Here is a 1,153,433-nt window from a genome sequence, read left to right as displayed (position 1 = left end):
AATGGGAGTGTGATGTTGCAACCACACACACAAGTTGACCTGCTGTGAGGAAAAAATGAGTTAGTACATTTCAAACATGAAAAAGGTCATTTTAAAATCAACATGAAAAACCAAAGTTCCAAAAGTAAAGAACAGAAAAATATTCTTACCAGAGAAAGAAAATGTATCAAGCTAAGCACCCTCCTCCCTGCCCTGTGGTGCAACAGATGTCCCTTTCCGCAAACATTTACTCAATGGGAGCGTGATGTTGCAACCACACACACAAGTTGACCTGCTGTGAGGAAAAAACGAGTTAGTACATTTCGAGCATGAAAAAGGTCATTTTAAAATCAACATGAAAAACCAAAATTCCAAAAGTATAGAACAGAAAAATATTCTTACCAGAGAAAGAAAATGTATCGAGCTAAGCACCCTCCTCCCTGCCCTGTGGTGTAACAGATGTCCCTTTCCGCAAACATTTACTCAATGGGAGCGTGATGTTGCAACCACACACACAAGTTGACCTGCTGTGAGGAAAAAATGAGTTAGTACATTTCAAACATGAAAAAGGTCATTTTAAAATCAACATGAAAAACCAAAATTCCAAAAGTATAGAACAGAAAAATATTCTTACCAGAGAAAGAAAATGTATCGAGCTAAGCACCCTCCTCCCTGCCCTGTGGTGCAACAGATGTCCCTTTCCGCAAACATTTACTCAATGGGAGCGTGATGTTGCAACCACACACACAAGTTGACCTGCTGTGAGGGAAAAACGAGTTAGTACATTTAAAACATGAAAAAGGTCATTTTAAAATCAACATTAAAAACCAAAATTCCAAAAGTACAGAACAGAAAAATATTCTTACCAGAGAAAGAAAATGTATCGAGCTAAGCACCCTCCTCCCTGCCCTGTGGTGCAACAGATGTCCCTTTCCGCAAACATTTACTCAATGGGAGCGTGATGTTGCAACCACACACACAAGTTGACCTGCTGTGAGGAAAAAACGAGTTAGTACATTTCAAACATGAAAAAGTTCATTTTAAAATCAACATGAAAAACGAAAATTCCAAAAGTATAGAACAGAAAAAAATGCTTACCAGAGAAAGAAACTGTATCAAGCTAAGCACCCTCCTCCCTGCCCTGTGGTGCAACAGATGTCCCTTTCCACAAACATTTACTCAATGGGAGCGTGATGTTGCAACCACACACACAAGTTGACCTGCTGTGAGGAAAAAATGAGTTAGTACATTTCAAACATGAAAAAGGTCATTTTAAAATCAACATGAAAAACCAAAATTCCAAAAGTATAGAACAGAAAAATATTCTTACCAGAGAAAGAAAATGTATCGAGCTAAGCACCCTCCTCCCTGCCCTGTGGTGCAACAGATGTCCCTTTCCGCAAACTTTTACTCAATGGGAGCGTGATGTTGCAACCACACACACAAGTTGACCTGCTGTGAGGAAAAAACGAGTTGGTACATTATAATATGGAATAGGTATTTTAAAATCAACATGAAAAACCAAAATTCCGAAAGTATAGAACAGAAAAATATTCTTACCAGAAAAAGATAATGTATCGAGCTAAGCACCCTCCTCCCTGCCCTGTGGTGCAACAGATGTCCCTTTCCCCAAACATCTACTCAATGGGAGCGTGATGTTGCAACCACACCCAACTTGACCTGCTGTGAGGAAAAAACGAGTTAGTACATTTCAAACATGAAAAAGGTCATTTTAAAATCAACATGAAAAACCAAAGTTCCAAAAGTAAAGAACAGAAAAATATTCTTACCAGAGAAAGAAAATGTATCAAGCTAAGCACCCTCCTCCCTGCCCTGTGGTGCAACAGATGTCCCTTTCCCCAAACATTTACTCAATGGGAGCGTGATGTTGCAACCACACACACAAGTTGACCTGCTGTGAGGAAAAAACGAGTTAGTACATTTCGAGCATGAAAAAGGTCATTTTAAAATCAACATGAAAAACCAAAATTCCAAAAGTATAGAACAGAAAAATATTCTTACCAGAGAAAGAAAATGTATCGAGCTAAGCACCCTCCTCCCTGCCCTGTGGTGCAACAGATGTCCCTTTCCGCAAACATCTACTCAATGGGAGCGTGATGTTGCAACCACACACACAAGTTGACCTGCTGTGAGGAAAAAACGAGTTAGTACATTATAACATGGAAAAGGTCATTTTAAAATCAACATGAAAAACCAAAATTCCAAAAGTATAGAACAGAAAAATATTCTTACCAGAGAAAGAAAATGTATCGAGCTAAGCACCCTCCTCCCTGCCCTGTGGTTCAACAGACGTCCCTTTCCGCAAACATTTACACAATGGGAGCGTGATGTTGAAACCACACACACAAGTTGACTTGCTGTGAGAAAAAAACGAGTTAGTACATTATAACATGGAAAAGGTCATTTTAAAATCAACATGAAAAACAAAAATTCCAAAAGTATAGAACAGAAAAACAATCTTACCAGAGAAAGAAAATGTATCGAGCTGAGCATCCTCCTCCCTGCCCTGTGGTGCAACACATGTCCCTTTCCACAAACAGTTACTCAATGGGAGCGTTTTGTTGCAACCACACACGCAAGTTGACCTGCTGTGAGGAAAAAACGAGTTAGTACATTTCAAACATGAAAAAGGTCATTGTAAAATCAACATTAAAAACCAAAATTCCAAAAGTATAGAACAGAAAAATATTCTTACCAGAGAAAGAAAATGTATCAAGCTAAGCACCCTCCTCCCTGCCCTGTGGTGCAACAGATGTCCCTTTCCGCAAACATTTACTCAATGGGAGCATGATGTTGCAACCACACACACAAGTTGACCTGGTGTGAGGAAAAAACGAGTTAGTACATTTCGAGCATGAAAAAGGTCATTCTAAAATGAACATGAAAAATCAAAATTCCAAAAGTATAGAACAGAAAAATATTCTTACCAGAGAAAGAAAATGTATCGAGCTAAGCACCCTCCTCCCTGCCCTGTGGTGCAACAGATGTCCCTTTCCGCAAACATTTACTCAATGGGAGCGTGATGTTGCAACCACACACACAAGTTGACCTGCTGTGAGGGAAAAACGAGTTAGTACATTTCAAACATGAAAAAGGGCATTTTAAAATCAACATTAAAAACCAAAATTCCAAAAGTATAGAACAGAACAATATTCTTACCAGAGAAAGAAAATGTATCGAGCTAAACACCCTCCTCCCTGCCCTGTGGTGCAACAGATGTCCCTTACCGCAAACATCTACTCAATGGGAGCGTGATGTTGCAACCACACACACAAGTTGACCTGCTGTGAGGAAAAAACGAGTTAGTAGATTATAGCATGGAAAAGGTCATTTTAAAATGAACATGAAAAACCAAAATTCCAAAAGTATAGAACAGAAAAATATTCTTACCAGAGAAACAAAATGTATCAAGCTAAGCACCCTCCTCCCTGCCTTGTGGTGCAACAGATGTCCCTTTCCGCAAACATTTACTCAATGGGAGGGTGATGTTGCAACCACACACACAAGTTGACCTGCTGTGAGGAAAAAACGAGTTGGTACATTTCAAACATGAAAAAGGTCATTTTAAAATCAACATGAAAAACCAAAATTCCAAAAATATTGAACAGAAAAATATTCTTACCAGAGAAAGAAAATGTATCGAGCTAAGCACCCTCCTCCCTGCCCTGTGGTGCAACAGATGTCCCTTTCCGCAAACATTTACTCAATGGGAGCGTGATGTTGCAACCACACACACAAGTTGACCTGCTGTGAGGAAATAATGAGTTAGTACATTTCAAACATGAAAAAGATCATTTTAGAATCAACATGAAAAACGAAAATTCCAAAAGTATAGAACAGAAAAAAATGCTTACCAGAGAAAGAAAATGTATCAAGCTAAGCACCCTCCTCCCTGCCATGTGGTGCAACAGATGTCCCTTTCCACAAACATTTACTCAATGGGAGTGTGATGTTGCAACCACACACACAAGTTGACCTGCTGTGAGGAAAAAATGAGTTAGTACATTTCAAACATGAAATAGGTCATTTTAAAATCAACATTAAATACCAAAATTCCAAAAGTATAGAACAGAAAAATATTCTTACCAGAGAAAGAAAATGTATCGAGCTAAGCACCCTCCTCCCTGCCCTGTGGTGCAACAGATGTCCCTTTCCGCAAACATTTACTCAATGGGAGCGTGATGTTGCAACCACACACACAAGTTGACCTGCGGTGAGGAAAAAACGAGTTAGTACATTTCAAACATGAAAAAGGTCATTTTAAAATCAACATGAAAAACCAAAATTCCAAAAGTATAGAACAGAAAAATATTCTTACCAGAGAAAGAAAATGTATCGAGCTAAGCACCCTCCACCCTGCCCTGTGGTGCAACAGATGTCCCTTTCCGCAAACATTTACTCAATGGGAGCGTGATGTTGCAACCACACACACATGTTGACCTCCTGTGAGGAAAAAACGAGTTGGTACATTATAACATGGAATAGGTATTTTAAAATCAACATGAAAAACCAAAATTCCGAAAGTATAGAACAGAAAAATATTCTTACCAGAAAAAGATAATGTATCGAGCTAAGCACCCTCCTCCCTGCCCTGTGGTGCAACAGATGTCCCTTTCCCCAAACATCTACTCAATGGGAGCGTGATGTTGCAACCACACCCAAGTTGACCTGCTGTGAGGAAAAAACGAGTTAGTACATTTCAAACATGAAAAAGGTCATTTTAAAATCAACATGAAAAACCAAAGTTCCAAAAGTAAAGAACAGAAAAATATTCTTACCAGAGAAAGAAAATGTATCAAGCTAAGCACCCTCCTCCCTGCCCTGTGGTGCAACAGATGTCCCTTTCCGCATACATTTACTCAATGGGAGCGTGATGTTGCAACCACACACACAAGTTGACCTGCTGTGAGGAAAAAACGAGTTAGTACATTTCGAGCATGAAAAAGGTCATTTTAAAATCAACATGAAAAACCAAAATTCCAAAAGTATAGAACAGAAAAATATTCTTACCAGAGAAAGAAAATGTATCGAGCTAAGCACCCTCCTCCCTGCCCTGTGGTGCAACAGATGTCCCTTTCCGCAAACATTTACTCAATGGGAGCGTGATGTTGCAACCACACACACAAGTTGACCTGCTGTGAGGAAAAAATGAGTTAGTACATTTCAAACATGAAAAAGGTCATTTTAAAATCAACATGAAAAACCAAAATTCCAAAAGTATAGAACAGAAAAATATTCTTACCAGAGAAAGAAAATGTATCGAGCTAAGCACCCTCCTCCCTGTCCTGTGGTGCAACAGATGTCCCTTTCCGCAAACATTTACTCAATGGGAGCGTGATGTTGCAACCACACACACAAGTTGACCTGCTGTGAGGGAAAAACGAGTTAGTACATTTAAAACATGAAAAAGGTCATTTTAAATCAACATTAAAAACCAAAATTCCAAAAGAATAGAACAGAAAAATATTCTTACCAGAGAAAGAAAATGTATCGAGCTAAGCACCCTCCTCCCTGCCCTGTGGTGCAACAGATGTCCCTTTCCGCAAACATTTACTCAATGGGAGCGTGATGTTGCAACCACACACACAAGTTGACCTGCTGTGAGGAAAAAACGAGTTAGTACATTTCAAACATGAAAAAGTTCATTTTAAAATCAACATGAAAAACGAAAATTCCAAAAGTATAGAACAGAAAAAAATGCTTACCAGAGAAAGAAAATGTATCAAGCTAAGCACCCTCCTCCCTGCCCTGTGGTGCAACAGATGTCCCTTTCCACAAACATTTACTCAATGGGAGCGTGATGTTGCAACCACACACACAAGTTGACCTGCTGTGAGGAAAAAATGAGTTAGTACATTTCAAACATGAAAAAGGTCATTTTAAAATCAACATGAAAAACCAAAATTCCAAAAGTATAGAACAGAAAAATATTCTTACCAGAGAAAGAAAATGTATCGGGCTAAGCACCCTCCTCCCTGCCCTGTGTTGCAACAGATGTCCCTTTCCGCAAACATTTACTCAATGGGAGCGTGATGTTGCAACCACACACACAAGTTGACCTGCTGTGAGGAAAAAACGAGTTAGTACATTTCGAGCACGAAAAAGGTCATTTTAAAATCAACATGAAAAACCGAAATTCCAAAAGTATAGAACAGAAAAATATTCTTACCAGAGAAAGAAAATGTATCGAGCTAAGCACCCTCCTCCCTGCCCTGTGGTGCAACAGATGTCCCTTTCCGCAAACATTTACTCAATGGGAGCGTGATGTTGCAACCACACACACAAGTTGACCTGCTGTGAGGAAAAATGAGTTGGTACATTATAACATGGAATAGGTATTTTAAAATCAACATGAAAAACCAAAATTCCAAAAGTATAGAACAGAAAAATATTCTTACCAGAAAAAGAAAATGTATCGAGCTAAGCACCCTCCTCCCTGCCCTGTGGTGCATCAGATGTCCCTTTCCCCAAACATCTACTCAATGGGAGCGTGATGTTGCAACCACACACACAAGTTGACCTGCTGTGAGGAAAAAACGAGTTAGTACATTTCAAACATGAAAAAGGTCATTTTAAAATCAACATGAAAAACCAAAATTCCAAAAGTAAAGAACAGAAAAATATTCTTACCAGAGAAAGAAAATGTATCAAGCTAAGCACCCTCCTCCCTGCCCTGTGGTGCAACAGATGTCCCTTTCCGCAAACATTTACTCAATGGGAGCGTGATGTTGCAACCACACACACAAGTTGACCTGCTGTGAGGAGAAAACGAGTTAGTACATTTCAAACATGAAAAAGGTCATTTTAAAATCAACATGAAAAACCAAAATTCCAAAAGTAAAGAACAGAAAAATATTCTTACCAGAGAAAGAAAATGTATCAAGCTAAGCACCCTCCTCCCTGCCCTGTGGTGCAACAGATGTCCCTTTCCCCAAACATCTACTCAATGGGAGCGTGATGTTGCAACCACACACACAAGTTGACCTGCTGTGAGGAGAAAACGAGTTAGTACATTTCAAACATGAAAAAGGTCATTTTAAAATCAACATGAAAAACCAAAATTCCAAAAGTAAAGAACAGAAAAATATTCTTACCAGAGAAAGAAAATGTATCAAGCTAAGCACCCTCCTCCCTGCCCTGTGGTGCAACAGATGTCCCTTTCCGCAAACATTTACTCAATGGGAGCGTGATGTTGCAACCACACACACAAGTTGACCTGCTGTGAGGAAAAAATGAGTTAGTACATTTCGAGCACGAAAAAGGTCATTTTAAAATCAACATGAAAAACCAAAATTCCAAAAGTATAGAACAGAAAAATATTCTTACCACAGAAAGAAAATGTATCGAGCTAAGCACCCTCCTCCCTGCCCTGTGGTGCAACAGATGTCCCTTTCCGCAAACATTTACTCAATGGGAGTGTGATGTTGCAACCACACACACAAGTTGACCTGCTGTGAGGAAAAAATGAGTTAGTACATTTCAAACATGAAAAAGGTCATTTTAAAATCAACATGAAAAACCAAAATTCCAAAACTATAGAACAGAAAAATATTCTTACCAGAGAAAGAAAATGTATCGAGCTAAGCACCCTCCTCCCTGCACTGTGGTGCAACAGATGTCCCTTTCCGCAAACATTTACTCAATGGGAGCGTGATGTTGCAACCACACACACAAGTTGACCTGCTGTGAGGGAAAAACGAGTTAATACATTTAAAACATGAAAAAGGTCATTTTAAAATCAACATTAAAAACCAAAATTCCAAAAGTATAGAACAGAAAAATATTCTTACCAGAGAAAGAAAATGTATCAAGCTAAGCACCCTCCTCCCTGCCCTGTGGTGCAACAGATGTCCCTTTCCGCAAACATTTACTCAATGGGAGCGTGATGTTGCAACCACACACACAAGTTGACCTGCTGTGAGGAAAAAACGAGTTAGTATTTTTCAAACATGAAAAAGGTCATTTTAAAATCAACATGAAAAACCAAAATTCCAAAAGTAAAGAACAGAAAAATATTCTTACCAGAGAAAGAAAATGTATCAAGCTAAGCACCCTCCTCCCTGCCCTGTGGTGCAACAGATGTCCCGTTCCCCAAACATCTACTCAATGGGAGCGTGATGTTGCAACCACACACACAAGTTGACCTGCTGTGAGGAGAAAACGAGTTAGTACATTTCAAACATGAAAAAGGTCATTTTAAAATCAACATGAAAAACCAAAATTCCAAAAGTAAAGAACAGAAAAATATTCTTACCAGAGAAAGAAAATGTATCAAGCTAAGCACCCTCCTCCCTGCCCTGTGGTGCAACAGATGTCCTTTTCCCCAAACATTTACTCAATGGGAGCGTGATGTTGCAACCACACACACAAGTTGACCTGCTGTGAGGAAAAAACGAGTTAGTACATTTCGAGCACGAAAAAGGTCATTTTAAAATCAACATGAAAAACTAAAATTCCAAAAGTAAAGAACAGAAAAATATTCTTACCAGAGAAAGAAAATGTATCAAGCTAAGCACCCTCCTCCCTGCCCTGTGGTGCAACAGATGTCCCTTTCCGCAAACATTTACTCAATGGGAGCGTGATGTTGCAACCACACACACAAGTTGACCTGCTGTGAGGAAAAAACGAGTTAGTACATTTCGAGCACGAAAAAGGTCATTTTAAAATCAACATGAAAAACCAAAATTCCAAAAGTATAGAACAGAAAAATATTCTTACCACAGAAAGAAAATGTATCGAGCTAAGCACCCTCCTCCCTGCCCTGTGATGCAACAGATGTCCCTTTCCGCAAACATTTACTCAATGGGAGCGTGATGTTGCAACCACACACACAAGTTGACCTGCTGTGAGGAAAAAATGAGTTAGTACATTTCAAACATGAAAAAGGTCATTTTAAAATCAACATGAAAAACCAAAATTCCAAAACTATAGAACAGAAAAATATTCTTACCAGAGAAAGAAAATGTATCGAGCTAAGCACCCTCCTCCCTGCCCTGTGGTGCAACAGATGTCCCTTTCCGCAAACATTTACTCAATGGGAGCGTGATGTTGCAACCACACACACAAGTTGACCTGCTGTGAGGGAAAAACGAGTTAGTACATTTAAAACATGAAAAAGGTCATTTTAAAATCAACATTAAAAACCAAAATTCCAAAAGTATAGAACAGAAAAATATTCTTACCAGAGAAAGAAAATGTATCAAGCTAAGCACCCTCCTCCCTGCCCTGTGGTGCAACAGATGTCCCTTTCCGCAAACATTTACTCAATGGGAGCGTGATGTTGCAACCACACACACAAGTTGACCTGCTGTGAGGAAAAAACGAGTTAGTACATTTCGAGCACGAAAAAGGTCATTTTAAAATCAACATGAAAAACCAAAATTCCAAAAGTATAGAACAGAAAAATATTCTTACCAGAGAAAGAAAATGTATCGAGCTAAGCACCCTCCTCCCTGCCCTGTCGTGCAACAGATGTCCCTTTCCGCAAACATTTACTCAATGGGAGCGTGATGTTGCAACCACACACACAAGTTGACCTGCTGTGAGGAAAAAATGAGTTGGTACATTATAACATGGAATAGGTATTTTAAAATCAACATGAAAAACCAAAATTCCAAAAGTATAGAACAGAAAATATTCTTACCAGAAAAAGAAAATGTATCGAGCTAAGCACCCTCCTCCCTGCCCTGTGGTGCATCAGATGTCCCTTTCCCCAAACATCTACTCAATGGGAGCGTGATGTTGCAACCACACACACAAGTTGACCTGCTGTGAGGAAAAAACGAGTTAGTACATTTCAAACATGAAAAAGGTCATTTTAAAATCAACATGAAAAACCAAAATTCCAAAAGTAAAGAACAGAAAAATATTCTTACCAGAGAAAGAAAATGTATCAAGCTAAGCACCCTCCTCCCTGCCCTGTGGTGCAACAGATGTCCCTTTCCCCAAACATCTACTCAATGGGAGCGTGATGTTGCAACCACACACACAAGTTGACCTGCTGTGAGGAGAAAACGAGTTAGTACATTTCAAACATGAAAAAGGTCATTTTAAAATCAACATGAAAAACTAAAATTCCAAAAGTAAAGAACATCAAAATATTCTTACCAGAGAAAGAAAATGTATCAAGCTAAGCACCCTCCTCCCTGCCCTGTGGTGCAACAGATGTCCCTTTCCGCAAACATTTACTCAATGGGAGCGTGATGTTGCAACCACACACACAAGTTGACCTGCTGTGAGGAAAAAACGAGTTAGTACATTATAACATGGAAAAGGTCATTTTAAAATCAACATGAAAAACCAAAATTCCAAAAGTATAGAACAGAAAAATATTCTTACCAGAGAAAGAAAATGTATCGAGCTAAGCACCCTCCTCCCTGCCCTGTGGTTCAACAGACGTCCCTTTCCGCAAACATTTACACAATGGGAGCGTGATGTTGCAACCACACACACAAGTTGACTTGCTGTGAGAAAAAAACGAGTTAGTACATTATAACATGGAAAAGGTCATTTTAAAATCAACATGAAAAACCAAAATTCCAAAAGTATAGAACAGAAAAACAATCTTACCAGAGAAAGAAAATGTATCGAGCTAAGCACCCTCCTCCCTGCCCTGTGGTGCAACAGATGTCCCTTTCCACAAACAGTTACTCAATGGGAGCGTGTTGTTGCAACCACACACGCAAGTTGACCTGCTGTGAGGAAAAAACGAGTTAGTACATTTCAAACATGAAAAAGGTCATTGTAAAATCAACATTAAAAACCAAAATTCCAAAAGTATAGAACAGAAAAATATTCTTACCAGAGAAAGAAAATGTATCAAGCTAAGCACCCTCCTCCCTGCCCTGTGGTGCAACAGATGTCCCTTTCCGCAAACATTTACTCAATGGGAGCGTGATGTTGCAACCACACACACAAGTTGACCTGCTGTGAGGAAAAAACGAGTTAGTACATTTCGAGCATGAAAAAGGTCATTTTAAAATGAACATGAAAAACCAAAATTCCAAAAGTATAGAACAGAAAAATATTCATACCAGAGAAAGAAAATTTATCGAGCTAAGCACCCTCCTCCCTGCCCTGTGGTGCAACAGATGTCCCTTTCCGCAAACATTTACTCAATGGGAGCGTGATGTTGCAACCACACACACAAGTTGACCTGCTGTGAGGAAAAAATGAGTTAGTACATTTCAAACATGAAAAAGATCATTTTAGAATCAACATGAAAAACGAAAATTCCAAAAGTATAGAACAGAAAAAAATGCTTACCAGAGAAAGAAAATGTATCAAGCTAAGCACCCTCCTCCCTGCCATGTGGTGCAACAGATGTCCCTTTCCACAAACATTTACTCAATGGGAGTGTGATGTTGCAACCACACACACAAGTTGACCTGCTGTGAGGAAAAAATGAGTTAGTACATTTCAAACATGAAATAGGTCATTTTAAAATCAACATTAAAAACCAAAATTCCAAAAGTATAGAACAGAAAAATATTCTTACCAGAGAAAGAAAATGTATCGAGCTAAGCACCCTCCTCCCTGCCCTGTGGTGCAACAGATGTCCCTTTCCGCAAACATTTACTCAATGGGAGCGTGATGTTGCAACCACACACACAAGTTGACCTGCGGTGAGGAAAAAACGAGTTAGTACATTTCAAACATGAAAAAGGTCATTTTAAAATCAAAATGAAAAACCAAAATTCCAAAAGTATAGAACAGAAAAATATTCTTACCAGAGAAAGAAAATGTATCGAGCTAAGCACCCTCCTCCCTGCCCTGTGGTGCAACAGATGTCCCTTTCCGCAAACATTTACTCAATGGGAGCGTGATGTTGCAACCACACACACAAGTTGACCTGCTGTGAGGAAAAAACGAGTTAGTACATTTCGAGCATGAAAAAGGTCATTCTACAATGAACATGAAAAATCAAAATTCCAAAAGTATAGAACAGAAAAATATTCTTACCAGAGAAAGAAAATGTATCGAGCTAAGCACCCTCCTCCCTGCCCTGTGGTGCAACAGATGTCCCTTTCCGCAAACATTTACTCAATGGGAGCGTGATGTTGCAACCACACACACAAGTTGACCTGCTGTGAGGGAAAAACGAGTTAGTACATTTCAAACATGAAAAAGGGAATTTTAAAATCAACATTAAAAACCAAAATTCCAAAAGTATAGAACAGAACAATATTCTTACCAGAGAAAGAAAATGTATCGAGCTAAACACCCTCCTCCCTGCCCTGTGGTGCAACAGATGTCCCTTACCGCAAACATCTACTCAATGGGAGCGTGATGTTGCAACCACACACACAAGTTGACCTGCTGTGAGGAAAAAACGAGTTAGTACATTATAGCATGGAAAAGGTCATTTTAAAATGAACATGAAAAACCAAAATTCCAAAAGTATAGAACAGAAAAATATTCTTACCAGAGAAACAAAATGTATCAAGCCAAGCACCCTCCTCCCTGCCTTGTGGTGCAACAGATGTCCCTTTCCGCAAACATTTACTCAATGGGAGGGTGATGAGGCAACCACACACACAAGTTGACCTGCTGTGAGGAAAAAACGAGTTGGTACATTATAACATGGAATAGGTATTTTAAAATCAACATGAAAAACCAAAATTTCGAAAGTATAGAACAGAAAAATATTCTTACCAGAAAAAGATAATGTATCGAGCTAAGCACCCTCCTCCCTGCCCTGTGGTGCAACAGATGTCCCTTTCCCCAAACATCTACTCAATGGGAGCGTGATGTTGCAACCACACCCAAGTTGACCTGCTGTGAGGAAAAAACGAGTTAGTACATTTCAAACATGAAAAAGGTCATTTTAAAATCAACATGAAAAACCAAAGTTCCAAAAGTAAAGAACAGAAAAATATTCTTACCAGAGAAAGAAAATGTATCAAGCTAAGCACCCTCCTCCCTGCCCTGTGGTGCAACAGATGTCCCTTTCCGCAAACATTTACTCAATGGGAGCGTGATGTTGCAATCACACACACAAGTTAACCTGCTGTGAGGAAAAAACGAGTTAGTACATTTCGAGCATGAAAAAGGTCATTTTAAAATCAACATGAAAAACCAAAATTCCAAAAGTATAGAACAGAAAAATATTCTTACCAGAGAAAGAAAATGTATCGAGCTAAGCACCCTCCTCCCTGCCCTGTGGTGCAACAGATGTCCCTTTCCGCAAACATCTACTCAATGGGAGCGTGATGTTGCAACCACACACACAAGTTGACCTGCTGTGAGGAAAAAACGAGTTAGTACATTATAACATGGAAAAGGTCATTTTAAAATCAACATGAAAAACCAAAATTCCAAAAGTATAGAACAGAAAAATATTCTTACCAGAGAAAGAAAATGTATCGAGCTAAGCACCCTCCTCCCTGCCCTGTGGTTCAACAGACGTCCCTTTCCGCAAACATTTACACAATGGGAGCGTGATGTTGAAACCACACACACAAGTTGACTTGCTGTGAGAAAAAAACGAGTTAGTACATTATAACATGGAAAAGGTCATTTTAAAATCAACATGAAAAACAAAAATTCCAAAAGTATAGAACAGAAAAACAATCTTACCAGAGAAAGAAAATGTATCGAGCTAAGCATCCTCCTCCCTGCCCTGTGGTGCAACACATGTCCCTTTCCACAAACAGTTACTCAATGGGAGCGTGTTGTTGCAACCACACACGCAAGTTGACCTGCTGTGAGGAAAAAACGAGTTAGTACATTTCAAACATGAAAAAGGTCATTGTAAAATCAACATTAAAAACCAAAATTCCAAAAGTATAGAACAGAAAAATATTCTTACCAGAGAAAGAAAATGTATCAAGCTAAGCACCCTCCTCCCTGCCCTGTGGTGCAACAGATGTCCCTTTCCGCAAACATTTACTCAATGGGAGCGTGATGTTGCAACCACACACACAAGTTGACCTGCTGTGAGGAAAAAACGAGTTAGTACATTTCGAGCATGAAAAAGGTCATTCTAAAATGAACATGAAAAATCAAAATTCCAAAAGTATAGAACAGAAAAATATTCTTACCAGAGAAAGAAAATGTATCGAGCTAAGCACCCTCCTCCCTGCCCTGTGGTGCAACAGATGTCCCTTTCCGCAAACATTTACTCAATGGGAGCGTGATGTTGCAACCACACACACAAGTTGACCTGCTGTGAGGGAAAAACGAGTTAGTACATTTCAAACATGAAAAAGGGAATTTTAAAATCAACATTAAAAACCAAAATTCCAAAAGTATAGAACAGAACAATATTCTTACCAGAGAAAGAAAATGTATCGAGCTAAACACCCTCCTCCCTGCCCTATGGTGCAACAGATGTCCCTTACCGCAAACATCTACTCAATGGGAGCGTGATGTTGCAACCACACACACAAGTTGACCTGCTGTGAGGAAAAAACGAGTTAGTAGATTATAGCATGGAAAAGGTCATTTTAAAATGAACATGAAAAACCAAAATTCCAAAAGTATAGAACAGAAAAATATTCTTACCAGAGAAACAAAATGTATCAAGCCAAGCACCCTCCTCCCTGCCTTGTGGTGCAACAGATGTCCCTTTCCGCAAACATTTATTCAATGGGAGGGTGATGAGGCAACCACACACACAAGTTGACCTGCTGTGAGGAAAAAACGAGTTGGTACATTTCAAACATGAAAAAGGTCATTTTAAAATCAACATGAAAAACCAAAATTCCAAAAGTATTGAACAGAAAAATATTCTTACCAGAGAAAGAAAATGTATCGAGCTAAGCACCCTCCTCCCTGCCCTGTGGTGCAACAGATGTCCCTTTCCGCAAACATTTACTCAATGGGAGCGTGATGTTGCAACCACACACACAAGTTGACCTGCTGTGAGGAAAAAATGAGTTAGTATATTTCAAACATGAAAAAGATCATTTTAGAATCAACATGAAAAACGAAAATTCCAAAAGTATAGAACAGAAAAAAATGCTTACCAGAGAAAGAAAATGTATCAAGCTAAGCACCCTCCTCCCTGCCATGTGGTGCAACAGATGTCCCTTTCCACAAACATTTACTCAATGGGAGTGTGATGTTGCAACCACACACACAAGTTGACCTGCTGTGAGGAAAAAATGAGTTAGTACATTTCAAACATGAAATAGGTCATTTTAAAATCAACATTAAATACCAAAATTCCAAAAGTATAGAACAGAAAAATATTCTTACCAGAGAAAGAAAATGTATCGAGCTAAGCACCCTCCTCCCTGCCCTGTGGTGCAACAGATGTCCCTTTCCGCAAACATTTACTCAATGGGAGCGTGATGTTGCAACCACACACACAAGTTGACCTGCGCCGAGGAAAAAACGAGTTAGTACATTTCAAACATGAAAAAGGTCATTTTAAAATCAACATGAAAAACCAAAATTCCAAAAGTATAGAACAGAAAAATATTCTTACCAGAGAAAGAAAATGTATCGAGCTAAGCACCCTCCTCCCTGCCCTGTGGTGCAACAGATGTCCCTTTCCGCAAACATTTACTCAATGGGAGCGTGATGTTGCAACCACACACACAAGTTGACCTGCTGTGAGGAAAAAACGAGTTGGTACATTATAACATGGAATAGGTATTTTAAAATCAACATGAAAAACCAAAATTCCGAAAGTATAGAACAGAAAAATCTTCTTACCAGAAAAAGATAATGTATCGAGCTAAGCACCCTCCTCCCTGCCCTGTGGTGCAACAGATGTCCCTTTCCCCAAACATCTACTCAATGGGAGCGTGATGTTGCAACCACACCCAAGTTGACCTGCTGTGAGGAAAAAACGAGTTAGTACATTTCAAACATGAAAAAGGTCATTTTAAAATCAACATGAAAAACCAAAGTTCTAAAAGTAAAGAACAGAAAAATATTCTTACCAGAGAAAGAAAATGTATCAAGCTAAGCACCCTCCTCCCTGCCCTGTGGTGCAACAGATGTCCCTTTCCGCAAACATTTACTCAATGGGAGCGTGATGTTGCAACCACACACACAAGTTGACCTGCTGTGAGGAAAAAACGAGTCAGTACATTTCGAGCATGAAAAAGGTCATTTTAAAATCAACATGAAAAACCAAAATTCCAAAAGTATAGAACAGAAAAATATTCTTACCAGAGAAAGAAAATGTATCGAGCTAAGCACCCTCCTCCCTGCCCTGTGGTGCAACAGATGTCCCTTTCCGCAAACATTTACTCAATGGGAGCGTGATGTTGCAACCACACACACAAGTTGACCTGCTGTGAGGAAAAAATGAGTTAGTACATTTCAAACATGAAAAAGGTCATTTTAAAATCAACATGAAAAACCAAAATTCCAAAAGTATAGAACAGAAAAATATTCTTACCAGAGAAAGAAAATGTATCGAGCTAAGCACCCTCCTCCCTGCCCTGTGGTGCAACAGATGTCCCCTTCCGCAAACATTTACTCAATGGGAGCGTGATGTTGCAACCACACACACAAGTTGACCTTCTGTGAGGGAAAAACGAGTTAGTACATTTAAAACATGAAAAAGGTCATTTTAAAATCAACATTAAAAACCAAAATTCCAAAAGTATAGAACAGAAAAATATTCATACCAGAGAAAGAAAATGTATCGAGCTAAGCACCCTCCTCCCTGCCCTGTGGTGCAACAGATGTCCCTTTCCGCAAACATTTACTCAATGGGAGCGTGATGTTGCAACCACACACACAAGTTGACCTGCTGTGAGGAAAAAACGAGTTAGTACATTTCAAACATGAAAAAGTTCATTTTAAAATCAACATGAAAAACGAAAATTCCAAAAGTATAGAACAGAAAAAAATGCTTACCAGAGAAAGAAAATGTATCAAGCTAAGCACCCTCCTCCCTGCCCTGTGGTGCAACAGATGTCCCTTTCCACAAACATTTACTCAATGGGAACGTGATGTTGCAACCACACACACAAGTTGACCTGCTGTGAGGAAAAAATGAGTTAGTACATTTCAAACATGAAAAAGGTCATTTTAAAATCAACATGAAAAACCAAAATTCCAAAAGTATAGAACAGAAAAATATTCTTACCAGAGAAAGAAAATGTATCGGGCTAAGCACCCTCCTCCCTGCCCTGTGTTGCAACAGATGTCCCTTTCCGCAAACATTTACTCAATGGGAGCGTGATGTTGCAACCACACACACAAGTTGACCTGCTGTGAGGAAAAAACGAGTTAGTACATTTCAAACATGAAAAAGGTCATTTTAAAATCAACATGAAAAACCAAAATTCCAAAAGTATAGAACAGAAAAATATTCTTACCAGAGAAAGAAAATGTATCGAGCTAAGCACCCTCCTCCCTGCCCTGTGGTGCAACAGATGTCCCTTTCCGCAAACATTTACTCAATGGGAGCGTGATGTTGCAACCACACACACAAGTTGACCTGCTGTGAGGAAAAAATGAGTTGGTACATTATAACATGGAATAGGCATTTTAAAATCAACATGAAAAACCAAAATTCCAAAAGTATAGAACAGAAAAATATTCTTACCAGAAAAAGAAAATGTATCGAGCTAAGCACCCTCCTCCCTGCCCCGTGGTGCATCAGATGTCCCTTTCCCCAAACATCTACTCAATGGGAGCGTGATGTTGCAACCACACACACAAGTTGACCTGCTGTGAGGAAAAAACGAGTTAGTACATTTCAAACATGAAAAAGGTCATTTTAAAATCAACATGAAAAACCAAAATTCCAAAAGTAAAGAACAGAAAAATATTCTTACCAGAGAAAGAAAATGTATCAAGCTAGGCACCCTCCTCCCTGCCCTGTGGTGCAACAGATGTCCCTTTCCGCAAACATTTACTCAATGGGAGCGTGATGTTGCAACCACACACACAAGTTGACCTGCTGTGAGGAGAAAACGAGTTAGTACATTTCAAACATGAAAAAGGTCATTTTAAAATCAACATGAAAAACCAAAATTCCAAAAGTAAAGAACAGAAAAATATTCTTACCAGAGAAAGAAAACGTATCAAGCTAAGCACCCTCCTCCCTGCCCTGTGGTGCAACAGATGTCCCTTTCCCCAAACATCTACTCAATGGGAGCATGATGTTGCCACCACACCCAAGTTGACCTGCTGTGAGGAAAAAACGAGTTAGTACATTTCAAACATGAAAAAGGTCATTTTAAAATCAACATGAAAAACCAAAGTTCCAAAAGTAAAGAACAGAAAAATATTCTTACCAGAGAAAGAAAATGTATCAAGCTAAGCACCCTCCTCCCTGCCCTGTGGTGCAACAGATGTCCCTTTCCGCAAACATTTACTCAATGGGAGCGTGATGTTGCAACCACACACACAAGTTGACCTGCTGTGAGGAAAAAACGAGTCAGTACATTTCGAGCATGAAAAAGGTCATTTTAAAATCAACATGAAAAACCAAAATTCCAAAAGTATAGAACAGAAAAATATTCTTACCAGAGAAAGAAAATGTATCGAGCTAAGCACCCTCCTCCCTGCCCTGTGGTGCAACAGATGTCCCTTTCCGCAAACATTTACTCAATGGGAGCGTGATGTTGCAACCACACACACAAGTTGACCTGCTGTGAGGAAAAAATGAGTTAGTACATTTCAAACATGAAAAAGGTCATTTTAAAATCAACATGAAAAACCAAAATTCCAAAAGTATAGAACAGAAAAATATTCTTACCAGAGAAAGAAAATGTATCGAGCTAAGCACCCTCCTCCCTGCCCTGTGGTGCAACAGATGTCCCTTTCCGCAAACATTTACTCAATGGGAGCGTGATGTTGCAACCACACACACAAGTTGACCTGCTGTGAGGGAAAAACGAGTTAGTACATTTAAAACATGAAAAAGGTCATTTTAAAATCAACATTAAAAACCAAAATTCCAAAAGTATAGAACAGAAAAATATTCTTACCAGAGAAAGAAAATGTATCGAGCTAAGCACCCTCCTCCCTGCCCTGTGGTGCAACAGATGTCCCTTTCCGCAAACATTTACTCAATGGGAGCGTGATGTTGCAACCACACACACAAGTTGACCTGCTGTGAGGAAAAAACGAGTTAGTACATTTCAAACATGAAAAAGTTCATTTTAAAATCAACATGAAAAACGAAAATTCCAAAAGTATAGAACAGAAAAAAATGCTTACCAGAGAAAGAAAATGTATCAAGCTAAGCACCCTCCTCCCTGCCCTGTGGTGCAACAGATGTCCCTTTCCACAAACATTTACTCAATGGGAGCGTGATGTTGCAACCACACACACAAGTTGACCTGCTGTGAGGAAAAAACGAGTTAGTACATTTCAAACATGAAAAAGGTCATTTTAAAATCAACATGAAAAACCAAAATTCCAAAAGTATAGAACAGAAAAATATTCTTACCAGAGAAAGAAAATGTATCGGCTAAGCACCCTCCTCCCTGCCCTGTGTTGCAACAGATGTCCCTTTCCGCAAACATTTACTCAATGGGAGCGTGATGTTGCAACCACACACACAAGTTGACCTGCTGTGAGGAAAAAATGAGTTAGTACATTTCAAACATGAAAAAGGTCATTTTAAAATCAACATGAAAAACCAAAATTCCAAAAGTATAGAACAGAAAAATATTCTTACCAGAGAAAGAAAATGTATCGAGCTAAGCACCCTCCTCCCTGCCCTGTGGTGCAACAGATGTCCCTTTCCGCAAACATTTACACAATGGGAGCATGATGTTGCAACCACACACACAAGTTGACCTGCTGTGAGGAAAAAATGAGTTGGTACATTATAACATGGAATAGGTATTTTAAAATCAACATGAAAAACCAAAATTCCAAAAGTATAGAACAGAAAAATATTCTTACCAGAAAAAGAAAATGTATCGAGCTAAGCACCCTCCTCCCTGCCCTGTGGTGCATCAGATGTCCCTTTCCCCAAACATCTGCTCAATGGGAGCGTGATGTTGCAACCACACACACAAGTTGACCTGCTGTGAGGAAAAAACGAGTTAGTACATTTCAAACATGAAAAAGGTCATTTTAAAATCAACATGAAAAACCAAAATTCCAAAAGTAAAGAACAGAAAAATATTCTTACCAGAGAAAGAAAATGTATCAAGCTAAGCACCCTCCTCCCTGCCCTGTGGTGCAACAGATGTCCCTTTCCGCAAACATTTACTCAATGGGAGCGTGATGTTGCAACCACACACACAAGTTGACCTGCTGTGAGGAGAAAACGAGTTAGTACATTTCAAACATGAAAAAGGTCATTTTAAAATCAACATGAAAAACCAAAATTCCAAAAGTAAAGAACAGAAAAATATTCTTACCAGAGAAAGAAAATGTATCAAGCTAAGCACCCTCCTCCCTGCCCTGTGGTGCAACAGATGTCCCTTTCCCCAAACATCTACTCAATGGGAGCGTGATGTTGCAACCACACACACAAGTTGACCTGCTGTGAGGAAAAAACGAGTTAGTACATTTGAAACATGAAAAAGGTCATTTTAAAATCAACATGAAAAACCAAAATTCCAAAAGTAAAGAACAGAAAAATATTCTTACCAGAGAAAGAAAATGTATCAAGCTAAGCACCCTCCTCCCTGCCCTGTGGTGCAACAGATGTCCCTTTCCGCAAACATTTACTCAATGGGAGCGTGATGTTGCAACCACACACACAAGTTGACCTGCGCCGAGGAAAAAACGAGTTAGTACATTTCAAACATGAAAAAGGTCATTTTAAAATCAACATGAAAAACCAAAATTCCAAAAGTATAGAACAGAAAAATATTCTTACCACAGAAAGAAAATGTATCGAGCTAAGCACCCTCCTCCCTGCCCTGTGGTGCAACAGATGTCCCTTTCCGCAAACATTTACTCAATGGGAGCGTGATGTTGCAACCACACACACAAGTTGACCTGCTGTGAGGAAAAAATGAGTTAGTACATTTCAAACATGAAAAAGGTCATTTTAAAATCAACATGAAAAACCAAAATTCCAAAACTATAGAACAGAAAAATATTCTTACCAGAGAAAGAAAATGTATCGAGCTAAGCACCCTCCTCCCTGCCCTGTGGTGCATCAGATGTCCCTTTCCCCAAACATCTACTCAATGGGAGCGTGATGTTGCAACCACACACACAAGTTGACCTGCTGTGAGGAAAAAACGAGTTAGTACATTTCAAACATGAAAAAGGTCATTTTAAAATTAACATGAAAAACCAAAATTCCAAAAGTAAAGAACAGAAAAATATTCTTACCAGAGAAAGAAAATGTATCAAGCTAAGCACCCTCCTCCCTGCCCTGTGGTGCAACAGATGTCCCTTTCCCCAAACATCTACTCAATGGGAGCGTGATGTTGCAACCACACACACAAGTTGACCTGCTGTGAGGAGAAAACGAGTTAGTACATTTCAAACATGAAAAAGGTCATTTTAAAATCAACATGAAAAACCAAAATTCCAAAAGTAAAGAACAGAAAAATATTCTTACCAGAGAAAGAAAATGTATCAAGCTAAGCACCCTCCTCCCTGCCCTGTGGTGCAACAGATGTCCCTTTCCGCAAACATTTACTCAATGGGAGCGTGATGTTGCAACCACACACACAAGTTGACCTGCTGTGAGGAAAAAACGAGTTAGTACATTTCGAGCACGAAAAAGGTCATTTTAAAATCAACATGAAAAACCAAAATTCCAAAAGTATAGAACAGAAAAATATTCTTACCACAGAAAGAAAATGTATCGAGCTAAGCACCCTCCTCCCTGCCCTGTGGTGCAACAGATGTCCCTTTCCGCAAACATTTACTCAATGGGAGCGTGATGTTGCAACCACACACACAAGTTGACCTGCTGTGAGGAAAAAATGAGTTAGTACATTTCAAACATGAAAAAGGTCATTTTAAAATCAACATGAAAAACCAAAATTCCAAAACTATAGAACAGAAAAATATTCTTACCAGAGAAAGAAAATGTATCGAGCTAAGCACCCTCCTCCCTGCCCTGTGGTGCATCAGATGTCCCTTTCCCCAAACATCTACTCAATGGGAGCGTGATGTTGCAACCACACACACAAGTTGACCTGTTGTGAGGAAAAAACGAGTTAGTACATTTCAAACATGAAAAAGGTCATTTTAAAATTAACATGAAAAACCAAAATTCCAAAAGTAAAGAACAGAAAAATATTCTTACCAGAGAAAGAAAATGTATCAAGCTAAGCACCCTCCTCCCTGCCCTGTGGTGCAACAGATGTCCCTTTCCCCAAACATCTACTCAATGGGAGCGTGATGTTGCAACCACACACACAAGTTGACCTGCTGTGAGGAGAAAACGAGTTAGTACATTTCAAACATGAAAAAGGTCATTTTAAAATCAACATGAAAAACCAAAATTCCAAAAGTAAAGAACAGAAAAATATTCTTACCAGAGAAAGAAAATGTATCAAGCTAAGCACCCTCCTCCCTGCCCTGTGGTGCAACAGATGTCCCTTTCCGCAAACATTTACTCAATGGGAGCGTGATGTTGCAACCACACACACAAGTTGACCTGCTGTGAGGAAAAAACGAGTTAGTACATTTCGAGCACGAAAAAGGTCATTTTAAAATCAACATGAAAAACCAAAATTCCAAAAGTATAGAACAGAAAAATATTCTTACCACAGAAAGAAAATGTATCGAGCTAAGCACCCTCCTCCCTGCCCTGTGGTGCAACAGATGTCCCTTTCCGCAAACATTTACTCAATGGGAGCGTGATGTTGCAACCACACACACAAGTTGACCTGCTGTGAGGAAAAAATGAGTTAGTACATTTCAAACATGAAAAAGGTCATTTTAAAATCAACATGAAAAACCAAAATTCCAAAACTATAGAACAGAAAAGTATTCTTACCAGAGAAAGAAAATGTATCGAGCTAAGCACCCTCCTCCCTGCACTGTGGTGCAACAGATGTCCCTTTCCGCAAACATTTACTCAATGGGAGCGTGATGTTGCAACCACACACACAAGTTGACCTGCTGTGAGGGAAAAACGAGTTAGTACATTTAAAACATGAAAAAGGTCTTTTTAAAATCAACATTAAAAACCAAAATTCCAAAAGTAAAGAACAGAAAAATATTCTTACCAGAGAAAGAAAATGTATCAAGCTAAGCACCCTCCTCCCTGCCCTGTGGTGCAACAGATGTCCCTTTCCGCAAACATTTACTCAATGGGAGCGTGATGTTGCAACCACACACACAAGTTGACCTGCTGTGAGGAAAAAACGAGTTAGTACATTTCAAACATGAAAAAGGTCATTTTAAAATCAACATGAAAAACCAAAATTCCAAAAGTAAAGAAGAGAAAAATATTCTTACCAGAGAATGAAAATGTATCAAGCTAAGCACCCTCCTCCCTGCCCTGTGGTGCAACAGATGTCCCTTTCCCCAAACATCTACTCAATGGGAGCGTGATGTTGCAACCACACACACAAGTTGACCTGCTGTGAGGAGAAAACGAGTTAGTACATTTCAAACATGAAAAAGGTCATTTTAAATCAACATGAAAAACTAAAATTCCAAAAGTAAAGAACAGAAAAATATTCTTACCAGAGAAAGAAAATGTATCAAGCTAAGCACCCTCCTCCCTGCCCTGTGGTGCAACAGATGTCCCTTTCCCCAAACATTTACTCAATGGGAGCGTGATGTTGCAACCACACACACAAGTTGACCTGCTGTGAGGAAAAAACGAGTTAGTACATTTCGAGCACGAAAAAGGTCATTTTAAAATCAACATGAAAAACCAAAATTCCAAAAGTATAGAACAGAAAAATATTCTTACCACAGAAAGAAAATGTATCGAGCTAAGCACCCTCCTCCCTGCCCTGTGGTGCAACAGATGTCCCTTTCCGCAAACATTTACTCAATGGGAGCGTGATGTTGCAACCACACACACAAGTTGATCTGCTGTGAGGAAAAAATGAGTTGGTACATTATAACATGGAATAGGTATTTTAAAATCAACATGAAAAACCAAAATTCCAAAAGTATAGAACAGAAAAATATTCTTACCAGAAAAAGAAAATGTATCGAGCTAAGCACCCTCCTCCCTGCCCTGTGGTGCATCAGATGTCCCTTTCCCCAAACATCTACTCAATGGGAGCGTGATGTTGCAACCACACACACAAGTTGACCTGCTGTGAGGAAAAAACGAGTTAGTACATTTCAAACATGAAAAAGGTCATTTTAAAATCAACATGAAAAACCAAAATTCCAAAAGTAAAGAACAGAAAAATATTCTTACCAGAGAAAGAAAATGTATCAAGCTAAGCACCCTCCTCCCTGCCCTGTGGTGCAACAGATGTCCCTTTCCGCAAACATTTACTCAATGGGAGCGTGATGTTGCAACCACACACACAAGTTGACCTGCTGTGAGGAAAAAACGAGTTAGTACATTTCGAGCACGAAAAAGGTCATTTTAAAATCAACATGAAAAACCAAAATTCCAAAAGTATAGAACAGAAAAATATTCTTACCACAGAAAGAAAATGTATCGAGCTAAGCACCCTCCTCCCTGCCCTGTGGTGCAACAGATGTCCCTTTCCGCAAACATTTACTCAATGGGAGCGTGATGTTGCAACCACACACACAAGTTGATCTGCTGTGAGGAAAAAATGAGTTGGTACATTATAACATGGAATAGGTATTTTAAAATCAACATGAAAAACCAAAATTCCAAAAGTATAGAACAGAAAAATATTCTTACCAGAAAAAGAAAATGTATCGAGCTAAGCACCCTCCTCCCTGCCCTGTGGTGCATCAGATGTCCCTTTCCCCAAACATCTACTCAATGGGAGCGTGATGTTGCAACCACACACACAAGTTGACCTGCTGTGAGGAAAAAACGAGTTAGTACATTTCAAACATGAAAAAGGTCATTTTAAAATCAACATGAAAAACCAAAATTCCAAAAGTAAAGAACAGAAAAATATTCTTACCAGAGAAAGAAAATGTATCAAGCTAAGCACCCTCCTCCCTGCCCTGTGGTGCAACAGATGTCCCTTTCCGCAAACATTTACTCAATGGGAGCGTGATGTTGCAACCACACACACAAGTTGACCTGCTGTGAGGAAAAAACGAGTTAGTACATTTCGAGCACGAAAAAGGTCATTTTAAAATCAACATGAAAAACCAAAATTCCAAAAGTATAGAACAGAAAAATATTCTTACCACAGAAAGAAAATGTATCGAGCTAAGCACCCTCCTCCCTGCCCTGTGGTGCAACAGATGTCCCTTTCCGCAAACATTTACTCAATGGGAGCGTGATGTTGCAACCACACACACAAGTTGACCTGCTGTGAGGAAAAAATGAGTTAGTACATTTCAAACATGAAAAAGGTCATTTTAAAATCAACATGAAAAACCAAAATTCCAAAACTATAGAACAGAAAAATATTCTTACCAGAGAAAGAAAATGTATCGAGCTAAGCACCCTCCTCCCTGCCCTGTGGTGCATCAGATGTCCCTTTCCCCAAACATCTACTCAATGGGAGCGTGATGTTGCAACCACACACACAAGTTGACCTGTTGTGAGGAAAAAACGAGTTAGTACATTTCAAACATGAAAAAGGTCATTTTAAAATTAACATGAAAAACCAAAATTCCAAAAGTAAAGAACAGAAAAATATTCTTACCAGAGAAAGAAAATGTATCAAGCTAAGCACCCTCCTCCCTGCCCTGTGGTGCAACAGATGTCCCTTTCCCCAAACATCTACTCAATGGGAGCGTGATGTTGCAACCACACACACAAGTTGACCTGCTGTGAGGAGAAAACGAGTTAGTACATTTCAAACATGAAAAAGGTCATTTTAAAATCAACATGAAAAACCAAAATTCCAAAAGTAAAGAACAGAAAAATATTCTTACCAGAGAAAGAAAATGTATCAAGCTAAGCACCCTCCTCCCTGCCCTGTGGTGCAACAGATGTCCCTTTCCGCAAACATTTACTCAATGGGAGTGTGATGTTGCAACCACACACACAAGTTGACCTGCTGTGAGGAAAAAACGAGTTAGTACATTTCGAGCACGAAAAAGGTCATTTTAAAATCAACATGAAAAACCAAAATTCCAAAAGTATAGAACAGAAAAATATTCTTACCACAGAAAGAAAATGTATCGAGCTAAGCACCCTCCTCCCTGCCCTGTGGTGCAACAGATGTCCCTTTCCGCAAACATTTACTCAATGGGAGCGTGATGTTGCAACCACACACACAAGTTGACCTGCTGTGAGGAAAAAATGAGTTAGTACATTTCAAACATGAAAAAGGTCATTTTAAAATCAACATGAAAAACCAAAATTCCAAAACTATAGAACAGAAAAGTATTCTTACCAGAGAAAGAAAATGTATCGAGCTAAGCACCCTCCTCCCTGCACTGTGGTGCAACAGATGTCCCTTTCCGCAAACATTTACTCAATGGGAGCGTGATGTTGCAACCACACACACAAGTTGACCTGCTGTGAGGGAAAAACGAGTTAGTACATTTAAAACATGAAAAAGGTCTTTTTAAAATCAACATTAAAAACCAAAATTCCAAAAGTAAAGAACAGAAAAATATTCTTACCAGAGAAAGAAAATGTATCAAGCTAAGCACCCTCCTCCCTGCCCTGTGGTGCAACAGATGTCCCTTTCCGCAAACATTTACTCAATGGGAGCGTGATGTTGCAACCACACACACAAGTTGACCTGCTGTGAGGAAAAAACGAGTTAGTACATTTCAAACATGAAAAAGGTCATTTTAAAATCAACATGAAAAACCAAAATTCCAAAAGTAAAGAAGAGAAAAATATTCTTACCAGAGAATGAAAATGTATCAAGCTAAGCACCCTCCTCCCTGCCCTGTGGTGCAACAGATGTCCCTTTCCCCAAACATCTACTCAATGGGAGCGTGATGTTGCAACCACACACACAAGTTGACCTGCTGTGAGGAGAAAACGAGTTAGTACATTTCAAACATGAAAAAGGTCATTTTAAAATCAACATGAAAAACCAAAATTCCAAAAGTAAAGAACAGAAAAATATTCTTACCAGAGAAAGAAAATGTATCAAGCTAAGCACCCTCCTCCCTGCCCTGTGGTGCAACAGATGTCCCTTTCCCCAAACATTTACTCAATGGGAGCGTGATGTTGCAACCACACACACAAGTTGACCTGCTGTGAGGAAAAAACGAGTTAGTACATTTCGAGCACGAAAAAGGTCATTTTAAAATCAACATGAAAAACCAAAATTCCAAAAGTATAGAACAGAAAAATATTCTTACCACAGAAAGAAAATGTATCGAGCTAAGCACCCTCCTCCCTGCCCTGTGGTGCAACAGATGTCCCTTTCCGCAAACATTTACTCAATGGGAGCGTGATGTTGCAACCACACACACAAGTTGATCTGCTGTGAGGAAAAAATGAGTTGGTACATTATAACATGGAATAGGTATTTTAAAATCAACATGAAAAACCAAAATTCCAAAAGTATAGAACAGAAAAATATTCTTACCAGAAAAAGAAAATGTATCGAGCTAAGCACCCTCCTCCCTGCCCTGTGGTGCATCAGATGTCCCTTTCCCCAAACATCTACTCAATGGGAGCGTGATGTTGCAACCACACACACAAGTTGACCTGCTGTGAGGAAAAAACGAGTTAGTACATTTCAAACATGAAAAAGGTCATTTTAAAATCAACATGAAAAACCAAAATTCCAAAAGTAAAGAACAGAAAAATATTTTTACCAGAGAAAGAAAATGTATCAAGCTAAGCACCCTCCTCCCTGCCCTGTGGTGCAACAGATGTCCCTTTCCCCAAACATCTACTCAATGGGAGCGTGATGTTGCAACCACACACACAAGTTGACCTGCTGTGAGGAGAAAACGAGTTAGTACATTTCAAACATGAAAAAGGTCATTTTAAAATCAACATGAAAAACTAAAATTCCAAAAGTAAAGAACAGAAAAATATTCTTACCAGAGAAAGAAAATGTATCAAGCTAAGCACCCTCCTCCCTGCCCTGTGGTGCAACAGATGTCCCTTTCCGCAAACATTTACTCAATGGGAGCGTGATGTTGCAACCACACACACAAGTTGACCTGCTGTGAGGAAAAAACGAGTTAGTACATTTCGAGCACGAAAAAGGTCATTTTAAAATCAACATGAAAAACCAAAATTCCAAAAGTATAGAACAGAAAAATATTCTTACCACAGAAAGAAAATGTATCGAGCTAAGCACCCTCCTCCCTGCCCTGTGGTGCAACAGATGTCCCTTTCCGCAAACATTTACTCAATGGGAGCGTGATGTTGCAACCACACACACAAGTTGACCTGCTGTGAGGAAAAAATGAGTTAGTACATTTCAAACATGAAAAAGGTCATTTTAAAATCAACATGAAAAACGAAAATTCCAAAACTATAGAACAGAAAAATATTCTTACCAGAGAAAGAAAATGTATCGAGCTAAGCACCCTCCTCCCTGCCCTGATGTGCAACAGATGTCCCTTTCCGCAAACATTTACTCAATGGGAGCGTGATGTTGCAACCACACACACAAGTTGACCTGCTGTGAGGGAAGAACGAGTTAGTACATTTCAAACATGAAAAAGGTCATTTTAAAATCAACATTAAAAACCAAAATTCCAAAAGTATAGAACAGAACAATATTCTTACCAGAGAAAGAAAATGTATCAAGCTAAGCACCCCCCTCCCTGCCCTGTGGTGCAACAGATGTCCCTTTCCGCAAACATTTACTCAATGGGAGCGTGATGTTGCAACCACACACACAAGTTGACCTGCTGTGAGGAAAAAACGAGTTAGTACATTTCGAGCATGAAAAAGGTCATCTTAAAATCAACATGAAAAACCAAAATTCCAAAAGTATAGAACAGAAAAATATTCTTACCAGAGAAAGAAAATGTATCGAGCTAAGCACCCTCCTCCCTGCCCTGTGGTGCAACAGATGTCCCTTTCCGCAAACATTTACTCAATGGGATCGTGATGTTGCAACCACACACACAAGTTGACCTGCTGTGAGGAAAAAAGGAGTTAATACATTATGACATGGAAAAGGTCATTTTAAAATCAACATGAAAAACCAAAATTCCAAAAGTATAGAACAGAAAAATATTCTTACCAGAGAAAGACAATGTATCAAGCTAAGCACCCTCCTCCCTGCCCTGTGGTGCAACAGATGTCCCTTTCCGAAAACATTTACTCAATGGGAGCGTGATGTTGCAACCACACACACAAGTTGACCTGCTGTGAGGAAAAAACGAATTGGTACATTATAACATGGAAAAGGTATTTTAAAATCACCTGGACAAACCAAAATTCCAAAAGTATAGAACCGAAAAATATTCTTACCAGATAAAGAAAATGTATCGAGCTAAGCACCCTCCTCCCTGCCCTGTGGTGCAACAGATGTCCCTTTCCGCAAACATTTACTCAATGGGAGTGTGATGTTGCAACCACACACACAAGTTGACCTGCTGTGAGGAAAAAATGAGTTAGTACATTTCAAACATGAAATAGGTCATTTTAAAATCAACATTAAATACCAAAATTCCAAAAGTATAGAACAGAAAAATATTCTTACCAGAGAAAGAAAATGTATCGAGCTAAGCACCCTCCTCCCTGCCCTGTGGTGCAACAGATGTCCCTTTCCGCAAACATTTACTCAATGGGAGCGTGATGTTGCAACCACACACACAAGTTGACCTGCGGTGAGGAAAAAACGAGTTAGTACATTTCAAACATGAAAAAGGTCATTTTAAAATCAACATGAAAAACCAAAATTCCAAAAGTATAGAACAGAAAAATATTCTTACCAGAGAAAGAAAATGTATCGAGCTAAGCACCCTCCTCCCTGCCCTGTGGTGCAACAGATGTCCCTTTCCGCAAACATTTACTCAATGGGAGCGTGATGTTGCAACCACACACACAAGTTGACCTGCTGTGAGGAAAAAACGAGTTGGTACATTATAACATGGAATAGGTATTTTAAAATCAACATGAAAAACCAAAATTCCGAAAGTATAGAACAGAAAAATATTCTTACCAGAAAAAGATAATGTATCGAGCTAAGCACCCTCCTCCCTGCCCTGTGGTGCAACAGATGTCCCTTTCCACAAACATTTACTCAATGGGAGCGTGATGTTGCAACCACACACACAAGTTGACCTGCTGTGAGGAAAAAATGAGTTAGTACATTTCAAACATGAAAAAGGTCATTTTAAAATCAACATGAAAAACCAAAATTCCAAAAGTATAGAACAGAAAAATATTCTTACCAGAGAAAGAAAATGTATCGGCTAAGCACCCTCCTCCCTGCCCTGTGTTGCAACAGATGTCCCTTTCCGCAAACATTTACTCAATGGGAGCGTGATGTTGCAACCACACACACAAGTTGACCTGCTGTGAGGAAAAAACGAGTTAGTACATTTCAAACATGAAAAAGGTCATTTTAAAATCAACATGAAAAACCAAAATTCCAAAAGTATAGAACAGAAAAATATTCTTACCAGAGAAAGAAAATGTATCGGCTAAGCACCCTCCTCCCTGCCCTGTGTTGCAACAGATGTCCCTTTCCGCAAACATTTACTCAATGGGAGCGTGATGTTGCAACCACACACACAAGTTGACCTGCTGTGAGGAAAAAACGAGTTAGTACATTTCAAACATGAAAAAGGTCATTTTAAAATCAACATGAAAAACCAAAATTCCAAAAGTATAGAACAGAAAAATATTCTTACCAGAGAAAGAAAATGTATCGAGCTAAGCACCCTCCTCCCTGCCCTGTGGTGCAACAGATGTCCCTTTCCGCAAACATTTACTCAATGGGAGCGTGATGTTGCAACCACACACACAAGTTGACCTGCTGTGAGGAAAAAATGAGTTGGTACATTATAACATGGAATAGGTATTTTTAAATCAACATGAAAAACCAAAATTCCAAAAGTATAGAACAGAAAAATATTCTTACCAGAAAAAGAAAATGTATCGAGCTAAGCACCCTCCTCCCTGCCCTGTGGTGCATCAGATGTCCCTTTCCCCAAACATCTACTCAATGGGAGCGTGATGTTGCAACCACACACACAAGTTGACCTGCTGTGAGGAAAAAACGAGTTAGTACATTTCAAACATGAAAAAGGTCATTTTAAAATCAACATGAAAAACCAAAATTCCAAAAGTAAAGAACAGAAAAATATTCTTACCAGAGAAAGAAAATGTATCAAGCTAAGCACCCTCCTCCCTGCCCTGTGGTGCAACAGATGTCCCTTTCCGCAAACATTTACTCAATGGGAGCGTGATGTTGCAACCACACACACAAGTTGACCTGCTGTGAGGAGAAAACGAGTTAGTACATGTCAAACATGAAAAAGGTCATTTTAAAATCAACATGAAAAACCAAAATTCCAAAAGTAAAGAACAGAAAAATATTCTTACCAGAGAAAGAAAATGTATCAAGCTAAGCACCCTCCTCCCTGCCCTGTGGTGCAACAGATGTCCCTTTCCCCAAACATCTACTCAATGGGAGCGTGATGTTGCAACCACACACACAAGTTGACCTGCTGTGAGGAAAAAACGAGTTAGTACATTTCAAACATGAAAAAGGTCATTTTAAAATCAACATGAAAAACCAAAATTCCAAAAGTAAAGAACAGAAAAATATTCTTACCAGAGAAAGAAAATGTATCAAGCTAAGCACCCTCCTCCCTGCCCTGTGGTGCAACAGATGTCCCTTTCCGCAAACATTTACTCAATGGGAGCGTGATGTTGCAACCACACACACAAGTTGACCTGCTGTGAGGAAAAAACGAGTTAGTACATTTCGAGCACGAAAAAGGTCATTTTAAAATCAACATGAAAAACCAAAATTCCAAAAGTATAGAACAGAAAAATATTCTTACCACAGAAAGAAAATGTATCGAGCTAAGCACCCTCCTCCCTGCCCTGTGGTGCAACAGATGTCCCTTTCCGCAAACATTTACTCAATGGGAGCGTGATGTTGCAACCACACACACAAGTTGACCTGCTGTGAGGAAAAAATGAGTTAGTACATTTCAAACATGAAAAAGGTCATTTTAAAATCAACATGAAAAACCAAAATTCCAAAACTATAGAACAGAAAAATATTCTTACCAGAGAAAGAAAATGTATCGAGCTAAGCACCCTCCTCCCTGCCCTGTGGTGCATCAGATGTCCCTTTCCCCAAACATCTACTCAATGGGAGCGTGATCTTGCAACCACACACACAAGTTGACCTGCTGTGAGGAAAAAACGAGTTAGTACATTTCAAACATGAAAAAGGTCATTTTAAAATCAACATGAAAAACCAAAATTCCAAAAGTAAAGAACAGAAAAATATTCTTACCAGAGAAAGAAAATGTATCAAGCTAAGCACCCTCCTCCCTGCCCTGTGGTGCAACAGATGTCCCTTTCCCCAAACATCTACTCAATGGGAGCGTGATGTTGCAACCACACACACAAGTTGACCTGCTGTGAGGAGAAAACGAGTTAGTACATTTCAAACATGAAAAAGGTCATTTTAAAATCAACATGAAAAACCAAAATTCCAAAAGTAAAGAACAGAAAAATATTCTTACCAGAGAAAGAAAATGTATCAAGCTAAGCACCCTCCTCCCTGCCCTGTGGTGCAACAGATGTCCCTTTCCGCAAACATTTACTCAATGGGAGCGTGATGTTGCAACCACACACACAAGTTGACCTGCTGTGAGGAAAAAACGAGTTAGTACATTTCGAGCACGAAAAAGGTCATTTTAAAATCAACATGAAAAACCAAAATTCCAAAAGTATAGAACAGAAAAATATTCTTACCACAGAAAGAAAATGTATCGAGCTAAGCACCCTCCTCCCTGCCCTGTGGTGCAACAGATGTCCCTTCCCGCAAACATTTACTCAATGGGAGTGTGATGTTGCAACCACACACACAAGTTGACCTGCTGTGAGGAAAAAATGAGTTAGTACATTTCAAACATGAAAAAGGTCATTTTAAAATCAACATGAAAAACCAAAATTCCAAAACTATAGAACAGAAAAATATTCTTACCAGAGAAAGAAAATGTATCGAGCTAAGCACCCTCCTCCCTGCACTGTGGTGCAACAGATGTCCCTTTCCGCAAACATTTACTCAATGGGAGCGTGATGTTGCAACCACACACACAAGTTTACCTGCTGTGAGGGAAAAACGAGTTAGTACATTTAAAACATGAAAAAGGTCTTTTTAAAATCAACATTAAAAACCAAAATTCCAAAAGTAAAGAACAGAAAAATATTCTTACCAGAGAAAGAAAATGTATCAAGCTAAGCACCCTCCTCCCTGCCCTGTGGTGCAACAGATGTCCCTTTCCGCAAACATTTACTCAATGGGAGCGTGATGTTGCAACCACACACACAAGTTGACCTGCTGTGAGGAAAAAACGAGTTAGTACATTTCAAACATGAAAAAGGTCATTTTAAAATCAACATGAAAAACCAAAATTCCAAAAGTAAAGAAGAGAAAAATATTCTTACCAGAGAAAGAAAATGTATCAAGCTAAGCACCCTCCTCCCTGCCCTGTGGTGCAACAGATGTCCCTTTCCCCAAACATCTACTCAATGGGAGCGTGATGTTGCAACCACACACACAAGTTGACCTGCTGTGAGGAGAAAACGAGTTAGTACATTTCAAACATGAAAAAGGTCATTTTAAAATCAACATGAAAAACCAAAATTCCAAAAGTAAAGAACAGAAAAATATTCTTACCAGAGAAAGAAAATGTATCAAGCTAAGCACCCTCCTCCCTGCCCTGTGGTGCAACAGATGTCCCTTTCCCCAAACATTTACTCAATGGGAGCGTGATGTTGCAACCACACACACAAGTTGACCTGCTGTGAGGAAAAAACGAGTTAGTACATTTCGAGCACGAAAAAGGTCATTTTAAAATCAACATGAAAAACCAAAATTCCAAAAGTATAGAACAGAAAAATATTCTTACCAGAGAAAGAAAATGTATCGAGCTAAGCACCCTCCTCCCTGCCCTGTGGTGCAACAGATGTCCCTTTCCGCAAACATTTACTCAATGGGAGCGTGATGTTGCAACCACACACACAAGTTGACCTGCTGTGAGGAAAAAATGAGTTGGTACATTATAACATGGAATAGGTATTTTAAAATCAACATGAAAAACCAAAATTCCAAAAGTATAGAACAGAAAAATATTCTTACCAGAAAAAGAAAATGTATCGAGCTAAGCACCCTCCTCCCTGCCCTGTGGTGCATCAGATGTCCCTTTCCCCAAACATCTACTCAATGGGAGCGTGATGTTGCAACCACACACACAAGTTGACCTGCTGTGAGGAAAAAACGAGTTAGTACATTTCAAACATGAAAAAGGTCATTTTAAAATCAACATGAAAAACCAAAATTCCAAAAGTAAAGAACAGAAAAATATTCTTACCAGAGAAAGAAAATGTATCAAGCTAAGCACCCTCCTCCCTGCCCTGTGGTGCAACAGATGTCCCTTTCCCCAAACATCTACTCAATGGGAGCGTGATGTTGCAACCACACACACAAGTTGACCTGCTGTGAGGAGAAAACGAGTTAGTACATTTCAAACATGAAAAAGGTCATTTTAAAATCAACATGAAAAACTAAAATTCCAAAAGTAAAGAACAGAAAAATATTCTTACCAGAGAAAGAAAATGTATCATGCTAAGCACCCTCCTCCCTGCCCTGTGGTGCAACAGATGTCCCTTTCCGCAAACATTTACTCAATGGGAGCGTGATGTTGCAACCACACACACAAGTTGACCTGCTGTGAGGAAAAAACGAGTTAGTACATTTCGAGCACGAAAAAGGTCATTTTAAAATCAACATGAAAAACCAAAATTCCAAAAGTATAGAACAGAAAAATATTCTTACCACAGAAAGAAAATGTATCGAGCTAAGCACCCTCCTCCCTGCCCTGTGGTGCAACAGATGTCCCTTTCCGCAAACATTTACTCAATGGGAGCGTGATGTTGCAACCACACACACAAGTTGACCTGCTGTGAGGAAAAAATGAGTTAGTACATTTCAAACATGAAAAAGGTCATTTTAAAATCAACATGAAAAACGAAAAATCCAAAACTATAGAACAGAAAAATATTCTTACCAGAGAAAGAAAATGTATCGAGCTAAGCACCCTCCTCCCTGCCCTGTGGTGCAACAGATGTCCCTTTCCGCAAACATTTACTCAATGGGAGCGTGATGTTGCAACCACACACACAAGTTGATCTGCTGTGAGGGAAGAACGAGTTAGTACATTTAAAACATGAAAAAGGTCATTTTAAAATCAACATTAAAAACCAAAATTCCAAAAGTATAGAACAGAAAAATATTCTTACCAGAGAAAGAAAATGTATCAAGCTAAGCACCCTCCTCCCTGCCCTGTGGTGCAACAGATGTCCCTTTCCGCAAACATTTACTCAATGGGAGCGTGATGTTGCAACCACACACACAAGTTGACCTGCTGTGAGGAAAAAACGAGTTAGTACATTTCGAGCATGAAAAAGGTCATCTTAAAATCAACATGAAAAACCAAAATTCCAAAAGTATAGAACAGAAAAATATTCTTACCAGAGAAGGAAAATGTATCGAGCTAAGCACCCTCCTCCCTGCCCTGTGGTGCAACAGATGTCCCTTTCCGCAAACATTTACTCAATGGGATCGTGATGTTGCAACCACACACACAAGTTGACCTGCTGTGAGGAAAAAAGGAGTTAATACATTATAACATGGAAAAGGTCATTTTAAAATCAACATGAAAAACCAAAATTCCAAAAGTATAGAACAGAAAAATATTCTTACCAGAGAAAGACAATGTATCAAGCTAAGCACCCTCCTCCCTGCCCTGTGGTGCAACAGATGTCCCTTTCCGAAAACATTTACTCAATGGGAGCGTGATGTTGCAACCACACACACAAGTTGACCTGCTGTGAGGAAAAAACGAATTGGTACATTATAACATGGAAAAGGTATTTTAAAATCACCTGGACAAACCAAAATTCCAAAAGTATAGAACCGAAAAATATTCTTACCAGATAAAGAAAATGTATCGAGCTAAGCACCCTCCTCCCTGCCCTGTGGTGCAACAGATGTCCCTTTCCGCAAACATTTACTCAATGGGAGCGTGATGTTGCAACCACACACACAAGTTGACCTGCTGTGAGGAAAAAACGAGTTGGTACATTATAACATGGAATACGTATTTTAAAATCAACATTAAAAACCAAAATTCCAAAAGTATAGAACAGAAAAATATTCTTACCAGAGAAAGAAAATGTATCAAGCTAAGCACCCTCCTCCCTGCCCTGTGGTGCAACAGATGTCCCTTTCCGCAAACATTTACTCAATGGGAGCGTGATGTTGCAACCACACACACAAGTTGACCTTCTGTGAGGGAAAAACGAGTTAGTACATTTAAAACATGAAAAAGGTCATTTTAAAATCAACATTAAAAACCAAAATTCCAAAAGTATAGAACAGAAAAATATTCTTACCAGAGAAAGAAAATGTATCGAGCTAAGCACCCTCCTCCCTGCCCTGTGGTGCAACAGATGTCCCTTTCCGCAAACATTTACTCAATGGGAGCGTGATGTTGCAACCACACACACAAGTTGACCTGCTGTGAGGAAAAAACGAGTTAGTACATTTCAAACATGAAAAAGTTCATTTTAAAATCAACATGAAAAACGAAAATTCCAAAAGTATAGAACAGAAAAAAATGCTTACCAGAGAAAGAAAATGTATCAAGCTAAGCACCCTCCTCCCTGCCCTGTGGTGCAACAGATGTCCCTTTCCACAAACATTTACTCAATGGGAACGTGATGTTGCAACCACACACACAAGTTGACCTGCTGTGAGGAAAAAATGAGTTAGTACATTTCAAACATGAAAAAGGTCATTTTAAAATCAACATGAAAAACCAAAATTCCAAAAGTATAGAACAGAAAAATATTCTTACCAGAGAAAGAAAATGTATCGGGCTAAGCACCCTCCTCCCTGCCCTGTGTTGCAACAGATGTCCCTTTCCGCAAACATTTACTCAATGGGAGCGTGATGTTGCAACCACACACACAAGTTGACCTGCTGTGAGGAAAAAACGAGTTAGTACATTTCAAACATGAAAAAGGTCATTTTAAAATCAACATGAAAAACCAAAATTCCAAAAGTATAGAACAGAAAAATATTCTTACCAGAGAAAGAAAATGTATTGAGCTAAGCACCCTCCTCCCTGCCCTGTGGTGCAACAGATGTCCCTTTCCGCAAACATTTACTGAATGGGAGCGTGATGTTGCAACCACACACACAAGTTGACCTGCTGTGAGGAAAAAATGAGTTGGTACATTATAACATGGAATAGGTATTTTAAAATCAACATGAAAAACCAAAATTCCAAAAGTATAGAACAGAAAAATATTCTTACCAGAAAAAGAAAATGTATCGAGCTAAGCACCCTCCTCCCTGCCCTGTGGTGCATCAAATGTCCCTTTCCCCAAACATCTACTCAATGGGAGCGTGATGTTGCAAACCACACACACAAGTTGACCTGCTGTGAGGAAAAATCGAGTTAGTACATTTCAAACATGAAAAAGGTCATTTTAAAATCAACATGAAAAACCAAAATTCCAAAAGTAAAGAACAGAAAAATATTCTTACCAGAGAAAGAAAATGTATCAAGCTAGGCACCCTCCTCCCTGCCCTGTGGTGCAACAGATGTCCCTTTCCGCAAACATTTACTCAATGGGAGCGTGATGTTGCAACCACACACACAAGTTGACCTGCTGTGAGGAGAAAACGAGTTAGTACATTTCAAACATGAAAAAGGTCATTTTAAAATCAACATGAAAAACCAAAATTCCAAAAGTAAAGAACAGAAAAATATTCTTACCAGAGAAAGAAAATGTATCAAGCTAAGCACCCTCCTCCCTGCCCTGTGGTGCAACAGATGTCCCTTTCCCCAAACATCTACTCAATGGGAGCGTGATGTTGCAACCACACCCAAGTTGACCTGCTGTGAGGAAAAAACGAGTTAGTACATTTCAAACATGAAAAAGGTCATTTTAAAATCAACATGAAAAACCAAAGTTCCAAAAGTAAAGAACAGAAAAATATTCTTACCAGAGAAAGAAAATGTATCAAGCTAAGCACCCTCCTCCCTGCCCTGTGGTGCAACAGATGTCCCTTTCCGCAAACATTTACTCAATGGGAGCGTGATGTTGCAACCACACACACAAGTTGACCTGCTGTGAGGAAAAAACGAGTCAGTACATTTCGAGCATGAAAAAGGTCATTTTAAAATCAACATGAAAAACCAAAATTCCAAAAGTATAGAACAGAAAAATATTCTTACCACAGAAAGAAAATGTATCGAGCTAAGCACCCTCCTCCCTGCCCTGTGGTGCAACAGATGTCCCTTTCCGCAAACATTTACTCAATGGGAGCGTGATGTTGCAACCACACACACAAGTTGACCTGCTGTGAGGAAAAAACGAGTTAGTACATTTCAAACATGAAAAAGTTCATTTTAAAATCAACATGAAAAACGAAAATTCCAAAAGTATAGAACAGAAAAAAATACTTACCAGAGAAAGAAAATGTATCAAGCTAAGCACCCTCCTCCCTGCCCTGTGGTGCAACAGATGTCCCTTTCCACAAACATTTACTCAATGGGAGCGTGATGTTGCAACCACACACACAAGTTGACCTGCTGTGAGGAAAAAATGAGTTAGTACATTTCAAACATGAAAAAGGTCATTTTAAAATCAACATGAAAAACCAAAATTCCAAAAGTATAGAACAGAAAAATATTCTTACCAGAGAAAGAAAATGTATCGGCTAAGCACCCTCCTCCCTGCCCTGTGTTGCAACAGATGTCCCTTTCCGCAAACATTTACTCAATGGGAGCGTGATGTTGCAACCACACACACAAGTTGACCTGCTGTGAGGAAAAAACGAGTTAGTACATTTCAAACATGAAAAAGGTCATTTTAAAATCAACATGAAAAACCAAAATTCCAAAAGTATAGAACAGAAAAATATTCTTACCAGAGAAAGAAAATGTATCGAGCTAAGCACCCTCCTCCCTGCCCTGTGGTGCAACAGATGTCCCTTTCCGCAAACATTTACTCAATGGGAGCGTGATGTTGCAACCACACACACAAGTTGACCTGCTGTGAGGAAAAAATGAGTTGGTACATTATAACATGGAATAGGTATTTTAAAATCAACATGAAAAACCAAAATTCCAAAAGTATAGAACAGAAAAATATTCTTACCAGAAAAAGAAAATGTATCGAGCTAAGCACCCTCCTCCCTGCCCTGTGGTGCATCAGATGTCCCTTTCCCCAAACATCTACTCAATGGGAGCGTGATGTTGCAACCACACACACAAGTTGACCTGCTGTGAGGAAAAAACGAGTTAGTACATTTCAAACATGAAAAAGGTCATTTTAAAATCAACATGAAAAACCAAAATTCCAAAAGTAAAGAACAGAAAAATATTCTTACCAGAGAAAGAAAATGTATCAAGCTAAGCACCCTCCTCCCTGCCCTGTGGTGCAACAGATGTCCCTTTCCGCAAACATTTACTCAATGGGAGCGTGATGTTGCAACCACACACACAAGTTGACCTGCTGTGAGGAGAAAACGAGTTAGTACATTTCAAACATGAAAAAGGTCATTTTAAAATCAACATGAAAAACCAAAATTCCAAAAGTAAAGAACAGAAAAATATTCTTACCAGAGAAAGAAAATGTATCAAACTAAGCACCCTCCTCCCTGCCCTGTGGTGCAACAGATGTCCCTTTCCCCAAACATCTACTCAATGGGAGCGTGATGTTGCAACCACACACACAAGTTGACCTGCTGTGAGGAAAAAACGAGTTAGTACATTTCAAACATGAAAAAGGTCATTTTAAAATCAACATGAAAAACCAAAATTCCAAAAGTAAAGAACAGAAAAATATTCTTACCAGAGAAAGAAAATGTATCAAGCTAAGCACCCTCCTCCCTGCCCTGTGGTGCAACAGATGTCCCTTTCCGCAAACATTTACTCAATGGGAGCGTGATGTTGCAACCACACACACAAGTTGACCTGCTGTGAGGAAAAAACGAGTTAGTACATTTCAAACATGAAAAAGGTCATTTTAAAATCAACATGAAAAACCAAAATTCCAAAAGTAAAGAAGAGAAAAATATTCTTACCAGAGAAAGAAAATGTATCAAGCTAAGCACCCTCCTCCCTGCCCTGTGGTGCAACAGATGTCCCTTTCCCCAAACATCTACTCAATGGGAGCGTGATGTTGCAACCACACACACAAGTTGACCTGCTGTGAGGAGAAAACGAGTTAGTACATTTCAAACATGAAAAAGGTCATTTTAAAATCAACATGAAAAACCAAAATTCCAAAAGTAAAGAACAGAAAAATATTCTTACCAGAGAAAGAAAATGTATCAAGCTAAGCACCCTCCTCCCTGCCCTGTGGTGCAACAGATGTCCCTTTCCGCAAACATTTACTCAATGGGAGCGTGATGTTGCAACCACACACACAAGTTGACCTGCTGTGAGGAAAAAACGAGTTAGTACATTTCGAGCACGAAAAAGGTCATTTTAAAATCAACATGAAAAACCAAAATTCCAAAAGTATAGAACAGAAAAATATTCTTACCACAGAAAGAAAATGTATCGAGCTAAGCACCCTCCTCCCTGCCCTGTGGTGCAACAGATGTCCCTTTCCGCAAACATTTACTCAATGGGAGTGTGATGTTGCAACCACACACACAAGTTGACCTGCTGTGAGGAAAAAATGAGTTAGTACATTTCAAACATGAAAAAGGTCATTTTAAAATCAACATGAAAAACCAAAATTCCAAAACTATAGAACAGAAAAATATTCTTACCAGAGAAAGAAAATGTATCGAGCTAAGCACCCTCCTCCCTGCACTGTGGTGCAACAGATGTCCCTTTCCGCAAACATTTACTCAATGGGAGCGTGATGTTGCAACCACACACACAAGTTGACCTGCTGTGAGGGAAAAACGAGTTAGTACATTTAAAACATGAAAAAGGTCTTTTTAAAATCAACATTAAAAACCAAAATTCCAAAAGTAAAGAACAGAAAAATATTCTTACCAGAGAAAGAAAATGTATCAAGCTAAGCACCCTCCTCCCTGCCCTGTGGTGCAACAGATGTCCCTTTCCGCAAACATTTACTCAATGGGAGCGTGATGTTGCAACCACACACACAAGTTGACCTGCTGTGAGGAAAAAACGAGTTAGTACATTTCAAACATGAAAAAGGTCATTTTAAAATCAACATGAAAAACCAAAATTCCAAAAGTAAAGAAGAGAAAAATATTCTTACCAGAGAAAGAAAATGTATCAAGCTAAGCACCCTCCTCCCTGCCCTGTGGTGCAACAGATGTCCCTTTCCCCAAACATCTACTCAATGGGAGCGTGATGTTGCAACCACACACACAAGTTGACCTGCTGTGAGGAGAAAACGAGTTAGTACATTTCAAACATGAAAAAGGTCATTTTAAAATCAACATGAAAAACCAAAATTCCAAAAGTAAAGAACAGAAAAATATTCTTACCAGAGAAAGAAAATGTATCAAGCTAAGCACCCTCCTCCCTGCCCTGTGGTGCAACAGATGTCCCTTTCCCCAAACATTTACTCAATGGGAGCGTGATGTTGCAACCACACACACAAGTTGACCTGCTGTGAGGAAAAAACGAGTTAGTACATTTCGAGCACGAAAAAGGTCATTTTAAAATCAACATGAAAAACCAAAATTCCAAAAGTATAGAACAGAAAAATATTCTTACCACAGAAAGAAAATGTATCGAGCTAAGCACCCTCCTCCCTGCCCTGTGGTGCAACAGATGTCCCTTTCCGCAAACATTTACTCAATGGGAGCGTGATGTTGCAACCACACACACAAGTTGACCTGCTGTGAGGAAAAAATGAGTTGGTACATTATAACATGGAATAGGTATTTTAAAATCAACATGAAAAACCAAAATTCCAAAAGTATAGAACAGAAAAATATTCTTACCAGAAAAAGAAAATGTATCGAGCTAAGCACCCTCCTCCCTGCCCTGTGGTGCATCAGATGTCCCTTTCCCCAAACATCTACTCAATGGGAGCGTGATGTTGCAACCACACACACAAGTTGACCTGCTGTGAGGAAAAAACGAGTTAGTACATTTCAAACATGAAAAAGGTCATTTTAAAATCAACATGAAAAACCAAAATTCCAAAAGTAAAGAACAGAAAAATATTCTTACCAGAGAAAGAAAATGTATCAAGCTAAGCACCCTCCTCCCTGCCCTGTGGTGCAACAGATGTCCCTTTCCCCAAACATCTACTCAATGGGAGCGTGATGTTGCAACCACACACACAAGTTGACCTGTTGTGAGGAGAAAACGAGTTAGTACATTTCAAACATGAAAAAGGTCATTTTAAAATCAACATGAAAAACTAAAATTCCAAAAGTAAAGAACAGAAAAATATTCTTACCAGAGAAAGAAAATGTATCAAGCTAAGCACCCTCCTCCCTGCCCTGTGGTGCAACAGATGTCCCTTTCCGCAAACATTTACTCAATGGGAGCGTGATGTTGCAACCACACACACAAGTTGACCTGCTGTGAGGAAAAAACGAGTTAGTACATTTCGAGCACGAAAAAGGTCATTTTAAAATCAACATGAAAAACCAAAATTCCAAAAGTATAGAACAGAAAAATATTCTTACCACAGAAAGAAAATGTATCGAGCTAAGCACCCTCCTCCCTGCCCTGTGGTGCAACAGATGTCCCTTTCCGCAAACATTTACTCAATGGGAGCGTGATGTTGCAACCACACACACAAGTTGACCGGCTGTGAGGAAAAAATGAGTTAGTACATTTCAAACATGAAAAAGGTCATTTTAAAATCAACATGAAAAACCAAAATTCCAAAACTATAGAACAGAAAAATATTCTTACCAGAGAAAGAAAATGTGTCGAGCTAAGCACCCTCCTCCCTGCCCTGTGGTGCAACAGATGTCCCTTTCCGCAAACATTTACTCAATGGGAGCGTGATGTTGCAACCACACACACAAGTTGACCTGCTGTGAGGGAAGAACGAGTTAGTACATTTAAAACATGAAAAAGGTCATTTTAAAATCAACATTAAAAACCAAAATTCCAAAAGTATAGAACAGAAAAATATTCTTACCAGAGAAAGAAAATGTATCAAGCTAAGCACCCTCCTCCCTGCCCTGTGGTGCAACAGATGTCCCTTTCCGCAAACATTTACTCAATGGGAGCGTGATGTTGCAACCACACACACAAGTTGACCTGCTGTGAGGAAAAAACGAGTTAGTACATTTCGAGCATGAAAAAGGTCATCTTAAAATCAACATGAAAAACCAAAATTCCAAAAGTATAGAACAGAAAAATATTCTTACCAGAGAAAGAAAATGTATCGAGCTAAGCACCCTCCTCCCTGCCCTGTGGTGCAACAGATGTCCCTTTCCGCAAACATTTACTCAATGGGATCATGATGTTGCAACCACACACACAAGTTGACCTGCTGTGAGGAAAAAAGGAGTTAATACATTATAACATGGAAAAGGTCATTTTAAAATCAACATGAAAAACCAAAATTCCAAAAGTATAGAACAGAAAAATATTCTTACCAGAGAAAGACAATGTATCAAGCTAAGCACCCTCCTCCCTGCCCTGTGGTGCAACAGATGTCCCTTTCCGAAAACATTTACTCAATGGGAGCGTGATGTTGCAACCACACACACAAGTTGACCTGCTGTGAGGAAAAAACGAATTGGTACATTATAACATGGAAAATGTATTTTAAAATCACCTGGACAAACCAAAATTCCAAAAGTATAGAACCGAAAAATATTCTTACCAGATAAAGAAAATGTATCGAGCTAAGCACCCTCCTCCCTGCCCTGTGGTGCAACAGATGTCCCTTTCCACAAACATTTACTCAATGGGAGCGTGTTGTTGCAACCACACACGCAAGTTGACCTGCTGTGAGGAAAAAATGAGTTAGTACATTTCAAACATGAAAAAGGTCATTGTAAAATCAACATTAAAAACCAAAATTCCAAAAGTATAGAACAGAAAAATATTCTTACCAGAGAAAGAAAATGTATCGAGCTAAGCACCCTCCTCCCTGCCCTGTGGTGCAACAGATGTCCCTTTCCGCAAACATTTACTCAATGGGAGCGTGATGTTGCAACCACACACACAAGTTGACCTGCTGTGAGGGAAAAATGAGTTAGTACATTTCAAACATGAAAAAGGGCATTTTAAAATCAACATTAAAAACCAAAATTCCAAAAGTATAGAACAGAAAAATATTCTTACCAGAGAAAGAAAATGTATCGAGCTAAGCACCCTCCTCCCTGCCCTGTGGTGCAACAGATGTCCCTTACCGCAAACATCTACTCAATGGGAGCGTGATGTTGCAACCACACACACAAGTTGACCTGCTGTGAGGAAAAAACGAGTTAGTACATTATAGCATGGAAAAGGTCATTTTAAAATGAACATGAAAAACCAAAATTCCAAAACTATAGAACAGAAAAATATTCTTACCAGAGAAACAAAATGTATCGAGCTAAGCACCCTCCTCCCTGCCTTGTGGTGCAACAGATGTCCCTTTCCGCAAACATTTACTCAATGGGAGGGTGATGTTGCAACCACACACACAAGTTGACCTGCTGTGAGGAAAAAACAAGTTGGTACATTTCAAACATGAAAACGGTCATTTTAAAATCAACATGAAAAACCAAAATTCCAAAAGTATTGAACAGAAAAATATTCTTACCAGAGAAAGAAAATGTATCGAGCTAAGCACCCTCCTCCCTGCCCTGTGGTGCAACAGATGTCCCTTTCCGCAAACATTTACTCAATGGGAGCGTGATGTTGCAACCACACACACAAGTTGACCTGCTGTGAGGAAAAAATGAGTTAGTACATTTCAAACATGAAAAAGATCATTTTAGAATCAACATGAAAAACGAAAATTCCAAAAGAATAGAACAGAAAAAAATGCTTACCAGAGAAAGAAAATGTATCAAGCTAAGCACCCTCCTCCCTGCCATGTGGTGCAACAGATGTCCCTTTCCACAAACATTTACTCAATGGGAGTGTGATGTTGCAACCACACACACAATTGACCTGCTGTGAGGAAAAAATGAGTTAGTACATTTCAAACATGAAATAGGTCATTTTAAAATCAACATGAAAAACCAAAATTCCAAAAGTATAGAACAGAAAAAAATGCTTACCAGAGAAAGAAAATGTATCGAGCTAAGCACCCTCCTCCCTGCCCTGTGGTGCCACAGATGTCCCTTTCCGCAAACATGTACTCAATGGGAGCGTGATGTTGCAACCACACACACAAGTTGACCTGCGGTGAGGAAAAAACGAGTTAGTACATTTCAAACATGAAAAAGGTCATTTTAAAATCAACATGAAAAACCAAAATTCCAAAAGTAAAGAACAGAAAAATATTCTTACCAGAGAAAGAAAATGTATCAAGCTAAGCACCCTCCTCCCTGCCCTGTGGAGCAACAGATGTCCCTTTCCGCAAACATTTACTCAATGGGAGCGTGATGTTGCAACCACACACACAAGTTGACCTGCTGTGAGGAGAAAACGAGTTAGTACATTTCAAACATGAAAAAGGTCATTTTAAAATCAACATGAAAAACCAAAATTCCAAAAGTAAAGAACAGAAAAATATTCTTACCAGAGAAAGAAAATGTATCAAGCTAAGCACCCTCCTCCCTGCCCTGTGGTGCAACAGATGTCCCTTTCCCCAAACATCTACTCAATGGGAGCGTGATGTTGCAACCACACACACAAGTTGACCTGCTGTGAGGAAAAAACGAGTTAGTACATTTCAAACATGAAAAAGGTCATTTTAAAATCAACATGAAAAACCAAAATTCCAAAAGTAAAGAACAGAAAAATATTCTTACCAGAGAAAGAAAATGTATCAAGCTAAGCACCCTCCTCCCTGCCCTGTGGTGCAACAGTCGTCCCTTTCCGCAAACATTTACTCAATGGGAGCGTGATGTTGCAACCACACACACAAGTTGACCTGCTGTGAGGAAAAAACGAGTTAGTACATTTCGAGCACGAAAAAGGTCATTTTAAAATCAACATGAAAAACCAAAATTCCAAAAGTATAGAACAGAAAAATATTCTTACCACAGAAAGAAAATGTATCGAGTTAAGCACCCTCCTCCCTGCCCTGTGGTGCAACAGATGTCCCTTTCCGCAAACATTTACTCAATGGGAGCGTGATGTTGCAACCACACACACAAGTTGACCTGCTGTGAGGAAAAAATGAGTTAGTACATTTCAAACATGAAATAGGTCATTTTAAAATCAACATTAAAAACCAAAATTCCAAAAGTATAGAACAGAAAAATATTCTTACCAGAGAAAGAAAATGTATCGAGCTAAGCACCCTCCTCCCTGCCCTGTGGTGCAACAGATGTCCCTTTCCGCAAACATTTACTCAATGGGAGCGTGATGTTGCAACCACACGCAGAAGTTGACCTGCGGTGAGGAAAAAACGAGTTAGTACATTTCAAACATGAAAAAGGTCATTTTAAAATCAACATGAAAAACCAAAATTCCAAAAGTAAAGAACAGAAAAATATTCTTACCAGAGAAAGAAAATGTATCAAGCTAAGCACCCTCCTCCCTGCCCTGTGGAGCAACAGATGTCCCTTTCCGCAAACATTTACTCAATGGGAGCGTGATGTTGCAACCACACACACAAGTTGACCTGCTGTGAGGAGAAAACGAGTTAGTACATTTCAAACATGAAAAAGGTCATTTTAAAATCAACATGAAAAACCAAAATTCCAAAAGTAAAGAACAGAAAAATATTCTTACCAGAGAAAGAAAATGTATCAAGCTAAGCACCCTCCTCCCTGCCCTGTGGTGCAACAGATGTCCCTTTCCCCAAACATCTACTCAATGGGAGCGTGATGTTGCAACCACACACACAAGTTGACCTGCTGTGAGGAAAAAACGAGTTAGTACATTTCAAACATGAAAAAGGTCATTTTAAAATCAACATGAAAAACCAAAATTCCAAAAGTAAAGAACAGAAAAATATTCTTACCAGAGAAAGAAAATGTATCAAGCTAAGCACCCTCCTCCCTGCCCTGTGGTGCAACAGTCGTCCCTTTCCGCAAACATTTACTCAATGGGAGCGTGATGTTGCAACCACACACACAAGTTGACCTGCTGTGAGGAAAAAACGAGTTAGTACATTTCGAGCACGAAAAAGGTCATTTTAAAATAAACATGAAAAACCAAAATTCCAAAAGTATAGAACAGAAAAATATTCTTACCACAGAAAGAAAATGTATCGAGCTAAGCACCCTCCTCCCTGCCCTGTGGTGCAACAGATGTCCCTTTCCGCAAACATTTACTCAATGGGAGCGTGATGTTGCAACCACACACACAAGTTGACCTGCTGTGAGGAAAAAATGAGTTAGTACATTTCAAACATGAAAAAGGTCATTTTAAAATCAACATGAAAAACCAAAATTCCAAAACTATAGAACAGAAAAATATTCTTACCAGAGAAAGAAAATGTATCGAGCTAAGCACCCTCCTCCCTGCCCTGTGGTGCATCAGATGTCCCTTTCCCCAAACATCTACTCAATGGGAGCGTGATGTTGCAACCACACACACAAGTTGACCTGCTGTGAGGAAAAAACGAGTTAGTACATTTCAAACATGAAAAAGGTCATTTTAAAATCAACATGAAAAACCAAAATTCCAAAAGTAAAGAACAGAAAAATATTCTTACCAGAGAAAGAAAATGTATCAAGCTAAGCACCGTCCTCCCTGCCCTGTGGTGCAACAGATGTCCCTTTCCCCAAACATCTACTCAATGGGAGCGTGATGTTGCAACCACACACACAAGTTGACCTGCTGTGAGGAGAAAACGAGTTAGTACATTTCAAACATGAAAAAGGTCATTTTAAAATCAACATGAAAAACCAAAATTCCAAAAGTAAAGAACAGAAAAATATTCTTACCAAAGAAAGAAAATGTATCAAGCTAAGCACCCTCCTCCCTGCCCTGTGGTGCAACAGATGTCCCTTTCCGCAAACATTTACTCAATGGGAGCGTGATGTTGCAACCACACACACAAGTTGACCTGCTGTGAGGAAAAAACGAGTTAGTACATTTCGAGCACGAAAAAGGTCATTGTAAAATCAACATGAAAAACCAAAATTCCAAAAGTAAAGAACAGAAAAATATTCTTACCAGAGAAAGAAAATGTATCAAGCTAAGCACCGTCCTCCCTGCCCTGTGGTGCAACAGATGTCCCTTTCCCCAAACATCTACTCAATGGGAGCGTGATGTTGCAACCACACACACAAGTTGACCTGCTGTGAGGAGAAAACGAGTTAGTACATTTCAAACATGAAAAAGGTCATTTTAAAATCAACATGAAAAACCAAAATTCCAAAAGTAAAGAACAGAAAAATATTCTTACCAAAGAAAGAAAATGTATCAAGCTAAGCACCCTCCTCCCTGCCCTGTGGTGCAACAGATGTCCCTTTCCGCAAACATTTACTCAATGGGAGTGTGATGTTGCAACCACACACACAAGTTGACCTGCGGTGAGGAAAAAACGAGTTAGTACATTTCGAGCACGAAAAAGGTCATTGTAAAATCAACATGAAAAACCAAAATTGCAAAAGTATAGAACAGAAAAATATTCTTACCACAGAAAGAAAATGTATCGAGCTAAGCACCCTCCTCCCTGCCCTGTGGTGCAACAGATGTCCCTTTCCGCAAACATTTACTCAATGGGAGTGTGATGTTGCAACCACACACACAAGTTGACCTGCTGTGAGGAAAAAATGAGTTAGTACATTTCAAACATGAAAAAGGTCATTTTAAAATCAACATGAAAAACCAAAATTCCAAAAGTATTGAACAGAAAAATATTCTTACCAGAGAAAGAAAATGTATCGAGCTAAGCACCCTCCTCCCTGCCCTGTGGTGCAACAGATGTCCTTTTCCGCAAACATTTACTCAATGGGAGCGTGATGTTGCAACCACACACACAAGTTGACCTGCTGTGAGGGAAAAACGAGTTAGTACATTTAAAACATGAAAAAGGTCATTTTAAAATCAACATTAAAAACCAAAATTCCAAAAGTATAGAACAGAAAAATATTCTTACCACAGAAAGAAAATGTATCAAGCTAAACACCCTCCTCCCTGCCCTGTGGTGCAACAGATGTCCCTTTCCGCAAACATTTACTCAATGGGAGCGTGATGTTGCAACCACACACACAAGTTGACCTGCTGTGAGGAAAAAACGAGTTAGTACATTTCAAACATGAAAAAGGTCATTTTAAAATCTACATGAAAAACCAAAATTCCAAAAGTAAAGAACAGAAAAATATTCTTACCAGAGAAAGAAAATGTATCAAGCTAAGCACCCTCCTCCCTGCCCTGTGGTGCAACAGATGTCCCTTTCCCCAAACATCTACTCAATGGGAGCGTGATGTTGCAACCACACACACAAGTTGACCTGCTGTGAGGAGAAAACGAGTTAGTACATTTCAAACATGAAAAAGGTCATTTTAAAATCAACATGAAAAACCAAAATTCCAAAAGTAAAGAACAGAAAAATATTCTTACCAGAGAAAGAAAATGTATCAAGCTAAGCACCCTCCTCCCTGCCCTGTGGTGCAACAGATGTCCCTTTCCCCAAACATTTACTCAATGGGAGCGTGATGTTGCAACCACACACACAAGTTGACCTGCTGTGAGGAAAAAACGAGTTAGTACATTTCGAGCACGAAAAAGGTCATTTTAAAATCAACATGAAAAACCAAAATTCCAAAAGTATTGAACAGAAAAATATTCTTACCACAGAAAGAAAATGTATCGAGCTAAGCACCCTCCTCCCTGCCCTGTGGTGCAACAGATGTCCCTTTCCGCAAACATTTACTCAATGGGAGCGTGATGTTGCAACCACACACACAAGTTGACCTGCTGTGAGGAAAAAATGAGTTGGTACATTATAACATGGAATAGGTATTTTAAAATCAACATGAAAAACCAAAATTCCAAAAGTATAGAACAGAAAAATATTCTTACCAGAAAAAGAAAATGTATCGAGCTAAGCACCCTCCTCCCTGCCCTGTGGTGCATCAGATGTCCCTTTCCCCAAACATCTACTCAATGGGAGCGTGATGTTGCAACCACACACACAAGTTGACCTGCTGTGAGGAAAAAACGAGTTAGTACATTTCAAACATGAAAAAGGTCATTTTAAAATCAACATGAAAAACCAAAATTCCAAAAGTAAAGAACAGAAAAATATTCTTACCAGAGAAAGAAAATGTATCAAGCTAAGCACCCTCCTCCCTGCCCTGTGGTGCAACAGATGTCCCTTTCCGCAAACATTTACTCAATGGGAGCGTGATGTTGCAACCACACACACAAGTTGACCTGCTGTGAGGAAAAAACGAGTTAGTACATTTCAAGCACGAAAAAGGTCATTTTAAAATCAACATGAAAAACCAAAATTCCAAAAGTATAGAACAGAAAAATATTCTTACCACAGAAAGAAAATGTATCGAGTTAAGCACCCTCCTCCCTGCCCTGTGGTGCAACAGATGTCCCTTTCCGCAAACATTTACTCAATGGGAGCGTGATGTTGCAATCACACACACAAGTTGACCTGCTGTGAGGAAAAAACGAGTTAGTACATTTCGAGCATGAAAAAGGTCATATTAAAATGAACATGAAAAACCAAAATTCCAAAAGTATAGAACAGAAAAATATTCTTACCAGAGAAACAAAATGTATCGAGCTAAGCACCCTCCTCCCTGCCTTGTGGTGCAACAGATGTCCCTTTCCGCAAACATTTACTCAATGGGAGGGTGATGTTGCAACCACACACACAAGTTGACCTGCTGTGAGGAAAAAACGAGTTGGTACATTTCAAACATGAAAAAGGTCATTTTAAAATCAACATGAAAAACCAAAATTCCAAAAGTATTGAACAGAAAAATATTCTTACCAGAGAAAGAAAATGTATCCAGCTAAGCACCCTCCTCCCTGCCCTGTGGTGCAACAGATGTCCCTTTCCGCAAACATTTACTCAATGGGAGCGTGATGTTGCAACCACACACACAAGTTGACCTGCTGTGAGGAAAAAATGAGTTAGTACATTTCAAACATGAAAAAGATCATTTGAGAATCAACATGAAAAACGAAAATTCCAAAAGTATAGAACAGAAAAAAATGCTTACCAGAGAAAGAAAATGTATCAAGCTAAGCACCCTCCTCCCTGCCATGTGGTGCAACAGATGTCCCTTTCCACAAACATTTACTCAATGGGAGTGTGATGTTGCAACCACACACACAATTGACCTGCTGTGAGGAAAAAATGAGTTAGTACATTTCAAACATGAAATAGGTCATTTTAAAATCAACATGAAAAACCAAAATTCCAAAAGTATAGAACAGAAAAATATTCTTACCAGAGAAAGAAAATGTATCGAGCTAAGCACCCTCCTCCCTGCCCTGTGGTGCAACAGATGTCCCTTTCCGCAAACATTTACTCAATGGGAGCGTGATGTTGCAACCACACACACAAGATGACCTGCTGTGAGGAAAAAACGAGTTAGTACATTTCAAACATGAAAAAGGTCATTTTAAAATCAACATGAAAAACCAAAATTCCAAAAGTATAGAACAGAAAAATATTCTTACCAGAGAAAGAAAATGTATCGAGCTAAGCACCCTCCTCCCTGCCCTGTGGTGCAACAGATGTCCCTTTCCCCAAACATCTACTCAATGGGAGCGTGATGTTGCAACCACACCCAAGTTGACCTGCTGTGAGGAAAAAACGAGTTAGTACATTTCAAACATGAAAAAGGTCATTTTAAAATCAACATGAAAAACGAAAATTCCAAAAGTAAAGAACAGAAAAATATTCTTACCAGAGAAAGAAAATGTATCAAGCTAAGCACCCTCCTCCCTGCCCTGTGGTGCAACAGATGTCCCTTTCCGCAAACATTTACTCAATGGGAGCGTGATGTTGCAACCACTCACACAAGTTGACCTGCTGTCAGGAAAAAACGAGTTAGTACATTTCGAGCATGAAAAAGGTCATTTTAAAATCAACATGAAAAACCAAAATTCCAAAAGTATAGAACAGAAAAATATTCTTACCACAGAAAGAAAATGTATCGAGCTAAGCACCCTCCTCCCTGCCCTGTGGTGCAACAGATGTCCCTTTCCGCAAACATTTACTCAATGGGAGCGTGATGTTGCAACCACACACACAAGTTGACCTGCTGTGAGGAAATAATGAGTTGGTACATTATAACATGGAATAGGTATTTTAAAATCAACATGAAAAACCAAAATTCCAAAAGTATAGAACAGAAAAATATTCTTACCAGAAAAAGAAAATGTATCGAGCTAAGCACCCTCCTCCCTGCCCTGTGGTGCATCAGATGTCCCTTTCCCCAAACATTTACTCAATGGGAGCGTGATGTTGCAACCACACACACAAGTTGACCTGCTGTGAGGAAAAAACGAGTTAGTACATTTCAAACATGAAAAAGGTCATTTTAAAATCAACATGAAAAACCAAAATTCCAAAAGTAAAGAACAGAAAAATATTCTTACCAGAGAAAGAAAATGTATCAAGCTAAGCACCCTCCTCCCTGCCCTGTGGTGCAACAGATGTCCCTTTCCCCAAACATCTACTCAATGGGAGCGTGATGTTGCAACCACACACACAAGTTGACCTGCTGTGAGGAGAAAACGAGTTAGTACATTTCAAACATGAAAAAGGTCATTTTAAAATCAACATGAAAAACTAAAATTCCAAAAGTAAAGAACAGAAAAATATTCTTACCAGAGAAAGAAAATGTATCAAGCTAAGCACCCTCCTCCGTGCCCTGTGGTGCAACAGATGTCCCTTTCCGCAAACATTTACTCAATGGGAGCGTGATGTTGCAACCACACACACAAGTTGACCTGCTGTGAGGAAAAAACGTGTTAGTACATTTCGAGCACGAAAATGGTCATTTTAAAATCAACATGAAAAACCAAAATTCCAAAAGTATAGAACAGAAAAATATTCTTACCACAGAAAGAAAATGTATCGAGCTAAGCACCCTCCTCCCTGCCCTGTGGTGCAACAGATGTCCCTTTCCGCAAACATTTACTCAATGGGAGCGTGATGTTGCAACCACACTCACAAGTTGACCTGCTGTGAGGAAAAAAAGAGTTAGTACATTTCAAACATGAAAAAGGTCATTTTAAAATCAACATGAAAAACCAAAATTCCAAAACTATAGAACAGAAAAATATTCTTACCAGATAAAGAAAATGTATCGAGCTAAGCACCCTCCTCCCTGCCCTGTGGTGCAACAGATGTCCCTTTCCGCAAACATTTACTCAATGGGAGCGTGATGTTGCAACCACACACACAAGTTGACCTGCTGTGAGGGAAAAACGAGTTAGTACATTTAAAACATGAAAAAGGTCATTTTAAAATCAACATTAAAAACCAAAATTCCAAAAGTATAGAACAGAAAAATATTCTTACCAGAGAAAGAAAATGTATCAAGCTAAGCACCCTCCTCCCTGCCCTGTGGTGCAACAGATGTCCCTTTCCGCAAACATTTACTCAATGGGAGCGTGATGTTGCAACCACACACACAAGTTGACCTGCTGTGAGGAAAAAACGAGTTAGTACATTTCGAGCATGAAAAAGGTCATCTTAAAATCAACATGAAAAACCAAAATTCCAAAAGTATAGAACAGAAAAATATTCTTACCAGAGAAAGAAAATGTATCGAGCTAAGCACCCTCCTCCCTGCCCTGTGGTGCAACAGATGTCCCTTTCCGCAAACATTTACTCAATGGGATCGTGATGTTGCAACCACACACACAAGTTGACCTGCTGTGAGGAAAAAAGGAGTTAATACATTATAACATGGAAAAGGTCATTTTAAAATCAACATGAAAAACCAAAATTCCAAAAGTATAGAACAGAAAAATATTCTTACCAGAGAAAGACAATGTATCAAGCTAAGCACCCTCCTCCCTGCCCTGTGGTGCAACAGATGTCCCTTTCCGAAAACATTTACTCAATGGGAGCGTGATGTTGCAACCACACACACAAGTTGACCTGCTGTGAGGAAAAAACGAATTGGTACATTATAACATGGAAAAGGTATTTTAAAATCACCTGGACAAACCAAAATTCCAAAAGTATAGAACCGAAAAATATTCTTACCAGATAAAGAAAATGTATCGAGCTAAGCACCCTCCTCCCTGCCCTGTGGTGCAACAGATGTCCCTTTCCACAAACATTTACTCAATGGGAGCGTGTTGTTGCAACCACACACGCAAGTTGACCTGCTGTGAGGAAAAAATGAGTTAGTACATTTCAAACATGAAAAAGGTCATTGTAAAATCAACATTAAAAACCAAAATTCCAAAAGTATAGAACAGAAAAATATTCTTACCAGAGAAAGAAAATGTATCAAGTTAAGCATCCTCCTCCCTGCCCTGTGGTGCAACAGATGTCCCTTTCCGCAAACATTTACTCAATGGGAGCGTGATGTTGCAATCACACACACAAGTTGACCTGCTGTGAGGAAAAAACGAGTTAGTACATTTCGAGCATGAAAAAGGTCATTTTAAAATGAACATGAAAAACCAAAATTCCAAAAGTATAGAACAGAAAAATATTCTTACCAGAGAAAGAAAATGTATCGAGCTAAGCACCCTCCTCCCTGCCCTGTGGTGCAACAGATGTCCCTTTCCGCAAACATTTACTCAATGGGAGCGTGATGTTGCAACCACACACACAAGTTGACCTGCTGTGAGGGAAAAATGAGTTAGTACATTTCAAACATGAAAAAGGGCATTTTAAAATCAACATTAAAAACCAAAATTCCAAAAGTATAGAACAGAAAAATATTCTTACCAGAGAAAGAAAATGTATCGAGCTAAGCACCCTCCTCCCTGCCCTGTGGTGCAACAGATGTCCCTTACCACAAACATCTACTCAATGGGAGCGTGATGTTGCAACCACACACACAAGTTGACCTGCGGTGAGGAAAAAACGAGTTAGTACATTATAGCATGGAAAAGGTCATTTTAAAATGAACATGAAAAACCAAAATTCCAAAAGTATAGAACAGAAAAATATTCTTACCAGAGAAACAAAATGTATCGAGCTAAGCACCCTCCTCCCTGCCTTGTGGTGCCATAGATGTCCCTTTCCGCAAACATTTACTCAATGGGAGCGTGATGTTGCAACCACACACACAAGTTGACCTGCTGTCAGGAAAAAACGAGTTAGTACATTTCGAGCATGAAAAAGGTCATTTTAAAATCAACATGAAAAACCAAAATTACAAAAGTATAGAACAGAAAAATATTCTTACCACAGAAAGAAAATGTATCGAGCTAAGCACCCTCCTCCCTGCCCTGTGGTGCAACAGATGTCCCTTTCCGCAAACATTTACTCAATGGGAGCGTGATGTTGCAACCACACACACAAGTTGACCTGCTGTGAGGAAAAAATGAGTTGGTACATTATAACATGGAATAGGTATTTTAAAATCAACATGAAAAACCAAAATTCCAAAAGTATAGAACAGAAAAATATTCTTACCAGAAAAAGAAAATGTATCGAGCTAAGCACCCTCCTCCCTGCCCTGTGGTGCATCAGATGTCCCTTTCCCCAAACATCTACTCAATGGGAGCGTGATGTTGCAACCACACACACAAGTTGACCTGCTGTGAGGAAAAAACGAGTTAGTACATTTCAAACATGAAAAAGGTCATTTTAAAATCAACATGAAAAACCAAAATTCCAAAAGTAAAGAACAGAAAAATATTCTTACCAGAGAAAGAAAATGTATCAAGCTAAGCACCCTCCTCCCTGCCCTGTGGTGCAACAGATGTCCCTTTCCCCAAACATCTACTCAATGGGAGCGTGATGTTGCAACCACACACACAAGTTGACCTGCTGTGAGGAGAAAACGAGTTAGTATATTTCAAACATGAAAAAGGTCATTTTAAAATCAACATGAAAAACTAAAATTCCAAAAGTAAAGAACAGAAAAATATTCTTACCAGAGAAAGAAAATGTATCAAGCTAAGCACCCTCCTCCCTGCCCTGTGGTGCAACAGATGTCCCTTTCCGCAAACATTTACTCAATGGGAGCGTGATGTTGCAACCACACACACAAGTTGACCTGCTGTGAGGAAAAAACGTGTTAGTACGTTTCGAGCACGAAAAAGGTCATTTTAAAATCAACATGAAAAACCAAAATTCCAAAAGTATAGAACAGAAAAATATTCTTACCACAGAAAGAAAATGTATCGAGCTAAGCACCCTCCTCCCTGCCCTGTGGTGCAACAGATGTCCCTTTCCGCAAACATTTACTCAATGGGAGCGTGATGTTGCAACCACACACACAAGTTGACCTGCTGTGAGGAAAAAAAGAGTTAGTACATTTCAAACATGAAAAAGGTCATTTTAAAATCAACATGAAAAACCAAAATTCCAAAACTATAGAACAGAAAAATATTCTTACCAGAGAAAGAAAATGTATCGAGCTAAGCACCCTCCTCCCTGCCCTGTGGTGCAACAGATGTCCCTTTCCGCAAACATTTACTCAATGGGAGCGTGATGTTGCAACCACACACACAAGTTGACCTGCTGTGAGGGAAAAACGAGTTAGTACATTTAAAACATGAAAAAGGTCATTTTAAAATCAACATTAAAAACCAAAATTCCAAAAGTATAGAACAGAAAAATATTCTTACCAGAGAAAGAAAATGTATCAAGCTAAGCACCCTCCTCCCTGCCCTGTGGTGCAACAGATGTCCCTTTCCGCAAACATTTACTCAATGGGAGCGTGATGTTGCAACCACACACACAAGTTGACCTGCTGTGAGGAAAAAACGAGTTAGTACATTTCGAGCATGAAAAAGGTCATCTTAAAATCAACATGAAAAACCAAAATTCCAAAAGTATAGAACAGAAAAATATTCTTACCAGAGAAAGAAAATGTATCGAGCTAAGCACCCTCCTCCCTGCCCTGTGGTGCAACAGATGTCCCTTTCCGCAAACATTTACTCAATGGGATCGTGATGTTGCAACCACACACACAAGTTGACCTGCTGTGAGGAAAAAAGGAGTTAATACATTATAACATGGAAAAGGTCATTTTAAAATCAACATGAAAAACCAAAATTCCAAAAGTATAGAACAGAAAAATATTCTTACCAGAGAAAGAAAATGTATCAAGCTAAGCACCCTCCTCCCTGCCCTGTGGTGCAACAGATGTCCCTTTCCGAAAACATTTACTCAATGGGAGCGTGATGTTGCAACCACACACACAAGTTGACCTGCTGTGAGGAAAAAACGAATTGGTACATTATAACATGGAAAAGGTATTTTAAAATCACCTGGACAAACCAAAATTCCAAAAGTATAGAACCGAAAAATATTCTTACCAGATAAAGAAAATGTATCGAGCTAAGCACCCTCCTCCCTGCCCTGTGGTGCAACAGATGTCCCTTTCCACAAACATTTACTCAATGGGAGCGTGTTGTTGCAACCACACACGCAAGTTGACCTGCTGTGAGGAAAAAATGAGTTAGTACATTTCAAACATGAAAAAGGTCATTGTAAAATCAACATTAAAAACCAAAATTCCAAAAGTATAGAACAGAAAAATATTCTTACCAGAGAAAGAAAATGTATCAAGTTAAGCATCCTCCTCCCTGCCCTGTGGTGCAACAGATGTCCCTTTCCGCAAACATTTACTCAATGGGAGCGTGATGTTGCAATCACACACACAAGTTGACCTGCTGTGAGGAAAAAACGAGTTAGTACATTTCGAGCATGAAAAAGGTCATTTTAAAATGAACATGAAAAACCAAAATTCCAAAAGTATAGAACAGAAAAATATTCTTACCAGAGAAAGAAAATGTATCGAGCTAAGCACCCTCCTCCCTGCCCTGTGGTGCAACAGATGTCCCTTTCCGCAAACATTTACTCAATGGGAGCGTGATGTTGCAACCACACACACAAGTTGACCTGCTGTGAGGGAAAAATGAGTTAGTACATTTCAAACATGAAAAAGGGCATTTTAAAATCAACATTAAAAACCAAAATTCCAAAAGTATAGAACAGAAAAATATTCTTACCAGAGAAAGAAAATGTATCGAGCTAAGCACCCTCCTCCCTGCCCTGTGGTGCAACAGATGTCCCTTACCGCAAACATCTACTCAATGGGAGCGTGATGTTGCAACCACACACACAAGTTGACCTGCGGTGAGGAAAAAACGAGTTAGTACATTATAGCATGGAAAAGGTCATTTTAAAATGAACATGAAAAACCAAAATTCCAAAAGTATAGAACAGAAAAATATTCTTACCAGAGAAACAAAATGTATCGAGCTAAGCACCCTCCTCCCTGCCTTGTGGTGCAACAGATGTCCCTTTCCGCAAACATTTACTCAATGGGAGCGTGATGTTGCAACCACACACACAAGTTGACCTGCGGTGAGGAAAAAACGAGTTAGTACATTTCAAACATGAAAAAGGTCATTTTAAAATCAACATGAAAAACCAAAATTCCAAAAGTAAAGAACAGAAAAATATTCTAACCAGAGAAAGAAAATGTATCAAGCTAAGCACCCTCCTCCCTGCCCTGTGGTGCAACAGATGTCCCTTTCCGCAAACATTTTCTCAATGGGAGCGTGATGTTGCAACCACTCACACAAGTTGACCTGCTGTCAGGAAAAAACGAGTTAGTACATTTCGAGCATGAAAAAGGTCATTTTAAAATGAACATGAAAAACCAAAATTCCAAAAGTATAGAACAGAAAAATATTCTTACCAGAGAAACAAAATGTATCGAGCTAAGCACCCTCCTCCCTGCCTTGTGGTGCAACAGATGTCCCTTTCCGCAAACATTTACTCAATGGGAGCGTGATGTTGCAACCACACACACAAGTTGACCTGCGGTGAGGAAAAAACGAGTTAGTACATTTCAAACATGAAAAAGGTCATTTTAAAATCAACATGAAAAACCAAAATTCCAAAAGTAAAGAACAGAAAAATATTCTAACCAGAGAAAGAAAATGTATCAAGCTAAGCACCCTCCTCCCTGCCCTGTGGTGCAACAGATGTCCCTTTCCGCAAACATTTACTCAATGGGAGCGTGATGTTGCAACCACTCACACAAGTTGACCTGCTGTCAGGAAAAAACGAGTTAGTACATTTCGAGCATGAAAAAGGTCATTTTAAAATCAACATGAAAAACCAAAATACCAAAAGTATAGAACAGAAAAATATTCTTACCAGAGAAAGAAAATGTATCGAGCTAAGCACCCTCCTCCCTGCCCTGTGGTGCAACAGATGTCCCTTTCCGCAAACATTTACTCAATGGGAGCGTGATGTTGCAACCACACACACAAGTTGACCTGCTGTGAGGAAAAAATGAGTTAGTACATTTCAAACATGAAAAAGGTCATTTTAAAATCAACATGAAAAACCAAAATTCCAAAAGTATAGAACAGAAAAATATTCTTACCAGAGAAAGAAAATGTATCAAGCTAAGCACCCTCCTCCCTGCCCTGTGGTACAACAGATGTCCCTTTCCGCAAACATTTACTCAATGGGAGCGTGATGTTGCAACCACACACACAAGTTGACCTGCGGTGAGGAAAAAACGAGTTAGTACATTTCAAACATGAAAAAGGTCATTTTAAAATCAACATGAAAAACCAAAATTCCAAAAGTAAAGAACAGAAAAATATTCTTACCAGAGAAAGAAAATGTATCAAGCTAAGCACCCTCCTCCCTGCCCTGTGGTGCAACAGATGTCCCTTTCCGCAAACATTTACTCAATGGGAGCGTGATGTTGCAACCACTCACACAAGTTGACCTGCTGTCAGGAAAAAACGAGTTAGTACATTTCGAGCATGAAAAAGGTCATTTTAAAATCAACATGAAAAACCAAAATACCAAAAGTATAGAACAGAAAAATATTCTTACCAGAGAAAGACAATGTATCAAGCTAAGCACCCTCCTCCCTGCCCTGTGGTGCAACAGATGTCCCTTTCCGCAAACATTTACTCAATGGGAGCGTGATGTTGCAACCACACACACAAGTTGACCTGCTGTGAGGAAAAAATGAGTTAGTACATTTCAAACATGAAAAAGGTCATTTTAAAATCAACATGAAAAACCAAAATTCCAAAAGTATAGAACAGAAAAATATTCTTACCAGAGAAAGAAAATGTATCAAGCTAAGCACCCTCTTCCCTGCCCTGTGGTGCAACAGATGTCCCTTTCCGCAAACATTTACTCAATGGGAGCGTGATGTTGCAACCACACACACAAGTTGACCTGCTGTGAGGAAAAAACGAGTTAGTACATTTCAAACATGAAAAAGGTCATTTTAAAATCAACATGAAAAACCAAAATTCCAAAAGTATAGAACAGAAAAATATTCTTACCAGAGAAAGAAAATGTATCGAGCTAAGCACCCTCCTCCCTGCCCTGTGGTGCAACAGATGTCCCTTTCCGCAAACATTTACTCAATGGGAGCGTAATGTTGCAACCACACACACAAGTAGACCTGCTGTGAGGGAAAAACGAGTTAGTACATTTCAAACATGAAAAAGGGCATTTTAAAATCAACATTAAAAACCAAAATTCCAAAAGTATAGAACAGAAAAATATTCTTACCAGAGAAAGAAAATGTATCGAGCTAAGCACCCTCCTCCCTGCCCTGTGGTGCAACAGATGTCCCTTACCGCAAACATCTACTCAATGGGAGCGTGATGTTGCAACCACACACACAAGTTGACCTGCTGTGAGGAAAAAACGAGTTAGTACATTATAGCATGGAAAAGGTCATTTTAAAATGAACATGAAAAACCAAAATTCCAAAAGTATAGAACAGAAAAATATTCTTACCAGAGAAACAAAATGTATCGAGCTAAGCACCCTCCTCCCTGCCTTGTGGTGCAACAGATGTCCCTTTCCGCAAACATTTACTCAATGGGAGGGTGATGTTGCAACCACACACACAAGTTGACCTGCTGTGAGGAAAAAACGAGTTGGTACATTTCAAACATGAAAAAGGTCATTTTAAAATCAACATGAAAAACCAAAATTCCAAAAGTATAGAACAGAAAAATATTCTTACCAGAGAAAGAAAATGTATCGAGCTAAGCACCCTCCTCCCTGCCCTGTGGTGCAACAGATGTCCCTTTCCGCAAACATTTACTCAATGGGAGCGTGATGTTGCAACCACACACACAAGTTGACCTGCTGTGAGGAAAAAATGAGTTAGTACATTTCAAACATGAAAAAGGTCATTTTAAAATCAACATGAAAAACCAAAATTCCAAAAGTATAGAACAGAAAAATATTCTTATCAGAGAAAGAAAATGTATCGAGCTAAGCACCCTCCTCCCTGCCCTGTGGTGCAACAGATGTCCCTTTCCGCAAACATTTTCTCAATGGGAGCGTGATGTTGCAACCACACACACAAGTTGACCTGCTGTGAGGAAAAAATGAGTTAGTACATTTCAAACATGAAAAAGGTCATTTTAAAATCAACATGAAAAACCAAAATTCCAAAAGTATAGAACAGAAAAATATTCTTACCAGAGAAAGAAAATGTATCAAGCTAAGCACCCTCTTCCCTGCCCTGTGGTGCAACAGATGTCCCTTTCCGCAAACATTTACTCAATGGGAGCGTGATGTTGCAACCACACACACAAGTTGACCTGCTGTGAGGAAAAAACGAGTTAGTACATTTCAAACATGAAAAAGGTCATTTTAAAATCAACATGAAAAACCAAAATTCCAAAAGTATAGAACAGAAAAATATTCTTACCAGAGAAAGAAAATGTATCGAGCTAAGCACCCTCCTCCCTGCCCTGTGGTGCAACAGATGTCCCTTTCCGCAAACATTTACTCAATGGGAGCGTAATGTTGCAACCACACACACAAGTAGACCTGCTGTGAGGGAAAAACGAGTTAGTACATTTCAAACATGAAAAAGGGCATTTTAAAATCAACATTAAAAACCAAAATTCCAAAAGTATAGAACAGAAAAATATTCTTACCAGAGAAAGAAAATGTATCGAGCTAAGCACCCTCCTCCCTGCCCTGTGGTGCAACAGATGTCCCTTACCGCAAACATCTACTCAATGGGAGCGTGATGTTGCAACCACACACACAAGTTGACCTGCTGTGAGGAAAAAACGAGTTAGTACATTATAGCATGGGAAAGGTCATTTTAAAATGAACATGAAAAACCAAAATTCCAAAAGTATAGAACAGAAAAATATTCTTACCAGAGAAACAAAATGTATCGAGCTAAGCACCCTCCTCCCTGCCTTGTGGTGCAACAGATGTCCCTTTCCGCAAACATTTACTCAATGGGAGGGTGATGTTGCAACCACACACACAAGTTGACCTGCTGTGAGGAAAAAACGAGTTGGTACATTTCAAACATGAAAAAGGTCATTTTAAAATCAACATGAAAAACCAAAATTCCAAAAGTATAGAACAGAAAAATATTCTTACCAGAGAAAGAAAATGTATCGAGCTAAGCACCCTCCTCCCTGCCCTGTGGTGCAACAGATGTCCCTTTCCGCAAACATTTACTCAATGGGAGCGTGATGTTGCAACCACACACACAAGTTGACCTGCTGTGAGGAAAAAATGAGTTAGTACATTTCAAACATGAAAAAGGTCATTTTAAAATCAACATGAAAAACCAAAATTCCAAAAGTATAGAACAGAAAAATATTCTTATCAGAGAAAGAAAATGTATCGAGCTAAGCACCCTCCTCCCTGCCCTGTGGTGCAACAGATGTCCCTTTCCGCAAACATTTTCTCAATGGGAGCGTGATGTTGCAACCACACACACAAGTTGACCTGCTGTGAGGGAAAAACGAGTTAGTACATTTAAAACATGAAAAAGGTCATTTTAAAATCAACATTAAAAACCAAAATTCCAAAAGTATAGAACAGAAAAATATTCTTACCAGAGAAAGAAAATGTATCGAGCTAAGCACCCTCCTCCCTGCCCTGTGGTGCAACAGATGTCCCTTTCCGCAAACATTTACTCAATGGGAGCGTGATGTTGCAACCACACACACAAGTTGACCTGCTGTGAGGAAAAAACGAGTTAGTACATTTCAAACATGAAAAAGGTCATTTTAAAATCAACATGAAAAACCAAAATTCCAAAAGTATAGAACAGAAAAATATTCTTACCAGACAAAGAAAATGTATCGAGCTAAGCACCCTCCTCCCTGCCCTGTGGTGCAACAGATGTCCCTTTCCCCAAACATCTACTCAATGGGAGCGTGATGTTGCAACCACACCCAAGTTGACCTGCTGTGAGGAAAAAACGAGTTAGTACATTTCAAACATGAAAAAGGTCATTTTAAAATCAACATGAAAAACCAAAATTCCAAAAGTAAAGAACAGAAAAATATTCTTACCAGAGAAAGAAAATGTATCAAGCTAAGCACCCTCCTCCCTGCCCTGTGGTGCAACAGATGTCCCTTTCCGCAAACATTTACTCAATGGGAGCGTGATGTTGCAACCACTCACACAAGTTGACCTGCTGTCAGGAAAAAATGAGTTAGTACATTTCGAGCATGAAAAAGGTCATTTTAAAATCAACATGAAAAACCAAAATTCCAAAAGTATAGAACAGAAAAATATTCTTACCAGAGAAAGAAAATGTATCGAGCTAAGCACCCTCCTCCCTGCCCTGTGGTGCAACAGATGTCCCTTTCCGCAAACATTTACTCAATGGGAGCGTGATGTTGCAACCACACACACAAGTTGACCTGCTGTGAGGAAAAAATGAGTTAGTACATTTCAAACATGAAAAAGGTCATTTTAAAATCAACATGAAAAACCAAAATTCCAAAAGTATAGAACAGAAAAATATTCTTATCAGAGAAAGAAAATGTATCGAGCTAAGCACCCTCCTCCCTGCCCTGTGGTGCAACAGATGTCCCTTTCCGCAAACATTTACTCAATGGGAGCGTGATGTTGCAACCACACACACAAGTTGACCTGCTGTGAGGGAAAAACGAGTTAGTACATTTAAAACATGAAAAAGGTCATTTTAAAATCAACATTAAAAACCAAAATTCCAAAAGTATAGAACAGAAAAATATTCTTACCAGAGAAAGAAAATGTATCAAGCTAAGCACCCTCTTCCCTGCCCTGTGGTGCAACAGATGTCCCTTTCCGCAAACATTTACTCAATGGGAGCGTGATGTTGCAACCACACACACAAGTTGACCTGCTGTGAGGAAAAAACGAGTTAGTCACATTTCAAACATGAAAAAGGTCATTTTAAAATCTACATGAAAAACCAAAATTCCAAAAGTATAGAACAGAAAAATATTCTTACCAGAGAAAGAAAATGTATCGAGCTAAGCACCCTCCTCCCTGCCCTGTGGTGCAACAGATGTCCCTTTCCGCAAACATTTACTCAATGGGAGCGTGATGTTGCAACCACACACACAAGTTGACCTGCTGTGAGGAAAAAACGAGTTAGTACATTTCAAACATGAAAAAGGTCATTTTAAAATCAACATGAAAAACCAAAATTCCAAAAGTATAGAACAGAAAAATATTCTTACCAGAGGAAGAAAATGTATCGAGCTAAGCACCCTCCTCCCTGCCCTGTGGTGCAACAGATGTCCCTTTCCGCAAACATTTACTCAATGGGAGCGTGATGTTGCAACCAAACACACAAGTTGACCTGGTGTGAGGAGAATACGTGTTAGTACATTTCAAACATGAAAAAGGTCATTTTAAAATCAACATGAAAAACCAAAATTCCAAAAGTAAAGAACAGAAAAATATTCTTACCAGAGAAAGAAAATGTATCAAGCTAAGCACCCTCCTCCCTGCCCTGTGGTGCAACAGATGTCCCTTTCCGCAAACATTTACTCAATGGGAGCGTGATGTTGCAACCACACACACAAGTTGACCTGCTGTGAGGAAAAAACGAGTTAGTACATTTGGAGCATGAAAAAGGTCATTTTAAAATCAACATGAAAAACCAAAATTCCAAAAGTATAGAACAGAAAAATATTCTTACCACAGAAAGAAAATTTATCGAGCTAAGCACCCTCCTCCCTGCCCTGTGGTGCAACAGATGTCCCTTTCCGCAAACATTTATTCAATGGGAGCGTGATGTTGCAACCACACACACAAGTTGACCTGCTGTGAGGGAAAAACGAGTTAGTACATTTAAAACATGAAAAAGGTCATTTTAAAATCAACATTAAAAACCAAAATTCCAAAAGTATAGAACAGAAAAATATTCTTACCAGAGAAAGAAAATGTATCAAGCTAAGCACCCTCCTCCCTGCCCTGTGGTGCAACAGATTTCCCTTTCCGCATACATTTACTCAATGGGAGCGTGATGTTGCAACCACACACACAAGTTGACCTGCTGTGAGGAAAAAACGAGTTAGTACATTTCGAGCATGAAAAAGGTCATCTTAAAATCAACATGAAAAACCAAAATTCCAAAAGTATAGAACAGAAAAATATTCTTACCAGAGAAAGAAAATGTATCGAGCTAAGCACCCTCCTCCCTGCCCTGTGGTGCAACAGATGTCCCTTTCCGCAAATATTTACTCAATGGGAGCGTGATGTTGCAACCACACACACAAGTTGACCTGCTGTGAGGGAAAAACGAGTTAGTACATTTCAAACATGAAAAAGGGAATTTTAAAATCAACATTAAAAACCAAAATTCCAAAAGTATAGAACAGAAAAATATTCTTACCAGAGAAAGAAAATGTAACGAGCTAAGCACCCTCCTCCCTGCCCTGTGGTGCAACAGATGTCCCTTTCCGCAAACATTTACTCAATGGGATCGTGATGTTGCAACCACACACACAAGTTGACCTGCTGTGAGGAAAAAAGGAGTTAATACATTATAACATGGAAAAGGTCATTTTAAAATCGACATGAAAAACCAAAATTCCAAAAGTATAGAACAGAAAAATATTCTTACCAGAGAAAGACAATGTATCAAGCTAAGCACCCTCCTCCCTGCCCTGTGGTGCAACAGATGTCCCTTTCCGAAAACATTTACTCAATTGGAGCGTGATGTTGCAACCACACACACAAGTTGACCTGCTGTGAGGAAAAAACGAATTGGTACATTATAACATGGAAAAGGTATTTTAAAATCACCAGGACAAACCAAAATTCCAAAAGTATAGAACCGAAAAATATTCTTACCAGATAAAGAAAATGTATCGAGCTAAGCACCCTCCTCCCTGCCCTGTGGTGCAACAGATGTCCCTTTCCACAAACATTTACTCAATGGGAGCGTGATGTTGCAACCACACACACAAGTTGACCTGCTGTGAGGAAAAAACGAGTTAGTACATTTCAAACATGAAAAAGGTCATCTTAAAATCAACATGAAAAACCAAAATTCCAAAAGTATAGAACAGAAAAATATTCTTACCAGAGAAAGAAAATGTATCGAGCTAAGCACCCTCCTCCCTGCCCTGTGGTGCAACAGATGTCCCTTTCCGCAAACATTTACTCAATGGGAGCGTGATGTTGCAACCACACACACAAGTTGACCTGCTGTGACGAAAAAACGAGTTCGTACATTATAACATGAAAAAGGTCATTTTAAAATGAACATGAAAATCCAAAATTCCAAAAGTATAGAACAGAAAAATATTCTTACCAGAGAAAGAAAATGTATCGAGCTAAGCACCCTCCTCCCTGCCCTGTGGTGCAACAGATGTCCCTTTCCGCAAACATTTACTCAATGGGAGCGTGATGTTGCAACCACACACACAAGTTGGCCTCATGTGAGGAAAAAACGAGTTAGTACATTTCAAACATGAAAAAGCTCATTTTATAATCAACATGAAAAACCAAAATTCCAAAAGTATATAACAGAAAAATATTCATACCAGAGAAAGAAAATGTATCAAGCTAAGCACCCTCCTCCCTGCCCTGTGGTGCAACAGATGTCCCTTTCCACAAACATTTACTCAATTGGAGCGTGATGTTGCAACCACACACACAAGTTGACCTGCTGTGAGGAAAAAACGAGTTAGTACATTATAACATGAAAAAGGTCATTTTAAAATGAACATGAAAAACCAAAATTCCAAAAGTATAGAACAGAAAAATATTCTTACCAGAGAAAGAAAATGTATCGAGCTAAGCACCCTCCTCCCTGCCCTGTGGTGCAACAGATGTCCCTTTCCGCAAAAATTTACTCAATGGGAGCCTGATGTTGTAACCACACACACAAGTTGACCTGCTGTGAGGAAAAACGAGTTAGTACATTTCGAGCATGAAAAAGGTCATTTTAAAATCAACATGAAAAACCAAAATTCCAAATGATAGAACAGAAAAATATTCTTACCAGAGAAAGAAAGTGTATCGAGCTAAGCACCCTCCTCCCTGCCCTGTGGTGCAACAGATGTCCCTTTCCGCAAACATTTACTCAATGGGAGCGTGATGTTGCAACCACACACACAAGTTGACCTGCGGTGAGGAAAAAACGAGTTAGTACATTTCAAACATGAAAAAGGTCATTTTAAAATCAACATGAAAAACCAAAATTCCAAAAGTATAGAACAGAAAAATATTCTTACCAGAGAAAGAAAATGTATCGAGCTAAGCACCCTCCTCCCTGCCCTGTGGTGCAACAGATGTCCCTTTCCCCAAACATCTACTCAATGGGAGCGTGATGTTGCAACCACATCCAAGTTGACCTGCTGTGAGGAAAAAACGAGTTAGTACATTTCAAACATAAAAAGGTCATTTTAAAATCAACATGAAAAACCAAAATTCCAAAAGTAAAGAACAGAAAAATATTCTTACCAGAGAAAGAAAATGTATCAAGCTAAGCACCCTCCTCCCTGCCCTGTGGTGCAACAGATGTCCCTTTCCGCAAATATTTACTCAATGGGAGCGTGATGTTGCAACCACACACACAAGTTGACCTGCTGTGAGGAAAAAATGAGTTAGTACATTTCAAACATGAAAAAGGTCATTTTAAAATCAACATGAAAAACCAAAATTCCAAAAGTATAGAACAGAAAAATATTCTTACCAGAGAAAGAAAATGTATCAAGCTAAGCACCCTCCTCCCTGCCCTGTGGTGCAACAGATGTCCCTTTCCGCAAACATTTACTCAATGGGAGCGTGATGTTGCAACCACACACACAAGTTGACCTGCTGTGAGGGAAAAACGAGTTAGTACATTTAAAACATGAAAAAGGTCATTTTAAAATCAACATTAAAAACCAAAATTCCAAAAGTATAGAACAGAAAAATATTCTTACCAGAGAAAGAAAATGTATCAAGCTAAGCACCCTCTTCCCTGCCCTGTGGTGCAACAGATGTCCCTTTCCGCAAACATTTACTCAATGGGAGCGTGATGTTGCAACCACACACACAAGTTGACCTGCTGTGAGGAAAAAACGAGTTAGTACATTTCAAACATGAAAAAGGTCATTTTAAAATCAACATGAAAAACCAAAATTCCAAAAGTATAGAACAGAAAAATATTCTTACCAGAGAAAGAAAATGTATCGAGCTAAGCACCCTCCTCCCTGCCCTGTGGTGCAACAGATGTCCCTTTCCGCAAACATTTACTCAATGGGAGCGTGATGTTGCAACCACACACACAAGTTGACCTGCTGTGAGGAAAAAACGAGTTAGTACATTTCAAACATGAAAAAGGGCATTTTAAAATCAACATTAAAAACCAAAATTCCAAAAGTATAGAACAGAAAAATATTCTTACCAGAGAAAGAAAATGTATCGAGCTAAGCACCCTCCTCCCTGCCCTGTGGTGCAACAGATGTCCCTTTCCGCAAACATTTACTCAATGGGAGCGTGATGTTGCAACCACACACACAAGTTGACCTGCTGTGAGGAAAAAACGAGTTAGTACATTTCAAACATGAAAAAGGTCATTTTAAAATCAACATGAAAAACCAAAATTCCAAAAGTATAGAACAGAAAAATATTCTTACCAGAGGAAGAAAATGTATCGAGCTAAGCACCCTCCTCCCTGCCCTGTGGTGCAACAGATGTCCCTTTCCGCAAACATTTACTCAATGGGAGCGTGATGTTGCAACCACACACACAAGTTGACCTGCTGTGAGGAGAAAACGTGTTAGTACATTTCAAACATGAAAAAGGTCATTTTAAAATCAACATGAAAAACCAAAATTCCAAAAGTAAAGAACAGAAAAATATTCTTACCAGAGAAAGAAAATGTATCAAGCTAAGCACCCTCCTCCCTGCCCTGTGGTGCAACAGATGTCCCTTTCCGCAAACATTTACTCAATGGGAGCGTGATGTTGCAACCACACACACAAGTTGACCTGCTGTGAAGAAAAAATGAGTTAGTACATTTCAAACATGAAAAAGGTCATTTTAAAATCAACATGAAAAACCAAAATTCCAAAACTACAGAACAGAAAAATATTCTTACCAGAGAAAGAAAATGTATCGAGCTAAGCACCCTCCTCCCTGCCCTGTGGTGCAACAGATGTCCCTTTCCGCAAACATTTACTCAATGGGAGCGTGATGTTGCAACCACACACACAAGTTGACCTGCTGTGAGGGAAAAACGAGTTAGTACATTTAAAACATGAAAAAGGTCATTTTAAAATCAACATTAAAAACCAAAATTCCAAAAGTATAGAACAGAAAAATATTCTTACCAGAGAAAGAAAATGTATCAAGCTAAGCACCATCCTCCCTGCCCTGTGGTGCAACAGATGTCCCTTTCCGCAAACATTTACTCAATGGGAGCGTGATGTTGCAACCACACACACAAGTTGACCTGCTGTGAGGAAAAAACGAGTTAGTACATTTCGAGCATGAAAAAGGTCATCTTAAAATCAACATGAAAAACCAAAATTCCAAAAGTATAGAACAGAAAAATATTCTTACCAGAGAAAGAAAATGTATCGAGCTAAGCACCCTCCTCCCTGCCCTGTGGTGCAACAGATGTCCCTTTCCGCAAACATTTACTCAATGGGAGCGTGATGTTGCAACCACACACACAAGTTGACCTGCTGTGAGGGAAAAACAAGTTAGTAAATTTCAAACATGAAAAAGGGAATTTTAAAATCAACATTAAAAACCAAAATTCCAAAAGTATAGAACAGAAAAATATTCTTACCAGAGAAAGAAAATGTAACGAGCTAAGCACCCTCCTCCCTGCCCTGTGGTGCAACAGATGTCCCTTTCCGCAAACATTTACTCAATGGGATCGTGATGTTGCAACCACACACACAAGTTGACCTGCTGTGAGGAAAAAAGGAGTTAATACATTATAACATTTAAAAGGTCATTTTAAAATCGACATGAAAAACCAAAATTCCAAAAGTATAGAACAGAAAAATATTCTTACCAGAGAAAGACAATGTATCAAGCTAAGCACCCTCCTCCCTGCCCTGTGGTGCAACAGATGTCCCTTTCCGAAAACATTTACTCAATGGGAGCGTGATGTTGCAACCACACACACAAGTTGACCTGCTGTGAGGAAAAAACGAATTGGTACATTATAACATGGAAAAGGTATTTTAAAATCACCAGGACAAACCAAAATTCCAAAAGTATAGAACCGAAAAATATTCTTACCAGATAAAGAAAATGTATCGAGCTAAGCACCCTCCTCCCTGCCCTGTGGTGCAACAGATGTCCCTTTCCACAAACATTTACTCAATGGGAGCGTGATGTTGCAACCACACACACAAGTTGACCTGCTGTGAGGAAAAAACGAGTTAGTACATTTCAAACATGAAAAAGGTCATCTTAAAATCAACATGAAAAACCAAAATTCCAAAAGTATAGAACAGAAAAATATTCTTACCAGAGAAAGAAAATGTATAAAGCTAAGCACGCTCCTCCCTGCCCTGTGGTGCAACAGATGTCCCTTTCCACAAACATTTACTCAATGGGAGCGTGATGTTGCAACCACACACACAAGTTGACCTGCTGTGAGGGAAAAACGAGTTAGTACATTTCAAACATGAAAAAGGGAATTTTAAAATCAACATTAAAAACCAAAATTCCAAAAGTATAGAACAGAAAAATATTCTTACCAGAGAAAGAAAATGTAACGAGCTAAGCACCCTCCTCCCTGCCCTGTGGTGCAACAGATGTCCCTTTCCGCAAACATTTACTCAATGGGATTGTGATGTTGCAACCACACACACAAGTTGACCTGCTGTGAGGAAAAAAGGAGTTAATACATTATAACATGGAAAAGGTCATTTTAAAATCAACATGAAAAACCAAAATTCCAAAAGTATAGAACAGAAAAATATTCTTACCAGAGAAAGACAATGTATCAAGCTAAGCACCCTCCTCCCTGCCCTGTGGTGCAACAGATGTCCCTTTCCGCAAACATTTACTCAATGGGAGCGTGATGTTGCAACCACACACACAAGTTGACCTGCTGTGAGGAAAAAACGAATTGGTACATTATAACATGGAAAAGGTATTTTAAAATCACCAGGACAAACCAAAATTCCAAAAGTATAGAACCGAAAAATATTCTTACCAGATAAAGAAAATGTATCAAGCTAAGCACCCTCCTCCCTGCCCTGTGGTGCAACAGATGTCCCTTTCGCAAACATTTACTCAATGGGAGCGTGATGTTGCAACCACACACACAAGTTGACCTGCTGTGACGAAAAAACGAGTTCGTACATTATAACATGAAAAAGGTCATTTTAAAATGAACATGAAAATCCAAAATTCCAAAAGTATAGAACAGAAAAATATTCTTACCAGAGAAAGAAAATGTATCGAGCTAAGCACCCTCCTCCCTGCCCTGTGGTGCAACAGATGTCCCTTTCCGCAAACATTTACTCAATGGGAGCGTGATGTTGCAACCACACACACAAGTTGACCTGCTGTGAGGAAAAAACGAGTTAGTACATTTCAAACATGAAAAAGGTCATTTTAAAATCAACATGAAAAACCAAAATTCCAAAAGTAAAGAACAGAAAAATATTCTTACCAGAGAAAGAAAATGTATCAAGCTAAGCACGCTCCTCCCTGTCCTGTGGTGCATCAGATATTCCTTTACGCAAACATTTACTCAATGGGAGCGTGATGTTGCAACCACACACACAAGTTGACCTGCTGTGAGGAAAAAACGAGTTAGTACATTATAACATGGAAAAGGTCATTTTAAAATGAACATGAAAAACCAAAATTCCAAAAGTATAGAACAGAAAAATATTCTGACCAGAGAAAGAAAATGTATCGAGCTAAGCATCCTCCTCCCTGCCCTGTGGTGCAACAGATGTCCCTTTCCGCAAACATCTACTCAATGGGAGCGTGATGTTGCAACCACACACACAAGTTGACCTGCTGTGAGCAATAAACGAGTTGGTACATTATAACATGGAAAAGGTATTTTAAAATTAACATGAAAAACCAAAATTCCAAAATAAAAGAACAGAAAAATATTCTTACCAGAGAAACAAAATGTATCGAGGTAAGCACCCTCCTCCCTGCCCTGTGGTGCAACAGATGTCCCTTTCCGCAATCATTTACTCAATGGGAGCGTGATGTTGCAACCACACACACAAGTTGACCTGCTGTGACGAAAAAACGAGTTCGTACATTATAACATGAAAAAGGTCATTTTAAAATGAACATGAAAAACCAAAATTCCAAAAGTATAGAACAGAAAAATATTCTTACCAGAGAAAGAAAATGTATCGAGCTAAGCACCCTCCTTCCTGCCCTGTGGTGCAACAGATGTCCCTTTCCACAAACATTTACTCAATGGGAGCATGATGTTGCAACCACACACACAAGTTGACCTGCTGTGAGGAAAAAATGAGTTAGTACATTTCAAACATGAAAAAGGTCATATGGAATCAACATGAAAAACCAAAATTCCGAAAGTATAGAACAGAAAAATATTCTTACCAGATAAAGATAGTATATCGAGCTAAGCACCCTCCTCCCTGCCCTGTGGTGCAACAGATGTCCCTTTCCGCAAACATCTACTCAATGGGAGCGTGATGTTGCAACCACACACACAAGTTGACCTGCTGTGAGGAAAAAACGAGTTAGTACATTTCAAACATGAAAAAGGTCATTTTAAAACCAACATGAAAAACCAAAATTCCAAAAGTAAAGAACAGAAAAATATCTTTACCAGAGTAAGTCAATTGTATCAAGCTAAGCACCCTCCTCCCTGCCCTGTGGTGCAACAGATATTCCTTTCCGCAAACATTTACTCAATGGGAGCGTGATGTTGCATCCACACACACAAGTTGACCTGCTGTGAGGAAAAAACGAGTTAGTACATTTCGAGCATGAAAAAGGTGATTTTAAAATCAACATGAAAAACCAAAATTCCAAAAGTATAGAACAGAAAAATATTCTTACCAGAGAAAGAAAATGTATCGAGCTAAGCACCCTCCACACTGCCCTGTGGTGCAACAGATGTCACTTTCCGCAAACATTTACTCAATGGGAGCGTGATGTTGCAACCACACACACAAGTTGACCTCCTGTGAGGAAAAAACGAGTTAGTACATTTCAAACATGAAAAAGGTCATTTTATAATCAACATGAAAAACCAAATTTCCAAAAGTATAGAACAGAAAAATATTCTTACCAGGGAAAGAAAATGTATCGAGCTAAGCACCCTCCTCCCTGCCCTGTGGTGCAACAGATGTCCCTTTCCGCAAACATCTACTCAATGGGAGCGTGATGTTGCAACCACACACACAAGTTGACCTGCTGTGAGCAAAAAACGAGTTGGTACATTATAACATGGATAAGGTATTTTAAAATTAACATGAAAAACCAAAATTCCAAAATAAAAGAACAGAAAAATATTCTTACCAGAGAAACAAAATGTATCGAGGTAAGCACCCTCCTCCCTGCCCTGTGGTGCAACAGATGTCCCTTTCCGCAAACATTTACTCAATGGGAGCGTGATGTTGCAACCACACACACAAGTTGACCTGCCGTGAGGAAAAAATGAGTTAGTACATTTCAAACATGAAAAAGGTCATTTTAAAATCAACATGAAAAACCAAAATTCCAAAAGTATAGAACAGAAAAATATTCTTACCACAGAAAGAAAATGTATCGAGCTAAGCACCCTCCTCCCTGCCCTGTGGTGCAACAGATGTCCCTTTCCGCAAACATTTACTCAATGGGAGCGTGATGTTGCAACCACACACACAAGTTGAACTGCTGTGAGCAAAAAACGAGTTGGTACATTATAACATGGAAAAGGTATTTTAAAATCAACATGAAAAACCAAAATTCCAAAAGTATAGAGCAGAAAAATATTCTTACCAGATAAAGAAAATGTATCAAGCTAAGCACCCTCCTCCCTGCCCTGTGGTGCAACAGATGTCCCTTTCCGAAAACATTTACTCAATGGGAGCGTGATGTTGCAACCACACACACAAGTTGACCTGCTGTGAGGAAAAAACGAATTGGTACATTATAACATGGAAAAGGTATTTTAAATTCACCAGGACAAACCAAAATTCCAAAAGTATAGAACCGAAAAATATTCTTACCAGATAAAGAAAATGTATCGAGCTAAGCACCCTCCTCCCTGCCCTGTGGTGCAACAGATGTCCCTTTCCACAAACATTTACTCAATGGGAGCGTGTTGTTGCAACCACACACACAAGTTGACCTGCTGTGAGGAAAAAACGAGTTAGTACATTTCAAACATGAAAAAGGTCATTTTAAAATCAACATGAAAAACCAAAATTCCAAAAGTATAGAACAGAAAAATATTCTTACCAGAGAAAGAAAATGTATAAAGCTAAGCACGCTCCTCCCTGCCCTGTGGTGCAACAGATGTCCCTTTCCGCAAACATTTACTCAATGGGAGCGTGATGTTGCAACCACACACACAAGTTGACCTGCTGTGATTAAAAAACGAGTTCGTACATTATAACATTGAAAAAGGTCATTTTAAAATGAACATGAAAAACCAAAATTCCAAAAGTATAGAACAGAAAAATATTCTTACCAGAGAAAGAAAATGTATCGAGCTAAGCACCCTCCTTCCTGCCCTGTGGTGCAACAGATGTCCCTTTCCGCAAACATTTACTCAATGGGAGCGTGATGTTGCAACCACACACACAAGTTGACCTGCTGTGAGGAAAAAACGAGTTAGTACATTTCAAACATGAAAAAGGTCTTTTTAAAATCAACATGAAAAACCAAAATTCCAAAAGTATAGAACAGAAAAATATTCTTACCAGAGAAAGAAAATGTATCGAGCTAAGCACCCTCCTCCCTGCCCTGTGGTGCAACAGATGTCCCTTTCCGCAAACATTTACTCAATGGGAGCGTGATGTTGCAACCACACACACAAGATGACCTCCTGTGAGGAAAAAATGAGTTAGTACATTTCAAACATGAAAAAGGTCATTTTAAAATCAACATGAAAAACGAAAATTCCAAAAGTATAGAACAGAAAAATATTCTTACCAGAGAAAGAAAATGTATCAAGCTAAGCACCCTCCTCTCTGCCCTGTGGTGCAACAGATGTCCCTTTCCACAAACATTTACTCAATGGGAGCATGATGTTGCAACAAAACACACAAGTTGACCTGCTGTGAGGAAAAAATGAGTTAGTACATTTCAAACATGAAAAAGGTCATTTTAAAATCAACATGAAAAACCAAAATTCCGAAAGTATAGAACAGAAAAATATTCTTACCAGATAAAGATAATGTATCGAGCTAAGCACCCTCCTCCCTGCCCTGTGGTGCAACAGATGTCCCTTTTTACAAACATCTACTCAATGGAAGCGTGATGTTACAACCACACACACAAGTTGACCTGCTGTGAGGAAAAAACGAGTTAGTACATTTCAAACATGAAAAAGGTCATTTTAAAATCAACATGAAAAACCAAAATTCCAAAAGTAAAGAACAGAAAAATATTCTTACCAGAGAAAGAAAATGTATCAAGCTAAGCACCCTCCTCCCTGCCCTGTGGTGCAACAGATGTTCCTTTCCGCAAACATTTACTCAATGGGAGCGTGATGTTGCAACCACACACACAAGTTGACCTGCTGTGAGGAAAAAACGAGTTAGTACATTTCGAGCATGAAAAAGGTGATTTTAAAATCAACATGAAAAACCAAAATTCCAAAAGTGTAGAACAGAAAAATATTCTTACCAGAGAAAGAAAATGTATCGAGCTAAGCACCCTCCTCCCTGCCCTGTGGTGCAACAGATGTCCCTTTCCGCAAACATTTACTCAATGGGAGCGTGATGTTGCAACCACACACACAAGTTGACCTCCTGTGAGAAAAAAACGAGTTAGTACATTTCAAACATGAAAAAGGTCATTTTAAAATCAACATGAAAAACCAAAATTCCAAAAGTATAGAACAGAAAAATATTCATACCAGAGAAAGAAAATGTATCAAGCTAAGCACCCTCCTCCCTGCCCTGTGGTGCAACAGATGTCCCTATCCACAAACACTTACTCAATTGGAGCGTGATGTTGCAACCACACACACAAGTTGACCTGCTGTGAGGAAAAAACGAGTTAGTACATTATAACATGGAAAAGGTCATTTTAAAATGAACATGAAAAACCAAAATTCCAAAAGTATAGAACAGAAAAATATTCTTACCAGAGAAAGAAAATGTATCAAGCTAAGCACCCTCCTCCCTGCCCTGTGGTGCAACAGATGTCCCTTTCCGCAAACATTTACTCAATGGGAGCGTGATGTTGCAACCACTCACACAAGTTGACCTGCTGTCAGGAAAAAACGAGTTAGTACATTTCGAGCATGAAAAAGGTCATTTTAAAATCAACATGAAAAACCAAAATTCCAAAAGTATAGAACAGAAAAATATTCTTACCAGAGAAAGAAAATGTATCGAGCTAAGCACCCTCCTCCCTGCCCTGTGGTGCAACAGATGTCCCTTTCCGCAAACATTTACTCAATGGGAGCGTGATGTTGCAACCACACACACAAGTTGACCTGCTGTGAGGAAAAAATGAGTTAGTACATTTCAAACATGAAAAAGGTCATTTTAAAATCAACATGAAAAACCAAAATTCCAAAAGTATAGAACAGAAAAATATTCTTACCAGAGAAAGAAAATGTATCGAGCTAAGCACCCTCCTCCCTGCCCTGTGGTGCAACAGATGTCCCTTTCCGCAAACATTTACTCAATGGGAGCGTGATGTTGCAACCACACACACAAGTTGACCTGCTGTGAGGGAAAAACGAGTTAGTACATTTAAAACATGAAAAAGGTCATTTTAAAATCAACATTAAAAACCAAAATTCCAAAAGTATAGAACAGAAAAATATTCTTACCAGAGAAAGAAAATGTATCAAGCTAAGCACCCTCTTCCCTGCCCTGTGGTGCAACAGATGTCCCTTTCCGCAAACATTTACTCAATGGGAGCGTGATGTTGCAACCACACACACAAGTTGACCTGCTGTCAGGAAAAAACGAGTTAGTACATTTCGAGCATGAAAAAGGTCATTTTAAAATCAACATGAAAAACCAAAATTCCAAAAGTATAGAACAGAAAAATATTCTTACCAGAGAAAGAAAATGTATCGAGCTAAGCACCCTCCTCCCTGCCCTGTGGTGCAACAGATGTCCCTCTCCGCAAACATTTACTCAATGGGAGCGTGATGTTGCAACCACACACACAAGTTGACCTGCTGTGAGGAAAAAATGAGTTAGTACATTTCAAACATGAAAAAGGTCATTTTAAAATCAACATGAAAAACCAAAATTCCAAAAGTATAGAACAGAAAAATATTCTTACCAGAGAAAGAAAATGTATCGAGCTAAGCACCCTCCTCCCTGCCCTGTGGTGCAACAGATGTCCCTTTCCGCAAACATTTACTCAATGGGAGCGTGATGTTGCAACCACACACACAAGTTGACCTGCTGTGAGGAAAAAATGAGTTAGTACATTTCAAACATGAAAAAGGTCATTTTAAAATCAACATGAAAAACCAAAATTCCAAAAGTATAGAACAGAAAAATATTCTTACCACAGAAAGAAAATGTATCGAGCTAAGCACCCTCCTCCCTGCCCTGTGGTGCAACAGATGTCCCTTTCCGCAAACATTTACTCAATGGGAGCGTGATGTTGCAACCACACACACAAGTTGACCTGCTGTGAGGGAAAAATGAGTTAGTACATTTAAAACATGAAAAAGGTCATTTTATAATCAACATTAAAAACCAAAATTCCAAAAGTATAGAACAGAAAAATATTCTTACCAGAGAAAGAAAATGTATCAAGCTAAGCACCCTCCTCCCTGCCCTGTGGTGCAACAGATGTCCCTTTCCGCAAACATTTACTCAATGGGAGCGTGATGTTGCAACCACTCACACAAGTTGACCTGCTGTCAGGAAAAAACGAGTTAGTACATTTCGAGCATGAAAAAGGTCATTTTAAAATCAACATGAAAAACCAAAATTCCAAAAGTATAGAACAGAAAAATATTCTTACCAGAGAAAGAAAATGTATCGAGCTAAGCACCCTCCTCCCTGCCCTGTGGTGCAACAGATGTCCCTTTCCGCAAACATTTACTCAATGGGAGCGTGATGTTGCAACCACACACACAAGTTGACCTGCTGTGAGGAAAAATGAGTTAGTACATTTCAAACATGAAAAAGGTCATTTTAAAATCAACATGAAAAACCAAAATTCCAAAAGTATAGAACAGAAAAATATTCTTACCAGAGAAAGAAAATGTATCGAGCTAAGCACCCTCCTCCCTGCCCTGTGGTGCAACAGATGTCCCTTTCCGCAAACATTTACTCAATGGGAGCGTGATGTTGCAACCACACACACAAGTTGACCTGCTGTGAGGGAAAAACGAGTTAGTACATTTAAAACATGAAAAAGGTCATTTTAAAATCAACATTAAAAACCAAAATTCCAAAAGTATAGAACAGAAAAATATTCTTACCAGAGAAAGAAAATGTATCAAGCTAAGCACCCTCTTCCCTGCCCTGTGGTGCAACAGATGTCCCTTTCCGCAAACATTTACTCAATGGGAGCGTGATGTTGCAACCACACACACAAGTTGACCTGCTGTGAGGAAAAAACGAGTTAGTACATTTCAAACATGAAAAAGGTCATTTTAAAATCAACATGAAAAACCAAAATTCCAAAAGTAAAGAACAGAAAAATATTCTTACCAGAGAAAGAAAATGTATCAAGCTAAGCACCCTCCTCCCTGCCCTGTGGTGCAACAGATGTCCCTTTCCGCAAACATTTACTCAATGGGAGCGTGATGTTGCAACCACTCACACAAGTTGACCTGCTGTCAGGAAAAAACGAGTTAGTACATTTCGAGCATGAAAAAGGTCATTTTAAAATCAACATGAAAAACCAAAATTCCAAAAGTATAGAACAGAAAAATATTCTTACCAGAGAAAGAAAATGTATCGAGCTAAGCACCCTCCTCCCTGCCCTGTGGTGCAACAGATGTCCCTCTCCGCAAACATTTACTCAATGGGAGCGTGATGTTGCAACCACACACACAAGTTGACCTGCTGTGAGGAAAAAATGAGTTAGTACATTTCAAACATGAAAAAGGTCATTTTAAAATCAACATGAAAAACCAAAATTCCAAAAGTATAGAACAGAAAAATATTCTTACCAGAGAAAGAAAATGTATCGAGCTAAGCACCCTCCTCCCTGCCCTGTGGTGCAACAGATGTCCCTTTCCGCAAACATTTACTCAATGGGAGCGTGATGTTGCAACCACACACACAAGTTGACCTGCTGTGAGGAAAAAATGAGTTAGTACATTTCAAACATGAAAAAGGTCATTTTAAAATCAACATGAAAAACCAAAATTCCAAAAGTATAGAACAGAAAAATATTCTTACCAGAGAAAGAAAATGTATCGAGCTAAGCACCCTCCTCCCTGCCCTGTGGTGCAACAGATGTCCCTTTCCGCAAACATTTACTCAATGGGAGCGTGATGTTGCAACCACACACACAAGTTGACCTGCTGTGAGGGAAAAACGAGTTAGTACATTTAAAACATGAAAAAGGTCATTTTATAATCAACATTAAAAACCAAAATTCCAAAAGTATAGAACAGAAAAATATTCTTACCAGAGAAAGAAAATGTATCAAGCTAAGCACCCTCTTCCCTGCCCTGTGGTGCAACAGATGTCCCTTTCCGCAAACATTTACTCAATGGGAGCGTGATGTTGCAACCACACACACAAGTTGATCTGCTGTGAGGGAAAAACGAGTTAGTACATTTAAAACATGAAAAAGGTCATTTTAAAATCAACATGAAAAACCAAAATTCCAAAAGTATAGAACAGAAAAATATTCTTACCAGAGAAAGAAAATGTATCAAGCTAAGCACCCTCCTCCCTGCCCTGTGGTGCAACAGATGTCCCTTTCCGCAAACATTTACTCAATGGGAGCGTGATGTTTCAACCACACACACAAGTTGACCTGCTGTGAGGAAAAAATGAGTTAGTACATTTCAAACATGAAAAAGGTCATTTTAAAATCAACATGAAAAACCAAAATTCCAAAAGTATAGAACAGAAAAATATTCTTACCAGAGAAAGAAAATGTATCGAGCTAAGCACCCTCTTCCCTGCCCTGTGGTGCAACAGATGTCCCTTTCCGCAAACATTTACTCAATGGGAGCGTGATGTTGCAACCACACACACAAGTTGACCTGCTGTGAGGGAAAAACGAGTTAGTACATTTAAAACATGAAAAAGGTCATTTTAAAATCAACATTAAAAACCAAAATTAAAAAAGTATAGAACAGAAAAATATTCTTACCAGAGAAAGAAAATGTATCAAGCTAAGCACCCTCCTCCCTGCCCTGTGGTGCAACAGATGTCCCTTTCCGCAAACATTTACTCAATGGGAGCGTGATGTTGCAACCACACACACAAGTTGACCTGCTGTGAGGAAAAAACGAGTTAGTACATTTCAAACATGAAAAAGGTCATTTTAAAATCAACATGAAAAACCAAAATTCCAAAAGTAAAGAACAGAAAAATATTCTTACCAGAGAAAGAAAATGTATCAAGCTAAGCACCCTCCTCCCTGCCCTGTGGTGCAACAGATGTCCCTTTCCGCAAACATTTACTCAATGGGAGCGTGATGTTGCAACCACTCACACAAGTTGACCTGCTGTCAGGAAAAAACGAGTTAGTACATTTCGATCATGAAAAAGGTCATTTTAAAATCAACATGAAAAACCAAAATTCCAAAAGTATAGAACAGAAAAATATTCTTACCAGAGAAAGAAAATGTATCGAGCTAAGCACCCTCCTCCCTGCCCTGTGGTGCAACAGATGTCCCTTTCCGCAAACATTTACTCAATGGGAGCGTGATGTTGCAACCACACACACAAGTTGACCTGCTGTGAGGAAAAAATGAGTTAGTACATTTCAAACATGAAAAAGGTCATTTTAAAATCAACATGAAAAACCAAAATTCCAAAAGTATAGAACAGAAAAATATTCTTACCAGAGAAAGAAAATGTATCGAGCTAAGCACCCTCCTCCCTGCCCTGTGGTGCAACAGATGTCCCTTTCCGCAAACATTTACTCAATGGGAGCGTGATGTTGCAACCACACACACAAGTTGACCTGCTGTGAGGGAAAAACGAGTTAGTACATTTAAAACATGAAAAAGGTCATTTTATAATCAACATTAAAAACCAAAATTCCAAAAGTATAGAACAGAAAAATATTCTTACCAGAGAAAGAAAATGTATCAAGCTAAGCACCCTCTTCCCTGCCCTGTGGTGCAACAGATGTCCCTTTCCGCAAACATTTACTCAATGGGAGCGTGATGTTGCAACCACACACACAAGTTGACCTGCTGTGAGGGAAAAACGAGTTAGTACATTTAAAACATGAAAAAGGTCATTTTAAAATCAACATTAAAAACCAAAATTCCAAAAGTATAGAACAGAAAAATATTCTTACCAGAGAAAGAAAATGTATCAAGCTAAGCACCCTCTTCCCTGCCCTGTGGTGCAACAGATGTCCCTTTCCGCAAACATTTACTCAATGGGAGCGTGATGTTGCAACCACACACACAAGTTGACCTGCTGTGAGGAAAAAACGAGTTAGTACATTTCAAACATGAAAAAGGTCATTTTAAAATCAACATGAAAAACCAAAATTCCAAAAGTAAAGAACAGAAAAATATTCTTACCAGAGAAAGAAAATGTATCAAGCTAAGCACCCTCCTCCCTGCCCTGTGGTGCAACAGATGTCCCTTTCCGCAAACATTTACTCAATGGGAGCGTGATGTTGCAACCACTCACACAAGTTGACCTGCTGTCAGGAAAAAACGAGTTAGTACATTTCGAGCATGAAAAAGGTCATTTTAAAATCAACATGAAAAACCAAAATTCCAAAAGTATAGAACAGAAAAATATTCTTACCAGAGAAAGAAAATGTATCGAGCTAAGCACCCTCCTCCCTGCCCTGTGGTGCAACAGATGTCCCTTTCAGCAAACATTTACTCAATGGGAGCGTGATGTTGCAACCACACACACAAGTTGACCTGCTGTGAGGAAAAAATGAGTTAGTACATTTCAAACATGAAAAAGGTCATTTTAAAATCAACATGAAAAACCAAAATTCCAAAAGTATAGAACAGAAAAATATTCTTACCAGAGAAAGAAAATTCATCGAGCTAAGCACCCTCCTCCCTGCCCTGTGGTGCAACAGATGTCCCTTTCCGCAAACATTTACTCAATGGGAGCGTGATGTTGCAACCACACACACAAGTTGACCTGCTGTGAGGGAAAAACGAGTTAGTACATTTAAAACATGAAAAAGGTCATTTTAAAATCAACATTAAAAACCAAAATTCCAAAAGTATAGAACAGAAAAATATTCTTACCAGAGAAAGAAAATGTATCAAGCTAAGCACCCTCTTCCCTCCCCTGTTGTGCAACAGATGTCCCTTTCCGCAAACATTTACTCAATGGGAGCATGATGTTGCAACCACACACACAAGTTGACCTGCTGTGAGGAAAAAATGAGTTAGTACATTTCAAACATGAAAAAGGTCATTTTAAAATCAACATGAAAAACCAAAATTCCAAAAGTATAGAACAGAAAAATATTCTTACCAGAGAAAGAAAATGTATCGAGCTAAGCACCCTCCTCCCTGCCCTGTGGTGCAACAGATGTCCCTTTCCGCAAACATTTACTCAATGGGAGCGTGATGTTGCAACCACACACACAAGTTGACCTGCTGTGAGGAAAAAATGAGTTAGTACATTTCAAACATGAAAAAGGTCATTTTAAAATCAACATGAAAAACGAAAATTCCAAAAGTATAGAACAGAAAAATATTCTTACCAGAGAAAGAAAATGTATCAAGCTAAGCACCCTCCTCTCTGCCCTGTGGTGCAACAGATGTCCCTTTCCACAAACATTTACTCAATGGGAGCATGATGTTGCAACAAAACACACAAGTTGACCTGCTGTGAGGAAAAAATGAGTTAGTACATTTCAAACATGAAAAAGGTCATTTTAAAATCAACATGAAAAACCAAAATTCCGAAAGTATAGAACAGAAAAATATTCTTACCAGATAAAGATAATGTATCGAGCTAAGCACCCTCCTCCCTGCCCTGTGGTGCAACAGATGTCCCTTTTTACAAACATCTACTCAATGGGAGCGTGATGTTACAACCACACACACAAGTTGACCTGCTGTGAGGAAAAAACGAGTTAGTACATTTCAAACATGAAAAAGGTCATTTTAAAATCAACATGAAAAACCAAAATTCCAAAAGTAAAGAACAGAAAAATATTCTTACCAGAGAAAGAAAATGTATCAAGCTAAGCACCCTCCTCCCTGCCCTGTGGTGCAACAGATGTTCCTTTCCGCAAACATTTACTCAATGGGAGCGTGATGTTGCAACCACACACACAAGTTGACCTGCTGTGAGGAAAAAACGAGTTAGTACATTTCGAGCATGAAAAAGGTGATTTTAAAATCAACATGAAAAACCAAAATTCCAAAAGTGTAGAACAGAAAAATATTCTTACCAGAGAAAGAAAATGTATCGAGCTAAGCACCCTCCTCCCTGCCCTGTGGTGCAACAGATGTCCCTTTCCGCAAACATTTACTCAATGGGAGCGTGATGTTGCAACCACACACACAAGTTGACCTCCTGTGAGAAAAAAACGAGTTAGTACATTTCAAACATGAAAAAGGTCATTTTAAAATCAACATGAAAAACCAAAATTCCAAAAGTATAGAACAGAAAAATATTCATACCAGAGAAAGAAAATGTATCAAGCTAAGCACCCTCCTCCCTGCCCTGTGGTGCAACAGATGTCCCTATCCACAAACACTTACTCAATTGGAGCGTGATGTTGCAACCACACACACAAGTTGACCTGCTGTGAGGAAAAAACGAGTTAGTACATTATAACATGGAAAAGGTCATTTTAAAATGAACATGAAAAACCAAAATTCCAAAAGTATAGAACAGAAAAATATTCTTACCAGAGAAAGAAAATGTATCAAGCTAAGCACCCTCCTCCCTGCCCTGTGGTGCAACAGATGTCCCTTTCCGCAAACATTTACTCAATGGGAGCGTGATGTTGCAACCACTCACACAAGTTGACCTGCTGTCAGGAAAAAACGAGTTAGTACATTTCGAGCATGAAAAAGGTCATTTTAAAATCAACATGAAAAACCAAAATTCCAAAAGTATAGAACAGAAAAATATTCTTACCAGAGAAAGAAAATGTATCGAGCTAAGCACCCTCCTCCCTGCCCTGTGGTGCAACAGATGTCCCTTTCCGCAAACATTTACTCAATGGGAGCGTGATGTTGCAACCACACACACAAGTTGACCTGCTGTGAGGAAAAAATGAGTTAGTACATTTCAAACATGAAAAAGGTCATTTTAAAATCAACATGAAAAACCAAAATTCCAAAAGTATAGAACAGAAAAATATTTTTACCAGAGAAAGAAAATGTATCGAGCTAAGCACCCTCCTCCCTGCCCTGTGGTGCAACAGATGTCCCTTTCCGCAAACATTTACTCAATGGGAGCGTGATGTTGCAACCACACACACAAGTTGACCTGCTGTGAGGGAAAAACGAGTTAGTGCATTTAAAACATGAAAAAGGTCATTTTAAAATCAACATTAAAAACCAAAATTCCAAAAGTATAGAACAGAAAAATATTCTTACCAGAGAAAGAAAATGTATCAAGCTAAGCACCCTCTTCCCTGCCCTGTGGTGCAACAGATGTCCCTTTCCGCAAACATTTACTCAATGGGAGCGTGATGTTGCAACCACACACACAAGTTGACCTGCTGTCAGGAAAAAAACGAGTTAGTACATTTCGAGCATGAAAAAGGTCATTTTAAAATCAACATGAAAAACCAAAATTCCAAAAGTATAGAACAGAAAAATATTCTTACCAGAGAAAGAAAATGTATCGAGCTAAGCACCCTCCTCCCTGCCCTGTGGTGCAACAGATGTCCCTCTCCGCAAACATTTACTCAATGGGAGCGTGATGTTGCAACCACACACACAAGTTGACCTGCTGTGAGGAAAAAATGAGTTAGTACATTTCAAACATGAAAAAGGTCATTTTAAAATCAACATGAAAAACCAAAATTCCAAAAGTATAGAACAGAAAAATATTCTTACCAGAGAAAGAAAATGTATCGAGCTAAGCACCCTCCTCCCTGCCCTGTGGTGCAACAGATGTCCCTTTCCGCAAACATTTACTCAATGGGAGCGTGATGTTGCAACCACACACACAAGTTGACCTGCTGTGAGGAAAAAATGAGTTAGTACATTTCAAACATGAAAAAGGTCATTTTAAAATCAACATGAAAAACCAAAATTCCAAAAGTATAGAACAGAAAAATATTCTTACCACAGAAAGAAAATGTATCGAGCTAAGCACCCTCCTCCCTGCCCTGTGGTGCAACAGATGTCCCTTTCCGCAAACATTTACTCAATGGGAGCGTGATGTTGCAACCACACACACAAGTTGACCTGCTGTGAGGGAAAAATGAGTTAGTACATTTAAAACATGAAAAAGGTCATTTTATAATCAACATTAAAAACCAAAATTCCAAAAGTATAGAACAGAAAAATATTCTTACCAGAGAAAGAAAATGTATCAAGCTAAGCACCCTCCTCCCTGCCCTGTGGTGCAACAGATGTCCCTTTCCGCAAACATTTACTCAATGGGAGCGTGATGTTGCAACCACTCACACAAGTTGACCTGCTGTCAGGAAAAAACGAGTTAGTACATTTCGAGCATGAAAAAGGTCATTTTAAAATCAACATGAAAAACCAAAATTCCAAAAGTATAGAACAGAAAAATATACTTACCAGAGAAAGAAAATGTATCGAGCTAAGCACCCTCCTCCCTGCCCTGTGGTGCAACAGATGTCCCTTTCCGCAAACATTTACTCAATGGGAGCGTGATGTTGCAACCACACACACAAGTTGACCTGCTGTGAGGAAAAATGAGTTAGTACATTTCAAACATGAAAAAGGTCATTTTAAAATCAACATGAAAAACCAAAATTCCAAAAGTATAGAACAGAAAAATATTCTTACCAGAGAAAGAAAATGTATCGAGCTAAGCACCCTCCTCCCTGCCCTGTGGTGCAACAGATGTCCCTTTCCGCAAACATTTACTCAATGGGAGCGTGATGTTGCAACCACACACACAAGTTGACCTGCTGTGAGGGAAAAACGAGTTAGTACATTTAAAACATGAAAAAGGTCATTTTAAAATCAACATTAAAAACCAAAATTCCAAAAGTATAGAACAGAAAAATATTCTTACCAGAGAAAGAAAATGTATCAAGCTAAGCACCCTCTTCCCTGCCCTGTGGTGCAACAGATGTCCCTTTCCGCAAACATTTACTCAATGGGAGCGTGATGTTGCAACCACACACACAAGTTGACCTGCTGTGAGGAAAAAACGAGTTAGTACATTTCAAACATGAAAAAGGTCATTTTAAAATCAACATGAAAAACCAAAATTCCAAAAGTAAAGAACAGAAAAATATTCTTACCAGAGAAAGAAAATGTATCAAGCTAAGCACCCTCCTCCCTGCCCTGTGGTGCAACAGATGTCCCTTTCCGCAAACATTTACTCAATGGGAGCGTGATGTTGCAACCACTCACACAAGTTGACCTGCTGTCAGGAAAAAACGAGTTAGTACATTTCGAGCATGAAAAAGGTCATTTTAAAATCAACATGAAAAACCAAAATTCCAAAAGTATAGAACAGAAAAATATTCTTACCAGAGAAAGAAAATGTATCGAGCTAAGCACCCTCCTCCCTGCCCTGTGGTGCAACAGATGTCCCTTTCCGCAAACATTTACTCAATGGGAGCGTGATGTTGCAACCACACACACAAGTTGACCTGCTGTGAGGAAAAAATGAGTTAGTACATTTCAAACATGAAAAAGGTCATTTTAAAATCAACATGAAAAACCAAAATTCCAAAAGTATAGAACAGAAAAATATTCTTACCAGAGAAAGAAAATGTATCGAGCTAAGCACCCTCCTCCCTGCCCTGTGGTGCAACAGATGTCCCTTTCCGCAAACATTTACTCAATGGGAGCGTGATGTTGCAACCACACACACAAGTTGACCTGCTGTGAGGAAAAAATGAGTTAGTACATTTCAAACATGAAAAAGGTCATTTTAAAATCAACATGAAAAACCAAAATTCCAAAAGTATAGAACAGAAAAATATTCTTACCAGAGAAAGAAAATGTATCGAGCTAAGCACCCTCCTCCCTGCCCTGTGGTGCAACAGATGTCCCTTTCCGCAAACATTTACTCAATGGGAGCGTGATGTTGCAACCACACACACAAGTTGACCTGCTGTGAGGGAAAAACGAGTTAGTACATTTAAAACATGAAAAAGGTCATTTTATAATCAACATTAAAAACCAAAATTCCAAAAGTATAGAACAGAAAAATATTCTTACCAGAGAAAGAAAATGTATCAAGCTAAGCACCCTCTTCCCTGCCCTGTGGTGCAACAGATGTCCCTTTCCGCAAACATTTACTCAATGGGAGCGTGATGTTGCAACCACACACACAAGTTGACCTGCTGTGAGGGAAAAACGAGTTAGTACATTTAAAACATGAAAAAGGTCATTTTAAAATCAACATGAAAAACCAAAATTCCAAAAGTATAGAACAGAAAAATATTCTTACCAGAGAAAGAAAATGTATCAAGCTAAGCACCCTCCTCCCTGCCCTGTGGTGCAACAGATGTCCCTTTCCGCAAACATTTACTCAATGGGAGCGTGATGTTTCAACCACACACACAAGTTGACCTGCTGTGAGGAAAAAATGAGTTAGTACATTTCAAACATGAAAAAGGTCATTTTAAAATCAACATGAAAAACCAAAATTCCAAAAGTATAGAACAGAAAAATATTCTTACCAGAGAAAGAAAATGTATCGAGCTAAGCACCCTCCTCCCTGCCCTGTGGTGCAACAGATGTCCCTTTCCGCAAACATTTACTCAATGGGAGCGTGATGTTGCAACCACACACACAAGTTGACCTGCTGTGAGGGAAAAACGAGTTAGTACATTTAAAACATGAAAAAGGTCATTTTAAAATCAACATTAAAAACCAAAATTAAAAAAGTATAGAACAGAAAAATATTCTTACCAGAGAAAGAAAATGTATCAAGCTAAGCACCCTCCTCCCTGCCCTGTGGTGCAACAGATGTCCCTTTCCGCAAACATTTACTCAATGGGAGCGTGATGTTGCAACCACACACACAAGTTGACCTGCTGTGAGGAAAAAACGAGTTAGTACATTTCAAACATGAAAAAGGTCATTTTAAAATCAACATGAAAAACCAAAATTCCAAAAGTAAAGAACAGAAAAATATTCTTACCAGAGAAAGAAAATGTATCAAGCTAAGCACCCTCCTCCCTGCCCTGTGGTGCAACAGATGTCCCTTTCCGCAAACATTTACTCAATGGGAGCGTGATGTTGCAACCACACACACAAGTTGACCTGCTGTCAGGAAAAAACGAGTTAGTACATTTCGATCATGAAAAAGGTCATTTTAAAATCAACATGAAAAACCAAAATTCCAAAAGTATAGAACAGAAAAATATTCTTACCAGAGAAAGAAAATGTATCGAGCTAAGCACCCTCCTCCCTGCCCTGTGGTGCAACAGATGTCCCTTTCCGCAAACATTTACTCAATGGGAGCGTGATGTTGCAACCACACACACAAGTTGACCTGCTGTGAGGGAAAAACGAGTTAGTACATTTAAAACATGAAAAAGGTCATTTTATAATCAACATTAAAAACCAAAATTCCAAAAGTATAGAACAGAAAAATATTATTACCAGAGAAAGAAAATGTATCAAGCTAAGCACCCTCTTCCCTGCCCTGTGGTGCAACAGATGTCCCTTTCCGCAAACATTTACTCAATGGGAGCGTGATGTTGCAACCACACACACAAGTTGACCTGCTGTGAGGGAAAAACGAGTTAGTACATTTAAAACATGAAAAAGGTCATTTTAAAATCAACATTAAAAACCAAAATTCCAAAAGTATAGAACAGAAAAATATTCTTACCAGAGAAAGAAAATGTATCAAGCTAAGCACCCTCTTCCCTGCCCTGTGGTGCAACAGATGTCCCTTTCCGCAAACATTTACTCAATGGGAGCGTGATGTTGCAACCACACACACAAGTTGACCTGCTGTGAGGAAAAAACGAGTTAGTACATTTCAAACATGAAAAAGGTCATTTTAAAATCAACATGAAAAACCAAAATTCCAAAAGTAAAGAACAGAAAAATATTCTTACCAGAGAAAGAAAATGTATCAAGCTAAGCACCCTCCTCCCTGCCCTGTGGTGCAACAGATGTCCCTTTCCGCAAACATTTACTCAATGGGAGCGTGATGTTGCAACCACTCACACAAGTTGACCTGCTGTCAGGAAAAAACGAGTTAGTACATTTCGAGCATGAAAAAGGTCATTTTAAAATCAACATGAAAAACCAAAATTCCAAAAGTATAGAACAGAAAAATATTCTTACCAGAGAAAGAAAATGTATCGAGCTAAGCACCCTCCTCCCTGCCCTGTGGTGCAACAGATGTCCCTTTCAGCAAACATTTACTCAATGGGAGCGTGATGTTGCAACCACACACACAAGTTGACCTGCTGTGAGGAAAAAATGAGTTAGTACATTTCAAACATGAAAAAGGTCATTTTAAAATCAACATGAAAAACCAAAATTCCAAAAGTATAGAACAGAAAAATATTCTTACCAGAGAAAGAAAATGTATCGAGCTAAGCACCCTCCTCCCTGCCCTGTGGTGCAACAGATGTCCCTTTCCGCAAACATTTACTCAATGGGAGCGTGATGTTGCAACCACACACACAAGTTGACCTGCTGTGAGGGAAAAACGAGTTAGTACATTTAAAACATGAAAAAGGTCATTTTAAAATCAACATTAAAAACCAAAATTCCAAAAGTATAGAACAGAAAAATATTCTTACCAGAGAAAGAAAATGTATCAAGCTAAGCACCCTCTTCCCTCCCCTGTTGTGCAACAGATGTCCCTTTCCGCAAACATTTACTCAATGGGAGCGTGATGTTGCAACCACACACACAAGTTGACCTGCTGTGAGGAAAAAACGAGTTAGTACATTTCAAACATGAAAAAGGTCATTTTAAAATCAACATGAAAAACCAAAATTCCAAAAGTAAAGAACAGAAAAATATTCTTACCAGAGAAAGAAAATGTATCAAGCTAAGCACCCTCCTCCCTGCCCTGTGGTGCAACAGATGTCCCTTTCCGCAAACATTTACTCAATGGGAGCGTGATGTTGCAACCACTCACACAAGTTGACCTGCTGTCAGGAAAAAACGAGTTAGTACATTTCGAGCATGAAAAAGGTCATTTTAAAATCAACATGAAAAACCAAAATTCCAAAAGTATAGAACAGAAAAATATTCTTACCAGAGAAAGAAAATGTATCGAGCTAAGCACCCTCCTCCCTGCCCTGTGGTGCAACAGATGTCCCTTTCCGCAAACATTTACTCAATGGGAGCGTGATGTTGCAACCACACACACAAGTTGACCTGCTGTGAGGAAAAAATGAGTTAGTACATTTCAAACATGAAAAAGGTCATTTTAAAATCAACATGAAAAACCAAAATTCCAAAAGTATAGAACAGAAAAATATTCTTACCAGAGAAAGAAAATGTATCGAGCTAAGCACCCTCCTCCCTGCCCTGTGGTGCAACAGATGTCCCTTTCCGCAAACATTTACTCAATGGGAGCGTGATGTTGCAACCACACACACAAGTTGACCTGCTGTGAGGAAAAAATGAGTTAGTACATTTCAAACATGAAAAAGGTCATTTTAAAATCAACATGAAAAACCAAAATTCCAAAAGTATAGAACAGAAAAATATTCTTACCAGAGAAAGAAAATGTATCGAGCTAAGCACCCTCCTCCCTGCCCTGTGGTGCAACAGATGTCCCTTTCCGCAAACATTTACTCAATGGGAGCGTGATGTTGCAACCACACACACAAGTTGACCTGCTGTGAGGGAAAAACGAGTTAGTACATTTAAAACATGAAAAAGGTCATTTTAAAATCAACATTAAAAACCAAAATTCCAAAAGTATAGAACAGAAAAATATTCTTACCAGAGAAAGAAAATGTATCAAGCTAAGCACCCTCTTCCCTGCCCTGTGGTGCAACAGATGTCCCTTTCCGCAAACATTTACTCAATGGGAGCGTGATGTTGCAACCACACACACAAGTTGACCTGCTGTGAGGGAAAAACGAGTTAGTACATTTAAAACATGAAAAAGGTCATTTTAAAATCAACATGAAAAACCAAAATTCCAAAAGTATAGAACAGAAAAATATTCTTACCAGAGAAAGAAAATGTATCGAGCTAAGCACCCTCCTCCCTGCCCTGTGGTGCAACAGATGTCCCTTTCCGCAAACATTTACTCAATGGGAGCGTGATGTTGCAACCACACACACAAGTTGACCTGCTGTGAGGAAAAAATGAGTTAGTACATTTCAAACATGAACAAGGTCATTTTAAAATCAACATGAAAAACCAAAATTCCAAAAGTATAGAACAGAAAAATATTCTTACCAGAGAAAGAAAATGTATCGAGCTAAGCACCCTCCTCCCTGCCCTGTGGTGCAACAGATGTCCCTTTCCGCAAACATTTACTCAATGGGAGCGTGATGTTGCAACCACACACACAAGTTGACCTGCTGTGAGGGAAAAATGAGTTAGTACATTTCAAACATGAAAAAGGTCATTTTAAAATCAACATGAAAAACCAAAATTCCAAAAGTATAGAACAGAAAAATATTCTTACCAGAGAAAGAAAATGTATCGAGCTAAGCACCCTCCTCCCTGCCCTGTGGTGCAACAGATGTCCCTTTCCGCAAACATTTACTCAATGGGAGCGTGATGTTGCAACCACACACACAAGTTGACCTGCTGTGAGGAAAAAATGAGTTAGTACATTTCAAACATGAAAAAGGTCATTTTAAAATCAACATGAAAAACCAAAATTCCAAAAGTATAGAACAGAAAAATATTCTTACCAGAGAAAGAAAATGTATCGAGCTAAGCACCCTCCTCCCTGCCCTGTGGTGCAACAGATGTCCCTTTCCGCAAACATTTACTCAATGGGAGCGTGATGTTGCAACCACACACACAAGTTGACCTGCTGTGAGGGAAAAATGAGTTAGTACATTTCAAACATGAAAAAGGTCATTTTAAAATCAACATTAAAAACCAAAATTCCAAAAGTATAGAACAGAAAAATATTCTTACCAGAGAAAGAAAATGTATCAAGCTAAGCACCCTCTTCCCTGCCCTGTGGTGCAACAGATGTCCCTTTCCGCAAACATTTACTCAATGGGAGCGTGATGTTGCAACCACACACACAAGTTGACCTGCTGTGAGGAAAAAATGAGTTAGTACATTTCAAACATGAAAAAGGTCATTTTAAAATCAACATGAAAAACCAAAATTCCAAAAGTATAGAACAGAAAAATATTCTTACCAGAGAAAGAAAATGTATCAAGCTAAGCACCCTCTTCCCTCCCCTGTTGTGCAACAGATGTCCCTTTCCGCAAACATTTACTCAATGGGAGCGTGATGTTGCAACCACACACACAAGTTGACCTGCTGTCAGGAAAAAACGAGTTAGTACATTTCGAGCATGAAAAAGGTCATTTTAAAATCAACATGAAAAACCAAAATTCCAAAAGTATAGAACAGAAAAATATTCTTACCAGAGAAAGAAAATGTATCGAGCTAAGCACCCTCCTCCCTGCCCTGTGGTGCAACAGATGTCCCTTTCCGCAAACATTTACTCAATGGGAGCGTGATGTTGCAACCACACACACAAGTTGACCTGCTGTGAGGAAAAAATGAGTTAGTACATTTCAAACATGAAAAAGGTCATTTTAAAATCAACATGAAAAACCAAAATTCCAAAAGTATAGAACAGAAAAATATTCTTACCAGAGAAAGAAAATGTATCGAGCTAAGCACCCTCCTCCCTGCCCTGTGGTGCAACAGATGTCCCTTTCCGCAAACATTTACTCAATGGGAGCGTGATGTTGCAACCACACACACAAGTTGACCTGCTGTGAGGAAAAAATGAGTTAGTACATTTCAAACATGAAAAAGGTCATTTTAAAATCAACATGAAAAACCAAAATTCCAAAAGTATAGAACAGAAAAATATTCTTACCAGAGAAAGAAAATGTATCGAGCTAAGCACCCTCCTCCCTGCCCTGTGGTGCAACAGATGTCCCTTTCCGCAAACATTTACTCAATGGGAGCGTGATGTTGCAACCACACACACAAGTTGACCTGCTGTGAGGGAAAAACGAGTTAGTACATTTAAAACATGAAAAAGGTCATTTTAAAATCAACATTAAAAACCAAAATTCCAAAAGTATAGAACAGAAAAATATTCTTACCAGAGAAAGAAAATGTATCAAGCTAAGCACCCTCTTCCCTGCCCTGTGGTGCAACAGATGTCCCTTTCCGCAAACATTTACTCAATGGGAGCGTGATGTTGCAACCACACACACAAGTTGACCTGCTGTGAGGGAAAAACGAGTTAGTACATTTAAAACATGAAAAAGGTCATTTTAAAATCAACATGAAAAACCAAAATTCCAAAAGTATAGAACAGAAAAATATTCTTACCAGAGAAAGAAAATGTATCGAGCTAAGCACCCTCCTCCCTGCCCTGTGGTGCAACAGATGTCCCTTTCCGCAAACATTTACTCAATGGGAGCGTGATGTTGCAACCACACACACAAGTTGACCTGCTGTGAGGAAAAAATGAGTTAGTACATTTCAAACATGAACAAGGTCATTTTAAAATCAACATGAAAAACCAAAATTCCAAAAGTATAGAACAGAAAAATATTCTTACCAGAGAAAGAAAATGTATCGAGCTAAGCACCCTCCTCCCTGCCCTGTGGTGCAACAGATGTCCCTTTCCGCAAACATTTACTCAATGGGAGCGTGATGTTGCAACCACACACACAAGTTGACCTGCTGTGAGGGAAAAATGAGTTAGTACATTTCAAACATGAAAAAGGTCATTTTAAAATCAACATGAAAAACCAAAATTCCAAAAGTATAGAACAGAAAAATATTCTTACCAGAGAAAGAAAATGTATCGAGCTAAGCACCCTCCTCCCTGCCCTGTGGTGCAACAGATGTCCCTTTCCGCAAACATTTACTCAATGGGAGCGTGATGTTGCAACCACACACACAAGTTGACCTGCTGTGAGGAAAAAATGAGTTAGTACATTTCAAACATGAAAAAGGTCATTTTAAAATCAACATGAAAAACCAAAATTCCAAAAGTATAGAACAGAAAAATATTCTTACCAGAGAAAGAAAATGTATCGAGCTAAGCACCCTCCTCCCTGCCCTGTGGTGCAACAGATGTCCCTTTCCGCAAACATTTACTCAATGGGAGCGTGATGTTGCAACCACACACACAAGTTGACCTGCTGTGAGGGAAAAATGAGTTAGTACATTTCAAACATGAAAAAGGTCATTTTAAAATCAACATTAAAAACCAAAATTCCAAAAGTATAGAACAGAAAAATATTCTTACCAGAGAAAGAAAATGTATCAAGCTAAGCACCCTCTTCCCTGCCCTGTGGTGCAACAGATGTCCCTTTCCGCAAACATTTACTCAATGGGAGCGTGATGTTGCAACCACACACACAAGTTGACCTGCTGTGAGGAAAAAATGAGTTAGTACATTTCAAACATGAAAAAGGTCATTTTAAAATCAACATGAAAAACCAAAATTCCAAAAGTATAGAACAGAAAAATATTCTTACCAGAGAAAGAAAATGTATCAAGCTAAGCACCCTCTTCCCTGCCCTGTGGTGCAACAGATGTCCCTTTCCGCAAACATTTACTCAATGGGAGCGTGATGTTGCAACCACACACACAAGTTGACCTGCTGTGAGGGAAAAACGAGTTAGTACATTTAAAACATGAAAAAGGTCATTTTAAAATCAACATGAAAAACCAAAATTCCAAAAGTATAGAACAGAAAAATATTCTTACCAGAGAAAGAAAATGTATCGAGCTAAGCACCCTCCTCCCTGCCCTGTGGTGCAACAGATGTCCCTTTCCGCAAACATTTACTCAATGGGAGCGTGATGTTGCAACCACACACACAAGTTGACCTGCTGTGAGGAAAAAATGAGTTAGTACATTTCAAACATGAAAAAGGTCATTTTAAAATCAACATGAAAAACCAAAATTCCAAAAGTATAGAACAGAAAAATATTCTTACCAGAGAAAGAAAATGTATCGAGCTAAGCACCCTCCTCCCTGCCCTGTGGTTCAACAGATGTCCCTTTCCGCAAACATTTACTCAATGGGAGCGTGATGTTGCAACCACACACACAAGTTGACCTGCTGTCAGGAAAAAACGAGGTAGTACATTTCGATCATGAAAAAGGTCATTTTAAAATCAACATGAAAAACCAAAATTCCAAAAGTATAGAACAGAAAAATATTCTTACCAGAGAAAGAAAATGTATCGAGCTAAGCACCCTCCTCCCTGCCCTGTGGTGCAACAGATGTCCCTTTCCGCAAACATTTACTCAATGGGAGCGTGATGTTGCAACCACACACACAAGTTGACCTGCTGTCAGGAAAAAAACGAGTTAGTACATTTCGAGCATGAAAAAGGTCATTTTAAAATCAACATGAAAAACCAAAATTCCAAAAGTATAGAACAGAAAAATATTCTTACCAGAGAAAGAAAATGTATCGAGCTAAGCACCCTCCTCCCTGCCCTGTGGTGCAACAGATGTCCCTTTCCGCAAACATTTACTCAATGGGAGCGTGATGTTGCAACCACACACACAAGTTGACCTGCTGTGAGGGAAAAACGAGTTAGTACATTTAAAACATGAAAAAGGTCATTTTAAAATCAACATTAAAAACCAAAATTCCAAAAGTATAGAACAGAAAAATATTCTTACCAGAGAAAGAAAATGTATCAAGCTAAGCACCCTCTTCCCTGCCCTGTGGTGCAACAGATGTCCCTTTCCACAAACATTTACTCAATGGGAGCGTGATGTTGCAACCACACACACAAGTTGACCTGCTGTGAGGGAAAAACGAGTTAGTACATTTAAAACATGAAAAAGGTCATTTTAAAATCAACATTAAAAACCAAAATTCCAAAAGTATAGAACAGAAAAATATTCTTACCAGAGAAAGAAAATGTATCAAGCTAAGCACCCTCTTCCCTGCCCTGTGGTGCAACAGATGTCCCTTTCCGCAAACATTTACTCAATGGGAGCGTGATGTTGCAACCACACACACAAGTTGACCTGCTGTGAGGAAAAAACGAGTTAGTACATTTCAAACATGAAAAAGATCATTTTAAAATCAACATGAAAAACCAAAATTCCAAAAGTAAAGAACAGAAAAATATTCTTACCAGAGAAAGAAAATGTATCAAGCTAAGCACCCTCCTCCCTGCCCTGTGGTGCAACAGATGTCCCTTTCCGCAAACATTTACTCAATGGGAGCGTGATGTTGCAACCACTCACACAAGTTGACCTGCTGTCAGGAAAAAACGAGTTAGTACATTTCGAGCATGAAAAAGGTCATTTTAAAATCAACATGAAAAACCAAAATTCCAAAAGTATAGAACAGAAAAATATTCTTACCAGAGAAAGAAAATGTATCGAGCTAAGCACCCTCCTCCCTGCCCTGTGGTGCAACAGATGTCCCTTTCCGCAAACATTTACTCAATGGGAGCGTGATGTTGCAACCACACACACAAGTTGACCTGCTGTGAGGAAAAAATGAGTTAGTACATTTCAAACATGAAAAAGGTCATTTTAAAATCAACATGAAAAACCAAAATTCCAAAAGTATAGAACAGAAAAATATTCTTACCAGAGAAAGAAAATGTATCGAGCTAAGCACCCTCCTCCCTGCCCTGTGGTGCAACAGATGTCCCTTTCCGCAAACATTTACTCAATGGGAGCGTGATGTTGCAACCACACACACAAGTTGACCTGCTGTGAGGGAAAAACGAGTTAGTACATTTAAAACATGAAAAAGGTCATTTTAAAATCAACATTAAAAACCAAAATTCCAAAAGTATAGAACAGAAAAATATTCTTACCAGAGAAAGAAAATGTATCAAGCTAAGCACCCTCTTCCCTGCCCTGTGGTGCAACAGATGTCCCTTTCCGCAAACATTTACTCAATGGGAGCGTGATGTTGCAACCACACACACAAGTTGACCTGCTGTGAGGAAAAAACGAGTTAGTACATTTCAAACATGAAAAAGGTCATTTTAAAATCAACATGAAAAACCAAAATTCCAAAAGTATAGAACAAAAAAATATTCTTACCAGAGAAAGAAAATGTATCGAGCTAAGCACCCTCCTCCCTGCCCTGTGGTGCAACAGATGTCCCTTTCCGCAAACATTTACTCAATGGGAGCGTGATGTTGCAACCACACACACAAGTTGACCTGCTGTGAGGAAAAAATGAGTTAGTACATTTCAAACATGAAAAAGGTCATTTTAAAATCAACATGAAAAACCAAAATTCCAAAAGTATAGAACAGAAAAATATTCTTACCAGAGGAAGAAAATGTATCGAGCTAAGCACCCTCCTCCCTGCCCTGTGGTGCAACAGATGTCCCTTTCCGCAAACATTTACTCAATGGGAGCGTGATGTTGCAACCACACACACAAGTTGACCTGCTGTGAGGAGAAAACGTGTTAGTACATTTCAAACATGAAAAAGGTCATTTTAAAATCAACATGAAAAACCAAAATTCCAAAAGTAAAGAACAGAAAAATATTGTTACCAGAGAAAGAAAATGTATCAAGCTAAGCACCCTCCTCCCTGCCCTGTGGTGCAACAGATGTCCCTTTCCGCAAACATTTACTCAATGGGAGCGTGATGTTGCAACCACACACACAAGTTGACCTGCTGTGAGGAAAAAACGAGTTAGTACATTTCGAGCATGAAAAAGGTCATTTTAAAATCAACATGAAAAACCAAAATTCCAAAAGTATAGAACAGAAAAATATTCTTACCACAGAAAGAAAATGTATCGAGCTAAGCACCCTCCTCCCTGCCCTGTGGTGCAACAGATGTCCCTTTCCGCAAACATTTACTCAATGGGAGCGTGATGTTGCAACCACACACACAAGTTGACCTGCTGTGAAGAAAAAATGAGTTAGTACATTTCAAACATGAAAAAGATCATTTTAAAATCAACATGAAAAACCAAAATTCCAAAACTATAGAACAGAAAAATATTCTTACCAGAGAAAGAAAATGTATCAATCTAAGCACCCTCCTCCCTGCCCTGTGGTGCAACAGATGTCCCTTTCCGCAAACATTTACTCAATGGGAGCGTGATGTTGCAACCACACACACAAGTTGACCTGCTGTGAGGAAAAAACGAGTTAGTACATTTTGAGCATGAAAAAGGTCATCTTAAAATAAACATGAAAAACCAAAATTCCAAAAGTATAGAACAGAAAAATATTCTTACCAGAGAAAGACAATGTATCAAGCTAAGCACCCTCCTCCCTGCCCTGTGGTGCAACAGATGTCCCTTTCCGAAAACATTTACTCAATGGGAGCGTGATGTTGCAACCACACACACAAGTTGACCTGCTGTGAGGAAAAAACGAATTGGTACATTATAACATGGAAAAGGTATTTTAAAATCACCAGGACAAACCAAAATTCCAAAAGTATAGAACCGAAAAATATTCTTACCAGAGAAAGAAAATGTATCGAGCTAAGCACCCTCCTCCCTGCCCTGTGGTGCAACAGATGTCCCTTTCCGCAAACATTTACTCAATGGGAGCGTGATGTTGCAACCACACACACAAGTTGACCTGCTGTCAGGAAAAAACGAGTTAGTACATTTCGAGCATGAAAAAGGTCATTTTAAAATGAACATGAAAATCCAAAATTCCAAAAGTATAGAACAGAAAAATATTCTTACCACAGAAAGAAAATGTATCGAGCTAAGCACCCTCCTCCCTGCCCTGTGGTGCAACAGATGTCCCTTTCCACAAACATTTACTCAATGGGAGCGTGATGTTGCAACCACACACACAAGTTGACCTGCTGTGAGGAAAAAACGAGTTAGTACATTTCAAACATGGAAAAAGTCATTTTAAAATCAACATGAAAAACCAAAATTCCAAAAGTATAGAACAGAAAAATATTCTTACCAGAGAAAGAAAATGTATCGAGCTAAGCACCCTCCTCCCTGCCCTGTGTGCAACAGATGTCCCTTTCCGCAAACATTTACTCAATGGGAGCGTGATGTTGCAACCACACACACAAGTTGACCTGCTGTGACGAAAAAACGAGTTCGTACATTATAACATGAAAAAGGTCATTTTAAAATGAACATGAAAATCCAAAATTCCAAAAGTATAGAACAGAAAAATATTCTTACCAGAGAAAGAAAATGTATCGAGCTAAGCACCCTCCTCCCTGCCCTGTGGTGCAACAGATGTCCCTTTCCGCAAACATTTACTCAATGGGAGCGTGATGTTGCAACCACACACACAAGTTGACCTGCTGTGAGGAAAAAACGAGTTAGTACATTTCAAACATGAAAAAGGTCATTTTAAAATCAACATGAAAAACCAAAATTCCAAAAGTAAAGAACAGAAAAATATTCTTACCAGAGAAAGAAAATGTATCAAGCTAAGCACCCTCCTCCCTGTCCTGTGGTGCATCAGATATTCCTTTACGCAAACATTTACTCAATGGGAGCGTGATGTTGCAACCACACACACAAGTTGACCTGCTGTGAGGAAAAAACGAGTTAGTACATTATAACATGGAAAAGGTCATTTTAAAATGAACATGAAAAACCAAAATTCCAAAAGTATAGAACAGAAAAATATTCTGACCAGAGAAAGAAAATGTATCGAGCTAAGCACCCTCCTCCCTGCCCTGTGGTGCAACAGATGTCCCTTTCCGCAAACATCTACTCAATGGGAGCGTGATGTTGCAACCACACACACAAGTTGACCTGCTGTGAGCAATAAACGAGTTGGTACATTATGACATGGAAAAGGTATTTTAAAATTAACATGAAAACCAAAATTCCAAAATAAAAGAACAGAAAAATATTCTTACCAGAGAAACAAAATGTATCGAGGTAAGCACCCTCCTCCCTGCCCTGTGGTGCAACAGATGTCCCTTTCCGCAATCATTTACTCAATGGGAGCGTGATGTTGCAACCACACACACAAGTTGACCTGCTGTGACGAAAAAACGAGTTCGTACATTATAACATGAAAAAGGTCATTTTAAAATGAACATGAAAAACCAAAATTCCAAAAGTATAGAACAGAAAAATATTCTTACCAGAGAAAGAAAATGTATCGAGCTAAGCACCCTCCTTCCTGCCCTGTGGTGCAACAGATGTCCCTTTCCACAAACATTTACTCAATGGGAGCATGATGTTGCAACCACACACACAAGTTGACCTGCTGTGAGGAAAAAATGAGTTAGTACATTTCAAACATGAAAAAGGTCATTTTGAAATCAACATGAAAAACCAAAATTCCGAAAGTATAGAACAGAAAAATATTCTTACCAGATAAAGATAATATATCGAGCTAAGCACCCTCCTCCCTGCCCTGTGGTGCAACAGATGTCCCTTTCCGCAAACATCTACTCAATGGGAGCGTGATGTTGCAACCACACACACAAGTTGACCTGCTGTGAGGAAAAAACGAGTTAGTACATTTCAAACATGAAAAAGGTCATTTTAAAACCAACATGAAAAACCAAAATTCCAAAAGTAAAGAACAGAAAAATATCTTTACCAGAGTAAGTCAATTGTATCAAGCTAACCACCCTCCTCCCTGCCCTGTGGTGCAACAGATATTCCTTTCCGCAAACATTTACTCAATGGGAGCGTGATGTTGCATCCACACACACAAGTTGACCTGCTGTGAGGAAAAAACGAGTTAGTACATTTCGAGCATGAAAAAGGTGATTTTAAAATCAACATGAAAAACCAAAGTCCAAAAGTATAGAACAGAAAAATATTCTTACCAGAGAAAGAAAATGTATCGAGCTAAGTACCCTCCACACTGCCCTGTGGTGCAACAGATGTCACTTTCCGCAAACATTTACTCAATGGGAGCGTGATGTTGCAACCACACACACAAGTTGACCTCCTGTGAGGAAAAAACGAGTTAGTACATTTCAAACATGAAAAAGGTCATTTTATAATCAACATGAAAAACCAAATTTCCAAAAGTATAGAACAGAAAAATATTCATACCAGAGAAAGAAAATGTATCAAGCTAAGCACCCTCCTCCCTGCCCTGTGGTGCAACAGATGTCCCTATCCACAAACATTTACTCAATTGGAGCGTGATGTTGCAACCACACACACAAGTTGACCCGCTGTGAGGAAAAAACGAGTTAGTACATTATAACATGGAAAAGGTCATTTTAAAATGAACATGAACAACCAAAATTCCAAAAGTATAGAACAGAAAAATATTCTTACCAGGGAAAGAAAATGTATCGAGCTAAGCACCCTCCTCCCTGCCCTGTGGTGCAACAGATGTCCCTTTCCGCAAACATCTACTCAATGGGAGCGTGATGTTGCAACCACACACACAAGTTGACCTGCTGTGACCAAAAAACGAGTTGGTACATTATAACATGGATAAGGTATTTTAAAATTAACATGAAAAACCAAAATTCCAAAATAAAAGAACAGAAAAATATTCTTACCAGAGAAACAAAATGTATCGAGGTAAGCACCCTCCTCCCTGCCCTGTGGTGCAACAGATGTCCCTTTCCGCAAACATTTACTCAATGGGAGCGTGATGTTGCAACCACACACACAAGTTGACCTGCCGTGAGGAAAAAATGAGTTAGTACATTTCAAACATGAAAAAGGTCATTTTAAAATCAACATGAAAAACCAAAATTCCAAAAGTATAGAACAGAAAAATATTCTTACCAGAGAAAGAAAATGTATCGAGCTAAGCACCCTCCTCCCTGCCCTGTGGTGCAACAGATGTCCCTTTCCGCAAACATTTACTCAATGGGAGCGTGATGTTGCAACCACACACACAAGTTGAACTGCTGTGAGCAAAAAACGAGTTGGTACATTATAACATGGAAAAGGTATTTTAAAATCAACATGAAAAACCAAAATTCCAAAAGTATAGAGCAGAAAAATATTCTTACCAGATAAAGAAAATGTATCAAGCTAAGCACCCTCCTCCCTGCCCTGTGGTGCAACAGATGTCCCTTTCCGAAAACATTTACTCAATGGGAGCGTGATGTTGCAACCACACACACAAGTTGACCTGCTGTGAGGAAAAAACGAATTGGTACATTATAACATGGAAAAGGTATTTTAAATTCACCAGGACAAACCAAAATTCCAAAAGTATAGAACCGAAAAATATTCTTACCAGATAAAGAAAATGTATCGAGCTAAGCACCCTCCTCCCTGCCCTGTGGTGCAACAGATGTCCCTTTCCACAAACATTTACTCAATGGGAGCGTGTTGTTGCAACCACACACACAAGTTGACCTGCTGTGAGGAAAAAACGAGTTAGTACATTTCAAACATGAAAAAGGTCATTTTAAAATCAACATGAAAAACCAAAATTCCAAAAGTAAAGAACAGAAAAATATTCTTACCAGAGAAAGAAAATGTATAAAGCTAAGCACGCTCCTCCCTGCCCTGTGGTGCAACAGATGTCCCTTTCCGCAAACATTTACTCAATGGGAGCGTGATGTTGCAACCACACACACAAGTTGACCTGCTGTGATTAAAAAACGAGTTCGTACATTATAACATTGAAAAAGGTCATTTTAAAATGAACATGAAAAACCAAAATTCCAAAAGTATAGAACAGAAAAATATTCTTACCAGAGAAAGAAAATGTATCAAGCTAAGCACCCTCTTCCCTGCCCTGTGGTGCAACAGATGTCCCTTTCCGCAAACATTTACTCAATGGGAGCGTGATGTTGCAACCACACACACAAGTTGACCTGCTGTGAGGGAAAAACGAGTTAGTACATTTAAAACATGAAAAAGGTCATTTTAAAATCAACATTAAAAACCAAAATTCCAAAAGTATAGAACAGAAAAATATTCTTACCAGAGAAAGAAAATGTATCAAGCTAAGCACCCTCTTCCCTGCCCTGTGGTGCAACAGATGTCCCTTTCCGCAAACATTTACTCAATGGGAGCGTGATGTTGCAACCACACACACAAGTTGACCTGCTGTGAGGAAAAAACGAGTTAGTACATTTCAAACATGAAAAAGATCATTTTAAAATCAACATGAAAAACCAAAATTCCAAAAGTAAAGAACAGAAAAATATTCTTACCAGAGAAAGAAAATGTATCGAGCTAAGCACCCTCCTCCCTGCCCTGTGGTGCAACAGATGTCCCTTTCCGCAAACATTTACTCAATGGGAGCGTGATGTTGCAACCACACACACAAGTTGACCTGCTGTGAGGAAAAAATGAGTTAGTACATTTCAAACATGAAAAAGGTCATTTTAAAATCAACATGAAAAACCAAAATTCCAAAAGTATAGAACAGAAAAATATTCTTACCAGAGAAAGAAAATGTATCGAGCTAAGCACCCTCCTCCCTGCCCTGTGGTGCAACAGATGTCCCTTTCCGCAAACATTTACTCAATGGGAGCGTGATGTTGCAACCACACACACAAGTTGACCTGCTGTGAGGGAAAAACGAGTTAGTACATTTAAAACATGAAAAAGGTCATTTTAAAATCAACATGAAAAACCAAAATTCCAAAAGTATAGAACAGAAAAATATTCTTACCAGAGAAAGAAAATGTATCAAGCTAAGCAACCTCTTCCCTGCCCTGTGGTGCAACAGATGTCCCTTTCCGCAAACATTTACTCAATGGGAGCGTGATGTTGCAACCACACACACAAGTTGACCTGCTGTGAGGAAAAAACGAATTGGTACATTATAACATGGAAAAGGTATTTTAAATTCACCAGGACAAACCAAAATTCCAAAAGTATAGAACCGAAAAATATTCTTACCAGATAAAGAAAATGTATCGAGCTAAGCACCCTCCTCCCTGCCCTGTGGTGCAACAGATGTCCCTTTCCACAAACATTTACTCAATGGGAGCGTGTTGTTGCAACCACACACACAAGTTGACCTGCTGTGAGGAAAAAACGAGTTAGTACATTTCAAACATGAAAAAGGTCATTTTAAAATCAACATGAAAAACCAAAATTCCAAAAGTAAAGAACAGAAAAATATTCTTACCAGAGAAAGAAAATGTATAAAGCTAAGCACGCTCCTCCCTGCCCTGTGGTGCAACAGATGTCCCTTTCCGCAAACATTTACTCAATGGGAGCGTGATGTTGCAACCACACACACAAGTTGACCTGCTGTGATTAAAAAACGAGTTCGTACATTATAACATTGAAAAAGGTCATTTTAAAATGAACATGAAAAACCAAAATTCCAAAAGTATAGAACAGAAAAATATTCTTACCAGAGAAAGAAAATGTATCAAGCTAAGCACCCTCTTCCCTGCCCTGTGGTGCAACAGATGTCCCTTTCCGCAAACATTTACTCAATGGGAGCGTGATGTTGCAACCACACACACAAGTTGACCTGCTGTGAGGGAAAAACGAGTTAGTACATTTCGAGCATGAAAAAGGTCATTTTAAAATCAACATGAAAAACCAAAATTCCAAAACTATAGAACAGAAAAATATTCTTACCAGAGAAAGAAAATGTATCGAGCTAAGCACCCTCCTCCCTGCCCTGTGGTGCAACAGATGTCCCTTTCCGCAAACATTTACTCAATGGGAGCGTGATGTTGCAACCACACACACAAGTTGACCTGCTGTGAGGAAAAAATGAGTTAGTACATTTCAAACATGAAAAAGGTCATTTTAAAATCAACATGAAAAACCAAAATTCCAAAAGTATAGAACAGAAAAATATTCTTACCAGAGAAAGAAAATGTATCGAGCTAAGCACCCTCCTCCCTGCCCTGTGGTGCAACAGATGTCCCTTTCCGCAAACATTTACTCAATGGGAGGGTGATGTTGCAACCACACACACAAGTTGACCTGCTGTGAGGGAAAAACGAGTTAGTACATTTAAAACATGAAAAAGGTCATTTTAAAATCAACATGAAAAACCAAAATTCCAAAAGTATAGAACAGAAAAATATTCTTACCAGAGAAAGAAAATGTATCAAGCTAAGCAACCACTTCCCTGCCCTGTGGTGCAACAGATGTCCCTTTCCGCAAACATTTACTCAATGGGAGCGTGATGTTGCAACCACACACACAAGTTGACCTGCTGTGAGGAAAAAACGAGTTAGTACATTTCAAACATGAAAAAGGTCATTTTAAAATCAACATGAAAAACCAAAATTCCAAAAGTATAGAACAGAAAAATATTCTTACCAGAGAAAGAAAATGTATCGAGCTAAGCACCCTCCTCCCTGCCCTGTGGTGCAACAGATGTCCCTTTCCGCAAACATTTACTCAATGGGAGCGTGATGTTGCAACCACACACACAAGTTGACCTGCTGTGAGGAAAAAATGAGTTAGTACATTTCAAACATGAAAAAGGTCATTTTAAAATCAACATGAAAAACCAAAATTCCAAAAGTATAGAACAGAAAAATATTCTTACCAGAGGAAGAAAATGTATCGAGCTAAGCACCCTCCTCCCTGCCCTGTGGTGCAACAGATGTCCCTTTCCGCAAACATTTACTCAATGGGAGCGTGATGTTGCAACCACACACACAAGTTGACCTGCTGTGAGGAGAAAACGTGTTAGTACATTTCAAACATGAAAAAGGTCATTTTAAAATCAACATGAAAAACCAAAATTCCAAAAGTAAAGAACAGAAAAATATTCTTACCAGAGAAAGAAAATGTATCAAGCTAAGCACCCTCCTCCCTGCCCTGTGGTGCAACAGATGTCCCTTTCCGCAAACATTTACTCAATGGGAGCGTGATGTTGCAACCACACACACAAGTTGACCTGCTGTGAGGAAAAAACGAGTGAGTACATTTCGAGCATGAAAAAGGTCATTTTAAAATCAACATGAAAAACCAAAATTCCAAAAGTATAGAACAGAAAAATATTCTTACCAGAGAAAGAAAATGTATCGAGCTAAGCACCCTCCTCCCTGCCCTGTGGTGCAACAGATGTCCCTTTCCGCAAACATTTACTCAATGGGAGCGTGATGTTGCAACCACACACACAAGTTGACCTGCTGTGAAGAAAAAATGAGTTAGTACATTTCAAACATGAAAAAGGTCATTTTAAAATCAACATGAAAAACCAAAATTCCAAAACTATAGAACAGAAAAATATTCTTACCAGAGAAAGAAAATGTATCGAGCTAAGCACCCTCCTCCCTGCCCTGTGGTGCAACAGATGTCCCTTTCCGCAAACATTTACTCAATGGGAGCGTGATGTTGCAACCACACACACAAGTTGACCTGCTGTGAGGGAAAAACGAGTTAGTACATTTAAAACATGAAAAAGGTCATTTTAAAATCAACATTAAAAACCAAAATTCCAAAAGTATAGAACAGAAAAATATTCTTACCAGAGAAAGAAAATGTATCAAGCTAAGCACCCTCCTCCCTGCCCTGTGGTGCAACAGATGTCCCTATCCGCAAACATTTACTCAATGGGAGCGTGATGTTGCAACCACACACACAAGTTGACCTGCTGTGAGGAAAAAACGAGTTAGTACATTTCGAGCATGAAAAAGGTCATCTTAAAATAAACATGAAAAACCAAAATTCCAAAAGTATAGAAAAGAAAAATATTCTTACCAGAGAAAGAAAATGTATCGAGCTAAGCACCCTCCTCCCTGCCCTGTGGTGCAACAGATGTCCCTTTCCGCAAACATTTACTCAATGGGAGCGTGATGTTGCAACCACACACACAAGTTGACCTGCTGTGAGGGAAAAACGAGTTAGTAAATTTCAAACATGAAAAAGGGAATTTTAAAATCAACAGTAAAAACCAAAATTCCAAAAGTATAGAACAGAAAAATATTCTTACCAGAGAAAGAAAATGTAACGAGCTAAGCACCCTCCTCCCTGCCCTGTGGTGCAACAGATGTCCCTTTCCGCAAACATTTACTCAATGGGATGGTGATGTTGCAACCACACACACAAGTTGACCTGCTGTGAGGAAAAAAGGAGTTAATACATTATAACATGGAAAAGGTCATTTTAAAATCGATATGAAAAACCAAAATTCCAAAAGTATAGAACAGAAAAATATTCTTACCAGAGAAAGAAAATGTATCAAGCTAAGCACCCTCCTCCCTGCCCTGTGGTGCAACAGATGTCCCTTTCCGAAAACATTTACTCAATGGGAGCGTGATGTTGCAACCACACACACAAGTTGACCTGCTGTGAGGAAAAAACGAATTGGTACATTATAACATGGAAAAGGTATTTTAAAATCACCAGGACAAACCAAAATTCCAAAAGTATAGAACCGAAAAATATTCTTACCAGATAAAGAAAATGTATCGAGCTAAGCACCCTCCTCCCTGCCCTGTGGTGCAACAGATGTCCCTTTCCACAAACATTTACTCAATGGGAGCGTGATGTTGCAACCACACACACAAGTTGACCTGCTGTGAGGAAAAAACGAGTTAGTACATTTCAAACATGAAAAAGGTCATCTTAAAATCAACATGAAAAACCAAAATTCCAAAAGTATAGAACAGAAAAATATTCTTACCAGAGAAAGAAAATGTATCAAGCTAAGCACGCTCCTCCCTGCCCTGTGGTGCAACAGATGTCCCTTTCCACAAACATTTACTCAATGGGAGCGTGATGTTGCAACCACACACACAAGTTGACCTGCTGTGAGGGAAAAACGAGTTAGTACATTTCAAAAATGAAAAAGGGAATTTTAAAATCAACATTAAAAACCAAAATTCCAAAAGTATAGAACAGAAAAATATTCTTACCACAGAAAGAAAATGTAACGAGCTAAGCACCCTCCTCCCTGCCCTGTGGTGCAACAGATGTCCCTTTCCGCAAACATTTACTCAATGGGATCGTGATGTTGCAACCACACACACAAGTTGACCTGCTGTGAGGAAAAAAGGAGTTAATACATTATAACATGGAAAAGGTCATTTTAAAATCAACATGAAAAACCAAAATTCCAAAAGTATAGAACAGAAAAATATTCTTACCAGAGAAAGACAATGTATCAAGCTAAGCACCCTCCTCCCTGCCCTGTGGTGCAACAGATGTCCCTTTCCGAAAACATTTACCCAATGGGAGCGTGATGTTGCAACCACACACACAAGTTGACCTGCTGTGAGGAAAAAACGAATTGGTACATTATAACATGGAAAAAGTATTTTAAAATCACCAGGACAAACCAAAATTCCAAAAGTATAGAACCGAAAAATATTCTTACCAGAGAAAGAAAATGTATCGAGCTAAGCACCCTCCTCCCTGCCCTGTGGTGCAACAGATGTCCCTTTCCGCAAACATTTACTCAATGGGAGCGTGATGTTGCAACCACACACACAAGTTGACCTGCTGTGAGGGAAAAATGAGTTAGTACATTTAAAACATGAAAAAGGTCATTTTATAATCAACATTAAAAACCAAAATTCCAAAAGTATAGAACAGAAAAATATTCTTACCAGAGAAACAAAATGTATCAAGCTAAGCACCCTCCTCCCTGCCCTGTGGTGCAACAGATGTCCCTTTCCACAAACATTTACTCAATGGGAGCGTGATGTTGCAACCACACACACAAGTTGACCTGCTGTGAGGAAAAAACGAGTTAGTACATTTCAAACATGGAAAAAGTCATTTTAAAATCAACATGAAAAACCAAAATTCCAAAAGTATAGAACAGAAAAATATTCTTACCAGAGAAAGAAAATGTATCGAGCTAAGCACCCTCCTCCCTGCCCTGTGTGCAACAGATGTCCCTTTCCGCAAACATTTACTCAATGGGAGCGTGATGTTGCAACCACACACACAAGTTGACCTGCTGTGACGAAAAAACGAGTTCGTACATTATAACATGAAAAAGGTCATTTTAAAATGAACATGAAAATCCAAAATTCCAAAAGTATAGAACAGAAAAATATTCTTACCAGAGAAAGAAAATGTATCGAGCTAAGCACCCTCCTCCCTGCCCTGTGGTGCAACAGATGTCCCTTTCCGCAAACATTTACTCAATGGGAGCGTGATGTTGCAACCACACACACAAGTTGACCTGCTGTGAGGAAAAAACGAGTTAGTACATTTCAAACATGAAAAAGGTCATTTTAAAATCAACATGAAAAACCAAAATTCCAAAAGTAAAGAACAGAAAAATATTCTTACCAGAGAAAGAAAATGTATCAAGCTAAGCACCCTCCTCCCTGTCCTGTGGTGCATCAGATATTCCTTTACGCAAACATTTACTCAATGGGAGCGTGATGTTGCAACCACACACACAAGTTGACCTGCTGTGAGGAAAAAACGAGTTAGTACATTATAACATGGAAAAGGTCATTTTAAAATGAACATGAAAAACCAAAATTCCAAAAGTATAGAACAGAAAAATATTCTGACCAGAGAAAGAAAATGTATCGAGCTAAGCACCCTCCTCCCTGCCCTGTGGTGCAACAGATGTCCCTTTCCGCAAACATCTACTCAATGGGAGCGTGATGTTGCAACCACACACACAAGTTGACCTGCTGTGAGCAATAAACGAGTTGGTACATTATGACATGGAAAAGGTATTTTAAAATTAACATGAAAAACCAAAATTCCAAAATAAAAGAACAGAAAAATATTCTCACCAGAGAAACAAAATGTATCGAGGTAAGCACCCTCCTCCCTGCCCTGTGGTGCAACAGATGTCCCTTTCCGCAATCATTTACTCAATGGGAGCGTGATGTTGCAACCACACACACAAGTTGACCTGCTGTGACGAAAAAACGAGTTCGTACATTATAACATGAAAAAGGTCATTTTAAAATGAACATGAAAAACCAAAATTCCAAAAGTATAGAACAGAAAAATATTCTTACCAGAGAAAGAAAATGTATCGAGCTAAGCACCCTCCTTCCTGCCCTGTGGTGCAACAGATGTCCCTTTCCACAAACATTTACTCAATGGGAGCATGATGTTGCAACCACACACACAAGTTGACCTGCTGTGAGGAAAAAATGAGTTAGTACATTTCAAACATGAAAAAGGTCATTTTGAAATCAACATGAAAAACCAAAATTCCGAAAGTATAGAACAGAAAAATATTCTTACCAGATAAAGATAATATATCGAGCTAAGCACCCTCCTCCCTGCCCTGTGGTGCAACAGATGTCCCTTTCCGCAAACATCTACTCAATGGGAGCGTGATGTTGCAACCACACACACAAGTTGACCTGCTGTGAGGAAAAAACGAGTTAGTACATTTCAAACATGAAAAAGGTCATTTTAAAACCAACATGAAAAACCAAAATTCCAAAAGTAAAGAACAGAAAAATATCTTTACCGGAGTAAGTCAATTGTATCAAGCTAAGCACCCTCCTCCCTGCCCTGTGGTGCAACAGATATTCCTTTCCGCAAACATTTACTCAATGGGAGCGTGATGTTGCATCCACACACACAAGTTGACCTGCTGTGAGGAAAAAACGAGTTAGTACATTTCGAGCATGAAAAAGGTGATTTTAAAATCAACATGAAAAACCAAAATTCCAAAAGTATAGAACAGAAAAATATTCTTACCAGAGAAAGAAAATGTATCGAGCTAAGTACCCTCCACACTGCCCTGTGGTGCAACAGATGTCACTTTCCGCAAACATTTACTCAATGGGAGCGTGATGTTGCAAGCACACACACAAGTTGACCTCCTGTGAGGAAAAAACGAGTTAGTACATTTCAAACATGAAAAAGGTCATTTTATAATCAACATGAAAAACCAAATTTCCAAAAGTATAGAACAGAAAAATATTCATACCAGAGAAAGAAAATGTATCGAGCTAAGCACCCTCCTCCCTGCCCTGTGGTGCAACAGATGTCCCTATCCACAAACATTTACTCAATTGGAGCGTGATGTTGCAACCACACACACAAGTTGACCCGCTGTGAGGAATAAACGAGTTAGTACATTATAACATGGAAAAGGTCATTTTAAAATGAACATGAACAACCAAAATTCCAAAAGTATAGAACAGAAAAATATTCTTACCAGGGAAAGAAAATGTATCGAGCTAAGCACCCTCCTCCCTGCCCTGTGGTGCAACAGATGTCCCTTTCCGCAAACATCTACTCAATGGGAGCGTGATGTTGCAACCACACACACAAGTTGACCTGCTGTGAGCAAAAAACGAGTTGGTACATTATAACATGGATAAGGTATTTTAAAATTAACATGAAAAACCAAAATTCCAAAATAAAAGAACAGAAAAATATTCTTACCAGAGAAACAAAATGTATCGAGGTAAGCACCCTCCTCCCTGCCCTGTGGTGCAACAGATGTCCCTTTCCGCAAACATTTACTCAATGGGAGCGTGATGTTGCAACCACACACACAAGTTGACCTGCCGTGAGGAAAAAATGAGTTAGTACATTTCAAACATGAAAAAGGTCATTTTAAAATCAACATGAAAAACCAAAATTCCAAAAGTATAGAACAGAAAAATATTCTTACCAGAGAAAGAAAATGTATCGAGCTAAGCACCCTCCTCCCTGCCCTGTGGTGCAACAGATGTCCCTTTCCGCAAACATTTACTCAATGGGAGCGTGATGTTGCAACCACACACACAAGTTGAACTGCTGTGAGCAAAAAACGAGTTGGTACATTATATCATGGAAAAGGTATTTTAAAATCAACATGAAAAACCAAAATTCCAAAAGTATAGAGCAGAAAAATATTCTTACCAGATAAAGAAAATGTATCAAGCTAAGCACCCTCCTCCCTGCCCTGTGGTGCAACAGATGTCCCTTTCCGAAAACATTTACTCAATGGGAGCGTGATGTTGCAACCACACACACAAGTTGACCTGCTGTGAGGAAAAAACGAATTGGTACATTATAACATGGAAAAGGTATTTTAAATTCACCAGGACAAACCAAAATTCCAAAAGTATAGAACCGAAAAATATTCTTACCAGATAAAGAAAATGTATCGAGCTAAGCACCCTCCTCCCTGCCCTGTGGTGCAACAGATGTCCCTTTCCACAAACATTTACTCAATGGGAGCGTGTTGTTGCAACCACACACACAAGTTGACCTGCTGTGAGGAAAAAACGAGTTAGTACATTATAACATGGAAAAGGTATTTTAAAATCAATATGAAAAACCAAAATTCCTAAAGTATAGAACAGAAAAATATTCTTACCAGAGAAAGAAAATGTATCGAGCTAAGCACCCTCCTCCCTGCCCTGTGGTGCAACAGATGTCCCTTTCCGCAAACATTTACTCAATGGGAGCGTGATGTTGCAACCACACACACAAGTTGACCTGCTGTGAGGAAAAAACGAGTTAGTACATTTCAAACATGAAAAAGGTCAATTTAAAATCAACATGAAAAACCAAAATTCCAAAAGTAAAGAACAGAAAAATATTCTTACCAGAGAAAGAAAATGTATCAAGCTAAGCACCCTCCTCCCTGCCCTGTGGTGCAACAGATGTCCCTTTCCGCAAACATTTACTCAATGGGAGCGTGATGTTGCAACCACACTCACAAGTTGAACTGCTGTGAGGAAAAAATGAGTTAGTACATTTCGATCATGAAAAAGGTGATTTTAAAATCAACATGAAAAACCAAAATTCCAAAAGTGTAGAACAGAAAAATATTCTTACCAGAGAAAGAAAATGTATCGAGCTAAGCACCCTCCTCCCTGCCCTGTGGTGCAACAGATGTCCCTTTCCGCAAACATTTACTCAATGGGAGCGCGATGTTGCAACCACACACACAAGATGACCTGCTGTGAGGAAAAAATGAGTTAGTACATTTCAAACATGAAAAAGGTCATTTTAAAATCAACATGAAAAACGAAAATTCCAAAAGTATAGAACAGAAAAATATTCTTACCAGAGAAAGAAAATGTATCAAGCTAAGCACCCTCCTCTCTGCCCTGTGGTGCAACAGATGTCCCTTTCCACAAACATTTACTCAATGGGAGCATGATGTTGCAACAACACACACAAGTTGACCTGCTGTGAGGAAAAAATGAGTTAGTACATTTCAAACATGAAAAAGGTCATTTTAAAATCAACATGAAAAACCAAAATTCCGAAAGTATAGAACAGAAAAATATTCTTACCAGATAAAGATAATGTATCGAGCTAAGCACCCTCCTCCCTGCCCTGTGGTGCAACAGATGTCCCTTTCCACAAACATCTACTCAATGGGAGCGTGATGTTGCAACCACACACACAAGTTGACCTACTGTGAGGAAAAATCGAGTTAGTACATTTCAAACATGAAAAAGGTCATTTTAAAATCAACATGAAAAACCAAAATTCCAAAAGTAAAGAACAGGAAAATATTCTTACCAGAGAAAGAAAATGTATCAAGCTAAGCACCCTCCTCCCTGCCCTGTGGTGCAACAGATGTTCCTTTCCGCAAACATTTACTCAATGGGAGCGTGATGTTGCAACCACACACACAAGTTGACCTGCTGTGAGGAAAAAACGAGTTAGTACATTTCGAGCATGAAAAAGGTGATTTTAAAATCAACATGAAAAACCAAAATTCCAAAAGTGTAGAACAGAAAAATATTCTTACCAGAGAAAGAAAATGTATCGAGCTAAGCACCCTCCTCCCTGCCCTGTGGTGCAACAGATGTCCCTTTCCGCAAACATTTACTCAATGGGAGCGTGATGTTGCAACCACACACACAAGTTGACCTCCTGTGAGAAAAAAACGAGTTAGTACATTTCAAACATGAAAAAGGTCATTTTAAAATCAACATGAAAAACCAAAATTCCAAAAGTATAGAACAGAAAAATATTCATACCAGAGAAAGAAAATGTATCAAGCTAAGCACCCTCCTCCCTGCCCTGTGGTGCAACAGATGTCCCTATCCACAAACACTTACTCAATTGGAGCGTGATGTTGCAACCACACACACAAGTTGACCTGCTGTGAGGAAAAAACGAGTTAGTACATTATACACTGGAAAAGGTCATTTTAAAATGAACATGAAAAACCAAAATTCCAAAAGTATAGAACAGAAAAATATTCTTACCAGGGAAAGAAAATGTATCGAGCTAAGCACCCTCCTCCCTGCCCTGTGGTGCAACAGATGTCCCTTTCCGCAAACATCTACTCAATGGGAGCGTGATGTTGCAACCACACACACAAGTTGAACTGCTGTGAGCAAAAAACGAGTTGGTACATTATAACATGGAAAAGGTATTTTAAAATTAACATGAAAAACCAAAATTCCAAAAGTAAAGAACAGAAAAATATTCTTACCAGAGAAACAAAATGTATCGAGCTAAGCACCCTCCTCCCTGCCCTGTGGTGCAACAGATGTCCCTTTCCGCAAACATTTACTCAATGGGAGCATGATGTTGCAACCACACACACAAGTTGAACTGCTGTGAGCAAAAAAGGAGTTGGTACATTATAACATGGAAAAGGTATTTTAAAATCAACATGAAAAACCAAAATTCCAAAAGTATAGAACAGAAAAATATTCTTACCAGAGAAAGAAAATGTATCGAGCTAAGCACCCTCCTCCCTGCCCTGTGGTGCAACAGATGTTCCTTTCCGCGAACATTTATTCAATGGGAGCGTGATGTTGCAACCACACACACAAGTTGACCTGCTGTGAGGAAAAAACGAGTTAGTACATTATAACATGGAAATGGTATTTTAAAATCAACATGAAAAACCAAAATTCCGAAGGTATAGAACAGAAAAATATTCTTACCAGATAAAGAAAATGTATCGAGCTAAGCACCCTCCTCCCTGCCCTGTGGTGCAACAGATGTCCCTTTCCGCAAACATTTACTCAATGGGAGCGTGATGTTGCAACCACACACACAAGTTGACCTGCTGTGAGGAAAAAACGAGTTAGTACATTTCAAACATGAAAAAGGTCATTTTAAAATCAACATGAAAAACCAAAATTCCAAAAGTAAAGAACAGAAAAATATTCTTACCAGAGAAAGAAAATGTATCAAGCTAAGCACCCTCCTCCCTGCCCTGTGGTGCAACAGATGTCCCATTCCGCAAACATTTACTCAATGGGAGCGTGATGTTGCAACCACACTCACAAGTTGACCTGCTGTGAGGAAAAAATGAGTTAGTACATTTCGAGCATGAAAAATGTGATTTTAAAATCAACATGAAAAACCAAAATTCCAAAAGTGTAGAACAGAAAAATATTCTTACCAGAGAAAGAAAATGTATCGAGCTAAGCACCCTCCTCCCTGCCCTGTGGTGCAACAGATGTCCCTTTCCGCAAACATTTACTCAATGGGAGCGTGATGTTGCAACCACACACACAAGTTGGCCTCATGTGAGGAAAAAACGAGTTAGTACATTTCAAACATGAAAAAGCTCATTTTAAAATCAACATGAAAAACCAAAATTCCAAAAGTATAGAACAGAAAAATATTCATACCAGAGAAAGAAAATGTATCAAGCTAAGCACCCTCCTCCCTGCCCTGTGGTGCAACAGATGTCCCTTTCCACAAACATTTACTCAATTGGAGCGTGATGTTGCAACCACACACACAAGTTGACCTGCTGTGAGGAAAAAACGAGTTAGTACATTATAACATGAAAAAGGTCATTTTAAAATGAACATGAAAAACCAAAATTCCAAAAGTATAGAACAGAAAAATATTCTTACCAGAGAAAGAAAATGTATCGAGCTAAGCACCCTCCTCCCTGCCCTGTGGTGCAACAGATGTCCCTTTCCGCAAAAATTTACTCAATGGGAGCCTGATGTTGTAACCACACACACAAGTTGACCTGCTGTGAGGAAAAACGAGTTAGTACATTTCGAGCATGAAAAAGGTCATTTTAAAATCAACATGAAAAACCAAAATTCCAAAAGTATAGAACAGAAAAATATTCTTACCAGAGAAAGAAAATGTATCGAGCTAAGCACCCTCCTCCCTACCCTGTGGTGCAACATATGTCCCTTTCCGCAAACATTTACTCAATGGGAGCGTGATGTTGCAACCACACACACAAGTTGACCTGCTGTGAGGGAAAAACGAGTTAGTACATTTCAAACATGAAAAAGGTCATTTTAAAATCAACATTAAAAACCAAAATTCCAAAAGTATAGAACAGAAAAATATTCTTACCAGAGAAAGAAAATGTATCGAGCTAAGCACCCTCCTCCCTGCCCTGTGGTGCAACAGATGTTCCTTTCCACAAACATTTACTCAATGGGAGCGTGATGTTGCAACCACACACTCAAGTTGACCTGCTGTGAGGAAAAAACTAGTTGGTACATTATAACATGGAAAAGGTATTTTAAAATCAACATGAAAAACCAAAATTCCGAAAGTATAGAACAGAAAAATATTCTTACCAGATAAAGATAATGTATCGAGATAAGCACCCTCCTCCCTGCCCTGTGGTGCAACAGATGTCCCTTTCCGCAAACATCTACTCAATGGGAGCGTGATGGTGCAACCACACACACAAGTTGACCTGCTGTGAGGAAAAAACGAGTTAGTACATTTCAAACATGAAAAAGGTCATTTTAAAATCAACATGAAAAACCAAAATTCCAAAAGTAAAGAACAGAAAAATATTCTTACCAGAGAAAGAAAATGTATCAAGCTAAGCACCCTCCTCCCTGCCCTGTGGTGCAACAGATGTTCCTTTCCGCAAACATTTACTCAATGGGAGCGTGATGTTGCAACCACACACACAAGTTGACCAGCTGTGAGGAAAAAACGAGTTAGTACATTATAACATGGAAAAGGTCATTTTAAAATGAACATGAAAAACCAAAATTCCAAAAGTATAGAACAGAAAAATATTCTTACCAGGGAAAGAAAATGTATCGAGCTAAGCACCCTCCTCCCTGCCCTGTGGTGCAACAGATGTCCCTTTCCGCAAACATCTACTCAATGGGAGCGTGATGTTGCAACCACACACACAAGTTGAACTGCTGTGAGCAAAAAACGAGTTGGTACATTATAATAACATGGAAAAGGTATTTTAAAATTAACATGAAAAACCAAAATTCCAAAAGTAAAGAACAGAAAAATATTCTTACCAGAGAAACAAAATGTATCGAGCTAAGCACCCTCCTCCCTGCCCTGTGGTGCAACAGATGTCCCTTTCCGCAAACATTTACTCAATGGGAGCGTGATGTTGCAACCACACACACAAGTTGACCTCCTGTGAGGAAAAAACGAGTTAGTACATTTCAAACATGAAAAAGGTCATTTTAAAATCAACATGAAAAACCAAAATTCCAAAAGTATAGAACAGAAAAATATTCTTACCAGAGAAAGATAATGTATCGAGCTAAGCACCCTCCTCCCTGCCCTGTGGTGCAACAGATGTCCCTTTCCGCAAACATTTACTCAATGGGAGCGTGATGTTGCAACCACACACACAAGTTGAACTGCTGTGAGCAAAAAAGGAGTTGGTACATTATAACATGGAAAAGGTATTTTAAAATCAACATGAAAAACCAAAATTCCGAAAGTATAGAACAGAAAAATATTCTTACCAGATAAAGATAATGTATCGAGCTAAGCACCCTCCTCCCTGCCCTGTGGTGCAACAGATGTCCCTTTCCGCAAACATCTACTCAATGGGAGCGTGATGGTGCAACCACACACACAAGTTGACCTGCTGTGAGGAAAAAACGAGTTAGTACATTTCAAACATGAAAAAGGTCATTTTAAAATCAACATGAAAAACCAAAATTCCAAAAGTAAAGAACAGAAAAATATTCTTACCAGAGAAAGAAAATGTATCAAGCTAAGCACCCTCCTCCCTGCACTGTGGTGCAACAGTTGTTCCTTTCCGCAAACATTTCCTCAATAGGAGCGTGATGTTGCAACCACACACACAAGTTGACCTGCTGTGAGGAAAAAACGAGTTAGTACATTATAACATGGAAAAGGTCATTTTAAAATGAACATGAAAAACCAAAATTCCTAAAGTATAGAACAGAAAAATATTCTTACCAGGGAAAGAAAATGTATCGAGCTAAGCACCCTCCTCCCTGCCCTGTGGTGCAACAGATGTCCCTTTCCGCAAACATCTACTCAATGGGAGCGTGATGTTGCAACCACACACACAAGTTGAACTGCTGTGAGCAAAAAACGAGTTGGTACATTATAACATGGAAAAGGTATTTTAAAATTAACATGAAAAACCAAAATTCCAAAAGTAAAGAACAGAAAAATATTCTTACCAGAGAAACAAAATGTATCGAGCTAAGCACCCTCCTCCCTGCCCTGTGGTGCAACAGATGTCCCTTTCCGCAAACATTTACTCAATGGGAGCGTGATGTTGCAACCACACACACAAGTTGACCTCCTGTGAGGAAAAAACGAGTTAGTACATTTCAAACATGAAAAAGGTCATTTTAAAATCAACATGAAAAACCAAAATTCCAAAAGTATAGAACAGAAAAATATTCTTACCAGAGAAAGGTAATGTATCGAGCTAAGCACCCTCCTCCCTGCCCTGTGGTGCAACAGATGTCCCTTTCCGCAAACATTTACTCAACGGGAGCGTGATGTTGCAACCACACACACAAGTTGAACTGCTGTGAGCAAAAAAGGAGTTGGTACATTATAACATGGAAAAGGTCATTTTAAAATGAACATGAAAAACCAAAATTCCAAAAGTATAGAACAGAAAAATATTCTTACCAGGGAAAGAAAATGTATCGAGCTAAGCACCCTCCTCCCTGCCCTGTGGTGCAACAGATGTCCCTTTCCGCAAACATCTACTCAATGGGAGCGTGATGTTGCAACCACACACACAAGTTGAACTGCTGTGAGCAAAAAACGAGTTGGTACATTATAACATGGAAAAGGTATTTTAAAATTAACATGAAAAACCAAAATTCCAAAAGTAAAGAACAGAAAAATATTCTTACCAGAGAAACAAAATGTATCGAGCTAAGCACCCTCCTCCCTGCCCTGTGGTGCAACAGATGTCCCTTTCCGCAAACATTTACTCAATGGGAGCGTGATGTTGCAACCACACACACAAGTTGACCTCCTGTGAGGAAAAATGAGTTAGTACATTTCAAACATGAAAAAGGTCATTTTAAAATCAACATGAAAAACCAAAATTCCAAAAGTATAGAACAGAAAAATATTCTTACCACAGAAAGAAAATGTAACGAGCTAAGCACCCTCCTCCCTGCCCTGTGGTGCAACAGATGTCCCTTTCCGCAAACATTTACTCAATGGGAGCGTGATGTTGCAACCACACACACAAGTTGAACTGCTGTGAGCAAAAAAGGAGTTGGTACATTATAACATGGAAAAGGTATTTTAAAATCAACATGAAAAACCAAAATTCCGAAAGTATAGAACAGAAAAATATTCTTACCAGATAAAGATAATGTATCGAGCTAAGCACCCTCCTCCCTGCCCTGTGGTGCAACAGATGTCCCTTTCCGCAAACATCTACTCAATGGGAGCGTGATGGTGCAACCACACACACAAGTTGACCTGCTGTGAGGAAAAAACGAGTTAGTACATTTCAAACATGAAAAAGGTCATTTTAAAATCAACATGAAAAACCAAAATTCCAAAAGTAAAGAACAGAAAAATATTCTTACCAGAGAAAGAAAATGTATCAAGCTAAGCACCCTCCTCCCTGCACTGTGGTGCAACAGATGTTCCTTTCCGCAAACATTTCCTCAATAGGAGCGTGATGTTGCAACCACACACACAAGTTGACCTGCTGTGAGGAAAAAACGAGTTAGTACATTATAACATGGAAAAGGTCATTTTAAAATGAACATGAAAAACCAAAATTCCAAAAGTATAGAACAGAAAAATATTCTTACCAGGGAAAGAAAATGTATCGAGCTAAGCACCCTCCTCCCTGCCCTGTGGTGCAACAGATGTCCCTTTCCGCAAACATCTACTCAATGGGAGCGTGATGTTGCAACCACACACACAAGTTGAACTGCTGTGAGCAAAAAACGAGTTGGTACATTATAACATGGAAAAGGTATTTTAAAATTAACATGAAAAACCAAAATTCCAAAAGTAAAGAACAGAAAAATATTCTTACCAGAGAAACAAAATGTATCGAGCTAAGCACCCTCCTCCCTGCCCTGTGGTGCAACAGATGTCCCTTTCCGCAAACATTTACTCAATGGGAGCGTGATGTTGCAACCACACACACAAGTTGACCTCCTGTGAGGAAAAAACGAGTTAGTACATTTCAAACATGAAAAAGGTCATTTTAAAATCAACATGAAAAACCAAAATTCCAAAAGTATAGAACAGAAAAATATTCTTACCAGAGAAAGGTAATGTATCGAGCTAAGCACCCTCCTCCCTGCCCTGTGGTGCAACAGATGTCCCTTTCCGCAAACATTTACTCAACGGGAGCGTGATGTTGCAACCACACACACAAGTTGAACTGCTGTGAGCAAAAAAGGAGTTGGTACATTATAACATGGAAAAGGTCATTTTAAAATGAACATGAAAAACCAAAATTCCAAAAGTATAGAACAGAAAAATATTCTTACCAGGGAAAGAAAATGTATCGAGCTAAGCACCCTCCTCCCTGCCCTGTGGTGCAACAGATGTCCCTTTCCGCAAACATCTACTCAATGGGAGCGTGATGTTGCAACCACACACACAAGTTGAACTGCTGTGAGCAAAAAACGAGTTGGTACATTATAACATGGAAAAGGTATTTTAAAATTAACATGAAAAACCAAAATTCCAAAAGTAAAGAACAGAAAAATATTCTTACCAGAGAAACAAAATGTATCGAGCTAAGCACCCTCCTCCCTGCCCTGTGGTGCAACAGATGTCCCTTTCCGCAAACATTTACTCAATGGGAGCGTGATGTTGCAACCACACACACAAGTTGACCTCCTGTGAGGAAAAAACGAGTTAGTACATTTCAAACATGAAAAAGGTCATTTTAAAATCAACATGAAAAACCAAAATTCCAAAAGTATAGAACAGAAAAATATTCTTACCAGAGAAAGATAATGTATCGAGCTAAACACCCTCCTCCCTGCCCTGTGGTGCAACAGATGTCCCTTTCCGCAAACATTTACTCAATGGGAGCGTGATGTTGCAACCACACACACAAGTTGAACTGCTGTGAGCAAAAAAGGAGTTGGTACATTATAACATGGAAAAGGTATTTTAAAATCAACATGAAAAACCAAAATTCCGAAAGTATAGAACAGAAAAATATTCTTACCAGATAAAGATAATGTATCGAGCTAAGCACCCTCCTCCCTGCCCTGTGGTGCAACAGATGTCCCTTTCCGCAAACATCTACTCAATGGGAGCGTGATGGTGCAACCACACACACAAGTTGACCTGCTGTGAGGAAAAAACGAGTTAGTACATTTCAAACATGAAAAAGGTCATTTTAAAATCAACATGAAAAACCAAAATTCCAAAAGTAAAGAACAGAAAAATATTCTTACCAGAGAAAGAAAATGTATCAAGCTAAGCACCCTCCTCCCTGCACTGTGGTGCAACAGATGTTCCTTTCCGCAAACATTTCCTCAATAGGAGCGTGATGTTGCAACCACACACACAAGTTGACCTGCTGTGAGGAAAAAACGAGTTAGTACATTATAACATGGAAAAGGTCATTTTAAAATGAACATGAAAAACCAAAATTCCAAAAGTATAGAACAGAAAAATATTCTTACCAGGGAAAGAAAATGTATCGAGCTAAGCACCCTCCTCCCTGCCCTGTGGTGCAACAGATGTCCCTTTCCGCAAACATCTACTCAATGGGAGCGTGATGTTGCAACCACACACACAAGTTGAACTGCTGTGAGCAAAAAACGAGTTGGTACATTATAACATGGAAAAGGTATTTTAAAATTAACATGAAAAACCAAAATTCCAAAAGTAAAGAACAGAAAAATATTCTTACCAGAGAAACAAAATGTATCGAGCTAAGCACCCTCCTCCCTGCCCTGTGGTGCAACAGATGTCCCTTTCCGCAAACATTTACTCAATGGGAGCGTGATGTTGCAACCACACACACAAGTTGACCTCCTGTGAGGAAAAAACGAGTTAGTACATTTCAAACATGAAAAAGGTCATTTTAAAATCAACATGAAAAACCAAAATTCCAAAAGTATAGAACAGAAAAATATTCTTACCAGAGAAAGGTAATGTATCGAGCTAAGCACCCTCCTCCCTGCCCTGTGGTGCAACAGATGTCCCTTTCCGCAAACATTTACTCAATGGGAGCGTGATGTTGCAACCACACACACAAGTTGAACTGCTGTGAGCAAAAAAGGAGTTGGTACATTATAACATGGAAAAGGTATTTTAAAATCAACATGAAAAACCAAAATTCCAAAAGTATAGAACAGAAAAATATTCTTACCAGAGAAAGAAAATGTATCAAGCTAAGCACCCTCCTCCCTGCCCTGTGGTGCAACAGATGTCCCTTTCCGCAAACATTTACTCAATGGGAGCGTGATGTTGCAACCACACACACAAGTTGAACTGCTGTGAGCAAAAAACGAGTTGGTACATTATAACATGGAAAAGGTATTTTAAAATCAACATGAAAAATCAAAATTCCAAAAGTATAGAGCAGAAAAATATTCTTACCAGATAAAGATAATGTATCGAGCTAAGCACCCTCCTCCCTGCGCTGTGGTGCAACAGATGTCCCTTTCCGCAAACATTTACTCAATGGGAGCGTGATGTTGCAACCACACACACAAGTTGACCTGCTGTGAGGGAAAAACGAGTTAGTACATTTCAAACATGAAAAAGGTCATTTTAAAATCAACATGAAAAACCAAAATTCCAAAAGTGTAGAACAGAAAAATATTCTTACCAGAGAAAGAAAATGTATCAAGCTAAGCACCCTCCTCCCTGCCCTGTGGTGCAACAGATGTTCCTTTCCGCGAACATTTATTCAATGGGAGCGTGATGTTGCAACCACACACACAAGTTGACCTGCTGTGAGGAAAAAACGAGTTAGTACATTATAACATGGAAAAGGTATTTTAAAATCAACATGAAAAACCAAAATTCCAAAAGTATAGAACAGAAAAATATTCTTACCAGATAAAGATAATGTATCGAGCTAAGCACCCTCCTCCCTGCCCTGTGGTGCAACAGATGTCCCTTTCCGCAAACATTTACTCAATGGGAGCGTGATGTTGCAACCACACACACAAGTTGACCTGCTGTGAGGAAAAAACGAGTTAGTACATTTCAAACATGAAAAAGGTCAATTTAAAATCAACATGAAAAACCAAAATTCCAAAAGTAAAGAACAGAAAAATATTCTTACCAGAGAAAGAAAATGTATCAAGCTAAGCACCCTCCTCCCTGCCCTGTGGTGCAACAGATGTCCCTTTCCGCAAACATTTACTCAATGGGAGCGTGATGTTGCAACCACACTCACAAGTTGAACTGCTGTGAGGAAAAAATGAGTTAGTACATTTCGATCATGAAAAAGGTGATTTTAAAATCAACATGAAAAACCAAAATTCCAAAAGTGTAGAACAGAAAAATATTCTTACCAGAGAAAGAAAATGTATCGAGCTAAGCACCCTCCTCCCTGCCCTGTGGTGCAACAGATGTCCCTTTCCGCAAACATTTACTCAATGGGAGCGTGATGATGCAACCACACACACAAGTTGGCCTCATGTGAGGAAAAAACGAGTTAGTACATTTCAAACATGAAAAAGCTCATTTTAAAATCAACATGAAAAACCAAAATTCCAAAAGTATAGAACAGAAAAATATTCATACCAGAGAAAGAAAATGTATCAAGCTAAGCACCCTCCTCCCTGCCCTGTGGTGCAACAGATGTCCCTTTCCACAAACATTTACTCAATTGGAGCGTGATGTTGCAACCACACACACAAGTTGACCTGCTGTGAGGAAAAAACGAGTTAGTACATTATAACATGAAAAAGGTCATTTTAAAATGAACATGAAAAACCAAAATTCCAAAAGTATAGAACAGAAAAATATTCTTACCAGAGAAAGAAAATGTATCGAGCTAAGCACCCTCCTCCCTGCCCTGTGGTGCAACAGATGTCCCTTTCCGCAAAAATTTACTCAATGGGAGCCTGATGTTGTAACCACACACACAAGTTGACCTGCTGTGAGGAAAAACGAGTTAGTACATTTCGAGCATGAAAAAGGTCATTTTAAAATCAACATGAAAAACCAAAATTCCAAAAGTATAGAACAGAAAAATATTCTTACCAGAGAAAGAAAATGTATCGAGCTAAGAACCCTCCTCCCTGCCCTGTGGTGCAACAGATGTCCCTTTCCGCAAACATCTACTCAATGGGAGCGTGATGTTGCAACCACACACACAAGTTGACCTGCTGTGAGGAAAAATGAGTTAGTACATTTAAAACATGAAAAAGGTCATTTTAAAATCAACATGAAAAACCAAAATTCCAAAAGTATAGAACAGAAAAATATTCTTACCAGAGAAAGAAAATGTATCGAGCTAAGCACCCTCCTCCCTACCCTGTGGTGCAACATATGTCCCTTTCCGCAAACATTTACTCAATGGGAGCGTGATGTTGCAACCACACACACAAGTTGACCTGCTGTGAGGGAAAAACGAGTTAGTACATTTCAAACATGAAAAAGGTCATTTTAAAATCAACATTAAAAACCAAAATTCCAAAAGTATAGAACAGAAAAATATTCTTACCAGAGAAAGAAAATGTATCGAGCTAAGCACCCTCCTCCCTGCCCTGTGGTGCAACAGATGTTCCTTTCCGCAAACATTTACTCAATGGGAGCGTGATGTTGCAACCACACACACAAGTTGACCTGCTGTGAGGAAAAAACTAGTTGGTACATTATAACATGGAAAAGGTATTTTAAAATCAACATGAAAAACCAAAATTCCGAAAGTATAGAACAGAAAAATATTCTTACCAGATAAAGATAATGTATCGAGCTAAGCACCCTCCTCCCTGCCCTGTGGTGCAACAGATGTCCCTTTCCGCAAACATTTACTCAATGGGAGCGTGATGTTGCAACCACACACACAAGTTGACCTGCTGTGAGGAAAAAATGAGTAACTACATTTCAAACATGAAAAAGGTCATTTTAAAATCAACATTAAAAACCAAAATTCCAAAAGTATAGAACAGAAAAATATTCTTACCAGAGAAAGAAAATGTAACGAGCTAAGCACCCTCCTCCCTGCCCTGAGGTGCAACAGATGTCCCTTTCCGCAAACATTTACTCAATGGGAGCGTGATGTTGCAACCACACACACAAGTTGACCTGCTGTGAGGAAAAAACGAGTTAGTACATTATAACATGGAAAAGGTCATTTTAAAATGAACATGAAAAACCAAAATTCCAAAATTATAGAACAGAAAAATATTCATACCAGAGAAAGAAAATGTATCAAGCTAAGCACCCTCCTCCCTGCCCTGTGGTGCAACAGATGTCCCTTTCTGCAAACATTTACTCAATGGGAGCGAGATGTTGCAACCACACACACAAGTTGACCTCCTGTGAGGAAAAAACGAGTTAGTACATTTCAATCATGAAAAAGGTCATTTTAAAATCAACATTAAAAACCAAAATTCCAAAAGTATAGAACAGAAAAATATTCTTACCAGAGAAAGAAAATGTATCGAGCTAAGCACCCTCCTCCCTGCCCTGTGGTGCAACAGATGTCCCTTTCGGCAAACATCTACTCAATGGGAGCGTGATGTTGCAACCACACACACAAGTTGACCTGCTGTGAGGAAAAAGCGAGTTAGTACATTATAACATAGAAAAGGTCATTTTAAAATGAACATGAAAAACCAAAATTCCAAAAGTATAGAACAGAAAAATATTCTTACCAGAGAAAGAAAATGTATCGAGCTAAGCACCCTCCTCCCTGCCTTGTGGTGCAACAGATGTCCCTTTCTGCAAACATTTACTCAATGGGAGCGTGATGTTGCAACCACACACACAAGTTGACCTGCTGTGAGGAAAAAACGAGTTAGTACATTTCAAACATGAAAAAGGTCATTTTAAAATCAACATGAAAAACCAAAATTCCAAAAGTATAGAACAGAAAAATATTCTTACCAGAGAAAGAAAATGTATCGAGCTAAGCACCCTCCTCCCTGCCCTGTGGTGCAACAGATGTTCCTTTCCGCAAACATTTACTCAATGGGAGCGTGATGTTGCAACCACACACACAAGTTGACCTGCTGTGAGGAAAAAACTAGTTGGTACATTATAACATGGAAAAGGTATTTTAAAATCAACATGAAAAACCAAAATTCCGAAAGTATAGAACAGAAAAATATTCTTACCAGATAAAGATAATGTATCGAGCTAAGCACCCTCCTCCCTGCCCTGTGGTGCAACAGATGTCCCTTTCCGCAAACATTTACTCAATGGGAGCGTGATGTTGCAACCACACACACAAGTTGACCTGCTGTGAGGAAAAAATGAGTAACTACATTTCAAACATGAAAAAGGTCATTTTAAAATCAACATTAAAAACCAAAATTCCAAAAGTATAGAACAGAAAAATATTCTTACCAGAGAAAGAAAATGTAACGAGCTAAGCACCCTCCTCCCTGCCCTGAGGTGCAACAGATGTCCCTTTCCGCAAACATTTACTCAATGGGAGCGTGATGTTGCAACCACACACACAAGTTGACCTGCTGTGAGGAAAAAACGAGTTAGTACATTATAACATGGAAAAGGTCATTTTAAAATGAACATGAAAAACCAAAATTCCAAAATTATAGAACAGAAAAATATTCATACCAGAGAAAGAAAATGTATCAAGCTAAGCACCCTCCTCCCTGCCCTGTGGTGCAACAGATGTCCCTTTCTGCAAACATTTACTCAATGGGAGCGAGATGTTGCAACCACACACACAAGTTGACCTCCTGTGAGTAAAAAACGAGTTAGTACATTTCAATCATGAAAAAGGTCATTTTAAAATCAACATTAAAAACCAAAATTCCAAAAGTATAGAACAGAAAAATATTCTTACCAGAGAAAGAAAATGTATCGAGCTAAGCACCCTCCTCCCTGCCCTGTGGTGCAACAGATGTCCCTTTCGGCAAACATCTACTCAATGGGAGCGTGATGTTGCAACCACACACACAAGTTGACCTGCTGTGAGGAAAAAACGAGTCAGTACATTATAACATAGAAAAGGTCATTTTAAAATGAACATGAAAAACCAAAATTCCAAAAGTATAGAACAGAAAAATATTCTTACCAGAGAAAGAAAATGTATCGAGCTAAGCACCCTCCTCCCTGCCTTGTGGTGCAACAGATGTCCCTTTCTGCAAACATTTACTCAATGGGAGCGTGATGTTGCAACCACACACACAAGTTGACCTGCTGTGAGGAAAAAACGAGTTAGTACATTTCAAAAATGAAAAAGGTCATTTTAAAATCAACATGAAAAACCAAAATTCCAAAAGTATAGAACAGAAAAATATTCTTACCAGAGAAAGAAAATGTATTGAGCTAAGCACCCTCCTCCCTGCCCTGTGGTGCAACAGATGTCCCTTTCCGCAAACATCTACTCAATGGGAGTGTGATGTTGCAACCACACACACAAGTTGACCTGCTGTGAGGAAAAAACGAGTTAATACATTATAACATGGAAAAGGTCATTTTAAAATGAACATGAAAAACCAAAATTCCAAAAGTATAGAACAGAAAAATATTCTGACCAGAGAAAGAAAATGTATCGAGTTAAGCACCCTCCTCCCTACCCTGTGGTGCAACAGATGTCCCTTTCCGCAAACATTTACTCAATGGGAGCGTGATGTTGCAACCACACACACAAGTTGACCTGCTGTGAGGGAAAAACGAGTTAGTACATTTCAAACATGAAAAAGGTCATTTTAAAATCAACATTAAAAACCAAAATTCCAAAAGTATAGAACAGAAAAGTATTCTTACCAGAGAAAGAAAATGTAACGAGCTAAGCACCCTCCTCCCTGCCCTGTGGTGCAACAGATGTCCCTTTCCGCAAACATTTACTCAATTGGAGCGTGATGTTGTAACCACACACACAAATTGACCTGCTGTGAGGAAAAAACGAGTTAGTACATTATAACATGGAAAAGGTCATTTTAAAATGAACATGAAAAACCAAAATTCCAAAATTATAGAACAGAAAAATATTCTTACCTGAGGAAGAAAATGTATCGAGCTAAGCACCCTCCTCCCTGCCCTGTGGTGCAACAGATGTCCCTTTCCGCAAACATCTACTCAATGGGAGCGTGATGTTGCAACCACACACACAAGTTGACCTGCTGTGTGGAAAAACCGAGTTAGTACATTATAACATGGAAAAGGTCATTTTAAAATCAACATGAAAAACCAAAATTCCAAAAGTATAGAAAAGAAAAATATTCTTACCAGAGAAAGGAAATGTATCGAGCAAAGCACCCTCCTCCCTGCCCTGTGCTGCAACAGATGTCCCTTTCCGCAAACTTTTACTCAATGGGAGCGTGATGTTGCAACCACACACACAAGTTGACCTGCTGTGAGGAAAAAACGAGTTAGTACATTTCAAACATGAAAAAGGTCATTTTAAAATCAACATGAAAAACCAAAATTCCAAAAGTATAGAACAGAAAAATATTCTTACCAGAGAAAGAAAATGTATTGAGCTAAGCACCCTCCTCCCTGCCCTGTGGTGCAACAGATGTCCCTTTCCGCAAACATCTACTCAATGGGAGTGTGATGTTGCAACCACACACACAAGTTGACCTGCTGTGAGGAAAAAACGAGTTAATACATTATAACATGGAAAAGGTCATTTTAAAATGAACATGAAAAACCAAAATTCCAAAAGTATAGAACAGAAAAATATTCTTACCAGAGAAAGAAAATGTATCGAGCTAAGCACCCTCCTCCCTGCCCTGTGGTGCAACAGATGTCCCTTTCCGCAAACATTTACTCAATGGGAGCGTGATGTTGCAACCACACACACAAGTTGACCTGCTGTGAGGAAAAAACGAGTTAGTACATTTCGAGCATGAAAAAGGTCATTTTAAAATCAACATGAAAAACCAAAATTCCAAAAGTATAGAACAGAAAAATATTCTTACCAGAGAAAGAAAATGTATCGAGCTAAGCACCCTCCTCCCTACCCTGTGGTGCAACAGATGTCCCTTTCCGCAAACATCTACTCAATGGGAGCGTGATGTTGCAACCACACACACAAGTTGACCTGCTGTGAGGAAAAAATGAGTTAGTACATTTAAAACATGAAAAAGGTCATTTTAAAATCAACATGAAAAACCAAAATTCCAAAAGTATAGAACATAAAAATATTCTGACCAGAGAAAGAAAATGTATCGAGTTAAGCACCCTCCTCCCTACCCTGTGGTGCAACAGATGTCCCTTTCCGCAAACATTTACTCAATGGGAGCGTGATGTTGCAACCACACACACAAGTTGACCTGCTGTGAGGGAAAAACGAGTTAGTACATTTCAAACATGAAAAAGGTCATTTTAAAATCAACATGAAAAACCAAAATTCCAAAAGTATAGAACAGAAAAATATTCTTACCAGAGAAAGAAAATGTAACGAGCTAAGCACCCTCCTCCCTGCCCTGTGGTGCAACAGATGTCCCTTTCCGCAAACATTTACTCAATTGGAGCGTGATGTTGCAACCACACACACAAGTTGACCTGCTGTGACGAAAAAACGAGTTAGTACATTTCAAATATGAAAAAGGTCATTTTAAAATCAACATGAAAAACCAAAATTCCAAAAGTATAGAACAGAAAAATATTATTACCAGAGAAAGAAAATGTATCGAGCTAAGCACCCTACTCCCTGCCTTGTGGTGCAACAGATGTCCCTTTCCGCAAACATTTACGCAATGGGAGCGTGATGTTGCAACCACACACACAAGTTCACCTGCTGTGAGGAGAAAACGAGTTGGTACATTATAACATGGGAAAGGTATTTTAAAATCAACATGAAAAACAAAAATTCCGAAAGTATAGAACAGAAAAATATTCTTACCAGATAAAGATAATGTATCGAGCTAAGCACCCTCCTCCCTGCCCTGTGGTGCAACAGATGTCCCTTTCCGCAAACATTTACTCAATGGGAGCGTGATGTTGCAACCACACACACAAGTTGACCTGCTGTGAGGAAAAAATGAGTAACTACATTTCCAACATGAAAAAGGTCATTTTAAAATCAACATGAAAAACCAAAATTCCAAAACTATAGAACAGAAAATATTCTTACCAGAGAAAGAAAATGTATTGAGCTAAGCACCCTCCTCCTTGCCCTGTGGTGCAACAGACGTCCCTTTCCGCAAACATTTACTCAATGGGAGCGTGATGTTGCAACCACACACACAAGTTGACCTGCTGTGAGGAAAAAATGAGTTAGTACATTTCAAACATGAAAAAGGTCATTTTAAAATCAACATGAAAAACCAAAATTCCAAAAGTATAGAACAGAAAAATATTCTTACCAGAGAAAGAAAATGTATCAAGCTAAGCACCCTCCTCCCTGCCCTGTGGTGCAACAGATGTCCCTTTCCGCAAACATTTACTCAATGGGAGCGTGATGTTGCAACCACACACACAAGTTGACCTGCTGTGAGGAAAAAACGAGCTAGTACATTTCAAACATGAAAAAGGTCATTTTAAAATCAACATGAAAAACCAAAATTCCAAAAGTATAGAACAGAAAAATATTCTTACCAGAGAAAGAAAATGTATCAAGCTAAGCACCCTCCTTCCTGCCCTGTGGTGCAACAGATGTCCCTTTCCGCAAACATTTACTCAATGGGAGCATGATGTTGCAACCAAACACACAAGTTGACTTGCTGTGAGGAAAAAATGAGTTAGTACATTTCGAACATGAAAAAGGTCATTTTAAAATCAACATGAAAAACCAAAATTCCAAAAGTATAGAACAGAAAAATATTCTTACCAGAGAAAGAAAATATATCGAGCTAAGCACCCTCCTCCCTGCCCTGTGGTGCAACAGATGTCCCTTTCCGCAAACATCTACTCAATGGGAGCATGATGTTGCAACCACACACACAAGTTGACCTGCTGTGAGGAAAAAACGAGTTAGTACATTTCAAACATGAAAAAGGTCATTTTAAAATCAACATGAAAAACCAAAATTCCAAAAGTATAGAACAGAAAAATATTCTTACCAGAGAAAGAAAATCTATCGAGCTAAGCACCCTCCTCCCTGCCCTGTGGTGCAACAGATGTCCCTTTCCGCAAACATTTACTCAATGGGAGCGTGATGTTGCAACCACACACACAAGTTGACATGCTGTGAGGAAAAAAAGAGTGCGTACATTATAACATGAAAAAGGTCATTTTAAAATCAACATGAAAAACCAAAATTCCTAAAGTATAGAACAGAAAAATATTCTTACCAGAGAAAGAAAATGTATCGAGCGAAGCACCCTCCTCCCTGCCCTGTGGTGCAACAGATGTCCCTTTCCGCAAACATTTACTCAATGGGAGCGTGATGTTGCAACCACACACACAAGTTGACCTGCTGTGAGGAAAAAATTAGTTAGTACATTATAACATGGAAAAGGTCATTTTAAAATCAACATGAAAAACCAAAGTTCCAAAAGTATAGAACAGAAAAATATTCTTACCAGAGAAAGATAATGTATCGAGCTAAGCACCCTCCTCCCTTCCCTGTGGTGCAACAGATGTCCCTTTCCGCAAACATCTACACAATGGGAGCGTGATGTTGCAACCACACACACAAGTTGACCTGCTGTGAGGAATAAAAACGAGTTAGTACATTTCAAACATGAAAAAGTTCATTTTAAAATCAACATGAAAAACCAAAATTCCAAAATAAAGAACAGAAAAATATTCTTACCTGAGAAAGAAAATGTATCGAGCTAAGCACCCTCCTCCCTGCCCTGTGGTGCAGCAGATGTCCCTTTCCGCAAACATTTACTCAATGGGAGCGTGATGTTGCAACCACACACACAAGTTGACCTGCTGTGAAGAAAAAATGAGTTAGTACATTTGAAACATGAAAAAGGTCATTTTAAAATCAACATGAAAAACCAAAATTCCAAAAGTATAGAACAGAAAAATATTCTTACCAGAGAAAGAAAATGTATCGAGCTAAGCACCCTCCTCCCTGCCCTGTGGTGCAACAGATGTCCCTTTCCGCAAACATTTACTCAATGGGAGTGTGATGTTGCAACCACACACACAAGTTGACCTGCTGTGAGGAAAAAATGAGTAACTACATTTCAAACATGAAAAAGGTCATTTCAAAATCAACATGAAAAACCAAAATTCCAAAAGTATAGAACAGAAAAATATTCCTACCAGAGAAAGAAAATGTATCGAGCTAAGCACCCTCCTCCTTGCCCTGTGGTGCAACAGATGTCCCTTTCCGCAAACATTTACTCAATGGGAGCGTGATGTTGCAACAACACACAAGTTGACCTGCTGTGAGGAAAAAATGAGTAACTACATTTCAAACATGAAAAAGGTCATTTTAAAATCAACATGAAAAACCAAAATTCCAAAAGTATAGAACAGAAAAATATTCTTACCAGAGAAAGAAAATGTATCAAGCTAAGCACCCTCCTCCCTGCCCTGTGGTGCAACAGATGTCCCTTTCCGCAAACATTTACTCAATGGGAGCGTGATGTTGCAACCACACACACAAGTTGACCTGCTGTGAGGAAAAAATGAGTAACTACATTTCAAACATGAAAAAGGTCATTTTAAAATCAACATGAAAAACCAAAATTCCAAAAGTATAGAACAGAAAAATATTCTTACCAGAGAAAGAAAATGTATTGAGCTAAGCACCCTCCTCCTTGCCCTGTGGTGCAACAGACGTCCCTTTCCGCAAACATTTACTCAATGGGAGCGTGATGTTGCAACCACACACACAAGTTGACCTGCTGTGAGGAAAAAATGAGTTAGTACATTTCAAACATGAAAAAGGTCATTTTAAAATCAACATGAAAAACCAAAATTCCAAAAGTATAGAACAGAAAAATATTCTTACCAGAGAAAGAAAATGTATCAAGCTAACCACCCTCCTCCCTGCCCTGTGGTGCAACAGATGTCCCTTTCCGCAAACATTTACTCAATGGGAGCGTGATGTTGCAACCACACACACAAGTTGACCTGCTGTGCGGAAAAAACGAGCTAGTACATTTCAAACATGAAAAAAGTCATTTTAAAATCAACATGAAAAACCAAAATTCCAAAAGTATAGAACAGAAAAATATTCTTACCAGAGAAAGAAAATGTATCATGCTAAGCACCCTCCTTCCTGCCCTGTGGTGCAACAGATGTCCCTTTCCGCAAACATTTACTCAATGGGAGCATGATGTTGCAACCAAACACACAAGTTGACCTGCTGTGAGGAAAAAATGAGTTAGTACATTTCAAACATGAAAAAGGTCATTTTAAAATCAACATGAAAAACCAAAATTCCAAAAGTATAGAACAGAAAAATATTCTTACCAGAGAAAGAAAATGTATCAAGCTAAGCACCCTCCTCCCTGCCCTGTGGTGCAACAGATGTCCCTTTCCGCAAACATTTACTCAATGGGAGCGTGATGTTGCAACCACACACACAAGTTGACCTGCTGTGAGGAAAAAACGAGCTAGTACATTTCAAACATGAAAAAGGTCATTTTAAAATCAACATGAAAAACCAAAATTCCAAAAGTATAGAACAGAAAAATATTCTTACCAGAGAAAGAAAATGTATCAAGCTAAGCACCCTCCTTCCTGCCCTGTGGTGCAACAGATGTCCCTTTCCGCAAACATTTACTCAATGGGAGCATGATGTTGCAACCAAACACACAAGTTGACTTGCTGTGAGGAAAAAATGAGTTAGTACATTTCGAACATGAAAAAGGTCATTTTAAAATCAACATGAAAAACCAAAATTCCAAAAGTATAGAACAGAAAAATATTCTTACCAGAGAAAGAAAATATATCGAGCTAAGCACCCTCCTCCCTGCCCTGTGGTGCAACAGATGTCCCTTTCCGCAAACATCTACTCAATGGGAGCATGATGTTGCAACCACACACACAAGTTGACCTGCTGTGAGGAAAAAACGAGTTAGTACATTTCAAACATGAAAAAGGTCATTTTAAAATCAACATGAAAAACCAAAATTCCAAAAGTATAGAACAGAAAAATATTCTTACCAGAGAAAGAAAATCTATCGAGCTAAGCACCCTCCTCCCTGCCCTGTGGTGCAACAGATGTCCCTTTCCGCAAACATTTACTCAATGGGAGCGTGATGTTGCAACCACACACACAAGTTGACATGCTGTGAGGAAAAAAAGAGTGCGTACATTATAACATGAAAAAGGTCATTTTAAAATCAACATGAAAAACCAAAATTCCTAAAGTATAGAACAGAAAAATATTCTTACCAGAGAAAGAAAATGTATCGAGCGAAGCACCCTCCTCCCTGCCCTGTGGTGCAACAGATGTCCCTTTCCGCAAACATTTACTCAATGGGAGCGTGATGTTGCAACCACACACACAAGTTGACCTGCTGTGAGGAAAAAATTAGTTAGTACATTATAACATGGAAAAGGTCATTTTAAAATCAACATGAAAAACCAAAGTTCCAAAAGTATAGAACAGAAAAATATTCTTACCAGAGAAAGATAATGTATCGAGCTAAGCACCCTCCTCCCTTCCCTGTGGTGCAACAGATGTCCCTTTCCGCAAACATCTACACAATGGGAGCGTGATGTTGCAACCACACACACAAGTTGACCTGCTGTGAGGAATAAAAACGAGTTAGTACATTTCAAACATGAAAAAGTTCATTTTAAAATCAACATGAAAAACCAAAATTCCAAAATAAAGAACAGAAAAATATTCTTACCTGAGAAAGAAAATGTATCGAGCTAAGCACCCTCCTCCCTGCCCTGTGGTGCAGCAGATGTCCCTTTCCGCAAACATTTACTCAATGGGAGCGTGATGTTGCAACCACACACACAAGTTGACCTGCTGTGAAGAAAAAATGAGTTAGTACATTTGAAACATGAAAAAGGTCATTTTAAAATCAACATGAAAAACCAAAATTCCAAAAGTATAGAACAGAAAAATATTCTTACCAGAGAAAGAAAATGTATCGAGCTAAGCACCCTCCTCCCTGCCCTGTGGTGCAACAGATGTCCCTTTCCGCAAACATTTACTCAATGGGAGTGTGATGTTGCAACCACACACACAAGTTGACCTGCTGTGAGGAAAAAATGAGTAACTACATTTCAAACATGAAAAAGGTCATTTCAAAATCAACATGAAAAACCAAAATTCCAAAAGTATAGAACAGAAAAATATTCCTACCAGAGAAAGAAAATGTATCGAGCTAAGCACCCTCCTCCTTGCCCTGTGGTGCAACAGATGTCCCTTTCCGCAAACATTTACTCAATGGGAGCGTGATGTTGCAACAACACACAAGTTGACCTGCTGTGAGGAAAAAATGAGTAACTACATTTCAAACATGAAAAAGGTCATTTTAAAATCAACATGAAAAACCAAAATTCCAAAAGTATAGAACAGAAAAATATTCTTACCAGAGAAAGAAAATGTATCAAGCTAAGCACCCTCCTCCCTGCCCTGTGGTGCAACAGATGTCCCTTTCCGCAAACATTTACTCAATGGGAGCGTGATGTTGCAACCACACACACAAGTTGACCTGCTGTGAGGAAAAAATGAGTAACTACATTTCAAACATGAAAAAGGTCATTTTAAAATCAACATGAAAAACCAAAATTCCAAAAGTATAGAACAGAAAAATATTCTTACCAGAGAAAGAAAATGTATTGAGCTAAGCACCCTCCTCCTTGCCCTGTGGTGCAACAGACGTCCCTTTCCGCAAACATTTACTCAATGGGAGCGTGATGTTGCAACCACACAAACAAGTTGACCTGCTGTGAGGAAAAAATGAGTTAGTACATTTCAAACATGAAAAAGGTCATTTTAAAATCAACATGAAAAACCAAAATTCCAAAAGTATAGAACAGAAAAATATTCTTACCAGAGAAAGAAAATGTATCAAGCTAACCACCCTCCTCCCTGCCCTGTGGTGCAACAGATGTCCCTTTCCGCAAACATTTACTCAATGGGAGCGTGATGTTGCAACCACACACACAAGTTGACCTGCTGTGCGGAAAAAACGAGCTAGTACATTTCAAACATGAAAAAAGTCATTTTAAAATCAACATGAAAAACCAAAATTCCAAAAGTATAGAACAGAAAAATATTCTTACCAGAGAAAGAAAATGTATCATGCTAAGCACCCTCCTTCCTGCCCTGTGGTGCAACAGATGTCCCTTTCCGCAAACATTTACTCAATGGGAGCATGATGTTGCAACCAAACACACAAGTTGACCTGCTGTGAGGAAAAAATGAGTTAGTACATTTCAAACATGAAAAAGGTCATTTTAAAATCAACATGAAAAACCAAAATTCCAAAAGTATAGAACAGAAAAATATTCTTACCAGAGAAAGAAAATGTATCAAGCTAAGCACCCTCCTCCCTGCCCTGTGGTGCAACAGATGTCCCTTTCCGCAAACATTTACTCAATGGGAGCGTGATGTTGCAACCACACACACAAGTTGACCTGCTGTGAGGAAAAAACGAGCTAGTACATTTCAAACATGAAAAAGGTCATTTTAAAATCAACATGAAAAACCAAAATTCCAAAAGTATAGAACAGAAAAATATTCTTACCAGAGAAAGAAAATGTATCAAGCTAAGCACCCTCCTTCCTGCCCTGTGGTGCAACAGATGTCCCTTTCCGCAAACATTTACTCAATGGGAGCATGATGTTGCAACCAAACACACAAGTTGACTTGCTGTGAGGAAAAAATGAGTTAGTACATTTCGAACATGAAAAAGGTCATTTTAAAATCAACATGAAAAACCAAAATTCCAAAAGTATAGAACAGAAAAATATTCTTACCAGAGAAAGAAAATATATCGAGCTAAGCACCCTCCTCCCTGCCCTGTGGTGCAACAGATCTCCCTTTCCGCAAACATCTACTCAATGGGAGCATGATGTTGCAACCACACACACAAGTTGACCTGCTGTGAGGAAAAAACGAGTTAGTACATTTCAAACATGAAAAAGGTCATTTTAAAATCAACATGAAAAACCAAAATTCCAAAAGTATAGAACAGAAAAATATTCTTACCAGAGAAAGAAAATCTATCGAGCTAAGCACCCTCCTCCCTGCCCTGTGGTGCAACAGATGTCCCTTTCCGCAAACATTTACTCAATGGGAGCGTGATGTTGCAACCACACACACAAGTTGACATGCTGTGAGGAAAAAAAGAGTGCGTACATTATAACATGAAAAAGGTCATTTTAAAATCAACATGAAAAACCAAAATTCCTAAAGTATAGAACAGAAAAATATTCTTACCAGAGAAAGAAAATGTATCGAGCGAAGCACCCTCCTCCCTGCCCTGTGGTGCAACAGATGTCCCTTTCCGCAAACATTTACTCAATGGGAGCGTGATGTTGCAACCACACACACAAGTTGACCTGCTGTGAGGAAAAAATTAGTTAGTACATTATAACATGGAAAAGGTCATTTTAAAATCAACATGAAAAACCAAAGTTCCAAAAGTATAGAACAGAAAAATATTCTTACCAGAGAAAGATAATGTATCGAGCTAAGCACCCTCCTCCCTTCCCTGTGGTGCAACAGATGTCCCTTTCCGCAAACATCTACACAATGGGAGCGTGATGTTGCAACCACACACACAAGTTGACCTGCTGTGAGGAATAAAAACGAGTTAGTACATTTCAAACATGAAAAAGTTCATTTTAAAATCAACATGAAAAACCAAAATTCCAAAATAAAGAACAGAAAAATATTCTTACCTGAGAAAGAAAATGTATCGAGCTAAGCACCCTCCTCCCTGCCCTGTGGTGCAGCAGATGTCCCTTTCCGCAAACATTTACTCAATGGGAGCGTGATGTTGCAACCACACACACAAGTTGACCTGCTGTGGAGAAAAAATGAGTTAGTACATTTGAAACATGAAAAAGGTCATTTTAAAATCAACATGAAAAACCAAAATTCCAAAAGTATAGAACAGAAAAATATTCTTACCAGAGAAAGAAAATGTATCGAGCTAAGCACCCTCCTCCCTGCCCTGTGGTGCAACAGATGTCCCTTTCCGCAAACATTTACTCAATGGGAGTGTGATGTTGCAACCACACACACAAGTTGACCTGCTGTGAGGAAAAAATGAGTAACTACATTTCAAACATGAAAAAGGTCATTTCAAAATCAACATGAAAAACCAAAATTCCAAAAGTATAGAACAGAAAAATATTCCTACCAGAGAAAGAAAATGTATCGAGCTAAGCACCCTCCTCCTTGCCCTGTGGTGCAACAGATGTCCCTTTCCGCAAACATTTACTCAATGGGAGCGTGATGTTGCAACAACACACAAGTTGACCTGCTGTGAGGAAAAAATGAGTAACTACATTTCAAACATGAAAAAGGTCATTTTAAAATCAACATGGAAAACCAAAATTCCAAAAGTATAGAACAGAAAAATATTCTTACCAGAGAAAGAAAATGTATCAAGCTAAGCACCCTCCTCCCTGCCCTGTGGTGCAACAGATGTCCCTTTCCGCAAACATTTACTCAATGGGAGCGTGATGTTGCAACCACACACACAAGTTGACCTGCTGTGAGGAAAAAATGAGTAACTACATTTCAAACATGAAAAAGGTCATTTTAAAATCAACATGAAAAACCAAAATTCCAAAAGTATAGAACAGAAAAATATTCTTACCAGAGAAAGAAAATGTATTGAGCTAAGCACCCTCCTCCTTGCCCTGTGGTGCAACAGACGTCCCTTTCCGCAAACATTTACTCAATGGGAGCGTGATGTTGCAACCACACACACAAGTTGACCTGCTGTGAGGAAAAAATGAGTTAGTACATTTCAAACATGAAAAAGGTCATTTTAAAATCAACATGAAAAACCAAAATTCCAAAAGTATAGAACAGAAAAATATTCTTACCAGAGAAAGAAAATGTATCAAGCTAACCACCCTCCTCCCTGCCCTGTGGTGCAACAGATGTCCCTTTCCGCAAACATTTACTCAATGGGAGCGTGATGTTGCAACCACACACACAAGTTGACCTGCTGTGCGGAAAAAACGAGCTAGTACATTTCAAACATGAAAAAAGTCATTTTAAAATCAACATGAAAAACCAAAATTCCAAAAGTATAGAACAGAAAAATATTCTTACCAGAGAAAGAAAATGTATCATGCTAAGCACCCTCCTTCCTGCCCTGTGGTGCAACAGATGTCCCTTTCCGCAAACATTTACTCAATGGGAGCATGATGTTGCAACCAAACACACAAGTTGACTTGCTGTGAGGAAAAAATGAGTTAGTACATTTCGAACATGAAAAGGGTCATTTTAAAATCAACATGAAAAACCAAAATTCCAAAAGTATAGAACAGAAAAATATTCTTACCAGAGAAAGAAAATATATCGAGCTAAGCACCCTTCTCCCTGCCCTGTGGTGCAACAGATGTCCCTTTCCGCAAACATCTACTCAATGGGAGCATATTGTTGCAACCACACACACAAGTTGACCTGCTGTGAGGAAAAAATGAGTTAGTACATTTCAAACATGAAAAAGGTCATTTTAAAATCAACATGAAAAACCAAAATTCCAAAAGTATAGAACAGAAAAATATTCTTACCAGAGAAAGAAAATGTATCGAGCTAAGCACCCTCCTCCCTGCCCTGTGGTGCAACAGATGTCCCTTTCCGCAAACATTTACTCAATGGGACCGTGATGTTGCAACCACACACACAAGTTGACCTGCTGCGAGGAAAAAATTAGTTAGTACATTATAACATGGAAAAGGTCATTTTAAAATCAACATGAAAAACCAAAGTTCCAAAAGTATAGAACAGAAAAATATTCTTACCAGAGAAAGAAAATGTATTGAGCTAAGCACCCTCCTCCCTGCCCTGTGGTGCAACAGATGTCCGTTTCCGCAAACATTTACTCAACGGGAGCGTGATGTTGCAACCACACACACAAGTTGACCTGCTGTGAGGAAAAAATGAGTTAGTACATTTCAAACATGAAAAAGGTCATTTTAAAATCAACATGAAAAACCAAAATACCAAAAGTATAGAACAGAAAAATATTCTTACCAGAGAAACAAAATGTATCGAGCTAAGCACCCTCCTCCCTGCCTTGTGGTGCAACAGATGTCCCTTTCCGCAAACATTTACTCAATGGGAGCGTGATGTTGCAACCACACACACAAGTTGACCTGCTGTGAGGAAAAAACAAGTTAGTACATTTCAAACATGAAAAAGGTCATTTTAAAATCAACATGAAAAACCAAAATTCCAAAAGTATAGAACAGAAAAATATTCTTACCAGAGAAAGAAAATGTAACGAGCTAAGCACCCTCCTCCCTGCCCTGTGGTGCAACAGATGTCCCTTTCCGCAAACATTTACTCAATTGGCGCGTGATGTTGCAACCACACACACAAGTTGACCTGCTGTGAGGAAAAAACGAGTTAGTACAATTCAAATATGAAAAAGGTCATTTTAAAATCAACATGAAAAACCAAAATTCCAAAAGTATAGAACAGAAAAATATTATTACCAGAGAAAGAAAATGTATCGAGCTAAGCACCCTACTTCCTGCCTTGTGGTGCAACAGATGTCCCTTTCCGCAAACATTTACGCAATGGGAGCGTGATGTTGCAACCACACACACAAGTTCACCTGCTGTGAGGAGAAAACGAGTTGGTACATTATAACATGGGAAAGGTATTTTAAAATCAACATGAAAAACAAAAATTCCGAAAGTATAGAACAGAAAAATATTCTTACCAGATAAAGATAATGTATCGAGCTAAGCACCCTCCTCCCTGCCCTGTGGTGCAACAGATGTCCCTTTCCGCAAACATTTACTCAATGGGAGCGTGATGTTGCAACCACACACACAAGTTGACCTGCTGTGAGGAAAAAATGAGTAACTACATTTCCAACATGAAAAAGGTCATTTTAAAATCAACATGAAAAACCAAAATTCCAAAACTATAGAACAGAAAATATTCTTACCAGAGAAAGAAAATGTATTGAGCTAAGCACCCTCCTCCTTGCCCTGTGGTGCAACAGACGTCCCTTTCCGCAAACATTTACTCAATGGGAGCGTGATGTTGCAACCACACACACAAGTTGACCTGCTGTGAGGAAAAAATGAGTTAGTACATTTCAAACATGAAAAAGGTCATTTTAAAATCAACATGAAAAACCAAAATTCCAAAAGTATAGAACAGAAAAATATTCTTACCAGAGAAAGAAAATGTATCAAGCTAAGCACCCTCCTCCCTGCCCTGTGGTGCAACAGATGTCCCTTTCCGCAAACATTTACTCAATGGGAGCGTGATGTTGCAACCACACACACAAGTTGACCTGCTGTGAGGAAAAAACGAGCTAGTACATTTCAAACATGAAAAAGGTCATTTTAAAATCAACATGAAAAACCAAAATTCCAAAAGTATAGAACAGAAAAATATTCTTACCAGAGAAAGAAAATGTATCAAGCTAAGCACCCTCCTTCCTGCCCTGTGGTGCCACAGATGTCCCTTTCCGCAAACATTTACTCAATGGGAGCATGATGTTGCAACCAAACACACAAGTTGACTTGCTGTGAGGAAAAAATGAGTTAGTACATTATGAACATGAAAAAGGTCATTTTAAAATCAACATGAAAAACCAAAATTCCAAAAGTATAGAACAGAAAAATATTCTTACCAGAGAAAGAAAATATATCGAGCTAAGCACCCTCCTCCCTGCCCTGTGGTGCAACAGATGTCCCTTTCCGCAAACATCTACTCAATGGGAGCATGATGTTGCAACCACACACACAAGTTGACCTGCTGTGAGGAAAAAACGAGTTAGTACATTTCAAACATGAAAAAGGTCATTTTAAAATCAACATGAAAAACCAAAATTCCAAAAGTATAGAACAGAAAAATATTCTTACCAGAGAAAGAAAATCTATCGAGCTAAGCACCCTCCTCCCTGCCCTGTGGTGCAACAGATGTCCCTTTCCGCAAACATTTACTCAATGGGAGCGTGATGTTGCAACCACACACACAAGTTGACATGCTGTGAGGAAAAAAAGAGTGCGTACATTATAACATGAAAAAGGTCATTTTAAAATCAACATGAAAAACCAAAATTCCTAAAGTATAGAACAGAAAAATATTCTTACCAGAGAAAGAAAATGTATCGAGCGAAGCACCCTCCTCCCTGCCCTGTGGTGCAACAGATGTCCCTTTCCGCAAACATTTACTCAATGGGAGCGTGATGTTGCAACCACACACACAAGTTGACCTGCTGTGAGGAAAAAATTAGTTAGTACATTATAACATGGAAAAGGTCATTTTAAAATCAACATGAAAAACCAAAGTTCCAAAAGTATAGAACAGAAAAATATTCTTACCAGAGAAAGATAATGTATCGAGCTAAGCACCCTCCTCCCTTCCCTGTGGTGCAACAGATGTCCCATTCCGCAAACATCTACACAATGGGAGCGTGATGTTGCAACCACACACACAAGTTGACCTGCTGTGAGGAATAAAAACGAGTTAGTACATTTCAAACATGAAAAAGTTCATTTTAAAATCAACATGAAAAACCAAAATTCCAAAATAAAGAACAGAAAAATATTCTTACCTGAGAAAGAAAATGTATCGAGCTAAGCACCCTCCTCCCTGCCCTGTGGTGCAGCAGATGTCCCTTTCCGCAAACATTTACTCAATGGGAGCGTGATGTTGCAACCACACACACAAGTTGACCTGCTGTGAGGAAAAAATGAGTTAGTACATTTGAAACATGAAAAAGGTCATTTTAAAATCAACATGAAAAACCAAAATTCCAAAAGTATAGAACAGAAAAATATTCTTACCAGAGAAAGAAAATGTATCGAGCTAAGCACCCTCCTCCCTGCCCTGTGGTGCAACAGATGTCCCTTTCCGCAAACATTTACTCAATGGGAGTGTGATGTTGCAACCACACACACAAGTTGACCTGCTGTGAGGAAAAAATGAGTAACTACATTTCAAACATGAAAAAGGTCATTTCAAAATCAACATGAAAAACCAAAATTCCAAAAGTATAGAACAGAAAAATATTCCTACCAGAGAAAGAAAATGTATCGAGCTAAGCACCCTCCTCCTTGCCCTGTGGTGCAACAGATGTCCCTTTCCGCAAACATTTACTCAATGGGAGCGTGATGTTGCAACAACACACAAGTTGACCTGCTGTGAGGAAAAAATGAGTAACTACATTTCAAACATGAAAAAGGTCATTTTAAAATCAACATGAAAAACCAAAATTCCAAAAGTATAGAACAGAAAAATATTCTTACCAGAGAAAGAAAATGTATCAAGCTAAGCACCCTCCTCCCTGCCCTGTGGTGCAACAGATGTCCCTTTCCGCAAACATTTACTCAATGGGAGCGTGATGTTGCAACCACACACACAAGTTGACCTGCTGTGAGGAAAAAATGAGTAACTACATTTCAAACATGAAAAAGGTCATTTTAAAATCAACATGAAAAACCAAAATTCCAAAAGTATAGAACAGAAAAATATTCTTACCAGAGAAAGAAAATGTATTGAGCTAAGCACCCTCCTCCTTGCCCTGTGGTGCAACAGACGTCCCTTTCCGCAAACATTTACTCAATGGGAGCGTGATGTTGCAACCACACACACAAGTTGACCTGCTGTGAGGAAAAAATGAGTTAGTACATTTCAAACATGAAAAAGGTCATTTTAAAATCAACATGAAAAACCAAAATTCCAAAAGTATAGAACAGAAAAATATTCTTACCAGAGAAAGAAAATGTATCAAGCTAACCACCCTCCTCCCTGCCCTGTGGTGCAACAGATGTCCCTTTCCGCAAACATTTACTCAATGGGAGCGTGATGTTGCAACCACACACACAAGTTGACCTGCTGTGCGGAAAAAACGAGCTAGTACATTTCAAACATGAAAAAAGTCATTTTAAAATCAACATGAAAAACCAAAATTCCAAAAGTATAGAACAGAAAAATATTCTTACCAGAGAAAGAAAATGTATCATGCTAAGCACCCTCCTTCCTGCCCTGTGGTGCAACAGATGTCCCTTTCCGCAAACATTTACTCAATGGGAGCATGATGTTGCAACCAAACACACAAGTTGACTTGCTGTGAGGAAAAAATGAGTTAGTACATTTCGAACATGAAAAGGGTCATTTTAAAATCAACATGAAAAACCAAAATTCCAAAAGTATAGAACAGAAAAATATTCTTACCAGAGAAGGAAAATATATCGAGCTAAGCACCCTCCTCCCTGCCCTGTGGTGCAACAGATGTCCCTTTCCGCAAACATCTACTCAATGGGAGCATATTGTTGCAACCACACACACAAGTTGACCTGCTGTGAGGAAAAAATGAGTTAGTACATTTCAAACATGAAAAAGGTCATTTTAAAATCAACATGAAAAACCAAAATTCCAAAAGTATAGAACAGAAAAATATTCTTACCAGAGAAAGAAAATGTATCGAGCTAAGCACCCTCCTCCCTGCCCTGTGGTGCAATAGATGTCCCTTTCCGCAAACATTTACTCAATGGGACCGTGATGTTGCAACCACACACACAAGTTGACCTGCTGCGAGGAAAAAATTAGTTAGTACATTATAACATGGAAAAGGTCATTTTAAAATCAACATGAAAAACCAAAGTTCCAAAAGTATAGAACAGAAAAATATTCTTACCAGAGAAAGAAAATGTATTGAGCTAAGCACCCTCCTCCCTGCCCTGTGGTGCAACAGATGTCCGTTTCCGCAAACATTTACTCAACGGGAGCGTGATGTTGCAACCACACACACAAGTTGACCTGCTGTGAGGAAAAAATGAGTTAGTACATTTCAAACATGAAAAAGGTCATTTTAAAATCAACATGAAAAACCAAAATACCAAAAGTATAGAACAGAAAAATATTCTTACCAGAGAAAGAAAATGTATCGAGCTAAGCACCCTCCTCCCTGCCTTGTGGTGCAACAGATGTCCCTTTCCGCAAACATTTACTCAATGGGAGCGTGATGTTGCAACCACACACACAAGTTGACCTGCTGTGAGGAAAAAACAAGTTAGTACATTTCAAACATGAAAAAGGTCATTTTAAAATCAACATGAAAAACCAAAATTCCAAAAGTATAGAACAGAAAAATATTCTTACCAGAGAAAGAAAATGTATCGAGCTAAGCACCCTCCTCCCTGCCCTGTGGTGCAACAGATGTCCCTTTCCGCAAACATTTACTCAATGGGAGCGTGATGTTGCAACCACACACACAAGTTGACCTGCTGTGAGGAAAAAATGAGTAACTACATTTCAGACATGAAATAGGTCATTTCAAAATCAACATGAAAAACAAAAATTCCAATAGTATAGAACAGAAAAATATTCTTACCAGATAAAGAAAATGTATCGAGCTAAGCACCCTCCTCCTTGCCCTGTGGTGCAACAGACGTCCCTTTCCGCAAACATTTACTCAATGGGAGCGTGATGTTGCAACCACACACACAAGTTGACCTGCTGTGAGGAAAAAATGAGTTAGTACATTTCAAACATGAAAAAGGTCATTTTAAAATCAACATGAAAAACCAAAATTCCAAAAGTATAGAACAGAAAAATATTCTTACCAGAGAAAGAAAATGTATCAAGCTAAGCACCCTCCTCCCTGCCCTGTGGTGCAACAGATGTCCCTTTCCGCAAACATTTACTCAATGGGAACGTGATGTTGCAACCACACACACAAGTTGACCTGCTGTGAGGAAAAAACGAGTTAGTACATTTCAAACATGAAAAAGGTCATTTTAAAATCAACATGAAAAACCAAAATTCCAAAACTATAGAACAGAAAAATATTCTTACCAGAGAAAGAAAATGTATCAAGCTAAGCACCCTCCTTCCTGCCCTGTGGTGCAACAGATGTCCCTTTCCGCAAACATTTACTCAATGGGAGCATGATGTTGCAACCAAACACACAAATTGACCTGCAGTGACGAAAAAATGAGTTAGTACATTTCAAACATGAAAAAGGTCATTTTAAAATCAACATGAAAAACCAAAATTCCAAAAGTATAGAACAGAAAAATATTCTTACCAGAGAAAGAAAATGTATCGAGCTAAGCACCCTCCTCCCTGCCCTGTGGTGCAACAGATGTCCCTTTCCGCAAACATCTACTCAATGGGAGCATGATGTTGCAACCACATACAAGTTGACCTGCTGTGAGGAAAAAACGAGTTAGTACATTTCAAACATGAAAAAGGTCATTTTAAAATCAACACGAAAAACCAAAATTCCAAAAATATAGAACAGATAAATATTCTTACCAGAGAAAGAAAATGTATCAAACTAAGCGCCCTCCTCCCTTCCCTGTGGTGCAACAGATGTCCCTTTCCGCAAACATTTACTCAATGGGAGCGTGATGTTGCAACCACACACACAAGTTGACCTGCTGTGAGGAAAAAACGAGTGCGTACATTATAACATGAAAAAGGTCATTTTAAAATCAACATGAAAAACCAAAATTCCAAAAGAATAGAACAGAAAAATATTCTTACCAGAGAAAGAAAATGTATCGAGCTAAGCACCCTCCTCCCTGCCCTGTGGTGCAACAGATGTCCCTTTCCGCAAACATTTACTCAATGGGAGCGTGATGTTGCAACCACACACACAAGTTGACCTGCTGTGAGGAAAAAACGAGCTAGTACATTATAACATGGAAAAGGTCATTTTAAATTCAACATGAAAATCCAAAGTTCCAAAAGTATAGAACAGAAAAATATTCTTACCAGAGAAAGAAAATGTATCGAGCTAAGCACCCTCCTCCCTGCCCTGTGGTGCAACAGATGTCCTTTTCCGCAAACATTTACTCAACGTGAGCGTGATGTTGCAACCACACACACAAGTTGACCTGCTGTGAGGAAAAAATGAGTTAGTACATTTCAAACATGAAAAAGGTCATTTTAAAATCAACATGAAAAACCAAAATTCCAAAAGTATAGAACAGAAAAATATTCTTACCAAGGAATGAAAATGTATCAAGCTCAGCACCCTCCTCCCTGCCCTGTGGTGCAACAGATGTCCCTTTCCGCAAACATTTACTCAATGGGAGCGTGATGTTGCAACCACACACACAAGTTGACCTGCTGTGATGAAAAAACGAGTTAGTACATTTCAAACATGAAAAAGGTCATTTTAAAATCAACATGAAAAACCAAAATTCCAAAAGTATAGAACAGAAAAATATTCTTACCAGAGAAAGAAAATGTATCGAGCTAAGCACCCTCCTCCCTGCCTTGTGGTGCAACAGATGTCCCTTTCCGCAAACATTTACTCAATGGGAGCGTGATGTTGCAACCACACACACAAGTTGACCTGCTGTGAGGAAAAAACAAGTTAGTACATTTCAAACATGAAAAAGGTCATTTTAAAATCAACATGAAAAACCAAAATTCCAAAAGTATAGAACAGAAAAATATTCTTACCAGAGAAAGAAAATGTATCGAGCTAAGCACTCTCCTCCCTGCCCTGTGGTGCAACAGATGTCCCTTTCCGCAAACATTTACTCAATGGGAGCGTGATGTTGCAACCACACACACAAGTTGACCTGCTGTGAGGAAAAAATGAGTAACTACATTTCAAACATGAAATAGGTCATTTCAAAATCAACATGAAAAACAAAAATTCCAAAAGTATAGAACAGAAAAATATTCTTACCAGAGAAAGAAAATGTATCGAGCTAAGCACCCTCCTCCCTGCCCTGTGGTGCAACAGATGTCCCTCTCCGCAAACATTTACTCAATGGGAGCGTGATGTTGCAACCACACACACAAGTTGACCTGCTGTGAGGAAAAAATGAGTTAGTACATTTCAAACATGAATAAGGTCATTTTAAAATCAACATGAAAAACCAAAATTCCAAAAGTATAGAACAGAAAAATATTCTTACCAGAGAAAGAAAATGTATCAACCTGAGCACCCTCCTCCCTGCCCTGTGGTGCAACAGATGTCCCTTTCCGCAAACATTTACTCAATGGGAGCGTGATGTTGCAACCACACACACAAGTTGACCTGCTGTGAGGAAAAAATGAGTTAGTACATTTCAAACATGAAAAAGGTCATTTTAAAATCAACATGAAAAACCAAAATTCCAAAAGTATAGAACAGAAAAATATTCTTACCAGAGAAAGAAAATGTATCGAGCTAAGCACCCTCCTCCCTGCCCTGTGGTGCAACAGATGTCCCTTTCCACAAACATTTACTCAATGGGAGCGTGATGTTGCAACCACACACACAAGCTGACCTGCTGTGAGGAAAAAACGAGTTAGTACATATCAAACATGAAAAAGGTCATTTTAAAATCATCATGAGAAACCAAAATTCCAAAAGCACAGAACAGAAAAATATCTTACCAGAGAAAGAAAATGTATCGAGCTAAGCACCCTCCTCCCTGCCCTATGGTGCAATGGATGTCCCTTTCCGCAAACATTTACTCAATGGGAGCGTGATGTTGCAACCACACACACAAGTTGACCTGCTGTGAGAAAAAAATGAGTTAGTACATTTCAAACATGAAAAAGGTCATTTTAAAATTAACATGAAAAACCAAAATTCCAAAAGTATAGAACAGAAAAATATTCTTACCAGAGAAAGAAAATGTATCGAGCTAAGCACCCTCCTCCCTGCCCTGTGGTGCAACAGATGTCCCTTTCCACAAACATTTACTCAATGGGAGCGTGATGTTGCAACCACACACACAAGTTGACCTGCTGTGAGGAAAAAACGAGTTAGTACATATCAAACATGAAAAAGGTCATTTTAAAATCATCATGAGAAACCAAAATTCCAAAAGCACAGAACAGAAAAATATCTTACCAGAGAAAGAAAATGTATCGAGCTAAGCACCCTCCTCCCTGCCCTATGGTGCAATGGATGTCCCTTTCCGCAAACATTTACTCAATGGGAGCGTAATGTTGCAACCACACAGACAAGTTGACCTGCTGTGAGGAAAAAACGAGTTAGTACATTTCAAACATGAAAAAGGTCATTTTAAAATCAACATGAAAATCCAAAATTCCAAAAGAATAGAACAGAAAAATATTCTTACCAGGGAAAGAAAATGTATCGAGCTAAGCACCCTCCTCCCTGCCATGTGGTGCAACACATATCCCTTTCCGCAAACATATACTCAATGGGAGCGTGAAGTTGCAACCACACACACAAGTTGACCTGCTGTGAGGAAAAAACGGGTTAGTACATTTCAAACATGAAAAAGATCATTTTAAAATCAACATGAAAAATCAAAATTCTAAAAATATAGAACAGAAAAATATTCTTACCAGAGAAAGAAATGTATCGAGCTAAGCACCCTCCTCCCTGCCCTGTGGTGCACCAGATGTCCCTTTCCGCAAACATTTACTCAATGGGAGCGTAATGTTGCAACCACACAGACAAGTTGACATGCTGTGAGGAAAAAACGAGTTAGTACACTTCAAACATGAAAAAGATCATTTTAAAATCAACATGAAAAACCAAAATTCCAAAAGTATAGAACAGAAAAATATTCTTACCAGAGAAAGAAAATGTATCGAGCTAAGCACCCTCCTCCCTGCCCTGTGGTGCAACAGATGTCACTTTCCGCAAACATTTACTCAATGGGAGCGTGATGTTGCAACCACACACACAAGTTGACCTGCTGTAAGGAAAAAACGAGTTAGTTCATTATAACACGAAAAAGGTCATTTTAAAATCAACATGAAAATCCAAAATTCCAAAAGTATAGAACAGAAAAATATTCTTACCAGAGAAAGAAAATGTATCGAGCTAAGCACCCTCCTCCCTGCCCTGTGGTGCAACAGATGTCCCTTTCCACATACATTTACTCAATGGGAGCGTAATGTTGCAACCACACACACAAGTTGACCTGCTGTGAGGAAAAAACGAGTTAGTACATTATAACATGGAAAAGGTCATTTTAAAATCAACATGAAAAACCAAAATTCCAAAAGTATAAAACAGAAAAAAAATGTTTACCAGACAAAGAAAATGTATCGAGCTAAGCACCCTCCTCCCTGCCCTGTGGTGCAACAGATGTCCCTTTCTGCAAACATTTACTCAATGGGAGCGTAAAGTTGCAACCACACACACAAGTTGACCTGCTGTGAGGAAAAAACGAGTTAGTACATTTCAAACATGAAAAAGGTCATTTTAAAATCAACATGAAAAACCAAAATTCCAAAAGTATAGAACAGAAAAATATTCTTACCAGAGAAAGAAAATGTATCAAGCTAACCACCCTCCTCCCTGCCCTGTGGTGCAACAGATGTCCCTTTCCGCAAACATTTACTCAATGGGAGCGTGATGTTGCAACCACACACACAAGTTGACCTGCTGTGAGGAAAAAACGAGCTAGTACATTTCAAACATGAAAAAAGTCATTTTAAAATCAACATGAAAAACCAAAATTCCAAAAGTATAGAACAGAAAAATATTCTTACCAGAGAAAGAAAATGTATCAAGCTAAGCACCCTCCTTCCTGCCCTGTGGTGCAACAGATGTCCCTTTCCGCAAACATTTACTCAATGGGAGAATGATGTTGCAACCAAACACACAAGTTGACTTGCTGTGAGGAAAAAATGAGTTAGTACATTTCGAACATGAAAAGGGTCATTTTAAAATCAACATGAAAAACCAAAATTCCAAAAGTATAGAACAGAAAAATATTCTTACCAGAGAAAGAAAATATATCGAGCTAAGCACCCTCCTCCCTGCCCTGTGGTGCAACAGATGTCCCTTTCCGCAAACATCTACTCAATGGGAGCATATTGTTGCAACCACACACACAAGTTGACCTGCTGTGAGGAAAAAATGAGTTAGTACATTTCAAACATGAAAAAGGTCATTTTAAAATCAACATGAAAAACCAAAATTCCAAAAGTATAGAACAGAAAAATATTCTTACCAGAGAAAGAAAATGTATCGAGCTAAGCACCCTCCTCCCTGCCCTGTGGTGCAACAGATGTCCCTTTCCGCAAACATTTACTCAATGGGAGCGTGATGTTGCAACCACACACACAAGTTGACCTGCTGCTAGGAAAAAATTAGTTAGTACATTATAACATGGAAAAGGTCATTTTAAAATCAACATGAAAAACCAAAGTTCCAAAAGTATAGAACAGAAAAATATTCTTACCAGAGAAAGAAAATGTATCGAGCTAAGCACCCTCCTCCCTGCCCTGTGGTGCAACAGATGTCCGTTTCCGCAAACATTTACTCAACGGGAGCGTGATGTTGCAACCACACACACAAGTTGACCTGCTGTGAGGAAAAAATGAGTTAGTACATTTCAAACATGAAAAAGGTCATTTTAAAATCAACATGAAAAACCAAAATACCAAAAGTATAGAACAGAAAAATATTCTTACCAGAGAAAGAAAATGTATCGAGCTAAGCACCCTCCTCCCTGCCTTGTTGTGCAACAGATGTCCCTTTCCGCAAACATTTACTCAATGGGAGCGTGATGTTGCAACCACACACACAAGTTGACCTGCTGTGAGGAAAAAACAAGTTAGTACATTTCAAACATGAAAAAGGTCATTTTAAAATCAACATGAAAAACCAAAATTCCAAAAGTATAGAACAGAAAAATATTCTTACCAGAGAAAGAAAATGTATCGAGCTAAGCACCCTCCTCCCTGCCCTGTGGTGCAACAGATGTCCCTTTCCGCAAACATTTACTCAATGGGAGGGTGATGTTGCAACCACACACACAAGTTGACCTGCTGTGAGGAAAAAATGAGTAACTACATTTCAAACATGAAATAGGTCATTTCAAAATCAACATGAAAAACAAAGATTCCAATAGTATAGAACAGAAAAATATTCTTACCAGAGAAAGAAAATGTATCGAGCTAAGCACCCTCCTCCTTGCCCTGTGGTGCAACAGACGTCCCTTTCCGCAAACATTTACTCAATGGGAGCGTGATGTTGCAACCACACACACAAGTTGACCTGCTGTGAGGAAAAAATGAGTTAGTACATTTCAAACATGAAAAAGGTCATTTTAAAATCAACATGAAAAACCAAAATTCCAAAAGTATAGAACAGAAAAATATTCTTACCAGAGAAAGAAAATGTACCAAGCTAAGCACCCTCCTCCCTGCCCTGTGGTGCAACAGATGTCCCTTTCCGCAAACATTTACTCAATGGGAACGTGATGTTGCAACCACACACACAAGTTGACCTGCTGTGAGGAAAAAACGAGTTAGTACATTTCAAACATGAAAAAGGTCATTTTAAAATCAACATGAAAAACCAAAATTCCAAAACTATAGAACAGAAAAATATTCTTACCAGAGAAAGAAAATGTATCGAGCTAAGCACCCTCCTCCCTGCCCTGTGGTGCAACAGATGTCCCTTTCCGCAAACATCTACTCAATGGGAGCATGATGTTGCAACCAAACACACAAGTTGACCTGCGGTGACGAAAAAATGAGTTAGTACATTTCAAACATGAAAAAGGTCATTTTAAAATCAACATGAAAAACCAAAATTCCAAAAGTATAGAACAGAAAAATATTCTTACCAGAGAAAGAAAATGTATCGAGCTAAGCACCCTCCTCCCTGCCCTGTGGTGCAACAGATGTCCCTTTCCGCAAACATCTACTCAATGGGAGCATGATGTTGCAACCACATACAAGTTGACCTGCTGTGAGGAAAAAACGAGTTAGTACATTTCAAACATAAAAAAGGTCATTTTAAAATCAACACGAAAAACCAAAATTCCAAAAATATAGAACAGAAAAATATTCTTACCAGAGAAAGAAAATGTATCAACCTAAGCACCCTCCTCCCTTCCCTGTGGTGCAACAGATGTCCCTTTCCGCAAACATTTACTCAATGGGAGCGTGATGTTGCAACCACACACATGTTGACCTGCTGTGAGGAAAAAATGAGTGCGTACATTATAACATGAAAAAGGTCATTTTAAAATCAACATGAAAAACCAAAATTCCAAAAGTATAGAACAGAAAAATATTCTTACCAGAGAAAGAAAATGTATCGAGCTAAGCACCCTCCTCCCTGCCCTGTGGTGCAGCAGATGTCCCTTTCCGCAAACATTTACTCAATGGGAGCGTGATGTTGCAACCACACACACAAGTTGACCTGCTGTGAGGAAAAAACGAGCTAGTACATTATAACATGGAAAAGGTCATTTTAAAATCAACATGTAAATCCAAAGTTCCAAAAGTATAGAACAGAAAAATATTCTAACCAGAGAAAGAAAATGTATCGAGCTAAGCACCCTCCTCCCTGCCCTGTGGTGCAACAGATGTCCTTTTCCGCAAACATTTACTCAACGTGAGCGTGATGTTGCAACCACACACACAAGTTGACCTGCTGTGAGGAAAAAATGAGTTAGTACATTTCAAACATGAAAAAGGTCATTTTAAAATCAACATGAAAAACCAAAATTCCAAAAGTATAGTACAGAAAAATATTCTTACCAAGGAATGAAAATGTATCAAGCTAAGCACCCTCCTCCCTGCCCTGTGGTGCAACAGATGTCCCTTTCCGCAAACATTTACTCAATGGGAACGTGATGTTGCAACCACACACACAAGTTGACCTGCTGTGATGAAAAAACGAGTTAGTACATTTCAAACATGAAAAAGGTCATTTTAAAATCAACATGAAAAACCAAAATTCCAAAAGTATAGAACAGAAAAATATTCTTACCAGAGAAAGAAAATGTATCGAGCTAAGCACCCTCCTCCCTGCCTTGTGGTGCAACAGATGTCCCTTTCCGCAAACATTTACTCAATGGGAGCGTGATGTTGCAACCACACACACAAGTTGACCTGCTGTGAGGAAAAAACAAGTTAGTACATTTCAAACATGAAAAAGGTCATTTTAAAATCAACATGAAAAACCAAAATTCCAAAAGTATAGAACAGAAAAATATTCTTACCAGAGAAAGAAAATGTATCGAGCTAAGCACCCTCCTCCCTGCCCTGTGGTGCAACAGATGTCCCTTTCCGCAAACATTTACTCAATGGGAGCGTGATGTTGCAACCACACACACAAGTTGACCTGCTGCGAGGAAAAAACGAGTTAGTACATTTCAAACATGAAAAAGGTCATTTTAAAATCAACATGAAAAACCAAAATTCCAAAAGTATAGAACAGAAAAATATTCTTACCAGAGAAAGAAAATGTATCGAGCTAAGCACCCTCCTCCCTGCCCTGTGGTGCAACAGATGTCCCTTTCCGCAAACATCTACTCAATGGGAGCATGATGTTGCAACCACATACAAGTTGACCTGCTGTGAGGAAAAAACGAGTTAGTACATTTCAAACATAAAAAAGGTCATTTTAAAATCAACACGAAAAACCAAAATTCCAAAAATATAGAACAGAAAAATATTCTTACCAGAGAAAGAAAATGTATCAACCTAAGCACCCTCCTCCCTTCCCTGTGGTGCAACAGATGTCCCTTTCCGCAAACATTTACTCAATGGGAGCGTGATGTTGCAACCACACACATGTTGACCTGCTGTGAGGAAAAAATGAGTGCGTACATTATAACATGAAAAAGGTCATTTTAAAATCAACATGAAAAACCAAAATTCCAAAAGTATAGAACAGAAAAATATTCTTACCAGAGAAAGAAAATGTATCGAGCTAAGCACCCTCCTCCCTGCCCTGTGGTGCAGCAGATGTCCCTTTCCGCAAACATTTACTCAATGGGAGCGTGATGTTGCAACCACACACACAAGTTGACCTGCTGTGAGGAAAAAACGAGCTAGTACATTATAACATGGAAAAGGTCATTTTAAAATCAACATGTAAATCCAAAGTTCCAAAAGTATAGAACAGAAAAATATTCTTACCAGAGAAAGAAAATGTATCGAGCTAAGCACCCTCCTCCCTGCCCTGTGGTGCAACAGATGTCCTTTTCCGCAAACATTTACTCAACGTGAGCGTGATGTTGCAACCACACACACAAGTTGACCTGCTGTGAGGAAAAAATGAGTTAGTACATTTCAAACATGAAAAAGGTCATTTTAAAATCAACATGAAAAACCAAAATTCCAAAAGTATAGTACAGAAAAATATTCTTACCAAGGAATGAAAATGTATCAAGCTAAGCACCCTCCTCCCTGCCCTGTGGTGCAACAGATGTCCCTTTCCGCAAACATTTACTCAATGGGAACGTGATGTTGCAACCACACACACAAGTTGACCTGCTGTGATGAAAAAACGAGTTAGTACATTTCAAACATGAAAAAGGTCATTTTAAAATCAACATGAAAAACCAAAATTCCAAAAGTATAGAACAGAAAAATATTCTTACCAGAGAAAGAAAATGTATCGAGCTAAGCACCCTCCTCCCTGCCTTGTGGTGCAACAGATGTCCCTTTCCGCAAACATTTACTCAATGGGAGCGTGATGTTGCAACCACACACACAAGTTGACCTGCTGTGAGGAAAAAACAAGTTAGTACATTTCAAACATGAAAAAGGTCATTTTAAAATCAACATGAAAAACCAAAATTCCAAAAGTATAGAACAGAAAAATATTCTTACCAGAGAAAGAAAATGTATCGAGCTAAGCACCCTCCTCCCTGCCCTGTGGTGCAACAGATGTCCCTTTCCGCAAACATTTACTCAATGGGAGCGTGATGTTGCAACCACACACACAAGTTGACCTGCTGCGAGGAAAAAATTAGTTAGTACATTATAACATGGAAAAGGTCATTTTAAAATCAACATGAAAAACCAAAGTTCCAAAAGTATAGAACAGAAAAATATTCTTACCAGAGAAAGAAAATGTATCGAGCTAAGCACCCTCCTCCCTGCCCTGTGGTGCAACAGATGTCCGTTTCCGCAAACATTTACTCAACGGGAGCGTGATGTTGCAACCACACACACAAGTTGACCTGCTGTGAGGAAAAAATGAGTTAGTACATTTCAAACATGAAAAAGGTCATTTTAAAATCAACATGAAAAACCAAAATTCCAATAGTATAGAACAGAAAAATATTCTTACCAGAGAAAGAAAATGTATCGAGCTAAGCACCCTCCTCCCTGCCTTGTGGTGCAACAGATGTCCCTTTCCGCAAACATTTACTCAATGGGAGCGTGATGTTGCAACCACACACACAAGTTGACCTGCTGTGATGAAAAAACAAGTTAGTACATTTCAAACATGAAAAAGGTCATTTTAAAATCAACATGAAAAACCAAAATTCCAAAAGTATAGAACAGAAAAATATTCTTACCAGAGAAAGAAAATGTATCGAGCTAAGCACCCTCCTCCCTGCCCTGTGGTGCAACAGATGTCCCTTTCCGCAAACATTTACTCAATGGGAGGGTGATGTTGCAACCACACACACAAGTTGACCTGCTGTGAGGAAAAAATGAGTAACTACATTTCAAACATGAAATAGGTCATTTCAAAATCAACATGAAAAACAAAAATTCCAATAGTATAGAACAGAAAAATATTCTTACCAGAGAAAGAAAATGTATCGAGCTAAGCACCCTCCTCCTTGCCCTGTGGTGCAACAGACGTCCCTTTCCGCAAACATTTACTCAATGGGAGCGTGATGTTGCAACCACACACACAAGTTGACCTGCTGTGAGGAAAAAATGAGTTAGTACATTTCAAACATGAAAAAGGTCATTTTAAAATCAACATGAAAAACCAAAATTCCAAAAGTATAGAACAGAAAAATATTCTTACCAGAGAAAGAAAATGTACCAAGCTAAGCACCCTCCTCCCTGCCCTGTGGTGCAACAGATGTCCCTTTCCGCAAACATTTACTCAATGGGAACGTGATGTTGCAACCACACACACAAGTTGACCTGCTGTGAGGAAAAAACGAGTTAGTACATTTCAAACATGAAAAAGGTCATTTTAAAATCAACATGAAAAACCAAAATTCCAAAACTATAGAACAGAAAAATATTCTTACCAGAGAAAGAAAATGTATCAAGCTAAGCACCCTCCTTCCTGCCCTGTGGTGCAACAGATGTCCCTTTCCGCAAACATTTACTCAATGGGAGCATGATGTTGCAACCAAACACACAAGTTGACCTGCGGTGACGAAAAAATGAGTTAGTACATTTCAAACATGAAAAAGGTCATTTTAAAATCAACATGAAAAACCAAAATTCCAAAAGTATAGAACAGAAAAATATTCTTACCAGAGAAAGAAAATGTATCGAGCTAAGCACCCTCCTCCCTGCCCTGTGGTGCAACAGATGTCCCTTTCCGCAAACATCTACTCAATGGGAGCATGATGTTGCAACCACATACAAGTTGACCTGCTGTGAGGAAAAAACGAGTTAGTACATTTCAAACATAAAAAAGGTCATTTTAAAATCAACACGAAAAACCAAAATTCCAAAAATATAGAACAGAAAAATATTCTTACCAGAGAAAGAAAATGTATCAACCTAAGCACCCTCCTCCCTTCCCTGTGGTGCAACAGATGTCCCTTTCCGCAAACATTTACTCAATGGGAGCGTGATGTTGCAACCACACACATGTTGACCTGCTGTGAGGAAAAAATGAGTGCGTACATTATAACATGAAAAAGGTCATTTTAAAATCAACATGAAAAACCAAAATTCCAAAAGTATAGAACAGAAAAATATTCTTACCAGAGAAAGAAAATGTATCGAGCTAAGCACCCTCCTCCCTGCCCTGTGGTGCAGCAGATGTCCCTTTCCGCAAACATTTACTCAATGGGAGCGTGATGTTGCAACCACACACACAAGTTGACCTGCTGTGAGGAAAAAACGAGCTAGTACATTATAACATGGAAAAGGTCATTTTAAAATCAACATGTAAATCCAAAGTTCCAAAAGTATAGAACAGAAAAATATTCTTACCAGAGAAAGAAAATGTATCGAGCTAAGCACCCTCCTCCCTGCCCTGTGGTGCAACAGATGTCCTTTTCCGCAAACATTTACTCAACGTGAGCGTGATGTTGCAACCACACACACAAGTTGACCTGCTGTGAGGAAAAAATGAGTTAGTACATTTCAAACATGAAAAAGGTCATTTTAAAATCAACATGAAAAACCAAAATTCCAAAAGTATAGAACAGAAAAATATTCTTACCAGAGAAAGAAAATGTATCGAGCTAAGCACCCTCCTCCCTGCCTTGTGGTGCAACAGATGTCCCTTTCCGCAAACATTTACTCAATGGGAGCGTGATGTTGCAACCACACACACAAGTTGACCTGCTGTGAGGAAAAAACAAGTTAGTACATTTCAAACATGAAAAAGGTCATTTTAAAATCAACATGAAAAACCAAAATTCCAAAAGTATAGAACAGAAAAATATTCTTACCAGAGAAAGAAAATGTATCGAGCTAAGCACCCTCCTCCCTGCCCTGTGGTGCAACAGATGTCCCTTTCCGCAAACATTTACTCAATGGGAGCGTGATGTTGCAACCACACACACAAGTTGACCTGCTGCGAGGAAAAAATTAGTTAGTACATTATAACATGGAAAAGGTCATTTTAAAATCAACATGAAAAACCAAAGTTCCAAAAGTATAGAACAGAAAAATATTCTTACCAGAGAAAGAAAATGTATCGAGCTAAGCACCCTCCTCCCTGCCCTGTGGTGCAACAGATGTCCGTTTCCGCAAACATTTACTCAACGGGAGCGTGATGTTGCAACCACACACACAAGTTGACCTGCTGTGAGGAAAAAATGAGTTAGTACATTTCAAACATGAAAAAGGTCATTTTAAAATCAACATGAAAAACCAAAATACCAAAAGTATAGAACAGAAAAATATTCTTACCAGAGAAAGAAAATGTATCGAGCTAAGCACCCTCCTCCCTGCCCTGTGGTGCAACAGATGTCCCTTTCCGCAAACATTTACTCAACGGGAGCGTGATGTTGCAACCACACACACAAGTTGACCTGCTGCGAGGAAAAAATTAGTTAGTACATTATAACATGGAAAAGGTCATTTTAAAATCAACATGAAAAACCAAAGTTCCAAAAGTATAGAACAGAAAAATATTCTTACCAGAGAAAGAAAATGTATCGAGCTAAGCACCCTCCTCCCTGCCCTGTGGTGCAACAGATGTCCGTTTCCGCAAACATTTACTCAACGGGAGCGTGATGTTGCAACCACACACACAAGTTGACCTGCTGTGAGGAAAAAATGAGTTAGTACATTTCAAACATGAAAAAGGTCATTTTAAAATCAACATGAAAAACCAAAATACCAAAAGTATAGAACAGAAAAATATTCTTACCAGAGAAAGAAAATGTATCGAGCTAAGCACCCTCCTCCCTGCCTTGTGGTGCAACAGATGTCCCTTTCCGCAAACATTTACTCAATGGGAGCATGATGTTGCAACCAAACACACAAGTTGACCTGCGGTGACGAAAAAATGAGTACATTTCAAACATGAAAAAGGTCATTTTAAAATCAACATGAAAAACCAAAATTCCAAAAGTATAGAACAGAAAAATATTCTTACCAGAGAAAGAAAATGTATCGAGCTAAGCACCCTCCTCCCTGCCCTGTGGTGCAACAGATGTCCCTTTCCGCAAACATCTACTCAATGGGAGCATGATGTTGCAACCACATACAAGTTGACCTGCTGTGAGGAAAAAACGAGTTAGTACATTTCAAACATGAAAAAGGTCATTTTAAAATCAACACGAAAAACCAAAATTCCAAAAATATAGAACAGAAAAATATTCTTACCAGAGAAAGAAAATGTATCAACCTAAGCACCCTCCTCCCTTCCCTGTGGTGCAACAGATGTCCCTTTCCGCAAACATTTACTCAATGGGAGCGTGATGTTGCAACCACACACATGTTGACCTGCTGTGAGGAAAAAACGAGTGCGTACATTATAACATGAAAAAGGTCATTTTAAAATCAACATGAAAAACCAAAATTCCAAAAGTATAGAACAGAAAAATATTCTTACCAGAGAAAGAAAATGTATCGAGCTAAGCACCCTCCTCCCTGCCCTGTGGTGCAGCAGATGTCCCTTTCCGCAAACATTTACTCAATGGGAGCGTGATGTTGCAACCACACACACAAGTTGACCTGCTGTGAGGAAAAAACGAGCTAGTACATTATAACATGGAAAAGGTCATTTTAAAATCAACATGTAAATCCAAAGTTCCAAAAGTATAGAACAGAAAAATATTCTTACCAGAGAAAGAAAATGTATCGAGCTAAGCACCCTCCTCCCTGCCCTGTGGTGCAGCAGATGTCCTTTTCCGCAAACATTTACTCAACGTGAGCGTGATGTTGCAACCACACACACAAGTTGACCTGCTGTGAGGAAAAAATGAGTTAGTACATTTCAAACATGAAAAAGGTCATTTTAAAATCAACATGAAAAACCAAAATTCCAAAAGTATAGTACAGAAAAATATTCTTACCAAGGAATGAAAATGTATCAAGCTAAGCACCCTCCTCCCTGCCCTGTGGTGCAACAGATGTCCCTTTCCGCAAACATTTACTCAATGGGAACGTGATGTTGCAACCACACACACAAGTTGACCTGCTGTGATGAAAAAACGAGTTAGTACATTTCAAACATGAAAAAGGTCATTTTAAAATCAACATGAAAAACCAAAATTCCAAAAGTATAGAACAGAAAAATATTCTTACCAGAGAAAGAAAATGTATCGAGCTAAGCACCCTCCTCCCTGCCTTGTGGTGCAACAGATGTCCCTTTCCGCAAACATTTACTCAATGGGAGCGTGATGTTGCAACCACACACACAAGTTGACCTGCTGTGAGGAAAAAACAAGTTAGTACATTTCAAACATGAAAAAGGTCATTTTAAAATCAACATGAAAAACCAAAATTCCAAAAGTATAGAACAGAAAAATATTCTTACCAGAGAAAGAAAATGTATCGAGCTAAGCACCCTCCTCCCTGCCCTGTGGTGCAACAGATGTCCCTTTCCGCAAACATTTACTCAAGGGGAGCGTGATGTTGCAACCACACACACAAGTTGACCTGCTGTGAGGAAAAAATGAGTAACTACATTTCAAACATGAAATAGGTCATTTCAAAATCAACATGAAAAACAAAAATTCCAAAAGTATAGAACAGAAAAATATTCTTACCAGAGAAAGAAAATGTATCGAGCTAAGCACCCTCCTCCCTGCCCTGTGGTGCAACAGATGTCCCTCTCCGCAAACATTTACTCAATGGGAGCGTGATGTTGCAACCACACACACAAGTTGACCTGCTGTGAGGAAAAAATGAGTTAGTACATTTCAAACATGAAAAAGGTCATTTTAAAATCAACATGAAAAACCAAAATTCCAAAAGTATAGAACAGAAAAATATTCTTACCAGAGAAAGAAAATGTATCAACCTAAGCACCCTCCTCCCTGCCCTGTGGTGCAACAGATGTCCCTTTCCGCAAACATTTACTCAATGGGAGCGTGATGTTGCAACCACACACACAAGTTGACCTGCTGTGAGGAAAAAATGAGTTAGTACATTTCAAACATGAAAAAGGTCATTTTAAAATCAACATGAAAAACCAAAATTCCAAAAGTATAGAACAGAAAAATATTCTTACCAGAGAAAGAAAATGTATCGAGCTAAGCACCCTCCTCCCTGCCCTGTGGTGCAACAGATGTCCCTTTCCACAAACATTTACTCAATGGGAGCGTGATGTTGCAACCACACACACAAGTTGACCTGCTGTGAGGAAAAAACGAGTTAGTACATATCAAACATGAAAAAGGTCATTTTAAAATCATCATGAGAAACCAAAATTCCAAAAGCACAGAACAGAAAAATATCTTACCAGAGAAAGAAAATGTATCGAGCTAAGCACCCTCCTCCCTGCCCTATGGTGCAATGGATGTCCCTTTCCGCAAACATTTACTCAATGGGAGCGTGATGTTGCAACCACACACACAAGTTGACCTGCTGTGAGGAAAAAATGAGTTAGTACATTTCAAACATGAAAAAGGTCATTTTAAAATCAACATGAAAAACCAAAATTCCAAAAGTATAGAACAGAAAAATATTCTTACCAGAGAAAGAAAATGTATCGAGCTAAGCACCCTCCTCCCTGCCCTGTGGTGCAACAGATGTCCCTTTCCACAAACATTTACTCAATGGGAGCGTGATGTTGCAACCACACACACAAGTTGACCTGCTGTGAGGAAAAAACGAGTTAGTACATATCAAACATGAAAAAGGTCATTTTAAAATCATCATGAGAAACCAAAATTCCAAAAGCACAGAACAGAAAAATATCTTACCAGAGAAAGAAAATGTATCGAGCTAAGCACCCTCCTCCCTGCCCTATGGTGCAATGGATGTCCCTTTCCGCAAACATTTACTCAATGGGAGCGTAATGTTGCCACCACACAGACAAGTTGACCTGCTGTGAGGAAAAAACGAGTTAGTACATTTCAAACATGAAAAAGGTCATTTTAAAATCAACATGAAAATCCAAAATTCCAAAAGAATAGAACAGAAAAATATTCTTCCCAGGGAAAGAAAATGTATCGAGCTAAGCACCCTCCTCCCTGCCATGTGGTGCAACACATATCCCTTTCCGCAAACATTTACTCAATGGGAGCGTGAAGTTGCAACCACACACACAAGTTGACCTGCTGTGAGGAAAAAACGGGTTAGTACATTTCAAACATGAAGAAGATCATTTTAAAATCAACATGAAAAATCAAAATTCTAAAAATATAGAACAGAAAAATATTCTTACCAGAGAAAGAAAATGTATCGAGCTAAGCACCCTCCTCCCTGCCCTGTGGTGCAACAGATGTCCCTTTCCGCAAACATTTACTCAATGGGAGCGTAATGTTGCAACCACACAGACAAGTTGACATGCTGTGAGGAAAAAACGAGTTAGTACACTTCAAACATGAAAAAGATCATTTTAAAATCAACATGAAAAACCAAAATTCCAAAAGTATAGAACAGAAAAATATTCTTACCAGAGAAAGAAAATGTATCGAGCTAAGCACCCTCCTCCCTGCCCTGTGGTGCAACAGATGTCACTTTCCGCAAACATTTACTCAATGGGAGCGTGATGTTGCAACCACACACACAAGTTGACCTGCCGTAAGGAAAAAACGAGTTAGTACATTATAACACGAAAAAGGTCATTTTAAAATCAACATGAAAATCCAAAATTCCAAAAGTATAGAACAGAAAAATATTCTTACCAGAGAAAGAAAATGTATCGAGCTAAGCACCCTCCTCCCTGCCCTGTGGTGCAACAGATGTCCCTTTCCACATACATTTACTCAATGGGAGCGTAATGTTGCAACCACACACACAAGTTGACCTGCTGTGAGGAAAAAACGAGTTAGTACATTATAACATGGAAAAGGTCATTTTAAAATCAACATGAAAAACCAAAATTCCAAAAGTATAAAACAGAAAAAAAATGTTTACCAGACAAAGAAAATGTATCGAGCTAAGCACCCTCCTCCCTGCCCTGTGGTGCAACAGATGTCCCTTTCCGCAAACATTTACTCAATGGGAGCGTGATGTTGCAACCACACAAACAAGTTGACCTGCTGTGAGGGAAAAACGAGTTAGTACATATCAAACATGAAAAAGGTAATTTTAAAATCAACATGAGAAACCAAAATTCCAAAAGCATACAACATAAAAATATTCTTACCAGAGAAAGAAAATGTATCGAGCTAAGCACCCTCCTCCCTGCCCTGTGGTGCAACAGATGTCCCTTTCTGCAAACATTTACTCAATGGGAGCGTGATGTTGCAACCACACAAACAAGTTGACCTGCTGTGAGGGAAAAACGAGTTAGTACATATCAAACATGAAAAAGGTAATTTTAAAATCAACATGAGAAACCAAAATTCCAAAAGCATAGAACAGAAAAATATTCTTACCAGAGAAAGAAAATGTATCGAGCTAAGCACCCTCCTCCCTGCCCTGTGGTGCAACAGATGTCCCTTTCCACAAACATTTACTCAATGGGAGCGTGATGTTGCATCCACACACACAAGTTGACCTGCTGAGAGGAAAAAACGAGTTAGTACATATCAAACATGAAAAAGGTCATTTTAAAATCATCATGAGAAACCAAAATTCCAAAAGCACAGAACAGAAAAATATCTTACCAGAGAAAGAAAATGTATCGAGCTAAGCACCCTCCTCCCTGCCCTATGGTGCAATGGATGTCCCTTTCCGCAAACATTTACTCAATGGGAGCGTAATGTTGCAACCACACAGACAAGTTGACCTGCTGTGAGGAAAAAACGAGTTAGTACATTTCAAACATGAAAAAGGTCATTTTAAAATCAACATGAAAATCCAAAATTCCAAAAGAATAGAACAGAAAAATATTCTTACCAGGGAAAGAAAATGTATCGAGCTAAGCACCCTCCTCCCTGCCATGTGGTGCAACACATATCCCTTTCCGCAAACATTTACTCAATGGGAGCGTGAAGTTGCAACCACACACACAAGTTGACCTGCTGTGAGGAAAAAACGGGTTAGTACATTTCAAACATGAAGAAGATCATTTTAAAATCAACATGAAAAATCAAAATTCTAAAAATATAGAACAGAAAAATATTCTTACCAGCGAAAGAAAATGTATCGAGCTAAGCACCCTCCTCCCTGCCCTGTGTTGAACAGATGTCACTTTCCGCAAACATTTACTCAATGGGAGCGTCATGTTGCAACCACACACACAAGTTGACCTGCTGTGAGGAAAAAACGAGTTAGTACATTATAACATGGAAAAGGTCATTTTAAAATGAACATGAAAAACCAAAATTCCAAAATTATAGAACAGAAAAATATTCTTACCTGAGGAAGAAAATGTATCGAGCTAAGCACCCTCCTCCCTGCCCTGTGGTGCAACAGATGTCCCTTTCCGCAAACATCTACTCAATGGGAGCGTGATGTTGCAACCACACACACAAGTTGACCTGCTGTGAGGAAAAACCGAGTTAGTACATTATAACATGGAAAAGGTCATTTTAAAATCAACATGAAAAACCAAAATTCCAAAAGTATAGAAAAGAAAAATATTCTTACCAGAGAAAGGAAATGTATCGAGCAAAGCACCCTCCTCCCTGCCCTGTGGTGCAACAGATGTCCCTTTCCGCAAACTTTTACTCAATGGGAGCGTGATGTTGCAACCACACACACAAGTTGACCTGCTGTGAGGAAAAAACGAGTTAGTACATTTCAAACATGAAAAAGGTCATTTTAAAATCAACATGAAAAACCAAAATTCCAAAAGTATAGAACAGAAAAATATTCTTACCAGAGAAAGAAAATGTATCAAGCTAAGCACCCTCCTCCCTGCCCTGTGGTGCAACAGATGCCCCTTTCCGCAAACATCTACTCAATGGGAGCGTGATGTTGCAACCACACACACAAGTTGACCTGCTGTGAGGAAAAAACGAGTTAGTACGTCAAAACATGGAAAAGGTAATTTTAAAATGAACATGAAAAACCAAAATTCCAAAAGTATAGAACAGAAAAATATTCTTACCAGAGAAAGAAAATGTATCGAGATAAGCACCCTCCTCCCTGCCTTGTGGTGCAACAGATGTCCCTTTCCGCAAACATTTACTCAATGGGAGCGTGATGTTGCAACCACACACACAAGTTGACCTGCAGTGAGGAAAAAACGAGTTGGTACATTTCAAACATGAAAAAGGTCATTTTAAAATCAACATGAAAAACCAAAATTCCAAAAGTATAGAACAGAAAAATATTCTTACCAGAGAAAGAAAATGTATCGAGCTAAGCACCCTCCTCCCTGCCCTGTGGTGCAACAGATGCCCCTTTCCGCAAACATCTACTCAATGGGAGCGTGATGTTGCAACCACACACACAAGTTGACCTGCTGTGAGGAAAAAACGAGTTAGTACGTTAAAACATGGAAAAGGTAATTTTAAAATGAACATGAAAAACCAAAATTCCAAAAGTATAGAACAGAAAAATATTCTTACCAGAGAAAGAAAATGTATCGAGATAAGCACCCTCCTCCCTGCCTTGTGGTGCAACAGATGTCCCTTTCCGCAAACATTTACTCAATGGGAGTGTGATGTTGCAACCACACACACAAGTTGACCTGCAGTGAGGAAAAAACGAGTTAGTACATTTCAAACATGAAAAAGGTCATTTTAAAATCAACATGAAAAACCAAAATTCCAAAAGTATAGAACAGAAAAATATTCTTACCAGGTAAAGAAAATGTATCGAGCTAAGCACCCTCCTCCCTGCCCTGTGGTGCAACAGATGCCCCTTTCCGCAAACATCTACTCAATGGGAGCGTGATGTTGCAACCACACACACAAGTTGACCTGCTGTGAGGAAAAAACGAGTTAGTACGTTAAAACATGGAAAAGGTAATTTTAAAATGAACATGAAAAACCAAAATTCCAAAAGTATAGAACAGAAAAATATTCTTACCAGAGAAAGAAAATGTATCGAGATAAGCACCCTCCTCCCTGCCTTGTTGTGCAACAGATGTCCCTTTCCGCAAACATTTACTCAATGGGAGCGTGATGTTGCAACCACACACACAAGTTGACCTGCAGTGAGGAAAAAACGAGTTAGTACATTTCAAACATGAAAAAGGTCATTTTAAAATCAACATGAAAAACCAAAATTCCAAAAGTATAGAACAGAAAAATATTCTTACCAGAGAAAGAAAATGTATCGAGCTAAGCACCCTCCTCCCTGCCCTGTGGTGCAACAGATGCCCCTTTCCGCAAACATCTACTCAATGGGAGCGTGATGTTGCAACCACACACACAAGTTGACCTGCTGTGAGGAAAAAACGAGTTAGTACGTTAAAACATGGAAAAGGTAATTTTAAAATGAACATGAAAAACCAAAATTCCAAAAGTATAGAACAGAAAAATATTCTTACCAGAGAAAGAAAATGTATCGAGATAAGCACCCTCCTCCCTGCCTTGTGGTGCAACAGATGTCCCTTTCCGCAAACATTTACTCAATGGGAGCGTGATATTGCAACCACACACACAAGTTGACCTGCAGTGAGGAAAAAACGAGTTAGTACATTTCAAACATGAAAAAGGTCATTTTAAAATCAACATGAAAAACCAAAATTCCAAAAGTATAGAACAGAAAAATATTCTTACCAGGGAAAGAAAATGTATCGAGCTAATCACCCTCCTCCCTGCCCTGTGGTGCAACAGATGCCCCTTTCCGCAAACATCTACTCAATGGGAGCGTGATGTTGCAACCACACACACAAGTTGACCTGCTGTGAGGAAAAAACGAGTTAGTACGTTAAAACATGGAAAAGGTAATTTTAAAATGAACATGAAAAACCAAAATTCCAAAAGTATAGAACAGAAAAATATTCTTACCAGAGAAAGAAAATGTATCGAGATAAGCACCCTCCTCCCTGCCTTGTGGTGCAACAGATGTCCCTTTCCGCAAACATTTACTCAATGGGAGCGTGATGTTGCAACCACACACACAAGTTGACCTGCAGTGAGGAAAAAACGAGTTAGTACATTTCAAACATGAAAAAGGTCATTTTAAAATCAACATGAAAAACCAAAATTCCCAAAGTATAGAACAGAAAAATATTCTTACCAGAGAAAGAAAATGTATCGAGCTAAGCACCCTCCTCCCTGCCCTGTGGTGCAACAGATGCCCCTTTCCGCAAACATCTACTCAATGGGAGCGTGATGTTGCAACCACACACACAAGTTGACCTGCTGTGAGGAAAAAACGAGTTAGTACGTTAAAACATGGAAAAGGTAATTTTAAAATGAACATGAAAAACCAAAATTCCAAAAGTATAGAACAGAAAAATATTCTTACCAGAGAAAGAAAATGTATCGAGATAAGCACCCTCCTCCCTGCCTTGTGGTGCAACAGATGTCCCTTTCCGCAAACATTTACTCAATGGGAGCGTGATGTTGCAACCACACACACAAGTTGACCTGCAGTGAGGAAAAAACGAGTTAGTACATTTCAAACATGAAAAAGGTCATTTTAAAATCAACATGAAAAACCAAAATTCCAAAAGTATAGAACAGAAAAATATTCTTACCAGAGAAAGAAAATGTATCGAGCTAAGCACCCTCCTCCCTGCCCTGTGGTGCAACAGATGCCCCTTTCCGCAAACATCTACTCAATGGGAGCGTGATGTTGCAACCACACACACAAGTTGACCTGCTGTGAGGAAAAAACGAGTTAGTACGTTAAAACATGGAAAAGGTAATTTTAAAATGAACATGAAAAACCAAAATTCCAAAAGTATAGAACAGAAAAATATTCTTACCAGAGAAAGAAAATGTATCGAGATAAGCACCCTCCTCCCTGCCTTGTGGTGCAACAGATGTCCCTTTCCGCAAACATTTACTCAATGGGAGTGTGATGTTGCAACCACACACACAAGGTGACCTGCAGTGAGGAAAAAACGAGTTAGTACATTTCAAACATGAAAAAGGTCATTTTAAAATCAACATGAAAAACCAAAATTCCAAAAGTATAGAACAGAAAAATATTCTTACCAGAGAAAGAAAATGTATCGAGCTAAGCACCCTCCTCCCTGCCCTGTGGTGCAACAGATGCCCCTTTCCGCAAACATCTACTCAATGGGAGCGTGATGTTGCAACCACACACACAAGTTGACCTGCAGTGAGGAAAAAACGAGTTAGTACGTTAAAACATGGAAAAGGTAATTTTAAAATGAACATGAAAAACCAAAATTCCAAAAGTATAGAACAGAAAAATATTCTTACCAGAGAAAGAAAATGTATCGAGATAAGCACCCTCCTCCCTGCCTTGTGGTGCAACAGATGTCCCTTTCCGCAAACATTTACTCAATGGGAGCGTGATGTTGCAACCACACACACAAGTTGACCTGCAGTGAGGAAAAAACGAGTTAGTACATTTCAAACATGAAAAAGGTCATTTTAAAATCAACATGAAAAACCAAAATTCCAAAAGTATAGAACAGAAAAATATTCTTACCAGAGAAAGAAAATGTATCGAGCTAAGCACCCTCCTCCCTGCCCTGTGGTGCAACAGATGCCCCTTTCCGCAAACATCTACTCAATGGGAGCGTGATGTTGCAACCACACACACAAGTTGACCTGCTGTGAGGAAAAAACGAGTTAGTACGTTAAAACATGGAAAAGGTAATTTTAAAATGAACATGAAAAACCAAAATTCCAAAAGTATAGAACAGAAAAATATTCTTACCAGAGAAAGAAAATGTATCGAGATAAGCACCCTCCTCCCTGCCTTGTGGTGCAACAGATGTCCCTTACCGCAAACATTTACTCAATGGGAGCGTGATGTTGCAACCACACACACAAGTTGACCTGCAGTGAGGAAAAAACGAGTTAGTACATTTCAAACATGAAAAAGGTCATTTTAAAATCAACATGAAAAACCAAAATTCCAAAAGTATAGAACAGAAAAATATTCTTACCAGAGAAAGAAAATGTATCGAGCTAAGCACCCTCCTCCCTGCCCTGTGGTGCAACAGATGTCCCTTTCCGCAAACATTTACTCAATGGGAGCGTGATGTTGCAACCACACACACAAGTTGAACTGCTGTGAGCAAAAAACGAGTTGGTACATTACAACATGGAAAAGGTATTTTAAAATCAACATGAAAAACCAAAATTCCAAAAGTATAGAACAGAAAAATATTCTTACCAGAGAAAGAAAATGTATCAAGCTAAGCACCCTCCTCCCTGCCCTGTGGTGCAACAGATGTCCCTTTCCACAAACATTTACTCAATGAGAGCATGATGTTGCAACCACACACACAAGTTGACCTGCTGTGAGGAAAAAATGAGTTAGTACATTTCAAACATGAAAAAGGTCATTTTAAAATCAACATAAAAACCAAAATTCCAAAAGTATAGAACAGAAAAATATTCTTACCAGAGAAAGAAAATGTATCGAGCTAAGCACCCTCCTCCCTGCCCTGTGGTGCAACAGATGTCCCTTTCCGCAAACATTTACTCAATGGGAGCGTGATGTTGCAACCACACATACAAGTTGACCTGCTGTGAGGAAAAAACGAGTTAGTACATTTCGAGCATGAAAAAGGTCATTTTAAAATCAACATGAAAAACCAAAATTCCAAAAGAATAGAACAGAAAAATATTCTTACCAGAGAAAGAAAATGTATCAAGCTAAGCACCCTCCTCCCTGCCCTGTGGTGCAACAGATGTCCCTTTCCGCAAACATTTACTCAATGGGAGCGTGATGTTGCAACCACACACACAAGTTGACCTGCTGTGAGGAAAAAATGAGTTAGTACATTTCAAACATGAAAAAGGTCATTTTAAAATCAACATGAAAAACCAAAATTCCAAAAGTATAGAACAGAAAAATATTCTTACCAGAGAAAGAAAATGTATCGAGTTAAGCACCTTCCTCCCTGCCCTGTGGTGTAACAGATGTCCCTTTTCACAAACATTTACTCAATGGGAGCGTGATGTTGCAACCACACACACAAGTTGACCTGCTGTGAGGAAAAAACGAGTTAGTACATATCAAACATGAAAAAGGTCATTTTAAAATCATCATGAGAAACCAAAATTCCAAAAGCACAGAACAGAAAAATATCTTACCAGAGAAAGAAAATGTATCGAGCTAAGCACCCTCCTCCCTGCCCTATGGTGCAATGGATGTCCCTTTCCGCAAACATTTACTCAATGGGAGCGTGATGTTGCAACCGCACACACAAGTTGACCTGCTGTGAGGAAAAAATGAGTTAGTACATTTCAAACATGAAAAAGGTCATTTTAAAATCAACATGAAAAACCAAAATTCCAAAAGTATAGAACAGAAAAATATTCTTACCAGAGAAAGAAAATGTATCGAGCTAAGCACCCTCCTCCCTGCCCTGTGGTGCAACAGATGTCCCTTTCCACAAACATTTACTCAATGGGAGCGTGATGTTGCAACCACACACACAAGTTGACCTGCTGTGAGGAAAAAACGAGTTAGTACATATCAAACATGAAAAAGGTCATTTTAAAATCATCATGAGAAACCAAAATTCCAAAAGCACAGAACAGAAAAATATCTTACCAGAGAAAGAAAATGTATCGAGCTAAGCACCCTCCTCCCTGCCCTATGGTGCAATGGATGTCCCTTTCCGCAAACATTTACTCAATGGGAGCGTAATGTTGCAACCACACAGACAAGTTGACCTGCTGTGAGGAAAAAACGAGTTAGTACATTTCAAACATGAAAAAGGTCATTTTAAAATCAACATGAAAATCCAAAATTCCAAAAGAATAGAACAGAAAAATATTCTTACCAGGGAAAGAAAATGTATCGAGCTAAGCACCCTCCTCCCTGCCATGTGGTGCAACACATATCCCTTTCCGCAAACATTTACTCAATGGGAGCGTGAAGTTGCAACCACACACACAAGTTGACCTGCTGTGAGGAAAAAACGGGTTAGTACATTTCAAACATGAAAAAGATCATTTTAAAATCAACATGAAAAATCAAAATTCTAAAAATATAGAACAGAAAAATATTCTTACCAGAGAAAGAAAATGTATCGAGCTAAGCACCCTCCTCCCTGCCCTGTGGTGCAACAGATGTCCCTTTCCGCAAACATTTACTCAATGGGAGCGTAATGTTGCAACCACACAGACAAGTTGACATGCTGTGAGGAAAAAACGAGTTAGTACACTTCAAACATGAAAAAGATCATTTTAAAATCAACATGAAAAACCAAAATTCCAAAAGTATAGAACAGAAAAATATTCTTACCAGAGAAAGAAAATGTATCGAGCTAAGCACCCTCCTCCCTGCCCTGTGGTGCAACAGATGTCACTTTCCGCAAACATTTACTCAATGGGAGCGTGATGTTGCAACCACACACACAAGTTGACTTGCTGTGAGGAAAAAACGAGTTAGTACATTATAACACGAAAAAGGTCATTTTAAAATCAACATGAAAATCCAAAATTCCAAAAGTATAGAACAGAAAAATATTCTTACCAGAGAAAGAAAATGTATCGAGCTAAGCACCCTCCTCCCTGCCCTGTGGTGCAACAGATGTCCCTTTCCGCAAACATTTACTCAATGGGAGCGTAATGTTGCAACCACACACACAAGTTGACCTGCTGTAAGGAAAAAACGAGTTAGTACATTATAACACGAAAAAGGTCATTTTAAAATCAACATGAAAATCCAAAATTCCAAAAGTATAGAACAGAAAAATATTCTTACCAGAGAAAGAAAATGTATCGAGCTAAGCACCCTCCTCCCTGCCCTGTGGTGCAACAGATGTCCCTTTCCACATACATTTACTCAATGGGAGCGTAATGTTGCAACCACACACACAAGTTGACCTGCTGTAAGGAAAAAACGAGTTAGTACATTATAACACGAAAAAGGTCATTTTAAAATCAACATGAAAATCCAAAATTCCAAAAGTATAGAACAGAAAAATATTCTTACCAGAGAAAGAAAATGTATCGAGCTAAGCACCCTCCTCCCTGCCCTGTGGTGCAACAGATGTCACTTTCCGCAAACATTTACTCAATGGGAGCGTGATGTTGCAACCACACACACAAGTTGACTTGCTGTGAGGAAAAAACGAGTTAGTACATTATAACACGAAAAAGGTCATTTTAAAATCAACATGAAAAACCAAAATTCCAAAAGTATAGAACAGAAAAATATTCTTACCAGAGAAAGAAAATGTATCGAGCTAAGCACCCTCCTCCCTGCCCTGTGGTGCAACAGATGTCACTTTCCGCAAACATTTACTCAATGGGAGCGTGATGTTGCAACCACACACACAAGTTGACCTGCTGTAAGGAAAAAACGAGTTAGTACATTATAACACGAAAAAGGTCATTTTAAAATCAACATGAAAATCCAAAATTCCAAAAGTATAGAACAGAAAAATATTCTTACCAGAGAAAGAAAATGTATCGAGCTAAGCACCCTCCTCCCTGCCCTGTGGTGCAACAGATGTCCCTTTCCACATACATTTACTCAATGGGAGCGTAATGTTGCAACCACACACACAAGTTGACCTGCTGTGAGGAAAAAACGAGTTAGTACATTATAACATGGAAAAGGTCATTTTAAAATCAACATGAAAAACCAAAATTCCAAAAGTATAAAACAGAAAAAAAATGTTTACCAGACAAAGAAAATGTATCGAGCTAAGCACCCTCCTCCCTGCCCTGTGGTGCAACAGATGTCCCTTTCCGCAAACATTTACTCAATGGGAGCGTGATGTTGCAACCACACAAACAAGTTGACCTGCTGTGAGGGAAAAACGAGTTAGTACATATCAAACATGAAAAAGGTAATTTTAAAATCAACATGAGAAACCAAAATTCCAAAAGCATAGAACAGAAAAATATTCTTACCAGAGAAAGAAAATGTATCGAGCTAAGCACCCTCCTCCCTGCCCTGTGGTGCAACAGATGTCCCTTTCTGCAAACATTTACTCAATGGGAGCGTGATGTTGCAACCACACAAACAAGTTGACCTGCTGTGAGGGAAAAACGAGTTAGTACATATCAAACATGAAAAAGGTAATTTTAAAATCAACATGAGAAACCAAAATTCCAAAAGCATAGAACAGAAAAATATTCTTACCAGAGAAAGGAAATGTATCGAGCTAAGCACCCTCCTCCCTGCCCTGTGGTGCAACACATGTCCCTTTCCGCAAACATTTACTCAATGGGAGCGTGAAGTTGCAACCACACACACAAGTTGACCTGCTGTGAGGAAAAAACGAGTTAGTACACTTCAAACATGAAAAAGGTCATTTTAAAATCAACATGCAAAATCAAAATTCCAAAAGTATAGAACAGAAAAATATTCTTACCAGAGAAAGAAAATGTATCGAGCTAAGCACCCTCCTCCCTGCCCTGTGGTGAACAGATGTCACTCTCCGCAAACATTTACTCAATGGGAGCGTGATGTTGCAACCACACACACAAGTTGACCTGCTGTGAGGAAAAAACGAGTTAGTACATTATAACATGGAAAAGGTCATTTTAAAATGAACATGAAAAACCAAAATTCCAAAATTATAGAACAGAAAAATATTCTTACCTGAGGAAGAAAATGTATCGAGCTAAGCACCCTCCTCCCTGCCCTGTGGTGCAACAGATGTCCCTTTCCGCAAACATCTACTCAATGGGAGCGTGATGTTGCAACCACACACACAAGTTGACCTGCTGTGAGGAAAAACCGAGTTAGTACATTATAACATGGAAAAGGTCATTTTAAAATCAACATGAAAAACCAAAATTCCAAAAGTATAGAAAAGAAAAATATTCTTACCAGAGAAAGGAAATGTATCGAGCAAAGCACCCTCCTCCCTGCCCTGTGGTGCAACAGATGTCCCTTTCCGCAAACTTTTACTCAATGGGAGCGTGATGTTGCAACCACACACACAAGTTGACCTGCTGTGAGGAAAAAACGAGTTAGTACATTTCAAACATGAAAAAGGTCATTTTAAAATCAACATGAAAAACCAAAATTCCAAAAGTATAGAACAGAAAAATATTCTTACCAGAGAAAGAAAATGTATCGAGCTAAGCACCCTCCTCCCTGCCCTGTGGTGCAACAGATGCCCCTTTCCGCAAACATCTACTCAATGGGAGCGTGATGTTGCAACCACACACACAAGTTGACCTGCTGTGAGGAAAAAACGAGTTAGTACGTTAAAACATGGAAAAGGTAATTTTAAAATGAACATGAAAAACCAAAATTCCAAAAGTATAGAACAGAAAAATATTCTTACCAGAGAAAGAAAATGTATCGAGATAAGCACCCTCCTCCCTGCCTTGTGGTGCAACAGATGTCCCTTTCCGCAAACATTTACTCAATGGGAGCGTGATGTTGCAACCACACACACAAGTTGACCTGCAGTGAGGAAAAAACGAGTTAGTACATTTCAAACATGAAAAAGGTCATTTTAAAATCAACATGAAAAACCAAAATTCCAAAAGTATAGAACAGAAAAAAATTCTTACCAGAGAAAGAAAATGTATCGAGCTAAGCACCCTCCTCCCTGCCCTGTGGTGCAACAGATGTCCCTTTCCGCAAACATTTACTCAATGGGAGCGTGATGTTGCAACCACACACACAAGTTGAACTGCTGTGAGCAAAAAACGAGTTGGTACATTACAACATGGAAAAGGTATTTTAAAATCAACATGAAAAACCAAAATTCCAAAAGTATAGAACAGAAAAATATTCTTACCAGAGAAAGAAAATGTATCAAGCTAAGCACCCTCCTCCCTGCCCTGTGGTGCAACAGATGTCCCTTTCCACAAACATTTACTCAATGAGAGCATGATGTTGCAACCACACACACAAGTTGACCTGCTGTGAGAAAAAAATGAGTTAGTACATTTCAAACATGAAAAAGGTCATTTTAAAATCAACATGAAAAACCAAAATTCCAAAAGTATAGAACAGAAAAATATTCTTACCAGAGAAAGAAAATGTATCGAGCTAAGCTCCCTCCTCCCTGCCCTGTGGTGCAACAGATGTCCCTTTCCGCAAACATTTACTCAATGGGAGCGTGATGTTGCAACCACACACACAAGTTGACCTGCTGTGAGGAAAAAACGAGTTAGTACATTTCGAGCATGAAAAACGTCATTTTAAAATCAACATGAAAAACCAAAATTCCAAAAGAATAGAACAGAAAAATATTCTTACCAGAGAAAGAAAATGTATCAAGCTAAGCACCCTCCTCCCTGCCCTGTGGTGCAACAGATGTCCCTTTCCGCAAACATTTACTCAATGGGAGCGTGATGTTGCAACCACACACACAAGTTGACCTGCTGTGAGGAAAAAACGAGTTAGTACATTTCAAATATGAAAAAGGTCATTTTAAAATCAACATGAAAAACCAAAATTCCAAAAGTATAGAACAGAAAAATATTCTTACCAGAGAAAGAAAATGTATCGAGCTAAGCACCCTACTCCCTGCCTTGTGGTGCAACAGATGTCCCTTTCCGCAAACATTTACGCAATGGGAGCGTGATGTTGCAACCACACACACAAGTTGACCTGCTGTGAGGAGAAAACGAGTTGGTACATTATAACATGGGAAAGGTATTTTAAAATCAACATGAAAAACAAAAATTCCGAAAGTATAGAACAGAAAAATATTCTTACCAGATAAAGATAATGTATCGAGCTAAGCACCCTCCTCCCTGCCCTGTGGTGCAACAGATGTCCCTTTCCGCAAACATTTACTCAATGGGAGCGTGATGTTGCAACCACACACACAAGTTGACCTGCTGTGAGGAAAAAATGAGTAACTACATTTCAAACATGAAAAAGGTCATTTTAAAATCAACATGAAAAACCACAATTCCAAAAGTATAGAACAGAAAAATATTCTTACCAGAGAAAGAAAATGTATCAAGCTAAGCACCCTCCTCCCTGCCCTGTGGTGCAACAGATGTCCCTTTCCGCAAACATTTACTCAATGGGAGCATGATGTTGCAACCAAACACACAAGTTGACTTGCTGTGAGGAAAAAATGAGTTAGTACATTTCGAACATGAAAAAGGTCACTTTAAAATCAACATGAAAAACCAAAATTCCAAAAGTATAGAACAGAAAAATATTCTTACCAGAGAAAGAAAATATATCGAGCTAAGCACCCTCCTCCCTGCCCTGTGGTGCAACAGATGTCCCTTTCCGCAAACATCTACTCAATGGGAGCATGATGTTGCAACCACACACACAAGTTGACCTGCTGTGAGGAAAAAATGAGTTAGTACATTTCGAACATGAAAAAGGTCATTTTAAAATCAACATGAAAAACCAAAATTCCAAAAGTATAGAACAGAAAAATATTCTTACCAGAGAAAGAAAATATATCGAGCTAAGCACCCTCCTCCCTGCCCTGTGGTGCAACAGATGTCCCTTTCCGCATACATCTACTCAATGGGAGCATGATGTTGCAACCACACACACAAGTTGACCTGCTGTGAGGAAAAAATGAGTTAGTACATTTCAAACATGAAAAAGGTCATTTTAAAATCAACATGAAAAACCAAAATTGCAAAAGTATAGAACAGAAAAATATTCTTACCAGAGAAAGAAAATGTATCGAGCTAAGCACCCTCCTCCCTGCCCTGTGGTGCAACAGATGTCCCTTTCCGCAAACATTTACTCAATGGGAGCGTGATGTTGCAACCACACACACAAGTTGACATGCTGTGAGGAAAAAACGAGTGCGTACATTATAACATGAAAAAGGTCATTTTAAAATCAACATGAAAAACCAAAATTCCAAAAGTATAGAACAGAAAAATATTCTTACCAGAGAAAGAAAATGTATCGAGCTAAGCACCCTCCTCCCTGCCCTGTGGTGCAACAGATGTCCCTTTCCGCAAACATTTACTCAATGGGAGCGTGATGTTGCAACCACACACACAAGTTGACCTGCTGTGAGGAAAAAATTAGTTAGTACATTATAACATGGAAAAGGTCATTTTAAAATCAACATGAAAAACCAAAGTTCCAAAAGTATAGAACAGAAAAATATTCTTACCAGAGAAAGAAAATGTATCGAGCTAAGCACCCTCCTCCCTGCCCTGTGGTGCAACAGATGTCCGTTTCCGCAAACATTTACTCAACGGGAGCGTGATGTTGCAACCACACACACAAGTTGACCTGCTGTGAGGAAAAAATGAGTTAGTACATTTCAAACATGAAAAAGGTCATTTTAAAATCAACATGAGAAACCAAAATTCCAAAAGTATAGAACAGAAAAATATTCTTACCAGAGAAAGAAAATGTATCGAGCTAAGCACCCTCCTCCCTGCCTTGTGGTGCAACAGATGTCCCTTTCCGCAAACATTTACTCAATGGGAGCGTGATGTTGCAACCACACACACAAGTTGACCTGCTGTGAGGAAAAAACAAGTTAGTACATTTCAAACATGAAAAAGTTCATTTTAAAATCAACATGAAAAACCAAAATTCCAAAAGTAAAGAACAGAAAAATATTCTTACCAGAGAAAGAAAATGTATCGAGCTAAGCACCCTCCTCCCTGCCCTGTGGTGCAACAGATGTCCCTTTCCGCAAACATTTACTCAATGGGAGCGTGATGTTGCAACCACACACACAAGTTGACCTGCTGTGAGGAAAAAATGAGTTAGTACATTTCAAACATGAAAAAGGTCATTTTAAAATCAACATGAAAAACCAAAATTCCAAAAGTATAGAACAGAAAAATATTCTTACCAGAGAAAGAAAATGTATCAAGCTAAGCACCCTCCTCCCTGCCCTGTGGTGCAACAGATGTCACTTTCCGCAAACATTTACTCAATGGGAGCGTGATGTTGCAACCACACACACAAGTTGACCTGCTGTGAGGAAAAAACGAGCTAGTACATTTCAAACATGAAAAAAGTCATTTTAAAATCAACATGAAAAACCAAAATTCCAAAAGTATAGAACAGAAAAATATTCTTACCAGAGAAAGAAAATGTATCAAGCTAAGCACCCTCCTTCCTGCCCTGTGGTGCAACAGATGTCCCTTTCCGCAAACATTTACTCAATGGGAGCATGATGTTGCAACCAAACACACAAGTTGACTTGCTGTGAGGAAAAAATGAGTTAGTACATTTCGAACATGAAAAAGGTCATTTTAAAATCAACATGAAAAACCAAAATTCCAAAAGTATAGAACAGAAAAATATTCTTACCAGAGAAAGAAAATATATCGAGCTAAGCACCCTCCTCCCTGCCCTGTGGTGCAACAGATGTTCCTTTCCGCAAACATTTACTCAATGGGAGCGTGATGTTGCAACCACACACACAAGTTGACCTGCTGTGAGGAAAAAATGAGTAACTACATTTCAAACATGAAATAGGTCATTTCAAAATCAACATGAAAAACAAAAATTCCAAAAGTATAGAACAGAAAAATATTCTTACCAGAGAAAGAAAATGTATCGAGCTAAGCACCCTCCTCCTTGCTCTGTGGTGCAACAGACGTCCCTTTCCGCAAACATTTACTCAATGGGAGCGTGATGTTGCAACCACACACACAAGTTGACCTGCTGTGAGGAAAAAATGAGTTAGTACATTTCAAACATGAAAAAGGTCATTTTAAAATCAACATGAAAAACCAAAATTCCAAAAGTATAGAACAGAAAAATATTCTTACCAGAGAAAGAAAATGTATCAAGCTAAGCACCCTCCTCCCTGCCCTGTGGTGCAACAGATGTCCCTTTCCGCAAACATCTACTCAATGGGAACGTGATGTTGCAACCACACACACAAGTTGACCTGCTGTGAGGAAAAAACGAGTTAGTACATTTCAAACATGAAAAAGGTCATTTTAAAATCAACATGAAAAACCAAAATTCCAAAACTATAGAACAGAAAAATATTCTTACCAGAGAAAGAAAATGTATCAAGCTAAGCACCCTCCTTCCTGCCCTGTGGTGCAACAGATGTCCCTTTCCGCAAACATTTACTCAATGGGAGCATGATGTTGCAACCAAACACACAAGTTGACCTGCAGTGACGAAAAAATGAGTTAGTACATTTCAAACATGAAAAAGGTCATTTTAAAATCAACATGAAAAACCAAAATTCCAAAAGTATAGAACAGAAAAATATTCTTACCAGAGAAAGAAAATGTATCAAGCTAAGCACCCTCCTCCCTGCCCTGTGGTGCAACAGATGTCCCTTTCCGCAAACATCTACTCAATGGGAGCATGATGTTGCAACCACATACAAGTTAACCTGCTGTGAGGAAAAAACGAGTTAGTACATTTCAAACATGAAAAAGGTCATTTTAAAATCAACACGAAAAACCAAAATTCCAAAAGCATAGAACAGAAAAATATTCTTACCAGAGAAAGAAAATGTATCAACCTAAGCACCCTCTTCCCTGCCCTGTGGTGCAACAGATGTCCCTTTCCGCAAACATTTACTCAATGGGAGCGTGATGTTGCAACCACACACACAAGTTGACCTGCTGTGAGGAAAAAACGAGTGCGTACATTATAACATGAAAAAGGTCATTTTAAAATCAACATGAAAAACCAAAATTCCAAAAGTATAGAACAGAAAAATATTCTTACCAGAGAAAGAAAATGTATCGAGCTAAGCACCCTCCTCCCTGCCCTGTGGTGCAACAGATGTCCCTTTCCGCAAACATTTACTCAATGGGAGCGTGATGTTGCAACCACACACACAAGTTGAACTGCTGTGAGGAAAAAACGAGCTAGTACATTATAACATGGAAAAGGTCATTTTAAAATCAACATGAAAATCCAAAGTTCCAAAAGTATAGAATAGAAAAATATTCTTACTAGAGAAAGAAAATGTATCGAGCTAAGCACCCTCCTCCCTGCCCTGTGGTGCAACAGATGTCCTTTTCCGCAAACATTTACTCAACGGGAGCGTGATGTTGCAACCACACACACAAGTTGACCTGCTGTGAGGAAAAAATGAGTTAGTACATTTCAAACATGAAAAAGGTCATTTTAAAATCAACATGAAAAACCAAAATTCCAAAAGTATAGAACAGAAAAATATTCTTACCAAAGAATGAAAATGTATCAAGCTAAGCACCCTCCTCCCTGCCCTGTGGTGCAACAGATGTCCCTTTCCGCAAACATTTACTCAATGGGAGCGTGATGTTGCAACCACACACACAAGTTGACCTGCTGTGAGGAAAAAACGAGTTAGTACATTTCAAACATGAAAAAGGTCATTTTAAAATCAACATGAAAAACCAAAATTCCAAAAGTATAGAACAGAAAAATATTCTTACCAGAGAAAGAAAATGTATCAACCTAAGCACCCTCCTCCCTGCCCTGTGGTGCAACAGATGTCCCTTTCCGCAAACATTTACTCAATGGGAGCGTGATGTTGCAACCACACACACAAGTTGACCTGCTGTGAGGAAAAAATGAGTTAGTACATTTCAAACATGAAAAAGGTCATTTTAAAATCAACATGAAAAACCAAAATTCCAAAAGTATAGAACAGAAAAATATTCTTACCAGAGAAAGAAAATGTATCGAGCTAAGCACCCTCCTCCCTGCCCTGTGGTGCAACAGATGTCCCTTTGCGCAAACATTTACTCAATGGGAGCGTGATGTTGCAACCACACACACAAGTTAACCTGCTGTGAGAAAAAACGAGTTAGTACATTTCAAACATCAAAAAGGTCATTTTAAAATCAACATGAAAAACCAAAATTCCAAAAGTATAGAACAGAAAAATATTCTTACCAGAGAAAGAAAATGTATCGAGCTAAGCACCCTCCTCCCTGCCATGTGGTGCAACACATATCCCTTTCCGCAAACATTTACTCAATGGGAGCGTGAAGTTGCAACCACACACACAAGTTGACCTGCTGTGAGGAAAAAACGGGTTAGTACATTTCAAACATGAAAAAGATCATTTTAAAATCAACATGAAAAATCAAAATTCTAAAAATATAGAACAGAAAAATATTCTTACCAGAGAAAGAAAATGTATCGAGCTAAGCACCCTCCTCCCTGCCCTCTGGTGCAACAGATGTCCCTTTCCGCAAACATTTACTCAATGGGAGCGTAATGTTGCAACCACACAGACAAGTTGACATGCTGTGAGGAAAAAACGAGTTAGTACACTTCAAACATGAAAAAGATCATTTTAAAATCAACATGAAAAAGCAAAATTCCAAAAGTATAGAACAGAAAAATATTCTTACCAGAGAAAGAAAATGTATCGAGTTAAGCACCCTCCTCCCTGCCCTGTGGTGCAACAGATGTCACTTTCTGCAAACATTTACTCAATGGGAGCGTGATGTTGCAACCACACACACAAGTTGACCTGCTGTAAGGAAAAAACGAGTTAGTACATTATAACACGAAAAAGGTCATTTTAAAATCAACATGAAAATCCAAAATTCCAAAAGTATAGAACAGAAAAATATTCTTACCAGCGAAAGAAAATGTATCGAGCTAAGCACCCTCCTCCCTGCCCTGTGGTGCAACAGATGTCCCTTTCCACATACATTTACTCAATGGGAGCGTAATGTTGCAACCACACACACAAGTTGACCTGCTGTGAGGAAAAAACGAGTTAGTACATTATAACATGGAAAAGGTCATTTTAAAATCAACATGAAAAACCAAAATTCTAAAAGTATAAAACAGAAAAAAAATGTTTACCAGACAAAGAAAATGTATCGAGCTAAGCACCCTCCTCCCTGCCCTGTGGTGCAACAGATGTCCCTTTCCGCAAACATTTACTCAATGGGAGCGTGATGTTGCAACCACACAAACAAGTTGACCTGCTGTGAGGGAAAAACGAGTTAGTACATATCAAACATGAAAATGGTCATTTTAAAATCAACATGAGAAACCAAAATTCCAAAAGCATAGAACAGAAAAATATTCTTACCAGAGAAAGAAAATGTATCGAGCTAAGCACCCTCCTCCCTGCCCTGTGGTGCAACAGATGTCCCTTTCTGCAAACATTTACTCAATGGGAGCGTGATGTTGCAACCACACAAACAAGTTGACCTGCTGTGAGGGAAAAACGAGTTAGTACATATCAAACATGAAAAAGGTAATTTTAAAATCAACATGAGAAACCAAAATTCCAAAAGCATAGAACAGAAAAATATTCTTACCAGAGAAAGGAAATGTATCGAGCTAAGCACCCTCCTCCCTGCCCTGTGGTGCAACACATGTCCCTTTCCGCAAACATTTACTCAATGGGAGCGTGAAGTTGCAACCACACACACAAGTTGACCTGCTGTGAGGAAAAAACGAGTTAGTACACTTCAAACACGAAAAAGGGCCATTTTAAAATCAACATGAAAAACCAAAATTCCAAAAGTGTAGAACAGAAAAATATTCTTACCAGAGAAAGAAAATGTATCGAGCTAAGCACCCTCCTCCCTGCCCTGTGGGGCAACAGATGTCCCTTTCCACATACATTTACTCAATGGGAGCGTAATGTTGCAACCACACACACAAGTTGACCTGCTGTGAGGAAAAAACGAGTTAGTACACTATAACATGGAAAAGGTCATTTTAAAATCAACATGAGAAACCAAAATTCCTAAAGTATAGAAGAGAAAATTATTCTCACCAGAGAAAGAAAATGTTCGAGCTAAGCACCCTCCTCCCTGTCCTGTGGTGCAACAGATGTCCCTTTCTGCAAACATTTACTCAATGGGAGCGTAATGTTGCAACCACACACACAAGTTGACCTGCTGTGAGAAAAAAACGAGTTAGTACATTATATTATGGAAAAGGTCATTTTAAAATCAACATGAAAAACCAAAATTCCAAAAGTATAAAACAGAAAAAAAATTCTTACCAGACAAAGAAAATGTATCGAGCTAAGCACCCTCCTCCCTGCCCTGTGGTGCAACAGATGTCGCTTTCCGCAAACATTTACTCAATGGGAGCGTGATGTTGCAACCACACAAACAAGTTGCCCTGCTGTGAGGAAAAAAATGAGTTAGTACATATCATTTATGAAAAAGGTCATTTTAAAATCAACATGAGAAACCAAAATTCCAAAAGCATAGAACAGAAATATATTCTTACCAGAGAAAGAAAATGTATCGAGCTAAGCACCCTCCTCCCTGCCCTGTGGTGCAACAGATGTCCCTTTCTGCAAACATTTACTCAATGAGAGGGTAAAGTTGCAACCACACACACAAGTTGACCTGCTGTGAGGAAAAAACGAGTTAGTACATTTCAAACATGAAAAAGGTCATTTTAAAATCAACATGAAAATCCAAAATTCCAAAAGTATAGAACAGAAAAATATTCTTACCAGAGAAAGAAAATGTATCGAGCTAAGCACCCTCCTCCCTGCCCTGTGGTGCAACAGATGTTCCTTTCCGCAAACATTTACTCAATGGGAGCGTGATGTTGCAACCACACACACAAGTTGACCTGCTGTGAGGAAAAAACGAGTTAGTACATTATAACATGGAAAAGGTCATTTTAAAATTAACATGAAAAACCAAAATTCCAAAAGTATAGAACAGAAAAATATTCTTACCAGAGAAAGAAAATGTATCGAGCTAAGCACCCTCCTCCCTGCCCTGTGGTGCAACAGATGTCCCTTTCCGCAAACATTTACTCAATGGGAGCGTGATGTTGCAACCACACACACAAGTTGACCTGCTGTGAGGAAAAAACGAGTTAGTACATTTCAAACATGAAAAAGGTCATTTTAAAATCAAAATAAAACACCAAAATTCCAAAAGTATAGAACAGGATAATATTATTACCAGAGAAAGAATATGTACCGAGCTAAGCACCCTCCTCCCTGCCCTGTGGTGCAACAGATGTCCCTTTCCGCAAACATTTACTCAATGGGAGCGTAATGTTGCAACCACACACACAAGTTGACCTATTGTGAGAAACAAACGAGTTAGTACATTATAACATGGAAAAGGTCATTTTAAAATCAACATGAAAAACCAAAATTCCAAAAGTATAAAACAGAAAAAAAATTCTTACCAGACAAAGAAAATGTATCGAGCTAAGCACCCTCCTCCCTGCCCTGTGGTGCAACAGATGTCGCTTTCTGCAAACATTTACTCAATGGGAGCGTGATGTTGCAACAACACAAACAAGTTGCCCTGCTGTGAGGAAAAAAACGAGTTAGTACATATCAATTATGAAAAAGGTCATTTTAAAATCAACATGAGAAACCAAAATTCCAAAAGCATAGAACAGAAATATATTCTTACCAGAGAAAGAAAATGTATCGAGCTAAGCACCCTCCTCCCTGCCCTGTGGTGCAACAGATGTCCCTTTCTGCAAACATTTACTCAATGGGAGCGTAAAGGTGCAACCACACACACAAGTTGAACTGCTGTGAGGAAAAAACGAGTTAGTACATTTCAAACATGAAAATGGTCATTTTATAATCAACATGAAAATCCAAAATTCCAAAAGTATAGAACAGAAAAATATTCTTACCAGAGAAAGAAAATGTATCGAGCTAAGCACCCTCCTCCCTGCCCTGTGGTGCAACAGATGTTCCTTTCTGCAAACATTTACTCAATGGGAGCGTGATGTTGCAACCACACACACAAGTTGACCTGCTGTGAGGAAAAAACGAGTTAGTACATTTCAAACATCAAAAAGGTCATTTTAAAATCAACATGAAAAACCAAAATTCCAAAGTGTAGAACAGTTAAATATTCTTACCAGAGAAAGAAAATATATCGAGCTAAGCACACTCCTCCCTGCCCTGTGGTGCAACAGATGTCCCTTTCTGCAAACATTTACTCAATGGGAGCGTGATGTTGCAACCACACACACAAGTTGACCTGCTGTGAGGAAAAAACGAGTTAGTACATTTCAAACATGAAAAAGGTCATTTTAAAATCAAAATAAAACACCAAAATTCCAAAAGTATAGAACAGGATAATATTATTTCCAGAGAAAGAATATGTACCGAGCTAAGCACCCTCCTCCCTGCCCTGTGGTGCAACAGATGTCCCTTTCCGCAAACATTTACTCAATGGGAGCGTAATGTTGCAACCACACACACAAGTTGACCTGCTGTGAGAAAAAAACGAGTTAGTACATTATAACATGGAACAGGTCATTTTAAAATCAACATGAAAAACCAAAATTCCAAAAGTATAAAACAGAAAAAAAATTCTTACCAGACAAAGAAAATGTATCGAGCTAAGCACCCTCCTCCCTGCCCTGTGGTGCAACAGATGTCGCTTTCCGCAAACATTTACTCAATGGGAGCGTGATGTTGCAACCACACAAACAAGTTGCCCTGCTGTGAGGAAAAAAACGAGTTAGTACATATCAATTATGAAAAAGGTCATTTTAAAATCAACATGAGAAACCAAAATTCCAAAAGCATAGAACAGAAATATATTCTTACCAGAGAAAGAAAATGTATCGAGCTAAGCACCCTCCTCCCTGCCCTGTGGTGCAACAGATGTCCCTTTCTGCAAACATTTACTCAAAGGGAGCGTGATGTTGCAACCACTCACACAAGTTGACCTGCTGTGAGGAAAAAACGAGTTAGTACATTTCAAACATGAAAAAGGTCATTTTAAAATCAACATGAAAATCCAAAATTCCAAAAGTATAGAACAGAAAAATATTCTTACCAGAGAAAGAAAATGTATCGAGCTAAGCACCCTCCTCCCTGCCCTGTGGTGCAACAGATGTTCCTTTCCGCAAACATTTACTCAATGGGAGCGTGATGTTGCAACCACACACACAAGTTGACCTGCTGTTAGGAAAAAACGAGTTAGTACATTTCAAACATCAAAAAGGTCATTTTAAAATCAACATGAAAAACCAAAATTCCAAAGTGTAGAACAGTTAAATATTCTTACCAGAGAAAGAAAATGTATCGAGCTAAGCACACTCCTCCCTGCCCTGTGGTGCAACAGATGTCCCTTTCCGCAAACATTTACTCAATGGGAGCGTAATGTTGAAACCACACACACAAGTTGTCCTGCTGTGAGGAAGAAACGAGTTAGTACATTTCAAACATGAAAAAGGTCATTTTAAAATCAACATGAAAAACCAAAATTCCAAAAGTATAGAACAGAAAAATATTCTTACCAGAGAAAGATAATGTATCGAGCTAAGCACCCTCCTCCCTGCCCAGTGGTGCAACAGATGTCCCTTTCCGCAAACATTTACTCAATGGGAGCATGAAGTTGCAACCACACACACAAGTTGACCTGCTGTGAGGAAAAAACGGGTTAGTACATTTCAAACATGAAAAAGATCATTTTAAAATCAACATGAAAAATCAAAATTCTAAAAATATAGAACAGAAAAATATTCTTACCAGAGAAAGAAAATGTATCGAGCTAAGCACCCTCCTCCCTGCCCTGTGGTGCAACAGATGTCCCTTTCCGCAAACATTTACTCAAAGGGAGCGTGATGTTGCAACCACTCACACAAGTTGACCTGCTGTGAGGAAAAAACGAGTTAGTACATTTCAAACATGAAAAAGGTCATTTTAAAATCAAAATAAAACACCAAAATTCCAAAAGTATAGAACAGGATAATATTATTACCAGAGAAAGAATATGTACCGAGCTAAGCACCCTCCTCCCTGCCCTGTGGTGCAACAGATGTCCCTTTCCGCAAACATTTACTCAATGGGAGCGTAATGTTGAAACCACACACACAAGTTGTCCTGCTGTGAGGAAGAAACGAGTTAGTACATTTCAAACATGAAAAAGGTCATTTTAAAATCAACATGAAAAACCAAAATTCCAAAAGTATAGAACAGAAAAATATTCTTACCAGAGAAAGATAATGTATCGAGCTAAGCACCCTCCTCCCTGCCCAGTGGTGCAATAGATGTCCCTTTCCGCAAACATTTACTCAATGGGAGCATGATGTTGCAACCACACACACAAGTTGACCTGCTGTGAGGAAAAAACGAGTTAGTACATTTCAAACATGAAAAAGGTCATTTTAAAATCAAAATAAAACACCAAAATTCCAAAAGTATAGAACAGGATAATATTATTACCAGAGAAAGAATATGTACCGAGCTAAGCACCCTCCTCCCTGCCCTGTGGTGCAACAGATGTCCCTTTCCGCAAACATTTACTCAATGGGAGCGTAATGTTGAAACCACACACACAAGTTGTCCTGCTGTGAGGAAGAAACGAGTTAGTACATTTCAAACATGAAAAAGGTCATTTTAAAATCAACATGAAAAATCAAAATTCTAAAAATATAGAACAGAAAAATATTCTTACCAGAGAAAGAAAATGTATCGAGCTAAGCACCCTCCTCCCTGCCCTGTGGTGCAACAGATGTCCCTTTCCGCAAACATTTACTCAATGGGAGCGTAATGTTGCAACCACACAGACAAGTTGACATGCTGTGAGGAAAAAACGAGTTAGTACACTCCAAACATGAAAAAGATCATTTTAAAATCAACATGAAAAAGCAAAATTCCAAAAGTATAGAACAGAAAAATATTCTTACCAGAGAAAGAGAATGTATCGAGCTAAGCACCCTCCTCCCTGCCCTGTGGTGCAACAGATGTCACTTTCTGCAAACATTTACTCAATGGGAGCGTGATGTTGCAACCACACACACAAGTTGACCTGCTGTAAGGAAAAAACGAGTTAGTACATTATAACACGAAAAAGGTCATTTTAAAATCAACATGAAAATCCAAAATTCCAAAAGTATAGAACAGAAAAATATTCTTACCAGAGAAAGAAAATGTATCGAGCTAAGCACCCTCCTCCCTGCCCTGTGGTGCAACAGATGTCCCTTTCCACATACATTTACTCAATGGGAGCGTAATGTTGCAACCACACACACAAGTAGACCTGCTGTGAGGAAAAAACGAGTTAGTACATTATAACATGGAAAAGGTCATTTTAAAATCAACATGAAAAACCAAAATTCCAAAAGTATAAAACAGAAAAAAAATGTTTACCAGACAAAGAAAATGTATCGAGCTAAGCACCCTCCTCCCTGCCCTGTGGTGCAACAGATGTCCCTTTCCGCAAACATTTACTCAATGGGAGCGTGATGTTGCAACCACACAAACAAGTTGACCTGCTGTGAGGGAAAAACGAGTTAGTACATATCAAACATGAAAAAGGTAATTTTAAAATCAACATGAGAAACCAAAATTCCAAAAGCATAGAACAGAAAAATATTCTTACCAGAGAAAGAAAATGTATCGAGCTAAGCACCCTCCTCCCTGCCCTGTGGTGCAACAGATGTCCCTTTCTGCAAACATTTACTCAATGGGAACGTGATTTTGCAACCACACAAACAAGTTGACCTGCTGTGAGGGAAAAACGAGTTAGTACATATCAGACATGAAAAAGGTAATTTTAAAATCAACATGAGAAACCAAAATTCCAAAAGCATAGAACAGAAAAATATTCTTACCAGAGAAAGGAAATGTATCGAGCTAAGCACCCTCCTCCCTGCCCTGTGGTGCAACACATGTCCCTTTCCGCAAACATTTACTCAATGGGAGCGTGAAGTTGCAACCACACACACTAGTTGACCTGCTGTGAGGAAAAAACGAGTTAGTACACTTCAAACACGAAAAAGGTCATTTTAAAATCAACATGAAAAATCAAAATTCCAAAAGTATAAAACAGAAAAATATTCTTACCAGAGAAAGAAAATGTATCGAGCTAAGCACCCTCCTCCCTGCCCTGTGGTGAACAGATGTCACTTTCCGCAAACATTTACTCAATGGGAGCGTGATGTTGCAACCACACACACAAGTTGACCTGCTGTGAGGAAAAAACGAGTTAGTACATTATAACACGAAAAAGGGCCATTTTAAAATCAACATGAAAAACCAAAATTCCAAAAGTGTAGAACAGAAAAATATTCTTACCAGAGAAAGAAAATGTATCGAACTAAGCACCCTCCTCCCTGCCCTGTGGGGCAACAGATGTCCCTTTCCACATACATTTACTCAATGGGAGCGTAATGTTGCAACCACACACACAAGTTGACCTGCTGTGAGGAAAAAACGAGTTAGTACACTATAACATGGAAAAGGTCATTTTAAAATCAACATGAGAAACCAAAATTCCAAAAGTATAGAAGAGAAAATTATTCTCACCAGAGAAAGAAAATGTTCGAGCTAAGCACCCTCCTCCCTGTCCTGTGGTGCAACAGATGTCCCTTTCTGCAAACATTTACTCAATGGGAGCGTAATGTTGCAACCACACACACAAGTTGACCTGCTGTGAGAAAAAAACGAGTTAGTATATTATATTATGGAAAAGGTCATTTTAAAATCAACATGAAAAACCAAAATTCCAAAAGTATAAAACAGAAAAAAAATTCTTACCAGACAAAGAAAATGTATCGAGCTAAGCACCCTCCTCCCTGCCCTGTGGTGCAACAGATGTCACTTTCCGCAAACATTTACTCAATGGGAGCGTGATGTTGCAACCACACAAACAAGTTGCCCTGCTGTGAGGAAAAAAACGAGTTAGTACATATCAATTATGAAAAAGGTCATTTTAAAATCAACATGAGAAACCAAAATTCCAAAAGCATAGAACAGAAATATATTCTTACCAGAGAAAGAAAATGTATCAAGCTAAGCACCCTCCTCCCTGCCCTGTGGTGCAACAGATGTCCCTTTCTGCAAACATTTACTCAATGGGAGCGTAAAGTTGCAACCACACACACAAGTTGACCTGCTGTGAGGAATAAACGAGTTAGTACATTTCAAACATGAAAAAGGTCATTTTAAAATCAACATGAAAATCCAAAATTCCAAAAGTATAGAACAGAAAAATATTCTTACCAGAGAAAGAAAATGTATCGAGCTAAGCACCCTCCTCCCTGCCCTGTGGTGCAACAGATGTTCCTTTCCGCAAACTTTTACTCAATGGGAGCGTGATGTTGCAACCACACACACAAGTTGACCTGCTGTGAGGAAAAAACGAGTTAGTACATTTCAAACATCAAAAAGGTCATTTTAAAATCAACATGAAAAACCAAAATTCCAAAGTGTAGAACAGTTAAATATTCTTACCAGAGAAAGAAAATGTATGGTGCTAAGCACACTCCTCCCTGCCCTGTGGTGCAACAGATGTCCCTTTCTGCAAACATTTACTCAAAGGGAGCGTGATGTTGCAACCACTCACACAAGTTGACCTGCTGTGAGGAAAAAACGAGTTAGTACATTATAACACGAAAAAGGTCATTTTAAAATCAACATGAAAATCCAAAATTCCAAAAGTATAGAACAGAAAAATATTCTTACCAGCGAAAGAAAATGTATCGAGCTAAGCACCCTCCTCCCTGCCCTGTGGTGCAACAGATGTCCCTTTCCGCAAACATTTACTCAATGGGAGCGTGATGTTGCAACCACACAAACAAGTTGACCTGCTGTGAGGGAAAAACGAGTTAGTACATATCAAACATGAAAATGGTCATTTTAAAATCAACATGAGAAACCAAAATTCCAAAAGCATAGAACAGAAAAATATTCTTACCAGAGAAAGAAAATGTATCGAGCTAAGCACCCTCCTCCCTGCCCTGTGGTGCAACAGATGTCCCTTTCTGCAAACATTTACTCAATGGGAGCGTGATGTTGCAACCACACAAACAAGTTGACCTGCTGTGAGGGAAAAACGAGTTAGTACATATCAAACATGAAAAAGGTAATTTTAAAATCAACATGAGAAACCAAAATTCCAAAAGCATAGAACAGAAAAATATTCTTACCAGAGAAAGGAAATGTATCGAGCTAAGCACCCTCCTCCCTGCCCTGTGGTGCAACACATGTCCCTTTCCGCAAACATTTACTCAATGGGAGCGTGAAGTTGCAACCACACACACAAGTTGACCTGCTGTGAGGAAAAAACGAGTTAGTACACTTCAAACACGAAAAAGGGCCATTTTAAAATCAACATGAAAAACCAAAATTCCAAAAGTGTAGAACAGAAAAATATTCTTACCAGAGAAAGAAAATGTATCGAGCTAAGCACCCTCCTCCCTGCCCTGTGGGGCAACAGATGTCCCTTTCCACATACATTTACTCAATGGGAGCGTAATGTTGCAACCACACACACAAGTTGACCTGCTGTGAGGAAAAAACGAGTTAGTACACTATAACATGGAAAAGGTCATTTTAAAATCAACATGAGAAACCAAAATTCCTAAAGTATAGAAGAGAAAATTATTCTCACCAGAGAAAGAAAATGTTCGAGCTAAGCACCCTCCTCCCTGTCCTGTGGTGCAACAGATGTCCCTTTCTGCAAACATTTACTCAATGGGAGCGTAATGTTGCAACCACACACACAAGTTGACCTGCTGTGAGAAAAAAACGAGTTAGTACATTATATTATGGAAAAGGTCATTTTAAAATCAACATGAAAAACCAAAATTCCAAAAGTATAAAACAGAAAAAAAATTCTTACCAGACAAAGAAAATGTATCGAGCTAAGCACCCTCCTCCCTGCCCTGTGGTGCAACAGATGTCGCTTTCCGCAAACATTTACTCAATGGGAGCGTGATGTTGCAACCACACACATAAGTTGACCTGCTGTGAGGAAAAAACGAGTTAGTACATTATAACATGGAAAAGGTCATTTTAAAATTAACATGAAAAACCAAAATTCCAAAAGTATAGAACAGAAAAATATTCTTACCAGAGAAAGAAAATGTATCGAGCTAAGCACCCTCCTCCCTGCCCTGTGGTGCAACAGATGTCCCTTTCCGCAAACATTTACTCAATGGGAGCGTGATGTTGCAACCACACACACAAGTTGACCTGCTGTGAGGAAAAAACGATTTAGTACATTTCAAACATGAAAAAGGTCATTTTAAAATCAAAATAAAACACCAAAATTCCAAAAGTATAGAACAGGATAATATTATTACCAGAGAAAGAATATGTACCGAGCTAAGCACCCTCCTCCCTGCCCTGTGGTGCAACAGATGTCCCTTTCCGCAAACATTTACTCAATGGGAGCGTAATGTTGCAACCACACACACAAGTTGACCTATTGTGAGAAACAAACGAGTTAGTACATTATAACATGGAAAAGGTCATTTTAAAATCAACATGAAAAACCAAAATTCCAAAAGTATAAAACAGAAAAAAAATTCTTACCAGACAAAGAAAATGTATCGAGCTAAGCACCCTCCTCCCTGCCCTGTGGTGCAACAGATGTCGCTTTCTGCAAACATTTACTCAATGGGAGCGTGATGTTGCAACAACACAAACAAGTTGCCCTGCTGTGAGGAAAAAAACGAGTTAGTACATATCAATTATGAAAAAGGTCATTTTAAAATCAACATGAGAAACCAAAATTCCAAAAGCATAGAACAGAAATATATTCTTACCAGAGAAAGAAAATGTATCGAGCTAAGCACCCTCCTCCCTGCCCTGTGGTGCAACAGATGTCCCTTTCTGCAAACATTTACTCAATGGGAGCGTAAAGGTGCAACCACACACACAAGTTGACCTGCTGTGAGGAAAAAACGAGTTAGTACATTTCAAACATGAAAATGGTCATTTTATAATCAACATGAAAATCCAAAATTCCAAAAGTATAGAACAGAAAAATATTCTTACCAGAGAAAGAAAATGTATCGAGCTAAGCACCCTCCTCCCTGCCCTGTGGTGCAACAGATGTTCCTTTCTGCAAACATTTACTCAATGGGAGCGTAATGTTGAAACCACACACACAAGTTGACCTGCTGTGAGGAAAAAACGAGTTAGTACATTTCAAACATCAAAAAGGTCATTTTAAAATCAACATGAAAAACCAAAATTCCAAAGTGTAGAACAGTTAAATATTCTTACCAGAGAAAGAAAATATATCGAGCTAAGCACACTCCTCCCTGCCCTGTGGTGCAACAGATGTCCCTTTCTGCAAACATTTACTCAATGGGAGCGTGATGTTGCAACCACACACACAAGTTGACCTGCTGTGAGGAAAAAACGAGTTAGTACATTTCAAACATCAAAAAGGTCATTTTAAAATCAACATGAAAAACCAAAATTCCAAAGTGTAGAACAGTTAAATATTCTTACCAGAGAAAGAAAATATATCGAGCTAAGCACACTCCTCCCTGCCCTGTGGTGCAACAGATGTCCCTTTCTGCAAACATTTACTCAATGGGAGCGTGATGTTGCAACCACACACACAAGTTGACCTGCTGTGAGGAAAAAACGAGTTAGTACATTTCAAACATCAAAAAGGTCATTTTAAAATCAACATGAAAAACCAAAATTCCAAAGTGTAGAACAGTTAAATATTCTTACCAGAGAAAGAAAATATATCGAGCTAAGCACACTCCTCCCTGCCCTGTGGTGCAACAGATGTCCCTTTCTGCAAACATTTACTCAATGGGAGCGTGATGTTGCAACCACACACACAAGTTGACCTGCTGTGAGGAAAAAACGAGTTAGTACATTTCAAACATGAAAAAGGTCATTTTAAAATCAAAATAAAACACCAAAATTCCAAAAGTATAGAACAGGATAATATTATTTCCAGAGAAAGAATATGTACCGAGCTAAGCACCCTCCTCCCTGCCCTGTGGTGCAACAGATGTCCCTTTCCGCAAACATTTACACAATGGGAGCGTAATGTTGCAACCACACACACAAGTTGACCTGCTGTGAGAAAAAAACGAGTTAGTACATTATAACATGGAAAAGGTCATTTTAAAATCAACATGAAAAACCAAAATTCCAAAAGTATAAAACAGAAAAAAAATTCTTACCAGACAAAGAAAATGTATCGAGCTAAGCACCCTCCTCCCTGCCCTGTGGTGCAACAGATGTCGCTTTCTGCAAACATTTACTCAATGGGAGCGTGATGTTGCAACAACACAAACAAGTTGCCCTGCTGTGAGGAAAAAAACGAGTTAGTACATATCAATTATGAAAAAGGTCATTTTAAAATCAACATGAGAAACCAAAATTCCAAAAGCATAGAACAGAAATATATTCTTACCAGAGAAAGAAAATGTATCGAGCTAAGCACCCTCCTCCCTGCCCTGTGGTGCAACAGATGTCCCTTTCTGCAAACATTTACTCAATGGGAGCGTAAAGGTGCAACCACACACACAAGTTGACCTGCTGTGAGGAAAAAACGAGTTAGTACATTTCAAACATGAAAATGGTCATTTTATAATCAACATGAAAATCCAAAATTCCAAAAGTATAGAACAGAAAAATATTCTTACCAGAGAAAGAAAATGTATCGAGCTAAGCACCCTCCTCCCTGCCCTGTGGTGCAACAGATGTTCCTTTCTGCAAACATTTACTCAATGGGAGCGTAATGTTGAAACCACACACACAAGTTGACCTGCTGTGAGGAAAAAACGAGTTAGTACATTTCAAACATCAAAAAGGTCATTTTAAAATCAACATGAAAAACCAAAATTCCAAAGTGTAGAACAGTTAAATATTCTTACCAGAGAAAGAAAATATATCGAGCTAAGCACACTCCTCCCTGCCCTGTGGTGCAACAGATGTCCCTTTCTGCAAACATTTACTCAATGGGAGCGTGATGTTGCAACCACACACACAAGTTGACCTGCTGTGAGGAAAAAACGAGTTAGTACATTTCAAACATCAAAAAGGTCATTTTAAAATCAACATGAAAAACCAAAATTCCAAAGTGTAGAACAGTTAAATATTCTTACCAGAGAAAGAAAATATATCGAGCTAAGCACACTCCTCCCTGCCCTGTGGTGCAACAGATGTCCCTTTCTGCAAACATTTACTCAATGGGAGCGTGATGTTGCAACCACACACACAAGTTGACCTGCTGTGAGGAAAAAACGAGTTAGTACATTTCAAACATCAAAAAGGTCATTTTAAAATCAACATGAAAAACCAAAATTCCAAAGTGTAGAACAGTTAAATATTCTTACCAGAGAAAGAAAATATATCGAGCTAAGCACACTCCTCCCTGCCCTGTGGTGCAACAGATGTCCCTTTCTGCAAACATTTACTCAATGGGAGCGTGATGTTGCAACCACACACACAAGTTGACCTGCTGTGAGGAAAAAACGAGTTAGTACATTTCAAACATGAAAAAGGTCATTTTAAAATCAAAATAAAACACCAAAATTCCAAAAGTATAGAACAGGATAATATTATTTCCAGAGAAAGAATATGTACCGAGCTAAGCACCCTCCTCCCTGCCCTGTGGTGCAACAGATGTCCCTTTCCGCAAACATTTACTCAATGGGAGCGTAATGTTGCAACCACACACACAAGTTGACCTGCTGTGAGAAAAAAACGAGTTAGTACATTATAACATGGAACAGGTCATTTTAAAATCAACATGAAAAACCAAAATTCCAAAAGTATAAAACAGAAAAAAAATTCTTACCAGACAAAGAAAATGTATCGAGCTAAGCACCCTCCTCCCTGCCCTGTGGTGCAACAGATGTCGCTTTCCGCAAACATTTACTCAATGGGAGCGTGATGTTGCAACCACACAAACAAGTTGCCCTGCTGTGAGGAAAAAAACGAGTTAGTACATATCAATTATGAAAAAGGTCATTTTAAAATCAACATGAGAAACCAAAATTCCAAAAGCATAGAACAGAAATATATTCTTACCAGAGAAAGAAAATGTATCGAGCTAAGCACCCTCCTCCCTGCCCTGTGGTGCAACAGATGTCCCTTTCTGCAAACATTTACTCAAAGGGAGCGTGATGTTGCAACCACTCACACAAGTTGACCTGCTGTGAGGAAAAAACGAGTTAGTACATTTCAAACATGAAAAAGGTCATTTTAAAATCAACATGAAAATCCAAAATTCCAAAAGTATAGAACAGAAAAATATTCTTACCAGAGAAAGAAAATGTATCGAGCTAAGCACCCTCCTCCCTGCCCTGTGGTGCAACAGATGTTCCTTTCCGCAAACATTTACTCAATGGGAGCGTGATGTTGCAACCACACACACAAGTTGACCTGCTGTTAGGAAAAAACGAGTTAGTACATTTCAAACATCAAAAAGGTCATTTTAAAATCAACATGAAAAACCAAAATTCCAAAGTGTAGAACAGTTAAATATTCTTACCAGAGAAAGAAAATGTATCGAGCTAAGCACACTCCTCCCTGCCCTGTGGTGCAACAGATGTCCCTTTCCGCAAACATTTACTCAATGGGAGCGTAATGTTGAAACCACACACACAAGTTGTCCTGCTGTGAGGAAGAAACGAGTTAGTACATTTCAAACATGAAAAAGGTCATTTTAAAATCAACATGAAAAACCAAAATTCCAAAAGTATAGAACAGAAAAATATTCTTACCAGAGAAAGATAATGTATCGAGCTAAGCACCCTCCTCCCTGCCCAGTGGTGCAACAGATGTCCCTTTCCGCAAACATTTACTCAATGGGAGCATGAAGTTGCAACCACACACACAAGTTGACCTGCTGTGAGGAAAAAACGGGTTAGTACATTTCAAACATGAAAAAGATCATTTTAAAATCAACATGAAAAATCAAAATTCTAAAAATATAGAACAGAAAAATATTCTTACCAGAGAAAGAAAATGTATCGAGCTAAGCACCCTCCTCCCTGCCCTGTGGTGCAACAGATGTCCCTTTCCGCAAACATTTACTCAAAGGGAGCGTGATGTTGCAACCACTCACACAAGTTGACCTGCTGTGAGGAAAAAACGAGTTAGTACATTTCAAACATGAAAAAGGTCATTTTAAAATCAAAATAAAACACCAAAATTCCAAAAGTATAGAACAGGATAATATTATTACCAGAGAAAGAATATGTACCGAGCTAAGCACCCTCCTCCCTGCCCTGTGGTGCAACAGATGTCCCTTTCCGCAAACATTTACTCAATGGGAGCGTAATGTTGAAACCACACACACAAGTTGTCCTGCTGTGAGGAAGAAACGAGTTAGTACATTTCAAACATGAAAAAGGTCATTTTAAAATCAACATGAAAAACCAAAATTCCAAAAGTATAGAACAGAAAAATATTCTTACCAGAGAAAGATAATGTATCGAGCTAAGCACCCTCCTCCCTGCCCAGTGGTGCAATAGATGTCCCTTTCCGCAAACATTTACTCAATGGGAGCATGATGTTGCAACCACACACACAAGTTGACCTGCTGTGAGGAAAAAACGAGTTAGTACATTTCAAACATGAAAAAGGTCATTTTAAAATCAAAATAAAACACCAAAATTCCAAAAGTATAGAACAGGATAATATTATTACCAGAGAAAGAATATGTACCGAGCTAAGCACCCTCCTCCCTGCCCTGTGGTGCAACAGATGTCCCTTTCCGCAAACATTTACTCAATGGGAGCGTAATGTTGAAACCACACACACAAGTTGTCCTGCTGTGAGGAAGAAACGAGTTAGTACATTTCAAACATGAAAAAGGTCATTTTAAAATCAACATGAAAAATCAAAATTCTAAAAATATAGAACAGAAAAATATTCTTACCAGAGAAAGAAAATGTATCGAGCTAAGCACCCTCCTCCCTGCCCTGTGGTGCAACAGATGTCCCTTTCCGCAAACATTTACTCAATGGGAGCGTAATGTTGCAACCACACAGACAAGTTGACATGCTGTGAGGAAAAAACGAGTTAGTACACTCCAAACATGAAAAAGATCATTTTAAAATCAACATGAAAAAGCAAAATTCCAAAAGTATAGAACAGAAAAATATTCTTACCAGAGAAAGAAAATGTATCGAGCTAAGCACCCTCCTCCCTGCCCTGTGGTGCAACAGATGTCACTTTCTGCAAACATTTACTCAATGGGAGCGTGATGTTGCAACCACACACACAAGTTGACCTGCTGTAAGGAAAAAACGAGTTAGTACATTATAACACGAAAAAGGTCATTTTAAAATCAACATGAAAATCCAAAATTCCAAAAGTATAGAACAGAAAAATATTCTTACCAGAGAAAGAAAATGTATCGAGCTAAGCACCCTCCTCCCTGCCCTGTGGTGCAACAGATGTCCCTTTCCACATACATTTACTCAATGGGAGCGTAATGTTGCAACCACACACACAAGTAGACCTGCTGTGAGGAAAAAACGAGTTAGTACATTATAACATGGAAAAGGTCATTTTAAAATCAACATGAAAAACCAAAATTCCAAAAGTATAAAACAGAAAAAAAATGTTTACCAGACAAAGAAAATGTATCGAGCTAAGCACCCTCCTCCCTGCCCTGTGGTGCAACAGATGTCCCTTTCCGCAAACATTTACTCAATGGGAGCGTGATGTTGCAACCACACAAACAAGTTGACCTGCTGTGAGGGAAAAACGAGTTAGTACATATCAAACATGAAAAAGGTAATTTTAAAATCAACATGAGAAACCAAAATTCCAAAAGCATAGAACAGAAAAATATTCTTACCAGAGAAAGAAAATGTATCGAGCTAAGCACCCTCCTCCCTGCCCTGTGGTGCAACAGATGTCCCTTTCTGCAAACATTTACTCAATGGGAACGTGATTTTGCAACCACACAAACAAGTTGACCTGCTGTGAGGGAAAAACGAGTTAGTACATATCAGACATGAAAAAGGTAATTTTAAAATCAACATGAGAAACCAAAATTCCAAAAGCATAGAACAGAAAAATATTCTTACCAGAGAAAGGAAATGTATCGAGCTAAGCACCCTCCTCCCTGCCCTGTGGTGCAACACATGTCCCTTTCCGCAAACATTTACTCAATGGGAGCGTGAAGTTGCAACCACACACACTAGTTGACCTGCTGTGAGGAAAAAACGAGTTAGTACACTTCAAACACGAAAAAGGTCATTTTAAAATCAACATGAAAAATCAAAATTCCAAAAGTATAAAACAGAAAAATATTCTTACCAGAGAAAGAAAATGTATCGAGCTAAGCACCCTCCTCCCTGCCCTGTGGTGAACAGATGTCACTTTCCGCAAACATTTACTCAATGGGAGCGTGATGTTGCAACCACACACACAAGTTGACCTGCTGTGAGGAAAAAACGAGTTAGTACATTATAACACGAAAAAGGGCCATTTTAAAATCAACATGAAAAACCAAAATTCCAAAAGTGTAGAACAGAAAAATATTCTTACCAGAGAAAGAAAATGTATCGAACTAAGCACCCTCCTCCCTGCCCTGTGGGGCAACAGATGTCCCTTTCCACATACATTTACTCAATGGGAGCGTAATGTTGCAACCACACACACAAGTTGACCTGCTGTGAGGAAAAAACGAGTTAGTACACTATAACATGGAAAAGGTCATTTTAAAATCAACATGAGAAACCAAAATTCCAAAAGTATAGAAGAGAAAATTATTCTCACCAGAGAAAGAAAATGTTCGAGCTAAGCACCCTCCTCCCTGTCCTGTGGTGCAACAGATGTCCCTTTCTGCAAACATTTACTCAATGGGAGCGTAATGTTCCAACCACACACACAAGTTGACCTGCTGTGAGAAAAAAACGAGTTAGTATATTATATTATGGAAAAGGTCATTTTAAAATCAACATGAAAAACCAAAATTCCAAAAGTATAAAACAGAAAAAAAATTCTTACCAGACAAAGAAAATGTATCGAGCTAAGCACCCTCCTCCCTGCCCTGTGGTGCAACAGATGTCACTTTCCGCAAACATTTACTCAATGGGAGCGTGATGTTGCAACCACACAAACAAGTTGCCCTGCTGTGAGGAAAAAAACGAGTTAGTACATATCAATTATGAAAAAGGTCATTTTAAAATCAACATGAGAAACCAAAATTCCAAAAGCATAGAACAGAAATATATTCTTACCAGAGAAAGAAAATGTATCAAGCTAAGCACCCTCCTCCCTGCCCTGTGGTGCAACAGATGTCCCTTTCTGCAAACATTTACTCAATGGGAGCGTAAAGTTGCAACCACACACACAAGTTGACCTGCTGTGAGGAATAAACGAGTTAGTACATTTCAAACATGAAAAAGGTCATTTTAAAATCAACATGAAAATCCAAAATTCCAAAAGTATAGAACAGAAAAATATTCTTACCAGAGAAAGAAAATGTATCGAGCTAAGCACCCTCCTCCCTGCCCTGTGGTGCAACAGATGTTCCTTTCCGCAAACTTTTACTCAATGGGAGCGTGATGTTGCAACCACACACACAAGTTGACCTGCTGTGAGGAAAAAACGAGTTAGTACATTTCAAACATCAAAAAGGTCATTTTAAAATCAACATGAAAAACCAAAATTCCAAAGTGTAGAACAGTTAAATATTCTTACCAGAGAAAGAAAATGTATGGTGCTAAGCACACTCCTCCCTGCCCTGTGGTGCAACAGATGTCCCTTTCTGCAAACATTTACTCAAAGGGAGCGTGATGTTGCAACCACTCACACAAGTTGACCTGCTGTGAGGAAAAAACGAGTTAGTACATTATAACATGGAAAAGGTCATTTTAAAATTAACATGAAAAACCAAAATTCCAAAAGTATAGAACAGAAAAATATTCTTACCAGAGAAAGAAAATGTATCGAGCTAAGCACCCTCCTCCCTGCCCTGTGGTGCAACAGATGTCCCTTTCCGCAAACATTTACTCAATGGGAGCGTGATGTTGCAACCACACACACAAGTTGACCTGCTGTGAGGAAAAAACGAGTTAGTACATTATAACACGAAAAAGGGCCATTTTAAAATCAACATGAAAAACCAAAATTCCAAAAGTGTAGAACAGAAAAATATTCTTACCAGAGAAAGAAAATGTATCGAACTAAGCACCCTCCTCCCTGCCCTGTGGGGCAACAGATGTCCCTTTCCACATACATTTACTCAATGGGAGCGTAATGTTGCAACCACACACACAAGTTGACCTGCTGTGAGGAAAAAACGAGTTAGTACACTATAACATGGAAAAGGTCATTTTAAAATCAACATGAGAAACCAAAATTCCAAAAGTATAGAAGAGAAAATTATTCTCACCAGAGAAAGAAAATGTTCGAGCTAAGCACCCTCCTCCCTGTCCTGTGGTGCAACAGATGTCCCTTTCTGCAAACATTTACTCAATGGGAGCGTAATGTTGCAACCACACACACAAGTTGACCTGCTGTGAGAAAAAAACGAGTTAGTATATTATATTATGGAAAAGGTCATTTTAAAATCAACATGAAAAACCAAAATTCCAAAAGTATAAAACAGAAAAAAAATTCTTACCAGACAAAGAAAATGTATCGAGCTAAGCACCCTCCTCCCTGCCCTGTGGTGCAACAGATGTCACTTTCCGCAAACATTTACTCAATGGGAGCGTGATGTTGCAACCACACAAACAAGTTGCCCTGCTGTGAGGAAAAAAACGAGTTAGTACATATCAATTATGAAAAAGGTCATTTTAAAATCAACATGAGAAACCAAAATTCCAAAAGCATAGAACAGAAATATATTCTTACCAGAGAAAGAAAATGTATCGAGCTAAGCACCCTCCTCCCTGCCCTGTGGTGCAACAGATGTCCCTTTCTGCAAACATTTACTCAATGGGAGCGTAAAGTTGCAACCACACACACAAGTTGACCTGCTGTGAGGAATAAACGAGTTAGTACATTTCAAACATGAAAAAGGTCATTTTAAAATCAACATGAAAATCCAAAATTCCAAAAGTATAGAACAGAAAAATATTCTTACCAGAGAAAGAAAATGTATCGAGCTAAGCACCCTCCTCCCTGCCCTGTGGTGCAACAGATGTCCCTTTCTGCAAACATTTACTCAATGGGAGCGTGATGTTGCAACCACTCACACAAGTTGACCTGCTGTGAGGAAAAAACGAGTTAGTACATTATAACATGGAAAAGGTCATTTTAAAATTAACATGAAAAACCAAAATTCCAAAAGTATAGAACAGAAAAATATTCTTACCAGAGAAAGAAAATGTATCGAGCTAAGCACCCTCCTCCCTGCCCTGTGGTGCAACAGATGTCCCTTTCCGCAAACATTTACTCAATGGGAGCGTGATGTTGCAACCACACACACAAGTTGACCTGCTGTGAGGAAAAAACGAGTTAGTACATTTCAAACATCAAAAAGGTCATTTTAAAATCAACATGAAAAACCAAAATTCCAAAGTGTAGAACAGTTAAATATTCTTACCAGAGAAAGAAAATGTATGGTGCTAAGCACACTCCTCCCTGCCCTGTGGTGCAACAGATGTCCCTTTCTGCAAACATTTACTCAAAGGGAGCGTGATGTTGCAACCACTCACACAAGTTGACCTGCTGTGAGGAAAAAACGAGTTAGTACATTATAACATGGAAAAGGTCATTTTAAAATCAACATGAAAAACCAAAATTCCAAAAGTATAAAACAGAAAAAAAATTCTTACCAGACAAAGAAAATGTATCGAGCTAAGCACCCTCCTCCCTGCCCTGAGGTGCAACAGATGTCGCTTTCCGCAAACATTTACTCAATGGGAGCGTGATGTTGCAACAACACAAACAAGTTGCCCTGCTGTGAGGAAAAAAACGAGTTAGTACATATCAATTATGAAAAAGGTCATTTTAAAATCAACATGAGAAACCAAAATTCCAAAAGCATAGAACAGAAATATATTCTTACCAGAGAAAGAAAATGTATCGAGCTAAGCACCCTCCTCCCTGCCCTGTGGTGCAACAGATGTCCCTTTCTGCAAACATTTACTCAATGGGAGCGTAAAGTTGCAACCACACACACAAGTTGACCTGCTGTGAGGAAAAAACGAGTTAGTACATTTCAAACATGAAAAAGGTCATTTTATAATCAACATGAAAATCCAAAATTCCAAAAGTATAGAACAGAAAAATATTCTTACCAGAGAAAGAAAATGTATCGAGCTAAGCACCCTCCTCCCTGCCCTGTGGTGCAACAGATGTTCCTTTCCGCAAACATTTACTCAATGGGAGCGTGATGTTGCAACCACACACACAAGTTGACCTGCTGTGAGGAAAAAACGAGTTAGTACATTTCAAACATCACAAAGGTCATTTTAAAATCAACATGAAAAACCAAAATTCCAAAGTGTAGAACAGTTAAATATTCTTACCAGAGAAAGAAAATATATCGAGCTAAGCACACTCCTCCCTGCCCTGTGGTGCAACAGATGTCCCTTTCTGCAAACATTTACTCAATGGGAGCGTGATGTTGCAACCACACACACAAGTTGACCTGCTGTGAGGAAAAAACGAGTTAGTACATTTCAAACATGAAAAAGGTCATTTTAAAATCAAAATAAAACACCAAAATTCCAAAAGTATAGAACAGGATAATATTATTACCAGAGAAAGAATATGTACCGAGCTAAGCACCCTCCTCCCTGCCCTGTGGTGCAACAGATGTCCCTTTCCGCAAACATTTACTCAATGGGAGCGTAATGTTGCAACCACACACACAAGTTGACCTGCTGTGAGAAAAAAACGAGTTAGTACATTATAACATGGAACAGGTCATTTTAAAATCAACATGAAAAACCAAAATTCCAAAAGTATAAAACAGAAAAAAAATTCTTACCAGACAAAGAAAATGTATCGAGCTAAGCACCCTCCTCCCTGCCCTGTGGTGCAACAGATGTCGCTTTCCGCAAACATTTACTCAATGGGAGCGTGATGTTGCAACCACACACACAAGTTGACCTGCTGTGAGGAAAAAACGAGTTAGTACACTTCAAACATGAAAAAGATCATTTTAAAATCAACATGAAAAAGCAAAATTCCAAAAGTATAGAACAGAAAAATATTCTTACCAGAGAAAGAAAAAGTATCAAGCTAAGCACCCTCCTCCCTGCCCTGTGGTGCAACAGATGTCCCTTTCCGCAAACATTTACTCAATGGGAGCGTGATGTTATAACCACACACACAAGTTGACCTGCTGTGAGGAAAAAACGAGTTAGTACATTTCAAACATGAAAAAGGTCATTTTAAAATCAAAATAAAACACCAAAATTCCAAAAGTATAGAACAGGATATCATTATTACCAGAGAAAGAATATGTACCGAGCTAAGCACCCTCCTCCCTGCCCTGTGGTGCAACAGATGTCCCTTTCCGCAAACATTTACTCAATGGGAGCGTAATGTTGAAACCACACACACAAGTTGTCCTGCTGTGAGGAAGAAACGAGTTAGTACATTTCAAACATGAAAAAGGTCATTTTAAAATCAACATGAAAAACCAAAATTGCAAAAGTATAGAACAGAAAAATATTCTTACCAGAGAAAGATAATGTATCGAGCTAAGCACCCTCCTCCCTGCCCAGTGGTGCAACAGATGTCCCTTTCCGCAAACATTTACTCAATGGGAGCATGATGTTGCAACCACACACACAAGTTGACCTGCTGTGAGGAAAAAACCAGTTAGTACATTTCAAACCAGAAAAAGGTCATTTTAAAATCAACATGAAAAACCGAAATTCCAAAAGTATAGAACAGAAAAATATTCTTACCAGAGAAAGAAAATGTATCGAGCTAAGCACCCTCCTCCCTGCCCTGTGGTGCAACAGATGTCCCTTTCTGCAAACATTTACTCAATGGGAGCGTGATGTTGCAACCACACACACAAGTTGACCTGCTGTGAGGAAAAAACGAGTTAGTACACTTCAAACATGAAAAAGATCATTTTAAAATCAACATGAAAAAGCAAAATTCCAAAAGTATAGAACAGAAAAATATTCTTACCAGAGAAAGAAAAAGTATCAAGCTAAGCACTCTCCTCCCTGCCCTGTGGTGCAACAGATGTCCCTTTCTGCAAACATTTACTCAAAGGGAGCGTGATGTTGCAACCACACACACAAGTTGACCTGCTGTGAGGAAAAAACGAGTTAGTACACTTCAAACATGAAAAAGATCATTTTAAAATCAACATGAAAAACCAAAATTGCAAAAGTATAGAACAGAAAAATATTCTTACCAGAGAAAGATAATGTATCGAGCTAAGCACCCTCCTCCCTGCCCAGTGGTGCAACAGATGTCCCTTTCCGCAAACATTTACTCAAAGGGAGCGTGATGTTGCAACCACACAAACAAGTTGACCTGCTGTGAGGAAAAAAACGAGTTAGTACATATCAATTATGAAAAAGGTCATTTTAAAATCAACATGAGAAACCAAAATTCCAAAAGCATAGAACAGAAATATATTCTTACCAGAGAAAGAAAATGTATCGAGCTAAGCACCCTCCTCCCTGCCCTGTGGTGCAACAGATGTCCCTTTCTGCAAACATTTACTCAAAGGGAGCGTGATGTTGCAACCACTCACACAAGTTGACCTGCTGTGAGGAAAAAACGAGTTAGTACACTTCAAACATGAAAAAGATCATTTTAAAATCAACATGAAAAAGCAAAATTCCAAAAGTATAGAACAGAAAAATATTCTTACCAGAGAAAGAAAAAGTATCAAGCTAAGCACCCTCCTCCCTGCCCTGTGGTGCAACAGATGTCCCTTTCCGCAAACATTTACTCAATGGGAGCGTGATGTTATAACCACACACACAAGTTGACCTGCTGTGAGGAAAAAACGAGTTAGTACATTTCAAACATGAAAAAGGTCATTTTAAAATCAAAATAAAACACCAAAATTCCAAAAGTATAGAACAGGATATTATTATTACCAGAGAAAGAATATGTACCGAGCTAAGCACCCTCCTCCCTGCCCTGTGGTGCAACAGATGTCCCTTTCCGCAAACATTTACTCAATGGGAGCGTAATGTTGAAACCACACACACAAGTTGTCCTGCTGTGAGGAAGAAACGAGTTAGTACATTTCAAACATGAAAAAGGTCATTTTAAAATCAACATGAAAAACCAAAATTGCAAAAGTATAGAACAGAAAAATATTCTTACCAGAGAAAGATAATGTATCGAGCTAAGCACCCTCCTCCCTGCCCAGTGGTGCAACAGATGTCCCTTTCCGCAAACATTTACTCAATGGGAGCATGATGTTGCAACCACACACACAAGTTGACCTGCTGTGAGGAAAAAACCAGTTAGTACATTTCAAACATGAAAAAGGTCATTTTAAAATCAACATGAAAAACCAAAATTCCAAAAGTATAGAACAGAAAAATATTCTTACCAGAGAAAGAAAATGTATCGAGCTAAGCACCCTCCTGCCTGCCCTGTGGTGCAACAGATGTCCCTTTCTGCAAACATTTACTCAATGGGAGCGTGATGTTGCAACCACACACACAAGTTGACCTGCTGTGAGGAAAAAACGAGTCAGTACATTTCAAACATGAAAAAGGTCATTTTAAAATCAACATGAAAAACCAAAATTCCAAAAGTATAGAACAGAAAAATATTCTAACCAGAGAAAGAAAATGTATCGAGCTAAGCACCCTCCTCCCTGCCCTGTGGTGCAACAGATGTCCCTTTCCACAAACATTTACTCAATGGGAGCGTAATGTTGCAACCACACACAAAAGTTGATCTGCTGTGAGGAAAAAACGAGTTAGTACATTTCAAACATGAAAAAGGTCATTTTAAAATCAACATGAAAGACCAAAATTCCAAAAGTATAGAACAGATAAATATTCTTACCAGAGAAAGAAAATGTGTCGAGCTAAGCACCCTCCTCCCTGCCCTGTGGTGCAACAGATGTCCCTTTCTGCAAACATTTACTCAATGGGAGCGTGATGTTGCAACCACACACACAAGTTGACCTGATGTGAGGAAAAAACGAGTTAGTACATTTCAAACATGGAAAAGGTCATTTTAAAATCAACATGAAAAACCAAAATTCCAAAAGTATAGAACAGAAAAATATTCTAACCAGAGAAAGAAAATGTATCGTGCTAAGCACCCTCCTCCCTGCCCTGTGGTGCAACAGATGTCCCTTTCCACAAACATTTACTCAATGGGAGCGTAATGTTGCAACCACACATACAAGTTGACCTGCTGTGAGGTAAAAACGAGTTAGTACATTTCAAAAATATAAAAGGTCATTTTAAAATCAACATGAAAAACCAAAATTCCAAAAGTATAGAACAGAAAAATATTCTTACCAGAGAAAGAAAATGTATCGAGCTAAGCACCCTCCTCCCTGCCCTGTGGTGCAACAGATGTCCCTTTCCGCAAACATTTACTCAATGGGAGCGTAATGTTGCAACCACACACACAAGTTGACCTGCTGTGAGAAAAAAACGAGTTAGTACATTTCAAACATGAAAAAGGTCATTTTAAAATCAACATGAAAAACCAAAATTCCAAAAGTATAAAACAGAAAAAAAATTCTTACCAGACAAAGAAAATGTATCGAGCTAAGCACCCTCCTCCCTGCCCTGTGGTGCAACAGATGTCCCTTTCCGCAAACATTTACTCAATGGGAGCGTGATGTTGCAACCACACAAACAAGTTGCCCTGCTGTGAGGAAAAAAACGAGTTAGTACATATCAATTATGAAAAAGGTCATTTTAAAATCAACATGAGAAACCAAAATTCCAAAAGCATAGAACAGAAATATATTCTTACCAGAGGAAGAAAATGTATCGAGCTAAGCACCCTCCTCCCTGCCCTGTGGTGCAACAGATGTCCCTTTCTGCAAACATTTACTCAATGGGAGCGTAAAGTTGCAACCACACACACAAGTTGACCTGCTGTGAGGAAAAAACGAGTTAGTGCATTTCAAACATGGAAAAGGTCATTTTAAAATCAACATGAAAATCCAAAATTCCAAAAGTATAGAACAGAAAAATATTCTTACCAGAGAAAGAAAATGTATCGAGCTAAGCACCCTCCTCCCTGCCCTGTGGTGCAACAGATGTTCCTTTCCGCAAACGTTTACTCAATGGTTGCGTGATGTTGCAACCACACACACAAGTTGACCTGCTGTGAGGAAAAAACGAGTTAGTACATTTCAAACATCAAAAAGGTAATTTTAAAATCAACATGAAAAACCAAAATTCCAAAAGTATAGAACAGAAAAATATTCTTACCAGAGAAAGAAAATGTATCGAGCTAAGCACCCTCCTCCCTGCCCTGTGGTGCAACAGATGTCCCTTTCCGCAAACATTTACTCAATGGGAGCGTAATGTTGCAACCACACACACAAGTTGACCTGCTGTGAGAAAAAAACGAGTTAGTACATTTCAAACATGGAAAAGGTCATTTTAAAATCAACATGAAAAACCAAAATTCCAAAAGTATAAAACAGAAAAAAAATTCTTACCAGACAAAGAAAATGTATCGAGCTAAGCACCCTCCTCCCTGCCCTGTGGTGCAACAGATGTCGCTTTCCGCAAACATTTACTCAATGGGAGCGTGATGTTGCAACCACACAAACAAGTTGCCCTGCTGTGAGGAAAAAAACGAGTTAGTACATATCAATTATGAAAAAGGTCATTTTAAAATCAACATGAGAAACCAAAATTCCAAAAGCATAGAACAGAAATATATTCTTACCAGAGAAAGAAAATGTATCGAGCTAAGCACCCTCCTCCCTGCCCTGTGGTGCAACAGATGTCCCTTTCTGCAAACATTTACTCAATGGGAGCGTAAAGTTGCAACCACACACACAAGTTGACCTGCTGTGAGGAAAAAACGAGTTAGTACATTTCAAACATGAAAAAGGTCATTTTAAAATCAACATGAAAATCCAAAATTCCAAAAGTATAGAACAGAAAAATATTCTTACCAGAGAAAGAAAATGTATCGAGCTAAGCACCCCCCTCCCTGCCCTGTGGTGCAACAGATGTTCCTTTCCGCAAACGTTTACTCAATGGGAGCGTGATGTTGCAACCACACACACAAGTTGACCTGCTGTGAGGAAAAAACGAGTTAGTACATTATAACATGGAAAAGGTCATTTTAAAATCAACATGAAAAACCAAAATTCCAAAAGTATAGAACAGAAAAATATTCTTACCAGAGAAAGAAAATGTATCGAGCTAAGCACCCTCCTCCCTGCCCTGTGGTGCAACAGATGTCCCTTTCCGCAAACATTTACTCAATGGGAGTGTGATGTTGCAACCACACACACAAGTTGACCTGCTGTGAGGAAAAAACGAGTTAGTACATTTCAAACATGAAAAAGGTCATTTTAAAATCAAAATAAAAAACCAAAATTCCAAAAGTATAGAACAGAAAAATATTCTAACCAGAGAAAGAAAATGTACCGAGCTAAGCACCCTCCTCCCTGCCCTGTGGTGCAACAGATGTCCCTTTCCGCAAACATTTACTCAATGGGAGCGTAATGTTGAAACCACACACACAAGTTGACCTGCTGTGAGGAAAAAACGAGTTAGTACATTTCAAACCAGAAAAAGGTCATTTTAAAATCAACATGCAAAACCAAAATTCCAAAAGTATAGAACAGAAAAATATTCTTACCAGAGAAAGAAAACGTATCGAGCTAAGCACCCTCCTCCCTGCCCTGTGGTGCAACAGATGTCCCTTTCTGCAAACATTTACTCAATGGGAGCGTGATGTTGCAACCACACACACAAGTTGACCTGCTGTGAGGAAAAAACGAGTTAGTACATTTCAAACATGAAAAAGGTCATTTTAAAATCAACATGAAAAACCAAAATTCCAAAAGTATAGAACAGAAAAATATTCTAACCAGAGAAAGAAAATGTATCGAGCTAAGCACCCTCCTCCCTGCCCTGTGGTGCAACAGATGTCCCTTTCCACTAACATTTACTCAATGGGAGCGTAATGTTGCAACCACACACAAAAGTTGACCTGCTGTGAGGAAAAAACGAGTTAGTACATTTCAAACATGAAAAAGGTCATTTTAAAATCAACATGAAAGACCAAAATTCCAAAAGTATAGAACAGAAAAATATTCTTACCAGAGAAAGAAAATGTATCGAGCTAAGCACCCTCCTCCCTGCCCTGTGGTGCAACAGATGTCCCTTTCTGCAAACATTTACTCAATGGGAGCGTGATGTTGCAACCACACACACAAGTTGACCTGATGTGAGGAAAAAACGAGTTAGTACATTTCAAACATGGAAAAGGTCATTTTAAAATCAACATGAAAAACCAAAATTCCAAAAGTATAGAACAGTAAAATATTCTAACCAGAGAAAGAAAATGTATCGTGCTAAGCACCCTCCTCCCTGCCCTGTGGTGCAACAGATGTCCCTTTCCACAAACATTTACTCAATGGGAGCGTAATGTTGCATCCACACACACAAGTTGACCTGCTGTGAGGAAAAAACGAGTTAGTGCATTTCAAAAATATAAAAGGTCATTTTAAAATCAACATGAAAAACCAAAATTCCAAAAGTATAGAACAGAAAAATATTCTTACCAGAGAAAGAAAATGTATCGAGCTAAGCACCCTCCTCCCTGCCCAGTGGTGCAACAGATGTCCCTTTCCGAAAACATTTACTCAATGGGAGCATGATGTTGCAACCACACACACAAGTTGACCTGCTGTGAGGAAAAAACCAGTTAGTACATTTCAAACCAGAAAAAGGTCATTTTAAAATCAACATGCAAAACCAAAATTCCAAAAGTATAGAACAGAAATATATTCTTACCAGAGAAAGAAAATGTATCGAGCTAAGCACCCTCCTCCCTGCCCTGTGGTGCAACAGATGTCCCTTTCTGCAAACATTTACTCAATGGGAGCGTGATGTTGCAACCACACACACAAGTTGACCTGCTGTGAGGAAAAAACGAGTTAGTACATTTCAAACATGAAAAAGGTCATTTTAAAATCAACATGAAAAACCAAAATTCCAAAAGTATAGAACAGAAAAATATTCTAACCAGAGAAAGAAAATGTATCGAGCTAAGCACCCTCCTCCCTGCCCTGTGGTGCAACAGATGTCCCTTTCCACTAACATTTACTCAATGGGAGCGTAATGTTGCAACCACACACAAAAGTTGACCTGCTGTGAGGAAAAAACGAGTTAGTACATTTCAAACATGAAAAAGGTCATTTTAAAATCAACATGAAAGACCAAAATTCCAAAAGTATAGAACAGAAAAATATTCTTACCAGAGAAAGAAAATGTATCGAGCTAAGCACCCTCCTCCCTGCCCTGTGGTGCAACAGATGTCCCTTTCCACAAACATTTACTCAATGGGAGCGTAATGTTGCAACCACACATACAAGTTGACCTGCTGTGAGGAAAAAACGAGTTAGTACATTTCAAAAATATAAAAGGTCATTTTAAAATCAACATGAAAAACCAAAATTCCAAAAGTATAGAACAGAAAAATATTCTTACCAGAGAAAGAAAATGTATCGAGCTAAGCACCCTCCTCCCTGCCCTGTGTTGCAACAGATGTCCCTTTCCGCAAACATTTACTCAATGGGAGCGTAATGTTGCAACCACACACACAAGTTGACCTGCTGTGAGGAATAAACGAGTTAGTACATTTCAAACATGAAAAAGGTCATTTTAAAATCAACATGAAAAACCAAAATTCCAAAAGTATAGAACAGAAAAATTCTCTTACCAGAGAAAGAAAATGTATCGAGCTAATACCCTCCTCCCTGCCCTGTGGTGCAACAGATGTCCCTTTCCACAAACATTTACTCAATGGGAGCGTAATGTTGCAACCACACACACAAGTTGACCTGGTGTGAGGAAAAAACGAGTTAGTACATTATAACATGAAAAAGGTCATTTTAAAATCGACATGAAAAACCAAAATTCCAAAAGTATAGAACAGAAAAATATTCTTACCAGAGAAAGAAAATGTATCGAGCTAAGCACCGTCCTCCCTGCCCTGTGGTGCAACAGATGTCCCTTTCCGCAAACATTTCTCAATGGGGGCATGATGTTGCAACCACACACACAAGTTGACCTGATGTGAGGAAAAAACGAGTTAGTACATTTCAAACATGAAAAACGTCATTTTAATATCAACATGAAAAACCAAAATTCCAAAAGTGTAGAACAGAAAAATATTCTTACCAGAGAAAGAAAATGTCTCGAGCTAAGCACCCTCCTCCCTGCCCTGTGGTGCAACAGATGTCCCTTTCTGCAAACATTTACTCAATGGGAGTGTGATGTTGCAACCACATACACAAGTTGACCTGCTGTGAGGAAAAAACGAGTTAGTACATTTCAAACATGAAAAAGGTCATTTTAAAATCAACATGAAAAACCAAAATTCCAAAAGTATAGAACAGAAAAATATTCTTACCAGAGAAAGAAAATGTATCGAGCTAAGCACCCTCCTCCCTGCCCTGTGGTGCAACAGATGTCCTTTTCTGCAAACATTTACTCAATGGGAGCGTGATGTTGCAACCACACACACAAGTTGACCTGCTGTGAGGAAAAAACGAGTCAGTACATTTCAAACATGAAAAAGGTCATTTTAAAATCAACATGAAAAACCAAAATTCCAAAAGTATAGAACAGAAAAATATTCTAACCAGAGAAAGAAAATGTATCGTGCTAAGCACCCTCCTCCCTGCCCTGTGGTGCAACAGATGTCCCTTTCCACAAACATTTACTCAATGGGAGCGTAATGTTGCAACCACACACACAAGTTGGCCTGGTGTGAGGAAAAAACGAGTTAGTACATTTCAAACATGAAAAAGGTCATTTTAAAATCAACATGAAAAACCAAAATTCCAAAAGTATAGAACAGAAAAATATTCTTACCAGAGAAAGAAAATGTATCGAGCTAAGCACCCTCCTCCCTGCCCTGTGGGGAAACAGATGTCCCTTTCCGCAAACATTTCTCAATGGGAGCATGATGTTGCAACCACACACACAAGTTGACCTGATGTGAGGAAGAAACGAGTTAGTACATTTCAAACATGAAAAACGTCATTTTAATATCAACATGAAAAACCAAAATTCCAAAAGTGTAGAACAGAAAAATATTCTTACCAGAGAAAGAAAATGTATCGGGCTAAGCACACTCCTCCCTGCCCTGTGGTGCAACAGATGTCCCTTTCCGCAAACATTTACTCAATGGGAGTGTGATGTTGCAACCACACACACAAGTTGACCTGCTGTGAGGAAAAAACCAGTTAGTACATTTCAAACATGAAACAGGTCATTTTAAAATCAACATGAAAAACCGAAATTCCAAAAGTATAGAACAGAAAAATATTCTTACCAGAGAAAGAAAATGTATCGAGCTAAGCACCCTCCTCCCTGCCCTGTGGTGCAACAGATGTCCTTTTCTGCAAACATTTACTCAATGGGAGCGTGATGTTGCAACCACACACACAAATTGACCTGCTGTGAGGAAAAAACGAGTCAGTACATTTCAAACGTGAAAAAGGTCATTTTAAAAACAACATGAAAAACCAAAATTCCAAAAGTATAGAACAGAAAAATATTCTAACCAGAGAAAAAAATGTATTGAGCTAAGCACCGTCCTCCCTGCCCTGTGGTGCAACAGATGTCCCTTTCCACAAACATTTACTCAATGGGAGCGTGATGTTGCAACCACACACACAAGTTGACCTGGTGTGAGGAAAAAACGAATTAGTACATTTCAAACATGGAAAAGGTCATTTTAAAATCAACATGAAAAACCAAAATTCCAAAAGTATAGAACAGAAAAATATTCTAACCGGAGAAAGAAAATGTATCGTGCTAAGCACCCTCCTCCCTGCCCTGTGGTGCAACAGATGTCCCTTTCCACAAACATTTACTCAATGGTAGCGTAATGTTGCAACCACACACACAAGTTGACCTGCTGTGAGGAAAAAACGAGTTAGTACATTTCAAACATGAAAAAGGTCATTTTAAAATCAACATGAAAAACCAAAATTCCAAAAGTATAGAACAGAAAAATATTCTTACCAGAGAACGAAAATGTATCGAGCTAAGCACCCTCCTCCCTGCCCTGTGGGGCAACAGATGTCCCTTTCCGCAAACATTTACTCAATGGGAGCGTGATGTTGCAACCACACACACAAGTTGACCTGCTGTGAGGAAAAAACGAGTTAGTACATTTCAAACATGAAAAAGGTCATTTTAAAATCAACATGAAAAACCAAAATTCCAAAAGTATAGAACAGAAAATATTCTTACCAGAGAAAGAAAATGTATCGAGCTAAGCACCCTCCTCCCTGCCCTGTGGTGCAACAGATGTCCCTTTCCGCAAACATTTACTCAATGGGAGTGTGATGTTGCAACCACACACACAAGTTGACATGCTGTGAGGAAAAAACGAGTTAGTACATTTCAAACATGAAAAAGGTCATTTTAAAATCAACATGAAAAACCAAAATTCAAAAAGTATAGATCAGAAGAAAATGCTTACCAGAGAAAGAAAATGTATCGAGCGAAGCACCCTCCTCCCTGCCCTGTCGTGCAACAGATGTAACTTTCCACAAACATTTACTTAATGGGAGCGTAATGTTGCAACCACACACACAAGTTGACCTGCTCTGAGGAAAAAACGAGTTAGTACATTATAACATGGAAGAGGTTATTTTAAAATCAAGATGAAAAACCAAAATTCCAAAAGTATAAAACAGAAAAAAATGCTTACCTGACAAAGAAAATGTATCGAGCTAAGCACCCTCCTCCCGCCCTGTGGTGCAACAGATGTCGCTTTCCGCAAACATTTACTCAATGGGAGCGTGATGTTGCAACCACACACACAAGTTGACCTGCTATGAGGAAAAAACGAGTTAGTACATTTCAAACATGAAAAAGGTCATTTTAAAATCAACATGAAAAACCAAAATTGCTAAAGTATAAAACAGAAAAATATGCTTACCAGAGAAAGAAAATGTATCGAGCTAAGCACCCTCCTCCCTGCCCTGTGGTGCAATAGATGTCCGTTTCCTCAAAAATTTACTCAATGGGAGCGTAATGTTGCAACCACACACACAAGTTGACCTGCTGTGAGGAAAAAACGAGTTAGTACATTTCAAACATGGAAAAGGTCATTTTAGAATCAACTTGAAAAACCGAAATTCCAAAAGTATAAAACAGAGAAATATGCTTACCAGAGAAGGAAAATGTATCGAGATAAGCACCCTCCTCCCTGCCCTGTGGTGCAACAGATGTCCCTTTCTCCAAAAATGTACTCAATGGGAGTGAAATGTTGCAACCACTCACACAAGTTGACCTGATGTGAGGAAAAAACGAGTTAGTACATTTCAAACATGGAAAAGGTCATTTTAGAATCAACTTGAAAAACCGAAATTCCAAAAGTATAAAACAGAGAAATATGCTTACCAGAGAAGGAAAATGTGTCGAGATAAGCACCCTCCTCCCTGCCCTGTGGTGCAACAGATGTCCCTTTCTCCAAAAATGTACTCAATGGGAGTGAAATGTTGCAACCACTCACACAAGTTGACCTGATGTGAGGAAAAAACGAGTTAGTACATTTAAAACATGATTAGGTCATTTTAAAATCAACATGAAAAACCAAAATTCCAAAAGTATAAAACAGAAAAAAATGCTTACCAAAAGAAAGAATACGTATCATGCTCTGGAGCTGCCTCACTGGTGTGTAGTGCAACAGATGTCCTGTTCTACTAAAATGTACTCAATGGGAACTTAAATGCTCCAACCATAGACACAAGTTGACTTGCTATGAAGAATAAGTCAGTTAGTACATTTATTACATCAATTAGGTCATGTTAAAATCAACATGAGAAAACTAAATTTTATAAGTATAAAACCGGAAGAAATGCTTAACAAAAGAAAGAGAACGTTTAATGCTCTGTAGCTCTGGCACTGACCTATGTTGCAACAGATGGCCGTTTCTCCAAAAATGTAAATTGGAGAATAAATGTTGCAACCACACATACAAGTAAACCGCTGTGAAGTTCGAAAGTGTTATTAAATTTTGTATGTCAAATAGGTCATACATATGTCAACATAAAAAATCAATTTTCTAAAAATATAAAACTGTAACATATGTTTACCGAAGGAAGGAAAATGTATCAACTTCCGCACATCCCATATTGTGCTGTGCTGCACCAGATGCCCCTTTCACCAAAAATTTCAGTCATTCGGAGCAAAAATGTTGCAACCACACCCACAGTCAACATGCTGTGAACAATGAGTGTTTAACTACATTTTGTGTATCAAATTGGTCTTTCATATATCAATATAAAATTTCTAATTTCGAAAATGTATTAAGAAGTATTAAATGCTTACCATAAGAAAGAATATCTATGAAGTTCTGCATCTTGGATACTGAGGTGTGCTGCAACAGATGTCTCTTTCGCCAAAACATTTAGTCAATGGGAGCAGAAATGTTGCAACCACACACACAAGTCTACCTGCTTTCAAGAACGAGTGCATTACTACGTTATGAACATCAAATTGGTCATTCATATGTCAACATAAAAAGTGTAATTTTGAAAAATATAAAACAGGATGACATGATTACTTAAAGAATGAAAACATATCACACCTCTCATATTTAACTGTGGTGAAAGAAATATCTCATTTGCCAAAAAATGTAGTTGATAGGAGCAGAGATGTTTCAATCACCCACACATCAACCTGGTGTGAAGGAGGGACCAGTTGCTATATTTTGTACATCAGATACATTATTATTTTTATGTCAATTTGAGGAATAGTTTTTAAAAATTTAAAAGAGCAAGATACACTTATCAAAAGGAAGTATGTGTACTAATTTCCACACATCTGTCATTTAACTATAATGCAGCAGATGTCAAATTTGTCAAAAACACAATTGATATGGACATAATTGTTCACAGCCTTGCACCCGAGTCAGTCTGCTGCGAAAGACGAGCATGTTTTTTTGTGTAAGGTCTTGTGGGACCAAACTACTGAGGTCATCAGTCCCTAAGCTTAGGCACTATTTAACCTAACTTAAACTAAGTCATGCTAAGGACAACAGACACACCCATGCTTGACGGAGTAATCGAATCTCTGAAACAGGGAGCCACGTGGACCGTGACAAGGCACCCTATTCCACACGGCTGCTGGGCATGGCAATGTATCAATTGAAACTTCCACGCAGATTAAAACTGTGGGCCGGACCGAGACTCGAACTCGGGGCCTTTGCCTTTCATGGGCAAGTGCTCTACCATCTGAGCTACCGAAGCACGATTCACGCCCCGTCCTCACAGCTTTATTTCTGCCAGTACCTCGTCTCCTACCTTCCAAACTTTACGGAAGGTCTCCTGCAAACCTTGCAGAACTAGCACTCCCCAGGCTGTCACTGAGCCATGTCTCCGCAATATCCTTTCTTTTAGGAGTGCTAGTTCTGCAAGGTTCGCAGGAGAGCTTCTGTAAAGTTTGGAAGGTAGGAGACGAGGTACTGGCAGGAATAAAGCTGTGAGGATGGAGCGTGAATCGTGCTCGGGTAGCTCAGGTGGTAGAGCACTTGTCCACGAAAGGCAAAGTTCCCGAGTTCAAGTCTCGGTCCGACACACAGTTTTAATCTGCCAGGAAGTTTCATGTCAGCGCACGTTCCACTGCAGAGTGAAAATGTCATTCTGGGAATATATCAATTCCTGTACTTCTTGTAGTTGATTCTGGTGAAACTGATGTCTCATTTGCACAAAGATGTATTCCATTGGAGCATAAATGTTGAACCACACACCCAGGTCATGCTTCTGTGAAGGAAGACCCTGCTGTTACATTTCATATATCTAATGGTTCATTTTTATCTCCACTCAATAAATTAGATATTTCTAATGTAGGTGTGAATAACTAAACAAAGAAGATGTATCAAGTTCTGCAACTCACATAGTTAACTATGTTGTAACTGAGAAGTCATTTGCAACAAAATCGCAGTCGATAAGAGCATAAATGTTCAACCATACACGCAAGTCCACCTGTTGCTAAGGATGAGACTGTTACTACAGTTGGTACACTAAATTAAAAGTTTTTAAAAGTACAATACAATCAGTAGTGTTTTCCAAATGAAGGAGGTTTATTGTGTTCCAAACGTCTCACAGTTAACTATGGTGCAACTGATATCTCATTTGAGTTAAACCTTATTGGATAGAAGTTTAAATATTGCAACCACATATGCAAATCAACCTGTTTTGAAGGAGTCAGTTACTCTGGTTGAGTCAGTTACTTCATTTGGTGTAACAAGTACACCATATTTATGTCACCTTGAAGAACCTATTTCTTAAAAGGATAGAGTATAGAAACACTTACGAAAAGAAAGAACATGCATTAAGTTCTGCAAATGTCACAATTATCTGCAGTGCATCTGATGTCTCATTTGCAGCATCAGTGCAGTCGATGGGAGCATAAATGTTGCAACTACACAGTCAAATCAAGCTGCTGGGAATTATGAGACTGTTACTACATTCAGTATATCAAATACTTCATTTCTAAGTCAACTTGAGGAATTTAATTTTTAAAAGTGTAAATCAATAGGAAGTCCTTACCAAAAGAAAGGGTACTTATTAATATCCACACTTCACATTGTTATCAGTGGTGAAACTGACGTCTCATTTGCAGCAAAAATGCTGTCGATGAGAGCATAAATGTTGCAGCCACACTCTCCAGATTAGATTAGATTAGATTCAGTTTTCGTTTCACAGACAAGAAGTGAAATGATTCTCGTGGGTGTGGTACAAGTCAGAAAATCTAAAATAAAAAACATAAAACATCTGAATATAGTAATCACTACCCTGATTCTTTGTCAGGAAATTGTCAAAACATGTGAAATATTACAGTGAAGTGGAACTCCTAATATTTACAGAATTAATATGGTGTCAAAATGAAACATAGTTATGCGCTTTTAATAAATTTATTATACACAGTATACTTGATCTTGACTGTTGTAAACAACTGATGTCAAAGCTGAAATCTAACAGACATTTTTATTTCAGTCAGCCTAATAGTTTCTGTTAAGATATACAGATGTAGAGCAGAAGGAGTTGCCTATGAAAAAGTCTTTCAGTCTCTGTTTAATCTGTGCTGTGTCTGGAACAAAGTTTTTTATGGTTGCTGGCAATTTATTGAGAATTTGTGTTCCTGAATATTGGACCCCTTTTTGGATCAAGGTAAGTGATTTTAGGGCTTTACGTAGCTATTAGTGGGAAATAGAGACATATTACTTGCAACAAATTTCGTTAAGGAATAAAGATACTGTGAAGCAGTGGTTAGAGCACAAAGTTCCTTGAACATATTTCTACACAGTGTTTTTCAATTTACACCAAAAATGAATCTTATTACATGCTTTTGCATAATAAAAACCTTTCCTTGATTTGATGAGTTACTCCAGAACATGATTCCATATGACATAATAGAACGAAAGTACCTAAGCAAAGTATGTAAGTTTTTTTATATTCATATTTCCTACATCTGACCTCATTCATACTGCAAATACTGACTTGTTAGGCACTTCAGCAATCCTGTGGTATGCTCTTCCCAACTGAATTTAAAACTGAGTTTCAATCCCAGAAATATTTAACACTGTACACCTCTTGGATCTGCATCTCTTCATATGTTATAAATATGCTGGAGGAAAATCTGTTACAGGTTCTGAACTGCATACAGCGGGTCTTTTGAAAGTGTAATGACAGTGAGTTAGCTTTAAACCATTTATTAATGTCAGTGAAAATTTGATTAACAGCCATTTTTAAATCTGTACTTGACTTGTTATGTATTGTTATGTTTGTACCATCTGCAAGCAGAACTAACTTTGCATCTGGCAATGTAGCAGACAAGAGGTCATCAATGATACAAGAAAAGGCAATGGATCCAAGATGGAGCCTTGATGAATACTGCATGTAATTGATTCCCAAACAGAGGAAGACTGGTTGCATTACTCCACAGGTATTTTGCAATGACACCCTTTGTTTCTTATTAGTTAGATAAGACTCCAACAATTCTGCAGCCCTGCCAGTGACATCATAATATTCTAATTTACTTAAAAAGATACTATGATCCACGCAGTCAAAGGCTTTTCGTGGGTCACAGAAAATGCTGGCAGCCTTTAATTTGATATCTAATTAATTAAGTACATCTCAGTATATGTTTAAAAAGGCTTCCCTATATTTGAACAATTAGGTAACACAAATTGTGACTAGGACAATATATTCTTAGCAGTCAGATATTTAAGAAGAGGCTTGAACACAACCTTTTCAAATGTTTTTGAAAAAGTGGGATGAAGCATTTAACAAAAGAAAGATGTATCAAGTTCCACACCTCTCATAGTTAACTATGGTGCCACTGGTGTCTCATTTGAAGCAAAAACATGGTTGATGGGAGCATAAATGTTGCAACCACACACCCAAGTCAATCTACTGGGAGGACGAGTCTGTTGCTACATTTGTTATTTGAAATGGATCATTTTTATGGGAATTTTACAGTATAATTATGAAAAGAGAAAAGCAATAGAAAAAGGTTAGCAAAAGAAAGAAGCTGTATTAAGTTCTGCCCTCTCATAGTTAACTATGAGGCAAGTGATGTTTCATTTGCCCCAAAAATGTAGTCAGTTCGATCATAAATGTCACAATGAAACGTCCGAGTCGACCTGCTGGGTAGGATGAGCCTGTTACTACATTTTGTATATCAAATAGGTCATTTTTACGTCAACTTGAAAAATCTAATTTTTAAAGTATAAAATAGGAATATGCACTTAGCAAAGAAACAAAATGTATCAAGTTGCGCACCCCTCATTACTTACCAAAAGAAAGAAGATGTATTACATTTCGCTCCTCTCATAGTTAACTATGGTGCAGGTGCAGGAAAAGCACTCAGTGGCAGAATAACACATACCACGTCAACCTGCTGAAAAATAAACTGTACTGTGCTATTCCGTGCTAATATACATACGCAACAGCTATGGCTTAGGCATTATCACCCACTTTACTACAATTATGTACATGCATCTTTAGATGAGAAACTAGATAAATGCTTGGTTGACACTGAAAAGAGTAATTTAAAGTGACTAGTTGAGTGACATTCAAAAGTAGTTGAAATTAGGTATTAAGAAGTACAGTCTGATGGTTGGAGTGTTGGGGAAAAATCCTTCTTTTGGCATTTTAATCATCATAATTTGATTATAAATTGTTACCAATCACTAACTAATCAATAAGCACAGTGATAAGAGTGACGGTTAATAAATAATAGTAATTTACTTGTAGAGGACAACGGACACTCCAGGACATTGGAGATGAGGGCAAATGCCTCAGGGATGTGATAATTGACCTGTGGCTGCCTCAGGACACATTGACCAAGGAGAGCAATGACCCTTTTGGAAGGTCTGGCACTAGTGCAGAGTGGGTTGATACTGGTACAGCACCCTTGCTCATACCCTTAAGCATCTAACATTTCCTTCAGTGCAATTGGAGGTCGACACCCTAACCACGACGAACACCCACCGACTGTAAGACATCCTTCTCCGTACTTTAGAGATGGCACTACATGTGATGCAACGTAATGATCTCGAGGCATTCGTCAAATCCAAAGCCTTCCAATGGACTGTCACACTGTAGCGTTCTACATCACTGCAAATCACTCATTTCCCTTCATTGACCGTTCAGTGGTGTTACTTTTACATTATCTCAAGGGTCGCTCCAAACTGACTACAGAAAAAGCGTGGCTTACAAGGAACTCCTCGACAGTTATATCCCAGCATTTTTAACTCTCTATATACAGTCCGTATGCAAGCTGGAGTGCTCGAACTCGTAATGATTCCTTTGGCCGATTTCAAGTGATTCTCTACAACTATCCTATGCAGTGCTCGATTGTCTCTGTCCATCAGTATGTGAGGTCTGTTTGCTCTCGGTTTAGTCGTGGTTTTTCCTTTGCTTTTCCAGTTTACAAACATGCCACCAATAGTTGACTTGGGGTGCTTGAGAAGGGTTCAAATGGCGCTGATAAATTAGTAACTTGGTGATTAGTTGACAATGGAAGTCACAGAATTCTCCTGAGTGACCAATTCTGTAATTACTGCTTTTCTACTGACAACACAAACTCTTTGCCTCTTTTATAACAGCAGTTCCACTGCTCATAAGATCTCGTGGTAAAGTTGGTACTATAATGGGGTTTCTGTATTCTTCAGATAAGATATATATACACAGGTATATCTCTATACTTCACTATAGCCTACCTGAATCCAATGCAGATAGTGTACAAGTGATTTCAGTTTCTGGTTGTACCGGTCTCAATATCTCATTATTGTATCAACATTGTTCATCAGATGCGATGTTTGTGAGAATTCTACATTAGGTAATGTTGTAATATGTCCCTTGCCACTAATATTGTTTAATAGTCACAAATATCTATGCAGCGATGTTTGATGGCGGTTTTTTCAACTTTTGGAAAGCATTTTCAGCAGCATAAGGACAGTGATGACGTTCGTTAAAAGACTTGTGATGCTAACGTGCCAAGTTCCTTATATTACATTTGTTCTATACCGGCTTAATCATGTTTGTGTTTCACTGCACTATTGTTCCCATAAACATGATATGTAATTCGAAATTTGTGTAGAACGTTGCTGCAGTGTAGTTCATACGTACAAAGGATGTTCAAAACGTTTTGCACATTTGTCTCTAATTTTTTTATTTTTTGCAGGAGGAGAATGAAATTTTTTGTGAACGTACTTGGAAAATTTAGCTATAAATTTAGCCTCCTCAATGTAGCCTCCATCAGCTGTGTCACATCTGGCCCAACGTTCTTTCCATGATGTAAATGCACTTTGGTAAAACTCTGGGGTTTGACTTTTACACCATTCCTTGACACAGGAAATACAGTCTTTCTCACTATCAAATGTTTTACCGCACAGGTGGGCCTTCAGTTGACCAAAGAGGTAAAAATCAGACGGAGCCAAATCTGGACTGTAGGGAGAATGAGGAACAATTTTCCAACCCATTTTCCTGATTTTCTCCTGTGTCATAAGGGCTGCATGGGGTTTGGCATTGTCATGGTGAAGTCTGATGAGCTGACCCTGAAGCTGTGGTTTGTGAGTCTCGATGGCACATCGCAGCTTGTCCAATGACAAACAGTAATGGTCCCAGTTAATTGTGAAACCAGGTTCCAAAAAGTCAATGAAAATGACACCACACTGATCCCAGAAGAAGGAGGCCTCACTTTCGGCCTACTGTTCACGAAAGTCTTGGTTTCTTCTTCCAAGGGGAACCCATATGACGCCACTCCATGGATTGGGTTTTGCTCTCAGGTCCGGACAAAAACAATCATGTTTCATCTCGGGTAACGACGCTATCAAAACACTGTTTCCACTCTTCAGTAAAGGTATCATGAGACCCATGCACACATTCTTCCTCATCATTTTCATTTATGTTGTCAGTAATCTAGGCACCCAACGCACACAGATTTTTCTGTACCCTAGTGACTGTATCAGAGATACCACACTACCCATTGACAAACGAGTCATTACAGCAAGCTGTCGTGTCGCCACACATCTGTCATTTTGGATGATGTGATCGATGGTCTCCTTATTCACATCACTCACTGACATCGATGGTCTACCGCTTTGAGGATTGTCCAGCAGAGAGAAACCACCTTGTTTAAACCTCTGCAACCACCGCTGGATACTGCTGCGATCCACTGTGTCCTCTCCATATACAGGGAGCAACTTCCCGTGAATCGATGTAGCAGACTCATTGTCAGTCTTGAAGAGGAACTCCATCACCGACCGTTGTCGCAACCTATCATCTACTTCATGGTCCGTTATGGCTCAAGTGTATATAAAAGAAACTACTTATATATACCAACTTATAGCTGAATTTTGCAAGTATGTTCAGAAAAAATTTCATTCTACTTCTGCAAAAAATCAAAAAAATTAGAGGCGAATGTGCAAAACTTTTTGAACGTCTTTTGTACATCAGGCTACTGAAAGTACACTGACGGAAGGAAACTGTAACACCAAAAAATAATTAATGTAGGATCACAGGTTAGTGAATTGCGAGATAAGCCACTGAAATGCTGAAATGTTGGTACATTAATAATGGTGTAAAGGCCAGAATGTTGCATACAAGCAAGCAAATGTGCATGCATTGTGTTGTAGAGGTGCAGCATGTCAGTTTATGGGGTGGAGTCCCATGCCTGTTGCACTTGGTCGGTCAGTACAGGGATGGTTAACGCTGGTTGTGGTGACTCTGGAGTTATCGTCTGATGATGTCCCATATGTGCTCGATTAGAGACAGATCTGGTTATAGTGATGGTCAAGGCAACATGTCAATACTTTGTAGATCAATTTGAGCTACAACATCGGTATGTGAACGAGCGCTAGCCAGTTGGAAAATAGCTCCTGGAATGCTAGTCACAGCCAGCCGGAGTGGCCAAGTGGTTGTAGGCGCTACAGTCTGGAACCGTGCGACTGCTACGGTCACAGGTTCGAATCCTGCCTCGGACATGGATGTGTGTGATGTCCTTAGGTTAGTTAGGTTTAAGTAGTTCTAAGTTCTAGGGCACTGATGACCTCAGAAGTTAAGTCCCATAGTGCTCAGAGCCAAAGCTGTGCACAAATGGCAGTACAACTAATCTAATCACCAGGCTGACACACAGATTTGCTGTCAGGGCGCATAGGATAACCACGAGAGTGTTTCTGTTGTCATATGAAATCGGACCCCATGCCGTAACTCCACGTGTAGGTCCAGACAGGTTGGTTGCAGGCCCTGTCAACTGGCCTCCTTCTAACACACGGTCACCACTGGCACCGAGCCAGAACCAGCTTTAACCAGAAAACACCATGGACTTCCACCCTGACCTCCAGTGAGCTCTCGCTGGACATCACCAAAGTTGCAAATGGCGCCGGTTTGGGGTCAGTGGAATGCACGCTACAGGACGTCTGTCTCAGAGGTGCCCTTGAAGTAACCGATTTGTAAAAGTTCGTTGTGTCACTGCAGTGCCAACTGCTGCTCAAATTGCTACTGCATATGCTCTGCAGGAATCAGCACGGGTTTCAAAAAAGACGATCGTGTGAAACCCATCTTGCGCTATTCGTCCACGAGACTCGGAGGGCCGTAGACACGGGTTCCCAGGTAGATGCCGTGTTTCTTGACTTCCGCAAGGCGTTTGATACAGTTCCCAACAGTCGTTTAATGAACAAAGTAAGAGCATATGGACTACCAGACCAATTGTGTGATAGGATAGTAGAGATCCTAGATAACAGAGTGCAGCATGTCATTCTCAATGGAGAGAAGTCTTCCGAAGTAAGAGTGATTTCAGGTGTGCCGTAGGCGAGTGTCGTAGGACTGATACTTTTCACAATATATATAAATGACCTTGTGGATAACATCGGAAGTTCACTGAGACTTTTTGCGGATGATGCTGTAGTATATCGAAAGGTTGTAACAATGGAAAATTGTATTTAAATGCAGGAGGATCTGCAACGAATTGACGCATGGTGCAGGGAATGGTAATTGAATTTCAATGTAGACAAGTGTAATGTGCTGCGAATACATAGAAAGAAATATCCTTTATCATTTAGCTACAATATAGCAGGTCAGCAACTGGAAGCAGTTAATTCCATAAATTATCTGAAAGTAGGCATTAGGAGTGATCTAAAATGGAATGACCATATGAAATTAATCGTCGGTAAAGCAGATGCCGGACTGAGATTCATTGGAAAAATCCTAGGGAAATGCAGTCCAAAAACAAAGGAAGTACGTTACAGTATACTTGTTCACCCACTTCTTGAATACTGCTCATCGGTGTGGGATCCGTACCAGATAGGGTTGATAGAAGAGATGGAGAAGATCCAGTAGAGAGCAGCACACTTCGTTACAGGATCATTTAGTAATCGCGAAAGCGTTACGGAGATGATAGATAGACTCCAGTGGAAGACTCTGCAAGAGAGATGCTCAGTAGCTCGGTACGGGCTTTTGTTGAAGTTTCCGGAACATACCTTCACCGAGGAGTAAAGCAGAATATTGCTCCCTCCTACGTATATCTCGTGAAGAGACCATGAGGATAAAACCAGAGAGATTAGAGCCCAGACAGAGGCATACCGACAATCTTTCTTTCCACGAACAATACGAGACTGGAATAGAGTGGAGAACCGATAGAGGTACTCAAGGTACCCTCTGCCACACACCGTCGGGTGCATTGCAGAGTATAGATGTAGATGTAGATGTAGATGATGCGCCAGAAACATACGCTCAACACGATGGTCTTCCCTCTTGGTAATACCACATAGTCCTCCGGAGCCCGGTCTTCTTGCGACCGTACGTCTCATGACCACCGTTGCCAACAATCATGCACAGTGACTACAGTCCTGCCAACTCTTTCTGTAATATCTCAGAAGGAACATCCATCTTCCTGTAGCCCTATTAAACGACCTCATTCAGACTCAGTGGGGCGTTGATATTGTCGTGTTTGTCACCTTCAAGCGATTCTCGACTAACTACTATCGCCGCTCTTGTGTGAATGACGCGAAATTGGAACATACATCATTTTTTAGATGTAGGAACACGCTTACCAACTTTCGTTTATGTTGTGCAACTCCTTCCCGAAAAGGGGCAAAAACTTGATAGTGACGCCTCCCCCCCTTCGCATCGAGCGTTTGAGACAAGACGTCAAGAACGTAAAAAAAAAAAAAAAAAAAAAAAAAAAAAAAATTCTAAAGAATGTTTATCTTGTAGCGCACATCAATCTCAAGAGTTTGGTATATAAAACACATATGTTCGAGGATATGTAAGACATGTTATTTGGTCGTAAGTGTTCTATAGCGCGTCACTCCATTTCGCTCTGTGGAATTCAAATGTGCATATTTTGCAATGGAAGTCATCAAACCTACAATCAGGACAGTGGAAATTAAAATTTTCTGCGGTGTTTCTCCTGCCAATCAGTCGGTTTGACGTCCTAACCCCCTTTAAAAAAAACTCACAGTCAATACTGGGTAGAATTATTTGTAACGAAAGAATACGAAGTCCTCAGAAAATCTGCACTTCTTATTTAACATTCTCTTTTGTGTGACATAAAATTAAATGTAGGAAACATCAAACAAGTAAAGACAAGTGACAAACGAGACAGAACACATTCCTTCAATCCTTAGGTCCTAGCATTTTTCTCTCTCTAGTCTTGCTACAGCTTTACAGTGCGGTTTTCCTTTCTGTGAAAGAACGTATTACCTCATCAAAGTTCGTCAAACGTTTTGCTGCATGAAAAATCAAAATGTCGTTGTCTAACGCCGGAAAAGTTGTTGATACGAATAGTACCGAAGACTGGTGTCGTTTCTCGATTTGGATACGTGTATTTTGGCACTGTATGTTAGTTAAAACTTTCTAACATTGTAGCAATTGTAATGCACGCCGAATAAGCGAAACTGTTTTGGTGTGTATAGTCATTTTTGACAGAATATAATTCACAAAGTAACTATTTCAAATGCCTATTAGGCCTACTACAGGCAAAAAACTTTATGTTAGGAAATAGTTTACATTTGATTCATATTCTCCAGTTTCTCAAGCATGAGATCGAAAAATAGTAGTAGTACGAAATTTTTATATAAATTTAGAATCGTCATATTATTCCATATAATTTGTGTCATGTCCCCGTTTCTTCTCCTTCCTCGATCTTACAAACAATCTTGTCATCACAAAATCTGTAAATATTCCTGCTATTGTCAAAACGTATTCTCTGGTTAACTTCACTAACCCCGCCAGAATCCCCAGTTCAGTTATCCCGTCTTTATCCTCCGGTTAGGCGTTATTATCTATTCGTACAACGCGTTTTCTGCGCTATTCCGAGAACAGAACTTAACGCAGCTGCTAACCTTTAGTAGTACAGCGTTCTGGCAATTTCTCTGTCAAAATTTCATTTCCTTAGAAACACCGAGAAGATAATACGCAATCTTTATTTCCTGTCGTTACTGTTCATCGTTCATTTCCACTCTGGTAGTCTGAATCTAGGGATTTCGCTATTATTATAACAACGCGTATCATTGGCACACCCAGTAAACCAAATATATATATATATATATATACATATATAAAACCGTCTGGCATTCACCCATTCGGGTTTATTCGGCTCAGCTGGTGTAGCCCCGTCCCCTTTTGTCTGCAAGAAAGTTTATATTTCTAGATGCGACATGTTTCCCCTGACAGAGACATCACGTACACTATGCACACATTCAATAATCAACTTGCGATTCGTTCAGAAATCAACTTAGAATGTTTCAAAAATGTTCAAAAACCAGCAGGGATGCTTTTCAAAATCATATGAGCAATCGACAGACTAACGTGCGCTGGACACTAGGTGCGCTGGACACTAGGCGCTTGCTTTGTGAAACATCTTCTTTAAGAATATGAAATTGGTGCCCACTGAAATTTCCACCCGGGCAGATACCTCCGTTTGCCCCCCCCCCCCCCCCCCCCCTCTAGATTCTGGCGTATTCGTTCCTGAAAGATTGCTGCTTCTTGCGCCGCCGCATTCTTTTCTGCGATCTTGAATTTCTTGCCTGGTTTTTATAGGCCCCTACTGCGTCTGCTGTAAAGACAGGAGCTCCTAAGGTTTCTAGGTTTGTGATAACCTGTAGAATAAAATTATTATGAGATTACATAAGAGGTTTTGCTACAATTGTCATGAGCAAATTCTGAAATGAGCGTTTTGCATTGTGTTGCAACAATAAGGGTATAGGCGCGCTCTGCGTATATTAAGAACTAATGCTGGAAGCCGAAATACGAACTCCGCTATATCTGTATAGAAAGATTCAATTTCGCTTTCAACACAGATCGGGTGTATTTGAATAGCTGTTGAGAATGGTTGTATGGATCACTGGACAACCGTTAAGAATAAACGGTCACTAAATCAAAATGAATAAACAGAGTAGGCAGTTTTGATGGAGACTAAGCAGAATTTGTGGGCCACTAATTCTCACGTTGCAATCTACACCGCGACGTAAAAAATTCAATTGCAATAACGCATTATCATATATAATCTCAGAAATGATCACTAAACACAAGACATCTACTACTTATTATATTATAAGAAGAAATTACGTAAGTGATAGAAATCTGCGTTCTATTTGAGACATGAAACTTAGAACAGAATAATCCGAATTTTGTACTTAAATGCCATTGGAGTCGAAGCTAACCTTACACCATGAAGAAGGGGGAGGTGGGAAGCGCAATTAACAGATTTCGACCTTGATAAAAACACACACACGGCCATTCACGCGGACGGGCATATGCGCGTGCGCCATCGCGTGCGCTCGTACACATTGTCAAAAGTGCACGTATGAAACTTTTACGCAACCTACTAACAAATAATTTAGATTGATTTCACATAGTGCCAGGATTGAGTAAACGCATTCCATAAGAAACGGTTCGAGAAAATACTGTACCAGCTGAGTGCTACTAAACGTACAAGGCAGTCAGTACCATCAACAGAATGTTTGCAAGTTACGATCATTAGGTTGTCACACAGTAAATTATGAACGTAAAACTGACCGGATACTATGGCGCACCGACATGTAAGACACAGAGCTAGTTTGTTATTTATTCCAGGCCGCTGACAACCAAAAGAAAAACAATTTCAGTTACCGTAGGAAATCCTGGATGATCGTGAAGGTAATGACTCTCGCAGAAGCGGCAGAACACGAGAAACTGCGTACAATGCGCCCGCATAAGTTTTTCATGTAAAAAATGTCTAATACAAACCCAACAAACTTAACACCCTCGAAGAACAGAAACATGACAAATTTTTGCAAGTACCTGTAAGCACAGCCGCTAATGATTATACGTCAGTCTCATCCTGGGCTACAAAAGAGGAGTATCTCTTACCTTCGTGCCGAGTAGATTTCTGCTGGACGGTGGAAACAGAAAATAAAATCTTCTGTTACAGAAGTCCTTTATAGAGTACTGGAAGCTTCGAATTCGCCTTGTATGTAACTGTCGAAGGCGGAGCAAAAAAGACAAGTCTTGCGAAGTGACAGCTACTTGTATACATACACCATTCAAAGAGCAGTTATTCCTTGTGGGGAAACAGAGAGTAATTAATACGTGGCGGGAAAACAATCAAAGAGTAAATATACGTGGCGGGAAAAACAATCTCGTAGCGAACATGACCAAAAGCTACGTATCAGTCGTACAGATTTTTGACATGAGCTCAAAATATAATATATGAATTCGAGTAATGTACTGTTTTGTAAATAGCAGCGTCGATTGCAGTAGTCCTCTGTCGACTTGTACGTTTACAGAAATTATGGCCAAATTCTTCCATCCATTTATAAAGACCAGCTATAAAGACCAAAGATTCGAAATTCGTTTTTGCTTAACTCAGTGCCGTAACTTTAAATTTTTAGCTGACAGTTCGTTACACGGATAGCTAAACATGTACGCAAAAGAGCTGTCAAATTTTACTTTTCCTTTCCTTTGTTTGTTACAGACTTGCGTAATAAAAAAATAAACTTTTGCAAAACCCTTTGTTTATTCTCATAAAAAGCAACCTTTACACATGATTCATGTGGTTCTGGACTATTAATGATTTATTCCTATTGAGTATGTGGATTTTAAAAGCAGTCTCACGGAAAGAGGTGTTACCAGGAACTAGGATATGTGTCAAAGACAAAATAGAAAACTCAGCATACCACATTATTCATAACCGACATTTGTTTGCCCAGTCGTACCACAACAAGTTTTAATGATAACATAGTGAACGGTCTGCTACGAGCTCACATTGATTTCTTGTCTCAGAGTATGTGCTCTATTGTGGTTAGCCGACATCAACAAGAACGAGAAACATCCCACTTGTCTACATCTACATCAACATGATTACTCTGCACTTCACAACTAAGTTCGTGGCAGAGGGTTCATCGAACCACCTTCGAGCTATTTCTGTACGGTTCCACTCTCTAACAGCGCACAGGAAAAACGAGCACTGTGCGAGCTCTGATCATGATTATGATTTCTCGCTATGTGGGTGGGTGCCAACAAAATATTTTCGCATTCGGAGGAGAATGTTGGTGATCGAAATTTCACGAGAAGATTCTACCGCAACGGAAAGCGCCTTTTAATGACTGTCACCCTAATTCGGGCATCATGTGCGCTGCACTCTCTCCCCTATTTCGCAACAATGAAAAACGAGCTGCCCTTCTTTGAACTTTTAAGATGTCCTGAGTCAGTCCCACCTGATGCGGATCACACACCGCACAGCAATACTCCAGAAGAGGGCGCACAAGAATGGTGTACAGTCTCTTTAGTCGATCTGTAGCATTTTCTACATTCTCTACCAATAAATCGCAGTCTTCAGTTTGCTTTACCCACAGCATTATCTATATGATCATTCCAACTGAAGTTATTCGTAACTGTAATCCCCAAGAATTTAGCTGAGTTTACAGCCTTTAGATTCGTGTGATTCATAGCGTAACCGAAATTTAGCGGATTTCTTTTAGTACTCATGTGAATAACTTCACACTTCTCTTTATTCAGGCTCAACCGCCACTTTTTGCTCCATACAGATATTTTATCGAATTCCTTGTGCTTATCTTTTGACTTACAAGACGGTAAATGTCAGTATTTTCTGCAAACAATCTAGGAGGGCCTAAACACTTCCTTGGGAAACACCATACATTACTTCTATTTTACTAGATGATTTTACATCAGTTGCTGTGAACTGTGACTTGCCCAACAGGAACACACGAATCCAGCCGCACAACTGACACGATACTTCATAGGCACGCGAGTTGATTAGAAGACACTTGTGAGGAACGGTGTCGAAAGCCCTCTGGAAATATAAAAACACGGAATCAGTTTAACAACCCCTGTAGACAGCACTCATTACTTCATGAGAACAGAGAGCTAGTTGTGTTTCACAAGAACGATGTTTCCTGAATCCGTGCTATTGGTCAGTAAATCGTTTTCTTCGACATAATTCATTATGTTTGAACACAGAGTACGTTCCAAAAACCTGCTGCAAATGGACGTTAGTGATAGGGGTCTGTTATTCAACGGATTACTCATGTTTCCTTTCTAGATGCAAATTGTGCGACTTTTCAGTCTTTAGGTACAGATTTTTCAATGAGCGAGCGTTTGTGTATCATTGTTAGATGCGGAACTGTTGCTGAAAGGAATCCGACTGGTATGCAATTTGGACCGGATACCTTGCCTTTATTAAGTGATTTAAGATGCTTCACTACACTGATGATATCTACTTCTAAGAAACTCATGTTGGCAGGTGTTCTGGATTCGAATTCTGAAAGATTTACTTCGCCCCATTTGGTGAACGAGTTTCTGAAAACCGTGTTTAATAACTCTGATTTTGAGGCACTGTCATCAGTGGCATAGCCATTGTTATTGCGCGGAAAATTATTATACACGCTATGTGATCAAAAGAATCCTGCGCGATGTCTGCGCGCATTGTCACGGTCCGTGCGGCTACCCCCGTCGGTGGTTCGAGTCCGCACGCGGGCCTCGGTATGTGTGTCGTCCATAGCGTAAGTTAGTTTAAGTAGTATGTAGGCTTAGGAACCGATGACCTAAGTAGTTTAGTCCGATAAGACCTTACCACGAATGTTTTTAATAGTATCCTGACACCCCTAAAAACATACTTTTTCATGTTAGGGGCATTGTGCTGCCACCTACTGCCAGGTACTCCACATCAGCGACCTCAGTAGTCATTAGACATTGTGAGAGAACAGAAAGCGGAACTCACGGACTTTAATCGCAGTCAGGTCTATGGGTGTAACATGTGTCATACGTCTGTATGCGATATTTCCACAATACTAAACATCCACAGATCCACAGTTTCCGAGGTGATAGTGAAGTGGAAACGTGGAGGGACAAGTACAGCACAAAATCGTACAGGCCGACCTAGTCTGTTGACTAACAGAAACCGCAGACAGTTGAAGATGGTCGTAATGTGTTATAGGCAGACATCTATCCAGACCGTCACACAGAAATTTCAAACTGCATCAGGATTCACTGCAAGTACTATGACAGTTTGGTGGGAGGTGAGAAAACTTGCATTTCGTGGTCGAGCGGCTGCTCATAAGTCACACATCACGCCGGTAAATGCCAAACGTAGTCTCGCTTGGTGTAAGGAGCGTAAACATTGGACGATTGAACAGTGGAAAAACGTTGTGTGGAGTGACGAATCACACACTACACAATGTGGCGATCCGAAGGCAGGGTGTGGGTATGGCGAATGCCCAGTGAAATTGATCTGCCAGCGTGTGTAGTGCAACGTTAAAATTTGAATGTGGTGGTGTTATGGTGTGTGTTTCATGGAGGGGGCTAGCACCCCTTGTTGTTTTGCGTGGCACTACCACAGCACAGGCCTATATTGATGTTTTAAGCAGCTTCTTGCTTCCCACTGTTGAAGAGCAATTTGGCAATGGCGATTGCATCTTTCAACACCATCGAGCACCTGTTCATAATGCATGGCATGTGGCGGAGTGGTTACACGACACTAACATCCCTGTAATGGACCGGCCTGCACAGAGTCCTCACCTGAATTCTATAGAACAGCTTTGGGGTGTTTTGGAACGCCGACTTCGTACCAGGTCTTACCGACCAACATCGATACCTTTCCTCAGTGCAGCACTCCGTGAAAAATGGGTTGCCATTCCCCAAGAAGCCTTCCAGCACCTGATTGAACGTATGCCTGTGAGAGTGGAAGCTGTCATCAAGGCTAAGGGTGGGCCAAGACCATACTGAATTCCAGCATTACCGATGGAGGGCGCCACAAACTTGTAAGTCATTTTCAGCCAGATGTCCGGATAGTTTTTATCATGTAGTGTAAGGGTCACTTAAAAAGTTTCCGTTTGAGGAGCTGCTGCAGCGTATATGCAACATCGCGCGACTCGGATGAGAGTATACAAGCACCAACATGTTGGTAAGGGGTTAGTGTGACATTCGTGTCTTTCCAACACTCGTGTTGTAAATGAGGAAACCTGAAATACGACGACGTTATTACCAAATGTGTCCAAAAGCACCAACCTTTTGTTATTCTGTTCGTGACTGTTGAAGGACGAACACCAGAGAATGGAGAATGTGCCGTTGTGGAATGGTGCAAGACTTTTTGTGCTGGTCGCGATTCGACACGAGGCACACTTCGAACTGGGAATCCAGCCTCATTTCAAGGAACCTGTGGCGTCCACCATGGGGGGACATTAACTGCACAACGCTGGAGACTGTGTAGGATTTTGCTGCGATGGATGTTCTACAATGGCGGGCAGAGAGAGCGGTGTACAAGCCATTTTAAGACAGAATATTATCGATCCTCACACTTTCTTCGGTCAAGCCACAAACTCAATCTTGTGGGTTGCTGTGTCGTCTGAACAAGACCCAGTCAGGGCAGAATCACCACAGGCGCAAAGATGCGAGCCGTGCCGGTGCCGTAGAGACTCGCCTCTTGCGACGCTGAAGATGAAGATAACGACTTCGCCTCGGCCAGTTGCCGGCCGAGTACAATCCGCCAATGACCGGACGGCAACGGATGGAAGGCTAATCGAAAGACAAAAGAGCAGCTCTCGCCCAGTTGCTTATAGATCATCGTCCAGTCCTGACTTAGTCAGGGAACGTCGTTTAGTAAACTCTTAGCGAACAGAATGTTGTTGCCGGCCGCGGTGGCCATGCGGTTCTAGGCGCTTCAGTCCGGAACCGCGCGACTGCTATGGTCGTAGGTTCGAATCCTTAGGTTTAAGTAGTTCTAAGTTCTAGGGGACTGATGACCTCAGATGTTAAGTCCCATAGTGCTCAGAGACATTTGAACCAAGACTGTTGTTGTAATTGGATTTGCTACGTACTGTGAAGTTTACCTACAATTATTTGCATTTAGCCATTGAGGGACTTTTTTGTGTTATATTACAAGCAGTGTTGCAGGCTTCATTGTTCAACAAGTCACAAAGATAAATCAACCTTTTCAACTTATTTGTGTCACTTCGTTACTAATTTGTTAGGGTGTTGTAGAACGTATCCTGCTACCTTGCCCTGGCACATAGCTGTGTAATAGTGGCAGGGAGAAATTGTCTTAGCGGTGTACTGCACCAGAAGCCGTTTCACCATCTCACAAGCTCGACCTCCACAGCAGTAGCGACGAGGCCTTTACAAAATTGGCGACGAGGGTTTACTAAATGAGTTACGATACAAACACAGTGCCGAAAATTACGAATATTGTTGCCATTGTAAAAGACACTATAAATATTTTTAGAGAATCAACTACACGCTGGAAATATGCTTCGAATTTATCACGAATGTATAAGATGAGATGGCCTGAGAAATCTGAAACCACCAGACTATTTTCTCAACATCCGGGGAGCTGGAAAAAAAATTTCTGCAGACGGATATTATGCAACGAGAGTATATGTGTATCAATTACATTCAGGCAAGCCAATGTTGATCTTAGCTTTACAAACAATAACCGAGTGTACAGCAGTTTTGGAACCAGTAGTTCATGTCCAACTATCTAACAAGTCTATAGATATGACCTTGGCGAGGGAAAACATCACAGGAATCCTTGACGTTCTCAGTAACGACCGGAAGGAAGCAGATAGAATAATTACAGAATTACTTGGAAAAACACGAACTGCTGTAGGGGATCATACAGTGTAAGCTTTCACGGCCAGTACTGTCTTCACTTAAAACTTCCGGGCTGATAGGTCGTGGTGGAAGTATAAAACTCTCCCCTGACGTTTCGTCTCCGACTGCGGGAGACATCCTCGGAGGTACAGCTTGGATGTCAGCGTTGCACCGCAAGCGTGACGATCGATTACTTTCAATCGAGAATGTTGGCATTACCAGAGACAATCTCATAGCCGACGCCACGTGATCGACAGTGGCGGCCTCTGTACTGCCTATATAATCAGCGCTTCCTCGAGTTCTCTTAGCAGTTCGCCGCTGTATCTCGGAGGATGTCTCCCTCAGTCGAAGACGAAACGTCAGGGGACAGTTTTATACTTCAACCACGGCCTATCAGCCCGGAAGTTTTAAGTGAATACTGTAGAGGAATTGAAAACAGAAATTAATGCTCTGTATTCTGGATGCAAGCAAAAATTCAGAAGCAATCCGAAAATGACACCGAATACTGGCGTCGTTCACTGATAATACAATATATCGAATCGCTCATATGACAAACCGTGCGGATGAGATATCGATTTTGTAATGTCCAGTAATACTGATAAAGCGCTTTGAATGAGATAATTTGCCTCGGAAAGTTTTCACAGCGGTTGGCAGAAAATAATGGACATCCAATATTCCGTTTAAGTAATTATTACATTATCCGACCCGAAGTTTCAAATCAAAGTGTACAATTTTACCCCAAACAGGGCAGCACTATTTGTGATGAACGTATACGCCACTAGAAGGAAAGTGCTTGTTTCTCCCTAGGGTCATGCCTGCCTTACACGTGTGAATATCTGTGGGCTATCGGCAGGACCAGGTCGGGCAAGGATCATTTAATACCTTTTAAATGCCCAACACTCGGCCAATCACCAAAATCATTTATGCGTGTTGAATTAGATAGTGTTTCAGTATTTATTTCTGTTTCTTTTCTTTTTAATGTCATCACCGTCTACTTTGGATGGTCAAGATCAACCGCTCTTGCTCCACCATTTCCTTCACCATTCGGGTCCGTGCAACAGCGCCCCTGTTATCCCTGTCTCGATGCGTTCGGAACTGGTAACCTAAAAGACGGCGTCTGAGTCAGCCCTGTCACTCCTACGGTTTTATGCAGAGCTGGACTGAGTAACGCCTGCTAAGCTTAGTGATCGCAGACGCCAGGCAGTTGGCTTGGACCACGGTCAACATAACCTCATTCAAACATTAGTCGAATTGTGTCTGCATCATAAAGTCGTTCTTGATTGAAAATGTCAGTTTACGAGCCTAATTCTCGTCATTTGCGGAGGTGTTACTGTTTTGTTTCAGCATGAAGAAAACAGCGGTTGAGTATCGTCGAATGCTCTCAAGTACTTATGGTAAGGACGCTATTAGCGACAGAACGTGTTGTGAGTGGTTTCAACGCTTCAAGAACGCTGGGTTTTAATGTCGTAGACCGGCATAGTGGTGGAAGAGAGAATGTTTTCGAGGATGCAGAATTGGAGACATTGCTAAGTGAAGACTCGCGTCAAACTCAAGAAGAATTGGCACGATTAGTGGGAGTGACACAGTAAGCCATTTCAAAACGTCTCAAGGCTATGTGCATGATTCAGAAAGAAGGATCGTGGGTCCCGTGTGAGCTGAAACCGAGAGACGTTGAATGGCGTTTGTGTGTCTGTGAACAGTTGCTTCAGAGGCAAAAACGGAAGGAATTTCTGCATCGTATTGTGACCGGAGACGAAAAATGGGTTCATTATGATAACCCTAAACGCAAATCAATGGGATATCCCGGAAATGTTTCCACGTCGACGGCCAAACCGAATATTCACGGCTCGAAGATCATGCTCTGCACTTGGTGGGACCAGCTCGGCGTCGTGTACTATGACGTGTTAGAACCAAGTGAAACAATCACAGGTGCTCGTTATCAAACGCAGTTAATGCGTTTGAGCAGAGCATTAAAAGACAAACGGCCGCAATACAGCGAGAGACTCGATAAAGTGATTTTGCAGCTCGACAACGATCGACCTCACATTGCAAAAGAGGTCAAAACGTACTTGGAAACGTTAAAATGGGAAGTCCTACCCCACCCGCCGTATTCGCCAGACATTGCTCTCTCTGACTATCACCTGTTTAGATCAATGGTGCATGGCCTGGCTGACCAACACTTCCGATATCATGAAAAAATCGCAAATTGGATCGATCCGTGGATCGCTTCAAAAGATGAACAATTTTTTCGAAGCGGGATTCGTACACTGCCCGAAAGGTGAGAGAAAGTAGTGGCCAGCGATGAAAAATACTTTGAATAAGACATGAGTAACCACCAAATGTTGGGGAAAAAACGGCGGAAGCAAAGTTGCAGAGCTTGTATTTGCCATGCACATATAAAATTAATTTTCGGGGTTATTATGGGCTCATGTGCTGCTCAAAGTATTTTAAAGAAGATTCGTCTTACGTGTATGTAATAGTGTAATCTATTGGCAGTTATGGGTAATACAAGTATTGAAGCCCACCTAGAATTAGGCTCTATAAGTTCCCGGCCTGGCCTTGAATACGAGGGCGAAGGGGAGCTAGCGACATCTGCCAGTAGATGCTCGCACAAACTGCAGCCTGCTGCTAGCCTCAGTCATATGGTGACACTCGTTTCAGTAAGGCGATGCTTGCTGCGGTGCTGCACTGGATAAAATCGAGTACCGTGCAGGGATAAAGTTCCTCGGGTTTCCACTGGCTGAAATCACAGTCCACTTGGATGGTGTTATGGTGATGCTTCCCCTTCATACTTCACAGTGAAGGAATGGTCTAAACAGTTTCGTCTAGGCAAAGAGAGACTTGGTGATCGCCCCCGCCCCCTCCCCCATCTGTCTGCACCCCCCCCCCTCTCCATGCCCATGTGCCTTTGTTCTCTATAGTACAGTATTTTCCGTGAGTGTTCAGTGTTGTGCGTCCCCTTTTGAAAGTGCTGCATACAGAACCAGATTGTCGTCATGTTTTTTAATTGTGCCTGGCTATTTCCTAAGTGTTTCTAATCAGCATCACTGACCTTTTTGTTTTTTATGTTTTCTTCACAACTTCTTCGCCATGTACCAGTTTTAGACAGTCACCGTTTTATCACCTCTTCTTATTGTTATGTCTCCTCATTATGTTTTTAACTTTATCTGTAGGCTGCAGAGCGGTGTATTACACTGCTGCCAGCCCGCCCCCCTGCATCTGGGAGGGGGGGGGGGGGGGGGAGAGTCGACATATAATTAAAAAAAAAAAGTTGCTGATGACCACCTGTTGGTCGGCCAGCTGAGATGGTGACTGAGAAAACTATAGTTATTTCTGAAAGTGAAGTTCTGAGCGACAGGCGGTTGAAAGTTAAGGACATTGCAGCAAGGTTAAAGTTATCTAAAACAAGCGTTTTCCGGGTCGTGCATGGTCATTTTCACATGAAAAAGGTTAGTGCAAGTTGGGTGCCCAGACTTCTCTTTGCAGTGCAGAAGGAACAGTGCGTGACTTGTGCACCGAGTTTTTGGAACTGTGCCGTGGCAACCAGAAAGAAGTTCTGGAATGTATGTTACAGGGGATGAATCTATGGTTCTTTATTATGATCCTCTGTCCAAAAGAGAATCTCTTGAATGGCATAAACCTGATGATGCTCCTCAAAGAAAGGCGAAGGCTACTCAGTCCACAAAGAAGGTCACGGAACAATCTTCTGTGATTCCAAAGGAATTCTTATAGTTCATTTCAAAGAAAGGTATACCACTGTGAACACACAGTACTATGCTTCACTTCTGCACAGATAACACGAGTCCAACATACTACAGGGGTGATGAAGGTCGTGACACGGTATTCGTCTTCTCCACGGCACTGCGCCAGTGCGCACAGGGGCAGTTGCGAAGGCTGCAGTAAAGGAATGTGGCTTCTACGAGACTGACCACCCACCTGTAGTCCAGATCTAGCCAACAATGACTACTCCTCTTCTCCAAACTAAAGAAACTTCTTCGAAGAAGGCCATCTGTTGTGGCCGAACGGTTGTAGGCTCTTCAGTCTGGAATCGCGCGACCGCTACGGTCGTAGGTTAAAATCCTGCCTCAGGCATGGATGTGTGTGATGTCTTTACGTTAGTTAGGTTTAAGTAGTTCTAAGTTCTAGCGGACTGATGGCCTCGGATGTCAAGTACCATAGTGCTCAGAGCCATTTGAGCCATTTCTTCGAAGAAGAAATTTGATGATGATAAAGTGAAAGCTGCTGTAATGGGACATTTTGCCGACACAGTATAAGATTATTTTTTGAAAGGCATAGAGGTGTGAAAAGTATATTGACATAAAGAGTGGTTAGGTTGAAACATAGTACCATTGAATGTAGTCAGGCAAGAGAATTGTGGGACCTACGTCGTATAAGCAAACACCGTCTAAAAAGCTGTTGATTCACTACTGCTTATTTGATATAGAGTTCCATTCGTAATCCACCTCATCGGCATCTCTATTTATGCATAAAGAATACGTTATTCCGAGACATGAGATACTTTGTCTCTGTTGAGGCTATTCGGAATATGTAGAGACGCGAAAGGCGTGGAACAATAAGTACAACGCAATATCATGTACGTCTCCAAGAAAATGTTTCGTGTTGAATGCAGGGTGAAACATTGACGAGAGTGAGAAATTTCAGATAAATCTGGTTAACGTCACGCATAGCAAACTAACAAAACATGGTAACATACGTGTACGTAACTATGTGTTAGTGAGAATGAAGCCATGTTCAAAATAGTTTCGATTATCGAACGTTTTTTCTTCATAAGTGGCGAAACGACAGTAACTGGATAAAACTGGAGGACCATTTCTCTAAATATACTGGATACAGACGTAGTTGTTTTCAAATCGGTAATCCACTTATTTATTGTCTGACTTATTTCTGATTATGATATAATCATACGAATTTTTAAAAAAATATAATCGATGTAGACGACTGGCAGCAAACATTTAATGGCCTTTGCTGCAAGATTATTATTTCCGCCACGAGTTATTTATTATTCTCTGATTGTTTTGTTGCAACACAGTAGCTCCACAGTCTGACCAAGATACAACACCCCCTAACTTCGAGAAATTAATGTTTGATTTTGGTTGTATTTCTTCTTAACTAAGACATGAATGATCGCGAAATAAATGCAAAAAGAGCCAAATCTCGCTGATCCAGTGAACAGCTTATTCAGTTAAGAAATACTTTCGTATACTGAATAACTGTAGCTTACTCCGCTGAAAGCAGTATAACGTAAACACAGTGTTTCATGTATAACAAGCATGTAGGTACTTATGCTGCTGCCTGCTCTTATTATGACTGCCACTTTTCTCGACACGTCTAATGATTAGCATTTTCGTACACGTCACTCGACTTTCTAATACACAGATATTACGTAAATGTAATTAATTTTTCTTCACAAGATGACAGTGCTGAAGATTATTGCTTTTTTAGCAAAAACTGCAGCATTCGTTTCTTCTGTGTCGGGAAACTGTTTCATAGCTTTTGACGTTTTATTATCACGTCTGTGTGGTGTCCTCTTCAGCCAAAGTTGTTGTTTGGTACATTAAATAGGGCAGATATTGCATTCCATATAAGTTTCCTATGTTCTGTGTTCACTTATATGGCTGGAAGTGTAACGAATAAAACTCAACGTTGTTGGGTAGTTACACGAGATCCTTCTGCAAAAGGTCAGGTCTCTTGCTGTTTACCAGTCACTTTTTGTTCTTAACGGAAAGCGACATTCTTCAGTAAATAATATATATATATATATATATATATATATATAGTGCGTATGGCAGTACTGGCGGGGATTGGGGATTTTCCGCTACCTGGTGCAGATCTTTTTAGTTGACGCCACTTCGATGACTTGCGTGTTGATGATGATGAAATGATGATGATGACAACACACACGCTCAGTCCCGAGCGGAGAAATTGTCCTGGGGTGTCTTCCAGACTCTTTTAAGTTACTCATCGTAGTAGAAGATGAGCTTCTTCACGAAGAACTTCGAAATAACTTCTTTATGTACATGAATAAAATAACCTGTATCCAAGCTTCTCGGCTGGACAGCCGAGAACCTTGGACCCATCAGCATCACCTGATGATGGCGGAACGGTTATTCGCCGAAATATCGTGGAACTTCGACGATCGGATCCGGCTGGACACTCGAGAACCTTGGATACAGCACATTCGCCGGGAAAGCCTCAGATCACAATAAAATAACCTCTTCATTGAAAGAAAAATAAACAAATCTGCTCTAGCAAAATTAAGTTATTTCATTATGGGAAGAAGAGACGTTATGTCAAATTAGTCTGGAAGACACTGAAAAGAAAACGCCTCTAAAAGAACCAGTGGCCACTCCCCTTAAAGAAACAACTGAAACATGTTGGGAAGAAACACAGCGCAAAGACTCTCTAGGCGAGATGGTGGAAATTTTTCTTGAGAGAAAACAATAAGGCTTTCCTCAAAGAGTAAGAGAAAATCCCTTGTATAAACCCTCAATCTACTTGAGAGAGTTGCAAAAAATTGCAGATAAATTCTTTATGTTTCTGTTGTGACTTCTTTTTTAATAGCTTTGCAGTCGTTTAGCAGTGCCAGTCCGGTTGTAGTAAATTTTTATTGGTATTGATAAAGGTGCTGTGCAGGTAATATAGGCCATTCTTTTGCGAACACACACCCACATTTTCTTTTGATTGATGCACACGGAACGGTGTTCCAGGATGTGTTATAGGGTACACTTAGTGAAATATGGATCCAGTCCCACTCCAACTCGGAACAGTTTCCCTCGCGTAACCACTTTATCGACAACATCACACTTCCATGACTGATGTTGGTGGGGAGAACACTGGAAGTATCACTGATGTTGGTGAGGAATTTTGTCTTTTCTAGTGACAACTGAAGTCCTACCCTGGCAGCCTGGAGTTTTAGCATATTGAGCTGCTTTACTGCTACTTCCACTGAGCTTGCTATAAGCGCCAGATCATCTGCGAAAGCTAAACAGTCTACTACCAGTCCCTTCCGTTTGTGTCCAGGTAAATACCGATCGGTATATTAATCCACACTTGCATCCAGTCTTGTATGTGTGGGAAGTGATTCAAAAACTCTCCTACATGATACTGACATGGATAGGTGTAAGTTGCCCTCACCAATACATTTGACGTATGGAAATGGGGGTTCTGAGCTAGCCATGTGTATTTGGGGTGACATATCTACTGGTCTATGGCGAAGTCAAAAAGTTTTGTGATGGAATTTCTTCTCACTTCAAGGACTTAGGAAACATCACAAGACCACGAGAGTAGTGGACCAAAGCCACCACCAGTGCATTTTGTTAGTGCCAGTTGCCTACATCAGGGGCAGGTATACACTCAGGGGCAAACCTATTGTTCTCCTTTGATTGAAAGGTCATTAACCTATTATTCTCCTTTGTTGACAGATCCAAAACCTACTGTTCTGCTAAAAGGACCCTTTCTTTTGATTGACAGGTCCTTAACTTATTGTTCCCCCGCCCCCCTCCCCCCCCTCAGGAAACCACCCCCCTCGCTGCTACCGGTACACTTTCAGGTCTGAGTTATTGTAAGATAGGCATTTTTCTTATTATAGATGTTCTTGGTTAATTGATATGCTAATTGTAACTTATTAATCTGAGTTGTTAGTGCTGTTCCTTCTGATAGATCATGTTCCAACCATTCTCCTAGATGCTTGAATCTGTCAACTTACTCAATTTGACCTTGTTCTAACTGTAGAACACTGGGAGTATCATTGATGTTGGTGAGGAATTTTGTCATTTCCAGTGACAATTGAAGTCCTGCCTTGGCAGCTTGGAGTTTGAGCATATCGAGCTGCTTTACTGCTACTTCCACTCAGCTTGCCATAAGTGCCATATCATCTGTGAAAGCTAAACAGTCTACTACCAGTCCCTTCCGTTTGTGATCAGGTAAATACCGCTCGGTATATTTTGTTCTTCCATTTCTTTTCGCCACTCTATGTTCCATAGGATCTTGGTCAACTTGCTAATTGCTTTGTCTCCAGCCTGCTTCCACAGCTCTGCAACTATAGCGTCTTCTCCTGGTGCTTTGTTATTCTTCAGGGACTGAATGATGTTTTTCACTTCTTCTTCTGTTGGAGGGCGAGAGTTTGGTTGTCTGGGACTGTCTCGATAGATAAAGGAGGTTTTAGGGGACTCACAGTTCAGGAGATTCTCAAAATATGTGGCCAATATGTGGCAGTTGTCTTTGTCATTATAGGCTATGTTTCCATCTGGTCCTCTGAAGTGTAAGCTGGGTGGGGCGTAGCTTCTAATGTTTTGCTTGAAAGTTTGGTAAAAGTTTCTAGAGTTATTCTCCTTGATATCTTCATCTAATTGAGTCAATTGGTCCTAAGTGTACTAATGTTTAACCTGCCTGATGGTTTTGGCAGTTAGCCAGGGCTCTTCTATGAACTTCTCCATTTGTTCGGACTTCTGAGAGCTCCATCTTAGTCAAGCTGCTTGTCTCTTTGTGATCGCTTGGTTGCAGGTAATTGGTCCCTTCATTGGTCCCAGTTGTTGCATTCATGATCTAGTGTTTGCATTCTCTCTGTAAGCATATTGCAGGTTTTCAGTTTTTCCAAGTCAAACTTGGTGAGTTTGGGAGTTTGAGACTTTCTTGTATTCCTAGGCAGAAATCGGAGAGGTAGTGGTGTGACTCCAAGTTAAGTTTTCTTAGCACTCTCACATTCTGGACTTCTCTACAGGACTTTCTTGATATGGCCACATGAACGATTTGAAAATCTCCTAGAAGTTTATTGGGTGAAGTCCATGTCTTCTGCTTTCTTGGTAGATGCTTAAGGGCTGTTGATTTCATTACTAGGTTAAATGGTTTAGAGTCTCGCAAGCCATTCTGCATTTCTGTTAGTGTGCATGTGAGCTGGGTATTCCCACACTATATACTTATACTTCAGCTCTTTCCCTAACTGGGCGTTAAAATCATGCAATAATATGGCTGTATTCCTCCCTGCGATCTTGCCAATAGTGTCCTCGAGTTTATTTATTTTTTTTATTATTATTAAAAAGTTTATTTATTTATTTAAAGAGTTTTTCAGGAAATCGATCACCACCTCCGCCACCCCATCACCGTCCCCCTCGCCCCCTTCACTCTCTCCCTTCCATCTGCTACCTGGAAATTAGCGGCTCTGCAGTGGAGAGGAAGGATCTCATGAAGGGAAATTCAAGGGTATATTGGTTTTTATAAAATAAAAGAGTTTGTGGGGCTTGGATTTCACCTGCTCATCATTCTCTGTTGTTTGGAAAGACGCAGGTCTTGTGAGAAGTAATTATATCGATCTCATTTTTTTTTTTTATTCCGGTTGCGTGAGGAATAGCGTCATGAAACACCTATCACACAGTTAAAAATCCTTCGATCGCGAAGCACGCACCGCCCACCGTACCCTGTCCACTGGACCACACAGGACGCTACTGCACATGCTCCTAGGAGTCGGGATGCACCGTGAAGTGTCGACGTGGCTATCAGCTGCTGAACCACAAGCAGGTGTCAGTTCGGGTCCTGCAAGGATGAGATGGTGGCATCCCTTTGTTACATGATAGCTGAGAAATACTTGTCGCAACATGTGCTCACCTAGGCACCGTTGCTGGCGCAATGACGCAGAGCTGTGGGTCTAGCACTTTAGAAGACTGTTCCAATGATCGTTTTCTAGTTACTCGTTGGCTTACAGCAAGCTCCACCTCATTAAGGTTTCGAGTTTCTAGAGAAATAATTTCTGGTCTATATCTTCGGAATTATACTGCACAAGCGATACTGCTAAGCACGCATTATTGCTTTGTACTAGATATTGAGAAGTATCGCGAAAATGGAATGATATTCTGGCAAGCCGTGTGAAATTACATATGATCTTGTAATCCCAGAGTCTGGAGAAAACAAGCAAAGCAAGCAGGTCGGGACCATGAACAGTGATGCCTTTGTGCCAAGGGGAACCGACCCAGCCTTTGTACAACGGTCTTCACGGTATATGTACAAGTGTCTGGTGGTCGATAGCTGTATGAATGATGCGAAAGGGGCGATTTTATATGGCGCAAGATACGAATTGTATGTTTACTACATCGACACAGTACGAGGTGACATAATTTTGGGTTGGAGATCGGTTTTATGCTCTTATGTTCAAGCTTCCGTCCTCATTGGTAGAGCAGTGTAACTGAGTAAGAGTCTTTCCATATTTGACGATCTGTAGGTCACTTTAGCAGGGTTTAACTGTCAGTGCAATATAGCGATCTGTACAAAATAGTTTCGGGACTGAAAGTATTGTCTGCAGAAAGAAAAAGGCGGACAGTGCTTCTATACTGACAGCATCAGTAATTTGGCAGGTAAATTCAGTAAGTGCTGATCATAATGCTCCATTCATTCCAAGATATCCTGTGTGACAGTACATAGGAGCCTCTATAAAGGGTGGTCCATTGATAGTGACCGGGCCAAATATTTCACGAAATATGCATCAAACGAAAAAAACTACAAAGAACGAAACTCGTCTAGCTTGAAGGGGAAACCAGATGGCGCTATGGTTGGCCTGCTAGATGGCGCTGCCACAGGTCAAACGGATATGAACTGCGTTTTTTTTTTTTTTTAATAGGAACCCCCATTTTTATTACATATTCATGTAGTACATAATGAAATATGAACGTTTTAGTTGGACCAGTTTTTTCGCTTTGTGATAGATGGCACTGTAATAGTCACAAACATATAAGTACATGGTATCACGTAACATTCCACCATGTGCAGACAGTATTTGCTTCGTGATGCATTACCTGTGTTGAAATGGACCATTTACCAATTGCGGAAAAGGTCGATATCGTGTTGATGTATGGCCATTATGATCAAAATGCCCAACAGGCATGTGCTATGTATGCTGCTCTGTTACCTGAATGACATCATCCAAGTGTCCGGACCATTCGCCGGATAGTTTCGTTATTTAAGGAAACAGGAAGTGTTCAGCCGCATGTGAAACATCAACCACAACAATTGATGATGCCCAAGTGTTTTACCTGCTGTCATGGCTAATCCATACATCAGTACCAGACAAATTGCGCGAGAATCGGGAATCTCAAAAACGCTTATTGAGAACGCTACATCAACATCGATTGCACCCGTACCATATTTCTATGCACCAGGAATTGCATGGCGACGACTTTGAACATCATGTACAGTTCTGCCACTGGGCACAAGAGAAATTATGGGACGATGAGAGATTTTTTGCATGCATTCTATTTAGTGACGAAGCGTCATTCACCAGCAGTGGTAACGTAAACCGGCATCATATGCACTATTGGGTAACGGAAAAATCCACGATGGCTGCGACAAGTGGAACATTAGCGACCTTGGAGGGTTAACGTTTGGTGTGGCATTATGGGAGGAAGGATAATTGGCCCCCATTTTATCTGTGGCAATCTAAATGGTGCAATGTATGCTGGTTTCCTACATAATGTTCTACCGATGTTACTACAAGATGTTTCACTGCATGACAGAATGGCGATGTACTTCAAACATGATGGATGCCCGGCACATAGCTCGCATGCAGTTGAAGTGGTATTGAATAGCATATTTCATGACAGGTGGATTGGTCGTCGAAGCACCCTACCATGGCCCGCACATTCACCGGATCTGACGTCCCCGGATTTCTTTCTGTGGGGAAAGTTGAAGGATATTTGCTATAGTGATCCACTGACAACGCCTGACCACATGATCAGCGCATTGTCAATGCATGTGCGAACATTACGGAAGGTGAACTACTCGCTGTTGAGAGGAATGTAGTTACACGTATTGCCGAATGCATTGAGGTTGACAGACATCATTTTGAGCATTTATTGCATTAATGTGGTATTTACAGGTAATCACACTGTAACAGCATGCATTCTCAGAAATGATAAGTTCACAAAGGTACATGTATCACATTGGAACAACCGAAATAAAATGTTCAAATGTACCCACATTCTGTATTTTAATTTAAAAAACCTACCTGTTACCAACCGTTCATCTAAAATTGTGAGCCATATGTTTGGGACTATTACAGCGCCATCTATCACAAAGCGAAAAAAGTGGTCCAACTAAAACATTCATATTTCTTTACGTATACATGAATATGCAATAAAATGTGGGGGTTCCTATTTAAAAACGCAATTGATATCCATTTGACCTATGGCAGCGCCATCTAGCGGGCCAACCATAGCGCCATCTGGTTTCCCCCTTCAAGCTAGACGAGTTTGGTACTTTGTAGTTTTTTCGTTTGACGTTTATTTTGTGAGATATTTGGCCCGGTCACTATCAATGGACCACCCTGTATAACAGTGAGAACATTTGTGTTTCAGAGATGGTTCAAAATGGTTCAAATGGCTCTGAGCACTATGGGACCTAACATCTGTGGTCATAAGTCCCCTAGAACTTAGAACTACTTAAACCTAACTAACCTAAGGACATCACACACATCCATGCCTGAGGCAGGATTCGAACCTGCGACCGTAGCAGTCGCGCGGTTCCGGACTGAGCGCCTAGAACCGCTATACCACCGCGTCCGGCTGTTTCAGAGATGTTTGTTGAAAGCAGGACTTAACGATTTCCAGGACGGGTGCCACGTTAGGAGCATCAGGAAGAATATATTCAGCGTTATTCTAGGCTATTTTCGTAAACAGGTTCTGTCAGGTCAGGAACTTCCGTGCGGACAAGCTGAGACATCATGAAAGCTCCTAAAAAAGCGACCATTAACTATTTCTGCGACACTTTACAATTTCCGAGAGGTTATTTGCATAGCCATGTGATGTCAGTACAATATTGAGAACTTTTAGATGGTGAGTCACTACGCTAAGATTTTGCAGTGATGCATCAGCCACGTTGGGCAGGTAAACATGTGTGCGCAGCTAGACACAGCTTGCATTTCCCATTAGGGTCATTAGGAACACTGCACCCTGAGCAATTCTGGTAAGCATTGGAACAGATTTCTAAAGCACTAGACCTGCAGTTTTGCATCATCGCGCCAGCGAAGGTGCCTAGATGAACACGTATTTTGACACTTATTTCTCAGGTGTCATCTATCACAGGTATGCTACCACCTAACTGACACCTGCGCTCGGTTTGGCTGCTGACGGCCACGTTGTCACTTTGTGGGGGCCACCGGTGCATCCCGACTCCCGGGAGCATGTGCGGTAGCGTCCTGTGCAGTCCAGTGGACGGGGCACGGTGGGCGTGCGTGCTTCGCGATCGAAAGATTTTTAGCTATGTGTAATTACGTGTGATGTGTGTTTCATGACGGTATTCCTCGCACAATCGGAATAAAAAAAGAAATGTGGTCGATGTAATTACATCTCACAAGACCTGCATCTTTTCAAACAGCAGAGAATAATGAGAAAGTGAAATCCAAGCCCGGCAAACTGATTTTTTTTTTTTATAAAAAGAACAATGTACGCTTGAATTTCCCTTCGTGACATCCTTCCTCTCCACTGCAGAGCCGCCAGTTTCCAGGTAGAGGAGGGAAAGGGGAAGAGGGGAGGGGGTGAGGGGGTGAGGGAGGTGAGGGTGGGGCGGCAGTGGTGGTGATCATTTTCCTGAAAAATTCTTTAAATAAATAAATAAACTATATTCCATACACTGCCGTGAATCCCCTAAATTGCTTAAATAAAAATATTCCACACATTGTCTAATTTGTTTAAACAATATTCCATAAACAGCAATCTATTTCCAGACAAATTCTTTAACTGAATAAATAAACTATATTCCATACACTGCCATAAATAACTAAACAATATTCTATACAGAGTTTAAATTGTTTAAACAATACTCCATCCACTACAATCGAATTCCCTCCAAATGACAGACTAACTGAGTCTGAGGGTGGGAGAGGAGGGGGTTTACCAGAGGGGGAGGGGGAGAGGTTAATTAATTGATTAATTTAATTAAGTAGTCAATCGAATTGATAAGAGTGAGAGGGGCTATTACAGTAACTCAGACCTGAAAGTATACCAGTAGCAGCGAGGGGGGAGCTTTCCTGTGAGGTGGGGAGGGGGGGGTAGGAGGCGAGGAACAATAAGTTACGGACCTGTCAATCAAAAGGAAGGATCCTTTTAGCAGAACAATAGGTTAAGGGCCTGTCAATAAAAGGAGAACAATAGATTTGCCTCTGAGTGCATACCTGTGCCTCATGTAGGGAACTGGCACTAGCAAAATGCGCTGGTGGCTGCTTTGTCCCACTACTCACAAGCTGCTAAGTCAGCGTTACAAGAGAATCGTAAATGATCTATCGTATGACTTACCAGTTGACAGCAACAGAAAAGCTGAATCACAAGTAACTAGTTTTGTTTTAAGGAGATCGGTAACACAAAATTTGAATTTCGTCTTTCAGTGTGGACGAGGAAGTTTCCTTGGCATAAAGGTTAGATTATATTAACAGTAAGAGAGTGTGGCCTCCTGTTGTAAAATCCAAATCTCGTCATTGGAGCGCATGTGTGTACTCGGCCATGTTTCAGCAAACCAGCCGAAATCATGGCAAAATCCTTTTCCCCCCACATATCTCCCGTCCAGTGGAATTTCGTTTAAAATAGCCTGAATAAATTTTGTAGATGATAAAACTTACGACAAAGTTGTGTGTACAATTCTTTTATTCCCTGCGTGTTTCTAGATATCACGCCTTAAAAATGCGTATGAGTTTGCCAAAACACGTATTTTGCACTAATAGGTTTGATTTGTCTTGAGTACTTCGTTCCCAGTGCAATTTTGAGAAAAATGAACTGTCAAAAATATAGTACAGCATAAAAGTTGATATAAGCAGTACCGAGGTAATCCTGCGCCCTTCATAGATCTGCCAAAACTGTGCCCAAAGAAGGTTGGAGGAGGATGGGAAGGGTTGGCAACAGGAAGGGGCATCGTGCTCCCCGTACCACTGACAAATTAACATACTGACCCCGTGAAGATACGGCATACAGGCTAGGAAAAAGAAGAAGAAGGACAGATAATGTAAATCTGAACACCATCTTAGTTGACGTGTTACGGTTTCCAACCGGAAAGTCAAAACTATGAAACTGGTGGTTTCCCTACAAATTTTATTTTCAGAAACATCTACTTTTCTCAAAACTTTGTGTATGTTATTCGGGCCCTTGTGGTTCTCAATGCCTCAATTATAGTCAGAGTTTACGTTAGTAGTCGTGAAAGAACCATATACGATATTTACAGTTCACTACAATATTACGCATAGTAAACACGTAATGTTATGGAATAGTGGTGCTTCTTAGTAATAGGTATTGAATCTAACGTGGGAAGGTGGGGGTTTTGAGCGGGGGCAACTAACATCTAACACAACACCTGCAAAACAGAACATATACAGAAAACGTAACAAGGGCATAAGCAGGAAATAAGGAGAAAAAAATACTGAATTCCATAGACCAAGGCCACTACACAGGTAACGAAAATACATAAACAAATCTTGGAATCGATAAATAGATTGGAGCTATATAGGACAGTTCTACTTATCCATTCCAACATTCATTATTTTCAGCGTTGTTTTCGTAGTGGGTGTGTGCAGTTCTTTGCTACAGGATTTCTGTTTTTGGTGTCGCTTTCTGTACTACCGTGATAAATAAAATATCTAGGAACCGGTAACTTGATTTGACCTACATAGGTCAATTTCAGTCGTCGATTCCACGGTTTGCTATTTATAGCGTTTTTGCAGTAGTACAGGAAGCAATATCATAAGTTGAATCCTAAAGGAATTAGCAACCCTCACGTAAAGAATGCACTGTCGATTATGCTTTCTTGGTGTTGATTTCTGTAGTGCTGTTGTTACAGTAGGTGTGTATTGTGGATTCTTTGGGAATTGTCATCCATGCTATCACTCTAATTGTTGATTCCACATTCCGTTATTCTTCATTTTTACTGGCTGTTAATTATTTCGTTAAGGATTTGACTTTTTCGTATCGCTCACTAAGCTACTGGTAAAACGCTAAAAATAACAAATGTTGGAATCGACAACTAGACTGGTGTAGAGACACAAAAAAAGTCGCAGCAGAAATAAACACAAACACTATGAAAAATCGCTGCTTGACTCGTATAGAAACACAAAAAAAGACGTAGCAGAAATAAACATGAACACTATGAAAAATCACGAAAAATAATGAACCGTGAAATGGAGAACTGAAATTAAGCTATATAGCTGTCCTCTTAGGTTGCTGCCTAACCACACGCTCGGCGATCGTGCGACATTCTAAAAAAAAAAAAAAAAAAAAACAGCCTAATTTTTGTGAGAACCAAGATTATAAACATAGCTCCAAATCGTTTCACATGTAGCAATTTAAGCTTTGCTCTTAGGTTCTTACTTAAAAGTCCCCTTCCGAAATCATGCCATATTCGGAAAAAAATAGCCATATATATTTAGGAGAACCAAGATTATAAATACGATTGCTACTTGATTCACTGACAGCAATTCGGGCTGTTCACTTACGTTCCTACCTAGCCACATCCTCGAAAATAGCGACATATTTGCAAAAATCAGCATATTTTAAGTCAGTTACCAAGAGAACCACAGATAACATTTAATAACAACGCCAGTACATCATGCAGTACATTCTTCACATCGTGAACTCATGGCGTCACACAGGACGTGACAGGTAAAAGCTGACAGTTGGGATCGCAAATAGCACTTAATACCTGAAATTCATCTACAACCCGTTAGAAATTCTTTTAAAAGTATATTATTTCTTACGATAGGACCCTAGAAAACGTGTTTCAAGACAGCTTGGCGATGTACCAAACTTGTCGAACGTTATTTAAACGAGCGAATACGACTAGCACTTGGCACGGGCAGCTCCATATGAGCATTTATAATTTTCAGTATTCCGATCTCACTCTAATTACAAGATATATATAAAATTAATTTGTCTCCAATACAAACTGCTTTAGACTAACCGCGATAAACAGTCTGGATGATTGGTTTGCAGAATTAAATCACCCTGAATATAATTGCTGTGTCGAAGGTCTCCATATTCATTAAACATATATGACGTGAGAATTTGTGCTATGCGTCCGCAGAAAGGTACAATTGATTCGACGCCTCTTGTTTTGGCTGCTAAGGATTTTCAGAAATAAGAGGCTGGTTCATGACTTACCAGACACCGCCATTGTTGCCCGTGCCCCTACTGCATTTCACGAATTTGAAGGTTTTGCTGAATGCGGTCAGGAACACTCGTGTTCCTCGCCATTAGAATAGTCTCAGACTGTTGCTAAGATACAGCCCGGGCCGTTAAAGAGACCGCAGTATTGTTGAAAACTGCGTCACATCGCGATTTGTGTTGTTTACTCTAAGAGGGTATGCGGACAATTATCACCGTACAATTAAAGAAACTGCAAGCGATAATGGCAGGGGCACGAATGGTTGTGGCGTCTGGGGCAATGCCGACGAGAATTAGGTCTGCCTAGTGCCCGAACGAAGGAAAGAAAGAAAACATATAATGAAACATTAAAACAGGAGGGAAAGATGGATAAAAATGAATCAGCCAGAACTAATTTTTCGCTACTTTAACGTAATCAAAATAATTTATTGAAGCTTCTCGGCAGATTAAAAATTGTTTTCGGGATCGAAAACCTAAGTCGGAGCCTTTGCATTTCACTGAAGTGCACTACCACCAGAGCTACCCAAGCGCGACTTACAGCCGCTTCTCACAGCTGTACTTCCGCCAGTATCTCATCTAATACTTCCCAAACTTCACAGAAGCTCTCCTGCGAAACATACAACACTAACACGCCTGGAAGAAAGAATATTGTGGAGACACGGCTTAGCCCCAGGCTATGGATAATCCGTGCCACCACAATATCCTTTATCCCAGGAGTGCTAATTTTGCCTAATGAGGCATTGAAGGGAGTGAAGCTGTGAGGACGTGCTTGGGATCGCTGACTAGCGCATTTGGCCCCGGCGACTGTGGCGAGGGAAGCGGGTTGTGTTTACGTCTCCGCTGCTGGTAGCCGTGTGGTGGTGGTGAGTTTAACGCCGTTGAGCGTTCATAACTTATAGCCACAAATCAAACAGCATTTTTGATGGCAGGACCTGTAAGGAAGGACACTTTGAATTTTATGTTTGACAATAACTATGCACGACCTAAGCCGTTTGTGGTACAGGACTTCATGGAAGAAGCATGTTTGCAGCTGAGAATATAGGTTCGAATCCTGCCTCGGGCATGGATGTGTGTGATGTCCTTACGTTAGTTAGGTTTAAATAGTTCTAGGGGACTGATGACCTCAGAAGTCCCATACTGGTCAGAGCCATTTTTTTCTTTGTTCGGCCAGTAGTAGACTGTCTATCTTAAGCTAAAGAATCCCGAAAAATGTGATCTAATTGTGGAATTATACACTATGTGATCAAAAGTATCCGGACACCTGGCTGAAAATGACCTAGACATTCGTGGCGCACTTCATCGGTAATGCTGGAATTTAGTGTGGTGTTGTCCCACCCTTACCCTTGATGACAGTTTCCACTCTCACAGGTATACGTTCAGTCAGGTGCTGAAAGGTTTCTTGAGGAATGGCAGCCCATTCTTCACAGAGTGCTGCACTGAGGAGAGGTATAGATATCGGTCGGTGAGGCTTGGCACGAAGTCGGTGTTCCAAAACATCCCAAAGCTGTTTTATAGAATTCAGGTCAGGACTCTGTGCAGGCCAGTCCATTACAGGGATGTCGTGTAATCACTCCGCCACAGGCCTTGCATTATGAACAGGTGCTCGACCGTGTTGAAAGATGCAATCGCCATCCCCGAATTGCTCTTCAATAGTGAGAAGCAAGAAGTTGCTTAAAACAACAATGTAGGCCTGTGCTGTGATAGTGGCACGCAAAACAACAAGAGGTACTAGCCCTCTCCATGAAAAATACGACCATGCCATAACACTACCGCCTCTGAATTTTACTGATGGCACTACACAAGTTGGCAGATGACGTTCACCGGGCATTCGCCATAACCACAGTCTGCCATCGGATCGCCACATTGTTTACTCTTATTAATCACTCTAACGTTTATCCACTGTTCAATCGTCCAATGTTTACCCTCCTAGCACCAAGGGAGGCGTCGTTTGGCATATACTGGCGTGATGTGTGTCTTATGAGCAGCCGCTCGACCATGAAATTCATGTTTTCTCACCTCCCGCCTAACTGTCATAGTGCTTGCAGTGGATCCTGATGCAGTTTGGAATTCCTGTGGATAGATGTCTGCCTATTACACATTCAACTGTCGGCGGTCTCTGTCAGTCAACAGACGAGACTGGCCTGTACGCTTTTGTGCTGTGCGTGCCCCTTCACGTTTCCATATTACTATCACATTGGAAACAGTGGACCTACGGATGTTTAGGAGTGTGGAAATCTCGTGTACAGTGACATCCGATCACCCGCCCTCGTCCGAAGTCCGTGAGTTCAGCGGAGCGGCCCATTCTCGCCTCTCACGATGTCTAATGACTACTGAGGTCACTGATATGGAGTACCTGGCAGTAGGTGGCAGCACAATGCACCTAATATGAAAAACGTATGTTTTTGGGGGTGTCAGGATACTTTTGATCACATAGGGTTGCTTAAATTCATCCGTCGACCAGTAGTAGTCCGTCTATCTTATGATAAAGAATCCGGAAAAATGTGACCTAATTGTGGAATTATACTGAACATTCTGTCGGCAATGTCAGTGATGTAATTGTTATGAAAACAAGACTTGGAATGTTCCCTCACGTATAATCGTCTGTGGATATACGGCTATTGATATTTATGAGGGGCAGCCTACAGCATGCACTGGATGTGGTTCCACGCGGCATGCACCCTTTCAGTGTCCGGAGCGCCGAGTGACACAACTACGGACGAGGGAGGCAACTGTCCCACCCACTATGTCGCAACTACCAACTACTGATAACGTACGTCCCAGCAGTTCCTGGAACACTAGCTAAGACATCAGAGGAAGTTACTGATGACCCTGCGGGCCACGTCGAAGAGGACACACGAATGGAAAAGACCAAAGCAGAAATTGCAGACAATGAACGAGGCAGTGGTGCAGATATTGCGCACAACAGCGCAAGCGACGACGACATGACCGCAGCTCCAAATACTCAACAGAAGTCCGCACACGAGACTGTATCACAGATGACAAACGACGAAACGACAGAAAGCTCCACCACAGAAAACAAAAAACGGAGAATTGCCCATGACGGAATTGAAAAAAGTGCGCCCACCTGAGAGGAAAAGCGAAGCAAGCACTAAAGAAACTACATGACACACCATCGGAAAGCCAACAAGATCATCAACAAATGGCGTAGAAATCATGGGTGGCAGAACTGTCAGACCGTGAAATAGGAAAATTAGAGGAATACAAAAACACCATAAAAATTTTAAAAAACGTTTAGCAAATATGAACAACCAACCTACGGAGGCACGAAATGAGAAAAAAGGAACACGGAAAGCCAACCATCCACAGGCATCGGAAGACGATAAGGAAGAAGGTGTTCAAAACTAAGCAATGGTGGCGACTCTAGAAGACGACGCTCGAAGAATCGGAAAAAATTTCTGAAGAAAGGATTCGTAATAAATCCCAAAGCAAAGAATGCCAGATGGCTCGCGTAGAACACAGGGACGTATCGAAAATCTCACTCCGTACAACAAGGACTTGTCTGCAACATTACACGACAACACACCTAGGCAACACACGGTGGCGGACGCGATAGAGCAGGGCTTCACAACATACGTGCTCGCGGAGCAAGCTGTGAGCAGCAAGGCGTGAGCACGGAGCAGCGCGAGCACGCTACCCCCACTACCGGACCAGAGCAGTGAGTGGGGAGAGTCACGTGGGGCACACAACAGCTGCCGCCAGTCAATGTAAATCCGCGGCTACCTGCGGGGATATCACTCACGAATTATTACTGCGACAAATGAAACAAATAAAGGAGAATGTACACGTGCCACATAATTTTATTAGCTTAATGTATGCCTCTACATTCGTATTAATTTGTGAACTATTACACAATAAAAGGTGTCACTGAAGTGTGGGATTCTCGATTATCTTGTACTTTTTGCCCTTTAAAATTGCGTCTATGTTCGGAGTAATTGTTCTTGTGCATCGTAGGCGCAGCGTACAGTTTAAATTTCGATCAGACAATGCGTTTCTCAGGCGCATCTTGTTACATTTCATTGCAGAGAACAGTTGTTCACAAACATACCAGGAAACGAACATTTATATTATTGTAGCCGCCAGTTTGTGCAAACGGGGAAATCTATCCTGAGGGAAGTGTCTGTAGAATTCCAAAATGGTTTTCTTGTTCTGAAATATGTCTCTGTATTCTCTGTATTTATAGTTGCAGCTCAGGTCGAATCAAGCCATAAAATCTATACAGATATTTGCAAGCTGGGTCTGGACGTCGTCTGCCATGTCCTGTATGCGACGCATAATGGTCATGTTAGATAATGGTACAATCCGAAACTGTTCAACTTGAGATGGAACCAATGTTCTACTGCAACTACCAAACATTCTTTTATTAAATCGCCATCAGTGAAGGGGCGCAGGAATTTTGCTAAAAGCAAAGCAATTTTGTAACTCACTCTGAGAGCTGCCTCAGTTGATTTTCCTTCGTCGTCCAGATCTTCTTCGGATAGCTTTCTTTTAAGTTTAATAACTTCCTGTGCACGATCTGGTCCATCACATTTTCCACTTCCGTAGTCTTTCGCGTGGTACGACATATAATGTTGCTGCAAATTAAATTTCGTAAAAGAATTCAGCGTTTTGTGACATACTAAACATTTTGCAACACCATCTTTTTCTGTAAACAGATACAATTCCTCCCAATGGGGGTTGAACTGCGAAAGCATGGTTGGGGTTACACAACGGCGACTTCACATGACTCTTAACCAGCGAAGTGACTGTTAAGAGCTGATCGTAGTACTTTAAACGTTACACAGTCGGCGCGAATTCAATAGGCACACTGCGGCCCTATTCAAACGTGTGCGCGCATTTCCCCTCCCTCCCCTCCCTCCCTACTCCGCGACCTTGCACCTGCTCGCGAGCACATGCCTGAGCAGACGCGAGTACTCGCGCTCAAAACCGGCCAGTTGTTAAGCCCTGCGATAGAGGAACGCTTGGCGGTATCGATGCAGACATGGAAGACAACTTCTATTAACGCACAGCTGTGAATCGAGGACTGACCGAAACGAGTACTGGCACTGATTTACAATCATATAGAACAGCTTATAAGACATGAGTTTCTCCTGGCGTATACAATTTTCATATAACTTCCGGGATTTCAGCCAGGTAGCACTTTCAGCGACCGTCGATATTTCGGCGGGAGAACACCCCGCCATTTTCAAGGCAAACTGCAACGGACAGGCGACGTACATGCAAATTATGTTATATAATAACACAGAGATATTGACATGCACGTCCAGCTATTGGGACAGTGTTATTAAGGAGGCAGTTGAGATTAAATTAGCGAGCAACCTCGGTAACAGGGATGGAGGTTTTTGTTTAAACTCTGTTTGGAATCCGGCTCTCTCCCTTGTCAAAAAACAGAGGGACAGAGTTAATGCTACCTCACCTGCGAGTTCGTAGTCTCACTATCGACAACTCTGACTTTGATCATCTTTGGTGACACTAGTGTTCAGTGTGTGTGTTATCTTTCCTGCATCAGACCGAGAACCGAGGTTTTAAATTTGCATGTACGTCGCCTGTCCGTTGCAGTTTGCCTTGAAAATGGCGGGGTGTTCTCCCGCCGAAATATCGGCGGTCGCTGAAAGTGTTACGTGGATGAATTCCCAGAAGTTATATAGAAAAGCTACCGTTAACATTAACAGAATCTCTAATCTGACTAAAATAGAGTCAATACGAGATTTTATATATACTTTCGGTAAGACAGTCATGTTGCACGAAGTGTGAGTAAACAGGGTGGGACATATCGCGATATACAATGCTATCCTTGTAAGTAGGCTGTTTATGTTTTCTTATTGGCAACGTTACGTAGCGCTCTGTATGAAAATCACTGGCTGTGCTGTGTGCAGTCTCTGGCCAGTTTGCATTGTTGTCTGCCATTGTAGTGTTGGGCAGCTGGATGTTAACAGTGCGTAGCGTTGCGCAGTTGGAGGTGAGCCGCCAGCAGTGGTGGATGTGGGGAGAGAGATGGCGGAGTTTTGAAATTTGTAATACTGGATGGCATGAACTGCTATATATATAATGATTATTAAGGTAAATACATTGTTTGTTCTCTATTAAAATCTTTCATTTGCTAACTATGCCTATCAGTAGTTAGTGCCTTCCGTAGTTTGAATCTTTTATTTAGCTGGCAGTAGTGGCGCTCGCTGTATTGCAGTAGTTCGAGTAATGAAGATTTTTGTGAGGTAAGTGATTTGTGAAAGGTATAGGTTAATGTTAGTCAGGGCCATTCTTTTGTAGGGATTTTTGAAAGTCAGATTGCGTTGCGCTAAAAATATTGTGTGTCAGTTTAAGCTCAGTCATGTATAATTTTTCTAAGGGAACGTTTCATATGTCGACCCTTAGCCGAGGATACCTCACGGGAATCTTCTGATTTTTTTCTTGTAGTTTGTGTAATTAGTGTAGATTTTGTTTATTGCTAGCGCGTAATTGTAGAGAGAATCTCCTTTATAGTTGCAGCCTTTCATTGTTGTACAGTAAAACAGTTGTGGCATGCATGTAGATTTGCACCAAGTATTTCGCAGCTGCGCTTGCAATTAACGAGATATTATTTTCAGTGCTATGTTAATGTGTTCTCTTATTGTTGCTCTTAAATATGTGTTTTTCTGTGTTATCGTGTGAAATATTGTGACAATAATGGCGTGTGAAAAACGTAATACTAGGCTCCAAAGTAAACTGAGAAATTACAGTGAAGACGAAAGCAGTGTGTTAGCGCCACCGAGTAATGAATTAACTAATGTTCAAAGTAGTAATTTGGTAATTGTACATAGGGAAATGGAGCAGGCTGCAAACAATGGTGTAGACAGTGAAACAATTAGTAAACAGGGAAGCATTATCGATCGATCGGTCGGCAACAGCTTGCCTCAGGAATCCGAAATGACAGGACACAATCTTGCAAATACTGTAGATTCAGGTGTTGCGTCCTCACCCTTTTCTCAAATAAGTCAAGACACATATTCTGCTTTTCAAACTGCAAATATTGCCTGTTCAAATGCATTGCCGAATAGCACTGAGGAACATGTTTCAGACACAAGTGCATTGTTATTACAATTAATGCAACAAATGGGACAAAAGCTTCAAAAGTTAGACACAATGGAACAAAATCAGAGACAAACACAGCAAAAGCTTCAAAAGTTAGACACAATGGAACAAAATCTTCAAAAGTTAGAGACAATGGAACAACACCAGAGACAAACACAGCAACAGTTAGACACAATGGAACAAAATCTTAAAAAGTTAGACACAATGGAACAAAATCTTCAAAAGTTAGACACCACACTTGAACAAACACGTGAAGATTTAACTACTGAGTTACATAACATCGAATCGAAATGCAAAAAGTCTGTAATGACGTAAAAACACAAATTTGTGAGCATTTCCAACCTATTTTTTCGCGTCATGAAAATGCATTACAGAATCACGAAGCAGCCATAAAAGAACTGCAAACTAATGTCCATGAAAATCACGACACCTTGCAAGCTAAAATTGACTCAGTTGCATCTACCGATGCGGTTACGCAACTTGCAAAAACTCAAGAAAACTTAAAGGACACAGTAGATACGATTTCAACACAAATGACACTTTGAAACTTGGTTCAGAAAAACACACTGAGGAAATTAGTACACTATTGGAGAAAGTAGCCGAACTTTCGGATCAGTTCACTAACTTATCTGCAAAGGTAGATGATGATCTGAATGACACAAAACCGGTAGTCTTTAATGACACAGAAGAGTGCGAACAAATTAGGAAACTGAAACAAAATCTGAATCAAATTAATACGCAACACCAAAGAGAAAACCGGGAAGTACAAGATCAGCTGACACAGGTAATACAAGAATTACGTATTTCAGAGGACACTCGCGCTCCAATACGGGAAGAGGAACTTAGAAATACGGAAAAGCCACAAAATAATAACACAGGGCATTTCGGAAATTATGAAAGAAATTGGCAAGGTGCACCGAATTTTCAGATGGAACCGCCGACACGACGTAACAATGACCGACATGCGACTCGCCGACATGATGATTTTGACTATAAGCTGTTCATTACTACACGTAAATTCAAAACGTTTAAGAATTCTGCCAACGACATTCATCCACAAGCGTGGCTCCATCAATTCTCTCATTGTTTTCCTCCCAACTGGTCATTAGAACACAGATTAGAATTTATGTGTGGCTACTTAGAGAATGAACCAGCTGTAAGAATGTGATCGATCATTCACGATTGCCACAGTGAAGGAGAATTTTACCATGCCTTCCTCTCAGCATATTGGTCTCAAGCCACACAAGACCGAGTAAAACATGGCATCATAATGATGAAACATTTCGAACAATCTGAATTTTCTAGTCTTGTGAAATATTTTGAAGACATGTTGCACAAGAATCAGTACCTGTCAAACCCATACAGCCCCTCAGAACTCATCCGCATTTGCTTAATCAAATTACCTGAACATTTATGGCATATTATTTTGGCAGGACGTTACAAAGACGACATTGAAGCTTTTCAGGGGCTCTTACAAGAACTGGAAATTGACACTGACAATCGCGGAACGCGGAAACAGGAACACAACAATTACAAATCACATCCATCACAATTCCGCGATGACAGAAATAATAACTGGACAAGACAAGGCCATTCTTACAACGTAAATCGTGACCAAAACAGACACCACCCGTATGACAACCGTTGGCAGAGTAGTAATAATTACAGGGAAATATCACCTCTCCGCGGTAATGACTATCACAGAGACAATCAGAGAAACAGACAATATGGGAACAAAATAATTATTATCAAGGGAGACAGAATAACTTTAGACGCAACGGTCCAGCGCGTAGTTACGATTCAGGGAGATATTCTCCACCACGTGACCGACAAGAAAGAAACTATGGAATCTACCGACATGACGACAGATGATATGATCGTAACGACAGACCTGAATTGCATCAGAACTGGCGGGATTCAAACAGAGCAGGGCCCTCTCGGCAAGCCGAATTTGTAGAAGTTAGGTCTCCTAATCCCAGTAACGACGCACGCCAACAAAGAAACAGACAATGACTCGCACCGCAGGCAGCCACGTGCACCGGCTGGCTCAGAGAAAAATAACATAGACGCTAACCTTGAGAAAAATTTTAGCATTCTTTACCGATGTATACAACATGATATTTACTTTGAAGTTGAAACTCTGAGTACTAGGAAGAGTAAAGGTTTACACCACATTTCAACTGTAAAACCGTTTATTGAAAGATAATCTGCTTTTTAACTTTGTCTTTGCCATAAAACTTTTCACTTCACATTTCTAGTACGCTTTGTCAGACTTAGAAACTGTTAACATGCAACAATGTTTTGAAGTTCACTATCCAGTCTAGGACCTAGGGAACATATTTAGACAGTATTTACGAGTGCATTGTTATAGTGAACAGACGACACAGTGTTATTGTGTATGTACATTCTTGCTTGTTAGTTGCACGATTACGTAACGACCATAAGGCTGACATACTTAGAACATGTACCTGTACTGCTAACGAGATTTTAATGCAACATTTTGGTTTACTTGAAAATACATTCTGGATTTAAAGTACTTTCTGAGAGATACCAGATGACACAGTGGTTAGTTTATGTGACAGCTACACGATTATATCACGACGTTACTAATGAGTGACAATTTACAATGTTGCTTTTGCGGTGTATCTGTTTTATATCTGCACAGTTTTTTCTGAATTCTTCTGTAAAGTGAGACATGTTTTAGTGGTGACTTTTGTGCTATGGCTACAAGGAGACAGCCTTTTCCGTAGGATAACAATACGTTACAGCACAGTACTTTCCTCATCACGGCAATAAGCGTAATAACTAAGATATTTATACGCAAAGCATTTCACTTTTGTTTATCATGAGGTAAGTACATTGGTTTCTGCAGAACTTCACTTTCGGAGGACGATAACTACGACACTTCCATAGATTTATCTTACAAAATGACGCACAGTTTAGTGCTACAGTACACTTATTTGAGTGATTAATTTTGTACTTAAAACATTTATTTTTAAAGATATTTGAAGTACAATGATACAAAGGTTTTCCGTAATACATTTCATTCCATTGTTGTAATCTGTAACACCTGAGGGTATAATTACATTAATCCTCAGGGGGGTACACGCTTACTTTGTGTACCATGTGTGTGGCAAGCACAAGGAGCCCTAGCTAATATGGTATTTGCTTATACAACTTTACACATTGGTACCATATTTCTGTAACACATAAATTACACAGCTATCAGATCATTTAACAGAGAGAGAAACATTTTTTTTTACTACGTCAGTGACAGATGTTTACGTAATTACAAAGTTGGATAACTTCACACTTACGAAATTGTATATTGTCTGTACTTTGTGAACTCTTCATATTTTTTCAGAACCATTGTGATACTATGAGAGCTTTGAATGATGTATTTGGTATGAGATCATGATTTTTAAAGTATGTTTGAGGTAGATGACACTATTGAAATGAGCAGAGAATTTTCTTTAGGTTTTGAAATTATTGCAGAAAGCTACGACGTTTTTGAGATTTGACTGAGGTGTTATGATGTTATTATTACGATGACGATGTGTATTATGCTGCTGAGGTATGTTTATGATTAATAAGCTGATGCTATATGAGTTATTTGATTATGCTACGTATCTGTTATGAGGAAATATTGAAGAAGTGTCGACGAATATGTATATGTGTAAAAAGGTAAGGAATAATGAGCAGTGGTTAGGGACTCTGGTTTGTGAAAAAGGTTGTTGGAAACCAAGAATCGTACTTTAAGAGTTATGAAATGTATGTAAATGGGTGAATGTATTACAATGCTGACGAAAATTTTTTGTATACTGTTATATCAATAGCATTTTGTTTCTACACATTTGTAACGCAAATTCTCAACCTGTGTAATTTTTTTATATGAGACTGCCACTGTAGCGGAAACTGCTGTTGTAAATATTTCCGTAAGAAAGTTAAGTGACCACCTGCACGTAATGCGTCGTGGGCACCCAGCTGTGTCAGACGCCTGGAGAAAAAGCCATTAGTGTGTGCCTTTTCAGAGGCACAGGTAGAAAAAAAAAAGAGAGGCCATTATCCTCGCTATTGACATTCCTTTGTAGAAAGCATCGCAAATACGACACGCTCAAACTTGAAAACATATGATTATACTGTGGAGCTCTTAATTTATGATATTTACTAAAATGCCTAATGAAACGATGAGAAACATTTCACGGCTATTGTCTTGCTAGTTGAGAGAAATGCCATATGGCTTGCTTTATGTATTTATTTACTCATTTTGTTTAATATCTAGTTTCTAGCTGCACTGCAGCATTGGTTAAAATAAAATTTAATAGATGTACTAATATCACTATTTTCTGTCTACAGACCCAGTAAAGAATACGTTTCTCATATACTTTCTTAGAAAAGAGAGCACAAATAGACATTTCCCTTCACAGGAATTGCATAACTAATTTTTTTAATGACTTGGTAACTTGCTTACAGAGTCAGTTTTTGTGATGCATCACTCTAGTGTTAAGATGTGACATAGGTATTAGACATGGCCATTTTTAGTGTAATATTTTTTCTGCTTGAGCTATGTCATGTTCAGATATAAGTTATTGCATTTGCTGCTGCTGTTTGCCAGGCATAGTGCTACTAAATTTCACTTTGTATTATTCTGTTAAGCTAGTTTTACTACTGATTTATTTTTCTTGTTGCTGCACATTGGCTCATATTAGTTGTAATGTTGTATTGCTTGGTAATTTAGATTTACTGTAGCTTGTTTTGCAATTTTCCATTTTTTTGTCATTGCTGTTTGTGTTAATTGTTTCGTGCTACTGCATTGCCTCATCCCTTAGTTTAGCATCTGAGCTCAGTAGATTTAAGTTAGCTTAAGAGGGGGTAGCCTATAAGAGAATGAGTTGCCATGAATTTGAAGAAATGCACTGAGAGGCTATACGAGAAAAGTACAGAAAGCAGGTATAGGTAGGACTTTTTGGAAATAATGAAGAACGAAGGGAGATCTCCGAGAAGTAAAGAAAGTTTTGTTTGCAAAATACTGCAGTAAAACAAACCCTGTCCTTTCCTTGTGTTATCCCACTATGTGTTTGTGTACCCTTGTGTATTTATGTTCTTCCTGTCTTTATATGTTTATTTGATAAGACTTATGTTGTAGAATTTTTCTAATACTCAGCTACATGAACTATGATGAGGAATACTGTTATCCTCAAATATAATTTGCATTAATAATATGTTATTTACTTTGTAAATATGTTAGACATTATTAATTCTGTTCTGTTTTAATGCTCATGTGTGAAGTTGATGTTTCAATAATTATTCTGATCTTTTATGTATTTACTTGTGTCATAATTGCTGTAACACTGATGTATATGTTTATTTCTATTCTTTTCAAAATGGTTCAAATGGCTCTGAGCACTATGGGACTTAACTTCTAAGGTCATCAGTCCCCTAGAACTTAGAACTACTTAAACCTAACTAACCTAAGGACATCACACACATCCATGCCCGAGGCAGGATTCGAACCTGCGACCGTAGCGGTCACGCGGTTCCAGACTGTAGCGCCTTTAACTCTATTCTTTTGTAAAGCCCCTATTACTACAAATGTTATCTGTATTATTATGTTTTTAATGATGTATTTTTTACCGTTGTTATTGTATTCTTATGTTATAAAATTGTAATTGATACCAGTTCATCATATGATTAACTTGTAAGTTACATTTCACTGCACACGTTTCTGTTGGTCATAGTATATGGACAATATGTGAGAAGTAGGGACTGTTAGTGTTTGCACGTGTGTTAATAATTCAGCAAGGGACTGGATAACAGCATTGCTGGTTCTAAGGACAATTCCAAAAACTTTGTGAGTGCACAAGTGGTGGTTATGGACTTGCTATATTATCCGCAAGACTCTTCAATGGTGATTGTGCACCTGCACAGTCACAACAGATGGCTGCTGATCATTTCTACAAGGACTACATTGGGTCTACACCTTTGCTGACTCACCAGTACCATTATTTCTACAAGGACTGCAGTGGGTCTGCACCTCTGGTGGCCCACCAATACCGTAATCTCTACCAGGACTACAGTGGGTCTGCTCTGTGATGACCTACCTACCAATACTCTTGAAAATTTCGACTGACTCTGCTGTGGGTTTGCTCTGTTGTGGACCAATACCTGTCTGCATGTCAAGAGTCAGCACTGTCTTTCCGTTGGAAGGACAACACTACTTCTTCAAGATTGCATGGAAATCCACTACTTCCGTGTGCATTTTCTTTTACTGCTCAGACTTTGAGAAAAAAAACACTGCAATTTTACTGTGATGGATGATCAGGACTGTCTTTATGGACTGTGAGAAAATTTTAGCTTTTGACCAACATTGTATCAATAAGTGTGTGCATTTGATTTCTTTGTTATTGTAATTGTGAAAAAAATTTTAACAAATATGTATTGGCCAGTTCCCAAAAAAATTTTTTAAATTTTTTGTGGGGAGCATGGGGGCTATGTAGGTAGGCTGTTTAGGTTTCTTATTGGTAACGCCACGTAGCGCTCTGTATGAAAATCACTGGCTGTGCTGTGGGCAGTCTGTGGCTAGTTTGCATTGTTGTCTGCCATTGTAGTGTTGGGCAGCTGGATGTGAACAGTGCGTAGCGTTGCGCAGTTGGAGGTGAGCCGCCAGCAGTGGTGGATGTAGGGAGAGAGATGGCGGAGTTTTGAAATTTGTAAGACTGGATGTCATGAACTGCCATATATATGATGACTATTAAGGTAAATACATTGTTTGTTCTCTATTAAAATCTTTCATTTGCTAACTATGCCTATCAGTAGTTAGTGCCTTCCGTAGTTTGAATCTTTTACTTAGCTGGCAGTAGTGGTGCTCGCTGTATTGCAGTAGTTCGAGTTATGAAGATTTTTGTGAGGTAAGTGATTTGTGAAACGTATAGGTTAATGTTAGTCAGGGTCGTTCTTTTGTAGAGATTTTTGAAAGTCAGATTGTGTTGCGCTAAAAAATATTGTATGTCAGTTTAAGCACAGTCATGTATAATTTTTCAAAAGGGGACGTTTCATATGACACTGTAACAGAAACAAATCATATTGAATAAATGAATAATAATAAGTTATATGCACTTGAATATAAAAGTCAACATTATGTGAATAGGCACATAAGCTGAGTGCTCAGTAAATGACTCAAATATGCATGACCACAGATAGTTACATACGTCTGTCAAGTTCCTTTAAGTACAGTTGTAAGTATGACATTTGGGTCAATCACATAGTGGCAGACTAGTTCTTTATAAATTCATTTTTCTAAGTACAGTACACAGCATACCACAAAGTAGACGTCTTGATCCAGAACATACAAAATACATGACTCATATCATCGTTTAATGTCATACAGATGTGTCCAGATACATTAATGGTGACATATCTAACAAAAGTGTTACAATTAATTGGAGATCCCACAGTATATATATATATAGTAACATGTCATTTAATTTACCATGCAATAGAAAATTAGCATTTTTCAATGATATGTTTACATACACAGTAATATTAAAGGTAAACAATCAAAATACGAAGTTCGTATCATCCAATTTCTAAGGGAGATATTTAAGAAAAGATATATATATGAGTATACAATCAATTCCTTCTTATACAGTATAAATGATTTGAGCTCCAGTCAACGTAAGTTAGTACAGAATGCTATTTCTTACGACAATATATTCAGTTTAGTTCTCGTAACTTATTACACATTCAAACATTGAGTAATGGGCCTGTGATTGCCACAAGTACTTCCTTATTATACAGACATAATTAGTTCATTTTTCAAAATTCATTCTAATGTTTACATAATGATATTCACTATTCTGGATTAAATCTCACTTTGGCACAGAAAGGGGTGAATTACGCTGCCACAAAAATCTTTGGTCATGCCAAATAGTATTAAAAGTCTGACAGATAGCCAACCAACATTTAAAAGAAAATTAAAAGAATTTCTGAAGAACAACTTCTTCTACTCAGTAGACGAATTCTTAGATATGAAGTAGTAACTGTAAAAAAATAAAAATTAATTAATTATTTTGTCTAAAAAAACTTCTGTTAAAGTGACACATTTCACATCACTACGAAATGTCGTATTCATTATCTATGGAACAAGGATTAATGTATGTGTGTATGTATGTATGATTGTCGAACAAAAATTGGCAGGTAACAACACAAGGTGAATATCGTTAGATGTCAAATGTCAACTTGTCTGTGTGTAGAGACAGAATTGTACGGCCATATGTAGTTAGTCACAACAGCAAAATAAATACAACATTCAAAAGACATATCTCTCGAACTGTTCAGTAGTAGCTGCAAGAAATGGTTTACAATCAAATAATTTCTCTTGAGTTTCAGTATTGCTTAATGACAAGAGAAGAAAAATTACTCATCTTACAATCATTAACTTAGTATGAGGGAATCGGCAGTGCATCACTGCTGTAGCAGAACCATAAGAGAAAGTCTGAAGTAAAATTGTTTAACTAGAAAGACACTATGATACTGAAGTAAGTAACTTATCTTACACAGTTATTTACATCATGCATAAAAATGTAGCTGACGAACTTTTATCAAGGCGTAGAAACGATACACGCTGAAAAGAAAAGGTTGTCGAAACGCATAACATATTTATATACATGTCATGGATCAATGTTTTTAACAGGACTCTGTACTTCTGGAATCCTCTAGTTCTCCATAACAGACCACTGCAACAGCCATGTTGTTAGAATGTAGCTCGCCCGTTACGTACGTTATACTCCGATCTGAAAAGCAGTCTTTAGTTCCTACGAATGCATAGAGTTCTGTGTTCTTTTTATTACTTCTGCAATAAAGAAAAATTCAATTATGGTCATGTCAAACACAAAAAGAAAGTACAATGGGTGTAACCAGTAATAAGTAGAACAAAATGTTTTTACTGAGACAATTTCATCCCACAACTTCGCAGAGCTAGAAAATTCATTTCACGCCTACCTCACATAAATCGGCAGTAGACCAAAAAATTGTTTGTAAAACTATCCATGCTCATAACTTGATGGGTACATCCACACAAGCACTGTTATCGCCAAATAGGTGAAAAGAAAAGTGACATCTGCAAGCGCTGGTGTTTTATTCAGGTAGAAGTTTCGTGTTTTCTAGAGTTTACAGTGTTTATAGCAGGTATGATTTGTATCTCAAACTGTAATTCGTTTTCGTCCCATAATCGATAACTCTTAACGTCATAATACATCTCGTAAGTAGCAACAAAACTTCAGTAGTACTGCCCTCTCAGGAAATCCTTTCATGACGAAATAAATCTCTTATAAAGATATCTCTGTGACTCTACCTTCGAATAAAGTGTGCATAAACAGAACCTCGATGTATCGAGCACAGCTGTGGGTTGCTTCGTTTAAAGAGTGTACTATCCTTACCTTGCCTTGTTCCATAAATGTTGTTGTTGTTGTCTTCAGTCTTGAGACTGGTTTGATGCAGCTCTCCATGCTACTCTATCCTGTGCAAGCTTCTTCATCTCCCAGTACCTACTGCAACCTACATCCTTCTGAATCTGCTTAGTGTATTCATCTCTTGGTCTCCCTCTACGATTTTTACCCTCCACGCTGCCCTCCGATGCTAAATTTGTGATCCCTTGATGCGTTAGACATGTCCTACCAACCGGTCCCCTCTTCTTGTCAAGTTGTGCCACAAACTCCTCTTCTCCCCAATTCTATTCAATACCTCCTCATTAGTTACGTGATCTACCCATCTAATATTCAGCATCTTTCTGTAGCACCACATTTCAAAAGCTTCTATTCTCTTCTTGTCCACGTTTCACTTCCATACATGGCTACACTCCATACAAATACTTTCAGAAACGACTTTCTGACACTTAAATCATTACTCGATGTTAACAAATTTTTCTTTTTCAGAAACGCTTCCCTGGCATTGCCAGTCTACATTTTATATCCTCTCTACTTCGACCATGATCAGTTATTTTGCTCCCCAAATAGCAAAACTCCTTTTCTACTTTAAGTGCCTCACTTCCTAATCTAATTCCCTCAGCATCACCCGACTTAATTCGACTACATTCCATTATCCTCGTTTTGCTTTTGTTGATGTTCATCTTATTATCCTCCTTTCAAGACACTGTCCATACCGTTCAACTGCTCTTCCAAGTCCTTTCCGGTCTCTGACAGAATTACAATGTCATCGGCGAACCTCAAAGTTTTTATTTCTTCTCCATGGATTTTAGTACCTACTCCGAATTTTTCTTTTGTTTCCTTTACTGCTTGCTCAATATAAAGATCGAATAACATAGCGGACAGGCTACAACCCTGTCTTACTCCCTTCCCAACCACTGCTTCCCTTTCATGTCCCTCGACTCTTATAACTGCCATCTGGTTTCTGTACAAATTGTAAATAGCCTTTCGCTCCCTGTATTTTACTCCTGCCATCTTTAGAATTTGAAAGAGAGTATTCCAGTCAACATTGTCGAAAGCTTTATCTAAGTCTACAAATGCTAGAAACGTAGGTTTGCCTTTCCTTAATCTATTTTCTAAAATAAGTCGTAGGGTCAGTTTTGCCTCACGTGTTCCAACATTTCTACGGAATCCAAACTGATCTTCACCGAAGTCGGCTTCTACCAATTTTTCCATTCCTCTGTAAAGAATTCGCGTAAGTATTTAGCAGCTGTGACTTATTAAACTGATAGTTGGTAATTTTCACATCTGTCAACACCTGCTTTCTTTGGGATTGGAATTATTATATTTTTCTTGATGTCTGAGGGTATTTCGCCTGTCTCATACATCTTGCTCACCAGATGGTAGAGTTTTGTCAAGACTGGCACTCCCAAGGCCGTCAGTAGTTCCAATGGTATGTTGTCTACTCCCGGGGCCTTGTTTTGACTCAGGTCTTTCAGTGCTCTGTCAAACTCTTCACGCAGTATCGTATCTCCCATTTCATCTTCATCTACATCCTCTTCAGTTTCCATAATATTGTCCTCAAGTACATCACCCTTGTATAGACCCTCTATATACTCCTTCCACCTTTCTGCTTTCCCTTCTTTGCTTAGAACTGGGTTTCCATCTGAGCTCTTGATGTTCATACAAGTGGCTCCCTTTTCTCCAAAGGTCTCTTTAATTTTGCTGTAGGCAGTATCTTTCTTACCCCTAGTGAGATAAGCCTCTACATCCTTACATTTGTCCTCTAGCCATCCCTGCTTAGCCATTTTGCACTTCCTGTCGATCACATTTTTGAGACGTTTGTATTCCTTTTTGCCTTCTTCATTTACTGCATTTTTTTTTATTTTCTCCTTTCATCAATTAAATTCAATATTTCTTCTGTTACCCAAGGATTTCTACTAGCCCTTGTCTTTTTACTTACTTGATTGTCTGCCGCCTTCACTACTTCATCCCTCAGAGCTACCCATTCTTCTTCTACTGTATTTCTTTCCCCCATTCCTGTCAATTGGTCCCTTATGCTCTCCCAGAAACTCTGTACAACCTCTGGTTTAGTCAGTTTGTCCAGGTCCCATCTCCTTAAATTCCCACCTTTTTGCAGTTTCTTCAGTTTTAATCTACACTTCATAACCAATAGATTGTGGTCAGAGTCCACATCTGCCCCTGGAAATGTCTTAGAATTTAAAACCTGGTTCCTAAATGTCTGTCTTACCATTATACTGTATAATCTATCTGATACCTTCTAGTATCTCCAGGATTCTTCCATGTATACAACCTTCTTTTATGATTCTTGAACCAAGTGTTAGCTATGATTAAGTTACTCTCTGTGCAAAATTCTACCAGACGGCTTCCTCTTTCATTTCTCTCCCCCAATCCATATTCACCCACTATGTTTCCTTCTCTCCCTTTTCCAACTCTCGAGTTCCAGCCACCCATGACTATTAAATTTTCGTCTCCCTTCACTACCTGAATAATTTCTTACATTTCATCAATTTCTTCATCATCTGCAGAGCCAGTTGGCATATAAACTTGTACTACTGTAGTAGGCATGGGCTTCGTGTCTATCTTGGCCACAATAATGCGTTCACTATGCTGTTTGTAGTAGCTTACCCGTTCTCCTATTTTTTATTCATTATTAAACCTACTCCTGCATTACCCCTATTTGATTTTGTATTTATAACCCTGTATTCACTATACCAAAAGTCTTGTTCCTCCTGCCACCGAACTTCACTAATTCCCACTATATCTAACTTTAACCTATCCTTTTCCCTTTTTAAATTTTCTAACCTACCTGCCCGATTAAGGGATCTGACATTCCACGCTCCGATCCGTAGAACGCCAGTTTTCTTTCTCCTGATAACGACGTCCTCTTGAGTAGTCCCCGCCCGGAGATCCGAATGGGGGACTATTTTACCTCCGTAATATTTTACCCAAGAGGACGCCATCATCATTTAACCATACAGTAAAGCTGCATGCCCTCGGGAAAAATTACGTCTGTAGTTTCCCCTTGTTTTCAGCCGTTCGCAGTACCAGCACAGCAAGGCGGTTTTGGTTAGTGTTACAAGGCCAGATCACTCAATCATCCAGACTGTTGCCCCTGCAACTACTGAAAAGGCTGCTGCCCCTCTTCAGGAACCACACATTTTTCTGGCCTCTCAACACATACCCCTCCATTGTGGTTGCACCTACGGTACGGCCATCTGTATCGCTGAGGCACACAAGCCTCCCCACCAACGGTAAGGTCCATGGTTCATGGAGGCAGATGTGCTCATAAATAGTTGCAAATAAATGCTTCCACACTAAGTAGTATATAATGCCACGTCTGTATTTCTCAGAAGAACATATTTCGCTAACCTACGATTCATAGTCCACTTCACATAATATACCATAACTGTATCAAAAAGATGCAATAGTTGCACCATAATAGCGTCATAAGCCTCTCATGGAAACCCTAAAGCAAAATTCTTCGTCATATTCCATATCTATATCGCACAGTATTCCCTAGACTCATCATGTGTATGCATACAACTCTGAAATTACCACTCTTAAAAAATACTTCAAAAATAGCAGAACAAACATGAGTCAAAATGTTCCCAGTTAAACAACTGTCCATCAGAAATACCTTCCACAGTTCAGAGCCACTCATACACGGAGTCTCATTCAAAATAAAGTCAGCAGTTATACCACTACAATTCATGATCTACTTCACAAAATACACTACTGGCCATTAAAATTGCTACACCAATAAGAAATGCAGATGATAAACGGGTATTTATTGGACAAATATATTATACTAGAACTAACATGTGATTACATTTTCACGCAATTTGGGTGCATAGATTCTGAGAAATCAGTACCCCGAACAACCATCTCTGCCGTAATAACGGCCTTAATACGCCTGGGCATTGAGTCAGACAGAGCTTGGATGGCGTGTACAGGTACAGCTGCCCACGCAACTTCAACACGATACCACAGTTCATCAAGAGTAGTGACTGGCTTATTGTGACGAGACAATTGCTCGGCCACCATTGACCAGACGGTTTCAGTTCGTGAGAGATCTGGAGAATGTGCTGGCCAGGGCAGCAGTCGAACATTTTCTGTTTCCAGAAAGGCCCGTACAGGACCTGCAACATGCGGTCGTGCATTAGCCAGCTGATATATAGGGTTTCGCAGGGATCGAATGAAGGATAGAGCCACGGGTCGTAATACATCTGAAATGTAACGTCCACTGTTCAAAATGCCGTCAATGCGAACAAGAGGAGACCGAGGCGTGTAACCAATGGCACCCCATAACATCAGGTCGGGTGGTGATACGCAAATATGCGCGAATGCACGCTTCCAATGTGCGTTCACCGCGATGTCACCAAACACTGATGCGACCATCATGATGCTGTAAACAGAACCTGGATTCATCCGAAAAAAACGCGTTTTGACATTCGTGCACCCAGGTTCGTCGTTGAGTACACCATCGCAGGCGCTCCTGTCTGTGAAGCAGCGTCAAAGATAACCGCAGCCATGGTCTCCGAGCTGATAGTCCATGCTGCTGCAAACGTCGTCGAACTGTTCGTGCAGATGGTTGTTGTCTTGCAAACGTCCCCATCTGTTGACTCAGGGATCGAGACGTGGCTGCACGATCCGTTACAGCCATGCGCATAAGATGCCTGTCATCTCGACTGCTAGTGATACGAGGCCGTAGAGATCCAGCACGGCGTTCCTTATTGCCCTCCTGAACCCACCGATTCCATATTCTGCTAACAGTCATTGGATCTCGACCAACGCGAGCAGTAATGTCGCGATACGATAAACCGCAATCGCGGTAGGCTACAATCCGACCTTTATCGAAGTCGGAACCGTGATGGTACGCATTTCTCCTCCTTACACGAGGCATCACAACAACGTTTCACCAGGCAACGCCGGTCAACTGCTGTTTGTGTATGAGAAATCGGTTGGAAACTTTCCTCATGTCAGCACGTTGTAGGTGCCGCCACTGGCGCCAACCGTGTGTGAATGCTCTGAAAAGCTAATCATTTGCATATCACAGCATCTTCTTCTTGTCGGTTAAATTTCGCGTTTGTAGCACGTCATCTTCCTGGTGTAGCAATTTTAATGGCCAGTAGTGTATATACCTACAGAAAAAGTCATCTCCTGCACTTTCTTCAAAAATAACACAGTATTCCGCCTGTAAAGGTAAAGCAAAATGTACATCACAAGTCAGCACAACACACAAAAACTTCATTACATGTGCAAACCATTTTCCTGTAAGAAAAAAAAAATGTGTTTCTTAGAACATCAAAACCCAGTCTACTCTGCTATACCAAGATCTCAAAAGAAATGACATAACAGCATTACATTTCAATCAGATACTTCGCCAGTGGATTCCGAATAATCCCGGCTGAATTCAAACTGTTCACAGATGACTTACCTCTCCGTATAGTCACAGTGCAAATACAGATGCCAAAAAAGTCCGTTTCCACTACTTATCAGCTTGTCAGCCTATGCTCAGCAAATTCAAGGTACTTTTCTTCACACAACACAAATCATAGATTATCATTATTCTTTAAAATTCCGTATTAAGTAATTGACAGTAAGAGATACGTTAACAGATGCACAGATTAGTTGAAGAGTATGAAACAGTGCTGAAAGGTAAAGTAAGAAAATACCCTGTAACAGCTGGGGCACCTACTCTCGCCACTGCATATGTTTACCTAAGTACACTAAGCCCCCTAGGGTAACTATTCTTTGTACACTTTGATGTTCGATACGTGATGAAGACCTCTTGATTTATGTGTGGTTATGCATGTATCTGAATGTGCGATTCCCCGTATGTGAAAAGACCTTCATACACCAAGAAGAACTTACTACTTAAAGACTTTCCTTTTTGAGATAAACGAAGCGATTTGAACAACGCTTCCTGACTTACCTCTTGATGTTCAGTCGTGGATCCTGTAGCTTCTGCCTTTTCTCTGCGGCTTTCTTGTTGTTTTCCCATGCTAGATTAATTATTTCATTATTTCACATTTAACGTCGATTTTTCGGGAAGGCTACTGGTGCTAGTTTCTTCTCACCATAAGGAGTGGAGGTAAAGTTGTTGAATCATTTGGTATTCGTTAATGATATTTTAAAAATCAGATGGATATGAATCCCAATTTCTGTGTTGACGATAGCAATACAATCTGCAAAGTTTACCTAATTCTTTCATAATGCGTTCTGAGGGGTGACAAGATGGCATAAAACGTGATATAGGTTTTGGTCTGATTCTTCTACGTCTCTAAGTTTTTAGCCATACGCTAGAACGAAATTGTGGACCACTATCGGAACTTAATTTGTCAGTATGCCCCACTTCTTTCAGAATATTGCCGGTCGCGGTGGTCTCGCGGTTCTAGGCGCGCAGTCCGGAACCGTGCGACTGCTACGGTCGCAGGTTCGAATCCTGCCTCGGGCATGGATGTGTGTGATGTCCTTAGGTTAGTTAGGTTTAAGTAGTTCTAAGTTCTAGGGGACTTATGACCACAGCAGTTGAGTCCCATAGTGCTCAGAGCCATTTGAACCATTTTGTTTTTCAGAATATTCCTTACGAATGCTATAGAAACAGATTTTGCAGTAGCTGTCCGTAAAGGTGTAAATGATACAAGATAAGCTCAACCGCTACAAAAACAAACGAATGGCCATGTTTAGCTCTTGTAAAAGGACCGAAAATGTCAACGGCAGCTAATTCTTTTAGTTTCACAGGAATGATCGGAAACAGTGGTGTCCTGTGCGTAATGGTAGACGGTTTTCCCTTTTGGCACAGTTCGCATTTTCCTAAGACGATATGAATTCGCTTTACCATATTGTTGAAGTAACATGTATCCCGTAATTTCTGAGAACATTGCTTAGCACCAAAGTGTGCGTAACTAAGATGTGTGTACCAAATGAGTTTGTTAACGAGTTCGTCTGGGATGCAAAACATCCAAATAGGATTGTTAGGACATATACGTCTGAATCAAATTTTGTTACATAAAAGGCAAAATTGTCGTACAGCAGCTTTTTTTTTGCCATTTCTCCTTTATTATTTTACAGATTGGATCTTCCTCCTGTTCATGAGCAGTTTCACATAATGAGGTTGAAATAAAGTTTTCAAAAGCCACTTTCGGCATGTACAACTAAAATTATTTTCCTTTCAATCTTCTTCATTTCTTTAGACTAAACCAACAGGTGCGCGTGAAAGTGCATCAGTAATAACGTTTTCTGAACCCGGAATGTAAATCACAGTGAAACTAAGTTCCTGCAGAAACAAAGTTCAACGTCTTAAACGATCATGATTCAGTTTAGCCGTCAAAGAAACTGAAGTGCCCGATGATTGGTATATATCTTAGTGTGTTTACCTTGAAGAAAGTAATGAAATTTATCAAATTCCCGAACTATGGCTATTGCTTCGGGCTCAGTGTCTGAATAGTTACGTTCGGCTTTAATTAAGACTTGACTGGAAAAGGTTATACTTTTCTGTGTAATAATTCTATTTTCTACAATTTCTTGAAACAAGTGTACACCAATACCAGATTTTGAACTATCCATCGAAAGGCAAAAGTCAAGGAATAAATCAGGATGTGATAATATGGGTGCATAAGCAATGCGGTTTTGAAATCATCATATTCGGTTTGGTTGACATCATCCCATTCCCAAACTGTGTTCTTAACTGTGAGTTGACGTAGTCTAGGCGTAGATAAGCTCTCTGAGATGATGAAACGTCGATAAAATTCACAATGTCTAAGAATCCTCTAAGTTGTCGTTTGTTCATAGGTACAGGCATTTCTTAAATTGCTTTCAGTTTTCCTGGAACGGGCGATATTTCTTTCGTAGAGACAATGTGGCCAAGAAATTTAATTTACATTTTACAAAATCCTGGTTTTTCTAAATTGATTGTCATGCCATACTCATGAAATGTCTATAATAGTTCGTTCGGTACCTGATTGTATTCTGTCCACGAATTTTTCGCAACCAAAGTGTCGTCAACGCAGGTTGTGAATCTGTCTGTTAAATGCTTTGGTAAGATAATATTCAGACCTCAGATAAATGCAGCAGATGAAACGTTGAGACCAAATGGTAATTTTCTAAATTGGTAGCAGTTTCCGAAACAGAGAAAGGCTTTGTATTTCCTACATTGAGGACCCAATTAGATTTGCCAAAAAGAGAAGACATTACCTTTACGCCATGGAATTTCTGAAATAATTCGTCTAGTGTTTGTAGTCGATCTGTTTTCTGGTTGCATTATAGTGTTCATCTGTCTGGAATCGAGAGCAAATCTAATAGAATCGTCTTTCTTCTTAACAGTGCGTAACAGACTGTTGTATGAACTCACAGCATGCTCAATAATTCCCTAATGTAGCATCGATTGTATTTCCTGCTTAACCTTTTCTCTGTATGTCAACGGAATAACATAAGGTGCTACAAAAAATTTATTGTGTTCCTTAACACAGAATTAGTAAAGACAATTTCGTATAGTTCCTGTCTTCTCAGAAAAAACTTCAGAAAGTACTGTAAACTCTGAATAATTATTGTGTGTCTGCATCGGAATCTACTTCATCTCTGAGTACTTCCTTTCTAATTAACGTTTCTGTGGTAATAGATTGTTCAGCTTCACGATGAAATGTTGTTACGTCGTTCATGCAGTTGTCAGACAAATTCAGTGAGGTTGTACCTCGAACGGAAAGAGAAAATAAACATAGTTCACATCTTCATCTTCCTTTCTTAACCAACCTTGAAACTTAAGCGTTACAGGTACCTAATTTACTCGTAACATTACTTCAGCATCACAGAAGTTTAGCATCGTTTTACATTCACTTAGAAAATGGCTCTGAGCACTATGGGACTTAACATCTGAGGTCATCAGTCCCCTAGAACTTAGAACTACTTAAACCTAACTAACCTAAGGACATCACACACATCCATGCCTGAGGCAGGATTCGAACCTGCGACCGTAGCGGTCACGCGGTTCCAAACTGTAGCGCTTAGCACCGCACGGCCACACCGGCCGGCCCGTTCTCTTAGGAACTCTACACCCAAAATTGCTTCTGTTGACAAAAGAGGGACTATCAGAAAATTCACAGAAAGCTTGTGTCCCTGACACATGAAAACTAACAACCTTTGATTACGTACATCTACACTCCTTCCGTGACTCACTCCCTTCAGTTTGGTTCTTAATAGAGGTAAAATTAGACAAACAGGTGGCTGACCACATTTACTGAACACTGTCTCACTAATCACATTAACTGGGCTACCAAAATCAAGTACAACAGAGAGTGAAACATTTCCTATGGAAATTTTTACAGTAGGATGTACAAATGTATTTTCACAGTCGTCACTTTCTTGTAACAGTGTGTCCCCAATGTCATCAAAACCTATCAAATTAATATGGTTAGTGTGCAGACTGTCGGCAACTGCAAATGGTTCGTTTGCTGGCGTGGCTGCTAGTCATTGTTGTGTCGGTTCCTTTTGCATGGAGTTGTTGCCTGGGTTCGGAGGTCTGATTATCTAAAGCTGCATAACGCTCAGAATTTGACTTTCTATGATCGCGCCAACTTTCGTTTGATCCGTCATTCTAATTGTTTCGTCTTGCTTAAGGGTTATTAATACGAGGTGCATTCAAGTTCTAAGGCCTCCAATTTTTTTCCTCCGGACTGGAAAGAGATAGAAACATGCCCATTGTTTTAAAATGAGGCCGCATTCATTGTCAATACATCCCAGAGATGGCAGCACCGTATGGCAGATGGAATTTTACCGCCAGCGGCGAGAATGAGAACTGTTTTAAATACTTAAAATGGCGACGTTTTCCTTACTTGAACAGCGTGCAATCATTCGTTTTCTGAATTTTCGTCGTGTGAAACCAATTGAAATTCATCAACAGTTGAAGGAGACATGTGGTGATGGAGTTATGGATGTGTCGGAAGTGCGTTCGTGGGTGCGACAGTTTAATGAAGGCAGAACATCGTGTGACAACAAACCGAAACAACCTCGGGCTCGCACAAGTCGGTCTGACGACATGATCGAGAAAGTGGAGACAATTGTTTTGGGGGATCGCCGAATGACTGTTGAACAGATCGCCTCCAGAGTTGGCATTTCTGTGGGTTCTGTGCACACAATCCTGCATGACGACCAGAAAATGCGAAAAGTGTCATCCAGGTGGGTGCCACGAATGCTGACGGACGACCACATGGCTGCCCGTGTGGCATGTTGCCAAGCAATGTTCATGTGCAACGACAGTATGAATGGGACATTGTTTTCGTCGGTTGTGACAATGGATGAGACGTGGATGCCATTTTTCAATCCAGAAACAAAGCGCCAGTCAGCACACAGATTCACCGCCACCAACAAATTTCGGGTAAGCGCCAGTGCTGAAAAAATGATGGTGTCCATGTTCTGGGACAGCGAGGGCGTAATCCTTACCCATTGCGTTCCAAAGGGCACTACGGAAACAGGTGCACCCTACGAAAATGTTTTGAAGAACAAATTCCTTCCTGCACTGCAACAAAAACGTCCGGGAAGGGCTGCGCGTGTGCTGTTTCACCAAGACAACGCACCCGCACATCGAGCTAACGTTACGCAACAGTTTCTTCGTGATAACAACTTTGAAGTGATTCCTCATGCTCCCTACTCACCTGACCTGGCTCCTAGTGACTTTTGGCTTTTTCCAACAATGAAAGACACTCTCCGTGGCCGCACATTCACCAGCCGTGCTGCTATTGCCTCAGCGATTTTCCAGTGGTCAAAACAGACTCCTAAAGAAGCCTTCGCCACTGCCATGGAATCATGGCGTCAGCGTTGTGAAAAATGTGTACGTCTGCAGGGCGATTACGTCGAGAAGTAACGCCAGTTTCATCGGTTTCGGGTGAGTAGTTAATTAGAAAAAAAATAGGAGGCCTTAGAACTTGAATGCACCTCGTATTACTGTCCCGTGGGCTCGATGCCCTTATTTCTACAACCTGAGCACCACGTTCGGAATGGAAATTTGTGCGATCACGCCAATTTCGATTAACTCTGTCATTACCATTGCGTCTAAAAATTGTCTTCATCGCCATAACGTCTGTGTTCAAGCTATCCGCGATTTCTGTTCGTGTACTGATAATTCCTATGGTCACGGGAATCATTTCTCGAGCGTCTGTAATCTATACTGTAGGGATGATGTCTCATATCATGCCTGTTTTCGTCGCGTCTCTCATCGCTCACATGAATTCCATGTTTTCGGTTCCGCTGCTGACGGTAATTTTCCAAATACTGATTATTGTTGTCTCTTTGTGTTTTACCTTTGTTGCCAAATTCAAGTTCTTGCAAAAGAGTTTGAAAAGCTTCCAAGTCATCCTTACAACGCGCTATATAATCTGATTGGTAATTTAGTCAGACAAATGTGGATTAATTCCGACGGACTGTACGGATTAGTTAAATATCACAGGTCGGCGACATAAAAATGGTTTCAAATTTATTAAGTTATTTTACAGTGTTTTCAACGCTGCTTTCGGGAAAAATAGTGAAAAAATTCCATCACGTACAGAAAATTGTTTCGAATTTATTAAGTTATTTTTGTAGTGTTTTCAACGCTGATTTCGGGAAAAATAGTGAAAAAATTCCATCACGTACAGTTATTTCACAAACTACTTGTCTAGTTTTAGCTTTTTCGATATTTCAGCACTCTAGTGAGTTTGAATTTTGGTTTTTAGGATCTCCATAAACTGTTATTTAGCCGTTTTTATACTAGATATACGTAAAATAAAGATTAATTAGGAGAAGCCAGCAGTATTTTCATGTCAGTGCCTGACTGTCGCGCTGCCCCTTCCCCCACCAAGCAGTGAGCTTCTGCTATTGTCCTTCAGTTCACAGTACCTCTTCACTCTGTGGTGTTCTCGTGTTGTTACTGGTGCTATAAGGCAGTGACTGTTTCCTTGTGTTGTGGAGTTGTTCTATGGACAATGGCTACCACAGGATGTATAAACTCGCCAGACTGCTTCTGCTACATTTGTGGTAACTATACAGTTAAAAAGCAACAAAGAAACATTTCCGATTTTGTTAAAAAAGTATATTTCGCCTGTTTTGGTATACAGCTAGGTGATCAAGATATGCCTTGCGACCCACACAAAGTTTTTTCAGTGTGTGTTGAAGAACTGAGGCAATGGTTTCAATGTAAAAAGCAGTCCTTACGTTCTGGAATACCAATGGTTTGGATGGAGCCCAAAAATCATGGTGATGACTGCTATTTTTGTTCTTGCAACGTACGAGGTTTCAATTTGAAAACCAAAAAGGGAAATTTTTACCCTAACTTTGAATCAGCTATTCGCCCTATTCCTCATGGACCTGAAGTAACAATACCCTCTCCTCCAGATTCTTTGTATGTTATACTTGTAGATGTCAAGAAGAATATAATAATTGCAATCCCAAAGAAAGCAGGTGTTGACAGATGTGAAAATTACCGAACTATCAGTTTAATAAGTCACAGCTGCAAAATACTTACGCGAATTCCTTACAGACGAATGGAAAAACTGGTAGAAGCCGACCTCGGGGAAGATCAGTTTAGATTCCGTAGAAATGTTGGAACACGAGAGGCAATACTGAACTTACGACTTATCTTAGAAGAAAGATTAAGGAAAGGCAAACATACGTTTCTAGCATTTGTAGACTTAGAGAAAGCTTTTGACAATGTTGATTGGAATACTCTCTTTCAAATTCTAAAGATGGGAGGGGTAAAATACAGGGAGCGAAAAGCTATTTACAATTTGTACAGAAACCAGATGGCAGTTATAAGAGTCGAGGGTCACGAACGGGGAGGCAGTGGTTGGGAAGGGAGTGAGACACGGTTGTAGCCTCTCCCCGATGTTATTCAATCTGTATATTGAGCAAGCAGTAAAGGAAACAAAAGAAAAATTCGGAGTAGGAATTATAATCCATGGAGAAGAAATAAAACCTTTGAGGTTCGCCGATGACATTGTAATTCTGTCAGAGACAGCAACTTGGAAGAGCAGTTGAACGCAATGGACATTGTCTTGAAAGCAGGATATAAGATGAACATCAACAATAGCAAAACGGGGATAAAGGAATGTAGTCGAATTAAATCGGGTGATGCTGAGGGAATTAGGTTAGGAAATGAGACACTTAAAGTAGTAAATGAGTTTTGCTATTTGGGGAGCAAAATAACTGATGATAGTCGAAGTGGAAAGGATATAAAATGTAGCTTGGCAATGGCAAGGAAAGCGGTTCTAAAGAAGAGAACTTTGTTAACATCGAGTATAGATTTAAGTGTCAGGAAATCGTTTCTGAAAGTATTTGTATGGAAGTGAAACATGGACGATAAATAGTTTGGACAAGAAGAGAATAGAAGCTTTCGAAATGTGGTGCTACAGAAGAATGCTGTAGATTAGATGGGTAGATCACATATCTAATGAGGAGGTATTGAATAGAATTGGGGAGAAGAGGAAGTTTGTGGCACAACTTGACTAGAAGAATGGATCGATTGGTAGGACATGTTCTGAGGTATGAAGGGATCACCAACTTAGTACTGGAGGGCAGCGTGGAGGGTAAAAATCGTAGAGGGAGACCAAGAGATGAATACACTAAGCAGATTCAGAAGGATGTAGGCTGCAGTAGGTACTGGGAGATGAAGAAGCTTGCACAGGATAGAGTAGCATGGAGAGCTGCATCAAACCAGTCTCAGGACTGAAGACCACAACAACAACAACAACACAGTGAGAAAATGTTTGCAATCCAAACCATCGTTTTTCTGAACTTTTGAGTTTTATGTCATGTCGTAACTCGCATTCCATTAATTGTGTCCTGCAAACATATCACGTTGACGAGAAAAGTGATCAGAATTTCCAAATTACTGCCTTCATTGTAATTTCCACCGTAAGAATGATTGAACCTACTGGTATCGTTATAGCAAACGATCTGTACTTAGATACTGGCAAGCTGTTCCCGTATCGCTCTTGCGTCACGTTTATTTTGCTGGTTAATCGTCATCTGCGCTTTCTTAAAACGTTGCAGACGGAAATTCTTCGGTACCAGTAAACGGAACCGGCTGAGTATCGACTGCCGGCCGGAGTGGCCGTGCGGTTCTAGGCGCTACAGTCTGGAACCGAGCAACCGCTACGGTCGCAGGTTCGAATCCTGCCTCGGGCATGGATGTGTGTGATGTCCTTAGGTTAGTTAGTTCTAAGTTCTAGGCGACTGATGACCTTAGAAGTCGCTTAGTGCTCAGAGCCATTTAGTATCGCCTGAACTTTTGTCTGAATCAATGTTCGTTTGCGTCACTCTCTCGGATAATTCTTCGACACGTTTTGCAACAGTCATCAACTGATTTTTGCGTCTTTGGATCCTCAGTGTTAATCTGTAACTGTAATTACTTGATCTTTGTACTAATTTGCAATTCTTGTATTGACGTCTGTTGTCTCAAATCAACAATGTCAACAGACTGCACATTGTCACGTCTGGACTCAAGTTTGTTAATGTAAGACTTCGGTTCCTCGCATACCTGAGTTTTCAACTGCTCTGACGTTTTCTCGAATTTGCATGGTGTATACGCGGACAAGGAAAAAAAAATTCCCTGATTTCCCGGCTGAAAATACACTTTTCCCGGGTGAATAAACACTTTTCCCTTTTTAAGTGCCAGTGTATTTTCTCTCGGAGCTGTAAAACATATCAATCCTTTGAATTGTTATGATTTTATACAGGGGCGTAGAATTTCCTGGCGCTTTAGGAAACAAAACTCAGGGGAAAAAAACGCGTTTTGGAAAGATCTTTGATGTGCAGCAACATGTACGCTGCATATTTTCATATTACGAAAGTATAAATTCAAATTCCACCAAACACCGCATGTTATTTTCCGAAGCACTGAAATCGAGATTCCGATATGCTTTTGTAAGCCAGTCATCGCTCATGTCACGTGATCTCGCCAGCGGATGACAGCAGATATTCAGACCATAGGACACGTGATATAGTCAGCCAATAGCAACATCACACACACAAACAGCTAATGTTTATGGTTTAAATTAATTTACATAGTGTTGCTACAAGAAATTCATAGCTTTCACGTATAATATTGGTCTCTAAGGTTAATACGCTGCAAGAGAAGCTAAGGTTGTACATATAATGTTGTTCTTTTTTGCGCGTATTACACTGTAAGATATATCACACAAATGTACCACTAAAATTTTTAATAACGACATAAATGTCTGATCTTCTGGGCTCGAAATACTTCTAAATGGCTCGTCATCAAAGAGTTTATTTTTAAATGAGAGTCACACGCTCTGTGATTTCAGAAATTCATCGTACATTCTCGCACATAGTTTAACTTGCGTAAAAGGAAAGTTACTTTGAAAGTAACGCTTTACAAACCACCATTCGTAGTATTTTCGTATGGGTAAAACATTAAAAGATCTTACATTATGTCATAAAAGAAACAAAACATCAGAGGATACTCCAAGAGCATCGGAATTTCGTGACCCATACTAAAATGTGCACATTCGTATGTCCAGATTCCTAATGAAGTAGGCCTTGACATGATATTAAGCTTTTCAATGTGATTTTCGGGATGTAAAATTTTCTTGTAGTACCAGTACTGTATTATCTCATGTTTGGCTCTTTATTATGGCATAATGCCATACGTGCTAGAAGATGAAAACGTGCACTTGAAATGCAGTGAACAGTTGAAACTGGCCAATAATGAGGAATTAAACACGTCGTTTCAAATATCTACATCTACATACATACTCCGCAAACCACCATACGGTGCGTGGCGGAGGGCACCTTGAACCACAACTAGCATCTTCTCTCCCTGTTCCACTCCCAAACAGAAAGAGGGAAAAATGACTGCCTATATGCCTCTGTACGAGCCCTAATCCCTCTTATCTTATTTTTGTGGTCTTTCCGCGAAATGTAAGTTGGCGGCAGTAAAATTGTACTGCAGTCAGCCTCAAATGCTGGTTCTCTAAATTTCCTCAGTAGCGATTCACGAAAAGAACGCCTCCTTTCCTCTAGAGACTCCCACCCGAGTTCCTGAAGCATTTCCGTAACATTCGCGTGATGATCAAACCTACCAGTAACAAATATAGCAGCCCGCCTCTGAATTGCTTCTATGTCCTCCCTCAATCCGACCTGATAGGGATTCCAAACGCTCGAGCAATACTCAAGAATAGGTCGTATTAGTGTTTTATAAGCGGTCTCCTTTACAGATGAACCACATCTTCCCAAAATTCTACAACCAATGAACCGAAGACGACTATCCGCCTTCCCCACAACTGCCATTACATGCTTGTCCCACTTCATATCGCTCTGCAATGTTACGCCCAAATATTTAATCGACGTGACTGTGTCAAGCGCTACACTACTAATGGAGTATTCAAACATTACAGCATTCTTTTTGCTATTCACCTGCATTAATTTTCATTTATCTATATTTACAGTTAGCTGCCATTCTTTACACCAATCACAAATCCTGTCCAAGTCATCTTGTATCCTCCTGCAGTCACTCAACGACGACACCTTCCCGTACACCACAGCATCATCAGCAAACAGCCGCACGTTGCTATCCACCCTATCCAAAAGATCATTTATATAGATAGAAAACAACAGCGGACCTACCACACTTCCCTGGGGCACTCCAGACGATACCCTCACCTCCGATGAACACTCACCATCGAGGACAACGTACTGGGTTCTATTACTCAAGAAGTCTTCGAGCCACTCACATACTTGGGAACAAATCCCATATGCTGTTACCTTAGTTAGGAGTCTGCAGTGGGGCACAGAGTCAAACGCTTTCCGGAAGTCAAGGAATATGGCATCTGTCTGATACCCTTCATCCAGGGCGAGTTGCATTTCGCAGGAACGATGCTTTCTAAAGCCGTGCTGATGCATGGACAGCAACTTCTCTGTCTCAAGGAAATTAATTATATTCGAACTGAGAATATGTTCGAGAATCCTGCAACAAACCGATGTTAAGGATATTGGTCTGTAATTTTGAGGATCCGTCCGTCTACCCTTCTTATATACAGGCGTCACCTGCGCTGTTTTCCAGTCGCTCGGGACTTTACGTTGGGCAAGAGATTCGCGATAACTGCAAGCTAAGTAAGGAGCCAATGCAATAGAGTACTCTCTGTAAAACCGAATATATTGACTGCTTCAGCGGAAAAGTTTAATAAAAGAAAATTTCTCTAGCAGACCGACAAAAATAACTTCATTGTTATGCAAGGCGATTAATACTTGAGTCTCAGAAAGGTGGAAATAAAATAAAAACTGAAGTTAATAACATATTTTAGCCTTCCGTAATTATGTGAATGTATTTTAATTCACTTGATAGCTCCTGGCCACAGACATCCGTTTTGTTTTCATTAGACCTTAGAGCAGTAAACGATGAGGAAACAGCAAATCACTGAATGTAAATGTCTGCAACTCGTGGTGCAGTGGCTAGCGTTGCTGCCGCTGGACCACAGAGTCCCGGGTTTGCTTCCCGGCTGAGTTGGGGATTTTCTCTACCTGGGGACTGGGTGCATGTGTTGTCCTCATTATTTCATCATCATCATCATCATCATCATATCATCATCTCATCATCATCATCATCATCTCATCATCATCTCATCATCATCATCATCATCTCATCATCATCTCATCATCATCATCATCAGCATCATCATCATCATCATTCGTGACGCTAGAATGGACTGTGTACAAAACTTGGATGGGGAAAAATTGGGACTTCGTAAGGACGCTGATGACTGCGCAGTTGAGCGCTTCACAAACTAAACATCATCAAATATCAACCAATTGTAAACACGGGTCACGTGGAGACTACCCACTTCCCCTCTATAGCGCATACTGCTCTGCGTATCAGCCCGGAATCAACGATATTTCCGAACCGGGGCAATACTAGGTAGTGGCGCCCCCCGCCCCTCCCTCGAGAGTTTGAGATAGGACGTCAAAAATATAAAAAAAAAATTTCAAAATTATTTTAATTTTGTAGCGCACATCTTTCTGAAGTGTCTGATACTTAAAACATACGTGTTAGAGGAAATGTAAGACATGTTATTCGGTCTAAGGTGTGCCAAAGTGCAGTGCCACGCCTCTTCACACAGCATTCTTCTATCGCACGGCACTGTATTTCGCTCTGTCGAATTGAAACTTGTATATTTTGTAATGGATGCCATCAAACTATATTCGGGACAGAGGAAATCAAAATGTCCTGTGGTGCCTCTCCTGCTTCTAGTCGGCCAGTTTGACATCCTGCCCCTCTTTTTTAACTCGCGGTTAATACTGGATGGGGTTATTTGTATACAAGAACTCTTCAGAAAATTTGCACTCTTTATTCCCTATTAACTAACAACTTGCTGTTCTGTGTAACATAAAATTAAATATACGATACATAAATCCAGTAAAGACAAGTAAGACAGCACACATTTCTTCAGACCTTACCTCCTAGAATTATTTGCTCCCTAATCTTCCTACAGCTTTACATGGCGTGCTTTCCCTTGTGCGAAAGAATCTATTACCTCATCATAGTTCGTCAAACATTTTGCTACATGAAAAATCGTAATCTCGTTGATTAATACTGCAAAAGCTGTTAATACAAATAGGACGCATGACTGGTGTGGTTTTTCGATCTGATTACGTCTATTTTGTCAGTATCAGCCAGATAAAACAAAACAGGCCTTCCTAATACTGCAGCAATTGTAACGCACGCCAAATAAACGAGACTGTTTTGGCACAAATGGCCACTTTTATAACATGACAGAATATAATTCACAAAGTACCAATATCAATGCCTATTAGGCCTACTACGAACAAAAAGGTTTATGTTATTAAATAGTTTAACACTTCATTCACACGCTACACTTTCTCAAGCATGAGATCGAAAAGTAGTAGTACGAAATTTTTTTATACAAATTAGGAATCGTCATATTCTTCCATTATTTGTGTGATGTCCCCGTTTCTTCTCCTTCCTCGTTCTAACAAATAGTCTTGTCATCACTAATTCTGTAACTATTCCTGTGTCAAAGCTTATTTCAGATTAACTTCACTAACTCTGTCAGAATGACCGGGGTTTAGTTACCCCGCGATTGCTCTCTCCGGTTAGGCGTTGTGACATGTTCGTACAACGCGTTTTCCGCCCTATTTCCAGAATACAACTTAAAGCGGCTGCTAGCCAGGGACTGTACAACTGGCTCTTAGTAGTATAGCGATCTGGTCAAAGATTTTCTGTCAAAATTTCATTTTCTTGGATACGCCCAGTAAATAATACGTACTCTTTCTTACCTGTTATTCCTTTTAGTCGTTATTTCCACTCTGGTGGTCTGACTCTATGGATTTCGCTAGTAATTATAACAACGCTGATCATTCGCAAACCCAATCAACCACATAATCAGGCAGTGGTTGGCATTCATCCGTTCGCCTTTACTCCGCTCAGCTCGTATAGCTTCTTTTGTCTGCAGGAAAGTTTATTTCGAGATGCGACGAAGATTCTCCTGACAGAGACATCACGTAAACTAAGCGCGCATTCACAAATCAACTTATGACTCATTCAGAAATCAACTTAGAATGTGCATCTTAACATTTTCGCGGCTCAAAGATTGCATAATTGCGCATAAATTCATAGCATCTAGCTGTTTACTGCGACTAATTACACAGCCAACAACGACATTTCTGTAGCCAGAAGCGGGAGAAAGTACTACTCAACTGCGCATGCGCATGAACACTCGTAACTGCTAAAACGAATCAAATGTAAATAATTGTGACGTCACGCTCATCGGAGGCAATTTGTTGTCGCAAACATTGCATAGCCCTCCTAAAGGCTTTGACAAATTTGGCTGTTGACAGAGGCTTGGCCGGCAGCTGTGATCGAGCGGTTCTAGGAAGTTCAGTCAAGAATCACGCTGCTGCTACGGTCGCAGGTTCGAATCCTGCCTCGGGCATGGATGTGTGTGATGTCCTTATGTTAGTTAGGTTTAAGTAGTTTTAAGTTCTAGGGGACTGATGACCTCAGATGTTAAGTCCCATAGTGCTCAGAGCCATTTGAAACATTTGTAGACGCTTGTATGAGCACTGTGTTTTGATGTTGTATATGGCGCATTTCCTTTGCAATTCAAGTTTTATTTTCGTTTTTTGTCTCGTTCATGTTTTATTGCTGAAGTATTGTTCTGCAGTAGCTAAGCAACCTCCTCCCTGCCCTGTGGTGCAACAGATGTCCCTTTCCACAAAAATTTACTCAATGCCAGCGTAATGTTGCAACCGCACACACAAGTTGACCTGGTGTGAGGAAAAAACGAGTTAGTACATTTCAAACATAAAAAAGGTCATTTTAAAATCAACATGAAAAACCAAAATCCCAAAAGTATAAAACAGAAAAAAATGCTTACCAGAGAAAGAAAATGTTTCGAGCTAAGCACCCTCCTCCCTGCCCTGTCGTGCAACAGATTTCCCTATCCACAAACATTTACTCAATGGGAGTGTAATGTTGCAACGACACACACAAGTTGACCTGATTTGAGGAAAAACCGATTTAGTACAATTCAAACATAAAAAAGGTCATTTTAAAATCAACATGAAAAACCAAAATCCCAAAAGTATAAAACAGTAAAAAATGCTTACCAGAGAAAGAAAATGTTTCGAGCTAAGCACCCTCCTCCCTGCCCTGTGGTGCAACAGATTTCCCTATCCACAAACATTTACTCAATGGGAGCGTAAAGTTGCAACCACACACACAAGTTGACCTGTTGTGAGGAAAAAACGAGTTAGTACAATTCAAACTTGAAAAAGGTCATTTTAAAATCAACATGAAAAACCAAAATTCCAAAAGTATAAAACAGAAAAAAATGCTTACCGGAGAAAGAAAATCTATCGATTTAAGCACCGCCCTCAATGCCCTGTGGTGCAACAGATGTCCCTTTCCACAAACATTTACTCAATGGGAGCGTAATGCTGCAACCACACACACAAGTTGACCTGCTGTGAGGAAAAAATGAGTTAGTACATTTCAAACATGAAAATGGTCATTTTAAACTCAACATGAAAAACCAAAATTCCCAAAGTATAAAACAGAAAAAAATGCTTACCAGAGAAAGAAAATCTATTGATTTAAGCACCGCCCTCATTGCCCTGTGGTGCAACAGATGTCCCTTTCCACAAAAATTTACTCAATGGGAGCGTAATGTTGCAACCACACACACAAGTTGACCTGGTGTGAGGAAAAAACGAGTTAGTACATTTCAAACATAAAAAAGGTCATTTTAAAATCAACATGAAAAACCAAAATTCAAAAGTATAAAAGAGAAAAAAATGCTTAGCAGAGAAAGAAAATGTATTGAGCTAAGCACCCTCCTACCTGCCCTATGATGCAACAGATGTTCCTTTCCACAAACATTTACACAATGGGAGCGTAATGTTGCAACCACACACACAAGTTGACCTGGTGTGAGGAAAAATCGAGTTAGTACATTTCAAATATAAAAATGGTCATTTTAAAATCAACATGAAAAACCAAAATTCCCAAAGTATAAAACAGAAAAAAATGCTTACCAGAGAAAGAAGATCTATCGATTTAAGCAGCGCCCTCAATGCCCTGTGGTGCAACAGATGTATCTTTCCACAAAAATTTACTCAATGGGAGCGTAATGGTGCAACCACACACACAAGTTGACCTGGTGTGAGGAAAAAACGAGTAAGTACATTTCAAACATAAAAAAGGTCATTTAAAAATCAACACGAAAAACCGAAATTCAAAAGTATAAAAGAGAAAAAAATGCTTACCAGAGAAAGAAAATGTATTGAGCTAAGCACCCTCCTACCTGCCCTATGATGCAACAGATGTTCCTTTCCACAAACATTTACTCAATGGGAGCGAAAAGTTGCAACCACACACACAAGTTGACCTGTTGTGAGGAAAAAACGAGTTAGTACAATTCAAACATGAAAAAGGTCATTTTAAAATCAACATGAAAAACCAAAATTCCAAAAGTATAAAACAGAAAAAAATGCTTACCGGAGAAAGAAAATCTATCGATTTAAGCCCCGCCCTCAATGCCCTGTGGTGCAACAGATGTCCCTTTCCACAAACATTTACTCAATGGGAGCGTAATGCTGCAACCACACACACAAGTTGACCTGCTGTGAGGAAAAAACGAGTTAGTACAATTCAAACATGAAAAAGGTCATTTTAAAATCAACATGAAAAACCAAAATTCCAAAAGTTTAAAACAGAAAAAAATGCTTACCGGAGAAAGAAAATCTATCGATTTAAGCACCGCCCTCAATGCCCTGTGGTGCAACAGATGTCCCTATCCGCAAAAATTTACTCAATGGGAGCGTAATGTTGCAACCACACACACAAGTTGAACTGGTGTGAGGAAAAAACGAGTTAGTACATTTCAAACATAAAAAAGGTCATTTTAAAATTAACATGAAAAACCAAAATTCAAAAGTATAGAAGAGAAAAAAATGCTTACCAGAGAAAGAAAATGTATTGAGCTAAGCACCCTCCTACCTGCCCTATGATGCAACAGATGTTCCTTTCCACAAACATTTACACAATGGGAGCGTAATGTTGCAACCACACACACAAGTTGACCTGGTGTGAGGAAAAATCGAGTTAGTACATTTCAAATATAAAAATGGTCATTTTAAAATCAACATGAAAAACCAAAATTCCAAAAGTATAAAACAGAAAAAATCCGTTACCACAGATAGAAAATGTATCGAGATAAGCACCCTCCTCCCTGCCCTGTGGTGCAACAGATGTCCCTTTCCACAAACATTTACTCAATGGGAGCGTGATGTTGCAACCACACACACAAGTTGACCTGCTGTGAGGAAAAAACGAGTTAGTACATTATAACATGGAAAAGATCATTTTAAAATCAACATGAAAAACCAATATTCCAAAAGTATAGAACAGAAAAATATTCTTACCAGAGAAAGAAAATGTATCGAGCTAAGCTCCCTCCTCCCTGCCCTGTGGTGCAACAGATGTCCCTTTCCGCAAACATTTACTCAATGGGAGCGTGATGTTGCAACCACACACACAAGTTGACCTGCTGTGAGGAAAAAACGAGTTAGTACATTATAACATGGAAAAGGTCATTTTAAAATCAACATGAAAAACCAAAATTCCAAAAGTATAGAACAGAAAAATATTCTTACCAGAGAAAGAAAATGTATCAAGCTAAGCACCCTCCTCCCTGCCCTGTGGTGCAACAGATGTCCCTTTCCGCAAACATTTCCTCAATGGGAGCGTGATGTTGCAACCACACACACAAGTGGACCTGCTGTGAGGAAAAAACGAGTTAGTACATTTCAAACATGGAAAAGGTCATTTTAAAATCAACATGAAAAACCAAAATTCCAAAAGTATAAAACAGAAAAAAATGGTTACCAGAGAAAGAAAATGTATCGAGATAAGCACCCTCCTCCCTGCCCTGTGGTGCAACAGATGTCAATTTCCGCAAACATTTAGTCAATGGGAGCGTGATGTTGCAACCACACACACAAGTTGACCGGCTGTGAGGAAAAAACGAGTTAGTACATTATAACATGGAAAAGGTCATTTTAAATTCAACATGAAAAACCAAAATTCCAAAAGTATAGAACAGAAAAATATTCTTACCAGAGAAAGAAAATAGATCGAGCTAAGCACCCTCCTCCCTGCCCTGTGGTGCAACAGATGTCCCTTTCCGCAAACATTTACTCAATGGGAGCGTGATGTTGCAACCACACACACAAGTTGACCTGTAATGAGGAAAAAACGAGTTAGTACATTATAACATGGAAAAGGTCATTTTAAAATCAACATGAAAAACCAAAATTCCAAAAGTATAGAACAGAAAAATATTCTTACCAGAGAAAGAAAATGTATCAAGCTAAGCACCCTCCTCCCTGCCCTGTGGTGCAACAGATGTCCCTTTCCGCAAACATTTAGTCAATGGGAGCGTGATGTTGCAACCACACACACAAGTTGACCTGCTGTGAGGAAAAAACGAGTTAGTACATTATAACATGGAAAAGGTCATTTTAAAATCAACATGAAAAACCAAAATTCCAAAAGTATAGAACAGAAAAATATTCTTACCAGAGAAAGAAAATGTATCGAGCTAAGCACCCTCCTCCCTGCCCTGTGGTGCAACAGATGTCCCTTTCCGCAAACATTTACTCAATGGGAGCGTGATGTTGCAACCACACACGCAAGTTGACCTGCTGTGAGGAAAAAACGAGTTAGTACATTATAACATGGAAAAGGTCATTTTAAAATCAATATGAAAAACCAAAATTCCAAAAGTATAGAACAGAAAAATATTCTTACCAGAGAAAGAAAATGTATCGAGCTAAGCACCATCCTGCCTGCCCTGTGGTGCAACAGATGTCCCTTTCCGCAAACATTTAGTCAATGGGAGCGTGATGTTGCAAACACACACACAAGTTGACCTGCTGTGAGGAAAAAACGAGTTAGTACATTATAACATGGAAAAGGTCATTTTAAAATCAACATGAAAAACCAAAATTCCAAAAGTATAGAACAGAAAAATATTCTTACCAGAGAAAGAAAATGTATCGAGCTAAGCACCCTCCTCCCTGCCCTGTGGTGCAACAGATGTCCCTTTCCGCAAACATTTACTCAATGGGAGCGTGATGTTGCAACCACACACACAAGTTGACCTGCTGTGAGGAAAAAACGAGTTAGTACATTTCAAACATGAAAAAGGTTATTTTAAAATCAACATGAAAAACCAAAATTCCAAAAGTATAGAACAGAAAAATATTCTTACCAGAGAAAGAAAATGTATCGAGCTAAGCACCCTCCTCCCTGCCCTGTGGTGCAACAGATGTCCCTTTCCGCAAACATTTACTCAATGGGAGCGTGATGTTGCAACCACACACACAAGTTGACCTGCTGTGAGGAAAAAACGAGTTAGTACATTTCAAACATGAAAAAGGTTATTTTAAAATCAACATGAAAAACCAAAATTCCAAAAGTATAGAACAGAAAAATATTCTTACCAGAGAAAGAAAATGTATCGAGCTAAGCACCCTCCTCCCTGCCCTGTGGTGCAACAGATGTCCCTTTCCGCAAACATTTACTCAATGGGAGCGTGATGTTGCAACCACACACACAAGTTGACCTGCTGTGAGGAAAAAACGAGTTAGTACAATATAACATGGAAAAGGTCATTTTAAAATCAACATGAAAAACCAAAATTCCAAAAGGATAGAACAGAAAAATATTCTTACCAGAGAAAGAAAATGTATCGAGCTAAGCACCCTCCTCCCTGCCCTGTGGTGCAACAGATGTCCCTTTCCGCAAACATTTAGTCAATGGGAGCGTGATGTTGCAACCACACACACAAGATGACCTGCTGTGAGGAAAAAACGAGTTAGTACATAACAACATGAAAAAGGTCATTTTAAAATCAACATGAAAAACAAAAATTCCAAAAGTATAGAGCAGAAAAATATTCTTACAAGAGAAAGAAAATGTATCAAGCTAAGCACCCTCCTCCCTGCCCTGTGGTGAAACAGATGTCCCTTTCCGCAAACATTTACTCAATGGGAGCGTGATGTTGCAACCACACACACAAGTGGACCTGCTGTGAGGAAAAAACGAGTTAGTACATTTCAAACATGAAAAAGGTCATTTTAAAATCAACATGAAAAACCAAAATTCCAAAAGTATTGAATAGAAAAATATTCTTACCAGAGAAAGAAAATGTATCAAGCTAAGCACCCTCCTCCCTGCCCTGTGGTGCAACAGATGTCTCTTTCCGCAAACATTTACACAATGGGAGCATGATGTTGCAACCACACACTCAAGTTGACCTGCTATGAGGAAAAAACAAGTTAGTACATTATAACATGGAAAAGGTCATTTTAAAATCAACATGAAAAACCAAAATTCCAAAAGTATAGAACAGAAAAATATTCTTACCAGAGAAAGAAAATGTATCGAGCTAAGCACCCTCCTCCCTGCCCTGTGGTGCAACAGATGTCCCTTTCCGCAAACATTTAGTCAATGGGAGCGTGATGTTGCAACCACACACACAAGTTGACCTGCTGTGAGGAAAAAACGAGTTAGTACATTATAACATGGAAAAAGTCATTTTAAATTCTACATGAAAAACCAAAATTCCAAAAGTATAGAACAGAAAAATATTCTTACCAGAGAAAGAAAATAGATCGAGCTAAGCACCCTCCTCCCTGCCCTGTGGTGCAACAGATGTCCCTTTCCGCAAACATTTACTCAATGGGAGGGTGATGTTGCAACCACACACACAAGTTGACCTGCTGTGAGGAAAAAACGAGTTAGTACATTATAACATGGAAAAGGTCATTTTAAAATCAACATGAAAAACCAAAATTCCAAATGTATAGAGCAGAAAAATATTCTTACCAGAGAAAGGAAATGTATCGAGCTTAGCACCCTCCTCCCTGCCCTGTGGTGCAACAGATGTCCGTTTCCGCAAACATTTACTCAATGGGAGCGTGATGTTGCAACCACACACACAAGTTGACCTGCTGTGAGGAAAAAACGAGTTAGTACATTATAACATGGAAAAGGTCATTTTAAAATCAACATGAAAAACCAAAATTCCAAAAGTATAGAACAGAAAAATATTCTTACCGAGAAAGAAAATGTATCAAGCTAAGCACCCTCCTCCCTGCCCTGTGGTGCAACAGATGTCCCTTTCCGCAAACATTTACTCAATGGGAGCGTGATGTTGCAACCACACACACAAGTTGACCTGCTGTGAGGAAAAAACGAGTTAGTACATTATAACATGGAAAAGGTCATTTTAAAATCAACATGAAAAACCAAAATTCCAAAAGTATAGAACAGAAAAATATTCTTACCAGAGAAAGAAAATGTATCAAGCTAAGCACCCTCCTCCCTGCCCTGTGGTGCAACAGATGTCCCTTTCTGCAAACATTTACTCAATGGGAGCGTGATGTTGCAACCACACACACAAGTTGACCTGCTGTGAGGAAAAAACGAGTTAGTACATTATAACATGGAAAAGGTCATTTTAAAATCAACATGAAAAACCAAAATTCCAAAAGTATAGAACAGAAAAATATTCTTACCAGAGAAAGAAAATGTATCGAGCTAAGCACCCTCCTCCCTGCCCTGTGGTGCAACAGATGCCCCTTTCCGCAAACATTTAGTCAATGGGAGCGTGATGTTGCAACCACACACACAAGTTGACCTGCTGTGAGGAAAAAATGAGTTAGTACATTATAACATGGAAAAGGTCATTTTAAAATCAACATGAAAAACCAAAATTCCAAAAGTATTGAACAGAAAAATATTCTTACCAGAGAAAGAAAATGTATCGAGCTAAGCACCCTCCTCCCTGCCCTGTGGTGCAACAGATGTCCCTTTCCACAAACATTTACTCAATGGGAGCGTGATGTTGCAAACACACACGCAAGTTGACCTGCTGTGAGGAAAAAACGAGTTACTACATTATAACATGGAAAAGGTCATTTTAAAATCAACATGAAAAACCAAAATTCCAAAGGTATAGAACAGAAAAATATTCTTACCAGAGAAAGAAAATGTATCAAGCTAAGCACCCTCCTCCCTGCCCTGTGGTGCAACAGATGTCCCTTTCCGCAAACATTTACTCAATGGGAGCGTGATGTTGCAACCACACACACAAGTTGACCTGCTGTGAGGAAAAAACTATTTAGTACATTATAACATGGAAAAGGTCATTATAAAATCAACATGAAAAACCAAAATTCCAAAAGAATAGAACAGAAAAATATTCTTACCAGAGAAAGAAAATGTATCAAGCTAAGCACCCTCCTCCCTGCCCTGTGGTGCAACAGATGTCCCTTTCCGCAAACATTTACTCAATGGGAGCGTGATGTTGCAACCACAACACAAGTTGACCTGCTGTGAGGAAAAAACGAGTTAGTACGTTATAACATGGAAAAGGTCATTTTAAAATCAACATGAAAAACCAAAATTCCAAAAGTATAGAACAGAAAAATATTCTTACCAGAGAAAGAAAATGTATCAAGCTAAGCACCCTCCTCCCTTCCCTGTGGTGCAACAGATGTCCCTTTCCGCAAACATTTAGTCAATGGGAGCGTGATGTTGCAACCACACACACAAGTTGACCTGCTGTGAGGAAAAAACGAGTTAGTACATAATAACATGAAAAAGGTCATTTTAAAATCAACATGAAAAACCAAAATTCCAAAAGTATAGAACAGAAAAATATTCTTACCAGGAAAGAAAATGTATCAAGCTAAGCACCCTCCTCCCTGCCCTGTGGTGCAACAGATGTCCCTTTCCGCAAATATTTACTCAATGGGAGCGTGATGTTGCAACCACACACACAAGTTGACCTGCTGTGAGGAAAAAACGAGTTAGTACATTATAACATGGAAAAGGTCAATTTAAAATCAACATGAAAAACCAAAATTCCAAAAGTATGGAACAGAAAAATATTCTTACCAGAGAAAGAAAATGTATCGAGCTAAGCACCCTCCTCCCTGCCCTGTGGTGCAACAGATGTCCCTTTCCGCAAACATTTACTCAATGGGAGGGTGATGTTGCAACCACACACACAAGTTGACCTGCTGTGAGGAAAAAACGAGTTAGTACATTATAACATGGAAAAGGTCATTTTAAAATCAACATGAAAAACCAAAATTCCAAAAGTATAGAGCAGAAAAATATTATTACCAGAGAAAGGAAATGTATCGAGCTTAGCAGCCTCCTCCCTGCCCTGTGGTGCAACAGATGTCCCTTTCCGCAAACATTTACTCAATGGGAGCGTGATGTTGCAACCACACACACAAGTTGACCTGCTGTGAGGAAAAAACGAGTTAGTACATTATAACATTGAAAAGGTCATTTTAAAATCAACATGAAAAACCAAAATTCCAAAAGTATAGAGCAGAAATATATTCTTACCAGAGAAAGGAAATGTATCGAGCTTAGCACCCTCCTCCCTGCCCTGTGGTGCAACAGATGTCCCTTTCCGCAAACATTTACTCAATGGGAGCGTGATGTTGCAACCACACACACAAGTTGACCTGCTGTGAGGAAAAAACGAGTTAGTACATTTCAAACATGAAAAAGGTCATTTTAAAATCAACATGAAAAACCAAAATTCCAAAAGTATAGAACAGGGAAATTTTCTTACCAGAGAAAGAAAATGTATCAAGCTAAGCACCCTCCTCCCTGCCCTGTGGTGCAACAGATGTCCCTTTCCGCAAACATTTAGTCAATGGGAGCTTGGTGTTGCAACCCCACACACAAGTTGACCTGCTGTGAGGAAAAAACGAGTTAGTACATTTCAAACATGAAAAAGGTCATTTTAAAATCAACATGAAAAACCAAAATTCCAAAAGTATAGAACAGAAAAATATTCTTACCAGAGAAAGAAAATGTATCAAGCTAAGCACCCTCCTCCCTGCCCTGTGGTGCAACAGATGTCCCTTTCCGCAAACATTTACTCAATGGGAGCGTGATGTTGCAACCACACACACAAGTTGACCTGCTGTGAGGAAAAAACGAGTTAGTACATTTCAAACATGAAAAAGGTCATTTAAAAATCAATATGAAAAACCAAAATTCCAAAAGTATAGAACAGAAAAATATTCTTACCAGAGAAAGAAAATGTATCAAGCTAAGCACCCTCCTCCCTGCCCTGTGGTGCAACAGATGTCCGTTTCCGCAAACATTTAGTCAATGGGAGCGTGATGTTGCAACCACACACACAAGTTGACATGCTGTGAGGAAAAAACGAGTTAGTACATTATAACATGGAAAAGGTCTTTTTAAAATCAACAAGAAAAACCAAAATTAAAAAATTATAGAACAGAAAAAATTCTTACCAGAGAAAGAAAATGTATCAAGCTAAGCACCCTCCTCCCTGCCATGTGGTGCAACAGATGTCCCTTTCCGCAAACATTTACTGAATGGGAGCGTGATGTTGCAACCACACACACAAGTTGACCTGCTGTGAGGAAAACACGTGTTAGTACATTATAACATGGAAAAGGTCATTTTAAAATCAACATGAAAAACCAAAATTAAAAAATTATAGAACAGAAAAAATTCTTACCAGAGAAAGAAAATGTATCAAGCTAAGCACCCTCCTCCCTGCCCTGTGGTGCAACAGATGTCCCTTTCCGCAAACATTTACTCAATGGGAGCGTGATGTTGCAACCACACACACAAGTTGACCTGCTGTGAGGAAAAAACGAGTTAGTACATTATAACATGGAAAAGGTCATTTTAAAATCAACATGAAAAACAAAAATTCCAAAAGTATAGAACAGAAAAATATTCTTACCAGAGAATGAAAATGTATCAAGCTAAGCACCCTCCTCCCTGCCCTGTGGTGCAACAGATGTCCCTTTCCGCAAACATTTACTCAATGTTAGCGTGATGTTGCAACCGCACACACAAGTTGACCTGCTGTGAGGAAAAAACGAGTTAGTAGATTATAACATGGAAAAGGTCATTTTAAAATCAACATGAAAAACCAAAATTCCAAAGGTATAGAACAGAAAAATATTCTTACCAGAGAAAGAAAATGTATCAAGCTAAGCACCCTCCTCCCTGCCCTGTGGTGCAACAGATGTCCCTTTCCGCAAACATTTACTCAATGGGAGGGTGATGTTGCAACCACACACACAAGTTGACCTGCTGTGAGGAAAAAACGAGTTAGTACATTTCAAACATGAAAAAGGTCATTTTAAAATCAACATGAAAAACCAAAATTCCAAAAGTATAGAACAGAAAAATATTCTTACCAGAGAAAGAAAATGTATCAAGCTAAGCACCCTCCTCCCTGCCCTGTGGTGCAACAGATGTCCCTTTCCGCAAACATTTACTCAATGGGAGCGTGATGTTGCAACCACACACACAAGTTGACCTGCTGTGAGGAAAAAACGAGTTAGTACATTTCAAACATGAAAAAGGTCATTTAAAAATCAACATGAAAAACCAAAATTCCAAAAGTATAGAACAGAAAAATATTCTTACCAGAGAAAGAAAATGTATCAAGCTAAGCACCCTCCTCCCTGCCCTGTGGTGCAACAGATGTCCGTTTCCGCAAACATTTAGTCAATGGGAGCGTGATGTTGCAACCACACACACAAGTTGACATGCAGTGAGGAAAAAACGAGTTAGTACATTATAACATGGAAAAGGTCTTTTTAAAATCAACATGAAAAACCAAAATTAAAAAATTATAGAACAGAAAAAATTCTTACCAGAGAAAGAAAATGTATCAAGCTAAGCACCCTCCTCCCTGCCCTGTGGTGCAACAGATGTCCCTTTCCGCAAACATTTACTGAATGGGAGCGTGATGTTGCAACCACACACACAAGTTGACCTGCTGTGAGGAAAACACGAGTTAGTACATTATAACATGGAAAAGGTCATTTTAAAATCAACATGAAAAACCAAAATTAAAAAATTATAGAACAGAAAAAATTCTTACCAGAGAAAGAAAATGTATCAAGCTAAGCACCCTCCTCCCTGCCCTGTGGTGCAACAGATGTCCCTTTCCGCAAACATTTACTCAATGGGAGCGTGATGTTGCAACCACACACACAAGTTGACCTGCTGTGAGGAAAAAACGAGTTAGTACATTATAACATGGAAAAGGTCATTTTAAAATCAACATGAAAAACCAAAATTCCAAAAGTATAGAACAGAAAAATATTCTTACCAGAGAAAGAAAATGTATCAAGCTAAGCACCCTCCTCCCTGCCCTGTGGTGCAACAGATGTCCCTTTCCGCAAACATTTACTCAATGTTAGCGTGATGTTGCAACCGCACACACAAGTTGACCTGCTGTGAGGAAAAAACGAGTTAGTAGATTATAACATGGAAAAGGTCACTTTAAAATCAACATGAAAAACCAAAATTCCAAAAGTATAGAACAGAAAAATATTCTTACCAGAGAATGAAAACGTATCGAGCTAAGCACCCTCCTCCCTGCCCTGTGGTGCAACAGATGTCCCTTTCCGCAAACATTTACTCAATGGAGTGTGATGTTGCAACCACACACACAAGTCGACCTGCTGTGAGGAAAAAACGAGTTAGTACATTATAACATGGAATAGGTCATTTTAAAATCAACATGAAAAACCAAAATTCCAAAAGTATAGAACAGAGAAATATTCTTACCAGAGAAAGAAAATGTATCGAGCTTAGCACCCTCCTCCCTGCCCTGTGGTGCAACAGATGTCCCTTTCCGCAAACATTTAGTCAATGGGAGCGTGATGTTGCAACCACACACACAAGTTGACCTGCTGTGAGGAAAAAACGAGTTAGTACATTATAACATGGAAAAGGTCATTTTAAAATCATCATGAAAAACCAAAATTCCAAAAGTATAGAACAGAAAAATATTCTTACCAGAGAAAGAAAATGTATCGAGCTAAGCACCCTCCTCCCTGCCCTGTGGTGCAGCAGATGTCCCTTTCCGCAAACATTTATTCAATGGGAGCGTGATGTTGCAACCACACACACAAGTTGACATGCTGTGAGGAAAAAACGAGTTAGTACATTATAACATGGAAAAGGTCATTTTAAAATCAACATGAAAAACCAAAATTCCAAAAGTATAGAACAGAAAAATATTCTTACCAGAGAAAGAAAATGTATCAAGCTAAGCACCCTCCTCCCTGCCCTGTGGTGCAACAGATGTCCCTTTCCGCAAACATTTACTCAATGGGAGCGTGATGTTGCAGCCACACACACAAGTTGACCTGCTGTGAGGAAAAAACGAGTTAGTACATTATAACATGGAAAAGGTCATTTTAAAATCAACATGAAAAACCAAAATTCCAAAAGTATAGAACAGAAAAACATTCTTACCAGAGAAAGAAAATGTATCGAGCTACGCACCCTCCTCCCTGCCCTGTGGTGCAACAGATGTCCCTTTCCGCAAACATTTACTCAATGGGAGCGTGATGTTGCAACCACACACACAAGTTGACCTGCTGCGAGGAAAAAACGAGTTAGTACATTATAACATGGAAAAGGTCATTTTAAAATCAACATGAAAAACCAAAATTCCAAAAGTATAGAACAGAAAAATATTCTTACCAGAGAGAGAAAATGTATCGAGCTAAGCACCCTCCTCCCTACCCTGTGGTGCAACAGATGTCCCTTTCCGCAAACATTTACTCAATGGGAGCGTGATGTTGCAACCACACACACAAGTTGACCTGCTGTGAGGAAAAAACGAGTTAGTACATTTCAAACATGAAAAAGGTCATTTTAAAATCAACATGAAAAACCAAAATTCCAAAAGTATAGAACAGAAAAATATTCTTACCAGAGAAAGAAAATGTATCAAGCTAAGCATCCTCCTCCCTGCCCTGTGGTGCAACAGATGTCCCTTTCCGCAAACATTTACTCAATGGGAGCGTGATGTTGCAACCACACACACAAGTTGACCTGCTGTGAGGAAAAAACGAGTTAGTACATTATAACATGGAAAAGGTCATATTAAAATCAACATGTAAAACCAAAATTCCAAAAGTATAGAACAGAAAAATATTCTTACAGAGAAACAAAATGTATCGAGCTAAGCACCCTCCTCCCTGCCCTGTGGTGCAACAGATGTCCCTGTCCGCAAACATTTAGTCAATGGGAGCGTGATGTTGCAACCACACACACAAGTTGACCTGCTGTGAGGAAAAATCGAGTTAGTACATTATAACATGGAAAAGGTCATTTTAAAATCAACATGAAAAACAAAAATTCCAAAAGTATAGAACAGAAAAATATTCTTACCAGAGAAAGAAAATGTATCGAGCTAAGCACCCTCCTCCCTGCTCTGTGGTGCAACAGATGTCGCTTTCCGCATACATTTAGTCAATGGGAGCGAGATGTTGCAACCACACACACAAGTTGACATGCTGTGAGGAAAAAACGAGTTAGTACATTATAACATGGAAACGGTCATTTTAAAATCAACATGAAAAACCAAAATTCCAAAAGTATAGAACAGAAAAATATTCTTACCGGAGAAAGAAAATGTATCAAGCTAAGCACCCTCCTCCCTGCCCTGTGGTGCAACAGATGTCCCTTTCCGCAAACATTTACTCAATGGGAGCGTGATGTTGCAACCACACACACAAGTTGACCTGCTGTGAGGAAAAAACGAGTTAGTACATTATAACATGGAAAAGGTCATTTTAAAATCAACATGGAAAACCAAAATTCCAAATGTATAGAACAGAAAAATATTCTTACCAGAGAAAGAAAATGTATCAAGCTAAGCACCCTCCTCCCTGCCCTGTGGTGCAACAGATGTCCCTTTCCGCAAACATTTACTCAATGGGAGCGTGATGTTGCAACCACAAACACAAGTTGACCTGCTGTGAGGAAAAAACGAGTTAGTACATTATAACATGGTAAAGGTCATTTTAAAATCAACATGGAAAACCAAAATTCCAAAAGTATAGAACAGAAAAATATTCTTACCAGAGAAAGAAAATGTATCAAGCTAAGCACCCTCCTCCCTGCCCTGTGGTGCAACAGATGTCCCTTTCCGCAAGCATTTACTCAATGGGAGCGTGATGTTGCAGCCACACACACAAGTTGACCTGCTGTGAGGAAAAAACGAGTTAGTACATTATAACATGGAAAAGGTCATTTTAAAATCAACATGAAAAACCAAAATTCCAAAAGTATAGAACAGAAAAACATTCTTACCAGAGAAAGAAAATGTATCGAGCTACGCACCCTCCTCCCTGCCCTGTGGTGCAACAGATGTCCCTTTCCGCAAACATTTACTCAATGGGAGCGTGATGTTGCAACCACACACACAAGTTGACCTGCTGCGAGGAAGAAACGAGTTAGTACATTATAACATGGAAAAGGTCATTTTAAAATCAACATGAAAAACCAAAATTCCAAAAGTATAGAACAGAAAAATATTCTTACCAGAGAAAGAAAATGTATCGAGCTAAGCACCCTCCTCCCTACCCTGTGGTGCAACAGATGTCCCTTTCCGCAAACATTTACTCAATGGGAGCGTGATGTTGCAACCACACACACAAGTTGACCTGCTGTGAGGAAAAAACGAGTTAGTACATTTCAAACATGAAAAAGGTCATTTTAAAATCAACATGAAAAACCAAAATTCCAAAAGTATAGAACAGAAAAATATTCTTACCAGAGAAAGAAAATGTATCGAGCTAAGCACCCTCCTCCCTGCCCTGTGGTGCAACAGATGTCGCTTTCCGCATACATTTAGTCAATGGGAGCGAGATGTTGCAACCACACACACAAGTTGACATGCTGTGAGGAAAAAACGAGTTAGTACATTATAACATGGAAACGGTCATTTTAAAATCAACATGAAAAACCAAAATTCCAAAAGTATAGAACAGAAAAATATTCTTACCGGAGAAAGAAAATGTATCAAGCTAAGCACCCTCCTCCCTGCCCTGTGGTGCAACAGATGTCCCTTTCCGCAAACATTTACTCAATGGGAGCGTGATGTTGCAACCACACACACAAGTTGACCTGCTGTGAGGAAAAAACGAGTTAGTACATTATAACATGGAAAAGGTCATTTTAAAATCAACATGAAAAACCAAAATTCCAAATGTATAGAACAGAAAAATATTCTTACCAGAGAAAGAAAATGTATCAAGCTAAGCACCCTCCTCCCTGCCCTGTGGTGCAACAGATGTCCCTTTCCGCAAACATTTACTCAATGGGAGCGTGATGTTGCAACCACACACACAAGTTGACCTGCTGTGAGGAAAAAACTAGTTAGTACATTATAACATGGAAAAGGTCATTTTAAAATCTACATGAAAAACCAAAATTCCAAAAGTATAGAACAGAAAAATATTCTTACCAGAGAAAGAAAATGTATCGAGCTAAGCACCCTCCTCCCTGCCCTGTGGTGCAACAGATGTCCCTTTCCGCAAACATTTATTCAATGGGAGAGTGATGTTCCAATCACACAGACAAGTTGACCTGCTGTGAGGAAAATACGAGTTAGTACATATCAAACATGAAAAAGGTCATTTTAAAATCAACATGAAAATCCAAAATTCCAAAAGTATAGAACAGAAAAATATTCTTACCAGAGAAAGAAAATGTATCAAGCTAAGCACCCTCCTCCCTGCCCTGTGGTGCAACAGATGTCCCTTTCCGCAAACATTTACTCAATGGGAGCGTGGTGTTGCAACCACATACACAAGGTGACCTGCTGTTAGGAAAAAACGAGTTAGTACATTATAACATGGAAAAGGTCATTTTAAAATCAACATGAAAAACCAAAATTCCAAAAGTATAGAACAGAAAAATATTCTTACCAGAGAAAGAAAATGTATCGAGCTAAGCACCCTCCTCCCTGCCCTGTGGTGCAACAGATGTCCCTTTCCGCAAACATTTACTCAATGTTAGCGTGATGTTGCAACCGCACACACAAGTTGACCTGCTGTGAGGAAAAAACGAGTTAGTAGATTATAACATGGAAAAGGTCATTTTAAAATCAACATGAAAATCCAAAATTCCAAAAGTATAGAACAGAAAAATATTCTTACCAGAGAAAGAAAATGTATCAAGCTAAGCACCCTCCTCCCTGCCCTGTGGTGCAACAGATGTCCCTTTCCGCAAACATTTACTCAATGGGAGTGTGATGTTGCAACCACACACACAAGTTGACCTGCTGTGAGGAAAAAACGAGTTAGTACATTATAACATGGAAAAGGTCATTTTAAAATCAACATGAAAAACCAAAATTCCAAAAGTATAGAACAGAAAAATATTCTTACCAGAGAAAGAAAATGTATCGAGCTAAGCACCCTCCTCCCTTCCCTGTGGTGCAACAGATGTCCCTTTCTGCAAACATTTAGTCAATGGGAGCGTGATGTTGCAACCACACACACAAGTTGACTTGCTGTGAGGAGAAAACGAGTTAGTACATTATAACATGGAAAAGGTCATTTTAAAATCAACATGAAAATCCAAAATTCCAAAAGTATAGAACAGAAAAATATTCTTACCAGAGATAGAAAATGTATCGAGCTAAGCACCCTCCTCCCTGCCCTGTGGTGCAACAGATGTCCCTTTCCGGAAACATTTACTCAATGGGAGCATGATGTTGCAACCACACACACAAGTTGACATGCTGTGAGGAAAAAACGAGTTAGTACATTATAACATGGAAAAGGTCATTTTAAAATCAACATGAAAAACCAAAATTCCAAAAGTATAGAACAGAAAAATATTCTTACCAGAGAAAGAAAATGTATCAAGCTAAGCATCCTCCTCCCTGCCCTGTGGTGCAACAGATGTCCCTTTCCGCAAACATTTACTCAATGGGAGAGTGATGTTGCAACCACACACACAAGTTGACCTGCTGTGAGGAAAAAACGAGTTAGTACATTATAACATGGAAAAGGTCATTTTAAAATCAACATGGAAAACTAAAATTCCAAAAGTATAGAACAGAAAAATATTCTTACCAGAGAAAGAAAATGTATCAAGCTAAGCACCCTCCTCCCTGCCCTGTGGTGCAACAGATGTCCCTTTCCGCAAACATTTACTCAATGGGAGCGTGATGTTGCAACCACACACACAAGTTGACCTGCTGTGAGGAAAAAACGAGTTAGTACATTATAACATGGAAAAGGTCATTTTAAAATCAACATGAAAAACCAAAATTCCAAAAGTATAGAACAGAAAAATATTCTTACCAGAGAAAGAAAATGTATAGAGCTAAGCACCCTCCTCCCTGCCCTGTGGTGCAACAGATGTCCCTTTCCGCAAACACTTACTCAATGGGAGCGTGATGTTGCAACCACACACACAAGTTGACCTGCTGTGAGGAAAAAACGAGTTAGTACATTATAACATGGAAAAGGTCATTTTAAAATCAACATGAAAAACCAAAATTCCAAAAGTATAGAACAGAAAAATATTCTTACCAGAGAAAGAAAATGTATCAAGCTAAGAACCCTCCTCCCTGCCCTGTGGTGCAACAGATGTCCCTTTCCGCAAACATTTACTCAATGGGAGCGTGATCTTGCAACCACACACACAAGTTGACCTGCTGTGAGGAAAAAACTAGTTAGTACATTATAACATGGAAAAGGTCATTTTAAAATCTACATGAAAAACCAAAATTCCAAAAGTATAGAACAGAAAAATATTCTTACCAGAGAAAGAAAATGTATAGAGCTAAGCACCCTCCTCCCTGCCCTGTGGTGCAACAGATGTCCCTTTCCGCAAACATTTACTCAATGGGAGAGTGATGTTCCAACCACACAGACAAGTTGACCTGCTGTGAGGAAAAAACGAGTTAGTACATATCAAACATGAAAAAGGTCATTTTAAAATCAACATGAAAAACCAAAATTCCAAAAGTATAGAACAGAAAAATATTCTTACCAGAGAAAGAAAATGTATCAAGCTAAGCACCCTCCTGCTTGCCCTGTGGTGCAACAGATGTTCCTTACCGCAAACATTTACTCAATGGGAGCGTGGTGTTGCAACCACACACACAAGTTGACCTGCTGTTAGGAAAAAACGAGTTAGTACATTATAAGATGGAAAAGGTCATTTCAAAATCAACATGAAAAACCAAAATTCCAAAAGTATAGAACAGAAAAATATTCTTACCAGAGAAAGAAAATGTATCGAGCTAAGCACCCTCCTCCCTGCCCTGTGGTGCAACAGATGTCCCTTTCCGCAAACATTTACTCAATAGGAGCGTGATGTTGCAACCACACACACAAGTTGACCGGCTGTGAGGAAAAAACGAGTTAGTACATTATAACATGGAAAAGGTCATTTTAAAATCAACATGAAAAACCAAAATTCCAAAACTATAGAACAGAAAAATATTCTTACGAGAGAAAGAAAATGTATCGAGCTAAGCACCCTCCTCCCTGCCCTGTGGTGCAACAGATGTCCCTTTCCGCAAACATTTACTCAATGGGAGCGTGATGTTGCAACCACACACACAAGTTGACCTGCTGTGAGGAAAAAACGAGTTAGTACATTATAACATGGAAAAGGTCATTTTAAAATCAACATGAAAAACCAAAATTCCAAAAGTATAGAACAGAAAAATATTCTTACCAGAGAAAGAAAATGTATCAAGCTAAGCACCCTCCTCCCTGCCCTGTGGTGCAACAGATGTCCCTTTCCGCAAACATTTACTCAATGGGAGCGTGATGTTGCAACCACACACACAAGTTGACCTGCTGTGAGGAAAAAACGAGTTAGTACATTATAACATGGAAAAGGTCATTTTAAAATCAACATGAAAAACCAAAATTCCAAAAGTATAGAACAGAAAAATATTCTTACCAGAGAAAGAAAATGTATCGAGCTAAGCACCCTCCTCCCTGCCCTGTGGTGCAACAGATGTCCCTTTCTGCAAACATTTACTCAATGGGAGCGTGATGTTGCAACCACACACACAAGTTGAACTGCTGTGAGGAAAAAACGAGTTAGTACATTTCAAACATGAAAAAGGTCATTTTAAAATCAACATGAAAAACCAAAATTCCAAAAGTATAGAACAGAAAAATATTCTTACCAGAGAAAGAAAATGTATCAAGCTAAGCACCCTCCTGCTTGCCCTGTGGTGCAACAGATGTTCCTTACCGCAAACATTTACTCAATGGGAGCGTGGTGTTGCAACCACACACACAAGTTGACCTGCTGTTAGGAAAAAACGAGTTAGTACATTATAAGATGGAAAAGGTCATTTCAAAATCAACCAAAATTCCAAAAGTATAGAACAGAAAAATATTCTTACCAGAGAAAGAAAATGTATCGAGCTAAGCACCCTCCTCCCTGCCCTGTGGTGCAACAGATGTCCCTTTCCGCAAACATTTACTCAATAGGAGCGTGATGTTGCAACCACACACACAAGTTGACCGGCTGTGAGGAAAAAACGAGTTAGTACATTATAACATGGAAAAGGTCATTTTAAAATCAACATGAAAAACCAAAATTCCAAAACTATAGAACAGAAAAATATTCTTACCAGAGAAAGAAAATGTATTGAGCTAAGCACCCTCCTCCCTGCCCTGTGGTGCAACAGATGTCCCTTTCCGCAAACATTTACTCAATGGGAGCGTGATGTTGCAACCACACACACAAGTTGACCTGCTGTGAGGAAAAAACGAGTTAGTACATTATAACATGGAAAAGGTCATTTTAAAATCAACATGAAAAACCAAAATTCCAAAAGTATAGAACAGAAAAATATTCTTACCAGAGAAAGAAAATGTATCAAGCTAAGCACCCTCCTCCCTGCCCTGTGGTGCAACAGATGTCCCTTTCCGCAAACATTTACTCAATGGGAGCGTGATGTTGCAACCACACACACAAGTTCACCTGCTGTGAGGAAAAAACGAGTTAGTACATTATAACATGGAAAAGGTCATTTTAAAATCAACATGAAAAACCAAAATTCCAAAAGTATAGAACAGAAAAATATTCTTACCAGAGAAAGAAAATGTATCGAGCTAAGCACCCTCCTCCCTGCCCTGTGGTGCAACAGATGTCCCTTTCTGCAAACATTTACTCAATGGGAGCGTGATGTTGCAACCACACACACAAGTTGAACTGCTGTGAGGAAAAAACGAGTTAGTACATTTCAAACATGAAAAAGGTCATTTTAAAATCAACATGAAAAACCAAAATTCCAAAAGTATAGAACAGAAAAATATTCTTACCAGAGAAAGAAAATGTATCAAGCTAAGCACCCTCCTCCCTGCCCTGTGGTGCAACAGATGTCCCTTTCCGCAAACATTTACTCAATGGGAGCGTGATGTTGCAACCACACACACAAGTTGACCTGCAGTGAGGAAAAAACGAGTTAGTACATAATAACATGGAAAAGGCCATTTTAAAATCAACATGAAAAACCAAAATTCCAAAAGTATAGAACAGAAAAATATTCTTACCAGAGAAAGAAAATGTATCGAGCTAAGCACCCTCCTCCCTGCCCTGTGGTGCAACAGATGTCCCTTTCCGCAAACATTTACTCAATGGGAGAGTGATGGTGCAACCACACAGACAAGTTGACCTGCTGTGAGGAAAAAACGAATTAGTACATATCAAACATGAAAAAGGTCATTTTAAAATCAACATGAAAAACCAAAATTCCAAAAGTATAGAACAGAAAAATATTCTTACCAGAGAAAGAAAATGTATCAAGCTAAGCACCCTCCTGCTTGCCCTGTGGTGCAACAGATGTTCCTTACCGCAAACATTTACTCAATGGGAGCGTGGTGTTGCAACCACACACACAAGTTGACCTGCTGTTAGGAAAAAACGAGTTAGTACATTATAACATGGAAAAGGTCATTTTAAAATCAACATGAAAAACCAAAATTCCAAAACTATAGAACAGAAAAATATTCTTACGAGAGAAAGAAAATGTATCGAGCTAAGCACCCTCCTCCCTGCCCTGTGGTGCAACAGATGTCCCTTTCCGCAAACATTTACTCAATGGGAGCGTGATGTTGCAACCACACACACAAGTTGACCTGCTGTGAGGAAAAAACGAGTTAGTACATTATAACATGGAAAAGGTCATTTTAAAATCAACATGAAAAACCAAAATTCCAAAAGCATAGAACAGAAAAATATTCTTACCAGAGAAAGAAAATGTATCGAGCTAAGCACCCTCCTCCCTGCCCTGTGGTGCAACAGATGTCCCTTTCTGCAAACATTTACTCAATGGGAGCGTGATGTTGCAACCACACACACAAGTTGAACTGCTGTGAGGAAAAAACGAGTTAGTACATTTCAAACATGATAAAGATCATTTTAAAATCAACATGAAAAACCAAAATTCCAAAAGTATAGAACAGAAAAATATTCTTACCAGAGAAAGAAAATGTATCAAGCTAAGCACCCTCCTGTTTGCCCTGTGGTGCAACAGATGTTCCTTACCGCAAACATTTACTCAATGGGAGCGTGGTGTTGCAACCACACACACAAGTTGACCTGCTGTTAGGAAAAAACGAGTTAGTACATTATAAGATGGAAAAGGTCATTTTAAAATCAACATGAAAAACCAAAATTCCAAAAGTATAGAACAGAAAAATATTCTTACCAGAGAAAGAAAATGTATCGAGCTAAGCACCCTCCTCCCTGCCCTGTGGTGCAACAGATGTCCCTTTCCGCAAACATCTACTCAATAGGAGCGTGATGTTGCAACTACACACACAAGTTGACCGGCTGTGAGGAAAAAACGAGTTAGTACATTATAACATGGAAAAGGTCATTTTAAAATCAACATGAAAAACCAAAATTCCAAAAGTATAGAACAGAAAAATATTCTTACCAGAGAAAGAAAATGTATCGAGCTAAGCACCCTCCTCCCTGCCCTGTGGTGCAACAGATGTCCCTTTCCGCAAACATTTAGTCAATGGGAGCGTGATGTTCCAACCACACACACAAGTTGACCTGCTGTGAGGAAAAAACGAGTTAGTTCATTATAAGATGGAAAAGGTCATTTTAAAATCAACATGAAAAACCAAAATTCCAAAAGTATAGAACAGAAAAATATTCTTACCAGAGAAAGAAAATGTATCGAGCTAAGCAACCTCCTCCCTGCCCTGTGGTGCAACAGATGTCCCTTTCCGCAAACATTTACTCAATGGGAGCGTGATGTTGCAACCACACACACAAGTTGACCTGCTGTGAGGAAAAAACGAGTTAGTACATAATAACATGGAAAAGGTCGTTTTAAAATCAACATGAAAAACCAAAATTCCAAAAGTATAGAACAGAAAAATATTCTTACCAGAGAAAGAAAATGTATCAAGCTAAGCACCCTCCTCCCTGCCCTGTGGTGCAACAGATGACCCTTTCCGCAAACATTTACTCAATGGGAGCGTGGTGTTGCAACCACACACACAAGTTGACCTGCTGTGAGGAAAAAACGAGTTAGTAAATTATAACATGGAAAAGGTCATTTTAAAACCAACATGAAAAACCAAAATTCCAAAAGTATACAACAGAAAAATATTCTTACCAGAGAAAGAAATTGTATCAAGCTAAGCATCCTCCTCCCTGCCCTGTGGTGCAACAGATGTCCCTTTCCGCAAACACTTACTCAATGGGAGCGTGATGTTGCAACCACACACACAAGTTGACCTGCTGTGAGGAAAAAACGAGTTAGTACATTGTAACATGGAAAAGGTCATTTTAAAATCAACATGAAAAACCAAAATTCCAAAAGTATAGAACAGAAAAATATTCTTACGAGAGAAAGAAAATGTATCAAGCTAAGAACCCTCCTCCCTGCCCTGTGGTGCAACAGATGTCCCTTTCCGCAAACATTTACTCAATGGGAGCGTGATGTTGCAACCACACACACAAGTTGACCTGCTGTGAGGAAGAAACTAGTTAGTACATTATAACATGGAAAAGGTCATTTTAAAATCAACATGAAAAACCAAAATTCCAAAAGTATAGAACAGAAAAATATTCTTACCAGAGAAAGAAAATGTATAGAGCTAAGCACCCTCCTCCCTGCCCTGTGGTGCAACAGATGTCCCTTTCCGCAAACATTTACTCAATGGGAGAGTGATGTTCCAACCACACAGACAAGTTGACCTGCTGTGAGGAAAAAACGAGTTAGTACATATCAAACATGAAAAAGGTCATTTTAAAATCAACATGAAAAACCAAAATTCCAAAAGTATAGAACAGAAAAATATTCTTACCAGAGAAAGAAAATGTATCAAGCTAAGCACCCTCCTCCCTGCCCTGTGGTGCAACAGATGTTCCTTACCGCAAACATTTACTCAATGGGAGCGTGGTGTTGCAACCACACACACAAGTTGACCTGCTGTTAGGAAAAAACGAGTTAGTACATTATAAGATGGAAAAGGTCATTTTAAAATCAACATGAAAAACCAAAATTCCAAAAGTATAGAACAGAAAAATATTCTTACCAGAGAAAGAAAATGTATCGAGCTAAGCACCCTCCTCCCTGCCCTGTGGTGCAACAGATGTCCCTTTCCGCAAACATTTACTCAATGGGAGCGTGATGTTGCAACCACACACACAAGTTGACCTGCTGTGAGGAAAAAACGAGTTAGTACATTATAACATGGAAAAGGTCATTTTAAAATCAACATGAAAAACCAAAATTCCAAAAGTATAGAACAGAAAAATATTCTTACCAGAGAAAGAAAATGTATCGAGCTAAGCACCCTCCTCCCTGCCCTGTGGTGCAACAGATGTCCCTTTCCGCTAACATTTACTCAATGGGAGCGTGATGTTGCAACCACACACACAAGTTGACCTGCTGTGAGGAAAAAACGAGTTAGTACATTATAACATGGAAAAGGTCATTTTAAAATCAACATGATAACCCAAATTCCAATAGTATAGAACCGGAAAAATATTCTTACCAGAGAAAGAAAATGTATAGAGCTAAGCACCCTCCTCCCTGCCCTGTGGTGCAACAGATGTTCCTTTCCGCAAACATCTACTCAATAGGAGCGTGATGTTGCAACCACACACACAAGTTGACCGGCTGTGAGGAAAAAACGAGTTAGTACATTATAACATGGAAAAGGTCATTTTAAAATCAACATGAAAAACCAAAATTCCAAAACTATAGAACAGAAAAATATTCTTACCAGAGAAAGAAAATGTATCGAGCTAAGCACCCTCCTCCCTGCCCTGTGGTGCAACATATGTCCCTTTCCGCAAACATTTACTCAATGGGAGCGTGATGTTGCAACCACACACACAAGTTGACCTGCTGTGAGGAAAAAACGAGTTAGTACATTATAACATGGAAAAGGTCATTTTAAAATCAACATGAAAAACCAAAATTCCAAAAGTATAGAACAGAAAAATATTCTTACCAGAGAAAGAAAATGTATCGAGCTAAGCACCCTCCTCCCTGCCCTGTGGTGCAACAGATGTCCCTTTCTGCAAACATTTACTCAATGGGAGCGTGATGTTGCAACCACACACACAAGTTGACCTGCTGTGAGGAAAAAACGAGTTAGTACATTTCAAACATGAAAAAGGTCATTTTAAAATCAACATGAAAACCAAAATTCCAAAAGTAAAGAACAGAAAAATATTCTAACCAGAGAAAGAAAATGTATCAAGCTAAGCACCCTCCTCCCTGCCCTGTGGTGCAACAGATGTCCCTTTCCGCAAACATTTACTCAATAGGAGCGTGATGTTGCAACCACACACACAAGTTGACCGGCTGTGAGTCAAAAACGAGTTAGTACATTATAACATGGAAAAGGTCATTTCAAAATCAACATGAAAAACCAAAATTCCAAAAGTATAGAACAGAAAAATATTCTTACCAGAGAAAGAAAATGTATCGAGCTAAGCACCCTCCTCCCTGCCCTGTGGTGCAACAGATGTCCCTTTCCGCAAACATTTACTCAATAGGAGCGTGATGTTGCAACCACACACACAAGTTGACCGGCTGTGAGGAAAAAACGAGTTAGTACATTATAACATGGAAAAGGTCATTTTAAAATCAACATGAAAAACCAAAATTCCAAAACTATAGAACAGAAAAATATTCTTACCAGAGAAAGAAAATGTATTGAGCTAAGCACCCTCCTCCCTGCCCTGTGGTGCAACAGATGTCCCTTTCCGCAAACATTTACTCAATGGGAGCGTGATGTTGCAACCACACACACAAGTTGACCTGCTGTGAGGAAAAAACGAGTTAGTACATTATAACATGGAAAAGGTCATTTTAAAATCAACATGAAAAACCAAAATTCCAAAAGTATAGAACAGAAAAATATTCTTACCAGAGAAAGAAAATGTATCAAGCTAAGCACCCTCCTCCCTGCCCTGTGGTGCAACAGATGTCCCTTTCCGCAAACATTTACTCAATGGGAGCGTGATGTTGCAACCACACACACAAGTTCACCTATTGTGAGGAAAAAACGAGTTAGTACATTATAACATGGAAAAGGTCATTTTAAAATCAACATGAAAAACCAAAATTCCAAAAGTATAGAACAGAAAAATATTCTTACCAGAGAAAGAAACTGTATCGAGCTAAGCACCCTCCTCCCTGCCCTGTGGTGCAACAGATGTCCCTTTCTGCAAACATTTACTCAATGGGAGCGTGATGTTGCAACCACACACACAAGTTGAACTGCTGTGAGGAAAAAACGAGTTAGTACATTTCAAACATGAAAAAGGTCATTTTAAAATCAACATGAAAAACCAAAATTCCAAAAGTATAGAACAGAAAAATATTCTTACCAGAGAAAGAAAATGTATCAAGCTAAGCACCCTCCTCCCTGCCCTGTGGTGCAACAGATGTCCCTTTCCGCAAACATTTACTCAATGGGAGCGTGATGTTGCAACCACACACACAAGTTGACCTGCAGTGAGGAAAAAACGGGTTAGTACATAATAACATGGAAAAGGCCATTTTAAAATCAACATGAAAAACCAAAATTCCAAAAGTATAGAACAGAAAAATATTCTTACCAGAGAAAGAAAATGTATCGAGCTAAGCACCCTCCTCCCTGCCCTGTGGTGCAACAGATGTCCCTTTCCGCAAACATTTACTCAATGGGAGAGTGATGGTGCAACCACACAGACAAGTTGACCTGATGTGAGGAAAAAACGAATTAGTACATATCAAACATGAAAAAGGTCATTTTAAAATCAACATGAAAAACCAAAATTCCAAAAGTATAGAACAGAAAAATATTCTTACCAGAGAAAGAAAATGTATCAAGCTAAGCACCCTCCTGCTTGCCCTGTGGTGCAACAGATGTTCCTTACCGCAAACATTTACTCAATGGGAGCGTGGTGTTGCAACCACACACACAAGTTGACCTGCTGTTAGGAAAAAACGAGTTAGTACATTATAAGATGGAAAAGGTCATTTCAAAATCAACATGAAAAACCAAAATTCCAAAAGTATAGAACAGAAAAATATTCTTACCAGAGAAAGAAAATGTATCGAGCTAAGCACCCTCCTCCCTGCCCTGTGGTGCAACAGATGTCCCTTTCCGCAAACATTTACTCAATAGGAGCGTGATGTTGCAACCACACACACAAGTTGACCGGCTGTGAGGAAAAAACGAGTTAGTACATTATAACATGGAAAAGGTCATTTTAAAATCAACATGAAAAACCAAAATTCCAAAACTATAGAACAGAAAAATATTCTTACGAGAGAAAGAAAATGTATCGAGCTAAGCACCCTCCTCCCTGCCCTGTGGTGCAACAGATGTCCCTTTCCGCAAACATTTACTCAATGGGAGCGTGATGTTGCAACCACACACACAAGTTGACCTGCTGTGAGGAAAAAACGAGTTAGTACATTATAACATGGAAAAGGTCATTTTAAAATCAACATGAAAAACCAAAATTCCAAAAGTATAGAACAGAAAAATATTCTTACCAGAGAAAGAAAATGTATCGAGCTAACCACCCTCCTCCCTGCCCTGTGGTGCAACAGATGTCCCTTTCTGCAAACATTTACTCAATGGGAGCGTGATGTTGCAACCACACACACAAGTTGAACTGCTGTGAGGAAAAAACGAGTTAGTACATTTCAAACATGAAAAAGGTCATTTTAAAATCAACATGAAAAACCAAAATTCCAAAAGTATAGAACAGAAAAATATTCTTACCAGAGAAAGAAAATGTATCAAGCTAAGCACCCTCCTGTTTGCCCTGTGGTGCAACAGATGTTCCTTACCGCAAACATTTACTCAATGGGAGCGTGGTGTTGCAACCACACACACAAGTTGACCTGCTGTTAGGAAAAAACGAGTTAGTACATTATAAGATGGAAAAGGTCATTTCAAAATCAACATGAAAAACCAAAATTCCAAAAGTATAGAACAGAAAAATATTCTTACGAGAGAAAGAAAATGTATCGAGCTAAGCACCCTCCTCCCTGCCCTGTGGTGCAACAGATGTCCCTTTCCGCAAACATTTACTCAATAGGAGCGTGATGTTGCAACCACACACACAAGTTGACCGGCTGTGAGGAAAAAACGAGTTAGTACATTATAACATGGAAAAGGTCATTTTAAAATCAACATGAAAAACCAAAATTCCAAAACTATAGAACAGAAAAATATTCTTACCAGAGAAAGAAAATGTATTGAGCTAAGCACCCTCCTCCCTGCCCTGTGGTGCAACAGATGTCCCTTTCCGCAAACATTTACTCAATGGGAGCATGATGTTGCAACCACACACACAAGTTCACCTGCTGTGAGGAAAAAACGAGTTAGTACATTATAACATGGAAAAGGTCATTTTAAAATCAACATGAAAAACCAAAATTCCAAAAGTATAGAACAGAAAAATTTTCTTACCAGAGAAAGAAAATGTATCGAGCTAAGCACCCTCCTCCCTGCCCTGTGGTGCAACAGATGTCCCTTTCTGCAAACATTTACTCAATGGGAGCGTGATGTTGCAACCACACACACAAGTTGAACTGCTGTGAGGAAAAAACGAGTTAGTACATATCAAACATGAAAAAGGTCATTTTAAAATCAACATGAAAAACCAAAATTCCAAAAGTATAGAACAGAAAAATATTCTTACCAGAGAATGAAAATGTATCGAGCTAAGCACCCTCCTCCCTGCCCTGTGGTGCAACAGATGTCCCTTTCCGCAAACATTTACTCAATGGGAGCGTGGTGTTGCAACCACACACACAAGTTGACCTGCTGTTAGGAAAAAACGAGTTAGTACATTATAAGATGGAAAAGGTCATTTTAAAATCAACATGAAAAACCAAAATTCCAAAAGTATAGAACAGAAAAATATTCTTACCAGAGAATGAAAATGTATCGAGCTAAGCACCCTCCTCCCTGCCCTGTGGTGCAACAGATGTCCCTTTCCGTAAATATCTACTCAATAGGAGCGTGATGTTGCAACTACACACACAAGTTGACCGGCTGTGAGGAAAAAACGAGTTAGTACATTATAACATGGAAAAGGTCATTTTAAAATCAACATGAAAAACCAAAATTCCAAAAGTATAGAACAGAAAAATATTCTTACCAGAGAAAGAAAATGTATCGAGCTAAGCACCCTCCTCCCTGCCCTGTGGTGCAACAGATGTCCCTTTCCGCAAACATTTAGTCAATGGGAGCGTGATGTTGCAACCACACACACAAGTTGACCTGCTGTGAGGAAAAAACGAGTTAGTTCATTATAAGATGGAAAAGGTCATTTTAAAATCAACATGAAAAACCAAAATTCCAAAAGTATAGAACAGAAAAATATTCTTACCAGAGAAAGAAAATGTATCGAGCTAAGCAACCTCCTCCCTGCCCTGTGGTGCAACAGATGTCCCTTTCCGCAAACATTTACTCAATGGGAGCGTGATGTTGCAACCACACACACAAGTTGACCTGCTGTGAGGAAAAAACGAGTTAGTACATTATAACATGGAAAAGGTCGTTTTAAAATCAACATGAAAAACCAAAATTCCAAAAGTATAGAACAGAAAAATATTCTTACCAGAGAAAGAAAATGTATCAAGCTAAGCACCCTCCTCCCTGCCCTGTGGTGCAACAGATGACCCTTTCCGCAAACATTTACTCAATGGGAGCGTGGTGTTGCAACCACACACACAAGTTGACCTGCTGTGAGGAAAAAACGAGTTAGTAAATTATAACATGGAAAAGGTCATTTTAAAACCAACATGAAAAACCAAAATTCCAAAAGTATACAACAGAAAAATATTCTTACCAGAGAAAGAAAATGTATCAAGCTAAGCATCCTCCTCCCTGCCCTGTGGTGCAACAGATGTCCCTTTCTGCAAACATTTACTCAATGGGAGCGTGATGTTGCAACCACACACACAAGTTGACCTGCTGTGAGGAAAAAATGAGTTAGTACATTATAACATGGAAAAGGTCATTTTAAAATCAACAAGAAAAACCAAAATTCCAAAAGTATTGAACAGAAAAATATTCTTACCAGAGAAAGAAAATGTATCAAGCTAAGCACCCTCCTCCCTGCCCTGTGGTGCAACAGATGTCCCTTTTCGCAAACATTTACTCAATGGGAGCGTGATGTTGCAGCCACACACACAAGTTGACGTGCTGTGAGGAAAAAACGAGTTAGTACATTATATTATGTAAAAGGTCATTTTAAAATCAACATGAAAAACCAAAATTCCAAAAGTATAGAACAGAAAAATATTCTTACCAGAGAAAGAAAATGTATCGAGGAAAGCACCCTCATCCCTGCCTCTGTGGTGCAACAGATGTCCCTTTCCGCAAACATTTACTCAATGGGAGCGTGATGTTGCAACCACACACACAAGTTGACCTGCTGTGAGGAAAAAACGAGTTAGTACATTATAACATGGAAAAGGTCATTTTAAAATCAACATGGAAAACCAAAATTCCAAAAGTATAGAACAGAAAAATATTCTTACCAGAGAAAGAAAATGTATCAAGCTAAGCACCCTCCTCCCTGCCCTGTGGTGCAACAGATGTCCCTTTCCGCAAACATTTACTCAATGGGAGCGTGATGTTGCAACCACACACACAAGTTGACCTGCTGTGAGGATAAAACGAGTTAGTACATTATAACATGGAAAAGGTCATTTTAAAATCAACATGAAAAACCAAAATTCCAAAAGTATAGAACAGAAAAATATTCTTACCAGAGAAAGAAAATGTATAGAGCTAAGCACCCTCCTCCCTGCCCTGTGGTGCAACAGATGTCCCTTTCCGCAAACACTTACTCAATGGGAGCGTGATGTTGCAACCACACACACAAGTTGACCTGCTGTGAGGAAAAAACGAGTTAGTACATTGTAACATGGAAAAGGTCATTTTAAAATCAACATGAAAAACCAAAATTCCAAAAGTATAGAACAGAAAAATATTCTTACCAGAGAAAGAAAATGTATCAAGCTAAGAACCCTCCTCCCTGCCCTGTGGTGCAACAGATGTCCCTTTCCGCAAACATTTACTCAATGGGAGCATGATGTTGCAACCACACACACAAGTTGACCTGCTGTGAGGAAGAAACTAGTTAGTACATTATAACATGGAAAAGGTCATTTTAAAATCAACATGAAAAACCAAAATTCCAAAAGTATAGAACAGAAAAATATTCTTACCAGAGAAAGAAAATGTATAGAGCTAAGCACCCTCCTCCCTGCCCTGTGGTGCAACAGATGTCCCTTTCCGCAAACATTTACTCAATGGGAGAGTGATGTTCCAACCACACAGACAAGTTGACCTGCTGTGAGGAAAAAACGAGTTAGTACATATCAAACATGAAAAAGGTCATTTTAAAATCAACATGAAAAACCAAAATTCCAAAAGTATAGAACAGAAAAATATTCTTACCAGAGAAAGAAAATGTATCAAGCTAAGCACCCTCCTGCCTGCCCTGTGGTGCAACAGATGTTCCTTACCGCAAACATTTACTCAATGGGAGCGTGGTGTTGCAACCACACACACAAGTTGACCTGCTGTTAGGAAAAAACGAGTTAGTACATTATAAGATGGAAAAGGTCATTTTAAAATCAACATGAAAAACCAAAATTCCAAAAGTATAGAACAGAAAAATATTCTTACCAGAGAAAGAAAATGTATCGAGCTAAGCACCCTCCTCCCTGCCCTGTGGTGCAACAGATGTCCCTTTCCGCAAACATTTACTCAATGGGAGCGTGATGTTGCAACCACACACACAAGTTGACCTGCTGTGAGGAAAAAACGAGTTAGTACATTATAACATGGAAAAGGTCATTTTAAAATCAACATGAAAAACCAAAATTCCAAAAGTATAGAACAGAAAAATATTCTTACCAGAGAAAGAAAATGTATCGAGCTAAGCACCCTCCTCCCTGCCCTGTGGTGCAACAGATGTCCCTTTCCGCTAACATTTACTCAATGGGAGCGTGATGTTGCAACCACACACACAAGTTGACCTGCTGTGAGGAAAAAACGAGTTAGTACATTATAACATGGAAAAGGTCATTTTAAAATCAACATGATAACCCAAATTCCAATAGTATAGAACCGGATAAATATTCTTACCAGAGAAAGAAAATGTATAGAGCTAAGCACCCTCCTCCCTGCCCTGTGGTGCAACAGATGTTCCTTTCCGCAAACATCTACTCAATAGGAGCGTGATGTTGCAACCACACACACAAGTTGACCGGCTGTGAGGAAAAAACGAGTTAGTACATTATAACATGGAAAAGGTCATTTTAAAATCAACATGAAAAACCAAAATTCCAAAACTATAGAACAGAAAAATATTCTTACCAGAGAAAGAAAATGTATCGAGCTAAGCACCCTCCTCCCTGCCCTGTGGTGCAACATATGTCCCTTTCCGCAAACATTTACTCAATGGGAGCGTGATGTTGCAACCACACACACAAGTTGACCTGCTGTGAGGAAAAAACGAGTTAGTACATTATAACATTGAAAAGGTCATTTTAAAATCAACATGAAAAACCAAAATTCCAAAAGTATAGAACAGAAAAATATTCTTACCAGAGAAAGAAAATGTATCGAGCTAAGCACCCTCCTCCCTGCCCTGTGGTGCAACAGATGTCCCTTTCTGCAAACATTTACTCAATGGGAGCGTGATGTTGCAACCACACACACAAGTTGACCTGCTGTGAGGAAAAAACGAGTTAGTACATTTCAAACATGAAAAAGGTCATTTTAAAATCAACATGAAAACCAAAATTCCAAAAGTATAGAACAGAAAAATATTCTAACCAGAGAAAGAAAATGTATCAAGCTAAGCACCCTCCTCCCTGCCCTGTGGTGCAACAGATGTCCCTTTCTGCAAACATTTACTCAATGGGAGCGTGATGTTGCAACCACACACACAAGTTGACCTGCTGTGAGGAAAAAACGAGTTCGTACATTATAACATGGAAAAGGTCATTTTAAAATCAACAAGAAAAACCAAAATTCCAAAAGTATAGAACAGAAAAATATTCTTACCAGAGAAAGAAAATGTATCGAGCTAAGCACCCTCCTCCCTGCCCTGTGGTGCAACAGATGTCCCTTTCCGCAAACATTTACTCAATGGGAGCGTGACGTTGCAACCACACACACAAGTTGACCTGCTGTGAGGAAAAAACGAGTTAGTACATTATAACATGGAAAAGGTCATTTTAAAATCAACATGAAATACCAAAATTCCAAAAGTATAGAACAGAAAAATATTCTTACCAGAGAAAGAAAATGTATCAAGCTAAGCACCCTCCTCCCTGCCCTGTGGTGCAACAGATGTCCCTTTCCGCAAACACTTACTCAATGGGAGCGTGATGTTGCAACCACACACACAAGTTGACCTGCTGTAAGGAAAAAACGAGTTAGTACATTATAACATGGAAAAGGTCATTTTAAAATCAACATGAAAAACCAAAATTCCAAAAGTATAGAACAGAAAAATATTCTTACCAGAGAAAGAAAATGTATCAAGCTAAGCACCCTCCTCCCTGCCCTGTGGTGCAACAGATGTCCCTTTCCGCAAACATCTACTCAATGGGAGCGTGATGTTGCAACCACACACACAAGTTGACCTGCTGTGAGGAAAAAACGAGTTAGTACATTATAACATGAAAAAGGTCATTTTAAAATCAACATGAAAAACCGAAATTCCAAAAGTATAGAACAGAAAAATATTCTTACCAGAGAAAGAAAATGTATCGAGCTAAGCACCCTCCTCCCTGCCCTGTGGTGCAACAGATGTCCCTTTCCGCAAACATTTACTCAATGGGAGCGTGATGTTGCAACCACACACACAAGTTGACCTGCTGTGAGGAAAATACTAGTTAGTACATTATAACATGGAAAAGGTCATTTTAAAATCAACAAGAAAAACCAAAATTCCAAAAGTATAGAACAGAAAAATATTCTTACCAGAGAAAGAAAATGTATCGAGCTAAGCACCCTCCTCCCTGCCCTGTGGTGCAACAGATGTCCCTTTCCGCAAACATTTACTCAATGGGAGCGTGATGTTGCAACCACACACACAAGTTGACCTGCTGTGAGGAAAAAACTAGTTAGTACATTATAACATGGAAAAGGTCATTTTACAATCAACATGAAATACAAAAATTCCAAAATTATAGAACAGAAAAATATTCTTACCAGAGAAAGAAAATGTATCAAGCTAAGCACCCTCCTCCCTGCCCTGTGGTGCAACAGATGTCCCTTTCCGCAAACATTTACTCAAAGGGAGCGTGATGTTGCAACCACACACACAAGTTGACCTGCTGTGAGGAAAAAACGCGTTAGTACATTATAACATGAAAAAGGTCATTTTAAAATCAACATGAAAAACCAAAATTCCAAAAGTATAGAACAGAAAAATATTCTTACCAGAGAAACAAAATGTATCAAGCTAAGCACCCTCCTCCCTGCCCTGTGGTGCAACAGATGTCCCTTTCCGCAAACATCTACTCAATGGGAGCGTGACGTTGAAACCACACACACAAGTTGACCTACTGTGAGGAAAAAACGAGTTAGTACATTTCAAACATGAAAAAGGTCATTTTAAAATCAACATGAAAAACCAAAATTCCAAAAGTATAGAACAGAAAAATATTCTTACCAGAGAAAGAAAATGTATCGAGCTAAGCACCCTCCTCCCTGCCCTGTGGTGCAACAGATGTCCCTTTCCGCAAACATTTACTCAATGGGAGCGTGATGTTGCAACCACACACACAAGTTGACCTGCTGTGAGGAAAAAACGAGTTAGTACATTATAACATGGAAAAGGTCATTTTAAAATCAATATGAAAAACCAAAATTCCAAATGTATAGAACAGAAAAATATTCTTACCAGAGAATGAAAATGTATCGAGATAAGCACCCTCGTCCCTGCCCTGAGGTGCAACAGATGTCCCTTTCCACAAACATTTACTCAATCGGTGCGTAATGTTGCAACCACACACACAAGTTGACCTGCTGTTAGGAAAAAACGAGTAAGTACATTTTAAACATGAAAATGGTCATTTTAAAATTAACATGAAAAACGAAAATTTTTTAAGTATAAAACAGAAAAATATGCTTACCAGAGAAAGAAAATGTATCGAGATAAGCACTCTCCTCACTGCCCTGTGGTGCAACAGATGTCCCTTTGCACAAACATTTACACAATGGGAGAGTAATGTTGCAACCACACACACAAGTTGACCTGGTGTGAGGAAAAAACGAGTTAGTACATTATAACATGGAAAAGGTCATTTTAAAATCAACATGAAATACCAAAATTCCAAAAGTATAGAACAGAAAAATATTCTTACCAGAGAAAGAAAATGTATCAAGCTAAGCACCCTCCTCCCTGCCCTGTGGTGCAACAGATGTCCCTTTCCGCAAACACTTACTCAATGGGAGCGTGATGTTGCAACCACACACACAAGTTGACCTGCTGTTAGGAAAAAACGAGTTAGTACATTATAACATGGAAAAGGTCATTTTAAAATCAACATGAAAAACCAAAATTCCAAAAGTATAGAACAGAAAAATATTCTTACCAGAGAAAGAAAATGTATCAAGCTAAGCACCCTCCTCCCTGCCCTGTGGTGCAACAGATGTCCCTTTCCGCAAACATCTACTCAATGGGAGCGTGATGTTGCAACCACACACACAAGTTGACCTGCTGTGAGGAAAAAACGAGTTAGTACATTATAACATGAAAAAGGTCATTTTAAAATCAACATGAAAAACCGAAATTCCAAAAGTATAGAACAGAAAAATATTCTTACCAGAGAAAGAAAATGTATCGAGCTAAGCACCCTCCTCCCTGCCCTGTGGTGCAACAGATGTCCCTTTCCGCAAACATTTACTCAATGGGAGCGTGATGTTGCAACCACACACACAAGTTGACCTGCTGTGAGGAAAATACTAGTTAGTACATTATAACATGGAAAAGGTCATTTTAAAATCAACAAGAAAAACCAAAATTCCAAAAGTATAGAACAGAAAAATATTCTTACCAGAGAAAGAAAATGTATCGAGCTAAGCACCCTCCTCCCTGCCCTGTGGTGCAACAGATGTCCCTTTCCGCAAACATTTACTCAATGGGAGCGTGATGTTGCAACCACACACACAAGTTGACCTGCTGTGAGGAAAAAACTAGTTAGTACATTATAACATGGAAAAGGTCATTTTACAATCAACATGAAATACAAAAATTCCAAAATTATAGAACAGAAAAATATTCTTACCAGAGAAAGAAAATGTATCAAGCTAAGCACCCTCCTCCCTGCCCTGTGGTGCAACAGATGTCCCTTTCCGCAAACATTTACTCAATGGGAGCGTGATGTTGCAACCACACACACAAGTTGACCTGCTGTGAGGAAAAAACGCGTTAGTACATTATAACATGAAAAAGGTCATTTTAAAATCAACATGAAAAACCAAAATTCCAAAAGTATAGAACAGAAAAATATTCTTACCAGAGAAACAAAATGTATCAAGCTAAGCACCCTCCTCCCTGCCCTGTGGTGCAACAGATGTCCCTTTCCGCAAACATCTACTCAATGGGAGCGTGACGTTGAAACCACACACACAAGTTGACCTACTGTGAGGAAAAAACGAGTTAGTACATTTCAAACATGAAAAAGGTCATTTTAAAATCAACATGAAAAACCAAAATTCCAAAAGTATAGAACAGAAAAATATTCTTACCAGAGAAAGAAAATGTATCGAGCTAAGCACCCTCCTCCCTGCCCTGTGGTGCAACAGATGTCCCTTTCCGCAAACATTTACTCAATGGGAGCGTGATGTTGCAACCACACACACAAGTTGACCTGCTGTGAGGAAAAAACGAGTTAGTACATTATAACATGGAAAAGGTCATTTTAAAATCAATATGAAAAACCAAAATTCCAAATGTATAGAACAGAAAAATATTCTTACCAGAGAATGAAAATGTATCGAGATAAGCACCCTCGTCCCTGCCCTGAGGTGCAACAGATGTCCCTTTCCACAAACATTTACTCAATCGGTGCGTAATGTTGCAACCACACACACAAGTTGACCTGCTGTTAGGAAAAAACGAGTAAGTACATTTTAAACATGAAAATGGTCATTTTAAAATTAACATGAAAAACGAAAATTTTTTAAGTATAAAACAGAAAAATATGCTTACCAGAGAAAGAAAATGTATCGAGATAAGCACTCTCCTCACTGCCCTGTGGTGCAACAGATGTCCCTTTGCACAAACATTTACACAATGGGAGAGTAATGTTGCAACCACACACACAAGTTGACCTGGTGTGAGGAAAAAACGAGTTAGTGCATTTCAAACATGAAAAAGGTCATTTTACAGTCAACATGAATAACCAACATTCCAAAAGTATGAAACAGAAAAAAATGCTTACCATGGAAATAAAATGTATCGAGCTAAGTAGCCCTCTCTGTGCCCTGAGGTGCAACAGATGTCCCTTTCCACAAACATTTACTCAATGGGAGCATAATGTTGCAACCACACACACAAGTTGACCTGCTGTGAGGAAAAAATGTGTTAGGGAAAAACGAGTTAGTGCATTTCAAACATGAAAAAGGCCATTTTAAAATCAACATGAAAAACCAACATTCCAAAGATATAAAACAGAAAAAAATTCTTACCAGAGAAAGAAAATGTATCGAGATAAGCACCCTCCTCCCTGCCCTGTGGTGCAACAGATGTCCCTTTCCACAAACATTTACTCAATCGGTGCATAATGTTGCAACCACACACACAAGTTGACCTGCTGTTAGGAAAAAACGAGTTAGTACATTTCAAACATGGAAAAGGTCATTTTAAAATCAACATGAAAAACCAAAATTCCAAAAGTATAAAGCAGAAAGAAATGCTTACCAGAGAAATAAAATGTATCGATCTAAACACCCTCCTCCCTGCCCTGTGGTGCAACAGATATCCCTTTCCGCAAACTTTTACTCAATGGGAGCGTGATGTTGCAACCACACACACAAGTTGACATGCTGTGAGGAAAAAACGAGTTAGTACATTATAACATGGAAAAGGTCATTTTAAAATCAACATGAAAAACCGAAATTCTAAAAGTATAGAACAGAAAAATATTCTTATCAGACAAAGAAAATGTATCGAGCTAAGCACCCTCCTCCCTGCCCTGTGGTGCAACAGATGTCCCTTTCCGCAAACATTTACTCAATGGGAGCGTGATGTTGCAACCACACACACAAGTTGACCTGCTGTGAGGAAAAAACTAGTTAGTACATTATAACATGGAAAAGGTCATTTTAAAATCAACATGAAAAACCAAAATTCCAAAAGTATAGAACAGAAAAATATTCTTACCAGAGAAAGAAAATGTAAAGAGCTAAGCACCCTCCTCCCTGCCCTGTGGTGCAACAGATGTCCCTTTCCGCAAACACTTACTCAATGGGAGCGTGATGTTGCAACCACACACACAAGTTGACCTGCTGTGAGGAAAAAACGAGTTAGTACATTATAACATGGAAAAGGTCATTTTAAAATCAACATGAAAAACCAAAATTCCAAAAGTATAGAACAGAAAAATATTCTTACCAGAGAAAGAAAATGTATCAAGCTAAGCACCCTCCTCCCTGCCCTGTGGTGCAACAGATGTCCCTTTCCGCAAACATCTACTCAATGGGAGCGTGATGTTGCAACCACACACACAAGTTGACCTGCTGTCAGGAAAAAACGAGTTAGTACATTATAACATGGAAAAGGTCATTTTAAAATCAACATGAAAAACCAAAATTCCAAAAGTATAGAACTGAAAAATATTCTTACCAGAGAAAGAAAATGTATCAAGCTAAGCACCCTCCTCTTTGCCCTGTGGTGCAACAGATGTCCCTTTCCGCAAACATCTACTCAATGGGAGCATGATGTTGCAACCACACACACAAGTTGACCTGCTGTGAGGAAAAAACGAGTTAGTACATTATAACATGGAAAAGGTCATTTTAAAATCAACATGAAAAACCAAAATTCCAAAAGTATAGAACAGAAAAATATTCTTACCAGAGAAAGAAAATGTATCAAGCTAAGCACCCTCCTCCCTGCCCTGTGGTGCAACAGATGTCCCTTTCTGCAAACATTTACTCAATGGGAGCGTGATGTTGCAACCACACACTCAAGTTGACATGCTGTGAGGAAAAAACGAGTTAGTACATTATAACATGGAAAAGGTCATTTTAAAATCAACAAGAAAAACCAAAATTCCAAAAGTATAGGACAGAAAATTATTCTTACCAGAGAAAGAAAATGTATCGAGCTAAGCACCCTCCTCCCTGCCCTGTGGTGCAACAGATGTCCCTTTCCGCAAACATTTACTCAATGGGAGCGTGATGTTGCAACCACACACACAAGTTGACCTGCTGTGAGGAAAAAACGAGTTAGTACATTATAACATGAAAAAGGTCATTTTAAAATCAACATGAAAAACCGAAATTCCAAAAGTATAGAACAGAAAAATATTCTTACCAGAGAAAGAAAATGTATCGAGCTAAGCGCCCTCCTCCCTGCCCTGTGGTGCAACAGATGTCCCTTTCCGCAAACATTTACTCAATGGGAGCGTGATGTTGCAACCACACACACAAGTTGACCTGCTGTGAGGAAAAAACTAGTTAGTACATTATGACATGGAAAAGGTCATTTTAAAATCTACATGAAAAACCAAAATTCCAAAAGTATAGAACAGAAAAATATTCTTACCAGAGAAAGAAAATGTATAGAGCTAAGCACACTCCTCCCTGCCCTGTGGTGCAACAGATGTCCCTTTCCGCAAACACTTACTCAATGGGAGCGTGATGTTGCAACCACACACACAAGTTGACATGCTGTGAGGAAAAAACGAGTTTGTACATTATAACATGGAATAGGTCATTTTAAAATCAACATGAAAAACCAAATTTTCAAAAGTATAGAACAGAAAAATATTCTTACCAGAGAAAGGAAATGTATCAAGCTAAGCACCATCCTCACTGCCCTGTGGTGCAACAGATGTCCCTTTCCGCAAACATTTACTCAATGGGAGCGTGATGTTGCAACCACACACACAAGTTGACCTGCTGTGAGGAAAAAACGAGTTAGTACATTATAACATGGAAAAGGTCATTTTAAAGTCAACATGAAAAACCAAAATTCCAAAAGTATAGAACAGAAAAATATTCTTACCAGAGAAAGAAAATGTATCGAGCTAAGCACCCTCCTCCCTGCCCTGTGGTGCAACAGATGTCCCTTTCCACAAACATTTACTCAATGGGAGCGTGATGTTGCAACCACACACACAAGTTGACCTGCAGTGAGGAAAAAACGAGTTAGTACATTTCAAACATGAAAAAGGTCATTTTAAAATCAACATGAGAAACCAAAATTCCAAAAGTATAGAACAGAAAAATATTCTTACCAGAGAAAGAAAATGTATCAAGCTAAGCACCCTCCTCCCTGCCCTGTGGTGCAACAGATGTCCCTTTCCGCAAACATTTACTCAATGGGAGCGTGATGTTGCAACCACACACACAAGTTGACCTGTTGTGAAGAAAAAACGAGTTAGTACATTTCAAACACGAAAAAGGTCATTTTAAAATCAACATGAAAAACCAAAATTCCAAAAGTATAGAACAGAAAAATATTCTTACCAGAGAAAGAAAATGTATCGAGCTAAGCACCCTCCTCCCTGCCCTGTGGTGCAACAGATGTCCCTTTCCGCAAACATTTACTCAATGGGAGCGTGATTTTGCAACCACACACACAAGTAGACCTGCTATTAGGAAAAAACGAGTTAGTACATTTCAAACATGGAAAAGGTCATTTTAAAATCAACATATAAAACCAAAATTCCAAAAGTATAAAACAGAAAAAAATGCTTACCAGAGAAAGGAAATGTATCGAGATAAGCACCCTCCTCCCTGCCCTGTGGTGCAACAGATGTCCCTTTCCACAAACATTTAATCAATGGGGGCGTAATGTTGCAACCACACACACAAGTTGACCAAGTTGACCTGCTGAGAGGAAAAAATGTGTTAGTACATTTCAAACATGAAAAAGATCATTGTAAAATCAACTTGAAAAACAAAAAGTATAAAACAGAAAAAAATCCTTACCAGAGAAGGAAAATGTATCGAGCTATGCACCCTCCTCCCAGCATTGTGGTGCAACAGATGTCCCTTTCCACAAACATTTACTCAATGTGAGCGTAATGTTGCAACCACACACACAAGTTGACATGCTGTGAGGAAAAAACGAGTTAGTACATTTCAAACATGAAAAAGGTCATTTTAAAATCAACATGAAAAACCAAAATTCCAAAAGTATAGAACAGAAAAATATTCTTACCAGAGAAAGAAAATGTATCGAGCTAAACACCCTCCTCCCTGCCCTGTGGTGCAACAGATGTCCCTTTCCGCAAACATCTACTCAATGGGAGCGTGATGTTGCAACCACACACACAAGTTGACCTACTGTGAGGAAAAAACGAGTTAGTACATTTCAAACATGAAGAAGGTCATTTTAAAATCAACATGAAAAACCAAAATTCCAAAAGTATAGAACAGAATAATATTCTTACCAGAGAAAGAAAATGTATCGAGCTAAGCACCCTCCTCCCTGCCCTGTGGTGCAACAGATGTCCCTTTCCGCAAACATTTACTCAATGGGAGCGTGATGTTGCAACCACACACACAAGTTGACCTGCTGTGAGGAAAAAACGAGTTAGTACATTATAACATGGAAAAGGTCATTTTAAAATCAACATGAAAAACCAAAATTCCAAATGTATAGAACAGAAAAATATTCTTACCAGAGAATGAAAATGTATCGAGATAAGCACTCTCCTCCCTGCCCTGTGGTGCAACAGATGTCCCTTTGCACAAACATTTACACAATGGGAGAGTAATGCAGCAACCACACACACAAGTGACCTGGTGTGAGGAAAAAACGAGTTAGTGCATTTCAAACATGAAAAAGGTCATTTTACAGTCAACATGAACAACCAAAATTCCAAAAGTATGAAACAGAAAAAAATGCTTACCATGGAAATAAAATGTATCGAGCTAAGTACCCCACTCTGTGCCCTGAGGTGCAACAGATGTCCCTTTCCACAAACATTTACTCAATGGGAGCATAATGCTGCAACCACACACACAAGTTGACCTGCTGTGAGGAAAAAATGTGTTAGGGAAAAACGAGTTAGTGCATTTCAAACATGAAAAAGGCCATTTTAAAATCAACATGAAAAACCAACATTCCAAAGATATAAAACAGAAAAAAATTCTTACCAGAGAAAGAAAATGTATCGAGATAAGCACCCTCCTCCCTGCCCTGTGGTGCAACAGATGTCCCTTTCCACAAACATTTACTCAATCGGTGCGTAATGTTGCAATCACACACAAGTTGACCTGCTGTTAGGAAAAAACTAGTTAGTACATTTCAAACATGGAAAAGGTCATTTTAAAATCAACATGAAAAACCAAAATTCCAAAAGTATAAAACAGAAAAAAATGCTTACCAGAGAAAGAAAATGTATCGAGATAAGCACCCTCCTCCCTGCCCTGTGGTGCAACAGATGTCCCTTTCCGCAAACATCTACTCAATGGGAGCGTGATGTTGCAACCACACACACAAGTTGACCTGCTGTCAGGAAAAAACGAGTTAGTACATTATAACATGGAAAAGGTCATTTTAAAATCAACATGAAAAACCAAAATTCCAAAAGTATAGAACTGAAAAATATTCTTACCAGAGAAAGAAAATGTATCAAGCTAAGCACCCTCCTCTTTGCCCTGTGGTGCAACAGATGTCCCATTCCGCAAACATCTACTCAATGGGAGCGTGATGTTGCAACCACACACACAAGTTGACCTGCTGTGAGGAAAAAACGAGTTAGTACATTATAACATGGAAAAGGTCATTTTAAAATCAACATGAAAAACCAAAATTCCAAAAGTATAGAACAGAAAAATATTCTTACCAGAGAAAGAAAATGTATCAAGCTAAGCACCCTCCTCCCTGCCCTGTGGTGCAACAGATGTCCCTTTCTGCAAACATTTACTCAATGGGAGCGTGATGTTGCAACCACACACTCAAGTTGACATGCTGTGAGGAAAAAACGAGTTAGTACATTATAACATGGAAAAGGTCATTTTAAAATCAACAAGAAAAACCAAAATTCCAAAAGTATAGGACAGAAAATTATTCTTACCAGAGAAAGAAAATGTATCGAGCTAAGCACCCTCCTCCCTGCCCTGTGGTGCAACAGATGCCCCTTTCCGCAAACATTTACTCAATGGGAGCGTGATGTTGCAACCACACACACAAGTTGACCTGCTGTGAGGAAAAAACGAGTTAGTACATTATAACATGAAAAAGGTCATTTTAAAATCAACATGAAAAACCGAAATTCCAAAAGTATAGAACAGAAAAATATTCTTACCAGAGAAAGAAAATGTATCGAGCTAAGCGCCCTCCTCCCTGCCCTGTGGTGCAACAGATGTCCCTTTCCGCAAACATTTACTCAATGGGAGCGTGATGTTGCAACCACACACACAAGTTGACCTGCTGTGAGGAAAAAACTAGTTAGTACATTATGACATGGAAAAGGTCATTTTAAAATCTACATGAAAAACCAAAATTCCAAAAGTATAGAACAGAAAAATATTCTTACCAGAGAAAGAAAATGTATAGAGCTAAGCACACTCCTCCCTGCCCTGTGGTGCAACAGATGTCCCTTTCCGCAAACACTTACTCAATGGGAGCGTGATGTTGCAACCACACACACAAGTTGACATGCTGTGAGGAAAAAACGAGTTTGTACATTATAACATGGAATAGGTCATTTTAAAATCAACATGAAAAACCAAATTTTCAAAAGTATAGAACAGAAAAATATTCTTACCAGAGAAAGGAAATGTATCAAGCTAAGCACCATCCTCACTGCCCTGTGGTGCAACAGATGTCCCTTTCCGCAAACATTTACTCAATGGGAGCGTGATGTTGCAACCACACACACAAGTTGACCTGCTGTGAGGAAAAAACGAGTTAGTACATTATAACATGGAAAAGGTCATTTTAAAGTCAACATGAAAAACCAAAATTCCAAAAGTATAGAACAGAAAAATATTCTTACCAGAGAAAGAAAATGTATCGAGCTAAGCACCCTCCTCCCTGCCCTGTGGTGCAACAGATGTCCCTTTCCACAAACATTTACTCAATGGGAGCGTGATGTTGCAACCACACACACAAGTTGACCTGCAGTGAGGAAAAAACGAGTTAGTACATTTCAAACATGAAAAAGGTCATTTTAAAATCAACATGAGAAACCAAAATTCCAAAAGTATAGAACAGAAAAATATTCTTACCAGAGAAAGAAAATGTATCAAGCTAAGCACCCTCCTCCCTGCCCTGTGGTGCAACAGATGTCCCTTTCCGCAAACATTTACTCAATGGGAGCGTGATGTTGCAACCACACACACAAGTTGACCTGTTGTGAAGAAAAAACGAGTTAGTACATTTCAAACACGAAAAAGGTCATTTTAAAATCAACATGAAAAACCAAAATTCCAAAAGTATAGAACAGAAAAATATTCTTACCAGAGAAAGAAAATGTATCGAGCTAAGCACCCTCCTCCCTGCCCTGTGGTGCAACAGATGTCCCTTTCCGCAAACATTTACTCAATGGGAGCGTGATTTTGCAACCACACACACAAGTAGACCTGCTATTAGGAAAAAACGAGTTAGTACATTTCAAACATGGAAAAGGTCATTTTAAAATCAACATATAAAACAAAAATTCCAAAAGTATAAAACAGAAAAAAATGCTTACCAGAGAAAGGAAATGTATCGAGATAAGCACCCTCCTCCCTGCCCTGTGGTGCAACAGATGTCCCTTTCCACAAACATTTACACAATGGGGGCGTAATGTTGCAACCACACACACAAGTTGACCTGCTGTGAGGAAAAAACGAGTTAGTACATTTCAAAAATGAAAAAGATCATTTTAAAATAAACTTGAGAAACCAAAAGTATAAAACAGAAAAATATGCTTACCAGAGAAGGAAAATGTATCGAGCTAAGCACCCTCCTCCCTGCCCTGTGGTGCAACAGATGTCCCTTTCCACAAAAATTTAGTCAATGGGAGTGTAATGTTGCAACCACACACACAAGTTGACCAAGTTGACCTGCTGAGAGGAAAAAATGTGTTAGTACATTTCAAACATGAAAAAGATCATTGTAAAATCAACTTGAAAAACAAAAAGTATAAAACAGAAAAAAATCCTTACCAGAGAAGGAAAATGTATCGAGCTATGCACCCTCCTCCCAGCATTGTGGTGCAACAGATGTCCCTTTCCACAAACATTTACTCAATGTGAGCGTAATGTTGCAACCACACACACAAGTTGACATGCTGTGAGGAAAAAACGAGTTAGTACATTTCAAACATGAAAAAGGTCATTTTAAAATCAACATGAAAAACCAAAATTCCAAAAGTATAGAACAGAAAAATATTCTTACCAGAGAAAGAAAATGTATCGAGCTAAACACCCTCCTCCCTGCCCTGTGGTGCAACAGATGTCCCTTTCCGCAAACATCTACTCAATGGGAGCGTGATGTTGCAACCACACACACAAGTTGACCTACTGTGAGGAAAAAACGAGTTAGTACATTTCAAACATGAAGAAGGTCATTTTAAAATCAACATGAAAAACCAAAATTCCAAAAGTATAGAACAGAATAATATTCTTACCAGAGAAAGAAAATGTATCGAGCTAAGCACCCTCCTCCCTGCCCTGTGGTGCAACAGATGTCCCTTTCCGCAAACATTTACTCAATGGGAGCGTGATGTTGCAACCACACACACAAGTTGACCTGCTGTGAGGAAAAAACGAGTTAGTACATTATAACATGGAAAAGGTCATTTTAAAATCAACATGAAAAACCAAAATTCCAAATGTATAGAACAGAATAATATTCTTACCAGAGAATGAAAATGTATCGAGATAAGCACTCTCCTCCCTGCCCTGTGGTGCAACAGATGTCCCTTTGCACAAACATTTACACAATGGGAGAGTAATGCAGCAACCACACACACAAGTGACCTGGTGTGAGGAAAAAACGAGTTAGTGCATTTCAAACATGAAAAAGGTCATTTTACAGTCAACATGAACAACCAAAATTCCAAAAGTATGAAACAGAAAAAAATGCTTACCATGGAAATAAAATGTATCGAGCTAAGTACCCCACTCTGTGCCCTGAGGTGCAACAGATGTCCCTTTCCAAAAACATTTACTCAATGGGAGCATAATGCTGCAACCACACACACAAGTTGACCTGCTGTGAGGAAAAAATGTGTTAGGGAAAAACGAGTTAGTGCATTTCAAACATGAAAAAGGCCATTTTAAAATCAACATGAAAAACCAACATTCCAAAGATATAAAACAGAAAAAAATTCTTACCAGAGAAAGATAATGTATCGAGATAAGCACCCTCCTCCCTGCCCTGTGGTGCAACAGATGTCCCTTTCCACAAACATTTACTCAATCGGTGCGTAATGTTGCAATCACACACAAGTTGACCTGCTGTTAGGAAAAAACGAGTTAGTACATTTCAAACATGGAAAAGGTCATTTTAAAATCAACATGAAAAACCAAAATTCCAAAAGTATAAAACAGAAAAAAATGCTTACCAGAGAAAGAAAATGTATCGAGATAAGCACCCTCCTCCCTGCCCTGTGGTGCAACAGATGTACCTTTCCAACAACATTTACTCAATGGGAGCGTAATGTTGCAACCACACACACAAGTTGACCTGCTGTTAGGAAAAAACGAGTTAGTACATTTCAAACATGAAAATGGTCATTTTAAAATTAACATGAAAAACGAAAATTTTTTAAGTATAAAACAGAAAAATATGCTTACCAGAGAAAGAAAATGTATCTAGATAAGCACCCTCCTCCCTGCCCTGTGTTGCAACAGATGTCCCTTTCCAACAACATTTACTCAATGGGAGCGTAATGTTGCAACCACACACACAAGTTGACCTGCTGTGAGGAAAAAACGAGTTAGTACATTTCAAACATGGAAAACGTCATTTTAAAATCAACATGAAGAACCAAATTCCGAAAGTATAAAACAGAAAAAAATGCTAACCAGAGAAAGAAAATGTATTGAGCTAAGCACCCTCCTCCCTGCCCTGTGGTGCAACAGATGTCCCTTTCCACAAACATTTACTCAACGGGAGCGTAATGTTGCAACCACACACACAAGTTGATCTGCTGTGAGGAAAAAACGAGTTAGTACATTTCAAACATGAAAAAGATCATTTTAAAATAAACTTGAGAAACCAAAAGTATAAAACAGAAAAATATGCTTACCAGAGAAGGAAAATGTATCAAGCTAAGCACCCTCCTCCCTGCCCTGTGGTGCAACAGATGTCCCATTCCACACACATTTACTCAATGGGAGCGTGATGTTGCAACCACACACACAAGTTGACCTGCTGTGAGGAAAAAACGAGTTAGTACATTTCAAACATGAAAAAGATCATTTTAAAATCAACATGAAGAACCAAAATTCCGAAAGTATAAAACAGAAAAAAATGCTAACCAGAGAAAGAAAATGTATTGAGCTAAGCACCCTCCTCCCTGCCCTGTGGTGCAACAGATGTCCCTTTCCACAAACATTTAATCAATGGGACCGTAATGTTGCCACCACACACACAAGTTGACCTGCTGTGAGGAAAAAACGAGTTAAGAAAAATGAGTTAGTACATTTCAAACATGAAAAAGGTCATTTTAAAATCAACATGAAAAACCAAATTTCCAAAATGATAAAACAGAAAAAAGTGCTTACGTGGGAAAGAAAATATATAAAACAGAAAAATATGCTTACCAGAGAAGGAAAATGTATCAAGCTAAGCACCCTCCTCCCAGCCCTGTTGTGCAACAGATGTCCCATTCCGCAAACATTTACCCAATGGGAGCATAATGTTGCAACCACACTTACAAGTTGACCTGCTGTGAGGAAAAAACGTGTTAGGGAAAAACGAGTTAGTACATTTCAAACTTGAAAATGGCCATTTTAAAATCAGCATGAAAAACCAAAATTCCAAAAGTATAAAACAGAAAAAAAATTCTTACCAGAGAAAGAAAATGTATCGAGATAAGCACCCTCCTCCCTTCCCTGTGTTGCAACAGATGACCCTTTCCACAAACATTTAATCAATGGGAGAGTAATGTTGCAACCACACACACAAGTTGACCTGCTGTGAGGAAAAAACGAGTTAGTACATTTCAAACATGAAAAAGGTCATTTAAAATCAACATGAAAAACCAAAATTCCAAAACTATAGAACAGAAAAATATTCTTACCAGAGAAAGAAAATGTATCGAGATAAGCACCCTCCTCCCTGCCCAGTGGTGAAACAGATGTACCTTTCCACTAACATTTACTCAATGGGAGCATAATGTTGCAACCACACACACAAGTTGACCTGCTGTGAGGAAAAAACGAGTTAGGAAAAAACGAGGTAGGAAAAAACGAGTTAGTACATTTCAAACATGAAAATGGTCATTTTTAAATTAACATGAAAAACCAAAATTTTTTAAGTATAAAACAGAAAAATATGCTTACCAGAGAAAGAAAATGTATCGAGATAAGCACCTCCTCCCTGCCCTGTGGTGCAACAGATGTCCCTTTCCAACAACATTTACTCAATGGGAGCGTAATGTTGCAACCACACACACAAGTAGACCTGCTATTAGGAAAAAACGAGTTAGTACATTTCAAACATGGAAAAGGTCATTTTAAAATCAACATATAAAACCAAAATTCCAAAAGTATAAAACAGAAAAAAATGCTTACCAGAGAAAGGAAATGTATCGAGATAAGCACCCTCCTCCCTGCCCTGTGGTGCAACAGATGTCCCTTTCCACAAACATTTACTCAATGGGGGCGTAATGTTGCAACCACACACACAAGTTGACCTGCTGTGAGGAAAAAACGAGATAGTACATTTCAAAAATGAAAAAGATCATTTTAAAATAAACTTGAGAAACCAAAAGTATAAAACAGAAAAATATGCTTACCAGAGAAGGAAAATGTATCGAGCTAAGCACGCTCCTCCCTGCCCTGTGGTGCAACAGATGTCCCTTTCCACAAAAATTTAGTCAATGGGAGTGTAATGTTGCAACCACACACACAAGTTGACCAAGTTGACCTGCTGAGAGGAAAAAATGTGTTAGTACATTTCAAACATGAAAAAGATCATTTTAAAATCAACTTGAAAAACAAAAAGTATAAAACAGAAAAAAATCCTTACCAGAGAAGGAAAATGTATCGAGCTATGCACCCTCCTCCCAGCATTGTGGTGCAACAGATGTCCCTTTCCACAAACATTTACTCAATGTGAGCGTAATGTTGCAACCACACACACAAGTTGACATGCTGTGAGGAAAAAACGAGTTAGTACATTTCAAACATGAAAGAGGTCATTTTAAAATCAACATGAAAAACCAAAATTCCAAAAGGATAAAACAAAAAAAAATGCTTAATAGAGAAAGGAAATGTATCGAGCTAAGCACCCTCCTCCCTGCCCTGTGGTGCAACAAATGTCCTTTTACACAAACATTTACTCAATGGGAGCGTAATTTTGCAACCACACACACATGTTGACCTGCTGTGAGGAAAAAACGAGTTAGTACATTTCAAACATGAAAAAGCTCATTTTAAAATCAACATGAAAAACCAAAATTCCAAAAGTATAAAACAGAAAAATATGCTTACCAGAGAAAGAAAATGTATCGAGCTAAGCATCCTCCTCCCTGCCCTGTGGTGCAACAGATGTCCCTTTCCAACAACATTTACTCAATGGGAGCGTAATGATGCAACCACACACACAAGTTGACCTGCTGTGAGGAAAAAACGAGTTAGTACATTTCAAACATGAAAAAGATCATTTTAGAATCAACATGAAAAACCAAAATTCCAAAAGTATAAAACAGAAAAAAATGCTTACCAGAGAAAGAAAATGTATCGAGCTAAGCTCCCTCCTCCCTGTCCTGTGGTACAACAGATGTCCCTTTCCACAAAAATTTACTCAATGGGGGCGTAATGTTGCAACCACACACAAGTGGACCAAGTTGACCTGCTGAGAGGAAAAAATGTGTTAGTACATTTCAAACATGAAAAAGATCATTGTAAAATCAACTTGAAAAACCAAAAGTATAAAACACAAAAAAATCCTTACCAGAGAAGGAAAATGTATCGAGCTAAGCACCCTCCTCCCCGCATTGTGGTGCAACAGATGTCCCTTTCCACAAACATTTACTCAATGGGAGCGTAATGTTGCAAACACACACACAAGTTAACATGCTGTTAGCAAAAAACGAGTTAGTACATTTCAAACATGAAAGAGGTCATCTTAAAATCAACATGAAAAACCAAAATTCCAAAAGGATAAAACAGAAAAAAGTGCTTACGTGGGAAAGAAAATATATCGAGCTAAGCACCCTCCTCCCTGCCCTGTGGTGCAACAGATGTACCTTTCCACTAACATTTACTCAATGGGAGCATAATGTTGCAACCACACACACAAGTTGACCTGCTGTGAGGAAGAAACGTGTTAGGGAAAAACGAGTTAGTACATTTCAAACATGAAAAAGGTCATTTTAAAATCAACATGAAAAACCAAAATTCCAAAACTATAGAACAGAAAAATATTCTTACCAGAGAAAGAAAATGTATCAAGCTAAGCACCCTCCTCCCTGCCCTGTGGTGCAACAGATGTCCCTTTCCACAAACATTTACTCAATGGGAGCGTAATGTTGCAACCACACACACAAGTTGACCTGCTGTGAGGAAAAAACGAGTTAGTACATTTCAAACATGAAAAAGTTCATTTTAAAATAACTTGAGAAACCAAAAGTATAAAACAGTAAAATATGCGTACCACAGATAGAAAAATGTATCGAGCTAAGCACCCTCCTCCCTCTCCTGTGGTGTAACAGATGTCCCTTTCAACATACATTTACTCAATGGGAGCGTAATGTTGCAACCACACACACATGTTGACCTGCTGTGAGGAAAAAGCGAGTTAGTACATTTCAAACATGAAAAAGCTCATTTTAAAATCAACATGAGAAACCAAAATTCCAAAAGTATAAAACAGAAAAATATGCTTACCAGAGAAAGAAAATGTATCGAGCTAAGCATCCTCCTCCCTGCCCTGTGGTGCAACAGATGTCCCTTTCCAACAACATTTACTCAATGGGAGCGTAATGTTGCAACCACACACACAAGTTGACCTGCTGTGAGGAAAAAACGAGTTAGTACATTTCAAACATGAAAAAGATCATTTTAGAATCAACATGAAAAACCAAAATTCCAAAAGTATAACGCAGAAAAAAATGCTTACCAGAGAAAGAAAATGTATCGAGCTAAGGTCCCTCCTCCCTGTCCTGTGGTACAACAGATGTCCCTTTCCACAAAAATTTACTCAATGGGGGCGTAATGTTGCAACCATACACACAAGTGGACCAGGTTGACCTGCTGAGAGGAAAAAATGTGTTAGTACATTTCAAACATGAAAAAGATCATTGCAAAATCAACTTGAAAAACCAAAAGTATAAAACAGAAAAAAATCCTTACCAGAGAAGGAAAATGTATCGAGCTAAGCACCCTCCTCCCCGCATTGTGGTGCAACAGATGCCCCTTTCGACAAACATTTACTCAATGGGAGCGTAATGTTGCAACCACACACACAAGTTGACCTGCTGTGAGGAAAAAAGTGTTAGGGAAAAATGAGTTAGTACATTTCAAACATGAAAAAGGCCATTTTAAAATCAACATGATAAACCATAATTCCAAAAGTATAAAACAGAAAAATATGCTTACCAGAGAAAGAAAATGTATTGAGATAAGAACCCTCCTCCCTGCCCTGTGGTGCATCAGATGTCCCTTTCCACAAAAATTTACTCAATGGGATGGTAATTTTGCAACCACACACACAAGTTGACCTGCTGTGAGGAAAAAACGAGTTATTACATTTCAAACATGAAAAAGATCATTTTAAAATAACTTGAGATACCAAAAGTATAAAACAGTGAAATATGCGTACCACAGAAGGAAAATGTATCGAGCTAAGCACCCTCCTCCCTCTCCTGTGGTGCAACAGATAGCCCTTTCCACAAACATTTACTCAATGGGAGCGTAATGTTGCAACCACACACACAAGTTGACCTGCTGTGAGGAAAAAACGAGTTATTACATTTCAAACATGAAAAAGGCCATTTTAAAATCAACATGATAAACCATAATTCCAAAAGTATAAAACAGAAAAAAATGCTTACCAGAGAAAGAAAATGTATCGAGCTAAGCACCCTCCTCCCTGCCCCGTGGTGCAACAGATGTCCCTTTCCACAAACATTTAACCAAAGGGAGCGTAATGTTGCAACCACACACACAAGTTGACCTGCTGTGAGGAAAAAACGAGTTAAGGAAAATGAGTTAGTACATTTCAAACATGGAAAAGGTCATATTAAAGTAAACATGAAAAACAAAAATTCCAAAAGTATAAAACAGAAAAAAGTGCTTACGAGGGAAAGAAAATATATCGAGCTAAGCACTCTCCTCCCTGCCCTGTGCTGCAACAGATGTCCCTTTCCACAAACATTTAATCAATGGGAGCGTAATGTTGCAACCACACACACAAGTGGACCAAGTTGACCTGCTGAGAGGAAAAAATGTGTTAGTACATTTCAAACATTAAAAAGATCGTTGTAAAATCAACTTGAAAAACCAAAAGTATAAAACACAAAAAAATCCTTACCAGAGAAGGAAAATGTATCGAGCTAAGCACCCTCCTCCCCGCATTGTGGTGCAACAGATGTCCCTTTCGACAAACATTTACTCAATGGGAGCGTAATGTTGCAACCACACACACAAGTTGACATGCTGTTAACAAAAAACGAGTTAGTACATTTCAAACATGAAAGAGGTCATCTTAAAATCAACATGAAAAACCAAAATTCCAAAAGGATAAAACAGAAAAAAGTGCTTACGTGGGAAAGAAAATATATCGAGCTAAGCACCCTCCTCCCTGCCCTGTGGTGCAACAGATGTACCTTTCCACTAACATTTACTCAATGAGAGCATAATGTTGCAACCACACACACAAGTTGACCTGCTGTGAGGAAAAAACGTGTTAGGGAAAAACGAGTTAGTACATTTCAAACATGAAAAAGGCCATTTTAAAATCAACATGATAAACCATAATTCGAAAAGTATAAAACAGAAAAATATGCTTACCAGAGAAAGAAAATGTATTGAGATAAGAACCCTCCTCACTGCCCTGTGGTGCATCAGATGTCCCTTTCCACAAAAATTTACTCAATGGGACCGTAATGTTGCAACCACACACACAAGTTGACCTGCTGTGAGGAAAAAACGAGTTATTACATTTCAAACATGAAAAAGATCATTTTAAAATAACTTGAGAAACCAAAAGTATAAAACAGTGAAATATGCGTACCACAGAAGGAAAATGTATCGAGCTAAGCACCCTCCTCCCTCTCCTGTGGTGCAACAGATAGCCCTTTCCACAAACATTTACTCAATGGGAGCGTAATGTTGCAACCACACACACAAGTTGACCTGCTGTGAGGAAAAAACGAGTTAAGAAAAATGAGTTAGTACATTTCAAACATGGAAAAGGTCATATTAAAATAAACATGAAAAACAAAAATTCCAAAAGGATAAAACAGAAAAAAGTGCTTACGAGGGAAAGAAAATATATCGAGCTAAGCACCCTCCTCCCTGCCCTGTGGTGCAACAGATGTCCCTTTCCACAAACAATTACTCAATGGGAGAGTAATGTTGCAACCACACACACAAGTTGACCTGGTGTGAGGAAAAAACGAGTTAGTGCATTTCAAACATGAAAAAGGTCATTTTAGAGTCAACAAGAACAACCAAAATTCCAAATGTATGAAACAGAAAATAATGCTTACCAGGGAAATAAACTGTATCGAGCTAAGCTCCCTCCTCCCTGTCCTGAGGTGCAACAGATGTCCCTTTCCACAAACATTTAATCAATGGGAGCGTAATGTTGCAACCACACACACAAGTTGACCTGCTGTGAGGAAAAAACGAGCTAGTACATTTCAAACATGAAAAAGGTCATTTTAAAATCAACATGAAAACCCTAAATTCCAAAAGTATAGAACAGAAAAATATTCATACCAGAGAAAGGAAATGTATCGAGATAAGCACCCTCCTCCCTGCCCTGTGGTGCAACAGATGTCCCTTTCCACTAACATTTACTCAATGGGAGCATAATGTTGCAACCACACACACAAGTTGACCTGCTGTGAGGAAAAAAGGAGTCAGGGAAAAACGAGTTAGTACATTTCAAACATGTAAAATGCCATTTTAAAATCAACATGAAAAACCAAAATTCCAAAATTATAGAACAGAAAAATATTCTTACCAGAGAAAGAAAATGTATTAAGCTAAGCCCCCTCCTACCTGCCCTGTGGTGCAACAGATGACCCTTTCCACAAACATTTACTCAATCGGTGTGTAATTTTGCAACCACACACACAAGTTGACCTGCTGTTAGGAAAAAACGAGTTAGTACATTTCAAACATGAAAATGATCATTGCAAAATCAACTTGAAAAACAAAAAGTATAAGACAGAAAAAAATCCTTACCAGAGAAGGAAAATGTATCGAGCTAAGCACCCTCCTCCCCGCATTGTGGTGCAACAGATGTCCCTTTCCACAAACATTTACTCAATGGGAGCGTAATGTTGCAACCACACACACAAGTTGACATGCTGTGAGGAAAAAACGAGTTAGTACATTTCAAACATGAAAGAGGTCATTTTAAAATCAACATGAAAAACCAAAATTCCAAAAGGATAAAACAAAAAAAATGCTTACCAGAGAAAGAAAATGTATCGAGCTAAGCACCCTCCTCCCAGGCCTGTGGTGCAACAAATGTCCCTTTCCACAAACATTTACTCAATGGGAGCGTAATGTTGCAACCACACACACAAGTTGACCTCCTGTGAGGGAGAAACGAGTTAGAGCACTTCAAACATGAAAAAGGTCATTTTAGAATCAACATGAAAAACCAAAATTCAAAAAGTATAAAACAGAAAAAAATGCTTACCAGAGAAAGAAAATCTATCGAGCTAAGCTCCCTCCTCCCTGCCCTGTGGTGCAACAGATGACCCTTTCCACAAACATTTACTCAGTCGGTGTGTAATTTTGCAACCACACACACAAGTTGACCTGCTGTTAGGAAAAAACGAGTTAGTACATTTCAAACATGAAAAAGATCATTTTAAAATAAACTTGAGAAACCAAAAGTATAAAACAGAAATATATGCTTACCAGAGAAGGAAAATGTGTCGAGCTAAGCACCCTCCTCCCTGCCCTGTGGTACAACAGAAGCCCCTTTCCACAAAAATTTACTCAATGGGAGCGTAATGTTGCAACGACACACACAAGTTGACCAAGTTGACCTGCTGAGAGGAAAAAATGTGTTAGTACATTTCAAACATGAAAATGATCATTGTAAAATCAACTTGAAAAACAAAAAGTATAAGACAGAAAAAAATCCTTACCAGAGAAGGAAAATGTATCGAGCTAAGCACCCTCCTCCCCGCATTGTGGTGCAACAGATGTCCCTTTCCACAAACATTTACTCAATGGGAGCGTAATGTTGCAACCACACACACAAGTTGACATGCTGTGAGGAAAAAACGAGTTAGTACATTTCAAACATGAAAGAGGTCATTTTAAAATCAACATGAAAAACCAAAATTCCAAAAGGATAAAACAAAAAAAATGCTTACCAGAGAAAGAAAATGTATCGAGCTAAGCACCCTCCTCCCAGGCCTGTGGTGCAACAAATGTCCCTTTCCACAAACATTTACTCAATGGGAGCGTAATGTTGCAACCACACACACAAGTTGACCTCCTGTGAGGGAGAAACGAGTTAGAGCACTTCAAACATGAAAAAGGTCATTTTAGAATCAACATGAAAAACCAAAATTCCAAAAGTATAAAACAGAAAAAAACGCTTACCAGAGAAAGAAAATCTATCGAGCTAAGCTCCCTCCTCCCTGCCCTGTGGTGCAACAGATGTCCCTTTCCACAAACATTTACTCAATGGGAGCGTGATGTTGCAACCACACACACAAGTTGACCTGCTGTGAGGAAAAAACGAGTTAGTACACTATAACATGGAAATGGTCATTTTAAAATCAACATGAAGAACCAAAATTCCAAAAGTATAGAACAGAAAAATATTCTTACCAGAGAAAGAAAATGTATCAAGCTAAGCACCCTCCTCCCTGCCCTGTGGTGCAACAGATGTCCCTTTCCGCAAACATTTACTCAATGGGAGCGTGATGTTGCAACCACACACACAAGTTGACCTGCTGTAATTAAAAAACGAGTTAGTACATTTCAAACATGGAGAAGGTCTTTTTAAAATCAGCATGAAAAACCAAAATTCCAAAAGTATAGAACAGAAAAATATTCTTACCAGAGAAAGAAAATGTATCGAGCTAAGCACCCTCCTCCCTGCCCTGTGGTGCAACAAATGTCCCTTTCCACAAAAATTTACTCAATGGGAGCATAATGTTGCAACCACACACATGAGTTGACCAAGTTGACTTGCTGAGAGGAAAAAATGTGTTAGTACATTTCAAACATGAAAAAGATCATTGTAAAATCAACTTGAAAAACAAAAAGTATAAAACAGAAAAAAATCTATACCAGAGAAGGAAAATGTATCGAGCTAAGCACCCTCCTCCCCGCATTGTGGTGCAACAGATGTCCCTTTCCACAAACATTTACTCAATGGGAGCGTAATGTTGCAACCACACACACAAGTTGACATGCTGTGAGGAAAAAACGAGTTAGTACATTATAACATGGAAAAGGTCATTTTAAAATCAACATGAAAAATCAAAATTCCAAAAGTATAGAACAGAAATATATTCTTACGAGAGATAGAAAATGTATCGAGCTAAGCACCCTCCTCCCTGCCCTGTGGTGCAACAGATGTCCCTTTCCGCAAACATTTACTCAATGGGAGCGTGATGTTGCAACCACACACACAAGTTGACCTGCTGTGAGGAAAAAACGAGTTAGTACATTATAACATGGAAAAGGTCATTTTAATATCAACATGAAAAACCAAAATTCCAAAAGTATAGAACAGAAAAGTATTCTTACCAGAGAAAGAAAATGTATCGAGCTAAGCACCCTCCTCCCTGCCCTGTGGTGCAACAGATGTCCCTTTCCGCAAACATTTACTAAATGGGAGCGTGATGTTGCAACCACACACACAAGTTGACCTGCTGTAAGGAAAAAGCGAGTTAATACATTTCAAACATGGAGAAGGTCTTTTTAAAATCAACATGAAAAACCAAAATTCCAAAACTATAGAACAGAAAAATATTCTTACCAGAGAAAGAAAATGTATCGAGCTAAGCACCCTCCTCCCTGCCCTGTGGTGCAACAGATGTCCCTTTCCGCAAACATTTACTCAATGGGACCGTAATGTTGTAATCACACACACAAGTTGACCTGCTGTAAGGAAAAAACGAGTTAGTACATTTGAAACATGAAAAAGGTCATTTTAAAATCAACATGAAAAACCAAAATTCCAAAAGTATAGAACAAAAAAATATTCTTACCCGAGAAAGAAAATCTATCGAGCTAAGCACCCTCCTCCCTGCCCTGTGGTGCAACAGATGTCCCTTTCCGCAAACATTTACTCAATGGGAGCGTGATGTTGCAACCACACACACAAGTTGACCTGCTGTGAGGAAAAAACGAGTTAGTACATTTCAAACATGAAAAAGGTCATTTTAAAATCAACATGAAAATCCAAAATTCCAAAAGTATAGAACAGAAAAATATTCTTTCCAGAGAAAATAATGTATTGAGCTAAGCACCCTCCTCCCTGCCCTGTGGTGCAAAAGATGTCCCTTTCCGCAAACATTTACTCAATGGGAGCGTGATGTTGCAACCACACACACCCACGTTGACCTGCTGTGAGGAAAAAACGAGTTAGTACATTTCCAACATGATAAAGCTCATTTTAAAATCAACATGAAAAACCAAAATTCCAAATGTATCAAACAGAAAAAAATGCTTACCAGAGAAAGAATATGTATCGAGCTAAGCACCCACTTCCCTGCCCTGAGGTGCAACAGATCTCCCTTTCCGCAAACATTTACTCAATGGGAGCGTGATGTTGCAACCACACACACAAGTTGACCTGCTGTGAGGAAAAAACGAGCTAGTACATTTCAAACATGAAAAAGGTCATTTTAAAATCAACATGAAAAACCAAAATTCCAAAAGTATAGAACAGAAAAATATTCATACCAGAGAAAGGAAATGTATCGAGATAAGCACCCTCCTCCCTGCCCTGTGGTGCAACAGATGTACTTTCCACTAACATTTACTCAATGGGAGCATAATTTTGCAACCACACACACAAGTTGACCTGCTGTGAGGAAAAAAGGAGTCAGGGAAAAACGAGTTAGTACATTTCAAACATGTAAAATGCCATTTTAAAATCAACATGAAAAACCAAAATTCCAAAATTATAGAACAGAAAAATATTCTTACCAGAGAAAGAAAATGTATTAAGCTAAGCCCCCTCCTACCTGCCCTGTGGTGCAACAGATGACCCTTTCCACAAACATTTACTCAATCGGTGTGTAATTTTGCAACCACACACACAAGTTGACCTGCTGTTAGGAAAAAACGAGTTAGTACATTTCAAACATGAAAATGATCATTGCAAAATCAACTTGAAAAACAAAAAGTATAAGACAGAAAAAAATCCTTACCAGAGAAGGAAAATGTATCGAGCTAAGCACCCTCCTCCCCGCATTGTGGTGCAACAGATGTCCCTCTCCACAAACATTTACTCAATGGGAGCGTAATGTTGCAACCACACACACAAGTTGACATGCTGTGAGGAAAAAACGAGTTAGTACATTTCAAACATGAAAGAGGTCATTTTAAAATCAACATGAAAAACCAAAATTCCAAAAGGATAAAACAAAAAAAATGCTTACCAGAGAAAGAAAATGTATCGAGCTAAGCACCCTCCTCCCAGGCCTGTGGTGCAACAAATGTCCCTTTCCACAAACATTTACTCAATGGGAGCGTAATGTTGCAACCACACACACAAGTTGACCTCCTGTGAGGGAGAAACGAGTTAGAGCACTTCAAACATGAAAAAGGTCATTTTAGAATCAACATGAAAAACCAAAATTCCAAAAGTATAAAACAGAAAAAAATGCTTACCAGAGAAAGAAAATCTATCGAGCTAAGCTCCCTCCTCCCTGCCCTGTGGTGCAACAGATGTCCCTTTCCACAAACAGTTACTCAATGGGAGCGTGATGTTGCAACCACACACACAAGTTGACCTGCTGTGAGGAAAAAACGAGTTAGTACACTATAACATGGAAATGGTCATCTTAAAATCAACATGAAGAACCAAAATTCCAAAAGTATAGAACAGAAAAATATTCTTACCAGAGAAAGAAAATGTATCAAGCTAAGCACCCTCCTCCCTGCCCTGTGGTGCAACAGATGTCCCTTTCCGCAAACATTTACTCAATGGGAGCGTGATGTTGCAACCACACACACAAGTTGACCTGCTGTAATTAAAAAACGAGTTAGTACATTTCAAACATGGAGAAGGTCTTTTTAAAATCAGCATGAAAAACCAAAATTCCAAAAGTATAGAACAGAAAAATATTCTTACCAGAGAAAGAAAATGTATCGAGCTAAGCACCCTCCTCCCTGCCCTGTGGTGCAACAAATGTCCCTTTCCACAAAAATTTACTCAATGGGAGCATAATGTTGCAACCACACACATAAGTTGACCAAGTTGACTTGCTGAGAGGAAAAAATGTGTTAGTACATTTCAAACATGAAAAAGATCATTGTAAAATCAACTTGAAAAACAAAAAGTATAAAACAGAAAAAAATCTATACCAGAGAAGGAAAATGTATCGAGCTAAGCACCCTCCTCCCCGCATTGTGGTGCAACAGATGTCCCTTTCCACAAACATTTACTCAATGGGAGCGTAATGTTGCAACCACACACACAAGTTGACATGCTGTGAGGAAAAAACGAGTTAGTACATTATAACATGGAAAAGGTCATTTTAAAATCAACATGAAAAATCAAAATTCCAAAAGTATAGAACAGAAATATATTCTTACGAGAGATAGAAAATGTATCGAGCTAAGCACCCTCCTCCCTGCCCTGTGGTGCAACAGATGTCCCTTTCCGCAAACATTTACTCAATGGGAGCGTGATGTTGCAACCACACACACAAGTTGACCTGCTGTGAGGAAAAAACGAGTTAGTACATTATAACATGGAAAAGGTCATTTTAAAATCAACATGAAAAACCAAAATTCCAAAAGTATAGAACAGAAAAGTATTCTTACCAGAGAAAGAAAATGTATCGAGCTAAGCACCCTCCTCCCTGCCCTGTGGTGCAACAGATGTCCCTTTCCGCAAACATTTACTAAATGGGAGCGTGATGTTGCAACCACACACACAAGTTGACCTGCTGTAAGGAAAAAACGAGTTAATACATTTCAAACATGGAGAAGGTCTTTTTAAAATCAACATGAAAAACCAAAATTCCAAAACTATAGAACAGAAAAATATTCTTACCAGAGAAAGAAAATGTATCGAGCTAAGCACCCTCCTCCCTGCCCTGTGGTGCAACAGATGTCCCTTTCCGCAAACATTTACTCAATGGGACCGTAATGTTGTAATCACACACACAAGTTGACCTGCTGTAAGGAAAAAACGAGTTAGTACATTTGAAACATGAAAAAGGTCATTTTAAAATCAACATGAAAAACCAAAATTCCAAAAGTATAGAACAAAAAAATATTCTTACCCGAGAAAGAAAATCTATCGAGCTAAGCACCCTCCTCCCTGCCCTGTGGTGCAACAGATGTCCCTTTCCGCAAACATTTACTCAATGGGAGCGTGATGTTGCAACCACACACACAAGTTGACCTGCTGTCAGGAAAAAACGAGTTAGTACATTTCAAACATGAAAAAGGTCATTTTAAAATCAACATGAAAATCCAAAATTCCAAAAGTATAGAACAGAAAAATATTCTTTCCAGAGAAAATAATGTATTGAGCTAAGCACCCTCCTCCCTGCCCTGTGGTGCAAAAGATGTCCCTTTCCGCAAACATTTACTCAATGGGAGCGTGATGTTGCAACCACACACACACACGTTGACCTGCTGTGAGGAAAAAACGAGTTAGTACATTTCCAACATGATAAAGCTCATTTTAAAATCAACATGAAAAACCAAAATTCCAAATGTATCAAACAGAAAAAAATGCTTACCAGAGAAAGAATATGTATCGAGCTAAGCACCCACTTCCCTGCCCTGAGGTGCAACAGATCTCCCTTTCCGCAAACATTTACTCAATGGGAGCGTGATGTTGCAACCACACACACAAGTTGACCTGCTGTGAGGAAAAAACGAGCTAGTACATTTCAAACATGAAAAAGGTCATTTTAAAATCAACATGAAAAACCAAAATTCCAAAAGTATAGAACAGAAAAATATTCATACCAGAGAAAGGAAATGTATCGAGATAAGCACCCTCCTCCCTGCCCTGTGGTGCAACAGATGTCCCTTTCCACTAACATTTACTCAATGGGAGCATAATGTTGCAACCACACACACAAGTTGACCTGCTGTGAGGAAAAAAGGAGTCAGGGAAAAACGAGTTAGTACATTTCAAACATGTAAAAGTCCATTTTAAAATCAACATGAAAAACCAAAATTCCAAAAGTATAGAACAGAAAAATATTCTTACCAGAGAAAGAAAATGTATTAAGCTAAGCCCCCTCCTACCTGCCCTGTGGTGCAACAGATGACCCTTTCCACAAACATTTACTCAATCGGTGTGTAATTTTGCAACCACACACACAAGTTGACATGCTGTGAGGAAAAAACGAGTTATTACATTTCAAACATGAAAAAGATCATTTTAAAATAACTTGAGAAACCAAAAGTATAAAACAGAAAAATATGCTTACCAGAGAAGGAAAATGTATCGAGCTAAGCACCCTCCTCCCTGCCCTGTGGTACAACAGAAGCCCCTTTCCACAAAAATTTACTCAATGGGAGCGTAATGTTGCAACGACACACACAAGTTGACCAAGTTGACCTGCTGAGAGGAAAAAATGTGTTAGTACATTTCAAACATGAAAAAGATCATTGTAAAATCAACTTGAAAAACAAAAAGTATAAAACAGAAAAAAATCCTTACCAGAAAAGGAAAATGTATCGAGCTAAGCACCCTCCTACCCGCATTGTGGTGCAACAGATGTCCCTTTCCACAAACATTTACTCAATGGGAGCGTAATGTTGCAACCACACACACAAGTTGACATGCTGTGAGGAAAAAACGAGTTAGTACATTTCAAACATGAAAGAGGTCATTTTAAAATCAACATGAAAAACCAAAATTCCAAAAGGATAAAACAAAAAAAAAATGCTTACCAGAGAAAGAAAATGTATCGAGCTAAGCAACCTCCTCCCAGCCCTGTGGTGCTACAAATGTCCCTTTCCACAAACATTTACTCAATGAGAGCGTAATGTTGCAACCACACACACAAGTTGACCTGCTGTGAGGAAAAAACGAGTTATTACATTTCAAACATGAAAAAGATCATTTTAAAATAACTTGAGAAACCAAAAGTATAAAACAGAAAAATATGCTTACCAGAGAAGGAAAATGTATCGAGCTAAGCACCCTCCTCCCTGCCCTGTGGTACAACAGAAGCCCCTTTCCACAAAAATTTACTCAATGGGAGCGTAATGTTGCAACGACACACACAAGTTGACCAAGTTGACCTGCTGAGAGGAAAAAATGTGTTAGTACATTTCAAACATGAAAATGATCATTGTAAAATCAACTTGAAAAACAAAAAGTATAAGACAGAAAAAAATCCTTACCAGAGAAGGAAAATGTATCGAGCTAAGCACCCTCCTCCCCGCATTGTGGTGCAACAGATGTCCCTTTCCAAAAACATTTACTCAATGGGAGCGTAATGTTGCAACCACACACACAAGTTGACATGCTGTAAGGAAAATACGAGTTAGTACATTTCAAACATGAAAGAGGTCATTTTAAAATCAACATGAAAAACCAAAATTCCTAAAGGATAAAACAAAAAAAATGCTTACCAGAGAAAGAAAATGTATCGAGCTAAGCACCCTCCTCCCAGGCCTGTGGTGCAACAAATGTCCCTTTCCACAAACATTTACTCAATGGGAGCGTAATGTTGCAACCACTCACACAAGTTGACCTCCTGTGAGGGAGAAACGAGTTAGAGCACTTCAAACATGAAAAAGGTCATTTTAGAATCAACATGAAAAACCAAAATTCCAAAAGTATAAAACCGAAAAAAATGCTTACCAGAGAAAGAAAATGTATCGAGCTAAGCTCCCTCCTCCCTGCCCTGTGGTGCAACAGATGTCCCTTTCCACAAACATTTACTCAATGGGAGCGTGATGTTGCAACCACACACACAAGTTGACCTGCTGTGAGGAAAAAACGAGTTAGTACACTATAACATGGAAATGGTCATTTTAAAATCAACATGAAGAACCAAAATTCCAAAAGTATACAACAGAAAAGTATTCTTACCAGAGAAAGAAAATGTATCAAGCTAAGCACCCTCCTCCCTGCCCTGTGGTGCAACAGATGTCCCTTTCCGCAAACATTTACTCAATGGGAGCGTGATGTTGCAACCACACACACAAGTTGACCTGCTGTAATTAAAAAACGAGTTAGTACATTTCAAACCTGGAGAAGGTCTTTTTAAAATCAGCATGAAAAACCAAAATTCCAAAAGTATAGAACAGAAAAATATTCTTACCAGAGAAAGAAAATGTATCGAGCTAAGCACCCTCCTCCCTGCCCTGTGGTGCAACAAATGTCCCTTTCCACAAAAATTTACTCAATGGGAGCATAATGTTGCAACCACACACATAAGTTGACCAAGTTGACTTGCTGAGAGGAAAAAATGTGTTAGTACATTTCAAACATGAAAAAGATCATTGTAAAATCAACTTGAAAAACAAAAAGTATAAAACAGAAAAAAATCTATACCAGAGAAGGAAAATGTATCGAGCTAAGCACCCTCCTCCCCGCATTGTGGTGCAACAGATGTCCCTTTCCACAAACATTTACTCAATGGGAGCGTAATGTTGCAACCACACACACAAGTTGACCTGCTGTAAGGAAAAAACGAGTTAGTACATTTCAAACATGAAAAAGGTCATTTTAAAATCAACATGAAAATCCAAAATTCCAAAAGTATAGAACAGAAAAATATTCTTTCCAGAGAAAGAAAATGTATCGAGCTAAGCACCCTCCTCCCTGCCCTGTGGTGCAACAGATGTCCCTTTCCGCAAACATTTACTAAATGGGAGCGTGATGTTGCAACCACACACACAAGTTGACCTGCTGTAAGGAAAAAACGAGTTAGTACATTTCAAACATGGAGAAGGTCTTTTTAAAATCAACATGAAAAACCAAAATTCCAAAACCATAGAACAGAAAAATATTCTTACCAGAGAAAGAAAATGTATCGAGCTAAGCACCCTCCTCCCTGCCCTGTGGTGCAACAGATGTCCCTTTCCGCAAACATTTACTCAATGGGACCGTAATGTTGTAATCACACACACAAGTTGACCTGCTGTAAGGAAAAAACGAGTTAGTACATTTGAAACATGAAAAAGGTCATTTTAAAATCAACATGAAAAACCAAAATTCCAAAAGTATAGAACAAAAAAATATTCTTACCCGAGAAAGAAAATCTATCGAGCTAAGCACCCTCCTCCCTGCCCTGTGGTGCAACAGATGTCCCTTTCCGCAAACATTTACTCAATGGGAGCGTGATGTTGCAACCACACACACAAGTTGACCTGCTGTGAGGAAAAAACGAGTTAGTACATTTCAAACATGAAAAAGGTCATTTTAAAATCAACATGAAAATCCAAAATTCCAAAAGCATAGAACAGAAAAATATTCTTTCCAGAGAAAATAATGTAATGAGCTAAGCACCCTCCTCCCTGCCCTGTGGTGCAAAAGATGTCCCTTTCCGCAAACATTTACTCAATGGGAGCGTGATGTTGCAACCACACACACACACGTTGACCTGCTGTGAGGAAAAAATGAGTTAGTACATTTCCAACATGATAAAGCTCATTTTAAAATCAACATGAAAAACCAAAATTCCAAATGTATCAAACAGAAAAAAATGCTTACCAGAGAAAGAATATGTATCGAGCTAAGCACCCACTTCCCTGCCCTGAGGTGCAACAGATCTCCCTTTCCGCAAACATTTACTCAATGGGAGCGTGATGTTGCAACCACACACACAAGTTGACCTGCTGTGAGGAAAAAACGAGCTAGTACATTTCAAACATGAAAAAGGTCATTTTAAAATCAACATGAAAAACCAAAATTCCAAAAGTATAGAACAGAAAAATATTCATACCAGAGAAAGGAAATGTATCGAGATAAGCACCCTCCTCCCTGCCCTGTGGTGCAACAGATGTCCCTTTCCACTAACATTTACTCAATGGGAGCATAATGTTGCAACCACACAAACAAGTTGACCTGCTGTGAGGAAAAAAGGAGTCAGGGAAAAACGAGTTAGTACATTTCAAACATGTAAAAGTCCATTTTAAAATCAACATGAAAAACCAAAATTCCAAAAGTATAGAACAGAAAAATATTCTTACCAGAGAAAGAAAATGTATTAAGCTAAGCCCCCTCCTACCTGCCCTGTGGTGCAACAGATGACCCTTTCCACAAACATTTACTCAATCGGTGTGTAATTTTGCAACCACACACACAAGTTGACCTCCTGTTAGGAAAAAACGAGTTAGTACATTTCAAACATGAAAAAGATCATTTTAAAATAAACTTGAGAAACCAAAAGTATAAAACAGAAATATATGCTTACCAGAGAAGGAAAATATATCGAGCTAAGCACCCTCCTCCATGCCCTGTGGTACAACAGAAGCCTCTTTCCACAAAAATTTACTCAATGGGAGCGTAATGTTGCAACGACACACACAAGTTGACCAAGTTGACCTGCTGAGAGGAAAAAATGTGTTAGTACATTTCAAACATGAAAAAGATCATTGTAAAATCAACTTGAAAAACAAAAAGTATAAAACAGAAAAAAATCCTTAACAGAAAAGGAAAATGTATCGAGCTAAGCACCCTCCTCCCCGCATTGTGGTGCAACAGATGTCCCTTTCCACAAACATCTACTCAATGGGAGCGTAATGTTGCAACCACACACACAAGTTGACATGCTGTGAGGAAAAAACGAGTTAGTACATTTCAAACATGAAAGAGGTCATTTTAAAATCAACATGAAAAACCAAAATTCCAAAAGGATAAAACAAAAAAAAATGCTTACCAGAGAAAGAAAATGTATCGAGCTAAGCAACCTCCTCCCAGCCCTGTGGTGCAACAAATGTCCCTTTCCACAAACATTTACTCAATGAGAGAGTAATGTTGCAACCACACACACAAGTTGACCTGCTGTGAGGAAAAAATGAGTTATTACATTTCAAACATGAAAAAGATCATTTTAAAATAACTTGAGAAACCAAAAGTATAAAACAGAAAAATATGCTTACCAGAGAAGGAAAATGTATCGAGCTAAGCACCCTCCTCCCTGCCCTGTGGTACAACAGAAGCCCCTTTCCACAAAAATTTACTCAATGGGAGCGTAATGTTGCAACGACACACACAAGATGACCAAGTTGACCTGCTGAGAGGAAAAAATGTGTTAGTACATTTCAAACATGAAAATGATCATTGTAAAATCAACTTGAAAAACAAAAAGTATAAGACAGAAAAAAATCCTTACCAGAGAAGGAAAATGTAACGAGCTAAGCACCCTCCTCCCCGCATTGTGGTGCAAAAGATGTCCCTTTCCACAAACATTTACTCAATGGGAGCGTAATGTTGCAACCACACACACAAGTTGACATGCTGTAAGGAAAAAACGAGTTAGTACATTTCAAACATGAAAGAGGTCATTTTAAAATCAACATGAAAAACCAAAATTCCAAAAGGATAAAACAAAAAAAATGCTTACCAGAGAAAGAAAATGTATCGAGCTAAGCACCCTCCTCCCAGGCCTGTGGTGCAACAAATGTCCCTTTCCACAAACATTTACTCAATGGGAGCGTAATGTTGCAACCACTCACACAAGTTGACCTCCTGTGAGGGAGAAACGAGTTAGAGCACTTCAAACATGAAAAAGGTCATTTTAGAATCAACATGAAAAACCAAAATTCCAAAAGTATAAAACAGAAAAAAATGCTTACCAGAGAAAGAAAATGTATCGAGCTAAGCTCCCTCCTCCCTGCCCTGTGGTGCAACTGATGTCCCTTTCCACAAACATTTACTCAATGGGAGCGTGATGTTGCAACCACACACACAAGTTGACCTGCTGTGAGGAAAAAACGAGTTAGTACACTATAACATGGAAATGGTCATTTTAAAATCAACATGAAGAACCAAAATTCCAAAAGTATACAACAGAAAAATATTCTTACCAGAGAAAGAAAATGTATCAAGCTAAGCACCCTCCTCCCTGCCCTGTGGTGCAACAGATGTCCCTTTCCGCAAACATTTACTCAATGGGAGCGTGATGTTGCAACCACACACACAAGTTGACCTGCTGTGAGGAAAAAACGAGCTAGTACATTTCAAACATGAAAAAGGTCATTTTAAAATCAACATGAAAAACCAAAATTCCAAAAGTATAGAACAGAAAAATATTCATACCAGAGAAAGGAAATGTATCGAGATAAGCACCCTCCTCCCTGCCCTGTGGTGCAACAGATGTCCCTTTCCACTAACATTTAATCAATGGGAGCATAATGTTGCAACCACACACATAAGTTGACCAAGTTGACTTGCTGAGAGGAAAAAATGTGTTAGTACATTTCAAACATGAAAATAATCATTGTAAAATCAACTAGAAAAACAAAAAGTATAAGACAGAAAAAAATCCTTACCAGAGAAGGAAAATGTATCGAGCTAAGCACCCTCCTCCCCGCATTGTGGTGCAAAAGATGTCCCTTTCCACAAACATTTACTCAATGGGAGCGTAATGTTGCAACCACACACACAAGTTGACATGCTGTAAGGAAAAAACGAGTTAGTACATTTCAAACATGAAAGAGGTCATTTTAAAATCAACATGAAAAACCAAAATTCCAAAAGGATAAAACAAAAAAAATGCTTACCAGAGAAAGAAAATGTATCGAGCTAAGCACCCTCCTCCCAGGCCTGTGGTGCAACAAATGTCCCTTTCCACAAACATTTACTCAATGGGAGCGTAATGTTGCAACCACTCACACAAGTTGACCTCCTGTGAGGGAGAAACGAGTTAGAGCACTTCAAACATGAAAAAGGTCATTTTAGAATCAACATGAAAAACCAAAATTCCAAAAGTATAAAACAGAAAAAAATGCTTACCAGAGAAAGAAAATATATCGAGCTAAGCTCCCTCCTCCCTGCCCTGTGGTGCAACAGATGTCCCTTTCCACAAACATTTACTCAATGGGACCGTGATGTTGCAACCACACACACAAGTTGACCTGCTGTGAGGAAAAAACGAGTTAGTACACTATAACATGGAAATGGTCATTTTAAAATCAACATGAAGAACCAAAATTCCAAAAGTATACAACAGAAAAATATTCTTACCAGAGAAAGAAAATGTATCAAGCTAAGCACCCTCCTCCCTGCCCTGTGGTGCAACAGATGTCCCTTTCCGCAAACATTTACTCAATGGGAGCGTGATATTGCAACCACACACACAAGTTGACCTGCTGTAATTAAAAAACGAGTTAGTACATTTCAAACCTGGAGAAGGTCTTTTTAAAATCAGCATGAAAAACCAAAATTCCAAAAGTATAGAACAGAAATATATTCTTACCAGAGAAAGAAAATGTATCGAGCTAAGCACCCTCCTCCCTGCCCTGTGGTGCAACAAATGTCCCTTTCCACAAAAATTTACTCAATGGGAGCATAATGTTGCAACCACACACATAAGTTGACCAAGTTGACTTGCTGAGAGGAAAAAATGTGTTAGTACATTTCAAACATGAAAATGATCATTGTAAAATCAACTAGAAAAACAAAAAGTATAAAACAGAAAAAAATCTATACCAGAGAAGGAAAATGTATCGAGCTAAGCACCCTCCTCCCCGCATTGTGGTGCAACAGATGTCCCTTTCCACAAACATTTACTCAATAGGAGCGTAATGTTGCAACCACACACACAAGTTGACCTGCTGTAAGGAAAAAACGAGTTAAAACATTTCAAACATGAAAAAGGTCATTTTAAAATCAACATGAAAATCCAAAATTCCAAAAGTATAGAACAGAAAAATATTCTTTCCAGAGAAAGAAAATGTATCGAGCTAAGCACCCTCCTCCCTGCCCTGTGGTGCAACAGATGTCCCTTTCCGCAAACATTTACTAAATGGGAGCGTGATGTTGCAACCACACACACAAGTTGACCTGCTGTAAGGAAAAAACGAGTTAGTACATTTCAAACATGGAGAAGGTCTTTTTAAAATCAACATGAAAAACCAAAATTCCAAAACTATAGAACAGAAAAATATTTTTACCAGAGAAAGAAAATGTATTGAGCTAAGCACCCTCCTCCCTGCCCTGTGGTGCAACAGATGTCCCTTTCCGCAAACATTTACTCAATGGGACCGTAATGTTGTAATCACACACACAAGTTGACCTGCTGTAAGGAAAAAACGAGTTAGTACATTTGAAACATGAAAAAGGTCATTTTAAAATCAACATGAAAAACCAAAATTCCAAAAGTATAGAACAAAAAAATATTCTTACCCGAGAAAGAAAATCTATCGAGCTAAGCACCCTCCTCCCTGCCCTGTGGTGCAACAGATGTCCCTTTCCGCAAACATTTACTCAATGGGAGCGTGATGTTGCAACCACACACACAAGTTGACCTGCTGTCAGGAAAAAACGAGTTAGTACATTTCAAACATGAAAAAGGTCATTTTAAAATCAACATGAAAATCCAAAATTCCAAAAGTATAGAACAGAAAAATATTCTTTCCAGAGAAAATAATGTATTGATTTAAGCACCCTCCTCCCTGCCCTGTGGTGCAAAAGATGTCCCTTTCCGCAAACATTTACTCAATGGGAGCGTGATGTTGCAACCACACACACACACGTTGACCTGCTGTGAGGAAAAAACGAGTTAGTACATTTCCAACATGATAAAGCTCATTTTAAAATCAACATGAAAAACCAAAATTCCAAATGTATCAAACAGAAAAAAATGCTTACCAGAGAAAGAATATGTATCGAGCTAAGCACCCACTTCCCTGCCCTGTGGTGCAACAGATGTCCCTTTCCGCAAACATTTACTCAATGGGAGCGTGATGTTGCAACCACACACACAAGTTGACCTGCTGTGAGGAAAAAACGAGCTAGTACATTTCAAACATGAAAAAGGTCATTTTAAAATCAACATGAAAAACCAAAATTCCAAAAGTATAGAACAGAAAAATATTCATACCAGAGAAAGGAAATGTATCGAGATAAGCACCCTCCTCCCTGCCCTGTGGTGCAACAGATGTCCCTTTCCACTAACATTTACTCAATGGGAGCATAATGTTGCAACCACACACACAAGTTGACCTGCTGTGAGGAACAAAGGAGTCAGGGAAAAACGAGTTAGTACATTTCAAACATGTAAAAGTCCATTTTAAAATCAACGTGAAAAACCAAAATTCCAAAAGTATAGAACAGAAAAATATTCTTACCAGAGAAAGAAAATGTATTAAGCTAAGCCCCCTCCTACCTGCCCTGTGGTGCAACAGATGACCCTTTCCACAAACATTTACTCAATCGGTGTGTAATTTTGCAACCACACACACAAGTTGACCTGCTGTTAGGAAAAAACGAGTTAGTACATTTCAAACATGAAAAAGATCATTTTAAAATAAACTTGAGAAACCAAAAGTATAAAACAGAAATATATGCTTACCAGAGAAGGAAAATGTATCGAGCTAAGCACCCTCCTCCATGCCCTGTGGTACAACAGAAGCCTCTTTCCACAAAAATTTACTCAATGGGAGCGTAATGTTGCAACGACACACACAAGTTGACCAAGTTGACCTGCTGAGAGGAAAAAATGTGTTAGTACATTTCAAACATGAAAAAGATCATTGTAAAGTCAACTTGAAAAACAAAAAGTATAAAACAGAAAAAAATCCTTACCAGAAAAGGAAAATGTATCGAGCTAAGCACCCTCCTCCCCGCATTGTGGTGCAACAGATGTCCCTTTCCACAAACATTTACTCAATGGGAGCGTAATGTTGCAACCACACACACAAGTTGACATGCTGTGAGGAAAAAACGAGTTAGTACATTTCAAACATGAAAGAGGTCATTTTAAAATCAACATGAAAAACCAAAATTCCAAAAGGATAAAACAAAAAAAAATGCTTACCAGAGAAAGAAAATGTATCGAGCTAAGCAACCTCCTCCCAGCCCTGTGGTGCAACAAATGTCCCTTTCCACAAACATTTACTCAATGAGAGCGTAATGTTGCAACCACACACACAAGTTGACCTGCTGTGAGGAAAAAACGAGTTATTACATTTCAAACATGAAAAAGATCATTTTAAAATAACTTGAGAAACCAAAAGTATAAAACAGAAAAATATGCTTACCAGAGAAGGAAAATGTATCGAGCTAAGCACCCTCCTCCCTGCCCTGTGGTACAACAGAAGCCCCTTTCCACAAAAATTTACTCAATGGGAGCGTAATGTTGCAACGACACACACAAGTTGACCAAGTTGACCTGCTGAGAGGAAAAAATGTGTTAGTACATTTCAAACACGAAAATGATCATTGTAAAATCAACTTGAAAAACAAAAAGTATAAGGCAGAAAAAAATCCTTACCAGAGAAGGAAAATGTATCGAGCTAAGCACCCTCCTCCCCGCATTGTGGTGCAACAGATGTCCCTTTCCACAAACATTTACTCAATGGGAGCGTAATGTTGCAACCACACACACAAGTTGACATGCTGTAAGGAAAAAACGAGTTAGTACATTTCAAACATGAAAGAGGTCATTTTAAAATCAACATGAAAAACCAAAATTCCAAAAGGATAAAAAAAAAAAAATGCTTACCAGAGAAAGAAAATGTATCGAGCTAAGCACCCTCCTCCCAGGCCTGTGGTGCAACAAATGTCCCTTTCCACAAACATTTACTCAATGGAAGCGTAATGTTGCAACCACTCACACAAGTTGACCTCCTGTGAGGGAGAAACGAGTTAGAGCACTTCAAACATGAAAAAGGTCATTTTAGAATCAACATGAAAAACCAAAATTCCAAAAGTATAAAACAGAAAAAAATGCTTACCAGAGAAAGAAAATCTATCGAGCTAAGCTCCCTCCTCCCTGCCCTGTGGTGCAACAGATGTCCCTTTCCACAAACATTTACTCAATGGGAGCGTGATGTTGCAACCACACACACAAGTTGACCTAATGTGAGGAAAAAACGAGTTAGTACACTATAACATGGAAATGGTCATTTTAAAATGAACATGAAGAACCAAAATTCCAAAAGTATACAACAGAAAAATATTCTTACCAGAGAAAGAAAATGTATCAAGCTAAGCACCCTCCTCCCTGCCCTGTGGTGCAACAGATGTCCCTTTCCGCAAACATTTACTCAATGGGAGCGTGATGTTGCAACCACACACACAAGTTGACCTGCTGTAATTAAAAAACGAGTTAGTACATTTCAAACCTGGAGAAGGTCTTTTTAAAATCAGCATGAAAAACCAAAATTCCAAAACTATAGAACAGAAAAATATTCTTACCAGAGAAAGAAAATGTATCGAGCTAAGCACCCTCCTCCCTGCCCTGTGGTGCAACAAATGTCCCTTTCCACAAAAATTTACTCAATGGGAGCATAATGTTGCAACCACACACATAAGTTGACCAAGTTGACTTGCTGAGAGGAAAAAATGTGTTAGTACATTTCAAACATGAAAAAGATCATTGTAAAATCAACTTGAAAAACAAAAAGTATAAAACAGAAAAAAATCTATACCAGAGAAGGAAAATGTATCGAGCTAAGCACCCTCCTCCCCGCATTGTGGTGCAACAGATGTCCCTTTCCACAAACATTTACTCAATGGGAGCGTAATGTTGCAACCACACACACAAGTTGACATGCTGTGAGGAAAAAACGAGTTAGTACATTATAACATGGAAAAGGTCATTTTAAAATCAACATGAAAAATCAAAATTCCAAAAGTATAGAACAGAAATATATTCTTACGAGGGATAGAAAATGTATCGAGCTAAGCACCCTCCTCCCTGCCCTGTGGTGCAACAGATGTCCCTTTCCGCAAACATTTACTCAATGGGAGCGTGATGTTGCAACCACACACACAAGTTGACCTGCTGTGAGGAAAAAACGAGTTAGTACATTATAACATGGAGAAGGTCATTTTAAAATCAACATGAAAAACCAAAATTCCAAAAGTATAGAACAGAAAAGTATTCTTACCAGAGAAAGAAAATGTATCGAGCTAAGCACCCTCCTCCCTGCCCTGGGTTGCAACAGATGTCCCTTTCCGCAAACATTTACTAAATGGGAGCGTGATGTTGTAAGCACACACACAAGTTGACCTGCTGTAAGGAAAAAACGAGTTAGTACATTTGAAACATGAAAAAGGTCATTTTAAAATCAACATGAAAAACCAAAATTCCAAAAGTATAGAACAAAAAAATATTCTTACCCGAGAAAGAAAATCTTTCGAGCTAAGCACTCTCCTCCCTGCCCTGTGGTGCAACAGATGTCCCTTTCCGCAAACATTTACTCAATGGGAGCGTGATGTTGCAACCACACACACAAGTTGACCTGCTGTGAGGAAAAAACGAGTTAGTACATTTCAAACATGAAAAAGGTCATTTTAAAATCAACATGAAAATCCAAAATTCCAAAAGTATAGAACAGAAAAATATTCTTTCCAGAGAAAATAATGTATTGAGCTAAGCACCCTCCTCCCTGCCCTGTGGTGCAACAGATGTCCCTTTCCGCAAACATTTACTCAATGGGAGCGTGATGTTGCAACCACACACACACACGTTGACCTGCTGTGAGGAAAAAACGAGTTAGTACATTTCAAACATGATAGAGCTCATTTTAAAATCAACATGAAAAACCAAAATTCCAAAAGTATCAAACAGAAAAAAATGCTTACCAGAGAAAGAATATGTATCGAGCTAAGCACCCACTTCCCTGCCCTGAGGTGCAACAGATGTCCCTTTCCGCAAACATTTACTCAATGGGAGCGTGATGTTGCAACCACACACACAAGTTGACCTGCTGTGAGGAAAAAACGAGTAAGTACATTTCAAACATGAAAAAGGTCATTTTAAAATCAACATGAAAAACCAAAATTCCAAAAGTATAGAACAGAAATATATTCTTACCAGAGATAGAAAATGTATCGAGCTAAGCACCCTCCTCCCAGCCCTGTGGTGCAACAAATGTCCCTTTCCGGAAACATTTACTCAATGGGAGCATGATGTTGCAACCACACACACAAGTTGACCAAGTTGACCTGCTGAGAGGAAAAAATGTGTTAGTACATTTCAAACATGAAAAAGATCATTGTAAAATCAACTTGAAAAACAAAAAGTATAAAACAGAGAAAAATCTATACCAGAGAAGGAAAATGTATCGAGCTAAGCACCCTCCTCCCCGCATTGTGGTGCAACAGATGTCCCTTTCCACAAACATTTACTCAATGGGAGCGTGATGTTGCAATCACACACACAAGTTGACCTGCTGTGAGGAAAAAACGAGTTAGTACATTTCAAACATGGAGAAGGTCTTTTTAAAATCAACATGAAAAACCAAAATTCCAAAAGTATAGAATAGAAAAATATTCTTACCAGAGAAAGAAAATGTATCGAGCTAAGCACCCTCCTCCCTGCCCTGTGGTGCAACAGATGTCCCTTTCCGCAAACATTTACTCAATGGGACCGTAATGTTGTAAGCACACAGACAAGTTGACCTGCTGTGAGGAAAAAATGAGTTAGTACATTTGAAACATGATAAAAGGTCATTTTAAAATCAACTTGAAAAACCAAAATTCCAAAAGTATAGAACAGAAAAATATCCTTACCAGAGAAAGAAAATCTATCGAGCTAAGCACCCTCCTCCCTGCCCTGTGGTGCAACAGATGTCCCTTTCCGCAAACATTTACTCAATGGGAGCGTGATGTTGCAACCACACACACAAGTTGACCTGCTGTGAGGAAAAAACGAGTTAGTACATTTCAAACATGAAAAAGGTCATTTTAAAATCAACATGAAAAACCAAAATTCCAAAAGTATAGAACAGAAAAATATTCTTACCAGAGAAAGTAAATGTATTGAGCTAAGCAACCTCCTCCCTGCCCTGTGGTGCAACAGATGTCCCTTTCCGCAAACATTTACTCAATGGGAGCGTGATGTTGCAATCACACACCCAAGTTGACCTGCTGTGAGGAAAAAACGAGTTAGTACATTATAACATGGAAAAGGTCATTTAAAAACCAACATGAAAAACCAAAATTCCAAAAGTATAGAACAGAAAAATATTCTTACCAGAGAAATTAAATGTATTGAGCTAAGCACCCTCCTCCCTGCCCTGTGGTGCAACAGATGTCCCTTTCCGCAAACATTTACTCAATGGGAGCGTGATGTTGCAACCACACACACAAGTTGACCTGCTGTAAGGAAAAAACGAGTTAGTACATTTCAAACATGGAGAAGGTCTTTTTAAAATCAACATGAAAAACCAAAATTCCAAAAGTATAGAATAGAAAAATATTGTTACCAGAGAAAGAAAATGTATCGAGCTAAGCACCCTCCTCCCTGCCCTGTGGTTCAACAGATGTCCCTTTCCGCAAACATTTACTCAATGGGAGCGTAATGTTGCAACCACACACACAAGTTGACCTGCTGTAATTAAAAAACGAGTTAGTACATTTCAAACATGGAGAAGGTCTTTTTAAAATCAACATGAAAAACCAAAATTCCAAAAGTATAGAATAGAAAAATATTGTTACCAGAGAAAGAAAATGTATCGAGCTAAGCACCCTCCTCCATGCCCTGTGGTACAACAGAAGCCTCTTTCCACAAAAATTTACTCAATGGGAGCGTAATGTTGCAACGACACACACAAGTTGACCAAGTTGACCTGCTGAGAGGAAAAAATGTGTTAGTACATTTCAAACATGAAAAAGATCATTGTAAAATCAACTTGAAAAACAAAAAGTATAAAACAGAAAAAAATCCTTACCAGAAAAGGAAAATGTATCGAGCTAAGCACCCTCCTCCCCGCATTGTGGTGCAACAGATGTCCCTTTCCACAAACATTTACTCAATGGGAGCGTAATGTTGCAACCACACACACAAGTTGACATGCTGTGAGGAAAAAACGAGTTAGTACATTTCAAACATGAAAGAGGTCATTTTAAAATCAACATGAAAAACCAAAATTCCAAAAGGATAAAACAAAAAAAAATGCTTACCAGAGAAAGAAAATGTATCGAGCTAAGCAACCTCCTCCCAGCCCTGTGGTGCAACAAATGTCCCTTTCCACAAACATTTACTCAATGAGAGCGTAATGTTGCAACCACACACACAAGTTGACCTGCTGTGAGGAAAAAACGAGTTATTACATTTCAAACATGAAAAAGATCATTTTAAAATAACTTGAGAAACCAAAAGTATAAAACAGAAAAATATGCTTACCAGAGAAGGAAAATGTATCGAGCTAAGCACCCTCCTCCCTGCCCTGTGGTACAACAGAAGCCCCTTTCCACAAAAATTTACTCAATGGGAGCGTAATGTTGCAACGACACACACAATTTGACCAAGTTGACCTGCTGAGAGGAAAAAATGTGTTAGTACATTTCAAACACGAAAATGATCATTGTAAAATCAACTTGAAAAACAAAAAGTATAAGGCAGAAAAAAATCCTTACCAGAGAAGGAAAATGTATCGAGCTAAGCACCCTCCTCCCCGCATTGTGGTGCAACAGATGTCCCTTTCCACAAACATTTACTCAATGGGAGCGTAATGTTGCAACCACACACACAAGTTGACATGCTGTAAGGAAAAAACGAGTTAGTACATTTCAAACATGAAAGAGGTCATTTTAAAATCAACATGAAAAACCAAAATTCCAAAAGGATAAAAAAAAAAAAATGCTTACCAGAGAAAGAAAATGTATCGAGCTAAGCACCCTCCTCCCAGGCCTGTGGTGCAACAAATGTCCCTTTCCACAAACATTTACTCAATGGGAGCGTAATGTTGCAACCACTCACACAAGTTGACCTCCTGTGAGGGAGAAACGAGTTAGAGCACTTCAAACATGAAAAATGTCATTTTAGAATCAACATGAAAAACCAAAATTCCAAAAGTATAAAACAGAAAAAAATGCTTACCAGAGAAAGAAAATCTATCGAGCTAAGCTCCCTCCTCCCTGCCCTGTGGTGCAACAGATGTCCCTTTCCACAAACATTTACTCAATGGGAGCGTGATGTTGCAACCACACACACAAGTTGACCTAATGTGAGGAAAAAACGAGTTAGTACACTATAACATGGAAATGGTCATTTTAAAATGAACATGAAGAACCAAAATTCCAAAAGTATACAACAGAAAAATATTCTTACCAGAGAAAGAAAATGTATCAAGCTAAGCACCCTCCTCCCTGCCCTGTGGTGCAACAGATGTCCCTTTCCGCAAACATTTACTCAATGGGAGCGTGATGTTGCAACCACACACACAAGTTGACCTGCTGTAATTAAAAAACGAGTTAGTACATTTCAAACCTGGAGAAGGTCTTTTTAAAATCAGCATGAAAAACCAAAATTCCAAAAGTATAGAACAGAAAAATATTCTTACCAGAGAAAGAAAATGTATCGAGCTAAGCACACTCCTCCCTGCCCTGTGGTGCAACAAATGTCCCTTTCCACAAAAATTTACTCAATGGGAGCATAATGTTGCAACCACACACATAAGTTGACCAAGTTGACTTGCTGAGAGGAAAAAATGTGTTAGTACATTTCAAACATGAAAAAGATCATTGTAAAATCAACTTGAAAAACAAAAAGTATAAAACAGAAAAAAATCTATACCAGAGAAGGAAAATGTATCGAGCTAAGCACCCTCCTCCCCGCATTGTGGTGCAACAGATGTCCCTTTCCACAAACATTTACTCAATGGGAGCGTAATGTTGCAACCACACACACAAGTTGACATGCTGTGAGGAAAAAACGAGTTAGTACATTATAACATGGAAAAGGTCATTTTAAAATCAACATGAAAAATCAAAATTCCAAAAGTATAGAACAGAAATATATTCTTACGAGGGATAGAAAATGTATCGAGCTAAGCACCCTCCTCCCTGCCCTGTGGTGCAACAGATGTCCCTTTCCGCAAACATTTACTCAATGGGAGCGTGATGTTGCAACCACACACACAAGTTGACCTGCTGTGAGGAAAATACGAGTTAGTACATTATAACATGGAGAAGGTCATTTTAAAATCAACATGAAAAACCAAAATTCCAAAAATATAGAACAGAAAAGTATTCTTACCAGAGAAAGAAAATGTATCGAGCTAAGCACCCTCCTCCCTGCCCTGTGGTGCAACAGATGTCCCTTTCCGCAAACATTTACTAAATGGGAGCGTGATGTTGTAAGCACACACACAAGTTGACCTGCTGTAAGGAAAAAACGAGTTAGTACATTTGAAACATGAAAAAGGTCATTTTAAAATCAACATGAAAAACCAAAATTCCAAAAGTATAGAACAAAAAAATATTCTTACCCGAGAAAGAAAATCTTTCGAGCTAAGCACTCTCCTCCCTGCCCTGTGGAGCAACACATGTCCCTTTCCGCAAACATTTACTCAATGGGAGCGTGATGTTGCAACCACACACACAAGTTGACCTGCTGTGAGGAAAAAACGAGTTAGTACATTTCAAACATGAAAAAGGTCATTTTAAAATCAACATGAAAATCCAAAATTCCAAAAGTATAGAACAGAAAAATATTCTTTCCAGAGAAAATAATGTATTGAGCTAAGCACCCTCCTCCCTGCCCTGTGGTGCAACAGATGTCCCTTTCCGCAAACATTTACTCAATGGGAGCGTGATGTTGCAACCACACACACACACGTTGACCTGCTGTGAGGAAAAAACGAGTTAGTACATTTCAAACATGATAGAGCTCATTTTAAAATCAACATGAAAAACCAAAATTCCAAAAGTATCAAACAGAAAAAAATGCTTACCAGAGAAAGAATATGTATCGAGCTAAGCACCCACTTCCCTGCCCTGAGGTGCAACAGATGTCCCTTTCCGCAAACATTTACTCAATGGGAGCGTGATGTTGCAACCACACACACAAGTTGACCTGCTGTGAGGAAAAAACGAGTAAGTACATTTCAAACATGAAAAAGGTCATTTTAAAATCAACATGAAAAACCAAAATTCCAAAAGTATAGAACAGAAATATATTCTTACCAGAGATAGAAAATGTATCGAGCTAAGCACCCTCCTCCCAGCCCTGTGGTGCAACAAATGTCCCTTTCCGGAAACATTTACTCAATGGGAGCATGATGTTGCAACCACACACACAAGTTGACCAAGTTGACCTGCTGAGAGGAAAAAATGTGTTAGTACATTTCAAACATGAAAAAGATCATTGTAAAATCAACTTGAAAAACAAAAAGTATAAAACAGAGAAAAATCTATACCAGAGAAGGAAAATGTATCGAGCTAAGCACCCTCCTCCCCGCATTGTGGTGCAACAGATGTCCCTTTCCACAAACATTTACTCAATGGGAGCGTGATGTTGCAATCACACACACAAGTTGACCTGCTGTGAGGAAAAAACGAGTTAGTACATTTCAAACATGGAGAAGGTCTTTTTAAAATCAACATGAAAAACCAAAATTCCAAAAGTATAGAATAGAAAAATATTCTTACCAGAGAAAGAAAATGTATCTAGCTAAGCACCCTCCTCCCTGCCCTGTGGTACAACAGATGTCCCTTTCCGCAAACATTTACTCAATGGGACCGTAATGTTGTAAGCACACACACAAGTTGACCTGCTGTGAGGAAAAAACGAGTTAGTACATTTGAAACATGATAAAAGGTCATTTTAAAATCAACTTGAAAAACCAAAATTCCAAAAGTATAGAACAGAAAAATATCCTTACCAGAGAAAGAAAATCTATCGAGCTAAGCACCCTCCTCCCTGCCCTGTGGTGCAACAGATGTCCCTTTCCGCAAACATTTACTCAATGGGAGCGTGATGTTGCAACCACACACACAAGTTGACCTGCTGTGAGGAAAAAACGAGTTAGTACATTTCAAACATGAAAAAGGTCATTTTAAAATCAACATGAAAATCCAAAATTCCAAAAGTATAGAACAGAAAAATATTCTTTCCAGAGAAAATAATGTATTGAGCTAAGCACCCTCCTCCCTGCCCTGTGGTGCAACAGATGTCCCTTTCCGCAAACATTTACTCAATGGGAGCGTGATGTTGCAACCACACACACACACGTTGACCTGCTGTGAGGAAAAAACGAGTTAGTACATTTCAAACATGATAGAGCTCATTTTAAAATCAACATGAAAAACCAAAATTCCAAAAGTATCAAACAGAAAAAAATGCTTACCAGAGAAAGAATATGTATCGAGCTAAGCACCCACTTCCCTGCCCTGAGGTGCAACAGATGTCCCTTTCCGCAAACATTTACTCAATGGGAGCGTGATGTTGCAACCACACACACAAGTTGACCTGCTGTGAGGAAAAAACGAGTAAGTACATTTCAAACATGAAAAAGGTCATTTTAAAATCAACATGAAAAACCAAAATTCCAAAAGTATAGAACAGAAATATATTCTTACCAGAGATAGAAAATGTATCGAGCTAAGCACCCTCCTCCCAGCCCTGTGGTGCAACAAATGTCCCTTTCCGGAAACATTTACTCAATGGGAGCATGATGTTGCAACCACACACACAAGTTGACCAAGTTGACCTGCTGAGAGGAAAAAATGTGTTAGTACATTTCAAACATGAAAAAGATCATTGTAAAATCAACTTGAAAAACAAAAAGTATAAAACAGAGAAAAATCTATACCAGAGAAGGAAAATGTATCGAGCTAAGCACCCTCCTCCCCGCATTGTGGTGCAACAGATGTCCCTTTCCACAAACATTTACTCAATGGGAGCGTGATGTTGCAATCACACACACAAGTTGACCTGCTGTGAGGAAAAAACGAGTTAGTACATTTCAAACATGGAGAAGGTCTTTTTAAAATCAACATGAAAAACCAAAATTCCAAAAGTATAGAATAGAAAAATATTCTTACCAGAGAAAGAAAATGTATCTAGCTAAGCACCCTCCTCCCTGCCCTGTGGTACAACAGATGTCCCTTTCCGCAAACATTTACTCAATGGGACCGTAATGTTGTAAGCACACACACAAGTTGACCTGCTGTGAGGAAAAAACGAGTTAGTACATTTGAAACATGATAAAAGGTCATTTTAAAATCAACTTGAAAAACCAAAATTCCAAAAGTATAGAACAGAAAAATATCCTTACCAGAGAAAGAAAATCTATCGAGCTAAGCACCCTCCTCCCTGCCCTGTGGTGCAACAGATGTCCCTTTCCGCAAACATTTACTCAATGGGAGCGTGATGTTGCAATCACACACCCAAGTTGACCTGCTGTGAGGAAAAACCAGTTAGTACATTATAACATGGAAAAGGTCATTTAAAAACCAACATGAAAAACCAAAATTCCAAAAGTATAGAACAGAAAAATATTCTTACCAGAGAAATTAAATGTATTGAGCTAAGCACCCTCCTCCCTGCCCTGTGGTGCAACAGATGTCCCTTTCCGCAAACATTTACTCAATGGGAGCGTGATGTTGCAACCACACACACAAGTTGACCTGCTGTAAGGAAAAAATGAGTTAGTACATTTCAAACATGGAGAAGGTCTTTTTAAAATCAACATGAAAAACCAAAATTCCAAAAGTATAGAATAGAAAAATATTGTTACCAGAGAAAGAAAATGTATCGAGCTAAGCACCCTCCTCCCTGCCCTGTGGTGCAACAGATGTCCCTTTCCGCAAACATTTACTCAATGGGAGCGTAATGTTGCAACCACACACACAAGTTGACCTGCTGTAATTAAAAAACGAGTTAGTACATTTCAAACATGGAGAAGGTCTTTTTAAAATCAGCATGAAAAACCAAAATTCCAAAAGTATAGAACAGAAAAATATTCTTACCAGAGAAAGAAAATGTATCGAGCTAAGCACCCTCCTCCCTGCCCTGTGGTGCAACAGATGTCCCATTCCGCAAACATTTACTCAATGGGACCGTAATGTTGTAAGCACACACGCAAGTTGACCTGCTGTGAGGAAAAAACGAGTTAGTACATTTGAAACATGAAAAAGGTCATTTTAAAATCAACATGAAAAACCAAAATTCCAAAAGTATAGAACAGAAAAATATTCTTACCAGAGAAAGAAAATGTATCGAGCTAAGCACCCTCCTCCCTGCCCTGTGGTACAACAGATGTCCCTTTCCACAAAAATTTACTCAATGGGAGCATAATGTTGCAACCACACACATAAGTTGACCAAGTTAACTTGCTGAGAGGAAAAAATGTGTTAGTACATTTCAAACATGAAAAAGATCATTGTAAAATCAACTTGAAAAACAAAAAGTATAAAACAGAAAAAAATCTATACCAGAGAAGGAAAATGTATCGAGCTAAGCACCCTCCTCCCCGCATTGTGGTGCAACAGATGTCCCTTTCCACAAACATTTACTCAATGGGAGCGTAATGTTGCAACCACACACACAAGTTGACATGCTGTGAGGAAAAAACAAGTTAGTACATTATAACATGGAAAAGGTCATTTTAAAATCAACATGAAAAACCAAAATTCCAAAAGTAGAGAACAGAAAAATATTCTTACCAGAGAAAGTAAATGTATTGAGCTAAGCACCCTCCTCCCTGCCCTGTGGTGCAACAGATGTCCCTTTCCGCAAACATTTACTCAATGGGAGCTAGATGTTGCAACCACACACACAAGTTGACCTGTTGTGAGGAAAAAACGAGTTAGTACATTTCAAACATGATAAAGCTCATTTTAAAATCAACATGAAAAACCAAAATTCCAAAAGCATGAAACAGAAAAAAATGCTTACCAGAGAAAGAATATGTATCGAGCTAAGCACCCACTTCCCTGCCCTGAGGTGAAACAGATGTCCCTTTCCGCAAACATTTACTCAATGGGAGCGTGATGTTGCAACCACACACACAAGTTGACCTGCTGTGAGGAAAAAACGAGTTAGTACTTTTCAAACATGAAAAAGGTCATTTTAAAATCAACATGAAAAACCAAAATTCCAAAAGGATAGAACAGAAAAATATTCTTACCAGAGAAAGAAAATGTATCGAGCTAAGCACCCTCCTCCCTGCCCTGTGGTGCAACAGATGTCCCTTTCCGCAAACATTTACTCAATGGGAGCGTGATGTTGCAACCACACACACAAGTTGACCTGCTGTGAGGAAAAATCGAGTTAGTACATTTCAAACATGAAAAAGGTCATTTTAAAATCAACATGAAAAACCAAAATTCCAAAAGTATAGAACAGAAAAATATTATTACCAGAGACAGAAAATGTATCGAGCTAAGCACCCTCCTCCCTGCCCTGTGGTGCAACAGATGTCCCTTTCCGCAAACATTTACTCAATGGGAGCGTGATGTTGCAACCACACACACAAGTTTACCTGCTGTGAGGAAAAAACGAGTTAGTACATTTCAAACATGAGAAAGGTCATTTTAAAATCAACATGAAAAATCAAAATTCCAAGAGTATAGAACAGAAAAATATTCTTACCAGAGAAAGAAAATGTATCGAACTACGCACCCTCCTCCCTGCCCTGTGGTGCAACAGATGTCCCTTTCCGCAAACGTTTACTCAATGGGAGCGTGATGTTGCAACCACACACACAAGTTGACTGCTGTGAGGAAAAAACGAGTTAGTACATTATAACATGGAAAAGGTAATTTTAAAAACAACATGAAAAACCAAAATTCCAAAAGTATAGAACAGAAATATATTCTTACCAGAGATAGAAAATGTATCGAGCTAAGCACCCTCCTCCCTGCCCTGTGGTGCAACAGATGTCCCTTTCCGCAAACATTTACTCAATGGGAGCGTGATGTTGCAACCACACACACAAGTTGACCTGCTGTAAGGAAGAAACGAGTTAGTACATTATAACATGGAAAAGGTCATTTTAAAATCAACATGAAAAACCAAAATTCCAAAAGTATAGAACAGAAAAGTATTCATACCAGAGAAAGAAAATGTATCGAGCTAAGCACCCTCCTCCCCGCCCTGTGGTGCAACAGATGTCCCTTTCCGCAATCATTTACTCAATGGGAGCGTGATGTTGCAACCACACACACAAGTTGACCTGCTGTGAGGAAAAAACGAGTTAGTACATTATAACATGGAAAAGGTCATTTTAAAATCAACATGAAAAACCAAAATTCCAAAAGTATAGAACAGAAAAGTATTTTTACCAGAGAAAGAAAATGTATCGAGCTAAGCACCCTCCTCCCTGCCCTGTGGTGCAACAGATGTCCCTTTCCGCAAACATTTACTCAATGGGATCGTGATGTTGCAACCAACACACAAGTTGACCTGCTGTGAGGAAAAAACGAGTTAGTACATTATAACATGGAAAAGGTCATTTTAAAATCAACATGAAAAACCAAAATTCCAAAAGTATAGAACAGAAATGTATTCTTACCAGAGAAAGAAAATGTATCGAGCTAAGCACCCTCCTCCCTGCCCTGTGGTGCAACAGATGTCCCTTTCCGCAAACATTTACTCAATGGGAGCGTGATGTTGCAACCACACACACAAGTTGACTGCTGTGAGGAAAAAACGAGTTAGTACATTATAACATGGAAAAGGTCATTTTAAAATCAACATGAAAAACCAAAATTCCAAAAGTGTAAAGCAGAAAAAAATGCTTACCTGACAAAGAAAATTTATCGAGCTAAGCACCCTCCTCCCTGCCCTTTGGTGCAACAGATGTCCCTTTCCGCAAACATTTACTCAATGGGAGCGTGATGTTGCAACCACACACACAAGTTGACCTGCTGTGAGGAAAAAACGAGTTAGTACATTTCAAACATGAAAAAGGTCATTTTAAAATCAACATGAAAAACCAAAATTCCAAAAGTATAGAACAGAAAAATATTCTTACCAGAGAAAGAAAATGTATCGAGCTAAGCACCCTCCTCCCTGCCCTGTGGTACAACAGATGTCACTTTACACAAAAATTTACTCAATGGGAGCGTAATGTTGCAACCACACACACAAGTTGACCAAGTTGACCTGCTGAGAGGAAAAAATGTGTTAGTACATTTCAAACATGAAAAAGATCATTGTAAAATCAACTTGAAAAACAAAAAGTATAAAACAGAAAAAAATCCTTACCAGAGAAGGAAAATGTATCGAGCTAAGCACCCTCCTCCCTGCCCTGTGGTGCAACCGATGTCCCTTTCCACAAACATTTACTCAATGGGAGCGTGATGTTGCAACCACACACACAAGTTGACCTGCTGTAAGGAAAAAACGAGTTAGTACATTTCAAACATGGAGAAGGTCTTTTTAAAATCAACATGAAAAAGCAAAATTCCAAAAGTATAGACCAGAAAAATATTCTTACCAGAGAAAGAAAATGTATCGAGCTAAGCACCCTCCTCCCTGCCCTGTGGTGCAACAGATGTCCCTTTCCGCAAACATTTACTCAATGGGACCGTAATGTTGTAAGCACACACACAAGTTGACCGGCTGTGAGGAAAAAACGAGTTAGTACATTAGAAACATGAAATAGGGCATTTTAAAATCAACATGAAAAACCAAAATTCCAAAAGTATAGAACAGAAAAATATTCTTACCAGAGAAAGAAAATGTATCGAGCTAAGCACCCTCCTCCCTGCCCTGTGGTACAACAGATGTCCCTTTCCGCAAACATTTACTCAATGGGAGCGTGATGTTGCCACCACACACACAAGTTGACCTGCTGTGAGGAAAAAACGAGTTAGTACATTATAACATGGAAAGGGTTATTTTAAAATCAACATGAAAAATCAAAATTCCAAAAGTATAGAACAGAAATATATTCTTAGAAGAGATAGAAAATGTATCGAGCTAAGCACCCTCCTCCCTGCCCTGTGGTGCAACAGATGACCCTTTCCGCAAACATTTACTCAACGGGAGCGTGATGTTGCAACCACACACACAAGTTGACCTGCTGTGAGGAAAAAACGAGTTAGTACATTTCAAACATGAAAAAGGTCATTTTAAAATCAACATGAAAAACCAAAATTCCAAAAGTATAGAACAGAAAAGTATTCTTACCAGAGAAAGAAAATGTATCGAGCTAAGCACCCTCCTCTCTGCCCTGTGGTGCAACAGATTTCCCTTTCCGCAAACATTTACTCAATGCGAGCGTGATGTTGCAACCACACACACAAGTTGACCTGCTGTGAGGAAAAAACGAGTTAGTACATTTCAAACATGAAAATGGTCATTTTAAAATCACAATGAAAAACCAAAATTCCAAAAGTATAGAACAGAAAAATATTCTTACCAGAGAAAGAAAATGTATCGAGCTAAGCACCCTCCTCCCTGCCCTGTGGTACAACAGATGTCCCTTTCCGCAAACATTTACTCAATGGGAGCGTGATGTTGCAACCACACACACAAGTTTACCTACTGTGAGGAAAAAACGAGTTAGTACATTTCAAACATGAAAAAGGTCATTTTAAAATCAACATGAAAAACCAAAATTCCAAAAGTATAGAACAGAAAAATATTCTTACCAGAGAAAGAAAATGTATCGAGCTAAGCACCCTCCTCCCTGCCCTGTGGTGCAATAGATGTCCCTTTCCGCAAACATTTACTCAATGGGAGCGTGATGTTGCAACCACACACACAAGTTGACCTGCTGTGAGGAAAAAACGAGTTAGTACATTTCAAACATGAAAAAGATCATTTTAAAATCACAATGAAAAACCAAAATTCCAAAAGTATAGAACAGAAAAATATTATTACCAGAGAAGGAAAATGTATCGAGCTAAGCACACTCCTCCCTGCCCTGTGGTGCAACAGATGTCCCTTTCCGCAACAAAAAACTCAATGGGAGCGTGATGTTGCAACCACACACACAAGTTGACTGCTGTGAGGAAAAAACGAGTTAGTACATTATAACATGGAAAAGGTCATTTTAAAATCAACATGAAAAACCAAAATTCCAAAAGTGTAAAGCAGAAAAAAATGCTTACCAGACAAAGAAAATTTATCGAGCTAAGCACCCTCCTCCCTGCCCTGTGGTACAACAGATGTCCCTTTCCGCAAACATTTACTCAATGGGAGCGTGATGTTGCAACCACACACACAAGTTGACCTGCTGTGAGGAAAAAACGAGTTAGTACATTTCAAACATGAAAAAGGTCATTTTAAAATCAACATGAAAAACCAAAATTCCAAAAATATAGAACAGAAAAATATTCTTACCAGAGAAAAAAATGTATCGAGCTAAGCACCCTCCTCCCTGCCCTGTGGTGCAACAGATACCCTTTCCGCAAACATTTACTCAATGGGAGCGTGATGTTGCAACCACACACACAAGTTGACTTGCTGTGAGGAAAAAACGAGTTAGTACATTACAAAGACGAAGAAGGTCATTTTAAAATCACAATAAAAAACCAAAATTCCAAAAGTATAGACAAGAAAAATGTTATTACCAGAGAAAGAAAATGTATCGAGCTAAGCACACTCCTCCCTGCCCTGTGGTGCAACAGATGTCCCTTTCCGCAAACATTTACTCAATGGGAGCGTGATGTTGCAACCACACACACAAGTTGACCTGCTGTGAGGAAAAAACGAGTTAGTACATTATAACATGGAGAGGTCATTTAAAATCAACATGAAAAACCAAAATTCCAAAAGTATAGAAAAGAAAAGTATTCTTACCAGAGAAAGAAAATGTATCGAGCTAAGCACCCTCCTCCCTGCCCTGTGGTGCAACAGATGTCCCTTTCCGCAAACATTTACTCAATGGGAGCGTGATGTTGCAACCACACACACAAGTTGACCTGCTGTGAGGAAAAAATGAGTTAGCACATTATAACATGGAAAAGGTCATTTTAAAATCAACATGAAAAACCAAAATTCCAAAAGTATAGAACAGAAAAGTATTCTTACCAGAGAAAGAAAATGTATCGAGCTAAGCACCCTCCTCCCTGCCCTGTGGTGCAACAGATGTCCCTTTCCGCAAACATTTACTCAATGGGAGCATGATGTTGCAACCACACACACAAGTTGACCTGCTGTGAGGAAAAAACGAGTTAGTACATTATACCATGGAAAAGGTCATTTAAAAATCAACATGAAAAACCAAAATTCCAAAAGTATAGAACAGAAAAGTATTCTTACCAGAGAAAGAAAATGTATCGAGCTAAGCACCCTCCTCCCTGCCCTGTGGTGCAACAGATGTCCCTTTCCGCAAACATTTACTCAATGGGAGCGTGATGTTGCAACCACACACACAAGTTGACCTGCTGTGAGGAAAAAACGAGTTAGTACATTATAACATGGAAAAGGTCATTTTAAAATCAACATGAAAAACCAAAATTCCAAAAGTATAGAACAGAAAAGTATTCTTACCAGAGATAGAAAATGTATCGAGCTAAGCACCCTCCTCCCTGCCCTGTGGTGCAACAGATGTCCTTTTCCGCAAACATTTACTCAATGGGAGCTTGATGTTGCAACCACACACACAAGTTGACCTGCTGTGAGGAAAAAACGAGTTAGTACATTATAACATGGAAAAGGTCATTTTAAAATCAACATGAGAAACCAAAATTCCAAAAGTATAGAACAGAAAAGTATTCTTACCAGAGAAAGAAAATATATCGAGCTAAGCACCCTCCTCCCTGCCCTGTGGTGCAACAGATGTCCCTTTCCGCAAACATTTACTCAATGGGAGCGTGATGTTGCAACCACACACACATGTTGACCTGCTGTGAGGAAAAAACGAGTTAGTACATTATAACATGGAAAAGGACTATTTAAAATCAACATGAAAAACCAAAATTCCAAAAGTATAGAACAGAAAAGTATTCTTACCAGAGAAAGAAAATGTATCGAGCTAAGCACCCTCCTCCCTGCCCTGTGGTGCAACAGATGTCCCTTTCCGCAAACATTTACTCAATGGGAGCGTGATGTTGCAACCACACACACAAGTTGACCTGCTGTGAGGAAAAAACGAGTTAGTACATTATAACAGGGAAAAGGTCATTTTAAAATCAACATGAAAAACCAAAATTCCAAAAGTATAGAACAGAAAAGTATTCTTACCATAGAATGAAAATGTATCGAGCTAAGCACCCTCCTCCCTGCCCTGTGGTGCAACAGATGTCCCTTTCCGCAAACATTTACTCAATGGGAGCGTGATGTTGCAACCACACACACAAGTTGACCTGCTGTGAGGAAAAAACTAGTTAGTACATTATAACATGGAAAAGTTCATTTTAAAATCAACATGAAAAACCAAAATTCCAAAAGTATAGAACAGAAAAGTATTCTTACGAGAGAAAGAAAATGTATCGAGCTAAGCACCCTCCTCCCTGCCCTGTGGTGCAACAGATGTCCCTTTCCGCAAACATTTACTCAATGGGAGCGTGATGTTGCAACCACACACACAAGTTGACCTGCTGTGAGGAAAAAACGAGTTAGTACATTATAACATGGAAAAGGTCATTTTAAAATCAACATGAAAAACCAAAATTCCAAAAGTATAGAACAGAAAAGTATTCTTACCAGAGAAAGAAAATGTATCGAGCTAAGCACCCTCCTCCCTGCCCTGTGGTGCAACAGATGTCCCTTTCCGCAAACATTTACTCAATGGGAGCGTGATGTTGCAACCACACACACAAGTTGACCTGCTGTGAGGAAAAAACGAGTTAGTACATTATAACATGGAAAAGGTCATTTTAAAATCAACATGAAAAACCAAAATTCCAAATGTATAGAACAGAAAAGTATTCTTACCAGAGAAAGAAAATGTATCGAGCTAAGCACCCTCCTCCCTGCCCTGTGGTGCAACAGATGTCCCTTTTGCGCAAACATTTACTCAATGGGAGTGTGATGTTGCAACCACACACACAAGTTGACCTGCTGTGAGGAAAAAACGAGTTAGTACATTTCAAACATGAAAAAGGTCATTTTAAAATCAACATGAAAAACCAAAATTCCAAAAGTATAAAACAGAAAAAAATGCTAACCAGAGAAAGAAAATGTATCGAGCTAAGCACCCTCCTCCCTGCCCTGTGGTTCAACAGATGTCCCTCTCCACAAAAATTTACACAATGGGATCGTAATGTTGCAACCACACACACAAGTTGACCTGCTGTGAGGAAAAAACAAGTTAATACATTTCAAACATGAAAAAGGTCATTTTAAAATCAACATGAAAAATCAAAATTCCAGAAGTATAGAACAGAAAAGTATTCTTACCAGAGAAAGATAATGTATCGAACTAAGCACCCTCCTCCCTGCCCTGTGGTGCAACAGATGTCCCTTTCCGCTAACATTTACTCAATGGGAGCGTGATGTTGCAACCACACACACAAGTTGACCTGCTGTGAGGAAAAAACGAGTTAGTACATTATAACATGGAAAAGGTCATTTTAAAATCAACATGAAAAACCAAAATTCCAAAAGTATAGAACAGAAAATTATTCTAACCAGAGAAAGAAAATGTATCGAGCTAAGCACCCTCCTCGCTGCCCTGTGGTGCAACAGATGTCCCTTTCCGCAAACATTTACTCAATGGGAGCGTGATGTTGCAACCACACACACAAGTTGACCTGCTGTGAGGAATAAACGAGTTAGTACATTTCAAGCATGAAAAAGGTCATTTTAAAATCAACATGAAAAATCAAAATTCCAAAAGTATAGAACAGAAATATATTTTTACCAGAGAAAGAAAATGTATCGAACTAAGCACCCTCCTCCCTTCCCTGTGGTGCAACAGATGTCCCTCTCCGCAAACATTTACTCAATGGGAGCGTGATGTTGCAACCACACACACAAGTTGACCTGCTGTGAGGAAAAAACGAGTTAGTACATTATAACATGGAAAAGGTCATTTTAAAATCAACATGAAAAACCGAAATTCCAAAAGTATAGAACAGAAAAACATTCTTACCAGAGAAAGAAAATGTATCGATTTAAGCACCGTCCTCCCTGCCCTGTGGTGCAACAGATGTCCCTTTCCGCAAACATTTACTCAATGGGAGCGTGATGTTGCAACAACACACACAAGTTGACCTGCTGTGAGGAAAAAACGAGTTAGTACATTTCAAACATAAAAAGGTCATTTTAAAATCATCATGAAAAATCAAAATTCCAAAAGTATAGAGCAGAAAAATATTCTAAACAGAGAAAGAAAATGTATCGAACTAAGCACCCTCCTCCCTGCCCTGTGGTGCAACAGATGACCCTTTCCGCAAACATTTACTCAATGGGAGCGTGATGTTGCAACCACACACACAAGTTGACCTGCTGTGAGGAAAAAACGAGTTAGTACATTATAACATGGAAAAGGTCTTTTTAAAATCAACATGAAAAACCAAAATTCCAAAAGTATGGAACAGAAAAGTATTCTTACCAGAGATAGAAAATGTATCGTGCTAAGCACCCTCCTCCCTGCCCTGTGGTGCAACAGATGTCCCTTTCCGCAAACATTTACTCAATGGGAGCGTGATGTTGCAACCACACACACAAGTTGACCTGCTGTGAGGAAAAAACGAGTTAGTACATTATAACATGGAAAAGGTCATTTTAAAATCAACATGAAAAATCAAAATTCCAAAAGTATAGAACAGAAAAATATTCTCACCAGAGAAAGAAAATGTATCGAGCTAAGCACCCTCCTCCCTGCCCTGTGCTGCAACAGATGTCCCTTTCCGCAAACATTTACTCAATGGGAGCGTGATGTTGCAACCACACAAACAAGTTGACCTGCTGTGAGGAAAAAACGAGTTAGTACATTATAACAAGGAAAAGGTCATTATAAAATCAACATGAAAAAACAAAATTCCAAAAGTATAGAACAGAAAAGTATTCTTACCAGAGAAAGAAAATGTATCGAGCTAAGCACCCTCCTCCCTGCCCTGTGGTGCAACAGATGTCCCTTTTCGCAAACATTTACTCAATGGGAGCGTGATGTTGCAACCACACACACAAGTTGACCTGCTGTGAGGAAAAAACGAGTTAGTACATTATAACATGGAAAAGGTCATTTTAAAATCAACATGAAAAACCAAAATTCCAAAAGTATAGAACAGAAAAGTATTCTTACCAGAGAAAGAAAATGTATCGAGCTAAGCACCCTCCTCCCTGCCCTGTGGTTCAACAGATGTCCTTCTCCACAAAAATTTACACAATGGGATCGTAATGTTGCAACCACACACACAAGTTGACCTGCTGTGAGGAAAAAACAAGTTAATACATTTCAAACATGAAAAAGGTCATTTTAAAATCAACATGAAAAATCAAAATTCCAGAAGTATAGAACAGAAAAGTATTCTTACCAGAGAAAGAAAATGTATCGAACTAAGCACCCTCCTCCCTGCCCTGTGGTGCAACAGATGTCCCTTTCCGCAAACATTTACTCAATGGGAGCATGATGTTGCAACCACACACACAAGTTGACCTGCTGTGAGGAAGAAACGAGTTAGTACATTTCAAACATGAAAGAGGTCATTTTAAAATCAAAATGAAAAACCAAAATTCCAAAAGTATAGAAGAGGAAAATATTCTTACCAGAGAAAGAAAATGTATCGAGCTAAGCACCCTCCTCCCTGCCCTGTGGTGCAACAGATGTCCCTTTCCGCAAACATTTACTCAATGGGAGCGTGATGTTGCAACCACACATACAAGTTGACCTGCTGTGAGGAAAAAACGAGTTAGTACATTATAACATGGAAAAGGTCATTTTAAAATCAACATGAAAAATCAAAATTCCAAAAGTATAGAACAGAAAAATATTCTCACCAGAGAAAGAAAATGTATCGAGCTAAGCACCCTCCTCCCTGCCCTGTGCTGCAACAGATGTCCCTTTCCGCAAACATTTACTCAATGGGAGCGTGAAGTTGCAACCACACAAACAAGTTGACCTGCTGTGAGGAAAAAACGAGTTAGTACATTATAACAAGGAAAAGGTCATTATAAAATCAACATGAAAAAACAAAATTCCAAAAGTATAGAACAGAAAAGTATTCTTACCAGAGAAAGAAAATGTATCGAGCTAAGCACCCTCCTCCCTGCCCTGTGGTGCAACAGATGTCCCTTTCCGCAAACATTTACTCAATGGGAGCGTGATGTTGCAACCACACACACAAGTTGACCTGCTGTGAGGAAAAAACGAGTTAGTACATTATAACATGGAAAAGGTCATTTTCAAATCAACATGAAAAACCAAAATTCCAAAAGTATAGAACAGAAAAGTATTCTTACCAGAGAAAGAAAATGTATCGAGCTAAGCACCCTCCTCCCTGCCCTGTGGTGCAACAGATGTCCCTTTCCGCAAACATTTACTCAATGGGAGCGTGATGTTGCAACCGCACACACAAGTTGACCTGCTGTGAGGAAAAAACGAGTTAGTACATTATAACATGGAAAAGGTCATTTTAAAATCAACATGAAAAACCAAAATTCCAAAAGTATAGAACAGAAAAGTATTCTTACCAGAGAAAGAAAATGTATCGAGCTAAGCACCCTCCTCCCTGCCCTGTGGTGCAACAGATGTCCCTTTCCGCAAACATTTACTCAGTGGGAGCGTCATGTTGCAACCACACACACAAGTTGACCTGCTGTGAGGAAAAAACGAGTTAGTACATTATAACATGGAAAAGGTCATTTTAAAATCAACATGAAAAACCAAAATTCCAAATGTATAGAACAGAAAAGTATTCTCACCAGAGAAAGAAAATGTATCGAGCTAAGCACCTTCCTCCCTGCCCTGTGGTGCAACAGATGTCCCTTTTGCGCAAACATTTACTCAATGGCAGTGTGATGTTGCAACCACACACACAAGCTGACCTGCTGTGAGGAAAAAACGAGTTAGTACATTATAACATGGAAAAGGTCATTTTAAAATCAACATGAAAAACCAAAATTCCAAAAGTATAGAACAGAAAAGTATTCTTACCAGAGAAAGAAAATGTATCGAGCTAAGCACCCTCCTCCCTGCCCTGTGGTTCAACAGATGTCCCTCTCCACAAAAATTTACACAATGGGATCGTAATGTTGCAACCACACACACAAGTTGACCTGCTGTGAGGAAAAAACAAGTTAATACATTACAAACATGAAAAAGGTCATTTTAAAATCAACATGAAAAATCAAAATTCCAGAAGTATAGCACAGAAAAGTATTCTTACCAGAGAAAGATAATGTATCGAACTAAGCACCCTCCTCCCTGCCCTGTGGTGCAACAGATGTCCCTTTCCGCAAACATTTACTCAATGGGAGCATGATGTTGCAACCACACACACAAGTTGACCTGCTGTGAGGAAGAAACGAGTTAGTACATTTCAAACATGAAAGAGGTCATTTTAAAATCAAAATGAAAAACCAAAATTCCAAAAGTATAGAAGAGGAAAATATTCTTACCAGAGAAAGAAAATGTATCGAGCTAAGCACCCTCCTCCCTGCCCTGTGGTGCAACAGATGTCCCTTTCCGCAAACATTTACTCAATGGGAGCGTGATCGTGCAACCACACACACAAGTTGACTTGCTGTGAGGAATAAACGAGTTAGTACATTTCAAACATGAAAAAGGTCATTTTAAAATCAACATGAAAAATCAAAATTCCAAAAGTATGGAACAGAAATATATTTTTACCAGAGAAAGAAAATGTATCGAACTAAGCACCCTCCTCCCTTCCCTGTGGTGCAACAGATGTCCCTCTCCGCAAACATTTACTCAATGGGAGCGTGATGTTGCAACCACACACACAAGTTGACCTGCTGTGAGGAAAAAACGAGTTAGTACATTATAACATGGAAAAGGTCATTTTAAAATCAACATGAAAAACCAAAATTCCAAGAGTATAGAACAGAAAAACATACTTACCAGAGAAAGAAAATGTATCGATTTAAGCACCGTCCTCCCTGCCCTGTGGTGCAACAGATGTCCCTCTCCGCAAACATTTACTCAATGGAAGCGTGATGTTGCAACAACACACACAAGTTGACCTGCTGTGAGGAAAAAACGAGTTAGTACATTTCAAACATAAAAAGGTCATTTTAAAATCATCATGAAAAATCAAAATTCCAAAAGTATAGAACAGAAAAATATTCTTACCAGAGAAAGGAAATGTATCGAACTAAGCACCCTCCTCCCTGCCCTGTGGTGCAAAAGATGTCCCTTTCCGCAAACATTTACTCAATGGGAGCGTGATGTTGCAACCACACACACAAGTTGACCTGCTGTGAGGAAAAAACGAGTTAGTACATTATAACATGGAAAAGGTCTTTTTAAAATCAACATGAAAAACCAAAATTCCAAAAGTATGGAACAGAAAAGTATTCTTACCAGAGATAGAAAATGTATCGTGCTAAGCACCCTCCTCCCTGCCCTGTGGTGCAACAGATGTCCCTTTCCGCTAACATTTACTCAATGGGAGCGTGATGTTGCAACCACACACACAAGTTGACCTGCTGTGAGGAAAAAACGAGTTAGTACATTATAACATGGAAAAGGTCATTTTAAAATCAACATGAAAAACCAAAATTCCAAAAGTATAGAACAGAAAATTATTCTAACCAGAGAAAGAAAATGTATCGAGCTAAGCACCCTCCTCGCTGCCCTGTGGTGCAAAAGATGTCCCTTTCCGCAAACATTTACTCAATGGGAGCGTGATGTTGCAACCAAACACACAAGATGACCTGCTGTGAGGAAAAAACGAGTTAGTACATTATAACATGGAAAAGGTCATTTTAAAATCAACATGAAAAATCAAAATTCCAAAAGTATAGAACAGAAAAATATTCTCACCAGAGAAAGAAAATGTATCGAGCTAAGCACCCTCCTCCCTGCCCTGTGCTGCAACAGATGTCCCTTTCCGCAAACATTTACTCAATGGGAGCGTGATGTTGCAACCACACAAACAAGTTGACCTGCTGTGAGGAAAAAACGAGTTAGTACATTATAACAAGGAAAAGGTCATTATAAAATCAACATGAAAAAACAAAATTCCAAGAGTATAGAACAGAAAAGTATTCTTACCAGAGAAAGAAAATGTATCGAGCTAAGCACCCTACTTCCTGCCCTGTGGTGCAACAGATGTCCCTTTCCGCAAACATTTACTCAATGGGAGCGTGATGTTGCAACCACACACACAAGTTGACCTGCTGTGAGGAAAAAACAAGTTAGTACGTTATATCATGGAAAAGGTCATTTTAAAATCAACATGAAAAACCAAAATTCCAAAAGTATAGAACAGAAAAGTATTCTTACCAGAGAAAGAAAATGTATCGAGCTAAGCACCCTCCTCCCTGCCCTGTGGTGCAACAGATGTCCCTTTCCGCAAACATTTACTCAATGGGAGCGTGATGTTGCAACCACACACACAAGTTGACCTGCTGTGAGGAAAAAACGAGTTAGTACATTATAACATGGAAAAGGTCATTTTAAAATCAACATGAAAAACAAAAATTCCAAAAGTATAGAACAGAAAAGTATTCTTACCAGAGAAAGAAAATGTATCGAGCTAAGCACCCTCCTCCCTGCCCTGTGGTGCAACAGATGTCCCTTTCCGCAAACATTTACTCAATGGGAGCGTGATGTTGCAACCACACACACAAGTTGACCTGCTGTGAGGAAAAAACGAGTTAGTACATTATACCATGGAAAAGGTCATTTTAAAATCAACATGAAAAACCAAAATTCCAAAAGTATAGAACAGAAAAGTATTCTTACCAGAGAAATAAAATGTATCGAGCTAAGCACCCTCCTCCCTGCCCTGTGGTGCAACAGATGTCCCTTTCCGCAAACATTTACTCAATGGGAGCGTGATGTTGCAACCACACACACAAGTTGACCTGCTGTGAGGAAAAAACGAGTTAGTACATTATAACATGGAAAAGGTCATTTTAAAATCAACATGAAAAACCAAAATTCCAAATGTATAGAACAGAAAAGTATTCTCACCAGAGAAAGAAAATGTATCGAGCTAAGCACCCTCCTCCCTGCCCTGTGGTGCAACAGATGTCCCTTTTGCGCAAACATTTACTCAATGGCAGTGTGATGTTGCAACCACACACACAAGCTGACCTGCTGTGAGGAAAAAACGAGTTAGTACATTATAACATGGAAAAGGTCATTTTAAAATCAACATGAAAAACCAAAATTCCAAAAGTATAGAACAGAAAAGTATTCTTACCAGAGAAAGAAAATGTATCGAGCTAAGCACCCTCCTCCCTGCCCTGTGGTGCAACAGATGTCCCTTTCCGCAAACATTTACTCAATGGGAGCGTGATGTTGCAACCACACACACAAGTTGACCTGCTGTGAGGAAAAAACGAGTTAGTACATTATGACATGGAAAAGGTCATTTTAAAATCAACATGAAAAACCAAAATTCCAAAAGTATAGAACAGAAAAGTATTCTTACCAGAGAAAGAAAATGTATCGAGCTAAGCACCCTCCTCCCTGCCCTGTGGTGCAACAGATGTCCCTTTCCGCAAACATTTACTCAATGGGAGCGTGATGTTGCAACCACACACACAAGTTGACCTGCTGTGAGGAAAAAACGAGTTAGTACATTATAACATGGAAAAGGTCATTTTAAAATCAACATGAAAGACCAAAATTCCAAATGTATAGAACAGAAAAGTATTCTTACCAGAGAAAGAAAATGTATCGAGCTAAGCACCCTCCTCCCTGCCCTGTGGTGCAACAGATGTCCCTTTCCGCAAACATTTACTCAATGGGAGCGTGATCGTGCAACCACACACACAAGTTGACCTGCTGTGAGGAAAAAACGAGTTAGTACATTTCAAACATGAAAGAGGTCATTTTAAAATCAAAATGAAAAACCAAAATTCCAAAAGTATAGAAGAGGAAAATATTCTTACCAGAGAAAGAAAATGTATCGAGCTAAGCACCCTCCTCCCTGCCCTGTGGTGCAACAGATGTCCCTTTCCGCAAACATTTACTCAATGGGAGCGTGATCGTGCAACCACACACACAAGTTGACTTGCTGTGAGGAATAAACGAGTTAGTACATTTCAAACATGAAAAAGGTCATTTTAAAATCAACATGAAATATCAAAATTCCAAAAGTATAGAACAGAAATATATTTTTACCAGAGAAAGAAAATGTATCGAACTAAGCACCCTCCTCCCTTCCCTGTGGTGCAACAGATGTCCCTCTCCGCAAACATTTACTCAATGGGAGCGTGATGTTGCAACCACACACACAAGTTGACCTGCTGTGAGGAAAAAACGAGTTAGTACATTATAACATGGAAAAGGTCATTTTAAAATCAACATGAAAAACCGAAATTCCAAGAGTATAGAACAGAAAAACATTCTTACCAGAGAAAGAAAATGTATCGATTTAAGCACCGTCCTCCCTGCCCTGTGGTGCAACAGATGTCCCTCTCCGCAAACATTTACTCAATGGGAGCGTGATGTTGCAACAACACACACAAGTTGACCTGCTGTGAGGAAAAAACGAGTTAGTACATTTCAAACATAAAAAGGTCATTTTAAAATCATCATGAAAAATCAAAATTCCAAAAGTATAGAACAGAAAAATATTCTTACCAGAGAAAGGAAATGTATCGAACTAAGCACCCTCCTCCCTGCCCTGTGGTGCAAAAGATGTCCCTTTCCGCAAACATTTACTCAATGGGAGCGTGATGTTGCAACCACACACACAAGTTGACCTGCTGTGAGGAAAAAACGAGTTAGTACATTATAACATGGAAAAGGTCTTTTTAAAATCAACATGAAAAACCAAAATTCCAAAAGTATGGAACAGAAAAGTATTCTTACCAGAGATAGAAAAAGTATCGTGCTAAGCACCCTCCTCCCTGCCCTGTGGTGCAACAGATGTCCCTTTCCGCTAACATTTACTCAATGGGAGAGTGATGTTGCAACCACACACACAAGTTGACCTGCTGTGAGGAAAAAACGAGTTAGTACATTATAACATGGAAAAGGTCATTTTAAAATCAACATGAAAAACCAAAATTCCAAAAGTATAGAACAGAAAATTATTCTAACCAGAGAAAGAAAATGTATCGAGCTAAGCACCCTCCTCGCTGCCCTGTGGTGCAAAAGATGTCCCTTTCCGCAAACATTTACTCAATGGGAGCGTGATGTTGCAACCAAACACACAAGATGACCTGCTGTGAGGAAAAAACGAGTTAGTACATTATAACATGGAAAAGGTCATTTTAAAATCAACATGAAAAATCAAAATTCCAAAAGTATAGAACAGAAAAATATTCTCACCAGAGAAAGAAAATGTATCGAGCTAAGCACCCTCCTCCCTGCCCTGTGCTGCAACAGATGTCCCTTTCCGCAAACATTTACTCAATGGGAGCGTGATGTTGCAACCACACAAACAAGTTGACCTGCTGTGAGGAAAAAACGAGTTAGTACATTATAACAAGGAAAAGGTCATTATAAAATCAACATGAAAAAACAAAATTCCAAGAGTATAGAACAGAAAAGTATTCTTACCAGAGAAAGAAAATGTATCGAGCTAAGCACCCTACTTCCTGCCCTGTGGTGCAACAGATGTCCCTTTCCGCAAACATTTACTCAATGGGAGCGTGATGTTGCAACCACACACACAAGTTGACCTGCTGTGAGGAAAAAACGAGTTAGTACGTTATATCATGGAAAAGGTCATTTTAAAATCAACATGAAAAACCAAAATTCCAAAAGTATAGAACAGAAAAGTATTCTTACCAGAGAAAGAAAATGTATCGAGCTAAGCACCCTCCTCCCTGCCCTGTGGTGCAACAGATGTCCCTTTCCGCAAACATTTACTCAATGGGAGCGTGATGTTGCAACCACACACACAAGTTGACCTGCTGTGAGGAAAAAACGAGTTAGTACATTATGACATGGAAAAGGTCATTTTAAAATCAACATGAAAAACCAAAATTCCAAAAGTATAGAACAGAAAAGTATTCTTACCAGAGAAAGAAAATGTATCGAGCTAAGCACCCTCCTCCCTGCCCTGTGGTGCAACAGATGTCCCTTTCCGCAAACATTTACTCAATGGGAGCGTGATGTTGCAACCACACACACAAGTTGACCTGCTGTGAGGAAAAAACGAGTTAGTACATTATAACATGGAAAAGGTCATTTTAAAATCAACATGAAAGACCAAAATTCCAAATGTATAGAACAGAAAAGTATTCTTACCAGAGAAAGAAAATGTATCGAGCTAAGCACCCTCCTCCCTGCCCTGTGGTGCAACAGATGTCCCTTTCCGCAAACATTTACTCAATGGGAGCGTGATCGTGCAACCACACACACAAGTTGACCTGCTGTGAGGAAAAAACGAGTTAGTACATTTCAAACATGAAAGAGGTCATTTTAAAATCAAAATGAAAAACCAAAATTCCAAAAGTATAGAAGAGGAAAATATTCTTACCAGAGAAAGAAAATGTATCGAGCTAAGCACCCTCCTCCCTGCCCTGTGGTGCAACAGATGTCCCTTTCCGCAAACATTTACTCAATGGGAGCGTGATCGTGCAACCACACACACAAGTTGACTTGCTGTGAGGAATAAACGAGTTAGTACATTTCAAACATGAAAAAGGTCATTTTAAAATCAACATGAAAAATCAAAATTCCAAAAGTATAGAACAGAAATATATTTTTACCAGAGAAAGAAAATGTATCGAACTAAGCACCCTCCTCCCTTCCCTGTGGTGCAACAGATGTCCCTCTCCGCAAACATTTACTCAATGGGAGCGTGATGTTGCAACCACACACACAAGTTGACCTGCTGTGAGGAAAAAACGAGTTAGTACATTATAACATGGAAAAGGTCATTTTAAAATCAACATGAAAAACCGAAATTCCAAGAGTATAGAACAGAAAAACATTCTTACCAGAGAAAGAAAATGTATCGATTTAAGCACCGTCCTCCCTGCCCTGTGGTGCAACAGATGTCCCTCTCCGCAAACATTTACTCAATGGGAGCGTGATGTTGCAACAACACACACAAGTTGACCTGCTGTGAGGAAAAAACGAGTTAGTACATTTCAAACATAAAAAGGTCATTTTAAAATCATCATGAAAAATCAAAATTCCAAAAGTATAGAACAGAAAAATATTCTTACCAGAGAAAGGAAATGTATCGAACTAAGCACCCTCCTCCCTGCCCTGTGGTGCAAAAGATGTCCCTTTCCGCAAACATTTACTCAATGGGAGCGTGATGTTGCAACCACACACACAAGTTGACCTGCTGTGAGGAAAAAACGAGTTAGTACATTATAACATGGAAAAGGTCTTTTTAAAATCAACATGAAAAACCAAAATTCCAAAAGTATGGAACAGAAAAGTATTCTTACCAGAGATAGAAAAAGTATCGTGCTAAGCACCCTCCTCCCTGCCCTGTGGTGCAACAGATGTCCCTTTCCGCTAACATTTACTCAATGGGAGAGTGATGTTGCAACCACACACACAAGTTGACCTGCTGTGAGGAAAAAACGAGTTAGTACATTATAACATGGAAAAGGTCATTTTAAAATCAACATGAAAAACCAAAATTCCAAAAGTATAGAACAGAAAATTATTCTAACCAGAGAAAGAAAATGTATCGAGCTAAGCACCCTCCTCGCTGCCCTGTGGTGCAAAAGATGTCCCTTTCCGCAAACATTTACTCAATGGGAGCGTGATGTTGCAACCAAACACACAAGATGACCTGCTGTGAGGAAAAAACGAGTTAGTACATTATAACATGGAAAAGGTCATTTTAAAATCAACATGAAAGACCAAAATTCCAAATGTATAGAACAGAAAAGTATTCTTACCAGAGAAAGAAAATGTATCGAGCTAAGCACCCTCCTCCCTGCCCTGTGGTGCAACAGATGTCCCTTTCCGCAAACATTTACTCAATGGGAGCGTGATCGTGCAACCACACACACAAGTTGACCTGCTGTGAGGAAAAAACGAGTTAGTACATTTCAAACATGAAAGAGGTCATTTTAAAATCAAAATGAAAAACCAAAATTCCAAAAGTATAGAAGAGGAAAATATTCTTACCAGAGAAAGAAAATGTATCGAGCTAAGCACCCTCCTCCCTGCCCTGTGGTGCAACAGATGTCCCTTTCCGCAAACATTTACTCAATGGGAGCGTGATCGTGCAACCACACACACAAGTTGACTTGCTGTGAGGAATAAACGAGTTAGTACATTTCAAACATGAAAAAGGTCATTTTAAAATCAACATGAAAAATCAAAATTCCAAAAGTATAGAACAGAAATATATTTTTACCAGAGAAAGAAAATGTATCGAGCTAAGCACCCTCCTCCCTGCCCTGTGCTGCAACAGATGTCCCTTTCCGCAAACATTTACTCAATGGGAGCGTGATGTTGCAACCACACAAACAAGTTGACCTGCTGTGAGGAAAAAACGAGTTAGTACATTATAACAAGGAAAAGGTCATTATAAAATCAACATGAAAAAACAAAATTCCAAGAGTATAGAACAGAAAAGTATTCTTACCAGAGAAAGAAAATGTATCGAGCTAAGCACCCTACTTCCTGCCCTGTGGTGCAACAGATGTCCCTTTCCGCAAACATTTACTCAATGGGAGCGTGATGTTGCAACCACACACACAAGTTGACCTGCTGTGAGGAAAAAACGAGTTAGTACGTTATATCATGGAAAAGGTCATTTTAAAATCAACATGAAAAACCAAAATTCCAAAAGTATAGAACAGAAAAGTATTCTTACCAGAGAAAGAAAATGTATCGAGCTAAGCACCCTCCTCCCTGCCCTGTGGTGCAACAGATGTCCCTTTCCGCAAACATTTACTCAATGGGAGCGTGATGTTGCAACCACACACACAAGTTGACCTGCTGTGAGGAAAAAACGAGTTAGTACATTATGACATGGAAAAGGTCATTTTAAAATCAACATGAAAAACCAAAATTCCAAAAGTATAGAACAGAAAAGTATTCTTACCAGAGAAAGAAAATGTATCGAGCTAAGCACCCTCCTCCCTGCCCTGTGGTGCAACAGATGTCCCTTTCCGCAAACATTTACTCAATGGGAGCGTGATGTTGCAACCACACACACAAGTTGACCTGCTGTGAGGAAAAAACGAGTTAGTACATTATAACATGGAAAAGGTCATTTTAAAATCAACATGAAAGACCAAAATTCCAAATGTATAGAACAGAAAAGTATTCTTACCAGAGAAAGAAAATGTATCGAGCTAAGCACCCTCCTCCCTGCCCTGTGGTGCAACAGATGTCCCTTTCCGCAAACATTTACTCAATGGGAGCGTGATCGTGCAACCACACACACAAGTTGACCTGCTGTGAGGAAAAAACGAGTTAGTACATTTCAAACATGAAAGAGGTCATTTTAAAATCAAAATGAAAAACCAAAATTCCAAAAGTATAGAAGAGGAAAATATTCTTACCAGAGAAAGAAAATGTATCGAGCTAAGCACCCTCCTCCCTGCCCTGTGGTGCAACAGATGTCCCTTTCCGCAAACATTTACTCAATGGGAGCGTGATCGTGCAACCACACACACAAGTTGACTTGCTGTGAGGAATAAACGAGTTAGTACATTTCAAACATGAAAAAGGTCATTTTAAAATCAACATGAAAAATCAAAATTCCAAAAGTATAGAACAGAAATATATTTTTACCAGAGAAAGAAAATGTATCGAACTAAGCACCCTCCTCCCTTCCCTGTGGTGCAACAGATGTCCCTCTCCGCAAACATTTACTCAATGGGAGCGTGATGTTGCAACCACACACACAAGTTGACCTGCTGTGAGGAAAAAACGAGTTAGTACATTATAACATGGAAAAGGTCATTTTAAAATCAACATGAAAAACCGAAATTCCAAGAGTATAGAACAGAAAAACATTCTTACCAGAGAAAGAAAATGTATCGATTTAAGCACCGTCCTCCCTGCCCTGTGGTGCAACAGATGTCCCTCTCCGCAAACATTTACTCAATGGGAGCGTGATGTTGCAACAACACACACAAGTTGACCTGCTGTGAGGAAAAAACGAGTTAGTACATTTCAAACATAAAAAGGTCATTTTAAAATCATCATGAAAAATCAAAATTCCAAAAGTATAGAACAGAAAAATATTCTTACCAGAGAAAGGAAATGTATCGAACTAAGCACCCTCCTCCCTGCCCTGTGGTGCAAAAGATGTCCCTTTCCGCAAACATTTACTCAATGGGAGCGTGATGTTGCAACCACACACACAAGTTGACCTGCTGTGAGGAAAAAACGAGTTAGTACATTATAACATGGAAAAGGTCTTTTTAAAATCAACATGAAAAACCAAAATTCCAAAAGTATGGAACAGAAAAGTATTCTTACCAGAGATAGAAAAAGTATCGTGCTAAGCACCCTCCTCCCTGCCCTGTGGTGCAACAGATGTCCCTTTCCGCTAACATTTACTCAATGGGAGAGTGATGTTGCAACCACACACACAAGTTGACCTGCTGTGAGGAAAAAACGAGTTAGTACATTATAACATGGAAAAGGTCATTTTAAAATCAACATGAAAAACCAAAATTCCAAAAGTATAGAACAGAAAATTATTCTAACCAGAGAAAGAAAATGTATCGAGCTAAGCACCCTCCTCGCTGCCCTGTGGTGCAAAAGATGTCCCTTTCCGCAAACATTTACTCAATGGGAGCGTGATGTTGCAACCAAACACACAAGATGACCTGCTGTGAGGAAAAAACGAGTTAGTACATTATAACATGGAAAAGGTCATTTTAAAATCAACATGAAAAATCAAAATTCCAAAAGTATAGAACAGAAAAATATTCTCACCAGAGAAAGAAAATGTATCGAGCTAAGCACCCTCCTCCCTGCCCTGTGCTGCAACAGATGTCCCTTTCCGCAAACATTTACTCAATGGGAGCGTGATGTTGCAACCACACAAACAAGTTGACCTGCTGTGAGGAAAAAACGAGTTAGTACATTATAACAAGGAAAAGGTCATTATAAAATCAACATGAAAAAACAAAATTCCAAGAGTATAGAACAGAAAAGTATTCTTACCAGAGAAAGAAAATGTATCGAGCTAAGCACCCTACTTCCTGCCCTGTGGTGCAACAGATGTCCCTTTCCGCAAACATTTACTCAATGGGAGCGTGATGTTGCAACCACACACACAAGTTGACCTGCTGTGAGGAAAAAACGAGTTAGTACGTTATATCATGGAAAAGGTCATTTTAAAATCAACATGAAAAACCAAAATTCCAAAAGTATAGAACAGAAAAGTATTCTTACCAGAGAAAGAAAATGTATCGAGCTAAGCACCCTCCTCCCTGCCCTGTGGTGCAACAGATGTCCCTTTCCGCAAACATTTACTCAATGGGAGCGTGATGTTGCAACCACACACACAAGTTGACCTGCTGTGAGGAAAAAACGAGTTAGTACATTATAACATGGAAAAGGTCATTTTAAAATCAACATGAAAAACAAAAATTCCAAAAGTATAGAACAGAAAAGTATTCTTACCAGAGAAAGAAAATGTATCGAGCTAAGCACCCTCCTCCCTGCCCTGTGGTGCAACAGATGTCCCTTTCCGCAAACATTTACTCAATGGGAGCGTGATGTTGCAACCACACACACAAGTTGACCTGCTGTGAGGAAAAAACGAGTTAGTACATTATAACATGGAAAAGGTCATTTTAAAATCAACATGAAAAACCAAAATTCCAAAAGTATAGAACAGAAAAGTATTCTTACCAGAGAAAGAAAATGTATCGAGCTAAGCACCCTCCTCCCTGCCCTGTGGTGCAACAGATGTCCCTTTCCGCAAACATTTACTCAATGGGAGCGTGATGTTGCAACCACACACACAAGTTGACCTGCTGTGAGGAAAAAACGAGTTAGTACATTATAACATGGAAAAGGTCATTTTAAAATCAACATGAAAAACCAAAATTCCAAATGTATAGAACAGAAAAGTATTCTCACCAGAGAAAGAAAATGTATCGAGCTAAGCACCCTCCTCCCTGCCCTGTGGTGCAACAGATGTCCCTTTTGCGCAAACATTTACTCAATGGCAGTGTGATGTTGCAACCACACACACAAGCTGACCTGCTGTGAGGAAAAAACGAGTTAGTACATTATAACATGGAAAAGGTCATTTTAAAATCAACATGAAAAACCAAAATTCCAAAAGTATAGAACAGAAAAGTATTCTTACCAGAGAAAGAAAATGTATCGAGCTAAGCACCCTCCTCCCTGGCCTGTGGTGCAACAGATGTCCCTTTCCGCAAACATTTACTCAATGGGAGCGTGATGTTGCAACCACACACACAAGTTGACCTGCTGTGAGGAAAAAACGAGTTAGTACATTATAACATGGAAAAGGTCATTTTAAAATCAACATGAAAAACCAAAATTCCAAAAGTATAGAACAGAAAAGTATTCTTACCAGAGAAAGAAAATGTATCGAGCTAAGCACCCTCCTCCCTGCCCTGTGGTGCAACAGATGTCCCTTTCCGCAAACATTTACTCAATGGGAGCGTGATGTTGCAACCACACACACAAGTTGACCTGCTGTGAGGAAAAAACGAGTTAGTACATTATAACATGGAAAAGGTCATTTTAAAATCAACATGAAAGACCAAAATTCCAAATGTATAGAACAGAAAAGTATTCTTACCAGAGAAAGAAAATGTATCGAGCTAAGCACCCTCCTCCCTGCCCTGTGGTGCAACAGATGTCCCTTTTGCGCAAACATTTACTCAATGGGAGTGTGATGTTGCAACCACACACACAAGTTGACCTGCTGTGAGGAAAAAACGAGTTAGTACATTATAACATGGAAAAGGTCATTTTAAAATCAACATGAAAAACCAAAATTCCAAAAGTATAAAAGAGAAAAGTACTCTTACCAGAGAAAGAAAATGTATCAAGCTAAGCACCATCCTCCCTGCCCTGTGGTGCAACAGATGTCCCTTTCCGCAAACATTTACTCAATGGGAGCGTGATGTTGAAACCACACACACAAGTTGACCTGCTGTGAGGAAAAAACGAGTTAGTACATTATAACATGGAAAAGGTCATTTTAAAATTAACATGAAAAACCAAAATTCCAAAAGTATAGAACAGAAAAGTATTCTTACCAGAGAACGAAAATGTATCGAGCTAAGCACCCTCCTCCCTGCCCTGTGGTGCAACAGATGTCCGTTTCCGCAAACATTTACTCAATGGGAGTGTGATGTTGCAACCACACACACAAGTTGACCTGCTGTGAGGAAAAAACGAGTTAGTACATTATAACATGGAAAAGGTCATTTTAAAATCAACATGAAAAACCAAAATTCCAAATGTATAGAACAGAAAAGTATTCTCACCAGAGAAAGAAAATGTATCGAGCTAAGCACCCTCCTCCCTGCCCTGTGGTGCAACAGATGTCCCTTTTGCGCAAACATTTACTCAATGGGAGTGTGATGTTGCAACCACACACACAAGTTGACCTGCTGTGAGGAAAAAACGAGTTAGTACATTTCAAACATGAAAAAGGTCATTTTAAAATCAACATGAAAAACCAAAATTCCAAAAGTATAAAACAGAAAAAAATGCTAACCAGAGAAAGAAAATGTATCGAGCTAAGCACCCTCCTCCCTGCCCTGTGGTGCAACAGATGTCCCTTTCCGCAAACATTTACTCAATGGGAGCGTCATGTTGCAACCACACACACAAGTTGACCTGCTGTGAGGAAAAAACGAGTTAGTACATTATAACATGGAAAAGGTCATTTTAAAATCAACATGAAAAACCAAAATTCCAAATGTATAGAACAGAAAAGTATTCTTACCAGAGAAAGAAAATGTATCGAGCTAAGCACCCTCCTCCCTGCCCTGTGGTGCAACAGATGTCCCTTTCCGCAAACATTTACTCAATGGGAGCATGATGTTGCAACCACACACACAAGTTGACCTGCTGTGAGGAAAAAACGAGTTAGTACATTTCAAACATGAAAAAGGTCATTTTAAAATCAACATGAAAAATCAAAATTCCAGAAGTATAGAACAGAAAAGTATTCTTACCAGAGAAAGAAAATGTATCGAACTAAGCACCCTCCTCCCTGCCCTGTGGTTCAACAGATGTCCCTTTCCGCAAACATTTACTCAATGGGAGCATGATGTTGCAACCACACACACAAGTTGACCTGCTGTGAGGAAGAAACGAGTTAGTACATTTCAAACATGAGATAGGTCATTTTAAAATCAAAATGAAAAACCAAAATTCCAAAAGTATAGAAGAGGAAAATATTCTTACCAGAGAAAGAAAATGTATCGAGCTAAGCACCCTCCTCCCTGCCCTGTGGTGCAACAGATGTCCCTTTCCGCAAACATTTACTCAATGGGAGTGTGATGTTGCAACCACACACACAAGTTGACCTGCTGTGAGGAAAAAACGAGTTAGTACATTATAACATGGAAAAGGTCATTTTAAAATCAACATGAAAAACCAAAATTCCAAAAGTATAGAACAGAAAATTATTCTAACCAGAGAAAGAAAATGTATCGAGCTAAGCACCCTCCTCGCTGCCCTGTGGTGCAAAAGATGTCCCTTTCCGCAAACATTTACTCAATGGGAGCGTGATGTTGCAACCAAACACACAAGATGACCTGCTGTGAGGAAAAAACGAGTTAGTACATTATAACATGGAAAAGGTCATTTTAAAATCAACATGAAAAATCAAAATTCCAAAAGTATAGAACAGAAAAATATTCTCACCAGAGAAAGAAAATGTATCGAGCTAAGCACCCTCCTCCCTGCCCTGTGCTGCAACAGATGTCCCTTTCCGCAAACATTTACTCAATGGGAGCGTGATGTTGCAACCACACAAACAAGTTGACCTGCTGTGAGGAAAAAACGAGTTAGTACATTATAACAAGGAAAAGGTCATTATAAAATCAACATGAAAAAACAAAATTCCAAAAGTATAGAACAGAAAAGTATTTTTACCAGAGAAAGAAAATGTATCGAGCTAAGCACCCTCCTCCCTGCCCTGTGGTGCAACAGATGTCCCTTTCCGCAAACATTTACTCAATGGGAGCGTGATGTTGCAACCACACACACAAGTTGACCTGCTGTGAGGAAAAAACGAGTTAGTACGTTATATCATGGAAAAGGTCATTTTAAAATCAACATGAAAAACCAAAATTCCAAAAGTATAGAACAGAAAAGTATTCTTACCAGAGAAAGAAAATGTATCGAGCTAAGCACCCTCCTCCCTGCCCTGTGGTGCAACGGATGTCCCTTTCCGCAAACATTTACTCAATGGGAGCGTGATGTTGCAACCACACACACAAGATGACCTGCTGTGAGGAAAAAACGAGTTAGTACATTTCAAACATGAAAAAGGTCATTTTAAAATCAATATGAAAAACCAAAATTCCAAAAGTATAGAAGAGGAAAATATTCTTACCAGAGAAAGAAAATGTATCGAGCTAAGCACCCTCCTCCCTGCCCTGTCATGCAACAGATGTCCCTTTCCGCAAACATTTACTCAATGGGAGCATGATGTTGCAACCACACACACAAGTTGACCTGCTGTGAGGAAAAAACGAGTTAGTACATTTCAAACATGAAAAAGGTCATTTTAAAATCAATATGAAAAATCAAAATTCCAGTAGTATAGAACAGAAAAGTATTCTTACCAGAGAAAGAAAATTTATCGAACTAAACACCCTCCTCCCTGCCCTGTGGTGCAACAGATGTCCCTTTCCGCAAACATTTACTCAATGGGAGCATGATGTTGCAACCACACACACAAGTTGACCTGCTGTGAGGAAAAAACGAGTTAGTACATTTCAAACATGAAAAAGGTCATTTTAAAATCAACATGAAAAATCAAAATTCCAGAAGTATAGAACAGAAAAGTATTCTTACCAGAGAAAGAAAATGTATTTAACTAAGCACCCTCCTCCCTGCCCTGTGGTGCAACAGATGTCCCTTTCCGCAAACATTTACTCAATGGGAGCGTGATGTTGCAACCACACACACAAGTTGACCTGCTGTGAGGAAAAAACGAGTTAGTACATTATAACATGGAAAAGGTCATTTTAAAATCAACATGAAAGACCAAAATTCCAAATGTATAGAACAGAAAAGTATTCTTACCAGAGAAAGAAAATGTATCGAGCTAAGCACCCTCCTCCCTGCCCTGTGGTGCAACAGATGTCCCTTTTGCGCAAACATTTACTCAATGGGAGTGTGATGTTGCAACCACACACACAAGTTGACCTGCTGTGAGGAAAAAACGAGTTAGTACATTATAACATGGAAAAGGTCATTTTAAAATCAACATGAAAAACGAAAATTCCAAAAGTATAGAAGAGAAAAGTACTCTTACCAGAGAAAGAAAATGTATCGAGCTAAGCACCCTCCTCCCTGCCCTGTGGTGCAACAGATGTCCCTTTCCGCAAACATTTACTCAATGGGAGCGTGATGTTGCAACCACACACACAAGTTGACCTGCTGTGAGGAAAAAACGAGTTAGTACATTATAACATGGAAAAGGTCATTTTAAAATTAACATGAAAAACCAAAATTCCAAAAGTATAGAACAGAAAAGTATTCTTACCAGAGAAAGAAAATGTATCGAGCTAAGCACCCTCCTCCCTGCCCTGTGGTGCAACAGATGTCCGTTTCCGCAAACATTTACTCAATGGGAGTGTGATGTTGCAACCACACACACAAGTTGACCTGCTGTGAGGAAAAAACGAGTTAGTACATTATAACATGGAAAAGGTCATTTTAAAATCAACATGAAAAACCAAAATTCCAAATGTATAGAACAGAAAAGTATTCTCACCAGAGAAAGAAAATGTATCGAGCTAAGCACCCTCCTCCCTGCCCTGTGGTGCAACAGATGTCCCTTTTGCGCAAACATTTACTCAATGGGAGTGTGATGTTGCAACCACACACACAAGTTGACCTGCTGTGAGGAAAAAACGAGTTAGTACATTTCAAACATGAAAAAGGTCATTTTAAAATCAACATGAAAAACCAAAATTCCAAAAGTATAAAACAGAAAAAAATGCTAACCAGAGAAAGAAAATGTATCGAGCTAAGCACCCTCCTCCCTGCCCTGTGGTGCAACAGATGTCCCTTTCCGCAAACATTTACTCAATGGGAGCGTCATGTTGCAACCACACACACAAGTTGACCTGCTGTGAGGAAAAAACGAGTTAGTACATTATAACATGGAAAAGGTCATTTTAAAATCAACATGAAAAACCAAAATTCCAAATGTATAGAACAGAAAAGTATTCTTACCAGAGAAAGAAAATGTATCGAGCTAAGCACCCTCCTCCCTGCCCTGTGGTGCAACAGATGTCCCTTTCCGCAAACATTTACTCAATGGGAGCATGATGTTGCAACCACACACACAAGTTGACCTGCTGTGAGGAAAAAACGAGTTAGTACATTTCAAACATGAAAAAGGTCATTTTAAAATCAACATGAAAAATCAAAATTCCAGAAGTATAGAACAGAAAAGTATTCTTACCAGAGAAAGAAAATGTATCGAACTAAGCACCCTCCTCCCTGCCCTGTGGTTCAACAGATGTCCCTTTCCGCAAACATTTACTCAATGGGAGCATGATGTTGCAACCACACACACAAGTTGACCTGCTGTGAGGAAGAAACGAGTTAGTACATTTCAAACATGAAAAAGGTCATTTTAAAATCAAAATGAAAAACCAAAATTCCAAAAGTATAGAAGAGGAAAATATTCTTACCAGAGAAAGAAAATGTATCGAGCTAAGCACCCTCCTCCCTGCCCTGTGGTGCAACAGATGTCCCTTTCCGCAAACATTTTCTCAATGGGAGCATGATGTTGCAACCACACACACAAGTTGACCTGCTGTGAGGAAAAAACGAGTTAGTACATTATAACATGGAAAAGGTCATTTTAAAATCAACATGAAAAACCAAAATTCCAAAAGTATAGAACAGAAAATTATTCTAACCAGAGAAAGAAAATGTATCGAGCTAAGCACCCTCCTCGCTGCCCTGTGGTGCAAAAGATGTCCCTTTCCGCAAACATTTACTCAATGGGAGCGTGATGTTGCAACCAAACACACAAGATGACCTGCTGTGAGGAAAAAACGAGTTAGTACATTATAACATGGAAAAGGTCATTTTAAAATCAGATGAAAAATCAAAATTCCAAAAGTATAGAACAGAAAAATATTCTCACCAGAGAAAGAAAATGTATCGAGCTAAGCACCCTCCTCCCTGCCCTGTGCTGCAACAGATGTCCCTTTCCGCAAACATTTACTCAATGGGAGCGTGATGTTGCAACCACACAAACAAGTTGACCTGCTGTGAGGAAAAAACGAGTTAGTACATTATAACAAGGAAAAGGTCATTATAAAATCAACATGAAAAAACAAAATTCCAAAAGTATAGAACAGAAAAGTATTCTTACCAGAGAAAGAAAATGTATCGAGCTAAGCACCCTCCTCCCTGCCCTGTGGTGCAACAGATGTCCCTTTCCGCAAACATTTACTCAATGGGAGCATGATGTTGCAACCACACACACAAGTTGACCTGCTGTGAGGAAAAAACGAGTTAGTACGTTATATCATGGAAAAGGTCATTTTAAAATCAACATGAAAAACCAAAATTCCAAAAGTATAGAACAGAAAAGTATTCTTACCAGAGAAGGAAAATGTATCGAGCTAAGCACCCTCCTCCCTGCCCTGTGGTGCAACAGATGTCCCTTTCCGCAAACATTTACTCAATGGGAGCGTCATGTTGCAACCACACACACAAGTTGACCTGCTGTGAGGAAAAAACGAGTTAGTACATTATAACATGGAATAGGTCATTTTAAAATCAACATGAAAAACAAAAATTCCAAAAGTATAGAACAGAAAAGTATTCTTACCAGAGAAAGAAAATGCATCGAGCTAAGCACCCTCCTCTCTGCCCTGTGGTGCAACAGATGTCCCTTTCCGCAAACATTTACTCAATGGGAGCGTGATGTTGCAACCACACACACAAGTTGACCTGCTGTGAGGAAAAAACGAGTTAGTACATTATAACATGGAAAAGGTCATTTTAAAATCAACATGAAAAACCAAAATTCCAAAAGTATAGAACAGAAAAGTATTCTTACCAGAGAAAGAAAATGTATCGAGCTAAGCACCCTCCTCCCTGCCCTGTGGTGCAACAGATGTCCCTTTCCGCAAACATTTACTCAATGGGAGCGTGATGTTGCAACCACACACACAAGTTGACCTGCTGTGAGGAAAAAACGAGTTAGTACATTATAACATGGAAAAGGTCATTTTAAAATCAACATGAAAAACCAAAATTCCAAATGTATAGAACAGAAAAGTATTCTCACCAGAGAAAGAAAATGTATCGAGCTAAGCACCCTCCTCCCTGCCCTGTGGTGCAACAGATGTCCCTTTTGCGCAAACATTTACTCAATGGGAGTGTGATGTTGCAACCACACACACAAGCTGACCTGCTGTGAGGAAAAAACGAGTTAGTACATTATAACATGGAAAAGGTCATTTTAAAATCAACATGAAAAACCAAAATTCCAAAAGTATAGAACAGAAAAGTGTTCTTACCAGAGAAAGAAAATGTATCGAGCTAAGCACCCTCCTCCCTGCCCTGTGGTGCAACAGATGTCCCTTTCCGCAAACATTTACTCAATGGGAGCGTGATGTTGCAACCACACACACAAGTTGACCTGCTGTGAGGAAAAAACGAGTTAGTACATTATAACATGGAAAAGGTCATTTTAAAATCAACATGAAAAACCAAAATTCCAAAAGTATAGAACAGAAAAGTATTCTTACCAGAGAAAGAAAATGTATCGAGCTAAGCACCCTCCTCCCTGCCCTGTGGTGCAACAGATGTCCCTTTCCGCAAACATTTACTCAATGGGAGCGTGATGTTGCAACCACACACACAAGTTGACCTGCTGTGAGGAAAAAACGAGTTAGTACATTATAACATGGAAAAGGTCATTTTAAAATCAACATGAAAGACCAAAATTCCAAATGTAAAGAACAGAAAAGTATTCTTACCAGAGAAAGAAAATGTATCGAGCAAAGCACCCTCCTCCCTGCCCTGTGGTGCAACAGATGTCCCTTTTGCGCAAACATTTACTCAATGGGAGCGTCATGTTGCAACCACACACACAAGTTGACCTGCTGTGAGGAAAAAACGAGGTAGTACATTATAACATGGAAAAGGTCATTTTAAAATCAACATCAAAAACCAAAATTCCAAAAGTATAGAAGAGAAAAGTACTCTTACCAGAGAAAGAAAATGTATCGAGCTAAGCACCCTCCTCCCTGCCCTGTGGTGCAACAGATGTCCCTTTCCGCAAACATTTACTCAATGGGAGCGTGATGTTGCAACCACACACACAAGTTGACCTGCTGTGAGGAAAAAACGAGTTAGTACATTATAACATGGAAAAGGTCATTTTAAAATTAACATGAAAAACCAAAATTCCAAAAGTATAGAACAGAAAAGTATTCTTACCAGAGAAAGAAAATGTATCGAGCTAAGCACCCTCCTCCCTGCCCTGTGGTGCAACAGATGTCCGTTTCCGCAAACATTTACTCAATGGGAGTGTGATGTTGCAACCACACACACAAGTTGACCTGCTGTGAGGAAAAAACGAGTTAGTACATTATAACATGGAAAAGGTCATTTTAAAATCAACATGAAAAACCAAAATTCCAAATGTATAGAACAGAAAAGTATTCTCACCAGAGAAAGAAAATGTATCGAGCTAAGCACCCTCCTCCCTGCCCTGTGGTGCAACAGATGTCCCTTTTGCACAAACATTTACTCAATGGGAGTGTGATGTTGCAACCACACACACAAGTTGACCTGCTGTGAGGAAAAAACGAGTTAGTACATTTCAAACATGAAAAAGGTCATTTTAAAATCAACATGAAAAACCAAAATTCCAAAAGTATAAAACAGAAAAAAATGCTAACCAGAGAAAGAAAATGTATCGAGGTAAGCACCCTCCTCCCTGCCCTGTGGTGCAACAGATGTCCCTTTCCGCAAACATTTACTCAATGGGAGCGTCATGTTGCAACCACACACACAAGTTGACCTGCTGTGAGGAAAAAACGAGTTAGTACATTATAACATGGAAAAGGTCATTTTAAAATCAACATGAAAAACCAAAATTCCAAATGTATAGTACAGAAAAGTATTCTTACCAGAGAAAGAAAATGTATCGAGCTAAGCACCCTCCTCCCTGCCCTGTGGTGCAACAGATGTCCCTTTCCGCAAACATTTACTCAATGGGAGCATGATGTTGCAACCACACACACAAGTTGACCTGCTGTGAGGAAAAAACGAGTTAGTACATTTCAAACATGAAAAAGGTCATTTTAAAATCAACATGAAAAATCAAAATTCCAGAAGTATAGAACAGAAAAGTATTCTTACCAGAGAAAGAAAATGTATCGAACTAAGGACCCTCCTCCCTGCCCTGTGGTTCAACAGATGTCCCTTTCCGCAAACATTTACTCAATGGGAGCATGATGTTGCAACCACACACACAAGTTGACCTGCTGTGAGGAAGAAACGTGTTAGTACATTTCAAACATGAAAAAGGTCATTTTAAAATCAAAATGAAAAACCAAAATTCCAAAAGTATAGAAGAGGAAAATATTCTTACCAGAGAAAGAAAATGTATCGAGCTAAGCACCCTCCTCCTGCCCTGTGGTGCAACAGATGTCCCTTTCCGCAAACATTTACTCAATGGGAGCATGATGTTGCAACCACACACACAAGTTGACCTGCTGTGAGGAAAAAACGAGTTAGTACATTTCAAACATGAAAAAGGTCATTTTAAAATCAATATGAAAAATCAAAATTCCAGAAGTATAGAACAGAAAAGTATTCTTACCAGAGAAAGAAAATGTATCGAACTAAGCACCCTCCTCCCTGCCCTGTGGTGCAACAGATGTCCCTTTCCGCAAACATTTACTCAATGGGAGCATGATGTTGCAACCACACACACAAGTTGTCCTGCTGTGAGGAAAAAACGAGTTAGTACATTTCAAACATGAATAAGGTCATTTTAAAATCAACATGAAAAATCAAAATTCCAAAAGTATAGAGCAGAAAAATATTTTTACCAGAGAAAGAAAATGTATCGAACTAAGCACCCTCCTCCCTGCCCTGTGGTGCAACAAATGTCCCTTTCCGCAAACATTTACTCAATGGGAGCGTGATGTTGCAACCACACACACAAGTTGACCTGCTGTGAGGAACAAACGAGTTAGTACATTATAACATGGAGAGGTCATTTAAAATCAACATGAAAAACCAAAATTCCAAAAGTATAGAAGAGGAAAATATTCTTACCAGAGAAAGAAAATGTATCGAGCTAAGCACCCTCCTCCCTGCCCTGTGGTGCAACAGATGTCCCTTTCCGCAAACATTTACTCAATGGGAGTGTGATGTTGCAACCACACACACAAGTTGACCTGCTGTGAGGAAAAAACGAGTTAGTACATTTCAAACATGAAAAAGGTCATTTTAAAATCACAATGAAAAACCAAAATTCCAAAAGTATAGAACAGAAAAATATTCTTAACAGAGAAAGAAAATGTATCGAACTAAGCACCCTCCTCCCTGCCCTGTGGTGCAACAGATGTCCCTTTCCGCAAACATTTACTCAATGGGAGTGTGATGTTGCAACCACACACACAAGTTGACCTGCTGTGAGGAAAAAACGAGTTAGTACATTTCAAACATGAAAGAGGTCATTTTAAAATCAAAATGAAAAACCAAAATTCCAAAAGTATAGAAGAGGAAAATATTCTTACCAGAGAAAGAAAATGTATCGAGCTAAGCACCCTCCTCCCTGCCCTGTGGTGCAACAGATGTCCCTTTCCGCAAACATTTACTCAATGGGAGTGTGATGTTGCAACCACACACACAAGTTGACCTGCTGTGAGGAAAAAACGAGTTAGTACATTTCAAACATGAAAAAGGTCATTTTAAAATCAAAATGAAAAACCAAAATTCCAAAAGTATAGAAGAGGAAAATATTCTTACCAGAGAAAGAAAATGTATCGAGCTAAGCACCCTCCTCCCTGCCCTGTGGTGCAACAGATGTCCCTTTCCGCAAACATTTACTCAATGGGAGTGTGATGTTGCAACCACACACACAAGTTGAACTGCTGTGAGGAAAAAACGAGTTAGTACATTTCAAACATGAAAAAGGTCATTTTAAAATCAACATGAAAAATCAAAATTCCAGAAGTATAGAACAGAAAAGTATTCTTACCAGAGAAAGAAAATGTATCGAGCTAAGCACCCTCCTCCCTGCCCTGTGGTGCAACAGATGTCCCTTTCCGCAAACATTTACTCAATGGGAGTGTGATGTTGCAACCACACACACAAGTTGACCTGCTGTGAGGAAAAAACGAGTTAGTACTTTTCAAACATGAAAAAGGTCATTTTAAAATCAAAATGAAAAACCAAAATTCCAAAAGTATAGAAGAGGAAAATATTCTTACCAGAGAAAGAAAATGTATCAAGCTAAGCACCCTCCTCCCTGCCCTGTGGTGCAACAGATGTCCCTTTCCGCAAACATTTACTCAATGGGAGTGTGATGTTGCAACCACACACACAAGTTGACCTGCTGTGAGGAAAAAACGAGTTAGTACATTTCAAACATGAAAAAGGTCATTTTAAAATCAACATGAAAAATCAAAATTCCAGAAGTATAGAACAGAAAAGTATTCTCACCAGAGAAAGAAAATGTATCGAGCTAAGCACCCTCCTCCCTGCCCTGTGGTGCAACAGATGTCCCTTTCCGCAAACATTTACTCAAGGGGAGCGTGATGTTGCAACCACACACACAAGTTGACCTGCTGTGAGGAAAAAACGAGTTAGTACATTATAACATGGAGAGGTCTTTTAAAATCAACATGAAAAACCAAAATTCCAAAAGTATAGAAAAGAAAAGTATTCCTACCAGAGAAAGAAAATGTATCGAGCTAAGCACCCTCCTCCCTGCCCTGTGGTGCAACAGATGTCCCTTTCCGCAAACATTTACTCAATGGGAGCGTGATGTTGCAACCACACACACAAGTTGACCTGCTGTGAGGAAAAAACGAGTTAGTACATTATAACATGGAAAAGGTCATTTTAAAATCAACATGAAAAACCAAAATTCCAAGAGTATAGAACAGAAAAGTATTCTTACCAGAGAAAGAAAATGTATCGAGCTAAGCACCCTCCTCCCTGCCCTGTGGTGCAACAGATGTCCCTTTCCGCAAACATTTACTCAATGGGAGCGTGATGTTGCAACCACACACACAAGTTGACCTGCTGTGAGGAAAAAACGAGTTAGTACATTATAACATGGAAAAGGTCATTTTAAAATCAACATGAAAAACCAAAATTCCAAAAGTATAGAACAGAAAAGTATTCTTACCAGAGAAAGAAAATGTATCGAGCTAAGCACCCTCCTCCCTGCCCTGTGGTGCAACAGATGTCCCTTTTCGCAAACATTTACTCAATGGGAGCGTGATGTTGCAACCACACACAGAAGTTGACCTGCTGTAAGGAAAAAACGAGTTAGTACATTATAACATGGAAAAGATCATTTTAAAATCAACATGAAAAACCAAAATTCCAAAAGTATAGAACAGAAAAGTATTCTTACCAGAGAAAGAAAATGTATCGAGCTAAGCACCCTCCTCCCTGCCCTGTGGTGCAACAGATGTCCCTTTCCGCAAACACTTACTCAATGGGAGCATGATGTTGCAACCACACACACAAGTTGACCTGCTTTGAGGAAAAAACGAGTTAGTACATTATACCATGGAAAAGGTCATTTTGAAATCAACATGAAAAACCAAAATTCCAAAAGTATAGAACAGAAAAGTATTCTTACCAGAGAAAGAAAATGTATCGAGCTAAGCACCCTCCTCCCTGCCCTGTGGTACAACAGATGTCCCTTTCCGCAAACATTTACTCAATGGGAGCGTGATGTTGCAACCACACACACAAGTTGACCTGCTGTGAGGAAAAAACGAGTTAGTTCATTTCAAACATGAAAAAGGTCATTTTAAAATCAACATGAAAATTCAAAATTCCAAAAATATAGAACAGAAAAATATTCTTACCAGAGAAAGAAAATGTATCGAGCTAAGCACCCTCCTCCCTGCCCTGTGGTGCAACATATGTCCCTTTCCGCAAACATTTACTCAATGGGAGCGTGATGTTGCAACCACACACACAAGTTGACTTGCTGTGAGGAAAAAACGAGTTAGTACATTACAAACACGAAAAAGGTCATTTTAAAATCACAATAAAAAACCAAAATTCCAAAAGTATAGAAAAGAAAAATGTTATTACCAGAGAAAGAAAATGTATCGAGCTAAGCACTCTCCTCCCTGCCCTGTGGTGCAACAGATGTCCCTTTCCGCAAACATTTACTCAATGGGAGCGTGATGTTGCAACCACACACACAAGTTGACCTGCTGTGAGGAAAAAACGAGTTAGTACATTTCAAACATGAAAAAGGTCATTTTAAAATCACAATGAAAAACCAAAATTCCAAAAGTATAGAACAGAAAAATATTCTTACCAGAGAAAGAAAATGTATCGAACTAAGCACCCTCCTCCCTGCCCTGTGGTGCAACAAATGTCCCTTTCCGCAAACATTTACTCAATGGGAGCGTGATGTTGCAACCACACACACAAGTTGACCTGCTGTGAGGAACACACGAGTTAGTACATTATAACATGGAGAGGTCATTTAAAATCAACATGAAAAACCAAAATTCCAAAAGTATAGAAAAGAAACGTATTCTTACCAGAGAAAGAAAATGTATCGAGCTAAGCACCCTCCTCCCTGCCCTGTGGTGCAACAGATGTCCCTTTCCGCAAACATTTACTCAATGGGAGCGTGATGTTGCAACCACACACACAAGTTGACCTGCTGTGAGGAAAAAACGAGTTAGTTCATTTCAAACATGAACAAGGTCATTTTAAAATCAACATGAAAAACCAAAATTCCAAAAATATAGAACAGAAAAATATTCTTACCAGAGAAAGAAAATGTATCGAGCTAAGCACCCTCCTCCCTGCCCTGTGGTGCAACAGATGTCCCTTTCCGCAAACATTTACTCAATGGGAGCGTGATGTTGCAACCACACACACAAGTTGACTTGCTGTGAGGAAAAAACGAGTTAGTACATTACAAACACGAAAAAGGTCATTTTAAAATCACAATAAAAAACCAAAATTCCAAAAGTATAGAAAAGAAAAATGTTATTACCAGAGAAAGAAAATGTATCGAGCTAAGCACCCTCCTCCCTGCCCTGTGGTGCAACAGATGTCCCTTTCCGCAAACATTTACTCAATGGGAGCGTGATGTTGCAACCACACACACAAGTTGACCTGCTGTGAGGAAAAAACGAGTTAGTACATTTCAAACATGAAAAAGGTCATTTTAAAATCACAAGAAAAACCAAAATTCCAAAAGTATAGAACAGAAAAATATTCTTACCAGAGAAAGAAAATGTATCGAACTAAGCACCCTCCTCACTGCCCTGTGGTGCAACAAATGTCCCTTTCCGCAAACATTTACTCAATGGGAGCGTGATGTTGCAACCACACACACAAGTTGACCTGCTGTGAGGAAAAAACGAGTTAGTACATTATACCATGGAAAAGGTCATTTTAAAATCAACATGAAAAACCAAAATTCCAAAAGTATAGAACAGAAAGGAATTCTTACCACAGAAAGAAAATGTATCGAGCTAAGCACCCTCCTCCCTGCCCTGTGGTGCAACAGATGTCCCTTTCCGCAAACATTTACTCAATGGGAGCATGATGTTGCAACCACACACACAAGTTGACCTGCTGTGAGGAAAAAACGAGTTAGTACATTATACCATGGAAAAGGTCATTTTAAAATCAACATGAAAAACCAAAATTCCAAAAGTATAGAACAGAAAAGTATTCTTACCAGAGAAAGAAAATGTATCGAGCTAACCACCCTCCTCCCTGCCCTGTGGTGCAACAGATGTCCCTTTCCGCAAACATTTACTCAATGGGAGCGTGATGTTGCAACCACACACACAAGTTGACCTGCTGTGAGGAAAAAACGAGTTAGAACATTTCAAACATGAAAAAGGTCATTTTAAAATCACAATGAAAAACCAAAATTCCAAAAGTATAGAACAGAGAAAGAAAATGTATCGAACTAAGCACCCTCCTCCCTGCCCTGTGGTACAACAGATGTCCCTTTCCGCAAACATTTACTCAATGGGAGCGTGATGTTGCAACCACACACACAAGTTGACCTGCTGTGAGGAAAAAACGAGTTAGTACATTATAACATGGAAAAGGTCATTTTAAAATCAACATGAAAAACCAAAATTCCAAATGTATAGAACAGAAAAGTATTCTCACCAGAGAAAGAAAATGTATCGAGCTAAGCACCCTCCTCCCTGCCCTGTGGTGAAACAGATGTCCCTTTCCGCAAACATTTACTCAATGGGAGCGTGATGTTGCAACCACACACACAAGTTGACTTGCTGTGAGGAAAAAACGAGTTAGTACATTACAAACACGAAAAAGGTCATTTTAAAATCACAATAAAAAACCAAAATTCCAAAAGTATAGAAAAGAAAAATGTTATTACCAGAGAAAGAAAATCTATCGAGCTAAGCACACTCTTCCCTGCCCTGTGGTGCAACAGATGTCCCTTTCCGCAAACATTCACTCAATGGGAGCGTGATGTTGCAACCACACACACAAGTTGACCTGCTGTGAGGAAAAAACGAGTTAGTATATTTCAAACATGAAAAAGGTCATTTTAAAATCACAATGAAAAACCAAAATTCCAAAAGTATAGAACAGAAAAATATTCTTAACAGAGAAAGAAAATGTATCGAACTAAGCACCCTCCTCCCTGCCCTGTGGTGCAACAGATGTCCCTTTCCGCAAACATTTACTCAATGGGAGCGTGATGTTGCAACCACACACACAAGTTGACCTGCTGTGAGGAAAAAACGAGTTAGTACATTTCAAACATGAAAAAGATCATTTTAAAATCACAATGAAAAACCAAAATTCCAAAAGTATAGAACAGAAAAATATTCTTACCAGAGAAAGAAAATGTATCGAACTAAGCACCCTCCTCCCTGCCCTGTGGTGCAACAAATGTCCCTTTCCGCAAACATTTACTCAATGGGAGCGTGATGTTGCAACCACACACACAAGTTGACCTGCTGTGAGGAACAAACGAGTTAGTACATTATAACATGGAGAGGTCATTTAAAATCAACATGAAAAACCAAAATTCCAAAAGTATAGAAAAGAAACGTATTCTTACCAGAGAAAGAAAATGTATCGAGCTAAGCACCCTCCTCCCTGCCCTGTGGTGCAACAGATGACCCTTTCCGCAAACATTTACTCAATGGGAGCGTGATGTTGCAACCACAGACACAAGTTGAGCTGCTGTGAGGAAAAAACGAGTTAGTACATTATAACATGGAAAAGGTCATTTTAAAATCAACATGAAAAACCAAAATTCCAAAAGTATAGAACAGAAAAGTATTCTTACCAGAGAAAGAAAATGTATCGAGCTAAGCACCCTCCTCCCTGCCCTGTGGTGCAACAGATGTCCCTTTCCGCAAACATTTACTCAATGGGAGCATGATGTTGCAACCACACACACAAGTTGACCTGCTGTGAGGAAAAAACGAGTTAGTACATTATACCATGGAAAAGGTCATTTTAAAATCAACATGAAAAACCAAAATTCCAAAAGTATAGAACAGAAAAGTATTCTTACCAGAGAAAGAAAATGTATCGAGCTAAGCAGCCTCCTCCCTGCCCTGTGGTGCAACCGATGTCCCTTTTCGCAAACATTTACTCAATGGGAGCGTGATGTTGCAACCACACACACAAATTGATCTGCTGTAAGGAAAAAACGAGTTAGTACATTATAACATGGAAAAGATCATTTTAAAATCAACATAAAAAACCAAAATTCCAAAAGTATAGAACAGAAAAGTATTCTTACCAGAGAAAGAAAATGTATCGAGCTAAGCACCCTCCTCCCTGCCCTGTGGTGCAACAGATGTCCCTTTCCGCAAACATTTACTCAATGGGAGCATGATGTTGCAACCACACACACAAGTTGACCTGCTGTGAGGAAAAAACGAGTTAGTACATTATACCATGGAAAAGGTCATTTTAAAATCAACATGAAAAACCAAAATTCCAAAAGTATAGAACAGAAAGTATTCTTACCAGAGAAAGAAAATGTATCGAGCTAACCACCCTCCTCCCTGCCCTGTGGTGCAACAGATGTCCCTTTTCGCAAACATTTACTCAATGGGAGCGTGATGTTGCAACCACACACAGAAGTTGACCTGCTGTAAGGAAAAAACGAGTTAGTACATTATAACATGGAAAAGATCATTTTAAAATCAACATGAAAAAGCAAAATTCCAAGAGTATAGAACAGAAAAGTATTCTTACCAGAGAAAGAAAATGTATCGAGCTAAGCACCCTCCTCCCTGCCCTGTGGTGCAACAGATGTCCCTTTCCGCAAACATTTACTCAATGGGAGCGTGATGTTGCAACCACACACACAAGTTGACCTGCTGTGAGGAAAAAACGAGTTAGTACATTATAACATGGAAAAGGTCATTTTAAAATCAACATGATAAACCAAAATTCCAAAAGTATAGAACAGAAAAGTATTCTTACCAGAGAAAGAAAATGTATCGAGCTAAGCACCCTCCTCCCTGCCCTGTGGTGCAACAGATGTCCCTTTTCGCAAACATTTACTCAATGGGAGCGTGATGTTGCAACCACACACAGAAGTTGACCTGCTGTAAGGAAAAAACGAGTTAGTACATTATAACATGGAAAAGATCATTTTAAAATCAACATGAAAAACCAAAATTCCAAAAGTATAGAACAGAAAAGTACTCTTACCAGAGAAAGAAAATGTATCGAGCTAAGCACCCTCCTCCCTGCCCTGTGGTGCAACAGATGTCCCTTTCCGCAAACATTTCCTCAATGGGAGCATGATGTTGCAACCACACACACAAGTTGACCTGCTTTGAGGAAAAAACGAGTTAGTACATTATACCATGGAAAAGGTCATTTTGAAATCAACATGAAAAACCAAAATTCCAAAAGTATAGAACAGAAAAATATTCTTACCAGAGAAAGAAAATGTATCGAGCTAAGCACCCTCCTCCCTGCCCTGTGGTGCAATAGATGTCCCTTTCCGCAAACATTTACTCAATGGGAGCGTGATGTTGCAACCACACACACAAGTTGACCTGCTGTTAGGAAAAAACGAGTTAGTACATTTCAAACATGAAAAAGATCATTTTAAAATCACAATGAAAAACCAAAATTCCAAAAGTATAGAACAGAAAAATATTATTACCAGAGAAGGAAAAAGTATCGAGCTAAGCACACTCCTCCCTGCCCTGTGGTGCAACAGATGTCCCTTTCCGCAAACATTTACTCAATGGGAGCGTGATGTTGCAACCACACACACAAGTTGACCTGCTGTGAGGAAAAAACGAGTTAGTACATTATAACATGGAAAAGGTCATTTTAAAATCAACATGAAAAACCAAAATTCCAAAAGTATAGAACAGAAAAGTATTCTTACCAGAGAAAGAAAATGTATCGAGCTAAGCACCCTCCTCCCTGCCCTGTGGTACAACAGATGTCCCTTTCCGCAAACATTTACTCAATGGGAGCGTGATGTTGCAACCACACACACAAGTTGACCTGCTGTGAGGAAAAAACGAGTTAGTACATTTCAAACATGAAAAAGGTCATTTTAAAATCAACATGAAAAACCAAAATTCCAAAAATATAGAACAGAAAAAAATTCTTACCAGAGAAAGAAAATGTATCGAGCTAAGCACCCTCCTCCCTGCCCTGTGGTGCAACAGATGTCCCTTTCCGCAAACATTTACTCAATGGGAGCGTGATGTTGCAACCACACACACAAGTTGACCTGCTGTGAGGAAAAAACGAGTTAGTACATTTCAAACATGAAAAAGGCCATTTTAAAATCACAATGAAAAACCAAAATTCCAGAACTATAGAACAGAAAAATATTCTTAACAGAGAAGGAAAATGTATCGAACTATGCACCCTCCTCCCTGCCCTGTGGTGCAACAAATGTCCCTTTCCGCAAACATTTACTCAATGGGAGCGTGATGTTGCAACCACACACACAACTTGACCTGCTGTGAGGAAAAAACGAGTTAGTACATTATAACATGGAGAGGTCATTTAAAATCAACATGAAAAACCGAAATTCCAAAAGTATAGAAAAGAAACGTATTCTTACCAGAGAAAGAAAATGTATCGAGCTAAGCACCCTCCTCCCTGCCCTGTGGTGCAACAGATGTCCCTTTCCGCAAACATTTACTCAATGGGAGCGTGATGTTGCAACCACAGACACAAGTTGAGCTGCTGTGAGGAAAAAACGAGTTAGTACATTATAACATGGAAAAGGTCATTCTAAAATCAACATGAAAAACCAAAATTCCAAAAGTATAGAACAGAAAAGTATTCTTACCAGAGATAGAAAATGTATCGAGCTAAGCACCCTCCTCCCTGCCCTGTGGTGCAACAGATGTCCCTTTCCGCAAACATTTACTCAATGGGAGCATGATGTTGCAACCACACACACAAGTTGACCTGCTGTGAGGAAAAAACGAGTTAGTACATTATACCATGGAAAAGGTCATTTTAAAATCAACATGAAAAACCAAAATTCCAAAAGTATAGAACAGAAAAGTATTCTTACCAGAGAAAGAAAGTGTATCGAGCTAACCACCCTCCTCCCTGCCCTGTGGTGCAACAGATGTCCCTTTTCGCAAACATTTACTCAATGGGAGCGTGATGTTGCAACCACACACACAAATTGATCTGCTGTAAGGAAAAAACGAGTTAGTACATTATAACATGGAAAAGATCATTTTAAAATCAACATGAAAAACCAAAATTCCAAATGTATAGAACAGAAAAGTATTCTTACCAGAGAAAGAAAATGTATCGAGCTAAGCACCCTCCTCCCTGCCCTGTGGTGCAACAGATGTCCCTTTCCGCAAACATTTACTCAATGGGAGCATGATGTTGCAACCACACACACAAGTTGACCTGCTGTGAGGAAAAAACGAGTTAGTACATTTCAAACATGAAAAAGGTCATTTTAAAATCAACATGAAAAATCAAAATTCCAGAAGTATAGAACAGAAAAGTATTCTTACCAGAGAAAGAAAATGTATCGAACTAAGGACCCTCCTCCCTGCCCTGTGGTTCAACAGATGTCCCTTTCCGCAAACATTTACTCAATGGGAGCATGATGTTGCAACCACACACACAAGTTGACCTGCTGTGAGGAAAAAACGAGTTAGTACATTTCAAACATGAAAAAGGTCATTTTAAAATCAAAATGAAAAACCAAAATTCCAAAAGTATAGAAGAGGAAAATATTCTTACCAGAGAAAGAAAATGTATCGAGCTAAGCACCCTCCTCCTGCCCTGTGGTGCAACAGATGTCCCTTTCCGCAAACATTTACTCAATGGGAGCATGATGTTGCAACCACACACACAAGTTGACCTGCTGTGAGGAAAAAACGAGTTAGTACATTTCAAACATGAAAAAGGTCATTTTAAAATCAATATGAAAAATCAAAATTCCAGAAGTATAGAACAGAAAAGTATTCTTACCAGAGAAAGAAAATGTATCGAACTAAGCACCCTCCTCCCTGCCCTGTGGTGCAACAGATGTCCCTTTCCGCAAACATTTACTCAATGGGAGCATGATGTTGCAACCACACACACAAGTTGACCTGCTGTGAGGAAAAAACGAGTTAGTACATTTCAAACATGAAAAAGGTCATTTTAAAATCAACATGAAAAATCAAAATTCCAGAAGTATAGAACAGAAAAGTATTCTTACCAGAGAAAGAAAATGTATTTAACTAAGCACCCTCCTCCCTGCCCTGTGGTGCAACAGATGTCCCTTTCCGCAAACATTTACTCAATGGGAGCATGATGTTGCAACCACACACACAACTTGACCTGCTGTGAGGAAAAAACGAGTTAGTACATTATAACATGGAAAAGGTCATTTTAAAATCAACATGAAAAACCAAAATTCCAAATGTATAGAACAGAAAAGTATTCTCACCAGAGAAAGAAAATGTATCGAGCTAAGCACCCTCCTCCCTGCCCTGTGGTGAAACAGATGTCCCTTTCCGCAAACATTTACTCAATGGGAGCGTGATGTTGCAACCACACACACAAGTTGACTTGCTGTGAGGAAAAAACGAGTTAGTACATTACAAACACGAAAAAGGTCATTTTAAAATCACAATAAAAAACCAAAATTCCGAAAGTATAGAAAAGAAAAATGTTATTACCAGAGAAAGAAAATGTATCGAGCTAAGCACACTCTTCCCTGCCCTGTGGTGCAACAGATGTCCCTTTCCGCAAACATTTACTCAATGGGAGCGTGATGTTGCAACCACACACACAAGTTGACCTGCTGTGAGGAAAAAACGAGTTAGTACATTTCAAACATGAAAAAGGTCATTTTAAAATCACAATGAAAAACCAAAATTCCAAAAGTATAGAACAGAAAAATATTCTTACCAGAGAAAGAAAATGTATCGAACTAAGCACCCTCCTCCCTGCCCTGTGGTGCAACAAATGTCCCTTTCCGCAAACATTTACTCAATGGGAGCGTGATGTTGCAACCACACACACAAGTTGACCTGCTGTGAGGAACAAACGAGTTAGTATATTATAACATGGAGAGGTCATTTAAAATCAACATGAAAAACCAAAATTCCAAAAGTATAGAAAAGAAACGTATTCTTACCAGAGAAAACAATGTATCGAGCTAAGCACCCTCCTCCCTGCCCTGTGGTGCAACAGATGTCCCTTTCCGCAAACATTTACTCAATGGGAGTGTGATGTTGCAACCACACACACAAGTTGACCTGCTGTGAGGAAAAAACGAGTTAGTACATTTCAAACATGAAAAAGGTCATTTTAAAATCAAAATGAAAAACCAAAATTCCAAAAGTATAGAAGAGGAAAATATTCTTACCAGAGAAAGAAAATGTATCGAGCTAAGCACCCTCCTCCCTGCCCTGTGGTGCAACAGATGTCCCTTTCCGCAAACATTTACTCAATGGGAGTGTGATGTTGCAACCACACACACAAGTTGACCTGCTGTGAGGAAAAAACGAGTTAGTACATTTCAAACATGAAAAAGGTCATTTTAAAATCAACATGAAAAATCAAAATTCCAGAAGTATAGAACAGAAAAGTATTCTTACCAGAGAAAGAAAATGTATCGAGCTAAGCACCCTCCTCCCTGCCCTGTGGTGCAACAGATGTCCCTTTCCGCAAACATTTACTCAATGGGGGTGTGATGTTGCAACCACACACACAAGTTGACCTGCTGTGAGGAAAAAACGAGTTAGTACTTTTCAAACATGAAAAAGGTCATTTTAAAATCAAAATGAAAAACCAAAATTCCAAAAGTATAGAAGAGGAAAATATTCTTACCAGAGAAAGAAAATGTATCAAGCTAAGCACACTCCTCCCTGCCCTGTGGTGCAACAGATGTCCCTTTCCGCAAACATTTACTCAATGGGAGTGTGATGTTGCAACCACACACACAAGTTGACCTGCTGTGAGGAAAAAACGAGTTAGTACATTTCAAACATGAAAAAGGTCATTTTAAAATCAACATGAAAAATCAAAATTCCAGAAGTATAGAACAGAAAAGTATTCTCACCAGAGAAAGAAAATGTATCGAGCTAAGCACCCTCCTCCCTGCCCTGTGGTGCAACAGATGTCCCTTTCCGCAAACATTTACTCAATGGGAGCGTGATGTTGCAACCACACACACAAGTTGACCTGCTGTGAGGAAAAAACGAGTTAGTACATTATAACATGGAAAAGGTCATTTTAAAATCAACATGAAAAACCAAAATTCCAAGAGTATAGAACAGAAAAGTATTCTTACCAGAGAAAGAAAATGTATCGAGCTAAGCACCCTCCTCCCTGCCCTGTGGTGCAACAGATGTCCCTTTTCGCAAACATTTACTCAATGGGAGCGTGATGTTGCAACCACACACAGAAGTTGACCTGCTGTAAGGAAAAAACGAGTTAGTACATTATAACATGGAAAAGATCATTTTAAAATCAACATGAAAAACCAAAATTCCAAAAGTATAGAACAGAAAAGTATTCTTACCAGAGAAAGAAAATGTATCGAGCTAAGCACCCTCCTCCCTGCCCTGTGGTACAACAGATGTCCCTTTCCGCAAACATTTACTCAATGGGAGCGTGATGTTGCAACCACACACACAAGTTGACCTGCTGTGAGGAAAAAACGAGTTAGTTCATTTCAAACATGAAAAAGGTCATTTTAAAATCAACATGAAAAACCAAAATTCCAAAAATATAGAACAGAAAAATATTCTTACCAGAGAAAGAAAATGTATCGAGCTAAGCACCCTCCTCCCTGCCCTGTGGTGCAACAGATGTCCCTTTCCGCAAACATTTACTCAATGGGAGCGTGATGTTGCAACCACACACACAAGTTGACTTGCTGTGAGGAAAAAACGAGTTAGTACATTACAAACACGAAAAAGGTCATTTTAAAATCACAATAAAAAACCAAAATTCCAAAAGTATAGAAAAGAAAAATGTTATTACCAGAGAAAGAAAATGTATCGAGCTAAGCACCCTCCTCCCTGCCCTGTGGTGCAACAGATGTCCCTTTCCGCAAACATTTACTCAATGGGAGCGTGATGATGCAACCACACACACAAGTTGACCTGCTGTGAGGAAAAAACGAGTTAGTACATTTCAAACATGAAAAAGGTCATTTTAAAATCAACATGAAAAACCAAAATTCCAAAAATATAGAACAGAAAAATATTCTTACCAGAGAAAGAAAATGTATCGAGCTAAGCACCCTCCTCCCTGCCCTGTGGTGCAACAGATGTCCCTTTCCGCAAACATTTACTCAATGGGAGCGTGATGTTGCAACCACACACACAAGTTGACCTGCTGTGAGGAACACACGAGTTAGTACATTATAACATGGAGAGGTCATTTAAAATCAACATGAAAAACCAAAATTCCAAAAGTATAGAAAAGAAACGTATTCTTACCAGAGAAAGAAAATGTATCGAGCTAAGCACCCTCCTCCCTGCCCTGTGGTGCAACAGATGTCCCTTTCCGCAAACATTTACTCAATGGGAGCGTGATGTTGCAACCACACACACAAGTTGACCTGCTGTGAGGAAAAAACGAGTTAGTTCATTTCAAACATGAAAAAGGTCATTTTAAAATCAACATGAAAAACCAAAATTCCAAAAATATAGAACAGAAAAATATTCTTACCAGAGAAAGAAAATGTATCGAGCTAAGCACCCTCCTCCCTGCCCTGTGGTGCAACAGATGTCCCTTTCCGCAAACATTTACTCAATGGGAGCGTGATGTTGCAACCACACACACAAGTTGACTTGCTGTGAGGAAAAAACGAGTTAGTACATTACAAACACGAAAAAGGTCATTTTAAAATCACAATAAAAAACCAAAATTCCAAAAGTATAGAAAAGAAAAATGTTATTACCAGAGAAAGAAAATGTATCGAGCTAAGCACCCTCCTCCCTGCCCTGTGGTGCAACAGATGTCCCTTTCCGCAAACATTTACTCAATGGGAGTGTGATGTTGCAACCACACACACAAGTTGACCTGCTGTGAGGAAAAAACGAGTTAGTACATTTCAAACATGAAAAAGGTCATTTTAAAATCACAATGAAAAACCAAAATTCCAAAAGTATAGAACAGAAAAATATTCTTACCAGAGAAAGAAAATGTATCGAACTAAGCACCCTCCTCCCTGCCCTGTGGTGCAACAAATGTCCCTTTCCGCAAACATTTACTCAATGGGAGCGTGATGTTGCAACCACACACACAAGTTGACCTGCTGTGAGGAACAAACGAGTTAGTACATTATAACATGGAGAGGTCATTTAAAATCAACATGAAAAACCAAAATTCCAAAAGTATAGAAAAGAAACGTATTCTTACCAGAGAAAGAAAATGTATCGAGCTAACCACCCTCCTCCCTGCCCTGTGGTGCAACAGATGTCCCTTTTCGCAAACATTTACTCAATGGGAGCGTGATGTTGCAACCACACACACAAATTGATCTGCTGTAAGAAAAAAACGAGTTAGTACATTATAACATGGAAAAGATCATTTTAAAATCAACATGAAAAACCAAAATTCCAAAAGTATAGAACAGAAAAGAATTCTTACCACAGAAAGAAAATGTATCGAGCTAAGCACCCTCCTCCCTGCCCTGTGGTGCAACAGATGTCCCTTTCCGCAAACATTTACTCAATGGGAGCATGATGTTGCAACCACACACACAAGTTGAGCTGCTGTGAGGAAAAAACGAGTTAGTACATTATACCATGGAAAAGGTCATTTTAAAATCAACATGAAAAACCAAAATTCCAAAAGTATAGAACAGAAAAGTATTCTTACCAGAGAAAGAAAATGTATCGAGCTAAGCACCCTCCTCCCTGCCCTGTGGTGCAACAGATGTCCCTTTCCGCGAACATTTACTCAATGGGAGCGTGATGTTGCAACCACACACACAAGTTGACCTGCTGTGAGGAAAAAACGAGTTAGAACATTTCAAACATGAAAAAGGTCATTTTAAAATCACAATGAAAAACCAAAATTCCAAAAGTATAGAACAGAAAAATATTCTTAACAGAGAAAGAAAATGTATCGAACTAAGCACCCTCCTCCCTGCCCTGTGGTACAACAGATGTCCCTTTCCGCAAACATTTACTCAATGGGAGCGTGATGTTGCAACCACACACACAAGTTGACCTGCTGTGAGGAAAAAACGAGTTAGTACATTATAACATGGAAAAGGTCATTTTAAAACAACATGAAAAACCAAAATTCCAAATGTATAGAACAGAAAAGTATTCTCACCAGAGAAAGAAAATGTATCGAGCTAAGCACCCTCCTCCCTGCCCCGTGGTGCAACAGATGTCCCTTTCCGCAAACATTTACTCAATGGGAGCGTGATGTTGCAACCACACACACAAGTTGACTTGCTGTGAGGAAAAAACGAGTTAGTACATTACAAACACGAAAAAGGTCATTTTAAAATCACAATAAAAAACCAAAATTCCAAAAGTATAGAAAAGAAAAATGTTATTACCAGAGAAAGAAAATCTATCGAGCTAAGCACACTCTTCCCTGCCCTGTGGTGCAACAGATGTCCCTTTCCGCAAACATTCACTCAATGGGAGCGTGATGTTGCAACCACACACACAAGTTGACCTGCTGTGAGGAAAAAACGAGTTAGTATATTTCAAACATGAAAAAGGTCATTTTAAAATCACAATGAAAAACCAAAATTCCAAAAGTATAGAACAGAAAAATATTCTTAACAGAGAAAGAAAATGTATCGAACTAAGCACCCTCCTCCCTGCCCTGTGGTGCAACAGATGTCCCTTTCCGCAAACATTTACTCAATGGGAGCGTGATGTTGCAACCACACACACAAGTTGACCTGCTGTGAGGAAAAAACGAGTTAGTACATTTCAAACATGAAAAAGATCAATTTAAAATCACAATGAAAAACCAAAATTCCAAAAGTATAGAACAGAAAAATATTCTTACCAGAGAAAGAAAATGTATCGAACTAAGCAACCTCCTCCCTGCCCTGTGGTGCAACAAATGTCCCTTTCCGCAAACATTTACTCAATGGGAGCGTGATGTTGCAACCACACACACAAGTTGACCTGCTCTGAGGAACAAACGAGTTAGTACATTATAACATGGAGAGGTCATTTAAAATCAACATGAAAAACCAAAATTCCAAAAGTATAGAAAAGAAACGTATTCTTACCAGAGAAAGAAAATGTATCGAGCTAAGCACCCTCCTCCCTGCCCTGTGGTGCAACAGATGACCCTTTCCGCAAACATTTACTCAATGGGAGCGTGATGTTGCAACCACAGACACAAGTTGAGCTGCTGTGAGGAAAAAACGAGTTAGTACATTATAACATGGAAAAGGTCATTTTAAAATCAACATGAAAAACCAAAATTCCAAAAGTATAGAACAGAAAAGTATTCTTACCAGAGAAAGAAAATGTATCGAGCTAAGCACCCTCCTCCCTGCCCTGTGGTGCAACAGATGTCCCTTTCCGCAAACATTTACTCAATGGGAGCATGATGTTGCAACCACACACACAAGTTGACCTGCTGTGAGGAAAAAACGAGTTAGTACATTATACCATGGAAAAGGTCATTTTAAAATCAACATGAAAAATCAAAATTCCAAAAGTATAGAACAGAAAAGTATTCTTACCAGAGAAAGAAAATGTATCGAGCTAAGCACCCTCCTCCCTGCCCTGTGGTGCAACCGATGTCCCTTTTCGCAAACATTTACTCAATGGGAGCGTGATGTTGCAACCACACACACAAATTGATCTGCTGTAAGGAAAAAACGAGTTAGTACATTATAACATGGAAAAGATCATTTTAAAATCAACATAAAAAACCAAAATTCCAAAAGTATAGAACAGAAAAGTATTCTTACCAGAGAAAGAAAATGTATCGAGCTAAGCACCCTCCTCCCTGCCCTGTGGTGCAACAGATGTCCCTTTCCGCAAACATTTACTCAATGGGAGAATGATGTTGCAACCACACACACAAGTTGACCTGCTGTGAGGAAAAAACGAGTTAGTACATTATACCATGGAAAAGGTCATTTTAAAATCAACATGAAAAACCAAAATTCCAAAAGTATAGAACAGAAAAGTATTCTTACCAGAGAAAGAAAATGTATCGAGCTAACCACCCTCCTCCCTGCCCTGTGGTGCAACAGATGTCCCTTTTCGCAAACATTTACTCAATGGGAGCGTGATGTTGCAACCACACACAGAAGTTGACCTGCTGTAAGGAAAAAACGAGTTAGTACATTATAACATGGAAAAGATCATTTTAAAATCAACATGAAAAACCAAAATTCCAAAAGTATAGAACAGAAAAGTATTCTTAACAGAGAAAGAAAATGTATCGAACTAAGCACCCTCCTCCCTGCCCTGTGGTGCAACAGATGTCCCTTTCCGCAAACATCTACTCAATGGGAGTGTGATGTTGCAACCACACACACAAGTTGACCAGCTGTGAGGAAAAAACGAGTTAGTACATTTCAAACATGAAAAAGGTCATTTTAAAATCAAAATGAAAAACCAAAATTCCAAAAGTATAGAAGAGGAAAATATTCTTACCAGAGAAAGAAAATGTATCGAGCTAAGCACCCTCCTCCCTGCCCTGTGGTGCAACAGATGTCCCTTTCCGCAAACATTTACTCAATGGGAGTGTGATGTTGCAACCACACACACAAGTTGACCTGCTGTGAGGAAAAAACGAGTTAGTACATTATAACATGGAAAAGGTCATTTTAAAATCAACATGAAAAACCAAAATTCCAAGAGTATAGAACAGAAAAGTATTCTTACCAGAGAAAGAAAATGTATCGAGCTAAGCACCCTCCTCCCTGCCCTGTGGTGCAACAGATGTCCCTTTCCGCAAACATTTACTCAATGGGAGCGTGATGTTGCAACCACACACACAAGTTGACCTGCTGTGAGGTAAAAACGAGTTAGTACATTATAACATGGAAAAGGTCATTTTAAAATCAACATGATAAACCAAAATTCCAGAAGTATAGAACAGAAAAGTATTCTTACCAGAGAAAGAAAATGTATCGAGCTAAGCACCCTCCTCCCTGCCCTGTGGTGCAACAGATGTCCCTTTTCGCAAACATTTACTCAATGGGAGCGTGATGTTGCAACCACACACAGAAGTTGACCTGCTGTAAGGAAAAAACGAGTTAGTACATTATAACATGGAAAAGATCATTTTAAAATCAACATGAAAAACCAAAATTCCAAAAGTATAGAACAGAAAAGTATTCTTACCAGAGAAAGAAAATGTATCGAGCTAAGCACCCTCCTCCCTGCCCTGTGGTGCAACAGATGTCCCTTTCCGCAAACATTTACTCAATGGGAGCATGATGTTGCAACCACACACACAAGTTGAACTGCTTTGAGGAAAAAACGAGTTAGTACATTATACCATGGAAAAGGTCATTTTGAAATCAACATGAAAAACCAAAATTCCAAAAGTATAGAACAGAAAAATATTCTTACCAGAGAAAGAAAATGTATCGAGCTAAGCACCCTCCTCCCTGCCCTGTGGTGCAATAGATGTCCCTTTCCGCAAACATTTACTCAATGGGAGCGTGATGTTGCAACCACACACACAAGTTGACCTGCTGTTAGGAAAAAACGAGTTAGTACATTTCAAACATGAAAAAGATCATTTTAAAATCACAATGAAAAACCAAAATTCCAAAAGTATAGAACAGAAAAATATTATTACCAGAGAAGGAAAAAGTATCGAGCTAAGCACACTCCTCCCTGCCCTGTGGTGCAACAGATGTCCCTTTCCGCAAACATTTACTCAATGGGAGCGTGATGTTGCAACCACACACACAAGTTGACCTGCTGTGAGGAAAAAACGAGTTAGTACATTATAACATGGAAAAGGTCATTTTAAAATCAACATGAAAAACCAAAATTCCAAAAGTATAGAACAGAAAAGTATTCTTACCAGAGAAAGAATATGTATCGAGCTAAGCACCCTCCTCCCTGCCCTGTGGTACAACAGATGTCCCTTTCCGCAAACATTTACTCAATGGGAGCGTGATGTTGCAACCACACACACAAGTTGACCTGCTGTGAGGAAAAAACGAGTTAGTACATTTCAAACATGAAAAAGGTCATTTTAAAATCAACATGAAAAACCAAAATTCCAAAAATATAGAACAGAAAAAAATTCTTACCAGAGAAAGAAAATGTATCGAGCTAAGAACCCTCCTCCCTGCCCTGTGGTGCAACAGATGTCCCTTTCCGCAAACATTTACTCAATGGGAGCGTGATGTTGCAACCACACACACAAGTTGACCTGCTGTGAGGAAAAAACGAGTTAGTACATTTCAAACATGAAAAAGGCCATTTTAAAATCACAATGAAAAACCAAAATTCCAGAACTATAGAACAGAAAAATATTCTTAACAGAGAAGGAAAATGTATCGAACTATGCACCCTCCTCCCTGCCCTGTGGTGCAACAAATGTCCCTTTCCGCAAACATTTACTCAATGGGAGCGTGATGTTGCAACCACACACACAAGTTGACCTGCTGTGAGGAAAAAACGAGTTAGTACATTATAACATGGAGAGGTCATTTAAAATCAACATGAAAAACCGAAATTCCAAAAGTATAGAAAAGAAACGTATTCTTACCAGAGAAAGAAAATGTATCGAGCTAAGCACCCTCCTCCCTGCCCTGTGGTGCAACAGATGTCCCTTTCCGCAAACATTTACTCAATGGGAGCGTGATGTTGCAACCACACACACAAGTTGACCTGCTGTGAGGAAAAAACGAGTTAGTACATTATAACATGGAAAAGGTCATTTTAAAATCAACATGAAAACCAAAATTCCAAAAGTATAGAACAGAAAAGTATTCTTACCAGAGATAGAAAATGTATCGAGCTAAGCACCCTCCTCCCTGCCCTGTGGTGTAACAGATGTCCCTTTCCGCAAACATTTACTCAATGGGAGCATGATGTTGCAACCACACACACAAGTTGACCTGCTGTGAGGAAAAAACGAGTTAGTACATTATACCATGGAAAAGGTCATTTTAAAATCAACATGAAAAACCAAAATTCCAAAAGTATAGAACAGAAAAGTATTCTTACCAGAGAAAGAAAGTGTATCGAGCTAACCACCCTCCTCGCTGCCCTGTGGTGCAACAGATGTCCCTTTTCGCAAACATTTACTCAATGGGAGCGTGATGTTGCAACCACACACACAAATTGATCTGCTGTAAGGAAAAAATGAGTTAGTACATTATAACATGGAAAAGATCATTTTAAAATCAACATGAAAAACCAAAATTCCAAAAGTATAGAACAGAATAGTATTCTTACCAGAGAAAGAAAATGTATCGAGCTAAGCAATCTCCTCCCTGCCCTGTGGTGCAACAGATGTCCCTTTCCGCAAACATTTACTCAATGGGAGTGTGATGTTGCAACCACACACACAAGTTGACCTGCTGTGAGGAAAAAACGAGTTAGTACATTTCAAACATGAAAAAGGTCATTTTAAAATCAAAATGAAAAACCGAAATTCCAAAAGTATAGAAGAGGAAAATATTCCTACCAGAGAAAGAAAATGTATCGAGCTAAGCACCCTCCTCCCTGCCCTGTGGTGCAACAGATGTCCCATTCCGCAAACATTTACTCAATGGGAGCATGATGTTGCAACCACACACACAAGTTGACCTGCTGTGAGGAAAAAACGAGTTAGTACATTTCAAACATGAAAAAGGTCATTTTAAAATCAACATGAAAAATCAAAATTCCAGAAGTATAGAACAGAAAAGTATTCTTACCAGAGAAAGAAAATGTATCGAACTAAGCACCCTCCTCCCTGCCCTGTGGTGCAACAGATGTCCCTTTCCGCAAACATTTACTCAATGGGAGCATGATGTTGCAACCACACACACAAGTTGACCTGCTGTGAGGAAGAAACGAGTTTGTACATTTCAAACATCAAAAAGGTCATTTTAAAATCAAAATGAAAAACCAAAATTCCAAAAGTATAGAAGAGGAAAATATTCTTACCAGAGAAAGAAAATGTATCGAGCTAAGCACCCTCCTCCCTGCCCTGTGGTGCAACAGATGTCCCTTTCCGCAAACATTTACTCAATGGGAGCGTGATGTTGCAACCACACACACAAGTTGACCTGCTGTGAGGAAAAAACGAGTTAGTACATTATAACATGGAAAAGGTCATTTTAAAATCAACATGAAAAACCAAAATTCCAAATTATAGAACAGAAAAGTATTCTCACCAGAGAAAGAAAATGTATCGAGCTAAGCACCCTCCTCCCTGCCCTGTGGTGCAACAGATGTCCCTTTCCGCAAACATTTACTCAATGGGAGCGTGATGTTGCAACCACACACACAAGTTGACTTGCTGTGAGGAAAAAACGAGTTAGTACATTACAAACACGAAAGAGGTCATTTTAAAATCACAATAAAAAACCAAAATTCCAAAAGTATAGAAAAGAAAAATGTTATTACCAGAGAAAGAAAATCTATCGAGCTAAGCACACTCTTCCCTGCCCTGTGGTGCAACAGATGTCCCTTTCCGCAAACATTCACTCAATGGGAGCGTGATGTTGCAACCACACACACAAGTTGACCTGCTGTGAGGAAAAAACGAGTTAGTACATTTCAAACATGAAAAAGGTCATTTTAAAATCACAATGAAAAACCAAAATTCCAAAAGTATAGAACAGAAAAATATTCTTAACAGAGAATGAAAATGTATCGAACTAAGCACCCTCCTCCCTGCCCTGTGGTGCAACAGATGTCCCTTTCCGCAAACATTTACTCAGTGGGAGCGTGATGTTGCAACCACACACACAAGTTGACCTGCTATGAGGAAAAAGCGAGTTAGTACATTATAACATGGAGAGGTCATTTAAAATCAACATGAAAAACCAAAATTCCAAAAGTATAGAAAAGAAAAGTATTCTTACCAGTGAAAGAAAATGTATCGAGCTAAGCACCCTCCTCCCTGCCCTGTGGTGCAACAGATGTCCCTTTCCGCAAACATTTACTCAATGGGAGCGTGATGTTGCAACCACACACACAAGTTGACCTGCTGTGAGGAAAAAACGAGTTAGTACATTATAACATGGAAAAGGTCATTTTAAAATCAACATGAAAAACCAAAATTCCAAGAGTATAGAACAGAAAAGTATTCTTACCAGAGAAAGAAAATGTATCGAGCTAAGCACCCTCCTCCCTGCCCTGTGGTGCAACAGATGTCCCTTTCCGCAAACATTTACTCAATGGGAGCGTGATGTTGCAACCACACACACAAGTTGACCTGCTGTGAGGAAAAAACGAGTTAGTACATTATAACATGGAAAAGGTCATTTTAAAATCAACATGAAAAACCAAAATTCCAAAAGTATAGAACAGAAAAGTATTCTTACCAGAGAAAGAAAATGTATAGAGCTAAGCACCCTCCTCCCTGCCCTGTGGTGCAACAGATGTCCCTTTCCGCAAACATTTACTCAATGGGAGCGTGATGTTGCAACCACACACAGAAGTTGACCTGCTGTAAGGAAAAAACGAGTTAGTACATTATAACATGGAAAAGATCATTTTAAAATCAACATGAAAAACCAAAATTCCAAAAGTATAGAACAGAAAAGTATTCTTACCAGAGAAAGAAAATGTATCGAGCTAAGCACCCTCCTCCCTGCCCTGTGGTGCAACAGATGTCCCTTTCCGCAAACATTTACTCAATGGGAGCATGATGTTGCAACCACACACACAAGTTGACCTGCTGTGAGGAAAAAACGAGTTAGTACATTATACGATGGAAAAGGTCATTTTGAAATCAACATGAAAAACCAAAATTCCAAAAGTATAGAACAGAAAAATATTCTTACCAGAGAAAGAAAATGTATCGAGCTAAGCACCCTCCTCCCTGCCCTGTGGTGCAATAGATGTCCCTTTCCGCAAACATTTACTCAATGGGAGCGTGATGTTGCAACCACACACACAAGTTGACCTGCTGTTAGGAAAAAACGAGTTAGTACATTTCAAACATGAAAAAGATCATTTTAAAATCACAATGAAAAACCAAAATTCCAAAAGTATAGAACAGAAAAATATTATTACCAGAGAAGGAAAATGTATCGAGCTAAGCACACTCCTCACTGCCCTGTGGTGCAACAGATGTCCCTTTCCGCAAACATTTACTCAATGGGAGCGTGATGTTGCAACCACACACACAAGTTGACCTGCTGTGAGGAAAAAACGAGTTAGTACATTATAACATGGAAAAGGTCATTTTAAAATCAACATGAAAAACCAAAATTCCAAAAGTATAGAAGAGGAAAATATTCTTACCAGAGAAAGAAAATGTATCGAGCTAAGCACCCTCCTCCCTGCCCTGTGGTGCAACAGATGTCCCTTTCCGCAAACATTTACTCAATGGGAGGGTGATGTTGCAACCACACACACAAGTTGACTGCTGTGTGGAAAAAACGAGTTAGTACATTATAACATGGAAAAGGTCATTTTAAAATCAACATGAAAAACCAAAATTCCAAAAGTATAGAACAGAAAAGTATTCTTACCAGAGAAAGAAAATGTATCGAGCTAAGCACCCTCCTCCCTGCCCTGTGGTGCAACAGATGTCCCTTTCCGCAAACATTAACTCAATGGGAGCGTGATGTTGCAACCACACACACAAGTTGACTTGCTGTGAGGAAAAAACGAGTTAGTACATTACAAACACGAAAAAGGTCATTTTAAAATCACAATAAAAAACCAAAATTCCAAAAGTATAGAAAAGAAAAATGTTATTACCAGAGAAAGAAAATGTATCGAGCTAAGCACCCTCCTCCCTGCCCTGTGGTGCAACAGATGTCCCTTTCCGCAAACATATACTCAATGAGAGCGTGATGTTGCAACCACACACACAAGTTGACCTGCTGTGAGGAAAAAACGAGTTAGTACATTATAACATGGAAAAGTTCATTTTAAAATCAACATGAAAAACCAAAATTCCAAAAGTATAGAACAGAAAAGTATTCTTACCAGAGAAAGAAAATGTATCGAGCTAAGCACCCTCCTCCCTGCCCTGTGGTGCAACAGATGTCCCTTTCCGCAAACATTTACTCAATGGGAGCGTGATGTTGCAACCACACACACAAGTTGACCTGCTGTGAGGAAAAAACGAGTTAGTACATTATAACATGGAAAAGGTCATTTTAAAATCAACATGAAAAACCAAAATTCCAAAAGTATAGAACAGAAAAGTATTCTTACCAGAGAAAGAAAATGTATCGAGCTAAGCACCCTCCTCCCTGCCCTGTGGTGCAACAGATGTCCCTTTCCGCAAACATTTACTCAATGGGAGCGTGATGTTGCAACCACACACACAAGTTGACCTGCTGTGAGGAAAGAACGAGTTAGTACATTATAACATGGAAAAGGTCTTTTTAAAATCAACATGAAAAACCAAAATTCCAAATGTATAGAACAGAAAAGTATTCTTACCAGAGAAAGAAAATGTATCGAGCTAAGCACCCTCCTCCCTGCCCTGTGGTGCAACAGATGTCCCTTTTGCGCAAACATTTACTCAATGGGAGTGTGATGTTGCAACCACACACACAAGTTGACCTGCTGTGAGGAAAAAACGAGTTAGTACATTTCAAACATGAAAAAGGTCATTTTAAAATCAACATGAAAAACCAAAATTCCAAAAGTATAAAACAGAAAAAAATGCTAACCAGAGAAAGAAAATGTATCGAGCTAAGCACCCTCCTCCCTGCCCTGTGGTTCAACAGATGTCCCTCTCCACAAAAATTTACACAAAGGGATCGTAATGTTGCAACCACACACACAAGTTGACCTGCTGTGAGGAAAAAACAAGTTAATACATTTCAAACATGAAAAAGGTCATTTTAAAATCAACATGAAAAATCAAAATTCCAGAAGTATAGAACAGAAAAGTATTCTTACCAGAGAAAGATAATGTATCGAACTAAGCACCCTCCTCCCTGCCCTGTGGTGCAACAGATGTCCCTTTCCGCAAACATTTACTCAATGGGAGCATGATGTTGCAACCACACACACAAGTTGACCTGCTGTGAGGAAGAAACGAGTTAGTACATTTCAAACATGAAAGAGGTCATTTTAAAATCAAAATGAAAAACCAAAATTCCAAAAGTATGGAAGAGGAAAATATTCTTACCAGAGAAAGAAAATGTATCGAGCTAAACACCCTCCTCCCTGCCCTGTGGTGCAACAGATGTCCCTTTCCGCAAACATTTACTCAATGGGAGCGTGATGTTGCAACCACACACACAAGTTGACCTGCTGTGAGGAATAAACGAGTTAGTACATTTCAAACATGAAAAAGGTCATTTTAAAATCAACATGAAAAATCAAAATTCCAAAAGTATAGAACAGAAATATATTCTTACCAGAGAAAGAAAATGCATCGAACTAAGCACCCTCCTCCCTTCCCTGTGGTGCAACAGATGTCCCTCTCCGCAAACATTTACTCAATGGGAGCGTGATGTTGCAACCACACACACAAGTTCACCTGCTGTGAGGAAAAAACGAGTTAGTACATTATAACATGGAAAAGGTCATTTTAAAATCAACATGAAAAACCGAAATTCCAAAAGTATAGAACAGAAAAACATTCTTACCAGAGAAAGAAAATGTATCGATTTAAGCACCGTCCTCCCTGCCCTGTGGTGCAACAGATGTCCCTTTCCGCAAACATTTACTCAATGGGAGCGTGATGTTGCAACAACACACACAAGTTGACCTGCTGTGAGGAAAAAACGAGTTAGTACATTATAACATGGAAAAGGTCTTTTTAAAATCAACATGAAAAACCAAAATTCCAAAAGTATGGAACAGAAAAGTATTCTTACCAGAGATAGAAAATGTATCGTGCTAAGCACCCTCCTCCCTGCCCTGTGGTGCAACAGATGTCCCTTTCCGCAAACATTTACTCAATGGGAGCGTGATGTTGCAACCACACACACAAGTTGACCTGCTGTGAGGAAAAAACGAGTTAGTACATTATAACATGGAAAATGTCATTTTAAAATCAACATGAAAAACCAAAATTCCAAAAGTATAGAACAGAAAAGTATTCTTACCAGAGAAAGAAAATGTATCGAGCTAAGCACCCTCCTCGCTGCCCTGTGGTGCAAAAGATGTCCCTTTCCGCAAATATTTACTCAATGGGAGCGTGATGTTGCAACCACACACACAAGATGACCTGCTGTGAGGAAAAAACGAGTTAGTACATTATAACATGGAAAAGGTCATTTTAAAATCAACATGAAAAACCAAAATTCCAAAAGTATAGAACAGAAAAGTATTCTTACCAGAGAAAGAAAATGTATCGAGCTAAGCACCCTCCTCCCTGCCCTGTGGTGCAACAGATGTCCCTTTCCGCAAACATTTACTCAATGGGAGCGTGATGTTGCAACCACACACACAAGTTGACCTGCTGTGAGGAAAAAACGAGTTAGTACATTATAACATGGAAAAGGTCATTTTAAAATCAACATGAAAAACCAAAATTCCAAAAGTATAGAACAGAAAAGTATTCTTACCAGAGAAAGAAAATGTATCGAGCTAAGCACCCACCTCCCTGCCCTGTGGTGCAACAGATGTCCCTTTCCGCAAACATTTACTCAATGGGAGCGTGATGTTGCAACCACACACACAAGTTGACCTGCTGTGAGGAAAAAACGAGTTAGTACATTATAACATGGAAAAGGTCATTTTAAAATCAACATGAAAAACCGAAATTCCAAAAGTATAGAACAGAAAAACATTTTTACCAGAGAAAGAAAATGTATCGATTTAAGCACCGTCCTCCCTGCCCTGTGGTGCAACAGATGTCCCTTTCCGCAAATATTTACTCAATGGGAGCGTGATGTTGGAACAACACACACAAGTTGACCTGCTGTGAGGAAAAAACGAGTTAGTACATTTCAAACATAAAAAGGTCATTTTAAAATCATCATGAAAAATCAAAATTCCAAAAGTATAGAACAGAAAAATATTCTTACCAGAGAAAGAAAATGTATCAAACTAAGCACCCTCCTCCCTGCCCTGTGGTGCAAAAGATGTCCCTTTCCGCAAACATTTACTCAATGGGAGCGTGATGTTGCAACCACACACACAAGTTGACCTGCTGTGAGGAAAAAACGAGTTAGTACATTATAACAAGGAAAAGGTCATTTTAAAATCAACATGAAAAACCAAAATTCCAAAAGTACAGAACAGAAAAGTATTCTTACCAGGGAAAGAAAATGTATCGAGCTAAGCACCCTCCTCCCTGCCCTGTGGTTCAACAGATGTCCCTCTCCACAAAAATTTACACAATGGGATCGTAATGTTGCAACCACACACACAAGTTGACCTGCTGTGAGGAAAAAACAAGTTAATACATTTGAAACATGAAAAAGGTCATTTTAAAATCAACATGAAAAATCAAAATTCCATAAGTATAGAACAGAAAAGTATTCTTACCAGAGAAAGATAATGTATCGAACTAAGCACCCTCCTCCCTGCCCTGTGGTGCAACAGATGTCCCTTTCCGCAAACATTTACTCAATGGGAGCATGATGTTGCAACCACACACACAAGTTGACCTGCTGTGAGGAAGAAACGAGTTAGTACATTTCAAACATGAAAGAGGTCATTTTAAAATCAAAATGAAAAACCAAAATTCCAAAAGTATAGAAGAGGAAAATATTCTTACCAGAGAAAGAAAATGTATCGAGCTAAGCACCCTCCTCCCTGCCCTGTGGTGCAACAGATGTCCCTTTCCGCAAACATTTACTCAATGGGAGCGTGATGTTGCAACCACACACACAAGTTGACCTGCTGTGAGGAATAAACGAGTTAGTACATTTCAAACATGAAAAAGGTCATTTTAAAATCAACATGAAAAACCAAAATTCCAAAAGTATAGAACAGAAATATATTCTTACCAGAGAAAGAAAATGTATTGAACTAAGCACCCTCCTCCCTTCCCTGTGGTGCAACAGATGTCCCTCTCCGCAAACATTTACTCAATGGGAGCGTGATGTTGCAACCACACACACAAGTTGACCTGCTGTGAGGAAAAAACGAGTTAGTACATTATAACATGGAAAAGGTCATTTTAAAATCAACATGAAAAACCGAAATTCCAAAAGTATAGAACAGAAAAACATTTTTACCAGAGAAAGAAAATGTATCGATTTAAGCACCGTCCTCCCTGCCCTGTGGTGCAACAGATGTCCCTTTCCGCAAATACACTCCTGGAAATTGAAATAAGAACACCGTGAATTCATTGTCCCAGGAAGGGGAAACTTTATTGACACATTCCTGGGGTCAGATACATCACATGATCACACTGACAGAACCACAGACACATAGACACAGGCAACAGAGCATGCACAATGTCGGCACTAGTACAGTGTATATCCACCTTTCGCAGCAATGCAGGCTGCTATTCTCCCATGGAGACGATCGTAGAGATGCTGGATGTAGTCCTGTGGAACGGCTTGCCATGCCATTTCCACCTGGCGCCTCAGTTGGACCAGCGTTCGTGCTGGACGTGCAGACCGCGTGAGACGACGCTTCATCCAGTCCCACACATGCTCAATGGGGGACAGATCCGGAGATCTTGCTGGCCAGGGTAGTTGACTTACACCTTCTAGAGCACGTTGGGTGGCACGGGATGCATGCGGACGTGCATTGTCCTGTTGGAACAGCAAGTTCCCTTGCCGGTCTAGGAATGGTAGAACGATGGGTTCGATGACGGTTTGGATGTACCGTGCACTATTCAGTGTCCCCTCGACGATCACCAGTGGTGTACGGCCAGTGTAGGAGATCGCTCCCCACACCATGATGCCGGGTGTTGGCCCTGTGTGCCTCGGTCGTATGCAGTCCTGATTGTGGCGCTCACCTGCACGGCGCCAAACACGCATACGACCATCATTGGCACCAAGGCAGAAGCGACTCTCATCGCTGAAGACGACACGTCTCCATTCGTCCCTCCATTCACGCCTGTCGCGACACCACTGGAGGCGGGCTGCACGATGTTGGGGCGTGAGCGGAAGACGGCCTAACGGTGTGCGGGACCGTAGCCCAGCTTCATGGAGACGGTTGCGAATGGTCCTCGCCGATACCCCAGGAGCAACAGTGTCCCTAATTTGCCGGGAAGTGGCGGTGCGGTCCCCTACGGCACTGCGTAGGATCCTACGGTCTTGGCGTGCATCCGTGCGTCGCTGCGGTCCAGTCCCAGGTCGACGGGCACGTGCACCTTCCGCCGACCACTGGCGACAACATCGATGTACTGTGGAGACCTCACGCCCCACGTGTTGAGCAATTCGGCGGTACGTCCACCCGGCCTCCCGCATGCCCACTATACGCCCTCGCTCAAAGTCCGTCAACTGCACATACGGTTCACGTCCACGCTGTCGCGGCATGCTACCAGTGTTAAAGACTGCGATGGAGCTCCGTATGCCACGGCAAACTGTCTGACACTGACGGCGGCGGTGCACAAATGCTGCGCAGCTAGCGCCATTCGACGGCCAACACCGCGGTTCCTGGTGTGTCCGCTGTGCCGTGCGTGTGATCATTGCTTGTACAGCCCTCTCGCAGTGTCCGGAGCAAGTATGGTGGGTCTGACACACCGGTGTCAATGTGTTCTTTTTTCCATTTCCAGGAGTGTATTTACTCAATGGGAGCGTGATGTTGGAACAACACACACAAGTTGACCTGCTGTGAGGAAAAAACGAGTTAGTACATTTCAAACATAAAAAGGTCATTTTAAAATCATCATGAAAAATCAAAATTCCAAAAGTATAGAACAGAAAAATATTCTTACCAGAGAAAGAAAATGTATCAAACTAAGCACCCTCCTCCCTGCCCTGTGGTGCAAAAGATGTCCCTTTCCGCAAACATTTACTCAATGGGAGCGTGATGTTGCAACCACACACACAAGTTGACCTGCTGTGAGGAAAAAACGAGTTAGTACATTATAACAAGGAAAAGGTCATTATAAAATCAACATGAAAAACCAAAATTCCAAAAGTATAGAACAGAAAAGTATTCTTACCAGAGAAAGAAAATGTATCGAGCTAAGCACCCTCCTCCCTGCCCTGTGGTGCAACAGATGTCCCTTTCCGCAAACATTTACTCAATGGGAGAGTGATGTTGCAACCACACACACAAGTTGACCTGCTGTGAGGAAAAAACGAGTTAGTACGTTATATCATGGAAAAGGTCATTTTAAAATCAACATGAAAAACCAAAATTCCAAAAGTATAGAACAGAAAAGTATTCTTACCAGAGAAAGAAAATGTATCGAGCTAAGCACCCTCCTCCCTGCCCTGTGGTGCAACAGATGTCCCTTTCCGCAAACATTTACTCAATGGGAGCGTGATGTTGCAACCACACACACAAGTTGACCTGCTGTGAGGAAAAAACGAGTTAGTACATTGTTGTTGTTGTTGTGGTCTTCAGTCCTGAGACTGGTTTGATGCAGCTCTCCATGCTACTCTATCCTGTGCAAGCTTCTTCATCTCCCAGTACCTACTGCAACCTACATCCTTCTGAATCTGCTTAGTGTATTGATCTCTTGGTCTCCCTCTACGATTTTTACCCTCCACGCTGCCCTCCAATGCTTAATTTGTGATCCCTTGATGCCTCAAAACATGTCCTACCAACCGATCCCTTCTTCTAGTCAAGTTGTGCCACAAACTTCTCTTCTCCCCAATCCTATTCAATACCTCCTCATTAGTTACGTGATCTACCCACCTTATCTTCAGCATTCTTCTGTAGCACCACATTTCGAAAGCTTCTATTCTCTTCTTGTCCAAACTGGTTATCGTCCATGTTTCACTTCCATACATGGCTACACTCCATACAAATACTTTCAGAAACGACTTCCTGACACTTAAATCTATACTCGATGTTAACAAATTTCTCTTCTTCAGAAATGATTTCCTTGCCATTGCCAGTCTACATTTTATATCCTCTCTACTTCGACCATTATCAGTTATTTTACTCCCTAAATAGCAAAACTCCTTTACTACTTTAAGTGTCTCATTTCCTAATCTAATCCCCTCAGCATCACCCGATTTAATCTGACTACATTCCATTATCCTCGTTTTGCTTTTGTTGATGTTCATCTTATATCCTCCTTTCAAGACACTGTCCATTCCATTCAACTGCTCTTCCAAGTCCTTTGCTATCTCTGACAGAATTACAATGTCATCGGCAAACCTCAAAGTTTTTACTTCTTTTCCATGAATTTTAATACCTACTCCGAATTTTTCTTTTGTTTCCTTTACTGCTTGCTCAATATACAGATTGAATAACATCGGGGAGAGGCTACAACCCTGTCTCACTCCTTTCCCAACCACTGCTTCCCTTTCATGCCCCTCGACTCTTATAACTGCCATCTGGTTTCTGTACAAATTGTAAATAGCCTTTCGCTCCCTGTATTTTACCCCTGCCACCTTCAGAATTTGAAAGAGAGTATTCCAGTTAACGTTGTCAAAAGCTTTCTCTAAGTCTACAAATGCTAGAAACGTAGGTTTGCCTTTTCTTAATCTTTCTTCTAAGATAAGTCGTAAGGTTAGTATTGCCTCACGTGTTCCAACATTTCTACGGAATCCAAACTGATCTTCCCCGAGGTCTGCTTCTACCAGTTTTTCCATTCGTCTGTAAAGAATTCGCGTTAGTATTTTGCAGCTGTGACTTATTAAACTGATAGTTCGGTAATTTTCACATCCGTCAACACCTGCTTTCTTTGGTATTGGAATTATTATATTCTTCTTGAAGTCTGTGGGTATTTCGCCTGTCTCATACATCTTGCTCACCAGATGGTAGAGTTTTGTCATGACTGGCTCTCCCAAGGCCATCAGTAGTTCTAATGGAATGTTGTCTACTCCCGGGGCCTTGTTTCGACTCAGGTCTTTCAGTGCTCTGTCAAACTCTTCACGCAGTATCTTATCTCCCATTTCATCTTCATCTACATCCTCTTCCATTTCCATAATACTGTCCTCAAGTACATCGCCCTTGTATAAACCCTCTATATACTCCTTCCACCTTTCTGCCTTCCCTTCTTTGCTTAGAACTGGGTTGCCATCTGAGCTCTTGATATTCATACAAATGGTTCTCTTCTCTCCAAAGGTCTCTTTAATTTTCCTGTAGGCAGTATCTATCTTACCCCTAGTGAGACAAGCCTCTACATCCTTACATTTGTCCTCTAGCCATCCCTGCTTAGCCATTTTGCACTTCCTGTCGATCTCATTTTTGAGACGTTTGTATTCCCTTTTGCCTGCTTCATTTACTGCATTTTTATATTTTCTCCTTTCATCAATTAAATTCAATATTTCTTCTGTTACCCAAGGATTTCTATTAGCCCTCGTCTTTTTACCTACTTGATCCTCTGCTGCCTTCACTACTTCATCCCTCAGAGCTACCCATTCTTCTTCTACTGTATTTCTTTCCCCCATTCCTGTCAATTGTTCCCTTATGCTCTCCCTGAAACTCTCTACAACCTCTGGTTCTTTCAGTTTATCCAGGTCCCATCTCCTTAAATTCCCACCTTTTTGCAGTTTCTTCAGTTTCAATCTGCAGTTCATAACCAATAGATTGTGGTCAGAATCCACATCTGCCCCTGGAAATGTCTTACAATTTAAAACCTGGTTCCTAAATTTCTGTCTTACCATTATATAATCTATCTGATACCTATTAGTATCTCCAGGATTCTTCCAGGTATACTACCTTCTTTTATGATTCTTGAACCAAGTGTTAGCTATGATTAAGTTATGCTCTGTGCAAAATTCTACAAGGCGGCTTCCTCTTTCATTTCTTCCCCCCACTCCATATTCACCTACTATGTTTCCTTCTCTCCCTTTTCCTACTGACGAATTCCAGTCACCCATGACTATTAAATTTTCGTCTCCCTTCACTACCTGAATAATTTCTTTTATCTCGTCATACATTTCATCAATTTCTTCATCATCTGCAGAGCTCGTTGGCATATAAACTTGTACTACTGTAGTAGGCATGGGCTTTGTGTCTATCTTGGCCACAATAATGCGTTCACTATGCTGTTTGTAGTAGCTAACCCGCACTCCTATTTTTTTATTCATTATTAAACCTACTCCTGCATTACCCCTATTTGATTTTGTATTTATAACCCTGTAATCACCTGACCAAAAGTCTTGTTCCTCCTACCACCGAACTTCACTAATTCCCACTATATCTAACTTTAACCTATCCATTTCCCTTTTTAAATTTTCTAACCTACCTGCCCGATTAAGGGATCTGACATTCCACGCTCCGATCCGTAGAATGCCAGTTTTCTTTCTCCTGATAACGACGTCCTCTTGAGTAGTCCCCGCCCGGAGATCCGAATGGGGGACTATTTTACCTCCGGAATATTTTACCCAAGAGGACGCCATCATCATTTAATCATACAGTAAAGCTGCATGTCCTCGGGAAAAATTACGGCTGTAGTTTCCCCTTGCTTACATTATAACATGGAAAAGGTCATTTTAAAATCAACATGAAAAACCAAAATTCCAAAAGTATAGAACAGAAAAGTATTCTTACCAGAGAAAGTAAGTGTATCGAGCTAAGCACCCTCCGCCCTGCCCTGTGGTGCAACAGATGTCCCTTTCCGCAAACATTTACTCAATGGGAGCGTGATGTTGCAACCACACACACAAGTTGACCTGCTGTGAGGAAAAAACGAGTTAGTACATTATAACATGGAAAAGGTCATTTTAAAATCAACATGAAAAACCAAAATTCCAAAAGTATAGAACAGAAAAGTATTCTTACCAGAGAAAGAAAATGTATCGAGCTAAGCACCCTCCTCCCTGCCCTGTGGTGCAACAGATGTCCCTTTCCGCAAACATTTACTCAATGGGAGCGTCATGTTGCAACCACACACACAAGTTGACCTGCTGTGAGGAAAAAACGAGTTAGTACATTATAACATGGAAAAGGTCATTTTAAAATCAACATGAAAAACCAAAATTCCAAATGTATAGAACAGAAAAGTATTCTCACCAGAGAAAGGAAATGTATCGAGCTAAGCACCCTCCTCCCTGCCCTGTGGTGCAACAGATGTCCCTTTTGCGCAAACATTTACTCAATGGCAGTGTGATGTTGCAACCACACACACAAGCTGACCTGCTGTGAGGAAAAAACGAGTTAGTACATTATAACATGGAAAAGGTCATTTTAAAATCAACATGAAAAACCAAAATTCCAAAAGTATAGAACAGAAAAGTATTCTTACCAGAGAAAGAAAATGTATCGAGCTAAGCACCCTCCTCCCTGCCCTGTGGTGCAACAGATGTCCCTTTCCGCAAACATTTACTCAATGGGAGCGTGATGTTGCAACCACACACACAAGTTGACCTGCTGTGAGGAAAAAACGAGTTAGTACATTATAACATGGAAAAGGTCATTTTAAAATCAACATGAAAAACCAAAATTCCAAAAGTATAGAACAGAAAAGTATTCTTACCAGAGAAAGAAAATGTATCGAGCTAAGCACCCTCCTCCCTGCCCTGTGGTGCAACAGATGTCCCTTTCCGCAAACATTTACTCAATGGGAGCGTGATGTTGCAACCACACACACAAGTTGACCTGCTGTGAGGAAAAAACGAGTTAGTACATTATTCCGCGCTGACCAGTTGCAGCTGTAGCGGCGCATCGAAAGCTAAGTACTAATTAATTGTTTGTGCATAGTGATTTATTTAGGAACTTTAGTAGTCTTCAACCGGTGTTCGTGGTGTTTTCTGGTGAAATAATTTCAGAAGAACCTTTTGGGAACTGTTTACAGCTCGTTACTGTGTGATTAGACGTTTGATTCTCTTTCTGTATTAGTCTTTTGTTATATTCACATTTGTTGTTTATTAATACTGTTAATACTAGTAGTTACTTCCCTTGTAGAGTAAGTTTGTGATTATTGTAGTCAGGTTTTTAGCATCTTCTTATTGTAGTAGCGGAACTTAGAAAAAGTAAAATTTTACCATGAGTGAGAAGTGTGGGCTTTGCCGTAGGTTCGTGAGTAGTGGATTGCGGTGTGACACTTGTTCGAAGTATTTTCACTGGGGGGAATGCAGTGGGGAAGCCAGTGGGCATTCTGGTGAGATCCTCTCCTGGAACTGCAGGTTATGTAGCAAGAGTAAACTGATAGAGGAGCAGGAGCGTAAGATCTGTGCCCTTCAGGTGCAGTTGAAAAACGCACAGGAGGAGCTAGATAGGATGAGGAGGGAGAAGGGGGTTGGGGAATGGGAGCTGGCTGTTGGCAAGAGATCTGCTAGGAGAAGAAGATTTTCAGATAGTTTTACTATTGGTGTTTACAATAGATATGACCAACTGTCAGAGTCTAGTGGAGAGGAATCTCTAGTAGCTGTAGATGTAGGAAGTATGCAGCAGACCTCAGTAGTTACTGTGCCTAGAACAGTTGCAAAGTCGAAGAGGAAGAAGAAGGTTCTGCTGTTAGGTAGTTCACATGGCAGAGGTGTAGGCCAGCAGTTGCAGGAAGTGCTGGGAAGTGAGTACCAGGTCACCAGCATTGTGAAGCCTAATGCAGGGTTGGCTCAGGTGACTGTTAACATAGGGGGGTTATGTAGGGATTTTACTAAAGAGGATCAGGTAGTGATTGTGGGTGGGGCTGGTAATAGTATTGGTAGGGATGGGGAGTATAACATAGATGGTGACCTGGAAAAGATAGCCACTCAGACTGGCAACACGAATGTGCATTTCGTGGAACTGTTTCAGCGTCACGATCGGCCTCATCTTAATACAGCCGTCAGGCGTAATAACATGAGACTTGGGGGTGCGCTGATGACAGAAAGCATGGGTCACATTTCAGTGGTGTCGGTGGAGTCTATCAGCAGGACGGGTTTCACTAGACACGGCCTGCACCTCAACAAGTATGGGAAGGGGAGGTTGGCAAAGCTTATAGGTGACAGTATAGGTGGGGTTGGTGGGATCACTCATGGGAAAATTCCTGCAGTAGTGTGTGTTAGAGCTGCACCTTTTTTAGATTGAAGTCAGCTGATAGGTATTCCTGCTTAAGGGAAGTCTCTCTAACAAGGGAATCACTTTTGACAAAGCTTAGGTATCCGAGTCATGAGGGAATTAGTATATTTCATCAAAATATACAAGGTATTAGGGATAAAGTTAGTGAACTGCTTATAGATGTTGACTCTGAAATTATTGGTATATCTGAACACTTCTTAAATAAGGAGATAATTCAGAGGCTTCCTTTACCAGGATACAGGTTGGCTGGCTGCTTTTCGAGGAGCTCTTTGCGGTGTGGGGGAGTAGCCATGTATGTGAAAAACGGCATCGCATTTGAGTCAATTGATGTTTCAAAGTACTGCACTGAAAAGGTGTTTGAATGTTGTGCAGGTGTGGTTAAATTTAACGGAGTTAAACTTGTAACTGTTGTTATTTATAGATCCCCAGACTCCGATTTCACAGCATTTTTGCTAAAGCTAGAGGAGGTTCTTGGTTCACTTTATAGGAAATACAAAAAGTTAGTTATATGTGGTGACTTCAATATTAATTGTATAAGTGATTGTGCAAGGAAGAGGATGCTGGTAGACCTCTTTAATTCATATAATCTTATGCAAACCGTATTCTTTCCAACGAGAGTGCAAGGGAACAGTAGAACAACCATAGACAACATTTTTGTTCATTCCTCATTACTAGAAGGGCATTCTGTTAGAAAAAAGGTGAATGGCCTTTCAGATCATGATGCGCAAATTTTAACTTTAAAAGATTTTTATGCTGCAACTCGTGTTAAATATAGTCATCAGCTGTTCAGGAAAGCTGATCCGGTTGCTGTAGAGACCTTTGTAAACCTTATAAAGGAACAAGAGTGGCAAGATGTTTATAGCGCTGAGACAGTAAACGATAAATATAATGCTTTTCTAAAGACCTTTCTCATGCTCTTTGAAAGTTGCTTTCCGTTACAACGTTTAAAACAGGGTACTAGCACAAACAGGCAGCCTGGGTGGCTGACTAGAGGGATAAGAATATCTTGTAGAACAAAGTGGCAATTATATCAAAACGTTAGAAACAGTCAAAATCTAAATGCAGCAGCCCATTACAAACAGTATTGTAAGGTGCTTAAAAATGTTATTAGGAAGGCAAAAAGTATGTGGTATGCAGATAGAATAGCTAAGTCTCAGGATAAAATTAAAACCATATGGGCAGTCGTAAAGGAAGTTGCTGGTCTGCAGAGACAGGTCGAGGATATAGAATCAGTGCGTAGTGGGAATGTCCGTGTTACTGATAAGTCGCATATATGTACAGTATTTAATAATCACTTTCTGAATATAGCAGGTGAACTAAATAGAAACCTAATTCCAACAGGGAATCATATAGCGCTCTTAGAAAAAAGTGTTCCGAGACTGTTACCTGAAATGCTCCTCCATGATACTGACAAGAGGGAGATTGAGTTAATAATTAAATCACTAAAGACCAAGAACTCTCATGGATATGACGGGGTATCTAGCAGAATACTGAAGTATTGTTCTATGTATGTTAGCCCAGTACTTAGCCATATCTGTAACTTTTCCTTTAGGAGTGGTCGGTTTCCTGATCGATTAAAATACTCGGTAGTGAAGCCACTTTATAAAAAGGGAGACATTGATAATGTTGACAATTTTAGACCTATTTCTATGCCATCGGTGTTTGCTAAAGTTATCGAGAAGGTTGTATATACAAGGTTACTGGAGCATTTAAATTCACATAATTTGCTGTCAAATGTTCAGTTTGGTTTTAGAAATGGTTTAACAACTGAAAATGCTATATTCTCTTTTCTCTGTGAGGTTTTCGACGGATTAAATAAAAGGTTGCGAACGCTAGGTGTTTTCTTTGATTTAACGAAGGCTTTTGACTGTGTTGACCACAAAATATTACTGCAGAAGTTGGACCATTATGGAGTAAGGGGAGTAGCTTACAACTGGTTCGCCTCTTACTTTAAGAACAGAAAGCAGAGGGTAATTCTCCGCAATATTGAGAGTGGTAGTGATGTTCAGTCCCAATGGGGCACTGTTAAGTGGGGCGTTCCCCAAGGGTCGGTGCTGGGGCCACTGCTGTTTCTTATTTATATAAATGATATGCCTTCTAGTATTACAGGTGATTCAAAAATATTTCTGTTTGCTGATGACACCAGCTTGATAGTGAAGGATCTTGTGTGTAATATTGAAACAGTAACAAATAATTTAGTTCATGAAATAAGTTCGTGGCTTGTGGAAAATAATTTGATGCTAAATCACAGTAAGACTCAGTTTTTACAGTTTCTAACTCACAATTCAACAAGAACTGACATTTTAATCAGACAGAATGGGCATGTTATAAGCGAGACGGAACAGTTCAAGTTCCTAGGCGTACGGATAGATAGTAAGCTGTTGTGGAAAGCCCATGTTCAGGATCTTGTTCAGAAACTAAATGCTGCTTTATTTACCATTAGAACAGTATCTGAAATAAGTGACACTTCAACACGAAAAGTAGTCTACTTCGCATATTTTCATACGCTTATGTCGTATGGTATTATTTTTTGGGGTAATTCTTCTGATTCAAAAAGGGTATTTTTGGCTCAAAAACGGGCTGTTCGAGCTATATGTGGTGTAAGTTCGAGAACCTCTTGTCGACCCCTATTCAAAAATCTGGGAATTCTGACATTGCCCTCACAGTATATATTTTCTTTAATGTCGTTTGTTGTTAGCAATATTAGCCTATTCCCAAGAGTTAGCAGCTTTCACTCAGTTAATACTAGGCAGAAATCAAATCTGCATGTAGAATGCAGTTCCTTGACTCTTGTGCAGAAAGGAGTGCAGTATTCTGCTGCATCCATTTTCAATAAGCTACCACAAGAACTCAAAAATCTTAGCAGTAGTCCAAACTCTTTTAAGTCTAAACTGAAGAGTTTCCTCATGGCTCACTCCTTCTATTCTGTCGAGGAGCTCCTGGAAGAGCTAAAAAATTAAGTAAATTCCAGTGTTACATTGTTGATTGTCTTCATTTAAACTTATGACTTGTCACCTGAATATGTTTTTTTTTCTATATTTCATTTTATCTGTTTCTAATATCGTGTTATAATTTCATGTATTGACTCGTTCCATGACCATGGAGATTTCTCCTTAATTTGGTCCCACGGAACAATAAATAAATAAATAAATAAATAAACATGGAAAAGGTCATTTTAAAATCAACATGAAAGACCAAAATTCCAAATGTATAGAACAGAAAAGTATTCTTACCAGAGAAAGAAAATGTATCGAGCTAAGCACACTCCTCCCTGCCCTGTGGTGCAACAGATGTCCCTTTTGCGCAAACATTTACTCAATGGGAGTGTGATGTTGCAACCACACACACAAGTTGACCTGCTGTGAGGAAAAAACGAGTTAGTACATTATAACATGGAAAAGGTCATTTTAAAATCAACATGAAAAACCAAAATTCCAAAAGTATAGAAGAGAAAAGTATTCTTACCAGAGAAAGAAAATGTATCGAGCTAAGCACCCTCCTCCCTGCCCTGTGGTGCAACAGATGTCCCTTTCCGCAAACATTTACTCAATGGGAGCGTGATGTTGCAACCACACACACAAGTTGACCTGCTGTGAGGAAAAAACGAGTTAGTACATTATAACATGGAAAAGGTCATTTTAAAATTAACATAAAAAACCAAAATTCCAAAAGTATAGAACAGAAAAGTATTCTTACCAGAGAAAGAAAATGTATCGAGCTAAGCACCCTCCACCCTGCCCTATGGTGCAACAGATGTCCGTTTCCGCAAACATTTACTCAATGGGAGCGTGATGTTGCAACCACACACACAAGTTGACCTGCTGTGAGGAAAAAACGAGTTAGTACATTATAACATGGAAAAGGTCATTTTAAAATCAACATGAAAAACCAAAATTCCAAATGTATAGAACAGAAAAGTATTCTCACCAGAGAAAGAAAATGTATCGAGCTAAGCACCCTCCTCCCTGCCCTGTGGTGCAACAGATGTCCCTTTTGCGCAAACATTTACTCAATGGGAGTGTGATGTTGCAACCACAGACACAAGTTGACCTGCTGTGAGGAAAAAACGAGTTAGTACATTTCAAACATGAAAAAGGTCATTTTAAAATCAACATGAAAAACCAAAATTCCAAAAGTATAAAACAGAAAAAAATGCTATCCAGAGAAAGAAAATGTATCGAGCTAAGCACCCTCCTCCCTGCCCTGTGGTGCAACAGATGTCCCTTTCCGCAAACATTTACTCAATGGGAGCGTCATGTTGCAATCACACACACAAGTTGACCTGCTGTGAGGAAAAAACAAGTTAGTACATTATAACATGGAAAAGGTCATTTTAAAATCAACATGAAAAACCAAAATTCCAAATGTATAGAACAGAAAAGTATTCTTACCAGAGAAAGAAAATGTATCGAGCTAAGCACCCTCCTCCCTGCCCTGTGGTGCAACAGATGTCCCTTTCCGCAAACATTTACTCAATGGAAGCATGATGTTGCAACCACACACACAAGTTGACCTGCTGTGAGGAAAAAACGAGTTAGTACATTTCAAACATGAAAAAGGTCATTTTAAAATCAACATGAAAAATCAAAATTCCAGAAGTATAGAACAGAAAAGTATTCTTACCAGAGAAAGAAAATGTATCGAACTAAGCACCCTCCTCCCTGCCCTGTGGTGCAACAGATGTCCCTTTCCGCAAACATTTACTCAATGGGAGCATGATGTTGCAACCACACACACAAGTTGACCTGCTGTGAGGAAAAAACGAGTTAGTACATTTCAAACATGAAAAAGGTCATTTTAAAATCAACATGAAAAATCAAAATTCCAGAAGTATAGAACAGAAAAGTATTCTTACCAGAGAAAGAAAATGTATCGAACTAAGCACCCTCCTCCCTGCCCTGTGGTGCAACAGATGTCCCTTTCCGCAAACATTTACTCAATGGGAGCATGATGTTGCAACCACACACACAAGTTGACCTGCTGTGAGGAAAAAACGAGTTAGTACATTTCAAACATGAAAAAGGTCATTTTAAAATCAACATGAAAAATCAAAATTCCAGAAGTATAGAACAGAAAAGTATTCTTACCAGAGAAAGAAAATGTATCGAACTAAGCACCCTCCTCCCTGCCCTGTGGTGCAACAGATGTCCCTTTCCGCAAACATTTACTCAATGGGAGCATGATGTTGCAACCACACACACAAGTTGACGTGCTGTGAGGAAGAAACGAGTTAGTACATTTCAAACATGAAAAAGGTCATTTTAAAATCAAAATGAAAAACCAAAATTCCAAAAGTATAGAAGAGGAAAATATTCTTACCAGAGAAAGAAAATGTATCGAGCTAAGCACCCTCCTCCCTGCCCTGTGGTGCAACAGATGTCCCTTTCCGCAAACATTTACTCAATGGGAGTGTGATGTTGCAACCACACACACAAGTTGACCTGCTGTGAGGAAAAAACGAGTTAGTACATTTCAAACATGAAAAAGGTCATTTTAAAATCAAAATGAAAAACCAAAATTCCAAAAGTATAGAAGAGGAAAATATTCTTACCAGAGAAAGAAAATGTATCGAGCTAAGCACCCTCCTCCCTGCCCTGTGGTGCAACAGATGTCCCTTTCCGCAAACATTTACTCAATGGGAGTGTGATGTTGCAACCACACACACAAGTTGACCTGCTGTGAGGAAAAAACGAGTTAGTACATTTCAAACATGAAAAAGGTCATTTTAAAATCAACATGAAAAATCAAAATTCCAGAAGTATAGAACAGAAAAGTATTCTTACCAGAGAAAGAAAATGTATCGAGCTAAGCACCCTCCTCCCTGCCCTGTGGTGCAACAGATGTCCCTTTCCGCAAACATTTACTCAATGGGAGTGTGATGTTGCAACCACACACACAAGTTGACCTGCTGTGAGGAAAAAACGAGTTAGTACTTTTCAAACATGAAAAAGGTCATTTTAAAATCAAAATGAAAAACCAAAATTCCAAAAGTATAGAAGAGGAAAATATTCTTACCAGAGAAAGAAAATGTATCGAGCTAAGCACCCTCCTCCCTGCCCTGTGGTGCAACAGATGTCCCTTTCCGCAAACATTTACTCAATGGGAGTGTGATGTTGCAACCACACACACAAGTTGACCTGCTGTGAGGAAAAAACGAGTTAGTACATTTCAAACATGAAAAAGGTCATTTTAAAATCAACATGAAAAATCAAAATTCCAGAAGTATAGAACAGAAAAGTATTCTTACCAGAGAAAGAAAATGTATCGAGCTAAGCACCCTCCTCCCTGCCCTGTGGTGCAACAGATGTCCCTTTCCGCAAACATTTACTCAATGGGAGTGTGATGTTGCAACCACACACACAAGTTGACCTGCTGTGAGGAAAAAACGAGTTAGTACTTTTCAAACATGAAAAAGGTCATTTTAAAATCAAAATGAAAAACCAAAATTCCAAAAGTATAGAAGAGGAAAATATTCTTACCAGAGAAAGAAATTTATCAAGCTAAGCACCCTCCTCCCTGCCCTGTGGTGCAACAGATGTCCCTTTCCGCAAACATTTACTCAATGGGAGTGTGATGTTGCAACCACACACACAAGTTGACCTGCTGTGAGGAAAAAACGAGTTAGTACATTTCAAACATGAAAAAGGTCATTTTAAAATCAACATGAAAAATCAAAATTCCAGAAGTATAGAACAGAAAAGTATTCTCACCAGAGAAAGAAAATGTATCGAGCTAAGCACCCTCCTCCCTGCCCTGTGGTGCAACAGATGTCCCTTTCCGCAAACATTTACTCAATGGGAGCATGATGTTGCAACCACACACACAAGTTGACCTGCTGTGAGGAAGAAACGAGTTAGTACATTTCAAACATGAAAAAGGTCATTTTAAAATCAAAATGAAAAACCAAAATTCCAAAAGTATAGAAGAGGAAAATATTCTTACCAGAGAAAGAAAATGTATCGAGCTAAGCACCCTCCTCCCTGCCCTGTGGTGCAACAGATGTCCCTTTCCGCAAACATTTACTCAATGGGAGCGTCATGTTGCAATCACACACACAAGTTGACCTGCTGTGAGGAAAAAACGAGTTAGTACATTATAACATGGAAAAGGTCATTTTAAAATCAACATGAAAAACCAAAATTCCAAATGTATAGAACAGAAAAGTATTCTTACCAGAGAAAGAAAATGTATCGAGCTAAGCACCCTCCTCCCTGCCCTGTGGTGCAACAGATGTCCCTTTCCGCAAACATTTACTCAATGGAAGCATGATGTTGCAACCACACACACAAGTTGACCTGCTGTGAGGAAAAAACGAGTTAGTACATTTCAAACATGAAAAAGGTCATTTTAAAATCAACATGAAAAATCAAAATTCCAGAAGTATAGAACAGAAAAGTATTCTTACCAGAGAAAGAAAATGTATCGAACTAAGCACCCTCCTCCCTGCCCTGTGGTGCAACAGATGTCCCTTTCCGCAAACATTTACTCAATGGGAGCATGATGTTGCAACCACACACACAAGTTGACCTGCTGTGAGGAAAAAACGAGTTAGTACATTTCAAACATGAAAAAGGTCATTTTAAAATCAACATGAAAAATCAAAATTCCAGAAGTATAGAACAGAAAAGTATTCTTACCAGAGAAAGAAAATGTATCGAACTAAGCACCCTCCTCCCTGCCCTGTGGTGCAACAGATGTCCCTTTCCGCAAACATTTACTCAATGGGAGCATGATGTTGCAACCACACACACAAGTTGACCTGCTGTGAGGAAAAAACGAGTTAGTACATTTCAAACATGAAAAAGGTCATTTTAAAATCAACATGAAAAATCAAAATTCCAGAAGTATAGAACAGAAAAGTATTCTTACCAGAGAAAGAAAATGTATCGAACTAAGCACCCTCCTCCCTGCCCTGTGGTGCAACAGATGTCCCTTTCCGCAAACATTTACTCAATGGGAGCATGATGTTGCAACCACACACACAAGTTGACGTGCTGTGAGGAAGAAACGAGTTAGTACATTTCAAACATGAAAAAGGTCATTTTAAAATCAAAATGAAAAACCAAAATTCCAAAAGTATAGAAGAGGAAAATATTCTTACCAGAGAAAGAAAATGTATCGAGCTAAGCACCCTCCTCCCTGCCCTGTGGTGCAACAGATGTCCCTTTCCGCAAACATTTACTCAATGGGAGTGTGATGTTGCAACCACACACACAAGTTGACCTGCTGTGAGGAAAAAACGAGTTAGTACATTTCAAACATGAAAAAGGTCATTTTAAAATCAAAATGAAAAACCAAAATTCCAAAAGTATAGAAGAGGAAAATATTCTTACCAGAGAAAGAAAATGTATCGAGCTAAGCACCCTCCTCCCTGCCCTGTGGTGCAACAGATGTCCCTTTCCGCAAACATTTACTCAATGGGAGTGTGATGTTGCAACCACACACACAAGTTGACCTGCTGTGAGGAAAAAACGAGTTAGTACATTTCAAACATGAAAAAGGTCATTTTAAAATCAACATGAAAAATCAAAATTCCAGAAGTATAGAACAGAAAAGTATTCTTACCAGAGAAAGAAAATGTATCGAGCTAAGCACCCTCCTCCCTGCCCTGTGGTGCAACAGATGTCCCTTTCCGCAAACATTTACTCAATGGGAGTGTGATGTTGCAACCACACACACAACTTGACCTGCTGTGAGGAAAAAACGAGTTAGTACTTTTCAAACATGAAAAAGGTCATTTTAAAATCAAAATGAAAAACCAAAATTCCAAAAGTATAGAAGAGGAAAATATTCTTACCAGAGAAAGAAATTTATCAAGCTAAGCACCCTCCTCCCTGCCCTGTGGTGCAACAGATGTCCCTTTCCGCAAACATTTACTCAATGGGAGTGTGATGTTGCAACCACACACACAAGTTGACCTGCTGTGAGGAAAAAACGAGTTAGTACATTTCAAACATGAAAAAGGTCATTTTAAAATCAACATGAAAAATCAAAATTCCAGAAGTATAGAACAGAAAAGTATTCTCACCAGAGAAAGAAAATGTATCGAGCTAAGCACCCTCCTCCCTGCCCTGTGGTGCAACAGATGTCCCTTTCCGCAAACATTTACTCAATGGGAGCATGATGTTGCAACCACACACACAAGTTGACCTGCTGTGAGGAAGAAACGAGTTAGTACATTTCAAACATGAAAAAGGTCATTTTAAAATCAAAATGAAAAACCAAAATTCCAAAAGTATAGAAGAGGAAAATATTCTTACCAGAGAAAGAAAATGTATCGAGCTAAGCACCCTCCTCCCTGCCCTGTGGTGCAACAGATGTCCCTTTCCGCAAACATTTACTCAATGGGAGCGTGATGTTGCAACCACACACACAAGTTGACCTGCTGTGAGGAAAAAACGAGTAAGTACATTATAACATGGAAAAGGTCATTTTAAAATCAACATGAAAAACCAAAATTCCAAATGTATAGAACAGAAAAGTATTCTCACCAGAGAAAGAAAATGTATCGAGCTAAGCACCCTCCTCCCTGCCCTGTGGTGCAACAGATGTCCCTTTCCGCAAACATTTACTCAATGGGAGCGTGATGTTGCAACCACACACACAAGTTGACTTGCTGTGAGGAAAAAACGAGTTAGTACATTATAAACACGAAAAAGGTCATTTTAAAATCACAATAAAAAACCAAAATTCCAAAAGTATAGAAAAGAAAAATTTTATTACCAGAGAAAGAAAATGTATCGAGCTAAGCACACTCTTCCCTGCCCTGTGGTGCAACAGATGTCCCTTTTGCGCAAACATTTACTCAATGGGAGTGTGATGTTGCAACCACACACACAAGTTGACCTGCTGTGAGGAAAAAACGAGTTAGTACATTTCAAACATGAAAAAGGTCATTTTAAAATCAACATGAAAAACCAAAATTCCAAAAGTATAAAACAGAAAAAAATGCTAACCAGAGAAAGAAAATGTATCGAGCTAAGCACCCTCCTCCCTGCCCTGTGGTGCAACAGATGTCCCTTTCCGCAAACATTTACTCAATGGGAGCGTGATGTTGCAATCACACACACAAGTTGACCTGCTGTGAGGAAAAAACGAGTTAGTACATTCTAACATGGAAAAGGTCATTTTAAAATCAACATGAAAAATCAAAATTCCAGAAGTATAGAACAGAAAAGTATTCTTACCAGAGAAAGAAAATGTATCGAACTAAGCACCCTCCTCCCTGCCCTGTGGTGCAACAGATGTCCCTTTCCGCAAACATTTACTCAATGGGAGCATGATGTTGCAACCACACACACAAGTTGACCTGCTGTGAGGAAAAAACGAGTTAGTACATTTCAAACATGAAAAAGGTCATTTTAAAATCAACATGAAAAATCAAAATTCCAGAAGTATAGAACAGAAAAGTATTCTTACCAGAGAAAGAAAATGTATCGAACTAAGCACCCTCCTCCCTGCCCTGTGGTGCAACAGATGTCCCTTTCCGCAAACATTTACTCAATGGGAGCATGATGTTGCAACCACACACACAAGTTGACGTGCTGTGAGGAAGAAACGAGTTAGTACATTTCAAACATGAAAAAGGTCATTTTAAAATCCAAATGAAAAACCAAAATTCCAAAAGTATAGAAGAGGAAAATATTCTTACCAGAGAAAGAAAATGTATCGAGCTAAGCACCCTCCTCCCTGCCCTGTGGTGCAACAGATGTCCCTTTCCGCAAACATTTACTCAATGGGAGCGTGATGTTGCAACCACACACACAAGTTGACCTGCTGTGAGGAAAAAACGAGTTAGTACATTTCAAACATGAAAAAGGTCATTTTAAAATCACAATGAAAAACCAAAATTCCAAAAGTATAGAACAGAAAAATATTCTTACCAGAGAAAGAAAATGTATCGAGCTAAGCACCCTCCTCCCTGCCCTGTGGTGCAACAGATGTCCCTTTCCGCAAACATTTACTCAATGGGAGCGTGATGTTGCAACCACACACACAAGTTGACCTGCTGTGAGGAAAAAACGAGTTAGTACATTTCAAACATGAAAAAGGTCATTTTAAAATCAAAATGAAAAACCAAAATTCCAAAAGTATAGAAGAGGAAAATATTCTTACCAGAGAAAGAAAATGTATCGAGCTAAGCACCCTCCTCCCTGCCCTGTGGTGCAACAGATGTCCCTTTCCGCAAACATTTACTCAATGGGAGTGTGATGTTGCAACCACACACACAAGTTGACCTGCTGTGAGGAAAAAACGAGTTAGTACATTTCAAACATGAAAAAGGTCATTTTAAAATCAACATGAAAAATCAAAATTCCAGAAGTATAGAACAGAAAAGTATTCTTACCAGAGAAAGAAAATGTATCGAGCTAAGCACCCTCCTCCCTGCCCTGTGGTGCAACAGATGTCCCTTTCCGCAAACATTTACTCAATGGGAGTGTGATGTTGCAACCACACACACAAGTTGACCTGCTGTGAGGAAAAAACGAGTTAGTACTTTTCAAACATGAAAAAGGTCATTTTAAAATCAAAATGAAAAACCAAAATTCCAAAAGTATAGAAGAGGAAAATATTCTTACCAGAGAAAGAAATTTATCAAGCTAAGCACCCTCCTCCCTGCCCTGTGGTGCAACAGATGTCCCTTTCCGCAAACATTTACTCAATGGGAGTGTGATGTTGCAACCACACACACAAGTTGACCTGCTGTGAGGAAAAAACGAGTTAGTACATTTCAAACATGAAAAAGGTCATTTTAAAATCAACATGAAAAATCAAAATTCCAGAAGTATAGAACAGAAAAGTATTCTCACCAGAGAAAGAAAATGTATCGAGCTAAGCACCCTCCTCCCTGCCCTGTGGTGCAACAGATGTCCCTTTCCGCAAACATTTACTCAATGGGAGCATGATGTTGCAACCACACACACAAGTTGACCTGCTGTGAGGAAAAAACGAGTTAGTACATTATAACATGGAGAGGTCATTTAAAATCAACATGAAAAACCAAAATTCCAAAAGTATAGAAAAGAAAAGTATTCTTACCAGAGAAAGAAAATGTATCGAGCTAAGCACCCTCCTCCCTGCCCTGTGGTGCAATAGATGTCCCTTTCCGCAAACATTTACTCAATGGGAGCGTGATGTTGCAACCACACACACAAGTTGACCTGCTGTTAGGAAAAAACGAGTTAGTACATTTGAAACATGAAAAAGATCATTTTAAAATCACAATGAAAAACCAAAATTCCAAAAGTATAGAACAGAAAAATATTATTACCAGAGAAGGAAAAAGTATCGAGCTAAGCACACTCCTCCCTGCCCTGTGGTGCAACAGATGTCCCTTTCCACAAACATTTACTCAATGGGAGCATGATGTTGCAACCACACACACAAGTTGACCTGCTTTGAGGAAAAAACGAGTTAGTACATTATACCATGGAAAAGGTCATTTTGAAATCAACATGAAAAACCAAAATTCCAAAAGTATAGAACAGAAAAATATTCTTACCAGAGAAAGAAAATGTATCGAGCTAAGCACCCTCCTCCCTGCCCTGTGGTGCAATAGATGTCCCTTTCCGCAAACATTTACTCAATGGGAGCGTGATGTTGCAACCACACACACAAGTTGACCTGCTGTTAGGAAAAAACGAGTTAGTACATTTGAAACATGAAAAAGATCATTTTAAAATCACAATGAAAAACCAAAATTCCAAAAGTATAGAACAGAAAAATATTATTACCAGAGAAGGAAAAAGTATCGAGCTAAGCACACTCCTCCCTGCCCTGTGGTGCAACAGATGTCCCTTTCCACAAACATTTACTCAATGGGAGCGTGATGTTGCAACCACACACACAAGTTGACCTGCTGTGAGGAAAAAACGAGTTAGTACATTATAACATGGAAAAGGTCATTTTAAAATCAACATGAAAAACCAAAATTCCAAAAGTATAGAACAGAAAAGTATTCTTACCAGAGAAAGAAAATGTATCGAGCTAAGCACCCTCCTCCCAGCCCTGTGGTGCAACAGATGTCCCTTTCCGCAAACATTTACTCAATGGGAGGGTGATGTTGCAACCACACACACAAGTTGACTGCTGTGTGGAAAAAACGAGTTAGTACATTATAACATGGAAAAGGTCATTTTAAAATCAACATGAAAAACCAAAATTCCAAAAATATAGAACAGAAAAATATTCTTACCAGAGAAAGAAAATGTATCGAGCTAAGCACCCTCCTCCCTGCCCTGTGGTGCAACAGATGTCCCTTTCCGCAAACATTTACTCAATGGGAGCGTGATGTTGCAACCACACACACAAGTTGACTTGCTGTGAGGAAAAAACGAGTTAGTACATTACAAACACGAAAAAGGTCATTTTAAAATCACAATAAAAAACCAAAATTCCAAAAGTATAGAAAAGAAAAATGTTATTACCAGAGAAAGAAAATGTATCGAGCTAAGCACCCTCCTCCCTGCCCTGTGGTGCAACAGATGTCCCTTTCCGCAAACATTTACGCAATGGGAGCGTGATGTTGCAACCACACACACAAGTTGACCTGCTGTGAGGAACAAACGAGTTAGTACATTATAACATGGAGAGGTCATTTAAAATCAAGAATGAAAAACCAAAATTCCAAAAGTATAGAACAGAAAAGTATTCTTACCAGAGAAAGAAAATGTATCGAGCTAAGCACCCTCCTCCCTGCCCTGTGGTGCAACAGATGTCCCTTTCCGCAAACATTTACTCAATGGGTGCGTGATGTTGCAACCACAGACACAAGTTGAGCTGCTGTGAGGAAAAAACGAGTTAGTACATTATAACATGGAAAAGGTCATTTTAAAATCAACATGAAAAACCAAAATTCCAAAAGTATAGAACAGAAAAGTATTCTTACCAGAGAAAGAAAATGTATCGAGCTAAGCACCCTCCTCCCTGCCCTGTGGTGCAACAGATGTCCCTTTCCGCAAACATTTACTCAATAGGAGCATGATGTTGCAACCACACACACAAGTTGACCTGCTGTGAGGAAAAAACGAGTTAGTACATTATACCATGGAAAAGGTCATTTTAAAATCAACATGAAAAACCAAAATTCCAAAAGTATAGAACAGAAAAGTATTCTTACCAGAGAAAGAAAATGTATCGAGCTAAGCACCCTCCTCCCTGCCCTGTGGTGCAACAGATGTCCCTTTCCGCAAACATTTACTCAATGGGAGCGTGATGTTGCAACCACACACACAAGTTGACCTGCTGTGAGGAACAAACGAGTTAGTACATTATAACATGGAGAGGTCATTTAAAATCAACATGAAAAACCAAAATTCCAAAAGTATAGAAAAGAAACGTATTCTTACCAGAGAAAGAAAATGTATCGAGCTAAGCACCCTCCTCCCTGCCCTGTGGTGCAACAGATGTCCCTTTCCGCAAACATTTACTCAATGGGAGCGTGATGTTGCAACCACAGACACAAGCTGAGCTGCTGTGAGGAAAAAACGAGTTAGTAAATTATAACATGGAAAAGGTCATTTTAAAATCAACATGAAAAACCAAAATTCCAAAAGTATAGAACAGAAAAGTATTCTTACCAGAGAAAGAAAATGTATCGAGCTAAGCACCCTCCTCCCTGCCCTGTGGTGCAACAGATGTCCCTTTCCGCAAACATTTACTCAATGGGAGCATGATGTTGCATCCACACACACAAGTTGACCTGCTGTGAGGAAAAAACGAGTTAGTACATTATACCATGGAAAAGGTCATTTTAAAATCAACATGAAAAACCAAAATTCCAAAAGTATAGAACAGAAAAGTATTCTTACCAGAGAAAGAAAATGTATCGAGCTAACCACCCTCCTCCCTGCCCTGTGGTGCAACAGATGTCCCTTTCCGCAAACATTTACTCAATGGGAGCGTGATGTTGCAACCACACACACAAGTTGACCTGCTGTGAGGAAAAAACGAGTTAGTACATTTCAAACATGAAAAAGGTCATTTTAAAATCAAAATAAAAAACCAAAATTCCAAAAGTATAGAACAGAAAAATATTCTTACCAGAGAAAGAAAATGTATCGAACTAAGCACCCCCCTCCCTGCCCTGTGGTACAACAGATGTCCCTTTCCGCAAACATTTACTCAATGGGAGCGTGATGTTGCAACCACACACACAAGTTGACCTGCTGTGAGGAAAAAACGAGTTAGTACATTTCAAACATGAAAAAGGTCATTTTAAAATCAACATGAAAAACCAAAATTCCAAAAATATAGAACAGAAAAATATTCTTACCAGACAAAGAAAATGTATCGAGATAAGCACCCTCCTCCCTGCCCTGTGGTGCAACAGATGTCCCTTTCCGCAAACATTTACTCAATGGGAGCGTGATGTTGCAACCACACACACAAGTTGACTTGCTGTGAGGAAAAAACGAGTTAGTACATTACAAACACGAAAAAGGTCATTTTAAAATCACAATAAAAAACCAAAATTCCAAAAGTATAGAAAAGAAAAATGTTATTACCAGAGAAAGAAAATGTATCGAGCTAAGCACCCTCCTCCCTGCCCTGTGGTGCAACAGATGTCCCTTTCCGCAAACATTTACTCAATGGCAGCGTGATGTTGCAACCACACACACAAGTTGACTTGCTGTGAGGAAAAAACGAGTTAGTACATTACAAACACGAAAAAGGTCATTTTAAAATCACAATAAAAAACCAAAATTCCAAAAGTATAGAAAAGAAAAATGTTATTACCAGAGAAAGAAAATGTATCGAGCTAAGCACCCTCCTCCCTGCCCTGTGGTGCAACAGATGTCCCTTTCCGCAAACATTTACGCAATGGGAGCGTGATGTTGCAACCACACACACAAGTTGACCTGCTGTGAGGAAAAAACGAGTTAGTACATTTCAAACATGAAAAAGGTCATTTTAAAATCACAATGAAAAACCAAAATTCCAAAAGTATAGAACAGAAAAATATTCTTACCAGAGAAAGAAAATGTATCGAACTAAGCACCCTCCTCCCTGCCCTGTGGTGCAACAAATGTCCCTTTCCGCAAACATTTACTCAATGGGAGCGTGATGTTGCAACCACACACACAAGTTGACCTGCTGTGAGGAACAAACGAGTTAGTACATTATAACATGGAGAGGTCATTTAAAATCAACATGAAAAACCAAAATTCCAAAAGTATAGAAAAGAAACGTATTCTTACCAGAGAAAGAAAATGTATCGAGCTAAGCACCCTCCTCCCTGCCCTGTGGTGCAACAGATGTCCCTTTCCGCAAACATTTACTCAATGGGAGCGTGATGTTGCAACCACAGCCACAAGTTGACCTGCTGTGAGGAAAAAACGAGTTAGTACATTATAACATGGAAAAGGTCATTTTAAAATCAACATGAAAAACCAAAATTCCAAAAGTATAGAACAGAAAAGTATTCTTACCAGAGAAAGAAAATGTATCGAGCTAAGCACCCTCCTCCCTGCCCTGTGGTGCAACAGATGTCCCTTTTCGCAAACATTTACTCAATGGGAGCGTGATGTTGCAACCCCACACAGTAGTTGACCTGCTGTAAGGAAAAAACGAGTTAGTACATTATAACATGGAAAAGATCATTTTAAAATCAACATGAAAAACCAAAATTCCAAAAGTATAGAACAGAAAAGTATTCTTACCAGAGAAAGAAAATGTATCGAGCTAAGCACCCTCCTCCCTGCCCTGTGGTGCAACAGATGTCCCTTTCCGCAAACATTTACTCAATGGGAGCATGATGTTGCAACCACACACACAAGTTGACCTGCTTTGAGGAAATAACGAGTTAGTACATTATACCATGGAAAAGGTCATTTTGAAATCAACATGAAAAACCAAAATTCCAAAAGTATAGAACAGAAAAATATTCTTACCAGAGAAAGAAAATGTATCGAGCTAAGCACCCTCCTCCCTGCCCTGTGGTGCAATAGATGTCCCTATCCGCAAACATTTACTCAATGGGAGCGTGATGTTGCAACCACACACACAAGTTGACCTGCTGTTAGGAAAAAACGAGTTAGTACATTTCAAACATGAAAAAGATCATTTTAAAATCACAATGAAAAACCAAAATTCCAAAAGTATAGAACAGAAAAATATTATTACCAGAGAAGGAAAAAGTATCGAGCTAAGCACACTCCTCCCTGCCCTGTGGTGCAACAGATGTCCCTTTCCGCAAACATTTACTCAATGGGAGCGTGATGTTGCAACCACACACACAAGTTGACCTGCTGTGAGGAAAAAACGAGTTAGTACATTATAACATGGAAAAGGTCATTTTAAAATCAACATGAAAAACCAAAATTCCAAAACTATAGAACAGAAAAGTATTCTTACCAGAGAAAGAAAATGTATCGAGCTAAGCACCCTCCTCCCTGCCCTGTGGTGCAACAGATGTCCCTTTCCGTAAACATTTACTCAATGGGAGGGTGATGTTGCAAACACACACACAAGTTGACTGCTGTGTGGAAAAAACGAGTTAGTACATTATAACATGGAAAAGGTCATTTTAAAATCAACATGAAAAACCAAAATTCCAAAAGTATAGAACAGAAAAGTATTCTTACCAGAGAAAGAAAATGTATCGAGCTAAGCACCCTCCTCCCTGCCCTGTGGTGCAACAGATGTCCCTTTTCGCAAACATTTACTCAATGGGAGCGTGATGTTGCAACCACACACACAAATTGATCTGCTGTAAGGAAAAAACGAGTTAGTACATTATAACATGGAAAAGATCATTTTAAAATCAACATGAAAAACCAAAATTCCTAAAGTATAGAACAGAAAAGTATTCTTACCAGAGAAAGAAAATGTATCGAGCTAAGCACCCTCCTCCCTGCCCTGTGGTGCAACAGATGTCCCTTTCCGCAAACATTTACTCAATGGGAGCGTGATGTTGCAACCACACACACAAGTTGACTTGCTGTGAGGAAAAAACGAGATAGTACATTACAAACACGAAAAAGGTCATTTTAAAATCACAATAAAAAACCAAAATTCCAAAAGTATAGAAAAGAAAAATGTTTTTACCAGAGAAAGAAAATGTATCGAGCTAAGCACCCTCCTCCCTGCCCTGTGGTGCAACAGATGTCCCTTTCCGCAAACATTTACTCAATGGGAGCGTGATGTTGCAACCACACACACAAGTTGACCTGCTGTGAGGAAAAAACGAGTTAGTACATTTCAAACATGAAAAAGGTCATTTTAAAATCACAATGAAAAACCAAAATTCCAAAAGTATAGAACAGAAAAATATACTTACCAGAGAAAGAAAATGTATCGAACTAAGCACCCTCCTCCCTGCCCTGTGGTGCAACAAATGTCCCTTTCCGCAAACATTTACTCAATGGGAGCGTGATGTTGCAACCACACACACAAGTTGACCTGCTGTGAGGAACAAACGAGTTAGTACATTATAACATGGAGAGGTCATTTAAAATCAACATGAAAAACCAAAATTCCAAAAGTATAGAAAAGAAACGTATTCTTACCAGAGAAAGAAAATGTATCGAGCTAAGCACCCTCCTCCCTGCCCTGTGGTGCAACAGATGTCCCTTTCCGCAAACATTTACTCAATGGGAGCGTGATGTTGCAACCACAGACACAAGTTGAGCTGCTGTGAGGAAAAAACGAGTTAGTACATTATAACATGGAAAAGGTCATTTTAAAATCACAATGAAAAACCAAAATTCCAAAAGTATAGAACAGAAAAGTATTCTTACCAGAGAAAGAAAATGTATCGAGCTAAGCACCCTCCTCCCTGCCCTGTGGTGCAACAGATGTCCCTTTCCGCAAACATTTACTCAATGGGAGCATGATGTTGCAACCACACACACAAGTTGACCTGCTGTGAGGAAAAAACGAGTTAGTACATTATACCATGGAAAAGGTCATTTTAAAATCAACATGAAAAACCAAAATTCCAAAAGTATAGAACAGAAAAGTATTCTTACCAGAGAAAGAAAATGTATCGAGCTAACCACCCTCCTCCCTGCCCTGTGGTGCAACAGATGTCCCTTTCCGCAAACATTTACTCAATGGGAGCGTGATGTTGCAACCACACACACAAGTTGACCTGCTGTGAGGAAAAAACGAGTTAGTACATTTCAAACATGAAAAAGGTCATTTTAAAATCACAATGAAAAACCAAAATTCCAAAAGTATAGAACAGAAAAATATTCTTAACAGAGAAAGGAAATGTATCGAACTAAGCACCCTCCTCCCTGCCCTGTGGTACAACAGATGTCCCTTTCCGCAAACATTTACTCAATGGGAGCGTGATGTTGCAACCACACACACAAGTTGACTTGCTGTGAGGAAAAAACGAGTTAGTACATTACAAACACGAAAAAGGTCATTTTAAAATCACAATAAAAAACCAAAATTCCAAAAGTATAGAAAAGAAAAATGTTATTACCAGAGAAAGAAAATGTATCGAGCTAAGCACCCTCCTCCCTGCCCTGTGGTGCAACAGATGTCCCTTTCCGCAAACATTTACTCAATGGGAGCGTGATGTTGCAACCACACACACAAGTTGACTTGCTGTGAGGAAAAAACGAGTTAGTACATTACAAACACGAAAAAGGTCATTTTAAAATCACAATAAAAAACCAAAATTCCAAAAGTATAGAAAAGAAAAATGTTATTACCAGAGAAAGAAAATGTATCGAGCTAAGCACCCTCCTCCCTGCCCTGTGGTGCAACAGATGTCCCTTTCCGCAAACATTTACTCAATGGGAGCGTGATGTTGCAACCACACACACAAGTTGACCTGCTGTGAGGAAAAAACGAGTTAGTACATTATAACATGGAAAAGGTCATTTTAAAATCAACATGATAAACCAAAATTCCAAAAGTATAGAACAGAAAAGTATTCTTACCAGAGAAAGAAAATGTATCGAGCTAAGCACCCTCCTCCCTGCCCTGTGGTGCAACAGATGTCCCTTTCCGCAAACATTTACTCAATGGGAGCGTGATGTTGCAACCACACACACAAGTTGACCTGCTGTGAGGAACAAACGAGTTAAAACATTATAACATGGAGAGGTCATTTAAAATCAACATGAAAAACCAAAATTACAAAAGTATAGAAAAGAAACGTATTCTTACCAGAGAAAGAAAATGTATCGAGCTAAGCACCCTCCTCCCTGCCCTGTGGTGCAACAGATGTCCCTTTCCGCAAACATTTACTCAATGGGAGCGTGATGTTGCAACCACAGCCACAAGTTGAGCTGCTGTGAGGAAAAAACGAGTTAGTACATTATAACATGGAAAAGGTCATTTTAAAATCAACATGAAAAACCAAAATTCCAAAAGTATAGAACAGAAAAGTATTCTTACCAGAGAAAGAAAATGTATCGAGCTAAGCACCCTCCTCCCTGCCCTGTGGTGCAACAGATGTCCCTTTCCGCAAACATTTACTCAATGGGAGCATGATGTTGCAACCACACACACAAGTTGACCTGCTGTGAGGAAAAAACGAGTTAGTACTTTATACCATGGAAAAGGTCATTTTAAAATCAACATGAAAAACCAAAATTCCAAAAGTATAGAACAGAAAAGTATTCTTACCAGAGAAAGAAAATGTATCGAGCTAAGCACCCTCCTCCCTGCCCTGTGGTGCAACAGATGTCCCTTTTCGCAAACATTTACTCAATGGGAGCGTGTTGTTGCAACCACACACACAAATTGATCTGCTGTAAGGAAAAAACGAGTTAGTACATTATAACATGGAAAAGATCATTTTAAAATCAACATGAAAATCCAAAATTCCAAAAGTATAGAACAGAAAAGAATTCTTACCAGAGAAAGAAAATGTATCGAGCTAAGCACCCTCCTCCCTGCCCTGTGGTGCAACAGATGTCCCTTTCCGCAAACATTTACTCAATGGGAGAATGATGTTGCAACCACACACACAAGTTGACCTGCTGTGAGGAAAAAACGAGTTAGTACATTATACCATGGAAAAGGTCATTTTAAAATCAACATGAAAAACCAAAATTCCAAAAGTATAGAACAGAAAAGTATTCTTACCAGAGAAAGAAAATGTATCGAGCTAACCACCCTCCTCCCTGCCCTGTGGTGCAACAGATGTCCCTTTCCGCAAACATTTACTCAATGGGAGCGTGATGTTGCAACCACACACATAAGTTGACCTGCTGTGAGGAAAAAACGAGTTAGTACATTTCAAACATGAAAAAGGTCATTTTAAAATCAACATGAAAAACCAAAATTCCAAAAGTATAGAAGAGGAAAATATTCTTACCAGAGAAAGAAAATGTATCGAGCTAAGCACCCTCCTCCCTGCCCTGTGGTGCAACAGATGTCCCTTTCCGCAAGCATTTACTCAATGGGAGTGTGATGTTGCAACCACACACACAAGTTGACCTGCTGTGAGGAAAAAACGAGTTAGTACATTTCAAACATGAAAAAGGTCATTTTAAAATCAACATGAAAAATCAAAATTCCAGAAGTATAGAACAGAAAAGTATTCTTACCAGAGAAAGAAAATGTATCGAGCTAAGCACCCTCCTCCCTGCCCTGTGGTGCAACAGATGTCCCTTTCCGCAAACATTTACTCAATGGGAGTGTGATGTTTCAACCACACACACAAGTTGACCTGCTGTGAGGAAAAAACGAGTTAGTACATTTCAAACATGAAAAAGGTCATTTTAAAATCAAAATGAAAAACCAAAATTCCAAAAGTATAGAAGAGGAAAATATTCTTACCAGAGAAAGAAAATGTATCGAGCTAAGCACCCTCCTCCCTGCCCTGTGGTGCAACAGATGTCCCTTTCCGCAAACATTTACTCAATGGGAGTGTGATGTTGCAACCACACACACAAGTTGACCTGCTGTGAGGAAAAAACGAGTTAGTACATTTCAAACATGAAAAAGGTCATTTTAAAATCAACATGAAAAATCAAAATTCCAGAAGTATAGAACAGAAAAGTATTCTCACCAGAGAAAGAAAATGTATCGAGCTAAGCGCCCTCCTCCCTGCCCTGTGGTGCAACAGATGTCCCTTTCCGCAAACATTTACTCAATGGGAGCGTGATGTTGCAACCACACACACAAGTTGACCAGCTGTGAGGAAGAAACGAGTTAGTACATTTCAAACATGAAAAAGGTCATTTTAAAATCAACATGAAAAATCAAAATTCCAAAAGTATAGAACAGAAAAATATTCTTAACAGAGAAAGAAAATGTATCGAACTAAGCACCCTCCTCCCTGCCCTGTGGTGCAACAGATGTCCCTTTCCGCAAACATTTACTCAATGGGAGTGTGATGTTTCAACCACACACACAAGTTGACCTGCTGTGAGGAAAAAACGAGTTAGTACATTTCAAACATGAAAAAGGTCATTTTAAAATCAAAATGAAAAACCAAAATTCCAAAAGTATAGAAGAGGAAAATATTCTTACCAGAGAAAGAAAATGTATCGAGCTAAGCACCCTCCTCCCTGCCCTGTGGTGCAACAGATGTCCCTTTCCGCAAACATTTACTCAATGGGAGTGTGATGTTGCAACCACACACACAAGTTGACCTGCTGTGAGGAAAAAACGAGTTAGTACATTTCAAACATGAAAAAGGTCATTTTAAAATCAACATGAAAAATCAAAATTCCAGAAGTATAGAACAGAAAAGTATTCTCACCAGAGAAAGAAAATGTATCGAGCTAAGCACCCTCCTCCCTGCCCTGTGGTGCAACAGATGTCCCATTCCGCAAACATTTACTCAATGGGAGCGTGATGTTGCAACCACACACACAAGTTGACCAGCTGTGAGGAAGAAACGAGTTAGTACATTTCAAACATGAAAAAGGTCATTTTAAAATCAACATGAAAAATCAAAATTCCAAAAGTATAGAACAGAAAAATATTCTTAACAGAGAAAGAAAATGTATCGAACTAAGCACCCTCCTCCCTGCCCTGTGGTGCAACAGATGTCCCTTTCCGCAAACATTTACTCAATGGGAGCGTGATGTTGCAACCACACACACAAGTTGACCTGCTGTGAGGAAAAAACGAGTTAGTACATTATAACATGGAGAGGTCATTTAAAATCAACATGAAAAACCAAAATTCCAAAAGTATAGAAAAGAAAAGTATTCTTACCAGAGAAAGAAAATGTATCGAGCTAAGCACCCTCCTCCCTGCCCTGTGATGTAACAGATGTCCCTTTCCGCAAACATTTACTCAATGGGAGCGTGACGTTGCAACCACACACACAAGTTGACCTGCTGTGAGGAAAAAACGAGTTAGTACATTATAACATGGAAAAGGTCATTTTAAAATCAACATGAAAAACCAAAATTCCAAGAGTATAGAACAGAAACGTATTCTTACCAGAGAAAGAAAATGTATCGAGCTAAGCACCCTCCTCCCTGCCCTGTGGTGCAACAGATGTCCCTTTCCGCAAACATTTACTCAATGGGAGCGTGATGTTGCAACCACACACACAAGTTGACCTGCTGTGAGGAAAAAACGAGTTAGTACATTATAACATGGAAAAGGTCATTTTAAAATCAACATGATAAACCAAAATTCCAAAAGTATAGAACAGAAAAGTATTCTTACCAGAGAAAGAAAATGTATCGAGCTAAGCACCCTCCTCCCTGCCCTGTGGTGCAACAGATGTCCCTTTTCGCAAACATTTACTCAATGGGAGCGTGATGTTGCAACCACACACAGAAGTTGACCTGCTGTAAGGAAAAAACGAGTTAGTACATTATACCATGGAAAAGGTCATTTTGAAATCAACATGGAAAACCAAAATTCCAAAAGTATAGAACAGAAAAATATTCTTACCAGAGAAAGAAAATGTATCGAGCTAACCACCCTCCTCCCTGCCCTGTGGTGCAATAGATGTCCCTTTCCGCAAACATTTACTCAATGGGAGCGTGATGTTGCAACCACACACACAATTTGACCTGCTGTTAGGAAAAAAACGAGTTAGTACATTTCAAACATGATAAAGATCATTTTAAAATCACAATGAAAAACCAAAATTCCAAAAGTATAGAACAGAAAAATATTATTACCAGAGAAGGAAAAAGTATCGAGCTAAGCACACTCCTCCCTGCCCTGTGGTGCAACAGATGTCCCTTTCCGCAAACATTTACTCAATGGGAGCGTGATGTTGCAACCACACACACAAGTTGACCTGCTGTGAGGAAAAAACGAGTTAGTACATTATAACATGGAAAAGGTCATTTTAAAATCAACATGACAAACCAAAATTCCAAAAGTATAGACCAGAAAAGTATTCTTACCAGAGAAAGAAAATGTATCGAGCTAAGCACCCTCCTCCCTGCCCTGTGGTGCAACAGATGTCCCTTTCCGCAAACATTTACTCAATGGGAGGGTGATGTTGCAACCACACACACAAGTTGACCTGCTGTGTGGAATAAACGAGTTAGTACATTATAACATGGAAAAGGTCATTTTAAAATCAACATGAAAAACCAAAATTCCAAAAGTATAGAACAGAAAAGTATTCTTACCAGAGAAAGAAAATGTATCGAGCTAAGCACCCTCCTCCCTGCCCTGTGGTACAACAGATGTCCCTTTCCGCAAACATTTACTCAATGGGAGCGTGATGTTGCAACCACACACACAAGGTGACCTGCTGTGAGGAAAAAACGAGTTAGTACATTTCAAACATGAAAAAGGTCATTTTAAAATCAACATGAAAAACCAAAATTCCAAAAATGTAGAACAGAAAAATATTCTTACCAGAGAAAGAAAATGTATCGAGCTAAGCACCCTCCTCCCTGCCCTGTGGTGCAACAGATGTCTTTTTCCGCAAACATTTACTCAATGGGAGCGTGATGTTGCAACCACACACACAAGTTGACTTGTTGTGAGGAAAAAACGAGTTAGTACATTACAAACACGAAAAAGGTCATTTTAAAATCACAATAAAAAACCAAAATTCCAAAAGTATAGAAAAGAAAAATGTTATTACCTGAGAAAGAAAATGTATCGAGCTAAGCACCCTCCTCCCTGCCCTGTGGTGCAACAGATGTCCCTTTCCGCAAACATTTACTCAATGGGAGCGTGATGTTGCAACCACACACACAAGTTGACCTGCTGTGAGGAAAAAACGAGTTAGTACATTTCAAACATGAAAAAGGCCATTTTAAAATCACAATGAAAAACCAAAATTCCAGAACTATAGAACAGAAAAATATTCTTAACAGAGAAAGAAAATGTATCGAACTATGCACCCTCCTCCCTGCCCTGTGGTGCAACAAATGTCCCTTTCCGCAAACATTTACTCAATGGGAGCGTGATGTTGCAACCACACACACAAGTTGACCTGCTGTGAGGAAAAAACGAGTTAGTACATTATAACATGGAGAGGTCATTTAAAATCAACATGAAAAACCAAAATTCCAAAAGTATAGAAAAGAAACGTATTCTTACCAGAGAAAGAAAATGTATCGAGCTAAGCACCCTCCTCCCTGCCCTGTGGTGCAACAGATGTCCGTTTCCGCAAACATTTACTCAATGGGAGTGTGATGTTGCAACCACACACACAAGTTGACCTGCTGTGAGGAAAAAACGAGTTAGTACATTTCAAACATGAAAAAGGTCATTTTAAAATCAAAATGAAAAACCGAAATTCCAAAAGTATAGAAGAGGAAAATATTCCTACCAGAGAAAGAAAATGTATCGAGCTAAGCACCCTCCTCCCTGCCCTGTGGTGCAACAGATGTCCCTTTCCGCAAACATTTACTCAATGGGAGTGCGATGTTGCAACCACACACACAAGTTGACCTGCTGTGAGGAAAAAACGAGTTAGTACATTTCAAACATGAAACAGGTCATTTTAAAATCAACATGAAAAATCAAAATTCCAGAAGTATAGAACAGAAAAGTATTCTTACCAGAGAAAGAAAATGTATCGAACTAAGCACCCTCCTCCCTGCCCTGTGGTGCAACAGATGTCCCTTTCCGCAAACATTTACTCAATGGGAGTGTGATGTTGCAACCACACACACAAGTTGACCTGCTGTGAGGAAAAAACGAGTTAGTACATTTCAAACATGAAAAAGGTCATTTTAAAATCAAAATGAAAAACCAAAATTCCAAAAGTATAGAAGAGGAAAATATTCTTACCAGAGAAAGAAAATGTATCGAGCTAAGCACCCTCCTCCCTGCCCTGTGGTGCAACAGATGTCCCTTTCCGCAAATATTTACTCAATGGGAGTGTGATGTTGCAACCACACACACAAGTTGACCTGCTGTGAGGAAAAAACGAGTTAGTACATTTCAAACATGAAAAAGGTCATTTTAAAATCAACATGAAAAATCAAAATTCCAGAAGTATAGAACAGAAAAGTATTCTCACCAGAGAAAGAAAATGTATCGAGCTAAGCACCCTCCTCCCTGCCCTGTGGTGCAACAGATGTCCCTTTCCGCAAAGATTTACTCAATGGGAGCATGATGTTGCAACCACACACACAAGTTGACCTGCTGTGAGGAAAAAACGAGTTAGTACATTTCAAACATGAAAAAGGTCATTTTAAAATCAACATGAAAAATCAAAATTCCAGAAGTATAGAACAGAAAAGTATTCTTACCAGAGAAAGAAAATGTATCGAACTAAGCACCCTCCTCCCTGCCCTGTGGTGCAACAGATGTCCCTTTCCGCAAACATTTACTCAATGGGAGCATGATGTTGCAACCACACACACAAGTTGACCTGCTGTGAGGAAGAAACGAGTTAGTACATTTCAAACATGAAAAAGGTCATTTTAAAATCAAAATGAAAAACCAAAATTCCAAAAGTATAGAAGAGGAAAATATTCTTACCAGAGAAAGAAAATGTATCGAGCTAAGCACCCTCCTCCCTGCCCTGTGGTGCAACAGATGTCCCTTTCCGGAAACATTCACTCAATGGGAGCGTGATGTTGCAACCACACACACAAGTTGACCTGCTGTGAGGAAAAAACGAGTTAGTACATTATAACATGGAAAAGGTCATTTTAAAATCAACATGAAAAACCAAAATTCCAAAAGTATAGAACAGAAAAATATTATTACCAGAGAAGGAAAAAGTATCGAGCTAAGCACACTCCTCCCTGCCCTGTGGTGCAACAGATGTCCCTTTCCGCAAACATTTACTCAATGGGAGCGTGATGTTGCAACCACACACACAAGTTGACCTGCTGTGAGGAAAAAACGAGTTAGTACATTATAACATGGAAAAGGTCATTTTAAAATCAACATGACAAACCAAAATTCCAAAAGTATAGAACAGAAAAGTATTCTTACCAGAGAAAGAAAATGTATCGAGCTAAGCACCCTCCTCCCTGCCCTGTGGTGCAACAGATGTCCCTTTCCGCAAACATTTACTCAATGGGAGGGTGATGTTGCAACCACACACACAAGTTGACTGCTGTGTGGAAAAAACGAGTTAGTACATTATAACATGGAAAAGGTCATTTTAAAATCAACATGAAAAACCAAAATTCCAAAAGTATAGAACAGAAAAGTATTCTTACCAGAGACAGAAAATGTATCGAGCTAAGCACCCTCCTCCCTGCCCTGTGGTACAACAGATGTCCCTTTCCGCAAACATTTACTCAATGGGAGCGTGATGTTGCAACCACACACACAAGGTGACCTGTTGTGAGGAAAAAACGAGTTAGTACATTTCAAACATGAAAAAGGTCATTTTAAAATCAACATGAAAAACCAAAATTCCAAAAATATAGAACAGAAAAATATTCTTACCAGAGAAAGAAAATGTATCGAGCTAAGCACCCTCCTCCCTGCCCTGTGGTGCAACAGATGTCTTTTTCCGCAAACATTTACTCAATGGGAGCGTGATGTTGCAACCACACACACAAGTTGACTTGTTGTGAGGAAAAAACGAGTTAGTACATTACAAACACGAAAAAGGTCATTTTAAAATCACAATAAAAAACCAAAATTCCAAAAGTATAGAAAAGAAAAATGTTATTACCAGAGAAAGAAAATGTATCGAGCTAAGCACCCTCCTCCCTGCCCTGTGGTGCAACAGATGTCCCTTTCCGCAAACATTTACTCAATGGGAGCGTGATGTTGCAACCACACACACAAGTTGACCTGCTGTGAGGAAAAAACGAGTTAGTACATTATAACATGGAGAGGTCATTTAAAATCAACATGAAAAACCAAAATTCCAAAAGTATAGAAAAGAAACGTATTCTTACCAGAGAAAGAAAATGTATCGAGCTAAGCACCCTCCTCCCTGCCCTGTGGTGCAACAGATGTCCGTTTCCGCAAACATTTACTCAATGGGAGTGTGATGTTGCAACCACACACACAAGTTGACCTGCTGTGAGGAAAAAACGAGTTAGTACATTTCAAACATGAAAAAGGCCATTTTCAAAACACAATGAAAAACCAAAATTCCAGAACTATAGAACAGAAAAATATTCTTAACAGATAAAGAAAATGTATCGAACTATGCACCCTCCTCCCTGCCCTGTGGTGCAACAAATGTCCCTTTCCGCAAACATTTACTCAATGGGAGCGTGATGTTGCAACCACACACACAAGTTGACCTGCTGTGAGGAAAAAACGAGTTAGTACATTATAACATGGAGAGGTCATTTAAAATCAACATGAAAAACCAAAATTCCAAAAGTATAGAAAAGAAACGTATTCTTACCAGAGAAAGAAAATGTATCGAGCTAAGCACCCTCCTCCCTGCCCTGTGGTGCAACAGATGTCCGTTTCCGCAAACATTTACTCAATGGGAGTGTGATGTTGCAACCACACACACAAGTTGACCTGCTGTGAGGAAAAAACGAGTTAGTACATTTCAAACATGAAAAAGGTCATTTTAAAATCAAAATGAAAAACCGAAATTCCAAAAGTATAGAAGAGGAAAATATTCCTACCAGAGAAAGAAAATGTATCGAGCTAAGCACCCTCCTCCCTGCCCTGTGGTGCAACAGATGTCCCTTTCCGCAAACATTTACTCAATGGGAGTGCGATGTTGCAACCACACACACAAGTTGACCTGCTGTGAGGAAAAAACGAGTTAGTACATTTCAAACATGAAACAGGTCATTTTAAAATCAACATGAAAAACCAAAATTCCAGAAGTATAGAACAGAAAAGTATTCTTACCAGAGAAAGAAAATGTATCGAACTAAGCACCCTCCTCCCTGCCCTGTGGTGCAACAGATGTCCCTTTCCGCAAACATTTACTCAATGGGAGCGTGATGTTGCAACCACACACACAAGTTGACCTGCTGTGAGGAAAAAACGAGTTAGTACATTATAACATGGAGAGGTCATTTAAAATCAACATGAAAAACCAAAATTCCAAAAGTATAGAAAAGAAACGTATTCTTACCAGAGAAAGAAAATGTATCGAGCTAAGCACCCTCCTCCCTGCCCTGTGGTGCAACAGATGTCCGTTTCCGCAAACATTTACTCAATGGGAGTGTGATGTTGCAACCACACACACAAGTTGACCTGCTGTGAGGAAAAAACGAGTTAGTACATTTCAAACATGAAAAAGGCCATTTTAAAATCACAATGAAAAACCAAAATTCCAGAACTATAGAACAGAAAAATATTCTTAACAGAGAAAGAAAATGTATCGAACTATGCACCCTCCTCCCTGCCCTGTGGTGCAACAAATGTCCCTTTCCGCAAACATTTACTCAATGGGAGCGTGATGTTGCAACCACACACACAAGTTGACCTGCTGTGAGGAAAAAACGAGTTAGTACATTATAACATGGAGAGGTCATTTAAAATCAACATGAAAAACCAAAATTCCAAAAGTATAGAAAAGAAACGTATTCTTACCAGAGAAAGAAAATGTATCGAGCTAAGCACCCTCCTCCCTGCCCTGTGGTGCAACAGATGTCCGTTTCCGCAAACATTTACTCAATGGGAGTGTGATGTTGCAACCACACACACAAGTTGACCTGCTGTGAGGAAAAAACGAGTTAGTACATTTCAAACATGAAAAAGGTCATTTTAAAATCAAAATGAAAAACCGAAATTCCAAAAGTATAGAAGAGGAAAATATTCCTACCAGAGAAAGAAAATGTATCGAGCTAAGCACCCTCCTCCCTGCCCTGTGGTGCAACAGATGTCCCTTTCCGCAAACATTTACTCAATGGGAGTGCGATGTTGCAACCACACACACAAGTTGACCTGCTGTGAGGAAAAAACGAGTTAGTACATTTCAAACATGAAACAGGTCATTTTAAAATCAACATGAAAAACCAAAATTCCAGAAGTATAGAACAGAAAAGTATTCTTACCAGAGAAAGAAAATGTATCGAAATAAGCACCCTCCTCCCTGCCCTGTGGTGCAACAGATGTCCCTTTCCGCAAACATTTACTCAATGGGAGTGTGATGTTGCAACCACACACACAAGTTGACCTGCTGTGAGGAAAAAACGAGTTAGTACATTTCAAACATGAAAAAGGTCATTTTAAAATCAAAATGAAAAACCAAAATTCCAAAAGTATAGAAGAGGAAAATATTCTCACCAGAGATAGAAAATGTATCGAGCTAAGCACCCTCCTCCCTGCCCTGTGGTGCAACAGATGTCCCTTTCCGCAAACATTTACTCAATGGGAGCGTGATGTTGCAACCACACACACAAGTTGACTTGCTGTGAGGAAAAAACGAGTTAGTACATTACAAACACGAAAAAGGTCATTTTAAAATCACAATAAAAAACCAAAATTCCAAAAGTATAGAAAAGAAAAATGTTATTACCAGAGAAAGAAAATGTATCGAGCTAAGCACACTCTTCCCTGCCCTGTGGTGCAACAGATGTCCCTTTCCGCAAACATTCACTCAATGGGAGCGTGATGTTGCAACCACACACACAAGTTGACCTGCTGTGAGGAAAAAACGAGTTAGTACATTCCAAACATGAAAAAGGTCATTTTAAAATCACAATGAAAAACCAAAATTCCAAAAGTATAGAACAGAAAAATATTCTTAACAGAGAAAGAAAATGTATCGAACTAAGCACCCTCCTCCCTGCCCTGTGGTGCAACAGATGTCCCTTTCCGCAAACATTTACTCAATGGGAGCGTGATGTTGCAACCACACACACAAGTTGACCTGCTATGAGGAAAAAGCGAGTTAGTACATTATAACATGGAGAGGTCATTTAAAATCAACATGAAAAACCAAAATTCCAAAAGTATAGAAAAGAAAAGTATTCTTACCAGAGAAAGAAAATGTATCGAGCTAAGCACCCTCCTCCCTGCCCTGTGGTGCAACAGATGTCCCTTTCCGCAAACATTTACTCAATGGGAGCGTGATGTTGCAACCACACACACAAGTTGACCTGCTGTGAGGAAAATACGAGTTAGTACATTATAACATGGAAAAGGTCATTTTAAAATCAACATGAAAAACCAAAATTCCAAGAGTATAGAACAGAAAAATATTCTTACCCGAGGAAGATAATGTATCGAGCTAAGCACCCTCCTCCCTGCCCTGTGGTGCAATAGATGTCCCTTTCCGCAAACATTTACTCAATGGGAGCGTGATGTTGCAACCACACACACAAGTTGATCTGCTGTTAGGAAAAAACGAGTTAGTACATTTCAAACATGAAAAAGATCATTTTAAAATCACAATGAAAAACCAAAATTCCAAAAGTATAGAACAGAAAAATATTATTACCAGAGAAGGAAAAAGTATCGAGCTAAACACACTCCTCACTGCCCTGTGGTGCAACAGATGACCCTTTCCGCAAACATTTACTCAATGGGAGCGTGATGTTGCAACCACACACACAAGTTGACCTGCTGTGAGGAGAAAACGAGTTAGTACATTATAACATGGAAAAGGTCATTTTAAAATCAACATGAGAAACCAAAATTCCAAAAGTATCGAACAGAAAAGTATTCTTACCAGAGAAAGAAAATGTATCGAGCTAAGCACCCTCCTCCCTGCCCTGTGGTGCAACAGATGTCCCTTTCCGCAAACATTTACTCAATGGGAGGGTGATGTTGCAACCACACACACAAGTTGACTGCTGTGTGGAAAAAACGAGTTAGTACATTATAACATCGAAAAGGTCATTTTAAAATCAACATGAAAAACCAAAATTCCAAAGGTATAGAACAGAAAAGAATTCTTACCAGAGAAAGAAAATGTATCGAGCTAAGCACCCTCCTCCCTGCCCTGTGGTGCAACAGATGTCCCTTTCCGCAAACATTTACTCAATGGGAGCGTGATGTTGCAACCACACACACAAGTTGACTTGCTGTGAGGAAAAAACGAGTTAGTACATTACAAACACGAAAAAGGTCATTTTAAAATCACAATAAAAAACCAAAATTCCAAAAGTATAGAAAAGAAAAATGTTATTACCAGAGAAAGAAAATGTATCGAGCTAAGCACCCTCCTCCCTGCCCTGTGGTGCAACAGATGTCCCTTTCCGCAAACATTTACTCAATGGGAGCGTGATGTTGCAACCACACACACAAGTTGACCTGCTGTGAGGAAAAAACGAGTTAGTACATTATAACATGGAAAAGGTCATTTTAAAATCAACATGAAAAACCAAAATTCCAAAAGTATAGAACAGAAAAGTATTCTTACCAGAGATAGAAAATGTATCGAGCTAAGCACCCTCCTCCCTGCCCTGTGGTGCAACAGATGTCCTTTTCCGCAAACATTTACTCAATGGGAGCGTGATGTTGCAACCACACACACAAGTTGACCTGCTGTGAGGAAAAAACGAGTTAGTACATTATAACATGGAAAAGGTCATTTTAAAATCAACATGAAAAACCAAAATTCCAAAAGTATAGAACAGAAAAGTATTCTTACCAGAGAAAGAAAATGTATCGAGCTAAGCACCCTCCTCCCTGCCCTGTGGTGCAACAGATGTCCCTTTCCGCAAACATTTACTCAATGGGAGCGTGATGTTGCAACCACACACATATGTTGACCTGCTGTGAGGAAAAAACGAGTTAGTACATTAGAAACATGAAATAGGGCATTTTAAAATCAACATGAAAAACCAAAATTCCAAAAGTATAGAACAGAAAAATATTCTTACCAGAGAAAGAAAATCTATCGAGCTAAGCACCCTCCTCCCTGCCCTGTGGTGCAACAGATGTCCCTTTCCGCAAACATTTACTCAATGGGAGAGTGATGTTGCAACCACACACACAAGTTGACCTGCTGTGAGGAAAAAACGAGTTAATACATTTCAAACATGAAAAAGGTCATTTTAAAATCAACATGAAAAACCAAAATTCCAAAAGTATAGAACAGAAAAATATTATTACCAGAGAAAGTAAACGTATTGAGCTAAGCACCCTCCTCCCCGCCCTGTGATGCAACAGATGTCCCTTTCCGCAAACATTTACTCAATGGGAGCGTGATGTTGCAACCACACACACAAGTTGACCTGCTGTGAGGAAAAAACGAGTTAGTACATTATAACATGGAAAAGGTCATTTTAAAATCAACATGAAAAACCAAAATTCCAAAAGTATAGAACAGAAAAGTATTCTTACCAGAGAAAGAAAATGTATCGAGCTAAGCACCCTCCTCCCTGCCCTGTGGTGCAACAGATGTCCCTTTTGCGCAAACTTTTACTCAGTGGGAGTGTGATGTTGCAACCACACACACAAGTTGACCTGCTGTGAGGAAAAAACGAGTTAGTACATTTCAAACATGAAAAAGGTCATTTTAAAATCAACATAAAAAACCAAAATTCCAAAAGTATAAAACAGAAAAAAATGCTAACCAGAGAAAGAAAATGTATCGAGCTAAGCACCCTCCTCCCTGCCCTGTGGTGCAACAGATGTCCCTTTCCGCAAACATTTACTCAATGGGAGCATGATGTTGCAACCACACACACAAGTTGACCTGCTGTGAGGAAGAAACGAGTTAGTACATTTCAAACATGAAAAGGTCATTTTAAAATCAAAATGAAAAACCAAAATTCCAAAAGTATAGAAGAGGAAAATATTCTTACCAGAGAAAGAAAATGTATCGAGCTAAGCACCCTCCTCCCTGCCCTGTGGTGCAACAGATGTCCCTTTCCGCAAACATTTACTCAATGGGAGCGTGATGTTGCAACCACACACACAAGTTGACCTGCTGTGAGGAATAAACGAGTTAGTACATTTCAAACATGAAAAAGGTCATTTTAAAATCAACATGAAAAATGAAAATTCCAAAAGTATAGAACAGAAATATATTCTTACCAGAGAAAGAAAATGTATCGAACTAAGCACCCTCCTCCCTGCCCTGTGGTGCAACAGATGTCCCTTTCCGCAAACATTTACTCAATGGGAGCGTGATCTTGCAACCACACACACACGTTGACCTGCTGTGAGGAAAAAACGAATTAGTACATTATAACATGGAAAAGGTCATTTTAAAATCAACATGAAAAACCAAAATTCAAAAGTATACAACAGAAAAGTATTCTTACCAGAGAAAGAAAATGTATCAAGCTAAGCACCCTCCTCGCTGCCCTGTGGTGCAAAAGATGTCCCTTTCCGCAAACATTTACTCAATGGGAGCGTGATGTTGCAACCACACACACAAGTTGACCTGCTGTGAGGAAAAAACGAGTTAGTACATTATAACATGGAAAAGGTCATTTTAAAATCAACATGAAAAATCAAAATTCCAAAAGTATCGAACAGAAAAATATTCTCACCAGAGAAAGAAAATGTATCGAGCTAAGCAGCCTCCTCCCTGCCCTGTGCTGCAACAGATGTCCCTTTCCGCAAACATTTACTCAATGGGAGCGTGATGTTGCAACCACACAAACAAGTTGACCTGCATTGAGGAAAAAACGAGTTAGTACATTATAACAAGGAAAAGGTAATTATAAAATCAACATGAAAAAACAAAATTCCAAAAGTATAGAACAGAAAAGTATTCTTACCAGAGAAAGAAAATGTATCGAGCTAAGCACCCTCCTCCCTGCCCTGTGGTGCAACAGATGTCCCTTTCCGCAAACATTTACTCAATGGGAGCGTGATGTTGCAACCACACACACAAGTTGACCTGATGTGAGGAAAAAACGAGTGTGTACGTTATATCATGGAAAAGGTCATTTTAAAATCAACATGAAAAACCAAAATTCCAAAAGTATAGAACAGAAAAGTATTCTTACCAGAGAAAGAAAATGTATCGAGCTAAGCACCCTCCTCCCTGCCCTGTGGTGCAACAGATGTCCCTTTCCGCAAACATTTACTCAATGGGAGCGTGATGTTGCAACCACACACACAAGTTGACCTGCTGTGAGGAAAAAACGAGTTAGTACATTATAACATGGAAAAGGTCATTTTAAAATCAACATGAAAAACCAAAATTCCAAAAGTATAGAACAGAAAAATATTCTTACCAAAGAAAGAAAATGTATCGAGCTAAGCACCCTCCTCCCTGCCCTGTGCTGCGACAGATGTCCCTTTCTGCGAACATTTACTCAATGGGAGCGTGATGTTGCAACCACACACACAAGTTGACCTGCTGTGAGGAAAAAACGAGTTAGTACATTATAACATGGAAAAGGTCATTTTAAAATCAACATGAAAAACCAAAAATCCAAATGTATAGAACAGAAAAGTATTCTTACCAGAGGAAGAAAATGTATCGAGCTAAGCACCCTCCTCCCTGCCCTGTGGTGCAACAGATGTCCCTTTTGCGCAAACATTTACTCAATGGGAGTGTGATGTTGCAACCACACACACAAGTTGAACTGCTGTGAGGAAAAAACGAGTTAGTACATTTCAAACATGAAAAAGGTCATTTTAAAATCAACATGAAAAACCAAAATTCCAAAAGTACAAAACAGAAAAAAATGCTAACCAGAGAAAGAAAATGTATCGAGCTAAGCACCCTCCTACCTGCCCTGTGGTTCAACAGATGTCCCTCTCCACAAAAATTTACACAATGGGATCGTAATGTTGCAACCACACACACAAGTTGACCTGCTGTGAGGAAAAAAACAAGTTAATACATTTCAAACATGAAAAAGGTCATTTTAAAATCAACATGAAAAATCAAAATTCCAGAAGTATAGAACAGAAAAGTATTCTTACCAGAGAAAGAAAATGTATCGAACTAAGCACCCTCCTCCCTGCCCTGTGGTGCAACAGATGTCCCTTTCCGCAAACATTTACTCAATGGGAGCATGATGTTGCAACCACACACACAAGTTGACCTGCTGTGAGGAAGAAACGAGTTAGTACATTTCAAACATGAAAAAGGTCATTTCAAAATCAAAATGAAAAACCAAAATTCCAAAAGTATAGAAGAGGAAAATATTCTTACCAGAGAAAGAAAATGTATCGAGCTAAGCACCCTCCTCCCTGCCCTGTGGTGCAACAGATGTCCCTTTCCGCAAACATTTACTCAATGGGAGTGTGATGTTGCAACCACACTCACAAGTTGACCTGCTGTGAGGAATAAACGAGTTAGTACATTTCAAACATGAAAAAGGTCATTTTAAAATCAACATGAAAAATCAAAATTCCAAAAGTATAGAACAGAAATATATTCTTACCAGAGAAAGAAAATGTATCGAACTAAGCACCCTCCTTCCTGCCCTGTGGTGCAACAGATGTCCCTTTCCGCAAACATTTACTCAATGGGAGCGTGATGTTGCAACCACACACACAAGTTGACCTGCTGTGAGGAAAAAACGAGTTAGTACATTATAACAGGGAAAAGGTCATTTTAAAATCAACATGAAAAACCAAAATTCCAAAAGTATAGAACAGAAAAGTATTCTTACCAGAGAATGAAAATGTATCGAGCTAAGCACCCTCCTCCCTGCCCTGTGGTGCAACAGATGTCCCTTTCCGCAAACATTTACTCAATGGGAGCGTGATGTTCCAACCACACACACAAGTTGACCTGCTGTGAGGAAAAAACGAGTTAGTACATTATAACATGGAAAAGGTCATTTTAAAATCAACATGAAAAACCAAAATTCCAAAAGTATAGAACAGAAAAGTATTCTTACCAGAGAAAGAAAATGTATCGAGCTAAGCACCCCCCTCCCTGCCCTGTGGTGCAACAGATGTCCCTTTCCGCAAACATTTACTCAATGGGAGCGTGATGTTGCAACCACACACACATGTTGACCTGCTGTGAGGAAAAAACGAGTTAGTACATTAGAAACATGAAATAGGGCATTTTAAAATCAACATGAAAAACCAAAATTCCAAAAGTATAGAACAGAAAAATATTCTTACCAGAGAAAGAAAATCTATCGAGCTAAGCACCCTCCTCCCTGCCCTGTGGTGCAACAGATGTCCCTTTCCGCAAACATTTACTCAATGGGAGAGTGATGTTGCAACCACACACACAAGTTGACCTGCTGTGAGGAAAAAACGAGTTAATACATTTCAAACATGAAAAAGGTCATTTTAAAATCAACATGAAAAACCAAAATTCCAAAAGTATAGAACAGAAAAATATTATTACCAGAGAAAGTAAACGTATTGAGCTAAGCACCCTCCTCCCCGCCCTGTGATGCAACAGATGTCCCTTTCCGCAAACATTTACTCAATGGGAGCGTGATGTTGCAACCACACACACAAGTTGACCTGCTGTGAGGAAAAAACGAGTTAGTACATTATAACATGGAAAAGTTCATTTTAAAATCAACATGAAAAACCAAAATTCCAAAAGTATAGAACAGAAAAGTATTCTTACCAGAGAAAGAAAATGTATCGAGCTAAGCACCCTCCTCCCTGCCCTGTGGTGCAACAGATGTCCCTTTCCGCAAACATTTACTCAATGGGAGCGTCATGTTGCAACCACACACACAAGTTGACCTGCTGTGAGGAAAAAACGAGTTAGTACATTATAACATGGAAAAGGTCATTTTAAAATCAACATGAAAAACCAAAATTCCAAAAGTATAGAACAGAACAGTATTCTTACCAGAGAAAGAAAATGTATCGAGCTAAGCACCCTCCTCCCTGCCCTGTGGTGCAACAGATGTCCCTTTTGCGCAAACTTTTACTCAATGGGAGTGTGATGTTGCAACCACACACACAAGTTGACCTGCTGTGAGGAAAAAACGAGTTAGTACATTTCAAACATGAAAAAGGTCATTTTAAAATCAACATAAAAAACCAAAATTCCAAAAGTATAAAACAGAAAAAAATGCTAACCAGAGAAAGAAAATGTATCGAGCTAAGCACCCTCCTCCCTGCCCTGTGGTGCAACAGATGTCCCTTTCCGCAAACATTTACTCAATGGGAGCATGATGTTGCAACCACACACACAAGTTGACCTGCTGTGAGGAAGAAACGAGTTAGTACATTTCAAACATGAAAAAGGTCATTTTAAAATCAACATGAAAAATGAAAATTCCAAAAGTATAGAACAGAAATATATTCTTACCAGAGAAAGAAAATGTATCGAACTAAGCACCCTCCTCCCTGCCCTGTGGTGCAACAGATGTCCCTTTCCGCAAACATTTACTCAATGGGAGCGTGATCTTGCAACCACACACACAAGTTGACCTGCTGTGAGGAAAAAACGAATTAGTACATTATAACATGGAAAAGGTCATTTTAAAATCAACATGAAAAACCAAAATTCAAAAGTATACAACAGAAAAGTATTCTTACCAGAGAAAGAAAATGTATCGAGCTAAGCACCCTCCTCGCTGCCCTGTGGTGCAAAAGATGTCCCTTTCCGCAAACATTTACTCAATGGGAGCGTGATGTTGCAACCACACACACAAGTTGACCTGCTGTGAGGAAAAAACGAGTTAGTACATTATAACGTGGAAAAGGTCATTTTAAAATCAACATGAAAAATCAAAATTCCAAAAGTATCGAACAGAAAAATATTCTCACCAGAGAAAGAAAATGTATCGAGCTAAGCACCCTCCTCCCTGCCCTGTGCTGCAACAGATGTCCCTTTCCGCAAACATTTACTCAATGGGAGCGTGATGTTGCAACCACACAAACAAGTTGACCTGCATTGAGGAAAAAACGAGTTAGTACATTATAACAAGGAAAAGGTAATTATAAAATCAACATGAAAAAACAAAATTCCAAAAGTATAGAACAGAAAAGTATTCTTACCAGAGAAAGAAAATGTATCGAGCTAAGCACCCTCCTCCCTGCCCTGTGGTGCAACAGATGTCCCTTTCCGCAAACATTTACTCAATGGGAGCGTCATGTTGCAACCACACACACAAGTTGACCTGTTGTGAGGAAAAAACGAGTTAGTACATTATAACATGGAAAAGGTCATTTTAAAATCAACATGAAAAACCAAAATTCCAAAAGTACAGAACAGAACAGTATTCTTACCAGAGAAAGAAAATGTATCGAGCTAAGCACCCTCCTCCCTGCCCTGTGGTGCAACAGATGTCCCTTTTGCGCAAACTTTTACTCAATGGGAGTGTGATGTTGCAACCACACACACAAGTTGACCTGCTGTGAGGAAAAAACGAGTTAGTACATTTCAAACATGAAAAAGGTCATTTTAAAATCAACATAAAAAACCAAAATTCCAAAAGTATAAAACAGAAAAAAATGCTAACCAGAGAAAGAAAATGTATCGAGCTAAGCACCCTCCTCCCTGCCCTGTGGTGCAACAGATGTCCCTTTCCGCAAACATTTACTCAATGGGAGCATGATGTTGCAACCACACACACAAGTTGACCTGCTGTGAGGAAGAAACGAGTTAGTACATTTCAAACATGAAAAAGGTCATTTTAAAATCAAAATGAAAAACCAAAATTCCAAAAGTATAGAAGAGGAAAATATTCTTACCAGAGAAAGAAAATGTATCGAGCTAAGCACCCTCCTCCCTGCCCTGTGGTGCAACAGATGTCCCTTTCCGCAAACATTTACTCAATGGGAGCGTGATGTTGCAACCACACACACAAGTTGACCTGCTGTGAGGAATAAACGAGTTAGTACATTTCAAACATGAAAAAGGTCATTTTAAAATCAACATGAAAAATGAAAATTCCAAAAGTATAGAACAGAAATATATTCTTACCAGAGAAAGAAAATGTATCGAACTAAGCACCCTCCTCCCTGCCCTGTGGTGCAACAGATGTCCCTTTCCGCAAACATTTACTCAATGGGAGCGTGATCTTGCAACCACACACACAAGTTGACCTGCTGTGAGGAAAAAACGAATTAGTACATTATAACATGGAAAAGGTCATTTTAAAATCAACATGAAAAACCAAAATTCAAAAGTATACAACAGAAAAGTATTCTTACCAGAGAAAGAAAATGTATCGAGCTAAGCACCCTCCTCGCTGCCCTGTGGTGCAAAAGATGTCCCTTTCCGCAAACATTTACTCAATGGGAGCGTGATGTTGCAACCACACACACAAGTTGACCTGCTGTGAGGAAAAAACGAGTTAGTACATTATAACGTGGAAAAGGTCATTTTAAAATCAACATGAAAAATCAAAATTCCAAAAGTATCGAACAGAAAAATATTCTCACCAGAGAAAGAAAATGTATCGAGCTAAGCACCCTCCTCCCTGCCCTGTGCTGCAACAGATGTCCCTTTCCGCAAACATTTACTCAATGGGAGCGTGATGTTGCAACCACACAAACAAGTTGACCTGCATTGAGGAAAAAACGAGTTAGTACATTATAACAAGGAAAAGGTAATTATAAAATCAACATGAAAAAACAAAATTCCAAAAGTATAGAACAGAAAAGTATTCTTACCAGAGAAAGAAAATGTATCGAGCTAAGCACCCTCCTCCCTGCCCTGTGGTGCAACAGATGTCCCTTTCCGCAAACATTTACTCAATGGGAGCGTGATGTTGCAACCACACACACAAGTTGACCTGATGTGAGGAAAAAACGAGTGTGTACGTTATATCATGGAAAAGGTCATTTTAAAATCAACATGAAAAACCAAAATTCCAAAAGTATAGAACAGAAAAGTATTCTTACCAGAGAAAGAAAATGTATCGAGCTAAGCACCCTCCTCCCTGCCGTGTGGTGCAACAGATGTCCCTTTCCGCAAACATTTACTCAATGGGAGCGTGATGTTGCAACCACACACACAAGTTGACCTGCTGTGAGGAAGAAACGAGTTAGTACATTTCAAACATGAAAAAGGTCATTTTAAAATCAAAATGAAAAACCAAAATTCCAAAAGTATAGAAGAGGAAAATATTCTTACCAGAGAAAGAAAATGTATCGAGCTAAGCACCCTCCTCCCTGCCCTGTGGTGCAACAGATGTCCCTTTCCGCAAACATTTACTCAATGGGAGTGTGATGTTGCAACCACACTCACAAGTTGACCTGCTGTGAGGAATAAACGAGTTAGTACATTTCAAACATGAAAAAGGTCATTTTAAAATCAACATGAAAAATCAAAATTCCAAAAGTATAGGACAGAAATATATTCTTACCAGAGAAAGAAAATGTATCGAACTAAGCACCCTCCTTCCTGCCCTGTGGTGCAACAGATGTTCCTTTCCGCAAACATTTACTCAATGGGAGCGTGATGTTGCAACCACACACACAAGTTGACCTGCTGTGAGGAAAAAACGAGTTAGTACATTATAACAGGGAAAAGGTCATTTTAAAATCAACATGAAAAACCAAAATTCCAAAAGTATAGAACAGAAAAGTATTCTTACCAGAGAATGAAAATGTATCGAGCTAAGCACCCTCCTCCCTGCCCTGTGGTGCAACAGATGTCCCTTTCCGCAAACATTTACTCAATGGGAGCGTGATGTTGCAACCACACACACAAGTTGACCTGCTGTGAGGAAAAAACGAGTTAGTACATTATAACATGGAAAAGTTCATTTTAAAATCAACATGAAAAACCAAAATTCCAAAAGTATAGAACAGAAAAGTATTCTTTCCAGAGAAAGAAAATGTATCGACCTAAGCACCCTCCTCCCTGCCCTGTGGTGCAACAGATGTCCCTTTCCGCGAACATTTACTCAATGGGAGCGTGATGTGCAACCACACACACAAGTTGACCTGCTGTGAGGAAAAAACGAGTTAGTACATTATAACATGGAAAAGGTCATTTTAAAATCAACATGAAAAACCAAAATTCCAAATGTATAGAACAGAAAAGTATTCTTACCAGAGAAAGAAAATGTATCGAGCTAAGCACCCTCCTCCCTGCCCTGTGGTGCAACAGATGTCCCTTTCCGCAAACATTTACTCAATGGGAGTGTGATGTTGCAACCACACACACAAGTTGACCTGCTGTGAGGAAAAAACGAGTTAGTACATTTCAAACATGAAAAAGGTCATTTTAAAATCAACATGAAAAACCAAAATTCCAAGAGTATAAAACAGAAAAAAATGATAACCAGAGAAAGAAAATGTATCGAGCTAAGCACCCTCCTCCCTGCCCTGTGGTTCAACAGATGTCCCTCTCCACAAAAATTTACACAATGGGATCGTAATGTTGCAACCACACACACAAGTTGACCTGCTGTGAGGAAAAAACAAGTTAATACATTTCAAACATGAAAAAGGTCATTTTAAAATCAACATGAAAAATCAAAATTCCAGAAGTATAGAACAGAAAAGTATTCTTACCAGAGAAAGAAAATGTATCGAACTAAGCACCCTCCTCCCTGCCCTGTGGTGCAACAGATGTCCCTTTCCGCAAACATTTACTCAATGGGAGCATGATGTTGCAAACACACACACAAGTTGACCTGCTGTGAGGAAGAAACGAGGTAGTACATTTAAACATGAAAAAGGTCATTTTAAAATCAACATGAAAAACCAAAATTCCAAAAGTATAGAAGAGGAAAATATTCTTACCAGAGAAAGAAAATGTATCGAGCTAAGCACCCTCCTCCCTGCCCTGTGGTGCAACAGATGTCCCTTTCCGCAAACATTTACTCAATGGGAGCGTGATGTTGCAACCACACACACAAGTTGACCTGCTGTGAGGAATAATCGAGTTAGTACATTTCAAACATGAAAAAGGTCATTTTAAAATCAACATGAAAAATGAAAATTCCAAAAGTATAGGACAGAAATATATTCTTACCAGAGAAAGAAAATGTATCGAACTAAGCACCCTCCTCCCTTCCCTGTGGTGCAACAGATGTCCCTCTCCGCAAACATTTACTCAATGGGAGCGTGATGTTGCAACCGCACACACAAGTTGACCTGCAGTGAGGAAAAAACGAGTTAGTACATTATAACATGGAAAAGGTCATTTTAAAATCAACATGAAAAACCGAAATTCCATAAGTATAGAACAGAAAAACATTCTTACCAGAGAAAGAAAATGTATCGATTTAAGCACCGTCCTCCCTGCCCTGTGGTGCAACAGATGTCCCTTTCCGCAAACATTTACTCAATGGGAGCGTGATGTTGCAACCACACACACAAGTTGACCTGCTGTGAGGAAAAAACGAGTTAGTACATTATAACATGGAAAAGGTCTTTTTAAAATCAACATGAAAAACCAAAATTCCAAAAGTATGGAACAGAAAAGTATTCTTACCAGAGATAGAAAATGTATCGAACCAAGCACCCTCCTCCCTGCCCTGTGGTGCAACAGATGTCCCTTTCCGCAAACATTTACTCAATGGGAGCGTGATGTTGCAACCACACACACAAGTTGACCTGCTGTGAGGAAAAAACGAGTTAGTACATTATAACATGGAAAAGGTCATTTTAAAATCAACATGAAAAACCAAAATTCCAAAAGTATAGAACAGAAAAGTATTCTTACCAGAGAAAGAAAATGTATCGAGCTAAGCACCCTCCTCGCTGCCCTGTGGTGCAAAAGATGTCCCTTTCCGCAAACATTTACTCAATGGGAGCGTGATGTTGCAACCACACACACAAGTTGACCTGCTGTGAGGAATAAACGAGTTAGTACATTTCAAACATGAAAAAGGTCAATTTAAAATCAACATGAAAAATCAAAATTCCAAAAGTATAGAACAAAATATATTCTTACCAGAGAAAGAAAATGTATCGAACTAAGCACCCTCCTCCCTTCCCTGTGGTGCAACAGATGTCCCTCTCCGCAAACATTTACTCAATGGGAGCATGATGTTGCAACCACACACACAAGTTGACCTGCTGTGAGGAAAAAACGAGTTAGTACATTATAACATGGAAAAGGTCATTTTAAAATCAACATGAAAAACCGAAATTCCAAAAGTATAGAACAGAAAAACATTCTTACCAGAGAAAGAAAATGTATCGATTTAAGCACCGTCCTCCCTGCCCTGTGGTGCAACAGATGTCCCTTTCCGCAAACATTTACTCAATGGGAGCGTGATGTTGCAACCACACACACAAGTTGACCTGCTGTGAGGAAAAAACGAGTTAGTACATTTCAAACATGAAAAAGGTCATTTTAAAATCAACATGAAAAATCAAAATTCCAAAAGTATAGAACAGAAAAATATTCTTACCAGAGAAAGAAAATGTATCGTACTAAGCACCCTCCTCCCTGCCCTGTGGTGCAAAAGATGTCACTTTCCGCAAACATTTACACAATGGGAGCGTGATGTTGCAACCACACAAACAAGTTGACCTGCTGTGAGGAAAAATCGAGTTAGTACATTATACCAAGGAAAACGTAATTATAAAATCAACATGAAAACACAAAATTCCAAAAGTATAGAACAGAAAAGTATTCTTACCAGAGAAAGAAAATGTATCGAGCTAAGCACCGTCCTCCCTGCCCTGTGGTGCAACAGATGTCCCTTTCCGCAAACATTTACTCAATGGGAGCGTGATGTTGCAACCAAACACACAAGTTGACCTGATGTGAGGAAAAAACGAGTGTGTACGTTATATCATGGAAAAGGTCATTTTAAAATCAACATGAAAAACCAAAATTCCAAAAGTATAGAACAGAAAAATATTCTTACCAAAGAAAGAAAATGTATCGAGCTAAGCACCCTCCTCCCTGCCCTGTGGTGCAACAGATGTCCCTTTCCGCAAACATTTACTCAATGGGAGCGTGATGTTGCAACCACACACACAAGTTGACCTGCTGTGAGGAAAAAACGAGTTAGTACATTATAACATGGAAAAGGTCATTTTAAAATCAACATGAAAAACCAAAATTCCAAAAGTATAGAACAGAAAAATATTCTTACCAAAGAAAGAAAATGTATCGAGCTAAGCACCCTCCTCCCTGCCCTGTGGTGCGACAGATGTCCCTTTCTGCGAACATTTACTCAATGGGAGCGTCATGTTGCAACCACACACACAAGTTGACCTGCTGTGAGGAAAAAACGAGGTAGTACATTATAACATGGAAAAGGTCATTTTAAAATCAACATGAAAAACCAAAATTCCAAATGTATAGAACAGAAAAGTATTCTTACCAGAGGAAGAAAATGTATCGAGCTAAGCACCCTCCTCCCTGCCCTGTGGTGCAACAGATGTCCCTTTTGCGCAAACATTTACTCAATGGGAGTGTGATGTTGCAACCACACACACAAGTTGAACTGCTGTGAGGAAAAAACGAGTTAGTACATTTCAAACATGAAAAAGGTCATTTTAAAATCAACATGAAAAACCAAAATTCCAAAAGTACAAAACAGAAAAATATGCTAAGCAGAGAAAGAAAATGTATCGAGCTAAGCACCCTCCTCCCTGCCCTGTGGTTCAACAGATGTCCCTCTCCACAAAAATTTACACAATGGGATCGTAATGTTGCAACAAACACACACAAGTTGACCTGCTGTGAGGAAAAAAACAAGTTAATACATTTCAAACATGAAAAAGGTCATTTTAAAATCAACATGAAAAATCAAAATTCCAGAAGTATAGAACAGAAAAGTAATCTTACCAGAGAAAGAAAATGTATCGAGCTAAGCACCCTCCTCCCTGCCCTGTGGTGCGACAGATGTCCCTTTCTGCGAACATTTACTCAATGGGAGCGTCATGTTGCAACCACACACACAAGTTGACCTGCTGTGAGGAAAAAACGAGGTAGTACATTATAACATGGAAAAGGTCATTTTAAAATCAACATGAAAAACCAAAATTCCAAAAGTATAGAAGAGGAAAATATTCTTACCAGAGAAAGAAAATGTATCGAGCTAAGCACCCTCCTCCCTGCCCTGTGGTGCAACAGATGTCCCTTCCCGCAAACATTTACTCAATGGGAGCGTGATGTTGCAACCACACACACAAGTTGACCTGCTGTGAGGAATAAACGAGTTAGTACATTTCAAACATGAAAAAGGTCATTTTAAAATCAACATGAAAAATGAAAATTCCAAAAGTATAGAACAGAAATATATTCTTACCAGAGAAAGAAAATGTATCGAACTAAGCACCCTCCTCCCTTCCCTGTGGTGCAACAGATGTCCCTCTCCGCAAACATTTACTCAATGGGAGCGTGATGTTGCAACCGCACACACAAGTTGACCTGCTGTGAGGAAAAAACGAGTTAGTACATTATAACATGGAAAAGGTCATTTTAAAATCAACATGAAAAACCGAAATTCCATAAGTATAGAACAGAAAAACATTCTTACCAGAGAAAGAAAATGTATCGATTTAAGCACCGTCCTCCCTGCCCTGTGGTGCAACAGATGTCCCTTTCCGCAAACATTTACTCAATGGGAGCGTGATGTTGCAACCACACACACAAGTTGACCTGCTGTGAGGAAAAAACGAGTTAGTACATTATAACATGGAAAAGGTCTTTTTAAAATCAACATGAAAAACCAAAATTCCAAAAGTATGGAACAGAAAAGTATTCTTACCAGAGATAGAAAATGTATCGAACCAAGCACCCTCCTCCCTGCCCTGTGGTGCAACAGATGTCCCTTTCCGCAAACATTTACTCAATGGGAGCGTGATGTTGCAACCACACACACAAGTTGACCTGCTGTGAGGAAAAAACGAGTTAGTACATTATAACATGGAAAAGGTCATTTTAAAATCAACATGAAAAACCAAAATTCCAAAAGTATAGAACAGAAAAGTATTCTTACCAGAGAAAGAAAATGTATCGAGCTAAGCACCCTCCTCGCTGCCCTGTGGTGCAAAAGATGTCCCTTTCCGCAAACATTTACTCAATGGGAGCGTGATGTTGCAACCACACACACAAGTTGACCTGCTGTGAGGAATAAACGAGTTAGTACATTTCAAACATGAAAAAGGTCATTTTAAAATCAACATGAAAAATCAAAATTCCAAAAGTATAGAACAAAATATATTCTTCCCAGAGAAAGAAAATGTATCGAACTAAGCACCCTCCTCCCTTCCCTGTGGTGCAACAGATGTCCCTCTCCGCAAACATTTACTCAATGGGAGCGTGATGTTGCAACCACACACACAAGTTGACCTGCTGTGAGGAAAAAACGAGTTAGTACATTATAACATGGAAAAGGTCATTTTAAAATCAACATGAAAAACCGAAATTCCAAAAGTATAGAACAGAAAAACATTCTTACCAGAGAAAGAAAATGTATCGATTTAAGCACCGTCCTCCCTGCCCTGTGGTGCAACAGATGTCCCTTTCCGCAAACATTTACTCAATGGGAGCGTGATGTTGCAACCACACACACAAGTTGACCTGCTGTGAGGAAAAAACGAGTTAGTACATTTCAAACATGAAAAAGGTCATTTTAAAATCAACATGAAAAATCAAAATTCCAAAAGTATAGAACAGAAATATATTCTTACCAGAGAAAGAAAATGTATCGAACTAAGCACCCTCCTCCCTGCCCTGTGGTGCAACAGATGTCCCTTTCCGCAAACATTTACTCAATGGGAGCGTGATGTTGCAACCACACAAACAAGTTGACCTGCTGTGAGGAAAAAACGAGTTAGTACATTATAACAAGGAAAAGGTAATTATAAAATCAACATGAAAAAACAAAATTCCAAAAGTATAGAACAGAAAAGTATTCTTACCAGAGAAAGAAAATGTATCGAGCTAAGCACCCTCCTCCCTGCCCTGTGGTGCAACAGATGTCCCTTTCCGCAAACATTTACTCAATGGGAGCGTGATGTTGCAACCACACACACAAGTTGACCTGATGTGAGGAAAAAACGAGTGTGTACGTTATATCATGGAAAAGGTCATTTTAAAATCAACATGAAAAACCAAAATTCCAAAAGTATAGAACAGAAAAGTATTCTTACCAGAGAAAGAAAATGTATCGAGCTAAGCACCCTCCTCCCTGCCCTGTGGTGCAACAGATGTCCCTTTCCGCAAACATTTACTCAATGGGAGCGTGATGTTACAACCACACACACAAGTTGACCTGCTGTGAGGAAAAAACGAGTTAGTACATTTCAAACATGAAAAAGGTCATTTTAAAATCAAAATGAAAAACCAAAATTCCAAAAGTATAGAAGAGGAAAATATTCTTACCAGAGAAAGAAAATGTATCGAGCTAAGCACCCTCCTCCCTGCCCTGTGGTGCAACAGATGTCCCTTTCCGCAAACATTTACTCAATGGGAGTGTGATGTTGCAACCACACTCACAAGTTGACCTGCTGTGAGGAATAAACGAGTTAGTACATTTCAAACATGAAAAAGGTCATTTTAAAATCAACATGAAAAATCAAAATTCCAAAAGTATAGAACAGAAATATATTCTTACCAGAGAAAGAAAATGTATCGAACTAAGCACCCTCCTTCCTGCCCTGTGGTGCAACAGATGTCCCTTTCCGCAAACATTTACTCAATGGGAGCGTGATGTTGCAACCACACACACAAGTTGACCTGCTGTGAGGAAAAAACGAGTTAGTACATTATAACAGGGAAAAGGTCATTTTAAAATCAACATGAAAAACCAAAATTCCAAAAGTATAGAACAGAAAAATATTCTTACCAGAGAATGAAAATGTATCGAGCTAAGCACCCTCCTCCCTGCCCTGTGGTGCAACAAATGTCCCTTTCCGCAAACATTTACTCAATGGGAGCGTGATGTTGCAACCACACACACAAGTTGACCTGCTGTGAGGAAAAAACGAGTTAGTACATTATAACATGGAAAAGTTCATTTTAAAATCAACATGAAAAACCAAAATTCCAAAAGTATAGAACAGAAAAGTATTCTTACCAGAGAAAGAAAATGTATCGAGCTAAGCACCCTCCTCCCTGCCCTGTGGTGCAACAGATGTCCCTTTCCGCAAACATTTACTCAATGGGAGCGTGATGTTGCAACCACACACACAAGTTGACCTGCTGTGAGGAAAAAACGAGTTAGTACATTATAACATGGAAAAGGTCATTTTAAAATCAACATGAAAAACCAAAATTCCAAATGTATAGAACAGAAAAGTATTCTTACCTGAGAAAGAAAATGTATCGAGCTAAGCACCCTCCTCCCTGCCCTGTGGTGCAACAGATGTCCCTTTCCGCAAACATTTACTCAATGGGAGTGTGATGTTGCAACCACACACACAAGTTGACCTGCTGTGAGGAAAAAACGAGTTAGTACATTTCAAACATGAAAAAGGTCATTTTAAAATCAACATGAAAAACCAAAATTCCAAAAGTATAAAACAGAAAAAAAATGCTAACCAGAGAAAGAAAATGTATCGAGCTAAGCACCCTCCTCCCTGCCCTGTGGTTCAACAGATGTCCCTCTCCACAAAAATTTACACAATGGGATCGTAATGTTGCAACCACACACACAAGTTGACCTGCTGTGAGGAAAAAACAAGTTAATACATTTCAAACATGAAAAAGGTCATTTTAAAATCAACATGAAAAATCAAAATTCCAGAAGTATAGAACAGAAAAGTATTCTTACCAGAGAAAGAAAATGTATCGAACTAAGCACCCTCCTCCCTGTCCTGTGGTGCAACAGATGTCCCTTTCCGCAAACATTTACTCAATGGGAGCATGATGTTGCAACCACACACACAAGTTGACCTGCTGTGAGGAAGAAACGAGTTAGTACATTTCAAACATGAAAAAGGTCATTTTAAAATCAACATGAAAAACCAAAATTCCAAAAGTATAGAAGAGGAAAATATTCTTACCAGAGAAAGAAAATGTATCGAGCTAAGCACCCTCCTCCCTGCCCTGTGGTGCAACAGATGTCCCTTTCCGCAAACATTTACTCAATGGGAGCGTGATGTTGCAACCACACACACAAGTTGACCTGCTGTGAGGAATAAACGAGTTAGCACATTTCAAACATGAAAAAGGTCATTTTAAAATCAACATGAAAAATCAAAATTCCAAAAGTATAGAACAGAAATATATTCTTACCAGAGAAAGAAAATGTATCGAACTAAGCACCCTCCTCCCTTCCCTGTGGTGCAACAGATGTCCCTCTCCGCAAACATTTACTCAATGGGAGCGTGATGTTGCAACCACACACACAAGTTGACCTGCTGTGAGGAAAAAACGAGTGAGTACATTATAACATGGAAAAGGTCATTTTAAAATCAACATGAAAAACCGAAATTCCAAAAGTATAGAACAGAAAAGTATTCTTACCAGAGAAAGAAAATGTATCGATTTAAGCACCGTCCTCCCTGCCCTGTGCTGCAACAGATGTCCCTTTCCGCAAACATTTACTCAATGGGAGCGTGATGTTGCAACCACACACACAAGTTGACCTGCTGTGAGGAAAAAACGAGTTAGTACATTATAACATGGAAAAGGTCTTTTTAAAATCAACATGAAAAACCAAAATTCCAAAAGTATGGAACAGAAAAGTATTCTTACCAGAGATAGAAAATGTATCGAACCAAGCACCCTCCTTCCTGCCCTGTGGTGCAACAGATGTCCCTTTCCGCAAACATTTACTCAATGGGAGCGTGATGTTGCAACCACACACACAAGTTGACCTGCTGTGAGGAAAAAACGAGTTAGTACATTATAACAGGGAAAAGGTCATTTTAAAATCAACATGAAAAACCAAAATTCCAAAAGTATAGAACAGAAAAATATTCTTACCAGAGAATGAAAATGTATCGAGCTAAGCACCCTCCTCCCTGCCCTGTGGTGCAACAAATGTCCCTTTCCGCAAACATTTACTCAATGGGAGCGTGATGTTGCAACCACACACACAAGTTGACCTGCTGTGAGGAAAAAACGAGTTAGTACATTATAACATGGAAAAGTTCATTTTAAAATCAACATGAAAAACCAAAATTCCAAAAGTATAGAACAGAAAAGTATTCTTACCAGAGAAAGAAAATGTATCGAGCTAAGCACCCTCCTCCCTGCCCTGTGGTGCAACAGATGTCCCTTTCCGCAAACATTTACTCAATGGGAGCGTGATGTTGCAACCACACACACAAGTTGACCTGCTGTGAGGAAAAAACGAGTTAGTACATTATAACATGGAAAAGGACATTTTAAAATCAACATGAAAAACCAAAATTCCAAATGTATAGAACAGAAAAGTATTCTTACCTGAGAAAGAAAATGTATCGAGCTAAGCACCCTCCTCCCTGCCCTGTGGTGCAACAGATGTCCCTTTCCGCAAACATTTACTCAATGGGAGTGTGATGTTGCAACCACACACACAAGTTGACCTGCTGTGAGGAAAAAACGAGTTAGTACATTTCAAACATGAAAAAGGTCATTTTAAAATCAACATGAAAAACCAAAATTCCAAAAGTATAAAACAGAAAAAAAATGCTAACCAGAGAAAGAAAATGTTTCGAGCTAAGCACCCTCCTCCCTGCCCTGTGGTTCAACAGATGTCCCTCTCCACAAAAATTTACACAATGGGATCGTAATGTTGCAACCACACACACAAGTTGACCTGCTGTGAGGAAAAAACAAGTTAATACATTTCAAACATGAAAAAGGTCATTTTAAAATCAACATGAAAAATCAAAATTCCAGAAGTATAGAACAGAAAAGTATTCTTACCAGAGAAAGAAAATGTATCGAACTAAGCACCCTCCTCCCTGTCCTGTGGTGCAACAGATGTCCCTTTCCGCAAACATTTACTCAATGGGAGCATGATGTTGCAACCACACACACAAGTTGACCTGCTGTGAGGAAGAAACGAGTTAGTACATTTCAAACATGAAAAAGGTCATTTTAAAATCAACATGAAAAACCAAAATTCCAAAAGTATAGAAGAGGAAAATATTCTTACCAGAGAAAGAAAATGTATCGAGCTAAGCACCCTCCTCCCTGCCCTGTGGTGCAACAGATGTCCCTTTCCGCAAACATTTACTCAATGGGAGCGTGATGTTGCAACCACACACACAAGTTGACCTGCTGTGAGGAATAAACGAGTTAGCACATTTCAAACATGAAAAAGGTCATTTTAAAATCAACATGAAAAATCAAAATTCCAAAAGTATAGAACAGAAATATATTCTTACCAGAGAAAGAAAATGTATCGAACTTAGCACCCTCCTCCCTTCCCTGTGGTGCAACAGATGTCCCTCTCCGCAAACATTTACTCAATGGGAGCGTGATGTTGCAACCACACACACAAGTTGACCTGCTGTGAGGAAAAAACGAGTGAGTACATTATAACATGGAAAAGGTCATTTTAAAATCAACATGAAAAACCGAAATTCCAAAAGTATAGAACAGAAAAACATTCTTACCAGAGAAAGAAAATGTATCGATTTAAGCACCGTCCTCCCTGCCCTGTGCTGCAACAGATGTCCCTTTCCGCAAACATTTACTCAATGGGAGCGTGATGTTGCAACCACACACACAAGTTGACCTGCTGTGAGGAAAAAACGAGTTAGTACATTATAACATGGAAAAGGTCTTTTTAAAATCAACATGAAAAACCAAAATTCCAAAAGTATGGAACAGAAAAGTATTCTTACCAGAGATAGAAAATGTATCGAACCAAGCACCCTCCTCCCTGCCCTGTGGTGCAACAGATGTCCCTTTCCGCAAACATTTACTCAATGGGAGCGTGATGTTGCAACCACACACACAAGTTGACCTGCTGTGAGGAAAAAACGAGTTAGTACATTATAACATGGAAAAGGTCATTTTAAAATCAACATGAAAAACCAAAATTCCAAAAGTATAGAACAGAAAAGTATTCTTACCAGAGAAAGAAAATGTATCGAGCTAAGCACCCTCCTCGCTGCCCTGTGGTGCAAAAGATGTCCCTTTCCGCAAACATTTACTCAATGGGAGCGTGATGTTGCAACCACACACACAAGTTGACCTGCTGTGAGGAATAAACGAGTTAGTACATTTCAAACATGAAAAAGGTCATTTTAAAATCAACATGAAAAATCAAAATTCCAAAAGTATAGAACAAAATATATTCTTACCAGAGAAAGAAAATGTATCGAACTAAGCACCCTCCTCCCTTCCCTGTGGTGCAACAGATGTCCCTCTCCGCAAACATTTACTCAATGGGAGCGTGATGTTGCAACCACACACACAAGTTGACCTGCTGTGAGGAAAAAACGAGTTAGTACATTATAACATGGAAAAGGTCATTTTAAAATCAACATGAAAAACCGAAATTCCAAAAGTATAGAACAGAAAAACATTCTTACCAGAGAAAGAAAATGTATCGATTTAAGCACCGTCCTCCCTGCCCTGTGGTGCAACAGATGTCCCTTTCCGCAAACATTTACTCAATGGGAGCGTGATGTTGCAACCACACACACAAGTTGACCTGCTGTGAGGAAAAAACGAGTTAGTACATTTCAAACATGAAAAAGGTCATTTTAAAATCAACATGAAAAATTAAAATTCCAAAAGTATAGAACAGAAAAATATTCTTACCAGAGAAAGAAAATGTATCGAACTAAGCACCCTCCTCCCTGCCCTGTGGTGCAAAAGATGTCCCTTTCCGCAAACATTTACTCAATGGGAGCGTGATGTTGCAACCACACACACAAGTTAACCTGCTGTGAGGAAAAAACGAGTTAGTACATTATAACATGGAAAAGGTCATTTTAAAATCAACATGAAAAATCAAAATTCCAGAAGTATAGAATAGAAAAGTATTCTTACCAGAGAAAGAAAATGTATCGAACTAAGCACCCTCCTCCCTGCCCTGTGGTGCAACAGATGTCCCTTTCCGCAAACATTTACTCAATGGGAGCGTGATGTTGCAACCACACACACAAGTTGACCTGCTGTGAGGAAAAAACGAGTTAGTACATTATAACATGGAAAAGGTCATTTTAAAATCAACATGAAAAATCAAAATTCCAAAAGTATAGAACAGAAAAATATTCTCACCAGAGAAAGAAAATGTATCGAGCTAAGCACCCTCCTCCCTGCCCTGTGGTGCAACAGATGTCCCTTTCCGCAAACATTTACTCAATGGGAGCGTGATGTTGCAACCACACACACAAGTTGACCTGCTGTGAGGAAAAAACGAGTTAGTACGTTATATCATGGAAAAGGTCATTTTAAAATCAACATGAAAAACCAAAATTCCAAAAGTATAGAACAGAAAAGTATTCTTACCAGAGAAAGAAAATGTATCGAGCTAAGCTCCCTCCTCCCTGCCCTGTGGTGCAACAGATGTCCCTTTCCGCGAACATTTACTCAATGGGAGCGTGATGTTGCAACCACACACACAAGTTGACCTGCTGTGAGAAAAAACGAGTTAGTACATTATAACATGGAAAAGGTCATTTTAAAATCAACATGAAACACCAAAATTCCAAATGTATAGAACAGAAAAGTATTCTTACCAGAGGAAGAAAATGTATCGAGCTAAGCACCCTCCTCCCTGCCCTGTGGTGCAACAGATGTCCCTTTTGCGCAAACATTTACTCAATGGGAGTGTGATGTTGCAACCACACACACAAGTTGAACTGCTGTGAGGAAAAAACGAGTTAGTACATTTCAAACATGAAAAAGGTCATTTTAAAATCAACATGAAAAACCAAAATTCCAAAAGTACAAAACAGAAAAATATGCTAACCAGAGAAAGAAAATGTATCGAGCTAAGCACCCTGCTCCCTGCCCTGTGGTTCAACAGATGTCCCTCTCCACAAAAATTTACACAATGGGATCGTAATGTTGCAACCACACACACAAGTTGACCTGCTGTGAGGAAAAAAACAAGTTAATACATTTCAAACATGAAAAAGGTCATTTTAAAATCAACATGAAAAATCAAAATTCCAGAAGTATAGAACAGAAAAGTATTCTTGCCAGAGAAAGAAAATGTATCGAACTAAGCACCCTCCTCCCTGCCCTGTGGTGCAACCGATGTCCCTTTCCGCAAACATTTACTCAATGGGAGCATGATGTTGCAACCACACACACAAGTTGACCTGCTGTGAGGAAGAAACGAGTTAGTACATTTCAAACATGAAAAAGGTCATTTTAAAATCAAAATGAAAAACCAAAATTCCAAAAGTATAGAAGAGGAAAATATTCTTACCAGAGAAAGAAAATGTATCGAGCTAAGCACCCTCCTCCCTGCCCTGTGGTGCAACAGATGTCCCTTTCCGCAAACATTTACTCAATGGGAGCGTGATGTTGCAACCACACTCACAAGTTGACCTGCTGTGAGGAATAAACGAGTTAGTACATTTCAAACATGAAAAAGGTCATTTTAAAATCAACATGAAAAATCAAAATTCCAAAAGTATAGAACAGAAATATATTCTTACCAGAGAAAGAAAATGTATCGAACTAAGCACCATCCTTCCTGCCCTGTGGTGCAGCAGATGTCCCTTTCCGCAAACATTTACTCAATGGGAGCGTGATGTTGCAACCACACACACAAGTTGACCTGCTGTGAGGAAAAATCGAGTTAGTACATTATAACAGGGAAAAGGTCATTTTAAAATCAACATGAAAAACCAAAATTCCAAAAGTATAGAACAGAAAAGTATTCTTACCAGAGAATGAAAATGTATCGAGCTAAGCACCCTCCTCCCTGCCCTGTGGTGCAACAGATGTCCCTTTCCGCAAACATTTACTCAATGGGAGCGTGATGTTGCAACCACACACACAAGTTGACCTGCTGTGAGGAAAAAACGAGTTAGTACATTATAACATGGAAAAGTTCATTTTAAAATCAACATGAAAAACCAAAATTACAAAAGTATAGAACAGTAAAGTATTCTTGCCAGAGAAAGAAAATGTATCGAGCTAAGCACCCTCCTCCCTGCCCTGTGGTGCAACAGATGTCCCTTTCCGCAAACATTTACTCAATGGGAGCGTGATGTTGCAACCACACACACAAGTTGACCTGCTGTGAGGAAAAAACGAGTTAGTACATTATAACATGGAAAAGGTCATTTTAAAATCAACATGAAAAACCAAAATTCCAAAAGTATAGAACAGAAAAGTATTCTTACCAGAGAAAGAAAATGTATCGAGCTAAGCACCCTCCTCCCTGCCCTGTGGTGCAACAGATGTCCCTCTCCACAAAAATTTACACAATGGGATCGTAATGTGGCAACCACACACACAAGTTGACCTGCTGTGAGGAAAAAACAAGTTAATACGTTTCAAACATGAAAAAGGTCATTTTAAAATCAACATGAAAAATCAAAATTCCAGAAGTATAGAACAGAAAAGTATTCTTACCAGAGAAAGATAATTTATCGAACTAAGCACCCTCCTCCCTGCCCTGTGGTGCAACAGATGTCCCTTTCCGCAAACATTTACTCAATGGGAGCATGATGTTACAACCACACACACAAGTTGACCTGCTGTGAGGAAGAAACGAGTTAGTACATTTCAAACATGAAAAAGGTCATTTTAAAATCAACATGAAAAACCAAAATTCCAAAAGTATAGAAGAGGAAAATATTCTTACCAGAGAAAGAAAATGTATCGAGCTAAGCACCCTCCTCCCTGCCCTGTGGTGCAACAGATGTCCCTTTCCGCAAACATTTACTCAATGGGAGCGTGATGTTGCAACCACACACACAAGTTGACCTGCTGTGAGGAATAAACGAGTTAGTACATTTCAAACATGAAAAAGGTCATTTTAAAATCAACATGAAAAATCAAAATTCCAAAAGTATAGAACAGAAATATATTCTTACCAGAGAAAGAAAATGTATCGAACTAAGCACCCTCCTCCCTTCCCTGTGGTGCAACAGATGTCCCTCTCCGCAAACATTTACTCAATGGGAGCGTGATGTTGCAACCACACACACAAGTTGACCTGCTGTGAGGAAAAAACGAGTTAGTACATTATAACATGGAAAAGGTCATTTTAAAATCAACATGAAAAACCGAAATTCCAAAAGTATAGAACAGAAAAACATTCTTACCAGAGAAAGAAAATGTATCGATTTAAGCACCGTCCTCCCTGCCCTGTGGTGCAACAGATGTCCCTTTCCGCAAACATTTACTCAATGGGAGCGTGATGTTGCAACCACACACACAAGTTGACCTGCTGTGAGGAAAAAACGAGTTAGTACATTATAACATGGAAAAGGTCATTTTAAAATCAACATGAAAAACCAAAATTCCAAAAGTATAGAACAGAAAAGTATTCTTACCAGAGAAAGAAAATGTATCGAGCTAAGCACCCTCCTCGCTGCCCTGTGGTGCAACAGATGTCCCTTTCCGCGAACATTTACTCAATGGGAGCGTGATGTTGCAACCACACACACAAGTTGACCTGCTGTGAGGAAAAAACGAGTTAGTACATTTCAAACATGAAAAAGGTCATTTTAAAATCAACATGAAAAATCAAAATTCCAAAAGTATAGAACAGAAATATATTCTTACCAGAGAAAGAAAATGTATCGAACTAAGCACCCTCCTCCCTTCCCTGTGGTGCAACAGATGTCCCTCTCCGCAAACATTTACTCAATGGGAGCGTGATGTTGCAACCACACACACAAGTTGACCTGCTGTGAGGAAAAAACGAGTTAGTACATTATAACATGGAAAAGGTCATTTTAAAATCAACATGAAAAACCGAAATTCCAAAAGTATAGAACAGAAAAACATTCTTACCAGAGAAAGAAAATGTATCGATTTAAGCACCGTCCTCCCTGCCCTGTGGTGCAACAGATGTCCCTCTCCGCAAACATTTACTCAATGGGAGCGTGATGTTGCAACCACACACACAAGTTGACCTGCTGTGAGGAAAAAACGAGTTAGTACATTTCAAACATGAAAAAGGTCATTTTAAAATCAACATGATAAATCAAAATTCCAAAAGTATAGAACAGAAAAATATTCTTACCAGAGAAAGAAAATGTATCGAACTAAGCACCCTCCTCCCTGCCCTGTGGTGCAAAAGATGTCCCTTTCCGCAAACATTTACTCAATGGGAGCGTGATGTTGCAACCACACACACAAGTTGACCTGCTGTGAGGAAAAAACGAGTTAGTACATTATAACATGGAAAAGGTCTTTTTAAAATCAACATGAAAAAACAAAATTCCAAAAGTATGGAACAGAAAAGTATTCTTACCAGAGATAGAAAATGTATCGAGCTAAGCACCCTCCTCCCTGCCCTGTGGTGCAACAGATGTCCCTTTCCGCAAACATTTACTCAATGGGAGCGTGATGTTGCAACCACCTAAACAAGTTGACCTGCTGTGAGGAAAAAACGAGTTAGTACATTATAACATGGAAAAGGTCATTTTAAAATCAACATGAAAAATCAAAATTCCAGAAGTATAGAACAGAAAAGTATTCTTACCAGAGAAAGAAAATGTATCGAACAAAGCACCCTCCTCCCTGCCCTGTGGTGCAACAGATGTCCCTTTCCGCAAACATTTACTCAATGGGAGCGTGATGTTGCAACCACCTAAACAAGTTGACCTGCTGTGAGGAAAAAATGAGTTAGTACATTATAACATGGAAAAGGTCATTTTAAAATCAACATGAAAAATCAAAATTCCAAAAGTATAGAACAGAAAAATATTCTCACCAGAGAAAGAAAATGTATCGAGCTAAGCACCCTCCTCCCTGCCCTGTGCTGCAACAGATGTCCCTTTCCGCAAACATTTACTCAATGGGAGCGTGATGTTGCAACCACACAAACAAGTTGACCTGCATTGAGGAAAAAACGAGTTAGTACATTATAACAAGGAAAAGGTCGTTATAAAATCAACATGAAAAAACAAAATTCCAAAAGTATAGAACAAAAAAGTATTCTTACCAGAGAAAGAAAATGTATCGAGCTAAGCACCCTCCTCCCTGCCCTGTGGTGCAACAGATGTCCCTTTCCGCAAACATTTACTCAATGGGAGCGTCATGTTGCAACCACACACACAAGTTGACCTGCTGTGAGGAAAAAGCGAGTTAGTACATTATATCATGGAAAATGTCATTTTAAAATCAACATGAAAAACCAAAATTCCAAAAGTATAGAAGAGAAAAGTATTCTTACCAGAGAAAGAAAATGTATCGAGCTAAGCACCCTCCTCCCTGCCCTGTGGTGCAACAGATGTCCGTTTCCGCAAACATTTACTCAATGGGAGCGTGATGTTGCAACCACACACACAAGTTGACTTGCTGTGAGGAAAAAACGAGTTAGTACATTATAACATGGAAAAGGTCATTTTAAAATCAACATGAAAAACCAAAATTCCAAAAGTATAGAACAGAAAAGTATTCTTACCAGAGAAAGAAAATGTATCGAGCTAAGCACCCTCCTCCCTGCCCTGTGGTGCAACAGATGTCCCTTTCCGCGAACATTTACTCAATGGGAGCGTGATGTTGCAACCACACACACAAGTTGACCTGCTGTGAGGAAAAAACGAGTTAGTACATTATAACATGGAAAAGGTCATTTTAAAATCAACATGAAAAACCAAAATTCCAAATGTATAGAACAGAAAAGTATTCTTACCAGAGAAAGAAAATGTATCGAGCTAAGCACCCTCCTCCCTGCCCTGTGGTGCAACAGATGTCCCTTTTGCGCAAACATTTACTCAATGGGAGTGTGATGTTGCAACCACACACACAAGTTGACCTGCTGTGAGGAAAAAACGAGTTAGTACATTTCAAACATGAAAAAGGTCATTTTAAAATCAACATGAAAAACCAAAATTCCAAAAGTATAAAACAGAAAAATATGCTAACCAGAGAAAGAAAATGTATCGAGCTAAGCACTCTCCTCCCTGCCCTGTGGTTCAACAGATGTCCCTCTCCACAAAAATTTACACAATGGGATCGTAATGTTGCAACCACACACACGAGTTGACCTGCTGTGAGGAAAAAACAAGTTAATACATTTCAAACATGAAAAAGGTCATTTTAAAATCAACATGAAAAATCAAAATTCCAGAAGTATAGAAGAGAAAAGTATTCTTACCAGAGAAAGAAAATGTATCGAACTAAGCACCCTCCTCCCTGCCTTGTGGTGCAACAGATGTCCCTTTCCGCAAACATTTACTCAATGGGAGCATGATGTTGCAACCACACACACAAGTTGACCTGCTGTGAGGAAGAAACGAGTTAGTACATTTCAAACATGAAAAAGGTCATTTTAAAATCAAAATGAAAAACCAAAATTCCAAAAGTATAGAAGAGGAAAATATTCTTACCAGAGAAAGAAAATGTATCGAGCTAAGCACCCTCCTCCCTGCCCTGTGGTGTAACAGATGTCCCTTTCCGCAAACATTTACTCAATGGGAGCGTGATGTTGCAACCACACACACAAGTTGACCTGCTGTGAGGAAAAAACGAGTTAGTACATTATAACATGGAAAAGGTCATTTTAAAATCAACATGAAAAACCAAAATTCCAAAAGTATAGAACAGAAAAGTATTCTTACCAGAGAAAGAAAATGTATCGAGCTAAGCACCCTCCTCGCTGCCCTGTGGTGCAACAGATGTCTCTTTCCGCGAACATTTACTCAATGGGAGCGTGATGTTGCAACCACACACACAAGTTGACCTGCTGTGAGGAATAAACGAGTTAGTACATTTCAAACATGAAAAAGGTCATTTTAAAATCAACATGAAAAATCAAAATTCCAAAAGTATAGAACAGAAATATATTCTTACCAGAGAAAGAAAATGTATCGAACTAAGCACCCTCCTCCCTTCCCTGTGGTGCAACAGATGTCCCTCTCCGCAAACATTTACTCAATGGGAGCGTGATGTTGCAACCACACACACAAGTTGACCTGCTGTGAGGAAAAAACGAGTTAGTACATTATAACATGGAAAAGGTCATTTTAAAATCAACATGAAAAACCGAAATTCCAAAAGTATAGAACAGAAAAACATTCTTACCAGAGAAAGAAAATGTATCGATTTAAGCACCGTCCTCCCTGCCCTGTGGTGCAACAGATGTCCCTCTCCGCAAACATTTACTCAATGGGAGCGTGATGTTGCAACCACACACACAAGTTGACCTGCTGTGAGGAAAAAACGAGTTAGTACATTTCAAACATGAAAAAGGTCATTTTAAAATCAACATGAAAAATCAAAATTCCAAAAGTATAGAACAGAAAAATATTCTTACCAGAGAAAGAAAATGTATCGAACTAAGCACCCTCCTCCCTGCCCTGTGGTGCAAAAGATGTCCCTTTCCGCAAACATTTACTCAATGGGAGCGTGATGTTGCAACCACACACACAAGTTGACCTGCTGTGAGGAAAAAACGAGTTAGTACATTATAACATGGAAAAGGTCTTTTTAAAATCAACATGAAAAAACAAAATTCCAAAAGTATGGAACAGAAAAGTATTCTTACCAGAGATAGAAAATGTATCGAGCTAAGCACCCTCCTCCCTGCCCTGTGGTGCAACAGATGTCCCTTTCCGCAAACATTTACTCAATGGGAGCGTGATGTTGCAACCACCTAAACAAGTTGACCTGCTGTGAGGAAAAAACGAGTTAGTACATTATAACATGGAAAAGGTCATTTTAAAATCAACATGAAAAATCAAAATTCCAAAAGTATAGAACAGAAAAATATTCTCACCAGAGAAAGAAAATGTATCGAGCTAAGCACCCTCCTCCCTGCCCTGTGGTGCAACAGATGTCCCTTTCCGCAAACATTTACTCAATGGGAGCGTGATGTTGCAACCACACACACAAGTTGACCTGCTGTGAGGAATAAACGAGTTAGTACATTTCAAACATGAAAAAGGTCATTTTAAAATCAACATGAAAAATCAAAATTCCAAAAGTATAGAACAGAAAAATATTCTTACCAGAGAAAGAAAATGTATCGATTTAAGCACCGTCCTCCCTGCCCTGTGGTGCAACAGATGTCCCTTTCCGCAAACATTTACTCAATGGGAGCGTGATGTTGCAACCACACACACAAGTTGACCTGCTGTGAGGAAAAAACGAGTTAGTACATTTCAAACATGGAAAAGGTCATTTTAAAATCAACATGAAAAATCAAAATTCCAAAAGTATAGAACAGAAAAATATTCTTACCAGAGAAAGAAAATGTATCGAACTAAGCACCCTCCTCCATGCCCTGTGGTGCAAAAAATTCCCTTTCCGCAAACATTTACTCAATGGGAGCGTGATGTTGCAACCACACACACAAGTTGACCTGCTGTGAGGAATAAACGAGTTAGTACATTTCAAACATGAAAAAGGTCATTTTAAAATCAACATGAAAAATCAAAATTCCAAAAGTATAGAACAGAAATATATTCTTACCAGAGAAAGAAAATGTATTGAACTAAGCACCATCCTTCCTGCCCTGTGGTGCAGCAGATGTCCCTTTCCGCAAACATTTACTCAATGGGAGCGTGATGTTGCAACCACACACACAAGTTGACCTGCTGTGAGGAAAAATCGAGTTAGATTAGATTAGATTAGATTAGATTAGATTAGATTAATACTAGTTCCATGGATCATGAATACGATATTTCGTAATGATGTGGAACGAGTCGAATTTTCCAATACATGACATAATTAGGTTAATTTAACAACATACTTAAGTTAATATAACAACTTTATTTTTTTGTGTTTTTTGTTTTTCTTTATTTTTTATTTTTATTTTTTTTTTTTAAATTTTTTTCTTTTTTTTCTTAATTTATATCTAAAAATTCCTCTATGGAGTAGAAGGAGTTGTCATTCAGAAATTCTTTTAATTTCTTCTTAAATACTTGTTGGTTATCTGTCAGACTTTTGATACTATTTGGTAAGTGACCAAAGACTTTAGTGCCAGTATAATTCACCCCTTTCTGTGCCAAAGTTAGATTTAATCTTGAATAGTGAAGATCATCCTTTCTCCTAGTATTGTAGTTATGCACACTGCTATTACTTTTGAATTGGGTTTGGTTGTTAGTAACAAATTTCATAAGAGAGTATATATACTGAGAAGCTACTGTGAATATCCCTAGATCCTTAAATAAATGTCTGCAGGATGATCTTGGGTGGACTCCAGCTATTATTCTGATTACACGCTTTTGTGCAATAAATACTTTATTCCTCAGTGATGAATTACCCCAAAATATGATGCCATATGAAAGCAATGAGTGAAAATAGGCGTAGTAAGCTAATTTACTAAGATGTTTATCACCAAAATTTGCAATGACCCTTATTGCATAAGTAGCTGAACTCAAACGTTTCAGCAGATCATCAATGTGTTTCTTCCAATTTAATCTCTCATCAATGGACACACCTAAAAATTTGGAATATTCTACCTTAGCTATATGCTTCTGATTAAGGTCTATATTTATTAATGGCGTCATACCATTCACTGTACGGAACTGTATGTACTGTGTCTTATCAAAATTCAGTGAGAGTCCGTTTACAAGGAACCACTTAGTAATTTTCTGAAAGACAGTATTGACAATTTCATCAGTTAATTCTTGTTTGTCAGGTGTGATTACTATACTTGTATCATCAGCAAAGAGAACTAACTTTGCCTCTTCATGAATATAGAATGGCAAGTCATTAATATATAATAAGAACAACAAAGGACCCAAGACTGACCCTTGTGGAACCCCATTCTTGATAGTTCCCCAGTTTGAGGAATGTGCTGATCTTTGCATGTTACGAGAACTACTTATTTCAACTTTCTGCACTCTTCCAGTTAGGTACGAATTAAACCATTTGTGCACTGTCCCACTCATGCCACAATACTTGAGCTTGTCTAGCAGAATTTCATGATTTACACAATCAAAAGCCTTTGAGAGATCACAAAAAATCCCAATGGGTGGTGTTCGGTTATTCAGATCATTCAAAATTTTACTGGTGAAAGCATATATGGCATTTTCTGTTGAAAAAACCTTCTGAAAACCAAACTGACATTTTGTTAGTACTTCATTTTTACAGATATGTGAAGCTACTCTTGAATACATTACTTTCTCAAAAATTTTGGATAAAGCTGTTAGAAGGGAGATTGGACGGTAATTGTTGACATCAGATCTATCCCCCTTTTTATGCAAAGGTATAACAATAGCATATTTCAGTCTATCAGGGAAAATGCCCTGTTCCAGAGAGCTATTACACAGGTGGCTGAGAATCTTACTTATCTGTTGAGAACAAGCTTTTAGTATTTTGCTGGAAATGCCATCAATTCCATGTGAGTTTTTGCTTTTAAGCAAGTTTATTATTTTCCTAATTTCAAAGGGAGAAGTGGGTGAGATTTCAATTGTAGTACATTATAACAGGGAAAAGGTCATTTTAAAATCAACATGAAAAACCAAAATTCCAAAAGTATAGAACAGAAAAGTATTCTTACCAGAGAATGAAAATGTATCGAGCTAAGCACCCTCCTCCCTGCCCTGTGGTGCAACAGATGTCCCTTTCCGCAAACATTTACTCAATGGGAGCGTGATGTTGCAACCACACACACAAGTTGACCTGCTGTGAGGAAAAAACGAGTTAGTACATTATAACATGGAAAAGTTCATTTTAAAATCAACATGAAAAACCAAAATTCCAAAAGTATAGAACAGTAAAGTATTCTTGCCAGAGAAAGAAAATGTATCGAGCTAAGCACCCTCCTCCCTGCCCTGTGGTGCAACAGATGTCCCTTTCCGCAAACATTTACTCAATGGGAGCGTGATGTTGCAACCACACACACAAGTTGACCTGCTGTGAGGAAAAAACGAGTTAGTACATTATAACATGGAAAAGGTCATTTTAAAATCAACATGAAAAACCAAAATTCCAAAAGTATAGAACAGAAAAGTATTCTTACCAGAGAAAGAAAATGTATCGAGCTAAGCACCCTCCTCCCTGCCCTGTGGTGCAACAGATGTCCCTTTCCGCGAACATTTACTCAATGGGAGCGTGATGTTGCAACCACACACACAAGTTGACCTGCTGTGAGGAAAAAACGAGTTAGTACATTATAACATGGAAAAGGTCATTTTAAAATCAACATGAAAAACCAAAATTCCAAATGTATAGAACAGAAAAGTATTCTTACCAGAGAAAGAAAATGTATCGAGCTAAGCACCCTCCTCCCTGCCCTGTGGTGCAACAGATGTCCCTTTTGCGCAAACATTTACTCAATGGGAGTGTGATGTTGTAACCACACACACAAGTTGACCTGCTGTGAGGAAAAAACGAGTTAGTACATTTCAAACATGAAAAAGGTCATTTTAAAATCAACATGAAAAACCAAAATTCCAAAAGTATAAAACAGAAAAAAATGCTAACCAGAGAAAGAAAATGTATCGAGCTAAGCACCCTCCTCCTTGCCCTGTGGTTCAACAGATGTCCCTCTCCACAAAAATTTACACAATGGGATCGTAATGTGGCAACCACACACACAAGTTCACCTGCTGTGAGGAAAAAACAAGTTAATACATTTCAAACATGAAAAAGGTCATTTTAAAATCAACATGAAAAATCAAAATTCCAGAAGTATAGAACAGAAAAGTATTCTTACCAGAGAAAGAAAATGTATCGAACTAAGCACCCTCCTCCCTGCCCTGTGGTGCAACAGATGTCCCTTTCCGCAAACATTTACTCAATGGGAGCATGATGTTACAACCACACACACAAGTTGACCTGCTGTGAGGAAGAAACGAGTTAGTACATTTCAAACATGAAAAAGGTCATTTTAAAAGCAACATGAAAAACCAAAATTCCAAAAGTATAGAAGAGGAAAATATTCTTACCAGAGAAAGAAAATGTTTCGAGCTAAGCACCCTCCTCCCTGCCCTGTGGTGCAACAGATGTCCCTTTCCGCAAACATTTACTCAATGGGAGCGTGATGTTGCAACCACACACACAAGTTGACCTGCTGTGAGGAATAAACGAGTTAGTACATTTCAAACATGAAAAAGGTCATTTTAAAATCAACATGAAAAATCAAAATTCCAAAAGTATAGAACAGAAATATATTCTTACCAGAGAAAGAAAATGTATCGAACTAAGCACCCTCCTCCCTTCCCTGTGGTGCAACAGATGTCCCTCTCCGCAAACATTTACTCAATGGGAGCGTGATGTTGCAACCACACACACAAGTTGACCTGCTGTGAGGAAAAAACGAGTTAGTACATTATAACATGGAAAAGGTCATTTTAAAATCAACATGAAAAACCGAAATTCCAAAAGTATAGAACAGAAAAACATTCTTACCAGAGAAAGAAAATGTATCGATTTAAGCACCGTCCTCCCTGCCCTGTGGTGCAACAGATGTCCCTTTCCGCAAACATTTACTCAATGGGAGCGTGATGTTGCAACCACACACACAAGTTGACCTGCTGTGAGGAAAAAACGAGTTAGTACGTTATATCATGGAAAAGGTCATTTTAAAATCAACATGAAAAACCAAAATTCCAAAAGTATAGAACAGAAAAGTATTCTTACCAGAGAAAGAAAATGTATCGAGCTAAGCACCCTCCTCCCTGCCCTGTGGTGTAACAGATGTCCCTTTCCGCAAACATTTACTCAATGGGAGCGTGATGTTGCAACCACACACACAGGTTGACCTGCTGTGAGTAAAAAACGAGTTAGTACATTATAACATGGAAAAGGTCATTTTAAAATCAACATGAAAAACCAAAATTCCAAAAGTATAGAACAGAAAATTATTCTTACCAGAGAAAGAAAATGTATCGAGCTAAGCACCCTCCTCCCTGCCCTGTGGTGCAACAGATGTCCCTTTCCGCGAACATTTACTCAATGGGAGCGTGATGTTGCAACCACACACACAAGTTGACCTGCTGTGAGGAATAAACGAGTTAGTACATTTCAAACATGAAAAAGGTCATTTTAAAATCAACATGAAAAATCAAAATTCCAAAAGTATAGAACAGAAATATATTCTTACCAGAGAAAGAAAATGTATCGAACTAAGCACCCTCCTCCCTTCCCTGTGGTGCAACAGATGTCCCTCTCCGCAAACATTTACTCAATGGGAGCGTGATGTTGCAACCACACACACAAGTTGACCTGCTGTGAGGAAAAAACGAGTTAGTACATTATAACATGGAAAAGGTCATTTTAAAATCAACATGAAAAACCGAAATTCCAAAAGTATAGAACAGAAAAACATTCTTACCAGAGAAAGAAAATGTATCGATTTAAGCACCGTTCTCCCTGCCCTGTGGTGCAACAGATGTCCCTCTCCGCAAACATTTACTCAATGGGAGCGTGATGTTGCAACCACACACACAAGTTGACCTGCTGTGAGGAAAAAACGAGTTAGTACATTTCAAACATGAAAAAGGTCATTTTAAAATCAACATGAAAAATCAAAATTCCAAAAGTATAGAACAGAAAAATATTCTTACCAGAGAAAGAAAATGTATCGAACTAAGCACCCTCCTCCCTGCCCTGTGGTGCAAAAGATGTCCCTTTCCGCAAACATTTACTCAATGGGAGCGTGATGTTGCAACCACACACACAAGTTGACCTGCTGTGAGGAAAAAACGAGTTAGTACATTATAACATGGAAAAGGTCTTTTTAAAATCAACATGAAAAAACAAAATTCCAAAAGTATGGAACAGAAAAGTATTCTTACCAGAGATAGAAAATGTATCGAGCTAAGCACCCTCCTCCCTGCCCTGTGGTGCAACAGATGTCCCTTTCCACAAACATTTACTCAATGGGAGCGTGATGTTGCAACCACCTAAACAAGTTGACCTGCTGTGAGGAAAAAACGAGTTAGTACATTATAACATGGAAAAGGTCATTTTAAAATCAACATGAAAAATCAAAATTCCAGAAGTATAGAACAGAAAAGTATTCTTACCAGAGAAAGAAAATGTATCGAACTAAGCACCCTCCTCCCTGCCCTGTGGTGCAACAGATGTCCCTTTCCGCAAACATTTACTCAATGGGAGCGTGATGTTGCAACCACCTAAACAAGTTGACCTGCTGTGAGGAAAAAACGAGTTAGTACATTATAACATGGAAAAGGTCATTTTAAAATCAACATGAAAAATCAAAATTCCAAAAGTATAGAACAGAAAAATATTCTCACCAGAGAAAGAAAATGTATCGAGCTAAGCACCCTCCTCCCTGCCCTGTGCTGCAACAGATGTCCCTTTCCGCAAACATTTACTCAATGGGAGCGTGATGTTGCAACCACACAAACAAGTTGACCTGCTGTGAGGAAAAAACGAGTTAGTACATTATAACAAGGAAAAGGTCGTTATAAAATCAACATGAAAAAACAAAATTCCAAAAGTATAGAACAGAAAAGTATTCTTACCAGAGAAAGAAAATGTATCGAGCTAAGCACCCTCCTCCCTGCCCTGTGGTGCAACAGATGTCCCTTTCCGCAAACATTTACTCAATGGGAGCGTGATGTTGCAACCACACACACAAGTTGACCTGCTGTGAGGAAAAAGCAAGTTAGTACATTATATCATGGAAAATGTCATTTTAAAATCAACATGAAAAACCAAAATTCCAAAAGTATAGAAGAGAAAAGTATTCTTACCAGAGAAAGAAAATGTATCGAACTAAGCACCCTCCTCCCTGCCCTGTGGTGCAACAGATGTCCGTTTCCGCAAACATTTACTCAATGGGAGCGTGATGTTGCAACCACACACACAAGTTGACCTGCTGTGAGGAAAAAACGAGTTAGTACATTATAACATGGAAAAGGTCATTTTAAAATCAACATGAAAAACCAAAATTCCAAAAGTATAGAACAGAAAAGTATTCTTACCAGAGAAAGAAAATGTATCGAGCTAAGCACCCTCCTCCCTGCCCTGTGGTGCAACAGATGTCCCTTTCCGCGAACATTTACTCAATGGGAGCGTGATGTTGCAACCACACACACAAGTTGACCTGCTGTGAGGAAAAAACGAGTTAGTACATTATAACATGGAAAAGGTCATTTTAAAATCAACATGAAAAACCAAAATTCCAAATGTATAGAACAGAAAAGTATTCTTACCAGAGAAAGAAAATGTATCGAGCTAAGCACCCTCCTCCCTGCCCTGTGGTGCAACAGATGTCCCTTTTGCGCAAACATTTACTCAATGGGAGTGTGATGTTGCAACCACACACACAAGTTGACCTGCTGTGAGGAAAAAACGAGTTAGTACATTTCAAACATGAAAAAGGTCATTTTAAAATCAACATGAAAAACCAAAATTCCAAAAGTATAAAACAGAAAAAAATGCTAACCAGAGAAAGAAAATGTATCGAGCTAAGCACTCTCCTCCCTGCCCTGTGGTTCAACAGATGTCCCTCTCCACAAAAATTTACACAATGGGATCGTAATGTTGCAACCACACACACAAGTTGACCTGCTGTGAGGAAAAAACAAGTTAATACATTTCAAACATGAAAAAGGTCATTTTAAAATCAACATGAAAAATCAAAATTCCGGAAGTATAGAACAGAAAAGTATTCTTACCAGAGAAAGAAAATGTATCGAACTAAGCACCCTCCTCCCTGCCCTGTGGTGCAACAGATGTCCCTTTCCGCAAACATTTACTCAATGGGAGCATGATGTTGCAACCACACACACAAGTTGACCTGCTGTGAGGAAGAAACGAGTTAGTACATTTCAAACATGAAAAAGGTCATTTTAAAATCAAAATGAAAAACCAAAATTCCAAAAGTATAGAAGAGGAAAATATTCTTACCAGAGAAAGAAAATGTATCGAGCTAAGCACCCTCCTCCCTGCCCTGTGGTGCAACAGATGTCCCTTTCCGCAAACATTTACTCAATGGGAGCGTGATGTTGCAACCACACACACAAGTTGACCTGCTGTGAGGAATAAACGAGTTAGTACATTTCAAACATGAAAAAGGTCATTTTAAAATCAACATGAAAAATCAAACTTCCAAAAGTATAGAACAGAAAAATATTCTTACCAGAGAAAGAAAATGTATCGATTTAAGCACCGTCCTCCCTGCCCTGTGGTGCAACAGATGTCCCTTTCCGCAAACATTTACTCAATGGGAGCGTGATGTTGCAACCACACACACAAGTTGACCTGCTGTGAGGAAAAAACGAGTTAGTACATTTCAAACATGAAAAAGGTCATTTTAAAATCAACATGAAAAATCAAAATTCCAAAAGTATAGAACAGAAAAATATTCTTACCAGAGAAAGAAAATGTATCGAACTAAGCACCCTCCTCCATGCCCTGTGGTGCAAAAAAGTCCCTTTCCGCAAACATTTACTCAATGGGAGCGTGATGTTGCAACCACACACACAAGTTGACCTGCTGTGAGGAAAAAACGAGTTAGTACATTATAACATGGAAGAGGTCTTTTTAAAATCAACTTGAAAAACAAAAATTCCAAAAGTATGGAACAGAAAAGTATTCTTACCAGAGATAGAAAATGTATCGAGCTAAGCACCCTCCTCCCTGCCCTGTGGTGCAACAGATGTCCCTTTCCGCAAACATTTACTCAATGGGAGCGTGATGTTGCAACCACACACACAAGTTGACCTGCTGTGAGGAAAAAACGTGTTAGTACATTATAACATGGAAAAGGTCTTTTTAAAATCAACATGAAAAACCAAAATTCCAAAAGTATAGAACAGAAAAGTATTCTTACCAGATATAGAAAATGTATCGAGCTAAGCACCCTCCTCCCTGCCCTGTGCTGCAACAGACGTCCCTTTCCGCAAACATTTACTCAATGGGAGCGTGATGTTGCAACCACACAAACAAGTTGACCTGCTGTGAGGAAAAAACGAGTTAGTACATTATAACAAGGAAAAGGTCATTATAAAATCAACATGAAAAAACAAATTTCCAAAAGTATAGAACAGAAAAGTATTCTTACCAGAGAAAGAAAATGTATCGAGCTAAGCACCCTCCTCCCTGCCCTGTGGTGCAACAGATGTCCCTTTCCGCAAACATTTACTCAATGGGAGCGTGATGTTGCAACCACACACACAAGTTGACCTGATGTGAGGAAAAAACGAGTTAGTACATTATAACATGGAAAAGGTCATTTTAAAATCAACATGAAAAACCAAAATTCCAAAAGTATAGAACAGAAGAGTATTCTTACCAGAGAAAGAAAATGTATCGAGCTAAGCACCCTCCTCCCTGCCCTGTGCTGCAACAGATGTCCCTTTTCGCAAACATTTACTCAATGGGGGTGTGATGTTGCAACCACACACACAAGTTAACCTGCTGTGAGGAAAAAACGAGTTAGTACATTTCAAACATGAAAAAGGTCATTTCAAAATCAACATGAAAAACCAAAATTCCAAAAGTATAGAACAGGAAAATATTCTTACCAGAGAAAGAAAATGTATCGAGCTAAGCACCCTCCTCCCTGCCCTGTGGTACAACAGATGTCCCTTTCCGCAAACATTTACTCAATGGGAGCGTGATGTTGCAACCACACACACAAGTTGACCTGATGTGAGGAAAAAACGAGTTAGTACATTATAACATGGAAAAGGTCATTTTAAAATCAACATGAAAAACCAAAATTCCAAAAGTATAGAACAGAAGAGTATTCTCACCAGAGAAAGAAAATGTATCGAGCTAAGCACCCTCCTCCCTGCCTGTGCTGCAACAGATGTCCCTTTTCGCAAACATTTACTCAATGGGAGCGTGAAGTTGCAACCACACACACAAGTTGACCTGATGTGAGGAAAAAACGAGTTAGTACATTATAACATGGAAAAGGTCATTTTAAAATCAACATGAAAAAACAAAATTCCAAAAGTATAGAACAGAAAAGTATTCTTACCAGAGAAAGAAAATGTATCGAGCTAAGCACCCTCCTCCCTGCCCTGTGCTGCAACAGATGTCCCTTTTCGCAAACATTTACTCAATGGGAGCGTGATGTTGCAACCACACACACAAGTTGACCTGATGTGAGGAAAAAACGAGTTAGTACATTATAACATGGAAAAGGTCATTTTAAAATCAACATGAAAAACCAAAATTCCAAAAGTATAGAACAGAAGAGTATTCTTACCAGAGAAAGAAAATGTATCGAGCTAAGCACCCTCCTCCCTGCCCTGTGCTGCAACAGATGTCCCTTTTCGCAAACATTTACTCAATGGGAGCGTGATGTTGCAACCACACACACAAGTTGACCTGATGTGAGGAAAAAACGAGTTAGTACATTATAACATGGAAAAGGTCATTTTAAAATCAACATGAAAAACAAAAATTCCAAAAGTATAGAACAGAAAAGTATTCTTACCAGATATAGAAAATGTATCGAGCTAAGCACCCTCCTCCCTGCCCTGTGGTACAACAGATGTCCCTTTCCGCAAACATTTACTCAATGGGAGCGTGATGTTGCAACCACACACACAAGTTGACCTGATGTGAGGAAAAAACGAGTTAGTACATTATAACATGGAAAAGGTCATTTTAAAATCAACATGAAAAACCAAAATTCCAAAAGTATAGAACAGAAGAGTATTCTCACCAGAGAAAGAAAATGTATCGAGCTAAGCACCCTCCTCCCTGCCTGTGCTGCAACAGATGTCCCTTTTCGCAAACATTTACTCAATGGGAGCGTGAAGTTGCAACCACACACACAAGTTGACCTGATGTGAGGAAAAAACGAGTTAGTACATTATAACATGGAAAAGGTCATTTTAAAATCAACATGAAAAAACAAAATTCCAAAAGTATAGAACAGAAAAGTATTCTTACCAGAGAAAGAAAATGTATCGAGCTAAGCACCCTCCTCCATGCCCTGTGGTGCAAAAAAGTCCCTTTCCGCAAACATTTACTCAATGGGAGCGTGATGTTGCAACCACACACACAAGTTGACCTGATGTGAGGAAAAAACGAGTTAGTACATTATAACATGGAAAAGGTCATTTTAAAATCAACATGAAAAACCAAAATTCCAAAAGTATAGAACAGAAGAGTATTCTTACCAGAGAAAGAAAATGTATCGAGCTAAGCACCCTCCTCCCTGCCCTGTGCTGCAACAGATGTCCCTTTTCGCAAACATTTACTCAATGGGAGCGTGATGTTGCAACCACACACACAAGTTGACCTGATGTGAGGAAAAAACGAGTTAGTACATTATAACATGGAAAAGGTCATTTTAAAATCAACATGAAAAACAAAAATTCCAAAAGTATAGAACAGAAAAGTATTCTTACCAGATATAGAAAATGTATCGAGCTAAGCACCCTCCTCCCTGCCCTGTGGTGCAACAGATGTCCCTTTCCGCAAACATTTACTCAATGGGAGCGTGATGTGGCAACCACACACACAAGTTGACCTGCTGTGAGGAAAAAACGAGTTAGTACATTATAACATGGAAAAGGTCATTTTAAAATCAACATGAAAAATAAAAATTCCAAAAGTATAGAACAGAAAAATATTCTCACCAGAGAAAGAAAATGTATCGAGCTAAGCACCCTCCTCCCTGCCCTGTGCTGCAACAGACGTCCCTTTCCGCAAACATTTACTCAATGGGAGCGTGATGTTGCAACCACACAAACAAGTTGACCTGCTGTGAGGAAAAAACGAGTTAGTACATTATAACAAGGAAAAGGTCATTATAAAATCAACATGAAAAAACAAATTTCCAAAAGTATAGAACAGAAAAGTATTCTTACCAGAGAAAGAAAATGTATCGAGCTAAGCACCCTCCTCCCTGCCCTGTGGTGCAACAGATGTCCCTTTCCGCAAACATTTACTCAATGGGAGCGTGATGTTGCAACCACACACACAAGTTGACCTGATGTGAGGAAAAAACGAGTTAGTACATTATAACATGGAAAAGGTCATTTTAAAATCAACATGAAAAACCAAAATTCCAAAAGTATAGAACAGAAGAGTATTATTACCAGAGAAAGAAAATGTATCGAGCTAAGCACCCTCCTCCCTGCCCTGTGCTGCAACAGATGTCCCTTTTCGCAAACATTTACTCAATGGGGGTGTGATGTTGCAACCACACACACAAGTTAACCTGCTGTGAGGAAAAAACGAGTTAGTACATTTCAAACATGAAAAAGGTCATTTCAAAATCAACATGAAAAACCAAAATTCCAAAAGTATAGAACAGGAAAATATTCTTACCAGAGAAAGAAAATGTATCGAGCTAAGCACCCTCCTCCCTGCCCTGTGGTACAACAGATGTCCCTTTCCGCAAACATTTACTCAATGGGAGCGTGATGTTGCAACCACACACACAAGTTGACCTGATGTGAGGAAAAAACGAGTTAGTACATTATAACATGGAAAAGGTCATTTTAAAATCAACATGAAAAACCAAAATTCCAAAAGTATAGAACAGAAGAGTATTCTCACCAGAGAAAGAAAATGTATCGAGCTAAGCACCCTCCTCCCTGCCTGTGCTGCAACAGATGTCCCTTTTCGCAAACATTTACTCAATGGGAGCGTGAAGTTGCAACCACACACACAAGTTGACCTGATGTGAGGAAAAAACGAGTTAGTACATTATAACATGGAAAAGGTCATTTTAAAATCAACATGAAAAAACAAAATTCCAAAAGTATAGAACAGAAAAGTATTCTTACCAGAGAAAGAAAATGTATCGAGCTAAGCACCCTCCTCCCTGCCCTGTGCTGCAACAGATGTCCCTTTTCGCAAACATTTACTCAATGGGAGCGTGATGTTGCAACCACACACACAAGTTGACCTGATGTGAGGAAAAAACGAGTTAGTACATTATAACATGGAAAAGGTCATTTTAAAATCAACATGAAAAACCAAAATTCCAAAAGTATAGAACAGAAGAGTATTCTTACCAGAGAAAGAAAATGTATCGAGCTAAGCACCCTCCTCCCTGCCCTGTGCTGCAACAGATGTCCCTTTTCGCAAACATTTACTCAATGGGAGCGTGATGTTGCAACCACACACACAAGTTGACCTGATGTGAGGAAAAAACGAGTTAGTACATTATAACATGGAAAAGGTCATTTTAAAATCAACATGAAAAACCAAAATTCCAAAAGTATAGAACAGAAGAGTATTCTTACCAGAGAAAGAAAATGTATCGAGCTAAGCACCCTCCTCCCTGCCCTGTGCTGCAACAGATGTCCCTTTTCGCGAACATTTACTCAATGGGAGCGTGATGTTGCAACCACACACACAAGTTGACCTGATGTGAGGAAAAAACGAGTTAGTACATTATAACATGGAAAAGGTCATTTTAAAATCAACATGAAAAACCAAAATTCCAAAAGTATAGAACAGAAGAGTATTCTTACCAGAGAAAGAAAATGTATCGAGCTAAGCACCCTCCTCCCTGCCCTGTGCTGCAACAGATGTCCCTTTTCGCAAACATTTACTCAATGGGAGCGTGATGTTGCAACCACACACACAAGTTGACCTGATGTGAGGAAAAAACGAGTTAGTACATTATAACAAGGAAAAGGTCATTATAAAATCAACATGAAAAAACAAAATTCCAAAAGTATAGAACAGAAAAGTATTCTTACCAGAGAAAGAAAATGTATCGAGCTAAGCACCCTCCTCCCTGCCCTGTGGTGCAACAGATGTCCCTTTCCGCAAACATTTACTCAATGGGAGCGTGATGTTGCAACCACACACACAAGTTGACCTGATGTGAGGAAAAAACGAGTTAGTACATTATAACATGGAAAAGGTCATTTTAAAATCAACATGAAAAACCAAAATTCCAAAAGTATAGAACAGAAGAGTATTCTTACCAGAGAAAGAAAATGTATCGAGCTAAGCACCCTCCTCCCTGCCCTGTGCTGCAACAGATGTCCCTTTTCGCAAACATTTACTCAATGGGGGTGTGATGTTGCAACCACACACACAAGTTAACCTGCTGTGAGGAAAAAACGAGTTAGTACATTTCAAACATGAAAAAGGTCATTTCAAAATCAACATGAAAAACCAAAATTCCAAAAGTATAGAACAGGAAAATATTCTTACCAGAGAAAGAAAATGTATCGAACTAAGCACCCTCCTCCCTGCCCTGTGGTGCAACAGATGTCCCTTTCCGCAAACATTTACTCAATGGGGGTGTGATGTTGCAACCACACACACAAGTTGACCTGCTGTGAGGAAAAAACGAGTTAGTACATTTCAAACATGAAAAAGGTCATTTTAAAATTAAAATGAAAAACCAAAATTCCAAAAGTATAGAACAGAAAAATATTCTTACCAGAGAAAGAAAATGTATCGAGCTAAGCACCCTCCTCGCTGCCCTGTGGTGCAACAGATGTCCCTTTCCGCAAACATTTACTCAATGGGAGAGTGATGTTGCAACCACACACACAAGTTGACCTGCTGTGAGGAAAAAACGAGTTAGTACATTTCAAACATGAAAAAGGTCATTTTAAAATCAACATGAAAAATCAAAATTCCAGAAGTATAGAACAGAAAAGTATTCTTACCAGAGAAAGAAAATGTATCAAGCTAAGCACCCTCCTCCCTGCCCTGTGGTGCAACAGATGTCCCTTTCTGCAAACATTTACTCAATGGCTGCGTAATGTTGCAACCACACACACAAGTTGACCTGCTGTGAGGAAAAAACGAGTTAGTACATTTCAAACATGAAAAAGGTCATTTTAAAATCACATAAAAAAAACCAAAATTCCAAAAGTATAGAACAGAAGTATATTCTTACCAGAGAAAGAAAATGTATCGAGCTAAGCACCCTCCTCCCTGCCCTGTGGTACAACAGATGTCCCTTTCCGCAAACATTTACTCAATGGGAGCGTGATGTTGCAACCACACACACAAGTTAACCTGCTGTGAGGAAAAAACGAGTTAGTACATTTCAAACATGAGAAAGGTCATTTCAAAATCAACATGAAAAACCAAAATTCCAAAAGTATAGAACAGGAAAATATTCTTACCAGAGAAAGAAAATGTATCGAGCTAAGCACCCTCCTCCCTGCCCTGTGGTAAAACAGATGTCCCTTTCCGCAAACATTTACTCAATGGGAGCGTGATGTTGCAACCACACACACAAGTTGACCTGCTGTGAGGAAAAAACGAGTTAGTACATTTCAAACATGAAAAAGGTCATTTTAAAATCAACATGAAAAATAAAAATTCCAAAAGTATAGAACAGAAATATATTCTTACCAGAGAAAGAAAATGTATCGAACTAAGCACCCTCCTCCCTTCCCTGTGGTGCAACAGATGTCCCTCTCCGCAAACATTTACTCAATGGGAGCGTGATGTTGCAACCACACACACAAGTTGACCTGCTGTGAGGAAAAAACGAGTTAGTACATTATAACATGGAAAAGGTCATTTTAAAATCAACATGAAAAACCGAAATTCCAAAAGTATAGAACAGAAAAACATTCTTACCAGAGAAAGAAAATGTATCGATTTAAGCACCGTTCTCCCTGCCCTGTGGTGCAACAGATGTCCCTCTCCGCAAACATTTACTCAATGGGAGCGTGATGTTGCAACCACACACACAAGTTGACCTGCTGTGAGGAAAAAACGAGTTAGTACATTTCAAACATGAAAAAGGTCATTTTAAAATCAACATGAAAAATCAAAATTCCAAAAGTACAGAACAGAAAAATATTCTTACCAGAGAAAGAAAATGTATCGAACTAAGCACCCTCCTCCCTGCCCTGTGGTGCAAAAGATGTCCCTTTCCGCAAACATTTACTCAATGGGAGCGTGATGTTGCAACCACACACACCAGTTGACCTGCTGTGAGGAAAAAACGAGTTAGTACATTATAACATGGAAAAGGTCTTTTTAAAATCAACATGAAAAAACAAAATTCCAAAAGTATGGAACAGAAAAGTATTCTTACCAGAGATAGAAAATGTATCGAGCTAAGCACCCTCCTCCCTGCCCTGTGGTGCAACAGATGTCCCTTTCCGCAAACATTTACTCAATGGGAGCGTGATGTTGCAACCACCTAAACAAGTTGACCTGCTGTGAGGAAAAAACGAGTTAGTACATTATAACATGGAAAAGGTCATTTTAAAATCAACATGAAAAATCAAAATTCCAGAAGTATAGAACAGAAAAGTATTCTTACCAGAGAAAGAAAATGTATCGAACTAAGCACCCTCCTCCCTGCCCTGTGGTGCAACAGATGTCCCTTTCCGCAAACATTTACTCAATGGGAGCGTGATGTTGCAACCACCTAAACAAGTTGACCTGCTGTGAGGAAAAAATGAGTTAGTACATTATAACATGGAAAAGGTCATTTTAAAATCAACATGAAAAATCAAAATTCCCAAAGTATAGAACAGAAAAATATTCTCACCAGAGAAAGAAAATGTATCGAGCTAAGCACCCTCCTCCCTGCCCTGTGCTGCAACAGATGTCCCTTTCCGCAAACATTTACTCAATGGGAGCGTGTTGTTGCAACCACACAAACAAGTTGACCTGCTGTGAGGAAAAAACGAGTTAGTACATTATAACATGGAAAAGGTCGTTATAAAATCAAAATGAAAAAACAAAATTCCAAAAGTATAGAACAGAAAGTATTCTTACCAGAGAAAGAAAATGTATCAAGCTAAGCACCCTCCTCCCTGCCCTGTGGTGCAACAGATGTCCCTTTCTGCAAACATTTACTCAATGGCTGCGTAATGTTGCAACCACACACACAAGTTGACCTGCTGTGAGGAAAAAACGAGTTAGTACATTTCAAACATGAAAAAGGTCATTTTAAAATCACATAAAAAAAACCAAAATTCCAAAAGTATAGAACAGAAATATATTCTTACCAGAGAAAGAAAATGTATCGAGCTAAGCACCCTCCTCCCTGCCCTGTGGTGCAACAGATGTCCCTTTCCGCATACATTTACTCAATGGGAGTGTGGTGTTGCAACCACACACACAAGTTGACCTGCTGTGAGGAAAAAACGAGTTAGTACATTTCAAACATGAAAAAGGTCATTTTAAAATCAAAATGAAAAACCAAAATTCCAAAAGTATAGAACAGGAAAATATTCTTACCAGAGAAAGAAAATGTATCGAACTAAGCACCCTCCTCCCTGCCCTGTGGTGCAACAGGTGTCCCTTTCCGCAAACATTTACTCAATGGGAGCGTAATGTTGCAACCACACACACAAGTTGTCCTGCTGTGAGGTAGAAACGAGTTAGTACATTTCAAACATGAAAAAGGTCATTTTAAAATCAAAATGAAAAACGAAAATGCCAAAAGTATAGAACAGAAAAATATTCTTACCAGAGAAAGAAAATGTATCGAGCTAAGCACCCTCCTCCCTGCCCTGTGGTGCAACAGATGTCCCTTTCCGCAAACATTTACTCAATGGGAGCGTGATGTTGCAACCACACACACAAGTTAACCTGCTGTGAGGAAAAAACGAGTTAGTACATTTCAAACATGAAAAAGGTCATTTCAAAATCAACATGAAAAACCAAAATTCCAAAAGTATAGAACAGGAAAATATTCTTACCAGAGAAAGAAAATGTATCGAGCTAAGCACCCTCCTCCCTGCCCTGTGGTACAACAGATGTCCCTTTCCGCAAACATTTACTCAATGGGAGCGTGATGTTTCAACCACACACACAAGTTGACCTGCTGTGAGGAAAAAACGAGTTAGTACATTTCAAACATGAAAAAGGTCATTTTAAAATCAACATGAAAAATCAAAATTCCAAAAGTATAGAACAGAAATATATTCTTACCAGAGAAAGAAAATGTATCGAACTAAGCACCCTCCTCCCTTCCCTGTGGTGCAACAGATGTCCCTCTCCGCAAACATTTACTCAATGGGAGCGTGATGTTGCAACCACACACACAAGTTGACCTGCTGTGAGGAAAAAACGAGTTAGTACATTATAACATGGAAAAGGTCATTTTAAAATCAACATGAAAAACCGAAATTCCAAAAGTATAGAACAGAAAAACATTCTTACCAGAGAAAGAAAATGTATCGATTTAAGCACCGTTCTCCCTGCCCTGTGGTGCAACAGATGTCCCTCTCCGCAAACATTTACTCAATGGGAGCGTGATGTTGCAACCACACACACAAGTTGACCTGCTGTGAGGAAAAAACGAGTTAGTACATTTCAAACATGAAAAAGGTCATTTTAAAATCAACATGAAAAATCAAAATTCCAAAAGTATAGAACAGAAAAATAATCTTACCAGAGAAAGAAAATGTATCGAACTAAGCACCCTCCTCCCTGCCCTGTGGTGCAAAAGATGTCCCTTTCCGCAAACATTTACTCAATGGGAGCGTGATGTTGCAACCACACACACAAGTTGACCTGCTGTGAGGAAAAAACGAGTTAGTACATTATAACATGGAAAAGGTCTTTTTAAAATCAACATGAAAAAACAAAATTCCAAAAGTATGGAACAGAAAAGTATTCTTACCAGAGATAGAAAATGTATCGAGCTAAGCACCCTCCTCCCTGCCCTCTGCTGCAACAGATGTTCCTTTCCGCAAACATTTACTCAATGGGAGCGTGATGTTGCAACCACCTAAACAAGTTGACCTGCTGTGAGGAAAAAACGAGTTAGTACATTATAACATGGAAAAGGTCATTTTAAAATCAACATGAAAAATCAAAATTCCAGAAGTATAGAACAGAAAAGTATTCTTACCAGAGAAAGAAAATGTATCGAACTAAGCACCCTCCTCCCTGCCCTGTGGTGCAACAGATGTCCCTTTCCGCAAACATTTACTCAATGGGAGCGTGATGTTGCAACCACCTAAACAAGTTGACCTGCTGTGAGGAAAAAACGAGTTAGTACATTATAACATGGAAAAGGTCATTTTAAAATCAACATGAAAAATCAAAATTCCAAAAGTATAGAACAGAAAAATATTCTCACCAGAGAAAGAAAATGTATCGAGCTAAGCACCCTCCTCCCTGCCCTGTGCTGCAACAGATGTCCCTTTCCGCAAACATTTACTCAATGGGAGCGTGATGTTGCAACCACACAAACAAGTTGACCTGCTGTGAGGAAAAAACGAGTTAGTACATTATAACAAGGAAAAGGTCGTTATAAAATCAACATGAAAAAACAAAATTCCAAAAGTATAGAACAGAAAAGTATTCTTACCAGAGAAAGAAAATGTATCGAGCTAAGCACCCTCCTCCCTGCCCTGTGGTGCAACAGATGTCCCTTTCCGCAAACATTTACTCAATGGGAGCGTGATTTTGCAACCACACACACAAGTTGACCTGCTGTGAGGAAAAAACGAGTTAGTACATTATAACATGGAAAAGGTCATTTTAAAATCAACATGAAAAACCAAAATTCCAAAAGTATAGAACAGAAAAGTATTCTTACCAGAGAAAGAAAATGTATCGAGCTAAGCACCCTCCTCCCTGCCCTGTGGTGCAACAGATGTCCCTTTCCGCGAACATTTACTCAATGGGAGCGTGATGTTGCAACCACACACACAAGTTGACCTGCTGTGAGGAAAAAACGAGTTAGTACATTATAACATGGAAAAGGTCATTTTAAAATCAACATGAAAAACCAAAATTCCAAATGTATAGAACAGAAAAGTATTCTTACCAGAGAAAGAAAATGTATCGAGCTAAGCACCCTCCTCCCTGCCCTGTGGTGCAACAGATGTCCCTTTTGCGCAAACATTTACTCAATGGGAGTGTGATGTTGCAACCACACACACAAGTTGACCTGCTGTGAGGAAAAAACGAGTTAGTACATTTCAAACATGAAAAAGGTCATTTTAAAATCAACATGAAAAACCAAAATTCCAAAAGTATAAAACAGAAAAAAATGCTAACCAGAGAAAGAAAATGTATCGAGCTAAGCACTCTCCTCCCTGCCCTGTGGTTCAACAGATGTCCCTCTCCACAAATATTTACACAATGGGATCGTAATGTTGCAACCACACACACAAGTTGACCTGCTGTGAGGAAAAAACAAGTTAATACATTTCAAACATGAAAAAGGTCATTTTAAAATCAACATGAAAAATCAAAATTCCAGAAGTATAGAAGAGAAAAGTATTCTTACCAGAGAAAGAAAATGTATCGAACTAAGCACCCTCCTCCCTGCCCTGTGGTGCAACAGATGTCCCTTTCCGCAAACATTTACTCAATGGGAGCATGATGTTGCAACCACACACACAAGTTGACCTGCTGTGAGGAAGAAACGAGTTAGTACATTTCAAACATGAAAAAGGTCATTTTAAAATCAAAATGAAAAACCAAAATTCCAAAAGTATAGAAGAGGAAAATATTCTTACCAGAGAAAGAAAATGTATCGAGCTAAGCACCCTCCTCCCTGCCCTGTGGTGCAACAGATGTCCCTTTCCGCAAACATTTACTCAATGGGAGCGTGATGTTGCAACCACACACACAAGTTGACCTGCTGTGAGGAATAAACGAGTTAGTACATTTCAAACATGAAAAAGGTCATTTTAAAATCAACATGAAAAATCAAAATTCCAAAAGTATAGAACAGAAAAATATTCTTACCAGAGAAAGAAAATGTATCGATTTAAGCACCGTCCTCCCTGCCCTGTGGTGCAACAGATGTCCCTTTCCGCAAACATTTACTCAATGGGAGCGTGATGTTGCAACCACACACACAAGTTGACCTGCTGTGAGGAAAAAACGAGTTAGTACATTTCAAACATGAAAAAGGTCATTTTAAAATCAACATGAAAAATCAAAATTCCAAAAGTATAGAACAGAAAAATATTCTTACCAGAGAAAGAAAATGTATCGAACTAAGCACCCTCCTCAATGCCCTGTGGTGCAAAAAAGTCCCTTTCCGCAAACATTTACTCAATGGGAGCGTGATGTTGCAACCACACACACAAGTTGACCTGCTGTGAGGAAAAAACGAGTTAGTACATTATAACATGGAAGAGGTCTTTTTAAAATCAACTTGAAAAACAAAAATTCCAAAAGTATGGAACAGAAAAGTATTCTTACCAGAGATAGAAAATGTATCGAGCTAAGCACCCTCCTCCCTGCCCTGTGGTGCAACAGATGTCCCTTTCCGCAAACATTTACTCAATGGGAGCGTGATGTTGCAACCACACACACAAGTTGACCTGCTGTGAGGAAAAAACGTGTTAGTACATTATAACATGGAAGAGGTCTTTTTAAAATCAACATGAAAAACAAAAATTCCAAAAGTATAGAACAGAAAAGTATTCTTACCAGATATAGAAAATGTATCGAGCTAAGCACCCTCCTCCCTGCCCTGTGGTGCAACAGATGTCCCTTTCCGCAAACATTTACTCAATGGGAGCGTGATGTGGCAACCACACACACAAGTTGACCTGCTGTGAGGAAAAAACGAGTTAGTACATTATAACATGGAAAAGGTCATTTTAAAATCAACATGACAAATAAAAATTCCAAAAGTATAGAACAGAAAAATATTCTCACCAGAGAAAGAAAATGTATCGAGCTAAGCACCCTCCTCGCTGCCCTGTGGTGCAACAGATGTCCCTTTCCGCAAACATTTACTCAATGGGAGCGTGATGTTGCAACCACACAAACAAGTTGACCTGCTGTGAGGAAAAAACGAGTTAGTACATTATAACAAGGAAAAGGTCATTATAAAATCAACATGAAAAAACAAAATTCCAAAAGTATAGAACAGAAAAGTATTCTTACCAGAGAAAGAAAATGTATCGAGCTAAGCACCCTCCTCCCTGCCCTGTGGTGCAACAGATGTCCCTTTCCGCAAACATTTACTCAATGGGAGCGTGATGTTGCAACCACACACACAAGTTGACCTGATGTGAGGAAAAAACGAGTTAGTACATTATAACATGGAAAAGGTCATTTTAAAATCAACATGAAAAACCAAAATTCCAAAAGTATAGAACAGAAGAGTATTCTTACCAGAGAAAGAAAATGTATCGAGCTAAGCACCCTCCTCCCTGCCCTGTGCTGCAACAGATGTCCCTTTTCGCAAACATTTAATCAATGGGAGCGTGATGTTGCAACCACACACACAAGTTGACCTGCTGTGAGGAAAAAACGAGTTAGTACATTTCAAACATGAAAAAGGTCATTTCAAAATCAACATGAAAAACCAAAATTCCAAAAGTATAGAACAGGAAAATATTCTTACCAGAGAAAGAAAATGTATCGAGCTAAGCACCCTCCTCCCTGCCCTGTGGTACAACAGATGTCCCTTTCCGCAAACATTTACTCAATGGGAGCGTGATGTTGCAACCACACACACAAGTTGACCTGCTCTGAGGAAAAAACGAGTTAGTACATTTCAAACATGAAAAAGGTCATTTTAAAATCAAAATGAAAAACCAAAATTCCAAAAGTATAGAACAGAAAAATATTCTTACCAGAGAAAGAAAATGTATCGAGCTAAGCACCCTCCTCGCTGCCCTGTGGTGCAACAGATGTCCCTTTCCGCAAACATTTACTCAATGGGAGAGTGATGTTGCAACCACACACACAAGTTGACCTGCTGTGAGGAAAAAACGAGTTAGTACATTTCAAACATGAAAAAGGTCATTTTAAAATCAACATGAAAAATCAAAAATCCAGAAGTATAGAACAGAAAAGTATTCTTACCAGAGAAAGAAAATGTATCAAGCTAAGCACCCTCCTCCCTGCCCTGTGGTGCAACAGATGTCCCTTTCTGCAAACATTTACTCAATGGCTGCGTAATGTTGCAACCACACACACAAGTTGACCTGCTGTGAGGAAAAAACGAGTTAGTACATTTCAAACATGAAAAAGGTCATTTTAAAATCACATAAAAAAAACCAAAATTCCAAAAGTATAGAACAGAAATATATTCTTACCAGAGAAAGAAAATGTATCGAGCTAAGCACCCTCCTCCCTGCCCTGTGGTGCAACAGATGTCCCTTTCCGCATACATTTACTCAATGGGAGTGTGGTGTTGCAACCACACACACAAGTTGACCTGCTGTGAGGAAAAAACGAGTTAGTACATTTCAAACTTGAAAAAGGTCATTTTAAAATCAAAATGAAAAACCAAAATTCCAAAAGTATAGAACAGGAAAATATTCTTACCAGAGAAAGAAAATGTATCGAACTAAGCACCCTCCTCCCTGCCCTGTGGTGCAACAGGTGTCCCTTTCCGCAAACATTTACTCAATGGGAGCGTAATGTTGCAACCACACACACAAGTTGTCCTGCTGTGAGGTAGAAACGAGTTAGTACATTTCAAACATGAAAAAGGTCATTTTAAAATCAAAATGAAAAACGAAAATTCGAAAAGTATAGAACAGAAAAATATTCTTACCAGAGAAAGAAAATGTATCGAGCTAAGCACCCTCCTCCCTGCCCTGTGGTGCAACAGATGTCCCTTTCCGCAAACATTTACTCAATGGGAGCGTGATGTTGCAACCACACACACAAGTTAACCTGCTGTGAGGAAAAAACGAGTTAGTACATTTCAAACATGAAAAAGGTCATTTCAAAATCAACATGAAAAACCAAAATTCCAAAAGTATAGAACAGGAAAATATTCTTACCAGAGAAAGAAAATGTATCGAGCTAAGCACCCTCCTCCCTGTCCTGTGGTACAACAGATGTCCCTTTCCGCAAACATTTACTCAATGGGAGCGTGATGTTGCAACCACACACACAAGTTGACCTGCTGTGAGGAAAAAACGAGTTAGTACATTTCAAACATGAAAAAGGTCATTTTAAAATCAAAATGAAAAACCAAAATTCCAAAAGTATAGAACAGAAAAATATTCTTACCAGAGAAAGAAAATGTATCGAGCTAAGCACCCTCCTCACTGCCCTGTGGTGCAACAGATATCCCTTTCCGCAAACATTTACTCAATGGGAGAGTGATGTTGCAACCACACACACAAGTTGACCTGCTGTGAGGAAAAAACGAGTTAGTACATTTCAAACATGAAAAAGGTCATTTTAAAATCAACATGAAAAATCAAAATTCCAGAAGTATAGAACAGAAAAGTATTCTTACCAGAGAAAGAAAATGTATCAAGCTAAGCACCCTCCTCCCTGCCCTGTGGTGCAACAGATGTCCCTTTCTGCAAACATTTACTCAATGGCTGCGTAATGTTGCAACCACACACACAAGTTGACCTGCTGTGAGGAAAAAACGAGTTAGTACATTTCAAACATGAAAAAGGTCATTTTAAAATCACATAAAAAAAACCAAAATTCCAAAAGTATAGAACAGAAATATATTCTTACCAGAGAAAGAAAATGTATCGAGCTAAGCACCCTCCTCCCTGCCCTGTGGTGCAACAGATGTCCCTTTCCGCATACATTTACTCAATGGGAGTGTGGTGTTGCAACCACACACACAAGTTGACCTGCTGTGAGGAAAAAACGAGTTAGTACATTTCAAACATGAAAAAGGTCATTTTAAATCAAAATGAAAAACCAAAATTCCAAAAGTATAGAACAGGAAAATATTCTTACCAGAGAAAGAAAATGTATCGAACTAAGCACCCTCCTCCCTGCCCTGTGGTGCAACAGGTGTCCCTTTCCGCAAACATTTACTCAATGGGAGCGTAATGTTGCAACCACACACACAAGTTGTCCTGCTGTGAGGTAGAAACGAGTTAGTACATTTCAAACATGAAAAAGGTCATTTTAAAATCAAAATGAAAAACGAAAATGCCAAAAGTATAGAACAGAAAAATATTCTTACCAGAGAAAGAAAATGTATCGAGCTAAGCACCCTCCTCCCTGCCCTGTGGTGCAACAGATGTCCCTTTCCACAAACATTTACTCAATGGGAGCGTGATGTTGCAACCACACACACAAGTTGACCTGCTGTGAGGAAAAAACGAGTTAGTACATTATAACATGGAAGAGGTCTTTTTAAAATCAACATGAAAAACAAAAATTCCAAAAGTATGGAACACAAAAGTATTCTTACCAGAGATAGAAAATGTATCGAGCTAAGCACCCTCCTCCCTGCCCTCTGCTGCAACAGATGTCCCTTTCCGCAAACATTTACTCAATGGGAGCGTGATGTGGCAACCACACACACAAGTTGACCTGCTGTGAGGAAAAAACGAGTTAGTACATTATAACATGGAATAGGTCATTTTAAAATCAACATGAAAAACCAAAATTCCAAAAGTATAGAACAGAAAAGTATTCTTACCAGAGAAAGAAAAGGTATCGAGCTAAGCACCCTCCTCGCTGCCCTGTGGTGCAAAAGATGTCCCTTTCCGCAAACATTTACTCAATGGGAGCGTAATGTTGCAACCACACACACAAGTTGACCTGCTGTGAGGAAAAAACGAGATAGTACATTATAACATGGAAAAGGTCATTTTAAAATCAACATGAAAAATCAAAATTCCAAAAGTATAGAACAGAAAAATATTCTTACCAGAGAAAGAAAATGTATCGAACTAAGCACCCTCCTCCCTGCCCTGTGGTGCAACAGATGTCCCTTTCCGCAAACATTTACTCAATGGGAGCGTAATGTTGCAACCACAAACACAAGTTGTCCTGCTGTGAGGAAGAAACGAGTTAGTACATTTCAAACATGTAAAATGTCATTTTAAAATCAAAATGAAAAACGAAAATGCCAAAAGTATAGAACAGAAAAATATTCTTACCAGAGAAAGAAAATGTATCGAACTAAACACCCTCCTCCCTGCCCTGTGGTGCAACAGCTGTCCCTTTCCGCAAACATTTACTCAATGGGAGGGTGATGTTGCAACCACACACACAAGTTGACCTGCTGTGAGGAAAAAACGAGTTAGTACATTTCAAACATGAAAAAGGTCATTTTAAAATCAACATGAAAAATCAAAATTACAAAAGTATAGAACAGAAATATATTCTTACCAGAGAAAGAAAATGTATCGAGCTAAGCACCCTCCTCCCTGCCCTGTGGTGCAACAGATGTCCCTTTCCGCAAACATTTACTCAATGGGAGCGTGATGTTGCAACCACACACACAAGTTGACCTGCTGTGAGGAAAAAACGAGTTAGTACATTTCAAACATGAAAAAGGTCATTTTAAAATCAAAATGAAAAACCAAAATTCCAAAAGTATAGAACAGAAAAATATTCTTACCAGAGAAAGAAAATGTATCGAACTAAACACCCTCCTCCCTGCCCTGTGGTGCAACAGCTGTCCCTTTCCGCAAACATTTACTCAATGGGAGCGTGATGTTGCAACCACACACACAAGTTGACCTGCTGTGAGGAAAAAACGAGTTAGTACATTTCAAACATGAAAAAGGTCATTTTAAAATCAAAATGAAAAACGAAAATGCCAAAAGTATAGAACAGAAAAATATTCTTACCAGAGAAAGAAAATGTATCGAACTAAACACCCTCCTCCCTGCCCTGTGGTGCAACAGATGTCCCTTTCCGCAAACATTTACTCAATGGGAGCGTGATGTTGCAACCACACACACAAGTTGACCTGCTGTGAGGAAAACACGAGTTAGTACATTATAACATGGAAAAGGTCATTTTAAAATCAACATGAAAAACCAAAATTCCAAATGTATAGAACAGAAAAGTATTCTTACCAGAGAAAGAAAATGTATCGAGCTAAGCACCCTCCTCCCTGCCCTGTGGTGCAACAGATGTCCCTTTTGCGCAAACATTTACTCAATGGGAGTGTGATGTTGCCACCACACACACAAGATGACCTGCTGTGAGGAAAAAACGAGTTAGTACATTTCAAACATGAAAAAGGCCATTTTAAAATCAACATGAAAAACCAAAATTCCAAAAGTATACAACAGAAAAAAATGCTAACCAGAGAAAGAAAATGTATCGATTTAAGCACCGTCCTCCCTGCCCTGTGGTGCAACAGATGTCCCTTTCCGCAAACATTTACTCAATGGGAGCGTGATGTTGCAACCACACACACAAGTTGACCTGCTGTGAGGAAAAAACGAGTTAGTACATTATAACATGGAAAAGGTCATTTTAAAATCAAAATGAAAAACCAAAATTCCAAAAGTATAGAAGAGGAAAATATTCTTACCAGAGAAAGAAAATGTATCGAGCTAAGCACCCTCCTCCCTGCCCTGTGGTGCAACAGATGTCCCTTTCCGCAAACATTTACTCAATGGGAGCGTGATGTTGCAACCACACACACAAGTTGACCTGCTGTGAGGAATAAACGAGTTAGTACATTTCAAACATGAAAAAGGTCATTTTAAAATCAACGTGAAAAATCAAAATTCCAAAAGTATAGAAATGAAATATATTCTTACCAGAGAAAGAAAATGTATCGAACTAAGCACCCTCCTCCCTTCCCTGTGGTGCAACAGATGTCCCTCTCCGCAAACATTTACTCAATGGGAGCGTGATGTTGCAACCACACACACAATTTGACCTGCTGTGAGGAAAAAACGAGTTAGTACATTATAACATGGAAAAGGTCATTTTAAAATCAACATGAAAAACCGAAATTCCAAAAGTATAGAACAGAAAAACATTCTTACCAGAGAAAGAAAATGTATCGATTTAAGCACCGTCCTCCCTGCCCTGTGGTGCAACAGATGTCCCTTTCCGCAAACATTTACTCAATGGGAGCGTGATGTTGCAACCACACACACAAGCTGACCTGCTGTGAGGAAAAAACGAGTTAGTACATTATAACATGGAAAAGGTCTTTTTAAAATCAACATGAAATACCAAAATTCCAAAAGTATGGAACAGAAAAGTATTCTTACCAGAGATAGAAAATGTATCGAGCTAAGCACCCTCCTCCCTGCCCTGTGGTGCAACAGATGTCCGTTTCCGCAAACATTTACTCAATGGGAGCGTGATGTTGCAACCACCTAAACAAGTTGACCTGCTGTGAGGAAAAAACGAGTTAGTACATTATAACATGGAAAAGGTCATTTTAAAATCAACATGAAAAATCAAAATTCCAGAAGTATAGAACAGAAAAGTATTCTTACCAGAGAAAGGAAATGTATCGGACTAAGCACCCTCCTCCCTGCCCTGTGTTGCAACAGATGTCCCTTTCCGCCAACATTTACTCAATGGGAGTGTGATGTTGCAACCACACACACAGAAAAATATTCTCACCAGAGAAAGAAAATGTATCGAGCTAAGCACCCTCCTCCCTGCCCTGTGGTGCAACAGATGTCCCTTTCCGCAAACATTTACTCAATGGGAGCGTGATGTTGCAACCACACAAACAAGTTGACCTGCTGTGAGGAAAAAACGAGTTAGTACATTATAACAAGGAAAAGGTCATTATAAAATCAACATGAAAAAACAAAATTCCAAAAGTATAGAACAGAAAAGTATTCTTACCAGAGAAAGAAAATGTATCGAGCTAAGCACCCTCCTCCCTGCCCTCTGGTGCAACAGATGTCCCTTTCCGCAAACATTTACTCAATGGGAGCGTGATGTTGCAACCACACACACAAGTTGACCTGCTGTGAGGAAAAAACGAGTTAGTACGTTATATCATGGAAAAGGTCATTTTAAAATCAACATGAAAAACCAAAATTCCAAAAGTATAGAACAGAAAAGTATTCTTACCAGAGAAAGAAAATGTATCGAGCTAAGCACCCTCCTCCCTGCCCTGTGGTGCAACAGATGTCCCTTTCCGCGAACATTTACTCAATGGGAGCGTGATGTTGCAACCACACACACAAGTTGACCTGCTGTGAGGAAAAAACGAGTTAGTACATTATAACATGGAAAAGGTCATTTTAAAATCAAAATGAAAAACCAAAATTCCAAAAGTATAGAAGAGGAAAATATTCTTACCAGAGAAAGAAAATGTATCGAGCTAAGCACCCTCCTCCCTGCCCTGTGGTGCAACAGATGTCCCTTTCCGCAAACATTTACTCAATGGGAGCGTGATGTTGCAACCACACACACAAGTTGACCTGCTGTGAGGAATAAACGAGTTAGTACATTTCAAACATGAAAAAGGTCATTTTAAAATCAACATGAAAAATCAAAATTCCAAAAGTATAGAAATGAAATATATTCTTAGCAGAGAAAGAAAATGTATCGAACTAAGCACCCTCCTCCCTTCCCTGTGGTGCAACAGATGTCCCTCTCCGCAAACATTTACTCAATGGGAGCGTGATGTTGCAACCACACACACAAGTTGACCTGCTGTGAGGAAAAAACGAGTTAGTACATTATAACATGGAAAAGGTCATTTTAAAATCAACATGAAAAACCGAAATTCCAAAAGTATAGAACAGAAAAACATTCTTACCAGAGAAAGAAAATGTATCGATTTAAGCACCGTCCTCCCTGCCCTGTGGTGCAACAGATGTCCCTTTCCGCAAACATTTACTCAATGGGAGCGTGATGTTGCAACCACACACACAAGCTGACCTGCTGTGAGGAAAAAACGAGTTAGTACATTATAACATGGAAAAGGTCTTTGTAAAATCAACATGAAATACCAAAATTCCAAAAGTATGGAACAGAAAAGTATTCTTACCAGAGATAGAAAATGTATCGAGCTAAGCACCCTCCTCCCTGCCCTGTGGTGCAACAGATGTCCGTTTCCGCAAACATTTACTCAATGGGAGCGTGATGTTGCAACCACCTAAACAAGTTGACCTGCTGTGAGGAAAAAACGAGTTAGTACATTATAACATGGAAAAGGTCATTTTAAAATCAACATGAAAAATCAAAATTCCAGAAGTATAGAACAGAAAAGTATTCTTACCAGAGAAAGGAAATGTATCGGACTAAGCACCCTCCTCCCTGCCCTGTGTTGCAACAGATGTCCCTTTCCGCCAACATTTACTCAATGGGAGTGTGATGTTGCAACCACACACACAAGTTGACCTGCTGTGAGGAAAAAACGAGTTAGTACATTATAACATGGAAAAGGTCATTTTAAAATCAACATGAAAAATCAAAATTCCGAAAGTATAGAACAGAAAAATATTCTCACCAGAGAAAGAAAATGTATCGAGCTAAGCACCCTCCTCCCTGCCCTGTGGTGCAACAGATGTCCCTTTCCGCAAACATTTACTCAATGGGAGCGTGATGTTGCACCCACACACACAAGTTGACCTGCTGTGAGGAAAAAACGAGTTAGTACGTTATATCATGGAAAAGGTCATTTTAAAATCAACATGAAAAACCAAAATTCCAAAAGTATAGAAGAGAAAAGTATTCTTACCAGAGAAAGAAAATGTATCGAGCTAAGCACCCTCCTCCCTGCCCTGTGGTGCAACAGATGTCCCTTTCCGCAAACATTTACTCAATGGGAGCGTGATGTTGCAACCACACACACAAGTTGACCTGCTGTGAGGAAAAAACGAGTTAGTACATTATAACATGGAAAAGGTCATTTTAAAATCAACATGAAAAATCAAAATTCCAAAAGTATAGAACAGAAAAGTATTCTTACCAGAGAAAGAAAATGTATCGAGCTAAGCACCCTCCTCCCTGCCCTGTGGTGCAACAGATGTCCCTTTCCGCGAACATTTACTCAATCGGAGCGTGATGTTGCAACCACACACACAATTTGACCTGCTGTGAGCAAAAAAAGGAGTTAGTACATTATAACATGGAAAAGGTCATTTTAAAATCAACATGAAAAACCAAAATTCCAAATGTATAGAACAGAAAAGTATTCTTACCAGAGAAAGAAAATGTATCGAGCTAAGCACCCTCCTCCCTGCCCTGTGGTGCAACAGATGTCCCTTTTGCGCAAACATTTACTCAATGGGAGTGTGATGTTGCCACCACACACACAAGTTGACCTGCTGTGAGGAAAAAACGAGTTAGTACGTTTCAAACATGAAAAAGGTCATTTTAAAATCAACATGAAAAACCAAAATTCCAAAAGTATAAAACAGAAAAAAATGCTAACCAGAGAAAGAAAATGTATCGATTTAAGCACCGTCCTCCCTGCCCTGTGGTGCAACAGATGTCCCTTTCCGCAAACATTTACTCATTGGGAGCGTGATGTTGCAACCACACACACAAGTTGACCTGCTGTGAGGAAAAAACGAGTTAGTACATTTCAAACATGAAAAAGGTCATTTTAAAATCAACATGAAAAATCAAAATTCCAAAAGTATGGAACAGAAAAGTATTCTTACCAGAGATAGAAAATGTATCGAGCTACGCACACTCCTCCCTGCACTGTGGTGCAACAGATGTCCCTTTCCGCAAACATTTACTCAATGGGAGCGTGATGTTGCAACCACCTAAACAAGTTGACCTGCTGTGAGGAAAAAACGAGTTAGTACATTATAACATGGAAAAGGTCATTTTAAAATCAACATGAAAAACCAAAATTCCAGAAGTATAGAACAGAAAAGTATTCTTACCAGAGAAAGAAAATGTATCGAACTAAGCACCCTCCTCCCTTCCCTGTGTTGCAACAGATGTCACTTTCCGCAATCATTTACTCAATGGGAGCGTGATGTTGCAACCACACACACAAGTTGACATGCTGTGAGGAAAAAACGAGTTAGTACATTATAACATGGAAGAGGTCATTTTAAAATCAACATGAAAAATCAAAATTCCTAAAGTATAGAACAGAAAAATATTCTCACCAGGGAAAGAAAATGTATCGAGCTAAGCACCCTCCTCCCTGCCCTGTGCTGCAACAGATGTCCCTTTCCGCAAACATTTACTCAATGGGAGCGTGATGTTGCAACCACACAAACAAGTTGACCTGCTGTGAGGAAAAAACGAGTTAGTACATTATAACAAGGAAAAGGTCATTATAGAATCAACATGAAAAAACAAAATTCCAAAAGTATAGAACAGAAAAGTATTCTTACCAGAGAAAGAAAATGTATCGAGCTAAGCACCCTCCTCCCTGCCCTGTGGTGCAACAGATGTCCCTTTCCGCAAACATTTACTCAATGGGAGCGTGATGTTGCAACCACACACACAAGTTGACCTGCTGTGAGGAAAAAACGAGTTAGTACATTATAACATGGAAAAGGTCATTTTAAAATCAACATGAAAAACCAAAATTCCAAAAGTATAGAACAGAAAAGTATTCTTACCAGAGAAAGAAAATGTATCGAGCTAAGCACCCTCCTCCCTGCCCTGTGGTGCAACAGATGTCCCTTTCCGCAAACATTTACTCAATGGGAGCATGATGTTGCAACCACACACACAAGTTGACCTGCTGTGAGGAAGAAACGAGTTAGTACATTTCAAACATGAAAAAGGTCATTTTAAAACAAAATGAAAAACCAAAATTCCATAAGTATAGAAGAGGAAAATATTCTTACCAGAGAAAGAAAATGTATCGAGCTAAGCACCCTCCTCCCTGCCCTGTGGTGCAACAGATGTCCCTTTCCGCAAACATTTACTCAATGGGAGCGTGATGTTGCAACCACACACACAAGTTGACCTGCTGTGAGGAAAAAACGAGTTAGTACATTATAACATGGAAAAGGTCATTTTAAAATCAACATGAAAAACCGAAATTCCAAAAGTATAGAACAGAAAAACATTCTTACCAGAGAAAGAAAATGTATCGATTTAAGCACCGTCCTCCCTGCCCTGTGGTGCAACAGATGTCCCTTTCCGCAAACATTTACTCAATGGGAGCGTGATGTTGCAACCACACACACAAGCTGACCTGCTGTGAGGAAAAAACGAGTTAGTACATTATAACATGGAAAAGGTCTTTGTAAAATCAACATGAAATACCAAAATTCCAAAAGTATGGAACAGAAAAGTATTCTTACCAGAGATAGAAAATGTATCGAGCTAAGCACCCTCCTCCCTGCCCTGTGGTGCAACAGATGTCCGTTTCCGCAAACATTTACTCAATGGGAGCGTGATGTTGCAACCACCTAAACAAGTTGACCTGCTGTGAGGAAAAAACGAGTTAGTACATTATAACATGGAAAAGGTCATTTTAAAATCAACATGAAAAATCAAAATTCCAGAAGTATAGAACAGAAAAGTATTCTTACCAGAGAAAGGAAATGTATCGGACTAAGCACCCTCCTCCCTGCCCTGTGTTGCAACAGATGTCCCTTTCCGCCAACATTTACTCAATGGGAGTGTGATGTTGCAACCACACACACAAGTTGACCTGCTGTGAGGAAAAAACGAGTTAGTACATTATAACATGGAAAAGGTCATTTTAAAATCAACATGAAAAATCAAAATTCCGAAAGTATAGAACAGAAAAATATTCTCACCAGAGAAAGAAAATGTATCGAGCTAAGCACCCTCCTCCCTGCCCTGTGGTGCAACAGATGTCCCTTTCCGCAAACATTTACTCAATGGGAGCGTGATGTTGCACCCACACACACAAGTTGACCTGCTGTGAGGAAAAAACGAGTTAGTACGTTATATCATGGAAAAGGTCATTTTAAAATCAACATGAAAAACCAAAATTCCAAAAGTATAGAAGAGAAAAGTATTCTTACCAGAGAAAGAAAATGTATCGAGCTAAGCACCCTCCTCCCTGCCCTGTGGTGCAACAGATGTCCCTTTCCGCAAACATTTACTCAATGGGAGCGTGATGTTGCAACCACACACACAAGTTGACCTGCTGTGAGGAAAAAACGAGTTAGTACATTATAACATGGAAAAGGTCATTTTAAAATCAACATGAAAAATCAAAATTCCAAAAGTATAGAACAGAAAAGTATTCTTACCAGAGAAAGAAAATGTATCGAGCTAAGCACCCTCCTCCCTGCCCTGTGGTGCAACAGATGTCCCTTTCCGCGAACATTTACTCAATCGGAGCGTGATGTTGCAACCACACACACAATTTGACCTGCTGTGAGGAAAAAACGAGTTAGTACATTATAACATGGAAAAGGTCATTTTAAAATCAACATGAAAAACCAAAATTCCAAATGTATAGAACAGAAAAGTATTCTTACCAGAGAAAGAAAATGTATCGAGCTAAGCACCCTCCTCCCTGCCCTGTGGTGCAACAGATGTCCCTTTTGCGCAAACATTTACTCAATGGGAGTGTGATGTTGCCACCACACACACAAGTTGACCTGCTGTGAGGAAAAAACGAGTTAGTACATTTCAAACATGAAAAAGGTCATTTTAAAATCAACATGAAAAACCAAAATTCCAAAAGTATAAAACAGAAAAAAATGCTAACCAGAGAAAGAAAATGTATCGATTTAAGCACCGTCCTCCCTGCCCTGTGGTGCAACAGATGTCCCTTTCCGCAAACATTTACTCAATGGGAGCGTGATGTTGCAACCACACACACAAGTTGACCTGCTGTGAGGAAAAAACGAGTTAGTACATTTCAAACATGAAAAAGGTCATTTTAAAATCAACATGAAAAATCAAAATTCCAAAAGTATGGAACAGAAAAGTATTCTTACCAGTGATAGAAAATGTATCGAGCTAAGCACACTCCTCCCTGCACTGTGGTGCAACAGATGTCCCTTTCCGCAAACATTTACTCAATGGGAGCGTGATGTTGCAACCACCTAAACAAGTTGACCTGCTGTGAGGAAAAAACGAGTTAGTACATTATAACATGGAAAAGGTCATTTTAAAATCAACATGAAAAACCAAAATTCCAGAAGTATAGAACAGAAAAGTATTCTTACCAGAGAAAGAAAATGTATCGAACTAAGCACCCTCCTCCCTTCCCTGTGTTGCAACAGATGTCACTTTCCGCAATCATTTACTCAATGGGAGCGTGATGTTGCAACCACACACACAAGTTGACATGCTGTGAGGAAAAAACGAGTTAGTACATTATAACATGGAAGAGGTCATTTTAAAATCAACATGAAAAATCAAAATTCCTAAAGTATAGAACAGAAAAATATTCTCACCAGAGAAAGAAAATGTATCGAGCTAAGCACCCTCCTCCCTGCCCTGTGCTGCAACAGATGTCCCTTTCCGCAAACATTTACTCAATGGGAGCGTGATGTTGCAACCACACAAACAAGTTGACCTGCTGTGAGGAAAAAACGAGTTAGTACATTATAACAAGGAAAAGGTCATTATAGAATCAACATGAAAAAACAAAATTCCAAAAGTATAGAACAGAAAAGTATTCTTACCAGAGAAAGAAAATGTATCGAGCTAAGCACCCTCCTCCCTGCCCTGTGGTGCAACAGATGTCCCTTTCGGCAAACATTTACTCAATGGGAGCGTGATGTTGCAACCACACACACAAGTTGACCTGCTGTGAGGAAAAAACGAGTTAGTACATTATAACATGGAAAAGGTCATTTTAAAATCAACATGAAAAACCAAAATTCCAAAAGTATAGAACAGAAAAGTATTCTTACCAGAGAAAGAAAATGTATCGAGCTAAGCACCCTCCTCCCTGCCCTGTGGTGCAACAGATGTCCCTTTCCGCAAACATTTACTCAATGGGAGCATGATGTTGCAACCACACACACAAGTTGACCTGCTGTGAGGAAGAAACGAGTTAGTACATTTCAAACATGAAAAAGGTCATTTTAAAACAAAATGAAAAACCAAAATTCCAGAAGTATAGAAGAGGAAAATATTCTTACCAGAGAAAGAAAATGTATCGAGCTAAGCACCCCCCTCCCTGCCCTGTGGTGCAACAGATGTCCCTTTCCGCAAACATTTACTCAATGGGAGCGTGATGTTGCAACCACACACACAAGTTGACCTGCTGTGAGGAATAAACGAGATAGTACATTTCAAACATGAAAAAGGTCATTTTAAAATCAACATGAAAAATCAAAATTCCAAAAGTATAGAACAGAAAAATATTCTTACCAGAGAAAGAAAATGTATCGATTTAAGCACCGTCCTCCCTGCCCTGTGGTGCAACAGATGTCCCTTTCCGCAAACATTTACTCAATGGGAGCGTGATGTTGCAACCACACACACAAGTTGACCTGCTGTGAGGAAAAAACGAGTTAGTACATTATAAGAAGGAAAAGGTCATTATAAAATCAACATGAAAAAACAAAATTCCAAAAGTATAGAACAGAAAAGTATTCTTACCAGAGAAAGAAAATGTATCGAGCTAAGCACCCTCCTCCCTGCCCTGTGGTGCAACAGATGTCCCTTTCCGCAAACATTTACTCAATGGGAGCGTGATGTTGCAACCACACACACAAGTTGACCTGCTGTGAGGAAAAAACGAGTTAGTACATTATAACATGGAAAAGGTCATTTTAAAATCAACATGAAAAACCAAAATTCCAAAAGTATAGAACAGAAAAGTATTCTTACCAGAGAAAGAAAATATATCGAGCTAAGCACCCTCCTCCCTGCCCTGTGGTGCAACAGATGTCCCTTTCCGCGAACATTTACTCAATCGGAGCGTGATGTTGCAACCACACACACAATTTGACCTGCTGTGAGGAAAAAACGAGTTAGTACATTATAACATGGAAAAGGTAATTTTAAAATGAAAATGAAAAACCAAAATTCCAAATGTATAGAACAGAAAAGTATTCTTACCAGAGAAAGAAAATGTATCGAGCTAAGCACCCTCCTCCCTGCCCTGTGGTGCAACAGATGTCCCTTTTGCGCAAACATTTACTCAATGGGAGTGTGATGTTGCCACCACACACACAAGTTGACCTGCTGTGAGGAAAAAACGAGTTAGTACATTTCAAACATGAAAAAGGTCATTTTAAAATCAACATGAAAAACCAAAATTCCAAAAGTATAAAACAGAAAAAAATGCTAACCAGAGAAAGAAAATGTATCGAGCTAAGCACCCCCTCCCTGCCCTGTGGTTCAACAGATGTCCCTCTCCACAAAAATTTACACAATGGGATCGTAATGTTGCAACCACACACACAAGTTGACCTGCTGTGAGGAAAAAACAAGTTAATACATTTCAAACATGAAAAAGGTCATTTTAAAATCAACAGGAAAAATCAAAATTCCAGAAGTATATAACAGAAAAGTATTCTTACCAGAGAAAGAAAATGTATCGAGCTAAGCACCCTCCTCCCTGCCCTGTGGTGCAACAGATGTCCCTTTCCGCAAACATTTACTCAATGGGAGCGTGATGTTGCAACCACACACACAAGTTGACCTGCTGTGAGGAAAAAACGATTTAGTACGTTATATCATGAAAAAGGTCATTTCAAAATCAACATGAAAAACCAAAATTCCAAAAGTATAGAACAGGAAAATATTCTTACCAGAGAATGAAAATGTATCGAACTAAGCACCCTCCTCCCTGCCCTGTAGTGCAAAAGATGTCCCTCTCCGCAAACATTTACTCAATGGGAGCGTGATGTTGCAACCACACACACAAGTCAACCTGCTGTGAGGAAAAAACGAGTTAGTACATTATAACATGGAAAAGGTCATTTTAAAATCAACATGAAAAACCGAAATTCCAAAAGTATAGCACAGAAAAACATTCTTACCAGAGAAAGAAAATGTATCGATTTAAGCACCGTCCTCCCTGCCCTGTGGTGCAACAGATGTCCCTTTCCGCAAACATTTACTCAATGGGAGCGTGATGTTGCAACCACACACACAAGTTGACCTGCTGTGAGGAAAAAACGAGTTAGTACATTTCAAACATGAAAAAGGTCATTTTAAAATCAACATGAAAAATCAAAATTCCAAAAGTATGGAACAGAAAAGTATTCTTACCAGAGATAGAAAATGTATCGAGCTAAGCACACTCCTCCCTGCACTGTGGTGCAACAGATGTCCCTTTCCGCAAACATTTACTCAATGGGAGCGTAATGTTGCAACCACCTAAACAAGTTGACCTGCTGTGAGGAAAAAACGAGTTAGTACATTATAACATGGAAAAGGTCATTTTAAAATCAACATGAAAAATCAAAATTCCAGAAGTATAGAACAGAAAAGTATTCTTACCAGAGAAAGAAAATGTATCGAACTAAGCACCCTCCTCCCTTCCCTGTGTTGCAACAGATGTCACTTTCCGCAATCATTTACTCAATGGGAGCGTGATGTTGCAACCACACACACAAGTTGACCTGCTGTGAGGAAAAAACGAGTTAGTACATTATAACATGGAAGAGGTCATTTTAAAATCAAAATGAAAAATCAAAATTCCTAAAGTATAGAACAGAAAAATATTCTCACCAGAGAAAGAAAATGTATCGAGCTAAGCACCCTCCTCCCTGCCCTGTGCTGCAACAGATGTCCCTTTCCGCAAACATTTACTCAATGGGAGCGTGATGTTGCAACCACACAAACAAGTAGACCTGCTGTGAGGAAAAAACGAGTTAGTACATTATAACAAGGAAAAGGTCATTATAGAATCAACATGAAAAAACAAAATTCCAAAAGTATAGAACAGAAAAGTATTCTTACCAGAGAAAGAAAATGTATCGAGCTAAGCACCCTCCTCCCTGCCCTGTGGTGCAACAGATGTCCCTTTCCGCAAACATTTACTCAATGGGAGCGTGATGTTGCAACCACACACACAAGTTGACCTGCTGTGAGGAAAAAACGAGTTAGTACATTATAACATGGAAAAGGTCATTTTAAAATCAACATGAAAAACCAAAATTCCAAAAGTATAGAACAGAAAAGTATTCTTACCAGAGAAAGAAAATGTATCGAGCTAAGCACCCTCCTCCCTGCCCTGTGGTGCAACAGATGTCCCTTTCCGCAAACATTTACTCAATGGGAGCGTGATGTTGCAACCACACACACAAGTTGACCTGCTGTGAGGAAGAAACGAGTTAGTACATTTCAAACATGAAAAAGGTCATTTTAAAACAAAATGAAAAACCAAAATTCCAGAAGTATAGAAGAGGAAAATATTCTTACCAGAGAAAGAAAATGTATCGAGCTAAGCACCCTCCTCCCTGCCCTGTGGTGCAACAGATGTCCCTTTCCGCAAACATTTACTCAATGGGAGCGTGATGTTGCAACCACACACACAAGTTGACCTGCTGTGAGGAATAAACGAGATAGTACATTTCAAACATGAAAAAGGTCATTTTAAAATCAACATGAAAAATCAAAATTCCAAAAGTATAGAACAGAAAAATATTCTTACCAGAGAAAGAAAATGTATCGATTTAAGCACCGTCCTCCCTGCCCTGTGGTGCAACAGATGTCCCTTTCCGCAAACATTTACTCAATGGGAGCGTGATGTTGCAACCACACACACAAGTTGACCTGCTGTGAGGAAAAAACGAGTTAGTACATTATAACAAGGAAAAGGTCATTATAAAATCAACATGAAAAAACAAAATTCCAAAAGTATAGAACAGAAAAGTATTCTTACCAGAGAAAGAAAATGTATCGAACTAAGCACCCTCCTCCCTGCCCTGTGGTGCAAAAGATGTCCCTTTCCGCAAACATTTACTCAATGGGAGCGTGATGTTGCAACCACACACACAAGTTGACCTTCTGTGAGGAAAAAACGAGTTAGTACATTATAACATGGAAAAGGTCTTTTTATAGTCAACATGAAAAACCAAAATTCCAAAAGTATGGAACAGAAAAGTATTCTTACCAGAGATAGAAAATGTATCGAGCTAAGCACCCTCCTCCCTGCCCTGTGGTGCAACAGATGTCCCTTTCCGCAAACATTTACTCAATGGGAGCGTGATGTTCAACCACACACACAAGTTGACCTGCTGTGAGGAAAAAACGAGTTAGTACATTATAACATGGAAGAGGTCATTTTAATATCAACATGAAAAACCAAAATTCCAAAAGTATAGAACAGAAAAGTATTCTTACCAGAGAAAGAAAATGTATCGAGCTAAGCACCCTCCTCGCTGCCCTGTGGTGCAAAAGATGTCCCTTTCCGCAAACATTTACTCAATGGGAGCGTGATGTTGCAACCACACACACAAGTTGACCTGCTGTGAGGAAAAAACGAGTTAGTACATTATAACATGGAAAAGGTCATTTTAAAATCAACATGAAAAATCAAAATTCCAAAAGTATAGAACAGAAAAATATTCTCACCAGAGAAAGAAAATGTATCGAGCTAAGCACCCTCCTCCCTGCCCTGTGCTGCAACAGATGTCCCTTTCCGCAAACATTTACTCAATGGGAGCGTGATGTTGCAACCACACAAACAAGTTGACCTGCTGTGAGGAAAAAACGAGTTAGTACATTATTACAAGGAAAAGGTCATTATAAAATCAACATGAAAAAACAAAATTCCAAAAGTATAGAACAGAAAAGTATTCTTACCAGAGAAAGAAAATGTATCGAGCTAAGCACCCTCCTCCCTGCCCTGTGGTGCAACAGATGTCCCTTTCCGCAAACATTTACTCAATGGGAGCGTGATGTTGCAACCACACACACAAGTTGACCTGCTGTGAGGAAAAAACGAGTTAGTACGTTATATCATGGAAAAGGTCATTTTAAAATCAACATGAAAAACCAAAATTCCAAAAGTATAGAACAGAAAAGTAATCTTACCAGAGAAAGAAAATGTATCGAGCTAAGCACCCTCCTCCTTGCCCTGTGGTGCAACAGATGTCCCTTTCTGCAAACATTTACTCCATGGCTGCGTAATTTTGCAACCACACACACAAGTTGACCTGCTGTGAGGAAAAAACGAGTTAGTACATTTCAAACATGAAAAAGGTCATTTTAAAATCACAATAAAAAACCAAAATTCCAAAAGTATAGAACAGAAATATATTCTTACCAGAGAAAGAAAATGTATCGAGCTAAGCAACCTCCTCCCTGCCCTGTGGTGCAACAGATGTCCCTTTCCGCATACATATACTCAATGGGAGTGTGGTGTTGCAACCACACACACAAGTTGACCTGCTGTGAGGAAAAAACGAGTTAGTACATTTCAAACATGAAAAAGGGCATTTTAAAATCAAAATGAAAAACGAAAATGCCAAAAGTATAGAACAGAAAAATATTCTTACCAGAGAAAGAAAATGTATCGAACTAAACACCCTCCTCCCTGCCCTGTGGTGCAACAGCTGTCCCTTTCCGCAAACATTTACTCAATGGGAGCATGATGTTGCAACCACACACACAAGTTGACCTGCTGTGAGGAAAAAACGAGTTAGTACATTTCAAACATGAGAAAGGTCATTTTAAAATCAAAATGAAAAACAAAAATTCCAAAAGTATAGAACAGAAAAATATTCTTACCAGAGAAAGAAAATGTATCGAGCTAAGCACCCTCCTCCCTGCCCTGTGGTGCAACAGATGTCCCTTTCCGCAAACATTTACTCAATGGGAGCGTGATGTTGCAACGACACACACAAGTTGACCTGCTGTGAGGAAGAAACGAGTTGGTACATTTCAAACATGAAAAAGGTCATTTTAAAATCAACATGTAAAACCAAAATTCCAAAATTATAGAACAGAAAAATATTCTTACCAGAGAAAGAAAATGTATCGAGCTAAGCACCCTCCTCCCTGCCCTGTGGTGCAACAGATGTCCCTTTCTGCAAACATTTACTCAATGGGGGCGTAATGTTGCAACCACACACACAAGTTGACCTGCTGTGAGGAAAAAACGAGTTAGTACATTTCAAACATGAAAAAGGTCATTTTAAAATCACAATGAAAAACCAAAATTCCAAAAGTATAGAACAGAAAAATATTCTTACCAGAGAAAGATAATGTATCGAGCTAAGCACCCTCCTCCCTGCCCTGTGGTGCAACAGATGTCCCTTTCCGCAAACATTTACTCAATGGGAGCGTGATGTTGCAACCACCTAAACAAGTTGACCTGCTGTGAGGAAAAAACGAGTTAGTACATTTCAAACATGAAAAAGGTCATTTTAAAATCAAAATGAAAAACCAAAATTCCAAAAGTATAGAACAGAAAAATATTCTTACCAGAGAAAGGAAATGTATCGAGCTAAGCACCCTCCTCCCTGCCCTGTGGTACATAAGATGTCCCTTTCCGCAAACATTTACTCAATGGGAGTGTGATGTTGCAACCACACACACAAGTTGACCTGCTGTGAGGAAAAAACGAGTTAGTACATTTCAAACATGAAAAAGGTAATTTTAAAATGAAAATGAAAAACCAAAATTCCAAAAGTATAGAACAGAAAAATATTCATACCAGAGAAAGAAAATGTATCGAGCTAAGCACCCTCCTCCCTGCCCTGTGGTGCAACAGATGTCCCTTTCCGCAAACATTTACTCAATGGGAGCGTGATGTTGCAACCACACACACAAGTTGACCTGCTGTGAGGAAAAAACGAGTTAGTACATTTCAAACATGAAAAAGGTCATTTTAAAATAACAATGAAAAACCAAAATTCCAAAAGTATAGAACAGAAAAATATTCTTACCAGAGAAAGAAAATGTATCGAGCTAAGCACCCTCCTCCCTGCCCTGTGGTGCAACAGATGTCCCTTTCCGCATACATTTACTCAATGGGAGTGTGGTGTTGCAACCACACACACAAGTTAACCTGCTGTGAGGAAAAAACGAGTTAGTACATTTGAAACATGAAAAAGGTCATTTTAAAATCAAAATGAAAAGCCAAAATTCCAAAGTATAGAACAGCAAAATATTCTTACCAGAGAAAGAAAATGTATCGAACTAAGCACCCTCCTCCCTGCCCTGTGGTGCAAAAGATGTCCCTTTCTGCAAACATTTACTCAATGGGAGCGTAATGTTGCAACCACTCACACAAGTTGACCTGCTGTGAGGAAAAAACGACTTAGTACATTTCAAACATGAAAAAGGTCATTTTAAAATCACAATGAAAAAGCAAAATTCCAAAACTATAGAACAGAAGAGTATTCTTACCAGAGAAAGAAAATGTATCGAGCTAAGTACCCTCCTCCCTGCCCTGTGGTGCAACAGATGTCCCTTTCCGCAAACATTTACTCAATGGGAGTGTGATGTCGCAACCACACACACAAGTTGACCTGCTGTGAGGAAAAAAACGAGTTAGTACATTTCAAATATGAAAAAGGTCATTTTAAAATGAAAATGAAACACCAAATTCCAAAAGTATAGAACAGGAAAATATTCTTACCAGAGAAAGAAAATGTATCGAACTAAGCACCCTCCTCCCTGCCCTGTGGTGCAACAGATGTCCCTCTCCGCAAACATTTACTCAATGGGAGCGAAATGTTGCAACCACACACTCAAGTTGTCCTGCTGTGAGGAAGAAACGAGTTAGTATATTTCAAACATGAAAAAGGTCATTTTAAAATCAATATGAAAAACCAAAATTCCAAAAGTATAGAACAGGAAAATATTCTTACCAGAGAAAGAAAATGTATCGAACTAAGCACCCTCCTCACTGCCCTGTGGTGCAACAGATGTCCCTTTCCGCAAACATTTACTCAATGGGAGCGTGATGTTGCAACCACACACACAAGTTGACCTGCTGTGAGGAAAAAACGAGTTAGTACATTATATTATGGTAAAGGGCATTTTAAAATCAACATGAAAAACCAAAATTCCAAAAGTATAGAACAGAAAAGTTTTCTTACCAGAGAAAGAAAATGTATCGAGCTAAGCACCCTCCTCCCTGCCCTGTGGTGCAACAGATGTCCCTTTCCGCAAACATTTACTCAATGGGAGCGTGATGTTGCAACCACACACACAAGTTGACCTGCTGTGAGGAAAAAACGAGTTAGTACATTTCAAACATGAAAAAGGTCATTATAAAATCAACATGAAAAACCAAAGTTCCAAAAGTATAGAACAGAAAAATATTCTTACCAGAGAAAGGAAATCTATCGAGCTAAGCACGCTCCTCCCTGCCCTGTGGTGCAACAGATGTCCCTTTCCGCAAACATTTACTCAATGGGAGCGTGATGTTGCAACCACACACACTAGTTGATCTGCTGTGAGGAAAAAGGAGTTAGTACATTTCAAACATGAAAAAGGTCATTTTAAAATCAACATGAAAAATCAAAATTCCAGAAGTATAGAACAGAAAAATATTCTTACCAGAGAAAGAAAATGTATCATGCTAAGCACCCTCCTCCATGCCCTGTGGTGCAACAGATGTCCCTTTCCGCAAACATTTACTCAATGGGAGTGTGATGTTGCAACCACACACACAAGTTGACCTGCTGTGAGGAAAAAACGAGTTAGTACATTTCAAACATGAAAAGGGTCATTTTAAAATCAACATGGAAAATCAAAATTCCAAAAGTATAGAACAGAAAAATATTCTTACCAGAGAAAGAAAATGTATCGAGCTAAGCATCCTCCTCCCTGCCCTGTGGTACAACAGATGTCCCTTTCCGCAAACATTTACTCATTGGGAGCGTGATGTTGCAACCACACACACAAGTTGACCTGCTGTGAGGAATAAACGAGATAGTACATTTCAAACATGAAAAAGGTCATTTTAAAATCAACATGAAAAATCAAAATTCCAAAAGTATAGAACAGAAAAATATTCTTACCAGAGAAAGAAAATGTATCGATTTAAGCACCGTCCTCCCTGCCCTGTGGTGCAACAGATGTCCCTTTCCGCAAACATTTACTCAATGGGAGCGTGATGTTGCAACCACACACACAAGTTGACCTGCTGTGAGGAAAAAACGAGTTAGTACATTATAACAAGGAAAAGGTCATTATAAAATCAACATGAAAAACCAAAATTCCAAAATTATAGAACAGAAAAGTATTCTTACCAGAGAAAGAAAATGTATCGAACTAAGCACCCTCCTCCCTGCCATGTGGTGCAAAAGATGTCCCTTTCCGCAAACATTTACTCAATGGGAGCGTGATGTTGCAACCACACACACAAGTTGACCTTCTGTGAGGAAAAAACGAGTTAGTACATTATAACATGGAAAAGGTCTTTTTATAGTCAACATGAAAAACCAAAATTCCAAAAGTATGGAACAGAAAAGTATTCTTACCAGAGATAGAAAATGTATCGAGCTAAGCACCCTCCTCCCTGCCCTGTGGTGCAACAGATGTCCCTTTCCGCAAACATTTACTCAATGGGAGCGTGATGTTCAACCACACACACAAGTTGACCTGCTGTGAGGAAAAAACGAGTTAGTACATTATAACATGGAAGAGGTCATTTTAATATCAACATGAAAAACCAAAATTCCAAAAGTATAGAACAGAAAAGTATTCTTACCAGAGAAAGAAAATGTATCGAGCTAAGCACCCTCCTCGCTGCCCTGTGGTGCAAAAGATGTCCCTTTCCGCAAACATTTACTCAATGGGAGCGTGATGTTGCAACCACACACACAAGTTGACCTGCTGTGAGGAAAAAACGAGTTAGTACATTATAACATGGAAAAGGTCATTTTAAAATCAACATGAAAAATCAAAATTCCAAAAGTATAGAACAGAAAAATATTCTCACCAGAGAAAGAAAATGTATCGAGCTAAGCACCCTCCTCCCTGCCCTGTGCTGCAACAGATGTCCCTTTCCGCAAACATTTACTCAATGGGAGCGTGATGTTGCAACCACACAAACAAGTTGACCTGCTGTGAGGAAAAAACGAGTTAGTACATTATTACAAGGAAAAGGTCATTATAAAATCAACATGAAAAAACAAAATTCGAAAAGTATAGAACAGAAAAGTATTCTTACCAGAGAAAGAAAATGTATCGAGCTAAGCACCCTCCTCCCTGCCCTGTGGTGCAACAGATGTCCCTTTCCGCAAACATTTACTCAATGGGAGCGTGATGTTGCAACCACACACACAAGTTGACCTGCTGTGAGGAAAAAACGAGTTAGTACGTTATATCATGGAAAAGGTCATTTTAAAATCAACATGAAAAACCAAAATTCCAAAAGTATAGAACAGAAAAGTAATCTTACCAGAGAAAGAAAATGTATCGAGCTAAGCACCCTCCTCCTTGCCCTGTGGTGCAACAGATGTCCCTTTCTGCAAACATTTACTCCATGGCTGCGTAATTTTGCAACCACACACACAAGTTGACCTGCTGTGAGGAAAAAACGAGTTAGTACATTTCAAACATGAAAAAGGTCATTTTAAAATCACAATAAAAAACCAAAATTCCAAAAGTATAGAACAGAAATATATTCTTACCAGAGAAAGAAAATGTATCGAGCTAAGCACCCTCCTCCCTGCCCTGTGGTGCAACAGATGTCCCTTTCCGCAAACATTTACTCAATGGGAGAGTGATGTTGCAACCACACACACAAGTTGACCTGCTGTGAGGAAAAAACGAGTTAGTACATTTCAAACATGAAAAAGGTCATTTTAAAATCAACATGAAAAATCAAAATTCCAGAAGTATAGAACAGAAAAGTATTCTTACCAGAGAAAGAAAATGTATCGAGCTAAGCACCCTCCTCCCTGCCCTGTGGTGCAACAGATGTCCCTTTCTGCAAACATTTACTCAATGGCTGCGTAATGTTGCAACCACACACACAAGTTGACCTGCTGTGAGGAAAAAACGAGTTAGTACATTTCAAACATGAAAAAGGTCATTTTAAAATCACAATAAAAAACCAAAATTCCAAAAGTATAGAACAGAAATATATTCTTACCAGAGAAAGAAAATGTATCGAGCTAAGCAACCTCCTCCCTGCCCTGTGGTGCAACAGATGTCCCTTTCCGCATACATATACTCAATGGGAGTGTGGTGTTTCAACCACACACACAAGTTGACCTGCTGTGAGGAAAAAACGAGTTAGTACATTTCAAACATGAAAAAGGGCATTTTAAAATCAAAATGAAAAACGAAAATGCCAAAAGTATAGAACAGAAAAATATTCTTACCAGAGAAAGAAAATGTATCGAACTAAACACCCTCCTCCCTGCCCTGTGGTGCAACAGCTGTCCCTTTCCGCAAACATTTACTCAATGGGAGCATGATGTTGCAACCACACACACAAGTTGACCTGCTGTGAGGAAAAAACGAGTTAGTACATTTCAAACATGAAAAAGGTCATTTTAAAATCAAAATGAAAAACAAAAATTCCAAAAGTATAGAACAGAAAAATATTCTTACCAGAGAAAGAAAATGTATCGAGCTAAGCACCCTCCTCCCTGCCCTGTGGTGCAACAGATGTCCCTTTCCGCAAACATTTACTCAATGGGAGCGTGATGTTGCAACGACACACACAAGTTGACCTGCTGTGAGGAAGAAACGAGTTAGTACATTTCAAACATGAAAAAGGTCATTTTAAAATCAACATGTAAAACCAAAATTCCAAAATTATAGAACAGAAAAATATTCTTACCAGAGAAAGAAAATGTATCGAGCTAAGCACCCTCCTCCCTGCCCTGTGGTGCAACAGATGTCCCTTTCTGCAAACATTTACTCAATGGGGGCGTAATGTTGCAACCACACACACAAGTTGACCTGCTGTGAGGAAAAAACGAGTTAGTACATTTCAAACATGAAAAAGGTCATTTTAAAATCACAATGAAAAACCAAAATTCCAAAAGTATAGAACAGAAAAATATTCTTACCAGAGAAAGAAAATGTATCGAGCTAAGCACCCTCCTCCCTGCCCTGTGGTGCAACAGATGTCCCTTTCCGCAAACATTTACTCAATGGGAGCGTGATGTTGCAACCACCTAAACAAGTTGACCTGCTGTGAGGAAAAAACGAGTTAGTACATTTCAAACATGAAAAAGGTCATTTTAAAATCAAAATGAAAAACCAAAATTCCAAAAGTATAGAACAGAAAAATATTCTTACCAGAGAAAGGAAATGTATCGAGCTAAGCACCCTCCTCCCTGCCCTGTGGTACATAAGATGTCCCTTTCCGCAAACATTTACTCAATGGGAGTGTGATGTTGCAACCACACACACAAGTTGACCTGCTGTGAGGAAAAAACGAGTTAGTACATTTCAAACATGAAAAAGGTAATTTTAAAATGAAAATGAAAAACCAAAATTCCAAAAGTATAGAACAGAAAAATATTCATACCAGAGAAAGAAAATGTATCGAGCTAAGCACCCTCCTCCCTGCCCTGTGGTGCAACAGATGTCCCTTTCCGCAAACATTTACTCAATGGGAGCGTGATGTTGCAACCACACACACAAGTTGACCTGCTGTGAGGAAAAAACGAGTTAGTACATTTCAAACATGAAAAAGGTCATTTTAAAATAACAATGAAAAACCAAAATTCCAAAAGTATAGAACAGAAAAATATTCTTACCAGAGAAAGAAAATGTATCGAGCTAAGCACCCTCCTCCCTGCCCTGTGGTGCAACAGATGTCCCTTTCCGCATACATTTACTCAATGGGAGTGTGGTGTTGCAACCACACACACAAGTTAACCTGCTGTGAGGAAAAAACGAGTTAGTACATTTCAAACATGAAAAAGGTCATTTTAAAATCAAAATGAAAAGCCAAAATTCCAAAGTATAGAACAGCAAAATATTCTTACCAGAGAAAGAAAATGTATCGAACTAAGCACCCTCCTCCCTGCCCTGTGGTGCAAAAGATGTCCCTTTCTGCAAACATTTACTCAATGGGAGCGTAATGTTGCAACCACTCACACAAGTTGACCTGCTGTGAGGAAAAAACGAGTTAGTACATTTCAAACATGAAAAAGGTCATTTTAAAATCAAAATGAAAAACAAAAATTCCAAAAGTATAGAACAGAAAAATATTCTTACCAGAGGAAGAAAATGTATCGAGCTAAGCACCCTCCTCCCTGCCCTGTGGTGCAACAGATGTCCCTTTCCGCAAACATTTACTCAATGGGAGCGTGATGTTGCAACGACACACACAAGTTGACCTGCTGTGAGGAAGAAACGAGTTAGTACATTTCAAACATGAAAAAGGTCATTTTAAAATCAACATGTAAAACCAAAATTCCAAAATTATAGAACAGAAAAATATTCTTACCAGAGAAAGAAAATGTATCGAGCTAAGCACCCTCCTCCCTGCCCTGTGGTGCAACAGATGTCCCTTTCTGCAAACATTTACTCAATGGGGGCGTAATGTTGCAACCACACACACAAGTTGACCTGCTGTGAGGAAAAAACGAGTTAGTACATTATAACAAGGAAAAGGTCATTATAGAATCAACATGAAAAAACAAAATTCCAAAAGTATAGAACAGAAAAGTATTCTTACCAGAGAAAGAAAATGTATCGAGCTAAGCACCCTCCTCCCTGCCCTGTGGTGCAACAGATGTCCCTTTCGGCAAACATTTACTCAATGGGAGCGTGATGTTGCAACCACACACACAAGTTGACCTGCTGTGAGGAAAAAACGAGTTAGTACATTATAACATGGAAAAGGTCATTTTAAAATCAACATGAAAAACCAAAATTCCAAAAGTATAGAACAGAAAAGTATTCTTACCAGAGAAAGAAAATGTATCGAGCTAAGCACCCTCCTCCCTGCCCTGTGGTGCAACAGATGTCCCTTTCCGCAAACATTTACTCAATGGGAGCATGATGTTGCAACCACACACACAAGTTGACCTGCTGTGAGGAAGAAACGAGTTAGTACATTTCAAACATGAAAAAGGTCATTTTAAAACAAAATGAAAAACCAAAATTCCAGAAGTATAGAAGAGGAAAATATTCTTACCAGAGAAAGAAAATGTATCGAGCTAAGCACCCCCCTCCCTGCCCTGTGGTGCAACAGATGTCCCTTTCCGCAAACATTTACTCAATGGGAGCGTGATGTTGCAACCACACACACAAGTTGACCTGCTGTGAGGAATAAACGAGATAGTACATTTCAAACATGAAAAAGGTCATTTTAAAATCAACATGAAAAATCAAAATTCCAAAAGTATAGAACAGAAAAATATTCTTACCAGAGAAAGAAAATGTATCGATTTAAGCACCGTCCTCCCTGCCCTGTGGTGCAACAGATGTCCCTTTCCGCAAACATTTACTCAATGGGAGCGTGATGTTGCAACCACACACACAAGTTGACCTGCTGTGAGGAAAAAACGAGTTAGTACATTATAAGAAGGAAAAGGTCATTATAAAATCAACATGAAAAAACAAAATTCCAAAAGTATAGAACAGAAAAGTATTCTTACCAGAGAAAGAAAATGTATCGAGCTAAGCACCCTCCTCCCTGCCCTGTGGTGCAACAGATGTCCCTTTCCGCAAACATTTACTCAATGGGAGCGTGATGTTGCAACCACACACACAAGTTGACCTGCTGTGAGGAAAAAACGAGTTAGTACATTATAACATGGAAAAGGTCATTTTAAAATCAACATGAAAAACCAAAATTCCAAAAGTATAGAACAGAAAAGTATTCTTACCAGAGAAAGAAAATATATCGAGCTAAGCACCCTCCTCCCTGCCCTGTGGTGCAACAGATGTCCCTTTCCGCGAACATTTACTCAATCGGAGCGTGATGTTGCAACCACACACACAATTTGACCTGCTGTGAGGAAAAAACGAGTTAGTACATTATAACATGGAAAAGGTAATTTTAAAATGAAAATGAAAAACCAAAATTCCAAATGTATAGAACAGAAAAGTATTCTTACCAGAGAAAGAAAATGTATCGAGCTAAGCACCCTCCTCCCTGCCCTGTGGTGCAACAGATGTCCCTTTTGCGCAAACATTTACTCAATGGGAGTGTGATGTTGCCACCACACACACAAGTTGACCTGCTGTGAGGAAAAAACGAGTTAGTACATTTCAAACATGAAAAAGGTCATTTTAAAATCAACATGAAAAACCAAAATTCCAAAAGTATAAAACAGAAAAAAATGCTAACCAGAGAAAGAAAATGTATCGAGCTAAGCACCCCCTCCCTGCCCTGTGGTTCAACAGATGTCCCTCTCCACAAAAATTTACACAATGGGATCGTAATGTTGCAACCACACACACAAGTTGACCTGCTGTGAGGAAAAAACAAGTTAATACATTTCAAACATGAAAAAGGTCATTTTAAAATCAACAGGAAAAATCAAAATTCCAGAAGTATATAACAGAAAAGTATTCTTACCAGAGAAAGAAAATGTATCGAGCTAAGCACCCTCCTCCCTGCCCTGTGGTGCAACAGATGTCCCTTTCCGCAAACATTTACTCAATGGGAGCGTCATGTTGCAACCACACACACAAGTTGACCTGCTGTGAGGAAAAAACGATTTAGTACGTTATATCATGAAAAAGGTCATTTCAAAATCAACATGAAAAACCAAAATTCCAAAAGTATAGAACAGGAAAATATTCTTACCAGAGAATGAAAATGTATCGAACTAAGCACCCTCCTCCCTGCCCTGTAGTGCAAAAGATGTCCCTCTCCGCAAACATTTACTCAATGGGAGCGTGATGTTGCAACCACACACACAAGTCAACCTGCTGTGAGGAAAAAACGAGTTAGTACATTATAACATGGAAAAGGTCATTTTAAAATCAACATGAAAAACCGAAATTCCAAAAGTATAGCACAGAAAAACATTCTTACCAGAGAAAGAAAATGTATCGATTTAAGCACCGTCCTCCCTGCCCTGTGGTGCAACAGATGTCCCTTTCCGCAAACATTTACTCAATGGGAGCGTGATGTTGCAACCACACACACAAGTTGACCTGCTGTGAGGAAAAAACGAGTTAGTACATTTCAAACATGAAAAAGGTCATTTTAAAATCAACATGAAAAATCAAAATTCCAAAAGTATGGAACAGAAAAGTATTCTTACCAGAGATAGAAAATGTATCGAGCTAAGCACACTCCTCCCTGCACTGTGGTGCAACAGATGTCCCTTTCCGCAAACATTTACTCAATGGGAGCGTAATGTTGCAACCACCTAAACAAGTTGACCTGCTGTGAGGAAAAAACGAGTTAGTACATTATAACATGGAAAAGGTCATTTTAAAATCAACATGAAAAATCAAAATTCCAGAAGTATAGAACAGAAAAGTATTCTTACCAGAGAAAGAAAATGTATCGAACTAAGCACCCTCCTCCCTTCCCTGTGTTGCAACAGATGTCACTTTCCGCAATCATTTACTCAATGGGAGCGTGATGTTGCAACCACACACACAAGTTGACCTGCTGTGAGGAAAGAACGAGTTAGTACATTATAACATGGAAGAGGTCATTTTAAAATCAAAATGAAAAATCAAAATTCCTAAAGTATAGAACAGAAAAATATTCTCACCAGAGAAAGAAAATGTATCGAGCTAAGCACCCTCCTCCCTGCCCTGTGCTGCAACAGATGTCCCTTTCCGCAAACATTTACTCAATGGGAGCGTGATGTTGCAACCACACAAACAAGTAGACCTGCTGTGAGGAAAAAACGAGTTAGTACATTATAACAAGGAAAAGGTCATTATAGAATCAACATGAAAAAACAAAATTCCAAAAGTATAGAACAGAAAAGTATTCTTACCAGAGAAAGAAAATGTATCGAGCTAAGCACCCTCCTCCCTGCCCTGTGGTGCAACAGATGTCCCTTTCCGCAAACATTTACTCAATGGGAGCGTGATGTTGCAACCACACACACAAGTTGACCTGCTGTGAGGAAAAAACGAGTTAGTACATTATAACATGGAAAAGGTCATTTTAAAATCAACATGAAAAACCAAAATTCCAAAAGTATAGAACAGAAAAGTATTCTTACCAGAGAAAGAAAATGTATCGAGCTAAGCACCCTCCTCCCTGCCCTGTGGTGCAACAGATGTCCCTTTCCGCAAACATTTACTCAATGGGAGCGTGATGTTGCAACCACACACACAAGTTGACCTGCTGTGAGGAAGAAACGAGTTAGTACATTTCAAACATGAAAAAGGTCATTTTAAAACAAAATGAAAAACCAAAATTCCAGAAGTATAGAAGAGGAAAATATTCTTACCAGAGAAAGAAAATGTATCGAGCTAAGCACCCTCCTCCCTGCCCTGTGGTGCAACAGATGTCCCTTTCCGCAAACATTTACTCAATGGGAGCGTGATGTTGCAACCACACACACAAGTTGACCTGCTGTGAGGAATAAACGAGATAGTACATTTCAAACATGAAAAAGGTCATTTTAAAATCAACATGAAAAATCAAAATTCCAAAAGTATAGAACAGAAAAATATTCTTACCAGAGAAAGAAAATGTATCGATTTAAGCACCGTCCTCCCTGCCCTGTGGTGCAACAGATGTCCCTTTCCGCAAACATTTACTCAATGGGAGCGTGATGTTGCAACCACACACACAAGTTGACCTGCTGTGAGGAAAAAACGAGTTAGTACATTATAACAAGGAAAAGGTCATTATAAAATCAACATGAAAAAACAAAATTCCAAAAGTATAGAACAGAAAAGTATTCTTACCAGAGAAAGAAAATGTATCGAACTAAGCACCCTCCTCCCTGCCCTGTGGTGCAAAAGATGTCCCTTTCCGCAAACATTTACTCAATGGGAGCGTGATGTTGCAACCACACACACAAGTTGACCTTCTGTGAGGAAAAAACGAGTTAGTACATTATAACATGGAAAAGGTCTTTTTATAGTCAACATGAAAAACCAAAATTCCAAAAGTATGGAACAGAAAAGTATTCTTACCAGAGATAGAAAATGTATCGAGCTAAGCACCCTCCTCCCTGCCCTGTGGTGCAACAGATGTCCCTTTCCGCAAACATTTACTCAATGGGAGCGTGATGTTCAACCACACACACAAGTTGACCTGCTGTGAGGAAAAAACGAGTTAGTACATTATAACATGGAAGAGGTCATTTTAATATCAACATGAAAAACCAAAATTCCAAAAGTATAGAACAGAAAAGTATTCTTACCAGAGAAAGAAAATGTATCGAGCTAAGCACCCTCCTCGCTGCCCTGTGGTGCAAAAGATGTCCCTTTCCGCAAACATTTACTCAATGGGAGCGTGATGTTGCAACCACACACACAAGTTGACCTGCTGTGAGGAAAAAACGAGTTAGTACATTATAACATGGAAAAGGTCATTTTAAAATCAACATGAAAAATCAAAATTCCAAAAGTATAGAACAGAAAAATATTCTCACCAGAGAAAGAAAATGTATCGAGCTAAGCACCCTCCTCCCTGCCCTGTGCTGCAACAGATGTCCCTTTCCGCAAACATTTACTCAATGGGAGCGTGATGTTGCAACCACACAAACAAGTTGACCTGCTGTGAGGAAAAAACGAGTTAGTACATTATTACAAGGAAAAGGTCATTATAAAATCAACATGAAAAAACAAAATTCCAAAAGTATAGAACAGAAAAGTATTCTTACCAGAGAAAGAAAATGTATCGAGCTAAGCACCCTCCTCCCTGCCCTGTGGTGCAACAGATGTCCCTTTCCGCAAACATTTACTCAATGGGAGCGTGATGTTGCAACCACACACACAAGTTGACCTGCTGTGAGGAAAAAACGAGTTAGTACGTTATATCATGGAAAAGGTCATTTTAAAATCAACATGAAAAACCAAAATTCCAAAAGTATAGAACAGAAAAGTAATCTTACCAGAGAAAGAAAATGTATCGAGCTAAGCACCCTCCTCCTTGCCCTGTGGTGCAACAGATGTCCCTTTCTGCAAACATTTACTCCATGGCTGCGTAATTTTGCAACCACACACACAAGTTGACCTGCTGTGAGGAAAAAACGAGTTAGTACATTTCAAACATGAAAAAGGTCATTTTAAAATCACAATAAAAAACCAAAATTCCAAAAGTATAGAACAGAAATATATTCTTACCAGAGAAAGAAAATGTATCGAGCTAAGCACCCTCCTCCCTGCCCTGTGGTGCAACAGATGTCCCTTTCCGCAAACATTTACTCAATGGGAGAGTGATGTTGCAACCACACACACAAGTTGACCTGCTGTGAGGAAAAAACGAGTTAGTACATTTCAAACATGAAAAAGGTCATTTTAAAATCAACATGAAAAATCAAAATTCCAGAAGTATAGAACAGAAAAGTATTCTTACCAGAGAAAGAAAATGTATCGAGCTAAGCACCCTCCTCCCTGCCCTGTGGTGCAACAGATGTCCCTTTCTGCAAACATTTACTCAATGGCTGCGTAATGTTGCAACCACACACACAAGTTGACCTGCTGTGAGGAAAAAACGAGTTAGTACATTTCAAACATGAAAAAGGTCATTTTAAAATCACAATAAAAAACCAAAATTCCAAAAGTATAGAACAGAAATATATTCTTACCAGAGAAAGAAAATGTATCGAGCTAAGCAACCTCCTCCCTGCCCTGTGGTGCAACAGATGTCCCTTTCCGCATACATATACTCAATGGGAGTGTGGTGTTGCAACCACACACACAAGTTGACCTGCTGTGAGGAAAAAACGAGTTAGTACATTTCAAACATGAAAAAGGGCATTTTAAAATCAAAATGAAAAACGAAAATGCCAAAAGTATAGAACAGAAAAATATTCTTACCAGAGAAAGAAAATGTATCGAACTAAACACCCTCCTCCCTGCCCTGTGGTGCAACAGCTGTCCCTTTCCGCAAACATTTACTCAATGGGAGCATGATGTTGCAACCACACACACAAGTTGACCTGCTGTGAGGAAAAAACGAGTTAGTACATTTCAAACATGAGAAAGGTCATTTTAAAATCAAAATGAAAAACAAAAATTCCAAAAGTATAGAACAGAAAAATATTCTTACCAGAGAAAGAAAATGTATCGAGCTAAGCACCCTCCTCCCTGCCCTGTGGTGCAACAGATGTCCCTTTCCGCAAACATTTACTCAATGGGAGCGTGATGTTGCAACGACACACACAAGTTGACCTGCTGTGAGGAAGAAACGAGTTGGTACATTTCAAACATGAAAAAGGTCATTTTAAAATCAACATGTAAAACCAAAATTCCAAAATTATAGAACAGAAAAATATTCTTACCAGAGAAAGAAAATGTATCGAGCTAAGCACCCTCCTCCCTGCCCTGTGGTGCAACAGATGTCCCTTTCTGCAAACATTTACTCAATGGGGGCGTAATGTTGCAACCACACACACAAGTTGACCTGCTGTGAGGAAAAAACGAGTTAGTACATTTCAAACATGAAAAAGGTCATTTTAAAATCACAATGAAAAACCAAAATTCCAAAAGTATAGAACAGAAAAATATTCTTACCAGAGAAAGATAATGTATCGAGCTAAGCACCCTCCTCCCTGCCCTGTGGTGCAACAGATGTCCCTTTCCGCAAACATTTACTCAATGGGAGCGTGATGTTGCAACCACCTAAACAAGTTGACCTGCTGTGAGGAAAAAACGAGTTAGTACATTTCAAACATGAAAAAGGTCATTTTAAAATCAAAATGAAAAACCAAAATTCCAAAAGTATAGAACAGAAAAATATTCTTACCAGAGAAAGGAAATGTATCGAGCTAAGCACCCTCCTCCCTGCCCTGTGGTACATAAGATGTCCCTTTCCGCAAACATTTACTCAATGGGAGTGTGATGTTGCAACCACACACACAAGTTGACCTGCTGTGAGGAAAAAACGAGTTAGTACATTTCAAACATGAAAAAGGTAATTTTAAAATGAAAATGAAAAACCAAAATTCCAAAAGTATAGAACAGAAAAATATTCATACCAGAGAAAGAAAATGTATCGAGCTAAGCACCCTCCTCCCTGCCCTGTGGTGCAACAGATGTCCCTTTCCGCAAACATTTACTCAATGGGAGCGTGATGTTGCAACCACACACACAAGTTGACCTGCTGTGAGGAAAAAACGAGTTAGTACATTTCAAACATGAAAAAGGTCATTTTAAAATAACAATGAAAAACCAAAATTCCAAAAGTATAGAACAGAAAAATATTCTTACCAGAGAAAGAAAATGTATCGAGCTAAGCACCCTCCTCCCTGCCCTGTGGTGCAACAGATGTCCCTTTCCGCATACATTTACTCAATGGGAGTGTGGTGTTGCAACCACACACACAAGTTAACCTGCTGTGAGGAAAAAACGAGTTAGTACATTTGAAACATGAAAAAGGTCATTTTAAAATCAAAATGAAAAGCCAAAATTCCAAAGTATAGAACAGCAAAATATTCTTACCAGAGAAAGAAAATGTATCGAACTAAGCACCCTCCTCCCTGCCCTGTGGTGCAAAAGATGTCCCTTTCTGCAAACATTTACTCAATGGGAGCGTAATGTTGCAACCACTCACACAAGTTGACCTGCTGTGAGGAAAAAACGACTTAGTACATTTCAAACATGAAAAAGGTCATTTTAAAATCACAATGAAAAAGCAAAATTCCAAAACTATAGAACAGAAGAGTATTCTTACCAGAGAAAGAAAATGTATCGAGCTAAGTACCCTCCTCCCTGCCCTGTGGTGCAACAGATGTCCCTTTCCGCAAACATTTACTCAATGGGAGTGTGATGTCGCAACCACACACACAAGTTGACCTGCTGTGAGGAAAAAAACGAGTTAGTACATTTCAAATATGAAAAAGGTCATTTTAAAATGAAAATGAAACACCAAATTCCAAAAGTATAGAACAGGAAAATATTCTTACCAGAGAAAGAAAATGTATCGAACTAAGCACCCTCCTCCCTGCCCTGTGGTGCAACAGATGTCCCTCTCCGCAAACATTTACTCAATGGGAGCGAAATGTTGCAACCACACACTCAAGTTGTCCTGCTGTGAGGAAGAAACGAGTTAGTATATTTCAAACATGAAAAAGGTCATTTTAAAATCAATATGAAAAACCAAAATTCCAAAAGTATAGAACAGGAAAATATTCTTACCAGAGAAAGAAAATGTATCGAACTAAGCACCCTCCTCACTGCCCTGTGGTGCAACAGATGTCCCTTTCCGCAAACATTTACTCAATGGGAGCGTGATGTTGCAACCACACACACAAGTTGACCTGCTGTGAGGAAAAAACGAGTTAGTACATTATATTATGGTAAAGGGCATTTTAAAATCAACATGAAAAACCAAAATTCCAAAAGTATAGAACAGAAAAGTTTTCTTACCAGAGAAAGAAAATGTATCGAGCTAAGCACCCTCCTCCCTGCCCTGTGGTGCAACAGATGTCCCTTTCCGCAAACATTTACTCAATGGGAGCGTGATGTTGCAACCACACACACAAGTTGACCTGCTGTGAGGAAAAAACGAGTTAGTACATTTCAAACATGAAAAAGGTCATTATAAAATCAACATGAAAAACCAAAGTTCCAAAAGTATAGAACAGAAAAATATTCTTACCAGAGAAAGGAAATCTATCGAGCTAAGCACGCTCCTCCCTGCCCTGTGGTGCAACAGATGTCCCTTTCCGCAAACATTTACTCAATGGGAGCGTGATGTTGCAACCACACACACTAGTTGATCTGCTGTGAGGAAAAAGGAGTTAGTACATTTCAAACATGAAAAAGGTCATTTTAAAATCAACATGAAAAATCAAAATTCCAGAAGTATAGAACAGAAAAATATTCTTACCAGAGAAAGAAAATGTATCATGCTAAGCACCCTCCTCCATGCCCTGTGGTGCAACAGATGTCCCTTTCCGCAAACATTTACTCAATGGGAGTGTGATGTTGCAACCACACACACAAGTTGACCTGCTGTGAGGAAAAAACGAGTTAGTACATTTCAAACATGAAAAGGGTCATTTTAAAATCAACATGGAAAATCAAAATTCCAAAAGTATAGAACAGAAAAATATTCTTACCAGAGAAAGAAAATGTATCGAGCTAAGCATCCTCCTCCCTGCCCTGTGGTACAACAGATGTCCCTTTCCGCAAACATTTACTCATTGGGAGCGTGATGTTGCAACCACACACACAAGTTGACCTGCTGTGAGGAATAAACGAGATAGTACATTTCAAACATGAAAAAGGTCATTTTAAAATCAACATGAAAAATCAAAATTCCAAAAGTATAGAACAGAAAAATATTCTTACCAGAGAAAGAAAATGTATCGATTTAAGCACCGTCCTCCCTGCCCTGTGGTGCAACAGATGTCCCTTTCCGCAAACATTTACTCAATGGGAGCGTGATGTTGCAACCACACACACAAGTTGACCTGCTGTGAGGAAAAAACGAGTTAGTACATTATAACAAGGAAAAGGTCATTATAAAATCAACATGAAAAACCAAAATTCCAAAATTATAGAACAGAAAAGTATTCTTACCAGAGAAAGAAAATGTATCGAACTAAGCACCCTCCTCCCTGCCATGTGGTGCAAAAGATGTCCCTTTCCGCAAACATTTACTCAATGGGAGCGTGATGTTGCAACCACACACACAAGTTGACCTTCTGTGAGGAAAAAACGAGTTAGTACATTATAACATGGAAAAGGTCTTTTTATAGTCAACATGAAAAACCAAAATTCCAAAAGTATGGAACAGAAAAGTATTCTTACCAGAGATAGAAAATGTATCGAGCTAAGCACCCTCCTCCCTGCCCTGTGGTGCAACAGATGTCCCTTTCCGCAAACATTTACTCAATGGGAGCGTGATGTTCAACCACACACACAAGTTGACCTGCTGTGAGGAAAAAACGAGTTAGTACATTATAACATGGAAGAGGTCATTTTAATATCAACATGAAAAACCAAAATTCCAAAAGTATAGAACAGAAAAGTATTCTTACCAGAGAAAGAAAATGTATCGAGCTAAGCACCCTCCTCGCTGCCCTGTGGTGCAAAAGATGTCCCTTTCCGCAAACATTTACTCAATGGGAGCGTGATGTTGCAACCACACACACAAGTTGACCTGCTGTGAGGAAAAAACGAGTTAGTACATTATAACATGGAAAAGGTCATTTTAAAATCAACATGAAAAATCAAAATTCCAAAAGTATAGAACAGAAAAATATTCTCACCAGAGAAAGAAAATGTATCGAGCTAAGCACCCTCCTCCCTGCCCTGTGCTGCAACAGATGTCCCTTTCCGCAAACATTTACTCAATGGGAGCGTGATGTTGCAACCACACAAACAAGTTGACCTGCTGTGAGGAAAAAACGAGTTAGTACATTATTACAAGGAAAAGGTCATTATAAAATCAACATGAAAAAACAAAATTCGAAAAGTATAGAACAGAAAAGTATTCTTACCAGAGAAAGAAAATGTATCGAGCTAAGCACCCTCCTCCCTGCCCTGTGGTGCAACAGATGTCCCTTTCCGCAAACATTTACTCAATGGGAGCGTGATGTTGCAACCACACACACAAGTTGACCTGCTGTGAGGAAAAAACGAGTTAGTACGTTATATCATGGAAAAGGTCATTTTAAAATCAACATGAAAAACCAAAATTCCAAAAGTATAGAACAGAAAAGTAATCTTACCAGAGAAAGAAAATGTATCGAGCTAAGCACCCTCCTCCTTGCCCTGTGGTGCAACAGATGTCCCTTTCTGCAAACATTTACTCCATGGCTGCGTAATTTTGCAACCACACACACAAGTTGACCTGCTGTGAGGAAAAAACGAGTTAGTACATTTCAAACATGAAAAAGGTCATTTTAAAATCACAATAAAAAACCAAAATTCCAAAAGTATAGAACAGAAATATATTCTTACCAGAGAAAGAAAATGTATCGAGCTAAGCACCCTCCTCCCTGCCCTGTGGTGCAACAGATGTCCCTTTCCGCAAACATTTACTCAATGGGAGAGTGATGTTGCAACCACACACACAAGTTGACCTGCTGTGAGGAAAAAACGAGTTAGTACATTTCAAACATGAAAAAGGTCATTTTAAAATCAACATGAAAAATCAAAATTCCAGAAGTATAGAACAGAAAAGTATTCTTACCAGAGAAAGAAAATGTATCGAGCTAAGCACCCTCCTCCCTGCCCTGTGGTGCAACAGATGTCCCTTTCTGCAAACATTTACTCAATGGCTGCGTAATGTTGCAACCACACACACAAGTTGACCTGCTGTGAGGAAAAAACGAGTTAGTACATTTCAAACATGAAAAAGGTCATTTTAAAATCACAATAAAAAACCAAAATTCCAAAAGTATAGAACAGAAATATATTCTTACCAGAGAAAGAAAATGTATCGAGCTAAGCAACCTCCTCCCTGCCCTGTGGTGCAACAGATGTCCCTTTCCGCATACATATACTCAATGGGAGTGTGGTGTTTCAACCACACACACAAGTTGACCTGCTGTGAGGAAAAAACGAGTTAGTACATTTCAAACATGAAAAAGGGCATTTTAAAATCAAAATGAAAAACGAAAATGCCAAAAGTATAGAACAGAAAAATATTCTTACCAGAGAAAGAAAATGTATCGAACTAAACACCCTCCTCCCTGCCCTGTGGTGCAACAGCTGTCCCTTTCCGCAAACATTTACTCAATGGGAGCATGATGTTGCAACCACACACACAAGTTGACCTGCTGTGAGGAAAAAACGAGTTAGTACATTTCAAACATGAAAAAGGTCATTTTAAAATCAAAATGAAAAACAAAAATTCCAAAAGTATAGAACAGAAAAATATTCTTACCAGAGAAAGAAAATGTATCGAGCTAAGCACCCTCCTCCCTGCCCTGTGGTGCAACAGATGTCCCTTTCCGCAAACATTTACTCAATGGGAGCGTGATGTTGCAACGACACACACAAGTTGACCTGCTGTGAGGAAGAAACGAGTTAGTACATTTCAAACATGAAAAAGGTCATTTTAAAATCAACATGTAAAACCAAAATTCCAAAATTATAGAACAGAAAAATATTCTTACCAGAGAAAGAAAATGTATCGAGCTAAGCACCCTCCTCCCTGCCCTGTGGTGCAACAGATGTCCCTTTCTGCAAACATTTACTCAATGGGGGCGTAATGTTGCAACCACACACACAAGTTGACCTGCTGTGAGGAAAAAACGAGTTAGTACATTTCAAACATGAAAAAGGTCATTTTAAAATCACAATGAAAAACCAAAATTCCAAAAGTATAGAACAGAAAAATATTCTTACCAGAGAAAGAAAATGTATCGAGCTAAGCACCCTCCTCCCTGCCCTGTGGTGCAACAGATGTCCCTTTCCGCAAACATTTACTCAATGGGAGCGTGATGTTGCAACCACCTAAACAAGTTGACCTGCTGTGAGGAAAAAACGAGTTAGTACATTTCAAACATGAAAAAGGTCATTTTAAAATCAAAATGAAAAACCAAAATTCCAAAAGTATAGAACAGAAAAATATTCTTACCAGAGAAAGGAAATGTATCGAGCTAAGCACCCTCCTCCCTGCCCTGTGGTACATAAGATGTCCCTTTCCGCAAACATTTACTCAATGGGAGTGTGATGTTGCAACCACACACACAAGTTGACCTGCTGTGAGGAAAAAACGAGTTAGTACATTTCAAACATGAAAAAGGTAATTTTAAAATGAAAATGAAAAACCAAAATTCCAAAAGTATAGAACAGAAAAATATTCATACCAGAGAAAGAAAATGTATCGAGCTAAGCACCCTCCTCCCTGCCCTGTGGTGCAACAGATGTCCCTTTCCGCAAACATTTACTCAATGGGAGCGTGATGTTGCAACCACACACACAAGTTGACCTGCTGTGAGGAAAAAACGAGTTAGTACATTTCAAACATGAAAAAGGTCATTTTAAAATAACAATGAAAAACCAAAATTCCAAAAGTATAGAACAGAAAAATATTCTTACCAGAGAAAGAAAATGTATCGAGCTAAGCACCCTCCTCCCTGCCCTGTGGTGCAACAGATGTCCCTTTCCGCATACATTTACTCAATGGGAGTGTGGTGTTGCAACCACACACACAAGTTAACCTGCTGTGAGGAAAAAACGAGTTAGTACATTTCAAACATGAAAAAGGTCATTTTAAAATCAAAATGAAAAGCCAAAATTCCAAAGTATAGAACAGCAAAATATTCTTACCAGAGAAAGAAAATGTATCGAACTAAGCACCCTCCTCCCTGCCCTGTGGTGCAAAAGATGTCCCTTTCTGCAAACATTTACTCAATGGGAGCGTAATGTTGCAACCACTCACACAAGTTGACCTGCTGTGAGGAAAAAACGAGTTAGTACATTTCAAACATGAAAAAGGTCATTTTAAAATCAAAATGAAAAACAAAAATTCCAAAAGTATAGAACAGAAAAATATTCTTACCAGAGGAAGAAAATGTATCGAGCTAAGCACCCTCCTCCCTGCCCTGTGGTGCAACAGATGTCCCTTTCCGCAAACATTTACTCAATGGGAGCGTGATGTTGCAACGACACACACAAGTTGACCTGCTGTGAGGAAGAAACGAGTTAGTACATTTCAAACATGAAAAAGGTCATTTTAAAATCAACATGTAAAACCAAAATTCCAAAATTATAGAACAGAAAAATATTCTTACCAGAGAAAGAAAATGTATCGAGCTAAGCACCCTCCTCCCTGCCCTGTGGTGCAACAGATGTCCCTTTCTGCAAACATTTACTCAATGGGGGCGTAATGTTGCAACCACACACACAAGTTGACCTGCTGTGAGGAAAAAACGAGTTAGTACATTTCAAACATGAAAAAGGTCATTTTAAAATCACAATGAAAAACCAAAATTCCAAAAGTATAGAACAGAAAAATATTCTTACCAGAGAAAGAAAATGTATCGAGCTAAGCACCCTCCTCCCTGCCCTGTGGTGCAACAGATGTCCCTTTCCGCAAACATTTACTCAATGGGAGCGTGATGTTGCAACCACCTAAACAAGTTGACCTGCTGTGAGGAAAAAACGAGTTAGTACATTTCAAACATGAAAAAGGTCATTTTAAAATCAAAATGAAAAACCAAAATTCCAAAAGTATAGAACAGAAAAATATTCTTACCAGAGAAAGGAAATGTATCGAGCTAAGCACCCTCCTCCCTGCCCTGTGGTACATAAGATGTCCCTTTCCGCAAACATTTACTCAATGGGAGTGTGATGTTGCAACCACACACACAAGTTGACCTGCTGTGAGGAAAAAACGAGTTAGTACATTTCAAACATGAAAAAGGTAATTTTAAAATGAAAATGAAAAACCAAAATTCCAAAAGTATAGAACAGAAAAATATTCATACCAGAGAAAGAAAATGTATCGAGCTAAGCACCCTCCTCCCTGCCCTGTGGTGCAACAGATGTCCCTTTCCGCAAACATTTACTCAATGGGAGCGTGATGTTGCAACCACACACACAAGTTGACCTGCTGTGAGGAAAAAACGAGTTAGTACATTTCAAACATGAAAAAGGTCATTTTAAAATAACAATGAAAAACCAAAATTCCAAAAGTATAGAACAGAAAAATATTCTTACCAGAGAAAGAAAATGTATCGAGCTAAGCACCCTCCTCCCTGCCCTGTGGTGCAACAGATGTCCCTTTCCGCATACATTTACTCAATGGGAGTGTGGTGTTGCAACCACACACACAAGTTAACCTGCTGTGAGGAAAAAACGAGTTAGTACATTTCAAACATGAAAAAGGTCATTTTAAAATCAAAATGAAAAGCCAAAATTCCAAAGTATAGAACAGCAAAATATTCTTACCAGAGAAAGAAAATGTATCGAACTAAGCACCCTCCTCCCTGCCCTGTGGTGCAAAAGATGTCCCTTTCTGCAAACATTTACTCAATGGGAGCGTAATGTTGCAACCACTCACACAAGTTGACCTGCTGTGAGGAAAAAACGACTTAGTACATTTCAAACATGAAAAAGGTCATTTTAAAATCACAATGAAAAAGCAAAATTCCAAAACTATAGAACAGAAGAGTATTCTTACCAGAGAAAGAAAATGTATCGAGCTAAGTACCCTCCTCCCTGCCCTGTGGTGCAACAGATGTCCCTTTCCGCAAACATTTACTCAATGGGAGTGTGATGTCGCAACCACACACACAAGTTGACCTGCTGTGAGGAAAAAAACGAGTTAGTACATTTCAAATATGAAAAAGGTCATTTTAAAATGAAAATGAAACACCAAATTCCAAAAGTATAGAACAGGAAAATATTCTTACCAGAGAAAGAAAATGTATCGAACTAAGCACCCTCCTCCCTGCCCTGTGGTGCAACAGATGTCCCTCTCCGCAAACATTTACTCAATGGGAGCGAAATGTTGCAACCACACACTCAAGTTGTCCTGCTGTGAGGAAGAAACGAGTTAGTATATTTCAAACATGAAAAAGGTCATTTTAAAATCAATATGAAAAACCAAAATTCCAAAAGTATAGAACAGGAAAATATTCTTACCAGAGAAAGAAAATGTATCGAACTAAGCACCCTCCTCACTGCCCTGTGGTGCAACAGATGTCCCTTTCCGCAAACATTTACTCAATGGGAGCGTGATGTTGCAACCACACACACAAGTTGACCTGCTGTGAGGAAAAAACGAGTTAGTACATTATATTATGGTAAAGGGCATTTTAAAATCAACATGAAAAACCAAAATTCCAAAAGTATAGAACAGAAAAGTTTTCTTACCAGAGAAAGAAAATGTATCGAGCTAAGCACCCTCCTCCCTGCCCTGTGGTGCAACAGATGTCCCTTTCCGCAAACATTTACTCAATGGGAGCGTGATGTTGCAACCACACACACAAGTTGACCTGCTGTGAGGAAAAAACGAGTTAGTACATTTCAAACATGAAAAAGGTCATTATAAAATCAACATGAAAAACCAAAGTTCCAAAAGTATAGAACAGAAAAATATTCTTACCAGAGAAAGGAAATCTATCGAGCTAAGCACGCTCCTCCCTGCCCTGTGGTGCAACAGATGTCCCTTTCCGCAAACATTTACTCAATGGGAGCGTGATGTTGCAACCACACACACAAGTTGACCTGCTGTGAGGAAAAAACGAGTTAGTACATTTCAAACATGAAAAAGGTCATTTTAAAATAACAATGAAAAACCAAAATTCCAAAAGTATAGAACAGAAAAATATTCTTACCAGAGAAAGAAAATGTATCGAGCTAAGCACCCTCCTCCCTGCCCTGTGGTGCAACAGATGTCCCTTTCCGCATACATTTACTCAATGGGAGTGTGGTGTTGCAACCACACACACAAGTTAACCTGCTGTGAGGAAAAAACGAGTTAGTACATTTCAAACATGAAAAAGGTCATTTTAAAATCAAAATGAAAAGCCAAAATTCCGAAGTATAGAACAGCAAAATATTCTTACCAGAGAAAGAAAATGTATCGAACTAAGCACCCTCCTCCCTGCCCTGTGGTGCAAAAGATGTCCCTTTCTGCAAACATTTACTCAATGGGAGCGTAATGTTGCAACCACTCACACAAGTTGACCTGCTGTGAGGAAAAAACGACTTAGTACATTTCAAACATGAAAAAGGTCATTTTAAAATCACAATGAAAAAGCAAAATTCCAAAACTATAGAACAGAAGAGTATTCTTACCAGAGAAAGAAAATGTATCGAGCTAAGTACCCTCCTCCCTGCCCTGTGGTGCAACAGATGTCCCTTTCCGCAAACATTTACTCAATGGGAGTGTGATGTCGCAACCACACACACAAGTTGACCTGCTGTGAGGAAAAAAACGAGTTAGTACATTTCAAATATGAAAAAGGTCATTTTAAAATGAAAATGAAACACCAAATTCCAAAAGTATAGAACAGGAAAATATTCTTACCAGAGAAAGAAAATGTATCGAACTAAGCACCCTCCTCCCTGCCCTGTGGTGCAACAGATGTCCCTCTCCGCAAACATTTACTCAATGGGAGCGAAATGTTGCAACCACACACTCAAGTTGTCCTGCTGTGAGGAAGAAACGAGTTAGTATATTTCAAACATGAAAAAGGTCATTTTAAAATCAATATGAAAAACCAAAATTCCAAAAGTATAGAACAGGAAAATATTCTTACCAGAGAAAGAAAATGTATCGAACTAAGCACCCTCCTCACTGCCCTGTGGTGCAACAGATGTCCCTTTCCGCAAACATTTACTCAATGGGAGCGTGATGTTGCAACCACACACACAAGTTGACCTGCTGTGAGGAAAAAACGAGTTAGTACATTATATTATGGTAAAGGGCATTTTAAAATCAACATGAAAAACCAAAATTCCAAAAGTATAGAACAGAAAAGTTTTCTTACCAGAGAAAGAAAATGTATCGAGCTAAGCACCCTCCTCCCTGCCCTGTGGTGCAACAGATGTCCCTTTCCGCAAACATTTACTCAATGGGAGCGTGATGTTGCAACCACACACACAAGTTGACCTGCTGTGAGGAAAAAACGAGTTAGTACATTTCAAACATGAAAAAGGTCATTATAAAATCAACATGAAAAACCAAAGTTCCAAAAGTATAGAACAGAAAAATATTCTTACCAGAGAAAGGATATCTATCGAGCTAAGCACGCTCCTCCCTGCCCTGTGGTGCAACAGATGTCCCTTTCCGCAAACATTTACTCAATGGGAGCGTGATGTTGCAACCACACACACTAGTTGATCTGCTGTGAGGAAAAAGGAGTTAGTACATTTCAAACATGAAAAAGGTCATTTTAAAATCAACATGAAAAATCAAAATTCCAGAAGTATAGAACAGAAAAATATTCTTACCAGAGAAAGAAAATGTATCATGCTAAGCACCCTCCTCCATGCCCTGTGGTGCAACAGATGTCCCTTTCCGCAAACATTTACTCAATGGGAGTGTGATGTTGCAACCACACACACAAGTTGACCTGCTGTGAGGAAAAAACGAGTTAGTACATTTCAAACATGAAAAGGGTCATTTTAAAATCAACATGGAAAATCAAAATTCCAAAAGTATAGAACAGAAAAATATTCTTACCAGAGAAAGAAAATGTATCGAGCTAAGCATCCTCCTCCCTGCCCTGTGGTACAACAGATGTCCCTTTCCGCAAACATTTACTCATTGGGAGCGTGATGTTGCAACCACACACACAAGTTGACCTGCTGTGAGGAATAAACGAGTTAGTACATTTCAAACATGAAAAAGGTCGCTTTAAAATCACAATGAAAAACCAAAATTCCAAAAGTATAGAACAGAAAAATATTCTTACCAGAGAAAGAAAATGTATCGAGCTAAGCACCCTCCTCCCTGCCCTGTGGTACAACAGATGTCCCTTTCCGCAAACATTTACTCAATGGGAGCGTGATGTTGCAACCACACACACAAGTTGACCAGCTGTGAGGAAAAAAGGAGTTAGTACATTATAACATGGAAAAGGTCATTTTAAACTCAACATGAAAAACCAAAATTCCAAAAGTGTAAAGCAGAAAAAAATGCTTACCAGAGAAAGAAAATGTATCGACCTAAGCACCCTCCTCTCTGCCCTGTGGTGCAACAGATGTCCCTTTCCGCAAACATTTACTCAATGGGAGCGTGATGTTGCAACCACACACACAAGTTGACCTGCTGTGTGAAAAAACGAGTTAGTACATTTCAAACATGAAAAAGGTCATTTTAAAATCAACACGAAAAATCAAAATTCCAAAAGTATAGAACAGAAAAGTATTCTTACCAGAGAAAGCAAATGTATCGAGCTAAGCACCCTCCTCCCTGCCCTGTGGTGCTACAGATGTCCCTTTCCGCAAACATTTACTCAATGGAAGCGTGATGTTGCAACCACACACACAAGTTGACCTGCTGTGAGGAAAAAACGAGTTAGTACATTTTAACATGGAAAAGGTCATTTTAAAATCAACATGAAAAACCAAAATTCCAAAAGTATAGAACAGAAAAGTATTCTTACCAGAGAAAGAAAATGTATCAAGCTAAGCACACTCCTCCCTGCCCTGTGGTGCAACAGATGTCCCTTTCCGCAAACATTTACTCAATGGGAGCATGATGTTGCAACCACACACGCAAGTTGACCTGCTGTGAGGAAAAAACGAGTTAGTACATTATAACATGGAAAAGGTCATTTTAAAATCAACATGAAAAACCAAAATTCCAAAAGTATAGAACAGAAAAATATTCTTACCAGAGAAAGAAAGTGTATCGAGCTAAGCACCCTCCTCCCTGCCCTGTGGTGCAACAGATGTCCCTTTCCGCAAACATTTACTCAATGGGAGCGTGATGTTGCAACCACACACACAAGTTGACCTGCTGTGAGGAAAAACGAGTTAGTACATTTCAAACATGAAAAAGGTCATTTTAAAATCAACATGTAAAATCAAAATTCCAAAAGTATAGAACAGAAAAATATTCTTACCAGAGAAAGAAAATGTATCAAGCTAAGCACCCTCCTCCCTGCCCTGTGGTGCAACAGATGTCCCTTTCTGCAAACATTTACTCAATGGGGGCGTAATGTTGCAACCACACACACAAGTTGACCTGCTGTGAGGAAAAAACGAGTTAGTACATTTCAAATTTGAAAAAGGTCATTTTAAAATCACAATGAAAAACCAAAATTCCAAAAGTATAGAACAGAAAAATATTCTTACCAGAGAAAGAAAATGTATCGAGCTAAGCACCCTCCTCCCTGCCCTGTGGTGCAACAGATGTCCCTTTCCGCAAACATTTACTCAATGGGAGCGTGATGTTGCAACCACCTAAACAAGTTGACCTGCTAAGAGGAAAAAACGAGTTAGTACATTTCAAACATGAAAAAGGTCATTTTAAAATCAAAATGAAAAACCAAAATTCCAAAAGTATAGAACAGAAAAGTATTCTTACCAGAGAAAGGAAATGTATCGAGCTAAGCACCCTCCTCCCTGCCCTGTGGTACAAAAGATGTCCCTTTCCGCAAACATTTACTCAATGGGAGTGTGATGTTGCAACCACACACACAAGTTGACCTGCTGTGAGGAAAAAACGAGTTAGTACATTTCAAACATGAAAAAGGTAATTTTAAAATCAAAATGAAAAACCAAAATTCCAAAAGTATAGAACAGAAAAATATTCATACCAGAGAAAGAAAATGTATCGAGCTAAGCAACCTCCTCCCTGCCCTGTGGTGCAACAGATGTCCCTTTCCACAAACATTTACTCAATGGGAGCGTGATGTTGCAACCACACACACAAGTTGACCTGCTGTGAGGAAAAAACGAGTTAGTACATTTCAAACATGAAAAAGGTCATTTTAAAATAACAATGAAAAACCAAAATTCCAAAAGTATAGAACAGAAAAATATTCTTACCAGAGAAAGAAAATGTATCGAGCTAAGCACCCTCCTCCCTGCCCTGTGGTGCAACAGATGTCCCTTTCCGCATACATTTACTCAATGGGAGTGTGCTGTTGCAACCACACACACAAGTTAACCTGCTGTGAGGAAAAAACGAGTTAGTACATTTCAAACATGAAAAAGGTCATTTTAAAATCAAAATGAAAAGCCAAAATTCCGAAGTATAGAACAGCAAAATATTCTTACCAGAGAAAGAAATTGTATCGAACTAAGCACCCTCCTCCCTGCCCTGTGGTGCAACAGATGTCCCTTTCCGCAAACATTTACTCAATGGAAGCGTAATGTTGCAACCACACACACAAGTTGTCCTGCTGTGAGGAAGAAACAAGTTAGTACATTTCAAACATGAAAAAGGTCATTTTAAAATCAACATGACAAACCAAAATTCCAAAAGCATAGAACAGTAAAATATTCTTACCAGAGAAAGAAAATGTATCGAGCTAAGCACCCTCCTCCCGGCCCTGTGGTGCAACAGATGTCCCTTTCTGCAAACATTTACTCAATGGGAGCGTAATGTTGCAACCACTCACACAAGTTGACCTGCTGTGAGGAAAAAACGACTTAGTACATTTCAAACATGAAAAAGGTCATTTTAAAATCACAATGAAAAACCAAAATTCCAAAACTATAGAACAGAAAAATATTCTTACCAGAGAAAGAAAATGTATCGAGCTAAGTACCCTCCTCCCTGCCCTGTGATGCAACAGATGTCCCTTTCCGCAAACATTTACTCAATGGGAGTGTGATGTTGCAACCACACACACAAGTTGTCCTGCTGTGAGGAAAAAAACGAGTTAGTACATTTCAAACATGAAAAAGGTCATTTTAAAATGAAAATGAAAAACCAAATTCTAAAAGTATAGAACAGGAAAATATTCTTACCAGAGAAAGAAAATGTATCGAACTAAGCACCCTCCTCCCTGCCCTGTGGTGCAACAGATGTCCCTTTCCGCAAACATTTACTCAATGGGAGCGTGATGTTGCAACCACACACACAAGTTGACCTGCTGTGAGGAAAAACGAGTTAGTACATTTCAAACATGAAAAAGGTCATTTTAAAATCAACATGAAAAACCAAAATTCCAAAAGTATAGAACAGAAGAGTATTCTTACCAGAGAAAGAAAATGTATCGAGCTAAGCACCCTCCTCTCTGCCCTGTGGTGCAACAGATGTCCCTTTCCGCAAACATTTACTCAATGGGAGCGTGATGTTGCAACCACACACACAAGTTGGCCTGCTGTGAGGAAGAAACGAGTTAGTACATTTCAAACATGAAAAAGGTCATTTTAAAATCAACATGTAAAACCAAAATTCCAAAATTATAGAACAGAAAAATATTCTTACCAGAGAAAGAAAATGTATCGAGCTAAGCACCCTCCTCCCTGCCCTGTGGTGCAACAGATGTCCCTTTCTGCAAACATTTCATCAATGGGGGCGTAATGTTGCAACCACACACACAAGTTGACCTGCTGTGAGGAAAAAACGAGTTAGTACATTTCAAACATGAAAAAGGTCATTTTAAAATCACAATGAAAAACCAAAATTCCAAAAGTATAGAACAGAAAAATATTCTTACCAGAGAAAGAAAATGTATCGAGCAAAGCACCCTCCTCCCTGCCCTGTGGTGCAACAGATGTCCCTTTCCGCAAACATTTACTCAATGGGAGCGTGATGTTGCAACCACCTAAACAAGTTGACCTGCTGTGAGGAAAAAACGAGTTAGTACATTTCAAACATGAAAAAGGTCATTTTAAAATCAAAATGAAAAACCAAAATTCCAAAAGTATAGAACAGAAAAATATTCTTACCAGAGAAAGGAAATGTATCGAGCTAAGCACCCTCCTCCCTGCCCTGTGGTACAAAAGATGTCCCTTTCCGCAAACATTTACTCAATGGGAGTGTGATGTTGCAACCACACACACAAGTTGACCTGCTGTGAGGAAAAAACGAGTTAGTACATTTCAAACATGAAAAAGGTAATTTTAAAATGAAAATGAAAAACCAAAATTCCAAAAGTATAGAACAGAAAAATATTCATACCAGAGAAAGAAAATGTATCGAGCTAGCACCCTCCGCCCTGCCCTGTGGTGCAACAGATGTCCCTTTCCGCAAACATTTACTCAATGGGAGCGTGATGTTGCAACCACACACACAAGTTGACCTGCTGTGAGGAAAAAACGAGTTAGTACATTTCAAACATGAAAAAGGTCATTTTAAAATAACAATGAAAAACCAAAATTCCAAAAGTATAGAACAGAAAAATATTCTTACCAGAGAAAGAAAATGTATCGAGCTAAGCACCCTCCTCCCTGCCCTGTGGTGCAACAGATGTCCCTTTCCGCATACATTTACTCAATGGGAGTGTGGTGTTGCAACCACACACACAAGTTAACCTGCTGTGAGGAAAAAACGAGTTAGTACATTTCAAACATGAAAAAGGTCATTTTAAAATCAAATTGAAAAGCCAAAATTCTGAAGTATAGAACAGCAAAATATTCTTACCAGAGAAAGAAAATGTATCGAACTAAGCACCCTCCTCCCTGCCCTGTGGTGCAACAGATGTCCCTGTCCGCAAACATTTACTCAATGGAAGCGTAATGTTGCAACCACACACACAAGTTGTCCTGCTGTGAGGAAGAAACAAGTTAGTACATTTCAAACATGAAAAAGGTCATTTTAAAATCAACATGACAAACCAAAATTCCAAAAGCATAGAACAGTAAAATATTCTTACCAGAGAAAGAAAATGTATCGAGCTAAGCACCCTCCTCCCTGCCCTGTGGTGCAACAGATGTCCCTTTCTGCAAACATTTACTCAATGGGAGCGTAATGTTGCAACCACTCACACAAGTTGACCTGCTGTGAGGAAAAAACGACTTAGTACATTTCAAACATGAAAAAGGTCATTTTAAAATCACAATGAAAAAGCAAAATTCCAAAACTATAGAACAGAAAAATATTCTAACCAGAGAAAGAAAATGTATCGAGCTAAGTACCCTCCTCCCTGCCCTGTGGTGCAACAGATGTCCCTTTCCGCAAACATTTACTCAATGGGAGCGTGATGTCGCAACCACACACACAAGTTGAACTGCTGTGAGGAAAAAAACGAGTTAGTACATTTCAAATATGAAAAAGGTCATTTTAAAATGAAAATGAAAAACCAAATTCCAAAAGTATAGAACAGGAAAATATTCTTACCAGAGAAAGAAAATGTATCGAACTAAGCACCCTCCTCCCTGCCCTGTGGTGCAACAGATGTCCCTCTCCGCAAACATTTACTCAATGGGAGCGAAATGTTGCAACCACACACTCAAGTTGTCCTGCTGTGAGGAAGAAATGAGTTAGTATATTTCAAACATGAAAAAGGTCATTTTAAAATCAAAATGAAAAACCAAAATTCCAAAAGTATAGAACAGGAAAATATTCTTACCAGAGAAAGAAAATGTATCGAACTAAGCACCCTCCTCACTGCCCTGTGGTGCAACAGATGTCCCTTTCCGCAAACATTTACTCAATGGGAGCGTGATGTTGCAACCACACACACAAGTTGACTTGCTGTGAGGAAAAAACGAGTTAGTACATTTCAAACATGAAAAAGGTCATTTTAAAATCAATATGAAAAACCAAAATTCCAAAAGTATAGAACAGAAAAATATTCTTACCAGAGAAAGTAAATGTATCGAGCTAAGCACCCTCCTCCCTGCCCTGTGGTGCAACAGATGTCCCTTTCCGCAAACATTTACTCAATGGGAACGTAATGTTGCAACCACACACACAAGTGGTCCTGCTGTGAGGAAGAAACAAGTTAGTACATTTCAAACATGTAAAAGGTCATTTTAAAATCAAAATGAAAAACCAAAATTCTAAAAGTATAGAACAGGAAAATATTCTTACCAGAGAAAGAAAATGTATCGAACTAAGCACCCTCCTCCCTGCCCTGTGGTGCAACAGATGTCCCTTTCCGCAAACATTTACTCAATGGGAGCGTGATGTTGCAACCACACACACAAGTTGACCTGCTGTGAGGAAAAAACGAGTTAGTACATTTCAAACATGAAAAAGGTCATTTTAAAATCAACATGAAAAACCAAAGTTCCAAAAGTATAGAACAGAAAAATATTCTTACCAGAGAAAGAAAATCTATCGAGCTAAGCACGCTCCTCCCTGCCCTGTGGTGCAACAGATGTCCCTTTCCGCAAACATTTACTCAATGGGAGCGTGATGTTGCAACCACACACACTAGTTGATCTGCTGTGAGGAAAAAACGAGTTAGTACATTTCAAACATGAAAAAGGTCATTTTAAAATCAACATGAAAAATCAAAATTCCAAAAGTATAGAACAGAAAAATATTCTTACCAGAGAAAGAAAATGTATCGTGCTAAGCACCCTCCTCCATGCCCTGTGGTGCAACAGATGTCCCTTTCCGCAAACATTTACTCAATGGGAGCGTGATGTTGCAACCACACACACAAGTTGACCTGCTGTGAGGAAAAAACGAGTTAGTACATTTCAAACATGAAAAGGGTCATTTTAAAATCAACATGGAAAATCAAAATTCCAAAAGTATAGAACAGAAAAATATTCTTACCAGAGAAAGAAAATGTATCGAGCTAAGCATCCTCCTCCGTGCCCTGTGGTACAACAGATGTCCCTTTCCGCAAACATTTACTCATTGGGAGCGTGATGTTGCAACCACACACACAAGTTGACCTGCTGTGAGGAAAAAACGAGTTAGTACATTTCAAACATGAAAAAGGTCGCTTTAAAATCACAATGAAAAACCAAAATTCCAAAAGTATAGAACAGAAAAATATTCTTACCAGAGAAAGAAAATGTATCGAGCTAAGCACCCTCCTCCCTGCCCTGTGGTACAACAGATGTCCCTTCTCGCAAACATTTACTCAATGGGAGCGTGATGTTGCAACCACACACACAAGTTGACCAGCTGTGAGGAAAAAAGGAGTTAGTACATTATAACATGGAAAAGGTCATTTTAAAATCAACATGAAAAACCAAAATTCCAAAAGTGTAAAGCAGAAAAAAATGCTTACCAGAGAAAGAAAATGTATCGACCTAAGCACCCTCCTCCCTGCCCTGTGGTGCAACAGATGTCCCTTTCCGCAAACATTTACTCAATGGGAGCGTGGTGTTGCAACCACACACACAAGTTGACCTGCTGTGAGGAAAAAACGAGTTAGTACATTTCAAACATGAAAAAAGTCATTTTAAAATCAAAATGAAATATCAAAATTCAAAAAGTATAGAACAGAAAAATATTCTCACCAGAGAAAGAAAATGTATCATGCTAAGCACCCTCCTCCATGCCCTGTGGTGCAACAGATGTCCCTTTCCGCAAACATTTACTCAATGGGAGCGTGATGTTGCAACCACACACACAAGTTGACCTGCTGTGAGGAAAAAACGAGTTAGTACATTTCAAACATGAAAAGGGTCATTTTAAAATCAACATGGAAAACCAAAATTCCAAAAGTATAGAACAGAAAAATATTCTTACCAGAGAAAGGAAATGTATCGAGCTAAGCATCCTCCTCCCTGCCCTGTGGTACAACAGATGTCCCTTTCCGCAAACATTTACTCAATGGGAGCGTGATGTAGCAACCACACACACAAGTTGACCTGCTGTGAGGAAAAAACGAGTTAGTACATTATAACATGGAAAAGGTCATTTTAAAATCAACATGAAAAACCAAAATTCCAAAAGTATAGAACAGAAAAGTAATCTTACCAGAGAAAGAAAATGTATCGAGCTAAGCACCCTCCTCCCTACCCTGTGGTGCAACAGATGTCCCTTCTCGCAAACATTTACTCAATGGGAGCGTGATGTTGCAACCACACACACAAGTTGACCAGCTGTGAGGAAAAAAGGAGTTAGTACATTATAACATGGAAAAGGTCATTTTAAAATCAACATGAAAAACCAAAATTCCAAAAGTGTAAAGCAGAAAAAAATGCTTACCAGAGAAAGAAAATGTATCGACCTAAGCACCCTCCTCCCTGCCCTGTGGTGCAACAGATGTCCCTTTCCGCAAACATTTACTCAATGGGAGCGTGGTGTTGCAACCACACACACAAGTTGACCTGCTGTGAGGAAAAAACGAGTTAGTACATTTCAAACATGAAAAAAGTCATTTTAAAATCAAAATGAAATATCAAAATTCAAAAAGTATAGAACAGAAAAATATTCTCACCAGAGAAAGAAAATGTATCATGCTAAGCACCCTCCTCCATGCCCTGTGGTGCAACAGATGTCCCTTTCCGCAAACATTTACTCAATGGGAGCGTGATGTTGCAACCACACACACAAGTTGACCTGCTGTGAGGAAAAAACGAGTTAGTACATTTCAAACATGAAAAGGGTCATTTTAAAATCAACATGGAAAACCAAAATTCCAAAAGTATAGAACAGAAAAATATTCTTACCAGAGAAAGGAAATGTATCGAGCTAAGCATCCTCCTCCCTGCCCTGTGGTACAACAGATGTCCCTTTCCGCAAACATTTACTCAATGGGAGCGTGATGTAGCAACCACACACACAAGTTGACCTGCTGTGAGGAAAAAACGAGTTAGTACATTATAACATGGAAAAGGTCATTTTAAAATCAACATGAAAAACCAAAATTCCAAAAGTATAGAACAGAAAAGTAATCTTACCAGAGAAAGAAAATGTATCGAGCTAAGCACCCTCCTCCCTACCCTGTGGTGCAACAGATGTCCCTTTCCACAAACATTTAGTCAATAGGAGTGTGATGTTGCAACCACACACACAAGTTGACCTGCTGTGCGGAAAAAACGAGTTAGTACATTATAACATGGAAAAGGTCATTTTAAAATCAACATGAAAAACCAAAATTCCAAAACTATAGAACAGAAAAGTATTCTTACCAGAGAAAGAAAATGTATCGAGCTAAGCACCCTCCTCCCTGCCCTGTGGTGCAACAGATGTCCCTTTCTGCAAACATTTACTCAATGGGAGCGTAATGTTGCAACCACTCACACAAGTTGACCTGCTGTGAGGAAAAAACGACTTAGTACATTTCAAACATGAAAAAGGTCATTTTAAAATCACAATGAAAAACCAAAATTCCAAAACTATAGAACAGAAAAATATTCTTACCAGAGAAAGAAAATGTATCGAGCTAAGTACCCTCCTCCCTGCCCTGTGATGCAACAGATGTCCCTTTCCGCAAACATTTACTCAATGGGAGTGTGATGTTGCAACCACACACACAAGTTGTCCTGCTGTGAGGAAAAAAATGAGTTAGTACATTTCAAACATGAAAAAGGTCATTTTAAAATGAAAATGAAAAACCAAATTCTAAAAGTATAGAACAGGAAAATATTCTTACCAGAGAAAGAAAATGTATCGAACTAAGCACCCTCCTCCCTCCCCTGTGGTGCAACAGATGTCCCTTTCCGCAAACATTTACTCAATGGGAGCGTGATGTTGCAACCACACACACAAGTTGACCTGCTGTGAGGAAAAACGAGTTAGTACATTTCAAACATGAAAAAGGTCATTTTAAAATCAACATGAAAAACCAAAATTCCAAAAGTATAGAACAGAAGAGTATTCTTACCAGAGAAAGAAAATGTATCGAGCTAAGCACCCTCCTCTCTGCCCTGTGGTGCAACAGATGTCCCTTTCCGCAAACATTTACTCAATGGGAGCGTGATGTTGCAACCACACACACAAGTTGGCCTGCTGTGAGGAAGAAACGAGTTAGTACATTTCAAACATGAAAAAGGTCATTTTAAAATCAACATGTAAAACCAAAATTCCAAAATTATAGAACAGAAAAATATTCTTACCAGAGAAAGAAAATGTATCGAGCTAAGCACCCTCCTCCCTGCCCTGTGGTGCAACAGATGTCCCTTTCTGCAAACATTTCATCAATGGGGGCGTAATGTTGCAACCACACACACAAGTTGACCTGCTGTGAGGAAAAAACGAGTTAGTACATTTCAAACATGAAAAAGGTCATTTTAAAATCACAATGAAAAACCAAAATTCCAAAAGTATAGAACAGAAAAATATTCTTACCAGAGAAAGAAAATGTATCGAGCAAAGCACCCTCCTCCCTGCCCTGTGGTGCAACAGATGTCCCTTTCCGCAAACATTTACTCAATGGGAGCGTGATGTTGCAACCACCTAAACAAGTTGACCTGCTGTGAGGAAAAAACGAGTTAGTACATTTCAAACATGAAAAAGGTCATTTTAAAATCAAAATGAAAAACCAAAATTCCAAAAGTATAGAACAGAAAAATATTCTTACCAGAGAAAGGAAATGTATCGAGCTAAGCACCCTCCTCCCTGCCCTGTGGTACAAAAGATGTCCCTTTCCGCAAACATTTACTCAATGGGAGTGTGATGTTGCAACCACACACACAAGTTGACCTGCTGTGAGGAAAAAACGAGTTAGTACATTTCAAACATGAAAAAGGTAATTTTAAAATGAAAATGAAAAACCAAAATTCCAAAAGTATAGAACAGAAAAATATTCATACCAGAGAAAGAAAATGTATCGAGCTAAGCACCCTCCGCCCTGCCCTGTGGTGCAACAGATGTCCCTTTCCGCAAACATTTACTCAATGGGAGCGTGATGTTGCAACCACACACACAAGTTGACCTGCTGTGAGGAAAAAACGAGTTAGTACATTTCAAACATGAAAAAGGTCATTTTAAAATAACAATGAAAAACCAAAATTCCAAAAGTATAGAACAGAAAAATATTCTTACCAGAGAAAGAAAATGTATCGAGCTAAGCACCCTCCTCCCTGCCCTGTGGTGCAACAGATGTCCCTTTCCGCATACATTTACTCAATGGGAGTGTGGTGTTGCAACCACACACACAAGTTAACCTGCTGTGAGGAAAAAACGAGTTAGTACATTTCAAACATGAAAAAGGTCATTTTAAAATCAAATTGAAAAGCCAAAATTCTGAAGTATAGAACAGCAAAATATTCTTACCAGAGAAAGAAAATGTATCGAACTAAGCACCCTCCTCCCTGCCCTGTGGTGCAACAGATGTCCCTGTCCGCAAACATTTACTCAATGGAAGCGTAATGTTGCAACCACACACACAAGTTGTCCTGCTGTGAGGAAGAAACAAGTTAGTACATTTCAAACATGAAAAAGGTCATTTTAAAATCAACATGACAAACCAAAATTCCAAAAGCATAGAACAGTAAAATATTCTTACCAGAGAAAGAAAATGTATCGAGCTAAGCACCCTCCTCCCTGCCCTGTGGTGCAACAGATGTCCCTTTCTGCAAACATTTACTCAATGGGAGCGTAATGTTGCAACCACTCACACAAGTTGACCTGCTGTGAGGAAAAAACGACTTAGTACATTTCAAACATGAAAAAGGTCATTTTAAAATCACAATGAAAAAGCAAAATTCCAAAACTATAGAACAGAAAAATATTCTAACCAGAGAAAGAAAATGTATCGAGCTAAGTACCCTCCTCCCTGCCCTGTGGTGCAACAGATGTCCCTTTCCGCAAACATTTACTCAATGGGAGCGTGATGTCGCAACCACACACACAAGTTGAACTGCTGTGAGGAAAAAAACGAGTTAGTACATTTCAAATATGAAAAAGGTCATTTTAAAATGAAAATGAAAAACCAAATTCCAAAAGTATAGAACAGGAAAATATTCTTACCAGAGAAAGAAAATGTATCGAACTAAGCACCCTCCTCCCTGCCCTGTGGTGCAACAGATGTCCCTCTCCGCAAACATTTACTCAATGGGAGCGAAATGTTGCAACCACACACTCAAGTTGTCCTGCTGTGAGGAAGAAATGAGTTAGTATATTTCAAACATGAAAAAGGTCATTTTAAAATCAAAATGAAAAACCAAAATTCCAAAAGTATAGAACAGGAAAATATTCTTACCAGAGAAAGAAAATGTATCGAACTAAGCACCCTCCTCACTGCCCTGTGGTGCAACAGATGTCCCTTTCCGCAAACATTTACTCAATGGGAGCGTGGTGTTGCAACCACACACACAAGTTGACTTGCTGTGAGGAAAAAACGAGTTAGTACATTTCAAACATGAAAAAGGTCATTTTAAAATCAATATGAAAAACCAAAATTCCAAAAGTATAGAACAGAAAAATATTCTTACCAGAGAAAGAAAATGTATCGAGCTAAGCACCCTCCTCCCTGCCCTGTGGTGCAACAGATGTCCCTTTCCGCAAACATTTACTCAATGGGAACGTAATGTTGCAACCACACACACAAGTGGTCCTGCTGTGAGGAGGAAACAAGTTAGTACATTTCAAACATGTAAAAGGTCATTTTAAAATCAAAATGAAAAACCAAAATTCTAAAAGTATAGAACAGGAAAATATTCTTACCAGAGAAAGAAAATGTATCGAACTAAGCACCCTCCTCCCTGCCCTGTGGTGCAACAGATGTCCCTTTCCGCAAACATTTACTCAATGGGAGCGTGATGTTGCAACCACACACACAAGTTGACCTGCTGTGAGGAAAAAACGAGTTAGTACATTTCAAACATGAAAAAGGTCATTTTAAAATCAACATGAAAAACCAAAGTTCCAAAAGTATAGATCAGAAAAATATTCTTACCAGAGAAAGAAAATCTATCGAGCTAAGCACGCTCCTCCCTGCCCTGTGGTCCAACAGATGTCCCTTTCCGCAAACATTTACTCAATGGGAGCGTGATGTTGCAACCACACACACTAGTTGATCTGCTGTGAGGAAAAAACGAGTTAGTACATTTCAAACATGAAAAAGGTCATTTTAAAATCAACATGAAAAATCAAAATTCCAAAAGTATAGAACAGAAAAATATTCTTACCAGAGAAAGAAAATGTATCGTGCTAAGCACCCTCCTCCATGCCCTGTGGTGCAACAGATGTCCCTTTCCGCAAACATTTACTCAATGGGAGCGTGATGTTGCAACCACACACACAAGTTGACCTGCTGTGAGGAAAAAACGAGTTAGTACATTTCAAACATGAAAAGGGTCATTTTAAAATCAACATGGAAAATCAAAATTCCAAAAGTATAGAACAGAAAAATATTCTTACCAGAGAAAGAAAATGTATCGAGCTAAGCATCCTCCTCCGTGCCCTGTGGTACAACAGATGTCCCTTTCCGCAAACATTTACTCATTGGGAGCGTGATGTTGCAACCACACACACAAGTTGACCTGCTGTGAGGAAAAAACGAGTTAGTACATTTCAAACATGAAAAAGGTCGCTTTAAAATCACAATGAAAAACCAAAATTCCAAAAGTATAGAACAGAAAAATATTCTTACCAGAGAAAGAAAATGTATCGAGCTAAGCACCCTCCTCCCTGCCCTGTGGTACAACAGATGTCCCTTCTCGCAAACATTTACTCAATGGGAGCGTGATGTTGCAACCACACACACAAGTTGACCAGCTGTGAGGAAAAAAGGAGTTAGTACATTATAACATGGAAAAGGTCATTTTAAAATCAACATGAAAAACCAAAATTCCAAAAGTGTAAAGCAGAAAAAAATGCTTACCAGAGAAAGAAAATGTATCGACCTAAGCACCCTCCTCCCTGCCCTGTGGTGCAACAGATGTCCCTTTCCGCAAACATTTACTCAATGGGAGCGTGGTGTTGCAACCACACACACAAGTTGACCTGCTGTGAGGAAAAAACGAGTTAGTACATTTCAAACATGAAAAAAGTCATTTTAAAATCAAAATGAAATATCAAAATTCAAAAAGTATAGAACAGAAAAATATTCTCACCAGAGAAAGAAAATGTATCATGCTAAGCACCCTCCTCCATGCCCTGTGGTGCAACAGATGTCCCTTTCCGCAAACATTTACTCAATGGGAGCGTGATGTTGCAACCACACACACAAGTTGACCTGCTGTGAGGAAAAAACGAGTTAGTACATTTCAAACATGAAAAGGGTCATTTTAAAATCAACATGGAAAACCAAAATTCCAAAAGTATAGAACAGAAAAATATTCTTACCAGAGAAAGGAAATGTATCGAGCTAAGCATCCTCCTCCCTGCCCTGTGGTACAACAGATGTCCCTTTCCGCAAACATTTACTCAATGGGAGCGTGATGTAGCAACCACACACACAAGTTGACCTGCTGTGAGGAAAAAACGAGTTAGTACATTATAACATGGAAAAGGTCATTTTAAAATCAACATGAAAAACCAAAATTCCAAAAGTATAGAACAGAAAAGTAATCTTACCAGAGAAAGAAAATGTATCGAGCTAAGCACCCTCCTCCCTACCCTGTGGTGCAACAGATGTCCCTTTCCGCAAACATTTAGTCAATAAGAGCGTGATGTTGCAACCACACACACAAGTTGACCTGCTGTGCGGAAAAAACGAGTTAGTACATTATAACATGGAAAAGGTCATTTTAAAATCAACATGAAAAACCAAAATTCCAAAACTATAGAACAGAAAAGTATTCTTACCAGAGAAAGAAAATGTATCGAGCTAAGCACCCTCCTCCCTGCCCTGTGGTGCAACAGATGTCCCTTTCCGCAAACATTTACTCAATGGGAGCGTGATGTTGCAACCACACACACAAGTTGACCTGCTGTGAGGAAAAAACGAGTTAGTACATTTCAAACATGAAAAAAGTCATTTTAAAATCAAAATGAAAAACCAAAATTCCAAAAGTATAGAACAGAAAAATATTCTTACCAGAGAAAGAAAATGTATCGAGCTAAGCACCCTCCTCCCTGCCCTGTGGTGCAACAGATGTCCCTTTCTGCAAACATTTACTCAATGGGAGCGTGATGTTGCAACCACACACACAAGTTGACCGGCTGTGAGGAAAAAACGAGTTAGTACATTTCAAACATGAAAAAGGTCATTTTAAAATCAACATGAAAAATCAAAATTCCAAAAGTATAGAACAGAAAAATATTCTTACCAGAGAAAGAAAATGTATCGAAATAAGCACCTTCCTCCATGCCCTGTGGTGCAACAGATGTCCCTTTCCGCAAACGTTTACTCAATGGGAGTGTGATGTTGCAACCACACACACAAGTTGACCTGCTGTGAGGAAAAAACGAGTTAGTACATTTCAAACATGAAAAAGGTCATTTTAAAATCATAATGAAAAACCAAGATTCCAAAAGTATAGAACAGGAAAATATTCTTACCAGAGAAAGAAAATGTATCGAGCTAAGAACCCTCCTCCCTGCCCTGTGGTGCAACAGATGTCCCTTTCCGAAAACATTTACTCAATGGGAGCGTGATGTTGCAACCACACAAACAAGTCGACCTGATGTGAGGAAAAAGCGAGTTAGTACAATTCAAACATGAAAAAGGTCATTTTAAAATCAACATGAAAAACCAAAATTCCAAAAGTATACATCAGAAAAATATTCTTACCAGACAAAGAAAATGTATCGAACTAAGCACCCTCCTCCCTGCCCTGTGGTGCAACAGATGTCCCTTTCCGCAAACATTTACTCAATGGGAGTGTGATGTTGCAAACACACACACAAGTGACCTGCTGTGAGGAAAAAACGAGTTAGTAAATTTCAAACATGAAAAAGGTCATTTTAAAATCAACATGAAAAATCAAAATTCCAAAAGTATAGAACAGAAAAACTTTCTTACCAGAGAAAGAAAATGTATCGAACTAAGCACACTCCTCCCTGCCCTGTGGTGCAACAGATGTCCCTTTCCGCAAACATTTACTCAATGGGAGCTGGATGTTGCAACCACACAAACAAGTTGACCTGCTGTGAGGAAAAAACGAGTTAGTGCATTTCAAACATGAAAAAGGTCATTTTAAAATCAACATGAAAAATCAAAATTCCAAAAGTATAGAACAGAAAAATATTCTTACCAGAGAAAGAAAATGTATCGAACTAAGCACCCTCCTCCCTGCCCTGTGGTGCAACAGATGTCCCTTTCTGCAAACATTTACTCAATGGGAGCGTGATGTTGCAACCACACACACAAGTTGACCTGCTGTGAGGAAAAAACGAGTTAGTACATTATATTATGGTAAAGGGCATTTTAAAATCAACATGAAAAACCAAAATTCCAAAAGTATAGAACAGAAAAGTATTCTTACCAGAGAAAGACAATGTATCGAGCTAAGCACCCTCCTCCCTGCCCTGTGGTGCAACAGATGTCCCTTTCCGCAAACATTTACTCAATGGGAGTGTGATGTTGCAACCACACACACAAGTTGACCTGCTGTGAGGAAAAAACGAGTTAGTACATTTCAAACATGAAAAAGGTCTTTTTAAAATCAACATGAAAAACCAAAATTCCAAAAGTATAGAACAGGAAAATATTCTTAACAGAGAAAGAAAATGTATCGAACTAAGCACCCTCCTCCCTGCCCTGTGGTGCAACAGATGTCCCTTTCCGCAAACATTTACTCAATGGGAGCGTGAAGTTGCAACCACACACACAAGTTGACCTGCTGTGAGGAAAAAACGAGTTAGTACATTTCAAACATGAAAAAGGTCATTTTAAAATCAACATGAAAAATCAAAATTCCAAAAGTATAGAACAGAAAAATATTCTTACCAGAGAAAGAAAATGTATCGAGCTAAGCACCCTCCTCCCTGCCCTGTGGTGCAACAGATGTCCCTTTCCGCAAACATTTACTCAATGGGAGCGTGATGTTGCAACCACACACACAAGTTGTCCTGCTGCGAGGAAGAAACGAGTTAGTACATTTCAAACATGAAAAAGGTCATTTTAAAATCAACATGAAAAACCAAAATTCCAAAATTATAGAACAGAAAAATATTCTTACAAGAGAAAGAAAATGTATCGAGCTAAGCACCCTCCTCCCTGCCCTGTGGTGTGACAGATGTCCCTTTCTGCAAACATTTAATCAATGGGAGTGTAATGTTGCAACCACACACACAAGTTGACCTGCTGTGAGGAGAAAACGAGTTAGTACATTTCAAACATGAAAAAGGTCATTTATAATCACAATGAAAAACCAAAATTCCAAAAGTATAGAACAGAAAAATATTCTTACCAGAGAAAGGAAATGTATCGAGCTAAGCATCCTCCTCCCTGCCCTGTGGTACAACAGATGTCCCTTTCCGCAAACATTTACTCAATGGGAGCGTGATGTTGCAACCACACACACAAGTTGACCTGCTGTGAGGAAAAAACGAGTTAGTACATTTCAAACATGAAAAAGGTCGCTTTAAAATCACAATGAAAAACCAAAATTCAAAAGTATAGAACAGAAAAATATTCTTACCAGAGAAAGAAAATGTATCGAGCTAAGCACCCTCCTCCCTGCCCTGTGGTACAACAGATGTACCTTTCCGCAAACATTTACTCAATGGGAGCGTGATGTTGCAACCACACACACAAGTTGACCAGCTGTGAGGAAAAAAGGAGTTAGTACATTATAACATGGAAAAGGTCATTTTAAAATCAACATGAAAAACCAAAATTCCAAAAGTATAGAACAGAAAAGTATTCTTACCAGAGAAAGAAAATGTATCGAGCTAAGCACCCTCCTCCCTGCCCTGTGGTGCAACGGATGTCCCTTTCCGCAAACATTTACTCAATGGGAGCGTGATGTTGCAACCACACACACAAGTTGACCTGCTGTGAGGAAAAAACGAGTTAGTACATTTAAACATGGAAAAGGTCATTTTAAAATCAACATGAAAAAGCAAAATTCCAAAAGTATAGAACAGAAAAGTATTCTTACCAGAGAAAGAAAATGTATCAAGCTAAGCACCCTCCTCCCTGCCCTGTGGTGCAACAGATGTCCCTTTCCGCAAACATTTACTCAATGGGAGCATGATGTTGCAACCACACACGCATGTTGACCTGCTGTGAGGAAAAAACGTGTTAGTACATTATAACATGGAAAAGGTCATTTTAAAATCAACATGAAAAACCAAATTTCCAAAAGTATAGAACAGAAAAGTATTCTTACCAGAGAAAGAAAATGTATCGAGCTAAGCACCCTCCTCCCTACCCTGTGGTGCAACAGATGTCCCTTTCCGCAAACATTTACTCAATGGGAGCGTGATGTTGCAACCACACACACAAGTTGACCTGCTGTGGGGAAAAAACGAGTTAGTACATTATAACATGGAAAAGGTAATTTTAAAATCAAAATGAAAAACCAAAATTCCAAAAGTATAGAACAGAAACATATTCTTACCAGAAAAAGAAAATATATCGAGTTAAGCACCCTCCTCCCTGCCCTGTGGTACAACAGATGTCCCTTTCCGCAAACATTTACTCAATGGGAGCGTGATGTTGCAACCACACACACAAGTTGACCTGCTGTGAGGAAAAAACGAATTAGTACATTTCAAACATGAAAAAGGTCATTTTAAAATCAAAATGAAAAACCAAAATTCCAAAAGTATAGAACAGGAAAATATTCTTACCAGAGAAAGAAAATGTATCAGGCTAAGCACCCTCCTCCCTGCCCTGTGGTGCAACATATGTCCCTTTCCGCAAACATTTACTCAATGGGAGCGTGATGTTGCAACCACACACACAAGTTGACCTGCTGTGAGGAAAAAACGAGTTAGTACATTATAACATGGAAAAGGTCATTTTAAAATCAACATGAAAAACCAAAATTCCAAAAGTATAGAACAGAAAAATATTCTTACCAGAGAAAGAAAATGTATCAGCTAAGCACCCTTCTCCCTGCCCTGTGGTGCAACAGATGTCCCTTTCCGCAAACATTTACTCAATTGGAGTGTGATGTTGCAACCACACACACAAGTTGACCTGCTGTGAGGAAAAAACGAGTTAGTACATTTCAAACATGAAAAAGGTCATTTTAAAATCAAAATGAAAAACCAAAATTCCAAAAGTATAGAACAGGAAAATATTCTTATCAGAGAAAGAAAATGTATCAAGCTAAGCACCCTCCTCCCTGCCCTGTGGTGCAACAGATGTCCCTTTCCGCAAACATTTACTCAATGGGAGCGTGATGTTGCAACCACACACACAAGTTGACCTGCTGTGAGGAAAAAACGAGTTAGTACATTTCAAACATGAAAAAGGTCATTTTAAAATCAACATGAAAAACCAAAATTCCAAAAGTATAGAACAGGAAAATATTCTTATCAGAGAAAGAAAATGTATCAAGCTAAGCACACTCCTCCCTGCCCTGTGGTGCAACAGATGTCCCTTTCCGCAAACATTTACTCAATGGGAGCGTGATGTTGCAACCACACACACAAGTTGACCTGCTGTGAGGAAAAAACGAGTTAGTACATTATAGCATGGAAAAGGTCATTTTAAAATCAACATGAAAAACCAAAATTCCAAAAGTATAGAACAGAAAAGTATTCTTACCAGAGAAAGAAAATGTATCGAGCTAAGCACCCTCCTCCCTGCCCTGTGGTGCAACAGATGTCTCTTTCCGCAAACATTTACTCAATGGTTGTGTGATGTTGCAACCACACACACAAGTTGACCTGCTGTGAGGAAAAAACGAGTTAGTACATTTCAAACATGAAAAAGGTCATTTTAAAATCAACATGAAAAACCAAAATTCCAAAAGTATAGAACAGGAAAATATTCTTATCAGAGAAAGAAAATGTATCAAGCTAAGCATCCTCCTCCCTGCCCTGTGGTGCAACAGATGTCCCTTTCCGCAAACATTTACTCAATGGGAGCGTGATGTTGCAACCACACACACAAGTTGACCTGCTGTGAGGAAAAAACGAGTTAGTACATTATAACATGGAAAAGGTCATTTTAAAATCAACATGAAAAACCAAAATTCCAAAAGTATAGAATAGAAAAGTATTCTTACCAGAGAAAGAATATGTATCAGCTAAGCACCTCCTCCCTGCCCTGTGGTGCAACAGATGTCCCTTTCCGCAAACATTTACTCAATGGGAGCGTGATGTTGCAACCACACACACAAGTTGACCTGCTGTGAGGAAAAAACGAGTTAGTACATTTCAAACATGAAAAAGGTCATTTTAAAATCAACATGAAAAATCAAAATTCCAAATGTATATAACAGAAAAATATTCTTACCGGAGAAAGAAAATGTATCGAGCTAAGCACCCTCCTCCCTGCCCTGTGGTGCAACAGATGTCCCTTTCCGCAAACATTTACTCAATGGGAGCGTAATGTTGCAACCACACAAACAAGTTGACCTGCTGTGAGGAAAAAACGAGTTAGTACATTTCAAACATGAAAAAGGTCATTTTAAAATCAAAATGAAAAACCTAAATTCCAAAAGTATAGAACAGGAAAATATTCTTACCAGAGAAAGAAAATGTATCGAGCTAAGCACCCTCCTCCCTGCCCTGTGGTGCAACAGATGTCACTTTCCGCAAACATTAACTCAATGGGTGCGTGATGTTGCAACCACACACACACAAGTTGACCTGCTGTGATGAAAAAACGAGTTAGTACATTATAACATGAAAAAGGTCATTTTAAAATCAAAATGAAAAACCAAAATTCCAAAAGTATAGAACAGAAAAATATTCTTACCACAGAATGGAAATGTATCGAGCTAAGCCGGCCGGAGTGGCCGTGCGGTTCTGGGCGCTGCAGTCTGGAGCCGAGCGACCGCTACGGTCGCAGGTTCGAATCCTGCCTTGGGCATGGATGTGTGTGATGTCCTTAGGTTAGTTAGGTTTAATTAGTTCTAAGTTCTAGGCGACTGATGACCACAGAAGCTAAGTCGCATAATGCTCAGAGCCATTTGAACCATTTGTATCGAGCTAAGCACCCTCCTCCCTGCCCTGTGGTGCAACAGATGTCCCTTTCCACATACATTTACTCAATGGGGGCGTAATGTTGCAACCGCACACACAAGTTGACCTGCTGTGAGGAAAAAACGAGTTAGTACATTATAACATGGAAAAGGTCATTTGAAAATCAACATGAAAAACCAAAATTCCAAAAGTCTAATACAGAAAAAAATGCTTACCAGACAAGGAAATTGTATCAAGCTAAGCACCCTCCTCCCTGCCCTGTGGTGCAACAGATGTCCCTTTCCGCAAACATTTACTCAATGGGAGCGTTATGTTGCAGCCACACACACAAGTTGACCTGCTGTGAGGAAAAAACGAGTTAGTACATTATAATATGGAAAATGTCATTTTAAAATCAACATGAAAAACCAAAATTCCAAAAGTGTAGAACAGAAAAGTATTCTTACCAGAGAAGAAAATGTATCGAGCTAAGCACCCTCCTCCCTGCCCTGTGGTGCAACAGATGTCCCTTTCCGCAAACATTTACTCAATGGTTGTGTGATGTTGCAACCACACACACAAGTTGAACTGCAGTGAGGAAAAAACGAGTTAGTACATTTCAAACATGAAAAAGGTCATTTTAAAATCAAAATGAAAAACCAAAATTCCAAAAGTATAGAACAGGAAAATATTCTTATCAGAGAAAGAAAATGTATCAAGCTAAGCACCCTCCTCCCTGCCCTGTGGTGCAACAGATGTCCCTTTCCGCAAACATTTACTCAATGGGAGCTTGATGTTGCTACCACACACACAAGTTGACCTGCTGTGAGGAAAAAACGAGTTAGTACATTATAACATGGAAAAGGTCATTTTAAAATCAACATGAAAAACCAAAATTCCAAAAGTATAGAACAGAAAAGTATTCTTACCAGAGAAAGAATATGTATCAGCTAAGCACCCTCCTCCGTGCCCTGTGGTGCAACAGATGTCCCTTTCCGCAAACATTTACTCAATGGGAGTGTGATGTTGCAACCACACACACAAGTGACCTGCTGTGAGGAAAAAACGAGTTAGTACATTTCAAACATGAAAAAGGTCATTTTAAAATCAACATGAAAAATCAAAATTCCAAAAGTATAGAACAGAAAAACTTTCTTACCAGAGAAAGAAAATGTATCGAACTAAGCACACTCCTCCCTGCCATGTGGTGCAACAGATGTCCCTTTCCGCAAACATTTACTCAATGGGAGCTGGATGTTGCAACCACACAAACAAGTTGACCTGCTGTGAGGAAAAAACGAGTTAGTGCATTTCAAACATGAAAAAGGTCATTTTAAAATCAACATGAAAAATCAAAATTCCAAAAGTATAGAACAGAAAAATATTCTTACCAGAGAAAGAAAATGTATCGAACTAAGCACCCTCCTCCCTGCCCTGTGGTGCAACAGATGTCCCTTTCCGCAAACATTTACTCAATGGGAGGGTGATGTTGCAACCACACACACAAGTTGACCTGCTGTGAGGAAAAAACGGGTTAGTACATTATAACATGGAAAAGTTCATTTTAAAATCAACATGAAAAACCAAAATTCCAAAAGTAAACAACAGAAAAATATTCTTACCAGAGAAGAAAATGTATCGAGCTAAGCACCCTCCTCCCTGCCCTGTGATGCAACAGATGTCCCTTTCCGCAAACATTTACTCAATGGGAGCGTGATGTTGCAACCACACACACAAGTTGACCTGCTGTGAGGAAAAAACGAGTTAGTACATTTCAAACATGAAAAAGGTCATTTTAAAATCAACATGAAAAATCAAATTTCCAAACGTATAGAACAGAAAAATATTCTTACTAGAAAAAGAAAATGCATCGAACTAAGCACCCTCCACCCTGCCCTGTGGTGCAACAGATGTCCCTTTCCGCAAACATTTACTCAATGGGAGCGTGATGTTGCAACCACACACACAAGTTGACCTGCTGTGAGGAAAAAACGAGTTAGTACATTATATTATGGTAAAGGGCATTTTAAAATCAACATGAAAAACCAAAATTCCAAAAGTATAGAACAGAAAAGTTTTCTTACCAGAGAAAGAAAATGTATCGAGCTAAGCACCCTCCTCCCTGCCCTGTGGTGCAACAGATGTCCCTTTCCGCAAACATTTACTCAATGGGAGTGTGATGTTGCAACCACACACACAAGTTGACCTGCTGTGAGGAAAAAACGAGTTAGTACATTTCAAACATGAAAAAGGTCTTTTTAAAATCAACATGAAAAACCAAAATTCCAAAAGTATAGAACAGGAAAATATTCTTAACAGAGAAAGAAAATGTATTGAACTAAGCACCCTCCTCCCTGCCCTGTGGTGCAACAGATGTCCCTTTCCGCAAACATTTACTCAATGGGAGCGTGATGTTGCAACCACACACACAAGTTGACCTGCTGTGAGGAAAAAACGAGTTAGTACATTTCAAACATGAAAAAGGTCATTTTAAAATCAACATGAAAAATCAAAATTCCAAAAGTATAGAACAGAAAAATATTCTTACCAGAGAAAGAAAATGTATCGAGCTAAGCACCCTCCTCCCTGCCCTGTGGTGCAACAGATGTCCCTTTCCGCAAACATTTACTCAATGGGAGCATGATGTTGCAACCACACACACAAGTTGTCCTGCTGCGAGGAAGAAACGAGTTAGTACATTTCAAACATGAAAAAGGTCATTTTAAAATCAACATGAAAAACCAAAATTCCAAAATTATAGAACAGAAAAATATTCTTACAAGAGAAAGAAAATGTATCGAGCTAAGCACCCTCCTCCCTGCCCTGTGGTGTGACAGATGTCCCTTTCTGCAAACATTTAATCAATGGGAGTGTAATGTTGCAACCACACACACAAGTTGACCTGCTGTGAGGAGAAAACGAGTTAGTACATTTCAAACATGAAAAAGGTCATTTATAATCACAATGAAAAACCAAAATTCCAAAAGTATAGAACAGAAAAATATTCTTACCAGAGAAAGAAAATGTATCGAGCTAAGCACCCTCCTCCCTGCCCTGTGGTGCAACAGATGTCCCTTTCCGCAAACATTTACTCAATGGGAGCGTGATGTTGCAACCACACACACAAGTTGACCTGCTGTGAGGAAAAAACGAGTTAGTACATTTCAAACATGAAAAAGGTCGCTTTAAAATCACAATGAAAAACCAAAATTCAAAAGTATAGAACAGAAAAATATTCTTACCAGAGAAAGAAAATGTATCGAGCTAAGCACCCTCCTCCCTGCCCTGTGGTACAACAGATGTACCTTTCCGCAAACATTTACTCAATGGGAGCGTGATGTTGCAACCACACACACAAGTTGACCAGCTGTGAGGAAAAAAGGAGTTAGTACATTATAACATGGAAAAGGTCATTTTAAAATCAACATGAAAAACCAAAATTCCAAAAGTATAGAACAGAAAAGTATTCTTACCAGAGAAAGAAAATGTATCGAGCTAAGCACCCTCCTCCCTGCCCTGTGGTGCAACGGATGTCCCTTTCCGCAAACATTTACTCAATGGGAGCGTGATGTTGCAACCACACACACAAGTTGACCTGCTGTGAGGAAAAAACGAGTTAGTACATTTAAACATGGAAAAGGTCATTTTAAAATCAACATGAAAAACCAAAATTCCAAAAGTATAGAACAGAAAAGAATTCTTACCAGAGAAAGAAAATGTATCAAGCTAAGCACCCTCCTCCCTGCCCTGTGGTGCAACAGATGTCCCTTTCCGCAAACATTTACTCAATGGGAGCATGATGTTGCAACCACACACGCAAGTTGACCTGCTGTGAGGAAAAAACGTGTTAGTACATTATAACATGGAAAAGGTCATTTTAAAATCAACATGAAAAACCAAATTTCCAAAAGTATAGAACAGAAAAGAATTCTTACCAGAGAAAGAAAATGTATCGAGCTAAGCACCCTCCTCCCTACCCTGTGGTGCAACAGATGTCCCTTTCCGCAAACATTTACTCAATGGGAGCGTGATGTTGCAACCACACACACAAGTTGACCTGCTGTGCGGAAAAAACGAGTTAGTACATTATAACATGGAAAAGGTAATTTTAAAATCAAAATGAAAAACCAAAATTCCAAAAGTATAGAACAGAAACATATTCTTACCAGAAAAAGAAAATATATCGAGTTAAGCACCCTCCTCCCTGCCCTGTGGTACAACAGATGTCCCTTTCCGCAAACATTTACTCAATGGGAGCGTGATGTTGCAACCACACACACAAGTTGACCTGCTGTGAGGAAAAAACGAGTTAGTACATTTCAAACATGAAAAAGGTCATTTTAAAATCAAAATGAAAAACCAAAATTCCAAAAGTATAGAACAGGAAAATATTCTTACCAGAGAAAGAAAATGTATCAAGCTAAGCACCCTCCTCCCTGCCCTGTGGTGCAACATATGTCCCTTTCCGCAAACATTTAGTCAATGGGAGCGTGATGTTGCAACCACACACACAAGTTGACCTGCTGTGACGAAAAAACGAGTTAGTACATTATAACATGGAAAAGGTCATTTTAAAATCAACATGAAAAACCAAAATTCCAAAAGTATAGAACAGAAAAATATTCTTACCAGAGAAAGAAAATGTATCAGCTAAGCACCCTTCTCCCTGCCCTGTGGTGCAACAGATGTCCCTTTCCGCAAACATTTACTCAATTGGAGTGTGATGTTGCAACCACACACACAAGTTGACCTGCTGTGAGGAAAAAACGAGTTAGTACATTTCAAACATGAAAAAGGTCATTTTAAAATCTAAATGAAAAACCAAAATTCCAAAAGTATAGAACAGGAAAATATTCTTATCAGAGAAAGAAAATGTATCAAGCTAAGCACCCTCCTCCCTGCCCTGTGGTGCAACAGATGTCCCTTTCCGCAAACATTTACTCAATGGGAGCGTGATGTTGCAACCACACACACAAGTTGACCTGCTGTGAGGAAAAAACGAGTTAGTACATTTCAAACATGAAAAAGGTCATTTTAAAATCAACATGAAAAACCAAAATTCCAAAAGTATAGAACACGAAAATATTCTTATCAGAGAAAGAAAATGTATCAAGCTAAGCACACTCCTCCCTGCCCTGTGGTGCAACAGATGTCCCTTTCCGCAAACATTTACTCAATGGGAGCGTGATGTTGCAACCACACACACAAGTTGACCTGCTGTGAAGAAAAAACGAGTTACTACATTATAGCATGGAAAAGGTCATTTTAAAATCAACATGAAAAACCAAAATTCCAAAAGTATAGAACAGAAAAGTATTCTTACCAGAGAAAGAAAATGTATCGAGCTAAGCACCCTCCTCCCTGCCCTGTGGTGCAACAGATGTCTCTTTCCGCAAACATTTACTCAATGGGAGGGTGATGTTGCAACCACACACACAAGTTGACCTGCTGTGAGGAAAAAACGGGTTAGTACATTATAACATGGAAAAGGTCATTTTAAAATCAACATGAAAAACCAAAATTCCAAAAGTAAACAACAGAAAAATATTCTTACCAGAGAAGAAAATGTATCGAGCTAAGCACCCTCCTCCCTGCCCTGTGATGCAACAGATGTCCCTTTCCGCAAACATTTACTCAATGGGAGCGTGATGTTGCAACCACACACACAAGTTGACCTGCTGTGAGGAAAAAACGAGTTAGTACATTTCAAACATGAAAAAGGTCATTTTAAAATCAACATGAAAAATCAAATTTCCAAACGTATAGAACAGAAAAATATTCTTACTAGAAAAAGAAAATGCATCGAACTAAGCACCCTCCACCCTGCCCTGTGGTGCAACAGATGTCCCTTTCCGCAAACATTTACTCAATGGGAGCGTGATGTTGCAACCACACACACAAGTTGACCTGCTGTGAGGAAAAAACGAGTTAGTACATTATATTATGGTAAAGGGCATTTTAAAATCAACATGAAAAACCAAAATTCCAAAAGTATAGAACAGAAAAGTTTTCTTACCAGAGAAAGAAAATGTATCGAGCTAAGCACCCTCCTCCCTGCCCTGTGGTGCAACAGATGTCCCTTTCCGCAAACATTTACTCAATGGGAGTGTGATGTTGCAACCACACACACAAGTTGACCTGCTGTGAGGAAAAAACGAGTTAGTACATTTCAAACATGAAAAAGGTCTTTTTAAAATCAACATGAAAAACCAAAATTCCAAAAGTATAGAACAGGAAAATATTCTTAACAGAGAAAGAAAATGTATTGAACTAAGCACCCTCCTCCCTGCCCTGTGGTGCAACAGATGTCCCTTTCCGCAAACATTTACTCAATGGGAGCGTGATGTTGCAACCACACACACAAGTTGACCTGCTGTGAGGAAAAAACGAGTTAGTACATTTCAAACATGAAAAAGGTCATTTTAAAATCAACATGAAAAATCAAAATTCCAAAAGTATAGAACAGAAAAATATTCTTACCAGAGAAAGAAAATGTATCGAGCTAAGCACCCTCCTCCCTGCCCTGTGGTGCAACAGATGTCCCTTTCCGCAAACATTTACTCAATGGGAGCATGATGTTGCAACCACACACACAAGTTGTCCTGCTGCGAGGAAGAAACGAGTTAGTACATTTCAAACATGAAAAAGGTCATTTTAAAATCAACATGAAAAACCAAAATTCCAAAATTATAGAACAGAAAAATATTCTTACAAGAGAAAGAAAATGTATCGAGCTAAGCACCCTCCTCCCTGCCCTGTGGTGTGACAGATGTCCCTTTCTGCAAACATTAAATCAATGGGAGTGTAATGTTGCAACCACACACACAAGTTGACCTGCTGTGAGGAGAAAACGAGTTAGTACATTTCAAACATGAAAAAGGTCATTTATAATCACAATGAAAAACCAAAATTCCAAAAGTATAGAACAGAAAAATATTCTTACCAGAGAAAGGAAATGTATCGAGCTAAGCATCCTCCTCCCTGCCCTGTGGTACAACAGATGTCCCTTTCCGCAAACATTTACTCAATGGGAGCGTGATGTTGCAACCACACACACAAGTTGACCTGCTGTGAGGAAAAAACGAGTTAGTACATTTCAAACATGAAAAAGGTCGCTTTAAAATCACAATGAAAAACCAAAATTCAAAAGTATAGAACAGAAAAATATTCTTACCAGAGAAAGAAAATGTATCGAGCTAAGCACCCTCCTCCCTGCCCTGTGGTACAACAGATGTACCTTTCCGCAAACATTTACTCAATGGGAGCGTGATGTTGCAACCACACACACAAGTTGACCAGCTGTGAGGAAAAAAGGAGTTAGTACATTATAACATGGAAAAGGTCATTTTAAAATCAACATGAAAAACCAAAATTCCAAAAGTATAGAACAGAAAAGTATTCTTACCAGAGAAAGAAAATGTATCGAGCTAAGCACCCTCCTCCCTGCCCTGTGGTGCAACGGATGTCCCTTTCCGCAAACATTTACTCAATGGGAGCGTGATGTTGCAACCACACACACAAGTTGACCTGCTGTGAGGAAAAAACGAGTTAGTACATTTAAACATGGAAAAGGTCATTTTAAAATCAACATGAAAAACCAAAATTCCAAAAGAATAGAACAGAAAAGAATTCTTACCAGAGAAAGAAAATGTATCAAGCTAAGCACCCTCCTCCCTGCCCTGTGGTGCAACAGATGTCCCTTTCCGCAAACATTTACTCAATGGGAGCATGATGTTGCAACCACACACGCAAGTTGACCTGCTGTGAGGAAAAAACGTGTTAGTACATTATAACATGGAAAAGGTCATTTTAAAATCAACATGAAAAACCAAATTTCCAAAAGTATAGAACAGAAAAGAATTCTTACCAGAGAAAGAAAATGTATCGAGCTAAGCACCCTCCTCCCTACCCTGTGGTGCAACAGATGTCCCTTTCCGCAAACATTTACTCAATGGGAGCGTGATGTTGCAACCACACACACAAGTTGACCTGCTGTGCGGAAAAAACGAGTTAGTACATTATAACATGGAAAAGGTAATTTTAAAATCAAAATGAAAAACCAAAATTCCAAAAGTATAGAACAGAAACATATTCTTACCAGAAAAAGAAAATATATCGAGTTAAGCACCCTCCTCCCTGCCCTGTGGTACAACAGATGTCCCTTTCCGCAAACATTTACTCAATGGGAGCGTGATGTTGCAACCACACACACAAGTTGACCTGCTGTGAGGAAAAAACGAGTTAGTACATTTCAAACATGAAAAAGGTCATTTTAAAATCAAAATGAAAAACCAAAATTCCAAAAGTATAGAACAGGAAAATATTCTTACCAGAGAAAGAAAATGTATCAAGCTAAGCACCCTCCTCCCTGCCCTGTGGTGCAACATATGTCCCTTTCCGCAAACATTTACTCAATGGGAGCGTGATGTTGCAACCACACACACAAGTTGACCTGCTGTGACGAAAAAACGAGTTAGTACATTATAACATGGAAAAGGTCATTTTAAAATCAACATGAAAAACCAAAATTCCAAAAGTATAGAACAGAAAAATATTCTTACCAGAGAAAGAAAATGTATCAGCTAAGCACCCTTCTCCCTGCCCTGTGGTGCAACAGATGTCCCTTTCCGCAAACATTTACTCAATTGGAGTGTGATGTTGCAACCACACACACAAGTTGACCTGCTGTGAGGAAAAAACGAGTTAGTACATTTCAAACATGAAAAAGGTCATTTTAAAATCTAAATGAAAAACCAAAATTCCAAAAGTATAGAACAGGAAAATATTCCTATCAGAGAAAGAAAATGTATCAAGCTAAGCACCCTCCTCCCTGCCCTGTGGTGCAACAGATGTCCCTTTCCGCAAACATTTACTCAATGGGAGCGTGATGTTGCAACCACACACACAAGTTGACCTGCTGTGAGGAAAAAACGAGTTAGTACATTTCAAACATGAAAAAGGTCATTTTAAAATCAACATGAAAAACCAAAATTCCAAAAGTATAGAACACGAAAATATTCTTATCAGAGAAAGAAAATGTATCAAGCTAAGCACACTCCTCCCTGCCCTGTGGTGCAACAGATGTCCCTTTCCGCAAACATTTACTCAATGGGAGCGTGATGTTGCAACCACACACACAAGTTGACCTGCTGTGAAGAAAAAACGAGTTACTACATTATAGCATGGGAAAGGTCATTTTAAAATCAACATGAAAAACCAAAATTCCAAAAGTATAGAACAGAAAAGTATTCTTACCAGAGAAAGAAAATGTATCGAGCTAAGCACCCTCCTCCCTGCCCTGTGGTGCAACAGATGTCTCTTTCCGCAAACATTTACTCAATGGTTGTGTGATGTTGCAACCACACACACAAGTTGACCTGCTGTGAGGAAAAAACCAGTTAGTACATTTCAAACATGAAAAAGGTCATTTTAAAATCAACATGAAAAACCAAAATTCCAAAAGTATAGAACAGGAAAATATTCTTATCAGAGAAAGAAAATGTATCAAGCTAAGCATCCTCCTCCCTGCCCTGTGGTGCAACAGATGTCCCTTTCCGCAAACATTTACTCAATGGGAGCGTGATGTTGCAACCACACACACAAGTTGACCTGCTGTGAGGAAAAAACGAGTTAGTACATTATAACATGGAAAAGGTCATTTTAAAATCAACATGAAAAACCAAAATTCCAAAAGTATAGAATAGAAAAGTATTCTTACCAGAGAAAGAATATGTATCAGCTAAGCACCTCCTCCCTGCCCTGTGGTGCAACAGATGTCCCTTTCCGCAAACATTTACTCAATGGGAGCGTGATGTTGCAACCACACACACAAGTTGACCTGCTGTGAGGAAAAAACGAGTTAGTACATTTCAAACATGAAAAAGGTCATTTTAAAATCAACATGAAAAATCAAAATTCCAAATGTATATAACAGAAAAATATTCTTACCGGAGAAAGAAAATGTATCGAGCTAAGCACCCTCCTCCCTGCCCTGTGGTGCAACAGATGTCCCTTTCCGCAAACATTTACTCAATGGGAGCGTAATGTTGCAACCACACAAACAAGTTGACCTGCTGTGAGGAAAAAACGAGTTAGTACATTTCAAACATGAAAAAGGTCATTTTAAAATCAAAATGAAAAACCTAAATTCCAAAAGTATAGAACAGGAAAATATTCTTACCAGAGAAAGAAAATGTATCGAGCTAAGCACCCTCCTCCCTGCCCTGTGGTACAACAGATGTCACTTTCCGCAAACATTAACTCAATGGGTGCGTGATGTTGCAACCACACACACACAAGTTGACCTGCTGTGATGAAAAAACGAGTTAGTACATTATAACATGAAAAAGGTCATTTTAAAATCAAAATGAAAAACCAAAATTCCAAAAGTATAGAACAGAAAAATATTCTTACCACAGAATGAAAATGTATCGAGCTAAGCCGGCCGGAGTGGCCGTGCGGTTCTGGGCGCTGCAGTCTGGAGCCGAGCGACCGCTACGGTCGCAGGTTCGAATCCTGCCTCGGGCATGGATGTGTGTGATGTCCTTAGGTTAGTTAGGTTTAATTAGTTCTAAGTTCTAGGCGACTGATGACCACAGAAGCTAAGTCGCATAATGCTCAGAGCCATTTGAACCATTTGTATCAAGCTAAGCACCCTCCTCCCTGCCCTGTGGTGCAACAGATGTCCCTTTCCACATACATTTACTCAATGGGAGCGTAATGTTGCAACCGCACACACAAGTTGACCTGCTGTGAGGAAAAAACAAGTTAGTACATTATAACATGGAAAAGGTCATTTGAAAATCAACATGAAAAACCAAAATTCCAAAAGTATAATACAGAAAAAAAAGGTTACCAGACAAGGGAATTGTATCAAGCTAAGCACCCTCCTCCCTGCCCTGTGGTGCAACAGATGTCCCTTTCCGCAAACATTTACTCAATGGGAGCGTTATGTTGCAGCCACACACACAAGTTGACCTGCTGTGAGGAAAAAACGAGTTAGTACATTATACTATGGAAAATGTCATTTTAAAATCAACATGAAAAACCAAAATTCCAAAAGTGTAGAACAGAAAAGTATTCTTACCAGAGAAGAAAATGTATCGAGTTAAGCACCCTCCTCCCTGCCCTGTGGTGCAACAGATGTCCCTTTCCGCAAACATTTACTCAATGGGAGCGTGATGTTGCAACCACACACACAAGTTGACCTGCTGTGAGGAAAAAACGAGTTAGTACATTCCAAACATGAAAAAGGTCATTTTAAAGTCAACATGAAAAACCAAATTTCCAAAAGTATAGAACAGAAAAATATTATTACCAGAGAAAGAAAATGTATCAAACTAAGCACCCTCCTCCCTGCCCTGTGGTGCAACAGTTGTTCCTTTCCGCAAACATTTAGTCAATGGGAGCGTGATGTAGCAACCACACACACAAGTTGACCTACTGTGAGGAAAAAACGAGTTAGTACATTATAACATGGAAAAGGTCATTTTAAAATCAACATGAAAAACCAAAATTCCAAAAGTATAGAACAGAAAAGTATTCTTACCAGAGAAAGAAAATGTATCGAGCTAAGCACCCTCCTCCCTGCCCTGTGGTGCAACAGATGTCCCTTTCCGCAAACATTTACTCAATGGTTGTGTGATGTTGCAACCACACACACAAGTTGACCTGCTGTGAGGAAAAAACGAGTTAGTACATTTCAAACATGAAAAAGGTCATTTTAAAATCAAAATGAAAAACCAAAATTCCAAAAGTATAGAACAGGAAAATATTCTTATCAGAGAAAGAAAATGTATCAAGCTAAGCACCCTCCTCCCTGCCCTGTGGTGCAACAGATGTCCCTTTCCGCAAACATTTACTCAATGGGAGCGTGATGTTGCTACCACACACACAAGTTGACCTGCTGTGAGGAAAAAACGAGTTAGTACATTATAACATGGAAAAGGTCATTTTAAAATCAACATGAAAAACCAAAATTCCAAAAGTATAGAACAGAAAACTATTCTTACCAGAGAAAGAATATGTATCAGCTAAGCACCCTCCTCCCTGCCCTGTGGTGCAACAGATGTCCCTTTCCGCAAACATTTACTCAATGGGAGTGTGATGTTGCAACCACACACACAAGTTGACCTGCTGTGAGGAAAAAACGAGTTAGTACATTTCATACATGAAAAAGGTCATTTTAAAATCAACATGAAAAACCAAAATTCCAAAAGTATAGAACAGGAAAATATTCTTACCAGAGAAAGAAAATGTATCGAGCTAAGCACCCTCCTCCCTGCCCTGTGGTGCAACAGATGTCCCTTTCCGCAAACATTTACTCAATGGGAGTGTGATGTTGCAACCACACACACAAGTTGACCTGCTGTGAGGAAAAAACGAGTTAGTACAATTCAAACATGAAAAAGGTCATTTTAAAATCAAAATGAAAAACCAAAATTCCAAAAGTATATAACAGGAAAATATTCTTACCAGAGAAAGAAAATGTATCAAGCTAAGCACCCTCCTCCCTGCCCTGTGGTGCAACAGATGTCCCTTTCCGCAAACATTTACTCAATGGGAGCGTGATGTTGCAACCACACAAACAAGTTGACCTGCTGTGAGGAAAAAACGAGTTAGTACATTTCAAACATGAAAAAGGTAATTTTAAAATCAACATGAAAAACCAAAATTCCAAAAGTATAGAACAGAAAAATATTCTTACCAGAGAAAGAAAATGTATCGAGCTAAGCACCCTCCTCCCTGCCCTGTGGTGCAACAGATGTCCCTTTCCGCAAACATTTACTCAATGGGAGCGTGATGTTGCAACCACACACACAAGTTGACCTGCTGTGAGGAAAAAATGAGTTAGTACATTTCAAACATGAAAAAGGTCGTTTTAAAATCAACATGAAAAATCAAAATTCCAAATGAATAGAACAGAAAAATATTCTTACCGGAGAAAGAAAATGTATCGAGCTAAGCACCCTCCTCCCTGCCCTGTGGTGCAACAGATGTCCCTTTCCGCAAACATTTACTCAATGGGAGCGTAATGTTGCAACCACACACACAAGTTGACCTGCTGTGAGGGAAAAACGAGTTAGTACAGTTCAAACATGAAAAAGGTCTTTTTAAAATCAAAATGAGAAACCAAAATTCCAAAAGTATAGAACAGGAAAATATTCTTACCAGAGAAAGAAAATGTATCAAGCTAAGCATCCTCCTCCCTGCCCTGTGGTGCAACAGATGTCACTTTCCGCAAACATTTACTCAATGGGTGCGTGATGTTGCAACCACACACACACAAGTTGACCTGCTGTGATGAAAAAAACGAGTTAGTACATTACAACATGAAAAAGGTCATTTTAAAATTAACATGAAAAACCAAAATTCCAAAAGTATAGAACAGAAAAATATTCTTACCAGAGAAAGAAAATGTATCGAGCTAAGCCGGCCGGAGTGGCCGTGCGGTTCTGGGCGCTGCAGTCTGGAGCCGAGCGACCGCTACGGTCGCAGGTTCGAATCCTGCCTCGGGCATGGATGTGTGTGCTGTCCTTAGGTTAGTTAGGTTTAATTAGTTCTAAGTTCTAGGCGACTGATGACCACAGAAGTTAAGTAGCATAATGCTCAGAGCCATTTGAAACATTTGTATCGAGCTAAGCACCCTCCTCCCTGCCCTGTGGTGCAACAGATGTCCCTTTCCGCAAACATTTACTCAATGGGAGCGTGATGTTGCAACCACACACACAAGTTGACCTGCTGTGAGGAAAAAACGAGTTAGTACATTTCAAACATGAAAAAGGTCATTTTTCAAATCAACATGAAAAATCAAAATTCCAAATGTATAGAACAGAAAAATATTCTTACCGGAGAAAGAAAATGTATCGAGCTAAGCACCCTCCTCCCTGCCCTGTGGTGCAACAGATGTCCCTTTCCGCAAACATTTACTCAATGGGAGCGTAATGTTGCAACCACACAAACAAGTTGACCTGCTGTGAGGAAAAAACGAGTTAGTACATTTCAAACATGAAAAAGGTCATTTTAAAATCAAAATGAAAAACCTAAATTCCAAAAGTATAGAACAGGAAAATATTTTTACCAGAGAAAGAAAATGTATCGAGCTAAGCACCCTCCTCCCTGCCCTGTGGTGCAACAGATGTCACTTTCCGCAAACATTAACTCAATGGGTGCGTGATGTTGCAACCACACACACACAAGTTGACCTGCTGTGATGAAAAAACGAGTTAGTACATTATAACATGAAAAAGGTCATTTTAAAATCAAAATGAAAAACCAAAATTCCAAAAGTATAAAACAGAAAAATATTCTTACCACAGAATGAAAATGTATCGAGCTAAGCCGGCCGGAGTGGCCGTGCGGTTCTGGGCGGTGCAGTCTGGAGCCGAGCGACAGCTACGGTCGCAGGTTCGAATCCTGCCTCGGGCATGGATGTGTGTGATGTCCTTAGGTTAGTTAGGTTTAATTAGTTCTAAGTTCTAGGCGACTGATGACCACAGAAGTTAAGTCGCATAATGCTCAGAGCCATTTGAACCATTTGTATCGAGCTAAGCACCCTCCTCCCTGCCCTGTGGTGCAACAGATGTCCCTTTCCACATACATTTACTCAATGGGAGCGTAATGTTGCAACCGCACACACAAGTTGACCTGCTGTGAGGAAAAAACGAGTTAGTACATTATAACATGGAAAAGGTCATTTGAAAATCAACATGAAAAACCAAAATTCCAAAAGTATAATACAGAAAAAAATGCTTACCAGACAAGGAAATTGTATCAAGCTAAGCACACTCCTCCCTGCCCTGTGGTGCAACAGATGTCCCTTTCCGCAAACATTTACTCAATGGGAGCGTGATGTTGCAGCCACTAACACAAGTTGACCTGCTGTGAGGAAAAAACGAGTTAGTACATTATAACATGGAAAATGTCATTTTAAAATCAACATGAAAAACCAAAATTCCAAAAGTGTGAAACAGAAAAGTATTCTTACCAGAGAAGAAAATGTATCGAGCTAAGCACCCTCCTCCCTGCCCTGTGGTGCAACAGATGTCCCTTTCCGCAAACATTTACTCAATGGGAGCGTGATGTTGCAACCACACACACAAGTTGACCTGCTGTGAGGAAAAAACGAGTTAGTACATTATAACATTGAAAAGGTCATTTTAAAATCAACATGAAAAACCAAAATTCCAAAAGTATAGAACAGAAAAGTATTCTTACCAGAGAAGGAAAATGTATCGAGCTAAGCACCCTCCTCCCTGCCCTGTGGTGCAACAGATGTCCCTTTCCGCAAACATTTACTCAATGGGAGTGTGATGTTGCAACCACACACACAAGTTGACCTGCTGTGAGGAAAAAACGAGTTAGTACAATTCAAACATGAAAAAGGTAATTTTAAAATCAAAATGAAAAGCCAAAATTCCAAAAGTAAAGAACAGGAAAATATTCTTACCAGAGAAAGAAAATGTATCAAGCTAAGCACCCTCCTCCCTGCCCTGTGGTGCAACATATGTCCCTTTCCGCAAACATTTACTCAATGGGAGCGTGATGTTGCAACCACACACACAAGTTGACCTGCTGTGAGGAAAAAACGAGTTAGTACATTATAACATGGAAAAGGTCATTTTAAAATCAACATGAAAAACCAAAATTCCAAAAGTATAGAACAGAAAAATATTCTTACCAGAGAAAGAAAATGTATCAGCTAAGCACCCTTCTCCCTGCCCTGTGGTGCAACAGATGTCCCTTTCCGCAAACATTTACTCAATTGGAGTGTGATGTTGCAACCACACACACAAGTTGACCTGCTGTGAGGAAAAAACGAGTTAGTACAATTCAAACATGAAAAAGGTCATTTTAAAATCAAAATGAAAAACCAAAATTCCAAAAGTATAGAACAGGAAAATATTCTTACCACAGAAAGAAAATGTATCAAGCTAAGCACCCTCCTCCCTGCCCTGTGGTGCAGCAGATGTCCCTTTCCGCAAACATTTACTCAATGGGAGCGTGATGTTGCAACCACACAAACAAGTTGACCTGCTGTGAGGAAAAAACGAGTTAGTACATTTCAAACATGAAAAAGGACATTTTAAAATCAACATGAAAAACCAAATTTCCAAAAGTATAGAACAGAAAAATATTATTACCAGAGAAAGAAAATGAATCAAACTAAGCACCCTCCTCCCTGCCCTGTGGTGCAACAGTTGTCCCTTTCCGCAAACATTTAGTCAATGGGAGCGTGATGTAGCAACCACACACACAAGTTGACCTGCTGTGAGGAAAAAACGAGTTAGTACATTTCAAACATGAAAAAGGTCATTTTAAAATCAAAATGAAAAACCAAAATTCCAAAAGTATAGAACAGAAAAATATTCTTACCTGAGAAAGAAAATGTATCGAGCTAAGCACCCTCCTCCCTGTCCTGTGGTGCAACAGATGTCCCTTTCCGCAAACATTTACTCAGTGGGAGCGTGATGTTGCAACCACACACACAAGTTGACCTGCTGTGAGGAAAAAACGAGTTAGTACATTATAACATGGAAAAGGTCATTTTAAAATCAACATGAAAAACCAAAATTCCAAAAGTATAGAACAGAAAAGTATTCTTACCAGAGAAAGAAAATGTATCGAACTAAGCACCCTCCTCCCTGCCCTGTGGTGCAACAGATGTCCCTTTCCGCAAACATTTACTCAATGGTTGTGTGATGTTGCAACCACACACACAAGTTGACCTGCTGTGAGGAAAAAACGAGTTAGTACATTTCAAACATGAAAAAGGTCATTTTAAAATCAAAATGAAAAACCAAAATTCCAAAAGTATAGAACAGGAAAATATTCTTATCAGAGAAAGAAAATGTATCAAGCTAAGCACCCTCCTCCCTGCCCTGTGGTGCAACAGATGTCCCTTTCCGCAAACATTTACTCAATGGGAGCGTGATGTTGCTACCACACACACAAGTTGACCTGCTGTGAGGAAAAAACGAGTTAGTACATTATAACATGGAAAAGGTCATTTTAAAATCAACATGAAAAACCAAAATTCCAAAAGTATAGAACAGAAAAGTATTCTTACCAGAGAAAGAAAATGTATCAGCTAAGCACCCTCCTCCCTGCCCTGTGGTGCAACAGATGTCCCTTTCCGCAAACATTTACTCAATGGGAGTGTGATGTTGCAACCACACACACAAGTTGACCTGCTGTGAGGAAAAAACGAGTTAGTACATTTCAAACATGAAAAAGGTCATTTTAAAATCAACATGAAAAACCAAAATTCCAAAAGTATAGAACAGGAAAATATTCTTACCAGAGAAAGAAAATGTATCGAGCTAAGCACCCTCCTCCCTGCCCTGTGGTGCAACAGATGTCCCTTTCCGCAAACATTTACTCAATGGGAGTGTGATGTTGCAACCACACACACAAGTTGACCTGCTGTGAGGAAAAAACGAGTTAGTACAATTCAAACATGAAAAAGGTCATTTTAAAATCAAAATGAAAAACCAAAATTCCAAAAGTATAGAACAGGAAAATATTCTTACCAGAGCAAGAAAATGTATCAAGCTAAGCACCCTCCTCCCTGCCCTGTGGTGCAACAGATGTCCCTTTCCGCAAACATTTACTCAATGGGAGCGTGATGTTGCAACCACACAAACAAGTTGACCTGCTGTGAGGAAAAAACGAGTTAGTACATTTCAAACATGAAAAAGGTAATTTTAAAATCAACATGAAAAACCAAAATTCCAAAAGTATAGAACAGAAAAATATTCTTACCAGAGAAAGAAAATGTATCGAGCTAAGCACCCTCCTCCCTGCCCTGTGGTGCAACAGATGTCCATTTCCGCAAACATTTACTCAATGGGAGCGTGATGTTGCAACCACACACACAAGTTGACCTGCTGTGAGGAAAAAACGAGTTAGTACATTTCAAACATGAAAAAGGTCGTTTTAAAATCAACATGAAAAATCAAAATTCCAAATGAATAGAACAGAAAAATATTCTTACCGGAGAAAGAAAATGTATCGAGCTAAGCACCCTCCTCCCTGCCCTGTGGTGCAACAGATGTCCCTTTCCGCAAACATTTACTCAATGGGAGCGTAATGTTGCAACCACACACACAAGTTGACCTGCTGTGAGGAAAAAACGAGTTAGTACAGTTCAAACATGAAAAAGGTCTTTTTAAAATCAAAATGAGAAACCAAAATTCCAAAAGTATAGAACAGGAAAATATTCTTACCAGAGAAAGAAAATGTATCAAGCTAAGCATCCTCCTCCCTGCCCTGTGGTGCAACAGATGTCACTTTCCGCAAACATTTACTCAATGGGTGCGTGATGTTGCAACCACACACACACAAGTTGACCTGCTGTGATGAAAAAAACGAGTTAGTACATTACAACATGAAAAAGGTCATTTTAAAATTAACATGAAAAACCAAAATTCCAAAAGTATAGAACAGAAAAATATTCTTACCAGAGAAAGAAAATGTATCGAGCTAAGCCGGCCGGAGTGGCCGTGCGGTTCTGGGCGCTGCAGTCTGGAGCCGAGCGCCCGCTACGGTTGCAGGTTCGAATCCTGCCTCGGGCATGGATGTGTGTGATGTCCTTAGGTTAGTTAGGTTTAATTAGTTCTAAGTTCTAGGCGACTGATGACCACAGAAGTTAAGTCGCATAATGCTCAGAGCCATTTGAAACATTTGTATCGAGCTAAGCACCCTCCTCCCTGCCCTGTGGTGCAACAGATGTCCCTTTCCACATACATTTACTCAATGGGAGCGTAATGTTGCAACCGCACACACAAGTTGACCTGCTGTGAGGAAAAAACGAGTTAGTACATTATAACATGGAAAAGGTCATTTTAAAATCAACATGAAAAACCAAAATTCCAAAAGTATAATACAGAAAAAAATGCTTACCAGACAAGGAAATTGTATCGAGCTAAGCACTCTCCTCCCTGCCCTGTGGTGCAACAGATGTCCCTTTCCGCAAACATTTACTCAATGGGAGCGTGATGTTGCAACCACACACACAAGTTGACCTACCGTGAGGAAAAAACGAGATAGTACATTATAACATGGAAAAGGTCATTTTAAAATCAACATGAAAAATCAAAATTCCAAAAGTATAGAACAGAAATATATTCTTACAAGAGATAGAAAATGTATCGAGCTAAGGACCCTCCTCCCTGCCCTGTGGTGCAACAATGTCCCTTTCCGCAAACATTTACTCAATGGGAGCGTGATGTTGCAACCACACACACAAGTTGACCTGCTGTGAGGAAAAAACGAGTTAGTACATTATAACATGGAAAAGGTCATTTTAAAATCAACATGAAAAACCAAAATTCCAAAAGTGTAGAACAGAAAAGTATTCTTACCAGAGAAAGAAAATGTATCGAGCTAAGCACCCTCCTCCCTGCCCTGTGGTGCAACAGATGTCCCTTTCCGCAAACATTTACTCAATGGGAGCGTGATGTTGCAACCACACACACAACTTGACTGCTGTGAGGAAAAAACGAGTTAGTACATTATAACATGGAAAAGGTCATTTTAAAATCAACATGAAAAACCAAAATTCCAAAAGTGTAAAGCAGAAAAAATGCTTACCAGACAAAGAAAATGTATCGAGCTAAGCACCCACCTCCCTGCCCTTTTGTGCAACAGATGTCCCTTTCCGCAAACATTTACTCAATGGGAGCGTGATGTTGCAACCACACACACAAGTTGACCTGCTGTGAGGAAAAAACGAGTTAGTACATTTCAAACATGAAAAAGGTCATTTTAAAATCAACATGAAAAACCAAAATTCCAAAAGTATAGAACAGAAAAATATTCTTACCAGAGAAAGAAAATGTATCGAGCTAAGCACCCTCCTCCCTGCCCTGTGGTGCAACAGATGTCCCTTTCTGCAAACATTTACTCAATGGGAGCGTGATGTTGCAACCATACACACAAGTTGACCTGCTGTGAGGAAAAAACGAGTTAGTACATAATAATATAGAAAATGTCATTTTAAAATCAACATGAAAAACCTAAACTCCAAAAGTATAGAACAGAAAAATATTCTTACCAGAGAAAGAAAATGTATCAGCTAAGCACCCTCCTCCCTGTCCTGTGGTGCAACATATGTCCCTTTCCGCAAACATTTACTCAATGGGAGTGTGATGTTGCAACCACACACACAAGTTGACCTGCTGTGAGGAAAAAACGAGTTAGTACATTTCAAACATGAAAAAGGTAATTTTAAAATCAACATGAAAAACCAAAATTCAAAAAGTATAGAACAGGAAAATAGTCTTACCAGAGAAAGAAAATGTATCGAGCTAAGCACCCTCCTCCCTGCCCTGTGGTGCAACAGATGTCCCTTTCCGCAAACATTTACTCAATGGGAGTGTGATGTTGCAACCACACACACAAGTTGACCTGCTGTGAGGAAAAACGAGTTAGTACAGTTCAAACATGAAAAAGGTCATTTTAAAATCAAAATGAAAAACCAAAATTCCAAAAGTATAGAACAGGAAAATATTCTTACCAGAGAAAGAAAATGTATCAAGCTAAGGACCCTCCTCCCTGCCCTGTGGTGCAACAGATGTCCCTTTCCGCAAACATTTACTCAATGGGAGCGTGATGTTGCAACCACACACACAAGTTGACCTGCTGTGAGGAAAAAACGAGTTAGTACATTATAACATGGAAAAGGTCATTTTAAAATCAACATGAAAAACCAAAATTCCAAAAGTATAGAACAGAAAAGTATTCTTACCAGAGAAAGAAAATGTATCGAGCTAAGCACCCTCCTCCCTGCCCTGTGGTGCAACAGATGTCCCTTTCCGCAAACATTTACTCAATGGGAGCGTGATGTTGCAACCACACACACAACTTGACTGCTGTGAGGAAAAAACGAGTTAGTACATTATAACATGGAAAAGGTCATTTTAAAATCAACATGAAAAACCAAAATTCCAAAAGTGTAAAGCAGAAAAAATGCTTACCAGACAAAGAAAATGTATCGAGCTAAGCACCCACCTCCCTGCCCTTTTGTGCAACAGATGTCCCTTTCCGCAAACATTTACTCAATGGGAGCGTGATGTTGCAACCACACACACAAGTTGACCTGCTGTGAGGAAAAAACGAGTTAGTACATTTCAAACATGAAAAAGGTCATTTTAAAATCAACATGAAAAACCAAAATTCCAAAAGTATAGAACAGAAAAATATTCTTACCAGAGAAAGAAAATGTATCGAGCTAAGCACCCTCCTCCCTGCCCTGTGGTGCAACAGATGTCCCTTTCTGCAAACATTTACTCAATGGGAGCGTGATGTTGCAACCATACACACAAGTTGACCTGCTGTGAGGAAAAAACGAGTTAGTACATAATAATATAGAAAATGTCATTTTAAAATCAACATGAAAAACCTAAACTCCAAAAGTATAGAACAGAAAAATATTCTTACCAGAGAAAGAAAATGTATCAGCTAAGCACCCTCCTCCCTGTCCTGTGGTGCAACATATGTCCCTTTCCGCAAACATTTACTCAATGGGAGTGTGATGTTGCAACCACACACACAAGTTGACCTGCTGTGAGGAAAAAACGAGTTAGTACATTTCAAACATGAAAAAGGTAATTTTAAAATCAACATGAAAAACCAAAATTCAAAAAGTATAGAACAGGAAAATAGTCTTACCAGAGAAAGAAAATGTATCGAGCTAAGCACCCTCCTCCCTGCCCTGTGGTGCAACAGATGTCCCTTTCCGCAAACATTTACTCAATGGGAGTGTGATGTTGCAACCACACACACAAGTTGACCTGCTGTGAGGAAAAACGAGTTAGTACAGTTCAAACATGAAAAAGGTCATTTTAAAATCAAAATGAAAAACCAAAATTCCAAAAGTATAGAACAGGAAAATATTCTTACCAGAGAAAGAAAATGTATCAAGCTAAGGACCCTCCTCCCTGCCCTGTGGTGCAACAGATGTCCCTTTCCGCAAACATTTACTCAATGGGAGCGTGATGTTGCAACCACACACACAAGTTGACCTGCTGTGAGGAAAAAACGAGTTAGTACATTATAACATGGAAAAGGTCATTTTAAAATCAACATGAAAAACCAAAATTCCAAAAGTATAGAACAGAAAAGTATTCTTACCAGAGAAAGAAAATGTATCGAGCTAAGCACCCTCCTCCCTGCCCTGTGGTGCAACAGATGTCCCTTTCCGCAAACATTTACTCAATGGGAGCGTGATGTTGCAACCACACACACAAGTTGACCTGCTGTGAGGACAAAACGAGTTAGTACATTTCAAACATGAAAAAGGTCATTTTAAAATCAACATGAAAAATCAAAATTCCAAAAGTATAGAACAGAAAAATATTCTTACCAGAAAAAGAAAATGCATCGAACTAAACACCCTCCTCCCTGCCCTGTGGTGCAACAGATGCCCCTTTCCGCAAACATTTACTCAATGGGAGCGTGATGTTGCAACCACACACACAAGTTGACCTGCTGTGAGGAAAAAACGAGTTAGTACATTATATCATGGAAAAGGTCATTTTAAAATCAACATGAAAAACCAAAATTCCAAAAGTATAGAACAGAAACGTATTCTTACCAGAGAAAGAAAATGTATCGAGCTAAGCACCCTCCTCCCTGCCCTGTGGTGCAACAGATGTCCCTTTCCGCAAACATTTACTCAATGGGAGTGTGATGTTGCAACCACACACACAAGTTGACCTGCTGTGAGGAAAAAACGAGTTAGTATATTTCGAACATGAAAAGGTCATTTTAAAATCAACATGAAAAACCAAAATTCCAAAAGTATAGAACAGAAAAATATTCTTACCAGAGAAAGAAAATGTATCGAACTAGGCACCCTCCTCCCTGCCCTGTGGTGCAACAGATGTCCCTTTCCGCAAACATTTACTCAATGGGAGCGTGATGTTGCAACCACACACACAAGTTGACCTGCTGTGAGGAAAAAACGAGTTAGTACATTATATCACGGAAAAGGTCATTTTAAAATCAACATGAAAAACCAAAATTCCAAAAGTATAGAACAGAAAAGTATTCTTACCAGAGAAAGAAAATGTATCGAGCTAAGCACCCTCCTCCCTGCCTTGTGGTGCAACAGATGTCCCTTTCCGCAAACATTTACTCAATGGGAGTGTGATGTTGCAACCACACACACAAGTTGAACTGATGTGAGGAAAAAACGAGTTAGTACATTTCAAACATGAAAAAGGTCATTTTAAAATCAACATGAAAAACCAAAATTCCAAAAGTATAGAACAGGAAAATATTCTTACCAGAGAAAGAAAATGTATGGAGCTAAGCGCCCCCCTCCCTGCCCTGTGGTGCAACAGATGTCCCTTTCCGCAAACATTTACTCAATGGGAGCGTGATGTTTCAACCACACAAACAAGTTGACCTGCTGTGAGGAAAAAACGAGTTAGTACATTTCAAACATGAAAAAGGTCATTTTAAAATCAACATGAAAAACCAAAATTCCAAAAGTATAGAACAGAAAAATATTCTTACCAGAGAAAGAAAATGTATCGAACTAAGCACCCTCCTCCCTGCCCTGTGGTGCAACAGATGTCCCTTTCCGTAAACATTTACTCAATGGGAGCGTGATGTTGCAACCACACAAACAAGTTGACCTGCTGTGAGGAAAAAACAAGTTAGTACATTACAAACATGAAAAACGTCATTTTAAAATCAACATGAGAAATCAAAATTCCAAAAGTATAGAACAGAAAAATATTCTTACCAGAGAAAGAAAATGTATCGATCTAAGCACCCTCCTCCCTGCCCTGTGGTGCAACAGATGTCCCTTTCCACAAACATTTACTCAATGGGAGCGTGATGTTGCAACCACACAAACAAGTTGACCTGCTGTGAGGAAAAAACGAGTTAGTACATTTCAAACATGAAAAAGGTCATTTTAAAATCAACATGAAAAATCACAATTCCAAAAGTATAGAACAGAAAAATATTATTACCAGAGAAAGAAAATGTATCAAACTAAGCACCCTCCTCCCTGCCCTGTGGTGCAACAGATGTCCCTTTCCGCAAACATTTACTCAATGGGAGCGTGATGTTGCAACCACACACACAAGTTGACCTGCTGTGAGGAAAAAACGAGTTAGTACATTATTACATGGAAAAGGTCATTTTAAAATCAACATGAAAAACCAAAATTCCAAAAGTATAGAACAGAAAAATATTCTTACCAGAGAAAGAAAATGTATCAGCTAAGCACCCTTCTCCCTGCTCTGTGGTGCAACAGATGTCCCTTTCCGCAAACATTTACTCAATTGGAGTGTGATGTTGCAACCACACACACAAGTTGACCTGCTGTGAGGAAAAAACGAGTTAGTACAATTCAAACATGAAAAAGGTCATTTTAAAATCAAAATGAAAAACCAAAATTCCAAAAGTATAGAACAGGAAAATATTCTTACCAGAGAAAGAAAATGTATCAAGCTAAGCACCCTTCTCCCTGCCCTGTGGTGCAACAGATGTCCCTTTCCGCAAACATTTACTCAATGGGAGCGTGATGTTGCAACCACACAAACAAGTTGACCTGCTGTGAGGAAAAAACGAGTTAGTACATTATAACATGGAAAAGGTCATTTGAAAATCAACATGAAAAACCAAAATTCCAAAAGTATAATACAGAAAAAAATGCTTACCAGACAAGGAAATTGTATCGAGCTAAGCACCCTCCTCCCTGCCCTGTGGTGCAACAGATGTCCCTTTCCGCAAACATTTACTCAATGGGAGCGTGATGTTGCAACCACACACACAAGTTGACCTGCTGTGAGGAAAAAACGAGTTACTACATTATAACATGGAAAAGGTCATTTTAAAATCAACATGAAAAACCAAAATTCCAAAAGTATAGAACAGAAAAGTATTCTTACCAGAGAAGGAAAATGTATCGAGCTAAGCACCCTCCTCCCTGCCCTGTGGTGCAACAGATGTCCCTTTCCGCAAACATTTACTCAATGGGAGTGTGATGTTGCAACCACACACACAAGTTGACCTGCTGTGAGGAAAAAACGAGTTAGTACAATTCAGACATGAAAAAGGTCATTTTAAAATCAAAATGAAAAACCAAAATTCCAAAAGTATAGAACAGGAAAATATGCTTACCAGAGAAAGAAAATGTATCGAGCTAAGCACCCTCCTCCCTGCCCTGTGGTGCAACAGATGTCCCTTTCCGCAAACATTTACTCAATGGCAGTGTGATGTTGCAACCACACACACAAGTTGACCTGCTGTGAGGAAAAAACGAGTTAGTACATTTCAAACATGAAAAAGGTAATTTTAGAATCAAAATGAAAAACCAAAATTCCAAAAGTAAAGAACAGGAAAATATTCTTACCAGAGAAAGAAAATGTATCAAGCTAAGCACCCTCCTCCCTGCCCTGTGGTGCAACATATGTCCCTTTCCGCAAACATTTACTCAATGGGAGCGTGATGTTGCAACCACACACACAAGTTGACCTGCTGTGAGGAAAAAACGAGTTAGTACAATTCAAACATGAAAAAGGTCATTTTAAAACCAAAATCAAAAACCAAAATTCCAAAAGTATAGTACAGAAAAATATACTTACCAGAGAAAGAAAATGTATCGAGCTAAGCCGGCCGGAGTGGCCGTGCGGTTCTGGGCGCTGCAGTCTGGAGCCGAGCGACCGCTACGGTCGCAGGTTCGAATCCTACATCGGGCATGGATGTGTGTGATGTCCTTAGGTTAGTTAGGTTTAATTAGTTCTAAGTTCTAGGCGACTGATGACCACAGAAGTTAAGTCGCATAATGCTCAGAGCCATTTGAACCATTTGTATCAAACTAAGCACCCTCCTCCCTGCCCTGTGGTGCAACAGATGTCCCTTTCCACATACATTTACTCAATGGGAGCGTAATGTTGCAACCGCACACACAAGTTGACCTGCTGTGAGGAAAAAACGAGTTAGTACATTATAACATGGAAAAGGTCATTTGAAAATCAACATGAAAAACCAAAATTCCAAAAGTATAATACAGAAAAAAATGCTTACCAGACAAGGAAATTGTATCGAGCTAAGCACCCTCCTCCCTGCCCTGTGGTGCAACAGATGTCCCTTTCCGCAAACATTTACTCAATGGGAGCGTGATGTTGCAACCACACACACAAGTTGACCTGCTGTGAGGAAAAAACGAGTTACTACATTATAACATGGAAAAGGTCATTTTAAAATCAACATGAAAAACCAAAATTCCAAAAGTATAGAACAGAAAAGTATTCTTACCAGAGAAGGAAAATGTATCGAGCTAAGCACCCTCCTCCCTGCCCTGTGGTGCAACAGATGTCCCTTTCCGCAAACATTTACTCAATGGGAGTGTGATGTTGCAACCACACACACAAGTTGACCTGCTGTGAGGAAAAAACGAGTTAGTACAATTCAGACATGAAAAAGGTCATTTTAAAATCAAAATGAAAAACCAAAATTCCAAAAGTATAGAACAGGAAAATATGCTTACCAGAGAAAGAAAATGTATCGAGCTAAGCACCCTCCTCCCTGCCCTGTGGTGCAACAGATGTCCCTTTCCGCAAACATTTACTCAATGGCAGTGTGATGTTGCAACCACACACACAAGTTGACCTGCTGTGAGGAAAAAACGAGTTAGTACATTTCAAACATGAAAAAGGTAATTTTAGAATCAAAATGAAAAACCAAAATTCCAAAAGTAAAGAACAGGAAAATATTCTTACCAGAGAAAGAAAATGTATCAAGCTAAGCACCCTCCTCCCTGCCCTGTGGTGCAACATATGTCCCTTTCCGCAAACATTTACTCAATGGGAGCGTGATGTTGCAACCACACACACAAGTTGACCTGCTGTGAGGAAAAAACGAGTTAGTACAATTCAAACAAGAAAAAGGTCATTTTAAAATCAAAATGAAAAACCAAAATTCCAAAAGTATAGAACAGGAAAATATTCTTACCAGAGAAAGAAAATGTATCAAGGTAAGCACCTCCTCCCTGCCCTGTGGTGCAACAGATGTCCCTTTCCGCAAACATTTACTCAATGGGAGCGTGATGTTGCAACCACACAAACAAGTTGACCTGCTGTGAGGAAAAAACGAGTTAGTACATTTCAAACATGAAAAAGGTCATTTTAAAATCAACATGAAAAATCAAAATTCGAAAAGTATAGAACAGAAAAATATTATTACCAGAGAAAGAAAATGTATCAAACTAAGCACCCTCCTTCCTGCCCTGTGGTGCAACAGATGTCCCTTTCCGCAAACATTTACTCAATGGGAGCGTGATGTAGCAACCACACACACAAGTTGACCTGCTGTGAGGAAAAAACGAGTTAGTACATTTCAAACATGAAAAAGGTCATTTTAAAATCAAAATGAAGAACCAAAATTCCAAAAGTATAAAACAGAAAAATATTCTTACCTGAGAAAGAAAATATATCGAGCTAAGCACCCTCCTCCCTGCCCTGTGGTACAACAGATGTCCCTTTCCGCAAACATTTACTCAGTGGGAGCGTGATGTTGCAACCACACACACAAGTTGACCTGCTGTGAGGAAAAAACGAGTTAGTACATTATAACATGGAAAAGGTCATTTTAAAATCAACATGAAAAACCAAAATTCCAAAAGTATAGAACAGAAAAGTATTCTTACCAGAGAAAGAAAATGTATCGAGCTAAGCACCCTCCTCCCTGCCCTGTGGTGCAACAGATGTCCCTTTCCGCAAACATTTACTCAATGGTTGTGTGATGTTGCAACCACACACACAAGTTGACCTGCTGTGAGGAAAAAACGAGTTAGTACATTTCAAACATGAAAAAGGTCATTTTAAAATCAAAATGAAAAACCAAAATTCCAAAAGTATAGAACAGGAAAATATTCTTATCAGAGAAAGAAAATGTATCAAGCTAAGCACCCTCCTCCCTGCCCCGTGGTGCAACAGATGTCCCTTTCCGCAAACATTTACTCAATGGGAGCGTGATGTTGCAACCACACACACAAGTTGACCTGCTGTGAGGAAAAAACGAGTTAGTACATTATAACATGGAAAAGGTCATTTTAAAATCAACATGAAAAACCAAAATTCCAAAAGTATAGAACAGAAAAGTATTCTTACCAGAGAAAGAAAATGTATCAGCTAAGCACCCTCCTCCCTGCCCTGTGGTGCAACAGATGTCCCTTTCCGCAAACATTTACTCAATGGGAGCGTGATGTTGCAACCACACACACAAGTTGACCTACTGTGAGGAAAAAACGAGATAGTACATTATAACATGGAAAAGGTCATTTTAAAATCAACATGAAAAATCAAAATTCCAAAAGTATAGAACAGAAATATATTCTTACAAGAGATAGAAAATGTATCGAGCTAAGCACCCTCCTCCCTGCCCTGTGGTGCAACAATGTCCCTTTCCGCAAACATTTACTCAATGGGAGCGTGATGTTGCAACCACACACACAACTTGACTGCTGTGAGGAAAAAACGAGTTAGTACATTATAACATGGAAAAGGTCATTTTAAAATCAACATGAAAAAACTAAATTCCAAAAGTATAGGACAGAAAAATATTCTTACCAGAGAAAGAAAATGTATCAGCTAAGCACCCTCCTCCCTGTCCTGTGGTGCAACATATGTCCCTTTCCGCAAACATTTACTCAATGGGAGTGTGATGTTGCAACCACACACACAAGTTGACCTGCTGTGAGGATAAAACGAGTTAGTACATTTCAAACATGAAAAAGGTCATTTTAAAATCAACATGAAAAACCAAAATTCCAAAAGTATAGAACAGGAAAATAGTCTTACCAGAGAAAGAAAATGTATCGAGCTAAGCACCCTCCTCCCTGCCCTGTGGTGCAACAGATGTCCCTTTCCGCAAACATTTACTCAATGGTTGTGTGATGTTGCAACCACACACACAAGTTGACCTGCTGTGAGGAAAAAACGAGTTAGTACATTTCAAACATGAAAAAGGTCATTTTAAAATCAACATGAAAAACCAAAATTCCAAAAGTATAGAACAGAAAAATATTCTTACCGGAGAAAAAAAATGTATCGAGCTAAGCACCCTCCTCCCTGCCCTGTGGTGCAACTGATGTCCCTTTCCGCAAACATTTACTCAATGGGAGCGTAATGTTGCAACCACACAAACAAGTTGACCTGCTGTGAGGAAAAAAAGAGTTAGTACATTTCAAACATGAAAATGGTCATTTTAAAATGAAAATGAAAAACCAAAATTCCAAAAGTATAGAACAGGAAAATATTCTTACCAGAGAAAGAAAATGTATCAAGCTAAGCACACTCCTCCCTGCCCTGTGGTGCAACAGATGTCCCTTTCCGCAAACATTTACTCAATGGTTGTGTGATGTTGCAACCACACACACAAGTTGACCTGCTGTGAGGAAAAAACGAGTTAGTACGTTATAACATGGAAAAGGTCATTTTAAAATCAACATGAAAAACCAAAATTCCAAAAGTATAGAACAGAGAAGTATTCTTACCAGTGAAAGAAAATGTATCAAACTAAGCGACCTACTTCCTGCCCTGTGGTGCAACACATGTCCCTTTCCGCAAACATTTACTCTATGGGAGTGTGATGTTGCAACCACACACACAAGTTGACCTGCTGTGAGGAAAAAACGAGTTAGTACATTTCAAACATGAAAAAGGTCATTTTAAAATCAAAATGAAAAACCAAAATTCCAAAAGTATAAAACAGAAAAATATTCTTACCTGAGAAAGAAAATGTATCGAGCTAAGCACCCTCCTCCCTGCCCTGTGGTGCAACAGATGTCCCTTTCCGCAAACATTTTCTCAGTGGGAGCGTGATGTTGCAACCACACACACAAGTTGACCTGCTGTGAGGAAAAAACGAGTTAGTACATTATAACATGGAAAAGGTCATTTTAAAATCAACATGAAAAACCAAAATTCCAAAAGTATAGAACAGAAAGGTATTCTTACCAGAGAAAGAAAATGTATCGAGCTAAGCACCCTCCTCCCTGCCCTGTGGTGCAACAGATGTCCCTTTCCGCAAACATTTACTCAATGGGAGCGTGATGTTGCAACCACACACACAAGTTGACCTGCTGTGAGGAAAAAACGAGTTAGTACATTATAACATGGAAAAGGTCATTTTAAAATCAACATGAAAAACCAAAATTCCAAAAGTATAGAACAGAAAAGTATTCTTACCAGAGAAAGAAAATGTATCAGCTAAGCACCCTCCTCCCTGCCCTGTGGTGCAACAGATGTCCCTTTCCGCAAACATTTACTCAATGGGAGCGTGATGTTGCAACCACACACACAAGTTGACCTACTGTGAGGAAAAAACGAGATAGTACATTATAACATGGAAAAGGTCATTTTAAAATCAACATGAAAAATCAAAATTCCAAAAGTATAGAACAGAAATATATTCTTACAAGAGATAGAAAATGTATCGAGCTAAGCACCCTCCTCCCTGCCCTGTGGTGCAACTGATGTCCCTTTCCGCAAACATTTACTCAATGGTTGTGTGATGTTGCAACCACACACACAAGTTGACCTGCTGTGAGGAAAAAACGAGTTAGTACATTTCAAACATGAAAAAAGTCATTTGAAAATCAACATGAAAAATCAAAATTCCAAATGTATAGAACAGAAAGATATTCTTACCGGAGAAAAAAAATGTATCGAGCTAAGCACCCTCCTCCCTGCCCTGTGGTGCAACAGATCTCCCTTTCCGCAAACATTTACTCAATGGTTGTGTGATGTTGCAACCACACACACAAGTTGACCTGCTGTGAGGAAAAAACGAGTTAGTACATTTCAAACATGAAAAAGGTCATTTTAAAATCAAAATGAAAAACCAAAATTCCAAAAGTATAGAACAGGAAAATATTCTTATCAGAGAAAGAAAATGTATCAAGCTAAGCACCCTCCTCCCTGCCCTGTGGTGCAACAGATGTCCCTTTCCGCAAACATTTACTCAATGGGAGCGTGATGTTGCAACCACACACACAAGTTGACCTGCAGTGAGGAAAAAACGAGTTAGTACATTATAACATGGAAAAGGTCATTTTAAAATCAACATGAAAAACCAAAATTCCAAAGGTATAGAACAGAAAAGTATTCTTACCAGAGAAAGAAAATGTATCAGCTAAGCAGCCTCCTCCCTGCCCTGTGGTGCAACAGATGTCCCTTTCCGCAAACATTTACTCAATGGGAGTGTGATGTTGCAACCACACAAACAAGTTGACCTGCTGTGAGGAAAAAACGAGTTAGTACATTTCAAACATGAAAATGGTCATTTTAAAATCAAAATGAAAAACCAAAATTCCAAAAGTATAGAACAGGAAAATATTCTTACCAGAGAAAGAAAATGTATCAAGCTAAGCACACTCCTCCCTGCCCTGTGGTGCAACAGATGTCCCTTTCCGCAAACATTTACTCAATGGGAGCGTGATGTTGCAACCACACACACAAGTTGACCTGCTGTGAGGAAAAAACGAGTTAGTACGTTATAACATGGAAAAGGTCATTTTAAAATCAACATGAAAAACCAAAATTCCAAAAGTATAGAACAGAAAAATATTCTTACCAGTGAAAGAAAATGTATCAGCTAAGCACCGTCCTCCCTGCCCTGTGGTGCAACATATGTCCCTTTCCGCAAACATTTACTCAATGGGAGTGTGATGTTGCAACCACACACACAAGTTGACCTGCTGTGAGGAAAAAACGAGTTAGTACATTTCAAACATGAAAAAGGTCATTTCAAAATCAACATGAAAAACCAAAATTCCAAAAGTATTGAACAGAAAAATATTCTTACCAGAGAAAGAAAATGTATCGAGCTAAGCACCCTCCTCCCTGCCCTGTGGTGCAACAGATCTCACTTTCCACAAATATTTACTCAATGGGTGCGTGATGTTGCAACCACACACACACAAGTTGACCTGCTGTGATGAAAAAACGAGTTAGTACAATTCAAACATGAAAACGGTCATTTTAAAATCAAAATGAAAAACCAAAATTCCAAAAGTATAGAACAGAAAAATATTCTTACCAGAGAAAGAAAATGTATCGAGCTAAGCCGGCCGGAGTGGCCGTGCGGTTCTGGGCGCTGCAGTCCGGAACCGAGCGACCGCTACGGTCGCAGGGTCGAATCCTGCCTCGGGCATGGATGTGTGTGATGTCCTTAGGTTAGTTAGGTTTAATTAGTTCTAAGTTCTAGGCGACTGATGACCACAGAAGTTAAGTCACATAATGCTCAGAGCCATTTGAACCATTTGTATCGAGCTAAGCACCCTCATCCCTGCCCTGTGGTGCAACGGATGTCCCTTTCCACATACATTTACTCAATGGGAGCGTGATGTTGCAACCGCACACACAAGTTGACCTGCTGTGAGGAAAAAACGAGTTAGTACATTATAACATCGAAAAGGTCATTTTAAAATCAACATGAAAAACCAAAATTCCAAAAGTATAGAACAGAAAAATATTCTTACCAGAGAAAGAAAATGTATCAGCTAAGCACCCTTCTCCCTGCCCTGTGGTGCAACAGATGTCCCTTTCCGCAAACATTTACTCAATTGGAGTGTGATGTAGCAACCACACACACAAGTTGACCTGCTGTGAGGAAAAAACGTGTTAGTACAATTCAAACAAGAAAAAGGTCATTTTAAAATCAAAATGAAAAATCAAAATTCCAAAAGTATAGAACAGGAAAATATTCTTACCAGAGAAAGAAAATGTATCAAGGTAAGCACCCTCCTCCCTGCCCTGTGGTGCAACAGATGTCCCTTTCCGCAAACATTTACTCAATGGGAGCGTGATGTTGCAACCACACAAACAAGTTGACCTGCTGTGAGGAAAAAACGAGTTAGTACATTTCAAACATGAAAAAGGTCATTTTAAAATCAACATGAAAAATCAAAATTTCAAAAGTATAGAACAGAAAAATATTATTACCAGAGAAAGAAAATGTATCAAACTAAGCACCCTACTTCCTGCCCTGTGGTGCAACAGATGTCCCTTTCCGCAAACATTTACTCAATGGGAGCGTGATGTAGCAACCACACACACAAGTTGACCTGCTGTGAGGAAAAAACGAGTTAGTACATTTCAAACATGAAAAAGGTCATTTTAAAATCAAAATGAAAAACCAAAATTCCAAAAGTATAAAACAGAAAAATATTCTTACCTGAGAAAGAAAATGTATCGAGCTAAGCACCCTCCTCCCTGCCCTGTGGTGCAACAGATGTCCCTTTCCGCAAACATTTACTCAATGGTTGTGTGATGTTGCAACCACACACACAAGTTGACCTGCTGTGAGGAAAAAACGAGTTAGTACATTTCAAACATGAAAAAGGTCATTTTAAAATCAAAATGAAAAACCAAAATTCCAAAAGTATAGAACAGGAAAATATTCTTATCAGAGAAAGAAAATGTATCAAGCTAAGCACCCTCCTCCCTGCCCCGTGGTGCAACAGATGTCCCTTTCCGCAAACATTTACTCAATGGGAGTGTGATGTTGCAACCACACACACAAGTTGACCTGCTGTGAGGAAAAAACGAGTTAGTACATTTCAAACATGAAAAAGGACATTTTAAAATCAACATGAAAAACCAAAATTCCAAAAGTATAGAACAGGAAAATATTCTTACCAGAGAAAGAAAATGTATCGAGCTAAGCACCCTCCTCCCTGCCCTGTGGTGCAACAGATGTCCCTTTCCGCAAACATTTACTCAATGGGAGTGTGATGTTGCAACCACACACACAAGTTGACCTGCTGTGAGGAAAAAACGAGTTAGTACAATTCAAACATGAAAAAGGTCATTTTAAAATCAAAATGAAAAACCAAAATTCCAAAAAATAGAACAGGAAAATATTCTTACCAGAGAAAGAAAATGTATCAAGCTAAGCACCCTCCTCCCTGCCCTGTGGTGCAACAGATGTCCCTTTCCGCAAACATTTACTCAATGGGAGCGTGATGTTGCAACCACACAAACAAGTTGACCTGCTGTGAAGAAAAAACAAGTTAGTACATTTCAAACATGAAAAAGGTCATTTTAAAATCAACATGAAAAACCAAAATTCCAAAAGTATAGAACAGAAAAATATTCTTACCAGAGAAAGAAAATGTATCGAGCTATGCACCCTCCTCCCTGCCCTGTGGTGCAACAGATGTCCCTTTCCGCAAACATTTACTCAATGGGAGCGTGATGTTGCAACCACACACACAAGTTGACCTGCTGTGAGGAAAAAACGAGTTAGTACATTTCAAACATGAAAAAGGTCGTTTTAAAATCAACATGAAAAATCAAAATTCCAAATGTATAGAACAGAAAAATATTCTTACCGGAGAAAGAAAATGTATCGAGCTAAGCACCCTCCTCCCTGCCCTGTGGTGCAACAGATGTCCCTTTCCGCAAACATTTACTCAATGGGAGCGTAATGTTGCAACCACACAAACAAGTTGACCTGCTGTGAGGAAAAAACGAGTTAGTACAGTTCAAACATGAAAAAGGTCATTTTAAAATCAAAATGAAAAACCAAATTTCCAAAAGTATAGAACAGGAAAATATTCTTACCAGAGAAAGAAAATGTATCAAGCTAAGCATCCTCCTCCCTGCCCTGTGGTGCAACAGATGTCACTTTCCGCAAACATTTACTCAATGGGAGCGTGATGTTGCAACCACACACACAAGTTGACCTACTGTGAGGAAAAAACGAGATAGTACATTATAACATGGAAAAGGTCATTTTAAAATCAACATGAAAAATCAAAATTCCAAAAGTATAGAACAGAAATATATTCTTACAAGAGATAGAAAATGTATCGAGCTAAGCACCCTCCTCCCTGCCCTGTGGTGCAACAATGTCCCTTTCCGCAAACATTTACTCAATGGGAGCGTGATGTTGCAACCACACACACAAGTTGACCTGCTGTGAGGAAAAAACGAGATAGTACATTATAACATGGAAAAGGTCATTTTAAAATCAACATGAAAAACCAAAATTCCAAAAGTGTAGAACAGAAAAGTATTCTTACCAGAGAAAGAAAATGTATCGAGCTAAGCACCCTCCTCCCTGCCCTGTGGTGCAACAGATGTCCCTTTCCGCAAACATTTACTCAATGGGAGCGTGATGTTGCAACCACACACACAACTTGACTGCTGTGAGGAAAAAACGAGTTAGTACATTATAACATGGAAAAGGTCATTTTAAAATCAACATGAAAAACCAAAATTCCAAAAGTGTAAAGCAGAATAAAATGCTTACCAGACAAAGAAAATGTATCGAGCTAAGCACCCTCCTCCCTGCCCTGTGGTGCAACAGATGTCCCTTTCCGCAAACATTTACTCAATGGGAGCGTGATGTTGCAACCAAACACACAAGTTGACCTGCTGTGAGGAAAAAACGAGTTAGTACATTTCAAACATGAAAAAGGTCATTTTAAAATCAACATGAAAAACCAAAATTCCAAAAGTATAGAACAGAAAAATATTCTTACCAGAGAAAGAAAATGTATCGAGCTAAGCACCCTCCTCCCTGCCCTGTGGTGCAACAGATGTCCCTTTCCGCAAACATTTATCAATGGGAGCGTGATGTTGCAACCACACACACAAGTTGACCTGCTGTGAGGAAAAAACGAGTTAGTACATTATAACATAGAAAAGGTCATTTTAAAATCAACATGAAAAAACTAAATTCCAAAAGTATAGGACAGAAAAATATTCTTACCAGAGAAAGAAAATGTATCAGCTAAGCACCCTCCTCCCTGTCCTGTGGTGCAACATATGTCCCTTTCCGCAAACATTTACTCAATGGGAGTGTGATGTTGCAACCACACACACAAGTTGACCTGCTGTGAGGAAAAAACGAGTTAGTACATTTCAAACATGAAAAAGGTCATTTTAAAATCAACATGAAAAACCAAAATTCCAAAAGTATAGAACAGGAAAATAGTCTTACCAGAGAAAGAAAATGTATCGAGCTAAGCACCCTCCTCCCTGCCCTGTGGTGCAACAGATGTCCCTTTCCGCAAACATTTACTCAATGGGAGTGTGATGTTGCAACCACACACACAAGTTGACCTGCTGTGAGGAAAAAACGAGTTAGTACAGTTCAAACATGAAAAAGGTCATTTTAAAATCAAAATGAAAAACCAAAATTCCAAAAGTATATAACAGGAAAATATTTTTACCAGAGAAAGAAAATGTATCAAGCTAAGGACCCTCCTCCCTGCCCTGTGGGGCAACAGATGTCCCTTTCCGCAAACATTTACTCAATGGGAGCGTGATGTTGCAACCACACAAACAAGTTGACCTGCTGTGAGGAAAAAACGAGTTAGTACATTTCAAACAAGAAAAAGGTCATTTTAAAATCAACATGAAAAATCAAAATTCCAAAAGTATAGAACAGAAAAATATTATTACCAGAGAAAGAAAATGTATCAAACTAAGCACCCTCCTCCCTGCCCTGTGGTGCAACAGATGTCCCTTTCCGCAAACATTTACTCAATGGGAGCCTGATGTTGCAACCACACACACAAGTTGACCTGCTGTGAGGAAAAAACGAGTTAGTACATTTCAAACATGAAAAAGGTCATTTTAAAATCAAAATCAAAAACCAAAATTCCAAAAGTATAGAACAGAAAAATATTCTTACCAGAGAAAGAAAATGTATCGAGCTAAGCACCCTCCTCCCTGCCCTGTGGTGCAACAGATGTCCCTTTCCGCAAACATTTACTCAATGGGAGTGTGATGTTGCAACCACACACACAAGTTGACCTGCTGTGAGGAAAAAACGAGTTAGTACATTATAACATGGAAAAGGTCATTTTAAAATCAACATGAAAAACCAAAATTCCAAAAGTATAGAACAGAAAAGTATTCTTACCAGAGAAAGAAAATGTATTGAGCTAAGCACCCTCCTCCCTGCCCTGTGGTGCAACAGATGTCCCTTTCCGCAAACATTTACTCAATGGTTGTGTGATGTTGCAACCACACACACAAGTTGACCTGCTGTGAGGAAAAAACGAGTTAGTACATTTCAAACATGAAAAAGGTCATTTTAAAATCAAAATGAAAAACCAAAATTCCAAAAGTATAGAACAGGAAAATATTCTTATCAGAGAAAGAAAATCTATCAAGCTAAGCACCCTCCTCCCTGCCCTGTGGTGCAACAGATGTCCCTTTCCGCAAACATTTACTCAATGGGAGCGTGATGTTGCAACCACACACACAAGTTGACCTGCTGTGAGGAAAAAACGAGTTAGTACATTATAACATGGAAAAGGTCATTTTCAAATCAACATGAAAAACCAAAATTCCAAAAGTATAGAACAGAAAAGTATTCTTACCAGAGAAAGAAAATGTATCAGCTAAGCACCCTCCTCCCTGCATTGTGGTGCAACAGATGTCCCTTTCCGTAAACATTTACTCAATGGGAGTGTGATGTTGCAACCACACACACAAGTTGACCTGCTATGAGGAAATACGAGTTAGTACATTTCAAACATGAAAAAGGTCATTTTAAAATCAACATGAAAAACCAAAATTCCAAAAGTATAGAACAGGAAAATATTCTTACCAGAGAAAGAAAATGTATCGAGCTAAGCACCCTCCTCCCTGCCCTGTGGTGCAACAGATGTCCCTTTCCGCAAACATTTACTCAATGGGAGTGTGATGTTGCAACCACACACACAAGTTGACCTGCTGTGAGGAAAAAACGAGTTAGTACAATTCAAACATGAAAAAGGTCATTTTAAAATCAAAATGAAAAACCAAAATTCCAAAAGTATAGAACAGGAAAATATTCTTACCAGAGAAAGAAAATGTATCAAGCTAAGCACCCTCCTCCCTGCCCTGTGGTGCAACAGATGTCCCTTTCCGCAAACATTTACTCAATGGGAGCGTGATGTTGCAACCACACAAACAAGTTGACCTGCTGTGAAAAAAAACGAGTTAGTACATTTCAAACATGAAAAAGGTCATTTTAAAATCAACATGAAAAACCAAAATTCCAAAAGTATAGAACAGAAAAATATTCTTACCAGAGAAAGAAAATGTATCGAGCTATGCACCCTCCTCCCTGCCCTGTGGTGCAACAGATGTCCCTTTCCGCAAACATTTACTCAATGGGAGCGTGATGTTGCAACCACACACACAAGTTGACCTGCTGTGAGGAAAAAACGAGTTAGTACATTTCAAACATGAAAAAGGTCGTTTTAAAATCAACATGAAAAATCAAAATTCCAAATGTATAGAACAGAAAAATATTCTTACCGGAGAAAGAAAATGTATCGAGCTAAGCACCCTCCTCCCTGCCCTGTGGTGCAACAGATGTCCCTTTCCGCAAACATTTACTCAATGGGAGCGTAATGTTGCAACCACACAAACAAGTTGACCTGCTGTGAGGAAAAAACGAGTTAGTACAGTTCAAACATGAAAAAGGTCATTTTAAAATCCAAATGAAAAACCAAAATTCCAAAAGTATAGAACAGGAAAATATTCTTACCAGAGAAAGAAAATGTATCAAGCTAAGCATCCTCCTCCCTGCCCTGTGGTGCAACAGATGTCACTTTCCGCAAACATTTACTCAATAGGTGCGTGATGTTGCAACCACACACACACAAGTTGACCTGCTGTGATGAAAAAACGAGTTAGTACATTATAACATGAAAAAGGTCATTTTAAAATTAACATGAAAAACCAAAATTCCAAAAGTATAGAACAGAAAAATATTCTTACCAGAGAAAGAAAATGTATCGTGCTAAGCCGGCCGGAGTGGCCGTGCGGTTCTGGGCGCTGCAGTCTGGAGCCGAGCGACCGCTACGGTCGCAGGTTCGAATCCTGCCTCGGGCATGGATGTGTGTGATGTCCTTAGGTTAGTTAAGTTTAATTAGTTCTAAGTTCTAGGCGACTGATGACCACAGAAGTTAAGTCGCATAATGCTCAGAGCCATTTGAAACATTTGTATCGAGCTAAGCACCCTCCTCCCTGCCCTGTGGCGCAACAGATGTCCCTTTCCACATACATTTACTCAATGGGAGCGTAATGTTGCAACCGCACACACAAGTTGACCTGCTGTGAGGAAAAAACGAGTTAGTACATTATAACATGGAAAAGGTCATTTGAAAATCAACATGAAAAACCAAAATTCCAAAAGTATAATACAGAAAAAAATGCTTACCAGACAAGGAAATTGTATCGAGCTAAGCACCCTCCTCCCTGCCCTGTGATGCAACAGATGTCCCTTTCCGCAAACATTTACTCAATGGGAGCGTGATGTTGCAACCACACACACAAGTTGACCTACTGTGAGGAAAAAACGAGATAGTACATTATAACATGGAAAAGGTCATTTTAAAATCAACATGAAAAATCAAAATTCCAAAAGTATAGAACAGAAATATATTCTTACAAGAGATAGAAAATGTATCGAGCTATGCACCCTCCTCCCTGCCCTGTGGTGCAACAATGTCCCTTTCCGCAAACATTTACTCAATGGGAGCGTGATGTTGCAACCACACACACAAGTTGACCTGCTGTGAGGAAAAAACGAGTTAGTACATTATAACATGGAAAAGGTCATTTTAAAATCAACATGAAAAACCAAAATTCCAAAAGTGTAGAACAGAAAAGTATTCTTACCAGAGAAAGAAAATGTATCGAGCTAAGCACCCTCCTCCCTGCCCTGTGGTGCAACAGATGTCCCTTTCCGCAAACATTTACTCAATGGGAGCGTGATGTTGCAACCACACACACAACTTGACTGCTGTGAGGAAAAAACGAGTTAGTACATTATAACATGGAAAAGGTCATTTTAAAATCAACATGAAAAACCAAAATTCCAAAAGTGTAAAGCAGAATAAAATGCTTACCAGACAAAGAAAATGTATCGAGCTAAGCACCCTCCTCCCTGCCCTGTGGTGCAACAGATGTCCCTTTCCGCAAACATTTACTCAATGGGAGCGTGATGTTGCAACCAAACACACAAGTTGACCTGCTGTGAGGAAAAAACAAGTTAGTACATTTCAAACATGAAAAAGGTCATTTTAAAATCAAAATGAAAAACCAAAATTCCAAAAGTATATAACAGGAAAATATTTTTACCAGAGAAAGAAAATGTATCAAGCTAAGGACCCTCCTCCCTGCCCTGTGGTGCAACAGATGTCCCTTTCCGCAAACATTTACTCAATGGGAGCGTGATGTTGCAACCACACAAACAAGTTGACCTGCTGTGAGGAAAAAACGAGTTAGTACATTTCAAACAAGAAAAAGGTCATTTTAAAATCAACATGAAAAATCAAAATTCAAAAAGTATAGAACAGAAAAATATTATTACCAGAGAAAGAAAATGTATCAAACTAAGCACCCTCCTCCCTGCCCTGTGGTGCAACAGATGTCCCTTTCCGCAAACATTTACTCAATGGGAGCCTGATGTTGCAACCACACACACAAGATGACCTGCTGTGAGGAAAAAACGAGTTAGTACATTTCAAACATGAAAAAGGTCATTTTAAAATCAAAATCAAAAACCAAAATTCCAAAAGTATAGAACAGAAAAATATTCTTACCAGAGAAAGAAAATGTATCGAGCTAAGCACCCTCCTCCCTGCCCTGTGGTGCAACAGATGTCCCTTTCCGCAAACATTTACTCAATGGGAGCGTGATGTTGCAACCACACACACAAGTTGACCTGCTGTGAGGAAAAAACGAGTTAGTACATTATAACATGGAAAAGGTCATTTTAAAATCAACATGAAAAACCAAAATTCCAAAAGTATAGAACAGAAAAGTATTCTTACCAGAGAAAGAAAATGTATCGAGCTAAGCACCCTCCTCCCTGCCCTGTGGTGCAACAGATGTCCCTTTCCGCAAACATTTACTCAATGGTTGTGTGATGTTGCAACCACACACACAAGTTGACCTGCTGTGAGGAAAAAACGAGTTAGTACATTTCAAACATGAAAAAGGTCATTTTAAAATCAAAATGAAAAACCAAAATTCCAAAAGTATAGAACAGGAAAATATTCTTATCAGAGAAAGAAAATCTATCAAGCTAAGCACCCTCCTCCCTGCCCTGTGGTGCAACAGATGTCCCTTTCCGCAAACATTTACTCAATGGGAGCGTGATGTTGCAACCACACACACAAGTTGACCTGCTGTGAGGAAAAAACGAGTTAGTACATTATAACATGGAAAAGGTCATTTTAAAATCAACATGAAAAACCAAAATTCCAAAAGTATAGAACAGAAAAGTATTCTTACCAGAGAAAGAAAATGTATCAGCTAAGCACCCTCCTCCCTGCATTGTGGTGCAACAGATGTCCCTTTCCGTAAACATTTACTCAATGGGAGTGTGATGTTGCAACCACACACACAAGTTGACCTGCTGTGAGGAAAAAACGAGTTAGTACATTTCAAACATGAAAAAGGTCATTTTAAAATCAACATGAAAAACCAAAATTCCAAAAGTATAGAACAGGAAAATATTCTTACCAGAGAAAGAAAATGTATCGAGCTAAGCACCCTCCTCCCTGCCCTGTGGTGCAACAGATGTCCCTTTCCGCAAACATTTACTCAATGGGAGTGTGATGTTCCAACCACACACACAAGTTGACCTGCTGTGAGGAAAAAACGAGTTAGTACATTTCAAACATGAAAAAGGTCATTTTAAAATCAACATGAAAAATCAAAATTCCAAATGTATAGAACAGAAAAATATTCTTACCGGAGAAAGAAAATGTATCGAGCTAAGCACCCTCCTCCCTGCCCTGTGGTGCAACTGATGTCCCTTTCCGCAAACATTTACTCAATGGGAGCGTAATGTTGCAACCACACAAACAAGTTGACCTGCTGTGAGGAAAAAACGAGTTAGTACATTTCAAACATGAAAATGGTCATTTTAAAATCAAAATGAAAAACCAAAATTCCAAAACTATAGAACAGGAAAATATTCTTACCAGAGAAAGAAAATGTATCAAGCTAAGCACACTCCTCCCTGCCCTGTGGTGCAACAGATGTCCCTTTCCGCAAACATTTACTCAATGGGAGCGTGATGTTGCAACCACACACACAAGTTGACCTGCTGTGAGGAAAAGTCGAGTTAGTACATTATAACATGGAAAAGGTCATTTTAAAATCAACATGAAAAACCAAAATTCCAAAAGTATAGAACAGAAAAGTATTCTTACCAGAGAAAGAAAATGTATCGAGCTAAGCACCCTCCTCCCTGCCCTGTGGTGCAACAGATCTCACTTTCCGCAAACATTTACTCAATGGGTGCGTGATGTTGCAACCACACACACACAAGTTGACCTGCTGTGATGAAAAAACGAGTTAGTGCAATTCAAACATGAAAACGGTCATTTTAAAATCAAAATGAAAAACCAAAATTCCAAAAGTATAGAACAGATAAATATTCTTACCAGAGAAAGAAAATGTATCGAGCTAAGCCGGCCGGAGTGGCCGTGCGGTTCTGGGCGCTGCAGTCTGGAGCCGAGGGACCGCTACGGTCGCAGGGTCGAATCCTGCCTCGGGCATGGATGTGTGTGATGTCCTTAGGTTAGTTAGGTTTAATTAGTTCTAAGTTCTAGGCGACTGATGACCACAGAAGTTAAGTCGCATAATGCTCAGAGCCATTTGAACCATTTGTATCGAGCTAAGCACCCTCCTCCCTGCCCTGTGGTGCAACAGATGTCCCTTTCCACATACATTTACTCAATGGGAGCGTAATGTTGCAACCGCACACACAAGTTGACCTGCTGTGAGGAAAAAACGAGTTAGTACATTATAACATGGAAAAGGTCATTTGAAAATCAACATGAAAAACCAAAATTCCAAAAGTATAATACAGAAAAAAATGCTTACCAGACAAGGAAATTGTATCGAGCTAAGCACCCTCCTCCCTGCCCTGTGATGCAACAGATGTCCCTTTCCGCAAACATTTACTCAATGGGAGCGTGATGTTGCAACCACACACACAAGTTGACCTACTGTGAGGAAAAAACGAGATAGTACATTATAACATGGAAAAGGTCATTTTAAAATCAACATGAAAAATCAAAATTCCAAAAGTATAGAACAGAAATATATTCTTACAAGAGATAGAAAATGTATCGAGCTATGCACCCTCCTCCCTGCCCTGTGGTGCAACAATGTCCCTTTCCGCAAACATTTACTCAATGGGAGCGTGATGTTGCAACCACACACACAAGTTGACCTGCTGTGAGGAAAAAACGAGTTAGTACATTATAACATGGAAAAGGTCATTTTAAAATCAACATGAAAAACCAAAATTCCAAAAGTGTAGAACAGAAAAGTATTCTTACCAGAGAAAGAAAATGTATCGAGCTAAGCACCCTCCTCCCTGCCCTGTGGTGCAACAGATGTCCCTTTCCGCAAACATTTACTCAATGGGAGCGTGATGTTGCAACCACACACACAACTTGACTGCTGTGAGGAAAAAACGAGTTAGTACATTATAACATGGAAAAGGTCATTTTAAAATCAACATGAAAAACCAAAATTCCAAAAGTGTAAAGCAGAATAAAATGCTTACCAGACAAAGAAAATGTATCGAGCTAAGCACCCTCCTCCCTGCCCTGTGGTGCAACAGATGTCCCTTTCCGCAAACATTTACTCAATGGGAGCGTGATGTTGCAACCAAACACACAAGTTGACCTGCTGTGAGGAAAAAACGAGTTAGTACATTTCAAACATGAAAAAGGTCATTTTAAAATCAAAATGAAAAACCAAAATTCCAAAAGTATATAACAGGAAAATATTTTTACCAGAGAAAGAAAATGTATCAAGCTAAGGACCCTCCTCCCTGCCCTGTGGTGCAACAGATGTCCCTTTCCGCAAACATTTACTCAATGGGAGCGTGATGTTGCAACCACACAAACAAGTTGACCTGCTGTGAGGAAAAAACGAGTTAGTACATTTCAAACAAGAAAAAGGTCATTTTAAAATCAACATGAAAAATCAAAATTCAAAAAGTATAGAACAGAAAAATATTATTACCAGAGAAAGAAAATGTATCAAACTAAGCACCCTCCTCCCTGCCCTGTGGTGCAACAGATGTCCCTTTCCGCAAACATTTACTCAATGGGAGCCTGATGTTGCAACCACACACACAAGTTGACCTGCTGTGAGGAAAAAACGAGTTAGTACATTTCAAACATGAAAAAGGTCATTTTAAAATCAAAATCAAAAACCAAAATTCCAAAAGTATAGAACAGAAAAATATTCTTACCAGAGAAAGAAAATGTATCGAGCTAAGCACCCTCCTCCCTGCCCTGTGGTGCAACAGATGTCCCTTTCCGCAAACATTTACTCAATGGGAGCGTGATGTTGCAACCACAAACACAAGTTGACCTGCTGTGAGGAAAAAACGAGTTAGTACATTATAACATGGAAAAGGTCATTTTAAAATCAACATGAAAAACCAAAATTCCAAAAGTATAGAACAGAAAAGTATTCTTACCAGAGAAAGAAAATGTATCGAGCTAAGCACCCTCCTCCCTGCCCTGTGGTGCAACAGATGTCCCTTTCCGCAAACATTTACTCAATGGTTGTGTGATGTTGCAACCACACACACAAGTTGACCTGCTGTGAGGAAAAAACGAGTTAGTACATTTCAAACATGAAAAAGGTCATTTTAAAATCAAAATGAAAAACCAAAATTCCAAAAGTATAGAACAGGAAAATATTCTTATCAGAGAAAGAAAATCTATCAAGCTAAGCACCCTCCTCCCTGCCCTGTGGTGCAACAGATGTCCCTTTCCGCAAACATTTACTCAATGGGAGCGTGATGTTGCAACCACACACACAAGTTGACCTGCTGTGAGGAAAAAACGAGTTAGTACATTATAACATGGAAAAGGTCATTTTAAAATCAACATGAAAAACCAAAATTCCAAAAGTATAGAACAGAAAAGTATTCTTACCAGAGAAAGAAAATGTATCAGCTAAGCACCCTCCTCCCTGCATTGTGGTGCAACAGATGTCCCTTTCCGTAAACATTTACTCAATGGGAGTGTGATGTTGCAACCACACACACAAGTTGACCTGCTGTGAGGAAAAAACGAGTTAGTACATTTCAAACATGAAAAAGGTCATTTTAAAATCAACATGAAAAACCAAAATTCCAAAAGTATAGAACAGGAAAATATTCTTACCAGAGAAAGAAAATGTATCGAGCTAAGCACCCTCCTCCCTGCCCTGTGGTGCAACAGATGTCCCTTTCCGCAAACATTTACTCAATGGGAGTGTGATGTTCCAACCACACACACAAGTTGACCTGCTGTGAGGAAAAAACGAGTTAGTACATTTCAAACATGAAAAAGGTCATTTTAAAATCAACATGAAAAATCAAAATTCCAAATGTATAGAACAGAAAAATATTCTTACCGGAGAAAGAAAATGTATCGAGCTAAGCACCCTCCTCCCTGCCCTGTGGTGCAACTGATGTCCCTTTCCGCAAACATTTACTCAATGGGAGCGTAATGTTGCAACCACACAAACAAGTTGACCTGCTGTGAGGAAAAAACGAGTTAGTACATTTCAAACATGAAAATGGTCATTTTAAAATCAAAATGAAAAACCAAAATTCCAAAACTATAGAACAGGAAAATATTCTTACCAGAGAAAGAAAATGTATCAAGCTAAGCACACTCCTCCCTGCCCTGTGGTGCAACAGATGTCCCTTTCCGCAAACATTTACTCAATGGGAGCGTGATGTTGCAACCACACACACAAGTTGACCTGCTGTGAGGAAAAGTCGAGTTAGTACATTATAACATGGAAAAGGTCATTTTAAAATCAACATGAAAAACCAAAATTCCAAAAGTATAGAACAGAAAAGTATTCTTACCAGAGAAAGAAAATGTATCGAGCTAAGCACCCTCCTCCCTGCCCTGTGGTGCAACAGATCTCACTTTCCGCAAACATTTACTCAATGGGTGCGTGATGTTGCAACCACACACACACAAGTTGACCTGCTGTGATGAAAAAACGAGTTAGTGCAATTCAAACATGAAAACGGTCATTTTAAAATCAAAATGAAAAACCAAAATTCCAAAAGTATAGAACAGATAAATATTCTTACCAGAGAAAGAAAATGTATCGAGCTAAGCCGGCCGGAGTGGCCGTGCGGTTCTGGGCGCTGCAGTCTGGAGCCGAGGGACCGCTACGGTCGCAGGGTCGAATCCTGCCTCGGGCATGGATGTGTGTGATGTCCTTAGGTTAGTTAGGTTTAATTAGTTCTAAGTTCTAGGCGACTGATGACCACAGAAGTTAAGTCGCATAATGCTCAGAGCCATTTGAACCATTTGTATCGAGCTAAGCACCCTCCTCCCTGCCCTGTGGTGCAACAGATGTCCCTTTCCACATACATTTACTCAATGGGAGCGTAATGTTGCAACCACACACACAAGTTGACCTGCTGTGAGGAAAAAACGAGTTAGTACATTATAACATGGAAAAGGTCATTTTAAAATCAACATGAAAAACCAAAATTCCAAAAGTATAATACAGAAAAAAATGCTTACCAAACAAGGAAAATGTATCAAACTAAGCACCCTCCTCCCTGCCCTGTGGTGCAACAGATGTCCCTTTCCGCAAACATTTACTCAATGGGAGCGTGATGTTGCAACCACACACACAAGTTGACCTGCTGTGAGGAAAAAACGAGTTAGTACATTTCAAACATGAAAAAGGCCATTTTAAAATCAAAATCAAAAACCAAAATTCCAAAAGTATAGAACAGAAAAATATTCTTACCAGAGAATGAAAATGTATCGAGCTAAGCACCCTCCTCCCTGCCCTGTGGTGCAACAGATGTCCCTTTCCGCAAACATTTACTCAACGGGAGCGTGATGTTGCAACCACACACACAAGTTGACCTGCTGTGAGGAAAAAACGAGTTAGTACATTATAACATGGAAAAGGTCATTTTAAAATCAACATGAAAAACCAAAATTCCAAAAGTAAGGAACAGAAAAGTATTTTTACCAGAGAAAGAAAATGTATCGAGCTAAGCAACCTCCTCCCTGCCCTGTGGTGCAACAGATGTCCCTTTCCGCAAACATTTACTCAATGGGAGCGTGATGTTGCAACCACACACACAAGTTGACCTGCTGTGAGGAAAAAACGAGTTAGTACATTTCAAACATGAAAAAGGTCATTTTAAAATCAACATGAAAAACCAAAATTCCAAAAGTATAGAACAGGAAAATATTCTTACCAGAGAAAGAAAATGTATCGAGCTAAGCACCCTCCTCCCTGCCCTGTGGTGCAACAGATGTCCCTTTCCGCAAACATTTACTCAATGGGAGTGTGATGTTGCAACCACACACACAAGTTGACCTGCTGTGAGGAAAAAACGAGTTAGTACAATTCAAACATGAAAAAGGTCATTTTAAAATCAAAATGAAAAACCAAAATTCCAAAAGTATAGAACAGGAAAATATTCTTACCAGAGAAAGAAAATGTATCAAGCTAAGCACCCTCCTCCCTGCCCTGTGGTGCAACAGATGTCCCTTTCCGCAAACATTTACTCAATGGGAGCGTGATGTTGCAACCACACAAACAAGATGACCTGCTGTGAGGAAAAAACGAGTTAGTACATTTCAAACACGAAAAAGGTCATTTTAAAATCAACATGAAAAACCAAAACTCCAAAAGTATAGAACAGAAAAATATTCTTACCAGAGAAAGGAAATGTATCGAGCTAAGCACCCTCCTCCCTGCCCTGTGGTGCAACAGATGTCCCCTTCCGCAAACATTTACTCAATGGGAGCGTGATGTTGCAACCACACACACAAGTTGACCTGCTGTGAGGAAAAAACGAGTTAGAACATTTCAAACATGAAAAGGGTCATTTTAAAATCAACATGAAAAATCAAAATTCCAAATGTATAGAACAGAAAAATATTCTTACCGGAGAAAGAAAATGTATCGAGCTAAGCACCCTCCTCCCTGCCCTGTGGTGCAACAGATGTCCCTTTCCACAAACATTTACTCAATGGGAGCGTAATGTTGCAACCACACAAACAAGTTGACCTACTGTGAGGAAAAAACGAGTTAGTACATTTCAAACATGAAAAAGGTCATTTTAAAATCAAAATGAAAAACCAAAATTCCAAAAGTACAGAACAGGAAAATATTCTTACCAGAGAAAAAAATGTATCAAGCTAAGCACCCTCCTCCCCGCCCTGTGGGGCAACAGATGTCCCTTTCCGCAAACATTTACTCAATGGGAGCGTGATGTTGCAACCACACACACAAGTTGACCAGCTGTGAGGAAAAAACGAGTTAGTACATTATAACATGGAAAAGGTCATTTTAAAATCAACATGAAAAACCAAAATTCCAAAAGTATAGAACAGAAAAGTATTCTTACCAGTGAAAGAAAATGTATCAGCTAAGCACCGTCCTCCCTGCCCTGTGGTGCAACATATGTCCCTTTCCGCAAACATTTACTCAATGGGAGTGTGATGTTGCAACCACACACACAAGTTGACCTGCTGTGAGGAAAAAACGAGTTAGTACATTTCAAACATGAAAAAGGTCATTTCAAAATCAACATGAAAAACCAAAATTCCAAAAGTATAGAACAGAAAAATATTCTTACCAGAGAAAGAAAATGTATCGAGCTAAGCACCCTCCTCCCTGCCCTGTGGTGCAACAGATGTCCCTTTCCACATACATTTACTCAATGGGAGCGTAATGTTGCAACCGCACACACAAGTTGACCTGCTGTGAGGAAAAAACGAGTTAGTACATTATAACATGGAAAAGGTCATTTGAAAATCAACATGAAAAACCAAAATTCCAAAAGTATAATACAGAAAAAAATGCTTACCAGACAAGGAAAATGTATCGAGCTAAGCACCCTCCTCCCTGCCCTGTGGTGCAACAGATGTCCCTTTCCGCAAACATTTACTCAATGGGAGTGTGATGTTGCAACCACACACACAAGTTGACCTGCTGTGAGGAAAAAACGAGTTAGTACATATCAAACATGAAAAAGGTCATTTTAAAATCAACATGAAAAACCAAAATTCCAGAAGTATAGAACAGAAAAATATTCTTACCAGAGAAAGAAACTGTATCGAGCAAAGCACCCTCCTCCCTGCCCTGTGGTGCAACAGATGTCCCTTTCCGCAAACATTTACTCAATGGGAGCGTGATGTTGCAACCACACACACAAGTTGACCTGCTGTGAGGAAAAAACGAGTTAGTACATATCAAACATGAAAAAGGTCATTTTAAAATCAACATGAAAAACCAAAATTCCAAAAGTATAGAACAGAAAAATATTCTACCAGAGAAAGAAACTGTATCGAGCAAAGCACCCTCCTCCCTGCCCTGTGGTGCAACAGATGTCCCTTTCCGCAAACATTTACTCAATGGGAGTGTGATGTTGCAACCACACACACAAGTTGACCTGCTGTGAGGAAAAAACGAGTTAGTACATTTCAAACATGAAAAAGGTCATTTTAAAATCAACATGAAAAATAAAATTCAAAAAGTATAGAACAGAAAAATATTCTTACCAGAGAAAGAAAATGTATCGAACTAAGCATCCTCCTCCCTGCCCTGTGGTGCAACAGATGTCCCTTTCCGCAAACATTTACCCAATGGGAGCGTGATGTTGCAACCACACACACAAGTTGACCTGCTGTGAGGAAAAAGCGAGATAGTACATTATAACATGGAAAAGGTCATTTTAAAATCAACATGAAAAATCAAAATTCCAAAAGTATAGAACAGAAAAATATTCTTACCAGAAAAAGAAAATGCATCGAACTAAGCACCCTCCTCCCTGCCCTGTGGTGCAACAGATGTCCCTTTCCGCAAACATTTACTCAATGGGAGCGTGATGTTGCAACCACACACACAAGTTGACCTGCTGTGAGGAAAAAACGAGTTAGTACATTTCAAAAATGAAAAAGGTCATTTTAAAATCAACATGAAAAATAAAATTCAAAAAGTATAGAACAGAAAAATATTCTTACCAGAGAAAGAAAATGTATCGAACTAAGCATCCTCCTCCCTGCCCTGTGGTGCAACAGATGTCCCTTTCCGCAAACATTTACCCAATGGGAGCGTGATGTTGCAACCACACACACAAGTTGACCTGCTGTGAGGAAAAAGCGAGATAGTACATTATAACATGGAAAAGGTCATTTTAAAATCAACATGAAAAACCAAAATTCCAAAAGTATAGAACAGAAAAATATTCTACCAGAGAAAGAAACTGTATCGAGCAAAGCACCCTCCTCCCTGCCCTGTGGTGCAACAGATGTCCCTTTCCGCAAACATTTACTCAATGGGAGCGTGATGTTGCAACCACACACACAAGTTGACCTGCTGTGAGGAAAAAACGAGTTAGTATATTTCAAACATGGAAAAGGTCATTTTAAAATCAACATGAAAAACCAAAATTCCAAAAGTATAGAACAGAAAAATATTCTTACCAGAGAAAGAAAATGTATCGAGCTAAGCACCCTCCTCCCTGCCCTGTGGTGTAACAGATGTCCCTTTCCGCAAACATTTACTCAATGGGAGCATGATGTTGCAACCACACACACAAGTTGACCTGCTGTGAGGACAAAACGAGTTAGTACATTTCAAACAGGAAAAAGGTCATTTTAAAATCAACATGAAAAATCAAAATTCCAAAAGTATAGAACAGAAAAATATTCTTACCAGAAAAAGAAAATGCATCGAACTAAGCACCCTCCTCCCTGCCCTGTGGTGCAACAGATGTCCCTTTCCGCAAACATTTACTCAATGGGAGCGTGATGTTGCAACCACACACACAAGTTGACCTGCTGTGAGGAAAAAACGAGTTAGTACATTTCAAAAATGAAAAAGGTCATTTTAAAATCAACATGAAAAATAAAATTCAAAAAGTATAGAACAGAAAAATATTCTTACCAGAGAAAGAAAATGTATCGAACTAAGCATCCTCCTCCCTGCCCTGTGGTGCAACAGATGTCCCTTTCCGCAAACATTTACCCAATGGGAGCGTGATGTTGCAACCACACACACAAGTTGACCTGCTGTGAGGAAAAAGCGAGATAGTACATTATAACATGGAAAAGGTCATTTTAAAATCAACATGAAAAACCAAAATTCCAAAAGTATAGAACAGAAAAGTATTCTTACCAGAGAAAGAAAATGTATCGAGCTAAGCACCCTCCTCCCTGCCCTGTGGTGCAACAGATGTCCCTTTCCGCAAACATTTACTCAATGGGAGTGTGATGTTGCAACCACACACACAAGTTGAACTGCTGTGAGGAAAAAACGAGTCAGTACATTTCAAACATGAAAAAGGTCATTTTAAAATCAACATGAGAAATCAAAATTCCAAAAGTTTAGAACAGAAAAATATTCTTACCAGAGAAAGAAAATGTATCGATCTAAGCACCCTCCTCCCTGCCATGTGGTGCAACAGATGTCACTTTCCACAAACATTTACTCAATGGGAGCGTGATGTTGCAACCACACAAAAAGTTGACCTGCTGTGAGGAAAAAACGAGTTAGTACATTTCAAACATGAAAAAGGTCATTTTAAAATCAACATGAGAAATAAAAATTCCAAAAGTATAGAACAGAAAAGTATTATTACCAGAGAGAAAATGTTTCAAACTAAGCACCCTCCTCCCTGCCCTGTGGTGCAACAGATGTCCCTTTCCGCAAACATTTACTCAATGGGAGCGTGATGTTGCAACCACACACACAAGTTGACCTGCTGTGAGGAAAAAACGAGTTAGTACATTTCAAACATGAAAAAGGACATTTTAAAATCAAAATCAAAAAGCAAAATTCCAAAAGTATAGAACAGAAAAGTATTCTTACCAGAGAAGGAAAATGTATCGAGCTAAGCACCCTCCTCCCTGCCCTGTGGTGCAACAGATGTCCCTTTCCGCAAACATTTACTCAATGGGAGTGTGATGTTGCAACCACACACACAAGTTGACCTGCTGTGAGGAAAAAACGAGTTAGTACAATTCAAACATGAAAAAGGTCACTTTAAAATCAAAATGAAAAACCAAAATTCCAAAAGTATAGAACAGGAAAATATGCTTACCAGAGAAAAAAAATGTATCGAGCTAAGCACCCTCCTCCCTGCCCTGTGGTGCAACAGATGTCCCTTTCCGCAAACATTTACTCAATGGGAGTGTGATGTTGCAACCACACACACAAGTTGACCTGCTGTGAGGAAAAAACGAGTTAGTACATTTCAAACATGAAAAAGGTAATTTTAAAATCAAAATGAAAAACCAAAATTCCAAAAGTATAGAACAGGAAAATATTCTTACCAGAGAAAGAAAATGTATCAAGGTAAGCACCCTCCTCCCTGCCCTGTGGTGCAACATATGTCCCTTTCCGCAAACATTTACTCAATGGGAGCGTGATGTTGCAACCACACACACAAGTTGACCTGCTGTGAGGAAAAAACGAGTTAGTACATTATAACATGGAAAAGGTCATTTTAAAATCAACATGAAAAACCAAAATTCCAAAAGTATAGAACAGAAAAATATTCTTACCAGAGAAAGAAAATGTATCAGCTAAGCACCCTCCTCCCTGTCCTGTGGTGCAACATATGTCCCTTTCCGCAAACATTTACTCAATGGGAGTGTGATGTTGCAACCACACACACAAGTTGACCTGCTGTGAGGAAAAAACGAGTTAGTACATTTCAAACATGAAAAAGGTCATTTTAAAATCAACATGAAAAACCAAAATTCCAAAAGTATAGAACAGGAAAATATTCTTACCAGAGAAAGAAAATGTATCGAGCTAAGCACCCTCCTCCCTGCCCTGTGGTGCAACAGATGTCCCTTTCCGCAAACATTTACTCAATGGGAGTGTGATGTTGCAACCACACACACAAGTTGATCTGCTGTGAGGAAAAAATGAGTTAGTACAGTTCAAACATGAAAAAGGTCATTTTAAAATCAAAATGAAAAACCAAAATTCCAAAAGTATAGAACAGGAAAATATTCTTACCAGAGAAAGAAAATGTATCAAGCTAAGGACCCTCCTCCCTGCCCTGTGGTGCAACAGATGTCCCTTTCCGCAAACATTTACTCAATGGGAGCGTGATGTTGCAACCACACAAACAAGTTGAACCTGTTGTGAGGAAAAAATGAGTTAGTACATTTCAAACATGAAAAAGGTCATTTTAAAATCAACATGAAAAATCAAAATTCCAAAAGTATAGAACAGAAAAATATTATTACCAGAGAAAGAAAATGTATCAAACTAAGCACCCTCCTCCCTGCCCTGTGGTGCAACAGATGTCCCTTTCCGCAAACATTTACTCAATAGGAGTGTGATGTTGCAACCACACACACAAGTTGACCTGCTGTGAGGAAAAAACGAGTTAGTACATTTCAAACATGAAAAAGGTCATTTTAAAATCAACATGAAAAACCAAAATTCCAAAAGTATAGAACAGGAAAATATTCTTACCAGAGAAAGAAAATGTATCGAGCTAAGCACCCTCCTCCCTGCCCTGTGGTGCAACAGATGTCCCTTTCCGCAAACATTTACTCAATGGGAGTGTGATGTTGCAACCACACACACAAGTTGAACTGCTGTGAGGAAAAAACGAGTTAGTACAGTTCAAACATGAAAAAGGTCATTTTAAAATCAAAATGAAAAACCAAAATTCCAAAAGTATAGAACAGAAAAATATTCTTACCAGAAAAAGAAAATGCATTGAACTAAGCACCCTCCTCCCTGCCCTGTGGTGCAACAGATGTCCCTTTCCGCAAACATTTACTCAATGGGAGCGTGATGTTGCAACCACACACACAAGTTGACCTGCTGTGAGGAAAAAACGAGTTAGTACATTTCAAAAATGAAAAAGGTCGTTTTAAAATCAACATGAAAAATAAAATTCCAAAAGTATAGAACAGAAAAATATTCTTACCAGAGAAAGAAAATGTATCGAACTAAGCATCCTCCTCCCTGCCCTGTGATGCAACAGATGTCCCTTTCCGCAAACATTTACCCAATGGGAGCGTGATGTTGCAACCACACACACAAGTTGACCTGCTGTGAGGAAAAAGCGAGATAGTACATTATAACATGGAAAAGGTCATTTTAAAATCAACATGAAAAACCAAAATTCCAAAAGTATAGAACAGAAAATATTCTTACCAGAGAAAGAAAATGTATCGAGCAAAGCACCCTCCTCCCTGCCCTGTGGTGCAACAGATGTCCCTTTCCGCAAACATTTACTCAATGGGAGCGTGATGTTGCAACCACACACACAAGTTGACCTGCTGTGAGGAAAAAACGAGTTAGAACATTTCAATCATGAAAAAGGTCATTTTAAAATCAACATGAAAAATCAAAATTCCAAAAGTATAGAACAGAAAAATATTCTTACCAGAGAAAGAAAATGTATCGAACTACGCACCCTCCTCCCTGCCCTGTGGTGCAACAGATGTCCCTTTCCGCAAACATTTACTCGATGGGAGCGTGATGTTGCAACCACACACACAAGTTGACCTGCTGTGAGGAAAAAACGAGTTAGTACATTATATCATGGAAAAGGTCATTTTGAAATCAACATGAAAAACCAAAATTCCAAAAGTATAGAAAAGAAAAGTATTCTTACCATAGAAAGAAAATGTATTGAGCTAAGCACCCTCCTCCCTGCCCTGTGGTGCAACAGATGTCCCTTTCCGCAAACATTTACTCAATGGGAGTGTGATGTTGCAACCACACACACAAGTTGAACTGCTGTGAGGAAAAAACGAGTCAGTACATTTCAAACATGAAAAAGGTCATTTTAAAATCAACATGAGAAATCAAAATTCCAAAAGTTTAGAACAGAAAAATATTCTTACCAGAGAAAGAAAATGTATCGATCTAAGCACCCTCCTCCCTGCCATGTGGTGCAACAGATGTCCCTTTCCACAAACATTTACTCAATGGGAGCGTGATGTTGCAACCACACAAAAAGTTGACCTGCTGTGAGGAAAAAACGAGTTAGTACATTTCAAACATGAAAAAGTTCATTTTAAAATCAACATGAGAAATAAAAATTCCAAAAGTATAGAACAGAAAAGTATTATTACCAGAGAGAAAATGTTTCAAACTAAGCACCCTCCTCCCTGCCCTGTGGTGCAACAGATGTCCCTTTCCGCAAACATTTACTCAATGGGAGCGTGATGTTGCAACCACACACACAAGTTGACCTGCTGTGAGGAAAAAACGAGTTAGTACATTTCAAACATGAAAAAGGTCATTTTAAAATCAAAATCAAAAAGCAAAATTCCAAAAGTATAGAACAGAAAAGTATTCTTACCAGAGAAGGAAAATGTATCGAGCTAAGCACCCTCCTCCCTGCCCTGTTGTGCAACAGATGTCCCTTTCCGCAAACATTTACTCAATGGGAGTGTGATGTTGCAACCACACACACAAGTTGACCTGCTGTGAGGAAAAAACGAGTTAGTACAATTCAAACATGAAAAAGGTCATTTTAAAATCAAAATGAAAAACCAAAATTCCAAATGTATAGAACAGGAAAATATGCTTACCAGAGAAAGAAAATGTATCGAGCTAAGCACCCTCCTCCCTGCCCTGTGGTGCAACAGATGTCCCTTTCCGCAAACATTTACTCAATGGGAGTGTGATGTTGCAACCACACACACAAGTTGACCTGCTGTGAGGAAAAAACGAGTTAGTACATTTCAAACATGAAAAAGGTAATTTTAAAATCAAAATGAAAAACCAAAATTCCAAAAGTATAGAACAGGAAAATATTCTTACCAGAGAAAGAAAATGTATCAAGGTAAGCACCCTCCTCCCTGCCCTGTGGTGCAACATATGTCCCTTTCCGCAAACATTTACTCAATGGAGCGTGATGTTGCAACCACACACACAAGTTGACCTGCTGTGAGGAAAAAACGAGTTAGTACATTATAACATGGAAAAGGTCATTTTAAAATCAACATGAAAAACCAAAATTCCAAAAGTATAGAACAGAAAAATATTCTTACCAGAGAAAGAAAATGTATCAGCTAAGCACCCTCCTCCCTGTCCTGTGGTGCAACATATGTCCCTTTCCGCAAACATTTACTCAATGGGAGTGTGATGTTGCAACCACACACACAAGTTGACCTGCTGTGAGGAAAAAACGAGTTAGTACATTTCAAACATGAAAAAGGTCATTTTAAAATCAACATGAAAAACCAAAATTCCAAAAGTATAGAACAGGAAAATATTCTTACCAGAGAAAGAAAATGTATCGAGCTAAGCACCCTCCTCCCTGCCCTGTGGTGCAACAGATGTCCCTTTCCGCAAACATTTACTCAATGGGAGTGTGATGTTGCAACCACACACACAAGTTGACCTGCTGTGAGGAAAAAACGAGTTAGTACAGTTCAAACATGAAAAAGGTCATTTTAAAATCAAATAGAAAAACCAAAATTCCAAAAGTATAGAACAGGAAAATATTCTTACCAGAGAAAGAAAATGTATCAAGCTAAGGACACTCCTCCCTGCCCTGTGGTGCAACAGATGTCCCTTTCCGCAAACATTTACTCAATGGGAGTGTGATGTTGCAACCACACACACAAGTTGAACTGCTGTGAGGAAAAAACGAGTCAGTACATTTCAAACATGAAAAAGGTCATTTTAAAATCAACATGAGAAATCAAAATTCCAAAAGTTTAGAACAGAAAAATATTCTTACCAGAGAAAGAAAATGTATCGATCTAAGCACCCTCCTCCCTGCCATGTGGTGCAACAGATGTCCCTTTCCACAAACATTTACTCAATGGGAGCGTGATGTTGCAACCACACAAAAAGTTGACCTGCTGTGAGGAAAAAACGAGTTAGTACATTTCAAACATGAAAAAGTTCATTTTAAAATCAACATGAGAAATAAAAATTCCAAAAGTATAGAACAGAAAAGTATTATTACCAGAGAGAAAATGTTTCAAACTAAGCACCCTCCTCCCTGCCCTGTGGTGCAACAGATGTCCCTTTCCGCAAACATTTACTCAATGGGAGCGTGATGTTGCAACCACACACACAAGTTGACCTGCTGTGAGGAAAAAACGAGTTAGTACATTTCAAACATGAAAAAGGTCATTTTAAAATCAAAATCAAAAAGCAAAATTCCAAAAGTATAGAACAGAAAAGTATTCTTACCAGAGAAAGAAAATGTATCGAGCTAAGCACCCTCCTCCCTGCCCTGTGGTGCAACAGATGTCCCTTTCCGCAAACATTTACTCAATGGGAGTGTGATGTTGCAACCACACACACAAGTTGACCTGCTGTGAGGAAAAAACGAGTTAGTACAATTCAAACATGAAAAAGGTCATTTTAAAATCAAAATGAAAAACCAAAATTCCAAAAGTATAGAACAGGAAAATATGCTTACCAGAGAAAGAAAATGTATCGAGCTAAGCACCCTCCTCCCTGCCCTGTGGTGCAACAGATGTCCCTTTCCGCAAACATTTACTCAATGGGAGTGTGATGTTGCAACCACACACACAAGTTGACCTGCTGTGAGGAAAAAACGAGTTAGTACATTTCAAACATGAAAAAGGTATTTTTAAAATCAAAATGAAAAACCAAAATTCCAAAAGTATAGAACAGGAAAATATTCTTACCAGAGAAAGAAAATGTATCAAGGTAAGCACCCTCCTCCCTGCCCTGTGGTGCAACATATGTCCCTTTCCGCAAACATTTACTCAATGGAGCGTGATGTTGCAACCACACACACTAGTTGACCTGCTGTGAGGAAAAAACGAGTTAGTACATTATAACATGGAAAAGGTCATTTTAAAATCAACATGAAAAACCAAAATTCCAAAAGTATAGAACAGAAAAATATTCTTACCAGAGAAAGAAAATGTATCAGCTAAGCACCCTCCTCCCTGTCCTGTGGTGCAACATATGTCCCTTTCCGCAAACATTTACTCAATGGGAGTGTGATGTTGCAACCACACACACAAGTTGACCTGCTGTGAGGAAAAAACGAGTTAGTACATTTCAAACATGAAAAAGGTCATTTTAAAATCAACATGAAAAACCAAAATTCCAAAAGTATAGAACAGGAAAATATTCTTACCAGAGAAAGAAAATGTATCGAGCTAAGCACCCTCCTCCCTGCCCTGTGGTGCAACAGATGTCCCTTTCCGCAAACATTTACTCAATGGGAGTGTGATGTTGCAACCACACACACAAGTTGACCTGCTGTGAGGAAAAAACGAGTTAGTACAGTTCAAACATGAAAAAGGTCATTTTAAAATCAAATAGAAAAACCAAAATTCCAAAAGTATAGAACAGGAAAATATTCTTACCAGAGAAAGAAAATGTATCAAGCTAAGGACCCTCCTCCCTAACCTGTGGTGCAACAGATGTCCCTTTCCGCAAACATTTACTCAATGGGAGTGTGATGTTGCAACCACACAAACAAGTTGACCTGTTGTGAGGAAAAAATGAGTTAGTACATTTCAAACATGAAAAAGGTCATTTTAAAATCAACATGAAAAATCAAAATTCCAAAAGTATAGAACAGAAAAATATTATTACCAGAGAAAGAAAATGTATCAAACTAAGCACCCTCCTCCCTGCCCTGTGGTGCAACAGATGTCCCTTTCCGCAAACATTTACTCAATGGGAGTGTGATGTTGCAACCACACACACAAGTTGACCTGCTGTGAGGAAAAAACGAGTTAGTACATTTCAAACATGAAAAAGGTCATTTTAAAATCAACATGAAAAACCAAAATTCCAAAAGTATAGAACAGGAAAATATTCTTACCAGAGAAAGAAAATGTATCGAGCTAAGCACCCTCCTCCCTGCCCTGTGGTGCAACAGATGTCCCTTTCCGCAAACATTTACTCAATGGGAGTGTGATGTTGCAACCACACACACAAGTTGAACTGCTGTGAGGAAATAACGAGTTAGTACAGTTCAAACATGAAAAAGGTCATTTTAAAATCAAAATGAAAAACCAAAATTCCAAAAGTATAGAACAGGAAAATATTCTTACCAGAGAAAGAAAATGTATCAAGCTAAGGACCCTCCTCCCTGCCCTGTGGTGCAACAGATGTCCCTTTCTGCAAACATTTACTCAATGGGAGCGTGATGTTGCAACCACACAAACAAGTTGACATGTTGTGAGGAAAAAATGAGTTAGTACATTTCAAACATGAAAAAGGTCATTTTAAAATCAACATGAAAAATCAAAATTGCAAAAGTATAGAACAGAAAAGTATTCTTACCAGAGAAAGACAATGTATCAGCTAAGCACCCTCCTCCCTGCCCTGTGGTGCAACAGATGTCCCTTTCCGCAAACATTTACTCAATGGGAGTGTGATGTTGCAACCACACACACAAGTTGACCTGCTGTGAGGAAAAAACGAGTTAGTACAATTCAAACATGAAAAAGGTCATTTTAAAATCAAAATGTAAAACCAAAATTCCAAAAGTATAGAACAGGAAAATATTCTTACCAGAGAAAGAAAATGTATCAAGCTAAGCACCCTCCTCCCTGCCCTGTGGTGCAACAGATGTCCCATTCCGCAAACATTTACTCAATGGGAGCGTGATGTTGCAACCACACAAACAAGTTGACCTGCTGTGAGGAAAAAACGAGTTAGTACATTTCAAACATGAAAAAGGTCATTTTAAAATCAACATGAAAAATCAAAATTCCAAAAGTATAGAACAGAAAAATATTATTACCAGAGAAAGAAAATGTATCAAACTAAGCACCCTTCTCCCTTCCCTGTGGTGCAACAGATGTCCCTTTCCGCAAACATTTACTCAATGGGAGCGTGATGTTGCAACCACACACACAAGTTGACCTGCTGTGAGGAAAAAACGAGTTGTTACATTATAACATGGAAAAGGTCATTTTAAAATCAACATGAAAAACCAAAATTCCAAAAGTATAGAACAGAAAAGTATTCTTACCAGAGAAAGAAAATGTATCAGCTAAGCACCCTCCTCCCTGCCCTGTGGTGCAACAGATGTCCCTTTCCGCAAACATTTACTCAATGGGAGTGTGATGTTGCAACCACACACACAAGTTGACCTGCTGTGAGGAAAAATCGAGTTAGTACATTTCAAACATGAAAAAGGTCATTTTAAAATCAACATGAAAAACCAAAATTCCAAAAGTATAGAACAGGAAAATATTCTTACCAGAGAAAGAAAATGTATCGAGCTAAGCACCCTCCTCCCTGCCATGTGGTGCAACAGATGTCCCTTTCCGCAAACATTTACTCAATGGGAGTGTGATGTTGCAACCACACACACAAGTTGACCTGCTGTGAGGAAAAAACGAGTTAGTACAATTCTAACATGAAAAAGGTCATTTTAAAATCAACATGAAAAACCAAAATTCCAAAAGTATAGAACAGAAAAATATTCTTACCAGAGAAAGAAAATGTATCGAGCTAAGACGGCCGGAGTGGCCGTGCGGTTCTGGGTGCTGCAGTCTGGAGCCGAGCGACCGCTACGGTCGCAGGTTCGAATCCTGCCTCGGGCATGGATGTGTGTGATGTCCTTAGGTTAGTTAGGTTTAATTAGTTCTAAGTTCTAGGCGACTGATGACCACAGAAGTTAAGTCGCATAATGCTCAGAGCCATTTGAACCATTTGTATCGAGCTAAGCACCCTCCTCCCTGCCCTGTGGCGCAACAGATGTCCCTTTCCACATACATTTACTCAATGGGAGCGTAATGTTGCAACCGCACACACAAGTTGACCTGCTGTGAGGAAAAAACGAGTTAGTACATTATAACATGGAAAAGGTCATTTTAAAATCAACATGAAAAACCAAAATTCCAAAAGTATAGAACAGAAAAAAATGCTTACCAGACAAGGAAAATGTATCGAGCTAAGCACCCTCCTCCCTGCCCTGTGGTGCAACAGATGTCCCTTTCCGCAAACATTTACTCAAAGGGAGCGTGATGTTGCAACCACACACACAAGTTGACCTGCTGTGAGGAAAAAACGAGTTAGTACATTATAACATGGAAAAGGTCATTTTAAAATCAACATGAAAAACCAAAATTCCAAAAGTATAGAACAGAAAAGTATTCTTACCAGAGAAAGAAAATGTCTCGAGCTAAGCACCCTCCTCCCTGCCCTGTGGTACAACAGATGTCCCTTTCCGCAAACATTTACTCAATGGGAGCGTGATGTTGCAACCACAAACACAATTTGACTGCTGTGAGGAAAAAACGAGTTAGTACATTATAACATGGAAAAGGTCATTTTAAAATCAACATGAAAAACCAAAATTCCAAAAGTGTAAGGCAGAAAAAATGCTTACCAGACAAAGAAAATGTATCGAGCTAAGCACCCCCCTCCCTGCCCTTTGGTGCAACAGATGACCCTTTCCGCAAACATTTACTCAATGGGAGCGTGATGTTGCAACCACACACACACGTTGACCTGCTGTGAGGAAAAAACGAGTTAGTACATATCAAACATGAAAAAGGTAATTTTAAAATCAACATGAAAAACCAAAATTCCAAAAGTATGGAACAGAAAAATATTCTTACCAGAGAAAGAAACTGTATCGAGCAAAGCACCCTCCTCCCTGCCCTGTGGTGCAACAGATGTCCCTTTCCGCAAACATTTACTCAATGGGAGCGTGATGTTGCAACCACATACACAAGTTGAGCTGCTGTGAGGAAAAAACGAGTTGTTACATTATAACATGGAAAAGGTCATTTTAAAATCAACATGAAAAACCAAAATTCCAAAAGTATGGAACAGAAAAATATTCTTACCAGAGAAAGAAACTGTATCGAGCAAAGCACCCTCCTCCCTGCCCTGTGGTGCAACAGATGTCCCTTTCCGCAAACATTTACTCAATGGGAGCGTGATGTTGGAACCACACACACAAGTTGAGCTGCTGTGAGGAAAAAACGAGTTGTTACATTATAACATGGAAAAGGTCATTTTAAAATCAACATCAAAAATCAAAATTCCAAAAGTATGGAACAGATAAATATTCTTACCAGAGAAAGAAAATGTATCGAACTAAGCACCCTCCTCCCTGCCCTGTGGTACAACAGACGTCCCTTTCCGCAAACATTTACCCAATGGAAGCGTGATGTTGCAACCACACACACAAGTTGACCTGCTGTGAGCAAAAAACGAGTTAGTACATTATAACATGGAAAAGGTCATTTTAAAATCAACATGAAAAATCAAAATTCCAAAAGTATAGAACAGAAAAGTATTCTTACCAGAGAAAGAAACTGTATCGAGCAAAGCACCCTCCTCCCTGCCCTGTGGTGCAACAGATGTCCCTTTCCGCAAACATTTACTCAATGGGAGCGTGATGTTGCAACCACACACACAAGTTGAGCTGCTGTGAGGAAAAAACGAGTTGTTACATTATAACATGGAAAAGGTCATTTTAAAATCAACATGAAATATCAAAATTCCAAAAGTATAGAACAGAAAAATATTCTTACCAGAGAAAGAAATTGTATCGAGCAAAGCACCCTCCTCCCTGCCCTGTGGTGCAACAGATGTCCCTTTCCGCAAACATTTACTCAATGGGAGGGTGATGTTGCAACCACACACACAAGTTGAGCTGCTGTGAGGAGAAAACGAGTTGTTACATTATAACATGGAAAAGGTCATTTTAAAATCAACATGAAAAATCAAAATTCCAAAAGTATAGAACAGAAAAATATTCTTACCAGAGAAAGAAAATGTATCGAACTAAGCACCCTCCTCCCTGCCCTGTGGTGCAACAGATGTCCCTTTCCGCAAACATTTACTCAATGGGAGCGTGATGTTGCAACCACACACACAAGTTGAGCTGCTGTGAGGAAAAAACGAGTTGTTACATTATAACATGGAAAAGATCATTTTAAAATCAACATGAAAAATCAAAATTCCAAAAGTATAGAACAGAAAAGTATTCTTACCAGAGAAAGAAACTGTATCGAGCAAAGCACCCTCCTCCCTGCCCTGTGGTGCAACAGATGTCCCTTTCCGCAAACATTTACACAATGGGAGCGTGATGTCGCAACCACACACACAAATTGACCTGCTGTGAGGAAAAAACGAGTTAGTACATATCAAACATGAAAAAGGTCATTTTAAAATCAACATGAAAAATCAAAATTCCAAAAGTATAGAACAGAAAAATATTCTTACCAGAGAAAGAAACTGTATCGAGCAAAGCACCCTCCTCCCTGCCCTGTGGTGCAACAGATGTCCCTTTCCGCAAACATTTACTCAATGGGAGCGTATGTTGCAACCACACACACAAGTTGAGCTGCTGTGAGGAAAAAACGAGTTGTTACATTATAACATGGAAAAGGTCATTTTAAAATCAACATGAAAAATCAAAATTCCAAAAGTATAGAACAGAAAAGTATTCTTACCAGAGAAAGAAATTGTATCGAGCAAAGCACCCTCCTCCCTGCCCTGTGGTGCAACAGATGTCCCTTTCCGCAAACATTTACACAATGGGAGCGTGATGTTGCAACCACACACACAAGTTGACCTGCTGTGAGGAAAAAACGAGTTAGTACATATCAAACATGAAAAAGGTCATTTTAAAATCAACATGGTAAACCAAAATTCCAAAAGTATAGAACAGAAAAGTATTCTTACCAGAGAAAGAAACTGTATCGAGCAAAGCACTCTCCTCCCTGCCCTGTGGTGCAACAGATGTCCCTTTCCACAAACATTTACTCAATGGGAGCGTGATGTTGCAACCACACACACAAGTTGACCTGCTGTGAGGAAAAAACGAGTTGTTACATTATAACATGGAAAAGGTCATTTTAAAATCAACATGAAAAATCAAAATTCCAAAAGTATAGAACAGAAAAGTATTCTTACCAGAGAAAGAAACTGTATCGAGCAAAGCACCCTCCTTCCTGCCCTGTGGTGCAACAGATGTCCCTTTCCGCAAACATTTACTCAATGGGAGCGTGATGTTGCAACCACACACACAAGTTGAGCTGCTGTGAGGAAAAAACGAGTTGTTACATTATAACATGGAAAAGGTCATTTTAAAATCAACATGAAAAATCAAAATTCCAAAAGTATAGAACAGAAAAGTATTCTTACCAGAGAAAGAAACTGTATCGAAAAAAGCACCCTCCTCCCTGCCCTGTGGTGCAACAGATGTCCCTTTCCGCAAACATTTACTCAATGGGAGCGTGATGTTGCAACCACACACACAAGTTGACCTGCTGTGAGGAAAAAACGAGTTAGTACATATCAAACATGAAAAAGGTCATTTTAAAATCAACATGAAAAACCAAAATTCCAAAAGTATAGAACAGAAAAATATTCTTACCAGAGAAAGAAACTGTATCGAGCAAAGCACCCTCCTCCCTGCCCTGTGGTGCAACAGATGTCCCTTTCCGCAAACATTTACTCAATGGGAGCGTGATGTTGCAACCACACACACAAGTTGACCTGCTGTGAGGAAAAAACGAGTTGTTACATTATAACATGGAAAAGGTCATTTTAAAATCAACATGGTAAACCAAAATTCCAAAAGTATAGAACAGAAAAGTATTCTTACCAGAGAAAGAAACTGTATCGAGCAAAGCACCCTCCTCCCTGCCCTGTGGTGCAACGGATGTCCCTTTCCGCAAACATTTACTCTTTGGGAGTGTGATGTCGCAACCACACACACAAATTGACCTGCTGTGAGGAAAAAACGAGTTAGTACATATCAAACATGAAAAAGGTCATTTTAAAATCAACATGAAAAACCAAAATTCCAAAAGTATAGAACAGAAAAATATTCTTACCAGAGGAAGAAACTGTATCGAGCAAAGCACCCTCCTCCCTGCCCTGTGGTGCAACAGATGTCCCTTTCCGCAAACATTTACTCAATGGGAGCGTGATGTAGCAACCACACACACAACTTGAGCTGCTGTGAGGAAAAAACGAGTTGTTACATTATAACATGGAAAAGGTCATTTTTTAATCAACATGAAAAATCAAAATTCCAAAAGTATAGAACAGAAAAGTATTCTTACCAGAGAAAGAAACTGTATCGAGCAAAGCACCCTCCTCCCTGCCCTGTGGTGCAACAGATGTCCCTTTCCGCAAACATTTACACAATGGGAGCGTGATGTTGCAACCACACACACAAGTTGACCTGCTGTGAGGAAAAAACGAGTTAGTACATATCAAACATGAAAAAGGTCATTTCAAAATCAACATGAAAAACCAAAATTCCAAAAGTATAGAACAGAAAAGTATTCTTACCAGAGAAAGAAACTGTATCGAGCAAAGCACCCTCCTCCCTGCCCTGTGGTGCAACAGATGTCCCTTTCCGCAAACATTTACTCAATGGGAGCGTGATGTTGCAACCACACACACAAGTTGACCTGCTGTGAGGAAAAAACGAGTTAGTACATATCATACATGAAAAAGGTCATTTTAAAATCAAAATGAAAAACCAAAATTCCAAAAGTATAGAACAGAAAAATGTTCTTACCAGAGAAAGAAACTGTATCGAGCAAAGCACCCTCCTCCCTGCCCTGTGGTGCAACAGATGTCCCTTTCCGCAAACATTTACTCAATGGGAGCGTGATGTTGCAACCACACACACAAGTTGACCTGCTGTGAGGAAAAAACGAGTTGTTACATTATAACATGGAAAAGGTCATTTTAAAATCAACATGAAAAATCAAAATTCCAAAAGTATAGAACAGAAAAGTATTCTTACCAGAGAAAGAAACTGTATCGAGCAAAGCACCCTCCTCCCTGCCCTGTGGTGCAACAGATGTCCCTTTCCGCAAACATTTACTCAATGGGAGCGTGATGTTGCAACCACACACACAAGTTGACCTGCTGTGAGGAAAAAACGAGTTAGTACATATCATACATGAAAAAGGTCATTTTAAAATCAACATGAAAAACCAAAATTCCAAAAGTATAGAACAGAAAAATATTCTTACCAGAGAAAGAAACTGTATCGAGCAAAGCACCCTCCTCCCTGCCCTGTGGTGCAACAGATGTCCCTTTCCGCAAACATTTACTCAATGGGAGCGTGATGTTGCAACCACACACACAAGTTGACCTGCTGTGAGGAAAAAACGAGTTGTTACATTATAACATGGAAAAGGTCATTTTAAAATCAACATGAAAAATCAAAATTCCAAAAGTATAGAACAGAAAAGTATTCTTACCAGAGAAAGAAACTGTATCGAGCAAAGCACCCTCCTCCCTGCCCTGTGGTGCAACAGATGTCCCTTTCCGCAAACATTTACTCAATGGGAGCGTGATGTTGCAACCACACACACAAGTTGACCTGCTGTGAGGAAAAAACGAGTTAGTACATATCAAACATGCAAAAGGTCATTTTAAAATCAACATGAAAAACCAAAATTCCAAAAGTATAGAACAGAAAAATATTCTTACCAGAGAAAGAAACTGTATCGAGCAAAGCACCCTCCTCCCTGCCCTGTGGTGCAACAGATGTCCCTTTCCACAACCATTTACTCAATGGGAGCGTGATGTAGCAACCACACACACAAGTTGAGCTGCTGTGAGGAAAAAACGAGTTGTTACATTATAACATGGAAAAGGTCATTTTTAAATCAACATGAAAAATCAAAATTCCAAAAGTATAGAACAGAAAAGTATTCTTACCAGAGAAAGAAACTGTATCGAGCAAAGCACCCTCCTCCCTGCCCTGTGGTGCAACAGATGTCCCTTTCCGCAAACATTTACTCAATGGGAGCGTGATGTTGCAACCACACACACAAGTTGACCTGCTGTGAGGAAAAAACGAGTTAGTACATATCACACATGAAAAAGGTCATTTTAAAATCAACATGAAAAACCAAAATTCCAAAAGTATAGAACAGAAAAGTATTCTTACCAGAGAAAGAAACTGTATCGAGCAAAGCACCCTCCTCCCTGCCCTGTGGTGCAACAGATGTCCCTTTCCGCAAACATTTACTCAATGGGAGCGTGATGTCGCAACCACACACACAAATTGACCTGCTGTGAGGAAAAAACGAGTTAGTACATATCAAACATGAAAAAGGTCATTTTAAAATCAACATGAAAAATCAAAATTCCAAAAGTATAGAACAGAAAAATATTCTTACCAGAGAAAGAAACTGTATCGAGCAAAGCACCCTCCTCCCTGCCCTGTGGTGCAACAGATGTCCCTTTCCGCAAACATTTACTCAATGGGAGCGTGATGTTGCAACCACACACACAAGTTGAGCTGCTGTGAGGAAAAAACGAGTTGTTACATTATAACATGGAAAAGGTCATTTTAAAATCAACATGAAAAATCAAAATTCCAAAAGTATAGAACAGAAAAGTATTCTTACCAGAGAAAGAAACTGTATCGAGCAAAGCACCCTCCTCCCTGCCCTGTGGTGCAACAGATGTCCCTTTCCGCAAACATTTACTCAATGGGAGCGTGATGTTGCAACCACACACACAAGTTGACCTGCTGTGAGGAAAAAACGAGTTGTTACATTATAACATGGAAAAGGTCATTTTAAAATCAACATCAAAAATCAAAATTCCAAAAGTATAGAACAGAAAAGTATTCTTACCAGAGAAAGAAACTGTATCGAGCAAAGCACCCTCCTCCCTGCCCTGTGGTGCAACAGATGTCCCTTTCCGCAAACATTTACTCAATGGGAGCGTGATGTTGCAACCACACACACAAGTTGACCTCCTGTGAGGAAAAAACGAGTTAGTACATTTCAAACATGAAAAAGGTCTTTTTAAAATCAACATGAAAAAACAAAATTCCAAAAGTATAGAACAGAAAAATATTCTTACCAGAGAAAGAAACTGTATGGAGCAAAGCACCCTCCTCCCTGCCCTGTGGTGCAACAGATGTCCCTTTCCACAAACATTTACTCAATGGGAGCGTGATGTTGCAACCACACACACAAGTTGACCTGCTGTGAGGAAAAAACGAGTTGTTACATTATAACATGGAAAAGGTCATTTTAAAATCAACATGAAAAATCAAAATTCCAAAAGTATAGAACAGAAAAGTATTCTTACCAGAGAAAGAAACTGTATCGAGCAAAGCACCCTCCTCCCTGCCCTGTGGTGCAAAACAGATGTCCCTTTCCGCAATCATTTACTCAATGGGAGCGTGATGTTGCAACCACACACACAAGTTGACCTGCTGTGAGGAAAAAACGAGTTAGTACATATCAAACATGAAAAAGGTCATTTTAAAATCAACATGAAAAACCAAAATTCCAAAAGTATAGAACAGAAAAATATTCTTACCAGAGAAAGAAACTGTATCGAGCAAAGCACCCTCCTTCCTGCCCTGTGGTGCAACAGATGTCCCTTTCCGCAAACATTTACTCAATGGGAGCGTGATGTTGCAACCACACACACAAGTTGACCTGCTGTGAGGAAAAAACGAGTTGTTACATTATAACATGGAAAAGGTCATTTTAAAATCAACATCAAAATTCAAAATTCCAAAAGTATAGAACAGAAAAGTATTCTTACCAGAGAAAGAAACTGTATCGAGCAAAGCACCCTCCTCCCTGCCCTGTGGTGCAACAGATGTCCCTTTCCGCAAACATTTACTCTTTGGGAGCGTGATGTCGCAACCACACACACAAATTGACCTGCTGTGAGGAAAAAACGAGTTAGTACATATCAAACATGAAAAAGGTCATTTTAAAATCATCATGAAAAACCAAAATTCCAAAAGTATAGAACAGAAAAATATTCTTACCAGAGAAAGAAACTGTATCGAGCAAAGCACCCTCCTCCCTGCCCTGTGGTGCAACAGATGTCCCTTTCCGCAAACATTTACTCAATGGGAGAGTGATGTAGCAACCACACACACAAGTTGAGCTGCTGTGAGGAAAAAACGAGTTGTTACATTATAACATGGAAAAGGTCATTTTTAAATCAACATGAAAAATCAAAATTCCAAAAGTATAGAACAGAAAAGTATTCTTACCAGAGAAAGAAACTGTATCGAGCAAAGCACCCTCCTCCCTGCCCTGTGGTGCAACAGATGTCCCTTTCCGCAAACATTTACACAATGGGATCGTGATGTTGCAACCACACACACAAGTTGACCTGCTGTGAGGAAAAAACGAGTTAGTACATATCAAACATGAAAAAGGTCATTTTAAAATCAACATGAAAAACCAAAATTCCAAAAGTATAGAACAGAAAAGTATTCTTACCAGAGAAAGAAACTGTATCGAGCAAAGCACCCTCCTCCCTGCCCTGTGGTGCAACAGATGTCCCTTTCCGCAAACATTTACTCAATGGGAGCGTGATGTTGCAACCACACACACAAGTTGACCTGCTGTGAGGAAAAAACGAGTTAGTACATATCATACATGAAAAAGGTCATTTTAAAATCAACATGAAAAACCAAAATTCCAAAAGTATAGAACAGAAAAATGTTCTTACCAGAGAAAGAAACTGTATCGAGCAAAGCACCCTCCTCCCTGCCCTGTGGTGCAACAGATGTCCCTTTCCGCAAACATTTACTCAATGGGAGCGTGATGTTGCAACCACACACACAAGTTGACCTGCTGTGAGGAAAAAACGAGTTGTTACATTATAACATGGAAAAGGTCATTTTAAAATCAACATGAAAAACCAAAATTCCAAAAGTATAGAACAGAAAATTATTCTTACCAGAGAAAGAAACTGTATCGAGCAAAGCACCCTCCTCCCTGCCCTGTGGTGCAACAGATGTCCCTTTCCGCAAACATTTACTCAATGGGAGCGTGATGTTGCAACCACACACACAAGTTGACCTGCTGTGAGGAAAAAACGAGTTAGTACATATCATACATGAAAAAGGTCATTTTAAAATCAACATGAAAAACCAAAATTCCAAAAGTATAGAACAGAAAAATATTCTTACCAGAGAAAGAAACTGTATCGAGCAAAGCACCCTCCTCCCTGCCCTGTGGTGCAACAGATGTCCCTTTCCGCAAACATTTACTCAATGGGAGCGTGATGTTGCAACCACACACACAAGTTGACCTGCTGTGAGGAAAAAACGAGTTGTTACATTATAACATGGAAAAGGTCATTTTAAAATCCACATCAAAAATCAAAATTCCAAAAGTATAGAACAGAAAAGTATTCTTACCAGAGAAAGAAACTGTATCGAGCAAAGCACCCTCCTCCCTGCCCTGTGGTGCAACAGATGTCCCTTTCCGCAAACATTTACTCAATGGGAGCGTGATGTTGCAACCACACACACAAGTTGACCTGCTGTGAGGAAAAAACGAGTTAGTACATATCAAACATGAAAAAGGTCATTTTAAAATCAACATGAAAAACCAAAATTCCAAAAGTATAGAACAGAAAAATATTCTTACCAGAGAAAGAAACTGTATCGAGCAAAGCACCCTCCTCCCTGCCCTGTGGTGCAACAGATGTCCCTTTCCACAACCATTTACTCAATGGGAGCGTGATGTAGCAACCACACACACAAGTTGAGCTGCTGTGAGGAAAAAACGAGTTGTTACATTATAACATGGAAAAGGTCATTTTTAAATCAACATGAAAAATCAAAATTCCAAAAGTATAGAACAGAAAAGTATTCTTACCAGAGAAAGAAACTGTATCGAGCAAAGCACCCTCCTCCCTGCCCTGTGGTGCAACAGATGTCCCTTTCCGCAAACATTTACTCAATGGGAGCGTGATGTTGCAACCACACACACAAGTTGACCTGCTGTGAGGAAAAAACGAGTTAGTACATATCACACATGAAAAAGGTCATTTTAAAATCAACATGAAAAACCAAAATTGCAAAAGTATAGAACAGAAAAGTATTCTTACCAGAGAAAGAAACTGTATCGAGCAAAGCACCCTCCTCCCTGCCCTGTGGTGCAACAGATGTCCCTTTCCGCAAACATTTACTCAATGGGAGCGTGATGTTGCAACCACACACACAAGTTGACCTGCTGTGAGGAAAAAACGAGTTGTTACATTATAACATGGAAAAGGTCATTTTAAAATCAACATGAAAAATCAAAATTCCAAAAGTATAGAACAGAAAAGTGTTCTTACCAGAGAAAGAAACTGTATCGAGCAAAGCACCCTCCTCCCTGCCCTGTGGTGCAACAGATGTCCCTTTCCGCAAACATTTACTCAATGGGAGCGTGATGTTGCAACCACACACACAAGTTGACCTGCTGTGAGGAAAAAACGAGTTGTTACATTATAACATGGAAAAGGTCATTTTTAAATCAACATGAAAAATCAAAATTCCAAAAGTATAGAACAGAAAAGTATTCTTACCAGAGAAAGAAACTGTATCGAGCAAAGCACCCTCCTCCCTGCCCTGTGGTGCAACAGATGTCCCTTTCCGCAAACATTTACTCAATGGGAGCGTGATGTTGCAACCACACACACAAGTTGACCTGCTGTGAGGAAAAAACGAGTTAGTACATATCAAACATGAAAAAGGTCATTTTAAAATCAACATGAAAAACCAAAATTCCAAAAGTATAGAACAGAAAAGTATTCTTACCAGAGAAAGAAACTGTATCGAGCAAAGCACCCTCCTCCCTGCCCTGTGGTGCAACAGATGTCCCTTTCCGCAAACATTTACTCAATGGGAGCGTGATGTTGCAACCACACACACAAGTTGACCTGCTGTGAGGAAAAAACGAGTTGTTACATTATAACATGGAAAAGGTCATTTTAAAATCAACATCAAAAATCAAAATTCCAAAAGTATAGAACAGAAAAGTATTCTTACCAGAGAAAGAAACTGTATCGAGCAAAGCACCCTCCTCCCTGCCCTGTGGTGCAACAGATGTCCCTTTCCGCAAACATTTACTCTTTGGGAGCGTGATGTCGCAACCACACACACAAGTTGACCTGCTGTGAGGAAAAAACGAGTTAGTACATATCAAACATGAAAAAGGTCATTTTAAAATCAACATGAAAAACCAAAATTCCAAAAGTATAGAACAGAAAATTATTCTTACCAGAGAAAGAAACTGTATCGAGCAAAGCACCCTCCTCCCTGCCCTGTGGTGCAACAGATGTCCCTTTCCGCAAACATTTACTCAATGGGAGCGTGATGTTGCAACCACACACACAAGTTGACCTGCTGTGAGGAAAAAACGAGTTGTTACATTATAACATGGAAAAGGTCATTTTAAAATCAACATCAAAAATCAAAATTCCAAAAGTATAGAACAGAAAAGTATTCTTACCAGAGAAAGAAACTGTATCGAGCAAAGCACCCTCCTCCCTGCCCTGTGGTGCAACAGATGTCCCTTTCCGCAAACATTTACTCTTTGGGAGCGTGATGTCGCAACCACACACACAAATTGACCTGCTGTGAGGAAAAAACGAGTTAGTACATATCAAACATGAAAAAGGTCATTTTAAAATCAACATGAAAAACCAAAATTCCAAAAGTATAGAACAGAAAAATATTCTTACCAGAGGAAGAAACTGTATCGAGCAAAGCACCCTCCTCCCTGCCCTGTGGTGCAACAGATGTCCCTTTCCGCAAACATTTACTCAATGGGAGCGTGATGTAGCAACCACACACACAACTTGAGCTGCTGTGAGGAAAAAACGAGTTGTTACATTATAACATGGAAAAGGTCATTTTTAAATCAACATGAAAAATCAAAATTCCAAAAGTATAGAACAGAAAAGTATTCTTACCAGAGAAAGAAACTGTATCGAGCAAAGCACCCTCCTCCCTGCCCTGTGGTGCAACAGATGTCCCTTTCCGCAAACATTTACACAATGGGAGCGTGATGTTGCAACCACACACACAAGGTGACCTGCTGTGAGGAAAAAACGAGTTAGTACATATCAAACATGAAAAAGGTCATTTCAAAATCAACATGAAAAACCAAAATTCCAAAAGTATAGAACAGAAAAGTATTCTTACCAGAGAAAGAAACTGTATCGAGCAAAGCACCCTCCTCCCTGCCCTGTGGTGCAACAGATGTCCCTTTCCGCAAACATTTACTCAATGGGAGCGTGATGTTGCAACCACACACACAAGTTGACCTGCTGTGAGGAAAAAACGAGTTAGTACATATCATACATGAAAAAGGTCATTTTAAAATCAAAATGAAAAACCAAAATTCCAAAAGTATAGAACAGAAAAATGTTCTTACCAGAGAAAGAAACTGTATCGAGCAAAGCACCCTCCTCCCTGCCCTGTGGTGCAACAGATGTCCCTTTCCGCAAACATTTACTCAATGGGAGCGTGATGTTGCAACCACACACACAAGTTGACCTGCTGTGAGGAAAAAACGAGTTGTTACATTATAACATGGAAAAGGTCATTTTAAAATCAACATGAAAAATCAAAATTCCAAAAGTATAGAACAGAAAATTATTCTTACCAGAGAAAGAAACTGTATCGAGCAAAGCACCCTCCTCCCTGCCCTGTGGTGCAACAGATGTCCCTTTCCGCAAACATTTACTCAATGGGAGCGTGATGTTGCAACCACACACACAAGTTGACCTGCTGTGAGGAAAAAACGAGTTAGTACATATCATACATGAAAAAGGTCATTTTAAAATCAACATGAAAAACCAAAATTCCAAAAGTATAGAACAGAAAAATATTCTTACCAGAGAAAGAAACTGTATCGAGCAAAGCACCCTCCTCCCTGCCCTGTGGTGCAACAGATGTCCCTTTCCGCAAACATTTACTCAATGGGAGCGTGATGTTGCAACCACACACACAAGTTGACCTGCTGTGAGGAAAAAACGAGTTGTTACATTATAACATGGAAAAGGTCATTTTAAAATCAACATGAAAAATCAAAATTCCAAAAGTATAGAACAGAAAAGTATTCTTACCAGAGAAAGAAACTGTATCGAGCAAAGCACCCTCCTCCCTGCCCTGTGGTGCAACAGATGTCCCTTTCCGCAAACATTTACTCAATGGGAGCGTGATGTTGCAACCACACACACAAGTTGACCTGCTGTGAGGAAAAAACGAGTTAGTACATATCAAACATGCAAAAGGTCATTTTAAAATCAACATGAAAAACCAAAATTCCAAAAGTATAGAACAGAAAAATATTCTTACCAGAGAAAGAAACTGTATCGAGCAAAGCACCCTCCTCCCTGCCCTGTGGTGCAACAGATGTCCCTTTCCACAACCATTTACTCAATGGAAGCGTGATGTAGCAACCACACACACAAGTTGAGCTGCTGTGAGGAAAAAACGAGTTGTTACATTATAACATGGAAAAGGTCATTTTTAAATCAACATGAAAAATCAAAATTCCAAAAGTATAGAACAGAAAAGTATTCTTACCAGAGAAAGAAACTGTATCGAGCAAAGCACCCTCCTCCCTGCCCTGTGGTGCAACAGATGTCCCTTTCCGCAAACATTTACTCAATGGGAGCGTGATGTTGCAACCACACACACAAGTTGACCTGCTGTGAGGAAAAAACGAGTTAGTACATATCACACATGAAAAAGGTCATTTTAAAATCAACATGAAAAACCAAAATTCCAAAAGTATAGAACAGAAAAGTATTCTTACCAGAGAAAGAAACTGTATCGAGCAAAGCACCCTCCTCCCTGCCCTGTGGTGCAACAGATGTCCCTTTCCGCAAACATTTACTCAATGGGAGCGTGATGTCGCAACCACACACACAAATTGACCTGCTGTGAGGAAAAAACGAGTTAGTACATATCAAACATGAAAAAGGTCATTTTAAAATCAACATGAAAAATCAAAATTCCAAAAGTATAGAACAGAAAAATATTCTTACCAGAGAAAGAAACTGTATCGAGCAAAGCACCCTCCTCCCTGCCCTGTGGTGCAACAGATGTCCCTTTCCGCAAACATTTACTCAATGGGAGCGTGATGTTGCAACCACACACACAAGTTGAGCTGCTGTGAGGAAAAAACGAGTTGTTACATTATAACATGGAAAAGGTCATTTTAAAATCAACATCAAAAATCAAAATTCCAAAAGTATAGAACAGAAAAGTATTCTTACCAGAGAAAGAAACTGTATCGAGCAAAGCACCCTCCTCCCTGCCCTGTGGTGCAACAGATGTCCCTTTCCGCAAACATTTACACAATGGGAGCGTGATGTTGCAACCACACACACAAGTTGACCTGCTGTGAGGAAAAAACGAGTTAGTACATATCAAACATGAAAAAGGTCATTTTAAAATCAACATGGTAAACCAAAATTCCAAAAGTATAGAACAGAAAAGTATTCTTACCAGAGAAAGAAACTGTATCGAGCAAAGCACCCTCCTCCCTGCCCTGTGGTGCAACAGATGTCCCTTTCCGCAAACATTTACTCAATGGGAGCGTGATGTTGCAACCACACACACAAGTTGACCTCCTGTGAGGAAAAAACGAGTTAGTACATTTCAAACATGAAAAAGGTCATTTTAAAATCAACATGAAAAAACAAAATTCCAAAAGTATAGAACAGAAAAATATTCTTACCAGAGAAAGAAACTGTATGGAGCAAAGCACCCTCCTCCCTGCCCTGTGGTGCAACAGATGTCCCTTTCCACAAACATTTACTCAATGGGAGCGTGATGTTGCAACCACACACACAAGTTGACCTGCTGTGAGGAAAAAACGAGTTGTTACATTATAACATGGAAAAGGTCATTTTAAAATCAACATGAAAAATCAAAATTCCAAAAGTATAGAACAGAAAAGTATTCTTACCAGAGAAAGAAACTGTATCGAGCAAAGCACCCTCCTCCCTGCCCTGTGGTGCAAAACAGATGTCCCTTTCCGCAAACATTTACTCAATGGGAGCGTGATGTTGCAACCACACACACAAGTTGACCTGCTGTGAGGAAAAAACGAGTTAGTACATATCAAACATGAAAAAGGTCATTTTAAAATCAACATGAAAAACCAAAATTCCAAAAGTATAGAACAGAAAAATATTCTTACCAGAGAAAGAAACTGTATCGAGCAAAGCACCCTCCTTCCTGCCCTGTGGTGCAACAGATGTCCCTTTCCGCAAACATTTACTCAATGGGAGCGTGATGTTGCAACCACACACACAAGTTGACCTGCTGTGAGGAAAAAACGAGTTGTTACATTATAACATGGAAAAGGTCATTTTAAAATCAACATCAAAATTCAAAATTCCAAAAGTATAGAACAGAAAAGTATTCTTACCAGAGAAAGAAACTGTATCGAGCAAAGCACCCTCCTCCCTGCCCTGTGGTGCAACAGATGTCCCTTTCCGCAAACATTTACTCTTTGGGAGCGTGATGTCGCAACCACACACACAAATTGACCTGCTGTGAGGAAAAAACGAGTTAGTACATATCAAACATGAAAAAGGTCATTTTAAAATCATCATGAAAAACCAAAATTCCAAAAGTATAGAACAGAAAAATATTCTTACCAGAGAAAGAAACTGTATCGAGCAAAGCACCCTCCTCCCTGCCCTGTGGTGCAACAGATGTCCCTTTCCGCAAACATTTACTCAATGGGAGCGTGATGTAGCAACCACACACACAAGTTGAGCTGCTGTGAGGAAAAAACGAGTTGTTACATTATAACATGGAAAAGGTCATTTTTAAATCAACATGAAAAATCAAAATTCCAAAAGTATAGAACAGAAAAGTATTCTTACCAGAGAAAGAAACTGTATCGAGCAAAGCACCCTCCTCCCTGCCCTGTGGTGCAACAGATGTCCCTTTCCGCAAACATTTACACAATGGGAGCGTGATGTTGCAACCACACACACAAGTTGACCTGCTGTGAGGAAAAAACGAGTTAGTACATATCAAACATGAAAAAGGTCATTTTAAAATCAACATGAAAAACCAAAATTCCAAAAGTATAGAACAGAAAAGTATTCTTACCAGAGAAAGAAACTGTATCGAGCAAAGCACCCTCCTCCCTGCCCTGTGGTGCAACAGATGTCCCTTTCCGCAAACATTTACTCAATGGGAGCGTGATGTTGCAACCACACACACAAGTTGACCTGCTGTGAGGAAAAAACGAGTTAGTACATATCATACATGAAAAAGGTCATTTTAAAATCAACATGAAAAACCAAAATTCCAAAAGTATAGAACAGATAAATATTCTTACCAGAGAAAGAAACTGTATCGAGCAAAGCACCCTCCTCCCTGCCCTGTGGTGCAACAGATGTCCCTTTCCGCAAACATTTACTCAATGGGAGCGTGATGTTGCAACCACACACACAAGTTGACCTGCTGTGAGGAAAAAACGAGTTGTTACATTATAACATGGAAAAGGTCATTTTAAAATCAACATGAAAAACCAAAATTCCAAAAGTATAGAACAGAAAATTATTCTTACCAGAGAAAGAAACTGTATCGAGCAAAGCACCCTCCTCCCTGCCCTGTGGTGCAACAGATGTCCCTTTCCGCAAACATTTACTCAATGGGAGCGTGATGTTGCAACCACACACACAAGTTGACCTGCTGTGAGGAAAAAACGAGTTAGTACATATCATACATGAAAAAGGTCATTTTAAAATCAACATGAAAAACCAAAATTCCAAAAGTATAGAACAGAAAAATATTCTTACCAGAGAAAGAAACTGTATCGAGCAAAGCACCCTCCTCCCTGCCCTGTGGTGCAACAGATGTCCCTTTCCGCAAACATTTACTCAATGGGAGCGTGATGTTGCAACCACACACACAAGTTGACCTGCTGTGAGGAAAAAACGAGTTGTTACATTATAACATGGAAAAGGTCATTTTAAAATCCACATCAAAAATCAAAATTCCAAAAGTATAGAACAGAAAAGTATTCTTACCAGAGAAAGAAACTGTATCGAGCAAAGCACCCTCCTCCCTGCCCTGTGGTGCAACAGATGTCCCTTTCCGCAAACATTTACTCAATGGGAGCGTGATGTTGCAACCACACACACAAGTTGACCTGCTGTGAGGAAAAAACGAGTTAGTACATATCAAACATGAAAAAGGTCATTTTAAAATCAACATGAAAAACCAAAATTCCAAAAGTATAGAACAGAAAAATATTCTTACCAGAGAAAGGAACTGTATCGAGCAAAGCACCCTCCTCCCTGCCCTGTGGTGCAACAGATGTCCCTTTCCACAACCATTTACTCAATGGGAGCGTGATGTAGCAACCACACACACAAGTTGAGCTGCTGTGAGGAAAAAACGAGTTGTTACATTATAACATGGAAAAGGTCATTTTTAAATCAACATGAAAAATCAAAATTCCAAAAGTATAGAACAGAAAAGTATTCTTACCAGAGAAAGAAACTGTATCGAGCAAAGCACCCTCCTCCCTGCCCTGTGGTGCAACAGATGTCCCTTTCCGCAAACATTTACTCAATGGGAGCGTAATGTTGCAACCACACACACAAGTTGACCTGCTGTGAGGAAAAAACGAGTTAGTACATATCACACATGAAAAAGGTCATTTTAAAATCAACATGAAAAACCAAAATTGCAAAAGTATAGAACAGAAAAGTATTCTTACCAGAGAAAGAAACTGTATCGAGCAAAGCACCCTCCTCCCTGCCCTGTGGTGCAACAGATGTCCCTTTCCGCAAACATTTACTCAATGGGAGCGTGATGTTGCAACCACACACACAAGTTGACCTGCTGTGAGGAAAAAACGAGTTGTTACATTATAACATGGAAAAGGTCATTTTAAAATCAACATGAAAACTCAAAATTCCAAAAGTATAGAACAGAAAAGTGTTCTTACCAGAGAAAGAAACTGTATCGAGCAAAGCACCCTCCTCCCTGCCCTGTGGTGCAACAGATGTCCCTTTCCGCAAACATTTACTCAATGGGAGCATGATGTTGCAACCACACACACAAGTTGACCTGCTGTGAGGAAAAAACGAGTTGTTACATCATAACATGGAAAAGGTCATTTTAAAATCAACATGAAAAATCAAAATTCCAAAAGTATAGAACAGAAAAGTATTCTTACCAGAGAAAGAAACTGTATCGAGCAAAGCACCCTCCTCCCTGCCCTGTGGTGCAACAGATGTCCCTTTCCGCAAACATTTACTCAATGGGAGCGTGATGTTGCAACCACACACACAAGTTGACCTGCTGTGAGGAAAAAACGAGTTAGTACATATCAAACATGAAAAAGGTCATTTTAAAATCAACATGAAAAACCAAAATTCCAAAAGTATAGAACAGAAAAGTATTCTTACCAGAGAAAGAAACTGTATCGAGCAAAGCACCCTCCTCCCTGCCCTGTGGTGCAACAGATGTCCCTTTCCGCAAACATTTACTCAATGGGAGCGTGATGTTGCAACCACACACAAAAGTTGACCTGCTGTGAGGAAAAAACGAGTTAGTACATTTCAAACATGAAAAAGGTCATTTTAAAATCAACATGAAAAACCAAAATTCCAAAAGTATAGAACAGAAAAATATTCTTACCAGAGAAAGAAACTTTATCGAGCAAAGCACCCTCCTCCCTGCCCTGTGGTGCAACAGATGTCCCTTTCCGCAAACATTTACTCAATGGGAGCGTGATGTTGCAATCACACACACAAGTTGACCTGCTGTGAGGAAAAAACGAGTTAGTACATATCAAACATGAAAAAGGTCATTTTAAAATCAACATGAAAAACCAAAATTCCAAAAGTATAGAACAGAAAAGTATTCTTACCAGAGAAAGAAACTGTATCGAGCAAAGCACCCTCCTCCCTTCCCTGTGATGCAACAGATGTCCCTTTCCGCAAACATTTACTCAATGGGAGCGTGATGTTGCAACCACACACACAAGTTGACCTGCTGTGAGGAAAAAACGAGTTAGTACATTATAACATGGAAAAGGTCATTTTAAAATCAACATCAAAAATCAAAATTCCAAAAGTATAGAACAGAAAAGTGTTCTTACCAGAGAAAGAAACTGTATCGAGCAAAGCACCCTCCTCCCTGCCCTCTGGTGCAACAGATGTCCCTTTCCGCAAACATTTACTCAATGGGAGCGTGATGTCGCAACCACACACACAAATTAACCTGCTGTGAGGAAAAAACGAGTTAGTACATATCAAACATGAAAAAGGTCATTTTAAAATCAACATGAAAAACCAAAATTCCAAAAGTATAGAACAGAAAAATATTCTTACCAGAGAAAGAAACTGTATCGAGCAAAGCACCCTCCTCCCTGCCCTGTGGTGCAACAGATGTCCCTTTCCGCAAACATTTACTCAATGGGAGCGTGATGTTGCAACCACACACACAAGTTGACCTGCTGTGAGGAAAAAACGAGTTAGTACATATCACACATGAAAAAGGTCATTTTAAAATCAACATGAAAAACCAAAATTCCAAAAGTATAGAACAGAAAAGTATTCTTACCAGAGAAAGAAACTGTATCGAGCAAAGCACCCTCCTCCCTGCCCTGTGGTGCAACAGATGTCCCTTTCCGCAAACATTTACTCAATGGGAGCGTGATGTTGCAACCACACACACAAGTTGACCTGCTGTGAGGAAAAAACGAGTTAGTACATATCATACATGAAAAAGGTCATTTTAAAATCAACATGAAAAACCGAAATTCCAAAAGTATAGAACAGAAAAATATTCTTACCAGAGAAAGAAACTGTATCGAGCAAAGCACCCTCCTCCCTGCCCTGTGGTGCAACAGATGTCCCTTTCCGCAAACATTTACTCAATGGGAGCGTGATGTTGCAACCACACACACAAGTTGACCTGCTGTGAGGAAAAAACGAGTTGTTACATTATAACATGGAAAAGGTCATTTTAAAATCAACATGAAAAATCAAAATTCCAAAAGTATAGAACAGAAAAGTATTCTTACCAGAGAAAGAAACTGTATCGAGCAAAGCACCCTCCTCCCTGCCCTGTGGTGCAACAGATGTCCCTTTCCGCAAACATTTACTCAATGGGAGCGTGATGTTGCAACCACACACACAAGTTGACCTGCTGTGAGGAAAAAACGAGTTAGTACATTTCAAACATGAAAAAGGTCATTTTAAAATCAACATGAAAAACCAAAATTCCAAAAGTATAGAACAGAAAAATATTCTTACCAGAGAAAGAAACTGTATCGAGCAAAGCACCCTCCTCCCTGCCCTGTGGTGCAACAGATGTCCCTTTCCGCAAACATTTACTCAATGGGAGCGTGATGTTGCAACCACACACACAAGTTGACCTGCTGTGAGGAAAAAACGAGTTGTTACATTATAACATGGAAAAGGTCATTTTAAAATCAACATCAAAAATCAAAATTCCAAAAGTATAGAACAGAAAAGTATTCTTACCAGAGAAAGAAACTGTATCGAGCAAAGCACCCTCCTCCCTGCCCTGTGGTGCAACAGATGTCCCTTTCCGCAAACATTTACTCTTTGGGAGCGTGATGTCGCAACCACACACACAAATTGACCTGCTGTGAGGAAAAAACGGGTTAGTACATATCATACATGAAAAAGGTCATTTTAAAATCAACATGAAAAACCAAAATTCCAAAAGTATAGAACAGAAAAATATTCTTACCAGAGAAAGAAACTGTATCGAGCAAAGCACCCTCCTCCCTGCCCTGTGGTGCAACAGATGTCCCTTTCCACAACCATTTACTCAATGGGAGCGTGATGTAGCAACCACACACACAAGTTGAGCTGCTGTGAGGAAAAAACGAGTTGTTACATTATAACATTGAAAAGGTCATTTTTAAATCAACATGAAAAATCAAAATTCCAAAAGTATAGAACAGAAAAGTATTCTTACCAGAGAAAGAAACTGTATCGAGCAAAGCACCCTCCTCCCTGCCCTGTGGTGCAACAGATGTCCCTTTCCGCAAACATTTACTCAATGGGAGCGTGATGTTGCAACCACACACACAAGTTGACCTGCTGTGAGGAAAAAACGAGTTAGTACATATCACACATGAAAAAGGTCATTTTAAAATCAACATGAAAAACCAAAATTCCAAAAGTATAGAACAGAAAAGTATTCTTACCAGAGAAAGAAACTGTATCGAGCAAAGCACCCTCCTCCCTGCCCTGTGGTGCAACAGATGTCCCTTTCCGCAAACATTTACTCAATGGGAGCGTGATGTTGCAACCACACACACAAGTTGACCTGCTGTGAGGAAAAAACGAGTTAGTACATATCAAACATGAAAAAGGTCATTTTAAAATCAACATGAAAAACCAAAATTCCAAAAGTATAGAACAGAAAAATATTCTTACCAGAGAAAGAAACTGTATCGAGCAAAGCACCCTCCTCCCTGCCCTGTGGTGCAACAGATGTCCCTTTCCGCAAACATTTACTCAATGGGAGCGTGATGTTGCAACCACACACACAAGTTGACCTGCTGTGAGGAAAAAACGAGTTGTTACATTATAACATGGAAAAGGTCATTTTAAAATCAACATCAAAAATCAAAATTCCAAAAGTATAGAACAGAAAAGTATTCTTACCAGAGAAAGAAACTGTATCGAGCAAAGCACCCTCCTCCCTGCCCTGTGGTGCAACAGATGTCCCTTTCCGCAAACATTTACTCAATGGGAGCGTGATGTTGCAACCACACACACAAGTTGACCTGCTGTGAGGAAAAAACGAGTTAGTACATATCAAACATGAAAAAGGTCATTTTAAAATCAACATGAAAAACCAAAATTCCAAAAGTATAGAACAGAAAAATGTTCTTACCAGAGAAAGAAACTGTATCGAGCAAAGCACCCTCCTCCCTGCCCTGTGGTGCAACAGATATCCCTTTCCGCAAACATTTACTCAATGGGAGAGTGATGTTGCAACCACACACACAAGTTGACCTGCCGTGAGGAAAAAACGAGTTAGTACATTTCAAACATGAAAAAGGTCATTTTAAAATCAACATGAAAAACCAAAATTCCAAAAGTATAGAACAGAAAAATATTCTTACCAGAGAAAGAAACTGTATCGAGCAAAGCACCCTCCTCCCTGCCCTGTGGTGCAACAGATGTCCCTTTCCACAACCATTTACTCAATGGGAGCGTGATGTAGCAACCACACACACAAGTTGAGCTGCTGTGAGGAAAAAACGAGTTGTTACATTATAACATGGAAAAGGTCATTTTTAAATCAACATGAAAAATCAAAATTCCAAAAGTATAGAACAGAAAAGTATTCTTACCAGAGAAAGAAACTGTATCGAGCAAAGCACCCTCCTCCCTGCCCTGTGGTGCAACAGATGTCCCTTTCCGCAAACATTTACTCAATGGGAGCGTGATGTTGCAACCACACACACAAGTTGACCTGCTGTGAGGAAAAAACGAGTTAGTACATATCACACATGAAAAAGGTCATTTTAAAATCAACATGAAAAACCAAAATTCCAAAAGTATAGAACAGAAAAGTATTCTTACCAGAGAAAGAAACTGTATCGAGCAAAGCACCCTCCTCCCTGCCCTGTGGTGCAACAGATGTCCCTTTCCGCAAACATTTACTCAATGGGAGCGTGATGTTGCAACCACACACACAAGTTGACCTGCTGTGAGGAAAAAACGAGTTAGTACATATCAAACATGAAAAAGGTCATTTTAAAATCAACATGAAAAACCAAAATTCCAAAAGTATAGAACAGAAAAATATTCTTACCAGAGAAAGAAACTGTATCGAGCAAAGCACCCTCCTCCCTGCCCTGTGGTGCAACAGATGTCCCTTTCCGCAAACATTTACTCAATGGGAGCGTGATGTTGCAACCACACACACAAGTTGACCTGCTGTGAGGAAAAAACGAGTTGTTACATTATAACATGGAAAAGGTCATTTTAAAATCAACATCAAAAATCAAAATTCCAAAAGTATAGAACAGAAAAGTATTCTTACCAGAGAAAGAAACTGTATCGAGCAAAGCACCCTCCTCCCTGCCCTGTGGTGCAACAGATGTCCCTTTCCGCAAACATTTACTCAATGGGAGCGTGATGTTGCAACCACACACACAAGTTGACCTGCTGTGAGGAAAAAACGAGTTAGTACATATCAAACATGAAAAAGGTCATTTTAAAATCAACATGAAAAACCAAAATTCCAAAATTATAGAACAGAAAAGTATTCTTACCAGAGAAAGAAACTGTATCGAGCAAAGCACCCTCCTCCCTGCCCTGTGGTGCAACAGATATCCCTTTACGCAAACATTTACTCAATGGGAGAGTGATGTTGCAACCACACACACAAGTTGACCTGCCGTGAGGAAAAAACGAGTTAGTACATTTCAAACATGAAAAAGGTCATTTTAAAATCAACATCAAAAACCAAAATTCCAAAAGTATAGAACAGAAAAATATTCTTACCAGAGAAAGAAACTGTATCGAGCAAAGCACCCTCCTCCCTGCCCTGTGGTGCAACAGATGTCCCTTTCCGCAAACATTTACTCAATGGGAGCGTGATGTTGCAACCACACACACAAGTTGACCTGCTGTGAGGAAAAAACGAGTTGTTACATTATAACATGGATAAGGTCATTTTAAAATCAACATGAAAAATCAAAATTCCAAAAGTATAGAACAGAAAAGTATTCTTACCAGAGAAAGAAACTGTATCGAGCAAAGCACCCTCCTCCCTGCCCTGTGGTGCAACAGATGTCCCTTTCCGCAAACATTTACTCAATGGGAGCGTGATGTTGCAACCACACAGACAAGATGAGCTGCTGTGAGGAAAAAACGAGTTGTTACATTATAACATGGAAAAGGTCATTTTAAAATCAACATGAAAAATCAAAATTCCAAAAGTATAGAACAGAAAAGTATTCTTACCAGAGAAAGAAACTGTATCGAGCAAAGCACCCTCCTCCCTGCCCTGTGGTGCAACAGATGTCCCTTTCCGCAAACATTTACTCAATGGGAGCGTGATGTTGCAACCACACACACAAGTTGACCTGCTGTGAGGAAAAAACGAGTTAGTACATATCAAACATGAAAAAGGTCATTTTAAAATCAACATGAAAAACCAAAATTCCAAAAGTATAGAACAGAAAAGTATTCTTACCAGAGAAAGAAACTGTATCGAGCAAAGCACCCTCCTCCCTGCCCTCTGGTGCAACAGATGTCCCTTTCCGCAAACATTTACTCAATGGGAGCGTGATGTTGCAACCACACACACAAGTTGACCTGCTGTGAGGAAAAAACGAGTTGTTACATTATAACATGGAAAAGGTCATTTTAAAATCAACATCAAAAATCAAAATTCCAAAAGTATAGAACAGAAAAGTATTCTTACCAGAGAAAGAAACTGTATCGAGCAAAGCACCCTCCTCCCTGCCCTCTGGTGCAACAGATGTCCCTTTCCGCAAACATTTACTCAATGGGAGCGTGATGTCGCAACCACACACACAAATTGACCTGCTGTGAGGAAAAAACGAGTTAGTACATATCAAACATGAAAAAGGTCATTTTAAAATCAACATGAAAAACCAAAATTCCAAAAGTATAGAACAGAAAAATATTCTTACCAGAGAAAGAAACTGTATCGAGCAAAGCACCCTCCTCCCTGCCCTGTGGTGCAACAGATGTCCCTTTCCGCAAACATTTACTCAATGGGAGCGTGATGTTGCAACCACACACACAAGTTGACCTGCTGTGAGGAAAAAACGAGTTAGTACATATCATACATGAAAAAGGTCATTTTAAAATCAACATGAAAAACCAAAATTCCAAAAGTATAGAACAGAAAAGTATTCTTACCAGAGAAAGAAACTGTATCGAGCAAAGCACCCTCCTCCCTGCCCTGTGGTGCAACAGATGTCCCTTTCCGCAAACATTTACTCAATGGGAGCGTGATGTTGCAACCACACACACAAGTTGACCTGCTGTGAGGAAAAAACGAGTTAGTACATATCAAACATGAAAAAGGTCATTTTAAAATCAACATGAAAAGCCAAAATTCCAAAATTATAGAACAGAAAAGTATTCTTACCAGAGAAAGAAACTGTATCGAGCAAAGCACCCTCCTCCCTGCCCTGTGGTGCAACAGATGTCCCTTTCCGCAAACATTTACTCAATGGGAGCGTGATGTTGCAACCACACACACAAGTTGACCTGCTGTGACGAAAAAACGAGTTAGTACATTTCAAACATGAAAAAGGTCATTTTAAAATCAACATGAAAAACCAAAATTCCAAAAGTATAGAACAGAAAAATATTCTTACCAGAGAAAGAAACTGTATCGAGCAAAGCACCCTCCTCCCTGCCCTGTGGTGCAACAGATGTCCCTTTCCGCAAACATTTACTCAATGGGAGCGTGATGTTGCAACCACACACACAAGTTGACCTGCTGTGAGGAAAAAACGAGTTGTTACATTATAACATGGAAAAGGTCATTTTAAAATCAACATGAAAAATCAAAATTCCAAAAGTATAGAACAGAAAAGTATTCTTACCAGAGAAAGAAACTGTATCGAGCAAAGCACCCTCCTCCCTGCCCTGTGGTGCAACAGATGTCCCTTTCCGCAAACATTTACTCAATGGGAGCGTGATGTTGCAACCACACACACAAGTTGACCTGCTGTGAGGAAAAAACGAGTTGTTACATTATAACATGGAAAAGGTCATTTTAAAATCAACATGAAAAATCAAAATTCCAAAAGTATAGAACAGAAAAGTATTCTTACCAGAGAAAGAAACTGTATCGAGCAAAGCACCCTCCTCCCTGCCCTCTGGTGCAACAGATGTCCCTTTCCGCAAACATTTACTCAATGGGAGCGTGATGTTGCAATCACACACACAAGTTGACCTGCTGTGAGGAAAAAACGAGTTAGTACATATCAAACATGAAAAAGGTCATTTTAAAATCAACATGAAAAACCAAAATTCCAAAAGTATAGAACAGAAAAGTATTCTTACCAGAGAAAGAAACTGTATCGAGCAAAGCACCCTCCTCCCTTCCCTGTGATGCAACAGATGTCCCTTTCCGCAAACATTTACTCAATGGGAGCGTGATGTTGCAACCACACACACAAGTTGACCTGCTGTGAGGAAAAAACGAGTTAGTACATTATAACATGGAAAAGGTCATTTTAAAATCAACATCAAAAATCAAAATTCCAAAAGTATAGAACAGAAAAGTGTTCTTACCAGAGAAAGAAACTGTATCGAGCAAAGCACCCTCCTCCCTGCCCTCTGGTGCAACAGATGTCCCTTTCCGCAAACATTTACTCAATGGGAGCGTGATGTCGCAACCACACACACAAATTAACCTGCTGTGAGGAAAAAACGAGTTAGTACATATCAAACATGAAAAAGGTCATTTTAAAATCAACATGAAAAACCAAAATTCCAAAAGTATAGAACAGAAAAATATTCTTACCAGAGAAAGAAACTGTATCGAGCAAAGCACCCTCCTCCCTGCCCTGTGGTGCAACAGATGTCCCTTTCCGCAAACATTTACTCAATGGGAGCGTGATGTTGCAACCACACACACAAGTTGACCTGCTGTGAGGAAAAAACGAGTTGTTACATTATAACATGGAAAAGGTCATTTTAAAATCAACATGAAAAATCAAAATTCCAAAAGTATAGAACAGAAAAGTATTCTTACCAGAGAAAGAAACTGTATCGAGCAAAGCACCCTCCTCCCTGCCCTGTGGTGCAACAGATGTCCCTTTCCGCAAACATTTACACAATGGGAGCGTGATGTTGCAACCACACACACAAGTTGACCTGCTGTGAGGAAAAAACGAGTTAGTACATATCAAACATGAAAAAGGTCATTTTAAAATCAACATGAAAAACCAAAATTCCAAAAGTATAGAACAGAAAAGTATTCTTACCAGAGAAAGAAACTGTATCGAGCAAAGCACCCTCCTCCCTGCCCTGTGGTGCAACAGATGTCCCTTTCCGCAAACATTTACTCAATGGGAGCGTGATGTTGCAACCACACACACAAGTTGACCTGCTGTGAGGAAAAAACGAGTTGTTACATTATAACATGGAAAAGGTCATTTTAAAATCAACATCAAAAATCAAAATTCCAAAAGTATAGAACAGAAAAGTATTCTTACCAGAGAAAGAAACTGTATCGAGCAAAGCACCCTCCTCCCTGCCCTCTGGTGCAACAGATGTCCCTTTCCGCAAACATTTACTCAATGGGAGCGTGATGTTGCAACCACACACACAAGTTGACCTGCTGTGAGGAAAAAACGAGTTAGTACATATCATACATGAAAAAGGTCATTTTAAAATCAACATGAAAAACCAAAATTCCAAAAGTATAGAACAGAAAAATATTCTTACCAGAGAAAGAAACTGTATCGAGCAAAGCACCCTCCTCCCTGCCCTGTGGTGCAACAGATGTCCCTTTCCGCAAACATTTACTCAATGGGAGCGTGATGTTGCAACCACACACACAAGTTGACCTGCTGTGAGGAAAAAACGAGTTGTTACATTATAACATGGAAAAGGTCATTTTAAAATCAACATGAAAAATCAAAATTCCAAAAGTATAGAACAGAAAAGTATTCTTACCAGAGAAAGAAACTGTATCGAGCAAAGCACCCTCCTCCCTGCCCTGTGGTGCAACAGATGTCCCTTTCCGCAAACATTTACACAATGGGAGCGTGATGTTGCAACCACACACACAAGTTGACCTGCTGTGAGGAAAAAACGAGTTAGTACATATCAAACATGAAAAAGGTCATTTTAAAATCAACATGAAAAACCAAAATTCCAAAAGTATAGAACAGAAAAGTATTCTTACCAGAGAAAGAAACTGTATCGAGCAAAGCACCCTCCTCCCTGCCCTGTGGTGCAACAGATGTCCCTTTCCGCAAACATTTACTCAATGGGAGCGTGATGTTGCAACCACACACACAAGTTGACCTGCTGTGAGGAAAAAACGAGTTAGTACATATCATACATGAAAAAGGTCATTTTAAAATCAACATGAAAAACCAAAATTCCAAAAGTATAGAACAGAAAAATATTCTTACCAGAGAAAGAAACTGTATCGAGCAAAGCACCCTCCTCCCTGCCCTGTGGTGCAACAGATGTCCCTTTCCGCAAACATTTACTCAATGGGAGCGTGATGTTGCAACCACACACACAAGTTGACCTGCTGTGAGGAAAAAACGAGTTGTTACATTATAACATGGAAAAGGTCATTTTAAAATCAACATCAAAAATCAAAATTCCAAAAGTATAGAACAGAAAAGTATTCTTACCAGAGAAAGAAACTGTATCGAGCAAAGCACCCTCCTCCCTGCCCTGTGGTGCAACAGATGTCCCTTTCCGCAAACATTTACTCAATGGGAGCGTGATGTTGCAACCACACACACAAGTTGACCTGCTGTGAGGAAAAAACGAGTTAGTACATATCATACATGAAAAAGGTCATTTTAAAATCAACATGAAAAACCAAAATTCCAAAAGTATAGAACAGAAAAATATTCTTACCAGAGAAAGAAACTGTATCGAGCAAAGCACCCTCCTCCCTGCCCTGTGGTGCAACAGATGTCCCTTTCCGCAAACATTTACTCAATGGGAGCGTGATGTTGCAACCACACACACAAGTTGACCTGCTGTGAGGAAAAAACGAGTTGTTACATTATAACATGGAAAAGGTCATTTTAAAATCAACATGAAAAATCAAAATTCCAAAAGTATAGAACAGAAATGTATTCTTACCAGAGAAAGAAACTGTATCGAGCAAAGCACCCTCCTCCCTGCCCTGTGGTGCAACAGATGTCCCTTTCCGCAAACATTTACACAATGGGAGCGTGATGTTGCAACCACACACACAAGTTGACCTGCTGTGAGGAAAAAACGAGTTAGTACATATCAAACATGAAAAAGGTCATTTTAAAATCAACATGAAAAACCAAAATTCCAAAAGTATAGAACAGAAAAGTATTCTTACCAGAGAAAGAAACTGTATCGAGCAAAGCACCCTCCTCCCTGCCCTGTGGAGCAACAGATGTCCCTTTCCGCAAACATTTACTCAATGGGAGCGTGATGTTGCAACCACACACACAAGTTGACCTCCTGTGAGGAAAAAACGAGTTAGTACATTTCAAACATGAAAAAGGTCATTTTAAAATCAACATGAAAAACCAAAATTCCAAAAGTATAGAACAGAAAAATATTCTTACCAGAGAAAGAAACTGTATCGAGCAAAGCACCCTCCTCCCTGCCCTGTGGTGCAACAGATGTCCCTTTCCACAAACATTTACTCAATGGGAGCGTGATGTTGCAACCACACACACAAGTTGACCTGCTGTGAGGAAAAAACGAGTTGTTACATTATAACATGGAAAAGGTCATTTTAAAATCAACATGAAAAATCAAAATTCCAAAAGTATAGAACAGAAAAGTATTCTTACCAGAGAAAGAAACTGTATCGAGCAAAGCACCCTCCTCCCTGCCCTGTGGTGCAACAGATGTCCCTTTCCGCAAACATTTACTCTATGGGAGCATGATGTTGCAACCACACACACAAGTTGAACTGCTGTGAGGAAAAAACGAGTTGTTACATTATAACATGGAAAAGGTCATTTTAAAATCAACATGAAAAATCAAAATTCCAAAAGTATAGAACAGAAAAGTATTCTTACCAGAGAAAGAAACTGTATCGAGCAAAGCACCCTCCTCCCTGCCCTGTGGTGCAACAGATGTCCCTTTCCGCAAACATTTACTCAATGGGAGCGTGATGTTGCAACCACACACACAAGTTGACCTGCTGTGAGGAAAAAACGAGTTAGTACATATCAAACATGAAAAAGGTCATTTTAAAATCAACATGAAAACCCAAAATTCCAAAAGTATAGAACAGAAAAGTATTCTTACCAGAGAAAGAAACTGTATCGAGCAAAGCACCCTCCTCCCTGCCCTGTGGTGCAACAGATGTCCCTTTCCGCAAACATTTACTCAATGGGAGCGTGATGTTGCAACCACACACACAAGTTGACCTGCTGTGAGGAAAAAACGAGTTGTTACATTATAACATGGAAAAGGTCATTTTAAAATCAACATGAAAAACCAAAATTCCAAAATTATAGAACAGAAAAGTATTCTTACCAGAGAAAGAAACTGTATCGAGCAAAGCACCCTCCTCCCTGCCCTGTGGTGCAACAGATATCCCTTTCCGCAAACATTTACTCAATGGGAGCGTGATGTTGCAACCACACACACAAGTTGACCTGCTGTGAGGAAAAAACGAGTTAGTACATTTCAAACATGAAAAAGGTCATTTTAAAATCAACATGAAAAACCAAAATTCCAAAAGTATAGAACAGAAAAATATTCTTACCAGAGAAAGAAACTGTATCGAGCAAAGCACCCTCCTCCCTGCCCTGTGGTGCAACAGATGTCCCTTTCCGCAAACATTTACTCAATGGGAGCGTGATGTTGCAACCACACACACAAGTTGACCTGCTGTGAGGAAAAAACGAGTTGTTACATTATAACATGGAAAAGGTCATTTTAAAATCAACATGAAAAATCAAAATTCCAAAAGTATAGAACAGAAAAGTATTCTTACCAGAGAAAGAAACTGTATCTAGCAAAGCACCCTCCTCCCTGCCCTGTGGTGCAACAGATGTCCCTTTCCGCAAACATTTACTCAATGGGAGCGTGATGTTGCAACCACACACACAAGTTGACCTGCTGTGAGGAAAAAACGAGTTGTTACATTATAACATGGAAAAGGTCATTTTAAAATCAACATCAAAAATCAAAATTCCAAAAGTATAGAACAGAAAAGTATTCTTACCAGAGAAAGAAACTGTATCGAGCAAAGCACCCTCCTCCCTGCCCTGTGGTGCAACAGATGTCCCTTTCCGCAAACATTTACTCAATGGGAGCGTGATGTTGCAACCACACACACAAGTTGACCTGCTGTGACGAAAAAACGAGTTAGTACATATCAAACATGAAAAAGGTCATTTTAAAATCAACATGAAAAACCAAAATTCCAAAAGTATAGAACAGAAAAGTATTCTTACCAGAGAAAGAAACTGTATCGAGCAAAGCACCCTCCTCCCTGCCCTGTGGTGCAACAGATGTCCCTTTCCGCAAACATTTACTCAATGGGAGCGTGATGTTGCAACCACACACACAAGTTGACCTGCTGTGAGGAAAAAACCAGTTGTTACATTATAACATGGAAAAGGTCATTTTAAAATCAACATCAAAAATCAAAATTCCAAAAGTATAGAATAGAAAAGTATTCTTACCAGAGAAAGAAACTGTATCGAGCAAAGCACCCTCCTCCCTGCCCTCTGGTGCAACAGATGTCCCTTTCCGCAAACATTTACTCAATGGGAGCGTGATGTCGCAACCACACACACAAATTGACCTGCTGTGAGGAAAAAACGAGTTAGTACATATCAAACATGAAAAAGGTCATTTTAAAATCAACATGAAAAACCAAAATTCCAAAAGTATAGAACAGAAAAATATTCTTACCAGAGAAAGAAACTGTATCGAGCAAAGCACCCTCCTCCCTGCCCTGTGGTGCAACAGATGTCCCTTTCCGCAAACATTTACTCAATGGGAGCGTGATGTTGCAACCACACACACAAGTTGACCTGCTGTGAGGAAAAAACGAGTTGTTACATTATAACATGGAAAAGGTCATTTTAAAATCAACATGAAATATCAAAATTCCAAAAGTATAGAACAGAAAAGTATTCTTACCAGAGAAAGAAACTGTATCGAGCAAAGCACCCTCCTCCCTGCCCTGTGGTGCAACAGATGTCCCTTTCCGCAAACATTTACTCAATGGGAGCGTGATGTTGCAACCACACACACAAGTTGACCTGCTGTGAGGAAAAAACGAGTTAGTACATATCAAACATGAAAAAGGTCATTTTAAAATCAACATGAAAAGCCAAAATTCCAAAATTATAGAACAGAAAAGTATTCTTACCAGAGAAAGAAACTGTATCGAGCAAAGCACCCTCCTCCCTGCCCTGTGGTGCAACAGATGTCCCTTTCCGCAAACATTTACACAATGGGAGCGTGATGTTGCAACCACACACACAAGTTGACCTGCTGTGAGGAAAAAACGAGTTAGTACATATCAAACATGAAAAAGGTCATTTTAAAATCAACATGAAAAACCAAAATTCCAAAAGTATAGAACAGAAAAGTATTCTTACCAGAGAAAGAAACTGTATCGAGCAAAGCACCCTCCTCCCTGCCCTGTGGTGCAACAGATGTCCCTTTCCGCAAACATTTACACAATGGGAGCGTGATGTTGCAACCACACACACAAGTTGACCTGCTGTGAGGAAAAAACGAGTTGTTACATTATAACATGGAAAAGGTCATTTTAAAATCAACATGAAAAATCAAAATTCCAAAAGTATAGAACAGAAATGTATTCTTACCAGAGAAAGAAACTGTATCGAGCAAAGCACCCTCCTCCCTGCCCTGTGGTGCAACAGATGTCCCTTTCCGCAAACATTTACACAATGGGAGCGTGATGTTGCAACCACACACACAAGTTGACCTGCTGTGAGGAAAAAACGAGTTAGTACATATCAAACATGAAAAAGGTCATTTTAAAATCAACATGAAAAACCAAAATTCCAAAAGTATAGAACAGAAAAGTATTCTTACCAGAGAAAGAAACTGTATCGAGCAAAGCACCCTCCTCCCTGCCCTGTGGAGCAACAGATGTCCCTTTCCGCAAACATTTACTCAATGGGAGCGTGATGTTGCAACCACACACACAAGTTGACCTCCTGTGAGGAAAAAACGAGTTAGTACATTTCAAACATGAAAAAGGTCATTTTAAAATCAACATGAAAAACCAAAATTCCAAAAGTATAGAACAGAAAAATATTCTTACCAGAGAAAGAAACTGTATCGAGCAAAGCACCCTCCTCCCTGCCCTGTGGTGCAACAGATGTCCCTTTCCACAAACATTTACTCAATGGGAGCGTGATGTTGCAACCACACACACAAGTTGACCTGCTGTGAGGAAAAAACGAGTTGTTACATTATAACATGGAAAAGGTCATTTTAAAATCAACATGAAAAATCAAAATTCCAAAAGTATAGAACAGAAAAGTATTCTTACCAGAGAAAGAAACTGTATCGAGCAAAGCACCCTCCTCCCTGCCCTGTGGTGGAACAGATGTCCCTTTCCGCAAACATTTACTCTATGGGAGCATGATGTTGCAACCACACACACAAGTTGAACTGCTGTGAGGAAAAAACGAGTTGTTACATTATAACATGGAAAAGGTCATTTTAAAATCAACATGAAAAATCAAAATTCCAAAAGTATAGAACAGAAAAGTATTCTTACCAGAGAAAGAAACTGTATCGAGCAAAGCACCCTCCTCCCTGCCCTGTGGTGCAACAGATGTCCCTTTCCGCAAACATTTACTCAATGGGAGCGTGATGTTGCAACCACACACACAAGTTGACCTGCTGTGAGGAAAAAACGAGTTAGTACATATCAAACATGAAAAAGGTCATTTTAAAATCAACATGAAAACCCAAAATTCCAAAAGTATAGAACAGAAAAGTATTCTTACCAGAGAAAGAAACTGTATCGAGCAAAGCACCCTCCTCCCTGCCCTGTGGTGCAACAGATGTCCCTTTCCGCAAACATTTACTCAATGGGAGCGTGATGTTGCAACCACACACACAAGTTGACCTGCTGTGAGGAAAAAACGAGTTGTTACATTATAACATGGAAAAGGTCATTTTAAAATCAACATGAAAAACCAAAATTCCAAAATTATAGAACAGAAAAGTATTCTTACCAGAGAAAGAAACTGTATCGAGCAAAGCACCCTCCTCCCTGCCCTGTGGTGCAACAGATATCCCTTTCCGCAAACATTTACTCAATGGGAGCGTGATGTTGCAACCACACACACAAGTTGACCTGCTGTGAGGAAAAAACGAGTTAGTACATTTCAAACATGAAAAAGGTCATTTTAAAATCAACATGAAAAACCAAAATTCCAAAAGTATAGAACAGAAAAATATTCTTACCAGAGAAAGAAACTGTATCGAGCAAAGCACCCTCCTCCCTGCCCTGTGGTGCAACAGATGTCCCTTTCCGCAAACATTTACTCAATGGGAGCGTGATGTTGCAACCACACACACAAGTTGACCTGCTGTGAGGAAAAAACGAGTTGTTACATTATAACATGGAAAAGGTCATTTTAAAATCAACATGAAAAATCAAAATTCCAAAAGTATAGAACAGAAAAGTATTCTTACCAGAGAAAGAAACTGTATCTAGCAAAGCACCCTCCTCCCTGCCCTGTGGTGCAACAGATGTCCCTTTCCGCAAACATTTACTCAATGGGAGCGTGATGTTGCAACCACACACACAAGTTGACCTGCTGTGAGGAAAAAACGAGTTGTTACATTATAACATGGAAAAGGTCATTTTAAAATCAACATCAAAAATCAAAATTCCAAAAGTATAGAACCGAAAAGTATTCTTACCAGAGAAAGAAACTGTATCGAGCAAAGCACCCTCCTCCCTGCCCTGTGGTGCAACAGATGTCCCTTTCCGCAAACATTTACTCAATGGGAGCGTGATGTTGCAACCACACACACAAGTTGACCTGCTGTGACGAAAAAACGAGTTAGTACATATCAAACATGAAAAAGGTCATTTTAAAATCAACATGAAAAACCAAAATTCCAAAAGTATAGAACAGAAAAGTATTCTTACCAGAGAAAGAAACTGTATCGAGCAAAGCACCCTCCTCCCTGCCCTGTGGTGCAACAGATGTCCCTTTCCGCAAACATTTACTCAATGGGAGCGTGATGTTGCAACCACACACACAAGTTGACCTGCTGTGAGGAAAAAACCAGTTGTTACATTATAACATGGAAAAGGTCATTTTAAAATCAACATCAAAAATCAAAATTCCAAAAGTATAGAATAGAAAAGTATTCTTACCAGAGAAAGAAACTGTATCGAGCAAAGCACCCTCCTCCCTGCCCTCTGGTGCAACAGATGTCCCTTTCCGCAAACATTTACTCAATGGGAGCGTGATGTCGCAACCACACACACAAATTGACCTGCTGTGAGGAAAAAACGAGTTAGTACATATCAAACATGAAAAAGGTCATTTTAAAATCAACATGAAAAACCAAAATTCCAAAAGTATAGAACAGAAAAATATTCTTACCAGAGAAAGAAACTGTATCGAGCAAAGCACCCTCCTCCCTGCCCTGTGGTGCAACAGATGTCCCTTTCCGCAAACATTTACTCAATGGGAGCGTGATGTTGCAACCACACACACAAGTTGACCTGCTGTGAGGAAAAAACGAGTTGTTACATTATAACATGGAAAAGGTCATTTTAAAATCAACATGAAATATCAAAATTCCAAAAGTATAGAACAGAAAAGTATTCTTACCAGAGAAAGAAACTGTATCGAGCAAAGCACCCTCCTCCCTGCCCTGTGGTGCAACAGATGTCCCTTTCCGCAAACATTTACTCAATGGGAGCGTGATGTTGCAACCACACACACAAGTTGACCTGCTGTGAGGAAAAAACGAGTTAGTACATATCAAACATGAAAAAGGTCATTTTAAAATCAACATGAAAAGCCAAAATTCCAAAATTATAGAACAGAAAAGTATTCTTACCAGAGAAAGAAACTGTATCGAGCAAAGCACCCTCCTCCCTGCCCTGTGGTGCAACAGATGTCCCTTTCCGCAAACATTTACTCAATCGGAGCGTGATGTTGCAACCACACACACAAGTTGACCTGCTGTGAGGAAAAAACGAGTTAGTACATTTCAAACATGAAAAAGGTCATTTTAAAATCAACATGAAAAACCAAAATTCCAAAAGTATAGAACAGAAAAATATTCTTACCAGAGAAAGAAACTGTATCGAGCAAAGCACCCTCCTCCCTGCCCTGTGGTGCAACAGATGTCCCTTTCCGCAAACATTTACTCAATGCGAGCGTGATGTTGCAACCACACACACAAGTTGACCTGCTGTGAGGAAAAAACGAGTTGTTACATTATAACATGGAAAAGGTCATTTTAAAATCAACATGAAAAATCAAAATTCCAAAAGTATAGAACAGAAAAGTATTCTTACCAGAGAAAGAAACTGTATCGAGCAAAGCACCCTCCTCCCTGCCCTGTGGTGCAACAGATGTCCCTTTCCGCAAACATTTACTCAATGGGAGCGTGATGTTGCAACCACACACACAAGTTGACCTGCTGTGAGGAAAAAACGAGTTGTTACATTATAACATGGAAAAGGTCATTTTAAAATCAACATGAAAAATCAAAATTCCAAAAGTATAGAACAGAAAAGTATTCTTACCAGAGAAAGAAACTGTATCGAGCAAAGCACCCTCCTCCCTGCCCTCTGGTGCAACAGATGTCCCTTTCCGCAAACATTTACTCAATGGGAGCGTGATGTTGCAACCACACACACAAGTTGACCTGCTGTGAGGAAAAAACGAGTTAGTACATATCAAACATGAAAAACGTCATTTTAAAATCAACATGAAAAACCAAAATTCCAAAAGTATAGAACAGAAAAGTATTCTTACCAGAGAAAGAAACTGTATCGAGCAAAGCACCCTCCTCCCTGCCCTGTGGTGCAACAGATGTCCCTTTCCGCAAACATTTACTCAATGGGAGCGTGATGTTGCAACCACACACACAAGTTGACCTGCTGTGAGAAAAAAACGAGTTAGTACATATCATACATGAAAAGGTCATTTTAAAATCAACATGAAAAACCAAAATTCCAAAAGTATAGAACAGAAAAATATTCTTACCAGAGAAAGAAACTGTATCGAGCAAAGCACCCTCCTCCCTGCCCTGTGGTGCAACAGATGTCCCTTTCCGCAAACATTTACTCAATGGGAGCGTGATGTCGCAACCACACACACAAATTAACCTGCTGTGAGGAAAAAACGAGTTAGTACATATCAAACATGAAAAAGGTCATTTTAAAATCAACATGAAAAACCAAAATTCCAAAAGTATAGAACAGAAAAATATTCTTACCAGAGAAAGAAACTGTATCGAGCAAAGCACCCTCCTCCCTGCCCTGTGGTGCAACAGATGTCCCTTTCCGCAAACATTTACTCAATGGGAGCGTGATGTTGCAACCACACACACAAGTTGACCTGCTGTGAGGAAAAAACGAGTTGTTACATTATAACATGGAAAAGGTCATTTTAAAATCAACATCAAAAATCAAAATTCCAAAAGTATAGAACAGAAAAGTATTCTTACCAGAGAAAGAAACTGTATCGAGCAAAGCACCCTCCTCCCTGCCCTGTGGTGCAACAGATGTCCCTTTCCGCAAACATTTACACAATGGGAGCGTGATGTTGCAACCACACACACAAGTTGACCTGCTGTGAGGAAAAAACGAGTTAGTACATATCAAACATGAAAAAGGTCATTTTAAAATCAACATGAAAAACCAAAATTCCAAAAGTATAGAACAGAAAAGTATTCTTACCTGAGAAAGAAACTGTATCGAGCAAAGCACCCTCCTCCCTGCCCTGTGGTGCAACAGATGTCCCTTTCCGCAAACATTTACTCAATGGGAGCATGATGTTGCAACCACACACACAAGTTGACCTGCTGTGAGGAAAAAACGAGTTAGTACATATCATACATGAAAAAGGTCATTTTAAAATCAACATGAAAAACCAAAATTCCAAAAGTATAGAACAGAAAAATATTCTTACCAGAGAAAGAAACTGTATCGAGCAAAGCACCCTCCTCCCTGCCCTGTGGTGCAACAGATGTCCCTTTCCGCAAACATTTACTCAATGGGAGCGTGATGTCGCAACCACACACACAAATTAACCTGCTGTGAGGAAAAAACGAGTTAGTACATATCAAACATGAAAAAGGTCATTTTAAAATCAACATGAAAAACCAAAATTCCAAAAGTATAGAACAGAAAAATATTCTTACCAGAGAAAGAAACTGTATCGAGCAAAGCACCCTCCTCCCTGCCCTGTGGTGCAACAGATGTCCCTTTCCGCAAACATTTACTCAATGGGAGCGTGATGTTGCAACCACACACACAAGTTGACCTGCTGTGAGGAAAAAACGAGTTGTTACATTATAACATGGAAAAGGTCATTTTAAAATCAACATCAAAAATCAAAATTCCAAAAGTATAGAACAGAAAAGTATTCTTACCAGAGAAAGAAACTGTATCGAGCAAAGCACCCTCCTCCCTGCCCTGTGGTGCAACAGATGTCCCTTTCCGCAAACATTTACACAATGGGAGCGTGATGTTGCAACCACACACACAAGTTGACCTGCTGTGAGGAAAAAACGAGTTAGTACATATCAAACATGAAAAAGGTCATTTTAAAATCAACATGAAAAACCAAAATTCCAAAAGTATAGAACAGAAAAGTATTCTTACCTGAGAAAGAAACTGTATCGAGCAAAGCACCCTCCTCCCTGCCCTGTGGTGCAACAGATGTCCCTTTCCGCAAACATTTACTCAATGGGAGCATGATGTTGCAACCACACACACAAGTTGACCTGCTGTGAGGAAAAAACGAGTTAGTACATATCATACATGAAAAAGGTCATTTTAAAATCAACATGAAAAACCAAAATTCCAAAAGTATAGAACAGAAAAATATTCTTACCAGAGAAAGAAACTGTATCGAGCAAAGCACCCTCCTCCCTGCCCTGTGGTGCAACAGATGTCCCTTTCCGCAAACATTTACTCAATGGGAGCGTGATGTTGCAACCACACACACAAGTTGACCTGCTGTGAGGAAAAAACGAGTTGTTACATTATAACATGGAAAAGGTCATTTTAAAATCAACATGAAAAATCAAAATTCCAAAAGTATAGAACAGAAAAGTATTCTTACCAGAGAAAGAAACTGTATCGAGCAAAGCACCCTCCTCCCTGCCCTGTGGTGCAACAGATGTCCCTTTCCGCAAACATTTACTCAATGGGAGCGTGATGTTGCAACCACACACACAAGTTGACCTGCTGTGAGGAAAAAACGAGTTAGTACATATCATACATGAAAAAGGTCATTTTAAAATCAACATGAAAAACCAAAATTCCAAAAGTATAGAACAGAAAAATATTCTTACCAGAGAAAGAAACTGTATCGAGCAAAGCACCCTCCTCCCTGCCCTCTGGTGCAACAGATGTCCCTTTCCGCAAACATTTACTCAATGGGAGCGTGATGTTGCAACCACACACACAAGTTGACCTGCTGTGAGGAAAAAACGAGTTGTTACATTATAACATGGAAAAGGTCATTTTAAAATCAACATGAAAAATCAAAATTCCAAAAGTATAGAACAGAAAAGTATTCTTACCAGAGAAAGAAACTGTATCGAGCAAAGCACCCTCCTCCCTGCCCTGTGGTGCAACAGATGTCCCTTTCCGCAAACATTTACTCAATGGGAGCGTGATGTTGCAACCACACACACAAGTTGACCTGCTGTGAGGAAAAAACGAGTTAGTACATATAAAACATGAAAAAGGTCATTTTAAAATCAACATGAAAAACCAAAATTCCAAAAGTATAGAACAGAAAAATATTCTTACCAGAGAAAGTAACTGTATCGAGCAAAGCACCCTCCTCCCTGCCCTGTGGTGCAACAGATGTCCCTTTCCGCAAACATTTACTCAATGGGAGCGTGATGTTGCAACCACACACACAAGTTGAGCTGCTGTGAGGAAAAAACGAGTTGTTACATTATAACATGGAAAAGGTCATTTTAAAATCAACATGAAAAATCAGAATTCCAAAAGTATAGAACAGAAAAGTATTCTTACCAGAGAAAGAAACTGTATCGAGCAAAGCACCTTCCTCCCTGCCCTGTGGTGCAACAGATGTCCCTTTCCGCAAACATTTACTCAATGGGAGTGTGATGTTGCAACCACACACACAAGTTGAGCTGCTGTGAGGAAAAAACGAGTTGTTACATTATAACATGGAAAAGGTCATTTTAAAATCAACATGAAAAATCAAAATTCCAAAAGTATAGAAAAGAAAAATATTCTTACCAGAGAAAGAAACTGTATCGAGCAAAGCACCCTCCTCCCTGCCCTGTGGTGCAACAGATGTACCTTTCTGCAAACATTTACTCAATGGGAGCGTGATGTTGCAACCACACACACAAGTTGACCTGCTGTGAGGAAAAAACGAGTTAGTACATATCATACATGAAAAAGGTCATTTTAAAATCAACATGAAAAACCAAAATTCCAAAAGTATAGAACAGAAAAATATTCTTACCAGAGAAAGAAACTGTATCGAGCAAAGCACCCTCCTCCCTGCCCTGTGGTGCAACAGATGTCCCTTTCCGCAAACATTTACTCAATGGGAGCGTGATGTTGCAACCACACACACAAGTTGACCTGCTGTGAGGAAAAAACGAGTTGTTACATTATAACATGGAAAAGGTCATTTTAAAATCAACATCAAAAATCAAAATTCCAAAAGTATAGAACAGAAAAGTATTCTTACCAGAGAAAGAAACTGTATCGAGCAAAGCACCCTCCTCCCTGCCCTGTGGTGCAACAGATGTCCCTTTCCGCAAACATTTACTCAATGGGAGCGTGATGTTGCAACCACACACACAAGTTGAACTGCTGTGAGAAAAAAACGAGTTAGTACATATCATACATGAAAAAGGTCATTTTAAAATCAACATGAAAAACCAAAATTCCAAAAGTATAGAACAGAAAAATATTCTTACCAGAGAAAGAAACTGTATCGAGCAAAGTACCCTCCTCCCTGCCCTGTGGTGCAACAGATGTCCCTTTCCGCAAACATTTACTCAATGGGGGCGTGATGTTGCAACCACACACACAAGTTGACCTGCTGTGAGGAAAAAACGAGTTGTTACATTATAACATGGAAAACGTCATTTTAAAATCAACATGAAAAATCAAAATTCCAAAAGTATAGAACAGAAAAGTATTCTTACCAGAGAAAGAAACTGTATCGAGCAAAGCACCCTCCTCCCTGCCCTGTGGTGCAACAGATGTCCCTTTCCGCCAACATTTACTCAATGGGAGCGTGATGTTGCAACCACACACACAAGTTGACCTGCTGTGAGGAAAAAACGAGTTAGTACATATCAAACATGAAAAAGGTCATTTTAAAATCAACATGAAAAATCAAAATTCCAAAAGTATAGAACAGAAAAGTATTCTTACCAGAGAAAGAAACTGTATCGAGCAAAGCACCTTCCTCCCTGCCCTGTGGTGCAACAGATGTCCCTTTCCGCAAACATTTACTCAATGGGAGCGTGATGTTGCAACCACACACACAAGTTGAGCTGCTGTGAGGAAAAAACGAGTTGTTACATTATAACATGGAAAAGGTCATTTTAAAATCAACATCAAAAATCAAAATTTCAAAAGTATAGAACAGAAAAGTATTCTTACCAGAGAAAGAAACTGTATCGAGCAAAGCACCCTCCTCCCTGCCCTGTGGTGCAACAGATGTCCCTTTCCGCAAACATTTACTCAATGGGAGCGTGATGTTGCAACCACACACACAAGTTGACCTGCTGTGAGGAAAAAACGAGTTAGTACATATCAAACATGAAAAAGGTCATTTTAAAATCAACATGAAAAACCAAAATTCCAAAAGTATAGAACAAAAAAATATTCTTACCAGAGAAAGAAACTGTATCGAGCAAAGCACCCTCCTCCCTGCCCTGTGGTGCAACAGATGTCCCTTTCCGCAAACATTTACTCAATGGGAGCGTGATGTTGCAACCACACACACAAGTTGACCTGCTGTGAGGAAAAAACGAGTTGTTACATTATAACATGGAAAAGGTCATTTTAAAATCAACATCAAAAATCAAAATTCCAAAAGTATAGAACAGAAAAGTATTCTTACCTGAGAAAGAAACTGTATCGAGCAAAGCACCCTCCTCCCTGCCCTGTGGTGCAACAGATGTCCCTTTCCGCAAACATTTACTCAATGGGAGCGTGATGTCGCAACCACACACACAAATTGACCTGCTGTGAGGAAAAAACGAGTTAGTACATATCAAACATGAAAACGGTCATTTTAAAATCAACATGAAAAACCAAAATTCCAAAAGTATAGAACAGATAAATATTCTTACCAGAGAAAGAAACTGTATCGAGCAAAGCACCCTCCTCCCTGCCCTGTGGTGCAACAGATGTCCCTTTCCGCAAACATTTACTCAATGGGAGCGTGATGTTGCAACCACACACACAAGTTGAGCTGCTGTGAGGAAAAAACGAGTTGTTACATTATAACATGGAAAAGGTCATTTTAAAATCAACATGAAAAACCAAAATTCCAAAAGTATAGAACAGAAAAGTATTCTTACCAGAGAAAGAAACTGTATCGAGCAAAGCACCCTCCTCCCTGCCCTGTGGTGCAACAGATGTCCCTTTCCGCAAACATTTACTCAATGGGAGCGTGATGTTGCAACCACACACACAAGTTGACCTGCTGTGAGGAAAAAACGAGTTAGTACATATCATACATGAAAAAGGTCATTTTAAAATCAACATGAAAAACCAAAATTCCGAAAGTATAGAACAGAAAAATATTCTTACCAGAGAAAGAAACTGTATCGAGCAAAGCACCCTCCTCCCTGCCCTGTGGTGCAACAGATGTCCCTTTCCGCAAACATATACTCAATGGGAGCGTGATGTTGCAACCACACACACAAGTTGACCTGCTGTGAGGAAAAAACGAGTTGTTACATTATAACATGGAAAAGGTCATTTTAAAATCAACATGAAAAATCAAAATCCAAAAGTATAGAACAGAAAAGTATTCTTACCAGAGAAAGAAACTGTATCGAGCAAAGCACCCTCCTCCCTGCCCTGTGGTGCAACATATGTCCCTTTCCGCAAACATTTACTCAATGGGAGCGTGATGTTGCAACCACACACACAAGTTGACCTGCTGTGAGGAAAAAACGAGTTAGTACATATCATACATGAAAAAGGTCATTTTAAAATCAACATGAAAAACCAAAATTCCAAAAGTATAGAACAGAAAAATATTCTTACCAGAGAAAGAAACTGTATCGAGCAAAGCACCCTCCTCCCTGCCCTGTGGTGCAACAGATGTCCCTTTCCGCAAACATTTACTCAATGGGGGCGTGATGTTGCAACCACACACACAAGTTGACCTGCTGTGAGGAAAAAACGAGTTGTTACATTATAACATGGAAAAGGTCATTTTAAAATCAACATGAAAAATCAAAATTCCAAAAGTATAGAACAGAAAAGTATTCTTACCAGAGAAAGAAACTGTATCGAGCAAAGCACCCTCCTCCCTGCCCTGTGGTGCAACAGATGTCCCTTTCCGCAAACATTTACTCAATGGGAGCGTGATGTTGCAACCACACACACAAGTTGACCTGCTGTGAGGAAAAAACGAGTTAGTACATATCAAACATGAAAAAGGTCATTTTAAAATCAACATGAAAAACCAAAATTCCAAAAGTATAGAACAGAAAAATATTCTTACCAGAGAAAGAAACTGTATCGAGCAAAGCACCCTCCTCCCTGCCCTGTGGTGCAACAGATGTCCCTTTCCGCAAACATTTACTCAATGGGAGCGTGATGTTGCAACCACACACACAAGTTGACCTGCTGTGAGGAAAAAACGAGTTAGTACATATCATACTTGAAAAAGGTCATTTTAAAATCAACATGAAAAACCAAAATTCCAAAAGTATAGAACAGAAAAATATTCTTACCAGAGAAAGAAACTGTATCAAGCAAAGCACCCTCCTCCCTGCCCTGTGGTGCAACAGATGTCCCTTTCCGCAAACATTTACTCAATGGGAGCGTGATGTTGCAACCACACACACAAGTTGACCTGCTGTGAGGAAAAAACGAGTTGTTACATTATAACATGGAAAAGGTCATTTTAAAATCAACATCAAATATCAAAATTCCAAAAGTATAGAACAGAAAAGTATTCTTACCAGAGAAAGAAACTGTATCGAGCAAAGCACCCTCCTCCCTGCCCTGTGGTGCAACAGATGTCCCTTTCCGCAAACATTTACTCAATGGGAGCGTGATGTTGCAACCACACACACAAGTTGACCTGCTGTGAGGAAAAAACGAGTTAGTACATATCATACATGAAAAAGGTCATTTTAAAATCAACATGAAAAATCAAAATTCCAAAAGTATAGAACAGAAAAATATTCTTACCAGAGAAAGAAACTGTATCGAGCAAAGCACCCTCCTCCCTGCCCTGTGGTGCAACAGATGTCCCTTTCCGCAAACATTTACTCAATGGGAGCGTGATGTTGCAACCACACACACAAGTTGACCTGCTGTGAGGAAAAAACGAGTTGTTACATTATAACATGGAAAAGGTCATTTTAAAATAAACATGAAAACTCAAAATTCCAAAAGTATAGAACAGAAAAGTATTCTTACCAGAGAAAGAAACTGTATCGAGCAAACCACCCTCCTCCCTGCCCTGTGGTGCAACAGATGTCCCTTTCCGCAAACATTTACTCAATGGGAGCGTGATGTTGCAACCACACACACAAGTTGACCTGCTGTGAGGAAAAAACGAGTTAGTACATATCAAACATGAAAAAGGTCATTTTAAAATCAACATGAAAAACCAAAATTCCAAAAGTATAGAACAGAAAAATATTCTTACCAGAGAAAGAAACTGTATCAAGCAAAGCACCCTCCTCCCTGCCCTGTGGTGCAACAGATGTCCCTTTCCGCAAACATTTACTCAATGGGAGCGTGATGTTGCAACCACACACACAAGTTGACCTGCTGTGAGGAAAAACCGAGTTGTTACATTATAACATGGAAAAGGTAATTTTAAAATCAACATCAAAAATCAAAATTCGAAAAGTATAGAACAGAAAAGTATTCTTACCAGAGAAAGAAACTGTATCGAGCAAAGCACCCTCCTCCCTGCCCTGTGGTGCAACAGATGTCCCTTTCCGCAAACATTTACTCAATGGGAGCGTGATGTTGCAACCACACAAACAAGTTGACCTGCTGTGAGGAAAAAACGAGTTAGTACATATCAAACATGAAAAAGGTCATTTTAAAATCAACATGAAAAACCAAAATTCCAAAAGTATAGAACAGAAAAATATTCTTACCAGAGAAAGAAACTGTATCGAGCAAAGCACCCTCCTCCCTGCCCTGTGGTGCAACAGATGTCCCTTTCCGCAAACATTTACTCAATGGGAGCGTGATGTTGCAACCACACACACAAGTTGACCTGCTGTGAGGAAAAAACGAGTTGTTACATTATAACATGGAAAAGGTCATTTTAAAATCAACATGAAAAACCAAAATTCCAAAAGTATAGAACAGAAAAATATTCTTACCAGAGAAAGAAAATGTATCGAACTAAGCACCCTCCTCCCTGCCCTGTGGTGCAACAGATGTCCCTTTCCGCAAACATTTACACAATGGGAGCGTGATGTTGCAACCACACACACAAGTTGACCTGCTGTGAGGAAAAAACGAGTTAGTACATATCAAACATGAAAAAGGTCATTTTAAAATCAACATGAAAAACCAAAATTCCAAAAGTATAAAACAGAAAAATATTCTTACCAGAGAAAGAAAATGTATCGAGCTAAGCACCCTCCTCCCTGGCCTGTGGTGCAACAGATGTCCCTTTCCGCAAACATTTACTCAATGGGAGCGTGATGTTGCAACCACACACACAAGTTGACCTGCTGTGAGGAAAAAACGAGTTGTTACATTATAACATGGAAAAGGTCATTTTAAAATCAACATGAAAAACCAAAATTCCAAAAGTATAGAACAGAAAAATATTCTTACCAGAGAAAGAAAATGTATCGAACTAAGAACCCACCTCCCTGCCCTGTGGTGCAACAGATGTCCCTTTCCGCAAACATTTACTCAATCGGAGCGTGATGTTGCAACCACACACACAAGTTGACCTGCTGTGAGGAAAAAACGAGTTAGTACATTATAACATGGAAAAGGTCATTTTAAAATCAACATGAAAAACCAAAATTCCAAAAGTATAGAACAGAAAAGTATTCTTACCAGAGAAAGAAAATGTATCGAGCTAAGCACCCTCCTCCCTGCCCTGTGGTGCAACAGATGTCCCTTTCCGCAAACATTTACTCAATGGGTGCGTGATGTTGCAACCACACACACAAGTTGACCTGCTGTGAGGAAAAAACGAGTTAGTACATTTCAAACATGAAAAAGGTGATTTTAAAATCAACATGAAAAATCAAAATTCCAAAAGCATAGAGCAGAAAAATATTCTTACCAGAGAAAGAAAATGTATCGAACTAAGCACCCTCCTCCCTGCCCTGTGGTGCAACAGATGTCCCTTTCCGCAAACATTTACTCAATCGGAGCGTGATGTTGCAACCACACACACAAGTTGACCTGCTGTGAGGAAAAAACGAGTTAGTACATTATAACATGGAAAAGGTCATTTTAAAATCAAAATGAAAAACCAAAATTCCAAAAGTATAGAACAGAAAAATATTCTTACCGGAGAAAGAAAATGTATCGAGCTAAGCACCCTCCTCCCTGCCCTGTGGTGCAACAGAAGTCCCTTTCCGCAAACATTTACTCAATGGGAGCGTAATGTGGCAACCACACACACAAGTTGACCTGCTGTGAGGAAAAAACGAGTTAGTACATTTCAAACATGAAAAAGGTCATTTTAAAATCAACATGAAAACCGAAATTCCAAAAGTATAGAACAGAAAAATATTCTTACCAAAGAAAGAAAATGTATCGAGCTAAGCACCCTCCTCCCTGCCCTGTGGTGCAACATATGTCACTTCCCGCAAACATTTACTCAATGGGTGCGTGATGTTGCAACCACACACACAAGTTGACCTGCTGTGAGGAAAAAACGAGTTAGTACATTATAACATGAAAAAGGTCATATTAAAATCAACATAAAAAACCAAAATTCCAAAAGTATAGAACAGAAAAATATTCTTACCAGAGAAAGAAAATGTATCGAGCTAAGCACCCTCCTCCCTGCCCTGTGGTGCAACAGAGGTCACTTTCCACATACATTTACTCAATGGGAGCGTAATGTTGCAACCGCACACACAAGTTGACCTGCTGTGAGGAAAAAACGAGTTAGTACATTATAACATGGAAAAGGTCATTTTAAAATCAACATGAAAAACCAAAATTCCAAAAGTATAGAACAGAAAAAATTCTTACTAGACAAAGAAAATGTATCGAGCTAAGCACCCTCCTCCCTGCCCTGTGGTGCAACAGATGTCACTTTCCGCAAACATTTACTAAATGGGCGCGTGATGTTGCAACCACACAAACAAGTTGACCTGCTGTGAGGAAAAAACGAGTTAGTACATTTCAAACATGAAAAAGGTCATTTTAAAATCAACATGAAAAACCAAAATTCCAAAAGTATAGAACAGAAATTATTCTTACCAGAGAAAGAAAATGTATCGAGCTAAGCACCCTCCTCCCTGGCCTGTGGTGCAACAGATGTCCCTTTCCGCAAACATTTACTCAGTGGGAGCGTGATGTTGCAACCACACACACAAGTTGACCTGCTGTGAGGAAAAAACGAGTTAGTACATTATAACATGGAAAAGGTCATTTTAAAATCAACATGAAAAACCAAAATTCCAAAAGTATAGAACAGAAAAGTATTCTTACCAGAGAAAGAAACTGTATCGAGCAAAGCACCCTCCTCCCTGCCCTGTGGTGCAACAGATGTCCCTTTCCGCAAACATTTACTCAATGGGAGCGTGATGTTGCAACCACACACACAAGTTGACCTGCTGTGAGGAAAAAACGAGTTAGTACATATCAAACATGAAAAAGGTCATTTTAAAATCAACATGAAAAACCAAAATTCCAAAAGTATAGAACAGAAAAATATTCTTACCAGAGAAAGAAACTGTATCGAGCAAAGCACCCTCCTCCCTGCCCTGTGGTGCAACAGATGTCCCTTTCCGCAAACATTTACTCAATGGGAGCGTGATGTTGCAACCACACACACAAGTTGACCTGCTGTGAGGAAAAAACGAGTTGTTACATTATAACATGGAAAAGGTCATTTTAAAATCAACATGAAAAACCAAAATTCCAAAAGTATAGAACAGAAAAATATTCTTACCAGAGAAAGAAAATGTATCGAACTAAGCACCCTCCTCCCTGCCCTGTGGTGCAACAGATGTCCCTTTCCGCAAACATTTACACAATGGGAGCGTGATGTTGCAACCACACACACAAGTTGACCTGCTGTGAGGAAAAAACGAGTTAGTACATATCAAACATGAAAAAGGTCATTTTAAAATCAACATGAAAAACCAAAATTCCAAAAGTATAGAACAGAAATTATTCTTACCAGAGAAAGAAAATGTATCGAGCTAAGCACCCTCCTCCCTGGCCTGTGGTGCAACAGATGTCCCTTTCCGCAAACATTTACTCAATGGGAGCGTGATGTTGCAACCACACACACAAGTTGACCTGCTGTGAGGAAAAAACGAGTTAGTACATATCAAACATGAAAAAGGTCATTTTAAAATCAACATGAAAAGCCAAAATTCCAAAAGTATAGAACAGAAAAATATTCTTACCAGAGAAAGAAAATGTATCGAACTAAGCACCCTCCTCCCTGCCCTGTGGTGCAACAGATGTCCCTTTCCGCAAACATTTACTCAATCGGAGCGTGATGTTGCAACCACACACACAAGTTGACCTGCTGTGAGGAAAAAACGAGTTAGTACATTATAACATGGAAAAGGTCATTTTAAAATCAACATGAAAAACCAAAATTCCAAAAGTATAGAACAGAAAAGTATTCTTACCAGAGAAGGAAAATGTATCGAGCTAAGCACCCTCCTCCCTGCCCTGTGGTGCAACAGATGTCCCTTTCCGCAAACATTTACTCAATGGGAGTGTGATGTTGCAACCACACACACAAGTTGACCTGCTGTGAGGAAAAAACGAGTTAGTACAATTCAAACATGAAAAAGGTCACTTTAAAATCAAAATGAAAAACCAAAATTCCAAAAGTATAGAACAGGAAAATATTCTTACCAGAGAAAGAAAATGTATCAAGCTAAGCACCCTCCTCCCTGCCCTGTGGTGCAACAGATGTCCCTTTCCGCAAACATTTACTCAATGGGAGCGTGATGTTGCAACCACACAAACAAGTTGACCTGCTGTGAGGAAAAAACGAGTTAGTACATTTCAAACATGAAAAAGGTCATTTTAAAATCAACATGAAAAACCAAAATTCCAAAAGTATAGAACAGAAAAATATTATTACCGAGAGGAAGAAAATGTATCGAGCTAAGCACCCTCCTCCCTGCCCTGTGGTGCAACAGATGTCCCTTTCCGCAAACATTTACTCAATGGGAGCGTGATGTTGCAACCACACAAACAAGTTGACCTGCTGTGAGGAAAAAACGAGTTAGTACATATCAAACATGAAAAAGGTCATTTTAAAATCAACATGAAAAGCCAAAATTCCAAAAGTATAGAACAGAAAAATATTCTTACCAGAGAAAGAAAATGTATCGAACTAAGCACCCTCCTCCCTGCCCTGTGGTGCAACAGATGTCCCTTTCCGCAAACATTTACTCAATCGGAGCGTGATGTTGCAACCACACACACAAGTTGACCTGCTGTGAGGAAAAAACGAGTTAGTACATTATAACATGGAAAAGGTCATTTTAAAATCAACATGAAAAACCAAAATTCCAAAAGTATAGAACAGAAAAGTATTCTTACCAGAGAAGGAAAATGTATCGAGCTAAGCACCCTCCTCCCTGCCCTGTGGTGCAACAGATGTCCCTTTCCGCAAACATTTACTCAATGGGAGCGTGATGTTGCAACCACACACACAAGTTGACCTGCTGTGAGGAAAAAACGAGTTAGTACAATTCAAACATGAAAAAGGTCACTTTAAAATCAAAATGAAAAACCAAAATTCCAAAAGTATAGAACAGGAAAATATTCTTACCAGAGAAAGAAAATGTATCAAGCTAAGCACCCTCCTCCCTGCCCTGTGGTGCAACAGATGTCCCTTTCCGCAAACATTTACTCAATGGGAGCGTGATGTTGCAACCACACAAACAAGTTGACCTGCTGTGAGGAAAAAACGAGTTAGTACATTTCAAACATGAAAAAGGTCATTTTAAAATCAACATGAAAAACCAAAATTCCAAAAGTATAGAACAGAAAAATATTATTACCGAGAGGAAGAAAATGTATCGAGCTAAGCACCCTCCTCCCTGCCCTGTGGTGCAACAGATGTCCCTTTCCGCAAACATTTACTCAATGGGAGCGTGATGTTGCAACCACACAAACAAGTTGACCTGCTGTGAGGAAAAAACGAGTTAGTACATTTCAAACATGAAAAAGGTGATTTTAAAATCAACATGAAAAATCAAAATTCCAAAAGCATAGAGCAGAAAAATATTCTTACCAGAGAAAGAAAATGTATCGAACTAAGCACCCTCCTCCCTGCCCTGTGGTGCAACAGATGTCCCTTTCCGCAAACATTTACTCAATCGGAGCGTGATGTTGCAACCACACACACAAGTTGACCTGCTGTGAGGAAAAAACGAGTTAGTACATTATAACATGGAAAAGGTCATTTTAAAATCAAAATGAAAAACCAAAATTCCAAAAGTATAGAACAGAAAAATATTCTTACCGGAGAAAGAAAATGTATCGAGCTAAGCACCCTCCTCCCTGCCCTGTGGTGCAACAGAAGTCCCTTTCCGCAAACATTTACTCAATGGGAGCGTAATGTGGCAACCACACACACAAGTTGACCTGCTGTGAGGAAAAAACGAGTTAGTACATTTCAAACATGAAAAAGGTCATTTTAAAATCAACATGAAAACCGAAATTCCAAAAGTATAGAACAGAAAAATATTCTTACCAAAGAAAGAAAATGTATCGAGCTAAGCACCCTCCTCCCTGCCCTGTGGTGCAACATATGTCACTTCCCGCAAACATTTACTCAATGGGTGCGTGATGTTGCAACCACACACACAAGTTGACCTGCTGTGAGGAAAAAACGAGTTAGTACATTATAACATGAAAAAGGTCATATTAAAATCAACATGAAAAACCAAAATTCCAAAAGTATAGAACAGAAAAATATTCTTACCAGAGAAAGAAAATGTATCGAGCTAAGCACCCTCCTCCCTGCCCTGTGGTGCAACAGAGGTCACTTTCCACATACATTTACTCAATGGGAGCGTAATGTTGCAACCGCACACACAAGTTGACCTGCTGTGAGGAAAAAACGAGTTAGTACATTATAACATGGAAAAGGTCATTTTAAAATCAACATGAAAAACCAAAATTCCAAAAGTATAGAACAGAAAAAATTCTTACTAGACAAAGAAAATGTATCGAGCTAAGCACCCTCCTCCCTGCCCTGTGGTGCAACAGATGTCACTTTCCGCAAACATTTACTAAATGGGCGCGTGATGTTGCAACCACACAAACAAGTTGACCTGCTGTGAGGAAAAAACGAGTTAGTACATATCAAACATGAAAAAGGTCATTTTAAAATCAACATGAAAAACCAAAATTCCAAAAGTATAAAACAGAAAAATATTCTTACCAGAGAAAGAAAATGTATCGAGCTAAGCACCCTCCTCCCTGGCCTGTGGTGCAACAGATGTCCCTTTCCGCAAACATTTACTCAATGGGAGCGTGATGTTGCAACCACACACACAAGTTGACCTGCTGTGAGGAAAAAACGAGTTGTTACATTATAACATGGAAAAGGTCATTTTAAAATCAACATGAAAAACCAAAATTCCAAAAGTATAGAACAGAAAAATATTCTTACCAGAGAAAGAAAATGTATCGAACTAAGAACCCACCTCCCTGCCCTGTGGTGCAACAGATGTCCCTTTCCGCAAACATTTACTCAATCGGAGCGTGATGTTGCAACCACACACACAAGTTGACCTGCTGTGAGGAAAAAACGAGTTAGTACATTATAACATGGAAAAGGTCATTTTAAAATCAACATGAAAAACCAAAATTCCAAAAGTATAGAACAGAAAAGTATTCTTACCAGAGAAAGAAAATGTATCGAGCTAAGCACCCTCCTCCCTGCCCTGTGGTGCAACAGATGTCCCTTTCCGCAAACATTTACTCAATGGGTGCGTGATGTTGCAACCACACACACAAGTTGACCTGCTGTGAGGAAAAAACGAGTTAGTACATTTCAAACATGAAAAAGGTGATTTTAAAATCAACATGAAAAATCAAAATTCCAAAAGCATAGAGCAGAAAAATATTCTTACCAGAGAAAGAAAATGTATCGAACTAAGCACCCTCCTCCCTGCCCTGTGGTGCAACAGATGTCCCTTTCCGCAAACATTTACTCAATCGGAGCGTGATGTTGCAACCACACACACAAGTTGACCTGCTGTGAGGAAAAAACGAGTTAGTACATTATAACATGGAAAAGGTCATTTTAAAATCAAAATGAAAAACCAAAATTCCAAAAGTATAGAACAGAAAAATATTCTTACCGGAGAAAGAAAATGTATCGAGCTAAGCACCCTCCTCCCTGCCCTGTGGTGCAACAGAAGTCCCTTTCCGCAAACATTTACTCAATGGGAGCGTAATGGGGCAACCACACACACAAGTTGACCTGCTGTGAGGAAAAAACGAGTTAGTACATTTCAAACATGAAAAAGGTCATTTTAAAATCAACATGAAAACCGAAATTCCAAAAGTATAGAACAGAAAAATATTCTTACCAAAGAAAGAAAATGTATCGAGCTAAGCACCCTCCTCCCTGCCCTGTGGTGCAACATATGTCACTTCCCGCAAACATTTACTCAATGGGTGCGTGATGTTGCAACCACACACACAAGTTGACCTGCTGTGAGGAAAAAACGAGTTAGTACATTATAACATGAAAAAGGTCATATTAAAATCAACATAAAAAGCCAAAATTCCAAAAGTATAGAACAGAAAAATATTCTTACCAGAGAAAGAAAATGTATCGAGCTAAGCACCCTCCTCCCTGCCCTGTGGTGCAACAGAGGTCACTTTCCACATACATTTACTCAATGGGAGCGTAATGTTGCAACCGCACACACAAGTTGACCTGCTGTGAGGAAAAAACGAGTTAGTACATTATAACATGGAAAAGGTCATTTTAAAATCAACATGAAAAACCAAAATTCCAAAAGTATAGAACAGAAAAAATTCTTACTAGACAAAGAAAATGTATCGAGCTAAGCACCCTCCTCCCTGCCCTGTGGTGCAACAGATGTCACTTTCCGCAAACATTTACTAAATGGGCGCGTGATGTTGCAACCACACAAACAAGTTGACCTGCTGTGAGGAAAAAACGAGTTAGTACATTTCAAACATGAAAAAGGTCATTTTAAAATCAACATGAAAAACCAAAATTCCAAAAGTATAGAACAGAAATTATTCTTACCAGAGAAAGAAAATGTATCGAGCTAAGCACCCTCCTCCCTGGCCTGTGGTGCAACAGATGTCCCTTTCCGCAAACATTTACTCAGTGGGAGCGTGATGTTGCAACCACACACACAAGTTGACCTGCTGTGAGGAAAAAACGAGTTAGTACATTATAACATGGAAAAGGTCATTTTAAAATCAACATGAAAAACCAAAATTCCAAAAGTATAGAACAGAAAAGTATTCTTACCAGAGAAAGAAACTGTATCGAGCAAAGCACCCTCCTCCCTGCCCTGTGGTGCAACAGATGTCCCTTTCCGCAAACATTTACTCAATGGGAGCGTGATGTTGCAACCACACACACAAGTTGACCTGCTGTGAGGAAAAAACGAGTTAGTACATATCAAACATGAAAAAGGTCATTTTAAAATCAACATGAAAAACCAAAATTCCAAAAGTATAGAACAGAAAAATATTCTTACCAGAGAAAGAAACTGTATCGAGCAAAGCACCCTCCTCCCTGCCCTGTGGTGCAACAGATGTCCCTTTCCGCAAACATTTACTCAATGGGAGCGTGATGTTGCAACCACACACACAAGTTGACCTGCTGTGAGGAAAAAACGAGTTGTTACATTATAACATGGAAAAGGTCATTTTAAAATCAACATGAAAAACCAAAATTCCAAAAGTATAGAACAGAAAAATATTCTTACCAGAGAAAGAAAATGTATCGAACTAAGCACCCTCCTCCCTGCCCTGTGGTGCAACAGATGTCCCTTTCCGCAAACATTTACACAATGGGAGCGTGATGTTGCAACCACACACACAAGTTGACCTGCTGTGAGGAAAAAACGAGTTAGTACATATCAAACATGAAAAAGGTCATTTTAAAATCAACATGAAAAACCAAAATTCCAAAAGTATAGAACAGAAATTATTCTTACCAGAGAAAGAAAATGTATCGAGCTAAGCACCCTCCTCCCTGGCCTGTGGTGCAACAGATGTCCCTTTCCGCAAACATTTACTCAATGGGAGCGTGATGTTGCAACCACACACACAAGTTGACCTGCTGTGAGGAAAAAACGAGTTAGTACATATCAAACATGAAAAAGGTCATTTTAAAATCAACATGAAAAGCCAAAATTCCAAAAGTATAGAACAGAAAAATATTCTTACCAGAGAAAGAAAATGTATCGAACTAAGCACCCTCCTCCCTGCCCTGTGGTGCAACAGATGTCCCTTTCCGCAAACATTTACTCAATCGGAGCGTGATGTTGCAACCACACACACAAGTTGACCTGCTGTGAGGAAAAAACGAGTTAGTACATTATAACATGGAAAAGGTCATTTTAAAATCAACATGAAAAACCAAAATTCCAAAAGTATAGAACAGAAAAGTATTCTTACCAGAGAAGGAAAATGTATCGAGCTAAGCACCCTCCTCCCTGCCCTGTGGTGCAACAGATGTCCCTTTCCGCAAACATTTACTCAATGGGAGTGTGATGTTGCAACCACACACACAAGTTGACCTGCTGTGAGGAAAAAACGAGTTAGTACAATTCAAACATGAAAAAGGTCACTTTAAAATCAAAATGAAAAACCAAAATTCCAAAAGTATAGAACAGGAAAATATTCTTACCAGAGAAAGAAAATGTATCAAGCTAAGCACCCTCCTCCCTGCCCTGTGGTGCAACAGATGTCCCTTTCCGCAAACATTTACTCAATGGGAGCGTGATGTTGCAACCACACAAACAAGTTGACCTGCTGTGAGGAAAAAACGAGTTAGTACATTTCAAACATGAAAAAGGTCATTTTAAAATCAACATGAAAAACCAAAATTCCAAAAGTATAGAACAGAAAAATATTATTACCGAGAGGAAGAAAATGTATCGAGCTAAGCACCCTCCTCCCTGCCCTGTGGTGCAACAGATGTCCCTTTCCGCAAACATTTACTCAATGGGAGCGTGATGTTGCAACCACACAAACAAGTTGACCTGCTGTGAGGAAAAAACGAGTTAGTACATTTCAAACATGAAAAAGGTGATTTTAAAATCAACATGAAAAATCAAAATTCCAAAAGCATAGAGCAGAAAAATATTCTTACCAGAGAAAGAAAATGTATCGAACTAAGCACCCTCCTCCCTGCCCTGTGGTGCAACAGATGTCCCTTTCCGCAAACATTTACTCAATCGGAGCGTGATGTTGCAACCACACACACAAGTTGACCTGCTGTGAGGAAAAAACGAGTTAGTACATTATAACATGGAAAAGGTCATTTTAAAATCAAAATGAAAAACCAAAATTCCAAAAGTATAGAACAGAAAAATATTCTTACCGGAGAAAGAAAATGTATCGAGCTAAGCACCCTCCTCCCTGCCCTGTGGTGCAACAGAAGTCCCTTTCCGCAAACATTTACTCAATGGGAGCGTAATGTGGCAACCACACACACAAGTTGACCTGCTGTGAGGAAAAAACGAGTTAGTACATTTCAAACATGAAAAAGGTCATTTTAAAATCAACATGAAAACCGAAATTCCAAAAGTATAGAACAGAAAAATATTCTTACCAAAGAAAGAAAATGTATCGAGCTAAGCACCCTCCTCCCTGCCCTGTGGTGCAACATATGTCACTTCCCGCAAACATTTACTCAATGGGTGCGTGATGTTGCACCCACACACACAAGTTGACCTGCTGTGAGGAAAAAACGAGTTAGTACATTATAACATGAAAAAGGTCATATTAAAATCAACATGAAAAACCAAAATTCCAAAAGTATAGAACAGAAAAATATTCTTACCAGAGAAAGAAAATGTATCGAGCTAAGCACCCTCCTCCCTGCCCTGTGGTGCAACAGAGGTCACTTTCCACATACATTTACTCAATGGGAGCGTAATGTTGCAACCGCACACACAAGTTGACCTGCTGTGAGGAAAAAACGAGTTAGTACATTATAACATGGAAAAGGTCATTTTAAAATCAACATGAAAAACCAAAATTCCAAAAGTATAGAACAGAAAAAATTCTTACTAGACAAAGAAAATGTATCGAGCTAAGCACCCTCCTCCCTGCCCTGTGGTGCAACAGATGTCACTTTCCGCAAACATTTACTAAATGGGCGCGTGATGTTGCAACCACACAAACAAGTTGACCTGCTGTGAGGAAAAAACGAGTTAGTACATTTCAAACATGAAAAAGGTCATTTTAAAATCAACATGAAAAACCAAAATTCCAAAAGTATAGAACAGAAATTATTCTTACCAGAGAAAGAAAATGTATCGAGCTAAGCACCCTCCTCCCTGGCCTGTGGTGCAACAGATGTCCCTTTCCGCAAACATTTACTCAGTGGGAGCGTGATGTTGCAACCACACACACAAGTTGACCTGCTGTGAGGAAAAAACGAGTTAGTACATTATAACATGGAAAAGGTCATTTTAAAATCAACATGAAAAACCAAAATTCCAAAAGTATAGAACAGAAAAGTATTCTTACCAGAGAAAGAAACTGTATCGAGCAAAGCACCCTCCTCCCTGCCCTGTGGTGCAACAGATGTCCCTTTCCGCAAACATTTACTCAATGGGAGCGTGATGTTGCAACCACACACACAAGTTGACCTGCTGTGAGGAAAAAACGAGTTAGTACATATCAAACATGAAAAAGGTCATTTTAAAATCAACATGAAAAACCAAAATTCCAAAAGTATAGAACAGAAAAATATTCTTACCAGAGAAAGAAACTGTATCGAGCAAAGCACCCTCCTCCCTGCCCTGTGGTGCAACAGATGTCCCTTTCCGCAAACATTTACTCAATGGGAGCGTGATGTTGCAACCACACACACAAGTTGACCTGCTGTGAGGAAAAAACGAGTTGTTACATTATAACATGGAAAAGGTCATTTTAAAATCAACATGAAAAACCAAAATTCCAAAAGTATAGAACAGAAAAGTATTCTTACCAGAGAAGGAAAATGTATCGAGCTAAGCACCCTCCTCCCTGCCCTGTGGTGCAACAGATGTCCCTTTCCGCAAACATTTACTCAATGGGAGTGTGATGTTGCAACCACACACACAAGTTGACCTGCTGTGAGGAAAAAACGAGTTAGTACAATTCAAACATGAAAAAGGTCACTTTAAAATCAAAATGAAAAACCAAAATTCCAAAAGTATAGAACAGGAAAATATTCTTACCAGAGAAAGAAAATGTATCAAGCTAAGCACCCTCCTCCCTGCCCTGTGGTGCAACAGATCTCCCTTTCCGCAAACATTTACTCAATGGGAGCGTGATGTTGCAACCACACAAACAAGTTGACCTGCTGTGAGGAAAAAACGAGTTAGTACATTTCAAACATGAAAAAGGTCATTTTAAAATCAACATGAAAAACCAAAATTCCAAAAGTATAGAACAGAAAAATATTATTACCGAGAGGAAGAAAATGTATCGAGCTAAGCACCCTCCTCCCTGCCCTGTGGTGCAACAGATGTCCCTTTCCGCAAACATTTACTCAATGGGAGCGTGATGTTGCAACCACACAAACAAGTTGACCTGCTGTGAGGAAAAAACGAGTTAGTACATTTCAAACATGAAAAAGGTCATTTTAAAATCAACATGAAAAACCAAAATTCCAAAAGTATAGAACAGAAAAATATTATTACCGGGAGGAAGAAAATGTATCGAGCTAAGCACCCTCCTCACTGCCCTGTGGTGCAACAGATGTCCCTTTCCGCAAACATTTACTCAATGGGAGCGTGATGTTGCAACCACACACACAAGTTGACCTGCTGTGAGGAAAAAACGAGTTAGTACATATCAAACATGAAAAAGGTCATTTTAAAATCAACATGAAAAGCCAAAATTCCAAAAGTATAGAACAGAAAAATATTCTTACCAGAGAAAGAAAATGTATCGAACTAAGCACCCTCCTCCCTGCCCTGTGGTGCAACAGATGTCCCTTTCCGCAAACATTTACTCAATCGGAGCGTGATGTTGCAACCACACACACAAGTTGACCTGCTGTGAGGAAAAAACGAGTTAGTACATTATAACATGGAAAAGGTCATTTTAAAATCAACATGAAAAACCAAAATTCCAAAAGTATAGAACAGAAAAGTATTCTTACCAGAGAAAGAAATTGTATCGAGCTAAGCACCCTTCTCCCTGCCCTGTGGTGCAACAGATGTCCCTTTCCGCAAACATTTACTCAATGTGAGTGTGATGTTGCAACCACACACACAAGTTGACCTGCTGTGAGGAAAAAACGAGTTAGTACAATTCAAACATGAAAAAGGTCACTTTAAAATCAAAATGAAAAACCAAAATTCCAAAAGTATAGAACAGGAAAACATTCTTACCAGAGAAAGAAAATGTATCAAGCTAAGCACCCTCCTCCCTGCCCTGTGGTGCAACAGATGTCCCTTTCCGCAAACATTTACTCAATGGGAGCGTGATGTTGCAACCACACAAACAAGTTGACCTGCTGTGAGGAAAAAACGAGTTAGTACATTTCAAACATGAAAAAGGTCATTTTAAAATCAACATGAAAAACCAAAATTCCAAAAGTATAGAACAGAAAAATATTATTACCGAGAGGAAGAAAATGTATCGAGCTAAGCACCCCCCTCCCTGCCCTGTGGTGCAACAGATGTCCCTTTCCGCAAACATTTACTCAATGGGAGCGTGATGTTGCAACCACACACACAAGTTGACCTGCTGTGAGGAAAAAACGAGTTAGTACATTTCAAACATGAAAAAGGTGATTTTAAAATCAACATGAAAAATCAAAATTCCAAAAGCATAGAACAGAAAAATATTCTTACCAGAGAAAGAAAATGTATCGAACTAAGCACCCTCCTCCCTGCCCTGTGGTGCAACAGATGTCCCTTTCCGCAAACATTTACTCAATGGGAGCGTGATGTTGCAACCACACACACAAGTTGACCTGCTGTGAGGAAAAAACGAGTTAGTACATTATAACATGGAAAAGGTCATTTTAAAATCAACATGAAAAACCAAAATTCCAAAAGTATAGAACAGAAAAGTATTCTTACCAGAGAAGGAAAATGTATCGAGCTAAGCACCCTCCTCCCTGCCCTGTGGTGCAACAGATGTCCCTTTCCGCAAATATTTACTCAATGGGAGTGTGATGTTGCAACCACACACACAAGTTGACCTGCTGTGAGGAAAAAACGAGTTAGTACATTATAACATGGAAAAGGTCATTTTAAAATCAACATGAAAAACCAAAATTCCAAAAGTATAGAACAGAAAAATATTCTTACCGGAGAAAGAAAATGTATCGAGCTAAGCACCCTCCTCCCTGCCCTGTTGTGCAACAGAAGTCCCTTTCCGCAAACATTTACTCAATGGGAGCGTAATGTGGCAACCACACACACAAGTTGACCTGCTGTGAGGAAAAAACGAGTTAGTACATTTCAAACATGAAAAAGGTCATTTTAAAATCAACATGAAAACCAAAATTCCAAAAGTATAGTACAGAAAAATATTCTTACCAAAGAAAGAAAATGTATCGAGCTAAGCACCCTCCTCCCTGCCCTGTGGTGCAACATATGTCACTTCCCGCAATCATTTACTCAATGGGTGCGTGATGTTGCAACCACACACACAAGTTGACCTGCTGTGAGGAAAAAACGAGTTAGTACATTATAACATGAAAAAGGTCATATTAAAATCAACATGAAAAACCAAAATTCCAAAAGTATAGAACAGAAAAATATTCTTACCAGAGAAAGAAAATGTATCGAGCTAAGCACCCTCCTCCCTGCCCTGTGGTGCAACAGAGGTCCCTTTCCACATACATTTACTCAATGGGAGCGTAATGTTGCAACCGCACACACAAGTTGACCTGCTGTGAGGAAAAAACGAGTTAGTACATTATAACATGGAAAAGGTCATTTTAAAATCAACATGAAAAACCAAAATTCCAAAAGTATAGAACAGAAAAAATTCTTACTAGACAAAGAAAATGTATCGAGCTAAGCACCCTCCTCCCTGCCCTGTGGTGCAACAGATGTCACTTTCCGCAAACATTTACGCAATGGGAGCGTGATGTTGCAACCACACAAACAAGTTGACCTGCTGTGAGGAAAAAACGAGTTAGTACATTTCAAACATGAAAAAAGTCATTTTAAAATCAACATGAAAACCAAAATTCCAAAAGTATAGAACAGAAAAATATTCTTACCAGAGAAAGAAAATGTATCGAACTAAGCACCCTCCTCCCTGCCCTGTGGTGCAACAGATGTCCCTTTCCGCAAACATTTACTCAGTGGGAGCGTGATGTTGCAACCACACACACAAGTTGACCTGCTGTGAGGAAAAAACGAGTTAGTACATTATAACATGGAAAAGGTCATTTTAAAATCAACATGAAAAACCAAAATTCCAAAAGTATAGAACAGAAAAGTATTCTTACCAGAGAAAGAAAATGTATCAAGCTAAGCACCCTCCTCCCTGCCCTGTGGTGCAACAGATGTCCCTTTCCGCAAACATTTACTCAATGGGAGTGTGATGTTGCAACCACACACACAAGTTGACCTGCTGTGAGGAAAAAACGAGTTAGTACATTTCAAACATGAAAAGGGTCATTTTAAAATCAAAATGAAAAACCAAAATTCCAAAAGTATAGAACAGGAAAATATTCTTACCAGAGAAAGAAAATGTATCAAGCTAAGCACCCTCCTCCCTGCCCTGTGGTGCAACAGATGTCCCTTTCCGCAAACATTTACTCAATGGGAGCGTGATGTTGCAACCACACACACAAAATGACCTGCTGTGAGGAAAAAACGAGTTAGTACATTATAACATGGAAAAGGTCATTTTAAAATCAACATGAAAAACCAAAATTCCAAAAGTATAGAACAGAAAAGTATTCTTACCAGAGAAGGAAAATGTATCGAGCTAAGCACCCTCCTTCCTGCCCTGTGGTGCAACAGATGTCCCTTTCCGCAAACATTTACTCAATGGGAGTGTGATGTTGCAACCACACACACAAGTTGACCTGCTGTGAGGAAAAAACGAGTTAGTACAATTCAAACATGAAAAAGGTCATTTTAAAATCAAAATGAAAAACCAAAATTCCAAAAGTATACAACAGAAAAATATTGTTACCGGAGAAAGAAAATGTATCGAGCTAAGCACCCTCCTCCCTGCCCTGTGGTGCAACAGAAGTCCCTTTCCGCAAACATTTACTCAATGGGAGCGTAATGTGGCAACCACACACACAAGTTGAACTGCTGTGAGGAAAAAACGAGTTAGTACATTTCAAACATGAAAAAGGTCATTTTAAAATCAACAAAAACCAAAATTCCAAAAGTATAGAACAGAAAAATATTCTTACCAAAGAAAGAAAATGTATCGAGCTAAGCACCCTCCTCCCTGCCCTGTGGTGCAACATATGTCACTTCCCGCAAACATTTACTCAATGGGTGCGTGATGTTGAAACCACACCCACAAGTTGACCTGCTGTGAGGAAAAAACGAGTTAGTACATTATAACATGAAAAAGGTCATATTAAAATCAACATGAAAAACCAAAATTCCAAAAGTATAGAACAGAAAAATATTCTTACCAGAGAAGGAAAATGTATCGAGCTAAGCACCCTCCTCCCTGCCCTGTGGTGCAACAGAGGTCCCTTTCCACATACATTTACTTATTGGGAGCGTAATGTTGCAACCGCACACACAAGTTGACCTGCTGTGGGGAAAAAACAAGTTAGTACATTATAACATGGAAAAGGCCATTTTAAAATCAACATGAAAAACCAAAATTCCAAAAGTATAGAACAGAAAAAATTCTTACTAGACAAAGAAAATGTATCGAGCTAAGCACCCTCCTCCCTGCCCTGTGGTGCAACAGATGTCACTTTCCGCAAACATTTACTCAATGGGAGCGTGATGTTGCAACCACACAAACAAGTTGACCTGCTGTGAGGAAAAAACGAGTTAGTACATTTCAAACATGAAAAAGGTCATTTTAAAATCAACATGAAAAACCAAAATTCCAAAAGTATAGAACAGAAAAATATTCTAACCAGAGAAAGAAAATGTATCGAACTAAGCACCCTCCTCCCTGCCCTGTGGTGCAACAGATGTCCCTTTCCGCAAACATTTACTCAGTGGGAGCGTGATGTTGCAACCACACACACAAGTTGACCTGCTGTGAGGAAAAAACGAGTTAGTACATTTCAAACATGAAAAAGGTCATTTTAAAATCAAAATGAAAAAGCAAAATTCCAAAAGTATAGAACAGGAAAATATTCTTACCAGAGAAAGAAAATGTATCAAGCTAAGCACCCTCCTCCCTGCCCTGTGGTGCAACAGATGTCCCTTTCCGCAAACATTTACTCAATGGGAGTGTGATGTTGCAACCACACACACAAGTTGACCTGCTGTGAGGAAAAAACGAGTTAGTACATTATAACATGGAAAAGGTCATTTTAAAATCATCATGAATAACCAAAATTCCAAAAGTATAGAACAGAAAAGTATTCTTACCAGAGAAAGGTAATGTATCAGCTAAGCACCCTCCTCCCTGCCCTGTGTTGCAACATATGTCCCTTTCCGCAAACATTTACTCAATGGGAGTGTGATGTTGCAACCACACACACAAATTCACCTGCTGTGAGGAAAAAACGAGTTAGTACATATCAAACATGAAAAAGGTCATTTTAAAATCAACATGAAAAACCAAAAATCCAAAAGTATAGACCAGGAAAATCTTCTTCCCAGAGAAAGAAAATGTATCGAGCTAAGCACCCTCCTCCCTGCCCTGTGGTGCAACAGATGTCCCTTTCCGCAAACATTTACACAATGGGAGCGTGATGTTGCAACCACACAAACAAGTTGACCTGCTGTGAGGAAAAAACGGGTTAGTACATTTCAAACATGAAAAAGGTCATTTTAAAATCAACATGAAAAACCAAAATTCCAAAAGTATAACACAGAAAAATATTCTTACCAGAGAAAGAAAATGTATCGAACTAAGCACCCTCCTCCCTGCCCTGTGGTACACCAGATGTCCCTTTCCGCAAACATTTACTCAATGAGAGCGTAATGTTGCAACCTCACACACAAGTTGACCTGCTGTGAGGAAAAAACGAGTTAGTACATTTCAAACATGAAAAAGGTATTTTTAAGATCAACATGAAGAACCAAAATTCCAAAAAAAAAGAACAGGAAAATATTCTTACCAGAAAAAGAAAATGTATCGAGCTAAGCACCCTCCTCCCTGCCCTGTGGTTCAACAGATGTCCCTTTCCGCAAACATTTACTCAATGGGAGCGTGATGTTGCAACCACACAAACAAGTTGACCTGCTGTGAGGAAAAAACGAGTTAGTACATTTCAAACATGAAAAAGGTCATTTTAATATCAACATGAAAAACCAAAATTCCAAAAGTATAGAACAGAAAAATATTCTTACCAGAGAAAGAAAATGTATCGAGCTAAGCACCCTCCTCCCTGCCCTGTGGTGCAACAGATGTCCCTTTCCGCAAACATTTACTCAATGGGAGCGTGATGTTGCAACCACTCACACAAGTGGACCTGCTGTGAGGAGAAAATGAGTTAGTACATTTCAAACATGAAAAAGGTCATTTTAAAATCAACATGAAAAACCAAAATTCCAAAAGTATAGAACAGAAAAATATTCTTACCAGAGAAAGAAAATGTATCGAACTAAGCACCCTCCTCCCTGCCCTGTGGTGCAACAGATGTCCCTTTCCGCAAACATTTACTCAGTGGGAGCGTGATGTTGCAACCACACACACAAGTTGACCTGCTGTGAGGAAAAAACGAGTTAGTACATTATAACATGGAAAAGGTCATTTTAAAATCAACATGAAAAAACAAAATTCCAAAAGTATAGAACAGAAAAGTATTCTTACCAGAGAAAGAAAATGTATCAAGCTAAGCACCCTACTCCCTGCCCTGTGGTGCAACAGATGTCCCTTTCCGCAAACATTTACTCAATGGGAGTGTGATGTTGCAACCACACACACAAGTTGACCTGCTGTGAGGAAAAAACGAGTTAGTACATTTCAAACATGAAAAAGGTCATTTCAAAATCAAAATGAAAAACCAAAATTCCAAAAGTATAGAACAGGAAAATATTCTTACCAGAGAAAGAAAATGTATCAAGCTAAGCACCCTCCTCCCTGCCCTGTGGTGCAACAGATGTCCCTTTCCGCAAACATTTACTCAATGGGAGCGTGATGTTGCAACCACACACACAAGTTGACCTGCTGTGAGGAAAAAACGAGTTAGTACATTATAACATGGAAAAGGTCATTTTAAAATCAACATGAAAAACCAAAATTCCAAAAGTATAGAACAGAAAAGTATTCTTACCAGAGAAGGAAAATGTATCGAGCTAAGCTCCCTCCTCCCTGCCCTGTGGTGCAACAGATGTCCCTTTCCGCAAACATTTACTCAATGGGAGCGTGATGTTGCAACCACACACACAAGTTGACCTGCTGTGAGGAAAAAACGAGTTAGTACAATTCAAACATGAAAAAGGTCATTTTAAAATCAAAATGAAAAACCAAAATTCCAAAAGTATAGAACAGAAAAATATTCTTACCGGAGAAAGAAAATGTATCGAGCTAAGCACCCTCCTCCCTGCCCTGTGGTGCAACAGAAGTCCCTTTCCGCAAACATTTACTCAATGGGAGCGTAATGTGGCAACCACACACACAAGTTGACCTGCTGTGAGGAAAAAACGAGTTAGTACATTTCAAACATGAAAAAGGTCATTTTAAAATCAACATGAAAACCAAAATTCCAAAAGTATAGAACAGAAAAATATTCTTACCAGAGAAGGAAAATGTATCGAGCTAAGCACCCTACTCCCTGCCCTGTGGTGCAACAGAGGTCCCTTTCCACATACATTTACTCAATGGGAGCGTAATGTTGCAACCGCACACACAAGTTGACCTGCTGTGAGGAAAAAACGAGTTAGTACATTATAACATGGAAAAGGTCATTTTAAAATCAACATGAAAAACCAAAATTCCAAAAGTATAGAACAGAAAAAATTCTTACTAGACAAAGAAAATGTATCGAGCTAAGCACCCTCCTCCCTGCCCTGTGGTGCAACAGATGTCCCTTTCCGCAAACATTTACTCAATGGGAGCGTGATGTTGCAACCACACAAACAAGTTGACCTGCTGTGAGGAAAAAACGAGTTAGTACATTTCAAACATGAAAAAGGTCATTTTAAAATCAACATGAAAAACCAAAATTCCAAAAGTATAGAACAGAAAAATATTCTTACCAGAGAAAGAAAATGTATCGAACTACGCACCCTCCTCCCTGCCCTGTGGTGCAACAGATGTCCCTTTCCGCAAACATTTACTCAGTGGGAGCGTGATGTTGCAACCACACACACAAGTTGACCTGCTGTGAGGAAAAAACGAGTTAGTACATTATAACATGGAAAAGGTCATTTTAAAATCAACATGAAAAACCAAAATTCCAAAAGTATAGAACAGAAAAGTATTCTTACCAGAGAAAGAAAATGTATCAAGCTAAGCACCCTCCTCCCTGCCCTGTGGTGCAACAGATGTCCCTTTCCGCAAACATTTACTCAATGGGAGTGTGATGTTGCAACCACACACACAAGTTGACCTGCTGTGAGGAAAAAACGAGTTAGTACATTTCAAACATGAAAAAGGTCATTTTAAAATCAAAATGAAAAACCAAAATTCCAAAAGTATAGAACAGGAAAATATTCTTACCAGAGAAAGAAAATGTATCAAGCTAAGCACCCTCCTCCCTGCCCTGTGGTGCAACAGATGTCCCTTTCCGCAAACATTTACTCGATGGGAGCGTGATGTTGCAACCACACACACAAGTTGACCTGCTGTGAGGAAAAAACGAGTTAGTACATATCATACATGAAAAAGGTCATTTTAAAATCAACATGAAAAACCAAAATTCCAAAAGTATAGAACAGAAAAGTATTCTTACCAGAGAAAGAAAATGTATCAGCTAAGCACCCTCCTCCATGCCCTGTGTTGCAACATATGTCCCTTTCCGCAAACATTTACTCAATGGGAGTGTGATGTTGCAACCACACACACAAATTGACCTGCTGTGAGGAAAAAACGAGTTAGTACATTTCAAACATGAAAAGGGTCATTTTAAAATCAAAATGAAAAACCAAAATTCCAAAAGTATACAACAGAAAAATATTGTTACCGGAGAAAGAAAATGTATCGAGCTAAGCACCCTCCTCCCTGCCCTGTGGTGCAACAGAAGTCCCTTTCCGCAAACATTTACTCAATGGGAGCGTAATGTGGCAACCACACACACAAGTTGAACTGCTGTGAGGAAAAAACGAGTTAGTACATTTCAAACATGAAAAAGGTCATTTTAAAATCAACAAAAACCAAAATTCCAAAAGTATAGAACAGAAAAATATTCTTACCAAAGAAAGAAAATGTATCGAGCTAAGCACCCTCCTCCCTGCCCTGTGGTGCAACATATGTCACTTCCCGCAAACATTTACTCAATGGGTGCGTGATGTTGAAACCACACCCACAAGTTGACCTGCTGTGAGGAAAAAACGAGTTAGTACATTATAACATGAAAAAGGTCATATTAAAATCAACATGAAAAACCAAAATTCCAAAAGTATAGAACAGAAAAATATTCTTACCAGAGAAGGAAAATGTATCGAGCTAAGCACCCTCCTCCCTGCCCTGTGGTGCAACAGAGGTCCCTTTCCACATACATTTACTTATTGGGAGCGTAATGTTGCAACCGCACACACAAGTTGACCTGCTGTGGGGAAAAAACAAGTTAGTACATTATAACATGGAAAAGGCCATTTTAAAATCAACATGAAAAACCAAAATTCCAAAAGTATAGAACAGAAAAAATTCTTACTAGACAAAGAAAATGTATCGAGCTAAGCACCCTCCTCCCTGCCCTGTGGTGCAACAGATGTCACTTTCCGCAAACATTTACTCAATGGGAGCGTGATGTTGCAACCACACAAACAAGTTGACCTGCTGTGAGGAAAAAACGAGTTAGTACATTTCAAACATGAAAAAGGTCATTTTAAAATCAACATGAAAAACCAAAATTCCAAAAGTATAGAACAGAAAAATATTCTAACCAGAGAAAGAAAATGTATCGAACTAAGCACCCTCCTCCCTGCCCTGTGGTGCAACAGATGTCCCTTTCCGCAAACATTTACTCAGTGGGAGCGTGATGTTGCAACCACACACACAAGTTGACCTGCTGTGAGGAAAAAACGAGTTAGTACATTTCAAACATGAAAAAGGTCATTTTAAAATCAAAATGAAAAAGCAAAATTCCAAAAGTATAGAACAGGAAAATATTCTTACCAGAGAAAGAAAATGTATCAAGCTAAGCACCCTCCTCCCTGCCCTGTGGTGCAACAGATGTCCCTTTCCGCAAACATTTACTCAATGGGAGTGTGATGTTGCAACCACACACACAAGTTGACCTGCTGTGAGGAAAAAACGAGTTAGTACATTATAACATGGAAAAGGTCATTTTAAAATCATCATGAATAACCAAAATTCCAAAAGTATAGAACAGAAAAGTATTCTTACCAGAGAAAGGTAATGTATCAGCTAAGCACCCTCCTCCCTGCCCTGTGTTGCAACATATGTCCCTTTCCGCAAACATTTACTCAATGGGAGTGTGATGTTGCAACCACACACACAAATTCACCTGCTGTGAGGAAAAAACGAGTTAGTACATATCAAACATGAAAAAGGTCATTTTAAAATCAACATGAAAAACCAAAAATCCAAAAGTATAGACCAGGAAAATCTTCTTCCCAGAGAAAGAAAATGTATCGAGCTAAGCACCCTCCTCCCTGCCCTGTGGTGCAACAGATGTCCCTTTCCGCAAACATTTACACAATGGGAGCGTGATGTTGCAACCACACAAACAAGTTGACCTGCTGTGAGGAAAAAACGGGTTAGTACATTTCAAACATGAAAAAGGTCATTTTAAAATCAACATGAAAAACCAAAATTCCAAAAGTATAACACAGAAAAATATTCTTACCAGAGAAAGAAAATGTATCGAACTAAGCACCCTCCTCCCTGCCCTGTGGTACACCAGATGTCCCTTTCCGCAAACATTTACTCAATGAGAGCGTAATGTTGCAACCTCACACACAAGTTGACCTGCTGTGAGGAAAAAACGAGTTAGTACATTTCAAACATGAAAAAGGTATTTTTAAGATCAACATGAAGAACCAAAATTCCAAAAAAAAAGAACAGGAAAATATTCTTACCAGAAAAAGAAAATGTATCGAGCTAAGCACCCTCCTCCCTGCCCTGTGGTTCAACAGATGTCCCTTTCCGCAAACATTTACTCAATGGGAGCGTGATGTTGCAACCACACAAACAAGTTGACCTGCTGTGAGGAAAAAACGAGTTAGTACATTTCAAACATGAAAAAGGTCATTTTAATATCAACATGAAAAACCAAAATTCCAAAAGTATAGAACAGAAAAATATTCTTACCAGAGAAAGAAAATGTATCGAGCTAAGCACCCTCCTCCCTGCCCTGTGGTGCAACAGATGTCCCTTTCCGCAAACATTTACTCAATGGGAGCGTGATGTTGCAACCACTCACACAAGTGGACCTGCTGTGAGGAGAAAATGAGTTAGTACATTTCAAACATGAAAAAGGTCATTTTAAAATCAACATGAAAAACCAAAATTCCAAAAGTATAGAACAGAAAAATATTCTTACCAGAGAAAGAAAATGTATCGAACTAAGCACCCTCCTCCCTGCCCTGTGGTGCAACAGATGTCCCTTTCCGCAAACATTTACTCAGTGGGAGCGTGATGTTGCAACCACACACACAAGTTGACCTGCTGTGAGGAAAAAACGAGTTAGTACATTATAACATGGAAAAGGTCATTTTAAAATCAACATGAAAAAACAAAATTCCAAAAGTATAGAACAGAAAAGTATTCTTACCAGAGAAAGAAAATGTATCAAGCTAAGCACCCTACTCCCTGCCCTGTGGTGCAACAGATGTCCCTTTCCGCAAACATTTACTCAATGGGAGTGTGATGTTGCAACCACACACACAAGTTGACCTGCTGTGAGGAAAAAACGAGTTAGTACATTTCAAACATGAAAAAGGTCATTTCAAAATCAAAATGAAAAACCAAAATTCCAAAAGTATAGAACAGGAAAATATTCTTACCAGAGAAAGAAAATGTATCAAGCTAAGCACCCTCCTCCCTGCCCTGTGGTGCAACAGATGTCCCTTTCCGCAAACATTTACTCAATGGGAGCGTGATGTTGCAACCACACACACAAGTTGACCTGCTGTGAGGAAAAAACGAGTTAGTACATTATAACATGGAAAAGGTCATTTTAAAATCAACATGAAAAACCAAAATTCCAAAAGTATAGAACAGAAAAGTATTCTTACCAGAGAAGGAAAATGTATCGAGCTAAGCTCCCTCCTCCCTGCCCTGTGGTGCAACAGATGTCCCTTTCCGCAAACATTTACTCAATGGGAGCGTGATGTTGCAACCACACACACAAGTTGACCTGCTGTGAGGAAAAAACGAGTTAGTACAATTCAAACATGAAAAAGGTCATTTTAAAATCAAAATGAAAAACCAAAATTCCAAAAGTATAGAACAGAAAAATATTCTTACCGGAGAAAGAAAATGTATCGAGCTAAGCACCCTCCTCCCTGCCCTGTGGTGCAACAGAAGTCCCTTTCCGCAAACATTTACTCAATGGGAGCGTAATGTGGCAACCACACACACAAGTTGACCTGCTGTGAGGAAAAAACGAGTTAGTACATTTCAAACATGAAAAAGGTCATTTTAAAATCAACATGAAAACCAAAATTCCAAAAGTATAGAACAGAAAAATATTCTTACCAGAGAAGGAAAATGTATCGAGCTAAGCACCCTACTCCCTGCCCTGTGGTGCAACAGAGGTCCCTTTCCACATACATTTACTCAATGGGAGCGTAATGTTGCAACCGCACACACAAGTTGACCTGCTGTGAGGAAAAAACGAGTTAGTACATTATAACATGGAAAAGGTCATTTTAAAATCAACATGAAAAACCAAAATTCCAAAAGTATAGAACAGAAAAAATTCTTACTAGACAAAGAAAATGTATCGAGCTAAGCACCCTCCTCCCTGCCCTGTGGTGCAACAGATGTCACTTTCCGCAAACATTTACTCAATGGGAGCGTGATGTTGCAACCACACAAACAAGTTGACCTGCTGTGAGGAAAAAACGAGTTAGTACATTTCAAACATGAAAAAGGTCATTTTAAAATCAACATGAAAAACCAAAATTCCAAAAGTATAGAACAGAAAAATATTCTTACCAGAGAAAGAAAATGTATCGAACTACGCACCCTCCTCCCTGCCCTGTGGTGCAACAGATGTCCCTTTCCGCAAACATTTACTCAGTGGGAGCGTGATGTTGCAACCACACACACAAGTTGACCTGCTGTGAGGAAAAAACGAGTTAGTACATTATAACATGGAAAAGGTCATTTTAAAATCAACATGAAAAACCAAAATTCCAAAAGTATAGAACAGAAAAGTATTCTTACCAGAGAAAGAAAATGTATCAAGCTAAGCACCCTCCTCCCTGCCCTGTGGTGCAACAGATGTCCCTTTCCGCAAACATTTACTCAATGGGAGTGTGATGTTGCAACCACACACACAAGTTGACCTGCTGTGAGGAAAAAACGAGTTAGTACATTTCAAACATGAAAAAGGTCATTTTAAAATCAAAATGAAAAACCAAAATTCCAAAAGTATAGAACAGGAAAATATTCTTACCAGAGAAAGAAAATGTATCAAGCTAAGCACCCTCCTCCCTGCCCTGTGGTGCAACAGATGTCCCTTTCCGCAAACATTTACTCGATGGGAGCGTGATGTTGCAACCACACACACAAGTTGACCTGCTGTGAGGAAAAAACGAGTTAGTACATATCATACATGAAAAAGGTCATTTTAAAATCAACATGAAAAACCAAAATTCCAAAAGTATAGAACAGAAAAGTATTCTTACCAGAGAAAGAAAATGTATCAGCTAAGCACCCTCCTCCATGCCCTGTGTTGCAACATATGTCCCTTTCCGCAAACATTTACTCAATGGGAGTGTGATGTTGCAACCACACACACAAATTGACCTGCTGTGAGGAAAAAACGAGTTAGTACATTTCAAACATGAAAAAGGTCATTTTAAAATCAAAATGAAAAACCAAAATTCCAAAAGTATAGTCCAGGAAAATCTTCTTACCAGAGAAAGAAAATGTATCGAGCTAAGCACCCTCCTCCCTGCCCTGTGGTGCAACAGATGTCCCTTTCCGCAAACATTTACACAATGGGAGCGTGATGTTGCAACCACACAAACAAGTTGACCTGCTGTGAGGAAAAAACTGGTTAGTACATTTCAAACATGTAAAAGGTCATTTTAAAATCAACATGAAAAACCAAAATTCCAAAAGTATAACACAGAAAAATATTCTTACCAGAGAAAGAAAATGTATCGAGCTAAGCACCCTCCTCCCTGCCCTGTGGTGCAACAGATGTCCCTTTCCGCAAACATTTACTCAATGGGAGTGTGATGTTGCAACCACACACACAAGTTGACCTGCTGTGAGGAAAGATCGAGTTTTTACATTATAACATGGAAAAAGTCATTTTAAAATCAACAAGAAAAATCAAAATTCCAAAAGTATAGAACAGAAAAATATTCTTACCAGAGAAAGAAAATGTATCGAACTAAGCACCCTCCTCCCTGCCCTGTGGTGCAACAGATGTCCCTTTCCGCAAACATTTACTCAATGGGAGCGTGATGTTGCAACCACACACACAAGTTGACCTGCTGTGAGGAAAAAACGAGTTAGTACATTATAACATGGAAAAGGTCATTTTAAAATCAACATGAAAAACCAAAATTCCAAAAGTATAGAACAGAAAAGTATTCTTACCAGAGTAAGAAAATGTATCGAGCTAAGCACCCTCCTCCCTGCCCTGTGGTGCAACAGATGTCCCTTTCCGCAATCATTTACTCAATGTGAGTGTGATGTTGCAACCACACACACAAGTTGACCTGCTGTGAGGAAAAAACGAGTTAGTACAATTCAAACATGAAAAAGGTCACTTTAAAATCAAAATGAAAAACCAAAATTCCAAAAGTATAGAACAGGAAAATATTCTTACCAGAGAAAGAAAAAGTATCAAGCTAAGCACCCTCCTCCCTGCCCTGTGGTGCAACAGATGTCCCTTTCCGCAAACATTTACTCAATGGGAGTGTGGTGTTGCAACCACACAAACAAGTTGACCTGCTGTGAGGAAAAAACGAGTTAGTACATATCAAACATGAAAAAGGTCATTTTAAAATCAACATGAAAAACCAAAATTCCAAAAGTATAGAACAGAAAAATATTCTTACCAGAGAAAGAAAATGTATCGAACTAAGCACCCTCCTCCCTGCCCTGTGGTGCAACAGATGTCCCTTTCCGCAAACATTTACTCAATGGGAGCGTGATGTTGCAACCACACACACAAGTTGACCTGCTGTGAGGAAAAAACGAGTTAGTACATTATAACATGGAAAAGGTCATTTTAAAATCAACATGAAAAACCAAAATTCCAAAAGTATAGAACAGAAAAGTATTCTTACCAGAGTAAGAAAATGTATCGAGCTAAGCACCCTCCTCCCTGCCCTGTGGTGCAACAGATGTCCCTTTCCGCAATCATTTACTCAATGTGAGTGTGATGTTGCAACCACACACACAAGTTGACCTGCTGTGAGGAAAAAACGAGTTAGTACAATTCAAACATGAAAAAGGTCACTTTAAAATCAAAATGAAAAACCAAAATTCCAAAAGTATAGAACAGGAAAATATTCTTACCAGAGAAAGAAAAAGTATCAAGCTAAGCACCCTCCTCCCTGCCCTGTGGTGCAACAGATGTCCCTTTCCGCAAACATTTACTCAATGGGAGTGTGGTGTTGCAACCACACAAACAAGTTGACCTGCTGTGAGGAAAAAAAGAGTTAGTACATATCAAACATGAAAAAGGTCATTTTAAAATCAACATGAAAAACCAAAATTCCAAAAGTATAGAACAGATAAATATTATTACAGGGAGGAAGAAAATGTATCGAGCTAAGCACCCTCGTCACTGCCCTGTGGTGCAACAGATGTCCCTTTCCGCAAACATTTACTCAATGGGAGCGTGATGTTGCAACCACACACACAAGTTGACCTGCTGTGAGGAAAAAACGGGTTAGTTCAAATCAAACATGAAAAAGGTGATTTTAAAATCAACATGAAAAATCAAAATTCCAAAAGCATAGAACAGAAAAATATTCTTACCAGAGAAAGAAAATGTATCGAGCTAAGCACCCTCCTCCCTGCCCTGTGGTGCAACAGAAGTCCCTTTCCGCAAACATTTACTCAATGGGAGCGTAATGTGGCAACCACACACACAAGTTGACCTGCTGCGAGGAAAAAACGAGTTAGTACATTTCAAACATGAAAAAGGTCATTTTAAAATCAACATGAAAACCAAAATTCCAAAAGTATAGAACAGAAAAATATTCTTACCAAAGAAAGAAAATGTATCGAGCTAAGCACCCTCCTCCCTGCCCTGTGGTGCAACATATGTCACTTCCCGCAAACATGTACTCAATGGGAGCGTGATGTTGCAACCACACACACAAGTTGACCTGCTGTGAGGAAAAAACGAGTTAGTACATTATAACATGAAAAAGGTCATATTAAAATCAACATGAAAAACCAAAATTCCAAAAGTATAGAACAGAAAAATATTCTTACCGGGGAAAGAAAATGTATCGAGCTAAGCACCCTCCTCCCTGCCCTGTGGTGCAACAGAGGTCCCTTTCCACATACATTTACTCAATGGGAGCGTAATGTTGCAACCGCACACACAAGTTGACCTGCTGTGAGGAAAAAACGAGTTAGTACATTATAACATGGAAAAGGTCATTTTAAAATCAACATGAAAAACCAAAATTCCAAAAGTATAGAACAGAAAAAATTCTTACTAGACAAAGAAAATGTATCGAGCAAAGCACCCTCCTCCCTGCCCTGTGGTGCAACAGATGTCACTTTCCGCAAACATTTACTCAATGGGAGCGTGATGTTGCAACCACACAAACAAGTTGACCTGATGTGAGGAAAAAACGAGTTAGTACATTTCAAACATGAAAAAGGTCATCTTAAAATCAACATGAAAAATCAAAATTCCAAAAGTATAGAACAGAAAAATATTCTTACCAGAGAAAGAAAATGTATCGAACTAAGCACCCTCCTCCCTGCCCTGTGGTGCAACAGATGTCCCTTTCCGCAAACATTTACTCAGTGGGAGCGTGATGTTGCAACCACACACACAAGTTGACCTGCTGTGAGGAAAAAACGAGTTAGTACATTATAACATGGAAAAGGTCATTTTAAAATCAACATGAAAAACCAAAATTCCAAAAGTATAGAACAGAAAAGTATTCTTACCAGAGAAAGAAAATGTATCAAGCTAAGCACCCTCCTCCCTGCCCTGTGGTGCAACAGATGTCCCTTTCCGCAAACATTTACTCAATGGGAGTGTGATGTTGCAACCACACACACAAGTTGACCTGCTGTGAGGAAAATGAGTTAGTACATTTCAAACATGAAAAAGGTCATTTTAAAATCAAAATGAAAAACCAAAATTCCATAAGTATAGAACAGGAAAATATTCTTACCAGAGAAAGATAATGTATCAAGCTAAGCACCCTCCTCCCTGCCCTGTGGTGCAACAGATGTCCCTTTCCGCAAACATTTACTCAATGGGAGCGTGATGTTGCAACCACACACACAAGTTGACCTGCTGTGAGGAAAAAACGAGTTAGTACATTATAACATGGAAAAGGTCATTTTAAAATCAACATGAAAAACCAAAATTCCAAAAGTATAGAACAGAAAAGTATTCTTACCAGAGAAAGAAAATGTATCAAGCTAAGCACCCTCCTCCCTGCCCTGTGGTGCAACAGATGTCCCTTTCCGCAAACATTTACTCAATGGGAGCCTGATGTTGCAACCACTCACACAAGTGGACCTGCTGTGAGGAGAAAACGAGTTAGTACATTTCAAACATGAAAAAGGTCATTTGAAAAACAACATGAAAAACCAAAATTCCAAAAGTATAGAACAGAAAAATATTCTTACCTGAGAAAGAAAATGTATCGAGCTAAGCACCCTCCTCCCTGCCCTGTGGTACAACAGATGTCCCTTTCCGCAAACATTTACTCAATGGGAGCGTAATGTTGCAACCACACAAACAAGTTGACCTGCTGTGAGGAAAAAACAACTTAGTACATTTCAAACATGAAAAAGGTCATTTTAAAATCAACATGAAAAACCAAAATTCCAAAAGTATAGAACAGAAAAATATTCTTACCAGAGAAAGAAAATGTATCGAGCTAAGCACCCTCCTCCCTGCCCTGTGGTGCAACAGATGTCACTTTCCGCAAACATTTACTCAATGGGAGTGTGATGTTGCAACCACACACACTAGTTGACCTGCTGTGAGGAAAAAACGAGTTAGTACACTATAACATGGAAAAGATCATTTTAAAATCAACATGAGAAACCAAAATTCCAAAAGTATAGAACAGAAAAATATTCTTACCAGAGAAAGAAAATGTATCGAGCTAAGCAACCTCCTCGCTGCCCTGTGGTGCAACAGATGTCCCTATCCGCAAACATTTACTCAATGGGAGCGTGATGTTGCAACCACACACACAAGTTGACCTGCTGTGAGGAAAAAATGAGTTAGTACAATTCAACCATGAAAAAGGTCATTTTAAAATCAAAATGAAGAACCAAAATTCCAAAAGTATATAACAGGAAAATATTCTTACCAGAGAAAGAAAATGTATCAAGCTAAGCACTCTCCTCCCTGCCCTGTGGTGCAACAGATGTCACTTTCCGCAAACATTTACTCAATTGGAGCGTGATGTTGCAACCACACACACAAGTTGACCTGCTGTGAGGAAAAAACGAGGTAGTACATTATAACATGGAAAAGGTCATTTTAAAATCAACATGAAAAACCAAAATTCCAAAAGTATAGAACAGAAAAAATTCTTACTAGACAAAGAAAATGTATCGAGCTAAGCACCCTCCTCCCTGCCCTGTGGTGCAACAGATGTCACTTTCCGCAAACATTTACTCAATGGGAGCGTGATGTTGCAACCACACAAACAAGTTGACCTGCTGTGAGGAAAAAACGAGTTAGTACATTTCAAACATGAAAAAGGTCATTTTAAAATCAACATGAAAAACCAAAATTCCAAAAGTATAGAACAGAAAAATATTCTTACCAGAGAAAGAAAATGTATCGAACTAAGCACCCTCCTTCCTGCCCTGTGGTGCAACAGATGTCCCTTTCCGCAAACATTTACTCAGTGGGAGCATGATGTTGCAACCACACACACAAGTTGACCTGCTGTGAGGAAAAAACGAGTTAGTACATTATAACATGGAAAAGGTCATTTTAAAATCAACATGAAAAACCAAAATTCCAAAAGTATAGAACAGAAAAGTATTCTTACCAGAGAAAGAAAATGTATCAAGCTAAGCACCCTCCTCCCTGCCCTGTGGTGCAACAGATGTCCCTTTCCGCAAACATTTACTCAATGGGAGTGTGATGTTGCAACCACACACACAAGTTGACCTGCTGTGAGGAAAAAACGAGTTAGTACATTTCAAACATGAAAAAGGTCATTTTAAAATCAAAATGAAAAACCAAAATTCCAAAAGTATAGAACAGGAAAATATTCTTACCAGAGAAAGAAAATGTATCAAGCTAAGCACTCTCCTCCCTGCCCTGTGGTGCAACAGATGTCCCTTTCCGCAAACATTTACTCCATGGGAGCGTGATGTTGCAACCACACACACAAGTTGACCTGCTGTGAGGAAAAAACCAGTTAGTACATTATAACATGGAAAAGATCATTTTAAAATCAACATGAAAAACCAAAATTCCAAAAGTATAGAACAGAAAAGTATTCTTACCTGAGAAAGAAAATGTATCAGCTAAGCACCCTCCTCCCTGCCCTGTGTTGCAACATATGTCCCTTTCCGCAAACATTTACTCAATGGGAGTGTGATGTTGCAACCACACATACAAATTGACCTGCTGTGAGGAAAAAACGAGTTAGTATATTTCAAACATGAAAAAGGTCATTTTAAAATCAACATGAAAAACCAAAATTCCAAAAGTATAGACCAGGAAAATCTTCTTACCAGAGAAAGAAAATGTATCGAGCTAAGCACCCTCCTCCCTGCCCTGTGGTGCAACAGATGTCCCTTTCCGCAAACATTTACACAATGGGAGCGTGATGTTCCAACCACACAAACAAGTTGACCTGCTGTGAGGAAAAAACGGGTTAGTACATTTCAAACATGAAAAAGCTCATTTTAAAATCAACATGAAAAACCAAAATTCCAAAAGTATAACACAGAAAAATATTCTTACCAGAGAAAGAAAATGTATCGAGCTAAGCACCCTCCTCCCTGCCCTGTGGTACACCAGATGTCCCTTTCCGCAAACATTTACTCAATGGGAGCGTAATGTTGCAACCTCACACACAAGTTGACCTGCTGTGAGGAAAAAACGAGTTAGTACATTTCAAACATGAAAAAGGTCACTTTAATATCATAATGAAAAACCAAAATTCCAAAAGTACAGAACAGGAAAATATTCTTACCAGAGAAAGAAAATGTATCGAGCTAAGCACCCTCCTCCCTGCCCTGTGGTGCAACAGTTGTCCCTTTCCGCAAACATTTACTCAATGGTAGCGTGATGTTGCAACCACACAAACAAGTTGTCCTGCTGTGAGGAAAAAACGAGTTAGTACATTTCAAACATGAAAAAGGTCATTTTAATATCAACATGAAAAACCAAAATTCCAAAAGTATAGAACAGAAAAATATTCTTACCAGAGAAAGAAAATGTATCGAGCTAAGCACCCTCCTCCCTGCCCTGTGGTGCAACAGATGTCCCTTTCCGCAAACATTTACTCAATGGGAGCGTGATGTTGCAACCACTCACACAAGTGGACCTGCTGTGAGGAGAAAATGAGTTAGTACATTTCAAACATGAAAAAGGTCATTTTAAAATCAACATGAAAAACCAAAATTCCAAAAGTATAGAACAGAAAAATATTCTTACCAGAGAAAGAAAATGTATCAAGCTAAGCACCCTCCTCCCTGCCCTGTGGTACAACAGATGTCCCTTTCCGCAAACATTTACTCAATGGGAGTGTGATGTTGCAACCACACACACAAGTTGACCTGCTGTGAGGAAAAAGCGAGTTAGTACATATCAAACATTAAAAAGGTCATTTTAAAATCAACATGAAAAACCAAAATTCCAAAAGTATAGAGCAGAAAAATATTCTTACCGGGGAAAGAAAATGTATCGAGCTAAGCACCCTCCTCCCTGCCCTGTGGTGCAACAGAGGTCCCTTTCCACATACATTTACTCAATGGGAGCGTAATGTTGCGACCGCACACACAAGTTGACCTGCTGTGAGGAAAAAACGAGTTAGTACATTATAACATGGAAAAGGTCATTTTAAAATCAACATGAAAAACCAAAATTCCAAAAGTATAGAACAGAAAAAAATCTTACTAGACAAAGAAAATGTATCGAGCAAAGCACCTTCCTCCTTGCCCTGTGGTGCAACAGATGTCACTTTCCGCAAACATTTACTCAATGGGAGCGTGATGTTGCAACCACACAAACAAGTTGACCTGCTGTGAGGAAAAAACGAGTTAGTACATTTCAAACATGAAAAAGGTCATTTTAAAATCAACATGAAAAATCAAAATTCAAAAAGTATAGAACAGAAAAATATTCTTACCAGAGAAAGAAAATGTATCGAACTAAGCACCCTCCTCCCTGCCCTGTGGTGCAACAGATGTCCCTTTCCGCAAACATTTACTCAGTGGGAGCGTGATGTTGCAACCACACACACAAGTTGACCTGCTGTGAGGAAAAAACGAGTTAGTACATTATAACATGGAAAAGGTCATTTTAAAATCAACATGAAAAACCAAAATTCCAAAAGTATAGAACAGAAAAGTATTCTTACCAGAGAAAGAAAATGTATCAAGCTAAGCACCCTCCTCCCTGCCCTGTGGTGCAACAGATGTCCCTTTCCGCAAACATTTACTCAATGGGAGTGTGATGTTGCAACCACACACACAAGTTGACCTGCTGTGAGGAAAATGAGTTAGTACATTTCAAACATGAAAAAGGTCATTTTAAAATCAAAATGAAAAACCAAAATTCCAAAAGTATAGAACAGGAAAATATTCTTACCAGAGAAAGAAAATGTATCAAGCTAAGCACCCTCCTCCCTGCCCTGTGGTGCAACAGATGTCCCTTTCCGCAAACATTTACTCAATGGGAGCGTGATGTTGCAACCACACACACAAGTTGACCTGCTATGAGGAAAAAACGAGTTAGTACATTATAACATGGAAAAGGTCATTTTAAAATCAACATGAAAAACCAAAATTCCAAAAGTATAGAACAGAAAAGTATTCTTACCAGAGAAAGAAAATGTATCAAGCTAAGCACCCTCCTCCCTGCCCTGTGGTGCAACATATGTCCCTTTCCGCAAACATTTACTCAATGGGAGTGTGATGTTGCAACCACACACACAAATTGACCTGCTGTGAGGAAAAAACGAGTTAGTACATTTCAAACATGAAAAAGGTCATTTGAAAAACAACATGAAAAACCCAAATTCCAAAAGTATAGACCAGGAAAATATTCTTACCAGAGAAAGAAAATGTATCGAGCTAAGCACCCTCCTCCCTGCCCTGTGGTGCAACAGATGTCCCTTTCCGCAAACATTTACACAATGGGAGCGTGATGTTGCAACCACACAAACAAGTTGACCTGCTGTGAGGAAAAAACGATTTAGTACATTTCAAACATGAAAAAGGTCATTTTAAAATCAACATGAAAAACCAAAATTCCAAAAGTATAGAACAGAAAAATATTCTTACCAGAGAAAGAAAATGTATCGAGCTAAGCACCCTCCTCCCTGCCCTGTGGTACACCAGATGTCCCTTTCCGCAAACATTTACTCAATGGGAGCGTAATGTTGCAACCACACACACAAGTTGACCTGCTGTGAGGAAAAAACGAGTTAGTACATTTCAAACATGAAAAAGGTTTTTTTAAAATCAACATGAAAAACCAAAATTCCAAAAGTATAGAACAGGAAAATATTCTTACCAGAGAAAGAAAATGTATCGAGCTAAGCACCCTCCTCCCTGCCCTGTGGTGCAACATATGTCCCTTTCCGCAAACATTTACTCAATGGGAGCGTGATGTTGCAACCACACAAACAAGTTGACCTGCTGTGAGGAAAAAACGAGTTAGTACATTTCAAACATGAAAAAGGTCATTTTAATATCAACATGAAAAACCAAAATTCCAAAAGTATAGAACAGAAAAATATTGTTACCAGAGAAAGAAAATGTATCGAGCTAAGCACCCTCCTCCCTGCCCTAAGGTGCAACAGATGTCCCTTTCCGCAAACATTTACTCAATGGGAGCGTGATGTTGCAACCACTCACACAAGTGGACCTGCTGTGAGGAGAAAACGAGTTAGTACATTTCAAACATGAAAAAGGTCATTTTAAAATCAACATGAAAAACCAAAATTCCAAATGTATAGAACAGAAAAATATTCTTACCTGAGAAAGAAAATGTATCGAGCTAAGCACCCTCCTCCCTGCCCTGTGGTACAACAGATGTCCCTTTCCGCAAACATTTACTCAATGGGAGCGTAATGTTGCAACCACAGACACAAGTTGACCTGCTGTGAGGAAAAAACGAGTTAGTACATTTCAAACATGAAAAAGGTCATTTTAAAATCAACATGAAAAACCAAAATTCCAAAAGTATAGAACAGAAAAATACTCTTACAAGAGAAAGAAAATGTATCGAGCTAAGCACCCTCCTCCCTGCCCTGTGGTGCAACAGATGTCACTTTCCGCAAACATTTACTCAATGGGAGTGTGATGTTGCAACCACACACACTAGTTGACCTGCTGTGAGGAAAAAACGAGTTAGTACATTATAACATGGAAAAGGTCATTTTAAAATCAACATGAAAAACCAAAATTCCAAAAGTATAGAACAGAAAAATATTCTTACCAGAGAAAGAAAATGTATCGAGCTAAGCAACCTCCTCCCTGCCCTGTGGTGCAACAGATGTCCCTTTCCGCAAACATTTACTCAATGGGAGCGTGATGTTGCAACCACACACACAAGTTGACCTGCTGTGAGGAAAAAACGAGTTAGTACAATTCAACCATGAAAAAGGTCATTTTAAGATCAAAATGAAGAACCAAAATTCCAAAAGTATAGAACAGGAAAATATTCTTACCAGAGAAAGAAAATGTATCAAGCTAAGCACCCTCCTCCCTGCCCTGTGGTGCAACAGATGTCACTTTCCGCAAACATTTACTCAATTGGAGCGTGATGTTGCAACCACACACACAAGTTGACCTGCTGTGAGGAAAAAACGAGGTAGTACATTATAACATGGAAAAGGTCATTTTAAAATCAACATGAAAAACCAAAATTCCAAAAGTATAGAACAGAAAAAATTCTTACTAGACAAAGAAAATGTATCGAGCTAAGCACCCTCCTCCCTGCCCTGTGGTGCAACAGATGTCACGTTCCGCAAACATTTACTCAATGGGAGCGTGATGTTGCAACCACACAAACAAGTTGACCTGCTGTGAGGAAAAAACGAGTTAGTACATTTCAAACATGAAAAAGGTCATTTTAAAATCAACATGAAAAACCAAAATTCCAAAAGTATAGAACAGAAAAATATTCTTACCAGAGAAGGAAAATGTATCGAACTAAGCACCCTCCTCCCTGCCCTGTGGTGCAACAGATGTCCCTTTCCGCAAACATTTACTCAGTGGGAGCGTGATGTTGCAACCACACACACAAGTTGACCTGCTGTGAGGAAAAAACGAGTTAGTACATTATAACATGGAAAAGGTCTTTTTAAAATCAACATGAAAAACCAAAATTCCAAAAGTATAGAACAGAAAAGTATTCTTACCAGAGAAAGAAAATGTATCAAGCTAAGCACCCTCCTCCCTGCCCTGTGGTGCAACAGATGTCCCTTTCCGCAATCATTTACTCAATGGGAGTGTGATGTTGCAACCACACACACAAGTTGACGTGCTGTGTGGAAAAAATAAGCTAGTACATTTCAAACATGAAAAAGGTCATTTTAAAATCAAAATGAAAAACCAAAATTCCAAAAGTATAGAACAGGAAAATATTCTTACCAGAGAAAGAAAATGTATCAAGCTAAGCACCCTCCTCCCTGCCCTGTGGTGCAACAGATGTCCCTTTCCACAAACATTTACTCCATGGGAGCGTGATGTTGCAACCACACACACAAGTTGACCTGCTGTGAGGAAAAAACGAGTTAGTACATTATAACATGGAAAAGGTCATTTTAAAATCAACATGAAAAACCAAAATTCCAAAAGTATAGAACAGAAAAGTATTCTTACCAGAGAAAGAAAATGTATCAGCTAAGCACCCTCCTCCCTGCCCTGTGTTGCAACATATGTCCCTTTCCGCAAACATTTACTCAATGGGAGTGTGATGTTGCAACCACACACACAAATTGACCTGCTGTGAGGAAAAAACGAGTTAGTACATTTCAAACATTAAAAAGGTCATTTTAAAATCAACATGAAAAACCAAATTTCCAAAAGTATAGACCAGGAAAATCTTCTCACCCGAGAAAGAAAATGTATCGAGCTAAGCACCCTCCTCCCTGCCCTGTGGTGCAACAGATGTCCCTTTCCGCAAACATTTACACAATGGGAGCGTGATGTTGCAACCAAACAAACAAGTTGACCTGCTGTGAGGAAAAAACGGGTTAGTACATTTCAAACATGAAAAAGGTCATTTTAAAATCAACATGAAAAACCAAAATTCCAAAAGTATAACACAGAAAAATATTCTTACCAGAGAAAGAAAATGTATCGAGCTAAGCACCCTCCTCCCTGCCCTGTGGTACACCAGATGTCCCTTTCCGCAAACATTTACTCAATGGGAGCGTAATGTTGCAACCTCACACACAAGTTGACCTGCTGTGAGGAAAAAACGAGTTAGTACATTTCAAACATGAAAAAGGTCTTTTTAAGATCAACATGAAAAACCAAAATTCCAAAAGTATAGAACAGGAAAATATTCTTACCAGAGAAAGAAAATGTATCGAGCTAAGCACCCTCCTCCCTGCCCTGTGGTGCAACAGTTGTCCCTTTCCGCAAACATTTACTCAATGGTAGCGTGATGTTGCAACCACACAAACAAGTTGACCTGCTGTGAGGAAAAAACGAGTTAGTACATTTCAAACATGAAAAAGGTCATTTTAATATCAACATGAAAAACCAAAATTCCAAAAGTATAGAACAGAAAAATATTCTTACCAGAGAAAGAAAATGTATCGAGCTAAGCACCCTCCTCCCTGCCCTGTGGTGCAACAGATGTCCCTTTCCGCAAACATTTACTCAATGGGAGCGTGATGTTGCAACCACTCACACAAATGGACCTGCTGTGAGGAGAAAATGAGTTAGTACATTTCAAACATGAAAAAGGTCATTTTAAAATCAACATGAAAAACCAAAATTCCAAAAGAATAGAACAGAAAAATATTCTTACCAGAGAAAGAAAATGTATCGAGCTAAGCACCCTCCTCCCTGCCCTGTGGTACAACAGATGTCCCTTTCCGCAAACATTTACTCAATGGGAGCGTGATGTTGCAACCACACACACAAGTTGACCTGCTGTGAGGAAAAAACGAGTTAGTACATATCAAACATTAAAAAGGTCATTTTTAAATCAACATGAAAAACCAAAATTCCAAAAGTATAGAGCAGAAAAATATTGTTACCAGAGAAAGAAACTGTATCGAGCAAAGCACCCTCCTCCCTGCCCTGTGGTGCAACAGATGTCCCTTTCCGCAAACATTTACTCAATGGGAGTGTGATGTTGCAACCACACACACAAGTTGACCTGCTGTGAGGAAAAATCGAATTTTTACATTATAACATGGAAAAGTTCATTTTAAAATCAACATGAAAAATCAAAATTCCAAAAGTATAGAACAGAAAAATATTCTTACCAGAGAAAGAAAATGTATCGAACTAAGCACCCTCCTCCCTGCCCTGTGGTGCAACAGATGTCCCTTTCCGCAAACATTTACACAATCGGAGCGTGATGTTGCAACCACACAAACAAGTTGACCTGCTGTGAGGAAAAAACGAGTTAGTACATATCAAACATGAAAAAGGTCATTTTAAAATCAACATGAAAAACCAAAATTCCAAAAGTATAGAACAGAAAAATATTCTTACCAGAGAATGAAAATGTATCGAACTAAGCACCCTCCTCCCTGCCCTGTGGTGCAACAGATGTCCCTTTCCGCAAACATTTACTCAATGGGAGCGTGATGTTGCAACCACACACACAAGTTGACCTGCTGTGAGGAAAAAACGAGTTAGTACATTATAACATGGAAAAGGTCATTTTAAAATCAACTTGAAAAACCAAAATTCCAAAAGTATAGAACAGAAAAGTATTCTTACCAGAGTAAGAAAATGTATCGAGCTAAGCACCCTCCTCCCTGCCCTGTGGTGCAACAGATGTCCCTTTCCGCAATCATTTACTCAATGTGAGTGTGATGTTGCAACCACACACACAAGTTGACCTGCTGTGAGGAAAAAACGAGTTAGTACAATTCAAACATGAAAAAGGTCACTTTAAAATCAAAATGAAAAACCAAAATTCAAAAAGTATAGAACAGGAAAATATTCTTACCAGAGAAAGAAAAAGTATCAAGCTAAGCACCCTCCTCCCTGCCCTGTGGTGCAACAGATGTCCCTTTCCTCAAACATTTACTCAATGGGAGTGTGGTGTTGCAACCACACAAACAAGTTGACCTGCTGTGAGGAAAAAACGAGTTAGTACATATCAAACATGAAAAAGGTCATTTTAAAATCAACATGAAAAACCAAAATTCCAAAAGTATAGAACAGAAAAATATTATTACAGGGAGGAAGAAAATGTATCGAGCTAAGCACCCTCGTCACTGCCCTGTGGTGCAACAGATGTCCCTTTCCGCAAACATTTACTCAATGGGAGCGTGATGTTGCAACCACACACACAAGTTGACCTGCTGTGAGGAAAAAACGGGTTAGTTCAAATCAAACATGAAAAAGGTGATTTTAAAATCAACATGAAAAATCAAAATTCCAAAAGCATAGAACAGAAAAATATTCTTACCAGAGAAAGAAAATGTATCGAACTAAGCACCCTCCTCCCTGCCCTGTGGTGCAACAGATGTCCCTTTCCGCAAACATTTACTCAATGGGAGCGTGATGTTGCAACCACACACACAAGTTGACCTGCTGTGAGGAAAAAACGAGTTAGTACATTATAACATGGAAAAGGTCATTTTAAAATCAACATGAAAAACCAAAATTCCAAAAGTATAGAACAGAAAAGTATTCTTACCAGAGAAGGAAAATGTATCGAGCTAAGCACCCTCCTCCCTGCCCTGTGGTGCAACAGATGTCCCTTTCCGCAAACATTTACTCATTGGGAGTGTGATGTTGCAAACACACACACAAGTTGACCTGCTGTGAGGAAAAAACGAGTTGGTACAATTCAAACATGAAAAAGGTCATTTTAAAATCAACATGAAATACCAAAATTCCAAAAGTATAGAACAGAAAAATATTCTTACCGGGGAAAGAAAATGTATCGAGCTAAGCACCCTCCTCCCTGCCCTGTGGTGCAACAGAAGTCCCTTTCCGCAAACATTTACTCAATGGGAGCGTAATGTGGCAACCACACACACAAGTTGACCTGCTGCGAAGAAAAAACGAGTTAGTACATTTCAAACATGAAAAAGGTCATTTTAAAATCAACATGAAAACCAAAATACCAAAAGTATAGAACAGAAAAATATTCTTACCAAAGAAAGAAAATGTATCGAGCTAAGCACCCTCCTCCCTGCCCTGTGGTGCAACATATGTCACTTCCCGCAAACATTTACTCAATGGGAGCGTGATGTTGCAACCACACACACAAGTTGACCTGCTGTGAGGAAAAAACGAGTTAGTACATTATAACATGAAAAAGGTCATATTAAAATCAACATGAAAAACCAAAATTCCAAAAGTATAGAACAGAAAAATATTCTTACCGGGGAAAGAAAATGTATCGAGCTAAGCACCCTCCTCCCTGCCCTGTGGTGCAACAGAGGTCCCTTTCCACATACATTTACTCAATGGGAGCGTAATGTTGCAACCGCACACACAAGTTGACCTGCTGTGAGGAAAAAACGAGTTAGTACATTATAACATGGAAAAGGTCATTTTAAAATCAACATGAAAAACCAAAATTCCAAAAGTATAGAACAGAAAAAATTCTTAATAGACAAAGAAAATGTATCGAGCAAAGCACCCTCCTCCCTGCCCTGTGGTGCAACAGATGTCACTTTCCGCAAACATTTACTCAATGGGAGCGTGATGTTGCAACCACACAAACAAGTTGACCTGCTGTGAGGAAAAAACGAGTTAGTACATTTCAAACATGAAAAAGGTCATTTTAATATCAACATGAAAAACCAAAATTCCAAAAGTATAGAACAGAAAAATATTATTACCAGAGAAAGAAAATGTATCGAGCTAAGCACCCTCCTCCCTGCCCTGTGGTGCAACGGATGTCCCTTTCCGCAAACATTTACACAATGGGAGCGTGATGTTGCAACCACACATACAAGTTGACCTGCTGTGAGGAAAAAACAAGTTAGTACATTTCAAACATGAAAAAGGTCATTATAAAACCAACATGAAAAACCAAAATTCCAAAAGTATAGAACAGAAAAATATTCTTACCAGAGAAAGAAAATGTATCGAGCTAAGCACCCTCCTCCCTGCCCTGTGGTACACCAGATGTCCCTTTCCGCAAACATTTACTCATTGGGAGCGTAATGTTGCAACCACACACACAAGTTGACCTGCTGTGAGGAAAAAACGAGTTAGTACATTTCAAACATGAAAAAGGTTTTTTTAAGATCAACATGAAAAACCAAAATTCCAAAAGTATAGAACAGGAAAATATTCTTACCAGAGAAAGAAAATGTATCGAGCTAAGCACCCTCCTCCCTGCCCTGTGGTGCAACAGATGTCCCTTTCCGCAAACATTTACTCAATGGGAGCGTGATGTTGCAACCACACAAACAAGTTGACCTGCTGTGAGGAAAAAACGAGTTAGTACATTTCAAACATGAAAAAGGTCATTTTAATATCAACATGAAAAACCAAAATTCCAAAAGTATAGAACAGAAAAATATTATTACCAGAGAAAGAAAATGTATCGAGCTAAGCACCCTCCTCCCTGCCCTAAGGTGCAACAGATGTCCCTTTCCGCAAACATTTACTCAATGGGAGCGTAATGTTGCAACGACTCACACAAGTGGACCTGCTGTGAGGAGAAAACGAGTTAGTACATTTCAAACATGAAAAAGGTCATTTTAAAATCAACATGAAAAATCAAAATTCCAAAAGTATAGAACAGAAAAATATTCTTACCTGAGAAAGAAAATGTATCGAGCTAAGCACCCTCCTCCCTGCCCTGTGGTACAACAGATGTCCCTTTCCGCAAACATTTACTCAATGGGAGCGTAATGTTGCAACCACAGACACAAGTTGACCTGCTGTGAGGAAAAAACGAGTTAGTACATTTCAAACATGAAAAAGGTCATTTTAAAATCAACATGAAAAACCAAAATTCCAAAAGTATAGACCAGGAAAATATTCTTACCAGAGAAAGAAAATGTATCGAGCTAAGCACCCTCCTCCCTGCCCTGTGGTGCAACAGATGTCACTTTCCGCAAACATTTACTCAATGGGAGTGTGATGTTGCAACCACACACACTAGTTGACCTGCTGTGAGGAAAAAACGAGTTAGTACATTATAACATGGAAAAGGTCATTTTAAAATCAACATGAAAAACCAAAATTCCAAAAGTATAGAACAGAAAAATATTCTTACCAGAGAAAGAAAATGTATCGAGCTAAGCAACCTCCTCCCTGCCCTGTGGTGCAACAGATGTCCCTTTCCGCAAACATTTACTCAATGGGAGCGTGATGTTGCAACCACACACACAAGTTGACCTGCTGTGACAAAAAAACGAGTTAGTACAATTCAACCATGAAAAAGGTCATTTTAAAATCAAAATGAAGAACCAAAATTCGAAAAGTATAGAACAGGAAAATATTCTTACCAGAGAAAGAAAATGTATCAAGCTAAGCACCCTCCTCCCTGCCCTGTGGTGCAACAGATGTCACTTTCCGCAAACATTTACTCAATTGGAGCGTGATGTTGCAACCACACACACAAGTTGACCTGCTGTGAGGAAAAAACGAGGTAGTACATTTCAAACATGAAAAAGGTCATTTTAAAATCAACATGAAAAACCAAAATTCCAAAAGTATAGAACAGAAAAATATTCTTACCAGAGAAAGAAAATGTATCAAGCTAAGCACCCTCCTCCCTGCCCTGTGGTGCAACAGATGTCCCTTTCCGCAAACATTAACTCAATGGGAGCGTAATGTTGCAACCACACACACAAGTTGACCTGCTGTGAGGAAAAAACGAGTTAGTACATTTCAAACATGAAAAAGGTCATTTTAAAATCAACATGAAAAACCAAAATTCCAAAAGTATAGAACAGGAAAATATTCTTACCAGAGAAAGAAAATGTATCGAGCTAAGCACCCTCCTCCCTGCCCTGTGGTGCAACAGATGTCACTTTCCGCAAACATTTACTCAATGGGAGTGTGATGTTGCAACCACACACACAAGTTGACCTGCTGTGAGGAAGAAACGAGTTAGTACATTATAACATGAAAAAGGTCATTTTAAAATCAACATGAAAAACCAAAATTGCAAAAGTATAGAATAGAAAATATTCTTACCAGAGAAAGAAACTGTATCGAGCAAAGCACCCTCCTCCCTGCCCTGTGGTGCAACAGATGTCCCTTTCCGCAAACATTTACTCAATGGGAGCGTGATGTTGCAACCACACACACAAGTTGACCTGCTGTGAGGAAAAAACGAGTTGTTACATTATAACATGGAAAAGGTCATTTTAAAATCAACATGAAAAATCAAAATTCCAAAAGTATAGAACAGAAAAATATTCTTACCAGAGAAAGAAAATGTATCGAACTAAGCACCCTCCTCCCTGCCCTGTGGTGCAACAGATGTCCCTTTCCGCAAACATTTACTCAATGGGAGTGTGATGTTGCAACCACACACACAAGTTGACCTGCTGTGAGGAAAATGAGTTAGTACATTTCAAACATGAAAAAGGTCATTTTAAAATCAAAATGAAAAACCAAAATTCCAAAAGTATAGAACAGGAAAATATTTTTACCAGAGAAAGAAAATGTATCAAGCTAAGCACCCTCCTCCCTGCCCTGTGGTGCAACAGATGTCCCTTTCCGCAAACATTTACTCAATGGGAGCGTGATGTTGCAACCACACACACAAGTTGACCTGCTGTGAGGAAAAAACGAGTTAGTACATTATAACATGGAAAAGGTCATTTTAAAATCAACATGAAAAACCAAATTCCAAAAGTATAGAACAGAAAAGTATTCTTACCAGAGAAAGAAAATGTATCAAGCTAAGCACTTTCCTCCCTGCCCTGTGGTGCAACATATGTCCCTTTCCGCAAACTTTTACTCAATGGGAGTGTGATGTTGCAACCACACACACAAATTGACCTGCTGTGAGGAAAAAACGAGTTAGTACATTTCAAACATGAAAAAGGTCATTTGAAAAACAACATGAAAAACCCAAATTCCAAAAGTATAGACCAGGAAAATATTCTTACCAGAGAAAGAAAATGTATTGAGCTAAGCACCCTCCTCCCTGCCCTGTGGTGCAACAGATGTCCCTTTCCGCAAACATTTACACAATGGGAGCGTGATGTTGCAACCACACAAACAAGTTGACCTGCTGTGAGGAAAAAACAAGTTAGTACATTTCAAACATGAAAAAGGTCATTATAAAACCAACATGAAAAACCAAAATTCCAAAAGTATAGAACAGAAAAATATTCTTACCAGAGAAAGAAAATGTATCGAGCTAAGCACCCTCCTCCCTGCCCTGTGGTACACCAGATGTCCCTTTCCGCAAACATTTACTCATTGGGAGCGTAATGTTGCAACCACACACACAAGTTGACCTGCTGTGAGGAAAAAACGAGTTAGTACATTTCAAACATGAAAAAGGTTTTTTTAAGATCAACATGAAAAACCAAAATTCCAAAAGTATAGAACAGGAAAATATTCTTACCAGAGAAAGAAAATGTATCGAGCTAAGCACCCTCCTCCCTGCCCTGTGGTGCAACAGATGTCCCTTTCCGCAAACATTTACTCAATGGGAGCGTGATGTTGCAACCACACAAACAAGTTGACCTGCTGTGAGGAAAAAACGAGTTAGTACATTTCAAACATGAAAAAGGTCATTTTAATATCAACATGAAAAACCAAAATTCCAAAAGTATAGAACAGAAAAATATTGTTACCAGAGAAAGAAAATGTATCGAGCTAAGCACCCTCCTCCCTGCCCTAAGGTGCAACAGATGTCCCTTTCCGCAAACATTTACTCAATGGGAGCGTAATGTTGCAACGACTCACACAAGTGGACCTGCTGTGAGGAGAAAACGAGTTAGTACATTTCAAACATGAAAAAGGTCATTTTAAAATCAACATGAAAAATCAAAATTCCAAAAGTATAGAACAGAAAAATATTCTTACCTGAGAAAGAAAATGTATCGAGCTAAGCACCCTCCTCCCTGCCCTGTGGTACAACAGATGTCCCTTTCCGCAAACATTTACTCAATGGGAGCGTAATGTTGCAACCACAGACACAAGTTGACCTGCTGTGAGGAAAAAACGAGTTAGTACATTTCAAACATGAAAAAGGTCATTTTAAAATCAACATGAAAAACCAAAATTCCAAAAGTATAGAACAGAAAAATATTCTTACCAGAGAAAGAAAATGTATCGAGCTAAGCACCCTCCTCCCTGCCCTGTGGTGCAACAGATGTCACTTTCCGCAAACATTTACTCAATGGGAGTGTGATGTTGCAACCACACACACTAGTTGACCTGCTGTGAGGAAAAAACGAGTTAGTACATTATAACATGGAAAAGGTCATTTTAAAATCAACATGAAAAACCAAAATTCCAAAAGTATAGAACAGAAAAATATTCTTACCAGAGAAAGAAAATGTATCGAGCTAAGCAAACTCCTCCCTGCCCTGTGGTGCAACAGATGTCCCTTTCCGCAAACATTTACTCAATGGGAGCGTGATGTTGCAACCACACACACAAGTTGACCTGCTGTGAGGAAAAAACGAGTTAGTACAATTCAACCATGAAAAAGGTCATTTTAAAATCAAAATGAAGAACCAAAATTCGAAAAGTATAGAACAGGAAAATATTCTTACCAGAGAAAGAAAATGTATCAAGCTAAGCACCCTCCTCCCTGCCCTGTGGTGCAACAGATGTCACTTTCCGCAAACATTTACTCAATTGGAGCGTGATGTTGCAACCACACACACAAGTTGACCTGCTGTGAGGAAAAAACGAGGTAGTACATTTCAAACATGAAAAAGGTCATTTTAAAATCAACATGAAAAACCAAATTTCCAAAAGTATAGAACAGAAAAATATTCTTACCAGAGAAAGAAAATGTATCAAGCTAAGCACCCTCCTCCCTGCCCTGTGGTGCAACAGATGTCCCTTTCCGCAAACATTAACTCAATGGGAGCGTAATGTTGCAACCACACACACAAGTTGACCTGCTGTGAGGAAAAAACGAGTTAGTACATTTCAAACATGAAAAAGGTCATTTTAAAATCAACATGAAAAACCAAAATTCCAAAAGTATAGAACAGAAAAATATTCTTACCAGAGAAAGAATATGTATCGAGCTAAGCACCCTCCTCCCTGCCCTGTGGTGCAACAGATGTCACTTTCCGCAAACATTTACTCAATGGGAGTGTGATGTTGCAACCACACACACAAGTTGACCTGCTGTGAGGAAGAAACGAGTTAGTACATTATAACATGAAAAAGGTCATTTTAAAATCAACATGAAAAACCAAAATTGCAAAAGTATAGAATAGAAAATATTCTTACCAGAGAAAGAAACTGTATCGAGCAAAGCACCCTCCTCCCTGCCCTGTGGTGCAACAGATGTCCCTTTCCGCAAACATTTACTCAATGGGAGCGTGATGTTGCAACCACACACACAAGTTGACCTGCTGTCAGGAAAAAACGAGTTGTTACATTATAACATGGAAAAGGTCATTTTAAAATCAACATGAAAAATCAAAATTCCAAAAGTATAGAACAGAAAAATATTCTTACCAGAGAAAGAAAATGTATCGAACTAAGCACCCTCCTCCCTACCCTGTGGTGCAACAGATGTCCCTTTCCGCAAACATTTACTCAATGGGAGCGTGATGTTGCAACCACACACACAAGTTGACCGGCTGTGAGGAAAAAACGAGTTAGTACATATCAAACATGAAAAAGGTCATTTTAAAATCAACATGAAAAACCTAAATTCCAAAAGTATAGAACAGAAAAATATTCTTACCAGAGAAAGAAACTGTATCGAGCAAAGCACCCTCCTCCCTGCCCTGTGGTGCAACAGATGTCCCTTTCCGCAAACATTTACTCAATGGGAGCGTGATGTTGCAACCACACACACAAGTTGACCTGCTGTGAGGAAAAAACGAGTTGTTACATTATAACATGGAAAAGGTCATTTTAAAATCAACATGAAAAATCAAAATTCCAAAAGTATAGAACAGAAAAGTATTCTTACCAGAGAAAGAAAATGTATCGAGCTAAGCACCCTCCTCCCTGCCCTGTCGTGCAACAGATGTCCCTTTCCGCAAACATTTACTCAATGTGAGTGTGATGTTGCAACCACACACACAAGTTGACCTACTGTGAGGAAAAAGCGAGTTAGTACAATTCAAACATGAAAAAGGTCACTTTAATATCATAATGAAAAACCAAAATTCCAAAAGTACAGAACAGGAAAATATTCTTACCAGAGAAAGAAAATGTATCAAGCTAAGCACCCTCCTCCCTGCCCTGTGGTGCAACATATGTCCCTTTCCACAAACATTTACTCAATGGGAGCGTGATGTTGCAACCACACAAACAAGTTGACCTGCTGTGAGGAAAAAACGAGTTAGTACATTTCAAACATGAAAAAGGTGATTTTAAAATCAACATGAAAAATCAAAATTCCAAAAGTATAGAACAGAAAAATATTCTTACCAGAGAAAGAAAATGTATCGAACTAAGCACCCTCCTCCCTGCCCTGTGGTGCAACAGATGTCCCTTTCCGCAAACATTTACTCAATGGGAGCGTGATGTTGCAACCACACAAACAAGTTGACCTGCTGTGAGGAAAAAACGAGTTAGTACATTTCAAACATGAAAAAGGTCATTTTAAAATCAACATGAAAAACCAAAATTCCGAAAGTATAGAACAGAAAAATATTATTACCAGAGGAAGAAAATGTATCGAGCTAAGCACCCTCCTCACTGCCCTGTGGTGCAGCAAATGTCCCTTTCCGCAAACATTTACTCAATGGGAGCGTGATGTTGGAACCACACACACAAGTTGACCTGCTGTGAGGAAAAAACAAGTCAGTACATTTCAAACATGAAAAAGGTGATTTTAAAATCAACATGAAAAATCAAAATTCCAAAAGTATAGAACAGAAAAATATTCTTACCAGAGAAAGAAAATGTATCGAACTAAGCACCCTCCTCCCTGCCCTGTGGTGCATCGGATGTCCCTTTCCGCAAACATTTACTCAATGGGAGTGTGATGTTGCAACCACACACACAAGTTGACCTGCTGTGAGGAAAAAACGAGTTAGTACATTATAACATGGAAAAGGTCATTTTAAATTCAACATGAAAAACCAAAATTCCAAAAGTATAGAACAGAAAAATATTCTTACCGGAGAAAGAAAATGTATCGAGCTAAGCACCCTCCTCCCTGCCATGTGGTGCAACAGAGGTCCCTTTCCACATACATTTACTCAATGGGAGCGTAATGTTGGAACCGCACACACAAGTTGACCTGCTGTGAGGAAAAAATGAGTTAGTACATTATAACATGGAAAATGTCATTTTAAAATCAACATGAAAAACCAAAATTCCAAAAGTATAGAACAGAAAAAATTCTTACTAGACAAAGAAAATGTATCGAGCTAAGCACCCTCCTCCCTGCCCTGTGGTGCAACAGATGTCGCTTTCCGCAAACATATACTCAATGGGAGCGTGATGTTGCAACCACACACACAAGTTGACCTGCTGTGAGGAAAAAATGAGTTAGTACATTTCAAATATGAAAAAGGTCATTTTAAGATCAAAATGAAAAACCAAAATTCCAAAAGTATAGAACAGAAAAGTATTCTTACCAGAGAAAGAAAATGTATCAGCTAAGCACCCTCCTCCCTGCCCTGTGGTGCAACAGATGTCACTTTCCGCAAACATTTACTCAATGGGAGTGTGATGTTGCAACCACACACACAAATTGACCTGCTGTGAGGAAAAAACGAGTTAGTACATTTCAAACATGAAAAAGGTCATTTTAAAATCAACATGAAAAACCAAAATTCCAAAAGTATAGAACAGAAAAATATTCTTACCAGAGAAAGAAAATGTATCGAGCTAAGCACCCTCCTCCTTGCCCTGTGGTACACCAGATGTCCCTTTCCGCAAACATTTACTCAATGGGAGCGTAATGTTGCAACCACACACACAAGTTGACCTGCTGTGAGGAAAAAACGAGTTAGTACATTTCAAACATGGAAAAGGTCATTTTAAGATCAACATGAAAAACCAAAATTCCAAAAGTATAGAACAGGAAAATATTCTTACCAGAGAAAAAAAATGTATCGAGCTAAGCACCCTCCTCCCTGCCCTGTGGTGCAACAGATGTCCCTTTCCGCAAACATTTACTCAATGGGAGCGTGATGTTGCAACCACACAAACAAGTTGACCTGCTGTGAGGAAAAAACGAGTTAGTACATTTCAAACATGAAAAAGGTCATTTTAATATCAACATGAAAAACCAAAATTCCAAAAGTATAGAACGGAAAAATATTCTTACCAGAGAAAGAAAATGTATCAAGCTAAGCACCCTCCTCCCTGCCCTGTGGTGCAACAGATGTCCCTTTCCGTAAACATTTACTCAATGGGAGCGTGATGTTGCAACCACTCACACAAGTGGACCTGCTGTAAGGAGAAAACGAGTTAGTACATTTCAAACATGAAAAAGGTCATTTTAAAATCAACATGAAAAACCAAAATTACAAAAGTATAGAACAGAAAAATATTCTTACCAGAGAAAGAAAATGTATCGAGCTAAGCTCCCTCCTCCCTGCCCTGTGGTGCAACAGATGTCACTTTCCGCAAACATTTACTCAATTGGAGCGTGATGTTGCAACCACACACACAAGTTGACCTGCTGTGAGGGAAAAACGAGGTAGTACATTTCAAACATGAAAAAGGTCATTTTAAAATCACAATGAAAAACCAAAATTCCAAAAGTATAGAACAGAAAAATATTCTTACCAGAGAAAGATAATGTATCGACCTAAGCACCCTCCTCCCTGCCCTGTGGTACAACAGATGTCCCTTTCCGCAAACATTTACTCAATGGGACCATGATGTTGCAAACACACACACTAGTTGACATGCTGTGAGGAAAAAACGAGTTAGTACATTATAACATGGAAAAGGTCATTTTAAAATCAACATGAAAAACCAAAATTCCCAAAGTATAAAACAGGAAAATATTCTTACCAGAGAAAGAAAATGTATCAAGCTAAGCACCCTCCTCCCTGCCCTGTGGTGCAACAGATGTCACTTTCCGCAAACATTTACTCAATTGGAGCGTGATGTTGCAACCACAGACAGAAGTTGTCCTGCTGTGAGGAAAAAACGAGGTAGTACATTTCAAACATGAAAAAGGTCATTTTAAAATCAACATGAAAAACCAAAATTCCAAACGTATAGAACAGAAAAATATTCTTACCAGAGAAAGAAAATGTATCAAGCTAAGCACCCTCCTCCCTGCCCTGTGGTGCAACAGATGTCCCTTTCCGCAAACATTTACTCAATGGGAGCGTAATGTTGCAACCACACAAACAAGTTGACCTGCTGTGAGGAAAAAACGAGTTAGTACATTTCAAACATAAAAAAGGTCACTTTAAAATCAACATGAAAAACCAAAATTCCAAAAGTATAGAACAGAAAAATATTCTTACCAGAGAAAGAAAATGTATCGAGCTAAGCACCCTCCTCCCTGCCCTGTGGTGCAACAGATGTCACTTTCCGCAAACATTTACTCAATGGGAGTGTGATGTTGCAACCACACACACAAGTTGACCTGCTGTGAGGAAAAAACGAGTTAGTAAATTATAACATGAATAAGGTCATTTTAAAATCAACATGAAAAACCAAAATTCCAAAAGTATAGAACAGAAAAATATTCTTACCAGAGAAAGAAAATGTATCGAGCTAAGCTCCCTCCTCCCTGCCCTGTGGTGCAACAGATGACCCTTTCCACATACATTTACTCAATGGGAGCGTAATGTTGCAACCGCACACACAAGTTGACCTGCTGTGAGGAAAAAACGAGTTAGTACATTATAACATGGAAAAGGTCACTTTAAAATCAACATGAAAAACCAAAATTCCAAAAGTATAAAACAGAAAAAAATGCTTACCAGACAAGGAAAATGTATCGAGCTAAGCACCCTCCTCCCCGCCCTGTGGTGCAACAGATGTCCCTTACCGCAAACATTTACTCAATGGGAGTGTGATGTTGCAACCACACACACAAGTTGACCTGCTGTGAGGAAAACACGAGTTAGTACATTTCAAACATGAAAAAGGTCATTTTAAAATCAAAATGAAAAACCAAAATTCCCAAAGTATAGAACAGGAAAATATTCTTACCAGAGAAAGAAAATGTATCAAGCTAAGCACCCTCCTCCCTGCCCTGTGGTGCAACAGATGTCCCTTTCCGCAAACATTTACTCAATGGGAGCGTGATGTTGCAACCACACACACAAGTTGACCTGCTGTGAGGAAAAAACGAGTTAGTACATTATAACATGGAAAAGGTCATTTTAAAATCAACATGAGAAACCAAAATTCCAAAAGTATAGAACAGAAAAGTATTCTTACCAGAGAAAGAAAATGTATCAGCTAAGCCCCCTCCTCCCTGCCCTGTGGTGCAACATATGTCCCTTTCCGCAAACATTTACTCAATGGGAGTGTGATGTTGCAACCACACACACAAATTGACCTGCTGTGAGGAAAAAACGAGTTAGTACATTTCAAACATGAAAAAGCTCATTTTAAAATCAACATGAAAAACCAAAATTCCAAAAGTATAGAACAGGAAAATATTCTTACCAGAGAAAGAAAATGTATCGAGCTAAGCACCCTCCTCCCTGCCCTGCGGTGCAACAGATGTCCCTTTCCGCAAACATTTACACAATGGGAGCGTGATGTTGCAACCACACAAACAAGTTGACCTGCTGTGAGGAAAAAACGAGTTAGTACATTTCAAACATGAAAAAGGTCATTTTAAAATCAACATGAAAAACCAAGATTCCAAAAGTATAGTACAGAAAAGTATTCTTACCAGAGAAAGATAATGTATCGAGCTAAGCACCCTCCTCCCTGCCCTGTGGTACACCAGATGTCCCTTTCCGCAAACATTTACTCAATGGGAGCGTAATGTTGCAACCACACACACAAGTTGACCTGCTGTGAGGAAAAAACGAGTTAGTACATTCTAACATGAAAAAGGTCATTTTAAAATCAACATGAAAAACCAAAATTCCAAAAGTATAGAACAGAAAAATATTCTTACCAGAGAAAGATAATGTATCGATCTAAGCACCCTCCTCCCTGCCCTGTGGTGCAACAGATGTCCCTTTCCGCAAACATTTACTCAATGGGAGCGTGATGTTGCAACCACACACACAAGTGGACCTGGTGTGAGGAGAAAACGAGTTAGTACATTTCAAACATGAAAAAGGTCATTTTAAAATCAACATGAAAAACCAAAATTCCAAAAGTATAGAACAGAAAAATATTCTTACCAGAGAAAGATAATGTATCGAGCTAAGCACCCTCCTCCCTGCCCTGTGGTACACCAGATGTCCCTTTCCGCAAACATTTACTCAATGGGAGCGTAATGTTGCAACCACACACACAAGTTGACCTGCTGTGAGGAAAAAACGAGTTAGTACATTCTAACATGAAAAAGGTCATTTTAAAATCAACATGAAAAACCAAAATTCCAAAAGTATAGAACAGAAAAATATTCTTACCAGAGAAAGATAATGTATCGATCTAAGCACCCTCCTCCCTGCCCTGTGGTACACCAGATGTCCCTTTCCGCAAACATTTACTCAATGGGAGCGTAATGTTGCAACCACACACACAAGTTGACCTGCTGTGAGGAAAAAACGAGTTAGTACATTCTAACATGGAAAAGGTCATTTTAAAATCAACATGAAAAACCAAAATTCCAAAAGTATAGAACAGAAAAGTATTCTTACCAGAGAAAGAAAATGTATCAGCTAAGCCCCCTCCTCCCTGCCCTGTGGTGCAACATATGTCCCTTTCCGCAAACATTTACTCAATGGGAGTGTGATGTTGCAACCACACACACAAATTGACCTGCTGTGAGGAAAAAACGAGTTAGTACATTTCAAACATGAAAAAGCTCATTTTAAAATCAACATGAAAAACCAAAATTCCAAAAGTATAGAACAGGAAAATATTCTTACCAGAGAAAGAAAATGTATCGAGCTAAGCACCCTCCTCCCTGCCCTGCGGTGCAACAGATGTCCCTTTCCGCAAACATTTACACAATGGGAGCGTGATGTTGCAACCACACAAACAAGTTGACCTGCTGTGAGGAAAAAACGAGTTAGTACATTTCAAACATGAAAAAGGTCATTTTAAAATCAACATGAAAAACCAAGATTCCAAAAGTATAGTACAGAAAAGTATTCTTACCAGAGAAAGATAATGTATCGAGCTAAGCACCCTCCTCCCTGCCCTGTGGTACACCAGATGTCCCTTTCCGCAAACATTTACTCAATGGGAGCGTAATGTTGCAACCACACACACAAGTTGACCTGCTGTGAGGAGAAAACGAGTTAGTACATTTCAAACATGAAAAAGGTCATTTTAAAATCAACATGAAAAACCAAAATTCCAAAAGTATAGAACAGAAAAATATTCTTACCAGAGAAAGATAATGTATCGATCTAAGCACCCTCCTCCCTGCCCTGTGGTGCAACAGATGTCCCTTTCCGCAAACATTTACTCAATGGGAGCGTGATGTTGCAACCACTCACACAAGTGGACCTGGTGTGAGGAGAAAACGAGTTAGTACATTTCAAACATGAAAAAGGTCATTTTAAAATCAACATGAAAAACCAAAATTCCAAAAGTATAGAACAGAAAAATATTCTTACCAGAGAAAGATAATGTATCGATCTAAGCACCCTCCTCCCTGCCCTGTGGTACACCAGATGTCCCTTTCCGCAAACATTTACTCAATGGGAGCGTAATGTTGCAACCACACACACAAGTTGACCTGCTGTGAGGAAAAAACGAGTTAGTACATTTCAAACATGAAAAAGGTCATTTTAAAATCAACATGAAAAACCAAAATTCCAAAAGTATAGAACAGAAAAATATTCTTACCAGAGAAAGATAATGTATCGATCTAAGCACCCTCCTCCCTGCCCTGTGGTGCAACAGATGTCCCTTTCCGCAAACATTTACTCAATGGGAGCGTGATGTTGCAACCACTCACACAAGTGGACCTGGTGTGAGGAGAAAACGAGTTAGTACATTTCAAACATGAAAAAGGTCATTTTAAAATCAACATGAAAAACCAAAATTCCAAAAGTATAGAACAGAAAAATATTCTTACCAGAGAAAGATAATGTATCGAGCTAAGCACCCTCCTCCCTGCCCTGTGGTGCAACAGATGTCCCTTTCCGCAAACATTTACTCAATGGGAGCGTGATGTTGCAACCACTCACACAAGTGGACCTGGTGTGAGGAGAAAACGAGTTAGTACATTTCAAACATGAAAAAGGTCATTTTAAAATCAACATGAAAAACCAAAATTCCAAAAGTATAGAACAGAAAAATATTCTTACCAGAGAAAGATAATGTATCGATCTAAGCACCCTCCTCCCTGCCCTGTGGTACACCAGATGTCCCTTTCCGCAAACATTTACTCAATGGGAGCGTAATGTTGCAACCACACACACAAGTTGACCTGCTGTGAGGAAAAAACGAGTTAGTACATTTCAAACATGAAAAAGGTCATTTTAAAATCAACATGAAAAACCAAAATTCCAAAAGTATAGAACAGAAAAATATTCTTACCAGAGAAAGATAATGTATCGATCTAAGCACCCTCCTCCCTGCCCTGTGGTGCAACAGATGTCCCTTTCCGCAAACATTTACTCAATGGGAGCGTGATGTTGCAACCACTCACACAAGTGGACCTGGTGTGAGGAGAAAACGAGTTAGTACATTTCAAACATGAAAAAGGTCATTTTAAAATCAACATGAAAAACCAAAATTCCAAAAGTATAGAACAGAAAAATATTCTTACCAGAGAAAGATAATGTATCGATCTAAGCACCCTCCTCCCTGCCCTGTGGTACACCAGATGTCCCTTTCCGCAAACATTTACTCAATGGGAGCGTAATGTTGCAACCACACACACAAGTTGACCTGCTGTGAGGAAAAAACGAGTTAGTACATTTCAAACATGAAAAAGGTCATTTTAAAATCAACATGAAAAACCAAAATTCCAAAAGTATAGAACAGAAAAATATTCTTACCAGAGAAAGATAATGTATCGATCTAAGCACCCTCCTCCCTGCCCTGTGGTGCAACAGATGTCCCTTTCCGCAAACATTTACTCAATGGGAGCGTGATGTTGCAACCACTCACACAAGTGGACCTGGTGTGAGGAGAAAACGAGTTAGTACATTTCAAACATGAAAAAGGTCATTTTAAAATCAACATGAAAAACCAAAATTCCAAAAGTATAGAACAGAAAAATATTCTTACCAGAGAAAGATAATGTATCGAGCTAAGCACCCTCCTCCCTGCCCTGTGGTGCAACAGATGTCCCTTTCCGCAAACATTTACTCAATGGGAGCGTGATGTTGCAACCACTCACACAAGTGGACCTGGTGTGAGGAGAAAACGAGTTAGTACATTTCAAACATGAAAAAGGTCATTTTAAAATCAACATGAAAAACCAAAATTCCAAAAGTATAGAACAGAAAAATATTCTTATCAGAGAAAGAAAATGTATCGATCTAAGCACCCTCCTCCCTGCCCTGTGGTGCAACAGATGTCCCTTTCCGCAAACATTTACTCAATGGGAGCGTGATGTTGCAACCACTCACACAAGTGGACCTGGTGTGAGGAGAAAACGAGTTAGTACATTTCAAACATGAAAAAGGTCTTTTTAAAATCAACATGAAAAACCAAAATTCCAAAAGTATAGAACAGAAAAATATTCTTACCAGAGAAAGATAATGTATCGATCTAAGCACCCTCCTCCCTGCCCTGTGGTACACCAGATGTCCCTTTCCGCAAACATTTACTCAATGGGAGCGTAATGTTGCAACCACACACACAAGTTGACCTGCTGTGAGGAAAAAACGAGTTAGTACATTTCAAACATGAAAAAGGTCATTTTAAAATCAACATGAAAAACCAAAATTCCAAAAGTATAGAACAGAAAAATATTCTTACCAGAGAAAGATAATGTATCGATCTAAGCACCCTCCTCCCTGCCCTGTGGTGCAACAGATGTCCCTTTCCGCAAACATTTACTCAATGGGAGCGTGATGTTGCAACCACTCACACAAGTGGACCTGGTGTGAGGAGAAAACGAGTTAGTACATTTCAAACATGAAAAAGGTCATTTTAAAATCAACATGAAAAACCAAAATTCCAAAAGTATAGAACAGAAAAATATTCTTACCAGAGAAAGATAATGTATCGAGCTAAGCACCCTCCTCCCTGCCCTGTGGTGCAACAGATGTCCCTTTCCGCAAACATTTACTCAATGGGAGCGTGATGTTGCAACCACTCACACAAGTGGACCTGGTGTGAGGAGAAAACGAGTTAGTACATTTCAAACATGAAAAAGGTCATTTTAAAATCAACATGAAAAACCAAAATTCCAAAAGTATAGAACAGAAAAATATTCTTATCAGAGAAAGAAAATGTATCGAGCTAAGCACCCTCCTCCCTGCCCTGTGGTGCAACAGATGTCCCTTTCCGCAAACATTTACTCAATGGGAGCGTGATGTTGCAACCACTCACACAAGTGGACCTGGTGTGAGGAGAAAACGAGTTAGTACATTTCAAACATGAAAAAGGTCATTTTAAAATCAACATGAAAAACCAAAATTCCAAAAGTATAGAACAGAAAAATATTCTTACCAGAGAAAGATAATGTATCGAGCTAAGCACCCTCCTCCCTGCCCTGTGGTGCAACAGATGTCCCTTTCCGCAAACATTTACTCAATGGGAGCGTGATGTTGCAACCACTCACACAAGTGGACCTGGTGTGAGGAGAAAACGAGTTAGTACATTTCAAACATGAAAAAGGTCATTTTAAAATCAACATGAAAAACCAAAATTCCAAAAGTATAGAACAGAAAAATATTCTTACCAGAGAAAGATAATGTATCGAGCTAAGCACCCTCCTCCCTGCCCTGTGGTGCAACAGATGTCCCTTTCCGCAAACATTTACTCAATGGGAGCGTGATGTTGCAACCACTCACACAAGTGGACCTGGTGTGAGGAGAAAACGAGTTAGTACATTTCAAACATGAAAAAGGTCATTTTAAAATCAACATGAAAAACCAAAATTCCAAAAGTATAGAACAGAAAAATATTCTTACCAGAGAAAGATAATGTATCGAGCTAAGCACCCTCCTCCCTGCCCTGTGGTGCAACAGATGTCCCTTTCCGCAAACATTTACTCAATGGGAGCGTGATGTTGCAACCACTCACACAAGTGGACCTGGTGTGAGGAGAAAACGAGTTAGTACATTTCAAACATGAAAAAGGTCATTTTAAAATCAACATGAAAAACCAAAATTCCAAAAGTATAGAACAGAAAAATATTCTTACCAGAGAAAGATAATGTATCGAGCTAAGCACCCTCCTCCCTGCCCTGTGGTGCAACAGATGTCCCTTTCCGCAAACATTTACTCAATGGGAGCGTGATGTTGCAACCACTCACACAAGTGGACCTGGTGTGAGGAGAAAACGAGTTAGTACATTTCAAACATGAAAAAGGTCATTTTAAAATCAACATGAAAAACCAAAATTCCAAAAGTATAGAACAGAAAAATATTCTTATCAGAGAAAGAAAATGTATCGAGCTAAGCACCCTCCTCCCTGCCCTGTGGTGCAACAGATGTCCCTTTCCGCAAACATTTACTCAATGGGAGCGTGATGTTGCAACCACTCACACAAGTGGACCTGGTGTGAGGAGAAAACGAGTTAGTACATTTCAAACATGAAAAAGGTCATTTTAAAATCAACATGAAAAACCAAAATTCCAAAAGTATAGAACAGAAAAATATTCTTACCAGAGAAAGATAATGTATCGAGCTAAGCACCCTCCTCCCTGCCCTGTGGTGCAACAGATGTCCCTTTCCGCAAACATTTACTCAATGGGAGCGTGATGTTGCAACCACTCACACAAGTGGACCTGGTGTGAGGAGAAAACGAGTTAGTACATTTCAAACATGAAAAAGGTCATTTTAAAATCAACATGAAAAACCAAAATTCCAAAAGTATAGAACAGAAAAATATTCTTACCAGAGAAAGATAATGTATCGAGCTAAGCACCCTCCTCCCTGCCCTGTGGTGCAACAGATGTCCCTTTCCGCAAACATTTACTCAATGGGAGCGTGATGTTGCAACCACTCACACAAGTGGACCTGGTGTGAGGAGAAAACGAGTTAGTACATTTCAAACATGAAAAAGGTCATTTTAAAATCAACATGAAAAACCAAAATTCCAAAAGTATAGAACAGAAAAATATTCTTACCAGAGAAAGATAATGTATCGAGCTAAGCACCCTCCTCCCTGCCCTGTGGTGCAACAGATGTCCCTTTCCGCAAACATTTACTCAATGGGAGCGTGATGTTGCAACCACTCACACAAGTGGACCTGGTGTGAGGAGAAAACGAGTTAGTACATTTCAAACATGAAAAAGGTCATTTTAAAATCAACATGAAAAACCAAAATTCCAAAAGTATAGAACAGAAAAATATTCTTACCAGAGAAAGATAATGTATCGAGCTAAGCACCCTCCTCCCTGCCCTGTGGTGCAACAGATGTCCCTTTCCGCAAACATTTACTCAATGGGAGCGTGATGTTGCAACCACTCACACAAGTGGACCTGGTGTGAGGAGAAAACGAGTTAGTACATTTCAAACATGAAAAAGGTCATTTTAAAATCAACATGAAAAACCAAAATTCCAAAAGTATAGAACAGAAAAATATTCTTACCAGAGAAAGATAATGTATCGAGCTAAGCACCCTCCTCCCTGCCCTGTGGTGCAACAGATGTCCCTTTCCGCAAACATTTACTCAATGGGAGCGTGATGTTGCAACCACTCACACAAGTGGACCTGGTGTGAGGAGAAAACGAGTTAGTACATTTCAAACATGAAAAAGGTCATTTTAAAATCAACATGAAAAACCAAAATTCCAAAAGTATAGAACAGAAAAATATTCTTACCAGAGAAAGATAATGTATCGAGCTAAGCACCCTCCTCCCTGCCCTGTGGTGCAACAGATGTCCCTTTCCGCAAACATTTACTCAATGGGAGCGTGATGTTGCAACCACTCACACAAGTGGACCTGGTGTGAGGAGAAAACGAGTTAGTACATTTCAAACATGAAAAAGGTCATTTTAAAATCAACATGAAAAACCAAAATTCCAAAAGTATAGAACAGAAAAATATTCTTACCAGAGAAAGATAATGTATCGAGCTAAGCACCCTCCTCCCTGCCCTGTGGTGCAACAGATGTCCCTTTCCGCAAACATTTACTCAATGGGAGCGTGATGTTGCAACCACTCACACAAGTGGACCTGGTGTGAGGAGAAAACGAGTTAGTACATTTCAAACATGAAAAAGGTCATTTTAAAATCAACATGAAAAACCAAAATTCCAAAAGTATAGAACAGAAAAATATTCTTACCAGAGAAAGATAATGTATCGAGCTAAGCACCCTCCTCCCTGCCCTGTGGTGCAACAGATGTCCCTTTCCGCAAACATTTACTCAATGGGAGCGTGATGTTGCAACCACTCACACAAGTGGACCTGGTGTGAGGAGAAAACGAGTTAGTACATTTCAAACATGAAAAAGGTCATTTTAAAATCAACATGAAAAACCAAAATTCCAAAAGTATAGAACAGAAAAATATTCTTACCAGAGAAAGATAATGTATCGAGCTAAGCACCCTCCTCCCTGCCCTGTGGTGCAACAGATGTCCCTTTCCGCAAACATTTACTCAATGGGAGCGTGATGTTGCAACCACTCACACAAGTGGACCTGGTGTGAGGAGAAAACGAGTTAGTACATTTCAAACATGAAAAAGGTCATTTTAAAATCAACATGAAAAACCAAAATTCCAAAAGTATAGAACAGAAAAATATTCTTACCAGAGAAAGATAATGTATCGAGCTAAGCACCCTCCTCCCTGCCCTGTGGTGCAACAGATGTCCCTTTCCGCAAACATTTACTCAATGGGAGCGTGATGTTGCAACCACTCACACAAGTGGACCTGGTGTGAGGAGAAAACGAGTTAGTACATTTCAAACATGAAAAAGGTCATTTTAAAATCAACATGAAAAACCAAAATTCCAAAAGTATAGAACAGAAAAATATTCTTACCAGAGAAAGATAATGTATCGAGCTAAGCACCCTCCTCCCTGCCCTGTGGTGCAACAGATGTCCCTTTCCGCAAACATTTACTCAATGGGAGCGTGATGTTGCAACCACTCACACAAGTGGACCTGGTGTGAGGAGAAAACGAGTTAGTACATTTCAAACATGAAAAAGGTCATTTTAAAATCAACATGAAAAACCAAAATTCCAAAAGTATAGAACAGAAAAATATTCTTACCAGAGAAAGATAATGTATCGATCTAAGCACCCTCCTCCCTGCCCTGTGGTGCAACAGATGTCCCTTTCCGCAAACATTTACTCAATGGGAGCGTGATGTTGCAACCACTCACACAAGTGGACCTGGTGTGAGGAGAAAACGAGTTAGTACATTTCAAACATGAAAAAGGTCATTTTAAAATCAACATGAAAAACCAAAATTCCAAAAGTATAGAACAGAAAAATATTCTTACCAGAGAAAGATAATGTATCGATCTAAGCACCCTCCTCCCTGCCCTGTGGTGCAACAGATGTCCCTTTCCGCAAACATTTACTCAATGGGAGCGTGATGTTGCAACCACTCACACAAGTGGACCTGGTGTGAGGAGAAAACGAGTTAGTACATTTCAAACATGAAAAAGGTCATTTTAAAATCAACATGAAAAACCAAAATTCCAAAAGTATAGAACAGAAAAATATTCTTACCAGAGAAAGATAATGTATCGAGCTAAGCACCCTCCTCCCTGCCCTGTGGTGCAACAGATGTCCCTTTCCGCAAACATTTACTCAATGGGAGCGTGATGTTGCAACCACTCACACAAGTGGACCTGGTGTGAGGAGAAAACGAGTTAGTACATTTCAAACATGAAAAAGGTCATTTTAAAATCAACATGAAAAACCAAAATTCCAAAAGTATAGAACAGAAAAATATTCTTACCAGAGAAAGATAATGTATCGAGCTAAGCACCCTCCTCCCTGCCCTGTGGTGCAACAGATGTCCCTTTCCGCAAACATTTACTCAATGGGAGCGTGATGTTGCAACCACTCACACAAGTGGACCTGGTGTGAGGAGAAAACGAGTTAGTACATTTCAAACATGAAAAAGGTCATTTTAAAATCAACATGAAAAACCAAAATTCCAAAAGTATAGAACAGAAAAATATTCTTACCAGAGAAAGATAATGTATCGATCTAAGCACCCTCCTCCCTGCCCTGTGGTGCAACAGATGTCCCTTTCCGCAAACATTTACTCAATGGGAGCGTGATGTTGCAACCACTCACACAAGTGGACCTGGTGTGAGGAGAAAACGAGTTAGTACATTTCAAACATGAAAAAGGTCATTTTAAAATCAACATGAAAAACCAAAATTCCAAAAGTATAGAACAGAAAAATATTCTTACCAGAGAAAGATAATGTATCGATCTAAGCACCCTCCTCCCTGCCCTGTGGTGCAACAGATGTCCCTTTCCGCAAACATTTACTCAATGGGAGCGTGATGTTGCAACCACTCACACAAGTGGACCTGGTGTGAGGAGAAAACGAGTTAGTACATTTCAAACATGAAAAAGGTCATTTTAAAATCAACATGAAAAACCAAAATTCCAAAAGTATAGAACAGAAAAATATTCTTACCAGAGAAAGATAATGTATCGAGCTAAGCACCCTCCTCCCTGCCCTGTGGTGCAACAGATGTCCCTTTCCGCAAACATTTACTCAATGGGAGCGTGATGTTGCAACCACTCACACAAGTGGACCTGGTGTGAGGAGAAAACGAGTTAGTACATTTCAAACATGAAAAAGGTCATTTTAAAATCAACATGAAAAACCAAAATTCCAAAAGTATAGAACAGAAAAATATTCTTACCAGAGAAAGATAATGTATCGAGCTAAGCACCCTCCTCCCTGCCCTGTGGTGCAACAGATGTCCCTTTCCGCAAACATTTACTCAATGGGAGCGTGATGTTGCAACCACTCACACAAGTGGACCTGGTGTGAGGAGAAAACGAGTTAGTACATTTCAAACATGAAAAAGGTCATTTTAAAATCAACATGAAAAACCAAAATTCCAAAAGTATAGAACAGAAAAATATTCTTACCAGAGAAAGATAATGTATCGATCTAAGCACCCTCCTCCCTGCCCTGTGGTGCAACAGATGTCCCTTTCCGCAAACATTTACTCAATGGGAGCGTGATGTTGCAACCACTCACACAAGTGGACCTGGTGTGAGGAGAAAACGAGTTAGTACATTTCAAACATGAAAAAGGTCATTTTAAAATCAACATGAAAAACCAAAATTCCAAAAGTATAGAACAGAAAAATATTCTTACCAGAGAAAGATAATGTATCGAGCTAAGCACCCTCCTCCCTGCCCTGTGGTGCAACAGATGTCCCTTTCCGCAAACATTTACTCAATGGGAGCGTGATGTTGCAACCACTCACACAAGTGGACCTGGTGTGAGGAGAAAACGAGTTAGTACATTTCAAACATGAAAAAGGTCATTTTAAAATCAACATGAAAAACCAAAATTCCAAAAGTATAGAACAGAAAAATATTCTTACCAGAGAAAGATAATGTATCGAGCTAAGCACCCTCCTCCCTGCCCTGTGGTGCAACAGATGTCCCTTTCCGCAAACATTTACTCAATGGGAGCGTGATGTTGCAACCACTCACACAAGTGGACCTGGTGTGAGGAGAAAACGAGTTAGTACATTTCAAACATGAAAAAGGTCATTTTAAAATCAACATGAAAAACCAAAATTCCAAAAGTATAGAACAGAAAAATATTCTTACCAGAGAAAGATAATGTATCGAGCTAAGCACCCTCCTCCCTGCCCTGTGGTGCAACAGATGTCCCTTTCCGCAAACATTTACTCAATGGGAGCGTGATGTTGCAACCACTCACACAAGTGGACCTGCTGTGAGGAGAAAACGAGTTAGTACATTTCAAACATGAAAAAGGTCATTTTAAAATCAACATGAAAAACCAAAATTCCAAAAGTATAGAACAGAAAAATATTCTTACCAGAGAAAGATAATGTATCGATCTAAGCACCCTCCTCCCTGCCCTGTGGTGCAACAGATGTCCCTTTCCGCAAACATTTACTCAATGGGAGCGTGATGTTGCAACCACTCACACAAGTGGACCTGGTGTGAGGAGAAAACGAGTTAGTACATTTCAAACATGAAAAAGGTCATTTTAAAATCAACATGAAAAACCAAAATTCCAAAAGTATAGAACAGAAAAATATTCTTACCAGAGAAAGATAATGTATCGAGCTAAGCACCCTCCTCCCTGCCCTGTGGTGCAACAGATGTCCCTTTCCGCAAACATTTACTCAATGGGAGCGTGATGTTGCAACCACTCACACAAGTGGACCTGGTGTGAGGAGAAAACGAGTTAGTACATTTCAAACATGAAAAAGGTCATTTTAAAATCAACATGAAAAACCAAAATTCCAAAAGTATAGAACAGAAAAATATTCTTATCAGAGAAAGAAAATGTATCGAGCTAAGCACCCTCCTCCCTGCCCTGTGGTGCAACAGATGTCCCTTTCCGCAAACATTTACTCAATGGGAGCGTGATGTTGCAACCACTCACACAAGTGGACCTGGTGTGAGGAGAAAACGAGTTAGTACATTTCAAACATGAAAAAGGTCATTTTAAAATCAACATGAAAAACCAAGATTCCAAAAGTATAGTACAGAAAAGTATTCTTACCAGAGAAAGATAATGTATCGAGCTAAGCACCCTCCTCCCTGCCCTGTGGTACACCAGATGTCCCTTTCCGCAAACATTTACTCAATGGGAGCGTAATGTTGCAACCACACACACAAGTTGACCTGCTGTGAGGAAAAAACGAGTTAGTACATTTCAAACATGAAAAAGGTCATTTTAAAATCAACATGAAAAACCAAAATTCCAAAAGTATAGAACAGAAAAATATTCTTATCAGAGAAAGAAAATGTATCGAGCTAAGCACCCTCCTCCCTGCCCTGCGGTGCAACAGATGTCCCTTTCCGCAAACATTTACACAATGGGAGCGTGATGTTGCAACCACACAAACAAGTTGACCTGCTGTGAGGAAAAAACGAGTTAGTACATTTCAAACATGAAAAAGGTCATTTTAAAATCAACATGAAAAACCAAAATTCCAAAAGTATAGAACAGAAAAATATTCTTATCAGAGAAAGATAATGTATCGAGCTAAGCACCCTCCTCCCTGCCCTGTGGTACACCAGATGTCCCTTTCCGCAAACATTTACTCAATTGGAGCGTGATGTTGCAACCACACAAACAAGTTGATTTGCTGTGAGGGAAAAACGATTTAGTACATTTCAAACATGAAAAAGGTCATTTTAAAATCAACATGAAAAACCAAAATTCCAAAAGTATAGAACAGAAAAATATTCTTACCATAGAAAGAAAATGTATCGAGCTAAGCACCCTCCTCCCTGCCCTGTGGTGCAACAGATGTCCCTTTCCGCAAACATTTACTCAATGGGAGCGTGATGTTGCAACCACTCACACAAGTGGACCTGGTGTGAGGAGAAAACGAGTTAGTACATTTCAAACATGAAAAAGGTCATTTTAAAATCAACATGAAAAACCAAAATTCCAAAAGTATAGAACAGAAAAATATTCTTACCAGAGAAAGATAATGTATCGATCTAAGCACCCTCCTCCCTGCCCTGTGGTACAACAGATGTCCCTTTCCGCAAACATTTACTCAATGGGACCGTGATGTGGCAACCACACACACTAGTTGACCTGCTGTGAGGAAAAAACGAGTTAGTACATTATAACATGCAAAAGGTCATTTTAAAATCAACATGAAAAACCAAAATTCCAAAAGTATAAAACAGAAAAGTATTCTTACCAGAGAAAGAAAATGTATCGAGCTAAGCACCCTCCTCCTTGCCCTGTGGTGCAACAGATGTCCCTTTCCGCAAACATTTACTCAATGGGAGCGTGATGTTGCAACCACACACACAAGTTGACCTGCTGTGAGGAAAAAACGAGTTAGTACATTTCAAACATGAAAAAGGTCATTTTAAAATCAAAATGAAAAACCAAAATTCCAAAAGTATAGAACAGGAAAATATTCTTACGGGAGAAAGAAAATGTATCGTGCTAAGCACCCTCCTCCCTGCACTGTGGTGCATTAGATGTCCCTTTCTGCAAACATTTACTCAATGGGAGCGGAATGTTGCAACCACACACACAAGTTGACCTGCTGAGCGGAAAAAACGAGTTAGTACATTTCAAACATGAAAAAGGTCATTTTAAAATCAACATGAAAAACCAAAATTCCAAAAGTATAGAACAGAAAAATATTCTTACCAGAGAAAGAAAATGTATCGAGCTAAGCACCCTCCTCCCTGCCCTGTGGTGCAACAGATGTCACTTTCCGCAAACATTTACTCAATGGGAGTGTGATGTTGCAACCACACACACAAGTTGACCTGCTGTGAGGAAAAAACGAGTTAGTACATTATAACATGAAAAAGGTCATTTTAAAATCAACATGAAAAACCAAAATTCCAAAAGTATAGAACAGAAAAATATTCTTACCGGAGAAAGAAAATGTATCAAACTAAGCACCCTCCTCCCTGCCCTGTGGTGCAACAGATGTCCCTTTCCACATACATTTACTCAATGGGAGCGTAATGTTGCTACCGCACACACAAGTTGACCTGCTGTGAGGAAAAAACGAGTTAGTACATTATAACATGGAAAAGGTCATTTTAAAATCAACATGAAAAACCAAAATTCCAAAAGTATAAAACAGAAAAAAATGCTTACCAGACAAGGAAAATGTATCGAGCTAAGCACCCTCCTCCCTGCCCTGTGGTGCAACAGATGTCCCTTTCCGCAAACATTTACTCAATGGGAGCGTGATGTTGCAACCACACACACAAGTTGACCTGCTGTGAGGAAAAAACGAGTTAGTACATTATAACATGGAAAAGGTCATTTTAAAATCAAAATGAAAAACCAAAATTCCAAAAGTATTGAACAGAAAAATATTCTTACCAGAGAAAGAAAATGTATCGAGCTAAGCACCCTCCTCCCTGCCCTGTGGTGCAACAGATGTCCCTTTCCGCAAACATTTACTCAATGGGAGTGTGATGTTGCAACCACACACACAAGTTGACCGGCTGTGAGGAAAAAACGAGTTAGTACAATTCAAACATGAAAAAGGTCATTTTAAAATCAAAATGAAAAACCAAAATTCCAAAAGTATAGAACAGGAAAATATTCTTACCAGAGAAAGAAAATGTATCAAGCTAAGCACCCTCCTCCCTGCCCTGTGGTGCAACAGATGTCACTTTCCGCAAACATTTACTCAATTGGAGCGTGATGTTGCAACCACACACACAAGTTGACGTGCTGTGAGGAAAAAACGAGGTAGTACATTTCAAACATGAAAAAGGTCATTTTAAAATCAACATGAAAAACCAAAATTCCAAAAGTATAGAACAGAAAAATATTCTTACCAGAGAAAGAAAATGTATCAAGCTAAGCACCCTCCTCCCTGCCCTGTGGTGCAACAGATGTCCCTTTCCGCAAACATTTACTCAATGGGAGCGTGATGTTGCAACCACACACACAAGTTGACCTGCTGTGAGGAAAAAACGATTTAGTACATTTCAAACATGAAAAAGGTCATTTTAAAATCAACATGAAAAATAAAAATTCCAAGAGTATAGAACAGAAAAATATTCTTACCAGAGAAAGAAAATGTATCGAGCTAAGCACCCTCCTCCCTGCCCTGTGGTGCAACAGATGTCCCTTTCTGCAAACATTTACTTAATGGGAGCGGAATGTTGCAACCACACACACAAGTTGACCTGCTGTAAGGAAAAAACGAGTTAGTACATTTCAAACATGAAAAAGGTCATTTTAAAATCAACATGAAAAACCAAAATTCCAAAAGTATAGAACAGAAAAGTATTCTTACCAGAGAAAGAAAATGTATCGAGCTAAGCACCCTCCTCCCTGCCCTGTGGTGCAACAGATGTCACTTTCCGCAAACATTTACTCAATGGGAGTGTGATGTTGCAACCACACACACAAGTTGACCTGCTGTGAGGAAAAAACGAGTTAGTACATTATAACATGAAAAAGGTCATTTTTAAATCAACATGAAAAACCAAAATTCCAAAAGTATAAAACAGAAAAAAATGCTTACCAGACAAGGAAAATGTATCGAGCTAAGCACCCTCCTCCCTGCCCTGTGGTGCAACAGATGTCCCTTTCCGCAAACATTTACTCAATGGGAGCGAGATGTTGCAACCACACACACAAGTTGACCTGCTGTGAGGAAAAAACGAGTTAGTACATTTCAAACATGAAAAAGGTCATTTTAAAATCAAAATGAAGGACCAAAATTCCAAAAGTATAGAACAGGAAAATATTCTTACCAGAGAAAGAAAATGTATCAAGCTAAGCACCATCCTCCCTGCCCTGTGGTGCAACAGATGTCCCTTTCCGCAAACATTTACTCAATGGGAGCGTGATGTTGCAACCACACACACAAGTTGACCTGCTGTGAGGAAAAAACGAGTTAGTACATTATAACATGAAAAAGGTCATTTTAAAATCAACATGAAAAACCAAAATTCCAAAAGTATAGAACAGAAAAATATTCTTACTAGAGAAAGAAACTGTATCGAGCTAAGCACCCTCCTCCCTGCCCTGTGGTGCAACAGATGTCCCTTTCTGCAAACATTTACTCAATGGGAGCGTGATGTTGCAACCACACACACAAGTTGACCTGCTGTGAGGAAAAAACGAGTTAGTACATTATAACATGGAAAAGGTCATTTTAAAATCAACATGAAAAACCAAAATTCCAAAAGTATAGAACAGAAAAGTATTCTTACCAGAGAAAGAAAATGTATCGAGCTAAGCACCCTCCTCCCTGCCCTGTGGTGCAACAGATGTCCCTTTCCGCAAACATTTACTCAATGGGAGTGTGATGTTGCAACCACACACACAAGTTGACCTGCTGTGAGGAAAAAAAGAGTTAGTACAATTCAAACATGAAAAAGGTCATTTTAAAATCAAAATGAAAAACCAAAATTCCAAAAGTATAGAACAGGAGAATATTCTTACCAGAGAAAGAAAATGTATCAAGCGAAGCACCCTCCTCCCTGCCCTGTGGTGCAACAGATGTCCCTTTCCGCAAACATTTACACAATGGGACCGTGATGTTGCAACCACACACACTAGTTGACCTGCTGTGAGGAAAAAACGAGTTAGTACATTATAACATGGAAAAGGTCATTTTAAAATCAACATGAAAAACCAAAATTCCAAAAGTATAAAACAGAAAAGTATTCTTACCTTAGAAAGAAAATGTATCGAGCTAAGCACCCTCCTCCCTGCCCTGTGGTGCAACAGATGTCCCTTTCCGCAAACATTTACTCAATGGGAGCGTGATGTTGCAACCACACACACAAGTTGACCTGCTGTGAGGAAAAAACGAGTTAGTACATTTCAAACATGAAAAAGGTCATTTTAAAATCAACATGAAAAACCAAAATTCCAAAAGTATAGAACAGAAAAATATTCTTACCAGAGAACGAAAATGTATCGAGCTAAGCACCCAAATCCCTGCCCTGTGGTGCAACAGATGTCACTTTCCGCAAACATTTACTCAATGGGAGCGTGATGTTGCAACCACACACACAAGTTGACCTGCTGTGAGGAAAAAACGAGTTAGTACATTATAACATGAAAAAGGTCATTTTAAAATCAACATGAAAAACCAAAATTCCAAAAGTATAGAACAGAAAAATATTCTTACTAGAGAAAGAAACTGTATCGAGCTAAGCACCCTCCTCCCTGCCCTGTGGTGCAACAGATGTCCCTTTCCGCAAACATTTACTCAATGGGAGCGTGATGTTGCAACCACACACACAAGTTGACCTGCTGTGAGGAAAAAACGAGTTAGTACATTATAACATGGAAAAGGTCATTTTAAAATCAACATGAAAAACCAAAATTACAAAAGTATAGAACAGAAAAGTATTCTTACCAGAGAAAGAAAATGTATCGAGCTAAGCACCCTCCTCCCTGCCCTGTGGTGCAACAGATGTCCCTTTCCGCAAACATTTACTCAATGGGAGTGTGATGTTGCAACCACACACACAAGTTGACCTGCTGTGAGGAAAAAACAAGTTAGTACAATTCAAACATGAAAAAGGTCATTTTAAAATCAAAATGAAAAACCAAAATTCCAAAAGTATAGAACAGGAGAATATTCTTACCAGAGAAAGAAAATGTATCAAGCGAAGCACCCTCCTCCCTGCCCTGTGGTGCAACAGATGTCCCTTTCCGCAAACATTTACTCAATGGGACCGTGATGTTGCAACCACACACACTAGTTGACCTGCTGTGAGGAAAAAACGAGTTAGTACATTATAACATGGAAAAGGTCATTTTAAAATCAACATGAAAAACCAAAATTCCAAAAGTATAAAACAGAAAAGTATTCTTACCTTAGAAAGAAAATGTATCGAGCTAAGCACCCTCCTCCCTGCCCTGTGGTGCAACAGATGTCCCTTTCCGCAAACATTTACTCAATGGGAGCGTGATGTTGCAACCACACACACAAGTTGACCTGCTGTGAGGAAAAAACGAGTTAGTACATTTCAAACATGAAAAAGGTCATTTTAAAATCAACATGAAAAACCAAAATTCCAAAAGTATAGAACAGAAAAATATTCTTACCAGAGAACGAAAATGTATCGAGCTAAGCACCCAAATCCCTGCCCTGTGGTGCAACAGATGTCACTTTCCGCAAACATTTACTCAATGGGAGCGTGATGTTGCAACCGCACACACAAGTTGACCTGCTGTGAGGAAAAAACGAGTTAGTACATTATAACATGGAAAAGGTCATTTTAAAATCAACATGAAAAATCAAAATTCCAAAAGTATAAAACAGAAAAAAATGCTTACCAGACAAGGAAAATGTATCGAGCTAAGCACCCTCCTCCCTGCCCTGTGGTGCAAGAGATGTCCCTTTCCGCAAACATTTACTCAATGGGAGCGTGATGTTGCAACCACACACACAAGTTGACCTGCTGTGAGGAAAAAACGAGGTAGTACATTTCAAACATGAAAAAGGTCATTTTAAAATCAACATGAAAAACCAAAATTCCAAAAGTATAGAACAGAAAAATATTCTTACCAGAGAAAGAAAATGTATCAAGATAAGCACCCTCCTCCCTGCCCTGTGGTGCAACAGATGTCCCTTTCCGCAAACATTTACTCAATGGGAGCGTGATGTTGCAACCACACACACAAGTTGACCTGCAGTGAGGAAAAAACGAGTTAGTACATTTCAAACATGAAAAAGGTCATTTTAAAATCAACATGAAAAATAAAAATTCCAAGAGTATAGAACAGAAAAATATTCTTACCAGAGAAAGAAAATGTATCGAGCTAAGCACCCTCCTCCCTGCCCTGTGGTGCAACAGATGTCACTTTCCGCAAACATTTACTCAATGGGAGTGTGATGTTGCAACCACACACACAAGTTGACGTGCTGTGAGGAAAAAACGAGGTAGTACATTTCAAACATGAAAAAGGTCATTTTAAAATCAACATGAAAAACCAAAATTCCAAAAGTATAGAACAGAAAAATATTCTTACCAGAGAAAGAAAATGTATCAAGCTAAGCACCCTCCTCCCTGCCCTGTGGTGCAACAGATGTCCCTTTCCGCAAACATTTACTCAATGGGAGCGTGATGTTGCAACCACACACACAAGTTGACCTGCTGTGAGGAAAAAACGATTTAGTACATTTCAAACATGAAAAAGGTCATTTTAAAATCAACATGAAAAATAAAAATTCCAAGAGTATAGAACAGAAAAATATTCTTACCAGAGAAAGAAAATGTATCGAGCTAAGCACCCTCCTCCCTGCCCTGTGGTGCAACAGATGTCCCTTTCTGCAAACATTTACTCAATGGGAGCGGAATGTTGCAACCACACACACAAGTTGACCTGCTGTGAGGAAAAAACGAGTTAGTACATTTCAAACATGAAAAAGGTCATTTTAAAATCAACATGAAAAACCAAAATTCCAAAAGTATAGAACAGAAAAATATTCTTACCAGAGAAAGAAAATGTATCGAGCTAAGCACCCTCCTCCCTGCCCTGTGGTGCAACAGATGTCACTTTCCGCAAACATTTACTCAATGGGAGTGTGATGTTGCAACCACACACACAAGTTGACCTGCTGTGAGGAAAAAACGAGTTAGTACATTATAACATGGAAAAGGTCATTTTAAAATCAACATGAAGGACCAAAATTCCAAAAGTATAAAACAGAAAAAAATGCTTACCAGACAAGGAAAATGTATCGAGCTAAACACCCTCCTCCCTGCCCTGTGGTGCAACAGATGTCCCTTTCCGCAAACATTTACTCAATGGGAGTGTGGTGTTGCAACCACACACAGAAGTTGACCTGCTGTGAGGGAAAAACGAGGTAGTACATTTCAAACATGAAAAAGGTCATTTTAAAATCAACATGAAAAACCAAAATTCCAAAAGTATAGAACAGAAAAATATTATTACCAGAGAAAGAAAATGTATCGAGCTAAGCACCCTCCTCCCTGCCCTGTGGTGCAACAGATGTCCCTTTCCGCAAACATTTACTCAATGGGAGCGTGATGTTGCAACCACACAAACAAGTTGACCTGCTGTGAGGAAAATCGAGTTAGTACATTTCAAAAATGAAAAAGGTCATTTTAAAATCAACATGAAAAACCAAAATTCCAAAATTATACAACAGAAAAATATTCTTACCAGAGAAAGCAAATGTATCGAGCTAAGCATCCTCCTCCCTGCCCTGTGGTGCAACAGATGTCCCTTTCCGCAAACATTTACTCAATGGGAGCATGATGTTGCAACCACTCACACAAGTTGACCTGCTGTGAGGAAAAAACGAGTTAGTACATTATGACATGGAAAAGGTCATTTTAAAATCAACATGAAAAACCAAAATTCCAAAAGTATAGAACAGAAAAGTATTCTTACCAGAGAAAGAAAATGTATCAGCTAAGCACCCTCCTCCCTGCCCTGTGGTGCAACAGATGTCACTTTCCACAAACATTTACTCAATGGGAGTGTGATGTTGCAACCACACACACAAATTGACCTGCTGTGAGGAAAAAACGAGTTAGTACATTTCAAGCATGAAAATGGTCATTTTAAAATCAACATGAAAAACCAAAATTCCAAAAGGATAGAACAGGAAAATATTCTTACCAGAGAAAGAAAATGTATCGAACTAAGCACCCTCCTCCCTGCCCTGTGGTGCAACAGATGTCCCTTTCGGCAAACATTTACACAATGGGAGCGTGATGTTGCAACCACACAAACAAGTTGACCTGCTGTGAGGAAAAAACGAGTTAGTACATTTCAAACATGAAAAAGGTCATTTTAAAATCAACATGAAAAACCAAAATTCCAAAAGTATAGAACAGAAAAATATTCTTACCAGAGAAAGAAAATGTATCGAGCTAAGCACCCTCCTCCTTGCCCTGTGGTACACCAGATGTCCCTCTCCGCAAACATTTACTCAATGGGAGCGTAATGTTGCAACCACACACACAAGTTGACCTGCTGTGAGGAAAAAACGAGTTAGTACATTTCAAACATGGAAAAGGTCATTTTAAGATCAACATGAAAAACCAAAATTCCAAAAGTATAGAACAGGAAAATATTCTTACCAGAGAAAGAAAATGTATCGAGCTAAGCACCCTCCTCCCTGCCCTGTGGTGCAACAGATGTCCCTTTCCGCAAACATTTACTCAATGGGAGCGTGATGTTGCAACCACACAAACAAGTTGACCTGCTGTGAGGAAAAAACGAGTTAGTACATTTCAAACATGAAAAAGGTCATTTTAATATCAACATGAAAAACCAAAATTCCAAAAGTATAGAACGGAAAAATATTCTTACCAGAGAAAGAAAATGTATCAAGCTAAGCACCCTCCTCCCTGCCCTGTGGTGCAACAGATGTCCCTTTCCGTAAACATTTACTCAATGGGAGCGTGATGTTGCAACCACTCACACAAGTGGACCTGCTGTGAGGGAAAAACGAGTTAGTACATTTCAAACATGAAAAAGGTCATTTTAAAATCACAATGAAAAACCAAAATTCCAAAAGTATAGAACAGAAATATATTCTTACCAGAGAAAGATAATGTATCAAGCTAAGCACCCTCCTCCCTGCCCTGTGGTGCAACAGATGTCCCTTTCCGCAAACATTTACTCAATGGGAGCGTAATGTTGCAACCACACACACAAGTTGACCTGCTGTGAGGAGAAAACGAGTTAGTACATTTCAAACATGAAAAAGGTCATTTTAAAATCAACATGAAAAACCAAAATTACAAAAGTATAGAACGGAAAAATATTCTTACCAGAGAAAGATAATGTATCAAGCTAAGCACCCTCCTCCCTGCCCTGTGGTGCAACAGATGTCCCTTTCCGCAAACATTTACTCAATGGGAGCGTGATGTTGCAACCACACACACAAGTTGACCTGCTGTGAGGAGAAAACGAGTTAGTACATTTCAAACATGAAAAAGGTCATTTTAAAATCAACATGAAAAACCAAAATTACAAAAGTATAGAACAGAAAAATATTCTTACCAGAGAAAGAAAATGTATCGAGCTAAGCTCCCTCCTCCCTGCCCTGTGGTGCAACAGATGTCACTTTCCGCAAACATTTACTCAATTGGAGCGTGATGTTGCAACCACACACACAAGTTGACCTGCTGTGAGGGAAAAACGAGGTAGTACATTTCAAACATGAAAAAGGTCATTTTAAAATCACAATGAAAAACCAAAATTCCAAAAGTATAGAACAGAAATATATTCTTACCAGAGAAAGATAATGTATCGACCTAAGCACCCTCCTCCCTGCCCTGTGGTACAACAGATGTCCCTTTCCGCAAACATTTACTCAATGGGACCATGATGTTGCAAACACACACACTAGTTGACATGCTGTGAGGAAAAAACGAGTTAGTACATTATAACATGGAAAAGGTCATTTTAAAATCAACATGAAAAACCAAAATTCCAAAAGTATAAAACAGGAAAATATTCTTACCAGAGAAAGAAAATGTATCAAGCTAAGCACCCTCCTCCCTGCCCTGTGGTGCAACAGATGTCACTTTCCGCAAACATTTACTCAATTGGAGCGTGATGTTGCAACCACCGACAGAAGTTGTCCTGCTGTGAGGAAAAAACGAGGTAGTACATTTCAAACATGAAAAAGGTCATTTTAAAATCAACATGAAAAACCAAAATTCCAAAAGTATAGAACAGAAAAATATTCTTACCAGAGAAAGAAAATGTATCAAGCTAAGCACCCTCCTCCCTGCCCTGTGGTGCAACAGATGTCCCTTTCCGCAAACATTTACTCAATGGGAGCGTAATGTTGCAACCACACACACAAGTTGACCTGCTGTGAGGAAAAAACGAGTTAGTACATTTCAAACATAAAAAAGGTCACTTTAAAATCAACATGAAAAACCAAAATTCCAAAAGAATAGAACAGAAAAATATTCTTACCAGAGAAAGAAAATGTATCGAGCTAAGCACCCTCCTCCCTGCCCTGTGGTGCAACAGATGTCACTTTCCGCAAACATTTACTCAATTGGAGCGTGATGTTGCAACCACACACACAAGTTGACCTGCTGTGAGGGAAAAACGAGTTAGTACATTTCAAACATGAAAAAGGTCATTTTAATATCAACATGAAAAACCAAAATTCCAAAAGTATAGAACGGAAAAATATTCTTACCAGAGAAAGATAATGTATCAAGCTAAGCACCCTCCTCCCTGCCCTGTGGTGCAACAGATGTCCCTTTCCGCAAACATTTACTCAATGGGAGCGTGATGTTGCAACCACACACACAAGTTGACCTGCTGTGAGGAGAAAACGAGTTAGTACATTTCAAACATGAAAAAGGTCATTTTAAAATCAACATGAAAAACCAAAATTACAAAAGTATAGAACAGAAAAATATTCTTACCAGAGAAAGAAAATGTATCGAGCTAAGCTCCCTCCTCCCTGCCCTGTGGTGCAACAGATGTCACTTTCCGCAAACATTTACTCAATTGGAGCGTGATGTTGCAACCACTCACACAAGTGGACCTGCTGTGAGGGAAAAACGAGTTAGTACATTTCAAACATGAAAAAGGTCATTTTAAAATCACAATGAAAAACCAAAATTCCAAAAGTATAGAACAGAAATATATTCTTACCAGAGAAAGATAATGTATCAAGCTAAGCACCCTCCTCCCTGCCCTGTGGTGCAACAGATGTCCCTTTCCGCAAACATTTACTCAATTGGAGCGTGATGTTGCAACCACACACACAAGTTGACCTGCTGTGAGGGAAAAACGAGTTAGTACATTTCAAACATGAAAAAGGTCATTTTAATATCAACATGAAAAACCAAAATTCCAAAAGTATAGAACGGAAAAATATTCTTACCAGAGAAAGATAATGTATCAAGCTAAGCACCCTCCTCCCTGCCCTGTGGTGCAACAGATGTCCCTTTCCGCAAACATTTACTCAATGGGAGCGTGATGTTGCAACCACACACACAAGTTGACCTGCTGTGAGGAGAAAACGAGTTAGTACATTTCAAACATGAAAAAGGTCATTTTAAAATCAACATGAAAAACCAAAATTACAAAAGTATAGAACAGAAAAATATTCTTACCAGAGAAAGAAAATGTATCAAGCTAAGCACCCTCCTCCCTGCCCTGTGGTGCAACAGATGTCCCTTTCCGCAAACATTTACTCAATGGGAGCGTGATGTTGCAACCACTCACACAAGTGGACCTGCTGTGAGGGAAAAACGAGTTAGTACATTTCAAACATGAAAAAGGTCATTTTAAAATCACAATGAAAAACCAAAATTCCAAAAGTATAGAACAGAAATATATTCTTACCAGAGAAAGATAATGTATCAAGCTAAGCACCCTCCTCCCTGCCCTGTGGTGCAACAGATGTCCCTTTCCGCAAACATTTACTCAATTGGAGCGTGATGTTGCAACCACACACACAAGTTGACCTGCTGTGAGGGAAAAACGAGTTAGTACATTTCAAACATGAAAAAGGTCATTTTAATATCAACATGAAAAACCAAAATTCCAAAAGTATAGAACGGAAAAATATTCTTACCAGAGAAAGATAATGTATCAAGCTAAGCACCCTCCTCCCTGCCCTGTGGTGCAACAGATGTCCCTTTCCGCAAACATTTACTCAATGGGAGCGTGATGTTGCAACCACACACACAAGTTGACCTGCTGTGAGGAGAAAACGAGTTAGTACATTTCAAACATGAAAAAGGTCATTTTAAAATCAACATGAAAAACCAAAATTACAAAAGTATAGAACAGAAAAATATTCTTACCAGAGAAAGAAAATGTATCGAGCTAAGCTCCCTCCTCCCTGCCCTGTGGTGCAACAGATGTCACTTTCCGCAAACATTTACTCAATTGGAGCGTGATGTTGCAACCACACACACAAGTTGACCTGCTGTGAGGGAAAAACGAGGTAGTACATTTCAAACATGAAAAAGGTCATTTTAAAATCACAATGAAAAACCAAAATTCCAAAAGTATAGAACAGAAATATATTCTTACCAGAGAAAGATAATGTATCGACCTAAGCACCCTCCTCCCTGCCCTGTGGTACAACAGATGTCCCTTTCCGCAAACATTTACTCAATGGGACCATGATGTTGCAAACACACACACTAGTTGACATGCTGTGAGGAAAAAACGAGTTAGTACATTATAACATGGAAAAGGTCATTTTAAAATCAACATGAAAAACCAAAATTCCAAAAGTATAAAACAGGAAAATATTCTTACCAGAGAAAGAAAATGTATCAAGCTAAGCACCCTCCTCCCTGCCCTGTGGTGCAACAGATGTCACTTTCCGCAAACATTTACTCAATTGGAGCGTGATGTTGCAACCACCGACAGAAGTTGTCCTGCTGTGAGGAAAAAACGAGGTAGTACATTTCAAACATGAAAAAGGTCATTTTAAAATCAACATGAAAAACCAAAATTCCAAAAGTATAGAACAGAAAAATATTCTTACCAGAGAAAGAAAATGTATCAAGCTAAGCACCCTCCTCCCTGCCCTGTGGTGCAACAGATGTCCCTTTCCGCAAACATTTACTCAATGGGAGCGTAATGTTGCAACCACACACACAAGTTGACCTGCTGTGAGGAAAAAACGAGTTAGTACATTTCAAACATAAAAAAGGTCACTTTAAAATCAACATGAAAAACCAAAATTCCAAAAGAATAGAACAGAAAAATATTCTTACCAGAGAAAGAAAATGTATCGAGCTAAGCACCCTCCTCCCTGCCCTGTGGTGCAACAGATGTCACTTTCCGCAAACATTTACTCAATGGGAGTGTGATGTTGCAACCACACAAACAAGTTGACCTGCTGTGAGGAAAAAACGAGTTAGTAAATTATAACATGAAAAAGGTCATTTTAAAATCAACATGAAAAACCAAAATTCCAAAAGTATAGAACAGAAAAATATTCTTACCAGAGAAAGAAAATGTATCGAGCTAAGCTCCCTCCTCCCTGCCCTGTGGTGCAACAGATGTCCCTTTCCACATACATTTACTCAATGGGAGCGTAATGTTGCAACCGCACACACAAGTTGACCTGCTGTGAGGAAAAAACGAGTTAGTACATTATAACATGGAAAAGGTCATTTTAAAATCAACATGAAAAACCAAAATTCCAAAAGTATAGAACAGAAAAGTATTCTTACCAGAGAAAGAAAATGTATCAGCTAAGCCCCCTCCTCCCTGCCCTGTGGTGCAACATATGTCCCTTTCCGCAAACATTTACTCAATGGGAGTGTGATGTTGCAACCACACACACAAATTGACCTGCTGTGAGGAAAAAACGAGTTAGTACATTTCAAACATGAAAAAGCTCATTTTAAAATCAACATGAAAAACCAAGATTCCAAAAGTATAGTACAGAAAAGTATTCTTACCAGAGAAAGATAATGTATCGAGCTAAGCACCCTCCTCCCTGCCCTGTGGTACACCAGATGTCCCTTTACGCAAACATTTACTCAATGGGAGCGTAATGTTGCAACCACACACACAAGTTGACCTGCTGTGAGGAAAAAACGAGTTAGTACATTTCAAACATGAAAAAGGTCATTTTAAAATCAACATGAAAAACCAAAATTCCAAAAGTATAGAACAGAAAAATATTCTTACCATAGAAAGAAAATGTATCGAGCTAAGCACCCTCCTCCCTGCCCTGTGGTGCAACAGATATCCCTTTCCGCAAACATTTACTCAATGGGAGCGTGATGTTGCAACCACTCACACAAGTGGACCTGGTGTGAGGAGAAAACGAGTTAGTACATTTCAAACATGAAAAAGGTCATTTTAAAATCAACATGAAAAACCAAAATCCCAAAAGTATAGAACAGGAAAATATTCTTACGGGAGAAAGAAAATGTGTCGTGCTAAGCACCCTCCTCCCTGCCCTGTGGTGCATTAGATGTCCCTTTCTGCAAACATTTACTCAATGGGAGCGGAATGTTGCAACCACACACACAAGTTGACCTGCTGTGCGGAAAAAACGAGTTAGTACATTTCAAACATGAAAAAGGTCAATTTAAAATCAACATGAAAAACCAAAATTCCAAAAGTATAGAACAGAAAAATATTCTTACCAGAGAAAGAAAATGTATCGAGCTAAGCACCCTCCTCCCTGCCCTGTGGTGCAACAGATGTCACTTTCGGCAAACATTTACTCAATGGGAGTGTGATGTTGCAACCACACACACAAGTTGACCTGCTGTGAGGAAAAAACGAGTTAGAACATTATAACATGAAAAAGGTCATTTTAAAATCAACATGAAAAACCAAAATTCCAAAAGTATAGAACAGAAAAATATTCTTACCAGAGAAAGAAAATGTATCAAACTAAGCACCCTCCTCCCTGCCCTTTGGTGCAACAGATGTCCCTTTCCACATACATTTACTCAATGGGAGCGTAATGTTGCTACCGCACACACAAGTTGGCCTGCTGTGAGGAAAAAACGAGTTAGTACATTATAACATGGAAAAGGTCATTTTAAAATCAACATGAAAAACCAAAATTCCAAAAGTATAAAACAGAAAAAAATGCTTACCAGACAAGGAAAATGTATCGAGCTAAGCACCCTCCTCCCTGCCCTGTGGTGCAACAGATGTCCCTTTCCGCAAACATTTACTCAATGGGAGCGTGATGTTGCAACCACACACACAAGTTGACCTGCTGTGAGGAAAAAACGAGTTAGTACATTATAACATGGAAAAGGTCATTTTAAAATCAAAATGAAAAACCAAAATTCCAAAAGTATTGAACAGAAAAATATTCTTACCAGAGAAAGAAAATGTATCGAGCTAAGCACCCTCCTCCCTGCCCTGTGGTGCAACAGATGTCCCTTTCCGCAAACATTTACTCAATGGGAGTGTGATGTTGCAACCACACACACCAGTTGACCGGCTGTGAGGAAAAAACGAGTTAGTACAATTCAAACATGAAAAAGGTCATTTTAAAATCAAAATGAAAAACCAAAATTCCAAAAGTATAGAACAGGAAAATATTCTTACCAGAGAAAGAAAATGTATCAAGCTAAGCACCCTCCTCCCTGCCCTGTGGTGCAACAGATGTCACTTTCCGCAAACATTTACTCAATTGGAGCGTGATGTTGCAACCACACACACAAGTTGACGTGCTGTGAGGAAAAAACGAGGTAGTACATTTCAAACATGAAAAAGGTCATTTTAAAATCAACATGAAAAACCAAAATTCCAAAAGAATAGAACAGAAAAATATTCTTACCAGAGAAAGAAAATGTATCAAGCTAAGCACACTCCTCCCTGCCCTGTGGTGCAACAGATGTCCCTTTCCGCAAACATTTACTCAATGGGAGCGTGATGTTGCAACCACACACACAAGTTGACCTGCTGTGAGGAAAAAACGATTTAGTACATTTCAAACATGAAAAAGGTCATTTTAAAATCAACATGAAAAATAAAAATTCCAAGAGTATAGAACAGAAAAATATTCTTACCAGAGAAAGAAAATGTATCGAGCTAAGCACCCTCCTCCCTGCCCTGTGGTGCAACAGATGTCCCTTTCTGCAAACATATACTCAATGGGAGCGGAATGTTGCAACCACACACACAAGTTGACCTGCTGTAAGGAAAAAACGAGTTAGTACATTTCAAACATGAAAAAGGTCATTTTAAAATCAACATGAAAAACCAAAATTCCAAAAGTATAGAACAGAAAAATATTCTTACCAGAGAAAGAAAATCTATCGAGCTAAGCACCCTCCTCCCTGCCCTGTGGTGCAACAGATGTCCCTTTCCGCAAACATTTACTCAATGGGAGTGTGATGTTGCAACCACACACACAAGTTGACCTGCTGTGAGGAAAAAACGAGTTAGTACATTATAACATGAAAAAGGTCATTTTAAAATCAACATGAAAAACCAAAATTCCAAAAGTATAAAACAGAAAAAAATGCTTACCAGACAAGGAAAATGTATCGAGCTAAGCACCCTCCTCCCTGCCCTGTGGTGCAACAGATGTCCCTTTCCGCAAACATTTACTCAATGGGAGCGTGATGTTGCAACCACACACACAAGTTGACCTGCTGTGAGGAAAAAACGAGTTAGTACATTATAACATGAAAAAGGTCATTTTAAAATCAACATGAAAAACCAAAATTCCAAAAGTATAGAACAGAAAAATATTCTTACTAGAGAAAGAAACTGTATCGAGCTAAGCACACTCCTCCCTGCCCTGTGGTGCAACAGATGTCCCTTTCCGCAAACATTTACTCAATGGGAGCGTGATGTTGCAACCACACACACAAGTTCACCTGCTGTGAGGAAAAAACGAGTTAGTACATTATAACATGAAAAAGGTCATTTTAAAATCAACATGAAAAACCAAAATTCCAAAAGTATAGAACAGAAAAATATTCTTACTAGAGAAAGAAACTGTATCGAGCTAAGCACCCTCCTCCCTGCCCTGTGGTGCAACAGATGTCCCTTTCCGCAAACATTTACTCAATGGGACCGTGATGTTGCAACCACACACACTAGTTGACCTGCTGTGAGGAAAAAACGAGTTAGTACATTATAACATGGAAAAGGTCATTTCAAAATCAACATGAAAAACCAAAATTCCAAAAGTATAAAACAGAAAAGTATTCTTACCTTAGAAAGAAAATGTATCGAGCTAAGCACCCTCCTCCCTGCCCTGTGGTGCAACAGATGTCCCTTTCCGCAAACATTTACTCAATGGGAGCGTGATGTTGCAACCACACACACAAGTTGACCTGCTGTGAGGAAAAAACGAGTTAGTACATTTCAAACATGAAAAAGGTCATTTTAAAATCAACATGAAAAACCAAAATTCCAAAAGTATAGAACAGAAAAATATTCTTACCAGAGAACGAAAATGTATCGAGCTAAGCACCCAAATCCCTGCCCTGTGGTGCAACAGATGTCACTTTCCGCAAACATTTACTCAATGGGAGCGTGATGTTGCAACCACACACACAAGTTGACCTGCTGTGAGGAAAAAACGAGTTAGTACATTTCAAACATGAAAAAGGTCATTTTAAAATCAACATGAAAAACCAAAATTCCAAAAGTATTGAACAGAAAAATATTCTTACCAGAGAACGAAAATGTATCGAGCTAAGCACCCAAATCCCTGCCCTGTGGTGCAACAGATGTCACTTTCCGCAAACATTTACTCAATGGGAGTGTGATGTTGCAACCACACACACAAGTTGACCTGCTGTGAGGAAAAAACGAGTTAGAACATTATAACATGAAAAAGGTCATTTTAAAATCAACATGAAAAACCAAAATTCCAAAAGTATAGAACAGAAAAATATTCTTACCAGAGAAAGAAAATGTATCAAACTAAGCACCCTCCTCCCTGCCCTGTGGTGCAACAGATGTCCCTTTCCACATACATTTACTCAATGGGAGCGTAATGTTGCTACCGCACACACAAGTTGGCCTGCTGTGAGGAAAAAACGAGTTAGTACATTATAACATGGAAAAGGTCATTTTAAAATCAACATGAAAAACCAAAATTCCAAAAGTATAAAACAGAAAAAAATGCTTACCAGACAAGGAAAATGTATCGAGCTAAGCACCCTCCTCCCTGCCCTGTGGTGCAACAGATGTCCCTTTCCGCAAACATTTACTCAATGGGAGCGTGATGTTGCAACCACACACACAAGTTGACCTGCTGTGAGGAAAAAACGAGTTAGTACATTATAACATGGAAAAGGTCATTTTAAAATCAAAATGAAAAACCAAAATTCCAAAAGTATTGAACAGAAAAATATTCTTACCAGAGAAAGAAAATGTATCGAGCTAAGCACCCTCCTCCCTGCCCTGTGGTGCAACAGATGTCCCTTTCCGCAAACATTTACTCAATGGGAGTGTGATGTTGCAACCACACACACCAGTTGACCGGCTGTGAGGAAAAAACGAGTTAGTACAATTCAAACATGAAAAAGGTCATTTTAAAATCAAAATGAAAAACCAAAATTCCAAAAGTATAGAACAGGAAAATATTCTTACCAGAGAAAGAAAATGTATCAAGCTAAACACCCTCCTCCCTGCCCTGTGGTGCAACAGATGTCACTTTCCGCAAACATTTACTCAATTGGAGCGTGATGTTGCAACCACACACACAAGTTGGCCTGCTGTGAGGAAAAAACGAGTTAGTACATTATAACATGGAAAAGGTCATTTTAAAATCAACATGAAAAACCAAAATTCCAAAAGTATAAAACAGAAAAAAATGCTTACCAGACAAGGAAAATGTATCGAGCTAAGCACCCTCCTCCCTGCCCTGTGGTGCAACAGATGTCCCTTTCCGCAAACATTTACTCAATGGGAGCGTGATGTTGCAACCACACACACAAGTTGACCTGCTGTGAGGAAAAAACGAGTTAGTACATTATAACATGGAAAAGGTCATTTTAAAATCAAAATGAAAAACCAAAATTCCAAAAGTATTGAACAGAAAAATATTCTTACCAGAGAAAGAAAATGTATCGAGCTAAGCACCCTCCTCCCTGCCCTGTGGTGCAACAGATGTCCCTTTCCGCAAACATTTACTCAATGGGAGTGTGATGTTGCAACCACACACACCAGTTGACCGGCTGTGAGGAAAAAACGAGTTAGTACAATTCAAACATGAAAAAGGTCATTTTAAAATCAAAATGAAAAACCAAAATTCCAAAAGTATAGAACAGGAAAATATTCTTACCAGAGAAAGAAAATGTATCAAGCTAAACACCCTCCTCCCTGCCCTGTGGTGCAACAGATGTCACTTTCCGCAAACATTTACTCAATTGGAGCGTGATGTTGCAACCACACACACAAGTTGACGTGCTGTGAGGAAAAAACGAGGTAGTACATTTCAAACATGAAAAAGGTCATTTTAAAATCAACATGAAAAACCAAAATTCCAAAAGAATAGAACAGAAAAATATTCTTACCAGAGAAAGAAAATGTATGAAGCTAAGCACACTCCTCCCTGCCCTGTGGTGCAACAGATGTCCCTTTCCGCAAACATTTACTCAATGGGAGCGTGATGTTGCAACCACACACACAAGTTGACCTGCTGTGAGGAAAAAACGATTTAGTACATTTCAAACATGAAAAAGGTCATTTAAAAATCAACATGAAAAATAAAAATTCCAAGAGTATAGAACAGAAAAATATTCTTACCAGAGAAAGAAAATGTATCGAGCTAAGCACCCTCCTCCCTGCCCTGTGGTGCAACAAATGTCCCTTTCTGCAAACATATACTCAATGGGAGCGGAATGTTGCAACCACACACACAAGTTGACCTGCTGTAAGGAAAAAACGAGTTAGTACATTTCAAACATGAAAAAGGTCATTTTAAAATCAACATGAAAAACCAAAATTCCAAAAGTATAGAACAGAAAAATATTCTTACCAGAGAAAGAAAATGTATCGAGCTAAGCACCCTCCTCCCTGCCCTGTGGTGCAACAGATGTCCCTTTCCGCAAACATTTACTCAATGGGAGTGTGATGTTGCAACCACACACACAAGTTGACCTGCTGTGAGGAAAAAACGAGTTAGTACATTATAACATGAAAAAGGTCATTTTAAAATCAACATGAAAAACCAAAATTCCAAAAGTATAAAAGAGAAAAAAATGCTTACCGGACAAGGAAAATGTATCGAGCTAAGCACCCTCCTCCCTGCCCTGTGGTGCAACAGATGTCCCTTTCCGCAAACATTTACTCAATGGGAGCGTGATGTTGCAACCACACACACAAGTTGACCTGCTGTGAGGAAAAAACGAGTTAGTACATTATAACATGAAAAAGGTCATTTTAAAATCAACATGAAAAACCAAAATTCCAAAAGTATAGAACAGAAAAATATTCTTACTAGAGAAAGAAACTGTATCGAGCTAAGCACCCTCCTCCCTGCCCTGTGGTGCAACAGATGTCCCTTTCCGCAAACATTTACTCAATGGGAGCGTGATGTTGCAACCACACACACAAGTTCACCTGCTGTGAGGAAAAAACGAGTTAGTACATTATAACATGAAAAAGGTCATTTTAAAATCAACATGAAAAACCAAAATTCCAAAAGTATAGAACAGAAAACTATTCTTACTAGAGAAAGAAACTGTATCGAGCTAAGCACCCTCCTCCCTGCCCTGTGGTGCAACAGATGTCCCTTTCCGCAAACATTTACTCAATGGGACCGTGATGTTGCAACCACACACACTAGTTGACCTGCTGTGAGGAAAAAACGAGTTAGTATATTATAACATGGAAAAGGTCATTTCAAAATCAACATGAAAAACCAAAATTCCAAAAGTATAAAACAGAAAAGTATTCTTACCTTAGAAAGAAAATGTATCGAGCTAAGCACCCTCCTCCCTGCCCTGTGGTGCAACAGATGTCCCTTTCCGCAAACATTTACTCAATGGGAGCGTGATGTTGCAACCACACACACAAGTTGACCTGCTGTGAGGAAAAAACGAGTTAGTACATTTCAAACATGAAAAAGGTCATTTTAAAATCAACATGAAAAACCAAAATTCCAAAAGTATAGAACAGAAAAATATTCTTACCAGAGAACGAAAATGTATCGAGCTAAGCACCCAAATCCCTGCCCTGTGGTGCAACAGATGTCACTTTCCGCAAACATTTACTCAATGGGAGCGTGATGTTGCAACCACACACACAAGTTGACCTGCTGTGAGGAAAAAACGAGGTAGTACATTTCAAACATGAAAAAGGTCATTTTAAAATCAACATGAAAAACCAAAATTCCAAAAGTATAGAACAGAAAAATATTCTTACCAGAGAAAGAAAATGTATCAAGCTAAGCACCCTCCTCCCTGCCCTGTGGTGCAACAGATGTCCCTTTCCGCAAACATTTACTCAATGGGAGCGTGATGTTGCAACCACACACACAAGTTGACCTGCAGTGAGGAAAAAACGAGTTAGTACATTTCAAACATGAAAAAGGTCATTTTAAAATCAACATGAAAAACCAAAATTCCAAAAGTATAGAACAGAAAAATATTCTTACCAGAGAAAGAAAATGTATCAAGCTAAGCACCCTCCTCCCTGCCCTGTGGTGCAACAGATGTCCCTTTCCGCAAACATTTACTCAATGGGAGCGTGATGTTGCAACCACACACACAAGTTGACCTGCTGTGAGGAAAAAACGAGTTAGTAAATTATAACATGAAAAAGGTCATTTTAAAATCAACATGAAAAACCAAAATTCCAAAAGTATAGAACAGAAAAATATTCTTACCAGAGAAAGAAAATGTATCAAGCTAAGCACCCTCCTCCCTGCCCTGTGGTGCAACAGATGTGCCTTTCCGCAAACATTTACTCAATGGGAGCGTGATGTTGCAACCACACACACAAGTTTACCTGCTGTGAGGAAAAAACGAGTTAGTACATTATAACATGGAAAAGGTCATTTTAAAATCAACATGAAAAACCAAAATTCCAAAAGTATAGAACAGAAAAGTATTCTTACCAGAGAAAGAAAATGTATCAGCTAAGCCCCCTCCTCCCTGCCCTGTGGTGCAACATATGTCCCTTTCCGCAAACATTTACTCAATGGGAGTGTGATGTTGCAACCACACACACAAATTGACCTGCTGTGAGGAAAAAACGAGTTAGTACATTTCAAACATGAAAAAGCTCATTTTAAAATCAACATGAAAAACCAAGATTCCAAAAGTATAGTACAGAAAAGTATTCTTACCAGAGAAAGATAATGTATCGAGCTAAGCACCCTCCTCCCTGCCCTGTGGTACACCAGATGTCCCTTTCCGCAAACATTTACTCAATGGGAGCGTAATGTTGCAACCACACACACAAGTTGACCTGCTGTGAGGAAAAAACGAGTTAGTACATTTCAAACATGAAAAAGGTCATTTTAAAATCAACATGAAAAACCAAAATTCCAAAAGTATAGAACAGAAAAATATTCTTATCAGAGAAAGAAAATGTATCGAGCTAAGCACCCTCCTACCTGCCCTGTGATGCAACAGATGTCCCTTTCCGCAAACATTTACTCAATTGGAGCGTGATGTTGCAACCACACAAACAAGTTGATTTGCTGTGAGGGAAAAACGATTTAGTACATTTCAAACATGAAAAAGGTCATTTTAAAATCAACATGAAAAACCAAAATTCCAAAAGTATAGAACAGAAAAATATTCTTACCATAGAAAGAAAATGTATCGAGCTAAGCACCCTCCTCCCTGCCCTGTGGTGCAACAGATATCCCTTTCCGCAAACATTTACTCAATGGGAGCGTGATGTTGCAACCACTCACACAAGTGGACCTGGTGTGAGGAGAAAACGAGTTAGTACATTTCAAACATGAAAAAGGTCATTTTAAAATCAACATGAAAAACCAAAATCCCAAAAGTATAGAACAGGAAAATATTCTTACGGGAGAAAGAAAATGTATCGTGCTAAGCACCCTCCTCCCTGCCCTGTGGTGCATTAGATGTCCCTTTCTGCAAACATTTACTCAATGGGAGCGGAATGTTGCAACCACACACACAAGTTGACCTGCTGTGAGGAAAAAACGAGTTAGTACATTTCAAACATGAAAAAGGTCATTTTAAAATCAACATGAAAAACCAAAATTCCAAAAGTATAGAACAGAAAAATATTCTTACCAGAGAAAGAAAATGTATCGAGCTAAGCACCCTCCTCCCTGCCCTGTGGTGCAACAGATGTCACTTTCCGCAAACATTTACTCAATGGGAGTGTGATGTTGCAACCACACACACAAGTTGACCTGCTGTGAGGAAAAAACGAGTTAGAACATTATAACATGAAAAAGGTCATTTTAAAATCAACATGAAAAACCAAAATTCCAAAAGTATAGAACAGAAAAATATTCTTACCAGAGAAAGAAAATGTATCAAACTAAGCACCCTCCTCCCTGCCCTGTGGTGCAACAGATGTCCCTTTCCACATACATTTACTCAATGGGAGCGTAATGTTGCTACCGCACACACAAGTTGGCCTGCTGTGAGGAAAAAACGAGTTAGTACATTATAACATGGAAAAGGTCATTTTAAAATCAACATGAAAAACCAAAATTCCAAAAGTATAAAACAGAAAAAAATGCTTACCAGACAAGGAAAATGTATCGAGCTAAGCACCCTCCTCCCTGCCCTGTGGTGCAACAGATGTCCCTTTCCGCAAACATTTACTCAATGGGAGCGTGATGTTGCAACCACACACACAAGTTGACCTGCTGTGAGGAAAAAACGAGTTAGTACATTATAACATGGAAAACGTCATTTTAAAATCAAAATGAAAAACCAAAATTCCAAAAGTATTGAACAGAAAAATATTCTTACCAGAGAAAGAAAATGTATCGAGCTAAGCACCCTCCTCCCTGCCCTGTGGTGCAACAGATGTCCCTTTCCGCAAACATTTACTCAATGGGAGTGTGATGTTGCAACCACACACACCAGTTGACCGGCTGTGAGGAAAAAACGAGTTAGTACAATTCAAACATGAAAAAGGTCATTTTAAAATCAAAATGAAAAACCAAAATTCCAAAAGTATAGAACAGGAAAATATTCTTACCAGAGAAAGAAAATGTATCAAGCTAAGCACCCTCCTCCCTGCCCTGTGGTGCAACAGATGTCACTTTCCGCAAACATTTACTCAATTGGAGCGTGATGTTGCAACCACACACACAAGTTGACGTGCTGTGAGGAAAAAACGAGGTAGTACATTTCAAACATGAAAAAGGTCATTTTAAAATCAACATGAAAAACCAAAATTCCAAAAGAATAGAACAGAAAAATATTCTTACCAGAGAAAGAAAATGTATCAAGCTAAGCACCCTCCTCCCTGCCCTGTGGTGCAACAGATGTCCCTTTCCGCAAACATTTACTCAATGGGAGCGTGATGTTGCAACCACACACACAAGTTGACCTGCTGTGAGGAAAAAACGATTTAGTACATTTCAAACATGAAAAAGGTCATTTTAAAATCAACATGAAAAATAAAAATTCCAAGAGTATAGAACAGAAAAATATTCTTACCAGAGAAAGAAAATGTATCGAGCTAAGCACCCTCCTCCCTGCCCTGTGGTGCAACAGATGTCCCTTTCTGCAAACATTTACTCAATGGGAGCGGAATGTTGCAACCACACACACAAGTTGACCTGCTGTAAGGAAAAAACGAGTTAGTACATTTCAAACATGAAAAAGGTCATTTTAAAATCAACATGAAAAACCAAAATTCCAAAAGTATAGAACAGAAAAATATTCTTACCAGAGAAAGAAAATGTATCGAGCTAAGCACCCTCCTCCCTGCCCTGTGGTGCAACAGATGTCCCTTTCCGCAAACATTTACTCAATGGGAGTGTGATGTTGCAACCACACACACAAGTTGACCTGCTGTGAGGAAAAAACGAGTTAGTACATTATAACATGAAAAAGGTCATTTTAAAATCAACATGAAAAACCAAAATTCCAAAAGTATAAAACAGAAAAAAATGCTTACCAGACAAGGAAAATGTATCGAGCTAAGCACCCTCCTCCCTGCCCTGTGGTGCAACAGATGTCCCTTTCCGCAAACATTTACTCAATGGGAGCGTGATGTTGCAACCACACACACAAGTTGACCTGCTGTGAGGAAAAAACGAGTTAGTACATTATAACATGAAAAAGGTCATTTTAAAATCAACATGAAAAACCAAAATTCCAAAAGTATAGAACAGAAAAATATTCTTACTAGAGAAAGAAACTGTATCGAGCTAAGCACACTCCTCCCTGCCCTGTGGTGCAACAGATGTCCCTTTCCGCAAACATTTACTCAATGGGAGCGTGATGTTGCAACCACACACACAAGTTCACCTGCTGTGAGGAAAAAACGAGTTAGTACATTATAACATGAAAAAGGTCATTTTAAAATCAACATGAAAAACCAAAATTCCAAAAGTATAGAACAGAAAAATATTCTTACTAGAGAAAGAAACTGTATCGAGCTAAGCACCCTCCTCCCTGCCCTGTGGTGCAACAGATGTCCCTTTCCGCAAACATTTACTCAATGGGACCGTGATGTTGCAACCACACACACTAGTTGACCTGCTGTGAGGAAAAAACGAGTTAGTACATTATAACATGGAAAAGGTCATTTCAAAATCAACATGAAAAACCAAAATTCCAAAAGTATAAAACAGAAAAGTATTCTTACCTTAGAAAGAAAATGTATCGAGCTAAGCACCCTCCTCCCTGCCCTGTGGTGCAACAGATGTCCCTTTCCGCAAACATTTTCTCAATGGGAGCGTGATGTTGCAACCACACACACAAGTTGACCTGCTGTGAGGAAAAAACGAGTTAGTACATTTCAAACATGAAAAAGGTCATTTTAAAATCAACATGAAAAACCAAAATTCCAAAAGTATAGAACAGAAAAATATTCTTACCAGAGAACGAAAATGTATCGAGCTAAGCACCCAAATCCCTGCCCTGTGGTGCAACAGATGTCACTTTCCGCAAACATTTACTCAATGGGAGCGTGATGTTGCAACCACACACACAAGTTGACCTGCTGTGAGGAAAAAACGAGGTAGTACATTTCAAACATGAAAAAGGTCATTTTAAAATCAACATGAAAAACCAAAATTCCAAAAGTATAGAACAGAAAAATATTCTTACCAGAGAAAGAAAATGTATCAAGCTAAGCACCCTCCTCCCTGCCCTGTGGTGCAACAGATGTCCCTTTCCGCAAACATTTTCTCAATGGGAGCGTGATGTTGCAACCACACACACAAGTTGACCTGCAGTGAGGAAAAAACGAGTTAGTACATTTCAAACATGAAAAAGGTCATTTTAAAATCAACATGAAAAATAAAAATTCCAAGAGTATAGAACAGAAAAATATTCTTACCAGAGAAAGAAAATGTATCGAGCTAAGCACCCTCCTCCCTGCCCTGTGGTGCAACAGATGTCACTTTCCGCAAACATTTACTCAATGGGAGTGTGATGTTGCAACCACACACACAAGTTGACGTGCTGTGAGGAAAAAACGAGGTAGTACATTTCAAACATGAAAAAGGTCATTTTAAAATCAACATGAAAAACCAAAATTCCAAAAGTATAGAACAGAAAAATATTCTTACCAGAGAAAGAAAATGTATCAAGCTAAGCACCCTCCTCCCTGCCCTGTGGTGCAACAGATGTCCCTTTCCGCAAACATTTACTCAATGGGAGCGTGATGTTGCAACCACACACACAAGTTGACCTGCTGTGAGGAAAAAACGATTTAGTACATTTCAAACATGAAAAAGGTCATTTTAAAATCAACATGAAAAATAAAAATTCCAAGAGTATAGAACAGAAAAATATTCTTACCAGAGAAAGAAAATGTATCGAGCTAAGCACCCTCCTCCCTGCCCTGTGGTGCAACAGATGTCCCTTTCTGCAAACATTTACTCAATGGGAGCGGAATGTTGCAACCACACACACAAGTTGACCTGCTGTGAGGAAAAAACGAGTTAGTACATTTCAAACATGAAAAAGGTCATTTTAAAATCAACATGAAAAACCAAAATTCCAAAAGTATAGAACAGAAAAATATTATTACCAGAGAAAGAAAATGTATCGAGCTAAGCACCCTCCTCCCTGCCCTGTGGTGCAACAGATGTCCCTTTCCGCAAACATTTACTCAATGGGAGTGTGGTGTTGCAACCACACACAGAAGTTGACCTGCTGTGAGGGAAAAACGAGGTAGTACATTTCAAACATGAAAAAGGTCATTTTAAAATCAACATGAAAAACCAAAATTCCAAAAGTATAGAACAGAAAAATATTATTACCAGAGAAAGAAAATGTATCGAGCTAAGCACCCTCCTCCCTGCCCTGTGGTGCAACAGATGTCCCTTTCCGCAAACATTTACTCAATGGGAGCGTGATGTTGCAACCACACAAACAAGTTGACCTGCTGTGAGGAAAAACGAGTTAGTACATTTCAAAAATGAAAAAGGTCATTTTAAAATCAACATGAAAAACCAAAATTCCAAAATTATACAACAGAAAAATATTCTTACCAGAGAAAGAAAATGTATCGAGCTAAGCATCCTCCTCCCTGCCCTGTGGTGCACAGATGTCCCTTTCCGCAAACATTTACTCAATGGGAGTGTGATGTTGCAAACACACACACAAGTTGACCTGCTGTGAGGAAAAAACGAGTTAGTACATTTCAAAAATGAAAAAGGTCATTTTAAAATCAACATGAAAAATCAAAATTCCAAAAGTATAGAACAGAAAAATATTCTTACCAGAGAAAGAAAATGTATCGAGCTAAGCACCCTACTCCCTGCCCTGTGGTGCAACAGATGTCCCTTTCCGCAAAAATTTACTCAGTGGGAGCGTGATGTTGCAACCACACACACAAGTTGACCTGCTGTGAGGAAAAAACGAGTTAGTACATTATAACATGGAAAAGTTCATTTTAAAATCAACATGAAAAACCAAAATTCCAAAAGTATAGAACAGAAAAATATTCTTACCAGAGAAAGAAAATGTATCGAGCTAAGCACCCTCCTCCCTGCCCTGTGGTGCAACAGATGTCCCTTTCCACATACATTTACTCAATGGGAGCGTAATGTTGCAACCGCACACACAAGTTGACCTGCTGTGAGGAAAAAACGAGTTAGTACATTATAACATGGAAAAGGTCATTTTAAAATCAACATGAAAAACCAAAATTCCAAAAGTATAAAACAGAAAAAAATGCTTACCAGACAAGGAAAATGTATCAAGCTAAGCACCCTCCTCCCTGCCCTGTGGTGCAACAGATGTCCCTTTCCGCAAACATTTACTCAATGGGAGCGTGACGTTGCAACGACACACACATGATGACCTGCTGTGAGGAAAAAACGAGTTAGTACAGTATAACATGGAAAAGGTCATTTCAAAATCAAAATGAAGGACCAAAATTCCAAAAGTATAGAACAGGAAAATATTCTTACCAGAGAAAGAAAATGTATCGAGCTAAGCACCCTCTTCCCTGCCCTGTGGTGCAACAGATGTCCCTTTCCGCAATCATTTACTTAATGGGAGCGTGATGTTGCAACCACACACACAAGTTGACCTGCTGTGAGGAAAAAACGAGTTAGTACATTTCAAACATGAAAAAGGTCATTTTAACATCAAAATGAAGGACCAAAATACCAAAAGTATAGAACAGGAAAATATTCTTACCAGAGAAAGAAAATGTATCGAGCTAAGCACCCTCCTCCCTGCCCTGTGGTGCAACAGATGTCCCTTTCCGCAAACATTTACTTAATGGGAGCGTGATGTTGGAACCACACACACAAGTTGACCTGCTGTGAGGAAAAAACGAGTTAGTACATTTCAAACATGAAAAAGGTCATTTTAAAATCAACAAGAAAAACCAAAATTCCAAAAGTATAGAACAGAAAAATATTCTTACCAGAGAAAGAAACTGTATGGAGCTAAGCACCCTCCTCCCTGCCCTGTGGTGCAACAGATGTCCCTTTAAACATACATTTACTCAATGGGAGCGTAATGTTGCAACCGCACACACAAGTTGACCTGCTGTGAGGAAAAACCGAGTTAGTACATTATAACATGGAAAAGGTCATTTTAAAATCAACATGAAAAACCAGAATTCCAAAAGTATAAAACAGAAAAAAATGCTTACCATACAAGGAAAATGTATCGAGCTAAGCACCCTCCTCCCTGCCCTGTGGTGCAACAGATGTCAAATTCCGCAAACATTTACTCAATGGGAGTGTCATGTTGCAACCACACACACAAGTTGACCTGCTGTGAGGAAAAAACGAGTTAGTACATTATAACATGAAAAAGGTCATTTTAAAATCAAAATGAAGGACCAAAATTCCAAAAGTATAGAACAGGAAAATATTCTTACCAGAGAAAGATAATGTATCGAGCTAAGCACCCTCTTCCCTGCCCTGTGGTGCAACAGATGTCCCTTTCCGCAATCATTTACTTAATGGGAGCGTGATGTTGCAACCACACACACAAGTTGACCTGCTGTGAGGAAAAAACGAGTTAGCACATATCAAACATGAAAAAGGTCATTTTAAAATCAACATGAAAAACCAAAATTCCAAAAGTATAGAACAGAAAAATATTCTTACCAGAGAAAGAAAATGTATCGAGCTAAGCACCCTCCTCCCTGCCCTGTGGTGCAACAGATGTCACTTTCCGCAAACATTTACTCAATGGGAGTGTGATGTTGCAACCACACACACAAGTTGGCCTGCTGTGAGGAAAAAACGAGTTAGTACATTATAACATGGAAAAGGTCATTTTAAAATCAACATGAAGGACCAAAATTCCAAAAGTATAAAACAGAAAAAAATGCTTACCAGACAAGGAAAATGTATCGAGCTAAGCACCCTCCTCCCTGCCCTGTGGTGCAACAGATGTCCCTTTCCGCAAACATTTACTCAATGGGAGTGTGGTGTTGCAACCACACACAGAAGTTGACCTGCTGTGAGGGAAAAACGAGGTAGTACATTTCAAACATGAAAAAGGTCATTTTAAAATCAACATGAAAAACCAAAATTCCAAAAGTATAGAACAGAAAAATATTATTACCAGAGAAAGAAAATGTATCGAGCTAAGCACCCTCCTCCCTGCCCTTTGGTGCAACAGATGTCCCTTTCCGCAAACATTTACTCAATGGGAGTGTGATGTTGCAACCACACAAACAAGTTGACCTGCTGTGAGGAAAAACGAGTTAGTACATTTCAAAAATGAAAAAGGTCATTTTAAAATCAACATGAAAAACCAAAATTCCAAAATTATACAACAGAAAAATATTCTTACCAGAGAAAGAAAATGTATCGAGCTAAGCATCCTCCTCCCTGCCCTGTGGTGCACAGATGTCCCTTTCCGCAAACATTTACTCAATGGGAGTGTGATGTTGCAACCACACACACAAGTTGACCTGCTGTGAGGCAAAAACGAGTTAGTACATTTCAAAAATGAAAAAGGTCATTTTAAAATCAACATGAAAAATCAAAATTCCAAAAGTATAGAACAGAAAAATATTCTTACCAGAGAAAGAAAATGTATCGAGCTAAGCACCCTACTCCCTGCCCTGTGGTGCAACAGATGTCCCTTTCCGCAAAAATTTACTCAGTGGGAGCGTGATGTTGCAACCACACACACAAGTTGACCTGCTGTGAGGAAAAAACGAGTTAGTACATTATAACATGGAAAAGTTCATTTTAAAATCAACATGAAAAACCAAAATTCCAAAAGTATAGAACAGAAAAATATTTTAACCAGAGAAAGAAAATGTATCGAGCTAAGCACCCTCCTCCCTGCCCTGTGGTGCAACAGATGTCCCTTTCCACATACATTTACTCAATGGGAGCGTAATGTTGCAACCGCACACACAAGTTGACCTGCTGTGAGGAAAAAACGAGTTAGTACATTATAACATAGAAAAGGTCATTTTAAAATCAACATGAAAAACCAAAATTCCAAAAGTATAAAACAGAAAAAAATGCTTACCAGACAAGGAAAATGTATCGAGCTAAGCACCCTCCTCCCTGCCCTGTGGTGCAACAGATGTCCCTTTCCGCAAACATTTACTCAATGGGAGCGTGACGTTGCAACCACACACACATGATGACCTGCTGTGAGGAAAAAACGAGTTAGTACATTATAACATGGAAAAGGTCATTTCAAAATCAACATGAAAAACCAAAATTCCAAAAGTATAGAACAGATAAATATTCTTACCAGAGAAAGAAAATGTATCGAGCTAAGCACCCTCCTCCCTGCCCAGTGGTGCAACAGATGTCATTTTCCGCAAACATTTACTCAATCGGAGTGTGGTGTTGCAACCACACACAAAAGTTGACCTGCTGTGAGGAAAAAACGAGTTAGTACATTTCAAACATGAAAAAGCTCATTTTAAAATCAAAATGAAAAACCAAAATTCCCAAAGTATAGAACAGGAAAATATTCTTACCAGAGAAAGAAAATGTATCGAGCTAAGCACCCTCCTCCCTGCCCTGTGGTGCAACAGATGTCCCTTTCCGCAAACATTTACTCAATGGGAGCGTGATGTTGCAACCACACACACAAGTTGACCTGCTGTGAGGAAAAAACGAGTTAGTACATTATAACATGGAAAAGGTCATTTTAAAATCAACATGAAAAACCAAAATTCCAAAAGTATAGAACAGAAAAGTATTCTTACCAGAGAAAGAAAATGTATCAGCTAAGCCCCCTCCTCCCTGCCCTGTGGTGCAACAGATGTCCCTTACCGCAAACATTTACTCAATGGGAGTGTGATGTTGCAACCACACACACAAATTGACCTGCTGTGAGGAAAAAACGAGTTAGTACATTTCAAACATGAAAAAGCTCATTTTAAAATCAACATGAAAAACCAAGATTCCAAAAGTATAGTACAGAAAAGTATTCTTACCAGAGAAAGATAATGTATCGAGCTAAGCACCCTCCTCCCTGCCCTGTGGTACACCAGATGTCCCTTTCCGCAAACATTTACTCAATGGGAGCGTAATGTTGCAACCACACACACAAGTTGACCTGCTGTGAGGAAAAAACGAGTTAGTACATTTCAAACATGAAAAAGGTCATTTTAAAATCAACATGAAAAACCAAAATTCCAAAAGTATAGAACAGAAAAATATTCTTATCAGAGAAAGAAAATGTATCGAGCTAAGCACCCTCCTACCTGCCCTGTGATGCAACAGATGTCCCTTTCCGCAAACATTTACTCAATTGGAGCGTGATGTTGCAACCACACAAACAAGTTGATTTGCTGTGAGGGAAAAACGATTTAGTACATTTCAAACATGAAAGAGGTCATTTTAAAATCAACATGAAAAACCAAAATTCCAAAAGTATAGAACAGAAAAATATTCTTACCATAGAAAGAAAATGTATCGAGCTAAGCACCCTCCTCCCTGCCCTGTGGTGCAACAGATATCCCTTTCCGCAAACATTTACTCAATGGGAGCGTGATGTTGCAACCACTCACACAAGTGGACCTGGTGTGAGGAGAAAACGAGTTAGTACATTTCAAACATGAAAAAGGTCATTTTAAAATCAACATGAAAAACCAAAATCCCAAAAGTATAGAACAGGAAAATATTCTTACGGGAGAAAGAAAATGTATCGTGCTAAGCACCCTCCTCCCTGCCCTGTGGTGCATTAGATGTCCCTTTCTGCAAACATTTACTCAATGGGAGCGGAATGTTGCAACCACACACACAAGTTGACCTGCTGTGCGGAAAAAACGAGTTAGTACAATTCAAACATGAAAAAGGTCATTTTAAAATCAACATGAAAAACCAAAATTAGAAAAGTATAGAACAGAAAAATATTCTTACCAGAGAAAGAAAATGTATCGAGCTAAGCACCCTCCTCCCTGCCCTGTGGTGCAACAGATGTCACTTTCCGCAAACATTTACTCAATGGGAGTGTGATGTTGCAACCACACACACAAGTTGACCTGCTGTGAGGAAAAAACGAGTTAGAACATTATAACATGAAAAAGGTCATTTTAAAATCAACATGAAAAACCAAAATTCCAAAAGTATAGAACAGAAAAATATTCTTACCAGAGAAAGAAAATGTATCAAACTAAGCACCCTCCTCCCTGCCCTGTGGTGCAACAGATGTCCCTTTCCACATACATTTACTCAATGGGAGCGTAATGTTGCTACCGCACACACAAGTTGGCCTGCTGTGAGGAAAAAACGAGTTAGTACATTATAACATGGAAAAGGTCATTTTAAAATCAACATGAAAAACCAAAATTCCAAAAGTATAAAACAGAAAAAAATGCTTACCAGACAAGGAAAATGTATCGAGCTAAGCACCCTCCTCCCTGCCCTGTGGTGCAACAGATGTCCCTTTCCGCAAACATTTACTCAATGGGAGCGTGATGTTGCAACCACACACACAAGTTGACCTGCTGTGAGGAAAAAACGAGTTAGTACATTATAACATGGAAAAGGTCATTTTAAAATCAAAATGAAAAACCAAAATTCCAAAAGTATTGAACAGAAAAATATTCTTACCAGAGAAAGAAAATGTATCGAGCTAAGCACCCTCCTCCCTGCCCTGTGGTGCAACAGATGTCCCTTTCCGCAAACATTTACTCAATGGGAGTGTGATGTTGCAACCACACACACCAGTTGACCGGCTGTGAGGAAAAAACGAGTTAGTACAATTCAAACATGAAAAAGGTCATTTTAAAATCAAAATGAAAAACCAAAATTCCAAAAGTATAGAACAGGAAAATATTCTTACCAGAGAAAGAAAATGTATCAAGCTAAGCACCCTCCTCCCTGCCCTGTGGTGCAACAGATGTCACTTTCCGCAAACATTTACTCAATTGGAGCGTGATGTTGCAACCACACACACAAGTTGACGTGCTGTGAGGAAAAAACGAGGTAGTACATTTCAAACATGAAAAAGGTCATTTTAAAATCAACATGAAAAACCAAAATTCCAAAAGTATAGAACAGAAAAATATTCTTACCAGAGAAAGAAAATGTATCAAGCTAAGCACCCTCCTCCCTGCCCTGTGGTGCAACAGATGTCCCTTTCCGCAAACATTTACTCAATGGGAGCGTGATGTTGCAACCACACACACAAGTTGACCTGCTGTGAGGAAAAAACGATTTAGTACATTTCAAACATGAAAAAGGTCATTTTAAAATCAACATGAAAAATAAAAATTCCAAGAGTATAGAACAGAAAAATATTCTTACCAGAGAAAGAAAATGTATCGAGCTAAGCACCCTCCTCCCTGCCCTGTGGTGCAACAGATGTCCCTTTCTGCAAACATTTACTCAATGGGAGCGGAATGTTGCAACCACACACACAAGTTGACCTGCTGTAAGGAAAAAACGAGTTAGTACATTTCAAACATGAAAAAGGTCATTTTAAAATCAACATGAAAAACCAAAATTCCAAAAGTATAGAACAGAAAAATATTCTTACCGGAGAAAGAAAATGTATCGAGCTAAGCACCCTCCTCCCTGCCCTGTGGTGCAACAGATGTCACTTTCCGCAAACATTTACTCAATGGGAGTGTGATGTTGCAACCACACACACAAGTTGACCTGCTGTGAGGAAAAAACGAGTTAGTACATTATAACATGAAAAAGGTCATTTTAAAATCAACATGAAAAACCAAAATTCCAAAAGTATAAAACAGAAAAAAATGCTTACCAGACAAGGAAAATGTATCGAGCTAAGCACCCTCCTCCCTGCCCTGTGGTGCAACAGATGTCCCTTTCCGCAAACATTTACTCAATGGGAGCGTGATGTTGCAACCACACACACAAGTTGACCTGCTGTGAGGAAAAAACGAGTTAGTACATTATAACATGAAAAAGGTCATTTTAAAATCAACATGAAAAACCAAAATTCCAAAAGTATAGAACAGAAAAATATTCTTACTAGAGAAAGAAACTGTATCGAGCTAAGCACCCTCCTCCCTGCCCTGTGGTGCAACAGATGTCCCTTTCCGCAAACATTTACTCAATGGGAGCGTGATGTTGCAACCACACACACAAGTTCACCTGCTGTGAGGAAAAAACGAGTTAGTACATTATAACATGAAAAAGGTCATTTTAAAATCAACATGAAAAACCAAAATTCCAAAAGAATAGAACAGAAAAATATTCTTACTAGAGAAAGAAACTGTATCGAGCTAAGCACCCTCCTCCCTGCCCTGTGGTGCAACAGATGTCCCTTTCCGCAAACATTTACTCAATGGGACCGTGATGTTGCAACCACACACACTAGTTGACCTGCTGTGAGGAAAAAACGAGTTAGTACATTATAACATGGAAAAGGTCATTTCAAAATCAACATGAAAAACCAAAATTCCAAAAGTATAAAACAGAAAAGTATTCTTACCTTAGAAAGAAAATGTATCGAGCTAAGCACCCTCCTCCCTGCCCTGTGGTGCAACAGATGTCCCTTTCCGCAAACATTTACTCAATGGGAGCGTGATGTTGCAACCACACACACAAGTTGACCTGCTGTGAGGAAAAAACGAGTTAGTACATTTCAAACATGAAAAAGGTCATTTTAAAATCAACATGAAAAACCAAAATTCCAAAAGTATAGAACAGAAAAATATTCTTACCAGAGAACGAAAATGTATCGAGCTAAGCACCCAAATCCCTGCCCTGTGGTGCAACAGATGTCACTTTCCGCAAACATTTACTCAATGGGAGCGTGATGTTGCAACCACACACACAAGTTGACCTGCTGTGAGGAAAAAACGAGGTAGTACATTTCAAACATGAAAAAGGTCATTTTAAAATCAACATGAAAAACCAAAATTCCAAAAGTATAGAACAGAAAAATATTCTTACCAGAGAAAGAAAATGTATCAAGCTAAGCACCCTCCTCCCTGCCCTGTGGTGCAACAGATGTCCCTTTCCGCAAACATTTACTCAATGGGAGCGTGATGTTGCAACCACACACACAAGTTGACCTGCTGTGAGGAAAAAACGATTTAGTACATTTCAAACATGAAAAAGGTCATTTTAAAATCAACATGAAAAATAAAAATTCCAAGAGTATAGAACAGAAAAATATTCTTACCAGAGAAAGAAAATGTATCGAGCTAAGCACCCTCCTCCCTGCCCTGTGGTGCAACAGATGTCCCTTTCTGCAAACATTTACTCAATGGGAGCGGAATGTTGCAACCACACACACAAGTTGACCTGCTGTGAGGAAAAAACGAGTTAGTACATTTCAAACATGAAAAAGGTCATTTTAAAATCAACATGAAAAACCAAAATTCCAAAAGTATAGAACAGAAAAATATTATTACCAGAGAAAGAAAATGTATCGAGCTAAGCACCCTCCTCCCTGCCCTGTGGTGCAACAGATGTCCCTTTCCGCAAACATTTACTCAATGGGAGTGTGGTGTTGCAACCACACACAGAAGTTGACCTGCTGTGAGGGAAAAACGAGGTAGTACATTTCAAACATGAAAAAGGTCATTTTAAAATCAACATGAAAAACCAAAATTCAAAAAGTATAGAACAGAAAAATATTATTACCAGAGAAAGAAAATGTATCGAGCTAAGCACCCTCCTCCCTGCCCTGTGGTGCAACAGATGTCCCTTTCCGCAAACATTTACTCAATGGGAGCGTGATGTTGCAACCACACAAACAAGTCGACCTGCTGTGAGGAAAAACGAGTTAGTACATTTCAAAAATGAAAAAGGTCATTTTAAAATCAACATGAAAAACCAAAATTCCAAAATTATACAACAGAAAAATATTCTTACCAGAGAAAGAAAATGTATCGAGCTAAGCATCCTCCTCCCTGCCCTGTGGTGCACAGATGTCCCTTTCCGCAAACATTTACTCAATGGGAGTGTGATGTTGCAACCACACACACAAGTTGACCTGCTGTGAGGAAAAAACGAGTTAGTACATTTCAAAAATGAAAAAGGTCATTTTAAAATCAACATGAAAAATCAAAATTCCAAAAGTATAGAACAGAAAAATATTCTTACCAGAGAAAGAAAATGTATCGAGCTAAGCACCCTACTCCCTGCCCTGTGGTGCAACAGATGTCCCTTTCCGCAAAATTTTACTCAGTGGGAGCGTGATGTTGCAACCACACACACAAGTTGACCTGCTGTGAGGAAAAAACGAGTTAGTACATTATAACATGGAAAAGGTCATTTTAAAATCAACATGAAGGACCAAAATTCCAAAAGTATAAAACAGAAAAAAATGCTTACCAGACAAGGAAAATGTATCGAGCTAAGCACCCTCCTCCCTGCCCTGTGGTGCAACAGATGTCCCTTTCCGCAAACATTTACTCAATGGGAGTGTGGTGTTGCAACCACACACAGAAGTTGACCTGCTGTGAGGGAAAAACGAGGTAGTACATTTCAAACATGAAAAAGGTCATTTTAAAATCAACATGAAAAACCAAAATTCCAAAAGTATAGAACAGAAAAATATTATTACCAGAGAAAGAAAATGTATCGAGCTAAGCACCCTCCTCCCTGCCCTTTGGTGCAACAGATGTCCCTTTCCGCAAACATTTACTCAATGGGAGTGTGGTGTTGCAACCACACACAGAAGTTGACCTGCTGTGAGGGAAAAACGAGTTAGTACATTTCAAAAATGAAAAAGGTCATTTTAAAATCAACATGAAAAATCAAAATTCCAAAAGTATAGAACAGAAAAATATTCTTACCAGAGAAAGAAAATGTATCGAGCTAAGCACCCTACTCCCTGCCCTGTGGTGCAACAGATGTCCCTTTCCGCAAAATTTTACTCAGTGGGAGCGTGATGTTGCAACCACACACACAAGTTGACCTGCTGTGAGGAAAAAACGAGTTAGTACATTATAACATGGAAAAGGTCATTTTAAAATCAACATGAAGGACCAAAATTCCAAAAGTATAAAACAGAAAAAAATGCTTACCAGACAAGGAAAATGTATCGAGCTAAGCACCCTCCTCCCTGCCCTGTGGTGCAACAGATGTCCCTTTCCGCAAACATTTACTCAATGGGAGTGTGGTGTTGCAACCACACACAGAAGTTGACCTGCTGTGAGGGAAAAACGAGGTAGTACATTTCAAACATGAAAAAGGTCATTTTAAAATCAACATGAAAAACCAAAATTCCAAAAGTATAGAACAGAAAAATATTATTACCAGAGAAAGAAAATGTATCGAGCTAAGCACCCTCCTCCCTGCCCTTTGGTGCAACAGATGTCCCTTTCCGCAAACATTTACTCAATGGGAGTGTGATGTTGCAACCACACAAACAAGTTGACCTGCTGTGAGGAAAAACGAGTTAGTACATTTCAAAAATGAAAAAGGTCATTTTAAAATCAACATGAAAAACCAAAATTCCAAAATTATACAACAGAAAAATATTCTTACCAGAGAAAGAAAATGTATCGAGCTAAGCATCCTCCTCCCTGCCCTGTGGTGCACAGATGTCCCTTTCCGCAAACATTTACTCAATGGGAGTGTGATGTTGCAACCACACACACAAGTTGACCTGCTGTGAGGCAAAAACGAGTTAGTACATTTCAAAAATGAAAAAGGTCATTTTAAAATCAACATGAAAAATCAAAATTCCAAAAGTATAGAACAGAAAAATATTCTTACCAGAGAAAGAAAATGTATCGAGCTAAGCACCCTACTCCCTGCCCTGTGGTGCAACAGATGTCCCTTTCCGCAAAAATTTACTCAGTGGGAGCGTGATGTTGCAACCACACACACAAGTTGACCTGCTGTGAGGAAAAAACGAGTTAGTACATTATAACATGGAAAAGTTCACTTTAAAATCAACATGAAAAACCAAAATTCCAAAAGTATAGAACAGAAAAATATTCTTACCAGAGAAAGAAAATGTATCGAGCTAAGCACCCTCCTCCCTGCCCTGTGGTGCAACAGATGTCCCTTTCCACATACATTTACTCAATGGGAGCGTAATGTTGCAACCGCACACACAAGTTGACCTGCTGTGAGGAAAAAACGAGTTAGTACATTATAACATAGAAAAGGTCATTTTAAAATCAACATGAAAAACCAAAATTCCAAAAGTATAAAACAGAAAAAAATGCTTATCAGACAAGGAAAATGTATCGAGCTAAGCACCCTCCTCCCTGCCCTGTGGTGCAACAGATGTCCCTTTCCGCAAACATTTACTCAATGGGAGCGTGACGTTGCAACCACACACACAAGATGACCTGCTGTGAGGAAAAAACGAGTTAGTACATTATAACATGGAAAAGGTCATTTCAAAATCAACATGAAAAACCAAAATTCCAAAAGTATAGAACAGATAAATATTCTTACCAGAGAAAGAAAATGTATCGAGCTAAGCACCCTCCTCCCTGCCCAGTGGTGCAACAGATGTCCTTTTCCGCAAACATTTACTCAATCGGAGTGTGGTGTTGCAACCACACACAAAAGTTGACCTGCTGTGAGGAAAAAACGAGTTAGTACATTTCAAACATGAAAAAGCTCATTTTAAAATCAACATGAAGGACCAAAATTCCAAAAGTATAGAACAGGAAAATATTCTTACCAGAGAAAGAAAATGTATCGAGCTAAGCACCCTCCTCCCTGCCCTGTGGTGCAACAGATGTCCCTTTCCGCAATCATTTACTTAATGGGAGCGTGATGTTGCAACCACACACACAAGTTGACCTTCTGTGAGGAAAAAACGAGTTAGCACATATCAAACATGAAAAAGGTCATTTTAAAATCAACAAGAAAAACCAAAATTCCAAAAGTATAGAACAGAAAAATATTCTTACCAGAGAAGGAAACTGTATGGAGCTAAGCACCCTCCTCCCTGCCCTGTGGTGCAACATATGTCCCTTTCCGCAAACATTTACTCAATGGGAGCGTAATGTTGCAACCACACACACAAGTTGACCTGCTGTGAGGAAAAAACGAGTTAGTACATTATAACATGGAAAAGGTCATTTTAAAATCAACATGAAAAACCAAAATTCCAAAAGTATAGAACAGATAAATATTCTTACCAGAGAAAGAAAATGTATCGACCTAAGCACCCTCCTCCCTGCCCTGTGGTGCAACAGATGTCCCTTTCCACATACATTTACTCAATGGGAGCGTAATGTTGCAACCGCACACACAAGTTGACCTGCTGTGAGGAAAAAACGAGTTAGTACATTATAACATGGAAAAGGTCATTTTAAAATCAACATGAAAAACCAAAATTCCAAAAGTATAAAACAGAAAAAAATGCTTACCAGACAAGGAAAATGTATCGAGCTAAGCACCCTCGTCCCTGCCCTGTGGTGCAACAGATGTCCCTTTCCGCAAACATTTACTCAATGGGAGCGAGATGTTGCAACCACACACACAAGTTGACCTGCTGTGAGGAAAAAACGAGTTAGTACATTTCAAACATGAAAAAGGTCATTTTAAAATCAAAATGAAGGACCAAAATTCCAAAAGTATAGAACAGGAAAATATTCTTACCAGAGAAAGAAAATGTATCAAGCTAAGCACCATCCTCCCTGCCCTGTGGTGCAACAGATGTCCCTTTCCGCAAACATTTACTCAATGGGAGCGTGATGTTGCAACCACACACACAAGTTGACCTGCTGTGAGGAAAAAACGAGTTAGTACATTATAACATGAAAAAGGTCATTTTAAAATCAACATGAAAAACCAAAATTCCAAAAGTATAGAACAGAAAAATATTCTTACTAGAGAAAGAAACTGTATCGAGCTAAGCACCCTCCTCCCTGCCCTGTGGTGCAACAGATGTCCCTTTCCGCAAACATTTACTCAATGGGAGCGTGATGTTGCAACCACACACACAAGTTGACCTGCTGTGAGGAAAAAACGAGTTAGTACATTATAACATGGAAAAGGTCATTTTAAAATCAACATGAAAAACCAAAATTCCAAAAGTATAGAACAGAAAAGTATTCTTACCAGAGAAAGAAAATGTATCGAGCTAAGCACCCTCCTCCCTGCCCTGTGGTGCAACAGATGTCCCTTTCCGCAAACATTTACTCAATGGGAGCGTGATGTTGCAACCATACACACAAGTTGACCTGCTGTGAGGAAAAAACGATTTAGTACATTTCAAACATGAAAAAGGTCATTTTAAAATCAACATGAAAAATAAAAATTCCAAGAATATAGAACAGAAAAATATTCTTACCAGAGAAAGAAAATGTATCGAGCTAAGTACCCTCCTCCCTGCCCTGTGGTGCAACAGATGTCCCTTTCTGCAAACATTTACTCAATGGGAGCGGAATGTTGCAACCACACACACAAGTTGACCTGCTGTGAGGAAAAAACGAGGTAGTACATTTCAAACATGAAAAAGGTCATTTTAAAATCAACATGAAAAACCAAAATTCCAAAAGTATAGAACAGAAAAATATTCTTACCAGAGAAAGAAAATGTATCGAGCTAAGCACCCTCCTCCCTGCCCTGTGGTGCAACAGATGTCACTTTCCGCAAACATTTACTCAATGGGAGTGTGATGTTGCAACCACACACACAAGTTGACCTGCTGTGAGGAAAAAACGAGTTAGTACATTATAACATGGAAAAGGTCATTTTAAAATCAACATGAAGGACCAAAATTCCAAAAGTATAAAACAGAAAAAAATGCTTACCAGACAAGGAAAATGTATCGAGCTAAGCACCCTCCTCCCTGCCCTGTGGTGCAACAGATGTCCCTTTCCGCAAACATTTACTCAATGGGAGTGTGGTGTTGCAACCACACACAGAAGTTGACCTGCTGTGAGGGAAAAACGAGGTAGTACATTTCAAACATGAAAAAGGTCATTTTAAAATCAACATGAAAAACCAAAATTCCAAAAGTATAGAACAGAAAAATATTATTACCAGAGAAAGAAAATGTATCGAGCTAAGCACCCTCCTCACTGCCCTGTGGTGCAACAGATGTCCCTTTCCGCAAACATTTACTCAGTGGGAGCGTGATGTTGCAACCACACACACAAGTTGACCTGCTGTGAGGAAAAAACGAGTTAGTACATTTCAAACATGAAAAAGGTCATTTTAAAATCAACATGAAAAATCAAAATTCCAAAAGTATAGAACAGAAAAATATTCTTACCAGAGAAAGAAAATGTATCAAGCTAAGCACCCTCCTCCCTGCCCTGTGGTGCAACAGATGTCCCTTTCCGCAAACATTTACTCAATGGGAGCGTGATGTTGCAACCACACAAACAAGTTGACCTGCTGTGAGGAAAAACGAGTTAGTACATTTCAAAAATGAAAAAGGTCATTTTAAAATCAACATGAAAAACCAAAATTCCAAAATTATACAACAGAAAAATATTCTTACCAGAGAAAGAAAATGTATCGAGCTAAGCATCCTCCTCCCTGCCCTGTGGTGCACAGATGTCCCTTTCCGCAAACATTTACTCAATGGGAGTGTGATGTTGCAACCACACACACAAGTTGACCTGCTGTGAGGAAAAAACGAGTTAGTACATTTCAAAAATGAAAAAGGTCATTTTAAAATCAACATGAAAAATCAAAATTCCCAAAGTATAGAACAGAAAAATATTCTTACCGGAGAAAGAAAATGTATCGAGCTAAGCACCCTACTCCCTGCCCTGTGGTGCAACAGATGTCCCTTTCCGCAAAAATTTACTCAGTGGGAGCGTGATGTTGCAACCACACACACAAGTTGACCTGCTGTGAGGAAAAAACGAGTTAGTACATTATAACATGGAAAAGTTCATTTTAAAATCAACATGAAAAACCAAAATTCCAAAAGTATAGAACAGAAAAATATTCTTACCAGAGAAAGAAAATGTATCGAGCTAAGCACCCTCCTCCCTGCCCTGTGGTGCAACAGATGTCCCTTTCCGCAAACATTTACTCAATGGGAGCGTGACGTTGCAACCACACACACATGATGACCTGCTGTGAGGAAAAAACGAGTTAGTACATTATAACATGGAAAAGGTCATTTTAAAATCAACATGAAAAACCAAAATTCCAAAAGTATAGAACAGATAAATATTCTTACCAGAGAAAGAAAATGTATCGAGCTAAGCACCCTCCTCCCTGCCCATTGGTGCAACAGATGTCCTTTTCCGCAAACATTTACTCAATCGGAGTGTGGTGTTGCAACCACACACAAAAGTTGACCTGCTGTGAGGAAAAAACGAGTTAGTACATTTCAAACATGAAAAAGGTCATTTTAAAATCAAAATGAAGGACCAAAATTCCAAAAGTATAGAACAGGAAAATATTCTTACCAGAGAAAGAAAATGTATCGAGCTACGCACCCTCCTCCCTGCCCTGTGGTGCAACAGATGTCCCTTTCCGCAATCATTTACTTAATGGGAGCGTGATGTTGCAACCACACACACAAGTTGACCTGCTGTGAGGAAAAAACGAGTTAGCACATATCAAACATGAAAAAGGTCATTTTAAAATCAACAAGAAAAACCAAAATTCCAAAAGTATAGAACAGAAAAATATTCTTACCAGAGAAGGAAACTGTATGGAGCTAAGCACCCTCCTCCCTGCCCTGTGGTGCAACATATGTCCCTTTCCGCAAACATTTACTCAATGGGAGCGTGATGTTGCAACCACACACAGAAGTTGACCTGCTGTGAGGAAAAAACGAGTTAGTACATTATAACATGGAAAAGGTCATTTTAAAATCAACATGAAAAACCAACATTCCAAAAGTATAGAACAGAAAAATATTCTTACCAGAGAAAGAAACTGTATCGAGCTATGCACCCTCCTCCCTGCCCTGTGGTGCAACAGATGTCCCTTTCCGCAAACATTTACTCAATGGGAGCGTGACGTTGCAACCACACACATGCTGACCTGCTGTGAGGAAAAAACGAGTTAGTACATTATAACATGGATAAGGTCATTTTAAAATCAACATGAAAAACCAAAATTCCAAAAGTATAGAACAGAAAAATATTCTTACCAGAGAAAGAAAATGTATCGAGCTAAGCACCCTCCTCCCTGCCCTGTGGTGCAACAGATGTCAATTTCCGCAAACATTTACTCAATGGGAGTGTCATGTCGCAACTAGACACTCAAGTTGACCTGCTGTGAGGAAAAAACGAGTTAGTACATTTCAAACATGAACAAGGTCATTTTAAAATCAAAATGAAGGACCAAAATTCCAAAAGTATAGAACAGGAAAATATTCTTACCAGAGAAAGAAAATGTATCGAGCTAAGCACCCTCCTCCCTGCCCTGTGGTGCAACAGATGTCCCTTTCCGGAAACATTTACTTAATGGGAGCGTGATGTTGCTACCACACACACAAGTTGACCTGCTGTGAGGAAAAAACGAGTTAGTACATATCAAACATGAAAAAGGTCATTTTAAAATCAACAAGAAAAACCAAAATTCCAAAAGTATAGAACAGAAAAATATTCTTACCAGAGAAAGAAACTGTATGGAGCTAAGCACCCTCCTCCCTGCCCTGTGGTGCAACAGATGTCCCTTTCCGCAAACATTCACTCAATGGGATCGTGATTTTGCAACCACACACACACGTTGACCTGCTGTGAGGAAAAAACGAGGTAGTACATTTCAAACATGAAAAAGGTCATTTTAAAATCAACATGAAGAACCAAAATTCCAAAAGTATAGAACAGAAAAATATTCTTACCAGAGAAAGAAAATGTATCGAGCTAAGCATCCTCCTCCCTGCCCTGTGGTGCAACAGATGTCCCTTTCCGCAAACATTTACTCAATGGGAGCGTGATGTTGCAACCACACACACAAGTTGACCTGCTGTGAGGAACAAACGAGTTAGTACATTATAACATGGAAAAGGTCATTTTAAAATCAACATGAAAAACCAAAATTCCAAAAGTATAGAACAGAAAAATATTCTTACCAGAGAAAGAAAATGTATCGAGCTAAGCACCCTCCTCCCTGCCCTGTGGTGCAACAGATGTCAATTTCCGCAAACATTTACTCAATGGGAGTGTCATGTCGCAACTAGACCGACAAGTTGACCTGCTGTGAGGAAAAAACGAGTTAGTACATTTCAAACATGAAAAAGGTCATTTTAAAATCAAAATGAAGGACCAAAATTCCAAAAGTATAGAACAGGAAAATATTCTTACCAGAGAAAGAAAATGTATCGAGCTAAGCACCCTCCTCCCTGCCCTGTGGGGCAACAGATGTCCCTTTCCACATACATTTACTCAATGGGAGCGTAATGTTGCAACCGCACACACAAGTTGACCTGCTGTGAGGAAAAAACGAGTTAGTACATTTCAGACATGGAAAAGGTCATTTTAAAATCAACATGAAAAACCAAAATTCCAAAAGTATAGAACAGAAAAATATTCTTACCAGAGAAAGAAAATGTATCGAGCTAAGCACCCTCCTCCCTGCCCTGTGGTGCAACAGATGTCCCTTTCCGGAAACATTTACTTAATGGGAGCGTGATGTTGCAACCACACACACAAGTTGACCTGCTGTGAGGAAAAAACGAGTTAGTACATATCAAACATGAAAAAGGTCATTTTAAAATCAACAAGAAAAACCAAAATTCCAAAAGTATAGAACAGAAAAATATTCTTACCAGAGAAAGTAACTGTATGGAGCTAAACACCCTCCGCCCTGCCCTGTGGTGCAACAGATGTCCCTTTCCGCAAACATTTACTCAATGGGATCGTGATTTTGCAACCACACACACACGTTGACCTGCTGTGAGGAAAAAACGAGGTAGTACATTTCAAACATGAAAAAGGTCATTTTAAAATCAACATGAAGAACCAAAATTCCAAAAGTATAGAACAGAAAAATATTCTTACCAGAGAAAGAAAATGTATCGAGCTAAGCATCCTCCTCCCTGCCCTGTGGTGCAACAGATGTCCCTTTCCGCAAACATTTACTCAATGGGAGCGTGATGTTGCAACCACACACACAAGTTGACCTGCTGTGAGGAACAAACGAGTTAGTACATTTCAGACATGGAAAAGGTCATTTTAAAATCAACATGAAAAACCAAAATTCCAAAAGTATAGAACAGAAAAATATTCTTACCAGAGAAAGAAAATGTATCGAGCTAAGCACCCTCCTCCCTGCCCTGTGGTGCAACAGATGTCAATTTCCGCAAACATTTACTCAATGGGAGTGTCATGTCGCAACTAGACCGACAAGTTGACCTGCTGTGAGGAAAAAACGAGTTAGTACATTTCAAACATGAAAAAGGTCATTTTAAAATCAAAATGAAGGACCAAAATTCCAAAAGTATAGAACAGGAAAATATTCTTACCAGAGAAAGAAAATGTATCGAGCTAAGCACCCTCCTCCCTGCCCTGTGGGGCAACAGATGTCCCTTTCCACATACATTTACTCAATGGGAGCGTAATGTTGCAACCGCACACACAAGTTGACCTGCTGTGAGGAAAAAACGAGTTAGTACATATCAAACATGAAAAAGGTCATTTTAAAATCAACAAGAAAAACCAAAATTCCAAAAGTATAGAACAGAAAAATATTCTTACCAGAGAAAGAAACTGTATCGAGCTAAGCACCCTCCTCCCTGCCCTGTGGTGCAACAGATGTCCCTTTCCGCAAACATTTACTCAATGGGAGCGTGATGTTGCAACCACACACAGAAGTTGACCTGCTGTGAGGAAAAAACGAGTTAGTACATTATAACATGGAAAAGGTCATTTTAAAATCAACATGAAAAACCAACATTCCAAAAGTATAGAACAGAAAAATATTCTTACCAGAGAAAGAAACTGTATCGAGCTAAGCACCCTCCTCCTTGCCCTGTGGTGCAACAGATGTCCCTTTCCGCAAACATTTACTCAATGGGAGCGTGACGTTGCAACCACACACATGCTGACCTGCTGTGAGGAAAAAACGAGTTAGTACATTATAACATGGATAAGGTCATTTTAAAATCAACATGAAAAACCAAAATTCCAAAAGTATAGAACAGAAAAATATTCTTACCAGAGAAAGAAAATGTATCGAGCTAAGCACCCTCCTCCCTGCCCTGTGGTGCAACAGATGTCAATTTCCGCAAACATTTACTCAATGGGAGTGTCATGTCGCAACTAGACACACAAGTTGACCTGCTGTGAGGAAAAAACGAGTTAGTACATTTCAAACATGAAAAAGGTCATTTTAAAATCAAAATGAAGGACCAAAATTCCAAAAGTATAGAACAGGAAAATATTCTTACCAGAGAAAGAAAATGTATCGAGCTAAGCACCCTCCTCCCTGCCCTGTGGTGCAACAGATGTCCCTTTCCGGAAACATTTACTTAATGGGAGCGTGATGTTGCAACCACACACACAAGTTGACCTGCTGTGAGGAAAAAACGAGTTAGTACATATCAAACATGAAAAAGGTCATTTTAAAATCAACAAGAAAAACCAAAATTCCAAAAGTATAGAACAGAAAAATATTCTTACCAGAGAAAGAAACTGTATGGAGCTAAGCACCCTCCTCCCTGCCCTGTGGTGCAACAGATGTCCCTTTCCGCAAACATTCACTCAATGGGATCGTGATTTTGCAACCACACACACACGTTGACCTGCTGTGAGGAAAAAATGAGGTAGTACATTTCAAACATGAAAAAGGTCATTTTAAAATCAACATGAAGAACCAAAATTCCAAAAGTATAGAACAGAAAAATATTCTTACCAGAGAAAGAAAATGTATCGAGCTAAGCATCCTCCTCCCTGCCCTGTGGTGCAACAGATGTCCCTTTCCGCAAACATTTACTCAATGGGAGCGTGATGTTGCAACCACACACACAAGTTGAGCTGCTGTGAGGAACAAACGAGTTAGTACATTATAACATGGAAAAGGTCATTTTAAAATCAACATGAAAAACCAAAATTCCAAAAGTATAGAACAGAAAAATATTCTTACCAGAGAAAGAAAATGTATCGAGCTAAGCACCCTCCTCCCTGCCCTGTGGTGCAACAGATGTCAATTTCCGCAAACATTTACTCAATGGGAGTGTCATGTCGCAACTAGACCGACAAGTTGACCTGCTGTGAGGAAAAAACGAGTTAGTACATTTCAAACATAAAAAAGGTCATTTTAAAATCAAAATGAAGGACCAAAATTCCAAAAGTATAGAACAGGAAAATATTCTTACCAGAGAAAGAAAATGTATCGAGCTAAGCACCCTCCTCCCTGCCCTGTGGTGCAACAGATGTCCCTTTCCGCAAACATTTACTCAATGGGAGCGTGACGTTGCAACCACACACATGCTGACCTGCTGTGAGGAAAAAACGAGTTAGTACATTATAACATGGATAAGGTCATTTTAAAATCAACATGAAAAACCAAAATTCCAAAAGTATAGAACAGAAAAATATTCTTACCAGAGAAAGAAAATGTATCGAGCTAAGCACCCTCCTCCCTGCCCTGTGGTGCAACAGATGTCAATTTCCGCAAACATTTACTCAATGGGAGTGTCATGTCGCAACTAGACACACAAGTTGACCTGCTGTGAGGAAAAAACGAGTTAGTACATTTCAAACATGAAAAAGGTCATTTTAAAATCAAAATGAAGGACCAAAATTCCAAAAGTATAGAACAGGAAAATATTCTTACCAGAGAAAGAAAATGTATCGAGCTAAGCACCCTCCTCCCTGCCCTGTGGTGCAACAGATGTCCCTTTCCGGAAACATTTACTTAATGGGAGCGTGATGTTGCAACCACACACACAAGTTGACCTGCTGTGAGGAAAAAACGAGTTAGTACATATCAAACATGAAAAAGGTCATTTTAAAATCAACAAGAAAAACCAAAATTCCAAAAGTATAGAACAGAAAAATATTCTTACCAGAGAAAGAAACTGTATGGAGCTAAGCACCCTCCTCCCTGCCCTGTGGTGCAACAGATGTCCCTTTCCGCAAACATTCACTCAATGGGATCGTGATTTTGCAACCACACACACACGTTGACCTGCTGTGAGGAAAAAACGAGGTAGTACATTTCAAACATGAAAAAGGTCATTTTAAAATCAACATGAAGAACCAAAATTCCAAAAGTATAGAACAGAAAAATATTCTTACCAGAGAAAGAAAATGTATCGAGCTAAGCATCCTCCTCCCTGCCCTGTGGTGCAACAGATGTCCCTTTCCGCAAACATTTACTCAATGGGAGCGTGATGTTGCAACCACACACACAAGTTGACCTGCTGTGAGGAACAAAGGAGTTAGTACATTATAACATGGAAAAGGTCATTTTAAAATCAACATGAAAAACCAAAATTCCAAAAGTATAGAACAGAAAAATATTCTTACCAGAGAAAGAAAATGTATCGAGTTAAGCACCCTCCTCCCTGCCCTGTGGTGCAACAGATGTCAATTTCCGCAAACATTTACTCAATGGGAGTGTCATGTCGCAACTAGACACACAAGTTGACCTGCTGTGAGGAAAAAACGAGTTAGTACATTTCAAACATGAAAAAGGTCATTTTAAAATCAAAATGAAGGACCAAAATTCCAAAAGTATAGAACAGGAAAATATTCTTACCAGAGAAAGAAAATGTATCGAGCTAAGCACCCTCCTCCCTGCCCTGTGGGGCAACAGATGTCCCTTTCCACATACATTTACTCAATGGGAGCGTAATGTTGCAACCGCACACACAAGTTGACCTGCTGTGAGGAAAAAACGAGTTAGTACATTATAACATGGAAAAGGTCATTTTAAAATCAACATGAAAAACCAAAATTCCAAAAGTATAAAACAGAAAAAATGCTTACCAGACAAGGAAAATCTATCGAGCTAAGCACGTTCCTCCCTGCCCTGTGGTGCAACAGATGTCCCTTTTCGCAAACATTTACTCAATGGGAGCGTGACGTTGCAACCACACACACATGATGACCTGTTGTGAGGAAAAAACGAGTTAGTACATTATAACATGGAAAAGGTCATTTTAAAATCAACATGAAAAACCAAAATTCCAAAAGTATAGAACAGATAAATATTCTTACCAGAGAAAGAAAATGTATCGAGCTAAGCACCCTCCTCCCTGCCCTGTGGTGCAACAGATGTCCTTTTCCGCAAACATTTACTCAATCGGTGTGTGGTGTTGCAACCACACACAAAAGTTGACCTGCTGTGAGGAAAAAACGAGTTAGTACATTTCAAACATGAAAAAGGTCATTTTAAAATCAAAATGAAGGACCAAAATTCCAAAAGTATAGAACAGGAAAATATTCTTACCAGAGAAAGAAAATGTATCGAGCTAAGCACCCTCCTCCCTGCCCTGTGGTGCAACAGATGTCCCTTTCCGCAAACATTAACTTAATGGGAGCGTGATGTTGCAACCACACACACAAGTTGACCTGCTGTGAGGAAAAAACGAGTTAGTACATATCAAACATGAAAAAGGTCATTTTAAAATCAACAAGAAAAAACCAAAATTCCAAAAGTATAGAACAGAAAAATATTCTTACCAGAGAAAGAAACTGTATGGAGCTAAGCACCCTCCTCCCTGCCCTGTGGTGCAACAGATGTCCCTTTCCACATACATTTACTCAATGGGAGCGTAATGTTGCAACCGCACACACAAGTTGACCTGCTGTGAGGAAAAAACGAGTTAGTACATTATAACATGGAAAAGGTCATTTTAAAATCAACATGAAAAACCAAAATTCCAAAAGTATAAAACAGAAAAAAATGCTTACCAGACAAGGAAAATGTATCGAGCTAAGCACCCTCCTCCCTGCCCTGTGGTGCAACCGATGTCAATTTCCGCAAACATTTACTCAATGGGAGTGTCATGTTGCAACCACACACACAAGTTGACCTGCTGTGAGGAAAAAACGAGTTAGTACATTATAACATGAAAAAGGTCATTTTAAAATCAAAATGAAGGACCAAAATTCCAAAAGTATAGAACAGGAAAATATTCTTACCAGAGAAAGAAAATGTATCGAGCTAAGCACCCTCTTCCCTGCCCTGTGGTGCAACAGATGTCCCTTTCCGCAATCATTTACTTAATGGGAGCGTGATGTTGCAACCACACACACAAGTTGACCTGCTGTGAGGGAAAGACGAGTTAGCACATATCAAACATGAAAAAGGTCATTTTAAAATCAACAAGAAAAACCAAAATTCCAAAAGTATAGAACAGAAAAATATTCTTACCAGAGAAAGAAACTGTATGGAGCTAAGCACCCTCCTCCCTGCCCTGTGGTGCAACATATGTCCCTTTCCGCAAACATTTACTCAATGGGAGCGTGATGTTGCAACCACACACACAAGTTGACCTGCTGTGAGCAAAAAACGAGTTAGTACATTATAACATGGAAAAGGTCATTTCAAAATCAACATGAAAAACCAAAATTCCAAAAGTATAGAACAGAAAAATATTCTTACCAGAGAAAGAAACTGTATCGAGCTAAGCACCCTCCTCCCTGCCCTGTGGTGCAACAGATGTCCCTTTCCGCAAACATTTACTCAATGGGAGCGTGACGTTGCAACCACACACATGCTGACCTGCTGTGAGGAAAAAACGAGTTAGTACATTATAACATGGAAAAGGTCATTTTAAAATCAACATGAAAAACCAAAATTCCAAAAGTATAGAACAGAAAAATATTCTTACCAGAGAAAGAAAATGTATCGAGCTAAGCACCCTCCTCCCTGCCCTGTGGTGCAACAGATGTCCCTTTCCGCAAACATTTACTCAATGGGAGTGTCATGTCGCAACTAGACACACAAGTTGACCTGCTGTGAGGAAAAAGCGAGTTAGTACATTTCAAACATGAAAAAGGTCATTTTAAAATCAAAATGAAGGACCAAAATTCCAAAAGTATAGAACAGGAAAATATTCTTACCAGAGAAAGAAAATGTATCGAGCTAAGCACCCTCCTCCCTGCCCTGTGGTGCAACAGATGTCCCTTTCCGGAAACATTTACTTAATGGGAGCGTGATGTTGCAACCACACACACAAGTTGACCTGCTGTGAGGAAAAAACGAGTTAGTACATATCAAACATGAAAAAGGTCATTTTAAAATCAACAAGAAAAACCAAAATTCCAAAAGTATAGAACAGAAAAATATTCTTACCAGAGAAAGAAACTGTATGGAGCTAAGCACCCTCCGCCCTGCCCTGTGGTGCAACAGATGTCCCTTTCCGCAAACATTTACTCAATGGGATCGTGATTTTGCAACCACACACACACGTTGACCTGCTGTGAGGAAAAAACGAGGTAGTACATTTCAAACATGAAAAAGGTCATTTTAAAATCAACATGAAGAACCAAAATTCCAAAAGTATAGAACAGAAAAATATTATTACCAGAGAAAGAAAATGTATCGAGCTAAGCATCCTCCTCCCTGCCCTGTGGTGCAACAGATGTCCCTTTCCGCAAACATTTACTCAATGGGAGCGTGATGTTGCAACCACACACACAAGTTGACCTGCTGTGAGGAACAAACGAGTTAGTACATTTCAGACATGGAAAAGGTCATTTTAAAATCAACATGAAAAACCAAAATTCCAAAAGTATAGAACAGAAAAATATTCTTACCAGAGAAAGAAAATGTATCGAGCTAAGCACCCTCCTCCCTGCCCTGTGGTGCAACAGATGTCCCTTTCCACAAACATTTACTCAATCGGAGTGTGGTGTTGCAACAACACACACAAGTTGACCTGCTGTGAGGAAAAAACAAGTTAGTACATTTCAAACATGAAAAAGGTCATTTTAAAATCAAAAAGAAAAACCAAAATTCCAAAAGTATAGAACAGGAAAATATTCTTACCAGAGAAAGAAAATGTATCGATCTAAACACCCTCCTCCCTGCCCTGTGGTGCAACAGATGTCGCTTTCCGCAAACATTTACTCAATGGGAGCGTGATGTTGCAACCACACACACAAGTTGACCTGCTGTGAGGAAAAAACGAGTTAGTACATTTAAAACATGAAAAAGCTCATTTTAAAATCAACATGAAAAACCAAAATTCCAAAAGTGTAGAACAGAAAAATATTCTTACCAGACAAAGAAAATGTATCAAGCTAAGCACTTTCCTCCCTGCCCTGTGGTGCAACAGATGTAACTTTCCACAAACATTTACTCAATGGGAGTGTGATGTTGCAACCACACACACAAGTTGACCTGCTGTGAGGAAAAAACGAGTTAGTACATTTAAAACATGAAAAAGCTCATTTTAAAATCAACATGAAAAACCAAAATTCCAAAAGTGTAGAACAGAAAAATATTCTTACCAGACAAAGAAAATGTATCAAGCTAAGCACTTTCCTCCCTGCCCTGTGGTGCAACAGATGTAACTTTCCACAAACATTTACTCAATGGGAGTGTGATGTTGCAACCACACACACAAGTTGACCTGCTGTGAGGAAAAAACGAGTTAGTACATTTAAAACATGAAAAAGCTCATTTTAAAATCAACATGAAAAACCAAAATTCCAAAAGTGTAGAACAGAAAAATATTCTTACCAGACAAAGAAAATGTATCAAGCTAAGCACGTTCCTCCCTGCCCTGTGGTGCAACAGATGTAACTTTCCACAAACATTTACTCAATGGGAGTGTGATGTTGCAACCACACACACAAGTTGACCTGCTGTGAGGAAAAAACGAGTTAGTACATTTAAAACATGAAAAAGCTCATTTTAAAATCAACATGAGAAACCAAAATTCCAAAAGTGTAGAACAGAAAAATATTCTTACCAGACAAAGAAAATGTATCAAGCTAAGCACGTTCCTCCCTGCCCTGTGGTGCAACAGATGTAACTTTCCACAAACATTTACTCAATGGGAGTGTGATGTTGCAACCACACACACAAGTTGACCTGCTGTGAGGAAAAAACGAGGTAGTACATTTCAAACATGAAAAAGGTCATTTTAAAATCAACATGAAAAACCAAAATTCCAAAAGTGTAGAACAGAAAAATATTCTTACCAGAGAAAGAAAATGTATCAAGCTAAGCACGTTCCTCCCTGCCCTGTGGTGCAACAGATGTAACTTTCCACAAAAATTTACTCAATGGGAGTGTGATGTTGCAACCACACACACAAGTTGACCTGCTGTGAGGAAAAAACGAGTTAGTACATTTAAAACATGAAAAAGCTCATTTTAAAATCAACATGAAAAACCAAAATTCCAAAAGTGTAGAACAGAAAAATATTCTTACCAGACAAAGAAAATGTATCAAGCTAAGCACGTTCCTCCCTGCCCTGTGGTGCAACAGATGTAACTTTCCACAAACATTTACTCAATGGGAGTGTGATGTTGCAACCACACACACAAGTTGACCTGCTGTGAGGAAAAAACGAGTTAGTACATTTAAAACATGAAAAAGCTCATTTTAAAATCAACATGAAAAACCAAAATTCCAAAAGTGTAGAACAGAAAAATATTCTTACCAGACAAAGAAAATGTATCAAGCTAAGCACTTTCCTCCCTGCCCTGTGGTGCAACAGATGTAACTTTCCACAAACATTTACTCAATGGGAGTGTGATGTTGCAACCAAACACACAAGTTGACCTGCTGTGAGGAAAAAACGAGTTAGTACATATCAAACATGAAAAAGGTCATTTTAAAATCAACAAGAAAAAACCAAAATTCCAAAAGTATAGAACAGAAAAATATTCTTACCAGAGAAAGAAACTGTATGGAGCTAAGCACCCTCCTCCCTGCCCTGTGGTGCAACAGATGTCCCTTTCCACATACATTTACTCAATGGGAGCGTAATGTTGCAACCGCACACACAAGTTGACCTGCTGTGAGGAAAAAACGAGTTAGTACATTATAACATGGAAAAGGTCATTTTAAAATCAACATGAAAAACCAAAATTCCAAAAGTATAAAACAGAAAAAAATGCTTACCAGACAAGGAAAATGTATCGAGCTAAGCACCCTCCTCCCTGCCCTGTGGTGCAACAGATGTCAATTTCCGCAAACATTTACTCAATGGGAGTGTCATGTTGCAACCACACACACAAGTTGACCTGCTGTGAGGAAAAAACGAGTTAGTACATTATAACATGAAAAAGGTCATTTTAAAATCAAAATGAAGGACCAAAATTCCAAAAGTATAGAACAGGAAAATATTCTTACCAGAGAAAGAAAATGTATCGAGCTAAGCACCCTCCTCCCTGCCCTGTGGTGCAACAGATGTCCCTTTCCGCAATCATTTACTTAATGGGAGCGTGATGTTGCAACCACACACACAAGTTGACCTGCTGTGAGGAAAAGACGAGTTAGCACATATCAAACATGAAAAAGGTCATTTTAAAATCAACAAGAAAAACCAAAATTCCAAAAGTATAGAACAGAAAAATATTCTTACCAGAGAAAGAAACTGTATGGAGCTAAGCACCCTCCTCCCTGCCCTGTGGTGCAACATATGTCCCTTTCCGCAAACATTTACTCAATGGGAGCGTGATGTTGCAACCACACACACAAGTTGACATGCTGTGAGCAAAAAACGAGTTAGTACATTATAACATGGAAAAGGTCATTTCAAAATCAACATGAAAAACCAAAATTCCAAAAGTATAGAACAGAAAAATATTCTTACCAGAGAAAGAAACTGTATCGAGCTAAGCACCCTCCTCCCTGCCCTGTGGTGCAACAGATGTCCCTTTCCGCAAACATTTACTCAATGGGAGCGTGACGTTGCAACCACACACATGCTGACCTGCTGTGAGGAAAAAACGAGTTAGTACATTATAACATGGAAAAGGTCATTTTAAAATCAACATGAAAAACCAAAATTCCAAAAGTATAGAACAGAAAAATATTCTTACCAGAGAAAGAAAATGTATCGAGCTAAGCACCCTCCTCCCTGCCCTGTGGTGCAACAGATGTCCCTTTCCGCAAACATTTACTCAATGGGAGTGTCATGTCGCAACTAGACACACAAGTTGACCTGCTGTGAGGAAAAAACGAGTTAGTACATTTCAAACATGAAAAAGGTCATTTTAAAATCAAAATGAAGGACCAAAATTCCAAAAGTATAGAACAGGAAAATATTCTTACCAGAGAAAGAAAATGTATCGAGCTAAGCACCCTCCTCCCTGCCCTGTGGTGCAACAGATGTCCCTTTCCGGAAACATTTACTTAATGGGAGCGTGATGTTGCAACCACACACACAAGTTGACCTGCTGTGAGGAAAAAACGAGTTAGTACATATCAAACATGAAAAAGGTCATTTTAAAATCAACAAGAAAAACCAAAATTCCAAAAGTATAGAACAGAAAAATATTCTTACCAGAGAAAGAAACTGTATGGAGCTAAGCACCCTCCGCCCTGCCCTGTGGTGCAACAGATGTCCCTTTCCGCAAACATTTACTCAATGGGATCGTGATTTTGCAACCACACACACACGTTGACCTGCTGTGAGGAAAAAACGAGGTAGTACATTTCAAACATGAAAAAGGTCATTTTAAAATCAACATGAAGAACCAAAATTCCAAAAGTATAGAACAGAAAAATATTCTTACCAGAGAAAGAAAATGTATCGAGCTAAGCATCCTCCTCCCTGCCCTGTGGTGCAACAGATGTCCCTTTCCGCAAACATTTACTCAATGGGAGCGTGATGTTGCAACCACACACACAAGTTGACCTGCTGTGAGGAACAAACGAGTTAGTACATTTCAGACATGGAAAAGGTCATTTTAAAATCAACATGAAAAACCAAAATTCCAAAAGTATAGAACAGAAAAATATTCTTACCAGAGAAAGAAAATGTATCGAGCTAAGCACCCTCCTCCCTGCCCTGTGGTGCAACAGATGTCCCTTTCCACAAACATTTACTCAATCGGAGTGTGGTGTTGCAACAACACACACAAGTTGACCTGCTGTGAGGAAAAAACGAGTTAGTACATTTCAAACATGAAAAAGGTCATTTTAAAATCAAAAAGAAAAACCAAAATTCCAAAAGTATAGAACAGGAAAATATTCTTACCAGAGAAAGAAAATGTATCGATCTAAACACCCTCCTCCCTGCCCTGTGGTGCAACAGATGTCGCTTTCCGCAAACATTTACTCAATGGGAGCGTAATGTCGCAACCACACACACAAGTTGTCCTGCTGTGAGGAAGAAACGAGTTAGTACATTTCAAACATGATAAGGTCATTTTAAAATCAACATGAAAAATCAAAATTCCAAAAGTATAGAACAGAAAATTATTATTACCAAAGAAAGAAAATGTATCGAGCTAAGCACCCTCCTCCCTGCCCTGTGGGGCAACAGATGTCCCTTTCCGCAAACATTTACTCAATGGGAGCGTGATGTTGCAACCACACACACAAGTTGACCTGCTGTGAGGAAAAAACGAGTTAGTACATTTAAAACATGAAAAAGCTCATTTTAAAATCAACATGAAAAACCAAAATTCCAAAAGTGTAGAACAGAAAAATATTCTTACCAGACAAAGAAAATGTATCAAGCTAAGCACTTTCCTCCCTGCCCTGTGGTGCAACAGATGTAACTTTCCACAAACATTTACTCAATGGGAGTGTGATGTTGCAACCACACACACAAGTTGACCTGCTGTGAGGAAAAAACGAGTTAGTACATTTAAAACATGAAAAAGCTCATTTTAAAATCAACATGAAAAACCAAAATTCGAAAAGTGTAGAACAGAAAAATATTCTTACCAGACAAAGAAAATGTATCAAGCTAAGCACGTTCCTCCCTGCCCTGTGGTGCAACAGATGTAACTTTCCACAAACATTTACTCAATGGGAGTGTGATGTTGCAACCACACACACAAGTTGACCTGCTGTGAGGAAAAAACGAGTTAGTACATTTAAAACATGAAAAAGCTCATTTTAAAATCAACATGTAAAACCAAAATTCCAAAAGTGTAAAACAGAAAAATATTCTTACCAGACAAAGAAAATGTATCAAGCTAAGCACTTTCCTCCCTGCCCTGTGGTGCAACAGATGTAACTTTCCACAAACATTTACTCAATGGGAGTGTGATGTTGCAACCACACACACAAGTTGACCTGCTGTGAGGAAAAAACGAGGTAGTACATTTAAAACATGAAAAAGCTCATTTTAAAATCAACATGTAAAACCAAAATTCCAAAAGTGTAGAACAGAAAAATATTCTTACCAGACAAAGAAAATGTATCAAGCTAAGCACTTTCCTCCCTGCCCTGTGGTGCAACAGATGTAACTTTCCACAAACATTTACTCAATGGGAGTGTGATGTTGCAACCACACACACAAGTTGACCTGCTGTGAGGAAAAAACGAGTTAGTACATTTAAAACATGAAAAAGCTCATTTTAAAATCAACATGTAAAACCAAAATTCCAAAAGTGTAAAACAGAAAAATATTCTTACCAGACAAAGAAAATGTATCAAGCTAAGCACTTTCCTCCCTGCCCTGTGGTGCAACAGATGTAACTTTCCACAAACATTTACTCAATGGGAGTGTGATGTTGCAACCACACACACAAGTTGACCTGCTGTGAGGAAAAAACGAGTTAGTACATTTAAAACATGAAAAAGCTCATTTTAAAATCAACATGTAAAACCAAAATTCCAAAAGTGTAAAACAGAAAAATATTCTTACCAGACAAAGAAAATGTATCAAGCTAAGCACTTTCCTCCCTGCCCTGTGGTGCAACAGATGTAACTTTCCACAAACATTTACTCAATGGGAGTGTGATGTTGCAACCACACACACAAGTTGACCTGCTGTGAGGAAAAAACGAGGTAGTACATTTAAAACATGAAAAAGCTCATTTTAAAATCAACATGTAAAACCAAAATTCCAAAAGTGTAGAACAGAAAAATATTCTTACCAGACAAAGAAAATGTATCAAGCTAAGCACTTTCCTCCCTGCCCTGTGGTGCAACAGATGTAACTTTCCACAAACATTTACTCAATGGGAGTGTGATGTTGCAACCACACACACAAGTTGACCTGCTGTGAGGAAAAAACGAGTTAGTACATTTAAAACATGAAAAAGCTCATTTTAAAATCAACATGTAAAACCAAAATTCCAAAAGTGTAGAACAGAAAAATATTCTTACCAGACAAAGAAAATGTATCAAGCTAAGCACTTTCCTCCCTGCCCTGTGGTGCAACAGATGTAACTTTCCACAAACATTTACTCAATGGGAGTGTGATGTTGCAACCACACACACAAGTTGACCTGCTGTGAGGAAAAAACGAGTTAGTACATTTAAAACATGAAAAAGCTCATTTTAAAATCAACATGAAAAACCAAAATTCGAAAAGTGTAGAACAGAAAAATATTCTTACCAGACAAAGAAAATGTATCAAGCTAAGCACTTTCCTCCCTGCCCTGTGGTGCAACAGATGTAACTTTCCACAAACATTTACTCAATGGGAGTGTGATGTTGCAACCACACACACAAGTTGACCTGCTGTGAGGAAAAAACGAGTTAGTACATTTAAAACATGAAAAAGCTCATTTTAAAATCAACATGTAAAACCAAAATTCCAAAAGTGTAAAACAGAAAAATATTCTTACCAGACAAAGAAAATGTATCAAGCTAAGCACTTTCCTCCCTGCCCTGTGGTGCAACAGATGTAACTTTCCACAAACATTTACTCAATGGGAGTGTGATGTTGCAACCACACACACAAGTTGACCTGCTGTGAGGAAAAAACGAGTTAGTACATTTAAAACATGAAAAAGCTCATTTTAAAATCAACATGAAAAACCAAAATTCCAAAAGTGTAGAACAGAAAAATATTCTTACCAGACAAAGAAAATGTATCAAGCTAAGCACTTTCCTCCCTGCCCTGTGGTGCAACAGATGTAACTTTCCACAAACATTTACTCAATGGGAGTGTGATGTTGCAACCACACACACAAGTTGACCTGCTGTGAGGAAAAAACGAGTTAGTACATTTAAAACATGAAAAAGCTCATTTTAAAATCAACATGAAAAACCAAAATTCGAAAAGTGTAGAACAGAAAAATATTCTTACCAGACAAAGAAAATGTATCAAGCTAAGCACGTTCCTCCCTGCCCTGTGGTGCAACAGATGTAACTTTCCACAAACATTTACTCAATGGGAGTGTGATGTTGCAACCACACACACAAGTTGACCTGCTGTGAGGAAAAAACGAGGTAGTACATTTAAAACATGAAAAAGCTCATTTTAAAATCAACATGTAAAACCAAAATTCCAAAAGTGTAAAACAGAAAAATATTCTTACCAGACAAAGAAAATGTATCAAGCTAAGCACTTTCCTCCCTGCCCTGTGGTGCAACAGATGTAACTTTCCACAAACATTTACTCAATGGGAGTGTGATGTTGCAACCACACACACAAGTTGACCTGCTGTGAGGAAAAAACGAGGTAGTACATTTAAAACATGAAAAAGCTCATTTTAAAATCAACATGTAAAACCAAAATTCCAAAAGTGTAGAACAGAAAAATATTCTTACCAGACAAAGAAAATGTATCAAGCTAAGCACTTTCCTCCCTGCCCTGTGGTGCAACAGATGTAACTTTCCACAAACATTTACTCAATGGGAGTGTGATGTTGCAACCACACACACAAGTTGACCTGCTGTGAGGAAAAAACGAGGTAGTACATTTAAAACATGAAAAAGCTCATTTTAAAATCAACATGTAAAACCAAAATTCGAAAAGTGTAGAACAGAAAAATATTCTTACCAGACAAAGAAAATGTATCAAGCTAAGCACTTTCCTCCCTGCCCTGTGGTGCAACAGATGTAACTTTCCACAAACATTTACTCAATGGGAGTGTGATGTTGCAACCACACACACAAGTTGACCTGCTGTGAGGAAAAAACGAGTTAGTACATTTAAAACATGAAAAAGCTCATTTTAAAATCAACATGTAAAACCAAAATTCCAAAAGTGTAAAACAGAAAAATATTCTTACCAGACAAAGAAAATGTATCAAGCTAAGCACTTTCCTCCCTGCCCTGTGGTGCAACAGATGTAACTTTCCACAAACATTTACTCAATGGGAGTGTGATGTTGCAACCACACACACAAGTTGACCTGCTGTGAGGAAAAAACGAGTTAGTACATTTAAAACATGAAAAAGCTCATTTTAAAATCAACATGTAAAACCAAAATTCCAAAAGTGTAAAACAGAAAAATATTCTTACCAGACAAAGAAAATGTATCAAGCTAAGCACTTTCCTCCCTGCCCTGTGGTGCAACAGATGTAACTTTCCACAAACATTTACTCAATGGGAGTGTGATGTTGCAACCACACACACAAGTTGACCTGCTGTGAGGAAAAAACGAGGTAGTACATTTAAAACATGAAAAAGCTCATTTTAAAATCAACATGTAAAACCAAAATTCCAAAAGTATAGAACAGAAAAATATTCTTACCAGACAAAGAAAATGTATCAAGCTAAGCACTTTCCTCCCTGCCCTGTGGTGCAACAGATGTAACTTTCCACAAACATTTACTCAATGGGAGTGTGATGTTGCAACCACACACACAAGTTGACCTGCTGTGAGGAAAAAACGAGGTAGTACATTTAAAACATGAAAAAGCTCATTTTAAAATCAACATGTAAAACCAAAATTCCAAAAGTGTAGAACAGAAAAATATTCTTACCAGACAAAGAAAATGTATCAAGCTAAGCACTTTCCTCCCTGCCCTGTGGTGCAACAGATGTAACTTTCCACAAACATTTACTCAATGGGAGTGTGATGTTGCAACCACACACACAAGTTGACCTGCTGTGAGGAAAAAACGAGTTAGTACATTTAAAACATGAAAAAGCTCATTTTAAAATCAACATGTAAAACCAAAATTCCAAAAGTGTAAAACAGAAAAATATTCTTACCAGACAAAGAAAATGTATCAAGCTAAGCACTTTCCTCCCTGCCCTGTGGTGCAACAGATGTAACTTTCCACAAACATTTACTCAATGGGAGTGTGATGTTGCAACCACACACACAAGTTCACCTGCTGTGAGGAAAAAACGAGTTAGTACATTTAAAACATGAAAAAGCTCATTTTAAAATCAACATGTAAAACCAAAATTCCAAAAGTGTAAAACAGAAAAATATTCTTACCAGACAAAGAAAATGTATCAAGCTAAGCACTTTCCTCCCTGCCCTGTGGTGCAACAGATGTAACTTTCCACAAACATTTACTCAATGGGAGTGTGATGTTGCAACCACACACACAAGTTGACCTGCTGTGAGGAAAAAACGAGTTAGTACATTTAAAACATGAAAAAGCTCATTTTAAAATCAACATGAAAAACCAAAATTCCAAAAGTGTAGAACAGAAAAATATTCTTACCAGACAAAGAAAATGTATCAAGCTAAGCACTTTCCTCCCTGCCCTGTGGTGCAACAGATGTAACTTTCCACAAACATTTACTCAATGGGAGTGTGATGTTGCAACCACACACACAAGTTGACCTGCTGTGAGGAAAAAACGAGTTAGTACATTTAAAACATGAAAAAGCTCATTTTAAAATCAACATGAAAAACCAAAATTCGAAAAGTGTAGAACAGAAAAATATTCTTACCAGACAAAGAAAATGTATCAAGCTAAGCACGTTCCTCCCTGCCCTGTGGTGCAACAGATGTAACTTTCCACAAACATTTACTCAATGGGAGTGTGATGTTGCAACCACACACACAAGTTGACCTGCTGTGAGGAAAAAACGAGTTAGTACATTTAAAACATGAAAAAGCTCATTTTAAAATCAACATGTAAAACCAAAATTCCAAAAGTGTAAAACAGAAAAATATTCTTACCAGACAAAGAAAATGTATCAAGCTAAGCACTTTCCTCCCTGCCCTGTGGTGCAACAGATGTAACTTTCCACAAACATTTACTCAATGGGAGTGTGATGTTGCAACCACACACACAAGTTGACCTGCTGTGAGGAAAAAACGAGGTAGTACATTTAAAACATGAAAAAGCTCATTTTAAAATCAACATGTAAAACCAAAATTCCAAAAGTGTAGAACAGAAAAATATTCTTACCAGACAAAGAAAATGTATCAAGCTAAGCACTTTCCTCCCTGCCCTGTGGTGCAACAGATGTAACTTTCCACAAACATTTACTCAATGGGAGTGTGATGTTGCAACCACACACACAAGTTGACCTGCTGTGAGGAAAAAACGAGTTAGTACATTTAAAACATGAAAAAGCTCATTTTAAAATCAACATGTAAAACCAAAATTCCAAAAGTGTAAAACAGAAAAATATTCTTACCAGACAAAGAAAATGTATCAAGCTAAGCACTTTCCTCCCTGCCCTGTGGTGCAACAGATGTAACTTTCCACAAACATTTACTCAATGGGAGTGTGATGTTGCAACCACACACACAAGTTGACCTGCTGTGAGGAAAAAACGAGTTAGTACATTTAAAACATGAAAAAGCTCATTTTAAAATCAACATGTAAAACCAAAATTCCAAAAGTGTAGAACAGAAAAATATTCTTACCAGACAAAGAAAATGTATCAAGCTAAGCACTTTCCTCCCTGCCCTGTGGTGCAACAGATGTAACTTTCCACAAACATTTACTCAATGGGAGTGTGATGTTGCAACCACACACACAAGTTCACCTGCTGTGAGGAAAAAACGAGGTAGTACATTTCAAACATGAAAAAGGTCATTTTAAAATCAACATGAAAAACCAAAATTCCAAAAGTGTAGAACAGAAAAATATTCTTACCAGAGAAAGAAAATGTATCAAGCTAAGCACGTTCCTCCCTGCCCTGTGGTGCAACAGATGTAACTTTCCACAAACATTTACTCAATGGGAGTGTGATGTTGCAACCACACACACAAGTTGACCTGCTGTGAGGAAAAAACGAGTTAGTACATTTAAAACATGAAAAAGCTCATTTTAAAATCAACATGAGAAACCAAAATTCCAAAAGTGTAGAACAGAAAAATATTCTTACCAGACAAAGAAAATGTATCAAGCTAAGCACGTTCCTCCCTGCCCTGTGGTGCAACAGATGTAACTTTCCACAAACATTTACTCAATGGGAGTGTGATGTTGCAACCACACACACAAGTTGACCTGCTGTGAGGAAAAAACGAGGTAGTACATTTCAAACATGAAAAAGGTCATTTTAAAATCAACATGAAAAACCAAAATTCCAAAAGTGTAGAACAGAAAAATATTCTTACCAGAGAAAGAAAATGTATCAAGCTAAGCACGTTCCTCCCTGCCCTGTGGTGCAACAGATGTAACTTTCCACAAAAATTTACTCAATGGGAGTGTGATGTTGCAACCACACACACAAGTTGACCTGCTGTGAGGAAAAAACGAGTTAGTACATTTAAAACATGAAAAAGGTCATTTTAAAATCAACATGAAAAACCAAAATTCCAAAAGTGTAGAACAGAAAAATATTCTTACCAGACAAAGAAAATGTATCAAGCTAAGCACGTTCCTCCCTGCCCTGTGGTGCAACAGATGTAACTTTCCACAAACATTTACTCAATGGGAGTGTGATGTTGCAACCACACACACAAGTTGACCTGCTGTGAGGAAAAAACGAGTTAGTACATTTAAAACATGAAAAAGCTCATTTTAAAATCAACATGAAAAACCAAAATTCCAAAAGTATAGAACAGAAAAATATTCTTACCAGAGAAAGAAACTGTATGGAGCTAAGCACCCTCCTCCCTGCCCTGTGGTGCAACAGATGTCCCTTTCCGCAAACATTTACTTAATGGGAGCGTGATGTTGCAACCACACACACAAGTTGACCTGCTGTGAAGAAAAAACGAGTTAGTACATATCAAACATGAAAAAGGCCATTTTAAAATCAACAAGAAAAACCAAAATTCCAAAAGTATAGAACAGAAAAATATTCTTACCAGAGAAAGAAACTGTATGGAGCTAAGCACCCTCCTCCCTGCCCTGTGGTGCAACAGATGTCCCTTTCCACATACATTTACTCAATGGGAGCGTAATGTTGCAACCGCACACACAAGTTGACCTGCTGTGAGGAAAAAACGAGTTAGTACATTATAACATGGAAAAGGTCATTTTAAAATCAACATGAAAAACCAAAATTCCAAAAGGATAAAACAGAAAAAAATGCTTACCAGACAAGGAAAATGTATCGAGCTAAGCACCCTCCTCCCTGCCCTGTGGTGCAACAGATGTCAATTTCCGCAAACATTTACTCAATGGGAGTGTCATGTTGCAACCACACACACAAGTTGACCTGCTGTGAGGAAAAAACGAGTTAGTACATTATAACATGAAAAAGGTCATTTTAAAATCAAAATGAAGGACCAAAATTCCAAAAGTATAGAACAGGAAAATATTCTTACCAGAGAAAGAAAATGTATCGAGCTAAGCACCCTCCTCCCTGCCCTGTGGTGCAACAGATGTCCCTTTCCGCAATCATTTACTTAATGGGAGCGTGATGTTGCAACCACACACACAAGTTGACCTGCTGTGAGGAAAAAACGAGTTAGCACATATCAAACATGAAAAAGGTCATTTTAAAATCAACAAGAAAAACCAAAATTCCAAAAGTATACAACAGAAAAATATTCTTACCAGAGAAAGAAACTGTATGGAGCTAAGCACCCTCCTCCCTGCCCTGTGGTGCAACATATGTCCCTTTCCGCAAACATTTACTCAATGGGAGCGTGATGTTGCAACCACACACACAAGTTGACCTGCTGTGAGGAAAAAACGAGTTAGTACATTATAACATGGAAAAGGTCATTTTAAAATCAACATGAAAAACCAAAATTCCAAAAGTATAGAACAGAAAAATATTCTTACCAGAGAAAGAAAATGTATCAAGCTAAGCACGTTCCTCCCTGCCCTGTGGTGCAACAGATGTCAATTTCCGCAAACATTTACTCAATGGGAGTGTCATGTCGCAACTAGACACACAAGTTGACCTGCTGTGAGGAAAAAACGAGTTAGTACATTTCAAACATGAAAAAGGTCATTTTAAAATCAAAATGAAGGACCAAAATTCCAAAAGTATAGAACAGGAAAATATTCTTACCAGAGAAAGAAAATGTATCGAGCTAAGCACCCTCCTCCCTGCCCTGTGGTGCAACAGATGTCCAATTCCGGAAACATTTACTTAATGGGAGCGTGATGTTGCAACCACACACACAAGTTGACCTGCTGTGAGGAAAAAACGAGTTAGTACATATCAAACATGAAAAAGGTCATTTTAAAATCAACAAGAAAAACCAAAATTCCAAAAGTATAGAACAGAAAAATATTCTTACCAGAGAAAGAAACTGTATGGAGCTAAGCACCCTCCTCCCTGCCCTGTGGTGCAACAGATGTCCCTTTCCGCAAACATTTACTCAATGGGATCGTGATTTTGCAACCAAACACACACGTTGACCTGCTGTGAGGAAAAAACGAGGTAGTACATTTCAAACATGAAAAAGGTCATTTTAAAATCAACATGAAGAACCAAAATTCCAAAAGTATAGAACAGAAAAATATTCTTACCAGAGAAAGAAAATGTATCGAGCTAAGCATCCTCCTCCCTGCCCTGTGGTGCAACAGATGTCCCTTTCCGCAAACATTTACTCAATGGGAGCGTGATGTTGCAACCACACACACAAGTTGACCTGCTGTGAGGAACAAACGAGTTAGTACATTTCAGACATGGAAAAGGTCATTTTAAAATCAAAAAGAAAAACCAAAATTCCAAAAGTATAGAACAGGAAAATATTCTTACCAGAGAAAGAAAATGTATCGATCTAAACACCCTCCTCCCTGCCCTGTGGTGCAACAGATGTCGCTTTCCGCAAACATTTACTCAATGGGAGCGTAATTACGCAACCACACACACAAGTTGTCCTGCTGTGAGGAAGAAACGAGTTAGTACATTTCAAACATGATAAGGTCATTTTAAAATCAACATGAAAAAACAAAATTCCAAAAGTATAGAACAGAAAATTATTATTACCAAAGAAAGAAAATGTATCGAGCTAAGCACCCTCCTCCCTGCCCTGTGGGGCAACAGATGTCCCTTTCCGCAAACATTTACTCAATGGGAGCGTGATGTTGCAACCACACACACAAGTTCACCTGCTGTGAGGAAAAAACGAGTTAGTACATTTCAAACATGAAAAAGGTCATTTTAAAATCAACATGAAAAAACAAAATTCCAAAAGTATAGAACAGAAAAATATTCTTACCAGACAAAGAAAATGTATCAAGCTAAGCACGTTCCTCCCTGCCCTGTGGTGCAACAGATGTCCCTTTCCGCAAACATTTACTCAATGGGAGCGTGATGTTGCAACCACACACAAAAGTTGACCTGCTGTGAGGAAACAACGAGGTAGTACATTTAAAACATGAAAAAGCTCATTTTAAAATCAACATGAAAAACCAAAATTCCAAAAGTGTAGAACAGAAAAATATTCTTACCAGACAAAGAAAATGTATCAAGCTAAGCACGTTCCTCCCTGCCCTGTGGTGCAACAGATGTCCCTTTCCGCAAACATTTACTCAATGGGAGCGTAATGTCGCAACCACACACACAAGTTGTCCTGCTGTGAGGAAGAAACGAGTTAGTACATTTCAAACATGATAAGGTCATTTTAAAATCAACATGAAAAATCAAAATTCCAAAAGTATAGAACAGAAAATTATTATTACCAAAGAAAGAAAATGTATCGAGCTAAGCACGCTCCTCCCTGCCCTGTGGGGCAACAGATGTCCCTTTCCGCAAACATTTACTCAATGGGAGCGTGATGTTGCAACCACACACACAAGTTGACCTGCTGTGAGGAAAAAACGAGTTAGTACATTTAAAACATGAAAAAGCTCATTTTAAAATCAACATGAAAAACCAAAATTCCAAAAGTGTAGAACAGAAAAATATTCTTACCAGACAAAGAAAATGTATCAAGCTAAGCACGTTCCTCCCTGCCCTGTGGTGCAACAGATGTCGCTTTCCGCAAACATTTACTCAATGGGAGCGTGATGTTGCAACCACACACACAAGTTGACCTGCTGTGAGGAAAAAACGAGTTAGTACATTTCAAACATGGAAAAGGTCATTTTAAAATCAACATGAAAAACCAAAATTCCAAAAGTATAGAACAGAAAAATATTCTTACCAGAGAAAGAAAATGTATCAAGCTAAGCACCCTCCTCCCTGCCCTGTGGTGCAACAGATGTAACTTTCCACAAACATTTACTCAATGGGAGCGTAATGTTGCAACCACACACACAAGTTGACCTGCTGTGAGGAAAAAACGAGTTAGTACATTTCAAACATGGAAAAGGTCATTTTAAAATCAACATGAAAAACCAAAATTCCAAAAGTGTAGAACAGAAAAATATTCTTACCAGAGAAAGAAAATGTATCAAGCTAAGCACCCTCCTCCCTGCCCTGTGGTGCAACAGATGTAACTTTCCACAAACATTTACTCAATGGGAGCGTAATGTTGCAACCACACACACAAGTTGACCTGCTGTGAGGAAAAAACGAGTTAGTACATTTCAAACATGGAAAAGGTCATTTTAAAATCAACATGAAAAACCAAAATTCCAAAAGTATAGAACAGAAAAATATTCTTACCAGAGAAAGAAAATGTATCGAGCTAAGCACCCTCCTCCCTGCCCTGTGGTGCAACAGATGTCGCTTTCCGCAAACATTTACTCAATGGGAGTGTGATGTTGCAACCACACACACAAGTTGACCTGCTGTGAGGAAAAAACGAGTTAGTACATTTAAAACATGAAAAAGCTCATTTTAAAATCAACATGAAAAACCAAAATTCCAAAAGTGTAGAACAGAAAAATATTCTTACCAGACAAAGAAAATGTATCAAGCTAAGCACCCTCCTCCCTGCCCTGTGGTGCAACAGATGTAACTTCCCACAAACATTTACTCAATGGGAGCGTAATGTTGCAACCACACACACAAGTTGACCTGCTGTGAGGAAAAAACGAGTTAGTACATTTCAAACATGGAAAAGGTCATTTTAAAATCAACATGAAAAAACAAAATTCCAAAAGTATAGAACAGAAAAATATTCTTACCAGAGAAAGAAAATGTATTGAGCTAAGCACCCTCCTCCCTGCCCTGTGGTGCAACAGATGTCGCTTTCCGCAAACATTTACTCAATGGGAGTGTGATGTTGCAACCACACACTCAAGTTGACCTGCTGTGAGGAAAAAACGAGTTAGTACATTTCAAACATGGAAAAGGTCATTTTAAAATCAACATGAAAAACCAAAATTCCAAAAGTATAGAACAGAAAAATATTCTTACCAGAGAAAGAAAATGTATCGAGCTAAGCACGTTCCTCCCTGCCCTGTGGTGCAACAGATGTAACTTTCCACAAACATTTACTCAATGGGAGCGTAATGTTGCAACCACACACACAAGTTGACCTGCTGTGAGGAAAAAACGAGTTAGTACATTTCAAACATGGAAAAGGTCATTTTAAAATCAACATGAAAAACCAAAATTCCAAAAGTGTAGAACAGAAAAATATTCTTACCAGACAAAGAAAATGTATCAAGCTAAGCACGTTCCTCCCTGCCCTGTGGTGCAACAGATGTAACTTTCCACAAACATTTACTCAATGGGAGTGTGATGTTGCAACCACACACAAAAGTTGACCTGCTGTGAGGAAAAAACGAGTTAGTACATTTAAAACATGAAAAAGCTCATTTTAAAATCAACATGAAAAACCAAAATTCCAAAAGTGTAGAACAGAAAAATATTCTTACCAGACAAAGAAAATGTATCAAGCTAAGCACGTTCCTCCCTGCCCTGTGGTGCAACAGATGTAACTTTCCACAAACATTTACTCAATGGGAGTGTGATGTTGCAACCACACACAAAAGTTGACCTGCTGTGAGGAAAAAACGAGTTAGTACATTTAAAACATGAAAAAGCTCATTTTAAAATCAACATGAAAAACCAAAATTCCAAAAGTGTAGAACAGAAAAATATTCTTACCAGACAAAGAAAATGTATCAAGCTAAGCACGTTCCTCCCTGCCCTGTGGTGCAACAGATGTAACTTTCCACAAACATTTACTCAATGGGAGTGTGATGTTGCAACCACACACACAAGTTGACCTGCTGTGAGGAAAAAACGAGTTAGTACATTTAAAACATGAAAAAGCTCATTTTAAAATCAACATGTAAAACCAAAATTCCAAAAGTGTAGAACAGAAAAATATTCTTACCAGACAAAGAAAATGTATCAAGCTAAGCACGTTCCTCCCTGCCCTGTGGTGCAACAGATGTAACTTTCCACAAACATTTACTCAATGGGAGTGTGATGTTGCAACCACACACACAAGTTGACCTGCTGTGAGGAAAAGACGAGTTAGTACATTTAAAACATGAAAAAGCTCATTTTAAAATCAACATGAAAAACCAAAATTCCAAAAGTGTAGAACAGAAAAATATTCTTACCAGACAAAGAAAATGTATCAAGCTAAGCACGTTCCTCCCTGCCCTGTGGTGCAACAGATGTAACTTTCCACAAACATTTACTCAATGGGAGTGTGATGTTGCAACCACACACAAAAGTTGACCTGCTGTGAGGAAAAAACGAGTTAGTACATTTAAAACATGAAAAAGCTCATTTTAAAATCAACATGAAAAACCAAAATTCCAAAAGTGTAGAACAGAAAAATATTCTTACCAGACAAAGAAAATGTATCAAGCTAAGCACGTTCCTCCCTGCCCTGTGGTGCAACAGATGTAACTTTCCACATACATTTACTCAATGGGAGTGTGATGTTGCAACCACACACACAAGTTGACCTGCTGTGAGGAAAAAACGAGTTAGTACATTTAAAACATGAAAAAGCTCATTTTAAAATCAACATGAGAAACCAAAATTCCAAAAGTGTAGAACAGAAAAATATTCTTACCAGACAAAGAAAATGTATCAAGCTAAGCACGTTCCTCCCTGCCCTGTGGTGCAACAGATGTAACTTTCCACAAACATTTACTCAATAGGAGTGTGATGTTGCAACCACACACACAAGTTGACCTGCTGTGAGGAAAAAACGAGGTAGTACATTTCAAACATGAAAAAGGTCATTTTAAAATCAACATGAAAAACCAAAATTCCAAAAGTGTAGAACAGAAAAATATTCTTACCAGACAAAGAAAATGTATCAAGCTAAGCACGTTCCTCCCTGCCCTGTGGTGCAACAGATGTAACATTCCACAAACATTTACTCAATGGGAGTGTGATGTTGCAACCACACACACAAGTTGACCTGCTGTGAGGAAAAAACGAGTTAGTACATTTAAAACATGAAAAAGCTCATTTTAAAATCAACATGAAAAACCAAAATTCCAAAAGTGTAGAACAGAAAAATATTCTTACCAGACAAAGAAAATGTATCAAGCTAAGCACGTTCCTCCCTGCCCTGTGGTGCAACAGATGTAACTTTCCACAAACATTTACTCAATGGGAGTGTGATGTTGCAACCACACACACAAGTTGACCTGCTGTGAGGAAAAAACGAGTTAGTACATTTAAAACATGAAAAAGCTCATTTTAAAATCAACATGAAAAACCAAAGTTCCAAAAGTGTAGAACAGAAAAATATTCTTACCAGACAAAGAAAATGTATCAAGCTAAGCACGTTCCTCCCTGCCCTGTGATGCAACAGATGTAACTTTCCACAAACATTTACTCAATGGGAGCATGATGTTGCAACCACACACACAAGTTGACCTGCTGTGAGGAAAAAACGAGTTAGTACATTTCAAACATGAAAAAGGTCATTTTAAAATCAACATGAAAAACCAAAATTCCAAAAGTATAGAACAGAAAAATATTCTTACCAGACAAAGAAAATGTATCAAGCTAAGCACGTTCCTCCCTGCCCTGTGGTGCAACAGATGTAACTTTCCACAAACATTTACTCAATGGGAGTGTGATGTTGCAACCACACACACAAGTTGACCTGCTGTGAGGAAAAAACGAGTTAGTAAATTTAAAACATGAAAAAGCTCATTTTAAAATCAACATGAAAAACCAAAATTCCAAAAGTGTAGAACAGAAAAATATTCTTACCAGACAAAGAAAATGTATCAAGCTAAGCACGTTCCTCCCTGCCCTGTGGTGCAACAGATGTAACTTTCCACAAACATTTACTCAATGGGAGTGAGATGTTGCAACCACACACACAAGTTGACCTGCTGTGAGGAAAAAACGAGTTAGTACATTTAAAACATGAAAAAGCTCATTTTAAAATCAACATGAAAAACCAAAATTCCAAAAGTGTAGAACAGAAAAATATTCTTACCAGACAAAAAAAATGTATCAAGCTAAGCACCCTCCTCCCTGCCCTGTGGTGCAACAGATGTAACTTTCCACAAACATTTACTCAATGGGAGTGTGATGTTGCAACCACACACACAAGTTGACCTGCTGTGAGGAAAAAACGAGTTAGTACATTTAAAACATGAAAAAGCTCATTTTAAAATCAACATGAAAAACCAAAATTCCAAAAGTGTAGAACAGAAAAATATTCTTACAAAAGAAAGAAAATGTATCAAGCTAAGCACGTTCCTCCCTGCCCTGTGGTGCAACAGATGTAACTTTCCACAAACATTTACTCAATGGGAGTGTGATGTTGCAACCACACACACAAGTTGACCTGCTGTGAGGAAAACACGAGTTAGTACATTTCAAACATGGAAAAGGTCATTTTAAAATCAACATGAAAAACCAAAATTCCAAAAGTGTAGAACAGAAAAATATTCTTACCAGACAAAGAAAATGTATCAAGCTAAGCACGTTCCTCCCTGCCCTGTGGTGCAACAGATGTAACTTTCCACAAACATTTACTCAATGGGAGTGTGATGTTGCAACCACACACACAAGTTGACCTGCTGTGAGGAAAAAACGAGGTAGTACATTTCAAACATGAAAAAGGTCATTTTAAAATCAACAAGAAAAACCAAAATTCCAAAAGTATAGAACAGAAAAATATTCTTACCAGAGAAAGAAACTGTATGGAGCTAAGCACCCTCCTCCCTGCCCTGTGGTGCAACAGATGTCACTTTCCGCAAACATTTACTCAATGGGAGCGTGATGTTGCAACCACACACACAAGTTGACCTGCTGTGAGGAAAAAACGAGTTAGTACATTATAACATGGAAAAGGTCATTTTAAAATAAACATGAAAAACCAAAATTCCAAAAGTATAGAACAGAAAAATATTCTTACCAGGGAAAGAAACTGTATCGAGCTAAGCACCCTCCTTCCTTCCCTGTGGTGCAACAGATGTCCCTTTCCACAAACATTTACTCAATGGGAGCGTGACGTTGCAACCACACACACATGCTGACCTGCTGTGAGGAAAAAACGAGTTAGTACATTATAACATGGAAAAGGTCATTATAAAATCAACATGAAAAACCAAAATTCCAAAAGTATAGAACAGAAAAATATTCTTACCAGAGAAAGAAAATGTATCGAGCTAAGCACCCTCCTCCCTACCCTGTGGTGCAACAGATGTCAATTTCCGCAAACATTTACTCAATGGGAGTGTCATGTCGCAACCAGACACACAAGTTGACCTGCTGTGAGGAAAAAACGAGTTAGTACATTTCAAACATGAAAAAGGTCATTTTAAAATCAAAATGAAGGACCAAAATTCCAAAAGTATAGAACAGGAAAATATTCTTACCAGAGAAAGAAAATGTATCGAGCTGAGCACCCTCCTCCCTGCCCTGTGGTGCAACAGATGTCCCTTTCCGCAAACATTTACTCAGTGGGAGCGTGATGTTGCAACCACACACACAAGTTGACCTGCTGTGAGGAAAAAACGAGTTAGTACATATCAAACATGAAAAAGGTCATTTTAAAATCAACAAGAAAAACCAAAATTCCAAAAGTATAGAACAGAAAAGTATTCTTACCAGAGAAAGAAACTGTATGGAGCTAAGCACGTTCCTCCCTGCCCTGTGGTGCAACAGATGTCCCTTTCCGCAAACATTTACTCAATGGGATCGTGATTTTGCGACCACACACACACGTTGACCTGCTGTGAGGAAAAAACGAGGTAGTATATTTCAAACATGAAAAAGGTCATTTTAAAATCAACATGAAGAACCAAAATTCCAAAAGTATAGAACAGAAAAATATTCTTACCAGAGAAAGAAAATGTATCGAGCTAAGCATCCTCCTCCCTGCCCTGTGGTGCAACAGATGTCCCTTTCCGCAAACATTTACTCAATGGGAGCGTGATGTTGCAACCACACACACAAGTTGACCTGCTGTGAGGAACAAATGAGTTAGTACATTTCAGACATGGAAAAGGTCATTTTAAAATCAACATGAAAAACCAAAATTCCAAAAGTATAGAACAGAAAAATATTCTTACCAGTGAAAGAAAATGTATCGAGCTAAGCATCCTCCTCCCTGCCCTGTGGTGCAACAGATGTCCCTTTCCGCAAACATTTACTCAATCGGAGTGTGGTGTTGCAACCACACACACAAGTTGACCTGCTGTGAGGAAAAAACGAGTTAGTACATTTCAAACATGAAAAAGGTCATTTTAAAATCAAAAAGAAAAACCAAAATTCCAAAAGTATAGAACAGGAAAATATTCTTACCAGACAAAGAAAATGTATCGAGCTAAACACCCTCCTCCCTGCCCTGTGGTTCAACAGATGTCCCTTTCCGCAAACATTTACTCAATGGGAGCGTAATGTCGCAACCACACACACAAGTTGTCCTGCTGTGAGGAAGAAACGAGTTAGTACATTTCAAACATGATAAGGTCATTTTAGTATCAACATGAAAAATCAAAATTCCAAAAGTATAGAACAGAAAATTATTATTACCAAAGAAAGAAAATGTATCGAGCTAAGCACCCTCCTCCCTGCCCTGTGGGGCAACAGATGTCCCTTTCCGCAAACATTTACTCAATGGGAGCGTGATGTTGCAACCACACACACAAGTTCACCTGCTGTGAGGAAAAAACGAGTTAGTACATTTCAAACATGAAAAAGGTCATTTTAAAATCAACATGAAAAAACAAAATTCCAAAAGTATAGAACAGAAAAATATTCTTACCAGACAAAGAAAATTTATCAAGCTAAGCACGTTCCTCCCTGCCCTGTGGTGCAACAGATGTCCCTTTCCACAAACATTTACTCAATGGGAGCGTGATGTTGCAACCACACACACAAGTTGACCTGCTGTGAGGAAAAAACGAGTTAGTACATTTAAAACATGAAAAAGGTCATTTTAAAATCAACATGAAAAAACAAAATTCCAAAAGTATAGAACAGAAAAATATTCTTACCAGACAAAGAAAATGTATCAAGCTAAGCACGTTCCTCCCTGCCCTGTGGTGCAACAGATGTCCCTTTCCGCAAACATTTACTCAATGGGAGCGTGATGTTGCAACCACACACACAAGTTGACCTGCTGTGAGGAAAAATCGAGTTAGTACATTTAAAACATGAAAAAGCTCATTTTAAAATCAACATGAAAAACCAAAATTCCAAAAGTGTAGAACAGAAAAATATTCCTACCAGACAAAGAAAATGTTTCGAGCTAAGCACCCTCCTCCCTGCCCTGTGGTGCAACAGATGTCCCTTTCCGCAAACATTTACTCAATGGGAGCGTGATGTTGCAACCACACACACAAGTTGACCTGCTGTGTAGAAAAAACGATGTAGTACATTTCAAACATGAAAAAGGTCATTTTAAAATCAACATGAAAAACCAAAATTCCAAAAGTATAGAACAGAAAAATATTCTTACCAGAGAAAGAAAATGTATCAAGCTAAGCACCCTCCTCCCTGCCCTGTGGTGCAACAGATGTAACTTTCCACAAACATTTACTCGATGGGAGCGTAATGTTGCAACCACACACACAAGTTGACCTGCTGTGAGGAAAAAACGAGTTAGTACATTTCAAACATGGAAAAGGTCATTTTAAAATCAACATGAAAAACCAAAATTCCAAAAGTATAGAACAGAAAAATATTCTTACCAGAGAAAGAAAATGTATCGTGCTAAGCACCCTCCTCCCTGCCCTGTGGTGCAACAGATGTCGCTTTCCGCAAACATTTACTCAATGGGAGTGTGATGTTGCAACCACACACACAAGTTGACCTGCTGTGAGGAAAAAACGAGTTAGTAAATTTAAAACATAAAAAAGCTCATTTTAAAATCAACATGAAAAAACAAAATTCCAAAAGTGTAGAACAGAAAAATATTCTTACCAGAGAAAGAAAATGTTTCGAGCTAAGCACCCTCCTCCCTGCCCTGTGGTGCAACAGATGTCCCTTTCCGCAAACATTTACTCAATGGGAGCGTGATGTTGCAACCACACACACAAGTTGACCTGCTGTGAGGAAAAAACGAGTTAGTACATTTAAAACATGAAAAAGCTCATTTTAAAATCAACATGAAAAACCAAAATTCCAAAAGTGTAGAACAGAAAAATATTATTACCAAAGAAAGAAAATGTATCGAGCTAAGCACCCTCCTCCCTGCCCTGTGGGGCAACAGATGTCCCTTTCCGCAAACATTTACTCAATGGGAGCGTGATGTTGCAACCACACACACAAGTTCACCTGCTGTGAGGAAAAAACGAGTTAGTACATTTCAAACATGAAAAAGGTCATTTTAAAATCAACATGAAAAACCAAAATTCCAAAAGTATAGAACAGAAAAATATTCTTACCAGACAAAGAAAATGTATCAAGCTAAGCACGTTCCTCCCTGCCCTGTGGTGCAACAGAAGTCCCTTTCCGCAAACATTTACTCAATGGGAGCGTGATGTTGCAACCACACACACAAGTTGACCTGCTGTGAGGAAAAAACGAGTTAGTACATTTAAAACATGAAAAAGCTCATTTTAAAATCAACATGAAAAACCAAAATTCCAAAAGTGTAGAACAGAAAAATATTCTTACCAGAGAAAGAAAATGTTTCGAGCTAAGCACCCTCCTCCCTGCCCTGTGGTGCAACAGATGTCGCTTTCCGCAAACATTTACTCAATGGGAGCGTGATGTTGCAACCACACACACAAGTTGACCTGCTGTGAGGAAAATACGAGTTAGTACATTTAAAACATGAAAAAGCTCATTTTAAAATCAACATGAAAAACCAAAATTCCAAAAGTATAGAACAGAAAATTATTATTACCAAAGAAAGAAAATGAATCGAGCTAAGCACCCTCCTCCCTGCCCTGTGGGGCAACAGATGTCCCTTTCCGCAAACATTTACTCAATGGGAGCGTGATGTTGCAACCACACACACAAGTTCACCTGCTGTGAGGAAAAAACGAGTTAGTACATTTCAAACATGAAAAAGGTCATTTTAAAATCAACATGAAAAAACAAAATTCCAAAAGTATAGAACAGAAAAATATTCTTACCAGACAAAGAAAATGTATCAAGCTAAGCACGTTCCTCCCTGCCCTGTGGTGCAACAGATGTCCCTTTCCGCAAACATTTACTCAATGGGAGCGTGATGTTGCAACCACACACACAAATTGACCTGCTGTGAGGAAAAAACGAGTTAGTACATTTAAAACATGAAAAAGCTCATTTTAAAATCAACATGAAAAACCAAAATTCCAAAAGTGTAGAACAGAAAAATATTCTTACCAGAGAAAGGAAATGTTTCGAGCTAAGCACCCTCCTCCCTGCCCTGTGGTGCAACAGATGTCCCTTTCCGCAAACATTTACTCAATGGGAGCGTGATGTTGCAACCACACACACAAGTTGACCTGCTGTGAGGAAAAAACGAGGTAGTACATTTCAAACATGAAAAAGGTCATTTTAAAATCAACATGAAAAACCAAAATTCCAAAAGTATAGAACAGAAAAATATTCTTACCAGAGAAAGAAAATGTATCAAGCTAAGCACCCTCCTCCCTGCCCTGTGGTGCAACAGATGTAACTTTCCACAAACATTTACTCAATGGGAGCGTGATGTTGCAACCACACACACAAGTTGACCTGCTGTGAGGAAAAAATGAGTTAGTACATTTCAAACATGAAAAAGCTCATTTTAAAATCAACATGAAAAACCAAAATTCCAAAAGTGTAGAACAGAAAAATATTCTTACCAGAGAAAGAAAATGTATCGAGCTAAGCACCCTCCTCCCTGCCCTGTGGTGCAACAGATGTCGCTTTCCGCAAACATTCACTCAATGGGAGTGTGATGTTGCAACCACACACACAAGTTGACCTGCTGTGAGGAAAAAACGAGTTAGTACATTTAAAACATGAAAAAGCTCATTTTAAAATCAACATGAAAAAGCAAAATTCCAAAAGTGTAGAACAGAAAAATATTCTTACCAGACAAAGATAATGTATCAAGCTAAGCACGTTCCTCCCTGCCCTGTGGTGCAACAGATGTAACTTTCCACAAACATTTACTCAATGGGAGTGTAATGTTGCAACCACACACACAAGTTGACCTGCTGTGAGGAAAAAACGAGTTAGTACATTTCAAACATGGAAAAGGTCATTTTAAAATCAACATGAAAACCCAAAATTCCATAAGTATAGAACAGAAAAATATTCTTACCAGAGAAAGAAAATGTATCAAGCTAAGCACCCTCCTCCCTGCCCTGTGGTGCAACAGATGTAACTTTCCACAAACATTTACTCAATGGGAGCGTGATGTTGCAACCACACACACAAGTTGACCTGCTGTGAGGAAAAAATGAGTTAGTACATTTCAAACATGGAAAAGGTCATTTTAAAATCAACATGAAAAACCAAAATTCCAAAAGTGTAGAACAGAAAAATATTCTTACCAGAGAAAGAAAATGTATCGAGCTAAGCACCCTCCTCCCTGCCCTGTGGTGCAACAGATGTCGCTTTCCGCAAACATTCACTCAATGGGAGTGTGATGTTGCAACCACACACACAAGTTGACCTGCTGTGAGGAAAAAACGAGTTAGTACATTTAAAACATGAAAAAGCTCATTTTAAAATCAACATGAAAAAGCAAAATTCCAAAAGTGTAGAACAGAAAAATATTCTTACCAGACAAAGATAATGTATCAAGCTAAGCACGTTCCTCCCTGCCCTGTGGTGCAACAGATGTAACTTTCCACAAACATTTACTCAATGGGAGTGTAATGTTGCAACCACACACACAAGTTGACCTGCTGTGAGGAAAAAACGAGTTAGTACATTTCAAACATGGAAAAGGTCATTTTAAAATCAACATGAAAACCCAAAATTCCATAAGTATAGAACAGAAAAATATTCTTACCAGAGAAAGAAAATGTATCAAGCTAAGCACCCTCCTCCCTGCCCTGTGGTGCAACAGATGTAACTTTCCACAAACATTTACTCAATGGGAGCGTAATGTTGGAACCACACACACAAGTTGACCTGCTGTGAGGAAAAAACGAGTTAGTACATTTCAAACATGAAAAAGGTCATTTTAAAATCAACATGAAAAAACAAAATTCCAAAAGTATAGAACAGAAAAATATTCTTACCAGACAAAGAAAATGTATCAAGCTAAGCACGTTCCTCCCTGCCCTGTGGTGCAACAGATGTCCCTTTCCGCAAACATTTACTCAATGGGAGCGTGATGTTGCAACCACACACACAAGTTGACCTGCTGTGAGGAAAAAACGAGTTAGTACATTTCAAACATGAAAAAGGTCATTTTAAAATCAACATGAAAAACCAAAATTCCAAAAGTGTAGAACAGAAAAATATTCTTACCAGAGAAAGAAAATGTTTCGAGCTAAGCACCCTCCTCCCTGCCCTGTGGTGCAACAGATGTCCCTTTCCGCAAACATTTACTCAATGGGAGCGTGATGTTGCAACCACACACACAAGTTGACCTGCTGTGAGGAAAAAACGAGTTAGTACATTTCAAACATGAAAAAGGTCATTTTAAAATCAACATGAAAAAACAAAATTCCAAAAGTATAGAACAGAAAAATATTCTTACCAGACAAAGAAAATGTATCAAGCTAAGCACGTTCCTCCCTGCCCTGTGGTGCAACAGATGTCCCTTTCCGCAAACATTTACTCAATGGGAGCGTGATGTTGCAACCACACACACAAGTTGACCTGCTGTGAGGAAAAAACGAGTTAGTACATTTAAAACATGAAAAAGCTCATTTTAAAATCAACATGAAAAACCAAAATTCCAAAAGTGTAGAACAGAAAAATATTCTTACCAGAGAAAGAAAATGTTTCGAGCTAAGCACCCTCCTCCCTGCCCTGTGGTGCAACAGATGTCCCTTTCCGCAAACATTTACTCAATGGGAGCGTGATGTTGCAACCACACACACAAGTTGACCTGCTGTGAGGAAAAAACGAGGTAGTACATTTCAAACATGAAAAAGGTCATTTTAAAATCAACATGAAAAACCAAAATTCCAAATGTATAGAACAGAAAAATATTCTTACCAGAGAAAGAAAATGTATCAAGCTAAGCACCCTCGTCCCTGCCCTGTGGTGCAACAGATGTAACTTTCCACAAACATTTACTCAATGGGAGCGTGATGTTGCAACCACACACACAAGTTGACCTGCTGTGAGGAAAAAATGAGTTAGTACATTTCAAACATGGAAAAGGTCATTTTAAAATCAACATGAAAAACCAAAATTCCAAAAGTATAGAACAGAAAAATATTCTTACCAGAGAAAGAAAATGTATCGAGCTAAGCACCCTCCTCCCTGCCCTGTGGTGCAACAGATGTCGCTTTCCGCAAACATTTACTCAATGGGAGTGTGATGTTGCAACCACACACACAAGTTGACCTGCTGTGAGGAAAAAACGAGTTAGTACATTTAAAACATGAAAAAGCTCATTTTAAAATCAACATGAAAAAGCAAAATTCCAAAAGTGTAGAACAGAAAAATATTCTTACCAGACAAAGATAATGTATCAAGCTAAGCACGTTCCTCCCTGCCCTGTGGTGCAACAGATGTAACTTTCCACAAACATTTACTCAATGGGTGTGTAATGTTGCAACCACACACACAAGTTGACCTGCTGTGAGGAAAAAACGAGTTAGTACATTTCAAACATGGAAAAGGTCATTTTAAAATCAACATGAAAAACCAAAATTCCAAAAGTATAGAACAGAAAAATATTCTTACCAGAGAAAGAAAATGTATCAAGCTAAGCACCCTCCTCCCTGCCCTGTGGTGCAACAGATGTAACTTTCCACAAACATTTACTCAATGGGAGCGTAATGTTGCAACCACACACACAAGTTGACCTGCTGTGAGGAAAAAACGAGTTAGTACATTTCAAACATGGAAAAGGTCATTTTAAAATCAACATGAAAAACCAAAATTCCAAAAGTGTAGAACAGAAAAATATTCTTACCAGACAAAGAAAATGTATCAAGCTAAGCACGTTCCTCCCTGCCCTGTGGTGCAACAGATGTAACTTTCCACAAACATTTACTCAATGGGAGTGTGATGTTGCAACGACACACACAAGTTGACCTGCTGTGAGGAAAAAACGAGTTAGTACATTTCAAACATGAAAAAGGTCATTTTAAAATCAACATGAAAAACCAAAATTCCAAAAGTGTAAAACAGAAAAATATTCTTACCAGACAAAGAAAATGTATCAAGCTAAGCACGTTCCTCCCTGCCCTGTGGTGCAACAGATGTAACTTTCCACAAACATTTACTCAATGGGAGTGTGATGTTGCAACCACACACACAAGTTGACCTGCTGTGAGGAAAAAACGAGTTAGTAAATTTAAAACATGAAAAAGCTCATTTTAAAATCAACATGAAAAACCAAAATTCCAAAAGTGTAGAACAGAAAAATATTCTTACCAGACAAAGAAAATGTATCAAGCTAAGCACGTTCCTCCCTGCCCTGTGGTGCAACAGATGTCCCTTTCCGCAAACATTTACTCAATGGGAGCGTGATGTTGCAACCACACACACAAGTTGACCTGCTGTGAGGAACAAATGAGTTAGTACATTTCAGACATGGAAAAGGTCATTTTAAAATCAACATGAAAAACCAAAATTCCAAAAGTATAGAACAGAAAAATATTCTTACCAGTGAAAGAAAATGTATCGAGCTAAGCTCCCTCCTCCCTGCCCTGTGGTGCAACAGATGTCCCTTTCCGCAAACATTTACTCAATCGGAGTGTGGTGTTGCAACCACACACACAAGTTGACCTGCTGTGAGGAAAAAACGAGTTAGTACATTTCAAACATGAAAAAGGTCATTTTAAAATCAAAAAGAAAAACCAAAATTCCAAAAGTATAGAACAGGAAAATATTCTTACCAGACAAAGAAAATGTATCGAGCTAAACACCCTCCTCCCTGCCCTGTGGTTCAACAGATGTCCCTTTCCGCAAACATTTACTCAATGGGAGCGTAATGTCGCAACCACACACACAAGTTGTCCTGCTGTGAGGAAGAAACGAGTTAGTACATTTCAAACATGATAAGGTCATTTTAGTATCAACATGAAAAATCAAAATTCCAAAAGTATAGAACAGAAAATTATTATTACCAAAGAAAGAAAATGTATCGAGCTAAGCACCCTCCTCCCTGCCCTGTGGGGCAACAGATGTCCCTTTCCGCAAACATTTACTCAATGGGAGCGTGATGTTGCAACCACACACACAAGTTCACCTGCTGTGAGGAAAAAACGAGTTAGTACATTTCAAACATGAAAAAGGTCATTTTAAAATCAACATGAAAAAACAAAATTCCAAAAGTATAGAACAGAAAAATATTCTTACCAGACAAAGAAAATTTATCAAGCTAAGCACGTTCCTCCCTGCCCTGTGGTGCAACAGATGTCCCTTTCCACAAACATTTACTCAATGGGAGCGTGATGTTGCAACCACACACACAAGTTGACCTGCTGTGAGGAAAAAACGAGTTAGTACATTTAAAACATGAAAAAGGTCATTTTAAAATCAACATGAAAAAACAAAATTCCAAAAGTATAGAACAGAAAAATATTCTTACCAGACAAAGAAAATGTATCAAGCTAAGCACGTTCCTCCCTGCCCTGTGGTGCAACAGATGTCCCTTTCCGCAAACATTTACTCAATGGGAGCGTGATGTTGCAACCACACACACAAGTTGACCTGCTGTGAGGAAAAATCGAGTTAGTACATTTAAAACATGAAAAAGCTCATTTTAAAATCAACATGAAAAACCAAAATTCCAAAAGTGTAGAACAGAAAAATATTCCTACCAGACAAAGAAAATGTTTCGAGCTAAGCACCCTCCTCCCTGCCCTGTGGTGCAACAGATGTCCCTTTCCGCAAACATTTACTCAATGGGAGCGTGATGTTGCAACCACACACACAAGTTGACCTGCTGTGTAGAAAAAACGATGTAGTACATTTCAAACATGAAAAAGGTCATTTTAAAATCAACATGAAAAACCAAAATTCCAAAAGTATAGAACAGAAAAATATTCTTACCAGAGAAAGAAAATGTATCAAGCTAAGCACCCTCCTCCCTGCCCTGTGGTGCAACAGATGTAACTTTCCACAAACATTTACTCGATGGGAGCGTAATGTTGCAACCACACACACAAGTTGACCTGCTGTGAGGAAAAAACGAGTTAGTACATTTCAAACATGGAAAAGGTCATTTTAAAATCAACATGAAAAACCAAAATTCCAAAAGTATAGAACAGAAAAATATTCTTACCAGAGAAAGAAAATGTATCGTGCTAAGCACCCTCCTCCCTGCCCTGTGGTGCAACAGATGTCGCTTTCCGCAAACATTTACTCAATGGGAGGGTGATGTTGCAACCACACACACAAGTTGACCTGCTGTGAGGAAAAAACGAGTTAGTAAATTTAAAACATAAAAAAGCTCATTTTAAAATCAACATGAAAAAACAAAATTCCAAAAGTGTAGAACAGAAAAATATTCTTACCAGAGAAAGAAAATGTTTCGAGCTAAGCACCCTCCTCCCTGCCCTGTGGTGCAACAGATGTCCCTTTCCGCAAACATTTACTCAATGGGAGCGTGATGTTGCAACCACACACACAAGTTGACCTGCTGTGAGGAAAAAACGAGTTAGTACATTTAAAACATGAAAAAGCTCATTTTAAAATCAACATGAAAAACCAAAATTCCAAAAGTGTAGAACAGAAAAATATTATTACCAAAGAAAGAAAATGTATCGAGCTAAGCACCCTCCTCCCTGCCCTGTGGGGCAACAGATGTCCCTTTCCGCAAACATTTACTCAATGGGAGCGTGATGTTGCAACCACACACACAAGTTCACCTGCTGTGAGGAAAAAACGAGTTAGTACATTTCAAACATGAAAAAGGTCATTTTAAAATCAACATGAAAAACCAAAATTCCAAAAGTATAGAACAGAAAAATATTCTTACCAGACAAAGAAAATGTATCAAGCTAAGCACGTTCCTCCCTGCCCTGTGGTGCAACAGAAGTCCCTTTCCGCAAACATTTACTCAATGGGAGCGTGATGTTGCAACCACACACACAAGTTGACCTGCTGTGAGGAAAAAACGAGTTAGTACATTTAAAACATGAAAAAGCTCATTTTAAAATCAACATGAAAAACCAAAATTCCAAAAGTGTAGAACAGAAAAATATTCTTACCAGAGAAAGAAAATGTTTCGAGCTAAGCACCCTCCTCCCTGCCCTGTGGTGCAACAGATGTCGCTTTCCGCAAACATTTACTCAATGGGAGCGTGATGTTGCAACCACACACACAAGTTGACCTGCTGTGAGGAAAATACGAGTTAGTACATTTAAAACATGAAAAAGCTCATTTTAAAATCAACATGAAAAACCAAAATTCCAAAAGTATAGAACAGAAAATTATTATTACCAAAGAAAGAAAATGAATCGAGCTAAGCACCCTCCTCCCTGCCCTGTGGGGCAACAGATGTCCCTTTCCGCAAACATTTACTCAATGGGAGCGTGATGTTGCAACCACACACACAAGTTCACCTGCTGTGAGGAAAAAACGAGTTAGTACATTTCAAACATGAAAAAGGTCATTTTAAAATCAACATGAAAAAACAAAATTCCAAAAGTATAGAACAGAAAAATATTCTTACCAGACAAAGAAAATGTATCAAGCTAAGCACGTTCCTCCCTGCCCTGTGGTGCAACAGATGTCCCTTTCCGCAAACATTTACTCAATGGGAGCGTGATGTTGCAACCACACACACAAATTGACCTGCTGTGAGGAAAAAACGAGTTAGTACATTTAAAACATGAAAAAGCTCATTTTAAAATCAACATGAAAAACCAAAATTCCAAAAGTGTAGAACAGAAAAATATTCTTACCAGAGAAAGGAAATGTTTCGAGCTAAGCACCCTCCTCCCTGCCCTGTGGTGCAACAGATGTCCCTTTCCGCAAACATTTACTCAATGGGAGCGTGATGTTGCAACCACACACACAAGTTGACCTGCTGTGAGGAAAAAACGAGGTAGTACATTTCAAACATGAAAAAGGTCATTTTAAAATCAACATGAAAAACCAAAATTCCAAAAGTATAGAACAGAAAAATATTCTTACCAGAGAAAGAAAATGTATCAAGCTAAGCACCCTCCTCCCTGCCCTGTGGTGCAACAGATGTAACTTTCCACAAACATTTACTCAATGGGAGCGTGATGTTGCAACCACACACACAAGTTGACCTGCTGTGAGGAAAAAATGAGTTAGTACATTTCAAACATGGAAAAGGTCATTTTAAAATCAACATGAAAAACCAAAATTCCAAAAGTGTAGAACAGAAAAATATTCTTACCAGAGAAAGAAAATGTATCGAGCTAAGCACCCTCCTCCCTGCCCTGTGGTGCAACAGATGTCGCTTTCCGCAAACATTCACTCAATGGGAGTGTGATGTTGCAACCACACACACAAGTTGACCTGCTGTGAGGAAAAAACGAGTTAGTACATTTAAAACATGAAAAAGCTCATTTTAAAATCAACATGAAAAACCAAAATTCCAAAAGTGTAGAACAGAAAAATATTCTTACCAGACAAAGATAATGTATCAAGCTAAGCACGTTCCTCCCTGCCCTGTGGTGCAACAGATGTAACTTTCCACAAACATTTACTCAATGGGAGCGTGATGTTGCAACCACACACACAAGTTGACCTGCTGTGAGGAAAAAACGAGTTAGTACATTTAAAACATGAAAAAGCTCATTTTAAAATCAACATGAAAAACCAAAATTCCAAAAGTGTAGAACAGAAAAATATTATTACCAAAGAAAGAAAATGTATCGAGCTAAGCACCCTCCTCCCTGCCCTGTGGGGCAACAGATGTCCCATTCCGCAAACATTTACTCAATGGGAGCGTGATGTTGCAACCACACACACAAGTTCACCTGCTGTGAGGAAAAAACGAGTTAGTACATTTCAAACATGAAAAAGGTCATTTTAAAATCAACATGAAAAACCAAAATTCCAAAAGTATAGAACAGAAAAATATTCTTACCAGACAAAGAAAATGTATCAAGCTAAGCACGTTCCTCCCTGCCCTGTGGTGCAACAGAAGTCCCTTTCCGCAAACATTTACTCAATGGGAGCGTGATGTTGCAACCACACACACAAGTTGACCTGCTGTGAGGAAAAAACGAGTTAGTACATTTAAAACATGAAAAAGCTCATTTTAAAATCAACATGAAAAACCAAAATTCCAAAAGTGTAGAACAGAAAAATATTCTTACCAGAGAAAGAAAATGTTTCGAGCTAAGCACCCTCCTCCCTGCCCTGTGGTGCAACAGATGTCGCTTTCCGCAAACATTTACTCAATGGGAGCGTGATGTTGCAACCACACACACAAGTTGACCTGCTGTGAGGAAAATACGAGTTAGTACATTTAAAACATGAAAAAGCTCATTTTAAAATCAACATGAAAAACCAAAATTCCAAAAGTATAGAACAGAAAATTATTATTACCAAAGAAAGAAAATGAATCGAGCTAAGCACCCTCCTCCCTGCCCTGTGGGGCAACAGATGTCCCTTTCCGCAAACATTTACTCAATGGGAGCGTGATGTTGCAACCACACACACAAGTTCACCTGCTGTGAGGAAAAAACGAGTTAGTACATTTCAAACATGAAAAAGGTCATTTTAAAATCAACATGAAAAAACAAAATTCCAAAAGTATAGAACAGAAAAATATTCTTACCAGACAAAGAAAATGTATCAAGCTAAGCACGTTCCTCCCTGCCCTGTGGTGCAACAGATGTCCCTTTCCGCAAACATTTACTCAATGGGAGCGTGATGTTGCAACCACACACACAAATTGACCTGCTGTGAGGAAAAAACGAGTTAGTACATTTAAAACATGAAAAAGCTCATTTTAAAATCAACATGAAAAACCAAAATTCCAAAAGTGTAGAACAGAAAAATATTCTTACCAGAGAAAGGAAATGTTTCGAGCTAAGCACCCTCCTCCCTGCCCTGTGGTGCAACAGATGTCCCTTTCCGCAAACATTTACTCAATGGGAGCGTGATGTTGCAACCACACACACAAGTTGACCTGCTGTGAGGAAAAAACGAGGTAGTACATTTCAAACATGAAAAAGGTCATTTTAAAATCAACATGAAAAACCAAAATTCCAAAAGTATAGAACAGAAAAATATTCTTACCAGAGAAAGAAAATGTATCAAGCTAAGCACCCTCCTCCCTGCCCTGTGGTGCAACAGATGTAACTTTCCACAAACATTTACTCAATGGGAGCGTGATGTTGCAACCACACACACAAGTTGACCTGCTGTGAGGAAAAAATGAGTTAGTACATTTCAAACATGGAAAAGGTCATTTTAAAATCAACATGAAAAACCAAAATTCCAAAAGTGTAGAACAGAAAAATATTCTTACCAGAGAAAGAAAATGTATCGAGCTAAGCACCCTCCTCCCTGCCCTGTGGTGCAACAGATGTCGCTTTCCGCAAACATTCACTCAATGGGAGTGTGATGTTGCAACCACACACACAAGTTGACCTGCTGTGAGGAAAAAACGAGTTAGTACATTTAAAACATGAAAAAGCTCATTTTAAAATCAACATGAAAAACCAAAATTCCAAAAGTGTAGAACAGAAAAATATTCTTACCAGACAAAGATAATGTATCAAGCTAAGCACGTTCCTCCCTGCCCTGTGGTGCAACAGATGTAACTTTCCACAAACATTTACTCAATGGGAGTGTAATGTTGCAACCACACACACAAGTTGACCTGCTGTGAGGAAAAAACGAGTTAGTACATTTCAAACATGGAAAAGGTCATTTTAAAATCAACATGAAAACCCAAAATTCCATAAGTATAGAACAGAAAAATATTCTTACCAGAGAAAGAAAATGTATCAAGCTAAGCACCCTCCTCCCTGCCCTGTGGTGCAACAGATGTAACTTTCCACAAACATTTACTCAATGGGAGCGTGATGTTGCAACCACACACACAAGTTGACCTGCTGTGAGGAAAAAATGAGTTAGTACATTTCAAACATGGAAAAGGTCATTTTAAAATCAACATGAAAAACCAAAATTCCAAAAGTGTAGAACAGAAAAATATTCTTACCAGAGAAAGAAAATGTATCGAGCTAAGCACCCTCCTCCCTGCCCTGTGGTGCAACAGATGTCGCTTTCCGCAAACATTCACTCAATGGGAGTGTGATGTTGCAACCACACACACAAGTTGACCTGCTGTGAGGAAAAAACGAGTTAGTACATTTAAAACATGGAAAAGCTCATTTTAAAATCAACATGAAAAAGCAAAATTCCAAAAGTGTAGAACAGAAAAATATTCTTACCAGACAAAGATAATGTATCAAGCTAAGCACGTTCCTCCCTGCCCTGTGGTGCAACAGATGTAACTTTCCACAAACATTTACTCAATGGGAGTGTAATGTTGCAACCACACACACAAGTTGACCTGCTGTGAGGAAAAAACGAGTTAGTACATTTCAAACATGGAAAAGGTCATTTTAAAATCAACATGAAAACCCAAAATTCCATAAGTATAGAACAGAAAAATATTCTTACCAGAGAAAGAAAATGTATCAAGCTAAGCACCCTCCTCCCTGCCCTGTGGTGCAACAGATGTAACTTTCCACAAACATTTACTCAATGGGAGCGTAATGTTGGAACCACACACACAAGTTGACCTGCTGTGAGGAAAAAACGAGTTAGTACATTTCAAACATGAAAAAGGTCATTTTAAAATCAACATGAAAAAACAAAATTCCAAAAGTATAGAACAGAAAAATATTCTTACCAGACAAAGAAAATGTATCAAGCTAAGCACGTTCCTCCCTGCCCTGTGGTGCAAAAGACGTCCCTTTCCGCAAACATTTACTCAATGGGAGCGTGATGTTGCAACCACACACACAAGTTGACCTGCTGTGAGGAAAAAACGAGTTAGTACATTTCAAACATGAAAAAGGTCATTTTAAAATCAACATGAAAAACCAAAATTCCAAAAGTGTAGAACAGAAAAATATTCTTACCAGAGAAAGAAAATGTTTCGAGCTAAGCACCCTCCTCCCTGCCCTGTGGTGCAACAGATGTCCCTTTCCGCAAACATTTACTCAATGGGAGCGTGATGTTGCAACCACACACACAAGTTGACCTGCTGTGAGGAAAAAACGAGTTAGTACATTTCAAACATGAAAAAGGTCATTTTAAAATCAACATGAAAAAACAAAATTCCAAAAGTATAGAACAGAAAAATATTCTTACCAGACAAAGAAAATGTATCAAGCTAAGCACGTTCCTCCCTGCCCTGTGGTGCAACAGATGTCCCTTTCCGCAAACATTTACTCAATGGGAGCGTGATGTTGCAACCACACACACAAGTTGACCTGCTGTGAGGAAAAAACGAGTTAGTACATTTAAATCATGAAAAAGCTCATTTTAAAATCAACATGAAAAACCAAAATTCCAAAAGTGTAGAACAGAAAAATATTCTTACCAGAGAAAGAAAATGTTTCGAGCTAAGCACCCTCCTCCCTGCCCTGTGGTGCAACAGATGTCCCTTTCCGCAAACATTTACTCAATGGGAGCGTGATGTTGCAACCACACACACAAGTTGACCTGCTGTGAGGAAAAAACGAGGTAGTACATTTCAAACATGAAAAAGGTCATTTTAAAATCAACATGAAAAACCAAAATTCCAAATGTATAGAACAGAAAAATATTCTTACCAGAGAAAGAAAATGTATCAAGCTAAGCACCCTCGTCCCTGCCCTGTGGTGCAACAGATGTAACTTTCCACAAACATTTACTCAATGGGAGCGTGATGTTGCAACCACACACACAAGTTGACCTGCTGTGAGGAAAAAATGAGTTAGTACATTTCAAACATGGAAAAGGTCATTTTAAAATCAACATGAAAAACCAAAATTCCAAAAGTATAGAACAGAAAAATATTCTTACCAGAGAAAGAAAATGTATCGAGCTAAGCACCCTCCTCCCTGCCCTGTGGTGCAACAGATGTCGCTTTCCGCAAACATTTACTCAATGGGAGTGTGATGTTGCAACCACACACACAAGTTGACCTGCTGTGAGGAAAAAACGAGTTAGTACATTTAAAACATGAAAAAGCTCATTTTAAAATCAACATGAAAAAGCAAAATTCCAAAAGTGTAGAACAGAAAAATATTCTTACCAGACAAAGATAATGTATCAAGCTAAGCACGTTCCTCCCTGCCCTGTGGTGCAACAGATGTAACTTTCCACAAACATTTACTCAATGGGTGTGTAATGTTGCAACCACACACACAAGTTGACCTGCTGTGAGGAAAAAACGAGTTAGTACATTTCAAACATGGAAAAGGTCATTTTAAAATCAACATGAAAAACCAAAATTCCAAAAGTATAGAACAGAAAAATATTCTTACCAGAGAAAGAAAATGTATCAAGCTAAGCACCCTCCTCCCTGCCCTGTGGTGCAACAGATGTAACTTTCCACAAACATTTACTCAATGGGAGCGTAATGTTGCAACCACACACACAAGTTGACCTGCTGTGAGGAAAAAACGAGTTAGTACATTTCAAACATGGAAAAGGTCATTTTAAAATCAACATGAAAAACCAAAATTCCAAAAGTGTAGAACAGAAAAATATTCTTACCAGACAAAGAAAATGTATCAAGCTAAGCACGTTCCTCCCTGCCCTGTGGTGCAACAGATGTAACTTTCCACAAACATTTACTCAATGGGAGTGTGATGTTGCAACGACACACACAAGTTGACCTGCTGTGAGGAAAAAACGAGTTAGTACATTTCAAACATGAAAAAGGTCATTTTAAAATCAACATGAAAAACCAAAATTCCAAAAGTGTAAAACAGAAAAATATTCTTACCAGACAAAGAAAATGTATCAAGCTAAGCACGTTCCTCCCTGCCCTGTGGTGCAACAGATGTAACTTTCCACAAACATTTACTCAATGGGAGTGTGATGTTGCAACCACACACACAAGTTGACCTGCTGTGAGGAAAAAATGAGTTAGTACATTTAAAACATGAAAAAGCTCATTTTAAAATCAACATGAAAAACCAAAATTCCAAAAGTGTAAAACAGAAAAATATTCTTACCAGACAAAGAAAATGTATCAAGCTAAGCACCCTCCTCCCTGCCCTGTGGTGCAACAGATGTAACTTTCCACAAACATTTACTCAATGGGAGTGTGATGTTGCAACCACACACACAAGTTGACCTGCTGTGAGGAAAAAACGAGTTAGTACATTTAAAACATGAAAAAGCTCATTTTAAAATCAACATGAAAAACCAAAATTCCAAAAGTGTAAAACAGAAAAATATTCTTACCAGACAAAGAAAATGTATCAAGCTAAGCACGTTCCTCCCTGCCCTGTGGTGCAACAGATGTAACTTTCCACAAACATTTACTCAATGGGAGTGTGATGTTGCAACCACACACACAAGTTGACCTGCTGTGAGGAAAAAACGAGTTAGTACATTTAAAACATGAAAAAGCTCATTTTAAAATCAACATGAAAAACCAAAATTCCAAAAGTGTAAAACAGAAAAATATTCTTACCAGACAAAGAAAATGTATCAAGCTAAGCACCCTCCTCCCTGCCCTGTGGTGCAACAGATGTAACTTTCCACAAACATTTACTCAATGGGAGCGTAATGTTGCAACCACACACACAAGTTGACCTGCTGTGAGGAAAAAACGAGTTAGTACATTTCAAACATGGAAAAGGTCATTTTAAAATCAACATGAAAAACCAAAATTCCAAAAGTGTAGAACAGAAAAATATTCTTACCAGACAAAGAAAATGTATCAAGCTAAGCACGTTCCTCCCTGCCCTGTGGTGCAACAGATGTAACTTTCCACAAACATTTACTCAATGGGAGTGTGATGTTGCAACCACACACACAAGTTGACCTGCTGTGAGGAAAAAACGAGTTAGTACATTTAAAACATGAAAAAGCTCATTTTAAAATCAACATGAAAAACCAAAATTCCAAAAGTGTAAAACAGAAAAATATTCTTACCAGACAAAGAAAATGTATCAAGTTAAGCACGTTCCTCCCTGCCCTGTGGTGCAACAGATGTAACTTTCCACAAACATTTACTCAATGGGAGTGTGATGTTGCAACCACACACACAAGTTGACCTGCTGTGAGGAAAAAACGAGTTAGTACATTTAAAACATGAAAAAGCTCATTTTAAAATCAACATGAAAAACCAAAATTCCAAAAGTGTAAAACAGAAAAATATTCTTACCAGACAAAGAAAATGTATCAAGCTAAGCACGTTCCTCCCTGCCCTGTGGTGCAACAGATGTAACTTTCCACAAACATTTACTCAATGGGAGTGTGATGTTGCAACCACACACACAAGTTGACCTGCTGAGAGGAAAAAACGAGTTAGTACATTTAAAACATGAAAAAGCTCATTTTAAAATCAACATGAAAAACCAAAATTCCAAAAGTGTAAAACAGAAAAATATTCTTACCAGACAAAGAAAATGTATCAAGCTAAGCACGTTCCTCCCTGCCCTGTGGTGCAACAGATGTAACTTTCCACAAACATTTACTCAATGGGAGTGTGATGTTGCAACCACACACACAAGTTGACCTGCTGTGAGGAAAAAACGAGTTAGTACATTTAAAACATGAAAAAGCTCATTTTAAAATCAACATGAAAAACCAAAATTCCAAAAGTGTAAAACAGAAAAATATTCTTACCAGAGAAAGAAAATGTATCAAGCTAAGCACCCTCCTCCCTGCCCTGTGGTGCAACAGATGTAACTTTCCACAAACATTTACTCAATGGGAGCGTAATGTTGCAACCACACACACAAGTTGCCCTGCTGTGAGGAAAAAACGAGTTAGTACATTTCAAACATGGAAAAGGTCATTTTAAAATCAACATGAAAAACCAAAATTCCAAAAGTGTAGAACAGAAAAATATTCTTACCAGACAAAGAAAATGTATCAAGCTAAGCACGTTCCTCCCTGCCCTGTGGTGCAACAGATGTAACTTTCCACAAACATTTACTCAATGGGAGTGTGATGTTGCAACCACACACACAAGTTGACCTGCTGTGAGGAAAAAACGAGTTAGTACATTTAAAACATGAAAAAGCTCATTTTAAAATCAACATGAAAAACCAAAATTCCAAAAGTGTAAAACAGAAAAATATTCTTACCAGACAAAGAAAATGTATCAAGCTAAGCACGTTCCTCCCTGCCCTGTGGTGCAACAGATGTAACTTTCCACAAACATTTACTCAATGGGAGTGTGATGTTGCAACCACACACACAAGTTGACCTGCTGTGAGGAAAAAACGAGTTAGTACATTTAAAACATGAAAAAGCTCATTTTAAATCAACATGAAAAACCAAAATTCCAAGAGTGTAAAACAGAAAAATATTCTTACCAGACAAAGAAAATGTATCAAGCAAAGCACGTTCCTCCCTGCCCTGTGGTGCAACAGATGTAACTTTCCACAAACATTTACTCAATGGGAGTGTGATGTTGCAACCACACACACAAGTTGACCTGCTGTGAGGAAAAAACGAGTTAGTACATTTAAAACATGAAAAAGCTCATTTTAAAATCAACATGAAAAACCAAAATTCCAAAAGTGTAAAACAGAAAAATATTCTTACCAGACAAAGAAAATGTATCAAGCTAAGCACGTTCCTCCCTGCCCTGTGGTGCAACAGATGTAACTTTCCACAAACATTTACTCAATGGGAGTGTGATGTTGCAACCACACACACAAGTTGACCTGCTGTGAGGAAAAAACGAGTTAGTACATTTAAAACATGAAAAAGCTCATTTTAAAATCAACATGAAAAACCAAAATTCCAAAAGTGTAAAACAGAAAAATATTCTTACCAGACAAAGAAAATGTATCAAGCTAAGCACGTTCCTCCCTGCCCTGTGGTGCAACAGATGTAACTTTCCACAAACATTTACTCAATGGGAGCGTAATGTTGCAACCACACACACAAGTTGACCTGCTGTGAGGAAAAAACGAGTTAGTACATTTCAAACATGGAAAAGGTCATTTTAAAATCAACATGAAAAACCAAAATTCCAAAAGTGTAGAACAGAAAAATATTCTTACCAGACAAAGAAAATGTATCAAGCTAAGCACGTTCCTCCCTGCCCTGTGGAGCAACAGATGTAACTTTCCACAAACATTTACTCAATGGCAGTGTGATGTTGCAACCACACACACAAGTTGACCTGCTGTGAGGAAAAAACGAGTTCGTACATTTAAAACATGAAAAAGCTCATTTTAAAATCAACATGAAAAACCAAAATTCCAAAAGTGTAAAACAGAAAAATATTCTTACCAGACAAAGAAAATGTATCAAGCTAAGCACGTTCCTCCCTGCCCTGTGGTGCAACAGATGTAACTTTCCACAAACATTTTCTCAATGGGAGTGTGATGTTGCAACCACACACACAAGTTGACCTGCTGTGAGGAAAAAACGAGTTAGTACATTTAAAACATGAAAAAGCTCATTTTAAAATCAACATGAAAAACCAAAATTCCAAAAGTGTAAAACAGAAAAATATTCTTACCAGACAAAGAAAATATATCAAGCTAAGCACGTTCCTCCCTGCCCTGTGGTGCAACAGATGTAACTTTCCACAAACATTTACTCAATGGGAGTGTGATGTTGCAACCACACACACAAGTTGACCTGCTGTGAGGAAAAAACGAGTTAGTACATTTAAAACATGAAAAAGCTAATTTTAAAATCAACATGAAAAACCAAAATTTCCAAAAGTGTAAAACAGAAAAATATTCTTACCAGAGAAAGAAAATGTATCAAGCTAAGCACCCTCCTCCCTGCCCTGTGGTGCAACAGATGTAACTTTCCACAAACATTTACTCAATGGGAGCGTGATGTTGCAACCACACACACAAGTTGACCTGCTGTGAGGAAAAAATGAGTTAGTACATTTCAAACATGGAAAAGGTCATTTTAAAATCAACATGAAAAACCAAAATTCCAAAAGTATAGAACAGAAAAATATTCTTACCAGAGAAAGAAAATGTATCGAGCTAAGCACCCTCCTCCCTGCCCTGTGGTGCAACAGATGTCGGTTTCCGCAAACATTTACTCAATGGGAGTGTGATTTTGCAACCACACACACAAGTTGACCTGCTGTGAGGAAAAAACGAGTTAGTACATTTAAAACATGAAAAAGCTCATTTTAAAATCAACATGAAAAAGCAAAATTCCAAAAGTGTAGAACAGAAAAATATTCTTACCAGACAAAGAAAATGTATCAAGCTAAGCACCCTCCTCCCTGCCCTGTGGTGCAACAGATGTAACTTTCCACAAACATTTACTCAATGAGAGTGTGATGTTGCAACCACACACACAAGTTGACCTGCTGTGAGGAAAAAACGAGTTAGTACATTTAAAACATGAAAAAGCTCATTTTAAAATCAACATGAAAAACCAAAATTCCAAAAGTGTAAAACAGAAAAATATTCTTACCAGACAAAGAAAATGTATCAAGCTAAGCACGTTCCTCCCTGCCCTGTGGTGCAACAGATGTAACTTTCCACAAACATTTACTCAATGGGAGTGTGATGTTGCAACCACACACACAAGTTGACCTGCTGTGAGGAATAAACGAGTTAGTACATTTAAAACATGAAAAAGCTCATTTTAAATCAACATGAAAAACCAAAATTCCAAAAGTGTAAAACAGAAAAATATTCTTACCAGACAAAGAAAATGTATCAAGCTAAGCACGTTCCTCCCTGCCCTGTGGTGCAACAGATGTAACTTTCCACAAACATTTACTCAATGGGAGTGTGATGTTGCAACCACACACACAAGTTGACCTGCTGTGAGGAAAAAATGAGTTAGTACATTTCAAACATGGAAAAGGTCATTTTAAAATCAACATGAAAAACCAAAATTCCAAAAGTATAGAACAGAAAAATATTCTTACCAGAGAAAGAAAATGTATCGAGCTAAGCACCCTCCTCCCTGCCCTGTGGTGCAACAGATGTCGGTTTCCGCAAACATTTACTCAATGGGAGTGTGATTTTGCAACCACACACACAAGTTGACCTGCTGTGAGGAAAAAACGAGTTAGTACATTTAAAACATGAAAAAGCTCATTTTAAAATCAACATGAAAAAGCAAAATTCCAAAAGTGTAGAACAGAAAAATATTCTTACCAGACAAAGAAAATGTATCAAGCTAAGCACTTTCCTCCCTGCCCTGTGGTGCAACAGATGTAACTTTCCACAAACATTTACTCAATGGGAGTGTGATGTTGCAACCACACACACAAGTTGACCTGCTGTGAGGAATAAACGAGTTAGTACATTTAAAACATGAAAAAGCTCATTTTAAATCAACATGAAAAACCAAAATTCCAAGAGTGTAAAACAGAAAAATATTCTTACCAGACAAAGAAAATGTATCAAGCTAAGCACGTTCCTCCCTGCCCTGTGGTGCAACAGATGTAACTTTCCACAAACATTTACTCAATGGGAGTGTGATGTTGCAACCACACACACAAGTTGACCTGCTGTGAGGAATAAACGAGTTAGTACATTTAAAACATGAAAAAGCTCATTTTAAATCAACATGAAAAACCAAAATTCCAAAAGTGTAAAACAGAAAAATATTCTTACCAGACAAAGAAAATGTATCAAGCTAAGCACGTTCCTCCCTGCCCTGTGGTGCAACAGATGTAACTTTCCACAAACATTTACTCAATGGGAGTGTGATGTTGCAACCACACACACAAGTTGACCTGCTGTGAGGAAAAAATGAGTTAGTACATTTCAAACATGGAAAAGCTCATTTTAAAATCAACATGAAAAACCAAAATTCCAAAAGTATAGAACAGAAAAATATTCTTACCAGACAAAGAAAATGTATCAAGCTAAGCACGTTCCTCCCTGCCCTGTGGTGCAACAGATGTAACTTTCCACAAACATTTACTCAATGGGAGTGTGATGTTGCAACCACACACACAAGTTGACCTGCTGTGAGGAAAAAATGAGTTAGTACATTTAAAACATGAAAAAGCTCATTTTAAATCAACATGAAAAACCAAAATTCCAAGAGTGTAAAACAGAAAAATATTCTTACCAGACAAAGAAAATGTATCAAGCTAAGCACGTTCCTCCCTGCCCTGTGGTGCAACAGATGTAACTTTCCACAAACATTTACTCAATGGGAGTGTGATGTTGCAACCACACACACAAGTTGACCTGCTGTGAGGAATAAACGAGTTAGTACATTTAAAACATGAAAAAGCTCATTTTAAATCAACATGAAAAACCAAAATTCCAAAAGTGTAAAACAGAAAAATATTCTTACCAGACAAAGAAAATGTATCAAGCTAAGCACGTTCCTCCCTGCCCTGTGGTGCAACAGATGTAACTTTCCACAAACATTTACTCAATGGGAGTGTGATGTTGCAACCACACACACAAGTTGACCTGCTGTGAGGAAAAAACGAGTTAGTACATTTAAAACATGAAAAAGCTCATTTTAAAATCAACATGAAAAACCAAAATTCCAAAAGTGTAAAACAGAAAAATATTCTTACCAGACAAAGAAAATGTATCAAGCTAAGCACGTTCCTCCCTGCCCTGTGGTGCAACAGATGTAACTTTCCACAAACATTTACTCAATGGGAGTGTGATGTTGCAACCACACACACAAGTTGACCTGCTGTGAGGAATAAACGAGTTAGTACATTTAAAACATGAAAAAGCTCATTTTAAATCAACATGAAAAACCAAAATTCCAAAAGTGTAAAACAGAAAAATATTCTTACCAGACAAAGAAAATGTATCAAGCTAAGCACGTTCCTCCCTGCCCTGTGGTGCAACAGATGTAACTTTCCACAAACATTTACTCAATGGGAGTGTGATGTTGCAACCACACACACAAGTTGACCTGCTGTGAGGAAAAAACGAGTTAGTACATTTAAAACATGAAAAAGCTCATTTTAAAATCAACATGAAAAACCAAAATTCCAAAAGTGTAAAACAGAAAAATATTCTTACCAGACAAAGAAAATGTATCAAGCTAAGCACGTTCCTCCCTGCCCTGTGGTGCAACAGATGTAACTTTCCACAAACATTTACTCAATGGGAGTGTGATGTTGCAACCACACACACAAGTTGACCTGCTGTGAGGAATAAACGAGTTAGTACATTTAAAACATGAAAAAGCTCATTTTAAATCAACATGAAAAACCAAAATTCCAAAAGTGTAAAACAGAAAAATATTCTTACCAGACAAAGAAAATGTATCAAGCTAAGCACGTTCCTCCCTGCCCTGTGGTGCAACAGATGTAACTTTCCACAAACATTTACTCAATGGGAGTGTGATGTTGCAACCACACACACAAGTTGACCTGCTGTGAGGAAAAAATGAGTTAGTACATTTCAAACATGAAAAAGCTCATTTTAAATCAACATGAAAAACCAAAATTCCAAAAGTGTAAAACAGAAAAATATTCTTACCAGACAAAGAAAATGTATCAAGCTAAGCACGTTCCTCCCTGCCCTGTGGTGCAACAGATGTAACTTTCCACAAACATTTACTCAATGGGAGTGTGATGTTGCAACCACACACACAAGTTGACCTGCTGTGAGGAATAAACGAGTTAGTACATTTAAAACATGAAAAAGCTCATTTTAAATCAACATGAAAAACCAAAATTCCAAAAGTGTAAAACAGAAAAATATTCTTACCAGACAAAGAAAATGTATCAAGCTAAGCACGTTCCTCCCTGCCCTGTGGTGCAACAGATGTAACTTTCCACAAACATTTACTCAATGGGAGTGTGATGTTGCAACCACACACACAAGTTGACCTGCTGTGAGGAAAAAATGAGTTAGTACATTTCAAACATGAAAAAGCTCATTTTAAATCAACATGAAAAACCAAAATTCCAAAAGTGTAAAACAGAAAAATATTCTTACCAGACAAAGAAAATGTATCAAGCTAAGCACGTTCCTCCCTGCCCTGTGGTGCAACAGATGTAACTTTCCACAAACATTTACTCAATGGGAGTGTGATGTTGCAACCACACACACAAGTTGACCTGCTGTGAGGAAAAAATGAGTTAGTACATTTAAAACATGAAAAAGCTCATTTTAAATCAACATGAAAAACCAAAATTCCAAGAGTGTAAAACAGAAAAATATTCTTACCAGACAAAGAAAATGTATCAAGCTAAGCACGTTCCTCCCTGCCCTGTGGTGCAACAGATGTAACTTTCCACAAACATTTACTCAATGGGAGTGTGATGTTGCAACCACACACACAAGTTGACCTGCTGTGAGGAATAAACGAGTTAGTACATTTAAAACATGAAAAAGCTCATTTTAAATCAACATGAAAAACCAAAATTCCAAAAGTGTAAAACAGAAAAATATTCTTACCAGACAAAGAAAATGTATCAAGCTAAGCACGTTCCTCCCTGCCCTGTGGTGCAACAGATGTAACTTTCCACAAACATTTACTCAATGGGAGTGTGATGTTGCAACCACACACACAAGTTGACCTGCTGTGAGGAAAAAACGAGTTAGTACATTTAAAACATGAAAAAGCTCATTTTAAAATCAACATGAAAAACCAAAATTCCAAAAGTGTAAAACAGAAAAATATTCTTACCAGACAAAGAAAATGTATCAAGCTAAGCACGTTCCTCCCTGCCCTGTGGTGCAACAGATGTAACTTTCCACAAACATTTACTCAATGGGAGTGTGATGTTGCAACCACACACACAAGTTGACCTGCTGTGAGGAATAAACGAGTTAGTACATTTAAAACATGAAAAAGCTCATTTTAAATCAACATGAAAAACCAAAATTCCAAAAGTGTAAAACAGAAAAATATTCTTACCAGACAAAGAAAATGTATCAAGCTAAGCACGTTCCTCCCTGCCCTGTGGTGCAACAGATGTAACTTTCCACAAACATTTACTCAATGGGAGTGTGATGTTGCAACCACACACACAAGTTGACCTGCTGTGAGGAAAAAATGAGTTAGTACATTTCAAACATGGAAAAGGTCATTTTAAAATCAACATGAAAAACCAAAATTCCAAAAGTATAGAACAGAAAAATATTCTTACCAGAGAAAGAAAATGTATCGAGCTAAGCACCCTCCTCCCTGCCCTGTGGTGCAACAGATGTCGGTTTCCGCAAACATTTACTCAATGGGAGTGTGATGTTGCAACCACACACACAAGTTGACCTGCTGTGAGGAAAAAACGAGTTAGTACATTTAAAACATGAAAAAGCTCATTTTAAAATCAACATGAAAAAGCAAAATTCCAAAAGTGTAGAACAGAAAAATATTCTTACCAGACAAAGAAAATGTATCAAGCTAAGCACTTTCCTCCCTGCCCTGTGGTGCAACAGATGTAACTTTCCACAAACATTTACTCAATGGGAGTGTGATGTTGCAACCACACACACAAGTTGACCTGCTGTGAGGAATAAACGAGTTAGTACATTTAAAACATGAAAAAGCTCATTTTAAATCAACATGAAAAACCAAAATTCCAAGAGTGTAAAACAGAAAAATATTCTTACCAGACAAAGAAAATGTATCAAGCTAAGCACGTTCCTCCCTGCCCTGTGGTGCAACAGATGTAACTTTCCACAAACATTTACTCAATGGGAGTGTGATGTTGCAACCACACACACAAGTTGACCTGCTGTGAGGAAAAAACGAGTTAGTACATTTAAAACATGAAAAAGCTCATTTTAAAATCAACATGAAAAACCAAAATTCCAAAAGTGTAAAACAGAAAAATATTCTTACCAGACAAAGAAAATGTATCAAGCTAAGCACGTTCCTCCCTGCCCTGTGGTGCAACAGATGTAACTTTCCACAAACATTTACTCAATGGGAGTGTGATGTTGCAACCACACACACAAGTTGACCTGCTGTGAGGAAAAAACGAGTTAGTACATTTAAAACATGAAAAAGCTCATTTTAAAATCAACATGAAAAACCAAAATTCCAAAAGTGTAAAACAGAAAAATATTCTTACCAGACAAAGAAAATGTATCAAGCTAAGCACGTTCCTCCCTGCCCTGTGGTGCAACAGATGTAACTTTCCACAAACATTTACTCAATGGGAGCGTAATGTTGCAACCACACACACAAGTTGACCTGCTGTGAGGAAAAAACGAGTTAGTACATTTCAAACATGGAAAAGGTCATTTTAAAATCAACATGAAAAACCAAAATTCCAAAAGTGTAGAACAGAAAAATATTCTTACCAGACAAAGAAAATGTATCAAGCTAAGCACGTTCCTCCCTGCCCTGTGGTGCAACAGATGTAACTTTCCACAAACATTTACTCAATGGGAGTGTGATGTTGCAACCACACACACAAGTTGACCTGCTGTGAGGAAAAAACGAGTTCGTACATTTAAAACATGAAAAAGCTCATTTTAAAATCAACATGAAAAACCAAAATTCCAAAAGTGTAAAACAGAAAAATATTCTTACCAGACAAAGAAAATGTATCAAGCTAAGCACGTTCCTCCCTGCCCTGTGGTGCAACAGATGTAACTTTCCACAAACATTTACTCAATGGGAGTGTGATGTTGCAACCACACACACAAGTTGACCTGCTGTGAGGAAAAAACGAGTTCGTACATTTAAAACATGAAAAAGCTCATTTTAAAATCAACATGAAAAACCAAAATTCCAAAAGTGTAAAACAGAAAAATATTCTTACCAGACAAAGAAAATATATCAAGCTAAGCACGTTCCTCCCTGCCCTGTGGTGCAACAGATGTAACTTTCCAGAAACATTTACTCAATGGGAGCGTGATGTTGCAACCACACACACAAGTTGACCTGCTGTGAGGAAAAAACGAGGTAGTACATTTCAAACATGAAAAAGCTCATTTTAAAATCAACATGAAAAACCAAAATTCCAAAAGTATAGAACAGAAAAATATTCTTACCAGACAAAGAAAATGTATCAAGCTAAGCACGTTCCTCCCTGCCCTGTGGTGCAACAGATGTAACTTTCCACAAACATTTACTCAATGGGAGTGTGATGTTGCAACCACACACACAAGTTGACCTGCTGTGAGGAAAAAACGAGGTAGTACATTTCAAATATGAAAAAGGTCATTTTAAAATCAACATGAAAAACCAAAATTCCAAAAGTGTAAAACAGAAAAATATTCTTACCAGACAAAGAAAATGTATCAAGCTAAGCACGTTCCTCCCTGCCCTGTGGTGCAACAGATGTAACTTTCCACAAACATTTACTCAATGGGAGTGTGATGTTGCAACCACACACACAAGTTGACCTGCTGTGAGGAAAAAACGAGTTAGTACATTTAAAACATGAAAAAGCTCATTTTAAAATCAACATGAAAAACCAAAATTCCAAAAGTGTAAAACAGAAAAATATTCTTACCAGACAAAGAAAATGTATCAAGCTAAGCACGTTCCTCCCTGCCCTGTGGTGCAACAGATGTAACTTTCCACAAACATTTACTCAATGGGAGTGTGATGTTGCAACCACACACACAAGTTGACCTGCTGTGAGGAAAAAACAAGTTAGTACATTTAAAACATGAAAAAGCTCATTTTAAAATCAACATGAAAAACCAAAATTCCAAAAGTATAGAACAGAAAAATATTCTTACCAGACAAAGAAAATGTATCAAGCTAAGCACGTTCCTCCCTGCCCTGTGGTGCAACAGATGTAACTTTCCACAAACATTTACTCAATGGGAGTGTGATGTTGCAACCACACACACAAGTTGACCTGCTGTGAGGAAAAAACGAGTTAGTACATTTAAAACATGAAAAAGCTCATTTTAAAATCAAAAAGAAAAACCAAAATTCCAAAAGTATAGAACAGGAAAATATTCTTACCAGAGAAAGAAAATGTATCGATCTAAACACCCTCCTCCCTGCCCTGTGGTGCAACAGATGTCGCTTTCCGCAAACATTTACTCAATGGGAGCGTGATGTTGCAACCACACACACAAGTTGAACTGCTGTGAGGAAAAAACGAGGTAGTACATTTCAAACATGAAAAAGGTCATTTTAAAATCAACATGAAAAACCAAAATTCCAAAAGTATAGAACAGAAAAATAATCTTACCAGACAAAGAAAATGTATCAAGCTAAGCACCCTCCTCCCTGCCCAGTGGTGCAACAGATGTAACTTTCCACAAACATTTACTCAATGGGAGCGTAATGTTGCAACCACACACACAAGTTGACCTGCTGTGAGGAAAAAACGAGTTAGTACATTTCAAACATGGAAAAGGTCATTTTAAAATCAACATGAAAAACCAAAATTCCAAAAGTATAGAACAGAAAAATATTCTTACCAGAGAAAGAAAATGTATCGAGCTAAGCACCCTCCTCCCTGCCCTGTGGTGCAACAGATGTCGCTTTCCGCAAACATTTACTCAATGGGAGTGTGATGTTGCAACCACACACACAAGTTGACCTGCTGTGAGGAAAAAACGAGTTAGTACATTTAAAACATGAAAAAACTCATTTTAAAATCAACATGAAAAACCAAAATTCCAAAAGTGTAGAACAGAAAAATATTCTTACCAGACAAAGAAAATGTATCAAGCTAAGCACGTTCCTCCCTGCCCTGTGGTGCAACAGATGTAACTTTCCACAAACATTTACTCAATGGGAGTGTGATGTTGCAACCACACACACAAGTTGACCTGCTGTGAGGAAAAAACGAGGTAGTACATTTCAAACATGAAAAAGGTCATTTTAAAATCAACATGAAAAACCAAAATTCCAAAAGTATAGAACAGAAAAATATTCTTACCAGAGAAAGAAAATGTATCAAGCTAAGCACCCTCCTCCCTGCCCTGTGGTGCAACAGATGTAGCTTTCCGCAAACATTTACTCAATGGGAGTGTGATGTTGCAACCACACACACAAGTTGACCTGCTGTGAGGAAAAAACGAGTTCGTACATTATAACACGAAAAAAGTCATTTTAAAATCAACATGGAAAACCAAAATTCCAAAAGTATAGAACAGAAAAATATTCTTACCAGCGAAAGAAAATGTATCGAGCTAAGCACCCTCCTCCCTGCCCTGTGGTGCAACAGATGTCCCTTTCCACAAACATTTACTCAATGGGAGTGTGATGTTGCAACCACACACACAAGTTGACCTGCTGTGAGGAAAAAACGAGTTAGTACATTATAACATGGAAAAGGTCATTTTAAAATCAACATGAAAAACCAAAATTCCAAAAGTATAAAACAGAAAAAAATGCTTCCCAGACAAAGAAAATGTATCGAGCTAAGCATCCTCCTCCCTGCCCTGTGGTGCAACAGATGTCCCTTTCCGCAAACATTTACTCAATGGGAGCGTGATGTTGCAACCACACACACAAGTTGACCTGCTGTGAGAAAAAAACGAGTTAGTACATTTCAAACATGAAAAAGGTCATTTTAAAATCAACATGAAAAACCAAAATTCCAAAAGTATAAAACAGAAAAATATTCTTACCAGAGAAAGAAAATGTATCAAACTAAGCACCCTCCTCCCTGCCCTGTGGTGCAACAGATGTCCCTTTCCACATACATTTACTCAATGGGAGCGTAATGTTGCAACCGCACACACAAGTTGACCTGCTGTGAGGAAAAAACGTGTTAGTACATTATAACATGGAAAAGGTCATTTTAAAATCAACATGAAAAACCAAAATTCCAAAAGTATAAAACAGAAAAAAATGCTTACCAGACAAGGAAAATGTATCGAGGTAAGCACCCTCCTCCCTGCCCTGTGGTGCAACGGATGTCCCTTTCCGCAAACATTTACTCAATGGGAGCGTGATGTTGCAACCACACACGCAAGTTGACCTGCTGTGAGGAAAAAACGAGTTAGTACATTTAAAACATGATTAGGTCATTTTAAAATCAACATGAAAAACCAAAATTCAAAAAGTATAGAACAGAAGAAAATGCTTACCAGAGAAAGAAAATGTATCGAGCAAAGCACCCTCCTCCCTGCCCTGTGGTGCAACAGATGTAACTTTCCACAAACATTTACTCAATGGGAGCGTAACGTTGCAACCACACACACAAGCTGACCTGCTGTGAGGAAAAAACGAGTTAGTACATTATAACATGGAAAAGGTCATTTTAAAATCAACATGAAAAACCAAAATTCCAAAAGTATAGAACAGAAAAATATTCTTACCAGAGAAAGAAAATGTATCGAGCTAAGCAACCTCCTCCCTGCCCTGTGGTGCAACAGATGTCCCTTTCCACAAACATTTACTCAATGGGAGCGTAATGTTGCAACCACACACACAAGTTGACCTGCTGTGAGGAAAAAACGAGTTAGTACATTATAACATGGAAAAGGTCATTTTAAAATCAACATGAAAAACCAAAATTCCAAAACTATAAAACAGAAAAAATGCTTCCCAGACAAAGAAAATTTATCGAGCTAAGCACCCTCCTCCCTGCCCTGTGGTGCAACAGATGTCCCTTTCCGCAAACATTTACTCAATGGGAGCGTGATGTTGCAACCACACACACAAGTTGACCTGCTGAGAGGAAAAAACGAGTTAGTACATTTCGAACATGGAAAAGGTCATTTTGGAATCAACTTGAAAAACCGAAATTCCAAAACTATAAAACAGAAAAAAATGCTTACCAGAGAAGGAAAATGTATCGAGATAAGCACCCTCCTCCCTGCCCTGTGGTGCAACAGATGTCCCTTTCTTCAAAAATGTACTCAATGGGAGTGAAATGTTGCAACCACTCACACAAGTTGACCTGATGTGAGGAAAAAACGAGTTAGTACGTTTAAAACATGATTAGGTCATTTTAAAATTAACATGAAAAACCAAAATTCCAAAAGTATAAAACAGAAAAAAATGCTTACCAAAAGAAAGAATACGTATCATGCTCTGGAGCTGCCTCACTGGTGTGTAGTGCTACAGATGTCCTTTTCTACTAAAATGTACTCAATGGGAACATAAATGCTCCAACCATAGACACAAGTTGACTTGCTATGAAGAATAAGTCAGTTAGTACATTTATTACATCAATTAGGTCATGTTAAAATCAACATGAGAAAACTAAATTTTATAAGTATAAAACCGGAAGAAATGCTTAACAAAAGAAAGAGAACGTTTAATGCTCTGTAGCTCTGGCACTGACCTATGTTGCAACAGATGGTCGTTTCTCCAAAAATGTAAATTGGAGAATAAATGTTGCAACCACACATACAAGTAAACCACTGTGAAGTTCGAAAGTGTTATTAAATTTTGTATGTCAAATAGGTCATACATATGTCAACATAAAAAATCAATTTTCTAAAAATATAAAACTGTAACATATGTTTACCGAAGGAAGGAAAATGTATCAACTTCCGCACATCCCATATTGTGCTGTGCTGCACCAGATGCCCCTTTCACCAAAAATTTCAGTCATTCGGAGCAAAAATGTTGCAACCACACCCACAGTCAACATGCTGTGAACAATGAGTGTTTAACTACATTTTGTGTATCAAATTGGTCTTTCATATATCAATATAAAATATCTAATTTCGAAAATGTATTAAGAAGTATTAAATGCTTACCATAAGAAAGAATATCTATGAAGTTCTGCATCTTTGATACTGAGGTGTGCTGCAACAGATGTCTCTTTCGCCAAAACATTTAGTCAATGGGAGCAGAAATGTTGCTACCACACATACAAGTCAACCTGCTGTGGAGAACAAGTGTTTTACAACATATTGTACATCAAATAGGTGATTCATATTTCGACATAATAATTCTGATTTCTAAAAGTTTAAAACAGGAATATATGCTTGCTTCAAAAAGAAAATGTGTCTTATTCTGCAAAACCCATATTGAGCTGTGGTGCATCAAATGTTCCTTTCACCCAAAAATGCAGTCGATGGGAGCCGAAATGTTGCAATCGTGCGCACAACTCGACCTGCTGTGAAGGATGAGTGTTTTAGTACATTTTGTACCTCAGTATGTCAACATAAAAACCTGATTTCTGAATGTATAAAATAGGAAAATATGCTTACCAAAAGAATGAAAATGTATCAAGTTCTGCTCCTCTCTTATTGAACTGTGTTGCAGGAGATGTCATTCTTGCCAAAAATGCACTCAATGGGAGCCGAAATGTTGCAACCACACACACAAGTCTACCTGCTTTCAAGAACGAGTGCATTACTACGTTATGAACATCAAATTGGTCATTCATATGTCAACATAAAAAGTGTAATTTTGAAAAATATAAAACAGGATGACATGATTACTTAAAGAATGAAAACATATCACACCTCTCATATTTAACTGTGGTGAAAGAAATATCTCATTTGCCAAAAAATGTAGTTGATAGGAGCAGAGATGTTTCAATCACCCACACATCAACCTGGTGTGAAGGAGGGACCAGTTGCTATATTTTGTACATCAGATATATTATTATTTTTATGTCAATTTGAGGAATAGTTTTTAAAAATTTAAAAGAGCAAGATACACTTATCAAAAGGAAGTATGTGTACTAATTTCCACACATCTGTCATTTAACTATAATGCAGCAGATGTCAAATTTGTCAAAAACGCAATTGATATGGACATAATTGTTCACAGCCTTGCACCCGAGTCAGTCTGCTGCGAAAGACGAGCATGTTTTTTTGTGTAAGGTCTTGTGGGACCAAACTACTGAGGTCATCAGTCCCTAAGCTTAGGCACTATTTAACCTAACTTAAACTAAGTCATGCAAAGGACAACAGACACACCCATGCTTGACGGAGTAATCGAATCTCTGAAACAGGGAGCCACGTGGACCGTGAAAAGGCACCCTATTCCACACGGCTACTGGGCATGGCAATGTATCAATTGAAACTTCCAAGCAGATTAAAACTGTGGGTCGGACCGAGACTCGAACTCGGGGCCTTTGCCTTTCTTGGGCAAGTGCTCTACCATCTGAGCTACCGAAGCACGATTCACGCCCCGTCCTCACAGCTTTATTTCTGCCAGTACCTCGTCTCCTACCTTCCAAACTTTACGGAAGGTCTCCTGCAAACCTTGCAGAACTAGCACTCCCCAGGCTGTCACTGAGCCATGTCTCCGCAATATCCTTTCTTTTAGGAGTGCTAGTTCTGCAAGGTTCGCAGGAGAGCTTCTGTAAAGTTTGGAAGGTAGGAGACGAGGTACTGGCAGGAATAAAGCTGTGAGGATGGAGCGTGAATCGTGCTCGGGTAGCTCAGGTGGTAGAGCACTTGTCCACGAAAGGCAAAGGTCCCGAGTTCAAGTCTCGGTCCGGCACACAGTTTTAATCTGCCAGGAAGTTTCATGTCAGCGCACGTTCCACTGCAGAGTGAAAATGTCATTCTGGGAATATATCAATTCCTGTATTTCTTGTAGTTGATTCTGGTGAAACTGATGTCTCATTTGCACAAAGATGTATTCCATTGGAGCATAAATGTTGAACCACACACCCAAGTCATGCTTCTGTGAAGGAAGACCCTGCTGTTACATTTCATATATCTAATGGTTCATTTTTATCTCCACTCAATAAATTAGATATTTCTAATGTAGGTGTGAATAACTAAACAAAGAAGATGTATCAAGTTCTGCAACTCACATAGTTAACTATGTTGTAACTGAGAAGTCATTTGCAACAAAACAGCAGTCGATAAGAGCATAAATGTTCAAGCATACACGCAAGTCCACCTTTTGCTAAGGATGAGACTGTTACTACAGTTGGTACACTAAATTAAAAGTTTTTAAAAGTACAATACAATCAGTAGTGTTTTCCAAAAGAAGGAGGTTTATTGTGTTCCAAACGTCTCACAGTTAACTATGGTGCAACTGATATCTCATTTGAGTTAAACCTTATTGGATAGAAGTTTAAATATTGCAACCACATATGCAAATCAACCTGTTTTGAAGGAGTCAGTTACTCTGGTTGAGTCAGTTACTTCATTTGGTGTAACAAGTACGCCATATTTATGTCACCTTGAAGAACCTATTTCTTAAAAGGATAGAGTATAGAAACACTTACGAAAAGAAAGAACATGCATTAAGTTCTGCAAATGTCACAATTATCTGCAGTGCATCTGATGTCTCATTTGCAGCATCAATGCAGTCGATGGGAGCATAAATGTTGCAACTACACAGTCAAATCAAGCTGCTGGGAATTATGAGACTGTTACTACATTCAGTATATCAAATACTTCATTTCTAAGTCAACTTGAGGAATTTAATTTTTAAAAGTGTAAATCAATAGGAAGTCCTTACCAAAAGAAAGGGTACTTATTAATATCCACACTTCACATTGTTATCAGTGGTGAAACTGACGTCTCATTTGCAGCAAAAATGCTGTCGATGAGAGCATAAATGTTGCAGCCACACTCTCCAGATTAGATTAGATTAGATTCAGTTTTCGTTTCACAGACAAGAAGTGAAATGATTCTCGTGGGTGTGGTACAAGTCAGAAAATCTAAAATAAAAAACATAAAACATCTGAATATAGTAATCACTACCCTGATTCTTTGTCAGGAAATTGTCAAAACATGTGAAATATTACAGTGAAGTGGAACTCCTAATATTTACAGAATTAATATGGTGTCAAAATGAAACATAGTTATGCGCTTTTAATAAATTTATTATACACAGTATACTTGATCTTGACTGTTGTAAACAACTGATGTCAAAGCTGAAATCTAACAGACATTTTTATTTCAGTCAGCCTAATAGTTTCTGTTAAGATATACAGATGTAGAGCAGAAGGAGTTGCCTATGAAAAAGTCTTTCAGTCTCTGTTTAATCTGTGCTGTGTCTGGAACAAAGTTTTTTATGGTTGCTGGCAATTTATTGAGAATTTGTGTTCCTGAATATTGGACCCCTTTTTGGATCAAGGTAAGTGATTTTAGGGCTTTACGTAGCTATTAGTTGGAAATAGAAACATATTACTTGCAACAAATTTCGTTAAGGAATAAAGATACTGTGAAGCAGTGGTTAGACCACAAAGTTCCTTGAACATATTTCTACACAGTGTTTTTCAATTTACACCAAAAATGAATCTTATTACATGCTTTTGCATAATAAAAACCTTTCCTTGATTTGATGAGTTACTCCAGAACATGATTCCATATGACATAATAGAACGAAAGTACCTAAGCAAAGTATGTAAGTTTTTTTATATTCATATTTCCTACATCTGACCTCATTCATACTGCAAATACTGACTTGTTAGGCACTTCAGCAATCCTGTGGTATGCTCTTCCCAACTGAATTTAAAATTGAGTTTCAATCCCAGAAATATTTAACACTGTACACCTCTTGGATCTGCATCTCTTCATATGTTATAAATATGCTGGAGGAAAATCTGTTACAGGTTCTGAACTGCATACAGCGGGTCTTTTGAAAGTGTAATGACAGTGAGTTAGCTTTAAACCATTTATTAATGTCAGTGAAAATTTGATTAACAGCCATTTTTAAATCTGTACTAGACTTGTTATGTATTGTTATGTTTGTACCATCTGCAAGCTGAACTAACTTTGCATCTGGCAATGTAGCAGACAAGAGGTCATCAATGATACAAGAAAAGGCAATGGATCCAAGATGGAGCCTTGATGAATACTGCGTGTAATTGATTCCCAAACAGAGGAAGACTGGTTGCATTACTCCACAGGTATTTTGCAATGACACCCTTTGTTTCTTATTAGTTAGATAAGACTCCAACAATTCTGCAGCCCTGCCAGTGACATCATAATATTCTAATTTACTTAAAAAGATACTATGATCCACGCAGTCAAAGGCTTTTCGTGGGTCACAGAAAATGATGGCAGCCTTTAATTTGATATCTAATGAATTAAGTCCATCTCAGTATATGTTTAAAAAGGCTTCCCTATATTTGAACAATTAGGTAACACAAATTGTGACTAGGACAATATATTCTTAGCAGTCAGATGTTTAAGAAGAGGCTTGAACACAACCTTTTCAAATGTTTTTGAAAAAGAGGGATGAAGCATTTAACAAAAGAAAGATGTATCAAGTTCCACACCTCTCATAGTTAACTATGGTGCAACTGGTGTCTCATTTGAAGCAAAAACATGGTTGATGGGAGCATAAATGTTGCAACCACACACCCAAGTCAATCTACTGGGAGGACGAGTCTGTTGCTACATTTGTTATTTGAAGTGGATCATTTTTATGGGAATTTTACAGTATAATTATGAAAAGAGAAAAGCAATAGAAAAAGGTTAGCAAAAGAAAGAAGCTGTATTAAGTTCTGCCCTCTCATAGTTAACTATGAGGCAAGTGATGTTTCATTTGCCCCAAAAATGTAGTCAGTTCGATCATAAATGTCACAATGAAACGTCTGAGTCGACCTGCTGGGTAGGATGAGCCTGTTACTACATTTTGTATATCAAATAGGTCATTTTTACGTCAACTTGAAAAATCTAATTTTTAAAGTATAAAATAGGAATATGCACTTAGCAAAGAAACAAAATGTATCAAGTTGCGCACCCCTCATTACTTACCAAAAGAAAGAAGATGTATTACATTTCGCTCCTCTCATAGTTAACTATGGTGCAGGTGCAGGAAAAGCAGTCAGTGGCAGAATAACACATACCACGTCAACCTGCTGAAAAATAAACTGTACTGTGCTATTCAGTGCTAATATACATACGCAACAGCTATGGCTTAGGCATTATCACCCACTTTACTACAATTATGTACATGCATCTTTAGATGAGAAACTAGATAAATGCTTGGTTGACACTGAAAAGAGTAATTTAAAGTGACTAGTTGAGTGACATTCAAAAAATAGTTGAAATTAAGTATTTGGAAGTACAGTCTGATGGTTGGAGTGGTGGGGAAAAATCCTTCTTTTGGCATTTTAATCATCATAATTTGATTATAAATTGTTACCAATCACTAACTAATCAATAAGCACAGTGATAAGAGTGACGGTTAATAAATAATAGTAATTTACTTGTAGAGGACAACGGACACTCCAGGACATAGGAGCTGAGGGCAAATGCCTCAGGGATGTGATAATTGACCTGTGGCTGCCTCAGGACACATTGACCAAGGAGAGCAATGACCCTTTTGGAAGGTCTGGCAGTAGTGCAGAGTGGGCTCATACTGGTACAGCACCCTTGTTCATACACTTAAGCATCTAACATTTCCTTCACTGCAATTGGAGGTTGACACCCTAACCACAACGAACACCCACCGACTGTAAGACATCCTTCTCCGTACTTTAGAGATGGCACTATATGTGATGCAACGTAATGCTCCCGAGGCATTCGTCAAATCCAAAGCCTTCCAATGGACTGTCACACTGTAGCGTTCTACATCACTGCAAATCACTCATTTCCCTTCATTGACCGTTCAGTGGTGTTACTTTTACATTATCTCAAGGGTCGCTCCAAACTGACTACAGAAAAAGCGTGGCTTACAAGGAACTCCTCGACAGTTATATCCCAGCATTTTTAACTCTCTATATACAGTCCGTATGCAAGCTGGAGTGCTCGAACTCGTAATGATTCCTTTGGCCGATTTCAAGTGATTCTCTACAACTATCCTATGCAGTGCTCGATTGTCTCTGTCCATCAGTATGTGAGGTCTGTTTGCTCTCGGTTTAGTCGTGGTTTTTCCTTTGCTTTTCCAGTTTACAAACATGCCACCAATAGTTGACTTGGGGTGCTTGAGAAGGGTTCAAATGGCGCTGATAAATTAGTAACTTGGTGATTAGTTGACAATGGAAGTCACAGAATTCTCCTGAGTGACCAATTCTGTAATTACTGCTTTTCTACTGACAACACAAACTCTTTGCCTCTTTTATAACAGCAGTTCCACTGCTCATAAGATCTCGTGGTAAAGTTGGTACTATAATGGGGTTTCTGTATTCTTCAGATAAGATATATATACACAGGTATATCTCTATACTTCACTATAGCCTACCTGAATCCAATGCAGATAGTGTACAAGTGATTTCAGTTTCTGGTTGTACCGGTCTCAGTATCTCATTATTGTATCAACATTGTTCATCAGATGCGATGTTTGTGAGAATTCTACATTAGGTAATGTTGTAATATGTCCCTTGGCACTAATATTGTTTAATAGTCACAAATATCTATGTAGCGATGTTTGATGGCGGTTTTTTCAACTTTTGGAAAGCATTTTCAGCAGCATAAGGACAGTGATGACGTTCGTTAAAAGACTTGTGATGCTAACGTGCCAAGTTCCTTATATTACATTTGTTCTATACCGGCTTAATCATGTTTGTGTTTCACTGCACTATTGTTCCCATAAACATGATATGTAATTCGAAATTTGTGTAGAACGTTGCTGCAGTGTAGTTCATACGTACAAAGGATGTTCAAAACGTTTTGCACATTCGTCTCTAATTTTTTTATTTTTTGCAGGAGGAGAATGAAATTTTTTGTGAACGTACTTGGAAAATTTAGCTATAAATTTAGCCTCCTCAATGTAGCCTCCATCAGCTGTGTCACATCTGGCCCAACGTTCTTTCCATGATGTAAATGCACTTTGGTAAAACTCTGGGGTTTGACTTTTACACCATTCCTTGACACAGGAAATACAGTCTTTCTCACTATCAAATGTTTTACCGCACAGGTGGGCCTTCAGTTGACCAAAGAGGTAAAAATCAGACGGAGCCAAATCTGGACTGTAGGGAGAATGAGGAACAATTTTCCAACCCATTTTCCTGATTTTCTCCTGTGTCATAAGGGCTGCATGGGGTTTGGCATTGTCATGGTGAAGTCTGATGAGCTGACCCTGAAGCTGTGGTTTGTGAGTCTCGATGGCACATCGCAGCTTGTCCAATGACAAACAGTAATGGTCCCAGTTAATTGTGAAACCAGGTTCCAAAAAGTCAATGAAAATGACACCACACTGATCCCAGAAGAAGGAGGCCTCACTTTCGGCCTACTGTTCACGAAAGTCTTGGTTTCTTCTTCCAAGGGGAACCCATATGACGCCACTCCATGGATTGGGTTTTGCTCTCAGGTCCGGACAAAAACAATCATGTTTCATCTCGGGTAACGACGCTATCAAAACACTGTTTCCACTCTTCAGTAAAGGTATCATGAGACCCATGCACACATTCTTCCTCATCATTTTCATTTATGTTGTCAGTAATCTAGGCACCCAACGCACACAGATTTTTCTGTACCCTAGTGACTGTATCAGAGATACCACACTACCCATTGACAAACGAGTCATTACAGCAAGCTGTCGTGTCGCCACACATCTGTCATTTTGGATGATGTGATCGATGGTCTCCTTATTCACATCACTCACTGCCATCGATGGTCTACCGCTTTGAGGATTGTCCAGCAGAGAGAAACCACCTTCTTTAAACCTCTGCAACCACCGCTGGATACTGCTGCGATCCACTGTGTCCTCTCCATATACAGGGAGCAACTTCCCATGAATCGATGTAGCAGACTCATTGTCAGTCTTGAAGAGGAACTCCATCACCGACCGTTGTCGCAACCTATCATCTACTTCATGGTCCGTTATGGCTCAAGTGTATATAAAAGAAACTACTTATATATACCAACTTGTAGCTGAATTTTGCAAGTATGTTCAGAAAAAATTTCATTCTACTTCTGCAAAAAATAAAAAAAAATTAGAGGCGAATGTGCAAAACTTTTTGAACGTCTTTTGTACATCAGGCTACTGAAAGTACACTGACGGAAGGAAACTGTAACACCAAAAAATAATTAATGTAGGATCACAGGTTAGTGAATCGCGAGATAAGCCACTGAAATGCTGAAATGTTGGTACATTAATAATGGTGTAAAGGCCAGAATGTTGCATACAAGCAAGCAAATGTGCATGCATTGTGTTGTAGAGGTGCAGCATGTCAGTTTATGGGATGGAGTCCCATGCCTGTTGCACTTGGTCGGTCAGTACAGGGATGGTTAACGCTGGTTGTGGTGACTCTGGAGTTATCGTCTGATGATGTCCCATATGTGCTCGATTAGAGACAGATCTGGTTATAGTGATGGTCAAGGCAACATGTCAATACTTTGTAGATCAATTTGAGCTACAACATCGGTATGTGAACGAGCGCTAGCCAGTTGGAAAATAGCTCCTGGAATGCTAGTCACAGCCAGCCGGAGTGGCCAAGTGGTTCTAGGCGCTACAGTCTGGAACCGTGCGACTGCTACGGTCACAGGTTCGAATCCTGCCTCGGGCATGGATGTGTGTGATGTCCTTAGGTTAGTTAGGTTTAAGTAGTTGTAAGTTCTAGGGCACTGATGACCTCAGAAGTTAAGTCCCATAGTGCTCAGAGCCAAAGCTGTGCACAAATGGCAGTACAACTAATCTAATCACCAGGCTGACACACAGATTTGCTGTCAGGGCGCATAGGATAACCACGAGAGTGTTTCTGTTGTCATATGAAATCGGACCCCACGCCGTAACTCCACGTGTAGGTCCTGTGTGTGTAGCACGCAGACAGGTTGGTTGCAGGCCATGTCAACTGGCCTCCTTCTAACACACGGTCACCACTGGCACCGAGCCAGAACCAGCTTTAACCAGAAAACACCATGGACTTCCACCCTGACCTCCAGTGAGCTCTCGCTGGACATCACCAAAGTTGCAAATGGCGCCGGTTTGGGGTCAGTGGAATGCACGCTACAGGACCTCTGTCTCAGAGGTGCCCTTGAAGTAACAGATTTGTAAAAGTTCGTTGTGTCACTGCAGTGCCAACTGCTGCTCAAATTGCTACTGCATATGCTCTGCAGGAATCAGCACGGGTTTCAAAAAAGACGATCGTGTGAAACCCATCTTGCGCTATTCGTCCACGAGACTCGGAGGGCCGTAGACACGGGTTCCCAGGTAGATGCCGTGTTTCTTGACTTCCGCAAGGCGTTTGATACAGTTCCCAACGGTCGTTTAATGAACAAAGTAAGAGCATATGGACTACCAGACCAATTGTGTGATAGGATAGTAGAGATCCTAGATAACAGAGTGCAGCATATCATTCTCAATGGAGAGAAGTCTTCCGAAGTAAGAGTGATTTCAGGTGTGCCGTAGGCAAGTGTCGTAGGACTGATACTTTTCACAATATATATAAATGACCTTGTGGATAACATCGGAAGTTCACTGAGACTTTTTGCGGATGATGCTGTAGTATACCGAAAGGTTGTAACAATGGAAAATTGTATTTAAATGCAGGAGGATCTGCAACGAATTGACGCATGGTGCAGGGAATGGTAATTGAATTTCAATGTAGACAAGTGTAATGTGCTGCGAATACATAGAAAGAAATATCCTTTATCATTTAGCTACAATATAGCAGGTCAGCAACTGGAAGCAGTTAATTCCATAAATTATCTGAAAGTAGGCATTAGGAGTGATCTAAAATGGAATGACCATATGAAATTAATCGTCGGTAAAGCAGATGCCGGACTGAGATTCATTGGAAAAATCCTAGGGAAATGCAGTCCAAAAACAAAGGAAGTAGGTTACAGTATACTTGTTCACCCACTTCTTGAATACTGCTCACCGGTGTGGGATCCGTACCAGATAGGGTTGATAGAAGAGATGGAGAAGATCCAGTAGAGAGCAGCACACTTCGTTACAGGATCATTTAGTAATCGCGAAAGCGTTACGGAGATGATAGATAGACTCCAGTGGAAGACTCTGCAAGAGAGATGCTCAGTAGCTCGGTACGGGCTTTTGTTGAAGTTTCCGGAACATACCTTCACCGAGGAGTAAAGCAGAATATTGCTCCCTCCTACGTATATCTCGCGAAGAGACCATGAGGATAAAACCAGAGAGATTAGAGCCCAGACAGAGGCATACCGACAATCTTTCTTTCCACGAACAATACGAGACTGGAATAGAGGGGAGAACCGATAGAGGTACTCAAGGTACCCTCTGCCACACACCGTCGGGTGCATTGCAGAGTATAGATGTAGATGTAGATGTAGATGATGCGCCAGAAACATACGCTCAACACGATGGTCTTCCCTCTTGGTAATACCACATAGTCCTCCGGAGCCCGGTCTTCTTGCGACCGTACGTCTCATGACCACCGTTGCCAACAATCATGCACAGTGACTACAGTCCTGCCAACTCTTTCTGTAATATCTCAGAAGGAACATCCATCTTCCTGTAGCCCTATTAAACGACCTCATTCAGACTCAGTGGGGCGTTGATATTGTCGTGTTTGTCACCTTCAAGCGATTCTCGACTAACTACTATCGCCGCTCTTGTGTGAATGACGCGAAATTGGAATATACATCATTTTTTAGATGTAGGAACACGCTTACCAACTTTCGTTTATGTTGTGCAACTCCTTCCCGAAAAGGGGCAAAAACTTGATAGTGACGCCTCCCCCCCTTCGCATCGAGCGTTTGAGACAAGACGTCAAAAACGTAAAAAAAAAAAAAAATTTCAAAAGAATGTTTATCTTGTAGCGCACATCAATCTCAAGAGTTTGGTATATAAAACATATATGTTCGAGGATATGTAAGACATGTTATTTGGTCGTAAGTGTTCTATAGCGCGTCACTCCATTTCGCTCTGTGGAATTCAAATGTGCATATTTTGTAATGGAAGTCATCAAACCTACAATCAGGACAGTGGAAATTAAAATTTTCTGCGGTGCTTCTCCTGCCAATCAGTCGGTTTGAGGTCCTAACCCCCTTTAAAAAAAACTCACAGTCAATACTGGGTAGGATTATTTGTAACGAAAGAATACGAAGTCCTCAGAAAATCTGCACTTCTTATTTAACATTCTCTTTTGTGTGACATAAAATTAAATGTAGGAAACATCAAACAAGTAAAGACAAGTGACAAACGAGACAGAACACATTCCTTCAATCCTTAGGTCCTAGCAGTTTTCTCTCTCTAGTCTTGCTACAGCTTTACAGGGCGTTTTTCCTTTCTGTGAAAGAACGTATTACCTCATCAAAGTTCGTCAAACGTTTTGCTACATGAAAAATCAAAATGTCGTTGTCTAACGCCGGAAAAGTTGTTGATACGAATAGTACCGAAGACTGGTGTCGTTTCTCGATTTGGATACGTGTATTTTGGCACTGTATGTTAGTTAAAACTTTCTAACATTGTAGCAATTGTAATGCACGCCGAATAAGCGAAACTGTTTTGGTGTGTATAGTCATTTTCGACAGAATATAATTCACAAAGTAACTATTTCAAATGCCTATTAGGCCTACTACAGGCAAAAAACTTTATGTTAGGAAATAGTTTACATTTCATTCATATTCTCCAGTGTCTCAAGAATGAGATCGAAAAATAGTAGTAGTACGAAATTTTTATATAAATTTAGAATCGTCATATTATTCCATATAATTTGTGTCATGTCCCCGTTTCTTCTCCTTCCTCGATCTTACAAACAATCTTGTCATCACAAAATCTGTAAATATTCCTGCTATTGTCAAAACGTATTCTCTGGTTAACTTCACTAACCCCGCCAGAATCCCCAGTTCAGTTATCCCGTCTTTATCCTCCGGTTAGGCGTTATTATCTATTCGTACAACGCGTTTTCTGCGCTATTCCGAGAACAGAACTTAACGCAGCTGCTAACCTTTAGTAGTACAGCGTTCTGGCAATTTCTCTGTCAAAATTTCATTTCCTTAGAAACACCGAGAAGATAATACGCAATCTTTATTTCCTGTCGTTACTGTTCATCGTTCATTTCCACTCTGGTAGTCTGAATCTACGGATTTCGCTATTATTATAACAACGCGTATCATTGGCACACCCAGTAAACCAAATATATATATACATATATAAAACCGTCTGGCATTCATCCATTCGGGCTTATTCGGCTCAACTGGTGTAGCCCCGTCCCCTTTTGTCTGCAAGAAAGTTTATATTTCTAGATGCGACAGGTTTCCCCTGACAGAGACATCACGTACACTATGCACGCATTCAATAATCAACTTGCGATTCGTTAAGAAATCAACTTAGAATGTTTCAAAAATGTTCAAAAACCAGCAGGGATGCTTTTCAAAATCATATGAGCAATCGACAGACTAACGTGCGCTGGACACTAGGCGCTTGCTTTGTGATACATCTTCTTTAAGAATATGAAATTGGTGCCCACTGAAATTTCCACCCGGGCAGATACCTCCGTTTGCCCCCCCCCCCCCCCACCCCTCTAGATTCTGGCGTATTCGTTCCTGAAAGATTGCTGCTTCTTGCGCCGCCTCATTCTTTTCTGCGATCTTGATTTTCTTGCCTGGTTTTTATAGGCCCCTACTGCGTCTGCTGTAAAGACAGGAGCTCCTAAGGTTTCTAGGTTTGTGATAACCTGTAGAATAAAATTATTATGAAGAAGCTCTTCTACGTGCATGAGATTACATAAGAGGTTTTGCTACAATTGTCATGAGCAAATTCTGAAATGAGCGTTTTACATTGTGTTGCAACAATAAGGGTATAGGCGCGCTCTGCGTATATTAAGAACTAATGCTGGAAGCCGAAATACGAACTCCGCTATATCTGTATAGAAAGATTCAATTTCGCTTTCAACACAGATCGGGTGTATTTGAATAGCTGTTGAGAATGGTTGTATGGATCACTGGACAACCGTTAAGAATAAACGGTCACTAAATCAAAATGAATAAACAGAGTAGGCAGTTTTGATGGAGACTAAGCAGAATTTGTGGGCCACTTATTCTCACGTTGCAATCTACACCGCGACGTAAAAAATTCAATTGCAATAACGCATTATCATATATAATCTCAGAAATGATCACTAAACACAAGACATCTACTACTTATTATATTATAAGAAGAAATTACGTAAGTGATAGAAATCTGCGTTCTATTTGAGACATGAAACTTAGAACAGAATAATCCGAATTTTGTACTTAAATGCCATTGGAGTCGAAGCTAACCTTACACCATGAAGAAGGGGGGGTGGGAAGCGCAATTAACATATTTCGACCTTGACAAAAACACACACACGGCCATTCACGCGGACGGGCATATGCGCGTGCGCCATCGCGTGCGCTCGTACACATTGTCAAAAGTGCACGTATGAAACTTTTACGCAACCTACTAACAAATAATTTAGATTGATTTCACATAGTGCCAGGATTGAGTAAACGCATTCCGTAAGAAACGGTTCAAGAAAATACTGCACCAGCTGAGTACTACTAAACGTACAAGGCAGTCAGTACCATCAACAGAATGTTTGCAAGTTACGATCATTAGCTTGTCACACAGTAAATTATGAACGTAAAACTGACCGGATACTATGGCGCACCGACATCTAAGACACAGAGCTAGTTTGTTATTTATTCCAGGCCGCTGACAACGAAAAGAAAAACAATTTCAGTTACCGTAGGAAATCCTGGATGATCGTGAAGGTAATGACTCTCGCAGAAGCGGCAGAACACGAGAAACTGCGTACAATGCGCCCGCATAAGTTTTTCATGTAAAAAATGTCTAATACAAACCCAGCAAACTTAACACCCTCGAAGAACAGAAACATGACAAATTTTTGCAAGTACCTGTAAGCACAGCTGCTAATGATTATACGTCAGTCTCATCCTGGGCTACAAAAGAGGAGTACCTCTTACCTTCGTGCCGAGTAGATTTCTGCTGGACGGTGGAAACAGAAAATAAAATCTTCTGTTACAGAAGTCCTTTATAGAGTACTGGAAGCTTCGAATTCGCCTTGTATGTAACTGTCGAAGGCGGAGCAAAAAAGACAAGTCTTGCGAAGTGACAGCTACTTGTATACATACACCATTCAAAGAGCAGTTATTCCTTGCGGGGAAACAGAGAGTAATTAATACGTGGCGGGAAAACAATCAAAGAGTAAATATACGTGGCGGGAAAAACAATCTCGTAGCGAACATGACCAAAAGCTACGTATCAGTCGTACAGATTTTTGACATGAGCTCAAAATATAATATATGAATTCGAGTAATGTACTGTTTTGTAAATAGCAACGTCGATTGCAGTAGTCCTCTGTCGACTTGTACGTTTACAGAAATTATGGCCAAATTCTTCCATCCATTTATAAAGACCAGCTATTTATAAAGACCAAAGATTCGAAATTCGTTTTTGCTTAACTCAGTGCCGTAACTTTAAATTTTTAGCTGACAGTTCGTTACACGGATAGCTAAACATGTACGCAAAAGAGCTGTCAAATTTTACTTTTCCTTTCCTTTGTTTGTTACAGACTTGCGTAATAAAAAAATAAACTTTTGCAAAACCCTTTGTTTATTCTCATAAAAAGCAACCTTTACACATGATTCATGTGGTTCTAGACTATTAATGATTTATTCCTATTGAGTATGTGGATTTTAAAAGCAGTCTCACGGAAGAGGTGTTACCAGGAACTAGGATATGTGTCAAAGACAAAATAGAAAACTCAGCATACCACATTATTCATAACCGACATTTGTTTGCCCAGTCGTACCGCAACAAGTTTTAATGATAACATAGTGAACGGTCTGCTACGAGCTCACATTGATTTCTTATCTCAGAGTATGTGCTCTATTGTGGTTAGCCGACATCAACAAGAACGAGAAACATCCCACTTGTCTACATCTACATCTACATGATTACTCTGCACTTCACAATTAAGTTCGTGGCAGAGGGTTCATCGAACCACCTTCGAGCCATTTCTGTACGGTTCCACTCTCTAACAGCGCACAGGAAAAACGAGCACTGTGCGAGTTCTGATCATGATTATGATTTCTCGCTATGTGGGTGGGTGCCAACAAAATATTTTCGCATTCGGAGGAGAATGTTGGTGATCGAAATTTCACGAGAAGATTCTACCGCAACGGAAAGCGCCTTTTAATGACTGTCACCCTAATTCGGGCATCATGTGCGCTGCACTCTCTCCCCTATTTCGCAACAATGAAAAACGAGCTGCCCTTCTTTGAACTTTTAAGATGTCCTGAGTCAGTCCCACCTGATGCGGATCACACACCGCACAGCAATACTCCAGAAGAGGGCGCACAAGAATGGTGTACGCAGTCTCTTTAGTCGATCTGTAGCATTTTCTACATTCTCTACCAATAAATCGCAGTCTTCAGTTTGCTTTACCCACAGCATTATCTATATGATCATTCCAACTGAAGTTATTCGTAACTGTAATCCCGAAGAATTTAGTTGAGTTTACAGCCTTTAGATTCGTGTGATTCATAGCGTAACCGAAATTTAGCGGATTTCTTTTAGTACTCATGTGAATAACTTCACACTTCTCTTATTCAGGCTCAACTGCCACTTTTTGCTCCATACAGATATTTTATCGAATTCCTTTTGGTCATCTTTTGACTTACAAGACGGTAAATGTCAGTATTTTCTGCAAACAATCTAGGAGGGCCTAAACACTTCCTTGGGAAACACCATACATTACTTATATTTTACTAGATGATTTTACATCAGTTACTATGAACTGTGACTTGCCCAACAGGAACACACGAATCCAGCCGCACAACTGACACGATACTTCATAGGCACGCGAGTTGATTAGAAGACACTTGTGAGGAACGGTGTCGAAAGCCTTCTGGAAATATAAAAACACGGAATCAGTTTAACAACCCCTGTAGACAGCACTCATTATTTCATGAGAACAGAGCGCTAGTTGTGTTTCACAAGAACGATGTTTCCTGAATCCGTGCTATTGGTCAGTAAATCGTTTTCTTCGACATAATTCATTATGTTTGAACACAGAGTACGTTCCAAAAACCTACTGCAAATGGACGTTAGTGATAGGGGTCTGTTATTCAACGGATTACTCATGTTTCCTTTCTAGATGCAAATTGTGCGACTTTTCAGTCTTTAGGTACAGATTTTTCGATGAGCGAGCGTTTGTGTATCATTGTTAGATGCGCAACTGTTGCTGAAAGGAATCCGACTGGTATGCAATTTGGACCGGATACATTGCCTTTATTAAGTGATTTAAGATGCTTCACTACACTGATGATATCTACTTCTAAGAAACTCATGTTGGAAGGTGTTCTGGATTCGAATTCTGAAAGATTTACTTCGCCCCATTTGGTGAACGAGTTTCTGAAAACCGTGTTCAATAACTCTGATTTTGAGGCACTGTCATCAGTGGCATAGCCATTGTTATTGCGCGGAAAATTATTATACACGCTATGTGATCAAAAGAATCCTGCGCGTTGTCTGCGCGCATTGTCACGGTGCGTGCGGCTCCCTCGTCCGTGGTTCGAGTCCTCACTCGGACATGGGTTTGTGTGTTGTCCATAGCGTAAGTTAGTTTAAGTAGTATGTAGGCTTACGAACCGATGACCTAAGTAGTTTAGTCCGATAAGACCTTACCACGAATGTTTTTAATAGTATCCGGACACCCCTAAAAACATACTTTTTCATGTTAGGGGCATTGTGCTGCCACCTACTGCCAGGTACTCCACATCAGCGACCTCAGTAGTCATTAGACATTGTGAGAGAATAAGAAAGCGGAACTCACGGACTTTGATCGCAGTCAGGTCTATGGGTGTAACATGTGTCATACGTCTGTATGCGATATTTCCACAATACTAAACATCCACAGATCCACTGTTTCCGAGGTGATAGTGAAGTGGAAACGTGGAGGGACAAGTACAGCACAAAATCGTACAGGCCGACCTAGTCTGTTGACTAACAGAAACCGCAGACAGTTGAAGATGGTCGTAATGTGTTATAGGCAGACATCTATCCAGACCGTCACACAGAAATTTCAAACTGCATCAGGATTCACTGCAAGTACTATGACAGTTTGGTGGGAGGTGAGAAAACTTGCATTTCGTGGTCGAGCGGCTGCTCATAAGTCACACATCACGCCGGTAAATGCCAAACGTAGTCTCGCTTGGCGTAAGGAGCGTAAACATTGGACGATTGAACAGTGGAAAAACGTTGTGTGGAGTGACGAATCACACACTACACAATGTGGCGATCCGAAGGCAGGGTGTGGGTATGGCGAATGCCCAGTGAAATTGATCTGCCAGCGTGTGTAGTGCAACGTTAAAATTTGAATGTGGTGGCGTTATGGTGTGTGTTTCATGGAGGGGGCTAGCACCCCTTGTTGTTTTGCGTGGCACTACCACAGCACAGGCCTATATTGATGTTTTAAGCAGCTTCTTGCTTCCCACTGTTGAAGAGCAATTTGGCAATGGCGATTGCATCTTTCAACACCATCGAGCACCTGTTCATAATGCATGGCATGTGGCGGAGTAGTTACACGACACTAACATCCCTGTAATGGACCGGCCTGCACAGAGTACTCACCTGAATTCTATAGAACAGCTTTGGGGTGTTTTGGAACGCCGACTTCGTACCAGGTCTTACCGACCAACATCGATACCTTTCCTCAGTGCAGCACTCCGTGAAAAATGGGTTGCCATTCCCCAAGAAGCCTTCCAGCACCTGATTGAACGTATGCCTGTGAGAGTGGAAGCTGTCATCAAGGCTAAGGGTGGGCCAAGACCATACTGAATTCCAGGATTACCGATGGAGGGCGCCACAAACTTGTAAGTCATTTTCAGCCAGATGTCCGGATAGTTTTTATCATGTAGTGTAAGGGTCACTTAAAAAGTTTCCGTTTGAGGAGCTGCTGCAGCGTATATGCAACATCGCGCGACTCGGATGAGAGTATACAAGCAGCAACATGTTGGTAAGGGGTTAGTGTGACATTCGTGTCTTTCCGACACTCGTGTTGTAAATGAGGAAACCTAAAATACGACGACGTTATTACCAAATGTGTCCAAAAGCACCAACCTTTTGTTATTCTGTTCGTGACTGCTGAAGGACGAACACCAGTAGACATCCACCAGAGAATGGAGAATGTGCCGTTGTGGAATGGTGCAAGACTTTTCGTGCTGGTCGCGATTCGACACGAGGCACACTTCGAACTGGGAATCCAGCCTCATTTCAAGGAACCTGTGGCGTCCACCATGGGGGGACATTAACTGCACAACGCTGGAGACTGTGTAGGATTTTGCTGCGATGGATGTTCTACAATGGCGGGCAGAGAGAGCGGTGTACAAGCCATTTTAAGACAGAATATTATCGATCCTCACACTTTCTTCGGTCAAGCCACAAACTCAATCTTGTGGGTTGCTGTGTCGTCTGAACAAGACCCAGTCAGGGCAGAATCACCACAGGCGCCGGTGCCGTAGAGACTCGCCTCTTGCGACGCTGAAGATGAAGATAACGACTTCGCCTCGGCCAGTTGCCGGCCGAGTACAATCCGCCAATGACCGGACGGCAACGGATGGAAGGCTAATCGAAAGACAAAAGAGCAGCTCTCGCCAAGTTGCTTATAGATCATCGTCCAGTCCTGACTTAGTCAGGGAACGTCGTTTAGTAAACTCTTAGCAAACAGAGTGTTGTTGCCGGCCGCGGTGGCCATGCGGTTCTAGGCGCTTCAGTCCGGAACCGCGCGACTGCTATGGTCGCAGGTTCGAATCCTTAGGTTTAAGTAGTTCTAAGTTCTAGGGGACTGATGACCTCAGATGTTAAGTCCCATAGTGCTCAGAGCCATTTGAACCAAGACTGTTGTTGTAATTGGATTTACCTACAATTATTTGCATTTAGCCATTGAGGGACTTTTTTGTGTTATATTACAAGCAGTGTTGCAGGCTTCATTGTTCAACAAGTCACAAAGATAAATCAACCTTTTCAATTTATTTGTGTCACTTCGTTACTAATTTGTTAGGGTGTTGTAGAACGTATCCTGCTACCTGGCCCTGGCACATAGCTGTGTAATAGTGGCAGGGAGAAATTGTCTTAGCGGTGTACTGCACCAGAAGCCGTTTTACCAACTCAAAAGCTCGACCTCCACAGCAGTAGCGACGAGACCTTTACAAAATTGGCGACGAGGGTTTACTAAATGAGTTACGATACAAACACAGTGCCGAAAATTAGGAATATTGTTGCCATTGTAAAAGACACTATAAACATTTTTAGAGAATCAACTACACGCTGGAAATATGCTTCGAATTTATCACGAATGTATAAGATGAGATGGCCTGAGAAATATGAAACCACCAGACTATTTTCTCAACATCCGGGGAGCTGGAAAAAAAATTTCTGCAGACGGATATTATGCAACGAGAGTATATGTGTATCAATTACATTCAGGCAAGCCAGTGTTGATCTTAGCTTTACAAACAATAACCAAGTGTTAAGCAGTTTTGGAACCAGTAGTTCATGTCCAACTATCTAACAAGTCTATAGATATGACCTTGGCGAGGGAAAACATCACAGGAATCCTTGACGTTCTCAGTAACGACCGGAAGGAAGCAGATAGAATAATTACAGAATTACTTGGAAAAACACGAACTGCTGTAGGGGATCATACAGTGTAAGCTTTCACGGCCAGTACTGTCTTCACTTAAAACTTCCGGGCTGATAGGTCGTGGTGGAAGTATAAAACTCTCCCCTGACGTTTCGTCTCCGACTGCGGGAGACATCCTCGGAGGTACAGCTTGGACGTCAGCGTTGCACCGCAAGCGTGACGATCGATTACTTTCAATCGAGAATGTTGGCATTACCAGAGACAATCTCATAGCCGACGCCACGTGATCGACAGTGGCGCCCTCTGTACTGCCTATATAATCAGCGCTTCCTCGAGTTCTCTTAGCAGTTCGCCGCTGTATCTCGGAGGATGTCTCCCTCAGTCGAAGACGAAACGTCAGGGGACAGTTTTATACTTCGACCACGGCCTATCAGCCCGGAAGTTTTAAGTGAATACTGTAGAGGAATTGAAAACAGAAATTAATGTTCTACATTCTGGATGCAAGCAAAAATTCAGAAGGAATCCGAAAATGACACCGAATACTGGCGTCGTTCACTGATAATACAATATATCGAATCGCTCATATGACAAACCGTGCGGATGAGATATCGATTTTGTAATGTCCAGTAATACTGATAAAGCGCTTTGAATGAGATAATTTGCCTCGGAAAGTTTTCACAGCGGTTGGCAGAAAATAATGGACATCCAATATTCCGTTTAAGTAATTATTACATTATCCGACCCGAAGTTTCAAATCAAAGTGTACAATTTTACCCCAAACAGGGCAGCACTATTTGTGATGAACGTATACGCCACTAGAAGGAAAGTGCTCGTTTCTCCCTAGGGTCATGCCTGCCTTACACGTGTGAATATCTGTGGGCTATCGGCAGGACCAGGTCGGGCAAGGATCATTTAATACCTTTTAAATGCCCAACACTCGGCCAATCACCAAAATCATTTATGCGTGTTGAATTAGATAGTGTTTCAGTATTTATTTCTGTTTCCTTTCTTTTTAATGTCATCACCGTCTACTTTGGATGGTCAAGATCAACCGCTCTTGCTCCACCATTTCCTTCACCATTCGGGTCCATGCAACGGCGCCCCTGTCATCCCAGTCTCGATGCGTTCGGAACTGGGAAACTAAAAGACGGCGTCTGAGTCAGACCTATCACTCCTACGGTTTTATGCAGAGCTGGACTGAGTAACGTCTGCTAAGCTTAGCGATCGCACACACCAGGCAGTTGGCTTGGACCACGGTCAACATAACCTCATTCAAACATTAGTCGATTTGTGTCTGCATCATAAAGTCGTTCTTGATTGAAAATGTCAGTTTACGAGCCTAATTCTCGTCATTTGCGGAGGTGTTACTGTTTTGTTTCAGTATGAAGAAAACAGCGGTTGAGTATCGTCGAATGCTCTCAAGTACTTATGGTAAGGACGCTATTAGCGACAGAACGTGTTGTGAGTGGTTTCAACGCTTCAAGAACGCTGGGTTTTAATGTCGTAGACCGGCATAGTGGTGGAAGAGAGAATGTTTTCGAGGATGCAGAATTGGAGACATTGCTAAGTGAAGACTCGCGTCAAACTCAAGAAGAATTGGCACGATTAGTGGGAGTGACACAGTAAGCCATTTCAAAACGTCTCAAGGCTATGTGCATGATTCAGAAAGAAGGATCGTGGGTCCCGTGTGAGCTGAAACCGAGAGACGTTGAATGGCGTTTGTGTGTCTGTGAACAGTTGCTTCAGAGGCAAAAACGGAAGGAATTTCTGCATCGTATTGTGACCGGAGACGAAAAATGGGTTCATTATGATAACCCTAAACGCAAATCAATGGGATATCCCGGAAATGTTTCCACGTCGACGGCCAAACCGAATATTCACGGCTCGAAGATCATGCTCTGCACTTGGTGGGACCAGCTCGGCGTCGTGTACTATGACGTATTAGAACCAAGTGAAACAATCACAGGTGCTCGTTATCAAACGCAGTTAATGCGTTTGAGCAGAGCATTAAAAGACAAACGGCCGCAATACAGCGAGAGACTCGATAAAGTGATTTTGCAGCTCGACAACGATCGACCCCACATTGCAAAAGAGGTCAAAACGTACTTGGAAACGTTAAAATGGGAAGTCCTACCCCACCCGCCGTATTCGCCAGACATTGCTCTCTCTGACTATCACCTGTTTAGATCAATGGTGCATGGCCTGGCTGACCAACACTTCCGATATCATGAAAAAATCGCAAATTGGATCGATCCGTGGATCGCTTCAAAAGATGAACAATTTTTTCGAAGCGGGATTCGTACACTGCCCGAAAGGTGAGAGAAAGTAGTGGCCAGCGATGAAAAATACTTTGAATAAGACATGAGTAACCACCAAATGTTGGGGAAAAAAGGGCGGAAGCAAAGTTGCAGAGCTTGTATTTGCCATGCACATATAAAATTAATTTTCGGGGTTATTATGGGCTCATGTGCTGCTGAAAGTATTTTAAAGAAGATCCGTCTTACGTGTATGTAATAGTGTAATCTATTGGCAGTTATGGGTAATACAAGTATTGAAGCCCACCTAGAATTAGGCTCTATAAGTTTCCGGCCTGGCCTTGAATACGAGGGCGAAGGGGAGCTAGCGACATCTGCCAGTAGATGCTCGCACAAACTGCAGCCCGCTGCTAGCCTCAGTCGTATGGTGACACTCGTTTCAGTAAGGCGATGCTTGCTGCGGTGCTGCACTGGATAAAATCGAGTACCGTGCAGGGATAAAGTTCCTCGGGTTTCCACTGGCTGAAATCACAGTCCACTTGGATGGTGTTATGGTGATGCTTCCCCTTCATACTTCACAGTGAAGGAATGGTCTAAACAGTTTCGTCTAGGCAAAGAGGGACTTGGTGATCGCCCCCGCCCCCTCCCCCATCTGTCTGCACCCCCCCCCCCCATGCCCATGTGCCTTTGTTCTCTATAGTGCAGTATTTTCCGTGAGTGTTCAGTGTTGTGCGTCCCCTTTTGAAAGTGCTGCATACAGAACCAGACTGTCGTCATGTTTTTTAATTGTGCCTGGCTATTTCCTAAGTGTTTTTAATCAGCATCACTGACCTTTCTGTTTTTTATGTTTTCTTCACAACTTTTTCGCCATGTACCAGTTTTAGACAGTCACCGTTTTATCACCTGTTTTTATTGTTATGTCTCCTCATTATGTTTTTAACTTTATCTGTAGGCTGCAGAGCGGTGTATTACACTGCTGCCAGCCCGCCCCCCTGCATCTGGGAAGGGGGGGGGGAGTCGACATATAATTAAAAAAAAAAAAAGGTTGCTGATGACCACCTGTTGGTCGGCCAGCTGAGATGGTGACTGAGAAAACTATAGTTATTTCTGAAAGTGAAGTTCTGAGCGACAGGCGGTTGAAAGTTAAGGACATTGCAGCAAGGTTAGAGTTATCTAAAACAAGCGTTTTCCGGGTCGTGCATGGTCATTTTCACATGAAAAAGGTTAGTGCAAGTTGGGTGCCCAGACTTCTCTTTGCAGTGCAGAAGGAACAGTGCGTGACTTGTGCACCGAGTTTTTGGAGCTGTGCCGTGGCAACCAGAAAGAAGTTCTGCAATGTATGTTACAGGGGATGAATCTATGGTTCTTTATTATGATCCTCTGTCCAAAAGAGAATCTCTTGAATGGCATAAACCAGATGATGCTCCTCAAAGAAAGGCGAAGGCTACTCAGTCCACAGAGAAGGTCATGGAACAATCTTCTGCGATTCCAAAGGAATTCTTATAGTTCATTTCAAAGAAAGGTATACCACTGTGAACACACAGTACTATGCTTCACTTCTGCGCAAATAACACGAGTCCAACATACTACAGGGGTGATGAAGGTCGTGACACGGTATTCGTCTTCTCCACGGCACTGCGCCAGTGCGCACAGGGGCAGTTGCGAAGGCTGCAGTAAAGGAATGTGGCTTCTACGAGACTGACCACCCACCTGTAGTCCAGATCTAGCCAACAATGACTACTCCTCTTCTCCAAACTAAAGAAACTTCTTCGAAGAAGGCCATCTGTTGTGGCCGAACGGTTGTAGGTTCTTCAGTCTGGAATCGCGCGACCGCTACGGTCGTAGGTTAAAATCCTGCCTCGGGCATGGATGTGTGTGATGTCTTTACGTTAGTTAGGTTTAAGTAGTTCTAAGTTCTAGCGGACTGATGGCCTCGGATGTCAAGTACCATAGTGCTCAGAGCCATTTGAGCCATTTCTTCGAAGAAGAAATTTGATGATGATAAAGTGAAAGCTGCTGTAATGGGACATTTTGCCGACACAGTATAAGATTATTTTTTGAAAGGCATAGAGGTGTGAAAAGTATATTGACATAAAGAGTGGTTAGGTTGAAACATAGTACCATTGAATGTAGTCAGGCAAGAGAATTGTGGGACCTACGTCGTATAAGCAAACACCGTCTAAATAGCTGTTGATTCACTACTGCTTATTAGATATAGAGTTCCATTCGTAATCCACCTCATCGGCATCTCTATTTATGCATAAAGAATATGTTATTCCGAGACATGAGATACTTTGTCTCTGTTGAGGCTATTCGGAATATGTAGAGACGCGCAAGGCGTGGAACAATAAGTACAACGCAATATCATGTACGTCTCCAAGAAAATGTTTCGTGTTGAATGCAGGGTGAAACATTGACGAGGGTGAGAAATTTCAGATAAATCTGGTTAACGTCACCCATAGCAAACTAACAAAACATGGTAACATACGTGTACGTAACTATGTGTTAGTGAGAATGAAGCCATGTTCAAAATAGTTTCGATTATCGAACGTTTTTTCTTCATAAGTGGCGAAACGACAGTAACTGGATAAAACTGGAGGACCATTTCTCTAAATATACTGGATACAGACGTAGTTGTTTTCATATCGGTAATCCACTTATTTATTGTCTGTCTTATTTCTGATTATGATATAATCATACGAATTTTTTTTAAATATAATCGATGTAGACGACTGGCAGCAAACATTTAATGGCCTTTGCTGCAAGATTATTATTTCCGCCACTAGTTATTTATTATTCTCTGATTGTTTTGTTGCAACACAGTAGCTCCACAGTCTGACCAAGATAAACACCCCCTAATTTCGAGAAATTAACGTTTGATTTTGATTGTATTTCTTCTTAACTAAGACATGAATGATCGCGAAATAAATGCAAAAAGAGCCAAATCTCGCTGATCCAGTGAACAGCTTATTCAGTTAAGAAATACTTTCGTATACTGAATAACTGTAGCTTAGTCCGCTGAAAGCAGTATAACGTAAACACAGTGTTTCATGTATAAGAAGCATGTAGGTACTTATGCTGCTGCCTGTTCTTATTATGACTGCCACTTTTCTCGACACGTCTAATGATTAGCATTTTCGTACACGTCACTCGACTTTCTAATATACAGATATTTGTTGTTGTTGTTGTTGTGGTCTTCAGTCCTGAGACTGGTTAGATGCAGCTCTCCATGCTACTCTATCCTGTGCAAGCTTCTTCATCTCCCAGTACCTACTGCAACCTACATCCTTCTGAATCTGCTTAGTGTATTGATCTCTTGGTCTCCCTCTACGATTTTTACCCTCCACGCTGCCCTCCAATGCTAAATTTGTGATCCCTTGATGCCTCAAAACATGTCCTACCAACCGATCCCTTCTTCTAGTCAAGTTGTGCCACAAACTTCTCTTCTCCCCAATCCTATTCAATACCTCATCATTAGTTACGTGATCTACCCACCTTATCTTCAGCATTCTTCTGTAGCACCACATTTCGAAAGCTTCTATTCTCTTCTTGTCCACACAGATATTACGTAAATGTAATTAATTTTTCTTCAAAAGACGACAGTGCTGAAGATTATTGCTTTTTTAGCAAAAACTGCAGCATTCGTTTCTTCTGTGTCGGGAAACTGTTTTATAGCTTTTGACGTTTTATTATCACGTCTGTGTGGTGTCCTCTTCAGCCAAAGTTGTTGTTTGGTACATTAAATAGGGCAGATATTGCATTCCATATAAGTTTCCTATGTTCTGTGTTCACTTATATGGCTGGAAGTGTAACGAATAAAACTCAACGTTGTTGGGTAGTTACACGAGATCCTTCTGCAAAAGGTCAGGTCTCTTGCTGTTTACCAGTCACTTTTTGTTCGTAACGGAAAGCGACATTCTTCAGTAAATTATATATATATAGATTGGGGATTTTCCGCTGCCTGGTGCAGATCTTTTTAGTTGACGCCACTTCGATGACTTGCGTGTTGATGATGATGAAATTATGATGAGGACAACACACACGCTCAGTCCCGAGCGGAGAAATTGTCCTGGGGTGTCTTCCAGACTCTTTTAAGTTACTCATCGTAGTAGAAGATGAGCTTCTTCACGAAGAACTTCGAAATAACTTCTTCATGTACATGAATAAAATAACCTGTATCCAAGCTTCTCGGCTGGACACCCGAGAACCTTGGACCCATCAGCATCACCTGATGATGGCGGAACGGCTATTCGCCGAAATATCGTGGAACTTCGACGATCGGATCCGGCTGGACAATCGAGAACCTTGGATACAGCACATTCGCCGGGAAAGCCTCAGATCACAATAAAATAACCTCTTCATTGAAAGAAAAATAAACAAATCTGCTCTAGCAAAACTAAGTAATTTCATTATGGGAAGAAGAGACGTTATGTCAAATTAGTCTGGAAGACACTGAAAAGAAAACGCCTCTAAAAGAACCAGTGGCCACTCCCCTTAAAGAAACAACTGAAACATGTTGGGAAGAAACACAGCGCAAAGACTCTCTAGGCGAGATGGTGGAAATTTTTCTTGAGAGAAAACAATAAGGCTTTCCTCAAAGAGTAAGAGAAAATCCCTTGTATAAACCCTGAATCTACTTGAGAGATTTGCAAAAAATTACAGATAAATTCTTTATGTTTCTGTTGTGACTTCTTTTTTAATAGCTTTGCAGTCGTTTAGCAGTGCCAGTCCGGTTGTAGTAAATTTTTATTGGTATTGATAAAGGTGCTGTGCAGGTGATATGGGCCATTCTTTTGCGAACACACACCCACATTTTCTTTTGATTGACGCACACGGAACGGTGTTCCAGGATGTGTTATAGGGTACACTTAGTGAAATATGGATCCAGTCCCACTCCAACTCGGAACAGTTTCCCTCGCGTAACCACTTTATCGACAACATCACACTCCCATGACTGATGTTGGTGGGGAGAACACTGGGAGTACCACTGATGTTGGTGAGGAATTTTGTCTTTTCTAGTGACAACTGAAGTCCTACCCTGGCAGCCTGGAGTTTTAGCATATTGAGCTGCTTTACTGCTACTTCCACTGAGCTTGCTATAAGCGCCAGATCATCTGCGAAAGCTAAACAGTCTACTACCAGCCCCTTCCGTTTGTGTCCAGGTAAATACCGATCGGTATATTAATCCACACTTGCATCCAGTCTTGTATGTGTGGGAAGTGATTCAAAAACTCTCCTACATGATACTGACATGGATAGGTGTAAGTTGCCCTCACCAATACATTTGACATATGGAAATGGGGGTTCTGAGCTAGGCATGTGTATTTGGGGTGACGTATCTACTGGTCTATGGCGAAGTCAAAAAGTTTTGTGATGGAATTTCTTCTCACTTCAAGGACTTAGGAAACATCACAAGTCCACGAGAGTAGTGGACCAAAGCCACCACCAGTGCATTTTGTTAGTGCCAGTTGCCTACATCAGGGGCAGGTATACACTCAGGGGCAAACCTATTGTTCTCCTTTGATTGAAAGTTCATTAACCTATTATTCTCCTTTGTTGACAGATCCAAAACCTACTGTTCTGCTAAAAGGACCCTTTCTTTTGATTGACAGGTCCTTAACTTATTGTTCCCCCGCCCCCCTCCCCCCCTCAGGAAACCACCCCCCTCACTGCTACCGGTACACTTTCAGGTCTGAGTTATTGTAAGATAGGCATTTCTTATTATAGATGTTCTTGGTTAATTGATATGCTAATTGTAACTTATTAATCCGAGTTGTTAGTGCTGTTCCTTCTGATAGATCATGTTCCAACCATTCTCCTAGATGCTTGAATCTGTCAACTTACTCAATTTGACCTTGTTCCAACTGTAGAACACTGGGAGTATCATTGATGTTGGTGAGGAATTTTGTCATTTCCAGTGACTATTGAAGTCCTACCTTGGCAGCTTGGAGTTTGAGCATATAGAGCTGCTTTACTGCTACTTCCACTCAGCTTGCCATAAGTGCCATGTCATCTGTGAAAGCTAAACAGTCTGCTACCAGTCCCTTCCGTTTGTGATCAGGTAAATACCGCTCGGTATATTTTGTTCTTCCATTTCTTTTCGCCACTCTATGTTCCATAGGATCTTGGTCAACTTGCTAACTGCTTTGTCTCCAGCCTGCTTCCACAGCTCTGCAACTATAGCGTCTTCTCCTGGTGCTTTGTTATTCTTCAGGGAGTGAATGATGTTTTTCACTTCTTCTTCTGTTGGAGCGCGAGAGTTTGGTTGTCTGGGACTGTCTCGATAGATAAAGGAGGTTTTAGGGGACTCACAGTTCAGGAGATTCTCAAAATATGTGGCCAATATGTGGCAGTTGTCTTTGTCATTATAGGCTATGTTTCCATCTGGTCCTCTGAAGTGTAAGCTGGGTGGGGCGTAGCTTCTAATGTTTTGCTTGAAAGTTTGGTAAAAGTTTCTAGACTTATTCTCCTTGATATCTTCATGTAATTGAGTCAATTGGTCCTAAGTGTACTAATGTTTAACCTGCCTGATGGTTTTGGCAGTTAGCCAGGGCTGTTCTATGAACTTCTCCATTTGTTTGGACTTCTGAGAGCTCCATCTTAGTCAAGCTGCTTGTCTCTTTGTGATCGCTTGGTTGCAGGTAATTGGTCCCTTCATTGGTCCCAGTTGTTGCATTCATGATCTAGTGTTTGCATTCTCTCTGTAAGCATATTGCAGGTTTTCAGTTTTTCCAAGTCAAACTTGGTGAGTTTGGGAGTTTGAGACTTTCTTGTATTCCTAGACAGAAATCGGAGAGGGGGGGGATGTGACTCCAACTTAAGTTTTCTTAGCACTCTCACATTCTGGACTTCTCTACAGGACTTTCTTGATATGGCCACATGAACGATTTGAAAATCTCCTAGAAGTTTATTGGGTGAAGTCCATGTCTTCTGCTTTCTTGGTAGATGCTTAAGGGCTGTTGATTTCATTACTAGGTTAAATGGTTTACAGAGTCTCGCAAGCCATTCTGCATTTCTGTTAGTGTGCATGTGAGCTGGGTATTCCCACACTATATACTTATACTTCAGCTCTTTCCCTAACTGGGCGTTAAAATCATGCAATAATATGGCTGTATTCCTCCCTGCGATCTTGCCAATAGTGTCCTCGAGTTTATTTATTTTTTTATTATTATTAAAAGTTTATTTATTTATTTAAAGAGTTTTTCAGGAAATCGATCACCACCTCCGCCACCCCATCACCGTCCCCCTCGCCCCCTTCACTCTCTCTCTTCCATCTACTACCTGGAAATTAGCGGCTCTGCAGTGGAGAGGAAGGATCTCATGAAGGGAAATTCAAGGGTATATTGGTTTTTATAAAATAAAAGAGTTTGTGGGGCTTGGATTTCACCTGCTCATCATTCTCTGCTGTTTGGAAAGACGCAGGTCTTGTGAGAAGTAATTATATCGATCTCATTTCTTTTTTTTATTCCGGTTGCGTGAGGAATAGCGTCATGAAACACCCATCACACAGTTAAAAATCCTTCGATCGCGAAGCACGCACCGCCCACCGTACCCTATCCACTGGACCACACAGGACGCTACCGCACATGCTCCTAGGAGTCGGGATGCACCGTGAAGTGTCGACGTGGCTATCAGCTGCTGAACCACAAGCAGGTGTCAGTTCGGGTCCTGCAAGGATGAGATGGTCGCATCCCTTTGATACATGATAGCTGAGAAATACTTGTCGCAATATGTGCTCACCTAGGCACCATTGCTGGCGCAATGACGCAGAGCTGTGGGTCTAGCACTTTAGAAATCTGTTCCAATGATCGTTTTCTAGTTACTCGTTGGCTTACAGCAAGCTCCACCTCATTAAGGTTTCGAGTTTCTAGAGAAATAATTTCTGGTCTATATCTTCGAAATTATACTGCACAAGCGATACTGCTAAGCACGCATTATTGCTTTGTACTAGATATTGAGAAGTATCGCGAAAATGGAATGATATTCTGGCAAGCCGTGTGAAATTACATATGATCTTGTAATCCCAGAGTCTGGAGACCGGTGCAGAAAACAAGCAAAGCAAGCAGGTCGGGACCATGAACAGTGATGCTTTTGTGCCAAGGGGAACCGACCCAGCCTTTGTACAACAGTCTTCACGGTATATGTACGAGTGTCTGGTGGTCAATAGCTGTATGAATGATGCGAAAGGGGCGATTTTATATGGCGCAAGATACGAATTGTATGTTTACTACATCGACACAGTACGAGGTGACATAATTTTGGGTTAGAGATCGGTTTTATGCTCTTATGTTCAAGCTTCCGTCCTCATTGGTAGAGCAGTGTAAGAGTCTTTCCATATTTGACGATCTGTAGGTCACTTTAGCAGGGTTTAACTGTCAGTGCAATATAGCGATCTGTACAAAATAGTTTCGGGACTGAAAGTATTGTCTGCAGAAAGAAAAACGCGGACAGTGCTTCTATACTGCCAGCATCAGTAATTTGGCAGGTAAATTCAGTAAGTGCTGATCATAATGCTCCATTCATTCCAAGACATCCTGTGTGACAGTACATAGGAGCCTCTATACAGGGTGGTCCATTGATAGTGACCGGGCCAAATATTTCACGAAATAAGCATAAAACGAAAAAAACTACAAAGAACGAAACTCGTCTAGCTTGAAGGGGAAACCAGATGGCGCTATGGTTGGCCTGCTAGATGGCGCTGCCACAGGTCAAACGGATATGAACAGCGTTTTTCTTTTTTTTTTTAAATAGGAACCCCCATTTTTATTACATATTCATGTAGTACATAATGAAATATGAACGTTTTAGTTGGACCACTTTTTTCGCTTTGTGATAGATTGCACTGTAATAGTCACAAACATATAAGTACATGGTATCACATAACATTCCACCAGTGCAGACAGTATTTGCTTCGTGATGCATTACCCGTGTTGAAATGGACCGTTTACCAATTGCGGAAAAGGTCGATATCGTGTTGATGTATGGCCATTATGATCAAAATGCGCAACAGGCATGTGCTATGTATGCTGCTCTGACATCATAACCTGAATGACATCATCCAAGTGTCCGGACCATTCGCCGGATAGTTACGTTATTTAAGGAAACAGGAAGTGTTCAGCCACATGTGAAACGTCAACCACAACAATTGATGATGCCCAAGTGTTTTACCTGCTGTCATGGCTAATCCGTACATCAGTAGCAGACAAATTGCGCGAGAATCGGGAATCTCAAAAACGTTTGTTGAGAATGCTACATCAACATCGATTGCACCCGTACCATATTTCTATGCACCAGGAATTGCATGGCGATGACTTTGAACATCATGTACAGTTCTGCCACTGGGCACAAGAGAAATTATGGGACGATGACAGATTTTTTGCATGCATTCTATTTAGTGACGAAGCGTCATTCACCAGCAGTGGTAACATAAACCGGCATCATATGCACTATTGGGTAACGGAAAAATCCACGATGGCTGCGACAAGTGGATTAGCGACCTTGGAGGGTTAACGTTTGGTGTGGCATTATGGGAGGAAGGATAATTGGCCCCCATTTTATCTATGGCAATCTAAATGGTGCAATGTATGCTGGTTTCCTACATAATGTTCTACCGATGTTACTACAAGATGTTTCACTGCATGACAGAATGGCGATGTACTTCAAACATGATGGATGTCCAGCACATAGCTCGCATGCAGTTGAAGTGGTATTGGATAGCAAATTTCATGACAGGTGGATTGGTCGTCGAAGCACCCTACTACGGCCCGCACATTCACCGGATCTGACGTCCCCAGATTTCTTTCTGTGGGGAAAGTTGAAGGATATTTGCTATAGTGATCCACTGACAACGCCTGACCACATGATCAGCGCATTGTCAATGCATGTGCGAACATTACGGAAGGTGAACTACTCGCTGTTGAGAGGAATGTAGTTACACATATTGCCGAATGCATTGAGGTTGACGGACATCATTTTGAGCATTTATTGCATTAATGTGGTATTTACAGGTAATCACACTGTAACAGCATGCATTCTCAGAAATGATAAGTTCACAAAGGTACATGTATCACATTGGAACAACTGAAATAAAATGTTCAAATGTACCCACATTCTGTATTTTAATTTAAAAAACCTACCTGTTACCAACTGTTCATCTAAAATTGTGAGCCATATGTTTGGGACTATTACGGTGCCATCTATCACAAAGCGAAAAAAGTGGTCCAACTAAAACATTCATATTTCTTTACGTATGCACGAATATGCAATAAAATGTGGGGGTTCCTATTTAACAACGCAATTGATATCCATTTGACCTATGGCAGCGCCATCTAGCGGGCCAACCATAGCGCCATCTGGTTTCCCCCTTCAAGCTAGACGAGTTTTGTTCTTTGTAGTTTTTTCGTTTGACGTTTATTTTGTGAGATATTTGGCCTGGTCACTATCAATGGACCACCCTGTATAGCAGTGAGAACATTTGTGTTTCAGAGATGGTTCAAAATGGTTCAAAATGGTTCAAATGGCTCTGAGCACTATGGGACTTAACATCTGTGGTCATAAGTCCCCTAGAACTTAGAACTACTTAAACCTAACTAACCTAAGGACATCACACACATCCATGCCTGAGGCAGGATTCGAACCTGCGACCGTAGCAGTCGCGCGGTTCCGGACTGAGCGCCTAGAACCGCTAGACCACCACGTCCGGCTGTTTCAGAGATGTTTGTTGAAAGCAGGACTTAACGATTTCCAGGATGGGTGCCACGTTAGGAGCATCAGGAAGAATATATTCAGCGTTATTCTAGGCTATTTACGTAAACAGGTTCTGTCAGGTCAGGAACTTCCGTGTGGACAAGCTGAGACATCATGAAAGCTCCTAAAAAAGCGACCATTAACTATTTCTGCGACTTTTTACAATTTCCGAAAGGTTATTTGAATAGCCATGTGATGTCAGTACAATATTGAGAACTTTTAGATGGTGAGTCACTACGCTAACATTTTGCAGTGATGCATCAGCCACGTTGGGCAGGTAAACACGCGTGCGCAGCTAGACACAGCATGCATTTCCCATTAGGGTCATTAGGAACACTGCAACCTGAGCAATTCTGGTAAGCATTGGAACAGATTTCTAAAGCACTAGACCTGCAGTTTTGCATCATCGCGCCAGCAACGGTGCCTAGATGAACACGTATTTTGACACTTAGTTCTCAGGTGTCATCTATCACAGGTATGCTACCACCTAACTGACACCTGCGCTCGGTTTGGCTGCTGACAGCCACGTTGTCACTTTGTGGGGGCCACCGGTGCATCCCAACTCCCGGGAGCATGTGCGGTAGCGTCCTGTGCAGTCCAGTGGACGGGGCAAGGTGGGCGGTGCGTGCTTCGCGATCGAAAGATTTTTAGCTATGTGTAATTACGTGTGATGTGTGTTTCATGACGGTATTCCTCGCGCAATCGGAATAAAACAAGAAATGTGGTCGATGTAATTACTTCTCACAAGACCTGCATCTTTTCAAACAGCAGAGAATAATGAGAAAGTGAAATCCAAGCCCGGCAAACTGATTTTTTTTATAAAAAGAACAATGTACTCTTGAATTTCCCTTCGTGACATCCTTCCTCTCCACTGCACAGCCGCCAGTTTCCAGGTAGAGGAGGGGAAGGGGAAGAGGGGAGGGGGTGAGGGAGGTGAGGGTGGGGCGGCAGTGGTGGTGATCATGTTCCTGAAAAATTCTTTAAATAAATAAATAAACTATATTCCATACACTGCCATGAATCCCCTAAATTGCTTAAATAAAAATATTCCACACATTTTCTAATTTGTTTAAACAATATAAACAATATTCCATAAACAGCAATCTATTTCCAGACAAATTCTTTAACTGAATAAATAAACTATATTCCATACACTGCCATAAATAACTAAACAATATTCTATACAGAGTTTAAATTGTTTAAACAATATTCCATTCACTACAATCGAATTCCCTCCAAATGACAGACTAACTGAGTCTGAGGGTGGGAGAGGAGGGGGTTTACCAGAGGGGGAGGGGGAGAGGTTAATTAATTGATTAATTTAATTAAGTAGTCAATCGAATTGATAAGAGTGAGAGGGGCTATTACAGTAACTCAGACCTGAAAGTATACCAGTAGCAGCGAGGGGGGAGCTTTCCTGTGAGGTGGGGAGGGGGGGGGGGTAGGAGGCGAGGAACAATAAGTTACGGACGTGTCAATCAAAAGGAAGGATCCTTTTAGCAGAACAATAGGTTAAGGGCCTGTCAATAAAAGGAGAACAATAGATTTGCCTCTGAGTGCATACCTGTGCCTCATGTAGGGAACTGGCACTAGCAAAATGCGCTGGTGGCTGCTTTGTCCCACTACTCACAAGCTGCTAAGTGAGCGTTACAAGAGAATCGTAAATGATCTATCGTATGACTTACCAGTTGACAGCAACAGAAAAGCTGAATCACAAGTAACTAGTTTTGTTTTAAGGAGATCAGTAACACAAAATTTGAATTTCGTCTTTCAGTGTGGACGAGGAAGTTTCCTTGGCATAAAGGTTAGATTATATTAACAGTAAGAGAGTGTGGCCTCCTGTTGTAAAATCCAAATCTCGTCATTGGAGCGCATGTGTGTACTCGGCCATGTTTCAGCAAACCAGCCGAAATCAAGGCAAAATCCTTTTCCCCCCACATATCTCCCGTCCAGAGGAATTTCGTTTAAAATAGCCTGAATAAATTTTGTAGATGATAAAACTTACGACAAAGTTGTGTGTACAATTCTTTTATTCCCTGCGTGTTTCTAGATATCACGCCTTAAAAATGCGTATGAGTTTGCCAAAACACGTATTTTGCACTAATAGTTTTGATTTGTCTTGAGTACTTCGTTCCCAGTGCAATTTTGAGAAAAATCAACTGTCAAAAATATAGTACAGCATAAAAGTTGATATAAGCAGTACCGAGGTAATCCTGCGCCCTTCATAGATCTGCCAAAACTGTGCCCAAATTAGGATGGAGGAGGATGGGAAGGGTTGGCAACAGGAAGGGGCATCGTGCTCCCCGTACCACTGACAAATTAACATACTGACCCCGTGAAGATACGGCATACAGGCTAGGAAAAAGAAGAAGAAGGGCAGATAATTTAAATCTGAACACCATCTTAGTTGACGTGTTACGGTTTCCAATCGGAAAGTCAAAACTATGAAACTGGTGGTTTCCCTATAAATTTTATTTTCAGAAACATTTACTTTTCTCAAAACTTTGTGTATGTTATTCGGGCCCTTGTGGTTCTCAATGCCTCAATTATAGTCAGAGTTTACGTGAGTAGTCGTGAAAGAACCATATACGATATTTACAGTTCACTACAATATTACGCATAGTAAACACGTAATGTTATGGAATAGTGGTACTTCTTAGTAATAGGTATTGAATCTAACGTGGGAAGGTGGGGGTTTTGGGCGGGGGCAACTAACATCTAACACAACACCTGCAAAACAGAACATATACAGAAAACGTAACAAGGGCATAAGCAGGAAATAAGGAGAAAAAAATACTGAATTCCATAGAGTAAGGCCACTACACAGGTAACGAAAATACACAAACAAATCTTGGAATCGATAAATAGATTGGAGCTCTATAGGACAGTTCTACTTATCGATTCCAACATTCATTATTTTCAGCGTTGTTTTCGTAGTAGGTGTGTGCAGTTCTTTGTTACAGAATTTCTGTTTTTGGTGTCGCTTTCTGTACTACCGTGATAAATAAAATATCTAGGAACCGGTAACTTGATTTGACCTACATAGGTCAATTCCAGTCGTCGATTCCACGGTTTGCTATTTATAGCGTTTTTGCAGTAGTACAGGAAGCAATATCATAAGTTGAATCCTAAAGGAATTAGCAACCCTCACGTAGAGAAAATGACGTAATAAAGGAAAGTAGAATCGGCAATTAGAGCGGTACCACATACGAAAACTCTAAAAGAATGCACTGTCGATTATGCTTTCTTGGTGTTGATTTCTGTACTGCTATTGTTACAGTAGGTGTGTATTGTGCATTCTTTGGGAATTGTCATCCATGCTATCACTCTAATTGTTGATTCCACATTCCGTTATTCTTCGTTTTTACTGGCTGTTAATTATTTCGTTAAGGATTTGACTTTTTCGTATCGCTCACTAAGCTACTGGTAAAACGCTAAAAATAACAAATGTTGGAATCGACAACTAGACTGGTATAGAGACACAAAAAAAGTCGCAGCAGAAATAAACACAAACACTCTATGAAAAATCGCTGCTTGACTCGTATAGAAACACAAAAAAAAGACGTAGCAGAAATAAACATGAACACTATGAAAAATCACGAAAAATAATGAACCGTGAAATGGAGAACTGAAATTAAGCTATATAGCTGTCCTCTTAGGTTGCTGCCTAACCACACGCTCGGCGATCGTGCGACGTTCTAAAAAAAAAAGAAAAAAAACAGCCTAATTTTTGTGAGAACCAAGATTATAAATATAGCTCCAAATCGTTTCACATGTAGCAATTTAAGCTTTGCTCTTAGGTTCTTACTTAAAAGTCCCCTTCCGAAATCATGCCATATTCGGAAAAAAATAGCCATATATATTTAGGAGAACCAAGATTATAAATACGATTGCTACTTGATTCACTGACAGCAATTCGGGCTGTTCACTTACGTTCCTGCCTAGCTACACCCTCGAAAATAGCGACATATTTGCAAAAAACAGCATATTTTAAGTCAGTTACCAAGAGAACCACAGATAACATTTAATAACAACGCCAGTACATCATGCAGTACATTCTTCACATCGTGAACTCATGGCGTCACACAGGACGTGACAGGTAAAAGCTGACAGTTGGGATCGCAAATAGCACTTAATACCTGAAATTCATCTACAACCCGTTAGAAATTCTTTTAAAAGTATATTATTTCTTACGATAGGACCCTAGAAAACGTGTTTCAAGACAGCTTGGCGATGTACCAAACTTGTCGAACGTTATTTAAACGAGCGAATACGACTAGCACTTCGCACGGGCAGCTCCATATGAGCATTTATAATTTGCAGTATTCCGATCTCACTCTAATTACAAGATATATATAAAATTAATTTGTCTCCAATACAAACTGCTTTAGACTAACCGCGATAAACAGTCTGGATGATTGGTTTGCAGAATTAAATCACCCTGAATATAATTGCTGTGTCGAAGGTCTCCATATTCATTAAACATATATGACGTGAGAATTTGTGCTATGCGTCCGCAGAAAGGTACAATTGATTCGACGCCTCTTGTTTTGGCTGCTAAGGATTTTCAGAAATAAGAGGCTGGTTCATGACTTACCAGACACCGCCATAGTTGCCCGTGCCCCTACTGCATTTCACGAATTTTGAAGGTTTTGCTGAATGCGGTTAGGAACACTCGTGTTCCTCGCCATTAGAATCGTCTCAGACTGTTGCTAAGATACGGCCCGGGCCGTTAAAGAGACCGCAGTATTGTTGAAAACTGCGTCACATCGCGATTTGTGTTGTTTACTCTAAGAGGGTATGCGGACAATTATCACCGTACAATTAAAGAAACTGCAATTGATAATGGCAGCGGCACGAATGGTTGTGGCGTCTGGGGCAATGCCGACGAGAATTAGGTCTGCCTAGTGCCCGAACGAAGGAAAGAAAGAAAACATATAATGAAACATTAAAACAGGAGGGAAAGATGGATAAAAATGAAGCAGCCAGAACTAATTTTTCGCTACTTTAACGTAAACCAAATAATTTATTGAAGCTTTTCGGCAGATTAAAAATTGTTTTCGGGATCGAAAACCTAAATCGGAGCCTTTGCATTTCAGTGAAGTGCACTACCACCAGAGCTACCCAAGCGCGACTTACAGCCGCTTCTCACAGCTGTACTTCCGCCAGTATCTCATCTAATACTTCCCAAACTTCACAGAAGCTCTCCTGCGAAACATACGAGGTGTGGCTGGAAAAAAACCGGACTAGTACTGGTGAAACAATAAAACGAATGCAATAAGGCTGAAAGTCGCGTGGCCTGTCACGTGACTCTCGCTCCGCCTACTGCTCGAGTTTCATCTGCCTCCTGCACTCAGTCTGCCCGTGGCGTCTGTTTTAAGTAGTTGACGTTTTGTCTGTGCGTCGAAAAATTTTGAGTGTACAGAAAGAACAGCGTGTTAACATCAAATTTTGTTTCAAACTAGGAAAATCTGCAAGTGAAACGTTTGTAATGTTACAACAAGTGTACGGCGATGATTGTTTATCGCGAACACAAGTGTTTGAGTGGTTTAAACGATTTAAAGATGGCCGCGAAGACACCAGTGATGACACTCGCACTGGCAGACCATTGTCAGCAAAAACTGATGCAAACATTGAAAAAATCGGTAAACTTGTTCGACAAGATCGCCGTTTAACAATCAGAGCAGTGTCTGAGTTAACAGGAGTTGACAAGGAAAGTGTTAGGCAGATTCTTCATGAAAGTTTCAACATGAACAAAGTGTGTTCAAAAATGGTTCCAAAGTGTCTCACAATTGAACAGAAGGAACGCCGAAGAATGATTTGTTCTGACATCCTAGAAAACATTGAAAGTGATCCCACCTTCTTACAAAATGTTATTACTTGCGATGAATCGTGGTTTTTTACTTACGATCCCGAAACTAAACGCCAATCGATGCATTGGAAAACTCCTGGTTCTCCACGACAAAAAAAAAAAAAAAGCACGAATGTCAAAATCGAAATTCAAGGCAATGATGATTGTTTTTTTTTTTTTTTTTGACATCAAAGGGATTGTGCACATTGATTGGGTACCAGAGGGACAAACAGTGAATCAGCATTACTACATTAGCGTCCTGACTACCCTACGTGAGCGAGTACGGAGAAAACGGAACGATTTGTGGAGAAAAAAGTCATGGATCCTTCACCAAGACAATGCCCCAGCTCACAGTGCGTTGTCAGTGAAGACGTTTTTGGCAAAACACAACATTCCCATCTTAGATCATCCACCCTACACACCTGATTTGGCCCCCTGTGACTTTTTTCTTTTCCCTAAAGTCAAGTCAGCTTTGAAAGGAACTAGATTTGAGACTGTTGAAGCAGTAAAAGAAAAAGCGACGGAAGTAATGTATGGACTTACCGAAAATGATCTGCAGCATTGCTATGAACAGTGGAAAACTCGTATCGAGCGGTGTAGATACCGAGGAGGAGAGTACATTGAAGGAGATAACATGAAATTGTAAATAATTGTAAATAAATGTTTTTTCCAGCATCAGTCCGGTTTTTTTCTAGCCGCACCTCGTACAACACTAACACGCCTGGAAGAAAGAATATTGTGGAGACACGGCTTAGCCCCAGGCTATGGATAATCCGTGCCACCACAATATCCTTTATCCCAGGAGTGCTAATTTTGCCTAATGAGGCATTGAAGGGAGTGAAGCTATGAGGACGTGCTTGGGATAGCTGACTAGCGCATTTGGCCCCGGCGACTGTGGCGAGGGAAGCGGGTTGTGTTTACGTCTCCGCTGCTGGTAGCCGTGTGGTGTTGGTGAGTTTGACGCCGTTGAGCGTTCATAACTTATTGCCACAAATCAAACAGCATTTTTGATGGCAGGACCTGTAAGGAAGGACACTTTGAATTTTATGTTTGACAATAACTATGCACGACCTAAGCCGTTTGTGGTACAGGACTTCACGGAAGAAGCAGTTTACAGCTGAGAATATAGGTTCGAATCCTGCCTCGGGCATGGATGTGTGTGATGTCCTTACGTTAGTTAGGTTTAAGTAGTTCTAGGGGACTGATGACCTCAGAAGTTAAGTCCCATACTGGTCAGAGCCATTTTTTACTTTGTTCGGCCAGTAGTAGACTGTCTATCTTAAGCTAAAGAATCCCGAAAAATGTGATCTAATTGTGGAATTATACACTATGTGATCAAAAGTATCCGGACACCTGGCTGAAAATGACCTACACGTTCGTGGCGCACTTCATCGGTAATGCTAGAATTTAGTGTGGTGTTGGCCCACCCTTACCCTTGATGACAGTTGCCACTCTCGCAGGTATACGTTCAGTCAGGTGCTGAAAGGTTTCTTGAGGAATGGCAGCCCATTCTTCACGGAGTGCTGCACTGAGGAGAGGTATCGATATCAGTCGGTGAGGCCTGGCACGAAGTCGGTGTTCCAAAACATCCCAAAGCTGTTTTATAGAATTCAGGTCAGGACTCTGTGCAGGCCAGTCCATTACAGGGATGTCGTGTAATCACTCCGCCACAGGCCTTGCATTATGAACAGGTGCTCGACCGTGTTGAAAGATGCAATCGCCATCCCCGAATTGCTCTTCAATAGTGAGAAGCAAGAAGTTGCTTAAAACAACAATGCAGGCCTGTGCTGTGATAGTGGCACGCAAAACAACAAGAGGTACTAGCCCTCTCCATGAAAAATACGACCATACCATAACACTACTGCCTCTGAATTTTACTGATGGCACTACACAAGTTGGCAGATGACGGTCACCGGGCATTCGCCATAACCACAGTCTGCCATCGGATCGCCACATTGTTTACTCTTATTAATCACTCTAACGTTTATCCACTGTTCAATCGTCCAATGTTTACCCTCCTTGCACCAAGGGAGGCGTCGTTTGGCATATACTGGCGTGATGTGTGTCTTATGAGCAGCCGCTCGACCATGAAATTCATATTTTCTCACCTCCCGCCTAACTGTCATAGTGCTTGCAGTGGATCCTGATGCAGTTTGGAATTCCTGTGGATAGATGTCTGCCTATTACACATTCAACTGTCGGCGGTGTCTGTCAGTCAACAGACGAGATCGGCCTGTACGCTTTTGTGCTGTGCGTGCCCCTTCACGTTTCCATATTACTATCACATTGGAAACAGTGGACCTACGGATGTTTAGGAGTGTGGAAATCTCGTGTACAGTGACATCCAATCACCCGCCCTCGTTCGAAGTCCGTGAGTTCTGCGGAGCGGCCCATTCTCGCCTCTCACGATGTCTAATGACTACTGAGGTCACTGATATGGAGTACCTGGCAGTAGGTGGCAGCACAATGCACCTAATATGAAAAACGTATGTTTTTGGGGGTGTCAGGATACTTTTGATCACATAGGGTTGCTGAAATTCATCCGTCGACCAGTAGTAGTCCGTCTATCTTATGATAAAGAATCCGGAAAAATGTGACCTAATTGTGGAATTATACTGAACATTCTGTCGGCAATGTCAGTGATGTAATTGTTATGAAAACAAGACTTGGAATGTTCCCTCACGTATAATCGTCTGTGGATATACGGCTATTGATATTTATGAGGGGCAGCCTACAGCATGCACTGGATGTGGTTCCACGCGGCATGCACCCTTTCAGTGTCCGGAGCGCCGAGTGACACAACTACGGACGAGGGAGGCAACTGTCCCACCCACTATGTCGCAACTACCAACTACTGATAACGTACGTCCCAGCAGTTCCTGGAACACTAGCTAAGACATCAGAGGAGGTTACTGATGACCCTGCGGGCCACGTCGAAGAGGACACACGAATGGAAAAGACCAAAGCAGAAATTGCAGACAATGAACGAGGCAGTGGTGCAGATATTGCGCACAACAGCGCAAGCGACGACGACATGACCGCAGCTCCAAATACTCAACAGAAGTCCGCACATGAGACTGTATCACAGATGACAAACGACGAAACGACAGAAAGCTCCACCACAGAAAACAAAAAACGGAGAATTGCCCATGACGGAATTGAAAACAGTGCGCCCACCTGAGAGGAAAAGCGAAGCAAGCACTACAGAAACTACATGACACACCATCGGAAAGCCAACAAGATCATCAACAAATGGCGTAGAAATCATGGGTGGCAGAACTGTCAGACCGTGAAATAGGAAAATTAGAGGAATACAAAAACACCATTAAAAATTTAAAAAAAGTTTAGCAAATATGAACAACCAACCTACGGAGGCACGATATGAGAAAAAAGGAACACCGAAAGCCAACCATCCACAGGCATCGGAAGACGATAAGGAAGAAGGTGTTCAAAACTAAGCAATGGTGGCGACTCTAGAAGACGACGCTCGAAGAATCGGAAAAAATTTCTGAAGAAAGGATTCGTAATAAATCCCAAAGCAAAGAATGCCAGATGGCTCGCGTAGAACACAGGGACGTATCGAAAATCTCACTCCGTACAACAAGGACTTGTCTGCAACATTACACGACAACACACCTAGGCAACACACGGTGGCGGACGCGATAGAGCAGGGCTTCACAACATACGTGCTCGCGGAGCAAGCTGTGAGCAGCAAGGCGCGAGCACGGAGCAGCGCGAGCACGCTACCCTCACTACCGGACCAGAGCGGTGAGTGGGGAGAGTCACGTGGGGCACACAACAGCTGCCGCCAGTCAATGTAAATCCGCGGCTACCTGTGGGGATATCACTCACGAATTATTACTGCGACAAATGAAACAAATAAAGGAGAATGTACACGTGCCACATAATTTTATTAGCTTAGTGTATGCCTCTACATTCGTATTAATTTGTGAACTATTACACAATAAAAGGTGTCACTGAAGTGTGGGATTCTCGATTATCTCGTACTTTTTGCCCTTTAAAATTGCGTCTATGTTCGGAGTAATTGTTCTTGTGCATCGTAGGCGCAGCGTACAGTTTAAATTTCGATGAGACAATGCGTTTCTCAGGCGCGTCTTGTTACATTTCATTGCAGAGAACAGTTGTTCACAAACATACCAGGAAACGAACATTTATATTATTGTAGCCGCCAGTTTGTGCAAACGGGGAAATCTATCCTGAGGGAAGTGTCTGTAGAATTCCAAAATGTTTTTCTTGTTCTGAAATATGTCTCTGTATTCTCTGTCACACTGCAGGTCAAGAATTTCTAGTTGCAGCTCAGGTCGAATCAAGCCATAAAATCTATACAGATATTTGCAAGCTGGGTCTGGACGTCGTCTGCCATGTCCTGTATGCGACGCATAATGGTCATGTTAGATAATGGTACAATCCGAAACTGTTCAACTTGAGATGGAACCAATGTTCTACTGCAACTACCAAACATTCTTTTATTAAATCGCCATCAGTGAAGGGGCGCAGGAATTTTGCTAAAAGCAAAGCAATTTTGTAACTCACTCTGAGAGCTGCCTCAGTTGATTTTCCTTCGTCGTCCAGATCTTCTTCGGATAGCTTTCTTTTAAGTTTAATAACTTCCTGTGCACGATCTGGTCCATCACATTTTCTACTTCCATAGTCTTTCGCGTGGTACGACATATAATGTTGCTGCAAATTAAATTTCGTAAAAGAATTCAGCGTTTTGTGACATACTAAACATTTTGCAACACCATCTTTTTCTGTAAACAGATACAATTCCTCCCAATGGGGGTTGAACTGCGAAAGCATGGTTGGGGTTACACAACGGCGACTTCACATGACTCTTAACCAGCGAAGTGACTGTTAAGAGCTGATCGTAGTACTTTAAACGTTACACAGTCGGCGCGAATTCAATAGGCACACTGCGGCCCTATTCAAACGTGCGCGCGCATTTCCCCTCCCTCCCCTCCCTCCCTACTCCGCGACCTTGCACCTGCTCGCGAGCACGTGCCTGAGCAGACGCGAGTACTCGCGCTCAAAACCGGCCAGTTGTTAAGCCCTGCGATAGAGGAACGCTTGGCGGTATCGATGCAGACATGGAAGACAACTTCTATTAACGCACAGCTGTGAATCGAGGACTGACTGAAACGAGTACTGGCACTGATTTACAATCATATAGAACAGCTTATGAGACATGAGTTTCTCCTGGCGTATACAATTTTCATATAACTTCCGGGATTTCAGCCAGGTAGCACTTTCAGCGACCGTCGATATTTCGGTGGGAGAACACCCCGCCATTTTCAAGGCAAACTGCAACAGACAGGCGACGTACATGCAAATTATGTTATATAATAACACAGAGATATTGACATGCATGTCCAGCTATTGGGACAGTGTTATTAAGGAGGCAGTTGAGATTAAATTAGCGAGCAACCTCGGTAACAGGGATGGAGGTTTTTGTTTAAACTCTGTTTGGAATCCGGCTCTCTCCCTTGTCAAAAAACAGAGGGACAGAGCTAATGCTACCTCACCTGCGAGTTCGTAGTCTCACTATCGACAACTCTGACTTTGATCATCTTTGGTGACACTAGTGTTCAGTGTGTGTGTTATCTTTCCTGCATCAGACCGAGAACCGAGGTTTTAAATTTGCATGTACGTCGCCTGTCCGTTGCAGTTTGCCTTGAAAATGGCGGGGTGTTCTCCCGCCGAAATATCGGCGGTCGCTGAAAGTGTTACGTGGATGAATTCCCGGAAGTTATATAGAAAAGCTACCGTTAACATTAACAGAATCTCTAATCTGACTAAAATAGAGTCAATACGAGATTTTATATATACTTTCGGTAAGACAGCCATGTTGCACGAAGTGTGAGTAAACAGGGTGGGACATATCGCGATATACAATGCTATCCTTGTAAGTAGGCTGTTTATGTTTTCTTATTGGCAACGTTACGTAGCGCTCTGTATGAAAATCACTGGCTGTGCTGTGTGCAGTCTGTGGCCAGTTTGCATTGTTGTCTGCCATTGTAGTGTTGGGCAGCTGGATGTTAACAGTGCGTAGCGTTGCGCAGTTGGAGGTGAGCCGCCAGCAGTGGTGGATGTGGGGAGAGAGATGGCGGAGTTTTGAAATTTGTAATACTGGATGGCATGAACTGCTATATATATAATGATTATTAAGGTAAATACATTGTTTGTTCTCTATTAAAATCTTTCATTTGCTAACTATGCCTATCAGTAGTTAGTGCCTTCCGTAGTTTGAATCTTTTATTTAGCTGGCAGTAGTGGCGCTCGCTGTATTGCAGTAGTTCGAGTAATGAAGATTTTTGTGAGGTAAGTGATTTGTGAAAGGTATAGGTTAATGTTAGTCAGGGCCATTCTTTTGTAGGGATTTTTGAAAGTCAGATTGCGTTGCGCTAAAAATATTGTGTGTCAGTTTAAGCTCAGTCATGTATAATTTTTCTAAGGGGACGTTTCATATGTCGACCCTTAGCCGAGGATACCTCACTGGAATCTTCTGATTTTTTTCTTGTAGTTTGTGTAATTAGTGTAGACTTTGTTTATTGCTAGCGCGTAATTGTAGAGAGAATCTCCTTTATAGTTGCAGCCTTTCATTGTTGTACAGTAAAACAGTTGTGGCATGCATGTAGATTTGCACCAAGTATTTCGCAGCTGCGCTTGCAATTAACGAGATATTATTTTCAGTGCTATGTTAATGTGTTCTCTTATTGTTGCTCTTAAATATGTGTTTTTCTGTGTTATCGTGTGAAATATTGTGACAATAATGGCGTGTGAAAAACGTAATAGTAGGCTCCAAAGTAAACTGAGAAATGACAGTGAAGACGAAAGCAGTGTGTTAGCGCCACCGAGTAATGAATTAACTAATGTTCAAAGTAGTAATTTGGTAATTGTACATAGGGAAATGGAGCAGGCTGCAAACAATGGTGTAGACAGTGAAACAATTAGTAAACAGGGAAGCATTATCGATCGATCGGTCGGCAACAGCTTTCCTCAGGAATCCGAAATGACAGGACACAATCTTGCAAATACTGTAGATTCAGGTGTTGCGTCCTCACCCTTTTCTCAAATAAGTCAAGACACATATTCTGCTTTTCAAACTGCGAATATTGCCTGTTCAAATGCATTGCCGAATAGCACTGAGGAACATGTTTCAGACACCAGTGCATTGTTATTACAATTAATGCAACAAATGGGACAAAAGCTTCAAAAGTTAGACACAATGGAACAAAATCAGAGACAAACACAGCAAAAGCTTCAAAAGTTAGACACAATGGAACAAAATCTTCAAAAGTTAGAGACAGTGGAACAACACCAGAGACAAACACAGCAACAGTTAGACACAATGGAACAAAATCTTAAAAAGTTAGACGCAATGGAACAAAATCTTCAAAAGTTAGACACCACACTTGAACAAACACGTGAAGATTTAACTACTGAGTTACATAACATCGAATCGAAATGTCAAAAAGTCTGTAATGACGTAAAAACACAAATTTGTGAGCATTTCCAACCTATTTTTTCGCGTCATGAAAATGCATTACAGAATCACGAAGCAGCCATAAAAGAACTGCAAACTAATGTCCATGAAAATCACGACACCTTGCAAGCTAAAATTGACTCAGTTGCATCTACCGATTCGGTTACGCAACTTGCAAAAACTCAAGAAAACTTAAAGGACACAGTAGATACGATTTCAACACAAATGACACTTTGAAACTTGGTTCAGAAAAACACACTGAGGAAATTAGTACACTATCGGAGAAAGTAGCCGAACTTTCGGATCAGTTCACTAACTTATCTGCAAAGGTAGATGATGATCTGAATGACACAAAACCGGTAGTCTTTAATGACACAGAAGAGTGCGAACAAATTAGGAAACTGAAACAAAATCTGAATCAAATTAATACGCAACACCAAAGAGAAATCCGGGAAGTACAAGATCGGCTGACACAGGTAATACAAGAATTACGTATTTCAGAGGACACTCGCGCTCCAATACGGGAAGAGGAACTTAGAAATACGGAAAAGCCACAAAATAATAACACAGGGCATTTCGGAAATTATGAAAGAAATTGGCAAGGTGCACCGAATTTTCAGATGGAATCGCCGACACGACGTAACAATGACCGACATGCGACTCGCCGACATGATGATTTTGACTATAAGTTGTTCATTACTACACGTAAATTCAAAACGTTTAAGAATTCTGCCAACGACATTCATCCACAAGCGTGGCTCCATCAATTCTCTCATTGTTTTCCTCCCAACTGGTCATTAGAACACAGATTAGAATTTATGTGTGGCTACTTAGAGAATGAACCAGCTGTAAGAATGCGATCGATCATTCACGATTGCCACAGTGAAGGAGAATTTTACCATGCCTTCCTCTCAGCATATTGGTCTCAAGCCACACAAGACCGAGTAAAACATGGCATCATAATGATGAAACATTTCGAACAATCTGAATTTTCTAGTCTTGTGAAATATTTTGAAGAAATGTTGCACATGAATCAGTACCTGTCAAACCCATACAGCCCCTCAGAACTCATCCACATTTGCTTAATCAAATTACCTGAACATTTATGGCATATTATTTTGGCAGGACGTTGGAAAGACGACATTGAAGCTTTTCAGGGGCTCTTACAAGAACTGGAAATTGACACTGACAATCGCGGAACGCAGAAACAGGAACACAACAATTACAAATCACATCCGTCACAATTCCGCGATGACAGAAATAATAACTGGACAAGACAAGGCCATTCTTACAACGTAAATCGTGACCAAAACAGACACCACCCGTATGACAACCGTTGGCAGAGTAGTAATAATTACAGGGAAAGATCACCTCTCCGCGGTAATGACTATCACAGAGACAATCAGAGAAACAGACAATATGGGAACCAAAATAATTATTATCAAGGGAGACAGAATAACTTTAGACGCAACGGTCCAGCGCGTAGTTACGATTCAGGGAGATATTCTCCACCACGTGACCGACAAGAAAGAAACTATGGAATCTACCGACATGACGACAGACGATATGATCGTAACGACAGACCTGAATTGCATCAGAACTGGCGGGATTCAAACAGAGCAGGGCCCTCTCGGCAAGCCGAATTTGTAGAAGTTAGGTCTCCTAATCCCAGTAACGACGCGCGCCAACAAAGAAACAGACAATGACTCGCACCGCAGGCAGCCACGTGCGCCGGCTGGCTCAGAGAAAAATAACATAGACGCTAACCTTGAGAAAAATTTTAGCATTCTTTACCGATGTATACAACATGATATTTACTTTGAAGTTGAAACTCTGAGTACTAGGAAGAGTAAAGGTTTACACCACATTTCACATGTAAAACCGTTTATTGAAAGATAATCTGCTTTTTAACTTTGTCTTTGCCATAAAACTTTTCACTTCACACTTCTAGTATGCTTTGTCAGACTTAGAAACTGTTAACATGCAACAATGTTTTGAAGTTCACTATCCAGTCTAGGACCTAGGGAACATATTTAGACAGTATTTACGAGTGCATTGTTATAGTGAACAGACGACACAGTGTTATTGTGTATGTACATTCTTGCTTGTTAGTTGCACGATTACGTAACGACCATAAGGCTGACATACTTAGAACATGTACCTGTACTGCTAACGAGATTTTAATGCAACATTTTGGTTTACTTGAAAATACATTCTGGATTTAAAGTACTTTCTGAAAGATACCAGATGACACAGTGGTTAGTTTATGTGACAGCTACACGATTATATCACGACGTTACTAATGAGTGACAATTTACAATGTTGCTTTTGCGGTGTATCTGTTTTATATCTGCACAGTTTTTTCTGAATTCTTCTGTAAAGTGAGACATGTTTTAGTGGTGACTTTTGTGCTATGGCTACAAGGAGACAGCCTTTTCCGTAGGATAACAATACGTTACAGCACAGTACTTTCCTCATCACGGCAATAAGCGTAATAACTAAGATATTTATACGCAAAGCATTTCACTTTTGTTTATCACGAGGTAAGTACATTGGCTTCTGCAGAACTTCACTTTCGGAGGACGATAACTACGACACTTCCATAGATTTATCTTACAAAATGACGCACAGTTTAGTGCTACAGTACACTTATTTGAGTGATTAATTTTGTACTTAAAACATTTATTTTTAAAGATATTTGAAGTACAATGATACAAAGGTTTTCCGTAATACATTTCATTCCATTGTTGTAATCTGTAACACCTGAGGGTATAATTACATTAATCCTCAGGGGGGTACACGCTTACTATGTGTACCATGTGTGTGGCAAGCACAAGGAGCCCTAGCTAATATCGTATTTGCTTATACAACTTTACACATTGGTACCATATTTCTGTAACACATAAATTACACAGCTATCAGATCATTTAACAGAGAGAGAAACATTTTTTTTTACTACGTCAGTGACAGATGTTTACGTAATTACACAGTTGGATAACTTCACACTTACGAAATTGTATATTGTCTGTACTTTGTGAACTCTTCATATTTTTTCAGAACCATTGTGATACTATGAGAGCTTTGAATGATGTATTTGGTATGAGATCATTATTTTTAAAGTACGTTTGAGGTAGATGACACTATTGAAATGAGCAGAGAATTTTCTTTAGGTTTTGAAATTATTGCAGAAAGCTACGACGTTTTTGAGATTTGACTGAGGTGTTATGATGTTATTATTACGATGACGATGTGTATTATGCTGCTGAGGTATGTTTATGATTAATAAGCTGATGCTATATGAGTTATTTGATTATGCTACGTATCTGTTATGAGGAAATATTGAAGAAGTGTCGACGAATATGTATATGTGTAAAAAGGTAAGGAATAATGAGCAGTGGTTAGGGACTCTGGTTTGTGAAAAAGGTTGTTGGAAACCAAGAATCGTACTTTAAGTGTTATGAAATGTATGTAAATGGGTGAATGTATTACAATGCTGACGAAAATTTTTTGTACACCGTTATATCAATAGCATTTTGTTTCTACACATTTGTAACGCAAATTCTCAACCTGTGGAATTTTTTTATATGAGACTGCCACTGTAGCGGAAACTGCTGTTGTAAATATTTCCGTAAGAAAGTTAAGTGACCACCTGCACGTAATGCGTCGTGGGCACCCAGCTGTGTCAGACACCTGGAGAAAAAGCCATTAGTGTGTGCCTTTTCAGAGGCACAGGTAGAAAAAAAAAGAGAGGCCATTATCCTCGCTATTGACATTCCTTTGTAGAAAGCATCGCAAATATGACACGCTCAAACTTGAAAACATATGATTATACTGTGGAGCTCTTAATTTATGATATTTACTAAAATGCCTAATGAAATGATGAGAAACATTTCACGGCTATTGTCTTGCTAGTTGAGAGAAATGCCATATGGCTTGCTTTATGTATTTATTTACTCATTTTGTTTAATATCTAGTTTCTAGCTGCACTGCAGCATTGGTTAAAATAAAATTTAATAGATGTACTAATATCACTATTTTCTGTCTACAGACCCAGTAAAGAATACGTTTCTCATATACTTTCTTAGAAAAGAGAGCACAAATAGACATTTCCCTTCACAGGAATTGCATAACTAATTTTTTTAATGACTTGGTAACTTTCTTACGGAGACAGTTTTTGTGATGCATCACTCTAGTGTTAAGATGTGACATAGGTATTAGACATGGCCATTTTTAGTGTAATATTTTTTCTGCTTGAGCTATGTCATGTTCAGATATAAGTTATTGCATTTGCTGCTGCTGTTTGCCAGGCATAGTGCTACTAAATTTCACTTTGTATTACTCTGTTAAGCTAGTTTTACTACTGATTTATTTTTCTTGTTGCTGCACATTGGCTCACATTAGTTGTAATGTTGTATTGCTTGGTAATTTAGATTTACTGTAGCTTGTTTTGCAATTTTCCATTTTTTTGTCATTGCTGTTTGTGTTAATTGTTTCGTGCTGCTGCATTGCCTCATCCCTTAGTTTAGCATCTGAGCTCAGTAGATTTAAGTTAGCTTAAGAGGGGGTAGCCTATAAGAGAATGAGTTGCCATGAATTTGAAGAAATGCACTGAGAGGCTATACGACAAAAGTACAGAAAGCAGGTATAGATAGGACTTTTTGGAAATAATGAAGAACGAAGGGAGATCTCCGAGCAGTAAAGAAAGTTTTGTTTGCAAAATACTGCAGTAAAACAAACCCTGTCCTTTCCTTGTGTTATCCCACTATGTGTTTGTGTACCCTTGTGTATTTATGTTCTTCCTGTCTTTATATGTTTATTTGATAAGACTTATGTTGTAGAATTTTTCTAATACTCAGCTACATGAACTATGATGAGGAATACTGTTATCCTCAAATATAATTTGCATTAATAATATGTTATTTACTTTGTAAAGATGTTAGACATTATTAATTCTGTTCTGTTTTAATGCTCATGTGTGAAGTTGATGTTTTATGTATTTACTTATGTCATAATTGCTGTAACACTGATGTATATGTTTATTTCTATTCTTTTGTAAAGCCCCTATTACTACAAATGTTATCTGTATTATTATGTTTTTAATGATGTATTTTTTACCGTTGTTATTGTATTCTTATGTTATAAAATTGTAATTGATACCAGTTCATCATATTATTACCTTGTAAGTTACATTTCACTGCACACGTTTCTGTTGGTCATAGTATATGGACAATATGTGAGAAGTAGGGACTGTTAGTGTTTTCACGTGTGTTAATAATTCAGCAAGGGACTGGATAACAGCATTGCTGGTTCTAAGGACAATTCCAAAAACTTTGTGAGTGCACAAGTGGTGGTTATGGACTTGCTATATTATCCGCAAGACTCTTCAATGGTGATTGTGCACCTGCACAGTCACAACAGATGGCTGCTGACCATTTCTACAAGGACTACATTGGGTCTACACCTTTGCTGACTCACTAGTACCATTACTTCTACAAGGACTGCAGTGGGTCTGCACCTCTGGTGGCCCACCAATACCGTAATCTCTACCAGGACTACAGTGGGTCTGCTCTGTGATGACCTACCTACCAATACTCTTGAAAATTTCGACTGACTCTGCTGTGGGTTTGGCCTGTTGTGGACCAATACCTGTCTGCATGTCAATAGTCAGCACTGTCTTTCCGTTGGAAGGACAACACTACTTCTTCAAGATTGCATGGAAATCCACTACTTCCATGTGCATTTTCTTTTACTGCTCAGACTTTGAGAAAAAAAAACACTGCAATTTTACTGTGATGGATGATCAGGACTGTCTTTATGGACTGTGAGAAAATTTTAGCTTTTGACCAACATTGTATCAATAAGTGTGTGCATTTGATTTCTTTTTTATTGTAATTGTGAAACAAATTTTAACAAATATGTATTGGCCAGTTCCCAAAAAATTTTTTTAAATTTTTTGTGGGGAGCATGGGGGCTATGTAAGTAGGCTGTTTAGGTTTCTTATTGGTAACGCCACGTAGTGCTCTGTATGAAAATCACTGGCTGTGCTGTGGGCAGTCTGTGGCTAGTTTGCATTGTTGTCTGCCATTGTAGTGTTGGGCAGCTGGATGTGAACAGTGCGTAGCGTTGCGCAGTTGGAGGTGAGCCGCCAGCAGTGGTGGATGTAGGGAAAGAGATGGCGGAGTTCTGAAATTTGTAAGACTGGATATCATGAACTGCCATATATATGATGACTATTAAGGTAAATACATTGTTTGTTCTCTATTAAAATCTTTCATCTGCTAACTATGCCTATCAGTAGTTAGTGCCTTCCGTAGTTTGAATCTTTTACTTAGCTGGCAGTAGTGGTGCTCGCTGTATTGCAGTAGTTCGAGTAATGAAGATTTTTGTGAGGTAAGTGATTTGTGAAACGTATAGGTTAATGTTAGTCAGGGTCGTTCTTTTGTAGAGATTTTGAAAGTCAGATTGCGTTGCGCTAAAAAATATTGTATGTCAGTTTAAGCACAGTCATGTATAATTTTTCAAAAGGGGACGTTTCATATGACACTGTAACAGAAACAAATCATATTGAATAAATGAATAATAATAAGTTATATGCACTTGAATATAAAAGTCAACATTATGTGAATAGGCACATAAGCTGAGTGCTCAGTAAATGACTCAAGTATGCATGACCACAGATAGTTACATACGTCTGTCAAGTTCCTTTAAGTACAGTTGTAAGTATGACATTTGGGTCAATCACATAGTGGCAGACTAGTTCTTTATAAATTCATTTTTCTAAGTACAGTACACGGCATACCACAAAGTAGACGTCTTGATCCAGAACATACAAAATACATGACTCATATCATCGTTTAATGTCATACAGATGTGTCCAGATACATTAATGGTGACATATCTAACAAAAGTGTTACAATTAATTGGAGATCCCACAGTATATATATATATATATATAGTAACATGTCATTTAATTTACCATGCAATAGAAAATTAGCATTTTTCAATGATACGTTTACATACACAGTAATATTACAGGTAAACAATCAAAATACGAAGTTTGTATCATCCAATTTCTAAGGGAGATATTTAAGAAAAGATATATATATGAGTATACAATCAATTCCTTCTTATACAGTATAAATGATTTGAGCTCCAGTCAACGTAAGTTAGTACAGAATGCTATTTCTTACGACAATATATTCAGTTTAGTTCTCGTAACTTATTACACATTCAAACATTGAGTAATGGGCCTGTGATTGCCACAAGTACTTCCTTATTATACCGACATAATTAGTTCATTTTTCAAAATTCATTCTAATGTTTACATAATGATATTCACTATTCTGGATTAAATCTCACTTTGGCACAGAAAGGGGTGAATTACGCTGCCACAAAAATCTTTGGTCATGCCAAATAGTATTAAAAGTCTGACAGATAGCCAACCAACATTTAAAAGAAAATTAAAAGAATTTCTGAAGAACAACTTCTTCTACTCAGTAGACGAATTCTTAGATATGAAGTAGTAACTGTAAAAAAATAAAAATTAATTAATCATTTTGTCTAAAAAAACTTCTGTTAAAGTGACACATTTCACATCAGTACGAAATGTCGTATTCATTATCTATGGAACAAGGATTAATGTATGTGTGAATGTATGTATGATTGTTGAACAAAAATTGGCAGGTAACAACACAAGGTGAATATCGTTAGATGTCAAATGTCAACTTGTCTGTGTGTAGAGACAGAATTGTACGGCCATATGTAGTTGGTCACAACAGCAAAATAAATACAACATTCAAAAGACATATCTCTCGAACTGTTCAGTAGTAGCTGCAAGAAATGGTTTACAATCAAATAATTTCTCTTGAGTTTCAGTATTGCTTAATGACAAGAGAAGAAAAATTACTCATCTTACAATCATTAACTTAGTATGAGGGAATCGGCACTGCATCACTGCTGTAGCAGAACCATAAGAGAAAGTCTGAAGTAAAATTGTTTAACTAGAAAGACACTAAGATACTGAAGTAAGTAACTTATCTTACACAGTTATTTACATCATGCATAAAAATGTAGCTGATGAACTTTTATCAAGGCGTAGAAACGATACACGCTGAAAAGAAAAGGTTGTCGAAACGCATAACATATTTATAGACATGTCATTGATGAATGTTTTTAACAGGACTCTGTACTTCTGGAATCCTCTAGTTCTCCATAACAGACCACTGCAACAGCCATGTTGTTAGAATGTAGCTCGCCCGTTACGTACGTTATACTCCGATCTGAAAAGCAGTCTTTAGTTCCTACGAATGCATAGAGTTCTGTGTTCTTTTTATTACTTCTGCAATAAAGAAAAATTCAATTATGGTCATGTCAAACACAAAAAGAAAGTACAATGGGTGTAAACAGTAATAAGTAGAACAAAATGTTTTTACTGAGACAATCTCATCCCACAACTTCACAGAGCTAGAAAATTCATTTCACGCCTACCTCTCATAAATCGGCAGTAGACCAAAAAATTCTTTGTAAAACTATCCATGCTCATTACTTGATGGGTACATCCACACATGCACTATTATCGCCAAATAGCTGAAAAGAAATGTGACATCTGCAAGCGCTGGTGTTTTATTCAGGTAGAAGTTTCGTGTTTTCTAGAGTTTACAGTGTTTATAGCAGGTATGATTTGTATCTCAAACTGTAATTCGTTTTCGTCCCATAATCGATAACTCTTAACGTCATAATACATCTCGTAAGTAGCAACAAAACTTCAGTGGTACTGCCCTCTCAGAAATCCTTTCATGACGAAATAAATCTCTTATAAAGATATCACTGTGACTCTACCTTCGAATAAAGTGTGCATAAACAGAACCTCCATGTATCGAGCACAGCTGTGGGTTGCTTCGTTTAAAGAGTCTTGTTCCATAAATGTTGTTGTTGTTGTTGTAAATACACAACACTAGTTTGATGCAGCTCTCCATGCTACTCTATCCTGTGCAAGCTTCTTCATCTCCCAGTACTTACTGCAACCTACATCCTTCTGAATCTGCTTAGTGTATTCATCTCTTGGTCTCCCTCTACGATTTTTACCCTCCACGCTGCCCTCCAATGCTAAATTTGTGATCCTTTGATGCGTTAGACATGTCCTACCAACCGGTCCCCTCTTCTTGTCAAGTTGTGCCACAAACTCCTCTTCTCCCCAATTCTATTCAATACCTCCTCATTAGTTACGTGATCTACCCATCTAATATTCAGCATTCTTCTGTAGCACCACATTTCAAAAGCTTCTATTCTCTTCTTGTCCAAACTATTTATCGTCCACGTTTCACTTCCATACATGGCTAAACTCCATACAAATACTTTCAGAAACTAATTCCTGACACTTAAATCAATACTCGATGTTAAAAAATTTTTCTTCTTCAGAAACGCTTCCCTTGCATTCCCAGTCTACATTTTATATCCTCTCTACTTCGACCATGATCAGTTATTTTGCTCCCCAAATAGCAAAACTCCTTTACTACTTTAAGTGCCTCACTTCCTAATCTAATTCCCTCAGCATCACCCGACTTAATTCGACTACATTCCATTATCCTCGTTTTGCTTTTGTTGATGTTCATCTTATTATCCTCCTTTCAAGACACTGTCCATACCGTCCAACTGCTCTTCCAAGTCCTTTGCTGTCTCTGACAGAATTACAATGTCATCGGCGAACCTCAAAGTTTTTATTTCTTCTCCATGGATTTTAGTACCTACTCCGAATTTTTCTTTTGTTTCCTTTACTGCTTGCTCAATATACAGATTGAATAACATAGGGGACAGGCTACAACCCTGTCTCACTACCTTCCCGACCGCTGCTTCCCTTTCATGCCCCTCGACTCTTATAATTGCCATCTGGTTTCTGTACAAATTGTAAATAGCCTTTCGCTTCCTGTATTTTACCCCTGCCATCTTTAGAATTTGAAAGAGAGTATTCCAGTCAACATTGTCGAAAGCTTTATCTAAGTCTACAAATGCTAGAACCGTAGGTTTGCCTTTTGCTTAATCTATTTTCTAAAGTAAGTCGTAGGGTCAGTTTTGCCTCACGTGTTCCAACATTTCTACGGAATCCAAACTGATCTTCACCAAAGTCGGCTTCTACCAATTTTTCCATTCGTCTGTAAAGAATTCGCGTAAGTATTTTGCAGCTGTGACTTATTAAACTGATAGTTGGTAATTTTCACATCTGTCAACACCTGCTTTGTTAGGGGTTGGAATTATTATATTTTTCTTGATGTCTGAGGGTATTTCGCCAGTCTCATACATCTTGCTCACCAGATGGTAGAGTTTTGTCAAGACTGGCTCTCCCAAGGCCGTCAGTAGTTCCAATGGTATGTTGTCTACTCCTGGGGCCTTGTTTCTACTCAGGTCTTTCAGTGCTCTGTCAAACTCTTCACGCAGTATCGTATCTCCCATTTCATCTTCATCTACATCCTCTTCAATTTCCATAATATTGTCCTCAAGTACATCGCCCTTGTATAGACCCTCTATATACTCCTCCCACCTTTCTGCTTTCCCTTCTTTGCTTAGAACTGGGTTTCCATCTGAGCTCTTGATGTTCATACAAGTGGCTCCCTTTTCTCCAAAGGTCTCTTTAATTTTCCTGTAGGCAGTATCTATCTTACCCCTAGTGAGATAAGCCTCTACATCCTTACATTGGTCCTCTAGCCATCCCTGCTTAGCCATTTTGCACTTCCTGTCGATCTCATTTTTGAGACGTTTGTATTCCTTTTTGCCATCTTCATTTACTGCATTTTTTTATTTTCTCCTTTCATCAATTAAATTCAATATTTCTTCTGTTACCCAAGGATTTCTACTAGTCCTTTTCTTTTTACCTACTTGATTCTCTGCCGCCTTCACTACTTCATCCCTCAGAGCTACCCATTCTTCTTCTACTGTATTTCATTCCCCCATTCCTGTCAATTGGTCCCTTATGCTCTCCCAGAAACTCTGTACAACCTCTGGTTTAGTCAGTTTGTCCAGGTCCCATCTCCTTAAATTCCCACCTTTTTGCAGTTTCTTCAGTTTTAATCTACACTTCATAACCAATAGATTGTGGTCAGAGTCCACATCTGCCCCTGGAATTGTCTTACAATTTAAAACCTGGTTCCTAAATCTCTGTCTTACAATTATATAATCTATCTGATACCTTCTAGCATCTCCAGGATTCTTCCATGTATACAACCTTCTTTCATGATTCTTGAACCAAGTGTTAGCTATGATTAAGTTATTCTCTGTGCAAAATTCTACCAGATGGCTTCCTCTTTCATTTCTCTCCCCCAATCCATATTCACCCACTATGTTTCCTTCTCTCCCTTTTCCTACTCTCGAATTCCAGTCACCCATGATTATTAAATTTTCGTCTCCCTTCACTACCTGAAGAATTTCTTACATTTCATCAATTTCTTCATCATCTGCAGAGCCAGTTGGCATATAAACTTGTACTATTGTAGTAGGCATGGGCTTCGTGTCTATCTTGGCCACAATAATGCGTTCACTATGCTTTTTTTCTTTTTTTTCTTTTGTGGTTTTAGGGCGCACAACTTCAATGGTCATTAGCGCCCAGACTACGTTAGGAATGCACCGCGAGGCACAAGTTTAAAACAGCAACTAAAAGGGAAAACACGATAAAAGACAGACTGAAAGGCATAGGATTAAAAAAACTGCATAATCAAATGTCCTTACAGAGGTTGGTCAAGTTGATAAAACGAAGAACGCGAACAGATGCTCGTGGGTCATCCGCTAAAATGGCATCTAGAGTATGTGGCAGGCCAAGATCAAGACGCAGTGTGTTAAAATCCGGACAGGACGTTAAAATGTGGCGGACCGTCAGCAATTGCCCACAAGGGCAGAACGGCGCCGGCGCAGCCGTCAGCAGATGGCGATGGCTGAACCGGCAGTGTCCAATTCGTAACCGGGCCAAAACGACCTCCTCCCGCCGAGAAGGGCGGGAGGAGGACGTCCAAGCCGCGGGAAGAGGTTTCAAGGCCCGAAGCTTGTTGTCTGTAAGTGCAGCTATATCGGCATGCCACAGCGATAAAATGCGCCGACAAATTACCCTGCTACAATCTGACGAAGGGACACAACAAGAAGCTGTCCGAGGCTGGAGGACCGCAGCCTTGGCCGCGGCATCTGCAGCTTCGTTCCCAGGGATACCGACATGGCCAGGAACCCATTCACTATGCTGTTTGTAGTAACTTACCCGTTCTCCTATTTTTTATTCATTATTAAACCTACTCCTGCATTACCCCTATTTGATTTTGTATTTATAACCCTGTATTCACTTGACCAAAAGTCTTGTTCCTCCTGCCACCGAACTTCACTAATTCCCACTATATCTAACTTTAACCTATCCTTTTCCCTTTTTAAATTTTCTAACCTACCTGCCCGATTAAGGGATCTGACATTCCACGCTCCGATCCGTAGAACGCCAGTTTTCTTTCTCCTGATATCGACTTCCTCTGTAGTAGTCCCCGCCCGGAGATCCGAATGGGGGACTATTTTACCTCCGTAATATTTTACCCAAGAGGACGCCATCGTCATTTAACCATACAGTAAAGCTGCATGCCCTCAGGATAAATTACGTCTGTACTTTCCCCTTGTTTTCAGCCGTTCGCAGTACCAGCACAGCAAGGCGGTTTTGGTTAGTGTTACAAGGCCAGATCACTCAATCATCCAGACTGTTGCCCCTGCAACTACTGAAAAGGCTGCTGCCCCTCTTCAGGAACCACACATTTGTCTGGCCTCTCAACACATACCCCTCCATTGTGGTTGCACCTTCGGTACGGCCATCTGTATCGCTGAGGCAGGCAAGCCTCCCCACCAACGGCAAGGTCCATGGTTCATGGAGGCAGATGTGCTCATAAATAGTTGCAAATAAATGCTTCCACACTAAGTAGTATATAATGCCACGTCTGTATTTCTCAGAAGAACGTATTTCGCTAACCTACGATTCATAGTCCACTTCACATACTATACCATAACTGTATCAAAAAGATGCAATAGTTGCACCATAATAGCATCATAAGCTCTCATGGAAACCCTAAAGCAAAATTCTTCGTCATATTCCATATCTATATCGCACAGTATTCCCTAGACTCATCATGTGTATGCATACAACTCTGAAATTACTACTCTTAAAAAATACTTCATAAATAGCAGAACAAACATGAGTCAAAATGTTCCCAGTTCAACAACTGTCCATCAGAAATACCTTCCACAGTACAGAGCCACTCATACACGGAGTCTCATTCAAAATAAAGTCAGCAGTTATACCACTACAATTCATGATCTACTTCACAAAATACACTACTGGGCATTAAAATTGCTACACCAAGAAGAAATGCAGATGATAAACGGGTATTTATTGGACAAATATATTATACTAGAACTAACATGTGATTACATTTTCACGCAATTTGGGTGCATAGATTCTGAGAAATCAGTACCCCGAACAACCATCTCTGCCGTAATAACGGCCTTAATACGCCTGGGCATTGAGTCAGACAGAGCTTGGATGGCGTGTACAGGTACAGCTGCCCACGCAGCTTCAACACGATACCACAGTTCATCAAGAGTAGTGACTGGCTTATTGTGACGAGCCAATTGCTCGGCCACCATTGACCAGACGGTTTCAGTTGGTGAGAGATCTGGAGAATGTGCTGGCCAGGGCAGCAGTCGAACATTTTCTGTATCCAGAAAGGCCCGTACAGGACCTGCAACATGCGGTCGTGCATTAGCCAGCTGATATGTAGGGTTTCGCAGGGATCGAATGAAGGATAGAGCCACGGGTCGTAATACATCTGAAATGTAACGTCCACTGTTCAAAATGCCGTCAATGCGAACAAGAGGAGACCGAGGCGTGTAACCAATGACACCCCATAACATCAGGTCGGGTGGTGATACGCAAGTATGGGCGAATGCACGCTTCCAATGTGCGTTCACCACGATGTCACCAAACACTGATGCGACCATCATGATGCTGTAAACAGAACCTGGATTCATCCGAAAAAACGCATTTTGACATTCGTGCACCCAGGTTCGTCGCTGAGTACACCATCGCAGGCGCTCCTGTCTGTGAAGCAGCGTCAAAGATAACCGCAGCCATGGTCTCCGAGCTGATAGTCCATGCTGCTGCAAACGTCGTCGAACTGTTCGTGCAGATGGTTGTTGTCTTGCAAACGTCCCCATCTGTTGACTCAGGGATCGAGACGTGGCTGCACGATCCGTTACAGCCATGCGCATAAGATGCCTGTCATCTCGACTGCTAGTGATACGAGGCCGTTGAGATCCAGCACGGCGTTCCGTATTACCCTCCTGAACCCACCGATTCCATATTCTGCTAACAGTCATTGGATCTTGACCAACGCGAGCAGTAATGTCGCGATACGATAAACCGCAATCGCGGTAGGCTACAATTCGACCTTTATCGAAGTCGGAACCGTGATGGTACGGATTTCTCCTCCTTACACGAGGCATCACAACAACGTTTCACCAGGCAACGCCGGTCAACTGCTGTTTGTGTATGAGAAATCGGTTGGAAAATTTCGTCATGTCAGCACGTTGTAGGTGCCGCCACTGGCGCCAACCGTGTGTGAATGCTCTGAACAGCTAATCATTTGCATATCACAGCATCTTCTTCTTGTCGGTTAAATTTCGCGTTTGTAGCACGTCATCTTCCTGGTGTAGCAATTTTAATGGCCAGTAGTGTATATACCTACAGAAAAAGTCATCTCCTGCACTTTCTTCAAAAATAACACAGTATTCCGCCTGTAAAGGTAAAGAAAAATGTACATCACAAGTTAGCACAACACACAAAAACTTCATTACATGTGCAAACCATTTTCCTGTAAAAAAAAAATGTGTTTCTTAGAACATCAAAACCCAGTCTACTCTGCTATACCAAGATCTCAAAAGAAATGACATAACAGAATTACATTTCAATCAGATACTTCGCCAGTGAATTCCGAATAATCCTAGCTGAATTCAAACTGTTCACAGATGACTTACCACTCCGTATAGTCACAGTGCAAATACAGATGCCAAAAAAGTCCGTTTCCACTGTCTTATCAGCTTGTCAGCCTATGCTCAGCAAATTCAAGGTACTTTTCTTCACACAACACAAATCATAGATTATCATTATTCTTTAAAATTCCGTATTAAGTAATTGACAGTAAGAGATACGTTAACACATGCACAGATTAGTTGAAGAGTATGAAACAGTGCTGAAAGGTAAAGTAAGAAAATGCACTGTAACAGCTGGGGCACCTACTCTCGCCACTGCATATGTTTACCTAAGTACACTAAGCCCCCTAGGGTAACTATTCTTTGTACACTTTGATGTTCGATACGTGATGAAGACCTCTTGATTTATGTGTGGTTATGCATGTATCTGAATGTGCGATTCCCCATATGTGAAAAGACCTTCATACACCAAGAAGAACTTACTACTTAAAGACTTTCCTTTTTGAGATAAACGAAGCGATTTGAACAACGCTTCCTCACTTACCTCTTGATGTTCAGTCGTGGATCCTGTAGCTTCTGCCTTTTCTCTGCGGCTTTCTAGTTGTTTTCCCATGCTAGATTAATTATTTCATTATTTCACATTTAACGTCGATTTTTCGGGAATGCTACTGGTGCTAGTTTCTTCTCACCATAAGGAGTGGAGGTAAAGTTGTTGAATCATTTGGTATTCGTTAATGATATTTTAAAACTCAGATGGATATGAATCCCAATTTCTGTGTTGACGATAGCAATACAATCTGCAAAGTTTACCTAATTCTTTCATAATGCGTTCTGAGGGGTGACAAGATGGCATAAAACGTGATATAGGTTTTGGTCTGATTCTTCTACGTCTCAAAGTTTTTAGCCATACGCTAGAACGAAATTGTCGACCACTATCGGAACTTATTTTGTCAGTATGCCCCACTTCTTTCAGAACATTGCCGGTCGCGGTGGTCTCGCGGTTCTAGGCGCGCAGTCCGGAACCGGTCGCAGGTTCGAATCCTGCCTCGGGCATGGATGTGTGTGATGTCCTTAGGTTAGTTAGGTTTAAGTAGTTCTAAGTTCTAGGGGACTTATGACCACAGCAGTTGAGTCCCATAGTGCTCAGAGCCATTTGAACCATTTTGTTTTTCAGAATATTCCTTACGAATGCTATAGAAACAGATTTTGCAGTAGCTATCCGTAAAGGTGTAAATGATACAAGATAAGCTCAACCGCTACAAAAACAAACGAATGGCCATGTTTAGCTCTTGTAAAAGGACCGAAAATGTCAACAGCAGCTAATTCTTTTAGTTTCACAGGAATGATCGGAAAAAGTGGTGTTCTGTGCGTAATGGTAGACGGTTTTCCCTTTTGGCACAGTTCGCATTTTCCTAAGACGATATGAATTCGCTTTACCATATTGTTGAAGTAACATGTATCCCGTAATTTCTGAGAACATTCCTTAGCACCAAAGTGTGCGTAACTAAAATGTGTGTACCAAATGAGTTTGTTAACGAGTTCGTCTGGGATGCAAAACATCCAAATAGGACTGTTAGGACATATACGTCTGAATCAAATTTTGTTACATAAAAGGCAAAATTGTCGTACAGCAGTTTTTTTGCCATTTCTCCTTTATTATTTTACAGATTGGATCTTTCTCCTGTTCATGAGCAGTATCACATAATGAGGTTGAAATAAAGTTTTCAACAGCCACTTTCGGCATGTACAACTAAAATTATTTTCCTTTCAATCTTCTTCATTTCTTTAGACTAAACCAACAGGTGCGCGTGAAAGTGCATCAGTAATAACGTTTTCTGAACCCGGAATGTAAATCACAGTGAAACTAAGTTCCTGCAGAAACAAAGTTCAACGTCTTAAACGATCATGATTCAGTTTAGCCGTCAAAGAAACTGTAGTGCCCGATGATCGGTATATATCTTAGTGTGTTTACCTTGAAGAAAGTAATGAAATTTATCAAATGCCCGAACTATGGCTATTGCTTCGGGCTCAGTGTCTGAATAGTTACGTTCGGCTTTAATTAAGACTTGACTGGAAAAGGTTATACTTTTCTGTGTAATAATTCTATTTTCTACAATTTCTTCTAACAAGTGTACACCAATACCAGATTTTGAACTATCCATCGAAAGGCAAAAGTCAAGGAATAAATCAGGATGTGATAATATGGGTGCATAAGTAATGCGGTTTTGAAATCATCATATTCGGTTTGGTTGACATCATCCCAGTCCCAAACTGTGTTCTTAACTGTGAGTTGACGTAGTCTAGGCGTAGATAAGCTCTCTGAGATGATGAAACGTCGATAAAATTCACAATGTCTAAGAATCCTCTAAGTTGTCGTTTGTTCATAGGTACAGGCATTTCTTAAATTGCTTTCAGTTTTCCTGGAACGGGCGGTATTTCTTTCGTAGAGACAATGTGGCCAAGAAATTTAATTTACATTTTACAAAATCCTGGTTTTTCTAAATTGATTGTCATGCCATACTCATGAAATGTCTATAATAGTTCGTTCGGTACCTGATTGTATTCTGTGCACGAATTTTCCGCAACCAAAGTGTCGTCAACGCAGGTTGTGATTCTGTCTGTTAAATGCTTTGGTAAGATAATATTCAGACCTCAGATAAATGCAGCAGATGAAACGTTGAGACCAAATGGTAATTTTCTAAATTGGTAGCAGTTTCCGAAACAGAGAAAGGCTTTGTATTTCCTACATTGAGGACCCAATTAGATTTGCCAAAAAGAGAAGACATTACCTTTACGCCATGGAATTTCTGAAATAATTCGTCTAGTGTTTGTAGTCGATCTGATTTCTGGTTGCATTATAGTGTTCATCTGTCTGGAATCGAGAGCAAATCTAATAGAATCGTCTTTCTTCTTAACAGTGCGTAACAGACTGTTGTATGAACTCACAGCATGCTCAATAATTCCCTAATGTAGCATCGATTGTATTTCCTGCTTAACCTTTTCTCTGTATGTCAACGGAATAACATAAGGTGCTACAAAAAATTTATTGTGTTCCTTAACACAGAATTAGTAAAGACAATTTCGTATAGTTCCTGTCTTCTGAGAAAAAATTTCAGAAAGTACTGTAAAACTCTGAATAATTCATGTGTGTCTGCATCGGAATCTACTTCATCTCTGAGTACTTCCTTTCTAATTAACGTTTCTGTGGTAATAGATTGTTCAGCTTCACGATGAAATGTTGTTACGTCGTTCATGCAGTTGTCAGACAAATTCAGTGAGGTTGTACCTCGAACGGAAAGAGAAAATAAACACAGTTCACATCTTCATCTTCCTTTCTTAACCAACCTTGAAACTTAAGCGTTACAGGTACCTAATTTACTCGTAACATTACTTCAGCATCGCAGAAGTTTAGCATCGTTTTACATTCACTTAGAAAATGGCTCTGAGCACTATGGGACTTAACATCTGAGGTCATCAGTCCCCTAGAACTTAGAACTACTTAAACCTAACTAACCTAAGGACATCACACACATCCATGCCCGAGGCAGGATTCGAACCTCCGACCGTAGCGGTCACGCGGTTCCAAACTGTAGCGCTTAGCACCGCACGGCCACACCAGCCGGCCCGTTCTCTTAGAAACTCTACACCCAAAATTGCTTCTGTTGACAAAAGAGGGACTATCAGAAAATTCACAGAAAGCTTGTGTCCCTGACACATGAAAACTAACAACCTTTGATTACGTACATCTACACTCCTTCCGTGACTCACTCCCTTCAGTTTGGTTCTTAATAGAGGCAAAATTAGACAAACAGGTGTTTGACCACATTTACTGAACACTGTCTCACTAATCACATTAACTGGGCTACCAAAATCAAGTACAACAGAGAGTGAAAAATTTCCTATGGAAATTTTTACAGTAGGATGTACAAATTTATTTTCACAGTCGTCATTTTCTTGTAACAGTGTGTCCCTAATGTCATCAAAACCTATCAAATTAATATGGTTAGCGTGCAGACTGTCGGCAACTGCAAATGGTTCGTTTGCTGGCGTGGCTGCTAGTCATTGTTGTGTCGGTTCCTTTTGCATGGAGTTGTTGCCTGGGTTCGGAGGTCTGATTATCTAAAGCTGCATAACGCTCAGAATTTGAATTTCTATGATCGCGCCAACTTTCGTTTGATCCGTCATTCTAATTGTTTGGTCTTGCTTAACGGTTATTAATACGAGGTGCATTCAAGTTCTAAGGCCTCCGATTTTTTTTCTCCGGACTGGAAAGAGATAGAAACATGCGCATTGTTTTAAAATGAGGCTGCGTTCATTGTCAATACGTCCCAGAGATGGCAGCACCGTACGGCAGATGGAATTTTACCGCCAGCGGCGAGAATGAGAACTGTTTTAAATACTTAAAATGGCGACGTTTTCCTTACTTGAACAGCGTGCAATCATTCGTTTTCTGAATTTGCGTGGTGTGAAAGCAATTGAAATTCATCGACAGTTGAAGGAGACATGTGGTGATGGAGTTATGGATGTGTCGAAAGTGCGTTCGTGGGTGCGACAGTTTAATGAAGGCTGAACATCGTGTGACAACAAACCGAAACAACCTCGGGCTCGCACAAGCCGGTCTGACGACATGATCGAGAAAGTGGAGACAATTGTTTTGGGGGATCGCCGAATGACTGTTGAACAGATCGCCTCCAGAGTTGGCATTTCTGTGAGTTCTGTGCACACAATTCTGCATGACGACCAGAAAATGCGAAAAGTGTCATCCAGGTGGGTGCCACGAATGCTGACAGACGACCACATGACTGCCCATGTGGCATGTTGCCGAGCAATGTTGACGCGCAACGACAGCATAAATGGGACTTCTTTTCGTCGATTGTGACAATGGATGAGACGTGGATGCCATTTTTTAATCCAGAAACAAAGCGCCAGTCAGCTCAATGGAAGCACACAGATTCACCGCCACCAAAAAATTTCGGGTAACCGCCAGTGCTGAAAAAATGATGGTGTCCATGTTCTGGGACAGCGAGGGCGTGATCCTTACCCATTGCGTTCCAAAGGGCACTACGGTAACACGTGCATCCTACGAAAATGTTTTGAAGAACAAATTCCTTCCTGCACTGCAACAAAAATGTCCGGGAAGGGCTGCGCGTGTGCTCTTTCACCAAGACAACGCACCCGCACATCGAGCTAACGTTACGCAACAGTTTCTTCGTGATAACAACTTTGAAGTGATTCCTCATGCTCCCTACTCACCTGACCTGGCTCCTAGTGACTTTTGGCTTTTTCCAACAATGAAAGACACTCTCCGTGGCCGTACATTCACCAGCCGTGCTGCTATTGCCTCAGCGATTTTCCAGTGGTCAAAACAGACTCCTAAAGAAGCCTTCGCCGCTGCGATGGAATCATGGCGTCAGCGTTGTGAAAAATATGTACTTCTGCAGGGCGATTACGTCGAGAAGTAACGCCAGTTTCATCGATTTCGGGTGAGTAGTTAATTAGAAAAAAAATAGGAGGCCTTAGAACTTTAATGCACCTCGTATAATTGTCCCGTGGGCTCGATGCCCTTATTTCTACAACCTGAGCACCACGTTTGGAATGGAAATTTGTGCGATCACGCCAATTTCGATTAACTCTGTCATTACCATTGCGTCTAAAAATTGTCTTCTTCGCCATAACGTCTGTGTTCAATCTATCCGCGATCTCTGTTCGTGTACTGATAATTCCTATGGTCACGGGAATCATTTCTCGAGCGTCTGTAATCTATACTGTAGGGATGATGTCTCATATAATGCCTGTTTTTGTCGCGTCTCTCATCGCTCACATGAATTCCATGATTTCGGTTCCGCTGCTGACGGTCATTTTCCAAATACTGATTATTGTTGTCTCTTTGTGTTTTATCTTTATTGCCAAATTCAAGTTCTTGCAAAAGAGTTTGAAAAGCTTCCAAGTCATCCTTACAACGCGCTATGTAATCTGATTGGTAATTTAGTCAGACAAATGTGGATTAATTCCGACGGACTCTACGGATTAGTTAAATAAAAATTGTTTCAAATTTATTAAGTTATTTTACAGTGTTTTCAACGCTGATTTCGGGAAACATAGTGAAAAAATTCCATCACTTACAGAAAATTGTTTCAAATTTATTAAGTTATTTTTATAGTGTTTTCAACGCTGATTTCGGGAAAAATAGTGAAAAAATTCCATCACGTACAGTTATTTCACAAACTGCTTGTCTAGTTTTAGCTTTTTCGATATTTCAGCACTCCAGTGAGTTTGAATTTTGGTTTTTAGGATCTCCATAAACTGTTTTTTAGCCGTTTTTGTACTAGATATACGTAAAATAAAGAGTACTTAGGAGAAGCCAGCAGTATTTTCATGTCAGTGCCTGTCTGTCGCACTGCCCCTTCCCCCACCAAGCAGTGAGCTTCTGCTATTGTCCAGTTCACAGTACCTCTTCACTCTGTGCTGTTCACGTGTTGTTACTGGTGCTATAAGGAAGTGACTGTTTCTTTGTGTTGTGAAGTTGTTCTATGGACAATGGACAATGGCTACCAGAGGATGTATAAACTCGCCAGACTGCTTCTGCTGCTTTTGTGGTAACTATACAGTTAAAAAGCAACAAAGAAACATTTCCGATTTTGTTAAAAAAGTATATTTCGCCTGTTTTGGTACAAAGTTTTTTCAGTGTGTGTTGAAGAACTGAGGCAATGGTTTCAATGTAAAAAGTAGTCCTTACGTACTGGAGTACCAATGGTTTGGAGGGAGCCCAAAAATCATAGTAATGACTGCTATTTTTGTTCTTGCAACGTACGAGGTTTCAATTTGAAAAACAAAAAGGGAAATTTTTACCCTAACTTTGAATCAGCTATTCGCCCTATTCCTCATGGACCTGAAGTAACAATACCCTCTCCTCCAGATTCTTTGGATGATATACTTGTAGATGTCAAGAAGAATATAATAATTCCAATCCCAAAGAAAGGAGGTGTTGACAGATGTGAAAATTACCGAACTATCAGTTTAATAAGTCACAGCTGCAAAATACTAACGCGAATTCTTTACAGACGAATGGAAAAACTGGTAGAAGCCGACCTCGGGGAAGATCAGTTTGGATTCCGTAGAAATGTTGGAACACGAGAGGCAATACTGGCCTTACGACTTATCTTAGAAGAAAGATTAAGGAAAGGCAAACCTACGTTTCTAGCATTTGTAGACTTAGAGAAAGCTTTTGACAATGTTGATTGGAATACTCTCTTTCAAATTCTAAAGATGGCAGGGGTAAAATACATGGAGCAAAAGACTATTTACAATTTGTACAGAAACCAGATGGCAGTTATAAGAGTCAAGGGGCACAAAAAGGAAGCAGTGGTTGGGTAGGGAGTGAGACAGGGTTGTAGGCTCTACCCGATGTTATTCAATCTGTATATTGAGCAAGCAGTAAAGGAAACAAAAGAAAAATTCGGAGTAGGAATTACAATCCATGGAGAAGAAATAAAACCTTTGAGGTTCGCCGATGACATTGTAATTCTGTCAGAGACAGCAAAGAACTTGGAAGAGCAGATGAACGGAATGGACATTGTATTGAAAGGAGGATATAAGATGAACATCAACAAAGGCAAAACGAGGATAATGGAATGTAGTCGAATTAAATCGGGTGATGCTGAGGGAATTAGGATAGGAAATGAGACGCTTAAAGTAGTAAATGAGTTTTGCTATTTAAGGAGCAAAATAAATGATGATGGTCGAAGTAGAGAGGATATAAAATGTGGACTAGCAATGGCAAGGAAAGCGTTTCTGAAGAAGAGCAATTTGTTAACATCGAGTATAGATTTAAGTGTCAGGAATTAGTTTCTGAAAGTATTTGTACGGAGTGTAGCCGTGTATGGAAGTCAAACATGGACGATAAATAGTTTGGACAAGAAGAGAATAGAAGCTTTCGAAATGTGGTGCTACAGAAGAATGCTGAAGATTAGATGGGTAGATCACATATCTAATGAGGAGGTATTGAATAGAATTGGATGGAAGAGGAGTTTGTGGCAGAACTTGACTAGAAGAAGGGATCGATTGGTAGGACATGTTCTGAGGTATGAAGGGATCACCAACTTAGTACTGGAGGGCAGCGTGGAGGGTAAAAATCGTAGAGGGAGACCAAGAGATGAATACACTAAGCAGATTGAGAAGGATGTAGGCTGCAGTAGGTACTTGGAGATGAAGAAGCTTGCACAGGATAGAGTAGCATGGAGAGCTGCATCAAACCAGTCGCAGGACTGAAGACCACAACAACAACAACACAGTGAGAAAATGTTTGCAATCTAAACCATCGTTTTTCTGAACTTTTGAGTTTTATGGCATATCGTAACTCGCATTCCATTAATTGTGTCCTGCAAACATATCACGTTGACGAGAAAAGTGATCAGAATTTCCAAATTAGTGCGTTCATTGTAATTTCCACCGTAAGAATGATTGAACCTACTGGTATCGTTATAGCAAACGATCTGTACTTAGATACTGGCAAGCTGTTCCCGTATCGCTCTTGCGTCACGTTTATTTTGCTGATTAATCATCATCTGCGCTTCCTTAAAATGTTGCAGAGACAGAAATTCTTCGGTATCATTGAACGGAACCGGTTGACTATCGCCTGCCGGCCGGAGTGGCCGAGCGGTTCTAGGCGCTACAATCTGGAACCGAGCAACCGCTACGGTCGCAGGTTCGAATCCTGCCTCGGGCATGGATGTGTGTGATGTCCTTAGGTTAGTTAGTTCTAAGTTCTAGGCGACTGATGACCTTAGAAGTCGCTTAGTGGTCAGAGCCATTTAGTATCGCCTGAACTTTTTGTCTGAATCAATGTTCGTTTGCGTCACTCTCTCGGATAATTCTTCGACACGTTTTGCAACAGTCATCAACTGATTTTTGCGTCTTTGGAACCTCAGTGTTAATCTGTAACTGTAATTACTTGAACTTTGTGCTAATTTGCAATTCTTGTATTGACGTCTGTTGTCTCAAATCAACAATGTCAACAGACTGTACATTGTAACGTCTGGACTCAAGTTTGTTAATGTAAGACTTCAGTTCCTCGCATACCTGAGTTTTCAACTGCTCTGACGTTTTCTCGAATTTGCAGGGTGTATACGCGGACAAGGAAAAAAAAAATTCCCTGATTTCCCGGCTAAAAATACACTTTTCCCGGGTGAAAAAACACTTTTCCCTTTTTAAGTGCCAGTAAATTTTCTCTCGGAGCTGTAAAACATATCAATCCTTTGAATGGTTATGATTTTATACAGGGGCGTAGAATTTCTTGGCGCTTTAGGAAAGAAAACTCAGGGGAAAAAAACGCGTTTTGGAAAGATCTTTGATGTGCAGCAACATGTACGCTGCATATTTTCGTATTACGAATGTATAAATTCAAATTCCACCAAACACCGCATGTTACTTTCCGAAGCACTGAAATCGAGATTCCGATATGCTTTTGTAAGCCAGTCATCGCTCATGTCACGTGATCTCGCCAGCGGATGACAGCAGATATTCAGACCATAGGACACGTGATGTAGTCGGCCAACAGCAACATCACACACACAAACAGGTAAAGTTTATGGTTTAAATTAATATACATAGTGTTGCTACAAGAAATTCAAAGCTTTCACGTTTAATATTGGTCTCTTAGGTTAATACGCTGCAAGAGAAGCTAAGCTTTCACATACAATGTTGTTCTTCTTTGCGCGTATCAAACTGTAAGACATATCACACAAATGTGCCACTAAAAGTTTTAATAACGACGTAAATGTTTGAACTTCGGGGCTCGAAATGCTTCTAAATGGCTCGTCATCAAAGAGTTTATTTTAAAATGAGAGTCAAACGCTCTGTGATTTAAGAAATTCATCTTACAATCTCGCACATAGTTTAACTTGCGTAAAAGGAAATTTACTTTGAAAGTAACGCTTTACAAACCACCATTCGTAATATTTTCGTATGTGTAAAACATAAAAAGATCTTACATTATGTCATAAAAGAAACAAGACATCAGAGGATACTCCAAGAGCATCGGAATTTCGTGGCCCATACTGAAATGTGCACATTTAAAGTGCACATTCGTATGTCCAGATTCCCATTGAAGTAGGCCTCAACCTGATATTAAGCTTTTCAATGTGGTTTCCGGGATGTAAATTATCTTGGAGTACGAGTACTGTATTATCTCATGTTTGGTTCTTTGTTATGAGATAATGCGATACGTGCTAGATGGTGAAAACGTGCACTTGAAACGCAGCGAACAGTTGAAACTAGCCAATAATGTGGAATTAAACAAGTCGTTTCAAATATATTGACTGCCACAGCGCAAAAGATTATTAAAAGAAAATTTCTTTAGCAAACCCACAAAAATAACTTCATTGTTATGCAAGGCGATTAATACTTGACTCTCAGAAAGGTGGAAATAAAATAAAATCTGAAGCTAATAACATATTTTGCCTTCCGTAATTATGTGAATGTATTTTAATTCACTTGATAGCTCCTGGCCAAAGATATTCGTTTTGTTTGCTTTAGACGTTAGAGCAGTAAACGATGAGGAAACAGCAAATCACTAAATGTAAATGTCTGCAACTCGTGGGCTAGTCCTCGTGCTGCCTCTGGATCACAGAGTCGCGTGTTTGCTTCCCGGCTGAGTAGGGGATTTTCTCTGCCTGGGGACTGGGTGCATGCGTTGTCATCATTTCATCATCATCATCATCATTCGTGACAGTGGCTAGAATGGACTGTGTACAAAACTTGGGTTGTGTAAAAATTGGGACTTCGTAAGGGCACTGATGACTGTGCAGTTGAGCGCTCCACAAACCAAACATCATCAAAAATCAACTAATTGTAAACACGGGTCACATGGAGATTACCCACTTCCCCACTTTAGCGCACACTGGTCTGCGTATCAGCCCGGAATCTACGATATTTCCGAACCGGGGCAATACTATATAGTGGCGCCCCCGCCCCTCCCTCGAGCGTTTGAGATAGGAAGTCAAAAATTTTAAAAAAAATGAGTTTTCAAAAATATTTTCATTTTGTAGCGCACATCTTTCTGAAGTGTCTGATACTTAAAACATACGTGTTAGAGGAAATGTAAGACAATGTATTTGGTCTGACGTGTGCCAAAGTGCAGTGCCACGCCTCTTAACACAGCATTCTTCTATCGCACGGCAATGTATTACGCTCTGTCGAATTGAAACATTGAAACGTGTATATTTTGCAATGGATGCCATCAAACTATATTCAGGACAGAGGAAATTAAAATGTCGCTTGGTGCCTCTCCTGCTTCCAGTCGGCCAGTTTGGCATCCTGCAATGGATGCCATCAAACTATATTCAGGACAGAGGAAATTAAAATGTCGCTTGGTGCCTCTCCTGCTTCCAGTCGGCCAGTTTGGCATCCTGCAATGGATGCCATCAAACTATATTCAGGACAGAGGAAATTAAAATGTCGCTTGGTGCCTCTCCTGCTTCCAGTCGGCCAGTTTGGCATCCTGCCCCTTTTTTTTCTCTTTTTTTTTACTCGCAGCTAATACTGGATGGGATGATTTGTATACAAGAACTCTTCAGAAAATTTGCACTCTTTATTCCCTATTAGCTAACAACTTGCTGTTCTGTGTAACATAAAATTAAATATACGATACATAAATCCAGTAAAGACAAGCAAGACAGCACACATTTCTTCAGACCTTAGCTCCTAGAATTTCTTGCTCCCTAATCTTGCTACAGCTTCACATGGCGTGCTTTCCCTTGTGCGAAAGAATCTATTACCTCATCATAGTTCGTCAAACGTTTTGCTACATGAAAAGTCGTAATGTCGTTGACTAATACTGCAAAAGCTGTTAATACAAATAGGACGCATGACTGGTGTGGTTTTTCGATCTGATTACGTCTATTTTGTCAGTATCGGCCAGATAATACAAACAGGCCTTCCTAATATTGCAGCAATTGTAACACACGCCAAATAAACGAGACTGTTTTGGCACAAATGGCCACTTTTATAACACGACAGAATATAATTCACAAAGTACCAATATCAATGCGTATTAGGCCTACTACGAACAAAAAGCTTTATGTTATTAAATAGTTTAACACTTCATTCATACGCTACACTTTCTCAAGCATGAGATCGAAAAGTAGTAGTACGAAATTTTTTTATACAAATTTGGAATCGTCATATTCCTCCATTATTTGAGTGATGTCCCCGTTTCTTCTCCTTCCTCGTTCTAACAAGTAGTCTTGTCATCACTAATTCTGTAACTACTCCTGTGTCAAAGCTTATTTCAGGTTAACTTCACTAACTCTGTCAGAATGACCGGGGTTTAGTTACCCCGCGATTGCTCTCTCCGGTTAGACGTTGTGACATGTTCGTACAACGCGTTTTCCGCCCTATTTCCAGAATACAACTTAAAGCGGCTGCTAGCCAGGGACTGTACAACTGGCTCTTAGTAGTATAGCGATCTGGTCAAAGATTTTCTGTCAAAATTTCATTTTCTTGAATACGCCCAGTAGATAATACGTAATCTTTCTTACCTGTTATTCCTTTTAGCCGTTATTTCCACTCTGGTAGTCTGACTCGATGGATTTCGCTAGTAATTATAACAACGCTGATCATTCGCAAACCCAATCAACCACATAATCAGGCAGTGGTTGGCATTCATCCGTTTACCTTTGCTCCGCTCAGCTCGTATAGCTTCTTTTGTCTGCAGGAAAGTTTATTTCGAGATACGACAAGATTATCCTCACAGAGACATCACGTACACTAAGCGCGCATTCACAAATCAACTTATGATTCACTCAGAAATCAACTTAGAATGTGCATCTTAACATTTTCGCGGCTCAAAGATTGCATAACTGCGCATAAATTCAACTTCTTACAAAAAAAGAAGTTGAGCCTATGCGACTGCACGCCCGAAAATTTATGGAATTACTTAGAATGTGTTCAAAAATGTTCAAAAACCGATAGGGATGCGTTTCTAAGTCATACGAATAATCGATAGACCAAAGGGCGCTGGATGCTAGGCGCTTTGTGAAACAAGGTTTTAAGGTTTTTTTTCCTCAAGAATAAGAATCCCCCCCCGGTCTCATAGATCCAAACCTATTGGTTATGCATGAATCTGGCAGCTTGGGTGCGCCAGTAAAATTTTTCCCTGTAGCATCTAGCTGTTTACTGCGACTAATTACACAGCCAACAACCACATTTCTGTAGCCAGAAGCGGGAGAAAGTACTACTCAACCGCGCATACGCATGAACACTCGTAACTGCTAAAACGAATCAAATGTAAATAGTTGTGACGTCACGCCCATCGGAGGCAATTTGTTGTCGCAAACATTGCATAGCCCTCCTAAAGGCTTTGACAAATTTGGCTGTTGACAGAGGCTTGGCCGGCATCTGTGACCGAGCGGTTTTAGGCAGTTCAGTCCAGAACCGCGCTGCTGCTACGGTCGCAGGTTCGAATCCTGCCTCGGGCATGGATGCGTGTGATGTCCTTAGGTTAGTTAGGTTTAAGTAGTTTTAAGTTCTAGGGGACTGATGACCTCTGATGTTAAGTCCCATAGTGCTCAGAGCCATATGAAACATTTTGTAGACGCTTGTATGAGCACTGTGTTTTGATGTTGTATATGGCGCATTTCCTTTGCAATTTAAGTTTTATTTTCGTTTTTTGTCTCGTTCATGTTTTATTGCTGAAGTATTGTTCTGCAGTAGCAGGATACTGTAATATCATTTGTTAGAGTATCGGTTTTTTACCAGTCAATATTACAAAAATTTAACCGAAAACAAAAACAATGAAAAATTCTCGGAATTCTAAAAAAAAAATCCCATGTTTTCTCCCGGATGAAAAAATTCCCGGATCTCGCGGTTGTCCCGGGTCGCATACACCCTGAATTTACGATTTAAATTGTCTTTAATCTCATATCCCTAGATCCTTTGGTCTTGTGATTTGTCTCGTCACGAAATAATCTGAAGTTCTCTTCCTTTACCTTGAAATTTTGTTCCTGTCTGCTAATAGATTCTTTGATTTCTCCAGATTGAGCACAGATTGTGTAACGTTATTACTGAAAGAGGGAAGACACAGTTACTTTGCTCTGTAGAAATAGAAGCAATACCTGATCCTCTCATAACAAAATGGTATTGTGTCACGGTATTTTGATGATCTGAATTGCGTGTAGTTCCCTGCAGTTCGTCAAGCGAGATTGGCAAATAGTAGTCTACACTCTGATTATTCACAGCATTGTTCGAAAGTTCACTGATTTCTTTATCCTGAGCAGAATTTCCTACACTATGTCTCAAATTATCCGAAACTTCGTTTGAAACTATTTCTACTGTCTCCATTCCTGCCTGTACTCTAGCTTTCACTGTAGTAGTAGCAATAAACAAAATGGCATAAAAATGCAAAACAACTATCTTAATACAAAACTGTTAACTTCACTGTTATAAAATAAGTACTGAACTAGAAACTTGCTGAAATAAAACTTTTGAATTAACGCAAAGCAGAGCGAAAGCAACAACAAAAAAATGCTATGCAACAACAACCATCTGACTGCGAGTTTTAAAATAATCCGCCCGCATCTCGTGGTCGTGCGGTAGCGTTCTCGCTTCCCACGCCCGGGTTCCCGGGTTCGATTCCCGGCGGGGTCAGGGATTTTCTCTGCCTCGTGATGGCTGGGTGTTGTGTGATGTCCTTAGGTTAGTTAGGTTTAAGTAGTTCTAAGTTCTAGGGGTCTGATGACCATAGATGTTAAGTCCCATAGTGCTCAGAGCCATTTGAACCATTTTTTTTTTAAAATAACCTCTAACGTCTCCTAACAACTGTTCTGCAATGCACCTGTACGCAACAGACAACTTACCTCGTCTTGCCGCTGCAACTGCCTGATCAGGAACATGCTAACATATATCAAAAAGCAATACTGTGATCCATGCAGAGTGCAATGCATGGACTAATTGCAACAATTACTGCCATACTTTCATACATAGAAACTGAATGATCAGGAGGGGTTTGGTCTACTAACCTTAATCGATGTAAATAAAAATGGAAGAAACCAATAAAAACTTTCTAATGACCCTCTCGTGGCCACTAGAAAAATTATTAAGTATTCCTGATAAGAGCGAAAAGAACAAACAGACAGGCAGCCTCGTAACTTTCCGCTGCAAAATTGATTGTAAGTACTGTTCCCTACTTTTACTAGGTCCTCTTTCCTTCCTAGTATTAAATGATTTAAATAAAAATGTCCTTTGGTGTTATTTTAGAACATGAAACTTGAAATTGACTTTCTCGTCAAAAATAAAATATTTAGTGCTGTGGATCTTAATTACTGTCTTCTTGGCCGAAAAAGAGTAAATTATTAACTTTGTAGCAATGCGTGGCGTCTTTGGAGTGCAATCGAGGGCACCCAAGGTTAAAGTTCTTCGTAGCAGCCAGGGTAAGAAACAGCTTTTCAAGATCTGCGTCGAAATGTAGCTCTGAACATTTCTTGACGCTGCTATTGAAGAGCAAGTCAGACGGATACGACTCTGAACAGTTATGATAGTATGTGTCGGTAGGGAAAGCTCCACAAGTTTTCGCTTTTCACAAAAGAGAATCTGTTCATTCCAAAAGACCGTGTTATTAAACAGGGAATCGCACAGTACTACCTAGCATTCAGAATCCTGAATCTTCTGCTTGCTTGCACTTAGTGTCGTTATTCCTAGGAGCGGAAATATGAGCATGATATTCACTTCAGAAATGAGAAAAATTTAACCTTTTAAGATAATCATTATTTCATAAAAACGTTCTTCTCAGTGCTCAACTATTACAGTGTTATATTCAGCTTCATACAAGAGCGCACTACTACAGTATACATTCAGCTTTTTACAAGAGAGTATATTGACAAAAATTAATATTTTCTGATATCTCGCAGCAATGGCGCCTATCGTTTCTCTTTTTTTTACTCTGGAACGACCCCTCCCTTGAAAATACGTCCATCCGTAGTCAAGTCTACTATCAGAAAAAAAATCATTAGCAAAGTAACGGAATACACAAGTTCGTTAAAAATCACGGTATGCTAACTAGCCAACGATGTTATTTACAATGCTGCTCTCTCGCAGGCGAAAGCAATCATTCAGGTTATTATTAAATGAGAGGATCAATATCTCAGATTGAATATTACCATTCCAAAATGTTTGTTGAGCTGCTGCTGCACTCAGCATTTAGATTCATGCCACAGTTTGCATGACAGGTTATGAAGTGATACAGTAACTTTTAATTTACTATGTGTGGAAAATGGATAAATTAAATGGTGACAATCGGTCCACAAAGCACAAACTTTTAATTGTTTCATAATGGCTGTATTCATTAAACACGCTTCTGGCCACGGTACAGAGCGGCTGCATGCATAAATCTGACAGAATCCCTACAGTGTGCAAGCAACAAATAACTACGTGCAGCGAAAATGCAAATTATCAAAAAAATTCCTTCCCCCTGCGCTATTAGCACGATCACGGCAGGCTTCTCGACCTCTCGTCTCGCGGCTTCTCTCCACCGAACCCTGTGTCCGACCACTTCCGACTCCCCTCGACAACTGCTCGCGCTAATAATATCTCAGACTCAGAGTTTGTGTATACACACAGTAAAGTGATAGACGTCCAACTTTCAACCCAACAAAGCATTCTGCAGTGGTACCAACAGTTCAAGGACACAGGTTGCGTCTGTTAAAGCGAGAAGCTGCGGATGAACAAATGTTGCAGCTGAAGCAGTAAAAAGTTTCCGAGAGATATTACTTTGTAGCCCAAAAAAATCTACATGTGAAAGTAGGGGGCTGGTGAAGAACATTGGTTTGAAACGCATTTAAATGAACTCTCCTTTGAGTAGCCATTTAATAGCGGAGCGTGGTGCAGCGCTCGCTCATTGTGAAGGTAGTTGTTGCTGTGGACAAAAATATTGAAATATGTAGAAGGAATAATAAGACTAAACTCGTCACAGACTGCAGGTTCTCGACATCGCCGCACCGTTAACTGCCAGTACGAACTAGACCGCAAAATTTTAATCCACAACCCAGTGTAGATATTTATTGGTATTTTCTATACAGGGTGAAAAGTATTTAAACCGACAAACTCTGGGAGATTGTAGGAGACATCAAAACAAATATTTTTCCCTAAAGTCTTTTTTCCCTATGAGGAGTATTTAAACCGGTAGAGGAGGATTTCGCTGGCGGCAAATTAATTAAACAAACACTCTTCCACTTTATGACCAAGAGACAACAACTAGGCAGCAGATACGGCCCAATTAAACAGTCCCCAACAACACCGACCCGCACATTAACGAAGAACCGTCCTTGATGAGCGCAAGTAAGTGTGGCATGTGGGTTATCCTCACTCCAAACATGCGAATTGTTCATGTTGAAGACTCCACCAAGCCGGAACGTTGCTTCATCGGTAAACAACAGAGAGGATGGAAATGTAGGATGCATTTCACACTGTTCCAAATACCACTGCGGAAACTGTGCTCTGGGTGGATAATCAACTTGTTCCAAGTTGTGGACACACTGTAAGTGAAATGAACGTAACAATTGCTCTCGAAGGACTGTTCTTACATTCCTCTGATTCGTTCCCATGTTACGTGCAATTGCACGAGTGCTGATTGAAGGATCCCGCTCCACATGCTGCAAGACAGCTTCCTCGACGTGCGACGGCGTCCCTGTCCAGGTAATCTGGAAAATGATCCGGTCTCATGCACACGTTGGTACACAGCAGCAAAGGTCGTATGATGCGGGATACGGCGATTAGGATATTGTTGTTGATAAACCCGCTGTGCAGCTCGTCCGTTGTGGTGCGCTACGTAGTACGCACCAACCATATCAGTGTACTCACTCCAGGTATATCGCTACATTAGTAAACAGAGACAATGCACCATTACACTGGTGGACAGCAGTTGCCTACAACTGAAGAGCGTAATACGCCCTCTACCAATTGAAGATCGTAATACCACCTGTAACAACTGAAAAGCGTAATACGGCCTCCACCGGTTTAAATAATCCCCATAGTAAAAAATGACATTAGGGAAAAATATTTGTTTTGATGTCCCCTACAACCTCCCAGAGTTTGTCGGTCTAAATACTTTTCACCCTGTATAATCCATGAATCTCGATATAATGCCTGAATAATCAAGATGGCAATCTCCTTGCCCAAATTTATGCGCACCTTACATGAATCGGTACAAAGACAAAATATTTCATTCCGTCGTAATATTTCCAGCCAGCATTAGGAGTAGATCTGAATGTGCTACTAATGGTTCTCGTAGTTGCGTTAAATGAACATCGGCTTTCATCAATTGAGCGCTGCAGGGCCAAATTGGAGCACATCATTCTGCTACCGAGTGTGCCAACGCAAGGGAAGCTCGACGGAGTACTAATGTATTCGCTCCCCATGTACTACTAGCTTTCTCACTATGTTCACTCGTGTTTGTACCTTCTTACATGGGTACCTTCCGGTATCGGAAATTCAGTTCGGGATGAGACTTCGCAAATTGGTAGTGTACCTCAAGGATATCCACTCACACGAGTCGTAAAGCGCTCCATCCAGAAAATTCCGAGAAAAAGGCTCTAAAATTTTAAGCGTAGCTCATACGCATCTCATATACCGTCAGAAACACTCCAGCGCACGGGTGAAATAGCTCCCACAGAAGCGTACTCGAATGTCAAGTGGCTGCTCCGGAATCGATCCTATCTATGTGCTCGATTTTATTTTGTTTTTATTAATTGTTTTAAATTAATTAACTTAAGTTAATGACCTAAAGTATTATCAACTGAATCGTAAATAATTTTATTTTGTTAATGAAATAGCTGTCACAGCGTTCTTAAAATGTGAATTACACTCGCGAATACTTTCATTTTAAAAAGTTGAATAATTTCAAATGATTTTAATGGAAATAAATAACAGTGTTAATAACTGTCATTACAATATTATTATAAACTTGGGCGATATTATAAGCTGTGGAAAGGTTATAAATATTCGTTGTAAATTTGAGGACCCGGTGTCTGCGTGGAAAAGCAGAGGATAGGTGTTGCCCTTTTTTGTATAGAAACAGGCAGACGACCAGGAAGTGTTAAGGCCCGCACGGAACTAAGCGGGCTACGGCGCCAGTTCATACCTGAGTTTCGCAGAGATACGAGCGTTCTGCACTGTGATATATGATCGGAATTTTTCCATTATTGTGAATTAAAAATGTCTGTCAATGAAGACATTGCGAAAGTATCAGAAGCTGAAGATTCGTTATACAGTGAAATGTCGAAGGTCATGTTAAAAGATGCGGTTTTTGATTGCTTAGGAATCTTCAACGACAATTTCTCGCGAAGCAATTTCGATGGTGTAGAAATTTGCAGGCATATTATGGATATGTTGGCTGAGAAAGTACTTGTAACTCAAGATGAACTTGCTCACGAAAATGAAAATTGTGAAGGTGAACCTTTCGAAAAGGACGAAGACCACAGCTCATCGGATGAATATGAACTAGAAGAAAAAAAGGCAAGAGAGGTAGACTGTTTGTCTTTGGATTACAAAATTAACGTTGTTAATATCGCAAAGGCTCACCCCACGTGGAAACTTAAATACATTACAAAAAAAAGGATGCACTCGGTTAAGAAAAAAGGAGGCAATCAATTAGATAAGTACGCAGCAATCAGTTCCTGGACGTACGATCGTTTTGTTGAAGACCGAGATAATTATCAGTAAGCGAATAAGTGAAATTGAGAACGATAGGTCTCAGCAGCAGCGCAACGGGTTTCAGATTTTAAATTTAATGCTTCCGACAGCTGGGTTCACAGATTCAAAAATTAGCACGGAACTCGTCAGCGGAAAGTGACAAGATTTGTTTCGAAAAGAAACAGCGACGATCGAAGAAACCTTGGCAGCCGCACACACTTTTCGAACACAGACGTTAAATTTGATACAGGATTTCAAGAAAGAAGTTATTATTAACACTGACCAGGCAGGTATTTATTGCAGGGTATTTAAAAATTAATTTTTATATTTTTACGATTCTCTGACAAAATACTTCAATTTCGGTTTTTTTCCCTTTCTTTCCAACATGTCAGAATCAGTCGGGGTTCTTCATGACTATGGCTGTAAAAGAAAGCAAAACTAATTTCGTCCAAAGGCACGATACGAATAAAGTGACGCATACATACACCGCTCATTATGTTCTCACTCTGTCTGGAAACATCCTACCTCAAGTGTTTGCTTGTTTACAAGAGGCAACCGGTAACTTTGGTCCCTGAGTCCGAAAAACAGTAAAAGAATATGAGCAAAATTATAAAAACGTTGTAATAACGTTTTCCAAATCTAACGACAGGACTGTATACTGACTTTCTCAACCGGTGTTCGAAACCTTGTGGGGTCAAGAACGATTTCTGTTAATTATTGGCCGGCCTCTGTGGCCGAGCGGTTCTAGGCGCTTCAGTCCGGAACCGCGCGACTGCTACGGTCGCAGGTTAGAATCCTGCCTCGGGCATGGATGTGTGTTATGTCCTTAGGTTAGTTAGGTTTAAGTAGTTCTAAGTTCTAGGGGCTGATGACCTCAGATGTTAAGTCCCATAGTGCTCAGAGCCATTTGAACAATTTTGATAATTATTGAATCTTGGTGTGGACAACCAAAGCCATTCAGGTTGACGAGAAATCACCAACAAGTACAATTAAAGTGATAACTCCGAAATGTACTCAACTTGTTCAACCACGTGACGTCTGTTTTTATGGAACGGAAATTACGTCCCATACTTCTTGGCAGAGCATCGGGGAACGTCACGGGAGACTCGCACCGCCGTACTAGGCAAGGTCCTAATGGAGGTGGTTTGCCTTTGCCTTCCTCCGAACGTAATGGGGATGAATGATGATGATGATGATGAAGACGACAAAACAACACCCAGTGATCTTGGGGCTGGTCAAAATCCCTGACCCCGCCGGGAATCGAGCCCGGGTCCTAGTGCTCGGGAAGCGAGAACGCTATCGCGAGACCACGAGCGGCGGACCTATACTTTTATTGACAACTAAAAAATCTGATAAAGCATATAGAAAATTGAGCTTATCTTATCTGAAAAACAGAGAAATAAATTTTCGTGGAGACTGTAGAAAATACAAAATGATCCGATTTGCTTGGTATGCTTATGAGCTTTCTGATTAAAGAAAAGTTTTGAGAAATGTCAACGAAGTATTTTTTTCAATAGATCTTTTTTTAAAAATCGTTGTTCCTGTAAATAACGTTCTTTATAAACTGTGCAAGATGCCAAAAAAATTTTAGTTTTCAATGTTTTCATGACAATTATCATTTTGGTGCTTGCACATAAAATACAAAATTGACAACTGAACATGATATTGTAAAAGAATTTATATAGTGGAAACTCCACCTAGAAAGTTGTGACAATGGTAATTAATTTACCTCCGTTAAAAATGCATTTGAGATTATTCAACTTTTTAAAAAGACATTATTGATAACTCACATGTTAAGTAATTGTGACAGCCGTTCCATAATCAAAATAAAGTTATTTATGATTTAATTGGTCATTAATTTTATTTAAAAGTTGTTATAATTTTTAAAACAATTTAAAAATACGAAATGAAAGTGCACTAGCAGCGAAGTAGGATCGAACTCAGGTCGGACACATGACAGTCTAGCACAGAACCGACTGGGGTACTTCACTTATCTGCTTAACTTATAACCCGTGTAAGAGGTACGTTTAAAACTTTAAAGCGCTTTTTTTTCGGCATTTTCTGCATAGTGCGCTTTAAGGCTTCTATTAGTGGGCACCCTTGAGGTATACTACCAACCTGCGAAGTCTCATCCCGAACTTAATTTACGAGACCGGAAGTTCCCCTTGTTAGTTGTGTTGGGAAGACTTTTATGATTTACCAGCGTTCTGTCTAATCGGCTTAACGTTGTATTTAATGATGCCAGATGGACCAAACTGTGCGCTGATCTATGCTGATGCCAGACGATTAGATAGGTGGAAAAGACGTACATACATCCGTTTTAGGAACGTTAGGTATAAGGAGTTTCAATGATAGTTTCGACATCGAACACTAAACTTATGCACCAGTATCTTCTCCTATGCAAGTAGACCTAGAGACACATTAGACAACAGATTCCGTAATTCTTCTTCACCTTCACTAAGGATAGCAATGTCATTAATCAGTCTAAACATTGATATCCTTCCACCCTGAACTTACAATCGCACTCTTCGGCCTCTATTTTATTTCCGTCATTGCTTCTTCTGTGTATAGCTTATAGTAACTGAAGACCGTGCACCTATGCTACACCCGTTTTAATTCGAGCACTTCATTGTTGGTTTTCCAACTTCATTGCCCACTCTTTCGCTTCTGTACATATTGTATATTACCCTTCGTTCCCTGAGGCTTACTCCTATATTTCTCAGAATTTCGATCATACTGCACAATTTTAGTTTGCCAAACGCTTTTTTCAAGTGGACAAATCCTATGACTGTGTCTTGATTTTTATTCAGCATTGCTTCCATTACCAAGTGCAATGTCAGAACTGCCTCTCTGGTGATGGGGCAATTGACTGTTTTCAACAATCGATTGGCCAGAAGCTGTTTTTTTTTTCGTTGACTCGATTTTTTCTGTCGAGTGAAACAACCGATGTCACTCTCCAGGTTTGTGTGGTTTCGCTAAATGTGAGACAATCGACTGACACAAGTATCTGTCGGTTACGTCAGTTAAACAAACATGCGATTGCAGTCTTTCTCGGGGTATTCCACTGATGAATTCTTCTCGGGTTATCAGCCGAGTGGTGGCGTCGTCTTGTCGCAACGTTTCAGTGATTTTCGTACCCATCATCTTCTGGCGAACTGGAAGGTGATGGGTACGAAAGTCACTGAAACGTTGCGACAAGACGACGCCACCACTCGGCTGATAACCCGAGAAGAATTCATCAGTTAAACAAAGTTTATACCCAGTCTCTGGGTTTGAGGGAGCGGATGGAGCTGGCGGAGGTCATCCGTCCCGTTGTTATGGCGGGGCGCGTGGCCCTGCAGACAACCTACTCCTGGTGCTGCCATGTACGGGAGTGCAGCCGATGCGAGAAGGTGGCGCAAGAGATGACGCGGTGGTTAGCACGAACTTAGCTCTGCCGGGACCTGCGCTAGCGGCGACTAGCTACCTCCTCACATCGGCTACCGCCCTGTCCCTGACAACAGCACGACGATGACGTGGGGCGTGTTTCACCGCATTGCAACTTGAACAATGCACACACAATGGACAGTAATCTATTCATCACTCTTAAATGGTGAGAAGATTAATTATCCTTTCGTCACAAAATTAAATGAATATGTAAATTTACTATTTTAACTTTGGCATAGCCACAGAGATTTTTTCTCTTATATTGCTGGAGGTACTCTCTTGTACACTACTGGCCATTAAAACTGCTACACCAAGAAGAAATGCAGATGATAAACGGGTATTCATTGGATAAATATACACTCCTGGAAATTGAAATAAGAACACCGTGAATTCATTGTCCCAGGAAAGGGAAACTTTATTGACACATTCCTGGGGTCAGATACATCACATGATCACACTGACAGAACCACAGGCACATAGACACAGGCAACAGAGCATGCACAATGTCGGCACTAGTACAGTGTATATCCACCTTTCGCAGCAATGCAGGTGCTATTCTCCCATGGAGACGATCGTAGAGATGCTGGATGTAGTCCTGTGGAACGGCTTGCCATGCCATTTCCACCTGGCACCTCAGTTGGACCAGCGTTCGTGCTGGACGTGCAGACCGCGTGAGACGACGCTTCATCCAGTCCCAAACGTGCTCAATGGGGGACAGATCCGGAGATCTTGCTGGCCAGGGTAGTTGACTTACACCTTCTAGAGCACGTTGGGTGGCACGGGATACATGCGGACGTGCATTGTCCTGTTGGAACAGCAAGTTCCCTTGCCGGTCTAGGAATGGTAGAGCGATGGGTTCGATGACGGTTTGGATGTACCGTGCACTATTCAGTGTCCCCTCGACGATCACCAGTGGTGTACGGCCAGTGTAGGAGATCGCTCCCCACACCATGATGCCGGGTGTTGGCCCTGTGTGCCTCGGTCGTATGCAGTCCTGATTGTGGCGCTCACCTGCACGGCGCCAAACACGCATACGACCATCATTGGCACCAAGGCAGAAGCGACTCTCATCGCTGAAGACGACACGTCTCCATTCGTCCCTCCATTCACGCCTGTCGCGACACCACTGGAGGCGGGCTGCACGATGTTGGGGCGTGAGCGGAAGACCGCCTAACGGTGTGCGGGACCGTAGCCCAGCTTCATGGAGACGGTTGCGAATGGTCCTCGCCGATACCCCAGGAACAACAGTGTCCCTAATTTGCTGGGAAGTGGCGGTGCGGTCCCCTACGGCACTGCGTAGGATCCTACTGTCTTGGCGTGCATCCGTGCGTCGCTGCGGTCCGGTCCCAGGTCGACGGGCACGTGCACCTTCCGCCGACCACTGGCGACAACATCGATGTACTGTGGAGACCTCACGCCCCACGTGTTGAGCAATTCGGCGGTACGTCCACCCGGCCTCCCGCATGCCCACTATATGCCCTCGCTCAAAGTCCGTCAACTGCACATACGGTTCACGTCCACGCTGTCGCAGCATGCTACCAGTGTTTAAGACTGCGATGGAGCTCCGTATGCCACGGCAAACTGGCTGACACTGACGGCGGCGGTGCACAAATGCTGCGCAGCTAGCGCCATTCGACGGCCAACACCGCGGTTCCTGGTGTGTCCGCTGTGCCGTGCGTGTGATCATTGCTTGTACAGCCCTCTCGCAGTGTCCGGAGCAAGTATGGTGGGTCTGACACACCGGTGTCAATGTGTTCTTTTTTCCATTTCCAGGAGTGTATTATACTAGAACTGACTTGTGATTACATTTTCACGCAATTTGGGTGCATAGATCCTGAGAAATCAGTACCCAGAACAACCACCTCTGGCCGAAATAACGGCCTTGATACGCCTGGGCATTGAGTCAAACAGAGTTTGGACGGTGTGTACAGGTACAGCTGCCCATGCAGCTTGAACACGATACCACACTTCATCAAGAGTAGTGACTGACGTATTGTGACGAGCCAGTTGCTCGGCCACCATTGACCAGACGTTTTCAGTTGGTGAGAGATCTGGAGAATGTGCTGGCCAGGGCAGCAGTCGAACATTTTCTGTATCCGGAAAGGCCCGTAAAAGACCTGCAACATGCAGTTGTGCATTATCCTGCTGAAATGTAGGGTTTCGCAGGGATCGAATGAAGGTTGGAGCCACTGGTCGTAACACACCTGAAATGTAATGTCAACTGTTCAATGTGCTGTCAATGCGAACAAGAGGTGACCGAGACGTGTAACCAATGACACCCCATACCATCACGCTGGGTGATATGCGAGTATGGCGATGACGAATACACGCTTCCAGTGTGCATTCACCGCGATGTCGCCAAACATGGATGCGACCATCATGATGCTCTAAACAGAACCTGGATTCATCCGAAAAAATGACGTTTTGCCATTCGTGCACCGAGGTTCGTCGTTGAGTACACCATCACAGGCGCTCCTGTCTGCAATGCAGCATTAACGGTAACTGCAGCCATGGTCTCCGAGCTGATAGTTCATGCTGCTGGAAACGTCGTCGAACTGTTCGTGCATATGGTTGTTGTCTTGCAAATGTCCCCATCTGTTGACTTAGGGATCGAGAGGTGGCTGCAAGTTCCGTTACAGCCATGCGGATACGATGCCTGTCATCTCGACTGCTAGTGATTCGAGGCCGTTGGGATCCAGCACGGCGTTCCGTATTACCCTCTTGAACCCACCAATTCCATATCCTGCTAACAGTCATTGGATCTCAACCAACGCGAGCAGCAATGTCGCGATCCGATAAACCGCAATCGCGATAGGCTACAATCTGACCTTTATCAAAGTTGGAAACGTGATGGTATGTATTTCTCCTACTTATACGAGGCATCACAACAACGTTTCACCAGACAACGCCGGTCAACTGCTGTTTGTGTATGAGAAATCGGTTGGAAACTTTCCTCATGTCAGCACGTTGTAGGTGTCGCCACCGGCGCCAACCTTGTGTGAATGCTCTGAAAAGCTAATCATTTGCATATCACAGCATCTTCTCCCTGTCGGTTAAATTTTGAGTCTGTAGCACGTCATCTTTGTGATGTAGCAATTTTAATGACCAGTAGTGTACTTTCCATAGATAGTCATGACAATAGCGCGCCGACAGCTGATGAGCTGCGCCATTTCCGAAATGCTCGCTCCCAGGAATTGGGCCACAACAATTCTACTTTTGTACAAGCTGCTTCAAGTCGCCGGATTTCCGCATTTGGGCTACTTATCGTTTATAGAATAATTCCCCATTAGACTCTGCTCCACTCACAAAAGGGTGTCCCACTGAAACCTCCCTGATTTCATAGACCCAAGGAAAAAACCACAGTAGATACGTCACTTAAAAATGTACCACGTTGTAGAGCATCTCAAATAATTTGATTATTTACCATCAATACACCTCTACTTGTGAACCATTTGTAGCATGAAGAATGTCGAGTCTATATTAAAGGTCTTTGAAACATTTCCTCTCTTATTGTTGCAATCGCATTGGTGATACGATGTTGCAACGTAGGAATATCGTCCGCTTTGGTCGCATACACACAGTCGTTCACGAATCCCCACATGAAGAAATCAAGCGGTGTAATGCGGGTGAATGTGGTGGCCAGGCAATAGGTCCTTCACGTCCGATCCAACGATTGGGAAATTTCCTATCTAGAAAGTTGTGAACAGCCGTTGACCAATGCGGTGGAGCTCCGTTTTGTTGAAAAATGATGTTGGGTTGCAAGTCTTGTATATGAGGGTACACAAACTGCTCCAACATGTCCAGATACACTGTGCAATTCACTGTTTGTTCCGTGAAGAAGAACGGTCCAACAATCCTGTCGTGCATTAGCCTGCACAGACATTTAGTTTAGGGCTATCACGAACATGTTCAATGACAACCAGCGGATTTTGCGAACCCCAAATCCGAACATAATTCCTATTAACCCTTCCTGATACATGAAAGGTTGCCTCATCTGAGAATAAACATCTTTCCAGGAAGGTGGCATCCATATCAATACGCTGCAGCATACCCGCAGCAAATTGTTGTCGACGTGGTTTGTCATTTGGCGTCACATGTTACGTAATTTGCACTTTGTAAGCACACATACGAAGATGTTGGTGAACTACACGATGCAATGTTGATCGAGGTACACCAAGTTAGCTAGATGCTTGACGAATTGACTTACTTGGGTTTCTGAGAAACGTTTGATGTCCTCCACTGTCTCTTCTGAAACTCCATAACGTGTACTGCCAGGATGTTTCAGAACATTTCCTGTTGCTAGAAACTCCCTATACCATTCCTTAATTGTTTTTCATCAAGTGGACCACATTCATACACACGACGATAATTTCTTTGCACAATAATCGGCGATTTTGTTTCTGCAAACCACACTAATGCTTACACACTATTGTGGAGTCGCCATTTTCACTTCATGCGACCACGCTGCACTGTGGCGACGATACTTGGCACTTCTGACGCGGGGAATATAAATTCTTTGAGATGCTCTACAATGTGGTGCATTTTTCGTTGTCGTATAAGTATGTTTTTTCTCTCCTGGCTCCTTGAAATCTGGGAGGTCTGAGTGGGACACCCCGTACTTCTCTTACCGTGTCACATACCCTCAGTGTCACCAGGCAGCATATAACCTCATGGTGGATAGTGGTCATAATGTTTTGGCTCACCAAATGTATCTGGTGGGTTACAATGACACCTGTCCTTCAAAGGGTTAAGACACCTTTTTCTCCAGAACAAGCTGACGTATTCAGATTCTTGTCATGTACTGAAGTCTGTGGGCCCTCGGCAGTGTAAAAATTTCAAGCTTCTAAGTCAATGTAGTCAAAAGATTTATTAAGCTGTCTTGTTGCTGGATATAACAGTGTAAAGATAGACTATCCAACATTTTCTCTGCCATGACCATGTATCTACCCTTATCAAGCTGCAGAAAATGTACAATTCACTGTACAGTGCAAGGTGAAGGTTACATTTTACAGATCTCATAAGCTTTTTTCTCATTCCTTTGCCTTACTGAGCGAAGGAAAATGATTGTATGTCTATGAATGCACTCTCATCTCTCTTATCTTATTCTTGCTATGACCAGACGAAACAACAGTCATTTGGCCATAATTGTGTGTTCTTTGATTGCTCTGAGAGGTGGCTCACTGGAACTACAGCGTACGAAACATTAGTTCACTTTATTATGTGAATGATAAAAATATTTATTCAACTTGACAGAATCCTTTGCCACAGTAATGGTTGATAATTTACAAGTGTCATTGACTATTAAAGCATCACCTGATGCACTAATTAACAAACTGGTCTCCTGAAGTACAATGTCCAACATGCATAAAATTACATTTCCATGTAACACTTGAATAAATTTTGGCCCTTTTCACTGATGTCGTCTACTTCAGCTTATATTATTAACTGCAACAGAGCTCTTCTGAGCTGGGCTCTATATTGACCTCCAGATGAGGGTGCTGCTGACCTGAGAGAGAGGGCATGTCTTCTTCAGCCTCTCACATTCATCTCTGCAGATTACAGTGAGACATCCCAAATGTCTGAGAAATCGATATGCATTGCCAGCTCTGGTGTGACACTGCAATCTTTGAATGATAATGCAGTTCTCATAATCCCCTCGTAAGATAAACAATGTTGGCAGCATACTGGTTGCAAAGACTACTTCAAATACACACTCCTTAAATGTATCCAACAGGGTTCATGAGAACTATGTTGTCTTCCTTCAAGGGGCACCAATTTAAGTTCTCCGGGTATTTCTGGTATGTTTTTGTGTGCCCTATACTGGCCTGGTATGGCCACAGCAGTGCGCCTCTGAAATCATATGATCTTTGTTGTCACGCTCACTTGATACGTACTCCTAACACTGGAACAATCTCCTAGAGCTGGTCACAATAATATCTTGTGGCAATTTCCTTCACATGTGCAACACGCTTTCCAGAGCTCTTTGAACAAACTTTTCTTCCACTCAGTGACCCTCGTGTAAAATTTTGCCAAAGTACTACAATGTAGTGGCCTATAGCATTCTGATTTACAAGAGACGTAATCGTAACTAAACTGAATATATCCATTTTATGTATAGAAATTGTACTGTTTAAATATATTTAAATTTTATAATCAATCATTTAACATTGCGAGAAATAAAATAAAATGGAAGAAAATGATGGTACCAGCAGGAATTGAACCTGAGCTGATGAACTGCCAGTCTGTGCATTTGACTGCATGCCATTATGAGAGCTACTACTCAAAAGTCCATCAAACTCTGTGTTTAAATCTTTGGAAAGTGTTTTAGCTTTTCCTACAGACCACTCAGGTGAAATATTCTAGGAACTTGAAAGGGGCATCTGCCTGCTTCTAGTCGGATAGTTTGGGCAAAATCGATGAATTTCATCCCACGTGCTGCTGTTGCTAGATTAACATTTTGAATAGATCTCCCCAACTCTTTAAATCTCACCTTCACATTCAGAGATCTTATGGGAAACAACTTCTTTAGCAGACCACCTACAGAAAACCTTTTCATGCTAAAACTCCTCATATACTTGCTTTTCTTACAACCATCTACAGCCTTTTGACTTACAAGGGCAGAAATTGTAACTAAGTTGACTATATTAATTACATGTATATAAATTGAAATGTTTAAATATATTCAAATTCTATAAGTTATAGTTTAACACTGTAAGAAACGAAATAAAATGAAAAGAAAGTGTTGGTGGCTGTGGGAAACAAACCCAAGATAATGAATTAGGAGTCTGTGTGCTTGACCACTCACTCATGGTGCCATTACAATAACTACTCTTCAAAAATCACTAATATTCCACACTTGCACGGTACATTACACACAATATCAAAGAAAAATACTGATCTGGTGCTGTAAGCAATATAGTACTCAATGCCGAAGAGATGGCATCACACATCACACCAGAGCATGTACAGTCGAAAACAGATGGCAGCATCCCTTTTCCAACTGGACGGTAGTGTAGGTGACCATTATTTCAGCACCTGACACTGGTTTCCTAATATCATGGATACAGCATTACAAAACAGACAACAAACCTATATGCAACGCCTAGACAGACACCATAGTGTGGAGGGTGAGGACTAAAACAGAACAAATGACCCAACAGAAATATCCTTACCCTAGAATTAGTGTCCTAGATCTAACACAGTCATTGCCAAGATAGTGCATAATACTAGACTAGATCCAAACGTGTACATAAACGTAAACAGTGTCGGCGCACCGTCGCAGTTGCCACAGGCAAACACGGCACTTTAAACCTGTAAATAGTGTAATTAGCTTAGAAGTGGCTCTAGTATAACATAGATCTTCATGGATTAAGGATTAAAGGAAAAGGTACTGGAGCCTGAGGATCAACAGCTTGATGATCAATTCCGAGGCTTTCATTCTCAGTACCACACAGTGGAGGGACTTCAGACTTCTTCCTTCCCTATCTTCTTTCTTCTTTTTCATTCATGACTATTTATTTGTATTTCTCTTCAAAGTTTCAAAACACTTGTTAAATTCTTGTTAACTGGTTTTAGGATAAGCTGTCAAAGAAAGAAAATAAAAGAAAAACAAAAGAAACAAAAGAAAAAAGAAAAGAAAATCAAAATAATAAAAAGAAAAACAAATAAAATAAGATCAAAATAGGACCCGCCTCCACGTAGCGGGACACAGGCAATGGTGCAACCAGAAGGGGGAACTGGTGTTGAAGTTACAATCCACATCAGGGCACGTACACCGGTCACAGCAGCTATGAGGTCAATATAGCTAAGAGGTGAATATAGCTGAGTAAGCAATTAGGTGGTGGGTCGTAAAATAAGGGCAGCAAGTGAGAAAAAGAATTACAAAATGTGTTTCTGTTCATTTTCTTTGCAGAATGGAAATGGTGCAATTGTAGTGTGATTTTTGTCTTGCATTCAAAGAGAAATGGTTTAATTTTAGGGAGATATTTGCAATTCACTGCAGTGCATTAGCACATGATAACCTGTTGATACTGCTTCCACTAGCCTTCACTTATTTTACATATTCATTCCACCTTGTAACACTCTTTACTTTTATTGCTAAATATGCAATGTGGTGTACTCAAAATGTTCACCATTAATCTTGTGACTGGTTACCAATGGTTTCTTTCTCATTATTGTAGGCATTCTCTTACATTTACATAAATTTGAAAAGAGCTGTCCTTCATTACACCAAGAAGAATTTCTGTCAAAGTCTTTCTATAGTTCCATACAATCATCCTACAACAATATTTTCCTTTATACAGCAGCATCATCATCAGAGCAGTCTTACAGTGCTGTTGGTAATGATAAACCATTTATGTGTAAAATGTGCATGCAGCTGAAAAATGTATTTTGAATAGTGTGAAGAAGTAATAAAACTAAAACATCATGCCTGCTGGTGCTATTTTACTTCATGAACAGAGAAAAAACTATAAACTTGTTTCCTTTCATCATTTTGTAGGGGTGGTAGTGAGAAAAAGATATGTAAAGGTTTGAAATAAAGGGTAAACCTCTCTCGAAGTCATTACATGTTCTTAACCTCCAATACCAGTTGAATATAGCTGCGTTACTAGCACACTATGAATTACACTACCTCAAGATGTATACACAGTTTACCAAGTGTAATACTTGACTTACTGTGTTAAATCTCTAGCATAAGATTATAGCTGATAATGGGTAGATTATGATACCATTTTTAATTTTTAAATTTGACCAATGAGTATATGAAATACTGAAAATAAAATTTTTGCTGTCCCTGGTAGCCATTAAATAAGCAGCCCCCAACTAGAACAATGGCCAGAGATAGTCATTTGGTAATTTATGCTGGTGTGCAGTGCTTACAGATAAATGTAACTTTCACATTATGTGTCACTGACAAGAAACAAAACCCAGTGGAACTTGGACCAAACACAGAAAAGACTAATGCAAGAGAAATTTTGGCATCAGCCACAATCAGATATTAAAATAAATCCAATGGTAAAAAGGGAAAATTCATGCCAGCCTGAGACTCAAACACCTCACTCACAGGAAAAGCAAATTGCAAAACCGAACTGAAGCAGTAAATTAAGGAGAAACAAATAACAGATCACCACTTGCAATGGCAACTGTTCTTTCTACTGACAAAACTCAAAACCATCAAAATAGTGACAAATAAGTTATTAAACAATTATTCATTTGAAAATATTTCCACAACTTCAGATACTATGCATTGGGTGCAATGAAATACTTGTAAGGAAGCCATATATCTTTTGGAAAATGAAACAAAATTCATCACCAGAGGATTTTTACTGCATTAGTACAGTTATAATTGTAGTACCAGCATAAGAGAATTTCTTGAGCAAGGGATGAGAAAAGAATAAGTATTCCAGCTCCAAAGAGCAAAACTATTCTTTATAGTACCCCACATAGGACAACAGATGCAAAGTTTTGAAACCAAATCAAATTATTAGTACTATTATTATTTTGCAACTTAAAAAGCACTTTTGCAAGTAAGACATGTACTCTTCTGAGTCCAACATTTTGTTTGCTAGCACATAAAACATGAAGTGTCCCATAAGCTACTGGATGGGTAACATTTCCAGTTACACAGTAAAACTTCAGTTATTGGTAAGTGACTTTCTGTGGTTCTGTTTATAGCTGCAAATTTTTTCCTAGTCCAGTTCCAACTTCTGATTTTATTTTCTCACAGGACCATGTGCACTACAGTTTCTATGAGCTGCCATTTGTTGCAGTATTGGGACAGTATTTGTACATTCACTCTGCTGTGTGCATGGTTTTGTTTAACACGTACCCTACAACACTGACTCTATTTGAATGTTCCTTAGATGACAAGTTGATGACTAACATAAGCAGATAATGGATCATAATCATATGCAGCCTCACTAAAAGGCTCCCACTTTCTTTATGTAAAGTCACAATGTGTCTATTTTTGTCATAAAGGATTTAAGTGCCACAATCATCATGATTCTTCAAGGACCTCAGAAGCTGTAAGAAATGTATTGTGATCAGCATCTAACATGTGACAGGATTGTGGCTATTCTTATGTCTCTGTAGTTCTTAAGGCTGCATGATATTCTGCATCTAAGTAACAGAAGTTACAAGACTTCTCCCATATTTGATGGGTTTGAGTAACTTTCCCACCTCAAGTTCTTGTAGAACCATGTGTTAAATCAGATTTATGTTTGTGAGGCTTATTGTAAAATACACAATATTAATAATATGTAACTTAAGGCTGGCCCAACTTAATAGTTTCAAACAAGGTCATAAAGCTTATCGTCGGATCTTAGTACTGTACCTGCACAATATTTCACAGTAAAAAATCAGCTTTGTCAGCTGGTGCATCATTTCTTTTTAAAATTTAGAAACAGTATGCATGACTAAACATTAGATTCACACTACCATGGAAAAATCTGTAAACATTCCAAGTTGTTGACCTCTGTGCAAGCATTATCTGCAGCCCATTCATGTATATCACCAAACAAGGTAGTGCAACGGTTAGCACACGGGACTCACATTCGGGAGGACAACGGTTCAATCCTGCGTTCGGCCATCCTAATTTTGGATTTTTGTGATTTCCCTAAATCGCTTCAGGCAAATGCTAGGATGGTTTCTCTGACATGGCACAGCCAATTTCCTTCCCCATCCTTTCCTAATCCGATGAGACCGATGACCTTGCTGTTTGGTCTCTTCCACCAATCATTCCCCCCCATCCCCATGTATATCATGCTTAAAAATACAGTGATACTTAAATACTTTTTTGCTTTCTAAAGTAGCCTCAGGGTTCAAGTTATGTCAATACCAAATTTCATCAAAACATGTTCAGAGATTTAGCTATGAAAATGCAACAGACAGAGTTATTTCTACATTCATAATGTTAGGATGGATTTATCAGAATGTTTGGACTCTTGGGACTCATATTACATATGTCTATAACTTTTCCAGTATAGAGATAGCTGATGGCATGCTTTGAAATCAATGAAGTTAAATAAATGCTTAGTATGAATTAGTAGATAGAGACAACAAATAAATGTGTAAGAGGAAAGCAGGACGTTTACAGTGTCTGTTGTTGTATACTTCATACAGTGGCTGCTTTTTATTGTTAGTGATAATCTGATTTATTCTGCATCCCTAAAGGCTATCCTTCACACTAAGATTGATGGAATACAATGCATGAATGAATGAAAACTGATTATTACAACAACACATTTGTATTATGTTCATAAGGATATAATCATATTACTAAAGGAACATTGAATAAATTAATTAATACTTTATTAAAAGTCTATCAAACAGTAAACACTTCTAATTATATACAGTAAATATTACAAAAGATATTTTTTAAATATCTCAAAATGTGGTATATATGGTAAAAAAAACCTTAAAAATGCTTGAAGATTTGCTCTTCACTGAATATTTTTCTTTTCTTCGCATTCCATTTCAAATCATGCTTGCACAGAGTACAATCTTTTCTACAAAGAACATTTTGTGCAGCTCGTATTAATGCTTAGCTCTGGCTCCTTTGTGGACATGCCCCACATGTATCCTCATGCCCCGGACCGTCTCGAATTTTTTCTTACAGTACTCACAGGGAACAATTCTTGGATCAGCTGCTGTATTGTGCCTGAAAGAAAGTTATTAACAGTTGAGTGACATAACTGTATGATTTTTAGTTTATCGAATTACCATGCTCATTAAAATGTATAAAAGAATCGATGGATTACACAAGGAACAAAATTATTGTGTAAAATCAAAAGGAAACTGTACCTGTTAACAAGAAATAGCCCTGCACATTACAAGACATACTGTAAAATATTAAAGATAGTAATAGGGATGCCAAAACAAATACATTACAAGAAAAAGATAATAATGTCTGATAACAAAATAAAGACAATATGCCCTACAGCAAAGGAGGAAACTTGCAGAACCATACATGAAGAAGGGCAAAACAGCATTAAGAGTAAATGATACGTTGGTAAAGATGTGTGCAGTGTTACAAAACTTTTTAACAAATGCTTCATGACTGTTACTGAAAAGATGGGCTTGTTAGGTTCAGTAGATGCTGCCAGGGAGTACCTCAGACCAGATAGTACACCTAACATCCTTAACATGAATATAGTCCTCACTATCCAAGCAAGTAATATTCATTATAAAAGCTTTAAAATCAAAAATATGGTCAAATACCAACAAAGTAAATTAAAGAATGTCCTTCTGAGTTTAGTAAATGTGTACCCAATCAATTATCATTGGAACATTTCTTGAATGGTTGAAATACAATGAAGTTAAGCCTCTGTTTAAGGAAGGAGATAAAGAAATACAGTTTCACTTTTGCCAGCAATCTCAAAAATTTTAGAAAAGGTAATATACAGTCGGGCTCTAACCATCTGACAACAGATAATAAAGACATGTCTGCAAGAACAGGCACCACATACATATACTTTAGGTGAGAACAACCATTAACATCTTTTGTCTGGACGTACACCAGGCCTGAACTCTTACAGGAATCAGTGAATTGCCACAAATAATGAGAATAATGGACAATGGGCACTACATTAGTAGTGTGTGGCTACCTAAGTCGAGAGTTTGGTCTGAAAGGAGGCATGCTAGGGTATTCCATGCACTTGTGATGACCAAGGTGTGAAGCAGTGGTCAGTGCATCTGCCTAGTAAGCAGCATACCTAAGGTTCAAATGCAACACCGGCGCAAATTTTTTACTTTCACCATTGACTTAAATTAATTTCCACTTACAGTCAATATCTGTAATTCCTTTATGCCTTCAATAATGTATTGTCCAAGTCTCAGTTTGGACTTTGAATGACATCTGATATTGAGGAAGCTATCTACACACACAATGAAAATGTGCTTCATTCATTAGGCAATATATTACAGATGGTGGTGGTGATCATGGTTTATGGTGGAGGGCGCTAAACAGCTAGGTTATCAGTGCCCTTGCACTAATATTATACTGAAGAAGATTTTCATAATCTATGAAAGGAGATAAATGAACTGGAAAACTACATTTGATCCCACCACAGGAAACATAAAGCAACACCAGGAAGGTGAGGTGCAGAAAAGCCCGTAATAAAACCCCAGCAAGACAGAGAGGCATAACTAATCAAAATCATGGAGAAAATACCTGTAAAGATGTTGTTAAGAAAGGGACAAATAAGCATGGGTGGACGATGACTTAGAAATAATATGTGACCCAGCCATTCTGTGATACATTAAGGTCGCACACCAAGTATTTTGGGAAGAATTCCCAACACCGCACAAAATTTTAAAACACGAACAACACTCACCTCGTTATCAGTTAAAATAGAGGGAAGTTCCTGTGGGAGACCCAGTTCAACCCTCAGGTCATCATATAGAACACACTGCATTAAAAGATGTCATACTGACGGCTGTGCCCCACATCTCTGACATACTGGGGTCTCCTCCAGATGTAAGAGGAAGCCGTGTGTCAGTGGGCAATGTCCCACTCTAACCCAAGTAAAGGCTACTTCATCACACCGCCACGGGCGGAAGGAGGCGATCGCGGGTGGAAGGAGGTGATCCATGGTCGCACTGAAGTTTTTGATGGAGTGTAGTTTATTGTTCCTCACTTCCAGCCACTGGGACTCCCACCAACATATAGCCTTCCTGGTCACAAATGAAGTGACAGCCTGCAGAGGGACTGAACAGCTGGCAGGAGGAGGAAGGGAGCAAGACTCCTTAGCATTGCATCAGCGAGTTCGTTTCCCTGGATGCCTATGCGCCCTGTAACCCAGCAAAAAATGATATCCTTGTTTTGCCTGTGCAAGAGAAGGAGAGCATCCTGCACTTGTTGCACCATTCGATCTGCTGGGTACGTCTGTCCAACAGCAAGAAGGGCACTGAGAATCAGGGAAGATGATAAACTTTTTGTCATGGTGCTGTCTCACCTGCTCCATTGCCCTCAGGATAGCAAACAATTCTGCGTAATAAACTGAAAACTGCTCTGGAAGCCATGTCCTGAGTACAGTGTCGGGGAACACGACAGAACAACTGAAAACATGTCCCTGCTTAGAACCATCCGTGTAGACGGTAATAAATCTGGATGGCTACATAAAATTTTGTTAAATTTAATTTTACAAACATGGTCTGGAATACAATGCTTCTTGTAAGCAGCCAGTTCTAAAAGCTATCTAGGCCTTGGTAGTAGCAGGGGGATGCCCTACTCCACCCCTGGCTTTGGACCTTAATGCCACCCACCTGTAATAATTCAAAGCTCTCCCTTGCACGGATCCCAAATGGCCGTTTTGCTTGTGGTCAATGATCGAACAGCCGTTCCAGTGGCGGCTGAACAACATAACTAAATTCTGGTGATGTAGGAATGGACAGAGCCCTATATGCTTGGCATACCACGAGAAGAAGATGTCGAATAGACAGCAGAGGCTCACCAGCCTCCGCACACAAACTAACAACAGGGCTCATGTGATAGGCCCTGTTGACAGCCTAATACCCTCGTGGTGAACTGCATCCAGCATTTTAAGGTATGAAGGCCTTGCTGACCCATAAATCTGGCATCCGTATTCAAGGCCTTATAAAGTTGGAGCAGACATGTACTGTCGGCGCCCCAAGACCTATGACTAACACATTTAAGGATGTTTATGGCCTTGAGACATCTCAGTTTCAGCTCTTTAAGGTGTGGCAACCATGTTAACTTCTCATCAAAGATAAGACCCAGATACTTCACCTTTTCCTTAAAAGTGAGATCTGTGCCCCCAGTTTTAAAACGGGCAAATTAAACAGAGTGGAAACAATTAAAAGCAACACAAACTGTTTTCTCTAATGAGAATTTAAAACCTGTGGTGCAAGACCACTCCTCCACTCGTCTGTGCATCAGTTGCAATTGCCAAGTAGCTGTGGTGAGGCTGGAGGATGCACAGAAGATGGAGAAGTTGTCCACGAATAAGGAACAGAGTACTGGACATCGCACTGTGGTTGTAATACTATTGATTGCAATGGCAAAAGCCATGACACTTAAAACAGTCCCTTGAGGGACACCATTCTCCTGCTTAAAACAGTCAGACAAGACATTCCCAACCCTGTATCTAAAATATCTGTCCAAGAGAAAGGACCGTATGAAGGTTGGTAGACATCCATGAAATCCCCACTGATTGAGCTGCGACAAAATATTATGCCTCCTGTTAGTATCAAAGGCCTTTTAAAAATTGAAGAAAACACTGATAAAGTGTTGCTCATGAAGGAAAGCTTATTGAATTGCAGCTTCGAGCAGGGTCAGGTTATCGAGGCTCCTGAATCCACACTGGGAGGGACTGAGTAGGGACCTGGCTTCCAGGACCCACACTAGACACCGATTGACCATACACTCTACTGTCTTTCCAACACAGCTGGTCAGGCTAATACTATGATAACTACCAGGGTCTGTCTGATCCTTTCCTAGTTTTAAAATTGGGATTAAAATCGATTCCATCCACGAGTTGGGAAAATTGCCAGTTATCCAAATTTTATTGAAGAGCTGAAGGAGGAGTTCCTTCAACTGTTGGTCCAACTGTTGTAACATGCTGGTCGTTTCCAGGGGTCATATCACAAGCAACTGACAATGCAGAATCCAGCTCCCACAGAGAGAAAGGCTGGTTGTATTCTTCCATGTTGGTGGAACGGAAATCAAGATCAGCCTTCTCCTGTGCCTCCCGATATTGAAGGAAGTTGGGATCCTGGCTGGAATTGGCCATAATGGATTTATACGACTGAGTCATTGTCTGAGCTATATCCATTGTCGATGTTACAAGAGACCCCTGTATTTATACAGCTGCTATTAGCAGTCGACAGTTGTGACTTGAGATCCTCCTAATGGCTTCCCATACTTTGCATGCGGCTGTGGACCTATTGATGGAGTTCAGGAACTCTTGCCAAGACCTCTGCTTACTCTCCCAATTCTCATCTGAAGGGCATCGATTGAATCTGCACATTGCTGCCCTCCTGTTCCTGATTGCAAAGCGACACTCATCGTTCCACCAAGGGACAGGTCACCTCCTAGGCACTTCCACAGACTTTGGGGTGGATGCATCAGCAGCATGGTGAATCACAGCTGTAATGTGATCCACCCAGTCCTTGATGCCGTAACATGGCTCGAAAAGAGCTAACTGCTTGTAAATCATCCAGTTTGCCTTCTTGAATAACCATCTCGGTGGCTTTCTTTCAGGATCTGCTCCGTCAGGCAGATGGATCCAGATTGAGAAATGGTCACTACCATGAAGGTCATCGTCCACTGCCCACTGAGCAGTGTCCCCAAGAGCAGGTGAGCAGAAGGAGAGGTCTATGGCTGTAGACGAACCTGTGGTGGTGCTAAAATGTGTGGCTTGATCCATGTTCAGCAGTATAAGATCTGCTGTGTGTAGCATATCCTCAAGTATCCGACCCTTGGGGCATATGGTGTTAGAGCTCCATAGTGCACTGTGTGCATTGAAGTCCCCCAAAAGGAGAAAGGGTCATGGCAGTTCATCAAGAAGATGAGTGAGGCTCATGGGCTGGTAAGTACGCAGACCACACTGTGATGTCAACATGGTCCACTATCCAAACAGTAACCACTTGTAGTGTTGTTAAGGGAATAGGTGAGGAGTGAAAAGTGCCCTCTATGAACACTGCAACCCAACCTTTTGCTCTGTCACCAGGAAGGTCTCTTTAAAATGAGTCTCTTGAAGGCAGAGGCAAAAGGGTCTGTCCTATACAAGGAGTCTCAGTTCTGCCAGATGAGTCCAGTATCCATTTATATTCCACTGAAGTATGGGAGCCATTTCGTCAATGTGGTCTTGAGTTTCCCCTGTCTTTGTGCCAAGGTGGCGAGGCGCTTGTAGAATGAGGCAGGGTGTCTGGTGATGAGGCATCAAAATCCATGATGTCCTCATCATCAGTCAGACATGCCAGAGTGACATCCGGTGGCGCCCGGGTCAGCTTTCGACCCATATGTTGGGATCCTTTCCCTGTTCCCTTTCCCAGCAAGGATGAGGGGGAAAGTGGGTGGTCAGAGCCACTTTTCTTCAACGAAACTTGGCATTGAGGGACACTCTGCTTTTGTGGTGCCTTCAAGCTGTGCACTGTGGAAGCATAACTGGTCTCTTCCATTGTAGCTGTTTGGCACATACAGGTGCAAGTACAGGTGCTAGTGCAAGTACAGGTGCTAGAGGTGGATAATGGAACACTGGATGTTGTCGAAGTGTCGACCTTAGTAACAGGTTTCTGCACCAACGAAGCATAAGAAATGGCAAAGACAGGGGGTTTCATAACCTGATAGTCCTTTTTGGCTTCTGCATATGGGAGTCACTTTGATTTCCTGAATTTTGCGTTCCTCTGCAAAAACAGGGCAGGCTTGGCTCCGACTGGGTGGTTTCAAGAGCAGTTAATACAGACTGCTGGAGATAGACAGTCCATTTCAGCTTCATGGGCTGCCTTTCCACACTTCCCACAAGTTGCTTCACCTCTGCAACTCAGCGTTGTATGGCAAAATACTGGCATTTGAAGCATCGCATAGGGTTAGGTACATAGGGTTGAACCTTAAGTTGGAGGAAACCTGCCATGATATGTCCAGGTAGGGTTAGAGAATTGAAGATCACAATAAAAGTGGCAGTCTTCTCAGTCTCTTCATTGTTCTTGCATGTCCTTTGTTCCACATCTATGATCCCCTGCGGTGCCCATTCTTGTTTGAGTCCAGCAACGTCTATATCCATAATATCACGGCAGGTTACCACATCTTTGCTGGAATTAAGGGAGTTATGCAACTCAACAATGATGTCGTACTCATCCAATTTCTGTGACTTCTTAAGGGGTTCCACCTGCTTTGCCTGGTTAGTCTCAACAAGCAAGGAACCATTGCACAACCACTTAATAGACTTTAGGGTACCAGCCAGCCCTTCTAAGCCTTTAGGGATATAGATGGAGGACACTTTTTCAAATGTCCCCTCCTTCCTCTTGATCACTACAAAGACATTGCGACTCATGACTCCTTGACCCCCGTTACTGACAACAAGTTGATTATCAGGAGGACTGGCCTCCCTCATTCTTTTTGATGAATGGATGTGAGAACTCCCAGGCAGTACACCCTTCCCGCTGGGAGGAGAAGAAGAAGATTTCAATATATTAATGGCTACTGGGATATTTTGTGATATGACAAAAGCATTTGAACGTGTAAATCACAGTACCCTTTCAAGTAAATTAGAATATTACAGTGTGACAGGAAATGCTGCAAAATGGTTCACTTCCTGTATGTTGTTGTTGTTGTTGTTGTTGTTGTGGTCTTCAGACCTGAGACTGGTTTGATGCAGCTCTCCATGCTCCTCTATCCTGTGCAAGCTGCTTCATCTCCCAGTACCTACTGTAACCTACATCCTTTTGAATCTGCTTAGTGTATTCATCTCTTGGTCTCCCTCTACGATTTTTACCCTCCACGCTGCCCTCCAATGCAAAATTTGTGATCCCTTGATGCCTCAGAACATGTCCTACCAACCGATCCCTTCTTCTAGTCAAGTTGTGCCACAAACTTCTCTTCTCCCCAATGCTATTCAATACTTCCCCATTAGTTATGTGATCTACCCATCTAATCTTCAGCATTCTTCTGTAGCACCACATTTCGAAAGCTTCTATTCTCTTCTTGTCCAAACTATTTATCGCCCATGTTTCACTTCCATACATGGCTACGCTCCATACAAACACTTTCAGAAACGACTCCCTGACACTTAAACCTATACTCGATGTTAACAAATTTCTCTTCTTCATAAACGCTTTCCTTGCCATTGCCAGTCTACATTTTATATCCTCTCTACTTCGACCATCATCAATTATTTTGCTCCCCAAACAGCAAAACTCCTTTGCTACTTTAAGTGTCTCATTTCCTAATATAATTCCCTCAGCATCACACGACTTACGACTTAATTCGACTACATTCCATTATTCTTGTTTTGCTTTTGTTGATGTTCATCTTATATCCTCCTTTCAAGACACTATCCATTCCGTTCAACTGCTCTTCCAAGTCCTTTGCTGTCTCTGACAGAATTACAATGTCATCGGCAAACCTCAAAGTTTTTATTTCTTCTCCATGGATTTTAATACCTACTCCGAATTTTTCTTTTGTTTCCTTCACTGCTTGCTCAATATAGAGATTGAATAACATTGGGGAGAGGCTACAACCCCGTCTCACTCCCTTCCCAACCACTGCTTCCCTCTGATGTCCCTCGACTCTTATAACTGCCATCTGGTTTCTGTACAAATTGTAAATAGCTTTTCGCTCCCTGTATTTTACCCCTGCCACCTGCCACTTCCTGTATATCTAACAGTAAATGAGAGTTGTCATTAGGAAAGAGAATGAACTAAGCTATCAGCCATTATCCAATTCAGAACTAGTTACATGTGTTGTCCTACAAGGTTCCATCTTTGGGACCTTGATTTTCATGTGTATATCAGTGACCTTTCATCAGGAATATTACTAGATGCAAAGTTTTTTTTTTATTTTTTTTATTTTTTTATTTTTTTTTTCCATTGGAATAAATAGCAAAATTAAGTGTGGTCTTAGATTGGTTAACGAAATTTTCATGACTGTTAGTAACTGGTTCCTAGCCAATTTGTTATCATTAAAATTTGAAAAAACACCTTACATGCAATTCAGAACCTGTAAGAGGTTTTCCCACCAGTATCTGCCTAAAATATATGCCGAACTTATATAAGAAGTGGACAGTATTAAATTCTTGGGATTACAGCTTGATAGTAGGTGAAAATAAATTTAAATTTTTTTCACTCATTACACCTCCACATGGGATGTGTGAAAAGTGCATTAGCATATTTATTTTACATTGTAAATATTTATTGTGTGTTCTTATTCTTCTGAGGTATTCTACATTCTGGAGCATCTCTTTACAGGGATCACTTGGAATGAAGAGTACATCTGATCTAATCTAATCTTGGAAGCCTGCACTTGTAGAAAACATTTCCACCGCTTTGTCAAAAAAAGGAAGAGCTGCCAAACTTCTAGAACAACTAAAAATGATACACTGTGGAAATGATTTTGAAATATTAGCCAGATATCATCACTCAAAACAACTGTAATATGCCTTTGCAGATCTCTTGATGAAGTCATAAAAAACTATGTACAACTCATGGAAGACACATTCATTCAAACTGTAAAAAACAGGAAAATCTCTCTTATCTGTAGTGATTTCAATACAGACTTTAGCAAGCGCCATAAAATGTGAACAAAACTATTGAAACTTTTAATCTCTAGTAACTTCAAAATCACAATAAATTCACCCACAAAAGAAAGTAGCCATACAAGATCCACTATAGATCAAATAATAATCAACTCTAACCAACGATATCACAAATCAGAAACAGTAAAGACTCAATTTGGAAACCACTATGCACAAGTCATAAGTTACAATACTGAAAGTGAAAAGGCCAACAAACTAACAAACATATATGACAGAAAAACTTAACAATGATCAAAAACTCAAAATATTTAGAAATTATTTAAAAATCAGAGCATGGGAGAAAATTTATGGTGTTGGAAAGATATCCGACAAATTTAAATTACTGAGAAAACAATCAATTTTGAAAATAAAAACTCTACACATCAAGTGAGGGCAAGTGAACACACACATATATAAAAGACAAGGAAACCAGCAAGCTTTTGGAGCCAGTGGTTCCTTCTTGTGGCAGAAGATGTTCTGTACAGAAAGTCTTCCCTGACCCTCGTTTCTAGGCAACTTTTCAAAAGCTTCCCCATTTTCTAAACCCAATCAGTCCTTTTCCTTTGTCCCTCCATGTTCACCTTTCTACTCTTCTGCCAGGAGAAGGAGCAACTGACTCCAACAGCTTGCAGATTTCCTTAACTATTATGTGTGTGTGTTCCCCCACTGCTGTTTAACAAATTTGAAATCTTTATAGATAAATTTAAATATCTTTTTTTTAATATAGCACTTCCAATTAAAACTACATGGTCAAAAATAGCTTGCAGAAACAAATGTATTCTTATGGGTATTACAAAAGCATGTGCACAGAAACAATTACTTTGGAGAATTATAAAATGTGTCCCACAACACCTGAATTTGACAAGTATTTCAAAACCTATAAAACAAAACTCAAGAAGGTCATAAAAAGAGCCAGAATGATCAAAAATGACAGATACATGAACACATGTAATAAAATGGAAGCTGTAATTACCTGACATCATCAGAAGGAGAGCAATCTGTATATCAGTGTAAAAAAAGCTTCCAAAAAAGAAGTTTTATGGCCTAGATCATAGTTAATACATATACTGATTACTAGCTTTGGCACAGTTATATTGCCAAATTCAGATCTGTAAGTGTTACAAATATGTTACATTGTGTGTAATTATCATACATAATTTTGAACAAAACATTAATTCAGTTTTACATATGACTGGAAATGAAATTTATATACATAAAAAAAAAAAAAACAGTACATGGGGTATACTGCCATCTGACCATTGAAAACATGGAGGTAAATTGTGAAATTAAAAATATTACATACAAGGAAGTGCTAAAAACTTTTGGTATGGTGATTTCAATATCATAGACTAAAATAATGTTTACCTCCCAGAACAGATGCTTCTGTGCAACGCTAAGTACACTAATATTAAAACCATAACTGAATCGGCAAGGCACTGATGTGTCACATATATCAAACAGAGCACATATTTGTACATTGCTATTGGATGTTTAGACGTTGATAACCAGCTCCACACTGCTGAAAAATTGAGAAACAAACTTCATAATACTATAAAGCCCTGCCAGGTAGGAGTAGTCTTGACAAAACATACAATGTAGGAACAATGTTAACCTACAAACAAACTCAGTCTACAAAGTTATTGCATCATTAGAGAGCATACAGAAAGTTTTGCAATCATACTGACAGAAAAATATTTAGAGAAAATAATTTACATTTGAAAACATGAAGCAGCATCAAGGAATAATACAATCTGAAGAAAAAATATCATGATAGCAGTATGTACAAATAAACCTTTTTTACATTTTCAAGATTTTATATATGTAATACAAAAATAGAGCGTGATAAGACATATGACATCATATAGTTAAAAAATCTTTGAGACGATAGCAGAACAGCGTGTAATATCACCATGTACATTGCAATATTGACAATAGGCACAGAGGCTAAGGCCATGATTATCAGTAGTCGACATTTTATATCAGATGCAGCAAGATAGTAATAGTGATGACAAACCAACATTACATAAAGTGAAAGACTGTTAACAAATGTATTAAGATTGTTAACATAATTATAATGTAAGCTAACATAATTTAACATAAGCTGTGGTAAAGCCAGATATACGTCATAAAAGTCTTAACTGGGCTATGCTAATGTGCAAATTTATCTAAAATGCTGAGTACAAAATGGTTATTACACTTTATACCAATGCTTATTTCTGATGTTGGTTTGTCATCACTATTACTATCTTGCTGCAGCTAGCATAAAATGTTGATCAATGATAATAATAATGGGTCTAGCCTCTCTGCATATTGTCAGTATTGTAATACACATTGTCATACTCCTCATGCTGTTCTGCTGTCCTCTAGAAGATTTTGTAACTATGTGATGTCATGTGTCATAACATGCTTTATTTCTGTATTATATATACAGAAAACAGTAAAATTGTAAATGTGTAAAAAAAAGTGTATACATGTATATTGCTATCACTGTATTTTATCTTGAAATTGTATTATTCCTTAATGTGTCACATCTTTCCAAAGGTAACAGAAAATGTAAGTTATTTTCTCTAAATATTTCTTGATCAATATGGTTGCAAAAATTACTGTATGCTCAATAATGTTGCAAAAATTTTGTAAGCAAGGTTTTGATGTAAACAAATTGATATACTTTGTATAATGTTGTTTCTACATTACATGTTTTACCAAGGCCGCCGCCACATGGTGAGGCTCTGTAGTATTATGTAGTTCATTTGACAGCTTTTCAGCAGTACGGAGCTGGTTATCAATACATACACATCCAACAGCAGTGTATGTGCTCTATTTGATATTTGGCACCACAGTTTCTTGCAAATACAGTTATGGCTTTATTTTAGTGTACTTAGTGTTGCACGAGAGTGTTTGTTCTGGGAGGTAAACATTATTTTAGTCTATAATGCTGGAATTACCAAAAAAACTATAGTATTTTCTTTTATGGATTTTAACCACCTGATATAACTGGAAGCCCAAGAAGATTTTAGTAATGCATATCGTCATGAGGCCATGCATTAATGTACTGAACCTATGATCTATCTTTTAAGATAAACTGAAGAAAGGCAAACCCATATTTGAACCATTTGAAGATTTAGAGAAAGCTTTTGAATGGACACACACTTTCGATTTCTTCTACGCTCCTACTGTTGAGTGAGAAGATATAAAAACTTTAAGGTTTGCTGAAGATGTGATTGATATGTCAGAGATGGAAAAGGACTGAGAATGAATGAATAATGCCTTGAAAAGAGGTTACAAGGTGAACATCAATAAAAATGAAATAGGGGTAATGTACTAGAACTCATTTACATAACAAAAATTAAATTATATCAGGAATTTACGCACTGAAAGTAGTAAATGGCTTTTCCTATTTGAGCACCAAAATTGCTGACAATGGTAGAAGTCGAGATGATATGAACAGAAAATTGGCAAAAGTAAGAAAAGATTAATATATTTACATACAACACACACTTAAGAGTTTGTAAATATTTTATTTGCATTTGTGTCGACTGTAATCTTATATAGAAGCAAAATGTAGATGATGAATTGTACATACAAGAAGAGAATAGAAGCTGCTATGGAAAACAAAGGAAGAAAGAACATGGTTTAATGACGTGTTGACAAAAAGGTCATTACAGGCAGACCACAAGCTTAGATTGTTTGAAGGATGGGCATGAAGCCCTTTCGAAAGAACCATCCTGGCAATCACCTGAAGCGATTTAGGATAATTGTGAAAAACCTAAATCTGGATGACTGGTGCAGATTTTTCTGTCATCCTCTTGAAAATGAGTGCATTATGCCACCTCACTCTCAAGGAAACATTGCCAAGTGAAATAAATGATCTCGATTAAATGTGGTACTTATGTAGGGGCGGAGGAGGGGGTCAAAGTAAAACACTATATATTTTTTCATTATTGCCCAATTTCACTTGTAAGTGGTTAAACACAACCTAGAAGTTAATTTGGTATATTGGGTTTAGATTTTAAAATATCAAAACATTCATTATTATTGTAATTATTTGTTTCATTTATTTTTGTCTTATATTTTAAATTGTTGTTTCATGTTTTCAATTAAAGTTTTTTTTGTTTACTGTTTCACATACGTGTATTTTGTGATTAAAAATTATAAGAAATTCTTTACTGTGGTTCCAAGTCAATAATGATAACCAGTAAAGAAATTCTTAAAAAATATCATTTTTATGCCTTGCATACTGAATGAATACAATTTCTTCACAGAATACATGCAATGGCCAACACAATATAAAACAAAACTCAGCAGAATTTCAAAACATGGCAGGTGATTCTCTGGCTATCCTCATTTGTACCAGTCATATTTCAGAACAATGAAAACCTTGGCAAAGAGAATTGACTATGTACTAGTGACTGCAGCCTAATTATGTTATTTCTCATGTGGAGACTGACATCATAATCATTCAGCAGAACTAGATCTGAAAATCTCACAAGGTCCTCCAACATCAAAAACCATTTATGTCCAATGGCTAGACCTGTTATATCAAGCCTTTTTAGATCAACAACTGAACAACTTCCTTGTCTTCCAATGGTTCTTTTACATGGACATCTCCAAAAATTTTACAATGATACACAGACTTCTCTTCCACACTAGGAAAAAAAACTTCAGTCAAATATATTTTGATATGGTCAGATGTTAGGTTTCCTGATATTGATGCCATCACAAGAATATTTGGACCTTCAAAAAGAGGATCTCAGGTTCTCAGTCCAAAGTCTCCATTAGTCTCTTTTAAAACTATGAAAAGGGAACTGGTCATTGTTAAAGAACTGTTTTCAGCATCATATCAGAAGACGAACAACTTGTTCTTCTGGTGATCCCACAAGGCTACATGGGACAGGTACAGCCATTGTGAGATTTGAAAATCTAGTTCTACAGAATGATTATGGTGCGAGTCACTCGAGAACCAATGTAATTAAGCAGCTGTCAACAGCACATAATCAGTTTTCTTTGCCAAGGTTTTCCAATGTACTGAAATATGACTAGTACAAATCAGGATATTTAGAGGATCACTTGCCAGGATTTGAAATTCCACTGAATTTTGTTTCATATCGTATTGTCCGTTGCATGTATTCTGTGAAGAAATTTCATTCATTCAGGGTGCATGGTGTAAAAACTATCATGTTTTAAGAATTTCATTAAAAATTATCATTACTGACTTTCAATCATAATAAAAAATTACTTACGAATATAATAGAGGGAAACATTCCATGTGGGAAAAATATATCTAAAAACACAGATGATGTGACTTACCGAACGAAAGTGCTGGCAGGTCGATAGACACACAAACAAACACAAACATACACACGAAATTCAAGTTTTCGCAACAAACTGTTGCCTCATCAGAAAAGAGGGAAGGAGAGGGAAAGACGAAAGGATGTGGGTTTTAAGGGAGAGGGTAAGGAGTCATTCCAATCCCGGGAGCGGAAAGACTTACCTTAGGGGGAAAAAAGGACAGGTATACACTCGCACACACACACATATCCATGTGCGGATGGATATGTGTGTGTGTGCGCGAGTGTATACCTGTCTTTTTTCCCCCTAAGGTAAGTCTTTCCGCTCCCAGGATTGGAATGACTCCTTACCCTCTCCCTTAAAACCCACATCCTTTCGTCTTTCCCTCTCCTTCCCTCTTTCCTGATGAGGCAACAGTTTGTTGCGAAAGCTTGAATTTCATGTGTATGTTTGTGTTTGTTTGTGTGTCTATCGACCTGCCAGCACTTTCGTTCAGTAAGTCACATCATCTGTGTTTTTAGATATAAAAATTACTTATAATTTTCAATTAACAAAATACATGTATGTGAAACACTAAACTAAAAAACATGAATTTAAAACATAAACAACAATTTAAATCATAAAACAAAAATAATTAAACAAATAATTACAATAATAATTAATGTTTTGATATTTTAATTAGTTATGTTGAAAATACAGTGATGGTACATTGTATACAGCTTATTTTCCAAAATTGGTATTTGAGAAACCAGCTTTATTACTCTTGGATGGATGTGGTGTGAAATCTTATGTGTGTTGTAGCAAAAGTTTTCATTTCTTAAAATTAATTAATGGTTGAGTGGTTATTTTGTACCATCACATATTATTACAAAAGCTGAGTGTACATTTTCCAGGGATGTTAATTATATTTCAACTTTTATATGAAACACATTTGTTGTTTTCATGGTTTCAAAGATATTCTTTCCAAACCTAATATGCCAAATTACTTCTCAGGCCGTGTTTAACCCCTTAAAATTGAAATTAGGCAAAACAAAAAAAAAAGTCCTGCATTACTTTCACCCCCCCCCCCCCCCCTACAGTCTTGCTAAGTTTGAAGTTACACCTGGGAATGTGCTACAGAAGATTAGATGGGTACTGAAGTGAAGTGGGCAGAGCTTTAAAGCAGTATTTGAATAAAACAAAGGATAAAAGGGTAGAACAGGCCTTGCGGGACAAGGACTAATTGGTTTATGAATAGATGAAAATTGTGTGTGATAAAAATAGTATACGAAGACCAAGACTTAACCACAGTCAGGAAATTCAAACTGTTACAGCTTGTAATAGTTACGTGAAGATTTGTAATGGCAGACTAGTATGGAAAGTCTTCAGAATAAAGACCACAACAATAATAACAGCAGCAGCAGCAACAGTAACAACAACAACAAACCTGCTATAAACATTTCATACCCATATCTTGCTTCCTGACTTCCATGCAATATGCTGATACAGCGACATTAACAAATCTACTACAGATTCTGGAGCTAGTGTATATAGCATCTTGACAGAATACAAAGTTCATGGAAAAATTCTTCTAGACAAAATAGTGGTAATAAACTGAAGAGCAGTAGGGGGAACTGTTAACTCTGATTAGTAAATCATTGACACAATAGTGACTGTTGAGATCAGTCACCATCTACAACTCACCACAGAGATGCCCGCGTGTGTGTGGGTGGCGAATGTTGGCCAAAATCTCACTTTCTGACAGTCTTTCTGTTGTGCCTATCTACAACTCAGCATCTTCACTATATGGCGAGTAGCAACTATCCTTTTCAGAATATTGTTACACTCCATTCTGGATTTTCCACTGTTTGGTTATTAAATGATAGATATTGTTAAGAAGAGGTCACCACCATACTCGCCGATGATGGTCATCCTGGGGAATCCAGAACTGAGGTTTATCAGTTAACACAATGTGATGCCACATATCAGCAGTCCATGCATCCTTGTCACCACACTAATCCAAAAAGTCATTTGTGTTTTGTTGTTAGTCGCAGCCCACATGTGGGATGTTAATTCTCTAGTCTGGTTGCTGCTAGTCTACAACCAATGTGCAAGGTGACACAAACTGTTACAGGGAGTCCATTATTTGCTCTCTGATGGCAGGTGCAGATGTCAAGGGTCCCAATGTGCTTCATGCACAGAATGGCAACCCTCCCTTGTGATGGTCAGATGTAGTCAACTGGAACCTGATGAAGAGTATGATCATCCTCATGTTCCCATACAGTCTGACATCAGGCCACTGTCACATCCTAATGCCCCTAAAAAATGGATGTTTCACAACCTGGCCAGCTGGTCAAATGGAGACCCACAACAAAGCACCTTTCAAGCTCTCTCATGTGCTCATAACGATGTCCCACAACACTACATGGCATCATCATGTTCTTCACAGTGATTACTCAACATTTGATGTCGTTTACAGCCGTTATATATCCTATTGGGCCTTGCAAATGACACTAAATAGGCCCACAAACAACATTAATGCACTATGGTGGAGGTTTTACCTGTCACAAAGCGTGGTCTACATGTATACAAACTTATATATCTAAAAACAAAGATGATGTGACTTACCATACGAAAGTGCTGGCAGATCGATAGACACACAAACAAACACAATCACACACACAAAATTCAAGCCCTTGCAACCAACGGCTGACCCATCAGGAACGAGGGAAGGAGAGGGAAAGACAAAAGGATGTGGGTTCTAAGGGAGAGGGCAAGGAGTCATTCCAATCCCGGGAGCGGAAAGACTTACCTTAAGGGGAAAAAGGACAGGTATACACTCGCACACACACCCACATCCAACCACACATACACAGACACCAATGTGTATGTGTGGTTGGATGTGGGTGTGTGTGCGAGTGTATACCTGTCCTTTTTCCCCTTAAGGTAAGTCTTTCCGCTCCTGGGATTGGAATGACTCCTTGCCCTCTCCCTTAGAACCCGCATCCTTTTGTCTTTCCCTCTCCTTCCCTCTTTCCTGATGGGGCAGCCGTTGGTAGCAAGGGCTTGAATTTTGTGTGTGTGATTGTGTTTGTTTGTGTGTCTATCGACCTGCCAGTGCTTTCGTATGGTAAGACACATCATCTTTGTTTTTAGATATATTTTTCCTGCGTGGAATGTTTCCCTCTATTATATTTGTATACAAACTTACATTGACATCCAACCATGTCTTCTAAGTGTTTCAATTTTTTTTTTATCAAGGACTGTATACATTATCCATAATATGTGAGAAGTGGCTCAATGAACAAAACATTGTCAAACAATCAAAATATCCTGAGCAGCCATAGCGTACGGATCTCCGTGCCGGCACGTTCACAGGAGCTCAGTCTGTCAGCTCACCTGATGATGGCGACATGTACGATCGCCGAAATATTGTGCCTGTTGGACACTATAGACCGGCAGTACACCCGTGGATATTTTGATTATCAAATACGCCGGGGGAAACTCAAGAATCACATTGTCAAACAAGTTTCCCTGATAAACACTGAAAGACTCTTCCAAATAATTTCAGTATTAGCTTTGATAAGACTTACATCTTTAAAACAATAATCTGAGCCAATAACTTAAAGTGACAAGTAAAAACATATGGACTTTGCCCTCCTGCAGTAGAATAAAACAGTCTTTTTAAGTTGTGTTGCACCATTATTGACACAGCAAAGTTTGCATCTTAGTTTGCTGATCCATAGCCCATGTGCCATAAGAAAATGTCCTACACAAGCTACTTCTGATCTTCTATGTATATTTCACAGTAAGATGTCACACGTATCGAGCAACAGTGCCTCCAAAATGTCTTGAAAATTATTTGACAAATACACAAATAACAATGCTGTGGTGGATGCTGGAACTGGAAATACCAACACTATTCTAGAAGAATGTAAACTCTCATCAGATGTGTGATCAGTATACCCATCCATCCCATCTTAACGTGTGTGTTCAGCTCTGATGTGACTGGTCCGTATCATGATGTCGAAAGAAGAAATTCAAAGAGAGCCCCAAAGTTGACCTAAAGCAGCACTACATCACAACTGACAAGATGCACCCTCAACCACCCAAGTTCAAAGAGAACTGTCCATCAGTTATAGCAGACTTTGAAGAGCAGAGACATTATTCTGTAGTAGAAAACTGCCCCAGAATGAAACTGTGGGGGAACGCCACATCACTGGCTGTTCTCCTTACTTTGCTTATTAGAACTGTGAAGGAATGTGTGCACAAAACTGATCAGCCACATGAAAACTCATTCACAGAAAATTTTCTATTCATTCAGAAATGATTGTATAGCACTGCAAGGTCTCCACATCACTTACTTCCATGCGAGAAACTAAAATAGGTTTTCCATGGCCAAGGTGTTAGTTTGCTATTCATTTTGTATTATTTCTTATCCTTGTCAATTTTTTTCTCATTAACACTAATTGACAGGGCACAGTGATTAAAGTACTGGACTTTTATTCATGAGGAGTAAGTTTAAACTTCCTATTTGGTCAAAGAGATTTTACTTTTCCACAGCTACCCTGAGTCATTTAAGGCCACTGCCAGAATGGATCCTTTCAAATGGACTTCTAATCTTCTTTCACATTATTTACTTATCTGAAATAGTCTTGCATATTTAATGACCTCATCATTAACATGATTTGTTAACTGATTCGTTTAGTTCATTCTGTGGATTTCACCATCAAGGAGAACTTTCAAGAATATGGACTATGTTGAATATAGGTACATTAACAGGTGTTAGAAACTCCATTTCTATTTAACTTTCATTACATTTCCACAAATTTGCTTAACCAAGCTGTATATAACATGTCAAAAATTGAAAGGAAAGCTGCTACCTCGACAACCGTGCCACTTCTCGAGTCATCAAATAGTTGTTTATCTCCTATTGCTAGCTAAACTTCTACATTAATACAACAATGTTTTTTAAGGGCAACAGTTATTTCATAACAGGTATCTTCAATTCATAAACTGAGAAAATGAATGTCTGTGGAAGGAATGATTAATAAAGTACATTTTTAAATTTATTTTAAATTTGCACAGATTCTCAATTTCTTGTGAGTCAGGTGAGAAATTACAGAAGACCTACACACCAGGATATAGAATCCTGCACTGAACCCTTGCCAAAGAGGCAAAGAGTACATGAAGATTATTTTCCTATCTTGTATTATTATTAAGTACAATACAATTCAGTTACATCTTGCAGTTTTCATGCAGTTGTCTTCTGAACCAGCAGAGATACTTATGAATAACCCTGTATTCTTACCAGCCAATTCTGCTGAATCAAAACTATATTTGAATTGGGTGAAAACCTCCAAAAGCTACATTGTACAGTCATATTAATGTAACCACCTGTCAAAAGCCTGAATAACCAAATTTTGTAGTGTCAGCTGTTGGGAGCCATGCAGAAAGAGAGTCAGTGAGGTTCTGGAAGGTACTGACAGGGATGTGGTGCTATGCTGAATCCAGTGCCATGGCCACCTGTGCTTGGTTTCTTGGTTGAGGATCCACATAATGTAAAGCCAAACAGAGGTGGTTCCACAGATTCTCAGCTGGGCTTAAATCCAGGGAGTTTGGTGGCCATGTTTGAGAGGATGGTAAATTCATCCTGGCGCACCCTGAACGATGCACCTACACTGCAAGCTGTGTGACGTATTGCACTGTCCTGCTGGACAAGGATAAACAAACTGCATGTTGGAGTGGATGTAGTCCCCAGGGATGGATACATACTTGTTTTGGTCCATTGTGCCTACCAGAAAGATGAGATCACACAGTCATAGTCTCCCTCCTACAGCCTGGACCCTTCCAATGACTGTTGCAGATATTTCATACCGTACACACCAACAGCGATCTGTCCAATGTAGCATAAAACATGATTCTCATGAAAAGGCCTTGTGTACCCATTCGGTGGATATTCAGTTGCAGTACTGACATGTTAATTCCAACTTCTGTCACCAATGAAGAGCAGTCAGTATGGGTGTATGAACCAGGTGCTTTACGCAGATGCCCATACACAGCAACTTTCACGGAACAGTCATTTAGAAGACAATGTTGGCAGTCGCTTGATTCACCTGGGCTGTCAGTTGCTGAATAGTTGCACATCTATCACCCATACAGATCTCTACAGCCATGATTCAACACTGTCATCTATGGCTTGTGGTGAACCACAGTTGCCTCAATGTTGATTTTGGGTAGCAACATTTTGCCAAGCACAGTATACTTTAACCACAGTGGCATGCTAACAGTTTACCAACTTAGCCATTTTGGAAATTGTAGTTTAACAGGACGCTGTGGATCAAGCCAGTTCTGCTATATGAAGAATTGTCACATCAGCTAAAGATGTTTACATAAAATAGGAGGCCAAATATCAACAGACCTTTTGTGCATATCACATCTGTTCCTACAGAGAGGGCATATGAGGAAAGATATAGCCACAGTGCGTGGAAGCCAGGAGAATGCTGACTATTTGCTCGGCATCTGGTACGCAGTCCATGGACCCACAAGATGCATACAAAATAGACAGGATCATGGAATCTCTTAGGAGAAAAACAAATGATGTTCTTTGATTGTAATGTAAGAAAGTTTTGTATTATGGTTAGAGTGATGGTGCTATTGTTTGAGTTTTCATAGGAAAAGAATGTATTAGTGTCACATTAATTGACTGAATTGTAAATGTAGTTATGCAATAAACATTTGGAAACAGATCACAAAGTGAAAATACATGTTCAGCCATCATTTGATGATTTGGTATAAATTGTTATTCAGAAGGCTTTAGGAATTTCTGCAGCAGAGAAGATACTTTGGAGGAGTCTGCATAGGTTTGGCACAGCATAGCTGCTCCATAAACTTCTACACAGCAACTGGAATTACATACTATCCAGATTCATCAGAAAAGAGGTAATCCTTTAACAGAGCATTGTGATGCACAGTACAGGATGCAAGTGAAATCGTACCACATGTTACCAAACTGGACTAATTAACGTGACCAGAATCCAAACAGATACTTATTATTTTATTTTTCATTGTAAAATGCTTCCTTCATTGGCCCAAAAGCTAATGACCATGCCCTTTTGCACATCGGATAAATCATTCCATTTTCACATTATGAAAATGGCTGCACAGTGTCCACTTCCTCCTGAAGCACCTTATATACCATCCACTGCTGGCACTGCCAACTGCTGTCTCTGAGAGGTAATTGCTCCTTGACATCTAATGCAGGCAATAGTCACATAAATGTCACTTGGCCATGTATTTCAATAACATGACTAGTAATGAAAATAAGCAGAACAGATCATTAATCTTGTCTTTAGGCAAACACAGAGATAACTGTATGTGCAAAATATGCTGCTCTTGGCATCAGTATTAATTCATCCTTGCACTGAATCCAATCTAACTTGTTATCCAGCTAAAATCTTACAAATTCCACCCCCCCCCCCCCCCACACACACACACATATATATATTCCACATGGGAAAAACATATTAAAAAAGATGCTGTGACTTACCAAACGAGAAAGCACTGGTAGTAGACACAATAAAAAACACACAAACACACACAAATTTCAAGCTTTCGCAACCCACAGTTGCTTCATCAGGAAAGAGAGGGAAAGACGAAAGGATGTGGGTTTTAAGGGAGAGGGTTAGGAGTCATTCCAATACCGGGAGCGGAAAGACTTACCTTAGGGGGAAAAAAGGACGGGTTTACACTCGCACACACTCACATATCCATCCACACATATACAGACACAAGCAGACATATTTAAGACTTGGTATATATATATATATATATATATATATATATAATAGAGGGAAACATTCCACATGGGAAAAATATATCTAAAAACAAAGATGATGTGACTTACCGAACGAAAGCGCTGGCAGGTCGATAGACACACAAACAAACACAAACACACACACAAAATTCAAGCTTTCGCAACAAACTGTTGCCTCATCAGGAAAGAGGGAAGGAGAGGGAAAGACGAAAGGATAGGGTTTTAGGGGAGAGGGTAAGGAGTCATTCCAATCCCGGGAGCGGAAAGACTTACCTTAGGGGGAAAAAAGGACTTTAAATATGTCTGCTTGTGAGATGTCTGCTTGTGTCTGTATATGTGTGGATGGATATGTGTGTGTGTGTGCGCGAGTGTATACCCGTCCTTTTTTCCCCCTAAGGTAAGTCTTTCCGCTCCCGGGATTGGAATGACTCCTTACCCTCTCCCCTAAAACCCTATCCTTTCGTCTTTCCCTCTCCTTCCCTCTTTCCTGATGAGGCAACAGTTTGTTGCGAAAGCTTGAATTTTGTGTGTGTGTTTGTGTTTGTTTGTGTGTCTATCGACCTGCCAGCGCTTTCGTTCGGTAAGTCACATCATCTTTGTTTTATATATATATATATATATATATATATATATATATATATATATATATATATATACCCTTAAGTGCTTGGCAGATGGTTCAACAAATCATTTTCAAGCTATTTCTTTGTTTTGTCATCATACTCTTGATAGCACAAGGGGAAAATGAAGGCATAAATCTTACTTTGTGAGCTCTTATTTCTCTTCTTTTATTGAGTTTGTCATTTCTCTCCATGTAGGTGAAATATATTTTTGCGTTCAGAAGAGAAAGTTATGAGGTCAGATCTTACTACAGCAAGAAATGCCTTTGTTTTAATGACTGACACTCCAACTCACGTATCATATCCGTGATCCCATCTTCCACTTTTTGTTATAATACAAAATGAGCTCCCTTGTTTGAATTTTTTCAGTTCATCTGTCAATCCCGTACTGGCACACAGCTATGCCTTTGATTTTGCCTTGTTAACATTCTAGCAAAAAATAACTGTTCTAATTTGGATTTTCTTTCATAGCAAATTTTCATGATTTACCATTCCCTTTTACACTGCTTACCTTGTAGTATTACTTAATTGACATATCATATTCAATGAGGAACAAATTCTCAATATACTATCTGGTAAAAATCCCATACCACACAGGAATACCCGAAAAGAGGACAGACACGTGTAATGTGCGCAGGTTCATATAACTAAAGGCTGTCTGTGTCTGTTTATGATACCATCAGATAATCAGTTTCTTATCTGAAATTCTTTAAAAGGAATGTGTATGAGACTAAGCCTTGAACTCTTTCTTATGTGTTTGTTGCAGACCTTGTCAGCTGCAGTGCAGGCTCTCTAGTGAGGCTTAGTTCAAGCTCTACTGCTGTCAGCACAGGACATTATCTTTCAAAACAAAATTAAATGCTGTTTATTTAAATTATGAGTAGGAATGGGCTAGATACCAAACCTTTTGATACTTTACAATTAACGTTATCCCAATGCGAGTTTAATTTTATTTCTGCAGTGCAGTTTCTCAATATGACCAGTTGCATTTTGATATGGAGGCAGGACATCCTGTGCAAGAGGGATGTCTTTAATACTATAAAATTTTAGTTACTCAAAGTTTACACAATCAATGCAGTGGGTACATCTATGGGATATATGCAAATGGTTGTTTATCTCTTTGAAAGCAAGCTGAAAGTTACAAGGGAATCACATTTCATTGTAGGACACTTTCTCAAAATTTCTTGTAAATGTATTATTTTTTGTATTTTTCACTCAATCACTTTTTTATGATGCAATCATAAACAGCTTCAGCCTTGAAAGGCCATCTTCAGATCCCCAGAGAACAGAAAATCTTAAATTAAGACCTGAAATGCGTGCAATTATTTTCATTATACCTGGAGTACTTAAGTGCTATTACAATGCATATGTTTTGTACCTATGGGCAGCATTTGATGAACGAGTGTTTACGCATTGTCAGCTAAACATAAAATCAGACATCAGGGAATTACATACATTCTTTCCCTTCCTTAATCTTTGCACTAGGTGCATGTTATAGTTCAGTCAGTTATTCATCAAATATTAAAGTAAATACAGGTTGCTAAAACAGTAAAATCTTTTTAGGACAAAGTAAAGTTTTTATAATAAAAGAGCCATAGTAGCATTCTTCATGATTTATTTTGTACTTCAGGCTGCTAGATGTTTACGCCACTGCACTTAGGCTTAGGAGAGATGACACAGAATGAATAATCAGGGCAGTTCCTTCACTGGCACTCTTCTTCCAGCTGTGAAGCATTTAAGTTAGCTGCATAGATGTTAGAAAACACAGACCCAGCCCGGTACACACATTAAAATATGCATTTTAACGTGTTCTTTGTATTTTGTATCATAAATCTCCAGTTCTTATAAATGTTAAACTGTCTACATTTTTTGACATGTAAAATTTTTAGTTGTTGATCAATGCTACCAATATCATGTCCATGGTATGTGCAGACAGCATCTGATCAGGCCAAGTATGCAAGTATGCCACCATGAAATACGTAGACAAAACATCAGATAACTGAGTACATATTTAAAAAAATAAATAAATAAATAAATAAAATAAAAATAAAAAGAGTTAAAATTGCATTCAGCACAGCAGATAACATAAAAACATGAGTGTGGCACATTTTGCCATATATAAGTAATAAATATGGGAAATCTGAGGTCTACAAAACATCATGCCATGATTGTGATAACTGCTACATTGTCTAGACAGGCAGGTCCTTTGACTTGAAATTTGAAGAACATACCTGCACCAGCAATAAAACAGCATTAGGTTTACAAATGCAAAAGGAGGAACATGATGATGGTAGCACTGACAAACAACTAAAAATTTTACATAATGTCAAAAAAAAGTGGACAGTTAGACTCACTCATTCCATCTTCAGGCCACGAGTGGCCTACCGGGACCATCCGACCGCCGTGTCATCCTCAGTGTAGGATGAGGATAGGAGGGACGTGGGGTCAGCACACTGCTCTCCCGGTCGTAATGATGGTATTCTTGACCGAAGCCGCAACTATTTGGTCGAGTAGCTACTCAATTGGCATCACGAGGCTGACTGCACCCCGAAAAATGGCAACAGCGCATGGTGACCTGGATGGTCACCCAACCAAGCAACGACCACGCCCGACAGTGCTTAACTTTGGTGATGTCATGGGAACCGGTGTATCCACTGCAGCAAGGCTGTTGCCTGGACAGTTAGTGTAGAAAATCTGGAGATTTATGACATGAAGTATCAGATAGACTCCACAATGAACAAAATAAGTTTGCAACTAATGTATACTTCAATATTTATGACTTGGCTGAGTTAGATGCTGCTTCCTGTATACAAGCTCCAGCTGACCAGAGGCCACCTTGTGAATGAGTGCAGCACTTTACAGTCTGGGCAACATCTGCATTTCCCAATATCTACCCAGCTAATGCATACAGCTTGAAGCTAGAAGAAGAGAGCCAGCAAGCTGCACTATGCTGTTGTAGTGTAAACATTTAACAGCATGAAGTGCAGTGCCTAAAGACACTGAAAAATATACCATAAAGATTGATACTCTGTCTTTTATTGTAAAGGGCTCAATTTGTTCTAAATAGATTTTATTGTTCTAATGACCTGTGTTTATTTTCGTATTTGATGAGTAACTGACTGAACTATTATTTCAATAAATGTCTTGTTTTATGGTTTTTATATGTGTTGTCTTATTAAGGATTTGTGCATCTTGTGGAATGAGTAGGGATGGAGAAGTACCCTTGGCTGTATATGCAGAACTTATTGATTTCTGATTTTATGCTTCATTGACAATGCATGAACACTTATCTATTAAATGCTGTCCACAAGTATGACCCACACACATTGTAATAGCAGTTTAGTAAGCTCAGAAGTAAATCTACTGAAAATAATTACACTTATTTCGGGTCTTAATTTAAGCTTTTCTGTTCTCTGTTGTAGCACCTGAATATGGCCTTTAAAGGTCAAAACTGGTTATGATTGTATAAAAAACGTGATTGAGTCAAAAAAATGATATAATAAATCAGTCACCATCCCTGCAAATGGGATGTCATTTTTTCCAATTTCTCAAGAAGAATGGAAGTAGTAAACAGTGTTTGCAGTTAGAGATAATTTACTTTATTGCATTTTTAAGATGGTGTAAATGGTGCATTTTCTTCTTGTCTATCAGGGAATATGAGAGGGTATCAAAAAACAGAATAACATTGCCATAGGCAGAGTTTGTGTAGTATTCATTTCTGTGACTAGGTGCTCATAGTGCAACTCATTGCCAGTTCAGCACTACCTGTGTTGTTGACGTGGCTTGTTCTGTTCCTCTGCAGTGATTGTTTTTGTTCATGTTTCATTTTTTATGATGGCAAGTTTCAGTGAACAATGGTTCAGTGAATTTAATGGAAGATTTGGGAATGAAAAGAGTTGATGCCAAGTTTGTTCCTTGGGTTCTGACTGACAATCGAAAGGAACATCGAGTTGAAACATGTCGTGTTTTGAAACAACAGCTTGAAACTGATCCAGATTTTCTGTCAAAGATCATTACTATTGATGAATCATCGTGCTATGGTTATGACCAATAAACAAAGCAACAGTCAAACCAATGGAAGGCAACATCATCACTCTGTCCAAAAAAACTTCAAGTCAAATCAAACATCAAAAAAATGCTGATTTGCTTTTCTGATGCCAAGGATGAGGTCCATTTAGAGTTTGTTCCCCAGGTCAGACCATCAGTCACATTTTTTATTTGTAAGTTTTGAGAAAATTGCACAACAGTGTTCATAAAAAAAGACCAGATTTGTGGCAGACAGGAGACTGGTTTTTCCACCACGACAATGCACCTACACACACAGCCATCTCTGTCACACAGTTTTTGGCTAAAAACAGCATGGTTCCACTGCACAATGCGCCTTATTCACAAGACCTGTTTCTGTGTGACTTTCTTATTTCCACACATGAAAAAGGGCATGGGTGAACACTGATTTGACAACACTGAAGAAGTTAGGAAGAAAATGAGGGAGTGGTTGTCAGCCATTTCTAAAGATGTCTACAAAAAATGTTTTTAACATTGGAAGAACAAGTGGGACAAATTCGTTAGTTTTAATGGAGAATATTTTGAGGGGGATAAAGTTGTTTTGCAAACAATTTGAAAATACAGAGCTTTTAAAAAATAATTTTGCTTTCTTTGGGTACCCTTTCATATTTGCCAAATCACTGACTAATTATTATTTTAAAATTCTGCAAAAAACACCATCATATTCAGAGGTATTTCTGTTTACATTTAATTATAAATTTATATGCAGGAAAGGAAGTTTTGGCACTACAAATTATTTAAAAGTAAAGAAAACCATTCATCAAGTAGCAGAAGTGTCGCGTTGTCAACAGATCCAAAAAAATAAAAGGGACAATGAAAACTTTGCTAGCTCATCAAAGGATGTGCTAGAAAAGTTTACAGTCTCTTTATTGTGTGTGTCTTTTGATAACTCACCTCAACACTTTTTCATTGAGTAGTTAACATTGAGTAGTTTAATTTTAAATATATTCAATTGTAATCTTCTATTCTTCTTTTCACCATTTACAAATGACAGTTCCATTCAACAATAATTAATACATTAGGATTGAAATCATCTATCTTGACATGCATGTCAAAGCAAAATGATAATATCAGAGCTACTAAAAATGTAAAATCAATAACAGCAACTCCAACACACTTCAATAACAAAATCCTAACTACTAAATTCAAGAATTGTACAAGAGTAAAGAAGGTGGTGGGAAATCCTTCGACTTACCCAGCAATGGATTCAAGGTATGAAGTCATATCAGGTCCTGTTGTGCCATGTGCAATACATGAATTACACTCATAAATGGGTATTAAATAACGCTGTTGACAAGAGCTCCGGTCCTGTATAGTTTTTCCACATTTTATACATTTTATTGGGAAACCACACTCAAATGCTGAAAAGGACATACAAAGTACTTTAGAAAAACATACCAACAAGCACATATATTGGATAAGTTATTTGTTCTTAATCACAGTTGATTCATGTAATGTACTGATACCACATACTTATTATTTAATCAATGGAAGATTTTCAGTGAATTAAAGTGTTTTACTGAAATTTAAGTTGCTGGCAAACAATACAGACAGTTACTTTTAATGGTATCTTGTTAGGAAATATATTTTCCTGTGTGCAGACGGGCTGATGATTCCACCTTTACACAATATTTCAATATTTCCACAGCTGTCATAGTCATCCTCATATTGTAATTGCAAAACCACATAAAAATAACTAGCCAGATTGTCAAAATATTCTGCATAACAAACAAAGTTGTCATCATATCTGAAAACCTAAAAACAAGGAAGTAAATCTTGGTTTAGATATTTTCAGTATCAGCCGTTTTGCTTCTAGACAAATTATTTTTAAAATGGACGCCAAGTACAACTGAGACATCATTTGTCTATAAGTGGAAACAGTAATAGTATATATTTATGCATTTTATGCACAACTTTTTCACATGCAGCACAGCAAGAACAAACAACTTGTTCACATCTGCTAAAGTTTTTTTTATCTTTTTTTTTAACAGTATTAACTTTTATCCTAGTCATATCCATTTCATTTCATTTCAGCAGTTTGTTTGTTGTCTGGCTGATTCAATCACATCTATTCTCAAATGCTATGTGTATTCATATTCTGTATTAGTGAAGGAAAGTTGCTACTCACCATATAGCGGAGATGCTGAGTTACAGATACGCACAACAAAAAATTCTCACAATAATATATTTCAGCCATTTAAGTCTTTGTCTTTGTCTTTGTGGTTTCAGTTGCCTGAGACTGCAGTCATGTTTGTGTGTTTGTGTGTGTGTGCGCTTTTTGTTGTGTCCTCCTGCGACTCAGCATCTCTGCTATATGATGAGTAGCAACTATCCCACTCTAATATTGTTACATTCCTTCCTGGATTTTCCATTGTAAAATTCTGTATTGCGTTTCATTGCTTTTATTTTACATTGCATTCAATGTGCTGCAGCTGTTCAGACATGATGTCCTTAGGTTAGTTAGGTTTAAGTAGTTCTAAGTTCTAGGGGACTGATGACCATAGATGTTAAGTCCCATAGTGCTCAGAGCCATTTGAACCATTTTTGTTCAAGCATGATAGTAATAGTTGTCATTCTCTTGGCTCTTAACGTGCCACACATGCCAAATGACATGTTATTTTTATCCCAAGCAATCTACTGCAATTCATAACTATTGATAGAAGGAGCTGTCATTACCTCTAATTTTTGTATTACTGACCACCAATTTCAAACTGTGGCTAATTATCTTCAGTGAACATATGATATACTGTACTCCTATGTATACAAAAACTTATTTCTTGGTTTGTGTTTCTTACTTGAAAAGTTCTCTTAAGTTTGGATTTATGTTTTCATTTTCTGCTATTCCTTACATGCTGGAGGCGATAAGCAGCAGACAGACACATTGAAAATTGCATTTAAACGTAGACTAAATTATTAAAGGTCTCCTTCACACACACACACACACACACACACACACACACACACACACACACACACACACACACAGGACCAATGTCATCTCTGCACAGTGAAGCCCAAATTAAGTTAGCAGCATTCTCAGCTGGAGTGGGTAGTTAAGGGTACAGAAAAGGCCCAGATTGCAGAGTGGGAGAGTAACAGGCTATGGGATGGGGAAAATGCTGTAGTTCTTCCTGTGAGAGTGTGTAGGAATATGGCAGGGACAAGGAGGTAGGTCACTAGATGCAGCACTACGAAGGTGTTCCAGCTGTGGCAGGGAGATGGGGGGAGGGAAAAGAGCCTTACAGGTGTGCTGAGAGGCTGAAGTGGGAGCAGGGAAGGGAATAGAGGCAGGTGGGGGACCGGTACTAGCAAGTGTTGAGGCCACAATGGTTAAAGGAACAGATGATAAGTTGTAGGGAGAGCTCCCAACTGCACAATTCAGAAAGGCTGTTATTGCTGGGAATGGAAAGCACATGGGATGTGATCTAAGTGATCCAGCTGCCATCGGTAATTATGTGACCCATTAACTCTGAAAATCTTCTTTTTTTACAGAAGAGAGGAAATATGCCATCCATTCCACAGACAAAAATTTGTTCTCATACAGCCTAGCCACCGAAGGATAATGTATCTGTAGTGACAAGAGCTCCCTTGTCCATTATGCTGAAGGCCTCACAAATGCCTTTACAGGCAGGCAGTACCACCCAGATCCTGTCCACAAACAGATTTCCCATACCACACCCTCACACACCCCTAGTCTTCCTACTACCCCAAAAAATCATAGGAGCACCCCCGTCATCACCCAATACCACCTTGTACTGGAACAACTGAACCATATCCTTTGCTAAGGTATCTATCATCATGCCGTGAAATGAGAGACATCCTACCCTAGATCCTTCACACCCCTCCTAAAGTAGTGTTCTCTCACCCACCCAATGTACACAACATCCTAGCCCATCTCTATGCTACTCGCACTCCTGACCCCTTGCCATAGCAATCATATTCCTGTGGCAGACCAAGCTGCAAGACCAGCCAAACCCACCCAGTCATCACCTAGTACTCTAGCCTTGTGACCGGCTTGTCCTGTCCCATCAGAGGCAGGGCCATACCAACACTGCTGCATAGCTCTTTATTTTGGTATGACCATCCAACAACTGTCCATCAAGATGAAAGGCGACCATCAAAGTATAATCAAGATCAAAGTTGAACACCCTGTGGCACAAATTGCAGCTGTGCACATCATGCACAATTTCAATGGCTGTTTCACAACTCGCACATCTGGATCCGTCCATCCACCACCAGCTGCTCCGAACTAAGGGAGTTATCCTTACAACACATCAACTGCTCCCATAATCATTCTGACCTCATTCTCAGGTAATCCACTATTCCTGCACTCTCCACCCAACAGTTTCCCCCTCCTCCATTCTGTAACCCCTCCCGACTTATTTAGTGTATGCCACTACCCACTGGCTCCTACAATCAGACATCATGTTTTGAGCCCATATACCTGCCACCCCTCTGTCCTGCATTCCTAGCTAGAAAACTGGCTGTCTCCCTTTCCCTGCCTTTTCCCTCCCTAGCCACCCCATCTGATACTACTCCCACCACAACTAGACCACCTGCCAAAATACCAGCACAGGCACTGTTAGTTCAACTAGCTCTATGCAGGGACATAGGTGTGTGTGTGTGTGTGTGTGTGTGTGTGTTTGTGTGTGTGTGTGTGTTTCAATTAAGGGGACACAACTTGCGTTACCAAGTATATCTTAAATAATAATTTAATATTCTGCAAATAATTTACAAGAGTACTAGGTTAAGAGAATGGTTTGGTGTTTTAGTTACAAAAATTCTGAATCATAAACAGAATATAAAAGAAAAAAAATTGAATATGTGCAATTTCACTATGTTTCAAACTTAAATAATTTGCTTGTGTATCCAGTTCTTAATTCTAAAGTTCATACACTTATTTCATCATTACAAAATTAGTAGAAATAATAGGTATAGATTTGCAGTAACTCCTCTTCTGCTGAATGATATATTTATTTTTTCATATTATTTTGAATTTTATGGATGTTAAACAGCATTACTGTAAAACTTCCCAGCAGGTTAAAACTGTGTGTCAGACCAAGACTCAAACCTCGGGCCTTTGCCTTTCACAGGCACGTGCTCTAACTGACCGAGTTACCCAAGCAAGACTCACGACCCTGCCTCACAGTTTTACTTCCGCCAGAACTTCTGTCTGGAAGTAGGAGACGAGGTACTGGTGAAAGTAAAGTTGCAAAGATGGCTCATGGGCCATGCTTGGATAGCTAAATCGGCAGAGCACTTGCCCGTGAAAGGCAAAGGTTCCGAGTTCGTGTGTCAATTCAACACACAATTTTAATCTGCCAGGAAGTTTCAGATCAGTGCATACTCTGCCGCAGAGTGAAAATTTATCCTCGAAAATACCCCAGGCTGTGGCTAAGTCATGTCTCCAGTATAGCCTCACTTCCAGAAGTACTAATCTTACAAGATTTGTGGGAGAGCTTCTGTGAAGTCTGGAAGATAAGAGGCAAGGTACTGGTAGAACTAAAGCTGGAGACCAAGTCAGGCGTTGTGCTTGGGTAGCTCGACAGTAGAACACTTGCCCATGAAAGGCAAATGTCCTTAGTTTGAGTCTTGGTCTGCCACACAATTTTAATCTGCCAGAAAGCGTACACTCCGCTATAGAGTGAAACTTTCATTTTGGAAGCATTTCTATATTTAATCTTTAAAGCCTGATAGTATGTTATGTAACCCAAAGGTTTGGCCAGGAGATTTAAGAGGTTATAAGAGTGACAGAAGATAACATTACACTCTGTGGGGCAAATATTAGGGAGAGAGGATGTTAATGAAATGTTCAACTTAAGAAAGTCATACCTGTAGTGGAGTAATGTCTTAAGGCATTGAAAGCCTAGGTGGTTCAGGGTGACAAGAAGGGTGCCTTCTGAGTGTTTTGGAAGTGGGAACTGCATTAGTCAGAGGCTGAAGCAGGATATTGTTTTTGAGATTGTTTGTGAGCCAGATCTGTGGAATAGCTATGGGAAGGAAGCCTTGTGGAGGTTGTTGGTGGTGATGGTTTCATTGGTGGAACAGATATGGTATCATGAATGCTTAGGCTGTAGGAAAGGGAGGATTCGATGTGGATAAAGTAACAGCTGTCAAAAATCTAGTGCAACAGATCAAAAAAATCTATGAACTGGAAATCATAGCAAACGCTGTGAACATTAAATGATTGTTCTAAAATATGCAACTATAGTGTTCACAAAGTGTAATGTTACAGTAAGAGCAAAATAAATCTGTACAGGAATAATGAACACTGATACTTAATTACACAGTTTTATTTTTAATCAACAGCAAAAAGGAACTAGGAAGCAGGATGAAGGATAGGCAGATAATTCACAACTCAGTCCAACGTAGGTCTACCACATTCATGAAATTAATGTTTAATATTTGTAGTTCTGTTATTTGAAGAAGTCAGCACTGGACAACAACTATAGATGTGAGTGACACAGATCCCAGCAAAATAAAACATAACTCCTTTGACAGTACCAGTAACTCTGAATGCCCTACAGTGCGTACGGCGAGAGAAGAGCTCTGACAGTTAACGTGGCTTTGGCGCCCGTGCTTCGTGCAGCCACGACATCCAATCACATGATGAGCTTTTGTTTACATTACCGTGGCCTAGTGTTGCCGTAGTGCTGGATGACCGCTGCTGGCTCGCTGCCCGTCTGTGTCGAATACTGGCAACTGTGCTGCCAGCTGTCAGAGCTCTTCTCTCGACAAGTATAGCTCCATCAAATGTGGATATCCTGTAAGTGTTGTAATGGGTGATGGTTATTTTCTAGTTGATGGTTGTTCTCTTGTGAGAGTGTGGAGGAAATCTGCTGACCTGAAGAAAATGATTTTTTTGTGTTGCGTAGTGAATAGTTACCAAAATAAACAAATACCCTCTGGTGTATTCCCAGACTAGCATGAACATCAATAGTAGTGACACAACAAGGTGGATTCTTCCCATCTGTTATGTTTTTCTATTCCCATAATCAACCACATCCCCACATTTTTTTCCTTCATTAAATTTTACCTTATTTTGGATACATTTACCTATTGGCTTGTAACACTTACTTTAAAATCCCAAGTTATTATTTAGACTATATTTCACTTGAATATATTATTCAAATTCCTATTTTGAGTGTACTGGTTCCACTGATATTAGTTCAGCAGGTTGAATAGAAGTTGCAGTTAATTAAAGTTAACACTATAGTACTAAATGCGAAAAAATTTGTGAGGTGATCAGTGTAATTCCATATAATCATCCACACCAACACAAAGCGATGCATTCTGGCTTTCATGCAAAACTCTTTAAATTATCAGAAACTAATTAATTTCTGAAATAATTCAACTTGATGATCAGAGCCATTGTCATTTATCGTTGAAGATTTTGTCATAACAATTGTTAAATTCCAAACTTTGACTATATACTTTTGTTACTTTAGTTTTTCTATACAAGGTTATGTATGGCATTCATTGATTAACACACCAATTAATAATTTCATTTAATTTATTGTAATTTGCAAAATGGTGCTTATACGTGTAAAAAAGGGAACTCATACTGCATAAGGAGAATAGTGTCCATGTAATTTCCTAAATTTCTAAACAGCAGTATTTTCTACAAGACAGCATCACATTAGATCTTGAAGTTCATCCAAAACAGTAAACTTCAGCCCAGCTGATTTTCAAAGCATAATATAATTTACAAAATAACAGTTTACTCTTACACCGATCTATAAGTAGTCAGACATCACAAAAATTGACAGTCTGCCATCCGAAAGCTCATGAGTAAAACCTAATACAGGTGCATACTTCCTGTGTTGATTCATGCCACAACTGTGCATTTTCTTTATGTGAAAAAATGCACACTGACATTCATAAAACTTGATAACTTTTAATATTTTAGGGCTTTAGAGTGATTACAGTACTTCACATTAAGGAATATTTTAACTGAACTGTCACGCCAGATGAGAAGTGTGGAACATCATTGCCATCGAAACTAGAGTTTGTTGGATCAGTGAAACTCATTATGGACTGGCTAACTGTGCTACTAAAGTGTGAACCTCTTCAATAAATTACTACAGAATAGTGTTAAGTGTGCACTGTAGCTTTTTCAAGTATACATAAACAATAGCACAATTTACTTCAGTAGTGTTAGGTGTAGGTGTTGTGTCTGGTTCAATACACTTCCCTAATTTTTGTAGTAGAGAAACTGGTCACCATATTTAATTATTGAACTTAGTGAAGAATATACATGTGCATTAGCGCAAAATAAATGGAGGTGTTGTGTAAATCTTTGAGAAAGTGCTATCTCACACTGTAAAAAGTGAGGTCTGATGAAAGCTTTTTCCCAACTAGTGAGTATCTGAAACCAACTAAATTCTGGACAGATTTGGTCTTGTTCTCATTTATGATGCAATCTGAAGATTAGTTTACAAACATTCAACAGCAAATCCACTTAAACAAAAATACATAATTTAATTTTAACACATTATTTCAACTGCAGATAAAATTTATGTCACCATTTACATTTTTACATTTCTTATATCAATATGTAATTAATTGAGGTTTCAACATAACAAGAAGTTTTCAGTTTTAATATGTGCAAATGTTTTCACGTTTGTTATCAGCTGTTATTACTAAAAATCTTCACATAAATACATGCCCTCAAGAACTGTTCAGGGAATTAAATTTTATGATGAATAATCTAAAAATGATAATCACACTAACATAGTGCTGACTCACTGAAAGTTCTAGAAGCTTTGGGAAAATGCAGTTTATCATATTACTACTGTTCGCAGATGCTAAATGTGTCTGTTTTTGACGTGGATTAAATTAATTCCCATAAAGCTCTTTCCAGTATGTGTGGCATACAGAAAGCGAAAAGCATTCTGTGTTTTATATGTTCAAATTTTCATGTGGCAATGTGAAACTGTGTGGAATAATAAATAAACCACACTTTTCTGACATAATAACTATTAACTCCATGCCATGTCATTTAACATCCTGGACCTCAACTGTGATGTTTTATATTTGTCTCTGGCTACTAACTTCATCTTAAAAAGCTAAGTGAACTTTTTTACATTTATTTGATGTCACCTTCCTTGCACTTAAATATACATTGCTTGCTAAAAAGTAAATGATTTTATGTGACGTCAATGTGAATTATAAACACAAATTTGTTATTGCCTTAAGCAAGTCAAGGGTGTCATAACACTCATTTAGACTTTCAGTTTTGAGGTGATTGAGATTGGTGGTACTGAGGAAAGACTACAAGAACCACATCAGTAAAGCTACATTGTCTACAAAAAAGGTGTGGCTTATACAGCTGGGGATTTATAGAAGTTCAAAATCATCAAATGATATGAAGATCATTAAAAAGTTTCTTTGGAACACACACCGTTTCTCTGTAAAATAAAGCTGCAAATGAAATAAAGAGACCTACAAAAAAATATATGTAACCTCCTGAGAGATTAAGTGCTGGACCAAGACTCAAAACGAGAAACTTTGCCTTTTGTGGGCAAGTGCTTTACCGATTGAGGTGTCATAGCACAACTCACAGCCTGCCCTCACAACTTCACTTCCGCCAGTAACTTGTCTCCTATCTTTGTAACTTCTCCTGTATACTATGTGGGACCAGCAACCTGGAATATTAGTCCCACAAGCTATGCAGGAGAAATTCTGAGAAGTTTGGAAGGTAGTGGAAGAGATACTGGCAGAAAGTGAAGCTGTGAGGGCAAGTCATGAGGTCATGCTTGAAAGCACAGCACCTGCCCATGAAAGACAAACATTGTGGGTCTGTGTCCCAGTGTAACACAATTTTAATCCACCAGGAAGTTTCAAATCAGTATACACTCCACTCTATAGTGCAAAATTCATTATAGCGCGACCTGTAATACATTCTAGGAAGACAAAGAAGAAGAAGAAGAAGAACAAGAACAAGAACAAGAAGAAAAAAAAAATGGAAAGAAAGAAACATGCACTTTGAAGGAATTACCTGAATATCAGTAGACTACAATTTCAGAAAAACTGGATGATTTATTCAAAAGAAAGGACTTCACAAATTGATACTGTGTTGATTCACGTTTGGCCCTTATGCAAGCAGTTCTTTGACTTGCCATTGATTGATAGAGTTGATGGGTGTTCTCCTGAGGGATATCGTGCCACAGTCTATTCAATTGGTGTGTTAGATTGTCAAATTCTCAAGCTGGTTGGAGGACCCTGCCCATAACACTTCGAACGTTCTCAATTGGGGAGAGGTCTGGCAACATTTCTGGCCAAGATAAAGTGTAGCCAGCATGGAGACAAGCAGCACAAGTTCTCACCACATGAGGGTGGTCGTTATCCCTGCTGAAATGTAAGCCCAGGTTGGCTTGCCACGAAGGGCAGGGTACTGCAGATGACAACCAAAGGGGTCCTGCTACAAAATTAAATGGCATCCGAGACCATTACTCGTGGCTGTTTGGCTGCACGGCAGATGACAGTCACACTGGTATCCCACTGCTGTTTGCAGCATCTTCGTACTAGTCACTGCAGGTCATCAGGGCTCAGTTCGAAGTGGGGCCCATCCCTGAAGACAATTTTGTTCCATACAATTAGATAAAAATAATGTGCAAGGAAGAAAAACAGAACTATAGGCAATTCTTTGACACAAAGCTCATTCTTGCATCTTTTTCATGTAAAGAGCTCAGTAAACTTTTCATTGAATTAGGTATTTTGTGAATCATGGAGAACATTACTAATGTGCTTCATCTAATCTGCATTGTGGGGTGGGCGGGTTTGAAGTTTAAAGCGACCAAACTGCACGGTCATTGGTCCCTTCTGCATTGTGATTTTTAAACAAAAAGAAGGCAGGAAAATGATAAGATAAGATCTGTTTCTTTCTTCACATTCCTAAATATAAGTGTTCATTTTGTATGTGTCAGACTTTAACTTCTGTTTTTAGGTTTAGTTACCAGCATTAAAGTGAGATGCTGATCTGCCAATCTGTTTAACCTCCACATATCTTTCAAAAGATAAACTTGTTAATCTCAGTTCTTTCAGTTCCAAAGCTTTCACTCACTTCCACACATTATATACAACAACCAATAAGTTTTATCAGGCACTCCAAAAAAAAAGGGGCAGAGGCATTCTCATTATAAATAGCACAGCTACTCCTTTACCACAGCTCACCCATCCCACACCTCACTCATCCCACAGCTAGATAACAGCTCAGGTGTGTGAGTGGGGCTTGCTTCTGTTCCCCCACAACTGTTTTGTACAACAGAATAGCTTTTCAGTACCAAACCTCAGTGCACTCAAGAGGTTAAGGTCATTTTGTGTGGTGTCATTATGTGAGTGATCATAATGAAATCACCATGGGATCCAGTTTGAATGCAATCTGCGGGCAAATTAAAATTCTTGTACTGGCTGTAGAGATACCACCTATAAACAAAATTCAACATATACGTTACTCCGAAGATGAAAACTGTCTGTTCTGGTAAGAAAGTAAATAGGAGGTATATGAAGAAAAGGAATCCATGCCATTGACTCTTTATGAACTTAGTAAACCTCCAATCTGACTACATTCTCACAGAAACCTTTGAAAACTTCACAGTTCTAGGTACAAATTGTGTGGGAGATTTCTCGTAGAATCTGAGAACATATTCTGAGCTCAAACATAATGAGGTATTTTGAACAGAATGACAACCAGCATGGATTCTGAAAACATTGAGCGTATGAGACCCAACTCTCACTTTTCTCAAATGATGTACTGAATGGTTTACGTTAAGGCAATCACATAGATGAAGTATTTCTTGATTTCTAAAAAGCACTTGACTCAGTGCCACACCAACATTTATTGCAAATTATGATCATATGGAGTTCTTGTTGTTGTTGTTGTTGTTGTTGTTGTTGTTGTTGTGGTCTTCAGTCCTGAGACTGGTTTGATGCAGCTCTCCATGCTACTCTATCCTGTGCAAGCTTCTTCATCTGCCAGTACCTACTGCAACCTACATCCTTCTGAATCTGCTTAGTGTATTCATCTCTTGGTCTCCCTCTATGATTTTTACCCTCCACGCTGCCCTCCAATACTAAACTGGTGATCCCTTGATGCCTCATAACATGTCCTACCAACCGATCCCTTCTTCTAGTCAACTTGTGCCACAAACTCCTCTTCTCCCCAATTCTATTCAATACATCCTCATTAGTTATGTGATCTACCCACCTTATCTTCAGCATTATTTTGTAGCACCACATTTCGAAAGCTTCTATTCTCTTCTTGTCCAAACTATTTATCATCCATGTTTCACTTCCATACATGGCTACATTCCATACAAATACTTTCAGAAAAGACTTCCTGACACTTAAATCTATACTCAATGTTAAAAAATTTCTCTTCTTCAGAAATGCTTTCCTTACCATTGCCAGTCTACATTTTATATCCTCTCTACTTCAACCATCACCAGTTATTTTGCTCCCCAAATAGCAAAACTACTTTACTACTTTTAAGTGTCTCATTTCCTAATCTAATTCCCTCAGCATCACCGGAGTTAACTTGACTACATTCCATTATCCTCGTTTTGCTTTCGTTGATGTTCATCTTATATCCTCCTTTCAAGACACTGTCCATTCCGTTCAACTGCTCTTCCAAGTCCTTTGCTGTCTCTGACAGAATTACAATGTCATCGGCGAATCTTAAAGTTTTTATTACTTCTCCATGGATTTTAATACCTACTCCGAATTTTTCTTTTCTTTCCTTCACTGATGGCTCAAAGTACAGATTGAATAACATCAGGGACAGGCTACAACCCTGTCTCACTCCCTTCCCAACCGCTGCTTCCCTTTCATGCCCCTCGACTCTTATAAATGCCATCTGGTTTCTGTACAAATTGTAAATAGCCTTTCACTCCCTGTATTTTACCCCTGCCACCCTCAGAATTTGAAAGAGAGTATTCGAGTCAACATTGTCAAAAGCTTTCTCCAAGTCTACAAATACTAGAAACGTAGGTTTGCCTTTCCTTAATCTAGCTTCTAAGATAAGTCGTAAGCTCAGTATTGCCTCACGTGTTCCGATATTTCTATGGAATCCAAACTGATCTTCCCCGAGGTCGGCTTCTACTAGTTTTTCCATTCGCCTGTAAAGAATTCACGTTAGTATTTTGCAGCCGGACTTATTAAACTGATAGTTCGGTAATTTTCACATCTGTCAACACCTGCTTTATTTGGGATTGGAATTATTATATTCTTCTTGAAGTCTGAGGGTATTTCACCTGACTCATACATCTTGCTCACCAGATGGTAGAATTTTGTCGGGACTGGCTCTCCCAAGGCTGTCAGTAGCTCTAATGGAGTGTTGTCTTCTCCCGGAGCTTTGTTTCGACTCAGGTCTTTCAGTACTCTGTCAAACTCTTCATGCAGTATCATATCTCCCATTTCATCTTCATCTACATCCTCTTCCATTTCCATAATATTGTCCTCAAGTACATCGCCCTTGTATAGTCCTTTTATATACTCCTTCCACCTTTCTGCTTTCCCTTCTTTGCTGAGAATAGGGTTTTCATCTGAGCTCTTGATATTCATACAAGTGGTTCTCTTTCTCCAAAGGTCTCTCTAATTTTCCTCTAGGCAGTATCTATCTTATCCCTAGTGAGATAAGCCGCTACATCCTTACATTTGTCCTCTAGCCATCCCTGCTTAGCCATTTTGCACTTCCTGTTGATCTCATTTTTGAGACTTTTGTATTCGTTTTTGCCTACTTCATTTACTGCATTTTTATATTTTGTCCTTTCATCAATTAAATTCAATATTTCTTCTGTTACCCAAGGATTTCTACTAGCACTCGTCTTTTTACCTACTGGATCCTCTGGTGGCTTCACTACTTCATCCCTCAAAGCTACCCATTCTTCTTCTACTGTATTTCTTTCCCCATTCTTGTCAATTGTTCCCTTATGCTCTCCCAGAAACTCTGTACAACCTCTGGTTTAGTCAGTTTGTCCAGGTCCCATCTCCTTAAATTCCCACCTTTTTGCAGTTTCTTCAGTTTTAATCTACAGTTCATAACCAATAGATTGTGGTCAGAGTCCACATCTGCCCCTGGAAATGTCTTACAATTTAAAAGCTGGTTCCTAAATCTCTGTCTTACCATTATATAATCTATCTGAAACCTGTCAGTATCTCCAGGCTTCTTCCATGTATACAACCTTCTTTTATGATTCTTGAACCAAGTGTTAGCTATGATTAAGTTGTGCTCTGTGCAAAATTCTACCAGGCGGCTTCCTCTTTCGTTTCTTACCCCCAATCCATATTCACCTACTACGTTTCCTTCTCTCCCTTTTCCTACTAACGAATTCCAGTCACCCATGACTATTAAATTTTTGTCTCCCTTCACTATCTGAATAATTTCTTTTATTTCATCATACATTTCTTAAATTTCTTCATCATCTGCAGAGCTAGTTGGCATATAAACTTGTACTACTGTGGTAGGCGTGTGCTTCATATCTATCGTGGCCACAATAATGCGTTCACTATGCTGTTTGTAGTAGCTTACCCGTACTCCTATTTTTTTATTCATTATTAAACCTACTCCTGCATTACCCCTATTTGATTTTGTATTTATAACCCTGTAATCAGCTGACCAAAAGTCTTGTTCCTCCTGCCACCGAACTTCACTAACCCCCACTATATCTAACTTTAACCTATCCATTTCCCGTTTTAAATTTTCTAACCTACCTGCCCGATTAAGGGATCTGACATTCCACGCACTGATCCGTAGAACACCAGTTTTCTTTCTCCTGATAACAATGTCCTCTTGAGTAGTCCCCGCCCGGAGATCCGAATGGGGTAATATTTTACCTCCGGAATATTTTACCCAAGAGGACGCCATCATCATTTAACCATACAGTAAAGCTGCATGCCCTCGGGAAAAATTACGGCTGTAGTTTCCCCTTGATTTCAGCCGTTCGCAGTACCAGCACAGCAAGGCCGTTTCGGTTAGTGTTACAAGGCCAGATCAGCCAATCATTCAGACTGTTGCCCCTGCAGCTACTGAAAAGGCTGCTGCCCCTCTTCAGGAACCACACGTTTGTCTGGCCTCTCAACATAACTCCGTTGTGATCGCACCTACGGTACGGCTATCTGTATCGCTGAGACATGCAAGCCTCCCCACCAACGGCAATGTCCATGGTTCATGGGGAGGGGGATCATATGGAGTATCAAGTGAAATTTGAGACTGGATTGAGGACTTTGAGGACTTTTTGATAGGGAGGATGCAGCATGTTTCTTGCATGGACAGTCATCATCAGATGTAGGAGTAACTTTGGGTGTATCCCAGGGAACTGTGTTAGGACCCTCACTCTTCATGTTGTATATTAATGATCTTGCAGACAATATTAATAGTAAAATAAGGCTTTTTTGCAGATGATGCAGTTATCTAAAATGAAGTACTATCTGAAAGAAGCTGCATAAAAATTCAGTCAGATCTTGATAAGATTTCAAATCGTGCAAAGACTGGCAACTTGCTTTAAATGTTCAGAAATGTAAAAATTTGCACTTCACAAAATGAAAAAAATGTAGTATCCTATGACTATAACATCACTGAGTCACTGTTGGAATCAGCCACCTCATACAAATACCTAGGTGTAGCACTTTGTAGGTTATGAAATGGTATGACCATATTAGGGTAAAGAAAGTGGTAGACTTCAGATTACTGATAGAATGCTGTAGGAGTGGCAGTCAGTCTACAAATAACATTGCTTAAAAATCACTCATGCAACCCATTCTAGAATATTGCTCAAGTGTACGGGATCCATGCCAGATAGGTCTAACAGGGAATTTGAACATATATAGAGAAGGACAGCATGAATCCATAGGAGAACGTCACAGAAATTTTGAAGGAACTGAAATGGAAGACTCTTGATGATTGATGTAAACTATCCCAAGAAAGACTACTAACAAAGTTTCAAGAGTTGGCTTTAAATGATGACTTTAGAAATATACCACAATTCCCTACATATCACTCACAGAGGAATAATGAGGATAAGAATAGAATGATTACTGCATGCACTGAGGCATTGAAACAATCATTCTTCTCATGCTCCATACATGAATGGAACAAGAAGAAACACTAATAACTGGTACTATGGGACATACCCTCTGCCGTGCACCTCATGGTGATTTGAACATTATAGATGTAGATCTAGAGTAGATTTTATCCAGTTAGGAACAATTTCTTGCGAGCAGAAAGTGAAAGATGGCTTCTGTCCCATTTGTAATAGGGTGAAGTGGGGCAAGTGTAACCATGGGGTTAGTGTAACCACGGCTTATGGTGCCTTAAAGAAGATGTATTTTTACCTCTGACCTATCACACATGTTAATTTACTCCTTTCTTTGTTATATTTAACCATAAGTTGTCAAATCTGACATAAATTGGTAATTAATTTTTGGACTTGAATTGACGTCTACATTTTCACTCTGCGAGAGTGTGACATGCTCAGAATTTGGTGGTCTGTCATTTTCGCAGTTTTAAAGATAACTGCACAATTTTTTGGTTACAAACTAACTTTTGCATGATAATTTCAAATATGAGATTCATTTTACTCTACTGATAAAGCTCTTGATTTGCCAGGCATGGTTACACTTACCCCAACTTTTTCCCGTGTGGGGCAAGTGAAACCAATCGGCTGGGGCAAGTGTAACCAGGAGGGGTTACACTTGCCCCAAACAAACTTACCGGAACATATTTATTTATTTAAGCCATAACCCCGTTTTTGCCATCACACTAGATCAACTAAACTGATCTTCTTGTGTGTGAAATCTACTTGGGACCAAAAGTTAACTCATCACCAGAGACATCATCAAGGGGTAAAAATGAGCAAACGTGACTGTTCCAATCTCCTCACTGCTGTATGGAATGAAACACCACGTGAATTTGTGAAAAGTGGTTTTCAAAAAGCAGGAATATTCCCTTACAGTAGAGAAGTAATTGATAAAACTAAATATGATCCTGAGGCATATAAAAGATATGTAGCTCATACCAAATCTTTGGCAGAAACAAATCCATTGCCAGCTCACAATAATGCAGCCATAGACTGTGTGGAAACTACGTCTCTAACAGAAAGTACTCAGATTTTTGGGAAGCTTCCAGCTGAACAACCTCCAGAATTTTATAGGCCTACATCTACTCAGCCCTGTAGTTCTCTCAGATCAGAGTTCTTTCTCAACCATTCCCAAGTTAACCAATGTTTGAAACTTCCTGGCAGATTAAAACAGTGTGCCCGACCGAGACTCGAACTCGGGACGTTTTCCTTTCGCGGGCAAGTGCTCTACCAACTGAGCTACCGAAGCACGACTCACGCCCGGTCTCACAGCCTTACTTCTGCCAGTATCTCGTCTCCTACCTTCCAAACTTTACAGAAGCTCTCCTGCGAACCTTGCAGAACTAGCACTCCTGAAAGAAAGGATATTGTGGAGACATGGCTTAGCCACAGCCTGGGTGATGTTTCCAGAATGAGATTTTCACTCTGCAGCAGAGTGTGCGCTGATATGAATCTTCCTGGCAGATTAAAACTGTGTGCCCGACCAAGACTCGAACTCGGGACCTTTGTCTTTCGTGGGCAAGTGCTCTACCAACTGAGCTACCGAAGCATGACTTACGCCCAGTCTCACAGCTTTACTTCTGCCAGTATCTCGTCTCCTACCTTCCAAACTTTACAGAAGCTCTCCTGCGAACCTTGCAGAACTAGCACTCCTGAAAGAAAGGATATTGCGGAGACATGGCTTAGCCACAGCCTGGGGGATGTTTCCAGAATGAGATTTTCACTCTGCAGCGGAGTGTGCGCTGATATGAAACTTCCTGGCAGATTAAAACTGTGTGCCCGACCGAGACTCGAACTCGGGACCTCATTCTGGAAACATCCCCCAGGCTGTGGCTAAGCCATGTCTCCGCAATATCCTTTCTTTCAGGAGTGCTAGTTCTGCAAGGTTCACAGGAGAGCTTCTGTAAAGTTTGGAAGGTAGGAGACGAGATACTGGCAGAAGTAAAGCTGTGAGACCGGGCGTGAGTCGTGCTTCGGTAGCTCAGTTGGTAGAGCACTTGCCCGCGAAAGGCAAAGCTCCTGAGTTCGAGTCTCGGTCGGGCACACAGTTTTAATCTGCCAGGAAGTTTCATATCAGCGCACACTCCGCTGCAGAGTGAAAATCTCATTCTGGTAACCAATGTTTCATTATGTTCTGGAACTTCTGATTTATCATTTGAAAGGTTATTATTGGAAACAGTCCAACAGTGTAGTCCCACTGGTAAAACAAAGAAGAAAAGGATTGCATGAGGAGCTGAAGTTATCACTTTTCCAGATGGCATCTATAAAGAAAAAGATTTTAAAGGAATCAAGAATAATAAGGAGAAAGCAAAACAAAAAAGCATTATCGGCATAAAAAAGGGCTTGGTAATGAAAAGTAAATCTTCCAAACAGAGTGCTGTTACTTTATCCAAAATGGCACCTCAGAATGTCGTGGAAAAAAATCCCCGATTGCTCACGTGGGTAACAAGAAAAAAGACTGGAAGTTGAATCAACAAGTGAAGAAAGTGAAACTGAAGGAGACCTGTCTTTAATAAGTAGTGATGAAGATGATAACACTGGATGATCTCAGGAAAGAAATGATAAGCTGTGAGGAAGAAGAAAAAGAGGCAAACTTTTTTGAAGCCAAAGTTAAAATTACAGTTGGAAAAGTATGTACTGGTAGCTTTTGCAACAAAATGTAAGAAAGTTCATTTTATTGGCCAAGTTACTAAAATTATTGATTTAGTAGATCCAGAAGTGATTTTCCTCAGATGCAAAAATAAGACAAAGCATGGCACCACATTCTATTGGCCTGATAGAAGAGATGAGACGCAAGTTCCCTCCTCTGATGTCATTTCAGTGCTGCCTGAGCCTACTTTGGGTCACAAGGGAGACCTGACATTTGGTGTTACATTTGATTCATACAGCATTCAGTGACTAAATAATAGTTAGGGCCTAAGTGTGAATACAATAAGTTGAATTAGGGCAGTTTAGCATTAAACACAAATTGCCAATAACTTTACTTCAATTACCATGAAAAATAATAGAAAGTGAAATTATAAACTGATTTTTTCTTTTCTCTTGAGACTAGATATTTTATTATTTTTGTCAAATTGCCTACTAAAGAAAAAAATATTACTTTTGTAGAATTTAAACTAATAAATTACTGGCCTAAAACAAACATAAATCATCTATGATGCATTCTGTTTCAGTGTTTTATGGTTTAGATTAACACTTATTTTTTTAGTTTAGCTAACAGTTTCTGTGTATTTCATAATAAACAAAGAGGCGAGTGCAAAAAAGTTCATATCTTGAGTAAAATTTAAGGTATTTTAATAATTTTAAAATCCTCAAATTCAGTAAAAATTGGGTAATCAGGTCACTTACCCCAAGTCTCTTTTACAATGCTCTGTGTGCGTACAAGAATGTGGGGTTACACTTGCTCCGAACCATGGGCAAGTGTAACCTCACAACACAAAATTTTGAAAACAATTATTTGACCATATAATTTTTTCTTTCAGAAACAAAATGTATATTGTTTAAAAGTCAATAAGTCAAACTTTAAGCATGAGAAATTTCAAAATCATATCTTCAATAACAAGTTGGCAATTTAGTATCAAAGTTGAACTATGCTAAAACGTGGTTACACTTACCCCACTTAACCCTACTTATAAATGGCTTGGAATGTACACCACACATCTCTGTATCACATCCTTGAAGTTTCTCCATCACAGTGGGATTTACGTAGCACAGTATGTGAATCAATGAATGACAGAAAACAACTCAAACAAAGGTCTGGTTTGGGTTTCGCACAAGCACAGCATTGACAGGTTACCTCAGGGTTTGATATTGGTTCCGATATACTCCATCTAAAAGAATACGACTAGCATAACTTTCTGCTTTGATGATGATCTAGCATCAACTGTTCAGACTACTAAGCCATGAGAAGGAGGAACATCCAAGGACCTAGAGACTGAATTTATATTACAAGAAATGGAGAGCCTATCAAAATCCATATAAGACATAAGCAAGTGCATTCTACTCAAACAATACAATAGCAAGAGAACACTTCATTGTGAACTACTGTCAGGAAAAGTAGAATGTTTAACCATAAAAAGCTTGGAATACCTTTGAACCAGTCCCTAACTTACAAAACATACCAGGAAAACATCAACATGAAACTTAAAATATGTAACAGCATCATGAAGAAATAAGCTAGTATTTCACAGGAACTGAAGCAACTAATCTCCATACCATAGCTATATCCTTTGTGTAACCAATTTCTGAACATCATTTTCTAATCCGGAAACAAATTAACGGTTCTGACATTAACCTTCATTAATGCTTTATCATTTTTATATAAACAACAAAACCACTTCCTACATGATTGTTATCCACCCTCAACCATGTCTTGTCTCTGCAGTTTAGGTGTCAGGAAGTAATAAAACAAGAACAGTGAAAAGTTACATCAAATCAACCTTCCACAGTGCTTGTTCCTCCATTAGGTCATATGTAACATTCCTTCGTATTGGCATAATTCCAGGAACCCCTGAATGGCAAGGTATAAAGAATAATCTTCATGAAGGGAGCTCAACTAAAATTAAGTATTGAGGTATCATAGACCCCTCAATTCAACCTGATGGGCCTTTTAAAAGGAATTGGGAGAGCTGAGCCAGTTGCAATGCCCCAGTGCAGCAATGAGGAGTTGTGACATAGCAGGTCAATTCTTCCCATGCATTTTTTTTTTGCCTCATAAAAACCAAATTGTTTCTGTGAAGTTTTATCTTGTTTCCAATACATTTATTTATCGGCATTTAACACTTAAATCAAAATCTCAAGGTCTTCTTTAAACTTAATTTCACTTGAATCTATTGTTCAGGTTATCAGTTTGGTTGTTATGTTTACATTGATCTAACTGGGAGAGTCATAATTACAAAATATAATTAACTGATGTGACAGTGCTACCATCCACAACAGTCAACACCATACAAGCTTATATGCATATTTGAGAAACATGACCTACATGTTTGTAAGCTAACAATTTTGACTTCTCAGTAACATATTTTAATTACCTAAAACTAATTACCTTCTGAAATAATTAAACTTAAAGTTCTCAGCCACTATTAATTTTCACTGGAGATTTTGTCATAACCACTGTTATATTCTGACTTTTTTCTGTACAATATAATATATAGCATTGACTAATTAATGTGATAATTAATATTTTAACATAATTTACACTAATTTGCAATATGACACTCATACATGTAAAGAAGAGGATCCACATCACATAAGAATAATAGTATCCATATATTTTTCTAAATTGCTAACGAACAACATTTTCTATAAGCCAAAATCATGTTAGTTCATGTAGTGCAACAAAAACAGTAAATCCCAACCTTGCCATTTTTCAAAGTATAATGTAGTTTACAAAATACCAGTATGTTCTTGTGCCTATCCTAAAGTGCCATAGTAAGACATCACCCAAAACTGGCACTTAACGGTTAGAAAGCCTACGAGTAAGACTTACATTGATTGCACTCCCGATGTTGACTCACGCCACAGTCATTCACATTCGTTCCACACACTGACATTCATGAAACTCAAGAACTTTAATGTGAAAAGACTTTTGAGTGATTACAATAAATGAAACTGATGAACATTTCAATTTAACTTCCCTGCCATTAGCAAGGCTGTGAATGGCACTGTCATTGAAACAGGTGATTCCTGAATTGGATGCTGCTCATTATGGACTGATTTAATTGAATTACCTCAGCGTATTTTTCTCTGGTAATTTCCTACATGAAAACACCAAGAGCAAACTGTGATGCTTTTGCGTAAATGTGAACTTTATTATGTGTCACATTTAAACTTGTCAACAATGAAAAATTTTTCAAGATATATAATGAGTGCTTCTTACGTATTTTAATCCCCAAGCATGAATGTGTTATTTGCTTTTTTCGTAGCACCCTCAGTTTTAAAAATAATTCATTGTATAAAAATTGTTACAAAAAACAAATAAGTAGATTTCTTAGGAAATGCAACTTATAAGGCAGCCCTTATGACCAACTACCAGAAAGTTTACGTATAATCAATCTTTTACAACATGACGAGAGTGCGTATGATTGTCTGTTGATCCTGTACACCATGCTACTATCAGTCATGAGGAAATACTTCCTTTGTTTGGCTGTGCATTCACAAGGTGAGTAGCGCAATATAAATACACCCTGTGCTGAATGTTTCATTTTGTTTTACTGGTGCATTTGAGTTAGTGTGTGCACAATGTCATGGGTATGTGTAAACCACCCAAACAGCTTTTTCTACATCTGTGGGGAGTGCACTATTAAATCATGCAGATAACATGTGACATGCACGGTGAAGAAAATGGATGATCTTTATTTTGGGCACAAGTTATGTGACCAGGTGCAAACATGGGGACCACATCACGTCTGTATAAACTGTTCATCTTGTCTTAATTGTGGGTGAAGAAACAAAGGTAAAGTTGCAATGTCTTTTGCTATTCCCCGACCAATCACATAGATGATTGCTATTCCTGCATGGTTAAAATAGCAGGGACGAATGGCAAGGATAGAAAGATGATCAAGCAGCCATCCAGCAAGTCAGCTATTCAGTCCAGGTAACACAGTTCTTCCTTACCTGCCCCCATCTCTCCATAAACATGGTCACTGGAAGTTGAAACCCTGATTGAATCTAGTACAGACATAGCTCTTATTTCAATTGCAAACAAATGACACCACATCTCCTGACACAAAATTATTCAAATGACCTTGTTAGGGACATGAATCTTTCTAAGGCACAAGCTGAACTTTTGGTTTCACATCTGAAACAGTGGAATTTGCTAGACAAAGATGCTAGGGTTTGTTTCTTTTGACAGTCAGGCTGCCTTCACACCATTCTTTGATATGGAAAATTCACTCTGTTTCTGCAATGATGTGAATGGTCTGTTTAATGCTATGAGAATGAAACGTGTACCGATGGAATGGTGACTACTCACTGATGGCTCCAAAACTAGCTTCGACATGGTACTCCTTCACAACAGCAATGTACATCCTCCTGTTTCCATAGTTAATGCCAGTAGTTTGAAGGAAAGACACAGAAGTATGGAACTTTTGTTGAATGAAATTCAAAATAGCAGCCACAGGTGGCAAATCTGTGCTGACTTCAAAGTAACTGGGATACTTACAGGATTACAATCTTGGTATGCAAAGTATTTCTGTTTTCTTTGCAAATGGGATAGCCGTGATCAATAGATGGATTAGGCCTGCCAGCACACAATGCAACCTGGCTGGAAGAACGTAGCTAATGTTCCAATGGTGAATTTGAAAGACATTTTATTACCACCACTTCACATAAAACTTAGACTTATCAAGTCATCTGTTGTTGTAATGGACAAAGGTGGACTTGGTTTTATGTACTTATGTCAGAAATTGCCTGTGTTGCATGAACCAAAGTGAAAGCAAGTGTATTTGTTGGCCCTCAAATTAAATAGCTTATTCACAATCCTGATTTTGTCACATCTTTGAGTCCTCTTGGTCTGGACTGCTGGAATTCTTTCATAAAACTGTGTTCTGATTTCTTTGGAAATGACAGAGCAGACAATAGGGATGTGCTGGTCAATGAACTACTACCGTCTTACCATAACCTTGGCTATAACATATCATTAAAACAGCATGTTCTTCACTCACACTTTGAATCTTTTCCTGCTGGTGCTCTTGGAGAAGCCTCCAATTAACATAGAGAAAGATTTCTGCAGACCATATCTACAGTGATACTCTGGAAGCAGTGAATAACTTTGTTGAAAGGATATGCAAATAACTGAATGAGAGAAGTAAAGCTGCAGGTATCTTCTGTGATCTCACAAACCCATTTGACTCTTTGAACCATAATTTGCTTATCTGTAAACTAGATAAACATGGGATTAAGGGCAATGCTTTAAATTGGCCCACATCATACTTACACAACAGAGAACAAAGGGTAACCATCACTTGAAGTGCATTGAATTATTATTCTAAATGGAGTACAATATCACTTGGGGTGCCTCAAGGCTCCATTTTGGGACCTAGTCTATGTAAATGATTTACCCATAAATATAAATTACCCATCAGCTCTGTTTGCAGATGATACTTCTGTTTTAATTGAAGATGACAATGCAGAAAAAATTTCAAGCTCCATCATAAGCACACTGGATACCTTAGAAAACTGGTTCCAGTTAAATTAGTTGAAACTGACATTGCAAAACCCATATAGTACATTTTTTGCAAACCCCATATAGTACATTTCAAAACCAATCATTCAAAATGTGTAGAACTTAAAAGACAACATAACAATCAACTTATGGAAGAAGCTGATATGGTCAAATTTCTAGGACTTAATGTGGACAAGAACTTAAGCTGAAGTACACATACTGACTCCCTATCAAAAAACTATGCAGTTCTGCATTTGCAATGCATGTACTAGCAAATTACACTTACTTGAGTACATGAAAAATTGCTTACCATAGTTATTTTGAATCTGTTATTAGATATGGTATACTTTTCTGTGGCAGCACAAGCAGTATATCTTGAATACTAAACTGCAAAAGCAAATTGTCAGATATATGTGTACTGCACAGCAAACAGTCTCTTGTTGCCCATTATCTTGGAAACTACAAATGCTAACTGTTCCCTCCATAAACATTTACGGAATTATAATCTTCCTATACAGCACCCAAAAATTATTTGAGAAAAATCATTTCAGCCACATATGTAACATGAATAATAAAAATAATTTTATGCTACCCACAGACTAGTTGAAATTATATACATGTACTCCGAAGTATGTGGTGATGACAATATATAACAAGTTAATGAACAGACACATATTTAACATGAAGCCAGAAATTTTGAAAACAAGACTACAGCAGATTCTCTGAGAGAAATGCTACTATTCAATAGAAGAATTCATAGAGAATGAAACGGCAGTTTGAGCAAGGAGCAATTAAGTGTTAGATTTTATTGTATGTATATATAAGCAAATTGTATTATTATTATTATTGTGACACTGTTTGTATCAGCTGTTCTATGTTTATGGTGAAATTTCACCATAATTTTGATGTGTGTCTGGTACCTGAAGCAAATGATTTAGATTAGGTACATTATGAGACGAATAAATCACAGTTCACAAATTCTACACTATCAGCAGCAATGTGCAACAAGTATGAAGGCTGACTGCTGTTTGACACTACTGCAGGATAGTAGTGTCTCACATATGAGGCCCAGCAAATATCAAAAAATAATTTAGATATATATGAAAACATATTTCGTTAGTATTTTGAGATATTTGTATTGATAAATTATCATTTACAGATGAAATCATTTTGTTTAAGTAACACAAAAACCAAATACAATTAGATAGTAACTAGTACAATTTATACAAAAACTATGAGTGCTGTGGAAAAACCAATGCCAGATTCAAGTTCAGAAGGTTTAAATGCATGGGGATAACCTATTTTGGTGCTCAAAACTTTTACAAAATTTAATTTCGTAAACCAATGTTATCTTTGCCACAGTATTGTAGGTGCTGTTCTGGCTCAGTGTGCTAATAAATTGTCACAGTCAATAAAATGGTCACTGATATTACTAAGCAAACTTTGCAAGAAATAAATGTGTGTAGTGGAATTCAGATTATAGTGTCCTATACATTCTTGATCAAACAATAACCTGCAGCCATCTAGACATAAGGTGACCAAACCTTGTGCTGCCAAGGAGAGGTGTCACTACAAACTTTGTTACTGTTCTGTCTGCGATTGTGCAACTAATACATTATGGAACATCTGATCATAGAAAGTCCTGAGCAGAAATATCTTGGAAAGCTCTTATAATAAGGAAAAATAATCAATTATTCACAATGTAATGTTAATGGATTGATAAAATATCTCTCCACCAAGCGATGGCAGGAACACACACACACACACACACACACACACACACACACACACACACACACACACACACACACAAGAAGGTTTAATTTTTACAAGCTTTTAGAGCCAGTGGCTCCTTTTTCTGGCAGAATAGCTGAAGTGGAAAGAATAGGGGTGAAGGAAAAGGCCTGGAGAGGCTTAGGGAAAGGGGTACAGTTCAGAAAAGTCACCCATAACCCTGGGTCACAGGAGACTTACTGGACGGGATGAGAAGAAAAGACTGATTGTTGGGAACTGCACCGGATGAGATTTGAAAACCTGAGAGCTTAAACATGGAAGACAGGGTAATATGCAAGACGTAGATGACTTCTAAAACATCATGCATAAGTTAAGAATGAAAAGCTAAGTGCATTGTAACAGAGGTGGGAAGGTCGACAGTAAAAAACAGAGGGGCCAGAAAATTAAGGGTGCAGAAAACTAAAATACAGTGAAGAAACGAATAGTTACGGTGAAGAAATGGTTGCCTTAATTGACATTAATTCCTTCCATCTCAGATTTCTTCACAGTAACTACTCCTTTCTCCACTCCATTTTAGTTTTCTATGTCTTTCATTTTCTGACCTGTTTATTTTTTGCCGTTCCCCCTCCCACCTCTGTTACATAAAATGCACTTACCTTTTCACTCTTATTAACGTATGCATCATGTTTTAGTAGTAATCTTTGTGTTGCATATTACCCTGTCTTCCACCTTTAAGTTCTCAGGTTTTCAAATCTTGTCTGGTGCAGTTCCCAACAACCAATTTCTTCTTCTCATCCTGTCTGGTAAGTGTCCCCTGATTCAGGGTTCTGTTTTCTGAACAGTACCCCATTCCCTAAACTTCTCCAGTCCTTTTCTTTCACCCCTCTACCTTCCCCTTCAACTCTTCTGCCAGATAAAGCAGCCACAGGCTCCAAAAGCAGGTGAAAATTAAAGCATTTTGTGTGTGTGTTCTCCTGCCGCCACTTTGCAAGTAGACTTTTTATCTATCCATTTACATTGGAATGCTCTTAGCCATAAGACATTAAATCAGCCACAGAAACTAGCAGTAGTCTGTATTTGAAGTCTGTATACTGTTGATCTGCTAAGTGAATTCACAAACCAGCTTGGGATCCAATGACTTTGCAGATGATAAAACCTACTTCTCTTGTGGGAAAGACGCTACTGAAAGAATGCATGAAAGAGATGGATTACTTAGTATGGTCAAGAAATGGTTTTCCATAAACAGCATGAAAATAGATGAAATGCATAGAAAATGTATATACTCTCAGTGACAGCAATTTCTTGGACAATATGGGTTCTGTGAAATGTATTTGTACCATAATTCACTGCATGATCACCTAGCATGAAGACATACAAGGAGTGCAATGAAGATATTTGCTATCACTCATTCAGTCATCTTGCTCTGTAGATCCCAGCAAGCAGGAGAACCTGCAGGGTAATGGATTTAGCCAAGGTGAACATTAATAAAAGACAAGGAAATTGTAGAAAATCTGTGTGCCACATTAACAATAAGCCATCTCTATTGCTTAATACTACTGATTCATATGTCAGCTAAATTAAACAGAAAGCTTCACTACAAAAAGAGCTGCTTCCTCTCAAGTAATACTAAATAGTTCCTGTTAATCTCCTAGTGGTAGCATATTTATTTGATTACAGTGGTCCAAGAAAATAGTTATCTACATTTCTAAATAATGAGTCCTGCATATTGTAAAACATTAATTGTCATGCATATTTATACTGAACACAACCGCATGCCATGTAGCTAATAAAACTATCACTTCTTGAATCTAGGTATTCAGATAAAGTATAAAAGGAGAGGCTAATGAGTTATGTTCTTTTATTTCCTTCATAATTGTTAGGTATTTTAAATTTCTTGCCTAATGTTAGATGCAGCAGAGTACATAGCTCCACTCATAACTAGGCAAGGAAGCCAAGTCTACAAACAAATTACACTGCACAGCAAAAACGTGAAGCACCCAGAATTCAAGAAGGGAAGGAAATGAAGTTTCACTGGTTAAGAGGGTGTGTGATGCTGTTTTGGTGATTACAAAATTGAACCAAATTTACAAAGAACCTGGCAGTATAATTTCACTCATCAGTATGATGTTACACATTCTGGCCTGGATGCAACACAATCTGTAGGAAAAGATGTCATAAACCCATTGCATCCTCTACTGAGACAAGCTGAACCACAGCTGTTATAACTTATCTCCATATACCAGATACTGGCACTGGGACGAAGTACATCATCATCGTGCAGACAGTTCATAGACACATATACCATGTATTGATGAGCATTGTCCTGCTAAAAAATGACTACACAATATTGTCACATGACAGGTAACACATGAGGACAGAGTGTGTGTATGACATACAGTTGTGCCATCAGGAGAGTCACTATCAGTAGTGACCTGAAATCATACCCAATTGCTACCCATATCATGATACTAGGAGTAACATCACCAGCAGTAACATATGTCTCTCCAAAACAAAGGAGGATTGTGATCTCTCCCTAAGTTGCTGCCAATGGTCACCCAGATTAGTACATAACTGTGATTCCTCGCTGAAGACAAAGTGACGTCATTTACCAATGGCCCATGCTTCCAATTCATGGCACCAATCCAAATGCAGCCATTTGAATTGTGCTGTAACAGGAGCCTAAGTGTGGAATGGTAAATCTGTAGTCTGGCTGCTACTAGTCTGTGACCATAGTGTGGGATGACACAGAATGTTGTAGAATTAACTTTTCTCAGATGGCAGATGCAAATGTGAAAGGTTTATGATGTCTTTAGTGCACAGTGTGACACTGGCCCCTTGTGCTGGTCAGACATGGTTTACCAGAACCTGGACGATGAGTATGCCTGCCCTCATGTTCCCCTGCAGTCCAACACTGGGCCACTGTCACATCCAACTGCACCACATATCTTGTTATTGCACTATTCAACCAGTTGCCTAAATGGAGACCCGTAATGAAGCCTCTTTCAAACTCCATCGCTGTCTTACACGATTATGCAGCATCTTATGGCTTACATATCACTTTGGAAAAGTGATATGTATTCTTATGTATAATGCTATGCCTGCGGGCCTAACCAAATGAAGCGTGCCCTACCGTCGCTCGGCACGGTCGCACATGCGCGGCGGTTGGCCTTAGCTTCACGTCGCGACCGCCGGAGATTTGTGGCGTTATCTCCGGCTGAAGATGTCACGCCATTCAATAGTTTTTGTCTGCAGCTCCCTCTACGGCCACAAGATAGAACGGAAGCACAGACCTGATGGAAGGGCAACTCGCTCTTGCTCACTAGCTGTGTTACTGTTGAAGTGTTATTGTATAGATCTTATATGACAACCTTGGGCTTAGAACTTAGTTATGATTTGGATTACACTGTGAATTGTATTGTGAACTTAATTACATACCATCTTGCTATGAGAGCAATAGACGGTGCCTGTTTTCAGTGTGGAGAGTAAAGATAAGTAATCTTCCTGATTGCCGGCGCCTTACTTTGAGACTAATCTTTTATCGGCCATCAGATCTTGCATCACACCCCGGTCACGTCCTGCTACCAATTCCAACTTATGTTTGCCACTCTACCTTGTCGATGAATGAGACCGTGAACTACAAGAGAACATAGTACTTTGATGTGTAGAAGAGTGCAACCATTGTGCATGTTTTTTTGTATATTTACACATGGCAAAAATCTGCAGGGATGATATGTGTCTTCGAAGTGGCACGACAATAGCATTAACTAAGCAAGCAGCAGTACTTGGAAGTGGTGTTTATACCTGGCCAATCAATCATTGTCCTGCGGCATCAGAGAGGCTCGTTAGTCCTGGAGCAAGAGGCACAGATGACAGTAGGAAAAGGGACTAGACTGAACGAATGAATTTAAAATGTGTATTCATTCTGTTGTATTTTGAGTTGTTATTTTGATATTTCACAATGAGAGTGAAAGATTATTGTAGTGCTCCTGAAAAAACATATGTTAATGTGAAGAATTAATGTATTTGGAATCAAGAACATACAGCACATTATTTAGAGAATGATCATAGTCATTTACAGAACAATATATTATAGAAAACTAGATACTTCCAATGACAACAGCAGAATTTGGAAAACAGAGTATGAGCTTTTCAAGATCAGTGGTCATGACGAGATAAAAAGGTGGACCAATTAATATCCAAAAGTTTTCGCTAATGAATAAAGTGGTCATATACAGCACTGGGAACACTTCTATCTAAAACTCCTTCACAGTGATCACTCAACATGTGATGGTGTTCACACCCTCTACAGACACTAATCGGCCTGGTAAGAACACTAAACACAGGCAACAAAAAAACACACTGGTAGCTATTCTACCTTTCACAGAGAATAGCAACTTATCATTTACATTCCAGCTAATGGTTGGTACATGTATGAAGTTACCCCAACAGCTGACAAGGTCTTCTGGGTGCTCCAGATTTCCTTTTTTTATCCAGGCAGTGTATTTCGGCATCTTTTATTGTGATTCTGCAGATCACAATTGACCTGAAACTGGTTTCTACTGTCAGAAAAAAACTATTAAGGAGTAAGTGTACTGCAAAGTGAGCGCAAGAGCTTCAAGAACCTCAAAAAGGCTTCTGTAATATTTATGGTCGACTGGTGAATAACTGTTCAGGGGCACCAATCTAGAAGATAATTCCTTAGGCAACAAGGAATAAAAGAATGCAAAATAAGCCAATATTCTTGTCTTCAGGTCAATACAATGAGAAATGCTGCTAAGAGCAAAACATTCCACATCTATTAAGAATTATAAATGTAAAGCAAGTAAGCAGAAGGGGAAAAGTGTATTAATATGATACAAGAAATTTGTTGCAATTACAACAAACTAAGAAACTGGATCACTGTAGACCTATCTTCATCATTCAGAAAAGAGAAACTGAACAAACTAAGTTATCAAGAGTCCAAAACACAGCACAGATTTCCAGAGCCGGGTAAGCTTAATGTGTTACCTGTCGAAGCAGAGTCATTTCCGCATAGGAAAGTTCAAAGCAAAAATTGAAGCTATGTTAAAATACGTTCCTCTGTTAACAAACTGACCATCACTAGCTCACCAGCAACATAGCAGAACCTGACATCTGTCACAAAGTGCCCACTGGTGGCCACACTTCCAGACCAGGCCAGTACATGCCAGATCAAGCCAGTCCACAATAATAATAATAAAAAATTGGAATTCACATTCAATTAAATTATTTTACCCTATCCATATTTATACATTAGCTGTCACCTGCAGCAGTGCTTGCATATCAGTAGCTTCGTTATAATGATGGGTGCTGAGTAAGTAAGCCACTGTACATTCAGTGTCATCAACTGCTTTCACATGTGTGTGTGTCTGGGTAGGCATTGCTCATATTATGCTCTCCACTCTCATCCTCCCAAGCTATCCCAACACAAGATGCATCGGCAAGCATAGCATCACTGCTGATCAGTGCATATAGAGGGTCACGAGCAGGAGTACGTATCTACGCATTGTGTTACTGAAGTAGCTGAAAATCTAAGTATATAAAAGGCAATGCCCTGACGTACTGACTCATCATCACCCAGCCCAAACTGTGAAGGAATAAAACTTGAAATTTAGAGAGAGTGTCAATCTTATACTGTAGACATCATTTAAGAAGCTATTTTTTGAAATTCCTCCCCTAAGTGGGTGAAATAGGGGATGAAAGGTTTTTTGAAAATATATTGCTAGTAAAACAAAATTGGTATTTGTGCTCTCAGTCAGAAATAAAGAAATGTGAGGAAGGATCAGAAAGTACTGCACAATAATTATTTCCCTTCTGATATTGCAGCTGGAATGTTGAAATTTCACAGCAATGTGGTTTTAAGGTTGCGCTACACAGAGTGTTTGGTTTCATGGGCAGTTCTAGCAAGAGAAGTCTGAACTATGAATCAAACATAGTGTGCATGGTACTGTCATCAACTTGTGAAGAGTAGTGAAGTGTATTTTGATATTTGTGGGCCAAAGGGCATAAACCAAGTTAAACTTACAGGAACATGTGTGGGGGACTGTATGGACTGTACAATTTCTCAAGGTGGTGTGCATTCTTCCAAGAGGGCTATGTGAAAATTAGTGATCCACCATGCTCCAGGTGGGCAGTAATCTCTGCAACCCTGCAGTATGTCAGAACCATTGAGGCAGCAATTCTGAATGAGTGGTATGTATAACTGTGACCCTTATCACAGCAGTCCAACATTTTCTATGGTGTGGTGTACAGTACTGTTCATGATACACTGAACTTTTGTAAAGTTAGTGGTAGCTGGGTGCCTAAGAACCTGACAGACAACCACTTCGTCTCCATGTTGCTGCTCCTGTTTGTGAGAAAATCATCAAATATGGGTGGGAGGTGTTCCAGCACCAACCATACAATGTGGACCTTACACCATTGGACTTTCATCTGTTTGGTCCCATGAAGAAATTCCTGGCCTGGCAACAGATATGAAAGTGAAATGAGCAGACAATCTTACTCCAACCAAAAGGACTTCTTTGTACAAGGCATAATGAAACTGGTACCATGATGAGACAAGAACTACTAAAGTATTTTTAAATATATCTAAAAACAAAGATGATGTAACTTACCAAACGAAAGCGTTGGTATGTTGATAGACACACAAACAAACACAAACACACACACACACACACACACACACACACACACACACACACAAAAATTCAAGCTTTCGCAACCCACAGTTGCTTCATCAGGAAAGAGGGAAGGAGAGGGAAAGACAAAATGATGAGGGTTTTAAGGGAGAGGGTAAGGAGTCATTCCTATCCCAGGAGTGGAAAGACTTACCTTAAGGGGAAAAAAGGACAGGTATACACTCGCGCGCACACACACATATCCATCTGCACATATACAGACACAAGCAGACATATGTAAAGGCGAAGAGTTTGGGCAGAGATGTCACTCGAGGCGGAAGTACAGAGGCAAAGATGTTGTTGAATGACAGGTGAGGTATGAGCGGCGGCAACTTGAAATTAGCGGAGGTTGAGGCCTGGTGGGTAACGAGAAGAGAGGATATATTGAAGGGCAAGTTCCCATCTCCAGAGTTCTGACAGGTTGGTGTTAGTGGGAAGTATCCAGATAACCTGGATGGTGTAACACTGTGCCAAGATGTGCTGGCCGTGCACCAAGGCATGTTTAGCCACAGGGTGATCCTCATTACCAACAAACACTGTCTGCCTGTGTTCATTCATGCGAATGGACAGTTTGTTGCTGGACATTCCCACTTAGAAAGCGTCACAGTGTAGGCAGGTCAGTTGGTAAATCACGTGGGTGCTTTCACACGTGGCTCTGCCTTTGATCGTGTACACCCTCCGGGTTACAGGACTGGAGTAGGTGGTGGTGGTGGGAGGGTGCATGGGACAGGTTTTACACCGGGGGCAGTTACAAGAGTAGGAGCCAGAGGGTAGGGAAGGTGGTTTGAAGATTTCATAGGGATGAACCAAGAGGTTATGAAGGTTAGGTTGACGGCAGAAATACACTCTTGGTGGAGTGGGGAGGATTTCATGAAGGGTGGATCTCATTTCTGGGCAGGATTTGAGGAAGTCGTATCCCTGCTGGAGAGCCACATTCAGAGTCTTATCCAGTCCTGGAAAGTATCCTGTCACAAGTGGGGCACTTTTGGGGTTCTTCTGTGGGAGGTTCTGGGTTTGAGGGGATGAGGAAGTGGCTCTGGTTATTTGCTTCTGTACCAGGTCGGGAGGGTAGTTGCGGGATGCGAAAGCTGTTTTCAGGTTGTTGGGGTAATGGTTCAGGGATTCAGGACTGGAGCAGATTCATTTGCCACGAAGACCTAAGCTGTAGGGAAGGGACTGTTTGATATGGAATGGGTGGCAGCTGTCATAATGGGGGTACTGTTGCTTGTTGGTGGGTTTGACGTGGACGGATGTGTGAAGCTGGCCATTGGACACATGGAGGTCAACATCAAGGAAAGTGGCATGGGATTTGGAGTAGGACCAGGTGAATCTGATAGAACCAAAGGAGTTGAGGTTGGAGAGGAAATTCTGGAGTTCTTCTTCACTGTGAGTCCAGATCATGGAGATGTCATCAATAAATCTGTACCAAACTTTGGGTTGGCAAGCCTGGGTAACCAAGAAGGCTTCCTCTAAGTGACCCATAAATAGGTTGGCGTACGAGGGGGCCATCCTGGTACCCATGGCTGTTCCCTTTAATTGTTGGTATGTCTGGCCTTTGGAAGTGAAGAAGTTGTGAGTAAGGATGAAGCTGGCTAAGGTAATGAGGAAAGAGGTTTTAGGTAGGGTGACAGGTGATCGGCGTGAAAGGAAGTGCTCCATCGCAGCGAGGCCCTGGACATGCGGAATATTTGTGTATAAGGAAGTGGCATCAATGGTTACAAGGATGGATTCCCGGGGTAACAGATTGGGTAAGGATTCCAGGTGTTCGAGAAAGTGGTTGGTGTCTTTGATGAAGGATGGGAGACTGTATGTAATGGGTTGAAGGTGTTCATCTACGTAGGCAGAGATATGTTCTGTGGGGGGCTTGGTAACCAGCAACAATGGGGCGGCCGGGATGACTGGGTTTGTGAATTTTAGGAAGTAGGTAGAAGGTAGGGGTGCGGGGTGTCGGTGGGGTCAGAAGGTTGATGGAGTCAGGTGAAAGGTTTTGTAGGGGGCCTAAGGTTCTGAGGATTCCCTGAAACTCTGCCTGGACATCAGGAATGGGATTACCTTGGCAAACTTTGTATGTAGTGTTGTCTGAAAGCTGACGCAGTCCCTCAGCCACATACTCCCGATGATCAAGTACCACGTCGTGGAACCCTCATGCTCCGGAAGAATGACGATGGATTGGTCAGCCTTCAGATCACGGATAGCCTGGGGTTCAGCAGTGGTGATGTTGGGAGTAGGATTAAGATTTTTCAAGAAGGATTGAGAGGCAAGGCTGGAAATGAGAAATTCATGGAAGGTTTGGAGAGGGTGATTTTGAGGAAGAGGAGGTGGGTCCCGCTGTGACGGAGGATGGAACTGTTCCGGACAGGGTTCAATTTGGATAGTGTCTTGGGGAGTTGGATCATTAGGAGTAGGATTAGGATTATTTTTCTTTGTGGCAAAGTGATATTTTTAAAGCTACATCTACAAAATTTGTATTTCATTTCTCAGTTAGATATCAAGAAATATGTGTTAGAGGACGAAGATTTCTATGGGAACAGCACCACAAGAATGCAGAAGGCATGATTAACAAAAACTTGGACTCCAGATACATAACTGCTTTTTGGTCAGAAGTACATTCGGAAAAGACTGTGCTTCTATGGCCTTAATTAACGTGAAAAGTTTAGAAGGTGCTGCAATTTGTGAACAACATAAAAATCTGATCAAAGAATAACAAACAAACAACAAAAGAAAAAAATTGTGTAGACCATACAGTCCACACCCGCAAAGAAACAGGCGCTAAGCTAGTTATACAAACGTGTACATTATGCATGTGTGAGAATGGATTAAACACATTTCATATTGTATAAGCACTGTATTCATTACTTTGAATCATATTATGTAGCACATATAAACCAATAAAAGCATTTTTACAAGTGTGATAAACATCGAAAGTCAAACAGTAAATAACTTTTCAAAGAGTACATATTTTTCTCTGAATCACATAATATTCTTCAAATTAATAAGTATACTGTACTACACACTTTCTAAAGTAGTATATGTTAATTTTCAGGGTTCAAGCTATCTCTATACCAAATTTCATCAAAATCAGTTCTCCACATGTCATGAAACACAACAGATAGAGTTACTTTCATATTTATAGTATTAGTACAGATAAAACTTTCAATTACCATATCTTTTTCCCATGATCCAATTTTGATGAAATAATGCCTATTTGGTGTCCCAAGCTATGCTCAAGTTACCTGTGAAAACCCAATGAAAATTTGTAAAGTAGTTTTGGAGAATCTTTTTCAAATACACAACCACACAGACACACCAGTTTTACAGGTTTATTCTTAGCATAGATGTCACTTATAGGTCAAAAGTTTGAAAGAAATAAAGAAACTAGGATGCCTGTAGATATGTCACCTCTCAGTGTAAATAAGTGAACTCATCACACCATGGGGGCACTGAATACTGCATGTTAGTTATCTGTTGATGAGAATTACAAACAAAAACTAGTTGTAAACAATAAATAAATTATAAACAAAAAGAAATAAAATGATTATGTATTCAATACACAGTTAACTAGGCATGTAGAACTGAGGATCTGCAATAGTGCATCTGTGAATATCAAGATGGGCAGAGCCATGTATTGCTGTTTTCGTAGAGTGTGACTACCTCCTTCACTCATTCGAAAGCTTCAGACCTTCCACAGGTTTCAGAAATCTTCAAGCAACATTCCTGGCATCTCACTTGGACTTTTCTACTTCTGTTGTCTTTTCTTTTCTTTTCTTTTCTTTTCTTTCCAGACAGTGCCCTTTTATATTTCCTGACACTGTACTTGCTTTGTTTGATCCTAGAGAATGTTGAACAATGTATTGTACCTGATTTCATGTATGCTTGCATCAACTCAATCAAAAAATACAAATCTATGCACAGTACTGCAAAAAATTTACATCAAGTAGAACTGTAAGAAGTCACAACTGTGACAGGCTAAATTGACAATATGTTGTCAGTGCAAAATCACATTTATAGGACTTGTTCATCCACAGTATATGGTTAATCAAAAAGCTGCATGTGGCTGTGATTGTGTTAAAAACATGCCAGCCAAAGATATACTGTGCTAAAAGAATGGAGCTTGTGGAAACAGCAGGGCACAGGGTATCAAGTGTGAGGTTCTGCTGTGTCTGCCAGTGTTCTTGTGGCAGTCAACATTTTAAGTTATGTAAATTTCTTTATGGTGATGTCACAGAAAAATGTATGTGATGACTAGAATATTTACCTAAAGCAGACAGTGCAGTTAGGTCATGACTATTGCAATAGCTTTTTTAAAAAGTTAGATAACTAAGACTAGCAATCTGCCTATTCCTACACTGTTGATATTCCCACCTGGCATTTCTGTGGTGTTTCCATTATTTGATTAACACTTTCAGTTGTGTACATATGCAAACTGAAGCAATGAATGAAAATTTGTACCAATGCCAGAATTCGAACACAGGTCTCTGGCTCACTTGGGGAGATGCCCTAACCACTATGCCACCCTGGCACATTAGCTTTGCACAACCGCAATGAGCTATCTAGTGTGTCTTTCCTCAATACAAACTCCCATTCTCACTTTTTTTTTTAAGGACCAAATTGAGGAGCAAATCTCCAAGGTCATGGAACATGTCAGTACATGAAATCACAATGCAATCAACAATATAAGTATCAGCTTAATTTTTCAAGGAACTCCTCAACAGAATAGAATAAATAACCCGTGAAGATACTCTTCAGTTTCAGTTTGAAAGCGTGTGGATTACTGGTAAGATTTTCGAATTCTTGTGGTAGCTTATGGAAAATGGATGCAGCAGTACATTGCATGCCTTTCTACACGTGAGTTAAGGAAGTCCGATCCAAATGCAGGTTGGATTTCTGCCGAGTATTAACTGAGTGAAAGCTGCTTATTCTTGGGAATAATCTGACATTGTTAACAAGAAACAACAGTAAAGAATATATGTAAGAGAGGACAATATGGACTAGTGAACAGGGGACAACAACAGGTTCGCAAACTTACATCACTTACTGCCTGAGCTGCCCATTTCTGAGCCAAAAATATCGTTTTTGAATGGGAAGAGTTCCCCCAAAATATAATACCTTACAAAATAAGCGAATGAAAATAAGCAAAGCAGACTAATTTTCATATCAAACAATCACTTACTTCAGATACCATTCAAATAGTAAAAATGGCAGCATTAAGTCTTTGAACAAGATCCTGAACATGGACTTCCCACAACAGTTTACTATCTATCTGAACACCTAAAACTGTTCAGTTTCACTAATCATATGCCCATTCTGTGAAATTAAAAGGTCAGGTTTTGTTGAATTGTGTGTTAGAAACTGTAAAATCTTAATCTTACTGTGATTTAACATTGGTTTATTTTCTAGAAGCCATGAACTCATGTAATGAATGGCATTATTTGAAACTGAGCCAGTGCTGCAAACAACATCCTTTACTACCAAGCTAGTGTCATCAGTAAACAGAAATATTTTAAAATTACCCATAATACTAGAGGGCATATCATGTATATAAATAAGGAACAGGAATGTCCCCAACACTTATCCCTGGGGTACCTCCCATTTGACTGTACCCCATGCAGACCCCACATCACAGCCATTCTCAACACTTTGAATAATGACCTTTTGCTGCCTGTTGTTAAAGTAAGAGGTGAACCAATTGTGAGCTACTTCTCGTATTCTGTAATGGTCCAACTTCTGGAACAATATTTTGTGCTGAACGCAATCAAATGCCTTACCTAAATCAAAAAGATATGCCTAGTGTTTGAAACCTTTTATTTAACCCATCCAGCACCTCACAGAGAAAATAGAATATAGCATTTTCAGTTGTTAAACGACTTCTAAAGCCAAACTGTACATCTGATAGCAAATTGTGTGATATAAAATGATCAATTATCCTTACATACACAGCCATTCCAATAACTTTAGCAAACACTGATGGCATAGAAATAGGTCTAAAATTGTCTACATTATCCCTTTCTCCCTTTTTATAAATGGGCTTGACTACTGAGTACTTTAATCATTCAGGAAACTGACCATTCATAAAGGAAAAATTACAAATATGGCTAAATACAGGGCTAACATGTGCAGCACAGTACTTTAATACTCTGCTAGGCACTCCATCATATCCATGAGTGTCTTTAGTCTTCAGTGATTCAATTATTGACTCAATCTCCCCCTTGTCAGTATCACAGAGGAATATTTCAGACATCAGTCTCAGAAAGGCATTTGCCTAGAGAGTTATATGATTCCCTGAAGAAACTAAGTTTTTATTTAATTCAACAGCAATGATCAGAAAATGATTGTTAAAAACTGTACATATATCTGATTTAACAGTAACAGAAATATTTTTACTATGGACTGACTTTATATGGTCAACTTTGTGCTGCTGGCCGAACATTTCCTTCACAACTGACCATATGATTTTAATTTCATCCTGTGAATTAGCTATTCTGTTTGCATACCACATACTTACTCTTTGCCTTCCTCATAACATTTTGAAACACCTAACAATACTGTTTGTAATGGGCTACTGTAGCCTGACTGTGATTACTTCTAACATTTTGATATAATTCACACTCTGTTCTACATGATATTGTTATCCCAAAAGTCAGCCAACCAGGCTGCCTTTTACTGCTAATACCCTATTTAGAACATTCTAATGGAAAGCAACTTTCAAAGAGCATGAGAAATGAGGTAAAGAAAGCATTACATTTGTCATCTCTGTTATCGGCACTATAAACATCCTGCCACTCTTGTTCCTTGATGAGGTTTAAGAAACTCTATTGCCATGGGATTAGCTTTCCTACATAGTTTGTAATTATATGTGACATTTGTTTTAGAACAAAATCCTTTTAGTGTTAAAATTCGTGCATCATGGTCTGAAAGGCCATTCACACTTTTACTAACAGAATGTCAATCCAGTAACGAAGAATGAATAAAAATATTGTCTAAGGCTATGCTACTGTTTCCCTCCAATGTAGCTGGAAAAAACACAGTTTGCGTCAGAGCATATGAGTTTAGGTGATCTACCAACATCCTTTTCCTTGCACTATCATACACAAAAGTAATACTGAAGTCACCACATATAATTAATTCATGGTACTTCCTTTAAAGTGAATCAAGAACCCCCTCTAGGTTGAGCAGAAATGCTCTGAAGTCAGAGTTAGGGGATCTATAAAAAACAACAATTAGAAGTTTAGTTTCACTAAACTCAACTGCCCCCACACAACATTCAAATACCTGTTCAGTGCAGTGCCGTGATTCGTGTGTGGGCTAATGGATACTGTTTTTTTACGTACATGGCCACTCCCCCACTTCCCAAGGAACTCCTTAAACAACAGACAGCTAATCTGTGTCCTGGTAAAGGAAGCATCTGAATTGTCAAATTATTTAAATGGTGCTCCAATATACCAATAATTTCAGATTCAACATCTATATGTGTTTCACTAACTTCAATCTCTAATATCTCTTATATTTTGATGAAATATGCTAATTCCTTCTCTACTTGGAAAGATGACGTCCTCTGAAGGTGATTCCTTAGGTATATCTTTTTAAAGGAAGTCCCTCTAAGTATCAGCTGACTTCAATCTAAAAATGGTGCAGCTCTAACACCAACTACTATGAGAATTTTTCCATGACCTTCACCGTCACCTATAAGCTTTGCCAGCCTCCCCTTCCCATACCTGTTGAGGTGCAGGCCATGCCTAGTGAAACCCGATCTACTGATAGACTCAACTGGCATCATTGGATTGTGACCCATGCCCTCTGCGATCAGTGCCTTCTACAGCCCCATATTAACAACCTAAGAGCCACATTGAGATGAGGCCGATCATGACGCTGAAACAGCTGCACCAAATGCACATTAGTGCCACCAATTTGAGTATCTATCTTTACTAGGTCACCACCTACATCATATTCCCTGTTCCTATCAAGACTTTTCCCTGCTCCACCCACTATCACTACCTGATCCTCCTTTGTAAAATTCCTATATAACTCCCCTATGCTGTCAGGCACATGAGCCAACCTTGCACTAGTCTTCACAATGGTGATGATATGGTACTCACTCCCCAACATTTACTGCAACTGCTGGCCCACAGCTCTACCATGTGAACTACCTAACAGCAGAACCTTCTTCTTTCTGCTAGACTTTGCAACTGCCTTAGGCCTCCTAACTGCTGAGGAATGCTGCATGTTTCCTACACCTACAGCTACAAGAGACTCCTCTCAACTCTGACAGTTGGTCAAATCGCAAATCGTATATACGCAAAGTACAACTGTCTGTGTACCTCCTCCTGCTAGCTATCTTCTTGCCAACTGCCAGTTCCCATTCCCCAGTGCCATTCACTCTCTTCAACCTGTCTAGTTCCACTTTTGTGTAATGTAACTGCACCTGAATGGCGCAGATCTTATGCTTCTGCTATTCTATCAACTTATTTCTACTACAGTTTCTACATAGCCAGGAGAGGGTCTCACTTGAATGTCCCCTGGCTTCCCCACTGCATTCCCCCCAATCAAAATACAGGGTGAGGCAGTGAAACGGCACGATTTCGATAGTGGTTGTCGGGCGCGGAGGGGGGTTGCGAGAGTGGGGGAAGTGACCTTGGGCGTCTAGAGTGGTGGAAGTTTCAGTAGCCATGGAGCGTTGGTCGAGTGCGCAACATGCATATGCCGTAAAGGCATATTACAAAAACGCGGATAGTGTGGTTGGTGCTCAACGCGCCTTTCGTCGTGAATTCAACCTGCCGCCACGGGCTCCTGTGCCATCAAGGAAAGCCATTCTCCTTTGGGTTAAAACCTTTGAAGCTACTGCTAGCACAACAAAGAAAAGAGGCGGCAGCACAAAAACAATCCGGACACCCGAGAACATTAATCGTGTGCGCGAAAATCCGCGAGACGGCACAGCGCAGAACTTGGTCTCAGCAATCGATCAGTAAGACGGATTTTGAAGAGTGACCTTCACTATCATCCATACAAAATTCAGGTAGTGCAAGCCCTTAAACCTAATGACTACAATAACCGTATACGCTTTTGCCAGTCAATGCTTAACGTTATTGAACGAAATGATGAAAGAGTGCATAACTTATGGATGAGTGATGAAGCCCACTTTCATCTTAGTGGGTACGTAAATAAGCAAAACTTCAGATATTGGTCCTCAGATAACCCGCACGAACTTCATGAAAAACCTCTCCATTCTGAAAAAGTAACAGTCTGGTGCGCAATGTCATCTCGTGGAATCGTGGGGCCCTATTTTTTTGAAGATGAAGATGGCAACACAGTGACGGTAAACTCTGGACGTTATGCTGACATGTTGACCATTTTTGGTCTGCCTGGAATTGATCGACATGATCCAGATGCTGAAACACTCTTCCAGCAAGATGGTGCAACAAGCCATACTGCTAATGTCTCAATGGAATTGCTCAGACTTGCATTTCCACGACGTCTAATCAGCAGGAATGGCGATTTCCCCTGGCTTGCCCGTTCACCAGATCTGACGGCACCAGACTTTTTTCTTTGGGGCTACCTCAAGTGCAAAGTCTTCCAGGAAAATCCACCAAGAACAAAAGAAGACCAGAAGGAGCGAATTCGACAGGAAATTAACAACATTCCAGTACAGATGCTACGAAACGTCATGGGACAATTTCATCTCAGGCTCAGACAATGTGTGCAAAACCAAGGACGACACCTCACTGACACCATATTTAAAAAATGATTGTTTTTAAGTTAAATCTTTAATTTCCACTCTTGTACTTGAGATCCATGTTCAACTATTATGATTTTACTTGTAAATAAATCTTTGGTGGTTTTACAAAATCGTGCCGTTTCGCTGCCTCACCCTGTACTTTGAACAAATCCCACACCATAACCCACTACTCACAAATCTGTGACAGAAGTCACACTTCTCACTCATGCTGAAATTTTACAGTTACTGAATAAAACTGAACGCCTACGTTACCTAAGGTCAGTTACACTAGTAGAACTATTTGTAGAACTAAGATTATTGATCTTGAAATTAAAATTCTCTCTCTACTAAAAAAGCAACAACTTTTATTAATACTACTGAACCACAACTAATACCAATACTAAGACCAACAAAACTTCACAAAATTTACTAGCTAAAAATGAAAATTCGAGTGGCCACTGAAACACTCAACAAAGCTAAAACAGTGAATGAAAATTTTACTAAAATATTTTGTTACAAACAATAAGAAACATCCACTGAAAACTACCACACAAAATTTACTAATCAACTTCAATGCACAGAAATCTCTAAAAAACATATCGAGCAAATGTTTCCAAAAGTTTTTTAAATCGTTATTTTGCCACAAACAGCATGGAACACCACTGAAAACTATTAAATTTAATATCTGTATAACAGTGCACAAACAGCGTTGTCATTATTTAGCTCTATAACCGCTACAGCTACAACCACATGCTGTAAAATGTAAACACACTACTTCAGCCCGCTAGCTATTCCCCTAAACTCAAACAGCATTGCAGAGTCTCAGCATCAAATGAAACAGGGGTCCTGCCTGCAACCCATGTGTAGGTGATTTAATTACATGAAACTATATGGTTCCAGAGACCTTTTCAAGTCTCAGGCATCTATGATGTATATATGCAGACTGAATCAATGAATAGAAACTTGTACAAAGACCAGGAATGAGCAGGAGACGTGTGTTCAGTCTCGATAACAATTTTCATTTCTTTATTCAGTCTCCATATATACATCATAGATGCCTGAGACTTGAAAATATCTCTGGAACCGTGTAGTTTCATTTAACTGAATTGTGTGACAAGTTATTAAGCTACATACAAGCCTCACAGATTTTTGCTGATGTATTCCTTTTTTTATTACACTTCTTTTCAAAAGTGTGTGTATTTATGATATAATATTCCAAATAAAACTGATTACTGTCACCACAGTTTATGCACCCTAAAAATGCCTTGTGGGCAATAAAGTATCTGTTACACTAAAACAAAAGCCAACAAAAAATTTAGATTTTTTAACAGTATGGTTTCAAAAGGTATCTTCAAAGACTTTGACACCCTTCTATTCAAATCTCCCCCACATTAATTATGGGTAAAGTAAAAGTTGGTTTACTATTAACTACGTTTTCTGCAGCCATACCATATATGGTTTATGCATTACTTTCTAGGGCACAAAGTAGAAATAAATGTAATACAGAGATTTTATTCTGGCAGACCTTCTATAATAATTTTTCCTTTTATTTCCTTTCTCACATTCTCTTGCTAACAGTCTGATTCTCTAGTTAGCATCCATTATTAGCATTTAATGGGCTTTTTATTCCTGGCCAAGAGAAGTCTACTAGTATAAAATATATGCTTCAATTTGAGGAATAAATTTCTGAGAATGTACATTCAGGGCAGAGTATTGTATGGTAGTGAAATATGGACTGTGGGAAAGCTGGAACAGAAGGGAATTAAAGGATCTGAGATGTGGTACTTCACAAAGATACTGAATTGGTGAACTGATAAGGTAAGAAATGAGGAGGTTCTCAGCAAAACTGGTAGGGAAAGGAATAACTTCCATGGTACTAGAGGGAGCTGTGGAATGCAAAAACTGTAGGGGAAGGCAGCAGAAATTTGTATACATCCAGCAAGTAATTGAGGACACAGGTTGCAACAAAAAGTGCTACTTCAAAATCAAAAGGTTGGCACAGGAGAGGAATTCATGGTGGGTCACATCAAACCAGTCAGAAGACAGGGGGTGGGGGGCAAGGCTCTTCTCATTTTAGGATCGTTCTGAACAGAAAGGAGATTCATGCAAAACTGCCCTCCAAAATTTAAGGATATTAATGTTTCAGTCTATGTATAAATAAAGAATGGCTGAGAAGTATACTACACAGACTGAGAGTTGTTTAATATGTCCTCAGTATTCAGGCACGCATATGGAAAAGTGTCTACCTAAGGATGTATGGGATACAAAATCTGAAAGGAAGTTTGAGAAATGTCTTATGGGTTATTTCGTGTAAAAAAAAAATTCACAGAGTAGAGCAGTGTTAATGTGAACAACAGGAAATGTTTTTTGTCATTAAGTAATTGTTTGTATTTTCTCATGTGAAATAGTGTTTGGAAATAACATTTATACCTAAATATAAACGTACTGCTAAATATAAAATGATCATATCTAACATTTTCTTTTAGGACTCTGTTGTTGTCATTTGATTTAAAAAGTAGTTAAATGCTTCTTAAGAAATATAATTGTAGAGTATATGTAGCTACAAAATTACTATGACATTATAACTTGTATTCTAAATATTTTAAGATCTATCCTACATTAGAAGTACACACTCTTTACAAAATGTAATCATGTGGGACCAAATAAAAATCAATCACTCTGTTATAACGTCAAGTTTAACACATATATTTCAGAACGACACAACACATATAAGTCACAGAGTAAGTTGACAAGCAAGACACGTGAACACATTAGCATTCGAATGAGCACTGAGTCCCAGTCTAGCGGCCGCTGCTCGGCTGGCCGCTTAGGTGGCGCAGCTGCTGCATGGCTGGCAGACAGCGCCGCACGTAGCAGACGCGCGTAATTGCGCGGCGGCGCTTTGAATGATCGGCGAGTCACAACACTTTCCCCCCTTTGAAATTGGTGCACTAGTCTTGATGGAGGTGTCCTGGAGATGGCTAACGTCCATAGGCGTTGTTTGACTCGCCGTAAAGTCTCAAGGAGGAGGCTTTCCGTACAGACGGAAGTGTCCCCGATGATAACGGGTCGAGATGACGGAAGACGTAGGGGTCAAATCTGCTGGGGCCCCATGCACCAATCTGCCCATTGCGGCAAGTCCAGTTGATATGACAGGAGACATGGGCAATGTGTCGGCGTCCGTTGGAGGAGGAGGCGAGTAGATTTGCTCTGACAGAGGATGGTCATCCGGTTCCTGCATGGGCACATCTCCTGGTGGCATCCGTTCTTATGCTAGCATCACAATGACGGGGAGAGGGCTGCGTTGTGAGTATTGAGAGATGCCAAGATCCCGAGCGTCAGGTAGAGCCGAAGGTGGTGTAGGGGCATTCGGAACAGGCGTTGCCGGCACACGAAGCCGAAGCTGGTCCGAATGATGCACTGCAACACCAGTGTCCATCTGGATTTCATACAGGAGTCTGCCACGGTGTTGTAAGATGCGGCCCGGGCTCCATTTTGGCCGCCTGCCATATCCCCGTACCTAGACGAATTCATCGGCGGTGAACCGGCCAAGGGAAGGCACCCGCAGCCGTGAGGTGGAAGGCCACAGAAGATGAAGTAGCGTGCGGGGCTGTCGGCCATGTAAGAGCTCAGCCGGGCTGTGGTCGCCCATGGGGGTGAAACGGTAAGACGCCAGAAACTGGAGAAGCGCATCATCAGCAGCAGAAGAAGTCAGAAGTTTCCGCATCTGAGCCTTAAATGTTCGGACCAGTCATTCAGCCTCACCGTTGGATTGTGGATGGAATGGCGGGGCCGTGACATGCATAACGCCGTGACGAGCACAAAAATCCGCAAATTCGGAAGAGGCAAATTGCAGGCCATTATCAGTAACAAGAGTAGAGGGGAGGCCTTCCAAAGAAAAAATGCAGGCAAGAGCACTGGTGGTTGCCGCAGTGGTAGGCGACGTGCAACGGACAATGAAAGGAAAGGAAAGTAGGCGTCAATTATGAGGAGCCAATAAGTACCTAAAAAGGGTCCCGCTAAGTCAGCATGAATGCGCTCCCAGGGCTTCTCAGGCGAAGGCCACGGTGACAAAGATGACTTTGGGGCAGCGGCCTGTGACGCACAAGGGCCACAGGCAGCGACCATGTGTGCTATTTCAGAGTCGATGCCAGGCCTGTACACATGACGGTGCGCCAGACATTTTGTGCGAGACACACCCCAGTGCCCTTGGTGAAGGAGGCGCAAGACCGAAGCACACAAAGACGCAGGTACCACAACACCTGGCGAAGCATTGTCAGTGGAAAGGAGGATAACACCATCCCTAGCTGTGAGGCAGTAGTGCATAGTGTAGTAGTTCCACAACGGATCAGAAGTCTTAGCGGACGGGCGATCTGGCCAACCCTTCTGAATACAGCGTAAAACCCGGGAGAGGGTAGGGTCAGAACCCGTAGCAGCCGCCAGCCTGTCCCCAGTGATGGGGAACCCGTCCACAACCTGCAGCTCGGCAACATCCAGGTGGAAACACAAAAGTTTGTCCCTATCGAATGCCTGATCAGGACCCATGGGAAGGCGAGACAGAGCATCAGCATTTGCATGTTGAGCCGTTGGCCGGAAATGAATCTCATAATTGAAACGAGACAAATAAAGAGCCCAATGCTGGAGGCGGTGTGCAGCCTTGTCGGGAAGTGACGTTGATGGATGAAACAAGGAAACAAGTGGTTTGTGATCCGTAACAAGATGAAATTTTGAGCCATAGAGAAAAACACCAAACTTATGAAGAGCATAAACAATGGCCAAAGCTTCTTTTTCAATTTGAGAATACTTTTGTTGAGCATCCGTGAGCATTTTGGAGGCATAAGCAATGGGTTGTTCTGAACCGTCAGAAAAACGGTGCGCAAGGACTGCACCAACCCCGTATTGAGAGGCGTCTGTGGCAAGAACAAGATGTTGGCCAGGTCAATAAGTAGCCAGGCATGGGGCCTGTTTCAGCATAGTCTTCAATTTCTGGAAAGCCGCATCGCATGACGCGGACCAGTGAAAAGGCACGTTTTTATGCAACAGGCGATGCAACGGCTGAGCCACCGAAGCCGCAGACAGTAAAAACTTGTGATAGTATGCTATTTTTCCGAAGAAGGCCTGCAGTTCCTTAACAGATGTAGGGCGAGGAAGGGCATCGATCGCAGCAACAGTTTGCTGAAGCGGACGGATACCATCCCGAAAGAGTTGAAACCCCAAGTACATGATAGATGCCTGAAAAAATTGTGATTTCTGAAGATTACACTTAAGACCGGCAGTCTGTAAGACATGAAAAAGTGTGCGGAGATTTTGAAGATGTTCTTCAGTGGTGGAGCCAGTGACAACAATGTCATCCATGTAATTGATACACCCAGGGACAGGGAGCAATAATTGTTCCAAGAATCGCTGAAAGAGAGCAGGGGCACTAGCAACCCCGAATGGCAAGCGTTGGTATTGATAGAGGCCGAAAGGCGTGTTAAGGACCAGAAACTGCCGGGAAGCAGCGTCAAGAGGAAGTTGATGATAAGCTTCTGACAGGTCAATTTTAGAAAAATACTGGCCTCCAGCAAGTTTAGTGAACAGTTCTTCAGGACGGGGCATAGGGTAAGTGTCGATGAGGCATTGAACATTTACAGTGGCTTTGAAATCGCCACAGAGACGAATATCACCATTTGGCTTAGCAACGACAATGACAGGAGAGAACCACTCACTGTAAGTGACAGGAATCAAGAACCCTGAAGTAGTGAGACGATCCAACTCCCGTTTTACCCGATCACGAAGGGCCACAGGAATGGGCCGAGCCCGAAAAAACTTAAGCCGAGCAGTGGGTTTGAGCGTGATATGAGCTTCAAAGTCGTTTGCACGGCCTAACTCAGGAGAAAAAAGGGACGAAAACGTCGTCGACAAGGAATCCAGTTGAGCATAAGGAATAGCATCGGAGACAATATTGACAGAGCCATCTATGGAGAACCCAAAAACGCGAAAGGCATTGAAACCAAAAAGATTTTCTACGTTGCTCTGGTCGACCACAAATATGGGAACAGTGCGAACGACGGATTTGTAAGATACCTCAGCATGAAACTGTCCCAAGAGAGAAATCTTCTGTTTATTGTATGTCCGTAATTGCAGAGTGACAGTTGACAGGAGTGGAGAACCCAACTGAAGATACGTCTGAGAATTAATTATAGTAGCAGCAGAACCGGTATCCACCTACATGCGAACATCTCGACCAAGTATTTGGACAGTGAGGAATAACTTCCTTGAAAGGGAAGAAGTGCAATTGACAGACAACACAGAATCAGAATCAGCGTCATGTTCATGAACATCATGTACGCGGTCGGATTTGCAAATGGAAAACACATGACCTTTCTTTTTTCAATTGTGACACACAACCGAACGTTGGGGACAATCCTCGCGTGAATGTTTCGTAAAACACCGCGGACATGAAGGAAGTTGCCGGGGGTTTTGCTGCAGTTTCTTAGCGGGTTGTTTACGGTTAGGCCGAGGCTGCGCATGGGAGCACACTGCGGCCACGTCGGCCGGCGGGGACGCGCCGCACGCGTCGTCAACAGCGCACAGAGGTTGTATTTCCCCGACATCACCCCACGCCTCTATTTGCGCCGCAGCGGCGCGAGAAATTTCAAAAGACTGCGCAATGGAGAGAACTTCATCTAGAGTCGGATTTACCAACCGAAGGGCACGTTGCCGAACTTCTTTGTCAGGCGCCGACTGGATAATAGCATCCCGTACCATGGAATCGGCATAGGATTCTTTGTGAACGTCAGTAACAAATTGACACTTTCGACTGAGGCCGTGAAGTTCAGCAGCCCAAGCGCGATAGGATTGATTCGGTTGTTTTTGACAACGATAAAAGGCAACACGAGAGGCTACCACATGCATTTGCTTTTGAAAATAGACAGACAGAAGTGAGCACATTTCAGCAAAGGACAAAGACGCAGGATCCTTCAAAGGAGCCAATTGCGACAACAACTGATACATTTGAGGTGAAATCCAGGAAAGGAACAGAGACTTACATGGTTGTTCGTCCGTGACATGAAATGCCAAGAAGTGCTGTCGAAGACGTTTTTCATAATCAGACCAGTCTTCCGCCGTCTCGTCATAAGGATGAAAGGGAGGTATAGCCAACGACGTGAAACGCCCCGCATTTGACGGCCGCGACGAAATCGCGAATCGCCGCTGTTAGAAGTGTTTGCTGTTCAAGGAGATTTTGCAATAGTTGCTCGACAGTAGCCATGGAAACCTGTGGGTCAATGGTGAAAAGGAAAAATCCACTACCTCGTCGCCAATTGTTATAACGTCAAGTTTAACACATATGTTTCAGAACGACACAACACATATAAGTCACAGAGTAAGTTGACAAGCAAGACATGTGTACACGTTAGCATTCGAATGAGCACTGAGTCCCAGTCTAGCGGCCGCTGCTCAGCTGGCCGCTTACGTGGTGTAGCTGCTGCATGGCTGGCAGACAGCGCCGCATGTAGAGGACGCGCGTAATTGCGCGGTGCCACTTTGAATGATCGGCGAGTCACAACACACTCTTACAGAAAAATAATTTTTGATGATATTATTTTAGTGGACCAGTTCAGATACTTTATCAATTCTATCATATTTCTCGAAACTGTCATCTTTGCATTCCTCCTTCCTCATGGATTGCCCACCATGAATAATGTTAATGAGTGACTGACCTAAATTTGTTCTCTCTCTCTTTCTCTCTCCATCTCTCAAAACACACACACACACACACACACACACACACACACACACACACACAGGACAGTTAATGCTATTAGAAGTATAACAATTTCTTATCTTAAAGGTGTGTCCTTTAGAGGCTATATTTGCACACAACTTCAATTAATTTATGCAGTTGTATTGTAGGCCCATATTTTACATAAATTTAAGCAAATTATGTCTGTTTACTTTTATATACAAGAGATTTAATGCAGTCCTATTATTTTTTTCAAAAATTCATTGACAATAATGAAATCACCATTTGGGGTATCGTGCAAGATAAACAGTAAAACTTATATTACACTTACAGTATTGCAGTGTATAAAGGAATAATGACAATGAAAATTTGTGCCAGTCTGGGACTCAAACACAGATTTACCACTTTACATGAGCTGTCACCGTAGCCATTGTGGCTACCTGTGCGTGACTCATGGCTAGACCCAAACTTCCACATATCATCATTCCTGCATTACAAACTGTATTTGTACACACACTATGTCCTCCATTATAGGGGAGGACATTTCCATTGAAAGTCACTGCCTGGTATTGGTGGATAAATACAATATTGCAGTGCCTGCGCTGTTAAGAAGAATGATGCAATGTTTCTTTGGATAAGCATGCATGTTATATAAAATGTGCACAAGTGCAACCTGTGATGTAGCAATGAGGACATATGAAAGTATGGGTCTGTCCGTGAGTCATGCATAGCTAGCCAAAGCAGTTGAGATAACCACTCATGCAAAGTGGGAAATCTGGATCCAGCACAAATTTTCATTGTCGTTACTCCCTCATACAGTTGATGGTTGCTTGTATTCACAGCTGCAAATACATTTTTTTGTGTATTATATTACTCTCTTAATCACGTACACACCAGAAACTATATCTTACAGAGCACACAAGATTAAATTAATTTAAATATTTTTTTATACAACTTACAATCAGCCTGGATATCAGCATCTACTTGCATTCTTGTTTCAGCCCTGAAAAATTTAAATCCTAATACAGTTCAAAAAACAAGACAAGAATATGTGACACATTTATCATTGCAAGATTATAAATTAGAGTGAAATAAATAACTTGGACAGAGACAGATTAACATGAAAACATATGCTTAACTTTCACAATCATACAAAGAAAAATGAGACTGACTTTAGTTTCACCAAAAGGAAGTAGAATAAAGAAGGATACTTCTTCTTTCTCCTTCTCAAAAAATCAACAATGTCATTAAAATGATAGATTGCTACTGACTGTAAAGATGACATGCTGAGTTGAAGACAGGCACAACAAAAACACTGTTACACTTTCAGCCAGAGTTTTCTTCAGAAAAGAAAACACACAGTTAACACAGGCATGCACATATCATGCACACATGACCACTATCTCTGGCTGCTACAGCTAGAATGCAACTGTTGCACTGGACAAGAGCAGTAAGCCAGGGGGAGTGGGAAAGGAGGAGGGATAGCACAGTCTCGTGTGTGGCGAGAGAAGAGCGTCATCTGGTACAGCGTGTAAGGTCTAGACAGCTGCAAAGCTGCAAGATGAGGCTTCCAGGAGCAGCTGTGGGAGGCTGTGAGGGAGGGGCAGGGGACAGGAAGCAGAAAAGGAGAGGAGCAGAGAAGGAGAAAGGCCAGTGAGTGTGTTGGCAGACAGCATGCAAAATGGGGGTCAGAGATTGTGTACTGAGAGGAGGTCATAGGACAGATAGGGTGGGAACTGTTGGGTGGAATGGTGAGGGATCAGTAGGTTACCGCAGGTTGAAGCTGGGATATTTTGGGAGCAGAGGATGTGTTGTAAGGGTAACGCATGCATGTTGTGCCACAGGGCAGACCACTTTGCTCTTGGCCACAGTTTGGTTGTTACCATTCATCCTTGTAAACAGCCAATTAGTAGCCATTCCAATGTAAAGAGCTGTGCAATGATTTCAGCAGAGATGGTATAGGACATGGTTGCCGTCGCAGGCGACCCAGCTCTGATGGGGCAGGATAAACTTGTGCCACGAAGTGCTTGGTGAGTGGACTGATCACATGATGCACCAGGGCTTCCACAGGGATTGATCCCTGTGGCAAGTATTTGGGAGCAGGAGTGGCATAGGGATACATCATTTTGGAAGACCCAAGTGCAAGACCTGTTCAATCCACCCACACAGGAATTCCTATTCCAGTCCTACCAAAGGCTTATCTTACCCCATCAGAAGCTTGGCCACCAGTGAAAGCAGACATGTCATGTACCAGTGCTGTTGCAATCGTTGCACAGCCTTTTATATTGGTATATCCAACAACCAGCTGTCCACCAGGACGATTGGCCAAAACCAAACTGTAGCCAAGATTAAAGTGGACGACCCCATGACACAACATGCATCTGAACATAACATGCTTGTTTCAATGGTTGCTGCATTACCACAACCCCAACCTACGGTAACCTACTGCCCTCACATCCTCTACCCGACAGTTTCTGCCCCTCTGTCCTGTCACCTCTTCTTCCTAATTCATATTTCCTCACCCCCATTTTGCATGCTCACTGCCAGTGCACCTCCCAGTCTTTTCCCCTATCTGCCCCTCTACTTTTCCACTCCCCATTATCCCCCCCTCCCCCCTCTGCTCCTCCCACTGAAGAACTCAAAGTAGTAGAAAAGGGATATGACGTACTTCAAATGGGAGTTATGGGTAAGTAATCCCCAAACAAGGGAGCTTGTGCCAGGATCTGGTGAACCCAAAGAAGAGTAAACCCCAACCAATTTATGGATAAGTAATCCCCAAAGGAGGGAGCTTATGCCTATAAAATAAGAGGAAAAGAGTACTGAATTCCTGGGAAGATAGCCTTCAATGAGGGAGAAATACTTAAGGGTAATATTCGCAAAGAAAAGGAATAAGGACATTGCTTAATGAAGCATCTCCTCCAAACTGGATAGTAAACTGAAAAAGTAAAACATTAGGTAACTCTGTAGTTTACCATGAGTATTTGAGTCTGTGTAATCTGATGTTTGATTTAGAAATAATGTACAACAAGTGCTTTGTCCAAAGACGAAAATACAAATTAATGGTTAAAGAGCTGAAAGTGCTCTGAAAGAAGGCAATACAATTAAGGTTCACTCTGTCACTATGACAGCCAAAGTAGAGGGGTGATTGCATCTCAAATCATAGTGGTCAAGAGCGAATGCGTCACATCACTATTTGCTAAAAAATATGCTGAAGCTCCACATGATACCTCTCCAGAACTACAATATTTTAATTTTGTGATGATTTGTTAAAACACTCCAGACCTCTCTAAATGAGAGCACAGCAGAGTCCCATTAATCTGAACTAATTGGGAACGGACCTTGTTTGGATTATCGGTTTGCTCAGATTAGCCGGAATTACAGTGACGAGTTTCTAGAATGAAGTATTCCAAGCAGATACCATGAACCATAGACCTTGCCATTGGTGGGGAGGCCTGCGTGCCTCAGCGGTACAGATAGCCGTACCGTAGGTGCAACCACAACGGGAGGTTATCTGTTGAGAGGCCAGACAAACGTGTGGTTCCTGAAGAGGGGCAGCAGCCTTTTCAGTAGTTGCAGGGGCAACAGTCTGGATGATTGACTGATCTGGCCTTGTAACACTAACCAAAACAGCCATGCTGTACTGGTACTGCGAACGGTTGAAAGCAAGGGGAAACTACGGCCGTAATTTTTCCCGAGGGCATGCAGCTTTACTGTATGGTTAAATGATGATGGCGTCCTCTTGGGTAAAATATTCCGGAGGTAAAATAGTCCCCCATTCAGATCTCTGGGCGGGGACTATTCAAGAGGAAGTCGTTATCAGGAGAAAGAAAACTGGCATTCTATGGATCGGAGCGTGGAATGTTAGATCCCTGATTCAGGCAGGTAGGTTAGAAAATTCAAAAAGGGAAATGGATAGGTTAAAATTAGATATAGTGGGAATTAGCGAAGTTCGGTGGCAGGAGGAACAAGACTTCTGGTCAGGTGAATACAGGGTCCTAAATACAAAATCAAATAGGGGTAATGCAGAAGTAGGTTTAATAACGAATAAAAAAAATAGGAGTGCGGGTAAGCTACTACAAACAGCATAGTGAACGCCTTTGGTGACCAAGATAGACACGAAGCCCACACCTACTACAGCAGTACAAGTTTATATGCCAACTATCTCTGAAGATGACGAAGAAATTGAAGATATGTATGATGAGATAAAAGAAATTATTCAGGTAGTGAAGGGAGACAAAAATTTAATAGTCACGGGTGACTGGAATTCGAGAGTACGAAAAGGTAGAGATGGAAACATAGTAGGTGAATATGGATTGGGGGTGAGAAATGAAAGAGATAGCCATCTAGTAGAATTCTGCACAGAGCATAACTTAATCATAGCTAACACTTGGTTCAAGAATCGTAAAAGAAGGTTGTATACTTGGAAGAATCCTGGAGATACTAGAAGGTATCAGATAGATTATATAATGGTAAGACAGAGATTTAGGAACCAGGTTTTAAATTGTAAGACATTTCCAGGGGCGGATGTGGACTCTGACCACAATCTATTGGTTATGAACTGTAGATTAAAACTGAAGAAACTGCAAAAACGTGGGAATTTAAGGAGATGGGACCTGGATAAACTGACTAAACCAGAGGTTGTACTGAGTTTCAGGGAGAGCATAAGGGAACAATTGATAAGAATGGGGGAAAGAAATACAGTAGAAGAAGAATGAGTAGCTTTGCGGGATGAAGTAGTGAAGGCAGCAGAGGATCAATTATGTAAAAAGATGAGTGCTAGTAGAAATCCTTGGTTAACAGAAGAAATATTGAATTTAATTGATGAAAGGTGAAAATATAAAAATACAGTAAATGAAGCAGGCAAAAAGGAATACAAACGTCTCAAAAATGAGATCAACAGGAAGTGCAAAATGGCTAAGCAGGGATGGCTAGAGGACAAATGTAAGGATGTAGAGGCTTATCTCACTAGGGGTAAGATAGATACTGCTTACAGGAAAATTAATGAGACCTGAGGAGAAAAGAGAATCACTTGTATGAATATCAAGAGCTCAGATGGAAACCCTATTCTCAGCAAAGAAGGGAAAGCAGAAAGGTGGAAGGAGTATATAAAAGAACTATACAAGGGCGATGTACTTGAGGGCAATATTATGGAAATGGAAGAGGATGTAGATGAAGATGAAATGAGAGATACGATACTGCGTGAAGAGTTTGACAGAGTACTGAAAGACCTGAGTCAAAACAAGGCCCCATGAGTAGACAACATTCCATTAGAACTACTGACGGCCTTGGGAGAGCCAGTCCTGACAAAACTCTACCATCTGGTGAGCAAGATGTATGAGACAGGAGAAATACCCTCAGACTTCAAGAAGAATATAATAATTCCAATCCCAAAGAAAGCAGGTAATGACAGATGTGAAAATTACCGAACTATTAGTTTAATAAGTCAAGGCTGCAAAATACTAATGTGAATTTTTACAGACGAATGGAAAAACTGGTAGAAGCCGACCTCGGGGAAGACCAGTTTGGATTCTGTAGAAATGTTGGAACATGTGAGGCAATACTGACCCTACGGCTTATCTTAGAAGCTAGATTAAGAAAAGGCAAACCTACGTTTCTAGCATTTGTAGACTTAAGAGAAAGCTTTTGACAATGTTGACTGGAATACTCTCTTTCAAATACTGAAGGTGATAGGGGTAAAATACAGGGAGAAAAAGGCTATTTACTATTTGTACAGATATCAGATGGCAGTTATAAGAGTCAATGGACATGAAAGAGAAGCAGTGGTTGGGAAGGGAGTGAGACAGGGGTGTAGCTTCTCCCCGATGTTATTCAATCTGTATATTTAGCAAGCAGTAAAGGAAACAAAAGAAAAATTTGGAGTAGGTATTAAAATCCATGGAGAAGAAATAAAAACTTTAAGGTATGCCGATGACATTGTAATTCTGTCAGAGACAGCAAAGGACTTGGAAGAGCAGTTGAACGGAATGGACAGTGTCTTGAAAGGAGGATATAAGATGAACATCAACAAACGCAAAACAAGGATAATCGAATGTAGTTGAATTAAGTCGGGTGATGCTGAGGGAATTAGATTAGGAAATGAGACACTTAAACTAGTAAAGGTGTTTTGCTATTTGGGGAGCAAAATAACTGGTGATGGTCGAAGTAGAGAGGATATAAAATGCAGACTGGCAATGGTAAGGAAAGCATTTCAGAAGAAGAGGAATTTGTTAACATCGAGTATAGATTCAAGTGTCAGGAAGTCGTTTCTGAAAGTATTTGTATGGAGTGTTGCCATGTATGGAAGTGAAACATGGATGATAAATAGTTTGGACAAGAAGAAAATGGAAGCTTTTGAAATGTGGTGCTACAGAAGAATGCTGAAGATTAGATGGGTATATCACATAATTAATGAGGAGGTATTGAATAGAATTGGGGAGAAGAGGAGTTTGTGGCACAACTTGACTAGAAGAAGGGATCGGTTGGTAGGACATGTTCTGAGGCATCAAGAGATCACCAATTTAGTATTGGAGGGCAGTGTGGAGGGTAAAAATCGTAGAGGGAGACCAAGAGATGAATACACTAAGCAGATTCAGAAGGATGTAGGCTGCAGTACATACTGGGAGATGAAGCAGCTTGCACAGGATAGAGTAGCATGGAGAACTGGATCAAACCTGTCTCAGGACTGAAGACCAACAACAACAACAACAACAACAACAACGTAGGTACACCTTGGTAACAATTGGGAACAAGTGTGGGAACAATGGCTCACTCTCACTTCCTGTTCTTATTGTTGTGCATTGTTGTGACCTTTATAGAGTGTCCAAGGTCAGTGCACTGCCAGTTGACTCGCAAAGTGCTTGGTTATGTTTGTCGTCGATCATTGGCATGTGTAACAGTTGTATTGTATTTGTTCAAGTGTAATGGTGTACGTATTTTCATCATGAATAAACGGAAAATTACAACGTTAACTCTCAAAGAAAAACTGAATGCTTCCAAGTGGAGAGACAATGTTGAGAATGTATCTAAACCAGCAATGGAACTGGGTGTTGGTAAAGCAACCATTTGTGATTGGAAGAAGAACTGAGTGAAGGTTGAACAGTCCTGTGCAACATCTTTGAGAAAAACACTTGGAATTCGGCAGACTTTGAAACAGTCCCAGTACGATAAAGTGAATGAAGTTTTCCTTTGGTTTACACAGGAAAGCGAAAGGGGAACTTCTTTGAGTGGAGCACTGGTTCAGGAGAAGGCTGTTTACCTGAACAAGTTAATGAATGGTGATGAGTCTTTTAGTGTGAGTACGGGTTGGTTGGACAGATTCAAAAAACATCATGGAATCCATCAGCTAACAATTACTGGAAAGAAGCTTTGTTCTTTCCGTGATGCAGCAAAGGAATACTTGGTTGAGTTTGAAAAAATGATAAGAGAGGGAATGTATTCTCCTCAACAAATTTATAACGCTGACGAGGCTGGCCTTAATTTAAGGACATTGCCAACAAAAAGCCTGTCATCGAAAGCAGAAGACTATGCTCCTGGTTTTAAAATGTGTTAAGATTAGATGACTTTATTAGTGTGCAGCAACGCTGCTCATAATCACAAGCTGCCTTTAATGCTGATCGGCAAATCTGATAGACCCAGAGATTTTAAAAACTGCAACATGATGTCCCTGCCCGTATATTACTGCAACCAGAAAAAAGCATGGATGGATGGTAAGCTGTTCAAAGAATGGTTTCATGGCCAGTTTGTTCCCTCAGTTTGAAGGTTTTCTAAGGAATATCATTTGTCCAATCCTTTTGATTGATAATGCGCCACCTCAGTCCAGCACTGAGAAATAGTGGCAAAGTTTTGCCATCGAATGTTGCACCATTTCTACAGCTGATGGACCGGGGCGTACTGCAAACATTAAAAATGATTTATAAAAAATAAATTTTAAGAATGCCGATCCCAGATGATAGCATTCCTTTAGTGGTCAAAATAACAAATACCAATGTGAAGGATGTTGTTTATTGGGCTGCTGAGGCATGGCAGAATATTTCAGAAAATATTCTGAGAAAATCGTGGAGAAAACTGTGGACATCTCTTGAATTTCAGGACAACCTAGTTGAAAATGAGGAGGAAAATCTACTACAAATGATACAGGCAATCCCTTCATGCAAAGAAGCTATTGAAGGAGACATAGATGAGTGGATGGCAGTGGATGGGCATGTGTGGAGAACCTTACTGATGCTGATTTAGTTGCTGCTGTGGCTCAAGACCAGGAAGAAGTGGACTGCTGTGACAGAAGTGACAATGAGCCTGAAAGCGACAAAGGAGAGCTGGTGCCACATATTGATGCTGCAGAAGCCCTTGACCTTATGGTATGTTATTTGGAGCAACATCCCACTGCTACACCGGCTGATTTGACGTTTATGAGACGATAGCACAACTATGCATCATATAACAGACTGTCTTCATTATGCCAAAAAACAATGACTGAGTTTTTGTCATCTAAAAAGTAGGGCTAAAATGTCCACTGTATTTTAGTAAGTTTGACAGCTTTTTCTTTATCGTCATGTATTGTTGAAACCTAATGTTTTCTTGCCAATTTTTCTAATACATGCTTACTGTTCTGTGTAAATTAAAGTAGTGTGTATGTAGAGCACTTTACTATACAGTTTTCCATACTTAGACTAACATTTTTCATGTTTGGATTAACCAAACGTTTGGATTACCGGGGTTCGGATTAATAGGACTCTGCTGTACTTGTGAAAATGTTGTAACAAAACGGAAAATTGAGAAATTGTAATAAAGAAACCCCTCCTCAGGGGACTCTGCCTTAACGTAGCACTGTCAGTGCAGGTGAGGAGATTTGCGTGTTCTGGATGCAGAGGGATATGCTGGGGATAACGTAGCTACCAGCAGGGTCATCCATGCTGGACAGGAAAAAGGGGAGGATCCAGATGAAGTGTGTCCCATAACAACCTATCAATCCTGTCTCCTGCCCTATCCTATCCTTTTTCCTTGTCATTTCCAATTCCCTACAACATAGGACACGGAGGGCTCTAGAGGCATGATGAAGCCAGTTTCCCTAAAGGAGTAAGCCTGATACAAATTCAGGTCCTCCCAATTGGGGGTTGGTCCTGGGGCTAACAACCCCATATCAGGAAAAACTCATTGTTCAGCAACCAATTCACAGAGAGAACCAGACTGTCTCAAACTTACCACAACCAAGGCATGCCAAATGGCAGCAATTTTGGTATATGGGAACATGGAATGGAAGAAGTATCTTTCAGGTGGGAACCAGTAGGAAGCTCGAGGAGGAATTATTGAGGTACCGAATTGATGTTGCAGCATTGCAAGAGATAAAATGGAAACAAACAGAGGTGGTTGGTCTTCAGCATTATACCTTGATCAATAGTGGGGAAGAAGAAAATAGATTAGGAACAGGTTTTATGGTAAATAAGTCCACCAGTCACACCATGGTGGAATATGAAACAATAAACCCCAGATTATGTTGACTGAGGCTGAAGGGAAAAGTCTCCAACTTGTCATTGATTAGCGTGCATGCTCCAATGGAAGATGAAGCTGAAGAAGATAAAGAAGAATTTTATGGCAAATTGAAGCAAGTGTATGACAAGCTGCCAATGTATGATGTCAAAATTATCCTGGGGGGATTGTAATGCTAAAGTAGGTAAAGACAAAGAGAACCAGTAGGTGGCAGGTCTTTATAGTAAACATCTGGAATCAAATAACAATGGTTGGAAACCGATTTAACTTGTTTGTAGCAAAGGAATAGTGATTAAAAGCACGTGTTTCCCACAGAAAGACATTCATAAGAGAATTGGAGATCATCTGACGGGTTGATGAGAAATCAAATAGATCATATACTGGTAGATGGACGGCACGGGCATGCCTCAGATATTTTGGATGTGATTAGCCACCGAGGAGTGGATATTGACTCAGGCCATCTTTTGGTAAGAATCAAAACCTAGGAAAGGATTGAAGTTAAAGCCAGAAGGGCTGGATTGGAGAAAGTATGGTCTACAATGTGAAGATGCTCAAAGATCAGAAGAACAAGAAAAAGTATAGGAACAAAGTGCAAGAGAAGTTGCAAAAGATCAGTGGGGTGGAGGGAAAGGATAACAACGTACTATGGTAGCAAACTAAGATAGTTTTAAACACAACAGCTCAAGAGGTACTTGGAGAAAGAGGAAAACAGAAAAGAAATGGGTGTTTTGATGAGAAGAGGTTGAAGGTGATAGATGACAGAAATCAAGCTGGACAAAGAATCAAGCTGGACAAAGAATGTTACAGAGATCTACACAAAATAATGAGGCTATGTTTAAAGAGAAGAGAAGACGAAAGGGAAAGAATGGATGAAATACAGAAGAACTTTGAAAATAAGCAGGAGAGGAAATTCTTTTATGGGATGGGACAAATAAAGAGAGGATATCAGCCAAGGATGGACATGCTGAAAGATGAGACAGGGAGTTTGATAGTTGGAAAGGAAAAAAATAATAGAAACATGGGCACAACATTTTTAATTGTTACTGTCAAACAGACACATCATAAGTGAAGAGAGAAATGGAGAGGCTAGACCAGAAAATGAAGAACAACAAGAGGTGGATGGAGAGTACGATGCAGTGGACACAGAACCACCGTCGATGAAAGAGCTAAGAGAAATTTTGAAACAGCTTGGGAATAACAAAGCCCCTGGACAAGATGTGGTAATGGCAGAACTGATAATACATGGAGGTGAAATATTAGTACGGAGGATACATAAAATAATTACAATGGCCTGGGAAATAGAGAAAATGCCAGAGGACTGGACATTAGCAACCATCTGCCCCTATACATAAGAAAGGATCACGCATACAGTGTAAGAACTACCGAGGAGTATCTCTGCTTAACATCTTCTACAAAATCGTTTCTATGGCTACAACAAGGAGAGTAAGTAAAAGAGCAGAAAAGGTTCTAGGCAAGTAAGTACCAGGCATGTTTTAAATCTTGGAGGTATACAGGTGACCATATCTTTACTGTACGTATAATGCTGGAGAAAACTTACAAATATAGACTTTAAACAGGCCTATAACAGAGTTAAAAGATTAGCACTGTGGGAAACAATGCAGGCATTCAAATTTCCTAAGAAGCTAATAAAATTAACTGATACGACCCTGGAAAACAGCAAAAGCCGGGTTAAAGTACAGGGACGTCTGTTGAGATCATTCCCAACAGAAGAAGGCCTAAGACAGGGAGACCCATTAGCCCCAGCACTATTCAACCTGTGCTAGAGAATGCAGTAAGATCAGTAACCACAAACCCGGGAGGCAATATTTACAATACACTTCTGCAAATCTTAGCCTATGCAGCTGATGTAGTTATAAGTGCTAGAAGTACCAAGGCACTCACATCAGCCTTCAAAGAGTTTGAAGCCACTGCCATGAACCTTGGTTTAGAAATAATTGAGACAAAATCTAAGTATATGGTAACAGATAGTTAGAAAGAACACAGATGATCTTCAGTTAGATTGGTACAACTTTGAAAGAGTAGATAGCTTTATTTATCTTGGCTGAGTAATAACGTCAGAAAACAAAGTGAAGGCACATATAGCAAACCAAAGTAAGGCTGCCAACAGATCAAATAGAGCACTATATACCGTGCTCAAAAGTAAGGTCCGAAGTAGGAAACTAAAGCTGACACTTTAAAAAACAGTGATCAAGCCAGTTCTTATATATGGCATTGAGGTATTGGTACTGACAGAGGCTTTGGAGAAGAAGCTAAATATATGGGAAAGGAAAGTGCTGAGGAAGATTTTTGGTCCTGTAAAAGAACATGAGATATGGAGAATTAGGACTAATGAAGAAATAAGCGCTCTGTACAAAGAACCTGATTCAGTAACCTCAATCAAAATGGGAAGGCTAAGATGGTTAGGACATGTTCAGTGCATGACAGGCTCCCGAAGAAGATGATGACGATGGGACATCCTGGTGGTAGGAGGAGGAGGAGAGGCCGACCGCATGTGAGATGGCTGGAAGATGTGGAAGCCGACCTGAGAGCAGTGGGAGAGAGGAAGTGGCGCAGGCACGCTGAAGACCGAGACAATTGGAATTCTGTGGTTGAGGAGGCCAAGGTCCTCAGAGGACCGTAGTAACATGGAGTAAGTAAGTAAGTAAATAAAGAAACCATAATGATAGAGATCTGAATTTATTTTCAATAAATGCTTTGTTCCCAATACTATGAGACATGATTAATACACACACACTTCTCAGCTTTTTTCCATTCTTTTCTTTTTTTGGAAAAATAAACTATGAAAATTTGTAACTTTTTGTGAATTTCAAAATTATGTTTTGAAAATATGAATAGTCACAGAATGTTAACTGTCTTGAGAAATGATAATGTGGAAGGACTCCTAACTGTCAGCTATGACTTTAATGCACGAAAATCTTAAACTGTCAAAATGTTTGTGCTTAGAGATGAAAGAATCTGAAATTTTTTGGTTATTTAGAAATTATTTTCTCCAAAACCTCCATCCTAAATGTTCTAAAAATTTCATGATACTTAGGAAATGTACAGTCAGAGTGGACAATACTCTTCTGTACAAAATGTGGGAAATTTTTTAGGTAGACATAGCTCTAATCTTAAGGTCAAAACTTCATGAACGCTTAAATACTTAAACTGATCACTGCTTTTAAGTAAATGTCATCCAAAACTGTATTTCTGAATCATAATAATTACTTTACAACATTATAAGTGAAGGGCAGACATTTCATAATTTTGTTCAAAAACATTTTATAACAAAAATGAGATACAGAATATTTATACCCATTTTTCTTTTTACAGTATTATTCACAAATTACTGTTGTCTTCAGTCATGATTTTACTTATCCATAACTTTCTGTGAATTAAAATTGCCTACAATGTAACAATCAACACTGCACTGTTGAGAGGTGTTCATTTGTTGTTTTCATCTGCTTCTCATTGAACTTGTAAAGCTGAGTTGAATTTGCACACAGACAAAGGTGATCCAACAAGAGCAGTACTTGGGAAATGGGAACTGCACAGAAATATTTTGGTAATGGCCATTTGAAAGCATTAGCAGGACCATGAGGTGTCATCAAGGAGACAGTTGTATATTGCAGCTCATGAGAGACACTTATTACATATCCCACCCACCACTGATTATCCTACACAAGAAGTGATGTGGCTCACTACAAAGCCTTCTAATGTGTACTGTGATCTCTGCATTTCACACACAGTAACAGGCTGCATTTCAGGGAGAACTGTTCTTGCAATATATATGCCACTCTGAGATGCAACTCAGTAGTGACTTGATTGAATTCCTACCACAGGCTTTGTAAAAGACCACTCTTCCATCTTATTTAAACAGAATTACCTTAATGTGCTTTCATTTAGAATTAAGAGTTTCATGTTTGTTACTAATACTGATATGGTGTGTACCAATCCAGCAGCATTTCTTATAGCATCAACAGTATCATTCTGGAAATTAATTCTTGTTGCAAGATTTTTGCAGAGATCTCTTACCCCATCACATGCACTTTTTCCATGACCTGTTGCTGAAAATATCAATTTCTTTGTCTTAATTCCTGTACTGCAGTGTTCACCAAGCACATAAAGCTGAAAGTGGCTTTTAAAATGAGGTGCTGCACCATCAGTCACACACACATGTTTAGGAAATGGATGACCTCTAGCTGCTATGTGATCAATTATAATGCTGACAGCATAGCATGCACATGTACTGTCACGAATGAGATCATCACAGACAATAGCAAGACAGCGTGATGTTCCAAGGAAGTGAGCAACACGTGTGAATATTGATACCTGTGATGTATACCTTTTTTGTTAGGAGATATGCTTCTCTTATTGATCTTGTCATATATCTTTTTACCTTTTTAAATTGTTCACTATTTTCACTAAAAGAGATAACATCAGTCTGGTTAGGACTTCACCTGCTGAAATCTTTGCCATCGCTTAGGTAATATTCCGGAGCAACAGTAAGCGTATCATCTTACAACATATGCCCACAGTAACAGTCTGGGCATGCACAAATATCTCTCTCATTCTTTATTTTACAATCTTTTGAAATCAAATAATGTGAGGTAGTGGATATGCATTTCTGTATCTGCTGCTTAGAGTGCTAACTGGTGTCAGTGTCAGTAACCATATCTTCTCAGTATAGATGGCTGCTGAGATAGCAGAATTTAGGTTTTGAAACCACACATCACATTTCATGCATGTATCACTATCCTTAGGTTCTGTACTAAGTGCATCTACACTATACCTCAGGGCCAAGTTATGCTGAGCCTTGTTCTTCCTTCGCATCAAACTTCTTTACTAGAAAAGAAATTTAACACGACCTAAAATTATATCCCAGGATTGGCATACTACACAAAAATGTGAATAAAGAAACTGCACATCTGTTGATGAATGGTGGTCTGACACAGATCCACAATTTAAATCATTTTCTATTGTCACTTGAAAATGACTTTAGAATGGGATAACATGAAGTTATCTGATGGGAAGCAGATGACAGTTGGTTAAAATCCAGAAATTTTAATAAAGAAATCAAGCAATGCAGTTCACAAGTTCTAATTGGAAATATAAGCTGTATGTGACAGACATATGACCAAAAGGTAACGAAAAGGTAGGTACAAAATAAAATGTAAAGAAGTAATTGGACACAGGAGCAAAATGTTAAGTGAGTGACGTTCAACATATATGCAAAAGATGGAGAGAGAAGCAGATAAGAAAGAGTAAAATGCTGATGAGCAATAAGGATAAAGATAATAATTTTACAGGTGAGGTACTAAGAGGAGCAGAAATAGATCTTGATGGTTACAGAAGATTTGAAGAAATGAAAGCAAGAATATCAATTACTGCTCATCAAAACCAAATAGCTCACATGAAGTACAAATTTTTTTAGGAGCTGGTTCCCGAATATGTTCTTTTTTGCTAAGGTACCTCTAGATAAAACCAATTAAATTGACAGAAGAAATAAGAATGAACCACTGGCTCTATACTGCAATGTATACTCTGTGGAGGGAGTTTGCAGGTCTTAAATAGATTTTAATTACTAATGTACAGAGATAGAATCTCAAACAAATTTATAGATAGTCTGAAGAACATTTCTAACCTCCATCTACCTCCATATCCACATTCTGAAAGCCACAGTGGAGTGCATGACAGAGTGTACTTCCCATTCTCCCATGTGTTAGGATTTCTCTGGTTTCCATTAATATATGGAGTTGGGAAAAATGACTCACATGCCTTGTGGTGTGCTACGATCTTGTCTTCACAGCCCATACTGAACTGATACATACACCTGAATCTTTTAAAGTAAATTTTGTTGGGGTAATTGGCATCTATCTTCAAAGATCTACCACTTCAGGTTTTTCAGCATTTCTCTGATACTCTTTCATAAGTCTAACAACCCATATAGGCTGCCATTCTTTCTATACTTTTAGTATTATTTGTTAATTCTGGTATAGGTCTCACACACCTGAACAGTATTCTTGTACAGGTCACATAAGAGCTTTGTAATCTATCTTCTTTGTAGACCGACAGCGTTTCTTTCGTATCCTACTAATGATCCAAAGTCTGTGACTTAATATAACAATGAAAACAATCAATTATTGACAAAATTATCCAATTATCTATCCCATTAAATAAAAGTCTATGACTTGTTTTACTTATAACTGAGCCTATGGGCTGAACCTGCTTCGCATACTCACCTACTGATATTCCCAGGTATCTGTATGAGCTGACTTATTCCAAGATGTCTCATTAAAACTGCTGTTTTTGTGGACTGCATAGTTTTAAATTTCTGAGCATTTAAAGCCAATTGTCTGTCTTTGCACCCTATGAAACCTTATTAAGATCTAACTGAATATGAGTGGAACATTTTTTCAGGCAGCTCTTCCTTACAGATAACTGCATGTTCTACAAAAGTCTTAGCTTACTATTAATACTGCCTGCCGGGTAACTAACACACAAGCTGAACAGCATGGATCCTAATTTACTTGCATAGGGTACACTTCAAACTAAGTTTACATTTACACCAATACAACACTACAGTGTCTGAGGTGCTGAGAAGAACAATGCACAATTATGCGTAACATTGCAGCTACCAGGCAGCAACTTTCATCACCTGCACGGGAATTACATAATGTGGCTACGAGTACAGGTTGTGATGCAGGAATGGTGTCACACAGAAGATTGGGTCTGGCCACGAGTTGTGTGCAGATACCAAATTAAAGCTGACTGCTCTCATAAAGTGGGAAATATGGTTTGAGTCCTGGTCTGGTACAAATTTTCATAGTCACCATCCTCTTATATAGATGACAGTTGTTTGCATTCTGAACTGTAAATACCTTTCATATACTTTTACACCTTTTGGTGACACTTCATCCAAGGTAACATGGAGCATCCTCTACAGCAAGAAATCCCCAATCCAATCACAAATTTTGTTTCATACCCCATATGATTACAGTTTTATTAGTTAAGTGTTGGTGCACTACAGAGCCAAATGCTTTCCAGGAGTCACCTGACTGCCGTGATCCATGGTTTTCAATATGCCATTTGAGAGAAGTGTAAGTTGGGTTTCAAATGACTACTGTTTCCTGAAACGATGTTCATTTACATGGAGGAGGTTATACTGTTCAAGATATCTCATATTGTATAAGCCAGCTTTCCTGTTCCCTGTTTCTTGTAATCCTTCTACCTGCAACACTTTTATTCTAAACTTTTGTTATTATTATTGTATTTGTTGTCCTCCAGCAGGGACTCTGGATCCCTTCTCACTCTACAGTAACATCACTGCTCCTCAACTTCTCCATGTGCCTAAGATATTCTACTAAGCTAGCATATAGAATGGTTCTCTTAATTAGAGTTAGCAGCTGTAGATGATGAGCAGTTGCACTGTAGAGATATCATACACTTATTATGCCTGAGAATAATAACAGTGTCTGTATTCCATTTGTGAAGATAAGTCTGCTAGAAAAGCAGTGATACTTCCTTAAGTAGCATTGTTTCAGAAGCTGTTCATAAGGAGCTAAATTAAAATAACAAGATAACAGCTGGAAAGTTAAATAAAACTTTGTTGGCACATGCAAGAAAGTAGATATTTTAAAAGCTTATGATCCAAGATTACTGTTTGATTGAGTCTAGCATGCTATATTTTGGCAGTCGTTGGAACTTTATAGAATAGAGAAATACCTGAACTATGGTTCACTTCATATCTAGAAATGTAGACCACCAGTGTTGTTGACAAATACAGAACAGTTTTGAATCTGACCGAGGTACTGTAAAGCAGATGATACCACCAGGTTCTGTTCTGGGTCCACTGTTTTTCTTAATATGTGTCAATGACCCACCACTGAACAATGCATGTGATTCAAATCGTTTTCTACTTGCAGATGAGACTTGGGTCATTTTGAAAGATTTAGGATGCAATGTCTTAGGTAACAGGAACTGGATAATATTAGCTTGTGGCTTACAGAAAACAGATTGAAGCTGACTGAAGGTGGCCATATTTTTTAGACCAAAATTCAGGACACATTAAAAATTCCAATACTGCAAAAAAAAAAAAAAAAATAAAATAAAATAAAATAAATAAAAAAGGAGTGAGTACAAGAGAGAGGGAGAGTAAGAGAGATCTTAATTAAATGTAATAAATACAAAGTGTCACTTTAATTTGTTACAAAATGTAAACTAATTATTATTTTATTAGCACCTTCTACAACAGAGTGTGAGTAGACCAACTGTATCTACCAGTGCTGTGAATTTTCTTCAACATGTCTGTAGTCTCCAACAACATATGAAACACTTCTGCACTATTTTCATCACTTTTGATGTTAGTCTCATTTTTAGTTTCTAGATACATGTACAATAAATATCCAATGTGGGAAAAATCAGTTCATACTTGTTGAATAAAAACAAATAGGTCTCCAGAATTATCTTTGAAAAAAAATTTGGTACAGAGCTAAAAAAAAATATGATTAGTCTGAAAACATGGGACTTATGACCACCTTAAGTAAATGCAACAAAACAACGTGCATACAGTTTCTGTTGTGGAACTCTTGTACAAGTGAAATTTTATTTTGACAGGATAATCACGTAAACAGTGAAAATTAACACTGATACGTCTCAAGATAGATGAAAAGCTATTTAGAAAGCGTCACATTCAGGAACTAGTACAGAAACTCAACTATAAGAATAATCTACTCTGTCTCTAACACTGGAACACAAAAACTTTTTATTTTGCATACATTCACTTCAGTATATTGTATGGTGTCAGATTTTATGACATCACAAATAGTATTCTTAACTAAGGAAGGGACAGTCAAACTGACCTGTGGCATCTGTACATCATCTTTGTACAGGCCATTGTTCAGTAGTCTCAGAATTCTATGTCTGACACCCTGTAAACATTCCTTTATGTGATTTGTGGTCAACATTGTGATTTCACTGAAATGTAACTGTAATGTTCACTTAGTGAAAACTTGGTAGGAAACTGATATGGATTTGCGTAACACTTATTTCACCATCATACAGAAAGGTATGCACTACTCTGCAAGTTTCACTTTCAGTAGACTACCAGCAGAAATGAAAAATACTAATAACCTTTAAATTCAAAAAGAAATGTAGTTCGTAGGTGACAAAAAATTTTTTTTTAAAAAAAAGAAACACCAAAATGAAGACAACACACCTGACTACAAATACGCTTTTGCAAAAGGAAAATTAATGGAGTTGAACTACAGATTTCTTGAATAGCCACTTTCAGTTGATAGGCCAGTGACAGGTTGCAGTCAAGTGGAAAAATGAAGAGATAAATCTTCTTCAAACACATTCTCCAAAATATGACATTTTGACCCTTCTCCTGCGATCCTACTTAGGAAAAGTTATTGGCAAAATTCCTCATCAAAACCGTGGGGAAAATATACTTTTATAAGTGGAAGTGAGGTTGACACGTTTTGGTCTTCAGCCACTGAGTGACACCAAATGATTCCTGAGAAAGATACCAGTAGAGGGATAAAAAATCCATTTTGGGAACGAATTTGTAGAAGAAATACAATGGGCATGAAGACCTGCAAAAGAGATGCAATAGTAAAAAAAGTTGCCAATTGGATGTCAACACCATTTCTGCTGTAGAAACCAAAACGAACCGCGGGAACGCCTTGGGCTGCGGATCGGAGCCGCCAGGCGGGGAAGCTGCCGGCGGTGGAGCACGCACCAGTGGGTAAACACCAGGACGAGTCGGACGACAGACCAACGACAACCGACAACGACAGACTATGACCGACAGAACAAGGAAGAGGTAAACAATGGAGGCTTGTAGAAACCACAACGCCAAACACCAACAGTAAATCCACTCGGAACCAGAGCCAGGCCAATGTCAACAATGGCCAACGACCAGAATGCAGTACCGCCGAGATAGAGATGCAATCCATAGCGAGTACCAGACTGACTGGACTAGGGCAGGGCAGGTCCCTATATACAAAACTGGAGGGAGCGGCTATTGGCCGCGGTCTGCACGCGGTGCAACGGTAGCGCCCTCGCTGCACGAGAGCCGCTGCACGGAAGAGCTGCCGCGGAGCTCTCTATGGGTTGGCCACATCCATTTGTTCTGGCACGTGTTCGACTTCCACAGCGGGAGGAACTAGATCTGCCGTGCTGTTACAGTAAGTAAACACATTCAACTATCAAACAACTACCACAGACAGCAGAGTACAATAAAGTACTTCCTACTTTGCTTTAACAGTGAAGCAACTCGGTGTCAAGCATCATGCTACTAGTAGCATTACGTGTACTTGCACATGCTTCATCTGAAGATGAGCCTGTGAAAAAGCTCAAGAACTTGTTTGTAAAAATACAGTAATATTTCAAAAGTGACTGGTCATAGCTATTTGTAGTTACATTTCATTTGACGCTGTACTATCTGACTCTAATGAAGAAAACATCACCAAAAAATTAAAAAGCTCAATAAAGCAAGTTTGAAAGTAGGCTTCAAAATAAACTACAATAACACTGACGTAATGTGCAGTCAATATACCGTTGAGTTTAAACATTAATTTACTGTAGACAATGCAATTAATGTTCACAGCTATAGGATAAAAGCACTGTTAGGTTTCATTTATTACCAATTAAATTTGAGAGTCAACTGTACTGGGTGTCTGTTATCCTGGTCCAACAATTTTGACAGCCTGCAAGAAGACATGGATGTAGATGACAGCCAATAAGCCGTGTCCCTATAATCTACAAGTGCCACTGACACCACCACAGCACAATGCATGGGCCATGCACGCTGTCCTGGTCTACCGATGCTCACTGCGGTGCTATAAAGCTAGCAGAGGCTCTGACCGCAGTCATGTTCCGAGACAGCATTCGTGATTTTTTATCTATTCATTGTTGCTCTGGTCTCTGATAGTTGCTATGTCTTGTATCTGATAGTTGCTATGTCTTGGTATCTCATTTAGTTTTGCTCTCTGGTCTCGGTATTTCGCCATGTGGTCTGTGTCGTCAGTCATCCCTGTTGTGTGTGTCTGCATTGTACCAGCAATTCCCTGTTGATGCTGTTGACCAGTGCACTCCGGTCTCTCTCGATTCCAGTTACTAGAATTGGTAACGCGATAAAAGGTTAACAGTGCATTATGGACACAGAACTGGTACACCTCGTGGAGCAGCAGCAACAACAACAACAACAACAACAGCAGCAGCAACAGCTGCTCCTGCAGCAGCAATTGCAACAGCAGTCCCAGCAGCAAACAGACCTTTTGCAGCAGCAAATTCAGCTTCTGTCCAAACAATTACAGGTACAAGATTCATAACCTCTCCAGACTGTGGTCACCTCCCAAACAGAGTCCTGTCCACCCACATTTCTTCCATCTAATGATACCAAGGGAGACTGGGACTCATATTTGCAGTGGCTGAAACAGCACTTTGCCACTTTTTGGGTTTCTGATGACATTCTCCAACAATCATTCTTCCATTCTTGAGCTTCTTCAGAGACCTTTTCTTTACTTAAGAAATTAGCTCCCCTCTCAAAACCCAGTTGCACTTCCCAGGAAATTTGTTCATTACTGTCACACTATTATTCACAATGGTTCCAAGTTTTCACATTGTGCCTCAAGTTCCATCAGGACCACAAGCCTTCAAGCCAGTCTTATCACTCACGGTTGACGGACTTGCAAGGTCTGAGTCATTTTTGTGATTTCACCTGTGCCAATCCATCTTGCAAAACATCACTTGCCAATTCCCTGATTCGTGACTTAATGTCCAATTAGATTCCAACCCAGAAGTTCACACTGCAGCCCTCAAGCTGGACAATCCCTTCTCAGGTGACATACTGAAAATCATGCACTGTTTTGAGATTGCACAGGCAGCAAATGAACATCTAATGGCCCACCCCCAGGTTGCAGCATTTCGACCACCACCACAGTGATGGGCACACTGCACTTGTGGAATGGATGGACATTTCCGAACTGTCTGCTGTCAGACATCAGGTAGTCAAACCAGACTCCTTATTTCCATCACAGGAGGGTGCATCACCTTCACAACAGTAAAAATTAGAGCTTGTGCTACATCCCTGGTCATGGTGCAGAAGCCAAATGGTTCCCTCCAGCTTTGTGGAGATTTTAATTTGACAACCAGTGCACTGGCTCAGGTGGAAACCTACCCCATACCGCAACAATAGGATCTCCTCTCAAAGCTTGCTGGAGGCGAGTTTTCTAAGCTAGACCTTGCTGATGTGTATTTACAGATTCCACTAGATGAGGAATCAATGCATTTTTGTCATCAACATGCCTTTTGGCTTATATAAAGACAAGCTTCTGCCTTTAGGGATTTCTTCTACTCCAGTAATTTGGAACAGTTAACCATGCCCATCACAATTTGTACCAGTTACCTTGATGACTTAATTGTTATGGGTACTACACACCAAGACCACCTGTGTAACCAATGTATCCTCTTTACTATGCTGTGTGGTGCAGGGCCTCTATCTTGGACTCTTGCTCACCAAAGACAGGATTCTACCCACTGACTGTAATGTTTCCACTACTGACTCTCCCCCATGTACCCAAACCCTCTAGGAGTTGCAGGCTTTCTTGGAGAAAGTGAATTATTATTTTATGTTCCTTCTGCAGGCTGCACACACTATGCACCCCTTCAACCAGTTGTGGAAGAAAAGCGTTCTGTTTCAGTGCGCAGGCCTTCACACACCTGAAGCACATGTTACATTCTGCAGCCTGCCTAGCTCCCTTTTCCCCCATCACCATCCTCATTGTTTTGGCACCAGATGCTTCTCTCTATGGCATTGGAACAGTGGTGGCATACCATAATGATTATGTTGTGGAGCAACTGATTGCCTATGCATCCAAAATGATGAAACCTGCCCAGTGCAATTACTCCCAGATCACGAAAGAGGCATTGGCAGTCATCTTTGTTGTGAAGAAATTCCATGTGTATCTATTTGGGACCCAGTTTACCCTCATTACAGACCATAAACCATTAATAGCACTCTTTGGACCATACTCTTAGTTTCTAGAGTGGATGGCCCAAAGGCCCTAGCACTGGGCTTTTTTCTTTAGCTCCTACAATTACACGATCAAGTACAAGCCTACTGCACAACATGCAAACACAAATTCCCTCTCACATTTATCTGCAGAACCCGATGCACATTTGACCAACTGGAGGTTTCCTGTTTTCACTTTGATATGGAGTGACAACACATCTCGGATGGGTTTCCCATTACCGTTACTCACTTTGCAAAGGACACATACTGCTGCCTTATCTTTTGGCATGTCATACACTGTGTACTCCATGGAGGGGCCCACTTGGTTTTTGAAGTCAGCTGACCCCGAGCTCCCACCCTGGGCTCACCTCTATCATCATTTGTCCATCATCTCCAATGCGCTCCTGCTGGATGTGGAGGCGGGTACCCACTGTGTTGTCATCCCGACTATTTTATGTACTCATTTCTCTGAACTCCTCCATTGCAGGCATTGGGGTATGTCATGATTGAAAGCCCTTGCCAGGAGACATGTCTACGGGCCAGGACTGAACAAGGACGTGGGGGCTATGGTGCACTGATATGCTGCAAGTGATTATCATCAGGCTGCTCCACCTCAGTCTTTCATCACCTGGCCTACTCACCATTGTCCTTGGTATTGCATTCATCTCCTGTTTACTGGCTCCTTCTTTGGCTCTATGTGGCTTATTGTCATGGACACTTATCCAAACTACCACTAAGCGGTCAGCATGGCATCTGCCACTACAGCTGCCACACTCAATGCCCTTCTGCATATTCTCACCACTGATGTGCTTTCCCCATCCCACTGTAACTGGCAATGGGCCCCAATTCATGGCTACTGCATTTGAATGGTTCTGCATTGCCAATAGCATCAAACACCTGTGTAGTTCTCCTTTTCATCCCTCCTCTAATGGCAAAGTGGAGCGGATGATGCACACATTTAAGCAAAAAATGTTGAAGGCCATGGGTGCATCTACCATGAGAATGGCACTCTTGATGTCCCTGAGCACCTACAGGTCCACCCCTGTCCATGACCGCAGGCCAGCAGAACTCCTCCATACTCAGCAGCTGAGCAGCTATGTGCCCTCCTCCATCTCCTGGCACTGCAACCCACAGAGCTCCAGACATGCTCAAAAAAACCTTCCAAGTTCCGCTGTTTGGGCATGTTCCTATGGGGCAAAACCCTCATAGATGTCGGGTACGGAAGTGGCCACTCGTGGGTGGTGCCTTGCGATGGTTGATACCCCGAGAGGTCTGGAGCATTGTCACATGAACCGACTCCTTCCCTGCCTCCAGCCTACTTCTCCAGTGGTGGATCGCTCTGAGTTGGAGTCCCTGCCCTCACACGTCTCTCCACCTCACGAGTGCTATTTGTGCTACAGGACATGGTCAGCAGCTCAATTGGGCATGGAGATCGAGGTTGAGACATCACCACAGTCTCTGTCTAGTCTGGGGTCATCCCCCACATTGCAGTTCCCCAGCCCAATGATTGATATCCCACCTTCATTCGACCAGCTGGTAGCTTTCACTGATGGCACATCACCTGTTGACCAGACAGTCATGTTCTGACAGTGCTCATGATCGTTTACCTATTCATTGTTGCTCTGGTCACTGACACTTGCCATGTGTTGGTATCTGATTTGGTTTTCCTCTCTGATCCTGGTATTTCACCATGTGGTCTGTGCTGTTCCTATTGTGCATGTCTGCTTTGTACTGCCGATTTCCCCCTAACGCTGTCAACCCATCGGCGTGTACTCTCCGGTCTCGCTCGATTCTGGTTGCTAGAGTGTCATCACATGGCTGGGCAACTCCCATGCCACTGATGAAAAAATGTATAGGTGGTGTGACATTTTGTGGGCGTGAAGTTCCACCACATTAAAGACCAGTTTTAACTTATCTGTCTTGAGCAGCTAGTTCTATAGCTCACGTGCAATGGAAATATTTTTGACATTATTGACAGTGTCAGTATAGAGACAGGGATCATGATGCCATCAGAGTTAGTTCTTAAGTTAATAAACCAATGAAGAAGGATAGGAGAGTAATTTTTCTAGAAGGAGCATCCCACTTAGAAAATAAATGGGCATCATTTAGTTCTAATACGATGGCTGAAGAGAATTCTGGGCAAAATTTAAATGTATTATAAATCACACTATGGATAAGTATGTACTAAGTAAATGGATTAAGGATGGAAAAGACCCATGATGGTTTAATAACAAAACTCATAAAATGCTGAGGAAACAGGGATTGTTGCAGTCACCATTGAATAAAGAACACACAAATGACAACAGGAAAAAATTAGAAATTTGCACTTATGTAAAAATATCCGTGTGTGAAGCATACAACAGTCACCACCATCATACCTTAACAAAAGATCTTGCTGAGAAACCAAGGAAATTCTATTCCTATGTAAGATCATTAAGCAAGTCAAAGGCTCATATCCAGTCACTCACTGACCAGTCTGGTGTGACAATAGAAGACAGCAAAATGAAAGATGAAGTTTTAAATTTTGCATTTAAGAAATCATTAACAAAGGAGGGTTGTTTAACCATTGCACAGACATTAACAAAGGAGGGTTGTTTAACCATTGCACAGACAGGGGACAGAGTAATAGGCATCACTGGCCTAGAGAAGAAACTGAAAGGGCTGAAAACAAAGACGTTGGCAGATCCTGTTGGCAACCCAGTTTGGTTTTACAGACAGTACTCTATGGCCTTGTCCCTTACATAGCTAGCTTTATTGCAAATCTCTTACACAGTGCAAAGTCCCAAGTGACTGCAAAAAAGAGCAGGTGCCTCTTGTATATAAGAAAGGTGAAACACTGATCCACAAAATTACAGACCAATATCCTTATCTTCAGTCTGCTGCAGAATTGATGAACATATTATGAGTTTGAATATAATAAATTCCCTTGAGACAGAAAAGCTCCTGTTCACAGATCATCTGAAAACCACCTTTTTCTTTTCCCTCGTAATATCCTGCAAACCATGAATGAAGGGCAACAGGCAGATTGCATATTCCAAGAACTCCAGATTGTGTTTGATACAGTGCCCCTCTGCAGACTGTTAAAGAAGGTCCGAGCATATGTGTTTGGTCCTCAGATCACGTGACTGGCTCAAAGACTCCCAGAGTAATATAACCCAGTACACTGCCCTTGACAGCAAGTGTTCACAGCACACAAGGGTATCACCAGAGAATTGTGAGAGGATCACTCCTGTTCTCTGTTTACAAAAATGATCTGACAGACAGTGTGAGCCTCAAACTGTGGCTGTTTGCTAAAGATGATGTAGTGTATGATAAGGAAGATGGTTTCATTGTTGAGTGACTATAGGAGGATACAAAAGCAGCTTAGAAAGAATTTCTAGTTGTTGTTATAAATGGCAGCTTGTTCTAAAGGTAGAAAATTGTAGGTTAATGCAGATAAATAGGAAAGACAATCCCATACAGCATTAGTAGAGTGCTGCTTCACACGGTCATGTCAATTAAATATCTAGGCATAACATTACAAAGAGATATGAATGGAGTAAGCATGTAAGGATAATAATCTGCAAAGGAGGCAGTGGATGGAACACTATTGTGACCCATTCTCGAGTACTGCTTGAGTGGTTGCATTGCCACCACACTGGATTAAAGGAAGACACCAGAGCAGTTCAGAAGTGTGCTGCTAGATTTGTTATTGGTAGATTTGATCATCATGTGAGTGTTACCCAGATGCCTCATCAATTGAAACAGCAATACCTGAATGGAGAATGACATTCTTTCATGGAACACTATTGAGAAAATTTGGAGAACTGCCATTTTAAGCTGACTGCCCAACGATTCTACTGCTGCCAAAGCACATTTAGGATAAGGACGCTGAAGATACGGCAAGTTAGGGCTCATACAGAGGCATATAGACAATCACTGCTCTGTATGCGATGGAAAGGAAGTGACTAGTGCAGGCACAAGGTACCCTCCCCACCATGCTCTGTATGGTGGCTTGCTGAGCATGTTTGTAAATGTAAGAGATAGAAAGCATGCAAGTTGTACTGGTCAATGTCTAAATTTCTTTTCACGGTGTGTGAAGAGCTTAAGGAGGTTATGGTATAATGAAAAGAGTGAGTACCAATCACATCGTGATGCACGTAGAGGTACTTGGTAGATTGAATTAAATAGATATTTGACACCATGTTCTGTGGTTACAGTAGATTAAAAACCTGTTTGAACCACAGGCATTGAAGATTCTGTGACAAACTAGGTTGTGAATTTCTTGTTTTGTGCAATAGGATGGAGAACCTTTGGGTCCCCCTAGCTGGGCCAGGGATGCATTAGAATGCACATAGACCCTCAGATAATGATGGATGTATGAGACACTAAGATATTCATGTAAGATCCAAAGACATGAGCCTCACTAAAGAGACTTTTAAAAACAAATATTGTGAGCAATTGCCGAAGCATTTGCATTGAAGTCCCGATGTTTGAAGTGGACATGACCAACAAGGGATCTGACACAATAATAGATACAGAAAGCTGGCTAGTACCCCAAACTGAGATTTTTAAATCTAAATGTACATTGAAAGAACAGGCTAATGTGAAATGGAAGGAGTGTATTTCCCATAGTAATAAAAAAACTCAGACCCCACTTAGACAAAAACTGAAACTGCATTTGGGTAAGACTCGGGATCAATGGTGAGCATAAACATTTAATTTGATCTTTTTATTGACCACCAGGCTCACTCCCATATGTAACCGAAAATATAAGTAAAAACTTATTCACCAATACATACATTCCTGAGTCAAACTATCATCATGGAAGTAACTTTAATCATCTAACAAACAATTGGAATATTCCAGTTTTGCAAGTGATGAGCATGACAAGACATCCCACGAAAGAATACTAAACACTTTTTCTGAAAATTACTTAGTACAGGGAGCTAGGCCACTCGTGATGACAATCTGCTGGATCCACTGGTAACAACTAGATCTGACCACCTTGCAGCTAGTCACATTGAAACTGGTTCATAGAACATGAGGTTATTGTTTTAATAATAATTAACAAAGTACAAAGAGCAGCTAAAAGAAGTAGAAAGACTGACATTTTCTACAAGGTAAGTAAATGGGTGATAGTGCCATATCTCGATCATAAATCTTTAGTTCTGGGCAGGAGCTTCTAGATGAATTGTGACTGAAGTTTTGATAAATAGTTGACCCTCTACAATATACAATATATGCAAACAAAGTTCCAAAGAAATAGTGGCTAGAGCACAATAGCTTTGAAACAAAGCTTAGGGCTGTAGATAGAGAGATGCTAAATGAAATGGATTTGGCTGCCAGAAGCGCAGGCAGAATATTATTGAAAGATCTCATTTAAAACCAAAAGAAATTCTGGTCATATGTACTGAATTTGCGGTACAATCACTCATAGATAACACAGAAAATAAAACTGAGGGTAATGTAATGAAAGAAGAATTGCTCAATTCCATATTCAAATTTTCCTTTAGAAAGGAAGAAACTAGAACACTGTTTCAGTTCCACTAGGAGTTGCAGTTTCATCTTAACTTCCTTGACAAACATGCAACAGCTGTCTCTGTAGAAGTTCATTGCAACCACTGTTCATTTCTCACAACACAAAGTGGATGACTAGTGAGCTCACATGCCAAGTTCAGTATCAAAAAGAAAATGGTATAAATTGTCAATGAAACCACAGAATGAGTTGATGAATATTTTGGGTAACTGAATATAACAACTGAATGGACAACAAAATAAACAAAAACAAGAGTAAAATTGAATGGGAGCATTTTTGGTAAAATAAATAGAATTTTCAAACAAGTATTGTTCTGTCATGTGTCAGTCTCATCATTTGTCATCTCACTGCAATACTGATCTATTCATTATGGCATTTCTGTAAGTGGGTTCAGCTGTTTTAGTATACACATCTCTTGATGTAATAGTTGGATGATAATGCTTGTGCATGTGTTTCTGTCCCATTCAGACCAATAATGTAATAAATTTTATTGTTTTTCTCTATCATATTCTGGAGTTGTTTATTTTCTGAAACATGTTTCATTTTATAAAATTAATTTCTGTAAATCCGAACTGTATATCAAGCATACAAAAGCTTAAAATGTAAATCAATATTTTACATCAATCAAGATATAGCCACAGTCTACGACAAACAGTCGTGAAACTCTATAGGATAAAAAATGCAACCTTTTGAGTCAAGTTAATGCAAGTCAGCCAGTTAGAGCACCAGCATTGTTTCAGCTGTCAAACATTTTGACAGCTGAAACGGTGCTATTGCTCCAAATATATTGTGTGAGGTAACAGAAGAATGGAATACTATAAACGGAGAACTTGCTATTTTTAATTGTTTCATGTCCATATATCCAAGACACTTAATGTGGCTGTGACTTTTCCAATACCAGAAGGAAAATGTGTTTAAAGTAATATCCTGTCTCCCATTAATTTCAACATGTAATAAACAAATCTCAGTTCAATGTAAAATATACGTTTCACAGTAGCAGAGTTGTAATCATATCACTGAAAATTGTTTAAGATGGGAAATAAGTTGTGGCCTGATGTGTTTAAGTTCAAAAGGGTCTGATTATGAATATATCTGTATGCTTGGAATTTAATGCTGCTTTGCACCAACTGCAGTTTGTTTCACGAGTTTCTTTGCAGATTTCAAAAATTACATTTGAAACTAGGCACAATTACCACAATCTTGGAGATATTTTTTATTGCCGCTACTCTTTATAATGGTGTGGTTAACTTTAAAATATGACCTAATTTGTGTTTTGACTGTGCTTCTACACTCCACATTCATATAATGCCAAACCATTCACAGTAGTTTTATACATTCCAGCTACATGACAATGCTGCAGTAGCAGTTGCAAGAAAGCTGTGGTGATTTAATGACTGCCATAGACTGAAATATATCATTGTATTTTACTAACTTTGAATGTTCAATATATCTTTCTACATCTACTTCAACATCTACATCTGTACCCTGCAAACCACAAGGAGATGTGTGGCAGAGGTTATGTCCCATTGTACTAGTTATTAGGGTTTCTTCCTCTTCCATTCACATATGGAGCATGGGAAGAATGATGGTTTGAATGCCTCTCTGCATGCCATAATTATTCTAATCTTATCCTCAACATCCATATGTGAGTGATACATAGGGGGTTGTAGTATATTTTGAGAGTAATCATTTAAAGCCAGTTCTTGAAACTTTGTTAACAGACTTTATCGGAATAGTTTATGTCTATCTTCAAGAGTTTTCCAGTTCAGTTCATTTGGTATCTCTGTGACACTTTCTCATGGATTAAACAGACTTGTGACTGATGGTGCTGCCCTTCTTTGTATACATTCAATATACCCTGTTAGTACCATCTGATATGGGTCCCACACACTTGAGTAATATTCTAGAATAGTGTCACAAGAGTGATTTGTAAGCAATGTTCTTTGTAGACTTATTGCGCTTCCCAGTGTGCTACCAATAAACCAAAGTCTACCACCTACTTTACCCATGACTGAACCAATGTGATCATTCCGATTCAGACCCCTACAAAGTGTTTCACCCAGCTATTTGTATGAATGATATTACAGCCATAGGATACTACATTTTTTCTTTTTGTGAAATGCACACTTTTACATTTCTGAACATTTAGAGCAAGTTTCCAATCTTCACACCATGTTGAAATCTTATCAAGAGCTGACTGAATATTTACACAGCTTCTCTCAGATAGTACTTCATTGTAGACAACCGCATCATCTGTAAAAAGCCTGATTTTACTACTAATATTGTTTGCATTGTCATTAATATACAATATAAACAGCAAGTGTCCCAACAAACTTCCTTGGTGCACACCTGAAGTTACTTCTACACCTGCCAATGACTGTCCACCCATGAGAACATGTTGCACCCTCCCTACCAAAAAGCCCCTAGTCCAGTCACAAATTTCACTTGATAACCCATATGATCATAGGGTGTAGGTTGATAATGAGACCAAAGCTTTTTGGAAATCATGAAATGCAGTCTCTACCTGACTTCCTTGATCCAAAGCTTTCGGTATGTCATGTGAGGAAAGTGAGAGTTGGATTTCACATGATTGATGTTTTGAAAATCCATGCTGGTTGGCATTGAGGAGGTCACTCTGTTCAAAATACCTCCTATGTTTGAACTCAGAATATGTTATAAGATTCTACAACAAATCAATGTCAAGTAGTTTTTTGCATCACTTCTACTACCCTTCTTGTAGGTTGGTGTTGACCTGTGCCTCTTTCCAAGAGCTGGGCATGGTTTTTTGTTCAAGGGATCTATGATAGATTATAGTTAGACGAGGGGCTGATTCAGCCACAAATTCAGTACTGAATCTGAGAGGGGCTCCATTGGGCCCTGGAGCTTTGTTCAGTTTAAACAATTATATGTTTCTCAATACCACTCACACTAATACTTATTTCATTCATCTTTTCAGTTGTATGAGGATTAAATTGGGACAATTCTCCTGCGTTTCCCATTGTAAGGGAACATTTGAAGACAGAGTTAAGCATCTCAGCTTTTGCTTTGCTACCCTCAATTTCTGTTCTTGTCTGTTCCACTAGGAACTGGACACTAGCTTTGGTGCCAATAAAAGCCTTTACATATGACCAGAATTTCTTTGGATTCTCTGTACAACCAGAATTTCTTTGCATTCTGTGAAAGATCACTTGACAATATTCCGCTACAGTAGTCACTGAAGGCATCATACATTGCTCTCTTCACAGCCAAATGTGTTTCATTTGGCATATCTCTAATCTATAGCTCTATGCTTGTTTTCATACCTATTATGCAGTAATCTCTATTTCTTTAGAAGTTGCTATTCAGTGACTGTCTACCATAGAGGTTCCATCCCATTATGAACAGTTCTACTGGGTACATATCTATCCAGTGCATGGCTAACTATTCTTTTAAACTTGAGCCAGAGTTCCTCTACATGCTCCTGCCCTGTGCTGAAAGTTTCAAGTTCCTCACTGAGATATGACATGACTGATTTTTTTATCTAGTTTACTGAACATATACATCTTCCTGCATGTTTTAGTTATCCTCTGTACTTTATTAGTAATTGTTGCCACAACTGCATCATAGTCACTGATACCATTTCAACGTGGACATCCTCAAAGAGGTGAGGTCTGTTTGTTGCCATCAGATACAATATATTTCCATCATGACTGGAGTTTCCAGTTATCTGTTCTAGGTATTTTTCAGAGAAGGCATTTCGTCAAGTTTCACAGGATGTCTTATCACACCCACCACTACCAAAACAGCTATTTTCCCAATTAATTGTTGGATGATTAAAGTCTCTACTAATGATTACAGTATGATTGGGTAACTTACGAACAATTGAACTCGTGTCTTCTCTAAAATTTCTGGTTACATCAGGAGATGAGTCTGGTGGGTGATAGAAGGATCCAATTACTATTTTATCCCCATATCTGATACTGTGTCTTACCCAAATAATCCCACACGCAGCTTTAATTTCTACCTTGGTGTCTTTGAGTTTACTTAAATTTTCCCCAAAAATCACACGGCTATTAATTTCAGGTTTCAGCCAGCTTTCTGTATCTAGTATTGTGATCGTCACTACTTTTCATGAGCACTCCAAACTCTGACACTTTGTTGTCAATGCTTTGGCAGTTTACCATTGGGATTTTAATATTTTCCCCTTTGGGAAGCATTTCTTTCGACCTTACATTGATATCTCCGGGTTTCCTACACCTATTGTTATTTGGATTGCATAGAGAGTCACTTAATCCAAAATGCCCTTGTGTGCATCCTACACACAGACAGCTACCTGAGTAACAGCGTGTGTGTGTGCACATTTGATCCATTTAAGGGGACCTACATTTCTCATCACTACGGCTCAAGTCCAAGTACAGGTATCACAGATACATGAATCTGAAGAGCTCTTCCAACACACCGATTTGCAGCAGCTGCCAACCTTTTAACACTTGTCAGGGTGATTTCCAGCTACTTATGAATGTCAACCAATTTATCCCATGTTCAAGAACAGCATTCACAGGGGGGACTGCATTTTGGCTAGTGCAATGTGCAATGTATTATAATGCAGTGGAAAAAAAAAACACTCATTTTCTTTTTATCTGTTGAGCTAAAATCTCGATAATTCCCTATAGAAATTTACGCAAATACAAATCTTTGTGAGGTTTCTCGTGTGTTATGAGCTGGAGGTAGTGACTCAGTTATGATGTTTACTTCTGTGACCAAAAGCAGTGTTTTGTAATTAACAGCAAATAAATTAATGTTAAAGAAGAATAAACTGAAGAACTTAATTTAAAAAATGCAAAACTGGTGAGCCACTACCTATTGTAAAATCAGAGCTTTGGAAAATTTCATTTACTCACCAGGTGCTGCAGATCCCAAGTTCATTACAAACTTCATATGGGCATATGCGCTTTATTGCACAAGGACACGTGGTTGGTTGAGGTAGATGATTATTCTGGAAGGATAAAACAAATCTTTAAACCACTGTTGCTAGTTGAGAGTAATTGAATAACACTGTTCTAAGCACTGAGTAAAAAAAAAAACTCATTTTAATGGCCTGTTGTTTCCAAAAAAAACACAAGTTATATGTATATTAATTACACTGAACATTAATGATAAACATATATATACTCAGACTGTGAACTGCAAGTCATGAAGAGTCTTGGTGTCTCATATAAAAGTGTGAAGCATTCAGCCACATCAATCTTTGTTGCCTTTTGTATTGATGTTAAGAATCTAATTTACTCTCTATCTTAACCCTAGGACACCCAAGCCTTTTCTTCTAACTTGGATGCCTAAGGAGGGCGGTGGGCGGGGGGGTGGGGGAGGGGGGGTGTTTGGCGAGCCCACAGGTATTAAATAAGTTTACTGACAAAAAATTCAAAATGGTTTACGTTTTTTAACTAAGGCATCGGTTTATAAATGTTGTTAATTGTTATAAATATTGGACTGAGTGAATAAAAATTTGACATATTATAATACAAAATACAGATATGTTCATATGCAATAGACTACTCCGAGTCCTCAACTTCAAGGCAAGAGACACACTTCACAATTTTTTCTGAATGTGTGTTACACACATGTTTATGACACTGTCCAAAATACTGTTTTGGTTTACTTAGATTGTTGTATTTCTGCTTCTTTGTTTTAGCTTCTCTTACACAAATATGGCACCGACCTTTCCCTGCAGGAGGCTGACGTGCTTCTGTTGTCACTTCTTTGATTTTCTTTTGTAGAATAGTCTCCACTGATTGAACAATTTGGTTAGATAACCCTCTTGCATTGGCACTTCTTTCTTCTACCTGCAATTTCACTAGTTCCATCCCAGCTTGCAGAAGATAAAGTTTCCATTTGTTGTGTTTCTCTTCATCCCATCTTGGATGTTGGTGGATGAGTATGGTGGTTGCATTGATAGCACAAATGTCGATGAGAGAGTAAAATACAGATAGAGGCCATCTCTTTGTTCCCCTCTTGCAGATGACATATGCGCCATTTGATCAATGGTATCAATTCCACCTTTAGTGGAATTATAATATGCATTTATCTCGGTTTTATTGTTCTCTCCTCCGACAGTGCCTTTATCTTGGTGCATTGTTGACAACATCAGTAAGTTTTTACTTGGTTTCGTTTTTGCTATGTAGGACACCAAAGTTACTGGAGGTCTACCTGTTGATGGGTCTGTGAACAAGAACATTGATGAATATAGCTCTCGATTTGACGTGTTCTTCATTATGTCTGGAATATGCTTCCTGTTTGACTGGTGAGTTCCTACTGTAGTAACTTTGTAGTCTTGGTATAACTCTTCCGCCAAATCCACCGATATGTAGTATCGGTCTGTAGTAATATTTCGACCAGTATTTTTCACAGGTGCTACCAGACATTTGACGACAGCTGCTGAACCCCGTTCTTCTTTCAGCAAATTCTGAACATTACTTGCATAGGGTTCCATATTCGAAACGTATCTATCAACTGCATCGGACATAATGCTTATAAAGATGCCATACTTGCCTGGTTTATCCATCATAAATACTTTGAAGGGACAGCGCCCTCTAAACAAGCTGAGCATCTCATCAATGGTGAGGTGGACCCCTGGTTCATACAGTAGTGGAAACCTATCATTCACTTTGTTGAAAACATCACGGATTGCTGTGAACTTGTCTGCTTCCCTTCTTAGCTGGGGGGTACTTTTGTCATCAAACCTTATGATTGCAATAAATTCCTCGAAACGTTCTCTTGCCGTAATACCCCTGTAAACTGGCCGACCCATTAGGTCTGACCAAAGATCGTGTACACTGACAGAATTGTCCTTATTTTCCCCCATAAGTATCAGGATTCCTATAAAGGCATACAACTCTTTCTCATTAGTCAAAGTAACATTTTGCCTAACTGCCTCTTCATTTGAATGTTTTACTATAACATCCATGATGTCAGGTATAAGAAGTAACTTCAAGGCTTCTCCAGGTGAATGGCAAACACCAGCTGAAGTTACTCCTGCCTGCTCTCTCACGTACCTTCTTCCAGAATTGGCCACAATAACATCCTGATGGTCACTGCCTGAAGCTGCACTATCTTCATCTTCTCTAACATCCACATCGCTTTCCCGATCTGTATCATACTCCATAACACCATCCTCATATTCACTTTCACTCCCCGAGTCAGAATCTTCATCTAACATTTCATTCAGAACTCTTTCTAAAGACGAGTCACGTATCCTTTTAGTCATTTCTAAGTCTGGATCTGAACAGTAGGGATCTGCACTAACTCATTGCAGCGTTACAAGGTAAATAACAACTGACTGACATCAACAATCACTTCCTCTGAAAGTAAACCGGTTGTTGTGAATATCAAGAATACCAACGAACAAGAAACTAACTTGCATTGTTGTAGAGATGAGAAATACGAAATCCTACTAAGGGAAATTTTCTATAGCATGGAAGCCCAAGGAGGGCTTGACACTAACATTTCATAAAATAGCCAACAAACAATAACTCAAAGGGAATATGTAGTATGAAAGTTACTTGGGCAAAAGCAGGGGACATAAAAAAATTGTGGGTTCAACAAACCCCCTCCTTAGGCATCCTAGGGTTAATATGAATATAGCTGGGAATATGTATGAGGGTTGGAACATAAATAGTGGCAACTATTTATTCACAATCGATACAAAAGAGTCACATGTTTGCACCTTTTACTGTACTTCAAAGTAGTCACCAGCATTGTGTAGAACCCATTGCCAGTGATGTGGAAGGCATAGTATACCATTAGCAGAGCCTGTTCTGTCGATGGTGCAAATGGAGCGGTCTACTGCCAGTCGAATCTCTGGAACAGTTCTGAAGTGAATGCCATGAAGTGGATCCTTCATCTTTGGAATCAAATTATAGTCACAAGGACTTAAGTCTGGGGAGTATGGTGCAAGGTACAGTACTTCCCAGTCCCATCGACCGAACAGAGCAGCCACAGTTTGCGCAGTGTGCACCCACACATTGTCACATTGTCATGCAAAATGATGGGTGGGTTGCTCAGAAAGTGTCGCCACTTCTTCTGCAAAGCTGTCCACAGGCGATGCTCCAAAAATGAACAGTAATACAACTTAAGTCCTTGTGACTTTGATTTGATTCTGAAGATGAAGGAACCACTTTGTGGCATTCACTTCAGAATTGTTCCAGAGATTCAACAGGCAGTGGACCACTCCATTCGCACCATCAACAGAACAGGCCCTGCTAACAGTATACTACACCTTCCACATCACTGGCAATGGATTCTACACAATGCCGGTGACTACTTTGAAGGACAGTAACAAGTGCAAACCTGTAACACTTTTGTATCGGTTGTGAATAAATAGTTGCCACTATTTACGTTCCAGCCCTCGGTGGATCCAGGAACTCCTCCCACACCCCTGGAACAAAGTGGACCAAATTGGCAAACAAACTCCTTGTCCCAAGAGGACCAACATAGGGAGGTTTATAGCAAACCTTCTTGGCAGATTAAAACTGTGTGCTGGATCGAGACGAACTCAAGACCTTTGCCTCTCGTGGCAAGAGCTCTACCAACTGAGCTACCCAAGCATGGCTCACAACCCATCCTCACAGCTTTACTTCCACCTCCACCTCTCTCCTACCTTCCAAACCTCACAGAAGCTCTCTTGTGAAATCTGCAGAATTAGCACTCCTGTAAGAAAGGATATTTTGGAGACATGGCTTTGCCACAGCTTGGAGGATGTTTCCAGAATAAAATTTGCACTCTGCAGTGGAGTTCTGGTGGTTTATAATGCTCTAGCTCTAATACTTACAGAGATACAGAAATGCATATTTTACAAGCCCCTACCATGTAGTATTAATCTGTCTTATTGATCTACTTTGCAAGGCATCCAACACATCAGGGGCAAGAAACAGTTTTCCAGTCCAGAAACGTAAACTGCCCAGCACAGCAGTTGTGTTGTGTTGTGTTGGAGTAGTGTCAGTCTGCTTCATTGGCCTACTTAGCATGGCAGCTTACATGGCATGGAAAGGTGGTGTTCCAAGCCCCTGGCATACAGGATGTGCTTCAGAAGACAAATGTTTTGACACCAATGCCAATGTGATTTATAAATCTCTTTTTCAGGGGTTACATATGTGGATGGGCATGCTGGGGAACATTGAGATGGGTAGATGGGTAGATGGAGACAAGAGGTGGTAGGAGAGGGGGAGGAAGCGGTGGACAAAGAGGCGGGTGAGATGGGCATAGGGAGAGAGGGGAAGAGATTGACAGAAAGAGGGGTTGGAAGAGAAGATGGCTTGAGAGGTGGGAGGATGAGATGGACAGATAGCAAAGTGAGGAGGTGATGAGCAGAGAGAGAAAGGAGAAGGAGATGGACCAAGAGGTGTGCATTGTAAGTGACATACATGTATGCATGTGAAGCCACAGGGAAAATTCCATTATGATATAACCCATAGATCTATTTCAGACAAATTTGGCATACAGGAAACTTTAGAAATATCAGCTCTGTGGGGTTATAACCTCCTAGCTCCAACAGGTATGCAGATATCACTTAACATGCATTTTACAGCCCCTGGCATATAGGCAGCACTGCATGATAAGCTTGTGTTGGAATACTATCGGCCCATCTTATCACCCTGCTTTGTAGGGAAGCCTATCTGTCAGGGGCACAAAAAGGTTTGTCAGGGCCTGACATGTGGGCTGCCCAACAGAACGTGTGTTCTGATGGGAACAGCATCAGTCTGTCTCTTTAATCTGGTTTTCATGGCACCCTACATATGAAACAAAAATGGTTTGCAAGTTCCTGACATGTAGGCTGGTGAGATGGATGGAAGAGGGGATGGATGGAGAGAGGGGGCAGTAATAAATGTATAGAGAGAGAAGGGGCCAGAAGGGAAGGACAGAGAGAGAAGGGCAGGGAACTGACAGAGAGGGACAAGGGTGGATGGACAAAGAGGGGGGAGAAAGAGGGGGGCAGGAGAGGGGGCAAGAGGGGATGGGCCAAGAGAAGATGGAAGAAGAGATGGGAAGAGAGGGTGCAAAAAGGAGATGAGCTGACAAGGAGATGCGGAGGAGATGGGTCAGATTGGGAGGTGAGGAGGAAATGGACAGCATTGTAGAGAGATGGGGGAACAAGGAGCTAGAGAAAGGGACAGTATGAGATGGGCAGAGTGGGGGCAGGAATAGAGAGATAGAGAGTGGGCATCAGAGATGTGCAAAATATATGTGTTTAACAAGTATGTAGGCAAAGCCTTAGGGAAAAATATAAATATAAAAAATAATGTGTGTGTGAAATCTTATGGGACTTAACTGATAAATATAAAACACACTCTGTATGTATGTCTGAATGTCTGGGATCTCCTCCCAAACCCCTTGACTGATTTCATCCAAATTTGGCACACTATCAGTAAGCTTCACAAGTATCAGTACTTAGGGGTTTATAATCTCATAGCTCCAATAGGAATGGAGGTGCAGGGAAAAATGATTTTTTTTTCTTTTTTCAGTCCCTGCCATATAGTCTGCCCTGTGTAACGCATATGTTGTGTGAGAGCAGTTCCAGCCAGCCTTATCAACCTGCTTTACAGGGCAGCCTGCATGTTGAGGTAGGGAGGGGGGTTATGGGGGGGAAAGTTTCTCCAGGCCCCAGTATGTAGGCAGCCCTCCACATCAGGCATGCTGTGCTGGATTACTACTGGACTGCTATATAAATCTGTCTTAAATGACAGCTTATACTTCAGGGGTGACCAAAAGTTTTTAAGCCCCTGAAATGTAGGCTTGCCTGCATTACAGATGTATTGTAACAGTAGTATTAGCTTGCTTAATCAACTTGTTTTGTAGGGCTACATGTGTAGATGGATACAGCTAATGGGAGGTTGGGATAAACAGAGGATGGAATGGACAGAGGGAGGGGTTACAATTGGATGTATAGGGAGAGGAAGTGCAGGAGACTAAGGATAAAGAGATATGGGAAGGAAGGAGAGAGAGTTGGAGAAGGACAAGGTAGGGAGTGGGGGAAAGAGGAGATGGATAGGAAGAGGTGGGGAGGAGGAGATGAACTGGGAAAGGTGGGGAGGAAAAAATGAATAGCAAGACGTGGCGAGGAGGGGATAGATAGAGCCAGGGGAGCAGGGAGATATGGAGACAAAGAGAATGGGGAAGAGTAGCTGGATAGACAGAGGGAGGGGAAGCAATGGACAGGAGGGGGGGGGGGAGAGAGAGAGAGAGAGAGAGAGACATGCAGAAGGCATAGGGAAGGTGTAGAGGGATAGTCAGCAGGTGAGATCGAAGAGCAGGGCAGAGGAAGGGACAAAGAGGGAGGGGAGGAGGAAACAGAGAGATAGAGAATTTGGGGAGGTGGACAGAGAGATGAGGGGAGGAAGAGGTGGGCAGAGAGAGGGGAGGGAGGAAGAGATCTGCAGGGCTGGCCTCAACCAGCATGGGGCCATATGTAAATCTGTGTGGGGCTCTAAGACATCCCTCTTCCTCCCCGCTGCTTCTACAACACAAGTTATACACCTTCCTGACTTTTAAAAGAATTCTAAGTTTCATCATTGACATACTTCCAATATATCAAAAGACTGTTACTACAGCAAACCTACTGTTGTGATAGGAAAATAATTAATCAGAGAAGGAATCTTAATAGGTATGGTAATTACTAAAATATTAATAATAAAAACTAACTTAGCTATGGGAATCCTTCCAATTTAATGAAATTCAAAATCAAATAAAATTAACAAGTGTTGTTTGGTATATACACATAAATGTTTTCATCACTTGACTGTGTTATGTATTTACAAGAAATTAAATGAGTTGTAGGTTATAAACACTAAGAGATTTCTGCTTTACACACTTTACATGAAACATCTTTTCCCTGCTTTTTGATGAGCAAATTCATCAACAATATCTTCAAAATTTAATTTTTAAACTGTGTTGTGTTCCGCTGACAGCATGGCAATAGAAGACAGGTGTTCTTCCAAGATGCAGCTTCTGAAATAATCCTTGATAAGCTTTAAATGTGAAAAGATTTTTTCAGTGGAGGTGACAGTCATTGGAACAGATAGCAATATTCAGCGGGCAATATAAATGTTGGGAAATTAATGTCATTCAAGTATTTTAATATTATCATAGAAGTTTTCACTTCCTTCTGCATCATTCTCTGAACACTTTCATTTCTGTCAAATGGTGTGAGGCAACATCTTTTGAACATTCATCATTTATGTTTACTCTTAGCTCTTTCTCGAGGTTTTTACATAGAACTTTCAGTTCTTCATCCTGTATGTATTTTAAACTTTCTGGAGAAAACAAAAAGACAAATATTATGGAATACTTAGCCAGTTGGCCTAACCTTTCTTTGAAACTATTTAACACTGTTTGAACAACAGGGCAGAAAAAATCGGCTTCGTATTTCTACTCTGAACGTTGAGCTCTGCAAACCATTTCATCACCTTCATAATCAAATTGCTTCACCTTCTTGCCAATTCTCTTTTCTCCAAATTTTGGTTCAATCTGTAAATTTTCAGCTACCTCCTTTGCTGTTATCTCCACATGAATGAAAACTTCATCACAATAATCTTCAATAAACTTCCCTGGACTTTTGAGGTATTTAGTTGCTACTTTCATGTCTGTGTTTTCTGCTGCATAAATGGCAAAGAGAAAGTCATACCATATGACAACGCCTACCACAAACTCATAGCTTTCTAATTTGTTCACAGCAAGCTAGTGTGCTTCGCTCTTTGTTTTCAATTCAACAGTGTTGTTGACCACCTCAAGAAGGGCATCTCTGACTTCTCTTGAGTGGTATCTTATAGCTTTGGCACTCTCCACCATAATAGCCCATCTAGTATCTAAAAGATTTTTCACTTTTGAAGATGGTATCCTATTTAATAAGATATCCCTTTTCTGAATGGATGAACTGAAAAACAACGTATATTCTTTGAATTACACCAAAAAATGTGAATGCATGTGCTGTAGGTTTTGTCACATCTGATAACACAAGGTTAAGACTGTGGCTGGCACATGGCAAATAAAAGGCACTTGGATCACATCAATAACCTTTCATCTTTGTGTGATTATCTTAGCTTTGGCCTCAGTAGTCATGAATATTGAGTTCTAGGTGATCTCATTTTGAGAAAATGGTTTCAGTCCAACTTTCTCCTGCTGTTGAAGTGATGTTCAGAAAGTGGAGGAAATGTTCTTCTACAGTCACTGTGTCTTCTGATAAATTTACAAACCTAGCAACCAATGTTATTTGTTCATTATGGCTTGTATCAGGAGTACAATCCAGTATAACAAAACAATATTCACTTTCTTTTACAAAATTAACAATGCTGTTTTTCAGTTTGTTGGCAAGCCAATTTATGAGTTCATCTTGAATGTTTTTCCCAAGAAAATGGTCATGCATTTCCCAAGTTCTTACCCGCCTTAAATATCTCTCCAAAATGAAGTCAGATTCTGCTATCATTTCGATGAAACCAAGACACCTACCATTACATTTCTTGATAGAACTTTTTGCTGGCTCTCCTTACGGCCATATCATGTTGAGTTAGGTGCCTGATGGTGAGTATAATTCATTTTAGAACCTGATGCCAACGTTCCTTCTCTTTTTCCAGAAGTTCGAAGTCAGTTTGGTCAATACCACTTTTTTGTTTCAAAAAATCTCCTTCTATCCATTTTTTATACAGGTTATGTGCTTAAATGGTTGTTGGTAGTCTTGAAGCCCATTTCCGAAATGAACTCCATCACTTGACAGCTTGTTTGAAGGAGACCCAAAAAGTTTACAACTAAAACAAAAAACTTTGTAATGAGGTTTCAAATATGCAAGCCATTTACAATTTGTTTTTTCTCCATTTGGTAAATTTCTCATGTAAAAATGAATTGAAAATTTTCTTCTGTTCTCATTTAAGGGATACTTAAAATTTACAATTTTAGTACGGCCTTTCTGTACTATTTCATTTACCACGGAGGATGTTAATATATTCGGCTAAGTGCCTGGACCTGAATTTGTGATTACTTTGGAATTGCTACTACTAGGTCTACCTGAACATGAGATAGCAGAAGGTCCACATTACAAATTAATGGGCAGCTACACATTATACACCGATGGAAAAAATTGCAATACCGAAAAATAATTAATGTAGAATAATGAAACTTGAGAAACACATTTATCTAGGTAAAACATTTAAGTGATTAACATTGCAACATCAGATGAGAATGTAAGAGTAAGATAAGCCTTTGCAGATGTGAAATGCTGATACGAGGGTGGTTTGAAAAGTTTTCGGAATGGAATAGAAAAAAAGTACTTACATCACTGAAACTTTTTTTTTGTCAGTGTAGTCTTCGTGTAAAGTAATGCACTTGCTCCAACAATGTTCCAGTGCCTTGATTCCATTTGAAAATTAGTGTCCTCCAGGCCTGCAAAATAGTTGTCAATTCCGGCTGTCACCTCTTTATTCGAAGTGGATCTTGGTCCACCAAGAAATATTTTCAGTTTTGCAAGAGTTGGAAGTCTAACAGAGACATATCTGATGAATACAGCAGGTGTGGCAACAATTCATACCATAAGTCATGTGATTTTGCCATGGCAATGGCACATGTGTGCGGGTGCACATCAAGAGTCACGTCACCCATCTTGCAGATAATTTTTTCATTTCTAATTCTTCAGTTAATATGTTATATACCCTTTCAGATGATATCTGACAAGCGTGAGCAGTTTCTTGCACTTTCAATTGGTGATTCTCCAGGACCATTTTATGCACTTTTCCAACGATTTATGGAGTAGTGACACATCTTGGCCGACCACTGCGCGGATCATCATCTAAGTTCTCCCAACCAAATTTAAATTCATTTGTCCACTTGGCAACAGTTGAATATTAAGGAGCAGAGTCCCCCAGTGTATTCTGGAAATTGGCATGAATGTCCTTTGCTTTAATACCTTTCTTTATGAGGTACTTAATCACTGCTCGAATCTTGATTTTTTCCATCTTTGCAAATCACTACATGGGAACAGCAACAGCGCCATGTCACTGCCACAGCTCTCTTCCAAGAGCACTGATATGGCACATGTTTATAAGCAACAGTCCAATGAATATGACATGAACAACTCATTGCACCGGTGCTGACCTCTTGTGGTGCTTCCGAGAACTTTTCAAACCATCCTCATAGAGTAATAACCGATGTAATAGGCAGAATGTGGATTGCAAGCATTGTGATATACAGGTGCTGTATGTAAATTTGTGGGATAAAGTTCCATGTCTGTTGCATTTGATCAGTCAATGCTGTTTGTGATTGATACTGGAGTTATCGTCCAATGATGTCTTATATGTGCTCTATCAGATACAGATCTGGGGATCAAATTGGATGAGACAGTGTGTCGACACACTGTAGAGCATGTTGGGTTACAATAGCATTATGTGGACAAGTGTTATCTTGGAGATTTCCTCCTGGAATGCTGTTCATGATGGCAGCATAATAGGTCAAATCGCCAAACTGACGTACAAATTTGCAGTCAGGTTGCCCTTACTCAGCCTCCTTTTAACCAACCAATGACCATCACTGTGTAGTGGGAACTTCTGCAACCAAATATATTTGGATGACCAAATGTAGCAGGAAGGGGTAGAGGGCACCGTATTAAGACTTGTCCGAGCTTTCCAAGTGATTTATTGTTTCCAACTACAGTGCCCCAGTTCCTCTCGATCCGCTTCACTGGGTCCCACAATACTAGGACACCACTTCGCTGTCTGCAAAACAGCTTGACACAGAATGGCTGCCTCAGCGACCTGTGCACACACTGCTGTGTGTCGGCATTGTGCGGCAGCAGAGTTGCAGTGTCATCAGGATGCCAGCAGTTGACTCAGCGATCTGCGTCCCTGCCGACTCAGCACCACTCTCTGTGAACTGCAGGCGGCCAACTGTGTGCTTTTGCTGGCACGGTTAAGATCGCAGTGACAACAAACAAGCGCCTGCGATCCGGAGTCGGAATCTGTGGCCCTCGCCTCGGGATGCCTCTGGCATGTGTTGGAAGCGAGGACGACTGCCCAAAGTAGTGAGCCACGGAGTGGCCCGCTACTGGCTGGCTACGGACCCAGCATCAGCCTCAGAGGGTCAAACCATTGACATGCTATGGGCTGGAACACTGGTGCCCCATCTGCTGCTGCATGTAGCTGGTGGTGTGACATGCCACACCGTTCAGAAGAGCTGCCACACTTGAACAAATCTCGTTAGAAACCCACACCTATTTATACGCAGCTGTGCGCCTCTGTTTTGTCATATGCGCCGCTTCGCGCCACGAACTCATAACACGCTAGGTTCGCCAGTGGGCCCCTTCTGCCTGTGGTTTGTGACATGCAAAACCGCTACGTGTACTATTTCAGCAACTTGACAACCCTGTGGCCTCTACTCTACTTCGCAACTGTTGGTATACATAACTCACTGCAATCCAGCCCACACCTGGCTGTAACTTGTGCTCAAGATATTGCACAAAACTAACTTTCCCTATTATTCCCCTCTTTGGAAAAACCCGGTCCCCGTGTCGACCCTTATCTAGCTCATAACTTCTTTGAGCCAGTGCCTATGGCATATTTCCTTACTATTAGAACACTTAAATGTGTTCTAGTGCCCCTTAAAACCATGACATGAAACAAAACATAAAAATTCCTTACTGGACGACCACTACTTGATCAACCTCGTACCTACTCGTCTCACACCCTCGGTATCCAATCCACTGGGACTTGGACTACCCTTGGTTCCCTCTCGGAATTAGCTCTCCGCCTGATCAGAAAGAAAACAACACATAAAAAAGTTAAGTCTGCAATGACACTTGGCATAGTGGTGCTCAAAATTATTGTTGTTTGCCGTTGCCTTTCCCTATACTGAGCAACATGTTGCACAAGCTGTTCGGGTGATATGAACCCCTCGTGCTCTAAAATGAACTGGTTTACAGATCTCAACAGACCCGGCTCCAGAGTTTGATTCAACAAGGTCAGATTCTGCCTTGGGAAAAACTCTAAAGTGGCTTCTGGCTAGTACAGCTGTGGCTGCGTAACATTCAATTGCGTGACTCCTGAAATTGATGGTGGCAGGTGGAAGGTTAGTCCTATTATGTTACACTGAATTCCATTGATTAAAATTCCATTTCCCTTAAGCTCTATATGTTTCACTTTTGCAAATACTCTCCACTCAAAACAACTTGCTACTACTACCAAATTCTCGTAGGTGGAGAAGATACAATGCATCCTGGGCCATTGCAAGCTCAATTTTGGCTCAACGATGTCCCTTGGACAGTCTATTCCTTTCCCCCTGGCTAAAAATAGCTGCACTGTGCATGTGTCCTGATTGGTACTTACCACCGTGGCTGGACATACCATTACCTTCCCTCAATGGCAGATTCGTAATTCCTCCTTTGCCATCTCATCGTACTGGTTTCTAGTTGCCGATATCAGCAATACCTCTTTGGTTTTCACTTCCACAAACTTGTTCAAAGCTCCCCACATCACTGGATATGGGTGGTCCGTGTAACACTGAAACCTCGCCTTCTTCCCCATAACCAGGAATTGGACCAAAATATACACTCGTGGGTGGTCGGTTGTTACCCTTACTGTTGTGACATGGTAGAAAAACGACAAATTTTTCTGTCTGGGCTTCATTATTAAATATAACCGTGACAGTAGTTCCTTCTGCGCCTTACAGAACCCACATAAATATTGGTCCGGCGGTAACAAATTGTTACTTATTTGGCCTTGCAATGCATGCTGCAGCGGTTCTTGCAGATGCGTTATTACTCCCCGCAGATCTCACAAACTGTCAGCTACTCCTTGCAAAAGTCTGGTTAACATCCTTCTATCTAGTACTTCTAGATGCCCCTGCAGGGTTCCCAGGTTATGTGGAGCAACTGTGTGTTATTCAGGACTTCCCCTTCCAACGTCCCTATCTGAGTTACATGCCAAGCTTCCATTGCCCTACTCTCCTCTGCAAGTAGCCTCACTGCTTCCACCGTGTTGTTCAGTTCTTTCATATCGCTTTCGTCTGCGGTTCCAAAAACTGTCTTTAAAATTTTTCCCCCTGCATTCAGCCATCCTTGTTTCTGTCTTAACTGTGGCACCGCTTCCTCCATCCATCCTACCTGCTTCCATAGCATCTTATAAGCCTCATGCACTTTCTGATTCTCCCCTGTAACTTCCTTCAGCATTCCCTTGCCCTCTGCGCATTGCCTAAGCTCTTCGAACACTTCCTCGAGCCTCCTTACTTCACTCTGCATTTCCCATACATTCCATACCAACCTTAATGCCCACTGGTGACTCAACACCACCACATCTTCCTGCCTCGAGTACAGCACACCCCCACGCAGGTGCTGCACCCGTAAGGCGTCCACCCCGATTCACCACCAACGCTCCCCTTTTCAGTGACCTGAGGACAGGGATCACCATCACTCTTCCTCCCTCTTCAAAAGGAGTGCTGTCCGCAGCAGGCTACATTCGAAGATACGTACAACATATGAAAATACAATGCCTAATTACTCTATGCAGTGGGCCTCTTCTGCCTGTGATTTACGACATGCAAAACCGCTACGTATACTCTTTCAGCAATCTGACAGCCCTGTGTGTGGCCTCTATTCTACTTCACAACTGTCGGTATGCGTAATTCGCTGCAATCTGGCCCACACCTGGCTGTAACTTGTGCTCAGAATATTGCACAAAACTAACTTTCCCTATCCTAAATGGCAGTGACGCTACAACTGGTACTGAGGCAGAACCGGCTTTCATCTGAAAACACAACAGACTTCCACTCTGCCCTCCAATGAGCTAGTGCTTGACACCACTGAAGTCACAATCAGTGGTGGTTTGGGGCAGTGAAATGCGTACTACAAGGCTCACAGAGCTGTCCTTGTAGTAACTGATTTTTAACAGTTATGTCACTGTGGTGCCAACTACTGCTCAAGCTGATGTTGCAGATGCAGTACGAAGCGCCAGTTTCGTATACCTAACATCATGATCTTACCTCCCTGTAGTGCTATGAGGCCGTCCAGAGCCCAGTCTTCTTGTTACTGTACGTTCTGGTGACAACCACTGCCAGCAATCAAATATAATGACTACATCCCTGCTAAGTCTTTCTGCAATACTGCAGAAGGAACATCCAGCTTCTTGTAGTGCTATTACATGACTTTGTTCAAATTCAGTGAGGTGCTGATAATGGTGTCTTTTTCACCTTAAAGTCATTCTTGACTGACATCAATTCATCAAATCCAATCTCGAAGGTAACTAATGTTCGTGACCATTACAGTGTGTATTTAAAGCAAATCTGATTTGCGTCCTCATAGTGGAACCACTAGTGCCACTCTTATGCGACTGGTGTGAAATTTGAATAGACGTCATCTTTCAGCTGTAGAAACATGCCTACCAACTTTTCTTTATGTCATATAACTCCTTCTTGGTGTTACGATTTTTTTTTTCCATCAGTATAAAATGCGTAGCTTTCACCGTGCAACACACAGCATGGAAACAAGGATTAAACACATCTAAAACTGAACAAGCATTACATTCATTACTTTGAATCATATGATGTAGCACATATCAACCAAGAAAAGCATTTTCACAAATATGAAAAATTCCAAAGTGAAAAAGTAAATAGCTTTTACAAAGAGTAAATATTTTCTCCTAACTCCCACAATATTCTTCAAATCAGTAAGTATCTTGTACTGCACACTTTTTAAAGTGCCCTAAGCTCTTCCTCAGGATGCAGGCTATCTCCTTACCAAATTTCATAACAATCTGTTCAGCAGGTTAGTAATAATAAATTAAAACATCATTCATGATGCAAGAGCTTTTCACATATTTTGACATCTACATCTACACCTACATCTATACTCTGCAAACCACTGTGAGGTGCATGGTAGAGGGTATGTCCCATTGTACAAGCTATTATGGTTTCCTCCTGTTCCATCCACCCATGGAGCATGGGAAGAATGATGGTTTGAATGCCTGTGTGTGTGCAGTAATGATTCTAATCTTATCCTCACAATCCCTATGAATGCAATACATAAGGGTTTGTAGCATATCACTAGAATAATCATTTAAAGCTAGTTCTTGAAACTTTGTTAATAGACTTTCTCATGATAGTTTATGTCTATCTCTTAGAGTCTTCCAGTTTAGTTCTCAAAGTTTATGACATCATATATTCTGAACTATGTGTCATACACTGATATAATTTTGCAGGTACATCCAGTTGTATATGTCAACACTATGGAAAATGTGTCATGGATTCAGTTAGTAGTAAAGGAGTAATAAATGAAAACATCATTCATGATGTGAAAATGAACAGGGAAAACTTAGTAAGCAATAAGCTTTTTTCCTTCCAGCATTATGTAGTGTGTGTCACTGAAAAAAAGTTTTGTAAAGGTTTGAAATTAGTTTGTTGCAAGTCACTAAGTGTTCTAGTCCTCAAATACTGGTTAAACACATACATACATACACTCCTGGAAATTGAAATAAGAACACCGTGAATTCATTGTCCCAGGAAAGGGAAACTTTATTGACACATTCCTGGGGTCAGATACATCACATGATCACACTGACAGAACCACAGGCACATAGACACAGGCAACAGAGCATGCACAATGTCGGCACTAGTACAGTGTATATCCACCTTTCGCAGCAATGCAGGCTGCTATTCTCCCATGGAGACGATCGTAGAGATGCTGGATGTAGTCCTGTGGAACGGCTTGCCATATCATTTCCAACTGGCGCCTCAGTTGGACCAGCGTTCGTGCTGGACGTGCAGACCGCGTGAGACGACGCTTCATCCAGTCCCAAACATGCTCAATGGGGGACAGATCCGGAGATCTTGCTGGCCAGGGTAGTTGACTTACACCGTCTAGAGCACGTTGGGTGGCACGGGATACATGCGGACGTGCATTGTCCTGTTGGAACAGCAAGTTCCCTTGCCGGTCTAGGAATGGTAGAACGATGGGTTCGATGACGGTTTGGATGTACCGTGCACTATTCAGTGTCCCCTCGATGATCACCAGTGGTGTACGGCCAGTGTAGGAGATCGCTCCCCACACCATGATGCCGGGTGTTGGCCCTGTGTGCCTCGGTCGTATGCAGTCCTGATTGTGGCGCTCACCTGCATGGCGCCAAACACGCATACGACCATCATTGGCACCAAGGCAGAAGCGACTCTCATCGCTGAAGACGACACGTCTCCATTCGTCCCTCCATTCACGCCTGTCGCGACACCACTGGAGGCGGACTGCACGATGTTGGGGCGTGAGCGGAAGACGGCCTAACGGTGTGCGGGACCGTAGCCCAGCTTCATGGAGACGGTTGCGAATGGTCCTCGCCGATACCCCAGGAGCAACAGTGTCCCTAATTTGCTGGGAAGTGGCGGTGCGGTCCCCTACGGCACTGCGTAGGATCCTACGGTCTTGGCGTGCATCCGTGCGTCGCTGCGGTCCGGTCCCAGGTCGACGGGCACGTGCACCTTCCGCCGACCACTGGCGACAACATCGATGTACTGTGGAGACCTCACGCCCCACGTGTTGAGCAATTCGGCGTTACGTCCACCCGGCCTCCCGCATGCCCACTATACGCCCTCGCTCAAAGTCCGTCAACTGCACATATGGTTCACGTCCACGCTGTCGTGGCATGCTACCAGTGTTAAAGACTGCGATGGAGCTCCGTATGCCACGGCAAACTGGCTGACACTGACAGCGGCGGTGCACAAATGCTGCGCAGCTAGCGCCATTCGACGGCCAACACCGCGGTTCCTGGTGTGTCCGCTGTGCCGTGCGTGTGATCATTGCTTGTACAGCCCTCTTGCAGTGTCCGGAGCAAGTATGGTGGGTCTGACACACCGGTGTCAATGTGTTCTTTTTTCCATTTCCAGGAGTGTACATACATACATACATACATACATACAACCATGCATGCATACATACATACATACATTACAAACATACATACATTTTTGTATTATGAATGAATAGCTTATTTTCCATCATCCAATTCTGGTGACATATAGCCTATATGGTGCCCCTAACTATACTGAAGTTGCCAGTGAAAACTCCATGAAAAGCTATCTAGTTGTTTTGGAGAATAGTGTACCCAGACTGACAGATAAGAAAATTTTAGTAAAACTTTAAATCATGATTGTTTTCCTTGGTTAGATTTTCATGAACTAAGCACTAAATGGTGCCTCAAAATATGATCAAATTACTTGCAAAAAACCATGAGAACTCGTCCACTAGTTTAGATTAGAGAGTTCAAAAACAAATAGTAAACACAGTGGTTTTACAGATTTATTATTAGGTTTCTTATCTTCAGCTATTTCTTTTCTCATTAACATCACAAGAATAATACGCAGAATAATGGAAAAGGAACTTGAGGGTCTATTAGATTTATTAGACGACAATCAATTTGGCTTTATGAAATGTTAAAGCACGAAAGAAGCAGTTCTTATCTACACCTGTCAATAGTGTCAAAAAATAATCAGTTCTGTGTTCAACAATGAAAAACACTGTAAGGTGTTTTACATCCTCAGAAACACTACTATAAGCTGTAGCGAAAGATGGGCAATGCTCAAGAACCATGAGAGGACAATGAGAATAGAAGATTAAGAGAGAAAGGTTCTAATTAAAATGGTGCAAGGCTATGGGTGCAGTCTTTCTGGTCTACTGTTTACCAGTACATTGAAAAGCAATGCAGAAAGTAAAAGAAATGTCCATGAGTGGGATTAAAATTTAGGGTGAAGGAAAATCAAATTACAAGATTAGCTCATCGCACCACTTTTAAGAATTACAATAATTTTTTAATGAAATGAGCAGTCTATCGAGCACAGACTACGTATTTGCAGTAAAACAAAGACAAAAGTACTGAGTAGTTGTTGTTGCTGTTGTTTTCAGTCCTGAGACTGATTTGATGCAGCTCTCCGTGCCACTCTATCCTGTGCAAGCTTCTTCATCTCCCAGTACCTACTGCAACCTACATCCTGCTGAATCTGCTTAGTGTATTCATCTCTTGGTCTCCCTCTACGATTTTTACCCTCCACGCTGCCCTCCAATGCTAAATTTGTGATCCCCTGATGCCTCAGAACATGTCCTACCAAACCGATCGCTTCTTCTTGTCAAGTTGTGCCACAAACTCCTCTTCTCCCCAATTCTATTCAATACCTCCTCACTATTTATGTGATCTACCCATCTAATTTTCAGCATTCTTCTGTAGCACCACATTTCGAAAGCTTCTATTCTCTTCTTGTCCAGACTATTTATTGTCCACATTTCACTTCCATACATGGCTACACTCCATACAAATACTTTCAGAAATGACTTCCTGACACTTAAATCTATACTCGAACAAATTTCTCTTCTTCAGAAACGCTTTACTTGCCATTGCCAGTCTACATTTTATATCGTCTCTACTTCGACCATCAGCAGTTATTTTGCTCCCCAAATAGCAAAACTCCTTTACTACTTTAAGTGCCTCATTTCCTAATCTAATTCCCTCAGCATCACCCGACTTAATTCGACTACATTCCATTATCCTTGTTTTGATTTTGTTGATGTTTATCATATATCCTCCTTTCAAGACACTGTCCATTCCGTTCAACTGCTCTTCCAAGTCCTTTGCTGTCTCTGACAGAATTACAATTTCATTGGTGAACCTCACAGTTTTTATGCCTTCTCCATGGATTTTAATACCTACTCTGAATTTTTCTTTTGTTTCCTTTACTGCTTGCTCAATATACAGATTGAATAACATCGGGGAGAGGCTACAACCCTGTCTCACTTCCTTCCCAACCACTGCTTCCCTTTCATGCCCCTCGACTCTTATAACTGCCATCTGGTTTGTGTACAAATTGTAAATAGCCTTTCGCTCCCTGTATTTTACTCCTGCCACCTTCAGAATTTGAAAGAGAGTATTCCAGGCAACATTGTCAAAAGCTTTCTTTTAGTCTACAAATGCTATAAATGTAGGTTTGCCTTTCCTTAATCTTTCCTCTAAGATAAGTTGTAAGGTCAGTATTGCCCCACGTGTTCCAACATTTCTACGGAATCCAAACTGATCTTCCCCGAGGTTGGCTTCTACCAGTTTTTCCATTCATCTGTAAATAATTCGCGTTAGTATTTTGCAGCTGTGACTTATTAAACTGATAGTTTGATAATTTTCACATCTGTCAACACCTGCTTTCTTTGGGATTGGAGTTATTATATTCTTCTTGAAGTCTGAGGGTATTTCTCCTGTCTCATACATCTTGCTCACCAGATGGTAGAGTTTTGTCAGGACTGGCTCTCCCAAGGCCGTCAGTAGTTCTAATGGAATGTTGTCTACTCACGGGGCCCTGTTTCGACTCAGGTCTTTCAGTGCTCTGTCGAACTCTTCACGCATTATCATATCTCCCATTTCATCTTCATCTACATCCTCTTCCACTTCCATAATATTGTCCTCAAGTACATCGCCCTTGTATAGACCCTCTATATACTCTTTCCCCCTTTCTGATTTCCCTTCTTCGATTAGAATTGCTTTTCCATCTGAGCTCTTGATATTCATACAAGTGGCTCTCTTTTCTCCAAAGGTCTCATTAATTTTCCTGTAGGCAGTATCTATCTTTCCCCTAGTGAGATAAGCCTCTACATCCTTACATTTGTCCTGAGTAGTAGTGGATATGAAATTAGTGGCAAACTTAATATCAAAACTGGGAACGACGCAGTACACGAAGTGAAGGAATTATACAACCTTTGAACAAAGAAATGCTTCACAGGAGATGCATGGGGAAAACAGGAAGCAGATTAGCACTGACAACAACCTTTGAAGCAAAATACAGCTAACACATTACAGGAGATGCACAAGGCATACAGGAATCAAATTAGCACTGTGAAAGAGAGTACTCCCTGCTGGAAGATGTCAACTACTATCAAACACAGGCATTTATTTGAGAAAGACACATTTTTAAGAACTTATGTTTGTAACAAAGGAAACACGGGGAAAAAAAGAGAATTACAGCATCTAAGATGCTGAAAATTAAATGAACTGACAAAACGACAACTGAGGGAAGGGATACATAGAAAACAAAACAAGAAGGGATGGAATGATAGTGCATGCATTAAAAAAATCAGTGAATAACATCTGTAGTACTAGTGGAAATTATACAGAACAAAAACTGAAGGTAGAGGCAGAGCTTGGAATGTAACAAATTAATAATTAAGTTCTACTCTGAGCTGAAGACATTGGCACTGAATAGTGAATTCTAGTAGGATGCATCAAAACCAGACACGAGATGAAATGGAAAAAATAAACAGAAGGAGATTATGTTTCAGTTAGAATTAAGAACATGTGCACGTTAATTAGTGATAAACATAGTGAGATGGAGTTGACATAATGGAATACTCACTTCAAAGTCATATTTTGCTTCGCACCCTGGTGACACAAAACTTGCTGGTGAAGCTACTTCATCTTTAATGTAACATGGTAGTATCCTTTCCTGTTAAGGAAAAATATGTACACATCAATAACTGATAACACCAGAAGTTAACCATACAAAAATAGAATGGTAAATCTCTTCCACTCTTTGACATTTAGAAACAGAACTGCCAAATTTGATGTCAGTTATACAGTCATTTAATGAATGATGATAATTGTTATGAATGTGATACATGAACTGAGTGAGAGGTGTCTAAGATCACCTGTCAAATGCAAAATAAGAAGAAAAATAAATCATAGGGAAGTTCACATTATTTCTTTGAGATTTAAGAACATGCATTTTTATTTCTTAATAATTTATTTATTGATTTATTTAACTTGGGAAGCTTAGAGCCATCAGGCCTTCTCTTACATACAACCAGGCATTCTATATATGAGGTGCCCTGTATAAAAACTGGCCAAGTTACAGAATTTATGAAAATGGGTTACATTATCAGTTTGAAGTAGAAGTACACAACTTTCAGGCAGTAGTGGATACATATGAGGGGTATCCTCTCTGGGGGGACACCACCTTGACGAAGCACTGTCCGTGCTTGCATATCTGCGTGAAGCTGAGGGCTATGCCAAAGGTAGAGGACCTACAGCTGGGAAGGCCTCAACTGATGGATCAGACTAAGAATGTCCCATAACATCCCATCTTCCTTATCCCCTCCTAGTCCTTACCCAATTCCATTTCCCAACCCAAGGTGTGATGCAATCCATGCAGAGGGGTGTGGCATGTGGGAGGATGTGTCAAAAATGGAGCCTCAGGGATACTGGGCAACCTCCCTGAGTAAGTAGCCTTACACCGTGCGGGATATGCGTGGTGTGAACCATACATATCCCCAAATCTCATGGGACCAATATGGACACGATTAAAGAAAATAAAACAAACTGAGGGGCAAACTGAGACCTCAGACACTCAAACATTGGGGTCAGTACTGATGGAAGGCATTCACACTATTGAATCAGGGTCTAGACCTAAGCCAGACGTGGGAACTGTCACCGAGAAGTTGGACCAGATCTAGATTAAAGTCTTGTATGGGGCCAGAGGAGGAAACTGCTCAAGGAACAGAGAAAAAAGGAAGGGAAAGAATGGCTTCCTTAAGACAAGAGGAGGGAATTAAAGGGGCTTGAACCTAAGACCCTCAAGAAAAAACTGCCTCAGGTTGAAGGGGATATGCAGACCCCCACAATGTCGAAGACTGGCAGCAAGAAGATAAGGGAGGAATCTAAGACTCCCTCCTCCCTGCAGAAGCGAGCCCAGAAAAAACCGAGGCAAGAAATAAGGAAACAGACCTACTGTACTGCATTCTCGGTTTTTAAGATGGCAGTTATTCAGGAAGGCTATCCACTTGTAGCCATCACCTTACAGCAAGAGGAACTTGTACAGATGGTCCTATTTGCTATTTGAAAAGATTGGCGGGTGGTGGTGGGGGGAGGGGAGGGGGGGGGGGGAGTCAGGCCCTGGTCCTGGACCCATCTTCAGGAGGGTCTATCTTGATTGTGGTGTCCCCATTTTTGTCTGTGAGGGGCTGCACACGGTGGAATAGCTTAAAAACAAGATGCCCATGATATCCCCCAGGGAAGATGCGAAGCTGCTGGTCAAGATGGTAGCGGAGCTTCTAAGACTACAAAGGTATCAATGGTTCACCGATGGGTCGAAATCAGACCAAGGTGTTGGGGCAGGGGTGTATGGGGTTCAGCCGAGACTGGAGGGCATCAGATCCCTAGGAAAACTAGCCTCAGTATTCCAAGCTGAAATTACTGCAATCAGGGCATGTGTGGAGGAGAATACGCATAGGTGCTACAAGTACCACAGTGTCTACATCTATTCAGACAGTCAGGCAGCACTGAAATCACTGGCAGCTCCTGTAGAATGCCACAGGGCGCTGGCAGAGCTAGGAGGAAGCAATAGGGTAAATGTAGTGTGGGTCCCTGGCCACTCAGGGATCTGTGACAATGAACAAGCTGACAGATTGGCCAGGATGTGGGCAGTGACTCCATATATTGGACGGGAACCTGTCCTGACAATCACCAAGGTTATGATCAAACTAGAACTATGGAACTGGCTTAGGAAAGAGCACATAGGATACTGTACAAAGGCCCATAAACAAAAACATGGTAAGGTAATGATGCCCAAGCAATGCTTTAAAAGAAGCTCTGTAATCCTGGGATCGAACAGGAAAGAGATCAAACTAATGACTGGACTGATGACCAGCCATGGGAATTTCAAAAACCTCCTACACACAATGGGTATAATGGAGAAAGACCCACAATGTAGGCTCTGTGATGAAGGTGAAGAAACTGCATCACATCAAATCTTCGATTGCACGGCATTGGAGAGCAAAAGATACAGAATCTTTGGGACAACTAAACCTGAAGAAATTATGTCTAACAAAAAACTCGTGAAGGGACTCCTTGCACTATTTGAGGATATTGGTTGGCTTTACTAGATATACAGGGAGCGATAGCGCACAATAAACTAAACTTCGGTGCGGGCAGTGGCGGGTTAGACCTCAGCTGTTTTAGCTTCCCTGTCAAAATCAAATCAAATCATGGGGGGGGGGGGGGGGGGGGGGGGGGGGGGGAGGGGGGGTGTACAGGGTGTTGGGCTGCCCATAATGCCACCCATGCCAGTCAGCTCGCACACTATTCATTTCTTCCATCAGTCGACTCGACTGAATTGAATTATCGAGTAGTTGTACTTTCCTACGTAGCACATGCACCCGCATCATCGAATTTTATACATTTCTGTCTGGCATATAGATACCTAACACATACCTACAAGAAAAGTTGTAGCCATTCTAGTGATCACAATACATTACAAAGGAGGATCAACTTAATGGCTTAGGTCTGTTGAACACTCACCCTCACAGTGATTGTTCTATTGACAACGTAATTAAACAATTTGTCACGAAGAATAGGTCCATAGAATTCATCATTTAAGGACAAGAACCACAATTGTAACTTTTTTATATCATAATATGGCATTGTCTTGTATATGTGTATAATAAGTTTTATTTAAACTTCCTTAAACTTTGCATGTGACTTGATTATTTTTTATTATGGCAAAAGAAAAGGTAGCTGAAAGTATCCGTAGCACCCCCTTCTTGAGGCTTTTCTGTATCCACCACTGCTGTCAGGTGAAACAAGAATATGCATCAAAATCTTTGTATTACAGGGCATTCAACTCTTAGTCATGCAACAGGATGGGCCAACCTTTGCAGACAGTGAATGCATAACCAGCCACGTCAAGCAACAAGAAACAGTCTCCATATCAAAGCATTTTTTTTCTTCCAAATCTTATATTTTTAGATTATCAACAGTGAGCCATGGCTACTGGCACTAGTTATGCTCCACTTGTGGTGCTGATACCAACAATAGTCTGGTCTTGTATCTCAGACAATTCTACCTTTGTTTTTCCAGCTTGGAGTGTGGCCAAGGGCTCTTTCCAGTTGGCATTCAATGAGACAATATATTTTGAAGGCAGGCCCTCATCTCTATCCACTGTGCCTGGGGCCTCACCACCCTTGCCGTTTTGCCATGTCCCAGGTGTACGGTGCCGATTAGTCGACGTGTTTGCGTGCAAAATGGTGGCGGGTCCATCACGTCGTGCTGGAAGTCTTCTCACCGTGTAACTGGGAGCATTAAGTTATGTATGATTCATATTCTACTGTTAACCTGTGAAGATTTGTGAAACTTATGGTGGCATGTTGTATCTGCCGGAGATCAGTTAAGCACGGTTCTGAATAAGAGAGTGTTACACTGAACTTAAGAATTCTATGGCTTCGAAATGTTGTTTGCACAGAGCAGACTCTAATTATTTCAGCAGATGCAAAAGGGAATAGAGTTTTACTAATTGTTTTAAATGTTACTTGCAGTGTTAATTTGATGTAGTATGTTAATTAGTGTGCTCTTCACCCAGTTTTGGTTTTAGACTTTCTTTTAGTATGAAGGGCACAGTTTTCTTAAGTCAGTGTAATTTTAATTTTTCTTGTATTTGGTAAATGTCTGAGTTTGGTTTTCAGTTATGTTACAGATAGTCACATAGTAACCCTTAAATGGTCTTGAAAATGCTGAATCACGAGTTGAATTTGTCTGCTGGATAAATTATTTGCTGTTGCAGAAATGGTCTGGTATGTGGGGCAGATGGGATTGTCGCCTTGGCGGGCAGGCTGAGATTGTGTGTGTGTTCGGCATGTTTTCTTCCCTGGCTTGCAGCCTGATCATCTTCGAAATTACTTGGCGGTTGCTTTTATTTATTTGTTCAGAGTGCCATCTTGTATAAGTCACGCTCCCATCTTTTAGTTAAATATCCAGCCTGTTCACCAAGACAGATGAGATCTTTTCATAAGTAACTCAAGGTGAGTCATTAGTGTTGTGTAAATTTTGATTACATAAGCAATGGGATTAACAGTGTGCTTATGGTGGTGACTGTCTGTGATCCTTTTGCAATCAGATCTAATTATTATCTTTAAAATACTGTTTCTTATATTAATTCATGATCCAATCCCATAGTTTTTCTAAGTTTGGTGAAGGACAAGCGTCCGAAATTTAAAGACGGTTGAAGTCAGTTGTATATTTCCTTAAGAGGCCAAAGGTCCAAATTAAATTTTTATATTGTTATTCTGATTCTGTAATAATGAAATTTGTGCCTTGGTTGAAATTCAAATTATGTACCAACCACAAGTTGTGCATCATCAAAGATCCCTAGCTTCCTGTTCCCTTTGAGTAGATGTGGTTAAATTGCAACTTTGGTTTCTCTAGCATGTAACTTGAGCATTACACAGCTCAACTGGTAACAGAGCTGATAAAAGGGGGGGGAGGGGAGGGGGGGGGGTTCCTTTCATACCCTTAGTATTGATGGTCAAAGATTCTGATAATAGTGTCTGGTAAATTTAGCTAATATGTTTTGCTGTTTCAGAAAGTTGCACAGTTGCCCAGCATGAGTGGATGGACCTGCCCTGGAATTTCATATTTGTGCCACAAACATTTAATTTACGAGCTGCACCCATGGTTTGCCTGTGGAGGGCAATGTTGAGTTGGCGGCGCGGCTCCAGGCGGTGGCGGCGGCGGATACTTCGGCCTCCCTTCCTGTTGATTACCTTGCTGATGTGGCTGAGTGGCTTGCACACATTAAAGTGTCAGTGGATGACATTGGTCATACACTCGACTTCTTAAGATCTTCTCAAGTTACGCAGAAGCAAATTTACTGTGTGCTGGCTCACCTAAGTCACTATAATAACTGTTTAACAGATTTATAAACTGTCCATCTCAGTGACGCAATGCAGGAACTTTGAAATCAACTTGTTTGTGACATTCGTGATTTAAAATCTTCTACTGTCACACTTGCTTTGGGTGAGGGAGGTTTGGGAGATGAGCTCGTTGTGCAGATGAAAGATAAAGGTCTGCGAGTGCAATGTAAAACTGTGTATTCTGATTGTTTTTGCAATTACTGAATCCTGTTGTAAAATTGTTTGAAGGGATTTCAGAATGACATATTGAAACCTTACATCACATTCAGGAATTGTTGTGGTTGTTTGTCTGGTTACAAGTTCATGCTGATGCATTGGGGGTGAAGCATTGAGTAATTTTGTCTTTATTGTATCCGATCGCTCGAGGGTGCTTTGGTAAGATCTTAGCAGAGGACTTGCAGAATCAAGGAACATTGGTTGAACTCTGTCGGAAAATTTTATGGAGAAAGCTCCCGCACTGAATACAGGGTAGAGTTGGAATGTGATTTCTATTGGAGGATACAAACAGATGATAAGATGCTAGCCCAATATTTTGATTGAGTGCATACTTCAGTTGCTGCTCTTGACATTTTGGTATCAGAAATAGATAATATTGAACATCTGCTTGAGGGGATGCATCCTCAAGATCATTCACACTTAACATTTGTGCAGTGTCCAACTTCATTGGCACAGTTCCAACATCTAATTGATTACATAGAAAAGGTCTCCCTAGTTGATCAACGTCTGAAATGCCAATTAAACAACCTTGCATGGTAATTTCTGGTGGTGATAGAGAAAGGGGGTCCTATAGTCCTCGTGTGTTATGATGTTATCGTTGCCAAGCTACCGATCAGTTAATGCGGCAGTGTCCCGCGTCCAGGAGCCCTAGGCCGAATAGCTGATGCCAGAGGCGAGGTAAGGGTAGCAAAGACCGTAACTGGCCTTTGAACTGCAAGGCGATTAAGGGTGTGAGTCATTCTCCCTTGTCATATGTTTATGCTCATATTGGAGATGAGCCAGTTTGTAATTTAGTTGATTCCAATAGTTCGTTATCTTTAATTGACCAGACATGGTATCTAGAATTCCGACATTTGTGTAAATTTTCCTTATCAGTCCCTCCTGTCAAAGATGTGTTGCAGACGGGTATGAGTTGCCTTTGGGCACATTAATGGGTTTTCATGGCCACATAAGTTTATAATTGCTAGTAATTTGAAGATTCCCATGATATTGGGATGTAAGGTTGGTTATTAATTATGCAGATGGTGCTTTCCATTTTAAATTTGCTCCCGATTCTGTCATGTCGCTTTGTTCATGTAATCTGTCACTGGGGACTAGTGATGACTATTTGGATAATGTGTAGGTGGAGATAGGTCACCTTTCCATCGAGCAAGCGGGGGGTTTGAGAGAGGTCCTTGAGCAGTACCCACAGGTGATGTCCCAGTGGTTAGGCGAGATGAAACTTTTGGAGTACGAGATAATCTTGACTGGCAGTGTTCCTGTTCACCAGGCACCATATAGATTATCACCTCCAAAGATGGGGATATTAAAGCAAAAAATTAATAAAATGCTTCAGGATTAGGCCATCCACCTCGCTGTATGCTACACTCATTTTCTTGGTTCCAAAAAAAAAAAACAAGGCAAAGATTTTCATGTTGTTATAGACTACCGTCATCTTAACAAGAAGGTAGTCCTGGAATCTGTGCCGCTTCCAGATTTACACAACTGTTTCATTTGGTTTTCTGGCGCGACCATGTTTACCATCCTCGATTTAAATGAGGCGTATTACCAGATTCCCCTATCGGAAGCATCAAAGCCGGTCACAGTATTTTCCGCTGACTGGAACCTTTTCGAATTCAATAGAGTTCCTTTTGGTTTGACCATGGGTACAGCAGTATTATCTCATTTATTAGATGCCATTCTGGGTGAGCTGAAATTTGTCTGCGTGTATAATTACCTTGATGACATAGTGGTTTACAGTCGAACCCTAGAGGATCACACATATCATCTGGATCAAGATTTTGACCGCTTACATCAATTCCTCAAAAATTACCCTTTGTAGGTCGCAGATTTCGTTTTTGGGATGCTTAGTCTTGGCTAAGGGGGGTCAGCATTGATCAGGAAAGAACTAAGGTCTTGTGCGAGTTCCCCCCCCCCCCCCCCCCTCCACGAAGTAAGAAGGAAATTGCCCGCTTTGTGGAAATGGTGAATTTCTTTCACAAGTTCATAGCAAATTTTGCCCAATTAGCTGCTCTCCTCAACAATCTTCGTAAGAAGGATAGGGAGTTCATTTGGGGTGAGGTCCAGCAAATTGCCTTTCAGGCTGCCATTTCTAATCCACCCTTACTGGCTGTACCAAATTTTGATAAGAACTGGGACGTACAAACTGATGCTTCCCATGTGGGTATTGCAGCTGTCTTATTCCAGGAAGAGGAGGGACAAAGAAGGCCCTTAGCCTATGCGTCATGCTGTTTATCTGGTCCCGAGTCTAATTATTCTGTTTATGAACTGGAGGCCCTAGCAGTTATATTTGTCTTAGAGAAGTTCAACTTTTATCTTGATCATAAGCAATTGCTCCTAGAGACAGATAACCAGGGTTTGAACTGGGTTCTGGCTAGGTCATGAAAAATCAGTTGAATTGCTCATTTGGCTGTGCATATTTCAGCATTTTGTTTTGACATCAAACATATTAAGAGTTCTGATAATGCAGTAGCTGATGCATTAAGTCGTATGTTTGCTGAGGAGCCTTCCGAGGCCCAAAGATCTGAACCTCAATTTGTGGTGGGAGATACATTGTCGGATATTCCTGAGCTATTTTGTGACCTGCAAGAAAAGCAGTTGGAGGACTTGATCTGGGGACTGGTTATGGAGGAGTTAATGCTAAGGGAGCTTTCTCTGGGTTATTGTCTCACGCGTGGTGTCCTTTGCAAGCAGGTGGGCAAGGACCAGCAGTTAAAGATTTGCTTGCTGATGTGTTTGGTACCTATGGTACTTAAGTACTTCCGAGAGTCTGTAGTTGGTGGCCATTTAGGCCCGTATAAGACCTTAGCCAAGGTCCTTGAAAGATTTGTTTGGCCCTCACTGTATCACGAAGTGCGTCATTTGGTTGCAAGTTGTCAGGCATGTAAAAGGCCGAAACCCAATGTAGGCACTTCTCATGGGCTATTACCCTCTCGACAGAGTCTTTGTTGACTACATAGAACCATTGCTGCGCACTAGAAGGGGTAACAAATATGTATTGGTTGTAGCCGATGCCTTCTCTTGCTTTGTGTCGTTGCTACCAACTCGTGGGGTTGGCTAGCGTAATTTCACGGTTTGGACCACCTAAATCCTTGGTGAGTGACAATTCCCCAGCCTTCTTATTGAAGATCTGTAACGCCTTTTGTTTCAACCATGGGATCAAACATATTACCATCACTACATATAATCAGAAGGCGTCCTTTGCGGAGAGGGTCAACCAGAATTTAAAGGCAGCCTTGACTACAAACCATTCTAAGTCACCAAGTAGATGGGATTTGAGTCTTCCCTGGCTTAATCAGGCATTTAATTCCGCGAGACATGAGGCCACTGGTGTTGCACCCAATGCATTAATGTTCACGTATTCTGTTAATTCTCCCCTCTCGAACTTGTGAAGTATCAGTGATTTGTTGCCAGCATCGACCACTCCTGAAGATTTGAGAGAAAATTGGCAGCGGGCTCAGAATAACATACATTTATTGCATAGGCGGCAGGCAAAGAGGTACAATAAAGGGCGAAAACCGTTTCCGAGGAAAATTGGCGATTAGGTATTTGTTCACAATTTGGCCACTCCCACGGATCAGGATGTAAAGGGCAAGCTTAAGCCAAGATATCGTGGGCCGTGCCAAATCTGTAAGATTCATAGTCCAGTGAATTTCCAGGTAAAGGAGCTTAGCTCGGGTAGGGTTTCAAAAGTACCCCTTGAGCCAGGTTAAGTTGGCATCGTAGTTTTTTACCATTGGCTCCTACGGTGGGTGGATCTCGAATAGGAGGGCGAGTGGCAACTGGTGTTAGTTATGCTCCACTTGTGTCGCTGATATCGACACTAGTCTGGTCTTGTATCTCTGACTGTTCCGCTTTTGTTTTTCCAGCTTGGAGTGTGGCTGAAGGCTCTCTCCGGTCAGGCAGGCCCATGTCTCCATCCACTGTGCCTGGAGCCTCACCATCCTCGCCATCCTTGCCATTTTGCCACGTGCTGGGTGTACGGTGCTGATTAGTCGACGAGTTTGAGTGCGAAATTGTGGTGGGTCCATCATCTCGTGCTGGACCTCTTCTCATTGTGTAACTGGAAGCATCGAGTTATGTACGATTCATATCCTGCTGTTAACCTGTGAAGATTTGTGAAACTTATGGTGGCATGTTGTATCTGCCGGAGATCAGTTACGCATGGTTCTGAATAAGAGAGTGTTATACTGAATTTAAGATTTCTAAGGCTTCAAAGTGTTGTTTCTGCAGAGCAGAGAGTAATTATTTCAGCAAATGCAAAAGGGAATAGAGTTTTACTGATTGTTTTAAATGTTCTTTGCAGTGTTAATTTGATGTAGTATGTTAATAAGTGTGCTCTTCACCCAGTTTTGGGTTTATACTTTCTTTTAATATGAAGGGCACAACTATGTTAAGTCAGTGTAATTTTAATTGTTCTTGTATTTGGTAAATGTCTGAGTTTGGTTTTCAGTTATGTTACATATAGTCACATAGGTAGTAAACCTTAAATGGTCTTGAAAACGCTGAATCACGAGTTGAATTTGTCCGCCGCATAAATTATTTGCTGTTGCAGAAATGGTCTGGTATGTGGGGGGATGGGGTTTGTCACCTTGGCGGGCAGGCTGAGATCGTGTGTGTGTTCGGCATGTTTTCTGCCCTGGCTTGCAGCCTGATCATCTTCAAAATTACTTGGCGATTGCTTTTACTTGTTTGTTCCGAGTACCACCTTGTATATGTCGCGCTCCCATCTTTTAGACAGATGAGATCTTTTCATAAGTAACCGGAAATTTTGATTACATAAGCAACGAGCTTAACAGTGCGCTTATGGTGGTGACTGTCTGTGATCCCTTTGCAATCAGATCTAATTATTATCTTTAAAATACTGTTTGTTATATTAAATCATGATCCAATCGCATAGTTTTTCTAAGTTTGGTGAAAGACAAGCGTCCGAAATTTAAGACGGTTGAAGTCAGTTGTACGTTTCCTTAAGAGGCCAAAGGTCTGAATTAAATTTTTATATTGTTATTCTGATTCTGTAATTCTGTAATAATGAAATTTGTTCTTTGGTTGAAAGTAAAATTATGTACCAACCACAAGTTTGTTCATGAGCAAAGAGCCCTACCTTCCTATCCTCTTTTAGTAGCTTTGGTTAAACTGCAATTTTGGTTTCTGTAGCGTGTAACTTGAGCAGCACACACCTCGGACAGTGTTATTATGTCAGCAGGAAAAATAATTCTTTATAGTGTATATTCTTTGGAGTCATAATATTTCATTTTTACATTGGCAACACCAATCTCTTGCATCAACTAATGATTTTAAGGGGTGTTTACCTTGATGAATATGAACCGATGTTATCAAATCATCGAAATGTTTTTCACCTGGATATGGCTTGTGAGCTACGTGATTGGAAATCACAGGTTGCTGATTCACTCAAACATCTTTCTCAACGGTATTCTGCAGTAGCTAACACCAAAATAATTATTACGGAGAAAACAGAGAAGGTAAAAAATTCTGTCTATGTAAAATGTGTGGTATACTGCAATACTGGCGTTGGGAAGCACTGACGTCTGCATAAAAGAGGAAAACTGCTGGCTCAAATTATACCTCACACAATGATCAAAGGCATTACTCTTCCTGTCTCTAAAACAACAGACATAAAAATCTACAGCAGAAACACTTTGGCCCACTGTAATAAATTATGAAATAAATATATATCACTGAAGATGTAGCTCACACTGCAAAACTAGTTGGATCATAAATAAAGATCTATCGCACAGCTGAAGCGGTCCTTTTCATCATGGTACTTTGGCTCAACATGGGAAGATGTTAAGTCATTGCAGTTTTATAATACAGTAACATCAACTAGTGAAAAAGGTCACACATGTAATAAGAGTTCCAACATAGTCCATCAATGGTTGATGTGAAATGCTCGATATTGTTATCTGAATGAGAACGATTGAAGACTTAAAACAACAATATTACTCAGTCTGTGTGAACAGTGTCTATCATAATAATTCTGTTAATGTGCCTGATTATTTGAAGGTCATTTTCTTTCACAGTGTTCAAGGTCTGAGTAGACTACAAAATTTGAGTGCAAGAATTCCTATTTTATGTTCTCAGTTTTCAGCTGTCCTTTTTGATAAGTTATTATTCAATTTTTGTTGAAATTCTTTTTTATTACTGTGTAGAAAAGCAATTACAGTGTCACTTTATTTTAATTTAACTGCTTTCTTCAGAAACTTTTGGAATTTAAAAAGAGGACTTTTTGTAACAACAATGGCCAGCTTAAGTTAACAAAAACAAATGGGTTCATTATGATTACATTTCATGAAACAATAGAACTTAAATATTAAACCATTAAGGATGCAACTATGAAAGGAAACCATGTGTGACCATCATTGTTTTACCTCTAGAGGTTTTTCATCCTTAATTAAATATGTGGCTTCAACAACTTGGCCAGTTTTGATACTAGACACCTCATATTTTACATGAAATTCGTCAGGATTAATGTGTCATAAGTTATATCAAGTGCAGAACACAATATTTTAACTAATCCAATAGTAGGTTCTTGGTAAAACATTGTCTAACATTATAACTGAAGAAGACACTTTTCTAGACTTGTTTTATGAAATTTATTATTACTGTATGATCTGTGTATTGAGTTATAAACACATTTTCTAGTAGATAACAGATACCAAAGATGAGGACCAAGGAAAGATAAACATGTCAAGTTCTTAATTTATTTCTTGCTACGTTGGTTAGATGGGGATATCAATCTGTACAAGGCTCAGGGAACACCACAGATGCTGGAAGATTAAAGCAGCAACATTTGACCTTTGTGGAGTTTTGCTTGAACAAAAACAACAAATATGTAACAGATATAGAAGTCCTACCACGTGGGAAAAATATATCTAAAAACAAAGATGATGAGACTTACCAAACAAAAGCGCTGGCAGGTCGATAGACATACAAACAAACACATACATACACACAAAATTCAAGCTATCGCAAACAATGGTTGCTTCGTCAGAAAAGAGGGAAGGAGAGGGAAAGATGAAAGAATGTGGGTTTTAAGGGAGAGGGTAAGGAGTCATTCTAATCCCGGGAGCGGAAAGACTTACCTTAGGGGGAAAAAAGGACAGGTATACACTCGCACACACACAAATATCCATCCGCACATACACAGACACAAGCCGACATTTGTAAAGGCAAAGAGTTTGGGCAGAGATGTCAGTCGAGGCGGAAGTACAGAGGCAAAGATGTTGTTGAAAGACAGGTGAGGTATGAGCGGTGGCAACTTGAAATTAGCGTTCATGCGAATGGACAGTTTGTTGCTGGTCATTCCCACATAGAAAGCTTCACAGTGTAGGCAGGTCAGTTGGTAAATCACGTGGGTGCTTTCACACGTGGCTCTGCCTTTGATCGTGTACACCTTCCGGGTTACAGGACTGGGGTAGGTGGTGGTGGGAGGGTGCATTGGACAGGTTTTACACCGGGGGTGGTTACAAGGGTAGGAGCCAGAGGGTAAGGAAGGTGGTTTGGGGATTTCATAGGAATGAACTAAGAGGTTATGAAGGTTACGTGGACGGCGGAAAGACACTCTTGGTGGAGTGCGGAGGATTTCATGAAGGATGGATCTCATTTCAGGGCAGGATTTGAGGAAGTCGTGTCCCTGCTGGAGAGCCACATTCAGAGTCTGATCCAGTCCCGGAAAGTATCCTGTCACAAGTGGGGCACTTTTGTGGTTCTTCTGTGGAAGGTTCTGGGTTTGAGGGGATGAGGAAGTGGCTCTGGTTATTTGCTTCTGTACCAGGTCGGGAGGGTAGTTGCGGGATGTGAAAGCTGTTTCAGGTTGTTGGTGTAATGGTTCAGGGATTCCGAACTGGATCAGATTCGTTTGCCATGAAGAGGCAAATAATAAAAGTCCACAATCTTTCCTCTCCCGCATCCACACTGGCTGTTCAAAGCATCCTCCTACAGGCCAACCGCAAATTTGAACAGCATGCCACACTCCACCTCAAAAAACTATCCAATCTCCTGGTTTCCCACCTCCGGAAAGGCAACTCACTCACCCTTGACAACCTTTACAGCAAACCTCAACCTCCTCTCATTGCACACAAACCCAGTCTCTCCCATCTACTCAATCTCCCACTTCCAGCTCCACTCCCTCCAAAACCCCAAAATTCCAATCAACACAATCTGGAACCACAACACCCTAATTCAGTAGTTAACCTTTCCTCCAAACCTATCTCCCAATCCGAAACCTCTGTCCTATCCAAAGGCCTCACAAACCCACTCCCTTATTCAACCAAACAGCCCTCGTCAAAGATTTACTGTCCTACACTCGTACTCTCTGCTGGAAATATCACTTTGCCATGAAGAAAAATGATCCTAATCCTACTCCTAATGATCCAACTCCCCAAGACACTATACAAATTGAACCCTGCCTGGAACAGTTCCGTCCTCCGTCACAGCTGGACCCACCTCCTCTTCCTCAAAATCACCCTCTCCAAACCTTCCAGGAATTTCTGACTTCCAGCCTTGCTTCTCAATCCTTCTTAAAAAACCTTAATCCTACTCCCAACATCACCACTGCTGAAGCCCAAGCTATCCGTGATCTTAAGGCTGACCGATCCATCGTCATTCTTCCGGCGGACAAGGGTTCCACAACCGTGGTACTTGATCGTCGGGAGTATGTGGCTGAGGGACTGTGTCAGCTTTCAGACAACACCACATACCAAGTTTGCCAAGGTAATCCCATTCCTGATGTCCAGGCGGAGCTTCAAGGAATCCTCAGAACCTTAGGCCCCCTACAAAACCTTTCACCTGACTCCATCAACCTCCTGACCCCACCGACACCCCGCACCTTCTACCTTCTTCCTAAAATTCACAAACCCAATCATCCCGGCCGCCCCATTGTAGCTGGTTACCAAGCCCCCACAGAACGTATGTCTGCCTACGTGTATCAACACCTTCAACCCATTACATGCAGTCTCCCATCCTTTATCAAAGACACCAACCACTTTCTCGAACGCCTGGAATCCTTATCCAATCTATTACCCCCGGAAACCATCCTTTTAACCATTGATGCCACTTCCTTATACACAAATATTCTGCACGTCCAGGGCCTCGCTGCGATGGAGCACTTCCTTTCACGCCGATCACCTGCCACCTTACCTAAAACCTCTTTCCTCATTACCTTAGCGAGCTTCATCCTGACCCAAAACTTCTTCACTTTTGAAGGCCAGACATACCAACAATTAAAGGGAACAGCCATGGGTACCAGGATGGCCCCCTCGTATGCCAACCTATTCATGGGTCGCTTAGAGGAAGCCTTCTTGGTTACCCAGGCCTGCCAACCCAAAGTTTGGTACAGATTTATTGATGACATCTTCATGATCTGGACTCACAGTGCAGAAGAACTCCAGAATTTCCCCTCCAACCTCAACTCCTTTGGTTGCATCAGATTCAGCTGGTCCTACTCCAAATCCCATGCCACTTTCCTTGAAGTTGACCTCCATCTGTCCAATGACCAGCTTCACACGTCCGTCCACATCAAACCCACCAACAAGCAACAGTACCTCCATTATGACAGCTGCCACCCATTCCACATCAAATGGTCCCTTCCCTACAGCCAGGTCTTCGTGACAAACGAATCTGCTCCAGTCCAGAATCCCTGAACCATTACACCAACAACCTGAAAACAGCTTTCACATCCCGCAACTACCCTCCCAACCTGGTACAGAAGCAAATAACCAGAGCCACTTCCTCATCCCCTCAAACCCAGAACCTCCCACAGAAGAACCACAAAAGTGCCCCACTTGTGACAGGATACTTTCCGGGACTGGATCAGACTCTGAATGTGGCTCTCCAGCAGGGATACGACTTCCTCAAATCCTGCCCTGAAATGATATCCATCCTTCATGAAATCCTCCGCACTCCACCAAGAGTGTCTTTCCGCCGACCACCTAACCTTCGTAACCTCTTTAGTTCATCCCTATGAAATCCCCAAACCACCTTCCTTACCCTCTGGCTCCTACTCTTGTGACCGCCCCCAGTGTAAAACCTGTCCAATGCACCCTCCCACCACCACCTACTCCAGTCCTGTAACCCGGAAGGTGTACACAACCAAAGGCAGAGCCACGTGTGAAAGCACCCACGTGATTTACCAACTGACCTGCCTACACTGTGAAGCTTTCTATGTGGGAATGACCAGCAACAAACTGTCCATTCACATGAATGGACACAGGCAGACAGTGTTTGTTGGTAATGAGGATCACCCTGTGGCTAAACATGCCTTGGTGCACGGCCAGCACATCTTGGCACAGTGTTACACCGTCCAGGTTATCTGGATACTTCCCACTAACACCAACCTGTCAGAACTGCGGAGATGGGAACTTGCCCTTCGGTATATCCTCTCTTCTCGTTATCCACCAGGCCTCAACCTCCGCTAATTTCAAGTTGCCACCGCTCATACCTCACCTGTCTTTCAACAACATCTTTGCCTCTGTACTTCCGCCTCGACTGACATCTCTGCCCAAACTCTTTGCCTTTACAAATGTCGGCTTGTGTCTGAGTATGTGCGGATGGATATGTGTGTGTGTGCGCAAGTGTATACCTGTCCTTTTTTCCCCCTAAGGTAAGTCTTTCCGCTCCCGGGATTGGAATGACTCCTTACCCTCTCCCTTAAAACCCACATCTTTTCATCTTTCCCTCTTTCCTGACGAAGCAACCATTGTTTGCGAAAGCTTGAATTTTGTGTGTATGTATGTGTATCTATCGACCTGCCAGCGCTTTCGTATGGTAAGTCACAGATATATTTTTCCCGCGTGAATATTTCCCTATATATATATATAAAGGAAAGTCAGTTCAATCATTCACCGCTTTTAGACAATGTTACAAACTCTATATAGGAGAGCAACATTAATGACTTCATTCATGAGTAGATAAAGCCAAAAATTTCCATTCCTGTGCATATTCCCACGAAGACGTCTGTTTAGTCATGTTGTTGTTCTTGTTGTGATCTACAGTCCTAAGACTAGTTTGGTGCAGCTCTCAATGCTATTCTGTCCTGTGCAAGCCTCTTCAGTTCTGAATAACTACTGCAATCTACATCCTTCTGAATCAACTTACTATACCCATCTCTCATCTCTTGGTCTCCTGCTATGATTTTACGGTACCCCCCCCCCCCCCGCCCCCCAGCCCACCCCCACCCCTAAAACTTTCAGCCAATATGAAATTGGTGATCCCTTCATGTCAAAATGTTATAATCATCCATTGCCTTCTTTTTGTCAAGTTGCACCACAAATTCCTTGTCTCCTGAATCCTTTTCAGTACCTCCTCATTAGTTACATGATCTACCAATCAAATCTCCAGCATTCTTCTGTAGCACCACTTTCAAAAGCATCTATTCTCTTCTTGTCTGAACTGTTTATTGTACATGTTTCACTTCCACGCATGGCTACACTCCAGACAAATAATTTTGATTTTAAAACAACTTCTCTTCTTCAGAAATGCTATTCTTGCCATTGCCAGTCTTACATTTTATATCTTCTCTACTTTGGTCAACATCAGTTATTTTGCTGCCCAAATAGCAGAACTCACCTACTATTTTTAATGTCTCATTTCCTACTCAAATTCCCTCAGCATCATGTGATTTAATTTGACTACATTCTGTTTTCATTGTTTTGTTTCTGTTGATGTTTGTCGTATCGGCCACCGCACAGCAGCCGTCAACTCTGCACGGTGCGCTACAACACACGCGGCACACAGTGAGTACCGCAGGCACCACACACGATGTCAACAACTGGCGCAAGTGAATGCATCGTTGCGGGGTTAGCGGCAGCGTACACATACATCACTATCGATACGGATTACCCTGGCGGCGCTGCCCTTGCCGCCAGAGTGAGCAACTGTATAAGGGCGCCATCTACCAACACTCTGATTGGTCAGACCTGCGGATTTAAGCGAGCTCCCTGAGCCCGTTTAACCAGTTCAATCTTCGCCGATGACTGTGTTATTACCCGGCTGCGGGATTCACGATGACCGTACCGTACTGTGGCCTCCTTGGCTGGAAACTTGCGACGCGTCGGTATCAACTGGTTGGCAGTGATTTGGACTTGCATTCTCTACTAGTGACTCCGATTTCTCCTTGGTGCTACAGCCAGCGAAGTGTTGTGTAGTCGAACTTAAGTTTTGTTTTAAGTGACAGAAGGTCAAATAAATTTGGTTATCACAGAATATTTGTTGTGTTGTAGTGCGGACATAACACAACAGAAATGGCGACGACGGAGGTTGAACCAACGACGTTGGAAGCGCTTATTGTGCAACTGATAAATCAACAAGGCGTAAATCAACAACAGCTGATGAGCAAGTTGGAACCAATACCTACCAGTATCACCCTCAACCAGCAGAAGCAGCAGGTCCCTGCTTTTCCATCTTTCGACGAGTCACTGGAAGAATGGGACTCCTACAAAACCAGACTACAGGAACATTTCCAAGTGTTTCAGGTATGCGACGCCAAGTTAATGAAATCTCTTTTCCTGTCTTGGTCCAAACCTACAGTATACTGGCTCTCGTGCAAGTTAGCTCCGCTCACGACTCCTTCGGAACTCTCCTTCAAGCACATGTGTGACTTGCTAATGCAGTTTTATCAACGTCATTCTCATGTCATTACATCCCGAGTTCAGTTTTACCAATGCAAGAAACAGCCTAATCAGTCTTTTAGGGAGTGGGCAGCGGAACTACAGGGCCTCAGTCAGAAATGTTGTTTCGTTACTCCCCAGAACAAGGAGTCCTATGCCGAGGAAATGATTCAAGACATGATTATACATGGTGCCCCTGATAAGGAATTCCGAAACAATGCTTTACAACTGGGAAACCCGACACTCGATAAGGTCCTAGAATCAGTCCAAACGTTTGAAGTGTCCAGTGCCACAGGAAAACGGTTAGAAACTTGGGCCGATACCGACGCAGTACATACTCCAGTTTGCAGCCACGAGACTGAGGAACTGCAACGCCATTTCTGCACGGAAGCCGCAATAGATGTTGATGCTGTTAAGAAAGGCCGACCTTCTCCACGATCACATCGCACGGTACAAAAAACTTTCTATAAGCGGCCACCCCGGAAACTGCCTTCCTGCCCTGACTGTTTCAAATGACACGAGAGAGAGGACTGCCTGACAGTTGGGCCTACTGTACAAACTGTTCAATAAATGGCCATCTCACCACCGTCTGTCGGGCAGCAAATAAGCGACAAAACCGATACATGGCTGAACAACCGATGGACGTGAACGTGGTAGCTTCCATTGAATTCCAAGACCCAGCGAACAAACTGAACATAGACGGCAGCATTAGTAATCATCCGATAAAATTACAAGTGGATACGGGGGCTGCCGTTAGTCTGTTGAATTCAAAAACGTATGCTCGCCTCGGCGCCCCACCTCTCCAGGAACCCATGAGGCGGCTGGTAGCTTATAATAAGATGAACATTCCACTTCGAGGCCAAGTCACGGTGTATACATGGACAAGGAAAAAAAATTCCCAGATTTTTCCCGGATTTCCCTGTTGAGAATACACTTTCTCCTGTGTGAAAATACACTTTTTCCGTTTTAAGTGACAGTATACTTTTCCTCAGCTCTGTATAACTTATGAATCCTTTGAATGTTTATGGTTTTCTACACAGACGTAGAAATTGGCGGCACTTTAGAAAACGAAACCCAGGGGGAAAAAAACACATTTTGGAAGGATCTTTGATGTGCAGCAACATGCACGCTGCATTTTTTCGTGTTGCGCAGGTATAAATTCGAATTCCACCAAACAGTGCATGTTACTTTCTGAAGCAATGAAATCGAGATTGCGATGTGCTTTTGTAAGCCAATCATGGCTCATGTCTCGGGTTCTCGCCAGCTGATGACAGCATAGGGCACGTGATGTAGTCAACCAATAGCGAGATCACTGTTAGTAGCGCAAACACACAAAAAAGAAAAGTTAATGGTTTAAATTAATAAACATAGTGTTGCTACAAGAAAAACAAAGCTTTCACAAATAATATTGGTCTCGAAGATTAATACGCTGCAAGAGAAGCTAAGCTTCCACATATAATGCTAATCTTTTTGCGTGTGTTACACTTTAAGATACATCACACAACTGCGCCAGTAAAATTTTTAATAACGACATACATGTCTGATCTGGGCTCGAATTTCTTCCAGATGGTTGTCCTCAAAGAGTTGATTTTTAAATGAGAGTCAAATGCTCTTTGATTTAAGAAATTCATCATACATGCTCGCACATGGTTCATCTTGCGTAAAAGGAAATTTACTTTGAAAGTAACACTTTTCAAGCCACCATTCGCAATATTTTCCCGTGACGTGTCAGAAACTGGTTTATTTCAGCAGTTGCCAGAGAGCGCCAGATAACAGGCATCACTGTGCCTGCGCAGCTATGACGATGCAGGAAGCCCGCAACTTCGTACGTGTAAAACGTTAAAAGATCTTGCATTATGTCATAAAAGAAACAAGACATCAAAGGATACTTCAAGAGCATCAGAATTTGGTGAACCATACTAAAAAGCATAATTCGGCTTAAAGTGCACAATCGTTATGTCCAGATTCGGATGTAAATTTTCTCAAGTACCAGTACTGTATTATCTCACGTTTGGTTCTTTATTATGGCATAATGCCATACGAGCTAGAAGATGGAAAAAGTGCACTTGAAATGCAGCGAACAGTTGAAACTAGCCAACAGTGTGAAATTAAACACTTCGTTTCAAATAAATTGACTGCCTCTGTGCAAAAGATTAATAAAAGCCAAATCTCTTTAGCAAACCGACAAAAATAACTTCATTGTTCTGCAAGGCAATTGATGCTTGACTGTCACAAAGGTGGAAATAAAACCTAAAACTAACAACATATTTTAGCCTTCCGTAATTATACGAACGTATTTTAATTAAGATGGTAGCTCCTGGCCACAGAAATCCATTTTGTTTTCATTTACTGTGAGAGCAATAAACGGAGAGGAATCAGCAAACTCACTAAACGTAACCACAGGTCACGAGGAGACTACCCACCTCCCCACTACAACTCAGTCTGCTCTGTGCATCAGCCCCGGATCTACGTTATTTCCAAACCAGGGAAATTTAGATAGTGGCGGCCAGCCACACATCTGTAGCCAGAAGCGGGAGAAGGTACTACTCATACGCGACTCAACTGCGGATGCGCAACAACCTGCCCGCAACTGAATCTAATGTAAACAGCTGTCAGGTCACACTCATCTGAGGCAATTTCTTGTTAGAAAGCACTGCATATTCTTCCTAAAGCCTTGACACAGTTTGGTTGGCAGACGCTTGTATGAGCACTTTGTTTTGTTGCTGTATATGGTGCATTTCCTTTGCGACTTAAGTTTTATTTATTTTTTTTTTTCTCTCTCTTGTTCATGTTTTGTTGCTGCAGTATTATTCTGCAGAAGCGGGGTACAGTAATATCCTTTATTAGAGTATTGGTTGTTACCAGTCAAAATCACATAAATTTAACTGGTAACTAAAACAATGAAAAATTCCTTGAATTCTAAAAAATTCCCGGGTTTTTCTCGGTTTTCTCCCGGACGAAAAAATTCCCGGGTTTTTCCCGGATGTCCCGGGTCGTATACACCCTGCAAGTCGATCTACAAACTACCTATCGTGGTGTGATGTGCACCCTACCTTTTCTCATTGTACATAGCGATTCCACTGCCAACCTGTTTGGACTGGATGCGTTCAGAGCTTTTGGATTCTCCATCAAAGACTCAGTTAACTTGATCTCCGATGAAGTACCTTACGCAGAATTGGACGACCTATGCACAGAATTTCAGGTATTATTCAAGCCAGAATTGGGAACAGCGAAGAACTTTGAAGCTGACATCACCTTGAAAACTAATGCACGGCCCCGATTTTTTCGTGCTCGCCCAGTGCCTTTGGCACTACGCACTGAAGTGCAGGAAGAACTCGACCGTCTCACTTCCATGGGGGTTTTAGAACCAATTTCATACAGTTCTGGGCGATGCCCTTAGTCGTCATCAAGAAGCCTTCTGGGAAAATCAGATTGTGTGGTGATTTCAAAGTGACCATAAATGCTCAGACAGAGATTGACACACATCCCCTGCCTCGCACAGAAGAATTGCTAACCAAACTCCAAGGTGGTAAATATTTTTCCAAAATTGACTTGGCAGAAGCATATCTACAATTGCCTTTGGATTCAGCATCACAGGATTTTATGGTCATTAACACGCCTCATAGACTGTATCGACTTAAACGCCTCATGTATGGTATCGACAGTGCCCCAGCTATTTACCAGCGGTTCCTCGAACAACTGGTCGCTGGCATTGATGGCTGTGTCAACTATCTGGACGATATCATAGTGACAGGACGCTCACCAGCAGACCACCTACGCAACCTCCGCCACCTGTTTCTAGTATTATACGATGCTGGTCTTCGCTGCCGTAAAGAGAAATGCTGTTTTTTCCAGTGGGAAATTGAATACCTCGGACACCGTATCTCCCAGGGCAGCGTCCAACCTTTGGACAAACACATCAAGGCTATCCTTCAGCTTCCAAGACCGTCAACACTCACTCAACTCCGCTCATTTTTAGGAAAACTTGCGTACTACAGGAAGTTTATACCGGATGCAGCAACCAAAACTGCACCGCTCTCTCATCTATGCAAAAAGAATGTCCCATTTATCCGGTCACCCGCTTGTGAGCAGGCCTTCCAGTCACTAAAAAGTCACCTTCTCACGGCTCCTTGTCTGGCACGGTTTGAGCCGGGCAGACAGGTAGTGTTAGCAACAGATGCATCGGACTTCGGCATTGGTGCTGTCTTGACTCACAGATATCCTGATGGTTCCAAGCGTCCTGTCGCCTATGCTTCGAAAACTCTCACAGACTCAATGCGGATATTCACAAATTGAAAAAGAGGCATTGGCGATTATTTTCGCCCTCAAGAAGTTTCACGTTTTTTTGTATTGAATCAAGTTCCACCTAATTACCGACCACAAACCCTTAATAGCCCTTTTGAATCCGGCGTCTAAAGTTCCGGACAGGACTGCGCATCACCTGCAATGGTGGGCACTGATTCTAGCTCGCTACAATTATTCAATCCACTACCACAAAACCTCAGAACATGCCAATAGCGATACCCTGTCGCGACTTCCTTGTGGCCCAGATCAGGATTTCGACTCTGAATAATTACTTTGCTTTCAGATTGATGAGGAGGCACAGGCTGCAATGGATGCTTTTCCTATCACCAGTTCCATGGTTGCAACGGCCACAGGCACCGATGAGGACCTTCAACTAGTCCGTGGCTTGATCATCAGAGGTTGGCCGGAGCGGCCACCTCCACGCTCTTCGCCTGCTTTCCGCCAATTTTTCTCTGTGAAACATCAGCTGCTCCTAACTGATGGAGTGATTTTGCTGGCATCAGACGATCGTCATCTGCGGGTTGTGGCTCGTCAATCCCTCTGCCTGTAGGTGTTTAAATTACTTCATGTTGGCCACTGGGGCATAACAACAACCAAACTCCTTGCTCATCGTTTTGTCTACTGGCCGGGACTAACCACTGCCCTCGAAGATTTGGTACGCACTTGCCCCGCCTGCCAGGACCAGCAGGCGGCACCCCGGCAGACGTTCACCTCTTGGTCACCCTGCTCCCGGTCTTAGGAACGCGTGCATGCCGATTTTGTGGGACCTTTTTCCAACGAAATGTTTTTGGTACTCGTCGATGCTTACTCCAAGTTTCCATTCGTGGTCCGATGCAGCTCCATGTCCACCTCTGTCACTCTCGCGGCAATGGAGAAGATTTTCACCATTGAAGGCCTGCCGGAAATACTTGTGACAGACAATGGCCCACAATTCCGCAGCCACGAGTTCTCTGACTTTTGCCTCCATCATGGCATCCGCCATGTCCCGACACCACCGTTTCACCCTCAATCTAACAGGGAGGCGGAACGCATGGTGCGAACCTTTAAGCAACAGATGAAGAAGTACGTGACAGACCATACTACCGCTGCTGCACAAACGCTGTTTCTTAGTTCTTATAGATCCACACCCACGGGTGACAAGAGCCCAGCGGAGTTGCCCCATGGCCGGCAGCCTCAGACACTGCTGAATCTCCTGCTGCCTGCCCCGAAGCCTGCGCCACCACCGCAGATGCCACGCTTCCGCCCCGGCACACCTGTCTGGGCCCGGGGGTTCGGCAACCAACCTAACTGGGTGCCGAGCCACATCTTACAACAACGTGGAAGGAAAGTCTTCAAGGTTCAACTCCAGGACCGAGAGGTACTGCGGCACTCTAATCAACTCCGCCTCCAGTCCATGCGCTCACAGACCGCGGACGTCAATCAGTGGGAAATCCACACGGCTGTGTCCCAGCCACCTAGCCCACCTCCACCTATATCTGATCTCTTTGTTCCAGTGGGCGGCCTTCAGACAACCTCGGAGAGTCAATGGCTGTCGCGGACATCCATTGCGTAGCCCCCACCCTATCCGCCACTCCGCCGCTCCGCACGTCTCTGCGGCAAACACCCACCGCCATTGACGGGCTCGTTTTGGCAGCGCTCGGGTGGCCTCGACCGCATCCGAACACAGCCTCACGGCGACAGGGGAAGCCGAGGCCAGCCAGCCACCACATCCCCCTGCAGTCGATCCGGCTCCTACACCACCCCTCGCCGGACCTGCCGCGTACAGCAGGAAGATCCTCCACATAAGTCTCTTCCATCCTCTGACGAGGAAATGCCATTACACACCTTGTTCCTTCCTTCCTCCCCGACAACCACGAGTCCCTCGACACAAAAAAGGTCATTTCCGACCGTATTCCACAACCCGCCCACATAGCTCTGATGAGGAACCAATGGATGTGTCATTCATACATTCTCGCTGTTTTACAGCTTCTCAAGGGGGGAGAAGTGTCGTATCGGCTGCCGCACAGCAGCCGTCAACTCGGCACGGTGTGCTACAACACGCATAGCACACAGCGAGTACCGCTGGCACCGCACACGATGTAAACAACTGGTGCAAGTGAACACGCCATCGTTGGGTTAGCGGCAGCGTACACACAACTATCGATACGGATTACCCTGGCGGCACTGCCCTTGCCACCAGAGTTAGCAAACGTATAAGGGCGCCATCTACCAACACTCTGATTGGTTGGACCTGCAGATTTAAGCGAGCTCCCTGAGCATGTTTAACCATTTCAATCTTCGCCGATGACTGTGTTACTACCCGGCAGTAGTTTGGACTTGTATTCTCTACTAGTGACTCAGATTTCTCCTTGGCACTACAGCCAGCGAAGTGTTGTGTAGTCAAACTTAAGTTTTGTTTTGAGTGACAGAAGGTCAAATAAATTTGGTTATCATGGAATATTTGTTGTGTTATAGTGCGGACATAACAATGTTCATCTTACATTCTCCTTTCATGGCACTCTCCCATTCAGTGCAACTGCTCTTCCAACTTATTTTTTGTTTCTGATAGAATTACAATGTCATCGACAAACCTCAAAGTTTTTATTTCTTCTCCCTGACCTTTAATTCCTACTCCAAATTTTTCCCTGGTTTCCTTTACTGCTTGTTCAATGTACAGATTGAAAAACATCAAGGATAGGCTACAACCCTGTCTCACTCCCTTCTCTACCACTACTTCTCTTTCATGCTCCTCAACTCTTCCACCTGCTGTCTCACCAAGTTGTAAATTGCCTTTTGCTCCCTGTTTAGTCATAGTTTTTGCAAATGATGTCCTAATGAATTTTGTAAATTCATATGCAATTGTGTTTATAGTTTAAGAGTCAATAAATTAAGATGTTGATTTTTTTATCTTTGCCTGTTTCTCATCTTTGGGATCAGTTGTATACTGTAAAATAGCTTTACAACCCAAAACTTTAGTCATAAAGTAAGAATAAAGTTAGTGAAAAAAGGCTAAAAATGTGTTTCTGTCAGTTAATACAATAGATCACAATATTTTGAAATTATTACAGAAAGTAAGAAAAAAACATTTACATTCGTTTATGACAAGTATAACAATAAAGACAAATGACAAGAAAGTATATTTAAACTATGAACACTAGCAGCAATGGACAAGAGTTAATCATGGAAAAGGTAGAGAAAGATAAATGTGATAAATATGATGAAACACAATTAATAATGGGAGAGAGGGGGGGGGGGGGGGGGAGAAAGTGGCATAACTGAGAAATGATGAGAGACCTAAGTATGATGGGATGAGACTGGAGCATTTACTGTATGACAATAGGAAAACTGACCATTCACGTTACTTGGTTGGGAAATTTTGTGAAGGTAACAGAAGTAAGTTCTTCAGCTTCTTCTTAAAAGCAACACAGCATTGAGTTGCACTTGGAGTGCAGGGTAGCACATTTTGAGGTTGACAGTACCAACAGAGGAATAGTTTGTGAATGATTTTGTTTTATGAATAGCCACATGTAGGATACAAGATTAATGAGACCTTGTGTTCAAAAAAATGATGAGTTGACAGCTGCTTAATTTCTTTTTTGAGGCATTGTATTTCATGCCTAAAGGAGCTGATGAAGTACACATAGCGTATGGTGGTCAGGTAACTTGTCTGGCCACAGCCAACCTAACTGGTATTGTCAAGTTGTCATTGCAGATGTAATGGACACACATATTCATGGCTGGTTCCAAGAATATAGTTTTCTCACTACTACTGCCATGCCTGAAGTGAAGGGGAAGTTTGTAGGAGAATGAGTGATTGCACTGGTTTATGCACTGCATTTTGTGGAAGTAGGTTACAAAACATTCTGAGGGCGTTAAGGGAGAGGAAGTCTTTCCGCATGTAGCAACAGTATTTTCTGCCTAGTTGAAACGCTGATCCAAAGTTAGATTCAAATTCTTCACCACTTTTTGATATGGTGTTGGAATACCATCATGACTTTTTTGCTGGTCTAGTCAGTGACATAAAAGTAGCACGATGCAAATTGTTACTCACATGATACAAACACTTTCCTGGTGGCATACAATTCCCTTGCAAAGCTACTTTATTCTCATTTTTAACATGAAAGTCTTGTGTGTTGTCCTGTCACAGAGAAATGTGGATGCATTAATCAATGACAGTGAGTAATGTTAGCCACAGAGAAATGGAAGAATGGAAATTTATTCACACCTGATCTTCATCCTTTTCCTTTATTTCCACTTGTGAGACTACATCAATCATTGCGCATACCTTGTGCTCTTCAGTTTCTATTTCACTTTCGCTTTCTTCTGGTCCTCCACAATCTGCTGTCAAGGCATCACAAAATCTGTCAGTGTTTGTAGATTTCTCAATTTGAGATACAAATGGTTCTCTGTGGGCAGAAGGAAACAATTACACAAATTAATGATGGATGTTAACAATTAAGTAATTAGGCTTGAGCAAGAAGTACTGAACAGGAAATTTGAGAGTCACTTACTAACTAATAGCTTATGTTTATTTTGAGATCACCATAATGCAGGCTTATTAACACATACATTATGTGACAAAGTCCCATAACTCCACTGTTAATGCCCCCTGTTGGACACATGAGAATAGTGCAGGCTGAGAGCATCAACTTCTTGTAACGGTAGATCAGAAAGTATCAGCTGACATTTTTTTCAGTTTATGATAAAAACAGTACAAAATTTACAATGACAGAAATTCCATGCTCTTCAATGCATGTGGATCATCATTGCACAAGCTTTCCAATATTTTCAGAAAAAAGCTCTCTGGTTGAGCAGAAGTCATGTAGCCAGTATTTCCTCCACCTCAGCGATCTCTTAATCCATCTTTAAGTGGGTCAAACATCCAAAACTCCTGTAGGACAAAACTAGGATTATGTGCAGGGCACTCCAATACTTCTAAATGTGTATTCTAGAAAGTTATAACAGTGTAAGCAGTAATATGTGGACATGTACTATCACGCAAAATTAAAGAATACCATTTGGAAACAAAACTTCCATTCTGGCTTCAACTAGCTACAAAGCTGCTACTATACTGTTGAATGGTTACTGTTTACCTTTTATATGTAATGTTCCAGAATTTGTCCTGTACACCCAAAGAAAACTATAATCTCACTTTTCCTGCAGAGGATTGCTCCATGAATTGCTTTTCGGCTGGCTGTTTCCATTCCAAGCACTTGCCTTTGCTCTCTGGTTTGAAGAGAGAAATTCCATCTCCAGTGACGATTTATTTCAAAAATATTTTACCGTCATTAGTATGATGGTCCTCATCTAGTTATGTATTATTTCCTATGCAGAACCATGACTTATATTCATTTGATTTGGAACTTCATCAATAGTCACACAGTGGAAAATCAAAATCAGATTACAAACTTATGTAACATTGGCTTCATAATGGATGTAAATGTACATCCCATCCTTTTCTTTTCCACCATGCTTGTTCACCTGCATTTGAATTCTTCCAACCTTCATGCTTTTTTGGCTGGTAAACAGTTTGCCATAATAATGCTTTTTATGACTAAACAAACACTGAGTAACCAGAGACAATGCTGAAAATACCAAATCCACATAATTTTGTGTGTCCAGTAAAGTCACAGCTGCACTCATGTGCACTTGTAGTCAGAGCACTTTGTCCAGCACTTGAAATTTGATAAACAGTTTGTTATGGTTGATAAGCATTGGACACATGAAGTTAACATGCATGTCCAATGTGTAAGAGAGGCTGGTAATGACACACAGATGCTATATGCCCTTTTTTCCTACAGTTGTCGTACATTACCCAGCATTTAGGACACACAGCCCTGTCATGTTGCACTAAACCAGGGCTTAACAACTGGCCGGTTTTGAGCGCGAGTACTCGCGTCTGCTCAGGCACGTGCTCGCGCGCAGGTGCAAGGTCGTGGAGTAGGGAGGGTGGGAAGGGAGGGGAAATGCGCGCGCACGTTTGAATAGGGCCGCAGCTTGCCTATTGAATTCGCGCCGACTGTGTAATGTTTAAAGTACTACGATCAGCTCTAACAGCCACTTCACTGGTTACGAATCATGTCAAGTCGCCGTTGTGTAACTCCAACCATGCTTTCGCAGTTCAACCCCCATTGGGAGGAATTGTATCTGTTTACAGAAAAAGATGGTGTTGCAAAATGTTTAGTATGTCACAAAACGCTGAATTCTTTTAGGAAATTTAATTTGCAGCATCATTATATGTCGTACCACGCGAAAGACTACGGAAGTGGAAAATGTGATGGACCAGATCGTGCACAGGAAGTTATTAAACATAAAAGGAAGCTATCCGAAGAAGATCTGGACGACGAAGAAAAATCAACTGAGGCAGCTCTCAGAGTGAGTTACAAAATTGCTTTGCTTTTAGCAAAATCCCAGCGCCCCTTCACTGTTGGCGATTTAATAAAAGAATGTTTGGTAGTTGCAGCGGAACATTTGTGTCCATCTCAAGTTGAACAGTTTCGGATTGTGCCATTATCTAACATGACCATTATGCGTCGCATACAGGACATGGCAGACGATGTCCAGAGCCAGCTTGCAAATATCTGTAAAGATTTTATGGCGTATTCTCTAGCTCTGGACGAAAGTGTTGATATCACTGGAACACCACAGCTTGCCATATTTATTAGAGGTGTTAATAGAGATCTTCAGGTGAGGGAGGATCTCCTCGATGTAGTAGCCATGAAGAACACTACAACCGGAGGTGATATTTTAAGTAGTGTTGATGAAAGTGTTGAAAATATAGGATTGTCGTGGAATTCTTTAGTTTCAGTCTCTACAGACGGTGAACCAGCGATGACAGGGAAAAAAATCAAGTTTCGTTGCGCTGTTGAAGGAGAAAATGCAAAAACCGACCATGCCGAATGAAATAGGGGGCGTTCACTGTGTGAGCCACCAGGAAAACATATGTGCAAAGAGTATCACTCTAAAAAATGTAATGAGTGTTGTTGTTCATACAACCAATTACATAAGGAAGCATGGGCTACAACACAGGCAATTTAAAAGCTTTCTTGAGGAAGTAGAAAGCCAGTATGGTAGCCTGCCTTATTACAGCAAGGTCCGCTGGCTTAGTCGTGGCGAATTATGAAATCAATTTTTTTGCCTATTAGATGAGATAAATATGTTCATGGAAATAAATAACATGTGTGTTCCTGAATTGAAAGAGCCGTCATGAAAATGTGATCTCGCGTTCTTAGCAGATTTAACTAGCCATATGAATGCTTTGAACATTTCACTACAAGGTAAAGATCTGCTAATTACTCATTTCATAGATTGAAAACGAGCTTTTAAAATGAAATTGACACTTTGGGTGAGTTAGCTGGAAGCAGGAAATATAGCTCATTTTCCTAAATTATCATCCATGCAAGATTTTCACAAAGACTGTGAACGTTATTCACATAGTTTAGTTGCCCTTAAGGAAGAATTTGATCAACGCTTTCAAGATCTGACAGCACTAGACAGTGATTTTGATCTGTTCTCTTCTCCATATTCAGCGAATATTGAAGAGATTGGTCCTGAGCTGCAACTAGAAATGATTGACCTGCAGTGTGACAGAGAATACAGAGACAAATTTCAGAACAAGAAAAACATTTTGGAATTCTACAGACACTTCCCTCAGGATAGATTTCCTCATTTGCACAAACTGGCAGCTACAATAATATCAATGTTCAGTTCCACGTATGTTTGTGAACAACTGTTCTCTGCAATGAAATGTTACAAGACGCTCCTGAGAAATGCATCGTCTGATCGAAATTTAAACTGCACAGTGGGCCTACAATGCACAAGAACAATTACTCCGAACATAGACGCAGTTGTCAAGGGCAAAAAGTACAAGATAACCGAGAATCCCACACTTCAGTGACACCTTTTACTGTGTAACAGTTCACAAATTAATACGAATGTAGACGCATACACTAAGCTAATAAAATTATGTGGCACGTGTACATTCTTCTTTATTTGTTTCATTTGTCGCAGTAATAATTCATGAGTGATATCCCTGCAGGTGGCCGCGGATTTAAATTGACTGGCGGCAGCTGTTGTGAGTCCCACGTGACTCTCCCCACTCTCCGCTCTGGTCCGGTAGTGGGGGTAGCGTGCTCGCGCTGCTCCGTGCTCGCGCCTTGCTGCTCACAGCTTGCTCCGCGAGCATGTATGTTGTGAAGCCCTGCACTAAACAGTACAGGCAACATGGGAGTGTCAAGTGCTGCTGTTGTTGTGATGGTCGTTTGGCACATCACCGTCCAGTGTGACACAGAGACCACATTTATCTGGCTGCCATGTCATCCTCTCCTCAAGAACTGACTGACGCCTGCTGACCAGAAACAGAAGCCACCACGGCAATGTCACACGAGCCTCAACCCGATCACCAGCGGCATGAGATACCTCAAAAGAATGAACTTTATTAAACACTTCAGCCAAAGATGGAATTTTGCACTGTAGTGTGCAATGAAACACCTCCATGCCAAATCCACTTGAATGGCAGTGTCACAGCCCATACAAGCAACACAGGAATCATTGTAAAGACACTAACATTTGTGACTGAGGTCGTGAAGTTCAGCTGCCCGAGCCTGGTAATTTTATGACAATGATGGAACTCTACATGTTCTACAATGATGCGTGCAATTACAATGATAATTGGACAACAACCTACACATTTTATTGAACAAAAGTGACACTGATTCCTCAACAGGACTAACTCTCACAACAATTGGCACATCTGAGAAGAAACTCAAGAAACAAACAAAGCCTTGCACATGTTTGCATCAGTGACACCAAAAGTGAGGAAGAGTCATCAGCTGAATTGTTGTAATGGGGAAAGGGCAGTAGGTACGCTAATGGTGTGGAAGCCAGTGTAGAATATGTGGCTGACAAGTTTGTGACAGCAGCTGTAAGAGCCTCCTGCTGCTGCTGCTGCTGCTGCTGCTGCTGCTGCTCCTCCTGAATGAGAGATTGGAGCACTGTCTCTATGGGCAGAAGAACTGAAGGAACAACCAGATAGAGTGAACACACTGAAGTGAACACCATACCCTTTGCAAATTGTATCGTGCTGTAAGGGACAAACAGCAGAATGCCCACTATGAACCAAAGTTTATTCCTCTTCCACATACAAGAATACAAGAAAACAACATAGAAATAATCCAGGTACTGATACAAGCAGTTGCTGACAATAAATATGTACACAATATGAGGATGAGTGCCAGTTACACAGTGCTTACAATGAGGGCTCTGGCAGAGAGCATGGCAGATGCCCCGTCATGTGCACAAGTCATGTGACCCTCCACAGATGGCCTCTGATGGCTGGCCCATGCAGATACTATTGGCAGAATATTCAGGCTATAGCACACCAGTGTCCTGGTGCTGTGTCACATACCCAAGAATTGCATACAGGATTATAGTAGCACTTTTCCCAGTACTGTGCTGACAGTCTTGCTTGGATTTCAATTCATGGTACAACTTCAGACTACAAAAAATTGAGTGTAGATTGCAGTTCTTCATTTGCACAAATGAAGAGTCATGCAGCAATTAATATTTTGCAAAAGCATCAAATGACGTATGTGACTGTGCTGAAAGATACCTGAAGCAAAGAAAACGGTGCCTTCTAGAAGCTGGCAAGCATACTATTTATTGTTGTTGTTGTTGGTGGTGTTTTTGGAGTGTACTGGTGCTCAATAGTGAAGTTATCAGCACCATCACACTATTTGTACCGCCCCTAAAGATGATTAGGATAAAAATGCAGATACTTATCAAGTTACTCATCTATAAGTCAGAGAGAGATAATGGAAGCAATTGAGAGATTGCACTGCCCCCCTATTCTGGGCAGTGAGCTTAAAGAGGAGGTATATGAGCCAACAACCAATGTTGGTGATGTCCAGTAACCTCCTGAGTCTTTAATGAACCAGACTCCTGTGAGTAAAATAGCTTAAAACGCTTGATTACATTACAAATGAGTGAATATTTTAAATATTTGATGTTATGCATATAAGCAAGAAAAGGTTTAGGAAAGGCTTGAAATTAAGTTTAAATGTTGCTGGAAACCAGTAAGTGCTCTCATTATGAATCACTGTGGATCACTGGATGAATATGATCTGGGTAATTTGTATTCCATTTTAATCAAAAGCTTGTTTTTCATGCATCTCAATGTTTATAATGTCATATTTGCTAAACCCATGTGTTGTAAAATGATATAATTTTGCTGATACAATGAGGGAAATATGTGGATACTGTTTGTGAAGGATGTTGTAAATAGAGGTAGTAGTACAGAAATAAATTAAAATGCCATGCTTGAGGCTGAAGTTTTGCTGCATGATCAGCTGAAATTCAATAAGTGATAAAAAAAAGTTTAATTGTACAGGGTATATCAAAACGAATCATCTGATTTGGCATGTCTGTATTTCAGAAACTAATAATCATATACAATGAAATTTGTTTTTGATGAAGAGGAAACTCAAAATGTTTCTTTCATACCTTGTCATAGGTGTTCAATATGTCCCTCCCTCCACCCCCCCCCCCCCCCTCCGTCTCCTTGAGATGCACAGCACATGTCAATGTGGTATTCAAATTGTTCCCACACTGCAGTGAGCATGTCTTGAGTTACAGCTTTCACAGCTGCTGTTACGCAATGTCTCAGTTCATTCATTATTGTTGCTAACAGAGGCACATAAACAGAGTCTTTCATAAGCCCCCACAAGAAATAATCACACACAGTCAGGTCTGGGGACCTTGGAGGCCAGTAATGTAAGGATGAATCATTTGGTCCTGTCCAACCGGTCCATCATTCAGTAATCCTTTGAATTAAAAATTCCCACACTTCCAGATGCCAATGTAGTGGTGTCACATCCTGTTGGTAAATTAAGTCATTTGAATCAGTCTCCAATTGTGGAGGAAGGAAGTTCTCAAGAATATCAAGACTCCTGTAACAGTGTTCTCGACAAAGCAAAATAGCTCGTACACCTTTCATTGTGAAACAACTCATGTTGTACAGCTTCATGTGGTTGTTTCATACGCCATATTCTCACATTATGATGGTTCGCCTTTCCATTTAAATGGAATGTTGCCTTGTCACTAAACACTAAGTACAGAAGAAAACTGTCATCCTCCATCTTGCCAAGAACAAAATTACAAACTCCACAAATTGTTGTCTGTCACCTTCACAAAGAGGTTGCAGAAGCTGAATTTTGTACGGTTTCACGTGAAAATGTCAATGCGACACACACCAGATGGACATGGGGGGGGGGGGGGGGGGGGGCGGCAGGTCGAGCAGTCGAGCTGCAGGGCTAACAGATTTCTGCGGACTCCTCGTGAAACTACGGTAGACGCGTTCAATGTCCGTGATTTGTCTTTACACAAACAACCTGTTTCTTGGAGTTGTTCATGCCATCATCATTTAATGTTCTGTGCTGTAGGAGGCTCCACACCATACCTAGTTTGAAATTCATGCTGAACAGTTATTACTGACTCTCAATGTGCAAAACATAGAACACAAAACACATTCTGTTGTCCCGAAACCATTTTTACTAGAACTGAAGTGGGCACATCCTGCTGCTACCTAGCAGGAACCACGTAAAACAGTTTTCTCTTTCTGACAGTGTGCTGTTCGTGCTCATATCTCAAATAACATAACAGTTACGATTTTTTTTTTAATTGGACGATTCATTTCGATACACACCGTATTGCGGCAGCTGTCAGTGAGAAAAAGTTTCAAAAACGTTTGAAAATGTTTGAAATTTGTTGGAGGATAGTAAGGGCTCTCATTCTCAAATACTGGATGATTATAATCAGGGTAATTTGCATCTATTGACCTATGCTGTCTCAAGACATATACATGGCTTCTAACTGCACTACCTGTATGTGTTAAAGGTTTAACACAACATTATACACAGACTGTTCATTAAGAAATCCAATAACTTTTTTTCTCAGCCAATTTCTGTTGGAAAAAAAAACCCTCAGAATTTGTTGTGGGGCATCACGGAATATTCCCACTTCAGCCCCAATACTTTCATGAAGTTCTGATAGGTGTCACCACTATCTTTAACCTTAAAAATGGTATCTGTAATGGAGGTGTATTCCAAGCAGAGAGATGTCATTAAGTTTACTCAGGTGGAAAACCAGACCACCACAGACATTCATAGGCGCTTGTAGAATGTCTACAGAGACCTGACAATGAACAAAAGCATGGTAACTTGTTGGGTGAGGTGTCTGCAATGAGGTCAAGTGGTCCTATCAGACGACCTGCATGCCAGCCGGCTGCACAAAGCTGTAACTCCTGCAATGTTGGAACATGTGGATTCTCTCATTTGAGATGATTGCTGGATCAAAATCAAACGCCTCACTACATAACTGGAAGTCTCTTTCACCAGGTAGGATACTCTAAGCTGCTGGCTTCCTCGCTGCCCAAACAGGAGACCGTAAAGAGCAATGAAGGGTCATCTGTGTGGAGCTGCTAGCACATTACGAGGCCAATTATGACAACTTTTTGTCAAACATCATTACAGGTAAAGAAATATGGGTTCATCAGAAGCAAAACAGCAATCCATGGAAGAAGTTGAAAGCCATACCCTCAACTGGTAAAGTCATAGCAACGATCTTCTGGGACTCTGAAGGAGGTTATTCTGTTTGATGTCCTCCCTCATGGTGCAATAATCAACTCATATGTGTATTGTGTCATCCTCAGCAAATTCAAAGAAACTTCAGCAAGTTCATCACCACAAAAATCCAAACAAACTTCTCTTTCTCCACGGCAACACAAAACCTCACGCAAGTCTGTGCACTGGAAAGGAGCTTGTGAAACTTAATTGGATTGTTCTTCCTTATCAACCCTACAGCCCAGATCTCATACCTTCTGAATTCCATCTTTTTGGCCCAATGGAGGATTCACTCCATGGGAAGCAGTACATGAATGATGGGGAAGTTACTGATGCTGCAAGATGTTTGCTCCAATACTGTTCAGTAATAATATGAAATATTGAAAATCAGATTTTTGTTGCCCTTGGAAGCTGTTAGACAGGCTGCGTGCAACTGGAATCATGAATCATGAACCAACCATGAACTGGGTTAGTCAGTAATATAGATATTGCTCTCTGGAAACCTCAGGATAGCCCTAAAGCCACCCTCTGATAGGCCCAAGAAATTAGATGACAGGAGTCACTGAGCTCCTAAAACGTACTGTTGTTGTTGTTGTGGTCTTCAGTCCTGAGACTGGTTTGATGCAGCTCTCCATGCTACTCTATCCTGTGCAAGCTTCTTCATCTCCCAGTACCTACTGCAACCTACATCCTTCTGAATCTCCTTAGTGTATTCATCTCTTGGTCTCCCTCTATGATTTTCACCCTCCACGCTGCCCTCCAATGCTAAATTTGTGATCCCTTGATGCCTCAGAACATGTCCTACCAACCGATCCCTTCTTCTAGTCAAGTTGTGCCACAAACTTCTCTTCTCCCCAATCATATTCAATACCTCCTCATTAGTTACGTGATCAATCCACCTTATCTTCAGCATTCTTCTGTAGCACCACATTTCGAAAGCTTCTATTCTCTTCTTGTCCACACTAGTTATCGTCCATGTTTCACTTCCATACATGGCTACACTCCATACAAATACTTTCAGAAACGACTTCCTGACAGTTAAATCTATACTCGATGTTAACAAATTTCTCTTCTTCAGAAATGGTTTCCTTGCCATTGCCAGTCTACATTTTATATCCTCTCTACTTCGACCATCATCAGTTATTTTACTCCCAAATAGCAAAACTCCTTTACTATTTTAAGTGTGTCATTTCCTAATCTAATTCCCTCAGCATCACCCGATTTAATTTGACTACATTCCATTATCCTCATTTTGCTTTTGTTGATGTTCATCTTATATCCTCCTTTCAAGACACTGTCCATTCCGTTCAACTGCTCTTCCAAGTCTTTTGCTGTCTCTGGCAGAATTACAATGTCATCGGCGAACCTCAAAGTTTTTACTTCTTCTCCATGAATTTTAATGCCTACTCCGAATTTTTCTTTTGTTTCCTTTACTGCTTGCTCAATATACAGATTGAATAACATCGGGGAGAGGCTACAACCCTGTCTCACTCCTTTCCCAACCACTGCTTCCATTTCTTGCCCCTCGACTCTTACAACTGCCATCTGGTTTCTGTACAAATTGTAAATAGCCTTTCACTCCCTGTATTTTACCCCTGCCACCTTCAGAATTCGAAAGAGAGTATCCCAGCCAACATTGTCAAAAGCTTTCTCTAAGTCTACAAATGCTAGAAATGTAGGTTTGCCTTTCCTTAATCTATTTTCTAAGATAAGTCATTGGGTTAGTATTGCCTCAAGTGTTCCAACATTTCTACAGAATCCAAACTGATCTTCCCCGAGGTCAGCTTCTACCAGTTTTTCCATTCGTCTGTAAATAATTCGCGTTAGTATTTTGCAGCTGTGACTTATTAAACTGATAGTTCGGTAATTTTCACATCTGTCAACGTCTGCTTTCTTTGGGATTGGAATTATTACATTCTTCTTGAAGTCTGAGGGTATTTCACCTGTCTCATACATCTTGCTCACCAGATGGTAGAGTTTTGTCATGACTGGCTCTCCCAAGGCCATCAGTAGTTCTAATGGAATGTTGTCTACTCCCGGGGCCTTGTTTCGACTCAGGTCTTTCAGTGCTCTGTCAAACTCTTCACGCACTATCTTATCTCCCATTTCATCTTCATCTACATCCTCTTCCATTTCCATAATATTGTCCTCAAGTACTTCGCCCTTGTATAAACCCTCTATATACTCCTTCCACCTTTCTGCCTTCCCTTCTTTGCTTAGAACTTGGTTACCATCTGAGCTCTTGATATTCATACAAGTGGTTCTCTTCTCTCCAAAGGTCTCTTTAATTTTCCTGTAGGCAGTATCTATCTTACCCCTAGTGAGACAAGCTTCTACACCCTTACATTTGTCCTCTAGCCATCCCTGCTTAGCCATTTTGCACTTCCTGTCAATCTCATTTTTGAGACGTTTGTATTCCTTTTTGCCTGCTTCATTTACTGCATTTTTATATTATCTCCTTTCATCAATTAAATTCAATATTTCTTCTGTTACCCAAGGATTTCTATTAGCCCTCGTCTTTTTACCTACTTGATCCTCTGCTGCCTTCACTACTTCATCCCTCAGAGCTACCCATTCTTCTTCTACTGTATTTCTTTCCCCAATTCCTGTCAATTGTTCCCTTATGCTCTCCCTGAAACTCTCTACAACCTCTCGTTCTTTCAGTTTATCCAGGTCCAACATCCTTAAATTCCCATCTTTTTGCAGTTTCTTCAGTTTCAATCTGCAGTTCATAACCAATAGATTGTGGTCAGAATCCAGATCTGTCCCTGGAAATGTCTTACAATTTAAAAACTGGTTCCTATGTCTTACCATTATGTCATCTATCTGATACCTTTTAGTATCTCCAGGATTCTTCCAGGTACACAACCTTCTTTTATGATTCTTGAACCAAGTGTTAGCTATGATTAGGTTATGCTCTGTGCAAAATTCTACAAGGCGGCTTCCTCTTTCATTTCTTCCCCCCAATCCATATTCACCTACTATGTTTCCTTCTCTCCCTTTTCCTACTGACGAATTCCAGTCACCCATGACTATTAAATTTTCATCTCCCTTCACTACCTGAATAATTTCTTTTATCTCGTCATACATTTCATCAATTTCTTCATCATCTGCAGAGCTAGTTGGCATATAAACTTGTACTACTCTAGTAGGCATGGGCTTTGTGTCTATTTTGGCCACAATAATGCATTCACTATGCTGTTTGTAGTAGCTAACCCGCACTCCTATTTTTTTATTCATTATTAAACCTACTCCTGCATTACCCCTATTTGATTTTGTATTTATAACCCTGTAATCACCTGACCAAAAGTCTTGTTCCTCCTGCCACCGAACTTCACTAATTCCCACTATATCTAACTTTAACCTATCCATTTCCCTTTTTAAATTTTCTAACCTACCTGCCCGACTAAGGGATCTCACATTCCACGCTCCGATCCGTAGAACGCCAGTTTTCTTTCTCCTGAACGTACTACTGGAGTGAAAACCTTAATGTGCAACAAAAAGTGAAAAGTTATGCCAATACTTGATAACTATGTTCACAATATTGTGCTGGAGATTCACTAAGTGGCAGCACTGAGCAGATGCACCATTTGCAATATGCAGGAGTGATGTTATTAGGTTTTCACACACATTTACATTTGAAACTCATAGTAGACTGTTGATCCGGTATGATGTCATTGTAGACTGTTAATCCAGTGTGGCAGTGCATTTTTGCCACTGGGAGTCTTCAAACAGGGTCAAAAGTTAGAAAAACCACTTACATCTATAACCAATGCTCCTCATCGTAGTTGGGAAAATCCCCTTATGACTCCAAAAAAATTCTGCAGCCACTGACACACTGATCATGCATACAAAATGTGCACTTGTCACATTTCATTCTGAAAGCCATGGAACAAACAAATCAAGTGGATATGGTATATATTGAGTTACAAAAGGAGTTTCACTCAGTACCATGCCAATGTTTTTTATTAAAAGTATGGTTGTAAGGGGTATAAAACAATATTTCTCACTTGGTTGAGGATTTCTTGACAGGGAGAATATAGTATGTTATCTTGTATGGAGAGTCATTGAAATATATAGAAGTTATTTCAGGCATGCTGCAGGGAAATATGTTAGCACCCTTTTTGTTCATAGTGTGTATTAATCACCTGGCTGACAATATTAATAGTAATTTTTGCAGATGATTCAGTTATCTGTAGTGAAGTACTGTCTGAGGAAAAGCTGCGTAAATATTCAGTCAGATCTTGATAAGCATTCAAATCGGTGTAAATATTGGCAAATTGCTTTAAATATACTTCGCAAAATCAAAAAAAGTAGTACCCTTCTCCTTCTCCTTCTGCACTTTCCACGTTTGGCCAATTGTGCCCTGTTAGGATTTCGTCTTTTTCTCAGTCAATCAAGATCTCTTCTCTGTTTTGGTTTAAAGCACTATCTGACATGGTAGTCTCTCTGGAAAAATTCTTTGTAGATGTTCATTTCATTTGGTTTTGTTTTCATCCAGTTTTTCCTTCACACCACAAATTTTCAACTCCTTAAGTCTTTTACATTCCTTCACTGCTCTAAGAAATCTCATTTCTATTCCATGCATTTGTTTTTATTTTCTTTTAATCAATACTCAAGGGCTCACTTCGATATAATGGGGATGGCAAATTTCCGTTGTGTTTCTTTCTGTGTTTTTTTCTTTGAAGTTCTGTTAATTGTTCCATAAATACATTCGAATCTATTCAAGTTAATCTACAGATATTCCTCTTAGTTATATGATATTTCACATCCAAGATAGTTAAAATGTTTGAACTGTTCAATTGTTTTTTTTCATGAACTACTATCTTAGTTCTCACTGAATACTTACAACAAAATGCCACTGACTTACATGTACTAGAAGGTATTTTCACATTATAGTCTGTCCACATTTAATAGTATCCTATAATAACCATACAGTTATTACAGTTAGCATCAGTCTGCTCATATAAATACAACACCCATGTGACATCATCTGTAGGGGTGTAAATGGAATGACCACAAAGGCTCAGTCATTACTAAGGCATAGGGCAGACTGGTTCACTGACTGAACATACAGAAAATTCAGTTGCTCTCTCAAGGAGACTACTTACAAATGGACCATCTCAGAATACTGGTCAAGTGTGTTGGGACCCACAGCAAACAGGACTAACTGGTGATATCAAATGCATAGAAAAAATAGCAGTGTGAATGGTCACAGGTTTGTTTGAGTCATGAGAGAGAATCACAGAAAAAACTGAACTGGCAGACTCTTGAAATCAGACACAATTTATCTCTTGAAAGCCTACTAACAAAATTTCAAGAGCCAGTATTTAATGAAGATTCAAGGGATCACAATGCACTGGCTTTCTGCTCTTGTTAACTACTGCACAATTTTTTGTTGGTAATCTTTGTACTGCTTATTGCCCTATCTTTCACCACTAACCTCTCAAGTCTAGAGATCACAATGCACTAGCTTCCTGCTCTTGTTAACTAATGCACAGTTTTTTGCTGGTAATCTTTGTACTGCTTATTGCCCTATCTTTCATCACTAACCTCTCAAGTTTTCCAATCTCATCTGGTGCTGTCCTCACCAATCAATCTTTCCTTCTCATACTGTCCGCTAACTCTCCCCTGACCCAGGATTCTGGGCAACACCTTTTCCTACATTTCTCTTCCTTCCCCTTCAACTGTTCTGACACAGAAGAAAGTCCCTCTATCCAAAAACCTTCACATTTCTGTAACGTTTGTTCTCCTGCTGCTGCTGCTTCGTGAGTAGATTTGTTTGCCGAAGTAGATTTTTATCTATCCAACTACACTATATTTTGAAGAATCCAGTGAATTTTTCAGCCCCTGTCTATTGCCCCCAAAGTGATCATGAAGACAAGATTAGACTAATTACATCACACATGGAAGCACTAAAGCAGTCATTCTTCATGAGCACTGCATGAAATTGGCACAGGGAGAAACATCAACCAGTGGTACCATATTATGTATGCTCTGCCATAAACTTCACAGTTCTTCGCAAAGTATGTACGTAGATATAAATGTTGTCGTAATGGGGATCTTACAAGTAACAGTGGATAACATTTCAACACCTGGAAACACTAGTCAAGCTTCAGTAAATCAGACTGTGTGATGTACTCCAATTTACTAAATTGTGCCTGAGATCTGGCAAGCAAACCATGAATTGAAAAACATTTATGTGTCAAAGAACTGAAAAAGGTGATGCAATAATTTTCCTCAGGGTCCCACAACACCAACCAGGAATGAAATATGTATCCACATTTTTCTAACATTTCAATACCTACTGTCTCACAGGTTTTAGAATATTCATGATAACCTCTAGTTACGTAAACTTTGGAAGATACATGAATTAATAAATAATATGAAATTTAAAAAATAGTATGGAATGTAACTATTCTTCTTCATCTGAGCAAAACCAAATACAGTGGAATGTAAATAATTTAGGAGTAAAGGAGACCACTCGCTGAATAGCAGAAGCACTGGGATGTCGACAGGCACTTGGTAGCGTGGTGCCGATGAAATCGACACCAACATCGGTATGCATTCATCTTTGGACTCTAAGCCTTATCTTTCTCTGTTCTGCCATGTTCAGTCAGTTCTTTGTGATCCTTGTATGTGTTAAGTTTAATAAATGAACTACTGCTAAATGGGTGTGATTAATGGTGCAACCAACCCGAACACCCTCCTCACTGGTGACCCCGAGTTGTAACGTCTTCCATTTTCGCCATTTTACTGTGTCCGTGACCTCCACATCGATTAATTTCGCGTGTATTACATCGACACAGCATTTGAACAATGACTTCGACCCAGTGCCTAATGCCGGATATTGTGATCGACATGCATTGTGTTGCGGGTGATGTACACCCGCCAGGACTGCAACATAATGCCTCTCACTCGATGATTCCGCCGATTTCGCCAGACGTTTTTGAGCCTGCAACAATAAGTGAGGTTAGGAGTGGGCATGACTCCGGCTATCAAATGCCTTTGTTCCTGCCACATGTGCCCTCCCTCATCGACTGTGCAGTTACCTCTTACGGATCTCCATGCAGGGCGGGACCAATGCTGATTTCTGCAAATGCTTCGTCGGACAACCTACTACCGCCAGGACAATGATTTGCCACGCCGAAATCCGTGCAGTACCATGCGGATACCTGCCACGTGGCCAGAACAGCTTTGTTCACAGGTCAACCCCCTCAGCATCTTACCATGCCCGCGCCTGCTTTGGTTCAGCATCTGCACATGCCTTCCTACTTCGATATCTCGGCCTGCAACAGGAACAATAACTTGTTATCTGTGCCTGACCTCCACCTCTGTCCCACTGCTATGCCTCAGTGTTTTGTGCCACGACATTCACCTTATCCGCACACCGTTTTGAGTGGAGTGACGATGAAAAGTGAACATTCACACATTCCGTCCCACGTTCGACATCATTTCCCCCACTGTGCTTCTGGACAGCCCACACCTCTGCAGCCTCCCTGCAACACAGGTGGCCCCGGCTCTGACCATACGTCGAGCTCTCCGCGGACTAACACACGTTCTCAAACTTTGAACTTTTTCTCACATGTCGCCCCCGTGCCGGCTCCAATCGAGCTTCTGCTACCGTTCTCGGCACATCTCGGTGCCTCATCCACGTCGGTCTTCTGCGACGTGTCAATCCGAACACACCTGCAACGTGTTGAGCTTCCGCAACCACATTCGACACATTACGGTGTCTCAACTGCGTCGGCCTTCCGCATTGCGACGGATCACGCTCAATCACAGTGTGTCACTTTCACGCTGCCACCTGAACAGCTGTCATTGGCACATCCCCTGGAGGCACACTCTCCTGGAATACTACAGCAACAACAGCTCAATTCGGGCAGTGCCCCGATGAACTCAACTCAACCTGTTCTTCTGAACATTCTACAATGCTTACCGACGCTGCGGCTGTTTAATCCCGACAGAGCTACAACATGGTTCAAAATTGTGGATGAAGTGTTCGACCATTACAAACTCGACGAGTCAACCAGGTTTCTGTGCCTCATCACCCACCTGCACGACCAGCAGCCTTGATTGCTGACCTCGTCGATGCCCCGGACTCATCTACCCGGTACACTCTAGCCAAAAAGACAGTTCTATGTCGGCTTGCACGCTCAACTGAGGCAGCAATACGGCAAGTGCGCCACATCAAGCAACTAGGCAACGAAAAACCTTCCCAGCTCTGTAGACGGCTACGTGCCCTGGTCAGTGCCGATCTGCTCTCGGACACAGCTCTCCTTGCAATCTGGTCAGATAAAACTCTCCCCTCACATCCGCTTTGCTCTGGCTCTAAGATCTCCCAAACCTGTCAAGCAAAGGATGACAATTGCTGACAAGCTACACAATGCATCCCTGCTCTATTTCGCCAGCCACTGCCTACCTGACAAGTCTCAGGTTAAGGCTCATCGTCCTGTGGCAGGACGTGGTCGGGGACGTACTGTGCCGACCATTCCGCTCACTCCGGGAAGCAGTAAACAAGCAACTGGGACGTCATCGGCTCTGCCCACGGTCACGCACCCTCCTGCAACCGAACCTGCTGCGGCCACCGAACCTCGGCCACCTCCACCGGCAACAAACGTTCTGCAGGAAATGCAACCACACTACCCATACTGTTGCTTCCACACATGGTTTGGTGAGGCGGCACAGAACTGCAGACCACCCTGCTACTTCCCAAATGTCAATCGCAGGTAGGTCCGGATGCCACCTCCTGCACACAACATGACAGGGACCCCCCCAGTGCTCCATTCTGTCCGGGAACAACCGGATAATTGCGGACGACATTACATTAAAGACATTTCGTTAGGATACCTTTTCCTTGTGGACACAGGCGCCGATGTTTTGCTGCTGCCTACGTCCTTAGCGTTGTCGAACATCTGCCCTTGCAAGCCATGAATTCAACTAAACTACAATGCTCGGGTTCAACTTACCACGTCGTCTCACTCTCCGCAAACTGCAAAATCAAGTGGACTTTTTTAGTGTGTGAAATTGACGAACCTATACTAGGCATTGACTTCTTGCGACACCACAAACTTTCACCGGACCTAGTGCAAAACACCATGTTTCATCATCCGTCCAAGACTCACTTCCCCAGTGCTCCGTCGAGCAAACCACCCCATGACACATCGGTCTGGGCTCATCTCATCTGTACATGCTCGTCTCTGTCAACGACGTTACAAGAAACCATGCACAAGTGCCTTGTCAAGCTTGAACACGTCGCTCGCCTACGCAAGGAAAACTTTGAGCTCTCCCTCTGGCTCCATGAAACACAGCTCCAGCTCTCCGATGCAGCAAAGGAATTACAGACATTACAGCAAGGACAAAGCAAGGTCAGTAAGCGCTCTGAATCTGCTTGCAGTCCCAGCAATTGAGCCTCTATGTGTTAACCTCCCACTACCCCTCGCAACTGTGCTATCCAGACTGCCATAACAAGTACTGACAGTTCCGCAGGGCCACACCCTCCTAACACGGCAGCGTTTAACACTCGGCCGGACACGAGTGCGCATGCGCGACGAGCGTCACGTCTTCCCGAACTGACGGCTCCTACCCCGCCCCTTGTGGACCGCTCCTCAAACTATACAACTTCAGCTCCTGCACGCCGCCGTGCAACCGCCACTGACAACACAAACAGTGCACTCGCGCCAAGCGTTTCACCTGTGGCCGTGCTGCCACAGGCCGCACCCTCGGACAATGGACTCACTAACGGCTCACAGGCTATACCGAGCTCACCCGATCACGGTGCCACTGCTTCGGGCCAGCGGCCATCTTGTCGCATTGACTCCTGGGACACTTTGCCACCTCGGCTCCCGTCGGATCCGCCAAATGGCTCCGAACACCACGACCGTGCCTCGCCTGCCCTGCCCGGCACACATTGTAAACAAACTGCCTCCCGTGCCGCCAGCAACATTTCCATCATCACCAATGGCACGGTTCAGAAACTTCACTTCACGCCAGGTCCCCCGATCTCCAGGAAACCACGTCGACTTTGTCCCGAGCGCCTCTCTGACCTTAAAAATCAGATTTCTGAACTACTAAGGTCTTGCGTCATTGAACCCTCTGCCAGTAGCTGGTCTACACCTGTACATATGACACCCAAGAAAGACGGGTCCTGGCGCATGTGCGGAGACTACCATTGACTAAATGCATGAACAATTATGGACACCTACCCCATACCCAACATTGCCGACTTTACCAGTTCCCTCACAGGTGCAACCACTTTCTCTGTCATCGATTGCAAACGGGCCTACCACCAGATGCCCATGGCACCTGAAGACATTGAGAAGACAGCAATCACCACCCTGATCGGGTTATTTCAGTTTAGATTCATGCCCTTCGGTCTGAAAAACGCAACCCAGACCTGGCAACGCTTCATCAACAAAGTGCTATTCAACCTAAAATTCTGCTTTGCATATCTTGATCCTCCATCGAGGACAATATTCGACATATGCAAACTGTTATGAACACTCTCGCGGCAGCAGGCATCGAGACCAACCGGGACAAATTGAAGCTACATCAACCCACTGACACTTTTATTGGTTTTCTGGTCTCTGCCGACAGCATTTCACCACCTCATGAGAAAGTACAAACAATACTAAATATACCCAGACCTTCGTCATTCAAAGAGGTCCGGTGCTTTCTGGGGACAGTTAATTATTATCACCAATATCTACCTTGGGCTGCGGAGATTCAGGCTCCACTGACGGGCACCTTGGCAGGCACCTACACTTCTGGATCTTGGCCCATTCCATGGACACCTGCTACAACTGACTCTTTCACTGCCCTCAAAAATCTGCACCATCGCGCATCCTCATCCCAATGCGCAGCTTTTCATCACCACAGACGTGAGTGATACTGCCATCGGCGCTGTCCTTAGCCAGACAGTCGATGGCCAAACTTCGCCTCTGCAGTTCTCGCGCAAGCTCACCAATGCACAATGGAAACATGCCGCATTTGACAGGGAGTTGCTCGCGGTCTATGAAGCGATCAAGCATTTTAAGACTGACATTGAGGGATGTCCTTTCTATGTTTTAACGGACCACAAACCTCTGGCTGTGTCCATTACAAACCCGCCAGCTGACCCGCCTCCTCGCCGCTTCAGATATATGGACTTCATATCTCAGTTCACCAGCAATGTCAGACACATAAATGGTGTTAACAATATAGTTGCCGATTTCCTTTCATGAGTCGACGCCGTCCATTCACTGTTAGACCTCTCTGAACTGCCTAACCTCCAACCCGCTGACGAGGAAACACAAAACCTGATTTCAGACACTACTTCTTCACTACACTTCATCTGCACCACCTTCCCTCGCATTTCTGGTGATATCTGGTGCGACAACAGTACGGGCACATTACACCCCCTCATCCCAACCACGCTCCGTCGAGCTGTCTTCAACGCATTGCATAATTTAGGCCACCCTGGTGTTCGTGCGTAACGGGCTAGTCGAGCGTTGGAACCGCACTTTCAAGGCGGCTCTTCGATGCCAAGACTCTCTATGGATGGAGGCCCTTCCCCTTGTGCTACTCGGCATTTGTGTGATCTATAAGGAAGACCTCAAAGGCATAATAGCCGAGTTTGTATACGGTCAGAACATTGTTCTCCCTGGCGAACTTGTGAGCCCTTCCACTTCTCTCCCCCAGTCTGACTTACCTCCCTTCGTGGACCACGTCAGATGCCACTCCATCAACCTCCATATCCCTCTGCCTGCCAGCCATTCTCGCCCTAAGGTTCACGTCCCGAAATCTCTGGACAACTGCGAGTATGTCATGCTCCGAGATGACACTGCCCGTGCTCCCCTCCAACCTCAATATACTGGCCCGTACCGAGTTCTCCGGTGCTCAGCCAACACCTATGACATCCAGATTAAATATTCAGCTGTTACAGTCTCTCTCAACAGACTTAAGCCTGCTCATGTCGAGCCTTCTTCTACCCCCTTCAGGCCATGACCACGCCACTCACTGTCGTGGCTCACGATGCTCCGACCACTCCCTCCACGTCAGACTTACACACTCGATCGAGTGACTTCCAGCTCCAATTGTCGAGCTCTCCTCCAACCTCGCCCTCTACTCTGGTCTTACGCACTCCATCGAGTGACCACATGCCTCCCCACGTCGAGCTTACCTACGATCACGCCCTCGCCGCCGGGCCCTTCGCCGGTCCCCTTGACCTCTCCACTGTCGCCTGCCTCACCCTGTCGAGGTTTCTCACGTCCCCTATCTTGAATGTATCCTTGCTCGAGGTGTTTGTGCCTGTCCCCCTGGACATAATCCATGACATCTCAATAGTACTGCGTGATTATACACTGTTCGTTGTGTGTTTCTCTTCATCCAGTGCTCATGACACAACCTCCGCCATTCCCTGCCAACTGGTGAAATGTGTTCCCCTCCCGCCCAATTTCGACCCGGACATGGTTCCTGTGTTCACCACGCCCACCGGAGACATCATCATTGTCGCTCCGTTCCACCTGAAAACCGCCAGCCTACCTGTCGCCGCATGACCAGCATGCCCAGTACGACACCCGGCTCACTTCAACGACTTCCAGGTTCGGTGGCCAAACCTCCTTCATGACATCTACCCGCACAGCTCCCCGACGATGCTGTCGAGCTGACCGTGGTTCAGCTCCCACGGACCAGACCAACCCTGCCGCCGCCATAGTCACCCCCCCCCCCCCCGGCATCTCAGGAGTACTCCTTACACGCGGGAGGAGGGGGGGGGGGTGCTATTTGGCGCCAATGAAATCAACACCAATATCGATATGCATTCATCTTTGGACTCTAATAAATAGACACACACACACACACACACACACACACACACACACACACACACACACACACACACACACACGAGCGAGAGAGAGAGTCGAATGGAAAGAAAACATCAGGATTGCATTTCGGCAGATGGACCAGGAAAGGATGGGGTTATGCCAGGTGGAGCAGGTAGAGTGAGATTGTGGTGGGAGGCATGAAGTGGCACTGGTGATGGGTAGCTAGTGCCTCAGCGGGCAGCAGGTAGGTTAACTGAGTAGGAGAGAGGGGTGGCAGTGCATGGACTAGACTCGTGATGTACAGGGACCAGAGCTGGTGGGATTCAGTGCATAATGAAGGTGATGTGGAGGTGTGGAGCGGTGAAAGGACAGAGGAAGTGGAAGCCAACAGGTGTATAGTGTAGGGACTGTGGGTTACTGGAGACTGAGGCCACGAGGGTTACAGGAGTGAAGGATGTGTTGCAAGGCTAATTCCCATCTGTGTAGTTTATAAAAGAAGCAGGTGCAGGGAAGGATCCAGATGGTCCAGGTCATGAAGCAGCCATTGAAATCAAGCATGCTGCCCTCAACTGCATGTTCGCTACTTCATTCTTGGTCACAGTTTGGAAGTGGCCCTGCATTCTGGTGGACAGCTGGTTGGTTGTCACAATGACACAAAAGGCTGTGCAATGATATCTGCAGAGCTGATACATGACATGGCTGCTTTCACAGGTGGTCTTGCATCTGATAGACCTGTAGGATAAGTCTGTGATAGGACTGGAATAGGAAGTGCTGGGTGGGCACATTGGGTTTTCCGCAAGGATCATATCCCCACCACCAGATTTGCTGAACTATGCAGATGGGAGTTATCCCTGCAACATATCCTTCGCTCCCATAACCATCCTGACCTCAGTCTCCATTAACCTACTGTCCCCACCATTTAACAGTTTGCCTCCCTACATCTTTTGATTCCCTTCATGGCACTACATCACCTTCATAGTGCACTGCTCCCCACTGGCTCCAACATCTGTTAATCAGATAAGTAGCTGCTGCACATATCACCCCTTCCTTCAGCATTCATCATTCACAGCCAGTAAACCTGCTGCCTCCCTCAGGGCTAGCTACCCATTCTCAACCTCTCTTCCTGCATCCTACCTCTCTTCCCCTTTACCCACCCCACCCAACACCCTCACTTCACACTAGTCCACCGGTTAAAATGCAGTCCTGGAGTTTTCTGTCTGACCAACACAATGTAGGGGCACAGGAGTGTGTGTGTTTGGTGTGTGTGTGTGGGGGGGGGGGGGGGGGGGCAGCAAGTGCATGTATTTGTTGTGGATGTTGAGCAGGCGAGGTGACGATCGCCACTGGTGTTGGAGGCCCAGCACGGGAGCTAGTGTGGATGGCTGTCATGTGCCCTATGACATCAGTTAAACAGATTCATCTAGAATCATCTTTATTACTGGTGATTTTACAGTACAGTATGTCTTCTCCAGTATGGCAGAAGATACACTGATTCACACACTTTCATGTGGGGAGGAATGCAGACATAGCACTGCGTTGACTACAACACTATTGTGCAGGTCAAGGACCACCTATGGTGTCATGCAGGTAGCCCAAGACAGGAATCTGTAGGTGCAAGCCTACTGTGGTTTACAGGCTGCTAAAGTGCGCGTCATTTATGACGGCGGCCGAGTTTAGGTTCGTTCTGCGCATCTGACATCACAAAATACAGTCAACCAATGAACAGAGAACAACGTTGCCAGAGCTCGACTGCAGTGCAGAGCACGGACGAGTGTCTTCAGTTTTAGAAACGTTCAGTCATAAATAAAGTAATTGAACAAAAGCACTGTCTTGATAGCAGACTTTCTTTTATAGAAAGTTTGGAAGAAGCATTCTTTATACCAATTGCTTCATATTCTATTAATTAATTAAACAAAACAAGCAATAAGCCTCCTAATTCAGGCGATAGCAAGGAAAGGTGTTTGTATCATTCTCACTAACCCCTTTTTCACAATAAAGAACAGCGGTAATTGTTTATTTCCTATTGTACTTCGACGAAACGTGAGTAATTCATAGTCATACCAACAGTGTTTGTCGGTATATTGCGTGATATTTTAAAGTCCTCCGGGAGATGTATTGAACGATGAGCTGCGTTAGCATAATGGTTCAAGTGTATGGCCACTAAGCGAAAGGTTCCAAGTTCAAGCCTTGTTCAGCGCTTAATATTTTCTTTATTTAAAAACAAAATCGAAGTGCCTTACCTCATGAATTTTTTTCGTTTGAATGTAATTTTTTGAAATTTCTAGTGGCAACTAAAGTCGACCATACGGAAAGTATATGCTGTGGACTTTTACCTCTGCAAACTCTTCAGAATTTCGTGCAATGGTTTACTACATCTAATGCTGCACAATAACCGCATTGAACTTCGAAACAAAATTAAGTCATTTATGGGGGGAAGGTATCAGTCAAGAAGATGTGTAAAAATCAAATTTTTGGGCCAAATAGTTTTTGTGAAATCGAATGATAAAGTGTGTCAAAGCCGTCTAAACACCATGTGTCTGCACAGGTGAGCAGTGCAATGATGACAAAATCGCGCACATCGCGGAATGTGGGGACCACGTCTCTGTAGCAGCGAAAGGGTTAATGCATCCGTGGTGGCTTTACTTCATAAACTGCGCGCTCCCCCCTAAACGTAAGTTTACGAACTATACTACGGCGCTGCTTCTCTTGGCGCATACAACTGCAACGCAGCAATCTCCGGCGTCTGGGCGGGCACGCGCAAACTGCCAAGATAAAAGAATTGAGCTATAGTATAGCTTGCCCTAGTGCTCTCAAAGAGGGGCATGCACTTAAGTAAGTATTGACAGCATATCATGGGTGGCAGTTGTCACTGAGGCAGAAGCCCAGGACCCAGACTGGGAACAACTTTAGCCTGAGAGATAGTACTGCAGCCAGGGAGCCGGTACTCAGATCTCATGCCTAACAGGTTGTCAGTGGAAGTTAGCATTTACTTGCTATGACCCTTCAACAGGCTCAGACTCACACACATCTTCTTCAGTCAGAATGGTGATCAAATGGCAATGGCAGTTTGCAGTAGCTAAGTACAACTACAGCTGACTGGATGTGGTGCCGGAGGCAAGTCTCCTTTCAGCTGTAGGCAGCACATCACAATTTGCCGTTGAGGTTATTCTGCAATCAGCAAGACTGTCATTCTGTTGGAATCATGGATACAGACAGGATGACCAGACACTGAGACTAAAGCTTCAGAAACAGTTGTAATTAAGCTGGAGATAACATCATCATGGCTGGTTATGTGATCATTTGCCACCATTATCCAGAGGTGTCAGTGAACTTGTCCCCACGGTGGTACCTCAATTATTGCCCATTCCCATTGCATTCACACCTTCCGTCCATGCTAGGGCATCATGGAGCAGATGAGCATTGTGATTACATGTTATGGCTCTGTAGTGCATGGCTCGCCAAATGATACATTAGGTGCTGCCATACTGTGCTGTTTGTGCTTTGGGATAATGGCTCAACTCATTGTGGCAATGTATTATAAGTGGCAATCTGCCTTCTGCCACACAGCACTCTTTGTATCCCGAAATATTGGCTGTGACATGATATGAACCAGACCTGATTCTGTCTGCACCAAATATTTACTCTAAAAATTTATATCCACACCCAGGAACTGAATTTTCTGTGCAACAGTACTCTAGCATGACAAAGGATTTCATCTGAATGCTTTTGTCATGTGCCTGTTATTGATTCAACACTTCTGATACTCAGAGAGTAGTCTCCTTTAGTTCTAAATTATTTATAAATGAAACCGAAAGTAGTTACACACTCAGCCACAGCAATGCAGTCTATGCTGACCCTCTGTTACAACAAAAACTGTGATATTTGTAACACTGTGTCACGAGGAACATGTATCAGTATTGCATCACATTGGTGGACAAAAAGTCTAAGAGTTTCTTTATTGATCTCTCTTTGTGATATAAAGAAATCTAGAAGTAATTCTCATAGTTACTGATGTGAGTAGAACTTACAGGAATTAGTGGTTGATATAAACTCAGAAAAAAAGACACATTACAATGGGAATTATCTGAATGGGATGGAAATTGGTAGATGTAATGTGATGTATGTGTACAGACAAGCAACTGATTACAGTTTCAGAAAAATGGATGATTTATTCAAGCAAAAGAGCTTCAAAAATTGAGCAAGACAATAACATGTTGGTCCACCTCTGGCCCTTACGTGCATAGATCTTCAGGCTGGCACTGATTGACAGAGCTGTTTGATGTCCTCCTGAAGGATGTGGTGCCAGATTCTATCCAATCGGCATGTTAGATTGTCAAAATCCCAAGCTGGTTGGAGTGCCTTGTGAGAGATCTGGTGACCTTGCTGGCCAAGGTAGGGCTTCGCAAGAAAGTCAAGTAGTAGAAACCGTCGGGCATTATCTCGCTGAAGTGTAATCCCAGGATGGCCAGCCACGATGGGCAATAAAATGGGGCATAGAAAATCATCGATGTACCTCTGTGCTGTAAGGGCACCATGAATGACAACTAAAGGGGTCCTTCTATGAAAAGAAATGGCACCACAGGCCATCATTCCTGGTTGTCAGGCCATATGGAAGATGAAAGTCAGGCTGGTAGCCCACTGCTGTCCAGTTAATCTCCAAACAGGTCTTCACTGGTCATTATTGCTCAGTTCAAAGTGGGATTCATCACTGAAGACAATTCAACTCCAACCAATGAGATTCCTTTTTTTTTTTTTTTTTTTTTTTTCTCTCAGAGTGTACATCACAGAAGCAGGGAAAGCGCATGCAGTGACCATTTCTGCTTGCTATTTCACTTATTCATTTTCCATGGATCATATGAACAGCCTTGCTGCAGTGGTAACACCGGTTCCCGTCAGATCGTCGAAGTTAAGTGCTGTTAGGCTGGGCTAGCACTCGCATGGGTGACCATCTGGTCTGCCGAGTGCTGTTGGCAAGTGGGGTGCACTCAGCCCTTGTGAGGCAAACTGAAGAGCTACTTGATTGAGAAGTAGTGGCTCCGGTCTTGTAAACTGACATACAGCTGGGAGAGCTGTGTGCTGACCACATGCCCCTCCATATCCACATCCAGTGACGCCTGAGGGGTGAAGGGTGACACGGCAACCGGTTGGTACCGTTGGGCCTTCATGGCCTATTTGGATGGAGTTTAGTTTTATGGATCATATCAAGAAGGAGAACCATCAGGGATGTCGAAAGAATCGTGATGTATTTCAACAAAACCTAAGCAAACTACAGATGCTTAATTTGTTTGCAATATTAATAAAAAACCTGTTGTTCTGTGCTTAATATTATTTGCGTTAATAACAGCCAAACATAGTTTAGTAAATTAGATGGAAAGTCAGTACTTTGAAAAAGTAGCTGCTACCTCTGTTATATGAAATACTTCCTAATGGTAGTTTCATTTTTTACTTGATGATATTGGCACTTTTCAAATGTCTACATTGGTAAAAAGAAAGTACTGTTCACAGTATCTACCACTTATCAAGCAAGTTTATAAGTAACATTTCTACTTGCTATGAATCTAAATAATCATACAATTTGTAGAAAGGGTGGCTAGTGTGGTATGTTCATGATTTTCTTTTGAATTGGTAGGTACTCCCAATTTCTTGCTTCATGTTAGATTGAAACTTGAGGAAGTTTGCACCAAAGTACATCATTCCACCTATAAAATGAAATTATTTTTGTTTCCTGCATTGCAAGTGTGCTAATCATATTTCATACAACTTGACTTGTTCCATACCACCAAAAGGTCTCTTTAATGATGGCATTTATGGGAGATCATGTGTGAATAAATAAATGAATCAGACTGCATAAAAAGTCATCTTCAGACTGCAGTCAAATGAAACCAACATGGATTGCTACTGCCAGATGTCTTATTGAAATATGGTTTACCTTATATTGCCTGTGCCAGTTGTAAGAATTACACATATTAATGTTTTCTGCAACTGCCACAATCAGTACACCTTTCCTTGAGTGATTTTTATATGCTTGGAACAATAAAATTTCAATTTAGCAACAACACAAGTCACAAGTGGAGAAATCTGCTAGCATGAGTGAATTTGACAAAGGGCATATTGTTACAGCATGGTGCCTGAAAAAATGACAAAGCTGGTTGGCTGATTGCATGTCACTGTTGTGAGCATTTATGGAGAGAGGGTGAAGGTTAGTGGAAGCTTGTGTAATTCATAAAGTGTCAGGTGTCTGCACCTCAGAACAGAAGGTGGAAGTCAGAGACTTGCCTGCTCTGTAAAGCAGGATAGGTGTCATTTGTGGCAGATCTGATGGCTGACTACAATGCTGTTGCACCAAAAGCATTTTGGAGTGCACTGTTCAGCATACATTACTGAACATGGGGTTCTGCAACAGACAACCAAACAATATTGATCCCAGGTTATTGTCAATTAAGATTGCAGTGGGCATGTTATTATCAAGATTGGACCATGGATCATGGATCAATGAAAATCTCATCTGTC

This window comes from Schistocerca nitens, chromosome 10, assembly GCF_023898315.1.
Source record: "Schistocerca nitens isolate TAMUIC-IGC-003100 chromosome 10, iqSchNite1.1, whole genome shotgun sequence".
Classification (NCBI taxonomy): domain Eukaryota; kingdom Metazoa; phylum Arthropoda; class Insecta; order Orthoptera; family Acrididae; genus Schistocerca; species Schistocerca nitens.
This window is presented reverse-complemented; position numbering follows the sequence as displayed.